Source organism: Lissotriton vulgaris, chromosome 9 (genome assembly GCF_964263255.1).
Source record: "Lissotriton vulgaris chromosome 9, aLisVul1.2, whole genome shotgun sequence".
In the NCBI taxonomy this organism is placed as follows: domain Eukaryota; kingdom Metazoa; phylum Chordata; class Amphibia; order Caudata; family Salamandridae; genus Lissotriton; species Lissotriton vulgaris.
In genome coordinates, this window is record NC_141697.1 from 1,132,557,673 (window position 1) to 1,133,711,105 (window position 1,153,433).

The 1,153,433-nt window shown below is 44.5% G+C and overlaps 2 protein-coding genes across 3 annotated transcripts in view; both read left to right on the forward strand.

The window, feature by feature from the left end:
- The first annotated feature begins 176,550 nt into the window (after positions 1-176,550).
- WNK2 (WNK lysine deficient protein kinase 2) lies at positions 176,551-798,379 on the forward strand. The gene is made up of 26 exons (XM_086939164.1): positions 176,551-176,825; positions 179,808-180,681; positions 357,644-357,816; positions 358,261-358,481; positions 384,407-384,564; positions 414,790-414,878; positions 415,731-415,950; positions 426,212-426,503; positions 504,131-504,327; positions 540,736-540,888; positions 561,060-561,233; positions 568,618-569,103; positions 599,270-599,319; positions 604,893-605,049; positions 605,162-605,278; positions 623,729-623,899; positions 643,067-643,112; positions 644,517-644,618; positions 649,554-650,650; positions 653,530-654,125; positions 683,700-683,914; positions 737,534-737,782; positions 738,513-738,611; positions 741,813-741,857; positions 757,653-757,912; positions 796,253-798,379. Exons 2-26 carry the CDS (start codon positions 179,956-179,958, stop codon positions 796,595-796,597), a joined length of 6,438 nt encoding a protein of 2,145 aa, XP_086795290.1. The 5' UTR covers positions 176,551-176,825; positions 179,808-179,955; the 3' UTR covers positions 796,598-798,379.
- Positions 798,380-995,450: 197,071 nt separating this feature from the next.
- The window catches only part of FAM120A (family with sequence similarity 120 member A), a 453,805-nt gene continuing 295,822 nt past the window's right edge, over positions 995,451-1,153,433 (forward strand). Inside the window, exons 1-3 of one of the 2 annotated variants that reach the window (XM_086939166.1) lie at positions 995,451-996,325; positions 1,109,699-1,109,945; positions 1,139,582-1,139,664. In XM_086939166.1, the coding sequence (XP_086795292.1) occupies positions 995,852-996,325; positions 1,109,699-1,109,945; positions 1,139,582-1,139,664 (804 nt within the window). In that variant the 5' untranslated portion in view covers positions 995,451-995,851. The remainder of the gene's footprint in view (positions 996,326-1,109,698; positions 1,109,946-1,139,581; positions 1,139,665-1,153,433) is intronic. The other variant, XM_086939165.1, reaches the window with a different exon arrangement.

Here is a 1,153,433-nt window from a genome sequence, read left to right on the forward strand (position 1 = left end):
GGGGAAACGCCGAACCACCACGCTTCACGGGAGCAGCCTACCAGTTTTGGACCGTGAACTGCACGAGGGAACTGCCTGCACTGTTGGAATGTTCCGAGTCTGCAACTGTGGTGTGTGGGGGGGTGAAGGTGCAGGCCAGCCACTATTTCCACAAGAACATCCAGGTGCATTGAGGGAGTATAGGCAGTGACCGCCCACTGGGGCAGTACAGACGCCTTGTGACTGCCGTTCCTGAGACCCGGAGTGCCGAGTTTTGGGATACTCCCTAGTACCTGTCAGGTGTCAGCAGCCAATCGCAGCAAGACATTTTGTTTAAAAGGTGGACATTGGCGAGCATTCAAGGATTGAAGGCATTTGAAAAAGTTTTATTACGAAATGCGTCATGCCAGAAAGCCGCGCAATAAAGTGTGCTGGACCAGGTTACCTATGTGTGGCTTTTTCTTCTTCCAGGTGAAGGGGTTTTGGACTGTATATGTTGTGCGCGGCCACAGCGCATTTGGAGCCCCCACCCCACAAAGGAAGTTCGGTGTTAGCAGTGGCAAGTGCTTTGTTGGTAACACCTCATTGTCTGGGGAAACGCCGAACCACCACGCTTCACGGGAGCAGCCTACCAGTTTTGGACCGTGAACTGCACGAGGGAACTGCCTGCACTGTTGGAATGTTCCGAGTCTGCAACTGTGGTGTGTGGGGGGGTGAAGGTGCAGGCCAGCCGCTTTTTCCACAAGAACATCCAGGTGCATTGAGGGAGTATAGGCAGTGACCGCCCACTGGGGCAGTACAGACGCCTTGTGACTGCCGTTCCTGAGACCCGGAGTGCCGAGTTTTGGGATACTCCCTAGTACCTGTCAGGTGTCAGCAGCCAATCGCAGCAAGACATTTTGTTTAAAAGGTGGACATTGGCGAGCATTCAAGGATTGAAGGCATTTGAAAAAGTTTTATTACGAAACGCGTCATGCCAGAAAGCCGCGCAATAAAGTGTGCTGGACCAGGTTACCTATGTGTGGCTTTTTCTTCTTCCAGGTGAAGGGGATTTGGACTGTATATGTTGTGCGCGGCCACAGCGCATTTGGAGCCCCCACCCCACAAAGGAAGTTCGGTGTTAGCAGTGGCAAGTGCTTTGTTGGTAACATCTCATTGTCTGGGGAAACGCCGAACCACCACGCTTCACGGAAGCAGCCTACCAGTTTTGGACCGTGAACTGCACGAGGGAACTGCCTGCACTGTTGGAATGTTCCGAGTCTGCAACTGTGGTGTGTGGGGGGGTGAAGGTGCAGGCAAGCCGCTTTTTCCACAAGAACATCCAGGTGCATTGAGGGAGTATAGGCAGTGACCGCCCACTGGGGCAGTACAGACGCCTTGTGACTGCCGTTCCTGAGACCCGGAGTGCCGAGTTTTGGGATACTCCCTAGTACCTGTCAGGTGTCAGCAGCCAATCGCAGCAAGACATTTTGTTTAAAAGGTGGACATTGGCGAGCATTCAAGGATTGAAGGCATTTGAAAAAGTTTTATTACGAAACGCGTCATGCCAGAAAGCCGCGCAATAAAGTGTGCTGGACCAGGTTACCTATGTGTGGCTTTTTCTTCTTCCAGGTGAAGGGGATTTGGACTGTATATGTTGTGCGCGGCCACAGCGCATTTGGAGCCCCCACCCCACAAAGGAAGTTCGGTGTTAGCAGTGGCAAGTGCTTTGTTGGTAACACCTCATTGTCTGGGGAAACGCCGAACCACCACGCTTCACGGGAGCAGCCTACCAGTTTTGGACCGTGAACTGCACGAGGGAACTGCCTGCACTGTTGGAATGTTCCGAGTCTGCAACTGTGGTGTGTGGGGGGGTGAAGGTGCAGGCCAGCCGCTTTTTCCACAAGAACATCCAGGTGCATTGAGGGAGTATAGGCAGTGACCGCCCACTGGGGCAGTACAGACGCCTTGTGACTGCCGTTCCTGAGACCCGGAGTGCCGAGTTTTGGGATACTCCCTAGTACCTGTCAGGTGTCAGCAGCCAATCGCAGCAAGACATTTTGTTTAAAAGGTGGACATTGGCGAGCATTCAAGGATTGAAGGCATTTGAAAAAGTTTTATTACGAAACGCGTCATGCCAGAAAGCCGCGCAATAAAGTGTGCTGGACCAGGTTACCTATGTGTGGCTTTTTCTTCTTCCAGGTGAAGGGGATTTGGACTGTATATGTTGTGCGCGGCCACAGCGCATTTGGAGCCCCCACCCCACAAAGGAAGTTCGGTGTTAGCAGTGGCAAGTGCTTTGTTGGTAACATCTCATTGTCTGGGGAAACGCCGAACCACCACGCTTCACGGAAGCAGCCTACCAGTTTTGGACCGTGAACTGCACGAGGGAACTGCCTGCACTGTTGGAATGTTCCGAGTCTGCAACTGTGGTGTGTGGGGGGGTGAAGGTGCAGGCCAGCCACTTTTTCCACAAGAACATCCAGGTGCATTGAGGGAGTATAGGCAGTGACCGCCCACTGGGGCAGTACAGACGCCTTGTGACTGCCGTTCCTGAGACCCGGAGTGCCGAGTTTTGGGATACTCCCTAGTACCTGTCAGGTGTCAGCAGCCAATCGCAGCAAGACATTTTGTTTAAAAGGTGGACATTGGCGAGCATTCAAGGATTGAAGGCATTTGAAAAAGTTTTATTACGAAACGCGTCATGCCAGAAAGCCGCGCAATAAAGTGTGCTGGACCAGGTTACCTATGTGTGGCTTTTTCTTCTTCCAGGTGAAGGGGATTTGGACTGTATATGTTGTGCGCGGCCACAGCGCATTTGGAGCCCCCACCCCACAAAGGAAGTTCGGTGTTAGCAGTGGCAAGTGCTTTGTTGGTAACACCTCATTGTCTGGGGAAACGCCGAACCACCACGCTTCACGGGAGCGGCCTACCAGTTTTGGACCGTGAACTGCACGAGGGAACTGCCTGCACTGTTGGAATGTTCCGAGTCTGCAACTGTGGTGTGTGGGGGGGTGAAGGTGCAGGCCAGCCGCTTTTTCCACAAGAACATCCAGGTGCATTGAGGGAGTATAAGCAGTGACCGCCCACTGGGGCAGTACAGACGCCTTGTGACTGCCGTTCCTGAGACCCGGAGTGCCGAGTTTTGGGATACTCCCTAGTACCTGTCAGGTGTCAGCAGCCAATCGCAGCAAGACATTTTGTTTAAAAGGTGGACATTGGCGAGCATTCAAGGATTGAAGGCATTTGAAAAAGTTATATTACGAAACGCGTCATGCCAGAAAGCCGTGCAATAAAGTGTGCTGGACCAGGTTACCTATGTGTGGCTTTTTCTTCTTCCAGGTGAAGGGGATTTGGACTGTATATGTTGTGCGCGGCCACAGCGCATTTGGAGCCCCCACCCCACAAAGGAAGTTCGGTGTTAGCAGTGGCAAGTGCTTTGTTGGTAACACCTCATTGTCTGGGGAAACGCCGAACCACCACGCTTCACGGGAGCAGCCTACCAGTTTTGGACCGTGAACTGCACGAGGGAACTGCCTGCACTGTTGGAATGTTCCGAGTCTGCAACTGTGGTGTGTGGGGGGGTGAAGGTGCAGGCAAGCCGCTTTTTCCACAAGAACATCCAGGTGCATTGAGGGAGTATAGGCAGTGACCGCCCACTGGGGCAGTACAGACGCCTTGTGACTGCCGTTCCTGAGACCCGGAGTGCCGAGTTTTGGGATACTCCCTAGTACCTGTCAGGTGTCAGCAGCCAATCGCAGCAAGACATTTTGTTTAAAAGGTGGACATTGGCGAGCATTCAAGGATTGAAGGCATTTGAAAAAGTTTTATTACGAAACGCGTCATGCCAGAAAGCCGCGCAATAAAGTGTGCTGGACCAGGTTACCTATGTGTGGCTTTTTCTTCTTCCAGGTGAAGGGGATTTGGACTGTATATGTTGTGCGCGGCCACAGCGCATTTGGAGCCCCCACCCCACAAAGGAAGTTCGGTGTTAGCAGTGGCAAGTGCTTTGTTGGTAACACCTCATTGTCTGGGGAAACGCCGAACCACCACGCTTCACGGCAGCAGCCTACCAGTTTTGGACCGTGAACGGCACGAGGGAACTGCCTGCACTGTTGGAATGTTCCGAGTCTGCAACTGTGGTGTGTGGGGGGGTGAAGGTGCAGGCCAGCCGCTTTTTCCACAAGAACATCCAGGTGCATTGAGGGAGTATAGGCAGTGACCGCCCACTGGGGCAGTACAGACGCCTTGTGACTGCCGTTCCTGAGACCCGGAGTGCCGAGTTTTGGGATACTCCCTAGTACCTGTCAGGTGTCAGCAGCCAATCGCAGCAAGACATTTTGTTTAAAAGGTGGACATTGGCGAGCATTCAAGGATTGAAGGCATTTGAAAAAGTTTTATTACGAAACGCGTCATGCCAGAAAGCCGCGCAATAAAGTGTGCTGGACCAGGTTACCTATGTGTGGCTTTTTCTTCTTCCAGGTGAAGGGGATTTGGACTGTATATGTTGTGCGCGGCCACAGCGCATTTGGAGCCCCCACCCCACAAAGGAAGTTCGGTGTTAGCAGTGGCAAGTGCTTTGTTGGTAACACCTCATTGTCTGGGGAAACGCCGAACCACCACGCTTCACGGAAGCAGCCTACCAGTTTTGGACCGTGAACTGCACGAGGGAACTGCCTGCACTGTTGGAATGTTCCGAGTCTGCAACTGTGGTGTGTGGGGGGGTGAAGGTGCAGGCCAGCCACTTTTTCCACAAGAACATCCAGGTGCATTGAGGGAGTATAGGCAGTGACCGCCCACTGGGGCAGTACAGACGCCTTGTGACTGCCGTTCCTGAGACCCGGAGTGCCGAGTTTTGGGATACTCCCTAGTACCTGTCAGGTGTCAGCAGCCAATCGCAGCAAGACATTTTGTTTAAAAGGTGGACATTGGCGAGCATTCAAGGATTGAAGGCATTTGAAAAAGTTTTATTACGAAACGCGTCATGCCAGAAAGCCGCGCAATAAAGTGTGCTGGACCAGGTTACCTATGTGTGGCTTTTTCTTCTTCCAGGTGAAGGGGATTTGGACTGTATATGTTGTGCGCGGCCACAGCGCATTTGGAGCCCCCACCCCACAAAGGAAGTTCGGTGTTAGCAGTGGCAAGTGCTTTGTTGGTAACACCTCATTGTCTGGGGAAACGCCGAACCACCACGCTTCACGGGAGCAGCCTACCAGTTTTAGACCGTGAACTGCACGAGGGAACTGCCTGCACTGTTGGAATGTTCCGAGTCTGCAACTGTGGTGTGTGGGGGGGTGAAGGTGCAGGCCAGCCGCTTTTTCCACAAGAACATCCAGGTGCATTGAGGGAGTATAAGCAGTGACCGCCCACTGGGGCAGTACAGACGCCTTGTGACTGCCGTTCCTGAGACCCGGAGTGCCGAGTTTTGGGATACTCCCTAGTACCTGTCAGGTGTCAGCAGCCAATCGCAGCAAGACATTTTGTTTAAAAGGTGGACATTGGCGAGCATTCAAGGATTGAAGGCATTTGAAAAAGTTTTATTACGAAACGCGTCATGCCAGAAAGCCGTGCAATAAAGTGTGCTGGACCAGGTTACCTATGTGTGGCTTTTTCTTCTTCCAGGTGAAGGGGATTTGGACTGTATATGTTGTGCAAGGCCACAGCGCATTTGGAGCCCCCACCCCACAAAGGAAGTTCGGTGTTAGCAGTGGCAAGTGCTTTGTTGGTAACACCTCATTGTCTGGGGAAACGCCGAACCACCACGCTTCACGGGAGCAGCCTACCAGTTTTGGACCGTGAACTGCACGAGGGAACTGCATGCACTGTTGGAATGTTCCGAGTCTGCAACTGTGGTGTGTGGGGGGGTGAAGGTGCAGGCCAGCCGCTTTTTCCACAAGAACATCCAGGTGCATTGAGGGAGTATAGGCAGTGACCGCCCACTGGGGCAGTACAGACGCCTTGTGACTGCCGTTCCTGAGACCCGGAGTGCCGAGTTTTGGGATACTCCCTAGTACCTGTCAGGTGTCAGCAGCCAATCGCAGCAAGACATTTTGTTTAAAAGGTGGACATTGGCGAGCATTCAAGGATTGAAGGCATTTGAAAAAGTTTTATTACGAAACGCGTCATGCCAGAAAGCCGCGCAATAAAGTGTGCTGGACCAGGTTACCTATGTGTGGCTTTTTCTTCTTCCAGGTGAAGGGGATTTGGACTGTATATGTTGTGCGCGGCCACAGCGCATTTGGAGCCCCCACCCCACAAAGGAAGTTCGGTGTTAGCAGTGGCAAGTGCTTTGTTGGTAACACCTCATTGTCTGGGGAAACGCCGAACCACCACGCTTCACGGGAGCAGCCTACCAGTTTTGGACCGTGAACTGCACGAGGGAACTGCCTGCACTGTTGGAATGTTCCGAGTCTGCAACTGTGGTGTGTGGGGGGGTGAAGGTGCAGGCCAGCCACTTTTTCCACAAGAACATCCAGGTGCATTGAGGGAGTATAGGCAGTGACCGCCCACTGGGGCAGTACAGACGCCTTGTGACTGCCGTTCCTGAGACCCGGAGTGCCGAGTTTTGGGATACTCCCTAGTACCTGTCAGGTGTCAGCAGCCAATCGCAGCAAGACATTTTGTTTAAAAGGTGGACATTGGCGAGCATTCAAGGATTGAAGGCATTTGAAAAAGTTTTATTACGAAACGCGTCATGCCAGAAAGCCGCGCAATAAAGTGTGCTGGACCAGGTTACCTATGTGTGGCTTTTTCTTCTTCCAGGTGAAGGGGATTTGGACTGTATATGTTGTGCGCGGCCACAGTGCATTTGGAGCCCCCACCCCACAAAGGAAGTTCGGTGTTAGCAGTGGCAAGTGCTTTGTTGGTAACACCTCATTGTCTGGGGAAACGCCGAACCACCACGCTTCACGGCAGCAGCCTACCAGTTTTGGACCGTGAACTGCACGAGGGAACTGCCTGCACTGTTGGAATGTTCCGAGTCTGCAACTGTGGTGTGTGGGGGGGTGAAGGTGCAGGCCAGCCGCTTTTTCCACAAGAACATCCAGGTGCATTGAGGGAGTATAGGCAGTGACCGCCCACTGGGGCAGTACAGACGCCTTGTGACTGCCGTTCCTGAGACCCGGAGTGCCGAGTTTTGGGATACTCCCTAGTACCTGTCAGGTGTCAGCAGCCAATCGCAGCAAGACATTTTGTTTAAAAGGTGGACATTGGCGAGCATTCAAGGATTGAAGGCATTTGAAAAAGTTTTATTACGAAACGCGTCATGCCAGAAAGCCGCGCAATAAAGTGTGCTGGACCAGGTTACCTATGTGTGGCTTTTTCTTCTTCCAGGTGAAGGGGATTTGGACTGTATATGTTGTACGCGGCCACAGCGCATTTCGAGCCCCCACCCCACAAAGGAAGTTCGGTGTTAGCAGTGGCAAGTGCTTTGTTGGTAACACCTCATTGTCTGGGGAAACGCCGAACCACCACGCTTCACGGGAGCAGCCTACCAGTTTTGGACCGTGAACTGCACGAGGGAACTGCCTGCACTGTTGGAATGTTCCGAGTCTGCAACTGTGGTGTGTGGGGGGGTGAAGGTGCAGGCCAGCCACTTTTTCCACAAGAACATCCAGGTGCATTGAGGGAGTATAGGCAGTGACCGCCCACTGGGGCAGTACAGACGCCTTGTGACTGCCGTTCCTGAGACCCGGAGTGCCGAGTTTTGGGATACTCCCTAGTACCTGTCAGGTGTCAGCAGCCAATCGCAGCAAGACATTTTGTTTAAAAGGTGGACATTGGCGAGCATTCAAGGATTGAAGGCATTTGAAAAAGTTTTATTACGAAACGCGTCATGCCAGAAAGCCGCGCAATAAAGTGTGCTGGACCAGGTTACCTATGTGTGGCTTTTTCTTCTTCCAGGTGAAGGGGATTTGGACTGTATATGTTGTGCGCGGCCACAGCGCATTTGGAGCCCCCACCCCACAAAGGAAGTTCGGTGTTAGCAGTGGCAAGTGCTTTGTTGGTAACACCTCATTGTCTGGGGAAACGCCGAACCACCACGCTTCACGGCAGCAGCCTACCAGTTTTGGACCGTGAACTGCACGAGGGAACTGCCTGCACTGTTGGAATGTTCCGAGTCTGCAACTGTGGTGTGTGGGGGGGTGAAGGTGCAGGCCAGCCGCTTTTTCCACAAGAACATCCAGGTGCATTGAGGGAGTATAGGCAGTGACCGCCCACTGGGGCAGTACAGACGCCTTGTGACTGCCGTTCCTGAGACCCGGAGTGCCGAGTTTTGGGATACTCCCTAGTACCTGTCAGGTGTCAGCAGCCAATCGCAGCAAGACATTTTGTTTAAAAAGTGGACATTGGCGAGCATTCAAGGATTGAAGGCATTTGAAAAAGTTTTATTACGAAACGCGTCATGCCAGAAAGCCGCGCAATAAAGTGTGCTGGACCAGGTTACCTATGTGTGGCTTTTTCTTCTTCCAGGTGAAGGGGATTTGGACTGTATATATATATATATAAGAATTACCAGCCTTTATACAAGATACTGCGGATTTCCTGACAAAAATGTATGATGTCGATTGGAAAGATAACTATGTATTTATGACACTTGATGTACAGTCACTTTACACGAGCATCAGGCATGGGGATGGTTTAAGAGCACTGCAACACTACTTAGGGAAAAGACCAATGAGCCTTCACCAACACACTTGTATGCTGCTAGAGATGACTGAATGGTGCCTCACGAAAAATACATTTATTTTCAACAAAGTTCACTACAAACAAACACAAGGATCAGCCATGGGTACTTGCTTCTCCCCCAGCTATGCTAGCCTGCACATGGGCTAGTGGGAGGAGCAAGTACTTGGGGTGACCTACAACCATCAGATGTCGAACAATGTCAAAGTGTACACTAGGTTTATAGATGACATCTTCATCTTATGGGAGGGCTCCACAGAGAGTACTCATTGCAACACAGCTTAATGACAACGGCTTGAACCTCAGATTTACTTGCACCACGAGCACCTCTACAATACAGTTTCTTGACCTAGAACTCCTTGTGGTAGACAATAAAATGTAAACCCATACTTTTAGGAAGCCCACAGCAGGTAACTCAATATTACATGCGCAGAGCTTTCACCCGACCAAACTGAAGGAATCAATACCATACGCAGAGTGTCTCAGAATGATGCGAAACTGCAGCAGGAAGGAGGATTTGGCGGATGCCAAAGAAAACCTCTTCATGCAACTAAGGAACAGGGGTTACACTAATGAAACACTGGGGAAAGCAGAACAATAAAAGGAGGGCACTTCAGACACCAGGGAGCAAACCACACGACATAACCCCAGACTTATCACAGGTTACAATACGTAACACACCAATCTATGTAAGATTCTGACCAGGCAATGGCCGTTGATATGAAACGATCCAACGCTAGGTCCCATCTGTGACAAGTCTCCTTCAGTAACATTCAGGAAAGCAAAATCCATGAGGAGCCAACTAGTGTTCAACGCTCCCACAAATATCAAAACAATCACGTGGCTTCAAACCCAGAAAGGATTTAGGATGTACACCAAGTGCAAAGCCTGTAAACACGGGACCACCACAGTCAGGCTACCTTTCAGACACTCACCTTTCAACATCAGAGGGAGTTACCCGTGCAAAACTGAATTTGCCGTGTACGTGCTAGAGTGCACATGTGGCAAAAGGAATGTGGGGGGCACGATACACCAGCCACACGTAAAAATACTTCAGCATCTCAGGGCAATCATTAATGATGACCAGGCATATCCAGTCGCAAGACACATCAAGTCGCAACATGCAGGAAACACAGATGACTTAAAATATTTTGTCATCAACAGTATACCCAAGAATACCAGAGGAGGGAATCAACAATTAGCATTGAGACAACTGGAATCTAGATATATCATCTTACTAGACTCTAAGATCCCTAACGGGTTAAATGCGGATGAGGCGCTTAATGTGCACCTCTATTCCTAGTCTGCCTGTCCCGTATGTTTTTACCCTTTCCGTTATACAACTGACGTTCACCCACACTACATGTACATATCACGGTTTGACACAACACCCTAGTCACTTAATTAGTATAATAGAATTGCACCACTTAGATACACACGGAGTGTTACACTCTAGCAGCCACAGTAGCGCTCCTTCACCCACCATTAGCCTCACTCATTTTCACAAGGTTGTCACTGATCATCCATGAAAATGAGTATCTAAATAGTCCCACAGGGGTAAGATACCACAGGCTGGTTTGGGGACACATGCCCCGTACAACCGCCCAGATCGAGTTAACCTGTATGGCACAGGCACACAGGTGAGCAGTGTTCTAAACAGGCATGCACGACAGGCTGGCAACACATCTGAGCCAGGCATGTTAAGTAATTAGGACACGAGTACCGCTGTGTAAACCCACTATGGGAAAACTACTCATCACTAAGCTGCGGCTTAAGCCTGATCATTCCGTAGAGGGCTAACTAACATGTAAAACTGTGGGAGACAGGACTGAGCGCACGCACACAAGAGAGTGTCAAAACACTAATTTAATTCTTCCTATGCTTAGCATACACATTATATTTTGTGTAAATTTATTCAATGTTTGTACAATTAATTTGATGTATTTGTAAATTTAATTACAGCCTCATTTAGGTATAATGTGAAGAAACATTGACCCAGACTTTACATAGCATTATGTACATATAACATTTCCATGTACCACGTTAAGTCATAGAAGAACTCTTCTCTATTGTTTGTAGTGACATGACTCGTTGCCATAACAACATGCTGAACCAGTTGAAACTTGTCAAACTCAACAGTATTTTAACAGTGGATTGTGTGAATGACAGATGTAGTGAGCAAGGCGGTTGAATACCGCCGAAACGTGTCTTATGCAGTAATCGGAATAAAGAAACATTACTTTGGAACTTATTCATGGAGTCAGCGCCTTCTTGATATACAAAGTTTGGACTGGTGAGCAATATATATATATATATATATATATATATATATATATATATATATATATATATATATACATACATAAATACATATATATATATATATATATATATATACATACATGCATACATATATATATATATATATATATATATATATATATATATATATATATATATATATATATATATGTTACAGTCAAAGTGTGAAATCCCGCATTCTATAGAATGCCTAGGTAATGTATAGAATGCCTGAAAATCAAACGTCAAAGTATGAAATGATTGATATATTATACATTGCCTAGGCATTGCATACTTTGCTGGTTTGTCTGCCTTCAAAGTATATAATACGCCTAATCCCGCCATTTCCTTCCCAACTGGCAATGTGTGAAATCCGGCATTCTACAGAATGGCTAGGTAATGTATAGAATGCCTATAAATCGAACGTCAAAGTATGAAATGATTGATATTTTATACATTGCCTAGGCATTGTATACTTTGCCGGATTGTCTGCCGGCAAAGTATATAATACACCTAATCCCAGAGACAGCACAAGTTATCAGCAAGCGAGGGGTAGAGACAGCACAGGTTATCAGCAAGCAAGGGGCAGAGACAGTACAAGTTGCCAGCAAGCGAAGGGCACAAACAGCACAAGTAACCAGGCAAAGAGCAGGTGGCAGCCGTGCGGTGGTGTGGGGGGCGACCTGCCTGCAAGCAGGGTCAGAGGTCGTGTATAGCATCCCGCTGAGGTTCCACAGACGCTCTGCCATCATCCTTTCCCGTGGTTCTTGTATCACCATGTCGGAAGGGAGTGTAGTGCCAAGACAGGAAACACGCCATGCTGACATGCAACAACGGTTCTGCGATGAATTATCTCAATTAAGAGCCAATGCTGCTAAAAAACAGTGTTTTCCTAACCGAAACCAGTTACCAAAAGTTAGTGGACGATGAGAAAAAGGCTAAGACGACCATTAAGAATGAACCACAGGACTATCGGCTGGCGAAACACTATGACGTAATGATGGTCGAGAATACAACTAAGTTGATCTATCCTGTTAAAGAAGGTACGAGTCCTATTCAGTTTTACGTCGCGGACTCCGAGTTATTTGACATACTCCACAAGGCCCACATACTCCACAAGGCCCATTTGGCTATTGGTCATGGAGGATGGGACAGGATGTTGAAAGAACTTTCACCCAAGTATAAGAACATTACCCGTCATGATATTGAGCTGTACATTCACCTTTGTGAGCCTTGCCAGAAAAAGCAAAAAAGTGTTTAAAAAGGTGTTGTGGCAAGCCAATGGTTTTTTCTGAATTCAACTCCTGTTGTCAGGTCGATCTCATCGATTTTCAGTCCCATCCTGACAGAGAGTACAAGTTTATAATGGTGTACCAAGATCATCTCACTAAGTTTGTAGTTCTCAGGGCTCTGAAATCAAAGAGAGCGGAAGAAGTGGCCTACAAGCTCGTCAACATATTTATGTTGCTTGGTGCTCCAACAATTCTACAGTCCAATAACGGCAGGAAATTTGCAAACAATGTGGTAAGCAGCCTAAAGGAGTATTGGCCCACCTTGAAGATCGTCCATGGTAAGCCGCGCCGATCACAAAGTCAGGGGAGCGTCGAAAGAGCTAATCAGAACATTGAATATATGCTGTGTGCTTGGATGCAAGATGAAAAAACTAGCTGCTGGAGTAAGGGATTGCGGTTCGTCCAACTTATGAAGAACAGAGCTTTTAATTCTGGGGTTAAGATGTCACCATACGAAGCTCTGTTCGGCTGCAAAGCTAGAGTAGGTCTCTCGACGTCTTCCCTGCCTGACAACGTTTTACAAGACGTAGAGACTGAGGAAGAGCTCGAAAAAAAATAGAGAGCGTACAAACAACACAACAGCAGGAAGAAAGACGAGATGAATCAATGCAAGAGGCACAGCTCCCTGCAGAAGACATAGCTGAGAATGCAATCCATGTTAGAGGAAACCAAAACAGTGAGGAAGCCATGGTTATCAAAGAGCCTTCCATTTCCGTGGTTACTGAAAATCCTTCTTCTTCCGCTATCTGTTGCGTCTGCTTAAAAGAAACCAGCGGTGCTCATACATGTTGAAAGTGTGGCTGAAACGTTCATGCCATCTGTGGACATTCTCCTAAAGATGATGACAGCGATGAAGTAGAGGTTATGTGGTTAGCATTTTGTTCAATGTTTGCTTCAATATTGAGAAAGCTATCCAAAGTAAAATGGAATCGAAATCGAACCTTGAGATTCAGGCCAAAAAAATGAAAAGGGATTCTGACAAAAATGTTCCTCCTGTGCCTTTGGGTGCCACTGTGCGAGTTCCGATTCCCGACGTCGACAAAGGGCGGGGTGACTCACGCAATCTTTTGGCTGTTGTTATGAACGTGATGGAAGATGGCTTTTACCGACTTGGAACTGCACAAGGAATCTTCAAGCAACTCTACGCCAGATCACAATTCACCGTATGTCCAAAGCACTAAATGAGAATTGAAGACGTTCCTGACCACAAAATACCTCTCCGATCTGCAGCTACTTCTCAGTCCACAGGAAACGGCCAAGGATTCATCAGGAGTATGTGCAAGACGAAATGCTAAAATATGAGGTGCCTTTGTGTGAAAAAGAAAATTAAGTTCAATTCAAAATTTAACTGCAGCCGTCTCTGCTGCAACAAGTAGGTCATGCCAGTTCTGCTTTGTGTTTCACCGGTAACAATATTCTGTTTGCATTCTTCTTTAAGTCGTGAAATGTATGTACAAGATCAAAATGCCAAAATAGAAGACGTTTTTGTGCTGCAACAAGTAGGTCATGCCAGTTCTGCTTTGTGTTTTACTGGTAACAATATTCTGTTTGCATTGTTCTTTAAGTCGTGAAATGTATGTACAAGATCAAAGTGCCAAAATAGAAGGTGTTTTTGTGTGAAGAATAAAAGTGAGTACAATTCCACGTGTTACTCCGGCCTTTCTTAGTGTAACAAGTACTTCAATCTCAGTTCTACTTTCATTGTTTTCCGGTTACAATATCCTGTACTTTATTTCATAGTTTTGTTCTTTCAGTTTCAAATGCCTATTAATTAATTAAGGCTTCTCATCTTGTGCCCTTTTAACACTTTGCATAAATGGTACTGGCCATTCTGTATAATGCCTAGGAATTGTATAGAATGCCTAGGAAAAGTATGTAACATTTTCACAAAAAACGTATATTTCCTAGTTTGCCTCTAAACCATCAGGCATTCTATACATTACCTAGGCATTCTATACAATACCGGGATTTCACACTTTGCCGAATGCATAGAAATCTCATCTTGTGGCCTTTTAACACTTTGAGTAAATGGTACTGGTCATTCTGTATAATGCATAGGAATTGTATAGAATGTCTAGGAAAAGTATGTAACATTTTCACAAAAAAATTATATTTCATAGTTTGCCGGAAACCATCAGGCATTCTATACATTACCTAGGCATTCTGCACAATACCGGGATTACACACTTTGTGGACCTTGGAAGGTCTCCTACAACCCAAAAGCGGTATGTGTGGGGATTTCAGTAACACTAGAAAGCAGCATTAAAAAATTGCCATCACTCACCAAAGGGAAACATTCAAATGGCCATCAATGCACTACGAAAACCAGCATACTTTTAGGCAACAACCTGCCTGTTGAGGTGACCACGAGAGGGCGAACATCCTTAAAGGAGCGAGCATGGCCAGTGCATTGTTCAGCCGGTGTGATGCTGTGGCTTCCTCCCTTGAAAAAGGTCGATGTTCGACCGAAATGCATCGGGGACATTACGGAACTTGCCAGCGCTGCAACACTTAATAAAGTGCTTCTAAACTTGCCGAAATGTGTGCGGCTCATTTCCCTTTCTACTCGAGAGGTTCTAGATAATGTTAAGAGGCTTGGTCCTGTCTCGAGCTACGCACCGCCTAACAAGAGCGCCGTTACTGCCCAACATTGGACTACTCCTGGGTTTCTGCGCAAGCATACAGGGCAGCAGGCAGCCGCCAAGGACTGGACCTTAGAAGGTCTCCTTCAACCCAAAAGCGGTATGTGTGTGGATTTCAGTAACATTAGAAAGCAGCATTAAAAAATTGCCATCACTCACCAAAGGGAAACATTCAAATGGCCATCAATGCACTACGAAAACCACCAGCATGCTTTTAGGAAACAACCAGCCTGTTGAGGCGACCATGAGAGGGAGAACATCCTTAAAGGAGCGAGCATGGCCAGTGCATTGTTCAGCCGGTGTGAGGCTGTGGCTTCCTCCCTTGAAAAAGGTTGATGTTCGGCCGAAATGCTTCGGGGACATTACGGAACTTGCCAGAGCTGCAACACTCAATAAAGTGCTTCTAAGCTTGCTGAAATGTGTGCGGCTCATTTCACTTTCTACTCGAGAGGCTCTGGATAATATATATATAAAGAACGGTGATGTATTAAACCCAGATCTTTTGACTGGGTGTGAGTGTTTGATTGATTCAGATGCTCCGTCCATTACCACCCCCCTTTGTACCGCTTTTGGCCGCCATAAGTGTGGCAGGGTATGCTCAGACGTGAGTCCCTTGCTCACTTTGCCACTGGATTCAAGCAAGCCGGGCTGAAGACGGCTGGAATGCCAGAAACCGGTCCTCGGAAGCTTGTTTGCGGTCCAGGAAAGACAAGGCTTGGCAGTTCGGGCTGGACTGTTCCCATGAGGCACAGGGCCAGACTGATTTGCATATAGCCATGTCTGAACTGGGTTGGCAGAGTGGGCTAAAGAACGGTGATGGATTAAACCCAGATCTTTTGACTGGGTGTGAGTGTTTGATTGATTCAGATGCTCCGTCCATCACCACCCCCTTTTGTACAGCCTTCCATATGTCCAAAGCGGTGCTCCTCTTCACCGCGTCGGCGGCAGTGTAATCCATGTAAGCAAAAGTGCCCAAAAGAGGTCACTCCATGGCACTCTCAACATCTGGTTTTTAAGCCTTTCTGCTGCTTCTTTGTCAGCTCCCACAATTTGTACAATATTCCTCTGCTGACGCAAAACTTGCACTGTTTAAAATGAATGAGTATTGCCGCTCATGAATAGTGAGCTTGTACGCAACTATGGGATGACATGTTAACAACACAGGATGTATATTGCTTATACAATCGTAAAATGTACATGTATGTCCTTGTTCTGGATACAGTGGAAGCAGTCTTAATAAAAACAAGTTAAAAAAAACGTATGCCTCTGCAATGCACTTCTTATGACCTCACATATGACATCACTACTGACATGGTCAGTGACATCACTCATGACATCACTGACATCTCAAATAACATCAATCATTGATGACATCACCGACATAAAAACTCACATACCCACTGACTCCCCATAAAACCTCTTGTACGCCCACTGACCCATATAGCCACTCACATACCCATTCATAGACCCATTGGATACCAGAAGGGTAACATTTACTATTCCCACTCCAGTCTATGGACTACTATCCCAACTCTACTCTGTGCAATAGTAGCAAAAGTGTTGGACACTAATGGGGTAAATTTTGCGATGCCCACTCAAGTCTGTGCAACCGTAGGGAAAGCGTAGGACTCAGGAGGGGTAAAATGTACTAATCCCATTCCAGTGTATGCAACCATAGTAAAAGCATTGGACTCAGGAGGGGTAAAATGTACTAATCCCACTCCAATCTGTGCAACAATAAAGAAAGTGTTGGACAATTGAGGTGTAAATGTACTATTCCCCCTCCAATCTGTGGTGCAGTAGGGAAAACGCTAGACTCAGGAGGGGTAACATTTACTATTCCCACTCCAGTAGGTGAAACAGTAGGGAAAGCATTGGACTCAGGAGGGGTCAAATTTATTATTCACCCTCCAGTGTGTGCAACAGTAAGAAAAATGTCAGACTCAAGAGGGATCAATGTTCTATTCCCACTCCTATGTGTGCAACAGTAGGGAAAGCTTTAGATTCAGGTGGGGTTAAATTTACTATTACTACCCCAGTAGGTGCAACTATAGGCAAACCATTGGATTCAGGAAAGGTTAAATTAACTATTCCCACACAAATTGGTGCAACAGTAGGGAAAGCATTTGACTCAGGAGGAGTTAAATTTACTATTCCCACGTCATTCTGTTCAACTGTGGGGACAGTGTTTGACTCAGGAAGGGTAACATTTACTATTCCCACTCCAATGTGTGCAACAGTAGGGAAAGCTTTGGACTAAGGAAGGTTTGCATTTACCATTCACACTTCAGTCAGTGCAACAGTAGGGAAAGCCTTGGACTCAGGAGGGGTCACATTTACTATTTCCACTCCAGTTGGTGCAACAGTAAGGAAAGCATTAGACTCAGAAGGAGTAAAATGTACTATTCCCACTACATTCAATGGTACAATACAGGGAGAGTACTTCACTTCAAACAAATAACATATTTTAACAACGCTATTAAATACCCAAAAATATAAATTTGTGAAATGTCTTAATTTTAACAAAAATTTAACACACAGCATAAATATTTACATTTTGAATACCTATCAATTAGCACAAACATTATTAAAATACTTTTTATTATCACACTATATTTCCAAAAACATAACAGCAAACAATTAAAATGTATTAGAAATAAACAAAGTATAACACAATTAACATATTCAAAAATAAAAAACTGTTTTAAAATAAATGAATAGTTTTTTATTTATGAATACTTAAATATTTTCCCCAATGTCTCTACAAACTAAACAACACACATCTAAAATATAACTTAACAAATATGATAAGTTCACAATGAACATAATTATCAATTAAATTAAGATTAAGGAAGTAATAATTAATCATCAATTCATTATTTCTAAATTAACTTCCCACACTGTATCCCTATAAACTCCACAACCCGCACCTAAAACATAGCTTAAAAAAACATTTAATAATGTATTCAATTAATCATCAATTAAATAATTAGTAGTAAAAAATGATTTATTAAATCATTTAAATTAATTTACTTCCCACCCTGTACGCCTACAAACCTTTAAACCCACACCTAAAACATAGCTTATAAAATAAATCAATTGCATGTTTCACATATTTAATTATCAATTACATAATTAATAATTACTTGTTAATTAATTAACAGTGAATTAATTCCCACACTGTAGCTCTGAAAACCCCAAACCTGCACTTGAAACATTACTTATAAAATAAATTAAATAATTAATAATAATAAATCCTTAATTATTTATTAATTATAAGGAATTGACTTCAAACCCTGCATCTCTACAAACCCTGCAACCAGAACCCAAAACTTAACTTGAAAAATAAACGAAATGCAGAATTTACATAATTATCAATTAAATAATTAAATATATTTAACAATGAATTATTTAATAATTATAGTTAATTTACTTCCAACCCTGTACCCCTACAAAACCCACAACACTAAAAACTTCAATAAAAAGTTACATTTAAAAAAATTACACACTATATGAAAATAATAATAATACAAATAATGTATAATGTATACAATTAAAACATTACAAGAAATAAAAATTATAAAAAATGAAATTATTTACAACAATATTTTTGTTAACAATATTAACAAAATAGATATTGATATTTTTAACATTGATATTATCAACTTGATATTAACAACATAGATATTTTTGTAAACAATAGTACCAGATATTTTTGACATTACTTAAAACCACTATATTCTTGTCAACGATAATCCTACATCCCGATATTTGTATATCACTATATTAAAAACTTAATATCTCTGCATCTCAATATTTTTTACTCTATATTTTGTCTAAACACCCACAATTACAGAAAATTCCAGGCATGGAAAAACAAAGCCAAATACAAGATGCAGTCCACTGTAAATCAATAAGGCATATAAACTATATTGCCTTTCCCCACAATGGAAGACTCCAACAAGGCAGTATGGTGAGTCAACAAGTTAAAAGTGGGACTATGCTTCCCATTGGCTCACCTTTGGCACACCACAGCTGAATCAACAACTTAAACACACTACCAACTATCATATATTCAATTAAACGTGGGACTATGCTTCCCATTGGCTCACCTTTGGCACACCACAGCTGAATCAACAACTTAAACACACTACCAACTATCATATATTCAATTGGGAGCAATGTTACTGAGCTGGCCCTAAGACCTAGGGGCCCATTATGATGGCTAGCGGACCGTACCGGTAAATGGAACCGTACACCAGAGGTGCGGCGGTCCGGCTGTGCCCATTCGGATCCATCCGCTGCAGCACTCCCACCATGCTAAAGTGGCTGGGGGTTAATGGCTGTCCGGCGGGGAGTTATCGCAGGCAGAGTTATTGCCGGTCGGGCGGTGGGGATCCACCCGCGATCATATTGACCCCCTTAGTGTTGCTTAATAAGCCATCCAGGGGTGGCCTAAGCAATCTCACAGCAATAAACAGAAGCCGTACAAGAAAAGAAAAGTTGTAATGTATTCTAACCAAAGGACACAATAGAGAGCAGGGGAGTTGGTGGGGATCACACAAATACAACTACATTAAAGAAAAAAGTAGGGGCCAGTAAAATAGAAGAAAATAATAACCAAGTAAATGCATCAAACTGTCCCGACAGTAAATAAAAAAACACAGTCAAAATAACTCAGCAGCAACATCTAAAACTAGGTGCCTGATCTTCCAAACAGCACATTTGACAGCCAAAAAGTAACTCAACGAGCTGAGTCAAAATTTTGGAGTTGTCCGTCAAGCCATGCAGTCATGAGATCAGAAAACTATCAGGCTACCGTTGGAGCTGTAGAAGGAAAATAAAAGTTTCTAAAAAATGGATACAAGAAAGGGGAGACGATAGAGTCACAACCTTCCCCCAAATAATGAGAATGACCCTTGTATGCTTAGTGGAGAGTGCACTGCTGCCTGGATTGCCCTTTCTTTAGTAAATTTCTGAGCAGTATTTTTCACTGCACTACACAAAACAGTTACGCATGTTTGCTGTGGGCAGTGCATGTGAAATGACTTGAGATTAAGAGCACAACTCTGTATGCAACAGAGACACCTAAAGTGCACTCCTACTTTCTCTGGTTTGCTAAAGTTTGACAATGGTGGCTTCATTTTATATTGGAAGTTTAATGATGGCCTTATTCCCGCTATCCCGATTGAGACACTACATACTGGCTTCATCTATTTACATTGGTCTGCCAGTGATTTTCAAGCTGATTAGTTTGCTACATGCATGCGTGACATGGATGGTGAGTGCCAATGTACCCGACATATGTGGGTTAGCATGAACTTGGTGTGCGTATATGTTCCTCACTGTAGAGAGACATGGATTCATTTTTATAACTCCTGTGTGGAAGTGGCCAACAAGATGGAAGTCAGAGTTGTGTTTTGCCAAACAGAGTTGTGTGTTAGAGGAAACCCCCCAGAACATCCTTGAGGTCTGGCTACAGTGGACCAGGCTGCCATGAAGAATGGTTGGGTATCAGATCATCTTTTGATGTGCAATATAGCACCTAGCCACCTTCCTACATTTTCTCTTCCCCAGAGGTGCAGTGCAGAGATGTGTAGTTGCCAGTTAGGGAAGTGCCTCACTTTTTAGTACCTTTTCTCCATTTCTTCAAGTGAAGGTTCACCCTAGTCCAGCCTTCTTGCTTTCAGATCACTAGATCAAATTAAGGTCCGAACTTCATGTGAGGGTGCGTTGACCCACTGAGATCAGAGAGACCAAAACTCTGCAATGCACATTTTAGTCTATCGCCAGGTATACATGTTAGGCAGATTCCTTGGGTCAGTGCTCTAGTGATTTCACATTGACCAGGCCCCATATAGCAGACAGCTTTGTCCCGGAGAAGAATTCAGTGTTCGAAGACCAATGCCTTTGTCTGCTTACCAGGTCAGGACCAGGAATAGACTTGAAGCCCTGCAACAATCCAACTAGAAGCGCTTGCTTTTAGGACACTTGAAGGAAGGAGGCACAACTGAGGAGCAAGGAGTATTGAGGTGTTCGCTCAGCAAGGAGTTTTCTAGAAGAGCCACCAACAGTCCAGTTCCCTGGAGAAATATCAAAGCTGTGTGGGTAAGAACTATGCAACATGAGCAAAGCACTGAGAGCGACTTCAGGGACACAGCAAATAGCCTGACCTGTGGTGAGGCAATTGGAGTCCTGTCCCAGTAGTACACTGCAATGTAAATTCTCATATAGGGGTTGCGGCCTACCTTGGTGTTGTCCTCAGTGAAGACGCCTCATTGTGGGAGGCCCATTAGGAAATAACTTTTAGCCTGCTGACAACAGTGTCCCTAAATTGTGTGGTATGGAAGAAACCCCAAGCAACTTAAATGTATTATTGCCAGTCGTGTCTTTGTCTCACAGAACTGGTAGTAAAAGAGGATAGCCATTTGGAAATGAATCCCTCTCAAAGCCTTTCATTTTAGCGGTTTCGCCTTTAAATCTTATAGCTCGCTATACCCCTCAGATAAGCAAACAAGCTCAGTGTCTAAATAACGCAATTTAGCAACACTGCAGTCTTATTGCTTACATGGCTTTCTTGATGAATAGCACTAGGACCTCATTTTATATGCCCTTTGAGTTGGTCCCAGTTCTTTTTCTTCATCTACTTTGTACTTTGAGTGGTGGCCACAGCTTATACCGGCCACCTTTTAAATTGAAACTCCTGGTTTTGTACTCTAAAATCTATACATTTTGGGAGTTTGCACTTTTCTGTTGCATCATGAATTAACAAACATCAAATAAAATGTGTTTTAATTTTCAACAAAATTGTCTTGCTAATGTCAGTATACCTTTTGAGGCTTTTTTAAACAAAAATGTAAATGATGGAAACGATTTGGAAGAGCAACAGTAGCATTGTGATTGAGAATCTATCCCACATATTTTTTTTTCATAGACAGCACCGTTCTAGAGAGGATTCTGTGCTAGACAAGAGAATTAGGACAGTTCAAATGGCTTATGGATTGAGAGATTTCCCCTCACATTTGTTGGAATGTTCTAAAGATAACTGACATTTGGGGTATAATGCAAAAGTAAAGGCAGGGTAAATTCAAATGTAATCAGAGCAAGAATCAATCCCTATTAGCTTGAGGTATATGGGAATTTGTCTAAATTTAGAGGTTCGGAGAGTACATAAATTTGCTAGGACCTTACTAGAGAGGATGCCCTTGATTTTCAGTTTACATCTTGCTGAATCATAGCTAACTGTGGGCTTTATGATGAGTTTGGAGGTGCGGGAGCCCGACCGCCCGGCTCCCACACCACCAAACCCGTGGTGGAACCGCCCGCCCTACCAGAAGTTTTCTCCTGGTCTGGTGGTCAGTTCTTTGGCATTCCAAGGGCGGTGCCTATAAAATAGACACCGCAATGGCAATGTCAAAGGCAGTACCTGCATGGCATGGGCTGCTGCAGTGCATGCCGTGCAGGTACTGGTGTGCATGCACACAGGGGGGCACACGTTCTGCTCCCCGATGTGCACCCACATGGCGTGAGGCGCGTTTCCTCACCACCACACCCCTCATTGCGGTCCAGCCTAAACTGCCAAGCCAGGTCCTCCCTGGACCAGAAACCTGCATTCTGGGACTGGTTTTGGGGTAACACCCTCATCAGTTTGCTTTGTCTACCCTAAGTTGGCAGGGTATGCCCAGACATGGCTCCCTTGCTCACTTTGCCACTGCTGATAAGGGGTGTTACCCCAAAACCTATCCCAAGATGCTTGTTTCCGATCCAGGGAGGACCTGGCTTGGCAGTTCGGGCTGGACTGTAACCATGAGGAACAGGGTCAAGACTGATTTGCATATGGCTGGGTCTGAACTGGGGTGGAAAAATGAGCTAAAGAACGATGATGGATGCAACGCAGATCTGTGACTGGGGGTGACTGTCTGAAAAGTTTCAGCGCTTCGTCTTTCATCTACTTGTGTTTGCTTTATCAAAATGAATAGTCCACAAATGTCACCCTAGTTACTGACCCTGGATGGGCTCTTAATTCCTGCTTGATGGCATTAGAAAGAGAACTGTTTCCTTTCTAGTCATGCTAGACCTTTCTGCAGAATACAATGTAGAGGGCCATGCTATTATGCTTCGGCAACTGAATACATGGTCTGGCGTCTCAGTCTCATACCCCAGTCTGCCTGTCCTGTTTGTTCCCCATTGTCACTATTTCCTATTTAGGCAGGTGCCCTGTGCAGTGCTCTTCTCACTTTTTTGGTTGGGCAGGTACCCTGTACTTTGCTATGTACTTTCCACAATGTTCTAATTAGCTAGGTGACGTATTGTGTTGTGCATTTTATTTTGGCATGCTATGTACTTTAGTTTGACTGCATTGATTCAAGATTTAGTACAAACAGGTGATGTTGATTAGTTAAAAGCTTCTGTGTCCTGCTGACCTCAAGGTCACCCGTTGCATGTCTGTTGTTCAACTGCCTTAAGCAATGGTGTGGATTAGTTCAAAGTCACTGATGTCTGTCAATCCCCAGGTCATCAGGTATGTTTGCTTGCTGTTTATTTGTTCACCTGCCCTGTCATCTAATCAAAGGCCTCCACTCCCTGCCTCATTTTCCTGCTGGAGACATAATTATAATTGACAGGAAAGACTCAATAATGTACTGATCTTTGTTGGAAAAAATGTATAGGAAGTGAATGGTCCTAAATCAGATATAAGTTTATATGGACAAACCAAAATTATAAAGTAATCCAAAAAAGGAAATCAGGTGTAGGCTCAGAAAATGGTGCCGGGCTGGGAAATGAGGATGAGTTCCTTTACTTCAGGAACTATCAAATTTCTTTATGCTTCTCTTCTAATAGGCAAATGCACAGGGAAATGAGATCTACAGAACTTCGTGAACAAGTCAATCAGATAAGTATAATCACCCATTTTGTATTATATGTACTGCCTAAACACCCATCAAGTAATTACTGTACTGTTTATCTTTACCACCTGATTGTAGATAACATGGATTCTTTAAATGTATTCTGGTTCCTTCTTTCCTTTTTGTTGTTTCCTGGAGCAGTGAGCAGAATGCCCGTAGGATCTGAGATACACAGCCTTGGCTTAAGCAAGGATCATGAGCCGGCATTCAACAAACCTGTCGAGAAGCCTCCGGAGTGAAGAGGTAGGGCGGAATAAACATGCGCCAACTAGAACATGAAGTACTCTTACGCCCGTGCCCGCAACTTTTATTTGTGCTATTGCTACGCATTGTCTGCAACTGCGATCAGGAGTGGAGCAGTCTTAACACCCTGGCCACATGGGAGGACTAACATGAGTGAGGAGAGAGAAAGAGTTAGCCCTGCGGGGACAATTTCCAGATGAGTGGCACTTTAAGGAGAGGGAATAAGCACCAAGAAATTGGACTTGAGCCTGTAAAGGAACACCAACCTAAGTAGCAGGACAAGCTGAGATCAGAATTCCTCGCAAACAACACTAAAACTATGCTGCAAGAGACAGACTTTCATTTCTTGATCTTTCCAAGACAATACTGGGAATACATTATTTGTCATGCACAACTCTCATAGAGAGTAATTAGCGTGAATGACTGGATTCTAAATCTAGTAATTCACTGCTATGATGTAGCAATGCTGGGTATCAGAACTTGCTAACCACTGTTGATACATCGGAAAGGAATTCCAGGATGCTCTGGCTGGGCTCACTGAAAGCCTGTTAGAGCAGTGTGGAAAACCATGGGGCTCAGTTTCTGGAGAGGCCGTGAGGGATGGGAAGGCACCAAGAATGGTGAGGATAGTTTGCAGAAGGCGTGTGTTTTTTGGTCTTCTGAAAGGGAAGAGGCCATGTTATACATGGCTTCCCCATTACTCCTACGCCCATGCGCAGCAGTTGAAAATATGGACAGATGATTATGGGGGTCAAACATAACATTAAATTATAGATGAACAAAAAGTGAATTTCAGAGATGTTTTTCACCTCGGAGTACTGAGTTCTGTTTGATGTCACTCAGAACCCCTCAGTGAAAACCAGCCCTTATAACTCACTGTTACTTATCTATAATTATGTGAGGTCACGAAAGTGGTTATCCAAGGTGGTTAACTACTCTTGTGGTATCACCAAAGGGAGGTGCCTGCTTCCCCTTTGCTTCGCCACCTCGCGCCGTCCTCTCCTAAATCTGAGCTTGACAGTGGAATAAAGGTTGGTGGTCTCTCACTGTCTGCATGGTGTTGAACCTCATCTCAAAATGTTAGAGTGGGGAGCTCAGCTTTGGCTCATGGTGCGTTGAATTACATATAGGGTTGTTGCAGGTGGGTGGATGGAGACCAAGTTATTTGTTTTTCATTTTGGGTTGGCTTGCAGGGCTTTGCAGAGGGTAGTGGGGGAGGATGGCAAGGGACCAGGTACTTGTTTTCTCTTTGGGAGGTACAGTTTGTTGGGAGGCATTGAGGTTATATGCATAGAGTTGTGTGTGTCGATGGCAGAAGGCTAGGTATTTTGTTTTATATTTGAATATGGAGGCTGTTTCTTGCAAGAGGGTGATGGGGATGGGTGGCAGGATTTCTGATTTTTTTATGCACATGTTTTTTCACATGTTCCATAGGGCTGCCCATTATTCCACTGCTTCTGAGTATGTATAGGAGGCATTGACAACTTATTTTGTTGATCATACATAACATAAAATTATAGATGCATGAAAAAAGAATAACTGCGATATTTTTCACCTCATGGCTATCAGGGACACCATAGACAACCCAAGTTTTTTTCTTGTTGTTTATTTGATGTAATTCGGAATAACTTGGTGAAAAACATTCCTGTTATTCACTGTTACCCACCTATAATTCTATGTAAACACTCAATTTTGACACAATGTGACAGAAAAGTGATGTGTCCTGTATGTTCTTTCAATAAACAATGAAAGAAAACATTGCAAAATTAATAAATCGTGACTTTTTAACTTAAACATTTAAGCTGTTTAAGCATTTATTTCCTGCATAGTCCAGAAACGTAGTCACTCAGTCAGCATTCAAACTAAAATGATCCTGCAGTTTCAAATGATACCCAGGGCTCTATGTAAAGCATGCACTATCAGCATCACATGGTATTGTTGAACAGGATTTTTCAGCAAAGGAGGCTTCATTTAAGTAAAATTCATCAGTTAGGAAGGGAAAAAGACTTGCTTGGGATTGTGTTATTTTTCCCTAAACTACTTTGGTAGGCAAGAAATGGCCTGTAACGGAAGTGCGTTGTGAGCATCAACCACTGAGGTGGCTCCCTGGCAGCAGTGATGTATGTTTAGTGGCTGGGAAATCGAGAGTGTCGGAATAAGTAACAGCCCGAATAAACTCTGCTGCCACCAGTGTGGAAATAATAAACTACTTACAAGTTATTTTGGTTAATGAGCCATGACTTATGATGACTGGTTTTCTGCTGCAGGATTTAAAGAGCTTTTAGCAGGGCAGACAACACAGCTCCAAGAGAAGCAGGCACACTGTGAGAGCTGGTACTCAGCTTGAATTGCTTAAAATGTGTGCTTGCACCTAAACGGGTCTCACGTGCTACTAAAACAACTCTTGGCTGCAAAGAAACACACAAATAAACAGGTCGAAACGTAGACATGTTTTGAACTGCCTGGATTGTTTCTTTTTTGCCCAAAAATGTCCTGAATGTATGAAATGTCTAACAAACAAGCGCTGTTAAAAAAAGTTTACAGATGTTATGTGTCTTTCCCTTCCTTTTCTTTTCTACTCTTTTACACACCCGCACTTTCTTTTAATCACATTGTTATGGTTTTTGAAGTGATCAATGTATGAAAATAGTGGATGTATAGCATTCATATAAATTGGTGTGTTTGTTTTGGAGAAATATTGTGTTATGTGTGACGATTCTCTGACTCATATATTCTTTCCCAGTTGTTTTTTTATATTTTTCTGAAGATTGATTCGGATTGGTTGAATTGAATTGTTAAATCCTTTCTGTGTGTCAGGACGATTGTTTTCGGTATTTATTTGCAAAATCAACAGAATGTTCATTGATGTTCAAAGTAGACCCTCCGGATGCATTCAAGTCCATTGCCCACATGTTCTGTTCATCAGGTGACTAAGGCACATTGCATACCTGGAAATCATGTTGCATCTCGTTTGCAAATCAGTCAGTGTATGTGTATTAAATCATGTATTATGGGTCAGCAGCTCGGTATCTCAGAGCTTCCAGCACCTAACATTCCTGGTCACCTTCATTTGACATCCAGCTGTGATGTTCCTGCTCTCTGACCACTGAGTCTCAGCAACACCAGTTACCTCCTCCTTTCATCGCATACCTGGATACCTTTACAGTAACTCTTTCCCCCTCTTCCTCGTTGCTGGTTGAACATGGGTAATATATGGCATGAATGTTGTAGTTGATCAATGCTAGGTCTGGGGTTACAGGGCCTTTCAGTAGGGTTCAGAGGGCTCTGGTGCCATAGTACATCAAAACAACTTCAAGAAGCAGACCATATACAGTTCTGTGCAGTGCAGCATGCAATCGATTGGTTGGGATACACAAATTGTCAGGTGGGGTTCAGGAGTCCAGGCGTTTTACTGTGTTAGCTCCAAAATCGTATTGTAGAGACCGCCTGCATGAGACACTCTTCCCCTAGTGTCAGTCACCACCACACTGAAGCGACTCTATATGGCAAGCGCCTCTTCCTCATTGGAGTTTTCAGCTTCAGTCTTTCCTCTGCTACAGCCTCCTCCAGTCTCCGAGTGCCTCGTCCGCCTCCATCTATTGGAAAGCCCTTTGGCCGTTGACCCACTCCATTACTTGCGTGCTGCTTCTGCTTCCGCTACATGGATCGTCAGAAGTCCGCACAGGTATTTGTGGTGTTGATGTGAGCCCACTGTGCATGGTAACTGGGCCTGCAATCAGAGCTCCATATGGAGCTCAATCAGGCAGAAGCCATCTTGGCCGGGTTCCGGCTCCACCTCCTATATTTTGTGTTTCCTTTCTGAATAACGGTCTAATAAATCTGGTATACATTTTCAGCATGTTGTTTGTAAACAAGACAGATTGAAGTCTTGTGAGGCAGATTATCGAAGTTTTAACTCGGGGTCAAAATTCATTGGAAAATGAAACACGCATTCTGGCTTAAAAATCAGGCTTAATGTTAATTTTCTGAAAAAACTTGCAGTTCAGCTTGAAATACAGTAACTTCTTTTTTGGAAAGTGTCTTGGGCAGTTGACAAGAAATTCTTACATGTAGGGCTTTGGTGTAGGGCTTTGGTGTCAGTAGACAAACCTCTGCCCCCTTCCAGACTCAAATAGTGTATTTAGAATGCTGGTGTAATGCCAGGCAAACCAAGAACCATTGTAGATCAATTTTGGCTTGCTCGTATGAGAGAAAGTAAAGCAATGAACTCTAAAGTTTCTTCCATAAACCAGTGTTTTCTATAAGAAAAGTTTCATATCTCAGTCATGACAAAGTCAGCAGCTTGTTATAAATCAGAGAAACAGAAAAGGTATTATGATCCTTAATTTAGATGCATTCGGTGGAACTGGATATATTAGAGTTCAAAGGCTGTGAATTAAACTCATTGGGTTGGAAGACTTGGAGTCTGGAGAGAAAAACTGAGGGGCATATTATCAAGAAAGGTGATAAAATGATCGCTGCTTTAAGGGCAGGAAATTGCCGCTAAAGCAGCGATAATGGGCTTGATAATATGTCGTGGTGAATTCACATAGCAGCCCAGGTTCTGGTGTTAACGTGGGCGGTGATAATTTTACCGCCTTTCTTGATAATATGCCCCTTAATGTCTAGAGAAGCTTCACTTTCACAAATAATGTATTTTTTAAATTTTGTATGCAAAAAGGAGCATAACATCATATGCTGCAGAGCCAATTCTGCCCATCCTTTACACATCACAACTTCATAACAGATACCTGAAAAGAATGTGCATTTAGCATTTGATACTTATATGGTCTAACATTATTAAAATGAGTGTTGCATGTGACCATATTACTAAAGTGCATTTACTGTAGGATTAGTGAATTTACTAGATTATGTGTTTAACTGTGTTACATGAGAAATGATTAAACCATCCTTGCTTAGCAGAGATGTATTCACTATAAAATGAAGTTTTACTTTCATAATCTGTGCCTAAATACATTGAATCATGGTAACTGTTTGGATAATTAAATAGAGACCATCCTTATACAGGTAGAATGTGATTACACTTCAAATGATAAAGAGCTCATGGAATGTGTGCATTAATATTTTATATGTGACATAAATGTAGTTTCTTAGCTATACGTACACATCATTATTCAAAGAATTTACTGTATGCCTTATGTATTGTGAACCTAACACCCTGATCATTCATATTCATTGGTGTTCAAACGTGCACACGCATATTAAATGTGCACTCTTGCTAATACTTTAAGTTTACAATTTAGGCCTATATTTCTTCATACTGCATAAAGGCTGGTTTTCATTTTCTGCTAACGTGACATTTCTTGCAGGTATTCACACACATTGTTAGTTGTAGAATAGATATATTAATGTACTAGAGATAGAGAAAGAGCCTGAGAAGACGACCTTGCTGAAACAACATGGAGGGTGATGAAGCAAAATATTTCAAAACACATTACATGACACTTTACCGATTTAGATGCAAAAACCTGAATGTGCATATTGCACAAAATAAACGAAGTGATACAACAATGGAGACAAGTGAAGTAACAGCACTGTAAAAGCGTGCTTGAAAGAGTTTGAACAGGATAAAATACATTGCTAAATAGTTATATTGCTTATTAATAGATTTTTATAACAAGGTTGTTTATGAAATGATGTTTTATTATTCACATACAGAGGAAAACTAATTAATCTAATTATGAGGCCTAACAGTTCTAATGCCTTTCACTGCAAATGTGTTATAAAATAGATTGTGGTGCAATTATGCAATAAAATTAGCTAGGAAGCTGAAACTTGCAGATGGGATAATAGAGACGCTAATGATTTTAAAAACTAGGAAACAATTTTAGTAAAATGGTTTTTAAGAATAATTTAGCTGTATGGATGTTGAAAATTGTGGCAGTAGACCGTGGCTAAAGCTATTCAATTTATTTCAATAATACATTGGAGAAACATTTATTATTTTTCTTTTATTATGAAATAATGATGTGTTTATATTTTATTCCAATTAAGTTTACTTAATTTAGAACTGATGTATGCATTTTAAGCTTTAAACATGTTCTTCCTAGAGTGGCAATTTTCCCATAGCAAGCATAATAATTCATCAACACTTTTGTAAATGTTGCTTTATTTGTTCTGTGCATGTTTCAGTATACATACAAAGGACATTCTTTTGAAGTTCATGGTGGAATGGTTCAGTGGGAAAATAAATTCTCACCCAATGCCTTAGTCTGTTGCATTGTATATTTTCAACCGTTGGCTAACCTTTGAGACCCGGAAAGTTAAGTCATTCACATGAAGTACTTGGGAAAGAATGCAGAGTAACTAAATGTATTGTGTGACAACATACGTAAATTAATCGTTCGATGGACTGGCTTGTGGAATGACAACACCTAATAAAGGTGTCATAGAGACTATATAAGAAGAATCCCCAAAGAATGGGCAATGCCGTTATTGTTCTTTTCCTCTCAATGCAAAGATGCTCATGTTGCAATGCAATGCAAATTTTTCCTTTCTATGGGACACAACTCATCACGCTTTGGATTTTCTCCTTTTATCGCAACGCTCTAATTTTCCCTATCTTTGACTGCCTTTTTTGCTAATGGGGCTGCATTCATGCAGTTGGCCTGGAATCCTTCTTTGCCAACCTAATTGATTTTTGCTTCATATTTTCTTTTTGCCAGTGCTCATGGATTCGCCCTTAGAGAACTTTAAAATTGATTATTTTATCCTTTTGCTTTAAATCTTTAGATGTTGTTAAAAATAACTGAACTGTTCTGCTTTTAATGGTGATCTTGTGTCTGATGTTTGTTTAAAACCATCCTCTTTGGATCTGAACTCCTGACTAAATGTGTGGTCTAGTACTACGTGTTTTATTATTCTTGACTGAGATGCTTAAGAAATTGCTTATTTGTATCAATTTTGGCACATTAATACAATAACTAACTATCTAAATTCGTGAAGTCTACTATTCTGCCCTGGTGTTTTTTATTTGAAACTGTATTGAATTTGTCTTTTTATCTAAATGTGTTGTAGGGAAAATCAGAGAATCTTTTCAGAATATCAAGTTCTACTTCTTCTATTCTGTGTCACACTAGCAGAGCTTCTAGTTTACATCATTCTGGTTAGTCTTAATTTATTTAGGAGACTCAGTCTCCCGATTGCAATACTTTAGTTTTACAGTATGTTCCTGAAAGTAGTGTGTTTGAACCTTATGTCAAACTTGTGAATTAATCAACATTCAATGGCCCTCATTGGGTAGCTAACTTTGTGTTTCTGCCATCCTAATTACCACCCTTCCTATCGGTGGAGAAAGATCCACCAAAGGACCATTTGCCTCTGTGGTGAAGGTAATGTTGTAATCTGTCTAGCTGTAGGGAGCCCAGTACACTTAGAGGGATAGATGAGTTAGCAGTGAGTTGAAATGTAAACTTTAAATATTTATACCGCTGATACTTTGGATAAAGGGCCAGAGCATTAATTGAAAGGCCTACTCAGCAATTTTCAATCTGGGATGTGCATGAGAAGACAATGTCATTCCCATGTCTGAATTGGGATATTTGGAAATTGTTGCAGTCTACAACATGGGAAGTGGAGAAAGACAATTGACCCCTGATGATGTGCGCAAAGGGGTGTTGTCCAAGAAGATTCTTGTGTGTTATACCTTAGGGCTGATTTCGATATCGACGGTCGAACTGCCGCCCGATATCCAGGCAGGCGGTGGTCCGACTGGCATATTAGGATGCAACTGTCGGGCAAGCAGTCGCAAAGTGCTCATTTACAAGGCGGCTTGTGCTGGGGCCCAGGAAAGGGGCTGCAGCACAAGCTGCAGTGTATAGGAGCACTCTGTGCACATCCACGCAATATGTGCCATGCACCAGTGTATGGTACACAGTGTATGGAGGTGAGTGGAGCACTGCATGTGCCCCAGGGCCATTTAACAGTGGCCCACGAGGGACGCGGCTCTGTTTGGGGCCCCCAGTGTCCCTTTCAACAGCCTTTCCAGGGCGGTCGGACCACCATGAGCAGGCTGTCAAAAAGGAACACTGTAATTCCGACAGCGGTGCCTCCGCTCCACCGTCTTGCAGGGATTACCTCAGGATCTCCAGTCCTGGTAGAGGTGGTGGTCTCTCCTTCGACCACTTGTGGTCCGACCGCCTGCATTATAATGCAGGAGTCGGATCAAAGGGCTGTCTGCCGGTCGGACCACAACCAACAGTCTGTCGGTGGCGGTTTAACCAGCATCATAATGAGGGCCTTAGTATTCACACCATTGTAGTTTCAGATGCTTTCTAGATTCCTTTCAGGTGCTCTTTAGATTCCTTGCAGATCCCTTCAGACATGTTCCTCCGAGTGCTTAGGGCAGTTTTCCCTCTGCTTTGAGAGGTTTAGACCTCTACGTTTTCCTTGGATTATTTTCTGCGTGTGGCTTAGGCTAACACTTGCTTGCATGACCCAAGAAGACACTTGGATGAGCTTCTGAAATGCTGATACCCTTCCTACTTTTTTTTTCCTTGCCTAGTTTTTATTTGGTTTATAGAAATGCCTGACTTAAGAAAATCTTTAGATTTCTAGAACCATACTTTTAGCTGGACTTCTACTTAGGTCATTTATATTTATCCATGCGTAGACAAGAAAACTTGTGAGTCTTCTCTGAGCATCAGATACTGGTCTTGATCTTTTGTATTGCTGTGACACAACTGCTCATTTGCCTGATATTGGTCTGCCTCAATTTCTTCTGTAGGTTGGGCCTACCTGCTGTTATTCTATACCTTTATAGCATGGTGCTATGAGTCGTGTATCTTAACTTGATTCTGAAATTTTAATAAATATTCTTAACCTTTGCTACCAATTCATGGTCCTCATTGTGTTTCCAAATGGGTTGCATTGTTAATTAAAATTGATTGATGAAACAAAAACTCTACTCACCCCTCAGTGTGGATAAGAAAGGTTCATTGTATGAAGATATATGGTAAGAGAGTGGGCCCAGAAAACTTCGGATCAATGTGGTAGCACGTTGGATGGTTTATCCATTGACATGAGGGAGTTAGGCTGTCCTTTGCCCAAGCCCAGTCCAAACCACAAATGCCCATGGTTAGGTCCAAGGATTGATGGAGTTCCGGCTGTTCAGAAACTATTTGTAGTAGGGGACAAATGTGAGTATTAATAGGATTGTGCATTGCGATTGCTATGCTTAGATTGTGATATTTTGCAATGATTGTGAGGTGTTCTCCGGAGATGATTTGTGTTGTTCTGTGAATGTGGTGCTTCATGCAGAAAAGTTAATGTGGTTATGGGATCGCCATGGCCTAAGAGCCCGTGATAACAAGATGAAGTTCAAGTTTCAGTGTAGAAGACACTATGTGTAGTTGTCTGATGTGTGGGTTTTCTGGTTGGCTAGATTATGCACTAAACCTGACAGAATTAAACACTCTAGTCAGGGTATGTCAGATACACACCAAGGTAATCTGGTAGCTTGGTGCAGAGCAGGCAGGCTTTTCCCTAGAGGCAATCTGTAAAGCGTTGAGAATTATTCCCTGTAGGACAAACCGGGAAACATCCAGATCACTCAAAATGTAGTTGCTTTAAATGCTCCCCTTCTTGAGAGACAGTCTTAAGCTCTTCTCAGGGTCCTCCATGGAGGATTCACCCCAGAATGTAAACAAAGAGCAATGCCCCCAAGTTTGTCAAGCCCAAAAACGGAGCCACCCGTGAAGGAGGCAGGATGGCTTTACCCCCTCTATAGCCCAAACTCGGGGGAGTCCGCAACCTCAGGAATTGTTGGTGGGCTTCGGAAGCAGGGCCCGCATTGCCATTTTGATACATGGGCTGATTCCAGGGGCAGGACTTGCTGGCACGAGCCTTGTGTGCGTAGCCCGTCTGTGGTTGCTGGGCAATGTGTCAATGATGGGGGTCTGACTGAGAGGTGCTGAGGCGGCTCCTTCTCACAGCGGTGATTTCACTCCACACCCGCTGTAATTTTGATTTTCCCACGCAGCTCTTCACTGGGTCAAACTCGAATAAATCTTTATTCAGTAAAAGAAGTATCCATAAAAGTGTCACAACAGACAAACTTTGCACTGTTAAGTCACAATGAACATCAAAGTCATATACAAACACATGCATATATTGGTAATTAATCATCATCAAAAAACCCACCTATCTCATTATGTTAGGATTATTATATTACAGCACTACAATAATGTGCAAAAATCTCCATATCAAAACACAGATGAATAAAAAACCAATAATAAAACCCATACTCATTAGTGAAAACAATAAATATTAAAAAGCCAATAGACTTAATTACTCAACCTGTCTCAGGACACCCCCGCGCCGCCCGGCCACCAGCTGCTGCGTGTGCTCCTCGCCCCCACTGCTGCCCGCAGAGCCTGCCTCGACTGTGTGTGCTGTATTTCTCTTTCCCCTTGTTGTGCCGTATTTCATCACTTTCTTTGTTTATTTCACCATTTGTGCCGTATAATCACAGTTTTTTCCCTTTTCTGATGTTAACCTTCTCATCCCCTTATTGTTTGTCCATTTGCATTCTGTACCCCAGTGCCGTGATTGTGTTATATTTGCCCGCCCTGCTCCCCGCTTCCCGCTGCCGTGTTAGCGGCCACGCCCCCTTTTCCTTCTGTGCCCTCCCAGCTGCTCCTCCCTCCCTCCCACTTTGCCATAAATGGCGACCGCGCGTACGCGCAGTGGTCACGCGCAGCGGGCACGCCGATTGTGCGCCGAAGGCGCGCCAAAGGTAAGCCCGTCTGCGCCCGTCCGTGCCTGGACTGCGCCCAGCGCCAGGACCCCTGGACCCCACCGACGATGCAAGACGACCCAACAGACCTACGATGCCGCCGCCCTCAACGCACTGAACGCCGGCTGGAACCCCGCCTGCTGCCGAGCCGCCCCGAAACGCTTCCACGGACCCTTCACCTGCACAACCTGCAAGTTCACCTGCCTCCGAACAGGCACCGCGCCAGCAAAGCCAAACCCCAGCACCGATCTCAAGTGCATCCTGCTCAACACCCGCTCCGTCCACAGACACGCCGTCGAGCTCTGGAACCTGCTCGACACAACATCACCAGACGTTGCGTTCCTCAACGAAACATGGATGAACGCCTCCTCAGCCCCCGACATCGCCATCACCATCCCGAATGGATACAAGATCATCAGGAGGGACCACGTCAACCAGACCGGAGGAGGCATCGCCATTGTCCACAAGAACACCGACGACACCTTCACCGCCGCCGAGTACCTCCACTTCCAGATTCACACCGACCCTAAGACGACCCTCAGTGGCACCCTCATCCACAGACCCCCGGGACCACGTACACAATTCAACGAAGACATCACAGACTTCATCAGCCCACACGCCCTCCCCTCCGCCGACTACATCCTCCTAGGGGACCTCAACTTCCACCTGGAGAACAACAAGGACCGCAACACCGCCACCCTGCTGGACAATCTCGCTAACCTCGGACTCAAGCAACTGGTCAACACCCCCACCCACTACGCCGGCCACACGCTTGACCCCGTCTTCTCATCCAGCAAGCACATCGCCTTCAGTCACTCCACCGGACTTCACTGGACCGACCACAGCTGCGTCCACTTCAGCTTCAGAAAAACCACCACCCACCACCACCCGCAACAGGTTCCTCACAGAAGCTGGAGCAAGATCACCGCCGACCAGCTCACCACCTCCCTCAGCCAGAACCCACCTGCCAGCACACTGGACCCCAACGAAGCAGCCCGCAACTTCACACAGTGGCTGACAGCCTGCGCTGACGACCTCGTACCACTGAAAAAAAAAAACAGCAATCCCAGAAGCAAGAAGGCCCCCTGGTTCACCGACGAACTCAAGGACTCCAAGAAGACCTGCCGCACCCTCGAGAAAGCCTGGCTCCTCGAACGGACCACTGACAACATGACCGCCCTCAAACACGCGACCCGCAAGCACCACCAGCTCATCCGCACCACCAAGAAGAAATCACTGAAGGATCGACTGGCCAACAACGCCCACGACAGCAAGGAACTCTTCAGCATCGTCAAGGAGTTCTCCAACCCCAGCACCGGCAACAATGACATCACCCCTTCTCAAGATCTCTGCGACTCCCTCGCCTCGTTCTTCAACCGCAAGATTGCCGACATCCACAACAGCTTCGGCACACCATCCCCGCACCCTACCGTCGAACCAACGCACCTCGCCACGACCCTCCGCACCTGGACTGCGGTGACCACCAAAGACACAGCCCGCACGATGAACACCATCCACTCCGGATCTCCGACTGACCCCGGCCCCCACCATGTCTTCAACAAGGCCGACTCCACCATCGCACCCCAACTCCGAGACGTCATCAACACCTCCTTCGACACCGCCACCTTCCCGGAGAGCTGGAAGCACGCCGAGCTCAGTGCCCTACTGAAGAAACCTACAACGGACCCCACCAACCTCAAAAACTTCCGCCCCATCTCGTTCCTCCCTTTTCCTGCCAAAGTAATCGAGAAGATCGCCAACAGACAGCTTGCCGCCTTCCTCGAGACGAACGGATCCCTCGACCCCTCGCAGTCCGGTTTCAGAGCCAACCACAGCACCGAGACCGCCCTCATCGCAGCCACCGACGACATCTGAGCCCTTCTCGACAACGGGGAAACAGCGGCACTCATTCTCCTGGACCTCTCCGCCGCGTTCAACACTGTCTGCCACCGCACCCTAGTCCAACGCCTCAGCAACACCGGCATCCAAGAGAAGGCATTGAAGTGGATCATCTCGTTCCTCGCTGGAAGAGAGTCCGCCTCCCCCCGTTTCGTTCCAAGGTCACCGAAGCCATCTGCGGCGTCCCGCAAGGATCTTCACTCAACCCCACCCTCTTCAACGTCTACATGAGACCTCTCGCAGCCATCTCATGCCAACACAACCTCAACATCATCTCCTACGCCGACGACACCCAGCTGATCCTCTCCCTCACCAGAGACCCCGACACCGCCAGAACCAGCCTCCACGAAGGGATGAAAGACGTCCCCGAGTGGATGAAGAACAGCCGCTTGAAACTGAACTCAGACAAGACGGAAGTCCTCATCCTTGGACCATCACCCTCTGCCTGGGATGACTCCTGGTGGCCCCCAGCCCTGGGCACCGCCCCCAAGCCGACAGACCACGCACGCAACCTGGGCTTCATCCTGGACTCCTCCCTCTCGATGACCAGACAAGTCAACGCTGTCTCCTCTTCCTGCTTTCACACCCTCTGCATGCTCCGCAAGATCTTCCGCTGGATCCCGATCGAAACCAGGAAGACGGTCACCCAGGCCCTCATCACCAGCCGGCTGGACTACGAAAACACCCTCTACGCCGGAACCACAGCCAAGCTACAGGAAAGACTACAACGCATCCAGAACGCCTCAGCCCGACTCATCCTGGATATCCCTCGATGCAGCCACATCTCCAGCCACCTGAGGAACCTGCACTGGCTCCCCGTCAACAAGAGGATCACGTTCAGGCTCCTCACACACGCACACAAGTCTCTCCATGACCTGGGCCCCAAGTACCTCAACGACCGCCTGACCTTCCACACACCCACCCGCCAACTACGGTCCGCCAGCCTCGCCCTCGCCACCATACCACGAATCCGAAGAACCACCGCCGGAGGCAGATCCTTCTCCTACCTGGCGGCCAAGACATGGAACTCCCTCCCCACCCACCTTCGGCTGACCCAGGACCACCTCACCTTCAGGAGACAGCTCAAGACCTGGCTGTTCGAGCAGTAGCGGCCCCCTTCCCCCAAGCGCTTTGAGACCCTTCCGGGTGAGTAGCGCGCTATACAAGTGTTTTGATTGATTGATTGATTGATTGAACTTCATATGTAAGAGCATTCTTCTACAAATAGCATGGGCAATGTAAACTGATACTCTTACACACCAAGTTAAATATATCTTTATGAAAAATAAGTCTTTCTTGCAAAACTAATGGTCACGATATTTGATCCTTAGATCACTATAGAATTTACAAAAAAGGATAAAGTGCAGAGTGGAGGGATTTGACTTGCCATCGCATGAGCATATAGGCAGCCTTTGCGGCCAAACCCCTGTCCTAGAGAAAGCACCCTAAAATGTGTAATGCACAATTTCAATTGAGTGAGATAAAATCTGTTTTTAATTTTAGAAACTAATAAAAGATAGCTCTGAATGCTTTGTCGTACTAGGCCTGCAAGATACATTGATTCAGTTGGCTTAGAGCACTCTTTAGATTCCCTATCACCCCTCCTACTGTCTTTAAGGATTTTCTTCAAATATTTCTTATCTAATTGTAGCACACTAGCAGGGTCCTCTCTCTTAGTTCCTTCCACTTTCTTTAAATGGCTTTTCATATAGACAAGCCATGGTATTCTATATCTATGCTCCAGAATAAGACAGTGTGTTATCACTTCTCTAGTAAATTTAGTGCCGGCCTTACTTCATATACTATGCCATAAAGTAATCAGGCTCAAACCTCCGGCCATCCTCTAGGTAGGGAACCGCTAGTTCATTTTGGACTATATAAGAGGAGGTTGATAGTGGTATGGGCAGGAGCTTGCGTATAAACAGATTCCCCTGTGTCTGTAAATGGGCACAATTAGCCAAGCCCCAGAGAGAGGACCCATAATTAGCACTGGGTATATATTTACTTTTGTCTAGGGTCAGAAGTTCTCTAATGGGCTTATTCCCAATTGCAGCTGCAAATCTGAAGAGTGCTTCAGAGGATTATGAATTTTAGTCTTGTTGCTTTCAGATGTGACCCCAATATCCATTGCTAGTAGAGTGGATATGCAGCTAAGTGAAACTTTCTACTTCAGCAAGTGCCTCTCCCTTGATATAATGGATTTTCCTTTTGGGCTTCCCTTTCCCACATATCATTTCAAATGTTTTCCTTAAATTGATTTTCACATCCCTGTCCTCCATAAACAGGATGAAGCTATCTATCAATAACTGGAGACCATTTGCGGTTCTTGAAATCAGAACTGCGACTCCTGCATAAAGGAGGACAGGGTTACACACTCACCAACCTTGGGGACATCCGGCTTGATCTTTTGCAGGGATGCATCAACCCCGTCAATATATAACGAGAATAAAAGTGGCACAAGGACACAACCTTGTAGGATTCCGCATGTTACTTTAAAGGGGGATGGAACCTCTCCCCTTGGCCCATATCGTACCCTAGCTGTTAGCTTTGCATATAACTAGGAAAGGATGGTAACAATCTCAGTGGGAGCACCCATCTTAACTAATGACTTCCCCTATTTGGAGTGGCTCATAAAATCAAATGCACTGCTTAGGTCGGCAAAGTATAAATGAATGTGGCCCTCTTTGGCCAGAGTATATTTGCAAATGAGGAGATGTAAGATGACACATTGTTCGATGGTTCCCACATCTCTTCGAAACCCATACTGGGCATCTGTTAGAATCTGGTTCTCTATTACCCATAAGTCAAACCTCTCTAGCAGAACTCTGCCCATTAATCTGGCTGATTAATCCAGGGGGGATATTAGGCGGTAGCACCGTGGTTACCCACTGACCCCTTTTTTAAAAGTCACGACTATAAGACTTTCTGTCCATGATTAGGGCAAACACCCACTTGCTGCCTCATTGCACACCTGGTTCAATATAGGGGCCAAACGTTGCTATATGCTTGAAAAGTGTCTATTGGGACCCGATCACGGCCTGGTGCCTTCCCAATTGCAAATTTTTCAAGGGTGGACTATTAACAGCAATTGCTGGGAATCTGAGATCAGACGGAAAGAGGACAAATATTAAAACCACAGGGTGTTTCGATCCGGACTGTTCATGGGCTTATCAGAAACTAACGAAGGCTCTCCAGAACCAGCCTAGAAATAGAGAAGAAATACTAAATTTGAAATGGTCCTATAAACAGGTTCTAAGAAAACAAAGGGTGGAATTGCAGGAGAAAGCATGGGCCAATATACAACAGGCAGCCGAAACAGGGGATGCCACACTTTTCTAGAAAACTATCAATCACTCCTTTTTAAAAGGTGCGTCAGCTCCTAGGGTGGATTCACTTGTACAACAGGCTGACGGTGGTAATTTAAACCCAGGTAACCAAGACCTGGATACACCTCCTGTTGAAACATGCTTTGTGGGACCACCAAATATTAATTCTTTTAGCCTAGAAGAAGTACTCACCTCAGGCTCCTGTCCAGCCTCAGGGTACAGACCCTGGGCTGAAGGACCAGTCTTAGGATATCACCCCTGAACTGGTGGGAGGTGGAGTGAAGACAGGATGTGATGCAGCTGGAGCTTCCACCCCCCACTCTGAGGGATCAAGGAGGGCAGAGACTCCTGGATGGCCTGGGGTCTGGCTATGGACACTAACAGCTGTCAGTGGCCTCTGTTGGTTGCTGTCCTTGAGGACAGTGCATTCCTTGGGTTGGGGACAGAAGTCAGACACAATGGGGGGAATGGGCCACATCACTTTGTTGGCCATGGTTGTACTATCTGCCTACTTGTTTGCATCTGTGAGCAAATTTAAGTTAGGTGCTTCACAAATGGGGTCCACAGATAGGGAGAAGGATTCCATCTGGGTTAGCTTAGTGGTCCCTGAGATTATAGACAGAGGGATCCAACTGGGTTCAGAGAGGTGTAGAACTGGCACATGTTCATGCAGAAGTGGGCCAGGGTCCTTGAGCAGGAAACACCCCTAAATCTATTGTTTAGTCTACTCTGGCTTTAGGCCGTAAGGGGGTTGGGTTGGACCTGGCCCTTTCTGCAGGGTTATCTCCAAACCTTGTGCCTTCCTCTGCCTATTTTTCTGACCTTCGTTTTATTGACTCTAGGCACTTTACCATTGCTAACCAGTTCTAAAGTGCATGTACTCTCTCCCTAAAATATGGTATGATTGTTTTACACCTGTTTGGCATTTTTGATTTACTTGTAAGACCCTTGTAAAGTGGTATACCATATTTCCAAGTCCTGTAAATTAAATGGTACTAGTGGGCCTGCAGCTCTGCTTGTGCCACCCACAGAAGAAGCCTTTCAAACATGTCTCTGGCCTGCCATTTCATCTGCACATTTAAAGGAAGACTGCTGGGCTGCCAGGAGGAACCCCCATTCCTGCTACTTGCTTTGCTGTGTTGGCCTGCTGCCTACTGACATCTGGGCTGCAGGAGGATTGCCACTCTGCAAACTGCCTTGATATGCTGGCCAGCTGCCTGCTTCTTGCTTTTGCGCCACAAATGCTCTCCAAGAGCTTGTTCACTTGCCCCTGTTTTTGCAATCTAAGGGTCTTCAAAGTATGCCCCCAAATTCTTCTGCTTTGGGACTCTGCCACCTGTGAGTCTGGCAGTAGTGTTTCTCAACTAGGAGCTGGGTGCACGGTGTGCACTCCACATTTCCCCCAAGCCAAGATTGATAGTATCAGCGTGTTTGGGGTACCCACGTCGCATCAGCACATGCAAAGTACTTCGGACCCTGTGGGACATCTTGCCGCATTGGAAAGGGGGAGTACAAGTCCCATTGGTCTTCGGGCTCTAGGAGGTGGCCCTCTGGTCTCTCACACACGCACCTGTGCTGCAATGTGAAAGTGCTATATAGTGAGCTTGGAACTCCAGTGCGACGAGTGTAGGCCGCGCCCAGGACAAGGGCAGGCCCATCTGTGCCCATCCACAGCCAACCAAGACTGGACAGAGCCACCCCTTTTGATTCGTGCTACCATTTGGTAAGAAGATCATTGTCATTCTCCTTTTAGCAGATATGGAGGTTATACAAGTTGTCTGTTCTGTCTAATATAAAGGAGCAAGCATGGGCAAGAGGAAACTAACTAAGGATCCCGAAGGAAAAATACAAAAATGAAGGCTGGTGAAAGCACTACCTCCATTACAAATTATTTAAACAGTGTTGTGGGTATGTTAAACAAAGATATTGACAGTGCAGAAGAAAGGCTGGCTGTAAAAATTAAAATTGGCCCTCCAAAGTACCATCGATGACATTAGCGAGGAGATTGTCGTCTTAAATGTGGAGCTTAACCACCCAAAGGAAAGGAAAGTGATTCTACTGTAAACAATAAGTCCACACATGGTCAACCCCCCTGCACTTCAAACTGCCTTCCTCAAACTATTGAACTCTCTCAAAACAATGAACCGGAGAAAAGTCACAAACCACTGGCGCCTTTAGTTGTAAGACCCAAACAAATTAACCAGCATTAAAAGACACGTGGTGTGGGGGGGGGGTGGGGGTGACGTCAATAGCCTCACTCATGACCAGGAGCATGAATCAGTGCTTTCAAAGAGCTTTGAGATCGTTATAAAAAGGTTTCACGCTAAGCTCTCCCATTTCGAAAGACAACTTCTATCCGAGCTAAAAGACAGTAAGGAGAAAGTTCACAATCTTGAGAAATTCATTAACAAACTTGTGGCTCGTTTTCCTAACAATGATTCCCTGCAACCTAGGTCCCTTGCAGCCAATGAGCCTAATCCAATACTTAAAAGCTCAGGCCCTTCAGGCCTGTCGGTAGCAGGTCCTCCAATACCGAAATCCTCTAGCATTCCTTTGAGAGGAACTACTGGACTAACTTTCGATTAAGGCTCCCAGTTTTCCGTTTTTACTGGTTTTTACAGATAAATACAGACAGAAAACAAAGTGTTTATAGTATTTATTTTAAAAAATAAGTTGACATTTCCCTAAATACAGGCATACATTAATATATATTTGTATTATATTGCTGATATTTACCTCTGGGTGTAGTGTTTCACTATATTTTGTTGTTTAATTTGCTAAAACTCGACAGGTAGAAAAGCATGAGTGCATATTTATCAGTAAATAAGTGTGGAAATATACCATTTTACAACTCCATTTATTCTCAAAACGCAAAAGAAATATGGATAAATACCAATAATGCGAGCGAAAAATAAATATGGATAAATACAGATGAGAATGTTAAAAAAAAAATACCATAAAACCAGGAGCCCTACTTTTGATCCAAGTCCTGCTACCCAGCCAATGGTTTTAGCATCCCAGAGTTCCAGTGCACCATCTATAAGTGCAGCAGTACAGCAAAAGAGGGACATAAATATGCGTTTAATGGAACCCGTGTCAGCCACACCCCATTTTCCACCGGACGCTGTCCATTATGCCATCATCATGAAAGATGTTCCAACTCTGGACCCTCATACTTATGAGTCTTGCTGGATTTAAAATTCAAGGTGATACATTGGATGTCCAACCAGATCTGTGAAACAAACTTTCCTTTTCACATAATTCTTATGGTGAGAAGGGTAAAGACTGGGCATGGAGATTGTATTGTCGTAAACCTTTGTTCTCCCATGGTGGTTAAATCCCTCCTTTTTGATCTTGGATGTAGGCCAGCCACTATAAGCAATCTTACGAGGAAAATTAAAGTTGTACCCCTTGTTATTTTCTAGCACTCTTCTCTGTATAGTTCTATTCATCCACCCAATTTGTCCCACGTACTCCTAAACTCCATGCATCCATCCAAATGTCCAACAGATTTGCCCCTTTTACTGGGTGTAGAGAGCAAGCCTGACCGCAGAGGATTCCTGACCCTGAACTGTGGGTATCTGGGGGTAGTGCAGCAGCTTCTGCCTTAATGGAAAGTCTAGGACCTCCTATTCTATACAGTACGGGTGTAAAAGTTAAAATTATATCATGCAACATCGCTGGTATTAAAAACAAACTGGGGAACAAGGATTCAGGGGAGTCTAATTAACACAAATACCTGATTTGCCTTCAGGAAACCTGGTAGAGGGGGATTTCCATTTAGAAGGGTACATGACTTTTAGTACACCGGTGATTCCCTCCCAACATGGTTGAGCGAAGGAGGGCTTAGCTCTACTAGTATGTACCACTTACCCATTTTTGGTAGAAAAAGATATCAGCTAGTTCACCCTAGTTCCAAATATTCCATCTTCAGACTGCAGAGAAAGTGAACATTAGTCTAATTCATTATTATAATAATATCTTTGACAGTATAAGTAACAGAGTCATTGTCAATCTAGGGAGGGAGCTGGAATCTTTAGAGAGTCATGTTGCAGATTATTGTATTTGCTTATGGGTTGGTGCTTTTAACATTAGCAAATGCAATAGGACCAATAGTAGGATTTGCGGCTACATGGATGAAATTTGGGGCAAGCGAACCTCATTTTCAACATAACACATATGATGAAAATTAACTGCCACACTGTAGGCCCGCCCGCAGTATTCAGAGTGTGGTGGTCGGAGCGCCACAGGACTGCTATGTCCACGAGGGATCCAGGAACCTGTGGCGGTCGCGCAGCAGTCAGGAGCAGGAATATGCTGGTTGTGCCATTGCAGCACTGTCTAGCCTATTCTGAGTTCCCTGTCCAATGCCCTTTACATGGTGATGAGCCTGCCATGAAAAGGGTTGTGAAGAGGCAACTAAGGAGGCTGCTCCTGGGGGGGCATGCAGGGAGGCACATGTTGTGCCCCCCTGGAATTGCACCTCGTTCCTGCAAGATGTGACATGCAGTGCCACACTGTGCCAGAACGTGGTGCAGATGCTCTCATGCCGGCGGTCTGCATGTTAGGCCATGCTATGAGCCTAACAGACCACCGCTGTGAGACCGCCTCAGCACCGCCCACCCAAACAGGATTACACTCGTAAACCGGCGGGCACATCGTGCCTTTGGCAGACCCCCAGCGGATGGCACCGCTGGAGGACCGACATAGTTGTGATAAGGCCCTTAGAGTTTTTGGTAAATACTCAAGACAGAGATGGAACATCAATCAATGCTTTCCAAGATGATCGCAGTAGTTCTATCACTGATCATGCTTTGATCTTGGAAAGTGCTATGGGGTTGGTAGATTCCTTTAAAGTAACCCTTGGCGGAGCAGGCGTTGTGCCTAAACACAAAGTTCCATGGAGTTGGAAAGCAACTCCGTGGAAGTTTGCTCCACTCTGTGCCCTCCCCCCTAGCAAAGTAATTAAAAAGGCACTTACCTGCCCCGTGGCTGCCTCCTCCTTGACATCGCTGTTCTCCTGCCTCCTCCTTGCCGTCCTTTTTCACTAATAACCCCTACGTTGTAAGTCTTGCGCATGTGCACTCGCAAGATGTACAACGTAGGAGTTATCAACTTATCAGTGAAGAAGGACGGCGAGGAGGAGGCAGGAGTGCGGCCATGTCAAGGAGGAGGCAGGTAAGTGCCTTTTTCATTACTTTGGGAGGGTAGAGGGGCCAGCTAACTATGCTCTGCCACAGAGTCGAGGTTTTGCCTGAACTCCGCGTTCGCAACAGAATGAGGAGGAGGCAAAAGTATGTAAACTACACCGCCAGAGAGGCGTTACCCGCCCGGGCTGACTTTAAAGCCAAGCCACTTTAGTGACCATCACACTTTATTGATGGTATTTAACATGAAGAATAAGTGGGCAATGACCGCAAGTAGCAGAACACATGAAGCCCGGGGCACAAATGGTTTTAGCCTCAGGTGAGTAAACATTAATGAAACTGTCCTGTTGGAGAAGGTTACCAAAGATAAACCATCGGCACAGAATTAAACTCCTTCTCACATCAAATCATAGTTGCTTTCACTAAAATATTAACAGCAATTGCTGGGAATCTGAGATCATCTGGGTTCCATACCCTATTTTTGGGAGTTGTACCCCTAGAATCCCAAACTGTCAGGGTACTTGTGGCAGCCGTCCTGCTCAGTTCTCCCATTCATGGGTGCTATCCTGCAACTGGTCTTCCAACCCAGGGTCTGTACTCTTAGGGTGAATATGGGTAAGGGTAAAGTCTTCCTCCCCCTTCACCTGGGCTTCTACACCCTCCTTTGTGTAGTGGTACTGCCAGACACCAGAACTGGTTGGATGCGGGTAGCAGTCACCTCCTCCAATTTGTCTAACACAATGGAGCCCCCACTCAGTGGTTGATCTCCCAGTACAGACTAGATGGTGCCCCCTCGGGGTACTATCCATTCTCTGGGACACTGGGACTGGGCATAGGGCACCTTGGGACTTTGCCCACCCCACCTCTCCACCTAGTCTGATAATGGACATGGGATCCTTTACTCACCCCACTTCACTGGGACCTGTCTGGGCTACTGTGAACCTCCCCCGCATTGGTTGAGGGAAACCTGAGCTACTCCCTTTAGGATCACTCCCAAATGCCTTTCTTGACTCTCTAGTACTCACCAGAGGCCTGCCTCCTTTGAAAGTTCCCTGGGATAAGAGAACTTATACTCCAACAGGTGTTGGCATAGCCCTGGAAAACAACAATGGAACATGTTCTCTCTGACAATCAGATAGTACAGCCCTTCAAAAGTGTTTACTGTACTACCCATCAACCATCGGTCCCGTGCTCTGCAAAAATACTACACAAGTTCCTTCCAAGACTGGTGAGGTATTTTGTGACTGCCCCTGAACCTCAACCTATACTCTTCAAGAGAGAATCAACACTTTGTTATCAGGGCTTCCTTCATGGGGAGTACCTCGGCCTGTCACTCCCTTCTAGGGCCAGTAGGGCATCCCTCCCATCACCAGGAACATAACTCCACATGACAGTTCCCCAATCCTTCCCAGGCATCCTGTGCACCTCTAGAGCTGCCTCATTCACCTGAAACCACTGATGTAAGTTATACCCCTCCTTGAAGCTAGGCACCAAGTCTCTGGGAATGCGAATGGTATCTTTAACGCTGGACTCAATATTCTTGCTGCCACCACTGGACTCTATGTGCTGTGTGTGTAAGTACAGAACTTTCACACCACGCTCATGGGCCAATTTTCTCTTCTCAAGAGCACATTCTTCCCTTGCAAAGCCTTTTCTGCCTCTGCCATCCTCTCCTCAGCTAAGGCTCTGCCAGCCTCTGCCCTTTTCGCCTCTACAGAAAAACAGTGGTTCCTTAAGGGTGAAGTGTGAACCTCTACTTCCTTGGAGAAACTTATTGTAAGCATCAAAAGATTGGTTCTATTTCTAAACAAGATATTGTTATTCAATTTTTTCAATAATATAAAAAAACATTGCAATGTTATACTCAAGCCAATTTGAAAGGTAAAAGGTGATCCCAAACTGCACAATGGTGCAGTGCAAGCCAAATAAGAGAGTGTAAAGCGTGCTGGTGCTATACAGTTTGTGTGCATAAATAGTGACTGATCCAGGATACAAAAGTCGTTGATACACACTCTGACGCAGAGTGAAATGCTCCAGATTCAAATAAAAACAGTACAATATTATTGTGTCAACATTTCGACCATATGCATGCAATTTAGACAGAATCATCATCAGGACACAGGTTTGGGAAGTTTCTGAAATGCCTACACCTTGCCTAGTTATTTTTTACGTTCCTAGTTTTTATTTCTTTTATGAAAATGCCTGATTTTTGAGATTCTTTAGATTTCTAGAACCATCCTCTACAGTAGGTGATATAGATGTATCCATGTATAGACAGCAACACTTGCGACTCTTCTCTGAGCATCAGATACTCCTCTTGAACTTTTGTATTGCAGTGACAGAGCTGTTTGTTTGCCTGATATTGGTCTGCCTCAATTTCTTCCGTAGGTTGGGCCTGCCTGTTGTTATTCTCTACAATAATAGCATGGTGTTTATAGTTGTGTATCTTAATTTGATTCTGAGTTTGTAATACATCTTAAGCTTAGCTACAGATTCCTGGTCCTCATTGTGTTGCCAAATTAGTTGCACTGTTAACTGATATCAATTGACGAAGCACTAACTCTCCTCATCCCTCAATGGGGATAAGGAAGGTTCATCAGATGAAGACATATAGTAATAATAGGGAAACTTATAAAGTGCATGGCTACTTCATCAGAAGTGTCCCAGCGCTAGTAGGTCTAACTCTTGAGAAAAGTTGCAAAGAGCCTAAATACAAAAGACAGCCTTTCCAAAGAGCCAGGTTTTTACTGTTTTTCAGATAAGAAGCTCAGTCTTTGATTGCATTAGATGAAGCAGAAGAGAGTTCCATAACTTGGGTGCAAGAAACCTAAAGGAACTGCCCCCACTAAAAACTTTTTGCACTCTGGGGAGCTGAGCAAACAAGGCCCCAGTGGACCTGAGGCACCTCGAAGGAGAATAGGATCTAATGAGCAGTTGCAGATAGCCTGCACCTGTCTTCCTAAGGACCACATAACAGTACCAAAGGCCTTTGAAAGAGAGTCATTTCTTCAGCGGGAGCCAGTGCAATTTGTAAAGTTTCCAGCCCAGTTAAGCCCACTTAGGAAGATTTAGCAAAAGCTGGGCTGCAGAATTCTGAACACATTGGAGTCTCATATGGCGAGACTCAGAGACTCCCAGATTTATTATGTTGTAGTTATCCAGCCAAGAGGTAACTAAAGCTTGGATCACTGTTTTCTGGGAAGATTCAGGCAGAAGGATGATAATGTTCTTAAAAAATGTTAAACTCCTGAAGCATTTACCTGCCAAAGCCATGATTTGGCTGTTGAAGTTAAAGTTTTCATCAAGCCAAATGCCTAGATTTTTATTTTAACCCTAGGCTTTGGTGAAGGGAGAGGGCCAAGTAGTGCTGGCCACTAATTGGGGGCCAAATTGAAGTGCGCTTACCTAGGATAAGGGCTTCGATCTTACCTGCATTTAATTTCAGGCAACTTAAGTCCATCCATTGGGCTACCTCGGACAAGCAAGCCTTGAAAGAGACAGCCACACTAGCAGAGTTCTTTGATAAGGTGACAATCAACTGAGTATCATTGGTGTACGATATGATGTAAAACTGTGACTCCCGATGATATCAGCCAGGGGGTGCATATATAGATTCAATATGGTAGGGCTCAAAGCGAGCCCTGTGGCACCCCCTGCTGCAGTGGAAGAACCTGCGATCGAAAAGGCTTCTGCAGGACCTAAAAATTGCAGCCCTGCAGAAAAGATGCAAACCATTGCAGAGCCCTGTGACCGACACTGAAACTTTACAACTGCTCTAATAGGAGATTGTGGGATAGGGTGTGGAAGGGCGCACTCAGGTCCAACAGCAGCAATGCTGCAGTGTCACCCTTATCCATGATCTCGCCCATGGACTGAGAGGCAATCAGAAGAGCCAACTGTAGTAGTCCGTGGCTGTCATTTGTTTCTGTGGTTGCCATCTGTCCTGATGCTGTGCTGTGATGTCATAGTGTCAGGTGCAGAGTTAGAATGCTATTGCTCAAGGGTTGGAAATGCAACTGTCTTACCTGTGATGTCTTAGCAAGTGTGACCTGCAGCTGTGTAGTCCTTCAATAAATCTTGTTTCAACTTAACCTGCGTTGGACTCGATCACGGCAAATTTTTGGCGACGATTGAACTACACAATCATACCCACTGTGTGTCAACCGCCTTCTATTTCAATTCTTCCCAGCATCTACAATGTGAATCTTTAACCTTGCTTTCCATGTCATGGTCACACTTGCTCAAACTACGTTCCGGTCACTTTTCAAAAATTGCTTTGATTCTGCTACTTAGACTGCATCGCCTGGATTCCCGTGGCTCTTAAACTCTCTATTCCATTCCTGCCTCTGTTTGCCCACCGCGAAAGGAAGGAGGCTGATTTCGACGTGTTTTCCCACTGGGAAAGGAAGGAGGCTGATTTCAACGTCTCGTACTCGTTTTCGTGGTCATCGGTGGTGATCGTGTAACCATCCTGTCTTCAACAAAGCTTAATACTTGACTTTTACCAATGGAGGCCCACCGTCCAGTTGTCTCAGCAGAAGTCGCATCAATTTTGTTCTCTGCCTCGGTTTTTCCCAGAACTCCTGAGCGGCAAACTGGGATACATTTTTTTTTGCTTAGTTCTTAATTGATGTAGTTGCAAGGTGCTCGCGTGGTGTGTATCTACTTCAAAACGCTCATGCATCGTGCACGTGCATCCAGGGGCTCGAGCCCACACTACAGCCTCTGAATATGCTGCGTGCACCCAACTGCTTGCTCTAGAGCATGCGCACACGCTACTGCCTCCTAATACGCCAGTGTCTCCATGATAACCTTAAGGCATTGTTTGCTTTTTTGCAAGTGTTCACGCTAGAAGTGTTCTACCTCATCCTTCCCTTCATTGTCGGCATGATAACCTCTAAAAATGCGGCTGATCTTTTATTCAAGGAAAGAGAGTTCAAGGAATAGTATTGCTTTTCCACGAACACTGTTCACAAGGGAAGCCTAAACATTGTCTAGTCCACTTGTAAGTATTGCGAACATTGGTGATTTGCACACCTTTTCAATTACTTTTTCTCTTTTTTTCTTTCATTCGTGGATCACAGTGATTCCCACAATGTTTAATCTGCAAGGACTATATTTAGGAGTTTGTATTCATGGATCACAGTGATTCACACACTGTTTAATTCTCAAGGATTACTTCTAGAAACTTTACTTGTGTTCTGTTTTAATTCATCCATGTTATAGTTCAACAATGTATTGCCATTTTGTTTATTTTATTGCCAGATTTCTCTGTTGTTTTATTTTGAGGTATCTTCTCCTTTTGCACAATGGTCTACTTGTGTGTACCATGCAAGCCGTCACACCTCCTCCTTGAATCCTAGATACACTTGGTGAGCCTCCTGTGAAATGGGAGGTTTGGTTTGATGCATTTGAGATGTACTTAGGGGCCATTGGTGCACTTAGATTTGGCGCAGAAAGGAACAAGTGTTTATTGCTACACTCTTTAGGTTTTGAAGGGAGGTCAATATATAAACACTAAGCTGACTTATTTTAGCTGATGGAGAAAATATTAATAAATATGAACAAACTGTACGGAAACTCAAATTAAGATTTGATAAGCAACTGAGCTTGATGGTCTTAAGGCTAAAAAATTTCAAGAGAAAACTATCAGATTGTGAAGATGTCGATGCTTATGTATCAGTTCTCAGGAGACTAGCGTCAGTTTGCTTATTAGAGAATTCCACTGATCAGCTCATCAGAGATCAGTTTGTTTGCCAATGCAAAGACAAGCATATTAGACGAAAGCTTCTTGCAATGGGTAATCCATCTCTTGATGAGACTATTAAATAAGCCAAGAGCATCAAGATTTCAGAAGTTTCTTTAAAAGAACTCGACGAAAAAACTCTTCAAAATGTGAATGCTATTGTGGGTGTCACTAAATTTAAACAGAATACAGTCAAAAATACCCCTGCCAACTCTACCAAATATAAATCCAATTTTATTATTCATGGCAGCGTTTATCTTCGTTGTGGTAATCCTCAACATTCGAAAGGTAGTAAGTGCATTACTGTTAATGTAACTTGTAACTACTGTAAAAAAAATAGGTTAAGAGATAAATTCAAAACAAGACCATGGCTTGTGTTGCTGAATCTGAGGATGACTCAGATTCAGAAATTATTTCTGTTGTCATGGATAAAAATATTTTTTCTAACGATACTTCAAGTGAACCAGTTACTGGTGATCCTTTTTCATGTGTTGATCCCATTGTAGAGATACTTGTTGGTAATAAAACTAATAATATTTTAGTAGATTCTGGAGCCAGAATCACAATGATTACCCAGAAACTTTTCATTGAAACATGGAGCGACAGAGAATTATTTCCTCCTGATCGTTCTCCTATCTAATATGAGGGATGGAAAATAGAATTGTTGGGTTTCTTCGAAGACGTCATGATGTTCAAAGGAAGAAGGATCAGAGGTAAAATGTATGTTGCTGTCAAGGGTCTGAATATACTGGGGTGGTTCGACCAGGGGCTTTTTGGAATGATACTCAGACCAGGTACCAAAGAGCAAGTCATGTTAGTTACTTGTGATGAATAGGGCTCTAAATGGAAAAGTGAATTTCTATCTGTTTTTGGGGACACACGTGGGAACATTTCTGGATTCAAACACAAGATAAGTTAGGGATGGAGCATTCCCAGTTAAGCACAAACTTTGAGGTGTTCCTTTTAACATAAGGGATGACCTCCATAAGGAACTCAAGAGTCTATGTGACAAGGGAATCATTGAACCAACAGAATCGTCTCTGTGGTTATCCCCTTTGGTTGTGGCACGCAAGAAGGGAGGGCAATTACGTGTGTGTGAGGACCTCAGGTCACGTAAGAAAGAGATTTGGATTGATTCTCATCCCTTGCCTAAAATCAATGATCTCTTCACGTGTGTTAAAGGTGCTCAAGTGTTTTCAAAGTTAGATCTAGCTCGTGCCTACCACCAAATAGAAATTCATCCTCATTCTTGCCCTGCTTTCGTGTCCCCTCTGTGAACATTTCAATATCGCAGGATGCCTTTTGGCCTAGTCTCTGCCTCGTCGGTGTTCCAGAGAGTCATGCAAAATCTATTGAGAGAGGGTGTAGGTATGCTTGTTTTTCAAGACAATGTGCTAATTTATGCTAAGGATAATGCTTCTCATGATGTTATTCTCAGAAAAGTTCTTTGCGTATTCAAAAGTAACGGTGTTGTTCTCAAGACTGAGAAATGTAAGTTTCTTTGAAAAGAAATGTAATATCTTGGTCATTTGTTATCGCATTAAAGGATTAAACCTAGGTAAGGTCTCCTGTATGGCATCTAGAATGCTGCTCTACCTAAAGACAAGTCTGGTGTCAAGTCTTTACTAGGTTTGTTTGAATATTATTCAAGGTTCATCGCCAATTTTGCTTCCATCGTTTGGCCCATCAGCAATTTGCTTAAAATTGTGGTCAAATTTGATTAGTCTCAGGATTATGATCATGCATTTAATGAAGTTAAATCTTCTTTGGAGAGGAGCAGTGCTTTAACGCCATTTGACCCTGATTTGCCCTGTTGTATAGCTGTATATGCCAGCCAGTTTGTTTGGGGGCTATCCTTACTCAAGTTTGTGGGGACAAAAAAACACAGTTGCCTTTGCGTCAAGGGTTTTGAGAAGTGCTGAGGTACAGTATTCTGTTATTGGAAACAAATTGCTTGCATGCTTATGGGCCATTGAAAAATATCAGCCATACTTTGGGGGAAGACGTTTCAAATTAATTACTGACCGCAAACCTTTAATATCTATGCTTGGTTCTGGTCCTAGTAAGTGCTGTACACCCAGGATTACGAGAATGGTTAGTAAGCTGTTACAGTACCAGTCTGACATTTTACAAATTCCTGGTGGAAGGAATCGCAGAGCGGACTTCTTGTCTTGTTTTCCTCAACATAACGATGGTTGTGAAGGTATGACTTTTAGGGAGTTGTGTGAGGAAGATGATGAAGACTGTTTTGTTGCTGCCATAGATATTCCTGATCTTGTTGTTTGTTCTGAGGAAGATTGGAGAGCAGCCTTATAAGTAGATAGTCTTCTTCAACAAGTTTATGTTTTGGTCAAGGAGGGGTGGCCTAGAGAGAAAGTGTTGTCATCTCTTCTACAGCCTTATTGGAAAGTTGAAACTGAAATTTCTCTAGAGGATGGTATTCTCATGAGATGTGACAAACTCATTCCACCTAAGTCTCTTAGGCTGATCTTTGTCTAAAAAGCACATGAGGGGCATTTAGGTGTTACACTCACAAAGTGTTGTGTTCGTGAGCACTTCTGGTGGCCAAGTATGGATGTTGAGATTGGTTGAAAATTTTCTGTTTGTTCTTCAGCTGAAAAAAGTTGTTACACCGCCTCTTCTTCCTGTTGAATGTCTATCTGGTCCATGGATCAAGGTGGGGATTTATATTATGGGTCCTTGAGAAGTTTTGCCCTCAGGATGCAAGTATGTTTTAGTACTATGGATTATGCATCGAAATGGGCAGAGATAAAATTGGTAAAAGAAGCTTCCTCAGCCAGTGTTGTTAAGTTTTTGAAAGAAGTTTTTCTACGGGAGGGTGTTCTCGAGTTTCTTGTCTCTGATAATGGGACTCAATTTGTAAGTGAAGAGTTTGAGGTGTTCTTGACCACCAGTGGTGTGAAGCACTTAAATAGTTCTCTTTATCATCCACAAGCCAACAGCTTGGATGAAACGTGTTTTGGGTGAGTGCATCAGATAGGCAGTGGCTGGAAAATATGATATTGTTCAATCCCTGGAAAGTATGTTGTGGTTTTATAGGACCACGCCTCATTGAGCCGCAAAATGTTCCCCTTTTGAACTATTAAGGGGCAGGAAGGCCAATGCATGTTTTAAACCTAGATGGGTGACCAAATGGCTTAAAACTGATTCTAATCTGGTCTCTCTCATGAAAATTGTCAAGGAAAATTCTGAGTTTGCTCAGAGTAAACAGAAAACTTGGTTTGATTAAAAAAAAAAAAAGGACCAAAATAGTTCCTATGGTTATTGGTGATCTTGTTCGCATCAAATCTGTGCATGTCAAGAAAGGCAATAGTAAATATGGGGAACCTGTTAAAGTTGTAAGGCCCGGAAACAATGCTGTTCAAGTGGAGGGAGGTCATTAGTGGAATCTTGCCACAATTGTCAAACCAAGACCAACCTTGTCTGCTGTTGACCATAATGTTTGTAAAGGGTCAACTCTATCCAACTCTTCTGCATGCAGAAGTAGTTCAAGAATCATTGTTACTCCTAAAAGATTTCGTGAGTGATCTTTTAGGAACTGTTCTTTCTCCTTTTATTTGTTTTTGTGTGTGTTTATTTTCACTCTGTTTGTTGTTTTGTGTTTTGCAGGAGAAGGGAAGATATGTAGTATTCTATGGCTGTCATTTGTTTCTATGGTTGCCATCTGCCCTGATGCTGTGCTGTGATGTCACAGTGTCAGGTGCAGAGTTAGAATGTTATTGCTCAAAGGTTGGAAATGTAACTGTCTTACCTGTGATGTCTTAGCAAGTGGGACTTGCAGCTGTGTAGTCATTCAATGAATCTTGTTTCAACTTAACATGCTTTGGACTCTATCACTACACCAACTCTGTGCTGTACAGCGGGCAAAAGCCTGATTGTGTTCTGTGCCGCAAGTTCTTGGGTTCAATAAACATCGGGAGTTGCTAATTGATGTACTTTCCTGACACTTTTGGAAGAAAAGGAAGTTTTGAAATCAGCCTGTAGTTCTTAGGTTTAGTGGGGTCTAGTGAAGGCTTTTTTAACAGCAGAACCACTGAGGCGTGCTTCCATCTCGTTGGACTTGGGCCGCTCTGAAGGAATTATTAATAAGTTCTCTAAACACTAGAAGAAACTCTTCACTCCTTGCTCTAAAATAGCAGGCGAGGCTGGATCAGAAGGCTGTCTAGATTTTACAAATGACAAAAGAGACTGTAGCTCATCAACTTCAAAAGGTTTGAACTTAAGCAGGCTAGATCAGTCTGTAGAGGGATCAAACCAGACCTAAAGACATGTGAAACTTCTAGAGCCCTCCTCAAAAGAGGAATACATGGAAGCTACTTTGTCCGAGAAGAATTTAGCAAGAGCATTACATCTACAGTCCGAGGAGGGAATAGCGAAAGAAACTCTGTCCATTGAGAAGAGAGATTTATTAATGGAGAATATTTCTTGTGTTGAGTTCTGTGCCAGCACAATTTTGCCAGCATAACATCTAATACAGCTATGGTAGATTTTTAAGGCTGAGCGATTTATATCCTTACTGGCATCACAATCTTTATGCCAGATGCATTTGTAAGCGCTTACAGTACCTTTCGAGGATAGCTAGTTCCTCATTTCACCAATCCGCCATTGGCTTGGTTATACGTGCAATTCTATCAATCACTGGTGCCTCAGATATCCAAATTATTGATGGGTGTTAGCTATGGTAACATATTTATCAAGTTTAGGGTGGTTCATGGCCAGGGCATTAGTAAAATTAGCCTGGGTAACCTAAGCCCATTTCCTAGACCTGACCCTTTGTCCAGAGACAAAGTTAGAAAGAAATTTGCAGATAGGAAGCTGCAAAGGAAGAGTTAAATTGTCATACCATAGAAGAGCAATGGGAGATCAACAACTAGCTCACTTAGGTTGGAAACAACAGGATCGAGCATATGACCAAACCTGTGTGTTGGAAAGGAAACTAATAGTGGTAGCGGAGGGTCTAGGACTAGCGTGGTTACAGTGGGGCACGCGGGATCCTCAAAGTGAAAACTGAAGTCTCCTGCAACTGTAAAGTTAAAGTAGTTCAAAACCATAGAGGGCATATCAGCAACTAGAAGCTGGACATGGTGGATGAGAAGTTACTAGAGTAGGAAAAGCAGTGCCGTCATAACACATGGGCACACTGGGCAGTTGACAGGGGGCCCCACGAGCATAGTGGCCCTATGCAGACCCGAATTTAACACACATTTCCCGTTAAACCTTTTTATTCCTGTGATTGGTTATGTAGGCAGGGCCCAGTGCACGGCTTTGCCCAGACACCGATAATGCTGTTAAGACGTCCTTGAGGCCAAGGTAAAACAAGCATTTACAATGCAATGGTTTCGCCTTTGGAAAAGTTAGAGCTATTGGCATTGCTCATGACATTTCTTCTTTTTTTTTTTTTCCTTATAAATAAATGGCATTGTTATTTACATTGCCAACAGCTCTCACAGTCCACACAGCTCTCACAGTCCACACAGCTCTCACAGTCCACACAGCTCTCACAGCACACACAACTCACAGCCCACACAGCTCTCACAGCACACACAGCTCTCACAGCACACACAGCTCTCACAGCACACACAGCTCTCACAGCACACACAGCTCTCACAGCACACACAGCTCTCACACTGGACCCTGAATGTATAGCGTAAATCGAGGCAAGGAACTCTCCACCGCAGAGTGTACACGAGTAACACCGATCCACGTGCACCCTCTCACTGAGGCACAGGAGAACTCGAAGCCCAGACGTCGGCTCGAATCTTAGCGCCCTTTGTGGCATGTCTCTGGTGGGCAGAAGTGGCTCATGCTACAAAAATGGGCAAGAATCGGCTGAACATGCTGCAGGTGGTGAGTCAGGAGGAGGTGAGTGGCTCTGGCAAAGCAACACGCTGCTGGTTGTAGAGGGCAGTCAGAAGCTAGAAACGTGTGCATTCTGGGATGTGTAGTCCTGATTCACTTCAATTCGACCAACACGTCTGAAACTAATGATTGTATGAAGGAAATCCCAGAACTTACAAAGCTGTGTCCCTTTGACTTGCAGTCAACGGGGAATCATTTGATACAAAGTTAGGATATACCCGTCCAATATGGTATTGTATGTACATATCTGGGTCGATCTATTCCTATTGGGAATGCCCATTGGCCACGTGCAACTAGACACATGGGGCCAGCAGAACCCCAGACAACGAGGCCTAAGGGACAAAACCTACACACTTAAAAATACAGGAGTCTGACGAAAATAAAGCGATGATGGCTAGTCAAGACTTACGTGACAAATGGAACCGGAGAGGAACATAAAACTATTAAGAAAAAATTCTGCTCAAGGGCACACATTGGAAGTTAAAGTGCACCCTCCTAAATCCCAAATCATGTGTAATAAACCAGCGAAATATAGACATGGAAAAAGTAAACAAATCGCGTAGGTTACGGTGACTACTAGAAATAAGTACTGGCAAGCTCCAGGTGAATGCGCTACTGGCATAAATAAAATGGAGCAATTGAATTATAGTGAGGGAATCAAAGAGGTGGCGGCAAAGTAAGGCCCTATACAGTCACGTGGTAAGAAAGAGTACCGATCGGTCACCCTCATTTTTCGGACGTGTTCCCTAAACCCATGCTCAATGAATATCCCCGACACCCGGGCTTCCCGCCCCTCCCGTGCCTCCAATACTCACTGCAGGGGGCGGTCCGGTGCCCTGCGTCCCCAGCCGAGCACGATACTGTAACTCAATAGATTTCTCCTGCGCAAAAGCTGCTTGCGCAGCTTTTTTGCAGCCGAAAACTAAAAAAGTAATGGTTGAAAAGTAAGCAGTGGAAGAATAGAAGCCAGAAATATCAGGCTACAGTCACCAGCATTATTGCTTATGGCCCAGGGTAAAGTTGCCATACAAACTGCTACATAGTGTGGAGCTTACTGATCCCGGTTATTGTTATGATCAGAAGCCCCGTTTATGAATTTGTGAGGCGTAGTATTCTATTTCACAGGTATTTGCCCCACCTTTTATAAAGGTGCCTTAACTCTTGCCACGTCCCCCTTAGAGACCACTCACCATTGTCATCCTACTCAAAGCAGTTAATATAACACATATATTTAAAACGTTGACCCTTATCAGCTGCGATATGGTGGGCTGCTAAATTCAGATTTTACAACACTTTGTCCTGCTTTCAAAACAGGAAAAATGCATATACGTACCACCAGGGTAGGCTGCCTGTAATCTAGAGGCCACGAAGGAACACACATTTTACACTATATTGGTCAGACGGAGATTTCGGTTTCAGGAAGCTGCCAAGCGACTTTCTTGACCAAAATTACAGAGATGTGAGAAGCAATTTAAAGTCCAGATGATATGCACTTCTCGATATATGTGAAGATAAAATGTAATCACCAAAATGCATCTGTCAACGTATACAATGGAAATACTGACCGCTGCTTGATGATTTCAACTATACTAAAAATACCGAACAACTCAATGAACAGCACTATAATCACCGGAAAACCTGCCACAAAGGCGAGACCATAATTGTTTCTCAAGAGGATAGTTTAAGCTTAGTGCTTCGAAGCTGCGAACAATTGCCTTTTTGTTGTATTATAAAAGTATAACCCTGCTACTATCGTGTTTTACAAATAATCGAATCTGCCCGGTCTCCCAGAAATAGATGCATAAACGAGATGTCTGTTTGCAAGTACCTCACCTGAATCGTACTTCTCTGGAACGTCCTGCCCCACACCCGGAAGCCGGTAACTTCCAACCTGGCACAAACAATGCAGCATCATAAACATAACCGCTGACTGTCAGCTGCCGTTACGTTGTTTCCACTACTGCACTCCTACTTTGGATTCGTTTTTTTTTTTGGGAGAAAAAAAGAAAATAACACACCAATGTTAAAAAAAAAACACCCACAGTGATTTTTGGCTGAGAAGGCTACACAACACTCCCGGCAGAGCTAAACTGACTACGAACTAAGCAAATGTACGGAACTCTTTGCAGCACCCTGGGGGGACTCATACAAGCGGAGGACCCGGGGGTACTTAGAAATGGTGAAAGGGGTACCGGTCGATAAAGAGAAGAAAAGCTTTTCTTTAATGGTCAAGAAGACTTCCCTTTCCGTCAGTGTAAAACCACGCCTACTCTCGTACACTTTGTGTTAATATGGAGGTCGAGTGTGTAGAGCATAACTGACAAAGTCGAGATCTTTGTTTGCCGTATTTTGTTCTAGTACGAGGGAAAACATCTGCGTGAAGAATCCAGCCAGATCCGAAACGGCCCAAGTACAACGTGTTGAGTGTGTCCCGGACTCGTTTAAGACTCGCGTGTTCTTAGCGTGCTTTGGCCACAGACCAGCAACCTATGGGCACCGTAACATCTGCGGCGCCCCTTTGGCTCGTGTGCATCTGAATGTATGTGATATATTGGAATTTTCAGTGTGCACCTCTGCCTATAACATGGCTCACTTCATCGTCAGTCAGTAAACTATATGTTATACTCATCTAGGAGCTAGTTGTAATATAACACCTTGATACCAGACACAACGGCACTAAGCTTGTCATAATGTAAGTTTCAACCAACTCACCGCCGAGGATCCCAGAGCTCAGGAACAAGGAAGCAGCGGCGAGCTGGCGAAAATGAAACCTCGAGCCGCCGCCAATGCTGCTGGAGGAGCCCGCCATACTGCTTGTGGGCCGCCGTCTTCCTTCTTCCCCCGGGCGGCGGGGGGGCGGGCGCTTCCGGCCGGCCGCGCTAGGATTGGCCGGCCGGCTGAAGAAACCCCCGGGCGGGGATCGAGCAGAACGGGAGGGAGGGAGGGAGGGAGGGGGAGAAAGGGAGGGAAGGTCACTCACCCGTCCCGAGCAGCAAGGGAGGTGCCGGCAATGCCGGACCAGACACGGGGGCGTTCCCGGCGTCCCGTGACGTCGGCAAAAGCCAAAGAATGTCGGGAACGCCCCCGTGTCTGGTCCGGCATTGACGGACAGGCCCCTCGTCCAATGGCAAGGCTCCGTTTACGGAGCCAGCCAATCAAGGACGAGGGCCGAACAAAAGCCACACTACAGTTATCAACAGGATTTCGCCTGCGCGGAAAAGCACTATGGAAAGTACTATGGAAGGCTTAACTTGGGAAATATATAAGTTCCGGTGCCCAAACATTTTCTTAGGAACCTGCTGCTGACTGCCGGGGTTGCCACATATAAAGGCGGCTTAGTATTGACTTACCTCATGCGTCTTTCTTTCTCTACCCCACACTTCCTATTTACTGCTAGTCCTCAACCTTATGTTTCATACAGACTCCAGATGCACACAAAATAATGAGGCAAAATGTGTCTGCAATTGAAACTGCAAAGAGGTCACAGTCAGGAGGTTAAACAATGTATTAAATCTATAAATCACTGGCAAGTGGAGATCAGAGAAATGGTGCCCGTGCAGAGTAATTTTAGTCATTAAGTTGAATGTTAACTGGTAACAGTCCTTTGGCCACAGTAGAAGAGTTGCACGCCACAATATGTGAACATGGAGATTAGCATTTCCATGTGAGCAGCCTGTCTCTATCGGCGTTTTTCAGCATCAAATGGGCTGGCTTTTGGATCGGGGCTATGTGTGAGTCTTTGAGGATGCTGGCTCTAAACACAAATTACAATAAAACCCAGAGGAACCCACATTGGAAATTCACACAAGAAAATCCACACTTCATTACACAGGACGTAATTTTAAGATGCAAACCATTAAAGTTTAATAAAATTATGAATCAATAGAGAAGGCAAACAATTATAGTTAGTCAATTCATTCAAACTAAGCCCTAATCTAATCAATATCCAAAACTGGTTATGAGGCAGGTAAGAATCAATGAACATTTGCTATATGGACTGCTCAGTAAAGCAGAAGAGGACCTGAACATTATTTTAAGTACAGAGCGATAAACAGACTAGCATAGAGTCTGCTTCCTAGCATTGCGGTTAGTGCAAGAACTTTCAAACTAATTCTTGTTCTAAACCAAAGGAATACGCTGTAATATGCTTTGCGCAGAAAACGATTCTACATTCAAAATATAAGCAACCCCTCCGTTCGGCATAAGGAAGTGGCCTTCAATTTGTATACAATTGTGAATCTACCTCTCCAGAAACATCAGGAACACAAAACATTACATTTTGTAAATGTTACGGAGCAAACAAGACCGCTGACCGAACTGAATTGCGTACAAATAATAAGCAATGAAGGACACTCGAGCTCTGCAGAGCAAGATGGGACCACAAGCTGATGTCAGACTTTAACATTACATGCATCTGGAATGTGCAACTTCTCACCGCCCGTGTAGACGGCGCAACCAAACTCCAGACTCCAGTGGATTAAAGCGTACCCTTTCGTCCTGCATGTTTAACACCCGGATACGCAGTAAGGTAAAATTTGGGCAAACACTCGCCTGCAAGGACGCAGGGCTAACTTACCACTCTGCCTTCAAGTGCTACAATTATAGAAAATTGCTGCTCTACAAGGGCTGCCATGGCGTGCACCTACCGATAAAATGGTGAGTGGCTGTCCAAAATGGTGCAATATATATCACTGAGGCAACATTCTTTAAAGGATGAAGCCCAAAAATCTTAGTCGTCTAGACTGCGCCTGATTTTCCCCATTACCCCCGGGGGACAGACCTCCCTTCAGTCAGCTGTCCTCAAAGCCTTATAAGCTGCCCATTACAGAAATAAATGTATTTAACGCAAATGACACTGTATGTAGATGTTGTTTTTAGCTGGCCTTTGTGTCTAATTATCTGCATTTTCCAGACTCCAGTGGATTAAAGCGTACCCTTTCGTCCTGCATGTTTAACACCCGGATACGCAGTAAGGTAAAATTTGGGCAAACACTCGCCTGCAAGGACGCAGGGCTAACTTACCACTCTGCCTTCAAGTGCTACAATTATAGAAAATTGCTGCTCTACAAGGGCTGCCATGGCGTGCACCTACCGATAAAATGGTGAGTGGCTGTCCAAAATGGTGCAATATATATCACTGAGGCAACATTCTTTAAAGGATGAAGCCCAAAAATCTTAGTCGTCTAGACTGCGCCTGATTTTCCCCATTACCCCCGGGGGACAGACCTCCCTTCAGTCAGCTGTCCTCAAAGCCTTATAAGCTGCCCATTACAGAAATAAATGTATTTAACGCAAATGACACTGTATGTAGATGTTGTTTTTAGCTGGCCTTTGTGTCTAATTATCTGCATTTTCCAAGTTGGTGAGCATTGTCAATTAAGTCATTCTGTGTCCCTCTGTCTATGCAAAATTGCTGTCCTACCTCTAGGTTGGTGGGCTGTCTCTGGCTTTTTTTTCTCAAAATCTAGTCACCCTACCTTGTGTCAGATTCTTAAAGCACCATCCATTTAAAGAAAGTCTGAGCATTTTCAAAGCTTACACTAGCAATGTGATGTACAACTCAACCAGCAGGTTTGTGACTTTAAAACATACTACATCATCGCAAACGCTGCTAAAAAGAACTGCCCTCCTTGAATCTGGGATGAGCTGCAGTATTTCAAACTAAAACCCTCAGGTTTCCTATTGTGTAAGTAATTCACTTCCGTATTTACTGGATTGTTGGGAGTGCTATGGCATGGAGGGACAAAACAGCAACAGAGCTTCAAGGCATTCATTCAAACAGAAACATGTTACAAACATGCTAATAATAAAGTTATGGGAGGGATTAATGTTGTCTCCCCTCAAACCGACTGTATCTGTGTTTGAGACATTTTAAGTTATTTGTTGAGAATGTCTAGGCCAGTCACAATGGGGCTTTTTTAAAATAAGGGCATGACCCTCACAAACTCACTAATGCTGCCACACTACGCTTTCACCGGAGACCGCAAGTCCGATCTTTTAATTTTATTTAGGGCTTCATCTAGTGTCCCCGTAACTACCCCCTGTTTTCTCGAAATAAGCAGCAGAGGTAAATATTTTATTTATGCTGGCAAAACGCCTAAATTTTGCATGTAGGAAAATTCACATTACGCAATTTCACGTAACTTTTTTTAAGCAAACGCACAACTCGCACACCAAAAAAAAGACTGAGATAACAGACTTTTACTGCTCAAAGCAGTCTCTTGCTGGTACCACACAAAACGTTATTTAAAAAAAAAAATTACACAAGGCGAACACTATAATAATACGATGAAATCCTATTCGGAGTGTCATTTCGCAGTATTTTCATGAAATGGCCGGCCGCGCTAGGATTGGCCGGCCGGCTGAAGAAACCCCCGGGCGGGGATCGAGCAGAACGGGAGGGAGGGAGGGAGGGAGGGAGGGGGAGAAAGGGAGGGAAGGTCACTCACCCGTCCCGAGCAGCAAGGGAGGTGCCGGCAATGCCGGACCAGACACGGGGGCGTTCCCGGCGTCCCGTGACGTCGGCAAAAGCCAAAGAATGTCGGGAACGCCCCCGTGTCTGGTCCGGCATTGACGGACAGGCCCCTCGTCCAATGGCAAGGCTCCGTTTACGGAGCCAGCCAATCAAGGACGAGGGCCGAACCAAGCCACCCTACAGATCTCAACAGGATTTCGCCTGCGCCGAAAAGATGCGCAGAGCGCATCTCTTCGCAGGCGAAACCTAAAGAGCCACCTCGCAGCCAGCTATAGGTAGTTCTGTAAAAGTACATGACAGGGACTGTTTAAAAATTATGGCAATGTCTCCACCTCGTTGGGCTTGCCTATCTAATCTCACTATTGTATACCTTAGTGGAATAGCTAAAAGAATATCTGCACTTGGTGCATAATATAAAATAAAATCCAACATTTCAAACTTAAGCTTCACCGAGGAGCGACAGTTGAGGGAATAGAAAGGAGCCATGGGTGGAATTGAAGAGCCCAATCACATATAGGATGGAGGTTGAAACGCCCAAAGGCACAAACCAACACGCATTACACGCCAAAGCTGAGCGAGTCAGGTCGAGTGCCCAATGCCAAGTATGAGGGAGCGTGGTTGCTTGCTTCCTAAATTCCAAGGATGAATTCTGCTTATGGGCTGAGACGCCACAACCAGAGTTCCTGGCCCCTGAGTCAATTAGGCATGGACAGGTGCCGACAGACATGCCTTAGCCACTCCTTCAGCATGCTAGCGGCATGCCTACTACCATGCGGAGCCACAGCTTGCATCCCCAAGTAGCCCATCTCTAAAGGGGGTGTCGCCGAGGCGTGACTTTGCAGAAAAACTGGGAGGGCAAAACAGCCAACCAGAGCCCAGCAGCTCCCCTGCCAAGGAGGAGTCCGGACAAAATCAAGATAACAACAAAAAAAAGGTGCGAAAGTAAAACACAAAACAATTAAAAACATACGGTGGGCAACCTGACCACAAGATGTCTCCCAAAGGTGTCTGGAGCCAGGCAACTCTGGCGCGAATGTGTGCTACGAAAGTAAAAATGCCTTAGTAGATGGCAGGTAACAAAGACTCCTTTGATATCTTTCAGCATAGAACACTCCACTCAGGAGCTTAGACCATGTGCAGATGCGCAGCTTGCATCTTTAAGTAGCCCACGTCTAAAGGGGGTTTGGCTAAGGCGTGAGGACACCTAAAAATGGGGGGGGTAAAACAACAGCAAACTAGAGCCCAGCAGCTTATCCCCTCCTGGAAGGCTTCTCTGCCAGGGAGGTTAACTGGTGAATCAAGATAACGAAATAAACAGGTGAGAAAGTAAAACATAAAACAATTAAAAACATATGATGGGTAGCCTGACCAGAATATGGCTCCCAAAGGTGACTGAAGCCAGGCAACTCTGTGCGAATAAGCGCTACAAGGAAAGAAAAAATGCCTTAGCAGATAGGAGGTAACAAAGTCCCCTTTGGCATCTTTAAGCGCAGAATGCTCCACTCTAAAGCTTAGACCAGCTGGTAAGAGAGTGGGCCCAGAAAACGCTGGATCAATTATTTTGTTATTCCCCAGACTTCTGCCGCTTAGGGAAATCTCCGGTATAAACCCATTCCTCATTGGAAGTTGAATTGTTTGAAGTTTGTGGCTGTTTTTATTTAAAGACAGTATACTGCAACCCATGTCACCTCTGGCAAAGGCAGTTGATAAGGGTCTGGAACCAAGACATTTAATTTTACTCGGATCTCCATGTTGTCTGTTTGGAGTTGCACACAGTTAGAAGTAATCTTAATAATGGCGGGTGGCGGTTCTTTAGATTCAGCTGAAGCTGCTGAATTGGTGACAAATAAGACGCCTGTGTGTGCTTCCTGGTACCTCTAGTGAGGTGGAGATAGGCACAAGAGACAACACTTGGCGCGCACCAAGTCAGCCTCCACTAAAAATACAGGTAATATGACATGCATGTACGATTTTGATTCTTGCCCTTTGGTTTACATTTGTATTTTTTTCAGGGCATTGCACATATAGAATGCTCCTTGCATCCTGTAATTTTCTCTACCTATCTTGAACGAAAAGTCCCACGCGAGCTAGATTGAGACAAAACACATGTGAAACTGACAGCTCTTTCTCTTACCAATCACATCGTTTTAAAATTTGAATGCATAATTAACTTCTGCATCGCTTCTCAGACAAAGCAACTGCAGCGACAATAAGATGAAAAGTCCAAAAGCTTAGTTTATTTGTATATCGGATAATAATAGTATGAGAAGAGTTTAAAATTGAGATAACAATATACAGATCAAAGGCTATAAAAACACGTGCATGATTTTATTGTTAGAAAATGCGCGCACCGCCCACCGTTACATCAAACAAGACTTTCTAAGCTGGTAAACTTCAATTGTTGACAGAAATAGAGAGTTTCTAACTTATATCATTGCCCAGAGTCAAAGCTTGTTTTATTATTGTAAATTAAATGTGCCATGTCGACTTAGTTAATGAGAAATTGATGGTACAATGTTAAACACTTTTAAAAGTAGTATTTGTTTTACCAAAGTGATATTTATTCCATCGCTGCATCATTAGTTTGATGACCGAAATAGCTAGTTTTCTCCATAGTGCAGCCCCTGTTTTCAAGATAAAATAAATATATATATATATATATATACATATATATATATATATATATATATGTATATATATATAGCAGCGTCGTTGAAGCTGCATGCTTTAATGTGCAGGGTGCCAAATGAGTGAACTCATTGCTAGGGTAACAAAGTGCAGAAACATTTGTTGAAGGTCCTGAAATATAAGCACACAGTGGCATTTTGGAAGAGATTCAGGGGCATATTAACAAGGGCATTGTGCCAGCGGAGCGTCACTTTTTCCAACGCTCCGGTGGTGCAATGCCCTACTCCATATTTGCAAGGCGGCGTAAAGCCACTTTGCATGGCTTAATGCAGCCTTCTAAATATGGACCTCCTCGCCACAGTTTTCTGCAGCAAAGGGGCGTGCAATGGGTGTTGCTGTGGGCGTACCCACGCAACACCTATTGCTTTTTGACAGTGCCCCAGATTTACAAGGATTTTTTAATCTGAGGCAGCACCAAAAATTAACACCTTTGAAAAAGAGGCGTCAGAACGGCGCAACAAGGAGAAATATTTTTATTTAATTCCGTTTTTTTGCTCTTTCTATGAGTGCTGCATTCTGTAAAAAATACCCTTAATAAATATTTTTGTTCAGGAAGATGTTCCTTCTTGCACAAACAGAATCATCCCTGCAATTCAGGCATCCTTGCACCATTGTGCAAGGGTGCCTGCTCAGGTGCTAGATAGCTTTTTTTGCGCTGGCGCAAGAGAAAACACAGGGGTGCGCTGTATTCTTGTCAATAAGGAGCTTCCCAGTGTTTTTTTTAATGACGCAGCACTGCTAAATTGCTTACAGCTCTACGCAGTGCCATTTATTTCTAAATAAGTCCCCTAGTCTCTCATTAAACCTGTACCACGTGTCGGACTGCCCCTGGCCATCCGACGTCACTGTGGGCGTGTGCGAAGGACGGCTGGGGCCCGTCCGAACCGCCCACTGAGTAAATCACCCTCACCGCCGCAGAATTCGAGCCGCGGTCAACGGGTTAAGATTGTGCATTGTTTACAGTGCACTTTTATGCTAATGTGAGCCTATGTCTTGATTTTACGCTACCTAAATTGAGAATTCACACAGTGGAATAAAGTGGTGAAGAGCGTCTGGTGTTGGATTGAAGAGGTATTAGGTGGAGTCTAGATGGTGCAGTCTTGGATTTCAGCATGTGGATATTCAATAGCATCAGTCGCGCGCTGCTGAGCAAAACTTTTGGCACCAGTAAATTTTGCTTCCTAAGGTGTAGCCTTTCAAGACTTGTGAAACCTTATCCTGAAATTAGAATCTAGGAATATTCAGATGCAAAGAATCCCCTAAAGTTAACCTGCCTATGAAACATCAGAAATGCTCTGAAATTCCTGTAATAGTCTGAGGACAGAGAGAGTTTACAGTTTACGAATATTCAAACCTAGAGAAATATCATCGGGTTTAAATAATCCTTCAAATCTGGATTGTTTTTCATTCTTTTTTCCAGCCTTTTCTGTCATCCCAGCCCTTTTTCGGCCTCATTTTATTTCATTTGTGCTCTCTAATACTCCTTTCTCGAGACAAACCAAAGACACAGTTAAAGCATCATTGTCTCGCTCATATCTATCATCGGCCGAGCTTCTGAGTTTATCCACATGTAAATGTAAATGTGTAAATGTATTGGCATTTATATAGCGCACTACTTACCCGTAGGGTCCCAAGGCGCTTCGACCGCTGCGAAACCCTTCCTGGCTTCCCTGAGAGATGGTCCCTTAATGGGTATCTCCAGGGTGAGACCAGGCATCCCCGGCGGTCTGGTGGGGCCGTTAGTGAAGATGAGGCAAGCTAATGCCCAGAGTTGCCGAGTGTGATCGCTGATCAGAGTGGGCACCGAGACGAGAGAATTATCGAGTCCGCTGACCCTGGTCCAGAAACCTGCCGCGCCGGGAATCGAACCCTGGTCCCGGGCCGTCCTCTGCTCTCGGGTCTGCCGCCTCTAACCAGTGAGCCACACTACTTCACTTCATGTTGTGCAAAGGGAGCAAAGAACACAAGGGCATATGTACAACGAAATGGAGCAGCGACAAATTTTGCAGCGCCTGCTGCATCATTTCCAAAGCGCAGGAATGTGCCGTACTTACGAGAATACAGATCACCCCTGTGTTTTCCTAGCACTGGCACTAAAAATAGCTGCCTAGCACCAACACAGACACCCTTGTGCCATAGTGCAAGGTTGCCTCCGTTACAGGGATGATTGTTTATGTGCAGGAAGGTGTAATAATGGTCCAATACTGGTGATTTGCTACTTCTATATGTGCTACATATTGCATGCGTTGGTTTTTGGTGCTGGCTCAGATTTACAGATCTTTATAAATCTGAGGCAGTCTCAAAAAGCAATGTGTGTTGCCGTGGAACCCCCACTGCAACACCCATTGCACGCCCCTTTCGTGCAGATATCTGCATGAAAAGGTACCATATTTACAAAGCGGCGTTAAGCCACAAAAAGTGGCTTAGTGCTGCTTTGTAAATATGGTGCAGTACATTGTGCCATCGGAACGTCTATAAAAGTGACATTCCAGTGGCAAAATTCACTCGTAAATATGCCCCACAGCTTAAATAAGCAAAATTAGTAAATAATGCAAAGGCCAAAAGATCAAATAAATGTAAAAATAATAAATAATAAAAATAAAAATACAACTGAAAACAGAAAATGCAGTAAAATGGACCTAAGCATTCAAATGAAAGTTAATGAGGTAACCAATGATTAAAGGAAAAGGTTTGAAAAAATATTTTCAGCATGACATGATTAGACCTGTGAGTGCATGATGTTGTGTTGGTTTAAGGGGTCAGGTAGACCTTGACTGGTGCCCGTCAGCTCAGTGGAGGCCCTGGCTTCTGTTCCAACGACAGAGTACTTTCTGCCACTGCTATCTGTCAGAAAATACCCCTCATAGGAGACTCTCATTGTCCTTGGTATGATTCATTCCTGTCACTGTCACTGTCACTAGGCTCAGCCACACAAATGGGATAGCGTTTCGTGACAAGTGGGGTAGAGCTGGGTGGTGAGGATTTTGTGGATTCCTGATGATTCCGGAAGTTTCTATCACAGAAATGTAAGGAAAATGCAAGATTTTAGGCAAGGTTTGAGGTTTGCAGGGCATTTTGAATATGGAAATCTTGTGAAAGCCATGCAAGACACACCACCCTGAAACCCCCTGGTTGTCAACTTTTCCAAACATTTCTGTGGTTTGTAGGTTACCATGAGGTGCAACCAAGCACAGCCCCAAATACTGCAGCTACCCCCATCTCTGATCTCTCCACATACCACTTTAGGGCCTTTTATGTTGTGGTCTCTTGGCCTATCCACACAAATAGGGTACAGTTGTTATCAGGAGAGGTGTGGGAACTCTGTGACAAATATATTGTGTGGATCCCACTGTAAGAAATTGGTTTACTGGTGTAGGGGAAAAAACCCTACTCAAGCAGCAACCACAATTCTTGTGAGGGTCAATCCATAAGAAATCCCAAATTAACCTATGCTCAGCCTCTGGTAGCTTGGCACAGAGCAGTCAGGCTTAATTTATAGGCAATGTGTAAAGTATGTATGCAGCACTTAAAACAGTAATAAAGTAAATACACAACACAAGAAAAATCCCACATCAATTAAAAAAAATAGAGCACATTTTAACAAATAATTTAAAAATGCAATCAGTGGAATCGGATATGCAGTTTTAAAGATTTAAGTGAAAACAGCACCAAAAAGCACAAAGTGCCAATTGTGGATATCTGATCAGGCTAGACCAGGACAAAGTCACATTAGGCTGGTTTAATAAGAATACTTTAAATGCTGGGTGGAGGAGTTGCTGAATCACGCGTCAAGGATGCATCGCAAAACCGAGGTGAAGGGAGGTCCTGGTACGAGATGAGCCATGCACTGCATGTTCCGAGAAGCTACCAGTCTACGATGTGAGGTTTTTCGTCATCATTGAGGAGGCCGTTGATGCGGGGGCTTGCAATGCAAAGTGCTGCATCAAGGATGTGCCACACACTGGCTGGTTCCGAAGAAGCTGCGGCACTTGCGATGCCGAGTCCTGCGTCATCAGGCTTGTGATGCAAGGGTCTGCATTGGGATATGTTTTGTGCAGCCGCAGGTTTGATGGCTCTGTAAGGACGATGTGAAGTATTTGCACCTGGAAAGTTCACACAGCAAAGGCGATGAGTTCTTCTGCTGGGTCCACAGATGGGCTGGCAGAGCACCTTCATGTTCACTTCAAAGGATCCGGGACTGGGCTAGCATCACTTTGCAGGGTAGGACCAACAGCTGACAGAGTCCAGCTGTTGGGTTCAAGGTTGCGGGAAGCTTGTTATGTCCATGAGGCTTTTGACCAGGAGGCCAGCCAACTAGCCCTTGGAGTCACTCTGGGGTCCTGGGTTTAGAGATACCGGTCCAGTCCTTCTCACATAGGCAAGAGATGCAGGGCAACAGGGTAGCACATTAAATGTAGATGTAAATGTAAAATGTAAATGTAGTATACTTGTAAAGCGCACAGCTGCCCCAGCAACGGGGCGTCCCGGAACTGTATAACGCTGTGGAACCCTTCCTGACTCTCCCTGTGGGATGCCCCTCCTGGGCATCCCCAAGGTGAAGCCAGGCATCCCAGCGTTGTAGGGGCCGTTGTGGAGATTAACCACTTGGCTGCTAGGCGTTTCCCACCCCTGTGCTGGAAATTGCCATTTTAGTGGCACCATGACGAGCTCAGCTCATCATCAGCACACGACACCCGTGGGTGATGACGAGCTGAGCTCGTCATCAGCATCGAAGGGGTTAAGCAAGCTATTGCCTAGAGTTGCAGCGTGGGACCCATGATTAGAGTAGGCGCCGAGGCGAGAGAATTATCGAGTCCGCGGACATTAAGCCCAAGACCCTGCTTCGTCGGGAATTGTACCCTGGTCCCGCGCCTGATCTCTGCTTCAGGGTCTGCCACTTCTAACCAGTGAGCCACACTTCTCCACAGTAGGGCAGCAGTCCTTCAGAGCAGCAGCCTAGCAGGGTGGCAGTCCTCCAGCAGCACAGCAGTCCTTCTTCCTCTCAGAGTCCATAGATCCAGAGTTGCTATCGGATGTCCAATATGTATACCTAGTGCGCACTTTGAAGTGGGAGAAGCTTCTGAAGGATCCCCCCAAGGTAGTTTGAATTTCCTGCCTCTCTGCCCTGGCCCCAGATTGTTGTTCGTCTATGGTCACAATAGAGTAGTCTCTAACCCTTTTGTGAGAGTGCTCAGGCAGGGCCTTTGTGATGTGCAAGTGTGGTAGGTGAAAGCTCATCCCCCTTGTTAACACAGATTGGTCCATCATGCAAAAACCTGGCAACGACTGTCTGGAAGTAATACACAAGGTCCGATTGCCAACTACACCTAGACATGTGAACCAGGTTACAAGCAGTAGACACCAAATGGTTGGGGCGAGAAAATGCCATCTTTCTAAAAGTAGCGATACCAAAGGGGATGATGGACGGAGCGTTTGAAAAAATCAAACACTCACCCCCAGTCAACTGATCTGGGTTTAATCCATCACCATTCTTTAGCTCACTCCACCACCCCAGTTCAGACATGGACATGTGAAAATCAGTCTGACCCTGTGCCTCATGGGAAAAGTCCAGCACCGAACTGCCAAGCCATGTCTTCCCTGGACCGGAAACAAGCATCCCCTTTGGCATCTTTTGAAATGTGACATTTGAAGTGTGGGCGGTAAACTCCGCTCCGCCGGCAGAGTCCCCAGATTTGTGCCACTCCGCACTACGCTTGAAGCAGCAGAGTTAGGCAAAAAAAACTTTATAACAGCCAGCGTTCAGTTTACCGGCATGGTAAGTTTGGCAACCATGTGCTACCGGATAGACAGTTCGCCTTCTCCAGGGTGGAATCGTAGAGAAGGTTCTTCAGGGGATTTCTCCTCTGGTGGGAGGAGCCTGCTTCAACAGTAATTAACTTTTCACCTTCGGCTCACATGATTTTGCTGGCTATCTGCGTGCTTATCTTCCCCTCCTGCTCTGGCCTCCTCCTCCCCCCAGTCTCGCTGTGCTAGTCTGTGCTGTCCTGTGACCTTCTCCCAGGTCAGAGAGGAGGCAGGCTTCGGAGCTCGAGCAGGAGCTGGGACAACTTGGCTTCAAGGGAATCTGCTGGGAAGGAAGGAGTATTTCCCACCTGGGAGCTTCAATCTTCTGGGTCCACTCTGCACCTGCAACCCAGAAGAGGTCCAATTAAATTGCAGACTGACGAAGTTTTTTGACATTGTATCCACAAGACTCACTCAACTACACGGCACAGTGATCAACAGCATCTAATAACTCGCCAATCAAGAAATAGTCTGCCAAGGTCCTGCCAAGCCAAAGCAAGCTGAGAACATTGACTCACACTTTTAATTTTCACAAGTGGGTTAGAGACACTGTAATCGAGAACGATAACTCAATATGGTTTTATATACCTTTTTCCTTTAATAATACACACGTTTTAAAGCTTATAACAATTTTAATGATGTACGTTTTATATTGTGAATTTTAATTAACTGTACAATAAAGTAAACCTTAAACCTGCACCCCTGGAAATCCTACTTGAAATCCTGCAGGTAATCATGCTCTTCCTAATTAGATATGCATGTTGCTGATAGTAGCCTCTGGTGTGTGGGGGCACCTGGGGGTGGATGGGAGTGGCTTGGGGTGCATGATGTAGACTAGGGGTTTATGCCATCGTCTCGGCGGACGTGGGCTCCTCTCAGGGTGCAGTAGCTGACTTGTATTCTGGGCGTTGTTGTTTTGTGGTGGAAGAAACAAAGGTCTCTGAGGACATCCTTTTTAGTATCAGACCACGGTCAAGACTTGTATTCGTAGAAGATGAACAGACGTACAGAAGAATCCCGATAAGAGGAACTTGGTAATGTTATGCATTATGCATGTTTAAACATAAAATTACGCGAATGCGTTTAACTGTCTGTTACCCTGCAGAGTGTAGCACAACCCAGCAAGGGCACTTCCTAAGTCTAGTAGCACTCCAGTCTCCACCTTTACCAAAGCAAGCATTTCCTAGATGTCCAAAGGAGAAAAGTTTGAACAAATGTAACATTTGTTTGCTATACATTTTTTGCTTCTATTAACATAAAACAGTTCAAAGATGCCGCTATTTTACTGGCACGACTCCTCACATTCAGCAGGGGAGATCTTGAAAGCACTGTGCTTCTGCAGACGGCAACCAGCAGTATCCAAAAATTAATTGAGTTCCAGGCAAATAGTCAGCAGAGCATCCAAAATAGATTTGGGGTTCTTTTTTTATTATATTTTAAATGCCACAGGCTGATTGTCAAAGTCAATGTTGTGTTATTAGAGTATTTTAGACGATCAAAGTTGTAAAAAGCAAACAGATAAAGGCTGTTATTACATAAAATGCATTGACCATGCCTAAAATTAACAGCATTTGCAGTTATACTGCCATGGTGTAGACTAGAGAGCAGGGCTTATGGTTGCAGTAGCCCCTCCCTGTTGAACCCCACAGGTATTTGGGCTCACTTAATGTCAGCTTTCGACATAACCCCAGGTGTGAAACCACCCTGTGGGCTGGCCACTGTGCTCTAGATTCTTGAAAAAAATGGTGTGAAATTGAATAGGCAAATAATCTCATCACAACAAGCTCTGTTTTAGCATTTACCACTAATGAATCACCAAGTACGCAACTGTTGTTTGTGGGTTTAAACTGGGTACGATACAGTTAGGGCGGAGTGGAACTCCACAGAATTTTACAGAGTTTATTTGCAACTCTGCGAACTCCACCCACCCTTACTTTTTAGAATTGAGTTTAAAAATCCAATTTCACCATTAAAATTCTTTAGACCCCAAACCCGACCTTTCCACGTGCTCCAGTTGGACGATATAACTAATTAATTGTAATAAGGAAACCACAATGTTATCCTATGGGAGAGGTAGACCTTGCATTAGTGAAAAACAAACAAAGGGGTTTTTCACTACCAGGACATGTAAAACTTTACTGTAAATGTCCTACTTTTTAAATATACTGCACTTTGCCTTCTTGGCTGTTCAGGGCCTACCCTAGTGGTGACTTTTATGTATTAAAAAAGAAGCATCACCAAGAGAGTGGGGTCCCTGCGCGAGATTCGCTCCACCTTGACCCGCATCGAAACAGATATCACTACGATAGAGAAGGAGATCCTTTCGGATCCATCAGCGGATCGAGAGGCTAAACGCCTTGAGCTACTTTTAGAATTTCAGGACGCAGCGGATAGAGAGGTGAAGTTCATGGATAAATACTATACTGCGCGGCAATACGGCGAGGGCGACAGGCCAGGCAAACTACTAGCGCAAATGCTCCGACTGCCACACCAAGCTGCTTACATTACCGAGGTGATCGACGCCCAGGGTACACGACAGCATTCCACTCCCGACATATACAACACCTTTCTATCATAATACGAAACCCTTTACACTTCCACACTCACGGGGGAGCACCGCCACCCGGGACCGTATTTGAATGAAATAGCCATGGTGTACCTAGAGAAAAACATGCAGGAGTTTTTGGCCATGCCAATCACACCGGATTTTTATAATTGAGGCAATCGACTCCTTGCGGAGCTCTTCTGCTCCCAGCCTTGACGGCTACACGGCCGACTTTTACAAGGAGTACAAGGAGGAACTTGTCCCTAAACTTCTCGAGGTGTACGCGTAGGCGCTGGAGGCGGGCATTCTTCCACCTACGCTCCGGGAAGCGGTTATTGTTTTGCTGCCCAAACAAGGCTGTGACCCCTCGTTGTGCAGCTCCTACAGACCCCTATCCCTCTTAAACTTGGACTACAAAATTCTGGCAAAAGTCCTTGCAATTCGTTTAGCGCTTCTTGTGGAAACTATAATTTTGCCGGCTCAGTCCGGATTTGTCCCACACCGATCCACTTCTCTAAACCTTCGGACACTGTTTTCTGTTCTACACAGAATAGAGCCCTCCACACCGGCTGCAGCAGTGTTCCTGGACGCGGAGAAAGCGTTTGACACCCTGGAGTGGCCCTTTTTTTGTCATTTATGAGGAGAATGGGGATGCCTGCTATGTTTGTGGCGACGGTGGAGTTGTTGTATTCGGCTCCCACCGCCTGGATACGGCTAAACGGCACCATTACTGACAGCTTCACACTTGCACGTGGCACCCGCCAGGGATGCCCACTATCCCCGCTCCTGTTCATCATTGCGATGGACCCCCTGGTGCGCTACTTCCAAGAGAAACATCTCCATCGTGGGCTCCAGTTTCGCACTGGACCACTTCTGGTCTCGTTATACGCCGATGACACTGTTTTGTATGTTCGTACTCCCCCGTCAAACCTTGAGCCTCTATTGACTGAGATTTCCCGCTTTGAAGACTACTCGGGCCTTAAAATAAATTGGCATAAGTCAGTGATTTTCCCGCTCACCCCCTCCACCGTGCAGTGGACCTGCTCGTACCCTCTTGAATGGAGCACGGACTCCGTGAAATATTTGGGAGTACACATTCACCTTGACACGGTATCCATTGTCCGATTGAATTACGGCCGCGCCCTTCATTTTTTGGAAGACAATACGGAGCGCTGGATTTGCCTCCCGCTGTCTATGACTGGTCGGATTGCCATCATTAAAATGATTGTAATCCCCCGGTTCTTGTATTTATTTAACAATATTCCTATCCCCCTCACCAAGATTTCTTTTCCCCAACTTCGCTCCTCACTTTTGCGTCTGATATGGGGAGGCAAAAACCCACGTGTGTCCTGGCGAACATTAACACTCCCTTACGAACGGGGCGGCTTCGGAGTGCCAGATTTTTTTCTGTATTGCTTGGTCGCACAGAGCTCGTACGCATACTCTTGGTTTCACCCGGATGCCAGGATTCCTCATTTGAGACCAGAGGCTGACTTGGCGCTCCCTGTGGCCCTCTCTTACGTCCTTCCTAAGGGTCTCCCCCGAGACCCGCAAGACATACAGCCTTTGTCCACTACTTGTTGGGCTTGGGACAAGATTCGACGCCTCTTACTCCTCGAGAAGCTATACTCGCCTGCACTGCCGCTGCCCAACCCCCACTGGCTCCCCATCACAGGCGAATCGGTGGTGCAGCACACGCTATCCAAATATCAAATACACACTGTCGGGGACCTTTTCCCGGACGGCCACGCTTTTTCCCTTACAGAAGATCACCGCTTCATGGACAGTACTTTCATGGACTCATTCACGTTGACTAGACTTCGCTCAATGCTCAGGGCTGAATTCCCCACATTCCTGCTCCCTCCTGATGACACCCCCGCGCTCACATTCATAATACAGAACCAAAAAGGGGCGCATGTTGTATCCAAGTTATATAAGATATGTTTGGCCTCAGTTCCCGCACTCGACTCTAAGGTGCGCGCTGATTGGGAGGATGACCTGGGTACCCAAATCACGGACAATCAATGGGCTGCATGTTGTGCCACCACAAGAGATGTGTCCATTAACACCAGACATAAACTTATACATTTTAGGTTCCTGAGGAGGGCGTACCACACTCCCGCACTTGCCCATAGAATTGACCCCAGCAGACCGCACACTTGCCCTAAATGCAAAGGCCCGCAGGCTGTTTTACCCATCTCTCTTGGGCTTGTCCGAAATTGCATACCTACTGGCTGCAAGTCTACCAGGTTTTGGGGGAAATACTTGGCATGGTACTGCACTACACCCCTGAAATTGCGCTGCTTGGTTATGTCGTCAACTTCCGGCGCCCGCTTTGAAAACTAGCGTCCATTGGCCTCCTTTAGCTAAACGTGAAGTGGCGCTGCTCTGGTGTGCTAGGCGAGCTCCAACAGTCCGCGCTTGGCTCCATAGTATGGCCTACTGTAATGTGAACAGCGCTGAATAATCCGAGATGGTTCCTATCGCCTCCAGACCACTGGATATATGGGGGCCATACCGGAAATATACTGCGAAGCTAGCTCAGGAGCCACAATCCCAATCGATTAACTCCTTTGTCCCCGCGGGGGTGGGATAGTAAGAGCCACACTACCACTTGGGAGCTACCTCCAGCGCTCTTTTTTCTCTTTTTTCCCTTGGTACATGCATGACCGACATTACTAGGTCACGGAAGTGGCCGCCCTGGCGACTTGCTGAATGATCTCTGGGACCGCATAGAGTGTTGCCCTTCTCACCGTGGGGTTCCGAAATCACCTTTGTGGAGTTTGACAAATGACTGGTCTGTACCTGGAAGTCTTGATGTTCCATTCTCAATGTGCCATGCTGTGGATAAATCAGAATTTTGTGCTGACTGACTTGTTCGATTGTGCTCGCAACATTATTGTCTTGTATCATTCTTTGTACGTGGATGACCGCTTTTTCTTCAGTTATATTATGATTTCCCTTTTTCTTTCTCGTTTTGTAAAAAAGCAAAAATGTACCATCGTAATGAGTCATGCAGACAGTTTGCAATCTCAGTGTGATATACTCAATTATCGTTTGTTTAACCGATCAAAGCCTCTCCATGTTTGCAATGTACACTTGTATGTAAGGATTGGATTGCTCTCCTGTGCAATAAACAGATTTACAAAAGAAAATGTATTAAAAAAGAAAGATTTGGGCCTGACAAAGGGTTTATTTTGCTAGGTCAAAGGGCAGTTTAAAACTGCACAGAGAGGCTGCAATGGCAGGCTTGAGACATGTTTAGGAAGGCCACTCAATTGGGTGGCACATTCTGTACTGCAGGTTCACTGGTACCCACAACAAGATGATGGACGCAGTGCTGAAACTTTTCAAACACTCACCCCCAGTCAAGAGATCTGGGTTAAATCCATCATTCTTTTGCTCACCATGCCACCCCAATTTGGACCCAGGCATACGCAAATCTGTCATGACCCTGCTCCCCATGGGAACAGTCCAGCCCGTACTGCTAGGCCAGGTCTTCCCTGGACTGGAAGCAATAATCCTGGGACCGGTTTTGTGGCATCTCCGCTCACCAGCCAGGCTAGCTTGAATAAAGTGGCACAGCGAGCAAAGGACCAACGTCTGGTCACACCCCTGGCCATTTAGGGCGAACATAGCATACACAAGTAGATGATGGACAGAGGCTAAAACTTTTCAAACACTCTCACCAGTCAGGAGATCTGGGTTAAATCCATTTTTATTTTGCTCAACATGCCACCCCAGTTTGGAACAAGCCATATGTAAATCAGTCTTGACCCTGCTCCCCATGGGAACAGTCCAGCCTAAACTGTCAAGCCAGGCCTCCCTGAACCGGAAGCAAGCATCCTGGGACTGGTTTTAGGGTATCACTCCTCATCAGCCAGGCTAGCTTGAATCCAGTGGCACAGCAAGCAAAGGACCCACATCTGGGCATACCCTTGGCCACATAGGGTCATCATAGCAAACACAACAAAATGATGGATGAAGTGCTGAAACCTTTCAAACACTCACCCCCAGTCAAGAGCTCTGGCTTAAGTCTATTGTTATTTTGTTCACCATGCCACCCCAGCTTGGACCCAGACATATGCAAATTACCCGAACGTCCAGGCAGGTCCTCCCTGGACTGGAAGCAAGCTTCCAGGGATTGGTTTCAGGGTATCACCCCTCATCAACAAAGCTAGCCTGAATCCAGTGACACAGCGAGCAAGGGACCCACGTCTGAACATACCCTTAGCCACTTATGGCGAACATAGCAATCACAACAAGATGATGGACAAACACTCACCCACAGTCCATTGATCTGGGATAAATCCATTGTTCTTTTTCTCACCATGCCGCCCAAGTTTGGACCCAGCCATATGCTAATCAGTCTTCAATATTTTTTAATTTCAACAGTTAGCTTTTTTGGTTAAAAACCTTGCGAGATCTACACAAATGGCCCTTTATTGGATTCAGAATTTCATCTACTCTTCAGAAATGCACAGCTTTCTGGGATCACTATGAGATTTACAATGGTTTCTACCACAAACTAGAACTTAAACCACAACAATTAGGAAACATGGGCTACCTTTGTGAAGAATGTCAAACTGTGGTATAAAAATAGTGTCTTTTGATTTAGCTTTGCATGTTCCTGAAAAGTTTAGAAGATTGTAACTTTAACACAGCAAACCTTTGTTGATGCAATTTTTAGGGGAATAAAATACACTTTTTTGTGGAGTACTTTTTTCCTACTTTTCCCCTAAAACTCAAAATGTAGCAATATTTTTGGCAATATCTTGGTCGTCTGACGGGGAATCCATAAACCCTAGGAACCTTAAGAATGCTCATAATGCTGGGGGGAAAAAGAGCACCCATTTTTGGGGGATACCTCCTGGGTATGAAAATTATGGAGGCTCAGCACTGGGTTGAAAAAATCTCAGCAGTTAATGGGTTCAGTATCTCTGGGGACTATCTTCCAGTAAGGGTTGTAATCTGCTCATTAAATCCTCTTTTCTTGTAACTTATTTTATTATTCATCCCTCTTCTTTTTATTCCTTCCTCTAACTTATCCCTTCTTGTCTTTCTCTCTCCCCTTGTAATACTTCTCACTGTCATTTCCTCTTCTCTCCCTATCCACTCCATCCCTACTCTGATTCATCTTCTCATTCTCCGGTAGTGATAACTAGTGAACTTTCAAGTTATTTGGTGGAAAGATCCGATGACTTGTACTAAAGAATAGGCCACACATCCACCACCCATCCCACATAGAGCAATCTGGTGGGATTCTCCCAAGCACGCAATTTGAAGTAAAATGTGGGTGCTCATGCATTTACGTGATGTTTTGAGGAACCATTTGTGAAATAGATTGTTTTTTTTTTCTCAATGAATAATTAATCACTATGATCTTGAATGTCCTGTCTGCTTTGCCCACATTTTTTAGGTCTCAGGGCTGTCTCGAAGAGACATGTTGTTTACAGAGGCATGACACATTCATGCTATTGACAAATCGGAACGTAGGATGGTAGAGGGGCAGTGGAGCAAACAAATTGTTGGCCTTTGGGGGGGCTGAAGCCCACTAAATTGTAAACAACATGTTTACAATTTAGTGGGCTTCAGCCCCCCACAAAGGCTAACATTTAGGAGCTAGGGAGAACCCGAAGATGAAGCATGCCACTTCTAGAGTGGGTGAAGGTTATATTAAAAAAAAGGATCTTTGCCTTTACCCACTCTTATTAGAGTTTTGCTTTGATTTGACACATGATCCCTTTGTTTCCCTACACCTACAAAGATAGTCTAGAGGGGATACTTTATAGGTGAAAAGTAGTCACATGAGGATGTATCCTTCCATCCTTGGTCAAAGAATTGCTCCAGTGCACATACCACTCCTCCACCTGCTGGCTGTGATGGCAGCCAAGCCCTGTCCACCCCAAAACTGGCTTCTGCAAGGAAAAATAAAATGATAATAACAGCAAGTTATTAGCATTTTATTTTTCCTTTTTTCATTGCTGAAAAGCAGTGGGGGCGACGGCCGCTGATATCGCCTCAGGTATCCTTTTAGGTTACTATGTGGTTAGAGGCGGCAGACCCGGAAGCTGAGATCGCCCCTGGACCAGGGTTCAATTCCCCGCCTCGGCGGGTCTTGGGCTAAAAATTCCACGGACTCGATAATTCTCGCTCCGGTGCCTTCTCGACTCACGGGTTCACACTCTGCGACTCTGGGCAATAGCCTGCTTAATCTCCACAACTGCCCCTCGCGGCGGGATGCCTGACTTTCACCTTGTGGATACCCGCTGGGGCTATCACACAGGGGAATATCAGGACGGGTTCCCTAAGCAAGCGCCGGGACACCCACTGCGGGTAGCTGTGCGCTATATAAGCTCAACTACATTTACATTTACATCACATATGATTGTATATGGCAAGACCCCTCTATTTCTTAAAAAGAGACTTGCCCATTACTGGCCTGAATGTGCCTGTCAGCCACTCCCTAGGTGTGGTGTCATTTTCGGATTAATGGTGGTATAGCCATATTTAAGTACCCATCAGGCTTCCAGACCTTGCCTGTCAAATTGTCGTTATTTTCATTATCTTCAGCTTTCATACTAATTCGCACTAGTATTTGTTCCTTGTGTTTGTTGTTTTTTAAACCTCTCAGTTCCCACCATTCCTCATTTAGTTGCTCCTTACTACATTATCCTATACTTTAGTTGCTATCTCTATCCCTTTTGTTATAGCTTCTCTCCGCTCAGGGACATCCTAAGGATTTGGGGGGCCCTGGACCAACGTCTTTGGGGGCCCCTGTTGAGACAGCTTTGGGTTTATGATCCAAATTCAGCTCTTGCTTGCCCTGTTTTGCCAGGTAATAGACAGTGCACATGCACATTTGCCCAAATTCTAACTGTTACTGCAATTAACTTCTGTGACATGCTCCCATTTCTCATATGTAAGGTACTGTTTTGCTCTAAAAGAAACAATGTTTATGGATGTTGAATGAAACAAACACCCATTTCTCTGCAAAATGTCTGTAATAGACTCTCACACATCACCCATAAGCAAAATAAACGAAAATAAAATGGCATTTAAAACAATCTGTTTAATAATTATTGAAGGGCTTCACGGCAAGACTCTCTACAGAACAGAGCTGGTTCTATCAGGGGGCCTCCTGAAAGACTGGGGCCCTGGGCCAGAGCCCACTTTGCCCATGCTTTAAAACGTCTCCGTCTCCGCTGTGTTACTATTAGTAACCTGTGGCTCTTGATGCAGCGCTACTCCAGAAATTTCTTCAAAACTCCTCACCTATTCCCTGAAAAACCCAATCACACATTTACTCATCAGTGGGACCCATAAAACTGCGAGTCACTTCCACACACCTTTACTCTACTTCAGGGATTCAGTGAAATTTAAATAGGAGAGCGACTGGATCATAGAGGAGTGTCTAAACTAAACACTAATATTTATAATATGTTCATCTGCAGTTTAATCTTTTACTATGGTTTATTTATGAAAAAGTTATTGAGACACACCACCATTATTTTTGTCAATGGATCTGTTAGTAAAAATTAACTAAAGGATAAACAAGACCAGCTTAATTCACCATTTATTTCATTTTTATTCTGAGCGAAAATCTTCGAGCATGACCTTTATTTAATATCTCTTATTTTTTTTCATTTAGTAAAACAACCTAGAGAAAGAAGAATTAAATTCAAACATTTATATTTATTTAAATCAATAGTTCAGGAAATAAGCAAATAATTACTACAATCTCAGGACACAGACATTAGCATAGGACAGAATAGCTCCCTAAAATCATTTTTCTGTTCTCTCTAACAGTTCATCTCTAACAAGGACTCTGTACTCATTCAAGAAAAGTTAAAGTTCAGAAAATTTCAAAGTTCTTACGCCTCAGGATAGATTCAGCAATCCGGCAGCATGTCTAGATGCAAAGATGAAGATCAGGAAGGAAGAATTTTTTTCTTAAGTCCGAACGTACTCTTTTATACCCTTTTTCACTAACTAATCTATCTAAATTTTGAAACATTTGGGGTCTTTAACTGCTCTGATTGGTCAAATCAAAGGGTGGATTAGCATAACCTCATCACCTTATTGTTCCAATTTTGTGCGATCATCAAATATGAAAGTGGTCTTTGTCTTAGCTTATGTCCATCTCTCTTGTGTCCTTAAGTCACTAGTTTCTCAGTTCTTCCCAGGCTCACGATGCGGATGTTCATTTTTGTTGGCATTCATTCAGGTCCTCAGGGCAAATTGTCCTTGACCCATTCTGCACAGGCAGCTCACGTTCATTCTGGGCTTAACACCTTAGCAGCTATGGAACGTCCAGCTCCAGTGCTGAACGTTCCATTGCGCAGGTGCAGTTGGAACGTCCAACGGCCGACGGCAGCACTCCCGAGGTAGTGGTGCCGTCGGCCGTTGGACGGGTGCAGCACTTAAGGTGTTAATCGCGCATGCGAACTGCACTTCAATCACAGAAACGTCCATTTTCTACTAGGCCGCATGGGCCAGAACGGGAACTATTATAGAAACAAACACAATTAAATGTTAAATATTACATTTTAACCCTTCTGTTTACCTCCCACCATACCAAGGTATCCCTGTTAGTTATTACCTAGCAGATAAAGCAACATATATGCGTATTTTACTCACCATTCTTCATCTTTTATGCCACATTTTGACAGACAAAAGCAAATTATGCCGCTTCTGATTAGGTTATAGCATTTGCTTTAGTTATAAACATAACAATATCATTTAGTTAGTCGATTATGGTTTGCAAAATAAGCAAATTAGTTTCCCACATGTACTTGGGTGTGTGCATTCTATTCTATGTTGATTAATTTTGAAAACCACACAATTAGTTCATGTTACTGTTATGAGGAAATAACTTCACGATGGGTATACAAAAATTTATTTTTCCACCTCGCTCCATCAACTCCCTCCTTTGGTGATTTATCACCAAACAAATCCCAAAATTTAGCAAAATTTTATCTTAACATGTTTCAAGTACTTTCAATTAGTATGAGCTATACTCTGGTATCTTCTATTTTCTTTCTGTCTTGATAAAGTTTTTCTTTGATTTCTTCCATTTCAATATCTCCTTTTCACGTTCTCTTTCTTGTTTTTCCTCAATCACTTTCTTTATAGACCTTTTGACATTTCTCCTCTTTCTGAGTTTACAACCTAATCTTAATATTAAAATCACTACTATTATTATTGTTACTGGAATTAGTACCTTACCTATAATTGATCTACTTATTTCATAAAACCAATTTTTAACTACTGAAAATCTTCTACTAAGTTTCTCAAGAACACCATCAACCTCCAGTGGTTCAACTTCTTTATGCAACTCTGTAAGATTTGTAATATATCTTTCAATGTTTTGACTTTCATCTGGAATGTACGTACAGCAATGTTGTACCTTCAAAATTCCGCAAACTCCACCTTCTTTTGCCAAAATTATATCAAGAGCAAGACGATTTTGCATCATCATAGCCCTCATAGCAACCATTTCAGTGTTTACCATTAAAAATCCACCTGCGGTGTTTGTTGACAAACGATCGACTATCGTAGACAATTTTCGAATTTTGTTTGCATTAAAGGACATACCCACTGCTGGTATCAGTGCTCCAAAAACATCACCTATTATTTCTAATAAACTTTCTCTTTTTCTATGACTTAAAGGTTTACCTATCTCATGTATTCCATTAGTGCCCCTAGCTACATGGAAAATTTTAGGAAAGACCAGGCCTACATAACGTACCAATGATCTGGTAATTTGTAATAAGCTTTGTTCCCACATAAGAAATAAATCCCAGGAAAGACTGGGTCATTACCACCCTTTATGATATATGTATCTTCACATTGACTCGCCCCGACAAAATAATTGTCATACCCAGTGTTATCTCTTCGAATACACAATTTCCCTAATAATGGTGTATCTATATTTATGGCCACATTTACATTATGCCCTTCAAAATTTTCATCATCAAATGTCCACATATTAGATTTAGTCTGCTTCACTTTTTCCCTCATTTTTGAACTCATTTCTTCTTTCCTCCACGATATCTAAAAAAGCTTTTTCTTCATCCCCTCACTTTACAAGTCAAATTATGTTTAACCACATCGCTGCTGCGGCGATTTTTGCGCTGTGCGGCTTTTTTTTAAAAAGCCGCGTTACATGACGAGCTCAGCTCGTCATCAGCACACGCCACCCGTGGCTGATGACGAGCTGAGCTCGTCATCAGCATCGAAGGGGTTAAATGCATAATCATGAGTTAACTCTTGTGTTTCCAAAAAATATTCTCCAAAACCCTTTGCATGCTTAATTTTGTTTAGTTCAGCTACAATTTTCAGTTTCGCAAAATCATCATCAGAATTTGAATAATAATACTCCAGTTTACCTGTTCTATAAAATAAACTTGTTAATACACTACATGTAACTCCATATGTGAGTGGGAGATGGTGGTAAGTCACCCCCTCAGCAACTGATGCTGGCAATTTCACACACACGTAACAGTCACTAGCGTCCATGGTCTTAACATATTCAGATAATAATGTTGAAAAAGTGTTCTTTGAAAAGTCACTAATCGAGTTATCTTTATGTATCTCTGGCTCATACACATTTAATGTTTCATCTTTTAATTCATTATTTCTTTCATTCATACTCACATTATTTTTCATTTTCTCAAAATCTGATCTAAAAGTAATAATAATAGCTAAAATCAACCATATCAACATTAATAATCCAGTGCATATTAGCCACATTCTACACCATTTTCTAAAAAAGCACAATTTGATCTGGTTTCAGCATTAGTAGCCATTTTGTTTTCAAATATTGTCTCTCATTAAGGGGGTCATTAGGATGGCGGACGGAAGTGCCTCCGCATACCCTGAGTATGCGGAACAGGCCTATTTTCCGTGCGCCCGTCGCGGACACTCCGTCCGCCAAATCAGGATACGAAATACGTGGCAAAATCCGTCCGCGGCGGTAGAACAAGGTCCGCCGCACCACCACACCCAACTACGCGGCGGACGTAACCGTACCAGAGACTCCCCCGTACGGACTGACGACTAGGACCGTCCTCCAAATCAAGATGGCGGAAAACACACATAAAAGCGCGGCGGATAAACAACCTGCCTGAACACGGCGGATGCTCCACAGCGACCATACCCACCACGAGCCGCACGCCGACATGGACCCTGCACTACAGGCTTACCCGATACTCTACACGATCCAGTACGTCCTCGTCTTGGCCCACCATCGACGACGACGCAGGTAGGCACCTAAGCATTCGCTGTCTGGAGAGGAGTACCGGCAAGGGCGGTGATGTAGGGAGGGGGGAGTGACATGTCCCAAAATGCACAAATGCCTGTGTACGGCAACGCCTCCAAGGGCCGTGACCCAGGTAGGGGAGAGTGACACGTAGCACAACCAGGGCTCAAGTCGGGGTACCACGCGGGTGGACGGCGTCCCCCCACTAATGTAACAGGGAGCATGATAACTATAAACTGCAACTGAGTGGAAACCACCTTTTGTGTCGTCACTTCCTGTCGTGATTTCAGCGTCACCCCACTTCTTGTTGCAGGACTTGTGTCCTGAGCAGAACCCACCGCCCCCAAGAAAATACCAATCCACACCAGCATCACACACGCAGGAATGACTCTGACAAAGCACGACACATGAATCGCAATTTTATTTACGCAGATTCGGAGCAAAGTCACAGTCTAGGATGGAGCATGGCCATAGTGGACACCAGAGCAGGTACATCAGATGCAGTACATCTGTATCAGAACAGCAACAGGGCAGTGTGGGCACCAGAGCAGGTACATCAGATGCAGTACATCAGTATCAGAACAGCAACAGGGCAGTGTGGGCACCAGAGCAGGTACATCGGATGCAGTACATCAGTATGAGGATATCAACAGGGCAGCAACAGGGCAGTGTGGGCACCAGAGCAGGTACATCAGATGCAGTACATGAGAGGGCACAATGCAGTATCAGAACAGCAACAGGGCAGTGTGGGCACCAGAGCAGGTACATCAGAGGCAGTACATGAGAGGGGCCAAGTGCTCCAACAGTCCATTGCACTGAAAACGTCCATCAGAGGCAGCACATGAGAGGGGCTAAGGGCACCAACAGTCCATTGCACTGAAAACGTCCATCACAGGCAGCACATGCGAGGGCACAATGCAGTATCAGAACAGCAAGAGGGCAGTGTGGGCACCAGAGCAGGTACATCAGATGCAGTACATCAGTATGAGGATAGCAACAGGGCAGCAACAGGGCAGTGTGGGCACCAGAGCAGGTACATCAGATGCAGTACATCAGTATCAGAACAGCAACAGGGCAGTGTGGGCACCAGAGCAGGTACATCAGATGCAGTACATCAGTATGAGGATAGCAACAGGGCAGCAACAGGGCAGTGTGGGCACCAGAGCAGGTACATCAGATGCAGTACATCAGTATCAGAACAGCAACAGGGCAGCAACAGGGCAGTGTGGGCACCAGAGCAGGTACATCAGATGCAGTACATGAGAGGGCACAATGCAGTATCAGAACAGCAACAGGGCAGTGTGGGCACCAGAGCAGGTACATCAGAGGCAGTACATGAGAGGGCACAATGCAGTATCAGAACAGCAACAGGGCAGTGTGGGCACCAGAGCAGGTACATCAGAGGCAGTACATGAGAGGGGCCAAGTGCTCCAACAGTCCATTGCACTGAAAACGTCCATCAGAGGCAGCACATGAGAGGGGCTAAGGGCACCAACAGTCCATTACACTGAAAACGTCCATCACAGGCAGCACATGAGAGGGCACAATGCAGTATCAGAACAGCAAGAGGGCAGTGTGGGCACCAGAGCAGGTACATCAGATGCAGTACATCAGTATGAGGATAGCAACAGGGCAGTGTGGGCACCAGAGCAGGTACATCAGATGCAGTACATCAGTATCGGAACAGCAACAGGGCAGTGTGGGCACCAGAGCAGGTACATCAGAGGCAGTACATGAGAGGGGCCAAGTGCTCCAACAGTCCATTGCACTGAAAACGTCCATCAGAGGCAGCACATGAGAGGGGCTAAGGGCACCAACAGTCCATGGCACTGAAAACGTCCATCACAGGCAGCACATGAGAGGGCGCAATGCAGTATCAGAACAGCAAGAGGGCAGTGTGGGCACCAGAGCAGGTACATCAGATGCAGTACATCAGTATGAGGATAGCAACAGGGCAGCAACAGGGCAGTGTGGGCACCAGAGCAGGTACATCAGATGCAGTACATCAGTATCAGAACAGCAACAGGGCAGTGTGGGCACCAGAGCAGGTACATCAGATGCAGTACATCAGTATGAGGATAGCAACAGGGCAGCAACAGGGCAGTGTGGGCACCAGAGCAGGTACATCAGATGCAGTACATCAGTATCAGAACAGCAACAGGGCAGCAACAGGGCAGTGTGGGCACCAGAGCAGGTACATCAGATGCAGTACATGAGAGGGCACAATGCAGTATCAGAACAGCAACAGGGCAGTGTGGGCACCAGAGCAGGTACATCAGATGCAGTACATCAGTATGAGGATAGCAACAGGGCAGCAACAGGGCAGTGTGGGCACCAGAGCAGGTACATCAGAGGGCACAGTACAGCAACTTACAGCACACTATCAGGTGGATTGCGTGAAGTACCCGCATCGGACACACTGGCAGCACCAGAAACCGGAGTGTGACACACAGCCACAGATGTAGTGACTGACACGTGAGCCACAGACCCAGATACACTGCCAGCACCTGATACAGGAGTGTGACACACCGACACAGCCCGAGTTACTGACACATGGCCCATAGACCCAGATACACTCCCAGCACCTGATACAGGAGTGTGACACACCGACACAGACCGAGTGACTGACACGTGAGCCACAGACCCAGATACACTGCCAGCACCTGATACAGGAGTGTGACACACAGACACAGCCCGAGTGACTGACACATGGCCCATGGACCCAGATACACTGGCAGCACCTGATACAGGATATGTCTCGACGGATACCCTGCCACTAACAGACACATGCGAGTCAACTGCACCAGCGCCACTGTGACCACTGAAATGATGAGCCACAGGGCTGTATGGTCCAGGAGGCAGGGTGGCTCTGGGAGCGGGGGATAGTTGCAATTGGCCGATATCGGATTGGGCATGTGTCAATGCTGTGTGTCTACGCTTCTTTTGGACATGTGCCTGCACCCTGGACAGGACAGGACTCACAAGTCGACCGGACTGAGAAGCAATTTCACCCACCATGGGAGGTGCATGTGCTGGGGGGGGAATGGTCTCTGGGGACGTGCTGGAGCCTGCTTGTCGTTTGCTGTGTGGGTGCCTTGTGGCCTCTGCAACATGTGTCATGGGGGATGCCACGACAGGGTCCACCTGCATCCGTCCCTGACGGGCCATGATGGGAGTGGATGTAAGGGGTGACTCCACTGCTGAGTCTTCTGTATTCCGTTTGCCAGAAAACAGCTGTCTCAGAGCAACTATGGGTGATGTATGCCTGTCCCTGACAGCGCCACTGTTCATGGGCGAGTCCTTGGGCCTTGGATGTTCCATTTCCGTAGGAGTACTGTACTCTGCGGACTTGCCCTGTTCCCTGGATGGTGCCCTCTTCCAGGCAGCAGACTTGTCGTCTGTGGTGTACATATCAGCTGGACACCCCTTCTGCCCGTGTGTGTCCCTGCCCCTGGGACTGTCCGTGCTCCTCTTAGGTGCGTTTGTCTTGTGACTATTCTTGTCCCTGCCCTTGGGAGTGGCTCCTTCCTTCGTAGTCTCCCTGGCCTTGGGAGTGGCACCTTCCTCCGTAGTCTCCCTGCCCTTGGGAGTGCCTAAATCCTTCCTGCTTTCCCTGCCCTTGGGAGTGGCAGCTTCCTTCGTAGTCTCCCTGCCCTTGGGAGTGCCTACATCCTTCCTGCTGTCCCTGCCCTTGGGAGTGGCACCTTCCTTCCTAGTGTCCCTGCCCTTGGGAGTGGCAGCTTCCTTCGTAGTCTCCCTGCCCTTGGGAGTGCCTACATCCTTCCTGCTGTCCCTGCCCTTGGGAGTGGCACCTTCCTTCCTAGTGTCCCTGCCCTTGGGAGTGCCTACATCCTTCCTGCTGTCCCTGCCCTTGGGAGTGGCACCTCCCTTCCTAGTGTCCCTGGCACTGGGAGTATGCGAGCCCTCAAGAGATGTATTCGTCTTCTCACTGTCCTCGTACAGGGTAGTGTCAATGGAAGCGGGAGTGAGTCTTGGCCTGGTAGTACCTTGTGTGTGGGATGGCTGTGCAGCATGTGTAGCCATTACACCAAACCCCTCTTTTGCCTCACGTGTGTGTACTCCACTATATCTGACGTTGTCCTTGTGAACAGAGTTACCTGACCTAGGGGATGGGGTCTGAGGCCTACGTGCCTTGACGTGCTGGCTGACGCTGCTTCTAGTGCAATAACCTGTATTAGAGTCCAGATCAGAAAATTCACTCCCCCCTGACACATCCAGAGTTGTAGATGGTGGAACAGAAGTACCACCCAGTCCATGCGACTGTGCAATGGCAGACGACACACTGTTAGACAATGACTGCAGTGTCCTGTGTACACCAGCCAGATCACCATGCATACCTTCCATGAATGCCACTACCTGCCCCAACTTCCTATCGTGGTCTTGGAATGCATTAATCATATTGGTCTGGCCCACACACAGCTGTCGCAGCAGATCAACAGCCTCTGCACAGAGAGAATTTTGGGTCACCGAGGCTGGGGCAGCGGTGCCGACACCGAACGCCACTCTGCTCCCCCTTCTCCTGCGTGCACGAACAGTACATGGTGCAGTTGCCGGCAGGGTGGGCCCTGTGTGCTGTGTCCCGACCGAAGGTGTTGGTTGCCCACTCCCAGTCTGTGACAACAGTGCTGACTCACCAACACTGTCGGAAGATGATGACGATGTTGTCTCCACATGCGAGTCCTCCGGGACGGTCCTGTCCCCCTCTCCGCCGCTGCCCCCTTCGGTGTCAGTCTGCGTGTGCGCGACGTCTGATCCGGATGCATTGCCTTCTGTAATCTCCGCCGTTTGTGGCTGAGTGCCCTCTGCCAAAGCTGAAAAGCACAGGAAATGGGTGTAAGTAATGGGCACACACACGTACAGTACTGCTGCGGAATCCCTTAAGCCACTGATGACACTGTCCATCGATCCCCCAACCTGCACACAGCCCACCCCAAGCAGTCATCCTCACAGGAATTCTGTGGCGTTGGCCGTAATACATGTACAGCATGCACACTGGGCATGAGGAACTACATCAGCACACAAGTGTTGCCAAGGGGTGACGGAGCACTACAGCATGTGCATGACAACTGAACAGCTTAGCAGGTGGCGTCTCAACATTCCGCATGTGCAAGTGAAAAGTTAACTGTGGCAATGTCACCAACATGCCATTGGTAATAGACTCACGATAGACGGAAGACCCTGATGTGTGTGGGCAACCATACATGCATTGCACTCACAAGCAACATACACTGACAGTACGCTTACCGCCACGTTGCTGTTCATCCACACGCAACCGCTCGGACAGGTCAGGATGCGTCACAGCTATGATACGGTGCATGAGAGGGGTCATTGAGCATCGGGCCAGACGTGCCGTCCGTGGAATCAGCCCTAGTGTCACTTCCGCTACATTCTTGCTCAGTCTGGAAATGTCGTCCCAGCGTTTGTGGCAGTGTGTATGTCGTCTATTGGACACCCCCGCTGCTCGTACTTCACGTGCAATGCTCCTTCACACGTCCTTGCGAAGGTGCAGCTTTACCTACCATGATGGAAGACAAAAGGGTGGAAGTCAGGGGACAGTTGGCCAGTCACACAGATAGGAGCAACACATTACTCTCAGCAGCCATGCACATATCGATACTTTAGTTGTTCTCACATCACACCGCCAACTTTCCCAGAGACCAGGTGCCATATCACACCTCATGCACCACAACTCATCCCCCACGACACTTACCGCCTGTCCGGGTGCGCCGTACAGGCGTCCGTAGTTGCGTAGCACAGCGTCCACCAGGACATCCAGCTCCGCGGCGGTGAAGGGACGAGACCGGACCTCTTTGACTCCCGACATGGCAAGGTCACGGAGTATGGCACTAGAGCGGCAGTCGGTGGTCAGCTCCGCAGCAGCAGGTGGAGGTGATGGTCACAGGCAGCAGTCGGTGGTCAGCTCCGCAGCAGCAGGTGGAGGTGATGGTCACAGGCAGCAGTCGGTGGTCAGCTCCGCAGCAGCAGGTGGAGGTGATGGTCACAGGCAGCAGTCGGTGGTCAGCTCCGCAGCAGCAGGTGGAGGTGATGGTCACAGGCAGCAGTCGGTGGTCAGCTCCGCAGCAGCAGGTGGAGGTGATGGTCACAGGCAGCAGTCGGTGGTCATCGTAGAAAGTTTGCTTTTGCACATCACACATATATAGGGCCCAGTGGCCATGTCAGTGGCATACGGCGCCAGCCATTGGTCCGCCGTGAGAGCGTGTTTGGAATTGGGCCAATAATTGGCCCTGGTGTTGCGGTGAACACCATACGGTACTTGCAATTGGCCATCCGTGGCCCATGTCCACACCTCCCATTGGCTGCACTTGCACAGACCGTCACGCTCACACACCGGCAACTGCACGTGCTAGAGACCGGGACGGATGCATCATTTGCAACAAAGTTGTAAGAGTGGCGCCACCATGGCGGGGCACGTATTCGGCGGGGGAGGTGGAAGCCAAAACAGCCATAAGCTGATGTCCATGCACATGCCTCTTCATGACCCCCCTTACAGTGACATAGCATCAGCCAGCCTACACCGGCCGGCCCATCTCTACCCACTACCGCCGTGCCAGACCTAGCCCATGACCGCCGTTGCGGCCGTGCCAACTACCGCCGCTTCAGGCCCCCTCCACTACCGCCGTGCCAGACCTAGCCCATGACCGCCGTTGCGGCCGTGCCAACTACCGCCGCTTCAGGCCCCCTCCACTACCGCCGTGCCCTGGCGGCCCTGGCACGGCGGTCATGGGCTAGGTCTGGCATGGCGGTAGTGGAGGGGGCCTGAAGCGGCGGTAGTTGGCACGGCCTGAACGGCGGTCATGGGCTAGGTCTGGCACGGCGGTAGTGGAGGGGGCCTGAAGCGGCGGTAGTTGGCACGGCCGCAACGGCGGTCATGGGCTAGGTCTGGCACGGCGGTAGTGGAGGGGGCCTGAAGCGGCGGTAGTTGGCACGGCCGCAACGGCGGTCATGGGCTGGGCCTGGCACGGCGGTAGTGGGTAGAGCTGGGCCGGCCGGTGTAGGCTGCCTGATGCAATGTCACTGTAAGGGGGTCATGAACTGGCATGTGCATGGACATCAGCTTATGGCTGTATTGGCCTCCACCTCCCCCGCCGAATACGTGCCCCGCCATGGTGGCGTCACTCTTACAACTTTGTTGCAAATGATGCATCCGTCCCGGTGTCTAGCACGTGCAGACAATTGGAATGTTGAACGCGGGCCGCGTATGGCCAGACGTCAACAGCGGAAGCAGTGCACCGCCATGGCGGCGTCAATGAGTGCATGTCAGCTGACGATGCACGATGCACTATGTTTAATTGTCTGCAGCTGCATGATGAGGGTTGTGTGCGTGATTGCGTGATTCCACACTTCATGCCCTATCCCATGGTTTCCATACCATGCCCATCGGTGTGCCACTAATGACCGTCACTTTTGGGTCATGTCACATGCCTTGTTGGCAGTGATGTTGAGGTGCAACAGAGTGCATTGGACATGTTGCAACACATCATGTAGCTGGTGGGTGCACATTGCTACGTCAATCCATGTTGTTGTGACAATCAGAGGTGTCACACATAGGCAAATCGTACACTGCCTATTACATGTTGGATAGAGTGCGGTGACATGTGAGTGAGTTGCACAGACATGCGTTGTATGTGAATTGACTTCCATTCCATTTACTCCCACACAGGAGGGCTCAAAATGTCCATCGCCCATATACTGTGCTGGAGGACATGGTGGACGAGGAGGTGGTCCGGAAATTCAGGCTTGATCGACGTCGATTGCTGGAGCTAGTGAACAAGTTGTCTCCTCACCTGCAGCCGCGGAGAACTTATCCAGGCTCAATTTCACCCACCCAAAAGGTGATGGCGGCACTCCATTTTTTTGCAACAGGCACATTCCAGTACACTATAGGACATGCCGGGGGAATGTCACAGGCCATGTTCAGCACGGTACTCAAGGATGTGCTGACAGCCATGATGCTGTACAAGCATGAGTACATACATTTTCCACAGGCGGCAGAGTTGGCAGCGGTCAAGGCAGACTTTTATGCACTGGGTCGCATTCCACACGTTGTGGGTTCAATTGATGGCACGCATATTGCGATCATCCCGCCACGGGCACGTGAGCAGGTGTTTCGGAATCGGAAGCACTTCCACTCCCTTAACGTGCAGGTGGTGTGCCAGGCCGACAACATTATCTCACATGTGTGTGCAAGATTTCCTGGCTCTGCACATGACGCCCACATCATGCGGAGCAGCATAGTCCCACGACTGATGGCAAATCTGCGTCCGGCACAAGCCTGGCTTGTTGGTGAGTATGCTGTGGTGACTGGAGTGATATCTGGGTGGCTTGGTGTGGCCACATGTTCAGGTACTGATGTCTCTCTCTCTCTCTAATTCCCACATACACAGGCGACTCGGCTTACCCAAACAGGCCTTGGCTTCTGAGTCCAATTCGCAATCCCACCACAGCAGGAGAAATGCGATACAACGATGCCCATGGTAGGACACGTCGAGTGGTGGAACGAACATTTGGCCTGCTTAAGTCTAGGTTTCGGTGCCTAGATAAGACTGGAGGGGCCCTGCCTTACGCACCTGGCAAAGTATGCAAGATTGTGATGGCCTGCTGCATGCTCCACAACCTGGCTGTGCGAAATAACATTGCACTGATCTTGGACCCAGATGAACAGCAAGTTCCTCGCCCTCCCAACCCACCCATGTCGACTGATGAGGATAGTGGTGAGGAGGAAGGTGTGGACCAGAGGCGCCAGCTCATAGAACGCTACTTCCCTTGACTGTGAGTGTGCCCCTCTTGTGCTGCTTGTGTATGCCCTGTGTAGGTTTGCTGCTCTGGTGTCATTGTGTTGGGGATCATCTATGTGTTTTGTTATGTGATGTATGCATGTGTGTGTGTGTCTTCATTTATGAGTACATGCACTTCTCCATGATGTGTGTAGTGTCAGCCATTCGTGTAGTGATGTGTGTGGTTTGTTGTAAGTTGCACTGCAGTGAGTTGGGATGAGTGTGATGCTGTTTACTAACGTCTGTTTGCGGGTTCTATGTTTCCCTAGGTCACTCCGTTGCGGCATGATTCTGTACCTGTTGGATCCCTGAACCTGGTTACGTCTGTTTCTGATGCAATCATGTGAATAAACATGGAGGCAACACATCATTGAGTGAGTAAGTGGTATTTATTTACAGATTGTGCATAGGGGTAGGTGCATATTTACAAAGGAGTGAAGGGGTGGGGGAGTGACTGTCCAAGGTAATAGTGGATGAAATGGCCGTGCAGACACCACATAGGGTGGTGTGTGCCTACTGCAGCAGGCCTGTGGGAGGTGGGACCGGATACTTTCCAGGTAGGATCTGAGGCTCACGTACTCCAATGAGTCACTGTCGGCTCTTCTTGGAGCGTGTGCCATGTGCTCCAACACTGCTCTCGACCACTTCGTTCCTCGGACGGCCCCTCCGTCTTTGTGCCGGGACGGGGTCAGCTAGGGGCGCAGGCTGATCCGGTACCACATCCGCCGCCAGGGGCGCAGTCGGCGGTGGCGGTGTTGTGGCCGGTGCCGATGTTTGAGGGGGGAGGGGGGGTGGTGTTGGCGGATGCCCTGGCGCTGAAAATGTCGACCAGTTGGCCAAGCCGCCTCTCGATGGCCCCCAACATGGCGGTGTTTTCCACAAAGTCCTGGTGGGCCCGGTCTGCATGTTCCTGGCTACGTGCATAGCCCGCCTCCACCCGGACTAGTGCTTCATGGCACTGTTGCACAGCAATCAGTGTTGTGTCATCTGCCCTTCTTTCCGCCCTGCTCCTGCCTGCAGGATCTGCCCTTGCAGTGGTGGGTTGCCTGACTGTCTCCCGGCGTGGCTGGGATGGCGCTGGCCCAGCGTTGGCGGCGGGGTTGGGCAGGGTGGCAGGGGCAGAAGTGGTGGTAGTAGTGGTGGTGGTCGAGGTGGTGCTGGAGGCAGCTGTGCAGGTCCGAGTCGCCGGTGTTGTTGTGATGCCAGTGCCCGTTGTTGTAGTTGCAGGTGTGACCTGCGTGGCAGAGGTCCCTGGCTGGGTGCTTGGTCCGGCACCATCCTCTGCCCCGGAGTTGGCTGCACTATCGTCCCATGAGTGCTCGGAGTTTGGGGATGCTGGAGGCCTGGTGTCAATGGCGGAAGTCAGATTAGGATCCCCTGCAAAAGAATAATGTGATGATGAGTAATGTTGCCTATACGTGTACATGTATTTATGGTTGACATTCAGTCGGCATTGGCACACACCCCACCCACCACCACCACCCTCTCTATGGACATGGGGGCCTGTTGGAAGTTGTAGTTCCGACCCCTCACACACCCCACCCACCACCACCACCCTCTCTATGGACATGGGGGCCTGTTGGAAGTTGTAGTTCCGACCCCTCACACACCCCACCCACCACCACCACCCTCTCTATGGACATGGGGGCCTGTTGGAAGTTGTAGTTCCGACCCCTCACACACCCCACCCACCACCACCACCACCCTCTCTATGGACATGGGGGCCTGTTGGAAGTTGTAGTTCCGACCCCTCATACACCCCACCCACCACCACCACCCTCTCTATGGACATGGGGGCCTGTTGGAAGTTGTAGTTCCGACCCCTCACACACCCCACCCACCACCACCACCACCCTCTCTATGGACATGGGGGCCTGTTGGAAGTTGTAGTTCCGACCCCTCACACACCCCACCCACCACCACCACCCTCTCTATGGACATGGGGGCCTGTTGGAAGTTGTAGTTCCGAGCCCTCACACACCCCACCCACCACCACCACCACCCTCTCTATGGACATGGGGGCCTGTTGGAAGTTGTAGTTCCGACCCCTCACACACCCCACCCACCACCACCACCCTCTCTATGGACATGGGGGCCTGTTGGAAGTTGTAGTTCCGACCCCTCACACACCCCACCCACCACCACCACCCTCTCTATGGACATGGGGGCCTGTTGGAAGTTGTAGTTCCGACCCCTCACACACCCCACACACCACCACCACCACCCTCTCTATGGACATGGGGGCCTGTTGGAAGTTGTAGTTCCGACCCCTCACACACCCCACCCACCACCACCACCCTCTCTATGGACATGGGGGCCTGTTGGAAGTTGTAGTTCCGACCCCTCACACACCCCACCCACCACCACCACCCTCTCTATGGACATGGGGGCCTGTTGGAAGTTGTAGTTCCGACCCCTCACACACCCCACCCACCACCACCACCCTCTCTATGGACATGGGGGCCTGTTGGAGTGCTTTAGAGGTTGGTGAGTATGTGGACTGCATGCAAGGCTGGGGTATGTGGGATGTGTCTTCAGAGTTGTGTGGCCCGCACCGTGTTGTTGTGTTTGTGGTGGTTGGTTGGTACTTACCAGCCTCTTCTCCATCAGGAAGTCCATCGAGGGTGTCAGGGTGCAGGATGGTCAGCACCCTCTCCTCCCACTCGGTGTATGGTAGGGGCTCCGGGGGGGTTCCACCGCCGGTATGGTTGGCCCGGAGGAAGTTCTTGGCTCTTATAGACTTCACCCGGGTCTTCAGGTCGTGCCACCGCCTCTGGATGTCAGCCTTGGTTCGCGGAACGCTCCCGGAGGCATTGACCCTGGTCACGATGCGGTCCCACAGGCTGTTCTTCCGAGCTATGCTCGTCTGCTGCACGAGGGACCCGAAGATGTGGGGTTCCACACAAAGGATCTCTTCCACCATTACCTTGAGCTCGGTGTCGGAGAATTTAGGATTCTTTTTTGGTGCCATGGTGCTCGGGGGTGTGTTTGTGTGGAGTGCGGAGGTGCTGGTGTGTGCTGTTTGGGTGTGGTGTGGTGGGTGTTTGTGTGCAGGGTGTCTTTGGGTGTGGTGTGGTGGGTGTTTGTGTGCAGGGTGTGTTTGGGTGTGGGTTATGTGTCTGAATCAAATAGTTTGCTGTTAGTCAAGTCAAGTATTGTCTCCTGCTGTCAGCTATGCTGGGATGCAGAGGATTTCAGGAGTGGGTGGAGTCAATTTATAGTCTGTGTGTTGGCCCTGTGTGAATGTTGATTGGCAGTCAGGTGATAGGTGGGTGTGTTGTCAGGTGTGGTCTATGCAGTTCTTGGGGGTGGGTACTTGTGTCTTGTGTTTGGTTTAGATGTGTCAGGTGGGTTGTCGTCCATTTTGCTGTGTTTGGTGATGGATTCTGTCGGTATGAATGCCATTTGAATGACTGTAGGGATGTTGGACTTCCGCTGTGGTGCCCCGTTTCTCATTGCATTGCTACCGCCGCGGACGTGGATCGCGGTGGCTACCGGGGTACTTGCGGAGTTATCCTAATTGCGGACACGGAAAGTACGCAGGTATCGCGGGGGAGGTTGTTGTTCTCCTGGTCATGTGCGTACGCGGCGGTCGGTGTTTTGTGGGTTCCGTCCGCATGCCACGGAATCAGGTGTACTTCGACCGCCGCGGACGGGGATTGTTGTGCTCCGTCCGCCGCGGTCGGCGTTTCGGTCACATTTGATCCTAATCGCTAATGCGGTTTTTCCGCGGCCAGGTCCGGAGTATCTTGACACCTTCCACGGCGGACGGACCACGTTTCCGTCCGCCATCCTAATCGGCCCCTAAGTCTTTACTTTACACTTAAAGTGTTTCTTCCACCAAGATTTCAAATCTTGTTTTCCTTGTGCTTTTCTCTTTCCCAGTTTCAGTTCAAATATCTCTTTTCCTCCTTTGAGTCACAATTTTACTCACTTTCTTACTCTTTGCCTTGATAGTTCAAGCTCTCTTGATGCTGTTTACTTCACTAATAGGAGGTAAGATCATGTAAGTCCATTCAGGTGACTTATATTTCTGATTTGGTCTTCTCACTCTTTTCGGCCTTTGAGCAAACTCTATTTTCTTTCCCAACAAATCTTTGTGACTGGTTATGTCATTTACTTGATCTTCTGGTTCTCTGGCTTTATTAACCAATTTAAATTTCAGTCCATCAGTTCCTTTAGCCAATTATCTCCTTTACGAGCTCTTTTAATTTTTGGTTCAATAGTGTTACGTTCCACTCTCCAAGCTCTTTTTCTTGAACTCCTTCTCCATTGAGTTTCATCTTCACTGTCATCAGTTTCAGTTTCAGAATTTTCGACAGTTTCATTTATGATGAACTTTATAATGTCTTGTCCTTTCTCAGAATCTGCTTTCTCTTTTGTCAGTACTTTCACTCTTTTAGGAACATCTCCATGACTGGTACTTGGAAGCTCATCCTTATCGTAAGATCTTTCCTCTTTTCCAGCTTCAGGATTTTGGTTCCCGCTTCCGGAGCTTTCTGACTGCTCTTCAGTATTTTCCTGATTACCAGTTTTATCTCTGCTCTGTTCAGTGTCCTTACTGGTATCAATCCTTACCAAATCTCGACTTTCAGGTCGATCTTCAAAATTTGGTACTTTAATAGCTTCACCGTCTCCTTCAGATGCAGAGCTAGCCTCTGATATCTCCAGGTGTCGACAACCAGGTCGAGCTTCAGGATCTGGATCTTTTTCTGGTTCACCTTCAGAATCAGAATCAGTTGTGCTTTCACCTTCCTCCTGTGGGTTCTCAGGTTCAGGTACACGGATGGTGTGGCTGACGTGCTCCCACCTCTTTATTCCAGCACATTTAACTGCAGTTGTGCTGACCAGAATAACCTGTCTTGGTCTTTGCCAGCGAGGCACTAAGCAGTTTCTTCTTCGGTGCACTTTTATTCAAACCCAATCTCTAGGTACTATATCATGAGCTGGATGTTTTTCTTTTGTGTTTGAATCAGTTCCCACCTGATGGAACACAGAAGTTACCACGTCGGACAGGTTTTTGCATTAATCCAGTATGATGTCATCATTAATAGTTAACAGTTTATCAACTGGCACAAATGCTTGTCTCATTACTTTTCCCATCAAAATCTCATGTGGACTTAGTCCAGTCTTTTTATCAGGTATGCTCCTTAAGATCATCAAAACAAGTGGCAATGCATCCGGCCACTTCAGTCCAGTTTGCAATTCTGTTTTTTATTGTTCCATTCACTTGTTCAACTACCCCAGAAGCCTCTGGTCTGTAAGCACAATGCAATTTCTGACGAATGTCCAGTGCTTCAAAATCATTTGCAATAGCTCGTTCTGAAAATGCGTTCCATGATCTGTTTCAATAGTTACTGAGAAACCGTAGCGTGGTATAATTTCACGCAACAACAATTTTGCAACAGTTACTCCATCATTCCTCCTAGTGGGGAATGCTTCTACCCACCGAGAAAATAGGCAAATGATTACAAGTACATAGCTGAGTCTGTTCAATGAAATCCAATTGCATTCGTGTAAATGGACCTCCCTCCCGTCCTATGGTTCCTAAGCTCACAACTGTCTTTCGCCTTGGATTACATTGTTGGCACACCAGACATCTGTGGCACAGGCTCTCGGCAATCATCCTAAACTTAGGGTTATACCATGTTTGCCTAAACAGTCTGATCATTGCGTTTCTTCCAATATGAGCTTGACCATGGTACATTCGGGCCATATTTGAAATCATGTTTTCAGGCATTACTGGTCTTTCATCTTTGTAAACCCAAATTTCATCTTCTTCTCTTTGTCTACATCCTGCCTTTAGCCAGATGTTTTTCTCTTCTTCACTAGCTTTTTCCTGCATCTGTATCACTTCCTGCCAAGTCTCAACTACTATGGTTAGCATTAAAGGACTTGAAAAATTTTCTTCTTTTCTGTCCCGATTCATGGATGCTAGATTTTTAGCACAGTATTTTGCAATGGAGTCAACATACCGGTTACCTCTTGTGACATAGTCATCTCCTTTTTTATGTGCTGCACACTTCACAACAGCTATCTTATCAGGCAATTGAATTGCATCAATCAACATTTTCACAAATTCAGCATTTCGAATGGGGGATCCTGAGGAAGTTAAATAACCTCTTTGGGACCACAATTGCCCATAGTCATGGACAATCCCAAATCCATACTGACTGTCAGTCACTATGGTAACTCTTATCTCTTTTTCTAGTTCACATGCTCGAATCAAAGCAATCAATTCTGCTATTTGGGCAAAACGAATTCCTTTCAGACAAGATGCTTCTAGTACATCTGCTACTGTACATACAGCATATGCAGCACTCAGAGCACCTTCATCCGTTCTTAGGCATGAACTATCAACAAACATTACATAGTCAGATTCAGGCAATGGTTCATCTTTGATATCAGGTCTTGGTTTGGTACAATACTCGAGAACATCCAAACATTTGTGATCAACCTCATTTCTTACTTCAGCTTCCATGACATCAGGTAGCAATATAGATGGATTTATATTCACACATCGTGAAATTGTCACATTATCTGCACCTAGAATTATTTTCTCATATTTTGTCATCCTGTTATTAGTAAGGAACTGTGTTTTTGTCCTAGTGAGAAGAATCTCCACAGAATGAGGTACATATACCCTCACAGGAAATCCCATCACTATCCCTTCACTTTGTTCCAAACTTACATTCGTAGCTGCTACTGCTTTCAAACAACCTGGTAAGGCTTTTGCAACTGGATCCAAAACAGCTGAGAAATATGCAATTGGTTTTCTCAGTTTTCTATGTCTTTGAATTAGGACTGCCAAAGGGGATGATGGACGGAGTGTTGAACATTGCAAGCACTCACCCCAAGTCTACTGATCTGGGTTTAATCCATCATCATTCTTTAGCTCACTCCGCCACCCCAGTTCAGACATGGCCATATGCAAATCAGTCTGACCCTGTGCCTCATGGGAACAGTCCAGCCCACACTTCTAAGCCATGTCTTTCCTGGACCGGAAACAATTATCCTGGGACCGGTTTCTGGCTAATCAGCCATCATCAGTCAGGCTAGCTTGAATCCAGTGGCAAAGTGAGCAAGGGACCCACATCTGGGCATACCCTGCCAACTGAGGGCGAACAAAGCAAAACTAAAGGGGATGATGGACGGAGTGTTGAACATTGCAAGCACTCATCCCCAGTCTACTGATCTGGGTTTAATCCATCATCATTCTTTAGCTCACTCCGCCACCCCAGTTCAGACATGGACATATGCAAATCAGTCTGACCCTGTGCCTCATGGGAACAGTCCAGCCCGAACTGCCAAGCCATGTCTTTCCTGGACCGGAAACAAGCATCCATTGAATTAGGACTGACAATGCACATCCTTCTCGTTTACTGCAATACAGCTCAAACTCTTTTTCATAGTCAGGCATTCCTAAGGCTGGTGCTTCACATAAACTTGTTTTTAGCTGTTCGAATGCTTCCATTTCAGCCTTGTTCAGTACTATAGGGTCTTTTACATCTGCTCTTATTAATTTTTGGAAAGGTTTGGCTATCAGTGAAAACTCACTAATTCATTGTCGACAATAGCCCACCATTCCTAAGAACATTCTTATCTTATCTTATCTTAAGTGACATTTATAAAGCGCACTGACACCATAAGTTTCCTGGCGCTTCTCACTTGTCTTTGTTTTTGGGGGCTGCATTCCTTGTATTATTTTGATTCTTTCTACAGTAACTTGCCTAATTCCTCTAGCAATTTTATGACTTAAATATTGTACTTCTTTCTGACAAAATTGTAACTTCGATGGAGACACTTTATGTCCCTATTCCGCCAAATGATTCAACAATGCAACAGTATCTGATACACATGCATCTTTTGTTTTTGATGCCACCAATAGGTCATCAATATATTGAACCAATACAGATTCTCCAGGCATGTTCAAACTTTCTAATGATTTCTTTAGCAATTGATTAAAGATGGATGGACTCTCAGTATACCCCTGAGGGATTCGACACCATGCTAAAACACGGTCTCCGAACCGGAACGCAAATATTGGCTGGCTTTCAGGATGTAATGGAACAGTAAAGAACGCATTACATAAATGAGTGATGGTATACCATTCTGCATCATGTGGAATTTGATATAGAATCACTGCTGTATTTGGTACAATCGGACAACATGAGACAACAATCTTATTAATTTTCCTAAGATCTTGTACTATCCTAAACGTTCCATTAGGCTTTTTCAATCCCATTATTGGCGAATTACAAGGACTACTTTTTATCTCCCTCAAAATGCCTTGTTCAATCATTTTGTTTATCACTGGGGTTATTCCATCAATTGTTTCTGCTGTCATTTTATATTGTGGAATATTCGGGAAGCTCACTCCTTTTACAGAGACTTTTACTGGATTTCCATCTTTCATTAACGCCTTAACAGCTTCGAACGTTTAGCGCCAGTGCTGAACGTTCGAAGAAACGGGTGGGGCCGCATCGGCCGTTGGACGTGCGCAGCACCAGGGAGGTAGCTCGCGCGACGTCCAATGGCCGACAGAAGCACTAAACGGGTTAATCCAATATCCTCTCCTGTAAAATCCCACACTTGCTCTTAGACTACCTCTTTCAATTCAACGGGTATCTTTTCTCGATCAAACACTGGAAACATTTAATTCTTTTCTGATTCTATCAGTGACATAGTCATTTTGTACAGGCTATCTTCATCTGGGGTTTGTAGTTCAATGCCATCTGGTGAACAGTATATGGCACAGTTCATTTTATATAGAATATATCTGCCTAGCAGATTATTAATGGGACCACTGTCACACACCACAAATCGGTGCATGTCTTTGAAATTTCCGATTTCTACTTCAACTGGTTTCGTTAGGGATGTTTTAATTTGCCTATTAGCTACACCTACAACTTGGATGTGTTCTCCTGAGAGAGGAAGATTTTGAACTTCTACTGATCTGACAGTAGACCGGGTAGCACCTGTGTCCACTAGGAAAGTCACATCTACATCATTCACCTTTCCATTCACAAAAGGACCAGATTGATCTACCTCTAGAGTGGCGCCAAGTACGCACTCCTCTCCCTCTCTCAGACACCGTCAGAAACTGTCATCTGACTCACTCCAATCTTCCTTTAACCAATACTGCGGACTCACATTCACTCTAGGTGATCTGATTACCTGCTCGCCTCCGCAGAATCCTGTCTCTGTACTGTATCTCTGTAGATTTACACTGTGTGGAAGTGGCGGTTGTGGCACCTGATTTTGTTAAGTAACTACCTGCTGCTGTGACGATGGCTGCTGAATTATCTCATTCTGCACCTGCGGATTCAATTATGTATTTTCGGTATTAACCTTTGGTAGATACTTGCACTCTTTTTTCCAATGCCCTATCCTGCAGCAATTATGACAAGGGTACTTTTTCTTAAGTTCATCCAAATTCCCTACTAATTTAGGTTTAATAAAATTTCCTTTCGGTTTTCCTTGACTTCCTTCTGTAATTCTATTCTCCAATTGAGCCACTTGATGTTCGGCTACCTTCACTTGCACCCACTTATTTTTTTCTTTACGCTTCCTCTGTTTTACCTGTCTCAGTACCTCATCTACAGAACATGATTGCCAACCCATTAAATTATGTTTAATCATGTCTCCTATTTCTGGTCTTAATCCAAACACAAAACGATACACAAAATGACTCATATCCTTTTCATTCAACTCCTCATATCCACTATACTGTTCAAACACTAACAACAGTCTCTCGTAAAATGTGTGTACCAATTATTTTGGCTCCTGTAATGTCCTGTTAATTTTTACCCAATCTGTTTCCTTCGGTGGAATCTTATTTTTCAGAACACTATTACTTGTTAATACTTTCGCATTACTTCAGGTCCAGGAGCACCTGTCACTTTGTCTCGTGGATATTCAGTTTTTGGCCAACCCACTGTTATTTTGCATTCAGACCACAAATCTGCTGGTACTACTATGTCAAACAATCCATCTAAATCTTCCCATAATACTTTCGAGACTTTTACAAATCGATCCACCCGTCGATACCATTCTACTGGTTTTTCTCTCAATCTGGGGAAATCACTAGTAAATGATAATATGTCCTGTCTGGTCCAAGGAACATGCACATATCCTCCTCCAGGTATTTCTCTCATCGGGAATTCATTTACTACTTGTTCTTTTTCTCTTACTAGGAATGCTAATGTGGATTTATCGCTACCTTCTTTTTTCTTTGCCCATTTCACTTTCCACTTTTCCACATCTCCCCATCTTCTTAGTAACACAATTAGTTCTTTTTTTGGGGTTAATCTCCCTGCGGTATTCATATTCTCAATGTCTTTCTCAGTAAAATCTACTCTATAGGGTTTCTGTAATGTCTTATTCTTCATAAAATCTACATTTAATTCACTAGCCAATCCTTCTAACCGGTCATGCATGGAGTTCGCTTTCCACGTAATGCTTTTAAACATGAACATCAGTTCATCATCTTGGTATGTTTTTAACCTATCTGTTCCGATCTTTCCAATTATCAATTCTTCCATGTCAATTTTTAACCTAGCCACATCTAATACTTTAGGTTCATGACCTTTTACTTTTAAAGTTTTGATCCAATCACTTAATTCCTGTTCTGTAGGTCCTACTGGGGTCTGTGATAAATCTATTTTTTCCATACTCCTTTCAGCAGTCACAGAATCAGATTCTGCACCCATTGGAAACTTATACGGTAAGCTTTGAGTGAAAGTCAAGTCAGGCGGTGTTATATAACTTGTACGCCTAACCTCGGGCAAATCTGGATAAACTTTTTCTCTTACTTTTTGCAAACTTTCATTCAAAGGAATCGTTAAAGACGGTTCTTTTATTTTCTGATTATCGAACACTGGAATTACAGGACCTATTGTTGCTGGGACAGTTACAGCTTCTATATTTTTAGTAAGTTCCTGTATCTGTTCGGTTAATTCATTCGTAGAACATATATATTCAGAAGTACTTGGTCGTTCTTCAATTTGTCTCTCTACTCTAGCCAAACTCCTTCTGTTTTCATAATTTTGTTTAGGGGTACCAGTAGATCTAGTTTCTATCAATGGGGTAGTTGGATCATATCTCATTTCTACTCTTTCTGGAAGATCTCTAAAATTTGAAAATCGTTTTGGAGTTTCAGCAAACCTATCCTCCATTGGTGGAGCATTTGGGGTTGTACTTATAGAACTCAGTTGATATGGTGGTGGTCTTCTATTTAATATCTCTTCCAGTACCGTATCCTCTGATTCACAATCTAAATAGCCTTTCCCACCTGTCTCCACATTGTTCCTTTTCTCCATGCATTTTCGTCCTACCATTTCATCAACCATTCTAACCGGATACATCCCTTCACACATATCAGCATTTCTCCACCTTTGCATTCTACTTTCATGAGTCTCTTTCCAAAATCCACGAAATCTACCTCTTGGCCTCTGTAATCTTCCAACCTTTCTCGCTCTAATTCATGCATCTCATCTTCCCATTCAACTAGTGCTTCAAATTGAGTCGGTCTAGGTCTTGGTTCAAGCTTCATCATTTTTTCTCTCAAATTTCGCAACCCTGCAGGACTAAAGGATCCTACTTCTGGAAATGCTAACGCACCATCATTCCTGGTATATCTAGCCCAGTTCTCTAACCATATACATGTATGATAGCCATATTTTGTCATTATGTATGAAGCAGGCGTTTTAGGTGGAGGGAGTAATTTTCCCTCTCTTGTTACTATTGCCTTATCCTTTTTGAATTCCTTTCTTTTAATTTCTTAAACCATGAAGGTTTCTTCTTCTCTTCTCTGTAATAAAACACAATTTTTTCTGATGATTTCTGGACTTTCAAGACAGACGCGCATCTTTCTGTAATCTGCTTCATAACACCAACCTATCACAGGGCGGTTCACATTATCGTACCAATTAGAACAAGATACATTTCCTTATTGCCCCACCAATAATCTCGCTGTTTCGCCTGATGCACCAATGACGCCTGATGAACCCTGTCTTGGTCACACGGACCAATCCCAGCTCGATACCTTTGACGTCAACCCTGCTCCGGTTTCTGCAGCTTTCTGCTGACCCCCTCTTTACAAAATGTCTCGGCAATTTGTATTTACACTTTCATACAGCTAAATCAGTTAGTAACTACATAAAACATCTCCATTAATCTATTTTGCTAAAACCAAAGTGATAGTTTCCTCATTCACACAAGTATTCTGTATTTCTGGTAGACAGTGCTTACCTCTTCTCTACCACAGAATTTTAGACTTGCCGATAAAGTAGCACATCCCTCTTCCTTACCCTTCTCTCAAGCTCAGGTTAAGCTCTATTACTCTCCCAGCAGTAAGTTTTAAATCAGGATGTCAATGATCCCTGTACTTGAAGGCTAAGATTTTATAGACTGCCCTTGCTATATATTTATCCCTTCACACATAAAATTCCCTAGACTTGTGATATGCGACGATACCACTTTGAAACAGACTATGTGATGTGCGACTTCATTTGCCAACTGGATTCTAGGTTGGCATAAGGTTCAACCTAGCAATATCTATGGATGTCATTTAGGAATTGCCAGGGGTTGTAACTGCAACTGCTTGCTTGCCCCTTGTGACCGCTGGCACTGCCTTTGTGACCCCTGGCCTCAGAAGTGGCAAAATCTTTGCCGGAAACACAGGGGCAGTTCATCCTAATGGGCGTTGGTAGCAGCTCATTTTTCTTTTTTACTAAGGTAAGTAAAAATTTTAAAAATGCTTTTAAATGTATATTGTACACATGCTTGCAGGTGAGTGTGTTTATCTGAGAGAGAGTGTGAATGTGTGCGTTTGTGTAAGCATGCATGTGTGAGCCAAATGTTGTGTGATGTCATTTCTGCATTTTGGTGAATTGACGCCCATGGCAACATCTGTTCCAAAAACCACTAAGCTCTGCTAAGCTATATGAACATCATATTGTTCAGCTGTTCTGGCCAAACATACCTGTCCTCTGTATTCCAGTTGTTTAAGACCTACTAGTCTCCTCAACATCAAGTTAGAGTTGTGCTGTCTGAGATGATTCCATGCTACAGAGTGAGCACCAATTTGGTCTTTCTTATTCCAATTTACTGATTTTCGACAGATTCTTGAAAGCATTTCTCTGTTCAACGAGTGGTGGCTAGCATCTAAGGAGGGTGAAAATAATATAAACAAGCACTGGCGTTGCCAATAGGTTTCGCATTTGGAAAATTGGAGCTATTGGTTTTGTAAATGACATTTTATATTTATATATTGTTATTGACAATGCCAATAACGATATATAAATATTAAATGTCATTTACAAAACCAATAGCTCCAACTTTCCAAATGTGAAACCTATTGGCAACGGCAGTGCTTGTTTTGCTTAAGGTCTTTTTGGATTCCCACAGAAATCTAAGTGGCCCAGAGACTGGCGAAGAAGTCAAGACTGCCTCTCGCCTGCACCACAGGCCGGACAGGAGCTCCCGGGAGGGGGTGTGGTGCGTGTCAGAGCCTTTCTGTAGGGGAGGGGCCGAGGGGAGTGGTGGTTCTACTGTGTAAAGCGTACTCCAAGGCCCCGCCCAAGAAATGTCATTAATGCAGTGACATTAAGGTGCCCTGCACAGATGGAGTTTGTGTATGTACAAGTAGGGGTTGTGTAGCTATTGTAGTGTATGTATAAGTAGGTTTATAACTGATGGTAGGTGGGTGTGGAGTTAAGAATAGTATATCTTAACTTAAGTGTATTTTTTACTTTCACAATGTGACAGTCCATATTCTGTTGTCATTACGGTTATAGCTCGACGTTAAAGCTTCGATATTGCAAAAGCAGACTGCCAAACAGTACAGATGGTCATGAGTTTCTTGAGGAGAAATTAATTTGAACTATGAAATGGACAAATACTGAATTTGGACAGGAACTGCAAAGGCCCTACCATGAACACAACAGCGCCTAGAGAATCATCGTCAACAGCCAGACCACAATCCTTCAATCCACCAGCAGCTAAAGAAAGATGACTTTTAGACTGTGGTAAATATATTTTACCGTATAGTTTCTCCATATAATTAAAAAGACATAAGGATAGCTCAATCAAATGAGAGGCAGAGTCCGTGGTATCTGAGTCATACGGGCTTTAATGAAATGCTTCGAAGCATGGGACATCGGGTTCCATCACCACTCAGGTTCAGGAAGGGACATTCAACATTTTATTAACATCACACATTATATATAGTATAACAGTATACTTGGAGTGAATACAGTAGGCGTAACATGTGAAAAGAGAGAGATAAGAACACATGTGCGTAACATGAGGCGTGTAAAAAGGCGTACACATGGGCGTGTACTTGACATGTCAGAGAATCGTCACATGAAACGTCACAAGTGGGTGGATGCATAGAGAAAGTTTGCAGAATCAGCAGAAACTTATGACCTGGATGCGCGCGCAACTGAGCATGACTGGGGGAGCTGGGGCTTTGACTTCTGCACGAGTAGAGGAGACTAATGTCTGGGGTGTCAGAACGACCTGTACATACAGCATATCTGATATCGTATGTTTTGAGGATGTAGTGTCTGGAGTAAAAGGTCTCTCGGGCAGAGGCTGTTCATCACTAAATGCTAGTGCGTGCATATGGATCTTCATGTAGAGTGCGGGGGCCATGGGCCTACCATGGTAACGGGAGCAGTAAATTACTTGCATGGAGACAGGAAGGCAGGGCCCTTTGCTCTGCAGCCGGGAATATGTTTACCTATATCACTAGACTGGAATGTGTTTTCGAGGAGGCTGAGCAGATAACTTGTAGGTCTTGGCAGGCAAACAGGCCGAGCCGGGCACCGCTCGTCTGTGGCAGGAAGTAAGGCAGAGGTCAGGGATGCATACCTAAACGGCAGCTTTCAGAGGCAGAAAAGTACTTGGAGCCTCGTTTAAGGATCTGGCTCGAAAACTTGAAGAAAACGTGAAAGTGTACCATGTAAAGACGTTGGCACCATAGGCCTAGAAGCCTAATTAACAGGATTTTTATGCATGACTGGATAGCTGACATGTTAACGTTGGATGCAAATGTATTTGCGTCTTTCTAGCATGAACAGGAAGGAAGTTACACGACATACAAGTAACATGGTGCAGGGATAGGGTGCGAGTGGGGGACACATTGGCTACCTGAAAATTTCTATTACCTCATTCCCTCCTTGGCCCCTACTACACCCATTAGGATATATCCATATTCATGAGACCATCTATCTGTTCATATAACATCATTTGTTCATCTTTTATTATTCAGGAACGGGAACTTGGACCTGGAATACAAGCTGTGGCGCACAAGCCGCAAATCGCTGGCCCACATTGCAGACATAGACAACAACTGAATAGGATAAGCAGTATTATTCCTAGGAATGACAATACTTTCCATCCCCAGGCAGATATCACACTCCAGAGCCAACCGGACCAAGTCCAGGAGCCTGGATTCTGGTGTATCAGGTGAGCAATTTCGTGAAGCCGTGTTATGGCCTTATACACGGACGGCGCGTTATTAGGAATAAACACGCAACAACTGGATCCGATGACTCTACAAGCCCCGCCCCTATCGGCCAGGATGACGTCAAGGACAAGGCGATTTTGAAGAACAACAATTCTCATAGCAGATTGCTCTTCGGTCAGGTTACCTAAAGCAAAAGTAGTTTCGTTCACTACCACTTCAAGGGTTCTTGTTAACCTGCGTATTATTTTACTGTTCTGGACAGGACCTATGAACCAGAAGTATCCTTTAACATAATCCCATGCAGATCCGGAATCATCAATAACTGGAGGAAGGTCTCTTCGGTGTCTTATATGCATAAGACGTGAATTCCGATGATAATCAGGTGGGGCTAGAAAAACAGGTGGTAATAGGAACGCAATGTAACACGTTCCATCCCAATCAGGGGGCAGATGTACATAAGCGGTGTGACCACAAATGAAATAAGAATGGCGAGAGGCTTTAAAAGTAGACTTTCCTTTGTCACTGAATTCGACTACAGTATTACAATCACTGTGTCCTAGATGTACTGAACCATTCTTTCTAACACATAATTCGCCTTTCACTGGCAAAACTGTTATAAACGGCAAGTTCGAATTAGTCTCGGACTGGACGTTCAAAATCATGAGATTGAGGGAAAAATTACCTAATTCATACACTTCATTTTCTAGGTCGGTCCCTATCCTTTGGGGAAGACCGCCTGCGTCTGGGAAACATGCTTTATTCATGACTGTATTCAGGTTCCCCCAAATCCAATTGCCTTGGGAAACTTTGGACTTACTGTCTAAGGAAGACATTAAAGCAAACCATGCACCACATGAACCATTATGTGTAAACGGGTAGGGAAAGAGGGGCAGAGCTCCCTTGTATTTCTGATAAGGTGGGAGTCGGCCACATACCCAGCAATTGGTGGAATTGCTGGTCTGGTGAGTGTGGTGTAACATGCGAATGAATGTATTGTTGCGCATTGCTAATCGATAGGACAGTTCGTGGGGGGGCAGGTCGCTGAAAGTGTGCTCTACAGTGTCATTAGAGGAAGCATGTACATGAGAATCAAGAGGGAAAAAAACATGTAGCATTAAACTTATGCATATGATCGTAAGACTCAGAAGAAACATGAAAATTAATGCAATGATGCATCGACTGTGCAAATTTTTACAATATTGTTCTCTTTTCTTGATACGCCTATCTCTCTGACTACTTGGGTCTATCTTATACATGTCAGAAACCTGTCTAACCGCTTCACCCGAGGGGGACTTAAACAATTAAACGCTGTCTGACTTACTAGACCTCAACTTGGCACGATACTCCTCTTGGGGAGTTTTTTCTAACAGGGGAAGTTTAGAGTCAGTGTCCAAAAGGGGGCAGTCCTTAGTCTCTGGACACAGTCCGTGAACTTTTTTAATATGGCTGGAATGCAGCCATCCCTTGTGTCCTTCCAATTTTACGGCGGTCCTCGTCGTCATCAACACCAACTTTGGCTGTTTCCACCTCGGCTCCAGCGGACTTGTTCTGTCGAAGTTACGAACGAACACGTACTCTCCCGGAAGAATTTCATGCGGTTTGACTTGGGTGTTGTCCGGGAAGGCAGCCGCAACCTGTGAACGACAATGTTGTAGTGCAGACATCAAGGAAGCTAGGTAATCTGTCAACATAGTACTATCAACATCTGTTATCTTGCGGGGCATAGGCGTACCCCACATATTGGGAGGCCGCCCGAAAACCACCTCATAAGGAGATAGTCCGGTTCTAGAATGAGCAACCATGCGCATATAGAAAAGGGCAACTGGCAAGGCTACTATCCAATCTACACCTTTCTCTGCACAAATTTTGGCTAAGCGTGTTTTCAGAGTTTGATTGTGTCTCTCAACGAGACCTGCTGCTTCGGGGTGTCGTACACAGTGGAACTTCCACTGGTAACCTAACAGGAGTGATACCTGTTTCATAAGCTCGGACGAGAATGGCTGTCCATTATCAGAGTACACGACACGAGGCAATCCGTATCGCGGGAAGAATTCACGAACCAACTGCTTGGCAGTGGTCGCGGCAGTGTAATCTGGGACTGGATATGCTTCTGTCCATCGGGAAAGGGCACATACAACTACGAGGACATATTTAAAACCTCTACATCTATCCATCTGGATATAATCCATCTGGAGGACTTCAAAAGGATGGTCAGGAGGATGAAATCCACCTTGTTCCACGGGAACACCTTTGCCTGGATTGAACTGACAACAGATCATACAGGGACGCACTTTCTGTTTTGCTGCTGCACGTAAATGTTTATTGAACCATAGATTCTGAATGCTGTCTAACATGGCTTTCTCTCCTAAGTGTGCTGGACTATGTGCTGTGTTAATAATTACTTGAACCATAGAGTCGGGGAGGAACCATGTGGCTCTTCCCTTTGTCATCCATCCCTGATCTGTCTGGATCCCTCCTTGTTCAGTCCATTTCTTAATTTCGTCTGGAGTTGCATGTGTCTGTATATCGAGTACATCTAGTGTGGGATCCTTTACTGTCATACAATGTGTCTGTGATGATACTTCAGTCTTTGTTGTGTCCGTTGGAATGTCTATTTGAGTCTGGGCTGTGAGTTTAGCTGTTCGATCTGCCAGGTCGTTACCCTGGGAAATGGTGTCTGTGACTTTCGTATGTGCTTTGCACTTCATGATGGCAATGGATGCAGGTAAGTGTATTGCTTCTAACAGAGCTTGAATGAGACCGTGCTGTATCTTGGCGCCATGAGAAGTTAAAAAACCTCTTTCTTGCCAAAGGATACTGAAGTCGTGAACAACTCCGAATGCATACTGTGAATCTGTATATATGTTTACTTTAAGGTTCTTGGCTCGGATACAGGCTTGGGTCAGAGCAATGAGTTCTGCCGCTTGAGCAGACAGTGTGTCAATACGATGTGTTTCTATGACTTCAGTTTCAGTGGTCACTGCATAGGCGGCCACTAACTCTCCTGTGCTTGTTCTCATACATGAACCATCCACGTAAAGTGTCAGGTCTGGGTCGGGTAACGCAATGTCTGTCAAGTCCTGTCTGGGTTTCGTTACAGTATTGATGACTTCTACGCAGTCATGTGGTGTCGGATCAATTGTGCTCGAGGGTAACAGTGTGGCATGGTTTAATGTGTTGCATCGTCTGATTTCTATGTGCGGCTGAAATAATGTTAGTTCATATCCTGTCAGTCTTGCTATAGTCAAGTGCTGAGTCTGGGTTCGGTTCAGGAGAACTTCCACTGAGTGTGGAACTTGTACTGTCAGGGGATGTCCTAACACTATAGAATCGCTTTGTCTAATTGCTAAAGCTGTCGCTGCAACTGATTTGAGGCACGCAGGCAGAGCCTGGGCTACTGGATCCAATGTACTAGAAAAATAAGCACAAGGCTTGTGGCGTCCTGCTTGATCTTGTGTGAGTACAGATAATGCTGTGCCATCGCGTTCTGTGACAAAAAGTGTAAAAGATTTACTATAACATGGTGTCGCTAAAACAGGTGCTTGACATAAGGCTTTCTTTAATTCGTCAAAAGCTTGTGTGTGTTCCTGAGTCCAAGGGAGGACAGTCGAAGTTGCTGCCTCCTGTGTTGTCAACTGTATGAGTGGTTTAGCCAGATATGCATACTGAGGAATCCATTGTCTGCAGTACGAGGTGAGGCCAATGAAGGCCTGTACCTCTTTCTGTGTCTTGGGTTGTGGCAGATGTGCAATTAACTGGATGCGGTCTGGTGTCAGCTGTCTCCCCCATTTGGACAACAAGTGCCCAAGATCTACCACTTGCTGGGCACAGAATTGTAGCTTCGAAGGGGACACTTTATGCCCCTTTTCGGCCAAGAAATACAAGACAGTCAGTGACGCACGTTCGCAGTCATGTTCGGTCCGTGCAGTGATTAACAAGTCATAAACATATTGAAGCAGAGCAGTGTCAGTAGGCATGTGGATACTGTCTAGTTGTCGTTTCAGGGCTTGACTGTAAATACTGGGACTTTCCGTGAACCCTTGTGGTGCACGTGCAAATTTGAAGCTTCGGCCATTTAAAGAGAATCCGAACAAATACTGGCTTTCCGGATGAATGGGGACACTAAAGAAAGCGTTCTTGAGGTCAATTACAGTAAAGAACGCTGCTTCGGAATTAATGGCAGTCAATAGCGATGAAATATCTGGTACTACTGGGTACTGCGGAATAATGCATTTATTCAGTTCTCGAAGGTCAATCACCAATCGGTAGACTGGTGGTGCATTTGGGTCAGTTCGTTTAAGAATTGGAATGATTGGAGAATTACATACATTGGAGTCAGTTTCTACAACTACTCCTTGAGCAATCAGTTCGTCAATAATTTTCAGTAAGGCTATTACAGCCTCGGGTGGCAATTTGTATTGTCTGATTCTAGGCAGTACAACTCCTTGCTTGAGTGTAACACGATAAGGTGTAATATGCATACAACCTACATCAGTCGGACCTTGTGCCCATAAATGCGCTGGTACATTTTGCAATCTTGGATCAAAATCTCGTAACACATAATGACCTTTGAAGTCACGTAAAAATAATCTCACTCCTTCTGGAGAACAACATATTACAGCTCCTAATGCTTTCAACGTTTTAATACCAAGCAGATTTTCAGGACATGCTTTCGTAAGTAACAAGTCTGTAGTACGGGACTATGGACCAACTGCAGGGGGAACTGGCTTTGACACTTCGTTAACAATAGGCTTTCCTGAAAAACCCAGGGAAACATTCTGTGAGCCTGAGAGGGGTGCCCCTGGAACCTCGTCATGACTGATGGTAGTTCTGCTCGCCCCTGTGTCAATCAAAAACTTTCTGTCTCTCCCTAATACCTGACTATGTACATAGGGACCCTCTTGATCTACAGGAACCTCAATAAGAGGCAAGCCAACCTCCCTCTCTAGGCTGTTTCATGAGTACTGCTGATAATCGGGGTAATCTGGCTGTGCATACTGGTACATTTGCTGTGTGACATGTTGCGTGGCAGCAATAGGTTGGGGTTGGGGTACAGCAACTGTTTGCTGTGTATACTGTGGAGGTTGCACGTTCTGTGGAACATGCTGTGGAACGTGTTCTTGTCTGGGAAGACGCGGTCTCTCTTTCGTTTTGCCTGTAGCAATATTGTGTTTCAAAACCAAACATTCATTTATATAGTGACCTGGCTGCTTACAGTAGTTGCAGTTCCCTTTAACAGGAGCTGCAGGATGACTAGTCTGTGTGGTACCCCTCTTCTGACCATCTGCTGGGACGGACTGGGCAACTAGGACTTTCATTTTTGTATCTTTCATACGTCTCTGTTCATGATCATGTTCTTTTCTAATTCGGTTCTGGTGGTACTGTAACATTTGTAACATTTGGGAAGGGGTATTTGCTTGCCAGGTGCTTTCGACTTTCAATACTCTATTTTTAACTTGTGGTAAGGAATTCTCGACTAATTTAGTTACAAAAAGGTGTGGATATGATTCGCTACTTGTTTTCAGACCACTATTAATAATAAAACATTTCTCGAATCTGGAATAAAAATCACTAGTGTCTTCGTCTTGTTTCTGTTTGCAGGCCGAGATAGCATCCCAGTCTTCTTTTTTAATTGCCAATAACCTCGGCAAGACCTGTACTAATAATCCTGGTAGTGCTTTAGCTTTATCCCCAAGACCCGTACCTGGGACTCGTCCATTTTCTTCTGTTTCTAATTCAGTCCAATTAATCTTTGTATCTCCCACCTCCCATTCTTTCGCTTTCAGTTTTTCGTAAATACCCGCTGGCAACAATACTTTTAACATTTTAAGAATATCAGAATATGTATAATCTCCCATGAGTAACATGTCTTTTAATTCACGATGGAAACCTGCTGGATCTTTATCATGACATGGCACTATTTTCTTCATTTCCAATAGTTCCATTTTGCTTAAGGGTGTGTATACGAATACTCGCTGTAGGCCACCCCCTGTGGTCTGGACGGGATGAACTTCTCGTAAGGGATTCTGTCTGTCTATGTAAAATGGTTGTCTTACTGGGGGTGGAACAGGAACGAAATGTGGAGTCAGGAAAGTTCTGTATTTATGCCGTTGTTCTAGAATGGTATTGATTAAATCGGTACCTAGGCCTCTCCATCTTTTTAGGAGTAATCCTTCCAGTATATTATATAGGGGACCTGGATCAGAATGCTGACTCTCATACAGCGTGATGAGATGCTGGATCATGTACATACCAGCTAATCGCTGTTCGTCTGGGGACAGAGTCAAAAACGTTTGCGCTACTGAATCATCTTTATATATGCTATCATTACCAGCCCATTGGACTGCTGACCGTGCTAATTCCTGATCTCGCATTGTACTAAGTTCATGGTAACCTATTCTTTCTTTCAGTATTTTATCAGTGTCTTGGAAAACCTGTTCAAGAGAACATTGTTCTGGTATGGGAGGAAGGAAACGTTTCTTGCCTTCTAGACGAATGGATCTGTCAAAAGGGTACTGTTTAGGAAGTCTCGCTCTCCCTACATACGCTATTGTTCCTGGCATTTCCTCTGTATCCAATAAATCGTCCTCCTCCTCTGTGGTGTCGTCTCTCTCAGCTTCCCTAGCATTTTCCCTTTCGTGTATTCTTACAATTTCTTTGCGGATTTTTCTGTACATGGCTTCTATACAACCTTGTGTATTATGTTTGCCGTCGGCTATATTGTTACTCCACTTTAACAGTACATCCATTTCTTCTATGCTTGTACCTGGCCGATCTCGTTCTCTTATTAAACAATTTATCAGAAACTGTAAAATCATTCTTTGTGTCTCAACCTTTTGATGTGCCATGGCCTCTTGAATGGATTCTGGTCCCTCCCCTGTTCTAATGAAATTATATATGTTATCTAGATATGTTTCCATATGTGGCAGAAGAACAAAATAGTTTGCAACGCGCCTTAAACGTAATGAATGTAGTACCATCCCGTCTTCGCCGGGTACTGGGTCATATCTGCAATCTGTAACATATTCTTTAAGGGCTGCGAATGACGCTGCCCTGGGCGTACGTAGTAATGCTAGATCTCTAAGCGTTGTTCGTTTTACTTGTGGCGGGGTGTTGGGACCTCCTATTGCGCCTCCTGAAGCGGAAGCTAAAGCATGAACTGGCTGTGTCATCGGTGGAAGTGTTAGAACTGGTCGGGGAGGGGAAGTAGTAATAGGAGCAGGCAATGTTTGTGGCAGCGCAAGGCGGCCATAAGGATTACTAGGGCCAACGGCAGGAGGAACAGTAGCAGGAAGAGTGGGAAGGGTCGTGTCAACCTGAACAGGCTGTTGAGGAACATTATCAGCAGGAGCATTATTAGCAGGTGCAGGTGGTACACGTACATTGGTGTACGCTGGAGCTACATCATCTAAATAAGAGGAAAGGAAAATATCTGCTGCGGTCTGTTTATGACGGAGTTTAGTCGGGACCAATGGTAAAGGCAAGTTACGGGGTGCTTCCGGGGTTGCCATAGGCAAGCCCTCGGCAAGAACTGGATACAGTCCTGTAATAAGTACATTTCTTTGTCTGTCTTGTTGTTCTATTCTGACTCGTTCTCCTTCTTCTAGTAACTTTTTTCTCTAGCTTTTTCGGATTCTTCTCTACTTCTCTCTGCTTTTCGGAGTTCTTTTTCCGTTCTTCTATGGGCTTCTTTACGCCATAATTCTATGGCATCTTTCTGGGATTGTCTGGCTTTCTTTTTCCATAATGCTTCTTCTACTCTCATGATGCAATCGGCATCCCATGTCCCTGAGACAGGCCATCTATACTTTTCTTCCAGACCCTTGGTATAGTCCACCCACAAATCTAGATACAGTATGGCATCTAAGCCATGCTTATTGTACATAAAATGTCCAGGAGTGTCCCTAGGTGGGACGGGAACTGCTTCTTCGAGTATCCCTTTCCTAGTTCCTATCTGACGTAACTTTGAGAACAGTGGCATTATCGGATTGCTTTAAACGTGGACACAGTAAACACAATAATGAATAGCAAAAACAGTCATTCATACCACAACATTAAAACCACATGTAAACATTTCAGACTGATATTACCTGGTACATAGAATACACATAAATACTGAAATCTCGAGTTGTAATACTAGAATACTGAATCACTGAATTTCTAGATGCACTGCTAAAACAGTACAGACCGGTCCCATAAAGAGACACGTCATACCGGGTCCACCGAAATGAACACGTCCAGACCAGGTCTGTGTACCCAGACCTGTCTTGACCGGGCACAAATTATTGTACCCGTCTAGATGCGTTCCCAACAACGGTACTCACCGGGAAGCAAGAACTGAAGGCCTCGGAATCTGGACTGGACTGGACTCTGGACTGCTACGACATCTGGCTGCTACTACGCTTGCGCCTCGGAACAGGTGGGCCTCCGGATACCTCGGACCTTGCTCTCTCGACTAGGGGCTCTGGTCGGGATCCTCCGCATTCCTCACCGCCTCGTCTGGATGCCGGACCGCAGTCTCCGTCTCCTCCGTGGGCCCGAGGGAGATAGCAGGAAAACCCGCAGGTGTGCACGGAGTCCGTCGCAGCTGTAGAAGGATCAAGGCCTGCGTAACATCACCGGCGAGTGGGGAAGGGGGGTCCCTATTCGGGCGCCAAATTATGTGGTAAATATATTTTACCGTATAGTTTCTCCATATAATTAAAAAGACATAAGGATAGCTCAATCAAATGAGAGGCAGAGTCCGTGGTATCTGAGTCATACGGGCTTTAATGAAATGCTTCGAAGCATGGGACATCGGGTTCCATCACCACTCAGGTTCAGGAAGGGACATTCAACATTTTATTAACATCACACATTATATATAGTATAACAGTATACTTGGAGTGAATACAGTAGGCGTAACAGGTGAAAAGAGAGAGATAAGAACACATGTGCGTAACAGGAGGCGTGTAAAAAGGCGTACACATGGGCTTGTACTTGACATGTCAGAGAATCGTCACATGAAACGTCACAAGTGGGTGGATGCATAGAGAAAGTTTGCAGAATCAGCAGAAACTTATGACCTGGATGCGCGCGCAACTGAGCATGACTGGGGGAGCTGGGGCTTTGACTTCTGCACGAGTAGAGGAGACTAATGTCTGGGGTGTCAGAACGACCTGTACATACAGCATATCTGATATCGTATGTTTTTAGGATGTAGTGTCTGGAGTAAAAGGTCTCTCGGGCAGAGGCTGTTCATCACTAAATGCTAGTGCGTGCATATGGATCTTCATGTAGAGTGCGGGGGCCATGGGCCTACCATGGTAACGGGAGCAGTAAATTACTTGCATGGAGACAGGAAGGCAGGGCCCTTTGCTCTGCAGCCGGGAATATGTTTACCTATATCACTAGACTGGAATGTGTTTTCGAGGAGGCTGAGCAGATAACTTGTAGGTCTTGGCAGGCAAACAGGCCGAGCCGGGCACCGCTCGTCTGTGGCAGGAAGTAAGGCAGAGGTCAGGGATGCATACCTAAACGGCAGCTTTCAGAGGCAGAAAAGTACTTGGAGCCTCGTTTAAGGATCTGGCTCGACTAGGCCAGAAAACGTGAAGAAAACGTGAAAGTGTACCATGTAAAGACGTTGGCACCATAGGCCTAGAAGCCTAATTAACAGGATTTTCATGCATGACTGGATAGCTGACATGTTAACGTTGGACGCAAATGTATTTGCGTCTTTCTAGCATGAACAGGAAGGAAGTTACACGACATACAAGTAACATGGTGCAGGGATAGGGTGCGAGTGGGGGACACATTGGCTACCTGAAAATTTCTATTACCTCAAGACTTAGAGGCCAATAATGGTTTTATTGATTTACGTTGTTGGTCTCTGCTCGTCTGGCATTGCTTGTATCTGAGGGCGTTTTAAGCGCCACAGGAATTAAGCCTGTGGCATGGGCAACCTAATAGAGATACAAACTGCTTGTGTAAACTGTCGGAGCCAGACAGCCACTAAGGGCTTAGCTGATAGGGTGGGAGCTCTGTAGACTTCTAAAATATCAGAGAGAGAGGGGGGAGAGTGAGAGAATGAGAGAGAGAGAGAGAATGAGAGAGAGAGAATGAGAGAGAGCAAGAGAGAGAAAGAGAGAGATAGAATGAGAGAGGGAGGGAGAGGGAGAGAGAGAGCGAGAGGAAGAAAGAGGAGAAGAGAGAGGGGAGCTCTGTAGACTTCTAAAATATGAGAGAGAGAGGGGGAGAGTGAGAGAAAGAGAGAGAGAGAATGAGAGTGAGAGAGAATGAGAGAGAGCAAGAGAGAGCAAGAGAGAGATAGAATGAGAGAGGGAGGGAGAGGGAGAGAGAGAGCGAGAGGAAGAGAGAGGGGAAGAGAGAGAGGGAAAGAAAAAGAGAGAGAATGAGAGAGAGAGGGAAGGGGGAAGAGGGAGAGAGAGAGAGAGAGGGGGAGAGAGAGGGGGGGAGATAGAATGAGGAAGAGGGAGAGAGAGAGAGATAGAGAGGGTGAGTGAGTGAGTGAGTGAGTGAGTGAGTGAGTGAGTGAGTGAGTGAGTGAGTGAGTGAGTGAGTGAGTGAGAGGTATTTATTGAAGGGAAAAAGCCAAAATTACCATTCCTCGGAATCGAAGTGCCGCATCTCTCAAAAGTCACACAGGATTTGAAAGGATCACGTTTCTTTATTACTTCATGTGGCAGCTCTACATAAAGTAACAAAGCAGCTCATGTCCCTTGTTCCGTTTGAAAAAACACGCAAGCGAGAAGGAAGGTAACTGCCAGGTGTTACATTGGATAAAATAAAATGCATGGATGATTCGGAGGTATTTTATTGACAGACATTCAGGGTCCAAAAATCAGCTTTGAGTTGAGCTCTGAAGGTCTTTCTGGAATCAAAGTAATTGAATTTTGTTTTCCGGAGAGAAGCCGGATGGGGCCGGGAGAGCCTGGTGGGGGGCGGGAATGCGAGCGAGGGGAGAAGTGTGGCAGGCGAAGCAAATCATGTCCCTGGTTCCGTTTGAAAAAACACGCAAGTGAGAAGGAAGGTAACTGCCAGGTGTTACATTGGATAAAATAAAATGCATGGATGATTCGGGGGTATTTTATTGACAGACATTCAGGGTCCAAAAATCCGCTTTGAGTTGAGCTCTGAAGGTCTTTCTGGAATCGAAGTAATAGAATTTTGTTTGCCGGAGGGAAGCCGGATGGGGGCGGGAGAGCCTGGTGGGGGGGCGGGAATGGGAGCGAGGGGAGGAGAAGTGCGGCAGGTGGATTAGGGAGATGCGCGTGCTTGTGTGGTCACGTGACCCGCTTTTGTGGTCACGTGACTCACATGCACTGTGAAGAAACCGCAGTGGTTTGACGAGTCGATCGAGCCCTTGAATTTTCGCCTATTACATTCGCAAGCGAATGATAATAGGCGAAACCTAAAAACACTTACCAAAACACAACATCCTCTGCTTCAGGCCTCTTCTTTCGCAGGAACTGGAAGTGGATGCTGCAACTCCCTTGACCAATCCTGGCTCTGCTCTACCAGCATGAGAGCAGTGTACTGATTGGAGGGAGCAGCCTCACTTGGTATACCACAGCACTCTAGAGGCCTGCACTTGCTCTAACTCAGCTGTCTCAAGTTAGCTGGGTTAGAGGTGTTCATAGTGCACCTGTGGCTGGCCATCGCAAGATGGCCAGCCAAACATATATGCACACTGTAAACACTGCAGAGACAGCCAATCCTCCTCCCTGCTGCTGTCACTCAGCAGGCCCCGACCCGTCGTGACGCTACATTCGGGACAGGTGGATGAAAAATTCAACGGTAATAAATTACAATTTTATTTTTCATCTCTGGGGGGCTTTTAAGTGGGATGATGTTCCTGCGCTCCAACTGAGGAGCCACCCCTTTGTTCAGCGGAATAGATATTCAGGGACATTATGGACTTTCTTCAGGTCTACATCTTTGGGCCTGGACATATTCGATCTTCTAGGCACATTTTAAATTGTCCCTCATTTCAACCTCTAGTCGTAAGGGTGGGATTGAGATTTTTCGGTTCTTGCCATTTCGAACTCGAATCGGTGTGCATCTCACTCTCCAGTTGGAACATCTTTCTTTCAGAAAACATTTGAAAAGATGGCCATTCTACTGCGGCAACAAATACAGCCACCACACATTAGCTTGCACTTTCACAAAATACACCAAGGGCCTTAGTATGATGTTCAACACTGTATCAGTATGAGAACAGCCCGACCTTCAGTCGGAGGTTCTGCATACCTAATTACAATGCAACCGCACACTGTGCGGTCGAAAACTCAATTTTCCCTACGGGATCATGCGCGGGGACCATAAACCGGCAGTAGCAAAAGCTCCCATAGAGAAATGGGAGTTTGTGTGAATCCCTGCACCATGTGGCAGGCACCTCACATTGCAGGGATTCACAGGGGGCACCATAGGTGCCCCCTTGGTCTCCTTCACCCAGCAACCTCTGGTTGGGGGCCGAGGGGGCACCTATGGTGACCCCTGGGGATCCCAGCCACGTATGACAGGCTCTGTGAGGTGCCTGCCACACGGTGCAGGGATTCAAACAATCTCCCATTTCTCTATGGGAGCTTTTGCACTGTACCTGCCACACGGTGCAGGGATTCACAGGGGGGTACAGGCATGTGGCACATGGTGCAGGGATTCACACAAACTTCCATTTCTCTATGGGGGGCTTTTGTACGATGTGTGCGGTCGGAGGCTTTCCGACCCTCAGCATAATTGGGCCCAAGTGTGCTCAAATACAATCTTTCAATTTGCAGTAGTTACACTTTTTTTTTGCACAGCATGTCAATTTTGGAAAACACAATACATTTGTTTGCCAATAGCTTTTAATTTAAAAAAAAGTAAAGTCATCTAATACCCTTCAGTGAAAATAACGTATTTTTATGTCCAAATTATGCTTTTTATTTTTAATAACTGTATTAATTTTCTTCCCATTGTCAGTCTGTTAACCCTGGTATTATGTGCAATATTCACCAATAGCTTTATGTAGCCATTTTCCACCATCATATTCTAAGAACTGGTTAAAATGCCTACATTCATAAATCCTGTGTGTAGGCTCATACACATTGAAAGCCTCATATTACCCATCACATTCTTATGTGCCCATGATTCAGCGTTATGTTCCATGAGTAGCTTTGCAAACCCAGGTTCAGTTCAGCAGCTCATGACAATCTCATATTCCCAAAAAGCAATACCCAATGCAAACAAACGCTTCAGATAATCCTGTTCATACTCAAATCCCCAAAATAGCATCATATTCCTTCATAATTCCCCAGTTTAGTGGATGCTAAGTTTCAGCCTCAGTGCCATTGTACCTTCTTGTGCCCATGTGCAATATCGTATAACCATGTACAAAGTAACATAGCAAGTAGAACGTATCTGTTGTCCACATAGATACAATCAAAGGGACCTGCATATATTTTAGGCAAAGGGAGGTATGCACTGTCCAGCGCTGGCAGCTTTCACTCTGTGCTACAAAGGCTTCTGCACTGGTGATTCACTATCTGCAAGGCCTAACCAATGCTTAAAGGAAGTGGAGATGCGAAGGGTTTGATAGTACTGGAGGCAAGAACTTTCAACATTCTGGTACAGGCAATATTGCTGTATCTGGGAATGAAACCAGTCATTACCCTGCACCCTTACATGCAGGTGAAGAAACCTAAAAATGACCCCAACCCATGTGTGAGCTGCGAACACCTAAATAGTAACTAAGTATGTAGTATCTAAATGGGATAGATGCCAGGCCTCTCCCTTTGTCCTTGTCCTTTTCATACTCACTCTACCATGTCTCCTTAGCCTCATTTTTCTCACCCTCTGTACCATATCTGCTTCATCTCTTTCTCTGTACCCTGTTCCTCTCATCCTCCTCTCCGCCCTTCCTTTTCTCTTACTTTTTACCACCATTCAACAAGAGTAGCAAAATCATGGGGTAAAAAAGATCTCTTCGGATCCCACAAACCTCCTCAAAGCTCCATACTGCCATAACAATGCATAGGATGGATTCAATCCCAGTAAAGGCCACTAACTATAGAGCAAATCTCTAGACAATTTATGCCAATTTGCATCTTTTAAAGTTACAGACCATTCAATACAAAAACATGATTCTTCCCAAGTACAATCCTAACCAGAAAACATCCACACATAACCTCTAGATTGCCTTGCATTATGTCCACTCACATTTAAACAACTAGAAGTCTAAAAGGCATACCAAAGGAAGGCATGTTAACAGCTAGTAGGTTCATACTATGAAGCAACAAAGAAATGTCAACTATGGTGCCATATCTAAGTGGTAGTGATCAGAACAAAGAATAAGATCCCTTTGACACCAACAATGAAGATGAGGGGAATATATTCATGAACCTGGGAAGACAACAGCTGAAAAAGAAGGCCCTGCTGGAACAAAGAAGTCTTCTAATGCCAGGCTCCTTCTGGAAGGACAGGAATCAAGGATTCCTGACTCCTGCTGGCATCAAGGGGCTGGAACTGCGATCCTTGGGCTACTTGGTCAGCCTTCTGTATCATGATGTACTCTATGGACACCAGCAGAAGGACTCCTAATGGCCAGCTGACCACATATGACTGTGGCGATACAAAAGGGGATGATGGACGCAGCGTTTGAGCAAATCAAACACTCACCCCCAGTCAACTGATCTGGGTTTAATCCATCACCATTCTTTAGCTCACTCCGCCACCCCAGTTCAGACATGACCATATGCAAATCAGTCTGACCCTGTGCCTGATGGGAACAGTCCAGCCCGAACTGCCAAGCCATGTCTTCCCTGGACCGGAAACAAGCATCCTGGGACCGGTTTCGGATTCATAATCCTCATCAGCCAGGCTATCTTGAATCCAGTGGCAAAGTGATAAAGGGACTCACGTCTGAGCATACCCTGCCACACTTAGGGCGAACAAAGCGATACAAAAGGGGATGATGGACGGAGCGTTTGAGCAAATCAAACACTCACCCCCAGTCAACTGATCTGGGTTTAATCCATCACCATTCTTTAGCTCACTCCGCCACCCCAGTTCAGACATGACCATATGCAAATCAGTCTGACCCTGTGCCTCATGGGAACAGTCCAGCCCGAACTGCCAAGCCATGTCTTCCCTGGACCGGAAACAAGCATCCTGGGACCGGTTTCGGATTCATAATCCTCATCAGCCAGGCTATCTTGAATCCAGTGGCAAAGTGAGCAAGGGACTCACGTCTGAGCATACCCTGCCACACTTAGGGCGAACAAAGCGATACAAAAGGGGATGATGGACGGAGCGTTTGAGCAAATCAAACACTCACCCCCAGTCAACGGATCTGGGTTTAATCCATCACCATTCTTTAGCTCACTCCGCCACCCCAGTTCAGACATGGCCATATGCAAATCAGTCTGACCCGGTGCCTCATGGGAACAGTCCAGCCCGAACTGCCAAGCCATGTCTTCCCAGGACCGGAAACAAGCATCCTGGGACCGGTGTCAGATTCATAATCCTCATCAGCCAGGCTATCTTGAATCCAGTGGCAAAGTGAGCAAGGGACTCACGTCTGAGCATACCCTGTCACACTTAGGGCGAACAAAGCGATACAAAAGGGGATGATGGACGCAGCGTTTGAGCAAATCAAACACTCACCCCCAGTCAACTGATCTGGGTTTAATCCATCACCATTCTTTAGCTCACTCCGCCACCCCAGTTCAGACAAGGCCATATGCAAATCAGTCTGACCCTGTGCCTCATGGGAACAGTTCAGCCCGAACTGCCTGCAGGAGCCCTCATTAGGGGGAGGCCTAATTCCTAGAAGCCTCCCCTAAAGACCTTGGAACCGAAGGACTGGCCAGAAGGAGTATTCCCAGTAGTTGGAGAAAGTGAGACTTGGGGCTAGACGTAGGTAAACAGGATTTACCGATTCTAAAATACCAAATTTTACCGATTCGGTATTTTAGAATCGGTAAATCCTATGTAGGTAATAATTTGGTAAAAATTACTGAATCGTTAAGATTCGGTAATTACCGAATCGGTATTTACCGATTCTGTAATTGTCATTCATTCTTATGGGCCTGGAGGCCCATAGGAATGAATGTCAATTACCGAATCGGTAAATACTGATTCGGTAAAATAGGGAAATAAACAAGGGTGGCAGGGTGTCACTTGGACACCCTGTTGCACCCCTGAATAGTGCTGGTGTGCACATGTGGCATACATACATGCCCGTAAGGGCATGTATGTCTGTCACATGGCACAGGTGTAAATGAACAGATTTGCATTTACACAGGAATTCCTTATTTACCACCAACCAATAGTTGGTGGTAAATAACGAATCCTTAAAGGAAAAAAGCATTCTTTACAGTGCTTCCTACATCTCATTTACCGATTTGGTATTTAAATAATGATTTGGTAAATACCGAATCGGTAAATACCGATTTGTTATTTACCAAATTGGTAAATATACCACCTACATAGGAAAAGCCTATTACCGGTCGGTAACGGCCGATTTCGGCCGTTACCGACCGGTAATAGCCTACCTACATCTGGCCCTTGGTCATTTTCTTTCACCTACGAAGGATTGGGAGAAGGGCTGAAGCATGTCCACAGAGGTTGTACCCAAGGCCAGCAAGAAAACCAGGTTGGTCTCTCTCAAAGCTTTTTGGTTCACTTAAAGCAGGCAAAGAATCCTGTGATATTTTGTACTTAAGGGTCATGTAAGGTACCTTGGGACCTGGGCAGTGGAGTGATGGAATCCAGAATGTGGGGTTGGTTGCTAGGGTGGAATGTAGATCTTGGAGGAAAAGGCAGCTGGACCTGACTGGAGACTGGATGGGGTCTCTGCTGAATTACTACTGAATAAACTTGTAATATTTATATTACTACAGGCCTGTCATTCTTGGACGATAAGTGTTCGATACACTTCTACATTTTGACGACGAATGACCGAATCTAACGTATCGGCTGCAGAGACCTTAACCACGTTTACATCTAATCTAGCAAAGTCTCTACATTTGGCAAGCCACTTACAAAACCTTTACATGTGCAGCTGTGGATGGTTTGCGGGGGTGCCTTGTCTCTGGAGCCCCATTGGATCCCTTGTGTCACTGCTTGTTTTCCCTGTGATTGAAGTAAACAAACAATATCCCAACTGGTGTTATTGTATAGACAATTACATATGCTTGCGAAAAGCATTACGTGGACAGAAACAAGGAGACTCAATACGTTTTTGGAATGTGCTCATGGCATCATATAGTTAGAAAACAAGGGAAGAAACACAAATGTAGCAGCACTGTGCAAAAATAAGGAGTTGATTTTGAACAACATAATAGGAGGGAGAGGTCACTCTTGAAGAAATTGCAGGAGGCAGGTCTCACCCTTAGGGCAGACAAATGCAAGTTTGATGTTAAGGAAATAGAATACTTGGGACATTTTGTGTCGCTTCTGGTATTACACCCAAGGCCTCCTTGGTGAATACCATTTGTAATCTTCATGCTCCTCTAAAAAAGGAAGAACTGATAAAGTTTATGGGCATGGCCCAGTTCTATAACAAGTTTGTCCCAAATTTTGCAGGGAAAACATGCTGTATGAGAGCACTACTCAGAAAGCGTTGTGAATCTGCGTAGTCCCGAGAGTGTGGGGATGAGTTTGATTGTATTAAGAAACATCTGAATGAAACTCAGTGCTTAGGAAGTTTTGATCCTGTGAAATTATCTTATTTGATTACTAATGCCAGCTCAAAAGGGGTAGGAGCAGTTTTTTTTGCAGAAAGTTGATAGCAAGGAGAAGACAATTGTATACATCATTGAGAGGTGCTCAATCTAACTATTCTGTTGTAGAAAAGGAAGCTTTGGGTGTTTTCTGGTCTGTGCGTAGATTGAAAAGGTTTTTGTGGGGCAAGAAGTTTAATATTTTAACTGATCACAAACCATGAGGAGAGGTGTTTGCTAAGAAAGGTATTGAATTTGTGTTGCATAGAATACGGAAGTGGGTTATGGCATTACATGAATTTAAATTTGTAATTTCTTCCTTGCCTGGATCCAATAATATCTTGGCGGATTGTCTTTCGAGACTTCGTGATAGTGGGAGTGAGGTGTCTGAGGAAGGTGAGTGGTTTGGTGGTGAAGAATTGGAGGAGGTGGTCAATGTATGCGTGATCAGTGAGGGTTTGATTTTTGAAAGTGAGTGCATGGAGTGTCTGGTCAATGAGCAGGTCTTGCAGAAGGCCATGCCCATGGTTACAGGTGGCTGGTGCGAGAAGAAGGAGTGTGAGGTGGAGCTTAAGGGATATTGACAGATCAGGGAGGACTTAGCTGTGGTGAATGGTCTTCTCGTGCGAGGCAGTTAGTTGGTTTCCCCACATAACCTGAGAGATGAATTGATGAGGAATGCTCATGCCAGTCACATGGGTATAGCCAAAACAAAGGAAAAGTTTAGAGAGGCTTATTGGGTATGGCTCTGGACAGACATGTAGAAAGAGTGGTTCATTAGTTTGCAGAATGTGTGTAGAGTGTCGGAATTTTGAAATGCAGAACACAATCAATGGTTGTGAGGGTGCAGGCTAGTGGTTCGTGGTCTGACAATGCAATTGGCATATTTGGTCCTGTGAGGTTGAAGTCACATTGGCCAGTCATCAACGTTGTTAATTCTATTGAATCTGAAGTGGTGATTGAAATTTTGGAGGAGCTTTTTGAGCACGAAGGATTCCCTTTGTTACTGTTGTCGGACAATGGTGTTCAGTATACTTCTAGAGTGGTGGAAGAATTTTGGAGTGCCAGGAGTATTAAGCATAAGATAACGGTGCTAAATCATTCACAAAGTTATAGTGTGGTGGAAAGGTTTGCAAGAGTTCTTAAGGAAACTTCATAACAAGCTGTTGTCTCTGGTGAGAATTGGGAGTTAGCCATGGAAAAAAAGAACGTGAGGATAGCTTCATGTTGCATTCCTTGACTGGCGACACTCCTTTTCATTAGTTTAAAGGCAGGGTCGCAAACATGGAAGTGACTCCCTTGTGGGTGTCTGTAAAGAGAGGTTTGGTGGATGATAAGGTGGGCAGCACAGGAAGTTAAAGAAAGAGAGAAAAGGAGGAAATGGGAAAAAGGAAAATCTGGTATGATAAGAGAAAGGCAGTGAAAAGTACTGCTGTGAATGTTGGAGATTGAGTTAAGATTAAGTCCCGAAAGAGAGACGGGTGTATGTCCAATTTTGGTCATCTTTTAGCGTTATTAAGATTTTTTTTAAATACTGAGAAAACCAATGACCTCAGGATTTGGAACTTAACACTTTCTGTACTGTACTGTACTGTACTGCATGACGAGCTGAGCTCGGCATGAGCATGGAAGGGGTTAAACAGCTCGTGGTGGTCCTAGCTTGGATAAACCTGCCACACAGGGGAGGTCACCAGACCACTTCGTACTAGAGAGTTCCTCTTCACTTACAAGATTATTTTTTTTTATGCAGGTGTTGCATCATTTCTGAATAAGTGCCTTTAATTTTCCACTTCTTAATTTGTCATTTACATTTATTATATATGTATAATGGGGAAGGTGATGTGATGTCTGTACTTATGTGCCATGTAAGGTACCTTGGGGCCTAGGCCGTGATGTGATGGAATCTAGAATGCGGGGTTGGTTGGTAGGGTGGAATGTAGATCTCAGAGGAAAAGGCAGTTGGACCGAACTTTACTGTGGATGGGGCCTCTGCTGATTTATTACTGAATAAACTTGTAATGTGTCATTCTTGGGAGCGTGGCGGCAGCGTGGCAGCAGCATGGCGGCCCTCTCCCATACCACTAAAGTCCTAATCAGGCCCTAAATCTGATGGTAAAATCTTAGAACGGGTGAGTCGGTAAATAGAAGTGCCTCGCAAAGGGACCGTGGGAACTACAAAGTCCTGCTTTGTCCCACTTACAGCTTTTGAAACCAAAACTAATGGCCTCAGAAGGAGCTCAATGACAATGTACCCAACTTCGACAGACCCTTGATGGACACAGTTAGGAACTTACCCCACTGAAAGTGTTTTCCTTTTATTTCAGGAACTAAGCCAAAAGGCAAAATCATGGACAATCTGCTTGGTGTATCTAATCTCCACCCCATTGCAGTCAGCCTAAAAATCAAGCCCAGATCCTGCATGGAGCCATGAATTATTGTTTTTCAATAGAACTTTGCTTTTTGAAGCTGCTTTTGCCTAAAATTGTTCTTTCTGTAGCAGAGAGCAAAGATTCCTATGGGCTTAATGTGGTAAAAGCCTGTCACATTTCATGCAGATTCATCACAGAGCACCAAACTTTTTAGCACAGGAAATCAATTTTGCCCACCTTTTCATCTTTACCCCCCTTGATAGATCTATATGAAAATGTGACATGCCAATGGAAGACTAAACTTGCTAAATAGCTGCCAAATTGAATGTGGATTCAACACATTATGTCATAGTTATTAGCAAAAGAACACATTTTAAAGCCCCCACCCATCTTAAAAGTGTCCCCTTGATGAATCTGCACTAATTTGAAAATACAAAAAGAAAACTAAACATGCTAAGCAGCTGCTAAATTTCTAGCAAATTCGCCCAAGAACACTGAAGTTATGGGTGCTTCAAAAATACAGCTTTCCAACTGTCAATATATTTCTAATATTTGACCTCTTAAAGCCCAACCTGCGCACCTTTTCAAGTGCTAATTTGTCTACAAACCATCAAATGCACAATCTCGATTACAAGCAAGGCCGGACTCGCCGTAGCAGGCATCAGGCATTTTCCTAGTGGGCTGGAAGGGTGGGGGCCTGTTTTAAAGAGATAGGGGCCGTTTTTTTGTTACTGGGGGCTGGTTTTGTAGTAGTGCTGCAATATCGGACCCCTTTAACAAATGCAGCAGAAGTGCTTCACACTAGCACCCTGTCCCATGACACTAACACCTCCCCTCGGGGACCAGACCGACTGAATTTCCAGGGCTTGTTTGTGTCCCCAGTCCAGCCCTATATACAAGCTCCAACTCTATGGCAAGTTGGTGTAATTCTGTTCAGTCTTTTGTCTATTTGTTTATATTGAACAGCAGAGAACCCCCTGCGAATTAAAATGGAAAATCACAGGTTTGGGACTCTCATTTTTGTTGTCCAAGGCCTGATGGATCTCTGAAAACTTCCAATGACCGAAGTAGGTGGAAGTTTTCTTATATAGTTTGGGCTTATCTTTCAGACCTTCCCTGCGGATCCTATTAGGTTACACACTTTATTACACTGCCCTGATGCTCCCATCGGCGACACCGGCTAATACCGATGGTCGACACTAAGTCCCTATCAGAAAACCTCAACATAGTTTCCCTGAATGTTAAGGGTCTTAACCACCCGGTAAAGAGACGGAAAGTCTTTGAGTACCTCGCTAAATCAAAAGGGGATATCCTCTTATTACAGGAAACCAAACTTTTGGAAGAGGACACACGATTCGTTAATCTACATTGGATCTCGCACACACTTTGCTCCCCAGCTGTACACAAGAAAGGTGGAGTGATCACTCTGATTGCAAAAAAAACCTAACCTATCTGTTGTTTCACACACGCATGACACGGAGGGAAGGCTGCTCGTCACACATCAACTAAGGGACGACGACCCCATCCATGTAAATGTATTTGAGCTTATATAGCGCACAGCTACCCGCAGTGGCTTTCCCGGTGCTTGCTTAGAGAACCCGTCCTGGTATTCCCCTGTGAGATAACCCCGGCAGGGTATCCACAAGGTGAAATCCAGGCATCCCGCCGCGAGGGGCCGTTGCGGAGATTAAGCAAGCTATTACCCAGAGTCGCAGAGTGTGAACCCGTGAGTCGAGAAGGCACCGGAGCGAGAATTATCGAGTCCGTGGAATTTTTTTTTTAGCCCAAGACCCGCCGAGGCGGTGAATTGAACCCTGGTCCAGGGCCGATCTCAGCTTCCGGGTCTGCCGCCTCTAACCCCTGAGCCACACTTCTCCACAATGTTGTGAATATATATGTCCCCAACTCGGACGTTCCGGAATTCTGGGATTCGGTCTCCCGGGCCATAGAAAATATCCCACAAGACGACCCGCTAGTGGTAGGGGGTGATTTTAATCTCCCTCTGGACCCAATACTTGATCGACCGTCTAAAGGCTTGTTTCATCCTTCTCGCTCACATGAGGCACTCACGCGCTTCTGCAACCGATCTCTATTAAAAGATTCTTGGCGCCTCCAAAACCCTAATGGAAGGGATTATACCTTTTACTCTGCCCCACACAACTCATACTCTAGAATTGATTTTATCCTTATCTTGAGCTCCTCATTGAAGAAACAGATATTGCCCTGAAACTAGTCTCTGATCACGCATGTATCAGTACCAAACTTGCTGGCTCCCACTCGATCCTACACCCTAGAAGATGGTGCTTCAACGAAGATATCCTAGCTGACCCTGATAACAAACAGCAAATAGTTGACACCATAGAGTAATATATCTCATTGAATGCCTCGCCCGAAACAGCTCCCTCCACTATGTGGGACGCACTTAAAGCCACAATTCTGGAAGTTATCTTTAACATCAGAGCCAGAACCAACAAGAAACTAAATAAGGATCTGGAAAACCTCGAACAAGATATTAAGAACTTAGAAGCCGCCCACAAGTCCAGCCCTGACAACACAGCAGCCCTTGATCTCTTAGTCAAGTAAAGGTATGAATACAACATTATCACTAGCAAATCAGCCGGTGTCTGGATCAGTAGATTCAAAGCTCTAAAGTTATGTGATGGGAACAAGGCTGGAAAGCTCCTCGCTTCTTATCTTAAACACAAACAGAGGCTGACTACTATAGCCTCAATCAAGGACCCCGCAAATAATATTCATACAAAGCAGGCCAAAATTTTAAACACCTTCAAATCCTTTTATGAGGACCTGTACAAAAACGATCTGACCCTCAAAAAAGATGCCTGTGTTAGCTACTTGGAATCCTTGAATCTCCCTAAACTATCGGATGAGGAGAGTGCCCACATAGGCTCCCCCATCACAAACACAGAGGTCTTATCTTCCATCAAAACCCTTAAAAGTAATAAGGCACCCGGCCCTGACTGGTTTTCCACGGCCTTCTACAGGCCTTTGACAAACAACTTACCTCCACCCTTCAGACACTCTTTAACTCAGTTGCAGCCAGTGGCAGCGTCTCTCCTTCCATGAGTGAGGCTACCATTATCGTGATCCCCAAAGACAGTAAAGACCACCTTTTAACCAAGAATTATCACCCCATTTCATTGATAAATCTAGATTGCAAAATGTATGCTAAGATCCTGGCAACTAGACTCAATGACTTGCTCCCCAAACTGATCAGCACCTCAAAGGTAGGGTTCTTAAAACATCGGATGTCAAACGATAATACCAGGCTATTGTGTCATATCCTAGAAAAAGCCAAGACTTCCCCCGCTCCACTGGTTGCCATAACTTTGGACGCCGAAAAAGCCTTTGTCAAGGTTTCTTGGGCCTTTTTACAGCACTGCAAGCAATCCTTCAACAGGTCACTCATATATCAAAATGGTAACGGCCCTATACTCTTCACTGTCCGCCAGAATCGCCATTAATGGCACCCTTTCTAACCCATTCCGCCTGTACCAAGGCACTAGACAAGGTTGCCCTCTCTCCCCTGCATTGTTCCTCCTGGCCCTTGAACCCCTTCTAACTAACATCAAGCGCAATAGGGAAATAGCGAGTGTGACTTTTGGGGAATCTCAGGTGAAACTAGCGGCATATGCCGATGACATTTTAATCGCCACAGAAGACCCTGAGAACTCCATAAAAGCCCTTATGGCATCGATTGACAGATACTCAGCCCTCTCCTGATACAAATTGAACCAGGAAAAATCGGAGGTCAACCCCCTTAATGTGCACACCACCAGAGAAGTCCTAGGTGACTCTAGCCTGACATGGCAAAGTGGCGCTATCAAATATTTAGGAATCGAATTTGCTGATTCCCTTCTTGAAACGATTCGCCACAACGAGACCACTACCCTAGACAAAATCAAACGACTCCTGGATGGTTGGTCCCCTCGTTTTATCACCTGGTGGGGACGAGTTGAAACCATCAAAATGATGATTTTCCCCCTGGTCAACTACCTCATCACCATGCTGCCGCTCACTCTTTCTGGGGAATTTCACCACAGACTGGACACACTGATATCCACCTTCTTATGGCAGGGGAAAAGAGCCAGAATCAGCCTAAAAAAACTGCGCCTTGACAAGATCCAAGGTGGGGTTATCCTAGCGAACTTCAAACTTTACCAGACTGGTTTCCTTGCCAAGCAGGGCTCACACTGGCTGGTGCCACAACCAGGATACACCCCAGTGTGGCTCACGATAGAAAGGGCCCTCTTCCAATTCCTTGACCCCACTTCCTTCCTTACCATCACGCTGCGCCCCTCCATCTGTTCAGGGCCCATTTTTAAGAATGCAAAAGCAGCCCTCCTACAAGTAAGCAAGCACCTACCACATCAGTTTAAAAGGTCAAAATGGGAATCTCTATGGTACAACCCTACATTGACATACAAAGGGAAACCTCTACATAACGAAACTTGGGTTGCAAAAGGGATATTCTTTCCACACCAACTTTCTAACGATTCCGGACCACTCTCCTTTGCTGAAGTGCGATATAGATATGACCTTAGGGAAATAGAGGTTTACAACTTCTTGAACGTCAAGGTGGCAATTTCCAAAGCGAAACTTAACAACAGCACTCCATCCCTTCCTGGCTATCTAGCTACCCTCAATAAGCTAGGCTACCAAGTCTCTAAACTATACAAGCTGATGCATCCGCAAAAGTCTAACCTCACTGAACCTTTATGACTTTTTTGTGAATCATACTCCTCTACACCAATCTCAGAGGTGGAGAGGGCCAGAACGTGGGAATCCACCACACAACACAAAGTCAGCCCTACTCACTCCCAGACTAAACTCTGGCTCCTCCACAAAGCCTTTTGGACCCCCAAACGGCTCTTCTTGCATAACGTTAGGGACGACGATACATGCTGGAACTACACAGAAGAAGGAGGCAATCTCGAACACTTAGTATTTAAATGCGCCTGTGTTACAAACTATTGGGATAGAATTTTTTAGTTCATTAACAAGGTGCTCTCGATCTCCCTACCACGAGAATTTTCCACCCTTGTATTGGGCTTTGCCAAGGCTGCAATACTTAATGATAACGATAAGGCCTTGCTTGACCTCCTACTCACTGCTGCTGTTAAGATAATCCTGAACAATTGGAAGGACACCCGCAAGGCATCCTTTCCGCATTGGCTTAATTGGGTCTTCTACTTAAGAGGCGCCGACAACACATCACTCATGAACACCCCTTGGCGTCCCCCCCACAGAAAAATGTGGACCTCGCTAGATGACTACTTTAACCTCCACAAACCTCCATAATCACCCGTGCTGCCCATTGGTTTTTTTGCGCTCCTTCACCCCTTCCTCTAGTGGTAGTGTGTGTCGATTCCATACCTGTAATGTTGCCTCCAAACACCAATGTTTATCTGCATCAATATGCCTGATTTACCGTATTATTATTATTATTATTATTTGTTTTAATTGTGATTTCTACTTCCTGTGATGTCAATATATCGTGATCTTGTATTTTCTTATGATTCACAGTCTGATTTCAGTCTTCCTTTGTTATAAGTTATGTATGTAATGCCATTCTTTTGTTGAAACTCCTAATAAAAAATGTTGTAAAATTTTAAAAAAAAGGAAAGAAAAAAATACAAAAATGCCTTTCCTATTGAAATTATGACTCAACTATAACTATTCTTGCAATATTTATTTATTTATGCGATTTTATATAGCGCGAACTTTACCTGAAGGTGTCAGAGCGCTTTACATAAGAACCAGTTGAGAAACATAAGGACTTAGGATTACATGCGTTACATAAAGGATACAAACAGAAAAAATTGCAAATGTACAAGATGTAAAGTCACACAAGGAGGAGATACAAATGGATATACTCTAAGAGTCACATAGGAATGGTAGATAGTACAAAGGTCTACTGCATATACTAGTGATTATAGTTATCTCTATATACATGGGGAAGAGATACAAGTGGATATACTCTAAGAGTCAGATAGGAATGGTAGAGAGCACAACGGTCTACTCCATATACTAGTGATTAGAGTTATCTCTATATACATAGGGAAGGGATATGACTGGATATACTCTAAGGGTCACATAGAATGGTAGAGAGCACAGCGGTCTACTGCATATACTAGTGATTAGAGTTATCTCTATATACATAGGGAAGGGATATGACTGGATATACTCTAAGAGTCACATAGGAATGGTAGAGAGTACAATGGTCTACTGCATATACTAGTGATTAGAGTTATCTCTATATACATAAGGAAGGGATACAAATGGGTATACTCTAAGAGTCACATAGGAATGGTAGAGAGTATATAGGTCTACTGCATATACTAGCGATTAGAGTTATCTCTATATACATAAGGAAGGGATACAAATGGATATACTCTAAGAGTCACATAGGAATGGTAGAGAGTATACAGGTCTACTGCATGTACTAGTGATTAGAGTTATCTCTGTATACTCAAGGAAGGGATACAAATGGATATACTCTAAGGGTCACATAGGAATGGTAGAGAGTACAAAGGTCTACTGCATATACTAGTGATTAGAGTTATCTCTATATACATATATATATACACACATAGTAGATTTTCTCAGGCAGCGTTCCATTAAGTGGGGTCAGAGGGAGGACGCAGTCACAGCCCCAAGGGAGGGTGGGAGGGATACAAGGGTATGGAGAAAAGGCAAAACAAAAAAGGGAAGAAACATTTGAGGATCGTCAAGGGGGAAACGAGGGAGAATAGTACAAGACGAGGCTATGGACAAGATGGCGGGTCAGGGTCCAGAGAAAAACGGCCGAGAGCAGCAGTAAAATGGCGGCCAGGACAAAAGAAAAAGTAAAGAAGTCCATGAGAGTCACATAGGAATGGTAGAGAGTACAAAGGTCTACTGCATGTACTATCACCACTAGTGACAAATATATTTATTTTGAAAAGTTAGTAAAATGGGATATTATCATTAAACTCACTACAATTTTATTACATATTGTTTAGTCTAGCATTTCCTCTGTAAATTTTACGTTCTGTTTAGGATTAGGTATGCATGCGGGTGGTCACATTTTGTGTCCCCGCTGTATGCTTGCACTCTCAGTTCCTGCATGGCATTGAACTTAACAGTTCATGCCGTGCAGGAATGTGCTATGGTGCTCCCACTGCGGTGCCTTTCTGAGGCTCAGATATAAGTCTTTGAAAGGCCCGGATGCTGTAGGACCGCCCGATCTGTATTCCAATCAAAATACGGCGGGCGGGCGGCCAGACTACGGGTTTGGTGTCCTGGAGCGGGGCGCTGGCGTTGTGGCCAGCTCCAAGTCTGCCAAACTCATAATCAGGCCCTCAGTGTTTCACAAAGTGGTAACCCAATTCTGTTTAGAATAAAAGCTTTTCAAGCGAATTTGCATTACGTCATAATTGTATTGTATTATATAGTGATCTATATAGCGCTTTTCGATCTCTTTCCAGGCCCAACGCGCTTCCTTTGTTGTCGAGTAAGTAGCAACTCACTATATTCCATATATATGGTGCTTGGAAGCCCTGACCTGGTCATGAACCATCGGGTTCCACTTCCTGGGCGCCCTGGTTGTAGTTTGGTCAGAATGGAAACAGTTTGGTGCCCTGCATGAGACTTGGAAGGGTTTTGACAGTTGTTTTTGTTTGGTTAATTTATTTTTGGTCTACAACAGTAGATTTTTTTTGCAGCTCTTTTTTCAGAGTGGCCCTGGTGCTGCCTACGCGCAGCTATATTGCCGTTTCAGCTCTCAGACAGTGACAAACTGCACAGGAAATGAAAGAAGAACAGGCGAACATGAAGATAATAGCTGCGGCGTTTCAGACATTAACCAATAACACACACACAAGGCAAGCACGGCAGAAACAAATTGATGTCTCACTGCTATAAAAATAAGTAAGCCCACTAGACTGCTTTTATTAATTATGATCTCACAGGGGGCGAAATTGTTTTCTTCCCTGATCACGGGTAATGTAACAGAGTTTTAAAATATTAAGTTAAGTGCTGTGATGTTGCTAGGAACAGGGTCTGATGTTTTTTAGTCAACGCATGTTTCTGGTTAGATTATGTAATTTATTTTTTAGTTTTCTAAGTATCAGGAGTGTACTCTGCCTAAGGAAGGATATATGGAATTCATTTATTTAATTTCTAAAATATATTGCTGGAAAATTTCATAAACATAAATGACAACAATAAATAATATTAACTATAGGTTTTTGGGTCAATATTCAAGTCTTACATAACTGTATGGGCAGAAGGGAGGAATTACAGGGGAGGAGATAAAATGGCAAAACACCAAAGCCATTCTCAATGCAGGAGTCTCAAGGCCTCACTTTGTATGGGCGACCGGGACCCAGCCTTAGGACACCAACATCAAGAGGCGTGCTGGGCTTTGCCTGCACATAGGGCAAATAGCAGTCGGAATAGATCCAAAGGAAAGTGTTTTTAATAAAAAAAATTCAAACATAGGCTGCAATTGTGTTCACCTCGTGAGTAAATCTCCTTATTCTTCCTACCTTCTCCCTCCCATTTATTTGCACATTTCATATGCCTAGCTGAAAATAAATGCAAGGAAGGCTTTCCATGGTTCCATGACAAAATATCATGGTAAAATATGAATATAATTGACAAAAATATATTATTATAAATATTGTTTACCACAATATTGTATGCCCATACTTATATTGGAAATGAAAAAAAAAATGTAAAAAAATAATTGTGGACAGTAATATCTGCTAAAAACAGGCAAAAATATTGTTTTTCTTACATACAGTTTAAATTTGTTAATATAATATATGTGATATATTATAGATATGTATTCATATATGGAGAAGTGTGGCTCACTGGTTAGAGGAGGCAGACCTGGAAGCAGAGGTCAGCCCGGGACCAGGGTTCAATTCCCGGCTCGGCGGGGTCTTGAGTCCTAAAATGTCCATGGACTCGACAATTCTCGCTCCGGTTCCGGTGCCTACTCGATTCACAGGTTCACACTCTGCGACTCTGGGCAGTAGCTTGCTTAATCTCCACAACGGCCCCTCGCGGCAGGATGCCTGGCTTTCACCTTGCGGATACAGGATGGGTTCCCTAAGCAAGCGCTTAGAAACCGCTTGGTGATTTGCGCTATATAAATTCCTGTACATTTACATTTACATATAAATGTAATATAAAGCATAGTAAATAAATTCACTAATTACATATATTACCTACTGGCAGTCGCCAGTATGTATTTATAGTTAGGACCATGTTTCCATCGGAAAAGTGTTTTTTGACTTGCCTATACCTTTGGCGCTGTTTGAGGAATCTTAACAGAATTTTCTCATAAAAGTGCCCAGTGATTCTAGTTGTGCATGGAAAGTTTCGGAGTGACTCGTCAAGCAAGGGCTGAGAAAATATTGGGGGGGGGGTCAAAAAAGTGCACTTCCAATGTTAATTCCTATAGCGACTTTGAACACAACTACAGCCCGAACTGCTGGACGGATTTGCACCGAATTTGGCAGAAAGGTAGATTACCCTTTCAGTTATTTGGTGTAAATCCATTCAGTAGGGTGCTAGAAATTAAAGGAAATCCAAATTTGTATATCTACTACTGCAAAGCCTTTGCAAATAATGATGAGCTGGTGCAGAGATCTGCAGAGCTGTGACTGGCAGCCAATACTTCGACCAGGAAGGGCTAGCAGCCATCTGGGACTCCTGAATAAAAATGCTGAAAAAAAGAAAAAGGGGCAGGGTACGAATACCCTATCCCCGTAGCCTTGGTCCTGGGGTTCCAGAAGGACCCCGGCAGGGCAAAATAGCTATATATTTTTTAATTCATGGCAAAATGTTGCTCTGAATTAGGGGGGGGGTGGTGGTATCCTGCGCTTGCTTTCAATATTGCACCCAGGTGGGCCAGAGCATGCTGAGTTTAATTAATAAAGAGGTGGGCTTACAGGCCCACCACCTACTAGGGATTATCTGTGCACCGGGGACCACTAACTCCCTGGGGCTTATGTTTTACTAATGTGGGGGTGCACTCAGACCCCCCAAGATCCCGAGGACCACATCACCTCCCTGGGGCTAAAACACGCAGACCCCCGGGGACCACCACCTCCATGGGGCATTCTATTTTCTTTTGTTTTTTAAAGGAGGGGGGCTATGCAGCCCATTTCCTGAGCCGTTCTCTGCACCAGGGACCACCACCTCCTTAAAAATCAAATGTGGGGGCAAGACGCCCCACTCCAAGAGCCATACATGGCCCTGGGAACTGCCACCCCCTGAATCTATGCCTGAAAGGGTATCGTTTTGACTTATGCTGGGTGCTCCCTTGTATCTGGACAAAGCTATTCCTCTCTAAGGAGCTCTAATGAGAGCGAAACCAATGTCAGGGTTTGCTTTTGTTAATTTTAGGTTGGCTTGGTTGGTATTTTACTAATTCAAAGCTGTAATACAGTGCCTGAAGTGACAAAATGGTTTATGTACTTTTACAGCTCAGCGGGGATAGCACTGTCCTAGTCCTATGCTTAAAAACTTTGATAGAAAGGCAGAAATTTGAGGTGAGCAGATTTAGTGTCGCTGGTGTTGAGGGTGCTCTATACAGGAGCTGCTTTCCACCTAAACTTGAGAACTACCCAGAGTTCTCGGCTTCTTTTTGCAAACTTTATGCGTCAGTCTATGCCTGAAAAGGTATTGTTTCGACATATATGTAAATATATATATATATATATATATACATATATAAAAGCTCCCTTGTTTGCACCTACTTCGCGCACTCAAGGACGGGTGCTTCCGCGGATGGTGCCTTCCGCAATGAATTGGAGCTCTGTCTCGCCTCGTATTTTCAAGAAAAGAGGAAGCACTCTCAGGAACGGGTTCACAGTTTTTATTTTAAAACCCACAGCGACCAGACGCGGTTCGGCGTTTTGCCTTTATCGATGGTAAAGTGCGTGCCTGAGGCAGCCATTTTTATTTTACACATGCACATGTAGTGTTTGACATAGAAAGAGGACATACCTGCGGAAAGTATGTGCGCCATCTTGGCATGGTCATGTACACACATTTACAACCAGTAATCCATCATGGCATCATTATAGACGAACAAGCAATTATAGTCCATCCTACTGATTCGTTAACATTATATGCAATCATCACAATGTTACGATACTTTGTAATAACGTCCTCTTTCTATGTCAAACACCACGTGTGCGTGTGTAAAATAAAAATGGCTGCCTCAGGCGCGCACTTTACCATCGATAAAGACAAAACGCCGAAACGCGTCTGGTCGCTGTGGGTTTTAAAATAAAAACTGTGAACCCGCTCCTGAGAGTGCTTCCTCTTTTCTTGAAAATACGAGGGGAGACAGAGCTCCAATTCATTGCAGAAGGCACCATCCGCAGAAGCACCCGTCCTTGAGTCCGCGAAGTAGGTGCAAACAAGGCAGCTTTAATTCATGACCTCGCGCACCGCTGCCCGGAAAACTGCAATCACTATGTGAGAGACAAACTAGCGAAACGGTTGGACGAAAGGGGCCGAAATCCGGAGACCCTCTGGATTTCCAGTGTACTCATTGAGAGAACTACGGAGTTACGATGTGTAGTAACTCGGAGCGTTGTGAGGCGGCGCTGGAAGTTTTCAAAAAAAGACAAACCACGAGTGTGCCCAGCGCACAAAAAGATGATCGGATCGTCACCTCGCTGGCAACCCAATTTTTGGCATTGGAGAGGCTGAATGAACGCGAAATTCGCAAGTGGTGGGAGGGCACTTCCCTGCAAAATTATGTGGAGGTCAACAGAGTGCCGCGAGGCCTCCGCATCTATACCATTCCGGCCTATGAAAATCCAGATCCCAAATTGCTTGAAGAATGGGCGGAATTTACAGCGCACTCTTGCAAGGGGATGTTGTTAATCCTGATTAAATTCGAGTGGAGCGATCATGAACAAACAAAAAAAGACATTAACGACTTGGAGACGGAAATTGCTAAAGACGAAAATAAAACAAGACAACAAGAATTAAGAGAACAAATGATCAAACGCCTGAAAAGTTATGAAGGCAAAATCAGAGCGAGGAAACAAGAGAAATTTGCATGTGATGAGCGCGACTACGCTCAAGGAAGAATAATCACCTTCGCTAAAAGGTATGATGCCCCACGGAAAGCGTTACAAGAAAAGGCGAAACAAAAAACAACAGTGCAACCCGAAACATCGGAGTCGGAGGTAACAACTCCAGAACTATCGGAGGAGGAAAATGCGGATGGCCAGGGGAGCACAATACAGAGCTTTCCTTTTCAAGACGAATTCCGCGTGGTGAGACAGTCATTCCAAAAAGCCAGGGGCAAACCACCAGACCAAAGAAAGGCAGGCCAACGAGGAGGGGTGGCCAGTGGCGAAAAAGGTCGACAATCTCCACCAGTAACCAGGAGCAAGAAGAAGCTCTACAAACGCAGGTGAACGGTGAAGAACAGAATGAAGGTGAGAATCTAACCATTATTAACTTGACCTCACGACCATTATCCCCAGTTGAAGAGAAAGTCCTAAAACTGGGGTTCTCCTTTTGCCCTCAGAAGAATTTAGAATACACACAGACTTGTATTGACTTATTCAAGTTCATAAGGAAGCTCAAACTTCATAAATTCTTTAAAATGAAGCCGAAAAGGGAAAAGACCCATAAAGAATCCTTCTTAGCAACAGACTTGTTGGTGGGCCGTGACCTGGCAGGTATGCAAACACTCGAAGATCTGAGTAATGAAAACGATCTAGTTATCGAACAACGAGTGAATGTAGGAATAGTGGGGGTAGAACAGGAAAGTGCCCTAACCACGTTCAAACCTGTATCAACGTTCCAACCACAGATGCCAATTGATATTATTGACACTTTTTCCGATGTGGTCACGAAAGAACTTATGCAGATGAGACACAGAAAACGGGGGAGACCCAAGAGACGGAACATCTCCTATGAACAGATTCAGGCTTTGGAACAACTAAAAAATGATAACACGATGTGTACAAGCCCTCTGATAAGGGCGGTAACGTAGTGATTCAAACCTACGAGGCATACAATAAGGAAGCCTTCAGACAATTATCAGACGAGTTGTCATATGAAAAAACAAATAAAAGTGTGTACCTCACTAGCATTAACAACTGTCATGTGTTACTTAAAAACTGGTATGAAAAAGGCATGATTGTTACAGAGGAATATTTGTTTCTGAGGATTTTGAACCCTATTGTTCCTTGTTTTTACCATCTACCAAAGGTGCACAAAAATGCACTAGAACCACCAGGGAGACCGATTGTTTCCTCACAGTCGAGTCTTTTAGAGCATATTTCCATTTACATTGACCATTTTCTTTCAGAATTTGTAATGTCATTGAGGTCTTATGTGAAGGACACGAGAGACTTTGTTAAAACTATTGATGCGATGCAATGGCGGGAGGGCGATGTAATGATTGTAATGGACATCACAAGCCTATACACATGCATTGCGCATGGAGATGGCATTGAAGCAGTAAAGTACTTCCTGCAAAATAGACCAGTCAAATTCACAACTCATAATGAAATGGTCTTACAACTGCTGGAATTTAGTCTGAACAATAATATTTTCTTGTACCAAGGGCAATACTATCGCCAGGTCTCTGGGACCGCGATGGGCACCTGCTTCGCCCCCAGCTATGCAAATTTATTCGTTGGCTGGTGGGAGGAGCAGGTGGCCTGGGCGGAGACCAACCACAACTGGACCAAAAATATTGTTACCTGACATCGTTACATAGACGATCTCTTTGTAATCTGGAGGGGGTTTATAGAAACAGCCATGGAATACGTAGACAGACTAAATGATAACATGGTACATTTTACTGCTGAAATGAGTGCCTCCGCAGTACATTTTCTAGACCTGGAGGTTTGCATAACAGATGGTGGTATCCATACTAAACTGTATCGCAAGCTCACAGCGGGCAACTCAATATTGCACGCACAGAGTAGTCACCCCCCCAAAACTGATTAGGAGTATTCGATTCGGAGAACTCCTACGGATTAAAAGGAACAACAGTAGTTGTAGACTACCAGAAACACACACTGGAATGCATCAATAGATTTCGAGCACGAGGCTATGAAGAACGCACCTTGCAAGAAGCATTCAACAGGGTCAATAAAATACCTAGGAAACAACTGCTTAAAGGGAAAGATAAGAGTTCTGAAAATGGGAAATTCAGAATGATTACAACCTTTTCTGATGATGCAGGAGATTTGAAACAAATCTTTAAGAAAAACTGGAACCTATTAAAGTTGGATCCAGTGATAGGCCTGGATATACCATCACAGCCATTACTGACTTTCAGGAAGGCAAGGTCATTGAGGGAGACACTTACAAGCAGCTATCAAGGCAAGAAGCCCTCTGTCCAGCTATCCACGAACCTTCAAGGGTTCTTTCCCTGCGGAAAATGCAAGGCGTGTTCCAGTAGTAAAAAAGTCTCCACATACAGAGTCCCGGGTAGGGACAGACCAAGAAAGATCAAAATATTTCTGACGTGCAGTACTCCGTATACGGTATACTGCCTGGTCTGTCCCTGTGAACTCCAGTACGTTGGAAGTACCATCCATGAGACCAAGAAACGAGTCCTCGAACACTGTAGGGCCATAAAAAACTGCAACATGACCTATCCGGTAGCCCGTCACTTTCAGCAGAAACACAATAGTGACAGGGAACTGCTGAGATTCTATATTTTGGATCATGTCCCAATACACCTGAGGGGGGGTGACAGATTAATGACGTTGCGAAGATTAGAGTCTCGCTACATCATTGACCTACAAACAAAGCACCCAGAAGGCCTTAATACCCATGAGGAACTGGCGGTACACTTGGGAAAGTAATAGGTCCAAAAGTACTACACGGATTATGGTAGTGTGATGATCAATGTACAGACAAGTAAACTGAAACAGAATTATTTAAGGAATGTGATTATGTAACGTATGTATTTATAAGATGGCACATCTCTAAACTGAGATATAAATGAATTATGTATAGACAGGGCCCATTCAGGGCTAGATTGTAGGATTTCTTTTGCGGAGAGGTGAAATTGGTCATAAGCCCATCTAGGGTGTTATTACAAAGTATCGTAACATTGTGATGATTGCATATAATGTTTACGAATCAGTAGGATGGACTGTAATTGCTTGTTCGTCTATAATGATGCCATGATGGATTACTGGTTGTAAATGTGGGTACATGACCATGCCAAGATGGCGCACATACTTTCCGCAGGTATGTCCTCTTTCTATGTCAAACACCACGTGTGCGTGTGTAAAAAAAAAATGGCTGCCTCAGGCGCGCACTTTACCATCGATAAAGGCAAAACGCCGAAACGCGTCTGGAAGCTGTGGGTTTTAAAATAAAAACTGTGAACCCGCTCCTGAGAGTGCTTCCTCTTTTCTTGAAAATACGAGGCGAGACAGAGCTCCAATATATATATATGTATATACACATATACCACCATTCCGCAAGTGAGAAGTGTATTCAATAACAACAGAAGAGTGGCTATTTTAAAAGAACACTAAAAGAAACACACAAATGTTTTTAGAAGGACCCTCAGTCACCAACCTAGTTGGTGACATGCTTCATCATCGGGTCCCCACCGGATCAGCATAGTGCCGTTCCGGTGTGCTACGACACCTGCAATTGCAGCGGAGCGGGTTGTGATTAGGTGCAAGTGATATAGCTAACGTCTCGCCTCCTTCCTCAGCAAGTACAGACATGAACCATTCGATTGAAGGGCAAAATCCTTTATTTACTGCAGTTTCGTCACCATAACGTTTTGGCTCCCCAGAGCCTTGATCACATGATATACATATATATTATATATATAACATATACATATATATTATACAGTGCATTTGGAGCCCCCACCCCACAAAGGAAGTTCGGTGTTAGCAGTGGCAAGTGCTTTGTTGGTAACACCTCATTGTCTGGGGAAACGCCGAACCACCACGCTTCACGGGAGCAGCCTACCAGTTTTGGACCGTGAACTGCACGAGGGAACTGCCTGCACTGTTGGAATGTTCCGAGTCTGCAACTGTGGTGTGTGGGGGGGTGAAGGTGCAGGCCAGCCGCTTTTTCCACAAGAACATCCAGGTGCATTGAGGGAGTTTAGGCAGTGACCGCCCACTGGGGCAGTACAGACGCCTTGTGACTGCCGTTCCTGAGACCCGGAGTGCCGAGTTTTGGGATACTCCCTAGTACCTGTCAGGTGTCAGCAGCCAATCGCAGCAAGACATTTTGTTTAAAAGGTGGACATTGGCGAGCATTCAAGGATTGAAGGCATTTGAAAAAGTTTTATTACGAAACGCGCCATGCCAGAAAGCTGCGCAATAAAGTGTGCTGGACCAGGTTACCTATGTGTGGCTTTTTCTTCTTCCAGGTGAAGGGGATTTGGACTGTATATATATATATATATATATATATATATATATATATATATATATATATATATATATATATATATATATATATATATATATATATATTACCAAACCAAAGTTCCACTCGTACAAAACGACTTGCAGTTTGCACAAGGACGACAATGCACGGACCAGAATTCGCAGTGCTTCAAATTTCTTTTAATCGCATGCCGGCATCATAACGTTTCGGCACACAGGTGCCTTGCTCACATGACAGCGACCAATAGTGAGGGTGGTTAATTTAAAGTGCAAGTGCATGACTCTGATTGGGCTCTAGGAATAGAGCTAGAAAACAGACTCAATAGGAATCATCGTCAAATACAAACTAATTACATATTCCACACGTAAAATACATAAAAATGATCTGTAAAATACATTAATAATACCGTCAGATATTATATGTATCTCCTATGATAACAACATTTTTTCTATTATCATATACAGAGATTGAAAAATAACTGTAAAATACATTATTTTTACGCAATTCAGATCGTACTTGATTCCAATAGACTGTTCAAATCAATTATGTCAGATCTTTATCAAAAGTAGAGCCCATATCACTGGGTGTTTAAATAAAAAAGAAAGTGCTCATTAGTGATTCAAAATAAGTGCATAGTGCTCCATAATTTCATATGTTAAACACGTATATCACCATTTTGCCTCATCAATACTCCACGGACTGAGCCCAGTTGATGAAGTATACAAGGGACGACCCAATAACATTATTGTTATTGCTTGATATGTATCACAAGATCGTTGAACAAGATAATAGCAGTATCAAAAAGAGATATATACATATTAAAATATATTCAATCCATTTTCATACATTTGAAATCCATAGAGTTAAGTCATGCCAGGAGAATACCATGTGCATCCAAAAAGAGCCTTGATCCAAATGCGAACGCAAAAAGCACTTATGCTACATTTATATTGTCTTATATTATGCATCCAATGTTGTAGCGGAGGTCCATCATACTTATAAAATTGATTTATAAGAATCCATTATTTCTCAGATGTCCATAAGAATATCATCTGCGTTTATAAACAGTACTGTAGGAAAGAGAAAAATAAATAACAGGCCCTTAATAATGTCAGGTATGGCCCCACAAATTTTTAATAGACATCGATTGTAAAAAGTTCATATGTCAGTATGCAGAGGGTATTTACTGCTGAGATTATCATTCTGAAAGCCTTGAAAAACTCTATTTACAATTGTTAAAATCCATTGTACATTTAGGAAATAAATAAGATAATAAAATCCACTTAATCCTTTGGCTTTTAAATACATGACGATAACCTCTATATGGGATCTTCTGACCACAGTACTGTTTTATGGACTGATAGATATTGCACATGTAATGTATCGATATTCTAATGTAAACACGTGTATAGGTCCTCCGTTATATTTAAACCATTAGGCTGTTTGCTGTTCATTTGTAAGATGCATCTTGTCTCTAATTTCCTTAGATTTGCCTCTCTGTTGCCTCCTCTTCTACTTGGCATGATAGAATCAACCACAAAATATTTTAGATCTTTGTTGTTGCTATTGTGGTGGGTTCTAAAATGTCGCTGCCACAGGGTAAGTATTATCTTCTGATGTAATGGCCCTCAAATGTTGTAAGATTCTTTTGTGGACAGGCAGCTTTGTACTGCCCACATATTGTAGTGGGCAAGGACATTCCAAGATAAATATAGCAAAATCAGTTTTACAAGTTAAAGTTTTACTGATTTTGTGCTGCCTGTCACTGAATCCATCCTGATAACTAGTTTGGTTTACCCCGTGGGTGCATGCCTTACAGGACTTGCATTTGTGGAAAACCCCTCTAGGGTGGTACCACGATGTTCTTGCAAGTACTTCAGGTCCGGTATCCACCAGTCTGCTCCTCATATTAGGGGCCCTACTGTAAGTCACAGAGGCTCGCTTTGGTAAATTATTTCCAATGATGTTATCTTTTAATACAATGGGCCCATTCTTATTGATAATCTTTCTTACTTCCTGATGTTGGGAGGAGAAACCAGTAATAATTCTGAATGCTTCAGTTTTAGGATTACTGGTAGAGTCCACTGTAATAGCGCCTGGCTCCATAGTTGCCAGGGAATTAGATTTTGACAACATGGAGAGGCGGTCCAAGGCTTTACTTTTGTGGATGGCTTCGTCAATAACTTTCTGAGAATAACCCCTGTCACGAAACCGATTGGAACTAGCAATCTGTGCTTCAGCCAAATCTTTCTCCGTGCTGCATAGTCTACGGAGTCGCAGCATTTCACCATAAGGAATACTCATGATGAGGTGGCGGGGGTGAGCACTGTCAGCATGGAGTGTTGTATTACCAGCTGTTTTTTTACGATACAACTTAGTTTGTAATTTGCTGTCATGTACATACACTAAGGTGTCCAAAAAAGGAACCTGATGTTGACTGAGTTCCCCTGTAAAGTGTATATTTAAAGACTTGTTGTTCAGATGATCAATAAACAACAGTGCTTCTTCCCTACTCACCCTCCATACCACAAACAGATCATCAATGAATCTATGCCAACTAATGACATGCTGTCTCATTTCATGCTCAAATTGTGTATGGAGGACCTGCTCCTCCCAAGCTCCCATGTGCAAACATGCAAAGCTTGGGGAGAAACTGGCCCCCATAGCAACTCCTTGTAGTTGTCTAAATAACAGATTACTAAACATGAAAACATTGTGTTTGAGACAGAATTCAAGCATTTGTAACAACATTGCATTATGTTCATGAAAAACAGGATCCCTCCTCTTGAGATAATAATGTATTGCCGCAATGCCATCCACATGGCGGATACTAGTATAAAGGGATGTTACGTCGAGGGCTATTAGCCAATCTCCCTCACGTATTTGTATGGTGGAAAGTTTAAGCAAAAAATCACCTGTATCCTTAACATAGGAATCCAGGCCCTTCACATAGTTCTGCAGGAAATAGTCGATATATATTGACGTTTTTTCCAGTAGGCTGCCTCTGGCAGAGATGATAGGTCTGCCACGGGGGTTGTTAATGTCTTTATGTACTTTAGGAATAAAGTACATAGATGGTATTACCGGGAAATCATTTTTCAGAAAATTATATTCCGGTTCAGCCAATAATTTTGCAGCTTTCCATTTTAACAACAATTTATGGTATTCAAATTGCATATTTTTTACTACATCACCTTTTAGTTTTTCATAGTGATCCTTGTTATTCAGCTGTTGGAATGCTTCTTTCTCATAGATGGTCTTGCTGAGTAGCACAATGTTCCCGCCCTTGTCACTGGGGCGTACAATGATGTTGTTGTTCGTTTTAAGTTTAAGTACCAAGGCTTCATAATCAGACGTTCGCTGGTCATATTTGTACTTCATTTTGCTCACTTTGCTGTGTAGTTCCTTCAGGTCATTGACGATGTTCTCATGAAATACGTCTATGGAGTCCCGTGGCATGATAGGGCAAAAGGTCAATGAGGGTCTGAACGGGGTAAGAGGGTTGGTATTTGTAGACAGTATCGATGACTCGCATGATCCCAGTATAGATGTTCCATTTAGTTCTGTAGTCAAACTGTCATATCCATCATTTGCCATTAAGTATTGAGTTCTTGGGTCAAAGACGGATTTGTGACAACCATAGTGTTCTTTTCCATCTCATTAGCTTTCAATAGATGAAACTTTTTCAGCTTAAGTTTCCGGGTGGCTTTGTAGAAATCAGTGCGAGTGGCAGCGTAATTTAAATTGGTTTTGGGTGCAAAGGATAACCCCAGCTTCAAGATATTTTCCTCCTTGGTTGAAAGGGTTACATTGGTGAGGTTGATAATTGTTAGTTGGGGAGGGCTGGTTATTTCTCCTGCCATTGACCCCTGCCCTTCTTTTTCGGCGGGCCATTGTTTGTTTGAACCTGCCCGCGCCCTCGCCCTGCGTCTCCTCCTACGGACGTAGTTTTTCCATTTTCTCCGTAGTACTTTCTTGTCCCAGGTCTTAAGGTTTGGAGGCGCTCCTCGCATAAAAAACTGCTCTCCTCGCCCGGTGATGGTTTTTTGGCGATATTCACACCTCCCATCTGCCTCTGTTCAGAATCTGTGTCACTTCCTGGGCCTGAACTGAAATCGGATACCCCGGACTCCTCCGCGTTGGCTTGTGTTTGTTTGTAATTGCGTCTGCCCTGAGTCTTTGGATGTATGTTTCCAGTGGTACCTCCTTTTGCCTTACGGATACCATCGTACTTTCTTGAAAAAGTGAAGATTTGTCCCAGATCATAATCTTGCCTATCTCGGGCAAATTTATATGTTTTTCTGGTTATGATTTCCTCCTCTTGCTTTTTCAATCGGGCATTCATTTCCGCAAACAACTTTGTTCTTTCATCCTCAGTGCCCAGGGACTCCAATTCCTCATATAGACTGGCAACCTCATCCAGCAGTTTGGTTCGATCTATTTCCGCGTATTTGATTAATATCAATACCAGCCGCCTTGATGCCTCTAGATTGCTGTTTGCCCACTCCCTCATAAGCTCCGGATTAGGATTTTCATATGTGGGTGATGTTAAGATTCTAAGTCCCCTTGGAATCCGGTTCACCTCGATGTATTTTTGCAAGGACTTAGCCTCCCACCATTTGCTTTGTTCCTGGCGGGACTTTTTTTCCAGGATCATCATTTTGCCATGCAATGTTTCCGTGTTGGGTCCCCCTTGTGGGTTCGGGGTGTTCAGTGCATTGATGTTAGCACTAGGGGGCTCATCTGAGAACATGGTCGTGGCTCTCACCTCCCTATCCCTCACGCTGTCTGCCGACATGTTATTAGCGATATTATTATTCAGGACAAATAAACGGTAAATATAGTTTGGTACCAAATACCGTATTGCCCCGATGCCGCGTTGCTTTCCGCCTGTCTTCCGATAGATTCTTCAACTCGGGTGCAGCGTTTACACTCGCTCCGGCGTCTTTCGATATTCTCCGATGCCGATTCTGCGAGGACGCAATCACTTCCGGTACAATCCAAACGGCTGACAGGGGTCAAACATCAATTTCCCCTTCCGGAGAACACGAACGCCGAAGAAAGACTCCGGTAAGGATCCTCTTGTGGTGACGTTGACCTCAGATTAGTTTTAAATTCGGAAAAGGTCTCGTGTTCGATCGCGTAGATCCAAACGATCATGAATATTACCAAACCAAAGTTCCACTCGTACAAAACGACTCGCAGTTTGCATAAGGAAGACAATGCACGGACCAGAATTCGCAGTGCTTCAAATTTCTTTTAATCGCATGCCGGCATCATAACATTTCGGCACACTGCTGCCTTGCTCACAGGACAGCGACCAATAGTGAGGGTGGTTAATTTAAAGTGCAAGTGCATGACTCTGATTGGGCTCTAGGAATAGAGCTAGAAAACAGACTCAATAGGAATCATCGTCAAGTACAAACTAATGACATATTCCACACGTAAAATACATAAAAATGATCTGTAAAATACATTAATAATACCGTCAGATATTATATGTATCTCCTATGATAAAAAAGTTTTTTCAATTATCATATACAGAGATTGAAAAATAATTGTAAAATACATTATTTTTACGCAATTCAGATCGTACTTGATTCCAATAGACTGTTCAAATCAATTATGTCAGATCTTTATCAAAAGTAGAGCCCATATCACTGGGTGTTTAAATAAAAAAAAAAGTGCTCATTAGTGATTAAAAAAAAGTGCATAGTGCTCCATAATTTCATATGTTAAACACTAAGCATGGGCGGAAAATCCGTTCCGCTCGCGGATTTTCGGTAAATTCGAAATCCGTGAACGCTCGCGAATTTACCGAAAATCCGCAAATTCGCACGCAGCGGATTTTTTTTCTTGGTGATACAATTTTGCGGCGTGCGGCGTTCACTTACCGTCATTCAGCGTTTGCTGAGTTGTTTTTCTCAATATTTTCCGAGTGCTGCGCCATTTTGGATATCGCTGCGGGATCCCGCGGGAGTTTGGCGACGCATCGCGAGAGTTCGCAATTGCGAACATGTAGGTGCGGCGGGCAGCAACAATCTCGCACTCGCGAAATTACAAAATTTGCAATTCTGCACAAGAAATCCACTAGCAAGCAGCATAGACCTTCTGAAAATGATGATTTTTATCAGAATAACTCCTCAGGTTGACATTTGCCTGTACGTTTTTGGATTTGAGGCCTTTTGACTTTCTTTGGATCACTTTTGGATTAGAAATCAACTTTCACAAGTAAGTTTGTTTGGGGCATTACAGTTGCTGTTCTGCAGAAAAACGAGTTTTGCAAAACTGAAAGCACTCAGCAGGTGCAAAAGTTCACTCATCATTAGTAACCATTCCCTGTAGTACTTCCTGAGGGGCCCCTCCAGAATTCAGTTGCCTATGTTTGTTTGGGGCATTACAGTTGCTGTTCTGCAGAAAAACGAGATTTGCAAAACTGAAAGCACTCAGCAGGTGCAAAAGTTCAACTTCAAACTCCTCATTAGTAACCATTCCCTGTAGTGCTTCCTGACTGGGGTCCCTCCAGAGTTCAGTTGCTAGTTGCAACAATTCTATGACCCTGCTCTGACCCTCATAGCAGGCTCATAGAATAGCTACAAGTAGGCCACAAAGGTCCTGGAAAAATAAATTGCACTGCAACAGAAAGCAAATTACAGATAAGGAAGCAGGTGCCAGACTGGAATTTTTAAAACAGTGACATATTAATAAATCAACCCCAAATTAATTCATGTCAGTTGAAGCAGGGCAGGTGTGCTTGCTTTCCCCCCCATAATCTACAGTGATGATGAACCAGAGGGTGGCATTCAGTGGCGGATCCTCTATGGGGGCGTTTTTGCACCGCCCCACTGCTTTCTCACCGTGCGAGAAGGCAGAAACAAATAGTAGATAACTACCATTGTTTCTGCCTTCTCGCACGGCGAGAAAGCAGAAGTTCCTTCCTGGTTGGGAGAGTGGGCGGCACTCGAGGGCAGGGGGAGTGGCTTTCCCACTGTTGTTAATACTGTCTGTTTGGACAGCCTGAGAGGTTGTCCAAACAGACAGTATTAAATGTATTAAGAACAGTGGGCAAGCCGCTCCCCCCTGCCCTCGAGTAACCCCTCCCACTCTCCCTGCTCTCTGTATGCTGCAGGCAGAGAGAAATGACGTGGTTGAGGGCAGCCGGCCGAACCAATCATAGCGCTGTGCTGTGTAAGGTGATGGAGGGGAGGGAGGCTGCCTGCGTGAGCGTGACGACGAGCACCATGGGAAATTCAAACAGGACGGCGGCGGGAGTCGGAACTTGAAGGCGGGAAGGAAGGTAAGGTAAGTTAAGTTTATTGACTTTACCCCTGCCTTTGAAAGGACTATGCCTACGTAACGCCCCTGATTGCGAAGTCTGCAGCCGGTAAAATGACATTCTATACTGGTAGCATTTTAAATGTGACACAATCGGGACGCGAGTTGTAGGGGTCAGGCGTGTGCTCTGGACGCCCAGAGTGTACATCCAGGAATCAGGTCGCAGGGGTGAGGCTGCTGAGGTAGGGTGTGCAGCCTGGAAGGACAGAGAGGGTGCAGGGGCCCGGAAATCCAGATACGTTCCAAGGTTTGGACCCGTATCTCCCAAGTCCGGGTCGGGGAGGATTAATGATTTCCTCGGATGTCAGCCAGAGGGAGTTCTCTCACTGAGAGGAGAAATTGCCTCCGACTGCATGAAGGAACCTCTTCCGGTGTTTGGCGTAATTAGTAGAGATTGTGTAATCGTTCTTGTAAATGCCATTGGAATCCTCTCTCAGCAGGTACCGGTTCCTTAAGCAGCTCCTTTGAATGTGTCAGTGGGGGTTGTCACTGAAATCACTAAGGTCTTGTCTGTGTTTGTTCATTGTCCAACTCTGCACGGCGAGCGGGCATTTGATACGTTGCCATCATTTTTATAGCACACTTCTGCCATTTGTTTGACCTCGCAGCGCTTTCCAGTTCTGGCTCCCTTTTATGAGATTTGGTGTTTTTTATTGGCTGCAGTCATTGTGGTCCACGGACCACGGTGATTGCATGTGGTTAGTGAAGATTGAGCTGTTCGACTATAATTTAATGTTTGTGCACGCACTGGTTCTGTAAAAGGTGTAAAATATGTACAGATCACCTAATCCTGGAGCCTAACAAACAAAAATGTGACCTTTCCTGTTTGTAAGGTAGCTGGGGGTCATGTAAAATGCTTCAATGTATTCAGTGCGAATTAGCGCTATTTAACTCTACAGAAACAGACATTTCTCATCGTTTTTCAAAGTGCGCATTGGAATTTGTCTTGTGCGTTTCTTCATAAACTTGTTGTTGTGCCCGTGATTGTGAAACCTATTGTTCTGCGGGATAAGGAAGGGTTATTTATTGGCTCTGAAGTAACCACTCGTTTAAACTCATTGCACAGCACTCTGACCTCCAGAGAGCTTGCTTAATAATATTATTGTGAAAATGTAATTTACACACGAGCGAGAGGGGCCACTGCAAGCTGTTTCATAGTTTTTCACTGTGGACTTGAGCTGCCGTGTCATTCCGTCTGACTCGTCATGAGCCCTGGCCTCAGCCCTGTCTGCTGTCTTTATGACCTGACATGCAGCCTACATAATAAACTCAATGGTTTGCTGACCCCAGGGGCAGACAAATGTAAGCAGTAAAATTCAAGCCATTTGCCAGGACATAAACTAACAACAAAAACACAGGGCCCGCCTGGTGACAAATTTGCTTGAAAATTAGCCATTGCCCTCTCTTTTTTCCCCAAAGTTTCCCGGGGGAGACCCCCCCCTTTCCTGGGCTCACTCGCTATAGGGTGCTCATCCCAAACGTTTCCGCCCTACCACTTTAAAATGTCACCAGCCGCCACTGGTGGCATTGATGTACCAGAGGGTGGCATGGGTGAAACAGAGGGTGGTAGTGGTGAAACAGAGGGTGCTGGGAACCTGTGATGATGAACCAGGCGTAAAAACAACATAGTCGCGACCGTTGCGAGCCGACAAGTAAGTTCACAATTGCGAACTGGTACAAAACCCTCGCGAACTGGCAGAAACCCTTGCGAACACAAAAAAAAATCCGCAAATTCGCGAGAATTCGCGGATTGCGAGTTCGCAAATACGCAAATTCGCAAACGCCAGATTCGCAAAATTCGCCCATGCTTATTAAACACATATATCACCATTTTGCCTCATCAAAACTCCACCGACTGAGCCCAGTTGATGAAGTATACAAGGGCCGACCGAATAACATTATTGCTTGATATGTATCACAAGATCGTTGAACAAGATAATAGCAGTATCAAAAAGAGATATATACATATTAAAATATATTCAATCCATTTTCATACATTTTAAATCCATAGAGTTAAGTCATGCCAGGAGAATACCATGTGTATCCAAAAAGAGCCTTGATCCAAATGCGAACGCAAAAAGCACTTATGCTACATTTATATTGCCTTATATTATGCATCCAATGTTGTAGCGGAGGTCCATCATACTTATAAAATTGATTTATAAGAATCCTTTATTTCTCAGATGTCCATAAGAATATCATCTGCGTTTATAAACAGTACTGTAGTAAAGAGAAAAATATATAACAGGCCCTTAATAATGTCAGGTATGGCCCCACATATTGTTAATAGACATCGATTGTAAAAAGTTCATATGTCAGTATGCAGAGGGGATTTACTGCTGAGATTATCATTCTGAAAGCCTTGAAAAACTCTATTTACAATTGTTAAAATCCATTGTACATTTAGGAAATAAATAAGATAATAAAATCTACTTAATCCTTAGGCTTTTAAATACATGACGATAACCTCTATATGGGATCTTCTGACCACAGTACTGTTTTATGGACTGATAGATATTGCACATGTAATGTATCGATATTCTAATGTAAACACGTGTATAGGTCCTCCGTTACATTTAAACCATTATTCTGTTTGCTGTTCATTTGTTAGATGTATCTTGTCTCTAATTTCCTTACATTTGCCTCTCTGTTGCCTCCTCTTCTACTTGGCATGATAGAATCAACCACAAAATATTTTAGATCTTTGCTGTTGCTATTGTGGTGGGTTCTACAATGTCGCGCCACAGGGTAAGTATTATCTTCTGATGTCATGGCCCTCAAATGTTGTAAGATTCATTTGTGGACAGGCAGCTTTGTACTGCCCACATATTGTAGTGGGCAAGGACATTCCAAGATATATATAGCAAAATCAGTTTTACAAGTTAAAGTTTTACTGATTTTGTGCTGCCTGTCACTGAATCCATCCTGATAACTAGTTTGGTTTACCCCATGGGTGCATGCCTTGAAGGACTTGCATTTGTGGAAACCCCCTCTAGTGTGGTACCACGATGTTCTTGAAAGTACTTCAGGTCCGGTATCCACCAGTCTGCTCCTCATATTAGGGGCCCTACTGTAAGTTACAGAGGTTCGCTTTGGTAAATTATTTCCAATGATGTTATCTTTTAATACAATGGGCCAATTCTTATTGATAATCTTTCTTACTTCCTGATGTTGGGAGGAGAAACCAGTAATAATTCTGAATGCTTCAGTGTTAGGATTACTGGTAGAGTCCACTGTAATAGCGCCTGGCTCCATAGTTGCCAGTGAATTAGATTTTGACAACATGGAGAGGCGGTCCAAGGCTTTACTTTTGTGGATGGTTTCGTCAATAACTTTCTGAGAATAACCCCTGTTACGAAACCGATTGGAACTAGCAATCTGTGCTTCAGCCAAATCTTTCTCCGTGCTGCATAGTCTACGGAGTCGCAGCATTTCACCATAAGGAATACTCATGATGAGGTGGCGGGGGTGTGCACTGTCAGCATGGAGTGTTGTATTACCAGCTGTTTTTTACGATACAACTTAGTTTGTAATTTGCTGTCATGTACGTACACTAAGGTGTCCAAAAAGGAACCTGATGTTGACTGAGTAAGTGTATATTTAAAGAATTGTTGTTCAGATGATCAATAAACAACAGTGCTTCTTCCCTACTCACCCTCCATACCACAAAAAGATCATCAATGAATCTATGCCAACTAATGACATGCTGTCTCATTTCATGCTCAAATTGTGTATGGAGGACCAGCTCCTCCCAAGCTCCCATGTGCAAACATGCAAAGCTTGGGGAGAAACTGGCCCCCATAGCAACTCCTTGTAGTTGTCTAAATAACAGATTACTAAACATGAAAACATTGTGTTTGAGACAGAATTCAAGCATTTGTAACAACATTGCATTATGTTCATGAAAAACAGGATCCCTCCTCTTGAAATAATAATGTATTGACGCAATGCCATTCGCATGGCAGATACTAGTATAAAGGGATGTTACGTCGAGGGCTATTAGCCAATTTCCCTCACGTATTTGTATGGTGGAAAGTTTAAGCAAAAAATCACCTGTATCCTTAACATAGGAATCCAGATCAGCATAGTGCCGTTCCGGTGTGATACGACGCCTGCAATTGCAGCGGAGCGGGTTGTGATTAGGTGCAAGTGATATAGCTAACTTCACGCCTCCTTCCTCGGCAAGTACAGACATGAACCATTCGATTGAAGTGCAAAATCCTTTATTCACTGCAGTTTCGTCACCATAACGTTTTGGCTCTCCAGAGCCTTGATCACATGATATATATATATATATATATATATATATATATATATATATATATATATATATATATATATATATATATATACGGCTCCAATTTCTTTCGGGGAGAAAGAACTGACTGCACTCCATGCGTGGGAAAATAAACAGGTTTATTTAATATATATATATACACACACACTTAACTAAACTAAAACAATGTAATATGTAAAGGGAAAAGTAAAATTACATATAATAATATCAACTCCCTTACCTACCAAAACAATAACAAAATAATTAAATCAATACTTATGTAATTATTTGTAATTAATACAGAAAAAATAAAATTTAGATAATAAATACAATTCCGCAAACAGAATTTCACAAACACTTACCACAGCTACTTAATATAACTTACTATCACTAGTAAACTAAAATAAAAAGTAAAATTCTAATTTTGTATTAAAAATATAAACACTTAAAAATGCACATTAGTAATCAATAGTAACAAAAATAACAAACAATTACTATTAATTTAAAAATATTTCTAATTTAATAATATCCCATCCTATCTCCCTACAAAGCCAACAACCTGCTAAGACACTGTAACTTGCTAATAACATTTTTTAAATACTGAATCACTTGAAATTACAAACTATTTTTTCCGAAATTAATACACATTATACAAACAATCAACAACTCTAACACCTAAAATAAATCTAGTAACTAAACTACATTACAATAATTGAAAAACACTTTTTTACAACTATATTACAAAAAAATATTAAAAACAACAATATTCTTCAACATTAGATTATTTACTAAAAAAGGATATTCTTGACAATGATATTTAATGCCATGTTATTTTTTTATTTTACTCACAATATGATTTGGCGTCCAGGAGGAGCGCAGCTATGGAGATTCAGATGACGTGGGGGGAGCATGCAGTTTGCGTGTTGTGTGAGATGTCTTGCCCTTACCACAAGAGGAGGGTTGGTGGAGTACCTCTGCCTGAAAGGGGAGCATATTTGGTTTTGCTTAGCCTTAGCACTCGAAAATTTTAAAAAAAGAGGTTTTAATAGCTAATCAAGTAAGAAGAAAGTGTCCTAACTTTTATTGGGGCAGTTCAACAAGTGGGTCAGGGGAAATTGGGTAGGAAGGATCTTCAAGGCAGGAAGTGGTGAATTGCAAAGGAAGAACTCTGTCACATATTTTTGTGATTCTTAAGGACAATCCCGCATGTGCCCTCCTGGTATCCAGATTCCAGCTTTCACTTCCTGTAGCGCAGGTACATTTTTGACTTCTAGTTTACTTTGGTTTATTATTTATAATATATAAATTACAGTTTTGCCTTCTGGTGAAACACAACACAATGCAAATGATGTCGACAGAAAAACATCCCACAAGACACATTTAAAAGGCTGATTAATAAAAACAAACCAATATTTCCAGTAAACAAAACTATCATCAGCAAAATAGTGGAGAAACGTGGCTCAATGGTTAGAGCCGCAGACCCTGATGCAGAGGTCTGGCCCGGGATCAGGGTTCAATTCCTGCCTCGGCGGCTCTTTGACTCAATCTCCCCGGACCTGATCATTCTCGCCTCGGTGCCTAGTCTAATCATGGGTCCCACTCTGGGCAATAGCTTGCTTAATCTCCACAATGGCCCCAGCAGCGCTTGGATGCCTGGCTTCACCTTGGGGGTGCCCAGGAGTGGACATCTCACAGGAAGGGTTCCAGAGCGGTATGAATACAGCGCTTCGAGACCTCAGGGTAGAAGTGTGCTATATAAATACAAAACACACACACACACCCAGCTTCAATGGCACTAACAGTGTTGCTGAAATATTACCTGTGCTATTATGAAGAAGACCTTCCTTAACTTAACACTACCAGAAGCACAACACTTCTTACAACACCCAGCTTTAGTGTAATGAGTGCTGGGGGTACAGTGATATCTGCACTGTGGAAATGAAGTCTTGGGTTGCAGAGGCATTTAAGCCTTACATTTACAGGGGAGCTTTACATATTTATGAGGGTCGCAAAAGCAAAGTGAGGACTGAAGACATCATATTAGCAATGTTCTGTCTGAACATATGTACATGTTCAGTTCAGAAAAGACTGGAGTGTGAACAAAACTTATTTTTGTATGAGACAATTGTTCCTGGATGTTGGATGTAAAGCATGTATTTTTAGCATGGATGTGGAAGGTTGAAGCTAAATCCCCAGGCTGAAAAAAGTCACCTAACTGGCACATTTAGGCACTAAACAGTGCCAGGATGTAATTAGGCCATTGGGTATGCAACAATAAATTTTTTATAGGAAACAAAATTATTCTTTGGCTTACTTGAGTACAAGCATTTAATAGAAAAATTAAACAATTGCAGAACATGTGAGTGGAAGACCAGTGCAAGTGACTTGTGTGACAAAGTAAAACCAGTGTGTCAAAGGCTCCAGAAAGATCAAAAAGGATAAGGAGAAAGCAGGTATTTGATCCCAGTATTTGTAGAAGTTCAACAACAGTGCGACCTTGGCGGGTTTCAAATCATGGATCCTTGGAAGCCAGATCGAAAGCACTGAAAGCACAAACATTGTCAAAGATGATCCACAGTTTACATGCGATGATGATTCCAGGAGTGCAGTGAAGAGTTGAACGAATACTGCTTGCAGGACGTTGGCTTTGACATGGGTTGAAGCACTTTTTCTTTTTGTTGGTTTGAACCAAACTAGGTTCAGGCCAGGACACCAGAGGTACAGCTTTGTAAGTAACCCAGTTTGCATAGGGATGTAATGGGTAGGATTGCACTAGCATAATAGTCATTGATCAAACAGGGCGAGCATATGTCATAGGGGAGCTAAGTAGTTTGCTGATAGAGTTGCTAACTTCCTGAGGTGCTAAAGGAACTATTTAGAGGGAAGGTGGGTCTGGGTAGCTGGTCAAGGTGTAAGTAATGGGTGCACGGGTACTGATGCCTTAAAAGTTTATATTTTGGATGAGGGGATGTTTTGATGTTTTATTTACCACTTTAAGGAAGTAGAAAGTCTGGCAGTTCTGGCACAGAGGGTGTATCAGTCAGAATACCATCCTGAATTAGACACAAGGCCTAGTTGGCAATTTGTTGATCTTCTATGATATTTGACTGCTTTTATGAAGTGTTGGGATTGGCATCCGTGGGTATTTTCGTACTTGAGAAGTTTGGAGTCTGTGCATATCCTTAGCTCGTGGTGGAGCTCTTGTTTGAGGATTGTTAAATCTTGTGAGAAGCAGCTTCTTCTAAATTCTTTGTCCTTGTGGCTCGTTTTGAGTGGATAGCGGCACACAGTTACTGAATGACTGCTGAATGTAGAGCTCCAGGAGCATCGTGGGGGGGGCATCAACGGATAGAAGACCATTTAATTTTGGGATTGAAACTGATGGAACTTCAAACATAAAGTACAGTTCTGTTCTGATTGTGAAATCATTGTAAGTGCAAATTTCATCCTTTACTGTGGAGTAACTATGAGAAATTACAGTTTCTGCGCAAGACAGCAATTTACTTTGAGTCCATCAGTATGCATGGTTGGGATTAAAGAGTAAATAAGTGAGTCAACGAAATGGAAAAAGTGACCAACTCAACATTATCATAAGGAAGGGACATGAGGACAAGAGTAAGGCTGTGATCTTCAACAAGGGGGTGGCGGCTGCAGAGCAATTAAAAACAGAAGCTATAGTGGTAAAGCTAAATCAGAGCTGCACCAATTTGCGACAATGTTCAAATATCATATGAATAGTAGATTTTTTATGAAGCCACGAAGCAGTTGTACAAGGATCAAGTTTTTCTTTTCCTTTATTGATTCATTCTTAAAAGACAAACAGCCAAAGCGTTTCGTCCTTAGAAACAGAACTTCTTCAGGGCAATGTTGAATCTATACCTATACAGAAAATTAGACGTGAATAGATATGGTAGTGACCTTGGGCATTGAGGTTCTTTGATTTCTGACTTCGTACCGTATCTAGCCGCCATTTTGTGTCTTGTCGCCATTTTTGTGTTACCCTCACTCAGGCCGCACGGCGAACTGAGTGTTTTTGTTTTTCCCAGCTGCTGCGTGTCCTTTCAGTTAAAGAGTAACTCCATTGCCCTTGTTTACGAAACTGATGTCAGGGTCTGGCCGAGTTCGTTAATCCATGTCTGGGTTGACTGATCCTCGTCTCGACTGACTATTTGCCTTCTCCTATTCTTTCCTTATATTATCTTATCCGACTGGCCTTCACTATTCTCTCCTTGTATTCTCTTGTTACAGAGCTATCCTTTGAGGCACACAAATACGTCCTGCCACCTGCAAATTGGATTGTTGGTACCATCACGGATTAATTTGTTGGGAGGGGTAACACACGGGGTCTGAGAAAGGGGCGTATTTGAGATAACTGATAACTTGTTTTCCAACTTTTCTCAGTGGTCCGTTTTGTATGTGTAAGGAGTAGACTTTGTAAATGTGTTTCCTATAAAAGATTGTGTGCCACAGATTGAAGTGGCAGTCTCCTCAGAACCCACCTTGTGTGTAACTTCTGGGATAACTGTGCTTGGCTGTAGCTAATAAACCTGGCTTCCACGCTCAACAGAGTGTCTTGTGTCTCTGTTCGACAAGGTAGGTGAACTCGGGGATTTAAGGCGTGCCCTGCGCCGCCAGGCCCATAAGGCCCGGTTCTCCAACTGGCGCCCAACGGGGCGGCTTCAGAGGTAGCGGTTCAGCCAGAGGGTCGTGAGAAGCCCTGCAAGAAAATTCCGGTGGATTCGCGAACCACGTCAAGCGACCCCTGTATGTCAAAGTGGACCAAAGGTCTTTTGCAGTGTGGCTACTCCTTTCCGACGGTTGCTGACGACTGCTGCCCTGACTGCCGCCCTGCCTTGGACCCTATGGTGATGACTGGTATGGCCAGACGTTAGACGGACCTCTGTTGGCGTGAGAAGACCATTTAGTTAAGTATTCGTGGGTAGCGCCCACTTCTTTGTTTTGTTTTTGAATTTTGTTATTCGACTATTGCAATAGCCGAAGCCAAGGGGTGAGTACATTTGTACTGTGTTCTTTGCTTTCACTCCTTGCAATTGGTAAATGGGCCAATGTGCTTGAAAATGCCTGGTTTGAGCGGATTTAGGAAACTCTGTTGTTTTTGCTGTACTAGGGATTCCCGACTCGAGGACTCATGTCCGATTCCTCCGGTTGGAACTCCAAGTTCAAGTTCAAGTTTAAAATTTGTATAGCGCACTACTCACCCAGAGGGTCTCAAGGCGCTTGAGGGAGGGGGGTACTTTACTTATTGAATATCCAAGTTTTTAGTTGCTTTCTGAAGGAGAGGTGGTTCTGTGTAAGGCGGAGGTGGGTGGGGAGAGAATTCCAGGTTTTGGCCGCTAAGTAGGAGAAGGATCTTCCCCCAATGGTGGATCTATGGATGCGCGGAATTGCAGCGAAGGCTTGATTGGACGATCGTAGTTGGCGGGTGGGGGTGTAAAAGGACAGGCGCGTGTTGAGGCATTCGGGTCCTAGGTCGTAGAGGGCTTTGTGTGCGTGGGTGAGGAGGCGGAACGTTATTCTCTTGTTGACGGGGAGCCAGTGGAGGTCTTTCAGGTGACCTGAAATGTGAGCTTGGCGGGGGATGTCTAGTATGAGTCTGGCTGAGGCGTTTTGGATGCGTTGGAGTTTTTTCTGTAGTTTGGCTGTGGTTCCGGTGTAAAGGGTGTTTCCGTAATCCAGTTGGCTTATGACCAGTGCGTGGGTGACCGTCTTTCTTGATTTGGTGGGGATCCAACGGAAGATTTTTTTGAGCATGTGTAGGATGTTGAAGCATGATGATGAGACGGCGTTGACTTGTCTGGTCATCGAGAGGGAGGAGTCCAGGATGAAGCCCAGGTTACGTGCGTGGTCCGTAGGTATGGGTGCGGTTCCCAGGGCCGGTGGCCACCATAAGTTATCCCAGGCAGAGGGGGATGAACCTAAGATGAGGACTTCCGTTTTGTCCGAGTTCAGTTTTAAACGGCTGTTCTTCATCCACTCGGCTACTTCTTTCATTCCTTCGTGTAAGTTGGTTTTGGTGGTGTTTGGGTCTTTGGTGAGGGAGAGGATCAGCTGGGTGTCGTCTGCGTAGGAGATGATGTTGAGGTTGTGTTGGCGCGCGATGAATGCGAGGGGACTCATGTATACGTTGAAGAGGGTGGGACTGAGTGATGATCCTTGTGGTATGCCGCAGGTGACTTCAGTGGCCTCTGATCTAAAAGGGGGGAGGCGGACTCTCTGGGTTCTTCCGGCGAGGAACGAGATGATCCAGTCCAATGCTTTTCCTTGTATTCCGATTTACAAAAAGGGGGTGGTGATGAACAGAGTGTCTGAGTTAAACAGACCACTCTTACCCAGTCCAAAGATCAGGGCTTGATCCATCACCGTTATTTATCTCACTGCCCCATCCCAGCTCAGAACCTGGCTATATGCAAATCAGTCTGTCCCTGGCCCAGTGCATCATGGGAACAGGGCAGACTAAACTACCAAGCCAATTCTTCACCAAAAAAGAGACAAGCTACCGGGGACCGGTTTCTGGCATTTCAGCCTTCTTCGGCCCGGCTTGCTTGAATCCTGATGGAGCAGTGAGAAAGGGACTCATGTCTGAGTATACCCTGCCACACCTATAGTGGCCAAAACCGATTTACAAAAAGGGGGGGGTGATGAACAGAGTGTCTGAGTTAAACAGACCACTCTTACCCAGTCCAAAGATCAGGGCTTGATCCATCACCGTTATTTATCTCACTGCCCCATCCCAGCTCAGAACCTGGCTATATGCAAATCAGTCTGTCCCTGGCCCAGTGCATCATGGGAACAGGGCAGACTAAACTACCAAGCCAATTCTTCACCAAAAAGGAGACAAGCTACCGGGGACCGGTTTCTGGCATTTCAGCCTTCTTCGGCCCGGCTTGCTTGAATCCTGATGGAGCAGTGAGAAAGGGACTCATGTCTGAGTATACCCTGCCACACCTATAGTGGCCAAAACCGATTTACAAAAAGGGGGTGGTGATGAACAGAGTGTCTGAGTTAAACAGACCACTCTTACCCAGTCCAAAGATCAGGGCTTGATCCATCACCGTTATTTATCTCACTGCCCCATCCCAGCTCAGAACCTGGCTATATGCAAATCAGTCTGTCCCTGGCCCAGTGCATCATGGGAACAGGGCAGACTAAACTACCAAGCCAATTCTTCACCAAAAAGGAGACAAGCTACCGGGGACCGGTTTCTGGCATTTCAGCCTTCTTCGGCCCGGCTTGCTTGAATCCTGATGGAGCAGTGAGAAAGGGACTCATGTCTGAGTATACCCTGCCACACCTATAGTGGCCAAAACCGATTTACAAAAAGGGGGTGGTGATGAACAGAGTGTCTGAGTTAAACAGACCACTCTTACCCAGTCCAAAGATCAGGGCTTGATCCATCACCGTTATTTATCTCACTGCCCCATCCCAGCTCAGAACCTGGCTATATGCAAATCAGTCTGTCCCTGGCCCAGTGCATCATGGGAACAGGGCAGACTAAACTACCAAGCCAATTCTTCACCAGAAAGGAGACAAGCTACCGGGGACCGGTTTCTGGCATTTCAGCCTTCTTCGGCCCGGCTTGCTTGAATCCTGATGGAGCAGTGAGAAAGGGATTCTCAGATGTGAGACCCTTGCTCATTGCACCATCAGGATTCAAGCAAACCGGGCCGAAGACGGCTGTAATGCCAGAAACCGGTCCCCGGGAGCTTGTTTCCTTCCCATAGTAAGAATTAGCTTTTGTAGTTTGGTTTGCCCTGTTCCCATCATGCACTGGGACAGGAACAGACTAATTTGCATACAGCCAGGTTCTGAAACTGGGATGGTGCAGTGAGCTAAAAAACGGTGTTGGATCTAGCCCTGATCTCTTGACTGGGTGAGAGCTTTCTGCTTAATTCAGAGACTCTGTCCCTCACCACCCCTTGTTGTAAATATTTCCTTGTATTCCGACATTGCTGAGGCATTGTATGAGGGTGCTATGACAGACTGTGTCGAAGGCTGCGGAGAGGCCAAGTAGGATGAGGGCAACTGTTTCTCCGTTGTCCAGTAGTGTTCGAATGTCGTCTGTTGCTGCGATGAGGGCGGTTTCGGTGCTGTGTTTGGCTCGGAAGCTGGATTGTGAGGGGTCGAGGGATTTGTTGGATTCGAGGAAGGGGGCGAGCTGACTGTTGACGGCTTTCTCAATGACTTTGGCAGGGAATGGGAGGAGCGAGATGGGGCGGTAGTTCTTAAGTTCAGTGGGGTCTGCTGTGGGTTTCTTCAGAAGGGCGCTGAGTTCGGCATGTTTCCAGCTTTCCGGGAAGGTAGCGGAGTAGAGGGAGTAGTTGATGATGTCTCGGAGATGGGGTGCGATAATGGAGTCTGCTTTGTTGAAAATGTGGTGGGGACATGGGTCGGTTGGCGATCCTGAGTGGATGGATTTCATCAGGCGGATGGTGTCTTCAGTGGTGATTGGGTTCCAGGCGCAAAGGTTGTTAGAGGGGGGTTTTGGTTCGGAGGTGGGTGGAGTGAACTGGTCTCCGGATTGGTTTTCAAAGCTGTTATGTATGTCGGCGATTTTGTTGTGGAAGAATGAGGCTTGGGAGTCGCAGAGGTTTTGGGAGGGAGTGATGTCGTTGGTGCCGGCGGTGGGGTTGGTAAATTCTTTGAGCCTAATGTTTTAGATAATTTGGAAGCAATTTTGTTTAAAAGAAAAGCCTGGCCGGCAATGTTTGACTCTTTCCGCCTCTGGCGTAAGGAAGCCAAACAGAGAGAAATTAAGCAGGCAAAAAGAGATAGAAAAGCGAAAGATATGACGATCCTACAGGCTTCTTAGCAATTCAAGGATAATGAGACTGAGCGAGCAATTGAAGTTTTAGACAGACACCATCATATGGCAATAGATAGATGTTACCCTGTGTTGCCTACTTCTCCACAGAGTAAGGACCCTGACAAAGATCCCTTAATGTCTCATTAGTTGAGATTGCCTCTTCCTTATATACCGGGAGCTAACGCACCCGTATTATTGCCACATCTTCAGCAACCTGTTGTTCAGCCAGGTGCTCCGGATCCTCCACAATTGCCTCTTCCTGCATTGCCAGCTGCGTCTCCTTTGCCACCAACTTCTGTACCTCAATCTCCTTCATCTTCAGGTTCTCTTGTGACGGCTAGTTCTTCTCTTCCTTTGCTTAATACTGCGTCTCCAGTTTTACTCCCTACTTCTTCCCCGATTCGTAATCGGCTGGTCGATACTGTTTCTGGTCTTTTCTCCCCTCTTTTTGGGCCATTTAATAGGACTCCTGCTTTTTCTTGAAGGCAATCCCGTAGTCAAATTCCAGATTCTGCCAAACGAGTTGTATTTGACTCACTTGCTCATAAATGGATGATGAGTGGTCCACTGTATAGTGTACCCGATATTCTGAGTACCTTTCTTCAGTGGAATGCACCAACGCAGAGATATGTTTTTAATGCCATGTGTGATGCACTTGTCAAAGGATGGGAGGATATGGAGTTTGATTTAACTCCTCAGGGTCTGTTAGATATACAGGATAGGTTTGACAAAGGACTTATTGTGGGTTCTGCAGTTGAGGACGGCGTAAAGACACTTGTTACTTTCAGATCATTATATTCTTCCCAGACTATTCAGCTCAACAGAGAACGAAAAATGATCCTATGAGGGAAGGTCCTCCAGTCTGGAGAGAGGAGGTTCCACAAGCAGGTGCTGTTCCGCGTGTTCCTGCTCATTTCCAGCGTATATGGGTACATGTCCCTTGGAAACGAGCTGAAGTTTTAGCACTTATGCAGTCTTTACCGGACCCTCGTAAAAATCCTGCTGGATATTATAAAGAGCTGTCCCCGACTGTTGATGCATGTATCATGAACTTGGCCGATATTGATATGCTGATGGGGAATGTAGTTCCACAAGCGTTGTGGGCTCGGATTCGTAGAGAGGACCACGACCAAGCTTTAGGTGGTAATTGGGCCGCTATAGCTGCTGCGGATGCAGCACAAGTGGGTGGTGCTAAGCCAGATGATTTGATTGCACAGTTGCCTGGTAGGATCATTGCTCTAATGAAGACAATGATGCCTGCCTTACGCGTTAACTGGGATAAGTTAGCTGTGTGTAAACAGAAGAAAGATGAGGGTGTTTCCGATTTCTTTACTCGTTTTGAGGAGACACTTATCGATCACAGTAGTCAGGATATGCGTACTGAAGGCGGACAGCGATTATTTGTGGATAAATTAGTATTTAATTTACCACCTGAATTGTCCCATAAGTTGAAAGACTCCGAAAGTTCCTGGGCTGTTTCTTCGTCTGCACAGATATTGGCCACTGCCCAGTATTACGAGAATAGGGATAAAGAAGAGAAAGATAAGATGGAGAAGAAGACTAAGGAATTAAAAACGAAGGTTCTTCTTCAACAGGCTTATCCCCCTAGTTCTGGCCAACGTCAGTTTCAACAGCCTTCCCAGCCTCAGAGGATGTTACAGAAAATTGAGCCTTTTGTTCCGCGACCGTTGCTTGGTCTTAATCAGTGTGCCTATTGTAAAGAGGAAGGTCATTTTAAGAATAGTTGTCCGGTTTTATTGCAGCGTAATGGTGGATTTCCAGGGCCACGAAGCCGTGGTGGTTTTCAGTCAGCACCTAGAGGTAGAGGGCGAGGTGCGTTGCTTCAGGGTCAGCGTTCCTTTGACCCTCAGAATTCTTTGAATTATTTTGATCAGCAAAATACTCAGTCTGCACAATATTTTAACGATGATTATTGTGTTGAGAGCGAGGTTCAGGATTTTCATTCTAGTTAGGACAGCCATGGACAAAGTAAGGGAGTCGTATCAGTTCCAGTGGATCAAAATGGGCCTTATGTTGAAGTTGTTGCATTGGGTGTTGCAGAGCCATTTCTTTTGGATACTGGTGCAATGAGAAGTTCTATCATACATTCCAAACTCCCTGGGGCACCTTTGTCTGGCTTAACAAACGTTTCTGTAGGATTCTCTGGCGCCCCAGTTGCTAACCCAGTTTCTTGTCCTTTGCCTCTTTCGATTGGTCCTTACGATTTGGAAGCTCCGCTTATTCTAACGACTGGTTGCGGAGAAAACTTGATGGGTTTGGATTTGTTGAAACGTCTTTATGCTACGTTGTATTGTTCCCCCTCTGGTGTGCATCTTACCTTGGGTGAGAAATTGGTCTCCCCTACATATCTATCCAAAGATCGGTTTCCGCCTGAATTGCAATCTCTCCCTGCTGCGCTTTGGGCTACAGATCCGAATGATGTTGGTCTGCTACAGATTCCACCTTACGTGGTTACTATTAAAAGTGATGTTAAATTGCCAAGTATTCCTCAGCACCAGATTTCTAATGATGGTGAACGAGCTTTGTTGGCTATTATCTATGATTTGGTTCAGAAGGGTGTGGTGGAAGAGACGAGAGGTAATGTTTGCAATAGTCCTGTTTTGCCTGTTCTTAAATGCACTGACCCTTCTCAACCTCCTGTATATCGTTTTGTGATCGATCTTCGGGAGGTCAACAAGATTGTTGTCCCCCAGTTTCCTGTTGTCCCAGATATCACTGCCTTGCTTACTATGATACCAGCTTCAGCTGCATGGTTTTCGGTTATAGACCTCAAGAATGCTTTCTTTAGCATTCCTATTGCTGAGGAAAGCAGGGATATTTTTGGTTTCTCTCTCAGAGGTCGAAGTTTCCGGTTCAAACGTGCACCTCAAGGCTATTGTGAAAGTCCCTCCATTTACAGTCAGGTTTTGAAATCCCAGCTTGATGCTTTCATTTTGCCCCCAGGTGCCACTCTGATTCAGTATGTGGACGATTTGTTGGTTGCTGCCGACTCGGAGGATATCTGTAAGGATGTGACTGTTTCTTTGTTGCGTCATTTGTCTGACTTGCATCATAAGGTGTCCCCTTCTAAGTTGCAATATTGCCGCCAAGAGCTTACCTATTTAGGTCATCTCTTGTCGAAGGAGGGACGGCAGGCGGTTGACCCCAGAACGAATTCAAACAATTGCACAAATGCCTGTGCCATCCACACAAAGGGAGGTCCGTGCCTTTCTGGGCATTACCTCTTATTGTAGACAATGGATTCCAAATTTTTCTTTGCTGACTAAACCTCTGTTGGCACTCACGTTGAAAGATACACCACAACCTCTTCCTTGGACTGATAAATGTCTGAAAAGTTTTTCTGACTTACGTACTGCCTTGTGTTCCACCCCTGTGTTAGGTACTCCAGATTACAGTAAGCCTTTTGCACTCTACGTTCATGAAAGAGAAGGTTACGCGTTGTCAGTTTTAGAGCAGCAATTTGGAGACAAACAACGGCCATGTGCCTATTTTTCGGCTACGTTGGATCCAGTAGCCAAGGCGTTGCCTAGTTGTCTCAGAGCTACAGCAGCGGCAGCAATCTCTATTCGTCAATCTGCTGGATTGGTATTAGATAAAACTCTTGTTGACATGGTACCACATGCAGTAGATACTCTTTTGAATAGAACGAAGACACAACACCTCACGAGTGCTCACTTGTCTGGATATGAGCTGACGCTCTTGGCCAGCCATATACACATCAAGCGGTGTAATACTTTGAATCCAGCAACATTGTTGCCCATTCCGGACGAGAAAGGCATTCAAGAACAGCATGACTGTTTTCTCCGAACAGAGGAGGAGACGAAAGGCAGAATAGATTTAAAAGACACACCACTTGTGGACCCGGATGGGATCCTCTGGGTGGATGGGTCTTGTTTTAGGCTTCCAAATGGCGAAACGACTGCAGCTTATGCTGTCACCACCTTGTATACGGTAGTGGAGACAACACGTATTGCATAGAATTCAGCCCAATCAGCTGAATTAATTGCCCTGATGAGAGCGTGTGTGTTGGCCAAGGGAAAGAGATAGCCAATATGCCTTTGGTGTGGCTCATAGCTTCGGTCGCTTGTGGAAGGAAAGAGGATTCTTCACTTCCCATGGGACTAAAATACAGTATGGTCAGTTGGTGACTGACCTTCTCGAATCACTTGCTCTGCCTACACAGATAGCAATAACCAAGTGTAGTTCCCATAAGAAGATTACTGATGATGTGGGTCATGGGAATGAATTTGCAAATGAAGTAGCGAAGGAAACAGCGAGAGATGTAACAAGTCGCATGTGTGTTGCGGGCCCTGCAAGATGGGACAGAGAAGGAGGAATGTGTGAGGACATGATAGAAAGTGTGAGAATGATTCAAGAAGAGGCTACTGAGAAAGAATTGAGTAAGTGGAGAGAAAATACGGGAACGTTGGGCTCGACTGGGTGTTGGACGGAATTGTCAGAACATCAGCGTTGGCTGTTACCAGACGCCTATGTACTACCTGTAGTTACTATGGCGCATGGTCCAGCCCACATCAGTACAAAAGGCCTATGTAAACTTTTGGCTCCAATATGGCAGAATGAAGGAATTCCTAAATGTGCAGAAAATGTGGTGAAGCATTGCATTGTTTGTTTAATGCATAATCCAGGAAAGGGAACCCAAACTCCAGCAGGTCATTTTGCTCCTCCTACGTATCCTTTCTAGGTATTACAAACCGATTACATTCATATGGATCGTTGTAATAACCTCAAGTATGTTCTGGTGGTGATGTGTGCCTTTTCCAGATGGATAGAGGCCTACCCCCTAAAGGATAATACTGCTTTGTCTACTGCCAAAGTCCTTTTGAAGGAGTTTTTCCCGAGGTTTGGTTAGCCGTGCATTGTCTGGTCTGACAATGGGAGTGAATTTGTAGGCCAAATCATGCAGAACGTATGTACAGGTCTTGGTATTAGGCAGAAATTCCATGCGGCATCCACCCTCAGTCAGCAGGTTTGGTAGAGTGCTATAATGGCACTCTCAAGCTCAAATTGGCAAAGATTCAGGCCAGCACGGGTTTTGCTTGACCTGATGCCTTACCATTGGCACTTCTGTCTACGAGAACTACTGTGCATTCTCGTTTTGGTCTTAGTCCATATGAGGTCGTTTTTGGGCGCCCAGCCAATGTCTGGGGAGTTCCTCGACCTAAAAGGTATTCTGATATCCCATACCCAATGCTGATAGACTACTTGCATGACCTCACCACTAAATTACGTATTCTTCATCAACAGGTTCAAAACGCTTTGCCGGAGGCCTCTGTGGACCCATGTCACTCCATCCAACCCGGAGACTGGATCTGCGTGAAGAATTTCGAGCGGAAAAAGAGTTTGGAACCCCGTTGGGGCCCACCACGGCAAGTTTTATTGACAACACGTACAGCAGTAAAGGTCGTCGGGAAAAAGAACTGGGTCCACGGCGTGCACTGTAAGAGGGTACCTTTGCCTCTACCTTTTGATCAATGGGTTCGTAAGGGCATGAGTGATAGTGAAGGCGAAAGAGTTGCTCGATTTGTACCTTTCAGTAGTGCACCTCTGGACCAAAAGAACTCTGAGAAAGAAGACGACGACGTGTTGCAAGAAGCTATACCATCACATCTGCGATTGAACACGGCCAACCCAGAAACTTTGTTTAAGGAGCAAACGATCACTAATAAGACTCGATATAATTTGCGACCAAGAATAGCAAAAAACAATTGATTTTTTCTTTTTCTGATTACGTTTTTTTTTCCTTTTTGAGAGACATTCTTTTTCCACTATCCATCAAGTTGCAGGGTCACGGTAGGAGTCTTAAGCTGTGACCTGAGTAGTGACATAGGTCTGCAGGCCTTGCAGTGTCATAGGACGGCTAACAATCACAGCTAAGTGATTTAGGAAGATTGCCGTGAGCAACGCTTTAGAGTATGGATACAAAGGTGGAAATTAATGACCAAAATTTGAAAATGAAAAGTAAAATTAAGAAACACTTGGTTAGTCCGTGTGGCATAATGTTATGTATTTTAATATGTTCATGTATTTTATTAGCGTGTGTAAGTTGGGTTGTTTATACTATGCAGCCATCACCTGTTCCAACTTCTGTCTCTTTATCTCTCTTTACTACTGTCTCCCCACATCGGTTTCATACACTCCCAGAACACGAACAGATTAGGAGAACAGAATATTTCAATAATTCATTTATTCAGTTATTGCATCAGCATCAACTGGTAATGAATACCACTGATTGTTGGGTCTGTGGGCTCATGCCTCATAATACAGAGAGAGGGATGCCATATTTGGTCCTTCCGTTTTCCTATGAAGGCTCCGCTTGGGCCTATTTGGCTATGTTCTCTAATGTCTATCAGAATCAACTATGGTATCCTCCTGGTAGTCCATATGGTGGTGGAGCAGATTTCAGTCATAGTTCTTTGATAAAGGGAATAGTGGCTCTGGCTAGAATTGCTGAGATTAGTCAGATTCCCGTGGATGAGAAAAGAGCATATAATGGCAGGAATATAACTTGTTATGTTACTAGCCTCACGGATAAGGCTAGGCAAAGGAGATCCCCACCAATTTGGACTGTGCCTCATCGAGGTAACTTCTGTCTACAAATTAATGGTCAGAATGTTAAGAATCAACAGGAAAGGAGTGTTTGTTCCCATACTTATCTCTATACACCCCAGATTCCCTCACCATTAGTGCCATCACAAGGCACATATTTTATCTGCCATGATAGAGCTTATACATGGCTTCCTACTTACTTTTCAGGAACTTGCTATGTGGCTTTTCTTCTTCCTCCAACATATACTGCTCCTTCAGGTCATCATAGGAAAAGATATGGCAGAGGAGTTATCGATTCGAAAGACATGGCAGGACAAGAAAAAGGTGACTTTATTAAAGGGTTGCTTCCTTTCTGGGGCCCAATGGCCAATAGCAGATACATTAGACAACTAGTTTGTGTTGTTGAGGCTACTATAAACGTAACTTTTGGAGCCTTGAGTAATCGGACAGCCGAACTTCAGGCGGATCGCCTTATGACCTTGCAGAACCGAATGGTTCTAGGCATTGTCCTTGCAAATCGTGGAGGAGTCTGTAAATTGATCGGGTCTAGTTGCTGTGTTTACATTCCTGATAATGCCCCTACGGTATACCAAGCTATCTCCAAGTTACATATCATCTCCGAGTCTATACATCAGGCCACGGGAGATTGGTCTGTGATGGGATGGTTTTGGGGACTACTGTCCACATGGGGATGGAAGATATTAACTTTCCTTGGAATGGTTTTGGCCATCATTTTCTCATGTTGTCTCTGTGTACAGTTTGGACCTGCCATTTGTGGTCTTTGTGCCACCATGTGTGCACCAAAGCCTGTATCACAGAAAACAGAAAATATTAGAATGATGTTACAGCAACAGCTCGATGACCTCATGGCCATTGACATTGACTCAAACTAACTTGAGTCCTTGGTGTTTTGCCTGAGTAATGGCAAAAGGATGGTCTGAGGTTCTTTGATTTCTGACTTTGCCCCGTATCTAGCCGCCATTTTGTGTCTCGTTGCCATTTTTGTGTTGCCCTCACTCAGGCCGCACGTCGAACGGAGTGTTTTTGTTTTTCCCAGCTGCTGCGTGTCCTTTCAGTTAAAGAGTAACTCCATTGCCCTTGTTTACGAAACCGATGTCAGGGTCTGGCCGAGTTCGTTAATCCATGTATGGGTTGACTGATCCCCGTCTCGACCGACTATTTGCCTTCTCCTATTCTTTCCTTATATTATCTTATCCGACTGGCCTTCACTATTCTCTCCTTGTATTCTCTTGTTACACAGCTATGCTTTGAGGCACACAAATACGTCCTGCCACCTGCAAATTGGATTGATGGTACCATCACTGATTAATTTGTTGGGAGGGGTAACACACGGGGTCTGAGAAAGGGGCGTATTTGAGATAACTGATAACTTGTTTTCCAACTTTTCTCATTGGTCCGTTTTGTATGTGTAAGGAGTAGACTTCGTAAATGTGTTTCCTATAAAAGATTGTGCGCCACGGATTGAAGTGGCAGTCTCCTCAGAACCCACCTTGTGTGTAACTTCTGGGATAACTGTGCTTGGCTGCAGCTAATAAATCTGGCTTCCACGCTAAACAAAGTGTCTTGTGTCTCTGTTCGACAAGGCAAGTGAACTCGGGGATTTAAGGCGTGCCCTGCGCCGCCAGGCCCATAAGGCCCGGTTCTCCAGCATATGTATAGTTTGGCAGAGGTGGCAGTCGCACCCTTGCATCGAGCTTGTCTATTAACGCAAACAAATATTCCAATTGGAAGAAGAAGATAAGAGGTTAAATGTCCATCCGTATTCTTGATATGTCTTACAAATTTGCAGTAGAATTTGGAGCACGTGTGGTTTGATAGCCACAATGGTGTATTGTTAATGTGTGACAGGAGAACACCATCAACCATGTGGCGTGATACTTCTTTACACTAAGTACTCTTGCCAAGCTCTGGACACGCTCTAGGGAGCGACAACTGCACATTAACAATACACGATTGTGGCTATCATACCACACGTGCTCCAAATTCTGCTGCATATCTTTAAGACACATCAAGAATACGCATGGACATTTAACCTCTTAGCTTCTTCTTCCAATTGGATTATGTGTTTGCTCTAACAGACGAGCTTGACGCAAGGGTGTGACTGCCACCTCTGCCGAACTATACATATGCCCAAGGTCACTACTGTATCTATTCACATCTAATCTTCTATATAGATTCAACATTGCCCTGAAGAAGTCCTGTTTCTAAGGACGAAACGCGTTGGCTGTTTGTCTTTAAAGAACAAATCAATTAAGGAGAAGAAAAACTTGATCCTGGTACAACGGCTTTGTGGCTTCGTAAAAAAATCTATTCATATGATATTTGAACATTGACACAAAGTGGTGCAGCTCTGATTTAGCTTTTTCATTGTGTTGCCCCTGGTAATAGGGCAGTGCTCTTGGACAGGGGGCACGTTTGGAGATTTGCACACAAGATTCTTTTTTGTTTCTCATGACTTCAATTGGTGATTGTATGTGATTGGTGCCTTACTGGCTGTTTCTGGTCCACTGTTTATCTTGTGTGTTTAGAAGTGTTGTTTGTTGATTGAAGTACAAATGTTGGTGAGCCATCAAGAGCAGTCTGGGTCACCAGTAACAATTATTCCATGTGTTCATTATAGATGGTAGTAATGAGATCTAGAAAGCCATGAAGACAATGAAAGTTTTCAAGGCCGAATAGCAAAGGGAAATAGATGCTTCAAATGAGGGGTAGAAAATGCTTATTTAATATTAAAGTATCTCCAGTGACCTCACGCTCTTGGAATTAAATGCACTGTAATTGTCGGATGTGTAATCTCGGGGTGCACTGTCATCTGTAGTGAACTACAAAGCCCCGGGCATGGAAGTGTGAGACACGCTTCACGCTTATCACGGGTAAGAGCAGCCTTGCAACGTTGCTGAGGAAAGTCCCAAGCGGGATGACGCCGGCTGTGAAAGACAAGCAGACCATAGTGCCTGTGGCCTTTGATGCTGAGCCTAGCGCGAAGCACCGGCAGGGCAGGGAGAAGGCAGTGCGGCCAATCAGCGCGGAGGACTGGGAGCATCCTTCCTCCTGCCGCCCTGCTCTCTCTGTGGGCGGGCTAGAGATGAGCACGCACCGCTCTCCACGGTCCCCGCCTGCCTGCCGCTCCCTCCTTCCCACCGCCCACTCAGCTCCTCATTGGAAGGCGCAAGGTGCCCCTGCCTCGGAGCTCGTGCGCCGCACCGAGGGGTCATTACAGAGCTATTCACATTGAAAGGGCACGAGCGGGGCGTGGCGCAGGAAGGCATCGCCAGCGGTCGCGTGAACGCCGCGTGCGCATCGGTGACTGCATCCCGGGCCGCTCACCTTGCAGCGCGCGCCAGCCTGGACCGTGCGGAGCGTGTTATCATGGCCCGAGAATAGGCTTCCTGCACTATCAGAGCCGCCGCATCACAGCTGGGAAGCAGGTCAGTCCGCGGCACGGCTGGGCGTCGAACAGGCCTCGCGCACATTTATTTTAAAATAAAGCACGCTCCATATAGAAGTGTGCCTCCCCCGCCTATAAGGACTTCCTGAAAGTTGTATTGCAGGGAGCGGGGTGTATCCTGGTCTCTCAGCTGGGCTCTGCATGTGCACTCTCGAGGCTCTTGTGGAGGTTCAAGGCTGCGCTGTAGGTGTGTCGGGGTGCTGGGACCCGGGATCTGCAGCTGCACAGTGAGGTCTGTCGGTGGTGCCTTTTGCTCCTTCATGTACCGGGTGTCTCAAGGTTTCGGTGCTTACTGTGTCGCTGAATAAGGGCCTGGTGTCACACTGCCTGGCCCTGGTGGTTGTCAGCACTCTGGCAGAGTGCGTGACGGAGAATACAGTTTTAGGAGGAAACGTAGTACATTTATCATCTGAGGCCACACTCAGCAGAACATGGGGTGTGTCTGTCATTCAATACCAATGGCTGCTGTGAAAAGTTGTTCCTTGTGCTGTTTTAATGTGTGCCGTGTTGCAGGAGAATTTGGCGGTGGTGACGCCCCTTTTGGTGAGGTGTATAGAGTACAGGGTGGCATCGCTGCTTGGTTTGGCTGATATAGTGCTTCGGCCCAAGGCTTCGCGTTACTTTGTCTGGTGGGCATAGTTAGGTGGCAGCATGCCCCATTCTAGTGTGTGCATGATGTAGGATCTGAATGTTACGTGTTTAGATGAATGGGTTGTGCCCCAGGAACACTTAATGAGGCCCTTTTTTATTTTAGTGGGTTTGGGAGACCCGGGTGACAGCGTTTCTGGGTGTGTACCAGAGTGGTGCTTCAAGACACATGGCGGCAGGCTCGTTTTGACCATCCGTCGTGGGTGGAGGGGCGTTTGATGCACAAACACCTGCTGACGCACTCATTTTTTGGCACGTTTGATGCAGAAACACCTGCTGACGTACTCTTTTTTAGCACGTGTGTGATGTAGGGTCACCTGTCAATATATCCTGTTGTGCGTAGGGGTGTTACATTGCAGATCCACCTGTTAACATACTCTTATTGTAGGCGTGTGTAGTCTACGGACACCTAGTAATACATGTTTTGTGTGTGTGGTGTTATGGATGCACAAGGTGGCACACTGTGGGCCTAAGTATGAGTGGCTCGTTAAATTCCATCTGTGCGTAAACCCCTGTTTTACATTTGGGATGTAATTACCAATTCGGTTTCATCCTATAATTATTGGACGTATTGAATAGCCTCACAGTCGTAAAATTAATTTAACAGGGGATAATACGATAATTACTGTATCATGTAGATCTTGGTGTGTTAAACACCAATATGTGCTTGTTATTCCACATAAACTCATTTTAGGTATTATTTATCTCACCCGGTAAATAACATACCCTGTGGTTTCCCTATGTATGAGGGGCAATAAATAATGCCTCAATTCATAAGCATGATTTAGAGAACAGTGGTCCCTATTTTGGAAGGAAAAATGGACAAGCACAATAATCATACGCTTAAATGGATCGTATGTCTTTCGTCCAGCCGGACGAGAATTTATTTTTATATAAGTTCAGTTGATTGTGATTCAAAACATTAAATGACAAGTGGGCACAGCCGTGACCCACAAAACACAAGACAAACCAACGAAAAACAGAATGGCCAAAGGCAGGGTATAAGATGTGTCTGTTTGTTTGTAATCACTATGACAGACTTAAATATCCATTTTCACACCATTGATCATTACAATATTATAAAATCATGTTGCATATGGTGCTTTTAGTGTCGAAATTCATAAGCATGCCCATAACAGGTGCTAGTTATGCACCTATTAAATAACGCAACATGTGGTGTTGTTTATCAAGGGCGGTAAATAATGCATCAATTCATTAACTAGCAGAGTATGTTCTGCTTTAGGGGCATAGCTACAGTACTTTGGGCCGGATTACGAGGTAAGACGTTATTTATCACCCCTGATAAATAACTATACCATGGGTACATTATTTAACAAGTGCAATAAATAACACCTATTACGAGTTCATAGGGAATAACATGCGGATTTTGGTGTTTAATGCACCAAAATACCCATGATATGGAAACTACTGTATGTCCCTGTTAAATTTTGACAGGTTTGACCTGCCGACATTTAGTAAAGCTTGAGTTATTTAAAGGCTTCTGATAATTATCGGATGTGTTCAATAACTTCAAACTCGAAATTCCCACCCATGCGTGAACAGGAGTTTATCATGGGTAGAATATTACGTGGAACTCCTAATTAGGCCCTACGGGTGCGCAACCCAGGAGAGTCTAGTGGCACACTGTTTTTGTGGGCGCTTTGATTTTGACAGAGTACCTGGTGATAATACATTATTTGTATAGTGTTGCTGCAAGGGCACCTTTACCTCACTTTGAGGGTATGTGCTACATTGCAGCAAAACCTGGTGGAAAACGGAACGTTCGTGTGTTTTTAGGAGAAAGTGCACCTGGTTGTGCACTTTCAGTGGGTGTTTTATTGTTGGAGGGGCACCCGGTGATACTTTGTGAGTGGGTATGCGTGGTGCTAAAGGTGTGGCTTGGAGCCAACTTTATTTCTGTGGGGGTGTTTGATGAGGCCGAGTTTCTGTTGGTATACTTGCACCGCTGGTACTATCTTTAGGTGGGCACATTTGATACTGCAGGAGTGCCAGGTTGAGTCTCGCTATCTTTCATCTTTTTTGGATAGGCGCATGGGCGTCGCGGCACCGGCACACTGTCGCATGGTTTGAATCTCATGAATTTCTCAGCTGCGGCTCGCAGGCTCCTGTTGGACGCCCCCACCCCTTCTCGCTGCGCTGCTGCGGATATCAGGTTTACTATCTGCTGCAGGACCCGTGCTGCAGTTCACTCCTCCTCGTGCTCGCTTCCGGGGCTCACCTTGCGCGCAGAGCGGCTGCTGCGGCGCACACGCGGCCGGTCCCCATTGTAAACTGTTGCCCTTTCCTCCCACAGAGTCAGCGCAGTATCCCGGCCCGGATCTCGGTCCCTCCGAAGAGTGTGAGGCTTCCCTTACCCGACTCCATGGAGGTCTCTGAAGCCACCGCTGCCCCTCGCGCCCGGTGCCTGTGCGCCTGGCGCTGCAGGTGATCGCCCTCCCGGGATGATGGACCCTGATTGGCGCAGGTCGAGGAGCCGAGGCGCAGCCTCCTCGGCTCCCAGGAAGGCTGGGGGCGAGGCCAGGCGCGCGCCAGCTGAAGCCAATGCTGCACATGATGACACGCACATGAATATGGATGGCCCTGCCGCTGCTGCTGCAGGCAGGCGCGTGGCGAGCAGGACCCCGGCTGCTGCAATGCTTCCCACCGCTGACCGCCCCGCGCCTTTCGCCACAGCGGCCAAGGACCCCAAAATCGTCAACCTACGCTTCCTGAGGCGGACCGTGGTGGAGTCCGACCAGGAGGAGCCCGTGCTCGAGCTGGCCGTTCCCCTCCAGCAGAAGAAAGCCATCCCCATCTCCAAAACCAGGAGGGCCATCGCCAAGAGGGCGCAAGGGGTCAGCGAGGAAGGAGGCTCCAGCGGCGGGGAGGGCTCTTGCGACACGGCGGGGGTAACCCCGGAGAGCGGCAGCCTTCAGGAGCTCCGGGAGCAGGTCAAGGTTGCAGAGCAGAACCATGTCCCCGACGCCCCTCAGGAGCCCCCCAAATCCACGCAGGGGGGAGAGGTCCAGGAGGACGAGGAGGAAGAGGCCGACATCAAGGCGGTCGCCACCTCCCCCGACGGCCGCTTTCTGAAGTTTGACATTGAAATTGGACGGGGCTCCTTCAAGACGGTCTACAAGGGCCTGGACACGGAAACTTGGGTGGAAGTTGCGTGGTGTGAGCTGCAGGTAAGCGCGCAACTTCCTGTGCTCCCTGGGGGGCTACTTCAGTCTGTCTACTGAATGTATGCAATAGTTTTGTGTGAGTAATTCACGTCATGGTAAATAATGTAAAGCTAAACAACCCGTGCCTGACTCCGAGTAAGTTAACATTTATTGCAAATCTTTCTCACTCGCGTTCATTGTGGATATGCTAAAAAAAAGAAAGTTGATTCTAATATTTGGTAGGCCTGCAAGTTAAGACAAACACTGGTTTCAGGGGTGTTCTGGTACACTTAGTTACACAGGGGTTTCATCAGCCAGGGCTATCTGGGCACGTGCACACATCAGATGGTCTCGTGCGTCCGCATTACGTGCTTCTGACGGAATTGGATCAATATCCGTGGCGGTTGCTTTCTATGTCAGGGAGCCTAGTTTGGGGCTTGGAAGATCAGGCCTCTCCATGTGTGTTCCATAGCTGCCAAGTTTTTTCAGGTCTGTGCGTGATGTGCTGGTTCAGTAAAAAAAATCCCTTTGAATTCTGGGTCTTTAATTCATGTTGTATAATGAAACCAACAAGACTACAAGTCCCATAATTCACAGAAAAAAATCTGGACTGGCGCAGCACATCACGCATGGACCTGGGAAACTCAGCAGTGCATTGGCACCAGTTACACTTCTGTACTGGTGCTTTGAGTCGTGCAGTCGAGCAGTATTTCTTCTCATTTGTCCATCTTCTGTCCTGGGTTTTACAGATCTTGCTTCTTGTGTGCAGCTTTAACCCCAAACGTGTTCCCCAGCTTCCAATCAATTTTCATCTAGTTGAGACTGAGCGCCCAGGAAAGGCCAATGGCGACCCGTGCTCTCTCCAGGAAAGTCCACTCGTTGTTCTGTGACACATCTGGCCATCCATCACAGATGCAGTTCATGAAATTGACAAAAATGATGAATGGAATTGCTTGGCTCGGTCTGACCCCTGACCACTTTTCTTGATTCATTTCATATAATATTTTCGGATCCGATTTTGAACAAAAACAGTGGAATGGAATGCCACTTAGAGTAATTACAAGTGGATGATATTCAAGTAGTGGGCTCCACGCCTTCTGCTTCTCTCGGACAATAACACAGAAGAGGCTGGGTAATTAACCAGACGCCTGCTAGCTTACAGTAAAAACAATTGGAATCGACCTCTTGTTATCATGTCTTCCTCCCTCTCCTGATTGCGTCGTTTGCCTCCTGGTCATTGCATATCTCCCATCCTGAAACCCCCCTCACAGGCAGTAAACTTGATTTACTGGGTTAATTTTGAAACCGCAGTCGCGTGTGTCGTGAAGCACCACGGGAAACCGTGTAGCTGCGTTTTTATGCCGATAACCATGATTGGACTTTTCACGAGTCGCTTGGGACTATTGTCATTTGTGCAAAGAATATACTGTTGGGGACGTTATTTTTCGTGCTGTACTTAGCAATGTTTTGATTTGCATCTTTCAGCGGAGTAAAAATTGTAATGAAGACTCAAAAGCAAGTTTTCTAAAATAGTGTTTGGAAATATCATTGTGGCGTTTGGGGAGAAACACCATGCGTTCTGCATCGACCCCACTTTTTAATTTTTAGCTACTACTCTGTATTTGTGTACTCGTTAATTGTCACTTCTGTAGCGCCTAGCTGCTGCTCGTGTGGCATTGTGGCTCAATACGGGCCTAGTTTGTGATTGCTCAGTCTTTTTTTTATTTTTATTTAACTGTTTGTTTTTATTACTCCAAGAGTTGCACAAATATCACAGCACAGGTGGTCTCGCATAATCATAAAGCATGGGTTATAACTGATAAAGAATTATCAAGCATATCAGACTAACATTGCAACCATGCCAGTGGCTCATATGCTGGTCTACGCTTCCAGTCCTGGAGTAGCATCATAAAACACGACTTCATGTTTAATAGGTGATACAGCTCCCATAAAAAAGAGTTATGTAGATGAAAGGACAGCAAGAAGCAAAACAACGAAAGAGCATGGTTGTGACGGCCAGTCAGGTGCTGTTTCCTATAAAATCCACGATCAGAGATGGATCTGGCTTTTCTCTCGCGTCTCCCTCTCCCGGTGTCCAGGGGTAGTCCGCTGTCTCACCTATGTATAGGGCAGCATGAAAGCACACGTCATCTGCTGACACTAGTGAGCGGGCTATCTAATCCTCAATAATGTCCCGCAGGTACACATGTCCCCGTCCCATGCAGGTCTGCAGGATCCTTATCTGAGGTCACCAACTCCACCACATTGGGTGGTGCCATGGGACATGACCCCCATGTGCACACTTCACACTCGCAACCCACAGGTACACATGTCCCCGTCCCATGCAGGTCTGCAGAATCCGTATCGGAGGTCACCAACTCCACCACATTGGGTGCTGCGGCAGGACATGACCCCCATGTGCACACTTCACATTCACAACCAGCAGGTACACATGTCCCCGTCCCATACAGGTCTGCAGGATCCATATCTGAAGTCACCAACTCCACACTGCGTGCTGCGGCGGGACATGACCCCATGTGCACACTTCACATTCACAACCAACAGGTACACATGTCCCCGTCCCATGCAGGTCTGCAGAATCCGTATCTGAGGTCACCAACTCCACCACATTAGGTGCTGCCGCGGATCATAAGCCCCATGTGCACACTTCACACTCGCAACCCACAGGAACACATGTCCCGACCCATACAGGTCTGCAGGATCTGTATCTGAGGTCACCAACTCCACCACATTGGGTGCTGCAGCGGGACATGACCCCATGTGCATACTTTACATTCGCAACCCTCAGGTGCACATGTACCAGTCCCATGCAGGTCTGCAGTATCCCTCTCTGGGGTCACCAACTCCACCACATTGGGTGCTGCAGCGGGACATGACCCCATGTGCATACTTTACATTCGCAACCCTCAGGTGCACATGTACCAGTCCCATGCAGGTCTGCAGTATCCCTCTCTGGGGTCACCAACTCCACCACATTGGGTGCTGCCGCGGATCATAAGCCCCATGTGCACACTTCACACTCGCAACCCACAGGAACACATGTCCCGACCCATACAGGTCTGCAGGATCTGTATCTGAGGTCACCAACTCCACCACATTGGGTGCTGCAGCGGGACATGACCCCATGTGCATACTTTACATTCGCAACCCTCAGGTGCACATGTACCAGTCCCATGCAGGTCTGCAGTATCCCTCTCTGGGGTCACCAACTCCACCACATTGGGTGCTGTGGCGGGACATGACCCCCATGTGCACACTTCACACTCGCAACCAACAGGTACACATGTCCCCGTCCCATGCAGGTCTGCAGGATCCGTATCTGAGGTCACCAACTCCACCACATTGGGTGCTGCGGCGGGACATGACCCCCATGTGCACACTTCACACTCGCAACCAACAGGTACACATGTCCCCGTCCCATGCAGGTCTGCAGGATCCGTATCTGAGGTCACCAACTCCACCACATTGGGTGCTGCGGCGGGACATGACCCCCATGTGCACACTTCACATTCGCAACCCTCAGGTGCACATGTACCCGTCCCATGCAGGTCTGAAATATCCCTCTCTGGGGTCACCAACTCCACCACATTGGGTGCTGCGGCGGGACTTGACCCCATGTTCATACATCACACTCTCAACCCACAGGAACACATGTCCCGACACATACAGGTCTGCAGGATCCATATCTGAGGTCACCAACTCCACCACATTGGATGCTGTGGTGCGACATGACCCCCATGTGCACACTACACACTCGCAAACCACACACAGTGCCAATCAGTCAACCAAGAGGCGATCCTGCGGTGTCAAAATGGCTGTCTTATGTAGAAAAATGCATTTTGTTTTCAGACCGTAGTCAATGTGCAGTACTGATGAATTGATGCAATCTTTTTTTGACTGTTCATTTCTCCGCTTGTTCAGCCTAGAGCAATTGCTTTTTTATGTCACACTTGTGTTACGGCCTGACGTTCTGCAGTCCCAGATTTATTTATTTTTGTTCTCCACACAGTAACCAGGAGTAGTCTCTGCTGCGATACATGAGACCCACTGGTGCCACATAACTCGGAGTTCTAGCCAGATGCACGTGCCCTGCCCACCCCAACAAACACTGAAACCTTCATCATAGCAACTCTCTGACTTCCACTTTTAGCTTTATTGGATCACCGCAGCAGCCCCTCGTGTCTTGTGCAACTGATGGAGTCACAGGCTGGGGAAGAGTGAATCTCTTCATTTCTGAGCCACTGCCAGAACATGTGCCCGCTTCACTCAGTCCTACTTTTTACTCCCCTACTTCCTTCTTTTGCCTCCCCCCCCCCCCCCAACCACACCTACAGGGAATGATCATTTGGGGCCCTGGTCACCTGACAGGGCCCTAGTGAGCAGCGACGACCTTTGTGCTGCTTACAATTCTGCACCCCTGGTTCATCAGCCAGGCCAAGGGTGTCTGCCAGAAACCGGTTTTGAGGGTACCCCCCCATCCAAATGAGAAAATAAATATCTGATTTCCTCCAATCACAGGTAACTAACTGAGCTATGCAAATTAGCGATATAAATCATTTAAAAATCAAGACTTCTAAGGGTCTCAGGCTAACCATTCAACATTGAATGGTATTTGTTCATTGCTTCAGAGATCAGTGGAGTTGAGAAAAATCTCGTTTGTTATGTTAGTTTCCCAATTTCACAAGATAATTTCAGTGTAAGGCATCTTTCCACACTGTTTTCATGGATTAGTTATTCTGCTACAATAAATGGATGCTGATGTCAGGATCTGCTTTTTTTTTTCTTCAGCTGAAAGTTTCATATAAGTGAGCCTGCACTGGCATTGGGGTGGTCCCTGTATCCAACTGGACCACCCCAAAGCTGCTCCAGTTTAGAGTTGAGGACGCACAGTTTTTCATGAAAACCACATCACAACACATTAACAGTCCACAAACCAGCTACCCCTCCCGTCACTTGTTGACTGCATGCTTGCCTTTGATCATGTACAGTGCTCCACTGCATTTTTTGCTAGACTCCCTTTATACAAATGGTGCATACATACATACATACATACATACAGAAATCGCATGACTGTGAGCACTATGTGTCACTTTTCCTCATTATTCTAATGTCCTAATCAGTTCTGGTCTGTACAGTTGGATTTCAAGCAAAGCTTCCTGGATCAGTAAATTGGCCTCCGTCTCAACAGTGCATGTTGCTTTTCCATAGAGCCCCATATTTCATAGAGGGAGGATTCAAACAAGGAAGAGAAAGTAGGGGAGAGGTGGCGAGGAGAACCAATGCTCCTTATCAACTTTCATTGATTAGTGTTTGTTTAGTCCATTAGATTTATATGTGATAAAATATGAGCTCCCATTGCATAACACTTTAGATTTTGTGTTGGTGAGCATGCTGGCAAAGTCGAACTAAGTGTTGGGGTGGGTGCACAGCTAATTAGGGTATCTATCGAGTTGTAACTTGTGTTGTAAATAATGTTCACCCTGGGTAGGGTGCTCCTTAAAGTGACGTGTCCGTCCAATATCACGTCAGTGTTACTTATGTGAAAAATTGTGCTTCCAGTAGTTTGGGAGCATCCTTGGTTAGCGCACACCTTTGGTTCCAATAACTGGACTCCTTTCAAGATTTTTGATTTTTCAAGACCTTTATTTCATTTCATATTTTCATTGTATAGGTCCTTTATCATTTTTGAATTTTCTCATTCTATTTACAAACAAATCATAGGCATAGGGTTCTTGCTGTTTTTAACTCATGCTCCAATGCATTTCGGGCATACGTGCCCTTCATCTGGGAGCTCACTGGGCCCTTCTTCCGGGCCGGTAGGACGGCTGTTTCCGGCGCTGCGCCGGAAACTACTGGCTGAGAAACAAATAAGGTTTTGGATCCTACATCCACCTAGCCCGGATCTCAACAGTAGAGTCAACAGAAAAAAGTGGCTAGATAGGGAAAATTTGTGACCTGAATATTAGCGACGCAGTCAATATGTACCACGTAGCTGCGGTCAATAGTACCAAAACAAATTTATTTTCTTTTTTGTTTTTTCAAAATTTCAACAACACAAGGGCAAACCAAGGACTGTCACGACAGTGATTACATGAATACCATATCTACACATATATACAAAAGATACAAATATACAATATTTACAATAGGAGTTAAGCAAGACTAATGAAAGCAAATAAGCAAAAAATTGAACAAAAGACACACAGATAGCAATGCATCAATACAATATTCACAACTTAATTGAATTAATGCACAATAGAAGAGTTCGTGCCAAAAGCAAGGGACAACCAGTCCATGGGGATGTAAAACCATGGGACAGGCGGGAATAGATGGAATGGGACGCCTGCCTGCCTGACAACACTGCGGTACAGAGTTTATATTGGGTTGCACAGCTAGGAACTCAGGTGTTTAGATGATTTCTTTTCCTAGATGCACCCTTATGCGTGACCGCAGGGACCACCCTGCGGTCACGCATAAGGGTGCATCTAGGAAAAGAAATCATCTAAACACCTGAGTTCCTAGCTGTGCAACCCAATATAAACTCTGTACCGCAGTGTTGTCAGGCAGGCAGGCGTCCCATTCCATCTATTCCCGCCTGTCCCATGGTTTTACATCCCCATGGACTGGTTGTCCCTTGCTTTTGGCACGAACTCTTCTATTGTGCATTAATTCAATTAAGTTGTGAATATTGTATTGATGCATTGCTATCTGTGTGTCTTTTGTTCAATTTTTTGCTTATTTGCTTTCATTAGTCTTGCTTAACTCCTATTGTAAATATTGTATATTTGTATCTTTTGTATATATGTGTAGATATGGTATTCATGTAATCACTGTCGTGACAGTCCTTGGTTTGCCCTTGTGTTGTTGAAATTTTGAAAAAACAAAAAAGAAAATAAATTTGTTTTGGTACTATTGACCGCAGCTACGTGGAAACTACTGGCAGCACAATTTTTCACATGCTGGCAAACTACCATGTGAGATGTCAGCAAGCTAGCTTGAGGTTTGTGAAGTCCCCAAACCATATGCCTTTGTCATTATTGTCAACCCCTTGGTCCTTTGTTAGAAACTTTCTTTAAATACTTAGTTGCAAAAAATAGTAAAAAAATTCGAATACAATAAACTGTTCAGTCTGCTTCATTTTTGCCTGGAGGCCATGCACTCTCTGCTGTAGCATTAGTGAATACACAAATAACGTCATATATTTTTTGAGTTTTATGGTGTAGCGTGACCACTCAGCCCTTTCAATCACCCTTCATTTTACATAGCTTCATAGTGTGGACAATTGCTCACCATTGGGCCCCATCGGGGAGGAGGGGGAGGCAGCACCGACCACAGACTCAATTTATGGTGTGACAAAGGCCGCTTTATTTGAAGCAGGTGCACCTTACAAACACAAAAAACCTTGGCCTGTGCCGTGCAAAACTAAACCTCACTAAATATAAATTTACCTAACATCCCCCCCACCCCAAAAATGGTTCCCCCATAGAACAACATGAACACAATGTACAAACTGCAACATGCCTCACTACCTAGCTTAATAACTTGTCATACTTCACCCCCCCTGCCAAACAACCCTGCCAAACAACAATGGCCTCCTACCATTTCCTCCATTGACTAGGAAAAACCGCCACTCGAAAGACGTACTAACTGCTTTCGACCCCCCACCCCCCCATAGGACGTCTGAACCTTCGATACCTGCGCACCACAATAGCCTGATCCAGTGCCTCCTTCAATTGGACAATATAGAGCTCCATCCCATACCGAGACAGGTGTACACAATCTTCCCTGAAGAAATACACTGCCCCATACGTTAGCCCTTGGTGCTCCATTCTACCCAATCCCTCCTTCTCACAAAAGACCTTCATCTCCCTGTTAATTTTCCTCCCTATCTTATCTATGGCCGCTGGCCTCTCCGCCCCCCTACAAAACCTCCTGGGAATGAACTCTGACCAGATCACATGGCACCCCGCCCACCTACGCCGTTTCTCCAACAAGTCCCTCTTCATCTGCTTGACCAACGCTTACCCTTTGCACTGGACCAGGTCATTCTCCCCCAAGTGTATGACCACAACATCTGGACACTCTTCCCCCTCCCCCCCCCCTCACCACTTTATTCAAAGCCGGCAACAGCTCGTGCCAGCGCATGCCGCCCTTTCCTTGCCAATGACAGTGAAACAACCGTTCATCTGATTCCAAGTTAAGGCTCCGGTGCTTTTCCCACTCCACCCTCTCCGCTCGCTTTTCAAAAGCATGTCCTATAATGTAAATGTCCAACGTCGCCGCAGCTGGCCCCGCCACTGGACCTGTAAAGACACACATATAAGAGGGCGGGAAAATTCCGTCATTTCAGTGTTCCACCCCTACCCTACTCATCCTGACATATGTCCTGTAACAGTAAGACTTCCAACGCCCACGTCGCTTGATGTCCTCCTTCCCCCATCCCTGACGCGCCGCCTATGTCGCCGCCCCAATCCGGAACAAATGCGTCCCGAAAGCCTTTGGGTCCTCACCCATAACCCGTAGGGATTGCTGAAGGACCCACAACACCTGAGCCACAGTCACCTTGCCTTTTTCCTCCAGACCAAAAACCTCCCCCCGCCAACACTCGCCATCCAGCTGCCGTCCCCACACCATCGGGCAAACCGCCGTGGACCTCCCCGGCCCCAACACCACCCAAGTGACCTCACCCCGCTGATCAGTCTTTGAATGATACAGCCGCACAGCCAACTCCTGCTTTCTCATGTCCACTCCCCCCCCCCCCCCCCCCTTAGCACACCTGGTCCCCCATTCAGTCCCACCAATTCTGAAACCGTAAAGGCTCCAAAAAACAACCACGACATAAGTGTGCAAAACAAAGTAGTCGTCCCCCCCCCCGATCGCGACAGATCGCGGTAACGTCTGCAACAAGGCCCGAGCAAGTCCTCAGTAATGGGCTTACACTGACTCACCCTGGCCCCCTTTTCCCTTGCCCAGCCTTCCAGGAGACGCGCCCCCAATTCCCCCACCGACGGCGAGTAACCTCACCACAACTTACCCATGAATGCCACCGCCGACAACTTACCCGCAATCGTCACCCTCGACAGCCCCCTGTCCATCAAACTCAACATGAACTGTACCACCTGCTCCTCCCAACGCCCCCAGTACCCCTGGCTTACCACTCCAAACCACTGAAACTACTAGCACACCTGCTCATAAGCCTTCCATGTGGACGCTGCCACAGACGCTCTCACCAGTTGAACGACGCGGCATCTCCCACCGACCACAAGTCTGTTGGCACCGGTGTCCTGTGCCCGCGCCTCCGTGGCTAGCCCATGGAACCTCTGCCACTGTGAACGAGACAAAGCATCTGCAATGTCATTGTCTACCCCTGGCACGTGTCGAGCCTGAAATATTATATCATGCTCCAAGCAGCGCAGCACGAAAACTCCTCAATTTCAACACCTGTGGGTCCCTGGCTGACTGCCTGTTGACCACCTGCACCACCGACATGTTGTCCACCTGAAACCTCACCCGTTTATGCGCCAATTCCCGCGCCCACACCGTAACGGCCACCACCAGTGGGAACGATTCAAGAAAGACAATGCTTCGCCCTCCAGCTTGCCAGCGCTGCGGCCACTGCTCCGTGCACCATCTCCCCGACCAATAGAGCCCTAAGCCGCCAACCCCCGCCGCATCCGACGATAACGTGACGTCCCACTCCCAATCCGCTGGGGGCGCCATAGGCACACCATTGAAGCGCCCAAAAAAAGCCTGCCACATGTGCAAGTCCTCCTTCGTCCCCGCCGCCAACCACAGATGATGATTTGGCAGTGTTAAACCGGACAGCGCCAGACCGAGCCGACGGTAGAAAGTACGTCCCGCCCGCACCACGTGGCAGGCAAAATTCTTATGCCCCAACAAGACCTGAACCTCCCGCACGGCCACCTTCCGCTTGTCCAGCATGCTGCCCACCAACGCCAACATCGCTGCCCTCTTGTTCTCTGGTAGGCACGCTTCGATAGCCACGAGTCGAGCTCTATACCAAGAAATGACAGCACTGTACTGGGACAGTGCGTCATCTCTGGCGCCAGGGGCACACCCAGGTAACTAATGAGGTCCGTAAAACCGTCCAGCTGCTGCTGGCAGTCCGTCGAACCCGGCTGTCCCACCAAGAAGTCGTCGTCCAGATAGTGCGTCTCCGAGCCTGTACCCCAGGAAAAATCCCACTGCAAAAAGGAACTAAACCTCTCAAACAAAGCACATGAAATCGAGCACCCCATGGGCAGCGCTTTGTCCACAAAAATGCCCCCATCAAATTGAATCCCCAACAACTGGAGCAGCCTGAACGCTGACTTAACGTCGCATTTTGTCATGAGGGCGCCCGCACCTACCGCCGCCACGATCTTCCACGCCACATCCACGGACGAATACAACCTCAACGTAAGTTCCGCCGTGATATAGTCATTCACCGACGCCCCCTCCGGCTACGTAAGTGCTGTATCAAGCGGAACTTCCCGGACTCTTTCTTGGGCACCACACCAATAGGTGAAATAATCAGACTCTGCAGCGGCGGCTCTGGAAAGGGGCTCACCATCCGGCCCTCCTTCACTTCTTTGAACAACTTCTCCCGCACGACCCCTTTGTGCGCATTGACGGACTTCAAATTCTCAGCCCACCGGGTGATCCGCGGACCTTCATACCCCAACCGTAAACCTTCTCGGAAACCCCGTCGGAACGTGGCCGCATCGTCCGTCCGCGGATAAGACGCCAGAAAGGGCTCGAGACGATCCAGCCTAACCGGTGTATTAACCATTTGCCCAGAGATCCTGACCCCCCGCCCCTCGACCTGCATTTCAGACGCCGCGGGCTGCTGCCCCTGGGTACCCCCCCCCCCCCCGACTCCCCAGCATCGCACCACCGGATGTCTTTTTCCACACTTGGAGCATTCATGCCAAAACTGGCTAACTTGCCTGCCGCACGCTCCCTTATTGAAATTCCAGCATGCCCCGACTGTTGTCTGTGCTGTGCTCTCTCCCTGCGCCACCCCCCCTCGGGTGGGGCAGGCCGAAAAGGGGGGCGGCACAAGCGGCAAACCGTTGGCCATATAAATCGTCCGGCCAAACTTCGCCCCACCAATAGTCTGGTGGTACAAGTCTGAATCCAATTCGCCCCACTTTGCCTCTGAGTCCGACGCCATCCGCGCCTGGAACTCCTCGTCATAATGAGACCAGGCATAACCCCCATAGGTAGCCTGCGCCCGCCTGACCACGTCCATGTACTTGAAGAGAGCTATGGCCCTGCCCTGGTATTTCTCACAATATACGCTGGCGTATATCAGGAAAGCCGCCGACCAGTTGTCAATTGTCAGAGGCACCTTGGGACGCCTGGCCAACCCCTGCTCCTCTTCCTTCGACCCCTCCTTCGCCATCCGCTCCCTGTGAAGGAGCTTCAGGATTTCAACATACTCCCCCTTCCATATCTTCTCATTAGTCGCTAGCGAAAAGTGGGCCCCCAGAGGCTTTGCCACACCCATGTAGGGGAGCTTGCACACCGGAACATCACAACTCTCCTTAGCCCCTTGTTTCCCCGACGGCACTCACCCACTTTCGCGACCCCACACCGGCACCGCCCTACGCCTCTGCGCTCCCAGACCCCCCCCGTCCTCCGCCGATGCCCCGTCCGGGCCCACCCCGTGTCCTTCACATATCGTCCCCCCCCAAGCATCCATACCCACGACACCTGCGCGCCACGAGGGTTGCCCAAACTATTCCCCGCTCTGCCACCATCCTTACCTGGTGTCAAGGCCAGCGTCCGCGCTGGATCCCACCACCTAACCAGTTGAGCTGGGGGGGCCGTCACTCTAGGCCCTTCCTTGTTTCCCCGACGGCACTCACCCACTTTCGCGACCCCACACCGGCACCGCCCTACGCCTCTGCGCTCCCAGACCCCCCCCGTCCTCCGCCGATGCCCCGTCCGGGCCCACCCCGTGTCCTTCACATATCGTCCCCCCCCCAAGCATCCATACCCACGACACCTGCGCGCCACGAGGGTTGCCCAAACTATTCCCCGCTCTGCCACCATCCTTACCTGGTGTCAAGGCCAGCGTCCGCGCTGGATCCCACCACCTAACCAGTTGAGCTGGGGGGGCCGTCACTCTAGGCCCTTCCTGCCATGGGCGTGCCTGCAACACACTACCAACAACATTACTCCTCCCCCCTCCCCTTCCCAAATTTCCCCCTCCTCCTCAGAATCCTCCTCATAGTCCAGTTGCCCCATCTCCCCCTGCTCCGCACCTAGCCCCCCCTCACCTCCCGGCCGCCCACTAGGGGCTCCAGCCGGCTCAGCCCGCCTTCTCCCTACAAGCCCGCATCAAGTCCCCTAAATCCAAACTCTCCCGCCGCACATCCCCCGCATATGACACCGCAGCCTGATCCACAGCATGCGGTCTCCATCCCTGTCCCCCGCCGGCCGTCTCGACCCTTCGGGGTGGGGCTGACGGGGACCTACCGCTCCCCCTTCCCAGCATGCTCCCTGGAGTGGTCCCAGGGTGGAGCACGACCGCCATTCAAGGCAGAGCCTGCCCATCCCCTCGTGGATTGGAGCCGCATGCTGCTCTCCCGAGCACCTAGCCAAGCGTTCCTGCCAAGAAAGAGGTGGAGTCCAGCATGCCGGGGAAAAAACATGCACGCCTACCCCATCCCACGGAATGACCACCTCTCTGTGCAGGCCGATTTATTTATTTCCCCCCCCCCGGTTCCGACCATTCCCCATGCCGCAACACCCACCCATGGCCCCTCTGCGCCCCACACCCCCTTGCCACAGCTCCCCCCCCCCACCTAACCCAACCCCTCCCCCACACGCCTCACACCCCATCCCGCCTCGCTCCGGCCCCCATCTGGCTCACCCCTCCTCCCCCCAAACCCCCCTCCCCTGTACCAGTCGCCCGCCTCCTCCAGGGCCTCCATGACTCACGGATCTTCAATGCGAACCATTAAAGGAACGTCGCCGCCCTCACCGCTCGCTCCGCACCGCCTCGCACTCTTCGGACTCACGCACTCAGCGCAGCCCGCAAAAGCCGGTCCTGACTCTCCCCCACCCCGTACCAGGCAAGCCCAGTATAACACGTACCACCAGAGCAATGCGCAGCGCGACCCACTAAAAAAAACGGACAACGGGCAACCAACCAACCAGGTGAGCCCAAAGAAATGCAGGCACTGCAAATGTAGGCCCAAAATGTAACTGCAGGCCCCACAAAATAAGATGCAGACCCACCGAATCCCCCGCCGGGCTGCTATCACTGCCACCGAAATGGTGGCTAGTGACACAAAATGGCCGGTTTTAATTCCTCCAACCCTAACCCAAAGACAGCCCAACCAAAGCCCAATCCTACTGCCAGCCCAACAAACCAGCCCACGTACGGTGCTGGCCATAAACTCTCCCTGGCCCCCAAACCCCCCTCCCCGGGGGTAGCAGGCCACCCGACTGTCCGCCGCCCCCCCCAAGCCCTATTCTCTTGACTGTCTTCTGCTGTCATGGTGAATATTTCTATTAAACTCCACTTGACCACTGAAACCATTTGTTTACCTTGCAACGCATTACATTTAGTTCACCGCAAAGCTTTTGTGATCCAAGAAGCTACATAATTGATTTTCTGTGAAGGAATGTTTCATGAGCTAAGCAAGGCTATTGGTGGATTCGTTTTTTTACCAAGGTGAACATTGGAGATTGTGTCTGGTCAATCTGTGACTTGTTAGCTTTGTTTCGTGAACACCACTAGCATGCAACTTATGATGTACATTTCTGACCACTGGAACGTTTCGCGTAAGGAGTTTCAGTCGTTTGCATTTTGACTTTATCAACAACCTGGCCTTTATGAGATCGGAAAGTGAAATTGTGGGCGTGCTCAATGCCGAGATAATTGGTAGTACTGTAATTCAAGCAAATACAAAAAAACTCATTTTAAAACGATATCTGTCTTCCATGCCCTCAATATGCCACTAGTCTTTACACTTTTATCAATTGTATGAGCCTGTTGAGGCTATATTATCGGATAGTCTGAAGAAAGCACCTACGGAGGACCAGGGACGCTGCTGTCCTCGAACTAATGAGTACAAATGCTTTACCATAGATGAAGATTATCAATAAATCAAGTGACATAGTCAATTAAATTCACCTACTTAAGACAAAACGTGAGTTCTAAGTCAGGAAGGTATGTTAACTCCTCCCCTGCTGATGACGGAACCGCTCCGTCATAAGCACAGCGCAACCGACGCTGGTGACGGAGCGGTTCCGTCACCAGCATGCGCCCGCCGCATTTCCGCCCTGCGCCCTTAGCACTTTGGCGGAATAGCGCCACAGTGAAGGGGTTAATAGTTTAAGATCGTACCTTCAGACATAGGGTATTACCTTAAAGCTGAATTGAATGCAGTAATCCATATTTGATTCTACTTTTTGTCTAGCACACAACATGAGTAATGTTAGTCTTATTTCTAAGAATTGAGGGAAGCAGCTCCAGAGGCTAGAGATTGAAATCTGGCTCACCTCCAAAATAAGGACTCTTTTAAAAAAAAAAAAAAAAAAAAAAAAATGTAATAGCAAAATACACAGTAAACGTCAATAAAGTCCGCATGAGATGGGTAAAATGATACATAGACTCAGCAAATCACAGCATGGAATAAAATGCAACATTGCCTAAGTGAATAACATGTAGTCCACTTTTGCCCTAATGTTATCGGATATGGCAGTAGAAATCTATAAACACATATAGCACTGAAAGGCTTATGACACAGAGGCTCACAGAGCTTCAGGCAGGAAGAACTTCGAGCATTAACATTTAAAAGAAAACTTTCCCTAGAGCTCACCAAGAAAAGCATCTCATTCAAAAGGAAATAACAGAATCACAAAACAAATTAATACATTTTCAGTGCACATTTTGCTGCATGGGAAGACAGAAGTTATGAAAACACAGTCCTGTTTGAAATACAAGATGGAGTCGGGGCCTAGTTTTACCACTTTAAGGAAAACCTAGTATTATAGTGTGCAGCAACTCAGTAATGCAAATCATTCATGATTTTATTAATTAAAAATGCTCTCTAACAAGCCCTAAGATTGATCAAAATCCTTTCTTTGTACCCTTCATTTGAGATAATAAGTAATGATGTTCACGTGTCATAGAGAAGTTTCTATTCATTTTGTAAGAGTCTGGATTTTTTCCATTGAAAAGTTGTGGTGTTCCTGTGTTTCTGAAGGGGATTAACATAATCTAAGAACGTAACAACTATCTTTATACCAAAGTCTAATTGGGTTGACCTCTTGAATATCTAAAGGCAAAATGGATGATCCCCCATAGTTTTGAACAAACCTTGATTAAAAACTTCCAACATGATTGAAAAAGACAATTAGTTTGGTATGTTCCAAATACCTTACAGTCACATTTATTAGCTTATTGTAAGGCCTGTAAACCGTTTTGTTAATTGCTCTAGTTTACCAGTATATAGTTTACTTTGTTTATTTGTAGTGTTTTCTTACCACTGTGATATATGGGCTACTTCTGCTCTTCTGAAAAAGTAATTCCAGGAATACCTGTATTTCAGGGATTGATTATTCCTAAAAAGCACCTACTTTGCCACCTCCATTTCAAGCAGATGACCTGCTAAGGGTGTGATTGCAGACCTATTTCAAATATCAAAATTCCCAAGGGGACGAAGAATAGATTGTGCCTCAAGTTTGCCCTCTTCCTCCAACCACAGATGAAAGCTGCCAGTAATGTCGCTCATCCTATTTAGTATTTCTGTGAGGTTTTTCAGTTTTCTTCCACTGAATAATTTATGTTTTAGATGGCCTATGTAAAAATCAGAGGGTCTTTGCATATTAATCTGCATAATCTGTTCACTAAGCTTCCAGTGGCCTAGGGTGGGCAATGGAGATTTGTTAAATCTTCAAATTGTTTCAGTAAATATTGGTAGCAGCCCCAATCTCCTGTTCCTTACCTCATTGCTATGCAATGCACAAACTTTGGCAGGAGCAATGGCACAACATGTGGAGCAAAATATTCCCATAGCCACTACTATGTTCTTCCTACAGGTTTAAGAATGATACATCATGTGTCACTGCTGATCTGGCATTGAAGAACCTACAACCTTCTTTTATCACTGCTGGTTTCTCCTGACATTTGTATTCTTATATTAGCCACTGCCCTGTTCAGTGGAGTACCTAGGTCCATTCCAATGTGCTCAGTGCCGCTTTGAGTAATGTTTCAAATAATTATTGGCAAGCCACAGGATTCTTGCTTCAACGTAACCAGGCAGAACTGGAATCTGAGGGGCTCCAATTAAGTCTGTCTACTTATGCTTTGCTTTTGTGATCACATGTTTTTTGGACCACCATTAAGTTGCTCCAATTTAGAGTAAAACACTCCTCTATTGGGCATAGGGCTAGAGTGGTAAGGGACTGCCTGAGTTGTGGGACGATCCCGAAAGAGGTTGTCAAGGGGTGTCACGCAAGATGGTTACTAAGATTTTTAAGGATAAAAGTCTAATCTCGCTCGTGTGCACATCACAAGTCGGCACCCTAACTGAACAATTTTTGGCCACCAAAAATTCTTTTTACTTTGAAGGTTTTATGGACATCATATTTCCTATTCTTGCAAGGAACCTTTTCATTCAATGGAGGTTTGGAACGCTGCCCCTTAAAGCCTTTACTAGTAAATGGACAATGTCGGATGATAAAATCTGTCCTGGGTGCAATGGGAACAAGGAGGACGAACTACATGTGTTGTTTTTTTGCCCTGCCTACAACAGACCGAGGAAATATTGGCTAGCCCCACTGTGCAGGAATTTGGGCATTAGAAACTATTTACAGTCCTATAGAATCCTGAAGACAAGTGCCATGCACTATATAGTTTTTGCAGTTGCCAAGTACTTAATGGCCATGTGGCAGATAAGGGGAAAATACTGAAAGGCTAATTTCCTACTAAATATGTACTGGACTGTAATGAAATGTAGCTAACTGTGTCCATAGTACCCCTGACCTTCCTGGAACCAAACTGATTCTTATGTTGCTCCTTGCCCTGATTTTACTGTATGTTTTATGTGTTTTAAATGTTTTCTAATGAATCTTTTATGGTCTCAAATGGCCGAAATAAAGAATTTTTGGATTGGATTGGTAAGAACCATTCCACCCCTAAGCGTCTTCATCTGTGAGGATCACTCTTTCGTTCCATCAGTAGTGAATTCTCTTAATCCACATCTGCATCAGTTCATTCTTAATAATAAATCCTTGCTTAAGAAGTGCATTTGATGCTGTTATTGCTAGTGAGCATCCTATTATAAGGCATATTATATTCTACTGCCTTTTTTTAGAATTCTACCCACTTTTTCAATATATGGCTGAAAACATCCATGTAAAGCCATATTTTTGTGTTCCAGGGAAGGTCAGTCAAATTTCGATGTTATGTTCATTTATTTAGTCAATGTGGATTCAGTATTAAAAGGTACTGAACCTGAACCTTCCCACCAGAACGTTCTACAAATGTAATCTGCACAGAAACACAAGATGGTGTTAGACTAATGGGTCCTCCCTCTTTCTCACTGGAGTTAATTTGTATTGGTATTTACACAGTAGCAACTGCCAACCGAGATAATTTGGAGTTTTTATGGGACCCCTCTAGAAGATGCCTGGTCCATATCCAGAATAGTCTTTCATTTGTCATTCCCATCATTGATTGACCAATCAACTACTCGGCAGCATATGGAAAGGAGTAACCGACCTCCGCAGCCTCTTTGTGAGAGCAGACATCACCGACAATCCTCCACTCATTGCTTAGAAACGGCTCACCACACAGGACACCACAGCCATCGTGAAATTCATCCACTCAGGAGCACCCACGGGCCCCTGTCCCCACCACTTCTTCAACCTCAGGAGCATGGAAATCTCCATCAAACTTGCCCCCACCCCCATCCTCAAGCATCCATCTCCACGGCCGAATTCCTAGGGCAATGGAAACATTCAGAGTTCAGACCCCTCCTGAAGAAACCCTCCACCAGCCCCCCCCCCCCAGCAAACCCAAAAATACAGACCTAACTTTCTGCTCCCTTTCCTCAACAAAGTCCTCAAAGGCCAACAACTCACTGAACATCTAGAAAATAACAACAACCTGCTGGGCACACCCCAGGCCGGCGTCTGCACCAACCACAACACCAAGACCGTCCTGACCTCCAACACTTACGACATCGGAACCCTCCTAGACCCGGGTGACACAGTTGCTCTTATCCTCCTCGACCTCTCAGCAGTATTTGATTCGACACAGTATCCCACCACACCCTCATCAAGAGGTTCCACCACCTCAGGTTCCAGGGAAATGCCCTCTGCTGGGTTTCATCCTTCCTCACAGGAGGAACCCAGTGAATCTGCCTACCTTCCTTCACGTCAGAACACCATAGCATCACCTGCGGTGTTCCGCAAAGAACATCCCACAGCAACTGCGTTGCCTACTGAATGAAGACCAACTGCCTGAAGCTCAACACAGACATGGCCAAAGTACTGAACTTCAAGGAACAACACCTCCCCGTGGAACAATATGTGGTCCCCCCCCCCGAACTCAGACCCAGACCCTCACCAACAGATCACGCCCGCAACATTGGCATTATCCTAGACCACAAACTCGCCATGAAATGCCAGATCAATGCAGTTGCCTCTGCCTACTTCCACACCTTCACATGCTCTGAAAGATTTTCAGATGACTTCTCGCAGACACCAGTAAAACAGTCACCCAGGCCCTAGTCACCAGCCGACTCGACTACGGCAACACACTCTATGCATGAACCTCCACCCAATTCCTGAATTGACTCCAGACCATTCAGAGCTCAGAGGCAAGCTTCCTCTTGGAGCTCCCCAAAAGGACCACATCATCCCCCACCTCAGGAACCTCCACTTGATCCCAGTTCAGAAAAGATGCCAGTTCAAGAATGCTGACAAACGCCAACAAAGCCCCCCACGATCAAGGACCTGCATACATCAACCACCGCCGGAACGTTCACCAACTCTCCAGACACCTGCCTTCCCCACCCTCGCCTGGCACATACTCCTTGCATCTATCAAAGCCACAGCGGAGGTTGCTCATTCTCCTACCTCGCCGCCAAGTCTTGAAATTACCTCCCCTCCACACAGCATCCTCACTCACGGAATTCAGAAAGCGACTCCAGACATGGCTCTTCGACTCACAGCAGCAGGATTCCAGCACCTTGATATCCTAATGTGATTATTCACGCTCCACAAGTCCTACATGATGATGAACTGATGATGTATTTCCTCTCAGCCCAGGAGCACTAAGGGATGGCTACCACTGTGCAATATCACATGGTGGGCCGTGTGGTTTACCACTAAGATTACAGGACTTCCGATACTGCTGTACTACAATTTATTAACCAAGGTACCACCTTTGCCCACCTAATATTTCTAGATTCGTGAATTTGAGTGAAACGCAGAAAAGAAGCCACAGTTCTCCCCATTTAAAGTGTTCTTCACAAGGTGAACATTCTTAAGGAACAGCAACAAGGCTGGCCCTAGCAACAGAGGATGCTATCTCCACTAGATTATAACTTTGACGAAGCATTCGTGTGAAAGCACTGTATGTTACTATGGCCTGTGTTGCTGATGTATGGCCATTATTTCAGCTGGGTAATAAAACAAAGAATTATTAATCTGGAAACGTATATCTGTGTCTCTCTGTGTTGCAGCCTATGCCGTGCTACAGAGTCTGTATCCCGAAGGATTATGATGTCAGTGAATTGATATGTCATGATGTTGACCGCGTGAGCCATCGGTCAAGGCTTACTCCAGGAGTTGAGCTAGTGTACTGCTTTGCACATATAACTTTCACTGTGCAGTCATAGCTTTGTTTTGAAAAATAATATTTTGATTAAACTAAGGAAGTGGGCTGAAAGTGTGCACCAACTAGTCAAGACTTATTAATCCTCGATCTTGGTAAGGAAGGGTTTGCAAGCAGAGTGTGCTCCGTGATGGCCATGTAATAGGCAGGGCTCTGGAAGTCTCCTCTGATTCGCTGTCTCCTCTTTCGCTACATCAATGATTCCAAGTTCAAAACACTGCTTGGATACACTCTGGTTTTAGTGCTGTTCAGAACATAATGGTGGCTACTCCTCATGCGTCACCTGTAAACAAGAATTTATAGTAATTTCTGGGTTAAAAATCTATCTAAACAAAGCAGTGCAACAACAACCTTGTTCCACCCCTTACAATCCTAATTGATTGATCAATTTTCATTTGCCATGCTAAACATGCGCTCAGGATAACTATACCAAATCCTATTTATATACTTTCATGGCAAAATCTACGAGTCGAAATGTTTTACCTACCAGAATAAATTAGATCTCCTTACCAGTTTCACATGCGCACTATTTTGAGAACAAACTTGGAAATACAAAATGCGAAATAAATGCATGAAGATACAATGTAACTATTGGTCCATACACTGGCGTTTGAGTGTAGCTAACTCTTTATTTGTATCTTAAATCCACTTCGCTATATTGCAATGCCTAACCGCATCAGTTTATGCACAGTATATTGTTTTAAATGTAAATTAGATCTGTATTTTTCATATGCCACAATTATTGCACAGTGTGCAACCATATTAATTATTCAGATTCTTTCTTAAACTTTTTGAAAGTAATATATTCGTTATATTGCTTGTAGTGATGACACTGGGAGTTGTAAAAAGTACGTTATTTCTTTCATTTTTGTTAATTTTGCTGCATGAAAATGTTTGTTCTGGTTAGCATATGGCTTTCTGATATCCAGAATGCTATTTAACCAAGTTGCTGGGAGGTTTTCTCTGATTCTTCAAATAATTTCCCTCATAATGGCCTACAGATTATTCAGTAGTCCAACCACCAGTGCAGCTAATCCGTTACAACTACACTTGGAGCTATGACAAAGCTGGTGGTTAATAGTAGCTCTGGTGACCTCCAGCCCTTCATCTCCTATGGTGATACCTACAGACCAACTACCATATTTGCTTACTACTCTCTCATGGCAAAGTTTCAGCGTGCTGATTTACACTGGCCCGTGTTCCCTGTCATTCAAATAAATGATGCAATGTTATCCAGTGTTTAATTACATCTTCAACCTTTCTTTTGCCGCATAGGTGTTTTCTATCTCATTTAAAAGATACAATTTTCTTTTGGTTCCTCGGTTTGTTCATATTTCATATGCTTCTCCAATTCTATACTCTCTCCATTGCTACACAAAGATATTAGTCAAGGAGTATTCCCAGGAGGTAGCTAGATGCCATGGCTTGTGTAATGACTTGCAGGGCAGTTTCTGGCCCACCAGGTTCGCCAAGACAATCCTGCAGCCAACCTGGCTCACCCATCGGCAGGTCACCTAGGCACCCCTACACTAGCTATTGTATCAGCAGATTTTCACACCATTGACCATCTTGTGCATCTGGAGCACATTGGACCTGAGGCTCAAGCTCTGACCTGGTTGACCAGTGTCCTGACCATTATCATACAGGCAATCTGGCTGCCTCTTTATTCTACAGACTTGCTGTGCACCCTGTTTTTTTTTTTTTGTTTTTTTTTTTTACCTCCTGTCTATCTTCTCGCCTGCTTTATTCACACTCTTTTTCCCTACCCTCACACCTTCAGGTAATTTACTGAACTCCAGTTAGGTGTCGCGTTCTTACGTTTTTGTACATTTCCCAGCCAATTTCACAGGATAATAACAATAAATTGGTTGAAATCCTTTCTTAACATTCAGAGTCTCTGTTGGAGATGGAGACCGCGGGCTGAAAGAGCGAGCGGCCATGATTATTGCTTAAACCCTTCCAGTGACTTCAACTGGATCCAGAAACGATTCAAAATGATCTGATGAATGCATACCAAAATAACACCCACGAAATGAAGAAACTCCTGACTTTCCTGATAATTATGTTTTTTTTTATAAACTAAAAAAATCCGAGCCCAAACAGACACCTCAGGTTGCAGTAAAAGACAGAACGTGCATTTAAATTGACATTATTCCTTTCATATAGCATCTAACCAACAAAACCAGAACCCCCATCCTAGATGGTTTTATTTCAAAGTGATCTCCATGGAAGAAATGCAGATGCCAGATTTACATAATCTCACAAACTGAAATTGCACAAGATCTCTCAACCCTTGTTGCCGTCATGAGAAATTCCTATTACTGCAAGCTTCCAAAGCGTCAAATATGGATCAGTTAAGGCATTCATATTTGTGTAGAGCTGTAGTCCATTTCCTTGGAATTGTAATGTTTCTGTAAGTGGGTGATATTTCTGCTAGACTGGAACACCTTCAATCAGCTGTCTGCCATTTATTTATTTACTTATTTATATTTCTTATATAGCGCAGGAATTCGATCTCCGAGGAGATATCTCTGCGCTGTGTTGTTCCGAAGATAAAGACAGAAAGTTTGTGTGACATATCTTTGATTGCTGGATAGGAAACAAGTACATCTTCAAGCATTTCCTGAAAGTAGCAAGATTGGAATTTTGTCTTAGGAAAGGGGGTAATGAATTCCATAAAGTAGGACCTCTAAATGCAAGGGCCCGGCCTCCTTGTCTTTCTCTTTTGATCCTAGGGATCTGTAGCAGAGCTTGATTTTCAGATCTTAGGGTTCTTCCTGGTTGATATGGTTGGAAGATTTCCTTCAGATACCTACGGCCAGTTCCGTACAAGCATTTATGAATGGTACAACATATCTTAAATTGTACTCTCTGGCGTATAGGAAGCCAGTGTAGCTTGCTCAAAAGGGGATGTGAGGGGGATCTCGCAGGGACATTAAGGATCAATCTGGCAGCAGTATTTTGAACAATCTGCAGTCTCTTCAGCTGTTCTGCATTAGCGGATATAAGCAATCCGTTGCAGTAGTCAAGCCTACTCATAACTAAAGTTTGTACTTTCTTTAGGGTTTGGTTGTTTTGAGTTCAATAAATAAATATGCTTCAAGTTTAGATTAAAGGTTGTTTGTGTAGTTGCTTGTAAGATAACTTGATGCGAAATAGTCATGGGTTTTCTTATTTTAGAACAAAAACTTCTCAACCTTTTATTTACTGTAACTACTGACCTTTTTCCACTGTAAATGCTCGAAGGCCACAACCTGCTGCAGCAACAAAGGTTAATGAAGAAGCACTATGCATTATATTCTTTCCGCTCGGGATTCTCCCCTTAAAATCTTTTACTTCTAAGTGGAACCTCAACGCACATGCCACTAGTATATGTTACCTCTTCAATGGAGGAATGCAAGACTTGAAGCATGTTTTGTTTTGTATGCCCTACTTCGAAATTGGTTCATGCCAGAAAGTGGTACCTAAAATTAATTCAAACTAGATGCAATAGTACATCAGTACAGAGCTTGACTTCGCTTCTTAAATTACCGCCTAATGAATTTGTTTTATCTGTTCATTTTTAACAACTTTTTAAAAATTGTATTGAAATGATTACTAATATTATATTTAATCCCTTCCCTGCGCATGACGGAACCATGCCGTCATGAGCCACGGGCGGCGTGTGCTCATGACGGTGTGGTTCTGTCATGCTGCGGCCGCTCCACCCACGCTGCACTGATTCCCCGCCTGTGCGGCCGAATTAGTGATTGGGCGGGGTCGTGATGGAACCACGTCGCCATGAGCACAGCTCGCCCGTGACTCTTGACTCCGGGGTTCCGTCACAAGCATGGCGGCGCTGCGCTCACTCCCCACCCGTGGCGAAATTAGCACAGCGGCAAAGGGGTTAATAACAAATGTAGTTTTTTTATTTGTTGTTCTCAGCAGAGAACTAAACCAAATGTAAACTTGAAGCTCTATGTATTGGGTGAAAGGCAGCCTAAGTTGTGCCCCAGTACAGGGTCAAATTCTATACCTCTGGGTGTATAGTAGCTCACCTCTGACATCCTAGATGATAGATTAATCTCAATATTAATGCTTTTGATGCTCTAGACGATGTATCCAGCCTGTTGGAGTAAAGGACTGATTTGCTAGTAGTGTAGATGAGGGTAGGGTATGTTTTATTAAGATGTGTGATGGCTAAGGGCGAGTCTTTACTGCAAATCTGAGGCAACACTGCTAATTTGCGAGGCCCTTGTGGCAACTTATTCCTCATTGTTTATTTGTCCTTTGGCCCCATAACAAATTACATGAGAATTACATTGATGTTACACAAATTGCCTTTAAGATGTCCAAGATAGCACCTCAGTGAGGGTGTTCTCCCAGAGCTCCACTTCCCACGCTCGACATCCGGGGCAGACACTATCCTTCCCCAGTACGTTCTTGCCCAGGGCCGCATCCAGAACGGTGCTTGATCAAAAATCTAAGATGTGAGCTGATCTGGCCTTGGCAGTGTCTCAATTGGTGGTAGCTGCTTATTGCGTCACTTCGACCCCCCTTCCCTAGACCTGTGGCAACTGGCGTTCTTTCAACAGGGACTGTAATCTCCAGCAGTTTTCGTCTGATCGACTGCAGCCCTGCACATCACATCGGATAGCCAACTGCACCATCCTGGAGCTGTCCCTTCAGCTCGGGTGCCTCCTGTGGTGAATGGCCATGCATCTCCAGACGGCAGCACGTCCTCAACCACCTCCCTGCGCACTGACATGAATGGCTGAGCAACTCTGCTGCTCCCAGCTCTCCAGCTACCTGGAGTTTGCCTTATCAGAAGCTGGGGGCCGGGTAAGAGCCCCATGAATGATGTTGCCGTCACGCACAGGTAACTGGGCGGAGAGATTTGTCACGGGCTTGGTGCCGCCTGAAGGGAATCCTTAATTGCCCTGGCTCTCAACTGCACACTGTCTTACTGGGGGAGGCCTATCTTGGCTTCTCCACGTAATTAAGCGTCCCAGCAGCCTGGTGTCCTGTGAGCATGGGGAGCATCCAGAGGAGCCGCCTGGCCTTGGGCTTGGTTGGATGGGCCTTTGCGTGCAGAGGAAAAGTCCTGGGCATGCTAAGGACTCAGATTTAAAGTTTCCACCACCCTGCGAGGGGAATCTTCTTCCTCCGCTTTGAACAGTGCCATTGTGGCCCATTGGGAGCTTTTTAGGACCCCTGAGGGTTTAATCTCATTGCCTGCACTCTGCCCTTCACCATGACTTAGGCAGGTGGACATTTCTGGTCACACCTACCCCAAGGAACTATTGGGCTACCACTAAGGGCACACTCCCACGCCCTGTAGCAGATGATCCGTACTATGCAGCACGCAGCAGTGAATTCTTTCATCCCAGAGGTGCTGCCTTCTGCTCTCAATTGTCTCTACCTAACCCTGGGCAAAGTTCGCGTAGTAGCACTACGCGTAGCTACGCGAAGTGCACTTAGCGAGCTGCGTGAACTGCGTAGTGCACTGTGCAAAATGCGGTTTGCACTGATTGCACAGTGCGGACAAGCATCTGGCACTGTGCAATCAGTGCAAACCGCATCTTGCACAGTGCAAGCCGTCGTTTTTTGCTGCTCAAGTAGATTTCTACTCGAGAGGCAGCTTTCTTAGAGCGGACTGATAGTTTCTCATTGCGAGCGGTCGCGAGCATACGCGACCACTTGCAATGAGAAACCTGACCTCCCCGCATTGTGAATTTCACCGGGAGGTCTATTTTCCACGCTCGCGATCGGCAACTTGATGTTGCTGATTGCGAACGAGGAAAAAGTCTCGCCAGGATGTCATTTTGCGTGGTCGCCAACTTGACGTTGAGGACCGCGAGCAAGCAAAAAATGATCGTATACTACGCCTGTTTGCACTGTGCTGCGTGCAATTCGCATAGTCTGAAGTAGCGCAATCTTCGCATACTACGCAAGCATAGCGTAGTACTTTGCCCAGGGTTATCTATACCTCCTTTTGTTTTACAAGACTGTAATGGGGGACACAGGGCTCTGAGTGTTCTGCAGACCCCCTTTTCCTGGCGGATGCATTCCACACTTCAGTGATCCTCTTTCCTGCTGATTTTATTTATTTTTATTTATTTCTTTTTATAGAGCGTGGACCAGCCCCAAGCTAGGGTATCGGAGCGCTTTACATAAGGCGTACCGTGATCACAATCAAAGGGGAACATTGCATACAAAGAAAACATAATCTGAAAGTAACAGAGTATCAGCAGTGATAAGATTTGTTCAGCATAGTAAAAGACCATTCAAGTTTGTGTAGGTCTTCACTTTGCGCTCAGGTACACCGAGCGTAGAGGTAGTTAAGGGGTGGAAGATCTGGTGTCGTGGTTGTGCGGATTTAACGTAGGAATTTGCTAACCAGGAATAATTTTGCTTCCTTTTTGAAGAACGGCGTTGAACAGATTTTTATGATGAATGGAGGAAAGCAGTTCCATATTCTTGGCACTGCTCCGGAGAATGCTCTGTTAGAAGTTTTAGTCTTTTTTTGAAACGTGAAGGTTTCAGTAGATTATTTGTGCTCCTTGAATGTCTGTTCCCTCCAGATAGGGTAAGTTTTGGGCTAGGTACTGGGGGGTGTTGTGGTGTAGTGCCTTGTGTGTGTTGCAAGCCATTTTTAGGTGGATTCGCGGTTCATAGGGTAGCAAGGTTGATACCTTTCAGGTGTGGCAATATGTTGTCAAATTTCCTCGACCCTGTTACGAGTCTTGCTGCGGCATTGAGACAGTCTTTTAGAGAGGCGGTTGAGATTTTGCGAAATCCAGCAAGGGTAGCACATCCGTATTCAAGCCTTGAAATAACTATGGACTGGCCTGCAGTTTTGAGGTCCAAGTTCTAGAGCAGTGGTTTCGTTTTTCTGAGATAGCTGAGGTGGAAGCGGGCATTTTTAGCAAATAAGTTGATGTGATTTTGCATAAGGTTCTTATCCAGAGTGATTCCTAGAGATATGGAGGAGTCCACTACAGATGGCATGCAATTCAATGCAGTGATAATTTTGATCCACTCCTTTGTCTCAGTGGAGTTTTTAGGGGAGGAGATTAAGAAGAGAAACTCTGTTTTTTGAGAGTTTAGCTTGAGGAAGTTGGTCGATAGCCATTGGACTGTCTTTTCGAGAGCCAGATTCCTTGTCTTCATCTCTTTGATGGAGGAGATCTTGATGTACAGTTGGGTGTCATCCGCGTACATATGGAAGGAGATGTTCTCCTGCTGTAGTAACTCTGTGAGTGGTTCGACATACAGGTTGAATAGCATGGGTGTGGAGCCTTGAGAAACTCCCAGTAGGTTAGGAGAGGAAACGGAGCAATTGTTGTTGATCATGTAGGATTGCGTTCTGTTTTCCAGGAAGGATTTGAACCACTGAAGGACTTAACCAGATAAACCCATGCTGTTTTCTAGTCTTCTTAGTAATTTGTCGTGATTGACCGTATTGAAGGCTGATGAGCGGTCGAGTAAAACTACCAGGCAGGTTTTGTTGCGGTCAAGGGCTTGAAGGGTGTCATTTCCTATGTGCAGGATGTGCTGTTTCTGTGATATGCCCAGTTCTGAAACCCGATTGGTGAATGTTCAGTAGAACAAGATGCAAGATGTTTTGGTTCAGTTGTTGCTGAACACATTTTTCCAGGACCTTGGCTACCTTGGGAATGTTGGTTATTGTATATCAACAAAAAAGAAATACAGAGTTCCCCGGTTACAGTCAGCTAAGGGACTGTCAATGGTCTCTCTCTTGTCGGGTCAAACAGTAAAAAAGTGAGTGTAGTGAACCCTCTCTTGGAATTTTTGGGGTATCTCACACAAGTCGCCGGTTGGACTACACTTGTAATCCCACCCGGTGATCGTTCAGCGTCATCATCGATACCCTGCCCCTGCGCCAGGCTGGCAGTGCAATGCCTGTCGGGCAACAATAGTTGTTGCTCTTTGGCGGGGATCTTCTATTCCTTCGCCAAAGGGTGTGTGGATGTAAGGGGACCATGCAAGGAGGTAAAAAGTGAGTGTGCAAAAGTGAGCGTGGGTGAAATAAAAGGAGTCAGTAGAGTCCAAAAATTAGGATTTTAATGAAATGGCTCACTGCTCTATTAAAACTGCAAGGGGTATAGAGGCAGAACTATCAAGGTAGTAAGCCTCATTCGACCCTTGGTGAGTGGATGGTCAACATGTTTCTTGCTTGTAGAGCAATTCTTCAGGACCAAGGGGTGCTCATATGATTTGCAAGGGCTCCCCCGTGATCAGGGGGCCCAGTATACGACCTGGTAGGTGTCGTATGGCAGTCCTTGCCTCAGGACCCTTCCCAGGACCATATGTTACACTACGGAGGCTTCCTCGAGCTGACCGGGTGGGGCCAGGACTTGGTGGAGACCACCTCGGAGTTCCTGGCGTAGGACGTCTAGTCACCTACCCTTCCCACTGCGGACGGTGCCGCAGATCAGCCGTGGTTATTGGTCTGAAATGTTGGGGTCGGAATTATCTGCTGTTGTTTTTTTTTAGGATAGGGGTTTTCAGGCAATCTGGGATGTGACCTTGTACTAGTGAGGCATTGATGATTTTGGTCCAGAGAGGTATGATGTGGTGAAGCAATTTGAGGGGGCAGGGTTGTTGGAGTGGTTGTTCAGTTTGGTCGTCGCTAGAATCTTGGTGATGTCGTTGAGATCGTAGAGTTTAAAAGTGGCCCAGTGAGAATTATTTTTGGTCAGCGGTAGCTCATGCAGTGCAGGAATTTTGGCTTGACTGCTCTTTGGGGTGGCTGAGTTGCATGCCGCCGCACTAAGTTTGAGGTGAAGGGAGTTAGTTTTAGCTGTGAAAAATGCGGAAATTCTACAATACTCAACTGTGTTCGATGTTAGGAGTCAGGATTTAGCTAATTTGTTAGATTGTTGTTTCAGAATTTCAAAGAGTTTCTTTGGTCTATTTTTGGCCTTGCCTAGTTCTGATCTGAAAGTCTTTTTTTGATTGTAGGCTACTTTTATTGTAGGAGTTTCTCGATTTCTGGAGAAGTTTAAGATGATTGGGGAAAGGATGTTGCCTCCATTTCCTTTCTGTTGTATTCATCTCTCTTCATTTAAGGCTCCGCTGAACCATGGTTTTTGTCTTTATCCGGAATTCTTTAGAGTTTTGGTGGAGCGGCTTGATCGAAAACTTTGGTAATTGAGGAGTTGTAGTGAGCTGTGAGGACGTTGACGTCTGAGACGTTATTGGGGGGAGTGAGAGCCTTCTCACAGTAGGAGGCCAGGTTGTTCCAATCAATGTTTTTTGTGTCTCTTATCCAATGTTTTTGCTTGCTTTGTTGCGAGAAAGTTTTCTTGTAAGCTGATAGAATTTGGAAGGTGATAATGCGATGGTCGGACCAGTCACAGGGAATAACCGAGAGTGATTCAATAGTATTTTGTTTAGATTTGATCCAATCAAGAGTGGCACCCTTTTGAGTGAGTCGGCATTAAGATAACTTGGGTCAGGGAATGGTCTGCTAGGAAGGTTTTGAGGGCGTTAAACTTCTGTTCAGGGGTTATCCCAGAGGAGATTGAAATCACCAAGGTATGTCTTTGGAGTGAGGGGAAGAGTTTGAGGTAATTTCCATAAGCTGTTCTGTGAATTCAGCATTCGAACCTGGAGGATGGTAGAGTATATGTAGTTTGTGAGAGTGGATACTTGAACATTTAACAGAAATCCCCAGGTATCCACAAGAGACTAGGGGTTCCGAGTGAAATTTTGAGATGGTAATGTTGGAACGATGTATGCAGGCTAAGCCTCCACCTGTCTTGTGGAGTCTGTCTAATCTAATGATGTTGAAGTCAGGGGGGACTAGAAGGTCTAAGGAAGGGGAGCCAAATTTCTGTGAGGATAATTATAAACATTTTCCTGTTGAGGGCAAGGTCTAAGATGTCAGAGGTGTATTTTGGAGCTGAGTGGCAATTCAGTAGAAGGCTGGAGAGTGCGTTTGAGGAACTCTTTACAGTTGGCTCAGGGTTCTCGGTGTATGCGGTTAATGATTGAAGGTTATTCCGGTTTATACTTCTAAGTCTGGGATGGGAAGTTCTGCTTGGGTCGCTAGGGACTGGGAGTATAGCGTATTCATCTTTATTAGTGGTAGGGCCAACCGTAGTTTCATATAGCCGTAGTAGTGTTTGGATTTCACAGTCCGTTATATTGTTGAGGAGTCTGCATGTGTACAAGAATCTATCGGTTAGCGGCAGGGAGATAGTTTTTATATCCTTCTCGACTGTTGCTAGGGATTTTTTAAGTTGTTTAAGTGAGAGAGGGAGTTTTCAGCGAGTTGAAGAATATTTCTGATTTCTAGGATAACGTTTTGTAAATTTTTGGCGGTGACAAATGGATGTGTTTTGGGAGAATCTTGATAGGGTGGGGGGAACTGAAGTTCAGGCATTAGGCTTGGGGGTTTTAATACTAATTGAAGTAGGAGTACAGAAATAGATTGTACTGAGAAGGCTGCTGTTTAGTTAGAGAACATAAAAGGCTCGTAAATGATATTAGGCTTGGATTGTTTTAATGCTGATAAATAGGGATAAAGAAATAGTCGTAAGAGATGACTGTCGTTTCGTAGGGTTCTAAAGCCGGATGTCTGCTTATTTGGTGTTGATAGTATAAGCATTAGCCGTTACAAGATGGCTGCCATTTTAGTCCCCAGTTTGAGGTTGTTTTGGTGTTGATGATTAAATGGGATTCCCACGTTCCAGAATCACTACCTCTTTTGGCTAGGCACCCTTCCAAGATGGCTGCTGTTGTGGTAGAAAATGTTGCTGGATGTCTGCCAAGTATAGGAATCTTCAGTAGGAAGACAGTAACTTGAAAGGGAGCCGTTCCCAGATGGCTGCTGATTAGGTGGTAGCCATTTTGAATGCTGGCTGGGAAAGAGGTACTTAGCAGGTAAAAGGCTTCAAACTCCATGAGAGGCGTGTGAAAACAAGGATACTCTCCACCTATTAGGCTGTATTCAGAACTTTCATATGTATTTTTACTCACATCAAATCCAGGTGGCACTCCTCATTACAGGGGTCAGGCGTCTAGTCCGGAGGCGATGGAGAGCTAGGGAAGGGAATAGGATGTGCTCAGACCAGATTAGGTGACCAGCTGAATAAGCTCTGCTAGTGCTGGGGCACTTCCATGCAAATCCGCCGCACTGGTTGTAGCAGATTCAAGCGTGCAATCACTGGGGGCGGGACAGCTGTTGAACTCACAGAATGACACAGGAGATCCCAAAGGGGGACGCTCCTGGACCGGAATACGCCTCCCTGACCGTACCGCAGTGCAACCCCATGCGCCGCCGGCGTCTTTGAGCCAGATTCCACCTCCTGGACTTTGACCGCAGGGCACGGCACAATCTTCACTTTCCACAAATAGCTGCAGGCTCCTGGGGCAAGCAAGTGCGACTCGGCAGGCAATCCGAGTCAAAGGAGTTCAAGCAGAGCTGCTGACATGCTCAGCGCAGATTCCCCCTCCTCCCGCACTCGTCCAACGGGATCTCCGACTGCGGCCGCAACTGGATTTCCCCAGGCTGCAATCAGGGAATGGAGTCAGTCTCTGTAGCACTACCATGATTTCCCAATGCAACCCAAACCTTAATGATATGTTTTCTAAAACAGCAATGAAGAAGCCAGGTCAGAATGAAGAAGCATCTCGGACCCCACCTCCCCTCAAAGAGACTGCGACGGGAAGCTCCCAGAGGGACAACGCACCTGTAACGATGGCATTTCTTGAAAAACTCTTTGGGGACCTTCTGGGAGGATTTGACAGCACTCAAGCAAGATATAGTGTCGAGATGAAGGACTGCATGCGAGATCATGGTGACCTGGATCAGCGAGTGGACGATCATTAGCAAACCTGATCGTACTGATTTGACGTTCTGTGGCCAAAGACTCCAAACAATCTCGAAAGTGACATAAATTGGACTAACCGCCAGAATCTGTCTACTACAGCATTGTATTCACTACGAGTGTATGCTACGCAAAATTGATTTATTTCTTTGCCCGATTTTTACGCCATAATTAAAGGTGCTGGTGCCGTCACGAATTCCAAACTGACGTGCTTTTGATTCGAAAAAGGGTCATCAATTGTATATACCACTATTTTGTCCTGATGATGGTCTTAAGAAAATTCGAAAAAAGACCGAAACGTCGACTTGTTTAGTCCAATTCTGCATATTTTGTCTCATGTTAGCTTTTGATTTTCTTCTGATTTTTAGTTGAAATCAATTAATTACTGTGACTCAGCAGTCTGGACTTAATTTTTGGATATGTCAAAGGAAAAGCAACCAACACCTTGAATATCCATATTATATCTATGTATGTACCCTACCCTATGTCAATGTTCATTTTTTTGTACAGAAAATCATATTTTTTGCCTTGAACTTAAATAATAATTTTCAGACAAACAAAAATCCTGGTTTCATGTTTTATTAATCATTCATTGTATATATGATGTTAGTGTGGTAACATCCTGTGTTCCTTTTTTAGGAACTTCTTTCTTTTGATTTAAATAGAACAGCCACTGATTAATCTCAGGTTTAGGTACTTTGATTGCCCTTAAACAAGTCCTAACAGTGCTGAAAATTTACATAACAAACAAAACCCCTTGCTGGCCATTCTCTATTATAACAAACTCTGCCCGAGCCCGCAAGGGTATATTGGGTTGCTCACCTTTCTACACACTATACTAGCTAGCTGGCAAAAGATAGTCTTCCCTCTTTGGAAGCTCCAATTTCATTTTGTTTGTAAATTACCTAAGCCTAGGGATTGTCTCTCTTCTCTCCTCCCCCCCCCCCCACCGCTTCTGTTTTCTTGGTGAGGGAGCTCCTTGGTTACATCGAGTTGGAGAATTAAGAGACTTGTTGCCGTAGATATGGTCCCACAAACTTTGGTTACTGGTGTTCCCAGTCGTGGGAACTTGTTGACTTGTTTTCTGTTCTCCGGGCCCTTTCTCCCAGCTGAGAACCAATATGTTCTCATGCACGCTACAGAAACCACATAACCACAATGAATGCAGGGGATCTGTCTGATTCCTGACCTGTTCGGCCATCCTTGGACTCCACATATTCACTTACCTATGATTAAAGTACTCTGCCGCAATGTCAGGGGTCTTAATGCACCAGTGAAGCATTTTGCGCTCCTTTCTTTCCCCAGGGATCCTATTTGCGATGTCTGCCCAATACAGGAAACTCATTTGCTGAAAGGCGACTGAAAGCGTGGTTTGACCGCAAATACTTCTCCTCAGGTCAACGGAAGAAGGCAGGGGTGGCATTCCTTCTAGCAACTCATTTTTCAGGAAGGGTGGCACAAACGCACTCTGAGTTGCCTGGCAGGCTCCTTTTGCTGCACATCGATATGAAGGGCTTACTTTGGTTAATCTCTATGCCCCCAAAGACCACCAGAGCGTCTTCCTTAAAGACGCAATAGGCCACGTCCTAGTCAACCGTCATTATAGGGGGTGACTTTAACATAGTAGTTAATTCACAGTTTGATCCACCCAAAGCTGGGTTAGGCTGGTGCTCTCACACGTCTGTAAACTATGGCAATGTACTGCAGTTCAGGCTTTAGTTATTTCAAGGTTGGGGTATGGATGTACTACCCTCTTGGGGCTTCCCAAAATCTCAACAGCCCCTTTAAAAGCCTACCTCCGTGCAGCAGCAAAGCTCCTACCAGAATCTAGGAAATTGGATCACATATCTTCACACTTGAAGGCGCTCAACTGGCTACCCTATGAAGCTAGAATCAACTAAAGATGGCTTGCATCACTCATAAAGCTCTACACCACAACAACCCCCTGTACCTATCCCAAAAACTTACCTTATTGGGAGAAACAGACACTCTAAGAGCACTGACAATCTACTCCTGAAACTTCTTGTTTCAGCAAGAAAAAAACTTCTAACAGGGCATTCACATGAGTGGAATCAAGAATATGGAACTCGCTACCTCCGCATCATAAAAATCTCCTCTACACCACAATTCAAAAGGGAAGCAAAATAATTCCTGTGAGCAAATTCCTCCCTTAACTACGCAAGGCACTGAATCAATCTACGACTTTCCTCACTCCCATTAATGACTGACTCGTACTCTACCTTGTTCCTACTATTACATGCTCATTGCTGCTACCTACCTAACCTTGTAAGAAATATTTTGTTACTTTGTCTGAAATTTTGTTTTGAAAAATGTTCTATACTCACTTCCCTGTAAAGTGCTCTGATACCCTACCCTGGGTCTGGTTTGCGCTACAGAAAACTCTAAAAAAAAAAAAAAAAAAAAAAAAAAAAAAAAAAATGGCTTGCAGATGCAGCGCTGACAGACGTGTGGAGAAAAACAACCCGCCTGTGAAGGACTACACCTTCTTTTCTGCAGCACACCAGACATATGTCAGAGTTGATTTCTTCTTCATTTCCTCACGAATCACTGGTGCAACTGCGGTATGGATATTAGGTTAACTACCCTTTCAGACCACTCCACTGTCCTCCCCAGGTATGCACCTCCTATCTCCACACATCTTCCCCATAGTTGGTGTCTTGATGCTAAGCTTCTTACCTATGAAAAAAGCACTCCCTAAAATCACGGCCACTATTAACTCATTCCTGGCTACTAACAACACACCAGCCACGCCTATAACACTACTGACTGATGCATTGAAATCAGTAGTACTGGGTAAATGTATTGCTAGAGCAGTCCTCCATAACAAAGATAAAAGTGATATGCGAGCCCACCTGGAGACTAAAGTCAGGCAATTGGAGGGATTGCATAAGAACTTTGGCTTGCTTGCAATATAGCAACAACTTACAGGTGCTCGCAAGCAACCAAAGGCCTTAGATGTGGCTAGGGCAGAATATTCCCTGTTGCGCATGAAGCAAAAATATTCTGTAGAAGGGAACAAAACGGGATGCTTACTGGTTCACTGCCTCCCTTCCTAAGCTGTACAACATAGGGTGGATAAACTAGTGGGTTCGGATGGCGCGCCAAAACATCAAAATTTGAGTGTGTGTATGCCATTCTCCATTCAGCTGAGGATCGTGATGCTGAAAAGATTGACGCCCATCTGGCACCAATCCCTCTAACCAGCATCCCTCAGAAATGTATCTCCACTTTAGATAGAGACATCTCCCCACCCCTCCAATAAAGTCCTTATGGCTCTACAAATGCAATGTCTACAGTGTGCTAAGGCCCCTGGGCACGATGGGTATGGCGCAGACCTCTATAAAGCATTTGGCCCATTGCTAGTCCCCATACTAGCGAGGTTATACAAAACCTTTAGCACTACTGGTACCCTGACAGACACAATGCAACTTGCCATGATCACTGTAATGCCCATCCTAGTAAAGACCTTAAGCACTGCTCTTCATACTTCCCTATTTTGTTTCTGAATGTGGACGCTAGGATCTTTTATGGGCATTCGGCCAAACCGGTTCCCTACATGTAAGGCCTGGTGGACCCAGACCAGATTTATACCTGAGAGGGGCTGGATCGATAACACAAAATGTATGTCATCTCTTAGACCAGATGCAGCACTCCCGTACACTGGCCCTTCTCCTCAATTGATGCAAAGACGGCCTTTGATTGGTCCACAGTTCTGTTGGTGGATCCAGTGTAGCTATACCTCCTCTAGGGCAGTAGTGTGGGTTAACAGGATGTTGTCCCAGCCCTTTCAAATCTCTGTGGCACTCCACAGGGCTGCACCCTGTCACCGTTACTATTTGCTTTATATATATATATATGCTATATATGGAACCATTTGCTGAATGGCAACATAATTATCCAAACATCACCGGTACAGCCATGGGTGGCAGGGATCACAAAGCAGTGCTATATCCCGATAATGTATTACTCGTTTTTTTGAACCCTTATGACTCCCTGCCAGTGGGGATGAGCGAACTGGTGGACGTTGGTGGGGTCTCTGGCTTCAACATTAATATCCAGAAATCCTCTATTCAGAACCTCACCATTCCAAAGGCTGATCAAGCTCCACTTCAAACAGGATTTCTGTTCACTTGGGTCTCACAGGGAATAGGGCACCTGGGTCTGCAGAAACACCCCACACCTAGACCTACTATAGAGCACAACTATGCAGCGCTCCTGATGGCCGCCTGCTCATATCTATCTAAGCTAAGGGGTACAGCCTCTCGTGGCTGGGACATTTAGTGGCCGTCAAGATGACACTGAAAATTCTATGTTCTGTAGACTTGCCACCCCAACCGCCCCCCCCCCCCCCCACTCGCACTTGATAGGTTGTAACGTCTAATATAGGAGTTCATATGGGACTGTAAGAAGGTGCAGATGGCAAAGATGCAGGCATACCTGTCTTAATCTGATGAAGGACTTGGTGTTCCTAATGTAGGGTGCTATTACCAGGTGGTGCAACTGCAGTATTGGGTGGAGTGGTCTTGGCCTAGAACTGAAAAGCACTGATTTTATCCAGATGTGGCAGGCATCCCTATTTGGAAGGTCTCATGACTTCCAAAACCACACCGGCCAGTCTGGGTCTATATTTCACAGGTCCTCCGAGACACCATGGGAGTTTTTGATGGGGTTTTTCTCCAACTGGCACTATCTATCACTCGTGGAGTGATGTGGCTCACTGGTTAGAAGCGGCAGACCCGGAAGCAGAGAACGGCCCGGGACCAGGGTTCAATTCCTGATGCGGCAGGGTCGTGGACCAGGGTCAGCGGACTCGATAATTCTCGCCTCGGTGCCTACTCTAACCAGGGATCACACTCGGCAACTCTCGGCATTAGCTTGCCTCACAGGCAGGCTGGCACCCTCACTCACATTCTCTGACATTGCTCCAAAATAAGTTCCTTTTGGAGTAAGATGTTGGCTGCATGGACGACATGTATGACACAGACCTACCCAGTTTTCCTAGCTACACCTTGCAAACCCTCTGACGTACCCCCTAAACCTGCAATGGGGACGCCATTACTCCAGCACTGGGAGTGGCCAAACAGCTCTTGCTCTCCCACTGGAGCTTAGATGCAATACCAACACAATTGGCTATAAAAACTATGGGAACTGATGGGACTGGAGAAATTGATGGTGGGTGCAGCAAATATGTTGTCGTAGTTTGATAACACATGGGGGCCATGCAACCGGTACCTGTCGGATAAGTTTAGAGAACTGACTTGCCCAATATATCTGCAAGTTCTCTGTTTGACTCGCCCTGCCTGCATGCCTACCTAAACTGACAAATGGTGTGTTTCCCTTCACTGCTCTCGCATCCTCCCCAGCCATTCTTAACATGTGACTTGTGTCCCATCTCCCTCTGGTTGTCAGCACACGCACCCACACCTTCTCATACCCCTATCCTGACTGTTCTCCCCACTGTCTTTGCCCTCCCATGTTATAAGTTGAATCAATGTTTCACCTCCGGCCAACGGGTGGACCTACGTGGCCTGATTTTTGTACCTTGTTCTCTATAATAATAAAAGGTTCTTAAACCTAAGATGTACGTATGAGACCCCAGTCCAGTATTCACACAAAGAAGCTGTATCTGCATTGGTTCACTCAGCCTGAATGAAGAGGTCTGAGCATCCCACTGCTTTGCAAAATCCAATTCTAAAAATCTAACTTCCATAATGAACAGTTGTGTTTTGTTATTTGCATTTGAATAGCACAAACCATGTTCTCAGGGCTCCATTGCGGGTTAAATGGTCTGGACTCAAACTAAAGCTAAGCTATTGGTAAATTGTCTGAGCCATCGTTTTTTAGGAAGCTCATGATAACCGAGTTGTTTTTTTCCTAAAACTGCCGTTTCATTCTTCACACCCGTGGCCACGTGTTTGTTGTTGCTGTCAAAATCACAAAGAAGTGATCATACAGCCATCATTGGCTCCAAGATGAATCGCTGAAATTACTTTTATATTGGTATTAATGAGAAACTGTCGAAAAACATTACAAGTTTTGCAGAATGATGCTGACTCGTTTGTACAGGAAGTGTGTGATAACCATCCTAAAGACATTTCACTGGGTGCCCATGGATGCCTTAATTCAGTTAAAGCACTGCGATTAACCCATTAGGCTACTTACCGAACTGATGCAGCCAGCCTTAAAAAGAGGATAATAACCTATAACCCAATTAATGAATCCAAATCTAGGAAATTCCCAAAAGCGGAATTGGGCTGATATTCAGATTCGGGTTGGGCAGGGGCTCTTCAACTGGGGAGATGGCCACTGTTGATAACTGACCTGAGGCATTCTGTTATGTTCTACATCATTTTTTATTTATATATTTTTTGTATTTATTGTGTCATCCCAGGCTCAACAACATGGGCCAGGGAACAAGTCAATTACATATACGGGAATTACTTGGCAAGGGGCCCAACGAACTGGGTGAGCAAATGACGGGACGAACTACAGACTGCTACCGTCAACAACAAACTCTGTTGCCCGCTACAGACCTAAACACTATCAAGAGCAAAATCCTTAACACTAATTTTAAAGTAACTGGGATTACAAAGGAGCCCTCAGGCATTAGCATTCCGAAAAATGTTGCATTTTACTCCATTTTATCCTCCTATTGGCTGTATCGCATACCAGTTTTTATTTCCCTTGACATTTTGTGGAATTACTGTAATTTTTAACAACACTTAATTAATCCTAGCATTACCAGTGATGTCGTTTTTGTTTTTCTAAACATATGTTTTATCTGTTTGCAAAGGTTTTAATTAATCATGAAATAAAGCGATGACTTACTTATATACTTATGTTGGACACAGACATTGAGAATAGTAGTGGGAAATGTTATGTCTGACAGTGAAGGGGCTGTTCTGGTTGGCCTGGAGTGCAGGTGCCTCAGAGCCCGACCCAGCGGGATGGGGCGTCTCAGCATTTCGTCTGTTACCGCTGGTTGAATGGTCAAGGTTCTAAACACCATCCTGAAGGTCTAAAGGGGCAGAAATGCTGTCCTGTCTCAGGGGCGGCTCTAGGCTCATGGCGGCCCTGGGCAGGGAGCGTAGGTAGGGAGCCCCGGAAGAGAGAGTCCGGGCAGGGCGGAGCGCGGAGGCCAGTGAAGAGGGGAGGGGGACAGGGTGTTTGGAAGTGGAACAGAGCCGGAGGCCGCCAAATGCCTGCCAGGGGCTGCCACGCAAATATGTACCCATCCTCAGAGGATTATTATATTAAGGATATATATTGGCGTGGTGGCCCCTAGGGTTTGGTGGCCCTGTGCAGGTGCACAGCTTGCACATGCCTAAGGCCGCCCCTGCCTGTCTAACACTATGGAGTGGGACGCTTCTGAACCTAAAACTGGTTGGCGGTAGAACTGCTACACCCACTGTCACTTGGGGACCTACCACTATGTCTAACTGTGAGGGAGTGTTCACATTGTATGGAACGAGAAGATGATGAACTTCCTTTTTACGACAGTGCAAGGGGTTGCACTTAATTTAGTAGTGGTTACACACTGATCTTTAGAGTGCTGGGTGGTGGCTGGCAGATGAATCTGGAGTGCACGTTAATTATCTGTCCTTACAGAGGACAACTCCTACCTATATTTAAAAGAATGTTATTGATGTTGCGAAAATAAATGGAGACTTGCACAGTTGGCGTTCTGCGGTAGGGACGGTGGAAGCTTTTGCTCTGTATTGCTCTGATCTCGTACAGGGAGTTCATGGCATTTGTAGGTTCATCGTGAAACGAACAGACCGAAAGGATCGCCTGCAAAGTTGCAGAGGAGTGTAAATGACCGGCACTAAACATAATTCAAGGGCATGCGAGATACGAGGAAATTGATTAGGTCGAAATATAAAAAAGCAAGGAAAAAGAGATGTGCAATTTATTTGTCGTGTTATTAGGCAGCATATCGATTTTAATTCAGTATAATCAAATGCCCATAGCAGTTTTAATTTGTGGAATGTTTTAATTGAAGTGGTACTTCTCTGTACCAGGTGTCACATGCTTAGACTCCTTTATTACCTTATGTGCCCCACATATACTCACTCCCATAAAGCCGCCTCCTCACCCTTTTGCCCTCTGAGATTTCTTTTTCATTTTATAGGCCCATTTAGACTTAATATTACGAGGGTATTTCATCAGCTTATTTAGTCAGCATGACTAATCTTAAAGAAACCTTGGCAAACCTAATTGGTCTGGATTACATTTTGAGTACTGACTAAAATATTTAGGAAAAAAACTAGCAGAAATAAAAAATAAACTTGCAATTTAATGTGTGATGATTAAGATAACTTTTGAGACTTAAAATAGCCCCTAATGCATGGCAATGCACAACACTCAATAGGAGGCAGAATGTTCTAGCAGCCAATAGCATGTGGTGAGAGAATGATGTTCCTCTGGTGGGAGGTAGTGCCCACCTGTGTATATCTTAAAGAAATGGAAATAGTAGGTCATCCGCCGCAGAAAATGCATCTGACTGAACGAGATTCCTCAGATCTGAACAGCTTCACAACATTTTCTTCTGTTGATAAAGTGTAGTATAAATTGCTGCTGTTTGAGAAAGTGCAAACGTATAGCTTCTCTGATAACATTAGGACAGTGGAATGCAAAGGCAATGTATAAGGTGTTGTGTTGTATTTCAAAATTATGCAACATTCTCTTCTTTATGCCCAGCACTTTATCCATGGGCATGGTAGTATTATTACTCATTCCAGCATAAAGTTGTTTCTTTGTATCAGTTTGGGCTCACGGGGGTGGGGGGGCAGCACAGACCAGCTTGTTGGTGTGAAAAAGGCCGCTTTATTGGAAACAGGTGCACCTTACAAATGAATTTCCTTGGCCTGCGCCGTACAAAACTAAACCTCTCTAAATATATTCTTCCAAGCATATCCCCCACCCCTAAACATGGTTCCCCCCTGCAACAATTATAAACACAAACTTGCAATTCCCAGCTTTCCTATCTACCTAACTAGATAACTTCTTGTATCTATGCCAACTTTAAACCAGACTTTATAAAATCCCCCAGTACTTAGGAAACAATGCCACCCCAAAAGCCTGTATAAACGCACCTGCTCCAGCGACAAAGTCCCGATACAATGCACACCCGGAAGTACCCATTCCCAAGGCCACCTCACCATGCCGCAGGTTGCGAAACTCCCATGACCAGAACCCAAGAAGAAGAATGCTAACCAAAAGGACAGGAGGGAGGGAAACGAGAAACCCCCAGGACACCCCACAACCGGCTGCTGGGTCACTACTACCAAAATGGTGGGTAGTTCCCTAAAAGGGCCGGCTATAAATGCCCCCAGCCCAATGCCAGTCCAAACAGCCCAAAAGGAGCCCACAAAGCCCATCTGAGGTGCTGGCTTCCCCCCTCCCCCACCCCCCGGCCCAAAACCCCCTGGGAGGAGCAGACCTCCAGCTGGTCAGCCGCCCCTCCCAAAGCCCTATACTGATTGAGTCCACGCACTGGGACAAAGGTGGAAGAGAGCAGTTACATTTCCATAAGTGTATTGCCTAAAAAATGGGTGGAGTGGAATATTTGAGTACATAAATGCAAATGTTAGTTTTAGTATTACCCAAGGAATTGATATGTTAACAACAAGCTGGGTAGTAAGCCATTTATCAGAAGCGTATCATGTAGTTTTGCTTAATGCAAAATTCCAGAGATCATGCTTTTATGCCGGGTCGCAAGCTGTTTGCAGCAAACAATTTGCATGCAGGTAAGCAACGTGACTGACCAAAATGCGAGTGACTGATGTTTGTGGCACTTGTGAGTCGTGCGTAAAAAATTTTTTAAGCCAGATATGCGTCCTCACATCCAGAATGGATATGAGGATCCATTGTTCTCTAAAATATACCACCAAGTGCCGGCTTTGCATTTCATATAATGTTCTCCAAATTGTGTGTGATTATGCCAATTACGTGAATTTCACATCTATTTAAAGGATGACTGGTTGAACAGGGTATACTACTTTTTTGATTATCTGACCTAGGGGCAGTGTTTCCATGAGGCATGGTGAGGCACCATCGCTAGGTGGCTTCCAAATGCAAGGAAAGGCCAGAAAAACAATATTTTTAAGGTCTTGGCCGTGGACTACTTGAACAGTCTTGAACTCATGTCTCCATACACAACACAACGTTTAATATGCACACACATGGGCTTTTCGGCAGCCTCCATGAGCCCTTAGCTACTGGCCAAAGGCGTTGGTATCAGCCTTCGTCATTTTGTGAATATGAACTATTTAAAAATAGTCCACATTTACATTGAACTAATTGGCAAAGCTTTTTACTTGTTTGTATATATTTATTCACTTTTTATTGGGAAAGCTACTGCGCCCTCTGTACTTTTGATCCCCTCTATCTACCTCCGGCTGCTTGTCCACCTCTCCAAAGTGCTTGCTTACCAGTTCATGTCTTGCTCTCAGCTGCGGCTCCTCCACTATAGTGGGGGAAGGTTGTTCTACCCCCTTCCCCCAATAATGACAGGAAAGCAAAAATAAAACACTTGTTTTATTTCTCCTTTCCTGCAGAGTCTTGGGGGCAGGTCTGGGGGCTGACAATACTGAGGGGAGTGGTAGTGCACTCTTTTCATTTGGCATAACAGTTTTGCCGGCCAAACCTCTGTTTGCGATGAAGCTCTCTCCAACCCCAACTGCTTTGTTGAGTAGAGCAGGCACAGACTCCCAGTCTGGCCTGGATCGCTAATCGAGGGCGCTCAGGCCAATCTTGAAGCTGATGTCACGTGAAAGCAGCTTCAGATTTCGTTTCAGGTCAGGCTGGGAGCCACTTTCTGAAGAAGAGGGAGAGGGGGGTTTACCCAAATAAGTCACTCGGGACCTGGGTGCTATATGGTATATGAAATGAGGGTCCCAGTGAACTGTACAGGCATTATTCACATTTATTTAAACCAACAATAACAAAGAAATTAGAGCAAACACAATGTAAATTAATCACAATGGGCAAGGTCTACAATACAATAATAACAGTGCCCCAAGGAAAAAAGGAAGGGTGAGGTAGCGTGATGCTGTGAAGGAGAGAAAGAATAGAAAAGGAATAATAATAATTGTGACAAGCAAATATATCAAAATCCTTATTTTTATCACACACTAAATCGGCTTCAGATCCCTGAGCCAAAGAGAGGAAACACGAATTTCCAAATATTTATCCAAACAACATCTACTTGACGCTGGTATGTTATATCCAAGGAAATAAGGGTGGAGTCAACTGGGAAGGAAAGGAGGTAGCCGTCGACGTTTCGACCCCACGCTACAGCAGTAGGCGTGCTTGCGGCCTTACATCAGGGTCTTCATCAGGACAAGAGGGTAACATGGGGGCACTACAATTTCATGTTACGTGGAAATAGTAAATTAGTAAATAGTAAATAGTAAATTAATTTCACACGGTGATCACTTGGGGTATTCCTTTCTGTCACAGTTCGTCAATATCTTGGTGGTAGATCGTAAAGTCCACGTACCATGAAATTGTAGTGCCCCCTTGGTTACCCTCTTGTCCTGATGAAGACCCCGATGTAAGGCCGCAAACACACCTACTGCTGTAGCGTGGGGTCGAAACGAAGACGGCTACCTCCTTTCTTTCTTAGTTGACGCCACCCTTATTTCCTTGGATATAACATACCAGCGTCAAGTAGATGTTGTTTGGATAAATATTTGGATATTAGTGTTTCCTCTCTTTGGCTCAGGGATCTGAAGCCGATTTAGTGTGTGATAAAAATAAGGATTTTTATATATTTGCTTGTCACAATTATTATTATTCCTTTTCTTTTCTTTCTCTCCTTCACAGCATCACGCTCCCTCACCCTTCCTTTTTTCCTTGGGGCACTGTTATTATTGTATTGTAGACCTTGCCCATTGTGATTAATTTACATTGTGTTTGCTCTAATTTCTTTGTTATTGTTGGTTTAACTAAATGTGAATAATGCCTGTACAGTTCACTGGGACCCTCATTTCATATACCACTTTCTGAAGAAGAGCGCAATGAAGCCGTCTGAAGGTGTTTTACATTTTTTTTATTATTACTTTTCATTTTGCCCCTACCTTTGTGACCCCATGCCCCCACCACACCGCTCCTAGCAAACACCGTCCACTACTGCTAGATCTGCATGAAAAAAAAAAAGTACGTCATTCAGTTGTCCCGGCAGGTGCCGCGGGCTACTGGGTGTACGTTGAAGCTACCAGTCTATTTTTATTATTTTTAGTTTGCAACTATATCAATGTAGTCATGCATGTTGCAATGGCAAAGTTAAAAACAAAAGAAGCTAAAATAGCCATTGGTGTATCAAAATGCATGTGCGTTCGTGATGGCCATGGTGGAATCACAATATTTCAAAACTGGTGCTGTGCGTACACAAACCTGTGTGTGTGTGTGTGTGTATATGTGTATATATACATGTATATGTGTGTGTATATATATTCTTTTTCCAATATATGCACACTTTATCCACATTTTTTAGATGTATATAAAAATATTTGTAATATATATTAAATAATTTAGTTACCCGCTAACTACTTTTTCACACTTTTTTTTATTTTTATTTTCTCAACCTTTTCTTTGTCTTCTGTGGATGTATGTGTGTGTTTATTTACAGTTAACTGCAATATAATGACTCTTGCAATTTAGTCACTACCATAGAGTGGCTTACAATGTTGTGTTCCCAATGAAGGAGGGGGTACACTGCTGGAGGTATTGCAGCCCTACCCAACTGCCACTCTGGGCTGATGGTGTCAGTGAATGTTGCTCTCTCAAGGAGCTGTTTTCCTGCAGCTTGATCACATCCCACTCCCTTTTTGGTAAAGTCACCCAACTGAAGACACTCCTTGCCATAGAAGTTAAACATTTTGCTTACCGTGACGACTGTTCAACGTTTCCCAATTTACCTGAAGAAAAGTTTAAGTTTACACACTGGTAACTGTTAAAATTATTTAGCAACAGTCCCTGGTAGGTATATCTTTCTCCAGACCAGCCCATGTAGGTATGGTTGGACTGCATCCCACTGCTCTGAAGCCATGGCTGAGTCAAGGCCGTTGAAACCGCTTCATTGAAATCTGTTAATGTAACATTTTATTACGAAATAAATGTGGGTAAAAAGAATGTTCTCCAAGCCCCTCTCTTCACCCCTTCTCCTACGATTCACCAATACCCCAATGATGCACAACTCTCCTTGAAAGTCTTCTCCGCTTTAGACAACTGATGCCTAACACTGTCTGCACATCATCCAGACCTGGATGTCTAGCACCAACCTGAAGCTTGACCTAACTAAGGTTGAATTCCTATTATTTACCAAGAACAACAAAACAAAAATGGTACAAACGTGGTGCGGTGTTATGCATCTAGATGCTTTCAAACCCCAAATTTCATCAAATGCCAATCACTTGAATTAATCTCGGGCAACAGCCTCCCCCCCCCCCCCTCAATGAGCATATTGTCTAAAAAACCTAGCCTGATACCAGCTCTCTCTTATAAAGAAAGTGTAATCTTTTTTTTGCAGAAAATGAGTTCAGACCTGCTGTTCAACCCACTGTACTCTTGCATTTGGAGGTGAAAACACCCTACTCCATGACCTCCCAGACTATACCCTTAAATGCATCCTGCATACCACAGCATGAAAAATATGATCACATCATCCCCCATCCTAATGGAAATCCATTTGCTCCCCTTGCCGACCCACACTACAAAACTAGCTGCATCATTTACACAACCAATCCTGTTTATCTTGCATACAAGCTCACCATCTTGGATGGTTCTCAGCATACCAACCACCAGACAACCATCAGACTGCAGACTAGATAGTATTAAAAACAAAAAAACACAAAGCATTTTCCATGTATGCTTCCAGGATCTGCAGCAACTTTCCTGTGTCCATCAGGAGAGCCCACCCTACTTCAATATAGAAATGAATTGAAGATGCACCTCTTTAAAGAACACTGCATGACCATGCATTAAGCGTCCACAGACCAGCTACCTCTCCTATCACTCGTTGACTTTTTGCTTATATTTCACCCTTGACACTGCTCTGCTATTTATTAGTTCGGTTTGCAGTATCGAAATACCACACATACATAATCACATACTATGATCGTATTAGTTCTAGGGCAGACTAGATGAGTGTTAGACGCGGTGGTGTCTGTCTAGTTGGGATGTATCAAATCCAAGCAGAATCCACTGTCCTAGACAGGAGGATTGCAATACTCTTGTTTGATAACCTGTGCTCACCCATGGGTAGCTTGGCACAGAGCAGTCTGGCTTATCCGTGCGGTCAAAGTGTAAAGTATTGGCACAGCCCCCACCCTCGCAACATACTGTGTACGTTACAAAAAGACTCCACACCGGATGTATAAAACACTGGTCTTTGTATTACACACACTTTGAAGTCAAAATGACCAAGACATTGGATGTATATTTTACAGTTATATGCAATTGTCAATCGCTTCCATTAGAAGCAGAACAACATGAACAATATATGTACTAATTATTGGTATTCACTTGCCCTGTTATCCCCTCAGCCTCGTAAACAACATAAACCCATTTATTACTTCCTCCAACGTGGTCACGATCCAAGCAATGCCTCTCACAACAAAAGTAACAAACATGCATGCAGGCTGTTCAGAGGTATTGCACTTTTCCGCCAACATATTAGCATAAACCACAACATTTTCAAAATCGCATACCCCATACTGTTGTAATGGTCAAGAAATCACTGGTTCTGACTACACCAGCCAACAATGAATGTTGGACCTGCTGGCAACACTTTGATTTCATTGACAGGACCACCTAAAGTGGAAGTAAACAGTTATGTCTTCTCATCCATCCAGATTAGATCCTCTGGCACCCAGCGGAGCCTTCACAAGTGCAAGATCACTATCCCCCGTAGGCAAAAGACTGTGACACCAGAAGCTGCTGTGCTAACAATTTGGAGAATTGTTTCCCCTCAGCAGAGGTGCAGGCTGCAGTTCCTCCAGGCACCCAGCCATGGGTACACACAAGGCACAACAAGACAACTTGGGTTCAGTCACAGTATACTCAAAAAGGGGTATCATGTGGTGTGCAGCCAGGGAGAGGGAGCCAGTGACCTCTGACTGAGGCCACGATGTTAGGCATGGTCTTCCTCCCAATCTGGAGGTCCGAGACTGTCTAGGCTGCCAGTTTGGGTTCCGTGCACTCTGCAACCTCCACCCAACACCCCTTGGACACAACAAGCAACGGAGGTTGTAAGCTCGGGTCCCTCGAACTCTGACAAGTTCCTCCGCACTCCTCTAACTCCTCATGCTTCAGCATCCCCATGTAGGCCACTAATCCTTACTAGCACAGTCCTCTGCACAGTGTGATTACTTCACAAGTCGGGATGGTCCTTGTCCCTACTGACTATCCCTTCCACCCATTTCCGCCTCACCTTGAGCGGTCCTTACGATCTCATGGAAACTGGGAGATCCTTTATGTTCCTTGGATCTCGTCGACAAGAGGCCAGCCAACCAGCCCTCGGAGAGTGCTCAGCAACTCTGGCCACAACAGTTGGCAATTAGCTGCAGGATTGCAAAGTCCATCAAGTGATAGTCTCCTTCATAGAGCACCTCAAGTCTGCAGATAATCTGGTTTCAGTCTCTCCTGCCCCAATAGTTCTTCTTGTCAATGTCCCAGCATTGAACAAGCATGGTATGGTTCTAATCCTCAAAGCGTCTCTAACTCCTGAGGGGGAGAGCCCCAGTAGTTATACCCACAATGGCCTTTGAAGATGAGATCAGTTCAGAAAGCCACCTTTGAAATACATGGTCCCACTCTAAATTTTGTCCTGTCTACCATCCTACCCCAGGAGGCTTGATTAATATCTTTAGTAGGTCCATGACCCTGCCCCTTGGAATCCAGGTGCCAATTCCACCCCCGGAAAACCCCTCAGAGTCGGAGGTCTGCAGTGTACCTTGAGTATCTAGTTTATGGCTGTCTTCTCAGGAATGCACAGATGTAGATTGGAGACCGGCTAGCAGGCACATAGAGCCCCATGCACAGAAATGTCCACTTTTCCACAGTGGTATTTCCACCATAGGAATGTCAATCCACTCTCCCCACCAGAGAGGATACTTCTGCACATAGGAAATACAGCTCAATAAGCATTCCACATATCCATTATTTCAATACAATATGAGAAGCAGGCCCTGCCATTCCGAACACACCATTCAATGCCATTTATTACCAATGTATGTATCGCACATGCCCTACCTCTTCCCGACACTGCACCCTGTCTCCAGGGAGTACTGCTATAGCGAGAGACCTGTAGGACCTTAGCAAGTAGCTTTTTAAATGCCAATCCAAGTAACAGTAACCATTAGCGAAAATGGGGTAACCCAGTTAAGTGTCAAAGGACCTTGGTGTCGATCAGTAAGGAAAACAATTGGCAGCAGTGAGAGCCATGTAGGAGTGTCTGGGAAGAAGCAAGGTACTCAAAATAGATATTTTTAATAAGGGTTATTAAAAAGGCGAATGGGCCATACAGTCCCTGGCACTGTATGAAATTATTTTTGAGTGGGCGATGACATTGCGCACGGAAAGAGAGCCACCAGTCACACAATAGCAAACCAGTGGCTGAAGTGGTTTGAACTTGTTTGCCTTATGTTTTATTGTGTAGTTGGTGGAAGAAAAATTTGAATATCTTTACAAGAGATACGTTGAGAAAGGCAATGATGGCCTCGGTATGCAAAGGTAACTCTACACCTAAAAATAGTACCTTTGTATGTGAGCAATGAAAGAATAAATCTCATCCACATAAAAAACGATGTAAAGAAGAAATGCTTCTCTGATGGGTGAAATGCAAGGATATAGATGAAATCCATTGAATATGGAGCAGGAAACTGAAATAGACAAGAATGCCATCCAGTCATGAGCAAGGGTCTGACTCAAAACCCACTATGTATTGTATCCTAGAAAAGTTGTTTCAAGGCCAAACTTAAAAATATGTCTGTCCAACTGGCACAAGAATTATCTTTTTTGTGTATACTAGTCATTTGAGATGTCATTTTTGTTTTTCAGTGCTAATATTTTTGCAAAAGTGCAGTGATGTAGTCATTTAATGCACAATTGCAGTGTGATGTCATTGCATAGTATAATTTGATACTAGAGCAATTTCCCAAAGCTTCTATAAAAAGTTGTTCTACAGATATACATGATGAACTGTGACCCCCCCCCCCTTAACAAATTACATTAGGTTTTTTGGAAGGTCATAAGTATGTCATCCCAAGGTCATCATACATGGTAGCTTGTCTTGTATCCCCTTTGAAAGTTCTCATCAAAATATTGACGTGAGAGGGGAAGGTCATATCCATATGATTATTCTCTTCTAAATTCCCAAGATGGAGACGCCCCTAGAGATTGACGAAGCACAGTTCTTTCTCATCGTTACCAGAAATGCCAGGAAATGTGACCTAAAAAGAGCAGGTGGAGGACTTGGAGAGTAGCTCAGTGATGAGAGAATAGCAAGTTTGGGCAACAAAAAAACGAGAGTGTAGAGGACAGTTAAAGGAGGAAAGAAAGTATCGAAAAGGCTGTTGAAGCAGAGATTAAATAGGAGGGGAAGAGATAAAGTGTGAGATGATTTAAGATTGGAGAATAGTGAAATCTGTGAGTAAAGTGAGAAGAATAACTATGGCTCAGAGCTACGTGGCTTTAGAGCAAAGACCAATTGGGTGAAAAAAGAATGGGGAAAGAAGAGTCTTGTAAAGAGAAGTTAAGAGCAGAAAGCATAATGAGAGGAGTGAAAAGTAGTGCATAATTGAGTTAAAAGAAAAACTAGATACCAGCAGAAGAGAAATAGGAGAAAGCGAACAAGTAGAGAAATGTAAAGTGAAGGTTGGAAAAGTAAAGGAGATGGTGAAGGAAGTGGAAAAGAATAAGAGCATTGAGTAAAGGATGGGAAATAAAAGCTTTCCAAAATAGAAAGGGTAGTTCCAACTTCAGAAAGCTTGGTTTATTCAGAAAGCAGTAGAACATAAAACGATAAAACAAAGGGCCTCTCGTGCCTGAGGGCAGACCTGCTGCAATAGTAAAACCCTCGCCAATGAAATCAGATTTCACTAAGTTTTTAGGTCTCGCTTAGGCAGCGAATGCACTGGTGCTTTGAGACTTGTTTCTAGAATATTGGCTTTAAGCACTGCACATCTTTCCAATTGGCTCCTCTTGCTGTCCTTTGTAAATGTTGGCTTTTGCTTGGTGAATAGGCTTAGCAGTCCCTCCTTTTGGACTTTTGTATCCTCCCATGAGGACTGCCCCTGCCCCTGTTACACGTGCTCTTGCTCTTCAAGTTATTTAAGAAACTTGGAGAGCACTTTTTTTTCTTTTTCTAGAGCCTCCTCTGCTCCTCTGCTCTTGTGAAGTGTTCTGTTTACTTTGTGCATGGGCTTCATGAAATGCTCGCAGTCATGACTTCATTTGCCATGCCGTTTGCCTGTCTTCTGTGTTCATTAAGCTTCGCCACTACTTAATCTCCATGTGCTCACCCCCCTTCAAAACACAGTTTATGGGGTTTTTTTTGCACCCATCTTCCGTGGTTCAGCATTGCTGTTACTTAATCGTCCCGTCCCATCCCACCACCCAGCCAGCCACTCCTCCTCACCCTTCCCAAACATTGCTTTTTTTTGCTGTGTTACGTAGCACAAACTCACCCCAAAGATATCGAAGTGCTTTACAGGACCACCAGTTGAATAACAGATGGACACATTACATTTCCATGCAGGGCTGATGCAGAGACTCGAACTGGGTTCCGCAGCTTCAAGGTTGGCTGATCTGGCTGTTACGCCACATCTGACCACTGTTCCCTACTCTCCTATTGCTTCCTCTTTCCACCTCCTCATGTGGTCACTCCCATGTCTGTCCACGTTTCATTTGCGCCATCCATCATTGGCTGCACACAGGGAAGGGCAGGGGCAATTGGTGACAGCGGCAGCCTGGGTTGCTCACTCGCTGGGGCTGCTTGAACTGTATTCATAGAAACAAAAACAGTTGCAAGCGAGTCTCAAGCACAGGCTAGAGGGAGAGGATGCACAAGACTCCGGGAGCATACACAACAATAGCAGACTACAGTTGTGGCCATTTTTGAATGAGAGATTTAGTTAATTGCAAGACAAGCAATAGTTCTGCAGTAACTCTGCAATAGGATTTGTCAAATCCAGTTCACTTGTAAATATTACCGTATTGGATTTACTGTGTGCTTGATTATTTTTTTTTTTTTTTTTTTTTTTAAACAATTTTATTGCCCGTTCGTGTTATATTGGCACAGTCGATCACTCCCTGCTCACGGGTAAGGGCAGAGACCACAGGTTACGGTGGCAGAATGGTTTGCTCTCTCACTTCGGCTGCTCGACGCATATCCATAGGAACAGAAACTGTTGCAAGCAAGTCAGAAGCACAGGCTAGAGCGGATGTGCAAGACTCTGGGAACATGCACACCAATAACAGGCTAGAGTTGTGGCCATTTTGGAATGGGGGATTTAGTTCATTACAAGGCTAGCATCAGTTCTGCAGTTACTTTGAGATAGGATACGTCCAACCCAGTGCACTTTTAATTATCATATTAAGGATACCCACCAGCACAGGATTTGCTCAAGAATCTGGCACGGTTGATCTTTTCATACAGTCTCATACCTGTATTCAGGGAATGGCTTTTAATTTTATTAGGGTGATCTGATTAAACATGTGTTTGGGTTTTCTGAATCACATTGCATACCATGTGAATTAAACACAAGCTATTTTTCAATAAACCTCGTTTGAGAAGTTTTATCCTAAGTTCTCGTTTAAAAACAGTCATTTCTTAACTAAAACCTGGAGTATAGTTTATAACCACTCTCCTGCCCTTTTGGGTACATCTGAAATTTTTGTGACGCAGCCCCATACCATTAGTCGTATACCTATAAATTCAGAGCTTTCAGCTGATGTATGAATACTGCATACCTCAAACAACTCCTCACTCTCTCCTCTCCCTCTATGCACCAACTCCCCCAGCTCTCTTTAGTACATTCTGCTCTAGTCTCTTCCTCTTATATTTTCCCCCCCTGCTACTCTAATCCTCTTTTTCTCCCTGCCACTCAGGTACACTTTTCTCAAAACTCCCTTTTGCTCTCTGTCTCTCACGCACTTATCCTGCTTCGGTATCACGCTCTGTCCTGTCATGTATTATCCCTGACCCTTTACAGCAACGCCATCCCTATATATTTACTTTTTTATTCCTTTTTCCATTGATGACATTTGTTTTGCACCTCCCTTCCCTCGTAACCTATTTCCCATGTTCTGGTCTCCAACACTGCAAGGTAATTCAAATTGCAATATCAATATACAAATATGATGACTCAACTGCGAACAAAAAACAAAAGTAAAAAACATTGTCATTTACTGCACCAATAGCTCTAACTTTCACAAATGCAAGACCGATTGCATTGCAAATGTGAAATATTTGGTTGCTCTCTGTGGCAAGATCTAACAAGCAGAGAGGAATTTCCACCAGCCTCTCACCAACCCATTGGGTAGAAAAGTCCTCTGTCCAGAGAGGGTATTGCCTCGTCACCGCTGTGCTGCTATTTGATTGAATATTGGTTATATTAGGACAGCCCATCAAGTTAATAATAGCAGTCAGTATGAATTAAAAGGCCATTTGATTTAAGAATAGAAACAACCTTGAAAATATCTTGCCCATTTAAAGCCACACACTCCACACGATAACAGCTACTTGAAGTAGAATCTCAAGGAAAAATATAAATGCAATAGTCAGTTTATATTATAAGATAAATATATTTTCTGGTGAAAGAATGCTAAATAATATCTACCAACAATGTTATTAAAAAGGAATCTGGCCAATATTATAGTGCCTGTCTGACCGGTTTGCTTATTTCAATATAAATACTAACATTCTTGGTAAATTAGCATCATTGTGGTGTCTGCTGACAGCACTGCTGCATGTATTTATTCAGAAACCTGCAGTCTTTAGGCTCTGAACTGCTATAAAGGCCATTACATCCCAGGTGAATATTGCTTTTCAATTGGCTAGCATAATGAGATGAAAATACACCATTCTAAGCGGTCTGCAAACTAGAAGTGCACCCCATTTACAGGAAAGTGATGTCAGAAAAATCCTGTTAGATTTACTTTATTGACACTCAAACATGTAGTCGGTCTTCTGTAAATGCCAAATAAAGAGAAGCTCAAATATTGGCCTGAGCTCTGCCTGTTCTATAGTATCCTGTACTTCAAATAAATTCTCGATGGTGCGGCAAAACAAAGGGAGGGAGCACGCTGTGTTTGAAGCCAGCGAGGATAGTCTGCAATCATGATGGAAGCAAGCTGCACTTGATTTCTTAAGATTCACCATCATTGGCTGTATAAAGAATAGCCCAAGCAACAAGCATCCCAGATACCAACTTGTGTATTCATTGATGGTTGAATTAAGTATTGTGTGCTATTTTATACCTTCTTCTTGCCGTATCGCCTGCTGTACCTGGCTCTATCGGCCTTTAACCCGTTGACCACGGCGCGAATTCTGCCGCAGTGCGGGTTGAATTAATGAGTGGGCATGTTTCAGACGGCCCCGGCCATCCTCCGCACATGCCCTCTGTGACGTCGGACAGCCAGGGTTAAAGGCCGCTCCAGCGTTAAAGGGCTGAGCCGAAGGGAGCAGGCCTTTAATGACCGGTAGAACCTGCTACAGAGGGCTCTAAAGCTATTAGAACATTTCACCCCTAGAGGGCAGCATGTTCTAATTTGTAAAACGAAAGCCTCACAGAGCCCGAAGGGATTAAAATTCCCTTGGGTTTCGTGAGCCCTTTGTTCACACCAACAGCTGTGAACAACCAACACTGGAATGTTGGTACTCCGGGCTTCTTCCAGGCATTAGAAGCCCAGAGCAATCTATTGTATAAAAACGCGCTCCCAGCATTCCAATGTACTAATATAATTTGAAAGCATAAGCACAGAAAAATATTTGGAAGTTCACAAGGCTGATATTTCTTACAGCTGCTGACTCTACCAAGACGCAAGCATCCCATGCTGTTCAAATAATGACATTCTCCAGCTGCTAAAAAAAACTAAAATTCAGATTTCTCATTGGCAGTATGCAAGCTGTTATCCAATTGATTGTGATATAAGGAAGAGACTGAGGGTTTTCTAGAGGCATACACGAAATATCTGGTAATCCGGCTGTAGAAAACACAGTTGCTCGTGCACAGAGAAGCATCCAGCATCACATATTCTAAACTGACAACACCTGCACACCAAAGCCCCCGAGCAAAATCTCATTTGATGACCTGCCACAATTGGTTTCTCTTCCTCCGAGCCCAGTATCCCAAGTCAATTAGCAGTCCTTTTGCCGAGCACCTCAAATCTCTGTGAGAAATATAATCTCAATACATCATGAATTGATTGACTCATAGCCTAGCATTCTGTGCAAACTTGAGTTTCCTAAACAATTAAATTCCATACAGTTAAACTCGCTACTGTTTTATGAATGTTAAATGTGTTAATATTATTTAATGCTATGTGCTCTCATGAAGTGCACTCCTGTTGCTGGGTTGCTAATTGAAATATAGAAGGGTGGGGCACAGGTTTGTTCTATTTAAGACCGGAAGTATGCATCTAAAATATGAATGCTCTTATGTTCAGTCGTCTTCTAACTTTCAGTTCCCTCAGAGTAGTATTTGGAAGTCTTTGCATGCGAGGACACCCCTCTGACTCCAGCAGCAGAGAAGCAAATGCAGAATGTGACACTATTGGAGGCTGAAGGAGAGCGAAGTGTGCTTGACCACGGTACAGTGGTCCCTCAATGCCTAATGATCTCATAGCTTCAATGATCTCATAGGTTCAATGATTTGTGGCCCTTTTCAAAAATGTGTATGGGAACAAGCTGTGAGGGAAAGCTGGGGGCATGGTGTTTGGTCAACCTTGAGTACCCGTGACTCTGGTACTAATAACTCCTCTACGCTTCAAAAATGGCAAAACGACTCAAATAAATACTCTAGAATGCATAAATATTGGTTATTCTCATTTGCTCCTCAAAGCATGTCCACACAACTACACCAGTAGTCACCATTGCATAAGTGCCTTCTCAATTTCATTTTACTATTTGTGGCATCGAAATTGATTATTTCATCTTAGAAGACATAGAAATGGACAGCTGTTGTCAGCAGACCAACAACCAGGCCTGTTTATGGGTTGGTCCTTGGTCTTCCAAAACATGGTCTATCGGGAATCCATGCTGCCTATGTGGTTCCATGTGCAAATATAAATTGGAAAAATAGAGACTGGAAACCTATTTCTCTAAATATGTACTGTTAAAATATCCTAAATCCAATCATGCTTCCTTCCCACCTGATGTAGGGCTTGGATTGTTTAAGGTTATTCGGCTATTCTAATCCTAGTCCTAGAAGACTTGGGGCGTACTTGACAGTACATTTAAATTAATCTAGATATTTTTTTTTAGTTCAATACATTTTTAGTTTTAAAAGAGCACATAAATAGTTAAAATACTTTCAGAGTGATACAGATGAAGAGAATTAAAAAGAACTGTACAATTGTGAGAAATTGCGCACAATTCATCCAGTATGATAAATACAATCATTATAAAGTGCGCCAAAAAAATTATCTAGATATTTAAGCTATACATGCTGGTAAGAGATGTTCGTGCAGTCTTTATTTAAGCCTGGCCTAAAACAGATTTAGCGGTCTCACCTGCCTTGTGTAATAAAAAGAAGTCCTAAATCATGTATGTTATAATACATAAGAAGGCTTTTGGTAAGCCCACTTCAGCGATTGGTTATCTTCTACTGTGATTAACAACGTATTGCCTAATCACATGTGTCTATCAGTTTAATAAGAATTGCACTTCATTGCCAGTAATGCTACACAAAATCCTTACTCTGACAAAGGTTTTTTTCTTTCCATTTTTTAATCCATTTTAAACCCACAAAGTTGACAAGGGAACACTTTTTTTCAGGTTACATTTATTTAAAGCCAAATTGTATATTTTGTTTGCACCATTAAGAATTATATTTTCCTTTTTTCATATGCATTAAAATAGTTTTATCTACCTGTTTGAAGTGCAATGCTGGTTAGTAACCTCTTGTACTGTTCCATTAAGTGTGTGTTTACAAGGCCATACTAATTGGCTTGCCAATGCTCGTTTCAGTTTGTATTTTGACATGTTGCTGCCAGTAGAGGTGGTGGACAGTGATGTACAGGATTTTCAAACTCTCTTTATACCGCACCCTGCTAAACCAGAATTTCCCGAGAGAGTCTGCATGCGTGTAGTGGCTCGTTGTACTCAAATGGGCCTGTTCCCTGGACTGCATAACGAGCCCAGTTTAATTTAAAGACACTTCGGGTGTTTCTGCTTTATGGAAACCTGACTTGAATCCAGTAAGTGTGCTGCCAGTTTCCAGTTCCTTCTGATGTCTTGATTCCCTCCCTGCAGGGAGCCTCGTTTACCATCTCGTTTCCTGCCTATGGATTGGAAGGGGACGGACGGTCGCTGTCCTGGCTGCCTGATGCACGTTAGATGAAGCACACGTAGATCACGCGTTGCATATTCAGCGGTTTCTGGACAGACTTGGTGTTTCTAGCTGTGGCCTGCTGGGACCTGTAATCGATGCCGCTGCAGCGCGCTCAATCACTCCGCGAGGCTTCTGGTGACACGGGGAATGCATTTGGCTCCGTCGGTGATGTTTTAATGTGCAGAATAATGCAAGGAAAGGCTGAAATGAGTGGTGAAAATTTACTCCTCGGGAAGAAAGGAGAGCTGTGCAATCTGCCTTTCAACTCGAAGTTAATGGTCCTTCAGCTGGATTTTGCCTTGCTCTTTCTGTGAAAGCTCTGCATTTCTACTGATTTGGCGCTATATGTCTCTCTCCCCACCTTCATGTCCTCTGCAGACTGTTTACACCACTGTTTTCCAGACCGACAGCAGGACTTAATGCAGGCTCACATTAACTGCATGCAATCGCCCCTAGGGGTAGCGAAAGTGATACCATGCATCCCTCGACCCTCGGGCCCTCCCACGCTTGGATCACAGACAGGACTGACCTCTCTGTCAAGCCCATAGTTAGCGCTGAACATCCTCCCATTAGTTGCTGAGGCGCTAGATAAAGGTGATGGGGTAGGAACTACAGGAAGTACGACGCACTCCTCTATTCCTGTTTAATTTATGTTCCTGATGCTGACTTTCTGACCTCTGTGACCTGTGGTAGCAAGGGGCAGTGCCTGAGCTGTGAAAGGACCAGCCTGCTGCTATCCTTGTCTACACCCAATTAGCACCCAGTCAGGTGCCAACAGTTGTCTATAGGACACCGGGTTAGCCCCTCAGCCCTACCGCCAAACATTTTTAATAGGGAGGAAGATCCTGATGAGATAGGTGAAAAGAGTTTGGTGTCTGTTAAACATAAACCTCCACGCAGAATGCAATTGTGTGCATTTCAGGAAGCCCCTTCATATTGTTGGACAGTATAAAAAAAGTACCACCATCACAAATCATGAACCTCCCACCCTGATTCATTTTCACTGACCTTTTGTCACATAAAGTGAGCTTTTAATCTCTTTTCTAAATGTTGAAAGCTCTCTAATTAAATAAGCACATAGGTAAATAGTCATGTTAGTATTTTTAGGCCAGTATCCTTTAATTTCTCCAAAATTCCAGGTAAACGCACTTTTTAAGGCTTATATTTTTGGTGTGTTTGAATTATGGACACTTATGACACACTTTGCTTTCGATTTTTGTTTTTTTTTTTAATTTTTTTTTTTATTCTCGTCTTTGTGATTTTAATTCTTCGTTCAACTATATGGTCTATAATTTTGCCACATTGCTTTTTTGCTTTCCTGGTACATTATTAAAATTACTGTTTGTGTTACTTGTACTAAGAATGTTAAACTGACGCTGTCAACATGATGTTCTTAGTGTGCGTGGAAAATAAAGGGTGATTACACACTTTGCCATCTAGCTGTAAAAGTGCTACTTGTGCAATTTGAAACTGGCATCCCGAGGTAGTGTGTCTTTGCTGAGGTGATGGCTATGACCGCTCTTTCAATTGACCCATCAACATTAGAAATGGAATCTTAGGAGGTCCTCACACTGGTACCTTAGATCATCTATTTCAAGTTCCCAGAGATGGCAATTTCTCCCACGCATGGTGCAAGCAATAATCCTCCTCAGAAAATACCTACTAAGATGCAAAGGATCGCCCTGGATTTAGAGGAAAGTTATTTGGATAAAACAGTCCCACATCTGTCTGCACAACGGCAGTGGTAGATTGAACAAAAATATTGTTTAGTATTTTATTTGTATTGGTTTGTCAAAAAGACCATATAATCACTGTAATGCAGTATACATTGAAACAAGGAAGACTATGGGTCGATTATTAAGCTTTTTAGATACCTTCATAGCGCCTTTTGTCTAGTGTAGCTCCTCGTCTGCACTTGTTCAACATTGAGGCAGCCTTTGCATTTGTGCTGGAGAGTTTGTCCCCTAGAATTATTTCAATGCTGATGTGAGCCCAAAGGCTCCCGCCTTACTTTCCAGTATCCCATTTCAAGAGACTTTAGGGAAAGAATGGTTGCAAGTTCAACCAGACAGATGCCGTGAACCTTTTACTGACCATGACCACTTGTGAAACAGTATTGCCTCAAAATTACTCCCTTCAGTGTCCCCAAAACAATATATTTCCGGAGAAAAGAATGCTGTGTTCTTATGAAGATGAGTAAATCCACTCTTTTCCCATATATTTGCATTTAGTTAATGTCAATAACGAGTTGTACTTGTTTGTCATAAGTGAGTCCTTGAATACTTAAAGTAATGGTGCTAAACTCTGCTACTGGCAGGCAAAATGCACATTTTAATTGTAATCCTTTTTCTAAACATGTATTACGTTTTAGAACGTGTTATTAAGTTTCTGATTATCATTAGTGGGAATTGGCTTTACTGTGTACAGTTTTAAGTGGATAAACGTTTTTCTTGTTAATTGCCCCTTTAGTCCCACAACCATAAACAGTTAATTGAATTACGGAGACTGGTATTTTATTAAACATGTTAATTCATAATGAAATTGTACAATTTAAAATGGAATTGAGTAATTAGCATATAATAAAGAACAATGCGGCATATATTGCTTTTGGTCTATGTTCTTGATCCAGTTCGGAAGTTTCAAATTATGCTGCACTAGATTTATTTGACCATCGAGTATTAGTGTAAATTAAAAAAAAAACATTACTCTAAAAATATGAAAAATTTAGCTGAGAAAAGAAACATTTAACATCCTATTCACTTTTTTTTCTGCCCTCAATGTTGTACATAATTTTACTGTCATTGAAGGGTTTGGGAACAATGTTGTCACAAGACCCTCTGGTCTCTCAGTTTTTGTTCCTTAATACATTGGCGATTGCTTTGATCTGTATTTTGTTATAAACAAGCGATGGGTGGAATGATTCATATAATTCTAGCTACTGGTATTTACTCTGGTGTCCTGTTATTCCACCCAAGACATATTTGGAGAGGGCTAGTTCATTTTTGAGGTGAGATCGTGGGCTAAAGAAAGGTGGACTGGAATGCCGGTGGAGTCATTAACAGTGGCTGAGATTAATTTAAGCTTACCACCCAACACCTTTTTTTATTTTCTGTTTATTTTATTGTATCTTTTGTGTGGGTCTAAATGTACCACATCTTTGATAACTGCTGTTGGTGGCCAGAATGTGATCACTTTGTCCTCTTCTCTACTGAAATATTTTTACCCACTGGTTTGACTCTGTAACCTCCTACAACTGGGTTGCCATGCATGTGTCCATGAACGTTTCTAATATAGCCTTGGAGCCTGCCGTAGCAGGATCTATGGACCATTAAGTGCCCGCTCCAGTGTTAAAGGCCCAAGCTGAAGACGATGGTCTTTAACAAGGGAGCAACATTCCAATGTTATAGTAAAAAAAAAATGACAACCCAGTATCCCTTGGAGAACCTAGGTAAATGTAGTTGTACAAAAGCAGGGGTTGAGATGTCCGTATTCTTTTATTCCAACAAATGTGAAACCATGTCTTAACATCAGTATAAAAACATGAACTATTTCACTTCTGCAATAGAAACCAAGTCTAACAGAATAATCCTGTTTATTGCAATGTAGGTAAAATACACAAGACCCACATATTCAATGAAGTTTCTTGGCTAGCTATCCATTAGTGTGTAGTGTTGACCGGTCACGCACTAGTGGTTTTCTTTGCGCATTGTTTAGACATCTGACTTTGGTTATTTTCCTATGAGCTGCTTTCAATAGAAAGGGGTCTAGTGCCTATAAAATCTGCAACCCCAACATTAATAGAGGCAGTTTCATGCACTTATAACTTCCTTATAGTTTAAGTGAGACTGTGAGAGTAGATCGCATGTGTGGAGAAAATACATTGGTCTGATACAGTCTCTGAGTCTAAAGTAGAGCAGAAGTTCATTCAGTGTGCGGTCTTCTGTTGCACATCTTGCATCGGGCCAGGTACACGGAACTAAGCTCCCCTTGTCATCTTCCAAATGGTAAGCCGATACTTCTCTCTGCCACTTCTAAAACTAGTTTCCTCTGCCCGTGCTCATTGCTGAAGTGTGTTTGGGTGGAGGTCCTTTGTCCTAGTTTGTCTATCATACTTCAGGAGTGCTACTTCTCCCCTGCATGAGTTTATGCTGTCTGCTCCAAGTCCATACTGCCTTTGGCCCTGTGGAATAGCTATCCTGCCATGGGCCCTTATGCAAGCAAATGGTGCGTGCGTGCGTGTGTGCTTGTGGTGGTCTTTTTGTAAAACAAAAACCTTAAATTTGAGTAAATGATTTCCCTTAAATCCCTGGGCCCTGGTGTCTATTGATTACTACGCCCTCCTCTGTCCATGCATAATCCTGCATCAGTGAGTCTGAAATACACCCGTGGGTAACTCCCTGACAGGTGTAGCTTCCTTTTGCCATCTTCAAACTTCTCGGTTTCTGAGGCAATGCCTGCTGGGTAACAATGCAGAGGCCAGGGGAAGAGAGGCCATTATGCCCCTCTATGGCCATTCTACCAGGCTTATTTGATCATAGAAAGAATGCCCGAGCATTTAATGCAAAACTAGATCAACAATTCTGGAGGAGCCAATTTCTTATGTGCCACACTGCATGTAAATGGTTATAGAGCCAGCTGCCAACAAATAATTTTAGTAATTGTCCTTTTTTTAAACCGTGCAGACCATAGAGGTATATTCTATAACAATTTAAACATTACAGCCTGCAGAGGTTAGGGCTCTAAGCTTGTTCAGATTCAGAAGCTCTTGTAGTGCTTTAGATTGCACTGTATTATCCAGGCATGTAGCTGCATTTCTCAGTATATTTGTTCTATCGTGTCTATCAAGCATTGGAACTTTGCTGGTGCATTTTTGCTAGTATTAGTTCAAATTGATATAGCCCTTGAGGAGTGGGGAAAGTTTACTTTTGGTGGGCGCAATGAAGAGGAATTTGCCAGTTATCCCTTTGACGATCTTGCGTCGAAAGGTAATGGGCCTAACATTTGAATGAACTTTTCACAGTGAAATAATTTGTATAGCGCCATTTTTCTCTTCCTATAATTTCCCTCTAGGATGAAGAAGGGGAACATTATACGTTTTAAGGTAGTAGAATAATCCCTTTGTGTAATATTGGCCCTGCGGATAGCTAGCAACTGAGTTATTTTTATTTTTTTTTATTTTTTTTTATTTATTTTTTATTTATTTTATTTAATAGGACTTGATGGTACTGCACATCTAGTGGTCCTTTTTGGCTCTTTAATCAAATGCCCTCGACTTAATAGCCTTCCACTTGCCTCTGCCAAAGTTTGGGTGAGAGCTACACACACGTCTAGATTGAGTTACTTTCTGGATCACAACTTCAGCACAGATATGATAAAGGCGAATGAAAAGCATCCAGACAGAACACTATTATGGTAGGAGAGTATTGGTTTTCAGTGTTAATGTGAGTCTTAGAACGGGCTTCTGCAATGAGTAGCTCTCGAGCTGTTTTTTGTGTGTGGGATCAAGCCTATTACATTTGAAGCTTAGGCTTGTTTTAATTAATACATGCATACTAACACTGAGAAGCATATGTGTGAGATGTGTGTGTATTTTCAGAACTCTTTCTCAGAAGCTAATGTTACAAGAAAAATTGTTTGAGCTCCAAAATCTATTTAAATCTCATATTTGAGTGATGAAATCATGCAGCATCTCGGACGATATTTATCTTGCCTGGGGCATTGAAGCTATGCTATTTTGTTATGTATTGACCATGTAGGGCATTCCAAATTGGTGAAATCTTTTTAGATCGAGCCTGTGGCAGTGCATAGCTCTTGCTTGTAAGTAGTTTTCAATAAAGGGGTTGGAGTCCGACCATTGTTTACTGTTGACTTCTGTAGTTCGAGGGTATGTGGTTCGGTGGTTCCGAACCCGTTCAATAAAGGTCGTCGGAAATAGACGATTTTGGTGTCAGCCGACAGCAAATCACGAGTGCGGTGTGTACGAGTGTTTTCGCCTTAATGGATCAATGAGAACACTAAGTATTTGGGGATTTCGTTTGAACCCTCGGGTTCCATTTTGTGTACGGCAGCCATTTTGTGTGCTTGCCCTCACATAGGCCGATGACTGTGGCCGAGCGAGTCCTTGGGACACGTACACCTTAGCTGACTCCTGAATGACCTGGCCGAACTGACTCCCTTGCCCGAGGCTGACCTGGCTGAGCCAGTTCCTTGTTAAGCAGCTGGTCAGATAGAGATCAAAGAGCAGGACGTTGCTGAGTTTACAGTACACTGCACCCAACTTTCTATCTTGCTTCTCATCTGTTTCTGCTCCTTCCTTTACGACATAATCACTGATTTGGGTTGAGGTTTTATGATGGGTTTGTCCGGCCTGATCCAACAGGATATTGGAATGTGCTTGGTCATTTTTGGTGGGCTGGACAACGGAAAATGGGATTGTCGTCATGCGCTACTTTTTGAAATGTCACACTGTGATTGGTTAGTTTGTATATTACCGATGCTACTTTGGAATGTGATTTTTGACATAAAAGACCATGCTCCGCTCATTGAAATTGTGCAGTCTCTAGCTAACCACCTGTGTTGTGCTTCGTAGACCTCTGTTCCTGGTTGCAGCCAATAAACTTTGGTCTTTGATGTCATTGAGAAGTGTCCCGTGTCTCTGTTTGCCGAGGCAGGGGAATTTGTATTTTGTAACACCTTGAGGCGGAAAGCCGAGAGGCAGTGTTGTAATTTGCTGCTATAATTAATCGGCACTTTTAACTTGTTTTAAAATCGTTTTTGTGCTTTTAAAATTTAAATGTGCATTTGAAACTTGCTCATACCCCACACCTTCGTCACCCACTCAGAGCCGATTTCGACCTGAGAGTGGGATCGAGCCGACGCTGTTCTCCTTGGCCGCCATCTTGCTGGAGGCTCAGGGTTAGCGTCCTAGCTGCCCTGAGCTCCCGGCCCTGAGCACATAAATTGGGCACGTCTAAGCAGGCACGGTAATTTGTATTTTGTAACACCTCTTGAGGCGGAAACCCAAGAGGCAGTATAGTAATTTGCTGCTATAATTAATCGGCACTTTTAATTTGTTTTAAAATCGTTTTTGTGCTTTAAAATGTAAATGTGCATTTGAAACTTGCTCATACCCCACTCAGAGCCGATTTCGACCTGAGAGTGGGATCGAACCGACGCTGTTCTCCTTGGCCGCCATCTTGCTGGAGGCTCAAGGTTAGCGTCCTAGCTGCTCTGAGATCCCGCCTCTGACAGTCTAAATGGAGCACGACAATCGTAGGCGCAGCAGACGAGCGCAGCGGGTGCGCCGAAGGCAAGCCAGTCTGCGCCCGTCCGTGCCGGGACCGGGCCCAGGGCCATACATCCTGCTAATTTCTACTCGCACTTGGAACCTGTAAGTAATATCGACCCTGATAGTAGAACTGAGATTGTGGCCTTAGATAACAACTCTGGTCCTGTTTTTAAATATAGCTCTAATGACTTGAAAGAACTGAGAACTCCCATACATCTGGATTGCACGGGCTTACACCTTGACATTGGCTTGACCTCATGCCCGACTTGTGATTTATCCACAACAATCACATATAGAGGGGAGGATAAGGCAAACACAAAGAGGGCGCTACCACAAGGGAAGGATAAAAAACTTCTGTTCTTGAGCTTAAATTGTAGATCTTTACCTAAGCATAAATATGAAATTTTTAATTTATTGCTGGAGGATAAACCAGACGCTCTCTTTTTGACTGAGACATGGCTCCAAGAGTTCAGGGCCGGATATTGCAGTGGCTGTGCCTGATAATTATGCGATTGTCAGGTTGGACCGCCTCAATCAAATAGGAGGGGGTATAGCCGTCCTCTTCAAAAAGGAATATAGCTGTGAGCTTTTGAGACTCCCTACCATCAAAGGGGAGGCGGCGATTTTTAAACTGGCAGTTACTCCGAACTTTACCCTCTCTGGGATGCTGGCCTATCGTTCACCAGGTTCAGTGACGGATTGGATGGCGGCCTTACGTGAAATTATAAGCCCCTTGGTTTTCTCTGCTGCGAATTTCTCTCTCCTCGGAGATTTTAATATTCACTTGGAGAATTTAGCTTGCACCACCATAGCAGATTTTATATCGGACTTAGCTGTACAGAACATGAGGCTGTTAAATACAGAAGCCACTCACAGTGCAGGACATTTATTGGACCCAATTATTTCTAATTTAAGGGATGTCCAGGTTTTGCCTTCAGTTCCACTTAGTCGTTCAGACTACTATCTGGTTGGATTTTCCCCCAGAGAGGCAGCAACCTATTGGACTATCCTGGACTGATAAGAAGTTGGAAAAATTTAGACTTTGAGATGCTGAATAATCATCTAGCGGCACACCGTCCGTGTTTAAATGGGTCTGTGCAATCTCTGTCTGAAGAAGTTCATACTTGGTTAAGGGTAGCTATAGATACCTGTCTGCCTCTTTCTAAAGCAAAGTGCAAGGGGAGGAGGCCACCGGCACCTTGGTTTAACGAAACATTAAAAAAGGAGAAATCGGAATGTAAGGTTCTGGAGCGAAGATGGAGAAAGTACTATCTCCTAGAAGCAAAAACAGAATATAAAAACAAGCTGAAAAATTATCGGTCTCTTTGTGACAAAGCGCGAGCAAACTATGTCTGCTCCTCGATATCAGAGGCATTGAACCGCTCCCAAATGCTATTTAAAAATGGTCAAAGAACTGGCTGGGTCAAAAACCACAGCTAGCCCCCCAGAATTAAATAAAGATCAATGTGAAGCCCTAGCATCATTTTTCATTCAGAAAGTGGATAAAATCCATCAAGGAATAGCGACCGCTAAACAATATGACTCACACCCCGGGGCAACTCCCCCTCCTGGAGGGGAGCAAGAGTGTGGATCTGAGGTAGAGCGGCTTTTGAATAAAGGAAATGTCCTAGATAAATGGCCTAAATTGAGCACGGAAAGTTTAATCAAACTGCTCAGCTCGATTAAGTCAGGATCTCCGAAAGACCCTTTACCGTGTAAAATCCTGAAAACTTTCTCCTGACGTACTGAATATTATCACAAGTTTATTAAATAGGTTCCTGCATGAAAATACAGTACCATCGGAGTGGAAGCATGCCATGATTCAACCCATTATGAAGAAAGCAGGAACAGACCCCAATCAGCCCTCCAACTTTCGCCCAATTTCACTATTGCCAATGTTCTCAAATTTTAGAAAAACACGTAAACCACATCTTAACTGAATTTGTTACCACCCATGAACTACTACCACCCGGCCAATCAGGATTCAGAGCCGGCTTCTCAACGGAGACCACGCTCTTGGGGGTGATGGAAAATATCATTAGTAGGCTGGACAAAGGAGAAACTGTGGCCCTGGTGTTGTTGGACCTCAGTGCCGCGTTTGATTCAATATCCCATGCAGTCTTGGTTTCAACATTACAATCATTAGGTATCTGTGGTCCAGCATTGGAATGGCTTACTTCTTTTTTTTAAAGGAAAGGTCATTTCAGGTCTTTTCTCAGAATGCATGCTCCGACATTCACAAGTTCGAGCATGGTGTTCCCCAGGGATCAATTTTAAGTCCTTTATTATTTAATTTATACATGAGCCCTCTGGCCAAGATTGTGGAGGAAACCGGATTAGTGATGTTTTCTTACACGGACGATTCCCAACTTGTTTCCCTGACTTCCGAGACAGTGGAAGATGAGTCCACCCTGAAAAGTGGCCTGAGGAAAATCGCAATATGGATGCAGGATAATTTCCTCCAACTGAATGGGGACAAAACAGAGGTTATCATCCTAGGGAATAATAAAAATTTGTGGGGTCCCCATCACTGGCCAACTGAAATGGGCAAGATTCCCGTCCCAGTGACTCAAGCACGCAATCTTGGAGTCATTATAGACGATGCGCTTAAGATGCATAAGCAGGTGGAAAAAACTGCAGGAACATGCTTTGCTATCTTAAAATGGTTGAAGAAAATGTGTTGTATGCTACCTGAGCCAACCAAGAAGACGGTGATGAATGCTTTGATTACCTCCCGTATTGATTATGGAAATGTCCTGTACCTGGGGGCAAATAAAGCATTAATTCGTAAACTACAGGTAGTTCAAAATTCTGCAGCTAGGTTAATATGCAAAATTCCCAGACACACCTCAACCACAAAATATCTGCGAGATTTGCACTGGTTGAAGGTGGGAAAGCGGATCAGATTTAAGGCACTCTGCATTATGCACAAAATAAACCTGGCCAGAGCCCCGAAATACCTGATGACATTGGTCTGTCCATACCTTCCGTCGCGATCATTGCGTTCCTCTACCCAAAAGAAATTCACCATTCCCAGATTTAAGCTCTCCAGCGTAGGAGGCAGGTCGTTTTGCTATCAAGGCCTAATGCTGTGGAATTCCATGCCCCTTGCAGTTCGGATGGAAGATAATTACGGTAGATTTCGCAAAAGCCTAAAAACTTGGCTATTTAACATCTAAATTCCATACTTCGTGGTGTTGCTAACCTGTACAAATCTCCGCGCCGGGAAACCCTTTGTGGGTAGCTGTTGCACGTAACAAATGCAATAAAAAAAATCCGAAGACTTCGAGCGTTTTCCCTGGCGCTGCTGGGTTCTAAACCCGGGTTCTTCACTTCTTTGTCATTCTTCTTTGCTGGCTTCAAATTAGCCAATGCTTGTTTACATTTCTGCTAGCAAGCCAAGTTGATGCACTAAGGTGATCACAGCTGACAATTTTTCATGTAGTTGCAACCAGTGTTATTGTGTCTGATATGGTCACTATTACAACACTAACATTAGTAGATTGGGAAGAATTTCATTGAACACAAGTAGCTCTTACAACAGAAAAGGTTGGAGATCCCTGCTTTTCAGTATTGAGGGAAGCTATTCGTTTTTCAGATGGCTGAGAGTGTTATCTAACGTGAAAAGAATGTGCAACCCAAACGTTATAGGAAACTGGCAAGGCCTTTAGCTACCACACATTAAAGGTGTGGCGCACCAACTCAAGCGTCTCCTACGCTTCAGAGGTTCGTTAATGTGCTGCACGGCTAATTCATTCAGTGCAGAGTGTAGCACTGATAGCTAGAACAGGTTTGCTTTTTGGAGTTGGTTGCAGTGGAGCATACCTTGTAAGGAAAGGAGGAAATATGTACACTGTTTCTTCTCAAACATAGTGAAATAGTATTGAACTTTCTGCAAAATCATGTACGAGCTATCTTTAGGCAAAAGCCCCTAATATTTTTTATTATTATCCGTTTCCCTCCAAATGTTACTAGCCGTTGTGACCATTTAGTTTTTAAATACTTTTGTTCCGAATTTTATTATGAGATTTCAATTTATTATTTTGGTGAATTCATTTAAGAGCAAGAGGTTGAATATAGTGAATATTACTACTATGATTTCCAAAATAACACTTCCTAGATAATGCCCTCTATAACCCCTCCTTTGACTCATCCCAAACCTCATCTACTTAAACACTTCCTTCCTCTATACCTATTTTGTCCTCTTTATTCTAACTAAGACTCTCATGTTCACCACTCAAATTAACAAATTATGTTTCCCTACATTAATCCATTATAATCATTTGGGTTCCGGAGTAACGTGCTACTCGCTGAAAAGCACTTTACCGCCTCGTCAGTGGCAGTAAGGGCTGAATAAATAAAGTAATTGTATGGTATTGTAGTTTTGTTTTTTAAAAGGTACAACACACCTTTTCACTACTCAAGTTTACACAAGAGAAGGAGAATGTACCCCACACACCACTTAAATTCTCTTATAAAAATGGGCGTCTTCAAGACCGATTCTAGTTATGTTAAAAATCAATGCACAGTAGTTTGGAAGACTCTCAACTTCGTTTTCCTATTCAGTAGTTTTGTTACTAGAGCCTGTGACTTGGAGAAAGATCTTTGAATTCAGACGAAGCTGCTCATCTGCATTTATTGTGCAATTGAAAGGTATCCTGAAGTGGCGAATTATCATCTTCTTTTATCATCTTCTTTTATTTATTTTACAGAGTTTTATATAGCGCAAACTTGACCCGAATCGGGTATCAGATCGCTTTACATAGCACCAGTTGCATTACATGAGGACACATTCATTTTTTAGACCGTGATTGTGGACATCTGTAACATTGGGGGTCTGTGGTGAAGCACTCAACATTTGCTTGAAGTGGACATGGTCACTGGAGACTGTCGTGAAGATTTGTAATCTGTAATCATTAGATTAGATATACAGAATGTCTGATGTTTTCTGAACTATCCAACCATGCTCAAGTTCTAATGTCTGTTGAAGGCTGTAGTCCTAGAATAGTCTTTTGGCAACTTTGTCTGCCTCTTTTATGTGTTTAAGGTCTGCCATCTTAGAGTTCGCCCTAATACCTTGCCTGTTTCAACATGTGAATGAGAGAGGTAGCAGTGGTCACTCGGGTGCAATGGCGTATTATCTTTTGGTTTGTGTCTCATATAAATAGATACAATTGAAAATACTGCTTGGTGTATCCCTTTCAGATTCGGATCAGGGAGACACCTGATTCTACAAAGCAACACTTAATCCATATGGAATAAAGGTAATTGTTTCATATGGTTACAAAACTTTAGCCAAAACGTTTAGTATTTTTTATTTAATTTTTTACTTTTCTGATGCTCAAATGTGGGGCCTTTTTTGTTAAGGGTCATAGAAAAGTAGTGTAGTTCCTTGCGGTAAATAGAAGTAATTGCTACAGAGAAGACCGTGAGGGATTTTCACTTTGATTTCTGCATTTCGATTTAATAGAGTGGCTTAATTCAGTCAAATCTGAAGTAGAGTCTCACTGCTGGTCTGGGCTCGTGGCTGCCAAGTGATGTGTTTCTCTATCATATTTTTTTATATATTTGGTGCTTATTTGTGACAAATATGCAAAAACACGGAGCTATCCCATTGTGTAATGTCTAGATACATGGCAGGTCTCCCCAGCCAATGGTATACTGTTGCAGATTGTGTAGATTTCTCGCTCTTAAATGTACATTAGTGTCTCTATGGTATTTCCCTGAATTAAAGCTTTCATTTTCTGACTAGTTCACACTGTGAACAGAAGTGATGAAATAGATCACTTTTTTTCTACTTTGTCCTTTTCCCACGATTAAAGAAGAATACTTCGATTGTAAGGTCATGCGTTTTTTTTTTTTTTTTTTTTTTTTAACAAGCCTTGCCGGATTACTCCGTTATATACACTTGTCTGACACTTACATTTCCTAAAGAACTCTTCCTTATTGCACTTACACCATATGTGTCATCCAGCATTAAATGACTATCAGCTAGATTCATCATTGTCCCGTTTTGCGAGTCCTTAATAGCGATTATTAAGGAATCGCTATTAAGGACTTGCAAAACGGGATTCATGTAGAAATCGCTAAAACACTTGCGATTCCTACAGCTTCCTTATTTGCGGAATGAATGGAGAGTTATTCCCTATTTGAGATTAGCAATTTGCTAATCGCAAATAAGGATGCGATTTCAAGGGTGCCAGGGGTGTCCAAAGGACACCCTGTAGCACCCCTGAAATGTAATTTTAGACTGATGTTGCGCACACACATGTCCAAAGGACATGTGTGTGTGTAGCATACAACTTAGAAAAATGCACAAAAGTGCATTTTTCTGAGTTTTCGCTATTTACCACGAAGTCAGACTTCGCGGTAAATCGCGGCCAAAAATAGCGATTTCGCAATTTTTAGATGCTTCTTGAATTGCATTTAAGGAATCTCTAATTGAGATTCCTTAAATGCAATTAATCGCAAATATGCGATTTATTAAAATGCGATTTTTACATTTGGGATGATGAATCCCAAATGCAAAAATAGCGCTCGCAAAGGGCCAGATTCTCAGAATCTGTCCCTTTGCGAGCCGTTTTCGGCTTGATGAATCTGTCCGTTAGTGCGTCTGTGATTTTCTGACAGACTTCGTGAGAGAGTCATGGTGATGGAGGGAGCAATGGTCGGCCTGTTCATGACCCATATTTGACTAAACGACCTGGCATGTTAAGGCATTTGAAATGAACACGTGACTTAAAAACCCTAACCAGTGCACTGAACTCGGCAGATTCCTGAAGAGCGGAGGAGACGGGAGTTAAAAGTTAAATTTTTTGTTCTGTTTGTATTTGTGTTTTGCTAACCACCAATGTTGCACAATCGCCATCCATGCGTTCTTTGGCTGTTTGAGAATGTCTTTTGTTTTGTTGATGTTTGTTTTAGTGTGGTCATCAACCATTTATTCACTTATGTTTTGACTTGGTATGTGTGTGAATTATTATGAAAGTAAAAGGATTTCGATCCAGGAAAATATGTATGGTTTTTGTGTGGAGTCCTTTTGCCAGAGGACTATTTGTCTATCAATTTAAGATGGGTTTTCCTTTGGTGTGTTGTGCACATGATGGGGTCTGTCTAGAGTATGAAGACTTGCAGGTCAAATCGGAACAATGATGTGTGCTGCTAATGTTTGGTAGAAAGTGCTGTCGAATGCAAAGTGAAATTCCAATTACGGGATATCCGTGGTGCTGTTGATGCCTGTGGTAAGGACAGTCCACAATGTACTGACTGGGCAGGATTTTCTTAATCATCACCGAAATTAACCATGTAAAAGGTGACTTGTCAACCCTGTGGGGGAGAATCAAGGCTAGTATGGCAGGCAAAAAGTCAACATTGCAGTTTTAGGATCCCTATAACCTGCTTAGAAGAGGTAGAGCAACAGTTGTGAGAAATGAATGCTCTCTATATTGAGATCTGCTAGGAACCAGCCTGTCCTGTGTGAGAATGTTCAATAAGAGGCTGCATACACACAATTCGCTGATCATTGAGGCCCTTGAGATCTGAAATGTTTCTACATAATACTTTGCTGAACTACAAGCCAGGTATATTTCCATCTGAGAGATACCTGCTAGCTATCGTACCACCATATACACATAGTTTGGATATGTTACCACTTAGACCTCTCAGCATGGGTTGAATGTGGGCATAGAGGTCCCTGATGATGAGTTTTTAAATCGTCATTACTGTAAGATGCATATTGAGAGGTTTGTAGTTGCATCCATATATGATGCTACAACTTGCATGCCAGCCTACCCATACGAGTTGAAGAACTAGGCACAGACTATTAATATGGTTTAGGCCAGAGATCATATATTGGCCCAGCAAGAGGAAACTCGAACATGCCTTCACCAAAATCTCCATGCCCACTCCCAGAATAGAGGATGTGAGATAAATCTCACCCCATTAAATCAACAGGAAATCGTTTTGAAGAGCTCCATCAAGTTTCCTGATCAGCTTGAAATCCACTGGACCAATTCACTGTAGTTAGTAGGTTCATCACTATGTCAATGTCCAAATGATTCTTTGACAGTGCTGTAAATACTTGTAATGCCTCAGATGATCTGGTCTTTGGGCTCTGACACTAATGACTAATGATCTTGTGTAGTTGGGTATAAAGGCCATGATGTTAAGAACAGTATCTCAAGATTCATTCAAAGTTCAGTCTTCTGTAGACCTGAGCAATGAACATCATGCAGTTTGTGTGTGCCTCATTAAATCTGGGCTCCTGTGCCCCAAGATGGCTGCAGGTTCTAGACTCACTGAGGCCCAACATGCAGGTTAAAAGTGGATAATGCAACGGTGGGAGTTCTCATGCTAATCTTGTTTTCCTAATGTCTAATCGAAGCAGCATTAATTCCAAAACTATATCAGTATAAATACAGTTTCCTCAGTAAAGCAGACTAAACATCCTGGGTTGTTCATTGGCCATAGCAGAATCCACAGTTCTTTCTCTGAGGTTGAACACTTTATCTTGTTAGATTACAGTGAGTGCCAAAATCTTACTGCTTAGTGAAGTTTTTGGTCACAATTTTTTTTTGAGTGAACACAACTAGCTGTAAGGAAACAGTAGCAATACTTCAAGGAGATGGGAGGCTTTCTGAAATATGGTTCAGAATGAGCAGGATCTTCAGAGCCAGAACACTTGACACAGTTCAGACCAAAAGATCTGACAAAGAAGGGTAGACCCCTTCAAGACTCCGAGGTAAGGCACAGAGGTGCGCTTATACATGCATCCAGTTGTTTTTGTCTTCTAATATTGAGTTTTCCATCTCTCGTGCTGTGTCAAAGGACAGTGATATCTGCCATGGTAGTTTCCATGCTTCAGCCTGTAAATGAGACGGCACTCTTGGGGTCATATTTTAATGTCTAATGCAGCGATGCAATGTAGAACACCCCTGAGTTTCTCTCACTATTGGCAAAAAACTTGATATATTAGTGCCCTGTGAAAATGCTCTGGTGACTCAGAACCTGTTTGTCCCTTTTTGTGAAAAAAATGAACAATTTTATACCCATATACATCACTCTTGACAAGGCACAGTTATCAATCTGTGGATGCAATGACAAAGGTCTTCATCAGGACCAACTGAGGCCAGGGCTGCTGCTGCAGCCATTTTGGAAAATGTGTATGGCAACTTACAGAACCTACATCATTGCAACACGCACATCTGCAAAGACAGCAGGTATCGTGGTTGATAGAAAGCCACGGGATAGTAAACATTTTCACAAGCGAGTGCACCCAGATCCCTATTTTCAGGACTACTCACAAGGAGAAATTCTCATTCCTCAGGCAGTTCTCCCAGACTTGGTGTTCTCAAATATTGCAGAGTCAAATTTCATTGAATAGAGAACCTTTTACCCTCCGTTTTTCCCTCAAAGATTTCAGTGACCTTTTTGGTGCTTAAAGATATCAAGGGACCTTATCCAGAGAACAATCTAAAGGAATACAAACTATTGCTAATTTACTGTCATTTCAAGATGGGAGACATATATTGGTTGTGGTTCATATTTCCCTTTGAGGATGGACTAGGAAAAAGGGATCTAGGAAATGGATATCGGGCATGCTGTCAAATACCCCGCACCATACAGTTGTTCTATGACTGTGTGCAGATCAGGTCAAAATGTTTTTGACCTGCTATCCAATTTGTTCTTCACAATGTGGGAATTGATCAAACTTCCCAAGACAGTAGCAGCGCCCTATGAATGATTTGAATATTTGTTGTCATGTTCATGAGTGAGAGCACCTTAAATCATCACATATGTATGCACAGATCTCTTCAAGGGTCTGTAATTAACAAACCATCTTCTCTAGACCCCAGTTGGACATGTTGCACTTCATATTGGAAACTTTTAATGCTACTTGAGGTTTTTTCGGCGAGTTTCCATCTAGATTGGGTTACAATACAAGAGGTGGATATAACTCTATATTGAGAAGAAGGGTACAACTCCTTTATCATTGCCCTGTAGTCCAGGAAGAGGCTCATGTTTCAGTATATGAAAAACGGTTTATTTTACGCCAAGAGAGTTAATCATTCAAATCTAGTTCTGGTGTATTTTATGTGAAGAATAAAGCAGTGTTAGAAATTGGTTCGATACTGTTCACCATGCCACCCAAAGTCATCAGCTGAGTGAAGTGGGAATGTAGGGTTCCACCCTTCAATGGTTTTTGTCTTAAGTAGAAGGCCGTTCTCATACCCTACTGTTCTCCACATTCAGGTGTATATTGTGTAACTGTGTCAGATTGGAGTGCCACTAGTCTCTTCCCTCCCAGCTATTATTTAATAATAATGCCAATCAGCCTAGGAAGGCCACACCATCTCAATCACTGATCATGTCCTCTGGCTTAACAAACAGATAAATGCTATTTGTGCTTCCTGATTCCATGTACCTTGCCTCTTCTGGGGGTACCTTTTTTATCATACCTCGTTGAGCTATCCTGACTAAGCACTCGCCAAACCTCAAGTTGTCCAAAATCTAGGAGCTCTTATTTTTGTATTTTTTTTTATTGGGTTAGTTTTTGAGGTGCTTCAAGTGGCTGAAGTCTGCATTCGCTCACTGTGCCAGAAGATTCATTTTAGCTCCTTAACCGCGGCACAAATTCCACTGTGGTGCTGGAGTTCTATTGAGTGGGCAGGGCCACGTTGACCAATGGCGTGCGCAGCACTAGCCAGTTAGTGCTTGCGACGGCCGTTGGCCGATGCCCGCACAGAAAGAGCTAAGTCCCTTTACTTCTGAAAACCATTCTAAAATCTGAGCATGTCTCAACTGTAGATCTTGGTTTCATTGCTATAACTGGATACTTTTTAAGCTCTCATGTGCTATTTTGTGGAATAAGATGACTTATTTGCCAGGTGTGCGTGTGTGTGTGTGTGTGTGTGTGTGTGTGTGTGTGTGTATATGTATATATGTGTATATGTATATATGTATATATATATATATATATATATATATATATCATGTGATCAAGCCGTTTTCCGGCGAAACGCGTTGTGGAATAAACAGCACTGTTTGGATTTGGTGACTACCTCATTTTTGTCCTGAGAGCGTGTTCTATGGATTTTGGACATAAGAGAGTGTGTGTATATATATATATATATATATATATATATATATATATATATATATATATGTATATATGTGTATATATATGTGTTATATATATATATATATATATATATATATATATATATTCACTGAAAAAACCATAGGTTTCAGGGGTGTTATAGTTAGCTGGATATTTCACTCATACAAAAATATTGAAATTCCTCTGTTATAGTTAGTTGTACTAACTGTAACTCTCGCGCCCGCAATCCACTGATGATAATGTCGCATATTAAATCATTCATGACATGGTCAGTGACATCACTGATGACCTCACTAAATGTAAAATGTACGTACTTGTCTTTTTTATACCATATGTATCCAGCCCCACCCTTCCAAGTATTTTCTATACTACTGCTGATTCCTGTAAATCACTCCGATACCCTAACGGGTCAAGTTCGTGCTCTATAAAACTAAAAAATAAATAAGAAGTGCACAACTGCATCAATATGTGTTGCTGATAGCTTGTTATTCCTGCTTGGCATAGAGGGTAACCCCACCACTGAATGTCATTTTACTCATTAAAATGCGCTGCTTGACCCTTTCAAAGATGAGAATTTGAATTTAAATATAGAATACTTCCCTGCTTGCTGCTGTACTGAACAAGCCTGCTTTCCTGCCATAGGGGTTAAACAACTTTTATATCTCCTAAGTATGTCAAAATGCAAACGTCCAGCAAAATAAGTTACTACTTTTTATGAAAAAGAGAGTATATTTTTAAACTTGTAAATCCAAAGAACAATCCCATGCATAGAGTAAATGTTAGTATTTGTATTCATTGAGACTAACTATAAAACTTAAAAATAATTTTTTTGATGAAATAAATCCATTCTCTAGCAAAGTATGTATTGGGACTAGTGTGTTTCCAGTTCATTAACTAATCTTATAATGCAAGAGATTTATTATCGCTTTCCAAAAGATAGTTATTGCCACCACTGATACTTTTGATTCACCTCTTGCTACACTGATAGGGACAAAGGGGATCATTTAAACCATGGTAGGTGGCCTTCCATTACACCAGGTGAGCTGAGTGCTGCGGTGGACCTTCTGTCATATATACAGCGCTCCACCTGCCATCGAAGTGCTCTGCACCTCCACTGCAACAGCACCTTGTGTTTTTAGGCCACTTGTAATTTGTTTTATTTTTTTTAGAAAGCTTTCAAAGTAGGCGTTTGTTGGAGGAGAAGATAAAAATCAGTGGTGCAGTCATGCAGGGAGATTTTTTCCCGTAGCTGGAGGCCACTGTTTGCTTTTCCTGCATAGGTCCAGATGAGGACAGAGAAAACCAGCCAGACCCTCTAGGATTTCGCGATTTGCCGCTAAATCTGCACAGGTCCAGATGAGGACAGAGAAAACCAGCCAGACCCTCTAGGATTTCCCGATTTGCCGCTACATCTGCACAGGTCCAGATGAGGACAGAGAAAACCAGCCAGACCCTCTAGGATTTCGCGATTTGCTGCTAAATCTGCACTTTTGTAAAAATGCAGCGTTTTTTACAAAAGTGCCTGCGAAATCAGCACTGTTAGCAGAAGGATCTTCCTCCAGCTGTGGTCTGGTGGACCAGTGGGGTGGGTCCAGGGCCAGTTGGGCAGAGCGGAAATGCCTGGTGGGTGTGTGAAAGGGGAGGCGGTGGTTAAGGAGCCTTCACCTGTGAACTGCTTCCTCTGTTCCATATCCCAGGTTGCCTATTCAAAGTGGAATACTCTGCTAAAACAGTTCCCATTGATTTAAGCCTTAAAATGAATGATTATGTGGAAAAATAAAGGGCTGCAAAAATGGCGCTGAATTTCCATATTTGTGCCGCCAAATTTCCATATTTGTGCCGCTAAATTTGCTAATCCATGCCGCTATATCCTGGGGGTTTGCTTAAAGTTCTGAGACAAAGTCAGCTATTGCCTGCCTAGAGCAATACCTACGGCAGTGGCATTCCCTGTGGACCGAAAAGCAGAATTGCAAGAGCTCTCCTCTAATGAGAGCAGATTGGGTGGAAAAGGGAACTGCAAAAAGGGAACTGATCTTGTCAATGAAATAACTTGCAGGAAGTTAAATAACTAATTAAAACATAAATGAACCTCCTTCGACGCTGCTTATTTATGATGGGACAATCCTGAAGATTTGAAGATTTTGCTTCAAGGTATCTGATGTACCAGAAATTGTGAAAAAATGTAGACTTTCAAAATTTCTCTCCTGTAGGACAAGAAATTACCAAGCCTAAAAAAAAAATCTGCATATTTGGCTCCATTGTCTCATTTTTCTCGACGTTTTGCTGTGAAGTTCGATACTACAATGGAACTGCTCAATCACCATCTGTTGGACCTTTGCAATTCCTTTTCAGCTACATCTGCTAGACTTGCATGTCTTAAGATCTTTCAACTTAAGTAAAGTTTATAAGCTAGATGGCCCAAACTTTCAGCAAATTAATGAATCAACTTCTACCTCGTTGCCACAACAGACGTCCGCTGGGTTTATTAACAATATGGAAAGCACTTTGATACCCTTTGATATTTCTTATTGTTTTGCTTTTACAACCGAATAACATTGAATATTTTGTCCACTGGTTGTGTATGGGTGTTTTTGATGTTTAGCTATTTGCACACATACCCAATGCATTTTCTCTGATTAGGACCTGGATGCCCCGGGTGAGGTGCATGAGTGAGCCAGGGATTCCTCACAAAAAACAATTTACCTTTGTCGATCAGATTGTTTGTATTTCTGAGGGCTCAGGCACAGCTCAAATTAAGGCTGCGGCCGCTCTCTCTTCACGGGCTAACATTGTAGTTCTCTAAAGACACAAATATTGAATTCTAGCCTATAAAGATTTTTTTATTTTAGCGACATTATTTCCTTTTGCATAGTTTTCTACTCATTGCTTCTACAGTTTTCGCTGGATGGTGACTCTGAGCCAGAGAAAGCTGTGCAGCAGTAGAACAGGAGGGGTAAATCTTGTTTGACACCTACTTTGGAAGGAATGTGCTAAGTTTCCCTTGTACCCTGGAAGGAACCTGCTAGCAGAAGGGTTGAGTATTCTGGAAGAATTTTCATTACCCCACCACTTATCCCCCATGCAGTCCTTCCCTTGCCCACATAATTTAGCACACGTACACCTAAATGTGAACGTTCACTCGCGGTATGACTGATTTTATTAATCTAAATATGGGTGCGTTTATCGAACTTTGGTCACCATGGTAACTGTGGATCGTTTCTATTGGGCTTTTGTTTTTCTTTAGCTTTTGTTTCACAAGATTTACAACGGTTGAATCTTCTGCTTAGTTTTCCCACCGAAGTCGAATTGGTAAACCAGAGCTATGGAGATGTGCGTCTCAAATGGCCTGCATAATGTGGAGCAAATGGCCCACTGTCTATAAAGCACTTGAAAAAACACCATTTATTATAAAAGGTCTGAATCCAATAATGAACCGAAGCTGCTGCTTTTTTTTTTTTTTTTTTTTTAATGTACGGTATCTAAATCCGACTCCACCTGCTGGCCAGCTTGAGTTTAAACCGAGTTTAAATAGAGTTGGATGAGTAAAGGTGTACATGCTGTATGTTGGAACATAACACTTTAATCAGTGTATGTGTGTGTATATCAGGCGTCTCCAACCAGTAGCTCGGGAGCTACTGGTAGCTCACCAGCACCCTCAAAGTAGCTCGCAGAGGTGAAGCAAAACCAATCCGATCTCAGGGATTCTGTGTATATTAAAGAAGGCAGCACTGCTTGTTTCATTACCCGTAAGAGATACAGACAGCCAAACCAATGGCAGGACCTCTTGATAACACTCAAACACACATCTGTTGGCCTATCAATCAATCAATCAGGGATTTATAGAGTGCACTACTCACCTGTGAGGGTCTCAAAGCACTGTGGGGGGGGGGCATTTGGGCAGCTGTGGTCATTCAAAAAGCTAGGTCTTGAGGCTCTTCCTGAATGCTTTCAGTGTGGGGTTTCATCTGATGCTGAGGGGGGAGTTCATTCTAGGTCTTGGCCGTGATGTAGTAGAAGGATCTGCATCCTGTTCTGGCTCTGTGGATGGGGTGATTACGGCCAAGACCTGGTCACCAAAGCGGAGGTTTCTCTTGGAGGCGTAGAAGGAGATTCTTTCGTTGAGGTATTGGGGTCCAGTGTTGTGGAGGGCTTTGTAGGTGTGCCGTAGTGCCGTAGCTCATGACGAGCTGACCTCGTCATGAGCACCCAAGGGGTTAATAGTGTAATGTTGAGCAAGCATGGCCAATGATTCCAATTCCTGGGTATTTGAAGCAGAATTTGTCCATCAGAGGCATTTTTACATGGCAGTACTCAATGAAAATGAAAAGCTGATGTATAGGGACTGTGTATTTTCTAACAATGAAAACGGATTTGATTTTTAAAGAAAAAAATTATGCTTTTTCTGAAAAGGTTTTTCTTTTGGAAAATTGAGTTTGATTGCTCAAAGTGGAAAGTGGTTTTGATAGCAAAATATGTGTATTTTTAAAAACTAATATGCTAATGAAGACAAAATATTACAATTCCAAAACACGTTTAAAGTGGTTGGCTGAATAATAATTGAATTTGAGTTGGGGAGACTTACTGCTGTGGTAGTACCATTTGTGGCACACAGCATGTGATGATTTGAATTTTACTTAATTACAGGCATTTAATATTGATAAACGTTTTCCTAGCATTCTGCTGATAACTTAATCTGGAATGTTTGGGTGGTTACTACTGATAAATCATTCTTAGGGTGGTCATAGTGTAATGTTAATACGTATCATCAGCATTTTACAGTGATAAAATATGCTAGTAGCTCGGCAGGACTTTACTTGAGCAGAATTAGCTCTCACTACAGAAAAGGTTGGAGACCCCTGGTGTATGTATATATATATATATATATATATATTATCTTTAAACATCCATGCACACCTGTACCATCCCACTTGGACCTTACCCAGTGTACGGTACAGGAGGGCTGTGCGCTCTAAAGGGGGCCCGTCTTATTTTGTAGCTAATTGTTTTTTTTTTTTATTTCGGTTATGTTTTTCCTCATTCAGTATAGTTCACTGACCTAACATAGTAGTTTACTCTTTCGTTCATATAAATCCATAAATAAAGAAATTAGGATTCCAAGAAATAATGGGAAGGTGTCGCCGCTATTCATCAGTTGGTAACTGATTACAGTGATAGACAAACATGTATCAACTTTCAGTTGTGTAGGACGTCAGATGTCAGTTTTACACACAGTACCTGCCAGGGTAAAGATGCAAGTGCATAGAACAGGCTCCTCTCCATTCCACCCCACCGCTCTTGTCAAAGAATGGGCCAGATATCGGTTACTTATGTGTCGATTGATCCTGTATCTGCAGAAGGAGTGACCACGGTGTTTCTGAGTCTGCCTAAAGGCACCTGATCACGACCAGAAATATCTTTCTAAGGCGAAACGTAACACCAAATCGATTGCGTTCCAGGCACTAAAATTAATCTAGAAAAAACAATTCATATACTTCCCTAGAAGACTGCAGGCCTTTTTTGGTCTGAAGAGAAAAGAATGAATGAAGGGATTGTATCGCAGGGCTCGTCTTTCGATCAATTTCCTGGATACTGCTGACCACGTGCTTGGTCAATGGGATTTTTGTTCTCATAAATCCTTCACTTGGCCTTCTTTACTGCATGGGAGAGCAAAGTAATTAATGGGGAAAGAGGAACTGCAAAAAGGGAACAGATCTTGTCAATGAAATAACTTGCAGGAGTTTAAATAACAAATTAAAACATAAATGAGCCTCATTCGAATCTGCTTATTTGTGGTGATGTGGGGTTTTTGTGGTGGTAATACTGCGCCTGGTAATAATAATAGTAAGTGTAGTTTCTAGGGCGCACGGCTACAATGGGCGAGGTGTCCCTTCGCTGGTAGCGGACTAGGAGGGGGTTGTTATTTAAATTCATGATGAGGTCATTACCAAATGCTCAGTCCCACAGCAGTGCGAATTCTACACTTCGGAATAAGGCATAATGCTGTAATATTGTTACATCGCTTTATATAGCATGTGTTGGCTAATTACATGGCCACTTAATGTGTTTTCCTCCATTGAAAGTAAGAAAACTCATAATGATGCAGTTTTTTCGAGCGTGGAAATTACAAAAAAAATTGGAAACTTACTTCAAGGCCAAATTCCAATTGTGCCCATATCTGGTTGCAAACGCCTCTCCGTATGAAGGTTTAAGAGTGTGCATGAAAAAAGATTTAAAAAATGTATTTCCTAGATTTTCCACTAGGATGTGGGAGTTGGTAATCCAAACTATTTCAGGGCTGGATATACAGTAGTAAATTAGCCCTCCCCTGACCAGTTTGAGCCATTTCCCAAAATATTCTAGGATGGGGTTTAGAAGCGGGCCGGCTCTAGGGTGTGCGACTGGTGCCACTGCACTGGGCGCTGACTTCAGGTTGGCTGTTGTAAGTATAATGTGGTTTTCAAAGCGTGTGCTGTCCCTTCTTGGCCTGCAGCAATTGTCGGGCAACAGTAAAAACATCAAGATCACTTCGGTGGTTAGTGTTCTCCTGCAGAGAGATTGGAGTTTTGTCTAATGGAAGTTTTGACTCATCCTAAGGGATAATATGCCTGCTGCAAAGAATGTGTACTATGCATACATTGTTAATAGGTCACTGGGTTACTACTTTTGTCAGAGGTCCTTTTGGTATTTGCTGTTTATAAGTGAAAATCTTCATATAGAACAGAGAGCTATAACTGTCATCAACGAGCTGCATGGAAACTGCATGGTATAGAGAGTTATGAATTTTCTCATAGTTTTTCATTATCCTATTTTTGCAAAAAAGGATTCATTTAGGTAGAAATCAATTATTATTATTATTATTAAAGAGAACACACAACCATGTTACTGTGAATACTCTCGAGTGTGTGCTTCTCCAAACAAAGCCTCTTAAACTATAATGCCTACCTGTATGATTGACATTACCTCCGACACCTGTAGCCCTCTGTCTTAAGTAACATTTCATATACACTGATCGTCTCTGATTTTCTCTGTGCAATATGTGTGATGTAAAGTGCTCAGACACCCTTCACTGGTATGAGTGGTGCTATAACACTAATTAAATGCATCTGAGAAAGTGGTTATGGAGACTTGAGGGGTTCTGTGACAGGGTGAAAGTGAGGGAATCTGTTGCGGAGGTGGTCCTAGGCGGCAGCGAGGGGTGGTGGGCACCACGGCCCTAAAGCCGGCCCTGTTTAGAAGACTAAAAAAGACTTCTCAGCAGCCACAAAACCCTGTGCCTCCATCCGGGAGTCTCTGAAAGCAAGGTCCTGTGAGAATAATCATGTTTACTGTAACTCGGAATGAAGATCTGTGCTCTGCCTCACTATTGGCGGTAGAAAAGGGGTGGGGATGGACGGAGCATCTGAATCAATCACTCGCACCCAGTCAAAAGATCTGGGTTTAATCCATCACCTTTCTTTAGCCCACTCTGCCACCCCAGTTCAGACATGGCTATATGCAAATCAGTCTGACCCTGTGCCTCATGGGAACAGTCCAGCCCGAACTGCCAAGCCATGTCTTCCCTGGACCAGAAACAAGCTTCCGAGGACCGGTTTCTGGCATTCCAGCCGTCTTCAGCCCGGCTTGCTTGAATCCAGTGGCAAAGTGGGGCCCTGGATGTAAAATGGGTGTAATCACATTGTGTGTAACGTTTTGCTACATATGTATCTTTGTAGGTTACAGAAAACAGTATCTTAAAAACATAGTTGTAATTTCGAAACATTTCTGGTCTGGTTTATAATGGAAAAAGTCGATGCAATTTTGTAACCGAAGCGCACTAGATGCAACCGCTGTGAGGTGATCAATTGATAAAATGACTGGCTAGCAATTCATTTTAACCAGACATATTTATCTAAAGTGCATAATCCAAACCTAGCTACAGAGCATCAGTGCAGTGTATAGGGTAGCAGTGGGTAGAAGTGAGATACAACGCCTCAAGATCGTTTTTACAGTGGGGAGTAGAAGGTGACTGATTTTTTTTGTGTAGACCAGCACACACCTGAAGAATACCAGTCAACTCCACTTCTGCCCAGTTGCAGGTGTGGGCACTCCACATCATAAACTGTGCATGCATCCCCATTTAAAAAAAACAGGGAAAGGCCATCTTCAATCTCACAAATCGACTGTGGGGGAGCCGGTAGAACAACAGAGTAAGAAGTAACCCTGGGCGTAGTTGGCGTAGCAGGACAACTCGGAGGTCCACAGAGTTGGGAACCAACTCCGTGGACCTCCGCTCTTCTAAGTCACATGCGAAAACTGCACATGCGCATTTCTCGAAAATGCACGGGCGCATACACAGTTTTTGTAAGGATTACCCAGAGGAAGAGGAGGAGAGCAGCCCGGGGACTCCGCAGTACAGGTAAGTGTTTTATGTTTTACTTTTCATTAATGTATAATTAATTGTTAATAGGGGTGGATGTGGGGGCTGGCCAACTCTGCTCTGCTGCGGAGTGTGCAGAGATTGCCTGCTCCGCGTTCTCTGCGGAGTAGGCAAATGCGGGCGGAGTGTAGTTCTCTGCCCGCGGTTAGTAAGGAGAGCATTTCTTTGCATACTAGTTTTGCTGGTTCAGTTTCCCACCAATGCCACAAAAGCTGGCCGGTGCAATTGTCCCCTGGGTTTGTGGGGTCTGCAAAAGCTAAAACAAACCTTTGTCGAGGACTTCAAGTACACGAGCATTCTGATAAATTGGCCTCACCTGCGAGTTTTCCGGACTTCAGTCTTCTTTTGATCTTTTTGGCGTGCAGATATATTTGTATCAGTTTAGTTAATAAACGTGGTATTTTTGAAAATGCTCTTTGGAATGTGGTAGTTTTGAAGTTTCGAAACACACTGGAGGCCTACTTTGAGTACTGTTATAGGGAGGGGCTCTGGCTCCACTGTTCTGGGCCACTGTGTTGCTGCAGGATGTCGAGCTGAAGGGCCGAAACCAAGTCTGCTTGGAGTTGTTCGGTATTCCTCTGCAGCAGGGATTGCCTGCGTCACTGTAGGGTGTGATCTTTAAGCTATAGGTGCACAGTTATGACACAAGTCTAGCCGACGTCATTGCTCCATTGATGCTCTTTCCCAAAACATAACGTAGCCCCTTTTAGAACTAATCATTGAAGCATTGCTCAATTTGGAGCAAGATTTTTTTCCACGTCATTGTTATATTTACGTTCTCTGTGTCACTCTCTGAGCTACCTCCTGCCCAGCAAATAGGAGGCAATTTGCTTTTTCAGTTGCCTCATCCACCGGGCTAGAAGGTCTGATACTGGCTTTTACATCATCTGATCAGTATGAAATGTTTTGCCTAATCCGTAATTTAAGACCTGTTAAAAATATATACACGTACCTTTGTTCATTATCTGCTTATCTCGTGAACGTCTCAACTTGCTTTACTTGTCGTGCAAGCTTTTTTTCAAAAATTATAATTTTTGTTTCTTGTACGTTGATTACCTCCTGGTACAGCCAACACCCTTCCCAAAAATAACTTGTGCCTGTTCTGCGAACTCTTTAAGACCTGGGCTTTTTTTTTCTTTTTTTCTTTCTTTTTAAAACCCGTGGATTGCTGGAAAGCTAATTGTTCCATCCTTCCCATGCTCTGTTTTCCCTCTCTCGGTCTCTCATTGCATATGCAGTGTTTCTGATGTTGAGTGTCCAGAGACCTCTGCCAGGTAGGGTACAACTCCTTCCCCTGTATGAGTTAAAATGAAAGAACTAAGGTGCTTTTTCCACACTCCCTTTTTAGGTTGGGCTTTAGTTAAGACCTTTTGATTTCACTAAAATTGTATGTATAATAAATATGCTGACTTTAAAGGCGCTTTCACCCACCTCTCTTCATCCATTGTTTTTTTGTTGCGTCATTCACATTTTGCCTCCTCCCACTATAGCATACAGCATGGGGCAGTGGGTCAGCCTACTTCAGACACTGGCAAACTGCACTTCAAGTGACTGTGTTGTACTCTTTCACATCAACCACTTCCATATACACATCCATATACACGGTAGTTCTCATTAGAGCCAGTGTCTCTATTCTCACTTTATTGTTCAGTATTGCCTTCGTGTTTATAGCCTGATGTGATAGCAGGATACTACCAGATGTGAGCACAGGACGCAATCCAGCTTTATCAGGTTTGGCTCCTGCTAGCGTAGTTGTAAATTCCTTTTCAGTGGCTCTTCTTAACTGACTTCTGCTGTTTCACAGCATACCAGATTGTGTCTGTTTGATTTCTATCTATCTATCTATCTATCTATCTATCTATCTATCTATCTATCTATCTATCTATCTATCTATCTATCTATCTATCTATCTATCTATCTATCTATCTATCTATCTATCTATCTATCTATCTATCTATTTATGTAAGATATTGGCTGCTAGGGCACCCGTTACCGCACTTCCGGAGGTGTTTTTTATGTCTTGAGCAAATGCTGCTCACCTCTAATGACCAGCTACCAATTCGTCATACATTAGATATATTTGGACACAGTCTAGAAGCAACAAAACTGTGTAGTCCCATGGGTACTCTGTTTTGTTGGCTCTCAACAGTGTCCAAATCTATCTATCTAACCCGATCTGTCTATCTACTTGTCTATTTAAACCAATCTATCTCTCTACCTGTCTTTTCCTCTATCTCTCTACCTGGTACTCTGTCAACCTACCTGTAAATGAACCAGTCTGTCTATCTTTCTGTCTATCTACCTGTCAGTCTGTATTTCCATCTTCACAGCTCGATAGGTCTGCCTGTCCGCTGTGTATCTACCTAAGCAATCCTATCTATATATCTTAGCAATTCTACCTAACTATATCAGTCTGTCTATCTTTACAACACGATCTGTCTACCGATCTGCCAGTCTGATCTGTTCATCTACCTGTCTACCTCCTTGTCTGTCTCGCTATTGGTCTGCCTTCCTATATGTTTGCCTGTCTGTCTGTACTGTCTGTCTGCAACTCTGTCAAACTGTCTGTATTTCTCTCTTTGCACCTCTGTCATTGTCTGTGTAGCTATGTATCTCTTTGCAACTCTGGCAAACTGTCTGCATATCGATCTCTCTTAGGAACTCTATCTGTCAAGCTGCCTTTGTATGTATCTTCCCAACTCTAGCTACCTATCTTCACATCTCTATCTTTACAACTGTATCTGTCTCTGTTCCTATCTATTTCAATAACCCTATTTCTCTCTAATCTATCTCAGCAACCCTCTCTGTTTGTCTGTCTAAGCAACCCAATCTCTAATAGATCTAACCAACCGCATCTGTCTCTAATCTGTCTTTTCGAGCCCCTCTGTATGAAAGATTTACAAAAACAATACAAAAAAGCATTTACAAAGGGAAGAGGCCTCCAAACAGACTAATTGTGGTTTTTTTAGGTCTGGTGTTAGCCAAGACGTTTTGATTCTACTAAACTTATGTATATAGCATAGTTATAGGGGTTTTCAGCCTGACTGTTGTCAATCACATTTTTCTTCCACCGTCTCCAGTTTGCATCATGGGGCAATGGGTCACCCCACTTCAGCCATTGGCAAATATATATATATATATATATATTGAAGGCCCTGCAGCTTCCCTAACAAAGTTTTGCAAAAACCCTGAGAGAACAAATTAAGAATTGTCTCGAATAGCGGCCATCATCACATCAATTGGCTTTGCAATTGCTTATCTATTTTTGAAGTCAGACTCCATTTCTCACTCTCGTTTGTGGACAAATTGATCTTTCTCAAAACAAATGTAATCCACAAGTGTTCCCTTCTAGGCACATGAATCCCACAGCATGTAGAAGTTATTGCACAAATAGTTGTGTTTCAAGAGGATAGCCTTTGGGATTGTGGTGCTCAACTCTCTGTGAAAGAGCTGGCTGTGGCGTACTCTTGGGCTCATTAGTGGCAAATGGACAAAACTTTATCAATTCCTCGATGAGCAACTTTCCACATCAAGGCAATAATTTGAGACCTGGTAATTGTTGGGGGAAAAACAAGATGAGAATGAAATAGTAGAGACTCGAGGGTCTTGTACCAAATGAGAACTCCTCTTCATACTATGATAATTTGCACCTTGGTTTTCCGGTGAACCCAGATTGAATTCTTCTAGTTTACGTACTGTTAGGTTCTTGGTATACTTTACCTCAAATGTGTAAGCAAGATTTCTTCAACCAATCCAAGCAGCATTATTCGAAACGAGGATTTTTTTTTTTTTTTAAAGAAAATCCGGGCTATTTAGATGCTGACCCCTGGGTTAGTACCGTTTACTGGACTTGCTATGTCACTATAATTACTTGAATAATAATAATCAGAACCAGTTAGTGTCCCAGGCACGAGGTCAATGAAATTGTTAATTGGCCATATTGCCCATCAGACAGAATCGCGCATTTACTGCTTCTAGTGGATGAGCACGTAAGGATGATTTCACCATCACACCCATTCTTTAAATTTCTTGCACGCACACACTCATTCTTGCATCAACATACACTAAATCTGGTGTCAGCACAGAAACACACTAGCCCTGCCACTTTCACTGATTTGCAGTGGTAGAAGGAAGAAAGCATCTGAGAAGATCAAAGCCTTGTGGTGGCAGTCTATACACCAAACATGAGTGGGAGGACAGTTTAGGCTGGAATGTGTACCAGATGTGGTCACTTTGATGGCATCGCCGGACTATACAAAGGGCCAAACTGAGCATCTTGTAGGACTTTCAGATACAACATCTGTTGCTGCATGTTCTGATGTTTCTTGCCTGCAGTAGCCTTTTTAGGTCTCACCTACGCAGCGTGCGTTGCATAGGAGGAGACCTTTTGAAATCAATCCAGCATTTTGGCCAAAAACGTGCACATTTTGCATTGCTTTCTAGTGCATGCGTGCACGTTTAGTGTTTCCTTTGCAGGAGCAAGCAGCAGCGACATGTGCTAGCACTTATCGTGCTCACTCCCGCAAGGTAAACGCTGCTGTCGGCCGCACTCCCCCCACCCCTCCCACCTGTTTATTATTGTAGGCAGCCACTCCCCTTCCTGTATGCAACGCTCGCCGGGGCTGATGTCTTTAAGCGCTTGTTGTTCTACTTTCTGCAGCAGCCCCTCACTTGTTTTTTTTAAGCATCAGGCTGCATGGGGGGTGGGTGCTGGGGTCTAAGCTGCCTTACTTTTGCTTACTTTCGCTAGTCATGGGCTGCCTCCCATGACGCGGGCAGCAGCTAAATTTGTAAATGGGCCCCTGTTCGTAAGCTCTGCTCTCCGCTGCTGGCACGAAGGTTTTTGTCCCACTCGGATCTCCACCTTTACAGGACCACAATAAATTCTTAATGTGATTGTTTCTTCTATATAGTGACGCAAAGTACTCCGTAATATTCTCCATACCTTTAAAGAAAGTCTCGCTGATTAATGCAAAAACGTTGTTGCTCCTTTGCGCCCTCCAAACAAAATCATTCTTTAATGGCGTTAGCAAGGCAAGCTCTACTGGTGCTCAGTTGTTTTAATGAAAAACACCTGTGCAACAGTGAGGTTTGCAGAGAGGCCCCACCTAGAGGTCAGTTCACAAATATGCTTAGCTTTACTTCGATTTTGACACTTTGGCTCTTTGATTGGCCCAGCTTCTCTATGAAGTCTGTGCTTTGCCGAACTCTCATTGCCGTTTGATAAATGAATCTATTTGTCTGTTTCACTGTTTGAATATTAACCCCTTCTGTGCTGGTGACGAGCTGAGCTCGTCATGAGGCACAGCGCAGCTGCACTCATGACGAGCTGAGCTCGTCACGGCCGTAGGAACGTTGCACGCGGGGATAATTTCCCCGCTGTGCTGAACATTCTAAAAACGGGTGGGGTCGTGACGAGCTCAGCTCGTTATGAGTGCAGCTGCACTGTGCCTCATGACGAGCTGAGCTAGTCACCAGCATGGCCGCGCGGCGCGGCACCCCTCCCTCTGCACAGGAGGTGAAAAAACCCCACAGGGAAGACGTTAAAGAAGATCCTTTGATGGAGAAGGAAAAACTGCCTGCATGTAATCATTTATATTTACTTTGAATACATAAGCAGCTCATCTGCCCCCTTGTTGAACCAGTGTCCGAATTCCTCTCTAGTGTGACTTGGAATATGCTTAAATGAGCTGTAGTCTCTGCCTCTTCCTCACTTAAGAGATTGATGAAGGCAGAGAGCTACACAGTTCTTTAACACCCTACAGACAACCTTGATGCTGTGCCTCCGGCTTTTTCTGCATTGGAATGTACGTTTCAGAACTTAGTCCTCTCTCTGCCTCCAGTCACCATTCCCGTGGCTCGGGCATGGAATCAAAAATACTGTCAGCAAATGCTTTCTGTACAAGCTAAGATGAGCAAATGAGCTCCATGTTAGTTCCATGCTAGGCTATGCACAGGATTGTGCCAGAGGTCGTTTGGAACCCTGTTTTTTACAGCCCTGATATGTAACTTTACCGTGACTTCAGAGCACGGAGGTCAATGGTCTGGGAGGTGGTTCTGAGCTGTGCTAATCCTGTTTTGGTTGCAGGTATTTAGCTGGGATGTAGAAAACTCACTACATTTGGGTTTGGCGAGAGAGACCACTAGCATGTGAAAACAAGCTTTGGCATAGCCAATAGGCCTCTCCTTTGGGACCTTGTAAGTATTTAATTATGCAGCACAATATCCTTGGTGCAACATCAACTGTTGCATGACTAAACACTTATGTCCCAAAGGCGAGACCAATTGGCTATGCCAATGCTTGTTTTATGTTGGCCGGAGGAGAGTGCTGAGGGACTTTGTCATTCAGAATAACGCTTAAGTTAAGGTTGGAGGTTCCTTAACAGGGTAACTCTTTCCAGCTCACAGATTTGGAGTTGGGGCACCAGTAGAAGTGCTCCTAGGAAACATCATTGTTCCTCTTGCATATTGTGGTCTGAAAGAGCATTTGTAGTGACCCACGGAAAAGAGAAGCAGACTAAAGTACATGGCAAATGGCCTGTTTGGATTAGACACAAATGCACAGACTTTTAAAATGTCTTGACAAATATGTTGACGCAGAAATGTTTTTTGAGTATGGATGTACATTTTAGCCCTTATTTACAAAAATGTTTGCTTCAGTGTCTTGAATTCGCGTGGATGAAACTAGTGGGTTTTGGTGAAAGGCGAGAAGCTAATTGCCAAATGTTGTATTTCTATCAAACACACACTACACTCAGTAGGTTACAGGCCCTTTGCCGAAGTGTTAAGGTGCAAGTCTAGAGTTACAAGAGGGGCTACTTATTATATGTAATTACATGAAACAAAAGAGGGAGATTGTAGAGTCCCAAAATAAGCCAAGCTACGGGTCTCATTAGATGTGCTATACAGTATAAAACGATGGACACAGGAATTGTTATCTGCTTCAACCAATCTTGAAACAAAATAAAGTTGTACTGAATCATCAAGAATTATCAGTCTATTTTCATATTTAATTAATATCACCACAGTTATGTGTCGCTCTGGTTGTGATGTGACGTAAACATAATAAAGACTGCAACTTTTTTTAAATGTACACTCGAAAGATGGTGTTCTGATTGCTGGAGTAGGGATGGCGTATCAGATCCTAGGGTCACACTCAGTGGAATATTGTTTTAGCACCTTTGCCCTTTTGAAAGATGGTGTACCAGAAAGGAGTTTGGATTAGAATTCGAAAGGAGTCAGTTTATGGTTAATACAGATTAGATGCTTCTTACCTCATTTAAAGAATGTTCAAAGTGACTAGCACTGGAATGAAACCATCAGATTTCTTACTACCAGTGTTTTGTAGATTTCTTCTGTATGTTGTGTTTCCTAGTTCAGTCGCAAGAGCACTACTTGAACTGCTTATTTGAAATCATTGTCAGGTTTCATATTTGTTTAGAACCTTTCCTGATGATGTGATCCTTTTCCTCAAAGTGCAAAATAAGCTTGTCGGTTTCAATTTCAATATCCCTGATGGAAGAAGTTTTCCAAAACACCTGCTGTTATTAGCATAAAGTAGTATACAATGCTTGTGTGACATGAGATTCGATGCCTGTGGTTCCATGTAAACACTGATAAGGATGGGGGAGAGGATGAACTTGTACAAAACACCTTGACAGAGTACTGAATCCTTTGGGTGAGAGAGTTGCTCAGTTTTGCATACTACTGATATCCATGGTGAAGATCTGACCAGAACTGAATTGAGAAAATCCACCTATCCCTTCCACATTTCAGAATTTTAATTGCAGATTTTTTTCAGTGTCTAATTCTGGTGGAAGGTCCAGAAAGATGAGGAGACCGGAGTCTCCTTTGTGCAAATTACAGAGTACTATCTACTTTCAAAATTGCTGTTTCAGTGCTGCAGCCTGATTTAAAGCTGGATTTACGCTAGCACAGGAGGTGAACATTAGCTAACCTTCAGTGTGACTTTCAGGTCTTGATAAGATTGAGAACTTTGGAGCCAGGAAGCAAATTGTTTAGATCATCGAGGGCCCTATATTTGTGACTGCAGTACTTCACTCTTAGGGAGTGTTGGTAGAAGGGATTAAAAAAAGACATGATAGGTTTTGGTTTGACAACTGTGTTAATCATTTTAGACTGGGTAACTACTCTGAACAATGCAGGCGAATTTAGGTTTCTGTTTTATGATGGGTCATTTGTTACCTGTGAGGAGGATAATAAAATGTGATCCATCTTGATCGCCTTTAGGACAAATAAGATGGAGAATTTCTAATGTTTGTGTTCAGCTGTCTTTGCTCCCTTCTAATATGTGGGGGCGAGTGGTGAAATTGTTTCCGTCACTAAGCTTTCTAGGGACCTATGTTCTTGTCCAATTTTTCTTCTGATAAAATTGGAAATGTGTTTGTATTTAATCCTCAGTCATATCTTTAGTCAACATTTTAAAATGATGTCTGTGTTTCTAAGAGGCTTCCTTTCTTTGCTCTTGACTTTTTATTACCATTGTGCAGATGTTTTTTGATTCAGGATATGCTTTTGGAGAAAGAAGGGAATAAGGAAGGGATCCAATGATTTGAGTGATTGGTTCCTCGTAAAAGTGTCTAGAACAGAACCTTTAATATAGGGAGTAGTGCACATCTGAGTTTTAATTATTCCCTTGAAATGAAGAGAACTAGATTTATCAATATGGCACTGTGTTGCCAATATATTCAAAGTGAACACTGATGCAACCTCCCTCTTGTGTTAGTGGGAGCATTGTAGTATAGATGAGAGGTATCCAAATATTTAACTTTCCCCTCAGTCCAGTATGTCCAGTTTAGAACTATGGATTTCTAATACTTGCTGGGGCATGCTAAACAGACTCCAGACTAAAGTGATGTATAAAACCTGCATTCTGTTGCATCCCTGAGTGCAGTTTCAACTGATTTGACCTTAGTCATTAGCATTTTAACAGGCATCCGTGACACCCTAACTCTTTTTATAGCTTCACAGTATTTTTCGTGCTCGTAGCTCAGCTATTAAAGATGCATCAATATCTTACAGCTGTCTCACCATAAACATGTATCTTATAATAAACCCTGCTGCCTATAGGATACTTTGAAACTCTGCTCTCGAAAATGTGATCAAAATCCTATCATGAATATTATTTCTCGATGGAAATCTGACCTGTTCCAATCAAACCTGTAATATGTGGCTGCTTGTTTTTGTATTTGAATTTTCTTGAGGAATGTTATATTGGGTGCTTTGATGTGGTAGTGAGAAGCCATCGTTTAAGCCTTTAAACATCTACTCGGCATGTCTAAGGTGTCATTGCCCTAAGGTAACTATAACTCGCTTCCCTGCCAAGCATAGTTTTCTCAGCAATAATTTCACTGCAAATGTTAGTGATCTTATCAATGAAGTCATAGCAGAAGTCATGGGTGATGTCATTTGTGGGGTAATTAGCAGTGCAGGGTGAGTTACAGTTACCTTAGGGCACGGGTTGTAGTTACGTGAGATAACTAGAACTGCTAAATTTCTATGGTTTTGTGTGTAAAATCTGAACTGTAACATCCCGGTAACCTTTGTGTTTTTGCAGTGAATTTTTCAAAAGTATTTAAATTCTATTTCCTAACTGTTATGTCCCCTTAACCTTTTGTTTTTTTCCCAGAGAATTTTAATGTTTTTTTTTTAATGCTATTTCCGAACACCAGTAAATAAGATGGCTAGATGGATATTACCTACTGGAGTTCGCCAGTAGGTAGTTATATCAGGGACCTAGTTTCTATAGAAAATGCACTTTTTGTTTAGCTAATAATTTTGGTGCCATTTGACGAATCTCCACGCAATTTTCAATACTTGTGTGCCAGTCACTTCAGCTGTTGTCTGAAAAGTTTTGAGGTAATTTATCAAGCGAGGGCCAAGAAAAAGTAGAGGTCCCAAATGCATTTTCCCCATGCAATTTCCGATAGGGATTTTTGACAAGACTGCAGCCCGAGCTGATGAATGGAATTTAACCAAATTTGGCAGTGAACTAGATCTTGGTCCAGAAAGTACTTTAAAAACATTTCATGTAAATCTGTTCAGTAGTTTTGGAGTTATTAAAGGAAGTAGATTGATGTATTTTGAGACGCAAATCCACCGTGTTAGAGATACAGATCCATGTGCCAACAGCAGTTCCATGATTGGCTGACTGCCACCTGAGCGGAAAGTTGTAGCTGCCATTTTGTGAATCTGGACTTTGTTCCTGGGGGTGGGGGAGTTTTGTGGAAATAAAGTAGAAATAGGATATATGGGGTCAGGGGGGAGGTATCTTGCTTTTCCCTACCGCACTTAGGGTCCAGAATGCATATCCAAAGTTAGTTACTATATGTGCATCTTTTATGTATTTAATTTTTTTTATTTGGATAGATTTCTCTGAGCTGTAATTAATGGAATTTAAACTTTGAGCTACCCTGCTGGGCCAAGGTAATTACGCTACTAGCAATCTGGCAGTTCAAAGCTCCCTCTGAACAATAGGCTCCTTCTGAGGAATTAGCATTTTACTGAGAAAGATGAGGGGTGATGATAAAAACTCAAAAATATAATTATCGGCCTGTCTTGAAGTACTGGCAGGATGATCTCCCAAATGACCGAGAGAGGAGGAAGACGTCTGACTCTCCTTGTCTCAGTCGTTTCTTTGAAGCATTGATGGGATGAAACCAGATCTGACTGGGTGGTGTCTGGTTTAGAGGAGAGGTATTTTCTAATTTCCTTGCAAACTGCCATTTCAAAGCTTCCCAGAATGATGTGTAGGGATTTGGATACACTGTGGGCTACTGATTAGAATTGCTAGTCTGGGGTGGAGGAGTGATATGGCATATCTGGATTGTGTAGTGACTCGCGCCTTCTAGAACTCTCTTCCTCTGTTTTAAACTCCAACAGAGGTGAAACTGGGGGAAGAAAGACTCACCCACACTGTGGATGAACCCTTTACTGGAGTGGGGAGATACTTTGTAATTGTACTACTTGAACATCTGTCACCAGAACCTCCCTCCTGTGGTCAGTAGAAGGTGGATTTGCTGGGGACCTTAAAAGAAGGGTAGGCCCTTAGATGACAGTTTGCTGGTTCTGGGTTTTGGTGTGCTATTAGTCGGCGCTGCAGGAATCTACTGGGCACACATGGACTCTGCAAGTGACAGAAGGCTATGAGTGCTTGTAGAGTGCGGGTACACGCCTAGTCAGAGGACTAGAAAGAAAGCGGGAAAGAATGGTGGGTGCTAAAGTGTTTTCAGTGCGTTGTTGGGAGTAAGAGGAATGAGCTTTACCAAGGGGTTCTAAAAATGCCTTTAAAACCATTCAGAAATTGACCAACCATGATTTGAGGACCATGCGACCCCACGAGTTTTAATAGTGGCCGGTTGGTGCAAACTGGAGTAAGAAGAGCAATACTCCATTGCAGATGGCTCACTTGGGCTGGATTTCTCAGAAAAGGAAGCCACCATAAGGTGCCATATCTTCAGATTGTAAGTAGGATTTTCATCACACCTTGGGGGCCAGTGTATTTTGGGACTCCCAGGGGAACCAGGAGTCCTGTTCTGCTCCTCTTACTTATCCTCACCTTTTAGATGTGGGAGCATCAGTGTTTGCCTGCTCGGTTGCAGGGTCAAGAGCAGTATAGTATGTGACCACACAGAGGACCCGAGCATGGGACATGATCTCTGTTGTGGGGGCTTCCTGAAACAAAAGGGACATGACCAATCTGTAGGAGAAGGCACCAAGCATATTAGGCCTGGAGTGGCAGCATGTCACCACAAGAACTCCTCATACATCTTTGGAAATTGCCACCCTAAGCATCCCTGGATATTGTATTAGTTACCACAGGAGAAATTTATAATTGTTTTCAGCTCCTGGGACTGACCTTAGTTAGTCAGAGGTTGCTAAGCAACCTATTTCAATAGTAGAAAGCTGACTTTAATTGAAATGTAAACAAGTAATTGTGCCTACCAGAGATTTGTTTAACGCCTTAACCGCAGCGTTTTTTCCGCCGCGGTGCAGGCGTTCTAAAGAGTGGGCAGGGCTCTGTTGGCCGTTGGCCGACGGCAGCACTGGCCGACGGCAGCATACAAGTTGTTTTTATCAGTCTACATCTTATATAGGATGTCCCACCATGACATTGAAAATTAATTGAAAAAATGCATGCACATTTATTTGTCTGAAGAAATGAATTCAGTTAGCGGGATGTATCTCTACTTATTAGGTTTATATCAAAATGCAAATATTTAGGGATTCCTTGCTGCAATTCTTGCATGCATTGATAACGTGTTAAAGATGTACTAGATAAAAATTAACTAGTCATCAAAGTACTACTACCCATTTCCTTAATAATAGAAATGGAATCTGTTCTACACATATTATCTAGCTCTCCCCAAGTGAATTTAACAATAAGTAAAAGGAAGATTGGTTTAGATGTTTTGGAGAAGACACATTTGTATGGACAGACCCTCACCACTGAATATCAAAAGATTAATTAATAGGTTATTTAGAGTGATCAAAGACCTCATGAATTATTAAGGAATCAGATATAGAGAACTAAATTATCTCTCCATCCATAGTGAAATGCATTCAGTGCATGATTAAAACTTACTGGTCAATAACTTGAAAACTGAAATGTCGTAAGAATGGTCTCTTCAAATCAATTGGAAACAGACCTGAAAAGATCTAATAAGGAAGGAGAAGCAGGACCTCCTTAAATTTGTGCATAACTGAGAAAGGTCTAGAATGAATATTTACTTTGTTTAAATGCATGTAGCCTCTCATGGGGAACATATTCAGTATTCATACACAATCTTATAAGGAATATATAAAGTATTAGCCGATTAAAAAGAAAATATATAATATAGTTATATCAGTATGGAAATAACCAGACGTACTATATTTCATAGATTCTCCCTGTCTAAGCTTAGGTTTTATCCTCAATCATGGTTGATTCGGGCTGGCCAAATAATAATTAAACCTTATTCGCATCATAAAGGCATTCAAGGTCTATGTAAGGATAATCACATAGCATTAATTTAAAATAATTCCTTTACGCAAAAGGCATACACATAATGTGTCGTGACGGACCAAAGGGTTACACCTGCCATAATGCATCTTGTCGATTTATTTAATTTAGATTGTTTTTCAATAGTCAACAGACACAGACTTGTGCAGCATATGGAAAGTGTTATCCTTTGCAATGTAATGCGTGGATGTCTATTTTCTTACAGCGTGTTGCTAACAGCAATAGTGCAACTTTTTAATAAAAATGAGCCTGCATATCTACAGTCAACAGTATATTATATATACACACAATTCATCAAAAACAATTCTGTGTAATGCGGCGTACTGATGCTGACTATCTTGCACCGTGCTGTTTATAGGTTGGCAGATAAACAATCTAAAATTGAACATAGTAAATGCAGCGAAGAGTTGTGGTTCTCAAAATAATTTATAGATACACCGTGTATTTGAACTAATAAATAATTTTGTCAAAACCGATTCTTACTTTTGAAAGTAGTTGCCGCAGCGTCGGTCAGCTATCTCTTTTTTGTATTTGTTATGAAAGTATGTTGCAGCCCAAAGGTAAGGCTTTGTAATTAAAACCCCTATGTAAGGGCTCTTAATACCTTAATCAAAATATGTTAGTTGTAGTATCATGATGAAATGCTTAATGATGGTGAAAGGCTCATTCTGTTGTTGAATGTGTTCTTACACTCTATACCAAAGCCGTTGGACCTTACATTTTAGATTAGCGTGCCACATGATTGCAATAAGAGTATATTGATGAATTTTAACTTTAGACATTCGGGTTTGCTGGCACTTAAACCTTTAAATGTACCTTAGATATGACTGTTATGACTTTTTATCTAAATAAAAGGGTTTGAGTACCATGAGCTTTCCTGAGTGTGCTCCATGTGTACTTTGTGATGCCTTTTAGAGTGAGCTCCATTTGGATGTGCCACCTGCCATTTTATAAATATTTGTAATTGTGTTTAGAATTTAGTTTTGCATGTATTAGAGTACTTTTTCTTCTTTTAAAAAACAATGACTTGACATCTATGTATTTATCTTGACATTTATCTATTGTCTGTGATTTATTGTTTTGTGGACTAGAAAAATATGAAGTCAAAACTACCACCCTTAGATAGACTTGAACTGCTCTTTGTCGATACCCTGAGAGTCAAGTGCTAAAAGGGTTGCTTTGTTCTCAGTTTGAGTATCTTTAGTGCAAGACCTTCAGACATCAGTGCCCTGGGACCCTCTGGTCCAGTTATTTCACATTGAGCTTCCTTGGCAAAGATGTACTAACCCTGATATAACTGGATTTGTTGGCATAAGATTGGTTATCTAGCTCGAAGATGAAAAATAAAAGTCATGCAAGGAAGAATTCAGCCATGAGTGGCAGGAGTACTTGTGAATGTAAGTACTTGAAAATTAAGAGCTGACAAAAGCTGAAGTTTGTATCACAGCAACATTACTCCATCCTTCAAGTGAAAAGCTTGTATTTAATAACCAATATGTGTTTATGTACAGAAACCATATGAATGTCTTGTCAAATACATGTTTACAACTGTTTATTAAGTGATAACCCCTATTGGTGTCTGAAACCTGACATTGTTGGAATGCCCCCCTTTTGTACCGCTATGTTCGCCATAAGTTGGCAGGGTATGCTCAGACGTGAGTCCCTTGCTCACTTTGCCACTGGATTCAAGCAAGCCGGGCTGAAGACGGCTGTAATGCCAGAATCCGGTCCTCGGAAGCTTGTTTCCGGTCCAGGGAAGGCATAGCTTGGCAGTTCGGGCTGGACTGTTCCCATGAGGCACAGGGTCAGACTGATTTGCATATGGCCAAGTCTGATCTGGAGTGGCAGAGTGGGCTAAAGAACGGTGATGGATTAAACCCAGATCTGTTGACTGGGTGTGAGTGTTTGATTGGTTCAAATGCTCCGTCCATCACCACCCCCTTTTGTACCGCATTGTTGGAATGCCAGCAAGGTCTTGTTAACCCAAGTGGTAGTACTCTTTAGTAAACTAGTAAAATCTGTGTAGCTCTGCAGTTTACACTATAACATTGTGAGATATTTATAGATTCAGTAATAGCATATGCCAGAATCTGTTTGGAAGAGGGGCCATGATGTAAAAATGAAAAGGCGCGATATAGAAGAAATAACAATGTTAGAAAATGATATATCATATGACATTAATTCCTGAGCAGGCTCTGTTATCTACCGCTTTTTTAGCTGAAAATGCGATATTTTGACCGCACCTTGCCAAAATGGTATCAATTCCCACTACCTCTATGTAAGGCCAAGCAGTCCACGAACATACTCCAGTATTACGCAAGTCCCTTCAGAACACATTGCTTTTCTGGGAAATGATGTGAAAATATCCACCATGTGCAATTTGACAGATCTCTTGAGAGAGAGCATCAGATGGTAGCAGAAGTCCTCCCATCTGCCTCACCCCCTAATGGAATGGATGTGCAACAATGCTGTACATAGTCATGAGTTGCCACCGATTGCCTTCTAGTTAAAAGTGACATGTCGTACAACCGCCCCCTGACTTTATTTGAATTTGTACCAAAAGCTTTATATTGCACGTTTTATAAATTATTATATTGAAACTGTATTTCAGCAACACATGCCATAAATGTTATGGACATTGGATACAATTAGATAAAATGTACATTGCTTAAAAATGGTATGTCCTAAAACCACACAAATAGCTTGGTTACAATGTCATGTTAGAAGAAAAAAGGCATATTGTCATTTCAGAATTTCCTTTTCAAAGTGCAGTAAGATCGTCCAAAGTACAATACATAATCTTGTTTAAATGGTGTCTTTGTTTAGTCCTTCAAACAAAGTTAAAATATAATTAGCCGAATTTGTTCCCCGGTTGTTAGAGTATTCAGAACAAGCATAGTACTAATTCCGTATCTAGTAAATAGGACAGTACATCCATTGGAAATATTGTAAAGCTGGCCCCTGGGGGAAGTGAAGGTGGGAGGGGGTCCAAAGGAGGGATTTAGGGGGCAGGTGTAGGCTGGGCTATAAAGGTGTTGGGAGAGGGGGACCTGGCCTCTTCTTGACACCTAGCACTAGCGGGTAGGGTAAGGTGAAGTAGTGTCAGGATAGTTACGTTTTAGGGCCTAGATAGAGGGTCCTTTAGGTGGGGGCCCTAGTGGTGTTGCAGGCTGCACAGAACAATTGCATTACTGCCGACCTTGGAGGTAGTCATCCGACTATTCTGCACCCGACAGCGATGTGGTGCAGTCCGCACTGTGGGTGTTGGCGCAGGCAGGCCGGGCGGATCTCCTCAGGCCCGGAGTGCTGGATAAAGCGCAGGTCGACATGGTCCGCCCCCCGCGGTCCGCATCAGTGGGAGTAGCTGCAGCAGTGGCGGCATGCAGAGAGGTGCCACCACAAGCCAGGAAATTGGCCACAGCCAGGGGGCGGGGCCAACAGAAGATTTAGGTCTCCAAGAGCAGAGGCTGGAGGCAGAGCCTGCCCACACGGCTTCCAGAGACTGAAGAGCACACTGAGATGGTGAGCGGGGGAGGCGCTGCCCATGCATGAGCCGGCGACGCCGAGCACGGGCACTGGCAAGCAAATAAATAGTGGCCTGCTTCAGAAAGAGAGCAGCCCGATAGACCTCAAGTGGAGGTCTCTCCTTGGGAGCACTGCCAAAGATGCAGCTTCAAGTCTGGGCCCCGTTTTAAAGAAGTCCATGTGGGCTGGGGCCCAGGTTTTTTTCACACTCTGCAGGGTTGATTGACAACGTAAAGCGGGCCAAAGGCCCTGAGGTGGGGGTGGTTCTGGGGGAGGATTTCCCCCCTCATTACCCAGGTGGGAGGGTATCAAGCTGGAGACCAAAATAAGGGAGTAACGCCGCATCAGTCAAGAAATGGAGGAGAAATGGGCAGCTACGTGTGAGGCCAGGGAGCGGGCAGAGGAGGCACCCACCGGGGGGGGGGAGGGGGGGACTCCCCTTCGTGGGAATCAGAGAAGATAAGGTGGCAGGAGGCTGAAAATAAGGGTGTGTGGGGGGGGGGTACGTGGGTATTGGTCACGGATAAGCAGCATTCAGTTAAGCAAAAAAGGACATCCAGCACAGTGGTGAGGCCCAGTGGTGCAAGGGAGCCCCCGGGTTGGAGGAGCCGGGGGGGGGGGGGCGCGCAAAACCGGCAGGTAAGCCCTGCAGGAGAGGGGTGCCCTCAGTGGAGTGCACAACGGCTCCAGAACGCTGGCCTGAAGCATTAGGGAGTTTGAAGTCTAAGCCAATGGGGCAGAAAAAGACCAGCAGATGGGGCAAAGACAAGGAGGCCCAAGGAGGTCTTACAGGTAATGAGGATTGGTGGACGGCATGGGGTGGGGGAGTAGGGGGCAGAAAGAAAAAATCCTGCCGGTCGGTGGGTGTGGGTGACGCAACATTGAAGGACTTGGTGGTGAAAATAGGTGCAGCTGCGGCGCTTGAAGTGGGCAAGGTTAATGGCGGCTCAAAACACTTTGTAGGCGCGAGTGTCCAGATTGACAAGATTGAAGAAGACGAGGAGAAGGATGACAAAACAGAGGAAAAATTCCATAAAAACTTCCATACAAGGGGCTGGCGATGCTGTTGGGCTCTCATCTCTGACAAAAGAAGAGAGCGAATATGAAAACACGAATATGTTTAAATTACTGCATAGAGAAATACAGGCTAAAGAAGGGTCAAAGGAGGAGGAGTGAGAGTTGACGAGGACGCCAAGGGTGCCCATTAACATGGAAAACTGAACCTCAGCGTTCCTCATCTATGCCAGCATCTATTGTGAGAAATATTTGGACAGGGTGATTGCTTTGTTGAAATACATTGATATTGATAGAAAGGCACAGAAGCACTTTGGGAGTTCCGCCTGGCTGAGCTAGGATGAAAAATTTAGGGCCAGGGTCAGCATCAACCCTGATAAACCTTTGGGGGGAGGTGGATCAGGAGTTGTGGATGCCATCTACACCATCCTCTGCATCCACACATATGGCCAGCGGCCTGCCGGTGACATACCGGTCCTTTTTTAATTGTGTCCCGCTCTGCAAGGATTGGGAGGGTCTAGTTTTGGGTCAGGTGGATCAAGTGCCTCACCTAAACAGATAGGTGCCACCACAGGGGCACGTCGGAACTTAAATAAGGGATTTTGTTCAAGTCACCTATGTAAATTCAAACATGAATGCTCCAAAGGCGGGGGAAGGCACCCACTCATGCAGTGCTTTACCCTGGCCACACCAGCAGAGCAGTGGAGGGCCACTAAGGGGCGGGACAGTCTAGGCAATGGGCCTGTGGCTCTCGACTGACCCTTACAGAGAGGCAGCCCTGTGACTAAAGTGGGGTTTCATCAAGAGTTTCAGGGTAGGATACCAGGGTCAAGGGGGCATCAATGGGCGGACAATTTAAAATAAGCCAGAGACTTGTCAAAGGTGGTAGCTGCAAAATAACAGATGTGGAAGAAGGGAGAATAGCGGGTCCATTCGCAGATTGACCCTGGAGGACTTGATTATATCACCTATAGGGGTGGTGCCTAAAAAAGAACCAGGGGAATTCAGGATGATTCACCACCTATCATGGCCAGAAAGGGGGTCAGTTACTGATTTAATTGCCGAAGAAGTGGGTACTGTATGCCTCAGTGGATGATGCCATCCGTTTGGTGAGGGTGTGTGGACGGGGAGCAGAAATGCCGAAGTGCAACTTCAAGGCAGACTTTCATTTAATGCCCGTACACCAGGTGGATTTTCTGCTACTGGGGATGCAGTTTGGGGGTGCCATCTACAAGTCTTGCCCATGGGGTGTGGGATTTCTTGCACACTTGAAATACTAAGTACTTTCATGCAGTGGGTATGCACGAAGAGCTTTGGGCATAAGGGGGTGTCCCATTAACGGGACGACTTCTTGTTTGGGGTAAAGGAGCCTTCAGGGCTTGTGCGAGGGCATTGCATCAATTTGAGGGATTGACAGACATTTGGGGTGCCCTTGGTGCTGGAAAAATGACTGGGCCCAGCGGAAAGTTTACTTTTCTAGGCATTGAACTGGACTCTGCACTGGGTGTCGCGACAGCCTAATGACAAAGTGGAGGACCTTCAGGTTTTTCTGTTACGGGTGGCAGGTGAAAGGAAGATTGAGCTGAGAGAAGTGTAAAAACTGCTGGGTTTCCTGGATTTTGCTTAGAGTGGTGAGAGGGGGAAAAAGTTTTGCAGGCGCCTCAGCCTGGCCAAGTCAGGTGCAGTTCTACCAAATCACAGGGTAAGGATTTCGATGGGGGTCAGGGCAGACGTAGGAGCGTGGCAGTAGTTTTTGGCCGATTTCAATTGTGTGTTTTTGTACTTCGTGGAAGAGCACACAGTCTGGCTGGTTCGGATCATTTCGGACACAGCAGGCGCCTTAGATTTTGGAATGTTTTTGGATGGATGTTGGTGCCCTGAGAGGGACGGAGCATCTCATTATTGGAGGTTTTTTCCACTTCTGGTGGCGTTTGCGGTGTGGGGTAGTGCGCTGGAGAATTGTACCGTGCTACTTCATGTGGACAACAGGACAGTGGTGGAACTGGTGAACAGACAGAAGGCAAAAGATTTGAGGGTCCTGAGACTGTTGTTCAGGTTTATGCTGAGAGGCTTGAGGTTGATTGTAGTTTTTCACGCTAAGCATGTCCCAGGGGCTAGCAGTGACATTGCGAATGCTTTGTCTCCCTCTCAGTGGCAGCAATTTCAAAGATTGGCGCCCGGAGCGGAGGAATGCAAGACAGAGCTGCCAGACGACATGTAGGCCTGAGGGGGAATGAGAGTGATAGGCCTGGTCGAAAGGTCTTTGGCGGAACCCGTAAGAAAGAGTTACAGGCAGGTATGGTCAGAGTTTCGGGGGTTTATGGGTCAAGCCATAGCTACACTGAGCACTACGTGCCAAGAGGCGGAGCAAGGAGTTTTGTTACGTTGCATAGACAAAGGCTTATCACAGACAAAAATAGCAGGAAAGTTTGCCAGAATATCCTTTTACAGCAAGTTATATCTCCGTTTTGATCCCGCCAAGGACATGATTTTGGGGAGAATGCGGATGTTGGGGGCATGAATGAAGGGGGGGCCTTGAGAGAGACCAACACGTTCGAGTTGCTACGGGAGTTACTGGGGGTTGTGCCGGAGTGTTACGACACAGTTGAGGTGTCAATATTTCGACTAGGCATGATTTGGATTTTTTTTGGGCACTCCATGACTCGGAACTGCTGGGTACGCCACAGCAAGTGGAAGTGTTGTATGTAGACATGCAATTGGACTAGGGACATTTGGGGAATTTGTTTGAGCCACTCTAAGACGGACTAGGCAAACAGGGGGAGATGGGTGTGGTTGGGGGAGAGTGGGTGCAGGGATGGGTGCCCTGTGCGTGAATGGCGAGAATACATGTCAAGACCGGGACAGCTGTTAGCAGGGGTTTTCTACCATGCGTCAGGGGAATGATTGCACGCTTTTCAGCTTCTTGGCGGTCCCGCACAGACTACTATGAAGGTTAGGCAGGAAATCAGCCAATTTTGGGACACATTCCTTCCGCATTGGTGTGGCTACAGCAGCGGCACGTTTGGGGTGGTCATGGGGTAAAATTCGCCAGATCGAGAGATGGCGGTCCAGATACTGTGAAAAATGTTCGGCAATAAAGGGGCATAGGACTGGAATGTGCTTACTAGGTTTGTGCCTCAGAGTATGGAGGGGGGCTGTCCAGCATGCAGTCATCGAGAAAGCACACAGAAAATTGAATAGGGCTATGAGGATTTTCTGCCAGGCAAGCGATCTAAAGGTGGTTGCCCATGTGGGACTTAAGCTGAAGAAGCCAGCCCTTTTTTTCAGGGACAATGGGGTGCACCTTTCGCAGATGGGGAATGCTTATTATGATGGAAATGCCGGATGTGATTAGTAAGTTAAGGAACAAGTCCATTTGGTGTTGCAGGGAATATTGAAAGGTGCACAGGACCAAAGTGGGTGGTGCAGGAAATCGCTCTACGGGGGTTCCCTGGTTGGCAGTACTTTGGAGGGGTGGTGAGTCACATACGGGTGGAGCCTCCCCTCAAGGGGGGAAGGGTACACAGGTGACTGATGGTGGGGCACGGGATGCTGTGAGCAACGGAAGAAGTCCAAGAGAGGATGTTTTGGGGGGAAAGTGAAGCCGAGAATGGGGGTATGGAGGAGGTGACAGTGAAAGGGGAGGAGTGAAACAGGTGAGATGGTTTGAGGATGGCTGTGGAGAATGATTTATTGTTATAATAAACGTATGTAGTTGCTTTCCTGGTTTGTTGATAAAGTTGAAACTGTTGCAACCTTGTCCTAAAAAATGGCTTTTTACGCTTCAAGTAACAGCGTGGATTGTAGTGATTTTGCAGAGTGCAATGTGCGAACTCTGGAAGGAAGTGCAAAATACAGCAGCGTAAAAGTCATGATTAAGATCTAAACTACCTGTCTATCAAAGTATGACAGGGTTACATTGCTAAGGAAATGATTCCTCCCTTAAGCACAACACAGGGAGTCTTAGTCTATTATTCGTGCGCTTAAATTGACACAGTAATTTATTATAACAAGGTAAAGCAAGCAGCTCTATGACCCACTCGGCACGAATACCACCCAGCGAGAAATAGATTACTACGTAGGACGTGCCAGCATTGAAGAGTATTATTAATGTCGCTCTGCTGCACACCCAGTTAATGATAGAGCTTGCTGCTGCACTCTGCTCGCTGTAGGCAGCATGATTCAGCATGATTCAGCCGGACTTGGCTGCCGAGGGCAGGACCACATACGCTCGTGTGCACTACCAGTCCAACCAAAAGATTAGATTTCTTTGGAACAGCAGCAGCTCGGACTGGGAGTGGGAGGACCAATTAAAAAGATTTTAAGGAGGATAACGCTAATATAGCAAGCATAATCATCCCGAAGAGGACCAATTTATTTATGTACATAGTGCTGGTTTGATTCCAAGTTCAGAATGGCTACTGGGTATCGCTACCAAGATATTTATATGCATCGCAGAGTGGTACTGCAATGTTAGGGTAACGCACAGGAGCAGAGCTATCCATAGTGCATCAGGCTCAGTGCTACCTGAACTCAGAAGTGTGAGTCCTCTTGCTACACTCTCGGTTATACAAAAGAATAGAATTAGATGATGATTTAATTCATGTGTACCATCCATTACAGTTGTTGAAGGAAATGTTTGTACATTTTAGGGAGTTTGTTGCATTCAGTACACAACAGTAGATCATTCATGTGAAATGAGTGTTTTAGTTTGCCATGCAAAACACTCCTGATATATTCCCACACTCAGAGTTTGACATTTATCCGGTGCTATAAATCACACCCATTTAAGATGATCGCCCTCATAATGGAGCATGGAGGACAGAGTTTAGTGCTTACTTCATCAAAATCAGCATGTCCTATTATTTAGTGGGCAATTTCCCCAGGGTAAATAGGCCTGGTTTTACCTGCTGAGGAAATTTACTGTTAAATAATGCAATGCAGGTGTGGGTGGTGTATCACGCTCAAATCTTAATTGATGTGTGTAGGGTTACTGCACACATCTAGCAGACCAAATTCTGGACATTGTCTGGAGAGCTATATAGCTACTCCAGACAGTAGTTTTGCAAATTGAAGGAATAATGTGAAGTTAGACTGTGGAGATGAAGAAAAATGGCATGTTGGCACACTGAGTGTGTGGATGATGAACTTTTCTGAACAGAGTAGGGTCGAAATTGATTTCAATTTGAATATGGGTGGTTTCAAAAATGATGTGGCAAGGTGGGCAAAATAATAAAGGAATGGGATGCTACCTTAGTAAATACCAGTGGTTGAGAATAATTAAAGAATTCAATCATCACTTTTTTGCATGATTTAGTGTATTGCCCTCAAGTGGGACAGGTATTTCCAGATGTGGGTCCCATGCTCTGTGTCACTAGAACCAAGCTATAACTTGCTGATGAGCCCTAATTAGGGTGAAAACAATAATAGGTTGCTTGTATTCCAGTTCAGTGAGGGCCTGGCATGGCAGTTTGGGCGTGGCTGTTCCATTGGAGGAGGGCTGAGACTGATTTACATATGGCTGGGTATCCAAGTGAGGTGGCATGGTGTGCAAAATAACAATAGACTGGAATGCAGCCAAAGTATTTTCCATTGGCTGAGAGTAGTTCAAGCGTTCCAATACTGATTATGCTACCTCATTAACATCAAGCAGGATACAAGCATTCATCGTTCATGTATGGTTTGTTGGCCACTTGTAGTGGTGTAGTCCCATGCGTAGAGGTGATGAAGTTGACGTAGCTGATTAGAGTCTTTGTAGGTTATTTATTAAGTTTTAACATCACTGGTAACAGCCCCACCAGGAACAGCCTGCCTGCTGCTCAGCCTATCTTCCAACTGTCAACACTCACACCCGGCACCCAAGCATTCCACACATGTCCATCACACCAACATTCCATACAGAACACTCACACTGGCTGAGCAGCTTGGAACCAGGTACCAGGGAACATTATAACCACAACAGGAAGATACTACACCACTGCTTTGCCCACTGGTGTGGTAGTGTGCCTAAGATTCTCATTCCTAAGAATCTAGGTTTTCCAAATGTGGATATTACATGGATTGGAAACGGGGGGGGGGGGGTGAAATGGCACCAGCCTATACCTGTGACTTAAAGCATTTAAATTTCTGACCATGTGATGTGATGGTAGTGCATTTTGAAAGAAAGTATGTGGGCACAGTCACAACAGGTAGCGTTATCAATTGCAATGAAACTGGCCAAACCAACCTCCACGAAGAATGAAAGCTGTCTGAGTGGATGAAAAGCAGCCGACTAAAGCTAAACTCAGACAAGACGGAAGTCCTCATCCTCGGTTCCACCCCCTCGGCCTGGGACGACTCCTGGTGGCCGACTGCACTGGGAACGCAACCTAGGGTTCATCCTAGACTCCCCCCCCCCCCCCCCTCCATGACAAAGCAGGTCAATGCCGTCTCCTCCTCCTGCTTCAACACCCTCTGCATGCTCCGCAAGATCTATAGGTGGATCCCCACGGAAACAAGAAGAACGGTCACCCAGGCCCTTGTCAGTAGCAGGTTGAACTACGGAAACGCCCTCCATTCAGGAACCTTGGCCAAACTCCTGAAACTACTTCAACGCATTCAGAACGGCTCTGCACGCCTGATCCTCAACATCACTTGTTGCAGCAACATCACACCCCACTGAGAGATCTGCACTGGCTCCCCATCAACAAGAGAATGACCTTCAAGCTCCTCACCCACGCACACAAGGCACTCAACAACACCGGACCAGCATACCTCAACAGACGACTCAGCTTCTACACCCCCACCCGCCAGCTTCTCTCCGCCAACCTCTCCACAGTCCCCCACATTTGAAGAGCAACCTCCTGTGGCAGATCATTCTCCCATCTTGCCGCCAAGACCTGGAACACCCTCCCTATCCCCCTACGGCAGACCCAAGACCTGCTGACCTTCAGAAGACTCCTAAAGACCTGGCTCTTCGAGCATTAGCAGCCCCCCTGCGCCTTGAGACCTTCACGGGTAAGTAGTGCGCTTTACAAATGTTCTGATTGAATTAAAGTAATTTCAGGAAGGTTTCTCACGCACATCCTTTTTGTATTCCAAAGTATGTTTTCCAAGATTTGTAAATCCTGGAAATACGTTTAATTAACTAATCTCTGCTTTTCTAGGAGACTATGGCATAGCATTAATCTACCATGGCATATTCTTCGAAATGCCTGCTGTCTAAAGCACAATGGAGTTAATTTTACAGCCGAAGAAAGCAGGCACTCTCTCCTTATCTCCAAGAAATATATCAGTTCCACCTCTTAGTGTATATAACACACTAAGAACACACATGCTTTTGTCAAAGCCACCACATATTCACTATTAGGAGTTTTGCTTCTACTTAAAACTGTGTAATAAAATTTGAAAGTATTGCAGTGCTACGGTGGACCCCGACAAATGCTAATTTTCCCCAAAGTTTGAGGTAGTTCCCATGCCAGGTCCGTGGATGTACAGTGGATCCATGTATTACCTCCCCCCCCCCAAAAAAAGTATCACTAATTTTAACCACTTCTCTCATGCAGCCAATCCTTCAGCCTTGCGCAGCAGAGGGTTGGTTGCATGCCCTTCATCCAACCCTCCAGAGCCAGGGAAAGGATTAGACTCAAGTCGGGCCTCTGACCAGGCCTTACCCGCTCCCCTATATATGCAGCAAGCCACTCTGTTGTGCACATCATTCGCTGGGGGACAACCTGCAAGCTTTCTTTTCAAGACGTTGCTTTCCCTTGTAAGCGTTAGTTGCTGGTGTTGGTACCAAGGTACGTTAACCAGTACTGCCAAACTACCACCAACCAAAATTGTACAGGACAGCAACAACATGGTGTAGAGTTTGTTGTGTGAGACCCATGTTCGTACTGCAGAACCACACTGAAGTCTCACTGAGCCCCACGGTTGTACTGCAGATCCAGGTCCAAAATACTTTAAAACATTTTTTTAAATTCTTAAACACCTCAGGGCTCATTTTGGATGCTCTCCACATGGGCAGTGGGAACAGGGCATCCTTATCCTGCCTTCTCTTTGAGCACAAACATCCTGTTTTTCAAGACTCAGGGACTGACTCCCTGAGCCTTGCAATGAGGGCCATAACACTTTCTAAAGACATTGTAACCAGCTAGTCGCATCATTTCTGTACTGCGGATCCTTCTGTGGATCTGCAGTACTGAAATGAACAACTGGAGACAAGCTCTAGTGGCTAATCAAAATAAATTGGTTGAGTTGCTGCATTACCAGATATCTCTAACTTATAATCCCATCATGCTCACTCTGAGCACATTTTTAATCTCTAATTTCTTCAATACTAGTAAATCTCCTGAAACCATCGAATGGAATGCTTTCTGAGTAAAAATATAACATTGTGCCAAATTTCATGTAATTCCATTCAACCATTTTTTTCAATATCCGATAGCATCCTTTGCTAAGTGAATTCAAATGGGAATTGGCACTTCTGGGACACCCCTTCTCTATTTCTTCAGAAAATCTCAAAGCTGCTTACATCTAACACTTTCCATGAAGTAGCCAAAATGGATGAACGTTTTTTTAGAAAGCGTTTTTTTTTTTTTACAAATTCATCAAACGGTTTTAGTTATAAAAGGGCTTTCCAATGGAAATATATATATTTGTTAAATCTGCACAAAATGTGGAGGGCATTTTTCGGTTACCATTAGCGTTTTCAAATGTGCCCTGATTGATCAGGGGGGAGGGGAGTTGGGGAGCGCGTTTATGATGGGAGAGGGAGACCAAAAACCGGTCATTTGCTAATAACTGTGATACTGTTTTATGAATCTGCAGGACAGTTTGCATATCTTTAGCATATTGATTGTTCTCTTGGTGTGTCATGTTTAACAGAGGCTCTCCCCACCTAGGGGGAGCTGTCGAGCTGGCAGGGGACCAGTGGGACAGACAGGGCGTGCCTGCCCCGTCTTTCCGGCTGGGTATGGCGCAGATTGGTCTGCGTGTCCGCTGCCCAGAAGCACATTAGGTGGGGGTTGATACTGCCCCTATTTAAGCGTCCCTAGAGGGTGTCTTGTATCCTGCTTGCAGCCAAGATGCGGTTGCCGCCCACTGCTTTGCCCGGACGCCTTCATCGTCCCAGGAGCAATGAGCTGTTTGCGGCAGGTTGTGGACCCCCTTCCTTTATTGTGCCTTATCGGGGAGTCGCGCTGGCTCAAGTTTTACCCACCCACCATCCCCAGAGAAAGGGGCCCTTAGGGGTGCTCATGGGGCTTGTTGGGGTGATAAAGGTTTTTAATTTCAATGATAACGTAGGTATTGTTTGATGGATCATGACATAAGTTTGGTGTTTAATCATGTGTTTGTTCTCTTGTATGGTTTGACTGTAACAGGGTTTTGCTTCTATTAAATTGTCGTATTTTAGGTTGGCGGGTGAGGTCAAGATTGGGGGGACACTTAGAGCCCCTTTACGGCATCCTCTTTTACCAAATTTAACATCTGCGTCTATGGACCCGCCAAGGGGTGCTGCCACTAGGTCGGAAGGAGGTGACAGGGGGCAGTGGTTCTGGACGTTCGCTGACACGTGGTCCTTTACCTAGCTACCAACGCACAGGGGCATTTTGGCACAACCTAGCACTGGCCCTTGCGGGGGAAGGAAAACCTGGGTTTCAGAGGTTGGAGACCTCCCTATAGGGACAGGAGAGGAAAAGTAGGCTCATCCCATAAGGAGGGCCCCTGAAGGGGTAAAAGAAGGGGCAGAGCCATTCTTGATCTCACTCAGAACAGTTACGGAATCATTTTTGTTGGTTGCACATGAACAGACTAGTTGTGATTGGGTGATTCCCATGTACTAGAGTCCTTGTTAAGTCTAGGTCACAACTGTAAGCTGAACTATGAATAATGTGGTTACTGTGTAAAAAAGGTATAAATTGTGTTTTTTATTGTGTGTGAAATGGCAATAAATTTAGCCAGGGGTCTTACGACCCCTATCACAAAGAAATAAGAAATTGGGTTGTTGCATTGTTGTGGCATGGGGCTTGGGTAATGGCAAGTATTAACCTTTAAGGGGCAAGTATTAACCTTTAAGGGGCAAGTATTAACCTTTTAGGGACATCGTCGACTCCTTGGCCATATTATACAGGTCCGTCAAGGGGAAGAAAATTTAAAGGAGGGGATCACAAGGTCTTTGTTACGCTAAGGTAAAAAATTGATTTTTCAAAAACATTTGGTGCAGTTTAATGAATCAGCATGATAATTAATAGTCTGTTAGCCCCATGAGACAAGTGCTGCAGTTTCAAAATTAAGGCACAGCTGCTAAGTTAGTGGGAAATGCAAAAGAACAATTGATGGACAGAATGCAGAACAATGTCATACGTTCACCCCAGTACAGAGATCTGGTCCTAAATCCATAGGTTATTTTGCTCCCCATGCCATTCCAGTTTAGACCCAGCCATATGCAAATCAGTCCTGACCCTGCGCCCAATGGAACAGTCCAGCCCGAACTGTCAGGCCAGGTCCTCCCTGGACTGGCAAAAAGCCTTCTAGGACTGGTTTCGGAGCCTCACCCCTCATCTGCCTGGATCGCTTGATTCCAGTGGCATGGAGGGCAGGGGACCCACATCTGGGCATACCCGTCCCACTCGGGGTGATAAATGCAAAAAGAACAATTGATGGACAGACTGCAGAACTGTGTCATACTTTCACCCCAGTACAGAGTTCTGGGCCTAAATCCATAGTTTTGTTGCTCCCCATGCCATTCCAGTTTGAACCCAGCCATATGCAAATCAGCTGGACTGTAAACCAGCATCCTAGGACTGGGTTCAGGGTTTCAGCCCTTATCAGCCAGGATAGTGGCAGCCAAAATGTAATTTATTTGCTAATATCATAGGTGCTGTAAAATGAATCCTTAGGAAATTTGGCAGGTCCTTGGAATGTTTGGGGAGCACAGTTCCAGGGCACACTAGTGGCAAAAAAAGAGTTAATTTGCTGGTAATATGCTAACCTACTGCAGATTGCCAATCCACACATTGCAAAGCCTTCAAACATCCAGCAATGGCTAGCCATAGGGCCATGTATAACCTGGCAGGTACTTTATATGTGAACAATGTTTTAATTGGTTCGCAGACCAAACGTTGGTACTGCAGACTCAAAATGGATAACAGGAGGTAAACGCTTCCTTGTCCAATGTGACCTTTTATTTTTATATATAGGACCGTTGACAAACCCGGGCTTGAGGAGTAGCCACTCACTAACAGTCCTGATTGCTTTAATTTTAAACACTATAAGCCCACTGATGCATTATTTTAATGCTAATTTCTTGAAAAGTACTGAAAGGATTTAATCCAAATCAAGCAATGGATATTCCCGGATTAAAGATTTTCATGCCAAGTTTGCTATAATTCCCTTCAGGGTTTCGTTTATAGCGGAGAGAAAAGTTTTCTATGAGAGATCAATTCGTAAATACTGCCTTTATGACCATTTTAGTTGTACTGCTCATTCATTGGTTTGCAGGAACCTCAACATTTCAGAAATAACCTAAACATGGTAAGTGTAGTTTTACAGATCTACATATTATTTGTCAAAGTTATCAGCAAAAACAGTTTTTCTCTTTTACCCCCACATTTAACTTCGCCTCTTAAATATACATGACTCCTTAGATTCCCACAATGTGCTTAACCTGTTAAGACCCTGTCAAATTTCATGTTGATTCATTACACAGCACGAAAGGTATGAATATATGAAAATATGTTTGCCCTCCCCCCAACTTTGAGGGATCTGCATGAAACTTTCCATACCAACACAAGTTTAAACATGTTACTTATGGTCCACATTTTATGTGGACTCAATGATACCATGATTATTAGCAGATTGACACACTTTTTTAAAATCTCTTCTTTAAAAGTTACCATCCTTGATGAATTTGCACAAATTTAAAAATACAAATTTGTGAAGCAATGCTAAAGTTATGGGCCAATAAAAAGAAAACGCAGCTTTCCAGCTCTCCGTATATCTCGAACGTTTTTGAGGGTTAACCACTTATGCCCAATGTCAGCCCCTCTTTACACCCTAATTTCTCAAATGGCTGAATTGCACTAAACCAAATCACTAAAAAGCATAGTCCTTGGATGAGATATAACTTTTTTTGCCACGTTTGGTGTAAATTCCTTTTATCTGTTTTTCCCTGTTATTAGTTAGCAAACACTCTTCATGGAATTAAATGGGAAATTGCATGTTTGGGGGCCCTCTTCTACTTTCCTGCACAAAACGTTTCATGAAGGAGCCAAAGTTGAATGAATTTTATTCTTTGACATTTTGTGTGGATTGTCAACCAGTGCTAAAGTAATTAAGAAAACAAAACTTTACTATGGAAACTTACGCCTTACTATAACTAGGCCTGTGATATACCTGCCAGTGTAATAAATATATTAAAATGTATATCTCCAAGCAAAGTCTAGGAGACTGAAGGTGGCACTCCAAGAGCTGAGGTCCTTAATCTCAGGTTTATTGGCAGTTAAAAGGCTACACTCGTCTTTTAATGATAACATTTGAAGCTCCATTCCTGCTTTACCATTTATTGATTCTGTGTCCATTCATGTGGCGTTTTGTTTGGGAATCCGCAATGACAACCATTTGGAAAGAAGAGAATGTGGGAACCAAACTTGTAATGTGGATACCTTTTTTCCTCTCCAACCTTCTCCTGCATTAGTGAGTGGAAGTAGTTCCACAGTTTCCTTCCAATAAATCATTCTTATACTTAATTGATAGATTCAATCTCATATTTGGAGGGTGTTTGCTTCCCCATGCAGTCCTGCAACCCAAATTTCCAGGAATACTCTGCCTCTAACTGTAGTGGTTCTCACTGGTCCCTGGTCCTGATGATGAATTACCATAAGAGGTTGAAATGCTGTTGACTGTAGACAAACTCATAGACTCATTGACCCTAATGTTAAAGAAATGTTCACCTGTCTAGTGCTTTTTTCATGTGTGTTGCATCTTGTCATTAAAGATCAGAGCACATAAATTCTTGAAAAAACAATGCATGCTTATAAAGCAAATATAAGAAACGTATTGAGTTTTTTTCAGTAGTTGGCTGGTTGGTTTTAAGTAAACTATCAATTGTTTTTTTTTCTATATGGATTATGCATTCTTATATTAATGGATATTGTCTCAAAATGTGTCCACAGTGACCCCCTGCTGTAATCACAAGTTAAGAAAACAAACCAATGCCTTTTCAGTAAAAAGTCTTAATCAGAACGACAGAGGTGCCATTGCTGAGCACAACTCTCCTAATAAACATTCACACTTTTTGATTACTATAGTACCAAAAGTCAAATTTGAGTTTAGTACGACAGTAGAGCAAAATTGACATACGAAAAACACTGTTTACTGATCAGATTCCATGTTCTAGTTCATTTACAAAGAGGGACCACTCTCCTAATAGTCTGGAGGTCTCTGAAATGTGATTGTAACTTACTTAAGGTTAAAGTGCTTGCATCACGGTTTTGATTAAATTCCTCTTTTAAAGCGATTATACATGAACAAATAGAATGGGTAAACCATATATGCAGATACTTAGTCTAACCTGCTTTTTTGCCTCAGTACAGCTGCATGTGATTTACCCCACGCAGTGAAAATTAATCTGCCCCAGCATCACATGTTATTTAGAGAACTGTACTAATAAATGCCCATTCACACTTTAACTAGTACAGTGCAAAGGTCCAATTCGAATGGATTAACCATAGTGAAGCAAAATTGACATGAGAAACACTTTTACTGCCCCACACATTTCATGTAACAATTAATTTACTGAGGGAAACAGTTCTCATTATAGTGAAGCAATTTCTCCGATATTATTTTTAAAATAGTGCACATATTTAAAGCCTTGCATCCTGATTATGGTTAAATATCTTCTGTTAAAACAAATACACATAAAAACATACCATGGCATACAGCGTGTATGAAGATGCACAAAGTAGAATACAGTATTTCCTACCATTGTTGTGGTAGGAGAAGGGCATCTTGACTCACCTGAGTTTTTGAGTCATTGTCCCTCCATACACAGGGGCGGTGGGTGACATTTCAAAGTGGTGGGGCGCAAAGTGATGTGCATACAGCACCATAGCGAGCGCAGCGAGCGTGCCCGAACCCCAAATGGGGAGTTCGGGGGGATTACCCCCCCCCCCCCCCCCCCCCCCAAGAAAATTTTGAAAAAAAAGAAAAATCGTGCATTTTCAAGCAAATTTGAGAAAGCAGGAAGGTTAATATAGCAATTGTGAAAGTGCAGTTATTACATTACTAGATTGCATAACATTCAGTATAACCACAGAGCTTCATACATTCCGTCCTATTACGCTCAGGTGCTGAATTCAGACTATAAGACTTTCATGAAAATCTCAGCTCTAAGAGTAGAAGAAGTTGCGCAGCAGTTGGGAAACAGCCTTCACAAAGCATTGGAAAAATGAGAGGCAACTACTTGAAAGCAAACTGAAAGCAATGCATCAAGTAGTAACTTAAAGCAATGCATCCAGCAAAACAGTGCATGCAGTCAACCATACAAAAGTAAACTAAAGAAAGTGTGAACCTGTGAACCTTCACTTTGAAAGCAGGGTGCTAGTCAACAGGCCAGTCACAGTCACATACATTTAAACTGAAGAAGAGTACACCTCAGCATGCAGGCGCCAACATAAAAGCACCAAGCAAGTCAAACAGTTTACTGAAAGAAAAATGAAAGCAATGCTTCCAGCAAACTAGACAGTGACTCAAGAAGTAAACTGAAGCAAGTGCACACTGAAAGGAATGCGCAGTCATAAGTCAGACATTCACAAAAAGCAACTTACCAAGACACCCAATCAATTACATGGAAAAAAACTTGAGACAATGCACCCAGAAAACCAGACCAACACACCAAAGCATCCCACCCCTGATAGGATGGCAGCTGTGCTCTTAGGGTCACCTCTCAGTTTTTTGGCAGGATTGAGCACCCCCCAGTTTTATTCCCTGTGCGCCTGAAGGGGAGACAGGCAAAAGGTGTCATAATGGGACATCTTGCACAGCCACTTTGTAATCTAGGTCACCCACCCAGCTCAAGACTGAGTTACAGGCTGATCTTAAATCTTTAAACAACCACAAGGGTCTCCAGCTAGTTGGTTCTTGAGCCAAAGGAGTCCTCAGCTCACTGGGAGTCTTTACATCGCACCTGAGATGACATGACCATGTCCCTCAATCCGGAGCAACTGCGGGGACTGGTCTGGGTCTGACTTGGTACATCAGAACTGCCCCATACCTTACTGCATTAAAAACATTCAACAGTTTCTGGAGTGAGCCACTTGTACAAATGGACATAAGTACACCGAAACTCTGGAACTGTCACAAGTAAGCAATCTGAAGTCTTGGCAGCTGTAAATAAACACTTTGACTGTCAGATCACCAATTAGCAATTAAAAGGCTTAAAAGTTCACAAAAAGCAACTAAATTACTTCAAATGTGAATGTCACTTCAGAGCAGGTTTCGCCTTTCCCTTTATTTTCACTCTACACACTCCAACAGGCTGCAATCACCAGGGAGGAACACATCCAGATCACAATTTGACTTCCCAACAATAAAACCAGCAATTTACAGAGTATTGGGTTGTGACAATTAAGGGTTCACCGGTTTGGACAAATGCCAAACACCTTCACAAGCTTTCATACAATGAAATCTCCTAGCTTTCCCAGACTGAAGCCTTCAATATTTATGCTGTTCGCACGCCATATGCAGAGCTCTTTAATCATGCGCAGAAGATGTTGCAGTCCTGTCACATACACACAGTCCAGGCACTGAAGAAACATTGTTCGAGCTTCGAGAGATTACTATTGAATTCCAGTGACGTCTACATTCCTTCCAAATTGTTATGAAAAATGTGAAATAAAGATGCTGCCAGCTCAAACACATTGTCAGTAAGCCTTTAAATCATCTTAATCAACAGAGAGCGAGGCTAATACTCAAACAACACATAGTGCTTTTTCTTGAGTCTCCGTTTCACATTGTGTCGTGTGCTACATGTATACATATTTATGTACAGACTATAGCTCCGTACAGTGAAAATATGTATACATGTAGCACACGTGGCTAACTGGAGGGCCGTGAAAAAAGTAAAAAAAGCACTAAGTGCTGTTCGAGTCTCCGCGCCGGTTCTAATAGATCCTGTGATTCGGGGCAAATCGCTTCGCCTTGTGGTGCTTACAAACCTCTGAGCTAGTGTAATGTAGCCAGGGTGGGTGCACAGGTAATACCCACCAAAACCTTTGGGTCGAGTTTGCAAAACAACAAACTCTCCTGAGTGAACACCACAAGGCTGTTAGACTGCACAGCTTGAATAGAAAATGACTGGGCTACCAACTTTACTCTGTTGGACCTCACCTGTGACGCAACAAACAAGGGCTCAGCTTCAGCTACAGAACGATATCCGTACCTCCTACCAGGGATTCGACGCTGAAGTTACACATTCTTAAGACGAATAGCTTCATATAAAAAATTTTGCGCATATGTACTATATTCTAAGCATGTAAGTACATTTTTCCCTACATTATTAACTATTTGCCTGTCCTGATTATACATTAGAAAGATGTATATCGCATTATAATTGCGGGTAAATTTTTCTGCGTGCCATTTCTAAGTAAAAAGATTTCTGCAGCAACTTTTAAACGCATTCCAAGTGGGCAGTTCGAACGTGGTTATTAAATCGAAGACAATTGTTGACTAATTTCTTCCACCAATGACAGGCTTGCATGATATTTAACTTTACATACAACCAATTGCAGCAAGATGGGTAGAAAGCAGCACACAGAAACGTTTCAACACACAAAACTAACCCGAACACAAACTGCAGAGTAAGGTGCAGTGCTTGAAAGATTAGTGGGTCTGCCATGTCCCACCAACAGAAATCCTGCATCCTAGCCGCAATTTTTCTAGGCCTGCTCACGTGTGCATTTTTGTGCTCTACACAATAATACAATAGTCAAAATATCATTTTTTCTAAAATAATGTTATTGTGGTATCTGATTGGATGGAAAAATAACAGCAGATTTAAACTCTTGCTGTTGAAGTCCGTTTATGTTGGAGTGTCACCGATAAGCAGATTGTGCCACTACTCTAGCATTGTATGGGCTGTGCCTGTTGTGTGTGTGAATGAAGACTTCACTGCTGCGTATATTCAACGAGTTCTGTTTCAACCCTTTCACTCCAGAAAAGCCTGAACGATTGGCTTTGTCGTTTCTTGTTGAATTTGCTTTAGGCAGGTCTAGGGGCCTCTCGGTTATTATTTTGTCTTATCCACGCCATTTTTTGCTTTTCGGTTTTGGGTGTCCTCTTTAATGTTCCACTTGCCGTTGCTCTGTGGTCTTCATCTTGTCCCTCATTGGACTTGTCAGTCTGTGACCCTCAGTCCCAGACCTCCCCACCTATCTTTATTTGCTTTGCTCCATGTTACCGAGGGCCCTCGGTTTACAGTCATGGGCTTTAATTTAGCAGGCACGTGGATTCGGTGAGCAGTGGCATTGCTCGTCATTGGTTCAATAAATAGGAATGGCTTTGAAAGGCAGGACCAGGACTGGAGACGCGGTGCCCTGTGACCGGGGAGCGGCTGACAACCTCCCTGCTCACTGTCTTCACCCTTCCCAACCCTACTACCCCCCCCCTCTTCTCTATTGCTGCCATAGTCTCCCTTCTACCTCCAAATACTCCCTCCCCATTTATGTCCCTTCTACACCGCCATCTCTCCTTTCTCCCTGCCAGCAGCACTATGCCTCAGAAAAGGGGGTGGTGATGAACAGAGTGTCTGAATTAAGCAGACCACTCTTACCCAGTCCAAAGATCAGGGCTTGATCCATCACTGTTATTTATCTCACTGCACCATCCCAGCTCAGAACCTGGCTATATGCAAATCAGTCTGTCCCTGGCCCAGTGCATCATGGGAACAGGGCAGACTAAACTACCAAGCCAATTCTTCACCAGAAAGGAAACAAGCTACCGGGGACCGGTTTCTGGCAATTCAGCCTTCTTCGGCCCGGCTTGCTTGAATCCTGATGATGCAGTGAGAAAGGGACTCATGTCTGAGTATACCCTGCCACACCTATAGTGGCCAAAAACGATTCAGAAAAGGGGGTGGTGATGAACAGAGTGTCTGAATTAAGCAGACCACTCTTACCCAGTCCAAAGATCAGGGCTTGATCCATCACCGTTATTTATCTCACTGCACCATCCCAGCTCAGAACCTGGCTATATGCAAATCAGTCTGTCCCTGGCCCAGTGCATCATGGGAACAGGGCAGACTAAACTACCAAGCCAATTCTTCACCAGAAAGGAAACAAGCTACCGGGGACCGGGGTTCTGGGTATACTCAGATGTGAGTCCCTTGCTCATTGCACCATCAGGATTCAAGCAAGCCGGGCCGAAGACGGCTGAAATGCCAGAAACGGGTCCCCGGTAGCTTGTTTCCTTCCCAGAGAATTGGCTTTTGTAGTTTGGTTTGCCCTGTTCCCATCATGCACTGGGACAGGAACAGACTAATTTGCATACAGCCAGGTTCTGAAACTGGGATAGTGCAGTGAGCTAAAAAATTGTGTTGGATCTAGCCCTGATCTCTTGACTGGGTGAGAGTATTCTGTTTAATTCAGAGACTCTGTCCCTCACCACCCCTTGTTGTAAATATTTTTGTCCACCCTAAGCGTGGAAGGGTATACTCAGATGTGAGTCCCTTGCTCATTGCACCATCAGGATTCAAGCAAGCCGGGCCGAAGACGGCTGAAATGCCAGAAACCGGTCCCCGGTAGCTTGTTTCCTTCCCAGTGTAAGAATTGGCTTTTGTAGTTTGGTTTGCCCTGTTCCCATCATGCACTGGGACAGGAACAGACTAATTTGCATACAGCCAGGTTCTGAAACTGGGATGGTGCAGTGAGCTAAAAAACGGTGTTGGATCTAGCCCTGATCTCTTGACTGGGTGAGAGTATTCTGTTTAATTCAGAGACTCTGTCCCTCACCACCCCTTGTTGTAAATATATAGCAGCCCTATGCCTAGCACTTGTGCAACCTCCTCACTCATCCCCTACTGCCCTCCACACTACCACACCCTCCTCATTCTCCACTGCACCCCTCTCTCCTCTCTTAGGCCATTCCCACCTCCTGGTTTCTCTTCCCGCTCGTCATTCCTCCTCACACCAACCCCCCTCGCTTTCAATGCAATTCCCCCTCCATACCCCACTTTATTTCGCATTAATATCTCTGCCCTGCAGCAAGTGCTGTTTCTCTCTTAATCTGCAGCTACTGAGCTGTATCCTGCATGGGGGAGGGGCAGAAAGCCTTTGATAGGGGAGGGGGGCTCATTTTGAATGCAAGTATTTTATGCTCCCTTTGTGATGAAAGAAACCAGTGATTATTGGGTGGCATGGAGCCAGCGAGGCCTGTGAGGGATAGGTCTGCTGTTTGAGCCTTTGGGATCGATGTAACCTGAGGGGTAGCTTTGGTGTCAGAGGGCGAGCTCCCTGTCACCCGATGTGACCTGTGATGTACGATTCTACTGCTCTGCGTCTGCATATTCAGAGATCTTGATAACTTGGGGCCTTGCAAAGCACGTCCTGGCATTAAGGGCATGGTGTGCACACTGCACTGTTTATGAAAATGACAGCTTTGCTACGCAGTCCATGAGTGCTGCTGCGTAAGACTATAGCTTGGCCATGCTGGGCCCGCATAGTGCTTAAAGTGTAAACAAATAAGTGCCCGGGCCCAAAGTTTGTCACAGGAATCCCACAACGGGGCTATCGGACGTCGATGGTGCAGTGGTTACCAAGGTTGCGTCGTCGTTATTCCAGCTCATTGTCTCTATAGTCCACGACCAGCCACTCCCTGCCCCTTTCTTGCTCTAGCAGGTTCATCCCTGCTTTGTTTCTCTGAACTCTTTTTTTCTATAATTCCATTCTGTCTTCTTTCCTCTGTTTGTGCGTTCTCTCTCTTACCCTGGGTATACCTCTGAGGTGGTACAAATAAGTGCCGGTCGGCCCACCTGCAATCACCGCCTTAGTAAGCTCTGTGCTTGGCCAGGGTCCCTGGATCTCCCTGCATGTAGCTAGAAGGGCATGGCACACGTAGCTGCAGGTTTCCCTGGTCCATGCATGACTAGGTGCTCCAGCTTAGGTTTTTTTCCCCTTTGCATTCTGGGACGTGTAGTCCTGGTATTATTCCATGTAAAATGCTTGATAACATGTAACGGAACTGGTGCTATGTAAAGCGCTCTGATAACCTAATCGGTTCAAGTTCGCGCTATATAAAACTCTAAAAATAAAAATAAAATAAAAATAAATAAATAATAAAAACAAAGCAATATCGTGGAGTGGAGCAGCTAGTCATGAATGGACACGGAAAATATTGCAGGGCTGGATCCACCGCCTAGACTTCGAGAAACAATTGAAAACGGAATTGTTCGGACAATCATACGATAAAGAAGTGACTCTTAGATACAGTCATGTCTGACGAGATGTCGCCATGTCACTGGGACACACGGCTCTTCTATCATTGGACTTTCTATTACATATCATTCTCCAATTGGCTCAATTAAAAATGAAACGACTATAACCCCGTAACATGAAATCAAATTCCAGCACGGGAAAAGGTGTGTCTGGTGACATGGCGTCATGTTGTCACCAATAGTCATAAGCGAAGTAGAACGGCCGTGACTCGCTGTGTGTGACCAACAATTTGCGGATACCCCAGCTTTCACCCTCACTAATTGACTGTTTAGTACCCGTTTAACTCTACCAGTCCGATTGCAGCTAGCCATGTCGATTAAGTACAATATCCATAGAATTCCACATAAACCAGTGTTTAACGTTCCCAATTGTACCCACGGCCAATCAGATCAAGGAATATGGCATGACTCTCCTTGCAGACCGCTCTGCGCCTGGGACCCTTAAGACTGGTGTAACCCGAAGGCCAGCTCTGCCGCACGAGTTTGTAAGATTTTTAGTACCTACAGATTGGCACTGCTCAGTCTGTTTACACCCCCTATCCCCCCGCCAGCCGTGAGGGGGGCAGCAGGACTTCCAGAACGTTCGCTGAGTCCGGATTCCCGCCCTCACTGCGGTCGGAGCCTTGCACACTATGTCCAACCCCCCCCCCCCCTTATAATTTCAATAAAGAAGGGAAAACTTACCTGACCGCCGATCAGCGCCGCCTGCATCTTCAAAGTTCTGGGACCTTGGCTCCTTCACTGGAGCGGAAACCCCGCCCTCCGTCCTCAGCCAATCCTGGCATATTTGCTGCTCGCCCCGTCGCCCTTTAGAAACCCGGGCTGTGGCAGCAAACAAGCACCCCTGGGTCCCGCTGTGGAACTTACAGTGCCCATGCTTGAGAAAGTTGACAACTTTCCCAAGCATGAGCACTGTAAGTTCCCCAGCGGGACGGTCTGCTGCAGCCTGAGTGTTGACTGTCACTCAAGCTGCAGCAGGCCACCCCCCCTGACTGTGCAATTCGCCGGTGGCTGGCAAAATGTATTTTATTGAGAAGATTGGCAGGCGCCCGCGATGCGGGTCCATGGTGTGTGGTGGGGCTACGCCCCAATGGACGCGCCGCTGCTGTCCATACACTGTTAACAAATAGCATAAATATTGTGCATTTGCATATACTATATTCAATTACAAAACAAAGGTTAGGTATAAGTTATTTTTGGAAAACTTCATTGAATCTTTCTATACAACCCTACTTAAACTACACAAACATTAGAAGTTCTATAGTTATAACTTAATTTATGCACAACCCTCAAATTATTATGTGGTGACCTCAGTCGCCACTTTATTAACTATAACTCGTCACTCTACCATGCACTGTGTTCTCAGAAATAATGGGTTTGAGATGTCATAAGTGTTGATATAAATGCTTTCATTTCACATAGTATAAGTGATGTGATATGGAAGGGAATACGTAGTGCATGGTTGAATGGCGAGAAACTGTGTGTATGGAGGAGTGCTAGTTAGTATAATGTGAAAGTGGTGTGTAAATGTAAGGTATAACTAACTTTGATTATTTTTTATGAACTTAAAGTTTGATTTGTATAGAAAGAAGACTTAGTTCTAATTTAAATGTGATGTGTACATTAGAAATTTAAAGGGACATGTGGGAGGGCAGGCTTGATAAACAGGCGAGGAGGCTGAAGAATAGGTTTAAAGGAAGGTTTATTGATAATTGGTAAAGAAGTTGAAGGTTGTTGAGTTATTGGCTTTTGAGATGGTATAGCGTTATCCGAGTCCGACGAGGATGTTGAAGTCCGGTCTTCGTGTTGTCCGTGATCGGGGTGTGTTCTCCGGAGGCTCATAGGAAACAAAGAAATGAAAAGGAGCCGTTAGAATAAGGTAGTGCTGTGTCAAAAAGTCATAACGTTATAACCTTGCAACCTAAGCGTTTGGAGACCAGTCCTATATGCAGTAAAGACTGAAAGAAAGGACAAGAATGGGTGTTGCTACCACACCCGAAATGGTAGCATGCTATTATCGTCTAGTGGTTGATTCTAAGGAAGGGTTTACGGTAACATAGGATTTAAACTAAGGCAGCGTTTTATTCACAGAGAACTTGGAGTTAGCACTTTGTTGGACGCTACCCCCACCCGTTCGTTTACCACCCTCTCCCGTCTATTCCCAGTTTACAATCACTAACCTGGCTCCGCCGTAACTCTCCTGAGTCACGGCCGCTCTCCAGCCACCTCCGGACACCACCAATCTTCGGACCACGTTTCGTCTTCGTCCTCGATGGTTCCTGACGTCCAGGTCTTCTTCTGGTCGAGTTCTGCGTCTTTTTCCTGCTTTACACCGGGTCCCGCGTTTTCCTGCTTGTTTTCGGGTCCCGCATCTTCCCGCTTGAATTCGGGTCCCGCGTCTTCCTGCTTGAATTCGGGTCCTGCGTCTTCCTGCTTGAATTCGGGTCCTGCGTCTTCCTGCTTGAATTCGGGTCCCGCGTCTTCCTGCTTGAATTCGGGTCCCGCGTCTTCCTGCTTGAATTCGGGTCCCGCGTCTTCCTGCTTGAATTCGGGTCCCGCGTCTTCCTGCTTGAATTCGGGTCCCGCGTTTTCCTGCTTGAATTCGGGTCCCGCGTCTTCCTTCCACGCTGTCCTGGTTCCACCTACTTCCTCCCCGTAACGGTTATTCCACTCCCCTCTTATTGGTCCTGGAGTACTGCTTCCGGTGTTCGAGGGAGGAACTTCCGGGTTGTGTCCCCGTTCGTAACCCTGCGAAGACCGACTACGATATCCAGGCTCCTCTCGTCTAAGGGGTCTGGCAGGCAACCTCTCACAGGACAACTATAGCTTTAGAATTTATAATGTGAATATACAAAGAATAAATAACGTTTTTCTAATTGTAACTAAGTTTTGACTTTTTTTTTTTTGAGAAGGTCAATGTTTTTTTTTTATTTTAGAAAAACAAATGTTTCAAATCCTAGTCCATTTTGTCAAGTGTCGTGCAGTACATTCGAAGACTGTGTCATACAATGGAGTGTTGTAGAGTTGAGTGGCATTGCCTATAGTGGAATAAAGTGTCATACAGTATAGTGGCCTCTCCTAGACTACAGTAGTGTGAAGTGGCATAGTGTACGGTGGAGTAAAGTGGCATAAATTGGAGTTGTCACTTGTAAAGTACAGTGGAGTGCTGTGTTGGAAAGTCCCAGAGTGGAGTACAGTGTTATACAGTGGAGTGTATGAGGATAGGATGGAGTAGTCTGGTAGAGTGGCATACAGTGTAGTATAGTTTTGTAGAGCAGAATTGCATAGAGTTTATTGATGTGGAGTGTCGAACAGTGACAGAGTGGCGTAGAGTGTACAGTACAGTGACCTAGAGGGAGTTGCGTAGGGTGTCCTACAATGCCATATACTAAACTAGAGTGGTGTAGACTGGCATTGACTGGAATACATTGTTACACAGTGGAGTGCTATAGAGTAGAGTATAATGTGATAGGGTGGTGAGCCGTAGACTGCTGTTTAGTGGAGTACAGTTTTGTTGAGTGGAGTAGTGTAGAGTGGAGTGGCATACAGGGGAGTGATGTTTCATAGATAGTATCCATTTTACCACCTCTGGAAACTATATTTTCCTTTACACTTCAAATATTGGCTTATCCAACATATCTTATCATACATAGTTTTTCTTTTCTAAACAACCAACTTGACTTTCAGCCATGTTGCACCTTCAAACATACAAGTGGTACAGCTTACATTGGAGCATTATTTAGGTGGGTCTTAATTTTAAAAGGTACTGGGACATCGAAATTCCTTCCTGCTAAATTTAGAACATTAAACAAAGTGCCAGGGTGATGGTCTGCTAAGTGGCTTGGGGCTGTAGCTTTCAAATTGGTCACCATTGTCTGCAAAGTGGTTTGACTGAGTGCTTTCGAAATTAATGATTGTGACCTTCAAACAATTACATGAATGATTGCAGGGACTCTGTCTTCATGGTATGCCAAGGAGAGCATCATGTTACCCATAAATCGCCTACAAAGATAGATGTGAATGCCATCCAAGTAGCTCTGTGTAGGAAGGCCTGTTTCAGCCAGGTATTTTTTAGCATCAAATGCTACTTTACAGCTAGATTAAAAAATGCAGTGATAGAGAGAGATCTATTATATCATATACATTTTTTTTAATATTATTTACTTATTTTTTAGTTTTATGTAACGCAAACTAGACCACAGAAATCGGGTATCAGAGCACTTTACATGAGCTCCAGTTTCATTACAGAAGGACACATTCATTTTTTTTGTTAGTCACGGGGAGATTAAGTGATTTGGCCAGAATCACAGGATGTTGAGTGTGGTTGCCGAGACTAGAGCCTGGTTTGTCAACTTCGAGGTTGACCGCTCTAGCCGTAAGGCTACATCCTCTCCCCAAACTTACATATTTTGTATATCAATGGTATCATATACATATATTATGTATCGTGGTTTTCTATTAATGACCTGAAACTAGACAGATCTTCAGCGTGCTAGTGTGCAACAGACATCTGGTCAGCTAATTTTTAAAAGTAGTATAGGGCAGAATACATCAATAGAACCATTGTAGAACCCTATTTTTGCATGGCTTGCACAGCTCGTGCCTATCCGCACTAGCGAACCCCTCCATCGCAGACTCTTAGTGATGGGAACCCTCCTTTCTTGCTGGTGCAAGAAAGGAGGAAGAAAGGAGAAAGTCTGACAATGATTTTACTCGCTAGGAAAGACTGCACTCAGGAGAGCTGGCGGTGCAAGACAGCACCTACCAGCCGGACTCCGAAAGCCTCCTTTGTTATAGTTGTATGTGCTGTTTTCCCAGCCATCTGAACTCTGCTGCTATCGATTAGAGAGGCTTTAAGCAGGGCACTGGAGATAGAAATGGACCTGACCACTCGTGTGCTTACGTGCAGGCCCAATATCACTGATGCAGGGCCCTCACATGCCCTGCAGGTCGGTCATCAGTCGAATGGCGAGCAGGGGCCCACTTATCCCCTTGTCCTCTCATGCGCTTATGTCCCTTTGACATCCTGCCTCTATGTTATGATGGAACCCCTTGGAGAACTTCATTATTCTGGTAATGTGCAGTTGGGGGCATATTATGCTCCATATCCGAATCCAGACTCTTATTCCTTTTTTAGCAAAGCATAATATTTAGAAGCATTCCTGAATTAAGCAGACTGTTTGGACCAGCTACAAGTCCAAATCGTAATTCAATAGCACACGTTTTATATTTTTGTTTGTTGGTCTGCTCCTCTAAGTTGGTGTTCCAAGTTAGAGGATTGTTTCACAAATGCTGCAATATTCAAATACACATTAAGGACATTCGACTATTCTGCTTATGAGCAGAGAGTATTGCACCAGTAGTTCTTCTGTCATTGCTAATACAGTGCCCATCTCTGAGCAGAAATGTGCCTAGCCTGCAAAATGGCTAAATGGATCCTCTTCCCCTGATGGACGATTCTTTTGCTGATCTGTGCAGGAAGCAGAGTGCTGGAAGACTAGACTGGGGCTAAGAAGCAGTGTATGTTTGTTGTAATAAATCTTGTGCTTTTATCGCTTCTGAAAGCTCAGTTTTACATGCGGCAAAAAATAATCACCCTTCTATGTATCGGAGTTGAATAGAAAACCTTCGTAATGGATTTCTGGGATGAGACCAGAATCACAAAACCGCTGTTGCTAGATTGGGATGTTCTGTGGAAGTTTAACCCCCAAAAATGTATTGTAAGTATGTATTTTAGGTAATGCAGTGGTGAACCTCAGGTGACTGTGCAAGCTCAAACACCTGTCACTTTGGCTTATGCTTAAACCATGTCATATTCAATGATGCGGTTACCTTTCATTTGGCGCTTTGTGCTTCACAGCGCTTTATAACCGGTTATTCTACTTGAGGATTTTCAATTAATATTTTTATTTGAAGATTAATGAGGATTTTATCTATTTTATGGAGGTAGTAGGTGAAGTAATGCAACAAGCAGAGGATGGATAGAGCTGGTCAGGGCCGGCTCTAGGGCGGTGCGACTGGTGCCACCTCACTGGGAGCTGAATTCCTGGGGGTTCTGTGTTTGCAAGTTTATTAATGCAAAATGAAAGCACCTGCTTCCGTGTTCGTTTCCTTCAGCAATTTCCAGGTAGCCCAAAAAACATGTCAACATAACTGCTGTGAATAATGCTCTTCTCGAAGAGAGATGGCCTTTTTGTTTAATTGGGGTTTTGACTCACTATAGTAGCACAGAGGGTAAATAGGCCTGTTGCAAAAAGCAAGTACGTGCAGATTACAAAGTGCATAGAATGTAAATAGGTCAGTAGGTTACTCCTTTTTAAAAGAGTTTTCAATTTGTTACATGCAATTTATAAGTTAAATACAGAGTAGTTAACTTTTGTTAAAGAACTGCATGCACGCTGCACAGAATAGATTTGACCAAAGTTTAATGTTGCAAAAAGGATTAATTTGGGTATAAATCTATTCTCCTTATGAAAGAGAACCCCAAACTATGGTGTTCCTTATCAAATTCTGAGTTTGTTCTTCTCCAGACCAAGCACTCTTAAACTATACTGCCTACCAGTATGGATGATATGTCTCAACTACACCTTGTAGTCGTCTGGTTTATGTAACATTTCCTATTTGCTGATTTACACACGTATGATTGACTCTCTGTAATGTGTGTGAGATTCAAAGTGCTCTGACACCCTACACTGGTATGAGTGGCGCTATATATGCATCTGAGAGAGAGTGCTAGTGCTATATATGCATCTGAGAGAGAGTGGTTGTGGAGGCTTGGGCACTGGTAAGGGTGGTGGTGCAGGAATCTGTGGTGGAGGAGGTGGTCATTGAGGGGCGTCAACAAACCTTGTCGCACCGGGCGCCACCAACTCTAAAGTCGGCCCTGGAGCTGGTTAAAGCTGTGGAAGTAGTAGCATAGAGTATGCGGGTGCATCAAAGCTTGTAGCACACTGGATTGTGACTCTGAGGGTCTGAGGCCACGCTGCTTTTCTGTGACGTCCGCATCTGGACCACCGACTGTTTGTTGTTGTCCATCTTGAATGCGACAGCCTGAGATGGGCCCAGAATCGCAATAGAGTTTTCAGATGAGAATAATGTAACATCGGGGCAACCATTGCAGCCGAATTCCACAACTTATTATAATCTTTTTGCAGGGCTCAAGGCGCCGTTTCTGTACATTTTATTTAATTTACTTTTAAAAGATCCTATTCGAATGCTCGACTACCTTGGGGGGCAGGCGGTGACTAAGATTGGCAGTCTGTAATGCAGAATACAGAGCAGTATGAATGATGCTGAAATTGCCCTCCGTGCACGAGGGCTGCATCGTTGTCTCCTACCTCACTGCATGTGCCACACACAAAACTGGTCTCTGGACATCGCTGTGACCGGGATGCTTGAGTCCCACAACTTGTGTTCTTGGTGCTCACCACCCTAGTAGAATCTTACAATAATTATGCAAAATTGTGTCATCCATTCATGACTGAAATTTTCAACACCGAATGGACTTTGGGCTGATTTAAAAAAAAAAAGAAAGATAATTCTTCCAAGAAGTCAAGCGCTGAAGGGTGCTAACCTGAAGCCTCTCTGTAAAGTGTGTTGTTAAATTGTATACATTACGTAAACTCTGGCAGGCAGCTCAAGTTATCTTCATGCCAGACGTATGTCGTCCTAATATCTCTATGAACACTATTCCCATATGGAGGACCTCGTTGAGACAATGCCTTGTCTCCCTACTACTAACCGTTCTCCCTTTCCTCCTGACACCCTACCTATAACCGAAGAGCTTAACCTTTTGCCACCCTTCCCAACTCTTTTGTGCACCATTGTATTTTTTCTTCTTAGATCGCGTACTAACACTGCAGCTGTGTGCCCCCATACACTACACGTCTATTTTCACACTTTTTATACCACGTGTGTTTGGTATCCCTTAAACTTTCATTTGCTGTTTTTAGACTTTTTGTCCTTACATGCCACGCTTTACACCACTTCCTAAATTGAGTGTAGGCCACATGAACCCCGTTGCATCAACTGGCAAAATAAACTAAATGGTTAACATGCTCGCCGCTGACTCCTCCAGTAATCTGTGGGTCACAGGTCTGTGTTGTCCTGACAAGGGGAACTTAGTCTTCCACTCATGTCGGTAACATCTGCTATGTACGGATTTATTAGTAGCAGACGTTCGATATGAAGCACTATCTAAAACAAGTTAGTATTACTAACCAAATATTTCAAAATGTATTTTGAGGGACAGTTTCCCATTTTCATCCTGCACTAATATCTGTGCAAACACCAGATATAAAGTTTCTTTTTACGTGAATCTTTTTTCTAAAATGTATTAGAAGATTTTTTTAAGGGTTATTACAGCAATATTACACCACGTTCTGTGAAATATTTACTTAACACAGCTTCTAGATATATTATGAGGTTTTCCTATGTTCATTTACTGGCGCAAAGAAGATGGAGAGGAGAACAGGGAATGGGAGACAGTCAAGAAGGCCAGAGACAGGCATGGAAGTCCTGGCACAAGTACCTAGGATAGGTGATTCACCATGTGCAGCCGGCAGGGGCCATAGGCTCAGCAGTGTGCGAGGGGCCGTAAGGCAACCACATGCTGTTCAAAGATGGTGCTGTTCCTTAGGGGATCAGCTACAAATGATGAAAGCATAGAACAAGTGGACGAATTGCTGGTCACGGCAACTGGGGCGCAGTGTAAGAAGAGAAGTGATGAGGATGCGTAGTTGAAGAAAGGTAAACCAATAACCACTTTTATTGGTTATTAAGCCATGCTCCAAACGCAGAATCTCTGAGCCCAGAAAACCGCATCCAGTCCCCAACTATTTCTCTGTGTAACCTCCGTATTCTTTTACAACATTTTAAAATGTCATTAGCTAATAATAGATGATGACCTACACATACAACAAAGACACCCATAACTATACCTCACACCTACCCCCTTTTTCACAAAAACAACTCCACAAAACATACATACAACAGATAAGCAAGTAAAGTACTTAGTCCACAAATCTTTTAGGTTCTCTCTTTACACATGAACTTTTCCTTAATCGACTAACAAGATCCATGGACTGTCGGCAGTTCACCTGATGATGAGTGTCTCCTCTTGAGACTGTTTTTTCACCAGAGTTGTCCCTCACATCAAGACTATCTTTATACACTTTTGTCACACAGGACAAGTTCCACCACTGCCCATTCGAAATTTGAACTAAATTGCCACACACACTGCACTTGAATGGGTTTTCTAAATTTTGACAAACCCCTACTTAGCAGCATTGGGTCTTTGATATAGACCTAATCTCCTAGTTGTAAGACTATAGATTTCTCGTGCCTTTTCTTACCAAACAATCCATCTCTGATTTTAACCATCACTTGCAGCTTTTGTCTTCTCAGACAAAACATGCATCGAGAACATCAGACATCCACACAGGAGATAGACGTGATCTAGCATTTTTAAATTGTGGACAATACAATGGAGAACAAGTGTGTCTAATTCTATTTTTCTTAATCCCTTGCATGGTTTCAGAAGTCAATTTTACTGTCTGACAGTACTTCAGCTGGGGTACTCTCTCTAGAAAATACTTCTGTGAAGAATTTGAGAATATTGATATTCACAGTGTTAGGTGCAACAACACCTTTCACTTCCACTTTTCTTGACAAATGATCATTCATAACAATCAGATACATACTGGATGGCTCACAGCCAGCTCAATTTAAACCCTACAAAGACTGAGCTTGTGCTGGTGGGTGGATCTGCCAACCCATGGAATGACAGCTTCTTGCCCCACTCACTTGGGATCCCCCCCCCCCCGCCCTGTCGACTCTGTGAAAATCCTCGGTGTAGTCATCTCTGGTGACCTCTCTATGAAGCCTCAGATTAGTGCTGTAACATCATCCTGCTTCTTCCACCTACGTAGGATACGCAAAATCTGTAGATTTCTCACCAGAGATGCACTTATCCTCGTCATCTTGGCTCTCGTAATGTCCAGAGTCGACTTCGCTAACACCCTATATGCAGGGATCCCCGCCTACCAGCTCCATAGGCTGCAGCTGATACAAAGCCAGGCTGCTCGCTCAGTATATCAGCCTAAGCACCAGCACGTCTCGCCGCTATTACGGAGCCTGCACTGGCTCCCGGTGGCCAAACGTTGCACTTTCAAACTGGGAAGCACAATATTCAAAGCCCTCTCTTATCTCGCGCCTGCTTTTATTTCTTCCAGCTTGAAGCGGTATACACCCAGGAGAAATCTACGCTCTTCTGCTGATAACCTCCTGCTCACTCCCCAAATCCGTCGCAAGAAACATGGCGGCCTCCGCTTCTCTTTTTTAGCCCCTACATTTTGGAACTCCCTTCCTTCCTCTTTCCGTCACTGCCCTTCCTATGAGTGTTTTCGTAGGACACTGAAGACGTTTCTCTTTAAGTTAGCATATGAGTAAACCTCTGCCCTTGCCCTCCGCATCTGTTATGAGCGCCAAGAAACCGCTTCGGTGAACGTGCGCGGTATAAAACTCTTTAACATAACTTTAACATAACATTCATGTTCACTGGCAAATCAGGAAAAGCATCCAAAAAACACAATTGACAATTTTTTCCATACTTTTTCAGGACTTAGACACTCTGGGTTCTGGAACTGAGGTGACCAAATATTTATCATGAAGACTACTTTGATTGCACTCACGTACAACATCATCCACTTCATGGTCCATGGCTGGCCACCAATACCCATACACACTCCTCCCATGACTTTTGGTGGTAGTCATACCCAAGTGCCATGTTTGCGCTGTTTCAATAAATCTTTGCTTGTAGCATGCAGGAGGAATTCATTTCTTTCCAGGGACTACTCATCCACAATTTACTGGAACAGTTGCAAGCTTATTTTTACATTCTTTTCTCTAGGCCAACTCTTCAAGATGAAATCCATGACCTTCTGTAGATCACCAATCACTGCATTACACCACTCATAGAGGTGCTTCCCTGTCCGTTGAGCATAGATGTTGGGCGTGGCTCCTGATGACCCAGCTGTCCTCCATTTGTGCTACAGTTCACAAACGCGTCTTGGTGCAGACTGTTTTCCAACTGTTTTGAATCTTCCCTTGAAGTCTCAATGCACTTAGCTACATCAGTAGCCTCGTCTAGTGTTAGGTTTTTACAAACTAATAGTCTCTCTTGAATTTTCTTTTAGAACTGCACCTTGCCACTAATTAATCCCCTGTGAGTAGCTATGTAAAATTCTGAAACTTACGATAATAAGCCAACAATTTTAGGGCAGTGATGTGCACATCAAAGGATTGGGCATGGGCTTACTCTAGTGAGAATTGTGTGCCTACCTACAACTAGGTGAACCTTGCCCTCAAAGTGAATTTCTAATTGTTGACAGCACTCTGGTATTAGTCCAGCACTTCATCTTCTGCGGGTCTAAATTCAGGTAAGTGGTCAAACACATTTTGCCCCTCAACACCTAAGTAGTAATGCACTAAATTTATTTTTCTTTTGGGTCTGAATTTTTGACCATCAATGGCACCAAGATATGCATTCAATGACCTAATCCAGAGCCGCCATCTTCATGGAGGTTCTCCAGGTTCTTGGAGAAAAGATGCCGAAGGTGTAACTGTTTGCATCATATTGAAACAACTTGTATGCACGCAACAATATAACACTACTATAAGCTTATCACAATGTACTAGACGTTTTACCCATACAATGTTATAAATTAGGTCTATCTAAATGTCATTGAAAATAAATGTCACCATGTACAGTGTCACTGTTAGGATGAAGGTAGCGTGTCAATTGCTGTTAACATAGTTAGAATCCACTATAATTACTGTAAACTTAAATTATATATAAATAAGCAGTTTAGCACTGCTGGACTTGGCCCTTTTTGCAGGGTTATTCCCAAACTGTTTTTGACATGTTTTTGTTGGCATTAGGACTCTGGGCACTTTACCACTGCTATCGCGTACTAAAGTGCATATGATCTGTCTAAATTGTATTGGTGGTTGGTTTGTTCATGATTGGCATATTTGATTTACTATTAAGTCCATAGTAAAGTGCACCAGAGGTGCCCAGGGCCTATAATCAAAGGCTATCAGTGGTCCTGCACCACTGATTTTGCCACCCACATAAGTAGCCCTGCAAACATGTGTCTGCCACTGCAATGTCTGTGTGTCCAGTGTTGAATTGCACCCATTTTGCCAGGCCCAAACTTTCCCTTTAATTACTTTCAAAGCACCCCTAAGGTAGGTCCAAGGCAGCCTTATGGGCAGGGTGCAGTGTATTTTAAGAGGTTGGGTATGTACTGGTGTGTTTTATATGTCCTTATAGTGAAATACTGCTAACTTTGTTTTTCCCTATTGCAAGGACTATCTCTCCCCTACAGTAACATGGGTATTGCCTTGAAATATCTTTTAAGTGTAATTTCCAGTTGAGAGCAGATCGAGATTTGGAGTTTGGGGTCTCTGAACTGACAATTTAAGAGTGCATCTTTTGGTGAAGTTGTTTCTAAATTGTGTGTTTGAAAACGGCACTTTTAGAAAGTGGATGTTTTCTTGCGTAAACATTCTGTATCTCTACCAGTCTGTAGAATCCACATCGGGGTTAGGAGGACAGTTGGGCTCTTGTGCATTCACTCTAGACAGTCACATAAAGGGAGCTGTGGTGTGTCTTGCCTATCCTGATGAGCCATCACCAGACTGATGAGCCTTACTGAGCTAGAGTGGTGGGAGGAGTTGTCCCCGACACCAGAATAGGGCTGTGCTTGTCCTCCCACAAAGCGGCCTCCACCCCTTGTAGTATGCCTAGAGCCAGATCAGGGAAAGGCAGGGTCTTGTGCCCTACAAAGACTTTCCTTTGACGTTTGCCTACTTCAAAGGCAGAAAGGGGTTAAAGTATTGGACCTCTGACACTCCAAAATCAGAACACTTCTGGACTGAGGACTCTCTGCCAGGATGAAAAGCTGGATGCTGTAGGAGGGTATGCCACTCTACTTGTTGCTTTGTTGTTCTGGCCTGCTGCGTCTGTCCTGGGAGTGAAAGGTCTGGACTTTGCTTTCTATATACGGCTTCCAGGGTTCTCCATTGGCTTGTGCATGCTTGACTACTGTTGAGTCTCATGGCTATCAAAGACTTTGCCTGGGCTCTTATGCTGAGAGTCCTGACTTGCCAAGTAGTGCCAAATCGGGTTGTGGGGCCCTTGGAAGTAGAATCTCGTGAAATTGAAGGAGAAAATCCATGCATTGACTCCCAGGATATATTTTTTATCAATGCATCACTACAAACTTCGATGTATTGCTACTGCTAGGACCAGAGCATGGTTCCCGATTGGTGCATCAACCACAGCTTTCATAGTCATCCCCAGCTTTCTATCACAATGTGTCAGAGTTTTGAGCACTGCATCACCGAAGTCCATGACGCACCGCTCCAGCTATGACACAGCGTTTGCTTCGCAACTGTGGAATTGATGCAGCATGTCTGGATTTTTGACACACAACGTTGCCCAGCAGTAAGGAACTGAGGCCACGTGTCCGGGGATCGGCACATCACCTCCCCTGCTTAGCAGTAAGGAACCAATGCATCCCCTCCCCTGGCAGTAAGGAACCAACACATCACCTTCCTCTGGAGTAAGGAACCCATGCATTGCTTTGCTTTTCCGGTGCTTCACCTGAACTGCGCCTCACATCAGCTTTGAGTTTTGACGCATCCAAGGTACTTTGTGCTAAAATAAATGCATCCATTAATTTCTATGGGCTGAACTTGCAAAATCTTTGAAAAGTGATATCTTTACTTTGGTATGTTGGATTTCTGTCATTTTAGTCTTGTTTTATTCAGGGAGATATTGGCTAAACTGATGTGGACTCCTTTTCAGTGTTTTCACTGTTACTTTGTGTGTGTTTACAAATGCTTTACACATTGCTTATGAGATAAGCTGTACCGCTCGTGCCAAGCTACCGATGTGTGTGCAGGGGTTATCTTAGCTGTGTGACTCCCTTACCCTAACTAGATGGAGGGTACCTACTTGGATAGCGTACAAACCACTGCTAATTAGAGACCCCATTTCTAACAAGTGTGCTAATCGCTGTCAGCACAGAGTGCTTTGAATAAATATTAACACTCCATTATAAGGTTTGCTAATCACTTTTAGCACAAGTATTGTACTGGGCAGTAGGTAGTGCTGTTGGCCAAGTAACCAAAAAGCCATTTCGACCTGGAAAAATAAGCATTTTGCCAGGCCCACAACATTCTTTTTATAATGCATATGTCACCCATTGGATAAGCCCTGCACAGCCCTAAGGGCAGGTTGGAGTGTATTAAAAAGCAGGAATTGTGCTTTTAAGTTTTACCTGTCCTGATACTGAAAAACGAAAAACTGAAAAACTGTTGTTTTCCACTATGGCAATCTTTCATAGGATAACATTGGGGTTACCTTATTACATTTTATAAGTGTCATTTCCAAATGGGAAGATCTAAACGATTCATGTTTGGTGTATGTGAAATCCTACTTTAAAATCCTAACTTGTGGTGTAGCCGGATTGTAAAGGCACTGCTCTGGATACGGCACTGGTAGATAGAGGTATATTCGCATAGAAGAACTGCAGAGAGCATCCAGAGGCTGGTGCTTTTAGGGAGAGTAGAACAATAGGAAGTTGATGACAAATGTTACAAAGAGGGAAGCAAGTTTTTAAAGGAAGTATGTTAAAAGGTTGGTTGTTGACTGAGTAGGAATGTTTGCTAACATTGAAATCTAGGAGTACAAGGGGAGCTTGGCCCTAGTGGACAAGTGGGGAGGCTGGGCCTAGTATATGCAATCAGAAAAAAGAGTGCCTCTCCACAACTCAGTTACAACCATATTCATGGAACATTGAAAACGCAAGCTGTCGTTTCCAACCAGATACTTTTATTTATACCACTTAATTGAACAGTTATACTTCATTTGTCAAACAAAACATATTATGAGCAGACAAGACCTATGTATAGCATAAGATCAAACCAAAGTAAGACTTTTAAATACACCACAGTGTCAAAACTGAATGTGAGCAAAACTCAATATGATCATTAATTAAACAAACAATATATGAAAGACAGACAATAACATTTAAACATACATTGCAATCAATGGTAAATACATTTTGGCATTTGATTAAAGCAAAAGAAAAGTAGAGAAAAAGGAAAATTGGAAAAGAGACGCGAAGATGAATTCGAGAATCTTGTGTCACCAGTGGTGGCTGGTGTATGAATTATCCTTTCCTAATTAGCCGACGCGTTTCGAATCCAGAGAATTACTTTCGGGATTCTCATCAGGGCATGGTTATTCTGTCTGTAAGTTTGCCAAAGAAAAGGAAAAATTGTATAAGCATCGTGAAAAAGAGACAGTCTCCCTATATTGTGACACTCAGCTAGGGGGACCTACCGCTTTTGGAGGAAGCTAATTAATTGGAAGTATGGCAGTGCAGGTTGAAGAGGGGGTCCAAGAATTGGAACTACCTACAACAAAGTGAGTTGGCATTAGACCGATTAAAAGGCTGATAACTAGAAAGTGCAAAATAATTTGTTTGAAAATGCACATACCGTCAATTGTTTCCAGGTTAGTGTTGACGGTTGTTTCTAAGATGAATGCAGGCTCATCAGCACATTTTTCAAAAGTAGAACGGCCTGTGGCACTCTATGCAAGAACAATGGTATTGGTAAAAGGAGCGGGAGTTTGAAGAATAGATGACTGTTATACTAATTTACACGGAACATACCTTAAATTCAAGGTTGATACGGAGCAGTCCTAGTTACTGGACAAGCGTTGTAATTAAAGACCGGCGTGTAAGAATTCAACCGGGGTCCGTTTCCGCTAAAGAAAAACGGAACAGAATGTTAGCATGTTTACCGCGTTTGACCGCGAGTGAAGCAGAGGCCGGCGGCAGGTCCCGCAGAGGCGCCGCTTACCTTCGTGTCTCTCGCTCTGGGCTCCCTGTGTTCTGTCGAATCGCCAAGATGGATACTATTGATGTTACCATAGCAATAAGCTTTTTCGAAAGGCGCTAAGCCTTGTGGGATTAGTAGTTCGCACTATTCTAGGCAATTGTACTGATGGGGATTGTCCATTAAAAAGACGAGTTTACAACACTGAGACGCGACCCGTCCGGTCAACAGGCGCCAGGGCACTATTGGATTAAAGTCTGGCGATTTCAGATAGACTGTTAAGGCCCTTCTGGACGCTATTAAATTTCAGGATTAAATATGCTTCCATTTTAAGGAGCATTCTGTCAAAATCCACATTACTCTGTGATGGACGTAATGTGTGCAAAACCGTCCATTTCAAGTCATTGGCATCATGGTTGACATTTACAAAATGTTCCACCATGGGGGCAGTCATGATTTTATTTTTGATCCTGGATCGATGTTGGCAAATTCGTGTGTTAACTTGTTGTCTGGTTTTTCCAACATAAATGAGGTCACAAGGACATCGGACCAGGTAAACAACATTCTTGGTTTTACAATTCGAAAATTCCAAATGTTTCCATCTGGTGGACCCATGTTGGAACTCGTCGCCCTTAATAGTGTTTGGGCACACGACACAGGTACCACACTTGTGGTGCCCCGTAATCGGTTTGAGGTTCCACTGGCTCAAAAGGTCACTTTTCTTTTTTGGTAGAGATACATCCGCCCTCATGATGTGTTGTCCTACATTTTGGTTTCTCTTATACGCGAACAAAGGTTTTGGAAGTGGGCATTCTAAGTTCGCCATTAAGTGCCAATTGCTCAGCACAGCTTTTCTCAGTTTGTGGGTATCTGGTCCAAAAGTGGTAACACAGACCAGTCTTTCAAGTGTAGATTTAGGCCGTACTTGCAAGAGTTTCACGGGGGGTGAAGCGCGCTCTTTGTAGAGAATGCTTAAACAGTTTTTTTGGGTACCCCCTTTCCTGCATTTCTTGGCAAAATGTCTCCGCATGGGACGTGAAGTCTCTCAAATCAGAGCAGTTTCTCCTGATGCGCAATAATTGCCCATATGGAAGGTTGGATTTCAGATTCCTGGGATGGGCACTCTTGTGGTGCAAGATAGTGTTCCTATCTGTGTCCTTTTTAAACAGGGATGATTTAAGGACCCCGTTGATGTTCACAATTTCAACATCAAGGAAGGTCATCCTTTCGTTACTTTGTGCCATCGAAAATTTAATGTCAGCATGCCTGTTATTAAGCCAGTCATGGAAAGCTACCAGATCCGTCTGGCTCCCCTGCCACAGGAGCCAGACATCATCTATGTAGCGGAACCATTGTAGAATGCTCGGTTTGAAAGGGTTGTTATTGTCGACAAACATCTGTTCGTACTGCTCTGATTTGAGAGACTTCACGTCCCATGCGGAGACATTTTGCCAAGAAATGCAGGAAAACCAAACTGTAGGACAACACATCATGAGGGCGGATGTATCTCTACCAAAAAAGAAAAGTGACCTTTTGAGCCAGTGGAACCTCAAACCGATTACGGGGCCCCACAAGTGTGGTACCTGTGTCGTGTGCCCAAACACTATTGAGGGCGACGAGTTCCAACATGGGTCCACCAGATGGAAACATTTGGAATTTTCGAATTGTAAAACCAAGAATGTTGTTTACCTGGTCCGATGTCCTTGTGACCTCATTTATGTTGGAAAAACCAGATAACAAGTTAACACACGAATTTGCCAACATCGATCCAGGATCAAAAATAAAATCATGACTGCCCCCATGGTGGAACATTTTGTAAATGTCAACCATGATGCCAATGACTTGAAATGGACGGTTTTGCACACATTACGTCCATCACAGAGTAATGTGGATTTTGACAGAATGCTACTTAAAATGGAAGCATATTTAATCCTGAAATTTAATAGCGTCCAGAAGGGCCTTAACAGTCTATCTGAAATCGCCAGACTTTAATCCAATAGTGCCCTGGCGCCTGATGACCGGACGGGTCGCGTCTCAGTGTTGTAAACTCGTCTTTTTAATGGACAATCCCCATCAGTACAATTGCCTAGAATAGTGCGAACTACTAATCCCACAAGGCTTAGCGCCTTCCTAAAAAGCTTATTGCTATGGTAACATCGATAGTATCCATCTTGGCGATTCGACAGAACACAGGGAGCCCAGAGCGAGAGACACGAAGGTAAGCGGCGCCTCTGCGGGACCTGCCGCCGGCCTCTGCTTCACTCGCGGTCAAACGCGGTAAACATGCTAACATTCTGTTCCGTTTTTCTTTAGCCGAAACGGACCCCGGTTGAATTCTTACACGCCGGTCTTTAATTACAACGCTTGTCCAGTAACTAGGACTGCTCCGTATCAACCTTGAATTTAAGGTATGTTCCGTGTAAATTAGTATAACAGTCATCTATTCTTCAAACTCCCGCTCCTTTTACCAATACCATTGTTCTTGCATAGAGGGCCACAGGCCGTTCTACTTTTGAAAAATGTGCCGATGAGCCTGCATTCATCTTAGAAACAACCGTCAACACTAACCTGGAAACAATTGACGGTATGTGCATTTTCAAACAAATTATTTTGCACTTTCTAGTTATCAGCCTTTTAATCGGTCTAATGCCAACTCACTTTGTTGTATGTAGTTCCAATTCTTGGACCCCCCTCTTCAACCTGCACTGCCATACTTCCAATGAATTAGCTTCCTCCAAAAGCGGTAGGTCCCCCTAGCTGAGTGTCACAATATAGGGAGACTGTCTCTTTTTCACAATGCTTATACAATTTTTCCTTTTCTTTGGCAAACTTACAGACATAATAACCATGCCCTGATGAGAATCCCGAAAGTAATTCTCTGGATTCGAAACGCGTCGGCTAATTAGGAAAGGATAATTCATACACCAGCCACCACTGGTGACACAAGATTCTCGAATTCATCTTCGCGTCTCTTTTCCAATTTTCCTTTTTCTCTACTTTTCTTTTGCTTTAATCAAATGCCAAAATGTATTTACCATTGATTGCAATGTATGTTTAAATGTTATTGTCTGTCTTTCATATATTGTTTGTTTAATTAATGATCATATTGAGTTTTGCTCACATTCAGTTTTGACACTGTGGTGTATTTAAAAGTCTTACTTTGGTTTGATCTTATGCTATACATAGGTCTTGTCTGCTCATAATATGTTTTGTTTGACAAATGAAGTATAACTGTTCAATTAAGTGGTATAAATAAAAGTACCTGGTTGGAAACGACAGCTTGCGTTTTCAATGTTCCATGAATATGGTTGTAACTGAGTTGTGGAGAGGCACTCTTTTTTCTGATGAAATCTAGCCCTATCTGTGCACCCCCTTATTACCTTGCACACCTTAATGTAGGAATCAACCAAACTGCATAAGATCAATATAATTTTAGAGTTGGTTGTGAGACTAAGGCAGTAATCTTGGCGCTGAGTTGCTTTTCTGGTTAGGCATCCATCAGGGAAGGGAGTGGGGGTGGGCAGTGGCATAACTAAAGTTGAGCAAGCACCCCTGAAAAAATAAATTGAAGACCCTCATAACTGAGTCAGGAGCTCTCAGGCATGGGGCCCATGCACAGTGAACAGTGGAGCTCAGGGGCTACGGAGGCTAATGTTACCACCACTGTGGTGGGGAGGGTTGATATAACAATTTACTTTTATTCTAGGGTTCAGAGGAAATAATCAAATCTTCTTTTGTAACCCATACGGTGTAGTGCTCAGGGAATGTGCGAAGAAATGTTGTTGCAGCTATGCATATCTATTTCCTGATACCTAAGAGATGGGTTAATGTTATTATTATACTACCCATTTGAGTTCACTTGCAACAGCTGAACCCTTCCAAACTAGGTTATTGTGCCGGTAGAAAAGACTTCATGATTACGATGTAACCTACTTGATGAACTGTACAAGGCGGTGTACCTCTGTTGCCTTAGTAGGCCAATATGAATGTTAAGTTTCCTCTTTACATTGTGAACACGTCCAGTCTCACTTAAGAGTCTGATACATGATTCTGGTTATACTCTGCCCATCTCAATGTCAACAGCATTATTCAACCTACTGCATTTGAACTGGTCATCAATACTATAGTCTGTAGCATTCTAGTTTGATTGTTCTCTCTACAACCTTAGTTGGAGATCAAAAAAACTATGAAATGAAGCACTCCTCTCATCCAAGTGTGCTGCAGTTTGTAAGTCGTTTTTGGAAATTGGTCCTGCAAAGATCATCCTTGGAGCTAAAACCCATCCAGTAGACCATTTGAAGCCCTGTAAAAGTTCTCGGGACGATGGAACATTTGAATGTACTTTTCTTCTCTCAAACTCCCTGGGGCATGCACACTAAAGTGATTTGACGCACCTATCGGAACATATCACCTCCCTGAAAACACTTCCATAGTAGAGCAAACTTCATCCTACACATTGTCAATCATGCATGCATCGTCCAGCTGCTGCAATGAAATAACACAAAGATTGCTTTAAAGCTGCACATGTGGTACACACTTCAAGTAAAATGAAAAAATAAGCAAGGCAACCCAGCTCATACACACACCGAAAACATTGATTCAATATTCTGTCACCAACATCTTGTCGCTGTGCATTTCTCTCATTTCGAAAGTATGTCTAGCTTGAAATTCATGCCCTGTAGCCTCAATTCGGTGAAAAAAAAATGTAAAGGTCCTTTTTAACTTTAATTGTTAAGTCAATTTAACTTTGGTAATGGTGTAAAACGTAACCTACTTAAATATCACTTGAGGGGGCAGAATTGATTTTACTGAACATACCAAATAGTTAGCTGTCGCTATAGAATGGTTCCAAAACCCGTCTGTCTGCAGCCAAATCATTTTTTTTTTACTGAACGGCTGCCAACGGGGAGATCCGTGTTTTGAAGCCTGAATTGGCAACATGAAATCGGACTAATCATAACATTGTTATAGAAATGTCAATACCACTACAAACGTTGCAAATTTAGGATTGACTTGTCTCCTAGTCACAGCAAACATACATAATAGGTAAATCAGTTAGATTATCCTTATTTTCTAATTTTTGCTGTTCTCAGAATGTGAAATGTGATGCTTAAGTGTGTCTGAGTCTATAAAAGTAGTATATGGATTTTTTTCTGGAGTTAAGTACCCTTATCCTGAATTCTCAGATAGGTCGATTCCTACACCATGCATAACTACAACCCAGTAATTTCCTGACCTCCTTCTGAGAGAGAAAGGAAAAACTCAAAACTTTAATACAACTTGCTGACGAGGAACGATGCTTAAAAACCAAACATTCAGCAAAAAAAGTAATTTTAACACGATCAAGTAAAGCACTGAATTCAATGAAATGACAAGCATTTGCAAAAAGAGTTCTAGACTTGGGCTGGCAGAACTGTTAATTTTTTCCAATTATTTTATTATTGGATGCACTGTTTAAAAAATGAGTTTTTTTTTTATTTTTAAAGAAACATCCTGCCCTAACTAAACATGGTGGTGGTAGGCTTGCAAAATAAAATGTAAAAAAAAAGAAAAATACATACACCCTTATAATTGTAATAGAGTAGCATGGGTTCTTCCTACGACCCAATGAGTAATTAGAATCAATATGGAGTACTGGGACAATTTTATGTTTAATGCATCAGATGAAAATGGAAGGTTTATCGGTACAGAGAAAAGGTACTGTTGACTTTGAATTACTGTGACCTGAAAGCATAGTTTAAGTACATGAGGATGATTATAGGAAATAAATAAGGTTAAAGGTTTGAAAAAAAAAGTATTGGCAAAATAAAGTGTTGGCCTATCAACTCTGTCAAGTTCAGTAAAAGTGTTGTCTGTGAAGAGCTCCTGTGTGACTGCCCTGGAAAGGGAAGAGAGGGCTTGCACTCGGGTTGTGCCATTGCCACATTGGTATATGCTGTGGTGGGCGAATGAAAAATGTGGCGACACCTGTACAGTACAGTGGATGAAGAGGGCTTACCCAGAGCTGTTTGTGTGTATCAATGAATGTTTTTGATTTTCTTTTTATGGGAGGTTGGCTAGACCGCCAACTCTGTGTCAGACATAACATGTTAATTCAGTTTATGTTGAGAGTTCCTTTTACATGTCTTACAACTTCAGTAAGGTTAAGCTTTCTGAAATTAACAAATGTGTTTCTGTAGTCCATTGAAGACCGTTTCTGTACCGAATTAGACAATACCCTAAGGATGGTACTAATGTGTAAGTATTTTGTGACTCTACAAGCGCATAAAGAAAAACCTAAAGCGAATTAGATTTTGAGCCCCACGAGTAATGCATACATTGCAAAGCTTTTAATTTCATGTTCCAGGAAGCTGAACATAGGCTTGTATTCCGATGCTGTTCATGGGAAGTGTGCAGTTAACAGACACTGAATCATATTATCAACTCTCCGGTGTCTCGCCCAGCTGGAGTTTCTATTCGATAATGGAAGAGATATAGATATATATATAATATTTTTGGTTTTTGGGGCTCTGAGTAGAGCAACATGGTTCCAAGGCTGCTTATGTATGAAGTTAGTAGGTGTTGCTTACCAGAAAAAGAAGAAAAAGGCCAGTTATAAAATTAACTTGGTGCTTGTCAAAACCTTCCTCAAGAGGATGCTTGCTTTCCTAAAGAAGGCGTAAACACTGCAGGGTAGTATTGACTAGCTAGAACTGAAAACGTTAAAGAACAATTGCACTGTGCCCTAGAACTGCACAATGTTTGTTTTCTCCCTCACCCATTACACCACTGTGATCTGCATCCCTTGACATTTGGGTTGTTAATGCGCACAGCATGAAAACGATTCCCACATAGGCTCAAAACAAAAAGAACCTTCCAAAAGCACATGTTGTAGTTTGCTTTCCACGTGGGTAAGCGCTCTAACTCCCAATGTAAGGCTAGGAAGTACTATACAAATGGTAGAATGCTGCACTACAGGCGTACCAAGGCTCTTTTCCTAAAGGGCAGATTGAGAGGCGAAGTCTCAGATTTCAGGAACTCTCTCCAAGATATTTTTTGTTCAAATGTAGGGGTGTGTAAAGTTTTATTAGTGGGCAGGACTCCGTGTATTTCAAGTTTCAATAATGGCATATTGTGGGTCAGTAGGTTGTGGCCAAGTGCCCTGGAATCAGCCAGACCAACCAGAAACCTAAAGGGGTAGGATGCGGTTTGATTTTCCTTGATGGAAGGACTTGGCATACTTTCATCTTCTAATTTCGATAAAGGCAGATCGCTGGTCATTTTTACAATGGGAAGGGTCAGCAGGACAGGACTAGTTGCTTAGAATTTAGCAAGGCTAGCCTGAGACCTTGTGCCCAGCCTTAAAGTAGTTTGGGGTAGTCCACTTTTTCCTACAATGTGTCTACAATGGCCCAATACTAGAATTCTTGGCTGAACAAGGTAGTCCAAAGCTCTTCTTTCACAGGGCAAAGCTTAGCTGCAGTATTCAGTGGACTGGATCAGCACTTCTGGCTGGAGCCATCTTTCGGAGAGGCTGAATTTGGTGTTGTCTAGGACAGGAAATAACACTTATTGGCTACTGTTTTAGATCAAATGCCTTCTGCTAGAAGTTAGCACAAAGTTTATGGATAGGGTAGGGGGAGTGCGAAAAGACCGGACATGGGATATTGGAAGGGAAGGCTATAGAAAAGGTTTTTTCATAATGGTCTCAGGTCGGAAGAGCTGAGCTAAGATTGAATAAAATGAAAACTACCAATTCGGTTCCATTTTTATCCCCTAGCTGAAACAACAGAAAAAGGGACAGTCTGCTTTCACCATTGCCTTTTTACTCTTCAATGTTATGCACATCGAAGTGGTTCTTGGAGAAAATTCTAGTCGGTCAGGAGGATTCCCTCTTAAGTAAATTAGAAAAACTAGGGGTTCTGGGATCTAATAAGTGTTTGCTCGCATGGAGGGGTGATGGGAGCTGGATAACGAGAGGCAGGTCTTTTGTTGCCTGTGCTGCCAGAACACAACCCTACCAAGCGCTTTGTCTTTGACCCTCGCATGTGCAGGATGGCAGTGTGGTAGGGGCTGCAGCCCGACTAGGGGTCTCCTGACTTGGGCTTATCCACCTTTGGGAGTCTAAGGGAGCTTGAGAGGAGCTTGGAGGGTGCACCTTCTGCTTAAAAGTGGAATCCTGGACATTTTAAAATGTGTGTGACTGGTCAGGTTGACAGCCTGAAGTGCTCTTCCATTTCCGTCCTTCCTTCTTCAGGGGGGTGTTTATTCCTCATTAAGCAGTACCCCTGCCTTGAAAAGCAAAAGATGGGGGGGAGGGGTGCATAGCTACTGTGCAGTACATAAGTATTTTTTTTTTGTACTTTTTTTTTTCTTTTTTTTCTTTTTTTTTTATTTGATTTTTTTTTTTTTTCTTTTTTTGTCCTAGTTTTTTTTTTTTTTTTTTGTCCTCATTAGCCCTTGGCTCGGTCCAATTGTGCTCCATCAATGAACTCCCAGTGTACAGAGAGACCGTCCCGATGTCATCCGCAGAGCTTGGACGTACCTTCTCCCTTCAGGTCGGTTTGACCAGTTGTCCAAAATCTATACTGTGCCTCCCCTTGGACAAGGAGATTTTGGGCCTAATCATCGGACCCGGGGAAAAGAAAGAAAAAAAAAAAAAAAAAAAAAACCCCGGGTTGACTAACTGTCCCTTTTCCAATTGACCAAATAATCCCAAAATCTCACCGATCGGGGGCTACATGTTCTGGATAAGTCCTGCTTTGATATTACATATAATGAAGACAGCCACTCTGCATGTGTTGGGGGGTTTATGCTTATCCAATTTTTGCAGATCTCCCTTCTTGCCAATAAAATGGCATAGAACAGAAATTCTCTTTCTAGTCCCTTGATGTTATCGTTGGTTCCAAAAATGATCAGCAGCCATGAGCACCGGATGGATAAACCCAGGATAGATTCAAGTGTTGCTCTGACTTCGTTCCAGAAAGTAGCGATGTTCGGGCAATCCCAAAACATGTGGAGGTCTGAGGCAGCTGGAAGAGAGCATTTGGGACAGCACTTCCCTGGTTGAAACTTTGACAGGCGTTTAGGAGAATAATATGCTCTATGAAGTGTATAAAGATGGTTACGCCGCAACCATGCGGGCTTGATAATTTTATAAAGGAGGAGAAAAGATTCCTCCCATGTGTCCTCCATATCTGCTTCCCCCTCCGCGCCCCAAAGCTTTTCCGGTAAGTTGAGATCCCTCTCTTCATCCTCTATGATATGCCAATAAAAAAGTGCTACTTCCTTTTTCCCAGGAGGTCTATCAACTAGGGTGTTTTCTAGCAAACTCTCCTCGCCCATCATTGCTTTCTTCTTAGTTTGAGCCCGAAGCCAGCTGCTTAGTTGCCAAAATACTAACCAAGAGAGTGTTGATGTTACCTTATGCTTAAAAATATCCCAGCTTATGATTGATCTTTCCACCAGTATATCGCCCCACTGTGTGATATTCGCATCTAGCAATACCCTTTTAGCTGTGTTGGCTTCTTGTGATGTTAATCCCGGTAAATCCCAAATCGGGGCATGTTTAGATAAGTAACCTATCCCAACTTTAGATTTAATTCGAGACCATTCTTTTACAGTGCCTGATAATGTTTTTAATCTAATTTTTTTGAAGAACTTCTGGTGCCCGAACTTGAAAAGGAAACCGTTCACAGGAAGGTCCGAACCTATTAGCATAGCCTTATACATATGCCCATTTGCATTTTCCCAAGGGATCTTAAGCAGCATCCTAGAGTGGGTCAGATGAAATGCCCAAGAGTAGTATTCTAGGTCTGGCAATGCGAGCCCCCCTTTTTCTCTTCTCCTTCTTAGTTTTTTCCAGGATATTCTGCTGGATTTATACCCCCAGACAAAAGAATTTATGTTTTGCTGACATTTTACAAGCTGTTTAGTATCAAAAGATAACGGGATAGAATTAAAAATAAAAGTAAATTTCGGAAGGATATTCATTTTTATCAGGCTGGTTCTCCCATAGATGGTAAGCGGGAGAAAGGACCAAGCTTTCATCAAGGTTTGAGATTCTCGAGAGATACGAGCTAGATTGTTTTGGGCCAAATGTTGTAACTCTTTAGTGATTGTAATTCCCAGATACCTCAATGAAGATTTTATCGGGAGCTGAAGATTTTGAATGTTCCAGACCATAATTTCGGTTTTCCCTGCGTTAATTTCATATCCTGAAAATCTACCGAAGTCCTCCGCTTTCTTTATAATAATTGGATATGCCAATGCAGGATCAGATGTGTATATGATTATATCATCAGCGTACAAACCAATCTTTTTTTCCCAGCCCGAAAAATTAAAATGTGGAATGTTAGTATCCTCCCTAATAGACTGAGCAAAAGGTTCTACATACAAATTAAAAAGAAGTGGGGATAAGGGACAACCCTGCCTTGTTCCTCGACTAATTTTGAAAGGAGTGGTCCGTGTACCATTAATTAATAGGGAAGCTCTGGGATTATTATATAATAAACTTATAGCTCTGCAAAACTTAGGGCCCAGATGGTATCTTTCCATAATTAAGTTTAAATATTCCCAGTTTACCCTATCAAATGCTTTAGTAGCATCTAGAGTCATGATAGCCAGGGGTAGACCAAAGGTTGAGGCAATATCCACCGCTCCCACCAAGTCATAAGTTAAGTCGGCCAGTTGCCGGCCCCTAATAAATCCCTTTTGATCAGGGTGGATAATTGTGCCTATCTCGCTTCCCAATCTCTCGGCCAAGATTGAAGTAAAGATTTTGTAATAGTTATTGAGAAGCGAGATTGGACGGTATGATCCACACTCAGCTGGGTCTTTACCTGTTTTCAATATTAAAGCTATATTGGCTTCTCCCCAGGAGCTTGGTGGTGTCTCTCCCTTAATCATTATGTTGTTAAAAAGATTCGTAAGGACAGGGGTAAGGGTAGAATTGAGTACCCTATATAATTCTCCTGGGAGGCCATCTGGGCCCGCAGCCTTGCCCTGGGCCAGTAGCTTAATGGTATTAGAAACTTCCAACTCAGTTATGGCTTTATCTATTTTTTCCCTTTGGTGATTTTCCAATTCTGGGAGAGTTGTATTACTCAACCATTCATTCCTTTCATTCAGGTTGACATTGAGCTCCTCTGTGTAGATATTTTGAAAGAACTCATTAAAAGCTTCGCCAATAGCTATGTCTGTAGATCTACTCTCGGCTTCCCCAGCAACCCTCACTTCCTTAATGTGATTCCTGGACTGATCAGCTTTGATTTTCCAGGCCAACACCTTGCCAGCCGATTCGCCATATTCAAAATGGGCAATTTTGCTTGCCTGCCATCTTTTATTTATCCTTTCCTGCAATATTGTATCCAACTTGGCCTTTAATTCTATTTTCTTCTCCTGGTTATCAAATGAAATCTGGTCTGATGATTCTAGTTGTGACAATTCATGCTCTATTTGACTAATCCCCTCTTCATATTTCTTTCTCCTGAAAGAAGCCCTACTTGTAATACACCCCCTAATAAAGGCCTTCCAAGCCTCCCATACGTTGACTAGAGAGGCAGAACCTAAGTTTTGCTCTAAAAAGAAAACCGTTTCCTGCATCAAATATTCTTTTTCCTCATCATCCAATAGAATTGTTCTATCAAAAGACCAGGTTCGATGAGCAACTTTCTGCTCTGATTTTAGCGAAAAAAAAATTGCAGAATGATCTGACATATGTAAAGGCAGATATGTTATGTTTTTAACCAGATCCTTAATTGAAAGACTGAATAGGGCATAGTCAATACGCGATTTGTGTCTATATTTGTAGTTGTGATATGAGACGCCCATAGCGCTCCCAGCTCTTTGTCTCCATAGATCTATCAACCCAAGATTTGACATAGATCTAAGCAATGTCTCCCTCATATTACTATGTACTATGGCCCTAGAAGTTGCCGATTTATCTAATTTTGGATCTAAAACGAGATTGAAGTCTCCTACCCATATTATAGGGTCAGGGCAAGAGATCAGTTGGTTTTGTAAGATATTTAAATAAGAAGGATCATCCTGGTTAGGCCCATAATAACTAATGATAGTAACAGGCCTTGAATTTAGTTGAGCATTGGCTATCAGCCATCTACCGCTAGCATCTGTTTTCCAGCTCATAATCTGGGCTTTCGCTGTTTTTTTAAAAATAATGGCGTTGCCGCGAATACTAGCGTTGTGGTCCGTAGTTATAAATTTATCGACCCATTTGAGCTTCTTAAATATATCGGTTATTTCCTGTTTATTCAGATGTGTTTCTTGGATCGCAATTATCTGCGCGGGTGAATCTCGTAAATATTGTAAAATTCTATTTCTTCTAGCCCTAACGCGCAGACCATTTACGTTCCAAGATAAAAATTTAATGTCTGGCATTAATTTTGAAGCTAATTGTCACTATATCCCTGTCCTTGGTTCTCTTAGTTATCTTAACAGATATTTTATCCTGAGCTATATCCCTACAAGTTTTGGTCAAATAATATCTTTGAGACACAATTGGATCTGTTTTATGCGTTATTGTAAACTTTATTTTATGAGGACTTTTATTCTTTGCCTTCCCTCCCTCCTCCCTCCCACCCCTGGAAACCCCCCCCCCCGACTTACTCTGGCATGCTGGTTTGCCAGCTTGTCATCTCTGACATGTTCCCACTCCATACCCAGATGTCTACCTTTTACATTTTCTTTCCTGGTCACTGTAATTACGGTATAAGTAATGGTGGTTAGTAGGTGGAATCATATATCTTTTATCTAGTAATGCTTCCATGACGTATTATTACTATTCATAACACTTTAATATGGAAAACAATAGATTAGGGTAAATTGGGGTAGTAATGTGGGAATCATGAATAAACGTCATTACAACCTATAGGTTCAGAAATTTTAACGTGTATATATGTTGTGTTGAAGGTCCATAGTGAAATTTTCCGATTGATGCTACTTTATAGTGGATCCCCCATAATGCATTAGTGGGTAGATTGTGACCCCTCACCCATGTGCTGAATACTTAAGTGTTAGTTATTCATTTATTTATTCCTTTTTATTTATTTTTTTATTTATTTATTTATTTATATATATATATATATTTTTTTTTATATCTTTTTTTTTTTTTTTTTTTTTTTTTCCCCCTTTAGGTATTATTATTTATTTTATTTTTTTTTACCCCTATTTATCCTTTCTATTCCCATCTTTTTTTTTTTTTTTTTTTTTTCTTCCCCTTTTTATTTAAACTCTGATTACAGAAAGCTCACGAGAATGTCATCCCCTGTCCGGGTGGGTTGCGTGTTCACTAATCTCAGCAAGTAGCTCGTCAGCCTCCAGGGGGGACTTAGCATTGTACATTTTATTATTGTACATTATCCTTAGAAAGGCAGGAAATCTTAATTGCACTGTGGCTCCCAGGCTTCTGAACTTCTCCATCCGTTGACCCAATTCCCACTGTCTATCCAACGTTGTTCTGGAGAGATCCGATCTCACTTCGAAAGAAAAATCAGATGCTTTCACAGACTTGACTTTCAATGCTGCGGTCAAGATCCTCTCTTTCATGGAATATGTTAAGAAGTTTACTAAGATCTTCCTAGGCTTGTCTCTGCCCTGTTTAATGCGGAAAGGGTCCCGATGTACCCTCTGAATATCTAGCTCAATCTCGGTCAAAGATTCGTCCAAACTCAGTGACTCTTTTAGTAGAGCTGCGACAAACTTTTTTAGATCTCCTCCTTCCTTTCCCTCCGGTATTTTCAGAAGTCTTACGTTGTTCCTTCTGGAAAAAATTTCTAGAGACTCTACCCTCTCTTTGACTGAGTTCCCTTCTCGTCGTAGAGACTGGATCTTCCCTTCTGCGGCCTCCAATTTAGCCTTTAGCTCATCAACGCAGTTCTCTAGACCCCCGGTTCTGAGTGTAAGACCATCTACTTTAGATTCAAGATTTTCACACAGTACATAAGTATTAAATATATCTACCAATATTCATTGGAAACAGTCTATTTTATTTACTACATACTGCTTATGTCACCAGTTCCCTTTCTTGCACTTGTTGGCATCCTTCAATCATTCACCAGCATCTCTGGTGCATGTCACAGTATGGATTACTGGGTCCTCTCTGGTTACCCCTCTTTGTGGTGTGCAAATACACAGCATCATGCGGTCTGTGTTTAAGCCGTTTAGTTCTTACAATTCTCATGTGCACATCTGTCTCCTATATACCACCCACCCATTTCACCACCATGTGCTATGTACCATAACACAATAACCCTACCTCGGTGCTAATCACGCACAACATGATAACACTTCCCACGTAGGCTCAAACCAGAACCACCACCCATCCAATCACACACAGTACATGGTGTGGCTTGCTGTCCCTGTGGATAAGTGCTTCAACTCCCCACATAGCGGTAGTAGGTGCTATACAAACGCTAGAGTATACAGAACTGATGTAAACCGGCTCACTCTGGAAATCCCTGCTGTTTAGGCAAGACAGTCATGCCTTCAGCTTGCGATTAAAATGTTATGTGCATGGGTTGAATTTTTCTTTTGAATTATGTATGCAGCTGCATTATTTATATCTTCACTTTCGCATCCTTTTCAGCTCGGTTTGTATGGAGAGTGAGATGCAGAGCTGTCATTGTGCCACGGCTTCCCACTCCAGACGCACAAATGATGGAGTGCCTTGTAAGGGCCACAGGCTCTAGAAACAATAGGTTGTTGTGTGATCTCCACTTCTCTGGCAGTGGTGTGGTGCTTTAGGTTAATGGATTTCAATTGCACTGGTGAAAAATGATTCATCTGTTTATCATCCAGTGGATTGCTGGAGTGCAATCTGTTGTTGTCTATGTGAAGTAAACACATTATGCCAGACTTGCATTCATTTTACTGGGCAGAAATGTTAGTCTAATCCATGTGTGTCCTTTTAGCTGGTTTATGGACAACGGTACCCCCACGCACCCTCTCCTTGCATTACCCTTTACCAGAACGTATTAATGCTGGATGTAGCATTGAAATCCTTTTACATCTACAATAATGGGCCACTGATGCAGACTATATGGGCCTGAACAGTCGACTCAAATTCCACGCACTCCAAAGGACCCTACGATCAGCCCAGCTCTCCTACGCCGTGCGTCCCCCGCACCAGAAAGACCAGATCGGGAGGTCGCTCCTTCTCCTTCTGCACGGCCAGAGCCTGTAAAGACCTTCCGCTCCACCTCAGACAGATAACATCGCTCCCCATCTTCGCAAGAAACCTCAAAACCTGGCTCTTCGACAGACCCACTCCTTGATGGAATGGAACCTGCAAACCCCCCCCCCACCCTCCAGTTCCTTGAGACCCTTACGGGCGAGTAGTCGCGCTTAACAAACACCTGATTTGATTTCACTTTTTCAGAAACCCCTTATTTACAATTTGTGATAATTATCACCCCCTAAAAACTGGCTCAGCCCTGAAAACCATATCATTTACACCCCAGTTATTGTTCACAATCATTCCTTCCTGTTCTCCAACATAATCCTATGACTCCCCCCCCCCCCCCTTACATCACTCCTTTGCTCTCTGTCTGTTTTTCCCCCTAAAAAATTCCAATGTATACACATTGAATCAATCTAACACTAGTGCTTAATTTGAGCCAGTGGTTTTATGGTGCTTGGCACTGGCACTTAGTTGTCAGCACAGGCACTTATGAAAGTCTGCGACATGGTGGCACTGGTTGTCTAATTTGAAGTTGAACACAACAACAGTTGTTAATTCATTCAATGTACATTGAAAATGGCTAATAACGGACTCTCAAGCCATCCTTCTAGTGTGTGGGACCTGGAATAGTCTGAATTGCCACACTTGTAGTGTGATAGTAGCGAACTTGGTACTGACATGGCAGCGCTGGCACGAGCAATCGGTGGTGCAAGCTGCAGTGGCCTCTGCCGAGGGCACCTACACTTATTTATTTACAAATTGGGCACTTTTATTGAACAGAACATTACATAGTACCAGATAATAAAGCCTAAATGAACGCAGAAACACAAACGCATACTGTCAAGAACTGGATGCAATGCTTGAAATCTTTGCCGATTTGATGCCCAGAAAAACAGTTTAATACTTCATGTATTCTGGCTGCCCAGCTAAAGAAAAAATACACCAAGCAGCAGGTGTCTCTAAAGAACTAATGATAAGGAAAGAGAAGACATAAACTTCTCATTTGAATTGCAGAAAATGGTAGGAGAAGACCAGATGAGCTGGGAAGATTGATTTGAGCATGTGCTGAATACAGAAGAAATTCCAGGCACAAAATATGGCGCAAAGGGCGATTGTGGGACAAAAATCAGCAAGGGGAGTGACAGAAAATACTTCGGAAGCTTTGCCTTTGAAGTTTTATTATACTTCATTGTAGGACCCCAAGTGAGGCGAGTATGCCCAGATGTGGGTCCCGTACCGTTCACATTGTGCTACTGGAACCATGCTATACCCAACTGATGGTCCCTAATCAGGACGAAATTGGTCTTGGGTTGATGTTGTTCGGTTCAGGGAGGCCCTTGCCTCGCTGTGTAGGATGGACTGTTCTCACTGAAGCAGGGTTCAGACTGATCTGCATATGACTGAGTCCAAAATAACATGGTGGCATGGTGAGCAAAATAACAATGGACTGGGTTGGGGCTCTATTCATTTCGAGTGGCTGAGATTAATTCAAGTGTTCCATCCATCACTTTTTGTATACTCAAGTGACATTTTTTGGGAGCAGGAGTCTTTTTTGTGACGGAGAGACAAAGTTAAACTATGCAGGTGTTTGCTCACCATCATGCTTTGGAATCATATGGTTGACAGCCTGTGGTGACGACGTGATCTTGGATTGAGTAAATAAGGAAAAACCCTTCACGGAGGCAGAAAATAACTAGGAAAAAGGCAGCATGGAGGGTGGAGTGGCATGCTTAGGGCTTTCAATGAAAGTGTTTCTACCACAACACCCTCTGCTGGTTGTGGTGCCTCACCACTAAGCATGGGCGGAAAATCCGTTTCGCTCGCGGATTTTGCGGATTTTCGGTAAATTCGCAATCCGCGAGATTCGCGAATCTCCCGCAAAATCCGCGAGCAGCGGATTTTGCTCGCACTGCTCGCACTGTTCGCGTGAGTTCGCGGCTTCCCAGTACATCTTCGCGCCCCGCGAATAAGTGCAAAATTGCAGAAATACGATCTTAGCAAAACTGAAACTACTTTCCAGGTTCAAAAGTTCAGGCTCATCATTAGTAGCCATTTCCTGTAGTGCTTCCTGAGGGGCCCCTCCAGAGTTCAGTTGCCAGTTGCAACTATTATGTGACCCTGCTCTGAACCTCAGAATAGTTACACATATGCCACAAAGGTCCTGAATTACAGCTAAGGGAGACAAGCAGGAGCCAGGCTGGAAGTTCAAATCCATTAATCAGCCCCTAATTCATTGTCAGTTGGGGCAGGGCAGGTGTTGTAACTAATTTTGCAACAATGAAAGCACTTAGCAAGTGCAAAAGATCACTAATCAGGAAGCACTAAGGAAGCAGGTGCCAGCTAAAAAAATATTCTGTGACACATTAATCAGCCCCAAATTAATTCAGGTCACTTGAGGCAGGGAAGGTGTGCTTGCGTTGCCACAATAATGTACACTGCCTGGACAACCAGAGGGTGCTGTGATGAAACAGAGGGTGGCATGGGTGGGCCAGAGGGTGGCATGAGTAGTCAGAGAGTGGCAGTGGTGACAGAGAGTGGCAGTGATGAAGAAGAGTGTCCCAAACAGGCTGGACACGTAGAAACAACAAGTTCGCGAAACTTGCGACCCGACAGGTAAGTTCGCAATTTGCGAAATTGTACAAAACCCTCGCTAACTGGCAGAAACCCGCGCAAACACAAAAAAAAAAAATCCGCAAATTCGCGAGAATTCGCGGATTTTGCGGATTGCGAGTTCGCAAATCCGCAAAATTCGCGAACGCGAGATTCGCAAAATTCGCCCATGCTTACTCACCACATCATGATTTGTCTGGTTTTTTGATCAAAGCTGATCCAGTAAAAGTGATTGCCAGCGACGAGCTCCTGTGCTTCTGCCCCGTAAAGGGAAGAAAGGGAAACAAAGGAGAATCTATTGAAACCAGTGTCTCTGCTAACTTACAAAGAAGGTAGAGCTATTAGAACATAATTTAAGTTGTAAAGGAAATTGCACTTAGGGCAGATGCACTGCATGCACTTGACCTCTGGCACTGAAAGCCCACTACTGTTCCACCCACTAGATTCTTCCACTTTCGATGTAGAGTAGATCACGTATTCATGCAGCATAAAGACCCCTTAGGACTCTATGGCCTGGCGTGTAGCCACTGCACCTTACTGCTGATAATATGCAATAAGTCTGCCCCTTTCTGCAGCTGCAGGCAGCCGAGAGTATTGCAATAACGCATGCATTCCTGTAGCGGCACCCTTTCATTAAAAGTGGGGGTGGGGGCAGGGGAAAGGGGAGCCCTAGGAGTAGGGGGAATATAATAAATAAATAAAACACTTATCAGCTGCTGCCCTGCCGGTTTAGGTTTCTTCTGCTCGGTGTCCCTGCACACTGCACTGGTGCCTTGACACCAATCAAGGTGCTGCTCTCATGAGAGCAGCACCGTGATTGGCCTGAGCGGGCCTATTTAATGCTCGCACAGGTCCTAGGAGCCTGTGCCTCTACTCCACCCAACTGTACAACACAGCTCATGTTGAAAGAGATCAAAGTGCACATGACTGCTTGGACGGCCTTAGACAGCTGGCCAAACCGTCATGCGCACTTTACAGTGTGCACTACTCCCCCTGCATTCCTCCTGGCCCCGTCCAGAGTTGGCTGCCTGCAGCAGAAGGGAAAATAAAATGATAAAATGGTTTTATTATTTTATTTTTCCCGTTTGTCTGCTGCCTGCAACTCAGGAGGGGGTGGGGTGGCGGATCTCCCCTACCAAAGCGGGGGAGCCGCAGCTGATGCATTCTTGCCACAGATTGAGTCTGTTGGATCCAGGGTCAGGCTGGGGCAAAAAACTTGCCTGGGAATCAAAATAAAAGTGGCCCCCACTAGCAAAGACGACAGCTAAAAATGTGGTAATAGCCACTAAATATACTGTAAAACCCGGTCCGCAGATCATAAAACCGGCCCACAATTGAAAACTGCCCCACAAATTGACCTATTGGGCACTGCCTGGTTGGCCTATAGGCCACTTCGACACTGGTCCTTTTTGGGGATAATAGTTGTGCTTTATAGTAACATTATGACATTTGAACGCTGTCTGATGGACCCGAGCATTGCATTTACTTATACCCAAAGTTGGCCACTAACTTTCATCTTGTGCCTGGGTCATAGAGTTCCCTTGTAGACCCATGTGCCTCAGGATTAAAATATTCAGGCAATCCCTAAAGCCGCCCTGAGTGAAAAGAAATCTAAAGTTGGAGTTTTATTTTCATGTTTGGAGTTAATGTTCTTTGAAAATGATTGCAGCCGACATATGTTTCTATTTATTAAACTTATCCTGCAACATTGATAAAGTCCTTGCCGTGGGCGATCCAACGATCTTATTAAATTCTTTTAAAAATGATGCACTTCCTGAAAATTCAATTGCGGAAAACAAAACCTTAATGCTGGTGGCTTCCTAAAAGAAAACCACAGTACATGAGCACCAAATTACATTGCACAATCGTATTTGTTCTTTTTTTTTTCTTCCAAAGGCACAGGGAGATTAAGTGATTTGTTCAAAAATTGAGTTGATGCTAGACTTGAAACTGGTTCCCCAATTCCAAAGTTGACAGCTCTGGGCAATAGGCCACATCTCATCCCTACGTTTATGTAAGCTGTTTTCCTTTTGGCTCTATCAATGTGCTTGTTTGAGCTTGTCATTTTTTTTGCAAAACCTTACTGTTAATGGACCTGTCAGCATGTCGTTAATTATTATGAAAAGCACGCATATTTCCATAGTAGTCCATGGCATTGACTGGAACTACATTGTGTGGCTGGGATCCTTGTTAAGATTGCAGACTCTCACAGTGCAGGTAGCCAATGACTAGAGTGGGACACCCACTGTCTGCTGTAAGCTGTTTTTGAAAGTAAAATATCAATGATACATGGGGCCTAGGGATTAAGAAACATATTTTTAGTAAAATCGTAAATTCTTGGCTAACCCCAGACCTAAACAATAAATGAATGCAAGCTAGGGACCAAATAGGATTGTGTACATCATTTCTAGTGTTTTGCTCAAATTGAGGGTAACGTGAATCCCCAACACTAACTGAATTAATACTGTAGAAATCGTTTAATGTTTTTTAGCTGTCTGTTGGATACTTTGTAAACCTGTATATATGGTTGTACGTATATTACATTTGCGGAGTTTTTCTTTTTAATACAGTTTCTTTTATGGCTGTATTTACTGCAGAATAAAGATTATTATTATTATTATTAATATTATTATTACTCTTATTATACTGTAGAAACCCGCCTTTATGGCGGAACCGTAGGACAAATGCATCCCTTTTAAACCCACTCTAAAATACAAGTGTTCTTGGAAGGACCTTTTATAGAAAAGTCGAAATCCTGACCAGCATCCGGAAAATGGCGATTTCACATTCCTATTTATAGAATAACAAGAGTGTCTGCCAAGGGATCCGAGCTTCAGGGCAGCATTTAAAATAACACTGGTTCCTGGAACTAGTGGGTCTGGTGCACGTGCCCATGAGATGCTTCGTGGGTCGAACCTTTGAGATCATCCTTTTATTTAAACACTGGAAAGGTTAAGCTGCTCTGGTTTTAAACAAGCGAGTCCTCGTATAGCATGTATTGTGCTTAACTACATTAGTACACTGATAGGTTAATTTGAATAGGGGTACAGTTGCTAAGCAAATTGTTGTATCGGTTGCATGGAACAGTCGTGTGCAGTTGGTAAAAAAATCTTTGCACATATATTTCAAACTTTTGGTTTAGTGGTTTCGATATTGTGTTTTTTTCTCAGTGGTAGTGATGCTAAATTTTTCTGATGTTTTTTCAAAGATGTGACTGGGTTTTGATTACCTTCCAGCAGTCCAAGAGTGCTGTACTTGCTCCTATGTCCTTTGAGTGCTAATGCTGCAGATCACTTGTTTCAAGGTATCTGGTTTCAGGCCATCCTATTCCCCAGAGTCTCACCGCCATCAGTTATGCTTTGTTTGCGAGGCCAGCTCAACCCATGCCCTCATAACTTGTTTAATTACTTTTCAGTCATCCAGCAATAAAAAGAAGCATACAATTATATACAATTAGTTTGTGAAATACAATCAATATCTCAAAATCACAAAAAGTATTGAGCAAGGAGTCTTGAAGTTTCTTTTTCCAATCATTATTTATTTGCAGTCCTATGCGGTATGCTTACATCAGCCCAGCCAACGCGTTTCGTCCAACATGGACTTCCTCTGGGTTGGGTATATCTTTCAAAAATAGCCGAAGTGATCTTCTTCTTTGTATCCCGTTGTAAACATACTCTGGGATTCCCCGTAACGTCCAGATTATCAATGTTTAAAGGATAATTGCCTTCATATTCTATCTGCTGTGTTCTACGATCATGTTCGAGTGCCGTCTGTCTATCCATACTTTTCAGTCATGTTGGTCACCCTCAGAGAATGCCCTCCTTTTCCTTACAAGAACCTAACTTGATCAGAATCAAGAGGTATTCTTTTATTTAACTAGTATCTAGTCTGGAGGAAGTAATCTTCATTTAGACTCTTCCATCTGGAGAGAGGCCCTTGCTTGCTGCTTGTGGGGTGTGTGCTATGTGGGGATGGGATCTGGATTTCCTCTCTGGATGAGATGTGCAAAGCTGGAATATTATCTATGCCTCATGTTTCCTGTGAATGAACAGGATGGGGTGGGGGGGGGTTTCAGGAGTTGGTGCTCAGTACCGGCAGTTCCTGCATTGGATCATCGTTGAGTAAGACCTTCGCTTCCCTATGAAGGCTTCTTCTTTTTCTTCTGTTTTTTCCCCTCGCATTTCTTGGCAATAGCCTCAATTGTCTGATCCATTTCTGAAACCTCCCCTGCTTCAAACAATTTGCTTGTCTTTCTTCCTCTGTCTGTAGCTGCCTCATGAGAACTTTGTAACTGACACTTTAGTTGTGTTTGCACTTGAGAAATCCTCAGAGGCCAAGTCTGCCTCCCCCACACTTTATAGATGGTGGTGTGGTTGCGTTTATGTATGCAGACCTTGCTTAAGAGGCAGCGGAACACTTCACAGATCTCATTGAGTGGTTATAATAGTATACAATGTAGAAAGAATGACATGAAGTAGCATAGAGAGAGAGTGGAAGGCTGTCTCACGAAGATGCGACTTGTACAAGTGAGCCTTAAGGATTTTTCTGAATGAAAGGAGATTAAAGTTAACTCCAGTTGTTTCCAGGATCCAGCGCCATAGTCTGGAGGGTAAACCATGAGACCGCTTCTGTAAAGTCTTACTGCTTTTTATTTTTGGGAATCTTAAGTAAAAGACGGAACTTGGTTCTTGTCCTCCTTGTTTCCTCTGGCAATATGCATTTTGTCTTTAAGGTAGTACTAAAGTCAGAAGTGCAGAGCTTTATGTATTATGCAGGCTAATTTGCAGACCTGCGTCTCTCTGAGATTTAACCCCATCCGTGCACGGGGAATTCCTACGCTGTGCGGGCGTTTCCATTAGCGGGTGGGGATTCGGACGGCCGGGGGCCATCCTGCGCACACGCCTAGCATGACGCATGACGGCTCCCGGCTGTCGTGAGCATGGAAGAGGCTAGAGTAGTTGTTTTCGGATCAGAGCAATTTTTTTTTTCAACTAGAGACCGAGGGGCTCATTACAATGTCAGGCAGAAAGCCTCCGCCCAACACCATCTTGGATTTGGGACCGACTACTTGCAGTCGGCGATTCAGACTGCCGGATTACAATGCGACCAAACACTTTTCGGTCAGGCTCCTATGGGGTAATGGAGTGTGTGTGGAAACCCTGCACCCTGTCACAAGCACCCCACGGTGCCTGCCACACAGTGCAGGGTTTCACAGGGGGTACCTTACGTATCCCTCGGCCACCAATCGTAGTCCGCAGGGGCAGGAGGCCCTGCTAGGGGCCCCAAAGTCACTTTCTGACAGTCTTTCCATGTCAGACAGGCCAACACAGAAAGGCTGTTGGAAACCAACATTGTCATCCTGACTGCATAAACGCCATCCTGGTCTTGAGGGGCTTAAGGTGCAGTTCCGACCGACCGGAATACATCATAATCTGGCGGTTGGACTGTAAACCGACCAAGCCGGTCAGAAGGGCTCCGATGCGGTCGTGAAGATTCCGACTGTCTGGGAGAGGCTTTCCGCCCGACTTCGTAATGAGCCCCCAAGTGTGCTGTAGGTGTCCTTCAGAGGTATTTTCAATCATTTGTATGATGGCACCTTCACAACATTCGGCGTACTTGGGCCTACTTTCTAGAGGTGCAAGAAATCAGCAAAGAATTAGTTCAGTACAGATTTGGCTGAAAATAGAAGGATAAACCGGACGAGCATGAGAGAAATTCACATTGGAAACAAAAATAAAATGTGAAGGCCACATAAGAGGCTAACCTAAAGCTATTAAGGATCAAGAAAAGTTGTCTACTCACTGCATGCTGACTTCCTCTAACAAGCAAAATCAAAGTTTTTAAAAAAAATGTTTTATGAGAAATCTAATTTTCTATCCGGTTAAAAAAATAAAATCACATAAGTTTTGAGAAACCTCTCGTTGTTTGAGGAAAATAGCAGGTGACCATCACACCACTACAAAAAAAACTACAATAGTAGACCCTGATCTGATAGAATCTGATTTTGGATCACTTTCTGTACATTAGTAGGGTAATGGAAAGAGAAATATTGAACATGTTTAAGATCCTCTGGAATCTAACAATCTCATTCATGACTACCACTTGAGCTGTAGGTCAGGAAGTGAAGCAGAATCTGCAAAAATAAATATATAGGAAACTATCCTTGCACCCATGGATTCAAACTAGTCAGCAATGTGGAACTTTTTCCATCTTTAAGTTGCTTATGTCGATCAGGATCCACAATGGAGTAGATCGTCCCATTCTTTTCTAAAAAGAAATTCCAAGTTAGGATTGGCTCCACAGAACCAATCTGGAAATAAATGTGCTGCGGGGTTTCAAAATGCTCACCATTGTCATCTGTGCTATTTAATGTCTACATTCATTCTCTAGCTCAACATATTGATCCAGTTCATCTCTAGTTCTAGTTGCACACAGTGACAAATTATACATTTTCTTACCTCTAGATAAAAGTGTACCCGACCATAACATCCTATTTGCTTGGGTGATAGTATCCCTTGGGTGAGGAAATGTTTTACTTGCCCTCATGGGGATGGAATAGAGATGCATTCTTCACCATCACAGCTGACAGACTTATTACAGAGTGGAAACCGATTTGTTTCTCAAAATATCTACATGGTTTGATCAAGGCAGGCTGTTTCTAAAGACTCAGTCTAATATTTCGAGGAAATAGCTCTAGTTTTAACACAACTGTTTTCCCAACTTCTTTCCATGCCATCATGCCTCTTTGGACAAAGTTGTACTTATCTGAATGTAGAAAAGGAAGGCCTATAATTCAGTCATTGTTAAATTAGATATCATCCTCTATTCAACATTGAGATTTCTTTGTACAGTTAATTTCCTCCTTCAAGCATCCAATTACAATGGAATAGCAACAAGGTTGCTTCCTTTTTCCTGGCATGTAGCCATCCGACTTTGAAGGGTGGTTATGTAGGCTATCCTAAATACATTGTGCATGCTTATAATCGTTGCTGCAGTCTGTTACAATGCGCAATTTAGGTACAAAATTGAAAGGTGGCAAGGCATTGTATAGTTGACAAGGACGTAATCTGAATTAACAGACAGGACAATTAGTTTCACTGCATCCCCTCACTGCAAATTTCTTAGTACAAAAGTATGCTTATTGTGGAATTGCTATCTTGCATTACTTCATAACAGGTTGTTTTTAGTTTGCCTTTTTTGATGCGGTCACACTGTCATTTCCATACCAGTTATATCCTTTTGTTAACAAAAGATTTATGCATTTAGGGATTTTCAATGAAAAAGTGTTTTGGACTTAGGAAGGTTGTTGAAAATGTTTGACTAGAAGTTGCATTATTAATGCGTTTTACTGATCTAATAGTTGAAGTGTATGGCTGTAGACCATTTTTGCGATTGGAAATTATGCCTGGCTAACAGAATATAAGGGGAAGTAATTACTGAGGAGTAACCTTAGGGGGAACATTAGGAGGGAGAAGATCAACAAAATGTGATGCTGCAGAAAAGACTATTTTAGTTTCTATAAGACGGCAGTGTAGGAATTGACGTTAATCTAGTGTTTGACTAGTGTTTTAGATAATTGGAGAAAATGAACAAAGATGTGTTAATCAGCCAAAAAGAAGTGAGAAGATGAACCAAGCAAAGCTATCAAGAAAAGCAAGAGGGATGAAGATAATGACTATCTACTGAAACTTGATGTAGAACAGTAGAGCTCCATCAAACCCAAACAATAAGTAAATGTAAGATAGGAAAATGCTGATGCTAAAGCACTGATTGAACAAGGAAGGAAAGGAAGTTCAAATTAATTGTGTGGTGTGTCTTTTCCAAAGGTGTTAAGATTTTATGAAATAGGATACCAATGATAAACGACTCTACTTGAAAGTCACCTCTGCTTCAAATGCTTCAAACACTGCTTGAGCATCAATCAATCAATCAATCAATTCACTTTATTTGGTTTAATATAAACCTAGATCATAAAAGTACAATACAACGTTAGACTTCAGTCTCATAAAGTGTCAGGGCATAATACAGAGATATTGACCACGTTACAGAGGCCACGAGGAGAAACATCCTGCATAAAAATAAAGAATTGAACAAAAATATTAAAAAGGTCAGTGAATGATGCAAAGTTAATAACATTAGTGCTTAAACCTCACTCAAGGGTCGCCAAACACTCCAGTTACCTTGGTGTAATATAGCAATATGGCTATCATTCTTTACTTATTAGATTGCTTCTACAAGAGCATTTCATAATAATGTGCCTGGTGGAATTATAAAGTGTAATCTATATTGTCTATTGTGTTATAAATGCACTATAGTAAAAGATTAGAAAAACATGCAGCCCATTAAAAAGCTTAAAATTGCTATCAGCATGACCGACTCAAAAATCAATTCGACCTAGTCATTATTGACACCCATAAATAAGGCGCTAAGTAGTAGGACACAATGTAATTAGACCACATTTGTAAGAAATAAAGTGCAGTGCAGCAATGCATAAATTTGTGCTTCCACATGAAGGAAAGGATCAATCTGTTGTGATACACCACATCAAATTTGCAAAAAAAGATAATATGCAGGTTTGTTGGAGGAGATACTCCATTGCACGGACATGCCGACACAGCTTGTGGAGAGAAAATTCCCATGGGTTGGCCTAGCATACTTGGTATAAGGTTTAAACTAAATATTACTAATACATAGCAATGTCGAGGATTAGAGACAAATGACCGGTATGAATTTACATCATGGGGGATGGAGGGTGCCTTAAGATATTACCACCATGGATTTGATAAGATTATTTTTGTATCTATCACTGTCCATTTTAGTGAACAACAAACTTTTAATTAGGTCTTTTGGGGTTGTGAAGCAATTAGCTGGGTTTGTAAACGGAGACTGCAAACCCAAGGAAGTCAGTGTGTTTTTAACATATTGGATCCAGGTAACCTTATGTACGTGGATAAGGTTTCGGCATTTCCTATTTTTTTTTGTGTTAAATTAGCAGTTTCCCTTCTCAATAGTGAATTCCATTATAAAATCGGTGCAAGGCGAACCACATCTGATATATAAGGGACGTCCAGCTCAGAGTGGGTGTTAAAGTTAGAACAACCTCTGGGGAGGGCTAAAAGTTTTTTCCATTAAGGTATCTTGGATGCTTTATAGGGCATCTAAATTTGCCAAACTGCACACACGTGACTCATATGTGGCTATATAGATGGCTTTTGCTGTATAGATCTTTTTGATTGCCTCCGACGACTTAGACCTTAGTTTTTTAATCAAAGAAAATGCCATAATACTTTTTTACCAGCAGGAGACATCTGTTAGCTACCATATTTGAGCACATGGTCATTCTGTCCAACGAGACCCCCAAATAGGAGAAGGTTTCTGTCACTTGTAGAGTATTTATATAGCGCACTTCTACCCGGATGCCTCGTAGCGCTGTATTCATACCGCTGTGGAACCCATCCTGGCTTTCCTGTGAAATGTCCACTCCTGGGCACCCCCAAGGTGAAGCCAGGCATCCACAGCGCTGCTGGGGCCGTTATGTAGAGTATTTCTGATAGGGGTGGGTAACCCAATAAACCCTTGCGGGCTTGGGCAGTCAAAGTATTTAAAGGAAAAATTTGCCGGCAAGGGATTTGTTTGGTGCTTTGAGTTTCACAGTATCATGAAATCTATATTAATTAGATCAATGAGCTGAATAAAACAGCAACTGTGCGATGTTTTGTCAATTTTTAGAGAGATCAATAGAAACTACCACACTAGCTCTATGAACAATATAAGGACTTAAACTAATTAGTGATCACTTTTGTAATTATATACAATACAAGGTGTGTTAAATGAAAGAACAAAAGTAAAAAAGTAAAGCAACACGGGTAGGTTTGTTCTTGAAAAAGGTTTTAGTTTATATTTGTATAGAGATAAATTGTCAACAAATAAAGGGTACACAATTAGTAGCGATTGCATATGTATCTTAAGTAAATGGAGCTGAAAAAACAATCCATTAATACAAAAGAAAACAATCCAGTCTCTAGCAACGTAGATAAAAATGACTTCTTTTAAAGGATCATAAATAGAAAGTCAAAAACAAACAAAGGACTTGGATTGATGTGTCGACGTTTCGGTCTCAGTGGTGCAATCCAGAGACCATCATCAGGACAAGAAGATAAGGCAATGAAGATGACCCTTATAATGTATTAAAGACCCAAATATTGATGAACTCAGGTGAAAAATCAAGGTTCATAACCTTAAGGGAAATGCGATTGATACCCCTTGGTTGTATCCATAAATCCAGGTTAAGTCAGAGTTAAATCCTTGACCCGGAACAGAGGATACGTTTTCTACCTTTCCTGAACTTTCGTGGTTCCTGACATTGATGTCACGTTCTCACCTTACCATAAAGGATTTAACTCTGACTTAACCTGGATTTATGGATACAACCAAGGGGTATAAATCGCATTTCCCTTAAGGTTATGAACCTTGATTTTTCACCTGAGTTCATCAATATTTGGGTCTTTAATACATTATAAGGGTCATCTTCATTGCCTTATCTTCTTGTCCTGATGATGGTCTCTGGATTGCACCACTGAGACCGAAACGTCGACACATCAATCCAAGTCCTTTGTTTGTTTTTGACTTTCTATTTATGATCCTTTAAAAGAAGTCATTTTTATCTACGTTGCTAGAGACTGGATTGTTTTCTTTTGTATTAATGGATTGTTTTTTCAGCTCCATTTACTTAAGATACATATGCAATCGCTACTAATTGTGTACCCTTTATTTGTTGACAATTTATTTCTATACAAATATAAACTAAAACCTTTTTCAAGAACAAACCTTTCCGTGTTGCTTTACTTTTTTACTTTTGTTCTCTCATTTAACACACCTTGTATTGTATATAATTACAAAAGTGATCACTAATTAGTTTAAGTCCTTATATTGTTCATAGAGCTAGTGTGGTAGTTTCTATGGATCTCTCTAAGAATTGACAAAACATCGCACAGTTGCTGTTTTATTCAGCTCATTGATCTAATTAATATAGATTTCATGATACTGTGAAACTCAAAGCACCAAACAAATCCCTTGCCGGCAAATTTTTCCTTTAAATAGTTATGGAGATTAAGCAAGCTATTGCCCAGAGACACAGAGTGGGACCCATGATTAGTCTAGGCACCGAGGCGAGAATTATCAGGTCCGCGGAAATTGAGTCCAAGAGCTGCCAAGGCGGGAATTGAACCCTAGTCCTGGGCCAGACCTCTGCATCAGGGTCTGCCGCTCTAACAATTAAGCCAAGCTTCTCCACCTTCTCTACGCTTTTCCACTTACATTTTGCGTCCCGCTATGTGAAAGAATGGCCCTTTCTCTATGCCATTTCCCTGTTACCAAGATAAAAGTTTGTGATTCATTGACTTGGAGATGTAGCATTGCCATAAATATGACTTTCTCCTCTGAGTTTCTGCAGTGCCACACCCGTCTGGGCTATTATCACTTCAGCATCTGCATAGGGTAGAATAGGGATACGAACATGATTCACCATGGGGACATCTGATGTAGTGTCTGAGGCCTGCTTCCACACAATTTGTGTAAATAGAAAATAGGCATGCACCCCTTCCAGACTCACTTATTTATGGGAAACTGCCTTGTCATTCGGCCTGGCTTCCATACTGAATGCATGCTGAAGCTTGAGTACAGCTGACGTATAAATAGGATTATTGGCTCATCTATGCCCATCTCCTTCCTAAGTCTACAAAGATGGGAATAATAAACAGTCAAAGGCTGCTGATGTGTCCATGAGTGCCATATAGATCTAACCCTTTATGGCTGCGGTATATTTGGCTATGATCAGACTCCGGTTTAGACATTGGTCCAATGTCCCTTTCCCATTCTTAAATCCATAATGTACTGGATTTTCAGTGTGGCCCACTCTTCTAATCGGTCCATTAGTTTGACTGAGCCATCCAGTAAAGAAATGGGTCTGTAATTTTTGGGCAAGTATTTATCCACTTTTTGGTGAAAGGGGATAATATTTTTCTTTTCCCAAGATTCTGGTGACCCCACCACCGCAATAGCGTTAAACAAAGGTACCCCAAGGTCAGCGTTTTAAAAAAAGAAGTCTCTAGGGGCTCTGTCCGGGCCAGGGTCCTTAGCAGTGCTGCACTAGAGCAATCCGTATCTAGCCTCTGCCAAGGTAAATGTTGAGGGGAGGCGAGGGGGTCACTATGTCATCATGGGGGGTAAGCTAATTCTTACTTCGCCCAGAATTATCACAAAAGCTAACACTGCTCTGATGGGATCTATATATGGGTCAAGGCAGGCCATTATCTCCTTCTGGCTTTTGGCTACAATCCGAGGAATCAATCCCTCCTTGTTGATCTTGTCCCATTTGAGGACTATACTGTGCTTTCTCGCTATATGGGGTGTGGGAACTCTCCTCGACGGAGGATGGTGTTTTTCTTTCCATTTTAGATGGGAGGCTATTGCTGCAAGATCACTAAAAGCTGAGATGTGGATTTTAGTATTACTAAAAAGGGCTTTTTTGCGGGGGCCGGTACAACCAGATAGTTAATGGTAGAACCCTGAGAACTGGTGCTGATTGATTGTTTTTTCCAGGAGGCCAGAGATCGAATCAGCTGGGTTAATAATTTCCAAGTTCCTTATAGTAAGGAGTTTGTTTAACTAGTTACCATAGGCATTGTGTGAGATGTGTGGAGTTACCTCCCCTTCTCATCAATTAGATCACAGATTGGCTTTACCATTCTACCCCAAGTGCGAGTGAAAATCTCCCATCCATAAAATGTTTAGTGTTATGGTGGGCTATGAGGGTTACTCCGATCGCCTTCTCAAGTGAGTCCGCCACCCATGATATCTCATCCTTGAAGTAATTACTATAATCGTCGCTTCCTCTGAAGCCTTCACCCACCAGAAAATTATAATATGGTGACTCGTTATAAAAAACAAAAACATTTAGACATAAGGTGTTTCTGATCAGGGTTGGAAAGCCCCTCTTTCACTCTACTTGCTCTCGAAGGGGGTCGCTGGAGTATAGAAAGAGCAGAATCTGTCTATATGGCATGGCCCAATTTCTCAGGTTTTCTATAGACCTATTAGGTTGAAGCAAGTTGTATACTTAACCAATTCAGGATCTTCCAATTTCGACCTTAGCCCTGCTATATTCCAGGTTATTTTTTTTTTGAGTTGTTACCGATGTCCTTCATGGAAGGGTTCTTCTGAGGATTAGCTGGAGAGCATGTAAAGGCTTGTTGGGCCACGTTAACACCCCTGTCAATCGCAGGCTTGAAGGCCTTCCTAGACAGCAAAGTGATTTCTTGTGCGTATTGGGACGGTACATTGATTCTTGTGTGGATGAAAACAAAAGGGGTTGGAGAAAATACTTCTGTGTCCCTGTTCCATTGTATTTTGGCCTCAGGGTTTGTAGAAAAAGCATAGCGGAAGTGAATAAATCTGTGTATCAGGAGAAGGTTGGTTAGGTAGTATACACAACAAGTGCCTCACCAAAAATGGCGATTGAAGGTAACTATTATACAGTCCCCTCTAAATGTTTGGAGTTGCCCATACATGCAATTCTCCTAGCCCAAATGATATGCTTGGAAAGGTCGCGTTCCACCTTGTACATGTTTTAACATCCAGTGTAAGGCTTTGAACACCAATGTTGTATTGACTCTGTATATGTGTGGTTCAACTCAAGGGTGTTTGCCAGGATGAAAACGTAAGGGCAGACTGCTGGAGGTAGATCTAATGTTGTATAGGTCTTCTGCCATTTACCACCCTCCCGTCTTTCCAGTGATTGCGGCCGCACCTCCAATCATGGCTTTCAATGTGTCTTGTGTGGGGGCCTTCTGCCTTCGTACCACTGGGGGGGTACTTGTGCAGCAAGATTGCTTCTATGTAGAGAAGAGGGAATTTGGGTGGCATGGGGCATTGGCGGAGTGTTATTGTTGGTATGGGTCTTACGGAGTTCCTTGATATTGGATGAAGATAAGGGTTATTTAATCCATCCCCCCTCAAAGTCCCAGTGGCTGGCCTGTCTCTGATGGTGTAGTTCAGGTGGCTGAGTCATGCCCACTAGCTGAGAGGAGGGGATGGCATTGATATTTGGCAGTTACTGTGTATTCTCTCCCCCTTGGATTCACGCACTTAGCATGATGAGTGCGGCTGTTATCTTCAATCTTTCTTGGTCTGTCAGGAACCGGTTGTAGCAATAAGGAGAGAGCCAGCTTTATTTTTGTGCAGCGGGCCTCATTCACGGTCAAAATATCTGGCTTTGTTCCCATCCTTGTGTGTGTATCTGCTCTTGTCTTCATAGTTGTGGCCTTGTTACCTATCCCTCCCCTCTTTACTTCATAGGTGGTCAATAAGGGAGCCAATACCCCCTCCACTAGAAACTAGAGGGTTATTAGATTGACTTGTTACTTTGGGGGACTGGGTTAAGTGATAAGTAACACCTCCAGGACCCCTGGGTGTCAGCTGATAGCATGGTCCGGTTTGCCCGTGAGGAGTTATTTGCTCTCCGTTGTCAAACGGCGTGTGCGCCACACTCATTGCACCCTGGCTCACTTGACCTGCGGTGTAATTACTGCAGTTTTTAAGCTATGGAGGCAGGCCCATTTCCACCGGCCCCCGCTGACAAAATTAACAATATTGCGAGCTTACAGATATTAAGCCTTAACTGTAGGTCCCTTGTCAAACATCATGAGGATATTTATGAGCTTCTTACGGACTACTCCCCGGACCTGCTAGTCCTAACAGAGACATGGCTGACGAATGACACACTGGCCATCACTGCTTTAGCCCTCCCTTCTAACTATCTCATTCTAACTCAGAATAGATTTAAGGGCAGGGGAGGGGGATTGGCAGTGATATTTAAAGGCATCTACTCTTGCACTCTCTCCCCTACAGAGATAGCCAACTGTGAGAGCGCACTTTTTAAGTTGAAGGTCTCAGATACCTTCTCTTTTACGGGCATGCTGATTTATCGGCCTCCCGGGCTAGCGAGTACATTCCGGGAATCATTGGTTTCTAATGTCTCTGCCTTTATTTTACAGTCAGCTAACTTCAGTGTTCTGGGGGACCTTAATTTACATCTGGAGTCTAGTCTCTCCCCAGCAATACTGAAGTTTCTAGGGGATATGGAAGCCTGCCAATTACGTCAGCTGGTGGTGGGGCCCTCCCATCTAGCAGGCCATTTATTGGACCCGGTGTTTTCGAACATTCAGGAAATTTCAGTTTCCACTCCTAGTCCTCTTAGCTGGACGGACCATTTTTTGGTACAGATCGCTGTTAGGATTCCAGCTGGCCCTGGGGGAAAGCCTCCTCCTCCTTTTTTGAGACGTGCATGGCACAAACTTGATGGGGCACTATTTGAGGCTAGATTAACTAAGTCCCGACCTGCCTGGCCTACTAATCTGGATGAGGCGGATCTAGCCTATAGAGAATGGATCAATGAGTCTCTGGATCATTTCATACCCAGGAAAATGTCAAGACCTAAACGTAAGCAGTCCCAGTTATGGTACTGTGAGGCGCTTGTACTAAAAAAAAAAGGAGTGTAAGGTACTTGAACGTATCTGGAGAAGATCGTATGACTTGGTAGCCAAATCCAATTTTAGAATTGCCACAAAAGCCTACCATAAGCTGATAAAAAAGACCAAGGCCAGTTATTATACTGATCTGATCAATGCCAGCACAAATCGCACAAAAACTATCTTTGCGTTAGTGAAGGAGCTTACTACATCTCCCGTGGGGACTAATAGCACCATAGTATCTGACTCACAATGCGAAGAGCTGGCTCACTTCTTCATTAAAAAAGTACAAGGGATTTATAATGCATTTAACTCTGGAGAACCATCTATGACTTACAGACCTACTACGGACTCATTGAGCCTTCCCTATTCCCTCCTAACTCTCCCACCCATCTCTCAGACAGACATGGAACCCCTAACTTTAAGAATCAAGTCGGGGTCCCCGGAAGATCCTGTCAAACCCGAGATGTTTAGACTGTTTCCGGAATCTATCTTGATAGAAGGGCAAAAACTGATTAATAAATCTTTGCAATCAGCTACCATCCCGAAATCGTGGAAACATGCCAAAGTGGTCCCCTTGTTAAAAAAACCCACCCTGGACCCCTCCAAGCCAGAAAGTTTCTGGCCTATCTCGTTGCTTCCTTACTTGGCCAAAGTAATGGAGGCACATGTCAATTCTATTCTGACGGGTTTTCTGGAGACTAATGGGATCTTGGAGGAGTCTCAGAATGGATTCCGTGCCAAACATAGCACGGAGGCAGCCTTACTGGCCGTCACAGAACATCTAAGGGTGGCACAAGACAGGGGTGACACCTCAGCTGTGGTGCTGCTAGATTTGAGTGCGGCGTTCGACACCGTCTCCCATGGGATCCTAGTTAGGAGGCTATGGGAGATAGGTGTCAGAGATGATGCTCTGGACTGGTTCGTGTCATTTCTATCTGACCGTTCCTTCCAGGTTCATGCTCCCCCGTACTCATCTGGCAGTTTTCCATTGGGCTGTGGTGTTCCTCAGGGCTCTGCCCTCAGCCCCACGCTGTTTAATGTGTATGTCCGCCCCCTGGCCACATTGGCCAGGGAACGTAACATCGAACTAATATCTTATGCGGACGATACACAGCTGATCTTCACCTTCTCTAATAACATCGTTGGTGATCAAGCCAAATTCCAAGAGGATATCATGGCCATTTCCAGCTGGCTTACGGAGAACTGTCTTCAGTTAAACTCATCTAAGACTGAAGTCCTCCTGGTCGGCCCGGACACCCAAAAGTGGGACGAGCGGTGGTGGCCCCCCCACATTGGGCTCACCGCCTATGCCCAAGAAGGAAGTTAAGAATCTGGGTGTGATCTTAGATGATGCTCTCACCCTGGATTCCCATGCGAAGAGGATAGCTGGTACTTGCTATGGCCGCCTGCGCTCTCTGAAACCTATTCTTGGCTTCTTTGAACCTTCCACCCGTCAGACAATTGTCCAGGCTATGGTCCTATCCCATCTGGACTATTGCAATGTATTAATGCTTGGGTCCAATCTGACAGTCATCAATAGACTACAGAAAGCTCAGAACGCGGCAGCTCGTACCCTGTTCGGCTTACCAAGACGTTGCCATACCTCTCAGGTTTTGCGCAGGCTCCATTGGTTGCCCGTAAAACAACACATTCAATTTAAAACCTTGTGTGTTATGCATAGAATGTTACATTGTCTAGGTCCTAAAATCTTGCAAGGAATTTGTTCCTTCTATGTTCCACAGCGTGCACTCCGGTCTGCGGACCTTTTCCTTGCTTGTACCATCAAGATTCGGAGGTGTAGAGTTGGTGGCCGCTCTTTTAGGTTTCGGGCCCCTAAACTCTGGAACTCTATTCCTTTAGGTGTACGCTCCATCACAAATCACCTACATTTTCGAAAACAAGTAAAAACTTGGCTGTTTTCTTCTATTTAGGGTTCCGCGGTGAATAGATATCCTGCCGCATCCCTCCGGCTGTTATGTGATTGGACCTGTCTGCAAGCGCTGGGACGCCTCGTTGCTGGGGTAGCCATGCGCTATATAAGAGTTACGTAACATAACATAACATAACATAACATAACCTCCTGGCCAGAGACCTGCCCTCCACCTCTACCTCTGCAGCTCGGCTGCTGCACCGCTGTCGCTCCTTGGATCGTGCCGGTGCAGGTAGGGGTTTGAGCCTCCGTGTCATGCCTGCTTTGTTCTGCCAGTATTATTTGCTTTTCCTTTATTCGTTATTTCTATTAGTGCCTGTATTATCTTGTCTGGTGCCCGTTTTTCGTCTCCTCTGTACCCTATTGCCCTCATTGTTGAGCTTTGTACTGTTGTCTACAACCCCCTCCCGCCCGTTCTTGCTCCCTTCCCGCGAATGCTACCCCCGTGGCCCCTCCCAGCTGCTCCTCCCTACCCTTTCCCTATTAACGGCAGCCGCTGCTCGGCCATGCCACTAGCGCCAATGGCAAACCAGTCGGTGCCTGTCTGCGATCCGAAACCGACCAGCACCAGAACCGCTGGATTTTCCATCACACACCACTATGACACCGCCACCCCAACAGGCAATGCCCTCGGAAGGCCGCCTGGTTCACCACCAACCTTCAAGAAGCTAGACATGCATGCAGACGGCTCAAAGAATGATGGAGAAACAGCAAAACAACCGAAGACAAGTCCACCTATACATGCCATGACTGAATACCCCCAACTCATAAAAACCACCAAGAGGACCTTCATCCGGGTCAAAATCCGGACCAACGCCAGCAACTCTAAGGAATTCTTCAACATCATCCAGCAGTTCACCAAAGCCCCCAGTGAAGGCACGGACATCACACTGTCCCTAAACCTCTGCAACAAACTCTGCTCCTTTTTTCCACCTAAAGATCAAGGTCTAATACAACAACTTCAGCACACAGAATTCAGAAAGCACCCTCCCCTCCAGCAACAACAGCCAGCCCACCATCACCATCTGGACATCAGTCACCACCAAAGACACTACTGTGACCATGACAAGCACCCAGTCAGGAGCCCCAACTGACCCCTGCCCACCTCACATCTTCCACATGGTCGCCGCCACCATCACACCCGAAGTACTCCACACCATCAACACCTCTCTGGAATCCGGCATATTGCCCGACAACTGGAAGCGGGCTGAGGTCAAGCCCCTCCTCAAACCCTCAGCTGACCCGACAGACCTGAAAAACTACTGGCCCATCTCTCTCCTTCCCTTCAACGGCAAAGTCACGGAATGAATTGTCAACGCACAACTGACCACCTTCTTCGAACAGAACACTGTACTAGACTCCTCCCTAGCTGGATTCTGCAACAACCACAGCACCGAGACCGCCCTCCTCGCCGCTACAGACGACATCTGCATGATACTAGACCAAGGACACAACGCAGCCCTCATCCTGCTAGACCTCTCCCCTGCCTTCGAGACTGTCTCCCACCCCACTCTCACCACAAGATTCCACAATGCCAGCATACAAGGTCTCGCCCTCAACTGGATCCGCTCCTTCCTCACTGTCAGAACCTCTGCAAGACCTTCAAGTTGATGCCACCCGAAGCCAGAAAAACAGTCACCCACACACTCATCACCAGCAAACTGGACTACAGAAACGCCCTCTATGCGGGAATCAACAAATCCCTGCTACAGAAACTCCAGGACACCGCAGCCAGACTCCTCCTCAGCACCCCATGACAGGAACACATGATCCAACTGCTGCGAGACCTACATTGGATCCCCGTTGAGAAGTGATTAACCTTCAAGCTACTCGTCCACTCCTACAAATCCCTCCATGACATCGGACTCAAATACCTCAACAAACCAATATCTTTCCACCCACCCAAAAGACACCTCCACTCCGCCGACCTTGCCCTAACAACCACCCCGCGCATCTGCAGATCCAGAGCCGGGGGAAGAGCCTTCTCCAGCATCAAAGCCAAAACCTGGAACAAACTACCAGTCAACAGAAGCTCCCCCACCCTACACACTTTCAGAAAGAGCCTCAAGACCTGGCTCTTCGGCTGACCCGGAAATGCTCCCCGTCCCCCCCTCACCCCCCTGCAGCGCCTTGAGACCCTCATGGGTGAGTAGTATGCTCTAAGCCCCCTGATTGATTGATCTAGACATTCGAGCAATGTTCACGGGCACCGTCGTTTGGGGGGAGGATCTCACCTCTCCTATGGCGAGCCGACGTTCTGTGAGTTCGATCTCTGACAGGGCGTCCACAGCTCTTGTGAGGAAAGAGTCCACGGTATTTATTGTTCTCACTCCCTTCTTCACTGGTTTTTGCCTTCCTTTTGCTCATTGACTTTCAATGGCGCGAGAGATGGGTCTAGTGTGACAAAGTAGCGGGGACTGATGGGGGGGCACCGCATCATGTGGGCTCCAAAGGGTGTTTACCTCCGTGGTTCAGAGTCACCCTTTTATGCATGTGTGTCATTGTAAGGAATGTTGGGGATTGTAATTTACCCCAACTGTGGCAGTAAAGTAATCCAGTTATGGATGGCTTCTCCCCCTCTGCTGCTGAAGGGCAATGCGGGCACAGCTGTTGCGGATCAGCATCATGATTTTATTCACATGTCTTGTCATGAGGGATGTTGGGGATTGTACTTGTTCCCAGCGGTGGCACTAGAGTAATCCAGTTATGCGCAGCTTCTCCCCCTCTGCTGCTGTCAGGCAATGGCCATTCAGTCCTTTATGTCCAAATTCTACTTGCAACAACCCAACCAAGGGAATTCCTGTTTATTTGCCAAGAACAGCAAACAAGATCTAGTATAAGCCTGGATCAATGATCTGAAATATGTCCAAATTTGTATGCCAAGTCACTTTGATTCACCCTGTTCGCTAACCTCACCCTCAAGGAACACATTGCCTAAACAACAAGGACAGCCTGGTATCCGCTCTCTCTTCTAAAGTAAGTCAAACTGTAACCTCAAGAAAGCAACTTCAGAACTGGAGTTCAGGCCCTCTTACTCTTGCATCTGGATGGTGGTAATGTCATCCTCCACTGCCTTCTAGACTCTACATTGGCACCTTTGAGGCCCTCCTCCAAGCTGCAGAACATCTCCAGCAAGGCATGAAAAAATATGATCACATCCTGATGGAATCCATTGCACCCACTTTCTAGCCTGAACCATATACAAAACCGGCTGCATCACTTTAAAGACATCATAAACTGTATACCACTTGTCTTGCAGACGCTCACCATCTATGGCGGTTCCTGGCACACCCTCAGCCAGGACACCATCGGACTACATACTAAGAAGATTAAGAAAGCAAAAACAATGCAGTCTGCCTTTTCCACCTGTGCAGGATATTAAAGAAAATGCTCGTCCCGCCCACCCCACCCACAGAGAAGACTCAATTTGTATATATACATTTTAATACTTTATTTTTTCAAATTTATTTTTTCAAATTTATTTAGTACAATTTGCATTGCATCAATTAAATCATATCGATTACATATCTTAACAGAATATTGTACAATGTTTCCCAAAATTGACAAATTATATACTATTGAATATATAATATTGATGCAGGGCTCCCTTTATTTTTTTATATATTTTTTTTTCTACCTGAGCGTCCAGGATTTGGAACAACATCCCCTTATCCATCAGGACAACCCCAACACTACTTTAAATTAGGAAAGAGTTAAGGAATCGGTTTTTAAAGAGCACTTGTCACTACCTCATAATGAACGAAATGCCAACAACACATTTCTTCCCATTTTATGCTGGTCTTTGACCATATACAGTTCTCAGCTGCCTTTTGGCAAGGTTTGCACCATAGAAATAACATAAATGAATCGCTACCTGCATATCCGTATCCAGCAAAAACCTTAATTCATGAATTCCTAGATAAGGCACATCAAGTGCCTATCTAGGAAACAAAAAAGCGCAATTTTGATGATGGTTTTGTAAATGGATCTTATGTGCCTAGCAAGAAAACCTCTCAGTGACTGGGCACTCCCCTACCATTGTTAGATAGCTTTCTTACTTCCCCACTTTAGACTGCTTCTCACAGGAACACTAACACCCCATTGATAAGTAAGCCCAAAGCTGCTCAGACCCATGGTTTAACTAGAACAGAAAGACACTCCATGTATAAATCTACAGCTTGCCCCTCCCATCCACTGTATACAGCACTCTGTTCCTTATGAGGTTCACGTTAAGTGCATACATAAAGGTGTGACACCTTACCCTTCAAGAATGTATTATTATACTATGTAGGTCGTTGCCCGTATTCGTGGTGGAAGATGGTGAAAATGCATTTATAACATTTAGACTACTTAATGAGAACTCAAATTAGCAGCTAAAAGTACATTAGCCAGACTAGTAATGAAGGACCTCTACTAAGACTAATAAAATAATTGTTACATATAAACCTTGGTATTGCATAAGTGTGTGGCTTATTGAATTGAGTTCTGTAAGAATCGTTAGCTTTATTTATACTTTCTTGCAAAAACTTGATAGACTGGAAAATCTTAACTATTTTTATGACTACTGATTCATATTGTAAAGTACACTTTAGATTGTGTGACTATTAAAGTAAATCACTTAAAATAAGTTAAACTTTGTTGTAATAGACATATCTTATTTACAGGATCGGAAACTTACAAAGATGGAAAGGCAAAGGTTTAAAGAAGAAGCAGGAATGCTGAAAGGTCTACAGCATCCAAATATTGTTCGTTTTTATGATTTCTGGGAGTCCTGTGTGAAAGGGAAGAAAGTCATAGTACTGGTGACGGAGCTAATGACGTCAGGGACGCTGAAAACGTAAGTGTTTAAGAAAAAAAAGATAAACGAATAATGGTGCCAAATCATAAAATATCCAATTGCTCCTCAGTTGTGGCTCGAAAAAAGCATCTGGGGTTCAAGATTTTTTTTTAGATCTCCATTGAAAAAGCCAACCAGCAGAGATGGAAATCACCTACAATGGTTACATGTATCTGGGAGATGTACTCTAAATGTTCTTAATTAGTGACGCACATGTAAACTGCGTTCTTTCCTGAAGACTTAAGTGATGTTCTTTGGTAGTGCAACATCTAAATCCATTTAAACTTAATTAAAGCTCTAATTCCTTCTGCTTCTTGTTTAACTTTATAAAATGGAAAATTAAAGTTTCTATAGAAGGCTGAATTAAACCCCGTTCGTCTTAAGTAATACAGAATAAAGGGCACGTTTCTTCTAGCATCCTCTAATTATAATTTTTTTTTCCAGGTACTTGAAGAGATTTAAAGTGATGAAACCCAAAGTTCTTCGCAGCTGGTGCCGACAAATCCTGAAAGGGCTGCATTTTTTACACACAAGAACTCCTCCGATTATTCACAGAGACTTGAAATGTGATAATATCTTCATTACTGGGCCAACTGGATCTGTGAAAATTGGAGATTTGGGCTTAGCAACTCTAAAAAGAGCATCGTTTGCCAAGAGCGTAATAGGTAACTGGCAAGCTTTTCCCTTCCTTATACATTTTATGTAAATTCTTAGTTCCCTGTGTTTGCGACTTACGTTTTGTACAGCATTACAGAAACTGGGGAAGTAACTTTACTAGGAGTGGTCTTAAGAATTCGACTCAATGGAATTCCGCAGAGTTAAGTAAAAACTACACAAGAGTTTGTGGCGTTTCTCCAACGGGCAGGAATGGCCATGTTGCGCTGCTCGCGCTGTGATTTAGGCCAAGGATGCGCATTCTTGTCCTGACAAATCAGCACAATGAGCTCAAGGAGGTTCACCGGAGGGTGCAGCTACTTGAGCTGATTTTGCTGCCGCTCAAGTAGATTTCTACTCGACTGGCAGCCTTCTGACCTCGAACTGTCACGACAACCCTCATTGGAGAAATCTCACCAGGTGCCCTGATAGCGACCAGAAATTTACAATACAGGATGCAAAATCTCGGTTGTAAGCTTACCGTTCTGGTACTGCGCGCAAGAAAAAAAATCTGTTCCGTGCAGATGCCCGTATTTGGCAGGAACTCCATGTTACAAGAGTAATGCTGAGACTCCAAAATTGTGTTAATTCCGGGGACGGAATGGAATATTTCACTAAGCATGGGCGAATTTTGCGAATTGGCAATTCGCGAATTTGCGAATGGCAACCCGCAAAATTCGCGAATTTGCGGATTTTTTTATTTTTGCGTGTTCGCTGGTGTTCGCGAGGCGCTTTGCAATTACGCGGGGGGGGTTTGCCTGCTTAATCACTGTCACCCTCTAGTTTTTTTATGCCCATCTGCCCTCTGTACCACTCGTTTCTGTGCCCTTCTGCCCTCGGCCCCACTTTTGTGCCCTTCTGCCCTCAGCCCCACTTAGAATGGCACCGGCAAGTTGCCAGTGCCATTCTAAAATAGCTAGAAATAGCTTCAACAGGAAGCACTAATAGATAAAGTAAAGCAGGTGCTCCAGTTGAAGCTCAAATTAAGTTACACAATCATTAATCACCCCAAATTTGGGGTGATTTATGATTGTGTAACTGAATTTGAGCAGCACCTGCTTTACTTAATCTATTAGAGCTTCCTGTTGAAGCTGACTTTTGTAACTATTTTAGAATGGCTCTGGCAGCCCGCCGGCGCCATTCTAAAAGAGTTACAAAAGTCAGCTTTAACTTTTGACCCAATCCGTTCCGTTCGCGGATTTTGCGGGAAATTAGCGAATCTCACGGATTGCGAATTTACCAAAAATCCGCGAGCGGAACGGATTTTCCGCCCATGCTTATTTCACCCACCTCTGGTTTTCACACCTTTCAAACACTCTGCAAGAATTTGGAATATGAACACCTTTGAAACACTCTACAAGAATTTGGAATATGAACTCGAGAATGAAAACCCCTTTTAAAGCATAAGCGTGGCACTGGACTTTTGCTTCAACGCTCCAGTGTCTTTCGGTTTTATTTAAGTACATTTATTGTTGATTGATTACAATCTTACAATGTAAAATCCTAAAAACAATCCTATTATACAATCGATACGATAAAAATAATTAATCAATCATTTTATACAATTGAGTAAAAAGATTCCAGGGTTGCTGTTTAAAAACGTTCTAAACAAAATTAGTAGAATTCAAGCAGCTATCAAGACATCGATGGCTGACAAAGTTATTGATGTATATTAAGTAGCACCTCCTATGATTAGGTTACTTAAACCAGTGGCAACACACAAATGTTCCCTAAAAACAGTAGATAAGTAATTCTATGCTATGTGTAAAAGAAAAATTCAGTCACTGGCCGTAAATTCAAACCAAGATAGCATTGTGAGAGTCCAATTTTCTTGCTGCAAGCTTCAATAACTTTGCAAAAATGCAGTTCAATGATGTATCTGGTGTTTTAAAGCAGGCAATCACAACTTGTCTGCACATACGAATTCCCCGCTGGTTAAAAGGTATCCTTAAGAGCCCTCTTCTTTCTTCCAGTAAAGCAGGCCGAAGACCGATTAAGTGAGTGATGTCTTCCTCTCCAATTAAGCACAGTCTGCAACATGTGTCTTTTGTTAGCTGCAGCCAAGGCATCGCATGGGCAAGCCCTGGGAGAAGGCCAAATTGCGCTCTAATGAAACCATTTTTTAGCTGTGTTGACCATCTAGTCACTAAATAGGGTTATGATTTAAGTATTTTATATTCGTTCAGTGTCATCCAGGCATGTGATCGAAGTGCAAGGAACTCTGTCTTTTAACATCGAAAGTATTGTTCATTATTTTGTGGATTACTTTTTTAAAGGACTCTCGGGTGAAGAGATTTCCCCTAAACTGCAAGCTGGTAACTCATCAAACGCTGAGTCTAGATACTTCTAAGATGGACAGTTTGCATATGTCTGAACATCTTGCCTTAGGACTTGCAATAGATGATTTTAATTTTTAATTTTCTTTTCCAAATTTAATGTAAGCTCCTTTCCTTGCGATAGTTTGATTTAATAGTCCAAATTCGAGCCTTGTCTGTGCCAGGAAGGCATTGCACGGTAGATGGAAAAGAGATCTAAATGTTTGTACAAGAATTGCGCTTAGGGTTACTGCGTCTCTACCACGCAGTGCCTTGCTTCCGTAAGAGAAGCTTGGTCAGAATTTTGTGGTTATTGCTTTTAGCAATGGGAGATGGGATGGACTCCTAGAGACCTTTGTAGCGTGTAAAATGCTAGAAGCAGAGTGTTGCATTTCCTCTGCAGGTCCTGCTTACGCTTCTGAAAAGAACCCTCATCAAATAGTACTCCAAGGTATCTATATGCTCTTTATGTATCCTATTGCTTATTTCCACAACGTTTATTTGTCTTCTCATTCATTGTCATACCATTTATAATAAATAGTTTGGTACGTTATCAACGTTGTGGCAGGCCAATCTTTGTTTGAATTAACAAAATCACATCTTTGGCATTCAAGGGGTTCGATATGTGCTTGTATACTAACTTGGGAGGATGCACATTTAATTCATCCAGAGCTAGATCAGCCAAAAATAGTTTAAATAGGGATGATGCCAGACCTCACACTTGTTTCATTCCCTGGGAGGTTTCAATTTACCTATGCAGGAATGAACTATCCCCTATTTTCACCCTTACTTGGCTATCCGAGTATGACATCTGGATTCCCATACAAAACAAGCTGGAATACCTAGATTAGACTGCTTTTGCCAGAGGACGCGGTGCTGTATGCAGTCAAACGCTGACTTCAAATCTACAAAACAAAGGTAGATTGGTTGCTTACTTAATTTGTATTTATCTAGAATTACTGAAAGTACTAAAATATTGTTCACCGTACCGGACCCTTGAACGAACGCAGATTGGTTTGGAGGGATAATCTGCCTCTCTACTGCCCAATGTGATAATTTAGCCAGGAGGATCCCTGTGAATAGTTTTACCTCGGTATCTTGCAACGTGATTAGGCGATAATTTTCAAGTTGGAGCTAGTCTTCCCCTTTAAAAATGGTTATTTTAGAGCCTTTCCACAAATCCAGCATAGTCTCTAGCAGAAGTGAAGTCGGTTTTGCCATATACCGGGCTTGTGGGATTCCGTTTGGGCCAGGTGCCCCTCTTGTCTACTTATTTTATTAAATATGCATATTTGATCTTCTGAAATACGAAGTGTGGGTTCATCTGGGTTTATCAGCTTCATTGAAGTTTACTTTCTGTTTCTCAGGTATAAAGTAAATTAGTCTCCAGAACTTGATAAAAATGTTTTGTTAAAAAACGACCCAGACTACTTCTGTTAAAGCTGAAGTTGTGATCGCCGTTAGGGCTCCATTCAAGCTGTTAATAATTCTCCAAAAATCTCTTGAGGGTTTCTATTTACTAATAACCAGTGCTTTTTCCCAAAGGATTTTGTTTTGCTGTTAATGTGTCTTCCCAAATTAAATTTCAGTAATCCATATAGTCTTCAATTCAATTTGGAGCTCTTGGTTCTCTGCTTTGCTTCCTTGCTCAAAGCTATGGACGTGATTGAGTCTATTGTTCTTAACAACCAGCGCAACCTTCTGTAGTTTGTTGCTACTAACTCTCCTAGGAGCGAATTTGCCTTTTGATGAGATGTGTATTGAACCTTGGTCTTAATGATTTGTTGAATAAGGTTGCTTTTGTTTGTTTTATTAATCTGAAATGAGGATCTAATTGAAATCAGGGTAAGGTTACTGCTTTTAAAACAATCCATTAGTGCAAGCCTACTACTTCATAGGTCCATGCAGGGAGAGTATCTTGTTGATACCTTCCATTCAATACCCTTAGGCCAAAGTATTTGAGATCTTTTACTAGTCCCGCTCCCCTTGCATCTCTAGGCCCATTGCGCTCAGGGGTGACGGACTGGTTGGGGATAGCCCATTGGTGGTCTTGTTGTATTTCATCTTCCTCTCTGCTAAATGGCCACAGCAAATTCATATTGAAATCTCCTACGATTGTAATTTCCATGGATGTTCTATCTTGCAATAGTTCTAGTAAAATATGTATCAATTTACTGGACATCGACTTCCTTACATTTGACTCTGGATGTATGTAGTTATTAAATAATTGGACAACCATATCTCATTATTTTAACAGTTTAAAGTAGTCAATGAATCCTTCCAACACAAATGTCTGAGTTGCCATGTTTCTTGTAATAGAACAATATGAACATTTCTAGTGAAGGTATTCAGATATTTGCTATGGTTTTTGGCTTCACGCCATTTATTTTCCATGAACATATCTTAAGAGTTTCCTTTGAGTTAACAGGTAAGATTTTACTGAAAGTGCAGTGTTTTTGCCTGTTACGCACAACAACCAATATTTAAGTCTGCTGTTAACCAGCCTAGATTGAGTTGGGCTAAACTGTGTTCTTTAATGGGAGTACAGGGCTGGTGATGATGGAGATGTTTGCGAATGGAATGTTTGCAAATGTAATCTACTTTATCATCATCTTTGCTTTCCCTAGCTCGTCCTTAGGCTTTGCTATATTATTGGATATTGTAGTAGTAGTGCTTATACAAGGGATATTTACTATACTGTTTTTTATTTTATTTATGGCTTTACATTGTTTTTTCTGTTTTCTATTCATTGTATATGGTGGAGAAGATGGTTGAGGGTCATCAGTTATGCACGCACACAAGGTAGTGTCTCTATTGGCAGCCTGATGGGTCTTCCCCAATGACTGTAGTTTGACTATCAATCACTGACCCACTGTTCTTGCTCCTAGTGTTACCAAATCTGCTGGTTTTCTTTCATTGATTGTGCAGGTAGAATGGAGTACTTATTACGCCCAGGAACATCCTGATTTACTTTTACATCTTCAATTGGGGTGGTCAAACCATCTTGAATTGTTGCTAGTTTATTGACCAGTGGTGCACAAGTGCAATCTATGCAAGATGTTGCTGCTTGTGTTTGCTCTCAGGTTATTAGATTATTTAGATTGGCCAGTTTCTGATCGATACCAGAGACTGATTTTGCTATGACATTGAGGAGGTCCTCTTGTACATCCATTTTATTTGATTGATCAGTCAAGGCATTTAATGTCAATTGCGATGTTCTAAAGAAGATATCAGAAGATATCCCATATGTCTCCTGGTTCGCTAATTGGTGCATCTAAGGAGCTTGATTTTGAAAAGAATCAGAGTAGCATTTACTCAGGATCTTTCTTACTGATAATGGACCTGGTTGAATCTCAGTTTCTAGTTTATCTTGTGTGGGTTGGATGCTATTGATTGAATTACTGTGTAACACAGAGTACTCCAAAGGTGAAGATTATCCTTTTTTTGATCAGATTTTGTCCGTTTTCCAATGGTTAAACCTTTCTGGAGTTGGACTGCGGCAGCACCTCCTTTAACATGCCAGTTTGTATATTGGAGACTAACCGCAGTAAGCTTGTAGTGCAACTATGATTTCATTGTTGCTGGTCCAATTTTCTGCTTGCCGCATGATATAATTGGTTTGGAAAATATGATTCACTAATTTCCCAGAATTGTTATGGTGTTTAATAATTTTTACATTCACTTCAATTGGCAGTTGGGCTCCAGTTCTTAGTAACTGTCTTTGGGACGTTTGAGAGGACATTTGAGGCGGACGTAACCTAGTAGAAGGTTGTAGCAACAGTGACAATAATCCCAGGACGGTTATAGGTCCCCATTGAGAGTCTTTATTTTCTACTGACTCCAGATTTAGTTCCATTTCAGCCAAATGCATGGTGCCATTCATTTGTTTTGCAGAAATAAGTTTAGTACCGGTTGTTGGTGTGATTGGTACTGGGAGGGTACATTGCCATAACTGGGTCCTTCAGGGTGTCAAACTTGTGTGGGATTTTAGTTGACTTTAGACATTTGCACCACGGGTGAGATTACTGGGTGATTCTTACCAATAGATTTTGCTTTAGTGTTTTTTACTTTTGACAATGCTTGGAGTTTTTATTTCTCCCCATGACCTGACCGCATAATTGACTTTTTCTGTAGGGTGAGCAAGTAGTCCCTAGGTATTTCTGATATTTCGTGATATTCCAAGTGGAGTTTTAAACTTATCAATGTTCCAGATTTTTCCAAGTGGTACTTTGCGCTTATTGATCCCAATTTTATATAATCAGTGTATTTTAAAAATATTCAAGTGAGAATATTCAATATTCTTTATATTTCCAATCCAATGATTGCTGAAGAGTTTCCGGCATGTTTCCACTATAAGGCACTCAAGAAGTGGAAGCCTGTCACATCCACAAGGATAATGGTTCACACAGAGGTACTGGTCTGATAAACAAAATGCTGGTCCTTGGCCCCTGGAGATCAGAGGCTGCCGGGAGCACCAAATGGACTTTGTACAGTGCTGTATTCTCCCATGTCCCACAAGCCGGTCTTCCTGAGCTATCGACAATCACCCAGCTTGCAGAACCACAGCAGCTTCCGCACTGGAGGGCACGAGCGCAGTGGCTGTCTCAATTTCTTAAGACTGGTTGGGGCATCAGGTGGCAAGGGCAGTTCATTGGGGGGATTGGGTAAGAGGGTAGAGCTCGGATTCCTGGTACCAGACTCCCATTAGAGCCGCTCACAGCCTCTGCTGCTGGTCTTTCATCTTCTGCCACACCCACTGGTCACTACGCTAGGACATGTGATAAATGATGATTCATGTCTTCCTGATTGTTTTTCAGTTCTGTTTCTTGTCCATAGAACCGTAAGACACTAATATATGAAGTTGGGGGGGCGGGGGGGGGGGGAGAAAAATGGTGAACCCTCTACAGGAGCAAGCAGCACCGGCCTAATGCCGGCTGCTTCCGCACCTGCTCTGAGGAACCCTCCACTCTGAGCCTCAACTGCTCTTCCAGACTACTCCCCCCAATGTCTCAAACTGCCCCCAGTTACCTTTAAGCAGTCCTGAAGCCACTCTCGCCACATCGTGAGCCCTGAATTCAGTGGCCAGAGATGAGGGTGAAAATGTTATATTGCCACGTCAGTCTGGGTGGTCCATTGTCTGGGCTTGACAAGCTACAGATGTGCTCTCGGAGTGAGGCACGGAGTAGGCAGCAAGTGACAGTTGTTGAGAATACCCCCAGCTATTTCAGCCATTCCAGCCAATAAAGCCGCCACGGAGCTGGAACCTGCAATCGAGGTCCCCCGGCCCTAGACTCTGCAAGTGGCACCGAGCACTCAGGCTCTTGGAACTCCACATTAGTACTCCTCAACCGCTCACGCTACCCTTTCCGCTTGTATGACACCGGAAACAAATTTTAACCGATGAGGAAAAGCATAATTTACAACATTCTACTCTTCTTGGATGGAATCTTTTATTAGCTTTACAGACTTTTTAAGCCTTTTTATCTTGAACTATACTAGACCTTACCATCATCAGAGGTCCTTACCTGAGGCTTAGTACTTTAATTTGGGAGAGGGACTGTAACAACTCACATAGCACTCTGACTTCAGTACTGCATTACAGCCCGCTGCAATTGTAGTGCCTGTTTGTATTGTCTGAGCCAAATGTAGCCGATGTGTGTGCTTGGTAAATTTTCAGGATAAGTACTGCTTGTTCACCCCTGTTGAAAGCACTGTGGATTTCTAACAGCTATGTTGAAAAGAGATGATTTCCATTTGTAATGGAACAGAGAGATGTTCGGCCTCCTAGATCTCAAAGGTGCTTTTAATTAAGGGTTAATTTTGGTCAGTTGCCTATCAGAAAATTATGCCCTCATCCGCGGAATGTAATGTAAAAAAAAAATGTAAATTGATACTTGTATAGCGCACTACTCACCCGCAAGGGTCTCAAGGCGCTTGTACGAATACCGCTGTGGAACCCATCCTGGCTTTCCCGGTGAGGCGTCCACTCCTGTGCACCCCCAAGGTGGAGGCCAGGCATCCTTTGCGTTGTGGGGGCCGTTGTGGAGATTAAGCAAGCTACTGCCCAGAGTTGCAGAGTGGGACTCCATGATTGGAATAGGCACAGAGGCGAGAATTATCAGGTCCGTGGAATTTTGAGCCCAAGACCCGCCGAGGTGGGGAATTGTACCCTGGTCCCGGGCTAGACCTCTGCTTCAGGGTCTGCCACTCTAATCATTGAGAGTATAACACACAGGTTCACCCAAACATAGTCACTGGGACCTGGGTAATATCGATACTGAGAAAGGGGGGTCCCAGTGTAAGGTCATCAATTAACACAGTTAAATCAAGATAAAAAGACAGTAAATGTAACTACACAGTTTTATTCACAGTGTAGATGTATATTGAATATCAAATCTTGAAATCAACATTCAAAAAGGCTGGACTGTGGAGTGCCCCAAAGAGGGAGGGAAGTGATAAGGTGAGGGTGGTGTGGATAGGGAATAGTGACATTAAAAACAACCAAATGGCGTAAATGCATCCATATGTTAATTTAAATATATAAACCAACAAGAAACCATAGGTTCAATACATCACTTGATCGGAATCATACTTCACAAAGTACATAATGTAATAATTGTGGCGTGAAGCTGATAAACAGAAAACAGTCGTCGACGTTTCGACCCTCTGACAGTTGCAGGAATTAGTGACACCCTTGCTGCGGGGTCTTCATCAGGACAAGATGGGGGCAGACAACCAAATCAATTGTGGCTCTAGATCACAATAGTCATAGGAAGGGTGATGAACATCTCCTGTTTGATTCAAATCATGGTGTGCCGATCACACCATAGCGAGACGCGAGCTCACGAGACGACGGATTCATTCCGCTCCTGTGCCTGTTGCCGGTGTCCTTGACGACGATCCTACGTGGACGTGATCTGTTGAAGCCTCCCTTCGGATTCTCCTCCCTGACCTCCCTGTGTGATTCATTTCAATCCAACCGTCAACGCTAGTCCCTTATACTTGAAGGCCTAGCATTTACGGCACACCATGATTTGAATCCAACAACAGGAGATGTTAATCACCCTTCCTATGACTATTGTGATATGTGTTGTCAAAACCGTGATGTAACCATACCGCATTGTAATGGTTTCGTGGTAAGATGTCTCCCCTTTAAAGGGTTGAAGCCCCCCTAGCAGTTTAGGGACCCCCTACAGTGCAGGGGCTACAGTGGCCTGCATTACGCCCCTGACTTATTGACAAACTGCACATCTGAAGTCATTGAGTCAGAGCGTTTTTGAGTGAACTACACACTTTATCTTGTCCTTCAAACAAGCAGGCACAGTGCCTTGTAGACATTTGAGTACCACCCCGCTACTTTTGATGCATCCCTGTATGTACAACAGCAAGCTAATGAAGGGATATGCAAATCTAAGCCATGATGCCGTCTTGAAGTGCTCCATGCCAAGCACAGAAAAGCATTCTGAGCATTCTTAAATCTATTGAAAGATCTTCAGCATGAACAGAGAGAATATCTTTCAAGTAAGTCTGTCTAGAGTTAATTGTTGCTTGTAGAAACCAGCTTCTGATTAATGGAATGGAAACTGGGACTGTTTCTGGGAGTGCAGAAAATGTAAACTGCACACCAACACAGCATTTCAAGGGGTACGTTACGGTGAAGAAAAACTGCAAGATTTGTTGGCTTTTTGAAAGTCCTAAATTTGAAGGCGGGCTTGACTCCCTTACAGAATGACCTCAACATTGAGGCACTGAGCAGTGTGATGGTTTCTAACATTAAATTCTGCAAGGCATCTAGGTGGATTGCATGCATGGCCATTGGAGAGAGACTGGGTAGTTGCTCAGAGGATGTAAGTGACGACCACATTCAAAGTGGCAGGTGACCTGCATGACATCACTGGTGATATCACAAATAAAACCCTTAGTTATGAGGTAGATATTAGGCCTGGGAGGAGTTTTCAATTCCGGTTGCAGAATCCGAGGAATTTAGGTAATCACGTGTTACTCGTGTAACGTGGAATTACTGGTAAATTAAAATTCGACTGGTCTGCCGGTCGGAATAAAAAATTCTGCAGTGGTTTCTAAAGATTAGTAATCACTGCATACCAATCGGCGCTTGTACTCTGCAGTTATAAAAGTTTTTAATCACTGCAGAGTATGTAAGAAGGGAACAAAGTGACCTATGCAGTGGTTTCTAAAGTTTAGAAACCACAACGTACCACTCGGCAGTAGTGCCTTGCAAACTCAACAGTGATTATGCAGGGTAGATTTGGCTGCACTATTTCCTTAGCGCAAAATGCATTCTCGCATCCATTTTTGGACTCAAGGGTGAAGTTAGCTAAAAAAAAAGTATTGCCAACTACCCACTCTGTCGCCTCATTGAATTCCGCTGAGTTTTAATGGATTTCCCCAGAATCAAACGCTGCGAATTCCACCCATGTCTAGATATCCTTACCAAGATTGTATGGCAAAGACTATGAATCCATTCAGACTGGCAATACCACAGCCACAAATAGATGTCCTTGCACAGCACTCTATATTATAAAGGAGCTAGAAGAAAAATAGCTGCATTTTTGTCATTGAGGAAAAAGAGAAGCATGCATATTCCCATTCACCCAAAGATCTCCTGTCTGGTCAAAGAAGGCAGGGGAGGTTTGCACCGAGTAGAATTCTAAAGCTGCACTGACTGAAGATAAACATTTTTTTAAATTTTCACTGCGGTCCTAACATTGAAACATTAATAAATTAATTGTTTTCTATAAACGAAGATTATTCCTGAAGTCACAGATTTGCACGAACATTAAATGTGTGAAGAATATCATTCTTAAGAAAGTACACCGAAAAGTTTCATATTGCTAAGATTTACATTTCAACATTTTATTTAGTTGGCCTTCCAGGAATTATGTTTGTCTGTTTAGCAAATTGATAAAGAGTGTAAAGAATGAAATGGTCATAACCTATTTCATTACATCTTCAGTGTACAAGATATTCATAAAGAGGTTTGCACCAATAAATACTCCGGAAAAAAATTGTATGAGTGCAGAGCAAGAAAGTGCTTGAACAGCTTAAAGTGTGATGAAATGTGCACAAGGGTGGTGAGACGCCTCAGTAGTGAGTAGGATCGCTTAAACATCTTTCCTTGTTGAGTGTAACTGGGCAGATCATGGAGCTCTTCCTGGGCAATGATTACATTCATAGATTAATTTTAATGGCCTGTTTGTATCATTGTGTTTAAATATTTAGTCCACATTTCTCAGGCTGGTAGTTTAATCGTGTTCTGAGAATCAATGTCAATTGCTTATGTTGGACTATTCCGATGCTATTTGTGGCTGACTTCAGAGTGCTGGGTGCTGGCACAGAAGTGCTGCTGCAGATGGTGCAGCAGCAGGGCTCTACAGGAGGAGTGTGAGTGTTTCTATCAGATGAAACCTGGGTTGTAAAGCCTAGCTTGGTAAAGTATGATATCCTTTGAATGCAGGACACAGATAATATACTATGAACCTAGCATAGCAGGTAAGGGTTTTCTTGAGATAAACCCGGCTTGTAAAGCTGAGGAGGAAATTATAAACTAGGTGAAATTAAGGCTATGATAGCTGTTCAATGTAGGACACCTTGTATGTATTATCAGCTAAGCGTAGCAAAGTGTAAAGTTGCTGTCGCCACATCATGCAGAAACCTAATGAACTGAATGTTTGTATACATATGGGTGTGTATGTGGGAGCGCGTGCGCATGCTGATGGTGCAGCACCAGAGGGCCGCCAGAAACACCTGAGGCAGGCTGGCCTCACCTACACTTTGTTGTACCTGGCGAAACTCAAGGTACTGGCCAACCAGATTAGTTATTCCTTTACGAAGCCTGCTGACGCCTGGGACTGGGTGGAGCAGCCGCATTATTAATCATCTACTCCAGCCACCCCAATACTGCAGTTCCGCACTAGAGGGACAGCGATGTGGGAGAAGATGGCGGAGCCAAACTGAGGGGCTACTGTGCACGGAGGCGGCTCCCTCCCCGACACAAGCAAAGGATCAGCAGCAACCTGCACTGGAGGCTGTGTCTCATCTGGGGCAGAGCGTTTCTTTCCCCTCTGCCACAATACCCTGAAGATTAATTGTAACCCCACAAACTTCTGATTTATTGGCTTAGCTTTTCAATTTGGTTGGGATGCATGTGTATGTGTGTGTGTGTGTGTGTGTGTGTGTGTGTGTGTATATATATATATATATATATATATATATATATATATATATATATATATATATATATATATATATATATATATATATATATACTGAAAAAAACATAGGTTTGACACCAGTTATAGTTAGCTGGAAATTTTACTCACCTGAAACCATTGAAATTCCCATGTTATAGTTAGTTGGACTCACTATAACTTGCGCGCCTGCAATGCACTGCTGATGTCACATATTACATCACTCATGACATGGTCAGTGACCTCACTCATGACATCACTGATGACACCATCCAGTGAATGTGTGTCTTTCTGAAAAATAAATGTTTTATATATGTATTTGTAAAGGTCGATGGAAGAATACATTTTTAAATAAGTATCTAAATGGATGTTTTTATAAAAAAAATTGGTTGGTTAACTGGGTTATTAAGTGTATCTTAGTGAATACATATATTAGCGAGTAATGTTTAAATATTTAAATATATGTATCAGTGTTTCACTTTGTGTATAAGTGGCTGCATGGGTTGGTGAGTAGCTACATGTGTGTGTATATGGGTTATTAGATGTTTTTTTAGTATCAGTATGAGTGTTTGTATGGTTTGGTGGGGGTATTAATTAGCACATAGATGCATCAATGACTGACTCACTGTTTGTATGTGTTTTGAAGACAGCATATGTGCAGGACTGCATGGGTGGATGAGTGTGTATATGTGTGTGTTAGTGAGTGAATGACTGTCTCACTAGTGTCTTTATCAGTAACTACATATGTTTTAATTTAGTATATGTGAGTATTGATGTATATAAGTGAGTATATGTGAGAGTGAGAGATTGTAAGAGTTCCTGTTTAAATAAGTATGTGTTTCTATAAGTGATTGTTTAAGAGAGTAAGTATGTGTAGGTTTCCTTAGAAGTAAGGTGGTAGTGTGTGTATAGCTGTACATGCAAATAAATGGATGTTTAATAGTTTATTTGCATGTGTGAGTATGTGTGTGAGTAACTTTTGGATGACTGTCGTTGTGTAACAGGATGTATAGATGTATCACTACATATGATGAGTGAGTATATGTATGAGTGACTATATAGAACTGTTGGTGAATGAGTGGATGTGTATATAGATGGTGGAATTACTGAATTGGTTGTTGTAACTGGTATGGGTATCTCCATTTTTTGGAAAATGTTAGTTTCTATTTTTGAATAGGTGTTTCAAGGGTTACATTACGCTGAAAGGAGGTCTGTCACTCTGTCACAAGGATGGTGTCATCAGTGATGTCATGAGTGATGTCACTGACCATGTCAAGAGTGATGTAATATGTGACGTCATCAGCAGTGCATTGCAGGCGCGCAAGTTATAGTGAGTCCAACTAACTATAACGTGGGAATTTCAATGGTTTTATGTCAGTAAAATTTCCAGCTAACTATAACTGGTGTCAAACCTATGGTTTTTTCAGTGAATTTCATAGGTTTTTTAAATGCTAATTCCTAACTATATATAGGCCCTCACACCTATGTTTTTTTCAGTGAATTTCAAAGTTTTTTTAATAGCAAATTTCTATTGCTATCAAATATAATATTTTTTATAATGAATCCTATATTGTATATTTATGTAATACTATTTTTATATGTGATATATATATATATATATATATATATATATATTTTTTTTATTTTTTTTTTGCCCTGGAGCGCTCCCAGTGCGCATACCGGTGAGCGCCCCGTTAGCGCTATTGCCGAGAACCAAAACATCATTGTGACTTATCGCGCAGCCGCGTCCGCGTGATGCGCACCCGGAAGCACCCAAGCGCATACGATCACGCTACGCCCCGGGGCGCACCCCGGGTTGCGTAGCGTAAGCGCGTCGGGTCATGTGACCTAAAAATAACACTTTTCGTTGGTTCAGGACAGTTTTGTTTTCCAAATAATGAAAGCCCTGGTCATGTGACCTGAAAATAACACTTTTCATTGGTTCAGGACAGTTTTGTTATCCAAATGATGAAAGCCCCCACATTTTTTCCTCATTCTCACTTTGTACTTTGAGTGAGGAAGACCTGTTTGCAGACCTATTTGTACCTATTTGTACTGAGAAATGGCTACAGTAGCAGCAGCAGCAGGAGCATCTCAACCATCACCACCACCACCACCACCACCACCACAAGGACCACCACAACACCACAGTGGTGGAGATGAAGAAGAGGAGGAGGAGCAGGAGGAGAGGCGGTTCCTGCCTGAAGATACTACCCCCTAGAAGCCAAAGGAGCACATTGTCTGGGAGTTTTTTAAAATCCCAAGGGGCCTCAAGAAAGTTAATGCGCCAAAGGTTACTTGTCTGATCTGTGGCACTGTACTTTCCAGGGGGATCCCTGCCAAAAAGTATTCTTTTGGCAACAAAACCATGATTCGCCACATGCAATGCTGGCACCCAAACAACTATGCTGCGGCAGAGGTCAGAGAACTGACCAGAAACCCTCCCCAATCTTCTCCCAGCACCTCCCAAAGTAAACAACCCACTACATCGGGTCCAGAGACAAGGGAGATGGTCCCAAACATCCAACCCCAGTTTGGAAATTTTAAAATAGTTTGCAAATTGCGGGACTACAATTTGCTATGGAGAGCAAAGTATTAAACTCATCAACCGTGCTGGAGACAACCACAACTGTAAAAAGAAACCTTAATTTTTTCCTGTTTTTTTTTGCTCCAGTTGAGCCATTTACAATTCCCTGTTTTTTGTTTGTCCCCATAAAAATTACAAAAAAATATAAAATTGTTCATAAAAGCCAAAAAATGTTCCTAAAAAATATATAAAACAAAAAGAAAAAAAAAACAGTTCTTTTTAGAACTACCTCCAATTTATAAAAAAATGCTACATTTTTAAAAAATCAATGTCATTCTTTTTTTCCCCATGGTACGCTCCGCGGTGCGCGTACCGGGTGCTCCCCCCGCACAAATTGTAAAAAAAAATGTATGACCCCCACATCAAACCTAGGGGGTCAGGGGGGGTCTACCCTGCCCCCTTTTGGTCATTTCCCCCTTTGTGTTTGCCACCTCTTGTGTCTCGATCCTACCGAGACACAAGATGGCGGCCGCTCCGGACTGTGTGGACACCCGAGAGCCAATCAGCTTTCCGCTCGCCAACTCGCGTAGCGCGCTGGAGCGCGCCCCGGTGCGCGTACCGGGGCGCTCTTATAGATATATATATTTTTTGAACCTAAGTTACTCAAAATCCACTGGAGCACATATCTTGAGACATAGCAAAGGCACATCGGGCTACCAGGCCCTACAATTTTGCCAAGTTTGGCGGAAATCCATTCAGCCGTTCGGGCTAAAAGTGAGTCCAACCGCCCTATGGAAATTAACATGGGGAAAACACGTTTTGGGACCCCCTTTTATCTCGTCCCCCGCTTGACGAATCCCCCCCAAACATTCAGGGAAGGAGCGGAGCGCAGCGAGGCACATTTAATGAAAATTACAGGCAGATCCCTAAATCGGCGCCAAAGTTATTCCCAATAGAATGTTGCGGATTTCCTATAGAAAACAATCCTAACTAGAACTACCTACTGGCGACCGCCAGTAGGTAATATATATGATGCAGCCTTCCATTCCTTCCACTGTGGTACCACCCAACACCCCCATGGGTTTATCCCTTAATCCAAGGACTAGCACACAATTCTGTTGTCCATTTCTTACAGCTCAGGGTTGGACAGACCTAGAGGGGCAAATACACCAGGTGTCCTTTGCCTCTACTCTCGCCTGCTGGGTGTTTTGGTACTGATCTGTGATGGTTGCCTTCCCCCTCATTAGACAATTTTCTTCTTTTTTGGGGAAATCTTTGAGGCCCCACTATTAGAGTTCCCATGCTATGCGTCTGTTTGTTCATTGTTTGGGTATTCGCTTTTCTGTGTCTGCCCTGGGTGTGCGGGGAGTTTGGGTTTATGTTGGTCTCGCTTTTTGCGGTTTTTCTCCTTTTTGCAGGTCATACATCACACACCTGTCAACACTGGGTCGCGCTTCCACCCCAAGCATTTAATACGCCATGACTAGGTTACAGGTACTTGCTTGGAATGTGCAGGGAATGGGGACCGCACGTAAGTGACACCTAGTTCACCAATACATACGGCAGCGCAACACTCCTTGCATTCCTTCAGGAAAACTCATTATTGTGGTAGTGGGGGTGCAGGCTGACCGGCACAGGGAAATAGCGATTCTGGAGAAGTTCTTGGGTGCGTTGGAGGTGGCATCTCGCAAAGCCCTTGCGGGTCGCCCTGCGATCAGATGCCTGCGAGCGGCATGCTCAACTGGTAGCTCAACTGAGATGCTTTAATTTCCAGGCCTATCAGGCTAAGATGCACACTGAAGAAGAAAAGTTGTGCCGGCTATTGGCATGCCCATCACTGGTTCACCAATCTCTGATACAACCCATCAACTGTCAGTCGGATATACACACCACTTTCACAGCCTTTTACGAGGCACTTTGACCCACCGGCCATGGACAAGACCGATAGTCTTTGGGCCTTCTTGGAGAATATATTGAGCCGCCCACTATTGATTGATCTGGCCCAAGAAGAACTGCAGTTTTCCCTAACCGAGCAGGAGCGAAATGCTAAACTCCAGGCCTGGATGGTTTTCCCGTTGAGTTTTATAAGGCTCACTAAAGTATTCACGTTCTTAAATTAATGGAACTATATCAAGCAGCCTTGAAAGCCTTGAGTCCCTTATAGTTTCACTGCCCAACCTGACAAGGACCCTCTAGAGGTGACATCCTACCGTCCCTTATCAATTTTTGGCAAGGATTATAGGATTCTCATGGAAGTCATCGCTGGCTGCCTCTTTGGAACATATGCCGCAGTTGGCACAAGCCGACAAAAACGGCTTGATTCCTAATCATTCTAATACCCTTAATGTCCGCAGACTCTATAGAATATTAGAACTGGCCAATTCCCAGTGGCCGTATGCTGCCTGCCTAGTGATAGATCTGGAGCAGACTTGATACTGAGGCTTGGACCAATATGTTTGTGGTGCTTTCCCGATTTGCCATCCCAGCGTGTTTGTGACACCTCATCGCTTGTTTTACACTGTCCCCGCTACCAGAGTCAGCATATGCCAACTCAAACTTGCCCGATAGAGGTCAGCAGTAGCACGCGTCAGGACTACGCACTGTCCCAGCTCTTATTTGCACCGGCAGTGGAGCCATTGGCTCAGCTACTGCAGCGTGATGGGGAGAACTGGGGGATTGAGAGCGGAATCACATTCAAACTCCCTTTATGTGGACAATGTCCTCTATTATATACATGACATTCGACAGGGATTCAGAAAGAACAATGCGGCCCTGATAGATTTTCAGGAGGCTTTTGGGCTGGGTGTGAACTGGGCAAAGACGTTCCTGTTCCCTATTAGCCTAGACTGTCCACCACAGCGTTTGATGGTGGGACCCAACCTGGTGAGATGGGAGCCTTGCACCTTCCGGTATCTTGGTGTTCCGATGTATCGCAGCCCCAAGATTTAATAGATGGTAACCTCAACTGGGCGCATGCCTCCTTAAGACAGCAATTAGCATTCCAAAATACGCATCTCCTAACAGTGCACACTTAGCTTTCTTCAACCAAGCTATATTCTACAGCCGGGTGGAGAAACGGCACAGACTCCCTGTGCCTGAGCAAGTGTCAAACCAGCCCACTCAGGCAAAGCCCGTGCATGAGAGAAGCATCTGGATTGGATGGGGAGTCTGTCCCAGGGACTGACTGCAGCAGCAGTAGAGCGGAGGTGCACCGAGGCACGAGGCGTCCGGAAGCATAATGTAAACTGGGGTGATGTATAATACCTATACAGAGGTGGTGGGGACACAGTGAGGAGGAAGAGGCACATGGCACTGGCGTGAAAGGGCAGGGAGCGCCACTCACCAATGAAATGGTACGGTGTTGCCCCAAGGCACATTTAGAGCTACATTTCAGGGGGGCTAGTAAAAAATTCGGAGGGGGGGAGGCAGCTAATTCTTCCAGCAATAGGCACAGTGGAGATGCAGGGGCGAAAAACAACAAAGCCTTATTAACAAGTAAATGGTCTTTCAAAGACCTGTGACGTACTCTGGTGCGGCTGCAATAAGATGGACGCCAGACCAGCCAGCCCAGAGCTGCTCAAAAACTGTCTGTGTGTGTGTGTGTGTGCTCGGGAAGCTGTCTCAGCCCTGGCTGACGCACACAACAGGGGGACTGAAGCCTTTTGAGCCCTATGGACATTGCACACCTGGTTTCAAGTTTCAAGTTTGAGCATTTGTATAGCGCACTACTCACCCAGAGGGTCTCAAGGCGCTAGGGGAAGGGGTATATTATTTGTCGAATAGCCAGGTTTTCAGTTCTTTTCTGAAGGAGATGTGGTTCTGAGTAAGGCGAGGGTGGGTGGGGAGTGAATTTCAGGTCTTGGCAGCCAGGAAGGAGAAGGATCTGCTACCAATGGTGAATTTCCGGATGCGCGGGACAGCGGCGAGGGCTTGATTGGACGATCTTAATTGGCGGGTGGGTTTGTAAAAGGACAGTCGAGTGTTGAGGCATTCCGGTCCTAGATTGTAGAGGTCCTTGTGAGCGTGGGTGAGAAGGCGGAAAGTAATTCTTTTATTGACGGGAAGCCAGTGGAGGTCTCTTAGATGACCGGTGATGTGATCGTGGCACGGGATGTCTAATATGAGTCTCGCTGACGCGTTTTGGATGCGTTGGAGTTTTTTCTGTAGTTTTGTTGTTATTCCGGCGTAAAGTGTGTTACCATAGTCCAGCCGACTCGTGACCAGTGCATGGGTAACAGTTTTTCTTGTCACAAGGGGGATACAGCGGAAGATCTTTTTGAGAATGCGAAGTACATTGAAGCAGGAGGACGAGACGGCGTTGACTTGTCTGGACATCGAGAGAGAGGAGTCTAGGATGAAGCCGACGTTACGTGCATGGTCTGTGGGTGTGGGTGCTGTGCCCAGAGTGGAAGGCCACCAAGAGTCGTCCCAGGCTGAGGGGGAAGATCCTAGGATGAGCACCTCCGTTTTGTCTGAGTTGAGTTTTAGTCGGCTTTGTTTCACCCATTCGGCAACTTCTTTCATGCCTTCGTGAAGATTGGTTTTGGCGGTGTTGGGGTCTTTGGTGAGGGATAGGATTAGCTGGGTGTCGTCGGCGTAAGAGATGATGCTGAGGTTGTGTTGACGCGCGATGGAGGCGAGAGGACTCATGTAGACGTTGAAGAGGGTGGGACTGAGTGAGGATCCTTGAGGTACGCCGCAGATGACTTCGGTGGCTTCTGAGTAGAATGGGGGAGGTTGGACTCTTTGAGTTCTCCCGGCGAGGAATGAGATGATCCAGTCCAAGGTTTTTCCTTGTATGCTGATGTTGTTGAGGCGTTGTTTAAGGGTGCTGTGTCAGACTGTGTCGAAAGCGGCGAAGAGGTCGAGTAGAATGAGGGCCACTGTTTCTTCGTTGTCAAGTAGTGTTCGGATGTAGTCGGTCGCTGCAATGAGGGCGGTTTCGGTGCTGTGTTTGGCTCGAAATCCGGACTGAGAGGGATCGAGGGAGTTGTTAGATTCAAGGAAAGTGGCGAGCTGGCTGTTGACGGCTTTCTCGATGACTTTGGCGGGGAAAGGGAGGAGGGAAATGGGTCGGTAGTTTTTCAGTTCTGAGAGGTCTGCTGTGGGTTTCTTCAGGAGGGCGCTGAGTTCGGCGGGTTTCCAGCTTTCTGGAAAGGTAGCAGAGTTGAACGAGCAGTTGATGACCTCGCGGAGTTGGGGTGCGATGATGGAGTCAGCTTTGTTGAAGATGTGGTGGGGGCAGGGGTCAGAAGGCGAGCCAGAGTGGATTGAGTTCATGAGGCGAATGGTGTCTTCAGTGGAGATTGGGTTCCAGGCGCTGAGGTGGTTAGTTGGAGGAGTAGGATCTGAAGGGGGTGGGGCGGGTTGATCGCTGGGAGAAATCTCGAAGCTCTTGTGGATGTCGGCAATTTTGTTGTAGAAGGAGGATAGTGCATCGCAGAGGTCTTGGGAGGGAGTGATGTCGTTGGATGCTGCGGTGGGGTTGGTGAATTCTTTGACGATATTGAAGAGTTCCTTGCTGTTGTGAGTGTTGTTGTCGAGACGATCCTTGAAAGCGGATTTCTTGGCGGATCGGATCATTTGGTGATGTTTGCGCGTGGCTGTCTTGAGGAAGGCCATGTTGTCTGAGGTTGGGTTTTTTCTCCAATTCTTCTCCATGGTGCGGCATAGCTTCTTGGATTCTTTAAGTTCATCATTGAACCAGGGAGCCTTTTTGCTGGTTGAATCCATCTGGTGCTTTTTCAGGGGTGCTAGTTCGTCTGCGCTGTGGTTAATCCATTGCCTGAAGTTGGTGGCCGCTTGGTCTGGGTTCATTGAGAGGGTGGGAGGGTTTTGTTTGAGTGATGTGAGGAGTTGGTCGGTGGTGATTTTGTTCCAGTTTCTTCGATGAATAGGTTGTGGGCGGTTGTGAGTCAGGGTGGTTTTGCAGCTGAAGTAAACACAGCTGTGATCCGTCCAATGGAGAGCTGTGGTGCGATCGAAGGAGATGTGCTTGCTGGAGGTGAAGATCGGGTCGAGTGTGTGTCCGGCTGAGTGAGTGGGGGTGTCAACAAGTTGTTTGAGTCCGAGATTGGCCAGGTTGTCCAGGAGGGTGGTGGTGTTGCTGTCGTGTTTGTTTTCAAGGTGGTAGTTGAGGTCTCCTAGAAGAATGTAGTTCTCGGAGGCGAGGGCGTGTGGGCTGACGAAGTCCGTGATGTCATCGCTGAATTGACTGCGGGTGCCTGGAGACCTGTAAATGAGGGTGCCTCTAAGTGTGGTCCTGGGGTCGGTGTGGATCTGGAAGTGGAGGTGTTCGGCGGTTGCGAGATTGTTGTCGGAGCTGGTTGTGATTTTGATGGTGTTTCTGTGGACGATGGCGAGGCCTCCTCCTGTTTGATTGGTGCGGTCTTTTCGGATGATCTTGTAAGCGTCCGGTATGGCTATGGCGATGTCGGGGGCGGATGATGTGTTCATCCATGTTTCAGTGAGGAAGGCGATGTCAGGTGATGCAGTGTCGATTAGGTCCCAGAGTTCTGTTGCGTGCCTGTGGACCGAGCGGGTGTTGAGCAGGATGCACTTTAGACGGTTGGAGTCGGAGTTGTGTTTGGAGGATGTGGATTTGGTGAGGGTTCTGAGGCAGTTGAACTTGCAGGAGAGGCAGGCGAAAGGACCGTGAGTGCGTCCTGGAGTAGCTTCGCAGCATTGTGGTGAGCGTCCGGGGTTGAGGGCGAGGAGCGTTGCGGCATCATATTTGAATTTCGTGGGCTGGGAGCAGCGGGGACCAGGGGGTCTGGCGCTGGGCGCGGTCCAGGCGCGGACGGGCGTAGACGGGCTTACCTTTGGCGCGGCCGCAGCGCGTGGACGCTGCGCGTTGGTTCATCTGCTTTAAATGGAGAGTGGAGGGGGGCGGAGCGTGGGAGGGTCAGCTGGGATGCGAGATCTAGGTGCAGGGAGGGTCTGGGATGGGCCAAGGGGTCAATACAAAATGGCTGAAAGATAAACAAATGCTCCGACAACAAGAGCTCAATCTAAGAAGAAGCGCTATGGGGCAGATCTTCTAACACGGCTGCACTTGTAGAGCGCTGCTTAAATAAATATTACATAGCGCTACACACCTCGAGGTGCACCACAATGAAAGTGCTAGCGGAAATAAATGCGAGGCAAGTAGTGTTATCGAGCGCTGCACAGATAGCTATCCGTTACCAATAGCAGTTGCCCAACAACAGGTCACGAGCGCTGCACAGAATGATATTCTATAATAGTCAATAGCACAAATAAGGTCAACAGTGATATGTTACGCATCACGGAAACCTGACTTACAGAAGTAAGTGGTTTAAACCAAATGTTTATGTGCCTACATCGGTTCAAAATTATGCACCGCATGTGGCGGAATCGGTGCAGAGGTGGTTTGGCAATCATTCTCCAAGAGTGTCTCATGATGATGGCGTTATCTACACGAGACCTCCCCTTGGCAGAAAAAATGGGCTTTAAGATCTCTTCACAGACTACCAAATTATGCAGTGGCCTAATGTTACTGTCCATCTAGATCAGGGGAGGTGTTTGTGGATCTCTTCCTGGATCTTGTGCTCCAGTCTCGTTGGAGTGTACTAACTTTCTAGTAACTAGATTTTAACACATGGGCTGAGACCTCCATTAGCTCACTAGTGGACAAATTAGTTTCCGGTATGATGCTGGAGATAGCCCTGAAAGTGATCGCCCCACCCACTATGAAGGCCACATGCTTGACCTTGGATTTGGCTCGGGTGACTTCCTAGTCTGGACGGAAGCTATCCTCCTGATTAAGTTTGACTAGCTAACAATTCTCTTTCTCGTGTAAGTGTCCTTCAACACATAGACTGTTGTAAAAAGGCCTAAAGTTAAGGTGCATCAACACGTGCTCAGGAAGATCTTACCATTTTTTCCTAAATCAGCTCACCAGGTGGTATACCAGGCCAGATTAATTTGCTTGGACCTTCCTTATTCCTGGTGCTTCATTAAAGCCTTCTTATGCTCCAAAGAATACAACATGTAATGTCCAAATTGGCTTTGGGGCTCCTTCGTTCTTCTCCAACCTCGGAGGCACTAATATCCCTGCACTGGTTACCAGTGAAAAAGAGGGTGCTCTTAAAGTCCCTTTGCAACCTATTTAAAGAAGTTCATCCCAGTGGCCCAGAATATTTTATCCATAACGTTTGCAGTTGTACACCACCACACTGTCTGCTCTCCTCTGGAGCGCCACTGCTGGTTGTGCTCAGATGTAAAGTGGCTTGCACGAACGAAACCTTTTCGGCGAGGGCGGCAAAGTTCTGGACTGAGCTATGAGGTCCCTTAAGACTTGCTCTTTCTTACTATGTTTCAGGATGGCTTTAAATACATTACTTTTCAATAACTAGGAGTGGTTGAGCTGATTTCCCAACACCTCCCTATTCGTTGACAGAGCAGTCTCTGTGCTCCGATTCGGACACTTCCTTCCCTGTGTTTACTTGGCTCCAGGACAACTTTTGGGGTATTTTCCGTGCTTTACAAATCTGGTAACATAACATACTCGATCCACTTGGAAGAACTGGAATCAACTTAACACATCAGAAAGGCCCGCCACCTCCTGCAGCCTTTTGAACGGAATGTCATGATCTGTTGTACTAAAAGCTGCGGATGAATCGAACCACATTAGGAGTGCTAAATCTCCAGAGTCTAGCAATTGGAATGGTGGACTGTATGTTAAGTGCCTTCTCTGAACTTATGTTTGGATGGAAACAAGATTGAAATACCCTATGGCGCACAGTGGATTCCATGCGATTTTGAAATTGTATTGTTAGCTGTTTTCTTTTTCTTCAGTTCCGGAAGCCAATGGATGCTGTTGTTCGAGCAATAGTCTGTATAATCCGTGGTATCCAAGCCAGGTTTCTTAAGGAGCATGATATTGAACTATTTCTCTAAAGGAGGTCTAATGTAAAGAGCTAGCTCCAGATACCCTACCATAGCAATTTTTGCTGAACACGGATCTTCCAGACATAAATCTTTTTTTCAATCATTATAATTCTGGACAAGCTCTCTCCTTAATGGTGGTAGTGTTCATTTTAATCTTGTGTGCCAAAATGTAATGTAATTTAATTTACCAAACCAAGTTAAAGACCAGCCTATACTTTACTTATTAGGAGTAGAATTACCGCATCTATATTTCAAACCTTCAGCTCTGGGGACCTATGGAAAATGGAAACCGAGTACAGAAGTATCTGTCAAGGTCGAAAACTTATACTATCTGTACACTCTACAGTGGCTAAACTTGTCACGGAGTAGGAGGATGCTATAATGGGAAATCCATTGACAATGTGATAAGGCATCTGGTTTATGTGGTTAGTCTTACCCAGGCCCTCTGATTGCGCATAAGATGCATGATAGAAGTCCTTACGTTTACACAGATCGTTGAAAACTACTGTCATACCTAGGTGATATAATTTAGATCTGTCCTATACATTAAATGGATCCTTATCATCGCTATTAACTGCTGCTGACATGTCAACCAAGAAGGAAATAACTGCGTGGGAGGCTCTTTAAAACTGCTCTTTAAAATTGTGTCGTGAATCCATTCCTGAAGGTTCTCGCTCCACCTGCTCTTCTAACCAGTCAGGGAGAGCTGAGGCTAAGTCATATAGATATCTATAACGATCCCACACATACTGACGTAGAGAATGACTTGGCCATTGTATCAGGATGACGTGGTAGGGTCAGTACACTTTTTATTTTAAACAGCTGTTCAATGTCTCTGCTAATCGGCTAAGTATATTTGCTTTCTGTTCTCTTTGATTTCTTAGATGAAATACAATAATAGCAGCTAAAAGCTATTGAACAATTAAACCACTAAATAGAAAATGGGAATCTGATGCAGTGGATGGGAAGAGAAATTAGCAGCAAGCCGTGCCTCCCATGCCTACCCTATCTTACCAGACTCTAAACAGATACATGTAGAAGTGGTGCGAGTCAATGCAGCTTTCTTAGGGACCTGTTGCGGGCCGATGACAGCATCTTAGCCAACTCTTGGAGATGTAGGTCCATAGTCCGCTTGGCACAGCAATCCACCGCCTTCTGCTTTCCCTGTGGGCCTGAGCATTCACAGAGCAGCGGTTCCTCTTACTCTTGACTCCACAGGGAGCTGCAGCACGCGTTGGTGCAACATTTATGTGCCAGCCCCCTTAAAGCCATTCTTTTCCGTGGCAAACCCTTTCCGGACATTAGCTTGTAAGATGGTCCATCACTCTGTGAGTGACCTCGAGAAGTATTTTAGTCTCAGTATCCTGCTATTGACTGTTGTATCTGTCTAACTCCAATGAAGTGATTCCATTTTAATGCAGGAGGATAATTTTATATTAGAAGACTACATGCAATCAACTTTTTATCACATTTAGTTGCAATGTATTCAACCAAAAAATCCTTATTTTAATATATTTTTTTCACTGCAAGACCCAATGGTTCATTTAACACCAAAACAGATTAATTGCTGGAGACACCAGCGGTCTGACATGCTAATAGTTTTCATTACAGGAATAACCCTTTAGTATCCCTAGCAATCACATTCGGCCAACGGGTCATCACCAAAATTCAGCACGCCTGGCAGCAACACTGCTCCTGCTGAAAGGCCATACCTGAAAACCAATTCAATATACCTGGAAGCTGTGGCAAACCAGTAGCTCTGGCTTATTACTGCATATACAAACCAGACCTACTGAATTTGCCAATTCTTCTTTTTCCTACACCCAGTTTTAAATTAAAAATGTTATTTATATTGCGCTTACCACCCTTAACGAGGGGTTGAATTGCTTATGATGTACTGATTGTCACATTTAAAATGTTGGAATAATTCACAAGACTTTGTTCATTAGACTCTAAACCTTGTTCCTTGCATCCAGGTACTCCAGAGTTCATGGCCCCAGAGATGTATGAAGAGCACTATGATGAATCTGTGGATGTATATGCCTTTGGAATGTGCATGTTGGAAATGGCTACCTCAGAATACCCATACTCAGAATGCCAGAATGCTGCTCAAATTTATCGCAAAGTTACAAGTGTGAGTATTTGGAGATGTGCTGTTGTCAATCATTTTTTTTATTTTGTACGTGATCTATACTTTGAGCTCTGTAACATTCTTATTTGTGTTTAAAAGGTGGAATTTGTTTTATTATGATTTCGAAATACATTACATTCCATTACCCATAATTATTGATGTAATTTAATTCTGCAAATCTGATTTGGTTTGTTTCGTAACACTTTTTCATACCAGCACACACGGTGTCATGCAAAGACACAAACATGTAAGATAACTATCTCAATTTGTTAATGCTTTGTGATTCATGTAGTTAACATAATTCAGCATAACAATTTATATTTGTTTTCCTATTAAAGTTCCTAATCAATATGCATTCGTTCGGTAAGTGTGTGCAATTTTACCCAAGGCACTCCTATATCATTTGTGAAATTATACAATTCTTTTGTTACCCTCTGGTGGATCGGAAGGCAAAATGTCATGACCATAAAAAATAATTGAATTGAGGGCTATATCATATCAACTAAAATGCCGCATGCAATATCATTAAAAAGATTAATGTTCATCCTCTTGTGCAGAACGATTACAAATGAAGAAACTTCACATTTATTAACCAAACAGAATAGAGCAACAGCAATGGTCATCTCTAGCTAAAGATTTTACGGCCAGATTCATCAAGCTCAATTGCGCTAGCAAAGGGCCAGATTCTGAGAATCTGGCCCTTTGCGAGTGCAATTTTTGCATTTGGGATTCATCATCCCAAATGCAAAATTCGCTAATAAAGAATTCGCACATTTGCGAGGAATTGCATTTAAGGAATCTCTATTTGAGATTTCTTAAATGCAATTCATGAACCATTTTAAAATCGCAATTTTGGGCCGCTATTTACCGCGAGGTCAAACTCGTGGTAAATAGCAAAAACTTAGAAAAATGCATTTAAATGCATTTTTCTAAGTTGCATGTTACACACACACATGTCCTTTGGACATGTGTGTGCGCAACACCAATGTAGATTAGGGTGCTACAGGGTTTCCTTTGGACACCCGTGGCACCCTTGAAATCGCATCCTTATTTGCGATTAGCAATTAGCTAATCGCAAATAAGGAATGTGTAGGAATCGCAATTTATTTAGCGATTCTTACATGAATCCCGTTTTGCAAGTCCTTAATAGCGATTCCTTAATAATCACTATTAAGGACTCGCAAAACTGGACTATGATAAATCTAGCTGTTAATCTCTGTGTACATTTGTCTTTGCGCACCAATTCTGGTTAAACCACTGTTTTTCTAAATCCATATGAGAGGCAGGCAATTAACAAGTGCTCTGGAATCAACAGAAGCTTCAACCATGTGTACTGATTTTCTGTTTCAAGCATCAAAATGGACAGTCAGAAGCCAAAGCATCTTCTGTGGTACCTAGTTACAACAGAGGTTAAATAAGGAGGTTTGGACGAGGAAGAACCCTTTGAGAGTTCTTGAATATCTCACTTAATCAGAAAAAACACCGGTAGAGGTGTGCCTCTTTCTAACCAGTGAAATTGCCAAAGAAATACGACTGGTTCATTAATGAGTTTTACATTGAAATTAAGCTGGTTGATGTACATTTTAGGAATTTCGAAAATGGGAACTTTTGGACGATAAGCAATGCGTACCTTAAATATAACACATGCTACTTTCAATCTTTGATACCCTCACTTTGAATTTTTGTTTTAATCTGATGCTAAATTGAGTCCACTTGGTGTATTTGTGCATTTCTGATGGAATGCGACATTCTGTTCTTTTTGAGCAGTGACAGAGACAAACCTTCGCATACTTGGTAAGAGCAAGCATTTTAAGATTTGGCGTGTTTGGCGCTTGTGCCATTATTGGCCAACATTTTATATTCCAGATTTACTTTAAGCGTCTGTGGGCCTGACTCAGTCCGCTGTTGGCTTCATTTCTCAGACCTTTTAGACACTGGCTTGGGACATTGTCAGTCACACTTTGGATCAGCCCAAAGGAGTATTTGTCCTACCATATATTGGGTGTGACCACTCACCTTCGTTACAATGCATGAGGGACGGTCAGTTTTTCCCAATTGCAATGGCCAGCTAGTGGTTCCAAAAGCATCTGAAAAATGGATTCGGCAACCTGTCTTTTTTCACGTTCATTTTTTAGAATTCTTTGTCTGTGTACGTTCTACAATACACACACAAGTACTGACAATGCCTATAATAATGTCAAGCTAATCTGCTGTGCCAAAACCCATAAAGCTTTACCCTTACATAAAATTATACTTGTTCTGACGTTACAACATTGTGCGTTCATTGTTTTCTTTAATTTTGGAAAACCAGCATCTGGGATGCTAAATGGACATTCATAGGTGATTTATCAGCGTATGTTCAGCGTATGTTTGTTAACAAGGTTTCACATTTGTGTAAAAACTTTTGAAATAAACTTTTATTAGGATATTTTTTAGAAAATTGACTGCTAGATTATCTCTGTATGGGAAAATTACTTCTGCCACATCCTTGATATAAAAAAATAATTTGGGTAAAAATGTTCACAATCTAAAGTTGGAATTCAAATCCATGGTAAATGCGAATGTGACTCCCTTCCTCCTCTGGATGCTTAAAGGAAGTTATTCTATTCCACCTTTTCCCCAAGGGTTAGTTAAGTGGTTTTAAAGCAGTTTGTTTGAATCCAACAAAGTTTCCTTCAGTATTCTAAGGCTGGCCCCTTCTTCTTTGGCATCTACAGAGATAACATCATGCTGCAGAATCCCTGATGAGAGATGATGGACCTCCAGCTTTACCTAGTGTCAGGAATTCTAGAATCCATATTCTCACTGGGTCACAGCTAGGATCAAGTGTATGCAATCCTGTTTCACAGACCTATCAGTACAAACTTGCAATGGGACAGTTTTTGAAACTACGGCGGATTGCCCACTTGTGGCTGGGGAGGTGAAGGTGGGGTGGACTCAGAGGGGGCACAGAACACCACTTCCGGGGAAAGGTGGGAAGCGTTGTAACACGCTGCACTTCCAGGTCGGTATATTTCACCTTCCCTGACAGAGCCGACAGTGCCCTCTCTTTATCTAATCACCCAGGTTGCACCATGTTGAGTCCTTGTAATTTTTTAGATTATTTGTTTCCCCCTTTTAGGTTCTCTGGGGTGGTTAGGGCAGCTTAGAATTACCTTCCATTTGCAGAGGCGAAGCATTGCTCATCACCTAACAAAGAAATCTTGCTCAAATACAAGCTCTGCAAATCGTCTTGCCACCCAGCATATCTACTATTGCGGTGCACATTTATATCAGCTTTCAAGACTATAACTTGGTCATCTGAGAGCTAATCACTGCCTTTCAATTTCCATACTTTGGGGAGCCGACTTTTTAGAACTTATGTTAAAATTTAAGAGCATCAGGCATAGTTCTTGGAAAAAAGAATCACCCAGGCTCAGAATTCATCTAAAGAACTTTTTAAAGTAGTGAAATCCCTAACCACTGTAACACATCATTATTCCATCTGAGTCCTCAAAGGAAAAATCAATGCACTAGCCACCTACTTTCATAAAAAAGGTCTCCGATATCTATAGCTCCCTCCATGCTAAGTTGGATAATACGACAAGCCAAGAAAGTGATCAGGCGCTGACCTCCTCCATCCTTGCGCTAACCCAATTTCCACTTTTGAATAAGGACATTGTTCAAATGCTCATGGGGAAGATTAGATCAGGCTCTCCTTTAGACCCGGCCCCTCCCACGTACTTGCTAAGGCCATGGAGGTTCTTCTGCCATCAATAGTGGATACTCTGAATCTTTCACTACAGACAGGCAAAGTTCCTAAAGCCTGGAAACATGCAATAATGAAACCTTTATTTAAAAAACGAATCTAGACTCTGCTTTCCCAGAGAATTTTCAACCCATTTTACTCCTTCCATTTGGTGGTAAAAGTTTTTGAGAAACATGTAAATAGGATCCTGTCAGCATTTTTGGAAGACTACCTTCGGCTTCATCCCACACAGATGGGGTTCAGGGCACAGCACGGAATCTGCATTGTAGCAGTATCCGAAGAATAAAAAAATTACCCTAGATCTAGGTGGATCAGCTGCGATACTACTTTTAGATTTAAATGCGGCATGTGGCACGGTCGACTACGGCGTTCTGTCTAACACACTTTGGGAAATCTGCATCCAGGGCACAGCACGGGAGTGGTTAGGGTCCTTCCTGGAGGAAAGATCTTTCCAAGTCATGGAAACCAACCTCTTCTCAGACAAAATTCCTCGGACATATGGGGCTCCACAGGGCTCATTGCTTAGCCCCTCATTGTTCAACATTTATTATGCGGCCATAGGCCAAAATAGTCCAGGAATATGACATCTCTATGCTATCATACGCTGACGATACTCAGTTGGTGGTCTCACTTAATTCTAGGATATAAGGTGAATCAGATCAGCTGGCGCCATGTCTGGAAAGTGTGATGAAATTGATGACCGGGAGCTGTCTGAAATTGAACAGCGACAAAACTGAACTGATGGTTCTCCGAAACTCTGGAGTCCCCTGGCCTCTAACTAGATGGCCAAGCTGCTTAGGGATCACACCAGTCCAGAGTAATGCAATAAGAAATCTCAGATTTTGGATGGATAAGGAGATGACTATGGAGACTCAAGCAAACAAAGGGGCAAGTACTTGCTTTGCTCAGAATGCTTTGCAAGATCATTGAGCTCATCTTACAGCTAAGAAAGCTGGTTATACATGTTCTAGTCGCATCTCGCTTGGATTATGGTAACACCCTCTTTCTGGGCCCACCTAAATATGTCATCAAGATATTACAGGTCATGCAGAATGCTGCGGTACGAGTTCTGTTTAAGATTCCCACTTCAGGAACCAGTGGAAAAGCATCGAAGAACTCTACATTTGCTCTAGATGTAGGTTAGAGTTGAGATTAAAGCACTCTTCCAAACGCATAGAGCCATAAATAACAAGGGACCCTGCAAAGTCAGAAAGCTGGTGGGCCTGTACCTCCCCAACAGACATATTCGAACCGGCACTGAGCGCCTATTAAATACAACCAGAATAAAAAAGAGCCGGATGAGTTGAAGAACTTTTTCCCATCTAGAATTCAAGCTATGGAATTCACTACCTCGGTAACTCGGATCCCTGGAATAGACCTTCAGAAAAAATCGAATAACCTGATTGTTCCACACGTTCTGCTTATCTCCTCTCCTTCAGTCTGTACCTATTTTATGCCTAGTGCTGGGAAGCCTTTGGGTAGCCATGCACTCTACAAATCCATATAACATAACGTAATTCTTGGGGCATTCTAACTTGTTGTATATAACAGGGTATGCAAGCTTTACAATACAGTTCTTACCACAAATTACATTACAATGCAAGACATTGCAACTAATGAAAGTACAACAGAGGCCCTTTTTTCGTACTTTAAGAATACACAACTTCAAAACACATGTAACTGTTTTAAGTTATTTAAGGAAAATAAGGAGGATTGTGGGGTCTAAGTAATTTTTAGGGCTCTGGGATGGGTAAGAGTATAGGCTGGGGTACATCTTTTAGGCCTTAGTGCTGGAATAGGGCAAGGGGATTGTAAGGGTTTTTAGGGTTCCAGTATGGGAAAGTGAAGGCATTAGTAACAGTTATAGGGTTCAGGGTTGGTTAAGGGTATGGATAGGTAAGTGATTTTATGGTTCAGCTAAGAGTGTGCGGTTTTAAAGTTTTTTTTCTAGGGTTTTTGTGGTTCAGGGACGGGTAAGGATTAGTGGGTTTTTAGGCTTGAGTAAGGGTATAGGCTGGTGAGGGTTTATTAGGGTTCTTAGGTTTCAGAGGCTGGGAAGGGATTAGTAATTGGTTTTTAGGGTTCAGTTGGGGACAGGGTAGTAAGGGGGGGGTCTTAGATTTAAGGATATGGGGTAGTAAGCGGTTTGTAAGTTGAGGAATGGGTAAAAGAATTTAGTAACAGGATTTTAGGGGTTATGGGGTGATTAAGGATAAAGGTATGCTAAGGGTTTAAGATTTTTAGGTTTCTGAGTTAGGCAAGAGAAGAGGTTAGTAACAAGTTTCAGGCTCGGTTAATGGTGCATGGCCGTGGGGGTTTTAGGGTTCAGGGATAAGTGGTGGGATGGTATTTATTCTTTTAGGGTTCAGGGATGGAGAGGGGGTTAGTAGCAGGTTTTTAGGGTTCAGGATTGTGTAACTGTTTGGGTAGTAAGGGATGTGTATGGTTCAGGTAAAGGTAGGGGTGGGATAGTATTTTGTAATGATTTAAGGGTTTTGTGATGGATTAGAAAGAGGTATTTCGGGGTATGGGAATTGGTAAATGTATATCGTCATAATGAGTATTTAGGTTTTAGAGTTGGGTAAGGTTAGGTATAGGGTTTAAATGATCGGGGATTGGAAGATGTCAAATACTTTTTTTAAAATAACTTCGTATTCATTTTCCAAGTTTCAAGACCGCCGACTCCCAGTTATATAGGTCGGGGTTTGACCCACTCACACTGTCATGCACCCACTCACAGACCCACTCAAGACAGTTTCACACCCACTTACAGAAACTTCATACAGTATGTGTTACATTTGTAAATAGCATTGAACCTCCTTTAAAGTTAAGAAACTAAATTCCCAACCAATGCTATACAAATGGTACAAAATAGTCAGAAAAATGCCACCACAAAGGTAAACATTGGATTGAGGGAAACAGAAGCATCTTCAAAGCATCTATGCTATGCTTGGGTTGACTGTCACCTAGGTGCAATTTCAGTCCACCTGTGATATTTATTTATTTATTTATTTATTTATTTGCTTATATAGCGCAGGAATTCGACCCCCGAAGGGGTATCTCTGCGCTTATGTTCTTACCAAAGGCCATAACCAAATAAAAAACAATCAGAAACAAGAAAATAGAGCAGTTGATAGAGCAGTTGTTGGGTGAGCCTAGTGAACTGTTTTGGTCAAGAGTTTTACTGTACAACTTAGTCTTTTTGTTGAAGTCCTACTCCTTTTTGCATGGCAAGAATTTAAGCTGGTGAGGTCTTCATGAAGTTGGATACTCAATTTTCTGGGACCCATTGAAGCCTTGAATTTGAATACCTAAACCTCAGCGAGGGACATTTTAAAACAAAATTGTAATCAAAGGCCTTTCATTGCCAGGATTGTTTTGCCACCTTGTCCCATTGTCAAGGTTTATCCCTTACCCCCCACCCCCACCCCCCCAATTAGTCACTTTTGTGGGAGATCAACCTCATGAACTGGCTCATCAACCTCATGAACTGGCTCAGAGCTCAACATTGTATAGAGAAGCTGAAAAAGGATAAAGTTGCAAGTTTTTCAAGATTTTAGATATCTTCATCCTGATTGGTCTTTAAACTCCTGGGCACTTTCCCAGGAGACGAGGCTACAGGTGGCAATGGAAGGCATGTTCAACTATAACATAAAGGGCTCCAGCAAAGTTCAGACCACTTCTAAATGCTAAGGTAATTCTTTGACAGTGAACCACCCCACCCTCTCTAGCTGATTAATGAGCAAAATATGGTTAACCATATCAAACTCGTCTAAGAGGTACAGCAGGATCAGTGCAGCCTTCCCTCGTCCACCTACATTCGAATCTCCTCAGAAGCGTTAACGAAGGCGGATTCTGTACAGTGCTCCAACTTGAAACCATGTTGCGATGGATCCAGAATTTTTTTAGCCTTCAGAAAGGCCATCAGATCTTAATTTGTAGCCTTTTCCAAAATCTTTGCTGGGAATGGTGGACGAGAAATAGGCCAGAGGTTTTTAACCTCTGCCGGATTCTGTGAAGGTTTTTATGATTTCTGTAATCTTTCTAAATTTTACATTTGGTCCAGAACTCACTTATGGACTCATTCTTTAACTGTATGTTGATATGCTGATTGGTTCCTTGTCTTGGGACACATTGCCTCATGAAATTGAGGTTTAACACTGCCCTCAATTTATCCATTCCAGGACGTGTTATTGAGGTGACTTTTTTGGGGGTCTAAGAGTTTAGGTGTTCTCAATGTCCACACAATGCTCCCAACTTAAGCCACAACTTGATGATCTCCCACCTGACAGTCACACCATGGAACACACTGACTAAGTGGGGAACCAAGGATGCGAACAAAAGACCCTTAAAACATGTAGAAATAAAGAAGCATAAGTTTGCCTCTCACTATGCCCACTGTTGCAACTGCTGTACAGACTGAATGGCTGTATTCGAGTGAAGAGAATTTTTTTTACATGTCGTACCTAACAATTAAAAGTAAACCAATGGCTGATATATATAGACTGACCAATATGTGGATGACACCTATCGGAACCAGTAGGTGACAGTGCCTGTAATGTTGTCCCTTCTTCTTTATAGATCATGTAAGCTTATGGAAGACAAACTGACCTGAATAGCAAGGCTGTTCATCTACAGCTTGGCTTTAGAATCATAAAATCAGAAACCTCTTCCAAATGAGTCGTTCCTTGTACAATGCAGAAAGTCTGGTGATGGCACAATTCTTTACATTAATCTGTGATCTGCCTTCCTTCTGAGGTGCGAGGGATTCTCATACCCCTTGCCGCTCAAACATTGTGCTCTCAATGAGGCACAGTGCATCTACCTCATTTATGTTAATGGCATGGGAATCTGCTTGAAAATCAGTGAGAGCAGTTGCGAATGCGGTGGTTGAGGCCTACTTGAGAAAGCAGATCAACAGCTTGGATTGAGGACTGCTTGCTATAGCAGATCAACTGCTGGGATTGAGGACGGTTTGCTATAGCAGATCAACTGCTGGGATTAAGGACTGCTTGCTATAGCAGATCAACTACTGGGATTGAGGACTGCTTGCTATAGCAGATCAACTGCTGGGATTGAGGACGGTTTGCTATAGCAGATCAACTGCTGGGGTTGAGGACGGTTTGCTATAGCAGATCAACTGCTGGGGTTGAGGACTGCTTGCGATAGCACATCAACTACTGGGATTGAGGACTGCTTGCTATAGCAGATCAACTGCTGGGATTGAGGACTGCTTGCTATAGCAGATCAACTGCTGGGATTGAGGACGGTTTGCTATAGCAGATCAACTGCTGGGGTTGAGGACTGCTTGCTATAGCAGATCAACTGCTGGGATTGAGGACGGTTTGCTATAGCAGATCAACTGCTGGGGTTGAGGACTGCTTGCGATAGCACATCAAATGCTGGGATTAACTACTGCTTGCGATAGCAGATCAACTTTTAGGACGGAGGCCTGCTTGATATAGATGACCTTCTCAGATGACCTTCTCCCCATCATTTGCAGTGTGCAGACATTGCAGCCCCTGTCCTTTAACCCAACAGGATTCACAAGTACTGGTACACTGGGAATGTGACGTTCTGCTTCTGCTGATGTAAAGGCTTACCTTAAACCTTTGTCTCATTACACTGCACGGCAAAGAAGTCCATACATAGTTGATATGTCATAGTGAAAAGAGAGAACTTCTCTGCCCCTGAAATGTGCATAATTTAATGTCTGTTACAAAATGCCGAGCCATTTGCGTGGAATTCCAGAGCTGGTTCACTGGTTTGTGTGTCCAGCTGAATATGGTAAACCGGACCGAACTGAAAAGGATGCAGCACAGATAGCCAGGGGTGTTACAGGGTCTACAGATGTGTAGGATTACAGTGGGGGTTGAACTATGGGGCATTAAATAGACCAGTTTTTTCATTATTCAAATCTGTTTATTCACGTTTTCATATCGGATATAGCAAAAAAAGAGCATTGCAGCACTCTGCGTATGGCATTTATAGTGTCATTAACACAGTCCCTCCAACAAAACCTCTATCCCTCACCCCACCCCCTTAGTACTAAAAGAAGGAAAAAACTATAGTTACGACACAGGAGACCATTGTACAATTTGCCTAAATACCATTCATCAATGGGCCTGTTATCTTTAAAGATTGTATGAAGCTTTGGTTCTTTTTGTGTTTTGGTAGAGGCTTATGTTTTATGTTTGTACTTGTGATTGTGGGGTTAGGTTTCCAGTATTGTGGCTCCAATAAGATGATCATTCAGAAGCATCAGGCTCTTCGAATCAGAGTGTATGTAGTAAAGCCCTCAAGAAAGACTTAACACCAGTTTTGGAAGGTTGCGCCAGCATCCATGATAGGCCATGTTAAAATCCAAAGCATTAACACTAGTCCCCCTGACTTCCTGAAGAACAAATGGTTTGCAATCTTGCAGGAGCTCTTTGCTCCGAAGGCACCTTTCTTTCAGTAGATCCAAGAATGAGAAGGCTTCACGCAGGAGATGCTTCATGTCTTTCATGAGGTTGCTCATTCTGGAGGGCACCGCCACAACAATGTGAGCAAACATTGTGAGCATTCATAAGGCTCTTAAATCTGGTGTGAACATCTATATTCATTTTCTTTGATGCACTGTTCTCTGATGTCACATATGGGATAGTTGGCACTGTTCACATATGCAGAGACCACATCTTTGGCCTATAGGACAAATAACATTCGTATTCTGATCCGCTATGTCTATGCTTAGGATATTTCTTTGTAGAGCGTGTGCTCCGGAATGACATTGCTTCTCTGCGCTAGGTCTGATATGCCATGTGGTTGTCATGGTAGTCTGCTGACCAGGTTAATTATCATGCCTCACCCTGACATGCATGCACTGGATAACCATATATTGGCTCCCAGAATAGGCCATGTCTATTACTAGTAGGCTGATTTCCCGCATCTTGGATGCCATGTTACGGACTATGAAGATGGACTGGGAGGTACTATACCACCCGGATTGTAGACTTTTTCTCTATGAAGTCTTTGGAAATGGGAGAACATCGTGCATCCCATTGGAATAATAGACAAATGGATTGCCGAACCCTGATTCAGTCCTAAGGGACGAAACGCGTTGGTTGGACTGATTGACTTTTGTCTGGAAAAAATTACCAATGAAGTTGGATTTGAACACAATTGCAAGACTCCTGAAGAACTGAGTTCAATTGAACTGACTCTATTGGATATTGTAATACATGGAACTTTTCCAGTGCTATAATTGAGTGATACTCATGTTACGTATCCCACTCCTTTTTCAGTTGTTGCACTAATGTTTAAATTGAGTGTGGCTCCTAAGGAGTGGGTTACTAAAAGTTAAGCATAAAAGTATCTATCACAAGAATAATACACTAGACGGCCCACACTGCTGGTGCCAAGCTTCCATATCTACTACTGTTGCATTGAAAGGGTGAGGGGGTAAGACTTCAGTGACCTTAGGGGGTAAGACTTCAGTGACCTTGAACCCCAGTTGAAGATGTAAGAATTGGGCAGAAGGTGAGACAACAGAGGGCAGTAGTTGGAGGCCAGGGCAGAGCAGTGAGTCGGGCTGAAGAGAGAGCGATGTTTTGAGTTTGCTTCTGCATTGAATTACACTTCAGAGTTTTGTTCAGATGCTTGATTCTCTCTGCTGTGAAAGGCTTTTGTGATGCTTTAGCAACCTTCATTCGAGAGTGTTTGTTTCCTGTGTTATTTTTAGCCGGGGTTGTGGGTCACTGCAGAGGAATGAATACATTTCTGTGACGTCCTTCATTCGATTACCGTCGCCCCGCACCCGCCTCTCGGCTGCAAGCCGCAGTGTTGGCGTTTATGAAATATTTATAATGCTGCCAAACGGATAATAATAATGTACACGTTGAAATCCTATCTTTCAGAGGTTTCAATGACTTATTGCTAATAATAGGCTTTTCTGTCCTTGCATGCGTCTGCTGCGTCACAGCCCTGTCTGAGCTAATGGACTCGGCACAAGTACTTTTAAGACCTCATCAGAAATATTTTTCTTTTGAGGGCTTTCATGTGCCTGAAAATGTGGGCGGGTGATGGTAAGATACCACAAGCGCGTGGGATATTAGGCATGAAGGCATCCTCAAATTGTTAGTTTAGTTGGTGATCTCCGGTTTTGGTCTCGGCGGAGCCATAATGATTATTGTCCTTTACAAGAAAAAATCAATAGATGACGCAGCAACATTTTTCCACTGGCTCCGAGAACCAAGGTCAGTTTGCCCCTATTTAGTATCGGAACGCATGGGCAAACAGAAAATAAAAGTCTGCAAGAGGCTCCTGTTGTGTGAGGTTTTTTATAGAGGGTTTATTTTTTGTACACACGGTTTAAAACAAAAAAATACAACGGTAATACAATTCCTATCTGTATTATCCAATTCAGTCGCTTTTCTGTCCAGCTTTTTTTCCGTGCACGGACTGCTTTGTTGCATTAAGGTAAAGCTATATTTGCTGATCAAGGTATTCTGGCTTGCAAGGCAAAGGGCAATTTTTTTTTTATTCAATTTGCCTGGCAGGGCTGCCTTCTTTCGAAGTGCTTGAACAGTGTGATTAGAGCTTCTTTCTCGCTAGTTTTCCATCAGTATTCGTGTTGCATGCCATATTAAGGATTTGGGGGTCGCGGTTAAGGCATATTTTGGGGGATGCTCTAAAAATGTCATGTTATTACCGCTAATTAAAGCCTGTTTGATGCCAAACAATACTTTGATATTTTACACTTAATCAGGGTCTCAAAACACTATTGAAATATATATTGCCAGAATCCCAAAAATACTTAAGATGGCCCTGGGTAGAGAAACAGTCAGAAACTAATGTAGGCAGAGAGGGTGAGAGGTTTAGAGAATCAGACTAGAAAGAGGTCTAATAGAGAGATGGTTCAGTTTCCCAGGGGGCCCGTTGGAAGGTAGGGGCCCTGGACAATTACCCACTGGTCCCATGCCTTAAAACGTCTCTGGGTACATGTATAGGAGTGAGTTACAATGCAGTTGATGATTCTTTAGTACAGGTGACGTGGACTCTACAATGGTTCTCTGTTCACAAGCTTACTGTATCCACATTGTTGAATACTTCAGGGAAGGGTTAGTGGAATATAAGCACATGGTTGCACATTGCCGCCTTTGTTTAAGATTTGACCACTTAGTGAAAAATAAAACACATTTCCGTTTCAGGATTTTGGAAGATGTCGTCCACTCCCTGCTGATGTATGGTGGTGACCGCTCCAGACTGGATCACTGACGCACTCTACTCCGGACCCCTTTCTTTAGGGCGCAAAAAGCTTTGACATTACTCCAGTCATTACAGCGGTTCTCTATTGAAACCAAATGCATCTAGAAAACTGCCTCTCGTGCCTATATAATCCTTCGTTCCCACCCTCCACAGTACATGGCTGGGAAGTTCATCTCAGGTGGGCAACTCGCTCTCCCCAATACTGGTGTACTTTGATTGTAGACTCCAAACTGCTACGAACAGCATCTTCTGTGGTGGATGTCCAAGAATGTAGAACCACTTCCTCCTCGCAACGTGCTCACGAAACAATCCAAGGAAGTGCATGTTCCATTACCACTTGCACCTTTATTACCCTGAGCTCGGTTACGGTCTAGGGACTCCTTTCAAACCCACCTTTTAAAGGTAATTCTTAAGGGGATCTATACGAAAAGGGGTGGGGGGGGGGGGGGGGGCAGGAGCCAATTAAGGCCCAGTGCCCGTGCTCCTAACGTTAACTGTATTAACCAAAACAGGTTGCTGGCACTTGTGCACCTACCCTAATCCGTACTCCTGCCTGCATCTACGTATACCTTTTATCTTCCTCTAGATTGTAGGGGTGACTACCTACACCCCTCATCTGCAACAGTGCCCCCTGTTTTGGTTAATAGATTCTTATGGGGAACAAACGAAATCCGAGTGGCTTTGTCTTATATGTTCGACCATGGAAATATTGGGGCTATGCCAATATTGGTATAGCCAAATAATCATTTCCCACAGTACTGCTGTTTTCATGAAGGATGGCTACTGCAAGAATATTGATTATAGAAGGGCAGATAATGCCCCTCAAGGTGGCCCGATTTAGGCCTTCTTGAGATTTAAGTGTCCCCCAATTAATGAATTATAATTGTAATTGCATGTATATAGCGTTCACGAGCCCTGACTAGGTATCGAAGTGCTTTTCGAGGAGTATCATTTTACTCCAGAACCCAAAAAGGAATAGTGGTGAATTAGTATAGGGAAATGTGAAATTAATTTGAGCGGTGGACTATATTGAGCAACAATTTGCAAAATGATTGTACTTCGTTTAGTCTTCTTAGCTTACCTTTAGCCACCCTCACTCAAAAATTGTTCTTGCAGCAAAATATTTCTAAGTCTTGCTATTATTATTGCCATACGACTTATGAGAAACAGTCACTTTTCCTACGACTTTGCGGGTCCTATCCGCTACAAATGAAAAAACATGGATTGTACCACCTTTCAGAATCTTGAGACTTTATACTTCTCCGGTAGATTTTTAGTATCTGCACGTCTGATACCTCGGGCAGACTGGTATAATAATAACTAATCCTGTGAAAGGTCTAGGTTTTTATGCTGTACTTTGTGTATTATCTGCACGTCTGATACCTCGGGCAGACCCTGGTTCAGTGACACGTTTTCTGTCTCATTGTCCGGCTTGGCGTGTGATTGTTGGGCTTTTACGACTTGAACCCTGAGATACCTCTCACTGGGTTTTCAGTAGAGGGGTGGAAGCAGCCTTTGTATTGTATACCGAATCCTATTACTTTGTGGGTATAATCTGAATTATCTTTTGTTTTAATTTCAAAGTGTTGATTAATTATGTCAATTATTGTATACTAATTAAAAGGTCTAGCTTTGAATCCTGTACTTTGTGTATTGAATATTTTATGGGCGAGTTGTTGATTTTCATATATTGGATGGCTTCATACAGTGCAATGTCCACCTGAAGGTACCTTGGTGCTCCTGCACATACTTGTTAAAACTAAGTTTTCAGGGATTTTACAAATTAAAGTAATGAGGGATTAGGTCAGAGCACAGAGTGCCAGTATTTCCTTGCCACCACTGAAAAAGCACAGTTAGGGTTGGCGTTAGCGCTGGTGGCACCCAGTGTGACCCCCTACTCCGCCCCAATCCGATGGAGAAAACTCCCAGGCATGGGGATCATAAGGTTTTTTTTTTATGTTTTTCCGAAACAAGCTCCGTTTTTTGGGAGTTTTTCTGAAAAACAAAAAAATATTAAGCTTTGTGGACGGCTGTCAAAACAAGTTACAATCTTCTACTAAACTTTCGAACATTGAAAGGAATGCTGTGGCTGTATTCCTTTGAATGTACAGAGGTGACTCTTGGGCCAGCGGGAATCACTACATTTGACAGACTGCAGTCCATGGAAACTGCAGTCCGTCATGATAGCAGTGGTAACAGACTGAGTGCCATCCGTCAAACTCATAATCAACCGCATAGTGATTTAAAATGACTCATTGCTTTACAGGTAGCCAGTGAAAGTCAGAGAGAGCAGGTGTGACTGAGTTAAAGTGCCAAAGATTGCAAATTAGTACGGCAGCACAGTTTAAGCCCAACTGGAGCTTCTAATGACTTTCTCTGGCACATCTAAAAATAAAAAAGGCCTTGACAATCTGTTCTTGTAAAGAACAGAATGTTTCTCAACTTGGTCAGCTCAGCTGATAAAGCACATTTTAATCAGTTTTAATATGCTCCCTCCTATCTAACTGCACATTAAATGTTACACCCAGGATTTGCTCACCTTCTGATTTCTCACAGAGACAGGTAGTACAAAATTGGGGGAAGGGTGTTCAAATCAATGGGTAATAGCATTACCAGATTGAGGTAACACAAATCATTAGCACTGTGCATTTTATCTAATTCAGATATGATTTAACATCAACTTACATGAAACATTCCAGTTTAAGTGACTTTATTATGTATGCCAGTGGGGGTATGTACATGTTGAAAAACAGAAGTGACCAGACTGAACTGTTTGGTACCACACTCATGATTACTTCGGCGTCCGACACACACAACTTGATTTGGGCCTAAAGGTTTCTACTCCTCAAGAAACTATGCAGCCATCTTAGCGCCATGTGTTGTATTCCCACCTTCCCAAGCTGTTTCAGTAATACAGGTCAATACCAGTATAAACCAACATTTGCATGGCCAATAGGTCTCGCCTTTGGGACCTTATAAGTGTTTAGCCATGCAACGGTTGATGTTGTGGCACCAAGGATATTGTGTTGCATAACTAAATACTTATAAGGTCCCAAAAGCGAGAGAGAAGGGCTGAGGCAGGGGAGAGAGAGAGAAGGGCTGAGGCAGGGAAGAGAGAGAGAAGGGCTGAGGCAGGGAAGAGAGAGAGAAGGGCTGAGGCAGGGAAGAGAGAGAGAAGGGCTGAGGCAGGGAAGAGAGAGAGAAGGGCTGAGGCAGGGAAGACAGAGAGGACTGAGGCAGGGAAGAGACAAATAGGAAAGTGGGCTGCGACAGAGGAAAGTGGATAGAAGTAGAAAGAGAAGGGGCTGAAGTAGTGGAAGGAGAAGAGGACTAAGGCAGTGAAAGGAGAGCGGAGAGAGAAGGGCTGAGGCAGGTAAGAAAGAGAAGGGCTGGAGCAGGGAAGAGAGAGAGAGAGAAGGGCTGAGGCAGGGAATACAGAGAGGGAAGGGTTGAAACAGGCAAGCAAACCTTCACAATGGTAGCAGTGAGCAAAAAATACCCGGAATATCTCCAAATGAAGATGGTCATTATTGGAATAAGGTGAGATCCGGACTGATGGTGCAACAGAAGACACTCCTCCAACCATATAGTGTCTATAGGGGGGGATAGAGAAAGCAATCCCAATATAAAACATCACATGTGTTTGGAGCATGCAGCAATATTGTACAGACAGTATATCATATCATATGTGGTAAAAAAAAGTTATAAAATGTATTCACAAAACTAAAATGTACAGTATACCACTGGAATGTATGTATGAATCCCATATATGAAAATACAGCTACGTGAGAGGAGGTCGGTGGAAGGTGACGTGTAGAGGGGAGCACTGAGCTGAGGTGAAGAGTGGGGGCTGGGGCGAAGGAGCAGAGATGCAGATGCAGGAGTGGGAGAGAGCAGAGGGAGGGAAAGGAGGATGGGTGGAAGATACTAAGGATGGTCGAGAGAGCAGTTGGACAGTGTGAGCTGCTCCACCTTTCCTAAGCAGCTTCTTGAGGAGGTCTTGTAAACACCGAAGCCATGAGCTCCGAGGGCTGCCCGCCTGGCTCTTGGTGCTGGACAGCTTCAGTTCAGCCTCAGAGGAACGGCAGGGTAGAAAGAGGTCTCGGGAAGGGCGAGGAAAATATGAGGGGGAGGGATGGATGTGTGTGTGTGTGTATGTATGTATATGTGTATATATATATATTACCTACTGGCGATAGCCAGTAGGTATATATAGTTAGGATTTTTTCTCTATGGAACTTTTTTAAAATTCTATGCCTAATAACTTTGGCGTTTGTGGACGGAATTGGCTGAAATTTTCAGGAAAATGGCACATTTTGTTTCTGAGCAGCTCCTGGAAATTTGGGGGGGGTTCGTCAAGGGGGGGCCGAGAAAAAAGGGGGGTCCCAAAACGCGTTTTTCCCATGTTAATTTCCATAGGGCGGTTGGACTCACTTTTAGCCCGAACGGCTGAATGGATTTCCACGAAACTTGGCAAAATTGTAGGGACTGTTAGCCCGATGTGCCTTTGCTAGGTCTCAATATATGTGCTTCAGTGAATTTTGAGAAATTAACGTTTAAAACAAGATATATATCTGTAACAGCGCTCCGGGCAGCGCTCCGGTTCGCGTACTTTTCGCGTATCGGAACTTTGCGAAGCGAAGCTGATTGGCTCTCCGGTGTCTGTCAACATTCTAAACAGTCCGGTGCGGCCGCCATCTTGTCTCTCGGTAGGATCGAGAGACAAGAGGAGGCCAAAACAAAAGGGGAAATGAAGGAAAGGGGGCAAGGTAGACCCCTTCTGACCCCCTAGGATTGATGAGGGGATATTATAGAGCCACGCTGGGCCCAACAAAAAAAAAAAAAAATCCGATTTTTTTCGCCGTAGAGACGCGTCTTGGTACGCGAACCGGGCAGCTAACCGGGAAGCTAACCGGCAGTGTAACGGGAGTCTGACGAGTAGCTGATTGGCTGTCAACATTGTAAACAGTCCGGAGCGGCCGCCATCTTGTCTCTCGGTAGGATCGAGAGACAAGAGGAGGCCAAAACAAAGGGGGAAATGAAGGAAAGAGGGCAAGGTAGACCCCTTCTGACCCCCTAGGATTGATGAGGGGATATTATAGAGCCACGCTGGGCCCAAAAAAAAAAAAAAAAAATTCCGATTTTTTTTCGCCGTAGAGACGCGTCTTGGTACGCGAACCGGGCAGCTAACCGGGAAGCTAACCGGCAGTGTAACAGGAGTCTGAGGAGAAGCTGATTGGCTGTTATCATTGTAAACAGTCTGGAGCGGCCGCCATCTTGTCTCTCTGTGGGATCGAGAGACAAGAGGTGGAAAAAAAAAAAGGTGTAAATGAATGAAAGGGGTAAGGCAAACCCCTCCTGAACCCCTAGGATTGATGAGGGGGCTATTAAAGTTCCCTGGGGGGTGAAAAAAAAAATTGCGATTTTTCGCGGTAAAGGTGCTTCCTGGTACGTTAACCGGGCAGCTAACCGGCAGCGTAACGGGAGTCCGACATATTGTGTTTTTTGAACGTTTGTGATATGTGCACGTGTGGATTTTGTCTAATTAAGGTTAAAAAATATATATATATCTTTAAGCGTGTTCTGGCGCGCTTACGTTTTGGGTTTGGTTTGCGCTGCAGAGACGATACGTCACGGTTATGCGATGCATCATTAGGCGTCTCACGGGCTACGTGATACGTCACTTAATAAAGAATATATTTTACAGCTATAGATATTAGCTTTTAAAAAACCAATGAAATTCACAGAAAAAACCATAGGTTATAGACCATATATAGTTAGGAATTTGCATTTACAAAACCTTGAAAATTCACTGAAAAAACCATAGGTTATAGACCATATATAGTTAGGGATTAGCATTTAAAAAACCTTATTTTATTTGCACAAAACCATTGAAATTCCATATATAGTTAGTTACACTAACTATATATCGCGGACCCGCAATCCACTGCTAATGATGTCACATATTACATCATTCATGACATGGTCAGTGACATCACTGATGACATCACTGATGACATCTCAAATGACATCACTGATGATATCACTGATGACATCTCAAATGACATCACTGATGACATCACTGACATCTCATTTGACATTACTGATTACATCACTGATGATATCATTTATGTGATAATACATCTTCAGACTCTAATATAACCTTAGATACACTCAGTGTGAACAGGCACTCACAGACTGTCACACATCCATGGAGTTACCCACACACCTAGTCAGTCATGCAAAGAATCAATCACACCTCCATTTCCTCAACTATACAGTTATACACACCTTACTTATTCAAACATATACTAACACATATTTACTCTCTTATACAATCCTTGATACAAGTTCACAATGATTCATACAGCCACTCTCACATTCACTGGCTCTTATGTTCAGTTATTTATATATGTCAACTCTCACATGGAGTGTGTTTTACATATGTACTTACTTTGACATGTAGAACTTAGATATCCATTCACTCACCAATATACTCATGCACACAGTCAACTGTCCATACAGCTGTTTCTACATGCACTTTTGAACCCATACACCTAGGGAATCAACTGCTCACACATCTATGCACAGAGTTATACACCTCCCAGCCACCCACACACATACTCAGTCTCCCATACAAATACTTGGGCAACCATTCAATAACCCATATAGTTACTGATATAGCTACTGATTTAAACATGCAGCAGTTTACAGAAGAACATAAATAATGATTGCCAAATTAAGACACTTTAATCACTAACCCATGCACTCAGTGAGACACATTTAATCATTCTCTCATACAGTCAGTCATGCACCTACTAAATCCTTCATCCAGACACTTATACATCCACTCATTCTTCAATATGTAAGACATATTTTAACTTTACAGACACATACAGTCACTGGGTGTTGTCATCAGTGATGTCATCAGTGATGTCATCAGTGATGTCACTGACCATGTCATGAATGATGTAATATGTGACATCATTAGCAGTGGATTGCGGGCCCGCGATATATAGTTAGTGCAACTAACTATATATGGAATTTCAATGGTTTTGTGCAAATAAAATAAGGTTTTTTAAATGCTAATCCCTAACTATATATGGTCTATAACCTATGGTTTTTTCAGTGAATATATATATATATATATATATATATATATATATATATATATATATATATATATATATATATATATATATACACATACGAGAATCTCTGCAGAAAAGACGAGCCACACCAGGTTTGCAGTTCTAAATTTGAATTAAACAATTATAACACAAACAATTGATTGCCTGTACATTTGGTGAATCTGTAGTACATTTGACTATAGTGGGAGTCCAGTGAAATTACAGACCAGGGCAAAAGAAGACAGTGGTCTAGTACCACTGATATCCCCTTTCAGAAGGGGGTCTGATTGAATAGGGGTTTGTTAGGTGGTGAAGTGACCTCTCTAAAGGTTAAATGCAACCAGTGTGAGGCCCTAGTTTCCTTGGACTTAAGTGGTCAATTGTGTGGGGACTTGTGGACGACTGGGTTCAACTATCGGTGACGAAGAGACGACAGTTCAGTGGAACATGTTGGTCCTCAAGTGCTCATAACTTTAAAGTAAGTGGCTACTCTTCATAGGTGGTACGTTCTTCAATCTGTTAAAATATAAACAGACAGGTCAGTCATGAGGAAGAAAATTGTCCTTCATACATCACAAAATAGTTGAAAATAGAGCAAGTTAACACATTCATTATACAGTCCTAGTCCCTGGCTCTTGGCGCTGGACAGCTTCAGTTCAGCCTCAGAGGAACGGCAGGGTAGAAAGAGGTCTCGGGACGGGTGCTTTGGCGTGGAAAATATGAGGGGGAGGTGTGTGTGTGTGGGTGTGTGTGTGTGTGTGTGTGTGTGTGTGTGTATATATATATATATATATATATATATATATATATATATATATATATATATATATATATATATATATATATATATACGATCAGGTGAGAGTAGAGAAAAATCACTAGTAACATAGAGGAGTGAATGGTAAAATGGGAAGAAGAGCGGCGAGTAAAGTGGAGAGTGGAAAGAGGTTGAAAAATAGAAAGCGAGATACAAATGTAGAGCGAGGAGGAGAAAGTGAATTTATATAAGAATGGAAGTAAAATAGTCAGTGGCTCAGTGAGCTAATGCAGATTACTCCAGGGATCTGTTTCACCTCCTGCTCATAGATTCAAATCCCGCCGGGTCCACTTAGCCTTTCATCTTTCCTATGTCCATAAAATGAGTACCATTTAGTAACAATAAGCATGTTATTCTAGAGCCAATAGATCCAAGGCTTGGATGAACCTCCTCTTTAAAAAACAGTGTTATATTATATTAAAGCTACTTGGGGAATTGTAAGAAAGGTAAGAGGACTACAGGGGGATGTGGGAGAGAGTCAAAGTTGTAAAGCAGCTAGATACAAGTGGCTACTGAGATACAGGTGATAGAGGAGAAAAGCAAAACGTTTAAAGCATCTTGATGCAGATGGATAGTGCCATAAATGCTGACTGGCGGAGAACGGAAGGCAGAAAGTAGCGGGAAACATATGGAGAAGAGAATAGGTGAGTGGTCGAGAGCAAACTATTAAAACGGCTAGATACAGACGATACCTGCTATGTGGGAGAGCGTAAAGTAGCAAAATACAGATGAAATAGGGTACATAGGGGGAGAGCTAACGACAGAAGATAGCCATATACAGATGGATAGCAAGATGAAGGAGAGTGAAGAGAGCAGGTGTAAAGCTGCTCGATAGAGATGGATAACGAAATGCAGCGCAGAGTAAAAGGTGTAAAGAAACTAGATACAGATGGATAGCAAGATGCAGGGGTGAGTGGAGAGAGCAGGTGTAAAGCAGCTCGATGGAGATGAATGCAGAAATGTGGCGCAGAGTAAAAGGTGTAAAGAAGCTAGATACAGGTGGATGGAAACCTACAGGAGTGAGCAAAAGGAGTAAAGCAGCTACATAAATATGAAGACCAAGATCCTGGGGAAAGTGGGGCACATAGGAACGCTAAAAGAAGGAAAGGGAGGTAAAGGTACTAGAGTGATGAATTAGAAAAAATTAGAAGGGTGCTGCAGACCAGAATGGAGAGGTACAGGTGGGAATGGGGAGGTGAAACGTAAAAAGTGACGAAATACAGTGGAAGCTACAGGACGGTAGAGTGGAGATATGCATGGAAGGAGGTAAGGGAAAAAAGGAATAGGGAAGAGTTGTGGAAGGTAAAGCAATACAGGGGACAGAAAGGTGCTGATGGATGCAGGATAAAAGGGAGAAGGTACTGGGGAATTATAACCGTCAATAGCTAATGAGAGGTGGAGAGGTAGAAAGGGAGTGGGGAGAATGAAAGGTAGCGTGACACAGAGGACAAGAAAGAGGAGGTGGAGCTGGAGTTATTCGAGGAGTGATGCAGTGGTGGGGGAATGAAGAGATTGGAACAGGACTATAGCAAGGGACGTGCAGGACCACTGCAGCTCAAGGTCTGCCTTTTTTTACTACCTAACCATTGGGATGGGTCCTGTTTCCTTCACTTTCGTTAGGGCCCAACCCACCATGACAGCCTTGCTCCACTATTGAACAAAGGCCAAGAGATCTATGGCTTTTGGGATACACTAATGCACAGTGAGGCTTCTCGTTTATTTCAGCGTCCTGTCTTGGAGGGAGGTTGCTGCTTAGTAACAATGGCTCCTTTCTGCAACCAACTACTTTTAATTTGTCCGAATCTATTCAGAGAAAACTAATTCGTGCATCTGCAACCTCAAACATAACCGCGTGAAGCACAACTTCCTGGAAACGATAAAACACTGAAAACTCAGAACACACGTGTGCTTGTTCTCAGAGTCGTGAGCTATCTGTTCCTCACAGGATGTTTACCAGCACAGAGCATCGGAGGGTCCCCGGCCAGGAATGAAGTCCACTTGACATTGGAAAAAAACATATTGTATACTTTCCATCCTGGCAAGGCCAGTTTCATTTTTGTGGGTAGTCCGCATCGCGGAGGCAAGTGTTGTCAGCAGAGCACTCGCGAAAACTGTATGAGTACATGGGGACAGACGTGTTTTTTTTATGTAATTTGCGCCTTCTGATCGCCCTAAACAGCAGCTCAATAAAAGCCAGGTGAACCAAAGCTAGCCCCCTGTGGACACCTAGCAAAGAGAGATGACTTGGCAGTTGGCACGGAAGCAGCCTCCTGCCCCTTGTACACAGGCGTGTACACTAAAGCGCTTTATGAACCGCGTCCTTCCTGCATCGAGAAGGAAGACTCTCTGGTGCCTCTTGAAATCGCCCAGTGGAGAAAAAAAGAGCAGGCAAATTGCACTCGTGCTGGCATCCGCCTTGAAGGAGCGTGCAGCGCTGGGGCGCGAGAGCCATGTGTTTTCGATTACCGCGCGCAGCAGCTCGCTCCCGCAAGGTGGATGCCAGCACAAGCACGAGTGTGCTTGAAAAGGAGCAGACCGATTTAAAAAAGTCTTCTCCTAGGGCAGAGCGTGCGCGCTGCCTAGGCGAAACCTAAAAACAGTTAAGTCCAGTAGCACCAGCACTGCTGGAACACCTTTATTGCAATGCCATAGGATGTTACCATGTTAAGGGCCATGTCCTGGACATGATCTTTGCAGCGGAGCCGCTGGTCTCGATTAAGGAGGTCGCGGGCCAATGCTGGACAGATCATGCTTTGATGCACTTCTCCATTCTGCTACCTCCTGGATCGCTGAGTAATAGCGTCCCGGTCAAGCCTAAACTTAATAGACAATGGGCTCGGCTACTTACGGGCTCCACTATACCCACATTACTGCTCAGGGCCTTTTCATTGGGCCAGAATGTGGAGGAGAGTTATTCAACTCTGTCATCAGATCCTTGAATCACTTGATAGGATGATTCCAATGCGTAAGGTGAAAGATAAACCGCAGAAAGTCACTCCCTGGTTTTCTAGTGACCTTCTCCAGCAGAGACTTCATTGCAAACAGGCGGAACGGGTCTGGAGAAGACTTTATTCAGAAACAGATAGAATGGTTTATAAAAAACCCTCCAGGAGTATAAATCTCAGATTAGGTTGGCTAAAGCTAAGCTTCTCGAGGCCACATTGGCCAAAGCTGGTAACCAGTCACAAACCTTGTTTAAGCTGGTTAAAAACCTCTCCAACCCAGCCTGTGCTACATCTGCCATTCCGGCCTCGCAGGAACTATGCTACTCATTAGCCCTGGCCTTTGAGGAAAAAATGAATACCATCTTGGCGGGACTCTCTGCCCCCGACCTATCTAGCCACCCTGATTTGTGCTCCTTGGAATTAGTCAGCGGAGTAGCTCGGGAGGTGACTATGGAGGAAGCAGTACAGCCTCGGCTGACCTGCTTTCCTACTCCTTCCCTGGAGGATTTCTGTCTGTTGGCGAATGGTGTGTCATCCGGCTCCCCGTTAGACCCCTTGCCACACAAGTTTTGGAAGGCGTTCCAGGCAGAGCTCTTCCCTCCGCTCCATTCCATCTGTTGCCAGTCGTTGACCACGGCCACGGTCCCGGATAGCTGGAATCTGGCAGTAATTACCCCACTGCTAAAAAAAAGTCACCTTGGACCCTTTATGTCCGACCAACTATAGGCCTGTTTCACTCTTGCCTTTCTCAATAAAAATCTTAGAGAAATTGGTCACTAGGGTCCTGTCCAGCTTCCTTGAATCCAACGACCTTATGGACGTGGCCCAATTTGGCTTTAGGCCGGCCCACGGTACGGATTCTGCCTTGGTGGCCGTTTTGGACGACCTACGCTCGCGTGTCGACATGGGGGGAGGAGCAGCGTTTCTGGTGTTGCTTGACATGTCGGCCGCGTTTGACACGGTTGACCATGCGGTTCTATTAAGCAGGCTCCGGGAGTCCAGGGTAACTGGCTTAGCCTTGGACTGGCTGGCATCATACCTCTGTAACAGGCGACAATCTGTGGCTATGCCGCCGTTTCGTTCGGTGGTGAGAGAGGTAAAACAGGGAGTGCTGCAGGGCTCTGCAATTAGCCCGATTCTTTTCAACTTATACCTTCGCCCTCTAATAAGTCTGATTAAGTCATTCGGCATGTCTGTCATCAATTATGACGATGACACTCAGCTTATTTTTTCCATCGAGGGCAGGGATGCGGTCTCCCTGGAATCCTTTCACCAATGCATGTCGGCAGTTGCGGATTGGTTGCGTCAGAACTCGTTACAGTTTAATGGGGCAAAAACTGAAGTTCTCTACTGTTCGTCAGATCGTACTCCTCGCCCTCTGCCAGAGGGAATTTGGCCTTCTTCTACCTTAGGCACAGTCGCAGCGGAAGACTCAGTCCGTAACTTAGGTGTCCTGCTCGGGCCTAGTCTCCAGCTGGACGCCTTCGTTAACAAAACCACGGTGACCTGCATGCTGCTGTTACGCATGTTGCGGAAGATTCTGTCACTATTTCCCCATTCAGCGAGGACAGAAGCAGTGCGGAGTATCATCCTCAGTAGGTTAGACTACTGCAACGCACTGCTTCTGGGAGCCCCCAGTACTCTAATTATGAAGCTACAGCGGGTACAGAATATGGCAGCTAAACTGGCGCTCTCGCGGCCATGGTCTGCTTCGTCCTCTCTTGCACTTTTGGACCTACACTGGTTACCGGTGCAAAAACGGATCTGCTTTAATTCAGCTTGCCTGGTCTTTAGAGCCTTGCATGTGCTGGGTCCAGTGGTACTGCGAGGTCTTTTTTCCTGATACTCTGCTGCCAGACTTTTGAGATCCTCCTCTGCCTTCTTGGTGACTGTTCCTAAGATAAAGTGTGAGGATGGGCAGCCGCTCATTCAGCTTCACGGCCGCCAAGCTTTGGAACTCCCTACCTCTGGCCCTAAGGTGCAAGCAGGATCTCCTATCTTTTAGAAAGGACCTTAAAACCTACCTTTTTCCGAAGGCAGTGTAATTGACATCGGTAGGAATGCTCTGTGGTCAAAGCGCCAGGATGTCCTTTGGGTGACAGTCGCGCTATGTAAGTATGCCTACATACATATATACATACATACATACACCATCTTGGCACTGCAGCCATCTACGAAAATAGCTTGCAATAGATGTAACAGGGTATCTGTATTGACAATGGCAGAACGTGGATTACAAAAGAGCACACATTACATTTCTCCAAGAACAGCAATTGAGACACTGGTCTACAATTCTCTAATCTGGATACATCCACAGTCCGCTAGTATACTAATTGAACTGGTCTCTGACCAGATGTTTATATGGTTATCATCTGCAAACCGCAAGAAAAGATGCCTCATGGTAATTCTTACTTGAGATAAAGCCAGCATATGGATTCTAAAGGGAAGGGGGTAGAGTGAGCACTGCTGTACAGAGTAAGAGCTGTTGGACCTGGCCCTCTCTGCAGGGCCACACTCAAACATTTTGCCTGCACACCACCTTTTTCCTGACCCTCTTTTTATTAGCATCAGTCCTCTGTGCATTGTACCTCTTCGAACCAGTACTAACATGCTTGTGCTCGCCCCTTTAAACATGGTTAAATTGACCTACATGCAATTGGCACATTTTAATTTACCTAAAAGTTCCTAATAAAGAGGGTACAACATTTATCTAGGGCCTGTATATTAAATGCTACCATTGGGCCTGCATATAGCCATGTCTGAACTGGGGTGGCAGAGTGGGCTAAAGAACGGTGATGGATTAAACCCAGATCTTTTGACTGGGTGTGAGTGTTTGATTGGTTCAGATGCTCCGTCCATTACCACCCCTTTTTGTACCACCATTGGGCCTGCAGCCCTTATTGTGCCACCCACTTAAGTAGCCTTTTAAAGCATGTCTCAGGCCTTCCATTGCAGCCTCTGTCCAGTTTTAAACTGCCATTTAGACCTGGCAAAATAAGCCTTTTACCTGGTCTAAACCTTCCTATTTAGTACATATGAAACAATCATAGGGCTTTAAAGTGCTTATAGGGCAGGGTTCATTGTATTCAAATGGTTGAACAAGCACTTTTAAGTTTTACAAGTCCTGGTAGTAGTGAAAAACAAATTTGTTTTTTTTTAACAGTGAGGCTTGCCTTTTCGATAGGCTAACATTGTGTACTAACTTTTGTTTGAGAACAGGTAGGAATGTCACATTTGGAATCTAAGGAATTGTGATTTAAAACCCTCTTTAATGGTAAATTATGATTTTAAGTCACAATTCTGAAAAAGTCCCTTTTAGAAATTCAACATTTTCTGGTTCTAACCTTTTGGTGCCATCAGCCTGTATCCTGTGTCACATGACTAGGTGTAGTTGGCCTTTTGTGTATTCCTCCCAGACAATATCACAAAGGGAGACTGATGTTGACAGGATGGGCCATCCTAACCTGGTGGGAGGGGCGGAGCTGTCACCTAACACACTTGCACTTCAAATGAGCTGCATCATCGCACACACACACACAGAACTTCACACTATCCTTTGGTGACTACAAACATCCGAGGACTAGGGCAGGGAGGAAGTTAATTCCAGAACCAGATGTGGGGGGAGGGGGTGGAAGTCTAGAAGTTTCTCCCACTTTAAAGCTGGCACCAGGTATCAATATTGAAATCTCAGACAAGCTCTTTAGGACTGCCTTACTGCCAGAGGACTGCCCTACTGTCTGAGAAGAAAGACTGGACCTGCACCCTTCATGGCAGGCTTAAGTGAGTGCAATGTTCAGCTGCCTGGCCTCCTGTTCAGAGCTACAGAGACATTAGAAGCTCCAGAGGGCTCTCTGCAACTGCTCCGCTGACTTGCTGCACTGGACCTGCCTAGACCTGTAACTGGACGTGCCTGAGCCCTGTTCGCCTCAGTTCCTAATTCCCAAGAGGAGCCTGCTAGGATCTTTGGTGTGGCATCAGTTGAGCTTCTCCTTGAAGAAAAGTAGACATCATAAAGTGTTTGCCCCTTCACAACCACGAACAGGCCTGTTCATGCCAAGATCGTTCTGCTCACCAGCACAAAGTTTTTGTGGACCTGACTCTTCGCACTACAGCAGCGTCATTTACGGGAGATCTACACTTGGCATTACAGAATTAACAGTCCATAGTCTCAACCAATGTGAAGCTCCAGCTTCCACTGTCTGCAAAGCCCGGCAGGATCTTCACACTATGGCAGTGACTGTCTGCAATGCCTGGTATGCTCTTTGCGCTGCAGCGGTGACCATTCACGGCACTCTTGTCTTTCTCCACTTCTGACTTTGAGAAGGTAACTTTTTCAGCAGGGCAAGCCTGGTCTCTGTATCTGACCCACGCTCCATTGTGGTCAGCCTGAACTTGTCACTTTCATCTGGTCTAGCATGATGAGGTGACGACAGGTGGCTCTTTGTGCTTTTAAGAGATATACTTACTAAAGCTTTAACATTACTTATCTCCGGTTCTAGTGATTGGATTTTTGTGGCTTTGATGTCAAATAGTTATTTCAATTTTACTCTATTTGTCTAAAGTAGAGTTAGAATTTTCTTGTGCTCTGTTTTCACTTTTACTGTTTGTGTGCTACATGCATATTTTACACATTGCTTCTAAGTTATGTCTGCCTGCTTTTGTGATAAGCTACTAGAAGGTTCAGCACAAGTTAATGTGATGTCTTATTGTGGTTACCCTGAGCAGAAAGGTACCTGTACTTTTTGACTCAAGTTGAAAACAATGGAAGAAATCCATTTGAGGACAACCCCTGATAACCCTGACGTACATTTTGAGCTTGTTAAAAAAGTGGTGCTGTGGACCCTGTCATAGGCAGCAGAAAGGTTAATGATGATCAGAGCCGCTTGCTGATATTTATCTAAGGTAACCAGGAATACTGTCCAGTACTTATTCTGTCCTGAGGTGATCTGAAATCAGACTGTCAATCATTTCTCATATGATGGTGTTCTATGTACTCTTGTCGCTGGCTGGTGGCCTAACTTTCTACTATTTGCCTTGTAATGGAGAGTTTTGACATTGGCTCATAATTAAACAGCACCCGCAGCGCTGCCACTGGTTACTTGTACTGGGATGGGAGGAGTGTTATTTTTGTGTGTTTCAAGGAGTCAGAAAAAGAATCACATAAGGGACGTGTTTATTATGTGTGTAACAGCCTCAGAAATGGACGGGAGAGCGATCTTCATAAATTCAGCTTGGCAGTGCTCCTCTTGTATGTTGGTGGTTCGTTTACTATGTGTAACGTCTTCTGAAATGGAATTGAAAGAGGCGAAAGATTAGAGTGATGCATGGTACCTAATTGTAAAGATGATTGTGCTGCTGGTGACAGATTTGCACTCATTCAAGATCTAATTCTAGTAGTCCATTAGGTCTGATCATTGTTAGACCAAAGACTGTTAAGTTCAGGACCTTTGTCCCTGCTGGAGATGTGTGCTGACTGGGACCAGGGTCCCGGATTAGAACAATTTGGAATGGTCTTTTCTTCTGTTGTAGAATAGTTGGGGTGAATAGTTGATTCTCGAAGGCGGCATGTGGAGATCCCACCCAAGGTAGGTTAATGGATAAGAAAATCTTTGTGTTTCTAATCCAGATTAACACTAAACCGGAGAAGTAAGAAGGTGAGTCGGAAGCATTTGTTGTAGCGCACAGTAGTCTGTAGGATCCAGCAGGCTATATTTGGTCTTAAGCAGAATGTGGAATATTTCTTCAAAAGTGCTCAGAAACCATGTGGTTGGCATGGGCCATGGTGGTGCACATGTAGTAGATGAGTGTATGCCTTCTATGTAAGGTGAGAGTATGCCTTCTATGTAAGGTGAGATTCCTACTATGTCTAGCTTACAACATCTTTGGATCTCCCTATTCTTGAGGTAGTGGGAGAAAAATACGTCTGTTGCTGTGACATTGCTTTTTAAATGAGTCTGTGATGAGGATTTTCGAAGTTCTTCCTCCAATCTGTTGAATAATTATGATGTCAATAGTGGGAGTAATTTAAAATTATTTTCTCCTTACAATCACCTGACCTTGAATGCAAGGATGCGATCTGAAATTGATCTGAACTGATAGGACAATGCTGTAGGCACTTCATGGAAGCATTTAATACGTTAGTGATTGGTTTGTGTGCACCATATGAAAAAGATATTCCACTAAAAGTGTAAGTATGTGTAAACAAATGTACCTTAAACATGAACTAAGAGTAAAGACTACACGCGGGTTAGCAAATTACATTTTTCATTTTTCGAATTCTGTGAATGTTTCTAATGGTAAAAACAAAATGTGGTAATTAAACATTTGAATGTTTACTTTCAGGGTGTCAAGCCAGCTAGCTTTGAGAAAGTGTCTGACCCTGAAATTAAAGAGATTATTGGAGAATGTATCTGCAAAACTAAAGAAGAAAGGTATTTTTACTATGCTTTCAGTTTGGTTGAATCAGAGGCCAAAGCAGGCTGTAGCACATTGTGTTGCGTAAGCAGAGTAAGCTTCCTTGTATGGTAACATTAACTCAGATTGTTTACCACTTTACTTTGATAATGAGGGCTGCATTTTGAAGTCTAGACACGTATGGCCAATTTTTTGCAAAATGATTAACTTTATAAATCAGGAATACTATTTTATAGATATGCAACACTATTTCTATATCTAATCATATTCGAAAATTGCAAAATTAGCCATCAGGCACACATTTATTATCCTTGTAGCAGGAGTGCATACTGCAATTCCATTCAATAGAACAAGCCATTTTGAAAAGTATTAGCTTAATTTTTGTCATTGCACAGATAGAACCTCATAAATATCTTCTATACAGAAGTCATTCACATTGTAACCCTGGTTTTGCTTATACAATCAGTGGTAGGTTCCGCTCACTTCTCTGTTCTGCTAATCGGTCCGGCATGTGGTTGTTTGATGGTGCAGAAAACAGAAGTGAGTCTGTGGTGGTGATATCATCCTGATACCACAAGTCCTCACAAGATGTTGCACAACATCCAAGTTTTAGTCTGAGTTGTTGGTTCCCTCTAATTAAATCTAAATAAACTATGATATAGAAATAGTTTGTGAATTTTACCCATTTCTAATTGTATTAAATAACCATTGGAACTGTTAAGATACTCATCGATTGAATGAAATACAGTATTGATTTTCATTTCTGCAGCGATTGAATGGTGCATGCATGCCTCGTAGATCTGTTAATCAAGCTTAGTGACTAAACGTGAAATGTTCTATGACTAACGTTTCCTAAAAATTATTTGTAGATATGAAATTAAAGACTTATTAAGCCATGCCTTCTTCGCTGAAGATACAGGGGTACGAGTGGAACTTGCAGAAGAAGACCATGGAAGCAAAAGCTCTATTGCCTTAAGACTCTGGGTGGAAGATCCGAAGAAACTGAAAGGAAAACCAAAGGATAATGGAGCAATTGAGTTTACTTTTGATCTGGAAAAGGAAACTCCTGATGATGTTGCGCAAGAAATGGTAAACAGTTTTTGAAATTTCTTGTACCGTCTCTTTTGAGTCCTCCACTGTCGGCCTGAAAAGCAAATGTAAAGACTGTTTCTTCACATAAGGCTGATTATGGCTGAAGGATTTTAGAACATTAGGTTGTGTAAACCATACGTTATTAAAATGTTTACTTTTATGTGGAAAGCTGTATATATTTATTGGTCGATATGCCGGTCTCTATAAAAATAGATGCAGGTTTGAGTTGGTACTATGACTTATAGAATGGGTTAGCTAGTCTATAGCAATCAACTATTATTGTGCTAACCAGGAAAAACATTAGAATTTTATGGGCCCCGTGCCAAACATGATTTTAAGCCCTCTGCTCGGAGCAACTCTGAATGTATCGATTTTCAGCTCATTCACAACCTCGGCAAATTTGGTCAGATCATTGACAACCCTCTTCTTTGGCCAACCTACATCATGGCCCATCTCTGGAACAAACAGTTTTTCTCTGGCAGACAGCACCAGAGGAGCAGAAATACGAGCAGCCTGAACAATCCAGTTGCATGTGGTGCAGTCGACTGGTGCCTTACTTTTGACGTTGTACAAACGGAGGTTTTTTTTTGTGTTTACTGCACTCTCGTCCCTGCTCTGAGGTACAGGGTTTCTGAGTCAGGCGGCACTAGGCTGTGATCGTCCCATCTCCGCCTGGACAGTGCAGTCTTAGAGGAAGCATATAATGCCATGCTACACTGCTCATTGACATATGGCCAACCATTGGACCCTGCCTCGGAGCCAGTGGTCTCCAGCTGGATGGCACCAGAAAAACAGAAAGACTAGTGGTCAAGCCAAGCCTTCCATCCACAACATAGGTTTGCAACATTCGGGCATACTGTGTAATGGGATATTTTGTGTGTTGCACTGCCTGTCCTGCATGGGGCTGGTTTTTGGAGCCAGGTGGTAGCAGGCTATTATAGTGTACTGGCCATGCATCACTTTATTAGATACATTCTAATGAATACAAATGCAAATGAATGTAAACTATGCATGTTTGAATTGCAGCAAAGAATATGCATATTGGCATAGAGGTTATTCAGCTACTCAGAATTCTAGATTACCCACAGTGCCAAGTAATTTTGGAGGTGTTTAGCATTTGTGCACAATGGCCTACAATTAGAAACCAAAACTAAAGAGAAATGCAATATGTAATTGCAAGAGTCTTGCCATTCTTCATTCACATACACCAACCGATCAAACCAATACCCCACATGTAAGTGAGCCTGTTGCACAGGACCGTAATAGCCCAAAAATGCAACCATGTTAACTAATGAATGTTTGGATAAATAGACTTTTGTGGTGGTGGTTTCCTGTCTTATTTAGGCCAGGTTCAGCCATCATTCAAAGAAACCTACCAATCCAAGATATTTCTGAAAATAGGTTATCTGGGGAAAAAAGGGGTGGTGTGGCTGTAGTATCTTGGTTATTATGTTTTACATGTCTTCCACTGCTCCACCAGTGGAACACTCTTGAGGTGATGTCACTTAGAATATTGGTGTATGAATCACACAGTTGGAGAAGGGCTGGGCACCTTGCTGGCTGCTCCTGGTGGGGCTGAATACTATTGTACTACTGATCTTCGAACTCATTTGAATAAATCCTCCTGAATATCATCTACCTGCATGGTGTGATTACTACAGTGGCTTGTATGTGTTCTACCACTTTCTTATCTAGTATGCCTTTAAACCTTCAAACTATGATTCAGAAAATCAAATTTTTCACATTTGTCTGGCAATTTTGTGGAAGTTGCAGGGGAAGGCAAAATTCCTACCACCCTGCGTTTCTACACTTGTCCAATAATAATGGTATGCTGGGGATTACTGGAAGAGTATGGCTCGCATAGATTTAGAACATTCTTACCCAGAATGTCTTGCAAACTTCTTAGTTTTACCTAAAAAATAAATGGAAATTCCTCACTTTCCATAGGAAATAGATTTAATATTTTGGGGGCAATGTCGGTCAGCTTGTTAAGCATAGTTTTGACATCTCAAGTCATTCGGAGTAGGAAAAGGGCATGCATGTCAGACCACCCTCCATTCACACGAATCCCTAGTTTTCACAAGGGCGAAGTGTTCAGCCCAAATACTGCAGCCATTCCCTATGGAAAGTGTGAGTAGTTTGCAGCGGAAATGAGCCCATCATCTGGAATATCTATTGAAAAGGACCTGGTAAAACCGGACCCTGTTACCCATTCCATGCTCATTGTAGTTTAACGGATGCATTGTTGATGTGAAAATACTGGCATGAGTTAAATTCTAGCCTTCCACCTATTGTTTTTCCACAGCAATAACCACTACTTGGAATGAACGTGCCCTGAGGATAGGGAGCTATCACCCAATGCCAGGGAAAGCTGATCCTTCTCACTGAAAACCTACTTTTCTGGGGTCCAGTAAATTTGTGGGCCTGGTGGATAATGTTACACCTCACCCCCCAATCTGCCACCCCAGTAGAACAATAAACCATCAGGGTACAGTGTGATGGAGAGCAATACCCCAGCCTTGTTTTAAACTCTGGCATTACTTCAGTAATTTCTTGGTGTCTAGTGGGCTTCCTGCCTCCCCTGGATGAGCAGATTATGGGTAGTCTCCTCGCATACCTTGGCGGCAAAAAGTCAGTGTCAGGTCGTTAATGGGTTTTCTACACCATCCTGGGGTGACTAATTGCGGAAACCTCCTCAGATGGCTGTGCTAATTATCAACAAGATCATGGTAGTCCCTACTAGGGGCGTAAATAACCGCGCCATTTCTATCCCAGTATCTTAAAAAGTGCATGTCCGGGTATCCAAATCCGGCTTAGTTTAGCGAAGTAAGAGTGCAGGGGAAAGGGTCGGGTTAGGGAAAGCCAATGCCTATCTGCACATAGCATAAGCAACAGGGATGAGGTAAGTTATCAAAATTGTGAGTACCAATTCTAAAGTTACAAAGTTTTGGGGAAGCACAGGGCCGAAGCAAGTTGGTATCAGTCATTTTATGTCGGAAATGTCACAAACCGAATTGAGGCTTTAGAGGCGCATGGTGTATTCCAGTGCTGCGGTGCCCACATTAGGTTAGGGGATAGTAGACATGTGGTCCAACATAACAGTTTAATTGTGAGCTAAGTGAGTAAGAAGTTTCGTAAGTGCCTATATATCATGTCTGTAAGTCAGGGGAAACCAATTGTTGGCCTCATGAGCATATGTGGGCGCGTAAATAAATGCTGGCAGTGAAGGACCGGGTTTTAGAACCCAGCGGCGTCAGGGAAAACGCCCGATGCCTTTGAGTTCCCCTGCCTTGGCAAACAGAGACACGGGACACTTCTTGATGACGTCAAAGACCAAAGTTTATTGGCTGCAGCCAGGAACAGAGGTCTACGAAGCACACCACGGGTGGTTCGCTAGAGACTGCACAAGTTCAATGAGCGGAGCATGGTCTTTTATGCCAAAAATCAAGCCTCAGGCAACATTCCAAAATTAGCATCGGATACATAAAAACTGACCAATCGCATAGTGACATTTCAAACATATCGCATGACGACAATCCCACTTTCCGTTGTCCAGCCCACCAGAAATGACCAAGCACATTCCAGTATTCCTGTTGGATCAGGCCGGACAAACCCATCATAAAGCCCTCAACCCAAATCAGTGATTATGTCGTAAAGGAAGGAGCAGAAGCAGATTGGAAGCAAGATAGAAAGGTGGGTGCAGTGTACTGTAAACGCTGGCATGTCCTACTCTTTGATCTTTATTTGACCAGCTGCTTAACAAAGAACTGGCTCAGCGAGGTCAGCCTCGGGCAAGGGAGTCAGTTCGGCCAGGTCATTCAGAAGTCAGCTAAGGTGTACGTGTCTCAAGGACTCGTTCGGCCGCAGTCATCGGCCTATGTGAGGGCAACCACACAAAATGGCTGCCGCACACAAAATGGAACCCGAGGGTTCGAACGAAATCCCAGAATACGTAATGTTCTCATTGATCGATTAATGCGAAAACACTCGTACACACTACACTCGTGATTTGTGGTCTGCTGACACCAACATCGTCTATTTCCGACGATCTTTATTGAACGGGTTCGGAACCACCGAACCTCACCCACAAACTACGGAACTACAGCAGGTCCACCTTAAAAAAAACTTGTAAGAGGCAGCTCCAGTATTTGACAATTGTTCTACTAATCTACGTCAATATTGAAATTGTGGGTGACCTGTAAAAAAAAAAAAATCTGGTTTAAAGCTTACATGTAAGTAACGGTGCTTTTGTCGGTCTCTGCAGTTTCGTTCAATATTAGTGGATTTTAGTTTGGCCAGCAATTTCATTACTCTGTAATTTGAACTACAGTTTTAAGTAAGTGCGAGTGGGTTGGTTATCAGACCATCTAACCTTAATTGAGCTTTTCTTTAATCTCTAACTTTTGTGTCCACAACGTTTGTCAAAAAAAATTCTGGTGAATTTTCTATTATTGTGATTATACTTTTGGTCAATTAAATTTACTTCGCAGAAACGTTTATTGTAGCAAAGTGCAATTACAGACACCTTGTGCATTTATCTTTGAATTTATTTCTGAAGAATGCAGGTATAAAAATGAACTCTGAGAGGTTGAACTATTGCCAGTGTTTATTAACATTAATTGCACATCCACAATAATAAGCCACAAATGAATCTTTACATTTTTCTTTGCTACAAACCTTCAAAACCACTTGTTTAGCATGGGAAATGTCCTTATCTTCCTTTATGTTGATATTCTTCTTAAATACAACTCCTTTACGCTGGAAAACCTTTTTGGGATTTACAATGTCACAAGGTGAACTTTTCTCAGGATACCACACCCCTTTAGTTTTTGAAATATGTGCCAGCAAAATCCCCTGTAACACAACATGGTTCCATAAGTATGTTTCTTATCTCTTTAGCCTTGAAAAAGCCACAGGTGTGCATGCCTCTGTAGGGCAAAAGACAAGTTGGCTACAACAGTTACAACAATGTTACTTTGCCTACAATTTGTTACAACAATTAGATCTTGGAATAATAAGAAAAATACATATCGAGGACCATATGCTGTATGATTGGCTTTACACCCAACTAATATACTCCATACCAAATTTCACCCTGAGAATTTTGGGAAGTTCTGAATAATAACAAAATGATTTTGGAGGATACACTAATTGTCCCTGAATTTAAATTAAAAATAGAGGTGTAGATACCCCTACCCTGCCATGAGTATCTCTACATCTTCCAACCAAAAAAGCAAGCATACGAATTGTGTTGGGCCTTTGGAATTGTTCATACTGCAGAGTAGAGTATTGTAGAGTGCAGTGGTGTAGAGAAGAGTGGCATATTGGTATTGTTTTCAATGGTGTGGAGTGTTGTAGAATATAGTGGTGTCCAGTGCAGTGATGCGTACTAGATTGGCATAGAGTGCAGCAGCGTATAGTGTATTGATTTTGATTAAAGTGGTGTAGGGAGCATTGGTGTAGAGTGCAGTGGCCTAGAGTACAGCAGTGTAGAATAGAGTGGCATAGACTGGAGTAGCGCAGAGTAGAATAGTGGTGTGGGCTGCAGTGGCATAGAGTAGATGGTTTCGAAGTAGAGTGAAGTGGCATAGAGTGCAGTGGTATAGGGTCGTAGAGTGCCATGGTGCAGAGTAGAGAAGACTGGACTAGAGTGGATTGGCATAGAGTACAGTGGCATAGAGTGAAACCATGTACAGTAGCCTAGAGTGCAGTGGCTTAGAATAGTGGTGCAGTGGCATAGAGTGCAGTGGCACAGAGTGGTGCAGAGCAGTGATGTAGAGTACAGTGGTGCAGAGTAGAATAGAGTGGCATAGAGTGCAGAGACATAGAAAGCAATGATGAAGAGTATAGTGGCTTAAAGTGCAGTCATGAAAAGTAGTATAGGTGTTGAGTAAAGCAGTGTAGAGTAAATCGGTGTAGACTGCAGTGGTTTAGAGAAAGATAGCTTAGAGTGGTGCAGCATGTAGTGCAGTGGCATAGAGTGAAGTGGTGCAGAGTGGCGTAAAGTGACATAGAGAACAGTGGTCCAGCGTTGACTTCAGTGGCTTAGATTGGAGTGGCGCAGAGTGGCATAAAGTGCAGTTGCATAGAGTGCCGTGATGTAGAGTAGATTGTTTCAGAGTAGAGTAAAGTGGCGTGGAGTGGTGCAAGGTAGAGTGAAGTTGCAGAGTTCAGAGGATTGGTGTCGAGTGCAGTGGTTAATAGTAGAGTGGAGCAGAGTGTACTGGCATAGAGTAGAGTGATATAAAGTAGAAGAGAGGCATAGAGTGAAGCAGTGTAGAGTGCAGTGGTGCACAGTAGATTATAGTGGCAAAAAGTGCAGTATAGTAGCGTCTGATATTGTAGAGTGCAGTGCACAGAGTAGAGTGGTGCAGAGTAGACTTGAATAGAGTTCAGTGGGAAAGAGTGCAATGCTGCAGAGTTGTCATAGAGTGCAATGGTGTAAAGTAGAGTATTGTGTAGTGGCATAGAATATAGTAGCATAGAGTGCAGTGGAATAAAGTGGTATAGACTACAATGGCATAGAGTAGATTGTTTGAGTGAAGTGGCATAGAGTGTAGTGGTGCAGAGAAAATTGGAGAGGCATAGAGTTCAGTGACGTGCAGAGACTGCAGAGTATACAGTCATAGAATACAATGGCTACAGTGCTTTTGTGCCAAAAAAAGTGCAGTGGAGTGCAGTGGCGTAGAGTAATTTTTTTTAGAATAGAGTACAGTGATGTAGAGTAGCATAGAGGGGATTGGCATAAAGTGCACTAGCATACAGTGGAGTGGTACAGAGTATAGTGCATTGGCATAGAGTGCAGTGTTGCAGAGTAGGGTGGCATGGAGAGGTGTAGAGTGCAGTGGTGCATAGGAGAGTAGTATGGGGTAGAGTGCATTGGTGTGGAGTTGTGTAGAGTGGAGTGGTGCAGAGAAGCGTGAAGTGATAGTGTGGAGTGGCGTGGCATAGTGTGGAGTGGTAGTAGAGTAAGTGACGCAGTGTGGGGTGGCGTGGCATAGTGTGGAGTGGTAAAGAGTTGAGTGCAGTGAAAAGGAGAGGTGCAGAGTAGAGTGGGGCAATGTAAAGTATGCATGGTATGGTAGCATACTGCCATTACAGACAACACATCTTCATTTGGTATGACCATTACATTTGCACTCAGAGTTTTACGAAAAAAAAGTTTACAGCGATCAAATAATGTGTGGAAATGTCATCACCTATTGAATTGATTTGATCATCAGCACAGTTCATTCACAGACATTTAGATGTTGTTGTGTGCTAGAAAAACAATACCGTCAAACAGCCTTCCTCAATCACTTCTCCAGAGCCAACATGATTGCCACATTAACCTCTCACTTTGAAGTCAGAGAAAGAAAACTAAACACCAAGCTCCCTGGAAAAGAGAGCCTGACATTTGACCTCTGAAAATGTGACAAGAAAAGAACAAGATTTAAAAGCCTGTTTACTCAAAGCAAGTCAGTGGAAGTATACCGTAAGAAAATGAGTTACAAAACACAAAGCCAATGGTAAGTAACATGAGGAATGCCTTCCTAGGTCAGCTTTCTGAATGTAACCAGACAGCTGTGCTGCAACCTAAAAAAAAGGACTACTCTTAAAGTTAGCAGGGAACGGACACAAGTAAAGAGCGTATGTTCTAGGGGAAGGGGCAAATGCAAGATGGACAACGGAAAGCTATTGAATAGGAAAAAAGTAAATGAGTGCCAAAGCCAGGAAATGGGAAACAATTGGTGGGCTAAAAGTCCACTGTAAATTCTTGGTTAACAGAAAATAGCTCTTTTAGAACCACCCAAAAAATGTAGACCGCCTTTAAAAATGCAAATGCAATTTGTCCATAATGACTTTTAGTTTAGAAGGTTATTACAGTTTCAAAGAAGTAAGTACATTTATGACCATGCTATTTGTAGCATTTAAGAGCAGTTACAAGTATTCGTTTTTGTTTAAATGTTGTTTAACCCTTTCGATGCTGATGACGAGCTCGTCATCACCAAAAGGTGTCGTGTGCTGATGACGAGCTGAGCTCGTCATGGTGCCACTAAAATGGCATTTTCCAGCACAGGGGGGGAAAACGCACAGCAGCCATGTGGTTAAACATGTGGCTTGGTACAGTTGATTTAATCTGTTGGCTGCTTCGAACCTTCAGTGCCAGTGCGGAACGTTCGAAGAAACTGGTAGGGCCGCGTGACGACCGTTGGCAGTGTTTTTTTCACTACTGATTAAAACGTTTAAAAAAGGTATTTTTACTAAGCCATGAAATAAACATTTAAGAAAGTTCTAGCATTCAATTTGTACTTTTCCTATGACAAACAGACTTCGAGATGTGGAAAGTACCATTGCTAAGAGGATTGTAGTGTGCTTACCCGACTTAACATCCTCAACCTGAGCTTAAATCACTCTATCATGGTTGTATGATGGAGAGATGCAGGGAAATAATTGCATGCCTTTAACGCACATTTTTTCCTCACATTTTTTAGCACGCATATGCTTTTACCTCGCATGCCATTAACGAACACAATTAGTCTAACTAAGATAAGTATTACTGAGGTGTGTGTGCGTGTGTATGAATGTGTATATGTATGTGTGTGTGTATATATATATATATATATATATATATATATGTATGTATATATTCTAACAAACAGGAACCCATATGAAGAAAAGCCACACAGAGGAAATTATTAGCTCGCTTTATTCCGTGGATAGTCCGCAAGCATTAAGCCTTCACGAACAGCATATATCCATATACGCCAGGCGGGCAACTAGTGCCAAATTTCGGGAGGGCTAATTCTTCCAAACTTACACAAGAGTGGCTGTAAGAAGGGGGGAACACACAACAAAAGCCTAATTTACAACTAAAAGCCTCATTTACAACTAAATGGTCTTTTAAAGACCTGTTAAGTACTCGGGTGTGGCTGCAATGAGATGCTCGCCAGCCCTCGAAGAGGTCTTCGCCAGGGCTGACACACACGACGGGGGGTGGGGGTGCAGGGGGGGGGGCTGAAGCCCCGTGAGCCCAATGGGTGTTGCGCGCCTGGTTTACGTGTATCAGGTCTTCACCTTTCTTCAGTGGCTTAATTGGCATCATGACTACAAGCGCTGCTACGAGTGCGCATTTTATATTTCACCAACTGCCCATGTGGGCGTGGCCATCCTCATGGCCTTGTGGTTGTTGTAGTGCACTCTTAATAAGCCCAAGTGGGTGTGCTGCTCAAAGTCTTAATAATAAATAAATACATTCTTGCAAAATTCCAAGAAGGCTCCTGCCTCGCTCTGGGACTGCCACTTGGAGCTTACGAACTTACTCCCTCACTGTCAGGGCGCCAGTTCCCCTTCGTTCGCATGTAGCAACACCAGCTTGGGGCCGCTGCTGACCCGCCTTCACAGCAGTAGGCTTTTCCTTGCGACCGGGTTGGGGCCGCTTTATAATCCAACAAACAAGAACCCATATGAAGAAAAGCCACACAGAGGAAATTATTGGCTCGCTTTATTCCGTGGATAGCCTGCCAGCAGTAAACTTTCCCGAACAGCATATTTCAGTATACACCAACACCAGACGCGTTTGAGGTCTTCACCTTTCTTCAGTGGCTTAATTGACATCAAGACTACAAGCGCTGCTACGAGTGCACATTTTATATTATCAGAGTGCACTACACCAACCACAAGGCCATGAGGATGGCCACGCCTACATGGGCAGTTGCTGAAATAGAATGCGCGCTCGTAGCAGCGCTTGTAGTCTTGATGCCAATTAATATAAATACATATATATATGTATATATATATATATATATATATATATATATATATATATAATATACATTTTTATCTTTTTCGAGAAGATTCCTCAAACCTCCATACTTACCTTAAGTGCATTGTAAAGTCATGCATGGTAAAGGCCTGTATGTGGTAAAACCTTGCATGGTAATGTGTGGTAAAGGCACTTCGCTGCAAAAATCACGTTGTTAAGACTGTTCCCCTAATCATCTAGTTTGACTTCACGATAAAGAATAAATTGTTGTATTTAAAATGAATGATGCTGTTAGTTTGAAAATAACAATGAATGGTTTTAAAATCTGCATAGTGCATATTTAAACATGCAATTTCCTTAAGTTAACAAAAGTTCCCACCCAGTCTAGAGTAAGGGTTATATTATTGAATCGAATATATTGTGCCATCAAAATACAGGTTACAAGGCAACTGTATGTACTTATTTGTGTTTTTTGTAGCACAAGTAATGCATTGCCATTTGGTCTTTCTGCAGGTTGAATCTGGATTCTTTCATGATAGTGATGTCAAGATTGTAGCAAAATCAATTCGAGACAGAGTTGCATTAATTAACTGGAGAAGAGAGAGAATGTGGCCTGCAAAAGTGGCGGAAGACCAGCGAGAAGTAGAAACAAGTGAAAAACCTACACAACTCCAAGCACAGCCCCAGGTTCAAGTTGCACACCCTACCAATGTTGGACAATATATACCCAGTGAAACAGAAGAGTCCGAACTTGACCAACACCCATTTCAGCAGAAACTTCCAGCGAGCATTACATCTGTTGCATGTAAGTCTGGTGTTTGTATTTATTTTTGTCTAAGCTAATAGTAGTTCTTCTCCACGTTGATAGGTCAGATTTTCTTGGTTTAGTTTCCTACATGATTCTCCAGCAGGGTTTGCAGCTCTTTTGTTCTCACATCTGGTGAGGCACTGTAATCTGTTAATGACTCAAGAACTATAACCTCATTGGTTTCTGGTGACACTATTCACCATAGGAAATGCAATAATAGGAGTAGAAATTCCAATAAAAGGGTCTCCAACCCTTTCTGTAGCAAGAACTACTTCTGATCAGAGAAAATTATTGAAAGCCACTGAAGGCTAAGCAACTTGTGTGTTGTTACTAGACACCCCAATACACAGCTTTATTGACTTTAACCCTAATGTCCATAGAGCCAGATAGTATTGTTTGAACAGAAAACTTTGACTAGGGGCAGTATGACAGGGCTACCATATGTGTCTGTGTTGCCGTTGGGGATTTATGAACATGTGTGCGTGTGAATAGTATATATGTGTATGGGTGAATGCGAGCCAGTGTCATATGTACTTGAGGCACAGGAGATACCTTTCACCGTACGTTTCACCGTTGCATGTATAACACAAACTTACAAACATTTGTTTTAAATGGGAGAAATCTAAAGTGCAGAAAAATGTTCTGCAAAAATATTCATATTATGGAACATTTGTCTGCACTTTCATTTCTCCCAGCTAAATTAATGGCTGTATTTCTCAGTTATAAATCTGGCACAGTGTCTACTACCCACTGGGAGTAAGATGTCTGCTCTGTGCAAAGGCAACACTAGAAACTGAAGAGAACTTTGTTTATATCGATTCCATAAAACTCATTTAAAGTTTCTCCCATTTACAAGCACCAGGGGCACCTTGCTTCCATTGGCCTGTAAACACTGTGCTATCTTTGCCATTTGTTTAAATGAGAGGAATTTAAAGTGAAGAAACATGCTTCATAAAATGAAGTAAATGCAAGCGGAGAAAGTCATTAAGACTTAAACTCATCCATGCTGGTGACGGGCTCGGCTCGTCATGGGGTACAGTTGAGCTGTACTCATGACGAGCTGAGCTTGTCACGGCCGTTGGAACGTTTGCACGCGGGGCTAATTTCCCCGTTGTGCTGAACGTTCTAAAAACGGGTGCGGCCGTGACGAGCTCAGCTCGTCATGAGGGCAGCTCCGCTGTGCCTCATGACGAGCTCAGCTCGTCACCAGCATGGGGGCGCTGCACGCCCCGCAGGGAAAACACCCCGCAGCGAATGGGTTGATGCTTCATAGAAACATTTTTCCTCACTTTAAATTTCTCCCATTAAACAAATTACTATTTTTCAGTTATAACTATGGCAGTATCTACTGGCCACTGGGAGCAAGAGGCCTACTGTTTATAAATGTAACACTTTAAAATAGGAGAATATTAAAATGAAGAGTTAATTTGATCATAAAGGTAACTTCATTTTAATTTTCTGCTTCAATACTGAGGTGACAAGGTCTTTTATTTATGTGGAGAAGTGTGGCTCACTGGTTAGAGGAGGCAGACCTGGAAGCAGAGGTCAGCCTGGGACCAGGGTTCAATTCCCGGCTCGGCGGGGTCTTGAGTCCAAAAAAAAAAAAAATGTCCATGGACTCGACAATTCTCGCTCCGTGCCTACTCAATTCACGGGTTCACACTCTGCGACTCTGGGCAATAGCTTGCTTAATCTCCACAACGGCCCCTCGCGGCGGGATGCCTGGCTTTCACCTTGCGGATACCCTGCCGGGGTTATCTCACAGGGGAATACCAGGACGGGTTCCCTAAGCAAGCGCTTAGAAACCGCTTGGTGATTTGCGCTATATAAATTCCTGTACATTTACATTTACATTTAAGAGTTAAACACCTCAATGCTTCAGTTCTTCGCCTCTGTGCCCCAGCACCAGCCTGGGTCATAATTCTGACTGAGCAATGCTCATTATCAAACCCTGCTACCGTCAGCCTGATGATAATGTAAAGTAAACAGACCCTTCCCTTACTTTAAATGAAACCTGTGATCCTATGCTTATTTAAATATTAACTCTAGGCTGTGAGCTACTTTGACTGTGTCTGTGAGCTGGTGGTAGCTTGAGATCTACTGGCTGGAGGCACCTGTTCCAATAGTTGTAGCAAATGAGTGTCTCCCCAATTTCCCCCTCGGCCATACTGCATTACTGACTTCTTTTGCATTGTCTGGTCAGAAGTGACCTTCATTTTTACTTTTTAGCATGTTTCCATTGTTTGAATGCACATCGCATGGGTGAATGGGTGGTTCTTTTATTTTCATTTTTGTTTCAGAAGATAGGAGTGGAGGGCTGTCTCGCCTTACAACGGCGGTGATTTCTGGGGACATTAGAAGGAAGCCCATGTTTATGTCAAAAATTATTGGTGTAACAAGTTGTAACTGATATGAATAGTAAGCTCTACTGCATCTTCCATATGCAAACAAATCCAATCACAATCCTTTTAGAATTTTAGAAGTCAATGAGGATGTCTTCAAAAGTTGCTGTATTTATTTGTGGTAGGTAGTGAATTGTTAAATAGGGTATTCTTGTTAATGCTCTACCGTCCAAATTATCATCTGTTAAAACTGTAAGCTTCCGTGTCTTTGTGGGTTGTTATCATCAATACATCAAACCACACTCCTACATTCTAATGAGACTGCACTGTATTTCGGCTCGCTGTTTAATGCATATATTGAAAGGAAAATACATCTTGTGTGGTTACTTTTGAGGCTACATTAGGATCCAGTACGGTTTGAGTTTCTATGCTGAACTGCAGTTGATGGCTAGCTAGACGTCACACCAAACTCTGAAAAAGAAACATTAATGTTTGTGTGCAAGTTTAGTTTCTAGTTAATGTTCAGACGAGTTCATATTGATAGTCTAACTTTAGCACTTGAGTACTTTGGGAAAGGTTGAATTTACGTCCAGTGAATAATGTACAAAAGAGCATCTTATTCTCACTTCTGATATTAAGAGTTGGTTGTCCCTGCCCACTCTTCTTGATTTCTCTTTGAGGAGACTCCATGCTCCCCTCCCCCTTCTCTTTATCACTGCCAGCTTCTTTCCCTGTACCCTTTCCCTTTCGCCCATGAACCTTTGTCATCCATTCCCCAGCCCAAATCTTGCTTTTCTCCCCTCCAAGCTTCTCATTGTAAAGTAGACATGGTGGTCCTATTTATTATGAATTCACAAATATATATATATTTAAAACCTTCTTGTGAAATCCTTCCTGTATGGTTATGACTTGGGATAGCCTTTCCATGATACCACATAGAATATTACATTAATTCTATGTGGACTCCTCTTATGCCCTTCGGGACATGGCCTAGCAAGCATGGAATCTGGATTCCTGTCTCTCACCATCCTTTTTACCCAAATCTGTTCATAATTGATAAATTAGGGCAATTTGAATCTGTATGGTTTTATTGCCTTTCGTTTTGAATTGTAATCGTCCAATATCTTCTTCCAATGACTATAAAGTTTAATTGCAATATGAGGATTAAAATGTTTTTGTTTTCACTATTGCAGTATTATTTTTTGCAAATTAATGTTTCTGTCAAATACCACACCTCTATACTTGTGAAAACAGAATAACAGTCCTCAGCTATGGAATTCCGTCTAGTCCTCCTGAGTAGCACCGTTAAGTAATTCATCAAACTTCTCTTGTGTGAGGATAGGATGCAATTTGTTGAGTGTGTTAATTTTCGTTGAATAATAAGGAGACTCTCACCCAGTTCTGTTGTCTATTATATAGCATCTTATCAGACCAAGACAACAACCTTCACAAAAGGCCCTCTACTACAGTTTATAATCTTGGGTTTGAGAGGAATCAAGCCTCTGCCCAACTATGACTTGGTCCGGAAATGCTTGCCTACTCTCTATTTGTGCAAAAGCAGGTCTTGCATCATGATGATCCCCGATTTTTATGGGATGCTGTACCCATACTAACACTTTAAAGACAGGGTTTTATTAAACCAGCCCCAGAAAAGTGTTTACCTGTTTTGCCTGTGGTGCAACCCTTGAAATGTGTACGCTCTGATGTACCTTTATTTGATTTCTCATTTGCTTTTGAAAATAAAATTTAAAGCAACTTTTCTAGAAAAACGATATAATTCAAAACATGCATAGAGATTTTTTCAATAGTGACAGGGGTGATGGATTAATCTTGTAATTCTTTATTGGACCTCAAATTCTTTGTTATAAATGGGTAAGTACGATAAGGTTGAGACAAGATATGAAGAGTTAATCGGTGCATTTACGTTTCCGCAGAATGCTATGCCATAGCCCAAGCAAGCTTACAAGACTGCACGTCATTGATCCAGCTGTCTACTGCTGGAGTTAACAATTATTTTCCCAGTTTCTGCTCCGTCATTTCTGATTGAGGATTTACTAGATCTTTGTTTGTGTTTCTTTCCGGTGGTGTGGTGTTTTTTTCTGTGACACCATGTGGATCAGGTCTTTGCACAGAGGTATACTGACACTCGGTCACAAAAACTATGCAGTTAATTTGGTCAACTGAACTGTTGTGTGCGTTCTGTGCAGGGGCCTGGAGAGAGGTGGATTGCCACAAGAGTCTCATAATCCATTGTGAAATGCAGCTGTTAATCACATGTAAACTTTCAAGTCTCCCCAGACCTTTTTAGATGGTTGTTTGATAAAACACGTGAACAATCTTCCTTTACTCAATTCCCAACGTAGTATTTGGCACCATCTTGCCTTCTATTCCCCCAAAAATATCCCTTGTATGGGTTCTCCTACTCTTCACGCTCCCAAGTGCTATGTACAAGATAAACAACAAACACTTCTATCACAATGATGATTCAGGAGCATGGATGTGCAAATTACAGCTCCTTTTCTGCTCAGATGGACTCCATCTCCGGTCCTCATCTTGATGTGGGTTCAGAAGATGGAGGATACGATGGTAATCTAAACAAAAGCTTTCAATGGTTTGAGGAGTGCCCTAATCCCTACTCACACAGGCTGATTCCTCATCTCCTGAAAAAAGGGATTTTTGATCCCTTTCTTCCTTATTTGATAGCCAGAGGTCCTCCATCTCTCTTTAGAAGGTTGTCTTTGTTGTGAGCAGTAGAATTTCACTCTTTGCCCCAGCAGCAAGAATAGGATGGCAACTTCCCCTTAGATTTATACAATTAAGGCTTATGTTCTACCTCTCATGCCTCTGCTACAAAGTTTTTTCCGGTCATAATGGGGATTAACAAGGAATTTGAAAATATTGCTTTTCTAGGAGTAAAAATTGTAAGTGGCTAAGGGTCTTTGTGTTGTAAAGAGTGCAAAGCAATCGCTCAATTGCTTGATGTGCAAAGTCTTTTCCTTTGTCTGGCCTGGAGCAAATCTGGGATCCATATGGACTTGTACAAGGTATATAGTTCCTGTCAATGACTATGTTCAGGTTCATATAATTCAATCAATCAATCATTTGTAAAGCGCACTATATACCCGCAAGGATCTCAAGGCGCTGAGTGGGGGTTGGGGGGGGGCGTTACTGATCGAACAGCCAGGTCTTGAGCATCCTCCTGAAGGTCAGCTGGTCTTGGGTCTGTCATAGGCTCAGTGGGAGGGTGTCCTATGTCTTGGCGGCGAGGTGAGAGAAGGATCTCCTGCCGGTGGATGTTCTTCGGATGCGCGGGCCGGTGGCGAGAGAGAGGTCGGCGGAGCATAGCTAGCGGTTGGGGATGTAGGAGAGCCGTCTGTTTAGGTAGGCTGGGCTGGTCTTGTACAGTGCCTTGTGTGAGTGGATGATGAGCTTGAAGAATATCCTTTTGCTGACTGGGAGCCAGAGCAGGTCCCTCAGATGGGGGGGTGATGTGGCCGTGGCATGGTATGTCGAAGATCAGTTGTGCCGAGGCATTTTGGATGCATTGTAGTCTTTTGATGAGCTTGGTCGGGGCTCCCGCGTAGAGGGCGTTTCCGTAGTAGTCTGCTGCTGACAAGGGCCTGGGTGACTGTCTTTCTTGTATCTGTCGGGATCCATCTGTAGATTTAGCAGAGCATGCGGAGGGTGTTGAAGCAGGAGGAGGAGACGGCGTTGACCTGCTTGGCCCATGAGAGCGTGGAGTCGAGGAGGATTCCCAGGTTGCATGCGTGGTCGGTGGGTGTCAGTCTGCCACCAGGAGTCGTCACAGGCTGAAGGGTTGGAGCTGAGGATGAGGACCTCCGTCCTGCCAGAGTTCAGCTTCAGACGGCTGGTCTTCGTTCAGTAGGCGACGGCCTTCAATCCTTTGTGAAGGTTGGCTTTGGCGGTGATGGGGTCTTTGGTGAGGGAGAGTATCAGTGGAGTGTCATCAGCGTAGGATATTATGTTGAGGTCGTGCTGTTGGGCGACGTGTGCGAGCGGGTCCATGTAAATGTTAAACAGTGTCGGGCTGAGGGAGGATCCCTGGGTTACTCCGCAGATGATCTCAGAGGCTTTGGACCGGAATGGGGGGAGGCGGACTGAAGAACCGGGTTTTAGAACCCAGCGGCGCCAGGGATAACGCCCGATGTCTTCGGATTCCCCTGCCTCGGCAAACAGAGGCACGGGACACTTCTTGATGATGTCAAAGACCACATTTATTGGCTGCAACCAGGACCAGAGGTCTACGGAAGCACAACACGGGTGGTTCGCTAGAGACTGCACAAATTCAAGGAGCGGAGCATCGTCTTTTATGCCAAAAATCACATTCCTGGCTAGCATCAATTACATACAAACTGACCAATGAAACAGTGACATTTCAAACATATCGCATGACGACAATCCCACTTTCCGTTGTCCAGCCCACCAGAAATGACCAAGCAAATTCCAATATTCCTGTTCGATCAGGCCGGACAAACCCATCATAAAGACCTCAACCCAAATCAATGATTAAGCCATAAAGGAAGGAACAGAAGCAGATGAGAACCAAGATAGAAGGGTGTGTGCATGTACCATAAACTCAGCAATGTCCTGCTCTTTGATCTCTATCTGACCAGCTGCTTAATAAGGAACTGGCTCAGCGAGGTCAGCCTCGGGCAAGGGAGTCAGTTCTGCCAGGTCACACAAAAGTCAGTTAAGGTGTACGAGTCCCAAAGACTCGTTCGGCCATAATCATCGGCCTATGTGAGGGCAACCACACAAAATGGCTGCCGCACACAAAATGGAACCCGAGGGTTCAAACGAAATCCCTGAATACGTAGTGTTCTCATTGATCGGTTACGACGAAAACACTTGTACATACCGCACTCGTGATTTGCGGTCCGCTGACACCAAAATCGTCTATATCCGACGACTTTCATTGAACGGGTTCAGAATCTCCGAACCACAGACCCTCGAACCACGGAACCACAGACCCTCCTTTTGCCCTTACATAGGCAATAAACCCAAACCCACGTCAGTCTGAATCTCGGTCTATATTCATCAGATCATCAAGATGTTGCTGTAGCATCATCCTAGTACTTAGCAACTCTCTCAGGACAGGTCTCCTCGCACACAAAGTAGCACAGAGGCCACATATAGTAGGAGCACACTGTACACAGAGACAGAACAGGAAAAGGATAGCTAAGATCATCCCAATGACCATCAGAATCTTCCATCCCCACGTGCATATTAATCCCCAAAACCATCCCATCAACGACCAATCTCCCTCATCTATATGTACAGACTCTGAGATCTTATGTAGTCTGGAAATGGCCTGGAAGACCGTCGGAGCGTTGTCTGGAATGAAAACGCAGCAGCTCGATTGAATCAGTTTACACACTCCACCTCTATCTGCAAGTATGACATCAAGAGCAACTCTATTCTGAAGTGTCATAAGTCGATCCGACTGGAGCTCACCAGTCCAGTTACTAAGGGCACCCGCAGTTTCGACTATGGTGGACTCAACCACTCTCGTCAACTGGCGAATGTTCCTGCTGTTAGCTATAGGTCCCCAGAACGGCAGAAAACCCTTAAAGAAATCTCCCAACTCTTGCCCTCCAGTATCTTCCTTACTGAAGGCACCTCTAGCAACTCTAGTCTTATGGTAATCTGCTGCAGCTGTAAAAGTGGGAGGCAACAGGAACGAAACAAAACATGTGCCTGAGAAGTCAGGGGGCAACCATGTGTACGCTTTGTCGTAACAGATGAAATAGGTACCCTTAGCTGCTAGGAACGCTGGGGAAGTCTGAGACGCAAATACATAAGTCTCAGTGCAGACACTCTTCCCTAACTGAGCTCTCGGATTCTTGCCATTACCTTGCAGACAATAATGACCCTGATGGGGCACTATCCAAATTGGTGGAGAACTTTTCGCTCGCTGGTTAATACTCAGACTAACTCCATATCCAGTAACGTTCCAACCAATGTATGCTTGTGTCTCATCTCTCGGGATAATCTCATAGGAACTAATTCCTCTAATCATGTCGACTATACCCTTGACCAGAGCACTAGTCTTCGGACTATCTTTCACGGAACGTTGGGGATAGACACTATGAGCATAAATGAACATCGTTCTGTATGCCCAAATAGAACCATTGTAGCTGAAAGACAAAACCAGGTAAGGAATACCTTTATCGGTCGTATGGGGCATTAGGCCACAAACCCAACAATTTGTCGTGTTCATAACTAGCTGGTGTTGGTGCAGGAGTTGAACAAAGGAATTGTTAGCAAATTCCAGTCTTCTAACTATTTCATGTTCAGGCAGAGGGTGAAAAGAATGAGAAGAAATAGTAGGAGGAGGTATAGGTTGCGTAGTGGGCATGAAAGTCACTTGAAAAGAGAATGTCACATATCCAATTAAAAACATCATTAAACTAAGCAACATAAATAAACACAATATTAAAAATCGTTTTCGGGTCATTAATTTACAGATTTTGCTCTTAAAGCTTATTCTCTCAACAGGTCTCTCCATCTCGAAAAACTCCATCCTCTCTAATTGCTGCTCGCGGTGGTAGGGTGTTCTATGCTAAGGAATGCTTATGTCAGCCCAGGGCAACTCCCTTAGGCCAACCAGAACCGTCGACCTAGTGTCTTCGGCTTGCACTCCAAAGACTTCGGCAACCGCGACCCTACAGCTGAACCCGGATGGCGGTTCGAAAAACAAAAATCAAAGTAGTTCCTCGGAGGAGAGTTAACCTTTAAAAATCATATAAAGAAAACTTTATACTTTTATCCTGCGACTCTCGGTCGCAAATTAGAACGCTCTTTGCCAGGCAATGTTTGTTTACGGAAAAGTAGCTCAGGTTCAACAATGTTCAATTGGTTCAATGGAGGCACAGCTTCTTGAAGAAGATCGTCACTTTCTTGCTCAGTGTTCGTCCCAATCAAACGGGCATCGCTGAATGGCAGAAAACGAGGCACGGTCTCAGTCTCAGAGTCAGGAAGTCCTTTCTGGACCCACCGGTCGTACGGCAGAGGCAAAGGAGCCCTTTGCAATGTACGCCGTGGATCCAGTTCTTTTTACCGTGCACTCGTACTGCAGAATGGGTAGATAACAAAACCAAGTAGGGTCCTGTCCAGTGGGGCTGCTCGTTCTTGGTTCGCTGAAAATTCTTCACGAGCACCCACGCGCCAGGTTCAATGGCATGCCCTGGATCTTCAGAAGCTTGTGGCAATGAATCGTGAATCTGTTGATGCAAAACACGCAATTTAGCCGTCAATTCATACAGGTAGTCAAGCAACACAGGATGTTCTATTTCACTAAATTTTGTCGGCCTCGGCACTCCCCCAAATGTTTGCCGGGTGACCAAAAACGACCTTGTATGGACTCAAACCCATTCGTGAATGCACAGTCATTCTAGTGGACAGAAGGGCTAGAGGCAAAGCATCTGGCCATTGTAAACCAGAGCTCGCTTGAATTTTGGCTAACTTCAATTTTAGAGTGCCATTATAGCACTCAACTAAACCAGCTGATTGGGGGTGATTTGCAGCGTGGAACTTCTGCCGGATACCTAACCCATCACATACTCTCTTCATCACTTGACCCACAAATTCACTCCCATTGTCACTCCAGATCATTCTCGGCAAACCGTACCTAGGGAAGAACTCTTTAATAAGGGCTTTCGCTGTGGACAAGGCAGTATTGTCCTTCAAGGGGTAGGCTTCTACCCATCTAGAAAAAGAGCAAACAACCACTAACACATACTTTAGGTTGTTGCACCTCTCCATGTGGATGAAATCTAGCTGCAAAGAGAGCGAGCGAGGGGCAGATTCTAACGGCCGGAGAACGCTGGAGAACGCCAGAAGTGTTGTGCGGTTCCGAAAAGCCGAAAGCAGTGCTCTGTGCGCCCCCCCCCCCCTTGCCAGGGGGACCGGCAGGATTAAGATTGGAGACGCGTATCGAGGAGGTAGGAGGCTGTTGTAAGAACTGTGAGCAGGGGAACAGCGGAGAACTACCTGCCGTCCCACTTTGATTGTCCGCCTGCCTGCCACACGTTACCTAGCCACTACCTCCCTGTATCCTTGCCTGCTGAAGCGATTGAGACTGTGACAGTGGGCGTCCCAGGGTTGGCCGGGGGTGCGGGCATGGGAGTGGGTGCGGGCACAATCCTTGATCTGCCCCGCAGCCTTGCAGCCCGGCAGCCCCGCAGTGGCGCCCTGTTGACGCAGTGGTTTTGGCTTAACTGGCAGCGTCCTGGTCCACCGGGGTCCACCGGGGGAGGCGCTGGGAGGCAGTGATCAGTTTGGAATATTGTCAGTAACAGCAACAGAGCAGACCAAATTGAACAAATTGAACAATTTCACAAGACTTTAACACTAATCAGTCATTGGAGCAGCAGCAGCAACAGCAGCTCCCACAGCAACCATCTGCAGCCATCTAATTAGTAGTCGTGACAGAGTGACAGTGGGTCAGTGGTAGCAGGTAGTGTGAGCGCTGGAAGTAAAAGGCATAGGAGATCGCTGCTGCTGATCCTGAGTTGGCTGCCATTCTGCTAAGGAGGTGAACTATCGTCGTACAGCCGTAACTGTGGGAAGAACGCTCCTGTCATTTCAAAGCGCTGTTCATTTCAAAACGCTATTTGGCAGCGCTCTTTTTCATTTTACTATATTTATTTATGGTTAAATACTGTGGCACTTTGCATTGTTAACACACGTAATTGCGTGACCTAAGATAGTATTCATTTTCTGTTGCCACTATACGTGGTTTAGAATGTTGCGGTGATTACTCTGCCCTAGCCTTGTGTTTTTAAATTTTATCTGGTTTTGTATTTATACTTACTGTTTACTTTTTTATATCTTCTTTTGTGTAGTGAGAATATAAATATGACCGCCAAAAAGCTGCGATCAGGGAGAATTCTCATGGGTAGAGTGTGTAGCAAGACTAAATCTAACCCTCTACGAAATAAGAATGCACAGCATCCCCTCGTTAAGGGACAATGTCAATTATTTGACTTATGGGATAAACCCTCAAATATACCGGTGTCAAATGGGGTCGCTTCTCCTATTAAAATTGTACGTGCAGACGTCTGTGTGGTAAATACCCCAGGTGTAATTTTTTTCTTGTCGGTGGTTGATGATCATTTTGATTCTAACTCTACTGATACACACCCTCCTTTAGAGAACATTCCTAATGCACCTTCTCCCTCAGGTGCTTCTTCTTTAATAGTAGTGAGCCCGCCTCAACCTATCCCTATGGCTTTGTCGGGGCACACTTTGACTTCAAATTCTGTAGGGGGTGTTTTGGTGACTCCTGATGGAAACCCTTTATTTCTAGATATTGATATGGAGCTCTGTAAAAGGTACCTTCCCGACATCCCTTCTGAATCTGTGGGCTCCACTAAAACACCACCAGTTTCAGGTCCAACTGGGTTGCTGTTATATAGCAGTACGCCCTCTATGAAGTCTTCTGATATGTATTCTTTGTCCAATCTTTCTAAGAGTCCCGAGTTGGAGCTATCCGGCATTGAGCTAATTAAATCTGATCGGCAGGATAGACCAATTTCTGAGTCAATGATTGCCCTTGAACATTTGTTGTACTCCATTCTGTCATTATTGGGTAGATTTGTTGGTAGTTCGGATTGTATATTGGAGGCAGTTACACAGATGTTGACGGCCCTGGTGAATAAAAACGTTGAGAAGGTTTGTAGTTTGGCTCCGCAAGTAGACCCTATTACGCTTTCTTCTCCTAAGGCCCCTTTAGTTGTAGCAAACTCGCCTAAACCTCAACCCTACGTTGGAAATATTTTATCAGTGGTTGCTGATGTAAATGTTTTATCTGGGGCAAAGGTAGATCTGTCCCCCACTCCATTATCATCAGCTAACAACAATGCCATTGATGATGATTTAAAAATTGAAGAGCTTGAGGCAATTGAGGGATTGAATGGTACTAATACTAATAAAGAACTTTTTCCAATCTTTTGTCCCGAGGAAAATATTAAAATGGAGGAAAACAAAAAAGGAAAGTCGAAAACTATCAGAGGGAAAAAGAGGAAACCTGTCCGTAGACACAACCAAAAAAGACAGAGAAAAGTTGTCTTTGGCTGTTTGGAGAGCTCTCCCTTAAAAGATTTTGTAATTGATTCTCCTGTAAAGTTGTCTGCTGACTTGGTTGGTCCTGCAGCTCTGGGACAAAATCATTCAGTAATGGAAGTTATTCCCTTGGAGGATGTGAACCCCGTCCCCGAGGGAGGGGTATCTGCACCTGAAAGTGTTGTTGGATTTCCTGGTAGGGTTTTGATTCTTGCAAATGTGGAAGATAGGAAGATTACTATACCCTCTCTACTAACCCCTCTTAATCCAGAGGCCCTACCTTTCTTGGTCGGTGACGGAGAGTTAAGAAACCCGAATGCAATCCCTATTAAAGAAGGGGTCGATACTCTCTTATTGGACTTTTTCCCCTTATTTGATTCTGGTCTAATATTAAATAGATCTATGTTACTCAAATGTTTCGGAGAGCTCAAGGGATTAAAATTATTACAATCTAATGATATTGATCTGGTTACGATCTTGAAAGGTGAGGATAGGATGTATATTAGGGCAAAATTCTATTCTAAATTAATCGTAAACCTTATCCTCCATCAGGCTGAGAAGTTTCAATGTAGAGGGATTGATGTTATACCATTTGTATCACATGGGAAAGAGGATAATGCAGTCAAAAATTCCTTCCCGCTCTCATCTGGATCAAGTGGGCTTGCCCAGGGCTTTGAGGACTTAAAGATAAGTTTAACTAAAAGTACCCGCCAAGTGACATATAGAATTCCTATCTCTGTGGTCCCAAATAGGACTATGGGTGAGGAAAACTGCCAATGGAATTGGTTGCCCGGTGTCCTGTCCAGTCAATCCACTTGTCATCCCAAATTATTTTCACACCTTTAGCAGCGGACTGAAGATAATCTCATGGAACGCTGCTGGCTTAAAAAATAACCCGGAGAAACTGCAGTATCTTTCTTCATTTAAGGCCCCTGCAATTTGTTTACAAGAAACTTGGTGTGTAGATAAAATGCCAGTAGTAAAAGATTACTTTTGCTTAGAGGGGGGAGCCTCCCCATCAAAGAGAGGCCATGCTAAGGGTGGTATTGCTTGCTTACTTTCAAATCAGATAAGGTGGAATTTTTCTCACCACCTGGATTCAAGTAAGCTGTTTCAATCAGTAACATTGTTTAGTGCGGACAATGTGGAGAACTTGAAACCCTTAGTAATTATTAACTCCTATATTCCCCCGAAAGCTTGTTTCGATATTATTCTAAAACGGGTCTTTGACTATACAAAGAAAATTATGGAGAAAATTCCTGTTCCCCATGTAATACTAGTGGGAGATTTTAATTGTCATGTCTCAAACCTAAGTTTGGAACTTTTTCGAAACAAATTGAAAGAGGAATCTCTCCATATCCCCCGGGCCGTTTTCCCGGATAAGATCAAAACAAATAAGAGAGGGAAACAGTTTTTAAATGAACTTGTTGAGATGGAGGGGATTATAGTAAACGGAAGATTTTCCTCTGATTTTTCCAGCTAATTGTACCCACAGATCCATTCATGGTGGGTCTATTTTAGATTATGTGGCTATAGATATGAATAGTTTTTATATTCTAAATGACCTATCAATTTTGCAGACTACACTGAGTGATCATAATGTGTTATCGGTATCAGTGTTGATAAATCCGCCTATCACTGACTCCTGGACTCTTAGCAGTGACTTTGTTAATTTTGCTAACAATACTGGACGTTGTTTCTGGAATTCCACGGCAATTACGGGCCTAGAACCTATTATAGAGAATAAATTAAATGTTTTACAAGGCGAGGATAGCTCGTCTATACCCCTCTTTGAAGATTTTTTGAAGATGGTAACGTCTGTTGCTAGAAAACCCTCTCGACAAAAAAGGAAGAAAATAACTCCTAGTTCAATTTTGTGTCTCAATAGGGAAATAAATAAACTAGTTAGGGAACAATATCTTTGCAGATCCCTCGATAGAAACAATAAAATAACCCTTCTGAGAAGGAGGCATAGGGTCAAAATGAAAATAAAAAAGGATAAAGAGGACACAATATGGGTTAGCTTGCGTGAGGCCGCAGTGCGCGGGCAAGCAAGGTTGTTCTGGTCCTTAATTAGTGAGGGCTGTGGAACAAGGTCTTTTCCTTCTCCAATTCCCATTGCTGAAGCCATTTGGATTAGTTTTATTTCTAACCTTTACGCGAGCAACGGCTGTTTAAATGCCTATGAGGATTGTAAAGAAGATAGCTCCCTTATAGATCCTCCCTCTGAGAGGGTTATCGAACGGGCCATAATAGAATTGTGCTCTTCTGGTGCAATGGGCCCAGATGAGCTACCTGTTTTGGTTCTGAAGCAGGATCCTAGCTCTTGGAGCAAGATTTTGTTTCCGATATTTAGGTACTGCTTTATGAGCAAAACAGTTCTGCCATCATGGAAGGGTAGCATTTTGGTGCCGCTGTTCAAGAAGGGCGATAGGAATGTTCCTCAAAACTATCGCCTAATCGCCCTTCTTGATGCAATTGGTAAGGTCTTTTCCAAATGCCTGCTATACTCAATAAATGAGTGGGTAGCTAATAGTAACATATTGCCCCTTGAACAGACAGGCTTTCGTAAGAGTCATGGTACTCTTGATAATCTTACGGCGTTACAGATAATTACAGACAAATATGTGAGGGTCCGCGGCGGTAAAGTGTACGCAGCGTTCATTGATTTCTCAACAGCGTTTGATAAGGTAGATCGTCCGCTGTTATGGAGGAAGCTGTCTGCGCTGGGTATGCCTCTTATTTTGTTAGAGCTGGTGCGCGCACTTCACACAGATACTTGGTGTAAGGTCCTTTTGGGGGGAGAAAGAGGGCTATCTAGGGTCATTTACTCTGTTAATGGCCTCAAGCAGGGTTGTTTGTTAGCCCCTATTCTTTTCTCTTTATATATCTCGAATCTCCCTATGACTCTGGCTGCCTGCGAAGGAATAGCGCCCATGCTGGGAGGTGTCGGGATTTCTAGTTTACTCTACGCCGATGATATTTTATTGTTGGATTTAACGCCTAAAGGCTTAAACAACCGCCTGCATGCCCTTCATTTATTTGCTGAAACTCACTTTCTCAAAATAAATATTTCTAAAAGCAAAATAATGTGTATCGCCGGCAATAAAAAACCTAAATGTGTGAAATTTGGATGGACAGTTGGGGGACTTAAGTTGGAAGTTGTGAATAGCTATGTTTTCTTAGGGAAAGTAATAACTAATAACTCCAGTGAGAAACCCCATATTGATAACAACATGCGGAAAGCAGTGGCCCAAGGGAAAAGTTTACAAGCCCTTTATTCAGCCACAGGGAGGCGCCATTTCTCCTTCCTGTTAGAAGTATTTCGTGCCAAGATCCCGTCCACTTTGCTATATGGACTTGAAATAGTGGATTTGGGGCAATGGGTTTTTTTGCAGTTGGCAGAGGGGAAGATTTTTCGGAATCTAACCTCTACCAATAATTCATGTACAGCTGCAGCTTTCAGACTGGAGTTTGGAGTTCGTAGTAGTTGGGCCCAGGGCCTAGCGGGGTTGGTGCGCTGGGTTGCCTGTTTGGCGAAGGGGGAAGTGGGGACACTAAGATGCTTAATGAAAGACAAACTATTGGGGTCTTTCAATGAATTCTCCCTTCTTGTAAAAAATTTCAGAAGGGCAGTGACACTACTGAAATTAGATGAGACCTCCCTTTTCTCCCTCTCCCAGGGCCAATGAAAACTAGTTTTGAAACGGGCCTCATGGGCACTTCGTTTCAGATTAGATAGGGAGTATATTGTTACTAGGAAGGGAGTCACTCCATTTATCTCATCTTGTGTAATCAAATATAGGCAACCCTACATATCCTGGAATTTATCCCATGGTGTCCGACGATTTTGGTTTTTGTTAAGACAAGATCTCCTGACTTTAAATATACTTCTGTCCAAGTGGTATGGTACTTCCGCAGCTTGCAACTTTTGCAACTGCCCCAAACAAGATCTGAGTCACGTCATATTTATATGTCCTCCCCTGCTCCCTTTCCGTCGCAACTGGCTACGCCACATTTGTTTGAAATTGAGTATTCTTACTGCTAATGCTTTTGTACATGCTTTAAATAACCCTCCTAATGTGATGTTTTGTTTTAATGTCTTTAACTTTTTTTTAATGCTTTTTAGATATTTGAGGGGCTTTTTCTTTCAGCTTAGTATGCATAATTATTGATTCTTGTAACCCGTATTGACCTTTTGTACAGAAATTGTAACTTTGTAATGTGCTTTGTTCTTTTTTCTGGAAAAATGGTTTTGTATTGTTGCATTCATTGTTTTATTTTTGTGGATCTCTTCGGAGTTCCGAATCAAATAAAATAAACTTGAAACTAGCTGCAAAGCCTCAAACGGATACGTTGGAGGAGCAAAATGACCAGCTGGAGTTGGAATTCCCTTACCAGGATTGTACATCAAACACACCATACAGTTCTTAACCAGATTCTCTGCACACTAAGGAATTCCAGCATTCTGCCAAAAAGGAGCCAACAACTTGCAAATCCCTTTCACACTGATATGAGCTAATCCATGAGCCATCGTAACCACTGGAAGCACATACGCATCGGGTAACAACCATCTCTGATGCTCTGACAAATCAATCCAACAACCATTCAAATCCAATTTACCCTTGCTCTCTCTCCATTCATTCAACTCTTTCTCTGTAGCTTCAGCTTGGATGGATTTCACACTCTCAATCGTATCTTCACACATACTTCCATCTGGAACCCATCTCGCCGGACCTGTAACATACATTCGACTCATCACATTTCTTGCAGTTTCTTTTGCGACTTAATCTGCAAACGCATTACCACGACCAACATCATCCGTAACTTTCTTATGCGCACTGCATTTCACAATCGCTACTTGCAACGGCAAAGTAAGTGATTCAAGAAGTTCATTCACCAACTGACCATGCTGGATCTTAGTCCCATGCGAAGTCAGGAACCCACGTTCTCTCCACAAACGTCCAAAACTATGAGCCACACCAAATGCATACTGGCTGTCAGTATACACAGTCACTCGTTTTCCTTTCGCCAACACACACGCTCTCATTAATGCTATCAACTCTGCTGCTTGCGCTGAATTATGTGGGATACGTGCAGCTTCAACAATCGTATGCAAAGTCGTAACGGCATATGCCGCAGTCGTATCACCATTCGGAAGCTTGAAGCACGAACCATCAACCCACAAGGTACCATCACTCTCTGGAAGAGGAGTATCCCTAAGGTCTATCCTCCCTTTCGTTTCTTCCTCAGTTCTAAGGAAACAATCATGTTGTTCGATATCGTCTGACTCAATTGAAATCGGCAACAACGTGGCTGGATTCAACGTGTTGCATCTCTTTATATGCACATGACTCGCTAACAGTGTCAATTCGTAACCCGACAACCGAGCACTAGTTAAGTGCTGTGTCTTGGTACGATTCAACAAGGTATCCACTGCATGTAGAACCATCACAATCAGTGTATTGTCCATCACCAAACCAGCAGACTGTCGAATCGAAACAGCCGCTGCTGCTGTAGCTCTCAAACAACTCGGCAACGCTCTAGCTACCGGATCCAAAGTCGACGAAAAATAAGCACATGGACGCTGCTTATCGGCAAATTGTTGAGTCAAAACTGGCAATGCACATCCCTCTCTCTCGTGGCCATACTATGTGAAAGGCTTACTTTAGTCGGGGGTACCCAACACAGGAGCCGAACGCAACGCATCGCGTAATTCTGAAAAACTCTCCTGACATTCGTCAGTCCAAGGAATAGGATTAGGAGTATCCTTAACCGTAAGAGCTATCAAAGGCTTCGCAAGCAATGGAAAAATAGGGATCCACTGTCTATAGTACGATGTAATACCTAAGAAAGCACGTACTTCTCTCTGTGTCGTAGGCACACTCATTTTTGCAATCGCTTGAATTCTTTCTGGGGTCAGTTTCCTTCCCTCCTTCGATAAGAGCTAAGAGGTGACCTAAATAGGTAACTTCTTGTCGACAATATTTCAACTTCGAAAGAGACACCTTATGATGGAAATCAGACAAATGACCTAACAATGACAAAGTAGCCTCTCTACAAATCTCTTCATTGTCAGCAGCAACTAACAGATCGTCAACGTACTGAATAAGAGCAGCACCATCAGGTAAAGCCAACAAATCAAGTTGCGTCTTCAAAGCTGGACTATAGATCGATGGACTCTCACAATAGCCTTGAGGAGCGTGCTTAAACCGGAAACTTCGTCCTCCTAAAGAGAAGCCAAAAATATCTCTACTTTCCACGGCAATCGGGATGCTGAAGAAAGCATTCTTCAAGTCAATCACCGAAAACCACGTGGCTGTAGCCGGGATCGAAGTCAGTAAAGCGGTGATATCAGGCACGACAGGAAATTGCGGAACTACAATCTTATTCACCTCGCGGAGATCGATCACAAACCTATATACAGGATGTTGTGAAGAATCAGTTCTCTTCAGAACAGGCAAAACCGGACTATTACACACATTACCTCTCGTTTCCTCAATCACACCTTTCTCAATCAGATCATAGACGATCGCCAAAAGTGCTCTTTCACCATCACTAGAGATGCGGTACTGTGGAATGCGTGGCAATCTAGCATTCGCTTTCAACGTCACAACATATGGCGGAATCTCTAAGAGACCCACATCGTTCGGACCAGTAGCCCAAAGGGAATCAGGAAGAGAAGACAATTCAGGTGGAAGTCGATCTTTAGATAAATACATCGGAGAGATTACTCTCTTACCCAACGTAAGATGTACTCCCGAAGGAGATCAATATAGCGTCGCATTCAATCTCTTTAACAAGTCCAATCCCAACAAGTTCTCACCACAACCAGTCGTCAGAATGAGGGGTGCTTCGAATTCACAAGGTCCAACAGAAATAGACAACGGACTAGAAATCGGATTTGTAACCGGGGCGCCAGAAAAACCTACTGAAACATTCTTAAAGCCAGACAAAGGTTTGCCAGGGAGTTTAGAGTGCATAATAGAACTCTTCGCAGCAACAGTATCCAACAGAAAAGGCTCTGACACACCTGATGCAATCACTTCAACATAGGGTCCACTCTGATCTACTGGAACTGAAACAACTCCCTCTCTTTGTCTATGCCTGTCCTAGCAATCATTACCATCCACATCCTCACCTTGAACATAGTAATCGTCCTCCTAGTACTGTGGCGTCCTACCAGACGCACCATTCTGCTGATCAAAGCTATTCATAGAATACTGTGGAGGCAAAGAACGCGCGTTCTGACATCGACCTCTACCTCTAGGAGCTTGTTGAACACCTCGACCTCTCACACCAGAAGCACCATTCGTGCGCTGTAACAGAACCGGACAACTACTCTTAAAATGACCCTCTTCTTTGCAATACGCACATTGATTAGGACCTACGGGAAAACGCTGTTGAGAAGACTCGAACCTTTGCGAGTTTTTCTGATATTGCTGAGGTTGCTGATAATCGCGCTGATTATTACGGGGCAGATAAGCTTGCTGTAGAAGAACTTTAGTCTTCAATTCCTTAGTCTTCCTATCTGCTTTCTCTATCTCATCCTTGTTCCTATTCTCATAGTACTGGGCAGTGGCCAAAATCTGTGCTGACGTAGAAACAGCCCAAGCACTCTCGGAATCCTTCAACTTATTGCACAATTCTGGAAGCAAATTATGAACAAACTTGTCAACGAACAACCGTTGACTACCTTCGGTGCTGATGTCCTGACCACTGTGGTCTACAAAGGTCTATTCGAATCGCGTGAAAAAGTCGGACACAGTTTCGTCTTTCTTCTGCTTGCATGCAGACAATTTGTCCCAATTAACACGCAAAGCAGGCATCAGAGTCTTCATGTAATCAATTATCCTACCAGGGAGTACAGCAATTATATCTTCAGGCTTAGCACCACCTACTTGTCTAGTATCTGCAGCTCTAAGATTATGCCATGTATCACCTAATTCTTGTGCATGATCCGTATGACGAATCTTTCCCCAAATAGGCTGTGGAACAACATTCCCAAACAACATATCTAGATCTGCTAGATTCATGATACATGAATCCGCAGTTTAAGATAGCTCCTTATAAAACCCTGCTGGATTTTTGCGCGGATCAGGCAAAGTCTGCTTTAGGGCTAAGACTTCAGCACGCTTCCAAGGAACATGTACCCAAACTCGCTGAAAGTGTGGCAGAATAGGCGGATTAACAGTTGCATCACCAGGTCTCCAAACTGGAGGAACCTCACGCATCGGATATTGACGTGCCTTTCTCCTAACTGACGGATCAGGCTCAAACAGTCGCTGAGAAGGAGATTCACTCCTAAACGACAACAACGTCCCAACTGCTTTCTCAACCTCGAGACCCACAACAGTCCCTTTCGCAAACTCAGAACGTATACGGTACAACTCAGGCGTAGTTTGTCCTACCTCACTATCTTCCCATTGTTCACGAAGGAAAGAACACATCATATCAAATACATATCTTTGTTTCTGTGCTTCCCATTAATGGAAAACATCCATAACACCCTCAAGATCATAGTGCGAAGGATACGTAATCCATTTACGCGCTAAGTGATCTAACACTGTCCGTTCATTAGCATCAGGCAATTGACTACGCGATTGCCTACGCTCGACAACCGGAGACATACCCAATGAACCCAACAGAGGAGAAAAGATACTAGCAACAGCATCAGTCATTCTCTGTCAAGCAGAAGGAGAAACTGACAAAAGAACAGGAGACTGAGAGGAAACTAAAGTCGGAACAGTAACAGGAGGAGTGAACAAGACAGGTGTAGGAGTAACAGACGAAGGAGGTAGCAAAGGCGGCAGCCCTTGAGAAGGCTGCACCAAAGGAATAGGAACCAACGGAAGAGGAGCTGGCTGTTGAGGCATCACAGGTGGCATAGCAACCGGAGGTTGCTCAACTACAACTTGTGGCGGTGCCGTAGCATTCTGTGCATAAGGGGGTGGCAAACTCAATAGATGCGACATTAAAGGATCTTTCACAAGATCTTTCTTCTCTTCTTGTTGTTGAGGTGGCAAAGCTGGATAGCACTTGTCTACCGCTAGTTTACGCTGCCTAAGCATCTATTCGCTCTCTTGTTCTTCTTCATTATCCCTAAACTGTATAGCAGCTTGCACCATTGACATACCTCGTTCTCGTTTATTTTTCTTCGCTAACTTAATTTATTTCTGTTTGGCTTCCTTTCGCCATAAGCGGAAAGAGTCAAACATCGCCGGCCGGGCTTTCTTCTTGAACAGTTTAACTTCGAGATTGTCTAAAATCTCTGTTTCAAAGCTACCATATTGGGGCCACTGTAGGACACCGTCTTTCCTAGTATATTTAACCCATATTTCATTATACGCGATGGGGCCCACTCCATGTTTTACGTAGAGCTCATAGGTCGGAGTTACAATCGGAGGAACCGGACACGAATTCTCCAATCGGGAATCCCTAGTACAACCAAAACCAAATATCTTTTCAAGTCAGCTAAGACCAGGCATCTTCGCTCACTAGTCTAGCTTCAAACTTCAAGGGAAATCTCAAAATGATAGTCTCGTGAATACACGAGTCCCTTGGCTTTGGGGCCTGCAGGTACCAAATCAAAGCGATCCCGAAGGATACCCAAACAAAACTAAGGACTGGGAGACGCTCCATTCATACTTAACTGAAATGTCGATGGCGTCACATGAAGACCCGTCTATTGTCTCACTCTACAAATCATCTAATGGCTCCAAGACAGGGCGACAGTCAGGGCAGCAGTCCTTCGTAGCCGTCGGAAAGCGGGGAACCTCGCAGCAAAGACTTTCGGACCACGACGACATACAGGGGTCGATGAAGTGGCAGGCCTTCCTCCAGAATTTCCACACAAATCTCCTCACGATCTTCAGGCTTGGACCGGTACCGCTGAAGACGCCCCACATTGGGCGCCAACTGAAGAACCGGGTTTTAGAACCCAGCGGCGCCAGGGATAAGCCCGATGTCTTTGGATTCCCCTGCCTCGGCAAACAGACACGGGACCCTTCTTGATGACGTCAAAGGCCAAATTTATTGGCTGCAACCGGGAACAGAGGTCTACGAAGCACAACACGGGTGGTCCGCTAGAGACTGCACAAATTCAAGGAGCGGAGCATCGTCTTTTATGCCAAAAATCACATTCCTGGCTAGCATTAATTACATACAAACTGACCAATGTAACAGTGACATTTCAAACATATCGCATGACGACAATCCCACTTTCCGTTGTCCAGCCCACTAGAAATAACCAAGCAAATTCCAACATTCCTGTTCGATCAGGCCGGACAAACCCATCATAAAGACCTCAACCCAAATCAATGATTAAGCCATAAAGGAAGGAACAGAAGCAGATGAGAAGCAAGATAGAAGGGGGTGTGCATGTACCATAAACTCAGCAATGTCCTGCTCTTTGATCTCTATCTGACCAGCTGCTTAACAAGGAACTGGCTCAGCGAGGTCAGCCTCGGGCAAGGGAGTCAGTTCGGCCAGGTCACACAAAAGTCAGTTAAGGTGTACGAGTCCCAAAGACTCGTTCGGCCATAATCATCGGCCTATGTTAGGGCAACCACACAAAATGGCTGCCGCACACAAAATGGAACCCGAGGGTTCAAACAAAATCCCTGAATACGTAGTGTTCTCATTGATCGGTTACGACGAAAACACTCGTACATACCACACTCGTGATTTGCGGTCCGATGACACCAAAATCGTCTATATCCGACGACTTTCATTGAACGGGTTCAGAATCTCCGAACCACAGACCCTCGAACCACGGAACCACAGGATGCTCTGGGTTCTGCCGTTAGGAAGGAGGGAGTCCATTCTAGAGCCTTGTCTCAGATCCCTGCAGCATGGAGGCGTGTGCGTAGTGTGTGGTGGCAAACAGTGTCGAAGGCGGCGGAGAGGTCTAGGAGGATGAGTGCTGCAGTCTTGCCGTTGTCCTGCAGGGTCCTGATGTCGTCAGTGGCGGCGATGAGGGCAGTCTTGGTGAAGTGATTGCTGCGGAACCCTGATTGGGAAGGGTCCAGAATTCTGTTTTCTTCGAGGGATCGGGTTAGCTGTTTGTTGACTATTTTCTCAATGACCTTGATCGGGAAGGGGAGCAGAGAGATTGGCCGGAAGTTCTTGATGTCTCTTGGGTCAGCCTTGGGTTTTTTTCAGTAGGGAGTTTATCTCTGCGTGTTTCCAGCTCTCTGGGAAGGTCGCGGTCTCGAGGGAGAGATTGATGATGTTGCGCAGGTGGGGTGCTATGGATCTGCTTGCTTTGTTGAAGACGTGGTGCTGGAAGGGATCTGACGGATAGCCGGAGAGGATTGTGCTCATAGTCTTGATGGTGTCATCGATGCTCACGCTGGCCCAGGCTAGCAGGGGGTCGTGGTCGATGGTGTGCGGAGGGTCTGTTGTGTTGCTGTCTGTTGGATCTATGTGGGTGTTGAAGATGTCATGGATGTTTGCTATCTTGCGGTGGAAGAAGGTGGCGAGGGATTCGCAACAGGCTTGTGACGCCGGGATGTCGTTGGTGTTGGAGCTGGGGTTGGAGAGTTCCTTCACAATGTTGAAGAGCTCCTTGCTATTGTGTGCGTTGTTGTTGAGGCGGTCTTTGAACGAGGTTCCCCTGGCGGCCCTGATGAGGTGGTGGTTGTTGCGGATGGCGTCCTTGTGTGCTGCACAGTTTTCCGGAGTTTGTTCGCTGTGCCATTTCTTCTCTAGTTTCTGGCTGGCCCGCTTGGAGGCTAGAAGTTCTGGGGTGAACCAGCTGGCCCTCTTGCTGGTGTCTCTGTGGGGGGGTTTCTTCAGTGGGGCGAGGGTGTTGGTGCAGTCCTCGATTCAGCGTCTAAGTCTGTGGGCAGTGTCGTCGGTGTTAGAGGGTTCGGTGGGTGGGCTGAGAGTGAGGTTTGTATGTAGTTGGTCTTCGGTGATTTTGCTCCAGCAGCCGTGGGGGGGATCTGTTGGGTGCGGTGGGTTTTTGGAAGGGGAAATGGATGCAGCGGTGTTTGGTCAAGAGGAATTCGGTGGTGAGGCTGACGGAGACGTGCGGGCTTGAGGAGAAGACTGGGTCGAGCGTGTGGCCAGCGGAGTGGGTGGGCATTGTGACGAGTTGCTTTAGTCCGAGGTTGGCGAGGTTATCGATCAGGGTTGTGGAGTTGTTGTTGTTCTCAAGGTGAAAGTTCAGGTCTCCGAGGAGGATGTAGTCGGTGGAGGTCAGGGCGTGCGTGCTGATGAAGTCAGCGATGGAGTCGCTGAGCTGGGGGGGTTCCGGGGGTCAGTGCATGTGTTGGGCGGTGCTGAGTGCGTCATCAGTGCTAGTCGAGATCCTGATGCTGTTTTTGTGGACTATGGCGATTCATCCTCCGACTCCGTTGGTGCTGTCTCTGAGGGTGATCTTGTAGCTGTCTGGGATGGCTATGGCGATGCAGGGTGCGGAGGAGTCGTTTAACCAGGTCTCTGTCAGTAAGGCGACGTCCGGGGATGTTGTGTCAAGCAAGTCCCATGGCTCGACTGCATGTTTGTGGGTGGAACGGGTGTCCAGTAGTATGCATCGCAGGTGGGTGTGGTCTTTCTTGGCGGGTGGTTAGTTGGTTATGATGCTGGTGTAGTTGCCGTTCCGTCAGGTGAAGGGAATGCATGTGCGTTTCGGGGCGGTCTTGAAGCAGGTGCGGGTCCGTCCGGGGTTGAGAGCGTGGAGTGTGCTGGCATCGTAGCAGTGGCGGTCATCGTGGCTGGAGCGGGGGCCAGGGGTTCTGGTGCTGGGCACAGTCCAAGTGCTGACGGGCGCAGAGGGGGTTGCCTTCGGCGTGCCAGCGGCCGGCATATATGGGGAGGTGGAAGGGAGGAGCAGCTGGGAGGTGGGAGGCAACAACTTACAGCCTACCACTGGCCACAAGGGTTGAAGCGCAAGTGGTAGTCTGTGGGTGGAGGAGGGCCTCGTACTTCCTCAGCAGCGGCAGATGGGGCAGGGACACACAGGAGATGCTGTGCGGAGGGGGAGCGACCTACCTGGTAGGGTCAAGGGTCTCTCCTAGATTTGATACGTTTTGGTATCTAACCCAAAAAGAATCTGTACAAAAAACAGTAGTAGCCTGAAAGGGGTGAACTTGACGGAGGGTTCCTTTTTTTAGCTACGTCAAAAGGAGAAACTCCATTCAGGGCTTCCTAAGGAGTACCATTACTATAGTTTGGTTATCCCTATTAATTACATTCACCAAACTCAGGCAATCCATTTTAAAAGAAACACACTGCTGTGCACAAAAGATCATATGCGTCTGCATTCTTATTTAGGGGTGTGCCCCCTGAATATTGAAACTACAGTATCAATGGGACACAATGTCAAGGACAGAATATCGAAAACAGAAATTGACAGGTATGTAAGTCTACCTTTTTTTTATGCCTAACTTTACAATTCTGTAACTACGCTCTACATATATCTTCAATGTACTGAGATGTGGAGTTGGGAATAGTACATCTATACACCCGACATGCACGTACCTCTTGATATTTTGTCACTCGATATTCTGCCCTCAATATTGTTGTACCACATTGTTAGTCTGTATTTAGTAGTTCAGTGTTACCTAGGTGTAATTTTAGAAAACCAAATTCTCATGTACATCCTAGTACTTCTGGCCTGTGCTAAGCTTCTCTTCTCACTCCAGTGTGATGGGAACATGAGGGAAGGGTTAGTATATTGAATAGAAGCATGCGATGCCCAACGCAGATACACAGATCTGACATTTGCAGAGTCAAATCTAGGGTGCAGAAAAAGTCTGCAGTGTGTGCTTCCCAAAAATATAATCATTACATTCGATCATCTGTTTTCCACCTTCTGGGAAGCTATTTAAATACTACTGCTTGTTAATTGAATAATTTTTTGATGAGGAGGGCACTTTTAGAGCTTCACTGTTTAACCCCTTGGCTGCAAGGTGTTTTGCCCCCCGCTGTGCGCGGGGGAGGGGGGTCAGGCGCTGTGCTGTTGACGAGCTCGGCTCGTCATGAGGCATAGCAGAGCTGAGCTCGTAACACCACACCTGTTTTTAGAACGTTCAGCACAGTGGGGAAATTATCCCCGCGTGCGAACTTTCCAACGGCTGTGACGAGCTCAGCTCGTCATAAGGGCAGCTCAGCAGTCCCTCATGACGAGCTGAGCTAGTCAACAGCACACAAGGGGTTAATTTCTGAAAAAAACCTGGAAGGGAACTGTAGTCATATTTTACTCTGTAGTGACATAGGGCCTTTAAGTACAGTAATCTTTTCACACAACAAGGTCCATCCCCAACCACAGAACCCTCTGGCTCGCAGCTGGCCATGAATGGAAAGGTGTGCTGCAAGTTTACAATGAGGCTTGTGAGCCGCCACGTGGCGACAAATTTTAAGAAGGATTTATGATGCTGTCCAGTAAGCGCAAGATGGAGGATTGTCGACTTGTGCCTCATCCCTAAAGAGACCGAGATTGAATCCTACACCATCGTAAAGCAAGCATACTAGTGCCAGCTCCGCGAGCCTGCACAATCTCTCAGGTTTATCAAACATAATGTGCCACTTGGAATTCGCTTAGCTGTGAGATGTACGAGCTATCGATAAAGCAAAGCAGCCTGTGTAATACTGAGCCCTGGGATCGTACAGATGCTGCAGGAGATTTGTAAATTGAAAAATCAATGCGCGGCCAAGTACATAGTGCGCTTGCGTACTGTAAGCCTATCTGAAAGAGGATCAGTTTTAATAAATCCGGGATTTTATTAGGCCCTGTACTTTAATACTCTGATCCTGCATTGAGTTCTATGTGTTGTAGACTGTGACAGTAAAAGAACTACTAAATCAGTTTAGTGCATTACCTTTTAGGACCATACAATTCTTTGATAAAGACTTTGAATGTATTATGGCCCTATTTCTATAGTGATAAACTAGCCAAAAAGCATGTTGATCACTGTGCAGGTACAAAAGCTATGATACTATCAAGTAGATTTTAGAGGAGAGGCTAGGTTTTAATGGTTGAATGTGGACTTTTAATTCGTTGTGACGTAATGCTCCTAAAGGTTTGTGTCTTCAGTTTTTTGGTAAATTGCAGAAGGGTTGGGGCATTCCTGTTGAATACAGGGACGTTTCCAGATTTTCAGTGCATACATGAAGAATACACTTTGAAAGCACCAGTCCCGGAAAAAAAAACACCCACAGAGTGGGGTTGTCAATGGGCATCAATTAATCAAAAGCCAGGGGCATCAGAAGTGACATCACACACCATTTGGCCTTTACTTTAACTCGCACACACATACTAACACATTGATACACTCTTGCACACATGAACACACACTCAACCACAAGCATGCACACAACATACATTTAACAGGATTTTTGACTTACCTTAACTTCCAGATAGGGTCATATTCCAGCTAATGTACCCAATTGTTTATTACACTAATAGTGAATAATAATAATCACTATTTGTATGATAAAAAATGACAGGAACCAGGCAAGTGGAGCTCCAACTAGTGTCCATTGGGAAGAGTTGTCCCTTGTACAAGGCACTGGTTTTGCCACCTCTGAGGTCAGAGGTCGCAAAAGCAGTGCCAGGGGTAGTAAGGGGCAAGCCAGGGGTTGCAGCTGCGACCCCAGGAGACCCCTAAATCACATCAATGGGGTTGTCGATTTATCTCCAGTCGTATGGCGACCTGGCTGTGGATATGCGGAGTCGCCTTTGCCATTCCTTAGTTGGGCGATCATTGCATCCATTGGGAAAGACCAGTTCCTGAATAGAACAGGAGAACATTTGGGAGACCTTTTTCTGTAGTATACTCTTGTAGCCATGTCCCAAATACACATTTTCTTCACAGAAGGCCACCATAATATGAATCTTATACACATTAATGTTGGTATTAAAGTTATTTACAGACCACACAAACTAATAAATGTATCATTAGATGAGCATTGGCATCTTGCAAAAATCGTCCAGGAAGTGACATTACACCTCTGTCGGACCTCTCACTTAAATTAGAGTGAGTCTATTTTACAGCCGAAACCAGAGGAACACGCTGCTATACATATTAAATTACGGGCATTTGAAACCAAAATATCATGTCTAACGCAGCAGTGATTAAGGCTCCTTGCTGAATGCGTCATTGACTGTTGTTCAAAATGGATGAATTTGTCATTAACTGTAAAACCGCATTCAAGTTTATTGGCAAAAGCATAAAGCAGGTGTTGAGTGTGCGAAAGGTTTCCGCAACTGGAGCGGGGAGGGTGTTTGGCTTCAAAGGAAGTCACTGTGCGACATATGGAACTGTTCAAGCTTGGGCTATGGAAATATAGGATTTGGGGTCACTGAGCCAAGCAGAAGGGTAGTCTTGACACAGCTAAAAAATTGAATTGTGCGCTTCATGTCACCTTTTTATGTCTAGATGAAAACAGATAAATTAAACTGGCTGTGTAGTGTATACATCCAGACACCGAATGAGTGTGCAGGCTTCAGACTCTAGAGGAATGCCCATTTTTATTTTCTGGTGCAAAAAAAGTATAAGAATAATAAGGCGAGGGCTGAGGAGCACAAGCTGAGTCTAATGCAAGAGGGCAAATTTGTAATCCAACTCCATAAAAGACAAAATCTGAAAGAGACACGTTGGTGATAGATTCCTTACCTTAGAATATCCCCAGGCATCCGACTGGATCCGGAAATGTTTGCGTAGCAATACCCCTGCGCGTCGGTAGGCGTAGTCTGCGGCTCCGCGTCCGTTGTCGGCGTCATTAGCGCCGGAATGACGTTGTCGGATTACTAGACGCCGCCCATACGCGCTGACGTCAGTTCTTCTTTTTTCTGCACCAGCTAGCGCAGATCCGGAGAAGCTCTACCCCTAGTCATTTTTTGACTAAACGTTTGATCTTTTTGATCATTCTTTTTCTTTGAGTCTTCGATTCTATCGGTGCCGGTAGGGATGCCTGGGTTCAAGCCCTGCTCGAAGTGCGACCGACTGATGTCGGTCACGGACCCCCATCGCAGGTGTCTGAAGTGCTTAGGCCTCGATCACGACGACCGCACCTGCTCCGACTGCCGGGCCCTGACGTCGAAGGCTAGGCGGGAGCGGTCCCGCAAGCGGCTCGAGCTCCGGCAGTCGGCCCGCGCCACTCCAGGTCCCGGTCCCGGTCCCACGGGAGGTCTAGGGACAGGTCGCAAGGTCAGAGTCATCGCAGCTCCGGGAGTCGACACCGGTCGTCGGGCTCCAAGTCCTCAGGTAAGAGGCATGAGAGGTCGGAGAGACGTCATCGTTCCTCCGACCCACCCAGACGCTCGCACGATGTGGCCGGGGGTTCGGGCGACACCGCCCACTTGGCTCCGCTGGAGTCGCAAGCGTCGCCACCTGCCCCACACCTTCGGGTCCTTGGGCACGGCGCGACGCCAGAGGAGATCGAGCGGTACCTCATGGCCATGAGGTCCCTCCCTCCTCAGTCTGGTTCCATGGCGCCTTTGGGCCCATCCGTCCCGACCGGAGGCCCTAGCGGGTCGGGTGCTTCGCCCCCGGCGCCGCCGGGCGCTTTGGCCACGGCGCCGCAGTACCTCACTGGATCCGCTTCCGGATCCGGGTCGTCGCCGGTCGACCTTATGACCTCGCCGGCGCCGGCCCCACGGGTGTCGCCACCGGCGCCCGCTGTGGACGCCGTCCCCAATGTCCCCTACGGTCTGACTCTGGCGCTGGAACGGCGCCACTGGGTGCCGCTTCCGACGGCCTATGGAGATTTTTATTTCCATGAGGAGGCCCCGTCTGCTAATCCTGGTTTGCAGGTTACGGGTGACGAGGAGGATTGGGAGGGGTCTGAGGACCTTTTGGCACTGGAGTGCCAGTCTCAACAGGACTAGACATATGAGCTTGGGGAGGCCAGTGGTCTTGACACATCGCCAGACACTGGATTTACCTCCCCTCCGACTGTGGCTTCGGAGCAGGGGTCTACATATAGTGTAGTGTTGACGAAGGCAGCCAATGCCTTACACCTTGAGCTCCCAGTCGCGGCCGTGAGGACTAACCTCCTCACTGAGGTCCTCAAACCGCAGTCAAGCTCCAGCGAGCCTCTGCTATCGTTCAATGAGGCCTTATGTGACGTTCTTGTGGGCACTTGGTCCAAGCCCGCCACAGGTCCGCCTGTGGATAGGAACGTGGCCAGACGCTACCGCCCAGCCCCGGGCGACCCATGCTTCTTGTCCACCCATCCCACCCCCGAGAGCCTGGTCATCCAGGCCTCCAATTCCCAGACCACTTTCCCGTCGGCCCCGCCCGACCGGGAATCCAAGAGATACGAACAGTTCGGGAAAAAGGTGTTCTCGTCTGTTAGCTTAGGGCTACGGTCTGTGAATACTTCCTGTCTCTTGGGCCGCTACACCCACACTCTGTGGGACACGGTTGCGGAGGTGCTGCCACAATGTCCGGAGGAGGTCCGGGCTAAACTCTCCCAAACCCTTGCGGAGGGCCGAGATGCAGCACGTTATTCCATCCGGTGTGGGCTGGATACAACGGACTCACTGGGCAGGGCAATGGCAACGACGGTGGCGGTTCGACGCCACGCCTGGTTGAGGTCCGCCAACTTCTCGGCCGATGTCCAGGCTACACTTCTGGACATGCCGTTTGATGGCCGTCGCCTCTTCGGCGACAAGGCAGACCATGCGCTGGAACGTTTTAAGGACTCCAGGGCTACGGTCAAGTCCTTGGGCCTCACGGCCCCACTCCAGCAAACTGGTGCTTTCGCTCCTTTCGTGGCCACGGAAGGGGCGCCCCCACACGTGCTGCCAGCCACGCGCCGCAAAATGTTCAACAGCGCGGTGGCGGCCGTGGAAACCCCCGTGGCGGCGGTCGGGGACAACGGCAAGTCCAGTCCACACCTCCCTCCACAGTACCTGCCTCAAAACCTTCCTAGTCGGAGTTTTCAGGCCCATGTGTGCCTGTGGGAGGCAGGGTTCGCCATCACCTCTCCCACTGGCGCACAGTCACTTCGGACAGGTGGGTGCTGCAGATCGGCCGAAGTGGCTACTCCCTCCCCTTCGAGGCGACCCCTCCATCCATGCCACCGCGTGTCGGGGGATCACTTGCAACTTCTGCAAGAGGAAGTCACGGCCCTCTTGGCCAAGGGGGCCATCAAGCGCGTTCCTGGGCCAGAAGTAGGGTGTGGATGTTACTCCCACTACTTTCTGGTTCCCAAGAAGGGCAAAGGGGGCTACGCCCTATCTTGAACCTGCAGAACGTCAACTGCTTCCTCCGGAAGGAGAGGTTTAAGATGCTGACTTTAACTCAGGTCCTGGCTGCCCTGGACCCAGAAGACTGGATGGTAGCGTTGGACTTGCAGGACGCTTATTTCCACATCCCCGTCCTGCCGGCCCACCGGCGTTACCTGCGGTTCACGGAAGGCCAAGAGCACTTTCGGTTTACCGTGCTCCCCTTCGGCCTTACCAGCGCCCCACAGTTGTTCACAAAGGTGATGGCGGTGGTCGCAGCTCATCTGCACAGGTTAGGGGTGTCAGTCTTCCCCTACCTAGACGACTGGTTGTTGAAGGCGGCTCGCCCCAGACAGTCAGCCACCTTCAGACTATGGCCGACCTCCTGCATTTGCTGGGGTTCTCCATCAATGTGCCGAAGTCACACCTGTGTCCCTCTCAGAAGCTCCTCTTCATCGGAGCGGTTCTCGACTGGGCGCAGTTTCGGGTTTACCCTCCCGAACAGTGGGTTCGGGATATACAGGCTCTGATTCCCATCTTCCAGCCGTTATCCCGAGTCTCGGTCAGGTTGACGCTGCAGTTTCTGGGGCTGATGGCCTCCTGCGTCCTTCTGGTGCATCACGCCAGGTGGCGGATGCGGTCTCTGCAGTGGGACCTTAAGTTTCAGTGGGCCCAGCATCAGGGCAACCTGTCCGATCATGTCTTGATCTCGGAGGGCACTGCGAGACAAAAGCAGTGGTGGCTCACGGACCGCGACTGGGTCAGTGGCAGATCCCTCTCCCTACCCCACCCGGTGCACGTGGTTGTGACGGACGCGTCCCTCCAGGGCTGGGGAGGCCACATGGGAGAGCCGGAGATCAGAGGCCTCTAGTCTCCGGCGGAGTCCCGGCTCCATATCAACCTTTTGGAACTGCAGGCGATTTGTCTACCACCGCCATGTGGTACTGCAACAAACAAGGCGCGGTGGGGTCGTGGACACTATGCCAGGAGGCTCTGCGCCTCTGGCAGTGGCTGGAACATCAGGGCGTGGCCCTGGTGGTTCAACACCTGGCAAGCTCTCTGAATGCCAGGGCGGACGAACTCAGCCGTCGGTGCATGATGGATCACAAATGGTGTCTGAACTCGGACGTGGCGCAAGGCCTCTTTCGGCAATGGGGAGAGCCTTGGTTAGATCTATTCGTCACAGAAGAGAACGCGCAATGTCATCAGTTCTGCGCGTTGGAATTTCCAAGGCGGCACTCGCTCGGAGACGCTTTTCGTCGCTAGTGGAGTTGCGGTCTATTGTACGCATTTCCGCCTATATCACTTCTGCCCAGAGTACTGAAGAAGATCAGGCGCGACAGGGCCCAGGTTATCCTTGTGGCTCCGGACTGGGCACGAAGATACTGGTATCCCGAGCTACTCAGCATGTCTGTCGATCCTCTGATTCGTTTGCCTCTTCGGGAGGACCTTCTGTCGCAGCAGCAGGGGACGGTCCTGCACCCGAACCTGTCCAGTTTCCACCTACAAGCTTGGAGATTGAACGGCGCCAGTTGAGGCCATTTGACTTGCCTCCCGAAGTCTGTGATATCATTCTGGCAGCCAGGCGTCCCTCCACAAAGTCGGTATACGTGCAGGAGGAACAGATTTGTGGCATGGTGCACAGGAAAGGCTGTGGATCCTCTCTCTGCACCCCTTTCAGAAGTTCTACTCTTCCTTCTTTCCCTTGCCCAGCAGGGCTCTGCTCTGGGCACTCTTAAGGGGTACCTTTCTGCTCTTTGCGCCTTCTTGCGGCTACCTGATCAGCCTTCCTTATTTAAGTCCCCCATTGTTAATAGATTTCTGAAGGGCATCACACACATGTTCCCTCCTGTTGCCTTAGTGATGCCCCAGTGGGACTTGAATCTTGTACTCACTTATCTAATGTGTGCTCCCTTTGAGCCGCTCCATAACTGTCCTCTCCGTCTTCTTACTCTGAAGACTGCTTTCCTGGTTGCCATCACCTCTGCTAGGAGAGTGAGTGAGCTCCAGGCTCTTTCTTCTACTCCACCTTTCCTCTGTTCATCCAGACAAGGTGGTGATGCGTACACGACCTTCCTTTCTGCCCAAGGTAGTCACGGCCTTCCACATCGGGCAGTCCATCACCTTGCCCACCTTCTTTCCGCCTCCGCATTCCTCGAAAGAGGAAGAGAGGCTCCACCGTCTGGACTCAAAACGTGCGCTCTCTTATTACTTTGATCGCACACGCCAGTTCCGGGTGGATGACCAACTCTTTATTGGTTACGTGGGCGCGAAGAAGGGAAAGGCGGTACACAAAAGGACCATTTCACGGTGGATCATCTTGTGTATTCAGGCATGTTACTCCATGGCCAAAAAGGAGCCCCCTGCTGGATTGCGGGCTCAACCCACTCGTGCCACGGCAACAACAACTGCCCTGTGCCGAGGAGTCCCCTTACAGGACATTTGCCAGGCAGCCACGTGGACCTCGTTGCACACGTTCGCAAGACACTACTGCCTGGACAGTCAAGTCCAGAGGGATGGCTTCTTTGGCCGTTCCGTCCTCCAGGACTTTCTGGTGTGATTATTGGTTCGCAGACCCACCACCAGGTTTGGTATTGCTGGCGTATCTATTCTAAGGTAAGGAATCTATCACGAACTTGTCTCTTTCAGATGCACAAGTTTGTGTAACGATATATCTGTAAGAGACATTAGTTAGTGATAGATTCCTTACCGACCCACCCATCCTCCCCGTTCTGCGAACCGATATCTAGGGTTAAGGTCATCCCCTTTCAGGGCCCTAGTTTCATGGCACCAGTATTGGTTCTATCATGGCTCTGCGTATCTGGCGCGGAAAAGCTGTCTATCAGAACTGACGCCAGCACGCATTGGCGGGGTCTAAGTACTCCGTCATTCCGGCGCTAACGACGCCGACGACGACTGACGCGGAGCCGCAGACGACGCCTACCGACGTGCAGGGGTATTGCTACGCAAAAATTTCCGGATCCAGTCTGACGCCTGGGGATATTCTAAGGTAAGGAATCTATCACTAACTAATGTCTCTTACAGATATATCGTTACACAAGTAGTAACTTGTGCAATAAGTTGAATAACATATATACATACATCTCAATCATCAGGAAGCTACCGTGAAAAACTATTCTGTCATCGTGGGCAGCGTCATAAACGTAAAGCTATATTGTTAGAAATTGGGTTGTAGGTTGACTAGGGGATGAGCCCTAGTCAAGCTTCAACCACAATCCTAGTCAGGGTAAGAAGCAGGAAAACCCTAAATTATCCTGTGCTCACCCTCTTGTAGCTTGACACAGAGCAATCAGGCTTAACTTAGAGACAATGTGTAAAGTATTTGTACAACACTTCAGACAGTAAAACAGTGAAAACCCCACACTAAAAGATTCCACACCAGTTTATAATGATAGAACTTAATGTAATAAATTAAACCACACAAAAATGACAAAATTCCAATGAATACAACTTGATACGATTTAAATATATATATATATATATATATATATATATATATATATATATATATATATATATATATATATATATATATATATATATATATAATAGCACTTGGAAGCAATATGCGCTTATTTGGGATATCTGGTTGCGCTGGACTGGGACAAAGTCAAAAGTTCATTCTGACCGGGATGGCAGTCGGGTCAGACACAGAGGCCCAGTGAGGCCCGTTGAACAAAAGGACCGTAATACTGGTTGCATCAACACAAAGAATGCAGGGTGCAGCCGAGGCAATGCGTCCATGCCGATCCACACACAGCAGCAGCAATGCACCGGTCCTGATTCGCACAGCAATGGTGATGCGTTGCCTCTGATGACCGGTGAGCTGCGATGTGGAGGTTCAGCGTCGTTGAGGCGATCATCGGGGATGGACGGACCTTGCATGAGAGAGACCGTCGCACGGTGAAGGTTCCGAAGGCTATTTATCAGGTCCTGTCCACGCAGTAGATGCAATGCACCTGTTCTGATCCATTCTGCGCTGGTGTTGCCGATTCATGCAACAGCTAGGATACACTGGTTCCCATCCACACAACAGAGGCGATGCGCCGGTTTTGATTTGTGCAGCAGAGGCAATGCGTCCATTCTTCAGGAGATGCTTGGGTTCTACTAGAGCAAACACCTTAGGCCCACATTCAAGGGTCCAGGACTTGTAGATCTATGCATGTGTATATAATTTCGAACTCTGAGAGGGTTTTCACTGCGAACATCAGCAGTAGTTGCCTATCATTGCCACATCAGAATCCTTGATTAACTAAGTGTCTAGATTTACTTGGGCTGAAGCTGCTATAAAATTTTCTTTTAATCTTTAACACCTCACTCAGTTCTTAGACTATTAGTAAAATCCAGAACACAACATTCAAACATAATTTGTTTTAAAGCATTGCTCAGAAAGTCTTCATCAAATTCTGCTGCCCCTAAACCGCTTCAAGACTATTTGATTGTTCCCTTACCTGGATTAATTACTGGAGAATCTAGCCTTCAGCCAGCAGCAGTGTTATGAGACGCAAACTGTCTACTAGATCCCTACCATGCAGGTTTCCACCCAGGCAGAATTACCAAACTAGTGTTGACATTGGTCATAGATGGTCTAAGATGACTGACGGATGGTGGGGGTGTCAGGGTTCCGATAATACTTTGCCTGTCTGCTGCCTTTGAAAGCATCATCCATACCACCTTTGACACCAGATTGTCTAATGTGCACACAAACGACAACACCCCTAAATCGATCGTATCGGGAGATCTCCAAAATCCAGTGGCCAAATTCCTTATTACTCAGTCGAGAGGGCTCCGTTTTGGTTTCTACCTTGTCCTCTTTTGTTCAATATCTAGAGGCACCCTCCTACTGATGTTACTGCTTCTTGCTAAAGCACAATTTTACATGTATGCGGATGACCCCCAACTGATCTCTGGTCTGGCTTGTCTTTCTCAGTCATCCCCCTCAAGCAGACTGCCTATCAGGCTCACAGTGGTGGAGATCACTGATCATCATGAAGTCCAATCTTACAAAAATGGAGCTCCCACATGCCACTCGGGACACTGCCTCTTGGGAAGTTTATAGATGTCCCAAAATAATGGCCATCACCAGTATCTGTAGCTTCTACCTGAAATCTAAACTGTCCTGCAACATCCAGGTAGCCAACATTGCTAGGATCTGCTTTTTCCACCTATAGACCTTGAAATAAATGATCCTTTTTGTTGACTACCATTATTTTGTACTTTGTTTACTATACACTGGCCTATGGGAGTTTAATCTTCCTGGTGCAGCCAGAGAAGCGTCTAACTCTTCTGCAGTTGGTGCCGAATGCTGCTGACCACCTGAATACAGGCATGGGCATGTGCAAATTAGACCATTTAACAAAATGCTGTGCGTGCCCATTGTTCGGGCTGCTACATATCCAATTCCATCACATTGCATGAAGGGGAAGTGATATTGCATATTTGTGAGGTCACTGATCACTTGCAGTAATTTTTTAGCAACTAAATGTGCTAATTTCTCTTAAATGATCTGTTAACGTGTGTCAAAGGGTCTGTAATATAGTAACTAACAGGAGTTAATAGGCAGACTATGCTAACTATTATACAGAAATTATACAAGATGTGGCGGTGTTAACTGTGTGTTAAAATAGAGGCTGCACTTCTGTATATCAAGTTAAAAAAGTGAGATTCTGCTCTGCCCATCGAACATATAAGTTTCCATTTGCCCACAAATATGAGGATGTGGCCTAATGGCCAGAGCTGCTGATTTAGGAGCTCGGGGTATAGGTTCAAGTCTCTGCATCGGCTCAACATCCGGTGATTCTGGGCACATCACTTAATCTCCCCGTGCCAATGTACAGCACCTGGATACCCTCACGGGTGATAAGCTGCGCTATACAAATCTTATTTATCTATATTCAAAATGTATACATATCTTGCACTGAAGCATATGATATGGCAGCTATGATTTTCAGAGCAGCCACATGGGGTACTCCTAACACTTTCTCTATGCTATGTGTACTGGAGACTAGCTATCTAGCTGTTGCTCGCTCCACACAGGCTATTGTATTAAATATCTGTGCCTAAATACAGCGGCGGCTCCTCCGCTAATGCGGAGGAGCGTCTCCCCATTGCTCTGCTAGCAGTGTAAAAAGGAAAACAAAAATGATAATGTTATTATTTTCTTTTTTCTTCCTGGTGAGGTGGGTGGGGCTGGGCTGGCCAGTGCAGAGGCCAGGGTAAGGAGTGTTCAGCACACTCCTTAAGTGTGCACGACTGCTTAGCCGGCCCTTTTGGGCTGACCAAACAATCCTGCGCATTTTGCATCTTCCCCAACAGGCTGCATTACGCAGCCTGATGGGAAACATGTCCAGTCTCCAAGCCCCTGTCTTAGTGCCGAACCACGGCGCTCAGACCAATCACAACGCTGCTGTAAGACAGCATTTTGATTGGACAGGGTATTCTGAGAAGCTGTGTGCTTCCTGTTGGTGCCAGAAGGCGAGGGAGGAGAGACAGCGGCACCTGGCAACTTTTTTTGTATTCCCCCTCCTCCGCTAACCTTCCCCCCCCCCCCGTACCTCCCCCCCCATACCACCCACCCTCAGTAGCAGCCACTACTGGCTAAAAAATGATGTCCTTAGTACCTACCTTCCATTTTGACCTCTTACCACACACCCCATCTATTTCATTCTAGGGAATCCTATAATGAAGATAGGGGAGGTTGGCTAGAAACTGGAGTTAAAACAAGTTGCTTTGCCCAGTAAAACTGCTCATTTTTTTCCGTAAGCTCAATTCTCCTTGCAATGGCCTTCTCGCCCTTCCTTGTCTGTGCTCCACCCTATTGCTTCTCGGTGGTGATAAGACATTGTTCAAGTCCAAGGCAATTTTGTGCTATGGACACAGAATGTAAAAGGGAAAAATCTGCTTAGGAGGGCAAGACTTATTAGGAGTTTATACTGTGGCGAGTTGCAAGATATTCCCACAATCTTTTCTGCTTATATGTTTCACAATCTCAGTGTAACTTCGTTCAGGGGCTTTTCCAATGGTTCACAAACCCTAATACCGCTAATGAATTCTTCCCGATATTTTAAAAGCTTTCTACTGTGATTACAGTGGCAGTGTAGACTGCCAGGTCTAATCCCTTGGGATAATGTAGATGAAGGTCTTCAAACAAAATAAACTGTGATCACTGTTTCAGTGGTCTCCTGAAGGAGAATGTGATTTGATTTTAATAGGACATGGCAATCTCCTACTGGACTTCAACCCACTGTCAAGGAAAGCCTCGAGATACTGAGATATGGAAGTGAGCATCCCTTCTGAATCCATTTGTGACAGCTCAATCCCGGTCAATTACATAATGAGCTTGACAGTAATGTTTTCTTTTTGACACATTGGTAAGAAATGCCTGTGCAGTGCCATGGGCACCATTGCCCTTTTTGAAAAAAGACCAACTTGCAGCCAGATTAGTAAAGGTGAAGTTGGATACAAACTCGGATGTTTTTATTCTATCTACGTTTTATAAAGTATTTTTTGTGTTTTGATTCATGCACTGTTCTGAACTAATTCTGTGCTTGTCTAATATATTTGAATTGCATAGACTGATAGTTTCCCACTTTCAAAAGCTCTAAATGACTGCTGGTGCAGTAAGAGGAGCTAACAAAGGTTAACGTTTTAACAGCACCTTTATTTGGGGTTTCCTGCTTTCTTGTTCCATAGGCTGCAGATTAAGCATGGGCGCAAAATCCGTTCCGCTCGCGGATTTTCGGCAAATTCGCAATCCGCGAATTCCCTCGAATTTGCCGAAAATCCGCGAGCGAAACGGATCCGGGGGGCAAAAGTTCAAGCTTGTAACTATTTTAGAATGGCGCCGGCAAGCTGCCAGCGCCATTCTAAAATAGTTACTAAGTTAGCTTCAACAGGAAGCACTAGTAGAAGCAGGTGCTCGAGTTTAACTGAATTCGAGCACCTGCTTTATTTTATCTATTAGTGCTTCCGGATGAAGCTAACTTAGTAACGAATTTAGAATGGCGCTGGCAGCTTGCCGGCGCCATTCTAAAATAAAACAGGAGAGGGGCAGAGGGCAGAAGGGCACAACAACAAGTGGGGCAGAGGGCAGAATGGCACAAAAACGAGTGGGGCAGAGGGCAGATTTGCACAAAAACGAGTGGGGCAGAGGGCAGAATGGCACAAAAACGAGTGGGGCAGAGGGCAGAATGGCACAAAAACGAGTGGGGCAGAGGGCAGAATGGCACAAAAACGAGTGGGGCAGAGGGAAGAAGGGCACAAAAACGAGTGGGGCAGAGGGCGAGTGGGGCAGAAGGGCACAACTAGGAGTGGGGCAGAGGGCAGAAGGGCACAACAAGTGAGGCAGAGGGCAGAAGGGCACAACCACGAGTGGGGCAGAGGGCAGAAGGGCACAACCACAAGTGGGGCAGAGGGCAGAATGGCACAACGAGTGGAGCAGAGGGCAGAATGGCACGAGTGGGGCAGAGGGCAAAATGGCACAAAAACGAGTGGGGCAGAGGCCAGAATGGCTCAAAAACGAGTGGGGCAGAGGGCAGAAGGGCACAACAACGAGGAGTGGGGCAGAGGTCAGAAGGGCACAACAACGAGTGGGGCAGAGGGCAGAAGGGCACAACAACAAGTGGGGCAGAGGGCAGAATGGCACAATGAGTGGAGCAGAGGGCAGAATGGCACGAGTAGGGCAGAATGGCACAAAAGCGAGTGGGGCAGAGGCCAGAATGGCTCAAAAACGAGTGGGGCAGAGGCCAGAATGGCACAACAACGAGGAGTGGGGCAGAGGGCAGAATGGCACAACAACGAGTGGGGCAGAGGGCAGAATGGCACAACAACGAGTGGGGCAGAGGGCAGAAGGGCACAACAACGAGCGGTCTCGCACAAACAAAACCCCGCGAACACACAAAGCGCCCCGCGAACACACAAATCGCCCCGCAAACACGCCAAAAAAATCCGCAAAATTTGTGAATTTGTGGATCGCGAATTCACAAATCCGCGAATTCGCAAAATTCGCCCATACTTACTGCAGATCCTACAGAATGTGCCTGCCAGGCTTATCTGGCAGTTCTTTCCGCCAACACACCTCGCCCCATCGCAAGTATCTTCATTGGCTGCCTGTTGCAACAAGCACTGTCAAAGCTAATACCTATGACAACTTGGGTGCTAAGGTATTGTTAGGGCCATTTGCACTATGCGGCTGGAGAGGGCCAAATTATGAAGCAGGGTTGAGCAAAATATGCTGCGAGAAAAGGCAAATTACGCTGCATAATTTGTACTAGTATTATTTCATTACTGTCTTTTTTTTTAATTTAAACGAGTTAACCCTGTCTAGGCATTGGTTGTACTCCATTAGTTCTTCGCGGCGACTCGGAGCGGGCAAAATTGGTGTTGGGAGTTACCATCGGAACATTTGTGTTCTTTGGAGCTCCCCCCGCTCGTCGCCAGTACGAGCCTTATTAGACAATAAACTCGTAATGACATTCCATGTGGGTGGAAGTACCCTCCACGTGGGTTCCACTAATTTGCCGAACTCAGGTAAGAGGAAAATCAATTACTGGGACAGATAGACTGTCCTGATTTAGACCAACGTGACCCATTAAAGAGAGGGCACTTTAATACGGTCGAAACATGTTGACCACCGCAGTCTAGGAGGAGTGTTTTAGGCTCCTGATCTCCTGCCAAACACTTTTCATCCTTCACATATTTTAATCCTGACCTTGGAACCTATAAATAAAGGGTTAACAGGTATCCATGAGCCAGTTTTAGTGAGCACAACCTAACTGCACCTTTTATCTATCACTCACCCAGTCTTAAGGGTAACACTTATTATTGTGATCACTGTCGGTCACATTTGTGTTTGTCCTTTTTATGTGTTTTCTGTTTCCCCCTCCCTATGATCCGCCCCCTATGTGGCTACGCGGGGGCGTTTTGTAAGCAGACGCGATGATGAAGCATGTCCCACACATTTGTGTGTGAGTGAGGGCAGTTTTTCAAAACACACACTTGTGCCACAGCTTTTTCTTCATCTGTGTTGGGCGTAGTCCTCCCCACTCCTTCATGTGTTTACATATGATCAATTTGGGGTTCGGGTGGTAGAGTTTGTTTTTGACCCTCCCCTCTTTTGTGACAAATGTACTTCATTAGTACCAGTTTAATACCTAAATATAGCAATAAGCAACAGAAAGATGGGCAGTCCAGCTTTGCAAAGGGCCTTCCACTGTGCTGCAACACGCGTCTCTGCATTTTTTGTGCAGAACACTGTATGCTATTAAATTATTAAACACTCTTTGGGTATTACAACACTGCACATGCTTAAAAGCACGGCATGTGTATTATAGGACACCGCACTGCATGGTTCTAGCAATAACCTATAACAGCACACTAACCTATAACAGCACCCTGCAGTTTGAGAGTGGAAAGCACTACACACGGTGTAAAAACACCAAGAGCTACACACAGCACATATCTGGTGTGAAAGCAAAAAGCGCTATATTGAAATGTTGGAATTTTTTTATATTATTCGTTTTTTGTGCAGTTCATGGTGTCTGCTAAGATTTCGTGTCGCTCAGGAGTGTGAAAGGTCACCTGATTGGGAGGAGTGAGGGGGTAGGGTGGATTTAAAAAAAAATTCCTTTTTTTAGGTCTCGCCCACGTTGCAGTGCATGCGCTGAATGCTAGTCCTTGGTTTTCTGTCTTGTTTCTTTGGAAGTGGGGTTGGTGACCACCCTGTCTCCCTTAGGCTCCGCCCCTTAGGTCTCGCCTGAGTTGCAGCGCATGCGCTCCACGCTTGCGAGATGCGAGGAAGTGGTTTTGGTGACTGCCCTGTCTCCCTTAGGCCCTGGCCCTTAGGTCTTGCCTGCATTGCAACGCATGCGCTGCTCGCTTGCGAGATCTATAGTCGTTGGTTTTCTGTCTGGTTTCTTTGGAAGTGGGGTTGGTGACTCCCCTGTCTCCCTTAGGCCCCGTCCCCTTAGGTCTCGCCTGCGTTGCAACGCATGCGCTGCTCTCTTGCGAGATCTATAGTCGTTGGTTTTCTGTTTGTTTTTTTGGAAGTGGGGTTGGTGACCACCCTGTCTCCCTTAGGCCCGCCCAATCACCTAGCATTGCACCACATGTGCGCTGCATCTCTTCACGTTTTGTCCTTGTCTCCAGTACCCCATAGTATAATAATATTATGCCCGTTGTCCGTGGTTTTTTGCACCACCATCCCCCCGCCCGCAATCTGCTGTCCATGAATTTTCGCACCCCCCACCCGCACTCCGCTGCCCATGCATTGGGGTTTCTTCACATTTCCCCTTTTTTCCTAAACTGAGAGCTCTTGGAAACTCGCACTTTACAGGCATTAAGTCTTATATGCACAAGCACTGGCAAGGTCAATAGTTCTGGCTTTGTTATATTGCATGAACACAGGGACTAAATGGCACACTGCAGGTATGCTTAGATTATACATACAGGCATACGCCCACCCCTCTGCCCCCCTTGCGGCCCCTGGCACCAGCTTCCATTGCTGCAGACATAGCACCTTTTCCGAAGCAGACTTCACACTGACTCTCCCAGCAGGGGCGCTGTAACCTGGTGGACCTCAGAGCTGCAGTACCCCCAGATAGCCTTCTAGGAGCTAAGCTGGATAATATAAGTCAGGAAGAGGTGATGGTGGTGAATTTCTTGTAACACTTTCTGTTTTTCCAAGACAAGGCTTCAAATGTCGGTCTGACTCCTGTGATTAACAGCTTCTAATGTGGAGGACTGCGTTGTCCCTTCACCATAATCATCACAATAAAGTTAATTTGGTTTCATGCAATCTTTTAAATCCATAAAATTGTAAACCAATGTGTTTCTCTTTCATTTCTCTGCAAGAGAAGTGCATTTTAAACCTTATCTAGGATTCTTGTGCTTGGCACACATGAGTCAGACATGGGATTGTTTACGGTATGGAAACGTTTTCACGCACTTATTAAAAAAACATTTGCTTAATTTGTGAAATTCAAAATCTATTAGCACATCTGGGAAACCTACTCGACAGAAGGTAAAAACCACACAACAACACTGAGCACAACGCAGGAGCTGAGATCACAGCAGCGTGTGCAGAGCCTGCCTAAGTGCCAGCGCACTTCCCGCCTCATCCTCATCCAAGAAGTGCTGACTTGGGAGGTGGGTGGAGAGGGTTCATCTCCTGTTTAGGGCAGTATGAACTGGGGTTCACCTCCTGTTTAGGGCAGTATGACCTGGGGTTCACCTCCTGTTTAGGGCAGTAAGACCCAGTGCCTATGTGCACCTTCTCCATTTGCGACCCTGACAGTCTCCTGGTTACTTTCAGAGTATTTTATGTTTAAGGCTTCCCTTTATCTTTCCTTCTGCTCACAGCTCTGTTTGTTTTGCACAGCGGGCAATTTTATTGGTGATACTACTGTGTGATTCATTGTCCCTCAGCTGCTGCGTGAGAGCCTGACCCTGGTCACTCAGTCCTGTCTCTGGGGTGCTTGAGTTCCTTGTTATAAGCAGGCTTTCAGGAACAAAGCACTCAAAATTATGTTTTTTAAAAAACAACTTATTCCAAAGTGTAAATTAATGAAACAACAACTACACTGCCCTCTTTATTACCCACTGAAAGAAAACAACAACTATTGGGGAGCCCCGAGCACCCAATCTTATAATAAATAAAGAGAGTGAAGCCTCAAGTGTACACTCACTAGAAGTGTACTTCATCCAGCCGCTGTTCATTGGTCACAGCACCTTTGGATGGGGTGGTTTCATCGGTTAGTAATTCCACTTTGGCTTAAGCTCTCTTATAGACCACAGGAGCATCAGCCTTTATACTCACTCTGATGTGCAGGGATGAGCCCTGACTAAGGCTAGGGCCGGGGTCTCCTCTTCTGTTGTTTAGGTACCTAAGCCAGGGTTCTGTTGTTGAGGCACTTAGGCCAGTGTTCTGCTCTTGAGGAGCTTAGGGCCAGATTCTGCCGTTGAGGTACTTAGGCCAGAGCTCTGCCGTTGACACTTAGGCCAGAGCTCTGCCGTTGAGACACTTAGGCCAGGGTTCTGCTGTCGAGGCACTTAGGGCCGGGTTCTGCTGTCGAGGCACTTAGGCCAGGGTTCTGTTTTAAGGCACTTAGGACCAGGTTCTGCTGTTGATACACTTAGAGGGGCCATCACGTCAGATGCAACCAAGCCACCTCTTACAACCATGTAGCAGACCACCCACAAAGCACACACTATGTTTTTGATGGCATACGCACGTAGCTGACAAGTTTTTCCCCATTGTGCGACTTTGCAATTTTTTCAGTGTACTTAGGTGTGACATTTCAGTGCCTTTTACGTGACACACTCGGGGAAACATCTTATTGCCTTAAAATGCAGTAGAATCAAAGTTATTACTACATCCATTTAAATTACCACCGTTTGTGACACTTGTGAAGTAGAAAGACCCCTAAAACAACCCTTCCCTTGACATGCATCCCATTTCAAACAGGATAGTTCTGGATAATTTTGTGGAATAACAACAAGGAAAACATCTAAAAGCAGTGTTTAAATGTATCCTGAATCACTCCTGCTATAAACCTTACCTGCAAATGTTGTTTTTCGCGCCGCTCAGAAAGGCTTTGGAGAGCTGTCCGGGCCCCACGGAGGCAGCCCGCCCGCTCTTCACAGCCTGGGTTAATACAACTCTGGGCACGAATGTGGTCTTGTGACCGCGGTTGTATGACTCACCACTCTGGGGCAGAGGCCAGGCTGAGAGGCGCTGCCTTTGGACATGGGAAAGGTGAGAATTAAACTTTTGGTACCTGGTGTGTGTGTTTGTGTGGTGGCCCGAGGGAAAGAGAAAGCCAGTGTGTGTGCAGGTTTTTTTGATTTGCGTTCTCTCTTTCTATAGGACTGTTCTCAACTTTAAATCGTATAACCAATTGAAACATATACACAAGCATTTGAAATGCAATAGGTCTTGCATTGACACAAGTTTGAGCTAGTGGCATTGTAAATGACTTTACTTTTTATTTGTTTTTGTTGAGACAGCTTCCGGGTCACACACACAGACTGTTTTTGACCTGCTGTGGGCTGGCTGGTCTGGCGTCTGTCTTATTGCAGCATCACCGAGTACTTCACAGGTCTTTAAAAGACCATTTACTTGTTAACGAGGCTTTGTTATTTTTTCACCCCCTTCTTAGAGCCCCTGCATCTCCACTCTACCTACTGCTGGAAGAAATACCCACCCCCCTGAAATTTGTATCCCCCCCCCGTGCAAGATGATCGTGCAAGAGGATCGTGCAACAGAACGGTTGCTTGCAAGTGGTGGTTTCCCAATGAGGTTCAGCGTCCACTCAGCGCTCAAACGCGAAACCAACTGGCTTGATATTTTTTAGTAAAAACTCTGGTATTCTGGCTCCTTTGAAATGTTTATTTCCAGGAAGATCTATGCCCCCGCTAAGAGACCCTTATATGTATTGTTTGATGTAAAAAGTATAAACCAGTGAAATCGTAACCGAAATTCCTCTACAGCCATGCATCATTCCGAAAAGATGTCATTCTCACTTTTTTTTTTTTTTTTGCATCACCCCCAATTTGCACTTTTTGACTCTTGCTGCTTGTCTAGCATTTTCGGAATTTAATTTTTTTGATGCGTGAATTGCAGAGGCTGCCGCACCCTCCCGTAAGGGTGGGGGAGGCTCGAAGGCCGGCGCCATAACCCTCGTGGTGCCACCAGCGGGGGTAAACTGGTTCTGGGCGCTTTGATGCGCCCAGGAACCAGCGGAAGCGGGGTGCGCACCAGCCACCCGACCGGAAGTGACCTTTTGACCTGAGCGCCCCCAAAGGGCGCCCAATGGTCAACCTGGCTTTGTTTGAACCCCCCAATCAGGGGGACTCACCTGAGGCCTGCATGGAGGGCTCAGGAGGATTTAAGCGACGCCGCCTCCCAGCAGAAGCACAACGCCTTCGAGGAGCTGGGAGAATGGCGCGACAACAACAGCGACTGAAGGAAAAGAGGCGACGCGGCGAAGGACGAAGCTGAAGAAGTCGAGGCCCCGGTCGGAGATCCAGGTCATCGTCGCCGAGGACGCCTGGTGGAGGACGGAGCGCCGTGCCAGCTCCCCCGAAGCGAATATCAGGTAAAGCGGCAACAAGCTCAGAGCCCGGGGTAAGCACACGCAGTTAGCTGTGCCCCAGCCGACGGCCTGACGCAGACACGTGAAACCAAGAAGCCACAAAAAGTGCGCAGAGACCCACGACATGTCGGAAGGCCAGCCAGACGAGATGGCAGAGGTACTGACAAAGATCCGCGAATTATCGGCCGTACACGGTGACGACTGGCTCCACCCGCATCTGGGTAAAGGGAAGGAGAACAGACCGGTGGAACGGGCAGACGAAGAGCCAGGGCCTTCCACACCCAAGAAGCTGAAAAACACGCCGATGAAGAGAACATCCAAGAGGAACCCTCCGAGGAAAGTACGGCAGAAACCTCTTCCGTCGAGACCGGAGGGCAGCGTCCAGAGTGAGACGTCCAGCAAAATAAAGAGGGTGAGCATATTAGCAACATCGTAAAAGAATGTTTGAAATCGCTGGCGCCGGGGTTACTTAATGGCATAGGGCAAGGAGTGGCAGGGCCTAGGGAGCAGCGCGCAGAGGAATCGGCAGGTCTCACGTGGCATATGGTCGATCCGGGGTGGGCCCGGCAGACAAGAGTGCAAGAGCAGGTAGGCCTGTCCGCCCAAGGCGAACAAATTTCCCCGCTACCCGGGTGGGGTTACGGCCCCGTTTTGGGAAGCCCACCTCCGAGTGGGCTAGTCAACGATCATTACATCAGGCCATCCCCTGGTCCGGCCTCCCTGACTACGAAAGCCACCGGCTTAGCGTGTCTCATCCCCCTTGCGGTAAAGGAGAGGATACGGCGCAAAGAATTCATAGACATATTTTCACTGCTGGAAATACAGCTAGAGGGGCTCGATCTAACCACGTGCGACAGGAAGGAGGAGGACAGGAGAGAAAGGCGTGGGGCCAGAAAGGAGCGCACCTTCGACAATTGGTTAGATGCGTTCAGAATCATGGCATGCATTATAGTGGAAAGGTTCCCCCACTGCGCTGCTGATTTGTGGCTATACGAGGCCAACATCCACCTAGCACAGAGGCAGTTCCTGGGGGATGCCTGGTTAGAGTACGATAGAGGGTTTAGATTAAAAATGCAGAGGACCCCGAAATGGAGTGGAATGAGGAGGATGTCTCGGGGTTCATACACAAGATGCTTACAGCCAAGGAGGTTAGGGCCTGGGCGGGCAAAAGCGACCAGCCCTTTCGGAGCTCATACCAAAAAGGGAAGAGTGGTATATATCAGAGGCGGTCGAACGGGAGATCTTACTCCCCAACCGCAGCTAAGGCGATCTGTTGGAGATACGAGGCGGGGGACTGCTCATGGGGCTCAGCCTGTAAGTTCCAACACGCATGCGCTAGCTGCGGGGCAGGCACGCTACCGTCGCATGCAAAGGTTCCAAACAAGAGTCGAAAGGGGAAAAGAGAGAAAAGAGCAAGAAGCGGTAGCCCCAACGAAGGGAGAAGGGGGGGGACTGGTGGACATTAGTAAGTGCCAGCTGGCCAGATCCCCCATTATTACACAACAGCTGCGCAGAATGACAAACAAATATCCGAACAGAACAGATGCCAGGATACTGGTGGAGGGCTTCGAGAAAGGCTTTGTTATTCCATTCCAGGGCCCGCTCCCCTCGACGGGGGCGAACAATTTGAAGTCGGCAAGACAACACCCCGAGGTTGTTAGCGCTAAGATAGAGAAGGAAGTGAACTTGGGTAGAGTTGAGGGCCCTCTCCCAAAGGAATTACACGAGAGCATAGTCGTCTCCCCGCTGGGCGTGGTCCCCAAGAAAGAAGAGGGTCAATTCAGGCTGATACACCACCTATCGTTTCCGGAAGGTTCCTCCGTGAACGACGGTATCGACCCCGAAGCTTGCTCAGTTGGCTACGCGTCAGTCGACGACGCAATTGAGCTGGTGAAGGCGGCAGGCATAGGAGCCCTCATGGCGAAAGCAGATATTGAATCAGCGTTCCGCCTATTGCCGGTCCACCCCTCCAGTTTTCACCTACTGCGTTTCCAATGGGGCGAGGAGGTTTTTATTGACAAAGCCATGCCCATGGGCTGCGCGATATCATGCGCATATTTCGAGCAGTTCGCCACTTTCTTAGAATGGGCGCTTCATGACCGGCACCAGGAGGGTGGAAAACTGCACTACCTAGACAATTTCCTATTCACGGGCCCGGCAGGTTCTTCAGTGTGCGCGAGCACCTTGGCGGCCTTCGAGGACCTAGCCAGGTCCCTAGGGGTCCCCCTCGCAAGGGAAAAAACGACAAGCCCGACCACGAGACTCATGTTCCTGGGCATAGAATTGGATTCTATAGCAGGAACGGCCAAGCTGCCTCCAGACAAAGTAAAGGAATTTCGAGAAGAGGTATCGAAGCTACGGGGTCGGAAGAAAGCCACCCTGAGGGATATCCAAGGAGTGATAGGTAGACTTAACTTCGCGGCGCGGGTAATCCCGCCTGCCAGGGTATTTTCGAGGCGCCTAACAGGGCTAACGGCCGGCGCCACACACAAACACCACCGCATCAGGTTGAGCGCAGGCGTGAAACAGGACCTGCAGGTGTGGGACGAGTTCCTACAAGATTTCAATGGGGTGCGGATATGGAGAGAGGGGTGGGTGACGGCCGAACAGATAGCTCTTTACACGGACGCGGCCGGAAGCCTGGGTTTCGGCGCGGTCCTGGGGAACAGTTGGTGCGCCAGCCAGTGGCCGGAGGAGTGGCATGCGCAGGGGCTCACTAGGAACATCACGTTTCTTGAGCTGTTCCCGATAATTGTGGCACTGACCATCTGGAAAGAAAATATAAAAAACCTGAAACTCACGCTGTGGTCAGATAACATGGGAGTAGTGCAGGCCATTAACAGAAGCGCAGCGAGATGCCCTGACATGCTGAGGCTAATGCAGCGGTTAATTAAATTACAGCTGGAAGGGAATCTGGAGCTGAAGGCACGCCACGTGCCAGGGTCAGAGAACACGGCAGCAGATGCACTTTCCCGGTTCCAAATGAAGCGGTTCAGAGAATTGGTGCCCGGGGCGGACATGGAGATGACCCCCTTTCCACCGTCCCTCTGGGACCTGGGGGAGTAGACTTATCCTGGCTAGTAGGGCAATCACTTACCGCGGAGGCAAACAGAAGATACAGGACATACGCGAGCACAGCAGTTGAGAAATTCGTACAATGGGCATTCAACTCGAAGAAAACGAGATCGTGGGCCCAGGCGCACTTGTCCGCCATCGCCCACTTTGCCAGGCTTTATACAGGCGAAGAACCCACTACCTCGGCCTATCTAAAGACGGCCCTAAAAGGCTGGAGAAGGGTTGAAGGCAAAAAGAAGGACAACAGGCGTCCCATCGATTTCGCTAAGCTGGGGCAGCTCCTTGGAGCCCTCACAGGCCTAATATCAGACAGATATGAGCTGCTACTATTTAGGGCGGCATTCACCACGGCTTTCTTCGGGGCATTCCGAATCAGCGAATTAGTAGCCCCTAGCAAGTCGGTCCCAGCGCAGCAATGCCTGCAGGCAAGAGACATTAAACCAATGGCGAAGGCAGTGGAATTAACGCTGAGACAGTCCAAAACGGACAAGGCAGGGAGGGGGACGACAATACGTCTCCATTGCATCCCAGAGGCTGGGCTCTGTGCGGTATGCTGGCTGTTTAGGTACATGGGTGCCTGACCAGCTGGTGAGGGTCCTCTCTTTATTCATAAGGATGGAAGGAACCTGAGTAAATTCCAGTTTACAGCTGTAATGCCCCAAGGCCTTGGTAAAGCCGGGTATCCCGCGGCATCGTTTTGCCTCCCATTCATTCAGGATCGGCGCAGCGACCTCGGCAGCGCAGCATGGCATGCCAGAGGACAGGATCCAGGCGGTGGGCAGATGGCGCTCCAGGGCGTACAACTCGTACATACGCCCTCACCTTGTATAAAAAAAAAAGAGAGAAAGCCCCAAGGGGGGAGAAGGGGAGGTAGTCACTTTGGGATGCCGCATGGCAGGGTGATAGTCCCCCTTGTAACTACGCAGGGTGCGCAGAAGGCCACCTAACAGAATGCTTTCTCTCGACAGGGGGACGCCCGCGGCTGGTCTGGGTGGTGGGACACTCATTCGTGTCCCGAATGAAGTCGTGGTGGCGGCAAGGGGGCCACAGCACAAGCAGGCCCAAATCGACGTACATCCGCTGGATAGGGCAGCCAGGTATGAGATGGGAGCAGCTACTGCCGACGCTGGACGGCCTCATGGCAGATTCGGCCTGGCTGCCCGACGTCCTGATCATCCACCTCGGGGGTAACGACCTGACCCGGCTAGGGCGGAAAGCAGTCGGGCAGGCCATCCAAAAGGATCTCACCAAGACAGCAGAGTGGCTGGGACCCACAACGGTTGTCTGGTCCGAAATGATCAGCAGGAAACATTGGAGAGGTGCTGACTCCAACAAGGCCGTCGATAACGCAAGGAGGAAATTAAATGTCGCGATGCACAAGTTTTGCCTCGCCAATGGCCTGGAATCAATCCGGCATGGCCTCATCCACCCGGGCCGCCCAGAACTCTACGGGCAGGACGGGGTGCACCTCTCCGAAAAGGGGATGAAGGTGTCTGGGATAACTTGTGGGGTGCAATGACACTCGCAGGTTGCAATTAAAAAAAAAAAATATATATATATATATACACAAATATGGAAAAGGTGGGAGCCACGAACCAGGTGCAGGGGGGGGAGCCGCAGTAAGACGTGAGCCTCCCTGCGGCGTGGCGGAAATCCTACACTGGTTGGCTAAGAAAACACACCGGCGGGCGGTGTGTAAGAGGATGGCCACTCACTTTTGAATGCCGCACGGCAGGGTGACGTGGCGGCATAAAGGAGGGGAGTAACAGGAGGAGACGGCACTCGCGGCCCAGACCCTGCCGGACGGCAGGGCGCAAATGGTAGCGAGCTGGGGACCTAACTCCCGACAGGAAAGCTCCCCTCCGCAACACGCAGAAGGCGTGGGCAACCAACCACTGGAGCACCAATAGACTGGCAACAAACTGGTTTGTGTACAAGCCCCATTTTCGAACTAAGGAGGGCACAAAAAGACTGACACCTGTTATCACAAGATGGTGTCATAATTTGTATATGGCAATTATGATTGATGTTTACTGTTCGTAAAATGGAAGATTGCTTGAAACCAGTTTGTGTTATTAATATGTCTTTGGTTATTAATAAACTGCGGCCAACAACGACCACTACTAATACCAGTTATTGTTGGCTGACATTATTTCCCACCATTGGCAACAGCAGAATGCGGGGGCCGGTAAGTATGTATGCTTGGGTCTCCGCGGAATAGGCACATGCGAGGGTTATTGCAGAGGCCGCCGCACCCTCCCGTAAGGGTGGGGGAGGCTCGAAGGCCGGCGCCATAACCCTCGTGGTGCCACCAGCGGGGGTAAACTGGTTCTGGGCGCTTTGATGCGCCCAGGAACCAGCGGAAGCGGGGTGTGCACCAGCCACCCGACCGGAAGTGACCTGTTGACCTGAGCGCCCCCAAAGGGCGCCCAATGGTCAACCTGGCTTTGTTTGAACCCCCAATCAGGGGGACTCACCTGAGGCCTGCATGGAGGGCTCAGGAGGATTTAAGCGACGCTGCCTCCCAGCAGAAGCACAACGCCTTCGAGGAGCTGGGAGAACGGCGCGACAAAAACAACGACCGAAGCCCACCCACCCACACCTAAGGAACAGCAAAGTCGCAGTGCTGGATAAGGGAAGGGGCGTTAGCGGAAATCCTACACTGGTTGGCTAAGAAAACACACCGGCGGGCGGTGTGTAAGAGGATGGCCACTCACTTTTGAATGCCGCACGGCAGGGTGACGTGGCGGCATAAAGGAGGGGAGTAACAGGAGGAGTCGGCACTCGCGGCCCAGACCCGGCCGGACGGCAGGGCGCAAATGGTAGCGAGCTGGGGACCTAACTCCCGACAGGAAAGCTCCCCTCCGCAACACGCAGAAGGCGTGGGCAACCAACCACTGGAGCACCAATAGACTGGCAACAAACTGGTTTGTGTACAAGCCCCATTTTCGAACTAAGGAGGGCACAAAAAGACTGACACCTGTTATCACAAGATGGTGTCATAATTTGTATATGGCAATTATGATTGATTGTTTACTGTTCGTAAAATGGAAGATTGCTTGAAACCAGTTTGTGTTATTAATATGTCTTTGGTTATTAATAAACTGCGGCCAACAACGACCACTACTAATACCAGTTATTGCTGGCTGAAATTATTTCCCACCATTGGCAACAGCAGAATGCGGGGGCCGGTAAGTATGTATGCTTGGGTCTCCGCGGAATAGGCACATGCGAGGGTTATACTATTTGCATTGCCCCATGGAGTTTTTGGCGTCATCACAACAAATCGTAGCACCGCGAGCACGGAACCCACACCCGGGCATACATGGCTTCAATGTTGCCATTGCTTGAAATTTAAATATTGAAGTGGAGGTACTCTGACTCCCAGGATACCTGGTTGCTACAAAGTAGTGCGGATACACTGTCATTAAAAGCACTCAATTCCTTTGATGGTTAAAAATAAGGCACTGTGGCTTTCAAATTATTAAGTGCTGCTACTTAATAATTGTCCATTTAAAGCATGGATTTCCCTGTTAAGGGGTGGACCTCCCTAGTTTAATGAGTTAAAGCCCATATCACTTTTGTTTTATTGAAGAAATGCAAATGCCTATCTGCTAAATTGCTAAAATATTTATCCGGTCCTAAACCGAAAAGTCTTCATTGGCTCATTCCAGTATAAGACGGATCTCATTATAACGTTGCTGGCTTGGGAGCAGTGTGATTTCTGGGCTCTAAGTGCTCATTTGCTACTGCATGAAGAAATGTGAAACACCTTTGTCTTCTAGGTCGTTTCCCTAAATTAGAGGCCAATTCAAAGGGAGCTCGATCTCAGTGGTTTGTGGCACATGGCTGGTGTGAGGTGTGTGAGCTTGGAGGCCACCCTATAAGAAAAGGCTAGCAACAAGATGAGCGACAGGACCAGAGGTTATCAGAGCTGACCCTCGCTGAGTGGAGAAGTGTGGCTCAATGGTTACAGCGGCAGACCCTGATGCAGTGGTCTGGACCAGGGTTCAATTCCCGCCTCGGCGGGTCTTGGGCTCAATTTCCCCGGACCTGATAATTCTTGCCTCGGTGCCTAGTCTAATCATGGGTCCCTCTCTGCAACTCTGGGCAATAGCTTGCTTAGTCTCCACAACGACCCCAACTGTGCTGGGATGCCTGGCTTCACCTTGGGGTTGCCCAGGAGTGGACATTTCACCGGGAAAAGCCAAGAAGGGTTCCACAGCGGTATGCGTACAGCGCCAGGAAACTCCGATTGGGGGTACAAGTGCGCTTTACAAGTACAAATTCATTTCATTATTGACGGTACAGTATTATCAGAAGCTTGGCTATGAGAGTCACGCCCCTGCACACCCACTGACTGCACTCCCACGCAAATGAATGCTCCTTTCCATAATGCAACTGGTGCTCATGCAAAGCACTCCTATACCTTCGGTTCGCATTGGCACTTTGTTTTTGTTTGTGAATTCACAAACAGCAGGAGGGGTAGGGGAAGGTGATGGGAAGCACAAGCAGTGGGAAGGGTAAAGCAGCATGTAGGAGCTAGAGAGCATGGAGAGTGCAAGTCAAAAAAGCAGTGGCATGAAGACGATGGAACACATGTACTGGTGAGGAGTGCAGGGAAGAAATTATAAAATGAGCACGTTTTAAATTCATGCTGCCAGGGAAATATAGTATTGGTGAACAGTAAATGCTGTGCAGCCTTAATGTAAGAACAAAGTTCCACCCACTAAAGCAGATGAGAAGGAGTACTTGGGCATTGTGATACTGGTAAGAGAAACAAACAACCAACAACCAATGGGATGGAGGAAAGGTTAAGTGGCAAGCACACTGACAAATTAGAAGTGAAGGCGGGAAGTAAGCCCCTTTTAAGATATAGTAAAACAGTAGATTTCATCAGCACTGGGCTAGCGCCGTGAAGGCAAAACCTAAAGGGATTTAGTTTTAAACCCTTACATTGGCGTTCAGAGCCCTCGAAGGCAACGACCTACGTTACCGAGATATAGACTTGGTTGGTAGCAACAGGAGAGATCTATGAGCTCTAACCACCTCCTACTCATGCACATTCTCTGGTTTGGTAAAGTTTGCCAGGTGGCGGGTCATTCACGGTGCTGACAGCAAAGGTTAGGAATATCTTGCCTATTAAACAACGCATGGTTGAGTCGGAGCATTGTTTTAGGAAAAAACTAAAAAAGTAGCTCTTCAACCAACTTGAATTAGGATTGTCGGGGCTTCGTTCTTCAGTCTCTGTTTCGAGCACTGTGACGTTTTAGCCAAAGCAACCGAGCGCTTTACAAATGTCCTTGATTGGTTGACCTTTTACTGTTCTGTCCATTCTATGTCAGATGTGTTTGTGATGCATCTAGTTCAGACCATAACCTAATAAAGGGTGTCAAATGGGTCAAGAGATTGCCCTTGCCAGACTATGAAAGTGTCTTTCAAGCATGCTTGGGAATCTGCTTTAGTTCATTAAACTAACAGTTTAATTTGGAATGTCAACATTCACTATTCTGTAAGCACATACACCTCAGGATTCAAGAAATGTCTAACACTTAAGCGCTCTTAAACGGTGTTGTATATTATTATTTAGAATATTTTTGTAATGTCAGTGTTCTTGTGGGAGAACACTTACAGTTTAAGATTGTTGCTAATTGCTCCCTTCATCACTAGTGCTTTCTGCAAGTGCATAATGTGACACCGTGTTCACAATGAAAGCCTTCTGTTGGGGATTCATAGTCCAGAATAGCCTAAATGGAAGCTTCAAAACATGGTGGCTTCTGCTACTCAAGAAATGACTTGGAGGTCTGAAAAAAAATCAGCTTTTCTAACATTGTATACTAAAGGTTTGTTCTAAACATGGTTCAAATGCATTCTACCATGCCTATGAACACTGCCATAAGCAGGGCTGGACTGGGAACCACAACTGGCCCTGGCAAAGAGCTCGGCTGGCCCCCTGGGAGCAGCCAAGCTGTTTTCCAGGGCCGGTTTCGGACGATTTTGTAACAGGTGCCGATTTTGCAGCTATGCTGCAAACAATGCCCTGTAACAAAAATGGCCCGCCCTAGCAGCCCACCAGGAAAACACCTGGTGCCCACTACGGCCAGTCCGTTCCTGGTCATAAGGGCCAGATGTCGACCTTCCCATTTTGCGAGTCGCAAATTGGGCCGATTTGTGACTCGCAAAATTGAATGTACAACAGTGTCTCAGAGACTGAGATTCATAATGGGGTTGCAAATTGCCTGCCTCATTATTATTAATGAAGCAGGTTGCAACTTGCAACCCATGGGGAATGACTAGCTATCCCACGGATGGTGGTCTGCTTGGGTCAGCAGACCACCATGTCTGTGACTGCTTTTTAAATAATGTAGGGTAACGATGCCCACGATGGATTTTTTTAATGTACAGAGTTATTAGAAAATATACGGCAAATTGTGAATGCCCTTACTATTGGCATCTAGTAATTCAATTACAAAAATGAATTGACAATTCCAAATGAACTTATCTAAAAACAAATGGACGAGAGACCAGAAAAAGGGGCAAAAGAGTGTCTACTTTTTATATAAATAAAGCAAAAGAGGGTATAAAAGCATTTCACATTTACAAAAGTAGCTGAGATGAATGCTTAGTTTTACACAAATCTTTTCTAAAGAACACTTTTGTAAAACCCCATTTCTTGCATTTAGTAGAAAGGATAACATCATTAAAATAATTTGAGCAACTCCTATATACAAATATGAATGAAAAGGGGTTGAGAGTGTTGATGTTTCGGTTTTCTCTTGTGTAGTCCTCTACAAGACCATCTTCAGGACAAGGTGTTGAAATGTGAACTGAAGACCTCTATAGAAATGAATAATCCAATAACATTTGTATGTATCAATGAAAGATGTCAAAAAGAAGAATATACACTCAAGGGTGAAAAAACAGGAAATTAAAGAAAGTGCCCACAGATAAAAGGGTAAAATACCCAGAAAAGTCCAGAAAAAGGTTGTTAATTTGAAGAATTATGTCATATCATTAACCGAATCATCTGTGCTGAGAGTGGAAAGAACTTTAATCCACCATGTGCATAAAAAAAAGAATTATATGCTTACTTGGGAAGAATGAACATAAGGGTGGGCCTTATACTACTTTACAGACAGGCACAACTTGTGCTAAATGAAAAGAAGCCCAGTGTAGACAACATAGCATTACGGACTTGGAAGGAGAATCATTAGTGCAGCAACACTTACTAAATCAAATGCAGAGGTCATGTCACTCATCCGATCGATTGAAGGAGGAACCCGGGAGTATATAAATACTTCCGTGTGCGGTGACGGGTTAATCGCAGGCGTGTATGTGTATATGAAATTGAAAAAGAGTGGTGGCCATCTTACAGTGGTGAAGAGACCAAAGTGTAGCAATGAATCACTCTGATTGTAAGTATTGTCAGGTTCCACTAAAGGATACCAAGACAAAACTAATAGTGTTAATGTGAGGGTAGATTGAGTTAAACAATCTTAAATTATATAACAGAAGTAATTATATATGGTACAGAAGTCCTTGAATATGGCAGCCATCTTAAAGCGTCACGTAGGAGACGGAAATCTATATTTGATAGTATCAGGTGATTGAAAATCCTAGTACGAGATACTGAACACTGGAGAAGTGGAGAAGTGTGGCTCACTGGTTAGAGGAGGCAGACCCGGACACTGAGATCAGACCCGGGACAAGGGTTCAATTCCCGCCGCGGCAGGCTCTTGAGCCCAAAATGTCTAGGGACTCAGTAATTCTCGCTTCGGTGCCTACTCGAATCACAGGTTCACACTCTGCAACTCTGGGCAATAGCTTGCTTAATCTCCACTACGGCCCCCCGCGGCGGGAAGCCTGGCTTTCACCTTGGGGCTATCTCACAGGGAAAAACCAGGACGGGTTCCCAATGCAAAGCGCTTTGAGACCTGGCGGTGATATTGCGCTATATAAAAACCTATCCATCCATCCATCCAACACTGAATGTCTGCATGAGATCGTGGACAATGTACTATCTATATGGGTCACACATTCTGTAGTGTAGTGGCAGACGGGCTTTATAAGGAAAAAGGATAAACCGCATAATGTCCTTATAAAGAGATTTAGAAACTGAGACGGAAATCGTCCGTGATTCATAACCAAATTGTTAGTGGAAAAAGAAAAGGGAGGAAAGATTACAAAAAATGCCTCCCCTTTTTAATTGAGTCGTTAATTATCTTTAACCACATGGCTGCTGCGGGGATTTTTGCGCTGTGCTGGATATGCTCATTTTCCATTATTCATGACGAGCTCAGCTCGTCATCAGCACACGACACCCGTGGGTGATGACGAGCTGAGCTCGTCATCAGCATCGAAAGGGTTAAACATGTTGAGAATGATTATTATTTTTGCTCTATAAAAACGGCTCATTGTTAGGTGTACAACTGGTACATATAAGATATTTGCAGAATTCAAATATTTTCAAAATGTTTCAGCTAATTCAGAAAGGGAAACAATGTTATACAACTAGATATACAGCAGTTTTCTAATAAAACCATGGTCATCAATGATGGACATAAGAGAGAAACAATACAAGATCTGAAAAAGTGAAGATTATCTTAAGGAGGGCACATTTTAAAAAGCCAACCCCCATTGACAATATGGGCACCATAATTTTGGGACTTATGTTAGATCAATAGTGACATTACAAGTTATTACATGATGTGTACCAATGTATGCCATTCAACAGCGGAATCAAGACCCTTAGTTACATTTTGTGTATGACAGACCCAACGGTTTTCTTTGTCAAAATCTGTCCAACATTGGGCTTCCTTGTCGAAGGCTTAACCACATCAATAACCCACCAAACCATATCTTTCTCGGAATGTTTACATGAGATATAATGTTCAACCATAGGGACATTTTCAACTTTACATCAAATTCTCGATCGGTGTTGCAGATTTCTCTTTTTGACTTGGGTCATTTTACCTATATAAGGAAGCCCACAGTGGTATTTGATGCAATACACAACATTGCTTGTATTACAGTTGGAACAGTGTTGCAATGTAACTTTGTGGCAATTAATGTTGAAATTCTTCATGGTAGTAGTGGCATTATAGTCTGCACACATGTTGCATTTATAATGCCCTACCACAGGTGATTGTTGAACCATAATATTTACGGTTGTTTTGTTCGGGGCGTCATATGCATGGACCAAGCGGTCTCGTAGATTAGATCCTCTTTTGAAATCAAAAAGGGGTTGTTGTTGGAATTCAGGTAAACTCTTTAGCAAAGTCCAGTGGTATTTTTTTTAGAATCTTTTAGATTTTATTAGATCGTGTACCAAACGTAGAAACGCAAACCAATTTTGGTTCTTTTATCGCTTTCCTACCTCCAGTTAGAGCTTCTCAGTTGTTATACCAGGCTCTTTTAAGTGATTGTTTTAAAAGTCAGACTGGATACCCTTGGGCTTTGAGTTTTTCTTTTAGTTTCTAAAAAGTAAATTTTTAACAGGTCCTGAGGAACCTCAGCAACTGTCCAAATGGTAACCCACCTTTAAGTGCCTGAGGATGTTGACTATTGTACTGAAGTAGCGTATTTCTTGCTGTTGGCTTTGTGTGCAGAGTGGTATGCAATCAATTATCTATGACAACCTTAATAGTTATATCAAGAAATTCATTTGATGGTGGTTATAGTAAATTGTAAATCTGATGTTAGGTTTAAAGAATTGACCCATATGTGGAAAGCATTATGACTTTCACAGCTACCTCTCCAGATCAAAAAGAAATCGTCCATGTATCTGAGCCATTTAATGATATTGGAAGAGAATTAATTACTTGTACTTCTGATATGTTGTTGCTCAAAACAGGAAGCATAGGTATTAGCAATATCTGGAGCAAAAGCTGCTCCTATTGCTACTCCCTATAGTTGTTGATAATAGCCATTTTCCTAAAGGAAGACATTTTTACACAAAGATATCTCCATACATTCCATTACTAATGCTGTTGGCACATTATGTGGTCGAAGACTCGAAGTCTTGACTCTAGGAGTATATCTAGAATGTTTAAGACTTCTTGTTGAGGTATATTTGTGTATACACTTTCTGTGTCCATGCTCAATAAATTATTATTATTTTTATTATTAGGGAGATTTATAGAACGCCTGGTTACGCGCACCGCCGTGTCCCCGCGCTATGGTAAGTGGATTAAACAGTCCGAGCCGCCCTCAAGGTCGCCTACCTCCCGTATAAGTGAGTTTTAAGTTTCTTCCTGAAAATGGACTCTGAAGGCTCCAAACGTAACTCCATAGGCAGGGCATTCCAATTCTTGGCGGCCAGATATCTGAAAGACCTGCCCCCCATTCGGGCCTTCTTTATTTTTGGAACTTTCAGTAGCCCTGTACGGGAGGAGCGTAGATCACGCAAAGGCTCATAGCGAGTCACCAAATTCTGTAGCGGAGCAGGAGCTTTGCCGCTCAGGATGTGGTGACACGTGGAGAGCGCCTTAAACTCCACCCTTCTCCTGACAGGGAGCCAATGTAATGCCTGGAGCGCTGCTTTAGAGGGAGATCTCTTGGGGAGCCTCAGGACTAAGCGAGCAGCTGCATTTTGCAGCACCTGGAGGCGGCCTATGGCCTTTCCCGTGGCTCCCAGATACAGCAAGTTGCTATAATCTAGGCGCGAGGTGAGTAGGGCTTACACTAGCGTCCGGCGCGCTGTGATAGGTAGGAGGTCTAAGACCTTCCTTAAGGTTTTCAGGACACCGAAGCATACCCCTGCCACCCGGCCAATCTGGGGGCCAAATGCCAAGTCAACATCAAGCCACACTCCGAGATTCCTTGCTTCCTGGCAGGGGACTGGGGGTTCTCCCAGGCAGGGAGGCCACCATGCCGACGTTCAAACAGATGGCCCTCCCCCACCACGAGTACCTCGGTCTTGCTACAGTTTAACTTCAAACAGTTGGCGGACATCCAGGTTGCCAGTTCTTGTGTAGGATCAAAAGATAGTTTCTCTACTATATTGATCACCGCTGTGGTGTCCCTGATGTATGTGGGGTGATTATTAGCAATCTGCATACTGCGCAAGGGGTTTGAGAATGGAGTTACACCCTGAGACAATGGGAAGTCCGGGTGAGGCAGTGGTGTTTTTATGGATTTTAGGTAAAATGTAAATCACTGGAACTGTGGGTGCTTTATTGATTTGAAAAAAACAGCTTCTTTGTCACTTACCCAGCCACCGTCAAGACCACTTTTACTAAACTTTTAGATGGTTTTAGCTAATTCCTTTGTTGGATTCGTAGGAAGTTTTATGTAATGATCTGTTATAGAAAGTTGTCTAAGTACTTCAGTTCTATAGGAGTCTTTGTTCCGAGGACAATGCCACCGCCTTTGTCTGCAGCTTAATGATGGTATTAGGAAGTGTTTGCAGATTCTATAGGGCCTTGTGTTGGTCCCTTGAGAGGTTATATTTGACAAAATGCGAGACTTTGAAAAGAATCTCTATTTCTGTCAAAGTGGCATTTTCAAATGTCAGAACGTCTTTTTAGACCATCAAATTGGTCGGATAAATGGTTGAAGGACTATGTAGGCAAGTGGTGTTCATAGCTTGTATAGTCTCGCGACTCGCCCAAAAATGTTAGTTTCATTGCTGGAAAGAATTTAAAAAGTTAGTTTAGTCTGGAAGAGCTCATTTCTGTATGTTGAAACAAATGAAAGGCCAGAACACAGGACCGAAATCTCAGACTCCGATAATATATGATTAGAGAAATTGAATATTGGAATAGTGTTTGAAGAGTCTACTATTCGTAATACTGGTTCCTTGTTTATCTGTAACCCGGGATGTATTGATTCTGGTACCATCCCTGTCTTGTGGCTCGTCTTCTCGGGGGTTCTGTGCCCCTGCAATTTCGCCCTAAAAAAGCCTGATGGGAGGTAGAGGGCTGATTGTCAAAATTTCGCTGACCTGGATTATCTGCTGTTTGATCACTATCAGTATCGGAATTGGAATCCAAAAAAGTAGTCCTTTTGAATGGAGCGTTGTTAGGGCCTTGAGGTAGATAGAAATCTTTTTTAAGATCTGGATATGTCTGTTCTTTGCTGCATCTTTTTATATCTTTCTAAAGTTTGTTTTTTGGGAGCATTGAATTGTTCAAAATCTTTGATCGTTGATGCTATCTTGTCCAAAAGGATTCTAGAATTAGTTATGCTAGAGTCTGCACTAATCTTGTTTTCCAAGGCTTCTATTTCTTTTCTAAGTATTTTAATATGTTTAAGTGCTGACTCAATGCTTAAAACCATCCAGGTTTGAGAACCTTTATTGGCAGAGTAACTAAAGCCAATTTTTAAATCCTCGTCTGTAAATATGATTGGAATATTTCATATTTGTAACCAAGTGGGTATGATGTTGGCACTTAGACAATCAGTGAGAAATTTTGCATGTAATTACGTCCTAATTCATTCTTTTCTAAGAGAAAGCCCAATGCTGAACAGATTTTGACATTTAAAGAAAACCGTTAGAACTATTGTACACAAAAAGTAACTAAGGGTCTTAATTCAGCAGTTGAATGGCTTACATTGGTATCCATCATGTAACACCTTGTGATGCCACTGTTCATCTAACAAGAAGTTGTTTATATAGATCAAAATAATCATCATTCTAAAGATGTTTAAAGATAATTAACGAATCAATTAAAAAGGACAGGCATTTTTTATATTCTTTCCCCCCTTTTCTTTTTCCTCTAACAATTTGGTTACGAATCACTGATGACTTTTGTCTCTGTTTCCAAATCTCTTTAGTAGGACATTATGCCCATGTCCGTTTTCCTTATGAAGCAGCGTCTGCCACCACACTGCGGAATGTGTGCCCCATATAGAAAGGACATTCAGTGATCTTATGCAGACATTCAGTTTTCAGTATCTCATACTATGATTTTCAACTATATATTACCGGGTCCTACACAACACTTTAAGATGACTGCATATTCCGTTTAACGACTTCAGCACCATATATAATTACTTCTGCTATATAATATAAGTTTCTTTAACTCAATCTACCCTCAGATAAATACTATTTGTTTTGTCTTGGTATCCTTGAGTGGAACCTGACAATATTTACAATCAGAGCAATTCATTACTACACTTTGGTCTCTTCACCACTGTAAAATGACCTCCACTCTTTTTCAATTTCATGTACACGTACACGTCCACAATTAACACGTCACTGCACATGGAAGTATTTATATACTCCCGGGTTCCTCCTTCCATTCTACACTTGATCGGATGAGTGACGTGACCTCCACATTTGATTTAGTTAGTGTTGCTGCTCTAATGATTCTCTTTCCAAGTCCATAACGATATGTCGTCTAAATGTGGCTGCTTCTTTTCATTTAGCGCAAGTTGTGCCTGTCTGTAAAGTAGTATAAGGACCACCCTATATCAAAGGACTTTAGTAATCACGATTCTATTCAGACAAATCTTTTTCACACCGATCAAGTAAGTTTGGGTGTTGTTGCTCAACAGTTTGTTCTAGCTGCGAGCACACCATTACTTAGAAGTAAAATTATAACTTTCTACCAGTGCTTAGATTGATCATTCGTCATTCTCCAACTATATGTTTAGATCTCTTGATAACTTGGATGGGTCCCTATTCATGAATCATGATTAAGGATAATATAGTTAAGGCTAGGACTTTTTAATCCAACAGCTTACTTAAGAAGAGACTACAATTTCTTGTCATGAGCGATTTTCTGAATGATCCATGACAATTTCCCTTTCATAACAACTGTTTATGTAAACACAAGGCAAACCACAATTCTTTGGTTTGGTAAGCCACTGGAGCTGTATTCACAGCTTAATTTCGACTCTGAATTTGGTTTAGCATTAACACTACAATATTTCTTTTTAGATATTTGGAGTACGATTATGATATTGCAAATTGAGTTGCACACCACACAGATAGCCTGGAACATATATCTTATGTTAATTCCTCCCAAGTAAGCTTATAATTCTTTTTTTTATGCACATGGTGGGTTAAGATTCTTTCCACTCTCAGCAGAGAGTGTTCTGTTAATGATATGACATAATTCTTTAAATTAACAACATTTTACTGGATTTTTCTGGGTATTTTTACCCTTTTATCTGTGGGCAGTTTATTTTAATTTCCTTTATTTTTACCCTTGGTTGTATAATGTTCTTTTTAATATATTGCATTTATATATACACATTTTATTGGATTATTCATTTCTATAGGGGTCTTCAGTTCACATTTAAACACCTTGTCCTGATGATGGTCTTGTAGATGACTTCACAAGATAAGACGAAAACGTTGACACTCTCAACCCATTTTCATTCATATTTGTATATAGGAGTTGATCATTGTGTTTCAATGAAGATGTCCTTTCTACGAAGTACAAGAAAAGGGTTTTACAAAAGTGTTCTTGAGGCTCCAGGCTGGCAGTGAGCGCAAAGTGATGTTGCATAGAGTTGTCAGGTGTCCATGGCACTTCTCCGCTAATGGCATAAGGCTCTCTCTTTGTGCCCGGTTGCAGGTCTTGGGTGCTTCTAGATTCAGGGAGTTGAATCCTTGCTCTTTTGTTCATGGGTGATGATCCACTTTTCCTTCATGATTGCACACTTGCTCAGGATGACACCCCTTCCACTTTACCACATCCTCCCTCCTGATATATGAAGGTTTTACCATTGTACATAGGATAATGACCCCTTCAAGGACATGAAGCTACAGAGAGTGATGGACATCCCCACTGGACCTCACTCACTCCAGCTGATCTTTCTCCTCACAGGGTCCTCTAGTCTTGGGTCAGGCAGGCAGAACCTGTTGCTCCAGGCATGTGTTCCTAATTCTCCTGCGTGATGTCCCTTGCCTTCACCCAGAATGGAAGTCTGGAAGACCCTCAGTTCCCAGTCCTGATCAAAATGGGCAGAGCTTGTGCTGAGCCTCTCCACACTGATGCAAGGCTTTAATTTAACAATCTTGGCGTTTCAAGCGCCTATTTTTATAATTTGTTTTCAGACACAAATGTGATTTAGTGTCTGACTTTGAAGTCTGTGTTCCGGGGGTAGGCCACTATGAAGTGCCTATTCCTTTTTCTTGGTCTTCCTCCAGAGAACAGTTGATCACAACAGGAGTGTCTCTAAATCAAATTGCCCCAAACACAGGCCATGGTCTTGACTAAAGGATCACACCTGGATGTACTCCTCGGTGATATGTCCATCAAAAGGTTACAAAGGGCCTAGCCCTACTCTCGGATTCCCTTTTCAGCCCTGTTGCCATTGGTCTTCCCTTTGTCCAATAACCTCTTTCATAATCAAAGAGCCTTTTTAAAGAGTACCAAAGAGCCTAGCTCTTCCTTCCTCCTGTGTGTCCCACCCAGCTCTCAGGAATGCACCAATCCACAAATCTGTCTGGAGGCACCTCTACATTCCCCTAGCAAGCACTGTCATTCCCAGTGTGGGATCCACAGAGCCCTCCTACTCTGTGCCACTCATAGGCACTCGTGTATTATTATCCCTGTACACACACAGGTGTAGCCCTTTATGTACTGGACCACTCCTGCGCACGGGTACATAGCAGAGATTCCTAGAAACATTCATGCCTTGCCTCCATGTATTGTACCACTCACCTGCTCATGTACACTCAAGTGGGAAGCACTTAAACATGCATGCACTGTCTCCATGTACTGTAGCACTCACTGGCTGGTGTACACACCAGTATGGTGCCTTCAACCAGCATGCTCTGTCTCCATTTACTGTAACACACACTGGCTCGCACACACACCATCGGAGTACACATAACAATGCTCGTGTTAGCCCCCACATCTATCCTGATGTAGACCAAAGTTTAATTGAGCACACAGCAGCAGGACTTTCTATGAGTGGGCTAGTAGGCCCTACTCACATAACACAGGTCTGAAGACCTGGCCATATTACTTGATTACTGCCTATAAAAATGGTATGCTGCCAACACTACTTCTGGTAAAGGTGGTAGCCCTCAACAATTATGAGGATAGCACGTAGTGAGCCTCTTCCTGTCTAACCAGACTACAATCCCTGAGACAGTTTTACATCATAGTACACATGCATGATCCGTGTTTGCTCATGACCAAAAAATATTTACCAAGTATCCAGAAATCCACACAGCTGGGGCACTCAGGGGTAGGTTTGCATCTACTACCATACTAAGGATTATTCCATTGGAACACACTTTCACCTATTTAGTCAAACCGATCAAATATCAGCTTTGAAAATCTCCAGCTGGCTATTTTTGTAAATGGGTTTGGTCTCCTTTTGCAGTGTTTTCACTGTTACTGTGAGTGTATGTACAAATGCTTTACACATTGCCTCTAAGATAAGCCTGACTTCTCGTGCCAAGCTACCAATGGGGTGAGCAGGGGTTATCTTACTTGTGTGACTCCCTTACCCTGAATAGAGTATGGGTCCCTACTGGGACAGGGTGCAAACCACTGACAACTAGAGACCCCAATTCTAACCATTGGTTACATGATCTAGCATTGCATTTGCTTGTAGGGTATCCTGTCCTCCCATTTTAAAAGCCAATTAATCCCCCTGACCAACTCATCTCTTTGAATTTACTGGCCAATTGCTCGAAGGTGAAGCAAACTGCAATGGGGAGAGGGAAGCAAGTCTGTGTTCTGCCTCTCCCTAGGCCTAAATCATCAGACCGCACACTGGAAGTCTAGCAAGGGGTTTGGAGTATAGAAGTTCAATCCACAATAAATGCTGTAAGATGAATACCGTTTTCTTCAGTATCATAAACATTAAGGGACTTTCCACTCATTTGAATGCCTTCTTGGCATCCAACTAATATATTTTAACATTAAACATTTACATTACATGCCCTACTTTTAAAACCATGCACCCTGCCTTATGGGCATTTAAGGCCTACTCAAGGATGAATCATTAATATTTAAAAGGAGAGATCAGGCCTGTCAAAGAGGTTATTATGACCTGTCGGAATTGCAGGTTTAAAACTGTGCAGGCACGCTACAGTGGTATGTCTGTAGGCCTGCTTTGCACTTTCACTCCAGTGATACCACAATGTGTGCTGCAGTCCACTCGGGACATTTAACTTACAGGCCCTGGTACACTTTCTACCATATCCTAGGGGCTGATGGGTAAGTTAAATATGCCAATTAGGAGTATAGGCAATTACGGTATGCTTTAGTGGTCAACGCATATGCAGTGGAGCCTGGTTAGCAGAGTCCAGGGCACAGAGCTGCAAAACAGCATCATCAGTCTAAACCAAATGGAGGTCATCCGGCAAAAAGAGGCAGTCTCCTCCAAGTCTTAAACGGTTTTGGAAATCTGTTTTTATTTGCTACCTTTCCATATTGCCATTGTGATTGGACATTTGAGTTCATCTTTCTCAAATATTCCTTCCACAAGTCACTCCTATGCCTCAACCATTCCTCCTCACTACTCAGTAGAGTGACTTACTGTGTCTGATAGAGTTCTGCTAAAACTTGATCCATCATCTAATTTCCAGTGGTTTGTCATCTAGTTGAACCCTTATCTTCCTGAATCAATTTTCACCCTAGTCTCTATTGCTAAACAATGCAATTAATTCCCCCTAATGAACGCAGCTTATGCTGTAACCCCTAATCGTGCACATGACCTGCCCCTTTAAAAATGTGTTGTACACCTCCTGTAGCACTAGCTCCTAGTCTACCTTGCCTGAGTTATATCTTTAAAATAATTTTCTGTGAACTGAGGTAGTCCGCTATTACCGCCATCCGGCAGTGTGCATGCCCCAGGCTCACCCATCCTTTTTTTTACCTGATATGATGTCTAGTATCAAAACAAGTAATGTTTGGAGGTTCCCATGTACCCAAAAAGGATTTTTTCAAAAACCATTGTGCTGGTCTGGTCAATCAGTCTAAGAGTCTGCCTAATTCTCTAGAATATAACCGGAATGCGCACACCTGAAGACGATGTGTCAGTAAGATAAAAAAAAATTACCAGTTACAGTCCCACTATGTACCCAGAATTGTCAACCTGTGTGGTCCCTCCGACCCACTAGGGTGTTTTAAATCACTGAGCAAACAGTCACCATTGGCCTAAGCAAACTTTGGGTCCTTCAGATTCTGATCCTCACTTCAAAGGCGCAGCTCACATACATCAATATAAAAAAGTCTTCACGTTGGTACACATAATCCAACACTAACGGTGGTAAGGTGACAAGCAGCACTCTTGTTACCGTGAGACATTCAAAGGTGGGACAGCAATAGAACAAGCATTGATAAATGCATTAGACTTTGCCTACGTGATTAATAATAGGCTGCTTTTTGTTGTAAGTTGTAGATAGCGGAGTAGTTGTACAATATAAGTTACAAAAAGTCTGTTAAATAGTTATGACTTTTTTATGTACAAAAAGGCAATCTATAGTGCTGTTAATAGTGGTATAGTGAGGGCAGGTAATTGCAAGTTTTGAAAAATGAAAAGAAAGAGGGAAATAGAATTAAATGATCTAACAGTTTTATGATGTGTTTAGAGGAGTTCTGACAACTGTTGAGCCCAGTACCACCGCACCATTCAAATCATGTCCCTAGTGCCTGAAAGATAACAGCATTTGTGATTGCCTGTTTAGTAGTAAAATGTGGCAACATTTGATGTTTAGAGGAGTTAGGACAACTTTTGGCCCCAGTGCCACTGTACCTGCTACACCATTCAAAACATGACTCTGTTGCTTGTGAATGCTTATTCAGTAGCTAAATCTAGCAATATCCGTTGTTTAGAGGAGTTCTGACAGCTTTTTGGCCCGGTGTCACTACACCTGCTGTACCATTGAAATCGTGACCCTGTTGCTTGCTAGATAAATGTACTTGTGACTGTCTTGTTTAGAAGTAAAATGTTGCAATAATCTGGATTAGTCGGGCCCAGAGAGCTTTTGGCCCCAGTGCCACTCCACCTGCTGCACTATTGAACTTATAACCCTAGTGTTTGCTAGATAACTGCACTTATGACTGCATGTTTAGTTGTATGAAATATTAGGTATTTAGAAGAGCTCTGATAACGCTTGGGCCCGGTGCTACTGCACCTGCTGCACCATTCAAATAATGACCCTGTTGCCTGCAACTGCACTTGTGACTGCCTGTTTAGTAGTAAAATATATCAATATTTGGTGTTTAGTTGAGGTATGACAACGTTTGGCCCTGGTACCACTGCACCTTCTGCACCATGTAAATCAAGCCCCTTTCAAATGCAAGGTAACTGTAACTGTGACTGTTTAGTGGTCAAATATAGCAAGATTAGGAGTTTAGTGGGGTGCCTACAGCGTTTGGTCCTGGTGTCACTGCACCTGCTCCAGCATTGAAATAATACCCTGTTGTCTGCAAGGTAACTGCCTGTTTAGTTTAAAAATTTAGCAAAATTCTGGATTTAGTGGGTTCCCAAGATTTTTTGGCCCCAGTGACACTGCACCTGCTGCACCATTCAAATCATGACCCTGTTTTCTGCAAGGTAACTGCACTTGCGGCTGCCTGTTTAGTAGTAAAATGTAGCATAGGTCTTGTATAGTAACTTTATTTTTAACGTGCAGGGTTTATTACAACATTTAGAATGTTATCAAAATTACCTCATAGATTTAAGTTGAAAAAAAATCAAACCAATAATGCCTACAAAGTGCAAAGAAAGGGACTGAGGCATGAATATGAAATGCCACAAATGTTTCAAGGCTAAAGCAGCTGCTTTACACAACTAATAATAAAAAGCAAGCACTCCAGCATACTGTTAGAAGCTGTCTACCTTTTCCTTGGGAAGAGATCTTATCTTGACAGTGAACAGGACTGAAACAGTGTGAACAGCTTTAGTAGAAGTATAAAATGTGTGCAGCCAGGGAAGTTAACAAAAATAAAGTTCCACACAATATCGAATTTAGCAATAAATTCGAATTCAAAATAAGCTTTAGCAATAATTCAGTGATGGAAGAAAGAAAGTCTTTATTGTTGAATAATTAAAATCTTTACAAACCGCAGGTATTTAAAAAACACAAGACATAACTTAAAAAGCAATATCGAAGATACACCACGTTTCAGTACAGTAATCACACCATATTTTAGCAGCATTTTGAATACTTTTCCTCCAAATCCTAGTATAAAGTGCTAATGCTAAAGTGCCCATTTAAAAACATTACGAAAGTGTCAACTCTTTCGGGTTGACCTTCTAATTTTAAAATTAGAAATCAAATTAATTTAGTGATGGAAACTGACAAGAGCCCCCTTTTAAGATATATTAAATGCAAGCGATTTCACAAGCATAGTGCAAGCACTGTGCAGACGAAACCTAAAAAGCGTGGACTATTTGCACCCAGTGATAATTGTATCAGGTGGTGGTGTATATTGATGTCTGAGAAGAGATGAGATAGCTCTCTAGAATGCATTGGCATGTGTCCTCCTAGGAGCAGAGCACACAGCGTTGTTGAGCAGTAGATATACATCGTTTTATGAGTCTTTACCAAGTGTGGTCGCCATCTTTGTCTTTTTTTTCAGTCTTTAGGATAGGCTGAATGAGAGAGGATTGCAGACATCTGGCTTAAGATTCACCTGTTGCCATTCCAAATTGCCAAAAACCTATTTGGATAAGAAACTAGAGACGTAGGTGAAACGTCACACGTTCACCCCAGGTGCTTTTGCGCAGGGTGTATAAAATGTGTCTAGTTTCCTTTAGCGCAATTTTATGAAATATCTGAAGAATTATGAAAAATTACACAAAATGCCAATTTGGCATTTAGTGAATTACTTTAGGGCAAAATGGGTTTTCGTTTTGGCATTTCATGCTAAAGAAAAAACAGAAGTGCTGTGGACAACGGCCATTCACGTTCTGTCAGTCTGACAAAAAAAAACTCTTTACTTTCTGTTCATTCACGTTCTGCGCATGTGGGTTCTCCCGTAGAGCAACAATAGGATTTTTATCTGAATGGAAATTAAATTACGCGGTGTTGTGGAGTAATTTTGGGAATTTTGCGTATCAAACATCGTGTGCAATGCCAGAAGTACAGAAATGTCAACCAGGCCTACTTTTGAGTATTAGTTGTAGTGCCCTGATTGACATAAACGTTTCCTTTTTCTAAGTTCAGTAGCTCTAAATTGCTCGCTTAGTTATATTTTTTTCAAGGCACCTTTAAGAACTCTGCTTCAATAAAAACACAAATGTTTGTGGAAAACACGCCGAAATCAAACTAAAGCAATCCTATTGTGTGTGCACGCAACTAAATGCAACGACAAAAAAAATTAAATTAAATTGCAAATACCAAAAGTTTGATTGGTGTATAAAAATACATTTGGCACTGTTACTGCATGCGCGAAACTAAGAGCGCCAGATCTCTGCATAAACATTAAATGCCATGTTTATAGTTTGGAGTTATCGTTCAGTAGATGAGTGCACTTTGGGAGTCCTGTTTCTTGTTAGCATGTTTTTAACCAAATTCGACTTACCTCCTAGGTGTAGCTATACCGGTGAGGGTAGGAAAATTGGCTTCTTCTAGGCTGTAGCTAACATAAACCCTTTCAGGGGGCAGTAGCTGCTGCTACCGAACAGGCGTGGGGTGGGGGAAAGAGTGAAAGGTGAGCCGAGGGGGCAGGAAATTAAAAAGGAATACATAAAAAAAGTATCTGGACGTTGCCGGCCGCCACCTTTTCGCCCTCTTCTCCGTCCTCTTCCTGGCTTATGTGGAAGCAGAAAGCACCCAGGCTTCCCTGAGCCAATCACAGCGCTGCAATGCAGCATTGTGATCGGTCTGAATGACGTGGTTCGGCGCTCAGAGAGGGAATGGGACCCTGTGTATGTTCTCCATCCAGGCTGTGATGCAGCATGGGTGGAGAACATGCAAAGTGTGCATGACATTTTGGCTGGCCGAGATGGCCAGCCAAAATGTCATGCGCACTAAGACATCCCTACCACTCCTTCCCAGCCTCGAAAAAGCCCATCCCGGCCTAGCCCTGCCCTAAACAACTAAGCTAGTATGTATAAATACACTTACAATAACATGCTATTATCATTTTATTTCTATGTGTTAAATTGCTCACTCGGGGAGCAGTGGGGCGGCACTCCTCCCCGCCTGTGCGGCGAAGCCGCCACGGTCTGAAGGAAGTATTGCATTCTGAAAGGGACTCCTTGAAATAAGATTAATAAAAGGGGTGCTATACTAGAAAAGGTTCTCCATGGCTTTGCCTAGATCTAAGTACCAATGTTGGGAGAGTTTCTACACGTAGTGTCATTGCAAGTTTCATTGGTCAGTATATGTGTGCAGGGCTGAATGAGTTGACATCTTACAATTAACCATGCTTATGTGCTTAGCAGCAACCATACCGTTGCCTGTTTTTCTCCTTGGGGCTGAGCGGGGTGTCATCCGTCCTTAATCCTTCCACACCCTGCAGTTAAGGAGAAGTCCGTACCAATATGAGAGTTGTTTTGCTCTTCTTCAAATAACCTGGATTGCAGGCAAGTCTGAATGTTCTTTGCAAAGTTCAGTTGTCACGTGCTTAACTCAGCCTTGGCCTGCATAAAGTAGATGTGGCCGGCTGCTCAACGAGGCAGTAGTGACTTTGCAATGGATGTGTGTGCCTGGGAAGGGTACTGTGCAGTGCATGTACACTTAGTGTATGTATGTCTGCAAGGAATACATTACATGAAAGATGCTGAGCAGTGGTTGCACAAGAGCAGACTTGCTTGCCTGGAGTACAATACATCCAGGGTGAAGTATTGTGCAACGCGCACCTGGGGAGGGGGAGTGATCTATCGATTTTTGCTCTGAAACACTTGTAAATCAGAACAATTCAATGCACTTATTCTTCCATCGATTGACTCGTTCTAATTTCTTCCACCACCCAATACAAACAACCATAAACACACTCTCCAGTACATGAAGATGTACATTCACTTCTAAGGTACCCAGACCTATTGGTTTTTCCTAATGCTTGTACTCCATGATGTTGCATTCTAGGCTCCTGGGGTGTATTTTAAATCTGTGGGATGTGGGCAGTTTTGTACAGTCATTGAGTTATCTAAATGTTTTATTAGGTCCAAAAAAGTGTGTGTGTGTGTGTGCTGTGCCTTGTCCCAAATCAATTGCTGAAGGGACTATCTGTTATTTGAGCATTGATTAAAAATATAAAATCAAATGTTGCCTATGTCTTGAAAAGCATACATTTGATTAACAGCTGGAAACCATAGATATGTGTTCTGCTGTACTTGCTGTTTGCATAGAACGTTATTCAATGCAATGCTTTTTTTATTTTTATTTTTTTAAGTTTTCTGTAGCGCGAACCAGACCCAAGTGTAGGGTAACAGAGTGCTTTCAAAGTGAGCAAGGAATGAAAAGTACATTTGATAGCAATTAAACAAACGGTAACAACGCAAAATAAGACATAAAAAAATCATAACCTTAGCGTGATAAAGGTAGGTAGATAACGGTTCCGCGATAAGGAGTCAATTAGAGCTTTTGCAAGTCTTATCTTCAAGAAGTCATAAGAGGAAGAGTATAGACTGGTTAGAAGTTGAAGATGGCATGGTGTTTATGAGGATTTTACAGGAGGAATTTGCTCATCAGGAAAGCGTTTGCTTCCTTTTTGAAGAGGGGCGTCGAGGCGATTTTTCTGATGGATGGCGGAAGAGAGTTTCAAATTCTTGTCGCCGCTCCCGAAAATGCTCTGTTGGAGGTTTTAGTTTTGTTAAAACTTGCGGGTTTCACGAGTAGATTCTGTGCTCCCAGAATGTCTGTTTCCTCCAGATAGTGTGAATTTTTGGGCTAGGAACTGTGGAGTGTTGTGGTGTAGAGCCTTGTGAGTAATGCAAGCAATCTTTAAGTGAATACAAGCTTCTTAGGGTAGGCAGTTGAGTGCCTTCAGGTGTGGCGATATGTGGTCAAATTTCCTTGTCCTGTAATGAGTCTTGCTGCGGCAATGAGACAGGCTTTTAGGGGTGCAGTACAGATTTTGGGAAGCCCTGAGAGGGTGGAACACCCGTACTCCAGCCTTGAAAAGACTTTAAGGCCTGAACTGTAGATTTGAGGTCAGGGATCTCAATAAATGTCTTCATTTTTCTCAGACAGTTGAGGTGAAAGCGGGCATTTTTAGCCATCAAGTTAATGTGTGTTTGCATGTTAAGGTTCTTATCCCGAGTGATTCCAAGAGATATTGTGGAGTCTACCAACGTTGGCGTGCAATTCAGAGCAGAGATCATTTTTGCCCATTCCTTTATTTCTTGAGTTATTGGGATATGAGATTAAAATTAATTGTGTTTTGTGAGTTTAGCTTGAGGAAGTTGGATGTTAGCCACTGTACTTTTTTTCGAGAGCTAGATTCATTACCTTTCTCTTCAAGGGAGGTGATTTTAATGTAAAGTTGGGTGTCATCCGAGTACATGTGGTAGATGTTCGCCTACTGTAGTAGATCAGTGAGTGGTTCGACATATAAGTTGAATAGTGTGGGTGACAAGGTAGAGCCTTGAGGTACTCCTAGTAGGTTAGATGAAGAAAGAGAAAGGATCTTGTCGGTCATGAACGATTGTGGTCTATTCTCCAGAAAGGATTTGAACCATAGAAAGTCTGTGCCAGAGAAGCCCATCCTGTCCTCTAGTCTTCTTAGAAGTTTGTTGTGGTTGACCGTATCAAAGGCTGATGAGAGGTCGAGCAAGACAAGCAAGCATGTTTCATTGCGGGCAAGGGCTAATAGAGCGTTGTCTACTATATGTAGGATGGCGGTTTCAGTGCTATGGCCAGGTGTAAAGCCAGATTGGTCGATGTTCAATAAATTGAAGTTTGTGATGTTTAAATTCAGTTGGTGCTGAACACATTTTCCGAGACCTTTGCTGGCATGGGAATGTTGGTTATTTTTCAGAAATTTTTGGGGTCAGAGTTGCAAGCTGTCGTTTTTTTTAGGATAGGCGTAACTTGACCAGATTTTAGGCTGTGCGGGATGTGACCTTGTGATAGCAAGGCATTAATGATCTTCGTCCAGAGAGGGGATATGATATGATAGATGTGGGGTAGGCACTTTGCTGGGACAGGGTTATTAAAGTGGTTGTTGAGTTTAGTGGTTGTTAGAATTTTGGTGATATCATTGATATCATAACATTCGAAGTTGGACCAGAGAGAGTTGTTTTTGGGTAGAGAACGCTTAAGTAGTACCAGGTTAGTGGTTTGACTGATCTTTGGGGTGTCTACGTTTCTTGCTGCCATATTGAGTTCAAGTAGGAGGGAATTCGTTTTTGCTGTGAAGAATGTGGAAAATTCGTCACTGCTTAGCTGTGAGGTTGATGTTAGGAGTGAAGATTTGGCCAATTTGTTCGATTGTTGATTCAGAATTTTGAAGAGTTTTTTTGGTCTATTTTTAACATTCTCTAGTTCTGATTTGAAGAAGTCTTTTTTTTATTTTTATTTTAGAATACTTTTGTTGCATGATTTCCTTGCTTTTCGGAGTAGTTTCAGCTGGGGGGAGAGATGGGGTGTTGCCTCCATTTCCGTTGAGTTGATCTGAGTTTGCGTCTCTCCTCATTCAGGGCTTCACTGAACCATGGGTTTTTATCCTTGTCGGGAATTCTTTTGAGTTTTGGCGGTGCGGCTTGGTCGAATATTTTAGTCATCGTGGAGTTATAGTGATCAGTGAGGGCAGTGACGTCTCCTCTGTTGTTGGGGGGGATGAGAGCCTTTTCACATTGGGAAGCAATCTTGTTCCAGTGGATGTTCTTTGTGTCTCTTATCCATTGTTTAGGTTTAACTTCTTCTGCGAGGATTTTCTTGTTACAGGAAGGGATTTGGAAGGTGATAATATGATGGTCTGACCAGTCACAAAGGGGAATTGAGATTGATTCAATAGTATTTAGTTTAGAAATGAGCCAGTCTAGTGTGGCACCTTTTGAGTGAGTTGGCTCAGAGACCGCTTGGATCAGGGAGTGGTCAGCAAGGAAGGTTTTTAGGGTGTTGACCTGCTTGTCTAGTGTGTTCTCCCAGTGAAGATTGAAATCATTAAGGAATATGTAATTTGAGTGAGGGGACGAATTTGCTGTGATGATTTCCATAAGTTCTGTGAAAATTATGTTTTGTCCTGGAGGATGGTAGAATATATGTAATTTGAGAGAGTGATTACTTGGTGGATTCACAGAGATTTCAAGGTATTCACACGAGTCCAGGGGTTCAGAGTGAAATTTTGAGATGGTGAGGTCCGATCAATTTATGCAGGCTAATCCTCTGCCTATCTTGTGGGGTCTGTCTAATCTAATAATGAAGTCTGGGGGGACCAGAAGGTCAAGGCATGATGATTCCTTGAGCCACGTTTCAGTGAGGATAACTGTCCATTTTCATGCTTTGGATGAGGTCAGCAATGTCAGAGGCTTGTTTAGGGGCTGAGCGGCAGTTTAGTAGAAGGCAAGAAATCTTGTTTGAGGGCTTCATAGGACTAGGCTCCTGGTAATCTTGGTTTGGGGTTATAGAGTGAGGATTATTCTGGTTTATTCCTCTCTGGATTGGATGTGATGTTCTGCAAGGGTTGATGGAAACTAGGCGAATAGCGTGTTACTCATTGTCTAAGACATGGTCGGGTGGAGATTCGTACAGCCGTAATAGAGTTTGCAATTCCTGGTCCGCAATTGAGTTGGAGCGATTGCGCATGCGCAAGTATCGATTGTCTAGAGGCAGGGGGATAGTTTTTGTCATGTTGAATTATTTAGCGAGTTTTGAAGATACTTGCGTTTAGTAAGAGCTTTTGCAGCAAGTTGTAAGATGGTATTGGTTTCTAGGATAACGTTTTGAAGGTTTCTAGAGGTGCGGTAAGAGACAGTCTTGTTCAGTCTGTTGATGTTCTAGGAAAGAGAGGATAAAGGGAGTAGAGTGAGTAGTATTAATGTTGATTCTCATAGTAGTTCTAGTTGAGGAAGGTAGTGCCATGCGTACTAATGAGGGTGAATTGTTAAATGTTCTTTCCCTGGACCTGGGTGCAAGACGGGGTCTGTTTTCTTCAGGAGAGGGAAGGGTGGTGGGGTTGATAGTAGTAGGGTCCCGAGAGGCGTTGCGAGAGAATGATGAGGATATTGGAGTAGTGTTTGCTAAGGAGAGAGAGTTGTTACCTCGTTCATTGGGTTTAGGTGAGGGATGTGTTCTAATTTCTTCCAGAGAAGAGTGGGCAGTGGGGGAGGTAGTGGGAACCCTAGACGTGTTGCGAGATGTTAAAGATGCTGAGGGTGTCAGTGCAGTACATGATAAGGAGATGGAATTGTTGCTTCTATCATCAGTTCTGAGTGGTAAGGGTCGATGTTCTTCAGGAGTGGCAGGTGCGGAGGGGGAAGTGTTAAGGTCCCGAGAGGTGCTGCTTGCGGTAGATGGTGTCCGTGCAGTGCGAGTAAAGGCGGGAGCGCTGGCGTTGCTTCTTTCCACTGACCTATGTGAGAGAGGGGGTGGAAGAGAGGTGCAGCGTGTGATAGCAGAACCGAATTACACTTCACTGTGAGAAGTAACAAAAGTCATGTTGTCAAGAAAATAAAAACCATTGTCCAATGGCTAAATTATTAATATGTAAATCTATTACCAGGGTTTGTTTAACAGGAAAGTGTATTGTAAATCAACATGAAAGGTAAAATGTATTATTCTCATTTTGAATGCTGTTGCACAGAAATTAGTTTTAAAGAGGCTTTACCAGTCTTCTTCGTTTTAAGATTTTGTAACACTGAAAAGTGACCTTGTCTAGGTTTGAGACAGTTTGACCTGTATATTTCATTAGACTATAAAGAAAGACAATGTACAGCGGGAGCTCCTTATGCAGTTACGTCACTGCTGAGGTGTGCGTTGATCCCTTTGAGTAAACGCAGTTTCTTTTTCAGCCGACAGCACTTTTGACAGTGGCCAGGGGTCTACTGTTTATTCCGACTCCCAGAGCAGCCAGCAGAGCGCCATCTACTCGTCTGTGCCCGAGTCGGCGTCTCCTGCCGTCCAGCGTGTTTACAGCCCCCCTCTCGCTGACCACCAGGCCGGGCCCCACAACCTGCCGCAGATGGGACTCTTCCAGCAGCCGCCCTGCGTGAGTTTACTCTCTGTCTAAGACGCAGCTCAACTCTTTATCTAAATCGCTTGTTACTTGTATAATGATGCTTAATGCACTGTGCGTTTATGGTGTGAGTTTATGCAGTGTTGTTCCTAAGTGTTGCTGTTGTAATATCATGCTACATAGTTTGATCACATGTTTACCATCTCATCGTAAAGTAGCAGGGTATACAATTGCAGACAGTTTTAAAAATAACTATTTGTCTGTGTGTATGTGTATATGTATAAAATAGTATGTGTGTATATAATGTGTGTATGATTTATATTTTTAGTTTTCTCATTTGTTCAGAATTTGTCTATTCATTTATACTTTGAACACTTTCATTTTCTCCATTTTGCTTTCTTCACTCTGTTCTAGCCACGCATTGATATTTCTCTGTCTGGGTCAGATGCTCCTATGATTGGTGATAAAGGGCAAGCATCTGTTAATGTACTTTCACAATCTGTATCTGAATATAACCTTGCTCTGAGGAGGAGTAGTACTTCAGTCATTGAAGCTAAAAACTCCAGTAGTCGCTTTGACACTCCCTCTTGTCGCATGTGCTGCAATGCGTTTGGTCCTCAAGAATACACATCGCCTTTGCTGCAAAAAACAGGATATTCCTTTGAAACTAGACAGTCTGGTCCAACAAGGACCATGCACAAAGGTGTTGTCTACCCAACGGAAGCACCTGACATACAGACCTCCAATAGTGTTCAGTGTTTATTACAAACACTACCTCATGCTTACTGCACCTACCGTCGTCACAGTGATTCTGTAGTTGACTCCGCTTCGACTGTTCACTCACTTCCAGGATATTTTCCAACAGACCACACAGAGGAAGACCTTGAAAACATTCAGAACCAGGAGCTAGAAGATGGGGCTAGTTTGAAGGCAACAAACCAGTTGTTAAGTTCATCCGAAGGAATGATCAGTCGACTCCAATACAACCAGCATTCCCCAAAAACAGCATTGTTGCTGGCTAAAAATCAGTTTAGGCCAGGTTGTCATTGCTTAGACAATGAGTCAACAAAGCCTGTAGCTACTTCAACACTACTTAGAGAAAGCAGGCCTTGCAGAAAAAGTTTGGACCTTCCTTGGCTGCACGAGTCCCTACATTTCATAATTGGCCAGAAGACTAGTTCTTCAAGGCTAGCAAATTATCCCTGGAAAAGTCTGTGTTGCTCTTGCTTTGCAAGGGAAGCCATTGCTGAAGACGCCAAAGGTATTTCACGGTTCCAGGACAGAAGTAGAGTGGAAAACCTGTTGAACGAAGAGCCCTCGCTGGCGCCTCCAGCTGCACTTTGCAACCGGATTCCTTCAGCTGTTGAAAACAACACCTATGATGTGGTAGGTTTGCGAACTTCTTTACTCCGCTTAGTGCTACCATAGTGGAAAACTCCTGTTCTTGTTCCTTCATTTCATATCCAAAAATGATGGGATACCTTCTTCCCATTTTTACCTATTGTTTTGTCCTCAACCTACCTCAATGGATGTACCTTAGATCCAGTGCCCTGCATGTAAATTGAACTGTTGTACATAAATAGCAATACATATCAATATAATTGCCAGTGTTTCTTCCTTGGAAGATGCAGGGACTTATGAAGGAAAGAGTGATTTGACGATAGAGATTAAAAACTTATCTTATGGAGGTCGGGCAAGTGTCCAGGCTCCCAAACGAAGCATCCTTTTACATGAATTAGTATTGTGTGCTGTATCTCCAGTATTTGGCAGTAACATTACCCTTGATTTGAATCCACCAGTTGAGGTCTTCAGCAAACGAAAAACAGCACATCAAGCACCACATTTTTTTCAGAGCTGTTGAATCCCTCCTCTCCAACATACAACCAGTCCATGCAAAATAATATTTGATTCTTGTCTTAAACTCATACAAGTCAAAAGCAACAAATATTGTAATGTTTGTGTAGTCGAGATGTATACATCATATCAACCGACTCCAATGGAATAATAGTTTTAGATGACTAATGAGTTTATTTCTTTAAAATAAGTATTTTAGCAAGACTTGCAGAAATATTCATCCTAAACCAAAATCAATTACTTAATAAGATAGTAACGAGGGTATATAACGAACAAAAACTACTACCATGAATAACATGAAAGATACTTCTGTACACAACGTTTGACAGTGATATTGTAATAATTGTAATAATTGTAAGCATGTGTAGTCATACCTACAGTATATATTCATTCAGTACATGCAACTTTATTACTAATAGGTTTACTGGATATTATGAGTTTTTGAGAAATTATACCATATAACCTGTTGTTGCATCATTTCTGTAAAGTACTAGCTTGAAGTTTAAACAATTATTCACCTCTTTATACGGGAAACAACCTTTACAACGCAACTTTAACAATGCACTAATATTACAACGAAACTTTTACAACGCAAGATCCATTACATCGCATGCCATTACAACGCAACCATTACAACGCATGACACTACAACGCATACCACTACAACGCATACCACTACAACGCATACCACTACAACGCATGTCATTACAACGGAGTCATTACAACGCATACCATTACAACGCATACCATCACATTGCATAGTACCCTTACACTATCCAACACTTACCCTACAGTTGCACCCCCTGGAGTTAGAATAGTAATTTTTACCCCTACACTATCCAACACTTACCCTACTGTTGCACCCCCTGGAGTTAAAATAGTAATTGTTACCCCTACACTATCCAATACTTACCATACATGCAATGTAATGGTATGCGTTGTAAAGGTAGTATGCATTGTAATGGAATGCGTTGTAAAGGTAGTTTTTAAAAATTCATTGTAATGGCATGCGTTGTAATGGAATGCGTTGTAATGGATGCTGCGTTGTAAAAAATGTGTTGTAAAGGTATGCGTTGTAAAAGTATGCGTTGTAACGTCATACATCCCTTTATACATGAAAATCATAACAAGTTCCACGCTCTATTGTAGTTCAACATTTCTCCAGTTTGCTACTATACTTGAAAAAGTATAGTCAGTCTTATTGAGCAGCTTCTGATTTTTTTTCGCTCCCAGAATAACATGTTGGCTTAGGAACATGTTGGCGTAATCACATATTTAACAATAGCAACTGGGTGCTGTGTTTCTCATTGGACTTTGCTGATTAGTCTAATCCGTCTTTGTGTGCCTCCCTAGCTAATGAGAATGCCTGAGCATGCTCTGATGATGTGGTTAGGTTGCCCTTAGAAGTATACAATCACAATTGAGTGGTTTAAAATAGTGTCCTTACACTCCTGGTCTTTCGCTGTCTACATCTCCCATATTCCTGGTGAAATAGTACAAAAGATGCACCTACAGTCCAATCCCACACATGCTAATTAGCGTCATGGATGCAGAACCAGGATCTTATCTGTAAATAAATACTAAAGAATCATGGCATTTTGGTACCCGAGTAAGACATAGTACAGCTGGAAGCTGCTAGTAGGGCTCATTTATCATTAGCTAGGCAGGCACACATAAAGAATAATTTTTGCTGTGGTGCTAATAATCAATGCAATGATCCTGTTTTCAACAAACCGGGCATTCCTATCCTTATTTGGACCAGCTCTTATTTTCCCTGTTAAGCTATTGCGGTTTATGGGATATTCACAATATAACTCGGCATTACAAAAATAATTGGTATCACCAGCAGTATGGGTTAAGACATCACTTTTACACTAGAGTCTTTGGACCAGATGAACGACGGATTTTAGCATGCGCAAATGGGTTTAGACCAGTTTGTGCATGCAAAAAAACCTGTGGATCATGTACTAACCTTATTTTGCGAGTCGCTAATTAAATAGCGACTCACAAAATAGGGTTAGCAGCTCGCCATTCGAAAGGGGCGTTCCAAGGTCGTCACTTCCTAATACCGAGTCTGAACCCTATGTAAGAATGTTTTGCCACCGCAATTGCAGTCGCAAAACAATTGCAGGTTACCACCCACTTAAAGAGAGTTGTAAACCATTTGCAAACGGGAAGGGGTCCCCAGGAGACCCCTTTCCCTTTGTGAATGTGTACGCAAACATTTTTTCAGAACAGGTAGTGGACCACTACCTGCCCTTAAAAATGAAACAAAAATATTTCATTTTTTTTAAGGCATCCCGTTTTCCTTTAAGGAAAACAGGCTGCTTTAAAAAAATGCTTTATTTAAAAGCAGTCCCAAACATATAGGTCTGCTGACCCCAGCAGGCCACTATCCCTGGGAGTGGCAGCCATTCCCAATGGGGCTGCAAATTGCAACTGCCTAATTTATATGCATTGGGCATGCAAATTGCGACTGCATTGGGAATCACAAACCGTGTCTCAGACACTGTTGTACATTGGCAATAGCGACTCGCAAATTGCAGCTTGCAATTTGCGACTCGCAATTGCCAATGATCGTACATCTGGCCCTTAATGTCATGATCTGAATCTGAAAGCTATTTGCAGTTTAGTACAGAAAATGTTGCCCTTGTATTTTTGCATTAGCTAAACAAAGCCCACAGGAAGAGATTCAGAGATTTCTGATTTAAAAACGAAAGCTACATCAATAGAAAGTAGTGTCAAAGTTGAAACCTCAATGCATAGCTGCTACGTGCCGCTCTTTATGCTCTTTTTAATTGGATAAAGTAACTACAAGTACAGATCATTATTAAACCATTTGTGACTGAAAAACAATCGTTGCACTCAATCTACCCTAGAGGATTCTGGTCTTGACCAGGTGAGTGCCTTATGGACCCTTAAAATCCTCTGACACTCTGAATCATCAATGGAAAATTCTACTTATACCCAAGCAATGAAACAACTGACAGCCTACATTAAGCAAAGCCTCCAATTCGAAGACCCTTGTATCTGATGTGCTTTTGGTCACACCCTTCCCGTAAAAGTCCTTCTTTAACTCTGCAGACCCTTACAACATCTGCCATATTGCAGGCTTCACTTCTATATCTAAAATATTTGAAAACATTATTACTTCCCACCTTGAATCCAGCTTCATCCTGGACACCTCACACTCTGGTTTCCATCTCAAATATGGCACGAAAACCAATCTTCCTGAATGCATGGGATAACAATCTCTATTTGTCTGAGCGATCTATGTGTAGGCTAATCCTCGTTGACACTTCTGTTTACTTTCAACACAGTGGATCAAAATATCCTTCTGAATTGTCTTGAGGCTTTAGTCCAGGTACTTGACCACTTTCTCCTCTGGTTTAAGCAATGGGGAGCGGTCCGCCCCGGGCGCCATGAGTTTTAAGGGGCAGCGGACCCCCGCTCTTACCTGCGGACATCGCGCGGCGGAAAATGAAGGGACTGCCACAGCTGGCCAAAGGTCTAGCTACGCCACTAGGTTTAAGGCATTCCTCAAGGTCAGTTTTCAAGGAGTCAAGACTAGGAGAGTTCACCTTCCAGTCTAGCCCTTTGACTTGTGGGAGGAGATCCCTCAGTCCTCCCGTTTTTTAGCCTTCCTCATCAAAATTTGTGATAAACCATTATCTTCTTCATTCACTCATTCTGTCTCTAATTCCAGTCCTATACGGATGACACTCAACTTTACCCTGAAGTCACAGGAACTGAAAACCAGTTCACTAATGTCTCCCATGGTCTCAAAGCAATAGAAACATGGATGTAGCAAAACAGCCTTAATCTCCAGGGCTCCAAGACGGAAATGATGGTCCTTTGGGCCTTGCTACTGCTGCAGAAAAATCAACCTACTCTGCCCCTCCGGCATTTAGGGAGCCAGAACCTCTGTCAGAAACGGTTCCAGAAATTTGAGCACCCATCTGAGTGCTGATAGTCAGACTTAGGGGCCGATTATGAAAGCGGACGGACCGGAGTCCGTCCGCCACATAGAGAAGGAGGGACCGTCCGCAGGGGCAGCGGCGGTCCCTCCGTGCAGATTAGGATGTGGCCGCCAGGGTGGCGGTCACATCCTCTATTTTTAACATTGCGGCGGGTGCAGCTTCAAGCTGCACCCGCCGCAATGTTAAAAATGCATGCACGGCATTTGCGTGCACAAAGCGGCAGGCCCCGCGCGGGGCCTGCCGCTTTGTTCACGCAAATGCAGGAGGGGTACCATAGGTACCCCCTATGTGCCCCCACGCCCCCCTTCACCCAGGGGGCCCGCAACGGGCCCCCGAAGTGAAGGTCCGTATGCTTTTCCACAGAGGAAAAGCCGCCTTGGAAAAGCATACTTTCCACTCCATCATAATATGGCTGGCGGTGTCTGATAGACACTGCCAGCCATGTTAATGCTTTTCCGCCGCGGTCGGAAGGCGACCGCGGCGGAAAAGCGTCGGACAGATTCCAAGACCCACCAGCCATCCTAATTTGGCGGTGGGTCTTTCATGCATCCGCTGCGTTTTTTCCGCATCCTCCGGGCCGGCGATGGCTTCCGCCAGCCCGGAGGATGCGGGAAATCCGCAATCGTAATAGGCCCCTTAATTCACAAATTGGAACTATGGGTAAGTGAGCTTTTTACCAACTCAAGCTGTTCAAGAAAACACTACTTTTCATCACCAAACTTGCCACACCCTCATAGTGAACTATCTTGTGTACATCAGCTTACATCCTACCAGTTGAATAGATTTAAATATGCCTAGAATGCTGCTGTTCTCCCCATCCATGGCCTGAGTAAAAAAGAAACAAAAGTCACTCGCCACCCAAAACTCCATTAGTTCCTGGTCAAAGAAAGCATACCGTTCAAACCCACTATCTGACATTCAAATGGGTTAGTGGTTCTGCACCCCCTACCTTAAAAACATATTAAACAATACACCCTCTCCTAACCCCTAAACTCCAACATGCAGAACCCCCTATGCATTCCCAAGTCCAATGGCAAATCATAGTCTCTTCTGAGTAACTGCCCGCCCCCACCAATCCCCGCACCAGTGCAACGCAAACAGCCGGCTCACTTTCAGGAAACTGCTAGAATCACATCTCTTCTAGAACATGTTCCTCGCTTTCTTGCACCCTTCTCTTTTCTTTCTGCCCTTAGAGGCAATGCAAGTATGCGGTGCACACTATTTAATTATATGTAAATAAAATAAATATTCAGTGACCATGCAGCTTGCATTGCTCTTGTGTGGGCACCCCACCTGCAATATCGCGTGCAGTGGTGTGGCCAGGAGTATAGTAGTATAGGGTGGTACTTGGGCAGGCACAGCTGTCTTCCCTAAAGGGCTGCACTGACTTCTCTGAACACCCTACTCTACACTGTGCGAAGTTGGACCTGAAGAAGAAAAGCTCCAACGTACATTAGATAAAAACAAACACTCCTGAGTGCATTGTGGTGTCATATTTACCAAAGCCTCCATCAATCTGGGTGTGTACCTGGCTAGGTAATAAAGGACCTCCCCTGGCAATTGAATTCCATTTTTTTTCTACCACAGATAAGCAAGTAGAAATAACGAACTCCAGTATTCAAATCAATGAAACTTTATTCGGTTGTGAAAAAGTGTGCATAAACTAGATACAATACAATGTTTACGAAAGCTCATTTCCCATATCATGGAGCAAATCACAACATAATGCATAAAATGTAAGTAAAAGTTGAGGACAGAGCTATAGTACGGAATCCGTTATCCAGCAAACTACTAAAAATAAAAAAAGATGCTTCAGTACTCTTTCCATCCCTCTAAGGGTGACAGTGAACACAAGAGTTGAGCGTGCATCAGATACTTCTAGGTGTAAAAAGGGCCAAACTGGCTTCTGCCAGCCTAACCAATAATCTGGTTCAATCTGTGCCTATAGGACCCGAGGAACTGGAGTTGCACATCTGTGATTGAGCAGAATCCCATTCATGGATGGGAAAATTCACTGCCAATATTAGGCATCGATGCTACTCCTGCAGCAACATTATTTTCTACATCCTGCGCAGTAGCAGATCAAGGATGTCCTGTTGCAAGCAAGGAAAATAGCTCCATTAACTCATGTTCACATAGTAAAATACAGCAATTGTCAGGGTTCAATGGGTCCCTCAGAGTTCTGGGCCCTAGTTCTACTGCAACTGCAGTTTCAACAAGCATTTACAATGCAACGGTCTCGCCTTTGAAAAAGTTAGAGCTATTGGCATTGTAAATGACATAATTTTTTATTTATGTGTTGGTTTTGAAAACAGATAAATAAATGGTAGTCATTTACAATGCCAATAGTTTAATCTCTCGCAAATGTCACACACAAACACACAGACCCACACACATACATACCTACAGAGCCACACGCAGAGCCACACACACACACATACACAGAGCCACATACACAGACGCACACACAGCTACAGACACACACACACCCACACACATACACTTCATCCACCCGCATTAATATTATTATTTAACGTGACAGGGCTCTGCTGACATTAAAACATATTTATCTGTTGCTGGTAAGTCCATCATTCTCGTGTGCGTGAGTACCTGTGTCATTATATTCAGAGCATCGCATCCACAGAACACACCTTTCACTTTATACTCTGAGTAGATACACTGCATTCAGGTGAATATATATATGTGTATGTATGTACACTGTCAGAATAGTTAATCACCCTCCAGTGGGCTCCGCTGCGTGCATGCTATTTGAATCTATTGTTGCCCTCCAGTGGGCCATGAGGCTGATGTAGGTTTCATTTTTATCTCTGTCCTTCTCCAAAATGCTAGATATATATATATATATATAAGCTACTACCTTCTTGTCTTTTGAAATAATAGACAGCACTCTTGGGAGGAGGATCAAGGTTTTATTTCAGACCCTCTGAGCACCAGACGCGTTTCGGCTACTGCCTTTGTCAGTGGTACACTGGCGCTCCATTTTTTCTTATTTAAATACCCATCACATGTCATACTTAGTCATAGAGGTAGAGGGAGGACTAATACATTTATATTGCGTGACATGTTGGAAAGGTTTCATCGCTTTTTACAACGTTATTTGTAATTGTAATACATTTGTTTCATTTTGCCCTGGATGGACACCTTTGAATTACATGTTAATTCATTACATGTTCTCGTTCGGAATCACAAACATTATCCCGTTTACGTTGTTTACCCTGTATGGGTGATTGAGTTTTAAGAACAATCTTTTATACAATATTAAACATTATTCAGCCCTGGTTGGACTCGAGCAACGGTGGTCACCCTCTCATTGATTAATGGCTACCTCTAGTTCTTTCATTCTCTGCCTATCTAGACTTACTTTTACAAAACACAAATCATAATACTCTTTACCCAAAAAAAACAAGTAATTTTTTTTATTTTTTTTAACCATACAGTTTTCATATTATTTGAGGATTCCTAAGGGTCTTCTCACACTACACAACTTTCCTTGGAGCAGGGAGCCCCCTACCCCAAATTTACTGTCATTTCCTCATGGCTATTCAGGCCCCCCGGCGTCTTGGTGCCTAGATCTATTATGTGTCTGGATTCTAGTCTTCTCAGTTTCATTAATCTGTCACCCCCTCTTGGGCTCGCTGGTACATGATATATAAATATACTAGTAGCTCACTATTGCTCTTATGTTGTTGTTTAAAGTGTCTTGCTACTGGGTAGGATGGATCGCAATTTGTAATAACCCTGAGATGCTCCAGGATACGCATCTTGGTGGGATTCACTATACTGCCTATATAACGCAGTCCACATGGACAAACGAGACAGTAAACCGTGTAGGGAGTTGAGTACGTTAAAAATGTTTTGATTTTGCGCAATTCTCCTCTCACCTGATAAGACATTACTTTTTTGCTGTGTTTGCAAGCCTTGCATCGCCCACATGGGTAGAATGCTGGTTTTGGATCACCAAAAGGTTGTTCCACCGGGCGTGTTAGGTAACTGCTTGTTAGGGTGTTTCTTAGTGCTCTCTCCCTCCTATATGTTACCATCGGTTGGCTTGGGATGTCTGTTCCTATTTCTGGATCTGTTAAAAGTTTCCAGTTTTTCCTTTACACTGTTCTCAACACACCTGCTCCTTCTGAGAAGGTAGTGATGAATCTGAACCTGCCATCTTTATCAGTATCCTTTGCTTTGTTTTTTAGCATCTCCTGCCGTGAGATATTTTTCACTTTCTTCTGGGCTTCTTCCAGACATTTTTTACCATATCCTCGTTCTCTGAATCTTTCTACACTCTTATTGGCATTCCTGATGTAATCTTCTTCTGACGTACAATTACGTTTAATGCGTAGTAGTTCCCCATATGGAATACTGTAAATTAGCTTAGGTGGATGACTGCTACTTGAGTGTAATATTGAGTTACCAGCTGTTGGCTTTCTGAATAGCTGTGTATGTATTTTCCCTTGCTCTGTTCGAATCTCAAGGTCGAGGAAATTGACTACTGCTGCTTATTTCCACCGTGAAGTGTAAGTTGTATGTGTTGGTATTTGTGATACACAAACAAGGATGCGTAGTCCAGGTGTAGTAGAAGATCCCTCTTTATTGACAGGTAATTAGGTGGCAGGTTACAGGATAGGAAGTTACAAGGAGAAAACCCCACCAGGAGAGAGCTACCAGCTCCTCAGCCTCAGATGACCAACTGACAATCTCAACACAGGGAGGCACACTAACATTCCATGATGTCACAGGACATTCTGATAAAGTGGTAGAGAGGGAAAATACATAGAACCATTTACCACAGAATTGAGTTTGTCAATTTACTCTTCAGCTTTCCTTTCTGGTCCTCGCCAGACAATTAGCAGATCGTCTATATATATGTACCAGGCCAGTATATGTTAGGTCCATTCTCCATACTGGGGATCCCATGCCACGTTTTCTTCCCACCACCCCACAAAAATATTAACAAAACTGGGGGAATAACTTGTGCCCATGGCCACCCCAACCAACTGTTTATAATACTGGTCCTGGTATAGAAAGATGTATATAAATTTATGAATACAATGCAGCGAAACTGACCTTAGAAAGAGCTGTCTTCTTCACCACAGATTGAATGTTATAATGATTTTGCACACGTGATATCTTCAAATTGATTTTACCACACTGCAAGAATTTAACTCCTTGCATTCTGGTTTTGGTTAAATATATTTTAATAAAACACCAAACATATACAAAACATATTCCATTAAAGTGTATTTGCAAATTGGCTGATAATAATAGGCTATTATCGTTGTATAATATGGGAGCGAGTCTTTTTGACTCACTTGAGCCTTTGCCTCTCTAAGAGGCCTGGTCCCATGCCGCACTCAACAATAGTAATAACAAGTATGTGTGTGTGTGTGTGTATATATATATATATATATATATATATATATATATCTATATATATATATATATATATCCAAAATGTTGCCTCCGTGAAGAAACAACGAGGGACTCAGCGGCAGTGCATATATATATATATATATATATATATATATATATATATATATATATATATAATGTATGTATATATGTGCCTTGAGCAATCAAAATGCCTTGACAGTTTTTTACTCATGTCAATAAGTATTTAAAACTCACTAAGGAGTGCCCTCGTATCCCTGTTATGGGAGCGAATGCATATATATATATATATATATATATATATCACATTTTACAAGCTAAAGTGATGTGCTAACTTTACATATCACTTTCATAATTTATATAGTTTTATAAAGTTCGCCCTTTTAAATAGGAACTCATTTGACTATATATATATATATATATATATATATATATATATATATATATATATATATAAACGCTAATAACGTGTCACCAAGAATACCGCACAAAAATAATCTGGGATCTAAAAAACAGATATGTGGCATCTGTGGCCCAGCAGCAAATAAGAAAGATCCTCAAATTAAATTTCAACAGTCTGACAGAGGACGCACGCATTCCCTCCCTGGCTCATAAGCATATTGACACCTCGCAACCCCCCCCCACGCTCCCCACTACGTAGACGTAAACCACACATATGCACAGAGACACACTCCGAAACATACACAAGCACACACAAAATTACATTCACATTCACTGACATATACAGCCACGCACGAACATAAAGTCAAACACACAGAGACAAAAACGTACACGGAGAGATCCTGACACACACAAACAGAAACAAAACGCATGCGCACGGACCAGACAGAAAAGCAAACAAAGAAAGGGCACAACACACAGACTCACTAGCAGGCAGGCATGGGGCAACATAAAAGTACAGGGAAAGCTACAGACAAAAAACAAATAGCTATGCACTCACAATACACAAACACCGAAACACACAGGCAGGCACGCACGAAGTAACAGAAACGTACCAAGAGAGATACAGACAGACAGATATGCACTCACAAAACACAGACACACACAGGCAGGTGGGATAACAAACATACAGAGAGAGATACAGACCGATACACGCAAGAAACAAACAGCTATGCAATAAAAACAAACACAGAGGCGGGCAGGCACGTGGTAACAGAAACGTATAGAAAAAGATACAGACAGACAGATACACACACAGAAACAAACAGCTATGCACTCACAAAACACAGACACACACAGGCAGGCGGGATAACAGAAACGTACAGTGAGAGATACAGATACACGCAAGAAACAAACAGCCATGCAATAAAAACAAACACAGAGGCGGGCAGGCACGTGGTAACAGAAACGTATAGAAAAAGATACAGACAGATACACGCACAGAAACAAACAGCTATGCACTCACAAGGGACACTGGCAGGCAGGATAACAGCTATGCACTCCAAAAATACAGACACACACTGGCAGGCGGGGTAACAGAAACGGACAGAGAAAGATACAGACGGATACATGCACAGAAACAAACAGCTATGCATTCACAAAACACAAACACGCAGGCAGACACGGGGTAACAGAAAAGTACAGAGAAAGATACAGACGGATACAAGCAAAGACAACAAGCCGCTCTGACTGACCGAACGCTCTGCAACGTACGAGTAGATGCGAGAAGTCGACGGGCCCCGGCGCCATCTTCGGAGGAATGAAACAAAGCAAACCTTGGCAAAAAAAAAAAACAGCCCACCGCCGCATGACGTTTTAAAAGGGGCGGAGAGGGAAAAAGTGTAAGGAACGCCCACGAATCGCCTCGGACAATGACGGACATATCTCTCTTCCAATGGCTAGCCTCCATTTATGGAGCTAGCCAATGGAAGAGAGAGGCGGGACAAAGCCACATACTGCTTCTCAAAAGATTTCGCCTGCGCGAACGCTGCTGCGCAGCGGACGTCGGGCGAAACCTAAAAACCTAGCCTAGCATCGGACTGGCGCCGAAAATGGGCCAGGGCACAATGGTGGGCGATGCAAATATACAGTGGTGGGGTCACTGGAGGGAACATGGGAGGGCCATGGGAGTGGAGCGCAAGGGCTTAAAAATATATTCATAGAAGACTTACCTGGCCAGCCGTCTCACCCCTCGGTGTTCCTTTGCTCTCATGCTCCCAGCAGTCTCTGGGACACATCACAGACTTCCAAACCAGAAGCAGGCTGGTTGGTTTGACCCTGGCTCAGGTGCTCTTTCTCCACCCGGCTGTGGACTACAACTGAGTTGGAGAAAACGAAGTAAGCATTTCTGTTTGGGCGGCCGAAGACAGCACATTTGTAGCAATGAGTACCACTCCTCCTCCTAGTGTCAACCAGAATGGCCCGCCCCACCCTTGAATCAGCATAGCGGGCATAGCAAGGAAAAATCTAATTATACTCTTTTATTATCACTTTATTTTTACTTTGTTCACTGCTCAGAAAGCTGTAGAGTGCAGTGGTGTAACAATAATTGAGGGGGGCCCCCTGCAAGGTACGTGGAGGAGCCCCCTCTGGACTCTATCAGGAGCTCTCCAGCTGAGGTGCTGTGCTGAGGGGGCCCCCTGGAGCTTGGGGGCACCCAGCACTAAGGGGGCTGTAGGAGCCTGTGTTACGCCGCTGGTAGGGCGGCTCTCCTTCGCCTTAATGGAGGAGCCGCAGCTGCCAGAGCACCAAAATAAATGGCCCACATTTATGAACTGAGTTGAAAAAAAGTGCCACAAGTTTTAAATTGGGCAAGTGTTGCATTCTTTAGACGTGCTGTCTGGGTGGGCTCTGAGGGATGGGGAACCACATGTATTTGTTATTGCGGAAGCCAATGTGTGCAGTCAGTCTCCAGAAATCCATGTGAAATGTACTATGTTCCTTCCCCATCAAAATTATAAAAAACCTGGACACATCCCTGCTCTTCTGCCCACAAAGTGTGACAGGTCCATCTAGAAACCCTGCAGAGTGCTGCTTGCTACTGCCGCCTCTTCTTTATTTAAAGATGTTTACAAAACTGGCTTCACACAGCACGAAATGGCGCAAATGCTGACCTGTCCGACTGTTCCATCTGCGCCTCCAAATATCCCTTTAGGCCAGTCCAACCCTGGCTCCGCCTTCACCAGTCCAACCCTGGCTCCGCCTTCACCGGTCCAACCCTGGCTCCGCCTTCACCGGTCCAACCCTGGCTCCGCCTTCACCGGTCCAACCCTGGCTCCGCCTTCACCGGTCCAACCCTGGCTCCGCCTTCACCGGTCCAACCCTGGCTCCGCCTTCACCGGTCCAACCCTGGCTCCGCCTTCACCAGTCCAACCCTGGCTCCGCCTTCACCCGCCTTCACCGGTCCAACCCTGGCTCCGCCTTCACCAGTCCAACCCTGGCTCTGCCTTCACCAGTCCAACCCTGGCTCCGCCTTCACCGGTCCAACCCTGGCTCCGCCTTCACCAGTCCAACCCTGGCTCCGCCTTCACCAGTCCAACCCTGGCTCCGCCTTCACCAGTCCAACCCTGGCTCCGCCTTCACCAGTCCAACCCTGGCTCCGCCTTCACCGGTCCAACCCTGGCTCCGCCTTCACCGGTCCAACCCTGGCTCCGCCTTCACCAGTCCAACCCTGGCTCCGCCTTCGCCAGCCCAACCCTGGCTCCGCCTTCGCCAGCCCAACCCTGGCTCCGCCTTCACCAGTCCAACCCTGGCTCCGCCTTCACCAGTCCAACCCTGGCTCCGCCTTCACCAGTCCAACCCTGGCTCCGCCTTCACCAGTCCAACCCTGGCTCCGCCTTCACCAGTCCAACCCTGGCTCCGCCTTCACCCGCCTTCACCGGTCCAACCCTGGCTCCGCCTTCACCGGTCCAACCCTGGCTCTGCCTTCACCGGTCCAACCCTGTCTCCGCCTTCACCAGTCCAACCCTGGCTCCGCCTTCACCAGTCCAACCCTGGCTCCGCCTTCACCAGTCCAACCCTGGCTCCGCCTTCACCAGTCCAACCCTGGCTCCGCCTTCACCGGTCCAACCCTGGCTCCGCCTTCACCGGTCCAACCCTGGCTCCGCCTTCGCCAGCCCAACCCTGGCTCCGCCTTCGCCAGCCCAACCCTGGCTCCGCCTTCGCCAGCCCAACCCTGGCTCCGCCTTCGCCAGCCCAACCCTGGCTCCGCCTTCACCAGTCCAACCCTGGCTCTGCCTTCACCAGTCCAACCCTGGCTCCGCCTTCGCCAGCCCAACCCTGGCTCCGCCTTCGCCAGCCCAACCCTGGCTCCGCCTTCACCAGTCCAACCATGGCTCCGCCTTCACCAGTCCAACCCTGGCTCCGCGAAATCGTGAAACTAAAAATGTATTATTTACATTCGTATTGCCATTTTCTCAGCAGAGTGTACACAGGTGCATCGTCCTGCAGTGGCTTGCCGTGCAAATCTCTTAACCTATTCGACTCCTTATACAGGAAACTCTGGCAAATAGATTAATTCTGTGATTTAATATTTTCCTTGGCATTTGTACAGTTGTTAACATAAAGCTTTGGTTTTATAAATGAAAAGGCATTCTCCGTTTCCATTTACGAGTCACAGGGGCCAGAAAGAAAACCAATATCTCCCTTCCATCCTCGTTAGTGTAAATACATCGACCCGCTCTGACCTGTGGGGCAGAGTACATTTCCATAATGCAGTTAAGGTTTTTGCGTCTGCGGAATATAATGATGCAGTCCCTGATGCGTTCGTGGAATATTAATGCAAACTGCTGACCAGGAAGAATGTAAAACTGAATGAAACCATTTAATTCCATTACCTGTTCTAAGCCTGTCCTTTGCATTCTTCGAAGGGAGGTCCAATTCTAGGAAAGCATCTACTTTCAAAGTGAGCATCCGTGCTCGGTCCTGCATTCTCCTCCAGACAGATGTTAGTAGAAGCATCTCCTTGGCCTGGCTCATTTCTTGGCACGCATCTGTGCTGATCATTGTGGGTGCTGCAGATAGTTTATTGGCAATAGTTGCCTGTGCAAGTCCCTCTTTAATAGGTTAGAGGGTGCCTCTTTTCCAGTGCAGCATTAGAACCTCCTCTCGTGCCTTTCTTTCGTCTAGTGAGATCAGGTTTCAGCTCCCACAGTTGCAATAGGATTGTGCGCACACGTTCAGTTACGCAGGCACAACACCGTGCCCCAAGGCCTTCCCCTGCTATTCCTTCCATCAGCAGTGCCAAATTTGTAAAATAATAAGTACCAGGGCCCTGAGCAGGCGGCTCCTGCAGCTTGCATCACCCATTGCCCCAATCATCGCTGCCACATGGTACCACAACAACTACTAACCCTCCATCTCACCTGCAAGTGTGACAGTTCAGATTATTCCAGGGACCCAAAGCTAAAGGGATGGCTGGGGAGGCAGGTGTAGTAATTTTGAATGTATATTGTATTAATAAATAACAATCAATCTACTCATCTCTCATCTCTGCTCTTCTCTAAATTTGTTGAGCAGCGCCACCATGTGGCAGACTGTCATAAGTGCAGGTAAGTGCAGTGTTTACTTGCTGGTGCCGAGCACTGGACAACATCGGCTCAAATTAAGCACTGCTTCCATGGCACAGGGTAATCTCCCCTCTCCCTCTTTTTCTTAAGTCCTGGTTTGTGAGACTAGTCAAGTTAATTTCCCTACATGAGATAGTAAAATGGCTCCCTTCCCAGGGCATTCTATCCGAACCACAGTGAAATCACCGTGCCCATGACATTTCACATACTCCATTGTAAAACCATACCCAGACCACTCCAAAGTGGGCATCACAGAATTGTCTCCTCCAATTAACCATTATACAGCACCACAGTTAAAACCAAACTGGTGCCCTCCCTTGACGATTCGATATATAACATAGTCCAGCTCTACCTAGTTCTTTCCACTCCGATCTCAATAGAATGATTCTCCATAAGCCAAAGTCCACAAATACCACTGTAAGCTACTCTTCATGTATAGAAATAAAAGGGGAAAAACTGGTTGGATATTTTATTCATAGGTTTCCCTGGCACGATTACAAATGGTACAAAATGTACTGTGTAGGGTTTTTACCCTGCTGCCCATTAATTTGTGAGCCTTATCCAAAATTTTGCATGGATTGCACTTGGGGAAAATACCTGCTGAGTTTGTGTGCACATTTGATAATACTTTCTGCTAGACAGAACTGTTGTTGCTTCAGTGCCACCACATCACAAGAGGTTTATGCCAAATCTCATACTTTTGGTAGTGACCTAAATATTTGACTTTACAGGATACCACACCTCACCTTTTTGCAGTCCATTACTGTCCGAACGCCTTTTAGAGGAGCCCGCAGAAATTACTGGGCCCAACCGTGGTGGTTGAGGCCTTTTACTCACCAGTGGTTGCATCCTGGGAATGCTCACCAGTAGCAAACACATTTTGATGGACAGAGTGCCGAAACTTTTCAACTATAGATCCCCATTCAAGAGATCTGGGTTTAATCCATCATTCTTTTGCTCACTATGCCACCCTAGTTTGGACCCAGCCATATGCAAATCAGTCTTGACCCTACTCCTCATGGAAGCAGTCCTGCCCAAACTGCCAGGCCAGCTCCTCCCTAAACCGAAATAAAGATCCTGGGACCGGTTTCGGGATATCACCCCTCCTCAGAATCTAGTGGCACAGCAAGAAGGGGACCCACATCGGAGTATTCCCTTGGCCACTTAAGGTGAACATAAACACAACAAGGTGATGGGCAGAGTGCTGAAACTTTTCAACCACTCACCCCTGTAAAGAGATCTGGGTTTAATCCATATTTATCCAGTATTTGGGTGTCTTTCATAGATTCACATGCCTGAATCATTCCCCGTCGTCGAGACGGGAGCCTCCGGTATATAAAAAAGTAATGTCCTAAGACATACATAAAGAGAATAGGTCTAAGGGTCTCACCTTAGTAACCTATCTAGGTCCTTATGCAGGAAGGACCGAATAGAGTAGGCTCCAGGGTCCCACCTTGGTAGCCTATCTATGTCCTTTTGTAAAAAAGGACCAAAGTAAAAGGAACAACCAATCCGCTACTACCTCCCTCTAGAACCTTCCTGTGAGGAGCCTCAGTCTCTCAGATTTTCTACCGCACGTTGTGCTAGGGAGTCTCCACCTGAGTTCTCCTCAGGAATATCGAATTTTCATCTAACTTTACAGTTTTTTCGACTTTCTTGCTATGGCTGATAGCAAGAAGAGAGCACTTTTTCGACCCTGTGCCTCCTGTGGCAAACTGAGGCTTCACGTGGACGACGAACATGAGACATGCCTTTACTGTCTCTATCCTCACCACCAGTCCGTAGACTGCAGGATTTGCCGTAAATTCTCCCACAAGACCCAGAAAGACCGGGAAGGGAGACTTCTAATTTGGCTAAACAGGCTTAAGGACAAACCGGAAGGCGACCTGATTTCTGAAGGTGAGAGCATGTCTGGCGCCTCACAGTTTTCCCTGAAGAGGCCTAGGGCTTCCTCGCCTGGCCCCTCAGTCACCCCTCCGAAGAAGTCCAAGAGGTCTTCAGAGGGCAAGCCTACCGTGTCTAGCAAGGACCTTCCTGTCCCCAGGAAGCAACCACTGCTTACTATGACGACGGCGCAATCAGCGACCACCTCATCGCTAAAAACCGTCTCTACATCGACGACAGTATCGACGACTATGGCATCGTCGGCGTCCTCGTCGACGACACTAACTCACTCATCGTCGACAGGAAGACTGCTTTCATCCTCCGCTCCGTCGTTGACTAGGAGCACTCCGTCGACGACACGTCCGTCGACGAGGACGTCGACGACGACACCGTCGACGGTCACACCGTCGACGAAGCCGTCGACGAAGGGCACTCCGTCGACGAAGGGCACTCCGTCGACGACAGCGCCGACGACGAAGCAGTCGACAGCGGAAAAGCTAACAAAGACACCGTCAACGAGGGCGTCGTCGACGGACCCACGTCGACGAAGACCAAAATTCAACCACTGACTGAGAGCTCCTTAATGAAGCCATCGTCACAGGTATCGACGGCGACTAGTGCCTGGAAGGAGTCTGAGCTACTATCACATGCGATGGACGCCCAAACATCCCATGTTACCATCAAAATCACCAAAATACCGATTACACCGGAGATGACATCGCCTAGTAAGGTCCAGCAGCTGACGCCATCCTGCTTCTTACAGGACCAAGAACCGGAGGAGGAAATGTTTACCCAGGCCACTAGCCCCTCAGACCTGATTGTCAAGTGCCAAAGTACGGACGAAGAGCAGGAGGTTGAAGAACCTGTTCCTCCAGTTGTATCTACCCAAGTTCACACTCAGGTGACCCCAATGGTGTGCTTGCCAGCCTCCTTAGTTTCAGACTTGCGCTTCCTCATTCAGGACTACAAAGAGCGGTTTCCACAAAAAGCCACTCCTGTTGTTCCGCCAACTCCACAGCCAGCTGTGCCCGTTCCTGCGCAGGTGCCAAGACATAAGCCCCCTCCACTGGTTCTTCCTAGGACACAGGACCCAGCACAAGACCCCATCTCGTCCGAGGATGAGGGAAGGGAACATGAAGAAGGGGAGGTCCGAGACGACGATACGGACGTGGATGCAGACCAAGACTACGTCACTCACTCTCCAGCCTCTCCGGAGTAACCATGGGCAGAAAATCCGTTTCGCTCGCGGATTTTGCGGATTTTCGGTAAATTCGCAATCCGCGAGATTCGCGAATCTCCCACAAAATCCGCGAGCAGCGGATTTTGCTCGCACTGTTCGCACTGTTCGCGTGAGTTCGCGCCCCGCGAATAAGTGCAAAATTGCAGAAATACGATCTTAGCAAAACTGAAAGTAACTACTTACCAGGTTCAAAAGTTCAGGCTCATCATTAGTAGCCATTTCCTGTAGTGCTTCCTGAGGGGCCCCTCCAGAGTTCAGTTGCCAGTTGAAACTATTATGTGACCCTGCTCTGAACCTCAGAATAGTTACACATATGCCACAAAGGTCCTGAATTACAGCTAAGGGAGACAAGCAGGAGCCAGGCTGGAAGTTCAAATCCATTAATCAGCCCCTAATGCATTATTGTCAGTTGGGGCAGGGCAGGTGTTGTAACTAATTTTGCAACAATGAAAGCACTTAGCAAGTGCAAAAGATCACTAATCAGGAAGCACTAAGGAAGCAGGTGCCAGCTAAAAAAATATTCTGTGACACATTAATCAGCCCCAAATTAATTCAGGTCACTTGAGGCAGGGAAGGTGTGCTTGCGTTGCCACAATAATGTACACTGACTGGACAACCAGAGGGTGCTGTGATGAAACAGAGGGTGGCATGGGTGGGCCAGAGGGTGGCATGAGTAGTCAGAGAGTGGCAGTGGTGACAGAGAGTGGCAGTGATGAAGAAGAGTGTCCCAAACAGGCTGGACACGTAGAAACAACAAGTTCGCAAAACTTGCGACCCGACAGGTAAGTTCGCAATTTGCGACATTGTAAAAAACCCTCGCGAACTGGCAGAAACCCGCGCAAACACAAAAACAAAAATCCGCAAATTCCCGAGAATTCGCGGATTTTGCGGATTGCGAGTTCGCAAATCCGCAAAATTCGCGAACGCGAGATTCGCAAAATTCGCCCATGCTTACTCCGGAGCCACAATCCTCTGAGTCCCCGCCAGCAGATATTGGAGGTTTCCATAACCTCATGGAAAGGGCAGCCAAAAGGTTCCATATGTCCATGGAAACTCAGGAAACTGACTGTTTCCTTTATGATTTTAAGGAACCAATGAAGAAAACTACAAGATCGATCCCGATCATTGATTATCTACTAAAACAGGGCAAACAGCTCATGCAGTCTCCAGCTTCCCTGCAGGTATTTGTACCCAGACTGGACAAAAAATATAGAGCTACGTCGTCGGCTCCACCATGCCTTACGGGTCACCCCAAGGCGGACTCTGTGGTCACCCAGGTGGCGCAGAAGAACTCGCGCAACCCTGCATCACCTTTATCAACTCCACCAGATAAAGAAGGCAGGAAGTTGGATGCAGTTGGGAAACGTTTTTCCACTACCTCTGCGACGACGGTGAAGATCGCCAATTCCATTGCCCTTCTCGGACGTTACAACCGTCAACTCTGGGCGGACATCGCGCCCTACCTTGCTGACCTTCCAGAAGATCTAAAAGCGGAAGCACACTCGCTCCTCCTTGAGGGCCAAACTTCGGCATCAGAACTGATCGACTGTGCCATTGACGTGGCCATGACTGGCTTCAGACAGCTGGCAGGCGCCGCTGTCCTAAGACGCCAAGGCTGGCTTAAGGCCACCTCTTTCAGGCAGGAGGTCCAAACCAAAATTCTTGATATGCCTTATGATGGTGATCATCTTTTCGGCGAGAAGATTGACGAAGCACTCACCGCAATCAAGAAGGACACCGACACAGCCAGAGCCTTAGGCACTCTGCAATCTCGCAATCAGTCCTTTCGTACCAACAGGGGAAGAGGACAATCCTCCTATAGAGGCTCTTATCAAAATAAGTCCTCTTACTCATACTCACAGGGCAAGACGCAGTTTCAACAGCGCCAAAACCAGTCTGGACGTCAGTCCTCCTTCAACAAATCGTCCTACAGAGGAAAGGGACAGAAGAGACCCGCAGGCAATCGCCAATGACTCTACCAATTGGCCAGCCCCTCCACCATCAAATTTTTTACGACTTGGAGGAAAACTTTCTTTTTACATTCAAAATTGGCGGCAAATAACAATGGACCGGTGGGTTCTACAACTTCTCCAATTCGGCCACTCTCTGGAATTCCTTTCAAATCCCCCACAGACACCACCCGTCAAGCGCCCTCACAGACACCTACGGCTGCTTCTCCAAGAACTAGCTTCCATGCTTCAGAAGGGCGCAATAGAAAAAGTCCCACACGCCCAGAAGGGGGAGGGATTCTATTCCCACTTCTTCCTAATCCACAAAAAGGGGAAGAAATGGCGACCGATCCTCGACTTGAGAGCTCTCAATGTGTTTTTAAAGAAACAGTCGTTCCGGATGGTCACGCTACAAGAGATCCTGGGACTTCTGGAAAAAGGCGACTATATGACATCACTAGACCTACAGGACGCCTATTACCACATCCCTATCCTCAAGGGACACAGGAAGTTCCTAAGGTTTGCAGTCGCAGGGGTACACTACCAATTCCGCGTCCTCCCCTTCGGCCTCAAATCTGCTCCACGGATCTTTACGAAATGCCTTTCTCCTGTCGCAGCCTTTCTTCGCCAGCAGGGACACCAGGTTTTCCCTTACCTGGACGACTGGCTGGTAAAGGCTCCGTCGAGAGAAGCCGCAGCCGCATCTTCCAGCGCCTGTCTGCATCTTTTCCGCCGCCTAGGCTTGACCCTCAACAAGGAAAAGTCATCTCTAACACCAACCCAAGTCATCACTTTTCTTGGAGCGACCCTGGACACGGAATGCACAAAAGCCTTTCCATCACAGGAGAGAAAATCGAAACTCATCTCCTTGGCCAGGTCAGTGGCATCCAAAAAGACTCTGACCGTCCGTATCTTCAAGTCGCTCCTCGGCATGATGTCGTCTTGCATCCTGCTCATCCCGCACTGCCGCCTAAAAATGCGCCCCCTGCAGGAAGAACTGTCAAAACAGTGGACACAAGCTGCGGGATCTTTCGAGGACCGCATACGAGTCACCCAACCTATGATCAACAATCTACAATGGTGGAGATCAGCCAAACACCTGTCGCATGGGCTGCCGTTCCTGCTTCCGGCGCAACCACATATCATCACCACGGACGCATCCTTGGAGGGCTGGGGTGCAGTCCTGCAAGAACTACAGACCAACGGAAAATGGACGCCACAGGAATCCAAACTCCACATCAACATTCTGGAGCTACGGGCAGTCTTCCTGGCGCTCCAATCGTTCCTCCCGCGCATCCGAAACTCCCCAGTGCTAGTCAGGACGGACAACACCACGACGATGCACTACCTGCACAAACAGGGAGGGACGCGCTCTCTCTCTCTCTCTCTCTCTCGAATCTCAGAGAGTTTGGAACTGGCTTCTACAACATGGCATCACACTCAAAGCCGAATACGTTCCGGGCAAAGACAACGTCCTGGCGGACGCCCTGAGCAGAGAACAATCCCTATCCCACGAATGGGAGTTAGACGCGGGTGCAATGGACTACATCTTCGCGAAGTGGGGAACGCCACAGATAGACCTCTTCACCACCAGGGAGAACGCCAAATGCCCAAGCTTCGCAAGCAGGCTTCCCCAACCAGGAACACTAGGGAATGCATTTTCCATAGCTTGGCAGAACGTGTTTGCTTACGCCTTTCCGCCATTCCCACTGATACCCAGGGTAATCAGGAAAATGAAATCGGAGCCCTGCACCCTGATCCTCATCGCCCCATCCTGGCCGAGGCAGCACTGGTACACGGAGCTCCATCGTCTATCGGTCCATCCACCTCTTCGCCTACACAGTCACCCGACCCTGCTCACGATGTCTCACGGGCAGGTTCTCCACCCGAACCTGGGCCCTCTGAAATTGTCAGCCTGGCTCCTGAATACCACGAGTTCAGTCATCTGAACATACCACAAGAGTGCAAAGATGTCCTGGCCAACGCTAGAGCTGACAGCACAAAAAAGACTTATACTCTCAAATGGAAACGCTTCTGCGTCTGGTGTGAGAAGGAAGGTCTACATCCTTTCCATGTCACCCCCCAACAACTCCTGCCATACCTCCTACACCTGGCGCACTCAGGACTTGCCCATGCGTCCATCAAGGTCCACCTGGCAGCAATTTCTAGGTTCACTCGAACGCCTAGGGGCCCTTCCCTGTGGGCGGACAGGCTCATCAAACAATTCCTAAAGGGCCTTTATAGGTCCTTCCCTAGGCCAAAACCTGTCCCTCCAACATGGCAACTCAACGTAGTTCTTCACCAGTTGATGAAGCATCCCTTTGAGCCTATCCACAAATCGGATATCAAATTCCTGTCATGGAAGACAGCCCTCCTACTGGCGCTAACCTCGGCCAGAAGGGTAGGCGAATTGCAAGCCCTCTCCATCCAGGACCCTTTCTTACAATTCAAAGAGGACAGAGTCATCCTGCGTACCAACCCACGATTCATACCCAAAGTCCCATCGGACTTCCATTTAAATGAGCCTGTGGTTCTTAAATCGTTCTTTCCGAACCCATCTACTTCGGCTGAGAAATCATTGCACTCTTTAGACCTTCAGAGATGCCTCAAATTCTATCTGGACAGAACCAGACAATTCAGGAAGTCATCCCAACTCTTTGTTGCATTCAGCAGACCTAGGAAGGGCATGCCTCTAACAAAACAAAGTATATCCAGATGGATCTCTTCAGCTATAACTCTCTGCCACGAGAAGGCAGGGCGACCTCTGGACTCACGGGCCAAAGCCCACTCCACCAGAGCCATGTCTACATCTGCGGCACTGTTTGCTGGAGTGCCACTCCTGGACATCTGTAGAGCGGCGACCTGGAAGTCCCCGCATACCTTCACCAGGCACTACTGCTTGGATGCTGAGCTGACGAAAGACGCAGCAGTGGGCAGAGCGGTGCTTCGCCACCTATTCCAGTGAGGTGAGCCCTCTTACTTCCCACCATCCTGGACTGGTATGCACATTTCTTTATTACTGGATTCTGCATAACATTGTATGCTGTTGCTTTTACAGTCACAAATGTTCCTTATTTGCAGGCGTATATTTTCTGTATCATCACAGAATGTGCATATTGTATTGCTTGCTACTCTGATTCAGGCATGTGAATCTATGAAAGACACCCAAATACTGGATAAGAAATGCGTTACTTACCTGTAACTGCAGTTATCCAGTATTAGTGTCTTTCATAGATTCACATGCACCCTCCCGCCTCCCCTGGAAGACTCACCTCTCTCTAACAGTTTTACACCTAACCAACTTGGTGCGTACGAAAATCTGAGAGACTGAGGCTCCTCACAGGAAGGTTCTAGAGGGAGGTAGTAGCTGATTGGTTGTTCCTTTTACTTTGGTCCTTTTTTACAAAAGGACATAGATAGGCTACCAAGGTGGGACCCTGGAGCCTACTCTATTCGGTCCTTCCTGCATAAGGACCTAGATAGGTTACTAAGATGAGACCCTTAGACCTATTCTCTTTATGTATGTCTTAGGACATTACTTTTTTATATACCGGAGGCTCCCGTCTCGACGACGGGGAATGATTCAGGCATGTGAATCTATGAAAGACACTAATACTGGATAACTGCAGTTACAGGTAAGTAACGCATTTCTTCTTTGGCTTACTGTGCCACCCCAGATTGGACCCAGCCATATGCAAATCAATCTTGACCCTGCTCCTCATGGAAACAGTCCAAAGGCCAGGTCCTCCCTGGACTGGAAGCAAACATCATGGGACCAGTTTCAGAGTATCACCCCTCGTCAGCCAGGCTAGCTTGAATCCAGTGGCACAGCGTTCAAGGGGGGTGAATGTTTGAAAATATTCAGCATTCAGTCCATTCTTTTGTGTTGCTATAGATGCCCTAAGTGGGAAGGGTATTCCAAGACGTGGGTCCCGTGCTCACTGTGCCACTGGGTTCAAGCTAGCATGACTAATGAGGGGTGTTCCCCCGAAACCGTTCCCATGGTGCTTGTTTTCCGATCCAGGGGGGCCTGGCCTGGCTGTTTGGGCTGGACTGTTCTAGAGGAAGCAGGGTCAAGACTGATTTGCATATGGCTGGATCCAAACTGGGGAGGCATGGTGAGCAAAAAACAATGGCTTTAACCCCGATCTCTGACTGGAGGTGAATGTTTTATAAGGTTCAGCATTCCGTCCATCATCTTTTTGTGTTGCTATACATGTTCACTATTAGCCTTACTTAAGAGTCCACTCCAACTCTTAGGAAATAGCCAATTGTGTCTTTGGTTTTTCCATTACCTATAGCAGCAAGTCCCTCATGCCCTCTGAATGCATGTATCAAGTCGTACACGCTCCAGCAGACAGAAAGCGTTCAGTGTCTCAGTGTATGCCCCAACAGTGGGCACCCAGAATTATCCAGTCCTGCTTGGTCAAGTCAGACTGCACGTGGGAGGAGCAACAGCACCCAATAGACGTGAGGTACCTGTGTGCTTGTGCAGCCAGATCCAGCTGTTATCGGAGGTGCTTTAGTGCTTCCTCCTCAAAGATAAGTTCAGCACTCCCCACTGGGGGATGGCAGGATTGATCCTGAATCCTGTTCTGATCCCAGTGAGGTTGTTTAACTTAAAGCATCCTCAGTCCACAGGGCAGGTTTGAGGTGCAATTTGTCAAAGCTTGATTCTGAACATCGCACTTCAGTTCATGGGTGGCTACCCGAACTCCACAAGTTAACTAGTACTGCCAGCCCCGTCTGGCATACAGGGCTGCAGTGGTACTTGCACACAAGTCACCAGTCCATCCTTCACGGCAGTCCACACCACAAAGCCCCCTACTGACATACAGGGTCACCACTAGGCCTGGCAACAGTCTCTACACTGCTTGGCAGTGTTCACTTATGCAACAGCCCCTTCTGGCATACAGGGCTGCATAAACGGTGGGCAGCTTCACGCTCCCCACGTGGTACTTCACTCACTTCCAACTTGATGGTGGCCATCTCCTGACCTACATGGGTCAGCTACCTGATTCTACACATGGACAATGGCCCACTTAGTGCAGCAGCCATCTCCTCACACCTCGCACTGGCAATCCTCCCAACAGGGCTTCCCACAAGACCTCGCTGCCTCCAACTCCTCTTCCTCACTGGGAACACTGGTCCTTGCAAGGAGGCAGGTGCTGGTGCTCCAGAGCAGGTGGTCTTGGTTTCCCTGGATGATGTCTCTTCACATAGCAGGTAGACTAACTGGCCTTGGCACCCCAGTCCTGGTCACAAGCAGAAGTCTTGCAGAGCTTCCCCTCCTCACATAGCCTGTCTTGCTGTTTGGCCGATGACAGATTTTGTGGGACTCAACTTCCCCTTCTTATAGTCCATTTCCATACACCAAATGTAATTTAGGGTCTGGGTCTTTGAAGTTTTCTGTTGGCGTTGTGATGCTTTTGAAATATACACTTTTCTTCTCTCTCTTCCTCTTGAAAGGCTGTCTGTCAAGTCAGAAGCCATTCGAAAGTTGATAGTCCCATAACACAGTCCTTGGGGTGTGACTAGAACGCACACCTTCATGTGAGCAACAGTGATATCTGCATTAAAAGTTTAATGTTGGACTCCAGGCCCACTCTTCATGATTCTCTTAGCCACAACTCCTTCCTGAGAATTGTCAAGGCCACTTCTTGTGATTTCTCACTGAATGAAAGAGCACAGTTTAAAGTGTAATAGGTGTAGTCTCTCTATCCCTTCTCCAGTATGCTCCACCCAGCTCACAGGAATACAGCAATACACATATTGGTCTAGGGGGATTCCTCTACTCCACATGACTTCACTAGGCGGGCCTAGGCATCCCAAAATGAAAACTGCTGTCCTCCATGTAAAGTACCATCACAGGCACACTTTTACTTGGTGTATGTACACAGGGCACACACTGTTCAGTACTGTTACCACCATGTATTGTGCTACCCCAGGCACACACAAATTTAGCACACACAATCACTATGTGCTCTATTCTGTACTGTATCCTTTCTGTAATGTGTCATGGTGTGCTACATGCAAACACACCCACTGCTAGTTCACACATTCCCCATGCGTGCACTGCACAACACTTTACTCTGCATGTATCATACTTTTTGCAAGCCCACATACACACCACACATGCTTTAATTGAGCACACACTGCAGAACACTACATCTCTCATGTCACATAATCCTCTCTGGTCTACATACTCCCATTGTGTGCACTCACCATGCATGCACTGAACAGCACTTCTGTATCCCTGTACTGGACCATTCCCAGGCAAACATTCATCCAGCTAAGAGTGACCACTCCTGTGCTGCTCAGCGCACTAAATACAGCTGATGTAGGTCAAGGGTGAGTTGAGCACACAGCAGCGCATCTATGAAAAGGTAAGTAAGCCTGAAGGCCTTACTCCATTGCCACAGGTTAAAAAGAACCTGTTTACTTCTACTGATTACTACACAGTATGCTGCCACCACCGCGCTCATACTGCTTAATTCTTGGTGAAAGCAGTCGCCTTCCACCACTATGAGGGTCGCTCTTTGGTCACCTCTGATCCAACAAGACTGCAATCTTTGAAACAGGCCAATATCATGCTGCACACACATAATCCATGTTTGCCAATGACAAAAAAAAAATCAACATTAAAAATCAAGACATCATAACAGTTGGGCACGTAGGGCAGGTGTACATGTCCATACCTATGCAGAGGCCATCTCCTTCCTAACAATTACACTTTAACCAAGGCATCTCAGTGCAGTCCTACTACAAATGGGCCTGATGCCTTAGCATATATACACACTGGAAATATTTTCAAGAAGGAACCAACTTGAGATAACTCATTGCCAGGATTAGCAGGGTTGTACATTTAGCATATGTGATTATGCAGTATAAAGCAGGCAACAATACCCTAAACAAGAGTGGAATGATCCTAAAAGGGACCAGGGTTCATGACACTAAATATAATAAAATAGAAAAAAATTGTTGTCCTCAATGGAGAATTACCATTTGAGACCAATAATAATAATGTTAACACAGCCTTTATGCAGGCCTCCAGTCCCTAATCTGGAAACACTATGGGAAGCAGCACCTCCAGTGGATAGAACATGTTTCTAGACTTTTCTTTCCATGGCTCACATACAAGTGTGGGATATAAACAAAGTTCTTACTTTCTCCTGAATGTGTTTAGAATTTTGAGAGGCAGTTGTATCTGTGCCTTGACTGAGTGATGAGAAAAATCGCATTCATCCAATCTGTCTCACCTAATTTTAGGCAGCTGTAAGATATCAACATGCAAAGCATGAATAATGTGCCTGAGGGAAGGTAGGCCCTTGAGGATTAAGAACTCCTTGGCAGTAGACAAATGTAAACAAAACCCCTTGAGGCAAAGGAAGTCAATACAATTCTGTTAACCAATTACTAACCAAGTTTTACCTTCTAAGACCCAAGAGTTAGCTGGGCATAACATTTTGACTAACCTGCAGCTTTTTTAGTAGGACATTATGTGAGATCAGTGTGCAAGCAACTGCTGTAGTCCTGATGTGAAGTAGTAGTCTTTTGGCAACTGACCCGCATCCTCGAAGAGAACAACACCCTCGACTCGTCCCAATCCGGATTCCGCAGCAACCATAGCACCAAACCGCCTTCATTGCAGCCACGGATGACATCAGGACCCTGCTAGACAACGGCAAAACCGCAGCCCTCATCCTCCTAGACCTCTCTGCCGCCTTTGACACAGTCTGCCACCACACCCTACGCACACGCCTCCTCGACACAGGGATCCTCACTGGCAGAACCCAGAGAGTCCGCCTCCCTCCATTCTGATCCAAAGCCACCAAGATCACCTGCGACGTACCCCAAATATCATCCCTCAGTCCGACCCTTTTCAAAGTCTACTTATCACCGCTCGCCAACATCGTCCGATTGCACGACCTCACCATCATCTCATATGCTCACGACAGCCAGCTGATCCTCTCCCTCACCAAGGACCCCTCCACCGCCAAGACCAACTTCCATGAAGTAATGAAGGCCGTCGCCGAATGGATGAAGAACAGCCACCTGAAGCTGAACTCTGACAAGACGGAGGTCCTCATCCTCGGCTCCCCCTTGGAGGACTCCTGGTGGGCAGCCTCACTAGAAGCTGCACCGACACTGCCGACCACGCACGTAACCTGGGGTTCATCCTGGAGTCCTCTCTGTCAATGACCCAGCAGGTCAACGCTGTCTCCTCCTCCTGCTTGAACACCCTCTGCATGCTTCGCAAGATCTACAGATGGATCTCCACCGAAATCAGATGGACGGTCACCCAGGCCCTTGTCACCAGCAGGCTAGACTACGGCAACGGCCTCTAAGCGGGAATCACGGGCAAACTCCAGAAAATACTTCAACGCATCTAGAACGCCTTCGCACGCCTCGTCTCAACATCCACAGCCTCATCCCTGCCCATTTGAGAGACCTGCCCTGGCGCCCGTCAACAAGAGGATCACCTTCCAACTCCTCACCCACACTCACAAAGCACTCCATGACGTCGTACCAACATACCTCAACAAATAACTTACCTTCTACACTCACAACCGCCAGCTCGCTCAGCTCACCTTTCCCTCGCCACCGTCCCACACATCCACCAAACTACCCCCGGCACAGATCTTTCTCCCACCTCGCCGTCAAGACATGGAACACCCTCCCCATCCATCTGTGACAGACCCAGGACCTGCTGACATGCCGGAGACTTCTCAAGACCTGGCTGTACGCGCAGTAGCAGTTTCCCTCCACCCCTTAGCGCCTTCAGACCCTCGCAGGTGAGTAGTGCGCTCTACGAATGTTTGATTGATTGATAAGCCACCAAAGCAAGTTAGGAGAATTATCCTTTTGGTCCTAAGAGCGAAAAGGCAAGTATTGATCTGTGGCTCGAGAGTTAGGCTGCAATCAAAGATGTAACCTAAATTTATCAGTCAGGTTGAGTAGTATTGAAGCTCATCAATTCAGCTACTGCATCCATTCATTATTGAAAGGATTCCAATCAACCACTAACCAAGTAATCAGCTGGGTAGCATTTGCACAGCCATAAAAAGCATTGGCAAAGAAATAAGTCTCGCCATTTAGACCTATTGCTTGTCGATGTTGTACAGTATTGGGCAAAATAAAAATGGACAAAAGCATCATACAGCCACTGGTTACATAATTTAGGAGACTTCCATATGTCCTCATGCATGCATGCCTAGGAAAAGTCAGTCACGTTTTATTTATCAATCTGGGATGGATCCGTAAATTAAAAAAATATATAATTAAGTAGTACGAATCACTTTTTTATAGTGATGGTGAAGGGGCCATTTGCTCTCTGGCTTTCCCAAAAAGTGTGTGTACATATATTCAAGATCTGTTGCATAGTGCACACATCATTGAACGGCAGAGACCCAGATACATGACAGAAAAATGTATTCCATATCAGCCAAGCAGACCTTTGCGGTCCAGGGTGAAATCTTTTCTCACTATGCCCCGCATTCGAAAAACACGCTCCAGAGGGAACCTTTTCTCTTAACTGGCCCTTTTATATTGGAATCAGCTACCTTCCCATCTACAGAAGTGCACGGACCACTTTCATTTTAGAAAACATCTGAAAACTGTGTTTTTCCGATACTAATGCTGCTTGGCTATGGTGCACTGAAGCACTGAGATGCACCTTCCAGGGTGATTCATGCACATTATAAATTCTATGAACATATCATACTAACATATGTATGTGTATATATATATATATATATATATATATATATATATATATATATATCTCCATGTGACTGGGACAGCAGTCCAGGAACAGGTGTAGGAAGTGACGGGTGTTGGAAGTGACGGGAGAGGGTGATCAAATTAAAAAGAAAAAAATTGGTGGGGAAGTGAAAAGCAGCAGACATGAAAGTCCAGGTCAGGGGTGGGTGAGAAGCTCTTGAAAGGTAGAGTAACATGAAGGATCAGGGAAGAAGCCCACAAGGGAGAGCGAGCAATACAGAGCACAAGAAAGATGTACAGAATGAGAGAGAGCAGGAAAACATATGCATCCTTATGAAGTGCTTAACCAAAGAAAAAAGTAGTTCCTTAAAAGTGAGCAGTAGAAAGGTACAAGGTAGCCAATCAAAAGGATAGTAAAAAGGTTGTGCTCTAGGTAAAGGCCAACTGCAAGAAATGAAGCCAAGTCTTGAAGAAGCAAGTACATGAATGAATGAATGAATGAATACAATTTTACATTGCACAACTTAACCCAAAGGGCATCAAGGCGCCTAAAAGATGGTACAGTATGTAATATGAGCCGACACCAGATTACAGATAAGCCTCTGCAAAGAGCCATGTTTTCAATGCTTTCCGGAAGAGCGGGGCGGATGGTTTCCCTTTTAATTCCGGGGAGAGAGAGTTCCACAGCCTAGGGGCGAGAGAGGAAAAAGCTCTCCCTCCCCACCTGGTTCTAAGAACCCGGGGGACAGACAGAAGATTTTTGTTAGAGGAGCGAAGTGTTCTACTTGGAGAATAGGAGAAAAGAAGAGATCTTATGCCTTCTGAGCTTGCTCCATACAAGGCCCCATAGACCAGGCAAAGGATCTTGAAAGAGATCCTAGCCTGGATCGGTAGCCAGTGCAAGTTTTCCTGGCTAGCGTGGCAGAGGAGAAGCTAGGGGCATCGAGAACAAATCTGGCCGCCGCATTTTGTACAGTCTGCAAGCGCTGAATGAGCTTCTTATTGATGCCTAAGTAGAGTGCATTACAATAATCTAGTCTCGAAGAGACCAGAGCCACCACGATATGTTTTCAAGCTTCTGGAGAAAGATATTGTGCTATCTTTCTCAGAATCCTAATGACACCGCAGCACGTAGCAACAGTCCTGTTGACCTGGCTGTCCAAAGAGAGATTGGTGTCTATCAACACACCCAAATTCCGGGCGGATTGAGAGGGCAGGGGGCACATTCCGAGTGACGGAGGCCACCAAACGCTTGACCCAATGTCCTGATCTCCACCGAAGATGAGAACCTCGGTTTTCTCACCATTTAACTTCAATGAAATAAGAATCATCCACTGTGAAACTGACTCCATACAGTTCCTGAAGTTAAGAGCGGAGGTATTCACCGAGTAGGAAAGGGAAACCATGATTTGGGTGTCTTCAGCATATGACAACCCCTCCAACCCGAAAGATCTTACTAACCTGGCAAGTGGGGAGACCTAGATGTTGAAAAGAGTGGGGCTCAAGGCCAATCCCTGAGGGACCCCACACTGCACAGGTTTAGCGGGGGATAGAAACTCTCCTAGCTTGACTTTCAGTTCTCTCTGATTAAGAAAGGAGGTCAGGAGACTCAGTGCTAAGCCCTCCACCCCCATCTCCCTGAACCGTGCCACCAGGACTGAGGAGGACAGGGTGTCGAAGGCCGCTGTCAGATCGAGCAGGACCCGGAGGGTGGTCTGGTCCCTGTCGACCTTCGAGTGGATGTTATTGGTGACCACCGTGAAGGCAGACTCAGTGCTATGGGCCCTTCGAAAACCCTGTTGAGATGGATCCATCAGGCATCAAGAAAGGCAGACAGATGTTGATTAAGATGGAACTCAAGCATTTTTGCTGGGGCAGGCAGCAGGGATATCGGACGGAAGTTCTTTAGTATCTCAGGGTCCAGTGTAGGCTTTTCCAACCGAGGTTTAACCACCGCCAGTTTCCAGGAGGATGGAAAAATTCCTTAAGTGATTGCCAAATTCAAAACCTTTAGCAAAGGAGGCAGCAAGACCTCCCGGAAGTCCTTGAGGATCTTAAGGGGACAGGGATCTAGAGGGGATCCAGATTTTGTTTTGTCCAGCAGTAAATCCAGCTGCTGAAGGGTGAGAAGAGGAAAATTGAGGAGGCTACTATGGGGTTCCTTTGCCCGACATTCTATGAGGGGCGGAACAGGGAGGGATAGAGGACCCAGTTCACATTTAAGAGACTCAAGAGAGGTATAAATATTCACAATTTTCGTGTGGAAGAAGATCGAAATCTTGTCACACATCTCTTGAGAACCCACAATGGGGTTCGGCGTTTGTAAGGTGCAAAGGGAGTCTACAATCTTAAAAAGTTTCCTATGGGAATTAAGGGAGGCAGTCAGGTTAAAAAAAATAGACCTTCTTTTCCTCTATTACCTTTGCTTTATACTACCTAAGGAGGCGTTTATGACTTTGCTTCTCCTTAGGATCTAAGATAGTGCGCCAAAGCCTCTCCTGTTTCCTGCATCCTTGCCTTAGCACCCTGAGTGACTCAGAAAACCAGGGAGCTGAGGGTCTCTTTCTGGCAACGTAACGCTGTTTAACGGGGGCCAAAGAGTCAACTGCTCTTGCAATAGAATTGCGTGACATAGAATAGAAATGAGTGTCTATAAAGCCAACTCCTGGTAAGCAATGAGCGGACGGCAAATGCACTTTAAGTTCTTGGTAAACCCACAGTAGATCTTTCGCACAACCTAACACAATAAAAACAAAAGTTTGAATCGGCGATACTAGGGGTTTCACATAGGTCGACAAAGGTGTGAGTGTAGAGATATGTGGTATATAATGCCCTTATTCTTGTTGGAATGTATTGAGGCCCAGTGAAATTGAGTGTGTTCATTCAGCAAGATACTTCTCTCATATTCCCATTTCACCTACCCACTGGATTAAGATGGAATGAGCAACGGTGTCGAGAGGTCCAAAAGGACCATGATTGACACCACAACTGTGCCCAATGTGGTTTGTAAATCATGCACTGCTGCTTTTAGGGTATGTTCATTTCCATGGTTGAATTTGAGGCTGGGCTTAGGAGCTTGTAGTAATTTCTGTAATGTAGGTAGCTGGAAATTCACTGCACTGTTGCAATTTAGTAGCACGTAGGAGTGAGATGGACTAATAGAAATTACCATTAGATAGTCATTGAATTAGCAAGGGGTAACTCTTGCTCCCCCCTCCAAGTCTTTGGTACGATCACTCTTCTGAGGGGCTAATCACATAAACCAGTCAATTTAGGTGCACTAATTTCAAGCACTTTGGTGGATCCAGGTGAGTGGCAGTCTTTATTCCAGGTAATTAGAACTCCATAAACTGTTCAGATATAGGTCCAACATTTGTGAGTCTGGATGTTGAACAAGACAGCAGATCAGAATTCCATTTAATCCAGGAGAACCTTGTAAAAAACCTTGTAAAAAAGTGGATAGATCTAACGGTAATATTTGATGGACAGTATAGGTGAACGTGCTCTAGTATTAGTGAGGTCAGGTACTTTGCAGACATTACAAAGGAGAACCAACTCAATTAAAATACCAAGCTTCATTAGTGGTCTTGTGGTGCATAACCTTTGTTTTTTCTAGTGGGAGGAATGCCATCAATTGCTCCTGTGATCCACTAGTGACAGCAAGTGGAACTAAGGACCTTATAAAGGGTTTTGCAGTGCAGGAGGAACGTAGTGGAGGCTCCGAGGGTTTGGTAGGCTGGTAGGACAGCTGGTTTACTGTCTTTGTCAGCGGAAACCCATGACCTGGAAGTCTGTCTGCAACAGGACTGCTGGGTTGCGATGATGGTCATGCTGCATTATTGAGGGCTGGATGACCATGTCTTAATTCCTGTGCCTGTAATGCGAGGCATGGAAGAAAGGGGCAGGAAAAAAGTTAGATGTCCGTCAAGTGCCGGGATACATCTCCCTGCTCATATAGGCCACGTAGATTGTGTTCAGAAAAAAGCTAACTCCCACTTGTTTTTTTATAAGGAAAAAAAGTGTGTTGACTGGCCATTTTTAACCTGGTGCCTTTTTGGCAGTCTTCCCTGTTGTGAAGGGAGTTGCCATGGAAGGAACCACCCTTTGTAGATGTGGGATTCCTGCCAGACAATTTGGGGGGTCTCTAAACTTGGTGGGTTGCCTCCACCAAGTTGGCAGAAGTCAATGACCACCACCAAGGGCTAAAGGAAGCCCTTCATCTTATAACGTATGAATTGTTGATGAATGAGTTGCTTTGCTTGATTTTTTTTAAAACATTTTTTAACCACATTAATTCAATGCAAATGTTTAGGCATTGTGCAGAAGAGATCTTACCAAATTTTCAATTTTTCGCAAATAATTGTCTATCAACACATAAAGGAGTGTAAAAGCAAGATCATAGCAAGCTTCCATGGCCCTAGAGAGGCAACAGGAGGCTGCTAGGCAGATACTGCTACCAAAAAGATGCACACTGGTTAGCCAAAAAGATGCACACTGGTTAGCCAAAGTTACTAAAGGCAAAGGAAACTAGTGCATGTCCTCTTCTGAAACATAATAAACAATCCAAACCAATCTGGGAAGCTTAGAGAGCTCTTCCATAAAAGTTATCAGAGTTTAATTTTAAAATATTGAGTTCAACCAGGAATTCGATGGAATACACCACCGGTTTTCTCAACTTAAACAATTTAACTTTTTCCACTGGGCCTTTTAGCCGCTTTATGTCTTTAGTTTATTAAAGTAGACCGACTATGGCACCTACTCTCCCTGCGCACCAGATCCCTATGCTAACCCTTCTATCTGTGTCTGATCTATGTACGGGCATGTGTAACCAGTATTGAAAATAAAATAATGAAGTGTGTGTTTGTCGTCCTTAGCAGGGTCTCGGATTGGTCACGACTTCGGTTCCCATTATCCCCCAGCCAACACAGCAGCATTACCAAGAGCCTACAGTGACTTTACCAGCAGTGCCCCCACCTGCAGTTACTTCCATGCAGTATGGTCAGCCTCAATCTCTCTTGAACAGCCAGGTGAGGACATGACTTTCAAGTAACATTTTCTAACTTACTTTCTAACCTATTGAAACTCAACAATAGTAGAATTTGATATTTCTGACGATTTTGCATTTGGTTAGGCTTACCTGAATTGTCGAAACATCTCTGATTTTCAAACCATCTATTATTGTGTACTATACCATTGAGCAACTCGCAAGACAAAGCGAAGCCATTTTGCCCTATTACCAACAGGGACGGTAGAGGCAAATCTCATTACAGAAAGTCTTTTTACAACCTACTAGATGTTTGCTATTGGTTATGTTGTACTCCTACCTATTTGCTAGAAATACTTCAATATTGTCACAGCAAAGTCCTGACAGGCCGTATAATTCACCAGGCAATTTATCAGTGCGGTTGAGGCCCTTGGAGGTCAGCTTTGAAAGCCTAGGGTTGAAGGACTGGGTTTTTCTAAGACCCAGCGGTGCCAGGGGACAACACCTGAAACCTTCGTGGGTTACCTGTTCCGGCGTACAAATGACAGAGACACGGGACACTTCCTTCAGCGTCAAAGATCAAGGTTTATTTACTGCAGGGAACACAGAAGTCACAAGAAGTACAACGTATGTAGGTTCTAGGAGACTGCTTCAAATTGCATCTGTGGATCGCTTCTTTTATACAGTTTTTCGTCATAGAACAACATGGCAAACAAAAGGTTACAACCCAGTTCCCACAGTAAATTTCATAGGGGGTCGCTTTCATGTATTCAGGGTCCCGGAACATAATTACAGTAGCATCGCCGGTTCCCAACTGTAAAAGTACATCTTCCCTACATCATCTACATCTTAGTGCATTCCATTCCGGCTGGAAACGAGTTAAGGAAGAGTCAGAAACAGGTGCAAAGGAAGACAAAGATAGCCAACAGATTGAAAAGAGTGTAAGAGGTTGATATCGGAAACACGATTGCAGGGATCAAAGGAGACATGCCTAATGAATGCACGGCTGAAACAATAGACCGGCACGGCAAGATGAGCCTCGAGCGGGGCCATCTGCCTTTGCAGTGTCACCCCCCTCGTCATAAAGACACCCTCAAAGGAACACGTGTCTTCCGCAAGAGTTTGGGAATCCCAGGGTCACGAAGCGGACAGTGTCTGTTCGCTGGCTACTTGAGGGCAAGAAACAAAATGGATGCCGTATCTAAAATGGAACCCGTGGGTTCAGATGAAGAAACCCATGAAACAGACGAACGGCTTAGGTCAACATAGCGAAAACGCGCACACCCACTAAACTCGTCATTTGCGGTTCATAGATACCAAACTCGTCCATATTCGAACGAGTCAAAAACACCACTTACGATTGTCACGGAACCTCAGACGCTCCTTTTGCCCTCATGTAGGCAAGCACTAGTCGCTATCAAAATCGATCTCGATATTCATCAGACCATCCAGATGTTGCTGCAACATTATTCTATCCATCAATGCTTCCTTGGTAACAGGTGGCCGTCTTATACACGTTGTGGCACAGAGGCCACATAAGGCAGCACCACACTGTACACAAAGACAACACGTGAATAGAAATGCTACAACAACCCCAATGATCATCAAAATCTTCCAACCCCACGTCGACATCAGGCCCCAAAACCATCCTAGTAGCGTCCAATCACCTACGTCCACGTGTATGGACTCAGAGATCTTATGCAACTTTGAGATGGCTTGATAAACAGTTGGAGCGCTATCAGGAATGAAAATGCAGCAACTCGAATGGATCACCTTACATACACCACCTCTATCTGCAAGAACAACGTCTAAAACCATACGGTTTTGTAACGTCATAAGCCTGTCCGCCTAAAGTTCTGCTGTAAGATTACCAAGGGCACTTGCAGTGATATTAGCAGTCGATTCCACCACTCGAGTCAACTGTCTCATGTTCCTACTATTGATCATAGGTCCCCAAAACGGCAAGAAACCCTTAAAGAAGTCTCCTGCTTCTTGACCGGCAGTGTCTTCTTCGCTAATCATGCCTCTCACAACTCTGGTCTTGTGATAATCCGACCCAACAGTAAAAGTCGGCGGCAACAGATTCGCAATATAACAGGTGCCTGAGAAGTCACGAGGCAACCATGTATATGCGCAGTTGTAACAGACAAAATACGTACCCTTGGCAGTCAAAAGAACAGGGGAAGAGGCTGTTGGTAAAACATACGTTTCGGTACAGGCACTCCTCCCGAGCTGAGCTCGCGGACTTCGGCCGAGACTTTTCAGACAGAAATTGCCGAGATGGGGTATGATCCAGATCGGAGACGAGCTTTTAAGCTGCCGATCACCCACTGACATACTATACTCAGCCTCACTCAGAGCTCTGTATGCTCGCACCTCTTCCTCTGGGATAAGCGATGCGTCAAAGATATCCCTATCTAAATCGGCAATCGCTCTTGCCAAAGGCTTGTGGTACGGGCCAGGACCATGATCTGCAGTGCGTGGCTCTCGATGGGGGTAGGAGTCTAGTGCGCTACGAAACATAGTTTGGAATGCTCGAGCTGAACCCTGGGAACTGTAAGGAAGGACCAAGTATGGAATTCCCCTATCCATGGTATGTGGCATTAAACCGCACACCCAACAGTTAGTAGTATTCATCACCAACTGATGGTGATGAAGTAGCTGGACGAAGGAGTTGTTCATGAATTCCGCACGTCTAACATGCTCGTGTTGAGGTAGAGGATGAAAAGAATGAGGAGAAACAGTGGGAGTAGGTTTTGGTTCAGAGGAAGGAGGGAAGGAGTAGGTGAAGCAGAAGGCAATAATGTTTGTATTCTAAAATATACTCCACCCACCAATAACATGGAAACAGTTAGGAACAGCAGGAACACCTGAAACAGAAAGCATTTGGTACGTACAATCCTGTGCAGTACTGATCTTTGCGCAAGAGTTTTCTCCACTTCCGACAACTTTGAGAATTCCATCCTCTAAAAACCGTCCGCAACGTTCTTGACGCACTTCGTTCTGAGTAGCGATTATCAATTCCCAGGAGTTCCTAGGAATCGACAAAAGTACCGACCTAGTGTCAGGAACCTGCTAAACAGAAGGAAGTACCCGCACGGCCCTACGGTCAACCCGGATGTAAGGTTCTTTTAATCAAACAATATAATACAAAATCTCCTAGCTGTGGAAAAACACACACGTGGAAAAGAACTCAGTAATTTAAATAGAGACCACAATTGTTCAGAAACGTCCAAGATGATAATGGGGTGTAACGTGAATTTTCAAAAAGGGAAAAAAAAGGCAACATTTTTTTTATTAGTCTTTGGTATGGGAACGAAGAAAATATCTGCTTCTTCCAGGACGAGTCTGTTCTTCAAATAATTGTTCAGGTTGCGGAACAGAGTCCTGACGGTCAGACGATAGTTCAGGTCTTGAGTTCTCCAATGACAAAGGTTCAATAAAGTTATCTGATTGGACTGAGGTATCTCCCACAGGCTGAGCGTCACTGAACGGCACGAATTTCACCGGAGCTTCTGTTTCAGATGTGGCGATACCGGTCCTCACCCACAAGTCCGCTGGTAAAGGTATTGGTACCTTCTTTGTGTGGGTGGCATGCACCCAGTTTTTGCGGCCCTCCAGACGAACTGCAGTTCTCGTGGCGAGTAGCACCTGGAAGGGTCCCACAAACCTCGGCTCTAGTTTTCGCTTCCGGCCAAAGTTTCTGGTTACCACCCAATCTCCTGGTTGGAGCCGATGGCCAGGACCCTCTGTTTGTGCCGGCAGTGCTTCAAAGACCTGTTGATGAATTAACCTCAGTTTAGCAGTCAGATCATGAAGATAATCAATTAACATTGGGTATTCAAGACTGTCGAAAAACCTGGGTCTAGGAAGCCCCCAAATATTTGCAGGACGGCCGAACACAATCTCATATGGGCTGAGCCCTACTCGAGAGTGTACAGTCGCCCTGGTCGACAAAAGAGCCAGAGGCAAGGCATCAGGCCACGACAAACCAGTTGTAGCCTGAATCTTTGCGAGTTTCAATTTTAGAGTACCATTGTACCCTTCAACCAAACCTGCTGACTGGGGATGATTGGCGCTGTGGAATTTTTGTGGAATTCCAAGGCCCTTACACACACTCTTCATCACACTCCCCACAAACTCACTTCCATTATCAGACCATACAATCCGTGGCATTCCATACCGAGGAAAGTATTCCTTCAGTAGGACTTTCGCTGTGGACAGGGCAGTATTGTCTTTGAGAGGGTAGGCTTCGATCCATCGGGAGAATGCGCAAACCACAACTAAAACGTACTTCAGGTTATTACATCGCTCCATATGGATGAAATCCAGTTGGATAACTTCAAAGGGACATGTAGGAGGAGCAAAATGGCCAGGGGGTGTAGGAGTGCCCTTGCCAGGATTGTACATCATACATACCATACAATTCTTAACCACTCTCTCAGCACACTTAGCAATACCATCATTCTTCCATACTGGGGACAACAACTTACAGATACCTTTCGCACTAATATGTGACAAGCTGTGTGCCATAGTCACAACAGCTAGCACATATGCATCCGGCAACATCCACCTCTGACTTTCCGACAAATCAATCCAACATCCATTCGCATCCAACTTTCCTGTGCTCTCCTTCCACTTAGTCTTTTCAGTTTCGCTGGCCTCATTCTGAATTGCTTTCACGCTCTCAACAGTGTCCTCACACATACCAGTTTCTGCAGGCCACCTTACCGAACTCGTCACATACATTCTAGTTGCAAGGTTTCTAGCTGTCTCTTTGGAAATCTCATCCGCAAACGCATTACCACGACGAACATCATCCGTCACCTTACGGTGTCCACTACACTTAATAATTGCCACCTGCTTGGGCAACGTGAGTGCGTCCAAAAGATCGTTCACGAGCTGTCCGTGCTGGATCTTCGTGCCATGCGATGTCATAAAGCCTCTTTCTCGCCACAATCGACCAAAACTATGTGCAACGCCAAAAGCATATTGGCTATCGGTAAACACATTCACTCGCTTTCCCTTCGACAAAACACACGCTCTCGTCAACGCAATCAACTCTGCCGCCTGCGCAGAATTCTGATTCAATCTCGCAGTTTCCACAACCGTACTCAACGTTACCACAGCATACGCAGTCGTCACATCACCATTCGGCAACTTTAAACACGAACCGTCCACATACAAAGTACCATCAGGATCTGCCAATGGAGTGTTTTTTAAGTCAACACGACCCTTCGTTTCCTCCTCAGTTCGCAAATAACAATCATTTGGTGGTACATCACCTGATTCCATATTGGTTGGCAACAACGTCGCCGGATTTAGGACATTACAGCGCTTTATTTGTATATGACTTGCCAAAAGCGTCAACTCGTAACCAGACAACCTTGCGCTCGTCAAGTGTTGAGTTTTCGTACGATTTAAGAGAGTGTCAACTGCATGTGGAACCATCACCGTAAGCATATTATCCATGACCAATCCTGCAGATTGTCGGATGGACACCGCAGCCGCCGCTGTCGCTCTTAGGCAACTCGGCAAAGCTCTGGCTACTGGGTCCAAAGTCGAGGAAAAATATGCACATGGACGCTGCTTACCGCCAAATTGCTGCGTCGAAACACTCAAGGCACAACCTTCCCTCTCGTGAACGTATAGTGTAAACGGTTTGCTGTAGTCAGGAGTACCTAACACAGGAGCCTAACACAACGCATCACGCAGTTCAGAAAAACTTTTCTGACACTCTTCCGTCCATGGCAAAGGAGTTGGAACATCCTTGCATGTGAGGGCTACCAATGGTTTCGCTAGCAATGAAAAATTTGGAATCCATTGCCTGCAGTATGACGTGATACCTAGAAAGGCACGCACATCTCTGAGTTGTTGGCACAGTCATTCGAGCGATCGCTGCAATTCTCTCTGGGGTCAACCTTCTTCCCTTCTTTTGACAATAAGTGACCTAGATAGGTTACTTCTTGGCAACACTATTGCAGTTTGGAAGGTGACACCTTGTGATGTAAGTCACAGAGATACTGTAACAGCGATACCGTAGCAGTTTTGCAGATATCTTCTGTGTCAGCAGCCACCAATAAGTCATCAACATATTGGATCAAAGCCGCACCAGTCGGTAACACAAGCGCATCAAGTTGCCTCTTCAGGGCTTGGCTGTATATCGATGGACTCTCACAGTAGCCCTGAGGAGCGCGTTTAAATCTAAAGCTGCGACCACCTAATGAGAAACCGAATAGATCTCTGCTTTCCTCAGCAATCGGAATGCTAAAGAAAGCATTCTTCAGATCGATCACTGAGAACCAAGAAGCAGATGCTGGAATCGGAGTCAGTAAAGCCGTAATGTCAGGCACCACAGGAAACTGAGGAATCACAATTTTGTTCACCACCCGTAAATCAATAACAAAACGGTAAACAGGGGGCTTGGATGGATCAGTGCGTTTCAGAATAGGTAACACAGGACTATTACACACGTTTCCCCGAGTCTCCTCGATAACATCTTTCTCGATCAGATCATAGATGATCGCTAACACGCTCGTTCACCATCAAGGGAGATACGATACTGGGGAATACGTGGTAATCGCACATTCGATTTCAGTTGAACAACATAAGGGGAGATGTCAAGCAGGCCCACGTCATTGGGACCTGTTGCCCACAAAGATGCAGGAAGAGAACTCGATTCCGGTGGGAGCTTATCAGATGACAAATACATGGGAGAGATCACTCTCTGACCCAACGTAAGCTCCACTCCCGCAGGAGAACAATACAAAGTCGCATACAATCGTTTCAACTAATCTAGGCCTAAAAGATTTTCACCACAACCAGTAGTCAAAATCAAGGGAGCTTTCAGCTCACAAGGCCCAATTGTAAGGGGCAAAGGTCTAGAAACCGGATTGCTAACAGGGGCGCCAGGGAATCCAACGGAAACATTCGTTAAGCCAGACAAAGGTGCGCCAGGGAGTTTCGAATGCATGATGGAACTTTTCGCTGCACCAGTGTCCAACAGAAAAGGCTCAACTACGCCCGATGTGGCAACTGCGACGTAAGGCCCTCTCTGATCAACCGGAACTGATACTACTCTCTCTCTTGGTCTATGGCTGTCCTAGTAATTACCGTCATCAATACCCTGCTCGATATAAAAATCGTCGACATGGTACTGTGCGGATCTACCCGACGATGAACCACGCTGATCAAAACAATTATTGGAATCAGACGAATCATTAGAACGCTCATTTTGATTCTGAGTAACACCACGACCTCTACCTCGAGAAGCCTGTTGAGGACCACTACGACCTCCTCTAGATGAACCACCACTATTTCGGTCGCGCAAAACCGGACAATCAAACTTTAAATGGCCCTCACCTCTACAATAGGCGCATTGATTATATCCCAGCATAGATCTCTGCGTAGAAGAGTCATTCCGTGACTGTGACCTAGTAGATTGTGATTGCGATCTATTTCGCTGCTGAGAATTATTCTGATTTGAGCGCGGAGGATACGCTTGTTGTAACAGAACTTTTGTTTTGAGATCTTTCGTCTTCTTATCTGCACGATCATTTTCTTCCTTCTCCCTATTTTCATAATATTGAGCCGTAGCCAATATCTGAGCGGAGGTAGAAACAGCCCACAAACTCTCTGAATTCTTCAATTTGTTGCTAAGATCAGGCAACAAATTCGATACAAATTTGTCTACAAACAACCGCTGACCTCCCTCGGTACTCATATCTTGACCACTGTGGTCGATAAATGCCTCCTCAAATCTCGTAAAGAAGTCGGAGTCACTCTCGTCCTTCTTTTGCTTACAGGCATACAGTTTATCCCAGTTAACTTTCATTGCTGGCATAAGTGTCTTCATAAGTGTAATGATTCTTTGAGGCAAAGCCGTAATTAACTGCTCAGGCTTAGCCCTACCAACCTGCAAACCGTCAGCCGCTGTAAGTGCCGCCCAATCACCACCTAATTCAGCTGCATGATCTTCGTGACGTATTTTCGCCCAAACCGGTTGAGGTACTACATTGCCGAACAACATGTCGATGTCAGCAAGATTCATGATCGTAGCATCCACCAATTGGGACAACTCTTTATAGTACCCTGCAGGATTTTTACGGGGATCAGGCAAAGATTGCTTAACCTGCAAGACTTCCGATCGCTTCCATGGGAGGTGTATCCACACTCTCTGGAAGTGTGGCAAAATGGGTGGAACCTGAGCAGCATCACCTGGCATCCACACTGGGGGGACTTCACGCATGGGATACTGACCAGGCGTTGCCATCCACTCCTCAGATTCGTCTTTAAACCATGCTCGAGTTATTACAGTGGGACGAAAAGATAGAAGATGTTCTATAGCACGTCGAACATTGCTACCCACAATCATACCACTCGAAAACTGAAGCTGAAGTTCAGTTACGTCGATCGGTACTTCGTTTACCTCATCATTCGATATCGCTTCACGTTAAAATTTGCACATTTCATCAAACACAAATCTCTGTGTTGGCTCATTGAATTGGGAGAAGGTTTCAAAAATTATGCGCGGGGGATTTTTAAGGGGATACCTAATCCAATTACGCGCCATCCTAATTAACGTATCACGTTCCCTACCACCAGGAAGCTGACTTCGTCGTTGGGGAACATCAGAAACGTCGGACCCAAGAAGCGGTCCAAAAGGAGAGTAAAGATTAGCAACAGCATTAGGGATACGTCTGCGAACAGACGGAGAAGAAGAGAAAAGTACAGGAGCAACAACATGAGAACTAAATACAGGAGCTGTAGGAGCAGTAGGAGTAGCCACAAGAGCAGAAGTAGCGGGGATAGTTGACTGAGAAGATATAGGCAGTGGAGCAGTAAGAACAGGAGCAGGTAGAGGAATAGGGACAAGAGGATTCGCCAGAACAGGGCCAACGACAGGCTGACCAGCAGCCGCCGGAACAACAGGTTGAGGAACAGGGGGAACCACAGGGGCTGTGGTATCCTGCGCATATGGAGGTGGCGACTTCAGTAGATAGGACAACAAAGGGTCCTCTACTGCTTCCTCTCCCTTCTTATCAGTACCTGTCGGTAAAGCGGGATAACACTTTTCCACTGTCATGCGTTGTAATCTATCAAAAACTTCCTTTTCCTTCTCGTCTTTGTCTCGCTGAAACTGCTCTGCATTTCTCATTGTCGTAACAATACCTTCTCTCTTATTACGTTTAAGCTGTTTGATTTCTTTCTGCTTGGCTTCTTTACGCCATAACCCTAAGGAATCGAACATGGCCGGCCTTGCTTTCTTTTGAAACAATTTAGCTTCGAGATTATCCAAAATTGGGGTTTCGAAACTACCATGAGGTGGCCAACTAAGGACACCGTCATCTTTAGTGTAGCGGACCCAGCAATCATTAAATGTGATAGGACCCACACCATGGCGACTATATAATTCATAGACTAGAGTTCCAACTGGAGGTATCGGACATGAGTCCTCCAATTGGGAATCTGCACCACAACCTCTAAAGCAGCTAAACAAAGTACTACGGCCAGGCATCGTGCACACTAACTGAGTTTCACAAACGTCAAGGGTTATCGGAATACGATATCCTCACAAAAATGCAAGACCCTTGGTCTTTGGCGACTGCAATCGTCAAATAGAACAACTAAGAACAAAGTACGAATAACCACAAATGCAATGGAACCATGCAACAACTAAGCACCCACAACAACTAAGGATTCTGGGAGCGACCCACAAATACTTAACTCAAAGAACAATGGCGTCACCAGGAAGGCCCGTCAATCGTCTCGCTGTACCAAGGTCTACGCCAGGCGCCAAAACAGGTCGACAGTCAGGGCATCAGTCCGTCGCAGCCGTCAGGAGGCGGGGATCTTCGCGGGAAAAGTCTTCGGGCCACTTGTTTCGGCAACAGGATCGATGAAGCGGGGTGCACCTTCCCTCGGAGATTTCACACGAAGTTCCTCACGATCGTCGGGCTTTGGACCGGTACCGCTGATGTCGCCCAACGTTGGGCGCCAACTGAAGGACTGGGTTTTTCTAAGACCCAGCGGTGCCAGGGGAAAACACCTGAAACCTTCGTGGGTTACCTGTTCCGGCGTACAAATGACAGAGACACGGGACACTTCCTTCGGCGTCAAAGATCGAGGTTTATTTACTGCAGGGAACACAGAAGTCACAAGAAGTACAACGTATGTAGGTTCTAGGAGACTGCTTCAAATTGCATCTGTGGATCGCTCCTTTTATACAGTTTTTCGTCATAGAACAACATGGCAAACAAAAGGTTACAACCCAGTTCCCACAGTAAATTTCATAGGGGGTCGCTTTCTTGTATTCAGGGTCCCGGAACATAATTACAGTAGCATCGCCGGTTCCCAACTGTAAAAGTACATCTTCCCACCATTAGTGCATTCCATTCCGGCTGTAAACGAGTTAAGAAAGAGTCAGAAACAGGTGCAAAGGAAGACAAAGATAGCCAACAGATTGAAAAGAGGGTAAGGGGGTGATATCGGTAACACGATTGCAGGGATCAAAGGAGACATGCCTAATGAATGCACGGCTGAAACAATAGACCGCAACGGCAAGATGAGCCTCGAGCGGGTTCATTTGCCTTTGAAGTGTCATCCCCCTCGTCATAAAGACACCCTCAAAGGAACACGTGTCTTCCGCAAGAGTTTGGGAATCCCAGGGTCACGTAGCTGACAGTGTCTGTTCGCTGGCTACTTGAGGGCAAGAAACATAATGGATGCCGTATCTAAAATGGAACCCGTGGGTTCAGATGAAGAAACCCATGAAACAGACGAACGGCTTAGGTCAACATAGCGAAAACGCGTGCACCCACTAAACTCGTCATTTGCGGTTCATAGATACCAAACTCGTCCATATTCGAACGAGTCGAAAACACCACTTACGATTGTCACGGAACCTCAGGGTAGCTCCTGGTTCCAGCTTCCTGGTGTTACTTTACAGCAGGATGAGGGGCTTCAAGAAAGAGAGGGAGGGAGAAAGAATTGAACGAGTGATCAGAGGGGGAGAAAGAGGAAAGAGAATAGATGGATGGAAAAACAGATGGTACGCAGCTGGCAAAGGGAGTTGGGCTGGTATGTGCACTTTTGACAGGGCTGCTTTTGGTTCCCCTGTCCGGCCCTGGTTATGGCTCTGTAGTTAACCCTTTCAATGCTGATGACGAGCTCAGCTCGTCATCACCCACGGGTGTTGTGTGCTGATGACGAGCTGAGCTCGTCATGACAACAGCAAAATGGTAATTTGCAGCACAGCGCAAAAATCACCGCAGCAGCGATGCGGTTAAGGTTGATACCTCACTCCATAGGAATTCAGATGTTGGGCTTCCCGTTGAACAGAATGTCCAGGAGGATATCTTATAGCATGCAAAATTGGACGCCGATCGGTAAACCGGCCAAAAGTTATAAGTGGATACCAAAATTGTTTTCCACTACCCTTTACAATTGGATTTCCCATGGGAGATGTATTTATGCATGCAACTCGGAGACTGCTGAATGGATGATCACCACATTTTTAATAGCATAACAGCCTTTCGGTCATCGTGTGCCTTTTCTTGGTTAGGTGAAAATCTGTTTTTGTCATTTTGGAAATGGAAGGGAAAATGTTTGTCCAGTACACATGCCAAAGTATGTTTTCTAACACGTTTGCAAATGCCTGATGGGAACAGTAGGACTCCAGTATGCATGCCCAACATGCTGTTAGATTTGGCGTTCTCTAGTTGGCACAGGTAGGTACTTGTGGCAAATAGGGACCCTCGCCTCTAGTCAGGATAAGGGGATTACACTCCTAAATTAACCCCTGCTCACCCCCTTGGTAGCTTGGCACGAGCAGTCAGGCTTTATCTCAGAGGCGTTGTGTGTTAAGCATTTGTGACCACATACAGTAAGCCAGTGACAACACTACAAATGGACACCACACAGGTTTTATATCAAAAATAAGTAGACTTTATATAGAGTTACACAAGACCATAAACGACAAAAATAAACAATACTATTACTTTAAGATGGTAGATTTAAGCTTAGTTCTGTTCAGTTCTTAGATGCAATACTTTGCGTCAATGTACCTTAGGTTGCGTTGCGCTTCCACGACAAGCAATGTCGCAGCGATGGGAATGCGTCAAAGTACAGGTGCAAAGAAATAAAGACGTGAAGATCTTCCAGATGCGGCACGCTTCTCGGGGATGCGAGAAGTTCTCGGTTCGATGTGTGGACTACAGCGGCGACATCTACGATGCAACGGCAGCAGCTCCAGCGGCGACGCTCTTCTCCCACGATGCGTGAAGCTTCCGCACGATGTGACAACTACAGCAGTGACATCCAAGATGCAACGGCAGCAGCTCCCATGGCAGCGCGCTTCTCGGGGATGCGAGGTGCTCTTCTTCGATGCGGTGCAGTGCGACAGTTCCAGCGGTGACACCCTCCTTCGGAGTTGCGATGGCGACACGCTCCGACCTCGTTGCGAGATTCTTCTACTGATGCGGGGCAGTGAAATAGCTCCAGTGGTGACACCCTCCTTCGGAGTTGCGACGGCAGCAGCAGCAACGGCGACATGCTTCCTCTTCGTTGCGGAATGCTTCTCTCCGATGCGGTGCAGTGCAACAGTTCCAGCGGCGACACCCTCCTTCCCAGTTGCGATGGCAGGCCCAGCGACTGCGACACGCTTCTTATTATTGTTGCGCTTCCATCTCCTTGCGACACGCAGTTCCTCAGAAGGCCCAAAACAGCAGCAGGCACTTCCAAAAAGAACTCTGGGGAGCTGGGGGTTGAAGTCTGTTGTCCCTGAGACTTCAGCAGGAGGCAAGCTCTTTTCCAAGCCCTTGGAGATCCTTCATAAGTTGAAATCAAAGTACGCAAAGTTAAATTCTCCTTCCTTTGGCAGTAAGGCAATCACTGCAGGCCAATCCCCCAAGCAGCACTTCAGCTTGGGAATAGTCTCTCCTCTGTTTCTTCAGGTTCCTCTCCTCAGTAAAGGTTTCTTCTTGTAGTCCAAAAGTGATCTAATTTCTTGGGATCAGGATCTGTAGTGTAGTTCCTATTTTCCCAATAGGCCCTGCGCATTGGAATAACATTAACAGTAGTATGGACGTAGAAGTGCGGATCTTCCAGGTCTCCACTGACTATGCTAAACTTAATTGGGTTTGTTACCAACTAGCTCAGAGGTCACTGGAAACTTTCTTGACTGAATAGGAAGTGATCAGCTTCCCTGGTACAGACAAGAAGGGATTCAGTTTTCCAACAACCGCATAAACATGACAACTTTGCTCCTTAGAATAAGAGTCAATCTCTAGAGTCGTGTGAAACAATAGACCGTTATTTTACTCAGTCAGTTGTGCAGATTACTTTCACCAAGATGCAGAGAAATAAATAAAAACTGATTATTTATTGAACAGTCTTTCTTCTCGTGCAAGAGAAATGAATTGCCACAATTGCAAGACTAGTTATTATAAAAAGTGCGTACAGTAAAATGAGGATTGCAAAATAATACTGTAAAAGCATTGATATGGTTTCTTAGCCATACAATGGTTTAAAATGAATAAAATATATACATTCATATATACATTCAGCTAACATACTCAACTGGTGCTTCTAACTACGCCTACCCCAGTGTACCTGACCTAAGCCTAATACTTGGGGGGGGGGGGGGGGGGGGGGGGTGAGTAAGTAAGTAGCAGTTTTAGTTAAGTTGGTTTTGCCAAGGTTTGCTTCAAGAATTCTCTCTAAGGGTTTAGTCAACACCATACCTCTGAAATAGAATGTTGGAGGTCTTGTATCTCCTTCCAGGACTCAATATCCCAGTCACTCGCAAGAGTAGGCTGGAAACGCCGGAGCTGGATTTTCTCGGCAGGAGAAAAGACAGCGTCTCTCTCAGCGCGTTGAGGAGGAGGTGGGGCAGCGTCCGTGGGCAGCTTGTATCTGCAGGGCTCAGCAGGGGACATCTGTTCTGCTCCTATGTTCACCATCGCCATCATCGATGTCGTTGAGGCAGCGTTTGCTTAACCCCTTAAGTGCTGCGTCGGGGCGTTGGCCGACGGCAGCACTACCTCCCCAGTGCTGCGCACGACCATTGGACGTCTATTCAGCACTAGTTCCAATGGACAGCGCAGCACTGGGGAGGGATGTTTACGAGCATCTATGAGGCTAAGGCAACGTTGGTAATATTTATACCTGAAAGGTGCCTTGTTTGACGTAAGTTTTTGGACATAAGACGTCAATAAAGATGTCACTAGGAAGTGATCGTCTCTCAGTGCTCATTAGAGTTCTATTACTAATCAAAACATAGCAAGCGGGGCTTTCCCAGGTTGCTGAGTTTTTATCTTGTTGAAGAACTCTGAGTGTAATCTAGGAATCTTAGATAGTGGCTTCTGCTGTGTCATTTGCTCTAATGAGCTGCAGAGGAAGCTGCAGAGGAAGAGATTCTGAAATGTGGCTCTGATCGTGTTAGGCCAGAGACGAGTTTCTGAAATATCACTCTTGATCGTTTATGCCATTATAGGGGTACAAATGGATTATAGCCGTATAGGGGCATAAGGTCACAGTATTGATCGGGGTCCTAGATTAGAACGCGACAGATCCCAATATTTATACCCCAAAATCCTTTGTTCTCTGAGGGGAGAGGGCCCTTTGCCCGGTCCAAACCAGTTCTGAAGCACTCTGTTTACCAGACTTCTCCTTTCCTTTCACAGTGCAGGGCAGGAACATCGGACGCCCCACAGGAGGTGGAGCCAGCATTGTGGAAGGAAAATACAGTACTGGAGCACTTTGTTGACAGGACTCCTTCTCTTCTTTCAGTGTGCAGTGCAGAGACATCAGCCGCTCTCTAGGGGGTGAAGCCAGCATTGTGGAAGGCAGGCAGAGCCCTAATCGAGGTTCAGGTGCAACTCCTCCCTCCCATCTAGATGCAGATCTCCCTATTCACCACTGGGTGACTCATCCTGTCTCTTGGAATCCCCCAGCCCTGTCACTCACAAAACCAGACAAAGGAATACACATCCTAGCCGAGGCAGGCTTGAAAGGTTAGGCAAGCAAGTACCTACTTTCTAAAAGTGGTATTTACAAACACAGAATATTAAAATAAACTTGACTAAAAGATGTATTTCATTATTCTGAGTTCAGGCATACTAAACTCGAATTTCTACCATGTTCTCTGAGTCTGTTAGGATTATAAACATGTAATAATCTAACAGCCCATTCTGGCCTATGGAGAACAGGTAGCCTTGCAATAGTGAAAAACGAAAATGGCTGTAATTCACTATTAGGACATGCCACACACATCAGGGCTTGTCCTACCTTATACTTACAATGCACCCTGCCCTTGGGCCTACCATAGGGGTGATTGATATTAAGAAAAGGGAAGGTTTAGGGACTGGGAAGTGATGCACTTGCCCAGTCAGCATGACAGTACCAGACCGCACTCAGGCTCTGCAATGGCAGACCTTAGACACATTTTCCAAGGCTGCTTCTGTGGGTGGCACAAACCGTGCTGCACGCCCACCAGCAGCTTTTGGATTTACACGCCCTGAGCACACTCAGTTCACTGTACTAGGGTCTGACAAGTAAACCAAACATCCAATCACGGAATCACTAATCCATACATCAATTTACAATAGGGAGCACTTGCACTGTGGCACTGGACAGCAGTGGCACAGTGCCCAAAGCATCTAACACCAGCAAAAATACATGAGGCAACAGCAAAAATGAAAGGGAGACCCACGCCAATGGTGCCAGGTCTAACAGACACCCAGAAGGCTTCTCCTCCTATTGGTAACAAAAATCTGTACCCAAGAAACTAATCCCAATGTTTGCACGAAAAGCGTAAGTAAAAATGTGGCAGAGCTATCTCTGCATGTATCATGAGAGAATGACAGGCCTGAGACAGAATAAAACGATAAGGCCTTTAGACCAGACTCTACCCACCTCATGGCGTGTCAGGCCAGGAACCTAATCTCGCTCGCACCCCACCTTGCTCAAAGGTGGCGGGGGAGGGAGTTAATTCCTCTTATTAGGTGCCACTGATGGCTGCTGCACCACAAAACTACAAGGGCCTGGCCAGGTTGAGGGAACTGCCATCAAGACTACAGTATGTAGTAACCTTGCTAGGGATATTTCTTGTTTTAAAGTAGAACAGAGGTGCCCCCACTAGATTTGCAGTGTGGGGGGTTAGTGTTAGGAATATGCAAAATCAACTGAAAATGGAAAAATGCTGGAGAACATCGGGCACAAAACAAGTAAACACTGGTATTGCAGACTGGGTACGTTATCTGTGTGCAACTTGGAGCACCTGAAGCTCAGCAGAAATTTCAGGACAAAGGTGTGGGATGTACAGAAAGAGATGTTGCAGAGAGATACACTACAGATAGTCTTTTTGCATGCCTGAGTGTACATGGTTTAGCACATTAATGCAAGACCTACTGGCTTTTGGGATACTTGTTTTAAAGGATGCCATTCTTTTAAGGTGTATGACCTGCTAGATCATCTGTTCAAGACCACTGAAGTACCATGCGTATATGTAGGACCAGCTGAATTATCTGGTATTTTGCCAAATTTTCAAGTACTTGGAACCTCTGTTAATTCGCAATACTCTTTCATTCTAGCAGTTGGATGGTTATTTTTATTCTGTATCACAGGAGCAGTAGGTGTAGTTCCATCTTTATCCACTTCTTTCTGAATTATAGCTGACGGCTCTTCTTTCTGCATTGAACCATCTTCTGCTTCCTATTTAGAATTCCTGGCTGCATTCTGCGTTCAGAGAAGCAGAATATTCGATAATTATATTGCTCCCTTCCTTGCCTCCCACTAGCTAGAACAGGACCCAGTTGTAAGGGGTAAAGTAGGCCTTTAACATCTCACTCTTGAATCTGTGCAGTAATGCACACAATATGTAAGATGAATGGAAACTGTAAGGGATGAGATGGGTCAATCTTTCATAGGATCAGAGAAAGCAGAGGCGTTGTGGTACGTTATGGCATAATTTGTCTAACTTGTCTCTGCCCAAGGACGAGAAAAGAGAAACTGTACTTTCGCAATGATAGGGTGAGAAGTGAGGTGCACTGATTACTTCCACTCTTCATTATCAATGTTTTTTCTTTGGTCTCTCGTAGCAACATATAGTTTAGACAAATATTCCGGTTGATGCACAGACCTCACGAAAATTTCATAGATTTACAGAACAAAACTTAACAGTACAAATTGCAATTTATTGCTACTTTTGTGTGTATTTCGTTTAATATATTAGTAGTTCTATGTTTCTATTGTTGCACCAGGACTTAAGTTAAATATATATCTTGTTCACAATTATTTTAGTACCTATCCATTGCCAGCAGTCTAGGCTATCTCCAGAATCGACTTATGAAATTCTATCCTGGTTAGAGTGCCACAGCTCTTACTAGCCCTGATAGACAATGCTGCAATCTGCAGCTAGACTAGTCACTGATGCATACTAGTTGATTCGCATCACCCCAATATTTCCCAGTCTTCATAGCCAGCTAAACAACTTCAGATTAGGTTTTATTTGAATTTTACCCATACCACTTCTTACTTTCCTGACCTTCGCATGTGCCCACAGAAATGCAATATTTTTGTATTCGCTGTCATCTAAAGAATTTTCTTTATAATGGTCCTATTCTCGGTGTGGTGCAGGAGCATTATATAAAATGTAAATACTTGCATCAGCCGGATTGATTATTTTTTGTCTGGCAAGACACCAAGGTTCTTTAACTTGTGTGACTTTACTTTTGAGCTTAAAATATGATGGGGTTGGTCTCTGGAACTGGTTGCAGGCTGGGTTTAGGGCGGAGCGATGGCTGCTGCCGCATTGTCCGGGGAAGGGTGCGCATGACCTCAGGGGGGCACAGTCTTTAGCAATAATTTGCAATGTAAAAACTGCTGGGGAAGAGTTCCTTGTGGGTCCAGCTTTCAGGTGTCAATAAAAATGTCATAATTCTTGTGATTAATGTTTCTACTAGAGAGAGAGAGAGAGAGAGATATCAGAGTTTTGTCTAGTGGCAGTTTTGACTCACCATAAACTAGCACAAAGGGTTAATATGCCTGCTGCAAAGAACGTGTTTTGCCAAGATCAAAGATCTTTGTTAGGTGGATAGCTGAGTGGATTCCTGCTTTTGTCACAGATCCTTTTGTCACCGCAGTTCATTAGATACATCCCTAATACAAGACAGTGAATGTAGCGAAATGTCATCAAAGAGCTGCATGCAAACAGCATAAAATAGATTAGAATGTTAAGTTTTTTTTCCCCAGTCTTTTATTATATATTTTTAATGATGCTAAAAAGGGTTTGTTTGGGTAGATATTCATTTGCATCAGTAGAGTCAGTCTTAACCAGTGCTTTAAAACAAATGAGATGTATGTGAGAGAGGGGCTATGGAGAGATGAGCTGCACTTTTGCCCCGAGGTAGTGAGGGAATCCGAGGAGGAGGTCATCGGTGGGTCCGCCAAAAAAGATTTTCGCACTGGGCGCCAACAAGCGCTAAAGTCATCCCCTGATTGGTAAATGTCCCTTGGCTTCCAAAGAACGTGACATCAGTGATAGAGATCTTAATTGTAGCTGGTTTCAGAACTGTCACAAGGAAGAGGGAGGGTTCAAACAGAGAGGTTTGAACCAGGGCCCGTCCTGCCACTTGTACAAAAAAACACACTAGACCTTCTTTATTTATATTTAAAAATAAAGAATATCTAGTGTGTTTTTTTGGACAATTTATTATGTAGCAGATAATGGTAGTTGCCACTCAATGGCCCCATGCTGGAGCCTCCTCTAAATGTGACCCAGGACATTGCTTTTCTTTTTAAAGATTTCTTCAATATACCAGAGTTGGGCATCACATGATATAGTGACCCAGCCGTATAAACGCTTCTTAAAGGCCTGGACAGCTCTGCTGTATAAAAGTGTTCTTCTGCAAGGAAATCGTCATTGGTTTGTAATAGTTATTAGATCTCTCACGTTTTATTAGCAGGTTTGTCACCCACAGGGGGACTGGGATTTGATCCTCCGCCTCTGGATACGAGAGAACAAAAATCAAAACTAAATGTTTAGCATAGTGGATAGAAAAGACAGGCCCTTGGGGTGCCCACATTCCAGCTTAGAAAGGGAAGAAGTGATATACCCCCTGCTGTGCTGTGGTAAAAAATGACCCTCCCAGAAGAGGCAACTCAAGACCCCTCCGAATTAGCACCGCTGACCACCACCCAAAGTCTGCTGCAATAAGCGATGGTCTACAGTGTCAGAAGCAGTGGTGAGGACAAAAATGGCACCAGTGTTCGCTTCTCTGTGTCCCTTATTCTTTCAATGTTCTTCACTATAACTGAGAAAACTGTTCCTGTTCAAAGACTGGAATATAACCCTAATTGATATATATCTGGAGCACTTGCTGTGTTTGTTCCTTTGAAGTTACACAACTATTTCATCCAGTTAGCTGATTATTGAGGAGCTGTTGGTCGGTAATGCTGCATTTCTTCTGGGTTTAAACTCTTTTTTTCAGAAGCTTAGCCACTTTCTTTAAATGGTACAAACATAGTATCACCCCACATTAGCTTGGGCTTTGATGTTGAAAGGCCCCACTCGAGCATTACCATTGGCGAGTCCAAGATGTTTCATGTATTCTAGCGATGCTATCTGCTCCTCCATTTGACAAACCGTGGTAGTTCACATCTAACCTACTACAAATATCTACACAGTACGTTCCAGTGGCCTGTAGGATGCAACGAGTTTCCTAGTAAAGGTGCTTTGCAGCTTCGAATATCACACACTCTTGGTGGCAGAAAATTGACAATAACCTATTTGGTATTTCTCTCAAGACTCATGCTCTCAGCTTATAACATGAAAGAACACTTATGCTTGACATAATTTAGTACATTTTTGTACAATGTCTCTTTAAGATCCTTGGTCTTCATTAGATTTTGTTTACTTGGAACAAATATTTTGTGAAGAAGGATTGAGTCAGTCATTGGGATTTAAAGTGAGCTTAGCCTAAACAGGATCTTGTAATTTTCAGGACATGAAGATCAGAGTTCTTAGATCAGATTTCTTGACAAGCTTTTAATTATTAACTTTCATACTTCCCAGTTAAGAGCTACTTGCTATCGCAGGCACAAAGAGTAGAAGCAGACTTTCACTTTGCAATTTTTGCGTAGCATATTAGCGTAGCTTTCCAAATATAATGTATTAATTGCTGTTGTTTTTTCTGTAACTTATTGGCTCCACAGCAGTCCATGCAGTGTCCCATGCAACCGGGTTCTGCAGTACAGCCTGTCTGCCCCCTGCCACCAACCTCCCACCCGTTTACTCAGTACCAGACTCAGAGTGCTGTTCCCCAACTTGCACCTCTGCTGGCTTCTGGCATTCCGCTGCCACAGCTTCCTGAAGGGAATGTTGTTCAGGTAGGAGTTCGAAAGACTGCACAGTGCATTCATCCATGTCTAAATACCTTGATTAAGGTTTTCCTATTGTTTGATTACATGGGTTGTTTATATTACAATTGCACTGAAAATGGTTGTTTATTGCATCGGTGGGTCCTATGGTGGGAGTCCAGAGTTGGAGTAGAACTCCTAATGAGTTTGGTGAGTAGAAAATAGTGCTATTTATGCATGCATTGTGCTTATGTTACAAATTGATTGATTGTCACAAGAACTTTTCCACTCCAGGGAGGTTGTTTCACCAGTCAATTTAGGTTATTACAAACAAATAACAAAACATACACATCTAATCATTTATTTCTCAGCATATTTCTACTCTTGTAAATGCCACATCTAAATTGATTTATTTTAAATTGATTTAAATATTTCCACTTTAGGTTTTCTGATGTGAATCTAACCTAGGAAATGGATGAGCGTACTTGTCTATTTTACTTGAGAAAACAGTCTCATTTTGATAATTGGAATTCGCTTTATAGAAAGTTATGTACTACTTTCTAAGACTTAAAACAGCAGTTTTATATGGAATTAAATAGCCTCTCTGCTCAACCCATTCCATTAAGACTTCTTTGTGGTTTAATAAGTCATTTGTCATATTTTTGCAGTGCTCTATACAAAAACATGGTTCTGTGTTTTGAGTGCAACTTGACGGACAAGAATTAGAAAAATGAGTGGCACCTAAATCAGATCTGGAATAAATCATGGGTATTTAAAATTCTGAATGAGGTGAGGTTTTGTATGCAAAGGGCAAACCTTTGCAAACAAAATGCACAAATCTCCTGACTGATCAATTGTTTTCAGTGCTAGGAGGGATTTATGCAATAGTGTCCCAAGGCGCATATTTCTACTACTTGCCGTCCCTCTATCGCTTTGACTCCTGCTGCCCTCTTAAAGAATTTATCATGAGCATACAGAATACATTTGCTTTTTATGCTTCCAGTGACTCAAAGAAAAATCTGTGTGCTCTCTTTTCTCTCTTAGAATACTTGAGGACAAATTTGCATCAGATGCCCTTTGGGTTTTGTACTGTTCATAGATTAAATCTTATTCTAGTGTTTAGGTTCACTTTTTTCTTTATAGGCTCATTTATCCTTCATCAGACTTTCTGCGGTCAGACGTTTGTTTTCATGAAGGTACACATAGTGTTTCATACCCAAAAGGAAGTCTTCACTTTACATCCAAACTTTTTTAAGCTTGTTCCTACTACTCCTATATATTACTACTACAACAACAACCACCACCACCACCACCACCACCACCCCCCTTTCGAGGAGGTAGTTGACAGGCATGCAAGAGAGATTGAACCTGATGAAGAACCTTATATTTACGTTTATAAGGTCTTTGGACCTCAATTAATTCAAGTGGGGATAGGTTTTAGCCAGTGAAATCTTGGCATGCGCAAATTAGCTGTACAGGGAATTGCAGTGAATTAGTCTTGTGTTGAAGAACGAGCACCAAATAATTTCCAAGCAGTGTGCAAAGTGTACTTGAATCAGTTGTGAACAACAGTCAATGCTTAGATTATGGTATTCAGAGCAATATGTCTTTAAGCTGGAGCAGGCCATAGAAAGAGTCCCAAGATGTCTTGCACCCTCACATTAGCTTCATGTATGTTTATGTTGAAGATCACATACAATTATTACAACTCTCCAGGCAGGAGCATTTTCTACTGAAGTATTAAGCACGAGCAAAGACTGTTATACAAGTGTGCACTAGCTTCCAGTCTCTTATTGTTGATTTGCTGAGAAGCATCAGGTGATGCCTGGTTCGGGTTTTCTGCTAATGTCAACAGATTTCCTGTTCTGCTTCCTGAGTTGATTTTATTTAGCACGTTGGAAGAAAAAAGAATATTTTAATTCGTTTTTAGTAGACATGAATGACAATTTTGCCCTGTATTTTTTAGAGCACCTGCCATCTTTGTTGCAATCTTAGAGTGCAACTTGAAGTGCTGCAAAGGTCTTCCATGGAAGTTATGAAAACTTGCACAATCCAGGTATGCCCTGTAGTCCAGTCTGCTCAGGTATAACCTTGGCTCACCTTTGGTGCCATGCCTTCGGTAACCAGGCATTATTCAGAGAAAATGTATAACTGTGGTCCAAAATAAAGCGACCACAAAAACAATACAGTAAGAAGGAAAGAACTGTAGCGTCAAAAGGAAGTTTAAGTGAATAAAGTAAGAAAGCATAATTGAAGTACATTGGACAAAGAGTTCAATTGTTAAAGGATAATCCACAATCAATTTAAAATCAGAGGAAATGCAAAATACATAGAAAAAACATGCATCGCCTCTTGTTGACCTTTGAACATTTTCCATCAGGTAAAATTGGCATGTTGTCTCATGATGAATTTTACTTTCACACTTAGAAAACAATCCAGAGTTCTCAAATGTGAAGCAGACCCAATCTGTATGGCATAATCTACTTTTATTTCTACACTGCATTGTCTTAGCATACTTTATCCAAAATTGTCTTTGACAATGCTTGACAATCAAATGTTTAAAAGCGCTACAATACCCTCAGGGCTTGCCAGCACTATATAAAACTCTTTAAATATATAAATATGCTCCCTGTGGATCAAAGTGGAAAATCTATGCAACTTGCAAGTTTATATCATTGGCTTGACCCACTTCCGAACTATTTTTTTTACTTTGGGGCATAGATACTTTTACAGAGCTTTAAAACTTTATACAAGACCAGCCTGGAACAGTGGCGTAGCTAGGCCTTAGCCCACCCCGGGGCGGCCCCTGTGTTTGCCGCCCGCAGCGCCTGAATCTAAATGCAGAGGGTACTGCCGATTCCTTCTGCTGCCGCCGTGACAGCTGCAGGGAAGAGGGGGGCCACCCCCTCAAAGCTTCCTCTCCCACCCTCCCTTTGCTACGCCACTGACCTGGAAGCAATTTAATGACTGGGCTCCAGGATGCCTGATATGTTTTGCAGGAGACTCCAATCAACCAAAGTCCTCTGAAATCCGAGTGGTAAGTCACCTTGAGTGACTACCATCTGAGAAGCAGTGACCGACTTGAAACTTGTTGCTTTTCTCATTTCAAATCTTTACTCTTTGAACTTTAATGGAGTAAAGATATTTTTTGTTTTCCTAGTTTTCTTTAAATAATTAACACACATCTCCAGTGATCCTGCCCACTTTGAAAATGTTTTATGGATGTCCTGCCACAGGACCAGTTTGTTGCTTATAACTGGTTTAAGTCCACTTCAGGTTTCAAGAACTCAAGTTGATCGTCAGTCCTACACATGTCAACAAATTCGCAGGGTCTGCTCCAAGACAAAACGTCCCCAAGCAAACATCCACCAAACACCACCAAAGTTTTCACCGGAGCCAGGTGCCTCATTAGATCTGGAAGCCCCATTCAGGAGGCAGTGTAGGGTACACAGAAATCTCTTCACTGAATGTAAACTCTTCAACACCCAGAAAAGTAGTTATGTGTGTTTAAGAAAAACACAAGATATTTTATAGAGGATATCTAACCAACCCTAAAATATTTTACACTCTTATCTTTCCCTTCCATGCAATGTGATATAGTACTTTTTTCAATCTAATAAGGTCTCCAATTATTTATGAGTAAAATTACATTGCTGACTGATTCTTCCCTGTAAACAGCCTACATGTTTACCTCCAAAAAGAACAGTATCTCTCGGGTTCTGTAGGAAATAGGCCAGCACCTGCGGATCTCCATGCCAGAGAGCCTGAAAACACTTTCTTGGGGAACAGTAACACCCATACACTGTTCCTAGGTATAGGAAGATGTCTTAACAACGCCACTCCTTGTCTATACTATTTGACTACCTAGACATTTTATTGGATGACACGTTCTATGGTAGAAGCTAATTGAACTTCGATCTGCAAGCCAGAAGTGTTCCTACAAAGCCATCAGTTTCTTATTGGGAAATATTAAACTATCATTCCTTTTAACCTGTTTACAAAGAAGAAATCTGAGTCGGATTTATTGTAACAATGTTCTACAAGCTAAACCACATCCTGCTGAAAAAAGTATAATATTCACTAAGAACACGCCTGAAATAATAATAATAATAATAATAATTTATAACAACTTGACGTTATTTGAAGAAATGTAGCTGCAGCTGTAAGTGGCTTTGAGCCTGCTTGTGACATTTAAGTCACAGTGGTATGTTTTGGTATTCTGAGAGCAGGTAATCTATTCCCCATAAACCTTTAACTGCCCTGGTGCCAAGCATTCGTCATGTACATTTACTGTTGACACACAAAATGCAATCTTTTCATTGAAATGCCTGGCTTTGTGCCGAACTGAGTAGGCTCAGGATCAGCGCTGCACGACAAAGTCCTTCTGTGCATAGGCTGGACTGTCAGGCCGCGTCTGGGGTCGGCAGCGTGCAAATCCTAGGGGGGGTCAAACAAATAACAATCTAGGATTTTGGCACATGAACAAAGCAAATGGAATTTATTAAAGAGACTCTTTCCTTGGGTTGGCAAGCCATCGCCCACCTATTAACCAGAGATGCTTGGGTAGCAGCCAGGTGCTGGGCACTGGTACTTGGAGGCTGGCACATGGCCACCTAGTTGAAGGAGAAGTCCCACTATAGCAGAAGGGATCACAAATGCATGGTGAATAGGACGAGGAATGGGCCTTTCCTGTTGCAAAAGTTTTTCATATTCCCCCAAAGGCAATTTGCTGTCGTTTTAATGTTTATATTTGTTGCCCAAAATTGTCAACCTGATAGGCTGATTTATTCAGCTCATTGGAACTAAATTTGCATTACTGTTGCATGAACCAAAGAAATTGTTGACACTGGGGATATATAAATTCAAAGAGTGGTTCACCTAATAGATTTCCCTCCACTACCCAGTCTCTTTGATAGTAACCATTACTGCCCTGGAATTCATTCCATACTCGGAAATGGTGGCAGATTCAGTCACTCACCTGCCTCAAATCATTTGACTGTTGCGTGTGTAATTTCTTTCATACCTTTATTTATCCTCTCTATTTTCAAACCTTTTCTTTTGTTTACTTTTGTATCAAAAGAATAGTTTAACTTGATATTGCAAAAATGAATGTTCTACAAATCTTTTTCAATTGTAGACAAGAAAAAAAGGAAAACGCCCTTGCAAATGCAAAATGAACTTGAAACCCTAGAAACATATACACACATTGTTATTTAGATTTAAAAACGGGCATAACGTCACGAAAATATCAGCAAATGAAAAAAGAAAATACCTTATTATGAAAAGGCATATTAAAAATATACAGCAATTGTCATATTCAATTAAAAACATAGTTGTAGGATACTTTTAGCATATAGTTGGGCATTAATCCAATGATATTACTTTGTTAGAGTTCAACGTATAACACTTTCTATATCAAAACAATCAATATAGTATTAATTGTGAACAATTGCAAGAGATATCAACAAGTGGCCTAGGCTACGAAGAATAAGGAACCACAATCATTGAAAAAAGTGTTGTGGATGATATAGTGTAACGTAAGGAAATGCGATCTTTTCATCTTTGTTTTTTGCGTGCAGTATTTTAAGTTGCGTATGTTTCTTCTCAGCAGTTGGGTGTAGAAGGATCATTTTTAGCCACTTTCACTTTGAGTGGAGGAATCGTCAGAGTTTCCCTAGATTGAGTGGTTCTACTGGTAATACCAGTGTCCTTTATTACATTTTCCATGGTGAGTGATCAAAAATTCCGCCACATAGTCCATCAGTAAAGTTATACATATGTTGTTTTTGTTTTCTTGGAGTCCTTGTCTGAGCTTATATTATGCATTATGTTTGTGTTACTCCTAACTGAAGGCCCCCTGTGATGGAGTTCCTGGTTTGCAGGCTGACACATAATGGTGTGGGCTCACCTTTGAGCTTTTGGCATTCTCAAGAACTCACCAGACTTTGGGTGCAGTGTAAAATCAGATCCGTGGTAGCTCTTTGTGGGTTAATGGTCTTCAGGGCGCTGGTCTTGCTAGTCAGTCATGCAGATTGTGGGAAAGGAAACCGCTTCTGCAATGATATTTTGTATGGACACCTCCCAGGATCCTTTCAGGGAAGACTTAACGAGAGACCTCATTGTTCTGTCTTGGCATTCACTCACAAGAAGATAACACTACCTCCCTCCATTGAAATCCATAAAAGGTTTGATGAGTGGGGTCCTCCCTGGCCCAAAAACGTTGTAGATTGGTCCCAAATTCCTCTTGAACATAGAAGCATAGGGGGGCCTGGGTGGTAACTTGCAAGCTGGTTGGGGCAATAGCTTGCTAAACTGAAAGATGCCTTGTGTACCCCTCTTACTCCACAGTGTTTCACTGTGCCATATGTCAGTGCACCAGCCCCCTGGGGCCTTTCATAAGACCCCTTTTTCTCATGGTGCTGGCACTGTTCTATATCCCTGTAGCTGCAACAAGGGCATCATTGGTCGTCTTTTATTCTGGGACTGTGCAATTCTCAGATAAGATATTGGGCACCCTACAGTTTCATTATACAATAGAACTAGGGAATTTAATTTGCTGAATGAAATAATGCATTTTATATTCCTATAAGTTCTTTCTACTTGGGCTTTGACCAAGTATTAAATATTGGAGTAGTTGTGACAAAGGGAGATTGTAATTTTGCCAATTTTACAATTTATCAAATGTAAAACGGCTATACCAATTATGAATTTCATGAAAGGTACTATATAAAATTGCCATTTTGAAAGAGCAAAACAAAAAAAGCACTCTATCAGATAAGTAAAAGCTTTTCATTTTTACTGTATTTTGGCTGGCACCTTCCCCACCGTCCTCAAAGTGCCTTGAGACCCTTATGGGTGAGTAGTCACGCTTTACAAAATGGTTGACTGATTGATTAGCAAAATGAACACAGAACCCATTTTCGCAAATATATAGCCTCTTGTATGTTGCTTTATCTAACTACTGTGTTCCTTGTGTGTGTGTGTGGTTGGTAGTACAACCATCTAATTTATTTGTGAGAATTCTGAGGTTTCTGAAAGCAAAGAGTGTGAGCTACAAACAGTACTGGGACATCGAGATGCAAACGAACAGAGGCACTGGTAAGGAACATCCAAGATATCGCCTTGAGAGGGGTTGGTGTTTGACAACAATTGTATCATTATAAATTATGAAAAGATAGACTGCAAAAGAACCTTATTTGAACCTCACCAGTATTTTGCAGTTGTGTAGTGTTGAATGTCTAGCTTCACATTTGTGTTTAAAATATGCTTTGTAAACATTGAGTGATTGGAATTAATGTGTCCTTGGTTTTTGCCGAAATAATGTTCTTCTTTTGTAAGGGCTGGTACTGTGGTTACATAGCCATTCTAACCATTATGAGCATTTATTTCTCTGCTCTTGTATGTTGTTTTGCAGTTTTCGCAATATGCCACCCTGCCTCCAGTTATTTCGATGGCAGGACTTGACATCCTTCCTTCAAATGTGTCTGAATTTCCTTCTGCCACCGCTGTGTCTATTCCCACTGCAGCGGGTATGCCAAGTCTTTCAGTGAACGCTCTGACATCTCTAGCTCCATCTTCTCCGGCTCCTCTTGGGCAGCCAGTTAGCCCTTATTTGTTCTTGCCTTTCCAGGCAAGTGTGCCAAACATTTCAGCTGCTCCTATACCTACAGTAACTGCAGTACCTTCTGAAGTGGTACAGTCAACGTCAATCCACCTACCACAGCCACACAAGTACCAGCCTGTTTTTCCACCAATAATCCACTGTGAGACTCACTACCCTGTTCACTGTCAGAATATGCAAGCAGTGCCACAACTTTTTCCTCCACTCCCTCATTTACTTCATCCAAGCATAATTCATCCTTCAGAGCATGCTCTTTCTACAGTTGGGCCTAGCAACCAGGTAATACTTTTGATATTATCACAGTTAATGAAGAAAAGTACAGTGTAGCATGTGTCATAATAAGTACATTACTCTGTTCATAGGTAACTCATGAACGTCAACAGGAGCTGCATGGGCTTTCTGTTTGCAGACCCTCAGTTGCTTCGATTGGTGGAGCTATAGTGAGCTATAAGTGATCTGACATGTGAATTGGTAGTTTCTACATTGGCATTTTAGGTCAAACGTTCATCTCTCCTTCCCAACTAAAAGACAATGATTATTGTACTGTATCACTGTTTGGATGAGCTGCCACAGTTTACCTAAATGAGGTGCCATAACTACATTAAAAGAAATCTAGTATAACACATGTTAAGCGTGTATCAAAGCAACAGGAAAAGATAATTGGGCATTTCTAGTTTAACACAAATAAAGAATTCCTTTTAATTAATTGGTCTTGAAAATGACTGCTTGAAGTGGAAGAGTAGCACATCAAAAAGAAATCGGAAGCATCACTTAGGGAAACAAAATCTGAATGCCAGGCTGCCTTTCATAAGTCAGGGGTTTGTATCGGTTTGCAGTTTTAATATTTTAATTATCTTTTAACTTTATCCAAAGAGATCATCATTACTGGTGAATAATTTATTAGCAGATTAAAGATTAAGTAAATTAAAGTATGATTACATTGTACCACTTAAAAGATTACCTTTAAACTTGCAAACATTGCCAATTTAGAAGACCTTTTCTCTGTGTGGCGGTATGTCTTAGCAATTCATACCTTTCCCAAAAAGCAGCATTAGCAGGTTTTTGAAGGATGTCACTGGCCTAAATTAATTCCTTGAATTGGCTCCTTATTTAAAATAATTAAGAAGTAGCACTCACATAGGATAGTTTTCTAGGGTATTAATCTAGCTATTGATGCATTCATGCATATTGTAATGTGCTTTCAAAACTATGGGTTGATTGTTAACCCTCTCTTCTCCCATCTTCGAAGGTAGTGTGCCTGGGAACCAAGTGATAAATACCTCACCATCCAGAATTTACCCTTAAAAAGCATGATACATGAGCTATATATTCTTCAGGGGGCTGACAATGGTAGCTTCTTTCACACAGTTGCACGCCTCTTGTAAAAATAGCAGCAATGCTCAGTTAATTAATGAGCGTTATATTTAGAAGTAATCTGTAGCCTAAATGTGCAGAGTTGCGACATATGAAGCTCAAATCTGTATCAGGCATTTGATTTATCTTTCATTAAATATACACTGTCAAGTTAGATCCTCCACAGCCACCCCTCACATGTTCTGTTTGGAACGAAGCAATTCTTTCAATCTAAGCTATATATTTAGGATTCAACCAAGTATTCCATCTTCACCTTCTTTAGCACTGGAACTGTTATGGATATGACCTACATGATTTGCTACTTCATCCTTTTCCACAGATGGATGTGTTCAACTTCTGCCTACATGCTTGCCAACTGTAATCTCCCACTGGATCCTTTAACAAGATTTTGGAAATTGTTGTCATGGTTCATCTGTAATAGTGCAATGGTTGTTTCCTTGCTACTGTTCCTCGAACAGTAAAGGCTGGATCCTCGCAAGCATTTCAGAATAACCATGCATTAACTATTGTCCATTAAGAATCCCTGTACATAAATTTACTTTCTCAGGATATCCTGAAATCTACCAATATCTTACCTCCTTGAATCTAAAATGAATATCCCAGGTTTAGCCAACCCAATTAGTTATAAGGTGGGAAATGGAGAGATGGAAGTCAAAAGTGCTCCACTTGGTAGTCCCATTGCTATCTTCTTGAGCCTTTCAGTGGAATTATTAAATTACATTCCCATATTCTTGAAGCAAGAAAAAAAAATCCTAAGTGTGTGCACTCATTGAATGTCAATTCCTATCCGATGGCTGGCTGACAACACCTGGAGTGTGTTAAGCAGTCTTTACCAATTTGACCCTGGAGAGATAAATGGGAGGGCATAATATAATCTATTTCATCCGTGCAATTGGCTGATCAAGTGCTACGGATCTGACTGCCATGCAAGAGTGACAGGCATTCTTCTCATGATAAGATAATTATATTTTAGAATTTCTATAAGATAATTATATTTTTGTATTTCTACACTGAGGTCATGACACGCATACAGTGTATCCATAACGACTGCACTCCTATTGACAACACAAATGAGTCGGTCTATGCACAGTAAGTGAATGTATGCATTCTCAGATGATCTTCTTTTCAGGATTACCACTTGCATTATTCAATTGCTTCTGAAGATCCTATGCCCTACATTTAGGCAAATTTGATTGTAGTCAATTGAGTGTCATTTGCAAATGCTTGATTTATGAGCCGCACCCCAATTACTCTTGCAAAAGGACATTAAATTAGCTTTTTCGTGAATGGTTGTAAGAATGCCTATTATTAGAATTAGCTATTCTTTTGATAGTTGTTTGAATGCCCGTTATTACTTTCGCTCAGTTTTGGCAAGCATCCAGCCCTACTTGCCATTTAGGAGGCTATGAAGGTTGCTGTACTTTTGGATGTTGTATCTGTTCCTCAGGTCAACGGTGCATTTGATAAACAAAAAAACACTTTTACCTTTGCATTTTCATGTCTTTTTTTTTTCTTTGGCATCATTGGTTCATTTCTCATGTTGGCACATATCATGTGGTAGCAGCAAATACGCAAGTCCCACTACTTGGATTGTGTACACTTATTATAGAAAGCCTGTGTGCAGCTGTCCTGGTCTGACTTAAAAGGAATGGGTTTCAGGTTAAACCTGCTCCCTTCCATTCTGGTTGCAGTTTGTGATCCTGAATGCTTATAGTTAGGTTAATGGCTTGCTGTAGGTCATAATTGCAGATCATTTCCAGTTCTGTGTCCCTGTGTTTTCTCCTCGTTATGTTGTACAGTGTCCTGTAGCATTCTCTGTAACTAGTCACTTTTCTCTCTCAACATTTAAATGTCCCACTTCTCAGTTGGTAAGATGCTCTGGCGAAATTAAATATATTTAGTGGATTTTTGTTTTTGTAGATTCATATAATGAATTTTCTATGGGGATTTATTAATGAATTTTCTGTGGGGATTTAATGTTCTTTGCAAATACCCTATGCAACATCCCATCAGGAATGAGTAAGCTTTTCACACACCTATTTTTTCCTGACTAATGCAAAGCCAGTCGCCCATCCATGCAAGACCAGAGCGAAGCAGAATCTGCGTGTTTACGCTGCTTAGTTAAATCTGCTCCATAACGGTGTCTAGTGTTAAAATCTGTTGATATTTGTAGACCTTGAAAAGACCCTCAGTTAAGTTGTTGAAGAGCTATGGGTTGCAGTTGAACTAATAGGTAAGAAGGAGCTATGCTTGTGATGCTGAGAGAACTTCAACTTGTCACCAAAGTAAGGTAACAGACTGTGGGGCAACAAATTGAAGTAAGCACAGTACCTTGATAGTATGCCCTCCTACTACACGACCGGTTGTCAAAATACCATTCGGGAGGCTCCTGCTGAAGACTGAGATTTGTGTAGAATAGCTTAATCATTATCAACACGGGAAGAGAAACCCCATCGCTGTGCAGAGAAACCCCATCGCTGTGCAGACCCCGAGTTTAGTTGCATTTTCACTGTTATGCTTGACTTGGCTTTTGTAGGGAAATCAGCACAAATTGATAGTGTTCTGGTCGCAGGATCGGTGGTGGTAGCAAAAACATTGAGGGCAGTGCCTGAGGTACTCACATTTCACGCGTACACCCAACTCTTGTAGGCTTTCATCTTCCATTCCATCTAGCGTAGACTGAATACTAGCACTTAACACTGGCAAACTATAATTATTTACATAGCATCCACATGCGTGATGTTTGAAGCTTTGTTTTTGCCTGTGGAATTATTGCGAGAGCATTTGTAGTGCTTTCCATCAATACCATGCAGGTCTTGGGGCATTTTGAGGAAATAAAACGCTGGTATTACAGGCCCAAATAGTTGACCAATGTATGACCAAACATAGAGAGTGTTTTCCGACTTGCTGATTTGGAGTTAGAGACTCTGCTAAAAAGTTGTTTCTAGGATCCTTTTGGAAAAATTGATGGCCAGAGGGGTAAGCCTGCTCGAAGTACATCTGAGAATGATTATGTACTGTACATTTCATGTGAAGAGTATTACACTACAGTTATAAGGTTGTTTTGTAAATGATGTACATACTTGCCTTTTGCATATATGCCGCAATATAGTCTGAAATTGAAAATAATTGATCTTCCATCAGCTCTCACAAGGTTGGTCTGTGTAAGTATTTGTGAGAAATTAATAAAATGCATATTTTCTAGCCGTTAACATGCATTTTAACTTGTTCATAATGAATGCCCAATTCATTCATTCATGACTATTAAGATTTCAGAGCTATTTAAATGAGTAGTGCATTCCTTTACACTAACACTTGCGTTCTCTTAACATTGTATTTCTTCATAATGTGTGAATTTTCAAATAATCATTCATGAGCAGCAGTGCTGCCTAAAATCAAAACTAAAAACTAAATTCAACTTTTACTAGCTCTTAACATTTGTGTTTCTTAAATTTTATATCTGTATTGTTTGTGTTCCAGCTCCATCAGTTCTACGAACGTGTTAATTCTTACTGGATTGTACTAATGCAAGTGCCTCAGTATTTTCTCAAAAGGGGTGGACTAGAATACAAGAGTAACACTGCCCATGTCAGTTCTGTGCTGGCACTTGCCCATTTGGCTGCCACAGCCCCAATCTATTTTTTTATCTCAACCTAGCGGGCATATGGTGCTTAGTAGCTTTTTAGTTTTTTTAATTCATTTTGTTTGTTTTTCTTTCTGTGCCAGGTCTTTGTTTAAGGGTTATAAGAATGTCCTGCAGTGTGCCTGCCTTTCAGAACTTTCTCCATTTCACAAGTAGTACATAAAGGATGAGTGGCCCTCTCTCTTTCCTGATCCACACAGGTGTGATCTCCTATGACCGAGTCATCAAAATCACCAGAGTAGCTTAGATTATTAAATGTGCTTTCTTGAAAGAGCAGACTCAGTCTAACGAGCTACAGGATTTTGGTTAAAAAAATAGGATGAGAAAATGTTTACTCACACAGCTGTTTACCATGTAGGGGATCCATAGGCTAGAGAATACCAGTCACCCTGCTGCTCAACCAGCTTTGTGTCCTCCATGAAATCTACGCCTTAAACTAGGGGTGCACCAAAGTGCGCTCTGTTGTTGCATCCACACTCAAAGCGACCTTTAGGCCTGATTTTAAAAAACATTCCTTGCACTAGAACTACCTAACACTGCCAGCTTGCTTGAAAAACCAGACATAATTCACAGAGTATATAAACTGAAGTGGCGCAGCCTAGCTTTGCCTGCCGCCCACTTACCGCTACAAAATTAGTAGCAGGTTGTATTGGAGGGACAGCCACGGCCTAGAGGGTCAAGCACTGTGCTAGAAGTACACTGTGCAATTGTTCCAGCAAAATCGAGTGACAGTGTCAGACACCACCGACATGTGAAGAATCATTGCGGTGGCAGATTGACCTGGGTTTAAACTAATTTTAATAATTTCAGAGACTTCCAAAAGCGTTGATTCAGTACTGTAAGTCGGTGTCAAACCAGATTGTATGCTACGTAGCAAAATATATGCATGTAGTTAATACGGAAGCTGACGTTGACCCTTTTCTCCTGCATTTTAGAGACAACTGGGAGTAATAAAGGCCTGTCATTGGGCATATTAGTTGGAACCACAGCCCGCCTTTTAAGTAACCAGTCTGGGCTTTTAACAGCTTTTTCGAACAGTTGCTAAAATAGGAGCTTGATTAAATAAATCATCCTCCAAAGACTGAAATTCTAAGTGAATTTTCTCAATTTTGTTTTGGAAGACTTGCAACCAGTTTTCGGACAGTTTTGTTGAAGGGATAATCAAGACTAACAAGCAAGCGGTTCTCTCTTGCTATCAATATATTTATGTAGAAACAAAGGACTTGGGTCATATCCACCTTTTGTTCCCAAAAGCCTTCTGAATTTAAATCTGGACCAGCAGTCCTCCTTACAACCTTCCAGAATATATTGGGAGGCTTTCAGAAGGCCTTCAACTATTGGATGTTCACGAAGCCCCAAGACGTTTTCTGTAAGAAATTCTGAATTTTTCCTCACTTGATGACCAAGCCTCAAGCGAGCAGCTAAGGCTGCTACGAGTAGAAGAGATGTCAGCTGTTTACTTCAGTTGTACACCGTGGGATTCCTTTGGTTAGAATTCATGCACATGTGCTCGTGGCTAAATAGTAATATAAAAAGAAGCCATGCAAGTACACCTCCCCCTTTTTTTTTTTTTTTTTTATAAACCCAATCCATTTTGTTTTCTCGGCCGGGCAAAGACCACTTTTCCATGCTTTGATTTAGAATATCTTTAGTTGCTCCTTCAAGCACCATTGATACAGCAGTCTCCATATGTGTGTGTTTTAGATGCATGGGAACCTTTCCGTCTATGCAACAGAGATTGGGGTACTATATTCCAGGAACTCACCATAGTTTCTCTTGTTCTTGCTGTCCCACAGAACCTTCCTCTGGAAAACCTTTTTCCTGTGCTCACTTTGTGGTGCACTTTGTCGTTAATATCTGTAGTGGAAACAAAAGGAACCAAAGTTGGTGCCCATTTTGGTGGTCACCATCTCCCTCTAGGTTGCTGCTTGTGGTGTGCTCATGGTGGCCCTTTTGTGTTCACAGGCCAGGTCCTGGCGGACTGCCTGTGAATACACGTTTCTGCCTCCCACGCCCCCATGCTACAGCATACCGAGCTCCTTCAGAATCCGATTGGAAAAAGGGAAGCAAAGTGAGGGTGTTGGGGCTACATGGGAGGGAGAAGGAATGTAGTTGAATAGAAAGGGAAACGGAAACCAGAATATTTATCGACCGCCAAGAACGAATCAACAGGTTTTGGTGGCCTTGAAGGAAAAAAATAATTAAAGCCATTCAACAGGTGAGCTCCATGTGTGCAGAACTGAATCTAGGTGACCAGGGCCTGGGACCATCTCACCCTTACATACACAAGACCTGCTCTGAGGTAGAGGGAGGGAGGGAGAAAGGACTGCTGGTCATGTTATGAAAGAAATTTGCCATTTTCTTTTTGAGAAAATGCTGAGGGAAGTGCTCTGTTACTGTCCTGTACCGACACCGAGAAACAAAGAAGCAGTATTACTTACAATGGTAAAACTGGTTAAAACATTTTTGCCAATGTATTAAGTCTTGCACAATCTGTGATGCTAGTACTTGCACATAAAATGCTCGAGCCAAACATTTTCAAATGGAATGTTAAGAGTTCAAAGATTGTGAATATTTTTTTGGAGGAATACAATGAAAATACCTTCATGAATGTTTTGCCTGTCTCTTAACTATTTTCTTTCTCAGAAATTTAATTTGGCAATTCTACTATGTGTGTGTCTAGTTATACATAAATCTTTGCCTGCTAGTGCCTTTGATTACCAAACAATGTATTACTGGTGTTAAACATTATCTCTGGCTGTTTTGTTTGAAGTAATTTGCATGTACGTGACATAAAATATGGTGTGTTTATTGAAAACATGTTCAGTAAACCAGCTGACTGTATTGGGAAAACGTAATTTTGCTACAATGCAACAAACTAATTTATGGTTTGTAAAGCTGAGAAATGTGAATATTCTTTTAATAACCCAATACAAACCCATATTTTTATTTGCACCCCTGGTTTCTTCCGACTTAATAGAACATTTGAATGTAATAATTTAAGATGCGCATACATGCCCTGCTTTTAGAAATCCATTGAGCTGCTGAAAGTAAATGAGAGTTCACAGAAAGCAGTTGGCCCTCAACTGCATAGTTAATCCTGTCAAAACAATGCTCACTCAAAGTATTGCCAGTGGCTAGAGCTGTTGGAGGAAGAGATGAGAAGGGCAGCAACCCAGAACTTGCAAGTTCATTTGCAAATTACATTAGTGACCTTGGATCTGGTCGTGTTATCACAGGGCGACTTAGGCGCCATTGCTTTGAGTCACCTCATTATGTACCCTTTCCAGCAGCTTGGACTCTTAAATAGAGTAGAAAACTAGTACTGGTGCAATTTACCAGTAATTATTCAACCTTTATCAACTGCTTTCAAGTTAAAAACAAAATGGAAGCAAAATTAGGAAAAGAAAATGAACTTAGACTCTGTATAAAAATGATAAAATTTGATAGTATGTGATTGAAAAAATATATCTGAAAGAGACATTTAGCCGCCGATTCCTTAGATTAGAATACCTGGGCGTCAGGTTAAATCTGGAAGACTTCTGCTCGAGCCACACTCTCGAGACATCAGTAGGTGATGTCAGTCAGCTCAACATGACGTCATGTGCACCAGAAGGGACATCTGCGTCACCTATTTAGATGCCACCTCCGCTTGCAGGACGTCAGTTCTTTTGTTTCTGCGCCAGCTTGCGCTGATCCGTGAAGAGAGCTACCCTCTGTCACTTTTGACAGGCTTTTTTCGATGTATTGTCAACTGTTTTTGGTGTGTGGGGTTTTTCTTCAATATTGAAGAAGACTTCTGGATTTAAACAATGCAACGCCTACCATTGAGCCATGTCATGACGTATCCACAATTTGGAGCCTGGAGTGCGACCATGACTCAGTCGTGCTCCAACAACTGGGCCGTGGCTCTGAAGGCTTTGACGGAGTGGTCCCTAAACCTGCTTGTGGACCGGGATTCGGCTCCACGTCTTTCGCTCCGGATGTCTCATTCCTAGTCGACAGGAAGGTACGGGCACTGCCCCAGGAGTCCTAAGTCCTTGCCCCCCTGCTCAAAGTCGTTGGGTCAGTGAAGTAAGAGGCATAAGAAACATAAGAAGTCGAAGCATTCTTACACTGCTCCCCATCCGGCGGCCAACGCAATGGAGGAGTTTTGACTCTCTAGGCCTTGTGCCTCATGTTTGGGGGACCTGACTCTCCCAGCGCAGCTTCAGCTCAGAGGGGGCTACATGAGGTGCCCTCCGGCGGTACCAGTCCTATTCTTATCCCAGATGACCGAGACCCGGATCAGTGCCTGCCAATGGCGATTCACCTTAGGGCCCTATGTCAGTTCCTCAGCCTTATTTTGAGGGACTAGGATTGGAGGATTGGGAAGGGTCAATAGACCCTTTACAAGACCAGCCTGCACAAAAAAATGGACTGGTAAGAAGAATTGCGTGAGGTCAGTGGACTTGTACCTCAGCAGATTCTGGCCTGCTTTCTCCCCCTACCATGGCATATCGAGGAGGGAGCTTCATGTACTGTGTGGTGAGAAGGGCAGCCGATGTTCTGGACCTTCAGCTGTCTTCAGTGGAAGTCAAGAAAAACCTCTTGACAGAGGTCCTGCAACCTGGTGTCTCCTCCTCAGAACCCCTCCTGCCGCACAACAAGGCCCTGGCTGATGTCCTTCTGGGAACCTGGTCCAAGCCCAGCACATGGGCTCCTGTGAATGACAATTGCCCACCACTATCACTCTGTATCGGGTGACCTCAAATTTCTCACCAACCACCCTACCACCGAGAGTTTGGTGGTCTAAGCCTCCAACCCACAGGGCATGTTCCCTTCCACACCCCCAGACAGGGAATCCAAGAGGCTGGATAGTTGGGGCAAGAAAAATGTTTCTTCTGCCAGCCTTGCATTGTTGTCAGTGAACACTGCATGCCTATTGTGCTGTTACGCCCACTCCTTGTGGGACACAGATGCACAAGTGCTGCTACACTTTTGCATCTGTGAGAGATGCGCCAGAGTTAACCATTCACAACTGACTCAATGTCCGACTCCACGCCTGGCTGAGAACTTCTGGCTTTTCTGGGGATGTACAGGCTTCCCTTATAGGCATGTCCTTTAGTGGCACTTATCTCTTCAGAGACCAGGCAGATATGGCCCTGGAGTGCTTTAAGGATTTATGGGCTACGGCCAAGTCCTTGAGCCTGTTGGTGACCCCCCCATCTGCTTTTCCTTGACCTTGCAAGTTCAGCAACCTCTGCGCAGCCGTGGGCACTGCTCCTTTCAACACCCTAGGGTCAGGCAACCAGAGGTCGAGTCAGTCCACTACAGCCCCTGCAGCATCTAATCTTTCCTAGTCCGGCTCGGGTCTTGTCTGCCCTAGAGACTACATGGCAGCATTGGCCTTGTAGCATGCCTATTTTCACATTCCCGTCCTATTTGTCCATCGGCGGTTCACAATAGACCACATGCACTTTCAGTTTGCAGTGCTCCCCTTAGGCCTTAACCGGACCCCTCGGGTTTTCACAGAGCGGATGGCAGTGGTTTCTGCTCATCTGCACTCCAGACTATGGCAAATATCCTGCTTTCACTGGGGTTCACTATCAATGTGCTGAAGCCACCACTGACTTCCTCTCAAATGCTCATTTTCATTAGAGCTATCCTGGACACAGTGCAGTTTCAGGCGTATCCTCCTGAGCTGCGGGTTCTGGGTATTTAGGCTATGATATCGGTGTTTCAGCCTCTATCCTGGATTTTGGTGAGACTGACGCTGAGGCTGCAGGGCCTCATGGCCTACTGCATCCTGCTAGTGACACATACCTGATGGCATATGTGGGCTCTACAGTTGGATCTGAAGTTTCAGTGAGTGCAGTCTCCAGGGAATCTCTCCAACACTGTCCAAATCTTGGTGGAAACTGCACAGGATCTGCAGTGGTGGCTGGCCAACTGTGTCAGAGGCAGACCCCTTACCCTCCCCCTACCAGATAAAACAGTAGTGGATCACAAATGGTGTCTCCATCCAGAGGTGGTGCAAGTTCTCTTTCAGAAGTGGGGAGAGCTTGGTTGGATCTGTTCTCCTCTACAATGTCAACAGTTTTGCGTGCTGGAGTTTCTTAAGGTGCTTGTACATATGCTCCCACCTGACCATTTATCATGCATCCGTGGAACCTTAATTTGGTTCTCACCTTGCCACTCCTGCTGCTTTCCTTCAAAACAGCCTTTTAAGTAGCAATAACTTCTACCAGGAGGGTGAGCCATTTGCAGGCTCTATCATCCAAGCCTTCTTACCTGGCTATCTTCCCTGAAAAGTTGATGCTTCGCACTATGGCCTCTTTCTTACCGAAAGTGGTAACATATCACGTGGGGCAACCAGGCCCCTTGCCCATGGTCTATGCTCCTCCACACCTTGTAAAAGAGGAGAAGCAACTCCACCACCCGGACCCAAAAAGAGCAATGTTGTTCTACCTTGACCGCACTAAAGAGTTCCTGGAGGATGGCCAACTCTTCGTGGGGTACGTTGGATCAAATAAAGGTTGTGCGGTGCAGAAGAGGACTATCTTGCGATTGGTTGTTTTCTGTATCAAAAGCTGCTACGCTCTGGCCAAGAAACAGCCCCTGAAGCTTAAAAGCTAATTTTGACAGATCTAAGGCTGTGACCACAGCGTTGTAACGTAGTATTCCTGTCCTTGACATTTGTCAGATGGGTAACGTGGGCATCACTGCACACGTTCACTAAGCACTACTGCCTGGACAGTCGATTCCACAGGGCAGCCTTTTTGGCCGCTCTGTGCTGCAGGACTTCCTGGTCTAAACTTATCAGCAGTACCTCCCCCGGGGATGGTACTGCTGGGGTATCTTTTCCAAGGTAAGGAATCTGCGTCTAGATGTCTCTATCAGCTGGTCAAGTTACCTACGTTCGGCAATGCCTTATCTGGTAGAGACATAATCTACCCACAGTTTCCTCACCCATCCTCTTCTCACTGCGAATAGGTTTTTAGGGTCAGTGCTGATACCTTTCAGGGCCCTTGTTGTTTTAAACACACCACTATCGCTGCTCTTCATGGCTCTGCACCTCTGGTGTGGAAAGTCGTGAAAAGTAACTGACGTCAGCACGTTGAGTTGGTGCCTATGTAGGTGACGAGGACATGACTTCCAGCGCAGACACTGCTGTCACATGGAGCCAACTGAAGCCACCTACCAAGGCACAACGGTTACTCGAGCAAAAAAACTTCTGGATCAAGCCTGACGATTGGGATATTCTAAGGTAAGGAAACTCTGGCTAGATTATGACTCTACCAGATAAGGTGTTACTGAAGGTAAGTAACTTGTGCTTATTGAACCTTTTCCATGAACATAGTCCAGTGAAAATTGAAAATCAATATAAAAATGAGTTCAGAGAATCAATAGAAAAGTACATTGTTACAATAACATGTCCATACCAGTGACTTGTTTGTGCTCAAAGTTCCTAGTACTTCACCTTGAGAATAAGAGATGTAACTCATAGATGCAACTCGTAGATCAAACCCAACAATGTTGGAGGGGGGGGTGCTTGTGTTCTATGCTCAGGGGACTGGCCCTAGTAGTTATTTCTGGATTGCTCTTCCATGTATGGTTCTGCAGATGTTTAAAACCTTTCTCTATGGTCACAGATAAGCTGGCAAAAGTCAAATTGATTCCTGTCCGGTTCCAGTGCTTTTCATTTTAAGCATCTTCATTCTCCCTTAGAGCTCTTCCCAAATGTTTTTGAAGCAGGTACCAGGTTTAAAGGAGAATGATGTTAGAGCTTGCCTGTATTTACAGTGTTCAGGCCTTTGTCTTGCCTCCAATTCAGACGAAAAAAAGAGTTCATCATAGTGTCATCTGCCGGAGAAAAAAGGAATAGTAGAAGTCAGATGTACACAGATCTTGCAGCGCAGCTATATATGCCTTGACACTTGAGTGAGATGTTAGTTGCTTGAGAGAGATTCATACACTTGCCATGAGGCATGATTTTCAAACTTTTGCTGCACAATTTAGATGTTCGGGGGAAGACCAGCTCTTTTGTAGAAGAGCTAAGCAGCACAAGCTATGGTGGTCATAGTGGCTTCTTCCTTGAACAGGGCAAAAGGGAAGTTGCTCACTTTATAGTAGAAGGGTCAGTAGAGACCACTTCGAATAAATGTTCAGTTTAATGCAGTGTATTTGGCCTCAGGATGAGTTTATGCACACTCGTTTGAGATAGGTTATTGTCTACTACAGCAGTTCCGAATAGTGCTTACATTGTACTTCACAGGCGTGTGGCAATATTCAACTACTCCATTACTTAAGTACAGAGAATCCTAATGTGACATCCCTACTTCAACTGTCTTGACAGACTATTTGACCTTTTTCTGGAATTAAAGTCCCAAATGCCAAGCTTTTCATTAATTATGCAATAATTCATTCATTATCCGGTCTTGCAAAACATGCCACTACAGTGCACAAGCATTCTGCTCCCGGATACCAAACACTTCACCAATATATTGCAACTAATGGCCATGCTTATTTGCTTTGTTATTTTTCCTAAGTTTAACATATTGGATGTTCAATTTGCCACGGTTTTAACTCCAAAACTAGAGATATTTAAATTGTTCTCTTACTGCAAAGCCCCTGTGTTCATGACCTCCAACACTATGTTTCAGAAAGTAGACAGACACTGTATCATCTGTTTAACTGTGAACATCTTGGCTAACTGGTTAGTTGCTTGCAGTTTTATAATTGATGACTGTAAGAAAATGGCATAAGTACTGGTGACTGGATTTCTTCGGGGCGATGAAGGGTGTTTAAATGGAGAATGTGATGTATTCATCATTAGAGATCAAACTGACACCTTTTCCGATAAACATGCAATGGTTCACCTAGGGCTAGCTTCCCCCATTCTTGACTTGAGCAGTGTGGGAGCTGCACAGTTGTTGGTCATCCATACAGGAAGTGAGAATTAAGCGCTACCTACCATTGCCAACTTATCCACTTTTATTTTTTACTGCGTCATCCACAGCCACTGGTAGCATACGTTCAGTAACCTATGTAAAACCACTATTAAATAGCAAATGTCTTGGGAAGATTGAGTGCAAATAAAAGTAAACTAGTTGCGGGTGGTTTGGAGGCGAGTGAAGGCAGAGTGGCATCAGATTTCTAAATAACACCATCAATTAATCTTAATAAAACACTATGCATTAAATCCAACATAGTTGAATACATCTAGAGAACTGCAAAACTCTTTTGCAGTCCCTGATCTCCTCTACAATTGTTACCCATTAGTCTAATGAAGAACAAAACTCTTGGTCTATTCTGCAGACTAATGATGTTCTACCACTATTCCAGAAGAAACTAACATGACACTAGCACTCACAGACCATAAATCACCTCTTTGATAACCATGTACAGATTGAACGTAAGAGCAGAGAAAAGAAACCTAATAACGTCAAAAGACCTTTTAATAGGACAAAGATGTTGAAAGTGTATTATTATTATTATTATTATTTATTTTTGTAAAGCGCGATAGTCACCCAGAGGTATCCCAGCGCTGAAGAACCCTGAATTCACCAGGTAAATGGAGCAAGAAATTGAGAAGGACAAGGGAAGAAAGGGGGAAACTGAGGCAGAAAGGAGGGGAGGGGGTGTGCAGGATTTAGGGAAAAAGATGAGTTTTTAACAGTTTCCTGAAGCGCAGGTATTGAGGTTCAAGACGTAAGTTACGGGGAAGTGCGTTCCAAAGGCGGGAGGCTTGAACCGAGAAACGTCTTCCTCCTGCTCGTGTTTTTCTGAATCTAGGAATGGTAGTAAAGTTTCCTGCATTGGAGCGGAGGAGCCTAGAGTTCCTATAGGGAGTGACCAGTTTGCTGAGAATAGGAGGGCCTTGGTTCTGCAGCGTTTTGTGAACGAGACATAGGGCTTTAAATTTGACTCTCTCCCTTATGGGGAGCCAATGGAGAAGTTTGAGAGCGGGCTTGGCAGATGATCTGGCCGGGGTGTTAGTGATGATCCGGGCGGCCGCGTTCTGAATTGTCTGTAGTTTAGTAAGGGTCGCTTCGGGGGCACCCAGATAAATCACGTTACTATAGTCCAGTCTCGATATTATGAGACCTTGGACTAAAAGTTTTTGGGATTTAGGGGGGAGAAGGGGCAGGACTTTCCTCAGAGATTTTAAGAGGCCGAAACAAGTCCCTGCCACCTTCTTGGCTTGTGAGGTGAAGGAGAGATCGGAATCGATCCACACCCCCAAACTTTTCACCTCTTCCTTAGGGTCAGGGGGCGGACCCAAACAGGCTGGCCAGCTGTCCAGGGGAAGTGAGGCTCCTTTTGGGCCAAGTATAAGGACCTCGGTTTTTGTCCCGTTGAGTTTTAGGGCTGATCTGTTCATCCAGTGGTGAACCTGCGTAAGACAGTTGAACAGATCAGCTTTCTGCTGCTTGGGATGGGACAGAGACACCACTAGTTGAGTGTCGTCGGCGTAGCTGACGACGCTCACTCCGAAAGGGATGATAACCTCCTCCAATGTGGACATATAGATATTAAATAAAGTGGGGCTCAGGGAGGAGCCCTGAGGGACACCACATTGGAGGGGCATTTCGGAGGAGCGGGCGTTCTTTTCCCAGATTTGGTAGGAGCGTTGGGCCAAGAAAGATGAAAGCCAAGATAAGGCTGTTCCTTTCACTCCCATCCTAGCCAGTCTTTCGATAAGTAGTTGGTGGTCGACTGTATCGAACGCTGCACTAAGGTCGAGGAGGATCACTGCCACTGATCCTCCCCCATCCAATAGTGCTCTTGCCTCCTCTACAGCAGCCAGAAGGGCGATATCCGTGCCCTGTCCAGGTCGAAAACCTGTCTGGGAGCTTTTTAATTTATTATTGGTTTCTAGGAACTGAGAGAGTCTCCTATTGACCAATTTTTCTGCGACCTTGCTTACTCCAGGCAGAAGGGAGATGGGTCGGTAGTTAGCCATATTCTCGGGGTCCAATGTAGGTTTCTTCAGCAGGGCTTTTACCACCGCCTTCTTCCAGCTTGGGGGTACAGCTCCTTGTTGGAGAGAGGTATTAATCAGGCGGGTAAGGGAAGGGATGATAGTAGGGGTTACCTCTTTAAGGATATGGAGAGGAGCAGGATCACTGGGGGAGCCGCTCTTCATAGAGTTGAGCACATTTCTCACCTCGTCCACCGTGACCTGGCCCCACGTGGACAGGCAGGTGGTAGTGTGTGGGCAGGCGATATTTTCCTCAGGACTGGAGGGGGGGATAGATTCCAGAATTAGTCTGATTTTATCGTGGAAGAAATTGGCCAGTTTCTGGCATTTCTCCAGATCGGCTTCAGGATCGGCAATGGGTCTTGTTCCTTGTCTTTGGGGTTTAGACAGCTCTTTAAGGATGACGTATGCTTCCTTACTGGAGCAGCCTGCGTTCTCTATTCTCTCCTGAAAAAACGTGCTTTTGGTTTTATGAATAGCAGTTTTATACGTCAGGAGAGAAGTAGAGTAGATGTTCTTATTAGTTGCTGTTTTATCGCGCCTCCATGAGCGTTCGGTTCTTTTGCACTCTTGCCGCAGAGTTTTAAGCTCAGGAGTGTACCATAAAGCAGGTGGTATTCTTTTAGGTTGTTTCAAGGTGGTAGTTATCGGGAGTAACGTATCCAGTGAGGAAGTGATCCAGTCGCTGAATTGTTTGTCAGCTATATTGGGATCAGACGAGAGCGCAGGAGTGGACTCTGCAAGAGAGGCGGCCCAGATCTCCGGTGATAGTTTGCGCCATTGTCGGTCGGTGACTTGGGTTTTTGGAATCGAATAGGCGAGAGTGGGGATTTCCCAAGAAAAGGGTACCAAAAAGTGGTCCGTCCATGGTAAGGTCACCGGTGGATCAGTGGTCATTGTTGCTATGTTGGTGATGATAGGGTCTAATAAATGGCCTTTATCGTGAGTAGGCTCTTTATTCACTAGACGGATGTCTAGAGATGTTAGATCGTTCCTAATGTCCGATGCTGCTCGATCCGTGGGGTCCAGGAAATGGACGTTCAGGTCACCTAGTAGAAGGAAATTGGGGGCGGAAGAAGCTAGTTGTGAACTAAATTCGACAACAGCGTTGGTGAAATTACCCGGGGCCCCTGGTGGGCGATAGATTAGAAGTCCTGCCAGGGTAAGGGCTGGGGCAACTTGGATGGAGAATTGGCCGCTCTCACAGTCCTCAATACCAGCGTTGGTCATGCGGCAGGTAAATTGTTCCCTGTGTATTATAGCTATCCCGCCTCCTCTCCCTCTTGGTCTATTAAGAGCTTGACAAATGTACCCGGTGGGAAGGGCCATGACAACATCTGAGTCGGTATTGTCAGAGAGCCATGTTTCCGTTATGAACAGAAGGTCGAGCTCCTGGTGCTGAATCAGGAGGTTCATTTCGGTGGCATGTTTGGGGAGGGCGTTACATAAGGGGGGGTTTAACCCATGCAGTCACGGGGACCTGGGCGCAATATGTTACATATAAGAGGGGGGTCCCCGTAAGAAAGGGATGTGTCTTGTGAATAACAGACACAATATATTACACAAACCACAAATTAAAACTGCTGTATGCAAAAAATCAGATTGGCATATATTATTTAATGACCAATGCTATATAGTTAATAACTGTAATCTGGAAATCATGAAAATTAGGGCCCCGGAGAGGGGAAGGAGAAGGGAAGGGGTGGTGCTCAAGGAAGTGTAAGAAGGTAATGACAAAGTGTGAGACAGTAACAATACAAATTGACAAAAAGTTGTCACAATATAATCTAGGTACAAAGGTCCCAAGTCAGGACTACAACTTCAATAACACATGAAAACAATACAATTCAACGGTCACAGCTTGTTATTAGCGGATTCAGGAGTGTGCCGGAAGGAAATTAAAGAGAGAAAAGTCGACGTTTCGACCCCTATGTCTAGGCCAGTTGGAGTCCTTTTACGGGGTCTTCATCAGGACAAGATGTGTGAAAAGGGTGGGGCCATTCATGGTTGGAGACCCCAAAAGGGTTCAATATATATACAGGAGGACCACGTTGAGCGTCGTGGTGGGTCTAGACATAGGGGTCGAAACGTCGACTTTTCTCTCTTTAATTTCCTTCCGGCACACTCCTGAATCCGCTAATAACAAGCTGTGACCGTTGAATTGTATTGTTTTCATGTGTTATTGAAGTTGTAGTCCTGACTTGGGACCTTTGTACCTAGATTATATTGTGACAACTTTTTGTCAATTTGTATTGTTACTGTCTCACACTTTGTCATTACCTTCTTACACTTCCTTGAGCACCACCCCTTCCCTTCTCCTTCCCCTCTCCGGGGCCCTAATTTTCATGATTTCCAGATTACAGTTATTAACTATATAGCATTGGTCATTAAATAATATATGCCAATCTGATTTTTTGCATACAGCAGTTTTAATTTGTGGTTTGTGTAATATATTGTGTCTGTTATTCACAAGACACATCCCTTTCTTACGGGGACCCCCCTCTTATATGTAACATGTTTGGGGAGGGAGCGGCAATTAAGAAGTCCTAGTTTCAGAGCAGAGATGGGTGGGTTCGAGGAGGGAGTCAGATTACATTGTGAACAGGTCGAGAATGCCTTACCTGCAGTAAGCGAGTGGTGGCAGGCTAGGGCATTCTTGGGTCGTAAGTTGTATAAGATGTCCGCTGTATACGTTATACGATCCTGAGGGGTACCAGGCATAGTGACGGGGCCTAGGGCCTTCTGGGCCCGGACGGGCCCAGACGGGCTTGCCTTTGGCGCGCCTTCGGCGCGCTGACGGCGCGCCCGCTGCGCCCGTCCGCTGCGCGTCCGGTAGTTGCACATCCTAAATGTACAAGGAAAAGGGGCGGGTGGGCGTGGCCTAAAGTGGGCGTGGCCTCTCTCCCTCGCTGAGAATGGCGGCAGGGAAGTTTGTTGGGTATTTGAGCGTTGCAGCGAAGGAGTCGCTGTTTGGGTGACTCAGAGCCCGCTTCAGGAGGAGAACGGGTGAGTGAAGGTTATTTTAAAAATACAGTATTTCGGCGAGTAAGTGACACAACAACAAATTTTAAAAATGGCAAGTTCTTCTCCCGGCTTCCGCCTCAGGAGCTGAGTAACCAACAGCTATTGGCACTGGGGAAGAGAGGGAACAATATAATGGACCCAAACTGCAGATGCCTAACTGCTTTGGTTGAATTGCAACAGAACACATGTTGGAGCCTCCCTCCAAGCATATCTGGATACACAAGTGTTGCAGGGATTCTGCTCCTACTTAGAACTGTGCAGAGACTTGAAACCTCAGTGAATTAGGGTGTACCAAAACTCACCTTGGTATCCAAAATCCCCTACCAGACTAGCAATCAGTGTCTCATTGGTTCTTCCATACCCCCAATGATTAGACAACCCAGAACATGAACTTAGAATACCTCAGGTAGCGTGGAACACATGAACACTCTTTCGTTATACTATCATACCAGTCCAAAACGAGGAGTAAATGAAGACACGTGCAGGTATGAAATATTTATTTCTAGTGCTGTGTTCTCAAGTGCAGTATCTTAGCTAATACAAGCAAACCTATTATAAGCAACAAGGTTACCAGCATAGTTACTATTCCATAGAATACAAAGGGAGAAAGCATGTTAAAATGCTAAAGGGAAGAAGGCTAAATTACACCTCAGTCTTACCCTCCATTGCTAGTATATTATATTATATCTACAGAAGGTCTCTTTGGGTTTACAAGGATGGCCCCATACCTCTGGTCCTAGTAGAAAGGTATCACATCATTTTCTACACCAGCTCTCTGCATGCGAATGTTCTTCAAGTGTGTGTGCATGCTTTGCGCAGTGCATTATTAAACGCGCCAAAATCAGAGGTAGCCACAGCTGCATATGTGTTATGTCTAGGACGTGCGCTGATCAGACCTAACAGCCACTGTGTTGAAAAAACCTTGAAGGCCTCGGCACTCACTGTTCAGACATAGCTTACCAAGCAAAGCTGATACAATAGGAAAACATCTTATTCTCGTGTGAAGCAAAACATTCTGCTAGACTCTAAACATTTATAATATTATGTGCTGTGTGCAAAAGCAGCAGAAAGGAAAAATGGCGTTTAAACTTCTAATAAGCTCATGCAAACTTAACCCAGTGTAGAGACAAAGCCCATCTCCATGACAAAAGTAATTTCACACAGTTTTGCTGAGAGGGAGCACCAAAAGTCTCATCAACCACGACTGCAGTGCCTGTGCTTGGAGTTGTGGCGGTGAGACATTGAATAAAGTCTGGGGACGCTGCCCATCACCTGGAAACCTCCGAGATTGAGGCCCCAGGAAGTGTACATGAGTCAACCGTGCTACAGGACAAATACTTCTGGTTAAGCAATGCAGAAAGGAAGGATGCAGCAGATTACGTATTGATGGCTGCCATTCTAGATGCATTTAGATATCAGGGCTTCACTTTATCATGCTAGGAGGACCTCCGAATGAGAAACTGATTTGTGAACCAGAAATTGGAAGTGTAGCCCGCCTACGGCTTAGATCTGAAGGGGTCCAACAGGCGTTTGCTACAATTAAAGTTTAGTTTCTTCAGAAGTACCAGCGGTGCATACAAAAGAAAAACGCCAGTCAAGACAAACTTAAGAGCACATATTTTGCAAAGCACAAGTGATGTGTGCAAGGCTAGGAAGAACGTGAGCATTCTTTCTTGGCAGAGCGCAGAGTTTTCCTCAGTGAGGTAATGCAAGATAAATGCTGGATGTATAAAACATTAAGAATTTATACCATGAGGTTTAGCAAATACTTCCCAAGGGTTTTTGGTGAATATTTTTTGCATTCTACCTACTTTACCCAAAAGAAATTAGGGCTTCAGGTGAGGAAGATGTACTTGCATGAAGATGCAGCTAGGCAGGTGATAATCAGTGGCACTATGAAATTTTAAAAGACGTTGGGACTGAACTTGCTTAGGCATAGTGAACAATGATGAGATATAACATGGAGTCTACCTGACCGATTCTAGAACCCTGTTCTACCCTAACCTTAGGGAGTACAGAATTTCTACGTGTCTGAGTGATATTTTTTAGTGTGAATGAGACTGTTGCTACTCAAGGTTGAAGGAAAGTTGCTTAGCTCTTTTAGGTTGAAGAAGTGTTGCAGCATTGAGTGTTGTTAGTTAGTTTTGAACTAAAAGAGTATTATGAATCCCTTGTATTGACCGTAATATTTTCATGCATTTATTGCCTTAGTTTCTATCTGGGGATGATGGTGGAGTATTGAAGATGTTGTAACTGAGTATATTAGCTGTATACTGACATTACAAGCCCTGGCAATCAATATACAAAATATGCTATTAAGCAGTGGTGCCCGCCACCTATCGAAAATAGTAGGGCAGATAGGGGGAGGGGTGTGGGGGGTGAGAGAAGGGGGCTTGGGAAATAAAATTTAAAAATCGTACCCGCTGCTCCACTCCTGTTGACGCTGCTGGCCGCCTCTGGCCCTGAAGTAGATGGGCCTCAAAGCACAGACTCCCCACTCAATACATGCGCTGCTCTCTAGCATGAGAGTAGTACCAAGATTGATCTGAGTTGCCTCATCTGCCACTCGGACGGTGCTTGGGGCCTATGGCTTTTCTCCAACCCAACTGTGCAACAAATCTGGCTTTCAGAAACATAGTGTGCATATCTGTTTGGTCGGCACTTATAAGGGCAACCTACTTCTCCTCCCTGCCATGCCTGGCCCGCCCAGTACTCAATCATTGCCTGGCTCAGACAGCGTTAAATAAAATGATAATAACATTGTGATATTATCGTTTTATGTATCATCTGCTGACTCTGGGCAGTGGGGCGAAGCTCCTTCGCCATTACGGAGTAGCCGCCCCGGCTATCAAGTTAAGAGGAACTACAGTGCATACATTTGCAAATCCTTCTGTTTTTATTCCACCTTCCATTCTTTATGTATTACTCAGCTGGCAAAACGTTCTTAGGAGTGGACATAGTGGCCCGACTACTTCATGAGAAAAATGTCACATGAAGTGCTAAAAACGTCAATTTGCGTCTTTAATGGTTAAATGTATATATGCCATAGTTTGGGATGTTTGATGTCTGTGGCGTAGTTAACGCAATATTTGTACTGTGTGGCATGGCTAATGCTATATTTGGACTGACTGATCTTTTGTGGAATCTGTCCAAGATCCATAAGCTGTCTGATGCAAAAATAGCTCCTTCAAATTGATGCCAAATGTAGCCGCAGCAGAGCAATATTGGGAATATTCAGGAAATGGAGGAGGAGATATGGAATTAGCTTGCAAACATCTGAACCTCGAGAGTTTATTTAAAATTAGTCTTTCTCTCAGATCAGGTGAAAAGATTAATGACCTGATTTAAAGTTTGGCCGAAGACGACTACTTCACAAACATGATTTTTATTTTAGTTATTTCATAAAGCGCATGGTTAAACCCACTGGTGTGTCCTTGCACTATAGATCTAATCTCACAGCAATAGTGAGAAAGGAAAAGGAGATTGTTATAACCTGTTGTATTGGTTGCACTTTTACATCAGTACTTTTTCTCTTTATTTAGAAGTGTAATTACATTATAGCTCTAGATACCGTCATAGAATGTCACTGTCATGATTTATAACTTGGTACATTCCACCCCTCCCTCTGCATCCAGTTGGTACATTCCATTCCCTGAGAGGCTGCCTTAGAATGTTGTGTTGAAGTGATTCACTGGTGGAGAGAGGACCAGTATGGAATAAAGATCTTCTAACCTTTATGGGCCTGCCGTCCTTTTATCAGAGATCCAGGCTGAATACCTTGGATGCCTTATCACAAGTGCATTAGGATATAATGCACTAGCCATAAGGGGATGGGATATCCGTCACATTTGTGACTTGAGTGCCCGACTTCCAAAATCTAAATTGAGTCCTAAGTCCATCCAGGTGCTTTAAGTGGCATAAATGACCCCTTTTACATTTTATTCATAGAAAACCCAATTTCACCTATGTCTGTGCTCATAAGTGCAAAAGAAAAACCCTAACCCTACTAGACCACTTAGTGCAAACTGACAGGAACTGTAGGTTTCTGGGGACATGAAGGTGCATGTTCATGGCCACCGCCCTTTGAGTTGATGCCAGAAAAGACATAGTGAGCTCATGTAAAGCCAATATGGAAATGTGTGAGTCACAAGAAACACACACCTAATACTTGTGAATGTCATACCCAATAAGAGAAAATATATTCTAGCTGGACCAAGTGTAGGTAATTGCAGAAGGTTTCACATTTGTAATAAGGCCTCTCATATCATCAACAGGCCAATGTGAGCAGGAGCTTTGGAGTCTCATTGATAAAACAAAAACTGGAGCAAATACGTACTTGCATTGCCCTTACAAGCTAAAGGCGGAAGGTTATTTTTACACGTGCAACTGTTGGAGGAACTGTTGAAAAAATCCCATTGAACGAGTAAGCAGTTGACAAAACGTTATTGGAAATCTACATGCCTAAACGCATCCGATGACTTCATACACTGCCTGGAGGTGAATATGCATATGAGACTGGAGAACTGTGCTGGGTGCTACAATCTCTCCTGGAGCTATTTCATTCAAAGAAAAAAAGAAGATGGCAAAAATCGACAAACACAAGAGAGGTACCAATGATGGCATCAAAAACAATAATACAGAATCCAATCTGAAGCTAGTTTCCATTCTAATGTAGTGTGCCATCAAATGTACACCATGGGATATAGTAAGCACTTGATACAACGTCCACGGTAAATTCAGTGTGTAAACTTGTAAGAACTATACTCCTACAACTGTTTAATGATCCATCTTTGTAAAGTTGCCATGCCACTAGATCTCCCTATTGACAGGCAAACATATATTTCCTTATGCGAAGTGTCCAGCTGAGAAGGTTTTTTTTTTTAAATCTAAAGAGCTTACATTTAGAAGCCATAAAAAGTTACAATCTCAAAAATGCACAATTTTAATCAATTTCGAATTAAAAAAAATCATACAATATCCTATTTACAATTAAAAACATTGGTGGTTAAAATTAGTGAATAATAAGAACCGGCATACTAGACCTGACACCATAAAATTATCTTATGAAATGAGCATACTTCATAGAAGTAAGAATTTATGTACATTTAAGATAAATTATGTGGAAAAGCCATAAAAATTGCAAATCCCCAATGTCGATATTAATAGAATTACGCATATGGGGTGATAGGACGCGACATGAGCATACCGAGCCTTGCGTTACAAGCTGGCTATCCTAGGAGGCGCATTGTCTTTGACCTTCTTTCTCCGGATCCACGGACAGGGCAGATAACGCGATACTGCCAGTGCAAAGAATTCCCTAGTGTCACTCTTAAGGAGCCTTAATGGTTCCCCACAGTGCCTCACACCCTTGGAGTTTAATGCTGCTTTTACCCAAATCTTGCGTGGTTTGCTATATTGTGGGTAGAAGAACATTAAATGTTAAGCAGTTTCAGCAATGCGGTTATCTTAACCAGGTGATTGATAAGATTGATATCAGAATGTATGGTGGGAGATCAACATGATTTTTATATTGCACTGTACAGTACATGATAAATTGAAGGTGTTCACTGTGGCTATCAACCTTGTAGGCACTCTGGAAAGTCATAGAAGTCACCTCCTATGTGCATTCTTGAACCACACAGATGTATCTAATGGTTCTTAAAAAACATTCAATCTGTTTATCAAAACATGCTTGTCATCACGGTTCATTCAAATACTTTATCATGATTAATGCAGAAGGAGTTATTGTGCAGGATATGCTCCTGAGCCTTTATTTATAGTCTTAACTAGACCTATGGCATCACTACTTTGGCTTTATGCGTGAATAGCAAGACCGTGATTAAATTAAAGGAAACCAAAGAGCTCACTTTATGCCCATGACTTTGTTATATTGTATTGAACCAATGGAGCATTTGATACTGGTAGCAGTATTGTTTGAAGGAAAAATTGTTTCATCCTACATAGTAAATAAACATTTCAAAAGTTTCATAAGGACAAGTAGCTTGAAGCTGTTATTTCTCAGATTCTAACGAAATGTAGTGTCTGGTTGTGCCAATGCCAATGCCAAACGTCAAGTTCTGATGTCAGTCCACCTCAACCCTCAATGTGTGTCTTCGTCTGTGCCAATGAGGACATACCAATCACTCCCAAATGCCAGAAGAAAGGGAGAATTAAAGTGACAAACTGCATGATTAGGTGTTCTTTAGCATATTGATCTCTGGTGGTACGTCATTGGTTGCCATATAAATTGGTATTCATAGAGATTCTTGGGTGGTACGACCCTTCACTAATCAGAGAAGGGATATGCAGCATGTTATTATTTACAAAAAGCGCTCAACATTCAAAATAAACATAGAAGTATGTATACTTCTGGGCTTCGGAAAGGTGGATCATAGTGAACCAAAGCAAATCTGAGGCGTATCTGGTAAGTCCAATACTCAAGAAATGGATCAAGGTTTGTCTGAGCTGGAAAGGGAGAAACAAAGCAATACAGCAAGCCAGCAGAGCGCAAGGTGAGCATAACAGGCAGAGAAGTCAATGAACCGTGAAGGGAAAACACAGTATACGGCAAAACCAAACCAGAATTCACAGCAAGGTCAACAGGCAAAGAAATCAAAATACAGAGGAACTGTAAAGAGATAAAAACATCAAAATAAGGGATGGGAAACTTAGCAAACTAGTGGAAAGCAGAGAGCCAGTAGAACATGAAAGTTGCCTGGCAGCTTGATCAGGTCTTTTTGATGTTTACATACTGCACCTTTCTGTCATGACCCAGAAGTCCTCTCTTGACTAAGGATGTCTTGCTAGTCACGTTGTCCCAGCCACCATAGGCCAGTTTGCCTCAGCCTTCAAGGAATACCCCTAACAGGTGTTCTCATCTCTATCCTCAAACTCTGAATACCTTACTGGTTCCTGAAATGTATAAACTAATGTTAGGTGACAAATTTAACAATTTAAAGTCCGAAATTGAGTTGCCTGCCTACATTTTGAATTGTTTAGCCACGCATGTTACCTGAAAAACTCTTCCTGGTACAGTCCTTTGTAGTTCCAAGCCCATGAGGGTTCAGGCTTCAAAATAAGGCTCAACAGGAATATTTTCCCGAATAAGTTCTGCCAAGATCTCTTATTCCAAACAGATGAGTTCTAATGACAGCAAGGAGGGATTCTCCCAACCGCCAATAGAAATATCGTGCTCTGACCACTGGAAAGTGAAGTGAAGTTTAGTTTGTACCGAAGAAAGGGGCTATAGTTACACCTACATTCCTATTTCCATTAGATGCAATATGGATTTCTTCATCAAATCAGCCACCTCACTGCTGTTGGGCAGTGTCTGGTGCATTTGAATCAAAACAAAGGATTTGAGAAGGATCACTCCATATATCTTCTTGTGACATAGCACCAGGCTCCTGTAGGTTTTATGGAAGGAGGAAAATTGGTATGTTGTAATTAGCCAAATGCTAACAAATTCGAGATCTGGTAACAATTTTACCTCATTATACTTATTTATGAAATTAAAGATAGCACCAACGTAATACATGCAAGTGAAAGTTTTACAGAATGTTACTGAAAATATTTTAATAGTCTAACTCTTTGGTTTATCTCTCCCTTGGCATTAAATTGTTTGGAACAATTAGTTGTCGCAAGTGATAAGGGACTACAAAATAAGCGGGCAGAGGAACTACACGGACAAATATCAGAAGCTCAGTGAAATTTGTTTTTTAAACACAAGAAAAACCATTACCCCAGCCTACACGCAGAAAAACAGTTCTTTACTATGCACAGGTGTCTTTATTCAAATGTGGCATGTACATATGTAAGTGTAATGGCAGGACATCGGAATGTGTTTTGTCCACACTGTCAACAACTGATTGTAATATTTAAGATAATTGATATAACAATGGGAATATGCCAAACTTCAAATCTGTGACATGTGACTTGCATAAGGAAATTGGTGGACCATCCTACTAGTAAGCAGTGAGTGAGGTTTGCTTATGTGAATTCAGCAATTTAGAGAATTGAGTTTTGAGTACTCGGATAGAGGTGGAGGATGAGCAACTCTATTCCACATAATTTTGTTGTGTTAATATACAAACTATTGTTTTCGGCTCAAAGCCACAGTAGGTGTTTTTTTTTGTTTTTTTTTAAATGAAAGTAGCAGTATGCCTATTCTGTTAATACTATTACCTTTAAACTAAGTATTTTAATTTTGTAATCCTATTTATTCAAGTTTTGTTAAAACTTTCTACAATATACAGTCATTGAGGATGAAAACATCCATCGATGGAAGTTAACAAATTCGTACAATAATATTGCATCAATGGGATAGATGAATTGAAAAGTACCAATACTTAAGAAAACATTACTGTGGATAATAATAATAACCTTGAATTTGTAAAGCGCACAGCTGACTGCGAATTGGTTTGTAAGCGCTGGGGGCCCTCTGGAAGATTAAGCGAGCTATTGCCCAGAGTCGCATGGTACTGGGCTGACCTGGCGCCGGGGATCGAACCGTGAACCCCGTGGTCCGGAGTCAGGCACCCTGGCCGCTGCGCCACACTTCTTATACTAACGGGAACTGAAAAAGCATTGCAACCAATAATCAGTAAATATTTCGAGTAGCGTTGCGTCTGATTGTTATAAAAATAACACGAACCCCTAAGGGAGCAAAAAAAGTAAACATGACACCAGCCAGGTCCCCGCAGCAGCTAAATAGGTGAGCAGGAAACTCTGGTCATAAGTCGGCATTTATGCTGGCACCTGGAGAGTGCACCAATTATCCAATGTATCAAAAAGGAGGCAAGAGCAATTCCAGCCCCAACGTAGATTATAAGGGTGTATAAGAGGGAATGGGAAACTAGGTAAGAAGCCAGATTATGTAAGGCCACGACAGTGAGAATGTGTAAGACAAATGAATCTGGGAGTCTCTCTTACAGCTCTAAAAGGATAGTGCAGTGATCCTGTTGGCAACAGCATGGATTTAAATAGGGTTCATTGGCATCATCCTTAACCTGCTTCATTAAGGCATCAAGCAAAGCGTCACAATACATTGCTTTTGGTCTCCTTCGGATACTGTTTTTTCTCCCCTGAGGAGAGTTGTACCCTTCACTCTGCTATGGGCCTCATTTCTTTAGTGGGCACAAAGGGGCATAAAGGGGAGATCTCCAACACATAGATATCGCTGGCTTTGTAATGAACAGCGAGAGGTACATTAATCTGGTAGTAACTGAGGTATCTGAGAAGGAGGCCAAGCAGTCAATCCCCCGGGTCCACAGCTATCTAATGTTCTATTATGGTAGCGATGTCTGCAATTACTTTGGAACAAAGCAATTGTAAGGGTGGGCAGTCCCAAAAACATATGGAGAATATCAGCCAGAGCTGCATAACTGCGGAGCACGAGAGGCAAGCATCTGGTGCCACTGGGTATATCCTGTGAAGTTTGTGTAAAGTCAAATAAGCTCTATGCTAGACGTGAATACACTGAACCCAGTCATTGCATGGAACTTTTGGGGGTATTTCAGGATTTTAGCCACCCTACATCAGTGAAGTGCTGCACAAGTGCTTCCTCGAAATTATCTCGCAAAGGAAGCGAGCTAGTACCCATGTATTGTTGGATAGCTTTCAACACCAGGTAACTAAACGTCGGCCATTCACAATTGTATGTAGTATTTGCAAGAAGATATTTTTTTATCCTGGTTCAGCCAACTGTATGCTCCACTGCTTTTTTAAGACATCATTAACTCTTCCACGTAAATCATGCATCTCCATCAGGTCTTAGGAGCTAGTAAGAAAGCCCTCCTTGAAGAGACCCACACTGTACTTAAACCTATCTCTTTCCATTTGTTGAACTCTGTAAATCGGAGGGGACCCCCAGTGGTTGGAAGACTCTGTAGGGATGTTGTTGAGGCATAGGAATCTAGAAGTTTTGCAAAGGTGATAGCATGTTTTAAACTAGCTTGGTTTCTCTTGAGTAAAAGGGGAAGTTTAACAAACTTGGCGGTGCGATGGAATAAGACTGAGTGGAGACTCCTGTTTCAGATCAAAATTAGGAAGAAGCCAGTCTCTCGTATGTGATGTTCAGAGAGCCATTGCACCGGCCATTGCAGGTGTTGTACTGCAAGATACTAGCCACGAAAGTCTAGAACCTCCAAGCCTTTGCCTGAGGTTGGGAGTTTCAACTTGGATAAAGCAATGTGTTTCCTTCCCATCTGCCAGATTAGCGTGACTGACAGTGCATCAAGTTCCTGGAAGGTGGTAGGGGGAAGCTGTAGTGGAAGACTAGTGAAATGATACAGGAGCTATAGAAGCATTATCATTTTAGCAAAGGATATCCAACCAGTCACTGTGAGGGGAAATAAAAAAAAAAAGGTAATTTGTGAACTAAGTGAGCGAGCTAATTGTCTTAATCAGTTTGCCCTCCAACAGATCTAAGTGTGTATGGTATATTTTTACACCTAGATGTTGAAGAGTGGACAAAATTAAGGCCAATAACCTTTAAACGTATTCTATGTCGGATGCTCACTTTAGTTGTTACTTAAAGTGTATTATGATAAAAAAGTGCCCATAGGATATGGAGGGAACTGTTGTCAATTTCTAATATGAGATGTAGCTGTGACCAAAAATTCAAATATTGTATACACCATGTGGGGACAACTGACACAAATGTACTCACAGGGTTGTTAATATTCTTAACTTAAATCACATAAGGATGCTCTCCATTTGTAGAGTATAGGCAGGGCGATAGTATTACTGTCTTGCAGTGCTGCCTCAATCATCTTCTCACAAGCTGTTTGTGTAATTGAAATGTTCATGTCTTCATTTTTACCTGGGAAACTGCAGCATTTAATCGAATGCTAATTAATTCCCTGGCCTGTTTTTTAACTGGTGTTGTCTGGTAGGGCATATTCGTGACTCTTTTTTCAAATGCTTCCTTGGTTTAAACCCTTTGAGTTAAGTCTGGGGTACTTAGAGGATCTTATGTATATTGAGGTTTATTATTTCAACACAATGGGTCTTTTGGCAAGAAAAGAACATGTTATCATTGTTTCAACAGTGAATTTGGTCCAGGCTCTCAACACAGTTTGACTGATGGGATGTGCAAATCTGAATTTATGTGTTAACCTAACTTTCTAAAATTCGAATTGAACTTCAACATTCTTTGATAATCACTTGACAACTGAGACCATAAACTAGAATACTGATCAAAGGTGCTGTCAAGAATGTGTAGTTTTCAGTAATCATCCTTGCCATAGACTAATCCAGATGTCCCATACTGACATTATTTGAAAAATCCTTAAAATCATGTGAATGGAATAAAAGCAAGAAGATGATTCTACTACTGCACTCCTCACAATTCGTTTAAATAATGATCAAATGGCTACAGTTCTCTTCAGATTTATATTCATTGTGTTGTGTGTTAAATTACATTTATTATGTTTCAGGAGCATGCATCTCAGGAAAACCAACAAACTCAAGTACAGACCAGTGATAGGTAATTCTCACTGATATCTTTCATTCAATTATTGTCAGACGTGTCCATCTGCACTTGAAGTGTCTTAGGTACTGCAGTGTGTAAGTATAATGAAATAGAATATTTCGGATACCTGGGCAATAACTGAAATGACAGAGTTCTTTGTGAAAGACATGTTTGTAGATTGTTTTGGCTTATAAAATGAACTCTTTAAAGTAACTGGTATATGGTAGGAGCATAGTGTAGTTACTCAACTAATATTATCAAGAATCGTTAAAGGAAAATAAGGACTACAAAAAATCATTGAACTCCTCCCCCGCCCCCTTGCTGTAGCTACTTATCACATGAGATTCAACAAAAAGGGGTAACCCTGTGTCCCTCAGAACCTGGGTATTGGTAATTAAACAAACAAACGGTTCTGTTGGGTAAGACGAATTACTTTGTAAAATGCTAGTATATGCACATGAAACAAATATAAGAACTCTCTGATACAAAGCTGCAAATTGAGGAATCAATGCTCAAGCTGAAAACACGAATGAGTGATATAGCCAAATGTTGAATTCTTAAGCATTTATATTTAGAATTAAAAATAGTTTGTGCTGAATTACTCCATTCAGTTACAAAACAATCAATACAAAGTAAGACCATCAAACATAAATACAGTTCAGTGACAGTAGGAGCAAAACGTGCTCAAGTGCTAAGATATATATACAGTGATAATGAATAACTACAATTATATACAAAGATGATAAATAGGCCAACAATTAATTAATCTCCAGGGAATCCTAATACAGTGTGGAGGAATCGCAGAGTTTTCTTGACCTAATTGGGCGTCGACGTTTCGACCCTAATGCGCCCCAGTCGGTGGTCGCGGCGGGTCTTTTTCAAGACTGGAGGTGGACAAATGACAGTATAATTCAGGAATAATGATTTGCCCGATGTACTGCCACTCATTTGCTGGTCATATCCATCGTGTAGACGATCAGATAAAGTAGGCTTGCGGTCGGGACCTGGACGTGATTCCCGACCGCGAGCCTACTTTATCTGATCATCTACACGATCAGATAAGCCACCCACTTTCACTTTTTTCACCAACACCACAATTTTAATTCACTGTAAGGTCCTGAAGAAAGCCCTACGCAGTTTTATATGGGCTGAAACATGTCAACATAACAGATAACTGAGACAACTAAAAAGTCCTTGTAGTTATCCACTTGTTTTTAATCTATCCTGGGCCACTGGGAATAAAGAATCTTTAATCAGAGTCCCAGAGATATTTTTAATACACCACTTCATCACACTTTCACCAAAACCCAGCTCCACTGTAATCGGGTGTCGCAGCACAGCTGAGTAGCATCCGGCTACTCAGCTAGGAACCCGATGATGAAGCAGGACACCAACTAGGTTGGTGTGTGAGGGTTCTTCTAATAAACCCCTGCGGTGCCAGACACTGCAGTGTCGGACATTCTTCTAGACAGGTCTTTGCTGGATTACACCCTTCTCCAAAAAACATGGAGTGGTAGAAGTCATGGATGACCATGCATACTCCCATATAAAAGACAGGTAATCGCTTTGAAGTGATATTTGCTCTGATATGCCATCTGCAATCATAGCAATCCCTGTCCTGGCCCATACTCCGCTTGTACAATGCCCTGTTCTTGATCAGTTTGTTAGTTGCACATCAAGTGCCACAAACATTTCTACTTCTGTGACCAGAAACTTGAATACCAATCATGATACCTCAATGCCCAGAAGAGTGTTGCAGAAGTTATCATGGAGAGAGTCCCCTTCTGACATATAAACTATGATGCCCTTTGCTGACATCCAGAAACTAGTAAAGCATCGTGAAAAGGCAAACCTCACTTGTGAATGTAAAGTGAGATGCATTTACTGTCCTGCATACATATGTTACCATGGGAGAGAAATTGTCTCCTTTTGGTCCCAAGTTATGGAAGCAGAAACTCTTATTCAGTTATATACTACACTGTTGTCCTTTTACCTGTTTCCCCCAGTTTAGGTCCCTCCCAATACCAGAATGATGACTTAATGACCTCCTCCGATAGAATAACTGGCTCAAAATCAGTGAGTTAGCCAACCAATCAGATGCCTATGCCGAAAAACAGCACTTAGGTGGCTAATATTTCACTCTAAATCAACACTTACCAAACCTAAGGGTATCAAGCTAAATAACATTAGAGCGTCTAGCTACCACCATGAAAACTAACTATGCTAGCCATCAATTTCAATTGCTATCAGGAATATCTTCTCCTCTGAAGAGGTTCTGCTGTATCTTAACACGCCATCTTTATTAAAGAGGGCCAGGGCACATGCGAAGAGACTGGCAGTTTGGAGGGCAATAACCATCCTCCCTTGCATGGAAAGATCTTTACTTCATACATCCCATTTCATCAAGAACACAACTGCCTCCTCTGGTGTTTCTAATCTCGGTTCTGCCCATGTCTTGGGCTAAAAACGGCACACCAACACTAGAAAGAGCTTTTTTCATCCAAAGGCCAATCTAGTGCCACAATCCTTAGTGAACTTTCAACAATGCTGGACAAGTTGAATGACAACATGCACATCTGCCATCTACCTAGGTCTACCAGAATCGGTTGCAAGATATACTTGTTTTCTGGTCGCAAATACTGGTCACAGTTTGTGAACCAGAAAGTTTTTATGCAAACTGGCCTATACACAAATAGGTCGGTTCACAAAAAAATAATTCAGATTGGGTCACAATCTGACCTACCACATTAATTTGTCACTCACTTATTTGAGTAACGGTTGCCTGCTGGAGCCAGCCTACTACCATGTCTGTTTGACTTTAAGATACCTTTTTATTTTTTACTAGATTTTGTAGAAATTGACAGATTACCGGAGAAGTTTTCTTCTTTTTTTATTTTTTAAAGTTTCTTTGAATATTGGCAGTGGTCCCCAGGAACTCTATCGAATCCGTAACTTTTCAATGGTTTGCGACCAGAACTGCAGTTGCAAACCATCATTACAAATGAGGAATCGCTGTTTGGATGCAACGGCTACAACACACCCCTTCCAAATAGCGATTCATAAACCATTTCTAAAATCATTTACCAAACAGCAAATACTTTTGAAACTGTGTGAGTGGGTTTAATATGAAGGTAAAAACATCTTAACAGTTGCAAACTCACTAATTTAGCAAATCGCAGGTTTGTGACCACTAAATCGTTTTATACATATGGCTCTTTCTTGACTTCATGAATAGAAGTATCCTGCTGGTTGGTGACCGAAGAGTCAGTATTGTTTCAAGTCCTCTTCATTATGTACATGCCACCACTCACGGTCCTTCAATGGCCACAGTTTAGCACATCAGGAGTACATTTATGGCACCCAAATTCGATTCAATTACGTGAGGCACTGCCTGCCTCAACACTGCACATGTAAATAAACCAGAATGGGTTGTGTCTGAGCACATAAGACCAATGTCTTGATGCCTAGTCCTGGAGATTTCTGTTCACCCACATGCTTCTTTCATGGTCTTCCTGTAAACTCTATTCTTGAAGTTTGCCATTTTTGCTGTAATTTCCCTCTTATCCTTACCTCCTCTGAGCATCTCATTCTTGCTTCCACAATGGATCACTTCTGTCATTTCCCTAACAGATTATTGTAATGTTGTGTGTGGTGGTAGTCTACCCAAGCTCAAGGCTAGGCTCTAATGAGCAAACATTAATGCTGCTCAACTGATCCTTTCTAATAAAAAAAAGACAGATCACACAATGAATGAATTTGAATTTGTAGAGCGCAACTAAACCCGAAGACAGCAACTTTAGGCTACAATCACTGCCAACATCCTATCAAATCAAATACTTTAATTTATTGGACATTAATAAGGCCTATCTTTGATCCCTTAAACCCTCAGGTTTCATTAATTACCCTCTACCAGAGCCACTGTATCAACAACAACTCACCACTCTAGATCCAGCATAGTTGACGCTTGGCTGAAATGATACTGCTCTAATTCAAGAAACAGTTCTCATTGGACTAAACAGAGCAGAGTTTCAACCCCCATGTATCTAGTGAGATCTTACTAATGTTAGGAACTATCTCCTTGTTTCTAGTATCCATTTCAATTGAAGTTTACAATGAGGACAGTGATAACCAACTTTATGTATTTTTCTTTGAATATTACTGATATCCTTGTGAGGTCCGGTTTAGACCACTAAAGGACATAATATGCCTTCTAGTTATTGTTTTGGATAGGTTCAGATTTTTTGTGTTCTGTGCCTTGAACCTTATGGTCCTATGACACCCTTAAAAGAGTCCGCCTTTTGGTCTTAATGACCAGATGTGCAATGCTTCTTCAACTAATTTCTGTATTTCATATCTGTTCACCCTGGTCACACTGCTTAGAACCTGTGGAGTTTTTTAATGAATAACCCAAAGAATATGAAAGTCCAATTTTAGATAAAATCGCTTTACCCATCCCACTCAGTCGCGTCCATCAGACACGGACATTTGGCACTAACTGAATAGATTTCTTATATTTACCTAAACGCTGTCTTAAATGAAAACTTCTGTGACTGGTAATTTACCATTGAATGGTTAACATATCTGACCTAGATCAATGAACTCTCCATCTGGACCTTCTCCAGAAGCAAAAATGATGGGCCTGTATGTGTATTTAAAACTCAAAACTAGGGCTATTACAAGACCCACTTGGAAACCAGTCAGGTTTAAGATTCTGTCAATCAAGATTTCAATGGACCTGGATGAAGGGCCACTCAGTCTCACTCTGTACATCGCACATTCAACCCCAGATCAGCCTCAAATGTTTTACAACAATGGGGAGCATTAAAAATTTAAATTATTTCAGTGTAGTGTTTAGTTTCAACTTGTAAGCAGGTTTTCACACCTGAAGACCAATAAGCATTGCACTGCACAAACAGACCACTGAAATCATTAAACTATTTTGGCTCCAAGTCAAGAAGAGTCAAAATAGAAATATTTCTCCTCTGCGCTTAAATCCTTACAAAATCAACCATCTCACCACATAATGTATCTCTTGTAGCACTAAAAACCTTCCAGTTGGTAGTATAAAAATATTTTCATACATACATTCCAGAGGTAAATACATTTCTATTGAAGCCCCAGCACTTTGGAAATGCATTCTCTGGCCATCCACTACAAGCCAGACTCTGCAAATTGTTGCAAAGGATTTAACGAGTCGTCTTAAAATAAGCAATGTTCACTTGACAGCTGTCTTGTTTAGTGTAAATCTGGAGATGAGGGTTTGTTATGGTGAATTAGTTACAGAATAGGTTAAGGTAATTGGAAGTAGAAGAAAGAGATAAGAAAGGGGGAAGGGCAAATACAGACAATACAGAAATGTGGTAGCATCAAAAGAAGAAACCTCTAAATCACAGATAAGAGTATCAACTGGGGGGAAGACCAATTCAAAACATATTAGAGTGGAATACAAATCAGAAAAAGCCAACACAAGCCTCATTGCGATGATTGGAGGAAAAGAGATTTAGGCAGTACAGTGACCGTGCCCATTCTCAGGTCTTTGGCTCTTCCCCTTGCTAACACCCCATATGGAAATGTATTTTCTTTTCAAGCTATGCAGGCTCTGATGCGGCTTCAGGAAGAGAGTTCAGCGATGGGTGTGAAGGTATGCAAGCCGGAGGGAAACCTGCAAAGAAACATCATAGGAGATCTTCTCGTACTCGTTCACGCCAAGAAAAGACGTGCAGACCCAAACTGACCATCTTAAATGTAAGCCATTTGCTTATATCTGTTGATTAGAGTTGATAATATAGGGTACTGTGTTGCATATTCCTCAATTTAGGTTGCCCCATTGTGTTTCTAACAACATATTGTGTTCTAGGTTTCAAATACTGGTGATAAAATGGTGGAATGCCAATTGGAAACCCACAATCACAAAATGGTGACATTCAAGTTCGATTTAGATGGTGACGCGCCAGATGAAATTGCAACTTATATGGTAAGAATAATGGCCTTTTACTTTTATGTCTATAAAACACAAGACTGGCTATATTGGAGTGATCTGAATGTGCTATGTAAACGTGATGGTGCAGATCCATTAAAAGCATGCACATAAACTGACCTTGGCTCAAAAATATAGTTTGTGTGAGCGCACATTTAATGGATTTGTCAGGCTTTTGTGCTTCTACTGTAATCCATTGCTACATTAGGCATGTTATCACGTTGTAAAGAGCCATTTGGGTCTTCAATAATTAAAGTCCTAAAGTACAATGCAGAATGGCTTTGCTATCTCAAATGTCAATTCTGTTCATAACAAAATAAAAAAGTCACAGCAGAAATTATACTTTGCAACTAAAGAGAATACTAATGCAATCGCTCCCAGCTCCCTTGTAATTAGCCTTGGCTACACTTTTTGTCTAACCTCGAAACACGTCGGGCACAACGAATTATTTGGTGGAGGCGGAACAGCATGCCGAATTGAAGCCCGGAGGGCAGAGGACTGTCGAGTGCTTTCCAAAATGCATCAGGACATCTTGTGGTTTCATGTGTTGCACGGCAGCCCGGCCGTGTGGGAGGCACCATAGTCAGCTGAGGCAAGGAGGATTTTGCCATTTGGACGAGGCCCAAGCTCCTAACTCATGGGGGATTTTTGGCACAGGACTCTTCGCTTAATAGCATGCCTGACCACACCGCAGCCTACTCAAGGTATTTAAATAAAGAAGCTTGATAAATAAAATGAACAACTCAACCTTACTACAAGGAATTAAAATTACAGCATCACGGACTACAAATCCCAGGGAACAATGGTGAGACGGTCAATACAGCACACGCCCACTGGGGGTTTGTCAAGAATAAAGAACCGGAAATGCAAAGGAATTGTGTGATCGAGTGTCATTTTAGCGAGCCCATGAGGAAGGGGTGTCTAACCCCGAAACACGTCTGGCGCAACTAATTGTTTGGTGGAGACGGAATAGCATGCTGAATTGAAGCTCGGAGGGCAGAGGACGGTCTAGTGCTTTCCAAAATGCTTCAGGGCAACTTGCGGTAGGCGTCGTCCGCGGCTACGCGTCAGTCGTGGGCGCCGTGATGACGTCGTCTGAGTACTTAGACGCCGCCTCCGCGCGCTGACGTCAGTTCTTCTTTTTTCCGCGCCAGCAAGCGCAGATCCGGAAAAAGTTGTACCCTAGACAATTTTTGACTAACTTTTTACGAACCTTTTGATCTACTTTCGAAGTCTCTCGACTCCGACGGTGCCGGTAGGGATGCCCGGTTTCAAGCCCTGCGCCGACTGCAACCGACTGATGTCGGTTACCGACCCCCATCGCCGGTGACTGCACTGTCTAGGCCCGGACCACGACAAGTCCTGCTCCGACTGCCGGGCCCGGACGTCTAAAGCTAGACGGGAGCGGTCCCGTAAGCGACTCGAGCTTCGGCAGTCCGCCCGTGCTGCTCGAGGTCCCGGCCCGAAAGGAGGTCGAGGGACCGGTCGCGGGGACAGAATCACCACAGTTCCAGGAGTCGTCATCGCTCTTCTGACTCCCCCCGACGCTCACGCAATGCGGCTGGGGGTTTGGGCAACACCATCCGCGCGGCTCCGTCGGAGCCGCGGGCGTCGTGGCCTGCTCCATACCTGCCGGTCCCTGGGCAGCATGCGACGCCGGAGAAGATCGAGGCCTTCCTCTCGGCCAGAAGGTCGCTCACTCCTCCGTCGGGTTCCGCTGTGCCTTCAGGCCAAGCGGCCCGACTGGGTCCCCCAGCGGGCCGGGTGCTTCGGCTCCGGTGCCGTCGGGTGCTTTGGCCCCGGCGCCGTCGGCGACTTCGGTCCCGACACCGCAGGGCCCCACTGGATCCAGATCCGGGTCGCCGCCGGTCGACCTCACGACCTCGCCGGCCCCAAGGGTGTCGCCCCCGGCGCCGTCCCAGGACGGCACCGTCCCTGGTCCTACCCTCGATTCAGGTCCGGTGTCGGAGCGGCGCCGCTCGACGCCGTATCAGACTCCGTTTGGAGATTTCTTTTTCTATGACCCGGCCCCATCCTTTGAGCCTCAGTACCAGGCGAAGGGGATTGGGAGTGGTCTGAGAACCCTCTGGCACGTGAGTGTCAGTCTTCTGCGGACTGGACAGGAGAGCTTGGGGAAGCCAGTGGTCTGGACACTTTGCCCGACACTGGTTTTGTCTCTCCTCCTAGCGTGGCTACAGAGGAGGGGGCTGCTTATAGCGTAGTGTTGAGGGTGGCCAAGGCCTTGGGCCTTGAGTTCCCTGTCGTGAACGTGAGGACTAACCTCCTTACTGAGGTCCTTAAACCGCAGTCAAGCTCGGCCGAGCCTCTGCTGCCTTTTAATGAGGCCTTATCAGACGTTCTTCTGGGTATTTGGTCTAAGCCCGCTACAGGTCAGCCTGTAGATAGGAACGTGGCCAGGCGCCACCGCCTGTCTCTGGGCGACCCTTGCTTTCTGTCTACCCACCCCACCCACAAGAGCCTGGTTATCCAGGCCTCTAATTCCCAGACCGCATTCCCAGAGGCTCCACCTTTTGCGGAGGGGCGAGATGCGGCGCGTTATTCCATCCGGTGTGGGCTGGACACTACTGACTCACTGGGCAGAGCGATGGCAACAACAGTGGCGATTCTTTGCCACGCCTGGTTGAGGTCCGCCAACTTCCCGGCTGATGTCCAAAACACACGGACATGCCGTTCGATGGCCGTCACCTCTTTGGCGACAAGGCAAACCATGCGCTTGAACGCTTTAAGGACTCCAGGGCTACAGCCAAGTCCTTGGGCCTCTCGGCCAGCGCCAACAAACGGCTGCCTTTTGCTCCTTTCATGGCCAAGGAAGGGGCGCCCCCACATGTCCAGCCAGCCACGGGCCGCAGACTACCACCCAGCGCGGTGGCAGACATGGGAACCGCCGTGGCGGCGGTCGGGGACAATGGCAAGGCCAGTCCACACCTACCCCTGCAGCATCCGCCTCAAAACCCTCCTAGTCCGAGTTTTCAGGCCCATGTGACGCCAGTGGGGGGCAGGGTTCGCCATCACCACCACCACTGGCGCACTGTCACATCGGACAGGTAGGTGCTGCAAATCGCCCGAAGGGGCTACTCCCTCCCCTTCGAGACGTCCCCTCCAGCCATGCCACCGCAGTACCACTGCATGTCGGGGGATCACTTGAAACTTCTGCAGGGGGAAGTTACGGCCCTCTTGGCCAAGGGGGCCATCGAGCGCGTTCCTGGGCCAGAAGTAGGGTGTGGTTGTTACTCCCACTACTTTCTGATACCCAAGAAGGGCAAAGGGGGCCTACGCCCTATCTTGGACCAACGGAACGTCAATGGCTTCCTCCGAATGGAGAAGTTCAAGATGCTGACATTGGCTCAGGTCTTAGCTGCCCTAGACCCTGGAGACTGGATGGTAGCGTTGGACTTGCAGGATGCTTATTTTCACATCCCCGTCCTGCCGGCCCACCGGCGTTACCTGCGGTTCGCGGTAGGCCACGAGCACTTTCAGTTTACCGTGCTCCCCTTCGGCCTTACCAGCACCCCACAGGTGTTCACGAAAGTGATGGCGGTGGTCGCAGCTCATCTGCGCAGGTTAGGGGTTTCAGTCTTCCCCTACCTCGACGACTGATTGTTGAAGGCGGGCTCACCCCAGACAGTCGTCAGCCACCTCCAGACTACGGCTGACCTCCTGTACCTGCTGGGGTTCTCCATCAATGTGCCGAAGTCACACCTGTGTCCCTCTCAGAAGCTCCTCTTCATTGGAGCGGTTCTAGACTCTGTGCAGTTTAGGGTTTATCCTTCCGAACAGCGGGTTCGGGATATTCAGGCTCTGATTCAGATCTTTCAGCCTTTATCCCGGGTCTCGGTCAGGTTGACGCTGCGGCTTCTGGGGCTGATTGCCTTCTGCACTTCTGCATCCTTCTGGTGCATCACGCCTGGATGGGGGATGCTGGCTCTGCATTGGGACCTAAAGTTTCAGTGGGCCCTGCATCGGGGCAACTTGTCAGGCCATGTCTTGGATCTCGGAGGGCACTGCAAGACAGTTGCAGTGGTGGCTCATGGACGCGATTGGGTCAGCGGCAGATCTCTCTCCCTACCCTAACCGGAGCACATAGTTGTGACGTACTCGTCCCTCCAGGGCTCGGGGTGCCAAATGGGCGAGGCGGAGATCAGAGGCCTCTGGTCTCCAGCGGAGTCCCAGCTCCACATCAACCTTCTGGAGCTGCGGGCGATCCAGCTTTAACTGAAGGCATTCCTCCCCTCTGTCCTGTGGAGTGTTGTGCAGGTGTTCACGGACAACACCACCGCCATGTGGTACTGAAACAAACAGGGCGGGGTGGGGCTGTGGACCCTATGCCAGGAGGCTCTGCACCTCTGGCAGTGGCTGGAACATCAGGGCGTGACCCTGGTGGTTCAACACCTGGCAGGTTCCATGAACGCAAGGGTGGACGAACTCAGCCGTCAGTGCATGATGGATCACGAATGGAGTCTGAACTCTGACGTGGCACAACGCCTCTTTCAGAAGTTGGGAGAGCCGTGGTTAGATCTATTCGCCACAGAAGAGAACGCGCAATGTCATCAGTTCTGCACGTTGGAATTTCCAAGGCAGCACTCGCTCTGAGACGCTTTTCGTTGCGAGTGGAGATGCGGTCTGTTGTACGCCTTTCCGCCTATAACACTTCTGCCCAGAGTGCTGAAGAAGATCAGGCGTGACCGGGCCCAGGTTATCCTTGTGGCTCCGGACTGGGCACGAAGATATTGGTATCCAGAGCTACTCAGCATGTATGTCAATCCCCCTATTAGTCTGCCTCTTCAGGAGGACCTTCTGTCGCAGCAGCAGGGGACGGTCCTCCACCCGAACCTGGCCAGTCTCCACCTCCATGCTTGGAGATTGAGCGGCAACAGTTGAGGCCATTTGACTTCCCTCCTGAAGTTTGTAATGTGATTCTGTCAGCCAGAATTCCCTCCACAAAGTCGGTATACGCCTGCAGGTGGAACAGATTTGTGGCATGGTGCACAGCAAAGGCTGTGGATCCACTCTCTGCCCCCCTTTCTGAGGTTCTCCTCTTCCTTCTTTCTCTTGCCCAGCAGGGCTCTGCTCTGGGCACTGTTAAGGGCTACCTTTCTGCCCTTTCCGCCTTCTTAAGGCTACCTGATCAGCCTTCTCTGTTCAAGTCACCGATTGTTAACAGATTCTTGAAGGGCATCACTCATATGTTTCCTCCTGTTCCCTTCGTGATGCCCCAGTGGGACTTGAACCTGGTTCTAACTTACCGTATATGCGCTCCCTTTGAGCCGCTTCATAACTGTCCTCTCCGTCTTCTTACACTTAAGACTGCTTTCCTGGTTGAAATCACCTCTGCCCGGAGGGTGAGTGAATTCCAGGCTCTTTCCTCTAAGCCTCCTTTCCTTTCTTTCCATCCGGACAAGGTTGTGTTGCGGACAAAACCCTCTTTCCTGCCCATGGTAGTCACAGCCTTCCACATCGGGCAGTCCATCACTTTGCCCACCTTCTTTCCGCCTCCGCATCCCTCGAAAGAGGAAGAGAGGCTCCACAGTCTGGACCCAAAACGTGCGCTCTCATACTATCTGGATCGCACATGCCAGTTCCGGGTGGATGACCAACTCTTTGTTGATTACGTGGGCGCTAAGAAAGGACGGGCGGTGCACAAACGGACCATCTCTCAGTGGATCGTGTTGTGCATCCAGGCGTGCTTCTCTTTGGCTAAACAGGAACCTCCTGTTGGGCTGAGGGCCCATTCCACTCTGGCCACGGTGACTACTACTGCCCTGGGCCGAGGAGTCCCCTTGCAGGACATTTGTCAGGCAGCTACGTGGGCCTCGCTGCACACATTCGCAAGACACTACTGCCTGGACAGCCAAGTCCGGAGGGATGGCTTCTTTGGCCGTTCCGTCCTCCAGGACTTTCTGATGTGATTATTGGTTCGCAGACTCACCACCGGGGTTGGTTTTGCTGGGTTATCTATTCTAAGGTAAGGAATCTATCACTAACATGTCTCTTTCAGATGCACAAGTTACTACTTGTGTAACGATATGTCTGTAAGAGACATTAGTTAGTGATAGATTCCTTACCGACCCACCCATCCTCCCCGTTCTGCAAACCGTTATCTAGGGTTAAGGTCCTCCCCTTTCAGGGCCCTAGTTTCATGGCACCAGTGTTGGTTTTTATCATGGCTCTGCGTTTCTGGCGCGGAAAAGCTGTGTATAAGAACTGACGTCAGCGCGCGGAGGCGGCGTCTAAGTACTCTGACGACGTCATCACGGCACCCACGACGGCGACGACTGACACGGAGCCGCGGACGACGCCTACCGACGTGCATGGGTACTGCTACGCATACATTTCTGGATCCAGTCTGATGCCTGGGGATATTCTAAGGTAGGAATCTATCACTAATTAATGTCTCTTGTCTCTTGATGTGTGTGTGTGTGTGTATATATATATATATATATATATATTCAAAGGATAATCCGGCAGCAAGGCAGGCTTCGCTCTTCTTGAATATACGGACACGGACCCAAATTCAGTGCAAAGTGATTTATTCAATGTTAGTGCTCCCAGCCATCATGCCGCGTTTCGCGCTACACAGAGCGCTTGATCACATGACAACGGTAAGATTACGGCATTGGTTTATATATGCTGATGACGTTACAAGACTTGTCCTACAAAGTGCATGGACATAGAAAAAATCTTCGTTTATGAACTACAATAACGCATTCTTTCAGTTCATTATGCTTATGCATGAATAATACAATAAATATGTTGTCGGCCAAATAAAATTAAGTTAAATCCTGTACATCAGCAAAAAACATACAATGCCTAAATATTGTGAAGGTGAGAAATAATATTAAACGTGATTTAAAATAAATAAATTCATTATTATTAAGTCTTTGTGCAGCAAAAAACCTGATGTTTGTATTGAATAAATAATATCCAATGTTAGTTATAGCAGCATAATATTTTCTTTTCATCCCTGGGTGTATTTTTAGGTGGAACGGTATGGAGCCCCATACTTTTATAATGTCCCCTAGATTAAAATCCCCAAGGGGCGGAGATAAAGTGCAAAGGGCCAAATCATGAAACTCCATAGAAAGCCACCTGTATAGGGGGGTCAGGGTGATATCGGTAAAGTACCATAATTGTATAGTCCGGCCACAGTTCAATGTGCAAAGCAACGCATGTCATATATGGATTTGAAAATTCATAAAGAGAATTAAATCTCTATCTGCAAGATGCCAACCATCATCAGCAATAAATAAATAAATAAATATACATTATCAAATCAATTCATTATTACACCTATAATTAAAACCTTAAAAATGGTATATAAAGGCTAAAATTGATTTATAAATTGGGTACATCTAAAAAACCATTACAGTAAATGTTATTGCTAAAAGATGGCACAGCATAACAGACTAAGAAAATCAATCAGAATAAATATACATTTAAAATCCATAAAACATGCTGATTCATTGTGCAAATAAAATAGACCATATGCCAGAATGTCATGTGTACCTCAAGTAGACCCACTACAGACATGTGTAGAGATCTTCTGTAATGTTAAGACCTGACGGATGCTTAGTATTCAGCGCAAGTATATAATGGGTCTCAAGGCGGCGCAGTTTGTCCTCTCTATTGCCGCCTCGTCTACTTGCCGGTACGCAGTCTATTACATAATACCTGAGTTTACTGTTCTTGGAGTCGTGTTTGGCTTTAAAATGTCTCGTGACAGGGTAGGTATTGTCCTGATTGCCAATTGCTCTTAAATCCTGGAGAATTCTTTTATGTACGGGGTGTTTAGTACTCCGACATAGAGCAGATCACATGGACAAATCAGGACATAGACGGCGTATTCAGTTTTACATGTTAACACCTTGTCTATTTTGTGTTCCCTCCTGTCAAATGGCGAGCGGTAGCAAGATTTATTGACTGCGTGTTGACAAGCCTTGCATACCTTACAATTGAAAAAGCCTGTGTGTGTTTGATACCAGACCGTCGACTCCAAGACCTCAGGGCTGGTTTTCACCAGCTCGTCCCTCATAGACTGCCCCCTGCTGTATGTGATAGATGGTCTTTTAGGAAGATCACTACCTATCACTGGGTCACTGAGGACTAATGGCCAATTCTTGCTGATGATAGATTGTATTTGTTTGTATTGTGCGCTGTACTGCACAATTATTCTGAATTCTGGTGGCCTGGTGACTATAGCCTCCCCTTCCAGTGGCGACATGGGGTGTCTTAACAGCAGTTCGGATCTATCTTTTTGTTCAGTTTTTTGAATAGCTGCATCTATGATTTTACTAGAGTAGCCCCTCTGTAAGAATCTGTTCTTGCTCTCTCTTTGGGCGTCTCTCAGGTCACTCTCCCTGCTGTGAATCCTTTTAAGCCTTAGCATCTCCCCATATTGGATGCTATTCACTAGATGTTTAATATGTGAACTTCTGGTATGCAGGGTAGAGTTCCCAGCAGTGGATTTGTGGTGTAGTCTTGTCTCTAGTTTGCCTTGTTCAACAAAGACTTCTGTGTCTAGAAATGTAATGGATGTTTGACTTATGGTGGCAGTAAATTGGAGGTTCAGATTATTCCTATTGATGTTTGTTATAAATAATTCTGCTGATATTACATCCCCCCTCCAAATAACAAACAGGTCATCAATAAAGCGTAACCAAATTACCACCCTGTTTTGCATTGTCTCTGCGTGTTCCACCATGAGGACCAGCTCCTCACAATAACCCATGTGCAAGCACGCGTAGCTAGGAGAGAAGCTGGCCCCCATGGCAACACCCTGTAGCTGCCTATACATCATATTGTTGAACATGAAAACATTACTGCTTAGACAAAACTTTGCCATATCCACCAACATTTTGTTATGCTCTGTCATGTTAGGTTGTGCTCTCTGCAGGTAGAAGTTCATGGCATTGAGGCCGTCTGAGTGTATGATACTCGTGTATAATGAACACACGTCCAGGGCAATTAATAAATAATCCTGTTTCCATACAATGTTTTTTATTTTATTCAAAAAGTCACTGGTATCACTTATGTACGACGGCAGCCTCTTTACTTCCTCCTGCAGAAAGAAATCCGCCTATTGTGACATGTGTTCAGAGAAGCTGTTCCTGGCTGAAAGGATTGGACGCCCAGGAGGGCTCTTGTGCAGTTTAGGCAAAAAGTACATTGTCGGCACAATGGGATGGTCATTTTTGAGGAACTTGTGTTAGATTTAGTAAACAGGCCCTTAGTTTTCAATTTGGACAGTTTTTTGTAGCAGTCCATATATACAGCCTTTAGTTCTGCTCCTGTAAATCTGGTGTAACAGGTCCTGTCATTAAGCTGCAGAAGGGCTTCTTCATCTCTCTGTGCATCACCTCTGTCAGAAGCACGAATTATTAGATTACGGTCCTTTTGCAGCTTGGTCATTAGAGCTCTGTACTCTGCCATCTGTTTATCGTACTTGTGTTTGCCTCTGTGAATTTTAATGTTTAGATCCTTCAGCTGATTGGTTACTTGATCATGAAACAGATCTATAGAGTCTTTGAGCATAACTGGGTTGAAAGTTGACTTGCTTTGAACTTAGTAGGAGGTTTCCTGAGCCCTGCCGATTGGACGGTAAGCCCCGAGGTTCCCGCTGTGGATTGTGTTTGCACCAGACCACATTCATTGGGTGAGCTCGATTGCCACATTTCATCTAGCTCCTCCATTAGATCAGCTGTTGTTTGGGACCAAGCTATGTCTCCAACAGTGGTGTCACTGGATGATATAGTTTGTGTGTCCTCATGTTTGTTCAATACAAAATACTTTTTCAATTTCAATTTCCTTGTACTTTTAAAGACATCCAGTCTGGTGTTTACATAATTGAAGTCCCTCTTTAAGCAAAACGAAAGGCCTAGGCTCAGTATTTCTTTTTCCTTGTGACTCAACTCTATATTAGCCAGGTTTACCACAGTCTTATCCAAATCAATGGGAATTATTTGTTCTTGCCCCATCCTCCTCTCTTTTTGCGAGTTCCCCCTGGAGGATGCGGAGCCCGCGAGGGACCCTGTCCGCATCTAAATACATTTTCAGAGACCTGGCCTCTCACCATTTACTCTGCTCAGTGCGGCTCTTTTTCTCTAATAATTTGAACTTGTCCTTCAATGTGATGTTAGGTTCAATCGTTTTACCAGTTGCACTAGTCTCCTTAATTGGTGCTGTTTTCTTTTCATCAAACATCAGGAGTGCCGCACTTTCCCTTTCCTGAACTGTGTCCGATGACATTTTTAAGGGAGATATAACGATTTCTCAAATTGTTTAACTTCGGGATTATGGGCGTTAAGGCTTTTTCCTTTGCTCCATTTACTCCCTCGGTTAAGCGCACACCTCTCACCCCTTAAACGACCTTCCGTTTACACACACGTACCTCAGGCGGACTACAGGACCCGCTGTCTCCTCCGATTCAGTCGCGTCCCGGTCCGTCTTCCGGCACCTCGTGTGTTATTCTTGGTCAATATATATATATACTCAAAGAAAACGCTGAAGCCCAGTCGGGGCTCCTTTAACCTCGAGGTTAATATATTCTATATTTTTTCTAGAGTGCAATCCTAGCCATAAAGTATTGGAGCGCAGTACATGGTCAAAGAAAAGCATAAAGTCAACGAGTAATAGGAGAGGAAGTTGGGTTGTGGATGGTTAATGCATTATGATGTACTGCTCTTTGGAAGTCTTTAGTTATTTTCTAAATTAAAGCAGGATTGAGGTGGTCCTGATAGATAGTTTGTTCCAGTTCCGGGGTGCGTCGAAAGGAAAAGGCCTGCTGTGTTTTTTTTTTTACTTTACAATTAGCTGTCTGCAGTTTGATGGTATCCTGGCTTTTGGTAGGGCGAGCTTGTCTACAAGAGTAGTGGGGTGCTTCTAAAATCAGTTTTACATCAATTGATGATTGCTTACTTTTTAATTTCAAATGGTTTTTTTGGTTAAAAACTACCTGTACATCCGATTTTTAATTTGGCCAAGTAATGATCATCTATTTAGCTGCCAATCATATCCGCAGCTCAGTTCACTCTAAGCAATGAAAATGAACATTCCGTATGTCCAGCAATTCAAGACGGTGGTTTAGACCTGGCTGTTCTCAAACAAATGGTTCCTCTGCTGTAAGCAAACAGAGATGGAACATATATGTCAAATCCCAACTGGATTTCTTAATTCTCATCATGCCATGTATAAGCTCAGCTACAGGTGTGCTGTAGCACAGTCTTGGCATCCGTTCAACCCATATGCAGGACACCAAACTCTACACCATAGTTTACATTATAATTGATATGAACCAACTCTTTAACAACTAAGAACACTGAGCAAATGAAGCAGCCTCCTACTCTTCCAATGAGAACTGCTTTGGCAATGGCCTTAGGTGCTATACAAAAAAAATAGTAATACTTTACAATATAGTAAGGGCTCTTATTCAACTCCCTACTAATCACTGTTAACCTCGGAGATTATACCTGCAAACACTCAGCATGCCATATTGTTACATGTAGAGACAGTACATCACTGATCTTACTCTGTACACCAAGAACAATAGGACACCACATAACAGAAGGTACTTTGAAGGCTGAAAAAAATATATAATTTGGTTATTACGTAGCAACTGAGTAACTATTTGTATGCCAGCTGTCTTCTGGATGAGTTAACATTTTGTTTCATGCTCATCTTCACCTACCTAGCAACATTGCAGGAATATCAGAATTAATGAATGAATTGTCTTTATTCAGGTGTCCAAGAAACTCAAAGTGCACACACATATATAGTTATGTCTGCTTTACCACAGAAAGAGTGTTCTTGGTTTGCTAAAAACTTTGGCCCCTTTGTCGAATCTTCACAAAACCTTCCAAAAAGAACTTCGTCATTCCTGGATAGTTCCGGGGTGATCCATCAAGAAAGGGCTGAGACAAAAAAGGGTCCCAAAAGCAAAATCTCAATACATTTTTTATAGATTTCTGTAGACAAGGTTACTGCAAATACTGCTGAATTAAATGACACCAAATTTGGCAGGAAGCTAGATCATGGTATTCAGATTCTGCTTAATTATTATTTGGTGTAAATCCGTTCAGTCGTTTTTGAGAAGTTAAGGGTAAAAAGTAACTGTATATCTGGTTCGTTGGGTCTGCAAGAAGCTCAAGAGACTCTTGTGGGAACACCAGTTTAAAAATGGAGCATTCTGATTGGCCCAGGGAGCGTTATTTCTCTTGGGCCAATCTCGCTCCTGATAAATTCTGACTCCCATATGAGCAAGCGCTCTCATTTGGCTGCCAGCAACATATGAAAAATGTTGCTCGCAGCTATTACAGGATTTGGAGACAATGTACTGAAATAAGTATATGAGGGAAAGATGGGTGATCCGCTAGATCCAATAAAGGGAACTGAAAGGGCCCCCGTGGGCCAAAAAGAATAAAAATATGCAAAAAATGCAGTGCTCCCGCGGGTTCGGAAAAGAAAAATGGTGGCCTGGCCTTGGTTAATGCATTTATGCCCTGGGAAGTCGGAACCGACATTACTTTATATGGGCCTCCCCATGTGACCCCACTCCCTGAGCCAATAATGGCCCGGATACCCTATGTCCTGGGGTTGGCTCAGTAGTTTTGTCCTGGGGAGCCCATTCCTGCCCATACCAGGACAAGCAGGAGCAAACACCAAGTCCCTTCCCAGTTTGTGGGAGCTTTAAAAATGCACTGAAGCAGGCAGGGAAACAAATAAAAATATTGCATTTAGAGCTTCTCCCAGTGGCTGGGAGCAATGCTTGCTGAATGCAGGGATCCGGCTTGGGCCAATTGGGCTTGAGGCTTCCCCTGCAGGCCCAAACGAGAGTATGGTGAGTGCCCTGGGTGGGCACCCACCTTTTAGAAATGCTGGCCCTGGGGGATGGGGTAACTGCTTGGGGAGGGTGGCCGGCTGCCCCTCCACTTAAAAAATAAACAGTCCTGAGGGATGGTGTCCCCAGGGCCTGTGCACCCCTCTCCTCTTTATTAGTTAAGTATCCCTGAAGGATGGGGTCGATAAAGTCTCGGGGAAGGAGGGCATGCAGCCCCCATCCCCTTAATTTTAGAATTGGCTCTGGGAGATTGGGTTCACAACAAGTCTCAGAGTGGGGCCATGCGTCCACCCTCCCCTTTATTAAAATAAGAGGCCCTTGGGGGATTTGGTCCCAGGGGCAGATAACTGCTCGAGAGGTGGGCATCACAGCTCCCTTTCCTTTATTTTTAGAAATGGCTCTGGGGGGTGTGGTTCTTAGGGCCTTACAAGGCTCTGGAGAAAGCCAGGCCACACGGCTCCCTACCCTTTAATTAAAATACAAATGGCTCTGTGGATGGGGTCCCCAGAGCCTAACAAGACGCAAGGAGGAATGGACAGTGCTATCTGCCTCCCAACATATATGTACTGCCCTGGGGGACGGGGTCTCCAGGGCCTAAAGAGGCACAGAGAGAGGGACCTTGCTACCTCCCTCCTTTAAATTATATGCATGGCCCAGGGGCATGGGTTACCCAGTATCTAAAGAGGCTCTGGAGGGGGAGGAGGGGGGGGGGGAACCTGGCCCTCCTCTCTTTTGTTAAAAAAAAAAAAGGCCCTGGGGTTCCCAAGGCCAGCCCTGGCCAATCCTTGCAGTGCGAGAGGTTGCATTTACATGTGATAATTAAGTAATACTTAAAACTTTTTTAAAGTCCATAAATGAACTGGAAAAAACAAAGGTTAAAGTAACATTAGTTAGGTGTGATAAAAATCTGTTTTAATTTTTTTTTTATTTAGAAATTTGCTGGAATAAAAGAAAAGGTTAAAGTAATGTTAGTTAGGTAAACCCACAACAAGCACATGTACTATAACTTGCACTTCTTATGAATTCACATTTTATTCATGACCTATTTAATGACATCATTTATTACTTCATTAATGACATCATCTAAGCTTCCTCTTTTGTACACATTGCTCTATAAACAGGTATAGCATTACAGCTATGAAAGCAAGTGCAAAATAGCTCAGAATAATATAAAGCATTATTACTGCTATGCTGCATACAACCCAATAGGTTAAAAAAAGTTTGCTATGTGAAAGATTGCCCATATATCATGCACTTCATGGAGAATGTTGCCAAATGGCTAGGGCGGTCGACCTTGGAGCTGGGGAACCAGGTTTGAGTCTCAGCACGGACGCTCAACATTCTGTGATTCTGGGCAAATCACTTAATCTCCCCGCGCCTAACAAAAATGAAAGTGTCTGTCTGTAACGTAACTGATGCTCATGTAAAGCGCTCTGATACCTTCGGGCTATATGAAACTGCAAAATAAAATGGGTAGCTGTGTTCAAATTGACTAAACCACTGATGAAAGGGTAACCTATTCTGCATACAGTGTTCAATCTGAATACAGGGAAAACAATGTTCCTCCACATGCTGAAACTCTGTTGCATAATTAATGCCCTTCTGTGGACAGTCTACCTGCATCAAATCTCCGACAGTCACTAAACCTACTTTGAGAAATCGAGTCTTTGTATGTAGAAACGTGGGTACTGTTCTCTCTATGGAGAGAGTTTACTTTGTACCACACTGCAGACAGTGGAACTATCATGAGAAATACACTACAGAGTATGTTAAGTTATGTTTTGGGTTTTATAAAGCGCATAGCTGCTCCAGCAAATGGGCGTTCCAGTGCTAACCGGAAGAAAAAAAGGAAGGCTGAAGAAGAGGGCAGAGGGCTAACCGTAGAGACCGATACTAAGTCAGAGGGAGAAGATGGGTTTTAATGGCCTTGCGAGATAATTGTCCATACTACGGATGTACGCCGGGAGAGAGTTAAAAAGTTTAGCCGCCAAAAAGCGGAAGGACCGCCCTCACCTTCCTGATCCGATGGACAACCGCCAAGTGTTGGCCCATAGATCAGAGGTGGCGAGTAGGTGTATAAGGTGAGAGCAGATTTGCCAGAATGGTAGGTGAAGAAAGCTTCATGACTTTAAAGGCGATACAGAGGGACTTGAACCTGATGCGCCTAGCCACCAGCAGCCAGTGGAGTCTCCGGATGGCATTTGTTGTGGAGCAGGTTCTAGGAAGACCCAAGAGGGTTCTAACAGCTGCATTTTGAACTCTCTGTAGACGTAGACTTTCGGCCTTGTTGAGCCCCAGGTCCAGAGAGCTGGCATGGTGTAGCCTAGCCATGACGGTAGCATGAAAGTAACATGAAAGTATCTACTAACAACAGTCTATACTCTATGCAATACTTGTCCAAAGAGCGACTACTCAATTTAATTATCCAAGTTTTAAAGGTGCAAAGAGATCATATTACATGCAGCCTTCATACTGTGGTGAATTTAGCCCATCCTCTGAAGCAAAACAAGCACATGTAAATAGGTTAGTACCTGGTGCACCCAGCCTTCTATGAAAGTGGAACCGGTCATGCTGAGGCGATTCTGCCTAATAACTCAAGGCTGCTTACAATATTTAGTATGTAGGACATAAAATCTCTTTCCTTCTGCAAACCTTTCTGCAGTACCAAAAAACGTGTGTGGAATATAATGAACACAAGTAGTAAGCTGTCACCTGCACACGGAGTTAGTCTTCAATACAAAGGTTTACAGTGTGTTCAATACCTCTACACACCTATGGTGCATTAGGAGCACGTGTTTTGTAAACCCGTACACTGATTAGCTGGACACAGGCTGTACAAATCTAGGTAGAAAAGTAATATGGTAGTTACCCACCTCTATGTAAAGTATAAAACAATTTAACACACACATTGGATGATGTCCTCAGTGATGCCATAAGTGATGTCATGAATTATGTAATATGTGAGGTTTCAAGCAGTGCATGCCAGGGGTGCAAGTTATAGTTATCTTTGCTAACTAGAACTGATTAATGTCTGTGTTTTTTTTAGTTCAAAACATTAATGATGTCACTGAAACAAATTCACCTGACTAACGTTTGCGTTGTTTGATGACTCTTCGTGAAATTTTCAAAACTAGTTTGCCCCTCACTTTATCTGTCTTTAAAGTGTTGGGGTGATCAATCAAGCGGGGCCGGAATAAAAGGGGGGGTCCCAAAACAAGTTTTACACATGTTAATTTCTATAGGAAATTTTAAACCAGTATACAGCTCGAACTGCTGAACGGAATTACACTAAATGTGGCAGAAAGGTAGCTGTTGTGGCAGAAACTGCCCTTTTAAATGGTGTAAATCCATTCAGTATTTACAGAAATTTCTAGTTGTATACATAGGGATGTGGTGGCTGCCATCTTGCGACTCCATTGATCTGAGTCACAGGAAAAAACATTAAAAGAAAAGGGGGCAGGCAGTGTAGAAACACCCTGACCCCCTGGGCCTTTTGGGGGGCTTCCACAGGGAACACCATAAGGCCCCCAAAACTTTTTTTATAATAATTTGTCAGAAGTTGCGCTGGATTCACGGCTCCTGCCGATAGTTTAAAAAAAAATCAAAATGCGGTCTCCCATGCTTTGTTTCTAATCGGCCCTCAAGTGGGCCGGGTCCCGGGAGCATGTCCACACATTCAGCAGGTGGGCACCCTCCTAGGATCCCTAAAGCCCTGGGGACGACCACCTTCCTGGGGCATGTTTTAAAATGAATGCAGGGTTGCCCTTGCTACAACCCTCGTGCCCTGGGGACCACATCCTATCCAGGCCAAATGTTTTATAATGTGGGGGGCCTGTGCAGCACCCTCCCCACAGCCCGGAGGACTTCCACATCCCTGTGGCAAAACATTACATCATGGGTTGTTCATTATTCCACAAACATTTGACATGTTTACAATGGGTTCCTAGACAGTTTTTGTGGTTTAAAACATTTCTTAATAATTGTGAATATGCAACATTCAGAAATAATTTAAAGTAATTTTGACCACTTTTGAGGTTCTGTAAGGAATACCACATTTTGTTCACCCTCTACAAGAAACCTTTCTGTCATCTACTGGGCTCCCTCAACATTAATCTTCTTTTTATGCAAATATGCGGTATTTCTGAACCTACTAACAGAGCAACAATCTGAATACAGGCAGCTTTCACAGCCTTTACACCAAAACAGTCATAATTGACACAGAAGCTATGATCAAAACATAAAAAAATATCTCCAGGCTATTTCAATGATTACTTCTTAATACTTAAGTCCTGTAAGTCCTTATCAATGCGTTGTCTACCAAATAAGCAATGTTTATGGGACACTATTGGTCCAGAGTGAGGTATCCAAAAACCTTTCCAAATGCTGATTAGTTTGTAGGATTGTGTCGGCCAGCGAGCCTTTGCATGCTAAACTACTTTAAAAAACCTCTGCCCATACCACCAAAAAGTAGTCTATTTCACTATAACATGGTTAGAATGGATCTACTAGAGTTGTTAACGATCTGCATCATGGCAGTCCTTTCATGCTTGTCCTGAGACAAATACATTGATCACCATATGATCTTGTACTTACATTATGGTACTTAAAGTATCTTGTAGTGCAATATGATCATATTCCCCAGGCTTAATTTTTAATTAATGTATTTAGCTCATTCTCCAACTTTCTTGCCAAAACAATTGTTTGTTGGAGGTGGGGGGGTGGAATATTAGGCATTACTCACATGTTAAACTGCATGACAGTCAACACTGGGATAACTGATAATGCTTGGCCCTCATGAATCTATATAGACGTGCCATTGTTGATATGTGAAGTTATGGATCGTATTGTTACTCTAACATTGAAAATGTTCAAGCCAAGCCATAAGGCGAACATATGAAAAAGAAAACATGCAATGCGCTCTATTACATTAGGTTATGTTTTCTCATATCAAGACTGCAAGGAGAGATGCAGAGAAGCTCATAATCCCAATTTACACTTGTCAAGTAACAAATGGCATGTTATGCTAATGTAGGCAGCTACATATTCACATTTATATTATTGCTAATGCCCGAGACTCCTAAATGTGTTCAGATTTGGTGCACAACATCAAAATGTAACCGGTGCAGTCCATCATAAAAAGGATTTGGTAGTGGCTGGTTATCCTGTTTTCTAGTATCTTCTGCAAACTATGTTCACTTTTAGGACATTCCAGATGAGGCATATATTTTGCAGGTTAAGACATTTTCCCACACTCTTTCTTGTGTACATATGTGGAAAATAGAAAGTCCCAACTCTGGTGCTGTAACGTATTGATGCTGTAGAGCATATTCTTTCAGTGGCAAAAGATTATATTCTGTCTCCTCAGCTTTGTTAGTAAATGGTACTCCAGTCATGTAGGTGTTTGCCAGGCTGTTAAGATGATTGCTTTGGCTGCTTGTGTTTTTTTTGTCTTAGTATGTGAAACAAATTAATTGGAACTTTGATAAACTGTGTACAAGACAAATCAGCACTGCTTTGTCTGATCTCTGTACATTAAAGGTTGTGTTATCAAAACTGCCACCACATTTCTTTCACATAAGAGTGTTCTACATTTCCAGGTAGAAAATGAATTCATTCTTCAGATAGAACGAGAGATTTTTATTGAGCAAATGAAAGATGTTATTGATAAAGCAGATGATATGCTAAATGAAGACACTGAAGGAGAAAGAAGTTCTGACCAAGGAACAAGTCCTCAAAAAGCTGACAACAGCAGAGTGGACATGAAAGACGTAAGTAGGACCACTTTTGCTGTCGTTTATTTATTGTCCTTTCCCAATGTTGAAAGAAACATATATTGATTTAGTGAAATCTAAAGAGACTCTTGCATCTTAAACATGAGCACTCTTTGCATGATCATTCTAGCATGTCCATTGCTGACCCCATGAATCTTCTTGCAATGGCTGCAAGACAAATATTGTATTGTTGGCTTGACTTTGAATTTAACGTTTGTTTATCTTCTGCCTTGTTTACTTTTCCGTTGCCTACAGTTTCGAAATGATGTTGGTGATTAGACCAAGTAATCTGATGTCTGAGCAGCTTAGTTTGTGCATGCACATTTTTGTTTTTTAAATGGATGTTGTCTATAATGTTATGAATAGTACAGCTACAATACACATGTTCCTCATCACAACTTTCCCAGCAGGTTGCCTCCATATTTGGATGCAAGTTTAATTGCTCTTCTCAGGATGCACAACAGTTCAAGCAATTGGTTATCTGGCTCCAGAAACTGCAAATTTGTTTGGAGTGTTGTAGTATGTAAATATCAGTTCTTCATTCAACATCCCTTTGACATATGAAAACAGCCTCTGGACCACGCCATTGTTTTAAAACCTGTTTTGCACTTTTCTTTTAGGTCAGGATACAATTCAGTTTTGCGTCCATTTATAAAACAAATATTTATGGTCTGTTTCTCTTGCTGAAATGTTACCCAAAATGTATGCATACAGGTCTATTGAACAAGGATAAAATTGAAAATCTAAACTCACTCATTCACACAGAATACAGAACTGAGTTGAGGACGGAAAACTGCATGAATTAAAAGGGCTGTTGTGCAGCTGCAGTGTGATTTGATATTTTGTTTTTATCCACATTTCTTCTATGTATCTGAATTGAGCAATAAATGGATCATGCAGAGAAAAGTGGTGAGATAGGGTGGGGAACTGGATGGAAGCCATTTGTCCTTAGTGGTGTTCATAGAGGCACATGCACCTTCATTAAGTTGATATTAAAGTGCCAGTTAAAAACAAAGAATAATCTGGAAATGGTGCATTGTTGTCATTTTGTTTTCTCTCTTTTGTGAGACTTAATTAAAGAACCTATCAACCTGATCTGCTGTTCTTAACGGAGACCTGGCTAGACAAGTTCTCAGCTCCGGAGATCTTGGAGGCCCTCCTATCAGCCTATGGTCTATTAAGAATTGACAGGGGGACCAAGAGAGGGGGTGGAATTGCTATAGTGCATAAACTGGAGCTAGTGTGTTCCCTTGAGCAGGTGAAAATTAGTAACAGTGAAGCAGGTTTATTCTCAATCAAAGTTTCCCATGAGTGCACTATTAAGGGCTATCTTATATATCGCCCCCCAGGGGGGTCGACACAATTTGTTGACTGCCTTTTGGAAATGGTGACTCAGCCGGCCTTACGCTATAGTAAATTTCTCATATTAGGCGATCTTAACTTGCATTTTGAGGATGTTAACTGCCTGGAGGCTAAGCATGGGCGGAAAATCCGTTTCGCTCGCGGATTTTGCGGATTTTCGGTAAATTCGCAATCCGCGAGATTCGCGAATCTCCCGCAAAATCCGCAAATCCGCGAGCAGCGGATTTTGCTCGCACTGTTCGCACTGTTCGCGTGAGTTCGCGCCCCGCGAATAAGTGCAAAATTGCAGAAATACGATCTTAGCAAAACTGAAAGTAACTACTTACCAGGTTCAAAAGTTCAGGCTCATCATTAGTAGCCATTTCCTGTAGTGCTTCCTGAGGGGCCCCTCCAGAGTTCAGTTGCCAGTTGAAACTATTATGTGACCCTGCTCTGAACCTCAGAATAGTTACACATATGCCACAAAGGTCCTGAATTACAGCTAAGGGAGACAAGCAGGAGCCAGGCTGGAAGTTCAAATCCATTAATCAGCCCCTAATGCATTATTGTCAGTTGGGGCAGGGCAGGTGTTGTAACTAATTTTGCAACAATGAAAGCACTTAGCAAGTGCAAAAGATCACTAATCAGGAAGCACTAAGGAAGCAGGTGCCAGCTAAAAAAATATTCTGTGACACATTAATCAGCCCCAAATTAATTCAGGTCACTTGAGGCAGGGAAGGTGTGCTTGCGTTGCCACAATAATGTACACTGACTGGACAACCAGAGGGTGCTGTGATGAAACAGAGGGTGGCATGGGTGGGCCAGAGGGTGGCATGAGTAGTCAGAGAGTGGCAGTGGTGACAGAGAGTGGCAGTGATGAAGAAGAGTGTCCCAAACAGGCTGGACACGTAGAAACAACAAGTTCGCGAAACTTGCGACCCGACAGGTAAGTTCGCAATTTGCGACATTGTAAAAAACCCTCGCGAACTGGCAGAAACCCGCGCAAACACAAAAAAAAAAAAAAATTCGCGAGAATTCGCGGATTTTGCGGATTGCGAGTTCGCAAATCCGCAAAATTCGCGAACGCGAGATTCGCAAAATTCGCCCATGCTTACTGGAGGCACAATTTGGAATTGCCTCTTTGGAATCTCTAATGTTTAAACTTTCTGTTAGGATGCCCACACACCAAGCGGGACATCTCCTCGATCCCATTTTCTCCAACTGGGAAGAAATTAAGGTGCTACACCCTATCAGGATCCCTTGGTCAGATCATCACCTAATACCGTTCTCAGTAACGGGTAAACCCAGAGAGGATAGTCTGAAGAGACCTATCCTACTAAAACGTAGGAACTGGAAACAATTCAGCCATGATGCGTTCGAGCTCGCTCTAAATCAGGAAAGTCCACCGCCTAGTAGGACTCTCAAGGAAGCATGGAAGAATCATGAGGAATGGGTGTCTAATGCATTGGATAAGGTGGCACCATGGACCCAAAAAGCCCCAGTACGTGGGAGTAGGTCAACCCCATGGTATAATGAGGAATTGCGTGCAGCCAAAGCTGAATGTAAAGGTCTGGAACGCTCTTGGCGTAAAAACTATGATACTACCCGTAAAGAGATTTACAGGAACAGTGTAAGGGAGTACCATAGTCTGATTAAGAAGGCAAAAAGAAAATATATTAAAGAGAGGATTGAGTCATCTGAAAACTCCTCCAAAGAGCTCTTCTTGATTTATGAGGAGCTAACGTCACTCTTGAGAACAGTGACCAAAGACCTCTTCTCCACCGAGATATGTGAATCCATTGCTGATCACTTTGTGAATAAAGTGGAGAAGATATATTTGTCCTTTCAGAAGAACCCGGCCGAGGACATTCCTGTCTCGGATAGTTGTCTGAAGCACACAAGGAAAATATGTCTTAACGAGTTCAAGGTTCCTCCAAGGGAGGAACTGTTACAACTAATTCTTGGTATTCAATCAGGATCCCCTATGGATGTTGCTCCCCCTAACATTCTCAGGAGTCACTTAGAACTTTTGAGTGAACACATAGGTAATCTGGCTACCTTATCCTTTCAAGAAAGGCATGTGCTAGGAGAATGGAAACTAGCTCAGATGGTTCATATAAAAAAGAAAGCTAACCAGAACATATCTCAGCTGGACAATCTTCGTCCCATCTCCCTCCTGCCTTTTTATACCAAAGTTGTGGAGAAACTGGGCAACCACCAGTTGGTGAAATTTGTGGAGGATAGTCATCTTCTTCATCTCTCCCAATCCGGCTTTAGAGCTAATCATTCTACAGAAACTGCCCTTCTTTTCTCCACAGAACTGATTAGACAAAAAGTGGATGAGGGACAGACAGCTGCCTTGATATTGCTGGACTTAAGTGCAGCTTTTGATACTGTGTCGCACTCTAGGCTTCTTGCCCGCTTGAGTGAGGCTGGGTTAGCTGGATCAGCCTATGAATGGATGGGCTAATTTCTTGCGGACAGGAAATTTCAAGTACACTGTACCCCTTTTAAATCTACACCCCGTTCTCTAAGACAAGGGGTCCCTCAGGGTTCTATATTGAGCCCTACGTTGTTTAATCTATACATGGAGCCCCTTGCAAGGATGGTGGAATCTTACTGGGTAGAAATGGTGTCATATGCCGATGACACCCAACTGGTGGTTACTTTATCTCATAACCCAGTTGAGACAGCAGCTAATTTCGTCGCTTGTCTTGTGGATCTCGCTGGCTGGATGAAGACTAATTGCCTCCGCCTCAACGGGAATAAGACCAAACTCCTAGTAATTGGTCCTGGACCTTTTATTTGGACGTCAGCCTGGTGGCCACCTGACCTGGGTCCCACTCCTACCCTCTCTGCCACTGTGAAAAATGTGGATGTACTTCTTGACACTAACCTCTCGTATGCCCAACACATTGGGAATGTGGTGGGTAAATGCTATGGCATACTAAAGGTTCTTCGTAAAATCCTGGATCTATTGCCCATTAAAGCTAGGAAAACTTTAGTTCAGGCCCTGGTTACTTCTCATCTTGATTATGGGAACTCTCTGCTTTGCGGCCTGAACAAAAAAGGTCTGCACCAACTTCAATGCGTCCACAATGCGGCCGCCAGACTTGTCCTGAATTTGCCTAGGAAGTCATCAGGGAAACGTGCTCTACTGACCCTGCACTGGCTCTCTATCCGGGAACATATTCAGTTTAAAACCATGTGCATGGTCCATCGTATTGCACAGGGCAAAGTTCCCATCTACCTTCAAAAGATGCTGACTATGTACCGCTCCAAACGCCTTTTGAGATTCATGGGTAGCATGCAATTTATGGCACCCCGTATCCGCAAAGCGCGGATGGGTGGTCGTTCTTTTAGGTACCTAGCCAGCAAACATTGGAATGAACTTCCTATTGAACTTCGGATGGAACCTTCAGAATCTCGGTTCTGGCTTAAACTTAAGACCTATCTATTCCCCAAAGACTAATATCTGTGGCTGGCCTCTGTCCTCTCACTTCCCCCCCTTTTTCATTGTGTGTCTGTTTTTCGTGGTTCTAGTGGACTGCATCTAGAGCGCAGGTACACACTGTTCTTTGGTGTAACCAGGCGCTTTATAAATGTTGTTATTATTATTATTATTATTATTATTATTATTATTATTATTATTATCATTACTATTAGGATTGATGTAAAGAAATGTATTCTGGCCGTAAATTGGCATTAAAAAAAAAATATCACTGCACTCTACATACTGATTGCCTTATCCTCTGCAATAGAGCAGTTGTTTTTGAATGGTGTTAACGTCCTTAAATTGTATTCATCTGAAAATGGGCAAGTTATAAGTGTTAAGACATACTATGATATTTAGAATATCCAGATATTGGGGAAAATTGTGCTTGCGGAACTTTAGGTTCATACAGGTAATAGAATCTAGGTACATTGGATTGTGTATTGACAACAAACTGTCCTGGACATCTCTTCAGAAGGACAGGTTCCTGCAAGTGCTGAGTAATTGGTGTACTAAGCCTATTGGAAAGTCTGTAGATGATAGTTAGAATTTGGGTTTCTGGTTTGCAGAGATATGCAGCCTGTCCAAGCAGGAACCAAAATCCTAGTCAGGGTAAGTAGGATACTCACTAAACGTTTACCTGTGCTCACCCTCTGGTAGCTTGGCACAAAGCAGTCGGGCTAAACTACAGAGGCAATGTGTAAAGTATTTTTGCAACACAATGAAAACACCACAAAAAGATTCCACACCAGATTGAAAACATTTTTGGGGATTTTATAAATGAAGTCCAAAACGACAAAAATCCAATGAGTAGAAGACAAGATATGATTTTTTTTAAAATAAAGAGTTATAGCAATAAGCGCCAATGGGGGTTATCTGGTTGTGCAGGACCGAGCCAAAGTCAAAAGTTCAGGCAGCTCAGGATGGAGCACAGGCTGGCAATAGAACCCATGCAGTGCCCGCTGAGCAGAAGTACCTTAATCCTTTTCACAGCAGGAGATGTTTCAATGAGCCCCATGCAGTGGGGGTGTTGCGTCAGATTTCTCAACACAGCTTCAGCGATGCATCTGGTCCATTAAGCGAAGCGCTGCTTCGGAGTGCAGTGGTAATGAAGACAATGCGCTTGGTTAATCCACTCCGGAGAGGTGATGCTTCAATATTCTCCACGCAGTAACGGCAAAGCAGGGGTTTTTGATGTAATGCTGCGGTTTTAAATGCGATGCACTGCTTCTATTCCCGCAACAGGGTTGATGCACTGGTTCTGATCCAGGCAGACTGGAGATGCATCAATTTCTCTGGTGCAAGTGTCTGGGTCCATTTCCGGTGAACCAGGCACAGGTGCTGGGGAAGAGACTTTGATATCGGAGTTTCGAGCAACAGGAGTCAAGCCAACAAGCCCTTGGAAATCACTCTAGAATTGAAGCAGAGTCCTGCTCTCCCTCAGCAGGGTCAGAGTGCAACAGGCAGCAGGGCAGAAAAGAAGTTCTTCCAGAGCAGCAGAGTGACAATGCTTGGAGCAGCACAGCAGTTCTGCGGACAGGAGGCTCTGATTTGGTGGGGTCAGATACCCAGTACTTATAACTAGTTGTGTCTTTGAAGTTGGAGTGACTTCAAAGAAGGGTATTTGAAGGGCACAGAACCCCATTCTTCCCAGCCCTGGTTCCAAACAAGCTGTATGGAATAATGAGCCCTTTGTGTGGGCACAGGACACTGTCTATTCAGGTGTCACCCCCTCTCTCCCTCCCTTCCTGCCCAGGAAGAGCCATCAGAAAGCAAAGGAGTACTCAGATACACCTAACCGTCATGTGTTTGTGGCGTTCTTGAGGGAATGCACAATGTGTAGCTGTCCCCCATCCCAAATGTTCATTGGAGACAGGCTGCCAGGCACACAGAGATGAAAGAGCAATGAAATGTCCACTTTCTAAAAGTGACAATTAAAAAATAGAAATTGCAAATCCTCCTTTACCAGTAAAGAGGATTTATCATTCTCATTCCAAAGATTTACAACATGGTACTGGCACTACTTTCTAATCAGGAATTACAGTTTAAAAGTGTATTAAGGAATACCCAATGTTAACATATGAGAGGAGTAGACTTCACTTTAGTGAAAAACGAATGTAGGTGTTTTTCACGGTCATGATGTGCAAGAAGTAAACGCTTGTCTTACCTTTTACTTACATAGCACTCTGCCCTATGGGCTTTCTAGGACCTACTTTAGGAGTGCCTTATGTATAACAAGAGGCAAATTGGATCTTTCTGGAATCTCGTCCAAGTCTTTTGTAGGAAATTGCCCTTTTCGCATGGATCAAACCCCCACCCCACACACACACACACACACACACACACACACACACACACACACACACACACACACACACACACACACACTTTTTGCCCCAATGTTAATTGTTATGACTCAAAGTGCAAAGGAGCCTGCTGCCCAGGCCCCAGTGCTCTATCCCTAAAATGATATATGTGAATTTCTAACCCCTATTGACAAAGACTTTAACCCCCTTAAAAGCCCCTAGTAAAAGGTCCAGTGGTACCCAGGGCATGGTTGTTAAAGGGGTCACAAGGGCCTGCTCACTGTTTGTGCCACCTTGAGATACCCAAATAAACAGCTAAAAGCAGTCCTCCCATTACAGACTGCCCTAGCTGTGCAGAATGCTCAAACTAGACTTTACCCTCACAATGTGTGGCAAGGTCAAAGTATTACTTTTAATATATGCCAGTTGTCCCTAAGAGAGCCCTTCTGAGTCCATGAGACAGGGTGCATTTTATTAAAGGTAAGGACTTAGAAGTGTGAACTTGTATGTCCCTAAAGTAACCTTTTCCATTAAGGGCTACTAAAAGTGATCAGCGGTCCATAGGATAACATGAGCTGGCACCTCAGCAAAACAGTGTTTGTCCGTTCAACTATGTTACCAACAAGATCTGTCATGTTTGGTATCAAACAATTTGCCTCCTCATATCTGACACAGTTCTTGTGCCAGAGTTGATATGGTATGCACTCGGGTAACTACTTTATAGGTTGCCCACCTGGTTTCCCCAACCTTTCCTGTGCTCTGGCTGGCAGCATGCAGCTGCTCCTGCCAAGACCATCTCACCCCTTGCCAGAAGGTGTGAACTCTCTCAGGATACAGAAACAGTGGCCTTGAAGGGGAGGAGGTGACACCTCTCTCCCTTCCTGAAAGGGTGGCTAGTGAAGTGGTACATCAAGGTGTTAACTTCAAATCTTGCACCACATGTGATGTGCAACCAGGCTGCATCCCATAGGAGGAAACAGCCCTACACCTGCCCACAGGAACATTTGCACCCAGTCAGTTGGGAAAAGGATATAGTTAAGAGGTGTACTCTCTCAGAAGGCTAGCCACACCTTTCAGACGGGCTACCTGGTCTGTACAGCTAAGGAATCTTTCTGCCGCTTTTAAAATTGGCAGAATAGAGGGTTGTGGGTATAAAATGTGACACCCCGGGATATGGTCACCTCCAGGCCGAATTAGTTGCAGGGGCTAGTATCCTTTTAGCACCCACACCCATAATCTAGAATATAAGGGACACCCCTTGCACCAGATCCTCAGTTCTGATCTGAATTGCAACAAAGGACACAGAAGAGACCAGAGTCTGGGACAGCAAGTGCTGCACAAAACAAAGACATGATACTCTGCACCTGTGGCAACCTTCCTGGAACTGCACAACTGTGACTTGTCTGGGCCAAAGACTGGTTCCCCTAGACAAGGAACCCCTTTGAGATCCAAAGACCACTCCAGACTCCCTTGGACTAGTGGTACTAGTCCCCTGCAGTCCGCAGATAAAAACAGTAAAAACAACGTACCGAAACATAAGAATCGCTGGCCATTGGGCCTTCCGAGGGATCGCCCAAAAGTAGATGGTCCATTGCATTTTGGGAAAAGTAGTCCTTACCTGCAGCTACCATTTTTCTCCAGATGTCGAAATAACTTCTTGCTGACCTTACTGCTGCCAAGGCTTCATGGTGGCCAGACCTGCAATAACCACCTTTACTTGACACTGCATGACGAGGGAACACCGCAACATCTTCATCCGACACCAGCAGTGGCCCCATTGTCAGCATTCTGCACCCATTATCTTAAGGAGATGTGTCAAATATTTATACAGTCTCAAAACCGTAATAAGGTCAAAATGCAAAAAAAAAAATCCCTGACTGAATTAGAAAAATAGATTAACCTTTTGTTGTATTTGACCCTCTCTGCAGGGTCATCCCTAAATGTTAATTCTTCACCCTCATGTTTTCTGAATTCCTTTATGTTGGCGTTTAGGAATCTGTGTACTTTACCACTGCTAACCAGTGATAAAGTACCTGTGATGCTCTCTTCTTTAAATTTGGTGAAATTGGCTTACACCCAATTGGCACATTTAATTAACTTAGTCCCTAGTAAGGTTAGTGGACTGGCCTCCTGATCAGAGCCTTGGGAACCAAAAAGCTTCAACCACCTTGAACCCAGCACCTGCACTCTGTCTTACGAGTTCTACCCCCCAAGTCCTGGCCCTTTGGAAGTGGACCTGAAGGAGCTCTTCCAGCCCATCTGTGGTCATGTGTGCAGATCTTATGCAGCGTTTGATCACCAACACAGGACCTCTCTTTGCAGCCTGCAGCTTCCTCTGAACGTGCAACTTTGTCCTGGTACGGTGCAACCAGATAACCTCCGTTGGTGCTTAGTCCTTTTAGGCACTATTTTCACTTAAATCTTTAACACTGCATATCTCAAGTTATACCTATTGATTTTTTTGTCGTTTTTGTCTTAAATAATTTACAAAATGTTAAACTTTTCTAAATTGGTGTTGAATTTCTCTTGTTGTGTTTTCACTTTATTACTGTTTGAAGTTTCACCCCCTCAGCCAGTAATCCAATTTCCTATACCTTTATTACTATTATTATAATATGTATATTTTCAGCGCATTGCTACCTAAAAAGTTTCCAAGCGCTTAGCGTAATATGGAAAATGGGAGGAGACTAAAAAATCTCAGGAACATGAAGACCTTTAGGAAGGGTCCGACGATGAGAACAACCACGTTTTTAGCAATTTACATCACTGGGGGAGTGAAAAATAAAACAACAGTCTCTTATGCAGGTAATGCCAAAGTTTTGGTCCCAAAAAGGAAACCGCTCAACCGGCTGGTCGTGATTTCCTAATTTTAGGAATTACAGCATGATTAGGATGACTAGAGCACTGCGAACTGCCAGTTTTGAATCAGGACACCAAAGGACTAAGGTAATCAGGACTACTGTTTGCCAGGCATTTGTGTATGTAGTACAATGCCTTAAATTGTACCTGTTGTTCAATGGGCATCCAGTATAGGTTAGTTTACATGCTGGCAGGGGAGGTGAACCTAGGAGGGTGGAGAAAAAGGCGGGCAGCTGCGTTTTGTACAATTTTGAGGCGTTTAAGCAATGTTTTTGCCATCCCAGGTACAGAATAGTCCCATAGTCCAGCCTAAAGATAACCAGGCTTGGACTATGGTTCTCTGAGCAGAGGAACAAAGGCAATGAAGGATCTTCCTAAGACATTTCAAGATCCCAAAGCAAGTAGCTGCCACCTTATTAATCAATTGGCTCGTGGTAAGTTTATCTTCCAACCAGGCTCCTACCTTCTTCACAACTGGCACATGGCTAGAGAGAAGACACATTGTTGTGGTCCACATGTGCAGTCCCCAAAGATTGGTTATGTTTCCCACTAACAGGGCCTCCGTCTTGTCACCATTCAGTTTAAACTAATTAGCACCCATCCATAGTAAGACTTGCAAGGGACAGCAGTTGAGGGTCTCTGCATTCTGATTGTCCCGAGATATTTGACCTGTGTTGGTTGGTGTGCACCTGAAGGGATACGGCCCTACAGAATACTGTGCACGTGGGGATGTGGCGGACCGGAATACCAAGCGCGGAGGCCGTATATAGTGGGCAATGTTTGTTTTATTGCTACACTTCTGGTCACAAGGGGTTTTGTATCAGACTTTACAGTTCCACAAAAGAAAGACACGGCTCTTCGGATGAATGATGGGTCGACGTCCGGTATCCAGTGGGCTCTGTATCCAGCGAGTGCTCCTGGTGCGTCCGGTCTTTGGGGATATCCTCGGAGGTACCGGGAGAAAAGAAACAAACAAAGGAGCCGTTAGTCCTGTCGGACTCTTCACGTCTGATCCCTGTTACCAACACCAGGGACTGTGAGGGGGAGGTAGGCGAAAGTGAGGAGGGAACGGTAGGGTCGGGGTTGGCAATAAAGACAAGCGGGGTAGCGAGAAGAAGTAGGGGTGGAGGGTGGCGGGCGTGAAGGGTCGGGGTTCGTTATCACGTGTGCCAGTGCTGTGCAAGTGCTATACAATATTTACACAATGCTACGGGTGACGTTGTGAGCCTAAAAGGGGGGGGAACAGCTATACAACGGGAGTTATTTACACTGCACCTAATGTGCCACAAGGGTTCCGAGTCACTCACCCGGTCCGCCGCAACTCTCCAAGTTGAGTTGCGGCCGCTCCCCAGCAACCTCCGGTGGACTCCACCAATCCTCGGACCAGTCTTCCTCCTCTTCGGTCGCCTTCTCCTTCACCGCTCCGGTCGGGGTCTCCTGCCACAAGCTCAATCCGACGTCCGACTGGTTCCTGGTTCCGGCTTTTCCAGTATCCGGGTCACGTGAGGGGGAGGTGCTTCCGGGGTCGGGAGGAAGTACTTCCGGATGTCCGCCGTTCTGGATTGGGTCCTGGAACAGAGGACAGAGGGTTGGACCTTTGGAGGGGCGGGTCGTTGCTATGGACGCTCTGGCCGGGACCGCTGTCTTCCGTGAAGGACTACAGCGACGGGCCCCAAGGCCGGTATGTGTGTACGCCGCATCACATCCCCTTCCCCTAGCTGTCCTTCTAGTACGGGTCTGAGTCATGGGGTATCGGGAGAGGAAATCGGCGTTGCCCTGCTCGATTCCTTTACGGTGAACAGTCCTGAATCTGTAGGGCTGCAGTGCTAAGAACCAACGTAGGACCCGGTCATTGTGTCCTTTATTACGGGCCATCCACTCCAGAGGGGCATGGTCAGTATAGATGATGAACTCCCTCCCCTCCAGGTAATACCTTAGACTTTCTACCGCCCACTTAATGGCCAATGCTTCCTTTTCTACGACTGCATAACTGGTTTCCCGTGGATACAGTTTACGGCTCAAGAACAATATAGGGTTTTCGTTCCCCTGGTCATCTTTCTGGGACAGTACCGCCCCTAGGCCCTGTTCTGAGGTGTCCGTCTGTAAGAGGAAGGTCCGTGAATAATCCGGACTTACCAACACAGGTTTGGAGGTTAAAGCAGTCTTGAGCCGAGAGAAGGCAAGTAGTAAAACGGGAGTGGGATTCTTCAGGATGGCTTCGGTTTTGGCTGACTTCTTTAAGAGGTCGGTGAGGGGAGCTGCAGTCTGGGAAAAATTGGGTATAAACCTACGATAATAACCAAGTAGGCCTAAAAATGCCCGGAGGTCCTTTCGTGTCTGTGGGAATGGAACGGACTGAATGGCCTCAACTTTCTTGACTTGGGGACGGATCATACCCTCGCCTAGGAGGTAACCCAGATACTTCACCGATTGAGCTCCGAGAGTGGTCTTTGTGGGGTTGATGGTAAATCCAAAAGCACCCAACGACGCTACAACTTTACTGAGATGATCGAGGTGCTCCTCCCAGCTATTGCTATAAATAACAATGTCGTCGAGGTAGGCCCCGGCATACCTCGCATGTGGTCTTAAGACATGGTTCATTGCCCTTTGGAAGGTGGCTGGTGCACCATGTAACCCGAAGGGTAAGACTGTGAATTGGAATAAGCCATCTGGGGTGGAAAAGGCAGTTTTCTTTCGGTCCTGGGCTCTCAGTGGTATCTGCCAGTAACCTTTGCAGAGGTCTAAGGTGGAAATGTATCTGGCTTTCCCTATGCTTTCGACCATCTCGTCGACACGTGGGAGGGGATATGTGTCGAAGGTTGATATCTTGTTTACCTCGCGGAAATCTATGCAAAACCTGACTGACCCGTCAGGTTTAGGCACTAAAACAATGGGGGAATTCCATTCACTGATGGATGGTTCAATGATCCCCATACTCAGCATTTGTTCGGTTTCTTGCCTGATCACGTTCCTACGGGCTTCAGGGACCCTGTAGGGTCGTAGCCGTACGATCTTTCCAGGCTCTGTTTGTATGCTGTGTTCAGTGATGGTCGTATGGCCTGGGGATGAGGAAAACACGCTCTGTATGGGTTGTAACGCCTCACGTAGACTCTGTCTCTGCCCTTTTGTCATCTCGGAGTCAAAACAGGGTTCAAAAGAGAGAGAGGGTTGCGGACTACTGGCGGATAGAACGGGTCGGGGTCCCTCCCACTTTTTAAGAAGGTTAACATGATATACTTGCGTGGTCCCCCGAGTGGGATCAAGCTCTAATTCATAGGTGACAGGAGTTACTTGGCGAAGGACCACATAGGGTCCCTGCCACTGTCCCAATAATTTATGGTCAGATGACGGTCTCATTAGTAGAACTAGATCTCCATCGCTAAAAGAACGGGGTTTGGTACCCTTGTCATATTGCCGTTTCTGGCTGGCTTGGGCGTTTTCCATGTTCTGGCGTACTATGTCGCGCAGTTGTGAGAGATGGGTCTTTAGGTTTTCGACATATTCTGGCAGGGGACGAGTTCTGTCGGGTTCTGCCTCCCATGCTTCTTGGGCCATATCAAGGAGGGTGCGGGGTGGCCGACCATAAAGCAATTCGTATGGTGAGTATCCTGTGCTACTCTGGGTTTTGCAGCGTATGGCAAACAGGGCCAACGGCAACATCTCCTCCCATCTCTTTGCCTCTAAGGCCAACATTTTCTTTAGAGTCAACTTAAGGGTAGCGTTGTAGCGCTCTACCAGCCCATCTGTCTGGGGGTGGTAGGCGGAGGTGCGAATCTGCTTTATCCCAAGGTTCGAGCACACTTGTTTCATTAGGGCCGAGACAAATGGGGTGCCTTGATCCGTAAGGATCTCCCTGGGAAACCCTACCCTTGAGAATATGGAGATGAGGGCCTTGGCGATGGTTTGGGTAGTGGGTTGACGTAAGGGTACTGCCTCCGGGAAACGAGTGGCGTAGTCCACCAGAACCAGGGCGTATCGGCAGCCACTACGAGAGGGAAGTAAGGGGCCTATTATGTCCATTCCCACCCGGGTGAAGGGGATGTCAATGAGGGGTAAAGGGAGTAAGGGAGCCCTGGGAGGTCGGTATCTGCTGTTCCTCTGACATACAGGGCACTCCCTACAATATTGTTTGACCTGTTGATGTACCCCCGGCCAATAAAATTTCTCCAGGATGGACAGACTGGTTTTTTCATCACTGAAGTGGCCCCCTAGGAGATGGCTGTGGGCAAGGAAGAGTACCTTCTCTCTAAAAGGTTCGGGGATCAATAATTGGGGTGGTTGGTTAGGATTCCCTTTTCTATATAACAGTCCGTTCTTTCTGAAAAAATAGGGACATACGTGAAGGGGGTCTTCCTGATCTACGGCCTTTCCCCAGGCCTCTTGCAGGACAGGGTCTTCCTGTTGTGATGCCCGGAATTCTCTGTCTGTTTGCCAGGGATGTACCTCAGGAACCACAGGATAGGCGGTGGTGTGATTTCGCTTCTCTCTTCTTTTCTGGTTACGGGATTTCCGAGTTCTGATCAGTTCCTCAACCGCCGGTTGTTCCCTAGAGAAGGGTGCTTCTTCCCACCACTGGTTCAGTGAATCTGTAGTGTCTTGTACTAGTCTAGGAAGTCCAACATAGTCACTCCCTAGGATCACCTGCTCAGGAAGATTTGGTATCAGGCCCACTGTAAGGTCGGTTCCGGGATCAGCCAGGTGTCGTACACGTATCTGGGTGGTTGGGTACTTTTTGGTGTCCCCGTGTACACACTGTATGGCGACCATGCCTGTGGGTGGTCTGGGTGGAGTAGGCAAGTCCTGAGGACGTAGGACACTCTGGCGACAGCCCGTGTCCGCCAAAGCCAGGAGGGGATGTCCGTCCACATATACGGGACAACGGAACGGAGGGGGCGTCTTCCCAGGTGTTGCACATACATAGTTCTGTACCAGGCCTACTTCCATGGGCTCGTCTTTCTGTGGGCACACACGAGCTATGTGTCCATAGCCACCGCAATTGTAACACTGTGGGCCTGGATTGGGAGGTCTGTATAATAGCGGAGCTGGCAGCAGGGGAGGCGGATCCGCTTTCCGTGGAGGGGGGGGTCGGTGGGGTCGGACTGCATTTATATGGGATCGGTGGGGATGTTCTTCCCTGCCCCGGGGTGTCTCTTGGGCTCGACTGTAGGCGCTCGCGATCTCCACTGCGCTGTCCAAGGTGAGATGGGCATGTTGCCGCACCCATCTTTGTGTGGCCGGATGTAGGGAGGCCAGGAATTGTTCCAAATACACTTTAGCCAGGATATCGTCTTTGGTGGAGGTATCTGGACGTAACCAACGGTTAGCGAGGTCCTTAATGCGGAAGGACAGGGCCCTTGGGGTTTCCTGTGGCCCTTCCTTGGCTTGGCGCAGTTTTACCCGGTAAGTCTCATCATCAATGCCCAGTCTCTCTAATATACACTTCTTGATATCAGCATAGGGCGTGTCGCCCTGTATATTGGCTTGCTGATACGCGGCTTGGAGGTCTCCAGTTAGCAGGGGTCCCAAGTATTGTCCCCATCGGTCTACAGGCCATGAGGCGGCTTGTGCTAGCCTCTCGAAGTTAGTAAAAAAAATAGTCCGGATCCTCCCCGGGGACGTATTTCTGTAGAACTACTGATGGTAGGGAGGTTATGGGTCGTTGTTGCTGCTGTCCGATGACGTCCGTTAATTTACCCATAGCCTGGTCGTGGGCATCCCCCTGACCCTTGAGGACGTCGTGCAGTTGTCCCCTGTCCTCCTCGGCCGTTTTCAAGAACCGTTCCATCAGCTTTCCTAACATCTCCTGGGACTCGGCCATTTTCTGTACGACGGCCTCCATGCCTCCGGATCCCACTTCTGACACCAACTGTGCACGTGGGGATGTGGCGGACCGGAATACCAAGCGCGGAGGCCGTATATAGTGGGCAATGTTTGTTTTATTGCTACACTTCTGGTCACAAGGGGTTTTGTATCAGACTTTACAGTTCCACAAAAGAAAGACACGGCTCTTCGGATGAATGATGGGTCGACGTCCGGTATCCAGTGGGCTCTGTATCCAGCGAGTGCTCCTGGTGCGTCCGGTCTTTGGGGATATCCTCGGAGGTACCGGGAGAAAAGAAACAAACAAAGGAGCCGTTAGTCCTGTCGGACTCTTCACGTCTGATCCCTGTTACCAACACCAGGGACTGTGAGGGGGAGGTAGGCGAAAGTGAGGAGGGAACGGTAGGGTCGGGGTTGGCAATAAAGACAAGCGGGGTAGCGAGAAGAAGTAGGGGTGGAGGGTGGCGGGCGTGAAGGGTCGGGGTTCGTTATCACGTGTGCCAGTGCTGTGCAAGTGCTATACAATATTTACACAATGCTACGGGTGACGTTGTGAGCCTAAAAGGGGGGGGAACAGCTATACAACGGGAGTTATTTACACTGCACCTAATGTGCCACAAGGGTTCCGAGTCACTCACCCGGTCCGCCGCAACTCTCCAAGTTGAGTTGCGGCCGCTCCCCAGCAACCTCCGGTGGACTCCACCAATCCTCGGACCAGTCTTCCTCCTCTTCGGTCGCCTTCTCCTTCGCCGCTCCGGTCGGGGTCTCCTGCCACAAGCTCAATCCGACGTCCGACTGGTTCCTGGTTCCGGCTTTTCCAGTATCCGGGTCACGTGAGGGGGAGGTGCTTCCGGGGTCGGGAGGAAGTACTTCCGGATGTCCGCCGTTCTGGATTGGGTCCTGGAACAGAGGACAGAGGGTTGGACCTTTGGAGGGGCGGATCGTTGCTATGGATGCTCTGGCCGGGACCGCTGTCTTCCGTGAAGGACTACAGCGACGGGCCCCAAGGCCGGTATGTGTGTACGCCGCATCACAAATAGATCTTAGCCAAACAGGGCTGTATCTTCATTAGTTGTCCCTCTAGTCTCTTGAGGAGGGTTATGTGGTATACACTGTCAAATGTTGCATTGAGATCTAACAAAACCAGTGTAGCAGCTCCACCATTATTCAGCTCATGCCTCAGGAACTTAGCAACAGCCAGAAGTGCTGATTTGGTCCTATGACTGACTCGAAACCCCAGTTGTGAACAGTGGAGCAGGCCATTAAGTTCAGTGTTCTCTGAGTTGTAGGTTCACATGCTCCCCTTTAGTTAACAGAATGACACCAAAATGACAAAAAAATAAACAAAGAGAACTATAGATAGCATTTTTAAATAGAATTTGCTGCAAAAGCACAAAGCAACAATGATAGTCTAAGGTCGCTTTTAACCAGGGTCCAGGTGCAATTTGAGGCTGACCACAATGGAGTTGCAGTTTGGATACACTAACCAGGTTTGTCCTCATCAAAGATTTTAGCTTCTGACTTAGTCCCTTAAGTTCCAATCCACAGCAGGAGTACACTTATAAAGCCCCCCAGGACCTCGGGGAGTGTACTTCGAGACTCACAGGGTGTCTGGAAGAGTCCAACAGCAGGGTTGCCACAGGCCACCTGTGCACTTTCAAAACAGGCCTTTTGTAGCTTGTTGTATCTCTGTAGCTTGCAGTGGCAGCCATGTGACCCTTGGAATCAACATTTTCATCCTGGGTACAAGAAAGAGAAGGTCCAGTCCTACAAGTCTCTTCCTAGGATATAGATTGCATTTCTAAAATAAATTATCAGCATTTTAATCTGTACCCTGGATTCTACATGGAACAGATAGGCCTCTCACAGTGAAAATAGTTGTTGCATACAAGTCACTGTAGGGACATGTTGACATTAAAATTCTACGTGTCCTATTTTTAAAAACCACACACTTGAGCTGAAGAAAACGTTTTTCCCCGCTTATAGTTTCTCTGCAACAACAAATCTGTTTCAGCTGGACCTCGGCAAGACTGTACCAGCCTCATGGAGTCTTTGTCAGATACAGCTTGCAGCCTTGCCCCACTATAGAATTTGGAGCTTTCTATAGATTTTGGAGCTTTGACAAAAATCCTGTCTGAAGGTAAAAATCTTGACTGTGCAAAAGCGCCAAAATTATCAGGCTTGCAAGAGGACTTCCTGGGTGCAAAATGCATATTTTCCCTGCTCAAAGCTTGTCAAGCCTAAACCATTGGCTTCACTGGGACCTTGTCCAATGCCTAGCCAACATCATGAGCCCTCCTCAGTTACAGCCTGCCGCCTTGCCTAGATCAAGTATTTTGACATCCAGGACAAAGACCAGGTCCCAAGGTAAAACCTCTGACAGGGTCAAACACGGCTGGTGTATCAAACCTGCGCTCTTTTTTGGTCCGCATTAAATCATGTCTAGGTCCCAGTCTACCACAAACATTGACTACCATTGGTGATTTGGACTTTTTAGTGTTACTTTTTTAAATCCTTCAAAAGGCATATTTCCAGTTCCCCTTATTGGATTTTTGGTCATTTTGGTGTCATTTTCTCCATTAAAGTATTCACTACTTGTGGTGGGCCTTAATCGACTTCTACAAATCACCACTTTCTTACACCAGGTCTTTAGCGAAATTCTTTGATCAGGGTTTTGTAAAATGTATCACCTTTACACAATTTTTCCAAATTGTCTTCTATGAGGTATTTTGCTTTCCCACTCGGTGCAAATTCTGGATGGTGAATCACTAATTTTAAATCTTGCCAACATCAAGGAGTTTGTACTCCTTATTTGCTTGCTGTTGCGGTACCTTTGTACTTTCATCTATTCACAGTCTTTGGTGAGAGAAGAAGCCAGAGTAACAGTGAGAACAGTTAGTGGTTACTGCTGCCTGGCTAATCCTTAGGATGTTTCTTGTTGCCATAAAAGAGCCCCAGTCCTGCTGGAAAAGTATAAAGATCTGAAACCGACAAAGAGTAGGAAAGTGATGTTTCAGGTTTGTCATGTTCATGCACACAATTGGAGAATTTTAACAGGGCAGTATTATTGTAGTTCCACCTCTAAGGACGGATGTAGAAGTGATTTTAATATATTCCAGTTTATTCTTCTACATGGTCCCACCTCTAATGACTGGTGTAGAAGTAATTCTAAAATATTCCTGTAATTTCTTCTAAATAGTTGGACTGTATAAGGGGACATATGTTCAAGTGGCTTGCTTGGGTCACTGGTGTCCTGTAAACAGTTGCAGAAATTAGTACTGCTAAAAAGAGTAGTGGTGGTGGTCAGGTGAATGTCAAAATCATTGATGTGTTTTATCTTCACAGGAGAGTCAGCAGAATCAATCAAAATCCCCAATTTATCAACAAAATGGTAAACATGTAATCTCTTAATGTCTTTGTACTTTATGGCGACGTTACCCTCTTGTTTTTCATTTAACCACTGTATCCTGTAATCGATAACTTACCTGGTTGATGGCATAGAAGAATTAAGGTGTCCTGAAGCATGCAAGGGATTTTTTTCCCCCACATTGTCCTCAATACCAGAATAGCAGAAATGACATGTTCTAGTGCTGTCTGAGCAATATTTCCTGACTGATTATGTAAAGCACAGTCTTGTGTCCCACCACATCTCCAATGCTAGAAACCATGTCCTGCGATGTAGGACGGCAGTCATGTTCACGGAAGGCGGTGGCTTCCATGTGCACTGATCTTTTCTATGGCTGCCTCCTTCATTCAAGTTAGAGGGTGCACAATATTCCTTGATTGTGGTGATCATCTTGAGCAATAGCAGTCTTGCAAATGGGATTTGATATGTGGAATTCCTTTGCTTCGAGTACGAGTGTAGAGAATCACTGGTGGGATTACAATTGCTGAAATCCTTCGGTGGCATTTTACAGGTTTCACTGTGTATGTATTTGGGTTCTTTAGTCAGTCTTTAGTGGACTATTCTGCCCAATCCATGCTTCCATGCAATCTCCTGCTTCCTCCCATAATACTCCCAAACATGTGGACCTGGCACAAAATGAAAACCTGTTAGAGATGGAACCCTTTAATAATTATAAAATCCTCCCTAATGTTCCCTTTAAGGAAACTCCTTGTCACCTCTGAATACTCATAAAAGGATATAGGCCTGTGACTTTGTGCCTCCATATGGTCCTAGTGACTTGCAATATTATTCTAATATACACTAAAGGTATTATATCCTCAAAAAGCCTTCTATGTCATTCCTCTGAAGAACATGAGTAGCAAAAGACTAATGAATGTAATATGTTTATCTAATGTCGCTTGGTGGACTTAACAAAATATTACTTATACATGGTTAACTTTCTTAAGGTTAGCAGCCCTTTAGAAGTGGTTTGTATTTCTGTACCAGTGTTACATTAATACAACTAAAAAAAAGTATTGAAGCAGGCCAATGTACAATGAATTTGCTGCATGTCAAAGTATTGATAAAAATATTTTCCTAAAAAAATATTTCTTTATATTATCATGCACGAGGCACACCGGATGTCTCATAAGGAACCGAAACATTGCATTTTGAGACAAAAGAAATGCAAGATTTCATAATCGCCATTGAGCAACCTCTACTAAAAGAAATACCTTTGATTTTACGTTCTCTGTCTTAGTGTGTCATGTTCATAAAGAGTCCTCAGTATTCTGATAATTAAAATGCAGTTCACATTGTTGCCTTGTGGTAGTTACTTATAAATTAATCTGTTTAGGGCTGAACGTCTTCTAATGCTGCACAAGTAACTTTTACTTTAAACATTTGCAGTCTTACATACTGGAAAAAGATGGTTCATTGTATGTCCTGTTGTGGAGACTGCATCTTCTGAGCGTTCGTCCTCTGCCACCATGCCTACAGAAGACATTAAAGGTATAGAACTGTATACTTACCCGCATTCCGCATGCATTCTAGTAAAACATTCAATGTGTTTTTTGTTGAATTAGCATCTGTTTGATTGTTTTGTAATAATTTGCTGAAAAAGGAGTATGATAGCTTAGTATGTGGGGATAAAGCGAGTAAATACTCATAATCAATCCATCAATCAAAACATTTATACAGCCCGCTACTCACCCGTGAGGGTCTCAAGGGGCTGAAGGGAGGGGGGGGGGGTGCTGCTACTGCTCGAATAGCCATGTCTTGAGGTGCCTCCTGAAGGTGAGATGGTCCTGGATCAGTCGTAGGTGCGCGGGGAGGGAGTTCCATGTCTTGGCGGCCAGGTAGGAGAACGATCTTCCTCCGGTTGTGGTTCTGCGGATCCGTGGGTAACATAATATTAAAAGTAAAAGCTATTTTTTGGTAGGAACGTGTAATACAAATAACCTTCGTCCTCTAGCATCCACTAATTACAGTGCCATGGATCAATGCCGCCTCTTATTACTAGAAACACTTTCCATCCATTCATCTTGTCATTCAAGAAACTTTCAGGGGAAACTTCCTCCTTCCATTACCGCTTTCCTCAAGGGAATTGCATGGCATCCGAAAAACACAATGTAACATTAATCCAGGTGATTTGATTGCTGTTTTCGGTAGCACATGCAATGTATTGTTTCCTCTGCACCCATCTCTTCAATGCTCCGAGACATGGAATTGAATTTTAGCCCAGCCAGGCCTGCTTTAGTTTCCAGGATGGTGCATGGAACCTGGATGGTGCCTCCGTGTTCTCCTCTTTTGGTACTTTGTTTATGCCCACTGGCTCTTGGGGAGAACACTGTGATGTCAGTGGGAAATGGAAGGTCGTCTGGGTAAGAAAGGTCTGGTGTTGTTAGACTGTGTTCCACTCTTCAGTATTGACAGATGAACTCAAGATTGCACTGGCTATGCTGCCCAGCCATCATCTGTTAGCACACATTTGCCAGTTTTGCTCTTGGAGCACAATGACTTATAAAAAACATGTTCTCTTGATAATTTTTTCATTTTACTTGTTTATGCACTCTCCACACAAGTAGATACATATTTTGTGTAACTGGGTCAAATCTTCTCTGGATTCTCTGGGGGAAGCAGTTATTGCCGGGATAGCAGATTTGCCCTTGTTTCTCAGGGTCTGAAAATGAACAGCTGGGTCCCAGCTAAACGTCCACAATGGGACTGATGCTGTCTGGATTGCTCTTCAGGCTAGTGTCTATGCAGGTGTGTGACAGTTGTGATTGTGGTGTGGTAGGATATCCATGCATTTTCAGAAAAGGATATTCGAAGAAAGTAGCAGTAGGCTAAATTAAGTTGGTGCTATCCAGTCACTCGCTAGACTCCAGTATCCAGAGGCAGGGATGGGGGACCATCCCAAAAATGAAATAGAAGCAAGGACCAGACGTGGTCCAGATTGAATAAAAAGTGGGGATGTCGAGGTGGGCGTGCCTTGCTCACTAAATGGAGACAGTGCCTGGTTGATTTGTTGAGGCTAGGTCAGGCGCCCCTAGCCTCAAGTAAATTAGGTGGATGCTTCGCTCATGAGACAGTTGTGCTTCCTTAACTGGCACTGACTGCTACGTTTTAGTGACCTTTTAACTTAACTAAGGGATCCCCTGCTAAACCCACTTTAGGATGCTCTTCAGGCAATTTTAACTCCCATTACTTGGCTCTACACACCCGCATACATATGCAGGTAGTAGTGTTCCCTTAAAGGGGAAATGTCTGCACATTCACTAGGCAAAAAAAAGATAGTAATCCAGCAATCATTAAGCGTGAAACATACAATTGTTACATTATATTTCTGTACAAAGGTGCTAGGTTAGCCCCTAACACCTACTACCCAACGGTGTTGTCGGCACAACTCAATGTGCAACCAATATGAACAAAAACTGAGGCTCTAGCAGCACACCACTTGTCCTTCTTTACTCTTGATTTAATTTATCACACCTTTGGGTATATATAACCCTATACTACACACAGAGAGAACTCAACAATATTCATCAAAAACAGAAATCCAGAAAGGTTATTCTTCTTGCTCTTCAGCATTCTTTATTCATATTATAAAAGTATTAAAACTCCCAGCACACGATTTGCAGACACGTGTTTCGTCTTTTGCTTAGACTTTTTCAAGGCATAAACATTGAAATCGATGAGCCAAAATTGAAAATGAACCGCATCCAATCTTGCGTAATAGTATGAATATCGGAATCCCCAGTCCGGAAATTTGTGCTCACGATTCAATTCAAAGTGTCCTATTAAGACCCACGAGCATAGTCCTGATATCTGACCATTAAATCAGGATGATCCAATATGATTCAGAGCAGGGTGTTGGCAATCATTTGGCTACAAAGTCAGGTTCCGTGATATTTGAGCCACTCCACATGAAAGAACACCAATTGCCCGTTATTCGCAACTAGTCAAACGGACCCTTATTAGCGTCCCTGCTCCAGTGCGCGCTGTGAACAGCAAAAACGTCCTCCTTTTCTGTTATGCGGAAACTATAATGACGTTCCCATCCACGGCTTGAAGTGGTACTATTGAGGAAATGACAACAAAAATGCCACCTGTTACCACCTTATGTGGTCCAACCATAGTACGTTGAGACCTTGTACTTTTCGAAATCTTTAGTCGATCCAGATATCCGTACAGTCAAAACGCACCCGCACGCGCCATCACAGCTTATTCATTAAGAAGATCTCCACTAACTAGCCCTCTCACGGGGCCCGGGGCATTACAGAGCTGGCCCCACGAGCAGCAAAAAGCTTGATGATGAATCATGGCACTCTTACAGGTGTGTGAGGGCATTACTTCCAAATTTTGAAGACCCCCCTCCACACTATTACTCATCCAGTCTGTCTTCAATTAGCGTCCTTAGTCTCTTCTTATTTTTTTCCGCTAGGTACAATTACCCAACCCTTGTAATTAGACTCACTGATCCCTTATAGGAGCAGGGGTACTGGACCTTCATTGTGTTCCTAGTTCCTCTCCCTTGTTGTGATACACTTTTAGAAAGTTGGCATTTTAATGTCCCACAGTCTTTGCCTTTCTGCCAGTGTTCTGGTTCATATGACTTTGAATGGCTCTGCTCTTGGGGTTTGTGTACTACTTCCAGACAGTGACACAAAGGAACTTGCATGTGGACAGGATGGGCCATCCTAACAGGGTGACTGGAGGAGCAGTGGCCTGCTACACTTACAGCCACCTGCCCTGCATTTGGCCACCCCAGAACGTTTGGAGTTTTGGCCAGAGAAATGGGAAGAACTTACCAGAACCAGTGTTGGGAGTAGTTCAAGGAATCATTCACACGAATGATGGCACAAGGTATAAATACGACATCCAGAGCCACTCATCAGAACATTTCTGGGCCGGTGGAAGTTTCAGGAGGAGGGCTGCCATGCTACTTGAAGGACTACCTTGCTGTAGGAAGATTGGACCTCCTTGGCTACCCATAGTGACTCAGTCGGCTAACCTACTGTGTGACCTACATGGACACAACAAGCTACAGAGGTCTTTCTTCAGCTGCCAAGCTGAAACTGGACCTGCCTGAGCCCAAGTGCTGGCCTCTACTGGAGTGAGTCCTGATCCCCTAGAGGAGCCCCTCCTTCATTCCCCCATTCCCCCCCCCAAGTTCTGGACCCTTTGGCAGACCCCAGTTCCTCCTCAGAGAAAATGTGAAAATCCTGAAGTCTGAGCTCTTTGCGGACAGAGAGACTGTCCTGTTCATGTTGAAACTCTGCCGTCCACAATGACTGCCAAAGCTAAGCTCCAGTGAAACTGACTGTCCGCGGTGACTTGCATGTTACACTACAGCAATAACAACCCAAGACAAACGCCAATGCGAAGCTACAGCAACAACTGTCCATGACACCTAACAGGCTCTTCATGCTAGTGCGTAGAATAACCACAGTGCTTGACCTGCACTTTGTGCTTTTAGTTGCTATTATCACAAAAAACTTTAAAATGGCATATCTCTAGTTCTACTGGTTGGATTTTGGTTGTACTGGTAGCATTTCATTAGAATTTATACTCTATTTTTCTAAATTAGTTTGGAACTTGTTTGTGTTTTGTTTTCACTTATTGCTCTTTGTGTGGTGCATAAATGCTTTACACATTGCCTGTAAATTAAGCCTGGCTGCTTTTGTGACATGCTACAAGACGGTTAAACACCAATTAATTTATTGACTTTGGTGGTTCACCCCGACCAGGTTTGTGGTTATTGCCAGAGTGGGCCTTCCACACCTAGCTCAACAATTAACCATTTTCTTACACCAGGTCAGCGTCTCTGCAATGGCAAAATGTTTAGATTGCACCTAGTCACAAACCTGTCTGGTATATTAAGTGCATTGTTAATTAATGAAATTAACTGAAGAATAAAGATTAATTTCTTTTAAAGTGCATGGTGAATATTTAGAGATTGTCTTTTCGAGCCTGCCGTCAATCAGGATTAATCTTGCGACCGTCAGCTGTATTAAGTAAAGGAAAAAAAGATGCAATTATCCTTTATTTAGTCTAAGAGACCCTAAAAAAGTAAATGTATGTGAAAAGATGTTGTATTTCCATGTACTTGATATTGCATGGTTGAGCTGTATATCTCTGTAATGGACCCTGCAATGTGCCTTGCATGTTATTGTACAATTAGACTAGGATCCCCAGTTCTGGTAACACCCCAGCAAACAATTTACTCATCCTTTCTTTAAATCTTTGTTTTCATTATACTTTCATAATCCAAATGTAGACTCCTCGACCAGCTTCAGTTTTTTTCATCCCAGTTCCAGGAATATTTGGTGTTGAAGCCCCAGTCTCGGCTTGTCAGAAGGAAATATACCCCACGCCCGCTCAGTTAAAGAAAGCAATTTGTGGGTTTTGCAAGAATGACAATAAGTGTTTTTGTTCTTACAGATTCGGAGAAACAGTTAGAGGACAAAAAAGCATATTCTGCAGCAACAGATGAACTCACAGCATCCGGCTTACAGAAGGCACCGTTGCAGCCAGTCATCATGGATGGTTCGGATGCTCCTCCCTTTGTGCAGACATCTTCTGGTGATGCTTTGGGCCCTCTCCAAAACCAGCTAGAGCTACAAGCACCACAAGGTCCTACTCCGGGTACTAAAGAGGCTATTGATGTTGGCCAAATTGCACCAACAACTACACCAACAGTTTCAAGTAGGCAGACTGATGCAGCCAACAATGTGGCTTCTCTTCAAGGCTCTTACTCAACCCAGTTTTCTACAACATCCTCAAGTCTGTCAAACCCACCAACAAATGAGGCTGCTAGTGCCATGGCCATTCCTTGTAGTACAGTCAAACCTTCTGAATCACTCTCGACTGTTTCAACGCTAAAAGCAAACGTAGGTTTGCTTCCTATTTCTCCTGGCAGTGTCGGCTGTCATTCTGAAATGCAGATTTCTTCTCCATCGGAACCCAATCAGCACCTTCCTAATGGCAAGCAATTTGCTGGCCTTGAATCTCCTAATCTGACTGGATCTCACCCTTCCAGTCCAACCATGGTCCCTTGTTCTACATCTGAGCTTGGTTTACAAACACAGTCTCAAGCTTCATCCTCAGTCGGTGTCAATGCCGGTGTACAGCAATCCAGTATTACCGAGTCAGATGGTGAAGGCCCACCTAGAGTTGATTTTACTGATAATACCATTAAAAGTCTAGATGAAAAACTACGCACTTTACTGTATCAAGAATATGCTCCAACTTGCCCCTTGGGAGAAACTCCTGAAAATGGTGTACAGTTAGATTTCCCAGTTGACTTAAATAATTTGCAGAAGTTGAATGATGAAACAACTCTTGCTTCTGAACAGGGAATGGAATCTGATCTTGAAGACTCGAATGCATGCAAACATTTTAAGGCAGGTTCTGACGAGGATCAGCAGCCTATCCCATTAAAGCATTTGGAACAAACACATAAACACCAATTACTTCATAACCAAGCAGGCAATATCCCTGATGTTCCAGTTAAGTTATCAAAAAGGAATTCATCTGAGGTAAGCCTTAATGCTGTATTTCGTTCATTTCCATCCTCATTCACTCTGTTGATTGCATCTTTTATGTAAAACCATAATGTAAACACATTTTATATTCCAATATTTTGGAGCCTTAGCCTTTTAAACCAAATGCAAAATGTATGGCCCTCTAATCTGCTAGCCAGTAATTTGTGAGCTCTCGCTGACACTGCTGTGACCTGTCTCTAGAGCCCTGTGTACTTCAACTCCAGTTTTATTTTTGTGTGGCTGTAGTAGAATGTATTCTGTTATGGTTGAACTGTTGTGGTTCTAAATTGAATGAGAATAGCCTCTTGTTTTCATCTCCTCATGCAAGTCAGGTCCAGCATACAGAAAATGCAAACAAAGTTATACCCTGGCCTTTGGTTTGGAATGTGGCCATTGGGTCAAGAACGGCACGTAAACCTAATTTCTTCAACCGTTCTTTCCACAATAAAACAAATGCACTCCTTGATAATCAGATGCCTTGGTAACTTAAATGGTCACTGCTGACACATATGGCAGTTCAAAGGTCACCATTTCGAATCCTAGGAATACTGACTTCAGAATCCATCGTTCTGAATTGCATAAATTGTTTCCTTTAGTTCGATAATAGTAACCTCGCTATTTCGAGCGCTTAGAAGTGATACAAAAGCAGTATATCAATTGGTATATAAACAAGGTTTTGCGAAGCCACCTAATCTTGCCTATAATGAGCTGAAGCAGAGGTATTGCCTTTATAATTACACAAGGAAAAAGCATTCCGAGATGGCTGCAAATGAGTGCACCTGTGTGCTCCCTATATGCCATTTTGGGTATTTAGATTTTTGTTCTACTTTATTAATTAATTTACCATTTCCAGAAGGCTGGAGCAATAGCCTCTGCATGTGTGCAAACAAGACTTGGTTTACTCATCCATTATATACCTAATAAAGAACTCCATGCCCAGCCAAAGGAAAGATACATGCGTGCAATGATTATTTTAGAAACTTTGGTATGGATTATCAAAACAATTAGATATGGGACATATTTTGTTTACGAACCATCAAACAAAGGGTAATATTGACCTAATGAAGTTCCCAAATTGATTGAAAGAAACATGTTGAACGAATTGTGGATTGTATGTGAAAACAATTGAAAATGAATCTGTTGTAAAATATACAACAGACTGGATTCTAATTTTGAATTACATTATATTGTACAAAAATTGATAAGTAAAGTGTAATGATGTAAAAGCAAAATCGCTCTTGATATGAATGTTGATTAGTGAGTGTATCCCAATTATAAATAGCCATTGTCACTGTTAAATTAGAGCTCATGTGCAGCTGAGGTATGAGGGTTAATGCATCACTTAATATTATCCTGGTTGGCTTGTTGAGAATGACATTCACATCTACAGCTTCTTTTGTGAAGAAGATGGCAGAAGAGTAAATCAATATTAAAGTATGGTATGCAGTCTGGTAGCAGTGTGCAGCTCCCGGATACTCGCATAAACAATAAAGAAAAATATTTAAAAAAATTAAAATCCGGCATTGGAGCGTTGTAAAAGGAATGGTCGGAGATAATGTGCCAAGGGTACTCTGGGAGGCAGAAAGAGTAAAGAGGGAGCAAATGAAGTGTAAAAAAACGAAGTCATGACTGAAGGTAATCGGACAAGCCTTAGGGTGGAGTGGCGAGCCCCCAACACAGAAGAGGTGGCAGAGAAGAGAGCAAGGAGAGCAATGAGCTTCTATTGAGATCAAGTGATAGAGAATAAATAGCCGGGGGGAGAGGAGTTCAGAGCAAACTGAAGACATGATATGAAAGCTTTTGAATGAGGAACCATTCAGTCATGACCAATAGGCTGACCCGAAGCCCACCCCAAAGCCGCAATCACAAGTTCTGCAGTGTAGAACTCTGATGTGGCAATTATCAGCTGGCGTGCCTATTGTGGCTAATTTTATCCAGAAAGATGCTATGTTTAGGGTTCTACAGCACATATAAAGGAGTAGTCTCTTGATGGCTCAAGTGCATATATTCTGAGAGGCTCCCTCTCACCTGCATCACGTCTTCCTCTCATCAGATGACCTCAGCTTCATTTATTATTCCTCAAGGTCCTCTAGTTTTTTTCTATGTTGGTATTATAATTCTTTATGTGCATTGGTGTGTTTTTGTAAACTATAATCTAAAACCTCCAAAAAAAAAAAAAAAATATATATATATATATATATATATATATATATATATATATATATATATATATATATATATATATATATATATATATATATATATATATATATATATATATATATATATATATATATATATATATATATATATATATATATATATATATATATATATATATATATATATATATATTTATTTCAAATAACACGATGGGTCCTTCCGGGATCCTGCTCCCTCGTCAGGTGGCGCATAAGTTCGGCGGACCTCCCAGCCGAGAATTTTTAATCTATCCACAATTTGCTTCAAAGCAAGATGCGCACTCAAGGAGTTACATCCAAAAAGAGTTTATATTTGGAACACAAACTTGGATGTATTGGCGTTGTGACTAACAACTAGGCCAGCATAGTGCAGAACTAACATTGTTGCCGGTTTGGTTCAAGGTTCTTTTTGGTACAGGCAATATCAGTTCTTCTGCAAACACGTGGTAGAGAATGATCTATTTAGAAAATTAAAGATGGGCTTGTGATTTGACAAGTACACATCACTAGTCTCATTCTTGAAGGTCCACCAAATGTTATGCTAATGCATTCTTGATTAATATCTGAAATATATCTTTTTAAAATCTGATAATGAAGTTTACATACCAGATTAGTACATTTAAAAGTTTACATATCAGATTAGTACAATTAAAAACTAATATGCTTTTGCAGGCTGCTTCGTCCACAGCAAAGAAGACTGATGCCATCAAAAGGACAAAGATAAGGATTTCATCAGGGCAAATGGCTGCCTCTTCATGTGGATACTCTGGAACCTCTCATGGAAAGCACGCAAGTGGTGCACCATCTAAAAGCGTGGGAAGATTTTCGGTGTCTGCCACAGAGGAGGAATCGTCCATGGCTTCTCCACAAAGTTTGAGATATTCGGCGCCCCCTGATGTCTACCTGGGTGATCCTCCTTCCAGTGCTCAAATATCCGTCCCTCGTGCGCAGACTGCATCACCTATTTGTGGACATGTTTCGAGTGATTCGGAAGGGGGTGGGTCCCTCAAAAATAAAATGAGATACACTAGGACTACTTTGCCAAGCAAGGGTTCAGCGAATGATTTCATGAAGAAGGCAGCAGCTTTTTTGCATCGATCCAAGCAAAGCACCATGAAGACGCCTGCTTCTCCTAGTGGCAACACCATAAAGATTCCTGCTATAAACATTGGCACTTTTCACTCCCAATCTTCTTACATGAGCAGCGACAATGACTCAGAGTTTGAGGATGCAGACATGAAGAAGGAGCTGCAGAGTCTCAGAGAAAAGTAAGTTTTGGTAAACCTATACTTGTTAAATTTTTCTGTGAAATCAAGTGCAACAAATAATTATTAATTTGTACCAGTAGATAGAGAAAAGAAACATGTATGTATCCAACATCTAAAAAGTTAAGGCATGTTGTTCAACTTGTATGTATATCTTATAAAACTCCTATTGTTTCCTTCAAACCAACTGTATACCCTTCTTTTATTTTTGTTTTTGGTTTTACCCAGTTAGCCAGGTCTCCATATTTGCTGATTGACATGGGGTGTAAAGGCTTCTTGGACTTTGCACTACTTAGATGGGGAAATTTGTAAGATATCACCACCTGAAAAAAAGGTCGCAATAGAATTCCCAGTCTGTGAATACCCTGCAACTTAATGGCTCTACAGAAACTTTTCAGTGCTGTTTAACCAAAGACCAGTTCTCTTTTTTTTTGGCGCATCAGTGTGGACTGGAACATGCTCCTGTGGCAATACATTCCCATTCCACAGGGCAAAATTAATGTGACTTTATGTAATGTACCTGGTCCCCGTGAAAAGCGCTCCAATGCCCATGGACTGAGTTTGCGCTATATAAAACCGCATGTTCAAGCCAGGTGTGTTGTGCTGTATGCATTTTTATATTAACGAACCCACATGCAAACAGCTTTCCTGTCTGTGGAACACCAATTTTGTCAACCGTGAATGATCTAAAAAATTTTTATTGGTATTTTGTAGGATCTTTTACAAATTCAGTTTGAAATGGCGATGTGATGGTAGTTATGGTTATCTATAATTTGTAATATACTTTTCCTTTGCTTCTGGTACACTTTCAAATGAACAGGAGGATTCTTGGCACTGTGGCAGGTGGGACTTGGGTGGAGAGATGGTGTGAGATGGCTTCCTGGAGGCTGGCAGTCTGGAATGCAGGAGTCATGGAGGAACTTGCAATGAGTCTGAGTTCTTGCATAAAGTCAGAAGCAGGAGGTGTCAATATCCTGTCTTTAGCAAACCCAGAAAATTCTCCTGTTTCTTCTTGTACACAAGTGACGAAGGGTGAGGCCACCTTTTCAGATTTAAAGAACAGGTGACATGGGGGGGGGGGGTAGTATGTTATTGAGTCATGTTGCTTAAATGGCTGATCACTTTTATTTCACCACTGTGGACACGGCAAACTTATTTTTGGAGGTAAAGCTTATGTGCAGCATTTTAAGTGTCACTTCGATGACATTGGCTTAAGACTTGTTCACATTGTTGCATAAGGCTGACTATGCTGAAGACCTTGCCCATATTGTTGCTCAAGAAGCTTTACAATTAAGTTCTAGAATTTGTGATAGAAGGCCTTCACCGGGTAGACTTGGGGCGATCTCATCACAACTCCTGCAATACCGATTATTTATTGCTCTCCTGGAACTATTTACCCACAAGATCTGAGAGTGTTCACTTTGCTGGTACAGCATTTACAAATGAGTTTATGAAGATATGGAGAATATCTAAGTGGTACAATTACTTATCATTTGTTACTATGTAGTGGCCACAAACAACCACTTTTGTTAATAAAATGTGTATCATAGTAGTAGAAGGAAGTTGAAATTGACATTTCTACCATTGAATACATGCAAGAGATTTTTTTAATAGAAAATTGAATATTGCAGTGGTGATTTAATCACATAGTAATGTACATGTCATACATGGTGGAAAGACTATCAGAATTGTGTACTTATTTGGGATCTAAGTAGTGGATATACATGATACAGCACCTGGACTGATACATAAACAGTACTTAATTTTTGGGTGTGAGAAATACACAGATACACTTTGTATGTTCCCCTTGGTGCCTCACCCGTTCTGCCTCTATAGGATCATTTTGGGATATCATTGAACTACTTTCAGAAGCACATGAACACTGGCTGATGTGAGGATGGAATGAGAAGCAGTTAAGTTCATAATTAGTGTGTGTGGCACTTGATCAGACATTTAACCAGCTTGCTTCTGTCATTGAGAGGAGTAGTTAAAACCCTGCACACAAGATGAATGCTTGGTTCTCTAAGGGAATGAGAGAGGTTAACAGGAGTTTTAGGCATTTCAAAGGGCTGTGGAGAAGCTTAGGAAGAACAGTAGACTGACCTACGAAATTGATCAAAAGGGGCTCCGTAAAATGATTTGCAGCGATTAAAGTGTTAGTATTCCAAGACCATTGATAAAGCGCAGAATACTACTTCTGGCTTACAACTGTACAATAACCTGACCAGTCCAGTGTCTTTGCACCTGACCATTGTATAGTTGCTTATAATGTCTATAGCAATCAGTTTTAAAGCTAAAATTATCACTCTGCTATTCCATCAGGACACAGGCTGGATAGTCCTTCCTTGTGTTAAGTTAGAAATTAAAGTTTGTGTTAAAAAAAGGGTTCAGTTGGAGACATTGCACAAGCTCGCCAAGTTAGAAACAGTTTCTGAGGAGGAGGCAGCATGTGAATTGCTTGCCAAAGTGGGATATCCCAGAGTAGTCCACGGTCCATGTTTAGTTTTTTACATTTTCATTCCTTCTTCCTGCAGCCCATTGTAGAATACAGACGCTCATTATTAGGCATAACCTAGTAGAAGGGTTTGTGCATGCAGAACTTAATATCTCACGCAGGCATGAGGTACCAAATGGGCATGCTGTTACAAGCGAAAATAACGTAACCTAGGGGCTTGTATGTAGGAGACTAGACTAATGTGAGTTGCAAGCATAATGCAAGATATGCAGCAATTCCTTAAGATACAACCTACAAAATAACAATAAGTAAAACATATGCAGGTAAAGGTGCCTGTGTGGGCCAAGAGGAGCTACGTTGCCTAATAATGTTAATACCATGTGCACATCAGAAGTCAGCACTGTGACCATGGTATGTGTCTTTTTAGTAAGATGCTAGTTTTACCTGGTAGAAGGACCTCATTGATTGACTGGCACCACCTAGTAGATTCTCTGAGCTGGTCCTAACTGAGAAGGTACATTTTTATTTTTCTCAAAATATTTTACTTAAAAGTTAATTTACTATACACAAGAGCAAACCCTAGGATAAAACCGCAACCTGGGGTAAATCATACATAAGGTAACAAATATATAGATCTCCAAAAGCAGTGATGTTGCGCTCAACAAGTCAGAGACAGCACAATCATACAGGCTGTAAACGCAATGTTTTTTAAATTTTTGACTAATGATTGATTAGTACAGCAACATGAACATCTTCAGAAGGTTTCCCTTACTGATTTCTATGAATAGATCAAGCACTATCAACAATACATTCAAATCTGCTTGTAGAAATATCTTCAACTACCCAAGGATCAGAAGGTACTAAAGCTGTTCTATACCTAGCTTTAGCTGGTTTAATCACTATACCTGGAAGGCATTGTGTACTTCATTTACCATATCACGGGGTGACTAAAACTCACTATTTTAAAATGAATAATATGCTTTGCCCAAAGTTTGTTTGTTAACCCACTTGAAAGCTGATTTTGGAAGCTTAGGGTTGGAAATTCCAAGCTTACATTCTGGGACTTATTTGCCATTAGTATCTACATGCTTTATGTAGGGCTTTTGCCTCACTTGTTAAGTCAGGGAAACTACAAGGGTGACTGTTTTGATTGGAAGGGTGATTGTCTTGATTGCACAGTTGCAAGACGTCTTGAAATAATGTTTGAAAGGTCTGGTTAGTTCACTCTTTCTCTATCAGAATTTCAGCATCTGACTGAGAATGTAATATAAAGGAAGCAGTTTCTACTTTAATGTGAGAAGTATATTGTAGTTTGTGGTCATTCACCATTAAAATTCTGTGAAAGCAACATATAATATTTTGCTTAAGTACTCAGCGGTTGTGATTACACTGATGCGAGTGATGAATGTGTTATGTTTAATAATCAAAAATATATGCCATCTGCTTGGTTTCTCAGGGTATGATTTCACCACCATGGAATGCCAGAGCGTGTCACACAGTTTCCAATGTCCTTTCCACATATGACCAAAAAACCAATGATGTTAATCCAAAAATCTTTTGATGCCCAAGATGATCTTCTAGGAAGATGTATTGCCTGTATAAATATTAGTTTTCCAAGTAAAATGCCTCTCTGTCCGAAATAGCAATGGATTGTGTATTGGTCCTAGTTTTCCTGTTGCTACTAGCCTATACTTGGCGTTTACACATAAATCTACTACTCTGATTTATTTCCACAAATCAACCAAAATAGATACCTGGCAAACATCAGTTCCTGGAGATAATGCATCTGCCTTTCCATTCGCCTGTCCTAGTTAGAATTCTATCATAAGATTTCTTATGATTAGATCATTCTTTGTGGCATTGCTCAATACATTTCACTGCCTTTCAGTCTATCAATTAATGATTTAGAGTGTTACTTCCATAGATATGAAGTGGATTTCAGTGATTTCCTTTGCTGACAGTTAAGTGTTCTTAGAAAAGATTTGTGGTGGATTTCACCCATTTTCCACTCCTGAAAAAATGTGCAGCTGAATTATGAATCTGGTCCTGTTGAACCAGTCACCAAATAAACTTTCTCAGAACATTCTGGCTTGTAAGGTATTTGAGCAAAATAAATCCTAGTCTTTAAATTATCAAAAGCAACCATTTCAGCATGGTACTGAATGGGGCAAAAATGATGTCTTATGTTTTTTTTAATCCATACTGGGTTTTCACCAAATCAAATCTACTCTTCTTAAAGCATCTTAAAACTTCCTCTAATGTAGTTCTTTCCCATGTTTCTATTTGGTATCTCTTTTCCAGGCATTAGCACAAATACATAGTCCACAATACACCAGGACACAGCTCCACGTCGGATTGTTTCCTTCTGCCATCAGGTTCCGTCCCTGGGACCAACTTATTCTTCTGGATTCTGTGAGACCAGCCCTCAAGTGTTCCATCCTAACAACTTCAAAAACAACTGCTGCTCATTTTATGCCCAGTCAGAGGATTTTCAAAAATGCTTGAGATAATTTCTTCAAGACGCTTTGTCAATGACTTTCCAACCACAATGGACTCCCCACCTACCAACATAGACCGGACTTCCGATACTTCTGGTTCTCATACAGAGAATGACTGTGTTTTGGGTGGCCAGGGGTACTATGGAAAAGACACCATTTCAGTTTTGACCAAAAAATACAAAATCAAGTACCCCTGGTCGGTCCATCACAGTCTGTGCAACCTCTGTCAAATGCCAGAGCATTGTGAGGCAGTCTGAAAGTTATTCGGCCTTTCTTTGCTAAAAGACCCTCCTTAATCGACAAAGGCATAAGGCACACCATAGGCTGCAGTAATAAGCCTCCTTGAAACTCCTGACCTCTTCAAATAAGAAGGCTTGTTCGAAGCAGAATAGGAAGTGGGTCCATAAGGCCTTCAGTCACTCAGGGCAGTGATAGCCTGAGATGATGTCCTTAAAAGGCTCCGATGTCAAGCAAGAGGAGCCTTTGTCAAAAGCCCTGAAGCAATAGTGACTGAAGACCCGGTGAACAGCTAGGGTCCCAGTGGCACAGCAGGGTTCATCTTCTCAACCCTATATGCATACACAGATGTACGCAGAGCCCCCCAGAGGGAGTTGGGCACTAAGCTTCAAGTCCAGCCTCAAGAGGCACCAATCCTTAGGTCCAGATCTGCCAGCAGACACCGCACAACCGATAGATCTTCCCTTGCTCCAGAGCGAGCCTCCACCAAAAGGCACTGAACCATGCTGCATGTTGATGCCCCCTCAACACCAAACACCCAGGTTCTCAGATAAAGTAAAGACTGAAAGACCCACCCAGATCCTCATCGACACTGACACTGATATCAGTCACCACTGAAGAATCTAGCTGGAACAGGCAGAGGTTCATGAAAGGAGGCGAAAGAAGATCGCAATTGGCGATTCCTTAACCCCTTTGATGCTTGTGACGGAACCTTTCCGTTATCAGTCACGGTTGGCTGTGCTGATGACGTAATGGTTCCGTCACGACCACGCCCGCGATTGGAATGTCCAGCACAGGGCTGGAATTCCTGCCGCACGCATGAAATTAAATGCATTTGCAAAATAGGGAATCGCAAATTTTGCGATTCCTTATTTTGCGATGGCCTTTTGTCTATCCCAAAAGGCTTTTTCCCATTCGCAAACTGGCCCATTCGCAGAATCGGACCGATTGCCAACGGGAAAACCCTTGATACACCTGGCCCCTAGTCCTTCCTAGGGTCCAACGTAAATGTTATTGGAAAAGCATACCCCAACATCGAGAGTATGATGGCATTACAAATACTGCTGCCTCTTTTCAGATATGAGGTCCACTTACTGTAAGGCTAGTAACGATGTTTATGGAGATGATGGACTTTTGCTTTGCCATAGTGCTGCACGCAAGGGTGCACATGTGCCTCGCTGGCTAATGGTCACAAACAAAGGGTTTGTGTGAGAATCTAATTGTACAGCACCATTAAATGAGGTGGTCTGCAAATTCCCAATATTTTACATTTGAAATTAAATGGGCAATCGAAGAGGTATCCCATCGGAAAGAGGAAAAGATTTTGCCTGTTTAATGTTAGTACAAGAACATCGTTAGATGTATACTTTGGACACTGTTCAGAACTTTGTTCAGGGTGGGTTTGGGGAAAAATTTGAATGGATACGTCTTTCCACCACATTGCTTTAAACTTTCTTTTTATGCTTACTGGATATGTTGAGAATCTATTCTTGGCCCGTGTTTGACTTTTCTACCATTCTCTGTATACTTTCCATGTGTATTTCAGATACATAGCGTGTCACTGTTGTTTCTTGAACAATGGTATCCCACATGTCAACAGATTAGAAACATTCCCTTCTGACTTTAATTGCCAATAGGTACTGAAGATTCACCTTTCTGTATTCACAACTAATAGATGGTTGACAAGTTTGGGTTTGTCAAAATTACCTTTATAGTTTGATATATTTGTTGTGATTGTCATTCTCATTTCCTTCTGTTCATAATTGGTGTTGTCACAGCTATCCATTTAGGAATGGTCAGTTGATTGCATTTTAATTTAACAGATGTGTATGTAGAAAAAAATACTTTGTAGTTTGATAATTAGTGTGGTTGACTATTGTCAGGTCTGGCCATCATTCTCATTTACTGCACTGTCCCCTTAATAAATTGCTTGATCGCACCTGAGGTTAGTTCTCATTTCTTTCCTGCATACATTATTATGGTACACTTTAATAACACTGACTAGTCCCTTTCTTTTCAGCTTTCACTTGGTTGGATGTTCCATCATACATAAGTAGGATGTAGTGTGTTCCTTTTCTAAAGTCTTTCTTTGCTGTTTTTCAATTTGACTTGATATGTTGCCTTTAAAGAGATGTGTTCTCCATGAGGTCTCCTCTTAGGTGCTGAGCTAATATGGCCACAAATAATTATGGTGTTCATGCCACGGTTTTCAGGTTGACAGTTTTGACCTTTTTGCACAACCTTTTTTTAAGGTACTACTTGTTACCCTTTCCTTTGAAAGCAACCATTTAGAACTTGTGAATTGATTAATGCTTTTTCTGGTACTTACCTCATCGATGGCATTTAGTTTGCAGATTATATGTATGTATTGATACATTTCAGCAGCATAAAGCCTTGTACAGCACTGCCAACCACGTTACAGGCTCTGTAATTTTGTAATTGGTTTGACACCATTATGGTAATACTTTGTTTACTATGTAAACTTACTGATTTGTGAATTTATTGAATCTTTCTTAGTATGACTTCAGAGCACTATTCAATAATGACAGAAGCCTTTCTGGACTTTTTTTGGTTTAGATTTACTTCGTGTCAGAGGATGTAATCTTCACATGGCCCTTCCCTTTGTATAGGACTACCAGTGCAACTCTTCAGCCAGACCTCACCTTCTGCATGGCTTTGTGCAGTTTGAGAATTTTATAGACTTTCTCTAGGCCTGTTACTTTTTGTTCGCAGAATGGTTGCTACTGCAGTTTGTTCTGTCCTGAAGGTGACCTCATCCAGTTTTGACAATTGATGGCGAAACGTCGACATTAATGGAACAGACTGACCGTTTTTCTGGATTTAAGAATATATTGAAACATTGCATTTATAGTAGGCAGTCTGGAAACTGTGTGTGCCATTCTCTACACTGTACATAATTGACCACCAAAGTCACATTCTCACTGTGCCTTTTTCACCCTTTTGCCAGTATTCTATCTTTAGGTGAATATACTGCATTCTACTAAAGAGTGTAATAAGACATTTTAGGCCTCCTCATTTATTTGTAATGTACAGAAGTTTCAAACAATCGAATTCATATCATTCTGAACAGTAGTTGTGTTAGAGTTTCAGTACCCAGGCTCCCAGTAGGCTATTGGGTTGCCTTGTTTTTTTCTATGGATTAACTGGCCAGGAATATTTTCACACGCTTTTCTTTATATCTCACTCATTCCATACGCAACCAAAAAATAAAGCAGGTATTCATGACTCGCATCAAAGTGATGCCTACCTGGGCCATTCAGCCTTGGTAGTTCATGCTCCTTGAGCCATCTGAGAGACCAAATCAGAAACTGCCCCTGAGGCTGGACCTTCTCACTAAACATCAGAGCCATCTCGGACACCCACACCCCATCCAGCTCAATTTGGCACCTAGAATAAAGGTCCTTCAAGCTCCCAGAGAAGTGCATGCTCAACCTGCATTAGGAGAACAGACCTACTTTGCGTACCTCGTTTGCGGCAAAGTGGAAAAGGTTCGCCAAAAGTTTGGGTTAGCATATACTTCCATCTGCCTTCATTTGGCTGCAGTTGAAGCATACATGCAGAACAAGGAATATACTGCCCTTTTCAAAATCCTTGCTAAAGCTTCCATTGCAAACTTTAGAAGGGTATACCTCCCAAAACACCTCCAACCCCTGTCTGGAACTTTAATGTAATTCTCACGTGCCTCATAGGCCCATCCTTTGCACCATTCCGCTCCTTTGGTCTACAGTTTTGTCTTGGAAGTTTTCCTTCTTAGTAACAATTCACTTCCTCACACACACCAGTGAGTTACAGGCTTTAACCATTGAGCAAACTTTCATGTGCAAATGGTCAGGGTAGTCCTTGAAATCCATCCCAAATTCTTGCCATATTAGTCAAACTATGGACCTATCCATCTTCTTCCCACACCCTGACTCTGCAGTGGGAAGAGCTTTGCATATGTTAAAAGGATGCTTCTCTATTATATTGGTTGGGCCAAGTCTTTGGTAGAACAACTGTTTGTAATCTTTGCACAAGCCTCACAAAGGGCACCACATTTCCAAGACCGTTTCAGATGGATTGTTACATACATACAGATCGGTAAAGCCAAACACTCATTAGCTGGGCCTCCTGGAGCACACTCCACACACAAAAAGGGAGCCACCATGACATTTCTAGATTCATCCCATTAGCAGACCTCTGTGAAGCTGCCACTTGATCAACTCCACACATTAACAAAAGACTGTTAGGACATGCATGTTCATCAAATTGCTTCAGTTTGCCAAATTGTGTTAACCTTGTTAAAGTCTAGGTCATCTGCTTGCTACTAAGCTGGTCATGTGTCTCTACAGCCAGATCTGCTATGAAAAAAGGATGCCTACCCTTCAACCATCTTTTTATAGCATGTAATGCTGTGGATTCATATGTTCCTATTCTCACACTACTCAGAAGCCACTCATCAGATGTGTATTACTCTTTAGTTTTCATCTCACCTTTCACAATGTACAGAACGCTTTTCTAAGGCACTAAACTCTCCTTAGAATATTCACCCTATGGGCGGAAAACAATCTTAGATTTGAATTTGTATTTATACTTATATAGCGCCTATCACCCAAGGTCTCTAAGTGCTAAGATGTTAACATAGTTCAAAATACATATGCACTACAGTGTCTAGCAGAGAAAAAGAAACTCCAGAACCAAGAGAGGCGAACAGAGACCACAGAAAGAGGTTAGCCATAGGCCTCTCTAAATAGTACCGTTTTCAGGCACTTCCTAAAAGGTAAGAGCCTAGTTTCTTTGCGAAGAGTCTCTGGTAGTTTATTCCAGAGTTTAGGAGCCACTACAGAAAAGGTTCGGCCACCCAGTCTAGCTCCCGTAAACCGTGGACAGACTAAAAGTCTAGAGTCTGATGAACGGAGCAGGAGGCTGGGTGCATAAGCCTTCAGGCGGTCTCTGATATATTCTGGGGCCATGCCATACTGTGATTTATGTGCAATACATAAAACCTTAAATTCAATACGTTGTTTCATTGGGAGCCAATGCAGCTGCTTCAATACTGGGGTAGCATGGGAGCTTCTAGGCAGCATATAGATTAACCTTGCAGCATCATTCATAACAACCTGCAGTTTTTTTAGGAGTACATCAGGAAGCCCAAGATAGACTGCATTCCCATAATCTAAACAGGAAAGGATAAGTGCAGTCACCATATTCTGTGTAGTTGATACAGACAACAGATGTACCACCTTCCAAAGTTGCTGCATTAAACCAACACAGCTCCCAACTACTGCTGAGACTTTCTGCTTTAATGAGAGGTCAGTGTCCAGCGTGATGTCCGAACTCTTAACGGCAGATACTGGCGAGGGCACTGTGCCTAGCTCTAAAGGCCAGCAACAGCTAGACCAAGGTGAAACCACTGCGGACAGACCAGGACCTCCGTCTTATCTGGGTTTAACTTCAAAGTATTAAAAGTCATCCAGTTAGTAATGAACCGTAGGATGTCCTGGACATTAACCTGGGAGGGAGCAGTGTTATCAATGTGGACGATCAATTGTGTGTCGTATGCGTAATTAAAAACGTGACAATCCAGTTTGGATAGTGCATAAATCAGTGACTGCAGATAAATGTTAAATAGGAGGAGGGATAAAGCTGAACCTTGAGGTACACCCCACCCTAACCTACCGGCTTTAGAAGTATACTCTCCCATCTGAACTCTCTGAAAATGATCAGCCAAGAAAGAGGAGATCCATTGGAGGGCATTCCCGAAACTCCCAGCCGGCCGACATGGGAAACCAATTTACCACGGACCACTGTGTCGAAAGCGGCTGAGAGATCTAAGAGGATACAGGCAGATAGAACCTTCTTATCTGCTGCACATCGCAGATCATCAAGCAATGAAAGCATCACCAATTCCATGCTATTGTGTGCTCGGAAGCCAGCTTGTGTAGGGTGGAGGAGATTATTGTCTCCTATATAAGAAGAAAGAGCGCAGAGCACATGTTGCTCCAAGATCTTAGCCATGAAGGGGAGCTGAGAGATCGGTCGATAATTTTTGGGATTTTTTGCATCTGCTCCCACCTTCTTAAGGAGGGGGAAAACTGAAACTTCCTTAAGTTTAAGTGGGACCTTCCCACTGGCTAAGGATGTGTTCAGTATAGATAGTATATCCCCTTCCAGAACAGGCATGATAGATTGAAACACTTTCAGGGGACAAGGATCATCAGGCGAACCAGAATTAATTTTCGATGCAATACGAAGTAGATCGTGAGGCTCAAGAGGGGAGGGGGGGGGGAAGTCCAACAAAGAATTGTTTGGTGGCATTAGCAGTTCCTCTTCTAGCGGTGGAACAGAGGTGAGCCAGGAGCTGTTAATGTTTGAAATAATGTCCTTAACTTTAGTCAGAAAAAACTCTTGCATCTTCTCACACTCAGCTTGATCAAAGTCTGGACTGGATACTTTAGGACAGCTTAACTCTCTAAGGACTTTAAAGGATTCGCTTTGGATATCAACTGCCTCCTTTATCTTGGTTTCATAATAACTAGACTTGGCTACAGCCACAGATGTTTTATAGAGTACCAATGTTGCATTGGATGTAGATTTGGAAGCAGAGTCCAAAAGACGCTCAGATTTACGGAGAGCTTGTTTTTCCATTCTCAAGGCAGGAGTATACCAAGGGGCTCCCTTACTATTTCCTGACAGCCTAATCCTTCCTAGCGGCACAGCATGGTCAATCGCGACTAGCACATCAGATGTCATTTCTTTATACATTAAGTCCACATTGGTGGGCTGGGCCGTTAGATGTGTAGCATCTACCCGGACTCTGCTAAGTCTGGCTTCAACAAATGCTTCCTTAAATTTAGTTTCATCAAGTTTTAAACATTTACGACTCATTTTCCATTGGGCCGATCTGTGTATCAACCGTTTGTCCAAAGACAGTGTACCGTTGATTAAAAAATTATCAGACCAGCCACAAGGGCTATTAACAAGATGGATGGAATTTAACGAGTTTGAGGTCCAGATCAAATCCAAAATATGGCCTTTAACATGAGTAGGATGGCTTACAATCTGGTGAAGCCCCATCGTTGTCATAAGGTCGTCAAAATTCTTGGCTGGCAGGTCTCTCGGGTTTTGGTCCAAGTGATAATTAAAATCATCGAGGACCAGAATTTGCTGATATCTGTAGCAAATATTAAACATAATTTCATAAAACTGATGATGAAAGTGGCGAGTCGACTGTGGAGGACGATAGACAATGATCACGACTAAACAGGCAGAAGCAAATCCTAGCCGAATCCCCAGAACTTCTGCTCCATCGAGGCTTTCCTCAATGATTGTCTCTGTGCTGTAAGTGTCACGGAGAAGGAGAGCTACACATCCCCCTCTTTTGTTCTCCAGGCGATTGCAAGTCGAAGCTCTAAATTGGGGGGAGGGAAGCTACAATGTCAGGTCCTGACCTCTCATTGATCCAGGTTTCTGTAAGAGCCAGAGAATCAAGTTTCTCGTTCTGTAGGAGTGAGAACACCTCGAGAGAATGTTTTGCAAGTGATCGGGTGTTTAGTAGAGCAAAATGAAGATTAGGCCTGGTCTCGACACAGGCCTTCCCGACCTTGCTATCTGGACTTGACATCGACACACAGCACAATGGGAGGCTGAGGCCATTCCTCAGCAGATTCTCCCGGTACAGTAGTTCAGTCACTGAGTCCTTTAGTGAGGAGGGGGGTGAGGTAGGGTGTAATTGACATAATTTCTCCCGATTGTTGGTGAAAATTTTGCCAGGGATTCTGGATTAGATGAAGCCATTGCCCTTGTTCATTGTGGACCAAGGAAGGAGTGACAAGTCTTGTGACTTGAAACATCTTCAAATGAAAACCAGTTGCAATTATTCAGGCCCAAAACTAGTGGAAGGAGTATGTGGAGCATGTGACTCCACAGCACTACACATTATGAATAGATCCTTACAGGGTAAGTTGCATTTTCCATCATCAGTTCTCTTTGTTACATTGGTGAAATACAGGACCTCTCTATTCCACTTTTTCCCTGGGAAAACTTGTGCAGTGGACTTTAGCATCTGTTCTGCCACAGGTGGTATCACCTTTCCATTTTGGTCAGTCGATCACCTTGCCCACATTTTTCTCTCCAACTCATCCCACCAAAGGGGTAGAGGGGCTACACTGGTCTGGCCCTGGCACAGCTTTGAGATTCTATGCTGCCTGTACTAAAGACTATTGTGAAATGATCAGTTGCAATGGGACCATGAAAGGAAAGGTTGAGCAAAGCTATATAGCCGTTTATTATAAAATCTGCTATGCGCTGGTGAAGAAGGAAAACCCAGAACGCCTGAAGGCTCATTTCACCAGTCTCACCACAATGGCACTGGGAAGGGGGCATTTACCAGTTCTGGATACCTGCCGGCTATGACGTGGGAATAGGTGCATACTTTCACGGAACACTACAGACTTCACAGACCGGCTTGATAGGTAGGGCGCTCGACCTCGGACCTGGGGATCTGGGTTCGAGTCTCGGTAATGACGCCAAACATCCTGTGATTCTGGGCAAATCACGTAATCTCCCCGTGCCTAACAAAAATGAATGTCTCCCCTCATGTAATGTAACTGGTGCTATGTACAGTGCTCTGATACCCGATGCGGTTCGGGTCAAGTTTGCGCTATATAAAACTCTGCAAAAAAAAAAAAAAAGACTTCCTAATCGGAATCCAGTCCTACGTCCCTCCACTTTTGGGCGGTACCTCTGTGGTATCTATTTTAAAGGCGAGTATCCAACAGACGACATTTTACTTATCCTTGATAACCCTCTTTCTGGAGGATAATCTAACTGCAGATTCCTCAATTTTCTCCCAAATCCTAGTTTTGTGGAGTTGTGAAAATCATAATAAGACCCCAGGTTAGATTTTGGCACACTGTCATTGGCAATTAGTTTGCTCTGTGACTGCGGGCCTGGGATAAGAAAGTTTAAGAAACTGACAGTGTGCAGAGCTAGCACGTGTATGCTGGTCCGCACCATCACTTCTGGGCAGTGTGAAGTTACCGGAGGGTCATATTGTGCCATGGCCCGAAGGGAGCACCGCTGAAAAAATCTCCTCATCCAGTCTGATGCCTGAGACTATTCTAAAGGTGAGGAATCTGCAGTTTAACCCCTTCGCTGCGGCGGCTATTCCGCCGCAGCACTAAGGGGGCGGGGGGTGGGGGGGCGCGCAGCTCGCCCATGCTGGTGACTGAACCGCTCCGTCACCAGCCGCGGTCGCGCTGTGCTCATGACTGAGCAGTTCCGTCATGGCCCTGCCCGCTTAATGGAACGCGCAGCGCAGGCGCAGAATACGCGCTGCGCAGGCCTGCCGAGCGGGCCGTGACGCAACCACTCCGTCATCAGCACAGCACGACCGTTGCTGGTGACGGAGCGGTTCCGTCACCAGCAGGGGAGGGGTTAAGTATTTACCATAAGGAGCATTACCAAAGTTAAGTAACTTATTCTTCAGAATCAAATTGCATTTCTTTCTTCTAATTGAATCGTTTTTGTCAACTCAATACTAAAAGAATGTGCAAGTAGTAAATACCAGCAAGCATTGTTGTTAGCTGAATCTTCAGTGAAGTTGGAACAAATTAAATATTTGCTTTTCATCGGACATTATAAAGTCAAGTAATTGTTGATTCTTACAATTGGTGAGATTTTCTCTTAAGTAACAACTAGAAGTTGCACCCTGAGCATCACAGCAATTTCTCCACATGTCTCTAAATTGAAAGTCTCCAAATATTTAAATATATGTACAATTTTTTTAGGTGATTGGATCCAAGGGATTTATCTCTGGTTAGTACCAAAGTCATTAATTACCCGCTTTGGCCTACTAATGCTCATGGCATGTAGTATGTGTATGTGTGTAAGTCAGGGTGATGCGACTTGATTCAAATAGTTCAGATGCTGAGCTAATTATATTAGACTGTCTGAATGTCTTCCATGTGTGAACCTGCTCCCTGCAGGCAGTGATTCAGAGCCTTCTGCTCTCTCTAAATGACAGACAGTTCATACATGAGAATCCTTAGTCAGATTGTGTAAAAAGGTCCCAAAATAAAATGAATAGCAATCTGTTCGCTCTAATTCTGCACTGCAAGCAATTGGTATATTTGGAAATAGCTACTATAAAATGTTTAGCTCCTTAACAATCTGTGTTTTTTCCAGAGGCTCTTAAATGAATGAAAAGAAGCAATCTATTCTCTCTCTCTGTCTCTTAACCTCAATTTTAGAACAATCCGAACCAACTCTGGCTTGCAGGAAACACATATACGCTGTGCTTCTGCCTGTTTACTTCAGGTCCAGCTCACTCAGACTATCAGCTACTCTTGCAGATTTAAACTGACTCCCATGTTAAACTGTTCTCAACTAACTTCCTCACTCTCATAACCTGTTGATACATAATGGATGCTGACCCCTTATCGCATCTCTTGTAAAAAAAAAATTAAAAACCTACAACCTGAGCCTTGGGGCCTAGTCTTGTGTATGGTAATATTGCACCTTTCTTCAGAGCCAATATTGGGTCCAGCTCACAAACATAATAGCAGGATTTGTTTCATCAGATGGTCTTTCCTGAGGGTGATACAATGTACCTAAAGAAATATACTTTGGTAGTCTGTTCTGCAGCTCGTGCTGGTTAACACTTTTCAGGGCTCACAATGTACTTGCATCTAGGCTCTTTGGATTTCAGGAATGGCTACTATTTTAGAAGAAATTAATCTCTACCTATTCCCTCTACGCCAAGCAACTGAAAGCAGAACCCATGGGTTTATGTGGATGTAATGAGACTGGGTACTTACAGAAATCATCATTATTCAGAGTCCTGGTCTTTCTCGTCGCAGTGCTCGCCTCCCGGGAAATTTGCCTCCATTTTCAGCAAAACGTATCCAAGTTTACAAATAGCCCACCATTGCAATGCGGCTCTGTCTGATAGTCCACCTGCTGTAGAAAAGGAGGAAGCTTTTCCTAAACCCTTTCTGTATTTTCTTGATTAACCAACAATTGAAAACCAATCTGAAAGTTTAGGCAGGGAGGGTGGGATCTTCGGTTGTGATGAGGAAGACAAGAACTCTGAATAGTGAAGGTCACCAACCTACCCTTGCTTAGGAAAACCATTGCGAAATGCCCCCCTGTGATCCAAATGAACAAATATAACTCTATTTTGGTTTTAGAGAAGGGGGCAGCACTGAAATAGCAATGTTAAAAGTACTGGATGATAGCCATGATTTTCTAGAGGAAAGGGAGGCATTCAACACAGTGGACCACAATGTTCTGCTCAATACATTGGAAACTAGTATGGGATTCAGGGGCATGGTGCTGAGCTAGTTCAGATTCTTCCTGTCTACTCTTAATTGGTCATACTGGGGAACGGTAGGTCAGGACCAAAACAGATGTCATGCTTTCAGCGGCATCCTACAAGGCTAGACTTTTTCCCTGTTCTTGTTCAGTTTTTGTTGAGCAGCTATGTTAACTTTTCAAAAGCATGGACTAAAAGTTCCACAGATAAGCAGATGGCAACCAACTGTACATAAATATATAATCCATCCATGATCTTCTCACACTACAGAGGGGTATAAAGAAAATACCCAAATGGGTTTCAGTTGCTTGAACTGTAATCCTCAGAAGACCATATTTCTACTGCTCTCCTGCAGGTTAAAGAATAAAATGGATCCTACTCTTTTCACAGAACTTGTAGATATTGGCTGTGTACTATCTTTCTTAGCTTCTATCAAAATTGTACGGTTTTGGATTTAGCCTCCACTCCTATGCTACCACAGATGAACAAACCTGCTCAGACAGCTGATTACTTTTACCATTTAAAGAGAATTCGGCACCTTCTTCCGAATAACTAACAGGAGTGAGCCGCACATGACCTAATCATTTCAATAATCGATGGGGTAAATACCATCCCAGAGGATCTAATAGCTAACACTGTGTCAAACTAAAAGCTAGCCTCCATTCCACAACCTGCTTAATTGCTGGTAGAAACAAATGTGATTACATTATCCAAGCATCTAACTGATCCAGTGAACAACCTTTAGAAGAGGGGTAAAGTTTAAAAATCTGCTGTCTCACACGCAAAGCACTCCTTACTGACAGACCAAGCTCACATAGCAATCTGCAGAATATGCTTGGAGGCCTTGTACTTTCCAGGAGCAAGAACCTGCTCCTTTTGGACATTCCTAAATGTTGATCTTCTCAAGCTCCTTTCTGGCACTGGCACTGCCACTTGGAACTCACATTACCTCTAAAAGTGGTCCTTTTTTTTTTTTTTTTTTTATTGAAAGTTCACAGCAGCAAAATATACATTAAAATCATCAGTATATATAAATATATCATCATAAAATATAGACCCAGATAAATACACTTGATAATATAGTAAATACAATACAATATAGGCAGCATTGTCCGGTAGCAATGTTTGACAGGAGAGACAGAAATAAATAACAGGGTGAGAACCAGACATACAAAACATTGACCATGACATCCCGCGATATAATCTATGGGGTCGCACATCTTGACTTCCTCCAACTGGCCACTGGTGCCCATACACGTAAACCCATTTCTCTGGATTTAATTCCTTTAAGGGCATATAGTTCTGATTCGATATTGTGAATCCCTAACAACCTACACATCCACATTTGGAAGGTTGGAGGCTCCACATCCTTCCATACAGCAGCAACTAATATCCTGAGAACAGCTGTCGAAATAAAAACCAACGCCTCTATCTCTATACTCAGACCTAGCTTTGCATCGCAACCAAATATTAAAAGTGTAGGGGATAGGTCAATTTTAACATCTAGCAGCCCCTCTAAAAACTTTTCAATTTCATTTTTAATCGGACCCAAGTTTACACAGTTACAAAACATATGTAATATGTCTGCTGGCCCATTACCGCACCTAGGACAATTATGGTCTGGTCTCTTGCCCCATTTAAACAGTTTAGCTGGTGTATAATATAAATTAAACAGAGTCTTGAAATGCTGTGCTCTTAAATTTGATTATCTCAGAAATCTTTTGTCCAATGCCAGTGCCCTGTCAAGATCAATGTCAGAATCCTGCAGTTTGGAGGCCCAGCTCTCCTCCACCTCAATCAAATCATCGGGGAGGCTCTCCATAAGTATCCTGTACAAATCCTTGATTCTATGCCCTCCGCCTTTCAAATAATCTAATAGAGCACATCCATTAGATATATTCAGACCCGGTCTTTTCGACTTAATAATATTAACCAGCTGCATATACTTAAATTCTTGAACACCTTGCAATGAAAACCGTGTCCTCAGCAGTTCAAGAGGCCTGCAGACGTCTTTAATCATTACTTGGCCTAAAGAAGTGATCCCTTGTCTTTCCCAATATTTCCATGGGCCATCATCACTTAGATGCGGGAATAGATCTGAATTCCATAATAGGGTGTGCTGATTGTACTTTGGGATGTCCTGATCTTTACAAATAGAGGACCATATCCCCCAAATATCACCCAGAATCTTATAACCCGATGCTTTAAAGAAACGTTTGTCGTGTTTCCTTGACAATATCCCGTGTACTTCCCCCCCCAGTGCCAGGTGATAAATAGTGGGGATGACTCCCTGGCTATATCTGGTATCATCTGGGAAGAGAAGCACGGACATCCCTGTAAGGAGGCAGGCCCAGTTGTAGTACCTGAGATTGGGTATTCCCAACCCCCCCTTTTCTTGGGGTAGGGACATGAGCCTGTTAGATCTCCTAACCTTGCCATACTGCCATACAAAGTTCATGAATATAGACTCCATTTCCTTTATCAATGCATCTTCAATTTTGAAAGGGATAGACCTAAATTTATATAAAATTTTTGGGAAGATAGACATTTTGATCACATTGACCCTTCCTATAACTGATAAATGAAGTTTGTCTATTCTCCTTAAATCCTGTTTAATTTTGATCAATAGTGGCTCAAAATTGTCTTTGATGATATCCTTTGGCTGGGCATTAATTATGATTCCTAAATAGACAACTGAGTCCAGATATCTATTATCCATTTTATTTATATTGCCGGTGCATAATACCTGCGTTTTAGCTACATTAAGACGATATCCCGATAGTCTCCCAAATTCAGAAGTAATTCTAACAATTTCATTCAGGGCACTATCAGGATCCGTGGTCAAGATAGCGACATCGTCCGCATAGGCGAGTACTTTAGTCTGGAATCCATTGGTGACAACTGGCTTAATTTTACTATTCATTAATAGATTTATTAGAGGATCTATATACAGAGCAAAAAGGATGGGTGAGCACGGACACCCTTGTCGCGTGCCCCTTGATATGTGGATCTTCCCCGACTGCTCACCCATAAGATGGATCCTTGCCGTTGGATTCGCATACATAGCACCAATTGCCTGTAGGAATTTCGGGCCAAAACCTCTGTCTCTCATTACCCTCCACAGGAAGCTCCACCTGACACGGTCAAAGGCTTTTTCCACGTCAAGAAGGATCATAGCGGCCCTCCCTCCATCAGCAGCATGTATATCAAATAATGTGATGGCTCTCCTTATGTGATCGGTCGTGCCTCTGCCTGGAATGAAACCATGCTGCCAGGGAGAAACCAGGGTCCCTATGATCCCGGCCAGCCGTGTCGCCATAATTTTAGCGTACAGTTTATTATCACTGTTTATTAGTGATATGGGCCTATATGAACCGGGGCTCTCTTTCGGTTTCCCCTTCTTATGGAAGACCACAATATTTGTTTCGGTCCAGGATTCCGGGATAGCCCCAGTATTGATAACCCCATTAAATAAATCCAATAGTAAGGGTGTTATTACTTCCCTTAAACATTTATATACTTCCAGAGGAATGGCGTCAGGTCCTGCCGCCTTGCCAGATGCTAAATCCTGTAATGCCTCAGATAATTCATCTATAGTTATACTACATTCCAGTTTTTCTCTCTGACTAGAGGTAAGTTTGATACCCATTTCCGGCCAATTTATACCCGGATCATCATTTTCTGGCTCTTCTTTGTAAAGCTCTTGATAAAATCTTCTAAAGACATCAAGGATTTCATCTGACTTTTTATACATTTGATCTCCTTCCTTTATTTCAGTTATGATATTCCTCGAAGCAACCTGCCTTATCCGCAGAGCCAGAGCCTTACCAGCACTTTCCCCTGTTTCATACATTCCAGATCTATATGATTGATATCCGGCTGCAGCTTTTTTTGCCAATTGTAACTGAAGTTCAGCCTTAATACTACTCAGTCGCTCCCAGCTTGAATTACCCTGACGCCCCTGACATACATCTTTCCTATGCTGTTCCTCTGCATCTGCCAGTTTACCCAATAAACGTTCCCTCTCTATCTTACCTCTCTTCCACATTCGTCCAGCGTAGCTAATCGTCTCACCTCTCAGACCAGCTTTAAAACTATCCCAGACAACATTACGGGGAGCACTATATCTATTTGCATCAAAATATGACTGACACCAGGTTTTCAGATGCGAGATATAATTCTTATCCATTAGGAGCTTCCTATCGAAAGTCCAAGGTCTAGCTTTTTTCCCTTGTTTACTGACAGCAATTGTTAACACGAGGGGATTATGATCCGACATTATCTTGGGTAACCTTACTATTTCCACGTTTGGAAGATAATTAGCTGTTATCATAAAATAGTCCAGTTTGGTATATTTGTTAAAAGGGTGTGAAAAATACGTAAACCCTGGATTACCTCTCTTTAAACTTCCCCAAACATCTATCAAACCATGGGATTTAATAAGAGAAGATAACGCCCTATATACCCGTGGCTTCCGACCTGTATATGCACTCCCATTTGTAAAATCTGCTGAGATGTTTAGATCTCCGCAGATTATTACAGGTGCTGACCAATTTGTTAACTCCTGCTCTAAATAATCCATTACTGCTGGATCATCAAGGTTAGACCCGTATATTGTACAGATTGTAAGACCTATGTACATTTCACACATAGCCCAGCGTCCAGAATTATCTGCCTTACTTCTTTTAACCCCCCCCAACCCTGTCTTTCCGATGATTGCTACCCCTTTTATCGTGGATGTTTGTGAAGAACATGATAAGATTTCATAACCCCTTAAATTCAACCAATGTTTATTTTTCCACGGCAAATGAGTTTCCTGTAGGCAGAGGATATCGGCCCCTATTATTTTAATATACTCCTCCAACCTACCTCTTTTTTTCCAATTATTCAAGCCACCTACGTTAAGACTAACTACGTTTAACTTAGACATAGCCCTGCAGAAGTCGTAGCCATTGGTCTATCCAATCAATTATACTCCTGAAAACTTCGAATGAATAAAGTAACATTAGCATTAATGATCTTACATCTTCTACAATATACATCTTAACTGCAAGAACTTTCTTTTTTTTTGCTTTCTCCCCCCCGTGTCCCACCCTCCCACCCCGTGTCACAACCCATCCTGAACCCACCCCTGACCCTGACCCCCACCCTGAAGGAGCGCGCAGACTAAGTCTGTGCGTGTGATGGATGCAGCGCGCAGTGGGCTCTGAATTCAAACATAAAGATACATATTATTTGGACACACCCTCACCCTGAAATTCCCCCAAAACCAACAAAACCGATGGTAGAAACCAATTGAACCAATTGATTACCCCTTTTTTTTTTTTTTTTTTTTTTTTTTTAAAAACCTTATTTTTTAAACCTGTTTTAACTCCTGAAAACATACAATAACACAGCCTCATACCTTTGAAATTCATACATTTCTGTTAGTGACCCATGTTAACACCATTATACCGCCCTAGGGCTAGTCTAATTTAAGAATACTACTTAAACATAAGCCCAATCTATACTGAATTTAAAAAGTCACGAGCTTTAATCTCTGAGGGAAAATAGAAAGTCTTTCCCTGATGGATAACTTTAAGTTGGGCAGGATTAATGAGATACACCTGTATCCTTTTATCCTGAAAAGGCTTGATTAGCTATCTTAGTCTCCATCGCCGTTCCACAGTGGTGTGGCAAAAATCCGGCCTTACGAAAAAAGAGCCTCCCTCAAAAGCCCTCTTAGAATCTGGTCTCGCTTTTTCTGCGATAGATTGGCGCAGCAGGAAGTTCCCTATGTATATCAAAATTGCTCTGGGTTTATCATCAGCCCTAGCATTCTGCCTTAGCCTGAATGGTATTCGATGTGCTCTCTGGATTTCGGTAGTCCAGTTCCACCCTGCGACGTCTGGGAATGCTTTCTCGAAAATTTTCACAATAAAGGCCTTAGCATCCTGTCCTTCACATCCTTCCGGAATCCCTAGGACTCTAAGGTTGTTTCTTCTTAGTCTATTTTCTAAATTCTCCAGTTTCCACTGGACATCCTGTGCTTGTGAGTCTAGGGATTCCACTTTCCTTGTAACAGTTGCCACCTCAGCTTCAGTAGAGACAATTCTCTCTTCCAGATTTAAAACCCTATCTCCCATATTCTCACAGGCTTTTGAAAGCTTCCTGACCACCCCTTTCATTTTCCTCATAGTAGCCTGGGCCTTGAGACTATCAGATCTGGTTTCCTCACGATGTGCTGTAATGCCCTGATGGATTGATTCCATCATTGACATCATTGAGTTCATTGAAGGTTGTGTAGTATCCTGTGATATTGGTATGGACCCTTGATCCTGCAGGGGGTGTGCCGCCTGGCTTAAATTGCCCTGTAACAGAGTAGTAGGAGAATGGTCCCATGTTAAGTCATCTTGATCTTTTTGACATTTTTGTCCTTTCTGAGGGTGCGATATTTTAACTGTCAGCGGTGGCTCCCCTTCCGGGTCACTTTCTGTTTCTGCATTGCTGCCGTCGATGTCCGAACTTTGGAGCTCATCTTCCTCGTCGTCGGCTGACCAGTCTGCCTCCTCAGTCACTGAAAAGAAACACTCACTGGGGGTTTTCTCTTTCTCCTTATCCTTCTCTTTGCCCCCATCCGTTAAGCCATTCCGCATGTCAAATTCACCTCTCTGGGCTTGATCTTGTCCTGAGGTTTGACCTAAAGTGTGACCCCCCGTGAAATTAGCCGCTACATTCTCTGCTAGTGAATCACCTGTAGCCAGAGAGGGATGCTCATCTGAGTCTGGATCCGCCTGACAAACACTTGCACTGATATTTGCAACTTGAGAAGGGACTTCATATTCAAGCATAGGCTCGAATGGACGCTCCATTTCCCCGGCTGAGGCTGTTGTAACCAACTCGGTAGCTGCACTAGATATGTTAACGAGCTCTTTGCCTGCTAACTCACATGTCCCGGATCCTGCTTCCCCTGGAGCCCTGCTATCAACATCAACATCCACTGTGATCAAGACAGCTGTATCCTGGCCAGATTCTTGCTCAACTGCCATATGCTCATCAGCAGGTAGTGGTGTTAGCCCTGCCACAGAAACCATCTCCATATTTTTATTTTTCAGTTTTTTTTCTCCTTGCGATTCATGAGCTCAACTACGCTCACTGTTGCTGTAGCGGCCGCTGTGGCAGCAGCTTGTCTTGTCCTAACTGCTGGGGGCCTCATTCCCTTAGGAGTGCACAGCTCCGATGCCAGTTGTCTCTCTGGGGCCCTTGAAAGTGTCACTGCTTCGCTTTTTTCAAAATCTGTAGTTCCTGCTACAGCAACAGCTACTGGGATACTTGTAATACTTGTAATCTCTGTAGCCCTAGGAGTTGTCCTGATATTGGCGTTTCTCCTCCTAGACGCCGGCTTACCTTCCAAATGCGGTTCTGTAGCCATACACAATACGAGCTGCTGCTCTGCCTGTTCCTCTCGTACCTGCTGATGACTCTGATGCCTGCCCCTGCGCCTCGCGGGATCCGCGTTCCTCTCCCCGCCTTTCCCGTTGTTGCTACGGCTGGAGCCGCTCACCTGGTCAGTGTGGACCCGCCCCCTAGGTCCGTGAACTCTGCGGGCTCTACCGGCGTCCCTGCCGGCAAGCCCGATCCTCAGGAGAAGTGCCGCGGCAGCTCTCAGCGTTCCGAAAGACAGCGCTTTGCGGTAAGAGGAAAAAAACGGCATCTGATTTCCAACGCCGTTTTAAAAGCTCGCTCTTTCCTTTTCTCTTCACCTGCTGACTCGCGTGCCTTTTTTCCTTGACTCCCGCTGATGTTCATATCCAAGACAGACAGTCACCGCTTGAAGGAGAGTATCCCTCGATCAACCTAAGCGGAGTAGGGCGCCTTAGTTTCTCGAGGTGTTTCCTAGGATAATCCCGGCAGAGCCATCACTGCTTCACGCCGCAGCTCAGCCGTGAGTCACGGCTGCCATCTTGCTCCCGAAAGTGGTCCTGTACCGCCTTTCATTCCTAAACTGTCTAAAAACTCAGGATTTCCAGGCAAACAAAAACTCTTTTCTGAAAGACTTGGTTCTGGAGGTAAGGCATATAAAGTTGTGGACAACAAATGTGTGGACTGAAGCATCAGATACAGAAGAGGGAAAACGGAAATGTAAAACTAGTTCTGAGATCACCAGTCTCACCAGTTCTCCTGCCTGAGTAAATGGCAATCACAAATAGAACACCCAATTATGAGAATTTAAGGTCAGGACTCTGACGGTTCAAAAAGTGATTCTTGTAATACCTGTTGGACTAGGGTCAATCCCAAGGTGCAGCAGGAGAATTTATCACCAACCTTCGCAGATAGAAACTATTTAGTTATATATTAGCCTAAAAGCAAATGAACTATGCCTGTGAGCCTCTGAATAACTTCCCATTGGCTATGCAAAGTGGATACTGCCAACCCTAACAGAAAACCATCCATCAAAAAGACAGCATTGTTGATTGTTCACAATAGGAGTGTTGCAAACTTTTGGGAGAACACAAGTTCTCAAAATTCTTCTAATAACTAGAATATACTTTTAGAGTGAGGGGTAATTGGACTGCTGACTATTAATACTATTTTTGCTGAAAAACCCAAACCTGAAGCCCTTTTCTAGATTATGGGGGTTCAGCGACCACTGGAGGTCCAGAGCTACTTTTATGTTACTGTATGCCTGGCCTTGTAATCTTGAGAGGTCGGATTCCAAAAGTGAAGATGTTTCACTAAAGTATGAAGATAGTCTTGACCATGGATGAAGTACCAAGGATGCAGCCATTTATCCCCCTTTACTGTTTTTAAGCTGTCTGGAATGGCTTGCTGAGAGGTCTGGAAAGACATGCATTTCTTTTTTCTCATCCAGAGAAGAAAAACGTCAATCAGATAAGTCCTGAAGACCGCCACAATGAACTGAAGGTCCTATAATATCAGGGTTTTTTTATGTTGGCGAGAGAGCTGCAATTTCAAAGGGCATCACATACTTTTATCACTTGATTGCATGCCTTTTGAAAAGAAGAGGAAATGAGCAAGTTAAGACGCCTACGGGTATAAGCAGCGCTTTAGAAATGTTAAAAAAAAATTTAAAAAAATAAATTGAAGTAATGAAAGACTTTATTACTTCTCGAATTAATCGGACTCACCACAGCTGCCATGACTTTGATAAAAATGTTTGGGGCTGAAGGTAGACAAAAGGGAAGTACTTTTTATTGATAATGCTAGCTCTGATCACAAAATGGAAGTTACTTCTGATAAGGGTTGTGAATTGGTAGGTGGATATTATCTCCCTTTCAGCAAGTTCTTTTCTGTATCAGACAGTCTCACGAGTTGCCTTTCCACTAACCATTCTCTTAACTCTCATGCTTCGGCTGATGTCTCATCTGAATATAAACTGTGAAATATACTATATAATAATTATTTTGTCTTTTCTTGATTGTATGACCAGTTTCCCTTATCAATATAAAGCTCTTCAATATCATTCCTCGCTCTATTTGCCCTGGCTTTCCATACGAGTAGTCTTCCGTACTCAAGCTCAAAACTTCTTAATTTACTTGCTTACCACTGTTCCTCTTAATAAAGATTTTTCAGTCTCCTCCACAATAGGTTCATCCAAATAGGTTTCCTGGCTGCAATGGATGATCCTGGCACAGCAACCAAAGCAGCCAAGAAATTAAAGAACACATCTTAAAGCAAACCTCTAGAATATCTATCATTTAGATTTTTTTTTAAACATGGGAATTGTTTTGCCACTTCTTCCTTTCATTCTACAGCCTTACGAACTTTAGCATGTTGTGGCAGGGACACTAGTTCTTTCTTATAATATTGAATAAATAAATACATCTATGTCCTCTGATTGCAGTGTACACATAGGAAAGGATAGATTGTTTCTAAGTTTTGGACTATCTCAACCAGGCCAGGATCCTGAATGAATTGGATTCCTGTTTACTTATCTGTATTTTCCAGCAAATCATAAGGGCTAGAGGTCTCTATAAGAGGTGTATTAGATGTAGAATTATCTCTGACCATGAAAGCTGCAGCAGAAGCTGTTTTAAATAGCTAGAATGTCCCCTAAAGTATGGTTATGTGACAAAAGTGAAATTCTCAGCTTTTTTCCACTGGAGAACTGGAAGAATGTTCTTTCAAAGCTTTCTCTTTTTGGCACATTGTTTAAGTGATACCATGTTCGACAATACTCTTGTTCCAGACAATGAACAACAGCTTTGTGTTCCCTCTGGTAAAGAGAAATAGCTGTAAATGAAGATGCCGTTACTTGCCTCATTGGTCTGAACAAGTAACTTACGCTTGCTCAGTTACCTAGGAGAGAAGACATCACATCTCCCCCCAAGTTTCCTGGTACCACCACAGTTGCTGGGAACGACATGGAGGTGGTCACACAGTGTCATAATACTGCCAGCAAACTAGAGTATGCTGAGAATTACTCCGCTAGAATTCTAGATTTGGTCAGCAGATTGAAAGACTCAACAGCCAACCTAAAGAAAATGTTTAATTTTTACCAATCCTCGAAACTGCTACCGTGGAGTTCCATGATGACTGACCTAAATACGTATTTATGGAAATGAAATGCTACAGCAAATTCAACAACTGAAAGAAGCAAAACATACAATATAGTAACATAATGTTACTTGCCAAATTACTTCACGACAGGCAACTGTCACGCTTTCACCGTAAACCACAAATAGGAGGTTTTTTAGGGAAGGGTTCCACCTTTTCTAGAAGAGGGGGAGTTTATGAAGTCCGCTTGTAACACATCCCAATAGATTGCAATAAGTTGTATCCTGAAAATTGCTTCTGGAGCAGTTACAGTTCATTAATGCAAAACTAACATGTTTGATTATTGGTTGAGACTTCTAGCACTTAATATAGCAACAGCACAAAAAGAAATTCTCCTGTGGCTCCAAAGAAGGTTTGGTTAACCGCATGCACATAATGGGAGTCAAAAGGATGTCTTAAATGAAGAACAAAATTCTGGTAAGTTATGTGGTTCTCTATAAAATGTCTGATTCTTAGAAGGTAACTCACAAAGGCGAAAAGCAGATCAATTTATTAGAGACTCATTGTTTTTTCTGGGGTTGCCAGACTTATAACCAAAAGAAAGAGGATGTGTTCTGCTTGTGGAAAGCTACACGCAGTGCAGCGAGTTGGCTTCCCAGAAAGGAAATAACCAAATAAGAATGTGTGGGACATGGATCTTAGTTAGAGGTTTACCCTGTGAAGGTTTACCCTGTGATTCTGACCAGACTCTCAACCATTACCCAAATATATTGATACTGTTAAAGGCATCAATAAGTTTGATTCCATAGCTGTCCTTTGGGCACTGGGATTAGCTAGTCCTTGCTGGAAGAAACAATGGTTGGGCTTCACCAGCACCTTGGGGTTGGGGCATGATTACCCTTTCCCAATTTTTACACTTGGATGGAAGCAGTTTGTTATTCATCATAGAAGTTCTATAGGCTCTAGCCTTTCCTTACAATGCAAGCTAGGAAAAGGTGCTAGAGGCCACAGCGGCCCAGGACATTGGTATGTAATAATGTTCTGACCCTGAGACTGGGAGAAAAGGGCTTCTACCATTGCGTGTTGAAGAGGAGATCTAAACTTTATAAAGCCAGAACAGCAGAATAAAACAAGAAACGGAAGCTGTTCAGCCTGAAGACCTGCATTTCTGACTTGTTTATCAGGGGCTCTTGGTTGGAACGTTTAACTATTATTCAAGAGTCCTCTCTGAAATCTCTGACCGAACCCGTCTAGTTTTGTCAGCTACATCTTTCAGTCGACTGTCCGTGAAGAGTATGATGCTTCAATAAGGCATTAAAGTGTAAAGGTAATCTATTTCTTTGTACCAAGACCAAAGTTGAGCCTCCATCACAGTTGAATTAGACCAACCTCTCTCCTAAGTACTTCTATAAAATACCCTCCTCCACACTTAGTTTTTTTCATTGTCCCACAATTTCTGACTTTGCCACTGCATCTTTTCCCCAAGTTGTTTATTTTGACTTTTAATGAAAATTGACAGTTTTACATGTTCTGCTTAAGTTTTATGTTTAGCTAATTCATTTTCACTATTTTATAACTACTTTGCGTCTTCTATTTTTCATTCATATGCCTGTTTTGCTATTGACATGCCACTCCTGCATCACCAAGCTTCTCTAAGAGTAAACCTGGCTACTAAAGGGCGGGTCTGAGATAGCGTAAGGACAGGGGTGTCTCCCCACTTAAATTGCTCCCAAAGCCCCAGGCATGAAAATTATTACCATTTGATTTTTCATCCCCCGTCCTGAACAGAGCGTATGGATGGGGCGGGGCGTGCTGAGTGACAGCAGCAGTGAGAAGGGTGGGCTTTATGTGCACTGTTTAAAGTGCGCATGTCTTTTTGGCTGGCCGTCTTGCAATGGCCAGCCACACAGGCCCATTTTAAACCTCTCTCACTCAGCTGTCTTAAGACAACTAGGTTAGAGCAAGTGCAGGCCTCCCGAGCGATGTGGAGCGCCGAGTGAGGCTGCTCCCTCCAATCAGGGTGCTGCTCTCATGCTGCATGAGAGCAGCGCCAGGTTGGTCAGGGGAGGTTCCTGATGGCCGGGCTGCAATTCAAGAAAGAGGTTTGGGTCGGAGGAGGACCCGGTAAGTATTTAATTTGTTTTATTTTATTTGCACAAGAACCCCCCGCCCCCTCCCTGTAGATGCCAGCAGGCACTGCTTAAGGAGACCTTCCTAGCCAGGGTGTCATGAAATGTCAGATACAACAGATATAAAGGTATCTAGCCACTTTCCCTCCATTTATCGAACAGAGAAACTTTCTAGTTATGGTATTAAATGTCTCCAAGTTGCACGTTGGCTCTTGCACGGTTCCAAAATCAGTACTTACCTGGATTTCCACCATTTTAATATTTTTTTACGGAGATGTCTGTTAGTGTAAATATCAGCATGACTGCATAGGCATATTGCTGTCAGGCAGGGCTTGGATGCAAATATTTTTTTTTTATTTTGCTCAAGAATGAAGGATGTATGGAATGAATTTGTCATCTTCCAAAAGGCACAGTGTTAATGTAACCATGTATTTATTTCCCACCTAGACACATGAAGGAGATTTCAGAACTTCAATCCCAGCAAAAGAATGAAATCGAGGCGCTCTTTATTCGACTTGGAAAGCCATTACCCCATAACGTAGGGTTATTTCAGGTGGCGCCACCAAGTGGCAGGCGGCGAAGAGTGAGCAAAAGTAAACTGAAAGCAGGAAAATTGATCAATCCTTTGGTTCAGCAGCTGAAAGGCGTCCCATCAAATTCAAGTAAGTTCATTTGTTGATATTGTATGTTTTTTAGCCCTACAAATATCACCAAATAACCAAGATTTGATTAAGATATTTACATTTGAAAAAATGCAATACCCAGGGCTGATGCTAATGTGCTAAAAGGAATTATGTTACTATGAGGAGACCTTCCTGAAAAAACAGTATGAATCAATAATACATTTTATCATTAGGTTACTATAGGGACTATTTTTGGCTATCGGGCAAAAGGCATTTATCGCCTAAAAATAAATTAAGTTATAAAGGGCAAGGTTTACATCTAGATTTAGGATTAGGTTCCGGGCATGGTATTAGAAGAGTGATGATGAGGGTTTTTCTAAAGGTAATATTGGGAATAGAGCTATTGTTAGTTTGGGATAGTGTAGATAAAATGCACTTTATTCTTAAAGGAACATCTGGGCCTGCATTATGTAATGGGTGCACTGATTGAGCCACAGGGCACTTTGAAGCAGTTATGCTGGTGCAAACCAGGACAATTTGCCCTCCTATTAATTTGTAAAAACAAAATAAGTGCTGGGGCTCTTGTCAGGAGGCAGCTTGCACCAGCCCGTTTCTCCTGTTAGCACTGCCTAAAACTGAACCAACTACTAACCATGAAAGTCGGTAGAGGATGTGGCGTGGCCGACTTTGGGGCTGGGGAACCAGGTTCTAGTCTCGGCGTAGGCTCAACATCATGTAATTTTGGGCAAATCACTTAATCCCCTGGTGCCTACCATAAATTAATGTGTCCTTAAATGGTGCTCATGAAAAGTGCAGGTGTTGATGATTAAGTGCCGGTTCTGAGCACCGGAAACCACCGGCTCAAATTAAGCACTACCTACTACAATCAATGACCTGCCGCCACTGCATCAGCGGATGTGTGCAGGCCCTGGGGGCAGCGCATTCCGTGAAATGGGCAAAGTGGCTGATCACATCTGCGTTTCACAGTGCAGGTGGTAGATGCCTGCACTTTAACGCGGGGACAGAGATCCCCCTTCAGACGGATTTAGTGAATGACTGCGCCTGCTTAAGGGGAGATCCATGGCACCGCTGTCCTCAGCAGGGGGTGCACTAACCATGCTCCTCCTAAAGTCCGGTTTGCTGCTGCACCCATGCACATAATACAGTTTGTGTGCCGGCCAAGTGATTCCATTATTTGCATGGGGCCATGTCTCTATTCAAATGAGGGAATGCCCTCTGAAAATAGAGATGGCATTGCATATGCACCATCACTTTATATAGAAAGGACTGTCCAAGAGCCTGCAGATCCTTCTTCAATACCATAGTGCTCTGGAGTCACACTAATCGGGCGCGCACTCCAGCTGCACCCTCGAAACACTGTATGTAAATGTAATAGGACCCCTACCAAAAGTTCTGTTATAATGGTTTATTTAATGTTTTTGAATATGCTTCATACAGGCTTCTTTGTAATGGCATTTGTTCAAAACTTTGTCTTGTGGGTAGGTTGGAGAGGAGAGCAATTGGAGATTCAATTCAGTTCTATTTATATAGCGCATAACTACCCGACCGGGCCTCCCAGCGCTCAATTCTACAACCTCTCCTTAATACCTGCATGAACCTTTTAGCTAAAGCCCCGACTTCAGAAAAGGTGGGTTTTAAGAAGTTTTCTGAATCAGTCTTCCGACTGCTGACTTCTGGGGGAGGTGGGTAGGGTGTTCCAGAGCTTGGGAACAACATACCCAATGGAGCGGCAACCACTTCTCACTCTTTTGACCTTGGGCACCGGCAAGAGCTCTTGACTAGTTGATCGGAAAGGCCTCCATGAAACAAATAAGTTGGCTTTTCCCATTGATGGCCTGATGTGCGATGCCAAGAGCCTTGTTAAGAATTCTCTTTTGAACCAGGAGTCAGTAAAAGGCTACTAGGACAGGTCCGGCTGATTGGTGTTTAGGTATTTTGAGAAGGATTCTGGACAACTTGGAGTCTTTTTATCACGTATATTGGACTCCCCATGTAGAGAGAATTCCCGTATTCTAGCATATGTAGGAACTTTCTGAGATGTCCTTGAATTTCAACCAATTCAAGTTTATTGGATATTTCCCAACTAGAAGTAGCAACATCCCAAAAGTAGGGAAAATACTCATTCTACTACTTGGGTATACTTTGTGAGTACATCTAGCCACAATTGACCACCTTCCTTGATTCCAACGGAGGGAAAGGCTTAACCCCCACATGTTTACTCCTCATCAAGCATACAGTGTTTGCACTCCCAGCAGACCCAGGAGCCCTTAAACAACGTATGACTAAACTAGGACTGTGAGCTAATCTGCACACTAAAGTCATCTTAAGGGTCAAAGAGATCTTATTCCCACCAATTCCTTGAGCAAACATGACAGACAGGGTAGTCTTATCGCTCATGTTTGTCATGGAAATCATTAAGCAAAGTGAGTCAGCATTTTCATGGCAAGACAGCCCCACAGTCCATGTGCCCAACACTCCACAGGGTTGGATTAGTCTTTTCCACATGCATCCAGCAACAAGCGCGATCTTGCTACTTCATCCCTTCTATCCTAGGGTGTCTCATTACCTGAATCTGAAATTCTGGGTCTTCCCTGAGTAGGTACCCCCCAAACCTCCTCCATCTAGTAGAGAACTACAAACATGTGGTTCACTCCTTCATATCACAACTCCCAATATTTCACTTTGCATTTGGGTATATTGGTTTATTTGCTGGGTGACCTGTACCAGATAGTCATTAATGTAGATTGTATTTCCCTATGCAGTACCCATCTCTCATATACCTTGGCAGGCCCTCCTATAGCAGTTTAAAAAAATCATATTTGGGAGGAAATGCTAACTCCACAGTAGACTACACAGGCTGAATTCCTCCAAATGGAGGAGACTATAATGAGTTAAATTCAACTTGGGAATTTAGCATTTTCATCCAGAATTGCCCCCAAACAAACAGAATTAATTTTATGTAGGCAGGTAGGTGTATATCACACTTTTTACAGTGCTGTGCAAGTAGAATGTATGAAGAGATACTTTGGGAACATTTAAATTGCACATATTCAGTGCCACTGGAATTATGCAGCAGGGAACGGCCAAATTATGAGTCAGGGCTGACTAAATTATATGGCAATAAAAGGCAAATTATGTGGCGTAATGCAGCACATTTTGTGATAGCATTACTTCATTGTTTTGTCATGTCAACACTTGTTAACACTGTCTGGGCATAGGTTGCACCTCATTAGTATCTGTTAAGCACTCAACGACCGCAAAAAACAACAGAAAGGTGATCAGTCAACCTTTGCAAAGGGCCTTCCACTGCTGAAAAGCTGGAGGTTTCTTCAAAAGTGATGTCACCCTTCCATCTGGGATAGGCCATCATGCTAATCTTTTCTGCCTCTTTCTATGGAGGCGTGGCTACACTGGTTGAATCCACAGTAGGCATTTAGCGTCTACATTGATAGAACTAAGGAATACTAGGTGGCTGAGCTGCTCTTTGTTGGAATTGCCGGAGCAAATAAATGAAAGGCACCAAAGCTGTAATTTGATGGATTGTGCTTTTCCTCCAGCTGTGATATGATTTGATTAAAGCAGACCCTTCTGATGGCCTTTGGCCTCATTTCTCCAGCGCAAAGGCCTCAGCAACAACTCTGACTTGAGGTATTCCTGATTTATACATCTACAAGGAAGGCAGTTAGGCATCCATTCCAACTTTCAGCAGGAATTTCTGCATCGATTGTGAGATCCACAGGAAGGCATTGGTGGCTCTTTCATGCAGAACTTCCTGCTTTAAATTCCACTCATAGACCCACACCTCCTTGGAGGAAGTATTCCTTTGGTATCTGCTGTGATCTCCAAAATTGCAAAGACTCTGGGCAGCCGGTTTCTGGGTAAATCTTCACACCTTAAGCATATTAGCCTGATGCAATGTGCACTCATCCTTTAGTATGGCTTTAGCACGTTTAATGCCTTTTAAGAAAGGCAACAAAAAAGATTAATATCTTCACTTATTCTAGAGTCCAGTTTTCTGCTAGCTGGTGTTTCCTAAGAATAATTGCTGTACAATATTCTATCGAAGATATTAGAAAGAAGGTGGTAAACCTATCTCAAAACAATTGAGTTTTGTTTGCAGATCAAATAAATATCCTGGTGAGTTGATTAGTTTTTTTTACAAAGATTATCCTCTGTCCCATCCTATCCATTGAATTTCATAAAGATGCAGAACAACAAAAAAGGCTATCAGTATGCTGGAGCTGAACAGGTTTGCGTGAGCCTAAATGACTTTGGATTCTGTAGCTTTGGATCATATATATATTTACAGGCTAATCTTCAATAATTCCTAACTGAATCGAATGTTGGTGGCGGAAGAAAAATTTCTCTTTTCTGTACATCAATTAGTGACTTTTTTTGCTTTTAGTAGATCTAAAACTATTGGTTTTCAGAAGCTGTATTTTAGCAAAAAAGTTGTGGTCAGATTATGTCCCTTGTTACACTGTAACAGTGCTCATGCGAGCTTATGCCCATTCAACAAAAAATGACTTCTCTGAGGAAATAAATACAGTCAGAAATGCTTCTGTTTTATTCCCAACTACATTAGATGTTAGTATGGAATATATTTGTGAATAGCACTTTGAGCAAGTTTGCTGCTTGTATAGTATTGTCAGCATAAAAGCAAAATTGTGTGCAAGAGGGATATGTGTTTATACAGGCCTAGAGAGAGCTAGGAATTCTTACCAAAAAATGATCAAGTCTCCTTTTTCAAAAAGGAATAATTTAGATATACTAATGATCCGAAAAAGTATACACAAGTACACTTTTTATGGCATAAACCTTATAAATCTTCTGAATAAATGAACTAAAGCATCCCTTCATCTGGAGCCTTGGTTGTTGAACAACTACTAATTGTACTTTACTACTTGTCCAAGGCCTAAAGGAATACCAAGAAACCAAACTTCCTGCTCCCTAAAGAAAAGTAGCAACCTGTCCATTAAAGCTCTTTCATTAGTGCTAGCAATCTGACCCGGTCTGTACAGAACAAACAATACACAGATAACAGACATTTTTTACTTCAAGGGTTAATCCCAATTAGACTACACTGTGACATACATTTAGATGCCATGGTCTTACAAATTGCTATGCCACCTGATTTGAGTTGAACTGTTGAAAAACTAGAAGTAATCTTAGTAGTTCTTATCCAAAAACGAAGACCTATGTGGAGGCCAAGATGGTTCTGGTAGAAGTCCAGCTAAAGAAGGCACAAAAGGTTTGTTGAAGGTTGTGGACATAGGTTCCCATGCATGAAGCCAATCATAAGTTAAGTGCATCTGCTATTAGGATAGATGATCGGGCTAATAATTTAGAACTGTACTTCGTCTTGTTGCAAAAAAATGTATCTAAACTTCATGGTTATGTAATGGGATGGGATTCTTGACCAAGCAAAGGCAGTAACAGTTTAATGGGCCAACAGAAAAATCATTATTGTATCAGTCTTCTGACCCAACAATTTGGTCAAATCAACCTGATTCAAAGCTAAACCATCACATGTGTAGATATCCATAATTGCATCAATATGACAAAGATATAGCTTTTCACTCAAAGGACTGAGATAGCGGGGTTTTCTATACCTTAACATTCAGGAGTAATCAATAAATAACCCCCGCCACTGGTCGTATGGGCCTTTGATTGACACCAGGAGAAGTAAGGAGTAATCATCTACATCAGTCCAATAACATGTTAAATCGTAAATGACTTTTAGTTTAGTCAACAAAGAGAATTAATGTAAGTTGAAGAGATTTCTGTACTTTTAGTTTTTCGTGTTTTATTCATTAACTTTTAATCTTTAGATCTGAACATTAAAAGTTAATATGATCCATCCATCAATAGATATTTGATTATAAAATTGAATGTAATATTTGTTAAAATAACAGTTAATATTGTAAGTGTTTTTTATAAAGGAGAATTCCCTAATCTAAATGTAATTGAATTAACGAGAAAAATAGTGTCAATACAAATACTCATAAAGAGTACTCATGAGAGTCCATGCACAAGCATAAAGCGTTTGCAAAATCAGCTGGAAAATATTCTCCACTTAGAATTCAGCAGACAATCAGTAAAACCTAAGTATGGCAGCCTCTCATTAAGAAAGGTATCAGAAACTCAAAAGTGAGTCTCCAGTCAGAAAGTTGGGGAAAGGAAACCCGGAATCTAGCTGCTACTCAAGGAGCATGCACTAATATATACACACAATATTCTATGTTGCAACATTTTCTTTGGCTCCAGACTCCTCCAATAGAATTTGAGTAAACTCCTGGTAAGAGGCGAACTCCCCATTTTCCCAGACTGGAGTGTCTGTAAACACTAGACCATGAAAAGTTAAATTGTTGAGATTCTGTGGTATCGACTGTTCTTCTCAAGACTCATTCTTCCTGTTTCCTCCTCTCCTCCCGATGTGAGCCTCACTATCAATTGTCTAATACAAAACAAGTACATATTCACTAGCTAACAGACTTTTGGAAAATTACAACATTTGCAAACAGAGAGGAAAACTGTCCGCAAACAACTATTCGATGTGAAAACAGGCCCTTCAATATTTTTCATTTAACGTGGGATCGACAGTTAGGTTAACTTAAATCAGCTATTTTATTTCACGTTTAGGCCTATAATGTTTAAGTATGATTACCTTTTTACAAATGTTGTGTTTAGTATATGTACTGATTAGGACTCCGGCTTTACACCTTATTAACAAAGTGTTTTTGGTCCAAATAGAATTTTGGGTTATCAGTTTCTTCAACAAAATCAAGCTAGCAGCCTTCTTTCCTTTCCACATGCATCATCCCTTATGCATGTTTGTCTTACATATGTAAATATGTTTGACGCATTTACAATTTGATGTGCAAATAGACTATGTAAAAATGTATTTTTGTTTATTCACCTGACACAAAAACCACCTAGCATTGCCCTGGTCTCTATATACTTTATACCACTGTCTCAAGTGATGGTGTTTGTGGATGGTCAACTCTTCACTAGATTCCACAAGGTCAAAGACAGCTTTTTTTAGGAAACGATTCCCATGTAGTAGAATTTGCACAGTCTAATTAGTGGGGGCTTCCATGAGGTAAACTGTTTCTCAAAAAAAAAAAAATAGTAATGGCATAATGTAACATGCTCGGCTTGGAAGCTATTGGTTTTAGATTTCACTCGTGGCATTTGTTATATTTTTATGCACCAAACGAATTGAAAACCAAAACCAGTCCCTACCTCACCTAAAACTCTAAAAGGAAGTATCAAGCAAGCTCATTAATCTCTCCCCTCATGCATCTATGTCCCCACAGAAGGCAAACTGGCTTTAACTGACCAGTATGTATCTTTCATTCTGCTTTCTGGGTCCCTGACAATAGTACTCATGCAAAAATGGAGAACACCAAAGTTACACTACTGTGGGTAAGGATGGAACAATCGCTCCACGTGCAGGACCTAAGCAAGGTCGAGTGACCATCAGCAAGGGGGATTATAGTGTTGTCGTCCAGACACCTCAGAGGGCCTGGTAGTGTTTGTCTTGTAGCTCTGGAAGCTCTGACCTACACTTTTAGGTGTAGTTTAAAACTTTCATGCACATAGTAGTGTCTTTCTCTGTATTCCTAATATTCTATGCCTGTTGTTCTCATAGCATTCCCTGTATATAATCAATTCCTGCCCTTCAATCTCCACCAAGTTTTTCACCACCTTAATATCACTATCAATGCCACCAGATAGATTAATTTATCTTGTATATCTTAGGCAGGTTCTCGGTTTAGTTAAAGAGAATTAAGTACATGTATCCCTCTTCCGTTTCAACCACTGAGCATCTCAACATCTCCTTACTGACAACATGTATTTAGCACATTATTGAAGTGGTCTCCTGTGGGTGGTGGTAGAAATCACTGTCTAACACAATTATGACTTTAAAAAGATTAAGAAGAAGGTTACAGTGAAGTCCACAGACAATGAGAAGCAGAGCATTCCACAGGATAGTGATCTGCAGTGCAAAATGTTTTCTCCTTTGAAAGATAAGATGTGACGGCTATTAGTACATTTTATGGTACTACTAAGGTCCTATCTCAGAATATAAGATATGATGCTGGCTTTTAGATCAGAGAGGGTTTACTGTGTTGGTAATTGAATTTTAAGTTGGATAATTAAATGCAAATGCTTACAGTGGAGAGACTGATTGCTTTCATTGACATGGTCCAAGCTAACTGAAAACTGCATGCTCTGTAGCTAGCCTTTAATGTAGAGAACTCTTAGGGATGCATAAAACGTATTGCCACTGTCATCGTGTTAATTAATGATGGCACCTTCTGCAACCATTTTTTATGTAGAACACCAGCATGGTATTAAGTTGTTGAGCTGAAGAAATTGGCTTCAAACTACATGCTTCATTTGCAGGGCTTGGGTAGTATCACAGAATTGGCTCCCAGGCAACACTTGATTAGAATGTGTGGTTTGAATGTTTGTCAAACAAACGGTGCTGGTTTGTGAAACACACAAAAGGTGTTGGGAGAAATGCTTGCAATACGTCCAACAAGTAGCAATCAATCTAGGTAGCATCCCCCACACCCTCAAGCAGCCTCTTCACTCGACTTGATCATCACTGACAACCACCTTATTGACATATGACGCGATGCACATCCAGAAGCACGTGAAGACACCTGTTTTTCTCTGCACCAAAGGGCATGGTCAAGAATAGACTACTGGCGATTGTCCAAGACCATGGTTTCCTGACGACCCACAGCTTCTCACTTGCCCCACACTTTATCCGATCATGCACCGATCCAACTGACTATCAGCCCCACGAACGCACCATCAAGCACCTTTTCCTGGCGACTGCCCCCAAATGCGCTCCTGGACCAAGTCTTCAAAGAAGTAGTATGCATTGCTATTGAGGAATACTTTGCACAAAACACTGGGTCCGTCCGCTCCCCCGCCACACTTTGGGATGCCTTTAAGGTGGTTATGCGAGGTGTCTCCGTAGCCCAACCACATGGGGTACTTGGGGCCAACCGTGGTACCCTCTCAGCACTTGAAAAATATATCTCCGCACTCGAAGCCCAAGTCCACCATTCTAGTAATCCCACTGTTTTAACTGACATCCACGACAAATTGATGGAATATCAGGGGGAAGCAAACAGAGGTGAAATTTCTGGGTGAAGAAACACAGGCTCGTAGATATGGCGAAGGTGATCGCCCAGGCAGGGCACTAGCCAGGCAACTACAAAAAACATGCGCCTCTTCTTACATCACAGGTCTACGTCCTCCCAGGTGATTCCGGACCTGCGACTACCTTGACACTATCGAGCTAATTTGGCTTTCCAACTCACACCAGGAATTTCTAGACTCTCCTATCGCTCTCCCATCACGGCTGAGGAAGTACAGCCGGCAATAGCTAGACTCTCCCCAGACAAGGCCCCTGGCATGGACGGTCTAACAGTGTCCTTCTACAAAGAATACTTTGACATATTAGTTACTCACCTGCTGGAGGTCTACCATGACACCTTAGAGGTAGGCTCGCTCCCCTCCTCCATGCAAGAAGCCGTCATCTTCTCGCTCCTCAAACTTGTCAAGCCGGCTGATCAATGTGATTCTTACAGTCCCCTGTTGCTCATCAACATTGACAATGAAATATTTGCAAAGATACTAGTGACCAGATTACAGTTCCTGTTGCCAGTGATTATCAGGCCCGATCAGTCCGGGTTTATACCGGGCCGTTCTACAGTCCACAACCTCCGCACCATGTTTGCGGTACTGCATTATCCACACCCTCAGTTCAAAGCGTTGGCTTCCTGTCTTGATGCAACTAAGGCATTTGATACACTGGGGTGGGGTTTTTTGTTCCCGCTCCTGGCTAGAATGGGTCTCTTCTCCTTGCACAGATGCGACTTCTTTACACACTGCCCACTGGCCGGATACGCCTTAACAAGATAATATCAGAGCCATTTCCAGTCAGTAGGGGCACTCAGCAGGGATGCCCCCTTTCATCCCTGCTCTTCGCCATTGCGATAGAGCCCCTAGCCACACAAATCCGTCCACACCATGCCAACCGAGGGGTGTGGTTTACAACTCGGAGCCTCACTATATCCTTGTATGTGGATGGCATTACTCTCTATGTAAGTCAGCTGGATAATCTTTCCTCCCTAATCAGTGAAGTCATACGCTTCGGTGGCTTGTCCGGGGTTCAGATTAACTGGCCTAAATCAATCCTTTTTCCACTAACGGACGCCACAACCCCATTCCCTGTAGAATATCCCCTCCAGTGAGTAACGGGGCCCGTTAAATATTTAGCCATCTACCTTAGCAGAGACCTAACTGAACTGTGGCAGGCTAATTTTGGCAGACCAATGGCATGGCTTGAGGAGCGCAACCCAACATGGACGACAATGCTGCTATCCCTAGTGGGCCAAATCGCCACAGCAAAAATGGTTATATTACCAACATTTCTTTACCTATTCATGAACATTCCCACCCAGATTACTCGAGCCTTCTTCAGAAGACTCCGGTCCAATCTCATCGCACTGATCTGGGCTGGTCAACAACCCCGGGTTAAATATGAATTGCTGACAGAGCCCCAAACTCAAGGATGCTTGGGCACGCCTGACCTACAGTTGTACATGCTATGCACCCAGGCACACTTCTTGCATTATTGGATACATCCCACCCAATTCCAACCACACATTGCAATCGAATTAGATGTGGCCGCTCTTGACAATGCTGTTTCCCTATATAAACGGATGTATGACGTTACAACGCATACTTTTACTCCGCATACCATTACAACGCGGTATTCACAACGCATACCACTACAACGCATAGCGCTTTTGGGTGCTGGATAGTGGTAAGTATAATTTACTATTCTAACTCCAGTCCCCGTGGACCCTAGGGAAGGTGTTGGATAGTAAATTAAACTTACCTCTTATCCTAGAGCGCCCCCCAGCGCTATGCGTTGTAATGGTATGCGTTGTAATGCCTGCGTTGTAGTGGTAGTGCGTTGTAAAAAATGCCTTGTAACAGGTGAATACCATATAAACGGCCCGCAGCTAAAATAGATACTCCACAGTGCATGATGTTGGCATGGGCTGGGCTGGGCAGTGCCGGGAGTTCCCCTCCTTTATGCTCCGTCAATCCCATTAACTAAACATCCATTAATAACCCCTCTACAGGATGCCTACGCCTGCAGCCGCGCAGATAGGCTCAATATACGCACTTCCGCAGACCTTTTCCCTGGGGCTCCATTCCACTGTCCTCCGACTCCACAACCGGCATCTAGCGTGCCATCAGACACATTTTTATACTACCAACTGAGAGCAACATGTAGAGAATTATTCAAGACATTCCCAGCACCTCCAGAGACCCTCGCCGCCTTAGAATACATATATAACGTCACCTCACCCCGGAAACGTATTACATCACTGTACCAAAGTATGCAACGCACCTCACCCGCAACACAAACACCAGCCCGAGAAGCTTGGGGGAGGACCTCGCCCTTCCACTTCCAGACGCATAATGGGCTTCTTGTTGCGGTCCGCTTCAGTTGTCAGCAAAGTAAAAAAAATGCTTTGTCAATGTGGAATGCCTCTACATGGGTAATACCCATTAGCCATAGCTATAATGCACCAAGTTAGTAATATTAATAGTAGTCTCCCCAACACGATATAATTTGTATCCTCTTTAAATATATTTTGGAAATGTACCCCTTTTTACTTCAAACATTAGTTTATGAATCCTGAAAAGCCTGAAAATACACAAGTTTTTGTTTCAAATATGCGTTTTTCAGTTTTGATAAACATATATTAAACCAACCAAGCAAAAGCTTTTAATTTAGTTCGCTGGGCTGCACACAGGAAAGATGTTTCCAGGTAGCTAGAGAGCTACCAGTAGCCCACAAGCTACTCATCCGAGGAGCCCGATTTAAACTAATCAGCTGACAGACTAAATGAATACAAGTAAGACATTTTCTGAGGATCCAGGCGTAGCCTGAGTAATGGCGAGCATTTGGGTTTCACATTTGTTAGAAGATTTGAAGGGGTCAGAGCTGGAAAGCCACGCCACTGGGTGACATTCTCTCCTGTTATGTTCTTGAGGGAGATTGAGCAAGTCTGTTTGACTGATGCACCCATTTCATGTTTTAGTTTTCTAACTGAAGTATACATTTAGGTGTTTGTGATTTGTCAGAGGTTGTGGATTATTAGCTGATGAAATCAACTTTACCAAGTTACATCTGCTTTATAGAGGGTATTTTACTTCATCGGGTGAATGCTTTGCCAATTTATGGCCATTCTTTGATAGTTTAATAATTGTGAATTAAGATTTTAAAATCTAGACTTGATTAGAAGATACCTCCAAACATTGGATGTTCCATGGTCTGTCCATAAAGAGGAAAGGCCTAAAAGCAGTTAAAGGGAGTGTGGTTGTTTGTCTGAAAGTTTTTTTTTTTACAAGTGGTTGTAAGTTATTTAGCAGATAGCGTAGGATGTTTTGAATTAAGAATGGAATTCTTGGGAATATCCGTAGTGGACAGTTGTAATTAAGTTATGCTGGAGAAGTGAATTATGAAATTATCAGACCAATGTATCTGAAGTATGGTTTAGAAGTTATAACTTGAGCTAGGCCACTAGTAAATGTTTCTCTGTAAATGAGGCTACTGTGTCAGAGTGGTATTTTAGTCAATTATTGAAGTCTCCAAGTCCAGACCTGTAGGAATACTATAGAATGAAGAAATAAATAATGTTTAGACACACCGGCGGTGAGATTCCATCCAGGGAACTATAGCATAAAACTCTAGAAGATCTTTCATGTGAAGAAAGACCGCAAGGAAATGCCACACACCTCCTGGTCCTAGACTGAGGATGAGCAACAAGGATACTGATAGATGTTAATTGTGCATGATTGCTCACCTGCCATACTTGGCTCTGTCATGATGTCAAAATAACCACATGAGACTCCACTTCCTGAGTTGAGCCAGGCTTATTATAGTCTGCGTAGGAAATCCAGCTTTTTGAGTGTGCCCTTGGATTTTTTTTTAAAGTTTTTCTATTCGCCTGGTTGTGTTGCAGGTTTGACATCTGGGCCGTGAAGAACTGCAAGCTGCCCCATCTCAAAAGCCTTTTTCGAAAAACTGTGGTTATTTTTTGGCTAGATTAGTGCATTTTGAAGTTTGTCCTAGGTGCACATGAACACTGCTGGTAGAATAACAATTAAATACCATTTTTGGGCAGCTACACGGTTTTTGCGACCCAAATGTGGGGCAAAAACCTAGCAGATGGACTAAAAACAAGCTAGGTGGAACTAAAGACGAGGTATAATTGTAAATTTGCGATGTGAAGTCGATTTTGGTTTTAAAATGTTAGAATTGACATTAGGTGAGCCACACGTCCTGAACTCTGCCTTTTATAGGCATAGTTCATCAGCCCTGTTTAGATTTAAAAGATCTAAGTTCTACACACTTGCATTTTTCATAAGGTTAATGTAGTCTGACGGAACAATGTTTGCATTAAGGCTTCAGCAGCCATTCGTCTCATGGGTTTGTCTGCACAATTTCAAAATATTTTATAGGCCTGGCATAGAGACAGCTTTACAGAGTTTCGCCAACCTCATTTAATAAAATCATTATAAGAAAATATATATACATAAAGGCATTGTTTGAACTGGGGGTCGCTATTTGGCTGAGGTAGGTACCTTGAGCCAAATAGAGACCCTTGCTTCCACGTCAGGGAAAGGAAGGACACCTTCTCAGATAGCCCCTGCTCACCCCCTCGGTAGCTTGGCATGAGCAGCCAGGCTTATCTTCAAGGCAAGTGTGTAAAGTATTTGCGACCACGCTCTCAGTAACCCAATGATGACCCCATAAATGGACTCCACATGAGTTTCATAAAAAACAAGTATACATTTATATAAAAAGATATACGATGAGACCACACGATGTAAATCCAACATATGAGTATTTGTAATATTCCTCCTGGCCGATTATTAGGCCATCCAGCCCTTGTAGGTTCTAGCGATAATAATGAGCAATTCTAGATGTTCCACTGCAGTCCTAATGCAATGCTATGCAGTTCATAATGCAAGAATCAGGCACTTTGCAAAGTAAAAATAATGCAGTTCGTTATGCAAAAATCAAGCAGTTCGTAATGCCAAAATAATGCAATGCAACAATCAGGCAGTTCCTGAGTTTCCACAACAGGGAGCCAGCTCTCCTCGGGCCCTTGGGGACAAGTTACTTCAGGACACAAACTTATGCAATGCTTAATGCAACAATCAGGTAGTTTGTTATGCAAAAATAATGCAATGCGTAATGAAACAATCAGGCAGCTCGTAATGCAGAAATAATACAATGCGAAATGCAACAATCCAGTAGTTTGTAATGCAGAACTACTGCAATGCATGATGAAACAATCAGGTAGTTCGTAATACAGAAATAATGCAAGGCGTAATACAACAATCAGGTAGTTCGTAATGCAGAAATAACGCAATGCGTAATAGAACAATCAGGTAGTTCGTAATGCCGAAATAATGCAATGCGTAATACATTCTAGCACTGATCACAGTGCTTTAGACAGTCTCTCGCCACTCGTACTGACTCGCGGTCAGCTTCCGCCAACAGATGCCCCTAACATGGGTATGATGTAAACCAAAGTGCAGCTCCGCACTCCGGCCCCGGTACTGCCACTCCTTGGCAAGTACGGGCCACGATACAAGCTGAAGCAAAGGCTCATGCTGCAAGAATGGGAGAGGCAGAGAGCGTCTCCCTGCAAGCCCGCATCCCACCCCAGGCGGCGGCACGTTACCTGGGGGTGCGACCTCGCTCTCCTCTCCACGACTTGGGCCTCCGATGCGACTTTGTGTATTCCGGGCAGTGGGACTCGGGCCCTCCCCGACAGGGTTGGTTCACGGTCCCACTCTGGCAACGGTGGGCTTGAGCTGGCGGCACAGCTCCTCTGGGGATGCCGGTCCGGGCCGCTGGTGATAGCTAAGATCTCAGGCTACAATAGGGCACACGTACACAGTGTCGCTGAGACTCACTTGGATTCCAGGTGCATACGATCACAAAACAATCCTCACGAAGGGCTCAGGCTGCACGAAGCATATGCACACAGCGTCGTTGAGACTCGCTTGGACTCCAGGTGCCCACGATCACAGGACAATTCTTACGAGGGTCTCAGGCTGTAAAAAGCACACGCACACAGTGTCGCAGAGACACACCTGGAAACTTTTGTGTTCCTGAGTTTCCACAACAGGGAGCCAACTCTCCTTGGGCCCTTGGGGACAATTTACTTAAGGACACAGCACACAGCAAAGTCATTTCAAGCAGGGGGACAAAGCACATAGCAAAGTCCCTTTAGCCTCTCTTTGGTTAAAGCAGCAAACTGCAGGTCAGCCCCAGAACACACCGCAAGGGTCAGTCCTTTCCTTCAGTCTCTTCAGCTGTTTCTTCCTTGGCAGAGGTTCCTCTTGACCACAAAGTAGTTTCAATCCTTTACAGTCTTGAACAGTTCATTCCAATGTTCAGGGGCTTCAGCTCTCATAGTTATACCCCTAAATGTCTTTGAAGTCTTTGTGTTCAAGGGAGCACTGACCCCTGTCCAAACCAGTTCTGTGTGTCTCTGTGCCACTGACACCTCCTTCCTTTGATTAGTGGGGTCTGGATTCTTAATCATTCAGCAGGAGATGGAGCCATTGTTTTATGGCAGCAACCCAGGCCTCTTCACCTCCAGGGGCTACCCTTCCCCCTACAATCCAGATGCAGGTCAGCCTGTTGCTGTATCACCACCTCTCCTGGGTCAAGATATTCCCTAGATCCTATCACTTTCAGATCCAGACAGTCAATCCACAACCAGGCAGAGAAGCACAGAAATGTTAGAGCACAAAAACCCAGCCACTTCTAAAAGAGTGGTTTCTAAACATACAATGCAAAAACCACCTTCACAAGAAGACGTGTTATTGAATTGAGTTCAGGCACACTTACCTTCACCTCTCCAACTTCAGTCTTTGGGAAGATAGGTTGGAAAATGTATTACACAGCCTCCCTATTCTGCCCTATGGGCAAGATGCCCTTGCAACAGTGAAAAACGAAATGGAGAGTATTTCACTGTCAGGACATGGTACACACCTCAGTACATGTCCTACCTTTCACATACACTGCACCCTGCCTAGGGGGTACCTTGGACCTACCATAGGGGTGTCTGTTGTGCATAGAAAGGGAAGGGTAAGACCTGGCAAGTGGGTGCACTTGTCAGGACAGCATGGCAGTTTAACAAGTTGCTCGCAGGCACTGCAGTGGCAGGCCTGAGTTCTCTCTTTAAGGCTACTTGTGTGGGTGGCACAATTAGTGCTGCAGGCCCACTAGTAGTATTTGCATTACCAGTCCTGGCACACGTAGTGCACTTTACTAGGGACTTTACTAGTAAGGCAAACATACCAATCATGGACAACCAATTACCATTACACTTTACACAGGGAGCACTTGCACTTTGACACTGATCAGCAGTGGCAAAGTGCTCAATGCGTCTAAGTTGGCAACACTGTTTCAGAAAAAGCTTTAGAGGGAAAGAAAAAGGTTTAGGGAACTTTAGCCAAAAAGGGCCAAGTCCAATAGGCATTCTAAAGTTAGTTCTTTTCATCCTCTGGTCTGTTCATTCTCTCTGCAGTGTGATTGACTGCATTTTGCATGATCCTCTGTCACAACTGCCTAGAATGACGCGCAATTTTGTGCCAGGGCAGTTGGGTTAATCATTTATCTTGCTAATGCTGTTTTTTTCTTCCTGTTAGCAGTCTTTGCATGTTTAAACTATATCTTCAAGTTAACACAATTGAATGGCAATAGTTCTTTAGTCTTTTTTTGTGCCAATAAGAATCACATTTACCTGTGAAGTGAATTAAAACGTTAAGGGATTTCTAGTCCAAGTACAACCTCCCCCTAAGAAGCATTAGTAGTGTTCTATTAATATTATATGCAGTGGTTATTTCTTTTTCAATTCAAATTTTTTATTGCATTCATATTGTGGTCATGTTTACACAAATGCATGTTTGCTTACCATTTTTTTTAATTTCTATTTTTGTGAGATATTATTGAAACATGAATAAACGTTTTAACCATCGCACCGGGTTGTCAAGGCAAGACCTATTAACTTTGGCAATGGTTGTTTTAATATGGATTAGGGATACGCTAGTAATGTAGCATATGTCCAATTAAGGAAAATGAAAACCCATTTCTGATGTACATTTTTGTTGTGTCAAAAGACAATTGACTTCCTGAGCTTCAGCACCCTATTGTTTGATAGACATCTGTAAAAGCAGAATCTCTCTAGTCAAAGGCATCTTTGAACGAAGGACTGATGGCTATGACTGCTTTCTCTTCTAATAGTCTCCTAACAAGAAAGCAACCATAGCAAATCCTTTTGAAGGTGTGTGGTCTTTAGATTGGAGAGAATACAAGAGTGCCTAGAAGGGGTGTGCTTCACTTTATCATGAAGGGACTGAACAAGGTGGGCTTTGGGTGGACGTAGAAAGATAGAACTGTAGTATAGAACATTTGAGAATATATGAAGGGAATATATATTAAGCTACTACAATTATGGCTAAATCCAAATGTTCTAATATGAAATCTCATAAAAACCTAACTAAGAAAGCAAAACATAAAAACTACTCACTATTTTATTCACTCTAAACAAATGTAGACATCAAAATATATTGTAGGTTGTATCACTCTTATTGAACTCTCGCTCCTCTCCCTATATACCATTGGTATATTCAGCATTTCTTCACTCCTGGGACTATATACCACTGATACTGAAACATTTGCCAATGCTTTACTAACAGACTTTTAGGCATTAGGCTTTAGTGCACTCTGACAATCAACAGAACCATCCTAAATTTATCTATGATTATCCTAACAACGTTCTTCCTTACTTTAACAGCTTTCTTCAGCTCTATGGTGATGACTTCCCTCTAGGTCATTATAGACTCTAGTTATGGATTCCTCATCTCCAAATTACTGTTGTGGTAATGTTATAACGTCAGTATAAACAATGCGAGACTGCAACACCAGATAGTGCATTATGTGACCACTCAACACTTCAGGGCTGGAAACTGCATCTGGAATGACCAGAGAGGAGGCCACTTCACTCTGATCTACTCCTATCCCATTCCTCTGCATCCACATCTTCTGTAACCTTGCAAGGATATAGCTTTTTATCTAGTCTCAGCAACACCCATTCTGAACAGGATCACCAGTTTCTTGCTTCCCAGAATGGTTCCCTTTTAATAGTCTATTTTTTGGGCCACCTTTGAATCCAATACTGTCTTATGCTTTACAAGTATTAATTCTTCTCATATTCTCCTATCTGCTTATCCTTGGGAATGGCATGTAACCAACTGTTCACACCCATGCAACACAAATAATCAGACAACTCTTTACCATATTCCATGAGGTGTGGTCGGTCTTATGAGGTAAGTGTTAAATCAGGTCTTCGAAGAGAAACGCAGAGAAGACTTGTAGAGAAGGAAGGTTCTTTAATGTAGTTCCTTCACAGCAAATGCAAAGCACGTCAGCCAGGAACAAGGGTCAGGCAATAACTGACACTAGTTAGAACATAGACCATAGAACCATAAAAGCATTCCAATAACAATAGAGTAATAAAGAAATACAGACAACCCAAAACTCTGAACCATAGATACCACACATCTCCCTTCCCCAAAACAAAAACAAAAAAAAAACACTTAAAGATAAAAATCCTTGAGATAAGCAGGAGCACAGGTGTTGCGACTACTCCGCCTAAGGACAACAGGAGCATCATTTGAAGCTGAAACAGAACAATCAGGTAAAGAATTGGAAGGCACATCATTTGGAGCTGAAACAGAATAATCAGGTAAGGAGCTGGAAGCACTGAAATCATCAATGACATCAGGAAGTGAACAATGCTCTGTCAAAGCAGAAGAGGGACCAGGAGGTTGTGAAACACCAGCTCCAGACAGAGAGAAAGAATCCCTTTGAAGAGAAGATGAAGAAAGCTGCAAATCCGGAGTAAGACTGTCCGAAAAATTGCTGTCCTTCAGGCTTTTGCAGTCTCTGAAAACAGGAGGATTAACAACAACAACATTCCTCTTGCTCCACCATTTGCCATTAGTAAGTAACACAGCATTCTTAGAAACCCTGATAATTTTTGAAGCAGGATAAAATTTAGATTTCTGACTATTGTTTTTAGAAGGTCTTTTGACCTTAACAAAATCACCCACACTGAAAAGAACATTTTTAGTTTTAAATTTGCCATCATAAGCAACTTTCATTTTGTTTTGTACAGAAATCACTCTGTCACGAACCTGATCAACAGTGGGTAACTTCTCATCAACTTTTGTCTTGTCAAGGACCCATAAAGGACTAAGTTTTGAAGAACCAAAACGTTTCTTTAACAAGACGAAAGGGGTAACACCAGTTGTGGAATGAGGAGTGTTATGATAGCTCCACAACCTTTCTTGGACAGCTTTAGAAACATCCAAATTCTGCATGCAGGCTAACTGGATAGTGTCTTTTAACATCTTGTTGACCCTTTCGACCATGCCATTGCCTTGTGGGCTGTATAGGGCAACAGTCAAATGTTTGATGTCAAGATTAGATAAAAACTTTTGGGTGACATGGGACTTGAATTGGACACCATTATCAGATATTAGAAATTTAGGAATACCTTCTCAATGAAAAAGATCATCCAAAAAATCAATAACACCAACAGTGGAAGGATCAGACATGAACCTACATTCAACCCACTTAGAAAAGTAATCCACAAGGACTAAGGCAAACCTTAAATGGGGTTTTAAGTTGTACATAGGGCCAATGAAGTCAATGCCCAGTTTCTCCCAAGGGCCCTGAGGATAAGGAACAGGAAGAAGAGGAGAATTCCGCAGCTTAAGAGATTTGTCTGCTTCAAAACAACTAGAACATCTACCGACAAAATTTTCTACGTCAACATCCATATTTGGCCACCAGTAATAGAGCCTTAGCCTTTTCTTAGTGCCAGTGATCCCCAAATGACCAAGATGAGCCAAATTCAACAATTTTATCTTAAGCTTGTTAGGAGGAATTAATAAGGAGCCTCTCATCAAAAAGTCATCCTCAACAGTGAGCTCATCTTTGACTTTAGAAAACAAACGTAAACCAGAATCAAGATTCCTATCATCGGGCCAACCCTTGATAATATGACCCTTGACTAAGTCTTGAACCTTATCTAGTTTGACACAATCCAACCATTCATCCTTGCTGATGATACTCTCCGAGAACATCAACCCATCCACAATACCAACAACACACTCCGAATCCTCACAAAGGGAAGAGGAATTTTCTGAATAACTCAAAGGACATCTAGAAAGGAAATCAGCACGGGTATTTTTACCTCCAGGGATATGTGTAATGGAGAAATTGAACTCATACATCCTGGAAAGTAACCTGACTAACCTAGGGCTGAGATTATTGTGAGCTTTCTTTGACAGAAGGAACACTAAAGTGATAAGCGTGGCTCAAATCCACCCGAGTGACTTACCGCACTCACCTATAGTCGCTATACAGGAAGTCAGCCGGACAGTGGAGAAGAATAAACAAAAGTCTTTATTAGGCCAAACAGCACTCATATGAGAGGGCCCTGTCCGACCTCACTCCTAGGAGTGCGAACGAGAGGACTGACTCTCTGCATCACAGCAATACATTATAATGCAATACAGTAACGAGGGGTACGCCCCTTGTGGAAAATTACTGAGCCCCAGACCATGAAACAATGCTCTCATAGAGCAGGCATCTGCACCTGCGAGGGATACATTATTATCTCTACTCAAGGCCGTGGAGCTGGGTTTCGGCGTCTCCGGGCATGAGAATATTACTGATAAGGGGCTCGTTAGTTTCGGCCACAGTAAGCTAAGAAATGAAAACTGCTGTCTTAGTACATTTCTGTATTCCTGCGGGAGGGGCATGAGCGAGCAGAGCCCGCAGGCACAGAGAGTTACACAAGATGGTGGCACACAGGCTAAGCTAAGAAACTAATATGGTCACACATACATTTGAATATAAGCAATGAGGGAGAATGTAAATTCAGCATAAGTGTATATACGAACTGCATTAGTTAGTCATATGATGCGAACTCGCACATCATCATAGGGTAATTAGGGCATCGAAAAGTGAATTCTATCAGACCCTCCTTTTAGCATCATTGGCTAACTATAGCCTCATTTATTTGCAAAAGGTAGTGCCGACATCCATTCTAGGGGCACGACTTTATATCTTCAATCTAGAACATCTTCAGCAATAAACATTAACCAACTTGCATCAGCAGGAATTTCAGTAATCATAGAAGTGGCATATTGACCATGTAACTTCTTTTTCGGACGTATATTTGCAGCACACATTGAACAACATGGAGGGAGGCAATATATGCAAAGGCAGCAAGACAGAATTACACTCACCACTCCAACCAAACCCATCAATATTTTCCAACCCCAGGAAGAAAAGGCACCCCAGAGCCACCCTTGTAGAGACCATGTCCCATTATCTTGGTGCAGTTCAGTCGCTAATCTATGCAATTTTTGTACTGCCAAGTTAACAGTCGGGGCGGAGTCAGGGATATAAACACAGCAAGAGGTCCCGATGACGCGACAGGCCCCGCCCCTATCAGCTAGTATGACGTCAAGGACCATCCTTTTCTGGATCGTGAATAATCTCATAGCCTGAATCTCAACAGATATGTTAGTCGTAATGTCAGCCTCAGTCAGAACCACTTTCTCCATCACCCTAGACAGTCGTCTAATAGCTCTACTGTTAAATATCGGGCCCCAGAAAGGTAGCAAACCCTTAGAGAAATCAGTCCATTGCTGATACGAGGTGTCCGTCTGGTCGACGTCATCTACCTGAAGTTCCCTCCTTTTACGCTGCTCTAGCGGCTGCTCTTGAGGACTGGGAAATCGACGATGAGTTTTGTGGTAATCAGAGGGAGCCACATACACCGGGGGAATCATGTAGGCCAGATAGCACACCCCACCCCAACCCTCAGGTAACCATAGGTATCCATTATCGCCGCAAATGAAATAGATACTTGGTGGGGCAATCAAAGAGGGGCTCAGGGGCAGGCGAATGGAAGCAGTGACATTACAAGAGCTAGTACCAACCTTTATGGGACCCCTTCCCTCTATACAGAAAAATGGGGGAGGACCCACCACAGCCAGGGGTATCAAGGACTTGGAACTGTCGTTACTCTTTGGAGGGTGTCTGTAAGATAGAGTGGCGTTCAATTTTAGGAAACTGTCCCTCAGTCTGTCAGTATCATTTGGTATCAGGAATTGGCCCAACCTTTTCTCACATGTCTCTATGAAAGTCTGGTCAAAACGTCCATCAGTATATATTCGTCCAAGGGAAGCTGGGGGCAGAGGGCGTACTCGCATTGTCATTGTCCACCCTCTATTCTGTAGTCGAGGAGTCAGAGAATCTGGCTGCTGGAAGTATTTAACAAGACCTATAAGAGTATACCACCCCACACAACTATTCACTGGCGTCAAAGGAAGAGCAAGGAATCTGTCTTTCTTGTAGGCAGCAGAGGGTAAAAGCCCGCAAACCCAACAATCAGTCAAGTTAGTAGTGGCATGTGCATGGTGCAAAGTCTTAATAAAAACATTTTCTTTGTATCCTTTACGCAACATTCTCTCGCCATAATCAACAGTAATCATATTGTGTTCAGGAACAGCAGTGGGTGTGGGTGCGAATACGTGGACGGGGTAAGCTTTGTCTAGAAAAAACAATATTCCAAGAGTCACTAAAAAGGCAATCAAGACAATTATTATGACCACAATCTTTCCTTTCCGGGGAAGGGCCAACCAAGGGGAATCAGGCACAGGTCTTGGAGGAGCCGCAAAAGGCTGCTCCTCATCGGGAATTGGACGCCCAAAGGGATACATTCTGTAAAATATCAAAATAGAAAAATAGAAAAATCGCACTTCTACTAAAAAAAAAATAGTCCCAGACAATCCTCAACCGGCCAGAGGGGTTCTTCAACCCTTAAAAAGGGATCTTCTCCCTGTGTCCTTCAAAGCCTCACAGGCAGGCTTTTACCGTCCATACCTATTTCCCACGATGTTATTCAACAATACAGAAACAAGGGAAGCACTTAATTCGGGCCCCGCACCACTCTATAGTCCCAAAGAACACAATCTTCGGCTAAACACCAGGGCTCTTATAAGTCCATCCCTACCACTAAATCTTCTTATTCAGAAAGTCCACTAAGCCCTTCTTCCGGTGTCTAGTCCATCATTTTTAGCACTTTCATTTGTTATTTCCTTTTCGGGGCCTCAAATTATAGCGAGTGCTCCCTGGCGCTTCAGGATCAGTGAACAAGGCAGGTGTATCTGTGGCAAACGCTGGACTTTCTGATATCTCTTCACTAGTAACAAGGGGAGTAGTAGAGCTCACTGAAGTCTCAATTCCGCTACGCTCTTCTCCAATCAGTGAAGCATCCGAGAAAGGAGCATACCTCGGGATAGACTCACACTCTTGATCAGCGATGCCATCCTGGACCCATTTGTCATAGGGCAACGGGAGCGGGACTCTCTTTACATGAGAGGCGTGAGTCCACGCTTTCCTGCCGTCGATCCGAAGTGCAGTACGGGTGGTGAGGAGCACCTGGCGTGGCTCTGACCACCTTGGCTCCAGACACGACTTCCGCTGATATCTTCGGACGACGACCCAGTCCCCTGGGTGGATGGCGTGTCCAGGCCCCTCCGGCAACGGCTTCAGAGTGTCTGCTACCTGCTGATGAATAGAACGAAGATCTTTAGTCAAAGCATACAGATAATCTGTCAATAAAGGGTAAGGTACTTCAGTAAAACATTTAGGCCTGGGCACTCCCCAGATATTGGCCGGGCCGCCGAATACCACTTCGTGGGGGGAGACGCCCATTTTTGCATTCACAGTCACTCTCGTTGAAAGCAAAGCTAAGGGAAGGGCGTCTGGCCAACGGAGACCTGTACTCTCACATATTTTGGCCATCTTGAGCTTGAGCGTGCCATTAAACCGCTCCACGAGTCCTGCTGCCTGAGGGTGTAAGGCTGAATGGAACTTCTGCGATATGTGCAAACCTTTACATATTTGTTTCACTAATTCTGCATTAAAGGACGTACCATTATCACTCCAGATCACCCTAGGTAATCCGAAGCGGGAGAAATACTCCTTTATCAACATTTTTGCAGTAGACATGGCCGTGCAGTCTTTCGTTGGGTACGCCTCCACCCACCTACTAAAGGCGCATACGACTACAAGGACGTACTTCAAGTTATTGACTCTTTCCATTTCGATGTAATCCATCTGAATCACCTCAAAAGGGAAAGAGGGGGGTGCAAAATTTCCAGTTGGGACAGGGGTACCCTTTCCAGGATTGTGTCTCACACACCATGCATTGACGGACCAGGTGAGTGGCCAATTTAGAGATATTCTTATTGCTCCACACTGGGTCTAACAGTTTGCATATGCCCTTTGCACTAACATGGGCAGGCCCATGTGCCATCGTCACTACTGGAAGGACATACGCATTCGGGAGCATCCATTGTCTTTTGTCTGTCACATCCGTCCAACATTCATCCGCATCTAGTCGTCCCTGCCCATCCTTCCATGCTCTCAATTCCTCATCTGTCGCTTTACTCTGTATGTTCTTGACACTCTGTACAGTGTCTGCGAACATGTGAACATCTGGGACCCATCTAGCTGGTCCTGCCACAAACATTCGTGGTAATTTCTCTCTAGCAGTCTCTTTTGCTGTTTCATCGGCGAAAGCGTTGCCTCGCCCTACATCATCCACTATTGTCTTGTGTGCGCTACATTTTATCACAGCCAATCTTTTGGGTAGTGTCAGGGCCGTTAACAGTCGTAATATCAGTGGGCCATGCTGGATGCGTTGTCCGTGAGAAGTCAGGAATCCCCGTTCTGCCCAAAGTCGCCCATAATTATGAGCCACGCCAAAGGCGTATTGGCTATCAGTATAAATGTTCACATCCAGCCCCTCACTCAGCTCACATGCTCTCATTAAGGCAATAATCTCGGCAGCCTGAGCAGAATTGTAAGGTATTCTAGAAGTCTCCACCACCGTCTGTAATGTTGTTATTGCATATGCTGCTGTCGATGTACCATCTGGTAATTTAAAACATGACCCATCCACATACAACTCCCCATCTTGTTCGTCCAAGGGCCTGTCTGTCAGATCCACCCTCCCCTTTGTCTCCTCTTCAGTCCTGAACAAACAATCATGTATGTCATCGTCTTTGGTATCTGTATCTGTGGGGATAGGTAACAAGGTGGCAGGATTCAGTGTAGCACACCTTTTTATCGTAACATGGGGTGCAAAAAGAGTCATCTCATAACCCGTAAGACGAGCACTAGTTAAGTGCTGCGTCTGTGTCCTGTTCAGCAAAATGTCCACAGCATGCGGTACCATTACTGTGAGGTCTGATCCCAGTACGAGCCCTGCCGACTGTCTTATAGAAACCGCTGCAGCCGCCGTGGCTCTCAGACAACTCGGCAGCGCTCTTGCCACATTATCGAGCATGGCAGAGAAGTAAGCACAAGGTCTCTGCTTCCCCCCGAAACACTGAGTTAAGACAGACAACGCGCAACCTTCCGCCTCGTGCACGTAGAGAACAAAAGGCTTCTGGTAATCAGGTGTTCCAAGAACTGGCGCAGAACACAAAGAGGTTTTTAGTGACTCAAACGCTTCTTGACATGCGGGGGTCCAGGGTAGGGGCTCGCGCACTTCCTTGGTAGTCAGATACAATAGGGGTTTTGTTAGTAACGCATAGTTAGGTATCCACTGGCGACAATACGATGTTATGCCCAAAAACGCGCGCACCTCTCGCTGCGTGTTAGGTACCTGCATGTTAGTGATCGCTTTTATGCGCTCTGGCGTCAATCTCCTCCCCACTTTCGAAAGGAGGTGACCGAGGTAGGTGACCTCCGTTCGACAGTATTGAAATTTCGGAAGGGACACTTTATGCCCTCTTGTAGCCAAATGGTGCAACAATTTCACAGTAGCATCCCGACAACCTTGCTCGTCGTCCGATGCTATTAGGATATCATCCACATATTGCAACATGACGTTGCCAGGTGGAAGTTCCAGTTCATCCAATTGTGCCTTCAGAGCCTGACTGTATATGCTCGGACTTTCAGTGTACCCCTGAGGAATTCTTTTAAAGCGGAAGCTGCGGCCAGCCAATGAGAATCCGAAGAGATATCTGCTCTCTTCATGTACTGGTATACTGAAGAAAGCGTTTTTCAAATCCAGGACAGAGAAATATTTAGCCGAAGGGGGTATCATTGTCAATATTGTTGTATTGTCCGAGACCACCGGGTACTGTGGCTCTACTACTCTATTTACCTGTCGCAAATCAATCACAAATCTATAAACATCAGGAGTATTATCAGTAGCATCAGGTGAACGCCTTTTGAGGATAGGTAAAATAGGACTGTTGCATATGTTCGAATCAGTCTCTTCCACTACACCAGACCGTATTAAATCTTGTATTATTTGTAACAAGGCCTTTTCTCCCTCCCTAGGAATTCTGTATTGTGGAATTCTGGGCAATTTGGCTCCCACCTTCACTCTAATTGACACCGGGGCAATATCCATTTCACCAACATCAGTATCGCTGACAGCCCACAAGCTGTCGGGTATGCCTCGGAATTCAGGTGGTAATTTGTCATCCTTTGAAAAACACTGCAATGGGCGGGCAACATTCTGTCCTAGAGTAAGGTACACGCCATCCGGAGAACAATAAATGGTGGCATGCAATCTCTTCAATAAGTCTAAACCCAGCAAATTTTCTCCACAATTTGATGTCAATAAAAACGGTGAATCAACAGTAAAAGGGCCAATTGTCAACGTGAGAGGTTTAGAAATGGGGCTAATCACCGGAGTTCCCGCGAAACCCACGGATATATTATTTTTGCCAGACCGAGCCGCCCCTGGGACCCGAGAACGAGCCACTGAACTTTTCATTGCACCCGTATCCACTAGAAATTTTTGTTGAGACCCCATTAAGTCAGCTTCGACGTAAGGTCCCCTCTGATCAACTTCCATAAGTACTGGTCCCAGGCTCTGTCCTACGCTGTCCTAGTTGTGGGAGAACCCTGTCAGGTCATCAACTGAGTAATCATCGTTATAGTACTGGCCACCCCCACTCTGCAACTGTTGCCTGTTTGTATTATTGTCAAAATAATTTCCACCCGGTCTCCCGCCTCCTTCCGATCGTGCCACCTGTCTTCCAGTATCACTACCACCTCTTCCTCGACCGCGCCATACACCAGTACTCGACTGAAATAGGGGGCAATCCCTCCACCAATGCCCCTCCTGCTTGCACTTTGCGCACTGATTCGGTCCCAGCCTTTCCCTGCTCTCACCTCTCCCAAATCCGCCTCCGCGACTCGGCGCCGCACCCCTGCCTCTGCCTCTCGCCACCTGTTGCAACAAAACCCTTGTCTTTAAATCCTTAGCCTTCTTTTCCTGCTTGTCCTTGTTCTCATTTTCCGTATGCTCGTAATATTGCGCCATACTGAGTATTCCCGAAGGAGAGGACGTTGTCCACGTGCTCTCCGACGCTTGCAGTCTAGCTGATATTTCAGGCAATAAATTCGTGACAAACCTGTTAACGAAGAGCCGTAACCCTCCATCCTGCGACACATCCTGCCCACTGAAATCCATAAATGTTTCCTCAAACCTCGTAAAGAAATCAGATACCGCCTCATCCTTTTTCTGCTTACAGGCCGTTAACTTATCCCAATCTACCTTTTTCGGGGGAATGAGAGAATGCATATACTTAATAATACGCCCTGGTAATGCTAGTATCTCAGCCTTCGGCTTCTCCCCTGGCTTGCGCTCCTTGTCCCAATCCTGCAGCTCCTGCCACGTACCTCCTAACTCCTCAACGTGATCAGTACCTTTCACTTGTCGCCACACATCAACCGGGACCAAAAGCCCGAAAAACAATTCAACATCGGCCAATGTCATCACAGTGGAAGACGCCGCTTCCGTAAGCTCTTTGTAATAGGCGGTCGGATTCTTTCTGGAATCCGGCAGCTGAGCCTTCAATGACAACACCTCACTTCTCTTCCATGGCGTATACACCCATTGCTCCTGGAAATGTGCATCAATTCTGTTCCTTGTAACAGCCCTCGTGACCGGGTCTAACAACTCGGGGACCTCGGGATGAAAAATAGGGTGCACCTCGCGCATTGGGTGGAGACCTGGGAAGTGGGGTGTACCAACAGAGGGTAATTCATTCCTGTATTGCAATAGCGCGCGCAGACTACTCATCACTTCTTTCACTCCTGTGTTTGTTCTATATGCTCCAGCCTGTATATCTCGTAAAACCGCCGGAGCCACACCTCCATATCCCTGCTCCCATAGCGGTATCAATACATTAGACATGTGCCACAAAGCGTGCTGCTGCATCAAGGGCTCAAAATCTTTCATGGTGGACCAAATATCTTCGAACGAATAAATATTATTCCTGGCCCATTGACATGCCTGATTAGCCACCATACTTTTTTCATCTAAACCAACTGTAGAGCGTGTAAGCAGCTTCCGTACCTGTGAAAACAATCCGCTACCTGCGCCGCAACTCGGTGTTAGCATCTCCTGACTGGGGGTGGTACTAGCTGAAACAGTAGGGAGTGCTAAAGAAAATGGTGAGGGTGCAGGTGAAGTGGTCTGGAGTAGGGAAACGAGGGGTGTCGAGGGCAGAGATAGTTGGGGGGCACTCGCTGAAGGACCTGGAACGGCACTACTAGGGGCCGAAAGTGGCAAGGAGGGGTACAAGGGCTGTGGGGCATAAGGAGGAGGGGGTCGGGCATTTAAAATGTCCTCCATCTCATCTGGGTCGTCCTCTCGCACTACATAACTTTTGTTTTCTTCCAACCTACAAAGTCTATCTGAGCGCTCCATACGTAGCGCATTCTCATTTCCCATCTGCTCACTCGCCTTCTGCGCCATAGTCTTGTTGGACCTTCTATACTCCTCTTTCTCCTCTCGCATCTTACGTTTCCTGGCCTCTTTCTGCCACACTCGCAAAGAGTCGAACATACTCTGACGGCTACGCTTAGCAAACAATTTGTCCTGCAAGTAGTCCAATTTAGCCTCATCAAAAGAACCCGTCAAAGGCCATTGTAAATCTACATTATCAGCAGTGTACCGGTGCCACAAAGTTCCAAACAATAGCGGGACCAATCCATGTTTGACATACATGTCAAAGCTCGGAGTCCCTTCAGGGGGTGCAGGTTGGCTCTCGGCCAGTCTAGTATCTGAGGGTCGACAACAGCATCCAAAGCATCGTAACTTACTAAAACACGGCATCTTTACTTTGGTGCGAAAGAAAACACTTCACCACAAACCAGTCACTAGCTCGAGCACGTTCATACACACATATAGACATACATTAGAAAACCACGCACACATATACAATACCTCCAAACACGTGTTACCATATGGGACAAGGCCCGTCGACCAAGTCCTGGGGAACCTGGACCCTACCGCAGACCGAACAGTACACTAACTGTTCTGAGGACGGGGAACAGATCCGCCACCCGTGCGGCACTATGGATCGCTGCGCACTTTACCGCGGGAAACCCAGATCTCACCTCCACTGAACCACCACACTAGGAGTTCAGGGTAAGCACCGGAGTCTGCCCACGATGAGCCACGCCTTCACCACAGTACCACCCGGTCGGATCACTACCACCAATGACATCTAATACGTCCCCACCCTCGTCAAGTCTGTCAGAGCACCAACTCGTACTCTGAGTTCCCCGGAGCACACTAGCCCCAGGAGCACACCGGCTCCTCAAACCACTGGAGACACCCTAGTCTCCCGGAACACTCCCGTTCCTGAAACAATCAAAGGTGGACCACTCACCTTCCGTAGGCGGCACCGACCTCTACTGTTCTCCAGCTCCGGCTGCCAGGACCAACACGGTCAGCTTCAAGTTCCGCCTTCTGGACCCCTGCATAAGATCCGAACCGGGACCTCTCCCGATCAGCAGGGTGGGGCAGCGCTGCGAGAACCAAGCTCGGCATCAGATGGGTACCCGGACCCACCGTGCCGACCAGCGGGTCCCCGGTCTTCTGCTACCCCCTTACGGGTGAGAAAGATCCTTATCGCGGGGTCCCTATTCGGGCGCCATCTGATAAGCGTGGCTCAAATCCACCCGAGTGACTTACCGCACTCACCTATAGTCGCTATACAGGAAGTCAGCCGGACAGTGGAGAAGAATAAACAAAAGTCTTTATTAGGCCAAACAACACTCATATGAGAGGGCCCTGTCCGACCTCACTCCTAGGAGTGCGAACGAGAGGACTGACTCTCTGCATCACAGCAATACATTATAATGCAATACAGTAACGAGGGGTACGCCCCTTGTGGAAAATTACTGAGCCCCAGACCATGAAACAATGCTCTCATAGAGCAGGCATCTGCACCTGCGAGGGATACATTATTATCTCTACTCAAGGCCGTGGAGCTGGGTTTCGGCGTCTCCGGGCATGAGAATATTACTGATAAGGGGCTCGTTAGTTTCGGCCACAGTAAGCTAAGAAATGAAAACTGCTGTCTTAGTACATTTCTGTATTCCTGCGGGAGGGGCATGAGCGAGCAGAGCCCGCAGGCACAGAGAGTTACACAAGATGGTGGCACACAGGCTAAGCTAAGAAACTAATATGGTCACACAAACATTTGAATATAAGCAATGAGGGAGAATGTAAATTCAGCATAAGTGTATATACGAACTGCATTAGTTAGTCATATGATGCTAACTCGCACATCATCATAGGGTAATTAGGGCATCGAAAAGTGAATTCTATCAAAAGGCTTGTGATCAGTCACTAAAACAAATCTCCTTCCCCAAAGATAAGTTTCAAAGTGCTTAGTGGCCCAAAGACAAGCCAGAGCCTCCCTCTCAATGGTGCTGTATCTCCGTTCCGCAGGTGAAAGGGATCTGGAAGCAAAACCAACGGTCTGTTCAACGCCATCAACTAATTGGGAAAGAACAGCCCCTAAACTGATGCCACTTGCATCCACAGTGACCACTGATTGGATGTCATCTCTAAAGGAATGAAGAGAAGGAGCCTGTACAATGAGTTTCTTTAAATGCACAAAAGCCTCATTTACTGAATCATCCCAAGAAAACTTTTCACCTTTCCTAAGCAATTTCCTTAAAGGTTCAGTTTGCAAAGCAAAACAATCCACAAATCTAGAATAATATTCACAAACACAGAGGAAAGACCTGAGTTGATCCTTGTTCTCAGGACTAGGACTGTCCACAATAGCCTTAATGAGATCCTGTTTGGGAGAAATGCCATTACAGGAAATGTGATGACCAAGATAGTCAATGCTGTCAACCATGAACTTGCACTTCTCTTTTTTTACAGTAAAGCCATTGGTTTCAAGAATGTTCAACACTTCAGACAGTTTCTTTAGATGATCATCATCACATTTGGAATAAATCAAAATGTCATCCTGGTAAGCTAAAACGTTGCTACAATTACCAAACAACTTGTACATGAGTTTCTGGAAGACTGAGGCAGCAGACGCAAGCCCGAAAGGCATGCGTAGGAATCTATAGGGACCAAAAGGGGTATTGAAGGATGTCAAATCACGAGAGTCCTCAGAGAGTTCCACCTGGTGATATGCAGATCTTAGGTCCAAACACGAAAAAACTTTGGCATCACCAAGTTGAGCTAACATGTCTTGGATCTTGGGAAGGGGAAAGCAGTCAACCAAAATGTTTTTATTCAAGGATCTCAAATCAATGCATAATCTTATGTCCTTGCTACCCTTATTCTTTGCGATAACAATGGGGGCAACCCATTCTGAAGAATTTATAGGTTCAATAACCTTGTCAAGACATAGCTGTTCTAAATGTAGCTTGAGTTGGGACCTAACAGAAAGAGGGACATTTCTTACTTTATGAATAACCGGTATGGCATCCTTTTTGAGAACAATACGATGCACCAAGTCATGAACAAGACCCAGCTTGTCCTTGAAAAGGGAACTATGTTTGACAAGAAGTTGGTGTAAAGCCAAATTAGAGGAAGAACAAACATCAACCAAGGAAATGGGGCATGAAGTCCCTGGTCTTAAGACCATACCAAACTTGCCTTGATCTTTCCATTCCAAAATGTTGTACCCATTCTTAGCTACATATATTTTAGTAGCAATGCACCTGTCCTCAAACTTAATGGTGTCATTGAAAAACCCTAGCATATCAATGGAATGACCCCCAAATGAAATAGTGTGAATATCAGGAGGAAACAGTTGTGAGGATTTCCAATACATGTTAAATAAACTGTCAGTGACAAAGGTGATTGGAGATCCAGAATCCACGGTCACTTGAATTACTGTATCACCAATGGTAACATCACAGATAGGACCCCCATCATCCAACTCAGCATCTATGTATAAAACAATCTTTTTAGAAGAGACTACTGTACATACATTCTCAGGATCAGAAAGTTCAATATTTTCAACCGTGTTAACTTTTACAGGGTTTCTGTTACACACCCTAGTGAAATGTCCGGTTCTTTTACAATTAAGGCAGGTTTTAGTAAGAGCTGGACAACTTTTCGAATTGGCTAAGTGTGAAGAAGAACCACACCTGAAACATGCAAAAATTTTCCTAGGCTCTTTAGAGTCTTTGTTTTTAAATTGGAAAGATTTTGGTTTAATGCTTAATACATTGACAGCTTCAGCAACTGCTTCACTTTTATTTTTATTCAAAACCCTTTGAGAAGAGACAGATCTCTCAATACCTGTCGCAAGCTCAAGAGTTTCTTTGAGAGATGGGTCCCTGCAACATAGCAATCTCTCTTGAACCTTTTTGTTATAACAATTTACAATTATTTGATCTCTGAGATAAGAATCAATGTTACCATCAAATTCACATGTAGCAATCAAAACTCTAAGTTCTGTTAAAAATGTGTCAATTGACTCAAATTCAAATTGATGTCTGGTATAAAATTTGTGACGTTCAACAACTACACTGGTTTCATCAATAAAATACTTGGCTAGTCTGGAAACAGCCTCTTGGAAACAATCCCAATCAGTTTCATGAGATTGAGGGGAAATGGGTAAATGGTCAAAAATGCGTTGACCCTCAGCTCCAAGACTGTTATAAAGTAAGGCTAATTTCCTATCTGGATCAAATTTCTGACCATCTAAGGCAATAATATAACTACCAAAACCTTTGAACCATTGTTTCCATTTAGTTTTAGGTACACCTGGATCAGGAAGAAAGTAAGGAGGAGTAACAATATTTTGTGACATATTACTATTAAATGTGAGAAAAAAAATGAAAATGAAACAATTAAAGGTAACAAGAGAACACAAAAGTGAAATTGTCTCCTAAACAATTCTCTTGACTGTTTTTAAAATACTTTGCAGGATGTGCACATCATCGATTAAATTCACCGTGAAAGGATGTGCAGTAGTGAATGTAGAATCGAAAAGTACTTGAGAAAATATTGAAGGCAAACCTGACAAAGGTGTAAGCTGTTTGAAGAAGAAATCCAGGACAGCGCAGAGGAAAAACACGATGTAGAATGAAAACGCTGTGAAAAAAAAAAATGAAAAACGTTGACAATCGTAATGAGTTGTAAAAAAAAACAGACTTTAGAAGTCGAGCGTGTGAAACTGACTACGTATTCTAGTCAGCTTGAAGGACTTCCGTGAACTGTACCAAGATGGAGGCACGTAGCGCGAACCAGCGCAGAATGCGTCACTCCGTCATTGTTCAACGGAAGAAAGTGACGACAGAGGCTGATCGGGAGGCGGACGAGGATGGCAGGAGAAGAAGACTCAGGGGTAAGAGTTCGATGGAACGTAGAGTCTTTGTGGTGCTCGAGCAGTAACTCGCTCGAGCTGCCAACCGAAATGCGGAGTGAAGCAAAATTGGGAATAGCGCTAGGTGGATGAGGAATTTTAGAAAATAAAAATTTCATACGACCTTAAAGTCAATAAAGCGCTTCTTCACAGAAAAGTTCAGGCGCATATAGATGAGAACACCTCCCGGTGCTTCGAAAATGCTGGAGAAGTGAAGGACGAATCCCAAGCGTCGCCAAATGTTAAATCAGGTCTTCGAAGAGAAACGCAGAGAAGACTTGTGGAGAAGGAAGGTTCTTTAATGTAGTTCCTTCACAGCAAATGCAAAGCACGTCAGCCAGGAACAAGGGTCAGGCAATAACTGACACTAGTTAGAACATAGACCATAGAACCATGAAAGCATTCCAATAACAATAGAGTAATAAAGAAATACAGACAACCCAAAACTCTGAACCATAGATACCACAGTAAACCACATAGTTTTTCATCCCAGGCAAATACTCCAGTTTATAAACAAAATATTGCAACTGAATCGGCAATCTTATCGAGACATCTAGCTGCACATTTCTTAACTTAGAATATCCCCCCAGGAGTCAGACTGGAGCTGTAGAATTTTTTCTCTCTGCAGTACCGCTGCGCGCCGGGGGATGGCGCCACATGGCTCTATCCTGACGTCGTCCATGGACATGACATCAGTGGAGCCATATAAGTCCCTCTTGGCAGGCAGATGTCCATTTTCTTCCTTTCCACATCCCAACGCAGATCCGGAGTAGCAGTTACCTCTGGCCTGTTCAGGCCTTCTCGATGCCTTCCGGCATACGGGTACAGCGTGCGATGCCTTCGGGCTTCAAAGCATGTGCGACATGTACACTGCAGATGTCTGCGATGGATCCACATGTGATCTGTATGTGGTGCTTGGGAGAGCACCACTACTCCGTGGAGTGCGACGCCTGCCAGCAGCTGAAGCCGAAGTCCATGTGGGAAGTCATATGAAGTTGTTGTCCACCCCGATGTTCTGTTATGGGGTCCTTCCGCCGCAGGTCTCAATCTGGTGCTTGGAAGTCTGGTTGGTATAGGTCATGGAGTCGTTCCCATGGACGTCGCTCACCTGACGCAAGTAAGCACCGGAAAAATCATGGAAGTCGTCGACCTCGCCTAAACGGGACATCGTGGCCCGCTGCTCCCAGTCTATGCTGGACACGGGCCCTCAAGAGTCTGCCCCCCACCCTCCATTTCCTGGGGTTGGGGCGACTAGGTCCCAGATGGAGGCCTATTCTCGGGCCTTACTGGCCATCTTTGGGTCACTCCCTTTCCCTGGCATCCCTTCAGGCCTCACAGACTGGGTAGGAATTCAGATCAGGACTTCGCCGGCGGGTTCACCCTCCGTGCCGGTCATGTGCCCTGACTCTTGAGGGGCATCCTATTTGCACGTCCAACCTGCTATGCCATCTCCACACAGCCCTATGAGGCCCTATGAGGCCCCCTACGCCAGCTGAGGCGCAGCTCTCGACTCTGTTCCTCTCCGTAGGATCCCATCTTGGTGGAGGTAGAGTCAATGCCGGGCACATGGGACCCCTTCGGGGGGTCATCGACGTCAAGACGTTGCTATCTCGATGTCGATCTATGCCTGTGTTATCCTCGGCGGATCCTTTGTTGGTGGTAGATGAGGAGGCTGAACTTGAGGAGGCCCCTGTGGGTTTGCCACCCCCAGGGTTGTTTCGCTGCCCCTCGGGGCAGGAACCCATGCCCGGGCTGGGCCTTGGTTGTCCTCGGGCTATGGAACCCCCGCCGTTTGGTGGATGGGTTAGCTGCCTGCCATCACCTATGGATGACTTGTTGTCACCACCTAGGATGGCCACGGGTCTAGTATGCCGTTTGTGAGGGTAGTTCGCATGGCTACAGATATTTTACAGATGCAGCCACCCTCCGTCTCTCTGCCCTCTGATCACTTGTTGGATTTACTCCACCAGGGCCCCATGGCCGTGGAGCCCTTGTTGCCTTTTGGTGAGTCGTTATATGACACTCTTCTTGGGACTTGGGCGAGACCCTCTTTGGGGGACTCGGTGGAACGTGCTATTGCACATCGGCATCGCCTGGCTCCAGATGACCCTGCCTGTATGTCCCTCCATCCTCGGGCTCAAAGGCTGGTGGTCCAGGCAGCCTCAGTCTTGCCGCCTTCTGCCCCTCCTCCATTACTCCCTCTCACTTGGGAGTGTCGCTGGTTGGAGTTGTGTGTCTGCCATATCTTTGCATCCACTAGTGCAGGCCTTAGATACCTGAAAACGTCTTGTGTGTTTGCACAAGCTACTTCAGCCCTTTGGGACTCGGTCGAGCGTCTCCTTCCCTCTCTTCTAGGGGGCCCTCGGACTGACCTGGATTGTTGATACGTTATGGCCGGTACATGACTCAGTTTTCCATTCAATCGGCCATAGAAACCACTGATTCTGTGGGTTGGGCTATGGCCAGGTCAGTTGCTCTGCATTGCCATGCCTGGCTGCGTGGTGACTGTTTCCCTGCACATGTTCAGGAGCGTCTTTTGGATTTGCCCTTTGATGGGGTCGCCCTGTTTGACAGACATGCTGTTCAGCGTCTCATGTCTGGTTTTCCATGAATTCCGTAGTTTCTATTCCTTAATGCGGACTTTGTCTTTTAGTTGCAGTGTTGTCACTACTTTTTCCTGATATCAGTTTTTGGGTTCAAGACATTATTTCCAGGACCGAGTGTATGGCTATGTCTTTGTCCTTCTTTTGCTACAGCTGGCCAGCTGTTTCTTCGTTTCTTTTAGAGTACCTCTGCCTACAAGCTTGTCTCAAGAGGTGTCCCTTGCTTTTATAGGGATGTGCCATACCCTTTGTGGAGTGCTTGTTGCCTATTGTATAGCTGCTCTTCCTTGCATGGGAAGTTTCGAAGGCTCCCGCAGATTCTTCTTAGGTTTCTTCTCTTCTGTCCCTCTGGGGACTCGTTCTATGGGCCATACTATGGGCCTTCCATTTCATCCTGTTCTTCCTACTTTTGTAGGACAGACCCTCTGATGAGACCCATTGGGTTGGGTTTTTCCTGCGGTTGTGCATTGTCGTCTACGGTTGATCGGTATCGCTCTCCTGCCTCTATGGAGGCACGCTACTCCACAGTGTTAAGTTTCTGCCACGCTTGGCTCTCCCCGGCGTGTTCTTTCAGCTTTCGGTGTGCTGTTTCTGCCTACGTGGCCTTTTTAGATGTCGACACATGTCCTTTGGAGGGCATGTTGCTCTTTTCCATCCGGAACTGTTTCTTCAGTGTTCTGTGTGGGCTCGACATGTGAGTGCACACAGGATATGTTCACTTTCACGGGTTCCAGCAGTGTTCCTTGCACCCCTGTCTTGGCGGCGTTCTATTCTGGTGGTTTGTCTCTCACCTCCTGGTGTGGGGAATAGCTTCCAGCTTCTATGTACGTATGCACTTCCTTGTCAGGGGCTATGATCCCCTTTCGCTTCTCGTCGCGCAGGGGTTTAGGTTCTTCCATTCCTAGCCTCTGCTGATGTTTTATGACTAACTTAGGCCTTGTGGTTGAGGTCAATGACTCTTATTCCAAACATTCTGTGTTCTCCTCCAGGTGTTTCACTGGTTGTGTGTATCCCTCATGACTAATCCAAAAGAACAATTGATGGACAGAATGCAGAACAATGTCATACATTCACCCCAGTACATAAATCTGGGCGTAAACCCATCGTCTGTTTGCTCACCATGCCATTCCAGTTTGGACCCAGCCATATGCAAATCAGTCTTGACCCTGCACCCAATGGGAACAGTCCAGCCCAAACTGCCACGCCAGGTACTCCCTGGAGTGGAAACCAGCATCCTAGGACCAGTTTTGGGCTTTCAGCCCTCTTCAGCCAGGATAGCTTGACTCCAGTGGCATGGAGAGCACGGAACGCACATCTGGGCATACCCGTACCACATTGGGTGACAAATGCAAAAAGAAAAATTGATAGACAGAATGCAGAACAATGTCATACATTCACCCCAGTACAGAGATATGGGCCTAAATCCATCGTTTTTTTGCTCGCCATTCCAGTTAGGACCCAGCCGTATGCAAATCAGTCTTGACCCTTCGCCCATTGGGAACAGTCCAGCCCGTACTGCCAGGCCAGGTCCTCCCTGGACTGGAAACAAGTATCCTAGGACTGGTTTTGGGCTTTCACAGGCACATCCTTGTAACTGGGGGTGAATGCTTGCATTGTCCAGCATTCCGTCCATCAAGTGTTTCTTTTGCATATGTCGCCCTAAGTGGGAAGGGTATGACCAGACGTTGGTCCCGTGCTCACTACACCACTGGATCCAAGCTACCCTGGCTGATGAAGGGTGATGCCCTGAAACCAGCCCCATGATGCTTGTTTACGGTCCAGGGAGGACCTGGCTTGGCTGTTTGGGCTGGACTATTCTCACAAGGAAGACAGTCAAGACTGATTTGCATATGGCTGGGTCCAAACTGGGGTGGTGTGGTGAGCAAAAGAATGATCGATTTAACCCAGATCCTCATGACTGTGGGTGAATGTTTGGTCACAAATGGAAAACCTGTCTCCAAATTAAGACCGAAAAGGATGGTACTAGAGGCTTGCAGCTAGCTATAGCAGCAAAAAGAACTGGAGTTTGAATAGAAGAATATTTATTAGTATGGGGCAAGTGAATTGCCTGTATTCTTGGTGAGGTCATTGTATGGACTGTGACAAAGTGTGATGTTTAAGCCCTGGCTAGTAAAAACAAATAATATTTCCAACCTGGCTGGCCGGGGCCTTCTGAGGAGTGTTTGGGGTCTGAGTTTTGTGGTGGGCACGCCAACTATCACACGGCCATCCCTCCCGGAGCTGGTGACCGTCTCCATAGAGATGATGCATATTGGATGGTGGTGGGAGCTAGCCTGTCCAGTAACAATGTTGGCTTGCAATGTGGGGACCGTGTGTATCAATTGGGGGCCGTTACCCACTAGAAACCGTGCACTCTGGGCCCCGTGCAGCAGCTGATCTACTGAGAAACAGATGCAGGAAGAACGCATGAACCACTGCTCCCATGTGCAGCGAGGTAACGATAAAGAAAAGGGTACGAAAGGCACAATTTCTGGCATGTTGAGTGGCCCTTTTAAACCAGTGTGAGGTTCTGCTTCACAATCAGCGTCGACCGTTTTATTTGGTGGAAGCGAGTGATTTAGTGTGCTTTGCATCACACTTACCCCTCCCTCCGCTCCCGATCTTGCGACCCCCGTCTTGCCCCCCCTCCCCCCCCCCCCCTCCACACACACACACACACACACACACACACCAATTCTGATGAATATTTATGGACGTTTATTTGCTAAAATGTCTGGGTGAATGGCGGTGCCTCACGCCCGCATTTGAAACCACCGGTGACGTCACAGGGCGGACTCATTTGCATCATAATAGCATCCCTTTTACTGCTTAGTCCGACGGTATACGCAAGAAAGCGTTAAACGCGAAGGGTAAACATGACATATAAAGCGCTGCTTTTCTAGACCCCGGATGGTGGCCAGGGGCGGATTGGCAAGGCGGGCATTCGGGAATGGGCCGAAGGGCCGGTGCCTCAGTGCCCTCTGTGGGCCGTTTTTTTTCTCCCCTGTCCCAGTCCACAGAGTGGACTAGGAAAGGGGAGGAAAAAAAACGGCCCACAGAGTGCACGGGGACAGAGACTGAGAAAATGAAAGCAGCCTCGCTGTGCGGCCGGACAGCGATTGTCAGCTGTGGGCTCTCCTTCACCCCTACCCTGCCAAGCAATCAAGCTGAGGCTTGGCTGGGGAGGGGTGATTGTTTGCAATAATCGGCCTCCCTGGGCAGACCCCCCAGGATATCGCGATTTCGCGATTTGCAAAAAAATCGCGAAATTTGCAGCTTTGTGCAAATCCCGCGATTTTTGGCAAACCGGCCGCGAAATCCGCCGTTTTCATTGGGCACGCGCGGAGAGCCAATAGAAACTGCTCTCTGATCTCGGCCGCGCTCGCGGGGACCACCAGATCAGCAGGAAGAAGAGGTGACTTAGACACCTTTTCAATGTATAGTGTGATGACGCAGATCATCTTTGAGCGGTTTACAGGTAATTTGACAAAATGAAATATGGAGCTGGCATGAGGTGCCCTTTCAGGCTTCGGATACGAGAAGAAACAGCTGACGTTTCTGAGCGGGAGGCAGCAGTTTACTGACGCACGGAGAAATGTATACACTAATAGCTGTTCTTTATATGTTGTATGTAGCCACAGGTGTGTGGTGCGGAGTGTGCAAAAGCATGACGTGGGGAGTGCTCAAGCCGGAAACAGGCTAACGCGGCCAGCACATCGCGTGCCGGTGCGCGTTCTTTGCACTTACACATTGTGGTCAGTTCTAGCTGTAAGACGCAGGTTGCCTAATTCCGGTATTTACTGGTGGCGGGTTCAGTCTCTTCCTCCCCATCGTCTGACCCCTCCCTATCTCATCCATTTATTTGAGCCCGCTGATGAGATTCACAGATTTTTACCTGGGAGGAGGTGAGGCTGCAGTTTTACTCCAGATTCTTCGCAATGCACAGGGGAGACTAGGGAAAGCTGACCGGACGTCTGAGAATGAACTGGTGTGTGCTGAAGAAGTAGGGAGTAAAGCAGTGGGTGAGAGACAGCAGCAGGACAGCAGACTTGGGTCTGTTCTGCTCATGGCTGCCCTTGCCCTACAGTTCTTTGGAGATTCATCTGCTCCTCCCCTCGACACTACTCAACATGCCAACCCCCCTCCAATCCGGAAAATCGACAACAAACACTAGTTATTATCTTTTCTCCTATACCGTCAGGGATGGACTGGATTCATGTGATCTTTTCTGGATAACCACACCCTATGCAAATGAGTCTCATTCAGATTTATTGTATTGAATGTATCTCGTGGCTATCCTGAGAATGTGCCTTGAATCCGGCCTGAGTGGACTCACGTTAGGCAGGCAGCTTCAAGGCATATACTATCTCATCCATTTATTTGAGCCCGCTGATGAGATTCACAGATTTTTTACCCGGGAGGAGGTGAGGCTGCAGTTTTACTCCAGATTCTTCGCAATGCACATAAATAAGAGCATTTTAGGACCACCCAGAAGCTGCAGCTGTCCTTCACGTCTGTGAAATGGGACCGTGTAGATGGAGGATCTGGAACATACTTTGTCGGTCTGACTGTAGAGGGAGTGGTTGTGTGGGCTCCATGTTGTAAAATAACTCAAACAATAAGATATCTGTGTTTGTTATCGAAAAAACCCCAAAATAAAATGCCGCTAAATGCCACTAAATTTCCATTTTTGTGCCGCTAAATTTTCAGTTTTGTGCCGCTAAATTTGCCAATCCATGCCGCTATATCCTGGGGGGTCTGCCTGGGGGCCGGGTGTTTCTCAGGCCTTTGAGCCATTTACACCTCGGCCGCCTGGCGCCCATGCAGCCCAGAAACGGTGTTAGTCTTAACACCTCGCCCACAGCCCTTCACATTCAGGGCATAGGGAGCGAGGAAGATGTTTGGAATTTTTTTGTTTTATTTATTTATTTATGCGATTTTATACAGCGCGGACTTTACCCGAAGGTGTCAGAGCGCTTCACGCTAGGAACAGCAATAATACCTGAGGAGAAAATTATAAGTGGACAAATTAAAAAAGCAAATGTTAAGTTACATGAATCAAAAGTGACAAGTGAGCAACCAAAATACAAGAGGAGCAAACAATACATTACAGGAGGAAAAAGAGATATTTGTGCAGGTTACAAAAGCGTACAAAATACAAGTAGGGGTATGATACTGCAATTAATGGCAGACACTCCAGCACAAGAACAAACGTTTCGTAGGCAATGGTGACACTTGTGCAAGTATCTAAAGCAAACAAAAGTGAGAGGTACCAAACAGTGTGTTACAAGAGAAAAGTGACTTGTGCAAGTTACAAAAGGGTACCATACACAGGTACAAGGGTAATACTACAGTAAATGGTAAATACTCAAACTGCCAGAACACACTGGGAAGGCACTTCCCATGCACCAGCTTCACATCAGCCTCCCCCTGTCTACCTGGCTACCTTGGATGACCCAGAAAGCTGTGTTTTGTGCTCCCCTGCCAGGACATTTTCCCAAGGCCTGGAGGGTTGATTAATTTACTAATTGCAGGGGCCTTCCTTACCTCTGTTCATGTGCTCCTGAGCTGAAGGTCTGGGGAGGGCTGAGTAGGTTAGTAATCAGGGCACAAGTCCTAAATAAAGAAGTGGGGGGACGCTCACAGACAGGAAGTGACGTCACGACCGGAAGTGAGGTCACGAAAGGCAAAAACCTACAAGTAGGGGGACGCTCAAATACGTAAAGTGGCGTCATGACCGGAAGTGACGTCACGAAAAGGAAAAAACCTGTTAAAATAGGTTTGTGTTTAATAGTTGGTGTAGCGCTTTTGCGCAGGGGGGACCGCGTCCATCCATTGGTTGAAGATCTCGGCATCTATTGGGTACCCTGGCAACGGGAGCTGTTTTGTTTTTCACGAGTACGGTTCAGTTTCAGCAAAAGCATCGTGAACAGTGTGTACTGTACAGGCCCTTAGTAAAGAGTTTTGTTTGGTCAGTCGGCACATAATTTGCCTATTGGGCTGATTGTATACACCCCAGAACACGTTTAATTATCTAGGAACCAGCTGCTTTTCTCGTTACACGGAAGCAAATCAAGATTTCTACCGACAATACAGGACACATTCTTAGTTTGAAGCGTCCTTCACCCTTCATGGCGGCGGTGCTAGGTCTCGCGCTCACTCCTCAGACGTCTGCTGCCTCCTGTGCCAATGGAGCTGCCTGGGCCCCTGCATGGCCACTGATGCCCGCTGCCGCCTGCCTATCTGGGCGTCACTGGGGCAGGGGGTGAGATGGGCAACAGCACCTTGGAGCCGGGATTCCTGAACTACACCCTCTGGGACCAGCCGGACAATGCCACTCACACCTCCGACTTCTGGAAGAACATCGACAAGGTAAGCTGCTCGCCTCGCGCCGGCTCCAGGAGGGAGGCACGTGCACCCCGGGAGCCGTCCGGGAAGCGCTAGCTGCTTGCACGCTTGGATTTTCATGTTTTCCAGAAAGGGCGTTTCTTCTTTTTAATTACACGCCACCGTTTGCTCACTACAGGGCATCGAACTCAATGCATCTTCTTACCAAGCAGGGTGGACGGCGTCCACCCTGGAAAACCCTCGAAAATAAGTGGGGGGATGCCGTCCACCCGCGTGGTACCCCGACTCGTGCCCTGTTAGTAATAGCAGGGGCTTTGCTGCTTTTCAGATGCTCCTGTGCTGGAGGGCTGGAATAATTTTGTGACAAAAAGGGGCCTTGCTATTTTTTTTAGTTGCTCAGCATGTAGGCCATTGTCACCTTGGCCCTGTGTTGTGTGCAAGAACAGTATCCTCCCACCTTCATTCCTTGTCTGTGCAAATGGTGTTTCATGAAAGGGCACGCCCCTTGAATGTGGGCCACGCCCCTTAAATATGGGCCACGCCCCTTAAATGTGGGCCACTTTTTTCGTCAGTGCCTGGGCCGAATTGTGATCCCAATCCGACCCTGATGGTGGCCCAGAAAAGGTCAAGACCGGGGTCGTAGCACCTGACGACATTCAAGTGCCCTTTATGTGTTGCTATTGGCTGTGTGTGCGGAGACTCGCGCAAGGCTATTGATTGATTGTAAAAGAATGCTCTTGAGGCAGCATTAATCGCACACAACTCCTACTCTGAATGACATCCAGCCGTGGGCATGAATTTTAGTTAACACAATCAAATTCCGGAGAAACAGGTACTCTTAATTAAGGTCTATATAAGATATCAAATCTGCACATCGAGATACCGAAAAATGGAGAAAATTGAATGACTTGAAATATTAAAGTAGTCCGCGTACATGAAACTCTGAAAGTACAAATAGTTCTCTATCATTATCTAAATGAAGTATTCTCGATTATAGGACCCACGGCAATTTCCTTCATCAGAGAAGCCCAGGTACATTACAATCAATAAATTGCATCCTCGTTCGTTCGTACACTTTTATGTGACCTTTTTGTCTCCAGCAGAGATTGCTCCCGGATTGCTCTCTAAGGCGAGCTATTCAAGAGAGGAGATGGCCCTCTAGTGGCCTTTTTTGTAATCATTGGATCCTCGGACTTGTTTTCTTACGGTTCCCACGGGTTTGTTCCATCTCATTTGAGCAACTACTTAGCCGTGCTGCCTTCGTAAACATGTTAATGCCTCATCTGATGTGTTGAGCAGAAATGTTTAAAACGTTAACCCGAGTCCGTGGTACTGGAAGTGTTTTCAGAGTGCGGGTGCTGCCATCCAGGTTATATCACTGAAGTCATAAAGCGCTTCAATGCCTTATCAGGGCTAGTAACTAAAGCACCATATAAATGTAATTGCATTTGTGAAAATTCCAAGCGTTTCACAAAGAACAAGTACCTCAAATGAGCCGCGTCCATTCAGCAGGAGAGTGGTAAAGGTATTTATTTAGCCAGTGGTCTATTTGGAGTACACTGTCGCATATATATTGCTGAAGCCTGATATGGAAGCACACTGTCTTCTACAGACAGCACATGTACCATTATAAGAAGCCAGCGAATTACTGATCAAAATAACTTGGTACCACACTAAGTGAGCATGAACTGAGACTTCTCTGGGCCTCCCCCTCACGGAACAAAATCTCCCCATTATTAGCTCAGACAAAATTCTGGCTGCTACACAAGACCTACTGGACCCCGGCTCGTCTAGCAGCGCTAGGCCTCAGGGAAAACGACCTGTGCTGGAACTGAGACAACAAAAAGGGGGACCTAGCACACCTCATCTTTTACTGCCCAAAAATTAAAGCGTTCAGGGGGAAAATATTCCTTTTCTTAAAAAAATCGCTGGGGTGCACACTAAAAACAGTGTTTTCTAGCTTTGCCACCGCGTTTGACCGCAGAGCTAGAATCGCAGCACGACAGGGATCTGCTGGACCTCCTTCTGACCTCGGCAGTGAAAATGGTTCTGTCCAACTGGAAGGATACAGCTAAGACGACATTCAAAGGCTGGCTCAATTGGGTGATGTACCTCAGAGGCGCAGAAAGCACTGCACTGCAAAACTCACCCTGGAAACCAGCAACTAGGGGAATGTGGACATCACTGGACGAGTACCTGGACCCCTATGAACCCCCGTGAACTCACTTGAAGAGGGGCGTCTGCCCACAAAACCCCACAGACCAGAATAAGCCCACGGTTAAAGTACTCTTCTTGTATACTATCTCTTCCCTCCTCTTTTCTATTCTCTTTCTTTTCCCTTTCAGCTACCCTTAATCTCCTAGCAAGACATTGGAAACGGGGGCAGCCAAACAAGTATACCACCTACCTGTAACCATGGCAAAAACAGCCAATTTGTGCTGATATCCTGTAATGGAAAAGCACGCTTACCTGACTGTAAAATATAATGAAATCAAAAAAGAACAGACACAAACCTCGCACTGACGTGCAGTTGTACTGATAAAACCATATAGTGTGAAAATGATAATGTGTGAAAATCTGTTTTTAGCAAATATTTATCAGTTGCACATCACCAAGTAAAGTTTCCTGATTTGTGTTGATCGGATTAAAATTGTTCTTCCCATCACTCTTCAGAATCATTTTTTTTTTTAAAAGGTGCTTCATGTGTGCTTTCCTAACTGCTGGTATATCTTGAAATATTTGTACTGTTCATTTACAGGTAATTACATTTTGTTGTGTGTTAGAAAAAAAACGGACATCCTACAGCCTTTCCTTAAACACTCATTGTATTCCAGCAAGATTGTCGAATAATTCACTGTACAAAATCCTCTAACTCTGGAGTTGGAGAAAGAAAAGTAAACACCATCCTCCAAGTTAAAAGAATATTTTGTCAGAAGACAGCCTGAAGTTTGACCTGTCTTTGAACGCACAACAAATGTGACAAGATAAAAATATTTTTTAAATGCATCTCTATTGCTCATTCACAATCTGAACACCAGCATGGTTATTTTGGGAGTAATGCAGCACCCCGCACCCTTATTTCCAGCGCCGACCCTTGGCGCGACTGGTCAACAGTGGCAGTTGCAACTTAACAGGGGAGGCAGAGGTAATTGAAAGAAAATACATTTTAAAACACTTACCTGCCGGCAGGCTGGTCCGGCGCCTCTCGGTCCTCTTCAGTAGACTCCAGGAGCAGGAACCAGGAAGCACATAGGCCCCCAAACTCCTAGCCAATCACTTGTTGTGATTGGTCTGAGCGCCGTGGTTAGAACTTTCAGAGAGGGACTTGAGAGGCTGTGCATGTTCTCCACCCAGGCTATGTAATACAGCCGGTGGAGAACATGCAAAGTGTGCATGACTGTTTGGCCTGCCCAAGATGGCCGGCCTAACAGTCATGCACACTTAAGAGAGTGCCCACCACTCCTCTCCCTGTTCCTTTGACAGCCAGCCCCACCCCTAATCAGCTGAACCACAACGTAAAAATAAAATAATTACGTTGCAATATATTTTTATTTTTCCTTGTTCAACTGCTCACAGAGCCGTGAGGCAACACTTCTCTGCCGTAGTGGCATAGACACTACGGCCCTGGGCTTAGATGTTTTTCAAAGAGCAAACTTAATTTCGCTGTAGTCACTATACCCATCTAGGGTTAACGCCTTAAAATGTAAGTTTTATAATAATGAATCTGCCTCCCCAGGTAATTTATATTCTCCTTGATTTTTTTTCTTCAAGAAGCAGTTAATTTATGGATTTATTATGTCAATAGCGCAGTGCTATTGCCAGATTTTCCATCTTTCCACTTCCAGGATACCAAAGAGAAGCTCTGTTGCTGTTGTTTTTAAAGCGCAGTTCTTTCAAATTCAGGCGAGTCTAATGATTTGCATAGTGCATGTACATCAGCTAAACGTCTTTGCACTACACACCTGCTGATTGGATGATGGGGCCTAGTTAGTATAGAGGAACATAAAGGTTGTCTGCTAACGTGTCGTTTTTTTTTTTTTTTTTTTAGACCAAGACATTCTCAAGTGCTGTTGACTTGAAAGTGTCAACTGTCTAAATGTGTCACACGTGACATGGAAACACTTCTCAGCTATGGAGGAACTGTTGGTTCAAAGTGGATCGCTCTTAGGCAATACTGCTTCTAAGGGGGGACGTACAATATGGTCCCCAACCAATGGCTCACATCGACTGCCAATAAGATAGCTTCCCTCAAAAAATCCGAGAGCAATAGAACAACTCCCATCATCCCCCTGGTTTTCGGACACCTTCAGACTGAAAAAACAGGAGTTTCGAAGACAGGAGAGATGTTGGAGAAGAAATTATGAGGAACATGAACTTGTAAAGGACAAAATCCTATTAGCCTATTATAAAAAAATAAATAAAAAAAAAACTAAAAATCGTATCTTGTCTGAAAAGGTATCCTTCTCTAATCAAATGTCGGAGGCAGAGAGCTCTTCTGGGTGATGACTAAATTGTCCACACCACCCAAAAGAAAGGGGAATGATCATTCTTAGGAGTTATGCAATTCACTGGCACAGCACTTCCAAAGCAAGGTGGAGCTAATCTTTACCACGTTTTGACAATAGGGTAAAATTGGATACTTATAATACCATAAGTCCACAACACCCGAGTGCCTCCACCTTCTTAGAATTCAGAGCAGTAACCGTGGATGGGATAAACACCCATATTTTAAAAACAAATTTGGGCTCTCCCTATGATCCTATCCCTCCTATGATATTTAAACAAGCCCCGAGACCGTAGGCTCAAGTTTAACCTCCATTTTTAATCCAATGTTCGCAGAAGGAGTTTTTCCCTCTATCTGGAAGAGGGCCTCGATTTTGCCCCTTCTGAAAAAATCATGCCTTGATGCACTTGACCCAGGCAACAATAGGCCTACCTTGCGTCTTCTATTTCGAGCTAAGTTGGTAGAAAAAGTTATGAATAACCAGCTAACATCATATTTTCATGAACATAACTTGCTAGATTAGTCCCAATTTGGACTCAGGGCAGAACATAGCACTGAAACGGCCAAATAAAAGCCACAGATGAAATCAGAGCAGTACTGGACACAGGGGGTGCTGCAGGTCTGGTCCCGATTGATGTGTCGGCGGCATTTGACACAGTAGACCATAAGATGCTGCTTAACCGTCCCAACTCACTAGGTATTTCTGAAAAGGCATTGGCACTAGTCTCCTCTTTTTTAGCTGATAGGATACACTCCGTTGCCCTGGGCGACTACACCTCTCCGTCCTTTACGCTCCCATGCGGAGTTCTACAGGGTTCCTCTTTGAGTACCATGCTTTTTAATATAAATGTATCTGAACGGGCGGTACTAATAAGATCCTTTGGGATTGAAATGACATCCTAAACGGATCACACCCAAATCATCGTATCTATCAATAAAAACATCCAACCGCTAGAAAAAAGATTTAGGGACTGCACGATAGCTGTCAATTCATGGATGAGCTCACGCTGCCTGGAGTTGAACTCCGGGAAGACCGAGGCTACACTGTTCGGTAATTACTCACCCCTCCTGGTCCCAGATCTGGTGGCCAGAGGAAATGGGAACAGCTCCGATCTCGGTTCCCAAAGCCAAAAATCTGGGTATAATAACAGATGAGAAACTGGACTTCAAAGCACGTCAAGGCAGTTTCATCATACAGTTTCTTTATACTCTCAGCGATCAAGAAAATCCTATCTACGATTCCAACAGAAAGCACAAGAACTGTAGTTACATCCTTAGTCCTTTTCAAACTGGATTTTTGCAATGGGATATATCTCCGTATACCCATGAAGCAACTTCATAGGCTTCAGGTGATTCAAAATGCGGCAGCGAGGCTCCTCCCAGGAATTCCCAAATTTCAGTCAGTGGGAAAATACCTACAGACTCTGCATTTGCTGCCAGTCAAAAGTTGTATCAAGTTCAAGACCCCGTGCATTAGTTATAAGGCCCCACGCGGTACTTGTCCTCAGTTCTTGAAGAAGTCACTGCACTGGTACTCTTCAAATAGATGCCTTCGATCACAAGGGGCAAAATTGATACTCTCTCGGAGATTTCTCAAATCAAAATGGGCCACTAGAAGTTTTGTGGTGGGGGCTACAAAGCTCTGGAATACCCTCCCCATTACCATCAGAAACCTTCCCTCCTTTATATCCTTCAGGAAAGCCATTAAGACTTGGTTGTTTGTTGAATAGTGCTCCTGCTTGCTTCTTGAGTGCTTAGCGCCAAGACACTGTTGGTAGACACTGGTGCAGGCACTACAACCCTCTTGACAAACTTTCGTATAAAAGCACCCTGTCCAAGTACAAAGACCTCATTGTCTTAGAAAAGACGACTTATTACACTTCCCAAATTAATCAGGCACACAACTCCGCAAGGAAATTGTTTCAGGTGGTTAACCACCTTTCGAATCCCCCCATTCCCCCTTCCGACAAGTCTCAACCCCTCTGCAACTCGCTTGCAGATTTCTTCCTGTACAAAGTCACTTCTATTTTTTCTGCTTTCCTGCACGAACCTTCTTCAACTCACAATACAGTTAACCAGCCTTCAATCATCCGCTCTCCCTCTTTCTCTAAGTTGAATTCAGTCTCTGAGGAACAAGTCTCTAGTCTAATTTCTAGTACCAAGTCGGGATCACCCCTGGACCCATGTCCTCCTTCCATCCTCAACCTCATCCCTGATGCCATCTCGCCAGCTTTGACCAATATTTGCAATACCATGTTCGCTACTGGTTCATATCCTACAGTTTGGAAAAAGGTCATCATCAAGCCACTTTTGAAAAAAGCCACCCTTGACCCCACTTCCCCTTCCAGCTACAGACCCACTGCCTGTCTTCCTTTCCCTGCAAAAATATTTGAAAAACTAATGAACATGCAGCTTTCCAAATTCATTGATGCAAATAACCTGCTAGATGACACTCAGTTTGGATTTAGGCAAGGGCACGGAACCGAGACAGCCCTAATAAAGGCGGCTGACGAAATAAGAATGACGCTAGATAAAGGCGGTGCGGCAGTTTTAATACTGCTTGACCTATCCACGGCCTTTGACACGGTCGATAACCCCACTCTGATCGACCTTGTCTCAGCAATCTGCATCCAAAATAAGGCCAAAGACCTACTTGCTTTTTTTCTGGCCAATCGCTCTCAAGCTGTAAAATTAGGCCCTTTCTTTTCCCACTCGTTCTCCCTTCCATGTGGAGTGCCGCAGGGCTCCTCGCTAAGTCCGACCCTGTTTAATATCTATGTTTCGGACTTAGCGAGGGTGATCAAGTCCTACGGCATTAGTCTCACAACCTATGCCGACGACACCCAGCTGGTTCTATCTGTACATCATGATGGACTTTCAGTTGCAGCGAACTTTCAAGAGGGAATGCTTGCCATCAGCTCCTGGATGTCCTCCAACTGTCTAAAATTAAATTCTGAAAAGACAGAGGTAATGACATTTGGGAAACCTGAACCTGCCTGGTCCCCCCCATTGGTGGCCCAATGAGATGGGACCTCCACCCGAACCTGTCACTAAGGTTCGTAACCTTGGAGTCGTGTTTGACGACAGACTGCTCTTCCACCACCACGTCAACTCGGTAGTCTCCACCTCCTTCTTTACTTTAAAAAAGATCAAGAAGCTTCTCCCCTACCTTCCCACTTCAGCTGGTAAAACTCTGATCAGTACCCTCGTTTTCTCCAGAACGGACTACTATAATGCCCTCCTTCTTAATGCGCAGGAAAAGGTTCTCAATAGGCTTCAGGTAGTGCAGAACGCCTCAGCCAGAATCTTACTGGGCATACCCAAGTTCACCTCCATCACTCCGTTCATTCGACAGCTTCACTGGCTTCCTGTCAAAAGTCGTACAAAATTTAAGGCACTGTGCATTGCTTACAAAGCTATCAACAGCTCTGGCCCTCAGTTTCTCAAAGATGTTTTTCGTCCTCTTGAAAACCCTAGTACCCTTCGCTCATCTTCAGCTCATCATCTTAACGTCCAACGCACAAGGAAAGCTAACTGGGGTGACAGATGCTTTGTGATTTCCACGGCCAGATTATGGAATTCACTTCCTCTTACTATTAAAACTTCCCCAACTCTCCTTCACTTCAGGAAGAAATTAAAAACCTGCCTGTTTCCACATTAAGATCTGTTATTTGTCATCATCTGATCAGTTAAGCGCCGAGACACCCTTGGGTATTTGCGCACTATAAAAATTGCCTAAACATAAACATTCCTGCACTGTATAAATTTATAACATAACATGTAATTGAGCGCAACCCCTAGGCTTGCTAAATGCAAAGGAACTTGCAACAAGACCCAGATTAAGGCTTGGATAAAACTATTCAAATCAAATGGGGATGACCTAGACCATAGGTACTCCCAAACATTTGCCTAGGGGCCACAAAGTACGGTCCATGGTGTGACCGAGGGCCGTACTGATGCCAGGCAGTAGGGGGTATGGATGGGTCAAGGATTGCGTAAGGAGCTTCAAAAATGTTAAATAAACGGTCAAGCATTTATGTGCAGTTTAATAAATGCGTGTCCTTTTATTTAATGTTTTTTCTGAATATTAGTGCTCACCAGTAGGGCCGCATGTAAAGGTCAAGAGGGCCGCAAGCACCCCTTGGGCCGTACTTTGAGTATGACTGCGCTAGGCATTAAGTTTCTTTTTGAAGAAAAATCGTTTTTTATTTATATTGTGGGTCCAGTAGCAAATTCAAGCCTCTGCCTTGAGAGTGGGGGGAGGTTGACCTCAATGCACTCATTTCAGTAAAACACTTTGAGGAACTGGGTATCAAAGACAAATAGGGCACCCGCAAAAAAATATGCCATTACAAAGGCTGTAACGTTATGCATTAAATAATACACAAAAGCTCGTAGAATCCAAGTGTGAGGTAACAATTCTTCCAAATGCATGTGTATTATCTGAGTGGGGGGGGGGGAACATCACTTACTACGCATTTTTTACAACGCACTACCATTACATCGCAACCATTACAACGCATACCATTACAACGCATTGCGCTGGGGGGCGCTCTAGGATAGGGAATATATTTAATTTAATATCCAACACCTTCCCTGCTATCCACGGGGACTGGAGTTGGAATAGTAAATTAAATAATTCACTATCCAGCGCCTAAAAGCATTATGCGCTGTAATGGACTGCGTGGTAAAAACCGCGTTGTAAAGGCATGCGATGTAAAAGCATGCGTTGTAGTGACACCAATCCGAGTGGGGACTTTGTTTTGGAAAAAGAGGCCTAGACTGGCCAAGCAGGCGGTATTGTGCAGGGGTAGGCCACAGTACAGGATGAAACCGTCCATGTCCTTCAATTACCTAGCCTTCACGTTTGGCACAGGTGTATCATGCCATCTATAATGCAGACCAAAGCCTCATGAATGCTGTCTGCTGCATTACACCTGGCTAGAAGTTGTGAGATAACCAGCTGAGAGCAGCGTTCGTGCATCCCCTGTTTCGTCAGAAAAAGATGTTCTTACATCACTGACTTCAGGGCTTCTCTACGCCATCCGGAACGATGTATGAAGTACTCTCCATTCGAAGAGGCTGAACAATATGTGATTTGATCTTTACTTTTGGGAAGAAGGCAGAAAAGAATTAAGGAAGAATATAAAGATGTGATGTCCAATGTTGATCTGAGAAGCCCTGATGAAGTCAGTGATGTAAGAACATCGTTTTCTGACGAAACACGTGTTGGCTATATCTGAAGAAAACCTGTGAAACAGAAGAATTTTGATGAAATAAATCAAATTGGAAATAAGAGAAATTAGACATACTCCATTTTACACTTGTTGGTGCTCAGGAAATTGTGTTGAATTGTTTCAGGACTGGGTACTTTCAGTCCATATTTGTGGGCAATAGTGGCAGCCCCTTTCCCTTGGAGCACCAAATTAAAGAACTGTTTCTTCTAGTACAAAGAGGGAATAATTAATGAGTTACCGTGAGTGACTCTGCCACTTTTTTTAATTTGCTTTTTGCTTGATTGACCAGCACTCTCACTGACCTATTCACTGTTCTTCTCTGACAAAACCACTCCGCTGCATATTCACTCCTACATCATTTCATGCAGGTATTCACTAATTGAGCTGCCAAAGTACATACTTGATAATTTGTTAGCTCGTGCACTCCAATGACTTAACTACAGCTTTGCACCAACCCCACTCATTAGGTGTCTCATGAACATATACGCACTTGTGCACAACCGGGCAGAGAATTGTGCACATTTTGACAGCCTTATTGACACGCCCATTTCGCACAGCAACCTCTTTGTAGATATGCTACCCCACCCCAATCTGGGAGGGGTTGTAGGAGCACCACCCCCCCCCTCTTCATTTGTCTTGAGTACGAATGGAAAATTTGAGGGGAAAAGTGATCTAAGGGGGGGCGGGGGGGGACAGCAGTCCATCTGTTTAATAGTATTGTATCCCAACTCACGATGAACATGTCCCTGTTTTCGAAAGAGCACAAGTGTTCCCAGGAATTCACAAGTACTATATCTGCTTCAATGGATAGACTCCATTAACATTCGGAGGATACGTTTGTTTTTAAAATAATTATTGTACTAGTAGATACTTAATATACATTACTGTTGCTTTAAATACTTTGTCCTTGAGGAAGCCTTTCTCTAAGGCTGGATGACACCCAAGAGCAAAATTTGGGTTCGTCATGGCGATAAATACCTCGTCCTCTAGATTGATAACACTCATCATTATTGTATTGCTTTTGATGTAGATATTTTTTCCCTTTTCACAGGTAACCTATCATTGGACTCCAAAGGTTCTCCTCTCAAAGGCTCTCCTATCAAAAGCTCTGATAAAGCTCATACAGGCTCACTTGCAGAACCTCCAGTAACCTCCCCAGAGCCCCTACCAGTGTTAGCTCCCCCAGATGAGTCCGTGCAGACCCAGCAACCCTGTTCAGTCAAAGTCTCCATGTCATCTGACAACATCTGTTCTGGGTTTGCCAACGATGGAGTTGATGTGCATGGACATTCTGGCCAAGGTGATCTTTCTTTAGGTTTCATACTTTATGCTAAACCCTTATGGTGCACTTTATGCAATGATAACGAGGCGGACCTCGGTCCAACTTACTATAGTCTCACATAGCATGGCTACAATAAGTTAAAAGTAAAGATCTTGGAAAGTGCATTCAGCATGAATTGAACATGTGAAGGTCATTCAAAATCTGTAACATAAGAACTGAATAAGTGTTTGGGAAGAAAATGTATCAAAATACAAACCAACATTGTTCTTTTTGTTTGAGACACTCTAGGCTGTGCAACCAAGCCTGGGAGTGCTGATGAAACTCACTGGTCTGTCTCCTGTTTATTATGTTCAAATAAGACATACTTTTGGAAATGCTGACATGTGGTAACTCAAACCGGTTAATTATCCTTTCTTTAGAGAGAGTGTTTTCTTTCACTTGAACTTTCCCAGAGAATACACTTTTCAGTTCTAACTAGAGATACCAAAATTCTTGCTTATGTAGGCTTTGTTTGACCTTGCTTGTCACTAATGTACGAAAAAGTATTGCACGTTTTGCTAACCAGTGTTCACAGTATCCATTCATCTTATATTATTGCAAGCTTTTACATCAAATGTACTTCTTGGCTAGGCTGAAAGTGTGCGGATGGTTATCAAAATTGGTTTGCCTGATAGTTTGGGATATCCAATGATAGCAGTTTGTTCTTTACAAGTGTCTTTTGTTTTCTTTCCTTTATATTCATTCACAGGCTGGACGGTTTACCATCAAACATCTGAGAGAGTGACCTATAAGTCTAGTAGCAAACCTCGTACCCGATTCCTCAGTGGACCCGTGTCTTTGTCCATCTGTTTGTATTTGTTCTTCTATATTTAAATACAGCTCATCCTTGGCAAACTTTTTTTTTTTTAAGTTAATCTTTTTCTCTCTCTAATATTTTTGGAAGCTTTATCGTTCTTCAACCTCATCCTTTTATCCTACATGTATATGTCACCGCAATTCATTTTTGTTTTTTATTTTTTCCTTCCAAATGCTTTTGTGCACTGCTTTTAGCTATGTCTGGACACCAAAAGCATGTGTGGAAGAGTTCATCTTTTATATTGTGAAGTAAAATTTTACCCTGAATGCGTCTAGACTTTTTAACTCCAATTAATGTCAATTTTGGAAGGTGAGAAGGGTCCATCAGTTGTTCGATCCAGCAGCAACAAAGATAAACACGACGTTCTTTACAGAAATGGCCTCTTTCACACATGTTCGAACTAAGAAGACATGCATGTAGAAGGCATGTACAGTCCAGAAGGTCACTAAACCATGTAACCTCTGCGAAAGGAATGTATGAAAGTACTTTATTAATATTCACTTACATCCTGCGCCCTGCATGTGGAAGCTGCCCCACCAGTGTTCCAGCTAGTTATGTAATTGTTGGGCAAATTTTTACATAATGAAGTAAACATAATTCTATACCGAATTTTGTTACAGCTGTTAAATTCTAAATGAATAAGTCATTTTCTGAATCATGCTTTTTAGCTTTAGCATAACGATTGTAAACTGGCTGGAGCACTTTCTTTAATTTATCTTTTTGTGGCCCTATGTAATAGTGGAAATGTCAACTATAGCAGTTCATTAAAGTAATATTTTGATCCAACATTTTTCTGAAGTTGTAATAGAAATTGACCGAACAATGAATTTTATTCTCACAAATAATTCATCATAAATTGGCTACTTACAAAAGATTCTATAAAATATATTTCTGTTAAAATCCTCACACTTTATCAAAATGCTGTCATTTGAATTTCGATTATGTAGTTATCTATGATCAACCAGGCTAAACCTAATTAAATAGTTTACGAAATTTGTTTGCATCACTATAAAATGTGCACTGAGAATTTGAAGTATATTCAATATCCAGAGCCTATTGTAGCAATTTCTCTTTTTATAAGTAGTAGATAAGATGAACAAACCTCAGTAACCATGACAAGGCTGTATAGATGACAGTGTGCGAAGATAAAGATACTGGCACAATTTTATAAATTATTCAGATAGACTCAAAATAGCAAGGATCCAGAATGTTATATAAGCTCAGCCTGAACCTGAAAAATCCACAGGCTAGCCAAAGCAAGATATCAAAATATATGTATACATACAGTGGTTAATTTGTTAAACAATAAGTGCCAGGGCCCTCGTCAGGAGGACACGGTAGCTTGCACCGTCCATTGACCCTGCCAGTGATGCCAATTTCAGTACCAACACAACTACTAATCATCACACTCTTACAAGTGTGACAATTTATACTATTCAAGACACCCAAAGCTAAAAGAATGGCGTGGGTGCCACCTATTAGTGATTGGTAATGCAAATTACAATTAATGAACAGCTGTTGTTGTGCTCATACCAAATCTTAGCAGCAGCCATCATCTGGCACACTGTCACAAGAGCCTGTGCTGAGCATCGGAAGCCACCGGCTCAAATTAAGCACTGTGTATATATATATATATTCTGGTTACTGGAATGGGTTTAAGCAGGCATCCTGTGGGAGATGCAAATTTAATTTGAAAGACGTACACTTGAAGTGGTTTCATATTATAAGTGTTGTGGAGCTCAAGGGGCACTCTGCCAGTTGGCATGTCAACTTACTCTGCCGACATCTTTCAAATTAAAGATGTATTGCTCAGTTGCTCTTTTTCATTGACATCTAGACATGAACATTTTCAAATCCATGCTTTGAGTCAAACCATGTTCTGCAAAGGCTAGTGTGCTGTATTCAGATTTAAGTCTATGAACAAAATGTACGTGCCTCCTCCGTAGGAATCACACATTTTTCCTATTATGATTATTTCTTTGCTAATACCTAGAGGACTCTTTTCCTAATTTCCATTAACATTTTAGTTTTTATGGTTCATTCATTATTGTAAGTCTACATTTATTGACATTTTGAGTTTGTATGTGGTTTGTGATTTATATGCATTCCTTTATACATGTCCTCATCAGACTCCCTCTACCATTGATCTTCTCATTCTCTATTCGTTTTGAGATCTCCATTGGTTAGGATCCCATTCCCTTTATATGTGCTAATTCTTTACTCCTAACTTTTGTTGCAATATTGAGTCGGTTTCCAAAGATAAATATTCCCTTTCCCTATATTTTCCTAAGCCCACACATTTAGTTTTAGTTCTTGATAGAATATTCTGATAGGGTACCCAATTCTTTTTAATTGACTAAAATGAGGTACATTTGGCATACCATGATGAGCAGTATCACTTTAAAACACACAGGTCATATTATCTCCATTCCGTCCTAATAAATAAAATCTCAGCCTCCGTGCAAAATACTAATTGATTGGCAAAAATCCTACAATACAAATGGTTGGCAATGTAAAGGTTTATGTACATTGAAGTTTTATTAATATGTCTGCATTTAGCACTAAAAATGCACCCCAACAGGCAGATATAAAAATAAAAACTATTCAGTGTAAGGGGCAACTACAGGCATGTGTGGTATTATCATGCTTGGCATTAGCATAGAGACTTATTCCTGTGGACTGGCTATAACCTTTCATGTGGTCAATCTTAAACTTTTCCTGTATACATCCATTCTCTTTATACTCCATTTCAAAGACACTAACCGGTTTGGAGATTTAAATGTGCACATGCACTATTTGTCTGTGTGCAACACTTATGCACACCAAGCAAAATCTAAAGAACTTATAACGCACAAACCCTATAAGTGTACGTTAACTTCAATCGCTGTACTTTTAAAGTGCAGAGTCCACCCCAGTGGTGCAGGATAAAAACATGCTTTGCTAAGCATGAAAGAGCTAAAAGTAATTGTGCAGGAATCCACCGACTGTTACTCTTGGCTCAAAACTAAGATTGACCGCAGTTTGGAAGTTTTTGTGGTCAGTCAGTAGTTTAGGGTTTTGTTGACGGAACTGCTAATCGTGTCTTATTTCTGTTGCATGCCAGCAGAAATCGATTGCCTGCAGTTGTCTTAACCATTGCATCTGTTGTGATCAAGTCTGTTTAACTGTATTTTCATTTTGTACTCTTTTTAGGGTCCACCCTGAAACGACTGTGTCTAGGCAAAGAGCACAGCAGCAGTAAATATCCAACTTTGTCTTTTTTTCCTCATTGCATGAGAGGTCTTGTATGTGGTTATCCATTTCATTGGTCATCTTGTGCTCCAGTGGGACCGAGAAGCATGGGTATAAATGAAGCTAGGCTGTGAGCATGGAGATCTACTTTCATGTGCATGACCTTTGACACTGCTGATGGAATGTATGCGGTTATGTGAGTTTATGTAGATAACCTTAAATTCGGCCTAGTTCCTCAGCATAAACAAAAATACCAATACATTGACAATTAAGAATTTTTTAGACTAATTTACTGCTATATGAAGGGAATTAGTTGAGTAAGCTGTTGTTTATGCCTAATGCTATATAGTGAGTGTATACAGATAAATGCTCCACAAAGCGTTTTTAGAAACTTGAAAATTGCAAAGTACATGCAAGTTAAAATGGTTTAAACAAGTGAGAGAGAGTGTTCGTGAAAGGAAAGAACAAAGGAGCAGTGGCGCTGGAACGCTTTCTAAGCATGCTTCAAAACCGTGGACCTTTTTTTTTTAACCAGGCTGAGCTTTCAGAGTAGTACTGAGAAAGGTTCTTGCTAGCTAACCCAAGAGGCAAGGCTGGTATTCATGAAAACTTGGTAGGCTAACCATTACCACCTGTTCTAAGATAAAAGGCTTAATTCAGCGTGTAACTTACCAACACACTGGCCCTTCCGTCTCCCCCAGTCATGTGATGTAATATTGTTCTGTAATATAATTGGTAACATGTAGTCAGCTAACACTTTGAGGGCCCATGCGTCTGCTATTTTTGTTAAAAAGTATGTTTTTAGATGGGTTTCCTAAAGTTCCCCTAACTAAACAGTGGCTAAAGACACTAAACGTGTATTGAATAAAGAGACACCACCATGGTCCTCGCAATGTAATTATCCCAACTAAAGTTTGAACTGAAAGTTAAAATCAAGTATTGAAGTTTCAGGAAAAGCTCATCATTACAGGTTCTTTTAGGAGTTAAATAACATACAGTAAAGTGTCAGTGATCGATGTAATATGTCCAGAAAGTACAGGTTTTCTCTTCACTAACGGTTGACTGGTGTTTCTTGTACCTGTCCTTTCCCCTCTGGAATCTGTCATAATCTGTTACAGTGGAGATCACAGGCTAGGGTGAAGAAGGGGGAGAAATCAAAAGGTGATCCGGTACAAGTTCTTGGCCAATTGGGAAACCCAAGTGAGTTTGCTGCTACCATAGACGCTGAAGGTTGCATCCTTAATTATGTGAGACCGTTACTACACAGGAGGCGATAGGGAAAATAGACCTGTCTCATGAATTGTATAGACCACTCAATCTTCCATAGAGGGGTCAAAATTTTTGTGTGGTGCCTCTGGAAAGTCTTCTAATGCAGGGTTTTTATGGGAGTCTAAATTGTCATACTCCAATTTGTGATACTTTTTGCTCCACTTACGAGATACAAAGAGGACCTTGGACGGTCCCAGTGGCTGTTCAGGACATATTAATGAGGCCTTGAGTGACTATATAGATCAATGTATTATAATTTAGTTGGACAACACCTTGGTGTATTCTGAAAACTTCACCAAACGCGTACAGCTTGTGAGACCATTAAAAAAGGATGATATGTCAATGTGGAAAAGTGTAGTTCCCAAAAAGAATCAAAAAATATTTTTATGTTCTTAGGCAGTGGGAACCAGATGGATACACAGAAAATTAAAGCTATAGTGATAATGCGAGCAACCACATCAATTTGGAAAATGTAAAGTGTGGAATTTAAAGATTTGTTTCAGTGCGTCATCTTGATAGATTGTTGAAGCGAATGCTTCAGGCACTGCAGTATTGTGCCTTTCTCACAAATACAACCTTAAACAAAGCATCTTCATCCCGTGGAATTCATTTCTAACAAAGTGTGTCCAGCGGAAAGAGTTATATTATCACTGACAGAGTTGTTGTCTGAATAGAAGGCCATTGAAGAATGGGGAAATTATACAAAGAGCATCATGGTGGTTCTTTGGGTGATTTTGGGATGCCGTAAAGACAAGGGAGAACAAATGGAAATACATGCATAGTATCATGCTTGATTTGCAAAGAAAAGACTGAATCCTTTTATGCTCATCATTGCATGAGGAAAAGTCATTGCTGAAACTTGAAGCGAGACCTAGAATACTGACTAGTATCGTGCCCCAGTGTGACATTTCTTCAAAGAATTGCAAATGAGAGAAAAAAGATAAGATTGCATCTTCAGTTGCCTATACAATAGTCTTAAAAATACTTCTATAAGTGGAGGAATTGAGGTTCTTCTATAAACCCAGGTTTTTTTGTGTGGCTGTCTGCCAGATATTTAAATTGTAATAAAAACAAAAAAATGTTCTGTGGTTTAAGGAACAGAAACATATGAATTTAGTGTTTAAGTTGATTCATCATTTTCTTTTTTAGTTTTACTCTTTTGATCACTCCATGCATCTTGGTTTGTGTGTTCTGCCTGCCCTTCCTGTCTTGCTGGACTCCCTAACTAGAATATAAAGTACAAATCAAGTTATATTGCCATAATGACTATGGGATATTAAAACATTTGGTTCAACTGGAAGGGGTATGGACCAGAGAAACAGATTTGGAAGCCTGCATCTCCATTTCATGCTTGTCACTTGCTGTGGGTTCCACCATCATTACCCTTTAAGCCAAGTTCGGGAACAGTGCCTTGGGAAGGGAATACTTTCAGGATTAAGGTAGTGGTGGTCACTTAGGCACTTAAAGAATGGCCATGAATTTATAGTGTTACATTAAGTCTTGACTCTGCATGACTTGCCCTCTACCAAACTGGAGGTGAAAACGAAAGGAACACATTCTGATGAAGAAATCTCTAAGCTGTCAAAGTGGTGTTTTGATAGATTCTGTCATATTGATAGTTGTGCTGTAATGATTAGAACCGGTCTAGTGTTTTGGCCTGAAGACTTTCTTTAGGAAATGTGGATGCTCGCCCATGCTTCACAGTGTTGGAGCAAGTGGAAACATGAAGCTGTGCACAAAGCTCCTTCAGTTGGCACAGTTGTTAGTGAACCGTCTCCTTACTGATGGAGATATCTTTATTTTTAAGAGTGAAATTGCACAATAAGTACCATGACTAATTTCTATACAACTTTTTTATTTCCATTGGCAACATTGTTGGTGTTTGGTTTTCAGAATGAGAAATTTTACAACCTCTGTTTTGTGTGAATACACTCTGCTGTATCTCCTTTTGCGGTCCCATAGGGGATGATGGACGGAGCGTTTGTGCAAATCAAACACTCACCCCCAGTCAACACTCTGAGTTTAATCCATCATCATTCTTTAGCTCACTTCACCACCCCAGTTCAGACATGGCCATATGCAAATCAGTCTGACCCTGTACCTCATGGGAACAGTTCAGCCCGAACTGCCAAGCCATGTCTTCCCTGGACCGGAAACAAGCATCCTGGGACCGGGTTTCGGGCTCACAGCCCTTATCAGCCAGGCAATCTTGAATCCAATGGCAAAGTGAGCAAGGGACCCACGTCTGGGCCTACCGTGCCAACTTAGGGCGAACAAAGCAAAAACAAAGGGGATGCCACTGGAATCAAGCTATCCTGGCTGAAGAGGGGTGAAACTCCAAAACCTGTCCTAGAATGCTTGTTTCCAGTCCAGGGAGGACCTGGCTTGGCAATTTGGGCTGGACTGTTCCCATAAGGCACAGGGTGAAGACTGATTTTCATATGTCTGGGTTCAAACTGGAATGGCATGGTAAGCCAAAAAACGATGGTTTTGGGCCCAGATCTCTGTACCGGGGTGAATGTATGACATTGTTCTGTATTCTATCCATCGATTGTTGTTTTTGCATTTGTCACCCCGAGTGGGACAGGTATGCCCAGACGTGGGACCCGTGCTCTCCATGCCACTGGAATCAAGCTATCCTGGCTGAAGAGTGGTGAAACCCCGAAACCGGTCCTAGGATGCTGGTTTCCAGTCCAGGGAGGACCTGGCTTGGCAGTGGGGGCTAGACTGTTCCCATGAGGAACAGGGTCAAGACTGATTTGCATATGGCTGGGTTCAAACTGGAATGGCATACTGAGCAAAAAACAATGGATTTCGGCACATGCATTTACAATGAACATTTCTACCACGCAATGGCTTTACCATGCATGCCTTTACCACGTAAATTTCACTGTAAATGCATGGTCGGGAACAAAATATGAGTAGTAAAAATTTGGCATGTGTGGTAAAGGCATATGCTTGATAATGGCATGCATGCAGTTGGGGCGCAAGGGCGTGCTTTTGCCTGTTCCATGCCCCTGCTTGCCCATCTTGTTGTTTCATTGTAAAACATTAGTCGAAGCAGTCGTATCAGCATGGATTGCCCAGTTCCAGTAACTGGAATGTTTGCCATGTAAATGCAGTCGTACTTTCGCAAGTATCTTTTGGCACATGGCTGTCACATAAATAGGAAGTAGCTGTGGTCCAGGTGTAGTTCCTTAGGGAGTGAACGGATATTACAAGAGAGCTTATGTGATCCGGTCACAGAGATAAATAGACTTTGTGAATGGGCTTGCACTACTGCGGTTCGATCGCCGGCGGCAGATCAGCCCAGCACCATGTGACTCTGGGCAATAGCTTGCTTAATCTTCCTGACTGCCCCCAGCACATGCAGACCCTTACGGGTGATTGTTTGCCCTTTACAATTGTGGATTATTATTATTACCCTACTCTCACACTGTGGCATCGCTCACCATGCACTCACATTAGCGCTCCTGTCACCCACACAGCTCAGAGGGTTAATGTGCCTGCTTCAAAGTACGTGTACCATGCAGGTCACAGAACTCACTGCGAGTAAACTACAAGTAGCCCTGTACAAAAATGAACTGTTTGTCAGAAAGGGGCTAGTGAGAGATGAGGTGCATTGTTGGCGAATGGTAGTGCGGGAATTCGTGGAGAAGGAGGAAATGGGGGAGGGTCGCCAAAAAAAGACTTTTGCACCATGTGCGACCAGTGCTAGGGCCAACCCTGGCTGGGAGTCTTGCCCCCCCCCCCCCACCCCCCCGAAGTTTGGATCTAGTTGTGCCCCAGGTTGAACCCGACTGACCAAAAGCCCTCTCTCTTTATTACATATGAATTTCTTCAAAAATCGTAATGTGGCAATACCGCTAAAGCTGTCTCAAATGCAAGACCTAAAATAGTGCTAATAGGCGCTGCTGGTTCCATTGAGAGTGAACCAGGCTACAATTAGTGAAATTAAACATTATACCAACAGCAGGAAGTGAGTACTGCAGGAACAGTGTACAGAACCAGAACTGAAAGTAAAAACACAACATATAAGGTAAACTCGGATATTACCATGCACGGAATATGCATGCTACAGTGGAAAAATATTTGGCACGGTGTGAGCTCTATGAATTCTTTATTAGCTTAGTTAATGAAAATGTTCTATAACACGATATAAAAAAAAATCCTAAATAAGGAACATTTTATTCATGCCTTACATTTTAAAATGAGTGAACAATAAAACAAAGCAAGAGCAGACCGTATTCTCAAATGCCTGGTGGGTATGAGAAACTCACTCTTTAACTACAGAAATTAAACCAATCAATGGTAACCTAACGCCCCGGCCACCTGTGTTTTTTTTTTTAGCCAAATTCATAAACCTGGCAAAAATGCTGGTTCATTGCATGCTGGGTCTGTCAAGACAATTCAGAATAGCCTCTTGGCGAGTGCAAATAGTCCATAATTACAAGATGGTTTTACGAAGATCTTTCCGCCAGAAAAACAGGACGGCAGCATGTGTGCAAGATGTTCTTATTCATATTCGCAAAACAGACCTCCAGCTTATTTTACAAGAGGGATGCGTTGTCTCCAAGCAGAACTTACGCCCAGGGATCACTTTATAGCATCTATGCTGCTTTGCACAATAATATTGGAATTCTAAATGAGTTTAGCTTCCCCCTGAATCTGATATGGCATCAGAGCTGTTTTGACGTCTATGAAACGGGATATATGTTGTCGGCTCAGGTGATAAACCTGAAAGTCCACCAGCATGGAAAGGGCAAAGATCTTATTCATGGTCCCACATTCCGTTTTAAAGCCCATTTGATACAATGGATCCCATTTTTGTCCGTGGCCTACAATCCTTCGATAATCTTTGTTCTGTTCTTAGAGTGACTCTTTTTGTAGGGGATAGAGGATTGATCCTTCAAGGAGCGTGGAAGTATTGAGAGGAAATGACCAGCAAGATGGAGGAGGAACCACCCTGCCCAATAGGTTGCATCACTTTGTATAGATTGAGCTTGCTTGTCGCCTCTGGTTTTTCTTGGCATAATTTGGGCTGTTATTCTCCAGTGAGTAGTTTGCGAGTCTGTTCTTCATTACTGAACGTTGATGTACATGTAATGAAGGGATATACTACTCCCAGACAGAAAGTGACACGGTTGCCTCTCCCCCTATAACTTTGTGCTAAGTGCATCTATATACAAATAGAATGCAAGTCTTCCCAGTCCTTTTCTTTATCGGTCCACCTAGCTGCCCAATCATCATGATGATATTGATTTCATTTCCCTCTGTTTGTTTGGAGATTGCTCTCAATCGTCAAATTCACTTTAAATATTCGCACAGCCCCATCAACAATCTTTTTGGTATCACTCTGCTTTTGGTTGAAGTATTTTCTAGGACAGGGCTTGAAGAAAGCAAGTTTAGAGTTGGGCTTCTCTCCCATCAGACGTGTTGATGAATAATTGGTGACTATTGTCTAGTGCTTGGCCCGACTGGAGTGTCCTGCTTCCATAAGGTCCTGGCATAACTTCTTCATTGAAGTATCTTCCATTTATCCAACATACCGGTGCCTGTGGGGTTCCACCTCATCTCTTGGAAGCCGCTTGCACTACCCATATCACATATCACATACCACATGTCATATGTGTCTGTGTGGAAGCCTTTGTCATGGCAAACTCCTGAGGACAAAAGTTGCTTTCATGGCTGAATCTCACCGTACATATGATATAAAAATGTAGCTAGAAGGAGTCTATAACCTAACAGCCCATTCTGTATTTTGAAATGTGGGAAAATTAGAGTGGGGTGTCTGAAAGTGGCTAGTTAGTGCAAAAATGTGTTTAGTAGTTCACTCCCAATCTTGTCTGCTGCAGGGTTTGGAACAGAAAAGAGACACATCTTCTAAATAAGCCCTGCTCCACATTCCATTAGTTATCAAGATCACTATGTGTGAGGGGGTGAGGTTTTAATCAAAACTGCTTGGTAAAATAATTGTTGAATTGCTGCTTTAAATCGTTAAACATGGTGGCATTTCTTTTTATTCTTACTTATTTTTGTTCGAAAGGAGAATGAATTCAGACCTTCTTAAGTAAGGTTTTTTTTGTCCGAGCTCCAGAACTATTAAAATTGCCTGCACAAAGGGAGGTCAAGCTTAAGGTCCAATATTTTGATTGTATTTTGTTGAAACAGTTAATAGTTAGGCAGCCCTTCCTTTTCACAGTGGTGTAGCACAGGCAACCGCAGCCCCTACAGTGGGAGATGGGGGGGGGGGGCGGTACCAAGCTCCAGGGGGTGGGGCCTCAGCTTAGTACCCTGGCCTGAGAGCTCCTGAGTGAGCCAGGTGATGTGGTTCTACCATGTACTTTGCAGGGGGGCCCCCTCAAGTTTCATTACGCCTCTGCCTTTTCGCAGCGGATTTAGCAGCCAATACAGAAACTGCAGCTACCCTCAAATGGCAGTGTTTGAGTAAACTCCAGATCTCCCAAAGACAAATTCGCTAATAGGAGGGAGTGCAATCAACAACATTCTCTTCTATTAGTCTTTCCCAGACCCCTATATGCCACAAGCAAAAAATATAATGTTTAATAAAGATTTGGACTTGGTGCTCACTTTCTCTTTCTAAGTTAGCACTAAAAAGGTAAATTAGGCCATTTGCTCCCATTGGGGACTTGACTAAATGGTAATATGTGTGCTGCCCAACCCCACATCTCTATCTACAATACTTGTGTACTGATTTGTAGACCTAAAATACTAGTAGTGCTGTCACTACTGGATACTAACATACTTTATTGATCTGGGGTCGACCTTTTGCCATGCTTAAGACTGACCTAATTGGATCAGCTGGAACTGGAGAGACTGCTTTAGACATCAGGTGGATGGGTAGGTGTTGGGCAGGGGTTGGGCACTGGTTTCAAAACCCTAATAATCCATTATGCAAAGGAATCTCTATTAGGAAATACTAGGTCTGCAGCCGCCTGGTTTGTGCAAGTTAAGATGCACTTCATATCCTCATTTACCCTTCACAAACGGTCGCCAGGACCACCATTCAAAAGAGAGGGAGGTGGGTTTGTAGACGCAGGAGGTGTGTAGACACTTGGGGCACCCAACCCCACATTAATATGCACCATAATGTTAGGGGCAGCATGAGGTCTGAGCAAGGTTCTGTTCTTTGTCCTCCCAAAAAATGCTCAGTTTTCATTCTTGGACAGCCACTGATCAAAAAAAACATTTGATCACTGATAGCATGGGCTTCCGATTCCATATACCCTTCAAATCTCTGTGATTTACATAGTGTTTCAATAGGTGAAATTGTCTCCCTGGGATTTGGCGTCAAATGGTGTAGCTAGGGTTCATAATTTTTCCTTACTTTGAATGTTTTGATTGGGTGGTTTGTGATTCAAACACCTCACTACTTCGACATAACTGTAGTTAGTCTCTTTAGGAGATATATTTAATTCCACCGAGGTACTTAAGTTGTTTCTCTTTACTTTTGCCATTAAGCATGGTAGAAGTCAGCTCCAGTGATTTAGCTGTCTTTTTCTGTTTCTGGTCATTTGTATTAAGATCACTGCAGACTCTAGCCACAAATAGGCGGATCTCGCCTCCCTGCCAAAAATGTATCAATGTAGTTTATTACCCTAATTTGTTTGTTGAGTTTATTTGGCTTTAGGTAGATAACCTTCCAAGAAGAGCACTTCTGCAGGTGATGAACCTTCTTTGGCAGGTGGATTTATATAGTGTGCACTTAAAATATTTGTTGTTCATTGATCATTGCCTTTAAAACCTTTAAATTGAACAAATTTACTTTGATACTGCTGTTGGAGCGAATGCTGACACTCGCTTTCATACATTCATTCTTAATTTCATTTAATTAAAACTGCCTTATTTCAGGCAGAGAACTTAGTTTGTCTGAGGTGGTCAATCAGTGTGCCATTGCTGCACAAATGCCTTAAGAGCTGTATTTAAACAAATATTCCCATTTTGAGCATATGAGATATATTTCCTTTTGTTAGAGCCTCTGTACTTCTGGCATGATGTTCAGTACTGAATGAATAAATTGAGCCCTTGAGATAGTTTTAACCTATCACGCACATCTTTCACTGCACTCTGCCCCTCATTCACCCATACTACTTTGTGGCATCCCCTTGTCTGAAAACACCTAAGCTCCTCTCTACCCACTACATTAGGTGGAGAGTCGTAGCCCACATCTGGGAACTTGCGCCCCGATGTGCTGAGGGAGCTCATTGATGAAGCATGTCCCCCTTGGGTGAGTGAGGATTCTTGTCCTTAAAAAGGATTCTTTACCCTATGCACCTAGTACACAACCCCTGTTTTAGCAGCCCATATCTTTTGTGAGTTTGCACATTCAGATAGGGAGCAATACGTGCTCTGGTGGAAGTTACTCCCTTGGGTCCCAAGTGTGGTATTATTAAACTTCATCGTACTCATCCAAGAGGTATTCCCCCAAGATTGTATCACAACTCACTCATAGGGCAGCCCTGTCATAGTGCCCTTAGTCAAAGTATTTTGTTCAAACCATAGCCTTTAGCATTATGAACGTTAGGCATAATAAATAAAACTGGGTGTGGGGGTGTCCGGTAACATTGTAGGAGTTGCTTAGCCTTCAGTAGCTCACAGTGATTTTCAGTGAACAGAAGTAGCTCTCACTACAGAAATGGTTGGAGACCCCTAACGTAAAATATATGTAGATATTAATAGATCTTATTTTGCAGAAAAATGTCTGATTACCTTATTTTGAGATCCAATATTACCATTAATATCACTTACGCTGCTCTGGGGCCAGTGTGCTGATAACCGGGCCAAGACAGTGGTTAAGCCCTGTATCCAGAGTGTGCTTGGCCTAGCAAAGGGCAGGCTCAGCAGGGGCGGGTTCTCCTCAGGGGGTGTAAGGGTGTTGCCCCACAGCCTACTCTTAATGGAGACCACAGTACATCATTTTCAAAAAATTAAATATGTAAAGTCTACAGGACCCATGGAGATGCCATGGGTTGGGCAGTATAACGTGTGGGGGCGGAGCAGTGTAATGCGGCAGAGATGGCCAATCTGGGTGATTGGCAATGCAGGCAGCGTGATGGCCAGTGTGCATGTCTGGTTGGACAGGTCTCTGGCTGTTGCCAACTTGATATGCGCACTTCAGGACTCGAACCAGCACAGCCCTCCTGGGTTCTTTTTGTGGAGCTTTGGGTTCACCTGTCCAAATGATTCCTTGTTTTGCTCTCTTTCAGGTTTGTGTGAGAGGAGAGCCTGGATTGGTTTGGGCAGGTAAGTCTTTCCCCTGTGGGCTGCGCTTTCGAAGCAGCACAGGGGCCGGGTCATTAAAGACATAACCAAACACTCAGTGGCTTTATTTTAAAGCCCCACAGTGATTGGCCACTTTTCTTTAATGGTGACGGGCTGGTGCTGCTTACCCCTTCTGCACATTGCCAGTGACGATATTGTGCAAGAGGGGGTGAAAGTAGCAGTCACCATCTCACACCTACTGACCCCCACTTTGAGCATGTACAACCGGGCCTGGTGGTGTTTGGGGTCCTGTTCGGAGTAGGCTCGGCCTGCTTACTGTAGGTACTGTTGTGGTCATTCCTCGGTCAGCATCTCATCAGATCCAAAGACTAAAGAGGTCATTTATATTATGCTCTTAATCATCTCAAAGTCTCATAAGACTTAAATGTGGTTTGTTTTTCTATAGCTTCTCAAAGGGAAAACCCAGTATTGTGTGGATTCGTTTCCGACAGGCGGCTAAACGGGTAGGTTCGGTAAATAAAAATAAAAGAATAACGGAGATGAAAGTGGGACAGGTCACAGGCTTTAACCTAACTGTGTCTCTTGGGCATGTTTGACCTCGTTTTCGACATCAGAGGCGTACCCTGCAGCACCCAAGTGTGAACCTCTGTTATAACAGAGGTGGCCGGCGGACCTAGGTCTCTCCCCCCCCCCCCCCAACCCCCAACCCAACCCCCCAACCCAACCCAACCCCCCATTCCCAAGTCCACTGTCAAGAACCTTGGCATCTGCCTAGACCAGGGGCTTACTATGAAAGAGCACGCTGTCTCCTGCTTCCACATGCTGGGTCTACTATGCCGAGTCTTTCCCCTGCTCCCCGAGTCCACTCGCATGACTTTGACGCAGGCCCTTATACTGAGCCATCTGGACTACTGCAATGGCCTCTTGGCCTTGGCCACTGAGTCCTCGCTCTGCAGGTTGCAGGTAGTCCAGAACACTGCAACAGGATTGGTCTTGAATGCACCTCCCCGGACTGCCTCTCGTCCTCTCCTACTTCAGCTACACTGGCTCACAGTACATGAGCGGATTAAGTTTAAAGTTTTCTGCACCGTACACAAAGCTTTAAACAATCTCGGCTCGCCTATCTGGCCGAGAAATGTACGCCATACATTCCATCTAGACCACTCTGTTCCCGCACCAATTCCCTACTTGTGGTCCCCCGGGTTGGGAAGGCCAGATGGGGTGGAAAGGTCTTTTCCCATCTAGGCCCTCTTCACTGGAACCAGCTCCCCTTGTACTTGAGACAATGCCTTGACCACCTCCAATTCAGGAAGCAGCTTAAGACCTTCCTTTTCTGTCTCTGATCATGTGCTAGCCCCTCAGCTTCTGTGACATGTCAGCAGCGCAGAGATACCCCTCCAAGCGTCAATTCTGGCCCTATATAAACAAATAAATAAATTAAATAACATAGAATGTGTGGCAATACCACCAGAACGTCACCTTTCCTTCACTGTGTCTGCGCAAAGTAAAGGTCGAGGCACCATTTTTTTAGAAACACAATTATCCTCCGTGTACAAGTATATACGGGTCACAACTCCACCGGTTCAAGCATTTCAGAGACAATTCATCAATAATATACTGCTTGTAGTAGCAAGAGCCAAGCCCTCCTAGATCCGACTCGCAATTAAAAAAGAAACACTGGGATAGTATAACCCATTTGTTTAGATCAATTCCTCAATAATTTGTGCTCACGCTCGACTTTGCCTAAGACAGCTCATGATTTTATGATCAGTCTTTCTCTTTTTCATATTCATTCATATTTGTATGTTGGGGGAGAAGTGGGAAAGTGTTGGTTATTACTGCCAGAGCAACTGGGAAACCAGGTTCAAGTCTCGGCGTTTGCCAACTATCCTGTGATTCTTGGCAAATTACCTAATCTCGCCCAAAAATATGAATGTGACCTTGTGTAATGTAACTAGTGCTCTTGTAAAGCGCTCCAATACCTTCGCTATAAAAAACTGCAAAGGAAAAAATGGCGAGGCCTGGAATAAGCCAATGTTGTGTGTTTTTCAGACCTGCACAACTCCCAATGTTTTCAAATACACGTTTGAGTTGTGTGCAGCAGAGAGTAAGATACCTCTTTTGCACTAAAATACCATTATTAGAATTTAATGCTTCAAAATATGAACTCCTTATTTCTGTCCTAAGTCTTACAGAGCACGCACCCCAGAATGGAGATAAGCATGTTTAGTCTGGGATCACTGGCGCTGATAGCGCCGTGACTCGGGCTGGCACGTGGACCAAGCTGCCCGACCATGGAGACTTCGCGGGAGCGGAGACTGGTCTAAAGTGGCCCGTGAGGCTGCTGGCTGAATCTGGTTTGCCATCCTGCACTCAAGTCCAAGACCGGCTCAGATAAACTTGGAGTAGACCATTTGCCACAGCAGCCTCATGTCAAGAACATGTTCAGGTGCACTGGGGTGGATCATGCGTGTAGCTCCCACCCCATGTCCATAACATGCTCAGATGCCTGGAAGTGCATACATTGCCCACGAGTCTGACAAACAGGAGGTGACAGCACCAGTTAACCTGGGGGGGAAGGGGGTACGAATCAGTTCTATTACAAATTCAAATTAATAAAATACCAATCTCACTGTGTTGTAGAGAGCTATTTCCCGCATAATTCCTCAGTTCACATGACACTTAGCTGTGCTTAATGACATACATTGCGTTTTCTGTGATGCTTCTCATGGAATGGAATGTGTGCTAGCCCAAATTATAAAAGGTACAATTGTCCGCGCAAGTAGGTCAATTTAAGGAAGCAGTTGGTAGAGCTTTTTTAAATTCTCGACTCCAGGTCAAATTGCCGGTAAAATAATTTTGTATTAAAATGGCACTTTTTTATTTATTTATTTTTTACGTTTTTACTGAGGGGACCAACCTGAATTCCCCTCTTGTCCGTCGGGCTTGCTCGCTTTGCTTGCTCGTGATGTTACACTCATTCCCAACTTTTACGCCCACTACTTTCAAAAGTCACCAGCCGCCACTGCAACTCAGTGTGCTCTAGAGGACAAAGCAGGGTAAACAGCCATAAAAACGCAGGCATTACACCGCGCTGCTATTACAACGCTGCTTTTACAATGCAAGTCGTTACAACTTGCGCTGGAGGGCGCTGTTGGATAGGGAATAGTTTAATTTTCTATTCCAACACCTTCCCTACTGTAACGTGGGCTGGAGTTGGAATAGAAAATTAAACTATTCCACTATCCAGCGCTTACAGCGCAAGTCGTTGTAAAAATAGCGTTGTAATGGCACGCGGGGTAAAAGTCCGCGTTGTAATGCCATACAACCAAAAGCAGAGGTCCAGAGCACTCTGGATATGGTTGAAGCAGGTGCCCAGTAGACTGGGACAGATTCTTCTGGACATTAACAGAGAAGAGGCCTGGCAGACTCGGTGGGGGAGTTGGAACATGCACCCACAGCCCTCTGGTATGGCTGAAGGCCTGAGCGGAGGCCACTTCCTCACCCTACACCCATTAATCTGTTCTGAAGGCCATGCTTGTGTCCATACTGTCTGAAAGTAAGGGTTCAGAACCTAAGGGCTGGTCCTGGTTCGATGACCATCCATGCGCTCTGTGGTCAAGGTAGCCTACAGGCTCTGCACTGCTTCATCATCTTTGAGGGACCAGCACAAAGGTGAGATCCTGCGCCCAGAGAAAAATGCATCTGTCAGCATCTTGTCATGCCTTCCAAGTGCAATGTTGAAGGCCACACCCCCTGTCTGTTAGGGAGAGCCCTAAATCCTTCTTTCTGTGTTTTAGTGCTTCCGTGAGTTGCATCATTTGTCATCAATGATATAAATGTGGCTCTGACGTGGATGTTACCAGTGATGTGAACTATGTCGTGTGAAGTGCATGGCAGGGTGGGAGTTAAGACAACTTAGCTATCTTAACTGGTGAAATTCAGAATTTTATGTTTTGTTGGCAGACAATGCCTCACGACTATTTAGTTTGTATCTGTTCGTTGTCCTTCTGCTTCCAAGAAAGCACCCACTGAACTGTACCGGAGGCAGTCTCAGTGAACATATAGGTCATTGCATTCTGACAAATGCTATTGCAAATAAATTGATTGCCATTTCCAGAAAACCAGAAATAACAGCAAAGCTTTCTTTAAATACTTGGAATGATGATGCAGGCATAACAATATTCTGCTGCAAATGAACAGGAACCACTATCCGCCTGTGGAATTTAATTCGGAGTTCGTATTGCTGAACTGAGAATTGTTTTTTTTTTTTCTCATCTCTTCATTTATAGGGTTTGATGAGACCAATGTCCTCTTTTTTTTGGTTGTTGCTATTGTTGGACAAGTTAATGTCATTGCAGGTGCGCAACCTATAGATAGTGTAAAATGTAGCAATCGCCTTATTTCGGAATGGCAAATGTTGAGCTCTACTAATGGACAAATATGAGCTATTTCAGTGTGAAAAGATACATGTTTAATCACTGTTTACTATCTGTCCCGTGAATTATTCTTTATTCTAATTTACGATTTTGAAGCTCTTTTGAGAAAATACAAGGTGACCAGAGTGGCTATTGCGGACCCCACGTGCCTCCGGAAAGGTAGTAGTATGTTCCAAGAGAAGGTTAACCTTCAACCTTACACAGTTGAGGCAGCACAAAGTTTCCTGGAGTACTTTAAAGTAGACACCATACTTGGAGCGGTCGGAGGTTAGCGATGGTTTTTTGGCGGTCAGTCCTGGAGCGAAAGCGGATGCCTCACCTGCTTACTTTGTGAGCCAGCCAGCAGCCATTAGGTGAAATCCCTTGTTTGGACTCAATATAACACTTCAAGCAGAACTATTATAAAACCACCGCTTCAAAATAATTCTGAGGGAGTGGAAGTAGGGAACAGAAATCCACCATAAAAAGACAGTTTCAAAAAGTATGCGACATTAAATGAAGTGTTTGTTTTTAGAACTGAGTACAGAGATTAGCAGAGACAGTCAGATTGACACAAAAGTCAGAACAAAATGAACCATGTCAGAAGTACAAAAACTAAATTAACTATAGTTGAAAACTTAATAATTGGGCAAGACTGATGCTAGCTGTGAGCTTAAACTTGAGTCAATTTGCAAGAATAAATGTTTTCTGAGATATGCCTGCAATGGAGTGTGAGCGTTCAAAAAAAAGACTGCAATTACGTTTAAAGTACTAAATATTATAGTTTGTATCCTATGGAGATGCATGAATTGCTTACTTGCACAAAGTCAAAGTTTTGATGTAATTGCATTTCTATTCTGCAATACCATAGGATCATCAACAAACAGCCTTCCAACTGGCACAGACCCTGCTCCACCACCACTGCTGCCAGGTCTTCAACCCCAGGCCCAAACCAATAACAGCAACAACAAGAAGGGGATGTTTACAGACGACCTTCACAAACTGGTAGATGAGTGGGCAAGCAAGACTATTGGAGCAGCACAGATGAAGCCATCTCTGAACCAGCTGAAGCATAACCAGCAGAGGCAGGACATGGAGCCCAAACCAGCACAGACGAATGAGCCATGTGGAGTAAGTAGCCGCTTTTGAACGACAATGTTCCTTTTTTTTACCTATAAGATTCTGTGCAAAGCACCGACGTTTCTAAATAACACAATAATCATTTACAATGCATATGTATATATGTATGCAGTGCGAAACAGATTTCCAGATAAGTTAATTAAAAAGTAATTCATTTCACAAGCATTTTAAAGGGGGCTTCATAATGTAGTCAAATACTATGCATATGCTCCTCATGGCGATTTCTGGGTGGATTTGGCATCACCCTGTCCCTCATGAGACCCACGCAGTACGCAATGCAGTTCACAGCACGTTTTCCTAAATAAACCAGCTAAGCATTCTTGGGCATAGGGGAAGTTTTTTAAGTGACCTCATTAACTATTCCACTATTGTAGATTCAGTCACAGTAACCACAACCCCTATTTCTCTGCATTAGCAAATCCTGTGTTAGGCTATGAGAATGTTGGGCACTCGACTGAAACACACTGGATGCAGAGCAGTCGAATATTAGTTTTCTAGGAGAACAGTGCCTGTCAGAAACATTATGCCACTATCAGACCTGAAAATAAGACCAGTCAGATTGTAGGACAGAGTTGTCACTGGTTTTAGATGCTGTCCTGTCACACGGATGGGTGCCTCCATTGTTTGCTCTGAATCTTCTAATATTCAACTCAATGTGCAGGTAATATTCTGGGTAGGCCTGCCGGAGTCCAAAATGGGTATTGCCATCTTTCCATGTGTTTATATGCTAGGCATCACCTTTCTATGTACTTTTCTGAGATGGAATTACAAGTGTCTTTAAAAGATCACTGGGATCAAGTTATGCTGGTGTAGAGCACATTGGAAGTAGTAACCTTGGAAACTGCTTTCCCCCAAGGTGAGGGAGTGTGAAAACTGAGAAGATTTAACCATTGCATAGCTCTGAAAAAAGAACCATATTTGATGATCCTTGAAGTAATGCATGCTCCACACCTAATGAAGGAAACTAAATGGTTGTGTTCAGAATGCTATTGAAGTTTCTGGTTGTGTACCAAGCTACTTCATCTTCTAAACTGAAGGCCTTCCATGCAATCATTTGTTTATTATGAAAATCTTAAAAGTTGCCAGTTGGATCAAGTAATTTTATTAATTTGAAACTTTCCCAACTTGGGACATGGCCGCTCCGAAAAAAGGTTCACATTTCCAAAATCACTGATCCTACCAATGTCTGAAGTATAGCTAAGAACACCATTCAGTCCCACTGTAGCGAGGTGTGCAATGCATTATGGGCAAATGTATTCTTGAACGAAATGGCCATTAAGTGTGCAACTTTGCAAGCAAAGATGCAAGCAGTTCAGGTGTCCATTTGCCCCCTGCTCTTTGTGAATGGCCGTCTGGGGCAGGAACCCCGACAGCTCATCACAAGTAAGTACAGATCATGTTAGGCAATAGAAGAATGACAATTCAAAACCCGCATAATAATTAGCATCTCTTCTTGATGTCCCTCCATTATTGTGCTCAGCATTTAAAGTATTACGAAAGCTCCCCCATCCTTTTTTTCCCGCCTCTGGGGGGGGGCAAATGAACGTAATATTTATATTCTAGAAAATTAATCTGTCCTATTTCTTTGATATAAATGAAGCGTTACAATTAACAAAAACGCAATATCACCCACAGTCAATCGTTCTATCCATTCCCGACTCCACCCCACCAAATAAATTGAGTTGTCCTTCCCGTTGCTAGATGGCCAGCTTTTGGTCTGCAATGCTTAGACTTTACTGCCTTGTATTCAAATAGTGAGGGATCTTCAACCTCAGCCCTGCACATGCCGTATTGCTCAGACATACAAGATTAATAGTCTGGGCAGGGAGCATAACTGCAAGGCTGTGGAAGACCATCTTATTGAAACGATCCCTGAAGTCATGACTTAATGGAAAAGTTTGTCATTAGTAAAATGCAATAAAGAGTAAAAAAGATCAGAGGTCAGAAGAAAAACTCTTGTGCCCACTTGAAAGCGATATACAGCGAGGTTACAAGAGGCGGAGAACTTTCAATTGTGAGGTTCTAATCAAAGTTGGCTCCACTTCTTCCCTGATAACCACCACCCAGGCTCATATTGATAATTTACAGGTTTGGGTACTAGGTTCTTCCCTGTACATTATATAAAGGGGAGACGGAAATACTATACTCCAGGCCTGGATAGGAAGAGTCACAAGGCTGTTTCCATTTTCTTCTTAGATAGAATCTGAGGCCTTCTCTCTGTCTAGTTTTGATAACTGAGGAAATCATGAAAGTAGTTGACTGCTTGAGCCCCATCAGTAAGGTTTGTATTATTTTGTTGGTCTAGGATAGAAACCCCATTTTTAGTTGTTTGGGTTTACTTATGTTTCACAAAGCACAGAAGATGGGATGTGTGGAAGCCCTTTCTCAACCAATGGTCCTTCGGTAGTACATGGCATCGGACTCGGTGTCCTCCATGATTCTGAGTTTCTGTCCTTTGATATTTGGTATTTTTTCTTTCTGGCCTATCCTTTGATATTATTCTTATTCCTGGTCCTAAGACACACTTATGTGAAATGATTCCCAATTAGCACAAGTGATTCTTGTTTGTTCAACACAATGATGTGGATAGACTCTACTTTAAAATTCAATTGACATTTTCACTAAACCCAGGAAGAGCGAGTCTACTTTAATTCTCTTTAGACGGTTATTTCACAGTGCGTTTTAAACTCTTGTTTTGCATTGGATTCAGATGGACCTCAATATACACCAGGTCTTTGGCCTGTTGTTGACTTTCAGGCATGCTTGGAAGCTTTATTTTTTCACCATTATTGTATAGTTAATCGGTTGATCTCACCAAATATTTTCTCTCAGCAAATATAATTTTGAAGAGCATTAAGAAAGGACCTTTCTAAATAAATGTTAATATTTTCTCTGCTCACATCTACTCAGGATTAAGCATGGGCGGAAAATCCGTTCCGCTCGCGAATTTTGCGGATTTTCGGTAAATTCGCAATCCGCGAACGCTCGCGAATTTACCGAAAATCCGCAAATTCGCATGCAGCAGATTTTTTTTTCTTGGTGATACAATTTTGCGACGTAAGTTCGCAATTGCGAACATGTAGGTGCGGCGGGCAGCAACAATCTCGCACTTGCGAAATTACAAAATTTGCAATTCTGCACAAGAAATCCACTAGCAAGCAGCATAGACCTTCTGAAAATGATGATTTGCAGAAAAACGAGTTTTGCTAAACTGAAAGCACTCAGCAGGTGCAAAAGTTCAAATTCATCATTAGTAACCATTCCCTGTAGTGCTTCCTGACTGGGGCCCCTCCAGAGTTCAGTTGCTAGTTGCAACAATTGTATGACCCTGCTCTGACCCTCACAGCCGGGATCATAGAATAGCTACAAGTAGGCCACAAAGGTCCTGGAAAAAAAAATTGCACTGCAACAGAAAGCAAATTACAGATAAGGAAGCAGGTGCCAGACGGGAATTTTAAAACAGTGACACATTTATAAATCACCCCCAAATTAATTCATGTCAGTTGAGGCAGGGCAGGTGTGCTTGCTTTTCCCCCCCATAATCTACAGTGATGATGATGAACCAGAGGGTGGCATTGATGTAACAGAGGGTGGCATGGGTGAAACAGAGGGTGGCAGTGTTGAAACAGAGGGTGCTGTGAACCTGTGATGATGAACCAGACGTAGAAACAACATAGTCGCGACTGTTGCGTGCCGACAAGTAAGTTCGCAATTGCGAACTGGTACAAAATCCTCGGGAACTGGCAGAAACCCTTGCGAACACTATAAAAACAAAAAAATCCGCAAATTCGCGGATTTTTGCGGATTGCGAGTTCGCAAATACGCAAATTCGCGAACGCCAGATTCGCAAAATTCACCCATGCTTACTCAGGATGATCATGTGCACTCACATACATCTTCATGAGAAATGTTTCTTTTTTTATTGCAAATAAAGGTTGGTTCGGTATACACTATTGTCAACTGAAAGTCAAAACGAGCTTTATTCGATTTTAGGCATATAAAATCATAAAAGCAGTCAATACAAACATCTCATCTCAGTTCTAAAAATAAAGTGATCTTACATAAAATATATACAAGTTCATAGAAACATTCATTTTGCTAAAGTTTTTCATATTATTTAAGCTATTATAGCATATGACCTCTGTGCCGAAATAATGCATCACAATATTAAAACTACTCATGTGTCCCCTCAACTTCTAGGCATTTATAGTTTTCCTTGCTTTCAATGACCTTTTCAGGAAACCCAACATAGTTGCGATGCAATAGTAGCTATCCAACATCTGTAGATACAGTAGAGCTGGGCGACCTTGTCTCCAGACCCCCTGTTTTAATAAGGGTTTAATCTGTCTAAGTCTTTCGTTTCCATAGAATTTACAGAATAGGATTACATGAAATGTTTTGTGAAGAGATGTTGTCTCACGGACACAGGCCTAGATCCCTTGACCAATTGTTCATGTCAGGGTAACTGATCAAACGATGAAAAGGCCCAAATCTGAAATGTGTTAATGCATAACTATCATATCCCCCATACAGCACAGTAGATCCAGTTGAATGTTATATGTTCTATTAATTATTTGGTGCTGGAACACTGTGGGTTTGTTAGTTTCCAGAGCTAACCTGGTATCTTCCAAGACAGCCATGCAAATTTTTTTGAACTCCTTCCGGTGTATTGAATTCATTGTTTCCGGTCAGAGAAAATACTCTAGGTGCCCTATGTCTTGCATAAAGTTTTTCACGTATCTTATTGCATGGTCTAATCTCATTGCATCGGTTAGGATTTCCTTATTTAGCCCTGTGATCGTGGTGGTCCGAATTCTATGCCAAAGCAGCCCAGGTTGAGCTTTAATTAAATCTGAAATGTATGGGACACCTAACTCGCTATGGCAATTAAAAACTGAGGCTCTTACAGGAACTGCCAATATGAATCTTAAAAAAGCATTTTCAACTTGCTGAATTGGTGTACAATCGTGGGGTCCCCATATTCCTGCCCCAAAGGTAGCTATGCTCACGTATTTGGCCTTGTAAATCTTCAAGAGAATTTCAGGTGGCCTTTTACCCAGTTTTTTTGAGAAATGTATCAATGCCACTGGGGACTTCATAAACAGGAGGCTCCTGGTCTTGATAGCTTGTGTCCAGGACCCAGTGTGGTTAAATAAAACACCCAGGTATGTAAATGTTTTAATAGATTCTACCCTACTACCCCCAGCTTGAAAACGTCTACACTTTTGTTTCCCTCTCCTGCAGGTCATTATAAAACCTTTCTTTGCGTTCATTTTTAGACCCAGGGTGTCCATAAAACTAGTATAAAAAGTAATAGCCCTCTATAAAACAATCTGTGTGGGTGTAAAGTCGACGAAAGCCAAGTAAAATGTCTCTAATTTGGCCTGCGTGTACTTTCCAGTTAAAATGCTAAGATTAAGAGCCTGCTCGTTGACACCTAAACCAGATCTAAAACCATACTGTACATCACTTAAAATGTTGTTTTCGTCTGCCCATATTTGCAACCTGTCTAAAACAATCCATTCAGCCACCTTCATGAGGGAATCTAATAAAGATATTTGGCGGTAACGGGCAGGATTTTCCCGATCTCCCTTCTTGAAAATTGGAACAATAATGGATTCAGACCATGTATCTATAAATCCTTTTGCACAACACGCTTGTAGAACCCGGGTTAATATTGGGGACCATAGCTGCGGAATTGACTTAAAGAGGTCGATTGGGACCCCATCAGGGCGTAGGGCCTTACCACTCTTACTAGTATGCATTATGGTCATTATCCAAGGATTCCTGGCACAGGTATCATAATTGCAGAAGGGTGACGCGCCCACCGCCCTCAAGCCCCGTTTCAACATCTGCACACCTGTCATTGGGACCACGAGGACACAGGGGGCAGGCATTCCTTTTACCTTCTCAGATATTTTATTGGGTCAGGGAAGAAATGTGACTGGTAAGTTAACTTGACCAGAAGCATCTAATATAAGTAAATAAGCTAAGGGAATGGATTAAATACCCCCTTCTGATATGTCTGAAAAGGACATTTCACTGGCTTGACTCACAGTGGGTTTAAGCAACACACCATTACTCTGAGATATATAAAATGTACACCATGAAAGTGGGTGTCATTGATCTGGGTATTTGCACAGTTTGGAAGTGCAGTGCCTAGGGCTCTAGGCGCTATTTAAGTGCTGTTGATATTATTACTACCCTACATCTTTGCAACAAGCAGATTTCCTCAATGTTCATTACTGAATTTGGACTTCGAAATGTTACGAAAATGGCTTTTGTTGCGTTTTGTTTTTATATTTGGAGTTTGTGGTTGAATTTATTAGCTCTCAGTTCATGTAAGATATGTCTCACTTAACATATGTGCTACAACACCAGACTGAGAAACGCAAGGAGATAATATGGTAAGGAGAGAGCTTCTAATTTTAGAATTACAGGATCCAAACCATCTGCCCTGGCACCCTCCCTCCCTCCCTTTCTTTCATTGACTTTACTTGCATATCCCTGTTTCATGGGATTAGTGCAAAGGCTCTCTAAAGGCAGTTAATCTTTAGATTGCATGGTTGCACTCAGACTGCTAATCCCATACCACTGCACACTGATTGATTTAGCATTTTCTATTAAACTGTCTTCAGTCAATCTTTTACATATGTATGCATTCATGTTCAAAACTGATTGATGCTAATTGCATAATTCCCTTAGTTCTATATTGGAAAAGAAGAATTTGTACAGAGGTCTCCTGCTGAATTTTTCTTCCTAAAATATTTCAGGCAATCAGATTTTGAAGGTTCACGGCTAACAATTTGTTTCTAACAATACATGATTCCTGTTCCATACCACTTTAGCTCGACAGCTTTAATAACTGAGAAGTAAGCCTTTTGAGCTTACTTCAAATTGAAAACATTGTAGTGACATTGAGTACTTGAAATGGTGTAACACTCTGTTGCAGTAAAGGCAGAGTAAACCTTCAAAATTAGAAGCAAGAACTGTATTTTCCAATCAGTAAAGCCATTTATTGATTGGATCTTGCAATCCATACATGTACAAAATTGTGTGCAAGTGTGTGTAAACACCCCACAGCTAAATCACACATGCTAGCTATGGCATAAATCTAAAACTTTCCTGTGTCCCTATGGAAAATCCCCGCTGTTGGTGTGATGACATTTCTAACTTTATAATGCAAAAAAAAACAGAAGCCTTTGCACACTCGATAGTCATTTCTCGACTGTTTGTTCCTTTAAAAGTTTATTGCAACCACACATAAGCGGTAGAGAAATATGCACTCATTCCCCTTGTGGTGATGTCTGCAAGTTGTATATTTCTACAGAACTTTGAGATCTGTCCCATTTTCTGCTACTTTAAACTGCATAGACGGATGAGTTGGTTTCAAATGGAACCCTTTGTCACGTGATACTCATTTGCATTGAACGTAGTGTTTTGTCTTTAGTACCCCTCTCCCCTACACTCTCCTTTTTTAAGGGAGTTTTGGTGCAGGCCTAGTTAGGAAGCCTGGGAGGCCTCCTATCAACTGGTCTCAACTTGTGTGTATTCTAAATACACCTGATGTATTCATAGAAATAACTTCTATGTTACTTGTCCACAATTATTTTAACTACTACCTAAAATAATTTTGAAACAAAATATATTCTACCTTTATCAATCTTGTGGGACCATTGGTATTTGTATTTTGTACTACATGAACTCCAAACGCGCTTGATTACTAGGCGCTGAGGCGCTGCTGGAGAAGTATGCTCATCGGCATTTCTCATGCTTTTAAAACTTGTATTTGCAAATAATTGTGTACTGTGTATTTTAAACCTCTGAATCCTTACCTGATAATCTTCCGGCCGGCGCCCTGTTCCACCGCGGCAAGTGCCGTTTGTAGTGGAGTTTTGCAAAACAAAACACTTGCCAGTGCTGAGAAATTAGTTTACATACACTCTTGGACTGGTGTACAGGACAATAACATGGACACTTGCTTTACTAATTGCAACTTTTTTTAATTATTCTTTTTTGTATTGCATCTATTCAGTTATGCATCTTTTTGCATGGGAATACGAAACATTTTATGTACATATACTTACACATAAACATAACAAACAAATCTACAAGTGATGTGGTATTTACAATTGGTGCACAACTTACATACAACTCATTCGTGGCCGTCCATTCAAACAAAACATTCAAACATACACACTGGTCCCAGTGTCAAAAATAAACTTTTTTTACAATTAATGAATTGCTTGTTTTTAGCTTTCTCTAACATTGGATGGTACACATTGTGAAAAAAGCAAAACAGTCTTTGCGCTAATTCATCATGATTATAAGAACTCAATCAGGGGAATGACCCGGGACCTGGTCGGTCGACGCGTTTCGAACCCTGTAGTTTGTAGGGTTCTCTTCAGGACCAAATTACAGCTATAACAAGAAAGGGAACAAACGTCACTACTAAAATCCTGAGAGCTCAACACCTCCTATGTCACCTAACCACTATCAGCCTACCTTAAATGTTGGGTTCATGACTCCAAATTGTAGTGGTATTCCCAACAGTGTAAAACGTGATGTAGGGAGAGTGGAACTGAAATAAGTAGAAAGAAACGGAACAATAAATGTGCTGCAAAAGAGACGTGCTCATCATGCACAGCTTCACTCGTTCTGTGAGGATCTGCGCTTACCTGCGCTGGTTAATGTGGGGAAGTTCTGAAGGTTCAAAAAATCTGTACTGTTTCTGCGGGAAATAATTAACAGAGCGTGCATTAACGCTTACTGTCTGGCTTATCCTGACCTATATGTGTTTGCTCATGTGTGCGGATGGTCCTTACCAATGGTGGAGCTCCGCTTCCAATTCAATCTCAAGCGTTGCTGGCGGGGAGGCGACCTCCGTATACGCCGCTCTTAATCCAATTGTAGTTGTCTGCTGCTGCGCGGAAGAGAAAGCGTGTGTCAGCGCTAACCATTCGACATTGCGTAACAAACCCGCGGCTCGTGTCTCACCCGTTCATACCTTTAGATATGCTCCATAGTTGTGATCAGAGAGTCCTGCTTCTAGCGCTGCTCGCTCCAGCCCTCTCGGTTTGTTGTGGCTAGGAGTGCAGGCTCTCTCTTCCTGTTTGTGGGAGTGGTTGCAGTTGGGGGGGGAATTGTGGGAAATGTAGTCCATACTGCTGTGTGTTGGCAGACTTACGTGGTGGGTTTGTAAATTTCTGATATTTCATTTAGTCCAGTTGTTGCAGTGTTAAACTTCATTATAAGCATGGCTTCCCTTTGGTTTAGTCTTGACTCGATATTACCTCCTCGTGGATCGTTCTCAATTTTGGACAATACCGTCCACTTGAGCTTCGTTTTGTCATTGTTCTTGCCTAGCCAATGATTAACTAGTGGTGCATTTTCCACTTCTCTCCGGAGTCGAGATTTGTGTTGAGTGATTCGCTGTCTGACTTCTTGGGTGGTTCTTCCTATGTACAACATAGGGCATGGACATATTATGCCATACACGACGTTAGACGTAAGAGAAAAAACGAAGCTATGTCAAATATAATATACCAAAAACGGAAAAGGAAGCATTGTTTGCGTTGAAAAATGACAAATCAGTTGTCATAAAACAAGCCGACAAGGGAGGAGCGGTGGTAGTCTGGGATGTGAATAAATATAAAACAGAAGTTCACCATCAGCTAAATGATGTCACCTGCTACAGACGTATTCCCAAGAACCCAACAAATGAATTTCAAAATCAACTTTTTCAAATCATTCAAAAAGGATTTGATCAAGGCTTTGTAGGCCCTAAAGAATTTGAATTTATGCAGAATAAACATCCAAGGACCCCAGTATTTTATATACTGCCAAAAATTCATAAAGACGAAAAAATCCTCCCGGACGCCCAATAGTGTCAGGCTGCGAATCCCTCTACGAACCGGTAGCCAAATACATAGACTTCTTTTTAAAACCATTCATTGAAATGGTTCCAGCTCATCTCAAGGATACAACTGCGTTCCTTCAAAGGATTGAGACAATACAATTTGATCATAATCAACAACTAATGGTCACACTAGACGTTGTCTCACTTTACACACAGATTCCGCAAGACCAAGCACTGGAGACATTGACATACTTTCTAGACAAACGTGATCGACCAATCCAAGTGCCTACCGAATTTATAGTAGAATTGGCAACTTTGGCATTACAAAAGAATTTCTTTGCATTCAACTCAGAATTCTTTTTGCAGATAAAAGGAGTAGCTATGGGGTGCCCATTTGCCCCAGAATTGGCGGTGATGTTCATGGGACTGTATGAACAAAAATTTGTCTACAATAATAACCCCTTTAAAGAACAGATCTCCCATTACATGAGATACATCGATGATGTATTTCTGATTTGGACTGGCAGCCCCGAAACCCTAAATCAGTTCGTCGATTGGCTGAATTCTCGTAGCAATGACATAAAGTTCAGCTGTACATCATCCAGCACTTCCATCACCTTTTTGGATGTCAAAATTGAACCTTTTGAGGGAGGTCTAGCTACCACTCTCTTTAGGAAAAAGACAGACAGGAACAAAGCATTACTCTACTCGAGCAACCACCCACGCAGCCTCAGACAGAACTTACCTTTTGGACAATTCCTTAGGGTCCGTAGGAACTGTACGCGGAAAGAGGACTATTTTGAACAGGCTAACCAACTCAAAGAAAGACTCCTCCAAAGAGGATACCCTAATAAAATACTAAAGACCTCATTGAAAAGGGCGTGGTGGACACCGCGGGAAACCCTTTTACAACAAAAGCATAAAGTAGAACAGAAACGACTAGTTTGTGTATCCACGTTTTGTCCAGCCACTAACCAAATGAAGAAACTGATGTTATCCAACTGGCATTTAATAAAGGACTTACATGAGGACTTCAAGACACCCCCTCTATTTGCACACAAAAAGGACAAGAGCGTGGCTAACCATGTGGTTAGAGCCGCTTTACCCATTGAAAAAAGTCCAAACATAAGAAGCCTATTTGGTTTTCCTCCAACGACTGGCCACCATAAATGCGGAACATGTGTCTGCTGCGAAGAAACGATAGAAGAGTCAGTCTTTTCCTTCAACAACATTAACTGGAAACATGACAGTTTTACCAATTGTAAAACCAGAAACGTCGTGTATTGTATAATATGTCCATTCCCTATGTTGTACATAGGAAGAACCACCCAAGAAGTCAGACAGCGAATCACTCAACACAGATCTCGACTCCGGAGAGAAGTGGAAAATGCACCACTAGTTAATCATTGGCTAGGCAAGAAACATGACAAAACGAAGCTCAAGTGGACGGTTTTGTCCAAAATTGAGAACGATCCACGAGGAGGTAATATCGAGTCAAGGCTAAACCAAAGGGAAGCCATGCTTATAATGAAGTTTAACACTGCAACAACTGGACTAAATGAAATATCAGAAATTTACAAACCCACCACGTAAGTCTGCCAACACACAGCAGTATGGACTACATTTCCCACAATTCCCCCCCCCAACTGCAACCACTCCCACAAACAGGAAGAGAGAGCCTGCACTCCTAGCCACAACAAACCGAGAGGGCTGGAGCGAGCAGCGCTAGAAGCAGGACTCTCTGATCACAACTATGGAGCATATCTAAAGGTATGAACGGGTGAGACACGAGCCGCGGGTTTGTTACGCAATGTCGAATGGTTAGCGCTGACACACGCTTTCTCTTCCGCGCAGCAGCAGACAACTACAATTGGATTTAGAGCGGCGTATACGGAGGTCGCCTCCCCGCCAGCAACGCTTGAGATTGAATTGGAAGCGGAGCTCCACCATTGGTAAGGACCATCCGCACACATGAGCAAACACATATAGGTCAGGATAAGCCAGACAGTAAGCGTTAATGCACGCTCTGTTAATTATTTCCCGCAGAAACAGTACAGATTTTTCGAATCTTCAGAACTTCCCCACATTAACCAGCGCAGGTAAGCGCAGATCCTCACAGAACGAGTGAAGCTGTGCATGATGAGCACGTCTCTTTTGCAGCACATTTATTGTTCAGTTTCTTTCTACTTATTTCAGTTCCACTCTCCCTACATCACGTTTTACACTGTTGGGAATACCACTACAATTTGGAGTCATAAACCCAACATTTAAGGTAGGCTGATAGTGGTTAGGTGACATAGGAGGTGTTGAGCTCTCAGGATTTTAGTAGTGACGTTTGTTCCCTTTCTCGTTATAGCTGTAATTTGGTCCTGAAGAGAACCCTACAAACTACAGGGTTCGAAACGCGTCGACCGACCAGGTCCCGGGTCATTTACCTGATTGAGTTCTTACAATCATGATGAATTAGCGCAAAGACTGTTTTGCTTTTTTCACAATGTGTACCATCCAATGTTAGAGAAAGCTAAAAACAAGCAATTCATTAATTGTAAAAAAAGTTTATTTTTGACACTGGGACCAGTGTGTATTTTTGAATGTTTTGTTTGAATGGACGGCCACGAATGAGTTGTATGTAAGTTGTGCACCAATTGTAAATACCACATCACTTGTAGATTTGTTTGTTATGTTTATGTGTAAGTATATGTACATAAAATGTTTCGTATTCCCATGCAAAAAGATGCATAACTGAATAGATGCAATACAAAAAAGAATAATTAAAAAAAGTTGCAATTAGTAAAGCAAGTGTCCATGTTATTGTCATGTACACCAGTCCAAGAGTGTATGTAAACTAATTTCTCAGCACTGGCAAGTGTTTTGTTTTGCAAAAGTTTATATTGGCTCAGCCTTGCTGAGTATAGGAGCCAAGACCCTTTTTGTTTCCTAGTTTGTAGTGGAGGGCGTTCACGACCTGGGCCTGCCCCCTGAGGGTGTTTACATCGCCAGAGGCACAGACGGTGCCTTCCCGCGCAGGGGAGTGCGCGGCGGGTAGCCGGTGGGTAGCCGGCGGGTCGCCAAAGGCGAGCCCGTCTGCGCCCGTCCGCGCCGGTCCGCCCCCAGGAGTACTGCCCTATAGTACAACAATGGCCCCATACACGCAAGGGGAGCTATTGGCCCTTCGCAGGAAGAGTGCCTGCATGCCCCACCTATATCATCCGGGCACTCTCAGCCTATGGGGCAAGCATTGTGGCCATAGGGCCTCGGAGGCCCTTACGACCCCTCTGTCTCCTGGCTGCACAATACAAAAAACTGAAAAACTTAAGATCCTTAGCTTAAACTGCAGGTCCATGGCTAAACACCACGAAGATAATCTCTGAACTCCTTTTGGATTATAATCCTGATTTATGACATCTTACTGAGACGTGGTTGACTTAGGAGTCTGGCGCTACCTTAGCCCTAGCGCTACCCCCAGGTTACTCTATTCTGGCCCAGAACAGGATAAAGGGGAGGGGTGGAGGACTGGCTATTATCTTTAAATCGAGTCTTGCCTGCACCCTTTCCCCGGCTAACATAGCTGACTGTGAAAGTATCCTATTTAGGATCAGGGTTTCTGACATTTTCACCCTTACAGGTCTCCTAACATATGTTATGTTATGCGTTTTTTTTTTGTTTTTTTTTGGCGCACACATCGCCCCCCTGGTCCAGCTGGAACTTTTCAAGACTCCCTGGCTGCGGCTATTTCCACTCTTGTACTGCAATCAGCCAACTTTAGTGTCCTGGGCGATTTAAATCTTCATCTTGAGTCTCTTGACTCGCCTGCCATACTGAATTTTGTGGGCGACCTGGAGGCCTGCCAACTAATTCAGCTGGTTAGGGGACTCTCGCACCCTGCAGGTCATTTGCTGGATCCCGTATTTTCCAATAATCAAGACATCATTGTATACCCTCCCCTTCCGCTTATCTGGACGGATCACCACCTTATTCACATCTCCATAGGGATACCAGCGGGCCCTAGGCCCAAACCTCTTCCCCCCCCCCCCCTCTTGAGACGTCCCTGGCACAAACTCGATGGTGCCCTGTTGGAACCGGCCTCATGGCGTGGTCCCGCTCCCCCCGCCTGGCGGACCCTGGCCAACATCGCCCCTGTCCTCCGGGCTGAAGAGACCCCCCTCCAACCCTGCATGAGGGCCGCCACCATGGGCGACCCCCGCTCTCCCCCCATCAGGACACGGCAACTCCGACTCGACCACACTACGGGCCCGATACCTATCCTGGGCCACCCTCACAGGCCTCGACTCCATCTTGGGCCTCCCTCATCCAGGCCTCGTGGCCTCGGCCCGACCCCGGCCGCGGCCCCAACGCAGCCCCGACATCGAGGCACCAAGATCCGCCCAGGTGATAAATCGGCCACTTGGCACCTCACGGAGGACGAGAGTTTCGATGGGCCTTCAGCCGCCCCCCTGACGCCGGGTTTCGATCACCCTCCTGCCTCCCTGGGCACTGGCTCCACCCCCCTGCTGAGTGTCTGGTCGCTCTCATCCCGGCCCCTCTGGCCCCCAGGTGCGAGAGTCCGGACATCAAAGGACTTCAGACCTATATCTGGGGCAGCTCTGGAATGGATCGCCAGTTGTATCCTGGAGTCGAGAAGACACAGAGAAGAACTCATTTGAGACCTGCTGGCGCTGCCGCGGTCCAACCTTGCTGAAACCATCTTTGGAGCCCTGCTGGCGCTGCCGCGGCCCATCTTCGCTGAAACCATCTTTGGAGCCCTGCTGGCGCTGCCGCGGCCCAACCTCGCTGAGAACATCTCTGGAGCCCTGCTGGCGCTGCCGCGGCCCAACTCTAAGTAACCCCCCGGCTCGAGGATTGTGAGCTGAGCGCAGGGTATTCCCGTACCCGACTGGTACCAAGACTGTCCCGCTACCCTATTCCACCAGCTACCAAAGACTTTGAGGATTCCTCGATCCCCTTGTATTGTATTGCTAAGATAACCTCCCTAGTTTACTGATAAAGACTTTGAGAACCTATCCTTGTGTGGTGTCCGTCTGTAGTGGCGTAGTGTTCGACCTGTACGATCCTAAGAGAGGAACCTCACTCGGAGGCCTCTCGACCGCGCTCGGACAGTTCTCAAAGGAGGGGTGAGACTTGGGGTGGTCTGGCAGGGAGCCCTGCCCTCCCCCCTAAGGTCGCCTTTCTAACATGCCCTATTTGAATCAGACTCAAACTCTCACGGCCTAAATGGCCTAGCAATCTGGAGGAGGCTGATAAATCCTATAGGAAATGGATCACTGATGCACTGGATTATTTTATTCCCAAGAAACTGTCAAGGCCATTTCGCAACCAGGCTCACCCGTGGTACTCGGAAGTACTAGCTAGTGGGAAAAAACAATGTAAAATTCTCGAGCGCAAATGGAGACGCTCATATGACCCCATAGCAAAAGCCAGCTAAAGATCTGCTACCAAACTGTATCACAAGCAGATAAAAAAGGCTAAAGCCATCTACTAAACCAATTTGATTAACTCGAGTACCAATCGCTCAAAAACCATCTTTTCCCTGGTAAAGGACTTGTCTAAAGCCCCTGAGGCCATTGAAAGTGCAATAGGATCCAATACACAATGTGAAGAGCTAGCTTGCTTTTTCGTGAGAAAGGTAAAGGTATTTACAACACCTTGAATTTGAATGCCCCGACTACGCCCTTCTCTGAAGCCACAGTCTCAACCGCCCTATCTTACTCCCTCTTAACTTTCCCCCCTTTATCCCTGGCTGAGCTGGAGCTTACTGCCGCTAAAGTGAAGTCTGGCTCTCCGGACGACCCGGTCAAACCCGAGATGTTCAGACTCCATCACGACTCCATTTTGTTGGAGGGTCGCGAGCTAATAAATCAATCTCTCCGCTAGTCACAGTTCCCCGCTCCTGGAAGCATGCCAAGGTGGTCCCTCTGCTAAAAAAATCTACTTTGGACCCCTTAAGGCCGGATAGCTACAGGCCTATCTCCTTGCTGCAGTATTTGGCCAAGTTTATGGAATCCTACGTGAATGCTGCCCTGACTAGGTATTTGGAAACAAATGATATTCTGGCCGAGTCTCAAAATGGCTTTAGAGCCAACCATAGTACAGAATCAGCCCTCCTCGCAGTTACCGAACAACTGAGGGTAGACAACACACAGTGCCCAAACCACAATTACTCAATACGTTTTTGGGTTAAGGGTAAGAAACCAATTTATTGTCGCTTCCCTGGACAGCATTTATTTTGAGTCAGTCATTTTCTATTTTTTGTACTTTCAAAGAAATTCATAGCAGAAGAAAGAAATTAAATTTAAATATTTACAAGACTAAATAAACTTTCTACAAACATTAAAGGCAAACATTATTTACACATTAGAAACCATTATCACACATTAGAAAATGTTCTTGCATCAAACATTAGACAAAACAATTATTACAAAAGTGATAAAGCAAATTTTATCACAAACAACAAATATTGCAAACAATCAATGAGAGAAACGAAAGGTTGGGAAGCGCACATTTAACCACACCTGATGCCTGCCCCTATGGCACCGATTAGACATCCCTGGTTTTCCCGTTGGTCTTGGTCATCCACCTAATGAGATTGATAATGAAATTGGTCCCTGGCCCTGAGATGCCCTCCAAACTTCATTTCATTCCAGCAGAGTCACTTGTTGCGTTTATTATAAACATCAAATTCATAATACCTGGTAATGAAATACCACTCATTCTTTAACTAATCAATTAACTTGTTGCTGATAACGTACATAGAGCAGAACACTAATTCATGTTTCTTCTGGTAATAATTAAAAATTTCCTACTAACTGCATTCCATGGGACTACATGTCCCACAATGCACCGACTCAGCTTTCTACATATAACAAACAGGAAATAGTGGCGGCCATCTTTATTGAGAGAAAGACTAATCCACTAGTACCGAGCAGCGGCCCAAGCAGCAGGTAACTGTCCATCCGGTAACACCATGCGCTCGCTTAGCGCTCAACTACTCTTATAAAACTTTGCTAAGGTCGCCTTGTGCTTTTCCTTAGAACGGTGACATTTGCCCATGAAACGGGTTGTTACTAAGAAAACGCCATAAGGTAGGCTATCTGCATTGTCCAATCTTTTCAGCAAGTGTGACACATTGTTTGCACGCCGCTAAGCTCTTTGATGCCTATTTCTCTTGCATCATAGAACCGATATCGACGGTTACGCCGCTTCAAACTGATTCTGCCTTAATATGGCATTACTTAAAGAATAAGGTACACTTTCACCTTTCCAACTTGCTTTGGTCATTAGCGTCATGAATGGATCAATAAATGCAACTTAAAAAATATTCATAAAATTTTTTCAGGCATCCCAGGCTGGCGACGGTATTTTTCCCAAAGGACCTCCACAAGACCCTTTCTGAAACTCATTTTTTAACAAACTTGGTATGTAGCATAGAACGTTTCTATAGCTACTTGATGTTAATAAGGAGCCCACACGCTAGATTAAGTAAAATAATGTTTTTGTATCTTACAGATACAAGATATATACAGCCCTGATGGCAGACCAGTAACTTCATGCCTGGTCTTGAAACGCGTCGGCAGTGTTGTTTGGGATATACAAATTATCATTGTTTAACAAATACTAGGACCGGCTGGTCCAGTATTCAAATATATACAAGTCATTGACCGACTTATATTTCTTCTTCCCAACCTTTTAGTTTCTCTCATTGATTATTTGCAATATTTGTTGTTTGTGATAAAATTTGCTTTATCATTTTTGTAATAATTGTTTTGTCTAATGTTTGATGCAAGAACATTTTCTAATCTGTGATAATGGTTTCTAATGTGTAAATAATGTTTGCCTTTAATGTTTGTAGAAAGTTTATTTAGTCTTGTAAATATTTAAATTTAATGTCTTTCTTCTGCTATGAATTTCTTTGAAAATACAAAAAATAGAAAATGACTGACACAAAATAAATGCTGTCTAGGGAAGCGACAATAAATTGGTTTCTTACCCTTCACCAAAAAACGTATTGAGTAATTGTGGTTTGGGCACTGTGTGTGGTCTACTATTGATATAGGGTCTAGCCTTCACCACGTAAAGGACCTAACCCCTTTTGTTCCCGAACAACTAAGGGTGGCACAAGATCTGGGCAACACTTCTGCCCTTATTCTGCTGGATTTGAGTGCGGCCTTCAACACGGTCTCCCACAGGATCCTGCTTAAACGTCTTGGGGAGATCGGAGTCGGGGGCGGCGCCCTGGATTGGTTCGCGTCATTTCTATCTGACCGATCCTTCCAGGTGCATGCTGCTCCGTACTCGTCCAGCCGACACCCTCTCAGCTGTGGGGTCCCTCAGGGCTCTGCTCGCAGCCCCACGTTGTTCAATGTGTTCGTCAGACCCCTGGCTATACTAGCTAGAGAATGGGATATCAAATTAACCTCTTATGCTGACGACACTCAGCTTCTTCACCTTCTCTAATAACGTTGAGGCTGACCAAGCTAAATTTAGTGAAGATCTTGTGGCCATTGCCAACTGGCTATCTGATAACTGCCTACAACTTAATGCTTCCAAATCAGAGGTACTCATAGTTGGTCGGAACCCACAGAAGTGGGACGAGAACTGGTGGCCCCCCACAATGGGCCAGTCCCCGACCCCTAAGCAAGAAGTAAAAAATCTAGGAGTCTTGTTGGACAATGACCTGGCTTTGGATGCCCACGCAAAAAAAGTGGCAGGTACTTGCTATGGGCGCCTTCGCGCCCTCAGACCCATCCTAGGTTTTTTCGAATCTCCTATCCGGCAGATAATAGTCCAGTCCATGGCCTCTCACATCTGGACTATTGCAACGTTCTCTTCCTGGGCTCCAATCAGACTGTCATTAAAAAACTTCAGCGGGCTCAGAACGCTGCAGCCCGCACTCTGCTCACCCTGCCAAAACATTGCTCCACTTCACAGGCTCTTCTTCGGTTGTACTGACTCCCTGTGAAACAGAGAATCCTATTTAAGACCCTATGCGTAGCTCACAAAATTTTACATGGACAGGGTTCTCATATCATGAAGGGACTCTGCACCTTCTATACCCCGACGCGCGATCTTCGCTCTGCAGATCGCCACCTGGCCTGTACTACGAGGATACGTAGGAGCAGAGCGGGAGGTCGCTCATTTAAACACCAGGCTCCACTAATTTGGAACTCTATCCCTCTACAGGCACGATCCACTATGCATCACCAGTGTTTTCGCAAGCTAATTAAAACTTGGCTATTTTCGTCAGTCTAACCTGCAGTGTTGTGGAGGCCGGTATTAAACTCCCTCCCCACACGTAGCCTCGATGCCGCTCTGTCATGCACGTCTGGAAAGCGATGGGACGCCCCGTTGCTGAGTAGCCATCCGCTATACAAGACAATTTAACATAACATAACAATCTGAGAGAAGTCTTAGCCCTTGCCATTAAATCCGTCCTTTTCTAGGATTGCATTTTATTTGGCCAGATGTTCAATACATTCCTAGTAACAAAAAACTGTATACAACCTTAAAAGTTGAAACTTGGGTATAGTGGCTAAATATTTCCTAGGTTTGGTAATAAAGGCAACATTTTAAAATTCAAACTGTATTGTCTGAGCTCTCATGTAAATTATTTTAGAAAATATGAATTTTGGTAATTTAGGCTTAGTAATGGGAACCTACAACACATTAGAAAAACTCAAAAGAAACAACTAGGAACATTTAAAATGTAAGAAAAACAGAAGGGACTAGAAAATATTATTACTAGCATATTATAACTTGCACAGCTACCCCGAAGGTTTTCCTGGTGCAAGGCAGACGCCGATCAAATGACCCAAAGCAATGACTTAGAATAGGCACGTCTTCCAATTTTTGTGAAAGGTGAGAAATGACTTTACATTTCGGAGAGCATCCGGCAAAGAATTTCACAATTTTCTACCTAAGACAGTCAAAGGAACCGCCTTTCAACCGGGTTAAACGAAACCTTGGTACGATGAACAAAGCTTGATTAGAGGATCTCAATGACCGAGTGGACTGATAAGGAACTAGCAGTTCCTGGATGTACCGTGGTGACAGGCCAAATTTGGTCTTGAACATATAACACAGTGCTTTAAATTCAATAAGTTAGCAAACCTTAAGCCAGTGCAGTACCTGGAGCAAGTGGGAGACTTAAGCATTTGGGTAAGCGAAAGTGCAAACTAGCAGCCACATTTTTAACAATTTACAAGTGATGGACAGAGGTCTTGTCCACACCCAGGTATAACACATTGCCCTGATCCAATCTGGATAGGACTAGAGCCTGAAATATAGTCCATTGAACCGCTAGGATAATTAACCAAAGAATCTTTTTCATACATTTAAAGCGTTCAAAACAGGTGGCAGTTACCTTAGCCACCTGCAGCTTCTTGGAGAGCTTTTCATCAATAAGAAAACTCAGTTTTTTTCACTTTAGTAGATGAAGTAGGTGGAGTCCCTCAGGATTCTGGCCAATGACTTGGGACACAGGGAAGAGTTATTACCCAGAACCATGACCTCATTACGTTTCAGTGAATTTTTGTTCTTCCATGATGACATTGTCATCATGCCCAGGTGCAACAAGGGTGGATCATGGCTCGGTGCCAAAGAAAGAGAAAAGATGATCTGAGTATCATCAGCATATGAAAAAAGGGTAAGTCCGCCGCTCTCTATTGAGTCCGTCAAAGGGCCGACATAGATGTTAAATAGTAAGCGGCTCAGACTATAACGTTGTGGAACTCCAGAAGTCAAAGCCTGTGATTTACATCTTAAGTTGGCTGAAGGGACCTGAAAGCTACTGTCATTTAGAAAGGAGGCAAGCCACCCCAAAGCTGAACTTTCAATGCCTAATGACTCCAGTCTGTTAACCAGGATAGAGTGGGACACTGTATCGAATGCCGCATTCAAATCCAACAGAATGAGCGCAGCCGTATCTCCCTCATCCAGATATTGTCTTAGACGTTCCATCAAACCAGGAAGGGCGGACTCACAGCCCTGAAGCCTGACCTTGAAGGGGATAGTGTGCATCCACAAATGCAGTGAGCTGGGTGCTGACCTGTTTTTCCAGAACTTTAAAAAAACTGGTAGCACAGAGATAGGTCGAAAATTTGAGAAACAAGAAGGATCCAAATTGGCTTTTTTCAAATGAGGGAGGACCAAAGGGTATTTCCGTCTGCGGCATGAACCCCACCATCAGCGATACATTATGGTGCTCCAAGATCAAAGTTACGATTGTCATATCCTACAATCTAAGCTTATCTGGTGGAAGAGGGTCCAAAGCAAAGCCTAATTTAATAGAGCGGCAAGAAAGGATGCCAAATTATTAGACTCCAGTAAAGATACAACTGTGGCATCCTAATTAAGGTTGACAACTATCTGCAGAAGCCAACTGTGAGTGAATATTTTTCACTTAGAGCGTGAAAACCAAAGCGTATTCATCACATTGGCAATGTGAGAGAGGGCGTAGCGAGATGTTACTAGCATCCAATAAATCTTTCACCACTATAAAAAGTATCATCTGGCAATACAGGGCTTGAGTTATTTTCCCTATGTAGTACATAGCACAGGCAGACTTGCAGGAGATATTATCTTTTAATGATTCTCTGTATTCATCTGCAGCATATGACTTCCACCAGCATCCCAAGGGGCAGGAGGATGCATTCTGCCCATGCATTTTGTGGTCATTAGAAGAGTGATATCAATAGCCTCAACCAACCAATGATGAGTCAAAGATTAATCTGAGTCGATCTGTTGTGAAAGTGTAGGCTTAGTACTGAGTAGCTGCTCATTTAATGCTGTGTAGTTAAGGTAGGACCAGTTTCTGACCTTAGCTTTCTGAAAAGGCACTGCTGTCGGAGGATGAGAAAGAATTCTAATCTTAAACAGCACTGCAAAGTGGTCTGACCAACAGAGCTGAAGCAGAGTTCCTATCAACAAATCCTTGATGTTAGAAAAAATAGGGTCCAAAAGATGCCCTGCAAAATTAGTAGGTGATGAATTTAGTAGTGTTAAATTAAGAATGTCAATACCAAAAAACCCTGTTCTTTCTTTTGTTTTTTTTTTGTATTGATGGTCTGTGAGTGGAGGGAAAACCTGGTTCTCTTTCCTTCTTGGCTCCTTTTTGGAAAAGTAAAATTAAGAATGCCCAAATCCTCGATCCTTGAAAAAGGACATATTACGGTTACTGTTCAAGTCCTCAAGATTGAGATTAAAATCTCCAAGTAAAATTAGCAGCACACAAAATGTAAGGGGCCAATAAGTCCGGTAGAGAAGTTCCACATCCCAGAATATCCAGGGGGACGACAGATCGGTGCCCCAGAAAGTGTAGATTTAGTAGTGAGGGAAAGTGTGAATGTCAGAGCTGCGCAGTTGGAAATCTGAAGTTGGTCAATTTTGCATTTATAATCATTTAAAAAAATAATGGCAATTCCCCCACCCATTTTATCTTGTCTATTCTAACTAAATCAAAATGAGCTGTCAGGGCCGCAGTAATATCCTGCAGAGAACCTGCATGTAACCAGGTCTCAGTGAGAAACAATGCTTCAGGGTTATGATCGCAAAGGAAATTAAATAGTTGTTGCTGATGTTTGGGAAGCGAACGAAAATTCAGGATAAAAAAGAAAAAGGTTTGAGAGGAGAAGCACCCAGCAGAAAGCCTCCCATTGTGGAGGCCATCAAGTCCCTCATTAGATGATTGTTTAGAAAGTGGCTGCTGAGCCACATAAGTATCCCTCAGGTTAGTGAGAGTAGAGCGCACCATGGAACACTGGTCTTGAGCTAAACGCTACTCCGGGTAATCACACATTTAGCAAGTAAGCAAGTTCTCCTCCTTTGTAAATCTGTTAAATCTGTAGTAAAATGAAAAGGTTACTGGAAGGATAACCAAAGAGAGACATATTCCCAAGAATGCTCTCATGAATACAGTAACTGCAAAAGCATAGAATGGGCATTAAATCCCGAACAGAGGCAGGAGGCCACCAACCACGAAGAGCCCAAAATAATACTCTTCATTCCGGACTACAGATCCAAAGGTCGCGAAGATATTTTAAATCGAAGGAATATCTTACGAGTGTTGAACTCTATTACATCTTTAGCTACGCTAACTACTCAAGACTTGGAGGCTGTCAAATTCATCACTCTCAAACATCTATCTGAGCAGGAAATAACAAAAACAATCTGGAACTCTGGAGAATCGGTGAAAAAAATCTTAAGAGAGGAAAAGCAATTAAAAGCATGGGGGATTCGAATCAAACCATTCTTCAACCCAGGCTACCCAGCTCCACTACGACGCAATCTACAAGAAAATGCTAATTTGAATTTGAGCAAACACCGTCCAGATATTCCCACAAAATCAATGGTGAGAGGAGCACGAGGATGCTCAATTGAACGAAAGGTTGGTGCACCCCCTCTGCAAATAACTAACGGTCTTCCAACCCAAAAACAAGAATGGGACTGGATTGCAAAAACAATTAACTTCAGACAGTGCAGCCAATGACAATCTGCAGAACGAATTGGTACCCCCTTAAATACAAATCGGTCGCTTAAATTGTGTTCTTGGAACATAAACGGTCTAAGAGCAAAAATCACCAACAAGGATCTATTGCTATATTTTCAGCAGTATGACTTAATACTGTTACAAGAAACCTGGTCAGCAGAACCGCTCCATCTTCAGGGATTTAAAACATACCACCTCCCAGCAAGGAGAACCTCAAAATTTGGTCATGAGAAAGGTGGTTTAACGATATACACCTCGATACAAACAATTAACCACGTAAAAGAACTGCTAAATAAAAATATTTCAGGAACTGAAAACGGGATCACCGCAGTCCAGCTGGAAATCTCAATACCGGGTTCCAATAGGCAAGAAGTTATCCTGGTTAATACCTATCTGCACCCAAAGGGAAAACATAAGTGGGCCACTGCCCTGGTGACAGAATTGAACAAACTAATAACGGTAGTGGACAACCCGAACCTTATTGTCTCAGGAGACTTTAATATGTTCCTTTCAAAATCATCAGGGAAGAACTATCCAATAGAAGATTATTTGCATGTCAGGGGGATTCCGCCTCTGGAAGTGTGCCCCTGGGGCAAACAAACTAATCTATCAAAAAGCTTAACAGAAGATCTAACCAATTTGGGTCTGATCTCGGCAAATGGGCGAACACCGGGGGATCGTCCCCAAGCAGCAACCTTCCACAACTCGGTTACATCATCGGCGATCGACTACACTTCTTGTCTTTTTCACTGTTCGCATTAGTACAAGATTTTAAAATCGGAATATCTGACTGCAGTGACCACCTCCCGCAAGAACTGTCACTGAGGGCACAAGGGACAGCGCTAACACTTTTAGCAAATGGCCCAAAGCTGACGATCTCAGCAAAATGCAACAGAATTAAGTGCAACACTAGCGACCCAGTACGATTAATGCAAGAAGCAAAGATGTGCTGGGAAAGTGCTGCTGAGCTGAACGATAGCAAAATACTCGCCTGGGAGTCCTTCTTGAAATCCTTTGGCCTAAAGAACACTAAGCAAAATGTCGCTAAAGAAAACCGGGTATGGACAAGCCAAAAAAAAACATCGTCTAGCCCGACAAGCAACCCAAAAAATTACTCTCAATCCTCTCTAATGCCTAATCTAAGGGCAGCAAAAACAGCTATCAACAGAACACTTCGCGAGCTGCGGAAAGCTGGGAGCGACAATGACTTACCATCTAAATTGAGATCACTAAAGTGTAAAAAGAATAAAATCCTGTGGCGAATCAAACGAGAAGCCACGGAAAAACCTTGCTCAAAACTTCTCTACGATTCAAAAAAATAACAACAGTGCAAGATTTTGGAAATCTGTTAACAAAATAGATAATCCGAATGCCCCTGGAGTGAACTCCCACATCACAGAGGTATCCTGGGTGAACTATCTGTTCCAACACTTTAATGATGAAGTACCAAGCATGGGCCACCGAAACCCGGAACTCTGTAAGCCGACCGCGATGGCCCTTAAGCCCCTAGCTGCTGACACCGACTTCCCAAGTTCGATTGAACAACTGAAGGGACGAATTGTGAAAGGACGGAAAGAGGGAGCCCCAGGTCCAAATGGAATCCCTCCCATTGTCTATAAACAAGACCCAACCTATTGGGCGGAACAACTCCTCCCGCTCTTTGTAGAAATCTGGAAGGTTGAACAATTTCCGTCCTCTTGGAGGGGTTCAATAATAGCTCCAATCTATAAAAAAGGCAACAAGAATGAGGCTAAGAACTACAGACTCATAGCTCTTATAAATATAGATGCAAAATACTTTTCAGGGCTGCTCTTGGAAGAACTAACCTCCTGGGCGTCAAACAAAAAAATTAATCCCCATAAACCAGACTGGATTCCAAAAAAATCTAGGGACCTCGACAAACATCCTAGCCCTCTCCTTGCTGATAGATGCTGCCATTAAACACAAAAAAAATTATATGCATGCTACATCGACTTCTCAGCAGCTTTTGATAGCATTGATAGAGGGAAATTGTGGTCAAAACTTTCAAAGTGGGAGGTGGACAACAAATTGCTCAACTTATTGATCTTACTACATCCAGATACTTGGATCCAAATAAAACTGGGGGCCGGCAATTGTTTATCCTAAGAGATTCTGACCACAAAAGGGCTGAAACAGGGATGCGTCCTTGCACCGACCCTGTTCAACCTTTTTGTGTCTGACCTTTCTAAAGATCTGGACAACTGCAACCATCACTCCCCAAAGCTAGGGGGGCTTACACTGTTGAACTTATTATATGCAGACGATCTGATACTAATCAGCCACACCCCAGTAGGCCTGCAACATCTTATTAATACAACAAGCACATTCTCGGATAAAAATGGCCTGACCATAAACATGGAAAAATCGAAGGTGATGGTTTTTAATCAAAAATCAAAAAAGCAAACATTTCAATGGTCTCTGCACAACCTCAAAATGGAAACAGTTAAGGAATACAAATATCTGGGGACAATGTTTTATTCCAACGGCTCATTCCAGCGACACGCAACAACAATAAAAAACAGAGGGATTTCATTGGCCATAGCTTTAAAAAATATCAAGAACAAAATATCGGGCCCAAACTTAATCCCCTTGCTGGACATATTTCGCGCAAAATTACTACCATCAATAGCATATGGCAGTGAATGTATGAGAGGGAGAGATGAGGACACTCTAGACAATGTGGTCAGTAAAACACTCTGAATACTCTTCTCACTCCCCCCCTACACCTCCCCAGCACAGTTAAGGCTGGAGTTTGGTTTACAGAAGCAGCAAATAGCACATAAAGGCGCATAGGCTAAATGCTGGCACAAAATAAAGAATGCTGAACCAGACTCCTTTGAACGCCCACCTTTGGAAAGAGCAGGAGACAAATAAGGGATCCCCGCAATGGTGTACCTTCAAGCAGCTATAAAATCCCTTGCATTGGAAGACCTTTGGCACTCGAGCTGTTCACACAAGTGCTTCAAGCGCCATGTCAACAAGTCAGTAAAAATTCTTTCCATGGAAGAAGACAAAGCCGCACTAACCAGGAGATCACATGGGTGGTTCGTGATCCAATGCTACACTAGCGCCCTACCTTAGCCATACCTCAACACCAGCTTCTCAATGAAGGTGAAGGAAGATTTCCTGCGGCTGAGGATGGGGGTAATTCCGTCAAAAGTGCGTCTTCCCCCATGGAAACGCCAATTGCAGGCTTTGCGAATATCCAAAGGAGGACCTTCTGCACGTGTTATGTAGCTGCAAAGCTCTAGACAGTGCTCGAAGGGGCAAATTAACACAGCTCTGGAATCAAAAAGGTGTGCGAACTCGCAGACAAGCCTTGCTGATTAGCTTCAAGGGAGAAGATATTCAATTAGCCTGCAGCCTAGTGCGCTTCATGAAAACAGTTAACACAATCCAAAACCCAGAGGCCAGCGATTGAACTTGACTCAATAAGACTCGCTTTTGCATCTTAAGAAACTCTCTTTGGATTAACAAAGACTCAGTAAACCTCGAAATGCTTTTTTTCTTTTTACAAACACAATGTATTGCATCAGTTTGCACGGATCTTTCGTCCACATCTTTTACCCTCTTTTTTTACTGTTTTTAACTGTTTTTGTAAAACTCTTGATTATGTATCCACTCCAATGTTTTTTTAAAAGAGTCATTGCAAAGATTTTCATTAATCATACAATAAAGTTATTATTATTACTGGAAGGATAAGATCTTCGTAGTTTAACCATTTTTGTGGATATTCAATTCTAGAGTTATACATATGTAAATTAAGCAGAAGTTCTTGGACTTATACCCTAGTTGTAAACAAGTTCCTAGTTTGGCTTGTTAGTTAAATTTTGGGATGGTTTAACTAGTAGCAAAAAGAATCTGTTCTGAGAAAAGGGAAGAAATAAGTTGAGGGCCACAGCGAATTCTTACAGGAATAGTCCTCTTTGATGAAGTACAGTGTCATCCTTGGCATGGTTTCCCCTAACTTTTTGCCCTCAGACCTCCTATATTGCGGATTCGGCACACTTTACAACTGCTAACGAGTGATAAAGTGGTTGTGCTCTTTCCCTAAAATGTCGTAACTTTGGCGTATCCATAATTTACTTATAAGTCCCTAGTAATGTGCACTACCTGTGCCTGAAAATTAAATCCTAGTAGTGGGCCGGCAGCACTGATTGTGCCACCACTAAAGTAGCCCTTTAAACGTGTTTTATGACTGCCATGTCAGAGACTGTATCTGTTGTTTTTAAACTGCCACGTCGACTTGGCAAGGTAAACCTCTTGCCTGGCCCAAAACTTTCTTTTTAATTAATACAAGTCACCCGAAGGGGAGGCCTTGAACAGCCCAGAGGGCATGGCACAATGAATTTAAAAAGCAGGGCATGTATTTTTAATTGTTACATGTCCTGGAAGTGATAACTGTCTCTCCCATAGGATACCATTGAAGTTGCCTTTTTACATTTTGTAAGAGTAATTTCCAAATGGGAAGAGATGACCCCTTCAGGTTTGGTGTCTCTGGAATCCCAAATTAAAATCTTAACTTATGGTGGTCGGATTTTAAATTGCAATTCTGGAAATGCCACATTTGTAATTTTGTTGCTTTAGCAATTTGGTGCCTGCTGCCTGTCTCTGGTCACATATCAGGGGTGGGTAACAGCTGGCTGTTGTATTCTCCTAGACAGCGTCTCACAATGGGAGCTTAGGTGTGACTTGATGGGCCATCCTGGCAAAATGGGAGTGAGGAGCTGGACCTAGTCGGACCCAGCCTGAATGGGCTGTCTCCTGTCCCCACACAAGTGTCTGCATACCCCCCTGTAGTTAGTCTGGAGCCAGGGCAGAACATCTGTGCACTTCAAAGACTTGTCTTGGAAGTCTTCCCACTTCTAGGGCACCCCTTTGTATAAGTACTGGACCTCAGACACCACCACTTCAGTACAGTGCTTGTGGATACTGCCAGGAAGGATTGCTGTGCTTCTGAAAAGGACTGCCACTCTGCTGGACTCCTGCTTTGCTGTGCTGACATGCTGCGTGGTGCCCTCTTGCCTGGGTGTGAAGGAGAGGACCTGCATCACATGAACCCAAAACCGAAAGGGACTCCAAAGGCTAGTTGACTGGCCTTCTGCTCTGAAGTCTCCGGGGCAAAAGACTTCCAACCACCCTGCTTCTGCACCTGGACTCTACCATCTGTGAGTCTGCATTGCCAAGTAGTGCCACTCCAGTCCATGAAGACGCATGGTGATGTTTGGTATGAACACACAACTTAATGGGTCGCAACGTTGACGATACCTATAGGTGTTCCGTATCAGTGTCTTGCATACTTCACATCCAAGAAATTAGGATACATATGTGTTTCTAACAGACACCCAACTGAGTCATTTGTGTATTTTATGTTAAAATGTTTTTCATGTTTGGTACACATTGTCAAATATTTACTTTTGTTATTGTATATCTAACATGACAGTCTTGTGTGTTTTCTTGATATGTCATTATCTGTGTTGCTCCACGATATATGATTGATAATATACCGTGCTCAATCTCGTTTGTGTGTCAGTTAGAGTTTCTGCCTAGTAACCATCTGTGTTGTACTATTTAATTGGCAATTCCTAGTCCATCAGAAGATAAATAAGGCTTGGTAAAAAGAAATATTGCACTTCTCTACAGAACCAATTGTTGCACACCACTAAGGTGTTTTCTGCAGCAGAACTAACGCATCCTCTGTCGAAGTGACACATTGTCACTGCTGCACTAACCAGAACTGATGCATCGCCTCTGCTACGCAGATCAGAGCCAGCACATTGCCTCTGCTGTGTGGATCGGCACCAAAGCATCGCTAATGCTGCGTGGCTCGGACCAGATGTGTTGCCTTCGGAACTACCACATCATGTTCCTCTTCCCAGTGTCATGGTCCTGGCATTCCTGTTGACCGCAGCCTCGATAACGAATCTCCATATCGCAGCTACCCTCTCATCGGAACCGCTGCAACCCCGCTGCTGAGTGGATCAACATTGCCTCGACTGCACCACGCATCTTCAACACATCCAAGATTAAGGTCATTTTGCTCAGCAGGCCTAACTGGGTCCCTGGAGTCGGCCTGCACTCTATAGCGGTTGGCCTGAACTTTTGACTTTGTCGTGGTCTCGTGTGATCAGATATCTTTTTGCCTTTAGGTGCTTTTTTGACTTTGAAATTCAATATCTCAAGTTCTACTTATTAAATTGTTGTAATGTTGGTCCTCTTTTGTTTATTACAATGTATCCTATTGTTTTAAACTAGTGTTGGATCATTTTGTGTGGTGTTTTCACTGTTTCACTGTTTGAAGTGTTGCACAAAAACTTTACACATTATCTTCAAGTTATGCCTGACAACTGTGCCAAGCTACCAGAGGGTAAACATAGGTTAATTTGGGGATTGCTGATGCCTTACCATGACTAGGATTGTGGTTACTGCTTGACCAGGCGCTCACCATGGTCAACCAGGAACCCTATTTCTAACATACGGCCTATCAGTTTTACAGGTTATAATGCAACTGCCATTGGTGTCATCGTCCTGCATCCTATGGGTACAGGAACTCAAGTCCTCACTGAGGTTCCAGGTACACGAGCTCACAGTATTACAAGCTTCATTGTGATTTTCTGACTTTCTGGTTCATGTTGTCCTCAGTTGCAACCTGCGTTGTCTGCCCTAATGGGTAGTTTATGTATTACAGCTGTTCATGGTACATCCTAAACTGCAAAGCAAGGTCAGATATTTTCCAACATGGTGAAATTGCTACCTAGTGCGTATAGTGTACATTCTTATTCCATTGTGGTGCCAACATTTCCAAAGCAGATTGGGTCAACAACCTTTCCATACTAATTGTCAGTCCAAGCAGTTTCTTTCTGCCTCACAACTTTATTAAGTGACCGGGTTAAAGCAAGCTCATCTGTGTTTGGTTCTGGACAATTTTGTTTATTGCGTACCTTTTATTCTCTTATTACTTTTTATCTTCCTGCTACACTTGGAAGACTCTTCAGTAATTCTTCAAATTAAGTGTCATCAGCATAAGAGATGACCTTCACCCCTAGTTGTCCAATGATTGGAGCTAAAGGGGCTAAATAAACATTAAAGAGAGTTGGGCTCAAAGCTGAGCCCTGCGGGAATCCACATACTAAGGGGCTGGAAGAGGACACGTGTGGTCGTAAGAACACTTTTTGGGACCTTCCCTCCAAGAAGGAGCGGAACCAGCTCAAGGTAGTCCCGCCACTCCCAAAAGCGCAAGTCTTTCTAGGAGGATCTGGTGTGACACAGTATTGAATCCTGCGGACACGTCCAGCAGCACCAACATCGCACAGCTACCCTGGTCCACTGTTTCCATTATAGTTTCTGCCACTTCCAGCAAGGCCGTTTCAGTGCTATAACCTGACCTAAAGCCAGACTCGGAGTCATGCAAAAGATTGTGGGACTCTAAGAATTCGGCCAGTTGTTTTTTAACTTCCTTCTCAAGTATCTAAGCCGGTGCAGAGAGAAGTGAAATAGGTCTAAAATTCTTTAGGTCTGCCGGGTCTGCATCTTCTTTCTTCAGAATTGGTTGCACAAAAGCTGTTTTCCACCTTGTAGGAAAGACGCCTTCTTTCAGAGAAGAATTCCAGATAAAATTAAGGATGGGGTTCAACCAGAAAGCAAGAAGTTTATAAAACCTAGGAGGACAGGGATCAGCCAGTGAGCCGGACTTAAGTTTATGAAGTTCCATCATAGAGGCTTCTAGGCTAAAAGGCCGAAATTCTGTTTTTTTCAGGGAAAAAATCTGACTAACTCTTCACATAGACTAACTTAAGGGGTAATCGTGCTCTTTAAGACTTGTGGCTTCATAAATCCCTGCACAATCTTAAACTTCTCTTTAAGAGTTGTCTGAGGCTTTTATTTGATCTGCAAAAAATTCCTTCAGGGTATTGCGTTTTATCCTGTGGAATCTTTTTAATGCTATTCTATATGTGTTCTTAGCCTCTAGGTCATACTTTTTCCGCCAAAGACGCTCAAGTCGCTTGCATAAGCTTTTCTCCTGGCGGATTTCTAGCGAAAACCATAAAGCTGATGTTTTTTTTCTAGCCGGTTTCAAGGTTTTGACGGGGGCTACTTCATCAAGGGCTGAGATAATCCAGTCATCAAAGGCAGACACGTCTTGATTGGGATCTCCTATAAGTAATGGGAGCGTTTCCTGTAATTCTGTGCCCATACGCTCAGATGTATCCCTCCACCAATTTCTTCTCTCTTCAGCCTCCATACTGGACTGATTAGTGCCGACCGAACTATAGAGGGTGAAGGGAACTAAGTGATGATCCGTCCAGGTCATCGGTAACGGATCAAGCACTTTCATGATGTGGACGTTGGAGAAAATCAAATTCAACGTGAGGCAGGCTACGTGGGTAGGTGCAGTCACCGTTTGTGCCAGGTTTAGCCCGTTGAGAATGTCAGCCAGTTGGAGGGCCAATGGGCAGTTATCCTTAACCATATGGACATTGAAGTCCCAGAGAACTAGGAAATTAGAGTATTTTAAGGATAAGTCTGCAATCATATCAAACCGCACCGGCCAACAGGCCCGCATAAGAGGAGGTGGGAGAGATTCCAATACAAACGGACATTGCCTCTATAGGACCTGCCAACTCAATTTATTTTGACAAGATGTCCCAATCCTTTCTAAGAATTACTGCCAGTCCATCCCCGCCTGTTACATAAACAATTTTTAAAACCACAACCTTTTCCTATATGGGCGTATCTGCACAATGAGGAAGTTGTTTTAATACGGGATAATAACTGATGAAGTACACACTTTAAACTGACTTTCTCAGACTAAACACTTTAAATATATAAATAATCTTTGGGAAGATAAATATTTTGTGATCAACTCTAGCTTTAGAACCTTGGTTCTTAGAACTCGTGGTTATTTGAACTCTGTCATCTTCAGACAATTCATGAAAATATGCTGTACTGACGGCTGTCTGGTTTACTATAGTAGTTAAGACACACTACTACCTTGCATGCAGGAGCAGTATTGCGTTTTCCCAATTGTCATTAAGCTACCATGTTCTACAAATGAGTTTGCTTTAATAAAATACTGTACACTAATATTGTTATAGGGTCTATGTAATAATTAGACTATAGAAATTGTAACCCTTCTTAAACTAATTTCAGGAAACCATTCCTTTAGGTCCAAATTAATCTTTCCCAATATTACTAAAAAGAAACTGTCCCCTTATGAATAGCAAATTTTACAATTTATTAAAGAGCAGAAGTTAATCTTATGTACTTATGCCAGTATTTGTATGCCCAAGCGGGAGACCACAGGAGATAGATTTCAGTATGAAATCTGCTTCCTTTAATGCCAATACAGATATTTTACACAAACAGGAAAGAAGGTGTTCCAAAATAAATTACCCCTGACCTCACTCAGTTGGCCCTAGCAGATCAAGGGCATGTGCTAATATGTTCTTAAAATAATGAGGGAACCAGCAGGAGGGCACTGTGGAGGTTTATGCCCTTTAAAACAATATTTCTAAGCAGATGCGTTGCATGACCATGAATCCATAAAAGGCAGACTAGCTCTACATGCCAAATTAAAGGGAAAATGAATTATGTAACAGCCTGAATGACTCGGTGCTAGCTCAAATGTCCTCTTTAAGACTTCCATAAAGTCTCCTCGTTCCCATCATCATTGCTGCCTCCGTGCGCCTTTTTGTTTTTTGAAGACAATTCAGTTGAAGGTACAACTGAATTGTTTGCTCAAGGTCATGAAAAACAGGGAGAGAAGATTAATCTTTATGTATTGATGAAGAATCCTAAAGTCTGAGAATCAAAATTAAAGGTAAATACTGTTTCCTCACCTGTCATGGGATTTTATCTGGTATCCATAAGCCATAGAGACACAAGCTAAAGAATACCCCATTTGACAGATGGGATCCAAATTCATTAGCAGAAAAATAAGATCTAATCTAGTCTGGTGTGTGCAATTTGTAAACATATTTTGAACTTCTTGATAAATTGAAAATCCAGATGCTAGAAGGCTAACCATGCTAGTCTGTCCATGAATTATTCCTCCTTCCCCACCAGAAGGACACCTATAAAAAAACATCTGGCATGGTGACCCAAAAGGACAAGTGAGGTGGTAAACACCTCAGCAAAAAAACAGAGAAGTAAGTGGCACTTACCACAAAATTTCACGCCAACCATAGTAGTCCTCAAAAGAAATTGAGAAGAGCCAAAAAATACACTGAAATTGCAGGGCTTCAAACAAAATTATCCTCAAACACAGTAGTGTTTGATGATCTTCTTAGAAAGTTGCTTAAAATTGCCAGCCTCTCTGACCATGATGAGAAGGCTGTCAGCCTCTGGGATTCTTAACCCCTTCGATGCTGGTGACGGAACCATTCCGTCATCAGTCACGGTTGAGCTGTGCTGATGACGGAATGGTTCCGTCATGACCACACCCTGTTCTGGAATGTCCAGCACCGGGGAAGAATCTGCGCCGCACGGAAGCAGTTACAAGTGCAGTGTCGGCACTGAATGAGTTCAGCTTGTTAGAAGCCACATTGTCTTTAGTTTTTCCTTCTTAAAAAAGATGCAAAATAATGTTATGTCATCCCAATGTGCAGTGGGATTAATTTGGCTACTCTATAAAAAATAGAGCAGATAAATGTTGCCTTCCATAGACCTATTCCATTTTACATCACGTTTCTTTTAAGGAAAATGTTTTGTGATCCCTCCCATACACAGTTTGTCTACTGTTAGTGGATATCAGGGAGAATATCATGATGCTGAAGCGGGTGTCAACACCCCCCCCCCCAAACCCACCCCCCCAGAGAGCTCGAATTTTGTCCTAGCTACGGCATCAGTAAATCATTTATTCCTAGATTTTTCTCTTCATTCTTGGATTGACCGTTTTGCTTCTCAGATGGTGACAGAGAATTGCTAGTTGTTGTGTGCAATAAACACAGGACTGAATTTGCTAGTCAGGCCTGGCCTTGGGTAATCGCAGAGTTTTTGGCTGGGTCTTGCCTCTACGTAGTGGGGCAAAGCTCACCCTCTTCTTTCTTTACAGCTAAGACCCAGCTATGGCTTTATTCATTAGCTTGGAGCTGTCAGTTGGGCCATGGAAGGATAATTACTTGCCATATGACTGTTGCACACCACTAGACTAAAGGGATTTTGATTAGAATTAACACACCATGGCTAGTGGCTTCCCCAGGTCTGTCTATTTGTATACAGCTTGACATCTTAGAAGAGGAAGCATGAAGGAGGTCGACCACCCAGGTGCCTGTCAGAAGAGTGTCTGCATGCTCAGACAGTAGCGCTGCTGCCAGTGTTGCTGGTATCTGAAGCCTATAGAGGGAGGAGGGAACACTCAAACCAGCAGCATGGACACACGTGGCTAGCAGTGTGATGTCACTACCCACTTGCATCAATTTATTACAAGGGAGTAATAATGCAGCTTACTTATTACTAGTGTATTCGGACTTCAGACTAAACCTGTAATTGTAAAATAAATATGTGATAGGACAAGTACGATCGTCCACCTACATATATTGACAACATATGTACAGTTTAGAAACATGGGCAGCCCTTATGGGGGTAACTGTAAGTAACTGTGGGCTTTTTTTTTAATTACTAGGACTTATTGCTTGTCCAATGTCTGTTGGAGTCCCCTCACATCTTTTCATGGTTCCTTATTGTGATCCCACTAGAGAGGAAGTTTCCATTGAATTTGGTATCTTTTCTGTAGCCCCAAGGAATTATCTCCTTATCCCTAGAGTCGGACTGGCCCGTAGGGCAATCGAGCAGTGCCCTATGAGCTGGCTGGAAAGTCAGTGTGTTGGGTGGATTTTTGGCTGTTGGTGGGCCTGTTTAGGATGTGGTGGGCCTGTTTTTACTGTTGATTTCCCAGATATCAAAACAAACCTATCCGGCATCAAATTGAAATTACTGCAGTCTCCCATACTTTGCAAAACACTTGTACAGCATGTCTTTACAAGTTTTAAAGTGCCCCAATTTGCAAACGTAAGACTTTTTTAGCCATGCCCTGGGCCTATTTTCTGTCCCAGTCAGACTCTGCTTATCCCCTCTACCTAACTAAATCCCACTCTTTGGAATTACACCCTCCACCTTTGGACAGCAAGATATGGTGGCCATGTTCTTTCTAGCGGGGTCATTCATGAAAAAAGGCATGGTAGCTGCCAAAGGTTGCCTCATCTGTACGCCAAGTGCTGCTTTACACACTAAACACTGTAACATTCTGCACTGTGCCACAACTGCAAACATCTTCTAGCAGCGTCACTCATCACTTTGTGCAAGCTACTACACTTAAGCTGTTGCACGGACTAGTAAAACATTGCAACCACCTTATCTGTGCTCATCCCTTTAGCATATGTGCAGCCTTTGAGCATACTACCAGTGTTGTGCGGCAAAGTAGGCAAAAAATAATTGCACTTTGTTCTCCAGAGGTTCCTGGCGTGGCTGTGTGGCAGCATCAGGAGGGGTATCCATCTCAGCCACAAAAGTCACCTAAACCTGCATTACAGAGTCTTGGGATGGACTTGAGCTGCACTGCATAGACATGTACATCTGCTTCTCAGCCTCACCTTAGTATTCCCTACTGACCCGGTTAAAAGTTGTACTACTACCCAACTTTGTTTTATAAACTTGTATCACAAACTGTTCAGACCAATACAACTCTACATCAAGTACAATACAGAAAGGTGTTTTTAAATGAATAAACTATAGAGCGTTATTTTTTATTAAGTCGTTTTTACTGAGCAAAAATAAAGTGAGGAACCATTATAATAACAGGTATAACATTTCAATACAACAATGCATGCAATCAAAGGTATTATAAGACACAATTAAAAAAATGCAATAAGAAAAGATTATTTTTATATAAAGGAGCGAGAAGAGAATGAAGCAGCAGAAGAAAGGAATAAGGGGTAGGGTAGGAAGACAACATGAGAAAGAATAGTAATGAAAATAGAGAAAAGATAGAGTAATTAATTAAGATAACGGTAAGCGCAAAGAAAAATATGTAGTGATAAGGCAACCAATATAAATCTGATTTCGCTTTGTCATATGGATAAGGAAGAAACAGTAGATATTTTATGTTCATCACAAATGAAGTTTCACCATGTTAATTCAGATAACCTGGAAGCATCTTTTCAGCAGGAGAGTATAACTTTAAAGGCAAGTGGAATAAAAAGATCCTGTAATAAAGGTTTAAGGGAAAGGGGTTCCAAATCTGGTGACATAGATCCTTGAAAACCATTCTGTATTGCTAACGGTATGGTACATTGGAATATGTTTTGGCATTTAGACCACATAGCTTTCCAACAGTTAGATACCTGAGAGCAAATAGCAAATGAGTTAAAGTAACATGGGAGGTGGAACACAACCAACCTAGGGGGAAAGCAGGCAAATCAAATTTTGAAATGCATTTTTCTGTGATAACTATTATACAACAAAATAAAGATTGTGTAATATGAGCAGCTTTGGGTGAGTTATCATTAACTTATGTATATTGCTTAATCAGCTGGATCTTCCAACAGAATATTGTGTTTTAAAAATCTCACCATAAAAACACTGCATCCAGAAAATCATTTACGACAATACCACGGAGGTAAGGATAGATATGTAAAAGCATAAATATATTTAAGAAAACATAGAAACTCAATTAAAAAAGCACTACTGTTTAGAAACCATAAAACCAGGGAATTTCACCATTTATTTGTAATTGACATAACTATAACCTGCACTTCCATAGATTTCAGATGTCATCAGTGATCTGAAATGTGAGGTCATAAGCAGTGCATCACAGCAGTGCAAGTTATACTTTTATCAGTTGCGCTTAGCTGACGAATTTTCCTGGTTTTATTGTTTTTAAATGGTCGTGGTTTTTTTGCGAAGTTCTACTGTTTTTACCGTAAGGTAATATCTTCTTCAATACATTTGTGGCCAACACCTCACCTTGTATGGCCTTCAGGGTGTAGGTTGTTTACTCCCACTGCACCACAACTGTGCCAAAAAATGTGTTGTTCTTTTAGCCTATTAGGGGAGCCGTTGAGTCCTGTAATGGTGGGCGCAACATTTTTCTTCATTTTACGGCCACCTATCACATTGCTCGGAGCCACTGGCCAAATCATTCAACCTGCTCCATTTTGCCAAAAGTTCCTGCACCCACAAATATGTCTACATTTTGAATCGTAATTTTTCCAAAAGAAAATTGCACCAAATGACGAAAAACACACTCTGAATAAAAATCTAGCTTTCTGATGAAGTTAGTGTAATTCCTGTATCATCGTCAAACTTTTCCTTTGGAAAATGCAAGCGTAAAAAGTGTTTTGGGACCCTCCTTTTTTTGGGGGGGGAGTGGAGGGGTGGTCTCTCTGCACCCGCTTGTCAGATCAACTCAAAACATTCCTGGAAGGAGCTGAGGTGGCTGAACTATTTTTCGGAAAGCTTCTTGAAAATGTTTTAAATGGTGCTAAATTTATTAGCGAAACAAAGAACGCTCTTGCTATTGAAACTTTGACTCGCCTATACCGAGACAGTGGAAACCGTCACTATGTGATATGTACATAAGTACCGATTTACTATTCTTAAAGCGCTGCGAGGCCTCCGGGTAGTTACGCGCTATAGAAGTGCAATTTTTCATTTCATTTCATTTCATTTAACTCCACATATATTTACCTTAACAGTGTATATACTTTCAAGATATGGAATTAAGGATAGTCAATCTGTACCTACTAGTATACACTTACTCTACCATTATTGCAGTAGTTGATTTTCTGCCTATGGTATTTTTGTATGCGGATATTCCGATATCCACTAGGGCTCTGGCAGCTGGATCTTCATTGTAAGCATTTTCGATAGATGAAATAAACATTCTCAAATTAGGATTGAAAATCTACTATCGAATTCAACTTTTTTTAAACTTATTTATTCTTTTTTGTAGGTCACTTCAGGAGCAGCATTGGGACAGAAGTATATTGCCTCAACGCCTTGTCCCTTGTCCGCAGCATTAGCGGCCACTGTTGCAGCACCCAATCCAGGCACAGCCTTGCCTGCTTCAGTGCCCCCTTACAGGATGCCTCACTGTCAATATGGAGGCTTTCCAACTGCAAAGTTTGGTGTACAGTGGTCTGGCACAATAGCACAACCTGGGAGTGCAGGCGGTCAGACTAGTGCACCCTTGCCAGCTTTCAGCAAATCGGACTTGAAGAAGTGTCCGGTGCCATTGCAGCACTCAGTCATCAGCCCTGCTTTTGGCCAACCTGGCACGAACATAAACATCACATAGCTTTTTCGCCTTTGAAGAGGGACAACTTGACATTTTCTTAGTGTTCGAGCCAATAATTGCCATACACTATGCCATGGAGGGTATGGTTCCAATGCAGTCCCCTAGTTTAGGCCTGACACTGCTCACAGCCATACACTACATCAAGCAATCACTGTGAAATTATTTCACACCAGGAATAGGTTGTTTGCAATGGCAATATTTGCTTCTTTTCCATCGCTGAAGACACTTTATTATACGTCGATCCACTGTTTTACACTTGCAATGTTCTAATTAATGTACTTGAATTGACGATTTCGAAAATATTAGCCGTGCAGAAGTACAGTGCCTTGACTTTGATTTCCAGCCTCAGCTGGAAAAATGTAAAAATGTTTGAAAGGTGAATTTTATTTTATGATCTGCTGACTATCTATTTTTATTTGCGACAAAAAGATACAAAGGTTTACTGTTTAAAGTATTTGTCTTGCACTGCTCGATTTTCTAATGTAAATGCTTTTATTTTAACTAATGACATGTGTACAGATATTGGCAGATGAACAAATTAATTTTGTTGAGTTTTTGAACAACAGTTTGGGCATACTCAAGACTACAAACACATAGCTTTAAAATGAGAGCATTTACAAATGAAGCAAATTTTATTCTTTTATGTAATATTTTGTTTTGTAAAATGTTGTGGATATCTATTTTCTTTACCGCACTGGGTTGTCACTTGCCCCCTCCTAGTATCATTTCCATAGCTAACTCACAGCCAAATGTTCACAATTTTGTTTTAGTAAAAGGTGTTGAAGGTCATTCAACTTTTAAGTTGTGATTTTCTCGAATATCGGAGAGTAAGTGGTCTTACAATCTGAAAATGTTTTTAGGATAACTTCTGTTGCAGCTGCACCCATTCATCTGTTTTTGTCATTGTTTACCTGAGAGCTTTAGTTTTTAAGAGCATTTTTCACTTTATCAGTATTAGCACACCACGCAAATGCATGCGTATTGTTTTGAGCTCCATTCCTATGTACAATTGTACAGTTGTTTATGATAGCGTTACAGATAATTTTACATTTACTTTTCCTTTTAAGTTCAATAATTATCACCAGGCACGATTTGTAAAGGGACATAGACTGGCACTGTATGTTGGCACTCCTGTTTGCATACCCTTTTCACAGTTTCACTCTTCTATGGTTTATTTCACTAGAATGTGTTTCTTTTTTTTTTTTTGCAACAGTTAATTGTCAAAAAGGCTCCAGCTCTGATTTGCATACTAACGGTTTGATCGAAAAAGGGGACATTGTGAGCACAAGTACAAATGAAGGCACATTACTCAGACTTCACCTGCCATATGTTTGCAGAATTTGCAAAAAGGCGGGCAGGTCTTGTGCTGCCAAGCTGTGAATTGTATAGTTACAGTGTAGTCTTTTAAGCAGTCTGATGGTCATTTTTTGTTTTGTTTTGTTGTACCCTTGAATATTGTTGTTCCATCAATTCATGTAGAATTGAATTTTGTAGACATTTACGCAGTCTCTTCTGCCAATTCATGGTACTTGTGGTAAGAGATTTCTGTTCTCTCTCTCGTGCATCTTTGTTTTTTAGATTCGGGTCTGTATGCTTCACAAGCAAAGATGGAAAACATGCTCCCACCTCAATGACTCCTGCTTGCATTACATCTTGCCTTCAGAGACGCTTTTGCCTGTTAATGTACCCGTCCCTTGGATACTGACCACGTCAGTGGCACTAAATCCCCAGGAGATTGTATATTAAAGAAGAAAAATAAAACATTTTGTGCTCGAACAGTTGAAAACAACTTATTTTTCTCTCGCGTGTCAACCACTACGTAGAACTTCACGCTAATAATTGGTAAACCTCTCTGTCTAAATGATGTGTTTCAATTGACAACTTTACAAATAGAACATTTTTGAGCAAACTCTTTTGACTGCAGATTGTGTTTTAGGCCACAATGTATTGATGGCAATCGAGTCTTTGAGCATCATGCAGTGGTAATGAATTATACAGAAACGGATTAGTCGAAACCAGAGCAAATCAAGTAGGGGACCCATAGTCCTTTGGTACTATTATGTTGGATTGAAAACTTATTTGTTTATCCTGTCTGCACCTAAAAAGCGTAACAGCTTGAGAATTGGGTAACATTTTAGGAAGTGTTACATTTGTTTACTCCAAACCTGTTACTGTAATTCAGAAATCATATTTAAAGATGTTCCGCAGTACAGTTTCCTTATGAATACAGGCACACTGTAATGATGAACAAGTTAGTTACATTTGGTAACAGCTTTTGCATTAGAGACTGTATCTAACTGCAGAATCCCCACCTTAACCCCAGGTGTCAGACTGGATCTGTAAAATCTTGAGCAGTACATCTTTGCACCGTCATGTGGTGTCAATAAGCTCAGCGTTTGCAGTGGCATCGGTGTGCCCTTATAAGCATCACTCCAGTGTGCTGACATCAGTTTCTTTTGTGACTATTCCTGTAACAAAAAGCAGAGCCATGTAAAAACAATATTTATACCAGTGTGCAGTATCTAATGGGATCTTCAGGGTGAAGACCTCAGTTCAGAGTAGGAGGATGGACGGGTCGATGAGGAATCTGCAGTTAGAATCTATACAAGAAAAGGCATTATCAAAGGTAATTGTAAAGATTTGCATACTTTTGGTCTTGATGTTCAGGAGAAGCTTATTAGTTAACAGGTTAAAATCGCAGCATCCCCAGCTGAGCACAGCTCACTTGCTGCTATTCTTCAAACTTCAGGTTCTATCCTATGTCATCAATGACCACATACATTCTAAATTCAGTGTCAAGTCCTTAAATATCTTTCCCCTTTTAATATATTAACAAAATCAGAAATAATGAGAACCAAATAAGAATTACTATAATCACATTACATTAAGAATAATGAATAACGCGCATAATAACAATAATACGATATATTAACCCTGGATCTTACAAACATCGCCCACACTTCTCGTGGTTCCATTTTCTAAAATCAGCACATTGCGCTTGACCTCTCTCACTTTGTAAGTAGCAGAGTATTTACTCTGACCCTTACAAACAAACCCTCTTAGCTTGACAATCACCCAATCTCCAGGTTTAAGACAACATCGCTTCACACACTTCTCATTATAAAAAAAACATGTTTTTGATTAGCGACCTTAAAACATTCCACTGAATCTCTGCTTGATCAACTTTGATATTAGTTACCACTCCTTTCAGCCACACCGGACACTCTTTTACTCCAGGACTTCTGCCTTTTAAAGAGACGAAAGGAGAAAGTCCTGTCACTGAATGAGGACTAGTCCTATGCGTCCACATCATCCTTCTCAACTCTCTTCCATGGAAGATGATTAGCAAGGGATAATTGTATATTATCCATCACCAATCGATTTACTCTTTCTACCAAGCCTTTGGCTTGAGGTCAGAAAGGAGCCACTTTATCATGCTCTATCCCCATTCCAAATAAATAATCCTTCATCTCTCGATATACAAATTGTACTCCATTATCTGACACAATTTTCTTGGGTATTCCTTCCTCCACAAAAACTTCCTCCAAGAACTCAATAATGTTTGAAGTCTTTACTTCACCAACATCTTTAAACACAAACCATTTCGTATGATCTACTAAAATAATAATAAATCTGTTTGATCCTAACGTAGATATAGGTCCTAAGAAATCGATAGCTAATTTTTCCCAAGGTTCCTCTGGAAAAGTCACAATAGCCAATGGAGGCTCCCTAACTACTTTGGTTTTATCACTCTTAGCACATGTTGAGCAATTCTTTATCTTTTGCTCAACATCCCGATCTATTCCAGGCCACCAATATGATTGCCTGACTTTCCTTTTCACAATGCCACGTCCTAAATGGCCCTCATGGACAATATTGAGAATCTTAGATCGAATACCTTTAGGAGGTACCAGCTGATTTCTTCTCATCAACTTTCCATCACTCTTCCTTGACTTTAAAATATTCACGTAATTCAGTATTCATTTCACAATTTTCATTCCATCCATGTACAACCTTTTCCTCAACTTCATCTATTCCAACATCTTCATCTCTCGCAGCCATCCATTCCTCAGCGATTATAGCCATCTCTCCATTGATAAATACTTAATCTCTAGAGACTTCTCCAATTTCATCATCATCGTTTTCAGGTGGTATTGATAAAAAAAATCTGCAATCACATTTTTAATGCCTCTCACAAACTCAATCTCAAAGTTATAGTCCATTACTGATAGCAACCACCTAGAGATGCGTAGTGTAATATTACCCCCCAGTCCTCTACTACCTTTAAAGACGAATGTCGACGGTTTGTGATCCGTTCTTCATTTTAAGGAAATCCCCCATACATAGAACCTGAATCTGTTGATTCCCCAACAACAGGCTAAAGCTTCCCTTTCAATTACAAAATATGTAGATTCTGCTCCTTGCAGTCTCCTAGATGCGAAACCAATTATATTTTCGACACCATCTTTAAATTGTGTGAGCACCGCACCAATTCTCACTTTACTAGCATTCATTGTAATATATGTCCTTGCTGTAACATCAAAATGTCCTAGTGTTGGAGCATGACTAATACCCTTTTTTACATGCAAAAATGCATTTTCACAGTCAGGACACCAGACAAATTCAGCTCCCTTTTTAACAATTTCCTTAATGGTTCCACAATTTCAGTGAAACCCTTTACAAATTTAACACACTATATTGCTAAACCCAAGAACGATTTTAATTCATCCTTGGTATGTGGTCTATTCGCCTTTTCAATTGCAGTCACAATGCTTTTCTTTGGAGTTATACCTTTAGCATTTATTGCATATCCTAGATAGGTTACCTCATTCTTTCTAATATGACACTTTTCTTTTTTTACTGTCATGCCATGCTTGCATAACCTCCATCACCTCATCAAACAATGATCCTGTTCAGAAAGATTTTTTCCAATAATTAATAATTCATCCTGAAAACATAGCACATGTTTGAGATCTCCAAAAATATTTTTCATTATCCTCTGGAACACTGCCAATGCCGAGGCTAGGCCAAATGGCATCCTTTTGTAACGAAAGGCACCTAAGGGTGTCACAAAAGATGTCAAATGCCTTGATTGATCATGCAAGTCCACCTGATGATAAGCGGACAACATATCCAGAACACTGAATACGACCCCACCACCATTCATTATCAACATTTCAGATATATTAGGAAGCAGCGGTCTATCCACCCAGATGGATTTGTTTAAATCGCGGAGGTCAATACACAAACACATTTTTCCTTTAGCCTTAGGCGCTACCACAATTGGCGCCAACCATTCAGAGGCTTCAATGGGTTTGATAATTTGTTGTTCCAATAACTTGTCTAATTCTACTTTTAAGAGATCCCTCATGGCATTAGGGACATTCCCCACCTTATGTACTACAGGTTTTACTACGTCTTTCAATATTATTTTATGTGAGAAGCCTTTTATCAGTCCTAACTTATCAGAGAATATATCTGGATATTTTTCAATGAGGCTCCCACAATTGGTAACATCAACTTCTTTCACTTTTTCATGCTCATCTAACATTGCAGGTTCAGGGAAATTAGGATTGATGATTATGCTTAAATCTCGTTGATGGTGCCAACTTAATAAATTGGAGCCATAATCAGTAATGCACACACTAACATACACCTTCATACCTTTGAAATTGATAGTTAACATTTCATTCCCAAAACTTCAATTTTCCTTCCAGCGTACCCTATAGCTTTTATGTCTGATTTGAATAAGGAATTGATATCCCAACTACTTTCAAATGCTTCCTTTGATCTCAAAGTAAACAAGCTTCCAGAATCCACTAGGACTCATATAGGCACTCCTTCAAGAAGTACTTGACAATGGGGTTTCTCCAATTTGTCAGTACTCGCAACTTTCACGCCACGTTGACTATGACTTTTCACATCCTTTTCACCTTGCATTTCGCCATCTAAGATGGAAACAATTTCTACTGTAGAAATCAATTCTTGGACATTATCACACATCATCCATTTGTGATTCAACTTGTTGAATTCGCTTGGTATTCGTAAACTCCATCTTTGTTGTATACATCTTTGCAAGATGACCTCTTTTCCCACACTTCCTGCAAGTTGAACTTCTCACAGTACATCTAGTACTGAATGCAATATGCCCCGGTGCACCACAGCGAAAACATTTTATCTCTCTCCAATCACCGCTAGTTTGTTTAACCTGAATATAATTCTTTGATTTAGATCCTGTTGTCCCTTTCACGTTCCCTTTTTCTTTAATATGTAACGTTCCCACTTCAGCAACAAGAGTTTATTTTTAATCACCGTTTGAACTATCAATTTCTTTTAACCATATTGCTGTGTACTCCATTCCTTTTGCAATTTCGATAGTTTCATCTAAATTAGGATCTTTCATTAACAACCTCTTTAATTCTTTTGTTATTTGTGCACCTAACTATTTGATCCCTGATCAAGGAATCCGTTAACTGCTCAAAATGACATGACAATGACAGACCTCTTAAGGTAGCGGCATAAGATTCTATATCTTCATCTTGCTTTTCACTCTAGAGAAGAACTTATGATGCTCTAATACTAAATTTGTTTGAGGAGTGAACTGAATATCAAGCATTTGCATAGACCTATCATACACATTGTTTGGTGGTCCATCCCCCATACCCAAAGATACTTCAGGCAGATCCTCATATATCCTCCTCCCTTCAATACCAAGATGATGAAGTAATATTGCTTGTCGCCTAAGAAGTCCATAGCGATCACCACCAATAGCCAATAAATAAGTTATAAAAAGTTGTTTCCACTGTTTCCACGGTACAGGTGGTTCTCCAGGCGATGACAAGAAAGGTGGAGGTGAAGACTGATCTCCCATGATGAGGCAACAAAATAAACTAAAATAAATACATAAAATAATAATCAATATAACAAACTAACATAAAAAATGAAAACAATAAATTTGCTCTCCAATATTTCTTGTATAATGTTTTATGCTTTTTCTTCTTTCTTTCACAGCTTGTCTTGTCCTATATTCTCTTCCATGTGCTTTTGTAGACCTTTACTTCATTCTATTATAGAAAGGATAAGGTTCTTTCCACTAATGTTTTCACTTCTTATGAGGTCCTTGCCTGTAATGCTTCCACTTCCTTTATTGACTTCACAGGATGAGGAAATGAAGCGAGCAGCTGTTACCAGTCACTAATGGTAAGATGTGTTAAATTGAAAGAAATTGATTTGATATACATGCAGATCAAGTGTTTATGAAGAGGAGAGCCCCTGGTACACTTTTAAGAGAGGCGCGCCGATGTACGCGCCAGCCAGAATCTTAATTACTTCCACGCGATAAAGTTTGCCCTAAGGATTTATAGCGTTGTTTCTTTTTCCTTTTTTTTTACTCTTGCTGTGAGATTTTATTGTTTTCTCGCACCACCGTTTTACTTCTTTGTTCAGACTCGTGCTATGACAGCGTCGAGTCACACGCGCCAGAGCTTGCACCACCGCTCACTCTCTATTCAGGCTCGTGCTGAGTCACACGCTCTCCGCTCGCGATTAAGTCACACACGCTTGGCTTCATTCTTTAATCAGGCTCTTGCGCTCTGATCACACGTGCTCCGCTGCATTTTTTGATCAGACTCTCGCTCCGGCTTGCGCTCTGACTCGTGCTAGTTTAAGTGAACGCAAAATGAATAAGATTGGAAATTAACCAACTATCCATATAAGGAAGAATTTCCCATTAAACGCTCATCCGTTTTCCTTCAGCTTCACTTGCCTGAGTTAGTCGTATTTTCCAAGGGTGGAGATGCTGATGTCTGTCCCTTGCACATACTTAACTTCAATTTCTTCTTTTCTATGACTTTTTCACTTCAACTTCTTGTTTCACCTCTTCACACTCCGTACACCAGACAAATTCAGCTCCCTTTTTTAACAATTTCCTTAATGGTTCCACAATTTCAGTGAATCCCTTAAAAAAATTAGCACTATATTCTGCTAAACCCAAGAATGATTTTAATTCATCCTTGGTATGTAGTCTATTCGCCTTTTCACCTCGTCGCCAATGTAAAGATTTGCATACTCTTGGTCTTGATGTTCAGGAGAAGCTTATTACTTAACAGGTTAAAATCGCAGCATCCCCAGCTAAGCATAGCTCACTTGCTGCTGTTCTTCAAACTCCAGGTTCTATCCTATGTCATCAATGACCACATACATTCTAAATTCAGCATCAAGTCCTTATATAATTCTTCTAACCTCAGATTCCTCACCTTAGAATAGATACCAAGATATACTTCGCAGGGGTTGGGTGTGTGAACTGACTCAAGCCAAAAAGTCCTGGAGGTTCGAACAGGGAAATGCTCATCTTGATGGACCTGACTGTCCAAGCAATAATGCATTGTGAATGTGTGGATTGGCTTGGTGGAGGCCCTGGACAGGTACCCCACATGCCAATGCTCTAGTATCTGCTTTGTCTCTAGTGGAATGTGTCTACAAGCCCTCATGAAGCTTCTTTTTAGCTAGTGTGTTTCAGATTTTAGTGCAGAGGACAATCCATTAAGAGATGGTCGGCTTCTGCACATCTTTGCCCTTTTTTGCTCCAGTGAACCCGATGAAGAGCTGATCATCCACCCAATAGTCTTTGGTGCAATCAATGTAGAACAAAAGAGCTCTCTTTGGATCCAAGCAATAAAGTCTATACTCTTCTGAAAAGATGTAATAGCCACTAAAAATACAATTTTAAGAGTCCAGAGATGCAGAGGACAGCTGTGTAGTGACTCCAAGGGAGAACACATCAGAAACATGAGGACCAGATCGAGGTCTCAGTGGGGCATTACAAAGGTGGTAGGAGGAAACGTGCTGCAAGCCTTTCAGAAAATGAGTCACAACGGATGACTTGAAATGGAAAGCTTGTCGGGCAACCACAAAAAAGCTGAAATGGCTGATAGGTAACCCTTTACAGTGCCCAAGGCAAGAATTGCGGGGCTAGAGATAAAACAACAGGAACACCTCCAACAGTGCTGCAGAAAGGGTTCCACGTGATGTAAGGAGCACTAGGCCACAAACTTATCCCAACAGCAGAAGTATACAGTTTTAGTGGATGGATGCCTGGCTGCCAAGATGCAATCACAGACCTCACGAGGAATACTGAAAACTCAATTGCCGCTGCTCAATCTCCATGCATGAAGGTGGAGAGTGCACAGGTTTGGTTGCAGGATCCTGACTTCCTGATCCTCCCGGAGGGGCAGCCTGATTGGAGGACCAATGCTCAGGAGTTCAGGTAACCATCCTTACTGTGCTCAATCTGAGCCACTAGTATAACTTGGGCCTAGGAACATCACCCCTTTCTCCTAAAGAGCCCCCCCCTTGCTTTTAACTATACTGACTAGGGGTCAGAATGAAGAACCAAACCCACTAGCAAGATATTTTTTTTAAAGATTTTATCATCCAACCCCCCCACTCAGAAATCCATCTCCCCTTCTGTCGTATATTCATTCAAAGTGCTCCCAAGTAATCCATAGGTCGCAGCATGCCCCACTCTGCAGTGGAACAGGATGGACCCAATGATGAAGCATGCCACAAAGGGGTAACCCTGGAGGGGGAGTGTTTTAAAAAACATTTCTTTCCTAAAAGTAGAATTAGACCTTTAAGTGGTACTGGGTGCTCTTTTTTGTTATAAACCTATTTTAGGAGGACACACTCAGCCTATTCCTCTTGCTCCCCATCTGTTTGTTGCACTCCTGACACTACGCACATCTATTACATATATGTTCATCAACCGTTCTGTGTGGGATAAGTACCTCAAGCTACTATGAGCTCTGGGTGGAAATTCGTTCTACTGTGTACTTGACTCATATCACTACAAGGCAATTAGCAATCATTAATATTTTGTGACTGCTTTCGTATCAATACTAGAGCTCAAGATCTTACACATAATCATATATACATAGCATGTGCAACCTACTTCTGACTAAGCATCCTTGCTGTTCCATCAAAGGATAAACCTCAAGTATGATGTGATAATCCCAAAGTCAAATCAAATGTTAATAATATTTCAAAGTTTATTTTCACAAAACCACTTCAGAATACTTTTTTATATTCCCAGAATCTGTCAAATAACTCCAAAGTAAGGAACTATTATTTGCAAAGGAAATTTAAAATCGACGGTGCAAGGTCCTCACAACAGCAACATTGTATCACAATTGCCTAGCAAGGAGCCTGCGGAAGTTCTATCCAGAGATCCAAAATAGCCAATGTGTCCTTAAACTGCAGGAGAATTCATGACCTTCCAGGTACAAGTTTGTTGTCCTAGTGCTGTTGCATAGAGCATTCCACCCACATGCAGTCTCCCTCCCAACCAAATTGATAGATACACTGTGAGGAATGCCAGCCTTTCATTCCTGGAAATTGACTTACTGCGAACGTGCCAGGAGTATCGCTCCAATGCACTTGCTGAGACTAGACAGCAAGCCATACCTCCTGCCATGCTTCCTGACAAGAGGCACATAGAGCAGTTTCTAACCAGCACTGGCTGCTGCTATATTTTGGGCTTCGAATACTGCTTTGCAAAGAATCAGTGGCCTGCTCCTGGAGAGGCTGGATCTATCTGCCCCCGTTATGGTGGCCTTGCTCGTGAGTGGACATGAATATGTGCTCCTACACACTGGATGAGCTGCTTGCATTGGCTGACTCCCATAATCTGTGTGTGAATTCAAGCAAGCTACTAATCTCCTCCCTAAATCAGCTGTGTATGTGTATTTCATTTGCAACTCCTGGACAAGGAAATTAGAAGCAGACTGGGATATGTGCTGCAGTCACTTCAGAGTATTATAGCATTTGCAGGGATGCTGAGGCCGGACGCTGACCATGTGTGGTAGAAGCCTGCCTGATGCTCGTGCAGGGTAGACCAGCATGTAGCAGAAAATAGCATTTAGACCTCTACTGGAAAGACCAGTATTGTGAGACTTGTTGTCTGTTCTAGCTAGAGTGACTGCAGAAGAGGAACACACTTAGAGCTGCAGGCAGTAGCATCAGACCAAAACCCCGAGAAAGGAAGGGGATTTTTAATTGAGTCAAAGTCAAATGCTAAGATGACGTAGGTCTTTAAGCGATCAATGAAGGGTTGATTTAATTCATGATTGTTCTGAACTGTGTCCAATCCCTTCTCCTGCTGTGCCTATTGTTGTGGTCAGACCCCTCTGGTTCACTCCATTCATCCTCTGGTCCATGTTTGACCCTCTGTAATAAATATCCTGTCCTCCGTGTCAGACATTCTCTGTTTTGTTCGAATTCTAAGCAAGAAATCTCAAAGTTGGAACTCTGTGACTGACCATTCTTCCTAAAAACAAAAAGGTGTGTGGGCCTCCCTTTTTTGTTGTTAGCAGTAACCTGCGTTGAATATATTATGAGATATAATGTATTATAAAATCATTCCCATAAAAAATAGTAAGTTCAATATCTGCTTGTAAAAGTAAACATGCGGACGGTGGTTCCTCTCTCTTTGGTGTACTAATGTCGATGCCTCCCTATCCGGTACGATATCAGTAGCCGTTAAGGCCTGTTTCTCGTTTCCACGATTCTCCTGCTCCCCATGCAATGAGGTAGCTATAGTGTCACTTAAGGTAGCTATAGTGTCACTTGAGAGCAGAACTGTGGTCGCACTGCTTGAACCCCATGATACTCATGCCTCACAATTTACTTAAATGTCTTCAGGGGTCAAGCATTGTTTTTACCCTCTTGCATCCAAGCCACTCATGTCAGCCTCCACTGAGCAATCTGTATTAGGATCCACGTGGTGCTTCTTGGGGAACAGTTTAGTGATGACCATTTGCTTTTTGTCTCTAACTGCCAGTGGGTCATTACTTACGGGGGATCTTACACCTTTACTATCAGGATTCTTACAGTTCTTACCGGAGTTTGCGGCGATTTTCTGTTTCCCTGCATCTGCTTTGGCGTTGACCTTCATCTCTGACTGAGAGGCTGCTGCTGGAGTGGCCGCTGTGGAGTGAGTTTTGCTCCGTGCTCCTCCTCGAGCTGCTGCCATTGAGCACGCTTCCTTCTCTCCGGTGTCTCGGTCACATAGCAACCCGGGTCTGACTCTGCGCTCGTCGATTCCGTCTCTGCCAGCCAGCGCAGTGAGCAGCAGCCGAACGAGCGCTTCCCAGCGTGGAGGATGAGACGGCTTCCAGCGATGATCAGTCGGGTGGCTCCTCTCCTCGACCAAGCTCCGATCTTAAGTATACCAGCAATGCCAGTAATTCCAGTGATGCCAGCGATACCAACACCCGATGCCAGGGCACATTTCTCAGATGCAAAGGCTCCTTAGAGGTCCGGAGCAGCACGGAGGTGAGTAGCTAAGGTCTCACTCAGCCGCCATCTTGGCTCCCTGAATATCTGTACCTGTAACAACTAAAAGGCACGCAGAGAGCCCTCATGGATCACACTGAGCAGGGATATCTGTCTCCGGATCCCACCGAGAATTTTTTTTAATTGAATGAAGAATCCTATGGGTCAGAATCCTGGGAACTACATAGTTGCAGCAGCGACAAGGGGTGTGTGGATACCTCCACAAGCAATGGCAGCCAACGTGAAGGCAAAAAAACACAAAGGAATTTTAAAAAAGCCTCTGAACGGAGGAAATCTGCCCAGAAGGTGGACACTGAGGAGGAGCCCGAGAAAGATCTCCGATGAGACTATTCTGACACACAACCGCTCTCTCTAGCAGGGGGACATGGAGCAATGGGCACAGTTAAGAGATCTCAAAAGGGGACGGTCATACAGAAGGAATCATCACAAACATCTGAGCCTACACTAACCATGATTCTACAATCACTAAGTGCATTCCAGAATGAGATCAAATCAGAAAACCGGCTTGCCCCATGTGGCGGCAAAGAAACGACAGTACGCAAAATCGGTAAGACCTGCACCGAAATTGCCGAAAGAATGAGCATGGTGGAGAGCTGAATAGAGATACTGGAAAATACAGTGGATACCCTGAAAACCCAGGTTACATCACGAAGAAACGCGATTACTGATATCATGTGGAAGCTTGAAGAGGCAGAAAACCGCCAACGCCAGAATAATCTTCGAATTCTCGGGATTGCTGAAAACAGTGAAGGGAGTGACATCCGGGCATTTATCATTAACTTGTTCAAGAACGCATTTCCCGAACGAACACATTGGGATTGGGACAAAGAAATCCAACGTGTACATAGATTCTCACTTTCACCTCCCAAACGGCCATGCACGGATAAGACCTTACCCAGAGTTATCCTGATATTTTTGGGCAATTTCCTATTGCGACAGGCAGTATATGATCTCGCCCCGGCCAAATAAAAAAAGGAATTGGGAGAGCTTTTCATTTTTCGCGAAACTGGACTTCGCACAAGCCATGGTGGAGAGGCGATGGAGATTACAACAGCTGATTACACCCTTCCAGAAAGCAGGGGCTCTCGCTTTTCTCCAGAATCCTGCCAAGCTGAAAGTGGTATCACAGGGTCATACATTGTTTTTTACCTCGGAGATCTAGGCAGACAAGCCCTGAAAGACATCATCGCGGGGAAAGTAACCAGATTATTGCTGCAGCTTTTTGATACCTAGATATATTAGCACGCTAGCATTACAAACCTTGCACTTTCTAATATATGAATGTATTCATCCCCATTTTCTCCCTACATCTTACTTTTTTCTTTCTTTTTTTCCCCACAATTCTCTGTTTTAAGATGCGCGGTGGGTTGAGGAAATGTGGGTGATATGCCAGGGCACAGTCTGTTCCCATTTGCGGGAGGAAAGGAGGGGCCCGGAGAGTGGGTGAGGTTGGTTAGATGCTATCACACAGGCTCAGGATTGAGCCTGGCGGCTTTGAAAGTGGTGGAGGTTGGGGGGTGAGAGGTTGAGGGGGGAGGGTGGGGAAGACCAAGGACTTCTTTATAAATACAAGATGGGTGGAACAGATGCGGGGTGGAGGGGTCAACACCTCCAGAGAATGGTGCTATGTGGCAGAAATACTATGATAGCAAACAGCTGTTGGCTGCTCAAACAATAATATGGCTAAGTTAAAAATGATCTCAAACATATGTGGTCTTAATGATCTAAAGAGAAAGACAAAGTTGCTATGGGGCTGCAAGCAATGGATGCTAACATCGTATGCTTGCAGGAGACTCATATCGAGGGATCGCAACAATATCTGTTAAAAACTCTAGGGTATCAACTTATTACTGCCTCAACACAGGGGGCTCGAACCAGAGGGTTGGCTATTCTAGCAAAAGGAAGGGGGTCTTTCAATTCATAAGATCACTGTCCAACAAGTTCGGGCGATGGGCCATCACCGAATGTCATAACAACGGGGTAATTAAGATGACACTATGTACTATGTATGGTAGAGTTAGTGATGACCCAGATGTCCTGCTCAGAATCTCTAATGAATTAGTACACTGGCCTCTGCCCCTGATCATGTGTGGGGATCTTAACATACATTTGCCAGGAGATTTATCAATGGGTCCTGAGTTTAAATATCAAGGCAGGAAACCAAAGGTTTTTAGTGCTCTTAGAGATCTTTGTGTATTACATGGGCTGATCGATAGTTGGCAAGTAAAATACTCTGGGGACCCTGGTTTTACATATTATTCCCATCCGCATTTCCGCCATGCACAACTTGATTATATATCCATTTCCGACTCCCTGAAATCCACTTTCACAGTAGGAAAACTCCAGAGGGTACTATCGGACCACAATCCGCTAGACTTAAGCCTTGTGTGTAGTAAAAGCAGTCCTATATTAAGGATCTGGACTTTTGAAAGGGCTTTATTAAAGAACAAGAAATATTGCCAACATTTGAGAGGATGGATTCTGACTTTTTTTAATAGATAATCTGGGTAGTGCACCTATTGAGGTGGTTTGGGACACCCTGAAGGCAGGTATAAGAGGAGAAACGCTCCAGTTTTCAGTTAGGGCCAATAAAGAGGGGAACATCACATAGCAACACTGCAACCGAATTTGGGCAGAGGAAGTTCTGGCAGAGCTGCTCAAGAGGGGTAGGTAACGGATAACGAATTGGGTCGGGTAGCCATCGCCAGAAATCTTATATCAGAGATCCTAACGGAAAAAGCCATAGTTAAAGCAATAATCTATAGAGAGAAAACATACAAGCTAAGCGAACAAGTCTGCCATCAGTTAGTGGTTCGCACCCGAGAGGAGACTTCAGTTAATGTAGTGAAGGAAATTAAGGATCCAGAAGGTGGTTTGAGATCAGAATCATCTGAAATAAGAGCGGCATTTCAGAGATTTTGTCAAGAGCTGTATAAAGAACCAGAAAGGGGGCAGGAGGATCCTGAACTATATTTAGATCTAATTGTTGGTAATAGATTTGAGAAAGAATACCAAGATAGTCTAGATAATCCTCTCCTCTGGGATGAAATACTGCTCTCTATGAATATGTTGGCTACGGGGAAAACAGCAGGTATGGATGGGATCCCAACTGAGTTTTATGTGAAGTTTGCAGATCAACTAAAAGCAATTCTGTCAATTGTTTGGCTCTATATTTCAGGGGAGAAATCCACCTGCCTCAGGGTTGGTTGCTAAGATTGTGGTCTTTCTGAAAAAAAATAAAGATTCCCTGGTAATGGGATCCTACCGCCCTATAACACTAATCAACGGGGACTCCAAAATGTATTCTAAACTTTTGGCTACTCGACTGGCACCAATTATATATAAAATTGTCAGCTCGACTGCACGGGTTCATCCCAGGGAGGTCAACAATAAACCATGTTCAAAGAGTGATTTCCCTATTTGATTAGTCGGAGATGACAGGAGACCCTATGGCGCTTATTCTGCTGGATGCGGAGAAAGCGTTCGATGGGGTCTCCTGGAAATTTCTGTGGGCAGCCATGTCCTACTGTGGAATCACCATGGGATTCATAAAGGCCACCCAAAGGTTATATATCAATCCAGGTGCCAGCGTTATGATTAATGGGATCCTATCTGAAAGATTTACTATCACCAGGGGGACAAGACAGGGGTGCCCCTGCTCACCTTTTCTATTCGCAATTTATATCGACTCATTCATCCGTAGACTTGAAAAACACGTGTTATTCCATCTATTCATGTACATAACCACGACACAAAAACCCTAGCATAGGCTGACAACATCGCACTGGTCACTAGTGATCCTAATAGAGCTATAAATGTGATAGAGGATGAGGCGCAACAGTTCGGAATTGTCTCTGGGTACAAACTCAATTTCGGTAAAACCCAGATTGTCCTCAATGGTAAAATCAGGATGAGGGACAGAAGAGTCACAGATCATGCAGTGTACCTTGGTGTTAACATAAGTGCAAAAATTCTTAGTATTAATATGGACCCATTGATCTGTCGTACAAAAAAAGAGTTGGTTTGATTGAATAATCTGCATCTGACCATTGGTGCAGATGCAACATAGTTAAAATGCTTTTTCTGCCCAGATTTCTATATTATTGTCGGGCAAAATGTCTGGAGTTCTCTCCTCAGCTATTCAAAACTATCGAGTCCATGTTTTCAAGATTTATTTGGGGATTTAAGAGACCCCGTAGGGCTCTTAGATGGATTACGTTACCAAAGGAAAGAGGGGGACTAGCAATGCCAAACTTCACTACTGGGCAACTATGTTGAAGTATTGTGTGACACTTCTATCTAAAGAATCTAATGACCATTTTATCCTGACACCACAAGAAATTATCCTGGGGGAGGGATGTGTGGATGTTTATAGCGACATATCAATGACAGCTACTTTAAGAAAGTCAGATTTAAGACCATATCTAGTATATAGAAATGGTGGAGTAATGTACGGAAACTACTGGGGCTGGGTCGTTACTCGTGTTATACCCCCTTAAGTCGCAATAACGACCTCCCTGAGATTTTCCAGGATGGATGTATGGCCAGGTGGGTTGAGGTAATAATGTGACAGCTGGGATGTTTTTATACAGCGAACGGGCTCAGGAGATTTGAGGGCCTGCATACTGAGTATGATATCAGTCACAGGGACTTTTTTAAGTTCCTGCAGATCAGAGATTTTTTATCAAAGAAAGGGGGGGGGGGTCGTTTAAAATTTCAAACTAGCCATACTATAGAAAATCTTTGTAGAACCCCTACTCCTGAAATTGGGGAAATATATGAAGCACTGAATATAGTATTTCCAGATGATATGGATAAACAATCAGCAGTTTGGCAGGCTAAACTCGGAGTACAGCCATCAACCCCCCATACGTGTATGAATTATCTCAGACATGTTTAATGTCTATTAAACTGCAAGCCCAATTTTGCAAAATGTTCTTTTCCCTCTATTATACCCCTTAAAAAATTGCAAAATGGGGGACCGGAAAGGGAACCACCTGCCCGCGTTGTACATTCTTTGAGGCTGACATCATCCACATGCTCGCATCCTGCAATATACTTTTCAATGTGATAACTGAAATATCTGGATTTTTATCAGAAGTATTCCAAGCAAGTATTAGCATCTCAACAGAAGAGGTCATATTAGGGGTAGCAAACTGTAATCGACCTAAATATATGCAGGGACTGATCTTCGTAGCTATGGCAGTTTTTCGACTTTGCGTAGCTTCATCATGGCTAGATCAAAATCCTCCAGCGTTTTCACAGTGGAGGGCTAGGTTACTCGCGACATGTGATCTTGAGGTGGCAATTTACAAAAATAAAGGGCATAGCAAAAGAAAAAGGGTTATGATGATATGGGAATCACTGCTCCAGTGGATTCAAAGCCACACTTAGGGCTGATGTGCAATCAAAGTAAATATTTGTATATATCATAGCGAGCTCTAGCCTAGCTGTGTAGAATTCTGCACGCTGCAATGAATTGTATCGATATTGTTTATGTGCCCATTTTTATTTTTTAGCCATCTGTATGTAATGGACTTTCATCCTATTAGTATGTAATATTTGGCTCCTGTATATTTCCGTGTTCTGACCTTGGTCTTCTGCGAGGGAGGAGGGGGGGGGGGGGCTTGTGTGTAAAATGGAAAAACTGTGAATAAAGACGTTTATAGAATTCTATCGAACTTTTAGAAATCTACTTAAAAGTGAATTATTGGAAGTCAGTCAACCAGCCTTTATAGGTAATCCGCCCGATTCATTGATGGAAGCAACTATCGTGGTATTTCTCAAGAAAGGAAAAAAAGATATGGAAATGGGGTCTTATAGACCTATTTCCCTATTAAATACCGATAGCAAGATCTATTCGAAGCTACTTGCCAACAGGCTTAATAATTTGATGCCGAATCTGGTCTCAAAAAATCAACACGGGTTCATTAAACATAGAGACACGACTGATCATGTCAAAAGGATCATTTCCATGCTAGACCTTTCACAGGTAACAAATGCCCCGGTGTCAGTGGCCCTGTTAGATGCAGAAAAAGCATTTGACAGGGTCACATGGCGCTTTTTGTGGACAGTGCTGGCATGGAAACGATTCCCGCAAGAATTTATTACTTCTGTGCAGTCGCTATATGCACAGCCAAGGGCTGTTATTCGTATCTCTGGTATGCTATCTGGTAATATCATAATAGCAAGGGGAACAAGACAAGGATGTCCTTGTTCCCCCCTGCTATTCGCCCTATATATAGAACCCTTTTTAAAGTATTTGGAAAATAACCCCGGAATAGACACTGTTGTGATACATAATAAGCCATATAAGGTGTTGGCAGACGCGGATGATATTGCGGTTGTCACATCTAATATAAGAACTGCCCTCCCTAGAATATTCTAGCTGCGGAGCAGTTTGGGAAGTATTCAGGGTATAAATTAAATGTCAATAAAACCCAAATGATTTATTCAGAAGCAGGCCGACCCAGCGATATGACTTTTGAAGCTGCGGCAGTTTGTCACGATCCATATTATTTGCCGATCCGGGAAGGCGCTGCCTGCTCAGCGCACCACGGAGTCCAATCGGCAGACAACAAACTACTGTTCCCGGCATGCTCGCGCGGCGTGTGATGTCATCACGCGCCGCGTTCACGCTCTACCCGGAAACAAGAGCCGGATGGGGAAAACAAACGCTGCTGATTATTCCATTGTTGGCGGATGTTGGCGGATCATTGTATGGAGTGCAGAAGATACCGGTAAGACCGTTCTTGCTTGTCAGGCCCGTTTTGGAATAGCGTCCTGATCTGGACTGGATGTAGACTGTTTACTTTGTTTCTTGCACCATTCCGGAGTTTATATTAGCTTGGAACTCTGTGCCTAAAGAGCCCTGGTATACTGAATCTTGAGGAGTTGTAGCCTATTCTGGTGTGCTTTCCTCTCCCCGTTGACCGGGTCGGGCATTCCGCCGTCCCAATGCGGGGGGATCACAGAGCACTGACTTGTGGTCCACACACGACTCTTTTCAGAGAGTAAAGGGTCGTGATTGTTCACATTCCTGTCAAGAAGGCATTTGGCACATGTGAAAGCACACAGCGTCTTCTGGGGTGTGTTGGATAGAAACATTACCGTACCCACTTATCTGAGTGGGATGAATACATGGTGATTCTGCTGTTATTTGATGTCAGACGCAGTTAAGGAGCATTAACAGTCTGCTGTGACTACTTGGTTACCTACACACTTTTGTTTATTCTGTTTAATTACGAGAGGGACGCAAGGGGTTACTGTCAGTGGGTTTGGTGATGCTTGACGAAGATTCGGTTGAGGTATGTGTGTGTGATCAGAGAAAACAGTATAGCATTTCCAGAATTGTATATTCTGCTCAAACACGCTCTTCTTGTTTCTCTGTCCTAGTCAGCTAAAGCCCTGGTTCCACCCTTGCTCTCTCCACATTGGAACAACCGTATTTTCCTTTACAGGTAGGGGTAAGGGATTCTAGGAGATCCAAGAAAGGAGGGAGAGGGAAACAGAATGTATGGAACACTGTATGTTATATCATTGTCTTGAATATCACTTATTGTTCTTACAGGTCTCCCTCGCTGCTGTCCCCATCCTTTCCTTCCCTCTCTGGACTATCCGGGCAGTCTGTGTATATCACTTCAGGCTCCTGGGCCGTCGAGAGGTGGAACCCCTTATAGCATCGGTACAATCCTAAGGAAAACGGAAGACGGAGCCTGACAGAATAATCGGCCCACAAATACTTTCTAATCCAGATTGTGCCGAGCATCATGGCGACCATAGAGGACGTAATATCGGCTTTGGCATTAGTGCAGACAGAGTTAGCCTCGTCTCGGCAGGAGGCAGCAGCTTCGAGGGCCATAACAGCCCAGTTACAGACAAGGGTGGACAACATGCAGAGGGCTCCTGTAAATCACAGTGGTAGTCCTGTTCCCACCACCTCAGTGGTAGTAGAAATGCCTGCACAGATACCCTTGGCTCCCGCAGAGAGGTTCTTAGGGGATAATAAAAAGGTCCAAGTCTGCCTGACCCAAGTGCTTATGCACTTCATGTGTAAACCCAAGATGTTCGCTACTAACCAGGCAAGGGTGGCATTCTTGATTTCATATCTCGCAGGCAAAGCAGCATAATGGGCGGTTCCTGTGGTTCGACGTGATGACCCCCTCTTATATGATTTGGCCTGAGTTCCACCTGGAATTCGAGAAAACCTTTGACAGGAGGGCAGAGACCTTTTCTGCGGACCGAGATTTGTTGGAGCTGAAGCAAGGCAACACGGATCTGGTTACATACCTACACGGATCTGGTTACATACCTCAATAGCTTTCTTTGTTTAGTGGCTGAAACTGACTGGCCTGAGTCCAAACAGGCTGCTGTCTTTTACGAGGGGCTTATGGACGAATTAAATGACGTGCTGGCAACTATAGATCCCCAACCTAGCACCTGTAGTGCTCTCATAGAGCTTACGCTGCGTTTGGACCATCGTATGAAAGACAGAAAGGGTGACCACAAAAAGAAAGATCGCCCAGCGACGCCGTACAAACGACAAGGGGAGAAAGCCACCGCTCCAGTCGAAGCCATGGAGAAAGGGGCAGTGAGGGCCTCACTAACCCTTAGTGAGAAGGATCATCGCCGGAAGCAAGGTCTATGTCTCTATTGCGGCAAGAAAGGTCATTACTTACGGGACTGCCCCGTAAAACCCAAATCGGGGAGATATAGGATTGGACAAATTGCGGCAGGCCTCGCCGATAGGAGACTGGAAAACTCCAACGCTTGAAGGTGATTGAAGGGGAACCCTCAAGCGCAAACATCATTCCTTCAATAACACCCGGATGTATCCCAGTAAAAGGCCACCTGTTCCTGCACTTTGTTATCGTCATAGAGACCGATGAGAAACCCGTTACCGCCATGATAGACTCCGGAGCCATTGGGTGCTTTATGGATCAAGAAATAGCCAAGCAGCTGGGAGTGATCCTCAAAGCCAAGAAGATGCCGGAAACGGTATATGCGGTGGATGGCAAAGAACTGGAAGCAGACCCCATCCGGTACCACACCTCTGAGTACGTGTTGAGTTACGATGGCGCCCATCATGAGCGTCTGTCATTTGGTATAATCAAGACACCGCAATACGGAGTCATTCTGGGTCTTCCATGGCTGCAAAAGCACGAACCTTGTATACACTGGACATCGGGGACTGTACTGTTCTCTTCCGTTTATTGAATGGACCACTGCAATCAAGAAATCTGTGGCCGGAGGAGCTTCGCGGGCAACCAAGATGGCCGCGTAAGCTCGGAGCTCCGCGGACCTTCCGATCCTCCGCAATTATCCTGCCCGTAATCCTGATCCACGTGGGTGGATACTTGTTGCCGATGGCCTACTGAGGCGAGACCCGTTTTCAGATCCCGAATCGGTGTCTCCTACGCTGAGCTACGTCAAGTGGGACTCCGTGCCAGTGCGGTGCCATTGTCTTTCCGGACTTCGCCACTACGCACTGCCGATCTGCGGAGTGCCCGCCTGCCTTCACCAACGGCGAGGCGAAGTGGACAGCGGAGCGACCCTGTGACGGCATTCTACAGTCTGTCCCGGACGAATCTCTGGTTCCCTGGGCTCGGACTTGCCTGGCATAGCCCTTTGTTCTTTGGATCCAATATGGCGGGCAAGGGGGACCCCGATAAGACATCGAACAAGGGCGTCCGCGGCAAATCACAGCAACAACAGAACAGGATTGAGCGCTATACCCAACTAAAGACGCCGCCTGTGACTGGGCCCTCTTCCAAGGACATTCCGCACTCGGGCTCGCCGGACGGCTCTGAGCCCACTTTGAGTGATATTATGGGTGCCATTACAAGTTTCCGGGTGGATATGCAGCAACAGCATGAAGTCCTTACACATAAGGTGGATGGCATGACCGTTGATCTGACTCTCATTAGGGCAGACTTGGGTAAAACTAATGATCGAGTCAAGAATTTGGACATTAAGACGTCCAGTCTGACGGGAGACGTCTCGGACTTACAAACTGAAGTCCGGAACCTGCAGAGAACAGCGGAGCAGTTCGCAAGGAGGCTGGACGATTTTGAGAGCCGTGCCAGGCGGCAGAACGTCCGCATTGTCGGTGTGCCGGAGGGTTCGGAGGCGGCGGCGACGGACCTCCTCGTGGAAGACCTGATTAAGACCCATCTTGCCCCGCCTGGCCTCAGCAACTTCTTCTCGGTGGAGCGTGCCCACCGAGTGCCGGGTGGCCCGCCGAAGTCGGGTGCGGCACCCAGACCAATCGTGGCCCGGTTGCTCAACTTCCGGGACAGAGACGCTGTCCTGCAGGCTTCCAGGCGGCATGGACCGCTTAAATTCCAGAATGCCGACGTCCATTTCTATCCGGACTTCACCAGGGCGGTTCAGCGACAACGCCAGAGCTATGCAGGGGTGAAGAGAAGATTGCGGGATCTGGGGCTCAAGTACTCCATGATGTTCCCTGCCAAGCTCCGGATCGAGCACGAGGGTCGTGCCCTTTTCTTTGACTTTGCTGAGAATGTAAGTGACTGGCTGGACACTGTGTTGACGCATCGAGACGCACAGGAGGATCATGAAGGTGGCGCTGCCGGCGGTCCGGACCTATGAGACTTGGCTCTATAGTGGGTGATACCTCGTCTGTTATATTTGCCTCTATTGACTATCGAATGTAGTGATTGACTGCCGTATTACCTCTCCTGTCAGTACATGGAGGGTGGCGGGGGGTGTTCGCGGAGATTCCTTACTCCTCTGGGTGTCTTCTTGTAGAGTAGTTATGGGGCGACAGGCACACTGCTGGTTGGGGGGGCTTTTTAGTCATATGCAGGGGTGCAGGGTGGGGGGTGCAACTATGCAAGTTTTATTGTTTGTTTGTTCTTTCTCTATCTCTTTCTTGAGGCAATGGATTGGGTGTTTTACTGTACAATTGGTATTTGAGTCGGTTGTAGTCGGGTGGGGCGGGTTGTTGGGTGATGGGGGGTAGGAAGTTGAAAGTGCTTAGCTGGAATGTCAATGGACTAGGTGACCGAGTTAAGAGAGGGGTGGTAATTCAGCTGATAAAGAGGCACATGCCGGATGTGGTGCTATTGCAAACGCACTTGGTGGGAAACTCCTGTAGGGCCCTTAATCGTAAGGGTTACAAAATGGTTGCCCACTCTGGGTTCTCCTCGGGCTCCCGGGGGGCGGGCATCCTTATGCGTGCGTCCCTTCCTCTCGAAATAGACGTCATACTGCTTGATGACAGAGGACGCTACGCAGCGGTGGCAGGAAGATGGGAGGGGCGCTCCTTGGCGCTGCTTTCGGTTTATGTCCCCCCGGGCCTCCAATCTAGCACCTTCCGGGACCTTAGTGGCGCCATCTTGTCTCTGCCTTCGGGCCTACTGATCCTGGGGGGTGATTTCAACTCAGTCTGCTCTGGCACCCTTGATCGTCAGCCGCCAAAGGACCTACTGGGCTCCCAAATGTGGTTGCCGGCCTTCATTGACTCTACGGGTTTGGTGGATTGTTGGCGGCTACTGCATCCGGCGCTCCGCCAGTTTTCGTTTCTTTCTGGTGCCCATGGGAGCCTGTCCCGGCTTGACTATGTTCTCACTCTGGCGGCGCAATCGCCTGCTGTTTCCGAGGCCCGCTTTCTGGCAAGGGGCGTCTCTGACCACTCGCCGTTGTGGGTCTCCTTCGATTTTGGTATCGTCCTGTCCAGCCGTCCGGCAGCGGTGAATCCTTGGTATTTTCGCAACCATAACTTACGAGCACTCCTGGCGAAGGCCATTGACCTGTATTTCACTGAAAATGTGGGCTCCGTTGGCTCTGCGGTCACCCTGTGGGAGGCGTTCAAGACTGTTTTGCGGGGTGAAGCTCTGACTATCATTGCACGGGCTAACTTCTCGTCGAGAGCGGCCATTTTACCCCTTTGTTTCATCTAGGGCGGTGCCTTTCTCGGAGCCATTTCTGGGGGGGGACGCCTGAAATCTGGCCAGGGTTAGGACTGACCATCGTCGTATGAACTGTGCTTGAGGGACGGGTGGGGGACCGAGATGGGACGCTTCCTCGACGCGTGCTGCAGTGATAACTGATGTCTCTCCCTCCTTCCTTATGAGTGGACGCTCTGATTATAATGTTGCAGCTGGTGTGGGGAGTATTTTGGTCGGGGAGTGCGGGTGATTCAGTAGTTTGGCCCTCCTCCAGTTTTAGGGAAATCTTTTTTCTATTCCTCCTTTTCTTTTTCTATATTTCGGGTTCTTTAGTGGGCGACAGAACTTGCTGGGGGGGGTAGGCCGTAGCCTCCGCATTGATGTAGGGTGGGGGGATGTTTTAATTTTATATAGTTTATTTCTATGGGCCTTATTTTTTCTATTTTCTGCGCTTTCTCTTCCTATTTCTGTCCTGGGTCCAAGGCAAGGGTTGGTGGGGAGTGGGTGGGGCTGTACATGGCGTGTACTTGCCAGTTTACGTTTTTATTGATTCGCCATGTTGCTAGAGATGCTAGCCTACACGATTGGTATCATATTATGCTGTTGCCTGCTCCTGATGTGAAGTGACGATGCGGACTCAGTACTCCTTGATTTCTATTCTTCACTGTTTATATTTTACACGTTTAAAAAACTTTTAAAATTAACCTTCACTGCTCCTGATCTCCTGGTGGCACGTAAACGTTTACAGAGTTATTACTTGATTGCTGCTATCTATCCTGGTGCCACTGGAAGTCAGTATTGTTTGCTTATGTGCTCATAAGTATCGCGGCCGGCCTGACGGTTGTGGGCCCGTATTTGTCTATTTTTATGCACAATAAAGGTTTACAAAAATTAAAAAAAAAAAAAAAAGAAATCTGTGGCCCTTCCCGAGTATTAGCCACAGTACAGTATGTCGCTACTGCAGCTGAAAAAGAAGTAGAACTGCCTGACGTTTGCAAAGCCTACACGGCTGTATTCAGCGATGCCCAAGCCGAGATCCTCCCGCCTCACAGGGAGTATGACTGCTGAATTGACCTATTGCCAGGAGCATTCCTAGAGGGAGGATTTATTCCCTCGCCATACCTGAGAACGAAGCTCTGCGTGCCTACCTGGACAAGTACCTCGCCTCGGGGTTCATCCGCCCTTCAAGATCCCCTGCAGGGTCTCTGCTCTTCTTCATTCCGAAGGCCAATGGCGAGAAACGCTGCTGCATAGACGATTGCGCTCTTATTATTTATTTATTTATTTATTTATTTATTTATTTAAGAAGCTTATAAAGCGCGCAGCTACCCCCGACGGGGGTGTCCCGGCGCTGAGAGTACAAGTTAATCACGAGAAGGGGGCCACCAGGTTCATGTCCATCCTAACCTGAAGCTACAAAGGGCCACAAGGCTCGCTTAATCAGAGATTGGTGAACAGCCAGGTTTTAAGTTTACGTCGGAAGACTTGCTCTGACTCAATGAACCTAAGGTCCAGAGGGAGGCTGTTCCAATACTTGGCCGCAGTCACTCCGAACGTTCTGCCGCCACTCCTGGCAAGCCTAAAGCTGGGTGTCACCAATAGACGAAGGCTGTTTGATCTCAAATGTCTGGCTGATGCAGATAATTTGAGTCTTTTACTCAGGTAAGCCGGGCCAATTCCATGTATAGCCCGAAAGGCAAGGATCAGGATTTTGAATTGAATGCGACGGGAGATGGGGAGCCAGTGTAGTTCGTTCCGGTATGCTGTGACCGAGTTGCGGGTAGGGATATTTCCAATAAGTCTAGCTGCCGCATTCTGAACAATTTGCAATCGATCAATGAGATAGAGGGGGGCACCAGCGTACAGGCTGTTGGCATAGTCCAAATGTGCCGTAATGCGAGCATGGACAATCGTTTTGCGGGACGTCTGGGGGAGATAGGGAAAGATCTTCCTGATCATGCGCAACTTTCCAAAGCCGGCCGCTGTAACTCTGTTGACCTGAGCTTTGCAGGACATAGCGTTGTCGAAAAGGAAGCCGAGATTGCGGGCCGACTGTACAGGACTGGGGGGGGGGGGTTCAAAACAGTAGGCCACCACAAGGTGGCGGAGGGGGCTGATTTCTGGCTAAAAAAAAGCACCTCTGTTTTGTCCGTATTCAGGGCCAAATGATTAGAAGCCATCCACGCGCAGATGTTGCCAAGGCAGTTGCGAAAGTTGGAAAAATGGGAGTCAGAGTGGTCTCTAAAGGAAAAGACAAGCTGAGTATCATCAGCGTAAGAGACCACCCTGACCCCCCAGGACTCAACTACCCTGGCAAGCGGGCCTAGGTACACGTTAAACAAAAGAGGGCTCAAGGCCGAGCTCTGAGGCACACCGCACAGAAGGGGTTTATCCTCTGATTCAAAGGGACGAAGAAGTACCCTTTGGGATCTCCCGGAGAGGAAAGATTTAATCCATGCCAGGGCTGTGCCACCAATCCCCAACTGCTGTAGGCGAGTCACAAGTATGTCATGCGACACTGTATCGAATGCAGCGGACAGGTCGAGGAGGACCAGCATGGCCTCCTCGCCCCTGTCCACTGACTCCCGGATTGTCTCAGATACCTCCAGCAGCGCAGTCTCAGTGCTGTATGCGGTTCTAAATCCGGACTGGGAATCGTGCAGCAGCTGGTTAGATTCAAGGTACAGGGCCAATTGTTTCTGGACCACTTTCTCTAGGATCTTGGCAGGTTTAGGCAGAAGGGATATCGGGCGATAATTACTGAGTTGGGAAGGATCCGCATCTGTTTTCTTTAAAATGGGGAGCAGCCTAGCTTGTTTCCAAACTGAAGGGAACTGACCAAGGGCCAAGGAAGAGTTCCATATGGAAAGGAGAGGGTTAATTAAAACCGGGGCAAGATTTCCCATCACTTTGGCAGGGACAGGGTCTAATGGTGATCCTGACTTAACCTGGTTTAGTTGTTTCATGGCTGTATCTGGCGTGAGCTCATCAAAAAAATTAAATGAGCATTGCTGGGGGTGTGACTCTTCTAACCAGGGACTAGAAGGTGCGGAATCAAAGGAGGAAGATAGCTTAATAATTTTTTCCTGAAAGAAATCAGAAAGTCCATTACAAAGGGCTTGAGTGGGGGAGCTCTGGGTCTTCAAGGCAGGTGGATTCACAAAATCCTTCACAATTGTGAAGAGAGTTTTGGAAGAGTTTTCTGCCAGTTTAATGAGTTGAGAAGTAAGCTCTCATCGTGGAACGTTTAAGTTTTTGAAATTTATTCAAGGCCATCTTATAGGCTGCTTTGGTAGTAGGGTCATAGGACTGGCGCCATTTACGTTCCAGCTGTTTGCATCTACTCTTTACCTCTCGCAACATGGGGGAAAACCAAGGAGCAGAAGGACGAGATCTAGAAGAAGTGATAGGAGCTAGTGGAGAAATGGTATCTAGTGCAGAGGTAAGGGCAGAGTTATATCTCACAACTTCCTCATTAAGATCTTCCGATGAATTAAACTGATAGAGGAAACAAGGGTCAATGGTATCACAGGTAACTTTGGACCATTTGCGTCTATTTTCTCTGTTGATAGAGGAGGGAAGGGGCAGGGAAGGGATAGTGATTTCAAAAGGGAGGAGAAAGTGGTCTGACCATGTGAGGGGTAAGGAAGGAAGGGAGGTTATGCCGGGGTGATTCGTGAAAATAGGATCAAGGGTATGTCCCGCTTTGTGGGTAGGGCCCTTAATTAATTGGGACCGAGTTAATCCTTGTAAGGTTTCGAGAAGAAAGGATGCTTGTGCACAGGAGGGGTTATCGACATGTAGGTTGAAATCACCCAGCACCGTAAAATAAGAGTGTTTGAGAGAGAGATCAGCAATAGAGTGCAGTACAGTGTTAAGAGATGGAGTAGTGGCTGTAGGGGGGTTGTAGACCAGGATGCCGGCAAAGATAATGATGGCAGAATCCGTAATCGTGAAATGCATGGCTTCAATAAGCCCAAGGTTAGGTATTTTTTTAATACTCAGGTTGAGATGAGATTTCAAGATAACAGCAAGGCCCCCTCCAGATTTAGAATTGACTCGATTGATACCCAGCAATCGATAGCCAGGGGTAGTGGCCAAGTGTATGTCCGGTTTGGAGGAGTCTCTTAACTCCATCACCGTAAAAAATCAGTACCCCCTGCCGCTGATTCCGATGTTGTTGGAACAAGTCGGAGCGGCCAAAGTTTATACCAAGCTCGATCTGCGGGGGGCCTACCACTTGGTGCGGATAAGGCAGGGCGACGAGTGGAAGACTGCCTTCAAGACGCGGTATGGGCTCTTCGACTATCTCGTCATGCCCTTCGGGCTCTGCAACGCCCCGGCAGCGTTTCAGTTTTTTCTGAATCAAGTACTATGGGTCCATCTAGATATCTACGTGGTGGTCTATATCGATGACATCTTGATATATTCCACCACCACCGAAGAACATGTCGTCCACGTGAGTCTGGTGCTACAAGCTCTGCAGGACAATAACCTCTATTGCAAGATCACCAAATGTGAATTCCACGTCACTACAGTGGAGTTTTTAGGCGTGATGCTCACACCATCTGGCCAAGTGATGGCCGAAAGAAAAGTAAAAGCAGTGAGGGACTGGCCACAACCACGTACCGTTAAGGATGTCCAAAGCCTGCTGGCTTTTGCCAATTTCTACAGGCGTTTCATCCAGGGATTCTCGGCTATGGTAACACCTTTGACCCGACTCACTCGGAAGAGCGTTCAGTTTTGCTGGGATTCGGTGGCTCAAACCGCATTCGATCGCCTGAAAACCGCCTTTTCTACGGCTCCTGTGCTCACGCATGCCAACCCAGAAATCCCTTTCCTGGTGGAGGCCGACACGAATGAGGTTGCTCTAGGTGCTGTTTTATCTCAGAGAAACGAACAAACCTGCCACTTGCACCCGATTGCATTTATGTCCAGAAAGCGGAGTACTGCCGAAGCCAATTATACGATGGCTGAAAAGGAGCTTTTGGCCATCAGGGACGCCTTCTTGGAGTGGAGGCATTGGCTTTTGGGAGCAAAACACACAGTGACGGTGTTCACTGATCACCGCAACTTACAGTTTATGAGAGCAGCCCGGCATCTCACCCCAAGACAGTTGCGCTGGATGTTATTTTTCGAAGAATATCGGTTCCTTGTTACCTATCGTCCAGGAGTCGACAACAAGAAAGCAGACTCACTGACATGACAGGAGAACCCCGCTCTGCACACCGTAACACCGGATCGAGCAATCATTGAACCCGCCAGGGTCATTTGTGCCTCTCAAACCGGAGACTTCATGATGGGGGTGAGAGCAGGTGCACAGACATGTGTGTGGAGGACCTCACTTTGACACCATAGAGAATGGAAAGTGAAGCAAGGAATACCAATGAGAGGTCCACAGGTGTTGGTGCCTACCAGGACCTTACAGAAAACCGTATTTTCCTGGTGTCACGACGTGCCTAGTGCTGGTCACACCGGATATGCAAAAACATTAGAGAAGCGTTAAGACAGTTTTGGTGGCCTTCGATCCGACCGGACCTGATCAGATGGGTAAAAGAATGTGCCACCTGCGCAAGGATGAAGTCTGACCACCAGCAGCCCCAAGGGCTGTTGCAACCTCTGCCAACGCCTGAGAACCCGTGGGAGAGGTTTTCCGTTGACTTTATTGTAGGCCTTCCGAAAAACCAAGGAAAAACAACCATAGTAGTAGTAGTAGACTAACTTACAAAGATGGGTCACTTCATCGCCTGTAACCAGGTCCCCACGGCAGGGCAATTAGCACACATGTTGTTGGTAAACGTAGTGCGTTTACACGGCCTATCTAGAGTGATAGTATCAGACCGAGGGGCACAGTTCACAGCCCGTTTTTGGAAGACTTGGTGCTCTGAGTTAAAAATAGCATCATCCCTGTCCACTAGCTTCCACCCCCAGACTGATGGACAAACCGAAAGGTTGAACCAAACACTAAAGCAGTACTTACGTTGCTATGTTCAAGATAGCACCGGGTCATGGGTGGATTGGCTATGGGTGGCAGAAATCGCTTACAACAGCACGCAACATGCATCCACGCTGCATTCACCTTTCTTCTGTTCTTACGGACATCACCCCCGATTTACTCCACTGTTGCTCCCTGGTTCCAATGTTAAGTTGCCTGAGGTTAAGGAGAGGTTGTTGCGTGTTCGCAAAATTCTTCTTGCTACACGGAACAATCTGATACATTCCAAAGCCAAGTACAAGACACAGGCTGACAAACACCGTAGGCCCGGTCCTCTGTACAAAAAAGGGGATCGCGTATGGGTGTCCACAAAGCACATTAAGTTTCGAAAGTACAGCGTGTTCCACCCGCGGTTTATAGGGCCTTATCGTGTGGTGAAACACGTCAATCCTGTGGTCGTGAAAGTGCGTCTACCCGCGCATTTCAGGATACTCCCAGTGTTCCATGTGTCCCTTCTGAAACCCTCTCATTGCCCAGTGAGAAGTGCCCTCATGCCTATCTGGGTCCAGCAGGACCGTGAATACGAGGTGAGGGAGGTGCTGGACTCCCGGTTGGTGAGAGGGAGGTTGCAGTATCTGTTAGCATGGAAGGGCTATGGTCCTGAGGAGGACTCGTGGGAGCCAGCTAGTGCTGTGCACGCTCCTCGTTTAGTGGCTACGTTCCATCGGTTGTACCCCGACCGGCCTGCTGCTGGTCAGTGCCCCTTGTGAAGGGGGATGTACTGTCACGATCCAGATTATGTGCTGATCCGGGAAGGCGCTGCCTGCTCAGCGCACCACAGAGTCCAATCGGCAGACAACAAACTACAGTTCCCGGCATGCTCGCGCGACGTGTGATGTCATCACGCGCCGCGTTCACGCTCTACCCGGAAACAAAAGCCGGATGGGGAAAACAAACGCTGCTGATTATTCCATTGTTGACGGATCATTGTATGGAGTGCAGAAGATACCGGTAAGACTGTTCTTGGTTGTCAGGCCCGTTTTGGAATAGCGTCCCGATCTGGACTGGACGTAGGCTGTGTACTTTGTTTCTTGCACCATTCCGGAGTTTATAATGGCTTGGAACACTGTGCCTAAAGAGCCCTGGTATACTGAATCTTGAGGCGTTGTAGCCTATTCTGGTGTGCTTTCCTCTCCCCGTTGGCCGGGTCGGGCATTCCGCATCCTGATGCGGTGAGATCACAGAGCACTGACTCGTGGTCCACACACGACTCTTTTCAGAGAGTAAAGGGTCGTGATTGTTCACATTCCTGTCAAGAAGACATTTGGCACATGTGAAAGCACCCCGCGTGTTCTGGGGTGTGTTGGTTAGAAACATTACCGTACCCACGGATCTGAGTGGGATGAATACATGGTGATTCTTCTGCTATTTGATGTCAGACGCAGTTAAGGAGCATTAACCGTCTGCTGTGACTACTTGGTTACCTACACACTTTTGTTTATTCTGTTTACTTAGGAGAGGGACGCAAGGGGTTACTGTCAGTGGGTTTGGTGACGCTTGACGAAGATTTGGTTGAGGTATGTGTGTGTGATCAGAGAAAACACGATAGCATTTCCAGAATTGTATATTATGCTCAAACACGCTCTTCTTGTTTCTCTGTCCTAGTCAGCAAAAGCCCTGGTTCCACCCTTGCTCTCTCCACATTGGAACAACTGTATTTTCCTTTACAGGTAGGGGTGAGGGATTCTAGGAGATCCAAGAAAGGAGGGAGAGGGAAACGATGTATAGAACACTTTATGTTACATCATTGTCTTGAATATCACTTATTGTTCTTACACGTCTCCCTCCCGGCTGTCCTCATCCTTTCCTTCCCTCTCTGGACTATCCGGGCAGTCTGTGTATATCACTTCAGGCTCCTGGTCCGTCGAGAGGTGGAACCCCTTATAGCATCGGTACAATCCTGAGGAAAACGGAAGACCGAGCCTGACAGTTTATTTAGGCATCAAAATCTCCTCTAAGGTGGAAGATATTGTACATCTAATTTGGATCCAACTATTGCTTCGGCAAATCGGACTTTAGAAAGGATCAATAATCTACATTTACCATTATATGGGCGCTCTAATGTTGTAAAAATGCTTATCTTCCCAAAATGTTTATATCTTTTCCGTACTATCCCTTTACTTATTCCAACCTTATTTTTTTTCTCGAATTGAGAGTGTGTGCTCTAGGTTTTTATGGAGCTACCATCACTCGAGGAGAGCGCTTAAATGGTGCATGCTATCAAGGTTGAAAGGTGGTTGGAGTGTGCCTAACTTTCGTTTGTATAATTGGGTAACTCTTTTGAAACATATGGGTCCTTTATTTCTTCAGGAAGATCCAACGGAAGATTTTGCCACACGGTCTATATATGAGATGGTGATGGGTACACAGGCGAAGCAATGTTTAGTCCGTATAATCGAACCAAGTTATTATAAGAAAACAAAGTTTGAAATAGTGATAGCTGCGTCCAAAATTTGGAGGAAGATAAAGAGGCGAATAGGATTATGCCATAATCTAAACTTTTATACACCTTTTCACAACTGCCCCCTATTCCCAGCAGTATTTAGAGATCAGGTAATGAGCAAATGGGAGCGGGCTGGGATATGTAGGTTGGGAGATCTTTTTCAGGGGAAGCAGCTAGTCACCTTTGATTAGCTACAGTCTAAATTCAAATTTCCTCGTTCAGATTTTTTTAAATATCTACAAGTCCGTAGTTCTTTGGAGCAGAAGAAAGCACAGGATATGATTGCATCTAATAGAATGGAATTTTTGGAAGCCATTAAAAGCAGATCGAAGCTGGGGCCGTTATACCAGCTGCTCTTAGAGAAGATGGAGGATGACTTATCGGTTTGAGAGACTAGGTGGCAAAATAAATTAGTCGCCTTCAATTAAGTTGGATAGAATAATTGAGTTATCTAGGAGTGTGTTATTTAACGGTCCCTTGAAGAGCCAACACTTTATGTCCATGTTTAATTTATATTATACTCCCAAAAAAATGGCAAAATGGCATTCTCCTAGAGGCAACAAGTGCATTTGCTTTGGGTTAGTAGCAGCGGATGCACCTCATATGTTTTTTTTTCTGTCCTAAATTGTATCATTTTATTCGGGATGTGGAACATTTCTTACAACACAGTTTAGGGATTGAAGTACAATTGTCGGCTGAATTGGTGATCTTAGGCTCCCAAGAAACTGTTTAGATCTGGGAAAGAGGCTAAGGCAGGATTCATATTTATTTGTATGTCCGTTTTTCGACTTTGTATAACAACACAATGGATAGACGCGGAGCCTCCTACGTTTACAAATTGGCAACTCAGATTATTGTCTATATACCATCTTGAGACCGCGGTCTATAAATCTAAGGGCAAGACAAAGAAAATGTTGGGTATGAAAATTTGGGCACCAAATGCTAATTGGATATGAGTACGTTACGTTTTTGTATTGTATTTAATTTATAAGTCACGTCTATTCAGATTTTATTTGGATAATGTATTATGACGGTTTGCCTCTGTGCCTATTTTGCTCATTTGTCTTTCTCTCTCTCTTTTTCATAATGTGTATTTCTGCCAGCTGAAAAAAAATCTTAATAAAAAGAAGTTAAAAAAAAAAGGCAAGTGCTGTAGTCTCCATCTTAAATTGGTATTTTAGTTTGTTAATAAAACCTCAAGTAACATAAAAAAAAAGTAAACGTGAATATGCTTGAAAGTATACTTCGTCCATTTCCTCATACATCCTCCATATATCACAATGAAGTCCCATCTGGCAGAGCACCCCAAGAATGTTCTGCTGAAACCATGTTCTTCCATTATGGTTAATACTGTGCTTTCCTAAGGCACTGATACAGGCCAATTCAGAGACCATCACTGAGCATCTCCCTTCATTCACAGCTGTGAGCTTTGCCGTTTGCTATCCTTGGCAGTCATTTATTGGGTCTTGCAAGAACACTTTGAGTACGTAGGTGCTCAACATAGCCAAGACTGTTGGTATGTGGTCACCTAAGTAAAATCAGCCTTAATGAGGGGCAGAGTACAGGAGATAATGGATATGGGCTTTAGACAAGTAAGGTGAATAAATGCATGGCAAGGTGAAAATATAGCATAGAATATGGACAAGGTTAGTGAAAGGAGTGATTGAATGGGGGTGGGGAAAGCAAGATGGTGGCCGATTGAGGCTTCAGGAGCGGACTTGCCAGGAGCACTGTGAAAATGAGGACGAACAGAGTGGGGAAATTAATCCAAAATAAAACTACTCACCCGCCTAATGTTCATAGATACAGGAAGCTCCGACACGGCTATGGACACCGACTTTGGATCCTGAGGCATCCTTGGGGAAGAGCAGCCGGTGGACTATACGGCGGTAGTGAAAATCTTGGCGTGCGTTTTTGCATTCGCTGGCTGCCGGCGGTGTCGGCGAAGAGCGCACATCCAAATGGCACCTAAAGCGCCCAGCTCTGTCAAGGGGAAGGCGGGTGCAACGGCGGACTCTGCGGGCCCTGAGGGGAAACTAGGCAGCTGGCGGACGCCACTGACACTGGCTCCGGAGAAGGAGAGACAGTCGGTTTTGGTTAGGGGAAGAGGCGGGACCTCATCTAGACGACGTCTACCGGGTGGCACAGTATTGGAAATGCTTTGTGCATCTAGCGACAAACGGACGGAGAGCATCTCAAGACATAAGCAATGCTGAGGCTGAAGAGGAGGTTGAAGAGAAGGGTCTCCCTTATGAGTCAAAACAAACAACCCAGTAATGACTATGGAGGACGACCTGGCTAAGGACCTGGATAAGGATCTGCCCACTGGAAATCAGAAAGTAAGTTCTGAGATAAGGCAGAATGTCAATGTATTAGAGAGCATACCTGAAGATCAAATGAGGTACAGTGGGGGACTGCTGGCACAATATGGGGGCAGTGAGGGTGACCAGAAGACAAGCCAGGGGGAGACAATCGAGGATATAATGAACACCAGGCTAGCAATGACAGAGGTAGATACAGTAATTTTGACAACACCAGGGACCCTCACAGCCAAGTTAAATTACCCAAGCCAGTGGCAAGGGGTGCTACAGGTTAACCCCGAAGTGGATATAGACCCTAATGATTGCTTTTGTTCCTTGTCTGATGGCCTTGAGTGGTCAAGTAACGACTCTGGATCCTTAATAATATCAAGCGAAGACGGAGATGCATGTGAGTTGGAGAAAGCAGGAGATCCTTTATATATGACAACCCGTCGGGTTGGCGGAAAGAAAATTGGGTCTCATGCACAAAGGACAGCAACCTTGAAATGGGATTACTCCTTAACTGACTCAACTAACCTTACGCAAAGCATAGTACCTCAGGATACCTCCAGCCTGCAAGCTCCAACATTGAAAACGGTCTTGCAGACAATAATGCAACACAGAGATGAGACACGGGCCGATGTCTGTAAAGCCCAGAGTGCGGCACGGAAAGTCAAGGGGGCAGTCAGGATAGCTGACAAAATCTGTTAACATCATTGGTGAGGGGCTTACGGAGCACGAAACACGAGTTAGTAATGTTAAGAACAAAGTAACTGATAAACTTAGCCAATTCAAGGAACAAGAAGAATGAATCACGGATAATAAATGGAAACTGGAAGAAAGCGAGAACCATCAGCAATGTGATAATCTGAGGGCCCTGGGGGTTCCTGAAGGGAAGGAGGGATCAGATAACAAGACTTACGTGCTAGATCTCTTTTGACGAGCCTTCCCAAAACTCAAAGACTGGAATTGGCAACAAGCGGTCCAGCGAGTGCACAGGACACCCTTTACTTTGAGAAATTCAGCCAGGCAGGGATCCAAGCCAAGAGCCATTTTTTTTTGGGTGGGGGACAATTTTATTTTGAGACAGGCTGTGTTTGATTAGGCCTTGCCAGATGCCAGAATGTATGTTTAATGATGATTCTTTTTTATGAAACCTGGCTTTTGTCAGGTTAACGTTGAGAGGAGGTGGCGCTTGCGCCAATTGATAAAATCCCTTTCAGGACAAAGGGTCAAAAGTGTTTTTAAATGTAGTCTGGCAGGGGTCAACAAATTTTTTTACATCCGAGGTGAAGGCTCAAACGTTTCTGGCTGGATTGAAGCCCTAATACTTTATAGGACTAGGGAGTCGAATGAAGTGTTGTAAGGGGGTGGTCTTTCCATTTTTCCTATTGACTGTTTTTTTTTAAATCTATTGTATAGATACCCCTTCCCTCACTTTTCCTCGTTTTTCTTTCTAGCTTCTTTCTCCTTTTACTTATTAGGATGAATCCTCATTGTTAGGGCAATCCCTTAAAAAATAGTATGGTGTATAAGGGAATCACAGTGCTGGCAAATCTCTCTCCATCTCTGCCAACAGACCGATCTTCGGTCTGAGCTTTTCACAAAAATGGGAGAGGGAGAGGGGGAGGGGGAGGGGAGGTCGGGATGGGGGTAGGGTAGGTACTAGGGGGATGTGGTGGGGGAGGGTTGGACAGGGGGTTCTAGGGGTTCTGGGTGGGGGGCACAAAACAGTGAAAAAAATTCAGAGGGACAATGGGTTTAAAAGAAAAATATAATTTAAAAATGTTAAGAATAATGACAAAAGAGTAAACTACTGTCACTTAGGTTTGTTCTTTGGTTTAAGAAAGGAAAGGGATGAAACAAAAGAAAAGGGACAAATATCAATCTAAATGGGTAAGGTGACTGTTCGATTAATATAGGTGGCTTAGGGGACAGGAATAAGCGAAACAGGACTATGAAAATGTTGAGATTTAATAACCCTGATATAATTGCACTTCAAGAAACGCATTTACCATGGGAAAAGAGGGGACTAATCACAATAAAGGGTTATTCTTTAATGGTCTTCTCTACGCAAAACTCTTATATTAGAATGGTGGCTATTATAGTTAAAAACCAAATAGGACCCGCTAGGCGGACATTGGGTGATGCAGGAGGGAGGTGGGCTGTAGTGTACTTCGAGTATGGAATAACAATAGTAACGGTGTATGGCTCAAACCAGGATGAATCCAACATACTCGAAGACCTGGAAATGGAGTTAGCAGCTTCGCCTACACCTTTAATTTTGTGTGGGGATTTTAATATACACCTAGGAGTAGGTGATGCAAATTTTAACAGATATCAAGGACGGAAGCCCAGAGTCTATCGAGCATTAACATCATTGATTAAAAGTCATGGGCTAATAGATGTATGGGAATCCAAGTTCCCCTCCGATCCAGGATATACATACTTCTCTTATCCCCACCAGAAATATGTCAGGCTGGACTATTTTTTTTATTTCCAAGCAGATCCTAGGAGGGGCAGAAATAGAACTTTTGCCGAAATCAAATTCTGATCATAACCCTTTGATTCTCTGGCTAAGATTACCACAAATCCATACGTATCAAACATAATGAACGTTTGACCGGAAATTGTTGGTTGATCAAGAATATGTCTACTATTTTAGAACTTGGATCAAAGAATTTTTTAATATGAATAGATTTAGTGCCTCACGCAATGTGGTTTGGGAAGCGTTTAAAGCCGGAGTAAGGGGGAGGAGACAATAAGCTTTGCATCCAAACGGAGACAACAACAAGCGAAGAAGATTAGGCAATTACATGCAAGCTCCGGAACTTGGAGAGAGAACATCGGGGGGAAGATAGTGCAGGGGATGGAGGCAGCTATAACGCAGCTAAATATTATGGTGGTTAAGGCTGAGATAGGGTCTTATTATTCTCAGAAGGTTTTAGCAAGCTATCAGACCCATAGGGCGGAGAGCTATGAATATGGTGAAACTGTTGGAAAACTACTTGCCTTAAAGACTAGACAAAAATCAGGGAAGAGACAGATATCTCTAATAACCAGTGGGGGGATCTCATATACAGATCCGGGGGGACATAGTTGTGGTGGTCCATAAATTCTATCCAGAGCTCTACATGGAGGAGAAGCAAGGTTCCCACAGGGATGTTTTTGTGAGGGCTAGTAGAGAAAATAGAACGTTGTGGAATGATGCTAGTGAGGGGTTGGAGATTGAATTTACATTGGAGGAGACACAAATAGTGATACAGGAACTGGCTTCGGGCAAGGCAGCTGGCCCTGACAAAATTCCATCTGAATTTTATAAAATCTTTTAAGAAGAGCTAGCTCCCTTGCTCTGGGATTTGTTCTAGGGAGTACAACATTCTGGGGAGCCAACAGATTCCTGGAAGGGTACTAATATTATCATCTTCCCCAAGAAAGATAAACCATTGGATAGGCCAACCTCATATAGGCCTATCTCTTTAATTAACACGGATGCTAACATCTATTCTAAAATCTTGGCTAACCGCCTCCAGAGGGTCATAGCCTGCCTCGTGTCACCATGGCTTTGTACCAGGTCAGGACACAACTGACCATGTAAGGCGAACCGTGGCCCTATTTGACATCATTGGGGAGACTAATGGTCAGCTGGCTATGATCCTCTTGGATGCGGGAAAAGCATTCAACCATGTGTCATGGGAGTATTTGTGGGATATCCTTGCAGCCAAAGGGCTTGGCTTTCATGCCATCACTGCAATTAAGGCGATGTATAGGGTCCCCTACGCGAAATTGCAGCTGATGAGTAGAGACTCTGACATAAGGGTTTCACACGGAACAAGGCAAGGATGCCCTTGCTCTCCAATTCTATTTGCCTTATATATCGACCCACTTAGTCAACCGTTGATTGAGAATCAGGCAATTGCACCTGTGACGACCCAGGGTTTTAGTACTAAAGTACTAGCATACGCAGATGACATTGCGGTATGAACACCTGACCCAGAGGAAGCAATGAGGGAGATTGAAGCTACTGCCACTATCATTGGGAAGGAATCAGGGTATTTACTGAGTAATACTAAGACTCCAATCTTTTGACCTAAAAATGTTATTCTTCTGGGTAGCCGACTAGTAAATATAGCTACTTATGTCGGAGTTCGGATTACTCCGAATATTGGTCAGATTGCCCAAATCAATTTAAACCCTGTGATTAGTAAGATTGCTAAAGACCTTAGGCGAATGAATTCACTTCATTTAACCATTATAGGTAGCATTAATGTTCTTAAAATTATTATGTTCCCTAAGCTATTGTACTTTTTCAGGACACTTCTGGTCAAAATCAAAGAATCTTTAATTAAAGCCTTAGATTCTTTGTTTGGTAGGTTTATCTGGCAATATGGTAAGATCAGGAGATCTTTAAAACTCCTTACATTGCCACAAGCATGGGGAGGGTTGGCCGCTACTAATTTAACTTTTTATTACTGGGCAGCCTTATTACATCAAATGAATATACTTTTCTTTGAAATTTCTGGCAGTACTAGTGAGACGGAGGCTAAGGGTCTCCCCAAAATCTACGAGCTGGGACTTGGAGGAAGGGCAAAAGCCCTGTTTTTGCGTGAACTGGAACCTAGTTACTATAAGAAAATCTGGTTTAAGATCATATAGAACGCATGGAAAACCTGGGTTAGAATACAAAAACATATGAATATCGCGAAGATAACAAAATATACACCCATTTGGAAATCATCCCTATTCCCCCCTGTGTTTTACGATGTAATAGCTAGGCAATGGGAGCAACTGGGTTTACGGACAGTGGGAGATAGTCAACCAAATGGCCAGTTGTATTTGTTTAGAGAGCTACAAAGTGAGTTTGGAATACCGGATCGGCATTATCTAAAGTATTTACAAATAAAGGGGGGTTTTGGCAAAAGGAGACCGGCAATCGGTAATGCTAAAATTACTTTGTTTGAAATCATGGGGAGAACTGCCTGTAAAATCAAACATATATAGTATAATAATGGAATTTGCTCCGGATGATATTGAAAAAATTTAGACTAAATGGGCCAATAGATTAGAGGACGAAGATGTTGGTATTGACATGTTACTACGCTTAGTAAAAAAAAGCTTCTATCCGCTAATCTAAAGTCACAACACAATAAAACAATTTATAACTTGTATTTTACTCCGGCCAAATTATTCAAATGGGGGAAGAGGGAGGATGATGAATGCCCCAGATGTGGGGTAGGATCAGCAGAATAGATTCATATATTTTATGGGTGTTTACAACTTTATCTGATAAAAACCGAAAAAGGCAAGTTCTGGGAGAAGGTTTTTGGAAAAACTGTGGCATTAACCCCTTCGCTTATGATGATTGGATATGACAGCAGTATTGAGTTAGATAAACCCCAGACCTGTATCATATTTATCTCTGTAGTGATATTAAGATTACTCATTGCAACTAGATGGAAAGATCCAATTCCCCCAAATTTTTATGAATTTTTGGCTCGTTTTATAGCTGTATATAAACTTGAACAGGCTCTTTATACCTGTAAGGGGTACCAGGCTAAAAGATGGGGTATAAAATTATGGACTTCTGTTTCGAAGTGGGTAAAAAGGGTAGGATAATATAAATAGATTACATTTTTGGTACTCTGAATGTTTGTAATGTATTGCATTTCTTTGTCCCTTTCCCTTTCATGTATCAGTATTCATTTGGATCTGGATTAATTGATAATTATTGACAATGTATAACAAATGAATTAATTTTCTTTTTATGAATATATGTATAATGTCTCTCTGAATACAAATCATCAAATAAAAAATAAATAAAAAGGAGTGATTATATGGGAAAGCGAATGGAGAGTAAGCTAAAGTAGTGGGAGAATCAGGGAGTGGTTGAAGGGAAATGATTAACTGGGGTTCAGAAAACAGGCAAGGGATTGAGAGTGGGACAACACATGAATGACATTTCAAACATTTTGACGTAGTTCCTAGATTCCCACAAACATGCTTTGAGATGTATGTGCACAGGAAACAATGATTTTGAGCTTACCTTGAGTGTAACCTCTATGCAGTAATTATTTGCTCTAAAATCTTGGTGTCAATAAAGAACCAAACCTGGGCAGGATGCAGGCACATGAACTAAATCAGTGCACAGCATTTAAAGATCATTAACACGTTATGTGATGTCCAATAAAGCTAGTGGACGGTGCAGAAGAGTTGTTTGATCTGATTTGCCTGTTGCATTATTGCAAGAAGGGGTCCAATATTGCTACCTCAGTGTCAATTGAGCACTATTAGTATTCGGTGTTGCTGGCGTTTTATAGAGGCCTTTCCAGTATGGCCATCCAACACAAGTTCATGGCAAAAACATTAATGAATTACCTCACCATTTCATTTATTAACTGTGGGAATGGAAAGTGTGAATAGCACTGGTAAAAAGCACGACAAGTTACTTAAACATGAACCAACTTTTGCATGGAGTACAGTTTTTCTTTCCATTTCTCCCATTGGTGTATTATAACTAGGTGGTGTAGTGGAGATTTCAGAAGAATATTATAATGCAATGAGTGCATAATACAGTGATGAGTGTGTGTGAGAGAACATGCAGCAGGATGTTCCGAACTATAGAGCCTATCTACTAATGCAAGTAATTGGTAGTAGCAACCTATCATGCAAATAAAAAGTTCTGCCAAAGCATTTTGTATTGATCAATCGGGGTTCATAGACATGTTTTTGGTCAGGGGACATTCTAATCTGACAAGGATGAACACTAAATAGGAATGTTGAAGGATTTATTTCTGTAATTTCGAGATCTACATCTGGTGTAAAAAGCAAAAAGGAAGGATATTGAATATGAATTAAGGTGAGGCAAACATTGTATGTAAACATGACATTCATGGTACTCTGAGATGCCTATTGTGACGGTGGACAAGGTGTTGTGCATTCAGCCCACATCCACCTTGCACTCTATGAACAAGCCTTTTGAAATGGATGTTGAAGTGCTGACAAGGGACATAAGCATCTACCTCTGCGATCATGTAACCACTGCAACATCGAAATGTAGGCTTTGCTGAATAAAACAAATGTTATTTACTTTTTGCAAAAACACATTGTATTGGTTTGTTTTTTTATATGACACCTTGCTGAGTGCCCATTTAGAAATGTCTATCAAATCTAGTTTAGGCTTCCGCAGGTAGCTGGTCTAAAACAGTGGCATGCTTTTCACAAATATAGTTTATTGTAGATGATCAGTGGTCAAATTTGATCCAACCAATATGGAATAATGGTAGAGAACATAGATTGTTCACTATTACCTACTGATAGGATTTGTCATCCGTGCATGTTCTTAATTCCTATTTTTTCTTTAGAAAAAAGCACTTTAAGTCACTTAAAGTTAAATTAATTTATCTGACTATATCTTGAGGTATGTATGTTTTTCTATTCTGTAACTACTTATACTCTCCTTCAGTGAATAAAGAATCAAGGTAAGATGTCAATTTGTCAGTCAAATCTTGGACATTGTGTTAGGTTTCAGCCATACTTTTCTCTGAATATATCTGCAAATTCTGCATAAGGAGCCATAAGAGATGAGACTGCCATTCCCTTGCAAAGTGAGGCCTAGTGTTCTTAGGAAGTCCTGCATTACACGAAGAAAAAAAAGAAATGAAGTCAGTCATACATTTCTGGTCTACAGATTCAGTTTCCAGACAAAGTTGGTTTCCAGACAAAGTTGCCTAGAGTATCAGATTGGGAAATAGATTGCAATCCCCAATCTGCAGTAATATTGTGAAATAACAAAGGCACCAGCTATATTAACTTTAAAGTTGTGAGGCAGGAGCATTTAAAAAGCCAAAGTTATGTTTTTCAAAAATTACTTTCTTTAAAACTTGAAGCCATTTTGTATTATAGGTCATGGAGCCATAAGTATCTGGGACTGTCAGCTGCTTGATAAGGCTCTAATTTCCCTTTCTGCCCTGCAGGTACACCTGCGAGCTGAACAAATGTGGTGAATACAACTTTACCAACTGTACCAAAGTCTACTAGGGCATATCAAGTTTTTGATCCGATCGTATTACTCTCCCGCCCGTTCCCACCCAGGCTTTGTGTGATGAGCTCAATGCCTTTTTTCAGGACAAGATTTCCACAATCAAAAACAATATTTCTCCACCTTCTCCCTCCAAATCATTTCCCCTTCCTTCTGAAAACGTCCATAAATTCCACACTTTCCCTCCCATTTCCATCACTGAATTTCACAGCCTTCTCCATAAAGTCAGTTCTGGCTCCCCTAGGGACTGTTGCCCCCCACATATCTTCAAAGAAATCTTTGGGCTCTGCCCTGACCCTGCCCTGGCTCTCCTCAACTCCTCCTTGACATCAGGAGTCGTTCCAGAGGCTTTTAAGCAGGCCATAGTGCTACCCATCTTGAAAAAGCCCAGCGCAGACCCTCTTGTGATGAGTATTTACAGACCCATCTCTCTCCTCCCTTTCTTAGGAAAGATCTTGGAGACATATGTAACCAAGTGTCTGAGTACCTTTATGGAAACCTCCTCTTTCCTTGACCCTCATCAGGCTGGCTTTCGTCCACTACATTCCACAGAGATGGTGATTGCGGCAGTAATGGACACACTCAGAACTGGTGCCGACAATAATATCCCCCAAGCCCTTGTACTGTTAGATCTGTCGGCGGCTTTTGACACGGTCGATCATACCATCTTGATCGACCGTGTCAGCAACGCCGGCATCCGCGGCGTCGCTCTTGATTGGGTTCGATCCTTTTTGCAAGGCCGCTCCCAGGCAGTCCACCTCTCCACCTTTTCTGCCCCTTTTACCCCCCTCACTTGTGGTGTTCCCCAGGGTTCAGCTCTTTCCCCTCTCCTCTTTAACTTATACATGCAACCACTCATGGCATCCCTTCGTCATTCCCCAGCTACTATATATAATTATGCAGACGATTTGCAATTGATTTTCCCCCTGGACACCTCACCCTCTTCCCGTCTTAACATCCAAACCACAATGCTACTTATCTCCGATTGGATGGCTCATAGCCAACTCAAGTTGAATCCGTCTAAAACGGAACTCGTTCTGGTGGGTGGCCCTATCAACCCTTGGGATGACAACTTCTGGCCCCCTTCCCTTGGCTCCCCCCCTCGCCCAGTCAGCACTGTGAAAAGCCTAGGAGTGATCATCTCTGGGGACCTTTCTATGAAACCTCAGATCTCTGCAGTAACATCATCCTGCTTCTTCCAGCTGCGCAGGATCCGCAAGATCTGTAGATTCCTAACCAGAGAGGCACTCATACTAGCCATATTGGCTTTGGTCATCTCCAGGGTTGACTTCTCCAACATCCTATATGCGGGGATCCCTGCCTACCAGCTTCAAAAACTTCAGCTAATTCAGAACCAGGCTGCCCGCCTGGTGTTTCACCAACCCAAACACCAGCATGTCTCCCCCCTCCTGAGGAGCCTTCATTGGCTCCCTGTGGCTAAACTGTGCTCCTTCAAACTTGGCTGCACCTTATGCAAATCCCTTCACAATCACGCCCCCGAGTTCATTTCCTCTAAACTCAAGCGATATCTTCCATCCCGCAACCTTCGATCCTCTGCTGATAATCTTCTATGCATCCCATTGAACCGCCGCAAAAAACACGGCGGCCTTCGCTTTTCCTTTTTAGGCCCCACCTTCTGGAACTCCCTCCCTTCTTCCTTTCGCCATTGTCCCACCTACGAACTGTTCCGAAAAACCTTGAAAACTCACCTCTTTAAGTCAGCTTTTGAGTAATACTTTTGCCCCGGCTCGTTATGTCTGTTATGAGCGCCAAGAAACCGTCTCGGTGTACGTGCGCGGTACAAATTTTTTTAACATAACATTTAACATAACATTGACATTTTGGTCAATAACCAATTGGCTTGTCAGTAAAACTGCAAATGAAATGGCTGGCCCTGTTGCCATTAAGACAAAACCTACACTTTCTCCATCTTTTTTCTTCAGATAAGAGTAACAGTTACTTTGCCGATTTTCATTGGTCTCCATTGAAATCAGAACAGTTTGTAATCCTCCTTTTACCAAAATTAAAAGTGGGAACTTCAACCTAATCTAGGTTCTCGCCTCCTTTAGCATTGCTATATTTGCTCAAACAGCGGCTGAAGCAGAAAGTAAGAGGAAAGTCATGGGAAAACATGGTCCCTGGGAGGTGGCATGTCTGAACGCTAGACTGTAAACTTTACAGGGCAAGGGCTGTGACCCAAAGGAAGAGGAGGAAAATTATTGAGGAGTACAAAAAAGAGTGAATATATTTGGGACAAGCAATAAAACCCTCGAGCCCTGTTCTGGGATCACTGTCACAAAAGACCCATTAGGATTCTGATCTACTTGCTACGTGTTGTTCTGGTACACTTAAACAAACAACCAGCAGACATTGTGGGAGAAAAGCAGAGCTAACTGATAAAAGGTCATTCTGAAGACATGGTCTATAAAGAGTAAATGGCTGCTCAAATCGTATTAACCTACCAGGAGAAGCCATAAGCTGAAGGAGAGGAATCATGAATAACTAAGGTGTATGAACGACACAAATAAGCAGTATTTGGTAGCACCTAGGAAGGAGTGGTTGGGTTTCTGACGGCCCTATCCTAATTTCCATGTCCCTAACTTCCAAGTTTAGTGGCGGAGATGGAAGAGCTACAGTATTATAACACGTATGTGCTTCTAATGCACCATAGGAGTGTGGAGGTATTGACCACATTGTAAATCTTTGTATTGAAGACTAACTCTGTGTGCAGGTGGCAGTTGACTTTTTCCTTATGTTCCACACACATTTTTTGGCACTGCAGAAAATGTTTCCAGTATGTCAAAGATGCTATGTACTCGGCCTTAAGTATTGAACAGAATCATCTCCGCATGACTATTTCTACTTAACATAGAAGACTGTCTGCACCAGTTACTAACCTATGTACATGTGCTTGTGTTGCTTCAGAAGATGGTCCATCTGTAAAGTGTTCACAACAGTACGAAGGCGGTAGGTAGTATGATCATTAGCACCACCAGGCATTGGTTATTTTCAGTGTATAGTCACTCTTTAGATAAAGTAGCTATAGAGTGTACACAGTTCTTAGTAGATAATTTTTAATAGTCTTGGGTGTATTTCTCATGAGTGTCACTCTCTGCAAACTGTATGTGTTTTACAGAGTAAACTTTCTCCATAGAGTAAACCGAGCTTACAGGACCCACTTTTCTACTCCTACTCATTTCATTTATCAATGTAGGTTTGGTGATGGTCAGGGTTTTGATACAGGTAAAGACTGTTCGAAGAAGGGCGTTAGTTATGTTATAGGGCTTTAGTGTCTGGAGGAACTTGGTTGTCCCCGAGCAGTTGTATAAAGATTGAACACTGAGTGCAGGATACGTAACCCTTATATCTGTGTTTAATAATCAAAATGAACTTGACTACCCATGAAGTGTATTGTATAGGGTTAATGTGGCAAAATACACAAGCTTGCTTTACCTATGGTGGTTGTATGTATGATACCAGTAAAGATTCTTCATTTTCTTCTAAGCTAATTTGCTCTTACCTTCATAGCCCTAATGCTATACCCATTTATCCTACTGTCATATGGTTACTACGTTTCTATATATTGTGTTAAGTTAGCATGAGCTTATTAAATGTTTAAACGCAATACTTTCTTTCAGCTTGAGTTTGCACACGACACCTAATTGTTATTGTAGCTTTCAACCTAGACAAAAGATGTGATTTATTTGAGAATAATATGTTATTGCTCTAGTATCAGTCGTGCTTGGTACACTTGGTACAACTGTCTGTACACCGAGAACTGCACACTCTAAGAATAACCTAACACAAGGTTGCTGAAGGCCTGATCCTCGCAACACGTTAGACATAACACAAATAATGTTGCTGCCAACATTGGGCTCTACGCGGGTTTAAGATACAGTTACAGGGAATGAATCAACACACTTGATGCTTCGCATGCAGAGAGCTGGTAGCTGTTGATGTGATCTCCTCCTACTGAGAATTAGAGGTATGGGTCTGCCCTGCTAAAACCCAGATGAGACCTTCTTAGATATAATATAATATGCTAATTAGGGTGCGCGAAATATAGGTGATACAGAATTCTATAGATTTTTGCATCATAACATGCTATCACCTTTTGCTTACTATGGATTAGTGACTATGCTGCTGACTCTGATTTTTATAATATGTATGTTGATATTATACAAGATACTGCGTTTGAGAATGCTGCATTGAAAAATAAACATTTCAAACTTGCACGTGTATTCTTTGCCTCCCAGTTTCGGTTTGGAATGATTATATAACGAAAGAGTGTTCATGTGTTCCACGATACCTGAGGTATTCTAAGTTCATGTTCTGGATTGTCTAAGTCATTGGTAAGTTATTACTACCGATGAGACACTGTAGCTAGCTTGGTAAGGGGATTTCTGAAACAAAGGTGAGTTTTGAGTCACCCTAACTCACCCAGGTTCTAGATCTCTGTGCACAGTTCTGTGGGAGAACGGAAACCCTGCTACATGGCGCCCATACGTTGATTGGCCTTATATCATGACACTCGTGTAGTATATCATTCAAACCTTGACGCCTTCATTCCCGTTTCCGGAAAACGGCGGTGTCGAAAAAACCTACCTGTTTTTGAAATAGGTCTTATTCAAGCTTGAATCTATCTGTAAACGGTTTCTTTGAATTACTACCCAGTTGTGCTACAAAGTAATCTCTGTTTTTTCATATTCCTGTGCTGACATGGCACAAGCCTTGGACATCCCGCAGCATAGTCGCATTGCGGTGCGTGACCATTTGCGGACTTATGATGTTCCTGTGGAAGGCTTGGCTGTTGTTCTGGTAGTGAGTGCGGAACATGCTTACCCGTACGAACTGTTTTATTCGTGGGTGACATTTCCGCCAGTGGACGCTAATTCTGGAGTGTTCCATTCATACACTGCCTCAGCTGTACCGGCTGCGTATGCTCCGTACAGAGCACTGGAGGTTCCTATTGATGCTTGGCAGCATGGAGTTTGGTTTGGTGGCGCCCTACCACACTCATTGTCCTCTTCGAGGTTAGGTCCTTTGTCCATTCCAGGCACACCTTGGCCCGCTTTGGCTGGATTCACTCCTCGCCCTAATCGCGCCACTTGTAACGTGGGAGATCTGCGGCGGCTTCATGAAGTCGCGGTGGAAGTCGCGGCGCTTGTTCATTACACTAGCCGTAATGTTCAGGACGCGGCCCCTAGAGGTGCAAAGCTTCGTGCAGAACATGCTGGTCTGAAAATCAATCCGGTCATGGTGAATTCCGTGATGGGTAAAAAGCCCCAGGACAAGGGTGATTTTCTGTTCTGGCTTGCTGAGAAATTCGGCCAGCTGGAAGCTGTGTTTCCCAACACGAGTCCGGGTGATAAGCACCGGATTCTTACACTAAGTTTACCGAAGGATTTGGCACCTGAACTTGTTGACTGTGAGACCTGGGGTAAGACTTTTGCAGCGGTCTATTCGAGGTGCTATGGCACCCCGTCTGTGACCAATCTAGGTGGGGTCCTTAAACGTATTCAAGACGATCACGGACCGGAGTCGGCTGTTGAATTGGGTATGCGCCTGTGTGGCTCCTTTGATGTAGTTTGCGATCTGATCCTTGCGAATGTCAAGGGGGATGCAGTGAACTTTCAGGTTGCTAACGCATTGGCGTTGGTTCCCGAGGCCGAACGACCCCGACGGTTAGCAAGGATAATTGTGGCAGCTTATAAAACGGTTGGCCGCAATGCCATGGGGGTTAAAGCTTTTCCTGATAAAGAGAAAAAGCAGCCCCAGGGTCAGACATCGGAAACTAGTGGTCAACAAAAGTCCAAGAAACAAAATTGGCCTAAAAAGCAGAATCAGGGTAAGCAACAACAACAACAAACACAGGTTTCTGTTCCTGCGTCTCCGTTGCCTGCGCAGTCGGATCGTGTTTATGATTTGCGCGACCGCGCGATGATTAAATCGCCTGAGAGGTTTCAGGCATCTGACCAACGCTCTCCTCGTTCCTTTCAGGACTCATCGGCTCCGTCAACCGGTGGTGGAGGGGGCGGCAGGGGCCGGGGTGGCCAGCAAGGACGTGGTCAGCCCCGCCCGCGAAACAGTGGAGAGCAGCAGGAAGGCTCTACGCCCAAGAGACCACAGTTTGCCACAAAGAAAGTCGCCACCCTGACAGCGCATCGTTATGCCCCAGATAGTGAGAACACGGCTTCGGAATCTGACGTGGGCTCTGACCTTGCTGGACAGCGCAGCAGAGATTACCATAGTGAGAGAGGCCCTCCGTCCACTGTTGAAGGTGACAGCGACTGATTCTTATGTTGTGATTGAAACTGCTGATACGCATGTTGCTCCCCCTGAACGTCTTTTTGAAATTGTCCTGTTAATTGAAGGTGACTTGCAGCGAACTGTAAAAGGGGTATTTTGGGAAAATCTCTCGTCTACGTATGACATTTTGCTTTCGGAGGCTGACTGGCCCCCACCTTTTGTTCTCGCAGCTCCGCGAGGGGAGGAGGTAATCCTGCCCAGTTTCGCGCACACTGTGCCGAGAGTGGAAGCGCTGCATTTTGCAGAAGAGTGGGCTCTGGCGCTTGCGCCGGCTGTGTACCGTAATCAGTGTGGCTGGGATAAATTGTCACCAAGCCACGAGATTCCTTTACGGTCTCAGCCACAGCCTCAACCTCAATATCCCATACGGCGTGAAGCCAAAGCTTCAGTCGCGGCTATCCTTGAACAATTGGAATATCAAGGTGTAATTGGAACGTGTGTGTCACCGATGAATAACCCCCTTTTTACTGTGAACAAGCCGGACGGCTCATTTCGTTTGGTTTTGGATTATAGGCATTTGAACTTGCATTGCCGTAACTGTGCAGTACAGAATACTCATGGCTCTGCTTTAGTGAATAGTCTTGACCACGCTTGACATTTCCAATGGTTTTTATGCCCATAGATTAGATGGTCTAAGTTCCCAGTGGACCAGTTTTACATGCGGCGGTGTGCAAAAAATGTTTCGGCGTCTCCCAATGGGCTATAAGAACAGTCCTGGAGTATTCTCCGCCCGCATTGTCTCTCTTCTGGAGAGCTTCGACCCAGTTGCTTGTTCGTATGTGGATGACATCTATCTCACAGACGACGATCTTTGGGAGCATCTGTGTCGAGTAAATAGCATAATTTGTAACTTTGCTGACATAGGTTACAAGTTTAACTTTGCAAAGTCGCACATTGCAGAGTACACAGTGTTGTTTCTAGGTTACGAGCTTAACAACGAAGGGAAGGGTTTAGCACCCCATTTCCTGGAGAAATGCGCACAGTTGCGCTCTCCGACAACACTGAAAAAGTTACAATCTCTGCTGGGCTTTTTGAATTTCGGGAGGACTTACATTCCGGAATATGCCCAGCGTATCAAGCCTTTATATGCTTTGATACAACCATCTTTTTCCAAATCATGCTGGCTGCCTGGGCATTTAGCCATTCTACAGTCTTTGCAAGCTGATTTGCTCGCTTCTGAATACTTACAGACTCGTGATAACCAGACCAACCTGGTGATAAGAATTATCCCTGGGGCGGTGGGTTTCACGTACCTGACTTTTAATGAAGGAGATACAGTACCTATTGCTTACAAGTCACACTTGTACACTTCGGCTGAACTGCGCTTTTCCACTGTGGAAAAAGTTTTAACGGCTGTGCAGATGGCGATTCTTAAGGAACATGCCATGTCACAGGGAAAACACATGTTGGTTGTTACCCCGTGTCCTGCCTTAGAGGCGGTTACGAAAGCCAGTGTAACTTATTCCAAAGCTTTGCACCCTCGGTGGATTCAATGGGCTGCGTCCTTGACGTCCCAGGATGTCACATTTATTTTTGACGCCACTTTACGGTCGCAGGAGTATTTACAGTATGAATTTGTTCATCCTGCTCCATTAGCAATGCGGCCGTTGGAGGATTTCCATTGCATCATTTACACTGATGGTTCGGCGCAGGTTGCGCATGGCTCTAAACATGCCTACGTTTCCGCTTGCGCCATTGTGGTCGGTGCAATGGGGAACGATGAGTTCAAGTCCAGTGTCGTGCACACGCAGACGCTTGGAGACTGCACCGCACAATTAGCAGAGCTTCGTGCACTGATGCTTGCATTGGAGTACGCAGATCCTGTTGTGACGGCTTTAATCGTAAGTGATTCTTACTACTGTGTCCAGTCTTACAATGAGAACTTGTTCTTTTGGATTCAGAATGAATTTCGTGACTCCAAAGGTAGCACAATAAAACATAAAATGATCTGGGTCCGAGTGGCGGAACTTAAAGAGAAGCTGCCACTTGTGTTTGTGATTCATACTCTCGGTCATCAGCGCGTGGGGGTCCACGCTGTTGGCAATTCGCTTGCTGATGAAGCAGCGAAGTCAGCGGTATCAAAATACTTAGTTGCAGCAGTCACAAGGTCAAAAAGCAGAATAGATGATGACATCTTGGCAGCAGTTGCTGCAACCGAGAAGGGAGGTAAATATCCTGCGGGATTCCCTTCTAAATACACATACCACTTAAGTCCCGATAAGGTTCCTTATGTGAAAATCCCTGAAGTTGGCGAACGTCTAGTCCCCAACTCGGATCGCAGGGCTGCTTTGATTGCAGCGGCTCATGAAGGTGTGGCGTCTGCGCATGCGGGCGTCTCAGCCACTGTAACTCAGCTACAACAAAGATTCTGGTGGCGGGGACTGTACAAACAGACGCACGAATATGTTCTTCAATGTGACATTTGCCAGCAGATTAAGCCTTCAACTGCTGCGCGTCCGCCTCAGACAAGGTTGTACATCTCGAATAAACCGCTTGGATGCGTTTATTTGGATCACTGCGGTCCATTTTCTTCTGATACTGCATACAAGTACATCTTAGTAGCAGTTGATTCATGCACACGCTTTGTGTGGGTATGGCCACATCGGAGCGCTGATTCACATACTGTCATTAAGGATTTGCGAGTCTTTGTGGGAATTTTTGCCTGTGGTACCTTCCATTCGGATCAGGGTCCGGCTTTTGCCTCTAAGGCATATAAGGATGCTATGGTTTCGATGGGGGTCCAAGTCAAGTTTTCGAGTCCCTACAGACCTGAGGGTAACAGTGTAGTTGAACGAATGAACCGCGACTTAAAGCAATCTTTGACAGCTCGAGTTATAGGCACTGGCAGTAACTGGTTAGCCCACCTCATAGGCGTGCAGCGTGCGCTTAATAATCTCCCTAGAAGGTCTCTGGGTGGGCGGACCCCATACGAAATGCTCTTTAGTATCAAGATGTATGTCCCTGACCTCGATGGGCTGGACTGCAAGGCCCAGGCCACGGCCTTTGACGTAGATGAACATTGCAATGTTTTGCAGAATCTACAAAAGACCAGAGACAGTCTTGCAAAGGAACATTTGCCCTCCACATCGGATGATGCGCTGCAGATCCCGGTAGTTGGCTGGCTACCCCAAGTTGGAGAACTGGTTCGAGAGAAGATCGATAACAAGAAAGAGTTTGGTCCCTCATATCGAGCACCGGTTCGAGCTCTTGGAGTGAAGGGCACAAGAACATTCATTTTACCACCACTTCCAGGTCGTAAGGAAAACAGATTTATTTCTATTGACAATGTCAAGACACACAGGTTTGCCGATTCTTCATAGCATGACACCGGCTGTATCCTGTCCTTCCATGGTGAGGCACTCTGTGCTGGCTATTACATCTGGTGCAGAACAAGAGGTGTCCCTCGAGATGCCTGCCATATCCAGTCCTTTATTAAATACTATTCCTGTAACTAACATTGATGAGTTGAACTACACCTATCCTGCTGATTTATCGATGCCTGATTTGCAGACTCGTTTGGCCAACCAGTCCAGATTCTCTTTTGACTCTGTTTCGGAACCTTCAAAGAAACCCTCAACTATTGCAAAATATGCCACGTTGTTTAAAAAACATTTTTTAATTCCCCCTTCGACATACATTTGGTTGATCCTATTTTCATTTTACCTTTTTATGTCTATTGGTTTTGTTTTATTTTTTCCGCCTGATCGATGGTCACTACGTTAAAGAAAGAACAGGAATTCGGTACCTTAATGGAACATTGGCCCCTCTTTCCTCTTCACATTCAGCGCACAGACTGAAACGAAACTTAAATACAGTTAACATTACTGCTTGGCCAGTCCTTGATGGGATTGTGTGGGATGCGGTTAAGTTTCAGATACATGGACCCACTGAAGTGATTAATGTTCCAAATGTGCTTAGAGTAAACATGGGAGATGTGATTAAACAAAATGTACGTTCTGATGATTGTTATTTTCAGGCCGTAGAAGCATTATTCTCTGATTTGAAATATTACGCTGCCTTCGATGCTGAGGATCTGTATTTAGATTCTATTAATTATGGTGATTTGTTTTGTTTTCAACACTATGGTAATCATTTTTTGCATAAGACAAATTCAAGGAGGGTTTCTGTAAATTATACACAATGGGAACATTGCCCTGCTCCATTAGGTGGCAGCTCCAATACGTTTCTGAAAAAATACACTTATTTCACAGACTTTAATCAATCTAATCCGGAGTCATTTTATTTCAAAATGACACAAAAGTCCATGTCCAAAGTTAGACTTACAGATACAAAATTGCTGTATTCGAAGTCCTTTCTAGACAGGTTGGCTGTAGATGGCTACGAGTTTTGGAAAGGAACAATTGACCTTAAATCGGTTTGGGGTACCAAAGATTGGCAGGTACAAGGCACTGAGGCTTTGCACCGTGCATGTCTCATCCCGAATCACATGTTGTTTCTAAATTCATCCATTTTCCAAACAACATGCTTTGGATTGGCTACTTCTAAAAAATTAAATACACCGACCATCCCAGATTTAGAGGAATATTCAGGTTGGGGTAATTTTACTGATTTGTCCATTCATGACTTACAAGCTCTTTTGCACAATTCATCCTTTAACATTTCCAGTTTGGATTCAAAGGGTTGGCTGATTTGGCATAGGAGTGCTGATTCTTGCCAGCGCCGTTTTGTGGGTTTGGCTGAAGGGTTCACAGAAGTCAGACCCGATCCCCGTTTTGAAGAAGACTATACTGTCACAACTTATTCTGTGGGAAAGCTGTGTCAGAATTGGTTGCAACATTCCACATTAGCTACAGTCAAGCTACATCTGTCACAATTAAATGATAATGTGGATTTGAATGATTTTATAAAAGGCCCAGCTAAAGGTAGATCTAAACGATGGCTGTATGCGATTTACAATGAAATTTTGAAAGTTTCCCAAATTGAGGCTGCTAAACGCCTGAGAGCTATTGATCAAGCAAATTTAGAAAAGGTGCTTGCAGTTGTCGATAACAGTATTAACACGCTTTCTTCCCGAATTTACACGTTGAACAATATTGTGTCTTCTGTTGTTGACATTGTACATGATGAGGTGTCCGTGTTATATCATGGTCAAAATCAATTGCGTTCTGTGATGCAGTTTGCTTGGACACTACAGACTCTGAAGTCTGGTCGAGTGCCTTGGAATTTTATGAACGTCTCATCACTATTTGCCCCATTTAATTTGACTGAAAAACAGCGCATGCTTTCAATGAGAGATGCATCATTTTCTATGTTACACATTGAAAAATTAGAATCCTTGCCCTTTTCTGTGGCTGAGGTAACTGCTGCTACATGGCTTATCCATGGTGTTATTACCTTACCTTTTGCTCTATATAAATTTACCAATTGTATGAAATATATAGCTATAGGGCGATATGAACCATTAGGCAGTGCTTTCCTCCATGAGACATGGTCTTTACCATACACTTACAGATGCCTAAAAGAGGGAAATGAAGTGAATCTGAATGGTGAAGAATGTACACAGTTGCCTGACCGTTCACTAATATGCAGACACATCCAGTTGCATGGTTCTTGTAATCAGGACAAACCTAATTTGGCCTGTGTTTTGAAAGGGACACCAGTTCCTGCAATAGTTCCCACGTTCACTTTATTGTCCAACGGTAGTTATTTACTTTTGAATAAAGAACTGTGTTGTGGGTTACAGGCCGGTATCGCTTATGTGGTAACCGTGTCAGAGAGGGTGGTTTGTTGCAAGAATGTGTTATATCCACCCAGGCATGGGAATTCAGAAGTTTCAATTTGGCCACGAATACCAACCTTGAAAGCTGAGTTCAATGGTTTAAGCCGTATAAGAGCCCTATTGTCTCAAAAGCAGGTGGCCCTGAGCTCTGCCCGCGAAACTTATGTCCTTCACATAGCTAACACACGCACAGAGGTGCAGGCACTTTTAAATACTGATTTGCCGTTTCATTTTGCCGAGCTGGTTCATCAAATCTTCAATGCCTCCTCCACAGTAGGCCTGGCTCATTTTTTTAAATTGGTTAGCAGTGGTCTTGTGACTACATTTGAAAAAGTATTTGGTATTATCCCTGCGTTCTTTCATTCTATATTCGCAAGCCTGTTTGGCGGATTTCCTGTTTTGCTGGCTTTGGCTGCAGGCGTTCTGGTGATATTTTACTTTATAAAACATGGATGCACATCCTGCGCAAGGAAACGCTCAGCCCCTACTGATGCAGTTTCGCAACCGGATGCTTGATTACTATGGCTCCTTGCCGCTTGCGATTTTAAGCACGGCTTTTGGATTATCGTTCCGATTTTCCTATTTCACATGTGTCCAGCCAGTGTTTCATTGCCTGAGCTGTGATTTCGACTGGGCCATTGATTTGTGTCTCTGATAACCGACTTCTCCTGACGTCGATTTTGATCAGCTGATGAACCCCGTAGCGGCTCACGAGTTGTTCTGTTCTGGCGAAAGGGTTATGGCTGTGGCAGCGATGCATGGACTAATGGGTCAGTGGGACATATTCGCAGCGGCGCATGACTTTCTGGCACATAGTGTTCTCGAGAACTCACTGAGTTGTCCTCTGATGTTGCTAGAGGAATCGGTGCTGCAGGAGCACGTATGTTCTTTCCCATTGCTAAATTGGATGGCTGAACTGATTTCGGATGATGACAGTGATTTCATGTTGGAAGCTGTAGCTACCTATTTTGCATATTCATTCAACCCATGAGTGACTTTGAAGACTTTCATTATTATGGCACGTGACTTTTTAGTAATTCTGAATGGTGCCTTTTTTCAATAAGAACATTCGACTTTCATATGTTCTGGGCCTATGAACTGAGAGTAGGCCTTAAGTTTGACTTTTATATTTTGTGTGGCCACTATAGGCATTCATACATATTTTTGTTTTTAAATTTTACATACATTTGCATACATTTAGCTTGGCTCAATATCGTTGAACTCTGCTTTCATGTTTTACCTTTCATATGGTATTAGCTTGTGTTTTCTCCTTTTTAAACCGTCCTCGGATCATTGGGGGGTGTCATATGGTTACTACGTTTCTATATATTGTGTTAAGTTAGCATGAGCTTATTAAATGTTTAAACGCAATACTTTCTTTCAGCTTGAGTTTGCACACGACACCTAATTGCTACACTACATTGTGTACAAAAGAAGCTTGGATGTCATCAATAATGTCATTTGAGATATCATGAGTGATGTCATAAATGATGTTTTAGAACATGTTTTGCGTGATGTCATATGTGAGATCATAAGCAATGCATTGCGGGAGCACAACTATAACTGGTGAATTTATGATTTTTTTTTGTTCAAAATGTCACTGACAAATAAACCTAACTATAACATCACTTTAACCTTTGTTTTATAGTGACTTTCTAAGTTTATTTTTTAACCCTTTAAGTGCTGCCGTTGGCCAACGGTCGTCGCGAGCACTACCTTGCCAGTGCTGTGCACGACCGTTGGCCGACGGGCCAGCACCCGTTATTCGAGCGCTCAGCACTGGGCGCTGAACGTTCGACGCTGCTAAGGTGTTAACTAAAACAAATCTTTTTATCACACCTAATTATGTTACTTTAACCTTTGGATGTTTTAATTGAATTTTCAGTTTAAAAAACCCGAAAGTAATACTTAATTACCAGATGTAAATGCACCCCCCTGCCGCACACAGCCTTTGGCCATGAGCAGCTGGGGTTTGGCTGAAGGCCTGCAACCAACCCCCCTCTACATACAGCCAACACCACGCTGTGCACAGTTTTGGGCTGTGCACAGTGTGAGGTTGGCCATAGGGCCTAGCCCTGGGGCCCTAAAGCAGTTTGTTTTTTATTAACGGGGAGGGGGGTCTAATGGCCCCCCTCCCCAACTCCCCCTCCCCAAACCTCTTTAGGCTGTGTACCCTGGGTAGTGTATCTTTTTACCCGTTATTAGCCACAGGGACCCCATCCCCGGGGCCACTTATTTAAATAAAGGGAAGGGCCATGTGCCCCCCCTCCGAGCCTTGCTGGACCCTGGGGACCCCATCCCCAGGCCCACTCTTTTAACTAAAAGGGGGGGCGCACATGGCCCCCTTCCCTGGACCAGTTATGGCCCTGGGGACTGGCAAAATTTTCAGTGGGAGGGGGCATGCAGCCCCCTCCACTGGCCACAGGGACCCAATACACCTGGGCCTGGTGTTCTTTTAAGGGGGCATGCAGCCACCCTCCCTATGATAATTCTTGCCCTATTGACCCCATCCTCCAGGGCCCAACAGAATTTTCATGGGAAGGGGGCATGCACCTGCTCTTCCCAGGCCAACTTCGGACTGGGGTCCCCGCCCCAGGGCTCGGTGTAAAAGGGAGGGGGACACATAGACCTGTTCCCGGGCCGATTTCAGCCCCAGGGACCCCATCCCCTGTGGCTTGGCATAATTTGCATGTGGAGGGGGCATACTGTGCCCTCCCTGGCCAACTTTGGCCCATGGACTCTATCCCCTGGGGCCTGGCTTATTATTAGGCTAGGGGGCATGCAGGCCTCTCCCTGGGCAGATTTCGACCTAGGTCTCGGTGTAAATTGTAGGGTAGACACGTGGACCACCCCCTGGGCCAATTTGTGGCCCTGGAGACCCCATCCCCAAAAATTGGCATAAATTTGAGGGGTGGCGGGGGACACATGGCTCCCCACCCTCAGGGATTGGCAATATATGTAGGGGATGAGTGCCTGCAGCCCCCTTCCCAGGGATGATTTTGGCTCCGTGGACCTGGGCCACTTATTTAAATAAAGGGTAGGGATCTGCCCTGGCTCCTCTCCTCAACCTTTGTTAGGCCCCGGTGATACCTTTCCCTTGGGCCAATTATTTTAATGAAGGGAAGGTGGGTGCAAGGCCCCCTCCTCGAGATGATTTTAGCCAAGGTGGCAACATCCCCCGGTACCATTAAGGATGGGTGCCTTGGTACACTCCGAAGGCACCCACTATGCTGTTATTGAGGTCAGGCTTGAATCTAAGGACTAGCCTGGCATACGACTCCCCAGGGCTGTTTTTTGCCCTGGGCCCCCAATTCTTATTTCTCAGGGGAAATACGGCACCCCATGTGGGATGATTTGGGCCCCAGAGGCTCCATCCCCTGGGGCCCACCCAGGGCACCCACCATACTGTGCTAATAATGCTGCTCTCCCAGGGCAGGAGCAATATTTAGATATGTTTTCTTGCCCTCTGAGATTGGTGTTTGCTCCTGTTAGGCGAGAAAGTAAAAAAATTCACCCGCCAAGCATGGGCATACACATGCTTTCTTACCCGTGCCGCTCCTGGCAAGTGAAAATGCTATGCCAGGGGGTGGGCTCCCCGGGACATATCCTGTGTGCCGGAACTACGGGATGGGGTCTCCAGGGCCATTAATGGCTCAGGGAGGGGGGCATGCAGCCCCTTCCCCATTCTTACATTGGGCTCCCCAGGGCCTTTTGAGGCTCAGGCGGGGGGGGGGGGGGGGGGTTTGAGGGGTCATGCCCCATTTATAAACATAGCCCCGGGGATGGGCTCCCCAGGACATAATGTAATTAAATGTGCCAATTTTTTTTGTTTTTTAATCTTGTGAGGTCTTGCAGGATTGTGAGATTTTTTTGCAGTTTTTTCCCTTTTTTGAGGGGGTTAGGGATACCCTGACCCCTCATCTTATTTTATTTTGTAACTGCAGGACAATGGTAATGGTCACCAGCAACATTTTTCTCATGTTACTGGCAGCCAATCAGAGCACTCGCTATTGTGGGAGTGAGATGGCCCACAGGAAATAAAGCTCCCTGGCCCAATCGTAACTCTGTTTTTAAATTGGCACTCCCGCAAGAGCCTCAGAAACTCGAGCGAACCGGACTATATTGACAGAACGCCCAGTATGTTGTTCTGTGTATCTCTGAGACAAACTAAGTGAGCATGAGTGACAAAGCGACAGGTAGTATATTGTTTCCACAATTCTGAGGGATCAGGGTTGTCATGTTCTGAGGTTGCCAAGAACTATTCTCTTCCAAATAAGAGGAGATTCTATTGGCACTGTGAGCTAGCTGATAGAGACAGGCTAGCATACCTGGTGGGGGTGCACGGAATCAGTCTGCCACCAATCCCACAGTTTAGCCAAAAGAGCCGATCTGTATGGGTTTTATAGGAACTACACAACATGGTGCTGCCAATGTTGTTGGGTACTAATTTAACAGTAGAATCTGAGTAGTTCAGTCGTGCTATTCTCAGAGACCCCCTACTCACAATACACCGGAGAAGTCTGGAGTGGGTGGGCACAAACTCCGCCACAGCCAAGTAGGTGAAAATCCTATTTATTGGCTGTTGGTTAATCAAGCTTGAAGGACACATTGTTCCTAAATTGTGCATATACACCTTATCTTAGTTTCCTTGGAAAAAATCTTTACAAAAATGACTGAAGACAGAGATAATGTAATAATAGATCTACACCTCTCAGCCGGAGAAGAAGATGCAGATGCAATACAAATTCAAGTCAAGTCAAGTCAAGTCAGAAATTTGTATAGCGCGCTACATACCCAGAGGGTCTCAAGGCGCTTGAAGAAGGGTGGGGAGTTATTTGTCGAAAATCCATGTTTTGAGTTGCTTTCTGAATGCTAGGTGGTTCTGAGTGAGACGAAGGTGAGGGGGAAGTGAGTTCCAAGTTTTAGCTGCTAGGTAGGAAAAGGATCTACCTCCCATGGTGGTTTTGTTGATGCGAGGTACAGTGGCAAGGGCTTGGTTGGAGGATCTAAGTTGGCGTGAAGGGGTGTAGAAGGATAGTCGTGAGTTGAGGCATTCGGGTCCGATTTCGTAGAGTGCTTTGTGTGCGTGAGTTAGGAGTCGGAAAGTGATCCTCTTATTGACGGGGAGCCAGTGGAGGTTTTTCAGGTGATCAGAGATGTGCTCTTGACGCGGAATGTCTAATATGAGCCTGGCTGAGGCGTTCTGGATACGTTGTAGTTTCTTCTGGAGTTTTGCGGTGGTGCTGGCGTATAAGGTGTTTCCGTAGTCCAGTCGGCTCGTGACCAGAGCGTGGGTGACTGTTTTTCTGGTTTCGGTGGGGATCCAGCGGAAAGTTTTTTTGAGCATGCGAAGAATGTTGAAGCAAGATGAAGAAACGGCGTTGACTTGTCTGTTCATCGAGAGTGAGGAATCCAGGATGACGCGCAGGTTCCGTGCGTGGTCCGTCGGGGTGGGTGCTTTTCCAAGGGCCTCTGGCCACCAAGAGTCGTCCCAGGTGGAGGGGGAGGTACCTAGGATGAGGACTTCTGTTTTGTCAGAGTTCAGTTTCAGTCGGCTGTGCTTCATCCATTCGGCTACTTCTTTCATCCCTTCGTGAAGGTTGGTTTTGGCCGTGTTAGGGTCTCTGGTGAGTGATAGGATCAGTTGAGTGTCGTCGGCGTAGGAGATGATGTTGAGGTTATGTTGGCGTGCGATGGCCGCAAGGGGGCTCATGTAAACGTTGAAGAGGGTGGGACTGAGTGAGGATCCTTGAGGAACTCCGCAGATGACTTCAGTAGCCTCTGACTTGAATGGTGGAAGGTGGACTCTCTGGGTTCTTCCGGTGAGGAACGAGGTGATCCATTCCAGAGCTTTTCCTTGGATTCCGATGTCTTTGAGGCGCTGTAGAAGGGTGCTATGGCAGACTGTGTCGAATGCTGCGGAGAGGTCGAGGAGGATGAGGGCGACTGTGTCTCCATTGTCCAGTAGAGTTCGAATGTCGTCTGTTGCTGCGATGAGGGCGGTTTCGGTGCTGTGCTTAGCTCGGAAGCCGGACTGTGAAGAGTCGAGGGATTTGTTGGTTTCGAGGAATGCGGCGAGCTGGTTGTTGACAGCTTTCTCGATGACTTTGGCCGGAAATGGGAGGAGCGAGATGGGCCGATAGTTTTTGAGTTCGGTGGGGTCAGCTGTGGGTTTCTTCAGGAGGGCGCTGAGTTCGGCATGTTTCCAGCTTTCCGGGAAGGATGCGGAGTTGAAGGAGCAGTTGATGACGTCTCGGAGGTGCGGTGCAATAATGGAGTCTGCTTTGTTGAAGATGTGGTTAGGGCAGGGGTCTGTGGGGGATCCTGAATGGATAGAATTCATCAGACGGATGGTGTCCTCAGTTGAGATTGGCTTCCAGTCCTTGAGGGTGTTCAGGGGGGGTGGGTGTCCTGCGGGGGATTGGGTGGGTTGGTCTCCGGGTTGGTTGTCGAAGCTGTTGTGGATGTCAGCAATTTTATCGTGGAAGAATGAGGCTAGGGAGTCGCAGAGGGCTTGAGAGGGGGTGATGTCGTTGGAGTTGGCTGAGGGGTTGGTGAATTCCTTGATGATGTTGAATAATTCCTTGCTGTTATGGGCGTTGTTATCTAGACGGTCCTTGAAGGCTGCTTTCTTGGCATTTCGGATTAGTTGGTGGTGTATGCGGGTGGCGTTTTTGAAGGCGTCCTTGGTGTTGGTGGTTGGGTCTTTTTTCCAGGCCTTCTCGAGGGAGCGACAGAGTTTCTTGGATTTCGTAAGGTCGTCGTTGAACCAGGAGGCCTTCTTGCTGCCTGGTTTGATTTGTCGTTGTTTCAGCGGGGCTAGGATGTCGGCGCTGTTGGATAACCATTGGGTGAGGTTGGTGGCTGCTTGCTCAGGGTTTGAGGAGTGGGCGGGGGGCTTTTGAAGAAGCGATGAGGAGATCTGGTCGATGGTGATTTGGTTCCAATTTCTTTGCCAGGTGGGTTGGGGGTGGTTGTTGTTGGTTGTGGGCTTGTTGTAGGTGAAGTGAACGCAGCTGTGGTCAGTCCAAAGGAGAGCTGTGGTGTGGCTGAAGGAAACATGCTTGCTGGAGGTGAAGATAGGGTCGAGTGTGTGACCTGCGATGTGGGTGGGGGTAGTGACAAGTTGTTTAAGTCCGAGGTTTGCGAGGTTGTCCAAGAGGGTGGTGGTGTTGCGGTCGTTGTTCTTTTCAAGGTGAAAGTTGAGGTCTCCCAAAAGGATGTATTCCTCGGAGGGGAGCGCGTGTGGAGTGATGAAGTCCGTGATGTCTTCACTAAATTGTGCGCGGGGTCCTGGTGGTCTGTAAAGGAGGGTGCCTCTGAGTGTGGTCTTGGGGTCGATGTGGATCTGGAAGTGAAGGTGTTCAGTGTTGGCGAGATTGACGTCTGAGCTGGTTGAGATGCGGATGGATTTCTTATGGACGATAGCGATGCCTCCTCCTGTGTGGCCGGCCCGGTCCTTGCGGATGATCTTATAGCCTTCCGGGATGGCAATGGTGATGTCCGGGGCAGAAGAGGCATTCATCCATGTTTCTGTTAGGAAAGCGACGTCCGGAGAGATGGTGTCTAGTAGATTCCATAGGTCGATGGCGTGCCTGTGGACCGAGCGGGTGTTGAGCAAGATGCATTGTAGGTGGTTGGGGTCGGATATCTGTGGTCTGATTGTGGATGAGGAGTTGGTCTTGTTACCGTCGAACTTGCAGGAGTAACAAGAAAAGGGTCCATGGGTGTATCCAGGAGCAGCTTGGGCACAGTTGAGGGAGCAGCCGGGGTTGAGGGCTAGGAGGGTGGTGGCATCGTAAGTAATGCGGGAGGGCTGGGCAGTGCGAGGGCCAGGGGGTATGGCGCTGGGCGCGGTCCAGGCGCGGACGGGCGTAGACGGCTTACCTTTGGCGCACCTTCGGCGCGCAAGGGGTGCGATCGCTGCGCGTAAACGCTGCGCGGGGATGCGGCCATATAAGGATGGTGAAGGGGGAGGGGCGAGGGCGGCTCAGCTGGGAGGCGGGGCGGGCTCAAGGGAACAACAACAACAAAATCAAAATGGAGGGGAGGGCAGAGCAGGGCGCCGGGGGATATCACAGAAACAATGCGCAGGTAAATATCAGAGCAAGCAGCCAGTAAAGCAGTGACCAAGCAATGTAAACGCAATTGAATCCTGGCGCTATTAAAAAAACAACACTTCGTCAAAATGCAGCTTCACAATACGATACCGCCTTTCAGCACACAGACAGCCTGAAATTGCTGGCGCATAGACAAACAGCCAGGGGTGGCATAGTGGCTTTCGTGATTGAGGCACAAGAATCATACAGAACAGAGGTAATTTACTCGTGGGTTACATTCTCAGCAGCAAATGCAAGAACAAAAACGTTTCACTGCTACACAGAAAGATTTACCAGCTGAATACTGTCCGTTTGAGGACATTGAGGTTCTGCTCACGTACTAGGAACAATTATACTGGTTTAAAGGCGCCCTACCCCACACAAGAAGAAGAGTGAGACTCTGCCCGCTCAGACGAGAAGGGGCAACATGGCCGATATTAGTGGCCTGCACACCACATCCTGACAATGAAATAATTCCACCAGGAGACTTACTTACACAACACAAAGAATTGATAAAATTTTACAGAAACTTGACGCAATTCGTCATGAGGACATTTACAGTCCAACCAGCAATAGTTGCAACAAATGGAACTCAAGCTCAGGGTACAGTAACTAAAATTGCACCACAAACATTACACGTGATGATGGGCAAAATGCCCAAATACGTGAACAAATGCCATTCTGGGTAACTCAGAAAATAACACAGCTGGAGGCAGTATCAAAAATACTACCCCATATGAAAACACAATGCTAACATCTACTTGCCCATGGGGATAACACCACAAGTAGAAGATTGTACCACTACAGGTACAGTCTTCGCTGCCATTTATACCAGGTCTCATGGTATTCCATCATTAGCAGTGATACCAGATGTATTGAGACAAATACAAAACGAGTACAGAGCAGAGCCTGCTCTGAACGTAGGGATGAAGTTACTATGTAACTAAGCCCAGGTATCAGTCATAATATTAGCTAATTGTAAAGGGGAAGCAGGGTTCAGTGGCTATCTGCCAACACCTAAGGGACTAACCAAATAATTGAAACTGCATATGCAGAATTAGGCAGAGATAGTTAAGGTGGGAAAGCTTTAAAACCACAACTGATGAGGACTCCTGAAAAGGACACTTCCAAGCAGATACCTGCTTCAACTAAGTAGAAGTGGGACGACAAAAAACAACAAAACTTTAAAGAGAACCGATCTCAATCCAGAGGTAGATCTCTTCCACTGGAGACCTCTGAGAAGATGTATAACCTTAGAAATAGGGATAACATTAGGAAACCTGACTGGTATCAGGGTTCATCGAAAAACTCCGAGAGGGAAGGAAGGTCAGACAGACAAGAAGAGCGTACAAAGTCCAGAGACAAGCAGCACACTCAAGATTACACTTCTACAAAAGAAGAGAAACAAAAGCAAAAGCCACAGTTCAAAAAGAAGGTTGCAGGTCAAAAGATCAGACATGCACAGAATTCTGAGGACTCAACTACTGAACGGGGAATGGGCACTGATGATGCTAGACAGTGTGGCAGAGGTAACAATAGCTCGCCAGACCTGATTGAATTTCTGGTGATAGCGGACTTGAATAATTTTATCATGGTTGAAACACCCGATACTAAGGTAAGTGTCCCACATAAAGTATATGAAATTACGCGCCACATGGAGGGGGCAAATGTAGAACATTGGGAGAAACTGACGTTTGGCTATAACATTCTGTTAGCTGAACCACCATTCGTCATGGATTGCCCTAAAGGGGAACCAGTAATTCTACCGGCATTCTCAGACCATATTCCTAGGCACTTAAAACACACATATGCGCAGGAGTAGGCAGTAGCCCAAGTGCCAGCATTATACAAAAACCATATTGGATGGGAAGAGGATTTAACCCACCACATAATTCCTTTAACAAATACTCCAACTGCACAGAGGCATTATCCAATAAAGCAAGAAGCTAAAAAAACAGGTCAGGGAGATCTTAGATCAACTTGAATACTAAGGGGTGATCGAAAATTGCACCTCACCGAATAATTATTTGTTTCTGGTCATACACAAATGCTGAGATGCGCTTCGCATCTACAGAGAAGATCCTGACAGCAGTACAGACTGCTGCAGTCAGAGAAAGAGTACTGGCACAGGGGAAACGAATAAGAGTAGTGACTCCAGTTCCAGCCTTAGAGGCTACAACAAAGGCGAGCGTTCCTAATCTTAAAGCCTTACATCTTCTACCAAACGAAATAATGCCTCTATATCAGTATGAATATATAATTTACACTGACCGATTTGCTCAACCAGCCATAGGAAGTATGCACATGCCGCGCTATATTGTTGCTATCCTTAAAGGTTGCATGCAGGATGGAAAGTTCCATCCTAGTTGCATGAAAACACAATCTCTTAGAGACTGCAAGGCACAGCTGGCAGAGTTAAAAGCCTTGATACTGGCCCTGGTAAATATGGATCAAGAATTTCTCACACTAATTGTGTGCGATTCCTTTTACTGTGTGCAGTCATATAATGATTATTTGCAACTCTGGATTAAAAAGGGTTCAAAGATGCAAAAGGTGGCACAATTAAGCACAAAATGCTATGGGAACAGGTAGTGGAGTTGAAGACCGATCTACAGAGAGCTCACGTGATACGTACACAGAGTCATCCGCATGATGGCGTTCACGTTGAAGGGAATTCATTGGCTGATGAAGCCGCGAAGGGGGCTGTATGCACATCATCCGTAGCTGCAATCACTCGTTCTAAAACGAGAATAGACAGTGAGATTATGATGGCTGTCATTGCTTGACGCAAAAACCGCAAAGCAGTACCAAAAAGATTTCCACTCAAGTACTCTGTCACGGGGTCAAGACATGCCCCGTAACGGACTCTCAATCTCGCTTTCAGGACTGGTCCGGGCCCTTTAAGGAGAGCCTAGGCTTCCCGGACTGGAACTCCACCCCTATGACGGTGGAGTCCGCAAGCCAATCGGAATCGGGAGGACAAAGGCGGACCCGGAGGACGCGGAGTTGTGGATGGTGCGGCGTGAGTTGGAGCCGGGAAGCCGAAGCCGAAGAGAAACCACCCACCTTGGAGGACTGGAAGTGGAGGACGCCGGAGGAGTGAGATCCGCCCCTGGAGCGACGGTCCAAGCTGAAGTCGGGGAAACCGGTATCCACCTGCTGGACCGAGAGAACGAACCGGAGGTGTTATCACAGAAGAAGCCAAGAGGCCAATGTCCCCTCGCATCGCCCAGCCACGCGCAGGAAGACGCGTGGCTACACCAGGTACGGGAACGCTTTCGTACCTTGTTAAGCTTTAAACGAGCAGGGACCGGGTAACCGAGGGAGGAGGGAGGAACTTGTCCGGGCACTGCGGTCTATTGAGCACAGCACCCTACACATTCCGGGTTATACTCGCTCTCCGGCATCTGGTGACAGTCGTTTGCCTTCCTCACGAGTGTTACCCTCACTCCCTTTCCCCAAGCCCTGAGAGGTATTGTGCTGTGAACTAACGGCAACGTTTCTTTTCCTTTTGTGTTGGGTTCGAGCAAGACGGGCCGAAGAGGAGGACTACGCCAGCCCAAGAACGGAAGCCACCCCCCATTTCCGCAAGAACCTTTTGCCCTATGGACACAATTTGAAATTAGGTCATACATTGACTTTGTGGAACCACTCAATAAATCAGTTATATCGCACTTCAGTGTTGGCTCCTTCCCTCCTTGTGAACCCTTAAGGTTACATACTCCTACAAGTTAGATGTCAATAACATTCCATTTGCTCAGATTCCTGGAGTGGGGGATAGAGGAATTCCAAACATGGATCATAGGTTAGGTTTACTTCTAGCAGCACACAAAGGGATAGGTTGTGCACATGCAGGAGTTACAGCAACTGTTTCTTTATTGAAACAACGCTATTGGTGGCCTGGATTAACAAAGCAGACTAAAGACTATGTCTTGAAAAGCGACATCTGCCAGCAGATGAAAGGTTCCACGTAACACGTCCACCGCAGACACCATTATTAATATCTGACAAACCACTAGCGTGTGCTTACTTGGACCTCTGCAGCCCTTTACAAAGAGATAGTGCTTACAGGTATATCATGGTTTCAGTGGATTCCTGGTCAAGATTCCTATGGGTGTGGCCCCAACGCTCGGCTGACGCTTGAATTGTTATAAAAGATTTGCGAGTCTTCATAGGGACATACGCAATTGGCACATTACATTCTGGCTAGGGCCCTGCGTTTCTCAGGCTTAAAAGGAGGCCATGCGAGGATTGGGTGTAGCACTGCAGTACTCCTCTCTGTACCATTCTGAGGGAAATTCAGACGTAGAGAGGAAAAACTGGGACTTAAAGCAGTCTTTAACAGCTAGAGAATTTGGTACGGGTGAGAGCTGGATAAAACATCTGTATGGGATGCAGTGAGCATTGAATAGCATCCCAAGAAGTTTTCTAGGGGTTCACTCCATATGAGGTCCTATTTGTGACAAGAATGTGGGTGTGAAGGCGCAGTGAAAGATGAAAAGCCTTTTGACTTCCATGATAGTTTGGCTGTTTTACAGGATCTAAATGAATCCAGGACACAACAAAGTAATGTCCATCTGAAGCAGACCGCCACTGGGGAAAGTCAAATCAGACACTGCAAGACCTGTTTGGATCCCAAAGTCATGAATCTGGTCAGAGAGAAAATAGCGGACAAGAAAGAATTTGGTCCATCCGACAGGAAGCCTGTACAGGTCGTAGCAGTTGAAGGAATAAGAACTGTATTCTACCGCCTCTTGCCGAGAAAAAGGAGAAAATATTTGTCTCAATCGACTAAATCCAACCACACTATGTGGCCGATACTGAGAGGTAGGCAACGTGGACTCCAAAGTAGCAGATGCCCTCCTCTCGCTACAATTCATGAAGTTAAAACTGAAAGACTCATCACGCTCGAAGAGTGCCCTGTACAGAATGAAGGACTGTGCAATAATGCTAAGGAACTCGTTGCTCTTGAACCTGACGTTCAAATTCAAAATCAAAGTGAAAGATAAATCTCAATTTGACCAAATACATATGTCTACATCAACATGCCTCAACAAGAGCAAACTATGATTTCCACAAATCGGGATGCAATACTAACAATTGATCGAACTTCTTCTGGCTACTTCATAAACTTTGATATGTTTTCTTTCGATCCAAGTGAACCTGAAACGATGCCAGCCCAAAAAGCACACAAGCAGCAATTTAAAGACTTTCTGAACTTTTTTAAAAAGACGTACCTGCTGTCACCTCGGGTTGAACTATGGGTAATCACCGGGATACTACTGTTTCTTTTCTGGGTAGGCTTGGTAATAATTTTAGCATGCTTGTTAATGGAAAATACCTTCGACAAAGCTCTGCAGCCCAAAGAGACTACAGGAGATAGACCGTAAAAATCTAGACAATTCTCTAGCAGTGGTAGAGAATGGGTTAACTACATTGACCTCCAGGATATATTCTTTAGGCAACATTGTATCTTCTGCGATAGACATACTAGAACAAGATTTGGCCATATTACAACATGGACAATCCTAATTCCATTCTATTATGTTGTTTAGCTGGACGCTGCAATCTTTGTGTGCAGGCAATGTGCCTTGGCGTTTTATTTACATGGACGTCTCTGTTCTCTGAATACAATCGAACAGATAAACAGATAGAAATGGCACAAAGGGGAGCAAAATATACAATGCTGTGAAACATAAAACCGGGTAGATTACCATTTACAGTGGCAGAATCACCGTCCACAGAATAGCTAATCCATGGCCACATAACTCTACCGGTCACTACTTTTTAGTTTCAGTATTGCCTTGAAAAAAAAGCAGGCAGAGATATGAAAAAATGGGTAAGGAATACATTAAGGAATCATGGGAATTACCATACAGATTTCGATGCCGGAGTGGGGATCGAGAAGTGTTTCTAAGCGGTACAAACTGTGAGAATGCTTTAAGTGGATCACTCATATGCCAGGATATAATGCTGTACTGGGCTTGAAATGGTTCTGTAGCAAATCTGTCCTGCCATTTGAGGGGTTCCCCAGCTGCAGTGATTACTCCACCATTCAGGCTACTTTCAAATTGGAGTTACTTAATACTGAACAGTCAAGACTGCTACGGAATTCTCCCAGGCATCGCATATCTGGTACTAGTGAGCTCCAGGGTTACTTGTTGTATGCAAGTATTGTTTCGAATGACACATAGTCAGGGTGGTGCCATTAACACCTTGGCTGCTAGGCGTTTTCCCCCTCCTGTGCTGAAAATTGCCATTTTGCTGGTGTCATGACGAGCTCAGCTCGTCATCAGCACAGCTCAACTGTGCATCATGACGAGCTGAGCTCGTCATGAGCATCGAAAGGGTTAAGGCCTTCACCGAATGCTTTTTCAATATGGTTTGATACGCTTCGCAGAATGAAAGCCGTGCTTGTACAGAAGTCTGTGCCCTTAACTTCCGCTCAAGAGACTTTTGATCTCCAGATCGTAAGGTCTTCGGCAGAGATACAGGCACTTATCCATATAAACTGCCCTTTCCATTTTGCAGAAATGGTAAATCTTATCTTTAAAATGTCTGATACGACAGGCATAGACCACCTATTTAAGAACATAGGTTCTGGACTTCTGGGCACCTTTCAGACAGTTTTTGGACGTCCCAGTCACCAAGGAGATAGAAAAAGCACTCCTGGAGCGTAAAAACCCTGACCGCATGGTACAACATCTAGGCACGCCTCGCCTTGGCGAACTAAGTGCATCTTGGGTCTTGTAATTTTGACCAGTTTCGATGTACTGCCTCTTAACTGTACTCTGAGGCCAATTTTGCGGAGAAGGGTGCATGTTAGACCTTTGTTTGACACTCACATCATGTGCGCAACCGGACGTGAATGCTCAACTGGACCCAATAATGGCCTATGTTCTTCAGTGTCCTCCGCGTATTCCAATGTTGATAGCGGCATTCCTTGAGCCACAATTATACATCTCCTGTATAATATCTCTGTATAATGTTCAGGTCCGACATCATCCTTTAGACTGACACAGTAACAAAGCAAGGTAGGGCCCCTGTGGAGACCTATGGTATATATACATCACAACTTGCTTAGAAGGACAGAGGAGATTGTGACTTCCCGGCTGACATACTGACCAGAGACGCTTATATTCCTGCATGAAGAAGCTCCAGCTCGCAGTGGTCTAACATTCATCGCAGGGTGTCCAACTCGAGATCAGGATGGGCCCATATTCTCTCATTTTCAGGTTATGGGGTTTACTAGATCATAGAGGGATTCTTGGCATAACACCTTCACAGATGCTAGGTACGTTTAGGTACATCTAGTTAGGGAGGCATCATAGGAGTACTGTCAGGACTTTCAGTTTGACTTATCTTGATTCCATGGTATAAGCATGCACTAATATGCCTCACTGTTATAAATGCCCAGCCATTGAGTTAACATCATGTGCTATATGTATACTGTATTTTACCATTGTTGGTTCGTCTCAGATGCTTTGTATTGTGCATCATATGCCCAGCCATTGAATTAATATCCTGTGCTCTATGTATACCATCTCAGATACGTTGTATTGTGAGTCCCCTTCCTCTTAGACAGCCAAGGATGCGTTATGAAAGAAGTGTTAAACGTGTTCTATGAGTAAGCAGAACAGTAGGCATTGTTCAACCTAGTTCAGTTTAATAGCCTCGTTGGTGCAAACGCGGTACAAACACACGTTGGCATCGTATGTTACAGCGGCTTCCATAGGACGTTCCTTGCGCTAATAAAAGGACCGCGCCCATCCGCTCGGTGCAGATTATGCTGGGCTCGCGTCTGGGGATGTTCGTTTCCTGTTCTCTCCGAGATTCGACAGAGAAATTCCTGGTTCCCCACATCTCCGATCTTGCTGGAGCACGTCGAAGGAGTGCAAGAGCGTGACCACTGGTTTTAAATGGCAGTTTACAAAGGTGCATTTAGACACTAGTTTGATATTGAAGACTGTGTTTGGTAGTCGTTTTAAAGTCACATTTGAACGTATACCTGTTGATAGAAGCCTTTTTTGAGACTGCCGTCTTTGAAGCATAAATCTCCAGTTGTGTCACTTACAATATTGTTTAAAACTAGTGCAAGTTAAAACTATTAGCATGACTCTATTGCCAAGAATCTCAAGCTTAAAAATACTCCACCTTATACCCTGGAAAAGACTCAAATTGCTTAAGCCTCTGGTGAAGTGAAACCAAGACTTGGTGACAATTGTATTCAAGACTGTCAGGAGTGGAAGTATGATAAAAAGGAAAGTTCCAGATTCAATGTACATGGTGATCTCTACGAAGTTATCGAAGGCAAATATTTTACTGCAACAAGTTTATTTCCACAGGTAATTATTGGTATAAATTTAAATCATGTGTTAACAGTATTCTTTTTGTCAGACAAGGGTTGTGAATTCACCTTATCCTGGTGTGTCATTTCAGATCTTCCTCCCCAGAGTACGCCCCTACCCCTCCCCTCATCTGGCCATCCTGAACCTCTAGAAATATAAAACTCAGAGTCAGGGCTGCCAGAAGGTGGGCTATTTGAGGGTACTGCTCCCGAGGAACTCAGAACTTGACAGGATAATACGCCCACGGATTATAGTTCCTCCTGAGCAGTACCGCCAAAATGGCGTCATTGGATAATATTTGTAAGATGTTAGGAGAGATGGAGAAGGAGATTGCAGCCTCGCGGTCAGAAACTGCAGCCTTAGCCAATCAAGTAGCTCAATTGCAATCCCAACGGTTTATGGATCATGCTGTAGCCCCATCACATCAGCCAATGTTTAGCGCATCTTCTACGCCCACAGTTTCTGTAACGGTCCCTCAAGTAGTCCCCTTAGCTGCTCCTGAGAGGTACGCAGAAGAACCTAACAGATTTCAAACCTTTCTGACTCGAGTACAGGTACACTTCATGGTTAGACCAGCAGCCTTTCCTAATGCCCAATCCTGCATTGCCTTTATGATTTCCTATTTGAGTGGGGATGCAGCTATGTGGGCAGTCCCGTTAGTGAATTCTGATGATCCTCTTCTTTATGATTGGCGAGCCTTTAAAAGAGAATTTGAGAAAGTCTTTGATAGACGTACCATTACTGGATCAGCTGTTCGCAAACTTTTAGAGTTATGTCAGGGCAATAAGGACTTAGTGCATTATTTAACTCAGTTCAATCTCCCTATTGCTGAAACAAACTGGCCAGAAGATAAGAAGGCCACCCTCTTTTATCAAGGTTTGCGTGACGAATTAAAAGATCTAATCGCACCTATTGATCCTCAACCCACTTCCTGTGAGGATTTAATCGCTCTCACTTTGCGGTTAGATCACCAAATGGCAAATCATAAAGGGGAAAAAAAGACGACCAGAATTTCGAGCCTTTTCCAAAACGAAGGAAAGGAGTGCCTAAGGAAACCCAGACACAAGTGAACCAATGGACATTGGAGGGATTAGAAAACCTCTAACTCAAGAAGAGAAAGATCAAAGACTGAAAGCAGGACAGTGTTTATATTGTGGAAAAAAGGACATTTCGTGCGAGAATGCCCAATTAAACCCAAAGGTCTTGGAAGCACATTCTCTGGCAAGGATTCGGAAAAACCTCAGGGAAACTGAATACCTCGAGAAAATGGCAGGAGTATTTCTCGAGACATACATATCAATTTCCTGAACAGTCCTTAGCAAACACATTACAGATTGTAGTTCCCCATTTATCTCTTAGTGTTCTGTTTGAGGTTGAAGCCATTCATGAAACACTCACTATGATGGTGGACTCCGGAGCCACCAGTAATTTTATTGATTCTACCTTATGTCACAAACTGACCATCCCTACTGTAACCAAAACATGGCCTGAAAATGTGAGGGCAGTTGATGGAACACTGTTAACATCGGGTTCCATTACACCGTCCACATTGCTTATTACAATGACTTGTTTTGCTTCTGATCTTTAACATAGGGAGTGCATCAGTTTTGATCTCAGATGCACCACAATTTGGGGTAATTTTAGAAATGCCTTGGTTGACCCTTCACAACCCGGCAATCGATTGGGCTAAAAGAACCATTGACTTCACTTCATATTAGTGTAAGCACGAATGTTTAGCCAAGCAACGATCTTCGTCAATATCTGGGTCACAATATTTGGCTGACAGAAATGGACTAACCCCCATAGACCAAAACATAGCTACGGCTGCTGAACAAGATACTCAATTACCATCAGAATATGAATCCTTTAAAGACGTTTTTAGTGAAAGCCAAGCAGAACTATTGCCTCCCATCGCAATTATGATTGCGAAATTGACTTAGTACCTGGAGCAAAAGTTCCATGCAGCCGAATATACGCCTTGACTGAACAAGAGAACAATCATTTGAGGGAATATCTGGACAAGTATTTATTGTATGTTTTTTTCCGACCATCCAAGTCCCCAGCTGCTTCTCCTCTTTTTTTTATACCAAAGAGCAACGGCGAGTTACGTACTTGTATAGACTACAGCGCACTTAACACCATCACGGTAAAGAACCGTTACCCTTTACCCTTGATATCGGTTCTTCTTGACCAAGTACGCTGAGCAACCATTTACACTAAGTTAGATTTAAGGGGAGCGTACCACCTAGTGCGAATTAGAGCTGGGAACGAATGGAAAACAGCCTTTCACACTCGCTACGGGCTTTTTGAGTATTGTGTAATGCCATTCAGACTTTACAACGCCCCTGCGGTGTTCCAGTTTTTTTAAATGATGTTCTGAAGGATTTTTTTGGATCGCTTTGTCATCGTATACATATGATATTCTGATTTATCCTTCTTCACAGTCTGAACATCAGGGACATGTTAAAACTATTCCACAAACTCTAAAAGACAACAGATAATATTGTAAACTACCAAAATGTGAATTCCATACTACTAAGGTAGAATTTTGGGTTTTTATCTTGACTCCAGAAGGTATCACCATGGCTGATCGGAAGATTAAAGCCATTCAAGAATGGCATCTACCTACTTGTGTAAAGGATATTCAACGATTTTTAGGATTTGCTAATTTTTATTGTCGCTTTGTTCATCTTTTTTCCACCATAGCAAGTCCCTTAAGCAAACTTTTGCAAAAAAAAGGTAAACTTTCACTGGACTTGAGAAGCCCAACAAGCATTTGAAAACCTGAAAAAGGCTTTTACATCTGCTCCTGGGACCGGTTTCAGGGCATCACCCTTCATCAGCCAGCTAGCTTGAATCCAGTGGTGTAGTGATCATGAGACCCATGTCTAGGCATACCCTTCCCACTATCCTGGCTGATGAGGGCTGAAAGCCCGAAACCGTTCAAGGATGCTTGTTTCCAGTCCAGGGAGGACCTGGCCGGGCATTTCGGGCTGGACTGTTCCCATTGGGCGCAGGGTCAAGACCAATGTTCCCTCTAATTATTTTCCTGTGTGTGTGGCAGTGGAGGGTCTCTGTGCGCTGCAACCATGGCTATGTGCGCCAGGAACCAAACCGTGCGTTTCTGCAGCGCCAAATGGCACTAAGAACATTTACTTTAAAAAGTGAGAAGATGGTGCATTTTCACACATACAGCGCCACAATAAGTGTCTTAAGGGCAGTTTGTAAATTTATTGTATTGCCTGTATTTTCATTGTTGTGTCTGTGACTGCTGTTGTCTGTCTTCCCCGCTGCCTGTACGTGGTCCGTGCCTCTTTTTCTTCCCTCTGTTCCCCTCGCTGTCCCCGTGCTCTCTCTGCCCGGTCTTTCCTTCTGTACCCCTCGTTTCCCGTATCTCTGCCCAGTTTTCCCTTCTGTTCCCCTTGCTGCCCCCGTGCCTCTCTGCCCGTTCTGCCTTCTGTTCTTAGATGCCCCTACATTTCTGTATTCTGTATTTTGCTTCTGTGCCATTAGTTTTTTGTGCCCGTCTGCCCTCTGTGCCACTCGTTTTTGTGCCCCTTTTGCCTTCTGTTCCACTCGTTTTCCCCTTGTTTTTTGTGCCTTTCTGCCCTCTGTTCCACTCGTTTTTGTGCCCTTCTGCCCTCTGTCCCACTCGTTTTTTGTGCCTTCCTGCCCTCTGTTCCACTCGTTTTTGTGCCTTTCTGCCCTCTGTTCCACTTGTTTTTTGTGCCTTTCTGCCCTCTGTTCCTCTCATTTTTGTGCCCTTCTGCCCTCTGTTCCCCTAATTTTTGTGCCTCTCTGCCCCACTCATTTTGGGTGCCTTTATGCCCTACTCATTTTGGGTGCCTTTATGCCCTCTGTTCCACTCATTTTTGTGCCTTTCTGTTCTGTGTTCCACTTGTTTTTCACTCGTTTTTTGTGCTTTTCTACCCTCTGTTCCACTTCGTTTTTCCCTCGTTTTTGTGCCTTTCCACCCTCGGTTCCACTCGTTTTTTCCCTTGTTTATGTGCCCCTTTTGCCTTCAGTTCCGCTTGTTTACCCAGCCGCTGTGCCCCCTGCGGCCCCACCCTTCAAACTGCCCACTGTGGCCTTTTGTTTAAGTATTGCTGTTAATCGGAGCCCCTTCACGGGCTCCGATTAACAGCAATACTTAAACTAAAGGCCACAGTCTGCCCCGCGCTTTACTAACAAAAGCGTAGAGACAGTTTCCAAACACAGCGTGTGCTAAAGTATGCACTGTGTTTGGAAACTGACTATGCTTTTGTTAGTAAAGTGCGGGGCAGACTGTGGCCTTTTGTTTAAGTATTGATGTTAATCAGTGCCCGTGAAGGGGCTCCGATTAACAGCAATACTTAAACAAAAGGCCACAGTCTGCCCCACACTCCCACATAGCCACAAGGCCCACCAGCCCCCCGCCTCCTTACCTGCACTCCTCACGTGCCTCATGTTCGCTCCGCTTGCTTCTTTAAAGCGGCCGGCGGTGCGACTCTCTCGCCCGACGTCCTGTGTACCCTAGAGAGAACGGTGGTCAAGACTGTTTTGCACATGGCTGGATCCAAACTGGAATGGCATGGTGAGCAAAAAAAACGATCGATTTAGGCCCAGATCTCTGTACTGGGGTGAATGTATGACATTATTCTGCATTCTGTCCATCAATTGTTCTTTTTGCACAGGCTGGATAAATGCACGCTGTATCTGCCAGAGGTTTCACGCCGAGGTGATAAATCAGGCGCTTATTGGCCTGGATTCTGCAGAAGGAGCAGGTAGCACTCTTAACGACTTGTTTGACAGATGTCGACGGAAACTCAGTGCCCACTGGGTGGGGGGAGGAGAGAAATATTAGAGGTATTCAAATGCCATCTGAAGACAGTATATATAGCAGACCCAGGGGTGCACGAGCACCGTTATGTCCCATTTCTTAGAGGGTTGACGTTAATGCTACTCCCGCCTATGGGGGTTGAGAACCTCAACAGGTGAGGAGATCCAAGAGGCATTGTGGTCCATGCCGGAGGCTAAGCCTCTGGGGGCAGATGGCTTTCCGATGGAATTACTGCAGGCGTACTCCGAGCAGCTCGCACAGCCCCTATTGCAGGTGTATGAGGAGGCGTATGAGCGGGTATTGCTGCCCCCGACCATGCAGAAAGGGGAAATAGTCATGCTCCTGAAGCCTGGGGCGGAATGGCTTAGACCTGGCAGCATACCAGCCCCTCACAAAGATTAACTCAGATGTTAAAAATCTGTGTAAGATGTTGGCAGCCAGGCTGGCCCCCTATATGTCCCAAAAGATCCACGAAGGCCAGTGTGGGTTCATACACACTCACAGCACAGGTATGAACACATGACTGCTGACACATAACATACATGAGGTGTGTCATAGAGATGAGGAGCTAGCCCTGGTGTTCATAGATCTAGAGAAGTCAGTCAACAGGGGGTATCCGCTGGAGGTCCTGAGGGTGGCGGGATTCGGCCCCCGGTTTTGCAGCTGGGTCAAGTTGTTATACACAGCACCGAACATCAGGATCTGGGTGGGCCAAAGTCGGTCTGAGGAGTGGCTGCTGGAGAGGGGCATGCATCAGGGCTGCCCATTATCGCTGTAATTATTTTCATTGACAATTGAGTCGCTGGTCCCTGGTGCACTGGGGTATTCGCACTCACAAGACCTCACACGTGTAATATCGCTATAAGCAGACGTTCCCTTATTTTATGTCTCCTCGCCCCGAGAGGCAGTGCCAGAATTACTGCGTACACGAGAGGACTTCAGTGTCTACTTAAGGTTGTGGCTCAATAAGCACAAATATTTGATCTTCACTCTGGCCCGGTTGGCCGGACTTTCCCTGGAGCTGCTTCAATGGCTGGAGCTGCAATGGGAGATGGAGCATTTCACATACCTGGGCATACATGTGGCGACTGAGGCTGCACAGATACTGCAACTTAACGTATTTAAAACGGTGGATGTTCTGAGGCGCTCAGTAGGCTTCTGGAATACCCTTCCACTCTCTTTAATGGTAAGGCTGGCGGTGACCAAGATGCTAGTGCTGCCCCGCTGCCTACAAGTGCTACAGAATTCGCTAAGCCCTATCCCCAGGCATGTGTTTAGACATCTAAACTCCATATTGGTGGAGCTCTACTGGGCTGGCCGTCGTAGCAGAGTGGCGCTGGTCATTCTGAACAGGTTATATGAGGGAGGCTTGGAGGCCCCACAGCTGGACCTCTACTATTATGCGACGCATTTGCAGCATGCCTCTCAATGGCTAGACGAAGGGGGCAACTGGGAGAAGAGGCAGCTGAGGGGGAGGGTCCCACCGGACAGACTCCCAACTGCATTAATGGAGGGGTCTGGCATCTCCGACGATTAACCATATGTAGTAAAACAGACTGAGAGCATCTGGCAAAGCTTTGTGGAACTGATTTTGAGGCACGCCCAATTTCGCCGGTAATTGTCAGCTTTATGTGCTCATTTTGGTTCAGACAATGATGACTAACGTGTCCTAACTGGCCTGGCAGGAGGGGGATGCAACATATTAGCAGGCTTATACCTGGGTGAGACCTTCTTTTCTTATTAGCAAGCATGCAGGGACTTTGGGATGGGGAGGGGCAATACTTGCACTATGCTGGCTTATCCAATCTATTTAAGGTAACATGGCCTTCCCATCCCACCATCCCAAAGACCACACATACATTGGATTTACTGCTTACATGCGGAACTGGGTGACGACTTTTCTCTCTCCTATATGATGCCATGAGGGCTGACACAGAGAGCCCCCTTCCCAGGTCGCTTAGAGCATGGAATGCTGACTTGGAGGAACCCCTAGACGATAGGGTGTGGAAGGCAGTTGCACACTTACAGTATCATGCAACGCCCACTTCAAACTCATGCACTACAACTACAGTCACCGCACCTATATGACTCCCAAGAATTTGCACCGGACCGCCCAGACTCCTGTGCCAGGTGTGAAGAAGGGGCAAACTTCCCACACCTAGCTTGGGAAAAACCTGGGCTCAGACTCTTTTGGGCCGGGTGGTAGAGAGGGTGCTGAGTGGCACTTGGCTTCTCATGAGGCTGAAACCTCCTCATTATCTGTTGAAACTAATATGGAAGCCCAAAAACAAAGAAAGATAGCCCACAAACTCTTGCAAATGCTCATAGGGTTAGCAGGGCGCAGGATATAGATATTGTGGATGGGGACGCGAGCCCCAAGGTTGAAGCGTGGATGAAAGATGTGAGTGAATGGATATTAGCGGGGAAGGTTCATATGAATGTGAGTAATAAAGATGACAAGCTAGAAGAGGATCTAAGACAATGGAGGGAACTTTGCCATGAATTCCTGAATGTGGGGATACCAGCGAGTGTCCAGAATGAATCAGGGATGGGCAGACATACCAGCTCGAAGGAAGAGTCAGATTAGGTGCTTGGACTGGCTTTGGACGAAGGCTGCTAGGCTGCTTTTATTATATGTATCGAGAGGGTTCTGTATTGCGATTGCTATGCCAATGATTATACCAGTACTATGTACTGACCATGGCTATACACCTGATGTGTGTTCTGTTAAAACCCATAAATCAAGTTAATTAAAAAAGGGTGCAAAAATGGTGCACCGCCTTGAGTTATTAGACAGCATGGTCACAGCATGACATTTTCTACATAACAAAGAAGACTGTGCGACCAGGTACTAACCTATGCCCATGTGCTTCTTTTGCTTCAGAAGATATTCTATCGGTAAAGTTATCACCATAGTATGAAGGCTGCAGGTAGTATAATCTTTAGCACCTTCAGACATTGGTTATTTTAAGCTAATAGAGTTTTTTACAAGTATCCATAGAGTGTACACTGTTCTTAATAGATACTTTTTTAAACACTCTGTGGTGCATTTCCCATGAGAGTTTCACTGGCTTTAAACAATGTGGTATGGAGAAAACTCTCTCCATAGAGTAAGCACTGTTTACAGTACCCACATTTATACTCATATCAACTTAATTTCTCAATGTAATATAAATTCTTTATTCGGTTTTTGGCAGTGCAAAACCATAAAAGCAATCACAAAGTTCACACATTTTCATATTTAAAAAGAAAACAAATGATCAAATATAAGACATAAAAATTACCAGATTACGGAGTTTAAAAAAAAAAAAAAAAGGGATAAGTCGATACATATAATTCAGATTTTTTTTTAAAAGGTTGTTCCTATGCCTAATAATGCATTTTAAAAAGTTAAGTACATGATAACGGGTGCGTTCAGAGTCTAACATCTGTAAGGATAAGATAGCGGGCCGGCACTGTCTGAGACCCCAGAATTTTAACAGCGGAAATAACCAGATCTTTCTGTGAGTGTGAAAATATTTACAAAACAATATTGTGTGAATACATGACTGTGGAGACATGTCTTCACATGGGCAGAGCGCCAAATTTGCGTCCCAAGTGTTTTTTTCTGGAAAGGCCACAAGCCTATGAAAAAGATTCAGTCTAAACCTTGCCAGGAGCATCTTGTCGTATGTGCTGATTTCTAATGTGAGGTAGAGCTGCATTTGCGGGGTATGCTGTATCATGTTCGCATGGAGCACAGATTGTTTAGTCGATAGCAGGGTGAGTCTAAGAGACTCTAAATGGCTCAGCGCTATTTGTTTTAGGTCTCTCTTTGTTATTTCAGTTAATTTCTCTGGAGTAGTATAGTACTGTTCTAGACCCAAGTCGGTGAAAAAGTGTCTGACATAGGTAAGCCATGTTATTTTATGCGCGCAATCCAGTGACATGGAGTCCTCTAATATGTGTTTGGTCAGCAAATTTTTGTCCGACAGCCAGATACGTCTCCGGAGTAGCAATGGCTGGACCTTTATCAAGTCTTCTATATATGGGATTCCCAGTTCCACATGGCAAGCGTAGATGGAAGAGCATTTTGAGGTAGATAAAAGGAATCTCATGAATGAGTTCTCTGCTATTTGAAGTGAGCCAATATCTGCATGTCCCCATACGCCGGCCCCATAGAGAGCGATGGCTTGGCATTTTGCTGCATAGATTTTTAGGAGTTCAGCTGGTGGTTTCCTTCCAAGTCGCTGTGAAAAGTTCATCAATGCTACAATTGCTCTTTTAAACAGGTGCCTCCTAGACTCAACGGCTGCCCTCCAGTTTAGTCTTTCATCAATCATAATACCCAGATAAGGGTACTGGGGTGTCCTCTCAAGTTTTTGGTCGTTTAAGTAAATATTCTTTGTAGGTTTTCGCCCTCCGCCCGCCACCATAACAAATGTTTTTTTTACATTTATGTGTAGATCTAAGGCACTCATGAAGTCAGCATACTTGGTTAGGGATTTCTGGAGCTCGATTGGTGTGCGTGCTAAGATAACCGCGTCATCCGCGTAGAGCAGTGCGGGGATCAGGCGGTGTTTCAGTCTAGGGAGGTCCTGCCCCCCCCCTCAGCATCATCTCCTCCAGTCCGTTGGTATACAGGGAGAAGAGGAAGGGGGCTAAGACACATCCCTGCCTTACTCCTCGTTCTACTCTGAATGGCGCGGTGAGCTCTCCTTTTGTCCCATAACGCACTCTTGCAGAGGCTTCAGCGTATAGCTCTCTTAAGAAATCCAAAAGGGGGGGATCCACCTCCATGGTTCCTAGGAGGGTCCAGAGCTTTGCGTGAGAAACGCAGTCAAACGCGGAGGTCAAGTCCACGTATACCATATACATTGTCCCTGGCTTTGCGTGGATATACTTGGACACGATCATACTTAGATTAAGGGCCTGTTCAACAGTTCCAAAGCCTTCCCTGAATCCAAATTGCAGGTCCGATAGTATGTTTTTATCGTCTGCCCATTGCTGAAGTTGTTCTAAGACTACTCTGCCAACTACTCTACCCAGAGAGTCTAAAAGTGAGATGGGACGGTAACATTTTACGTCCTGGCGATCCCCTTTTTTGAAGATTGGCACCATGATGGAGTTTGACCATGACTCCATCAGTCTCAGTTTTGCAGCTGCAGTGCATACTCGTGTGAGTATGGGGGCCCAAAGATCCGGAAGATGTTTGAACAGATCTACTGGGACCTCATCGGGTCCAGGTGCTTTACCACCCTTACTCATTCGCAGTGCCTGTTCTATATCGAGTAGATCAAATTCTAGTGATATTGGAAACGCAACTGGGGGAAGAAGATGATGTGATTCTTCTATTGGAGATGTTAGTTTGAAGATTTTAGAAAAATGATTTACCCAGGTTTCCTCATCAATGGCAACATCGATCTGGGGTCTGTTGGAATCAGATAACAGGGGGGACTTCACTATCCGCCAGAAAGACTCGCTATTTTTCATAAGTGCGCTTTTATGAAGATCGTCCCATAGGGACTCTTGTTTCCTCGTCTTTCTGGCCTTGTTGTACTGTAGCCTAAGGTGCTGTATCTGTTGCTGATCTCTAATTGGTTGCCCAAGGGAATTTTTTAGATTGGTTTGCGCCTTGGTACAATCATGGTTAAACCATCCTGTTAAAGTTGAGTTGTTTTGTTTCGGGTTTCTAGTCAGCAATACTTTTACTTGCTCTAGTATTATCTTAAAATTTTCAAGGACTGTACCGTCATCTACTGATAGATCTAAACATTTTGTTATGTTGGTGTATGCTGTCTTTATTAATGTATTAGTCAGTTTAGTGGGGTCGACTTTTTCCCATTTTATAGTGTATCCATTTCTTTTGCCCAGTTCAAGCCTGTTTTGAGATAGAGTATTTGCTATTGTTGTTGTGTGGGATATTGAGTAGTTCAGATGGAGGTCTAGCCTAAGGGCGGAGTGATCGCTTAGGGTGTTTTCCATAAGTTTAAAATCTCTACTTAGGTGTCTCAGTCCATCTGTCAAAAGGATGTAGTCAACAGTGGTCTCGTGCCCCCTCCCTCGATATGTGGGTTCTAGTAAATTCTTAATTGGATCTATTTGATTTACTATTGATAGTTCGAGGTCTGAGAGGAGATTATTCATGGCTAACCCCGTTCTTAGATGGGGGAAATGAATGAGAGGGTTCTCATCTTCGTCCACTATTCCGCAACTCTGGTTGCCCGAGGACGGGCAGGGGTGTAAGTTAAAATCCCCTCCCCATAGTATGTGAACATTACCCTTTTTCCATGCAGTTGTCTGAGATGAACTATTTTTTCCTGAATTATTAGAAGAGTATTGAGAAAGTGATTGTCCTCTAAGTTATTGTAAAAGTTTATTAAGATGATGGTATCTTTTTTCCCTACCAGAATACAAAGCAGTTGAAAGTTTGGGAGAGATTCTGAATATAATACCTTTAGATTTGTTATTGTATTAGCTATGTAAGTTACCAGGCCCCCTCTGGGTCTACCTGTGTTACTTGGGAGGGCTGGGGAGAAGTGTGTTTTATAGCCCACAAGATGTAAGGCCTTCGTGGCCCATGTCTCTTGTAGACGTATTATCTTGCCTTCCTCAAGGAAGTGAGCGGCGGAGCCGTCCTCTATTTTTAGTCGGAGGCCTGCAATATTCCAGAAGATGACAGAGAGCAATAATGTATTCTTTTGTAGCCCTACCGTCTTATTCCCAGGAGGATCTGGGACTGGGGCTGAAACAATCTGTGCGGGAGTAGGAATTTGGACTAATGGTCAGTCGACCATTTCTAGGCCACTGAACCGATTCATAGTCGGTATACCTGGCCAGTTTTCCCAGTGTGACGTATCTCTGTAGGTGGGTCTGTGTGGTCGATATCGGGACCCGCACCAGTGTTCCCATTCTCGACCTCTATTCCGTGGTCCCACGGTCTGCCACGGGCCCTCATAGTGCTGATGATTGGGGTCTGCTGACCACCAAGGGTTGTCATAGTCACTATATCGTTGGGGCTTTTTTGGCCCAGGGAAGTCTAGTTCCCAAGGTTGTGAGACTGCTTTGCGCCAGGTGTTGTCAAATTCTTGGAAGTCGTTATTATGGTGTCAATGTAGTTTCCGTAACTGTGAGGGGTTTGATACAGATATAAGCTGTATGTAGTAGGCCTGGGCATTTGCTTTGGAACAGACGTTGAGTATCTTGAGTAACTTGGCTTTCTCTGAAAAGTTGTACATGTAATGAACACTGTGTGCAATGAGGGTTCCCCCATATATTTGTGGTTGATAAAATGAACTAGGCTACCTGTGAAGTGTATGATATAGGGTCAATGTTGCACATAACACATGCTTGCTACACCCTAGGAATTTGTATCTGTGATGGCAATAAATGATGCTTCATAATATTCTGAGCTATTTCGTACTAACTTTCAGGCCTCTAATTTCATTACAGTTTATAGAGTAATCTGTCCGAATGAAGCTTGGATGATGTCTGTGATGTCATAAACAATGTCATACAACATGTCATGAGTGATGTGATATGTGAGGTCATAAGCAGTGCATGGTGGGGCTCACATAGTTAGCTCTGCTAACTATGGCTGGTGAATTTCTGTGTTTTTTTGTTGTTCATAACGTTAATTGTTACTGACATTCTTCTAACTATAATGTTACTTTAATCTTTGGCTTTTCAGTGACTATTTAAGGTTTCCTTTAAACAAGAACAGATCTTTTTATCACACTTAACTATAACGTTACTTTAATCTTCGATTTATTTCCAATGAATTTGTAAGTAAAGTAATATTTTATTACCAGGCATAAAGCCAACCCACTCCGTGCATGGCTTATGCCCATGCTCGGTTGGGTGTTGTCAGCCGGGCCTGGCCTGGCCTGGCCTGTAGCCAAGCCCTGCCATAAAACCCCACAAATGCAGCCAAGCCAACGCTGTGCACGACCTTTGGCCATGCACAATAGGGGGGGTGGCAACAGGGCCTGGCCTGCCACAGTATGGCATTGGCAACAGGGCCTGGAATGTTTCCAGGCCCAGTGGCCAACCCACCCCGACACAGCAATGATGCATACTACTAACAAGGAAGGGGAAGGGCCAAATGGGCAGCGTTTGTAGATGATTTAGCACCTTTGTGTGCAGCAATTAAAAAGGAAAACCGTGGACTCTGCTCTCAGACCAGGATACAACAAAAAAGAACACACTTGTCTTGAACAATCACTACAGAAGAGATTGCGCCCCAAAAATGAAATGATGCATTCACCTCCAGCTAGGATTTCAGTTCGTTTTTCAATATGCAATTGTGAAGAAAAACAGTGGAAAATGGCGGGAACGGGATTGCATACTGCTAATGTGGAAGTGGCGGGCCAAACAGGCGGAGCTTGTAGGTGATTTGGCACATTTGCATGCTGTGGAGCAATTTACAGGGAGATGTGTAGACCGTTTATATAATTTTTTTAAAGGGGAGGAGGGCCACGGGCCCTCCTTCCCCAAGCTTATTTTGGCGCCGGGGCTTCCATCGGCCTGGGCCTCCTTTTTAAAAAGGTGGGTTCTCCGGTGCCCACCTAGGGGAGACGGGCCATGGGCAGAGCCCCAAGGCCCTAGCTGGCTCCCTGCATATGCAGAAGTCGGCTTTCCTCCCACCCGTAGCAAGCAGCTATTTATGCTGCTCCTTCTGGGTGGGAACAATATCTCAATCTGTTTCCCTGCCTGCATCAGTGTAGGCAGGAAAAAGACTGATGCAGGCAGGGAAAAGATGAAAAGTCTGCTCCCAGCTGGCAGGAGCTTTTTAAAAGCTCCCACCATCTGGGGCAGACGTTGTGTTTTCTCGTGTTTGTGGGAGTTTCAAAAATGCTCCCCCAGGTCAGGGAGCAAACCCGAGTTTCCCTGCCCACCCTGGTGTGAGCATGGAAACTGCTGTGTCCTGGCAGTGGGCTCCCCAGCACACCTCAAGTGAGCCTGCACCAGGGGATGGAGTCCCTGAGGCCAATAATGGCCCGAGGGGGGGGGGGGGGCTAGGTGCCCCTCTCATCTTAATTAAACAATGTGGCCTCAGGGTGCCATGTTTTTCCTTCGATCCAATGGGAGTCCTGCAGGATCATGGAAAAAAATGCCCATTTAGTTTTTGTATTCTGCCCCTTATATCAATTTTTTTTTACTTCATGACGGGGGACTGAGTCCTGTAATGGCTGCCAGCAACATTTGTCTCATAATTCTGGCAGTCATTCAGAGCACTAGCTGCCACTGAAATCTGACTCCTGAGGAGCGATAGTAAATCTATACTTATCTTCATGATATTATTGTAGTTGATATGTTGGCTACTATGTTTTGCAGCAGAGTATTCAGGGGCTGGTTTTTAGTGCTATAACCCTGCAAACAGACTGACCTTGTACAGTCACCATTTTGGGGGAGCTAACCGATTCAATTCTGAGGCTTCTTAAAGCATGTTTTTGTTCTGTATAACAAATGTAGGCTGTCGGAGTACTTCCTTATGAAGATAAGAAGAATGTGATTTTTAAAACACCTCATAACAGAAGCAAGCACAAGAATAGTACAAAATGCTTTGGGTGTGTATTAATCCTGGGATTCAGTATGGTTTGAAGGTTTCTGGCAGGTACGCAGAATGAGAGGAGGAGGTCCAGAACTTTTTGTCCTGCATCATGGAGGGCTTTGTAGGCATGTGTGACAAGCTTGAAGGTGATCCTTTTGTTGACTGGGAGCCAGTGAAGTTCTTGAAGGTGTTTGGTGATTTGGCTGATGCGGTGGATGTTGAGAACCAGTCTGGCTGCGGTGGAGACACACTTGCCTGTTTTACTTTCCTCTGCAAAGGGACTGATCTTCTTTTGGGATTTGGGGAATCTACTGCATGTCACCCCAGAATATCTCAATGAACACTACACTGACAAACCCTTGAGTAAAAACCCAGACCCACTGAAACTTAGACGGCAGCCTAATGTTTTGAAACTTTGGGATTCCAGCTTGAGGTCTGGTCATCTTCATATAGAAGGCAATAGGGGGCCATCTCTGATGCAGGATAGTATTTGAGCTCTAATACAATTTAACAAATGTGTGCTGCAGGGAAATAAAAAATTATATAAAACATGATTAGTGTATAGCATCACATGAAAAATGTGTTGTGACTGAGTGTACTTAGCAGATGTAAAATAGCCCATTTACATTACAGTTGAAGGCGGAAGGATACACCAAACAGTCAAAGGCAAAAGATCAGGTTGGGGGGGGGGGCGTTTTGGTTCCACTCTATATGTTAAAGGATTGCAACAATATATGTGGTAGACAGTTAAGACTTATATGGGGAGAAAAGTGAGTTGTAACTGGTTATGAGAAAAGACTGCAGCTTTCTAACGCATTCTGTGTGCAGAGCTGGACAGGCCTTTTTTTCCACTGGGCATTTCCCGGTGGGATGGAGCAGTTAGAGGCAAATATTCAAAAGCCCGGTGTCACTCCTGAGCCTCTCCCCAAGGTTAATTGCAGCAAGCACAAGTAGGCTTCAAGGGAGAGAGGGGAAGAACAGAGAGAGCGGATGGATGGAAGGAAGGAAAGATACTGTGGGAGGAGACATGCATGGTCTTCTTTCATAGGGAGTTAGGATAAATTAGAGGCATTCAAAAATCTGGTTGGAGCAGCATCATGAAATTAATTATAATTAGGATTTTCTTTCAACTGTGTTGATTGGCCTGTTGACCGAAATGTAAGATTGCTGTTGGGATCGAGATCGCCAGAACCGGAGTGTTGCCTGGGACGTGGATGCCCTTGAGCTTACCCCCCTTGTTTTTAAAGTGACTTGGATGCATTGTATTTTTTACCTTTTTTTTTAGAGTAATGTTTCATGGGGTTATAGTGACTGTTTTTTGGAGCACTATGAGGGTTATCTGTGGTGTGTATTTATCGGAGAGGCTTTGTATATGAGATAAAAAAAATATTGTATTTAGCTTCTTTATGGTTTTGATTAAGACACATGTTCCACTCCATTTTTTTCATCCTGAATAATTTGTAAGAGTTTAACTCTTGTGTATGCAATGTCCAAGGGGCATTCTTCGATATGTTACTTAGGCAGGAGGAATAGTCCTGGTGATACTAAAATGAATGAAGCAGCTGGTAAGCAGATACTGAAAGTGAGCAAGTGCAGAAAGATGAACCTATCCAGTGAAGACTGGATAGGCAAAAATTCAGGCAATGTCAAACTATGTTATATTATGTTATGTTATATTTAATTTGTAGAGCGCACAGCTACTTGGGAGTGTCCCGGCGCTAGCTTCCAAAATAAAGAAGTGCCCGCTCAACTGATTAAAAAAGCAGAGTTTTAAGTTTCTTCCTGAACAGCAATGGGTCTTGAATGCTCCGTAGGGCTAAAGGCAACAAGTCCAGACCAGCCCTGCGCACAAAGTAATTGCCTCCCAGGCGCTGGCGCTTAAACTTCGGTGTCTGCATCAGCAATAGAGCAGAGGACCGAAGCGGTCTCCCTGGCACATAGGAGAATCTCTTCTGCAGGTAAACAGGTCCTGTGCCATACAGGGCCTAATGCGCTATGGACAACATTTTACGTTTCAGGCGCGATTCCACTGGAAGCCAGTGCAGGGCGAGCAGATGTAACCTGACACTGTCCCTGGGAGACAGGCCCACGAGAAGTCTAACCGCAAAGTTTTGGACCACTTGTAGTTTTTTTTTACCAGGGACCCCAGACAACCGACCAAGAGGGCATTGGCGTAGTCCAGACGGAATAGAATTAACGCATGGACCACTGTTTCTCTGGAAGTGCTAGGCAAGAAAGGGAGAAGCTTCCTCAAACTCTTGAGCATGCCAAAGCAGATTCCGGACAGTTTCTTCACTTGCGTTGTGAAGTTACAATTTTCATCAAACCAGACGCCAAGATTTTTAACGGCTCCAGTTCTTTCAGAGGGACAAGGGAAGCCTGGAACTAAGCAAGATTGTTCCCTCTGGATGATGACTGTGTGCTGACTTCTGCGGTAGTGTGCAAGTTGGAATCTGCAATAATTCAGGATCAAGCCAAAGTGGAGAATTTGGAGAGTCATTCATGAAGGAACAAAGTGTGCATTTTGGGAATAATCACAATTCTGCCTTTCAACTACATGTCCAAACTTTATGAAGTTTGTCCTGCAGAAAAAGCTGGATGGATGATTTTCACCCAAAAATTTACATAAGAATGAGAGCACATACCAAATGGTTAAATGGGTTACGAGTAAAAAGCAAGACTGATCATAGCGTTCCTTCTTCACTACAAAGATCAAGATGCTGTACTGAGATTGACCAGGAAGAACAGTGCAAAATTACTGAAATTCTTTTTTACAAGACCCCATATTAAAGTTGGCCATGTCTGGCAAAGCTGAGAGTGGAGCTAAAGGGCAAGGCCTATTTCTTCTGTGCCATGGTAGATGCTATGGAATTATTAATTCCAAATAATCTAGAGTGGTGTATTGCCATTTGATTAATACTAATCTGTCTATGACCCATATTGAGTTATGCAATTCAAACCACAGTGGTATATACAAATAGTATTATGCCACTTGCTGCTATGAATGGCCTGGGGTCTCCAGTCTAGGATTCCAAAGTCTCCAAATTCCAGACCCTATAATTCCTGCCCTGTTTCAATAGGCAAACTGCTTGAGGGACTGAGGGGGCCACAGAGTGCAGATCCCACCTCCACCCCCATAACCCCTCTACTACCATGAGGGAGTGGGGTGTAAAACACTGAATCCAGTCAGGCCTGGGTCTTCAATGGACCTCTCCTCCCATTTATGCCCACAACCCTCACAAGTAACAAGGCCGATTTGCACAAAGGCACATCCAGATATCCGGTCCAAAGGCTGTGCCCTGGGGTAGAAAGGAACTCTGGCACCCCAACACCTGTGCAGAGGAGCGGACTACACTTCCCACCCCACTATACCTCTGACAACCCAGTTCAACTTCCTACCCTGTTAAGTAAAGCAGGGCCCATAACTGAATAAACACTGGTCCCATACTGCCCTGAGAGGACCAGACTGTGTTGAATATGTGACGTTACAACGCATGCCATTACTTCGCATGCCGTTGTAACGCAAAACTTTACCCAGACTTTCTGTCGGGGAGCGCTGGGAGTTGGAATAGATTAATTTTCTATTCCAACTCCAGTGTGTGCAACAGTAGGGAAGGTGTTGGAGTTAAATCCAACACCTTCTACCCATGGCTGCACACCTTTTGCGTTGCAACGGCATGCAATGTAATTGCATGCATTGTAACGGTTGCGTTTAAAAGGCTGTTTCCCACTGTGTTCCGCCCCAATTGCCCTACTCTATCAAAGAAGGTATTGGAATAAGCAACAGTCTTAATCTTGAATTAACATCCATGTTTGGAAATGTTTAATGAGTTCTTAAATGATTTCAAGGTCCTCTACAGTAAAAGGCAAGACAAAATCTAAATCAAGGGTCCTGTGATTCGGTTTAGTATATGAGGCTGTTCAAACAATTATTGGGAGCGGCTGTCAGGACAAGTCAGTCCTCAGCTGGTTCACACCATAGGCTTTGTGATGAGATCAAGGACACCCTTGCGGTAGACCATCCTGATTGCTTAACATGACTGATCGCATGATACAAAAAGAATATCAATAGTCAGGATGTCACTCTGAAAGGAGATGGATTCAGCAGTATGTTCTGCGGAAGGCTAGAAATTAAACACCTTCTATGTGTGAAGCTACCGCAGACGAGCCAATGCAAATTGGAAATTTAAGAAACCTTTGACTCTGGATGAATGAGAGGGTAAATTGAGAAAGCCTATGTATTTATCATGGAAAAATTAGGCACTTTCTACTAACATGTTCCAGAAAACTGGGAAACTACTTGGTTCAACCTAAATGGGCAAACTAGGGCTGAGCCATAATCAGGATAAGTGTTTTCACTCTTCAAAGACACATTAGTATATTGTTTTGGAAATTGCAAGGGGCCCATCACTGATATGGACATTGACAGACTGTGGAGCACCTTTGTACTTTATTGCCATACTGTTCCCATAAGAGAAACAGATTTCTTGTTCTGGGAAGGAGGTACAAGAAGTCATAGAGTTTAATGCCCCCCTCGTCATCTTAAAATAACACATTGGAAAAAGGCTCCATTGGGCACAGCCACTAAAACAGGATATATCTAAAAGGTTTTTCTTTTATTTGATTGATACAACTGTCTTTACCTAAAACTGGGGTAAAATATTGCACCTGCATCGATTACAGAGAGTTGAATCACATTACTATTTGACACTGGTCCCATTGAAGTGGATTCAACTATATCAACTCGGAGACACCTTGATCGTTACAGTACTCCATTTTAGGGACATATCTTGTACTCCTCAGAAAGGAACATGAATGGAAGATAGCCTTCAAACCACGATGTGGGCATTTTGGGAATTTAGTCATGCAATGGCCTACCTGCTTTCAAGCATTTTATAAATGACATCTACTGAGATTTACTAGGCTTGTCATCATCTACCTAGATGGTAGGTTAGTCTATTCTGCCTCCTTAGGAGAGCATTGTCATCATGTAAAAATTGTCTTGGAATACTTAATATTTCATAGATAAAAAAGGGATTTACAAGGATGATGAAAAAAGTTAAAGCAGTAAGGGATTGGCCCAATCCAACCATCATAAAGAAAAGCCAGTTTTTTTAGGATTCACTAACTTCTATGAGCAATTTTCTTTTTGTGCCATCATTCATCATCCAGATAAGTCAGAAACTCTTTCGCTTTATTAGCCACACTTCCCCAGAAATATGGATGTCATACCTGAAGCTGGCCTTAAGTATTTGCTCCATTTAAATCACTCTGTTCAAAACCTTCAGCAAAATCTCCACAAGGCATAAAGTTCAGCTATTCAGCATCTGTGGAATGCAAAAGCTACCTATAATAAGTTTGCTGACCATCACCGACAACTCCATCTTCTGTATAAAGTAGAACATTTAGTGTGGCTTTCTTTCCAGAATCTTCCATCCTAGGGTTTTGTCCTATGTTTACTCTTGGTTTTGAAGATCCTTTTAAGATAACAGGGCAAGAAGTTAGGCATTCCCTTACACTTTGTTGTTTTAACCTTGTGGTCCATATTTCTACGGTTTAAAGGACTCGTGCACCTTTCACCACCCCCAGGGAGGATTTATTTGTCCTGTGACTATGGAGCAGAAGAATTGCTAATCTCCCGTCAAGTTTGGGGTCATTGATTGGATTCAGTGGCATGGAAGGTATGTAACTCCTCTGAGTGATTATGGGAACCTGATTTTTATGTAAAAGCTCTAAATTTGGTCAGATCTTTCCACAAACTATTCTTTTCAAAAGATGGGAGATGGGGACTTTTGAAGCGAGGCACTGTCCGGAATCAACATGATACTCAGGGTGGAGGAATAGCCACTCACACCCAAAAATGTAAGCTCATGACGTAAAGTCCCTAAGGTTCGACTTCATTTTGGTCAGGCTCCCAATTCCATCTTGGACAACAATCCTCCGGAATTCAGTCAACTCACTGTCATATTTGTTATAAACAATATTAACATGGATGTCATCCACACTTATCATTCGTAGAACTGAGAGTGGCAAGTCATTTAAAAAATTACCCAGATATAACACCTGTTAAGACACCCAGTCTGAAACAAGTGTTCCCTTGTCAATATGTCAGGGCCATCAAGAAACATCCCTAGATAATTCATCAAAGATGTGTAGTTCGAATTGATGTACCCTTGTCTCCCATCTTCTTAAAGATATGTCTAGAATTCTTTCTCTGGTGCCTGTAATCTATGTACGACATTCCTGAAACTATGGCAGAAGTTTCATCCCTGATAATTTTTAGTATTAAGGACTACCACTCGACACCTTATATAGGGAAGTCAGTAACCCAGATCATCCTAGAAGATACTGTCCAAAGACGACATTGGTTATTGCCGGCACTTAGAGAAGATGATGAATCTCTCTAGACACTGATAAGAGCTGAGTACCCAAGGGAGGCAGCTACCGCAGCACGTGTTTCGCAGTGAATGTTTCTTCAAGGCTCTTCTGATAACGTCAGCCTGAGTTGTCAACAAGGTATGCAGTACGCCACTTCTCTCTGGGAAACTCTAGTCTGTAAGTTACTCTATTCTATGCTCTCCTTGGTTAGTGCATAGAAGTAAGTTTTAGGGTGTTAGACTTTTAGATGATGTTTTAACCATAGTAGAAATATTCATTTTATTCTCACTCTTTACAATGTGCCTTCTTGCTGTTTTTATGAAATCCTTTTGTGATTATTTTAGATGTACCAAAAACAGATTTTCTCTGTTGTAATACATTCTTTTAGTTAAGTGTCTGTTCCTCATAGTACTGTGTGTGTGATACTGAGAAGAGCAAAACCGGTTTTCTGTCACCTTGGTGCCCCTGATCCCTTTTCAGGGATTGTTAGTAAACCAAAGCAATACTTTCCCTTCAACTATGTATTTAGTGGGGTTCTGTGTGACTACAATATGTTGTCTTTCACTTTCAGCGCTGGTATATTGAACTAAGTTCACTTGGCTCACCCGTGGATGTGAAAGCAAACCTTGCATGAACTACACCAGCGTTGTAGTTCATGCAAAAATTCAGGGCTTTTCAAACATTCAAGACAATTGCCAATCATCCATGGTAAGACACATTGTCGGGGCAGACCTACACAGCCATGGAAATCATGGAAACTGTGGAGACTACAAAGGCCCTTTGCGGCTGGGTGAGAAATCTGTGTACGTCTGGGTGATAAGGGCGGACTACACAAGCATGATTGGCACTCCTGGGGTAGAAGAGGCAGCATCAGTTAATGGGCAGTAAAGATAGTATTTGATCCCTTGCAACAGCAGTTGTAGGGATTGTTGCACTTCGCTCAACATTGTACCTGTTTGGCGTATCTGCACTTTAGTTATTGTTATCTTCCTCAGCCATTCAAGAGTTAGGCCCTGATAAATAGAATGTTGTTTTTCCTCTTCCCTTTATTATGCTTTATTGTGTTGCTGCAGTTTAGTTTACCATCATTGGCAACTGAAATTTTCACATGACTCTACACACACTTTCCAACCTGGTTTTCCGGATGTATCCGGAGTACTCTCCTGGCTTCGGTTCTCCAGCTCTATCCTGATAGCATGTCATTGTGTTGCATCATACCTCTGATTGTAACCCATAGACCAGTGGAGGGTTATAGATTAACTCTCACGTGAATGTTCATACCAAAGTAATCTGTAGTTTGTGTCATTATACAGAAGCCCATATGTTTCTCCAGAGAATGGTGCGTGTCATTGGAGACTCCAAGTCTGTAACCAAGTATATCCCTACTTACCAGGGCTTGGCAGAGAGGTGGATCCTGTGGCAACCCCCTACTGTGCATAGCCTTCGGAGCCCGCTGAGGTTTGGGTGCAGAGCCTGACCAAACGCCAGACACTGCGGCGATCCCCAGCTGCACACTGTCAAAGTGTACTATATGTGCGGTAGAGGTGGGTGCCCATGGTGTGCCGTAGTCCAGGCTCTGCCGCCAACCCCTGCTGTGGATAGCTGAAGTTCACGCACATCCTTAACTCCTTGGCCGCGGGGGTAATTCCCCGCTGTGCTGGGAAGTGTGGCACGCAAAGAGCCCCGGTGCTCATGATGAGCTGAGCTCGTCATGACCATGCCCGTTTCTTTAGAACACGCAGTACAGCAGGGGAATTATCCCCGCATGTGAGCACTGGGCGGGTCATGACCAGCTCAGCTCGTCATGAGCACAGTGCAACCGTGGCTCATGACGAGCTGAGCTCGTCACAAGCATGGAGGGGTTAAATCAGTACAATGAAGTACCTCATTGAAAACATTAAAACTTAATACAAAAAATATAAAGTCATGGTTCAGTTCAGTCTCTTGATTTGCTAATAACTTAACATTTGGCAAATGGTTGGCGTTTCTAGCTCTAGTGTCTATTGTTCTGCAGATCTGAGATTGGAAAGTGGGGACTAATGTATTCAGACTGATCTAAAAGTAGTCTCTTCTGCAGCAAAACTGCTGAACAGCATTCCAGAAAACTTGACGTGTAGGAATAACTTTTTCTAGGTCCTTCTATGATGTAGTGCAAGCAAGTGTAGCAATTCCTCAGATATTTTTTTAAAAAGAAGTGCTGGGTGTATATTTTTACAGTCCGAGAACTGCTTATGAATTGGAAACCCTATGATTTGCTGAGCTAGCTGTTTGTCCTGCAAGCGTCTTGGGAGGTGCTACAATGGTTTACTGTCAGTGGTTAAATGTTACTCAATGTGAGCAGTTCCTGAACTGTTTTTGTTCATTATCGAAAAACAATGAGGGACATCCTAGAACGGTGGAAATGCCCTTGTGCAGCAGGCTCTGGGATTATAGGACTTTGCCAACACCCTGTTTCTAGACACTGCTGTGCATGGGCAAAGGTCATGACTGGCAGCCTCTGTGCCACAGGGAGTGCCAGTGGGTGGTGGACAAAGAACAAATGTGTATACTTTTGAAAAAGGCATGAGGATTTTGGTAATGTAGCAATTTTAAGCTACTTCAAAACACGTTTACTGTCACATAAAATGTGAAGGTCAATGTTGAAAGTTGTGTTAGGCTTTAATAATGTACATGCAGGTTTGTGCTGTGTAGACTGATACAGGAAGTGAACATTTATTTACTTCCTAACTGGAATTGACAGTTCTGGAGGTTTTGTTTGGTTAATTTGTTTTCTTTTACTTAGAGCTCGGAGTATCAAAAATAGGTTCTGTTGAAAGAAGAAATAAAAGAAATGCTTGTTCATTAAAAAATTTTAATTTCAGACATTCGCCAGCCTATAAAGTCTGTTAGCACAAATTCCAAACAAGTACACATTGCTGGTAAAGCAGGACAGCTGATTTTGTATGCGCTCTGTTTCACTGAAGCTAGAACTCTGGTACTACAACAAGTTGGTGAGTACCAAACTCGGATGTGCTTGACAAAGAACGTTTGGTATCCATATTTGCCATGAGAAAGCTCTCGGTTTCAGTGTGTGGACATTTGTTGATTGAATTTGAGGACTCCGGGTGCCTGATGGAAAAATTCCAGGCTCAATATGGCCCTGGATGCTACTTTTTTTTTCAATGAATCAGCACTCTGGCTGACCCTGTTTTGTTGAATTTTAAACTAGAATTGCTGGAGCAAGTAAAGTCATCATGTTCTGCAGACTCTCTTCAAGGTGAATATAATTTATGGATACTTGAAGCAAATGACCCTTGTAAAAAAACACAAAAAAACAAAACCTGCACGCCTCTCACCGCAAGTGTGGAAGCAGCTATGAGCAGGAAAAAGAAAATATTTCCCCTGTCCGTGAGCATGCGTGCAGGTTCACAACCCACAAAATGATTGTCCTCAAATGCACATTCAAGAACCACGCATTGAAAATTTGAGTGCAGACTCATGAATTGAATCCTGAATACACTTGCGCAAGTGCAGTCCTGCGGTTCTTTAAAATGCACGTCCATTCACAAACTATAACATTGCAATCACCTGGGTGATTGCAAACACTTGTTTCTTGAATATATGTGTGCCATCCTTGAATTATTATCACACATTTTCCATCACACATTCAGTTCACCAAAGAACCCTTAAGAGTGGAGTCTGTTGATTTCCTTTACTTGAAACATCACCACAACTGGGTGTTAAAGTGGGGTCTATTGATTTTTGGAACATTACTTCTCTTCACTAGGCTCCAAGCCTGTTTCAGTCGCTCCCCACGCCCTCTCCTGGGGGACACTAAAGGCTATCCATAATTATGTAAGGATGCCTGGGTTCCCTAATGGAGCCTAATTGTCGGCAAATGCATTTCTTACCAGCGCACAAGCATGCCCTTGAAGGCACCATGAGTTTCTTGAACAATCCTCCATGTAACATAGAGGAAAAAGCCTCGCAAGATTGTTTTTGTGCAGGAAAGTTTCCCTTCATCTACAAATCAATCCTCCATGTAACACAGGCACCCTTCCACCATGGTGCAAGAGTGGCTGAGTTGGAGCTAGGCAGCCAAAACTGCAACAACTCAGGGGAAAAGGCAGGAATGCACTGTATTCTTTTAATTATGGTGTATTCCTGCCCTTTTCCTATCACACAGTGCAGCGCAGCATGGTGTCTTGCTGCACTGTATGATAATGCCATACATATACCCCCTTTTTTTTTGTCCTCATACATGCCACCAGAAAATATATACTCTACATGGGATCTCGCTGTGCCTTCCACATAGGCATGGGCGGAAAATCCGTTCCGCTCGCGGATTTTGCGGATTTTCGGGAAATCCGCAATCCGCGAGATTCGCGAATCTCCCGCAAAATCCGCAAATCCGCGAGCAGCGGATTTTGCTCGCACTGCTCGCACTGTTTGCGTGAGTTCGCGTGAGTTCGCGCCCCGCGAATAAGTGCAAAATTGCAGAAATACGATCTTAGCAAAACTGAAAGTAACTACTTACCAGGTTCAAAAGTTCAGGCTCATCATTAGTAGCCATTTCCTGTAGTGCTTCCTGAGGGGCCCCTCCAGAGTTCAGTTGCCAGTTGAAACTATTATGTGACCCTGCTCTGAACCTCAGAATAGTTACACATATGCCACAAAGGTCCTGAATTACAGCTAAGGGAGACAAGCAGGAGCCAGGCTGGAAGTTAAAATCCATTAATCAGCCCCTAATTCATTATTGTCAGTTGGGGCAGGGCAGGTGTTGTAACTAATTTTGCAACAATGAAAGCACTTAGCAAGTGCAAAAGATCACTAATCAGGGCGCACTAAGGAAGCAGGTGCCAGCTAAAAAAATATTCTGTGACACATTAATCAGCCCCAAATTAATTCAGGTCACTTGAGGCAGGGAAGGTGTGCTTTGCTTTGCCGAAAATAATGTACACTGGACAACCAGAGGGTGTGGTGATGAAACAGAGGGTGGCATGGGTGGGCCAGAGGGTGGCATGAGTAGTCAGAGAGTGGCAGTGGTGACAGAGAGTGGCAGTGATGAAGAAGAGTGTCCCAAACAGGCTGGACACGTAGAAACAACAAGTTCGCGAAACTTGCGACCCGACAGGTAAGTTCGCAATTTGCGAAAGTGTACAAAACCCTCGCGAACTGGCAGAAACACGGGCGAACACAAAAAAAAAAAAATCCGCAAATTCGCGGGAATTCGCGGATTTTGCGGATTGCGAATCCGCAAATCCGCAAAATTCGCGAACGCGAGATCCGCAAAATTCGCTCATGCTTACTTCCACACAGACATTATCTATTCCGCCCCTGGTAACTGTGTCCGGCAAACAGGGATCACCCAGAGGTAGGGCTGTCTCCTAGTCCAACTCCCTTTCCCTTTGATAAGCATTCTTAGACACCAGCGAGGACAGAACAACAAACCTCTGGCATAATCATTGGACCAAAATTAGTTCTTCGTCCAGGCTACTAAAGCGGACCAGATTTTATTGGCACTCGCTTCATCGCAAGCCATATCTGACTGACTTGTCATCATGATGTTTTTTAAACAATCAGCAAATATGGGAGGGGCCTCCGACTTCCAGCCTCTACAAATTTCTCTCCTAGCAATGACTACCACATAAAACAGGAATTGTCATTCCAAGCTGTTCAAATTATAACCCGATGGCAACCCAAAAATGACCAATCTAGGACAGCAAACGAACGGCCTTGATAGGACCTCCTCGAGAAACTTGCAAATCGCCTCCCAATACCCAGAAATCAGTGGACAATCCATAAACATATGTCTATCGTCTGCTGCAGGATATTTACATCTGGGACAATAAAATATATTCGTTGATACCCTAGATAATTTTGCCGGGGTCCAATACACCCTATAAGCTGTAAAAAGGTGATTTCTCCTCGGGTTTGCTGGTTTAATAACTCTCTGGGACATAGAAAAAGAGTCTCTCCAGATTCTCTATGTCTCCTCACAACTTTCGGTTAGAACATTCCGCCAGAGATTCGTCAGTTCGGAATCCAGGCTATCTTTTACTCCAGTAAATGTCTTATACCAGAAGGAGACCTCCTGTTTCCAAACTCCCCTTCTGCAGATAGAATCAAGGGACAAACTGTCCTCACCAGCCTCCCATGACTGGCTTGCCCACCATGCCGAGAGCTGGTAAAACTTGAATCTGGTTAGGGTTCCATTGGTTAAATTCTTAAGGGACTCCCAATTCATGAGCTGGGAGTTGAGGCTAAGATTCCCCCACGTCTTAATACCAGCAACTTTAAGTGGCAGGGACAGTTGATCTAAGAGACATTCTAGGGTACCAGGTGAATCCCAAATTGGGGCCTGAAAGTTGTAGTATGGTATCCCTAAAACTCTACGAATATACTCCCAGTTCTTGAGAGCTGCTAGCAAAGTCTTAAGACAGATATTTTTATAAAATTTGGGGTCCCCGAATTTAAAAAGAAAAAATTCTAGACCCTATGGCTGATCCTGCAACATTGCCTGAAAGAGGTGACCCTGTGAGGCAGAATCTAATTTATTGGCCAATATCCTAAAATTCTTAAAATGGAAGGCATGGAAGTTTAAGAATAAATCGGGTAGAGCCAAACCACCTATCGTCAAACCTCTCCTCAATTTCTTCCAAGCTATCCGGGGTGTTTTAGCATCTCATATAAAGGATCCTATCTTCCCTTGAAGGCTGGCAATATCCCTGTGATTAAATGGCAGCGGGATTGTATTAAAGAGGAAAGTTATTTTAGGGAGAATCGTCATTTTCACCAGATTGACTCTCCCATAGATGTTCAATGGCAAATTACCCCACCTTAACAATAACCTACACACTTCCTTTGCTACCCTCTGCCAGCTAATCCCGGGGATATCTGTCGATTTTTGAGTTAAATAAATTCCCAGATACCTGATCTTTTCTATGGCCCCTTCAATGACCGTTGTATTATTCCACCCCATTATATCCGTTTTCTCTTTATTGATTTTATAGCCAGATACATTTCCAAACTCCTAAACATTCAAATAACAGCGGGTCGTCCGCATATAAGGCAGTTTTAAGTTCTAGATCTGCCATTCTAAAGGGTAAAATAATATTATCAGCTCTAAGTGCACAAACAAAGGGCTGGATATAAATGTCAAACAATAAAGGGGAGAGGAAGCACCCCTGCCTGGTGCCCCTAAAAATGCCAAACTATTCTGATAGCCCCCCATTAACTAAAACCTTTGCGTGGGGGTTCTGATATAGAGATTTAACTCCTTCTATAAAGATATATGGAAACCTGAACCTCGTCAAGGCTTCCCAGAGATATTCCCAGCTGACCTGGTCAAACGCCTTAGCGGCGTCAATAGCTATGATGGCGAGTGGCAACCCCTTTACCTCCGCGAAATAGATTGCCCCTATTACCTGGAAAGTAAGCTCATTGAGCTGCCTCCCAGGTATAAACCCTCTCTGATCCGGATTTATTATAGTCTTTTTTATTCTAGCTAATCTAGTAGACAGTATTCCAGAAAAAATCTTTAGATCAGAGTTCAACAATGAAATGGGTCTATAAGACCCGATTTTTTGTGGGTCTTTATTTTGCTTAGCAATCAAGGTTATAGTAGCCTCTGCCCAGGATGGGGGGATACAGTCGCCTTGTATTAATATCTTATTAAAAAGTGTCACAAGCACCGGGACAACTGTCTCCAAGATGTCAGAATATACTTCGACCGGTAGTCCATCAGGACCGGCAGCTTTACTTCTGCTCATTTTCTTTAATTGTTTTATTATTTCACCCTCTGTGATTTCACTGGCTAGATGTGTCTTGTCGGATTCAGACAGCTGAGGCAACTCTCGCTGATCTAACCAGTTATTAACTACTTCTGGGTCATGTGTAATTTCTTCCTGGTAAAGGCCCTGTATGAACGCCCGAGCTTCCTCCCTGATCAACGCATCCTCTGAAATTAATATGCCAGATTCCCTTTGAATCAGGTTCTTGATATTATTTCTAACCCTCTCTGTCTTTGATTTCCATGCCAAGAGGGAACCACATTTTTCACCATACTCAAAGTTCTTTAACCTGCTAACCTCCCACCTTTCCTTGACTATCTTATCACTTCTAGCTTTAAACGCTGCTTGTAATAGTCAACTCTCTTTCCAACTTAGGAATACCTTCCCTAGCTACCAGAGCAGCCACCTGTAATTCTAACTCCTTCTCCTTGATAGCTTTAAGATCAGATGTTTCTTTTTTCTTACTAGTAATCCTCTTATGGATCATTAGAGAGCTTAGAGACCCCCGTAGGTATGCCTTAAATGTCTCCCAGACTAGTTGTTCCATAGACGACCCTATATTAAAGTTAAAAAAGTCTATTATTTTCTCCCTTAACTCACCCTTTACACTTTCATCCAGGAGATGAGTCCTGTCGAGTGTCCATCTGTACGCCGTGCACTTAGAACTAAGGTTGATCACTAATTCGACAGCCGAGTGGTCTGAGATACCCACTGGGGCATAGCTAAGCGATACTGTATCTGCAAGCAATTTCTGATCGATCAAAAAAAATCGAATCTCGAATATTGCTTGTACTTTTCACTATAAAAGGAATATTCCCTTCTAGTACCATATTTAGCTCTCCACATATCAAGCAGGTTAAAGTCCTTCATAATATTCCTTAGTGTCAAAAATGTTTTATTTGGGGCACAGTATTTTGCTTTGGAGGTCCGGTCCAATTGCTTATCAAAAATCAGATTAAAATCTCCACCTAATATGACCGATGCTGAAGTATGCAGTAAACTAGCACCAAGTTTCAGAAGGGGGCCAGAATTGTCCTCATTTGGGCCATAGTACACAGCACAAGTAAAGTTTGAGCCACCTACGGAAAGGGTTGCCACAAGCCATCTACCAGACTGGTCTGCATCCCATTTCTGGACCTTAATCCCTTTATTTGCCCTAACAATGATTGCTATCCCTCTTGTACACCCCTTTTGCCTTGAGCATAATACCTCCTGTGCCCAGCCTGCCAAAAGCTTATTCACATACTTTGGCCTCCAGGTGGGTTTCCTATAGTAAGTAAACATGGGCCTTGGTATTTTTTTAAAAATTCACAAACCCCGGATAGCTTCCTACTTCCCCCTAAACCATTCACGTTCCAGGAGAAGAATTTTATATTAGTGGCCCTGATCATGATCGTGACCTGCCATAACTGCCATACATCTAGAGTTATTAAAAAGTAAAAAAAAAGTTTTGCATGAGGACAATTTTTCCATTATACACCCCTCCCACCACCCTCTTCTGTGACCCCACCCTTGCCCACCCCCGAGGAACCCACCGTGAAACTTGGTGTTGGAACCGCCCTTTAGGAACCCTGATAGAAGCGGCACAGCAGACAATTTTTACAAAACCAGAAAAGCGACATGATAGATTGACCTTCCAATATATATATCATGTTTTAATTTTATTTAATTTTGTTTTTTATTTATTAAATAGAAAACCCTACACCTCACCTTTTAACCCCCTTTCACTTTTCTTGTTCCCCCCCTTTTCCCTCCCCCCCTTTTCCTATTTCCTTTTACATCTTGCTTCTCCCCCTTTTTTCCCCCAAATAGTAGACTGGGACTCAGTAGCTTCTATCTATTGCCCCTTCATTTGAGATAAGAGGTCGTCAACATCCTCTGGTTGGCTGCAGCTATACATTTTATTACTCCACATGATTTTCAATAGAGCAGGGAACTTCATTTGAACTTGCGCACAGAGTGATCTTAGCTCAGGCATTCGGGAGCCCAGTTTCCACTGCCTCTGCGCAGTTCTTCCTCCAATATCCGCACGTATTTGATACGGGTTAGCCCGATGATGGAGGATAGAGCGTGATAGACACCTACCTAGGATTAGTTCTTTTACACTATAGGTTTGGAAATTAACGAGAATCTTTCTAGGCCCTTTCCTGTCTGGGTGCAATCTAAAGGGGTCCCTGTGCACTCTTTGTATTTCGGCATCTAAATCGATATCTAACCGATCTTTTAGGACGCCATCTCACAGTAACTTGCACACAAACCCCTTAATATCTTCCATCTCCTCCCCCTCTTAAATCTTCAAGATTCTAAGAATATTCCTACGGGCCTGCATTTCCAACCTCTCCATATCCATCATAAGAGACCGATTCTGAGATTTTAGGGCATCTATGTCTTTAGAATTCCCTTGAACAGTTTCTGATAGTGTGTCGACTTTTAGCTCCAGTGACCCTGTCCGTGTGCAGTTATCATCCAATCTAGACTCCAGAGCATCAAACTTATCATGGATACTTTTTTGATTATTTTCGGATATCTTGAACTTAGCCATAAGGTCTCCTCTTAATGACTGCAGCATGGAATCCAAGCCATCCCTGTCGCTATTGAGATAGCCGGAATGCAGCAGTTCCTCCCGAGCTTGAGCTTGTATTTGAGGGTACACATTATGGCCAGTCTGAGGTAGTCCCTGTGTGGTCTGGGGGTCCAGAGGTATAGCTGAAATTTGATGAACTTTTAGAGAGGGGGAGAGATCAGTTGACTAGATGCTGACAGACACACCGGCAAATTTACACCAAGATCATCATTTAGGCTCCCGGGTTCCCTGCATCTAACATGCTCTCTAATGGTGTATAGCGATTTTCGAGCGCCAAAGGGGGTGGAGGGGGCACCAAGCTTCTGGACTAATACATCTGTATCTACTACCAAAGGGGGGGCTGCCGTTGGAGGGGCACTAGGCTTCTGGACTAATGTAACCGTGTCCACCCCCCCATCAGAGTCCACAACACGCTCCATAATTTTAAAGAATGTCTTGAGAGAAGGAGTGTTCTTGTATGATGGTTGGACAGCCTTAGGACCCTTCAGTTTTTTGACGCCTACAGGCTTTTTCTTCATTTTTTGAGGAGTCAATGGCATCACACTTTCCTTTTCCAGGTGATCAAAAACCCCCTATGACCTCAACTCTTGTTGGGATCTCAATTGGTATCTATTCCTGTTTTGCTTTGGGGGTGATAATGATAGTGATAATGATAGTGATAACTCCGCCGGGCGGGTCTGCAAACTAAGTACTGTAGGGGTTTTACTGTTGTTACACTTGGAGAAAAGGGCCAACTGTCAGCCTGGCTTCTCTACTCCCCTAAAATCCTGTAGAGCCTCCCCTCCCTCGTTCGGGGGATTAACTAAGCGAGCCTCCAAAGATTCAAGATCCATACACCCCAACTCCGGCCCTCCCCTCTTTGAATACTCCTTACCGGACTAGGACGTGCACGAAGCAGATACTGTGGCTGAATTGTAGGATATCGCAATGTGAATCCTCCTCTTATTACCTCTGGATAATGCCTACACACCAGCTCGCGGAACCGAGTGTAGAGTAAAGCGGTTCGCACCCGGGACCAGAGGCTACTCCGGCAATCAAACCGACGCGCTGCTGCGAAACCAGCTTCCGTCAGTGCTCGATCAGCCTCCACCTTCACCTCGCGTCCCTTGCGCTGCAGCGAGGTCCTAGCGCCGCCGAGCGCCACTAATTTTTCGAGGAAAGCCGGGATTCAGAGGACCGAAGAAGAGAAAAGAAGGAAACCAGGTTAATCCCGCTTCATCTCTCAAAAAAAAAAACGCAAGCATTCCCTTCTTACCAGTAGGTTATTTTTAGGTCACTCCATATCTCTACCCTGGCTGCTAACGTAGTACATGTTCTGCCACTTCACCAGGTTCCTGAGACCGGCGTCAGCCTGCCGCCATGTTCCTCCCCTCCCATACATATGCCCCATGATATTTTATCTGAGGGGCGTGCCCTCAGCACTAAAAAAATAAAAACGAAAAAAAATTATGGGGTTACCCAATGCACTCTTTCACAGTAAAACTTTTGTTATGTAACAAATAACAGTTCAGTACAAAAAACAAAACGACAGAAAGTTCTAGGAATCTCCAGAAGGAGAGTCATCCTTTGGAGTCCTTTATTGTGTCAAACAGCCAGCCGACACGTGTTTCATCACTTTTTGCGAATCCTCAGGGCTATAAAGGCTGTATTAGAACCAGAGGATTGCACAGCTGGTGATAATTCCGACCCAGCCGGGACAATGTTGAAAAAGTTGAGTGGTCTCCTAGTTTAGTCCAAACAGGAACACGGCCCGGGGAGAGTACACGCTTGGTACCGCACTCGGTGAAACTAGAGTTTGGCGTCCTCTCTACAGCGACTGAAGTCGTACCCGACTGCAGGCTATTTTGTGTTTGACAAGACGCTCCTTTAGAACGCAACTAGGAGACCACTCAACTTTTTCAACATTGTCAAGGACACATGATGTTTTTCTTCACGTTTACCTCACATTGGGTGTGGAGACCAGTTCCTTGCATTTTCTTTGACGGTCACGGGTCGGAATTATCACCAGCTGTGCGATCTTCTGGTTCTAATACTGCCTTTATAGCCCTGAGGATTCGCAAAAGCGATGAAACACGTGTCGGCTGGCTGTTTGATACAATAAAGTACTCCAACGGACGACTCTTCTTCTGGAGATTCCTAGAACTTTCTATAGCTTTGTTTTTTGTACTGAACTGTTATTTGTTACATAACAAAAGTTTTACTGTTAAAGAGTGCATTGGGTAACCCCGTAATTTCTGCAGTTGGTAGTTCAGTCTACTTACTTTTTAAGTGGTTCTAAGGGCTCTCCACTCACCCTGGGCACCACCTGATAATAGGTAACCAGTATCCAGTGTGTTGAAATTAGACTGTGCACCTTTTGTTTCTCTGACTACAAGCCCTTCGGGATTCTTATAAAAACGAAAAAAAGGCATGTTTTGCCATAGTTAGCCCTTACTTTAATTAAAGGGAACTACTTTTTTGTGTGGGTATGCCCAATCTGAAAGAGCAGAATACTGTCACAAACTTTGAAATTAGCCAATGGCTGAAGTGGGCTCTCCTGCTGCCCTGGTTTTCATGCTGTCATGGGAAGGAGAAACATGTGAATGACACAACAACAGACCACTGGATGAAAGATTGGTAGTTTGAAAGCCCCTATCAGCAAGTAACGTACACACATAATTATAGTAGTATGAAAAGATTTGGCTAAAAATAAGTATTTTATTAAATATCTTACAGAAACTTAAATTGGAAAACAATTATGTGTACATTGGTTTACACATTTAAATATGTAGAATTTATTATCGAATACTTTTGGTTCCATGAGCCTTTTAGACATAAAAAAGAGGCATAAATGACTTTCTTTGCAGAAAATATAAAACTTCAACAAGACACCAAAGACAACCCAAAAATGTAAGAGTAACTGTTTTAAAAGTTGACAGAAGAGTTAACATCGAGTCTGGCTACAAATCATAACTGCAATGGGAGCAGAGGGATGGCATGGTGAATGAAATACACTAGAGAGAACAATAATTTGGAGTCAGAAAGGTTAAAAGTGCATAAAGGAAGTGGGTATGGTTATGTTACCTGTACATAGTGGGTAAACTGGGGATGATAGGAAATAGTGGCGGACAATTCTGTGACCCGAACACCTCCTCCACAGTGTCACAGAATTCTAAACTCGAGACTTTGGTCATATTAACAGATCTTTTATGTGTCAGTAGTCTGCTTAAGGTATAGTTTGCTAAAGCTGGCATGCGCTCCATGTATTTTACTACAGTTCTGAGGACAGTGCAAGGGGCTAATAAAGGCCATACTGGTCTGGTATTTGTGGAAGCAAATTCTCCAAAAATGTTTTTTTACCTTTTTTTGATGGTTGAACTCTGAGGTTTCTGCATTGCTGGTTAATACTTGAAAAACAAAGAACCCGATTTCTATTTTGGCAGGAAGGGAACTCCGTCGCGGGGCCAACGGTTCTCACTCCACACCAACATAATAGTCCGCCCGCCTCATTTAATTCCAGGTGGACCTTAAGTTTGGCCATGGTGGGAAATATACCTTCTCCACCATGGTCAAATTTTTCTAGTGGCCCTGGGGAATAAGGCCCATCGGAGAAATGTCTACCTGTCCGCCCACCCAATTTAGATGAGCCGACATGTAGCCATTTTTAGGTCGAGCCTAGCGCAGCGCGCATGCGTTGCTCTATGGGAGGCTTCTAGTGAGCACTCCAAACTTCCCCTAAACTTCTCCGTGTGATTTTGGTAACTCCCACACATTTTATTGGCCATTGCATGTGGCTTTAAAAAATGAAAGCACGCAAATGGCCAAAGGCGGGTGCATGTCCCACCTCTCTTCCAAAAGTTAACTTCCACGGCGTTTGGCTCTTGGGAACGAGCAGCACGGCGTAGGCTGCCAACTGCGTTCCTCCCTCGTTGTGGATTATGTTACTAATTGAACACAGCACGGTCACTTTCACTTTAGCGGCCGCGCTTGTTTTGTTTGTGATATCATGTTAATTGATGGCCTCTGGCACCAAGCACACGCCATTGTTTATGCGCTCCCTGTGTGAGTTTCCCCACACCTCACTATGTGACATGCGCCCATTGGGACTGCGGTTTTCATTTAGGCACCTTGTGTGTACGTATTCTCTTCTGAAGCTAATTCTCCGCTTGGGGACAGCGCTTTATAGACTTTTAATTTGCTTCCTTTGTGAACATACACAGGCAACGCTTCCTATCTTCTTTTCAGTCACCCCGTAGGTCTCCGGATGAAGCCACTGCGACTGCATTGGCTGATGGCTTACACAGCTGCCTTTAACTTCCTGCTACACTATCATCAGCATGCAAAGATTTACGCCGGCACTTCCGATAGTGGATCCCTTCCGCCACTACGTCCCTGTTTCACTCTGTGCCTTGGCCCGCTGGCATTCATCCCCAGGTGAGCAAGCGACTCTCCTTTTTGGTGCTTGTTCAGATCATTCCCTTTTGTTGCTGCTTGTATGTAAATCTGCAGCAGTTGTCCAAACAATGCACTGCAACTCTTGTTCTCATTTGTTAAGCATAAGTAATTTGTGTCATGAATCACAAACTGAATAAGAACCCAGGCCCGATGTCAGATGGGCATGGTTCAAACATTGGGCACGTGAGTGGCAAACTTTATCTCATCCCCCAGATCATCCACCTACCTCTGTACCCGGATTGCCTGTCTCGTGTTGATCGCCCCCCTTGACATCCAGCCACATTGCCAAGCACTTCCATGCCTTCTCAGGGTAGTAAGCACTATATAAATGCAATTGCAATACAACACAATACAATTGCCCTGTGCCTGCCCCCCATACCATCCCCTGGTCAACCCTGTCATTTGACTGCCTCTGTGTCATGTGTCCCTGTTCCTCTTATCTGATTCTCCCCCAGGCAATTCGGCAGATTGTATCTTAATGCCAGGCAGTGCGCGTGAGCTGGCTCTTCTCACAGCCTGGCAGCTGAAAGGGCCCAATGAATGCCAAATATTCAGAGCACCCAAAGTCTGACCCTTGGTGGTATTAGTGCTGCCATCATGTTAGTGGAGGTAACTCAGCCAGTTTACATTCTGGTGGGAGATTTAACACTGGTATCAGGTGATTTTATATTGATAACGATCTATAAACCAGTCGCTAGCCATTTGCAATCGTTGAATTTGAAAGCAGGGCCTGGCTTCTTGTAGCACTATTACCAACTATGACCTGTATCACCAACAGTAAGGTAGATCTAGATGCTTTGGACACACATCAATTTTAAATTGTAAAAAAGAGTACTCGGAATTTAGTTTACTCAAACTATCTTGTAAATAGATGGCGACTGAACTCACGTTTATTCTAAAGATCACACATACCTCAGTGAACGAATTTCTGCATCAATTCACATAAGGCCAGCTGCATGGTTCATGTCGCCACCTCTCGCTCGATGGACTAGCTTCCCTCCTTGACTGGCACCCCTTGCCTTGCTGCATTCCATGTCCCCTCTGCACCAACCACAGATCGGTTGTTAATGCTCTTGCTTAATCCTGCGCAGAGGGTATGCAGGGCGGAACTATTCAGTTCGTGCCATTGTTACATGAAATGAGATCGGCTGCTCTATCTACTTTCTGATGTTTAGCCATGCAGCACACAAGATGCGAGTTTACAAAAACTTATAAGGTCCCAAAGGCGAGACCTATTGGCTATGCCAATGCTTGTTTACTGTTACATGCCCTACTGACTGGCAGATATTATGTTAAATCTGCTTGTTTTCTCACTTTTTAATATTAGAGTATTGAGGGAACTTAATAAAGAATTTTTGCTTATCCACTCAATAATTACCTAATTTTAATATTGCACTTTTTTCACGAATTTAATTTTGGCACTGTAATTCAGCTACCCACAACACATTACCTTCCGGTTCTCTAATTTAAGCATGAGCGAATTTTGCGGATCTCGCGTTCGCGAATTTTGCGGATTTGCGGATTCGCAATCCGCAAAATCCGCGAATTCCCGCGAATTTGCGGATTTTTTTTTTTTTTGTGTTCGCCCGTGTTTCTGCCAGTTCGCGAGGGTTTTGTACACTTTCGCAAATTGCGAACTTACCTGTCGGGTCGCAAGTTTCGCGAACTTGTTGTTTCTACGTGTCCAGCCTGTTTGGGACACTCTTCTTCATCACTGCCACTCTCTGTCACCACTGCCACTCTCTGACTACTCATGCCACCCTCTGGCCCACCCATGCCACCCTCTGTTTCATCACCACACCCTCTGGTTGTCCAGTGTACATTATTTTCGGCAAAGCAAAGCACACCTTCCCTGCCTCAAGTGACCTGAATTAATTTGGGGCTGATTAATGTGTCACAGAATATTTTTTTAGCTGGCACCTGCTTCCTTAGTGCGCCCTGATTAGTGATCTTTTGCACTTGCTAAGTGCTTTCATTGTTGCAAAATTAGTTACAACACCTGCCCTGCCCCAACTGACAATAATGAATTAGGGGCTGATTAATGGATTTTAACTTCCAGCCTGGCTCCTGCTTGTCTCCCTTAGCTGTAATTCAGGACCTTTGTGGCATATGTGTAACTATTCTGAGGTTCAGAGCAGGGTCACATAATAGTTTCAACTGGCAACTGAACTCTGGAGGGGCCCCTCAGGAAGCACTACAGGAAATGGCTACTAATGATGAGCCTGAACTTTTGAACCTGGTAAGTAGTTACTTTCAGTTTTGCTAAAATCGTATTTCTGCAATTTTGCACTTATTCGCGGGGCGCGAACTCACGCGAACAGTGCGAGCAGTGCGAGCAAAATCCGCTGCTCGCGGATTTGCGGATTTTGCGGGAGATTCGCAAATCTTGCGGATTGCGGATTTCCCGAAAATCCGCAAAATCCGCGAGCGGAACGGATTTTCCGCCCATGCCTACTCTAATTACAACTTTTGGAGAACTCCAAAGTTGTTGTTCTATCAACACCACACTGATAGACATACTGCACCTTCTCCTGGGTAAGGAGAGCCCAAATGATGTAGGGCGGTACCGGGCGGGAGCTGATGGGCACTTTTTTCAAAATATGAGAATTGAGTGCAGCATGACACATAGTCACATTAATTTCTTTATTGCACAACACTTTGTCCTAATGTTTTCACAGTAGGCTTGTAGTTTACTCTTGACCCCCAGATACTTCTTTTTGTCTTTATACTGTTACATGCCACCAGTAAAGGACAGTAACATTGTACTAATGCTCCCCTCGCCATGGGAGAAAACTCCATTTACCAAAAAAAATCCCATTTCAGGATTTACTTTTTTTACAGAAATAAAAAAATACTCTGTGCTACAGGGCTGCGTCCTGCTAACTCAGCCTTATAGCACGGTGTAAAATACATTGACAGGAACTGACATGATGGCGGTTCCTGTCAATGCTTTTATAAATGGCTGCTTACTTGGCGGTTATTTATAAATGAGGCAGGTGGTGCCTTTGTCAAGAGGACCAAGTAATTTATTCCATCCCCATGGCAGTACAGCGGGCTCCCCGCCGTAATTTAAATCAGGCCCAAAGTCTTGATTTTTTTTTAAAACCTGCTTAAAAAAATTCTTTCTTAGCCAGTAATGTTTCTGCATTTTCTTTTCTTGTTTATGACTTTATAAAAAAAATGTCTCTGCACCCATCCCATATCCACAAGACTTCATGTGTGTGGCCTTTAGCTGCAGTCTCTGTGTTCTTATGGCATGGGGGCTAGGTGCAGGCACCCTGCATCCCACTAAAGGCACCGAGCTACCGGTTTATGCGCCACTGTGAAGAGTGCAAGGTATGACCAAGATGTTCAAACCCCAGTATTTTTCGAGTGACAGGAATGACCTTTCACAAGGATTATGCAGAGCACATCCCTATTCTTGTGGACGTTGTTTTTTTTTTTTTTAAATATACAACTATATTCAAAGGCTGCACTTAGAAACTACGGGGCTGCTCTTGCAGTTTGTTTTTGTAGTTTTGTGTAGACACTTGAATACATGTGAAAGCAGATAGTGGGCAATGCGTGTCTGTATAACAAAATTGTTGCATACCTTAGATGAATGAAAAAGTATGAGCACTGGATAGATGGCCACCCAGACTCCATTCAAAAAGTTTTTTCTGGTAGACATTTTCCCACACGGTGCGTTAATTCTTCTTCTTATTTTCTAAGCAGTGCAATGACGTTTAAAGCTATCTCACTCTACTTGCTATTGGTACTTCATCCATGCGTAGTCATCCTCGCTATGACTTAGAACTTTCGCTTTGTATATATTAAGTAATCATAAATTGCACTGTTTGATTTGTTATTCATCTTGCTTACCATCATTCTCTGGACAGTGCACGAATATTTGCATCTATTCTACTTTGCTTCATATTGGCAGTGCTTAATTTGTAAAATATTAATTGCAGGTGCTCAAATGTTTGTCGGAGGCCACACCTACTTTTCTCTGGCTCCACCCACTCCCTTCACTGGCTCCACCCACTTACTCTATTAGCTCCACTCACATCTTCAACTGGAACTGCCAAAAGTCAGATGTAATACCTTATCTGAATTTCAGAAAGGGAGCCTTCCTCATAGTGAGGTTTTGATAGGAGGTTCCTGTAGGAGAGCAGGATCTGCTTACTATGGTTAGCCCCACTTTTTGCTGGTGTTTCACTGTTTCTCGACTTTTGTCTGGCTGGGGCCCTACTATCCAGGACCCCAGCCTAGATGCTTCCTCTCTAAATTGATTGCATGTGCATTAGGTACACTCCAGATTGGTTACTGGGTTACCCTTGTGAGTCCCTAGTATATGGTACCTTAAGTACTAAGGACATAGGTACCCCAGAGGCCTACAGGGGCTGAAGCATGTATTGTGCCACCCCTGGGAAGCCTTCCAAAATGGCACCACAGGACTGCTACTGCAGCCTGGGTGAGGAGGTGCATGCAACCCTTACTATTAATATTATTATTATTATTACATTTCTTATATAGCACCAGAATCGACCCCCGAAGGGGTATCTCCGCGCTTGCCTTGGGAACCCGTCCTGGTTTTTCCCTGTGAGATAGCCCCTACAGGGCATCCCCAAGGTGAAAGCCAGGCATCCCGCCGCGGGGGGCCGTTGTGGAGATTAAGCAAGCTTAATGCCCAGAGTTGCAGAGTGTGAACCCATGATTAGGTCAGGCACCGAAGCGAGAATTATCAAGTCCGTGGACATTTTTGAGCTCAACACCCTGCCGCGTCGGGAATCGAACCCTGGTCCCGGGTCTGATCTCTGCTTCAGGGTCTGCCTGCTCTAACCAGTGAGCCACACTTCTCCACTAAGATATAAGCTACCTATATATACTTTTAATCACTGAAACATATAAACCTATTAGTCACTCCTATGGCAGGCCTTATCAATCCTGAAGGCAGAGTGCTTGCTTTTGTGTGAGAGGGTGCCCCTGCATGAGCAGGACCCCTCTGCAGCTTTCGGAATCTATTCTCTGAAGCTGTTCTGTGATGCAGCCAAACCATATACTGTTAAGTGCATTATAACCTTGCGGTAAATGCTAACTTTGGAATGGCTGCATGGAAACATGTTGTGTTTGGTGTCAAACACTTTGGAATCCTACCCCCCCCTGCCAGTCCTGGTGGCAGGGGTAGAATTACACCCTTCTAGAGGGAGAAGGCATGTACACACTGGTCTGCCCTCTAATAGTTTAAAAGAACCCGGCATAACAAAATGGATGCCACAGACCTCCTGCTGCTGGACAAAACTCTGGCAGGGGAGGCCTGGTTTCCTGTCACAGGGAGGTGTAACCACCTCCCACAAGCCTATTGGGGTTGGGTGGGGGCACTCGGAGAGTGTTTTTCAGACAGTGCTGGGAACCCACTTGGTGTCCCTGTGCATACCCCAGTTCAAACTGGTTGCAGGGGCGCTTAGCCCCTGGTCTGGCGTGAAATTGGACAAAGGGAAAGGGGTGTAACCACCCATAGGTCGGTCCCCAGAGTATGTCCAACCCCTTTCTTGACTATAAGTTGTAGTGTAGTTCCTATATTCCCAATAGGCTCTGCGCATTGGAATAATATATCCTATAGATTTGACGTAGGACTAAGGTCAACTAGGTCACTATCGAATATACTAAACTTAATTGTGCGTGCGCGCCAGCTAACTCAGAGGTCACTAGAAACTTTCTCGAATACACAAGAAGGGATTCGTTACTGACAACTGCATAAACATGACAACTTTGTTTCCCAAGAATAAGAATATATCTTGTAGCAGGGTTTCCGTTCTCCCACAGAACTGTGCACAGAGATCTAGAACCTGGGTGAGTTAGGGTGACCCAAAACTCACCTTTGTTTCAGAAATCCCCTTACCAAGCTAGCTACAGTGTCTCATCAGGAGTAATAACTTACCAATGACTTAGACAATCCAGAACATGAACTTAGGGTACCTCAGGTATCGTGGAACACATGAACACTCTTTCGTTATATAATCATTACAAACCGAAACTGGGAGGCAAAGAACACACGTGCAAGTTTGAAATGTTTATTTTTCAATGCAAAGTTCTCAAACGCAGTATCTTGTATAATATCAACATACATATTATAAAGATCAGAGTTAGCAGCATAGTCACTAATCCATAATAAGCAAAAGGTGATAGCATGTTATGATGCAAAAATCTATAGAATTCTGTATCACCTATATTTCGCGCACCCTATTTAGCATATTATATTATATTTAAGAAGGTCTCATTTGGGTTCTAGCAGGGCGGGCCCATACCTCTAATTCTCAGTAGGAGTAGATCACATCAACAGCTACCAGCTCTCTGCATGCGAAGCATCAAGTGTGTTGATTCATTCCCTGTAACTCTATCTTAAACCCGCGTAGAGCCCAATGTTGGCAGCAACATTATTTGTGTTATGTCTAATGTGGTGCGAGGATCAGGCCTTCAGCAACCTTGTGTTAGGTTATTCTTAGAGGGTGCAGTTCTCAGTGTACAGACAGTTGTACCAAGTGTACCAAGCACAATTGATATCAGAGCAATAACATATTATTCTCAAATAAATCACATCTTTCGTCTAGGTTGAAAGCTACCATAACAATTAGGTGTCGTGTGCAAACTGAAGCCGAAAGAAAATATGGCGTTTAAACATTTAATAAGCTCATGCTAACTTAACACAATATATAGAAACGTAGTAACCATATGACACCCCCCCAATGATCCGAGGACGGTTAAAAAAGGGAGAAAATTAAAGCCAATACTTTATGAGAGGCAAAACATGAAAGCAGAGTTCAACAATATTGAGCCAAGCTAAATGTATGTAAATGTATATAAGTTTTTAATAACAAAAATATGTATGAATGCCTATAGTGGCCACACCAAAAATATAAAAAATTCGAACTTAAGGCCTACTCCCAGTTCATAGGCCTAGAACATATGAAAGTCGAATGTTCGTAATAAAAAAGGCACCATTCAGAATTACTAAAAAGTCACGTGCCATAATAATGAAAGTCTTCAAAGTCACTCATGGGTTGAATGAATATGCAAAATAGGTAGCTACAGCTTCCAACATGAAATCACTGTCATCATCCGAAAACAGTTCAGCCATCCAATTAAGCAATGGGAAAGAACATACGTGCTCCTCCAGCACCGAATCCTCTAGCAACATCAGAGGACAACTCAGTGGGTTCTCGAGAACGCTATGTGCCAGAAAGTCATGCGCCGCTGCGAATATGTCCCACTGACCCATTAGTCCATGCATCGCTGCCAAAGCCATAACCCTTTCGCCAGAACAAACCAACTCGTGAGCAACTACGGGGCTCATCAGCTGATCAAAATCGACGTCAGGAGAAGTCGGTAAGCAGAGACACAAATCTGTCATGCCTGCCGAACCCGTACTGACGCGGTTGGCAAAGACATGGTTGGCAAGTGCCGCTAATATCCGATGAGCGCATGCGCAAGGACTAGCGCATGCGTGAGCAGACTATTTAGTCCTTCCTTGTTGTTGTTACGACGCTTTGCGTTCGTTTCGGGATTTGCGCATTGCTTCCGTGTTTGGTGGCGTCCGGACCGCGTCGGGGATCGTATGCTGTTTCGAGTCGTCTTCCCGATTGCACCCTTCGGATTTCAAGAGAAGTACTAGCGGTTCTTTGAGCTGCAGAATCTGGTGATTAGAATTACGTCCAGGGCAGGTTAGCGCTGGAAAGTTTGTTTTTGGATCATTGTTTTACAGTGTTGGTATCCGTGTTAGTCATACCGACGGGGGTGATTTATGTTGTTGTCAGGAGTGACTCAGATGTTGTTTTAGCGCTCCAGGACATCTTTTTGAACGTTGGCCATAGACACTAAACAGGTACTACTGTTTCCTTAAGGGGCTTCTAGTTGCAAGTGAAGGTCTAGAGAGAAACTAAAGCGTCTCCATTGTGTTTTAGGGAATCATTAGTAAAGGACCAGCTGACTTCTTGTGGAGTAACAGGGAGACATTCTTCTTAAGGCACACCACGTATCTGGTACATTTGTATGCATTATTCATACTATACAGTTACATTTAGGGGATGCACTTAGACCTAATATTTATTCCTTATTTACAGGAGTGTTCTTTCCACTGCATATTACTACCGACTTTTTCTGTGAAGATAACAGAATACAGTCACGTCTAGGTAGATGCATTGCTCACAGCGTCCAGGTATCCCATATTGCTATTTAATGAGATACATATAAAGAGAGCCACTTAAACGTCTCTATTAATCAGTCCTCTTAATTACAGGAGAAGATCCTGAAGACCATAGAGTGGGTTGTCCAGTTCTCTACGCATCCTGGATTCCTGATTCCTGTGTCTCCCCCCGCCTTTCCTTGTTTTGTTTCCCTGCATTGGCATCATCTCTGTTCACCAGTATATATATATTCCTTGGTGTAGAGTGAACCGGTGTAGGGGAGTTGTGGATAGAGCTTCAACTCTGTGGTGTTTCTGAGGCATCCTACTACAGGACGCGGCAAAATCAATGGCCCAGTCGAAATCACAGCTCAGGCAATGAAACACAGGCTGGACACATGTGAAATAGGAAAATCGAAACGATAATCCAAACGCTGTGCTTAAAGTCGCAAGCGGTAAGGAGCCATAGTATTCAAGCATCCGGTTGCGAAACTGCATCAGTAGGGGCTGAGCGTTTCCTTGCGCAGGATGGGCATCCATGTTTTATAAAGCAAAATATCACCAGAACTCCTGCAGCCAAAGCCAGCAAAACAGGGAATCCGCCAAACAGGCTTGCGAATATAGAATGAAAAACCGCAGGGATAATACCAAATACTTTTTCAAACGTAGTCACGAGACCACTGCTAACCAATTTAAAAAAATGTGCTAGGCCAGTCGTGGAGGAGGCATTGAAGATCTGATGAACCAGCTCGCAGAAATGAAACGGCAAATCAGTATTTAAAAGTGCCTGCACCTCTGTGCGTGTGTTAGCTATGTGAAGGACATAAGTTTCTCGGGCCGAACTCAGGGCCACTTCTTTCTGAGACAATAGTGCTCTTATTCGGCTCAAACCATTGAACTTCGCTCCCAAGGTTGGTATTCGGGGCCAAATAGAAACATCTGCACTCCCATGCGTGGGAGGATATAATACGTTCTTGCAACACACCACGCGTTCTGATACAGTAACCACATAGGCGATACCGACCATCAACCCACAACACATTTCGTTATTCAAAAGTAAATAACTACCGTTAGACAATAAAGGGAATTTGGGAACTATTGCAGGAACCGGTGTGCCTTTCAAAACACAGGCTAAGTTAGGCTTGTCCTGATTACAAGAACCATGCAACTGGATGTGTCTGCATATTGGTGAGCGGTCAGGCGACTGTGTACATTCCTCACCATTCAGATTCACTTCATTTCCCTCCTTAAGACATCTATATGTGTACGGTAAGGACCATGTCTCATGGAGGAAAGCACTTCCTAATGGTTCATATCGCCCTATAGCAATATATCGCATACAATTTGTAAATTTATACATAGCAAAAGGCAAGGTAATAATACCATGGATAAGCCATGCAGCAGCAGTAACCTCAGCCACAGAGAAATGCAAAGATTCTAACTTCTCAATGTGTAACATAGAAAATGATGCATCTCGCATGGAAAGCATGCGCTGCTTGTCAGTCAAATTAAACGGGGCAAATAATGATGAGACGTTCATATAACTCCAAGGCACTCGACCAGACTTCAGAGTCTGTAGTGTCCAGGCAAACTGCATAACAGAACGCAATTGATTTTGACCATGATATAATACTGACACTTCATCATGCACAATGTCAACAACAGAAGAAACAATATTGTTTAATGTGTAAATTCGGGAAGAAAGCGTGTTAATACTGTTATCGACCACTGCAAGTACCTTTTCCAAATTTGCTTGGTCAATTGCCCTTAGGCGCTTAGCAGCCTCAATTTGAGACACTTTCCAAATTTCATTGTAAACAGCATAAGTCCACCGTTTAGATCTACCCTTAGCCGGGCCTTTTATGAAATCATTTAAATCCACATTTTCAGTTAATTGAGATAGATGTAGCTTAACTGCAGCTAATGTGGAATGTTGCAACCAATTCTGACACAGTTTCCCCACAGAGTAAGTGGTGACAGTATAATCAGTTTCAAAACGGGGACTGGTCGTACTTGTGTGAACCCTTCAGCCAACCCCAGGAATTGACGTTGGCAAGAATCAGAACTCTTTTGCCACAACAGCCAACCTTTTGGATCCAAACTGGATATGTTAAAGGACGAATTGTGTAACAGAGACTGTATCTCATTAATAGACAAATCTGAAAAATTACCCCATCCTGAATATTCTTCTAATTCGGGGATAATTGGTGTATTTAATTTTTTAGAAGTAGCCAATCCAAAGCATGTTGTTTGGGAAACAGTAGAATTTAGAAACAACATGTGATTCGGGATGAGACATGCACGGTGCAAAGCCTCAGTGCCTTGTACCTGCCAATCTTTGGTACCCCAAACCGATTTAAGGTCAATTATTCCTTTCCAGATCTCGTAGCCATCTAAAGCCAATCTGTCTAGAAAGGACTTCGAATACAGCAACTTTGTATCGGTAAGTCTAACTTTGGACATGGACTTTTCTGTCATTCTGAAATAAAAGGACTCAGGATTTGATTGATTGAAATCTGTAAAATATTTGTATCTTTTCAGAAATGTACTGGAGCTTCGAATTAAAGGAGCTGGGCAGTGTTCCCATTGCGTGTAATTCACAGTAACTCTCCTGGAATTTGTCTTATGGAGAAAATGATTACCATAATGTTGGAAGCAAAACAAATCACCATAATTTATAGAATCTAAATATAAGTCTTCAGCATCAAAAGCCGCATAGTATTTCAAATCAGAAAATAATGCCTCTACGGCCTGAACATCCCAATCATCAGAACGTATATCTTGTTTAATAACATCTCCCATGTTTACTCTAAGCACATTCGGAACATTAATCACTTCAGTGGGCCCATGTATTTGAAATCTAACCGCATCCCACACAATCCCATCAAGGACAGGCCAAGCAGTAATGTTAACTGTATTTAAGTTTCGTTTCAGTCTGTGCGCTGAATGTGAAGAGGAAAGAGGGGCCAATGTTCCATTAAGGTACCGAATTCCTGTTCTTTCTTTAACGTAGTGACCATCGATCAGGCGGAAAAAATAAAACACAAAACCAATTGACATAAAAAGGTAAAATGAAAATAGTATCAACCAAATATATGTCCAAGGGGGAATCAAAAAATGTTTTTTAAACAACGTGGCATATTTTGCAATAGTTGAGGGTTTCTTTGAAGGTTCCGAAACAGAGTCAAAAGAGAATCTGGACTGGTCGGCCAAACGAGTCTGTAAATCAGGCATTGATAAATCAGCAGGATAGGTGTAGGTCAGCTCATCAATGTTAGTAACAGGAATAGTATTTAAGAAAGGACTGGATATGGCAGGCATCTCGAGGGACACCTCCTGTTCTGCACCAGATGTAATAGCCAGCACAGAGTGCCTCACCATGGAAGGACAGGATACAGCCGGTGTCATGCTATGAAGAATCGGCCACCCTGTGTGTCTTGACATTGTCAATAGAAATAAATCTGTTTTCCTTACGACCTGGAAGTGGTGTTAAAATGACTGTTCTTGTGCCCTTCACTCCAAGAACTCGAACCGGTGCACGATATGAGGGACCAAACTCTTTCTTGTTATCGATCTTCTCTCGAACCAGTTCTCCAACTTGGGGTAGGCAGCCAACTACCGGGATCTGCAGCGCATCATCCGATGTGGAGGGCAAATGTTCCTTTGCAAGACTGTCTCTGGTCTTTTGAAGATTCTGTAAAACATTGCAATGTTCATCTACGTCAAAGGCCGTGGCCTGGGCCTTGCAGTCTAGCCCATCGAGGTCAGGGACATACATCTTGATATCAAAGAGCATTTCGTACGGGGTCCGCCCACCCAGAGACCTTCTAGGGAGATTATTAAGCGCACGCTGTGTGCCCATGTGGTGGGCTAACCAGTTTCTGCCAGTGCCTATAACTCGAGCTGTCAAAGATTGCTTTAAGTCGCGGTTCATTCGTTCAACTACACTATTGCCCTTGGGCATGTAGGGACTCGAAAACTTGACTTGGACCCCCAACGAAACCATAGCATCCTTATACGCCTTAGAGGCGAAAGCCGGACCCTGATCCGAATGGAAGGTACCACAGGCAAAAATTCCCACAAAGACTCGCAAATCCTTAATGACAGTCCGTGAATCAGCGCTCCGATGTGGCCATACCCACACAAAGCGTGTGCATGAATCAACTGCTACTAAGATGTACTTGTATGCAGTATCAGAAGAAAAAGGACCGCAGTGATCCAAATAAACGCATCCAAGCGGTTTATTCGAGATGTACAACTGTGTCTGAGGCGGACGCGCAGCAGTTGAAGGCTTAATCTGCTGGCAAATGTCACATTGAAGGACATAATCGCGCGTCTGTTTGTACAGTCCCCGCCACCAGAACCTTTGTTGTAGCTGAGTTACAGTGGCTGAGACGCCCGCATGCGCAGACGCCACTCCTTCATGAGCCGCTGCAATCAAAGTAGCCCTGCGATCTGAGTTGGGAACTAGACGTTCACCAACATCAGGAATTTTCACATAAGGAACCTTATCGGGACTGAAGTGGTATGTGTATTTAGAAGGGAACCCCGCAGGATATTTACTTCCCTTCTCTGTTGCAGCAACTGCTGCCAAGATGTCATCATCTATTTTGCTTTTGGACCTCGTGACTGCTGCAACTAAGTATTTTGATACCGCTGACTTCGCTGCTTCATCAGCAAGCGAATTGCCAACAGCATGAAACCCCACGCGCTGATGACCGAGAGTATGAATCACAAACACGAGTGGCAACTTCTCTTTAAGTTCCGCCACTCGGACCCAGATCATTTTATGTTTTATTGTGCTACCTTTGGAATCACGAAACTCATTCTGAATCCAAAAGAACAAGTTTTCATTGTAAGACTGGACACAGTAGTAAGAGTCACTTACGATCAAAGTCGTCACACTTGGATCTGCGTACTCCAATGCAAGCATCAGCGCACGAAGCTCTGCAAATTGTGCGGTGCAGTCCCCAAGCGTCTGCGTGTGCACGACACTGGACCTGAACTCATCGTTCACCATGGCACCGACCACAATGGCGCAAGCGGAAACGTAGGCATGTTTAGAGCCATGCGCAACCTGCGCCGAACCATCAGTGTAAATAATGCAATGGAAATCCTCCAACGGCCGCATTGCTAAAGGAGCAGGATGAACAAATTCATACTGTAAATACTCCTGCGACCGTAAAGTGGCGTCAAAAATAAACGTGACATCCTGTGACGTCAAGGATGCAGCCCATTGAATCCACCGAGGGTGCAAAGCCTTGGAATTAGGTACACCGGCTTTCGTAACCGCCTCTAAGGCAGGACACGGGGTAACAACCAACATGCGCTTTCCTTGTGACATGGCACGTTCCTTAAGAATTGCCATCTGTACAGCCGTTAAAACTTTCTCCACAGTGGAAAAACGCAATTCAGCCGAAGTGTACAAGTGTGACTTGTAAGCAATAGGTACTGTGTCTCCTTCATTAAAAGTCAGGTACGTGAAACCCACCGCCCCAGGGATAATTCTTATCACCAGGTTGGTCTGGTTATCACGAGTCTGTAAGTATTCAGAAGCGAGCAAATCAGCCTGCAAAGACTGCAGAATGGCTGAATGCTCTGGCAGCCAGCATGATTTGGAGAAAGATGGTTGTATCAAAGCATACAAAGGCTTGATACGCTGGGCATATTCCGGAATGTAAGTTCTCCCGAAATTCAAAAAACCCAGCAAAGATTGTAATTTTTTCAGTGTTGTCGGAGAGCGCAATTGTGCGCATTTCTCCAGGAAGTGAGGTGCTAACCCTTTTCCCTCGTTGTTAAGCTCGTAACCGAGAAACAACACTGTGTACTCTGCAATGTGCGACTTTGCAAAGTTAAACTTGTAACCAATGTCAGCAAAGTTACAAATTATGCTATTTACTCGACACAGATGCTCCCAAAGATCATCGTCTGTGAGATAAATGTCATCCACATACTAACAAGCAACCGGGTCGATGCCCTCCAGTAGAGAGACAATGCGGGCGGAGAATACTCCAGGACTGTTCTTATAGCCCATTGGGAGACGCCAAAACATTTTTTGCACACCGCCACATGTAAAACTGGTCCATTGGGAACTTAGACCGTCTAATCTATGTGCATAAAAACCATTGGAAATGTCGAGCGTGGTTTTGAACCGTTTACGCTCAAGACTATTCACTAAAGCAGAGCCATGAGTATTCTGTACTGCGCAGTTACGGCAATGCGAGTTTAAATGCCTATAATCCAAAACCAAACGATATGAGCCGTCCGGCTTGTTTACAGTAAAAAGGGGGTTATTCATCGGTGACACACGTTTCAATTACACCTTGATATTCCAATTGTTCAAGGATAGCCGCGACTGAAGCTTTGGCTTCACGCCGTATGGGAAATTGAGGTTGAGGCTGCGGCTGAGACCGTAAAGGAATCTCGTGGCTTGGAGACAATTTATCCCAGCCACACTGATTGCGATACACAGCCGGCGCAAGCGCCAGAGCCCACTCTTCTGCAAAATGCAGTGCTTCCACTCTCGGTACAGTGTGCGCGAAACTGGGTAGGATTACCTCCTCCCCTCGCGGAGCTGCGAGAACAAAAGGTGGGGGCCAGTCAGCCTCCGAAAGCAAAATGTCATACGTAGACGAAAGATTTTCCCAAAATACCCCTTTTACAGTTCGCTGCATGTCACCTTCAATTAACAGGACAATTTCAAAAAGACGTTCAGGGGGAGCAACATGCGTATCAGCAGTTTCAATCACAACATAAGTATCAGTCGCTGTCACCTTCAACAGTGGACGGAGGGCCTCTCTCACTATGGTAATCTCCGCCGCGCTGTCCAGCAAGGTCAGAGCCCACGTCAGATTCCGAAGCCGCGTTCTCACTATCTGGGGCATAACGATGCGCTGTCAGGGTGGCGACTTTCTTCGTGGCAAACTGTGGTCTCTTGGGCGTAGAGCCTTCCTGCTGCTCTCCACCGTTACGCGGGCGGGGCTGACCACGTCCTTTCTGGCCACCCTGGCCCCTGCCGCCCCCTCCACCACCGGTTGACGGAGCCGATGAGTCCTGAAAGGAACGAGGAGAGCGTTGGTCAGAAGCCTGAAACCTCTCAGGCGATTTAATCATCGCGCGGTCGCGCAAATCATAAACACGATCCGACTGCGCAGGCAACGGAGACGCAGGAGCAGAAACCTGTGTTTGTTGTTGTTGTTGCTTACCCTGATTCTGCTTTTTAGGCCAATTTTGTTTCTTGGACTTTTGTTGACCACTAGTTTCCGATGTCTGACCCTGGGGCTGCTTTTTCTCTTTATCAGGAAAAGCCTTAAGCCCCTTCGCATTGCGGCCAACCGTTTTATAAGCAGCCACAATGATCCTTGCCAACTGACGGGGTCTCTCGGCCTCGGGAATCAACGCCAAAGCGTTAGCAACTTGAAAGTTCACTGCATCTCCCTTGACATTTGCAAGGATCCGATCGCAAACTACATCAAAGGAGCCACACAGGTGCATACCCAATTTGTCTGCCAACTCCGGTCCGTGTTCATCTTGAACACGTTTAAGGACCGCACCCAGATTGGTCACAGACGGGGTGCCGTAGCACCTCGAATGGACCGCTGCAAAAGTCTTACTCCAGGTCTCACACTCAACAAGCTCAGGTGCCAAATCTTTCGGTAAACTTAGTGTAAGAATCCGGTGCTTATCACCGGGATTCGTATTAGGAAACACAGCTTCTAGCTGGCCGAATTTCTCTGCAAGCCAGAACGGAAAATCATCCTTGTCCTGCGGCTTTTTGCCCATCACGGAATTCACCATGACAGGATTGATTTTCAAACCAGCCTGTTCTGCACGAAGCTGTGCGCCCCTAGGGGCTACATCCTGAACATTACGGCTAGTGTAATGAACAAGCGCTCTAATCCCTTCCACTGCGACTTCATGAAGTTGCCGCAGATCAGCTATGCCACAAGTGGCTCGATTAGGGTGAGGAGTGAATCCAGCCAAAGCGGGCCAAGGTGTGCCCGGAATGGACAAAGGACCCAACCTCGGAGCGGTTAAAGCGTGTGGTAGGGCGCCACCAAACCAAACTCCATGCTGCCAAGCGTCAATAGGAACCTCCAGTGCTCTGTACGGAGCATACGCAGCCGGTACAGCCGTAGCAGTGTAGGAGTGGAAAACACCAGCATTAGCGTTCACCGCCGGAAATGTCACCCACGAATAAAATAATTTGTACGGGTAAGCATGTTCCGCACTCACCACTAGAACAACAGCCAAGCCTTCCATAGGTACATTATAAGCCCGCATATGGTCACGCACCGCAATGCGACTATGCGGCGGGATGTCCACGGCTTGTGCCATGCCAGCACAGGAAAGTGAAAATACAAAGATTACTTTGTAGCACAACTGGGTAGTAATTCAATGAAACCGTTTTTAGATAGATTCAAGCTTGAAAAAAGACCTATTTCAAAAATAGGTAGGTTTTTCCGACACTGCCGTTTTCCGGAAACGGGAATGAAGGGGTTAAGGTTTGAATGATATACTACTCGAGTGTCATGATATAAGGCCAACAACGTTGGGCGCCATGTATCAGGGTTTCCGTTCTCCCACAGAACTGTGCACAGAGATCTAGAACCTGGGTGAGTTAGGGTGACCCAAAACTCACCTTTGTTTCAGAAATCCCCTTACCAAGCTAGCTACAGTGTCTCATCAGGAGTAATAACTTACCAATGACTTAGACAATCCAGAACATGAACTTAGGGTACCTCAGGTATCGTGGAACACATGAACACTCTTTCGTTATATAATCATTACAAACCGAAACTGGGAGGCAAAGAACACACGTGCAAGTTTGAAATGTTTATTTTTCAATGCAAAGTTCTCAAACGCAGTATCTTGTATAATATCAACATACATATTATAAAGATCAGAGTTAGCAGCATAGTCACTAATCCATAATAAGCAAAAGGTGATAGCATGTTATGATGCAAAAATCTATAGAATTCTGTATCACCTATATTTCGCGCACCCTATTTAGCATATTATATTATATTTAAGAAGGTCTCATTTGGGTTCTAGCAGGGCGGGCCCATACCTCTAATTCTCAGTAGGAGTAGATCACATCAACAGCTACCAGCTCTCTGCATGCGAAGCATCAAGTGTGTTGATTCATTCCCTGTAACTCTATCTTAAACCCGCGTAGAGCCCAATGTTGGCAGCAACATTATTTGTGCTATGTCTAATGTGGTGCGAGGATCAGGCCTTCAGCAACCTTGTGTTAGGTTATTCTTAGAGGGTGCAGTTCTCAGTGTACAGACAGTTGTACCAAGTGTACCAAGCACAATTGATATCAGAGCAATAACATATTATTCTCAAATAAATCACATCTTTCGTCTAGGTTGAAAGCTACCATAACAATTAGGTGTCGTGTGCAAACTGAAGCCGAAAGAAAATATGGCGTTTAAACATTTAATAAGCTCATGCTAACTTAACACAATATATAGAAACGTAGTAACCATATGACAATCTCTCAGAGTCACGGAAACAATAGATAAGTATTTCACTCAGTCAATCGTGCATGCTTCGTTTCTACAGAGTTGCAGAGAAATAGTGAGACGGGCGTTTTCAATAAAAGATTTATTGAACAATCTTCTTTCTCATGCAAGAGAGATGAACTGCTACAATTGTTATGCAGACTGCAAAGTATAACGCGTCCAGCGTAAACAGTAATATGAAATAATACTGTAAGAGCATTGTATGGTTTCTCAGCCATATAAAAAGACATACATAAATAACATTGACTAAAATACTCAACTGGTGCTTCTAAAATATGCTTTCTCCAATGTACCTAACCTAAGTCTAGTACGAGGGAAGAAGTAAGTATTGTGTAGCATAGGTTTTAAGTTCTTTTGCCAAGAATCTACCAAAGGTTTCTCTAGGTTCTAATCAGCTCCATACCTTGGTTTAGAATGAAGGAGGTCTGGTATCTTTCTCAGGACTCGATTTCCCAACACCCCGCAAGGGGAGCCGGAAACACTGGAGCTGGATTCTCGGCAGGAGAAAGGCAGCTTCCATGATCAGTGCGTCAGCTGGAGAGTCTGCTTCCTTCTGCACTTGCTGTAGCGAGCTGGGTTGGGCAAGTAGGTATTCGAACTGCTCCAAACCACCACAGTTTGCCATAGCAAGAGAAGGTATATTTATACCTTGAAGGTGTTTAGGAATGCCATAGTTTTGACATGAAGTCGGGCATATGAACGTCAGGAAAGAACCCCTAGGGAATAGTTGTTCTTTATAAAGTAACTGAGTTCTTGGAAAAATCAATATTCAAGCAAGGGGAAGTCCCTGACTGCTTAAGCTGGTTTTCCAAGAAATCGTTGTGACGTTTGGTACGGGTGGAAGTAGCCATGCCTGTATTTGGGTAGCATGGGCTATGCCTAAATAAGGGCTTGATTCCTATGCCTACAGAAGGGCAATGTGAATTGTACCTCTATAAGGGCATGAATCGGGAAAATTCACTCAGCGCTTAAAACGCCACACAACATCCACTCCACTTTCTTATGTACGACATTACTAAGTTCTAAACACATAAAAACATATCTAAACATGATGTGATAAAACTCACCCAAAATACATAAAATGCATTGGTACTGGTTGTACACGAAAAGCATATTTGCTGTACGCATTTAAAGCAATGTTTCATTCGAAGCATATAGATGACATTTGAAAATGCTATCCGAATGAATCACAAAAAATATACTTATGATCTGGCTCTTAAATACAGAAGAAAAAAGGCGAGACCATTTCAATGCATAATATAACTGTTTAGCAGATTACTTTGTGCCAAAAAATTAAAAAATACAAATTTGGAAAAACAAAAGCTTGATCATAGAACAAATAGAGTTCCAAAGTTAGAAAGTTTGTTTCAAAAAATGAAGGTCGAATTCAAAGTCTCTCAGAACACTGTGCCAAATCATAAGTCAGTGTTATTGTTTGGAGAAAACATCAAATCTTCTAAATCTGAAAAGAATTCGTCTACCATTGTAGGTGAAAGTTGGATTACCTCGTTAAGAAGATTAATTGCACATAGATGTGAAGCATCGCCGTCAGCGTTGGTCGCATTAGCAATGTTCGAATTAGATGGTGCCTGTGTGCTGCTTTCCTCTCGTACCTCACCGTCAGCATTTTGAGTCTGTGAGATCTCAATAAATGCCGTCATCAGAATTGGGAGACACTGGTGACAACACAGTGCATGAGCCGTCACTGATCCAAGCAAAGTATCAACATCCGTTGGCATGACTGATGGGAGTGTGAGACAGATGTCTAACACGCATTCTTCTCCGCGCAGCAAGCATCGTAGAACAGGTAAGATGCAATCTTGCCAGATTGGTCTGAGTGACATAAACCATGTGGTATTCAATTCTCTTAAACAAGTGAATCCCAAAATTTGGACTATGCGCTCACGACACTATATCTCCGCAGAAGTCCTTGCGACTTGCAGTTCATAGGTCTCTTTGGCCGAGGTCAATGGCACAGTTTTCTGTAAAAGAATGGCTTTCATTCTGCTCAAAGTATCAATTCTTATAGAAGAGATGTTCAGTGTAGGCCTTATCGGCGACTCTGGGTCTGTCTAGGTTTTTGGAAACAATACTTGCATACAGCAAGTGACCCTGGCTGACACAGTTACGAGATAGGCTAAACCTGGCAACATGCCACACCAGCTGTGATCATTCAACATAATGTAACTTCCATTAGAACGTTGCCTAAAAAATGGATCAATCACTGCAGCTGGTGAACCTTGCAGGTGGCAGGATAAATTGTTAGTGGAACCATTGCAGGCCCCGTGTAAATTAATACCCTGACGAAGGAGAGAGCGCTTAGTGCGTTTTCACAATTTTTACCACTAAGATACACTTCTTTACCCCCACTCCAACATCTGTGTGTGTATGTCTTGATGTATTCTTTACCCAACCTTTCATATGTGCCTGCTGGTATATGTTTTAAGCAATACAGAAAATGGAAAATTGTAACAGGCAGAGTGATTGTAGCGTGTATTATCCATTCAATTGCTGGTCTTTTAGCGACTGTAAATGGCAATCTTTCCAGTTTTTCAATGCTCCGCACCGTATAGGCTGCTCCCCTCTGTACCAGTTTGATCTGTTTATCAGTGAGATTGAATTCTGATAACAGTGACGTAGTATTGATTAAACGCCAAGGCACATAGCCTGAACGTAGGTTTTGTAACATCCAGCCTAATAGCATTATAGAACGTAGTTGCGACTGACCATGTTGCAACATGACCAAGTCCTGTTCCATTACGTCTATGGCAGAGGATACTATGCTGTCCAAAGAATATATCCTGGACGACAGTCAATAACCCATTGTCAACTACAGAGAGAGATTTCTCTAAATTAATACAATCAATTTCTCGTATTCGTTCTGCAGTCTCTGCTTGCGTAATCTTCCATGCTTTGTTATAAGCAGCATAGATACCGGCGTATATAAAACATTTATGACGCGGTTTAGTAGGTCCTTGTAAGAAGTCCCTCGGATCAACGCCATCTATAAGTAAAGATAAGTGTTGTTTTACATCTCTTAGTGTAGATCTATGTAGGTTCTCAAGGCATAGTTTTCCTACACTCTATGTTGTTACTATTCCTGGATGCTGTCTCTGAACCTATCTTTGATCTGGATTAGTGAACGTGAACCCCCGTGTTTTATTCAGGAATCTATTTTGACAGTTGTTTGTGTCTGTGGGCCAGATTAACCATTTTTTCCAATCTGGATCTGTTCTGTTGTGATGCAAAATAGTATGTACGTCGACCACTCCCACTGAAGTGTTACTGCTATCAGGTGTAGGTGTATGTAGGTATGGACGGTTTGTTTAACACTTTGATCTTGGCTAACCCAAGACAAGATGTCTGTTGGACAGTGTCATTCAAAAACATTATTTTGTTCTGGGATGATGCAGGTTCTAAATAAAGCTTCCAATCCCTGCACTTGCAAATCTTTTATGCCCCACAGAGTTTTTGTCTCAATGCTATCTTTCCAAAAATCAAAACCTAACGAAGACAGCTGAGCATAAAAGGCCGAAGAATACATTTGTTTGGTATTTGTCAACTTACTTTTCATTCCTGTCCTATTAACATTTTTAAAGTAAAATGATTCTGGGTTTGAAACATTAAAACCTAAAAAGTATGGAAATTTGCCATAAAAATGTTTTGAGCTACCCTTTGGTGGTGTAGGACAATGTTCCCATTGGTTATAAGTTAATACATTTCTAGGATTTACAGATTTGTGCAAGAAATTATGACCATAGTGATTATAAAGATACATTTGTTCACAATCTGATGAACGTTCTAAGTAAGCATGGGCGAATTTTGCGAATCTGGCGTTCGCGAATTTTGCGAATTTGCGAACTCGCAATCCGCAAAATCCGCGAATTCTCGCGAATTTGCGGATTATTTTTTTTGTGTGTTCGCAAGGATTTTTGCGAGTTTGCGAGGATTTTGAACCAGTTCGCAATTGCGAACTTAAATGTCGGCTCGCAACTGTCGCAATTATGTTGTTTCTACGTCTGGTTCATCATCACAGGTTCCCAACACCCTCTGTTTCACTGTCAGGATCGGACCGTTCGGGACGCTGTCCGCGCAATGCGTGGGGTTCCGAAGACTGCTACGCTAAAGACTACAATCCCCATGGTGCAATGGGTGACGTAGCGCGAGACGTCAAGACGCAAACCCGGAAACAAAAGGCAAAAGTACTGGACACTCGGAGCCGATAATTCTGGGTTTTGCTGGCGTTTGTCTTGAGCTACGGTATCGTTTGGAGAAACTGTGAGTAGTTTTCGCTAGGGTGTTTCCGGCTGGAGGCATTCTAGGCGGAAGATTCAAAACGGCTGTTTTGATCCTCTTGGTGCTATTTCGGGAACGACGGGCACGGCTGTGTACGTTGCGTTTCCCTTCAGTAAGTCTGTTTCCCGGAGGAGAAGAGTTATTCCGCCAAAACTGTGGATAGACGCGGCGGCGTTTATTCTTTCAGAAGTGTTTGTGTTGGAGAGATAACAGGAACACCTTCAGTATCAGGAAAGTGACGAATTGAGCTGAGTTTCGTAAAGTGTCCCTGTGTGGCACAAGACTGTTTGGTATCAACCGAATGTTTAGCATGTTACTGGCATTGACATAGTGACATTATTTGCGTATACTAAACAACAAAAACAATCAGTCCTGGATAAGACAAGGTGCAATTAACCTTGAACTTAAATACTTGTTTCTTTTTGCGACAACTTGTTTGTGTTTTCTTTTGAACTGCAGGAGAGGAAAACAAGGGGGTCCCTAGTACGAAAGAGTGGAACAAGATACTTTATGATCAAGCATTGGTATGTTTGGTGAAAGGAACTATTTAGAGTATATGATATGATTGTGTTATGTACATGTACATTTATGTTTCTTTCTTTACCAGATTATAACCACTGCTAGGACCCTTCATCTCCCTCCTGTATATAAAGCCTTAGAATTTTCCTTTACAGGTAGGCAAACAGTTAGGAGGGGGGGAATAGAAGACTTTTCTCTCATAGAGTGCCCTGTTTGTAGTGGAAAAGTTAGGGAGGGGAGTGAAACTAAAATCCCTTGTTCTTTGTCATTTCAGATCTCCCTCCCCGCTGTCCCCTTCCTTTCCCGCGGTTTCGGAACCCTCCTGTTGGTCTGTGATCAGTACTGGGTCACGGGTGGGTTGCGTGATCGCGTGTTTGGGACTTTCAGCACAGCCCCGAGGAGAGGTGTGCCGGACCTTGACAGAATTATCGGCCCAAGGAAACGGTCCTCCTCTTGGCTGTGTTGAAAGAAAATGGCCACTATGGATGATGTTTTGGCTGCCCTTGCATTAGTCCAAACGGAACTGGCTGCCTCCAATCGAGAGGTCGCTGCTTCCCGTGCTGAGAACGTCCAGATCAAAGCCCGACTAGATAGCTTACAGGCAAACCCATTCAGTGCAGGGGCTAGTTCTTCTAGTCCTTCGTCCGTGGTAGTAGAAATTCCCACACAGATTCCATTAGCTCCCCCCGAGAGGTTTTTTGGGGATAACAAAAAGGTCCAGGTGTTTATGACCCAAGTACGCCTACACTTTATGTGCAAACCAAAAATGTTTACCACCAATCAAGCTCGAGTAGCCTTTTTAATTTCCTACTTGGGTGGAGAAGCAGCTCAGTGGGCAGTCCCCATAGTCAGAAGGGATGATCCCCTCTTACACGATTGGGAGGAATTCAGACAGGAGTTCGAGAAAACCTTTGACCGCAGGGCAGAAACATTTTCCACAGATCGTGAACTGTTGGCATTGAAGCAAGGCACATCTGATCTTGTCACATATCTGAACAACTTCCGTCGCCTGGTGGCAGAAACCGATTGGCCCGAGGCTAAACAATCCGCTCTATTTTATCAAGGGTTGAACGACGAAATGAAGGATGTACTGGCACACATTGACCCCCAACCCCGTACTTGTACGGCTCTCATTGAACTCGCACTTCGCTTGGATCACCGTATCCGAGAACGCAAAGGGGAACTACGGAAGAAAGAGCCGGTGGTGATGGCACCTGAGCGAGGAGGGGGGAGCAGTGAAAAATCCCCATCCTCTCAAGAGGCAATGGAAATAGGAGCGGTTAGAGCGGCTTTATCTTTCGGCGAAAAGGAATATCGTAGGAAGAATGGTTTGTGCTTATATTGCGGGAAAAAGGGGCACTACCTAAGGGAATGTCCGGTGAAGCCGAAAACCGGAAGGTTTAAGTCAAACCAGACCGCAGCGAGTACAGTGGAAGAGAAATCGGGAAACTCCAAAGCTTGAGGATACATGAAGGGGAATCCTCAAGCCGAATCCTCATCCCTTCAATCACGGCCTGTTGTGAACAAGACGAAAACCATGTATATCTATCTATGCACCTGGTAATGGACAAAGGAGAACAAGAAGTAAAAGCGATGGTGGATTCCGGCGCTACGGGGTGTTTTATGGATTATGCGGAAGCAGATAGGCTGGGCATCCCGCTCATCGAGAAGAAACATCCTGAACCAGTATATGCTGTGGATGGCAGTGAGTTAATTGCCGGACCCATAAAATTTCACACTCCGGAATATCGGTGTATAAGCAATGATTCACATCAGGAAGACATCTTCTTTAATATCATCCAGGCACCCCAGTATGGGATAATACTAGGCCTTCCCTGGCTTCAAACACATGAACCCTCCATTCATTGGACCTCAAAAACCATCGACTTCAACTCTGAGTATTGCAAGGAGCACTGCTTAATCTCCACGGCTAGTCCTTCTCAGACCTTGGCTAGAGGTTTTAACATCGCCACCGCCGCTGAGAAAGAGGTGCAGCTTCTGTCGTGTTATGCTGAATACGCTGAGGTGTTCAGTGAAGAACAAGCAGAGACCCTTCCCCCTCACAGAACCTTTGATTGCCGCATTGACCTTGTCCCTGGAGCGGTGATTCCTAACGGCAGGCTCTACGCTCTTACCATTCCAGAAAATGAATACTTGAGGAAGTACCTTGACAAATACCTGGCTTTGGGGTATATACGCCCCTCTCGATCACCGGCATCCTCGCCTTTATTCTTCGTCCCTAAAGCCAACGGGGACAAGAGGTGTTGCATCGACTATCGCGCATTAAACACCGTTACGGTAAAGAACCAGTACCCTCTACCATTAATCCCTGTCCTACTTGAACAGGTCCGAACAGCCAACATCTATACCAAGCTAGATCTGCGAGGAGCCTACCATCTGGTCCGTATAAAGAAAGGCGACGAATGGAAGACAGCCTTTAAGACGCGGTATGGGCTGTTTGAGTATCTCGTGATGCCTTTCGGCTTGTGTAACGCCCCTGCCGCGTTTCAATACTTTCTAAACGAAGTCTTGAGAGAATACCTGGATCTCTTCGTGGTCGTCTATATTGACGATATTCTCGTCTATTCCACCAGGACGAGTGAACACCAATCCCATGTGAAACAGGTACTGGGTGCCCTGATGAAACACCATCTCTATTGCAAGATTACAAAATGTGAATTCCACGTTACTACCGTCGAGTTTCTGGGAGTGATGCTTACTCCTTCCGGACAGGTCATGGCGGAAAGGAAGGTTCAAGCGATCAAAGAATGGCCATGCCCGCGGAATGTAAAGGACATTCAATGTTTATTGGGGTTTGCGAACTTCTATAGGAGGTTTATCTGTGGATTTTCTGCATTGGTATCCCCATTGACTCGTTTGACTAGGAAGACGGTACCATTTCTGTGGGATTCAGATGCACAACAAGCGTTTGATTGGTTGAAAGAGGCCTTCATCAGAGCTCCTGTTCTACGACATGCCAATCCCTCCTTGCCTTTTATTGTTGAAGCGGATGCATCCGAGGTCGCTTTGGGAGCGATTCTGTCACAAAGGCAGGAAGATTCAGGCATGTTACACCCCATTGCCTATATGTCAAGGAAACTCAACCCTGCAGAAATCAACTATACTATAGCCGAAAAGGAGCTACTGGCAATAAAGGACGCATTTGTGGAATGGAGACATTGGTTACTAGGGGCAGTACATCAGGTGACTGTCTACACAGATCATCGCAACCTGCAATTCATGAGGTCAGCTCATCACTTGACGCCTCGACAGTTGCGCTGGATGCTCTTTTTTGAAGAATATCGTTTCATTGTCACCTTCAGACCCGGAAGCATGAATAAAAAGGCAGATGCTCTAACCAGGCAAGAACATCCGGCATTACACTTGCAGACTCAGAAAAGATCCATTCTTGATCCCTCCAAAGTGTTGTGTGTGACTCAGTCCAGTGATTTTGTGCAGTCCGTCCGTTCAGGGATCCAATCATGTCCATGGAGGACCTGGCTTAGACATCACCCCGAATGGAGGTTGAGACAAGGTGTGGCGATGAAAGGGAAACAGGTGCTGGTGCCTACAAAGACATTGCAACTCCAGGTGTTTAAATGGTGCCATGACATTCCAAGTGCAGGACACATGGGTTATATAAAGACCTTGGAGAAGGCGTTGAGACAATTCTGGTGGCCCTCCATTCGGATGGACTTGAAACGATGGAGTGAACAATGTGTGACTTGTGCCCGAATGAAATCGGATCGACAACAACCTCAAGGTCTCTTAATGCCTTTGCCAACCCCTGAAACACCCTGGGAAAGCATTTCTGTGGATTTCATCGTAGGTTTGCCGAAAGATCAAGGAAAGACAGCCATCATTGTTGTGGTAGACTTCCTTACCAAGATGGGCCATTTCATCGCCTCCGATAAAGTACCCACTGCAGGTCAACTAGCTCATCTCCTGTTAACCCACATAGTTAGGTTGCATGGACTTCCTACAGTAATAGTGTCTGACAGGGGGGCCCAATTCACAGCGGGGTTTTGGAAAGTGTGGTGTGCGGAGTTAAGGATTTCCTCCTCTTTATCTACCAGTTTCCATCCACAGTCAGATGGCCAAACGGAGAGACTGAACCAGTCCCTTAAGCAGTATCTTCGTTGTTATGTTCTTGCAGACACAGACTCTTGGGTGGATTGGTTGTGGGTGGCGGAAGTGGCCTATAATAGCTCCTTGCACTCCTCAACAGGTCATTCCCCTTTCTTCAGCAATTATGGGCACCATCCTAGGGTTACTCCTTTAATCCTCCCTAAACCCACCATTCGCCTTCCAGAGGTTAAGGCTCGATTGTTGCGCATTCGCCGTGTTCTTTTGGCAACGCGTAAACATCTGATCCAGGCCAAGGGGAGGTACAAAGCTCAGGCTGATAAGCACCGTAGGCCGAGCCCTGTTTACAAGTGTGGGGATCGGGTGTGGTTGTCCACTAGGCACATCAAGTTTCGCAGGTTTAGCGTATTTAACCCTAAGTTCATTGGGCCATATAAGGTGGTGAGAATGGTGAATCCGGTGGCGGTGAGATTGCGATTGCCTGCCCATTTGCACATTCACCCTGTGTTTCATGTGTCCCTGCTGAAGCCTTCTCGTAGTCCTGTGCATCGCCCCCCTGTGCCTGTGTGGGTACAGAATGACTCTGAGTATGAGGTGTCACGTGTGTTGGACTCCAGGTGGGTGCGGGGGAGGCTTCAATACTTGTTGTCCTGGAAGGGCTACGGGCCTGAAGAAAATTCTTGGGAGCCTGCCAGGGCGGTACATGCTCCGAGGTTGGTGTCTTCGTTTCATCGCAGTCACCCGGATAAACCTGCCCCGGGCCAGCGTCCCTTGTAAAAGGGGGGTGTACTGTCAGGATTGGACCGTTCGGGACGCTGTCCGCGCAATGCGTGGGGTTCCGAAGACTGCTACGCTAAAGACTACAATCCCCATGGTGCAATGGGTGACGTAGCGCGAGACGTCAAGACGCAAACCCGGAAACAAAAGGCAAAAGTACTGGACACTCGGAGCCGATAATTCTGGGTTTTGCTGGCGTTTGTCTTGAGCTACGGTATCGTTTGGAGAAACTGTGAGTAGTTTTCGCTAGGGTGTTTCCGGCTGGAGGCATTCTAGGCGGAAGATTCAAAACGGCTGTTTTGATCCTCTTGGTGCTATTTCGGGAACGACGGGCACGGCTGTGTACGTTGCGTTTCCCTTCAGTAAGTCTGTTTCCCGGAGGAGAAGAGTTATTCCGCCAAAACTGTGGATAGACGCGGCGGCGTTTATTCTTTCAGAAGTGTTTGTGTTGGAGAGATAACAGGAACACCTTCAGTATCAGGAAAGTGACGAATTGAGCTGAGTTTCGTAAAGTGTCCCTGTGTGGCACAAGACTGTTTGGTATCAACCGAATGTTTAGCATGTTACTGGCATTGACATAGTGACATTATTTGCGTATACTAAACAACAAAAACAATCAGTCCTGGATAAGACAAGGTGCAATTAACCTTGAACTTAAATACTTGTTTCTTTTTGCGACAACTTGTTTGTGTTTTCTTTTGAACTGCAGGAGAGGAAAACAAGGGGGTCCCTAGTACGAAAGAGTGGAACAAGATACTTTATGATCAAGCATTGGTATGTTTGGTGAAAGGAACTATTTAGAGTATATGATATGATTGTGTTATGTACATGTACATTTATGTTTCTTTCTTTACCAGATTATAACCACTGCTAGGACCCTTCATCTCCCTCCTGTATATAAAGCCTTAGAATTTTCCTTTACAGGTAGGCAAACAGTTAGGAGGGGGGGAATAGAAGACTTTTCTCTCATAGAGTGCCCTGTTTGTAGTGGAAAAGTTAGGGAGGGGAGTGAAACTAAAATCCCTTGTTCTTTGTCATTTCAGATCTCCCTCCCCGCTGTCCCCTTCCTTTCCCGCGGTTTCGGAACCCTCCTGTTGGTCTGTGATCAGTACTGGGTCACGGGTGGGTTGCGTGATCGCGTGTTTGGGACTTTCAGCACAGCCCCGAGGAGAGGTGTGCCGGACCTTGACATTCACCCCTGCCACCCTCTGTTTCACCCATGCCACCCTCTGGTACATCAATGCCCCCCTCTGGTTCATCATCACTGTAGATTATGGGGGGGAAAAAGCAAGCACACCTGCCCTGCTTCAACTGACATGAATTAATTTGGGGTTGATTTATTAATGTGTCACTGTTTTAAAATTCCAGTCTGGCACCTGCTTCCTTATCTGTAATTTGCTTTCTGTTGCAGTGCAATTTTTTTTCCAGGACCTTTGTGGCCTACTTGTAGCTATTCTATGAGCCTGCTGTGAGGGTCAGAGCAGGGTCATACAATTGTTGCAACTAGCAACTGAACTCTGGAGGGGCCCCAGTCAGGAAGCACTACAGGGAATGGTTACTAATGATGAGTTTGAACTTTTGCACCTGCTGAATGCTTTCACTTTAGCAAAACTCGTTTTTCTGCAGAACAGCATTACAGCAACTGTAATGGCCCAAACAAGCTTACTTGTGAAAGTTGATTTCTAATCCAAAAGTGATCCAAAGAAAGTCAAAAGACCTCAAATCCAAAAAAGTGCAGGCAAATGTCAACCTGAGGAGTTATTCTGATAAAAATCATCATTTTCAGAAGGTCTATGCTGCTTGCTAGTGGATTTCTTGTGCAGAATTGCAATTTTTGTAATTTTGCGAGTGCAAGATTGTTGCTGCCCGCCGCACCTACATGTTCGCAATTGCGAACTTACACCGCACGCCGCAAAATTGTATCACCAAGAAAAAAAAATCCGCTGCGTGCGAATTTGCGGATTTTCGGTAAATTCGCGGATTGCGAATTTACCGAAAATCCTCAAAATCCGCGAGCGTAACGGATTTTCCGCCCATGCTTAGTTCTAAGTATTCATGTTTTGTAAATTTTGCAGACATTTCTAAGTCTGACATCATATTATTAACAGTCTCGAAGTCCCAATCATCACAAAAGGTACTAGATGAAACAAAGTCATTCAAAGAAATCTTGAATTGGTGTGGAATCACCAAAAATGTCATATTCAGTTAAGTCCCAAGCTATACCACCAGGTATAGGAACGGCTGTGATGTTCACTGATGACAAGTCTCTTTGTTCATGATGAGATGATTTGTGTGGCTTGAGGAGTAAGTTGATGATCTTACTTACTGTATCCTTTTTAACATATCTTCCATTTATCAGCATTCCCAAAGTAAATACAAGAGTCAACCAAAGTAGAAGAAAAAGTACACCCAACCCAATCCAAAGTTCAATCCATGGTGAAACCAGATAAGTCTTTTTCAGTTGATGAAAAAGTCCTGTTGCTTGTTCTTTTAGAGTTCTTTCTTTTAGCTGCTGTTATTGCAGGTTTGCTGGGATTCTCGGAAAACGTATCAAAGTTAATGAAATAGCCAGAGGCAGTTCTGTCAATTGTAGGGATTGCATAAGGATTTGTTGAACTCGCTGGAACCACTTGATCACTTGTTACATTTGTATAGTCAGATGCTATTTCATTGTAGACAGGCGTTTCTTGACAAACTGTTATTTGGGTCTCAAGAGGTATAAGTTCCATGGCTTTGTTGCATAGTCCTTCTTTTCGCACTGCAGATTCTTCAAAGGTGATGAGTCTCTCAGTTTGAACCTCTTGGAAAGTAGCCAGATTAGGGCGTCTTTGGCGCCCACTTGGCCTACTGCTTATGATCGGCCACATGATCTGGTTTTACCAGGTCGATGGACACAAGCCTGTTCTCCATTTTACCAGCAAGGGGCGGCAGTAATACTGTTCTTGATCCGTGGATGGCTAGGACATGTACTGGTTGTCTGTAAGAAGTCCCAAATTCCTTCTTGGCCGCGTTCTTTTCTCTGACTAGATCCCCAATCTTTGGAATCCAGACAGGCCTTGCTGGGACGGATGTTTCTTCTTCAGTGGTTGTTGGCTTCAGGAACACGTTATTTTGATTTTTTCTTATTTCATTTAAGTCCTACAAAACAGCCAAATGGTCCTTGATATCAAAGGGTTTCTGTTCTACCACTGAAGTGTGACAATCGAGATCCGAAATAATCATTCTTGTTCCAAAAAGGATTTCATAGGTAGTGATTACCCCCAGAGAACTTCTTGGCAGATTATTAAGACTACGTTGGACACTTATTAGATGTTTGACCCACCCGTCACCCGAGCCTAATACCCTAGCTGTTATAGATTGCTTTATGTCCCGGTTTTTTCTCTCCACTACCGAATTTCCCTCAGTATGGAATGGACTAGAGTACCGCAATGCAACACCCCATTTGGCCATGGCCTCCTTGTAAGCTCGAGAGCTAAACGCAGGACTCGGGTCCGAATGTAGCGTGCCGACTGGGTATGTGCCGATAAAGACTTGCAAATCTTTTATAACAGTTCGAGCGTCAGCCGAGCGCTGAGGCCACATCCAAATGAATCTTGTGCACGAATCCACTGCGACCATGATATATTTATAGTTAACATCCATCTGTAAGGGACCGCAGTGATCCAGGTAAACGCAAGCTAATGGTTTATCCGAAATAACAGGGAGTCTGCGCAGGACGTTTCACTGTAGAGACTTTCATCTTTTGGCAGATTTCACATTCTAAAACATAGTTTCTGGTCTGTTTCTTCATGCGCGGCCACCAGTATCTCTGTTTTAATAATGATACTGTGGCGGAAACACCTGCATGTGCAGAGCAAGCCCTTCATGTGCTGCTAAGATTAGTCCTAATCTATGATCCATGTTTGGAATTACTCTATCCGCCACTCCAGGGATTCGAGCAAATGGAACATTATTTGCATCTGTTATGTATGAGTATTTGAGTGGAAAGCCTTTTGGTAATGTTTTACCACTGTCTTTGCTTGAAGCATTGACAGCTAGCATTATTTTGCCATCTATTTTATTTTTTGAATGAGTGATTGCGGCTACGGAAGCCTTTTGCACAGCTTCCTTTGCGGCTTCATCAGCCAATGAATTCCCTGCAACGTGAACGCCATCACGTTGATGACTCAGTGTATGTATCACGTGAGCCTTTTTGTAGTTCCTGTAGTAACTGAACTACTTGTTCCCAAAGCAACTTATGCTTGATTGTGCAACCTTTTGCATCTTTGTAACCGTTTTGAATCCAGTTCTGCAAGTATTAATTGCAAGATTGAACACAATAATATGAATCGCACACTGTGAGTGTGGGAAATTCGCAATCAGTATTTTCAAGCGCCATCTTGAATGCTTGTAGTTCAGCTCGCTGAGCTGTACAATCTCCTAGAGATTGAGTTTTAGTGACCATAGGTCGGAATTTGCCATCTCGCCAGCGACCTTTAACGATCGCGCATACAGCACTATAAGCTTGTTTACCCCCCGTAGTGGGTTGGGCTGATCCGTCAGTATAAATTATACATTCATACTGCTCTAGAGGCAAAATTTGCAGAGGACATTCTTGTTCTTATTGTAAAAATGCTTGTGTTTTCAAATAAGGGTCAAAAACGTATTCAACGTCTTTTGCAGCAAGAGAAATAACCCTTGTATCCATCTTGGATGTAAAGCTTTAGCATTCGGAATGCTCGCTTTTGTCACTGCCTCTAAGGCAGGTACAGGAGTAACGACCAAAATGCACTTACCCTGTGCGAGGGCTTTCTCTTTTGCTACTGCAGTTTGAACCGCTGTTAGAATTTTTTCTGTTGAAGTGAATTTCATTTCAGCTTGTGTGTACAAGTGTGATTTGTAAGCTGTTGGTACTTTTTCTCCTTCGTTAAAGGTTAAGTACGTGAATCCGCATTGTCCTGGAATGATTCGGATCACTAAGTTGCATACGTTTACACGTGTTTGTAAATGTTTAGTTGCTAACATGTCTGTTTGCAATGAAGACAAAATTTCTGTGTGTTTTTGAGTCCAATTAACGGTTTTAAAATCAGGTTTGATGAGTTTGTAGAGAGGTTTCACCCTTTCTGCGTAGTTTAGAATGTATGTTCTTCCGTAATTAAGGAAACCTAGAATCAACTAAGTTTTTCAGCGTTTTTGGAGGTTGGAGCAGCGCACATTTCTCTAGAAAGTTTGCTGCCAGACTTTTGCCTTCACTTGATAATTCATATCCTAGAAAAAGGACGTTTAAATAGGCAATTCAGGATTTCTTAAAATTGAATTTGTACCCTTCAGAGGCGAAGCCCAATATTATGGTGTTCACCCTGTTAATATGCCTATCCAAGTCATCGACATATGATAATGCTTCATCATAGGTTTGTAGTAACTCTGTTACTCTTGCTGAAAATAACCCTGGACTATTTTTGAATCCTTGGGGGAGACGACAGAATTTACGCTGTGTCCCCATTATTGAGAAAGCAGTCAAATACCTACTTTCCGGTGCAATGTTTTGACAGATGAAACCATTAGCAATATCTAATGGGGTTTTATATTTTTTATGCTCAATGGTATTCATTAGTGCTGCACTGTGTGCATTTTGCACTGCAAAAGTTTTGCAACAAGAGTTTAGATGTCTGTAATCCAAAACTAGACGATATGTGTTGTCTGGTTTGGAGACGGGAAACAAAGGATTGTTCATGGACGAAGTGCATGTTTCAATTACCTCTTGGTATTCAAGTTGATCTAATATCTCCCTGACTTGTTTTTTAGCTTCTTGCTTAATTGGGTACTGCCTTTGTGCAGTTGGTTGATTCTTTAATTGGATTTTACGGTGCGGAGAATCCTCATCCCATCCTATGTGACATATATAATGCAGGAGCCTGGGCTACTGCCCATTTTCTGGCATAAGTATATTTTAAATGGAATTGGAATGTGGTTGGAGAATGCTGGCATAATGATGTCTTCGCCATGTGGGCACTGCCTGACAAATTCAGGTGGCCAGTCTTGTTCAACTAGAAGAATGTCATAACCCTGTGAGAGCCACTCCCAAAAGAGTTCTCTTATTTTTCTAGTTATGTCCCCCTCCATCAGGAGTGTTACTTCATATAACTAATGTGGGACACTAACCATGGTATCTGCAGTTTCAACTTGGATGTACTCATTCAAGTCCACTGTCTCCAGATGATCCTTCAAGTTCTTGCATGCTATGGTGACTTCTGCTGCGCTGTCCAACATTGTCGGAGCCCATTCCCCGTTCTTGAGTTGTGTCCTCAAGATCCTCGGCATGTCCGATTTTTAGACCTGCTACGTTCTTTTTGGTGAATTGAGGTTTCTTATTTTCTGGAACGTGCTGGTCGTCTTTGGACTTCAAGCGTTCTTCTTTATGTTCTGACCATCCTCTTCTTTCGGATTTCTGTGAGGAAGTCTGAAAGGTACCAGAGGAACGTGTATCAGTATCTTGATATCTATCAGGTTTTCTCAAATTATCCTTATTCTTGAGGTTAGACCTCCTTTCAGAGGGCTCCTTTTGAAGAGACCTACCTCTGGATTGAGAACGCTTCTCTTTAGAAGTTTGTTTACTGTTTTCCCACTTCTTTTTAGGAGGAGTAGGAGTGTTTTTAATAAAGACCTTTTCAGGACTTTCAGACAGTTGGGGGTTTAACTGGTTTCCCACCCAAGCTGTCTCTGCCTAATTCTTCCTAGGATTTTTCAATTATTCTGGCCAGTTCGTATGGTTTCTCAGTTACATCAAATTCTCTTAATTTTGGGCGGATCACCAAGGATGCTGCTTCACCTTTGGTATTAGATAATATTATTTTTGAGACCTGTTTGAAATCTTTCAGTTATTTCATACCCAGATTTGAAGCAGGCTCTGCCCCTTATTCATTTTGAATCTGTTTCAGGACGTCTGGTTTAACCGCCATAGATGGAACACCATGTGTAGATTGCAGCAAAGACTGTACCCCAAGTGTTGCAGTTCTCCAGATGTGGTGTGACTGTGATCCCCTTAGGTAAACATATTGTTAGAATTCTGTGTTTCTCATGAGGGGTAGTATCAAGAAATACTGCCTCGATTTGAGTAATTTTTTTAGCTATCCAGAATGGAATTTGTTCCCGTTTTGCGGGTAATTTACCAACATCTGAGTGTAAAGTCTGTAGTGTAATTTTATTTGTGTTCCCCTGGTAATCCTTATTGCTGTTTGGACAGTAAAAGTCCGCATGACATATTGAACCAATTGTCTATAAATTTTGATTAGTTCTTTTAGTTGAACTAATAGTTCCTCATCCAACATTTCTTCAATGGCAGGATGTGGTGTATAGCTGGCTAATACCAGCCATGTTGCTCCTGGTCTACCTAGTGGACCGAGCCTGGTAATGTGATGTATATGTTTTAGGGCGCCTTTAAACCAGAGCGCATGCTCTTGGTATGTTAGTGGAATTCCTCTGGTGGTTCATCTTCTTTGTAGAAGTGAAACACTTTTGTTCCTGGATTTGCTTCAGGGAAGACTATCCTTGAATTGAATACCTCTGTCTGATGATATTCATGTGCCTCTATCACAAAAACTACCCTACCACCTCTTGATGATAGGCCATTTCTTATAAGTTTTATAGTGATGGCTTTCCTTAAAGTTTCTGGAATGCTTATAGCATCATCGTCAGTTTCTTGGAAACCTGTAAAGTTTTAAACTTGTAAGGCTGCATCTGCTGCAGCTCCACCGGTTGTGGTGTTGTCGCCGTTAAAGTTGCAGAGCAAGTTTCAAGGAAACAAAGATAAGGTGCACAATATTTTGAAACACTGTATCCTTCAACGTTGAAAAACCAAAACTAATTCATAGGATTTTTCTTCCTACTCCGCTATGGAGGATATTATCCCTTTACCCACTCCAGACGTCTATTGGAGTATTACGGAAAAAGGGGTCTCCGAGAAAAGCACGACTGAGTTACTTTAGTATCTAGCGTTAAATTAGTGCCTTACCAAACGTTGGGCGCCATGTAGTGTAGGTCCTATATTCCCAATAGGCTCTGCGCATTGGAATAATATATCCTATAGATTTGACGTAGGACTGAGGTCAACTAGGTCTCTATTGAATATACTAAACTTAATTGTGTGTGTGCCAGCTAACTCAGAGGTCACTAGAAACTTTCTCGAATACACAACAAGGGATTCGTTTCTGACAACGGCATAAACATGACAACTTTGTTTCCCCAAGATAAAACGTATCTTCAGAGTCGTGGAAACAATAGATAGATATTTCACTCAGTCAATCGTGCATGCTTCGTTTCATCAGAGGTGCAGAGAAAATAGAGAGATGGGCGTTATCAATAAAAGTATTTATTGAACAGTCTTCTTTCTCTTGCAAGTAAAGTGAACTGCTACAATCGTAATACTGGTTGCAAAGTATAATGCAACAGTAAGAAGAGTATTATAAAATAATACTGTAAAAGCATGGTATGGTTTCTAAGCCATAAAATACATACATAAATAACAAAGACTAAAAGTACTCAACTAGTGCTCCTAAAATACGCCTACCCCGATGTACCTAACCTAAGTCTAGTACGAGGGAAGAAGTGTGGTGTAGCATAAGTTTAGTATTCTTTTGCCAAGAATCTATCCAAGATTTCTCTTAGGGTCTTATCAGCTCCGTACCTTGGTTTAGAATGTAGGAGGTCTGGTATCTCTCTGTCTCGGGACTCGATTTCCCAACACCCCGCAAGGGGAGCTTGGAAACACTGGAGCTGGATTTCTCGGCAAGAGAAAAGACAGCGTCTCTCTCAGTGAGTCTGCTGGAGGGTCGGCTTCCTTCAGCACTTGCTGTAGCGAGGTGTGTCGGACAAGTAGATAGTCGAGCTGCTCCAAACCACTGTGTGTTTGCTAGGGCAAGTGTGGCCATATTTATACCTTGAAGGTGCAGAGTTTGACGTACAGTTGGACATAATAACGTCATCAAAGAGTCGAAGTTCTTTGAAAACTCCATGAGTTCTTGGACAAATCAATATTCAAGCAAGGGGAAGTCCCTGACTGCTGAAGCCGAGTTTTCCAAGAAATCGTTGTGGCTTTTCGGAACTAGTGGAAGTATCCATGCCTGTATTTGGACTGCATGGGCTATGTCTAAAAATGGTTATGATTTCTATGCCTATATAAGGACAAGGTGATTTATACCTATATAAGGGCATGAATCAGTAAAATTATACTAGGGTCCTAAAATGCTATACAACACCCACTCTACTGTATTATGTTAGACATTACTAAATTTCAGCATTAAAACATATCTAAAGTATGTGTTTACAATCCCACCCAAAAATACATAAAATGCATTTGAAATGGTTGTACACGAAAATGAGCATTTATATGGTACACATTTGAAAGTAATGATTTCATTTTAAGCATATAGTATTATATTGGCAATGCTAACCGAATGAATCATGAAAATTATATTTATGAATTGGCTCTTAATTACAGAATAAAAGGTCGAGACCATCCCATAGCAGAATAGATAACCTGTTTTGTTTTTCTGGATACGGTCAATATTGTCTCTAGGAAGGATTCAAAGACTTCTTGTTCTCTAAGAATAGTTCTACTTCAAGCAGATTACTTTGTGCCAAAAAAAATAAAAAAATTCCATTTTGGAAAAAGTCAAACCAAATCGTAGAAAAATAGAGTTCCAAAAGTTCGAAGTTTTGTTTGGAAAAAGCGAAGGTCGAATACAGAGTTCATCGAACGGTGTGAGCTAATTAAAAAAATTATTCTCGGTGTCAGGAGAAAACATTAAATCTTCTAAGCTGGCAAAGAAATCGTCTACCACAGAAGGTTGAACCACTTCATTAAGTAATCGTACACAGATGAGAAGCATCGCCGTCAGCGTCAGTCGCATTAGCAATGTTCGCAGTAGATTGTACCTGTATGTCTGTTGGTCCACGTATCTCACCTTCAGCTGGATGTGCTGGTGAGACCTCAAAGAATGCCGTCATCAGGATTGGTAGCCGCTGGGGACAACACAATGCATGAGCCGTTACTAAACCAAGCAAAGCGTCAACATCCGTTGGCAGTGCTGATGGAAGTGTCAGACAAATATCCAACACGCATTCCTCTCCACAAAGCAGGCATCGTTGAACAGGTAAGATGCAATCTTGCCAGATTGGTCTGAATGATAGGAACCACATGGTATTCAGATCTCTCAAAAGAGCCAAGCCAAGAATCTGTGTTATGCGCTCACAACACTGTATTGCCAGAAGAGTGTTCTCCATGGTAATCTGGGTATCGCTGGTGACTGGACTTGCCATATCAGAGCAGAAGGAACAAAAATAGTATCCCTGCTACGAGTCCCAAAATGAGAGGCAGGCCGCCGAACACAGAGTGCACAAAGTTTGGAGAAATGTCTAGGACTGCTTCAAAGGGTGCTAAGAGTCTCAAAAAAATCGTCTTAAATACATGTACTATACCACTGGTATCAGACATGTTTAAGATACGACCTAACATTTCTGTGAAATGCATGGGGCAGTTCGTTGATAATAGGACATGTATCTCTGCAGAGGACCTTGCAACTTGCAGATCATACATCTCTTTGGACGATGTCAGTGGCACAGTTTTTTGTAAAAGAATGGCTTTCATTCTGCTCAAAGTATCAATTCGTATAGAAGAGCTGTTCAGTGAAGGCCAAAGCGGCGACTCCCCGCCTGTCTTACTTTTAGGAAACAATACTTGCATAAAACAAGTGACTCTGGCTGACACACTAACGAGATAGGCTATTCCTGGCATTATTCCACAACAGCTGTGATCATTCAACATTATGTCGCTCCCATTGGAAAGCTGCCTAAAAAATGGATCTATCACTGCTGGTGGCAGGATAAGTTGGTCGAAGAACCATCGCAGGCTCCGTGTAAATTAATACCCTGACATAAAAGTGTACCGCTTAGTGCGTTTTTGCAATGTTTACCACTTTCATACAGGCCTGCTGGTATGTGTTTCAAGTAATATTGAAACTGGAAAATCGTCACTGTTATCGTGTTGTTGCCATGTATTATCCATTCCACGGCTGGTTCCTCAGAAACGGTTAATGGTAATCTTTCCAGTTTTTCTATGCTCAGCACCGTATAGTCTGCTCCCCTCTGTGCCAAAGAGATTTGTACGGTTAAATACAGTAAACAATGACGTGGTGTTGATTAAACGCCAAGGCACATAGCCTGAACAAAGGTTTTGTAACGTCCAGCCTAGCAGCATTATAGAACACAATTGAGACTGTCCATGTTGTAACATGAGCAAGTCCTGTTCCATTATGTCTATGGCAGAGGATACAATGCTGTCCAAAGAATAAATTCTGGATGACAGAGTTGTTAACCCATTGTCAACTACAGAGAGAGCTTTCTCTAAATTAATACGATCAATTTCTCGTATTCATTCTGCAGTTTCCATTTGCATGACTTTCCATGCTTCATTATAAGCAGCGTAAATACCGGCGTATATGAAACATTTATGACGTTGTTTACGAGGTCCTAGTAAGAAGTCTCTCAAATGAACGCTATCTTTAAATAAAGTTAAGTGTTGTTTTATATATGGGAGTGTGGATTTTTGTAGCCACTCAAGGCATAGTTTTCCTACACTATAAGTTATTATCCCTGGATGTTGTCTCTGGACATATCTTGGATCTGGCCTAGTTACTGTAAACCGTTGTGTCTTGTTCAGGAATCTATCTTGACAGTTATTAGTGTCTATGGGCCAGATTAACCATTTTTTCCAATCAGGATTAGTTCTGTTGTGTTGTAAAACATATTTTACGTCTACCTCCTCATCTGTAGTTCCATTACTATCAGGTGTGGGTTTAGGTATAGGCGGGTTGTTTAAATTGTTTATCTTAGCCAGGCCAAGACAAGATGTCTGTTAAACAGTGTCATTAAAAAAACATTATTTGTTCTGGGATGATGCAGGCTCTGAATAAGGCTTCTAAACCTTGCACCTGCCAGTCTTTTGTGCCCCAGATGTTTTTGTCTCAATGTTGTCTCTCCAGAAGTCAAAGCCTAACGAGGACAGCTGAGCATAAAAGGCTGCAGAATAAATTTGCTTAGTATTAGTCAATATACTTTTCATTCCTGTCTTATTAACATTCTTAAAGTAAAATGTTTCTGGATTTGTGACATTAAAACCTGAGAAGTAGGGACTTTTTTCATAAAATGTTTTTGAGCTACCCTTTGGTGGCGTTGGACAATGTTCCCATTGATTATAAGTAAAAACATTTCTAGGGTTTGCAGATCTGTGCAAAAAATGATGATTATAATGATTAAAGCAATACATTTGTTCATAATCTGATGAACCTTCTAAGTATTCATGTTTTGTAAATTTTGCTGACATTTCTAAGTCTGCCATCATGTTATTAACAGTCTCAAAGTCCCAATCATCAGAAAATGTGCTGGGTGAAACAAATTCACTCAAGAAAACCTTAAATTGATGTAGAATCTTCAACAGCCTACAGGACCATAAATGTCATAATCAGTTCTGTCCCATGCTATGCCACCAGGTAGGGGAACGGCTGTGATGCTCACTGATGACAGGTCTCTTTGTTCACGGTGAGATGATTTGCGTGGCTTCAGGAGCAAGTTGATGTTCTTACTTGCTGTGTCCATTTTACTATATTTTCCATCTATCAGCTTTCCCAAACTTAAAACGAGAATGATCCATAGTAGGAGAAAAAGTACACCTAACACAATCCAAAATTCAACCCATGGTGAAACCAGATATGTATTCGCAAGCTGGTGAAAAAGTTATATTACTTGTTCCTTTAACGTTTTATTTGCTGGTGTTGTTTCGGGTTCACTGGGATCCTCAGAAAATTTATCAAAATTGATGAAATAGCCAGAGGCAGTTCTGTCAATTGTTGGTATTGCATCCGGATTACTTCAAATTGCTGGAGGTGCTTGATCCCTTGACATATTAGTATAGTCAGAGGCTATATCATTGAAGACAGGAGTGTCTTGACAAACTGTTACTTGGGTCTCAAGAGACACAAGTTTCATGGCTTTGTTGCATAGTCCTTCTTTTCTTACTGCAGATTCTTCAAATGTGATGAGTCTCTCAGTTTGACCCTCTTGGATAGTAGCAAGTTTAGGTTGTCTGCTACATCTTTGGAGTGCACTGGGCCTACTACTTATTATCAGCCACATGATGTGGTTTTACCAGGTCGATGGACATGAACCGGTTCTCCTTTCTTCCAGCAAGGGGCGGCAATAACACTGTTCTTGATCCGTGGATTGCTAAAACAGGTACTGGTTTTCTGTAAGAAGGCCCAAATTCCTTCTTTTTTTTTTTGATTTAACATTTTATTGAAAAACAACTGCAGAGTCATCATACAGTTGATCAATCAATACAAAGTAGAATCAGATATATCAGGCATGTACAAGAAACAATCACTTAAGGATCAGTACGTTGTCTTGATCCTGCCTCATCTGTTGCCATTTCCACAGTGGGGAAGGTACAGATCTCCCCTCTAAACACGTTCCAATGTCCCCACTTTTTATCCCACTTCTTGTGGCACCCTCTGACCTTAAATACAGATTTCTCGGCTAGCATGCATCTATCTATTTCGGCCACCCAGCCCACCAGGAGAGGCCTCTGGGGGGCACCCCAGTGCATTGCTATTGCGCGTTTCACTAACAGGAAGCCTAGGGATACCCACTGTAGCTCCACCTCCGTAAGGTCGGTAGGACCCCATATATTAAGAATCCCATCCTTAGGGGAGAGAGGGATGGGCTTTCCCCTCGCCTCAGTCATTTTGCGAACCGCCCTGTCCCAAAACTGTTGCATAACTGAAAATTCCCATAGGACATGGTAAAAGGAGCCAGGGAGACCGTAGCCGCGGAGACATATCTCATCTGGGCATCTACCCAACTTGGCCAGGAGGGGGGCAGACATATATGTTCTGTGCAGGATTTTTAATTGGATCAGTCTGAAACGGTGGTTTATGGCTGTCTCTCTGGGGGACATCAGTGCTGACCTCCAGTAGTCATCGTCTAAGTCACCCACATCTCCCTCCCACTTGTCCCGTAGGGCCTGGAATGAGTTGGGCAGATTGTTGCATAGTTTGCGATATGTGCAGGATATCGCATTCGTCTGGAGTGGTTCTGAGAGCAGCCTGTCCTCTGGGGGAAAGGCCTCCGGAAGGGAGGAGAGGTCCGGCACTGAGGTAGTGATAGCATGCGTAATTTGGAGGTACCTGAATGCCTCGGAATGAGCAAGATCATGTTTCTGTTGAAGTTCGGGAAAAGTCAACAATTTCCCCTTGTGGATCAAGTCTCCGAGGGCGGAGATGCCTATCGTGTCCCATCTGTCAAACCCCTTAAGGTGACATAGGGAACCCAGTTTGTGGGAGGCCCAGAGCGGGGTAGCATGGGTGAACACGCTAGACCAACCGAGGCTCTTAGTAGCCCGGTGCCAGATAGCAATGGTTTGTGTCATGGGTCCCACGTAGCGGTTTCGGGGAAATTTGCCATAGAGGGCGCCTAGATATCTTTCACGTCCTGTCTGATAGTGCTCCAAATGATAGGCCGGGTTGGTAGGCGAGTTATGTAGCCAGGAGTTAGTGGCTACTAGTTGGGAGGCCCAATAATAGAGTTGCATGTTTGGCAAGGAGATACCCCCATCGTACCATCCTTGAGTCAGTTTATGCAGAGCAATTCGAGGTGCCTTACCATCCCATAGGAGGAGTCGCAAATCGCCCTCCAGTGTATGGAAGAAGGAGTCAGCAATCGGGAAAGGGCAATTTTGAAGGACATACAAAAAACGCGGGAGTGCCAACATTTTGAAGAGTGCCACCCTGCCCAGGAGGGACAGGGGCAGCAAACGCCAGTGGGAAATGTCGCTGTCGAGCCACTGAAGCGGGCCCCGTAAGTTGCGGTCGTAAAAGAGTTTAGGATCCGGCGTTACAAAAATACCCAGATATTTGAAGCCGTCCTTGGCTATAGCAATGGTTAATTCTCTCGGGAGAGCGGGTGGAGGGCTATGGAGACAGAACAGGGCTGACTTGGACCAATTGATTGAGAAACCAGAGTATTTTCCAAAGTTCCTAATGACATGGAACAGACTATTGATGGAGGATTTAGGGGAGGAAACATAAACCAGAATGTCATCCGCATATAGGGATATTTTATCAATTGTGTCTTCATTCCATCTCAGTCCTTTAATGGAGGCATGCGTACGGATCCATTGGGCCAGGGGTTCCAACGTAAGCGCAAATAAAAGAGGGGAGAGGGAACATCCCTGCCTTGTTCCTCTATGTAACTGAAATTGTCTGGAGGTATGGGCATTAACTCTTACCTGGCCTAACAAGTCAGTGTATAGCAGTTGGACCCACTTGATGAAATTCGGGCCAAATCCAAACCTCTGCAGGACCTGAAAGAGGTAGGACCATTCTATGGAATCGAACGCTAGGGTGGCATCGAGGGATAAAATTGCGGCATCTTCCTGTAAGTAGGGTTGTCTGCCCAAGACGTTATGTACTCTGCCAAGGTTCAGCGCCGTGTTCCGACCCGAAAGGAATCCAGGTTGATCCTCTTGCACTAGGGAGGGGAGGACTGTGAGGAGCCTGGTCGCCAGAAGTTTGGCCAAAATCTTGACCACAGCGTTAATGAGGGAAATCGGCCTATAAGAGCCACAGTCAGTGGCCGGCTTGTTGGGTTCGTGGATGACTGCTATCGAGGCCAGGCGCTGGTCCAGTGGCAGACTGCCCCGTTCAAGGCTTTCTTCAAACATGGCCTTTAGGTGTGGGATCACTTCTTGGGCCATCCCCTTGAGAAATTCAATGGGGACATCATTAGGTCCCATAGCCTTGCCCGAGTTAATAGCAAAGAGGGCACTCGTAAGCTCCTCAGTTGTGTGAGCAGCGTCCAGTTCTTCCCTATCTGTGTCGGAGAGAGTGGGCAGATGCCTTTCCTCCAGAAGGAGGCGAGATTTGTCCGCAGAGTAGTATGCTCTAGAGGAGTAAACGTCCTCCAGGTGGTCCGCAAACGCCTCAGCGATGTCTAATGGGTCCGTGATGCGCGAGGCATCGGGCGAAGTAGTAGCGGAATCCATCTAGAGCCCTGTTCGCAGCGTTCTAGGCAGGCTAGCATTTTACCTGCCCTATCTTCCAGCTCATAGACCCGGTGGCGGTTTTGCAACAATTTTGCCTGAGCCTTTTCCAAGGCCAGCATCTTATATTCCGCTTGTTTCAGACGAAGTCGAGCGGCAGTCTCCTCGGACGGGGTAGTGTTAAGGTCAGATTCTAGGGTAAGCAAGTCTGATTCAGTCTGAAGCAGCAGTTCGGCCTGCTTGCGTTGATAGCCCAATTTGAGAGCTAGTGCCCTCCCTTTGATAACAGCCTTATATGCCTCCCAGATTGTAACGACCGATTGGACCGAACCAAGGTTTTCGTCAAAATAAAATTCAGTGTGTTCTAGCAAACTGTCTCAAATGTCAGGAATTTTCATGAGCCATGGGTTGATGACTATGGGACCCCTGGTTATCTGCCGATGGTAAGTGAGTTGAACTGTGAGAGGAGAGTGATCCAAGATACCTCGGGGGAGTCCCTTTGGGTCGCGAAAGAGGCCTACATCTGACGCGTGGGAATAGTGCGTGTAATATGGAGTGTCCGGGTATGACGTCCGCCAAAGGTCCTCCAACCCCATCGCTTGCGCAAAGACTATAAGGTCCGAATTCTGTTTATGGGAGCCCTTGAAGGACTGGGTTCTTTAAGACCCAGCGGTGCCAGGGAACAACACCTGAAACCTTCGTGGGTAACCTGCTCCGGCGTACGAATGACAGAGACACGGGACACTTCCTTCGGCGTCAAAGATTCAAGGTTTATTTACTGCAGGGAACACAGAAGTCACGACAAGTACAACACGTGCAACTTGGGGAGACTGCTTCAAATTGGTTCTGTGGATCGCTCCTTTTATACAGTTTTTACCCATAGAGTTACATTGAACACAAAAGTTTACAACCCGGTTCCCACCATTATCCCCCAGAGGGGTCGCTTTGGTCACTTTGAAACACATCAGGTCCGGAACATAAGTGCGGAAACATTTGGCGGTTCCCAACTGTAAAAACCCATCTTCCCAACATTAGCGAATTCCAATCGGCAGTAAAACAGATCGAAATAGGAACAAAGACAGGTGCAGAGGAAGATGGAGACAGTGGGGAGATCGGAAAGGGTGTAAAAGGGGAGGTATCGGGAAACACGAGATACAGGCATCAAAGGGGCGTGCCTAATGAGATGCGCGGCTGAGACAATAAGTCCGTGCGGCAAGATGAGCCTCGAGCGGCGCCATCTGCCTTACAGTAGCATCCCCCTCGTCATAAAGACACTCACAAAGAACATGTGTCTTCCGCAAATATCTTGGGAGTCCCAGGGTCGCGAAGCGGACACCGTCCGTTCGCTGGCTACTTGAGGGCAAGAGACAAAATGGATGCCGTATCTAAGATGGAACCCGTGGGTACAGATGAAAAACCCACATAACAAACGAACGGTTTAAGTTAGCGCAGCGAAACCGCGCACACTTACTAAACTCGTCATTTGCGGTTCATAGATACTAAACTCGACCATATTCGTGCGAGTTAAAAACACCACTTACAATTGTCACGGAACCTCAGACGCTCCTTTTGCCCTCATGTAGGCAAGCACTAGTCGGAATCATATTCGATATTCATCAAACCATCGAGATGTTGCTGTAGCATAGCTCTGTCCAACCGAGTCCCCTTGGTAACAGGTGGTTGTCTCATACACGTTGTAGCACAGAGGCCACATAAGGCAGGACCACACTGCACACAAAGGCAACACGAGAACAGGAACACTACAACGACTCCGATGATCATCAGAATCTTCCAACCCCAAGTCGACATCAGGCCCCAAAACCATCCAAGTAGCGTCCAATCCCCTACATCCACGTGTATGGATTCGGAGATCTTATGCAACCTCGAGATGGCTTGATAGACAGTAGGAGCATTATCTGGAATGAAAATGCAGCAGCTCGAATGGATCACCTTACATACCCCACCTCGATCTGCTAAGATGACATCTAAAACCATACGGTTTTGTAACGTCATAAGTCTCTCCGCCTGAAGTTCTGTGGTGATATTACCAAGGGCACTGGCAGTAATATTAGCTGTCGATTCTACCACTCGAGTCAACTGTCTCAGGTTCCTACTATTAACCATAGGTCCCCAAAACGGGAGGAAACCCTTGAAAAAGTCTCCTGCCTCTTGACCGGCAGTATCCTCTTCGCTAATTACGCCTCGCACAACTCTAGTCTTATGATAATCGGCATCTACGGTAAACGTCGGAGGCAACAGATTTGCAATAAAACATGAGCCCATGAAGTCAGCAGGCAACCATGCATATGCACGATCATAGCAGATAAAGTATGTACCCTTGGCAGCCAGAAACACAGGGGACGAGGACATCGGCAGAATGTAATTTTCAGTGCAAGCACTTGCTCCAAGTCGGGCTTGTGATCTTCGGCCACGACCCATGAGACAGAAATTACCAGTGTGAGGTACGACCCATATCGGAGGCGAGCTTTTAAGCTGCTTTTCGCTAGTGAACGCACTATATTCACCTCTACTTAGGACCCTATAGGCTTGTATCTCTTCTTCAGGGATAAGCGAAGGATCATAGATATCACTATCTAAATCCTCTATTGCTATCGACAGAGGTTTTTGATACGAAGTAGGACCAGAGTAGGGGGAACGTGGTTCTCGAATGGGGTGGAAACCCAGTGCGCTTCGAAACATTGTTTGAAATGCTCGAGCTGACCCTTGGGAACTATACGGTAACACCAGATATGGGATTCCCTTATCCGTAGTGTGTGGCATCAACCCACACACCCAACAATTAGTAGTGTTAACCACTAACTGATGCTGATGAAGGAGCTGAATAAAGGAATTGTTGCGGAATTCTACACGTCTAGCCTGTTCGTGTTCCGGTAACATGTGAAAGGAATGAGGAGAAACAGTGGAGGTAAGTTTAGGGTCAGGAGTAGGAGTAGGTGTAGCAGAAGGTAAGAAGTAAGACATCGTATAATACACCCCACCCGCCAATAATGCAGAAGTAGTCAAAAACAATACAAACAGTTGAAATATAAAACATTTGGTACGACTGAGTTGCTGCAGCTTGAATCTGTGAAACTGAGCTCCCTTCAAATCATTCAGCTTCGAGAATGCCATTCCCTACGACCGTCCGCAACGTTTCTTGACGCACTTCGTTCTGTGTAGCAATAGTCAATCCCTAGGAGTTCCCAGGAACCGACGGCCTTTAACCTAGCGTCAAGACCTACTATCCAGAAGGAAGTACGCGCGCGGCCCTACGGCCTTCAATGCACAGTATGTATATATGCAAAAACAAAGTCTCTCAGCTGTAAAAGCAAAAGTATAAGGAATGAAGCTCGATATATGTACAGGAATAATTACAGTAATACGACAGTTCAAAACTGATCACGGAAAACGGGATAATGCAGTTGTCAATACAGCAAGGCAAGATCTTTTTATTTGTCCTTAGTGCGAGATCGCAAAAAGTATCGGATTTTCCCAGGACGTGTCTGCTCGTCAAACAAAGGATCCGTTGAAGAGACAGCGTCCTGCTGATCAGTTGAGTGTTCTGGTCTTGAGTCTTTTGATGCTAATTGTTCAACAGTGTCTTTCTGCTGCGCTGAGGATTCTCCAACAGGCTGTGCGTCGCTGAAAGGCACAAACGCCGGCAATGTTTCTGTTTCCGATGATGCAATGCCTCTCCTTACCCACGGGTCTGCCGGCAAAGGGATGGGGACTCTTTTGGTGTGCGTGGCATGCACCCAATTCTTACGTCCCTCAAGACGAACAGCAGTCCTCGTGGCAAGGAGCACCTGGTAGGGTCCAGTGAACCTCGGGTCCAGGTTATTCTTGCGTGAAAAGTTTCTCGTCACCACCCAGTCTCCGGGCTGGAGCTGGTGGCCTGGACCCTCCGTCTGCGTCGGCAATGCGTCGTAAACCTGTTGGTGAATTAACCTCAGTTTAGCAGTCAAGTCATGTAGATAATCGATCAACATTGGGTACTCAAGATCAGAAAACATTCCTGGCCTAGGAACCCCCCACACATTCGCGGGACGGCCGAACACTATTTCATAGGGACTAAGCCCTACTCGGGAGTGTACAGTCGCCCTAGTTGACAGTAATGCCAAAGGTAAAGCGTCAGGCCACGAAAGACCAGTCGTAGCCTGAATCTTTGCTAACTTTAGTTTAAGGGTGCCGTTGTACCCTTCAACCAATCCAGCTGACTGGGGATGATTGGCGCTGTGGAATTTCTGGTTAATTCCAAGGCCCTTACACACACTCTTCATCACACTACCCACAAACTCACTTCCGTTATCTGACCACACGACTCTAGGCATTCCATACCGAGGAAAATATTCCTTCAGTAGGATTTTCGCAGTAGACAAAGCAGTATTGTCTTTGAGAGGATAGGCCTCAATCCATCGGGAGAATGCGCAAACCACAACTAAAACGTATTTCAGGTTATTGCATCGCTCCATATGGATGAAGTCCAATTGAATCACCTCAAAGGGATACGAAGGAGGAGCAAAACTGCCAGGAGGAGTTGGGGTTCCTTTGCCAGGGTTGTACATCATACACACCATACAATTCTTCACCAGACGTTCAGCACATTTCGTAATGCCATCATTCTTCCATACAGGGGACAATAATTTGCAAATACCTTTCGCGCTAATATGTGCTAACCCATGCGCCATAGTCACAACGGCCAGCACATACGCATCCGGTAACATCCATCTCTTCTGATCAGACAAATCAATCCAACAACCATTCGCATCCAACTTTCCCGTACTTTCTTTCCACTTCGCCTTTTCAGTCTCGGTGGCCTCATTCTGAATTTCTTTCACACTTTCGATAGTGTCTTCACACATGCTCGATTCTGTAGGCCACCTAACCGAACTCGTCACATACATTCGAGTGCTAAGGTTCCGGGCAGTCTCCTTAGCAGTCTCATCCGCAAACGCGTTACCACGACCAACATCATCCGTCACCTTACGATGCGCACTACATTTAACAATCGCAACTTGCGTAGGCAAAGTCAATGCATCCAAAAGATCATTCACAAGCTGGCCATGCTGAATCTTCGTACCATGCGAAGTCAAGAAACCTCTCTCTCTCCACAATCGTCCAAAACTATGTGCAACGCCGAACGCGTATTGGCTATCGGTAAACACATTCACGCGTTTCCCTTTCGCCAACACACATGCTCTAGTAAGAGCAATCAATTCTGCAGCTTGGGCAGAATTTTGATTCAACCTTGCAGTCTCAACAACAGTATTCAATGTTACAATAGCATAAGCAGTAGTCACATCGCCATTCGGCAATTTAAAACATGACCCATCCACATACAAGGTGCCATCCGGATCTTCCAATGGGGTGTTTTTAAGGTCCACTCGACCTTTTGTTTCCTCTTCAGTCCTCAAGTAGCAATCATGTTCTGCTACTTCATCTGACTCTGTGCTAAGTGGTAACAAAGTTGCCGGGTTCAGAACGTTACAACGTTTTATCTGAATGTGGCTTGCCAATAATGTCAACTCGTACCCAGACAACCTCGCACTCGTCAAGTGCTGAGTTTTCGTTCGATTCAAAAGAGTATCGACTGCATGCGGAACCATCACCGTAAGCATATTATCCATGACCAATCCTGCTGATTGTCGGATGGAGACCGCAGCTGCCGCAGCTGCTCTCAAACAACTCGGCAATGCTCTAGCTACTGGGTCCAAGGTCGAGGAAAAATATGCACATGGACGTTGCTTACCACCAAAAGGTTGCGTTAAGACACTCAACGCACAACCTTCCCTCTCGTGAACATATAATGTAAACGGCTTACTGTAGTCAGGAGTACCTAACACAGGAGCCGAACACAATGAATCACGCAATTCAGAAAAACTTTTCTGACATTCATCCGTCCATGGTAAAGGAGTTGAAACATCCTTGCACGTAAGAGCCACTAACGGTTTCGCTAGCAATGAAAAATGTGGAATCCATTGCCTGCAGTACGACGTGATACCTAGAAAGGCACGCACATCTCTTTGGGTTTTTGGCACAGCCATTCGCGCAATTGCTGCAATTCTCTCTGGGGTCAACCTCCTTCCCTCCTTTGACAATAAGTGACCTAGATAGGTTACTTCTTGACAACAATATTGGAGTTTAGAAGGTGACACCTTATGATTCAACTCACAGAGATGTTGCAGCAACGACACCGTAGCAATTTTGCAAATGTCCTGAGTATCAGCAGCTACCAATAAGTCGTCGACGTATTGGATCAAGGCCGCACCAACCGGCAACCTAAACGCATCCAGTTGACCCTTCAAGGCTTGGCTGTAAATAGATGGACTTTCACAGTAGCCCTGAGGAGCGCGTTTGAACCGGAAGCTGCGTCCACCAAGAGAGAAACCGAAAAGGTCCCTGCTCTCCTCGGCAATCGGGATGCTGAAAAACGCATTTTTCAAGTCAATCACCGAAAACCACGATGCAGAAGCTGGAATCAGAGTCAGTAGCGCCGTGATGTCAGGCACAACAGGAAATTGAGGAACCACAATTTTATTCACCTCCCGTAAATCGATAACAAAACGATAAACAGGCGGTTTTGAAGGATCTGTACGTTTAAGAATGGGCAGCACAGGGCTATTGCACACGTTTCCCCGAGTCTCTTCGATAACATCTTTCTCGATCAGATCATAAATGATCGCTAACAGTGCTCGTTCACCATCAAGGGAGATACGATATTGGGGAATACGTGGCAATCGTACATTAGATTTCAACTGAACAACATATGGTGAGATATCAAGTAGGCCCACATCATTTGGACCCGTTGCCCACAAAGACGCAGGAAGAGAACTCAATTCCGGTGGGAGCTTATCAAGGGACAAGTACATGGGAGAGACAACCCTCTCTCCTAACGTAAGCTTCACACCCGCAGGAGAACAATACAAAGTCGCATACAAACGTTTAAGCAAATCCAGGCCCAAAAGATTTTCGCCACAACCCGTGGTTAGAATCAACGGAGCTTCTAGCTCACGTGGCCCAATTTGAAGGGGCAAAGGGCACGAAACTGGATTGCTAACAGGGGCGCCAGAGAATCCAACGGAAACATTTGTTAAGCCAGACAAAGGTGCACCAGGGAGTTTCGAATGCATGATAGAACTTTTCGCTGCACCAGTGTCCAACAGAAAAGGCTCAACGACGCCCGATGTAGCAACTGCGACGTAAGGCCCTCTCTGATCAACCGGAACTGATACCACTCCCTCTCCTTGTCTTTGGCTGTCCTAGTAGTTACTGTCGTCAGTTCCCTGATCGACGTAATAATCATCTACATTGTACTGCGCAGATCGTCCTTGCGACGATCCGCGTTGATCGAAACAATTATTAGAATTGGATGAGTTATCTAAGCGATCGTTCTGAGCACCACGACCTCTACCACGGGATGCCTGCTGCGAACCACCACGACCTCCTCTAGATGAGTTACCACTACTACGCTCATTCAAGACAGGGCAATTAAATTTAATGTGACCCTCTTGTCTACAATAAGCACATTGATTGTACCCTAACGAGGATCTTTGAGATGAGGAGTCGTTACGAGTTTGAGATCGGTTCGATTGCGACTGCGATCTATTCTGTTGCGAATTATTCTGATTGGAACGTGGAGGATACGCTTGCTGAAGCAACACTTTAGTTTTTAGTTCCTTCGTCTTTTTGTCAGCACGGTCGTTCTCTTCTTTCTCCCTGTTCTCATAATATTGTGCCGTAGCCAATATCTGAGCTGAAGTAGAAACGGCCCATGCACTTTCCGAATTCCTCAATTTATTGCTCAAATCGGGCGATAAGTTCGAAACAAATTTATCCACGAATAACCTTTGACCACCCTCAGTGCTCATATCCTGGCCACTATGGTCGATGAATGCCTCCTCGAACCTCGTAAAGAAGTCGGAAACACTCTCGTCCTTTTTCTGTTTACAAGCTGACAATTTGTCCCAGTTCACCTTCATAGCTGGCATAAGAGTTTTCATTAGCGTAATAATTCTTTGAGGAAGGTCAATAATCAACTGGTCGGGTTTAGTAGCAGCCGCTTGTCCGGCATCTGCCGCTACAATGGCAGCCCAAGCACCACCTAATTCATTCGGATGGTTTTCATGGCGAATCTTAGCCCATACCGGTTGCGGTACGACATTGCCGAACAACATATCGATATCGGCAAGATTCATTACTGTAGCATCTACGAGCTGCGATAATTCTTTGTAATACCCTGTAGGATTCTTGCGAGGGTCAGGCAAAGATTGCTTTACCTGTAACACTTCTGAGCGTTTCCATGGGAGATGTATCCATACTCTCTGGAAGTGCGCCAATACCGGAGGAGCAGCATTAGGATTAGCTGGTATCCAAACCGGTGGAACTTCACGCATGGGATATTGGCCAGACTCATCTGGTTGTTTTTCAATATCCTCAACAAACAATGCGTGAGGGATTGGAGCGGGACGAAGAGATAGCAATCGTTCAACAGCACGTCGAACATTGGTATCCACTATCAGTCCATTTGCGAACTGAAGCTGAAGATCAGACAGGGCGGTCAGCACCTCGTCAGGCGCATCGGCCGCTATTTGATCATAAAGGAACTTACACATTTCATTAAACACATATCTCTGGGTTGGTATATTGAATTGACAAAACGTATCGAGGACGACACGGGGTGGACACCTAAGAGGATTTACCATCCAACCCATCGCCATATTATATAACGCAACGCGTTCTCTATTTCCAGGAAGCTGACTACGTCTCTGAGGACCATCGGAACCAGCGGACCCATGAACAGGTCCGAGCGAATGAAAGAAACTAGCCGCAAGAGGAGAATTGCGACTACGAATAGAGGGCGAAGAATAAGACACAGGACTAACAAGAGAAGGAGTAGAAACAGTAGCAACAGCAGGAGTTAACAAAACAGGAGCAGTAGCAGGAGCAGTAGCGGGAGCAGGAGTATGTGGAAGCGGAGGAGCAGTAGGGATAGCAACAGGCAAAGGAGCAGGAACAGTCGGAAGAACGGGTGCAGGTTGAGGAACAGGCGGAGGAGGAATAGGCGGAAGAATAGGTACGGCAGGGACCACAGGAGCTGCGGTACCCTGTACATACGGAGGTGGCGACTTCATAAGATAAGACATTAAGGGATCCTCAACTGGCTCTTCCTTCTTTTCCGACTCCGTAGGTAAAGCGGGATAACATTTATCTACAGTCATACGCTGTAATCTGTCAAACACTTCCTTATCCTTAACCTCCTTATCACGCTGAAATTGCTCTGCTTTCTTCACTATGGTAGCAACATTATCTCGCTGATTACGTTTAGTCTGTCTGATTTCTTTCTGTCGGGCTTCTTTACGCCACAACCGAAAGGCATCAAACATGGCCGGCCTTGACTTTCTTTCGAACAATTTAATCTCTAGATTATCTAAGATCGGGGCCTCGAAGCTACCATGAGGTGGCCAACGAAGGTCGCCGTCCTTCTTTGTGTATTTAATCCAATAATCGTTAAAGGTAATTGGGCCTAGCCCATGTTTACTATAGAGCTCATAAGTGGGAGTTCCAACCGGAGGTATCGGACACGAGTCCTCCAGTCGGGAATCCATACCACAAGGCTTGAAACAACTAAACAAAGTACTGCGACCAGGCATCTTGCACACTAGCCGAGTTTCACAAACTTCAAGGGTTACGGGATTTACCAAGTCCCAGCAAAGAACAAAACCCTCGGTTTTTGGCGGCTGCAGTCGTCAAATAACACAACAAAGCACGCTGGCAAAGTGTCACCGACAAAAACACTCACACAGCGTTAACAACAAAAACACTCGCTAAAGTGTCAACAACCAAGAACTCTGGGAGCGACCCACAAATACTTAACTCAAAGATCAATGGCGTCACCAGGAAGGCCCGTCAGTCGTCTCGCTATACCAAGGTCTACGCCAGGCGCCAAAACAGGTCTACAGTCAGGGCAGCAGTCCGTCGCAGCCGTCAGGAGGCGGGAATCTTCGCGGGAAAAGTCTTCGGGCCACTTGTTTCGACAACAGGATCGATGAAGCGGAGTGCACCTTCCCTCGGAGATTTCACACGAAGTTCCTCACGATCGTCGGGCTTGGACCGGTACCACTGATGCAGCCCCACGTGGGCGCCAACTGAAGGACTGGGTTCTTTAAGACCCAGCGGTGCCAGGGAACAACACCTGAAACCTTCGTGGGTAACCTGCTCCGGCGTACGAATGACAGAGACACGGGACACTTCCTTCGGCGTCAAAGATTCAAGGTTTATTTACTGCAGGGAACACAGAAGTCACGACAAGTACAACACGTGCAACTTGGGGAGACTGCTTCAAATTGGTTCTGTGGATCGCTCCTTTTATACAGTTTTTACTCATAGAGTTACATTGAACACAAAAGTTTACAACCCGGTTCCCACCATTATCCCCCAGAGGGGTCGCTTTGGTCACTTTGAAACACATCAGGTCCGGAACATAAGTGCGGAAACATTTGGCGGTTCCCAACTGTAAAAACCCATCTTCCCAACATTAGCGAATTCCAATCGGCAGTAAAACAGATCGAAATAGGAACAAAGACAGGTGCAGAGGAAGACGGAGACAGTGGGGAGATCGGAAAGGGTGTAAAAGGGGAGGTATCGGGAAACACGAGATACAGGCATCAAAGGGACGTGCCTAATGAGATGCACGGCTGAGACAATAAGTCCGTGCGGCAAGATGAGCCTCGAGCGGCGCCATCTGCCTTACAGTAGCATCCCCCTCGTCATAAAGACACTCACAAAGAACATGTGTCTTCCGCAAATATCTTGGGAGTCCCAGGGTCGCGAAGCGGACACCGTCCGTTCGCTGGCTACTTGAGGGCAAGAGACAAAATGGATGCCGTATCTAAGATGGAACCCGTGGGTACAGATGAAAAACCCACATAACAAACGAACGGTTTAAGTTAGCGCAGCGAAACCGCGCACACTTACTAAACTCGTCATTTGCGGTTCATAGATACTAAACTCGACCATATTCGTGCGAGTTAAAAACACCACTTACAATTGTCACGGAACCTCACCCTGTTGGGGTTTTCTATCTACAGTGTCGTCCATAGTCATGTTAAAGTCTCTGCCGATAACTAGTGTGCCCTGGGGGAGGTCTAACAACAGTCGCGTTAGGGTCGTCAGGGCGTCCTTACTCCGTGTTGGCGGAATATAGGCCGAGATTATGTTCAGGTGCCGCCCTTCCCATGTGGCCTCAGCCACTGCAATGCGGCCTAGGGGGTCAGCCCACGTTTTTGTACAGGTAAGTGGAAAGTTCTTTTTCACCAGGATACCCGTGCTGAGGGAGCCAGAGGTGAAACCAGTGTGTACCAGTAGCTTGTACCCCCCCTCGATGGAGTGCCTGACATGTGTTGCCCATTAAGTGTGTCTCCTGGAGGAGCACTAGATCGGGTGCATGGCGTTTGAGGTATTGCAGCACCACTCCTCTTTTGATTGTGCTACCAAGGCCATTGACATTCCATGTCATGGGGGTGAGCGCCCTCATATGTGATTGCGTCATGGTGGATTGTGTAGTAAATGTCGGGGGAGCAGGATAGCCGCGAGAAGCCAGGCCAGTCGGGAACTAGGACCAACATCCTCAAAGGATAGAATGGCAACTGAGGCCGGGCGGCGGCGTCGACCATGCCCACAGGAAAGGAGGACTCTGCAAAGTGTATGAACAACAAAAGAAAACAAAAGAAACTATCGGACCTGAAATGCAAGCCTGCGATAGGGTTCATGCAACGAAAATAGAAGGAACAAACAACCCCAAACCCGATGTCTCCCCCCACCCTGCGTCCCTGCCCGCAGACCTGAAACTATCCACTGCCAAACTAGGCAGAGTGCCTGTCGCCCACCCAACCATAAACGGGGAGGCTGGTAAGCCTGGAAAACCTCTTGCCTAAGAGTGGAGGAGTCAATTTGAGTGATGAACTGCAAGGGTCAGATGAAACCTGGTGTATACTAAAGCATATTGTATAGGGCGTAGGAGCCCAATGGCGAGCCAGAGCCTGTGAAAATGAAATGAGTTGGGAAGGAACGAAAAAGGGGGGGCGGGAGGGGGGGACACAATAGCGAGATACATTCATGGCTCATAGTAGTCCCCAGCTGACAATTCAATAGTCTACAAAGCCCTAGAAAAGTAGGACGTGCTCCGCATGATAGTTCCAGCGGTCCAACCCCGTGTCTTGGCATCATCTGTGATATTCCTAGTCAATCGTGATATATCAAGTCTATATTCGGTACATACCAGCGTCAATACAAAGAAAGGCCATCAGGGGACGGAAGGAGGGGGGGAGGAAGGGAGATGGGGGAGAGGGAGAGGGGGGTAGGGGGGAGGAGGATAGAGGGAGGGGAAGGGCACCAGGGTCAGGGAGTCGAGACCATGGCCAAGGCTGTCCATTGACACTCAGATGATGAAACATACATACTGGACCTCACGATGTCCGCAAGGAAGCGTCAAGAGACCACCTGCAAGCGTCCCGGACCTCGCATCATTCCTCCTGGGTGGCCGCAGTGAACAGATCAGGGCTCTCCGGTTGGGGATCACGCTCAGAGCGGGGGCCAGATGCTCTTTGTTTACCTGAAGTCGGACCTGCTCGGCGCCAGCCCTCCAGCCAGTCCCACACCTCACTCAGAGAGAAAAAGAACCAGGACCGTCCTTCCGATCCCACCCACAGTTTGGCCGGGAACAGCATGGAATATTTTATATCTTGGTCTCATAGCGCTTTTTTTAACGTCCAAAAAACTGCATCTTCTGGCCTGCACTTTTACCGTAAAATCCGGGAAGAATGTGATATGGGCGTTGTCTATTCTTAACGGTGAACCAGCCCTGGCCGTCTGCAGGATGACATCCCGGTACCTGAAATTATAGACGTGGCAATGATGGGTCGGGGGGGCCCTGGCTTCGGTTTCCCCCTGGGACCCTGTGGGCACGTTCAATTGAAAAGTAGTTCGACAGTTTCTTGGGCTGGAAGTGCTTCAAGACTAAATCTTCAACAAAGAGGTCGGTTGCGGATTCCACCATCCTCTCGGGTACCCCCTGGATGCGGATGTTGTTCCGTCTCGCCCGCCCTTCCTATTCGTCCAGGAGGTCTCCCATCTGCCGCTGCTGCTGTTGGAGTTGCGCCACTTGTTGCTGCAAGGTGGAGGTATCGTCAATAAGCGCCGCGGTTTTCACCTCAACATCACGCACTTTGGAGTCCATTTTGCGGAGGTCGGCTCGCAGCAGTGTCACCTCCACATTAACTGAGTCTATACGAGTCTCCAGTGAGGACCGGACCTCTGCTATTGCCTCCAGGACATCCTCGAGGGTGAGGGCCTTCGCTGATGCGTCTGTGGAGACCGCCTGTGGAGGGACGTCAGATGTCGGAGTTTTCCCATCTCCCTTAGCTCCCCAGGAGAGTTTATTGATTTGCCTCTGCGTGGAATTCTTGCTACCTTTTGCAGAAGCCATCAGTGCAGCAGACGAGGGACCCCTCCTCGGGCCAGCTCCAAGGAGATACACAGTGGACAGAGATCCGAATCCACAAGTGGCGACACCAGAGGAGACAACAGTAATACCCCAGGCAGCACCGCAGCAGCAGCGTGGTAGGGATGGCCCCAGTCAATGGGACAGTATAAGTTCACTTAGCGCGTGGTTGTCTCTCGCAGTCCACGGCTCTGTCCAGCCGGGAAGACCAGGCCTGCCCCCAGATGTGCATGCACTCCGGTGTGGACTTCGGGGTCCCGGCGGTCCAAGAGCAAGAGAGTCGGGGGAGGGCCCCCAACAAAGCGCCGACACGGGAGTTCCCAGGGGTCACCAACACAGGCCTCAGGTACTTTAAAGTCTGCGCGTATCATGGCCCGTGGCTCTCCATCTTACACCCCAGCAAAGGGAGGCCCAGGATGTGTAGCGGTGTTGGGGCCCCCAATCTGAAGATCCCGGGGGTCTACGGTGCGGCGGTGTTGTAGGGCCCAGGAGCGCTGCGGCAGCTTGGTCACAGGTCGTTATGGCAGGGTCCGCTGCGGCGGATTCAGGGGAGGACGATCATCACTGTGCTGACGCCCGCGCCCCAGGCACCGTCACTGGGCAATACAAGAAGTCCGGGCCCAAAAGGAGGAGCCGCCCGGGTGTCGCAGTGATGGAGCAGTGCTCCGGTGGGCGACTTCAGGCGGCCGGTGAGTAGGCCGCAAAGCCGGGGTGTGCCGTGATTTGTAGGCCGGGTACAAGCGGCCACTCGTACCGGCCAGTTTGGCGCCCCAGCGCGGTCTTCCGGAGCGTGTCGTTTGCCACAGCACTCGGGGAGGGCAATCCGCCGCCTCCGGTGGCCCCCCGACAGCAGCCTGCAGGTCCTGTGGGCAAGGAAGGCTCCCGGAGTGTTGCTGGGTGAAGTCCGGCAGTATAGTCAGGCCGCCATTTTACCCGGAGCCATCAGGGGAGGAGGCACCCCTCGCCGTTGAAGGTGTCACAGCTGCGGCACAGAACACCAGCCAGAGGTGCAGAGTTGCTCACCAGGCGCCGCTATCAGTACTCTCCCACTGCAGGGAGTCTTGCACTCAAATTCGGATCAATGTGCCGGATATTCAGGCAAGGGTCCGGGAGCCGTGCTAGCAGGTGACCATTCCCTCCGGCTCTTAGCCACGCCCTCCCCCAAATTCCTTCTTATCCGCTATTTTCTCTCTGACTATATCCCCAATCTTTGGAAACCAGACAGGTCTTGATGGGACAGGTGGTTTTTCTTCAGTGGTCGTTGGCTTTTGTAATGTGTTGCTTAGACGACTTCTTGTTTCATTTAAGTCCTGCAAAACAGCCAAACGGTCTTTGATATCAAAGGGTTTTTGTTCTACCACTGAAGTATGTCGATCGAGGTCTTCGACAATCATTCATGTACCAAAAAGGATTTCATATGGAGTGATTCCACCCAGAGAATTTCTTGGCAGATTGTTAAGACTAAGTTGGACACTTATTAGATGTTTAACTCACCCATCAACCGAGCCTCATACCCTAGCTGTTATAGATTGCTTTATGTCCCGGTTTTTTCTTTCCACTACAGAATTTCCCTCAGATGGAATGGACTTGAAAACCGCAACGCCCAAGCTGGCCATGGCTTCCTTGTAAGCTCGAGAGCTAAATGCAGGACCCTGGTCAGAATGTAGCGTGCCGATTGCGTATGTGCCGATAAAGACTCGCAGATCTTTTATAACAGTTCGGGCGTCAGCCGAGCGCTGAGTCCACATCCAAATGAATCTTGTGCAGGAATCCACTGTGAGCATGATATATTTATAGTTGCCATCCCTCTGTAAGGGACCACAGCGGTCCAGGTAAACATATGTTAATGGCTTGAAATTAGAAGGATTCAGAAAAGGGGGTGGTGATGAACAGAGTGTCTGAATTAAGCAGACCACTCTTACCCAGTCCAAAGATCAGGGCTTTATCCATCACCGTTTTTTAGCTCACTGCACCATCCCAGCTCAGAACTTGGCTATATGCAAATTAGTCTGACCCTGGCCCAGTGCATCATGGGAACAGGGCAGACCAAACTACCAAGCCAATTCTTATACTGGGAAGGAAACAAGCTACCGGGGACCGGTTTCTGGCATTTCAGCCGTCTTCGGCCCGGCTTGCTTGAATCCTGATGGTGCAATGAGCTAGGGACTCACATCTGAGTATACCCTTCCACGCTTATGGTGGACAAAAATTATTCAGAAAAGGGGGTGGTGATGAACAGAGTGTCTGAATTAAGCAGACCACGGTAGCTTGTCTCCTTTCTGGTGAAGAATTGGCTTGGTAGTTTAGTCTGCCCTGTTCCCATGATGCACTGGGCCAGGGACAGACTGATTTGCATATAGCCAGGTTCTGAGCTGGGATGGTGCAGTGAGATAAATAACGGTGATGGATCAAGCCATGATCTTTGGACTGGGTAAGAGTGGTCTGCTTAATTCAGACACTCTGTTCATCACCACCCCCCTTTTTTGAATTGTTTTTGGCCACTATAGGTGTGGCAGGGTATACTCAGACATGAGTCCCTTTCTCACTGCACCATCAGGATTCAAGCAAGCCGGGCCGAAGACGGCTGAAATGCCAGAAACCGGTCCCCGGTAGCTTGTCTCCTTTCTGGTGAAGAATTGGCTTGGTAGTTTAGTCTGCCCTGTTCCCATGATGCACTGGGCCAGGGACAGACTGATTTGCATATAGCCAGGTTCTGAGCTGGGATGGTGCAGTGAGATAAATAACGGTGATGGATCAAGCCCTGATCTTTGGACTGGGTAAGAGTGGTCTGCTTAATTCAGACACTCTGTTCATCACCACCCCCCTTTTTTTAATTGAAATTAGAAGGGGCATCTGCGCCGGGCGTTTCACTGTCGAAACTTTCATTTTCTGGCAGATTTCACATTCCAAAACATAGTTTCAGGTCTGTTTCCTCATGCGCGGCCACCAGTATCTTTGCTTTAATAGTGACACTGTGGCGGAAACACCTGCATGAGCAGAGGCAAGCCCTCCATGTGCTGCTAAGAATAGTCCTAATCTGTGTTCCATCTTTGGAATTACTCTATCCCCCACCCAAGGGATTCGAACAAAAGGAACATTATTTGCATCAGTTATATAGGAGTACTTGAGTGGAAAGCCTTTCGGTAATGTTTTACCACTGTTTTTATTGGAAACAGTGACAGCCTGCATTATTTCGCTGTCTATTTTTGTTTTTGAACGAGTGATTGCAGCTACGGAAGCCGTTTGCAAAGCTGCCTTCGCGGCTTCATCAGCCAATTAATTCCCTTCAACGTGAACGCCATCACGCTGATGACTCAGTGTATAGACCACGTGAGTCTTTTGTAGTTCTTTCTGTAATAGAACTACTTGTTCCCAAAGCAATTTATGTTTGATTGTGCCACCTTTTGCGTCTTTGAAACCGTTTTGAACCCAGTTCTGCAAGTATTCGTTGTAAGATTGAACGCAGTAATATGAATTGCACACTAGGAGTGTGGGGAATTCGTGATCAGTATTTTCAAGCGCCATCTTGAAAGCCTGTAGTTCAGCTCACTGAGCTGTACAATCTCCTAGAGATTGTATTTTAGTGACCATAGGTCTGAATTTACCATCGCGCCAGCGACCTTTAACAATCGTGCACGCAGCACTATAGGCTTGTTTACCCCCAATTGCGGGCTGTGCTGATCCGTCTGTATAAATTCTACATCCGTAATGTTCTAGAGACAGAATCTCAGTAGGCAGAGGACATTCTTGTTCGTATTGTAGAACCTCTTGAGTTTTCAAGTAAGGGTCAAAAACCTATTAAACGTCTTTTGCAGCAAGAGAATTAACCCATTGTATCCATCTCGGATGTAAAGCTTTAGCATTTGGAATGCTCGCTTCTGTTACTGCCTCTAAGGTAGGTACGGGCGTAATGACCATTTTGCGTTTTCCCTGTGCTAGAGCTCTCTCTTTTGCTACTGCAGTTTGAACCGCTGTCAGAATTTTTTCTGTTGAAGTGAATTTCATTTCAGTTTGTGTGCACAAGTGTGATTTATAAGTTATTGGTACCTTTTCACCTTCATTAAAGGTTAGGTATGTGAATCCGCATCTCCCTGGGATGATTCGGATTACAAGGTTGCGTATATTTACCCGTGTCTGTAAATGTGTTGTTGCTAACATGTCTGTTTGTACTGAACGCAAAATTTCTGTGTGTTGTTGAGTCCAATTAGCAGGTTTGAAATCAGGTTTGATTAATCCGTAGAGCGGTTTAACCCTTTCTGCGTAGTTTAGAATGTAAGTTCTTTTGAAATTCAGGAATCCTAGAATTGACTACGTTTTTCAGCGTTTTTGGAGGTTGGAGCATCGCACATTTTTCTAAAAAGTTTACTGCCAGGCTTTTGCCTTCACTTGAATGTTCGTATCCTAAGAATAGGACACTGTGATGGGCACTTCTTGATTTTTTAAAGTTGAATTTGTACCATTCAGATGCGAAACCAAGTATTATGGTGTTCACTCTGTTCAAGTGCCTGTCCAAGTCATCATCTGTAAGATAGATGTCATCAACATAAGATAATGCCTCATCATCATATGTTTGCAGTAACTCTGTTACTAATAATAATAAATAATAATAAGGCATTTATAAAGCGCATGGCTGCACAACTGTGTATCCCCGCGCTAACTGCCAACAAAAACTCCTAACGGCCCACCGGAAAAAGTGCAGAAAAGTATTAGTGGGGAAAAAGATGAGTTTTTAGTTTTGCTCTAAAAAGAGTTTCTGAAGGTTCCATTCTCAAATGAACAGGGAGGGCGTTCCAGTATTTTGCTCCAAGGAATCGAAAGGAGCGGCCACCCAATTTCGCTCTATGGATACGGGGAAGTTTAAATTGTGACATGCCCGAGGATCTAAGGTTTCCGGTTGGGCGATGGATAGTGAGAAGATTTCTTAGATAGGTAGGTCCTTTGTTGTGTGCAATTTTATGGGCATAGCAAAGGCTCTTGAATCTAATTCTTTCCCTAACCGGGAGCCAGTGCAGTTTGGACAAGGCCGCTTTGGAAGATGTTCTTCTTGGTAGACCCAGTACCATGCGGGCGGCAGCATTTTGAATGCATTGAAGCTGGTGCAATTGCTTTTGGTTCAGGCCTAATAGGAGAACATTTCCGTAGTCCAAGTGAGGTGTTATAAGTGCATGCACAATAGTTTTTCTTGCTTCAGTGGAGATAAGATCGATGGTTTTTCGCAGGATTTTTAGCGTGCCCATGCATTTACCTATTATTTTGTTGACTTGGGATTTTCCCGAAAGATTCGAGTCAATCATAATCCCTAGATTTTTGACTTTTTCGACTGGGTGGGGGCAATCGCCCAAAGTAGTAGGCCACCAAGCCTGGGACCATATTGAGGTTTTGTTCCCTACCACTAGCACCTCCGTTTTATCACCATTTAAACGGAGGCAGTTATTATCCATCCAAGTGGCGACAGCAGCCATGCAGCTGGAGAAATTGGTGGCAAATTTCTCGCTATCTAGGGTGAGCTTAAACATGAGCTGGGTGTCGTCAGCGTAGCTGACAATGCCCACCCCATAGTTCTCTACGACTCGAGCCAGGGGTTCCATATAGATGTTGAACAAGGTAGGGCTCAAACTAGAGCCCTGTGGAACCCCGTAGCTGACGTCGCGAGAAGATGACATGAAGGGTGGGCAATGTATCTGGAATGATCTTTTGGTGAGGAAAGATTTGAACCAGGCTAGAGCATGATCCTTCACTCCAATGTCCGAAAGTCGGGACAGCAGCGTGTCATGTAGCACAGTATCAAAAGCTGCGCTTAAGTCTAGCATGACCAACGCTGCTGTCTCACCCTCGTCTACCATCTTGCGAATACATTCCGTGGAATAAAGAACAGCTGATTCCGTGGAATAGCCCGGTCTAAAACCTGATTGTGTGGAATGAAGTACATTTTCTTCTTCTAAAAAAGCCATTAGTTGTTTGTTGACTATTTTTTCTATAATTTTAGCGCATTGTGGCAAGAGGGAGATAGGTCTGAGATTTTGATATTGGTTAACCGGAATATTAGTTTTTTTTTTAGAGGAATAACGTGTGCTGTCTTCCAAGCCTCTGGAACGTAGCATTCTTGGAAGGACAGGGTGATCATGTGTCTAATTTGATCAATAAGAACGTTGTTCATGATGTCTTTACTTTTAGCTAAAGGACACACATCATTAGGGGATCCTGAATGGATACTATTTATGATGCTGATCAGATTTTCTTTGTCGGGTGTGATAAAACAGGTGAGGGTGGTCTTTTGTTTGAGGGGTGATTCTTTTCCTGATATAAAGGGTTTTGGAAAAGTAGCGTGTATTTTCTCAACTTTTTCGACAAAGAAATCAGCTATTTGTTCGCATATGTCATTTGAATATGTGTCCTGCATATCTAGACTGGTAGTATCTGTAAGTTCCTTGTAGATGCTGAATAGTTCTTTCATGGGGTTGGTTGCCTCTTCAATTCTTGTCTGGTAGAAGGAACTTTTTTCCTCTCTTATCATTTTCTGGTATGATTTTAATTCCAGTTTATAAATTTCCTTAAGTTCAGGAGAGTAGTTTTTCCTCCACTTGCGTTCTGTCGCTTTACAGTGTGTTTTCGCAATTTTTAGTTTTTCCGAGTACCAAGGTTCAGATTTGGTTCTCCTGACTGGGGGCTTGGAAGTCCACGGGGCGATTATATCTAGTGCCTTACTCAGCCATGATTCATAATTATTCCAAGTATCTTGTAAGGAATGTCCTATAGGCGGAGGGTGTTTCTGTAATTCGCTGGTCAAGCGTTCAGGGGTGTAATTTTTCCAATTTCGACGTTTTGTATACAATGGTTTGTTGGGGGTCATCTTAATCTTATTAGTAGGGATATTAACAGTAATTACATGGTGGTCGGACCATATTATTGGGACCGGGGTAGACATTTCAATACCTTCCCAGGTGGCAAAAACAGGGTCAAGAAGGTGACCTTGTTGATGCGTGGGGGAGGTTGATAGCAATGTTATTCCCATCGCGTGTAAAGCGGTCTTAAGTATTTGAGCTTCTTTGGCATTGTTATCTTCAAAGTGAAGATTCAAATCACCTAAAATCATAACGTTATTGTGTTTTATGGCTAGTTGAGTAGCTGATTCTATGAGCTGATTGCAGACAGGAGTTGCATTGCCAGGGGGGCGATATATAAGGAGACCAGTAACGGTCATCAACGGAGTCATTTTTATAGAAAAAATCCCGCATTCACTATTAATGATGACTGTATTCGTGAATGTGCATTCTAGTTCCTTTTTGCAAATCAGAGCAATTCCACCACCGCGTTGTTTGGGTCTGTCGATTCTTAGTAGGCTGTAACTCAAAGGTATTGTTTCTAAGATATCGGGGGATGAGGATTCCTCTAACCATGTTTCTGTGAGAAACAGCACATCATAGTCTTGTTTCTGTAGTATATCTCGTATTTCCGTTTTATGTTTTACCATGGATCTACAGTTTAGCAACAGCATTTTTAATTTGGGCATGGGGGCATTATGGGTCAAAGCAGTGCTAAATGCGTAGTTACATATATTACAGTGTGACGGGATCCTATTAGGGTCAATGGAATGTAAACAAGGTTTGTTAGCGATTTTACCCAATTCAAATAAAGCCGCGCTAGGATAGTGGATTCTCAGCTGGTCCACCATCTTGTCAGTTCCCTGATCTGTAACAGTGGAGCCAGGATGTCCTGCCCCGCGCCCCGGTCGTTAGCGGACACCGGCGCGCCCGCAATGCGCGTCCGCTGCGCGGAGCCATTGACTTATGAATTTATGCGCTCGGTAGCGCGACGTGCAGCGCGAGCCCTCAGTAAGATGGCCGCTGCCTGACTCGCGTTCTGCCTAGTCCCGAGTGATGACGGTCATAGGATCGACCGCACCCCCAGGGCAGGCAAGTGTTAAGTCTCCCGGTAATTTCCGCCCGCAAATAATATTTGTGATGCCTTAATCGGTGCTAAGGTGTCTAAATACACTATTAAGCTCAGTGCAGGGGGTGGGAAAGGACACACAGGGATGTGGTGAAATTCGAAGAACAGAGAACAAAGGTTTTAAAAATCCTCCCGACTCAAGCCTCAGGAGTTTAAAAGTGAGCAGTCTAAGTTACTCACGAGCCTTCCCTGAATTTATGCGCTCGGTAGCGCAACGTGCAGCGCGAGCCCTCAGTAAGATGGCCGCTGCCTGACTCGCGTTCTGCCTAGTCCCGAGTGATGGCGGTCATAGGATCGACCGCACCCCCAAGGCAGGGCAAGTGTTAAGTCTCCCGGTAATTTCCGCCCGCAAATAATATTTGTGATGCCTTAATCGGTGCTAAGGTGTCTAAATACACTATTAAGCTCAGTGCAGGGGGGTGGGAAAGGACACACAGGGAAGTGGTGAAATTCAAAGAACAGAGAACAAAGGTTTTAAAAATCCTCCCGGCTCAAGCCTCAGGAGTTTAAAAGTGAGCAGTCTGGCTGAAAATAACCCTGGACTATTCTTGAATCCCTGGGGGAGACGATAGAAGTGACGTTGTATCCCCATAATTGAGAAAGCGGTCAAATACCTGCATTCAGGTGCGATATTTTGACAGAAGAAACCGTTTGAAATATCTAATGTAGTGTTATATTTTTTGCGAACAATGTTATTCATCAGTGCTGCACATTTTGTACTGCAAAGGTTTTGCAACAGGAGTTTAAATGTCTGTAATCCAAGACTAGATGATATGTATTGTCTGGTTTGGAGACAGGAAACAAAGGATTTTTCATGGACTAGGTGCATTTTTCAATCACCCCTTGGTATTCAAGTTGATCTAAGAACTCCCTGACTTGTTTTTTAGCTTCTTGCTTAACTGGATACTGGCTCCGGGCAGTTGGTTGATTTTTTAACTGGATGTTATGGTGAGGAGAATCCTCAACCCATCCCACATGATTTTTATATAATGCTGGAGCTTGGGCTACTGCCCATTTTCTGGCATAGGTGCATTTTTTATGAATTGGAATATGATTTGAGAAGGCTGGCATAATGATCTCTTCGCCATGTGGGCACTCCCTGACAAATATAGCTGGCCAGTCTTTTTCAGCTAGAAGAATGTCATAACCCTTAGAGAGCTTCTCCCAAAAGAGTGCTCGTATTTGCCTAGTTATGTCCCCCTCTATGCGGAGTGTTACTTCATATAACTTATAGTGAACACTAACCCTTGTATCGGCAGTTTCAATTTGAATGTACTCATTCTAGTCCACTGTCCCCAGATGATCCTTCAGGTTCATGCGAGCTATGGTAACTTCTGCTGCGCTGTCCAGCCTTGTCTGTGCCCACTCCCCGTTCTTGAGTTGTGTACTCAAGATCCTCGGCATGTCTGATTTTTAGACTTGCTACCTTCTTTTTGGTGAATTGAGTTTTCTTATTTTTTGGAATGTGTTGATCATCTTTAGCCTTCACGCGTTCTTCCTTGTGTTCTGATCGTCCTCTTCTTTCGGCTTTCTGCAAGGAAGTCTGAAAGGTACAAGAGGAATGTGTATCAGTACCATGATATCTATCAGGTTTTTTCAAATTATCCCTGTTCCTGAGGTTATACCTCTTTTCAGAGGGTGCCTTTTATGAAGACCTTCCTCTGGACTGAGAACGCTTCTCTTTAGGAAGTGTTTGTCAAGTATTTTCCCACTTCTTTTTAGGAGTAGTGAGAATGTTTTTAATAAAAACTTTTTCAGGATTTTCTGTTAGTTCGGGCTTTACTGGTTTCCCACCCAAACTATCTCTACCTAGTTCCTCTTAGGATTTTTCTATTATTCTTGCCAGTTCATATGGTTGCTCAGTTACATCAAGTTCTTTTAGTTTTTGGCGGATTGCCACGGATGCTGCTTCACCTTTAATATTAGCTAATATTATAGCTGAGACCTGTTTGAAATCTTTCAGCAACTTCATACCGAGATTTAAAGCAGGCTCCGCCCGTATTTATTTTGAATCTGTTTCAGGACGTCTGGTATTACTGCCATTGACCGAACACCATGTGTTTTTGTGTAGATTGCAGCAAAGACTGTACCCCAAGTGTCACAGTCCTCCAGGTGTGGTGCGATCCCCATTGGTAAACAGATTGTAAAATTCTGTGTTTCTCATGAGGAGTACTATCGGGAAATACTGCCTCGATTTGAGTAATTTTTTTAGCTAACCAGAATGGAATTTGTTCCCTTTTTGAGGGTAATTTACCAATGACCGATTGTATAGTCTGTGGTGTAAATTTGTTTGTGTTTCCCTGATGAGGGGTGTGCTGTGGAATTCTTATAGTAGGGAGGACTGTTACAGTCCGCATGAATTATTGTACCAATTGTCTAAGTAGTTTAATTAATTGTTTTAGCTGAGCTAATAGTTCTGGGCCTGTCATTCTTTCAATGTCAGGATGTGGTGTATAGCTGGCTAGTACCGGCCATGTCGCTCCTGGTCTACCTAGTGGACCGAGCCTGGTAATGTGATTTTGATGTTGTAGGGCGTCTTTAAACCAGAGCTGATGCTCTTGGTAAGTTAGTGGAATTTCAATGTCCTCGAAAGGAACGTATTCCGCTGGAGGTTCCTCTATCTTGTAGAAGTGGAACACATGTGTTGTTGGATTTGCTTCTGGGAAGATAATCCATGAATAGAATACCTCTGTCTGCCGATATTCATGTGCCTCTATGACAAATATCACCCTACCATCTCTTGATGATAGGCCATTTGTTATAAGCTTTATAGTAATGGTTTTCCTTAAATTTTCCGGGATGATTATAGCATCCGCGTCGTCTTGTTGGAAACCTGTAATGTCTACGCCTCGTCGGGCATTATTGCATGCTGATCCACCGTTCTCGGTGACTCTATCCGACATTTTGTTGACTGAAAGTTTGCAGAGCAAGTCTCAAGGAAACAAAGATAAGGTGCACAATATTTTGGAACACTGTATCCTTCAACGTTGAACAAAACCAAAAACGAATACATATGATTTTCGTCCTACTCGGTTATGGCGGATTTTTTATCCTTTCACCCACTCCAGACGTCTATTGGAGTATTTTACGGGAAAAAGGGGTCCCTGTGAAAAGCACGACTGAGTTACTCTAGTATCTAGCGTTAAATTAGTGCCTTACCAAACTTTGGGCGCCTTGTAGTGTAGTTCCTATATTCCCAATAGGCTCTGCGCATTGGAATAATATATCCTATAGATGTGACGTAGGACTTCTGTCTACTAAGTCTCTATCGAATATATTAAACTTAATTGTGAGTGTCAGCTAGCTCAGAGGTCACTAGAAACCTTCTCGAATGAACAAGAAGGGATTTGTTTCTGACAACCGCATAAACATGACAACTTTGTTTCCCCAAGATAAAAAGTATCTTCAGAGTCGTGGAAACAGATAGATATTTTACTCAGTCAATCGTGCATGCTTCGTTTCTTCAGAGGTGCAGAGAAAATAGAGAGACGGGCGTTTTCAATAAAAGTATTTATTGAACAGTCTTCTTTCTCTTGAAAGTAAAGTGAACTGCTACAATCGTAATACTGGTTGCAATGTATAATGCGCACAGTAAGGAGAGTATTCAAAAATAATACTGTAAAAGCATGGTATGGTTTCTAAGCCATAAAATACATACATAAATAACAAAGACTAAACGTACTCAACTGGTGCTTCTAAAATACGCCTACCCCGATGTACCTAACCTAAGTCTAGTACGAGTGAAGAAGTAAGTGTGGTGTAGCATAATTTTAGTATTCTTTTGCCAAGAATCTATCCAAGATTTCTCTTAGGCTCTAATCAGCTCCGTACCTTGGTTTAGAACGAAGGAGGTCTGGTATCTCTCTGTCTCGGGACTCAACTCAATTTCCCAACACCCCGCAAGGGGAGCTTGGAAACACTGGAATTGGATTTCTTGGCAAGAGAAAAGACAGCGTCTCTCTGTGTGTCTGCTGGCGGGTCGGCTTCCTTCGGCACTTGCTGTAGCGAGGTGCGTCGGACAAGTAGATAGTCGAGCTGCTCCAAACCACTGTGTGTTTGCTAGGGCAAGTGTGGGCATATTTATACCTTGAAGGTGCCGAGTTTGACGTACATTTGGACATAATAACATCATCAAAGAGTCGAAGTTCTTTTAAAACTCCATGAGTTCTTGGACAGATCAATATTCAAGCAAGGGGAAGTGCCTGACTGCTGAAGCAGAGTTTTCCAAGAAATCGTTGTGGCTTTTCGGAACTAGTGGAAGTATCCATGCCTGTATTTGGACTGCATGGGCTATGTCTAAATATGGTTATAATTTCTATGCCTGTATAAGGACAAGGTTATTTATACCTATATAAAGGCATGAATCAGGAAAATTACACTAGGGTCCTAAAATGCTATACAACAAGAAGACTCAATACCGGAAGGAGGAGGAGAAACCATCCCTGTAGTAAAACCTAAGAGTGTACTTCCTGACAAAAAAACTCTATCACTTGGAAAGTATATTCAGCCTCCGCGTCTGTATATCCGACCTGCCCTCCCACAGTGGGATTCCAGCTTGCCATTGTTTTACCAGATAATCTCAAGTGATCGATCATTTGAAAACCACTAAAGGTACCAGAGGTACATTTAATACAAGCTTAAATACAGTAAGTTCTACTGAACTTAGAGTTGTGTGTCAAGGGCTTAGCACACCCTTTCTACAACTCAAGAGAGTTTAGTAGGTAAACAACTACAGTAGGTAGTGCATACACCACACCTCACTAGTAATGTCTTCAGGGCCAGGAACCAGTGGGTCCCTGCCAGATACCAGTCAAGTACAGGTATCCAAGTATGACACATTCCCTTTTCAAGAGTTAAGGGCTCTGTGTAGTATGAGGAAACTGAAGACAGGCCAAGGGGCCAACACCAAACGCCTCATAGAGGTGTTGCTGCTAGATGACCTTGGAAAGGCTTCAGAGCCTGAAAGGGTAGGCAGTAGGGTGGGAACAGCAGAGGAAGAAGAGCCCAGTGGTCCAAACCACCAGGACTCATACTCTGATGCTGACCAGACAGGTGACAATGACCTAGACCTGGACAATCCAGCTCCTACTGGAGATGAAGAAGGCCAAAGTGGTCTTCTCTTTGCCCCACCAGGAAGAGTTGGGGTGTGCCTAGAAGGCCAAGATCTCCTTCACAGGAATCTAGCCATTCTGACACATCTGTAGGGACTTCTGTCTCTCGTCATAGGAGGAACAACTCCCAGGAGAAGAGAGAGAGACAGATGAGACTTGAAGAAGCTCAGCTGAGAATAAGGAGACAAAGAGTAGCATTAGAAAAGGAGTCCCTAGAGCTTGAAAAAGCTAGAAAAAGATGGGGCTAGAGTCCCATGGTGGCAGCAACTTCCCTAGTGGTAGGGAAAGGTCTTATGACCATAGAAACTTAAACAAGATTGCCCCTCCCTACCAGAGTGGGGACAACATCCACAAATGCATAACTGCACTGGAAAAGGACTGCAAAGTTCAGAAAGTCCCCCAGGAGCAGTGGGCAGCTATGTTGTGGCTCTCCTTTACAGACAAAGGCGGACACAAGCTCCTCACTGTAAGATAAGAGGATGCTGATGATTATATAGTCCTGAAGAGTGCTCTGATTGCTGGGTTTGGCCTAACCACTGAGCAGTATAGAATACAGTTCAGAGATACCCAAAAGGCTCAGACTCAGGACTCGGTTGACTTTGTAGATTGTGCTTATATAGCTCTGACGGGCTGGTTACTCGGCAGTAAAGTGTGTGATTATACAGAATTATGCAACTTGATTATGAGGGAGCAGATCCTTAATAACTGTCAGAATCAGCTGTTGCATCAGCACCTGGTAGACTCTGATCTGACCTCTCCCCAAGAATTGGGAAAGAAGTCAGACAAATGGTTCAGAACAAGGGTGAAGCAGAAGGCACAGAACCAAGGTGGCGACCAGAAAAAGCAAGATCCTAATAAGGGTGGGGAGAAGGGTAAAGACCAGAAGTCATCACAAGGCCCCCAAAATCTTCTAATGGTGGGGATTCTCCATCTTCCAAGAAGAAAGGCCAAAAGAAACCAGGGTGTAAAGTCTGTCAACAGAACAACCATTGGACTAGTGATTGCACTAGAAGTAAAGACTACACTCCAACCACCATTGCCCCTAAGGCAACTGTCCCCCCTAGTTTAGCTCCAGGTGGTGGTACTCAGCAGAAGGGTGTAGTAAGGTTAACCCTGGGTTCTGAGATGGACTCTGGCCTAGTTAGAGTTCCAACTCAGACTGTACTGATCTTTGATGGAGGCATGGACATGTCCTCCTGTGCGAGTCCCAGTAACTTGGGCAAATACAGACAGCAGCCTTTGATAAATGGAAAAGAGGCTATGGCCTACAGGGATACAGGGGCAAGTGTCACAATGGTGACACAAGACCTTGTGGACCCTGGACAGATCATACTTGGTGAACTTTACCAAGTGACCAATGCTAGCAATGTATGGACCAACCATGTTGTTAATTTCTTCTGGGGAGGGGTAACTGGCCTCACTCAAAAAGTTGTGGGGAGTGCAGACCTCCCTGTTGAATACTTGCTTGGCAATGATTTACAGACCTCAGCCTGGTCTGAAGTGGAGGTATTGACAGTTAGAGGCAATCATTTTTTACTGATTGTCTCCTCTGTTTGATATGTTTTTTCTGGTTATATGCTTTGGGCACTGGGCCACTGCTGTTCAGTGCCACAGTGCAAGTGCTCCCTATGTTAAATTGAGATACTAATTGGTTATTTCATGATTGGGTTATTTGACTTACTTGTCAGACCCTAGTACAGTGCACCATGTTTGCCCAGGGCTTGTAAATCAAATGCTGCTGGTGGGCTTGCAGCATCGGTTGTGCCACCCACAGAAGCAGCTTGTAAAGTGTGCCTCAGGCCTGCCATTGCAAGGCCTGTGTGCAGTCTGTGACTGCCATGTCAACTGGGCAAGTGCACCCACTTGCCAGTCCCTAAACCTTCCCTTTGCTTCATATTAGACACCCCTATGGTAGGCGCCCAAGGGCAGGGTGCATTGTAAGTATAAGGTAGGACATGCTCTGGTGTGTGTAGCATCTCCTATCAGTAGATTACAGCCATTTTTGTTTTCCACTATTGCAAGGCTACCTGTTCTCCAGAGGCTAGAAGGGGAAGTTGGATTATTACATTCTTATAATCCTAAGTGACTCAGCGAACATGGTAGAAATTCCAATTTGATATGCCTGAACTCAGAATAATAAAATCCATCTTTTAGTAAAGTTGGTTTTAATATTCTGTGTTTAGAAAGTACGTATTTTCTTGCCTAACTGTCCAGGCCTGCCTCTGCTAGGTTGTGTATTCCTTGTCTGGCATTTGTGAGTGACAGGGCTGGGGGATTCCAGGAGACAGGCTGGGGCAGCCCAGTGGTGAATAGAGAGATCTGCATCTAGATCGGAGGGAAGAGTTGCATCTGGGACCTGAATAGGGCTGGGCCTTCGCTATACAATGCAGGCTCCACCTCCTGTGGCTTGTCTGGTGTCTCTGCCCTGCACTGTGAAAGGAGAGAAGGAATCTTGTCAACAAAGTCCTCCAGAGCTGTGCCTTCCCTCACCTGTGCTGGCTCCACCTCCTGTGGGGCGGCTGATGTCTCTGCCCTGCACTGTGAAAGGAAGGAAGGAGTCATGTAAACAAAGTGCTCAGGAACTGGTTTGGATTGGGCAGAGGCCTCTCTGCCTTCAGAGAACAAATAATTATGGGGTATAAATATTGCCCCCCCCCCCAAGAACTTTAGATCACTTCTGGAAAAAGAAACCTGTTGCCAAAGAGAAGAACCAAGGAAGCTGCAGGAGTTTGACTGCCCCTCTGCCAGTGTGCTGTTTGCTGGGTTGGCCTGCAGAGGTTGCTTCATTGCGAAGGAAAGGAGAATAAACTATTTAAGGACTTTCATCATCTACAAAATATTCTCCAAGGGCTTGAACTGTACTTGCCTCCTGCTGAAGTCTCAGGGACAAAAGACTTCATCTCCAGCTCCCCTCTGAATTTCCTTGCTGGGAATTCTATCTACAGACATTTGCATGTCGCTGGGAGCTGGAAACGAGATGCATCGAGAGGAAGCGTGTCGTCGCCGCCGCAGCTGAAATCGTCGCATCGCCGGAGAAGCGAGCCTTCGCTGCATCTCCCTGGAAGCATGTCTTCATCAAAGCTCCCTGCTGTCGCATCACCGGAGAAGCGTGACGCAATCGAGAGAGTCGCCATTGCATCACCGGAGAAGCGTGTCGCAGGGCCTGTCGCGGCTCCATAGTACAGAGTCGTCGCAAGGCTGCCAGGGCGTTTACGCATCGTCATGGCATTGCCATGTCAAGGGAGCCATCTTCTCGCATCGCAACCGGATAATCGCATCGCATCAAGGCGCCATCTTGCGCATCGCAACGGGCCCACAGGCCGAGAATCTACCATCGACCCTGCACTGGTAAGGATCATAACGCAGCCCCTATTCCGCGCAAGCATAGAGGCACGACTCATCCTTTCCCCCGGATCATAGAACCAACGCATCTCCCCTTTTGCAAGCCTTTCGTTCAGTTTGCGGTACGCATCCAGGTACTTTATTGAGAACTGTGTCGTATTGTCATCAACTTGAACTAAGCAACTTTTATCTTTTAAGTCAGCTTTGAGTATAGTATTGTGGACTTTTTGTCGTTTGGGGTCTAAAGAATACTTATTTTTATAAAACCTGTGTTGTGTCCATCTATAGTGTTTTCTCTGTATTACTGTGTATATTCACAAATGCTGAACACACTGCCACTGAGAAAAGCCTGTCTGCTCGTGGAAAGCTACCAAGCGGGTGAGCAGGGGTTATTTAGGAGTGTAATCCCCTTATCGTCACACTGACTTAGAAGCAAGGGTCCCTATTTGGACAAGGGTGAATACCATTGCCAACAAGAGACCCCCAGATCTAACAAGGACCCATGCAGAAACGTTAGGGATCTCTGCACATGTGTTTGCTGTGACTAGGTCACAGGCCAAAATGTCTAAAACTGAACAGGCCCTGGATTCTGGAATAATGGACCAGGTGCCTTCCAAGAAAAGGAGCAGTAGGGTTAAGGCAGTGCCTTCCCCCCTGACTCAGAGTGAAGATCAGTCTCTTGAGGGAGATGAACATGTGCCTGAAGAAGGAACTGTCCCAGATGAGCTTGAGCCTGATCAGGTTGAGTTCTTGGGGACAGGGGGCCCTTCCAGGGCAGGTCTGAGTCAGGAGCAGCTCAGCTGCCCTTCTCTTGAACCCCTCAGACAGCAGGCTGCTGCTGACACTAGCCCATGATATTCCTTTAACAGGACACCTGGGCCAAAACAAGACTTGGGACAGAATTGTTCCTCACTTTCATTGGCCCCACATGGCTGAAGACACAAAGGAGTTTTGTCGCTCCTGTGTCACCTGTCAAGCCAGTGGTAAGGCAGGTGGTACAACAAAGCCCCCCCTGATACCACTACCTGTGGTGGAGGTTCCCTTTGAGAGGGTAGGGATTGACATTGTTGGTCCCATGGATCCCCAAACAGCATCTGGGCACAAGTTTATCCTAGTGGTGGTGGACCATGTCACTAGATACCCAGAGGCAATTCCCCTTAGGACAACTACAACACCTGTTGTGGCAAGAGCCCTCTTGGGAGTGTTCTCAAAAGTGGGTTTCCCCAAAGAGGTAGTATCTGACAGAGATGCAAACGTCAATGAAGTTATTCACCTCCTGATGTATTCCTGGCCACCAGTAGTGTTTTTTGATAATGTTCTTTGTCGCGCTACTTCCTGGGTGTCCTTTGTGAGCCAATTTTATTATTTTCCCCCTCAATGCTGCCGGAGGAATGAACTGTTTGCATCTTCTTAGTCGGCCGTTTTCTATAGTTAGTTCCTCACTTATCTGCTGATAGCTTTTGAACTCGTTTTTCAAATTCCTTATTGGAGGCCATTTCGACTGCACGAAATTTATTACCTTGCTTATTATCCAGTCTTTCTCCATTCCTTCTTTCCATTCTTCTTCAGTTATGGACCCATATTAGTCTTCCAATGCATCAATCCAGGCCACTACACATTCTACGTCATCCAGTGACTCATTTTCCTGGTTTTCCATAGGCATCCGTGATAGGCAGTCAGCTCTACTGTTCAGGCCTCCTTTGATGTGCCTTATGCCAAATGTGTACTCCTGGAGCTTAGATAAAAGCCTTATGAGTCTGGAGCTTGTTTTTCCACTTCCACGACCTTCTCCGTCCATCATATGTACCAACGGCTTGTGGTCAGCATCGATTTCGAATTTCTTTCCCCACAGGTAGTTCTTTAGCTTTTGCACTGCCCAAACACACGCTAGTGCCTCACGCTCAATCGTGCTATAGTGTCTCTCCGTGTCGTATAGTCTCCTTGAGTAATATGCAATGGTGTTTTTTTTGCCTTCTTTTGACTGGCAAAATACTGCCCCTATGCCTTTTGCGCTGGCATCGACTGTGATTATGTTCTCCAGCTTGGGGTCGTAAGCTTTCAGAGCTGGTGCCTCAGCTATGTCTTCCTTTATTTTTTGAAATGCCTGCTCCTGTTCAGTCGTCCAAACATAGCTCGTGTTTTTTCTTAACACTTTCCTCAGGGGTTCCACCTTGTCTGCGTATCCTTTCACAAATTTTGCGTAATACTCGCTGAGTCCCAGGAAGGACTTCAGGGTTTCCTTGTCCTTCGGTTCCGGTGCCTCCCGGATTGCTTTGACTAGGTCATCTTTTGGAGTTATTCCCTCTGACTATAGTACATGTCCTAGGTATTCTATCTTCTTTCTCATGAATTTACACTTTTCTTTCGACACCGTCATTCCTCTTTTTCTTAGGATGTTTAGTACCCTGCCAAGCATTTGCAGATGTTCTTGCTCTGTTTTAGTGTGTATCAGGATGTCGTCCTGGAACGCTTTTACTCCTTCGATTTCGCCAAACAGCATATCCATCAATTTCTGGAACACCCCTGAGGAGGAAGCCAGGCCGAAGGGTAGTCTTATGTATCTGTAAGCGCCGAAGGGCGTTATGAACGTGGTGAGATTTTTGGATTCCTCAGTCAACGTGACCTGATGATATGCGGCCTTTAGGTCGATCAGGGTGAAGAACTTTGATCCTGCCACAGATTGTAGGATGTCCTGTATCAATGGGAGCGGGTGGCAGTTTATTAGAATGTTTTTATTTAATGACCTTAGGTCCACACAGTCTTATTTCACCCGTTTTCCTTTTCTTCGAAACCACTATTGCAGACACCCATTCGGATGCATCCGTGTCCTCTATTACGCCTCCTTGCATAGCTTGGCTAACACTTCTTTCAGTTCTTCTCTTACGGACAATGGTATTGCTCTCACCTTGTGTTTGATGGGCTCTGCACCATCCTTCAATTTGATCTCATGTGTAAATCCACGTACACAGCCGATAGTATCTTTAAAAACCTCTCCGTACTTTTCCACTACTTCTTCAACAATCCCTTGGCTTTCCACCATGCATATGTTGTTCACTAGCTCTTCCCTTAAGATGATTGGTTCCTTTGCTCCTGGTTGGAGGATCACGCCTAGCTTTGCCAAGTCTTTCCACCCTATTAAGATCCTGCCTTTCACCGCCACGTATATCTTCGTGTTTATTTTCCTTCCTCTGAATGTGACTGAGTCATTGAAATATCCTTTCATTTCGATATCCTTTTCCCCGAAAGCCTTGGGGTTCACGTCTATTTCATTTAATGATACGTCTGGCCATTTTTCCTCGAACATCAGGTCTGATATGATTGTTATGGGCGACCCAGAATCTGCAGTAAATTGCAATTCTATGACTCCAATTTTTGCTTCGCCAATGGGTCCTTTTATCCTTCCCCCTTCCATGTCTACATACAATACTATTTTTTCGCACATTTCCTCGTCAAAATCTCACACAGTATTCACCATCACATTTTCCGTTGTTCTTAGTCTAGTTTTACACAAGGTTGAATAGTAGCCAAACCTTTTACAGTTTGCGCATCTTTTGCCGATCGCTGGGCATGACTTATGATCTGCGAGATGTTCGTGCGAACCACATCTGAAGCAACTCAAATTTTTACCTCCTGTTCTCCTGTCTCCCCAATTTTTTTCGGGTCCTTTGTGCTCGCTTTTCTTTTTGTCTTGTATGTAACATACACTGGTATGACTACTACTGGTTGGCAATACTTTCGTAGTGACCAACGACCTTCCAATGGCTTTTGCTATGTCCGTTACATCCTGTAGAGTGGGGTTCCTGCACGTCAACAATCTTTCTTGTACCTTCTTTGAGTGACAATAGAACACTACTTGATCTCTTATGTAGACATCAGTCATCTCATTGAACCCACAATCTTTTGCTAGCACTCTCAGGCATGCTATATACTCTTCTATAGTTTCGCCTTCTTCTTGCTTCCTGAGCGCAAACTTATGCCTCCCCACCATTATATTGCTCTCTTCATCGTACAGTTTCTCAAGCCTCTTCATAGCTTCTTCATATTCGTTGAGTGGTATGAATACCCCAGGTGGATTTTCGTATTCTGGCAAACTATCAAACACCTCCTGGGCTGCTTTCCCTAACAATCCGAACAAGAGAGCCAACTTCCTTTCTGCGTCATATTTCTTGCCATCTATCGACACAATATAGTTTTCAAATGCCCTTAACCATTTTTTCCACTTCATTATGGGTTTTCCAGGTTCCTCTAGAAATAGTGGCGGAACACAGATGTTGTTACTCTGGGCCATATTTCCTTTTCTCTTCTCTTCACTTCGCTGGCTTTGTGTCTTATTCTTTATTGTTGCTGTGTTTTATCTTCAGTTACTTTATTTATGTATTCCTTTTCGTTTTTATCCACATGTATTAATGTAGCTTTAGCTTTCCTTTAAAACGCTCCAGCAGGTTAGTTATTTCTGTATGTTTTCCACCCCTCCTCTTTTCCTGTATCCCTTTGCCAATTTATTTACTTTACACGGCTGTTATTTCTACTTGCACAGACTCCTGGAGAGGCTCGCTCTTACACCCAATCCATAAGAAAGGGCCTAAATCAGACCCGTCCAACTATCGATTGATTGCCCTCCTGGACATCGAGGACAAAGCCTATGCCAGTGCCATCTTGACAGATCTCGCAGACTGGGCAAGTGAAGAAGGTCTCCTGCCCCTCTGTCAAACTGGATTCAGAGCCGGGTCCTCAACCGTAGACAACATCACTGCCCTTTCTTATCTGGCCCACCAAGCTCGGTTGCGTAAGAGTCTCCCTTTATTCGCCTGCTTTATCGACTACTCTGCAGCGTTCGATGGGGTAGACTGTGCTATCCTATGGAGAAAGCTGGCCCAATGGAACATCGATCCGACCCTATTTAGAGCAATCCAATTGTTGTATCAAAAAACGTGGGTCCGAATTAAACTCTCAAGCGATTTCGCATCTGAGAAGATTGACACGGATCGAGGGTTAAAACAGGGGTGCGTTCTAGCACCTCTGTTGTTCAATCTATATACAGCAGACATGGAGATAGCCTAGTCCGGGGCAGCCCTAGCCACTCCAAGGATTGGTGGAACTAAAATCCAGTTTAGGCAATATGCTGATGACCTGGTACTTCTGGATCATACCCTGGCAACTTACAACGATAAGAACCGGTTGGTAGCTAACAACTCCAAGTCAAAGATAGTAATTTTTGGCCATTATCCAAACAAAAAACTAGCCAAATGGAGGCTTGGCCATCTGACGTTGGAAAGCACACAGCAATACACTTACTTGGGTGTCTGCTATCACGAGTCGGGGCGTTCTGGTGCCCATCTAAAGAAAATCCAAAGTAAAGGGAAAACTATCACCTATGCGCTCTGCAAACTACAAGCCACTCTACATAGCCCAACGACAATGGCTATCCAAAGAGTACTCAAGGCAAAACTAATGCCGGCCCTCAATAATGCCCAACAAGCGTTCCCGGGTAAACTTAATACGGAATTGGAAAAATTCAACTGTAGAGCTTATAAGGAATTATTCTTACTACCGAAGTGCACCAGAAACACCCTTGTCCGCCTAGAATTTTCACTCAACCAACAAAAACTGGAAGAGATGGCTACCCTGTGTAAATATTACTATCTCATAATAGCAGCACAAGACAAGTCACTGAAGGCAGTTCTGAAATACATTTTTACGGAACCCGGGAAGCCTTGGTCAACCACCTTTACCATGGCGAAGGAACTCCTCAATCTCGCCACCAATCATTGGAACCCTGAGCTAGTTAATTATGCAGCAATTAAAAATGCCATCAAAAAACAAGTCCGTATCCGTTCCCGGGAAATGGATATGGAGTCACTGGCAAAACGAGGTTTCCATGAGTCCCTATGCCTGCCGCACATAGTGCATAATCCCAAACACCATCTCAAGCAGGCGGTGGGCCGCTCTGCCCTTCACATGATCTTAGCCTACAGATTACACCCTCTGCCTATTAAAGAACTATACGCTCTCGAACTGACAGGTCGGGGAGTTCCGGAATGCAGACTCTGCAATTACAAACGAGAGTCGCTGGCCCATCTATTACTTTGCTGTCCGGCCCTGCACGCAACCTTTACCTTAGGCCAATTCTACGACAAATGGGGACACGCATCGCAAAAGGAGGCGGTTCATCAACTATACACATTGACTATAGTAAAGCAAATGGCCTCCTTTGGAAAGTTTATCCAACAGACACGGGTTAAGCTGATGGCTACCCAGGGCATAAGTGATTAAAGACCCTGCAGTTGTAGGCAGGGGTGCCCTTGCACAGACACTATTCTTTTGAGCTTACCAGTGCCTAAGGATTCACTATACAGACTTATCAGCTGACTAACTTGTTGTTTTAAATCTTTTATAATTTTGTACTCTGTTTTAATGTGTGTTTTTTTTTGTTGTTGTTTTTTTTTGGTGTAAGACGTTTATTGTATAGTATACAAGTTACACAGCGTCGCGCCAACAACCCGGAGGCAGGCCGCTATATAGGTAATTGTCACAAAAAACAGTTTGGCGCACCATGTTATGTGCCATGGAACTTTTGCATATATTACAGTGTGAAGCATTAAGTAAGTGTGTGTAACAGTAGCCAAGTAATTTGTCTCACATTTTGCAGGGGTCAGTAGACAGGTAGAGCATCCTCAAATGATCGGTGTTGATTTGTCATCAATGCACGAATAAAAGCGTGTAGTACAATTAAACAATAGTGCGGATAAGACATGTCTACAGGCTCCTTTCCCCCCTCCCCAACAACAACCTTAAAAAGAAAGACTAACTCCGGTGCAAAAATGAAGTATCAAACACACATAGTATTATTTGTATGCAGGGTCGTACGCATTCGGGCAAGGCGTCATTTCAATTGTAGTCATCGTCATCAGGAATTACAGCGGGAAGGCAACCGACTGCTACATGGGGGGGGGGGGCAGACTCACACATGGGATCGCCCGGCCAGGGAAGGAGACCGCAGTTCGAAGAAGGATAGCCGCATATACTCTCAAACAGGGCATCTGTAATTCCGCCTTACAGCCATGGAGTGCCAACCCACCCAGGTACCACCTCGACATAAGGTCCCACGTGCAATCTCTAGAACGTCACCCCATGTCATCAGAAACTTCCACAGCGGGCGAATGCCCAGAGGCGGTGGAATCCTCTCGCTCCCTTGACCACTGCAAAAATGGCTCCCATATGTCTTTAGGCCTAGAAGCGGTGGGCATCGATTCCCAATAGTGTGTAAGCTGCGTGTTTCCATATGTTACATCTCGCACCCACGCGGTGAATGTAGGCAAAGTTCTGCGACCCCAATTTATCGCTACTTGTCTCTTGGCGTAGAGGAGCAACAACGCATGTAGTTTCCTGTCTCCGGGCTCCGTGTCCTGAACATATCATAGTAGGCCTAGAAGTGGGGATGGTGCGTCAGTTCTGTGCAGGATTTGGTTAATTGCAGTGAAAATGTCTGACCAGTACTCCTCGAGCTTAGGACAGCTCCATGCCACATGTAGGATGGATGCATCAGCTCCACCACATTTCCAGCACGTGGCGTCGTCTCGAATGCCCATGCAGTGCAGTAATACCGGTGTGCAGTAGTACCGGTGCAAGAACTTGAAATGCACTAATCGTAACCTGTAATTTGGTGATAGTGCTGTGAGTTGTTTACAGCAGTATTCCCATTTGTCCTCTGTTAGGGGTGTCTCCAGGTCAGCACTCCAAGCCTGCATAGCAGAGGGCACAGTTATCGGGGATTGCTCTTGCATGCAGTTGTACAGCCGAGACACTAGCTTTTTAGGAGAGGGCCTCGAAAGCAAGTTCTGAAGGGCAGTGAGTTGCGGCGGTTCCTCGGGGAATTGGGTCCAGAGCGCCCGACAAGATTCCCTGAGGGAGTGATACAGAAGCAAGTCAGAAAATAATTCCGATTGACCTTCTGCGCAAGCGCCCAAATCCCTATAGGTCCGCAAAAGTGTTCATGTTTTGTCCTCGGAGTGTGAGAACTTCGCCTCTAGCACACAAGCAGGGCAGCATTGGGTTACCGCGCAGTGGGATTGCCGGCGCGTAGAGCAGGGGGAGCCTCGCCCTATTGCGCAATTCGCGCCAAGACCAGCGGATCATTTCAACTGTGTCCACATCTTTCGAAGGGCGTGAAACCTTACCATATAGTGCTACGTGTAGTGGCGACGGGCCACAGCTGCCAGCTCCACCGCCACATGCGGTTGGTAGGGGGTGGGAAAGACCCAGAAATGCAAAAATTGCGCCTGCGCACACAACGAGTACAATTTTAGGTCGGGTGCTCCCAGGCCTCCTTGGCGCAGTGGAAGCGTGAGTAATGCCCAAGATGTTCTCGCCTGGCCACCAGCCCACACAAGACTCAGCAACAGTGATCTGACACGCGCATGGAAGTGCGCTGTCAAGGGCAATGGAACATTTACAAACAAATATAAAAATTTGGGGAGAACCACCATCTTTGCCAGTGCTATTCTTGCAACCAGGGACAGAGGAAGCTTGTTCCAGAGTTCCACCTTCCCCTCCAGCTTGTCAACCGCTCTGCCAAAATTTAGGGTCCACAGTTCTTGTATGTCACGGCTGATCCATATTCCCAGGTACTTGACAGCGTCAGTTTCCCAACGCAGTGGATAGTCCGAAGGTGACTCTATGGTGGCGTCAGTTAAGGAAATGCAACAGATTTGGACCAGTTAATAGACACACCAGCCAAGCCCTCAAAACGCACAAATTCGCGAAATAATGGGTTTAGGTTCTCAGCGGGATTAATGACGTACAGCGTGACGTCATCTGCATACAGGGAGATCAGCAGGCTACGAGAGCTGAAGCCTATCCCTCTTGCCGTGTGATGTTGGCGAACCCTGGCCGCCAGGGGCTCCATAGCGATGGCAAAGGGTAGTGGGGACAAGGGGCAGCCCTGTCTGGTCCCCCTAGACACGGCAAAGGGTTTAGATTTGAGCCCGTTCACACTCACTCGAGCCCTGGGTGCATCGTACAGTAGTCTAATAAGAGTTATGAAGTTGCAGCTAAATCCCATCCTGCCTAGAATTCTGAACAGGTACGGCCATTCTAGGGAATCGAACGCTTTAGTGGCGTCTAGGAACACTACTGCTGCTTGAATGGAGGGATGTAGATAATGCAGAATAGAAAAGATTGTTCTGAGGTTGTGCGAGGTGGCTCGGCCAGGAATAAATCCTGATTGGTCAGGGAGTGCGACAATCGGTAATAAAGGCTGTAGTTTGTCTGCAATGATCTTAGCATAAATTTTGACGTCCACATTGATGAGGGAAAGGGGACGATATGAGTCAAGGATCTGGCAGTCTTTGTCTGGTTTTAACAAGGTTATAATTAAGGCTTCGCGCATCGAATCTGGGAGGGAGTTCAGTTCCAGGGCCTCAGCAAACACAGAGTGTAGTTTCGGGGCCAACTCCTCGGCATACGCCTTATAGAAGGCTGTCGTCAGACCGTCTGGACCGGGGGCTTTGTTCGCGGGCATGCTTTTGATCACCTGAGTTATGTCCTGGACGGTCACGGGGACATCCATATACTGGCGGTGGAGGTCGTTGAACCAGACGATGGCAATGGAATCTAAAAAGCTGTCTAGGGAAGCTGGGGTCGTGGGTTGTCTAGATGTGTATAGGGATGCGTAAAACTCGGTGAATGCATCAAGCACAGCTTCCTGGCCTACAACTAGGGATCCCTCACTATTATAAATAGCGTGTATCTAATGTGTTTGCGCACGGGGGGCTATCAACCGAGCTAGAGTCCTACTCGGTCTGTCCCCTTCCCCATATCTGCGGGCCTCTGCTTGTTTTCCCAGGAATTTCACCTCCCTCTGTGCTTCCTCATTAAATGCAATCAGTTTGGACTTCATTTGACCAGCAAGTTCCAATGTTGGGTTACGACAGAAGGCCAGGCCTAGTTCTTTCAGTTCTCGCTCCAGCTGGGCTAGTGTGTGACGAATAGCTCGCAGTACCCCTGCTTGTCTCGCGATACATTGGCCCCGAATCACCGCTTTAAAAGCGTCCCACACAATAGCTTCTGACGAAGCTGATCCCTCGTTTTCTTCAAAATATTTTACAATATCTGCCCTAATTTCTTCAGTAAAAGCTGAGTCTGTGAGGGCATGAGGGGGCAGGCGCCATGAAAACGCCTTATTAGTGACATTGGGTACACGCAGTTCCAGCATGCAGGGGGCGTGGTCCGAGAGTGATCTAGCTTGAATGTCCACCTCCACTACCCAAGTCGCTACAGCAGGAGACACCAGCCAGAAGTCCAGGCGGGACCAGGCAGCATGATGGCATGTTATACATGTCCCTATCCTTTCTCCGGGGTGTCTAGATCTCCACACATCAGACAGCAAACCCTCATCCATCACATCTAGAATCGCCTGCCACGCTTTAGCATGCGTGGGCCTCCCTACGCCTCTACGGTCTAGGTCATCATCCAGTACCACATTGAAGTCTCCTCCTAAAACAATTTGTGGACAATCCAGCAGCATTATTTGTGCCCAAACATTCCGAAAGAAGTCCGGATCATCCACATTCGGGCCATAGATGGCCGCCAGTACCAATGGCCTCCCCTGCAATGAGCCGTGCACTATAACATATCTCCCTTCCTTATCTAGCACACAGGTGTGCTCCCTCCAATCCAACCCTCTGCGGACGAGTATTGCCACACCTCTGGCGTAGTTAGAATAAATGGCAGAGTATATATGTGACCACCTAGAGTGTTTCAATCTGGGCGAGGGGGTTGTGTTGATGTGTGTCTCTTGTAAAAAACATATGTCTACATTGTGTCTAGCAAGCATACCATGCATCAATCTAGCTTTTTTGTAGTCCCCTAAGCCCCGAATGTTCCAGGTCCACAATTTAACCCCCCCATTTTGGAAATCTTGCTGAATCATCGAGGTCCCTCCCGCGCCCTCCCTTGCAGTCCACGCCAGCCCCACCCGAAGTACGCACATCGAAACCCCATGCGTTGGATAAGACACATGACATCCTGTGGTGCACCATTCCATAACAAAAAACAAATCACCCAACAACCCTCTCCACCCCCCTCCCTCACCAACCCCCCAATCAGGTTGTGATAGACCCCGGCCAGAGCTCTGAGTAGTGCTCAGGCTAACTAGAAACAGTAACAGTGGGAGATACCCCATGGGGGCGTGGTGCTCCCAGCTTACACCCCCGATTGCTCAGGGTGGCTGCACATTGAAGGAGAGTTCCGCAGCCCGAAGGGTGCCCCGCCCCGCGGAGCGACCATATATAATCCAGCATGTAGAGAGAGTATCACGAACCAGGAGCATAGCTTACAATAGGGTACCCATCTAAATGTGCACAATTAGCCCTAGTCATAATAAACAGATCACCTTTAAGGGCAGCGGCAGGTAGACCGCGTAGTCCAAACGAGACGGGCCCAACCAGGGGGAATCTCGCCCCAGGCTGTCGCAGGCCACTCAATCATTGTCACTCAGTTGCCCAGTGTCTTCTTCCAGCCTCGGCGATTTGCGTCTTGCTCCAGGGCCACAAATGTGTTTAGCAAATTTCATTGCCGATTGTGCGTCTGTGAAAAAGTGTGCGGTGTGCTCATGCAGCACCTTCAGTTTCGCCGGATACAGTAAGGAGTACTGGACCCCGGCTTGCATCAGTAGTTTCTTGGCCGGCATAAATTCCTTCCTGGCCGCTTGAACAAGGGGAGTAAAGTCAGGGTAGAAGGAGATGTGATTACCTTTGTGGGTGATCTTACCCTTCTCCCTGGCAAGTCGCAGGATGTGGTCCCTGTCCTGGAAATTCAACAGTTTGGCAAGTATAGGGCGAGGAGTAGCGCCAGGTGGTGGTTTCCTACCAAGTGCTCTGTGTGCCCTTTCGACCGTGAAGACTTGGGAAAGGTCTGGATCAAAAAGTTTGTGCAAGAGATCCGTCACAAACACCTCCATTTTTCCAGTATTGTCCGTCTCCGGAATACCTGTAATGCGAATGTTCGACCTCCGGGAACGCGCCTCCAAGTCATCCGCCAGTTCCCTCTCAATATTAGTGATGTGCTGTTTGGTGTGTTGCTGGAACTTGCAGCACTCAGTGTTTCTATTCTCCAGGCAGTCCAGTCTTGTTTCATGCGCATCCACTTTGGTCTTGACAGCGTCTAGTTGCGAGGACATGGCATCCAGTTTAGAGTCTATACTTTTTAGGCTTGATCTGACCTCCATGATCAATGCCCCAAAATCAATGTCTGCAGCAGGACCCTGCGAGGGGGGTGCCTCAGTCTCCGGATCAGGCGTAGTTTGTTTGGCCATTTGCTTCTGCTCAAAGTTTAGCCTGGGCTGCCTCGCATCATTCTTTCCCCCCATTTTGGATGTGGGGGAGCGCAACACTGTGGGGTTCACAATGCAGGTCGCGTTGCGGTGCCCTCCGCAACTCTCGGTAGAGCAGTCTCCACTCACCAGGCAGGCGCAGGTCAGCCACGTGCTCAAGGTGTTCAGGAGGATCAGGCGGCAGCAAGATGTCGGCTCAGCACACTTAACAGGGCAGGCAGAAGAGGGCGATTGTCATCAGTTGCCAAGTGCAGTAGTCCTGGCCGATCTCGGCGAGCGCAGGGGTGCACCGGTGAAATGACCTGCCCTCAGCCTGTGGCAGGGGTCTGCTAGTGCCAGGGTGTTATGGCCAGTGGTGTCCGCCTCCGCTATCCGCCGCAGCAGCGTCCAGCGCAATTTACCGTCTAAGTTCTCCAGCACACGAGGCAGCAGCAGGAGGCAGCCCGTTTGTAAAGGGTTGTTGAGGCACAGAAACCCGTCGTGTAGAAATCGCGGCAGTGGAGACCGGTAGCAAGCTCCGGGATGGTTAGTTTCCCCTACAGCACCCCGCTGTCGAGACAAAATGGCGTCCTCGCACCGGGCTCCCCTCCGATCAACTCATTTGGGATCTCCGCGCTTCGCCACTTACTCAGTCGTCTTCCGTTGGTGCCAGAACCCACTCGCCGGTGTTGCAGCTGCCCTCGGCACAGTCTCCGTGTGCAGCGTGGTTTTTCAGGAGGTCGACGCACCGCCCGGACCACTCAGGCCAGACAATCCCCGGGCTGGAGTGGGAGACCGCCTCCGCCCAGGTCTCCACAGCAGCGGGCGTCCGCAGGCGTCCAATTCGGTCCAGACGTCGGGGGCCGTATCTCGCTCCCCAGGCTTCCGTTTCGTGCGAGGACTTGGTCGAGTGTGTAGCTGGGTTTCCACAGTCCAGTCACCCGCAAAGCAGGTCCCTCAGAGGTTGCGTTTCAGGATTTTATAGGATTCTTAGTGCGCAGCCGGCAGAGCTCGCTCACAGAGCGGCCATCTCGCTGCCTTGTTGGCCACGCCCCCGTTTTAATGTGTTTTTAATGTAATGGTTTTGAGTAACCAAACAACAATAAATTCATTCATTCATTCATACTTGCATAGGTGTGCGCTGGTGTTTGCTTTATTTCGCTAGTATTTAGACACGCACTGTCCGTTTATTTTCCTTTCAGTCAGTGAAACTGACAGGATTTCTTTGGGGTTTTGCTAAGATGGCCGCCCTGATGACGTCATTCCCAATGCACCAATGGGCTTGCAATACCGGCGTGATGCTGGAGCATTGCCGTGATGCTTCACGTGCGCGTCAATTTCGCACTGCCCTAGTCAAATGTCTCTCAGCTGTCAACTATCCGCCGATTCACTTACTTTAGTCTTCTTTCTTTTCGGATTCCCGCTACCTTTGTTTTTCCGCCTGCACGCTTTCCTCACAGTGACTTACTCGCGCAGCATAGATGATCCTGTGAGCCTCTCCTCCGTTAGACCCTCGTCGCCATTGTTACAAAGTAGGTACGGACCACAGAGGAAGGTTATTATCATTTATTGAGAAGGTATGTGTTGTACAGTGCTTTCTCTTCCCTGGGGCTAGCACTCTAGACTCCTGTGAGTGTTCCCTGTTCTGGAGCTCTCCCTCGCCCTGTTGGCAGTTGGAGCTCTGGCCAGCGGAGGGACGGTCCTACCTGTTCTTGTGCTGCAATAAACCTACTTATTGGAACATCTACTCGTGGCATCTCATTTCTACTTACTTCATTTGGCGACTTGGAACTGGTGATACATCTGGCCATAGCTTCCTTGATCGATTTGCAGCTTATTTGAAGATACACAGAAAGGTAGTCTCCAGCTCCCTCACGAACCCCGTGTGGTTTGCAGCGTTGGTCCGCTCGTCACAGCACATCCGATCATCGTCTCAGGAGAGTTTTTGGCTGAATTTCCACTTCCGAGATCTCACCGTCCAAGTGAGTGACGTCACCCTTCCCAACGTCCCCTTCACGGTGAGCATGATCTCTGTGCGCATGCGTCTTTGTGTGTTGCTTGGCAACCGCAATACACATCAGTGAAACGCATACGCGACTGAAACGCATACCGCTACGCTGCATAGCTGATGTCATAAGCGTGTCTGAGCTCACGCACTGAAGCGCATTCCTCTTCGTGCGCTCCTTCGCAATTACGCTAGAAACGAGCCTACGTTTGACGCAGTCGGCCATTTTAAGAGTCTATGGTTGCCTAGGAAACGTAATTCACCGGAATTACCAGAAACAGCGTCGAGTATCAACGAATCTTGGATATCTTCTTCACTGTAAGTGCCCATTACTTTACAAAAACTGTAGAATTTTACTGGACAATTCTTACAAAAAGGAATATGCTCTAGTGCACAACATTTTTTTTTGTTTTTTTTCTATTCTGTGTCACAAGTACCCTGCTTTCAAAAGTTTCATTTTATTATTATAACTTATCAAAACTGTTCTCATGGCTCAAACAGTCAATGTTGCTCTTCCACCTCAATTTTTGAGTGAGCCTGGAAATCCGTCATTAACATGGGAAGACTGGATTGTCATGTTTAATAATTATATAGAAGCTCTTGACGGAGAAGATTTCTCACCAAAACGGAAAAAAGCTCTCTTGATGACCACGTTGGGCAAAGAAGGCCAGCGCCTTTTTAAATATTTACTGCAAGCGTTACCTTCAGGGTCTCTAGATGAATGTGATGAATTTAAAGAGGCAGTGGCACGATTAGAAATCAGATTTGGAAGAGAAGAAACTTAGTTCTACAGAGATATAAGTTCTATAAAAACAAACAGTTGACTGATGAAAGCATTGAGTTTGTTGCACGGCTTCGTGAACTATCTGTAAAGTGCAACTTCGGCCAAATGGCGGACGAACTAATAAGAGATCAATTAATCGTTCAAGCCAACAACAGGAAGGTTCAAGAACGGCTATGGGCAGCGAAGAATCCTACGTTGAAAGATGCTATAGCGTTAGCAAAAGTAGTGGAAGAGAGTGAGAAATGTATGAGAGAGTGACAGAAGAGTAGTGTGGAAACAAAAGTTGCAGAAGTTTCCAACAAAAGTATGTGTAGTGATAATAGTGATGATGAAGCAATGACTATAGCTATTGTCAGGAAGAAGGGCTATATTCTTCAGAAAAAGAATATGCTGCAATCGTCAAACAGTAAGAATAATCAAAAAACCTGCTCAAGGTGTGGCAGTTCTTCACATACCTCTGATGCGAAGTTCTGCTTTGCGAACAATAAAGAGTGTCTTTGTTGCGGAAAGATGGGGCATTTCGCTAAGATGTGCAAGAATAGGAATAGCTCAAGAGTGACTGTAGTAAATGACTGTGGCGATTTGAAGCGTGATATGAATAAAATTTTAGTCTTGGATGACAATGTATGCTCTTGCAAGGATCGAAGGGAAAGTGCTTTTAAAGCTAATTTTAAGATTGATGAGAAAGTTGTCACCCTCATGGTGGATACAGGTTCGAAGTGGACCATCATCCCACTATCCTTGATGAAGAGTGTGTGGAGTGAAAGGGTTTTACAAGAGTGTGACATTTCTCCGTCTGGATATCAAGGCGAAAAAATTGACTTGTTGGGGTATTTTGAAGCAAAAATTTAGTTTAAAAATAGATCAGCATGTGGTAAGATTTATATTTCAACAGATGGACCAGCCATTTTAGGCCGTCACCACCAATTTGACCTACACATTGTAGTTGATCCCAGGTCTGATGATCCAGTATCTACTGTTGATAATTCATCCGTGGATGAAATACTGGATAAGTTCAAAAATGTTTTTAGGGATCAATTAGGGGAACTCATAGGTTACTCCCATCACATAATTCTTAAGGAAGGAAGTTGTCCTGTTCAACATAAGGTGAGGAGGGTCCCTTTTGCTCTACGTAAAGAGGTCAAAGCTACCTTGGAGGAGATGCTTCAAGGTGGCATTATTGAACCTATTGAGGCGTCCTCATGGATTTCGCCAGTAGTGATTTCTCAGAAACCCGACAATAAAATCAGGTTCTGTGTAGATCTACGTTCACTGAATAAGTGCGTTGTTGCTGATGTGTTCCCATTACCAAACATTAATGAGCTAGTCTCGACATTGAAAGGGGCCAAGTTTTTTAGTAAGTTAGACCTAAAGCATGCGTACCATCAAATTTGTTTAGATGACAAGTCCAAATCCTTGACTGCATTCATCACCAGCGAAGGGACCTTCCAGTTCACACGGTTACCCTTCGGACTTGTCTCTGCTGCTAGTGTGTTCCAGAGACTTGTTTCTGAAGTCTTTAAGGGTTTAGATAAAGTACTATACTTTCAAGACGATATCTTGATCTATGGGCATTCCTTGGAGGAACACAATGACATTTTACATAAGGTATTAAGAAGGGTAGATGATGCTGGCCTAACGCTAAGAAAAGAGAAGTGTGCATTTCTTTTGCGAGAAATAGAATACTTGGGCTTTTGCCTCTCTGAGGAAGGTATTAAACCCAAGAGGAACTTATTGGAGGCCATTGAACTAGCTCCCTTCCCAGCTGATAAAGACCAACTTCGGTCATTCATGGGTTTGATAGAGTTTTACTCGAAGTTCGTGAGGGACTTCTCTTCAAAGACCGCTCCCCTGAGATATTTGGTGAAAAAGGGCGTCAGGTTTTATTGGTCAGCTGAGCATGAGTCTTGTTTTAATATGATTAAAAAAGAACTTAAATCTGCTAATGTCCTTACCCCTTTTGATACTGCTCGGTCTTCTATTCTGATGGTTGACGCCAGTACTATAGGTCTTGGGGCAGTTCTTCTGCAAAAACATGGGGGACTGGAAAAGACCGTTGCGTTTGCATCTAGACCCCTGTCAGTCTCAGAATCTAATTACTCTGTCATAGAGCGCGAAGCTCTTGCTGCTGCTTGGGGCACGAACTACTTTAGAACCTACTTGTGGGGTTACAAATTTGTCCTCCGTACGGATCATAAACCCCTTGTGAATGTCTTAGCTCCAGGTGCTGCTGGTAAGGGGTCACCAAGATTAGCGAGGTTAGCCTCTCGACTTCAGGAGTATCAGTGTGAAGTTGAATTTGTACATGGGTGGATGTTCTGGAGCTCTCCCTCGCCCTGTTGGCAGTTGGAGCTCTGGTCAGCGGAGGGACGGTCCTACCTGTTCTTGTGCTGCAATAAACCTACTTATTGGAACATCTACTCGTGGCATCTCATTTCTACTTACTTCAATATGCTGGAAAGGCCCACAGGGCACAGCTGGGACAGGGGCAGGTGCGAGAACGGAGAAAGAGGGGAAATGGCCGCGACAGCTGGTGACGTCACATAAGTAACAATCCTAGCATTCCAAAATGGAATGTGTGACGTAGGGTTAACACTGACAATAACGGAGTGATAACTTAAGGTCGCCGATAAGGACCAACATTGATAAGATACAACAGTGCTGAACTGGGTCTCAATAGGGCTCTCCATTTTTGCCCTCAAGGTGAAAAAAAAAATTCTTACCTCTGCAGCAGTGCCACCCTTCACTGCCTTTCATGTAACTTCAAAAAGACTAGTTATAGTTCTTTCACTGACTCATCGTTTCAGAACTGAAGCATTTTCAATTTGTTATACTGCCAAGCCGATTTATGTTACATAAACAAGAACAATTGGCAAAGCCAAAAGCCCTGGCTTGTTGTAGGTTTAATGTTGCCCCTAACTACATCGGCCTCGCCCCTTCGAGAACCCCCCCCCCCCCCCCCCTGTGTTTTCATTCCACTTAAAGCCCTGCATAGGGGTATACATTTTAAAACTGAAAAGTCATTTTTGACAAAAAATTGGGGAATTGAAATAAGATGCAGGAAAGCGGAGCTGAGGCGATTTTAGGCGGATACAGTTAAAAAAAACATGTTCTTGAAAACACAGGGCGCCTCCCGTCAGAATCGGGCATGTATGAGGAGCTCTTTCCTCGCTCGACTGCCGAGCAGCCCGACAGGAGAAGGCCGCTAACGCACCGCGCCTCCCAGTCAGAGAATAAGCCGATCCCCTCCCGTCAGTCAGGACCTCACCGCCCTCCGCTCTTCCCTCCTCCCGTCGCTTCTCTGCTGCGCCTCCCCTCTCTGCTCGCCGCCACTTCAGCCTCCTTCCCTCCCCCGTTTGCCGTCACTCAGGGCAGGGGGACGGCCGAGGCCTGCTCGCCCCGCCAGTCAGGGAGAGGCGGGCCCGGCCCTCCTTTTCCTGTGGGCCGCTGGTTCCTGTGGTACGTCAGCGCTCTTCCCCGATCCCCAGCACAGATCCTCCTCCGGCCATGGCTCTGTGAGACAGCACATGGCGGCCGCAGCAGCCATGAGCACCCCCCCTACACTGCCCCCCATGACATAACGCCGGAGCCGCCACCACCCCCCACGGGATCAGTCCCCCCAACAACACCCACCTCGCCTGCATCCGTACCCACAGGAAGGAGCCTCCAGACCCAGGGGGCTTAATCTTCGGTCATTCTATTTTTGAACGGACTTTTTCCCCCGGCAGGATATTAGTTCACTCCCCGTAAATCTCAGCCACCATGGGAGTCCAGGGCTTCCAGGATTACATCGAGAAGCACTGCCCCAGCGCCGTGGTGCCGGTGGAGCTGCAGAAGCTGGCCCGCGGCAGCCTGGTCGGGGGAGGCCGGCAGAGGCCTCCCCAGACCCCGCTGCGGCTGCTGGTGGACGCCGACAACTGCCTGCACCGGCTCTACGGCGGCTTCTACACCGACTGGGTGAGCGGCGGCCAGTGGAACCACATGCTGGGCTACCTGGCGGCGCTGGCCCGCGCCTGCTTCCAGGGCAACATCGAGCTCTGCGTGCTCTTCAACGGCGCCCTGGAGAAGGGCCGCCTGCACGAGTGGGCCAAGCGGCAGGGCAACGAGCGCCAGACTGCGCAGCAGATCGTCAGCCACCTGCAAAACAAGGGCACGCCGCCGCCCAAGGTCTGGTTCCTGCCGCCGGTCTGCATGGCGCACTGCATCCGCCTGGCGCTGCTGCGCTTCCACATCAAGGTAAGAGGATCCGCGGCCTGCCTGCTCTCCCCGCCCGGTTTAAGCCTCCTTCCGGCACCCATACCAGTGTTATTTAACCGGCACCCCGACTTTCCCTCTTCATGCCCCACTCTCTGCATCCCTGCCAACTGTCACTCCCCTCAACGACCCCCAGCCATACTTTATGTAATCCAGGCCTCCCAAGTATGTTCCCCATTCCGCCTCCGATCTGTTTTCTGGCCCTTCCGCTATACCTCACAGAGCCCTCCCTTCGGTGTCCGACACAACCCCCCCCCCCCCGGTCTCGGCCTGTCAGGGCCTCCCTGGCCGGGGCCGCCATGATGTGTGCCGAAGTGCTGGCAGTAGCCACCTCCCTCCTGCTGACAGGGCTGCCTGCAGTCACGGCCTGCGCTGCAGCCAGCCCGGTGATTGTAAACATAGGAAGTTAATGAGCGAGAGTTCCTGCTAGGAGGGCAGAGGCCACAGCTCAGCCTTTCACACCCACCCTCCCTCCCTCCCATCTCTGCCTATCGAGCCAGGCCCTCACGCCCCTCCCGGCCCTCTCATGGCCATCTTGCCTGCCACCTGTTGATGGTTGGTCAAACCCCCTGCGCACGACCAGTGTCGTTTCCATGGGATTATCACAAGTGTCATCAAACCCCACCCCACGGCTTGTCACACACCGCCTAAATATGCCACTCCTTTAGCCCGCGGACTTTATCAATTTCATGTTCCACCAGTACAAAAAAATCTCGTATCGAGTTTAACTCCTCATTGTCATTTTGTACTGTACAAGCCATGCCTCCCTTCAGCCCCTCTGTTGTCCTTCTAAAATGCACCCTCATTATGATCTCCCTGTCTTCTGCAAAGCAGTGTTGTTACTTACGTGAAACGCACTGTAAACATTCAGATATCTAAAAGATGTTTGTAAATATGTTGTATATTTGTAATGTACAAAGTGCTCTGATCCTGTCAGATAGTTACCTGGCCACAGTTCATTGTTATTTTTTGCTCTGTTAATGTAATTGGTGTAATGGAGGTAAAACAATACCCCAAACACCTAGAATGCTTTTACTTAAAACTCACGGAAGTCCATCCTTTATGACCTGAATGGAGGCGATCACCCTATGGATACTGGCCTGCTCTATACATTGCTTGTTTTAAGGTATATCTTGCTGTAGTCTACCTTTCAACACAAACTAAAAGGTTGATAATTGACAACGAAACGATTGATACCAAATGCCTGAACCAGATTTACTGTGATTCTTGCCCAACGGTTTTGAAAATCAATTAGAAAAAAATATAAAAAGTACTTCACAAAACCCATCCCCTCGGTACTCCTTCAGTCCATTTGCATACTGTCCTCACAACTTTGTAGACACCTTTTGCAATGCTGATCAACCGCTATCTTTTAATTAGTCAACATAGCAGCATTACCCCAAACCTTGTTTCTTTCAACTTGACAGGTTAACCCTATCACCTTGTAGAAAGCAGCTGTTGTAATTATTTCTCTTTAGTTCAGTTAAAGGCGCATTTCTTGCCTCTGTTGTTTGTCTCCTCGAACTTTTATTCATTATCCTTATTATCGTTACTTTTGTATAACCTCCTCGTCTTACTTCTCGAATCATCCCATACTTTTCTGCAATGTCTTCAGTTCACGTTCATATTTGGCTGTCTCATACCAGATTCCTCATTCTGACATTTCTGTCACCATGCATTCTCTTTTCTCTGCACTGTCTAATTTTCTCACCACTCCAAGTGTATCCAACCTCCCTACTGGCCATCCCTATATTTTGAATGCACAGACTAGCACTTTAATGTAATAGTTCTGAAAAGTACTTATTTTTTCAGTCAGTCAAAAATAGTGATTATTTAGACCATGGTCTTTAAACAAAAGTAAAAGCAATGTGCACAATATTAAATGATGCATATTTTTGTTAATTACACACTTGGGTTATTAGCTTTTAGAGAACGTTTTTCAGAATCATTTTTGTGTCTTAATTTTTGATGTGGATGGGAAATGAGAGTAAAGTCAGCCCCGTGTTACTCGCAGGTAAGCAAGAACTCCTGGGTTGAAAATGTGGATATCGTGCACAAGTCTGGGTCATATAAAATATATGAATATACATACCTCGCTTTAAATCTGGCAGACGCTTTGTATTGTTCATATACATTTATTTCGCGCAGGCATGCTCATGCAGCACAGGTTGAGCAGTTTTGTAATGGCCCGCATTATGTGCACGAAATGTTTAACTATTGTGCATTGTAAATAATACAGATGTATTTTTTATGGACAGCATTGCGAGTTGTCTATTCTTTATTTGAAGCCACCTAAAGTAATTTCTTGTCAACATAAATATAGTCGGACAAGCAGGCACGTGATGACTATTCCATTACTTTAATACTGAATTTAGAGCGACCTTCGGTTCCCACATTAGTGGTAGTTTTAATGCGTTAGGGAGCGTTTGTCTTAATCTGGGCCAAATGCTAACTGAGGGGAGTAAAATGTACCCATGAATGATCGTAAATCAGTGGTTTGCAAGATCACCTTGAAATTACTGCTCTGTAATGAATGTAGCCGTAAAATAGAACACATTTTTGCAGTTGGTAAACACTTTTTTTTCATTGTTTGTACCAATAGATGCTGTCGCGCACCTTTAGAGGTAAAAGTGAATTTTCTACTGCTACTCATGTATGCAATATGTGCAAAAGATAATGGCTGTTGCCTATGTATGGAGCTTTTAGAAACGCTACGCCGATAAATATTTGACATTGTTGCGTACAGTTCAAACAGTTGTTTTGCATGCTCTCCCACCGGCTTTCCTTGCCTTCGAGTGTCTTTAAAGCGAACGCGACCCCTGCATGTCTGATTTGTGAGGGGAAATTTGAAGGAGGGCTGTCAAAGGATAAGGAATCATAGGGATGGGTATGGAGATGTGTAGATTATGCATGCCACTAGACAGGTAGGCAGACGCTTTTTCGTGGTTGGTCCTGCTTTGCATTTTTTGTGTCATCCTGCCAATTAGATTGGTTTCACGGCAACCCTGCACCAAGGGCTGAGAATAGGCGAGAACTTTAGGGGGGGGGGGGGGGGGGTTGTTTTTACCACGATTGGAAGTTGGCTCGTACAATATTTTTTTCCTCGCTGTAATGTTCAAATGGGTAAAGATATTTAACTTTGCTCACTTTTTTTAAAAATTTTTTTTTATTGCTTGTGTTATCTGCGTAGGTTTGTTTTTCTTGTCTAGTGGTGGTGTAGTAGATAATGATGTAGAGGTAGTACTTACGCATTTTTTTTTATTTTTCCATTTCTACACTACCAGCACGTTACGTTGTTGGACATAGCCTTCTTAGGGCAAATTGTCCCAAAACGTTTTGCTTTTTCCTGCTAACCGTAGGAATCTGGGCACCTTCCCACTGTAGTGGGCCCCAATGACATCGGATCAACCAGATTTGTCTACTTCTTAGTTGCTAGAGAATTCTCCCCTCCCACCCCCGTTGACCTTGCCATTTAGTAAAATCAGGCTCCCACCTCAATTATTCCGGCCAAAGTTGTCACCTCCCTGGCCCTCCAACTACCTCCTTTGATTTAATATCTCCTGAACCTCTCACTAAGAGAGGGCCGTGTCCCGTCAGAATGGAAAGCAGCACAGGTTAAGCCCATTCGTAAGAACACCAAGGCCCCTCTGACTGATCGTTCCAAGCTCCGTCCTATCTCGCTTCTTCCTTTCCTGAGCAAACTACTGGAGAGACATATCAACAAACTCCAACCATGTCGAACTCACTGGTTGCTTAAATTCCTCCCAGTCAGGCTTTACGCCCAAACACAGCACCGAATCAGCTCTGCTAGTGATCACGGATCATATCAGGATGACCCTAGACAAGGACCGCTCAACAATTCTGGTGCTGCTGGACCATCTGCCGCGTTCGACACTGTTTCACATCAGCTATTCCTCAGGAGACCGAAGGAAATCGGATGAAGAAACACTGCTTTTCAGTGGATGTTGAGCTTCCTATCTGCTCCCTCCCAGACCGTCAATCTGGGCCTGTATCGTTCGGCACGTATGGAATTGTTTAAGGGAGCCTCACATTGTTTAATATCTATGTTGCCCCCTTGGGCAATCTCCTAAGGAAGTATGAGTCCACCACTATAAGAGCCATTTCACACTGGATGACTAGTAATCTCCTCCAGTGTAACATTGGGAAAACTGAGATTTTGCTCTTCGGAGAGGCCCCCTTATTATGGTCGCCTGAATGGTGGCTGGCTGATCTTGGTGCTCCTCCTGCCCCTTAACCCACTGTTAAGAACTTAGGCATTCGTTTGGATCAAGCCCTTACTTTGAAGGAGTATGCTGCTTAGACAGCTTGCCCCTGTTTCCATACATTGGGCCTACTTCGCCGAGTCTTTACTCTGCTTCCTCACTCTACTCGGAAGACACTGTCTGTCTCAGGCACTTTTATTTAGCCGTCTGGAATACTGCAACCGTCTGCTGATCTCTGCTAATGAGACTTCCCTCAGCAGACTGCAGGTAGTCCAGAATGCCGCGGTGCGACTAGTCCTTACCGCACTCCCTAGGACTGCCTCCGGCCCTCTTCTCTTGCAACTCCATTGGCTTCCAATATACCAAAGGGAAACATTTTAAAGTTTGTTGTACCATCCATAAGGTGCTATTCAATCTTGATCCCACTTACCAGAGAAATCCATACCCTACCTTCCCTCTAGGTCTCTCCGCTCGGGCTCCAAACATCTCCTTGAGGTTCCCAGAGTTAGGAGGGCAAGACTAGGGGGAAAGGCCCTCGCTACTGTAACAAGCTCTCTCTGCTCCTGAGGCAATGTCCTGACCACCTACAATTTATGAAGTTGTTCGAGACCTCTCTTATCTGTTTCTGATTCAGCTGTAGTAGCACTAAACTTATGCTGCCCGTCCGAAGTGCAGAGATACCCCTTCAGGGGTCGATTCAGGCTCTATATAAATAGGTGTAGCGGGAAGGTGCATGCGCCTGCCTTGCCTGCATTGGGCTGGGTGTGCGTAGTCTATGGGTTGAGGTATTGTACCTCCTTGCGCCCTGTAAACAGGTTCACCGCATACCTGGGGTGGGTACAGCACTGGCCAGTAGTGGGACATAGCACTGAGTGTGCCACCCACTGGATAGCATTTCAACTGTGTATTGGGTCTACCATTGCGCCCCTGCCTAGGTTGCCATTACGCCTCAGCCAACCGTGCGTGGGCCATCCCACACCATGAGGGTATCCACCCCCAGAGAAGCCCTGACAGGCGCCTAGGGGGTAGTAGGCTGAAGTTTGGGTGGGTCCATATGAATGTTACCTGCCCAGGTGGAGAAGAAACACCCCTCCCCCAAAATGGGTCTTCCCCTGCCTTGGAGTTCGGCTCTTCCCCAGGGATACACATGGGGTTTTGGTGATTCCCTGGTGTGGCCTCTGGGCCCTGAGAACGTCCTCACTGTCAAGGCAGTGTGGAAGTGCCTGCGCCTTCCTATACAGATTAGGCAGAGGTGCTGACACGATGTTCGGAAACTTAGGCTGGTCTGCCAACGCAGACTGGGGTGTGCGTACCGGCCCTGATGTTTCAAATACGTGTCCTGCCTGCTGTTGCTGGCTGGAGGATGTACCCTTGTGCCTTTGGCATTTTGGATAGGTGCCTGGCCTGCCATTGCAGGCTGGTGTGTGTAAACCTTTCTGACCTCCGGGTGAGGCCTGCCGGTGCAGGCCTGCATCTGCATGCTTAGATTCAAGGTGCTAGGGCATGGGTGAGCCATGTGCCTGGTCTGTTCTTGCTGCGTAAAATTGCGCGTGCCCTTTCTATCCGTATTGGAAAGTGATGCTGATTCAATATTCTGAAACATGTAATTGCAGACTGGTGGGTCCCACTGGCGTCTATCAGGAGTAAACTCATGAGCAGCATGCCATTGTACTCTGCGGTGGGTTCGCACCTGCACCTATGGTGCCCGCAAAGGCATGTGCCGAAGGTCTGTGTGCGCAGTAGTGCACATGCGTCCAGGTAGTGCCGAATACATATGCATGTTTTTACTACCTATGAGGCCTGCTCTTCACATACATTAACATGGGAAAGTGGTTGACATTGCTTCAGACTGCAATAGTGGATTGCAGTGGAGCAGCCTCATGATGTTTCCTATCAGTGGATTTGCAGTGCCAAACCCTTTCCATTGGTAAAGGGAGTGTGGCATAACTTGCTTAGAACCGAATAGTGGCTGGCCTGGGCCGAGGACCTGCTAAAGTGTGGCTCCCTGAAGTGTGATCTCTAAGGGCCCGACCACATGCCTTCTGTTCTCTCGGAGATCTCAGTGACTTCAAAGATCTCCTGCAAGGGATATACACCATCTACCTGTGCAATCTGGAGAGCAGTGCCCTCTCAAATGCCCACCTCGGCTACTGAATCCCAATTGGTAGTGTGAACATCGAATTAAGACTTGTCTGGAGACCGGATGGCCTAGTGCAGAGCCACAGAATACCTGCCTGCATCTAAGGCATATGGTTCCTGTACTGTGATTACCCTGACCCTAAACATCTAGTTGGTGGTGAGCTGATTCACATATTGTGGGACCCCATGTGGCCCATTTCGTCTATCATGCTACATCTCTCCGGTGCGACATTCAGACTACCTGCTCATTGTGTGCTGTGTCCGATTCACTGGGTGCGAGCCTTAGAGGTGTGGATGTACCCATAGTAGGGCCTCATTCTACCTCATGTGGCTCTGCTGAACTTGCACATGTGTGTGTGCGTGGCCTGACTGGTGTGGTGCTGCCTGTATCATCATGCACCAGACTTTGTGCCTCATTTCCAGGGAGATATGGAATTGCATCTCTTTGCTGTTTGTAACAGGTATTGCCTGGTGCAACCCATAACAACGTACACCGGTCGTTATGCGTCATGTCAGGGAGGTAGGTAATTTGCAACTCATCGTGTTTGAAAACTGAAGTGTCTGGTGCGACTCATACCAACGCGCATCAGGTGCTGTGCCCGGATTGCCTGAGTACGACTTGGATCAGCGTTTACCGATCGGGGCTCCTCATCCTATCAAGAGGTTCTCCTGTGTTACTCCCTGTTCATTGGTTGTTCCCTTGTTGATCCTCATTGCTGCGGACCAACTGCCCTCTTCTCACCTGGCCCATCTTGACGACATCTTGGTGCTAGGTAGTAGCAAGGGGATTAAATGGATTGAAGGAACTCTTCTGAGACAGTTTAGCAGTGAGTCAAGAGACATTTGTGTTTTGAGACCTGTGGATGAACTTCTGAGTGCCTGCTAACCTTCCCTTGTTTACGTCTACCTCCTAATTAAAACTGCTACAAATTTCCCACCTGCTTTCGACGACCCAGACTATGCAGCCTGGTGTCCAGGAAGCGGGGTTGGTTACATTGCGTCAAGTGGTATAGGACAATTGGGGTGAACTAGAGGGTGGAGGAAGGCTTGGGCCAAGGACTCTGCAGAGGGTGAACCATTGACCTGCTGGGTACTCTTGGCACCCCATTAGGGTGTTGAGTGCGTATGTGTGTAAGAGCATTCAGTACGACTGGCTACCAGTTGCACTGCATAGCGGTGTGGAGTGAGTGAGTGATCGTGTGCGCACCATTTGTTATTCACAACACTGGCCAACGATGCCGCTTCATATGTTGATTGCGTGCCAAAAGCACAATACTTTTGCCATTGGGCATGTGGTGCTGGCCTGCCGTTCTGCTAAAAAGCGTTCTACTTTCGTGTATGTACATATATATTGTTGATATAGTGCATAGCATAAGGGTGCTCTCTCCCAATTGGTGTGGGGGGGGGGGGGGGGGGGGTGCGCGCTTAGAGTAGGAATTAGCCACAGTGTGCATACTAGTGATTTCGTAACAATAAAAGAGGGCCTAGTCCTGCTAGTAATATTTTCCAATGTGTTTTATGCCCAAAAGTATATGATGCTAATGTTATAAGGACTGAATATGTGTGTTGGATATAAACCTTTTTACATACATCCTGTGTGAAGTCTTTTTTGTGATGCTCAGTTTTTATCGTGTGTGGCTGCTGCACATTTGCTTTCCACATTACCTCTGATAGAAGCCTGAGTGCTCAGTGCCATGCTAACCAAGAATGAGCACGGCTTGTACAGTGAGTGTAATCCCCTGCCCTTGAGGGGAGCAGCATTCGACTGGCTCGCGGCATCCCTTCAGCCAACCAGACACTGCTGGTTCCAACACACATCATATACAATAAAGCAATAACTGTATTTTCCTGACTGGTAACATAATTTACAAAAATGCTTCAAAGTGAATCTACATTATTGTGTCCGTTGTAGGCTTTTATCATATCCCTTCTACACGAAGAACTTTGACCCTAGCTATACATTAATTATGGCACGTGAAATCAGCATAGTTACTATTCGCAAGCGACCAGTAACTTTTGAGTTAGTGGCTTCCTGTAGTAATGCATGCGTTTTAAAAAAAAAAGAAAGTTGACAGCTGCTTCACGAAAAAAAAATGTGAGTTTTTTTTTCTACCCCCAGTGTTCTGTGAACTGGGTGATGTAACTTCAACCCCCTGTTTGTGATTGGAGAGTTGGCATCTAAGTCGATGGGTCGATGTGGCTGTGCTTGTGATTGGTCGTTTAGAATGACAATACACATTCAGTGTTCCTGCTGATTGTTAATTGTGTGAATGCTTGATCTGTATGCGTTTGGCCTGGATTGTATTTTTCTGCATTTGAGATTAAGCAGATGCGACAATTCGTGTAGCGTGCAACTATAAATAATACAAAACAAGACAGACTTGAAGGCCCCATCGAGTAAGTTAGCTATTTACTTGACAATCTGACAGCACAGGATACTTTTTATATTAAAGTATTTGCAAAAAAATAGAGCTACCTACTGGATTTATATACAGATGCAAAAAAGCCTGCTGTGTGACCGTTTTCATTTCCTTGCGTTCTGGCTCCCCGAGAATTGTATGGGGTTGAAGGCGGGTAGGGATTTGTATAAATTAGCACATATCATTTTTAAAGGTAGCTTTTTAATTTGGCGGTTTTTTTGCAGTTCCTTTGTTTTTATTACATGAAGAAGCTTATTTTGGAGAAGAGGACAAGTTTGTCCCTTTGTGTTTCCTCCATCACGGTTCAAGAAAGTAGTCTTTGCTCTGCTGTTCGAAAACATTGAGTAATCTAATTTTCTTGTCCAGTGATTTATCTTTTTTTCCTTTGTGAGATAGTTGAACTACAACTCGTTTTCCATAACATATCAATTTTATGTTTAAAATTTACATTTTAGTCAAGGTTCTAAAGTGAAATGCACCAAATCAAACATTTCTACTCCTAAATTTGCTGTGAACTTTCAGCTAAAGTTTGATGGTGCACAGCCACATTTACTTAACAAATATGTAGAGTAGTAATTAACTTAATCTGTACACATAATGATAAAGAATGAAAAAAGCGATATCAACTTGAAATCTGGTAATGGGTAGGCAGCATCAAGACGCGGTCTGGACAAAATTACATTTTGCAAACAAAACAATGCTAAATAATTTTGGTCTTTAATTGGCTGGGGCACTGGGTCGCACAAAGCCGCTCAAGATCATGTCCTATCTTATGATGCATGGAAGTCACATATAGGTGATCTTTATACCACTAGTTTTACAACATGCCTGATATTTCCAATCAATCTAATGCGGATTTGCTAATTGCCTGAAAGGAAATGGAAGCATTGATTAAGAAATCCCGATCTTCAAAAGCAGCTTGCTCGAATGGGATACAGATTGACGTGTTAAAAACCCACCCTAATTTTTTTAAGTGCACCGTTTCACTACCTATTTATACGGGTCCTAGAATCGGGCAGCATTCTATCTTTGGGTAAAGAGACTGCAATACATGCTGTATATTTAAAAAAAAACAAAAAACGGATCGAAGAAAAAGTCAAGTTAAAACCTCATTTCTCTTCTTGATACTAAAAGGAAAACTCTTTGCAAATACGCATCAGATAACCTTGATCTTTGGGCTACCAACTAGAATTTAATATCATTCAGTCAAAATGGGTTTAAAACGGGCTGCGCCAATATTATAGCCCCTAAAATGTTACTGAAAGTTTTAGGAAGGAAACTTGCTCTATATGCATGTTATATCGACTGTTCTCCTGCATTTGATAAAGTAAGCCGAAAACAAACTAAAGGAGAAATGTATCAAATTGGAGAGTTAGTCAGACAGTATTTAAATTTTTCATATCTCTGCATAATAAAACTTGGCTTCAAATTAAACTAGCAAGGAGGGCTTTGCCAGCTACGCTTGCAACCACAAATGGCATAAAGCAGGTCTGTAATTAAGGTCCTCCTGCTTTTTTCTCTGTTCATAGCAGATTTGTCATCATTTATAAATTGCGCTGAAGGCCTGTCTACAAAGTTAGGAGGTAAACAAACACATTTAGCTGTCTGACCTATGCAGATGATATCATTATCTTCTCGTTGTCTTGCATCCAGTTTTCATCTACAGTTATCAAATCTACAGGAATTCAACCATGATGATGAGTTCAACTTTACTCAATGGAAGAAGAAAATCATGTCATTTATTTTATTTATTTATTTATTTATTTATTTATTTATTTATTTAAACTTTTACCGCCCACAGCTACCCACAGTGGGTTTCCCGGCGCTAGGGATAGACTGGAGAAGAAGATATCAGATAGCCAGCATGCAGGTAACCAACTGCTTATGTGAACAACAGCGTTTTCAGTGCTCTGCGAAAACTAAGAAGACTGGTCTCTAATTTAAGGGCTGTGGGCAGGGCGTTCCAATATTTTGGACCAAGATAGGAGAAGGAACGTCCCCACATCCTTGCCAGCTTAAATCTTGGTATAGAGAAATTGCCAATTTCCGAGGATCGTAAGGTCCGTTTGGGCCTGTAGGGTTGCACCAGCTTCTGTAAATAAGTAGGTGCAATGCCTTGCTTGATTCTAAACATGTAGCATAATGTCTTAAACTTTATGCGGCTGGAGACTAAACGTTGATGACCACGTTTTAGAATTCAAAAGCTATAGCTGCTTCGGTGTACCAGAGGCTGATAATTTATCATGATAAAATCACATCTCAAATATGAAAGATAAAGCCCACGTTACTGCTCAATTAGTGAGATTTTCCAATGTCTATGGTGGCCGAGCTAATTGTCATTCCAGTAAGGCAGTAAGTACTCTGTTATTTGCTTCAATTGCCTTTCAGGAAAAGCTAAATTAACTTAACACAAATTATGTAAAAATCAGATTTTTACTAAATCTTCGTTCATCAGCTCAGCAAATTATGGCTCAAACTATTATTTACCTATAACTTCAAGACATACTGGTGCAGTGTTAAATTGTGTGTGAATGTATTGCAGCTGATTAAAGCTCCTTAAGATTCCTGATATAATAAATTAACAAATATACATGGATATACCACTTAATTGAGCTCTACTGCTGCAACTAACTTCGTTGCTGATAATATATGGCTGAGATACCCGCCACCCCCTCTCAACACAATCCCCAAGGATGGGAAACCGGAAACAGTTCTGAACTTTTGGAAGGCGGGAGGGAGTGACCCTCCCGGCCGTATTTATTAAAATATGAAACAAAATCAAAACATTAAAATAACAGTTTCATATTATGTACAATTTTATTTCCATATTACGTTGTTTTGGCTAACCTTAACATATTTCTAATACAAAGGTTCTCCTAGCCGAAACTAACATTCTACAAATACATTTTAACTTAAAATTGTACATCCTAACGTTAAGGGCCAACGGCAAGGTCGTAACCGGTGTCAGATCCCTAAACCAGAATTACCCCCTCACTTGCGAGGGGCGACCGCACAGAGGGCTGTACCTCATGTGCACATACCAATTTCCCTTGACTTGACGGGGGCCCCAATGAACTCGACGCCATTTTATGGTCGTCCGAGGACTCGTGTGAGGTGTCTAGAAGGTAGCGTAAACCCCCCTCCCCACCCCACACAACTTACCACATCTGCCGTCGCAGATGTCCTGGCCCCGGGAAATTCCCAGGAGGGGACCGTAGCCCCTCCTATCCAGGGAGGGGCCTTGACCGCCTTCCCTTTCCTTTCGGCGTCCCATCCTTAGAAGGGACCGCCTCCCCGTTGAGGGGCCAATGGCCACCTCCCCCCGGGCGCTCCCATCCGTAATGGGTGACGCCCCCACCATAGGGATCTTCCAATTACTGCTCACCGATCATGACCTTACCGCCACAGGCCGGATAGTTGACCGGCTATCCGGACCCCCCCACAAAACTCCTGCCTAAAGGTCATGCTGTAAACTCTTTAACCAAGCTATGAGGTCTCCTATGAGTAACACATTCCCCACCCGGGACAAATGGACCCCATCCTCCAAATACATATTGTCCCCCTTGATACAACCATGAGGAATAGAATGCAATGCATTTGAACGAAACAATCTACTCAATTTGTTATTGACTTTCTTTACCGAATGATTTATAGCAGACACCGAATTCGCCCCCCGCCACACCTTACGTGGAATCATATGGGACCATGCAATTGTGCACCCTGGAACCCTTCTCGCCAACCAACTTACTGTGGAAAGTATCGCCTCGAGAAGAAGTCGTCTACCAGTGGTCACCAAATCGTTGCCCCCAAGATGGACTATGATTATAGATGGCGGTGACCTTGTCCGCCCTAACAAACCCTCGACAAAAGGTTGAAACTGGTCAATACAGAGCCCGCCCCTTCCGTAGAAGGTCACCCTGTACCCGTATTCCCCAGCCACGTGAATCATGTCACCTGCTTTGAATACGTCCGCGGCACGCCTCACGTATGAGTGGCCCACGACCCACACCACTTTTTCCGCAGCCGGCGATGTTTGACCGCTGGTTCCCAGGTGTCTGGTCGACCGCACAGTTCGCCCCGCCTCATAAGCTTGCGAAACTGAAAACCAAACAAAAACAAGAAGCGTGAGTACATGATAGCAGCTTCACAACATGTGCAACCGCACATTCCTTTTGTAACAATTCGAGGACCAACGCCCCAATCGTTTCACTTTTTCCACACTCAGACCCCTGGCTGTAGCCTCAGTAGCAGCCCCTATCCGAAAGGAATGGGTCCCAAACTCGCCGGGGTTCAAGCCCGCGGCCGAAATTGCCATTGTAAGCACCCGCTGAAACTGAAACCTCGTCAGTGGGGTGGCATCAGCGTGTCTCAACAAGGTCCCCCCCCATGATGCCGCCCTCTGCGCTAAATATTCCTCTACGCAAACCACAGGGCACATGGGAGATCCGGGAATCCGATGTATGACTACGCAATCCCCAATCGCACCCTGATCGGCCTTGGACCTGACAAACGAGACAATCATCGTCTCCCCCTTAACCTGAATGTACTCTCGGCACAGTCCTCCCACCGTATCCCGCTTGTTCTTCGCCACCAGTTCGCTTACCCGCATCGCCCCATGAAATGCTAAGGCAAAAGCGGCCCGGAATAACACTGTTTCATATTGAGATGAACATGTCACAGGGAGTACGGATAATAACAGGGCCAACCTATCCAGACCTATCGGGTGCCTCTCATCTACTCTGCGACCCTCAAGGCGTTGCCACCCACGTAGCGCCTTCTGCACAACGAAAGACGCTGTCGGGTCCTGGATCCCATGAGCCCTTGCCATAAAGGAAATGGCGGCCCGATGCCTCTGGGCCGTAGCTACTGACTTGCCTGCCTGATGTAAAGACAGCAAAAATTTTACCACAAACTCTTCCTGGCCCCAAAACTCCCCTCTAGCAGCACCCAAAAAGGACCAATAGGAACAGAACGCCCCTTCATATGCCTTTCTTGTCCTGGGTGCTAAACTCTCTCCCACCAGGTTTTGTAGTTCAGGGCACCGAGAGACCAGAGAGCTTCGGGAAAGGGTGCCGCCACCGGGTCCGCTGTGGGCAGAAAACCCCAGAAGGCCTGCATACGGAAACGAGAAAGCGCATCAGCCGCTTGGTTCAGTACCCCCGGCACATGTCTTGCCCTAAAGAGCACATTCAATTGCATACACAATAACACAATTTCTTTGAGCAATCTCAGAATCCACTTGCATCGTGCTGCCTGACTATTGATACACTCAACCACGGTCATGTTATCAGACCAGAACACCACAGAGTGATCCCGGAACCCCTCCGGCCATGTTTTCAGGGCCACAAAAATAGGGAAAAGTTCAAGAAAAGCAATGTTACTAGTCAGCCCGGACTCGTGCCACCATGACGGCCATTTTTGAGCCGACCATTGATTACCGAATATGGCGCCAAAACCTATACTCCCCGCCGAATCTGTCCACAGCCCCAGCTCCTCGGAGGACACCGCCGGCTTGTTCCAGACAATTCGACCATTGAAATCCGCCAGGAATGCTAACCAAATGCGCATGTCCTGGCGAATCTCTGCCGATAGCCTCGTGCGGTGGTGTCCCTCTTTAAGACCGACCATGGCTTGTGCAATCGAGCGGGAAAAGGGGCGGGCCATTGGTATCACTCTAAGGGCAAAATTCAACTGACCCACAGTTTGCTGCAATTGATGCAAGTTCACCTTAGTCTCCCGAATACATGTTTCAAGGGAGGCCCTGAATTTCCCCACCTTTTCCTTGGGTAGCCGAAAACAACCTTCTTCTGAATCGAGCTCTATTCCAAGGAACTCGAGCGAAGTTGCTGGCCCCACAGTCTTACCTGGTGCCAATGGCACACCAAACTGACTCATTAGGACACAAAATTCCTTTAAAGCCTGTGCACATTCTGGACCGCCAGCTGGCCCCAGGAACAGAAAATCGTCAAGATAATGCATAACATGCTGGAAACCCGTCTTTCTCATGAATACCCATTGCAGAAAACAACTGAATTTTTCAAAATAAGCACAAGATATGGAGCATCCCATTGGCATACATTTGTCCATGTAATAGCGACCCTGAAACATAAAACCAAGGAGACGCTGATCGTCTGGGTGTACCGGGAGCAACCGGAACGCTGACTCGATGTCTGATTTTGCCATCAGCGCTCCGGGCCCCAGGCGATTCAACATGGCGACGGCCTCATCGAAAGATGCGTACCGCACCGAACACACTTCTGGGTCTATCGCATCATTCACGGAAAGACCTCGTGGGGCTGATAAATTATGTATTAGTCTAAACTCACCCGGGTCCTTCTTTGGGACCACACCTAAGGGGGAACAAACAAAGTTAGCAACCGGTGGTATATCGAATGGTCCGGCAACCCGCCCTCGAGTCACCTCTTTCCCAATCTTTACCTGTACCACCGCCGTATTTTGCAGGACCGATAGTTGGTTCTTACAACGTGCCTTACCCTGAAAATTCCCCACTGGAATGCGGAAACCATACGAAAACCCGTCTCGCAACACCCCAGCGGAGACATGATCCGGGTATTCATTGAGCCAAGGAATCATTGCCATGGTATCAACCGGGGTAGGTAAAGGCGCCCCTCTGACTATTTCAGACCTGTTTGGCGCTTCCCCTACCACCGTTATCACCCGTTTTGGCTCTGCACATGGTCTCAGGATGCGAGGACTGTCCACACCCCCCACACTCGTGCCTAAACTTGCATGACCCCTGGGGCCTTGTACATTTTCCCCTATTAAAATTCCAACAGATCCCCTTTTTACCTGCGTTGCCACTCGGCTTCGAGTGATGCTCATTACCTGCCCCCGTCCGAAAGGGCGTCCCAGACGAATGGCAGGAAAACTCACCCCCGCCACCCCCCGACAATGGTGTCTTTAACATGCCTGAATTCTCCATTTTTTGCCAAGAAATGGAGTCGTAACAATCCCAGGTCAAAGCTGGGTCGTGCTCCTTGGCCTTACAAAAAACATTATCATAGTAAAACCACTGATTGCCCTCATATGATTGAGAATACTCCATGATACGTGTCTGATATATGGGCAACTCAGTCAACAACTCGGGCCTTCGTTCCCCCATAATTGAAGTGAATATGCCAAACGCTCTGCCCCAGGTACCTATGTTCTCATCGACCTTAAAGGCGGCCATCTTTGCGCGCCAAACACTCGGGTGCAGAAACTCTTTTTGACCCTTCACATGCTCGATCTCGTAGTGATCGGTAAGCAAAGAAAACATGTTTACATACTTATCAGCCCAAATCTTTTCCTTGACTTCAATTGGAATATGCTGGGCTACTTTCTCCCTCCGTGAGGGTACAGACCCCTCCCCCGCAATCGGCAGTAGCCGCTTACCTAAATTAGAAGTTGTGGTCGCTGCCGAACTCGTGCCCGCTGCGGTTTCACCCACCGGAGCCTGTGGGGGAACAGAAGATGATGCCTTCGCAGCCTCTCTAGATTCGCGCAGTTGCCTCATTACTGCCCTGGCGTCATCTGCCGTGGTGCCCTCACAATCTTTCCCCAACCACGCTGCCAGTTGTGCAGCCAACTCGGGAGGCATATCCCCCTTGTTCACAGGGGTGACTACGACGGGGATCGGTTGCCCCTCCTTCGGAACCGAGACTGGCTCCTCAATCGGTGTATCAGGAACCGGGGCCTCTCCCCCAGGTGCCCCCCTCTTGGACCTCTTGCCTCTACCGCTGGGGACTACACCCGGCAATGCTGGCCCGACGATGCGTTTCGGGCCTCCTGCCCCGTTCATTGCCGCCATCTGCTTCTTCATCTCGGCCATATCCTTTACGAGCATGCAGAGCATCTGATCGGTACCGACCCGCTTTCCGACCTTCTTGCCCGGCATTCTCCAATGAAGATATCTGAAAGAACAAGGACAAAATTACAACGCTCAAAATTGCTCTTCGTTCCGTCTCGAGCTCACGTGCAGCGGGGAGGTGCAGCTTCAGAGCACAGGAACAAGAGGATGCTTCATTGGCTTGTTGCTCCTTTTATCCTTCTTCCGGCGGGCGTAAACCCGCCTCCGCCCGCCTCCGGGGGCGTGGCTGGCGGCTTCAGTGTCTAGGACAACCCACTCTAGGGCGGGAAAAAGCGCGCCCCGGCTACGCCGCTTCGGGCATACCAGCCGAGACTCGCCTCCCGCCCAAGATGGCTTCCCGGGGGGATCGGGGTACTCCACCATACGTTCGGGGGGACCGAGTGGTCGCCCCTTTCCAATCTGCTGCTACAATTTGTCCTTACAAAGTTTTCTTGACCGGAGCTCGAGGTCCTAATAAGACACATTATGAAAAATAATTGTTTACTAGTGGGCCTGATAACTTTACAGAAGTATAAGCTCTGGCATTCTACATTATAATGGTATACATGTTTTAAAATGGAATGCATAGCTTGTAATTTAGAGCCTGGGTGTTAAATTAAATACTTGAGATTTCGTCTTCTGTTTGTTCCAATATCCCAATTTGAAGTCTTATGGAATCCATTCTGTTCACTTTTGGAGACATGTACTCTCTTTGATTATAAAAATGAATCAATTGAGCATATCATTTGTCTGTCCTGCACTATTGGACCCGAGGATAAACTATTTGAAGTCGGCTTCTATTATTGCTAATTGCAGGACTATTAAGGAAGCTATTATGTGTTGTTTTTCTTCAAATTATTTATGTATCTTAGCTTGTTTTTAATTATTGTAATGCATATTTTATTTATATAAAATGTATTTACTTACAGGTAACTTAATGTCAGTCCACCTTTTTTGGACTGTAGACTTGAAAACAGAGTGGGCAGTTTTCAGTATATTGCACGACAATGCTTAGGCACAGGACATGTAATAATGGTGGTCCTCAAGCAGGTGCAAATTTCTCTGGGCCCTCATTTCTCATGTTCTATCAAGGTTGAATCTGGCACAAACTGGAGATTGTGCTTAATTTAAAATAACAAGTTTTGCAAAGTTTTCTAAACCTCCGAATATTTCACCACTCGCATACTGCTGTGAAAAACCATTCAGAATATAAATGGGGGAAACTTATCAGGACGATGGTCTGTGGTTTTGTTTTTTCCTTTATTTTTTTTCCCACCCCCACATTTTTTTATATGTATATTTCTATGACCTCATTATGGGCTAGAAAAATGTTTTCTATCGGACAGCTGTGTATGAAAATAGTGTCCCACCATAGAAGTGTGTGTGATTCATTAATAGTTTTACATTGATTTCCTGGAAAATCTCCCTATAATGTGGGGTGCCATGTCACCTTGCTCTGCTATAGGGAATTATATGCACACAAGCACAATTACTGGTTACTAGTGGTCTCACCCACTCCCGGTCATCAGTTGGTGACTGTAATGCCTCTGGTACGTCCGTTGTCCAACAAACGCCTTTTCGGAAGTGTATAGCTGGCACCGAAGGGTGTAATTCACATGACCAGGAAAACCTTTGGTAATTGGGTATACAAATCCTGATACCGTAGTTGGTTCTTAATTTCAAGCAGTAAACTGTTAAATAGGGATGGAATAGTGCATCAGTGAACTACTTAACCCTGTAGTACTGATGTTCACGAGTGCAGTATTATCGTTCTAAAAAAGCCACTTGGAATGAGACACCTGGAGGAGGTGCCACATTTTTCTCCTGCTGTGCCCTCATGGATCTAAAGGCACCGATCGCTCAGAGCCTAAAGCAGCCTGAAAAGCAGGGTAGTAAGTTGCTTAGTATAGACGGAGGATTTAAGATGCAAAATGCACAACGTTTGACTCTCCCTGCAAGCAAGTGCTTATCTAGCTCCTGTTTCCTAGCTTCCAGTAATTCACTTTGGGTTGTAGACTTGCCTAAATGTACTGCTCAGGCTAAAATTACAATGGCTCGTACTAGTCGAGGGTAGTCGTTTGAGGGATATGCATTGGATCAATATGTGCTTGACCGTGCTTTATGGTGTTATCTACACTGCACTATGACATGAACGAAACTAGTGAAAATCTGGCCACCTCCACAAGAACCGGAAGTCCAAGTGGTCTGGTTTCATGCACCACAACACACCAAAAAGCAAAGATCATGCCTCAATCAAGCTCGCATCCATTTTTTGATGGTGGGGGACATATTGTTAATGTCATGCTGATTAAGTGGTAGGTGAAACTCTGCAGCATAACTATTGAAAAGAAAATTTAAAAGTCCATTATGTGCAGAGATTACCAGCTAGCGCGAGTTCAGCAAGAGAGCAGGGAGCTTACCTCCATCAAAGGGTGCGACCCCCTTGTCCCCTGTTTTATTAGCAATTTCCAAGAGAATATTGACTGTTACCTTGACAACATAACGAAAAGACAGCTGCTTAACCTATGAACTACAAGTCCCGTTTAAATGGTTGATTCTGGAAGTAAGCTAACCATATCACACAACTGCTAGATAAAAGAAGGGACATTTTGTCAACAACAGATGGTCAGGGTAGCCTTCTTCATCCACATTGTCAACCTCAACGATGAGGAGCAAGGGTCTGCTCCGAAGAGGAAAACGAGATTTGTCAACATGTAAATCCTTTAAGAGATCTGTTCATCTAGTAGTCCGAGATGAAATTATATTTGCTGGACACATATATAGGGCATAAATAAGGGAGGGACACTGACAGTGGGAGAAATAAACGGAACATAGATTTTGCAGTTAATCTCCTCCTCCTCCTTTACCCACTTTCCTTGCCAGTGGTACACAGTGCAGCAATAGCACAGGCAGTTGGCCAGAAAGTGAGACCAGTGTTATTTTATCCAGGATGGACAAGGAAAAGAGGCAGCCTACTTTTGAGCTCTCCAATGGCCTCAAAGAATATAAGGCACATAAAAGATTCTTCTCTGAAAGAAATCCTTTTTGTGCATTGAGGCATGTTCCAAATTTGCGGTGCAAGCTGGGCTTTAAGTGGGCTTGGGTCCCTTTGGGTCTCAGACTTGGCAGTAATAAAAAAACAAGCATTTGCAATGCAATAGGTCTAGCAATTGCGAGATTCAGATCTATTGGCATTGTAATGATTGACAATGCCTTTTATTATGGTTTATAAAAGCTGTTGTAATAACCCCTTCGCTGCGGGGGTTAATCCCCCGCTGTGCTGGGGGGCAGGGGGGCGCGCACAGCGCCCCCCTGCTCATGACGAGCTGAGCTCGTCATGAGGCACGGCGCTCCTGTGCTCATGACGAGCTCAGCTCGTCACGTCCACACCCGTTCCCGTGGAACGCTGAGCACAGCGGGGGAATTATCCCCGGATGCGAGCGTTCCACGGCTCATGACGAGTTGAGCTCGTAATGAGCACCGGAGCGCCGTGGCTCATGATGAGCTTAGCTCGTCATGAGCCTCGAAGAGGATAAAAGGCATTGTTATTATACCAATAGGTCAACATTTCTAAAATCTAAGACCTATTGGATTGCAAATGCTTGTTTATAAGTGCCCCGTGTTGCGCTCTCACGTTAATAGAGGCCTCACTGCTATTAAAGTGAAATGCGGTATGGGGTGCTTTTACCCCAAAAAATGCTGGTCAAGTTGATATTTTTTATTTTTTTTGTTTGTTGTAAAAGTGCTCAATGAAAGCGCACAAGGCGCGCTGAATGCTGCCGGAAATTTATGTAGTGCCTGCAGTCGGAGAAACCATGAAAGAAAATACAGACTAAAGAAGACGTACCTTGTAACAACCAAATTAAAAGGACAGTCCTCATGGGAGGTTACAAACGAAGACACGAAGGACAAAGGCACAAGCTAATGATAAATATGGGTTTAGAGTGGGCAGTGTTTCAAGTCCATTTACCAATACAGCATGCGCTGCCCAGGCTCAATGTAATGAACATCGAAGCATGTCCCAATCGTGCCCTATTTTCATGACTTTAGTGGCAAAAACACTGATCAATATCTGAATAATGAATGTAAAACACGAAAACCAATGTCAGCTAGTTCGTTCCCGTTTATATTTCATGTTTTACTTAATCATGCATTCCCTAAGAATGGTAGCTACTTCCAGAATTTGTTTTTCTTTGTACCATATTAACCTTGTACACTGCGTATATCCAAACGAGTCATAGATAGGGGTTGATAAAGGGTCATGATTGAGCGCCCTTGAATTGAGACTGAAGGCTGTGCGAGTTTCTCCCTGCGCCTGTAAGTGGGCCAAAAGAGTTCAGAATTCAGGGTCATCCACTCCGTAGCCTCTCTGTAGAGCTCACAAAGCAATGGCCACGTATTGAGTTGCAGTTGTGATTCTGTGCAAATGAGTGAGAAGGAGGTACATAGTTGCCAAAATATTAAGAAGGCAAAAGGATATGCAGTGCTTACAGGTAAGTGGGCGCGTTGTTTGTCTAGGGTATTGAAGTGAAGTGAAGGAGCTGCGAGGGAGTGCATTCAGGAGAGAGAGAAGAAGGTGCTGAAGAGGAAAGCGTAAGATACGCAGATGGTGGCAATATAGAGTTAATATAATGGGTTTGAGCTACTCCGAAGGCCACTACTCCCCACAGCTGTCACCAATATTTAGTTCACTGTTTACATTTTGGGAATTGAAACGTTTTCAGTATTTGTTTATAACAATATCATAGTTACTCATCTTAAACAGCTAACCACTGTTGACAAAGCCAATAGAGCTATCTGGTTTAGGTTTATTGCAGTTGGTGTGTTGTATATCTGGGTGCAATAACAAAGCTCGGGGTGGAATTAAAATACCAGTTAAGTAGCACACTTATGGGCATCACTGAAACTAAGTTTAATGTTTAAGCCACCCCCTTAATTACACAGTCCACTCCACCTTTAGTGACTCCAACCTCCTTTTTCATCCAACTTTGAAGCCCTCCGTGCAAACAATGAAAAGCTCCATGCCCAAACCAAAACTAAATGAATTACAAATCAGTAAATGGATTTGAAATCCACAGACACCAAATTGAGGTTGGTCTTGAGGTGGACTTGAGGTTTTATTACAATGCTGTGAACTGGCTTATTTTACAATGGCGCTGAGTCAAAGTGTCTCATTCTTATGACTTGAATTTTCTGGAAAGACCTATGATTGAAGGTAGCCTGTTATTAAGTGGATGTACAATAGTTCGAAGAAGAAAGGGGGTCTGATAAAAACGTTGCTGTCGATTGAGACCACGAGTATGGAGATTTGGTATTGCAAGTAGTAATGGGGAATAAGAAATACTGAGCCCTCACTAAATAATATTTTAGACTAGGTGGTACATCCTAGACACATATGCCAAAAAACATTGTCCCACAGACAGAAGTTATTCAAAAGATGTTATCATTTTTTATTTACACATTTTTCTGATACTTTAGAACATCATAATAATATACATTAATATTCGTGACCACAATACATAACAAATAATCTCTATATACATATTTATATTATATACACACAAAAATACCCCCATAAACCAGAAACGCAAACAGACATACCCAGTCAGTCAAAACCACTCATACACTTCATCTAAACAAACAGTTCGACACGAACACAAACTCACTACACATACTATTCAAAAGGTAAACAGTAAATAACAGTCCATTTCAATCAATAATATCAAAACATAAGAAGAAGCAAGAAGAAGCGCCGACGTGCGTTTCGGAAAAGGAACTTATTGGTCCTAAACTCCTTCGTCAGGGCGCAAATATATCATAGGTTCCATATAAATGTTTTTTATTCTGGATATTGGGATACCATGTCAAAAATCCAAGTAAATGGTTATGCGGGGGTACACTCCTAATTCAGAGGAGTAACCTGAATTCAGATCCAAATAAATGGGAAAGGCACGAGTCACGAACACCAGGTCTTGTAAATTCAGACGTTCAGTATAAAGAGCAAAAAAGCTCCCAGATGTAGAAAACGTACTGCCCAAGAGTCACGAACACCAGGTCTTGTAAATTCAGACGTTCAGTATAAAGAGCAAAAAAGTTCCCAGATGTAGAAAACGTACTGCCCAATTGAGGAAAGCTTCGATTCGCAAATAGTAGAGACCACCGGGCCGGCTCTAGCGTCCCACAAAGTCAACTCCACGGGGTCAGAGTCATGTAATCTACGTCCGCTACCGGGTCAAATAATTTCAAAGCTGGATACGGCGAAAACGGTCCATCATTGGCGAGGTAAGAGTCTCCCCCCCCCCCCCCCCCCCCCTCACTTTATCAGTTTTCAGGGACCCTCTGTTGTTACTGTTGAATAAGAAATACTGGCCTTGTTTTGAGCAAGAGCTTATGGTCAATCTTGAAGGAAAAGCAGATGAGGCCCTTGGCTTTTATTTGGTGTACCTTGCCACAGTCTCCGTGCAGCCAGGAAACAGAAATCTTTTTAAGCACACATTATTAATGTTCTTATTTTTCATTGTCGTGCTATTTCAAAGAAAGGCAATGATTCTATTATATCTCCAATACCCTTGTTTTTTCGATATTTCATTGTCCTATTATCCAGTGTTTTTATAGCCTAGTTGCCACTGCTTACCTTTTTGTATTACTGTTTTCTTGTCTAATGCAATCGCAGCTTATGAGTCCGTTGGTTAAAGGTCCATGGATGGGGAGTATCTTATTTGGGTGGATACGGTGTTGTGTGTGGTATTTGAGAATCGGAGTGTTTGACCGATCAGTGCACTGACAACTCAAAGCTACAGCTGGGTGTGCTTGTGTCCCTGTGGGGCTTGTACAATTGCATAGATTGTGTACATTTTATAACTTATTGCATTCACTCCTAGGCTGCAGTCTGGGTTCAGTACACTCTTTTTGATGGATTTCCGTTTGATAATCCTTATTTAATCCTGGATGAAGGAAGTGGTCACGTTGATAATTGGTGTTAAGGAGTGGACGAGTGTTTTTCGGACTCTGAAGAAGAGGATCTTGTATCTTACAGAACTAAACTGGTAGAGAATTCCTCAACATTGCAATGAACCCTGCAAATGCAGTTTAAACTAAAAGGGAGCTTGGTGTGCAATTCTTGCTGCCTTCAGTGAGTTTCACCTGTTGGCTGACAGCTAATGGACCCCCCAAATCCAGAGAATTGAGTTCTCGCTGCCAGAATTGTACAAGCAGCTGTGCTCTTAACCTTGCAGAGTTTATACAGAAGATATTCAGTGTGCTAAAATACAGAACTATAGAAGTGTGGTGGCCTGTACCTGGTGCTGGATTTACAAGAAATGAAATATCTTCCTCCTCAGCCTATAGTAATTAGGACAATGGAATTATTCAGTCCTCATATTCTTTCTCCAAAACTTTTTCCGTTTTAGTCGTTAAAATTCTAGACCGTTAACACTGGGAGGAACAGAAATATGAATCTTGATTTTCAGATTTCTTTTGAATAAATGTCACTATTTGTATGCCTGCATTCAGGAGGGATTGAAAATCCAATTTGGGGAGCCAATGGAGTGCTACAGGTTTTTGGGGATGTTCGGAGAACATGATAGATCTAGTACATCACCTGGGTTCACAGTTTGATTTTACATATTTATGATCTTGCAAATTTTCAATTGCTGAAAATGTGCATGATATTCTTAAGTGCAGTGCGACAGAATGGGATTTGAACCTACGTTATAAAGTCCGCAACTTAGCCACTAGGCCAGATCATGGATGAGGGACATGAAGGTAATGTTTGTCCCACATCTTGGTGATCTTCATTGTTCTGAGATCTATTTTGTCACAGTCATTTAAAATGTGTAAGGACCAGATGGGGAAGAGTGACCAGTAGTTATTGTGATGTCAAGACTCATCTTGAAGAAACCTTGGTCGACATTTATATGGGGTTTTAAGTCCCGTTCTGGGAAGAAGGCCAATTTTGGTCCAGTCCTGGTTCCATACTCCCCAATTGTCTAAGCGGGGTGATCCGTTAATTTTTTTATTAGCAGTAGTGCTCTCACTACATATGACCACTTAAATATTTAGTCATAGGTTAATGAATTGCAGGTAAATATCATAAATATTACTGACCAAAGTTAATGATTGGGTTATCATTGACAACCTGCATTATTTAATTGTCACATTTTGCTCTCGAATAATTGCTTTAACACACAGTTCACATCGTTTGCCATGTAGCTTTTGATTTTGGGTAGAATTTCGTCGTTGTTGAGTGGAAAACATCCTCTAAAATGTTCATTACCAAGAAATCCAGTTGTGGTTAATTTAAGAAGTCTAGCAACCAAAGTCTGGGCGAAAGGTTTGTAACCTCATGACATTTGCAACTATTTTTTTCCCTTTTCCGGGAAATAGTCACCTAATTAAACATGGTTAATATCTTTCTAACATGCGACTTCGACAAATGCTTTTCATTGTGATATTCATGAGACATTTGTTTCCTGTATCTGAGAATAAAAAGATGTAAGTTGGTTTCTTCAATTTGATTGTGTTTATTTTGATCTCTCGCCTGGCTGCTTACCGTGAGAGTGCGTTTAAGCCCCTTTCTCGTTCTCAACCCTGTGTTGGTAAAACAACGTGACATGATAAAATCCCTTCACCTACGTGCACACAAGGTCCTGTTATATTAAACTGCGTTGTTGCAAGTAGACAGCACTTATTGTGCCAGCAATGTACAGACATTCGCTGCATTTAATTATTTTTTATCTATTGAGGCTGCGCGTTCTGGAGGTGTAACATTTAAACAAAAATGCGTCACCTAATTACATTTTATTTTTTCATCTGCCTTCTTAGGAAAGGCCTTTCAATCGGGGCATATCTTGCATATGAAAGCAATGCACATTCTACATTACTGATAAAGGATTTGTCTTGGGTGTGTGCATGCCCCATGAATGGTGACCTCGCTAAACATACAATAATTTGATTCCTCACTCTGCATTTTAGCAGTTCGCAAATGAATACAGACACAAAAAATATGTGGCAAACTCCGGTAGTGTTCGATACATTTCTTCTGAGAGCAGTAAATAAATAGGCAGGTGTTGCAGTGCTACAGAGAATGGTAAGTGATCCGTTTCAAGGAGAAGAGCCCCACCAACGCCTTCTGAGCCTGGTCTAGGGTCACCCAACAAAGTCACATAGTGGATCTGCATCTGCACAGACCCTAGTGACCTCTACACATTAACATACCATAAAATAACAGGTGTATTTGTAAAGCGCCCGATTACCCGATGTTTATTGTTACCCAACTCAATGGTACTCATTTTATCGACTTCAGATGGATGAAAGGCTGAGTGGACCCGCCGGGATTTGAACCTGTGACCATGAGCTTGAACACAGGCCCCTGCAATGGACGCATTAGTCCACTAAACCACCAGACCCATTGGATACATGCATAATGGAATGAACACAGTTCCCTAACTTACTGTTCTGCTGGGTCACCCAGGCAACCACAGTCCTAGCAATTTTCCTATTGGGCCCTCTACAAGAAATAACATTATGAGCATGACTTTGCCGGGCCTATGGCAATCTGGGAGAGAACCTTCCTTGATCTTCTCTGTGTAAATGATTTCATTTGATTACTGTATCAGGATTTCTCTGTGTCTCCAAACTGCATTCCGCAAGGTCTAGTGACAAGCGCCTGCCCACGACTAGATGGGGAGACTTGTCCTTGCTTTCTGTCCTGGGTAGTCGGGGGGTACCACGGTAATCCGAGCGGTGGCTCCAGGGTGTGCATGGTGTCCACTGATTTTGCTTTTGGCCAATACCTTGGGGACCAGCTTCACTGAGACCCATTCCAGAAATGATCCTCCAGGGGGCACAGAAAGGCTCCTCCAGGGAGCACAGCTGGAGGTTGTAAGCATAAACTTCGTTGACAGGCTTCCTCCTCACCATGCGCTCTTGGCTTCTGCTCAATCTCAAAGCAAAAGTTTGGCTCAGGCAGACCTCTGTCACACCCAGCAGCCCACATGACCAATAATTCACCCTGCCCATAAAGTCAAGGAAGTCGCCATCCTATTGGATAGCTTCAGCCTATGGTTGTCCTCCACCTACCACTAGTCCATGGGAATCATTACTACCTACAAGGCAAGTAGTAGTATCAAGTCATTTATTCTCCTAGACCCAACATTTTTTTTATTTTACAGAGTTTTATATAGCGCGAACTGGACCCAAATCGGGTATCAGAGCGCTCTACATAGCACCAGCTGCATTACACGAGGACACATCGTCTCCTGTTACCTACTTCATTTGCCAAAGTACTCACTTTGTGGTGAGTGACCTCTTAATCATTTTCTTCGAATGTGTTCTTTGAATATGCTTACGTTGTATACGTTTATTACACTCCAACAAATTATTTTAAATGGAGAAAAATTTGTAAATTGTCAGTTATTTTATGTATTCAACTTAGACATTTAAATGCAAGGCACATGTCTACCATTAATCATGTGCACTAATCAACAATTAATCTGACTAGCCAATGTCTTGGAGCTGGAATTTCTGGTAAAGCAAGTGAATGATACAGATTAGGACCACCTGTTGCCTTCCCTCCTCCCCTCTTTTTTTTTTTTTAAAAACATAAAGTACTCTGGGGGAGAGTCCTCCTGATAAATAATCATGATCCCACATTCCTCACAGTGATATTGTAATGCACTTTTTTGTTCTGACGTATTTATGAAGAGCATGTTTGGCATGGAGTAGTGCATCAGAGCATTACAGAGGGAGCGGACAAAAATACAGTTCATGGTTCTTCTAGACTTGAAGATGTAGATTCCAATATGGAAATAAAAATGAGGAAATAAGTTTGAAAAGCCAGCATGGTGATATTGTATTGAAGCAATGACAGACCTTTTCGCATCCCACCAGCAAGCTGGCAGTAGGTAAGTCAAGCAACAGGGAGATCTATGTTAAAAAAGCCAGGACTCCTGAAAGAGAGGGCAAGTCACAGAAAGAAGTAGAAACGATGGCCACTTGACTAGGCAAGTGTCTGGACAGGTGGCTTTCACCACTATTGTTCTGGGACTTGCCTTACTATTATGCTGAAAGCTGAGCACCTAGTATACCACTTTAGGTCTTGACTGTTGCTTTAGCAAGACAAACAGTCCACAGGTTACTCAGGAATGTGGTGTGGGTTTAAACTAGAGACTCAGAACTCCATATACCATCTAACATACATTTATGTCTTGCCAGTGTTTTTGCTGATTAATGAGGAAAACAAATTGTGAGTAAAATACAGTGCTCACATGTTACACCAGCATACTATCTATGGGTAAAGGTGTAATTAGTGGATCAATACCCTGCTGGTCCATTAGGACTGATTTCTGTTCGTAAATGTGCAAAACAGATTTTGCCCTCTTGAGGGAATCGCAGGGGAAATATTTCTGCTATGCCTCTGCTCCCATTGATCTGGTTGACCCCTGTGTCCTGGATAATTTTCTGTTCAAGTTAGAAGAGATCAGGGTAAGTCTGCCTTTCGCCAGGTTCCCAATTTATTCATTAGCTTATGACTTTTAGATTTCATGTTACGCACGTGGACCTGCTCCTTCAGGGGTTAGTAAGTAGTGGTGTGCGTATTCTTGGTTTATTTAGAGTGAATGCTTGCTCTTTGCCTTGGCCCAACTGATGTGATCTTGAGCCATTGTTGTGTACTCCAGATCAGGTGAACTCCAGCAGCGCTAGTCCTGTTGGTGAAGTGGCTGTGCTCAGGTCCCACTGATCATGCTCTAGTTGGTGTTACTTCACCAACCAACTGCTTTGAGCCCAAACACAAGCTCTCCCCACCCCCAACCCAAATAAAGCTAAAAGCCGACCCTTGGTTTCAGTTGTGATATTCTGGTATCAATCAATCAATGATGATAATAACATGAGATGAAAATGCAGGCTATGTTTGTGGTTTCATCAGCGCCTTGCAAGTTTAGCTAGTTTCTCCTAGTGGAATAGCCAGATCTTCTGAAAGGCCTCTTATTTATTTCCATGGTTTAGCAGGCACAGAAGTGACCCCATGTCATCCACACCTCACCCTACAGCATAATCGATGCAGGTCTTGCCTGAGTTGCACAGACACTATCAGTTCTCTGCTGCTTCAGTTCCTAAACTGTTCCTATTGCACATACCCTTTCTAAGCAATCTGTCCGCTCCTTCCTTAAGGCTGTTTCATGACTTCTCCTTGTAGACTGTATAACTGGCCACATTCCTGGCCCCATACCTTCCAAGGGGGCATGGCAGCTAAAACCCCAACCATGGACCGCAAAAGAGTTTCTCTTTCAGCACCTGTGTGGGATCACAGATTCTGGTAGAGAGATTTTGGTGCCCTGGCTAGAAGGTTCTGTCCCATCTTCCTGTTGCAACAACATTTATATATTCCAGTAGTCATAATCTCTCAGACCTGTTTCGGTCTAATTCCTTATTTTCTCTGAAACTGGTCCAACCATTGTCTGGTTTCAGGTGTGAGCAGGAAGCTGGTGTGGAGTTGTCTAGTTGTCTAGTCAGGGGAAACTCAAAACAAAGGCACAAAAAAGGGAGAAGCTAGCCCGCTTAAACCAAACCTACCTGTTCATCTGTAAAGATGGGAAAGAGGTTGCCCTTTTAGTGACCAATGGAGCAGGAAAGGACAGGGGAATTTTGCTGTGCTGCAAGGGGACCATCTGTCTCCTCTCCCTCCCATCCTAAAGTCGGACCCTCTTCAAATGCCCGGAGTGTCTTGGAGAAGCTCTGCAATTCATATTGCTGTCTGGGCCTCTCTCTGCCCTTCATCTCAAGTACCACTTAAAGTCAAAACAACAAAATAGATTTCGCTGTAGCTAGAACCACATGTAACAAACACACTTCTCAAACAGCCTCTATACACAGAGGTAGCACATGCCCCTACGCCATTCACGTGCCACATGGATGGAGCAAAGACCAGTCAGGCTAACTGAACTAGCAGACCAATTTCAAATTAAAGAGAAGCTGGTAGAAGGGTAAAAATTCACTAACTTGTCACCACGGTCAGCCCCCCAGTGAGTTGCTGCTTGTCATGCTTTGTTGAAGGAGTTCGCACATGGTGTGCTGCTCCACACCACAGAGCCCTTCATGATACAGCCTCAACTGTCATGCATGCTGAGACAACAGTCAGAAAAATACAGAACTTGCTATGATGAACTCGAGGCATGGGTTCATGCTATCGAGAATCATGCAGGTGATCTTTTTTCGTTATAGTGAATTCTGAATTCTGTAATACCTAGCTGTATGGTTAGCTTACATTGATTACAAAAATGAATGCATGGACAGTCTAATCACTGAAGATATTTGCGTCTGTATTTCTAGTTTTACCATTGCCTTTGGATGCCTGGTCTTCTTCAAGCAGCTACTTAACCACATATGTTTTAGGTTTTTCTTTTTTATAATATAGAAGCATGGCATATATTCATGCCAGGTGGAAGATCTCCCAACTGGTTGGGTTTGGGTTTGTTTTACTATGGCACACCAGAAACTCATACTTGTTAAAAAGGGTTTATGGATTTGGATATTGGTGAGTTTAAGATTGCGCTTTTCAGGGCCGATCCAGTCTGTGTGGTGAAACAGCTGTTTTTCTGTTGACATTAGTGGAGGTGTTCATTGCATTTATAGTAGCACCTCACTTAATGATGTAGAAGGAAGCTCCTGTTTGTTGTCCTGCAACAGAAGAGGACGGGAAATGAAAATTGATGACTGGGCCGTTCTTCTCTTCAACAAACGCCCACTTAACCTCTCAAGATGACCGTAAATTTGACTGAGTAATATTTCTTTCTGCTACACCAATTTAAGAATAGACTGGAACCCAGAGGCAGCCGCTTCTTTACTGTCTGGCGGCTGGTACTCGTGCATGTAAGCGTTGACTTCCTGGGCTTCTCAGTCACAAATTCTGTATCTCAGAGTATGAAACATATGCCTGCAGTTTTTGGAATTACACTGAAGCTTTAGCTTTTACTTTAGTCATCCCTGTGTAATCCATTATAATCTGGCAGATATAGAGCATAATAGTAAGACCTCTTCGTGTTGGACCTAAAAGCTTAGACTTCCTGTCAAAAGGGAGATGTGTGGCTGAAGATGCTTTCTGATAAGACTCGGAAGTGGTTATGTACCGACTCCATAAGAAAACTCTTAATGCTTAAATAATTTAAATGTTTTTCTTAACATCTGTCTATTCCAAAGGCTTTGGGCCAGTCATGTTAGAAGAAATGATTTTCATCTCCTGTCTGTAGTCCCCCTTCGTTTTGTCAGGGTCTAGGGGCCTGGTTCTCTGGATTGACTCGTTTTGTCATCTGAAGCTCTATGCAAGATGTTTGGCCCAATTTAATCCATACTAGAAGACGATGCGATTAAATTATTGCGATTTTCTCTTGTTCCCATCACTTTACTTGTACTCTTGCTAAAACGTACTACTTATTCTCCTGATACTTTGGAAGTGGGTAGCAGCCTAAGATTCAGCCAAAGAAAAGAACAATCTGAAAACCATGGGGATTTATGCAGATGGAGGTTAAAGAAGTAGAGCAAATCCTGCAACTTGCACAGTCCACAAACTTTTATGAAGAGAATAACCTGGATGATCTAATTCTGGGATGTCCACAAATGCTGCTCTTTCACTGCTCCACAAGTAGTCTGAACTTTCAGCCAGTCAAGAGCCCCTCTAGATACCATGTACAAGAAAATAACCTACTGTGTTTGAGGCTTACCTCCTTTTTTTTCTCTTTTTTTTCTCTCCCCCCCGCCCCCCACAAACAAACTCTTTATTGGCTATAATTTCGTACATTTTTGCTATTCCTTGTTACACAGCTGAAAGATTTTCCGGCAATTTCCATGTCATCAACACATTATTCTTCAGCACCCTCATTCCTTCAGATTCTGAACTGGGCAGCACAATTGTAAATCTATTTTAATGAGCTCAAAGTGGGCACAGATTCAGGAGAGGGGGTACCCACAATGTTTTATTTTATTTTTTTAAAGACCTTTATTACATTGTTCCACATTACACAGCTTCCAGCCTACAACCCTTTGGGCCGGCCGCACATTGCTTCAATTTATGCATGGTTTCCTAGAGTACACAGCCCCAGTGCCGTCAACCCGGGGGTACGGCGGCGTCATAAAGTGCATGCGGTTCAGAGTCTGAAGGCAGGATAGTGAAGGTCTATTTTTTTTTTTTTAAAGCCGTTCACAAAGTGTACGTTTCATATTCTCGAGGCTTACCTCCTTGAGCATTGATGCATTTCAGGGTCTGAACATTGACATTAACACTCCCCTACACTGGAGCACTCTCTCCTACATCAACTTTGGATAGTGTTCATTTGAAGAAATGTGGCCTATTTGGTGGAGAAATGTTAAATAATGGTGCCTACAAGGGATTTTATTCACTAATCTTAATCACATTTTATATAGACTTGTTACTTAGATGTTAAGCCCCAATTGGTGACTAAACTTTGAAAAAATGAAACCTCTATTTAGTTGTTCATAAAATGAATATTCAGCAGAACACAATTTTTCATGTGAATCAGAAATGTAAGGGGTACATTCAGAGACCATAAAACACCATGATGGAGGGTACACAAGAGTCTACAACTCCTATGTGTAAACATCTATTCCAAAAGAATATAAGGAGGGAAATCAATCTAAAGCAATAGAAAACAATTCCTCAAACGCCTCAAATACTAGGGAAATGAATGTGTCAGTCGACGTTTCGGTCTTTTGTGGCAATATCATCCTTCGGACCATCTTCAGGATATACAGTTGTTTGTAAAACAAGTCTCTCTAATCGTGTTCAGTAGTTAACTCGAACCATAGCAATCGAGTATTAAAAACACAAAGTACCTTACGAATAGGCTCATATCTTGATAGAGTAAAAATCTGTCCCAGTTCAATTTAAAGGAAGAAGCCAGGCCTAACTACCTCAACCAGAAAGGCAGAAGTCTCTTTCCAAAGTTGAGGAGAGTTGTGATGAATCAAACCTCCAAGGAAGCGAATAGTAAATGACTCGTCTCAAACGCGTAGGGCACACAGCAACTTGACAGTTTTTGGGGGAGAGGCATCAAATACAGGCCATATTATGAAATGGGAGAACCAGTGGACTTTTCGGAAATGATGTTTAAGGAACCCTCGCTAGCAGTTATTAGCATTGGTTTTTGCTAAGCGAAGTTGCCCGATATATTTTCAGATTCATGTGTTTTTTGCTCAAGAGAAATGTATAATTCATTGTATTCCATTATTCTGCCCAGCTGTAAAGTGCTACTGTTCTTCCTGTCTGTTCCTCATCAAAAAGACTTCAACCGGCCTCACCTTCTTTTGATTCAACAAGAAACCCTCCTCAGCAACGTCAAGATTATACTAACTAATAACATTAGACCGCATAACCATCACACGGCCAATATTTATCCAGTACATCCCGCACCTCAACCCTTTAGGGATCTGTTCATCAGTAAAACCCAGTAGTGTTGAGTGTGCCCATGCACAGAAAGCTAAAAGTATACCCCAAAACAAGCCGTGATTTAACAAACCAATCATTCACCAAAGTTCATGACCAGGCTGAAGTTATTGCTGACAAATCTGTTTAAATAAGGTAAGGTCCATAACTAAATAAATTAATAATAATCTGAACTGTTTATTTCACATAACTCGCAGATTTACAGACTAAGTACAATTTACAATGCAGCTCAAGAGACCCCGGCATGATAACCAATGCACTTTCTCCGCTATGGATTTCCATTAAGTACTCTCCTTCTTGCAAGGACTATGTAGTCTTGCTACAATTGCTGCGGTGCACGCAGACATCCTGGCCGAACCTGTGGCAACCTTTACTAACTGGTCCTTAAGTACAGGAATCCTCCTACCATGCAAATGAAATATAGTTCTGCTGCTTTATTTCCAGGCTTTGTGAAACTTTACATTCGCATTAAATAGTTGTCAGCCAAATTTAGACACTTATGGAGTGTCATTGCTTATTGGGCAGATGGCAATCAAACATCCACCAACACAATGGCATGGAAATTGCACTTCAACCTGAGGCATCCTTCTAGACCTAATCGATAAGATCCACATCTTTATAGACTTGTTTGCAATTGTTTGCTGGCACCAACCTCTGAGCAACTGTATAACCACATCTGTCCCCTTAACATATCCTTCCTCAACCATATAAAAATCGACACATGAGGTCCTAAAACGTCAATAATTTGCCCTCACACTGTTTCAGTGAGTCTCCAAACCCTTACGGGGGGTTTCTTCCCAACTTGTACAAATATATTATCAGTTTGGGGTCTAAATTAGGAGTTAACGTCTCATTCTCCCCAACAACAGGGCATGCACATTCAGACCTCCTAAGACTACGCTCTTCCTTTTCCAAATGTTTTCTAATCCCCTTTTTAATGTAATCAGCCACATGTACGAGTTGCCACCATTCTGACCCACAAGGATGCCTCGATTCCGTTGGATCAAATCATTTCTGTCCCAGCGGATCCACAATTGACCTCTTACTAGACTCTCTACCGCAAGAGCTCCAATCAAATTCTTCACCCAAGGAGTTCTTGTCATCTAAATCCAGGATGTGCTCCACATCCTCTCCCAATGCAGGGTTGACCTGCCCTTCAAATAAGCCGCTTGGGACTCCACACTCATCTTGTGGGTTTACAACACGCTAGAGCATTTAGCCCAGGACCTCGTATCACACGTTCTTCCCCTTCTGAAACAGAAAAATATTCCTCCTCCTCAATGACTTCTTTTCCTCACCTATAACATTTGTCTCACTGAATCCTGTATCATTTCCTTTAATTCCTTAGCCATCGTAGACTAAACATTAACTCCCTTACCAGAGACACCGTCCAATTGCTCAGCCATTGTATTTAATACTCCCTTAACTGCTTAATCAGAACACCACCACTAGTTTAAAAAAAATCAATAAAAACTCTCACAAAACTAATACCAAACTGTACTCGCAGAAACCAATCTGTTTCCCTGTGTGCGACCAACAAGGCCTATTTCCCTTTGAAATCAGCCTTAGACATGGGGCGGGCCCACAAAAAGATGTCCGCCTCCTCCAAGGTTGAAACTGAAGCCACACAGGGCCAAATGCCCGTACTTCGATAATGCATCATGAGCCAAAGAGCACTACACACGCCCCAACCGGCGCATAATTAAACAGGATGTGAAAAAACAATTTACAACCTACAATACTTACCCTGCAACCTGAAAAAATAGAATTACTTGGCGCATAGTAACCCATTTTAAATGTATCCGTTTTTTACCTAAAAAAATGACATAAACCTTAGATCCCTTAATTAACAGGAATATGAGCAAAATCCACATCAAATAACAATCCATAAATTGGATCAACAACCTAAAACAATATACAGCACACAGCGTATAGATAACCATATTTCTTCCTTAACCCCTTCCATGCTGATGACAGAACGGTTCCGTCATCAGCTACGGGTGAGCTGTGCTGATGACGGAACCGTTCCGTCATGAGCCCGTTAGAACCTTAGAACCCTCAGCACAGCGCGAAAATTCGCGCCGCGCTGAAGGGGTTAAATAAACTCAATCAGAAACATATACTTATTGGCTTGGAAGCAGCAAACAAAGGAGGAGGAATATGGCACACAGGAGGCTGTTATTGGACTACAGTGTTCTATTCCATTGTTTTGTTGGTGTTTTATTTTGAGTTAATTTGAATGTGCTGCTTGGAAGTGGTGCATGAAAGGTTAATACACAATGCTAGCTTCCTGTCTTGCCATAAAATTCTGAGTTTCATTATCATGGTTGTTTTTTAAATTCTTTCTTAAGCTTATGCATTGTAAAAACATTGTTCACCCAAATTCTTTTTCGCCATTTTAAAATAGCCAAACTACTTGCTGTGTGAGACCATCTTAGAAGGAATCGGCACTCCTAATGAAAAGAAGGATCAAAAGAAGTGAAGGCTCCTAAGAGATAGAAACTAGAAGAAATGAAAAAAAGTCCCATGTTCCTAACAGCAGGATGTATTCAAGGAGGATTACAATTACAACCGAGAGTAAATGGAGACTAGTAAAAAAAAATATTTAAAAAAAATTCGAAAAGGTGATTTTTAGCATTATAAGAAACCCCAGTAAAATACACCTATATACTCCCAAGTACAGTGATCAAACGTATTTTGTTACATAGTCTTTTTCTGCACTCCAATATTTTCTTCAAAAATAATACCTACAAAGTAATTGTGTGTTTACATGCTTATCTATATCACCTTTCAAAAAAGCATTTGGTTAACTCTGAAAAATGCATTGATTTTTAGTGGGGTAAGCATTCTATGTATAATGGCCTCTGCCATCAGCTAGTCGTCCCTACTAGCTGCAGTGACTGTTGCTGCTTTTGAAAACGACGCTCCTCATTCATTGCAATGGAAGATCTTCTCAAGACCCAGAAGAAAGACAAGTAATTAGTAATAGCATCACAATGAGGCCAAAATATTTCTCTAAGCAGAGCCAAAATGTGATTGACTTTGCCTCAAAGCAATGGTGGAAAGAGACTCACCCAAAGCAACCAATGGCTTGTGGAAGGGAAAATTCCAGTCTCTCCTTTTTTTTTTTTTTTTGAATGTCATAGATGGCTAGCAATAACTTGATTGCCTAAATGTAATGCTACTTTGCGCATTGGTTACCAGCTTCTCTTCTAAATAATGTTGGATGAACCGAAAACGCATAAGGAAGAAGGTATGACACAATCTGTATGCCGCCATTTTTATTTTGCAGTCAAAAATACCCCACTACTTTGATTAATTTTATTTATACATAAAGTAGGTGTCCATTTAGGCATAGTGTTATCAGTAATTGACAAGTCGGCATATTTGTTGTCATTCATTTCAGCTCAGCAAAGACACTTAAAAACTAGATTTTATTTTTCCTCAAAAAAAAAATCATTGAATTTCAAATGCCATAATGAGAGAACAGTTCCCCTTTAAATTGATTTACATTACTTTTAAGATAAAAAAAAAGTACTGCTATGCCTTCAAGGTAACCAATTAGATGTTTGATAAAGTTTTAAAGCCTTGGTTAATGAAGTGTTCTATAATCAGAGAATTTTATACAAACACATTTATCTGCGGGTAGTTCTGAGCATTCTGGTATACTTAGTGCCATGCGCAGTAAGTTATTGTCTCCAGTCAATGGAAAACCTAATTTTCCTTCAGAGTCATTGTAAATCAAGTTCCTAATGCACATTCCAATATATCTAGTCTCAGAGCCTAATTATTAGGTCAATCCAATATATTCTTCAGACTGCTCTTGAGACGGTGGAAGTTTATCCACACAGACTTTTTTTCTTTGTTGAAGGGTATTCTTTTATAAATGCACTTAAGAGGTTTTACAAAAAAACGCAAGTTAGATTTTCTGTTATTCTTTGATCATAGCGCCCTCTGTTAATTTAGATAGCCAGCCAAGGCTTCAGTTCTAGCGAAACCAGGAACTGCATTGGAAGGAAAACCAGTTGATAATTGCACACACAGTAAAGTCCATGAAATCTTTCAATGTCACTTGAAACATCACTTCCTTTCCTCATGCATTGACCAAAATGTAATTGATTTATTAAAACTCATTCAACTTCTTGTGTATTTTGGTAAAGATTTGATTAAAGATCTCCACACCCTAATCCTTCTTGGGGAGGTCAATGTGGCATGAACTAATTTTGAACTATATTTCTACCATCCATGTTGGAATGATGCTTGCCATTCTTACTCTTGCTACCAGATTTAGCACTATCAGTTTCTTAAGCAAATGAGATTTTTGTAATCTTTGGCCAAATAGTCCATAATGGGTGCCATACTTTTACAAACACTGGTTGATTGCATGCATTGTACAAGTAATCTTTTCTATTACCACAGTGTCAAAAACTTTTTCATCAAATGACAGTCTATAACTGGACAGTAGGTTTGTAAATATTCTCATGTTTAACAAACCTCGCCTTGATCGCTGCCCCTTAATGCTGATTTTAGGAATATGGGTTCTTTTGTAAAAGAGTGATCTCTTCTTTATAATGTGTAATAGATTCACATAAGAGCTTAGGTATGTAAGTTAAAGTTACAGTTTGAACAGTGTCTTGCTTGCCAAACTAAATTATGCTGTTCCCTTTGATTACGGTGTTAATCACTTGATTCCTTTTTTTCTTCTTGGAGTTTTCCAAGGGACCTACAACCTCTTCCCAATCCTCCCAGGGTTTCTGTAGTGTGGAGGAGCAATGAATAACTAGGGTTTGGTATACCCTGGAGATTTTGCAATCCAGGAGTTCTCCCATAAAGACTTTGCCCTCCAGGGGGCCGAACTCCGCCACGGACCCCAAGCCCTCCAGGCTGGGGGACAAGACGTGCTGGAATTGAAGGTACTTAAAGAATTGGGACCACAGCATATGAAATTCCGTCTGAACGTCTTGTAAGGATTTCAAAACCGGACCCCTCGTAACATCTCCCAGGATCGATATCCCTATATGATCCCAGCCCCATAATCCCTGCAAGGCAGCTATTTGCGGCAAACGCCCATTATCCCAGAGGGGAAGTCTCCCAGGTCCGTGTGTTCCACCACCCCATCCTACGCAACGCTTGCCTCCAGACCTGAAACACTACCTTTGTTGCCGATGGCAGCGATTCCCGCAGCAGTGTGGAGTAAAATACCCTATGCAGCGAGTGATCTCCCATAAGCCAACGCTCGACCGCATATGCCGGATCCTCCCTACTGCCATACCACCATTCGTTCAATACGAGCAGGTGTGAATCCTGATAGTATGAAAGAATGTCCAACGATGCTAGCCCCCCACAATAGGTAGATAAGAAACACATCCGCAGGGCCACACGCACTATTCCCCCATCCCCCAAGAAGTGCCCAAGAGCCGCATTAACTTGCGGGAACCATCGGGGGAAATCGGATAGGGGTGGTTCTGCAACTGATCGAGAAGACTGGCGAGTGCGATCATCTTAAATCTAGCCGATCTGCCATATATGGTCAGGGGCATACGGGACCAGGTCTTAATATCACAACGCACTCGCTCCCACACCGGAACCTGATTGCGCTACCAGTAAACAGCAGGCATGTCTGATACAAATACACCGAGATATTTTAGTTTTAGGCCTCTACGTTCAAGAGAGATCTGGGACGAGATGATGTGTGTTGATCCGGTGGCCTACCCGGTTTGTGAAAGACAACCACCTCTGCATGCATCCAATCTGGGGGAAGAGAGCGTGCGCCCTTCACCACAGAGCGATAGTGAGGTCCCAACTGCAAAAAGTACAGTTTGAAAAATTCACTAGGAAACCCATTGTCCCGGAGCCTTCCCGGAATTAAGATTCCCCCAGCGTGCCACCCAACTCCTTATCTGTCAGTGGGAGCTCCAGCTCCTTTCTCACCTCATCTGGCAGAGCTTTGGGCGGGAGGTCAGCTAGGAAACTATCTATTGTGACGGCCGGCAAACATTCTTGGTGGGGGGCGTATAAATCTGCATAATATGTAGCAAAGCTCTCTGCTAGGACCAGTGGATCTGTGAGCGGGCTCGCCTGCCGAGCCTAATATGCCGGTAAGGGTCTGGGAATGGAACACCCCCTGGCAGTCGGTGGAGCATCTTGCTGGATTTAACCCCCCCCCACGGATATACCCTGCTGCGCGTCACCAATCCGGCTTACCAGGCTTCGTCCCCCAGTAGCGTGGTATCATTTTGTTGGGCCAACCGTAATTGCCGTCTGACCTGGCCACCTCTGGCCTCTTGACCCCCGACGCTCAAGATCTTCAATGCCCGCCTCCGCCTGTAGTAGCGCCTCCCTATATGCTCTATGAGCTGACTCACACCAGGAAATGTCCGTTCCCTTCAGAGTTGGCTTCATCGACTCCCACAACGAATCGGCCCTGGAGACTTACCCCACATTGACTCTCAAATACCTGTCTGTCGTCGCTCATGTGTTCTCTATAGTCATCATTTTGTAGGTGCTACACCGAGAGGCGCCACCGAAACGGCTGCCTCTTCCGCCCTATCTGTATGGTGAGGGCCACTGGGAAATGATCTGACAGGCCCCTCGGAAGAATCTCTGCCGCCGCCACTCTGCTCACCGCTACTCGGGGGACAAAGAGGTAATCGATTCTGGAATGAGTCGTGGACCACCGAGAGATACGTGAACTCCCAGCTATCCCTGTGCAGATGACGCCATGTATCCACCAAGTCGAGCCCCATCACTAAAGAATACAGCTTCGTATTGTAAATACCCTCTGGATCCCCCCTTTCCCTCCAACGATCTTTGTCCATTGTCCATCACATCATTTCAGCCCCCGCAAGCCACAGACACTCCGTCCGGCATATCTACTGTGAAATTGTGATTTTGATGTATAGGGGAGCTGAATGGTTGCCGGAATATTACAAGATGGATTTTTATCACTTTGAGGCACTACACCATATGAGTCTTATTTTCTAAATTATTAGCTGTCACTTGCCTCTGCTGTTTCTTGGGGTCTCAATACCCATAGCACTCTAGCTACCACTTCTTGAGTCATAGTCCCCTAGTGCTCTTCACTCTCCCTCTAACACTGTTAAGTTATTTTATGTCTCTTGAGCTGATCTGCTGTTGAGTCTATAATCTGCAGCTTTTGCCACTCTCATGGCAAAATAAATTGAATCCTACGGGGTTGTATATTCTTTCAGTTCCATCATGGCGTATGGTATTTTGTCTGGAATAGGTGCACTGGATGTTTACGTTCAGCTCAAATGTAGGGCCTTTTGGATATTTCTGGGTGCATGCTTTTTTTCTGTTAGCCAGCAAAATCAGTACATTTTACCCAGTTCAGGCTCCATGTCTGTGTAGTATTCCTATAGTCCATACCTTGTCGAACGACTTTGTGTGTTTGCTTGTGCATCTGGAATAATTCTCAGATGCTTTGATTTATTTTGGACTATTATTTGTCCTGTGTAGGTGCTTTACATTGTAGTAGCCAAAATCTGAATGCATTTGAAATTGCATGACGCAGCATCTTTGCTTTTGCATTTTGGTCCACTTCCCTGAGTTCCAGGCTGCTCGTCACGATGAACAAAAAGCTACCATCTTTCTCATCGCTCCAACATAGGCTAGACATTCTGGTTGATCAACCTTCTGAAAATGTTGACCCGAAAACTGAAGAGATAGCATTGTGGAATCTGCACACTAAAGGACTGCAGATTCAGGGTGCAATATGCATCGAGGATATTCTCTTTAAAAATTTAAAATGTTCTGTACGTGTTCCTGGTGCAGGCCCTTTCAATTGGAACTGCACCAGATTATAGCGTGCCTAGTGTATCTTGCAATATCCATGCCGATATGTTAGCCGAGTAGACATATACCCAACGTACTTAACCTCCAGAAAACTACTATTAAAAGTAGCATAACCGGAGGAGCTACGACGGCAAAAGATGGCTGCTTAGGTTCCCGGCTCCGCCGATCTCCGTATTCCGCCGGAAGATCCTGTACAATATCCTGACCTTACGCCCAGCCTCTGCTTGTATGAAGTGTTCCTCAATCCGATGGCGAAATCCCGAAGTTTTTATCTGCTGATTTAACAAACTTGCACTGTGTTGAAGATCGTGGCCTGTTCCGACAATGAAGCCGGGGCCTCGAGTATCCGCAAGGCCGGGCTGCAGTGCAACATCGGCTGTGGACCTTGGTAGGGTTCGGTCGATCGCAGTGGAAACTTCATCTATGCCCGAATATGGTGGCGATGACTAAAGGTGGGGATCCCCATCTCGCGGACCCGGCATAGATTTCTGCGGGGTCTCGGCGGATCGGGACGCCGGCCCGCGGTGTTCCGCCGGGTCACTGCGGCTGTGGATAACGGCGGGTCACCGTTTACGCCTGCCCTCTTGTGATCCTGTTCGCCCCTCCTGGAAATGCCAGTTTCACCCGGGGAGCTGATCGAGACTGGTACCGAACTTGATAAAATGGATCAAACGACATCAGGGCTAACGTTAAGATCGATACTGTCGGAACTTTGGGCGTTTCACTCGCAAATGGATATGTCCTTGACTAAAATGGATGCATGCCTAACTGGGATTCTGCTCGAGGTCCCGGACCCTGCCCTACGGTTGAATCAGCAATCTACAGCCGTTCAAGCAGTGGCCATTTTGCCTTTGTGTGAGGACCCCGTGAGGACCCCGTAGAGAAGCGAATATCAGAACCAACGGATGGCGCTCTGGAAGATTGTGTCCCCGAGGCCGTGAGTGTGTCACTGTACCTTACATCATCATTCACTTTGGAAGTATCGTGTGGCGTTACCCCCACCCCCCCCCCCCCCACACCCGGAGACCTGTGCCATAGACTCTCCCCTCATCGTGTGGTGGTCTCTTCCTCCTTTGGAGATTCTACGATCCCGGGGCGAGAAACATCGAGACGGTCCAGCGCGGGAAAGGACACTTTCAGTGCTTGAACTTTTAGTAGAGTTATCAGCTATAAGTGGCAATGGCTTGACTTTCGATGGCTTCCGTCTCATTTATGACTTCTATGTGTGCTCATGGGTCTCGCTGGGGAGGGTCTGTGTGCTGGTTCGGAAGGGTCAGGGTTAAGTTCATTGCATTGGGATGATTTGGAACTACTGTTATTGGCGCCTGAATTGCAACCGTTTGATTAATGAGGCTGGGCGGTGTATCACGGTACCCCCTGCGGTCCTATGTAGGAGTAGCTCTACATCCGTCCTTTGCGACAGGGGGGGATCTGTGTTGGGCGGGGGGACTAAGGGGTCGGAAACATCGTATGATTATGCCCTCCTCCACTCTTCTTCTTTCTCCTTCTTTTAGGGTTTAGGTTAGTGGGCGACAGGCACGCTGCTAGTGGGGTTAGGCTATAGCCATCGGCAGGGGTGCAGGGTGGGGGGTTGGAGGCTTTTTTTTTTTTTGCCTTTCTTATTTTCTATGGCCTTTCTTTTCTCCCTTCCCTTTATTCCTTTGGATCAGTATGGTTTGTGCTTTACTTTGACTCATCGAGATCTGGTATTTAGTGCCCTTGATTTACGTTCAGTCGAACCTTGGGTGGGCAGGCCCTGAGTACTGGCGCCTACGGAAATGTATATTGCACTGTTGTGTTCTCTGAATCGTAAGTCTTAACGCCAGAGTCCCATGAATGGTTCTTTTATCTGCATATCCTGATTTCTTGGCCTGTCCCCCGTGTCCTATTGTTCATATTGTATGGCACCTGATCCGCTCATTTAAATAATATAAAATGAAAGTGTTTTTTATTATCTCCTGTAATGTATCAATGCGTTCTAGTACAAGATCCATTCTGAAGCGCTGCCGTACCTCAGGGTTGCCGGCTGAGGAGCTGTGTTAAATTCTGATAAATAAGGTTTCACTTCTGTTTAGCGGCCGGCCCCGTGGTTGTAGGCCCGTACTTGTAACTTATGAATGCTGCAATAAAGGTTTTAAAAAAAAAAAAGTAGCATAACCAGCAGGTAGTGATGTATTGGTATACATTGCTCATCCATTTTTAAATTCCTTCACGTTTACAGAGCGTTTTATATTTTTTAAAATTTTCCTTTTTTAAGTGCATATACTTTTTCAATATGCTAATATTTATTTTTGTGAACAGCTGCAGACCCTAGACTGGTACTGTACTCCGCCTACTTTGTTACAAGACCGGATAATGTGGCATACTTTACTGTAGTACCCACACCCTTGATGCACTGAGTTAAGGTCAGATAGGCTTGCTTATTGTCGTGCAGTGCTCCATCATCTAGAACTAGAGCTTTTTACTGAATATTTACTGCAGTAGATATTGTACTACACCATCAGTTTTGTTGCAAATCTTTGCTATTGTGTTAATTTGTGATTTGCTTCATGCTGTAAAGCTTTGGTTTTGTACGTAATTAGCTGTTTGTTGTATAACAGCATTTGCAAGCTCTGGTGTGTTCTGAACTGCTTTATGAAACGCAATATCTCTGAGGATAATATGTGAAGACATGAAACACAGTAGCAGGGTGTGGATGTTGGATTTCAATAGTAGGTCAATTAACCTGCCTGGGGCAGACCATTCGTGCTCGCTGTGAAGTATCGAATGTAGTCTAATTGTTTTGTTTCCTAGTCCGGTGAACAGTACCATAAATAGTACCTACATTGTTAGGCCAGGTATTTTGATGAATAAATGCACACAATTCTAGTATGGTATTCTTCTCTCAGCACTTTGCTTCCATTTGTGCGGCTTTGCAGCATTGTTTAGACCATTTTAGATTTGTTTCCACTTAGACCTGCGTCATAGTTGCTGGGTGTCTTTCTGGAAGGCTTTGAGTGTTGTAAGTGACCACCTAAGAGGTCATCCAGTCTTCTGGCTTTCCTTGACGTTACACACTCCGAATTGGTATGATGGGAGGGCTGGCTGGTTGACTATTCCCCCCTCCCAACCTGTTATTTATCGGTTCTTGAAATAAATGTGTAGAATGGGCCAACAGTGTTCTTTTTATGACTAAAGAGATGCATTCTGGTGTGGTAGATTTTAATTTAGATCCTTTTAGTTTGTGTGTTCGGTTAGGATAGTTCACTACATCAGACTCTCTTAAGAGGTCTGGCAAGAAAAAGGCTGCCATCCCTTTCACTTTGAGTATCGATTTAAGATTTTCCCATTTAGAGATTGAGGCACACCACTAGGATACAACTCAGTTTGGATGTAAAACCATAAGTTCTTGTCTTCATGGTATTTGATTGAAGGCTGATCTTTTGATCATTTTACCAATGAATCTTTGTCAGTCAAGTCAAATATTTGATGGGTGTTTTTTGGTGTTAGCCTTGGTGCATCAACACTGGCTTGCTTTAGGTAGAATTCATATCTCTTGAAGGCGTTGGATACAATTGATGGTTCTGGCTATCGTGTCTGTTGACGTTGAAACAAGGGTGCTGAGGTTGCAGATGGTTAAGCCTTGTTTTGGCGTTCTGGTTAAGTTATTGAGAGCATTAAGTGTAACTTTCTGCCTAGTTGGGAATTTAGGGCTAAAAGCTAATTACAACAAAGAAGATTGTGAGTGGCGACAGCCACAGGGAATGGGAGGCGGAAACAATTGTGACTGCACATTAGTGGAAGCAACATGGAGTTGGTGGTTGGAGAGGAAGCATATTTACTTATTTAATTTGGAAAGTTCCGAAACATGATGCATATCACAGTGTTTTATTATATGCATTATATGTTTAGTGAGTTTAAACAACCAGGTTTGGGGGAAAATTAATATTTCCGATTCATCAGCCCTCCTCAGCATCTCTTCGAAACAATACTGATAAAATGGAAAAGTAGATTTTGACAAATTGTGGGCCAAGTCGTGCATTTAAAACTCTTAAGGTATTGTGTGAGATATACGTCCAGGAATTAAGAGCCAGGATGTCTGACATTATAGCAGTCAAACAAATGGGCCTGAACAGTAGCTACTGGTTGACACCACCCTGTATTGTTATGTAATTGTTTTTCTGGATTTTAATGAATGCAGAGAGTGAACAAAATGTACCAGAGTCTAATATATTGTTGACTGCTAATATTTAAATGGTACTGCGCTAGATGGATATTACCTAAATTGCCAAATTGGTGGTGATCTGGTCTTTTTGAACAACATGTATTTTGTGTTTAGATATAAAAAACAAACCCGAATAGGTAGCCTAGTTGTGAAATAGAATCGAGAACGCTGTTGTGGAGGTTGGGAGAAGGAACTCTTCATGGAAAAGGTCCCTGCAACCAGTGGCTTTTCTAATATCTTGTGGAATTTTATCCTCCTTATGTCATGTAGGACATAAGATTTTTACAGTGCTTAGAAATAATGTGTTTTGAGAGTGGAGACTTCTGATACTTTTGGGTATATTTAAATGCTTCTAGAAGAATGAGGGATAAAAAAATCACATCAGCAAATAAGAGCTGCTCAAAATATTCAATTTCCGCTGGGTACTTCCTACTGCCGATTTCTTAACTTTTAGAATATCTCTAGGTGCTAGACTTGATCCAAATGATGTTTCGGCATACTAATGTGCCCGTAGATGGCGCAGCGAATATCAGCGTGGAATCTGTTCTGCCCTGAAAGTGAAGGCTAGAGCTGCATTTAAGTGTCACCCAAACATGCTGAGGTTTGCCCCTTTCTTTCTATGCCTTTTGTAAGCGCATACTAACTTTTTTACTCAATTGATTAGTTTGTTTGCACACTGGAAAATAATTTTGAAAGAAGAGCATGTCCCCTGCCACAAGCAGTAAGGCTGTGACAGATCCCCATGAGGGGTGTATCTGGTGTCTGGGTTCGAGCTGTGACTATGTTTGAGGAGTGTACCATTATGCATCCAAAGGCAATTCGGAATCGTTAAGCTAAACTGTTGTCGTCAAACACTGCAGGGATTTGTATTAACCCTATTCCTGCTTGAAGTTGAGTCTGGTTCTATTCCTGGGACAGATTTTCTGGTAAGTCTAAGAAGCTGAATGCGAGGTGGAACTTTTCCTGGTTTCACCACTCTCCTGAGAAGTCACAATGACTTCAACATGTCCCTCAGTCCTGGTCGCCCATGAAGAGCCTATCACTTAGATGGTCCTGATACACCCTGAATTTCCGATGCAGTTGGTGACCTCGCCAAAGATTGCTGCTTTCAATTATTTGGCAGTCTGCTGGACCTCGTTGGAGCACCTTCTGGTCCCTAGAGTACACATGACCCCCAGCTGGGTTAAAGCTGGTGGGTCTGTCCTCTGCGCTCTCTATGCCTCCTGAACTCATTTCGAGTCCAGGCTTCACATCTGGCACCATTAACCACACTGGACCAGGAACCACACTGCTGATGCCGGAAGAGGCCACCCGAGTCTGTTTTAGAGCAGAATCCTTCTCCTCCTCAACTAAGGTCACGTCGTGGAGTAATTCCGATGCAACTGTCCCCAGTTCATTCTGATTCAGCATTTTTGGTGATAAAGTTGATGAATTTCCCTCACAATATGATGACAATTTCTGTTTGGACTTTCGAGAGGCCAGTGGATTTGACACCTCTCTTTACAGAGGGATGGGTTCACCACAACCCCCAATACCCCCTTCCCCGGCCCTTAAACGGAAGAGACCGCCTCACCCGCTGTAGTCATCAAATAATCAGTTGAAGTCCTGGATATCCAGTTGCCTTTTGTTGAGGTAAGATTTTGCAGCCTGGGCAGACCTCCTCTGAGCTCTCTGCCAGTTAACATAACCATGAGAGACACCCTCATAGGTACCTGTGCAAAAAAAGTTTCCTGTCCCCACATAGATAGACCACAAACGCAATGAAACTGCCTGCTTTGGGTGACCCTTCTTTCTTCGCTCAGAACCCTTGTCATGAAAGCCTGGTAGATCAGATGTCGACTAGCAGTATTTACCTACAACATCTTCATTAGCCTTGCCCTTTGGTTAGTTAGTACCAGCTCCTTCCTACTTCTCAAACTTTATTGGACACAGAAATGGATATCTTGTCAGCCGTCACAGAGAATTTCTGTGCCAGCCTGGTGCAGCCTATTCAGTATGGCCAAGAAGCGGCCAATTATGTCATATGGTCAGGACTGACCACTACTGATTGTTTAGAATAGCGATACCACTACTGATTGTTTAGGCTAGTGCTGGTGATTTGCATGGATGAGATCCACATGCTTTTTGGGTGGCATTCGGACGTTGCTCATCGACTTGCCTTGGGTCTCGCCCATTTGGCGACAAGGCATAATCCGCATTCAAGTGCTCATAGAAAATTGATCTCACTCAATCTCTCACTCTCACCCCCCCCCTCCCCCCAGCACTATCCTCCAACAGAGTCATCCCTTTCAAGGCATTGCCAAGGGTTTTTCTTATGGGCAACAGCAAGGCTCCCCCACCCCAGCAATAGACATCCTAGAACTTTTGGGGATCTAGCAGATATATGTCCTGGCTTACAGCGACACCTCGCTGTCCTGCAGCAGCAGCCTCAAAGCTACTTTTGTTTGCTCTTAGCAGCACACGACCACTCTGTGGGTGGCAGATTCTGTCATTTCCTCGCTGGGTTGAAGTCCATTAAAACCTGACAGGTAGACCCTGTAAATAGGGTATGTCATTCCAATCCTTTCCAGCCTGCTATTGTGGCAACAGACGATCTAGAGACTTTCCCGGCCTCCGAAACTGTAACTGGATTTTAACCCTGATATTTCCTAGTGCCGAAAAGGGACAGGAGCTCTGCCCTATTTTAGATCTCTCACCTTTCTTCCACCTGACAGCCAAAACAAAGATGCTCAATCTGGCCCAGGTTTCTTCTGCCCTGGATCCAGGAGACTAGATGCAATGGTTGAACCAGCATGAAGCGTATTTCCATGTTCCTATCCAGCAGTCCCACAGGCGCTACTTGCCGTTAAATGTGGGCCAAGAGCATTTTCAGCTTGCTGTGCACCCTTTCAGCCATAGTGCCTCAACATCTGGGTGTTGGAGGCGTGCTTGCCACAATTGGTGGTGGACCACCTAGAGACAACTGCAATCCTCCTTACATTGTTGGGAATCGCCATCAGTGTTCCTGATGTTTCAGCTTCTGTCTTTGGTGGCTCTGAGGCTTCATGAGCTGGGCAGTTGACTTTCTGCCTACTGTTTGTTGACCATGCCGGATAGCATAGGCGGGTTCTGCAATGAGATCTGAAGTGTCTTTGCGCTCAGTACTCAATCCAGGTTTTAGAGGAGTTTGCAAAAGATCTGCAGTGGTGGCTGCTCTGCTGCCATTTGACCAGCGATGATTGATGCATCGCTACTGAGTTGGAGAAGTAATCTGGGAAAGACAGATTAGAGGATTTTGGTCTCTGGTGAGACCCATCAATGCACCAACCTGTTGGAGTTGAAAATCATTTTGCTTGATGTTGAAAGCCTTCCTGCTGTCTTTCAAGGGGATGCTACTTGTCAGGCACAATCTTGCAGATCTTGAATTACCAGGTCAGACAGTCAGCTGGCAATGTCTAGTGAATCACTAATGTAGGTTGCAGCCGGTGGTGGCACAGGTTGCCTTCTTGCAGTTGGTGGAGCCCAGGCCTGATCTTTTCACCATGCTGAGAGTGTGCAATGTCAGCACTCTTGTGTGATGGAGATCTCAAGAAGTCTGGCTTTCAGAGACTCATTCCATCTGATGCTACCTCTCCTGCCGGAAGTTCTGAAGGTCTGCTACTGCAAGGCCCAAGTCATCCTAGTGGCTCCGGTTTGGCCAGGAGTGTGTTAATCTGACCTCTGGGCCTCCAATCAGGCTGACTCATTGGAAGGATCATCATGTCGCAGCAGCAGGGAAGGGTCTTGCAGCTGGGCCTGCGCAAACTACATCTCCACGAGTTGAGATTGAGTGGCAACAGCTGACTGCGTTCAAACTTCATCCCGAAGCAGTGGATGTCATCCTTGCTGCCAGACGCCCTTCGAAAGTCTGTTTGTGTCCGACAGTGGGACACGGTTGTGGCTTCATGTGGCACCCATTATACTGAGACATTGCAAGCCAAACTGGTGGATGTATTGTTGTGGGTTTTGTCTTTGGTCTAGCAAGAACTTGCAATGGGCACTGCCAGCCCTTTACAGCCTTTTTGCATTTTCTGGACCAGGTGTCCTTGTTCAAATCCACTTTTGTGGCATAATTTAGTGAAGGCCTACTTCATATGTTTCCTTCTAACCCTTTTGGATATCCCAGTCAGATTTTACTTTGGTCCTTACTTTTCTTATGTTCATCCCTTTGGAGCTGATGCATAACCTACCCGCTATGCATACTGACTTTGAAGACACACTTTCTCATTGCATTAATTTCAGCTTGTCGTTAAAGTGAGCTTCAGGTTTTTTCCATCCAGCTGAACTACATCACTTCCAAAACACATTGGTGCTGCGACTAGAGCCCCCTTATTACCAAAAGTTAGGACTCCCGTTCCTGTCGGACCATCCATGCTAAACTTCATCCTTCGAGGGAGGAGAGACTCAATATTTTGAATTAAGTAATGAATAGTGCATTTGTTAAGCGCACTGTTACTTGCAATTGAGCATCTTTATGCTGTGCTGGTGTTCGACAGGGATCTTTCGTGAAGGCACTGGGAAGCGAGAGGAAGGAGACAGACAATTGGTTAGATGAACGAGTAGCAGTGTGTATCGGGGCAAGAAGGAACAAGGTTTTTAGGCATTTTTTGAATTGTACCTCCGTATCCATGAAGCAGAGAGAGTTGGGGAGTAAGTTCCAGGCTTTGGAGTCCAACACCTCAAAGGACTCCAACCCACCCCCCACCCCGGATTTCAGTCTTTAAGAGGCCTCAACAGATTGGCATTGGAAGATCTTCATATTCTCAGGGTCCAGTAGGGACAAAACTGGGTAGTAAGGTATTTAGGTTCAGTGGAGTTGAAGGCTCTGACGACTAGTAGTAGGATCTTAAATAGGATCTTGTGTAGATACAAAGCCAGTGGAGTGTTTTTTTTTTTTTTTTTTTAGGGCGGCTGATGCGGAACTTCGCTTCAGGAGTTGCAACACCAATCTTGCTGCAGCGTGTTGTACCATCTGGAGCTTGTGGATTAGTCGCTTGGAGCAGTCTGCATACAGACTATTTCAATAATCCAGTCTTGAAGTAATTTGGGTAATTTGGGCAAAGTTGATAGTCTTTCTGGCGGCGAGAGGAAGGAAGTGAAAGCATTTGTTTTAGGCACTTAACCAGGTTGAAACACATGCCTGCCACTGCTGAGGCTTCTGGGTGAAAGGAGAGCGGTGCCAGATTTGGCCCCATTATATTTTTCTACTTACATAGTGGCAGACGGTCCGGGCACAGAGTTGGGTCACCATTGCGTCACGGAGAATAGATTCGATTTGCCGAACAGTAATATTTCTTTTTTTTCTGTTACAATTGAAGTGATAGTTTTGCATTCAGAGGATGATATTGGGGAAACAGTGTTGAAAATTAAGTTCAGAGATGAGAAAACTTTTGCCTAAGGAGAGGTTCAACTGTGTATAGTTCGCATAGGACGTGGTAGCATTGCGTATGAGGCAATCGCGGAAATTTGGTGTGGTCATATAAATACTAAAAAGGCAGGGACTAAGGGGTGGGCCTTGTGGCACTCCCGGTGTGACTGATCTTTCTTTTGATGGAAAATGACCCACGGCAATTGTTGTCTTCTATTGGTCAGGATGTATTTTATCCAGGATAGAACCTTGTGGGCGATCCCTATTTCTTGGATCCACTGAAGGATGGAGTGGGAGATGGTATTGAATGCTGCGAAGAGATCCATCAGTATCAACACAACATTGTCTCCAGCATCTAGAGTCATTTAAATAGTTTCAGAAACCTAAACTAGAGCTGATTCAGTGTTTTGGTCTGAAACCGGATTGTTGGCTGTGTAGTGAGTTTGGATTTTCTAGAGAGGAGATTAGTTGACTGTTTACAAATTATTTGAGTATGTTTCTTTATGCTGGGAGTTGGAATATGGGCCTGGAGGTCGAAAGAGTGGTAGGATCTGCTAGGGTTTTTTTAAAGGTTTTTACAACTGCCAGTTTCCAGGCTGAGGGGACCTCTGCTGTGGCTAAGGATGGGCTGAGAATCTGGTTGATTAATAGGTTGACAGTGTCTGTCTGCGTGTAGTATGGCCGACTGGCATAAGTCATAGGAAGAGACAGACTTGCAAGAGAGAATGGCTTGGCGCCATTGGAGTAGAGAAATTTCATGGGAAGTGGTCACCCTGGGCATCTATAGTATTGTGGGACTGCCTGGTTGTGGATTGTTTGAGGTCAGTTGTGGTAGTGGGTTTGAACCCCTCTTGTGTGGACTGAATCTGGTCCTCGAAAAAGGCTTAAATCTGATGGAAAGGAACTGGGACGGAAGATTTTCTCTTGAAAGGACTTTAGGCTGTAGGAAGACTTTAAAGATTTATAAGATGGTTTTTATGGTTGTGGCGGGTCGCCTCGATTTGAGCTGTAAAGTAAGATTTTTTGGTTTCCTTCATTAACTTGTGGTAGGATTTCTGTGCCTTTGTAAAGTGGGACTGGCCTTCTGATTGATGGTCCTGACGCCATGTGCATTCTAGCCGCTTGCAGGGAAGCTTTTCTTCTGCTGGTGAGCACCTGGGTGTGTAATGTTTTGGCTGGCATTTGTTGAGGCGAACTGGGGTGCTAGTACATTAGCTGTATTGGTGAGCCATGTGTCGAGAGTGAAGGTCCTCTGGTAACCTTCCTGTAAGGGTTGGGTGCTGTGGTTGGGGTTAATCTTCATTATTACCCATTTGTGCAGAGTAGTAGGGGTATTATTGTCTTTGGGGCGCGAGAGGGAGTCATGGGTTACTATAAATTTGAAGGGAATTAGGTAGTGGTCCAACCACGTTTGGTTGATAGGATCTTCAAGAGTACCCGAGGATGTGATCTGCAGATCCCATCGAAGGTGTGTCCTGTTGAATGGGTTGAAGCAGACACTAGTTGAAGGAGGCCTGTTATCTTTAAGGTGTCTATGAGGTTAGTGGCTTCTGAGTTGTCTGTCGTCAAAATGATAATTGAAATTTCCTAAAGCTGTGAAATTAGCTTATCAAAGAAAAAAAAAGCACCTCCCCGAACGTGGCTAGGAAGGTGAATCCTGGTCCTTAAGGGTGATAAAGTATGAAGTCGGCAAAAGATTAGAAGAGGTTGATCTTAAGACCGAGGCCTAGACTTTCTGCTCCTGTAAGGGAATCTGTCAAAAGAGCTGCATTGGAAGCCATTGTGGAAAATGATGGCAACGCCACCGCCTCAGATATTAGTCCTCTCCTATCTCAGGATAACGGATCCAGGGGCAAGGGCCGTGGCTATGTTGGGTTTGCACCAAGGTTTGAGTCCTGTTTATCTTGTAATAAAATAGAAAATCACGCTGGTAGTCTAATATTAGATCATTGAATTCATGAGTTTTTTTATGGGCTAATGTTTTAATTGCTTACCCCGAAGACCAGTGGGTAGACTATCATTTTTTTTTGGAGTTCTCTGGGACAAAGAAAGGCACTACAAGGCAGTGTCGGAAAAGAACTTGTTTAGTGAGAGTCCTATCCATTTAAATCTGCAACGCACCGCCCAAGAAGCAGCCCCCAGAAGGACTGTGGGCTCATTTCACCAGGGCTAAGGGTGTTAATATTGCGTTGGCATGCGGAGCCTGTCCTGGATATTTGTTAGGATTTCAGTTCACATGTTCACGGAGGACTAATGCCTTAACGGACAAGAATACTTGATCTAACCTCAGATTTGTCACTACACTCACAACTCCCTTTTTTGTGGAATGGACTCTTTTTTTCCATCTATACATGTCTCAAATTAGAGATCTCCACACTGGTGCAGTTGATTTGTTTTTGGGCTCTGATTAGGGTGCAGACATTGTCGAGAAATAAAAAGGAGCCAGCTCGCTTGAGTAGCACTGAATTGCGACTCTCGTTATCACTTCCAGGGAAGAATGGATTTAACTTGGCTGCAAAACTCCACCTACGCACGCGTAGGGGCTATGCTGAAAATCTTCCGGATCCAGTCTTGGTTCCTGGGGATTGTCTAGTAGAGAGGGATCTGTGGGTAGAGTATCCACCAGAAAGAGTATTATTGAAGGTAAGTAACTTACCTTGGATGTGGATACAAGTCGGCACCGTTTTCTCATTGATTAATGTGTTTTATTTAATTGAAAGTGTGCCCATTTTCTTTTCATATCAGAGAACTGATCTCTGATCCACCTTTTATGAGCACATTCGTTGAAACCTAACTGATCATGAACCGGTTTTCAGTCATGATTGTCAGTAGATTAAGTCTCCTCATAACAGGAAGAGGAGGGTTGTGATTAGTTTCAGTGGTCTTTCTGTTTCTCTTGACGCTGAAAGAGAATTAGATAATTGTCACTCATGTTATGTGTAATCACTGTTTCAAATTAAGGTCTATTCGAGTAAACACTAGGGCTCAGTATTCTTGGGAACCTACATTTACATCAAGAAGACCTTAAGCATTGGTTCGCTTTCCAACCAATCATAAATAAACCTGTATTCCCTCTTCAAATCATCAGCCATTGCTCGCCACTCTCCACACTCTGCTCACTATCATTAGACACTTTCTGTAGTTTATACTGGTTACTGAAACCCATGCCACACATTATAAACCCTCCGGCATGCCTGCAAGCCTTTCTACATGCTTCATTCTCAAAATGTTTATTAAAGCCTTTACTTCCCTGTAACATAGACAATTGTACATCATCATACAAGAACATGCATCATTACCATTTCCAGTTTTTCTGTTGATTGGGACAATCCAAGCTTAGTTCTCCCATGCCCCATAACTACATACATAGGAAACCTGTTTTAGGGCGTGAATGTACCCTGCATATAGTACAGTTTTGTTCCTCTACCCTGTTTGCCCGACTGAGATGATCTGGTATCCTCGTTTGTGATTTTGACCCCAACCTCATGCTAATCTAATGTGTGTGTAAAACCCTAGGCCTGTCCATTGCCATAAGTGAGGTTCCCTGTCCGGCCACCTGGCAGGACAGGGAAGACTGCCGTCCATGTTGAGAGTTTAGCATAGAGAGTTGTGGTTGCAGAATACCATGTTTTATCTATCAGTTGTTACTAGACCTTTTTGTGTGTGCGCCACTGGAGTGGAGACCTACTAGCCCACTGGTATACAGTTCCACTTCAATGTACTGACCCCGATCCTAGTGCTAAAATCCCATATATATGTTCTGCATGTGTATGTGTGGTCTGTGTAGTACGGACATTGCGTGTATGAATAAACCAGTGTAATGGAGTCCTGCAAGTTATGTTTTGGGAGCCCCTCACCTTTTCGTATGACGAAGATGGAGGTTAGGTTGTCTTCCCAGACATTGGCAATATTGTTGAAGCTAAAGGGAATTGACCGAGACACTGATGTTGGGGAAGAATAGACTGGTCTCGATTTAGAAATTCAATTAGGTCATTTGCTGAGAGGGGCTGCTGATCGGTCTTTCTGAGCACTGCGATTTGGTAGATGGTGGGGTTGATGAATGAGACTGCAGTCTCTGTTCAGAGTGTGAATGGTATTATAAGTGAGGTCAGCCTTTTTCAGATCACTGTGTAGCTTGACTGAGCCAGGTTCAGAAAGCTCACAGCTCTGATGGGAGATTAATTTCTTTGCACAACTGCTGTGTCTGCAGAGCAGCCTGGAGAGATCTGGTGAAAGAAAGAACCTAAACCAGAAATCACACCCCATTTCTGCCTTGAATGTATAAAAGTGGGCACCACTGACCCTCTTGTGTCTCCAGTTGCAAGTTCTCATTCACCATGGAAGGAATGCTCCCTAGAGTACTGAGAGGATTGCAGTGTCATTTAGAGCTGGTGAATACCCAACTGCCAGGTTCCCAGAGGTGAGGGTACATAATTGGACTCTGATCTCGAAGCAAGAAGTTGCCCTAGTATTCTGAAGCTGCAGGATGGCACCCTGCCTGCGGATAGAGGGACTGACCATGCAAATCGTGCAATAGGTATGACTGGCCAGGGTGAACAGAATCAGCTGATCCTGGAGCCTGAGAGTGGGTTCCCCAAGGAAGACAAAGGAGTGATGTGCGTGCTCCGTTGACCAGTAGAGTCTTTCCTGAGGGGTTGGTACTGCAGCAACATTGTAAAGTTTTGCCCATGTTGACTTAACTGATGTAGCATCATGAATTTGTGCCCATAGACACTGCTGCTGCGGCACTGTGAAGTTGTGCTTGACCAGACTGTTTTGCTGTCATCGCAAATCTGTCCGTGAATGCACTGACCAATTGTGATTTTGAACTGTACCTGAGCGGCCTGTGCCACTAACCCAGTAATTAGATAGGTGGTAGTGTTGTGCTCCTGCAAGAAGAGTGCCTTGAGGCAACCCTTGACCCCACAGCCCACGACTCCAATCACTCGAAGCACAGAAGGTCCAGTTTAAAGACCTATGACTATGCTGGCACCTGCTCATTGGTACAGACTCCCCATATCTCCCTTTGCTGCTGCCTTCTGTTGGCTTGACCTGAGCGCTGGATCACTCTTAGCCAGTACATCTCCTCCCAGAAGAGGGAGAGAGCCAGACACAACTGGCACTAATAAGAGTAACTAAGTGCGATAGTTTAACACTCCAGCTGTACCTGAAATCTGCCCAATATAAAACTCAAACCTGTGAGAGGAGAGATAGTAAGGGGAGGAGGGAAGTATGGTTGCCTCACACTACTGAAGCATCTGTCTCTTTCGTATGTACTTTGTAATATTGTATTTTCTTGTGTTTTTAAGGACTTTAAAAAAAAAAAAGTGACGGGCACTGGGTAGAAAATCTGTTATTGCGCAGCTGGGTGATTAAGTTGTAAGCTTAAAGGAACCCAAGCCCCCCCTTTCCCCGGCACTACATACCGAAGAAGCCTGTGATTCCTCGCAATTGTTACCAATGAGAAAAGTGCTAAAGGGGTTGCACTTGACCCAGTTTGCAAATCTATATTTGGATGAACTCCAGGAAATCAAATGGAAATAACTCCATGGCTGAGTAACCCCTGCTTACCTGACTTCCATGTACTTCTCTCATCCTGCTGACTAGTCAAAACCTTCATCCATGCTGGTTACATCTTCGTATTGCTACCACCCCCCTCCCCATAACGCAGAAAGCAATTTCTTTTCATAACACTGTATTCTGTAGTTCGATATGCCCATACCAAATCACTTACCATGACCCTGACATCACCTCTCCTCTCAATTGCCATTTCAATTGCTCCCTTCACAATACAATTTACACACTCAACAACACGATTGGCCAGGAGTGTGAAATGCTGCAAAAAGGTAAGTATTTCGTCATTTCATCCGATGTTAGTAGAGTCCCATTATCTATGATCAACTTTACCGAGTTTCCTTTCTCTCTAAAAACTTTTTCCAACACTTTGAAAAAATTCTTTTTGCTGTGATCTCTTGCATACATTTCACCACAAGCTATTTGGAATGGACATCTACCATTACAAGGGCATACTCAACTCAGAAGCAATCCCTCCCATGGGTCTTATAAAATCTAGGCATACAGTGTCCCATGGTAGTCTTGGATCCACTATAGCTCCCATTAACGAGTGTTCTCCCACTTTCAATCTTTTCTCTCTATCCTTGCATCTCATCCCCATTTAGTCACATCCTTATCCATACCTGACCAACAGAAATTCTCTCGTAATCTCTTCCTTGTCAACATTTGCCAAAATGGCCCTCATGTACCATTTTGAAATGTTAAAATTTTAAACACTCTGGGGGTACAAATGTGTCACCTCTTAGTATGACATTGCCATCACATACAGACAATTCATTCACTATTTTAACATAAGGTCTCACTGCTGCTGGTACATCACTTTCTCACCTACACCCTTTCAAAAGCATCTCCACCGCTTGTTGCACCGCTTCATCTTTTTTTCATGCTCTCCAACAAGTGTTCTTTCCCAATAGCTCCTTGACTCCACTCCACCAAGTCATATACATTTGCAACAGTGCCTTGCTTATCAAATGCCTTAACATTTGCCTTGTCCACATCCTGCCATGGCAGCGGCAATTTGGACAAGCCATCCCCATGATAATTTCTCCACCCCCATATATACTTCAATTTATATTGATATTCTTGTAGGCGAGCTGCTTACCGAGCTAATCTCGCAGACCCCCGTTTAGCATCTCCTGTAGACTGAATTTTTAACAAGGGCTTATGGTCAGTACGCAGAATCCTGGAAAATCCCCACAAGTAAACTCCGAAATATTCTGCTGCCCTTACAGCAGCCAATACCGCCCTCTCTATAACTGAATAATTCCTTTTGGAATCAGTCAAAGAGCAGGAGGCAAAAGCTACTGTTTTTTTCCCCCTTTGTGCATTTGTGACAATACTGCACCCACTCCTACAGCACTAGCATCTACTGGAAAGATTGATGTGAGATTGGTATTAAAAGGGGTCCGTACCTTAGCAGAACAAATATCATGCTTCATGTTCTCAAAAGATTTTTGTTTATCTTTTCCCCACACATACTTGCAAACTCTGCTCAAAAATTCTTTTATATGTTCTATCTTCTCTGTAAACTTTTTAAAGAATTTTGCATAGTGTTCAATAAATCATATAAAGGAAGTCAACTGATTCTTATCCAAAGGATCAGGAGCTTTCCTTATGACTTTGAGAAGATCTTTTTTCAGTTTAACACCATAGGCGCCAGTGTATACCCCAGGTACTCAACCTCCTCAGCACAAAATGTAAATCTTTCTTTTTTAAGTGCTAACCCAGCTTTAGCAATCTTTTCTAGTACTCTTGAGAACCATATTATCAATCTCAACTGACTCCCCAAAAACAAAATGTTGTCCTGAAAATAGACTACACTATCAATCCCCCTGCAAGATTTGACCAATCATCCTCTGGAAAACACTAGTTGTTGACGAGAGGCTAAATGGCATTCTAGCGAACTGAAACATTGTAGTGAGACTGAAACACTCCTTTAGTTGTGAAAAATGCTGTAAGATGCTTTGAATCTCTGTGCAGCCTTATCTGATGGTAGGCACTTCTTGAAGTTCAGTTTTGAGAAAAAAAGACATTCACGCCTTAAGTGATAATACCAACTCATTAATGTTGAGTAGAGGGCAATTATCCACAGTAATGTTATGATTTAAAGAGCATAAGCCCACACAGAACCTGAAAGTACAATTAGATTTACCTGTGATTACCACCGAAGAAGTCCCAATTGGATTTTTCTATAGTTTCAATTATTCCCTGATACACCATTATCCTCCAACATCCGTTTGACCTCTTGTCTTGCAGTGATTAGAACTTTGCCTACTTTATGTTGAACGGGTGTAGCACCAGGTTCAACTATTATCATGTGAAAATATTTCTTCAGTTCACCTACCGCCTCAGAAAATACCTTACTCGCTCCTTGTGGTATCTTCCGTTCTTTTAGAAGGCTACCACATTTGTCACCTCTGCCCCCGCCGTCACCTTAGAATGCGCTGAGGTGACACCATTCGAATGTCACCACGGACAGCGTTCCAAGGCGAGCGCCGGCGGTTGAGTGAGCGGAATTGATGTATGCCGTTCAGCTGTGGCTGGGGTCTATTACTGTTTACTTCGTGACAATAAATCTCATTTATATAACCAACACATTCGAGCTTCTTCATTGTTGGCAGATTCTACACTGGCCACGAGGACAAAAGTGAAAAGCGGGCAACGTATGACCCCAACATGCATAGAGTTCAAGGACAGCCGGAAACACCGCAGGGTAAGGAAGAGTAAAGGGAAGCAAGAACAATAAACTCGCCGAAAGCGGATGTTGCGAGGTGGGGAGGGAGCCGACCCCTGAAGACTGGTGGGTCGCTGACGCTGAATCTCCTCCTTCCCTCCAGAGAGACTGGGAGCCCTGGCAGAGCGACGTCGACGCTGAAAAGAAGGAAGGAGCCTTTAATTGGGTGGTCTCAGACGAGACCACGCCCCCTGATGACGTCCCTGACTCCGGATTGGACAAATGCCAGGAAATCCTATACTCGTCGTGTAACGTCACCCCGGAGAAAGAAAGCGGCGGTCGGAGTGGGGAGAGTGGAGTTCGGAGCCCGGAGAGCGTGAGAAGAGGCGAGGAGTCCCGTGAGCGGTGGAGAGAAGGTGAAGACGGCGAAATACAGCCAGGAGGCCAACGCCCCCGCGAAGCGACGTGCCACACTCCCGAGGGAGGAGTGTGGCTTCAGCAGGTACGGCGGCGTTTGTCGGCTTGGGTGGGGAGGAGAGGTGGCCCTCGTGTGTAAATTGTGTAGACTTCTGTAGATATTCTTCCCCGTACCCGCGTTCCATTCCTGTGTCCCTTCCTCCCCACGTACCTACCCTCCCTTACCTGCCTTCCCTTCCCTTACCTTTCCCTTCACACTTCCCTCACACTACCCCAGTACTGTAGATAGTCTGTAGAGCACTTTGGCACTCCGGTCTCCCCCAAAAGGGCAAACAGTGTCAATACCTTGAACTAACGGCGGTCCCTCTTGTTGGTTCTCTTTTGGCTGGACGATGAGGGGAGGTGAGGAGAAGACTCCCGAAGACCGCCTACGGCCAGCAAGGGTTCCCCGTGGCAGAACAGGCTTAACCCATCGCAGCCACGGACCAATCCGGATTCGCTAGGGAAGACCGACTTCACGCAGCAGAAGAGCATTGTTAAAAATAAAACCCAGTTCACCCAAGAAAAGTCTCCGGTCTGTTCCTGACCACCAACCCACGCTACAGCGGAGTACAGCGGAGATATCCTGACGGGAGAAGGAAAGGGTTTAGCGCTTCAAATGGAATGCTGACTGGTGAAAAACGCAGCGAGGAAACTGTTTATAACGTGCAAAGAACTGCACATGAGGTATGCCAAGGTCGTAGTTCATGGTGAGTGAGGCGGAACAATTAACTTGGTGTGACTGGCATGTGGTGAGCTTAAAGGTGACCTGGCAGCCGCAGCGTGGTGTCCTTGTTGGGACGAAGATTGTGGCGGAAGTGAACCGCTTTGTGGCACGGATGAGAGGTGAAAGGAAGCGAAGGTGCGCTGATGAAAGCAAAGAGCACCCGAAAGTGTCAAAGCAAGATTTGAAGAGACTGCTGTGGTCTCGAAAATTGTTGGGAGGTCCTAGTGTGACTGTGTGCTTGTCAGGAAAATACAAGAAGATGCAGCGGTCGCTGAGGACATCTGCCAAAGATTACAACGTGTGAGAGGGATTAAAGAACTCATCGGAGGTAATAACCTGTGGGGGTTGAAAGACTGTGTGCATCGAAAGCAAGTATTTCTGTCATCCGACAGGAAAAGGAACTGTAGGCAGCTCAATGAGACTATTTTCTTGATCATAAAGATTGTACCAGGTGAACCTTAAGGAGAAACAGTAGACTTCTAGTGGACTCTTTATTCTTTAAAGCGCTATTAACGATGTCACACATGGAACGCTTGCTAGTTTAGGAAAGTGGAGAGTATCCCCGCACTGAGGCGCTATCTGTATTGATACCTCACAGGAGGGTATTATTACGTTGGGGGTTTGAGCGGCGAGCTGTGGTGTTGAAAGCGCACAAAGGGTAAGATTGGCAACATACAAAATGTAACGCCCCCACCGTTTTTTTTAGCCAGCTCTGGGGAACCAACTATTAAGTGGAACAAATGGAAGAATGTCTTTCTGAACTATGCTACTGTATGCGGGCCCAACTTGGGTCTAGAAAGGAAAGTTGCATTGTTGTCATACTACATGGGGGCAGAGGGAGAAGAAGTGTTGGAACATCTACCTGAGCTGGGAGCACAGGAAGCGAGGGGTTTGAACGAATTTGAGGTCAGCCTGAAAAAACTAGATCTACATTACCTTCCTAAAACTAGCACCCTTATGGAAGGTTACCGTTTTAGGAAAAGGGGCCAGAAGGAAGGGGAATCTATTGAAGACTTTGTCTCAGATCTTCGTAAATTAGCTGCCACATGCAAGTTTGGTGGTGCATGTGAGGAAAGGATTAGAGACCTGTTTGTGTTGACATGTAGAACGGAGCGTGTGCATGAGGAATTATGATTAAAGGATGATCCACCATTAAGGGAGGTGCTGATTGTAGCCAAACAGGTAAAACACATGATGATGTGTGTTAGCGAGATAAAGCAGGACACTGTGAGTCTGTGAGAACAAGATTAAAGTGAATGAAGTTGAGACTGAAGGCGAAGGTGTTCTAGCAGTCAAAGAGAAAAAGCATGTGCAGAAAGGACAGATGGAGAGTAAGGGGGTATGGAGTTTCAAGGGCAATTGCTATAGATGTGGTAAGCAAGGACACATGGCGAGTGACAGAAATTGCCCCGCATTGAAATACACATGTAGCAAGTATGGCAGGAAGGGCCATTTTAAACAATACTGTAGGAGTGGCCAGGGATACCAGAAACAAGGGAAGGAGAAAACTACACGTGTGTGTGATGAGATCGTCTTGCATGTGCAGAGCGGACAGGTTAACAATCCCAAGGACCGCATCAAAATTGATGAGACCAAGTTAGAGGCTATGTTTGACTCGTGTTCAAAGATCACTATCATAAATGCTAAAGCGTTTGAAAGGGTGGCCAAAGGAAAACATAAATTGGACAAAATGGATGTCCGGCCAGGAGGTTATGGTGGTCGACCTATCCATATGAAAGGCTACTTCTGGGGCACTGTGAGCTACAGCGACAGGTTGACAGTCGCTAAGGTCTACGTATCACTAGAGGGGGACAACATACTCGGATGGCAAGCACAAAAGGAACTGGGTGTACCTTAACCCCAACAAAACCCCGCAGATTTTAGTGCAAGAGGTAGGAGAGGCGAGTAGTAGCATGGAAGAAAAGTTCAAGGAGGTGTTTAGTGGGGAACTAGGGTGCCTCAAAAATTACTCCCACAAGATAAGGTTGAAGGAGCACGCAGTCCCAGTGGTAGCCAAAGTGAGGAATCTACCTATATCCATACAGGAAGCGGTCAGAATGGAACTGGAGAAATTGTGCAATCTAGGAGTGATTGAACCGGTGGAAGATACGGAGTGGTTTGCGCCGATTGTCGCAGCAAGGAAAAAGGATCATTCTGTCAGTCTATACATAGACCTCAGGGCACTCAATAAAGAGATCGTAGTCGAAAAATTCCAGCTACCCAACATCACTCAAATGATGAGTAGGTTAGAAGGAGCGAAAGTGTTTCGACATTGGATTTAACCTCCGCCTATTTCCAAATTAAGCTCCATGAAGATTCCCAAAAACTCACGGCATTTGTAACACCCATGGGAGCATTCAAATTTAAGAGAAATCCGTTAGGCCTAGTCTCGGCAGCATCGGTATTCCAAAGACTGATGGGTAACATTCTTAGCGGCGTCCCTGGAGTGTTGTGCTATCAAGACAATGTGCTTATCTTTGGTGAGGACAACAGACAACACGATGATAGGTTGAGACAAGTGCTGGCGAGGTTCAGGGAACAAGGCTTGACAGTGAAGAGAGAAAAATGCAGGATTGGCTGTAAAGAGCTTGATTTTTTGGGACACAAGATAACACCAGCCGGAATTCGGCCCAAAGTGGAACTACAGAACACCATTATCGGATTAGTCCCACCTAAAAACAAGGAAGAAATTAAGTCTTTTATGGGTATGCTGGAATTCTACAGCAAGTTTGCACAGAATTTCGCAAGCAGGACCTTCGCCATACGCCAGTTGATCAAATTGGAAGTGGTGTTCAATTGGAATGAAGAGTGTAAGAGAGAGTTCGAAGAGGTGAAAAAGGCACTAGCAGAGGCCCCTAGCCTCAAAGCGTTCATACCCAATAGGAAGACTATTGTAACAACAGATGCAAGTTCAAAGGGACTCGGGCGGTCCTCACTCAGATGGGAGTGCGTGGAGAGGAGACCATAGCCTTCGCGTCAAGATCTCTTAAGAAATCCGATGTGAACTACTCTGTAATTGAGAAGGAGGCCTTAGCAGTACACTGGGCCAGGAACAAATTCCGGGACTTCCTCTGGGGAGCGAAATTCAACCAGAGGACGGATCACAAACCCCTGGTTGAGGTCTTCAACAAAAAAGGGCTGGACGCGATCTCAAGTAGAATTAGACGTTGGGTGGTAAACCTTCAGGAGTACACATTTGATGTAGAATACGTACCTGGGACAAGGAGGCCAGGGGTGAAGAACCGTCACAGAGGGGTGACAGCCTGCCCGTGATGGTGCGCTGTGGAGAATCCTGTATTCCACACAGAAGTAGCCAAAGGGTGGTTCGTCGCCCTAAATACCTAGAGAAGTATGTCACCATGTAATTTCTGATCTCCTCTGTTCTCTATTCTGTGTTCTTGAAGTTTGTAGAGAAGGGGGATGTGTGGTATCTTCCGTTCCTTTAGAAGGCTACCACATTTGTCACCCCTGCCCCTGCCGTCACCTTGGAATGCGCTGTGGTGACATCATTCGAATGTCACCACGGGCAGCGTTCCAAGGCGAGCGCCGGAGGTTGAGTGAGCGGAATTGATGTATGCCGTTCAGCTGTGGCGGGGGTCTATTACTGTTCACTTCGTGACAATAAATCTCATTTATATAACCAACACCTTTGCGCTTCTTCATTGTTGGCAGATTCTACACTCATCTCACTATCTCCTCCAAGGTGATCTCTTCCACCACCAAGAGTTGATTGGGTGCTCTAGGATTGATGATGATGTGTAGATCATGTTGATGTTCCCATCCTAGTATTGGGGGTCAACTTTATGGAATGTACACCTTTCCTCTCTCACATCTCTATGGAAATCCAATATCCATTGACATATATCCTATTATGTTAATCTTCTCCCCTTGATAACCTCTTGGGTTAATATCTTTGGGAAGCAAGCACACGTTTGGCCACTGTAGCATAAATATTTCATTTGGTATGATAAGAGGGATCCTGAATCCACCATGAGCTGAACTATTTTCCCTTTTATTCTAAATGGTGCCTTTGGACTACAACGCCTTTCCATACTTTCTTGACCATCGGATATACATTAAATTCTAGCTGCTTCTTTTTCATCCTCCCTATTTTCTTGTGCTGCAGCTACTTTGAATTTATAGTTTGTTTTACACATACAGAAAGAATAGCTGTTCTGGCCACATTGTCTACAGTCCATACCAATAGCATTGCAATGCTTAAAATCAGCATTATGAAAACTACTACCACACCTTGTACACATTTGTTCAGTTTGTTTGGAAGCACTGACCACATTGTCCGTATTCCTTCTACTAACTACACCTTCCTTGATATTCTTAGGATAACCCTTACCAGTACTGAGTACCTAATTATCCTCCTGCTCAACATAAGACACCTTTGTGTTGCCATCTTTCTTTTCTATTTCCTTCATACATTGATCAGATTGTCTCAATGGCATCTTTCAATTGTGAGAGAAATAGAAAACACAAAAAGTAACTGTGGGTCTTTGACAACGGGAAGGCTATATGTGTGTAGAGATGACTATGTGTATGCTTCCAAATTAGAGCAAACTACCGGACATTTACCCTGTCGTTAAACATTCCCTCGGACCCTCCACCTATCTTTTAGTTTGTTGTATCTTTAAATTGTGGACATTTTGCCGCCCAAAGCCTCTCCTGCATCTTCTTAACGCCACACTGTACTATTAATTTATTATGGATCAATTAACCTCTCATCGTCCAAACTGATATTTGACTTATTGACTGATAATTCGTGAAATATTGCCACAAACTAGTCTACTGTCATCAGTTTTCTGTGGTTGAGTATAAAAGTGGAGTCTACACATGACTATTGGTAGCCTTGGCAAACTGATTCTTCAATCTTGCCTTGGCCTCTTAAGTATACGTTTGCAATTTCTAGCCCATTTTCCCCCACAGCTATCTGAAAGTATTTGAAGACATGCTGGCCTTCTTTGTCCAATGTACTCAACAAAAAGTGCTTTCTTTCTCAAACCTCAAAACTGTCTCCCATCTAACGCCTCAATATAATGGAAAAAAATCTCCACCCATTCCTCTCATTTGATTGGTGCAGCACCAGGTTGAGAAAAAAACAATGAAGGTGGTGTTATTGCTGCATTCTTTCTAAAACTATAGAATACCCCTTGTAAACTTGTGCAAGTTCTAATGTAAAATATATTTAAATTAATATACTTTGTTTTTAAAATAGTCGTCCACTAAGATTGCAGATGAACAACTGTTCCTCAATAACCTGCGAAATTATATGCTAATAACCACTAAACAATTGCCATTAGGCATACACTTCCATGGCATGCCTATTACCGCATGAAAAATGCCTTAATATAGTCACTTACTGAGTTATACTAGGCACACATTCTCATGTTGTGCCTGTCACCGCACAGTACTGTCCTGTTTAATTGCTCGCAGGACAGTTGTCTCTCATCTCAGTCTCTAATGAAGAGCGGAGAAAACACAAATATAACGCTCCTTCACAGAGATACTTACAAACCGTCTCCTCTTTTGAAGCCAATAAATATTTTCCAAGTCCGTCAAAATGGCCGCTGTTTCGCAACGTTGTTTTCTCAAGTTCATTGTGCTTGTTATGCTGTTGTGCTGCACGTCGCTTCATGCCGATTTCGTGAGGCAGTTCACTGTGTTAGCTTTACTTCTCGTGCCCTCTGTTACGTGCGTTGTAGTCCAAAAGACTTTCCTACACCACGGACTGGCTCCCTCGCGCACTGGCCTTTTCACCCAGCTCGAGCAGGTTAGGCGTTTGGCATGTTTTATTTTCCTGAATTACGCACTTGCACATATAGCTCTAAAAACCGCCCAGCTACCAATCTCACTGCCTGCCAGCATAAAATCATCTAGAGCTAAACACGCTGGAACAGTGTTATCCTAAAGCAGCCACCAACTATCATGTTTATGCTTTCATCAAAGATGTCCCTTGGTCATGAACTCTTCGCCAATATTACGATCCATCTCCAGGAGCCAGTAGAGGGTTGAAACGCACACTTTATTGAGATACAAGTGAATGCAGTTGGTGGTCCCTATCTAGCCAACAAGCAACTAACTTCAGAGCGTACCCCGTAGAGACATAGTACTTGAGAGTGCTAGAACATAGGCACAATAACATTCTACTCCCTCAGTTTAAACGTACACTTGCCATGAATAAACTTTGTACAGAGATACACCCTCACCTTCTTTAGACACCCTCTTCTGTTTGGAAGTCCACCTCCTTACCCTGCAGGTGGTGTGAGTAAATCTGGAGAGGATTAAATTACCTGGCCATATCTTTATTTTCTTCTTGTATCTCTCTGTTTTAGTGATTTTGGCTGTTGACACAGAACTGGCACCATCCTCTTAGCAGAAGAAAACATTTTAAAGATTAGATCCTCACTCTTGCTACATTAATTGTGCTGTACCATTGAGAAGAGTCCTGCCCCATTCCCCAGAGAACCTAGTTCGTGAACTGCTGTTTCACTGAGGTACTCAACCAGTTCCTCCTCTGGAAGCAGAACTGCGTACTCATTGGGTCAAGCTGGAGAGCATACCCTCCTTATGAGTTTGAGTGGGATATATGTCCTCTGCGTTCCGGCGACTTCTCTGGAGAGTGTAACTGTGTGCTTTCTATAGTTTTCCTCTTTTGCAAAACCAGCTTCACGTGGTCCTTCCAGATCCTCATGGGGCCAAGGTGAAGTTCGCGGAGTCCAGCTAAGCGGAACTCTGCGAAGTGACCAAAAAACTCTTCCGCGCGGCACGGATTTGTGCAAGCAGCATAGTGCGTTAGGTCGTGCCGTTTGCACAGATTTTTGTGCCAGGTATTTGTCCTGCACTGGGAAATCCGCTCAAATGGCACCATGACCAGCTTAAGAGGGCGTTGCTTCTTTTTGCTGCTCAAGTAGATGGTATACTTGAGCAGCAGCTTCCTCAATGTGAACTGAATGTTTCTCAACGCCAGCAGTAGCAGCCACCCGCGATCGCCCGTGCTGTGAAATCTTGCCACAAGTTGATCTGGACAAGGATTTTCCTCGCTCGTGCCAACTTAACGGTGAGCGAGGAAAAATCTCTGCTTGCTATGTGGAGCACGGAGTGGGAAAAATTCTCAAGCGGAGCGTAATTTCTCACACAATCCTAATCCTCACTCTTTTCTTGTGATAGAGCATAGTTTCTACTCCGTGTGTAGTGATTGCTTAGAAGGGGAAAATGCTGAGTTAGCGAGTGACAACTCTGGTCGCGAGAGGAAATGTGAGAGAAGAAGAGAAGAAACTTCTGCATTGTTGTGCTATTCTGCCCTAAAACCTACTGCCCCTGCACCCAGACAGTGCTTTCACCCCCCCCAATCAAAAATCCGAATAATTTCGAGCACAGATAACAGCGTCTTAGACTAGTTTCCCTTTCAGGTTTGACATCGGGTAAAGTCGGATTTGTTAGATACTTCTGTACTACTCAGAACCTCTAATCTCACAACCATATCAGATCTTGGAATGAGAGGAGTTTAGATCTAAATCTTCAGTATAATAGGCTTCGAGTCCTTACGTGCAAGAAAACAAATGGATCTCTTCTGGCAGTGTCTAATAACAGAATCCCAGTCGCTTTTACTGTGGTGGAAGAGTTCCAGGAATACTGGCAGCCTACAAGACTTCGGCTTCCTGATTCAGTGTGCAGAGGCCTTTATTAGCAAAGACTAGCCTTTGAGAAACCAGGCGCTCAAGCTGAGCGACGGTAATGAAGGATAAAAGTAGCGCTGCTAAAGACCTGTGGGGCTTAGCTCTGATGCAAGCATGTATTGGAGGCACTTAAGAAACTGCCATTGAAGAGGCTGGATTGCGCCTTTCGCTCATTAAACAATTTATTGTTCAATAAACCTTAACCCTGTACACGCCCTCTGTAATATTGTCCTCGATTAGGATATTACCACAGATTGCTGTCAGTCTTCCAATTATTTGTTCAGACGTTGTTGGGAGTGTGCTGTCCCCTGCCAAATGTTTTTTTAGAAGTGAGGCCAGTTAAACTTAAATAAATGTTTATTACAGGATATATATGAAAATAATTTAAATATCACAATCCATACTAGCTGTTAACCTCCTGTCTGGTACATTTATTTAAACTTACTTGCGTGTTAGTCACATCTCTTCCCTTGTTCTATGGAGATATGGTGTTGTTTGCATATATTAACCTGATTGCTTAATACACATCTGCCTGAAAAGTTTCTGTTTAAGAGGTGTAATAAAGTTGCCTTATCAAGGACCGTAGACCAGTGGTACATTTTCTATGCAGCAACTTCATTTCAGCGAGCAGAGACTGGCAGTTTACTTTGTATGTGCTTAAGCGTAGAGTGACACCTAAATAATGGCATTACAGGAATATTGCATTTTTAAGGTGCAATTTTAAGTGGGATTTACTGGGTCTTTCCGGCATTGAAGCAGTACTGCAAATATTCACATTCTTTTCCAGACACCAAGATACTGACCATACTCTGTTGCTCAAGATAATTACTGAGCCATTGATTTAAAAAAATCCTCGATAATTTAAGCCAACCAGTCTCGGTGACCATATTGTCGGGGTCTCCAAAAGGATACTGTGGTGGTGTTATGTTCTGATGTTGGTTGCCAATGTAGATTTCATAGGTATGACATCCTTTGGGTTCTAGGATGGAATGTAGAGGGAACCATTGAAGTACGCTTGGTGTGGATCTTGTGTGAGGAGGACACCCTTTCCTTGTTCAGTTTTATTTACAAGGCAAAAAAATTACCATTGACTACAGGCACGGACACTGTTTTCTTATAAAGGGCCTGACGTCGTTTGACAAATTCATTTGGTATATTTTATTTCTTGAGTGCTGCCTTAAAAAAGCTTCATTGATCACCACAAAAAAAATCTATATTTGTGTCTACTAAAAATGCTACTGCATAATTTGCTTGAATGTGTCTTGATTGCATCAGAATGGCCCTTGTTCCTAGTAGCTGTCTGGGATGCTGAAAGTATGGTGCAGGCACCCTTCATCCGAGGTTTGCAAGTATCTCATTCAACATTAGTTCCTGTGAATTCCTGAATACTTTTGAGCATGTTTGCGATATATATCTTATTGTTTAAAAGGCAGTTTAACTTCCTTCCCCTAAGCGATCATATTTTTGTTTTCTGATTTTTCCTGAAACATGGTCTGATATTGTGTAGCTAGCACACTAGTTCGGCAATCCTACTAGATAAATTTTGAAGTAAGAAAATTATCAGTGTAAGTGAGTGTAGGCTACTTGAGTATTGGAAAAGAAAGACAAATGCTTGCCATCTCTATTCTGTTCCCTCCACAAGTCCTCTAATTTTGCATAAAATTGTGAAAAATATTTTTAGCTTTCTGCCGGGTTGTGTTCGTGGTGAGAGGAAGATTGACCTAGTTTTGGATTCAGTATTTTAGAAGGATACTTTCAATCTCAGATTCCTCACCTCCTTGAGTATCTATTTTCCAAACCTCAGACTGGATCTAGAAGATCTTCAGCAGTACCCCTGCTCTCTGGTAGGTGATGTTGCTCTGTTCCATGCCGACGTCGTTCTGCTCGAAAAGTGACATGCGGGCCGCATATAAGCACCACCCAATTGCTCAGACATCCATTCTTTCTTTATGCATCACCAGATATGGATCCGGCGCTATACCTGGTATGTTCATGAGACGACTTTCTCCAAAAATGTTACTTTAAACACCTGTGTACAACGGAAAATGTCACCCCCTAACACAACAGGGTTCAAACTGTGCAGGGACTGTTACAAGCAAATATGTGTAAGTGATCCCCACTAGGCTTGTCTTTGGTGCTTGGGGTCTGACCACAAATCTAATTCCAGTAGGACGCACAGTGGGACGAAGAAACATGCCTCCATATACATGAATACTGCCCGCTGTGACCTGTCTAGATCAAAGAGAATGTCCCATTTCCGCTCTTGCAGTCAGTACCGCTACCGATTGTCCTCATGGTGGAAGTCCTCTGTTTAATTTAAAAAAATGTCCAGTAGGGTCTCGAACTCATGAGAAGGTGCAAGGGCATAAACGTGCCTCTGACTCACTCCTAAAATTGCTCTCCTTCGGTGCCAATTAGGACCCTTGTCATTGGGCAACCAGAGTTCCTGGGTCCCACAGTGACCGCACCACAAATCCACAATTACGCAGAGCTATGCTGCATCTCTTCGGCCAACTCCTTATGTCATGCCTCCTGGCCACATGGAGATTGAGCGGTAACAGCAGACTGCATTCGACCTTCCTCCGGAGGCTGTGGATGTCATCTTGGTAGCATGGTTCCCCTCCAATAAATCGCTTTACACCTGCTGTAGAGCCAAATTTGTTTATTTGTGCAATACTTGGCAGACAGTTCCACTTTAGTCCAAACTTTCCATAGTGTTGCTTTTTGTGTTGTACCTAGCCCTGCAAGAACTTGCGCTGGACACAGGTAAAGGTTACTTGTAGACTTTCAGCCTTTACGGTGGTTGCAGGATCAGCCCTTTTTGTTTAAATCTTCTATTGTGATGTGGTGTGGAGGTTTGCAGCATACGTTTCTGCCTAATCATTTCATTAAGCCTCAGTGGGACCTGAATTTAGTGCTCACACTCCTCATGTACGCCCTTACAATGCAACATAACTGCCTTTGCTGCATTTCATGTTGAACATAGTTTTTCTCATCAACGTAAAATCGGCACACTGTGTTTAAACCTGTTCTGTCAATCCACAGCACACAGTTTTATTTCTAGGCAAGTTGGTCTTGAGGAAATGAACCTCCTTTCTCCAGAAAGTGGTGACTCCTTTTCTTGTTGGGCAAAGCATCACCCTTCCAGCGTTCTTCACCCCGAGTCATACCTCCGACAGAAAAAAGACTGTATTGGTTAGATATTAAAAGAGGTCTCCGTTTTTACTTTGGGTGGGCAGTCAGTTCTTTGTTGGATTTACAGGATCGAAAAACTAGAACGGCAGTGCAGAAGAGAACCATCTATTGTTGGATCATGCTTTGTATCAAAATCTGCTATGATTTGTCCAAGAAGCAGCTTCTTGAAGGCTTGTTTGCTCATTTCCCCAGAGCCAGGGCTGTTGCACTGCAATGGCACATGGAGTGCCTATTCTGGATAGCTGCCCAGCTCCAACGTTGGTGCCCCTTCACATTCACAGAGCACTACTGCCTGGACAGCCTGGTTCGTCGAGAAGGGCACTTTTTTTGCTATGTATTTCAGGACTTTTTGGTGTGAGCCAGTTAACAGACCCACCATCAGGAGTATACTGCTTTGGTATCTATTCAAAGGGATCTGCAGTTAGTAGTATCTATCTATCTACCTATCTATCTATCCATCTATCCATCTATCTATCTATCTATCTATCTATCTATCTGAAGAACATGTTAAATGTACTAGTAATAATATTTCTGGTGCATACTCTGACTGCACATCGCTCACAGACCATCTCATACTTCCTTTTCTGTGAACTGGGCTTCTTCCCTTCATCAGAAAAGATCTTAAGTTTAGAGATCTGTATAGTAGTCACACCCAATGTGTTAATGGGCTCTGCATCTGAAGCACAAACATCCTAGAAAACAACTGGGTGATGCTTATATGCCACCCACTGGCTCGCAGGCGTATTGTTGAAGATTTTCCAGATCTAATCCGATACCTGGGGAGTATTGAAAAGGTGAGGAATGAAAAATTGCCTAGCTAACATGACAGAAAGTTTCAGTTCTATTAAGGGTGCAGAGGCGAGGAATAGGCTTCAACTTTCAGTGCTTTATTTACTCAAGCAGCCATTTTGAGAACATGCAAGAACACTACACTTCCCATCAACACATGGGAAAAGAAGTAATTCAAGTCCATCAATCAGCATCATCTCAGTCCTTCAACAGTGTCTGTAGACACTCTGTCTTCCTTTTACTTGCTGCGAACACCGCATATGTAGTCCAGAATTAGCCCTGTTTATCTGTGTCAGTCCCTACAAGAAAATGTCAGATAACTAATATAAAACCATTTAGAAGCATAGACTCTTTCCAGAACAAGAAATCGCCATAATGCATGCTCATGATCAACAACAGTACAAGTTCAAAACAGTAAGCACAGTGATACTAGAGCTTTCAAGAAGATAACAAATATTGTCCATTATACTCATCCCAAAGTCGAAAAGAAGAGAGGTTCCCAATCGGAGGGAAATTAGTACTTTAGGGTGGGAAGACTGAGAAAACAATAAGGTGGGCTAATCCTCACCTCCGCATCCTTAATAGAATTGAAACTTTCCTTCGGGTTAGCTAGGAAAATTTTCAGTTTGTCGGGTCCGGAGGCAAAGATTAGGCTACTTTAAAGCTTCTCCACCACTAGAGATGCCACATTTGTGATTTGGCTTGAAATAGAACCTCATAAATGTAAAGTCTGAGGACCAATCAGACGCAGCGAGCTCCCAAAACGAAAGTCTTCGCCATAGCCCCGCACACAGAATGCGCTCCAAATTTTGATGATTTCTCCCCTCCGGCAAAATCCATCTGGCAATGGTAGAGAAAGATTCGCTTTGTGAAGCTTTGTAAGAGCAATAAACCATTGTCGTTCACCCAGAGGGCGAATATATTCAGTGAAAGCCTCATAAGCCTTCAACGCCCTTACCACACATAATTTAGGTAGGGCTGTGTTCGAGACAATTTTAGATTTACATTTCATGTGTCTTAAAATAAGGAAAACAACCCCTTCCGGGGTAAATACTCTACCTTTTTAGTCCAGCATCCTTACGTCTTACACTCTACAACAGGATATCAGACTATGCATAATAGCCAACTTCGCTGACATTTGCTTCCTCAAGAGGTACTTATTTGACGGCCACGACTTGAACATCTGCAGAACCTTGTTGAAGTGCCACAAATGGGAATACCGCGGTTCTGGTGGGACAGATAGATGAATTCCACTCAGAGGTTTACACACTACGGTATGGTCACCCACCGGATGACCATCCATAAGCCATGCCCTGCTGAGATGACTGATCTAAAGGATATGGATGACCGGTAGGCCAAACCTTCTGTTGCTAAGTCTGCCTAAAAATGCAGGACATGTACAACTTCTGCCCCCATGGGATCAATTTGCCATTGACGACACCAACCATACCACCTGGTCCTGGCAGGTCGGTATCGTTTATACGTACTATGCGCCCATGCCATGGCGAGCCGCAGCTTGAGAAGAGATTCTGGGACCTTTCATTGTTCTCTGTAATCCGCCACGCCATCAGGCGGAGAGTCTGAGACACCACAAACTGATGAGGGTTCCCTTGGGGATCCAGCAGGAGATGTGGAAAGAGGGATTAAAAAAATCCCAAGCAAATTCCAACAGAACTGGGAACCAGACTTGAGACCTCTAGATCTGGAAAATTATTACCACATCCAACTTCTGGCGACTAGCTTCGGCGGCCAGTCGCATCAGCATTGCAAACGGTGGGATAGCGTACGCTTGCTCCCTCCTCCAGTCCAGGTGAAACGCATCGACCGCTGCTGCGCCGGGATCTGGTCTCCAGCTGCAATACCTCTCCAGTTGATGATCCAACTGCGAGGCAAACAGGTCGATGGAGAACAGCCCACACCTCCTCTGGATTGCCAGAAACGCCTCCGAGTGAAGTCTCTAAAGACTGGTGTCCCGCCAGTGACGAGAACACCAGTCTGCTCCCAGGTTGGATTGACCAGGTAGATACTCCACAGAAAGGGAAATGTGGTTCGTCCGGAAATAGTCCCATAAGGCATGTGCCAGATCCGAAAGTATCCTCGATCTGGTGCACCCTGAGATGATTGACATAACGACAGCTGCCACATTGTCCATCTTCAGAAGGACACTGGCAAGAAACAGCCCACATCGGCAGAGATCGTTGCACTGTCCCCGACGGCCGTTGCCGCCTCTGAAAGAGGGCTGTTTAGAGGCGTGGCTGGCCAAGAGCCCTCTGCCACGACCGGCGTTGACTTGTTCCAGGGATTGAAATGTATTTACAAACTTCAACAGTTCCTTAATGAAAGGGTCACCAAAGAGATTCCCATCTGCAATTGGGTCCACCTTTGAGGTTGACAATTCCCCCAGTTTGGGGTCGATCTTTATCAATAATCTATGGCGCTCCGTAGACCGGGTGCAGTTTAAGTTCCCCAAGAGAATGATGGCTCTCTGAGCCCAGTTAGATAGTGCTTCCAGTGCTATAAGTGACCCCAAGGCCATCGCAACCTCTGCCATGTCCAGGGCCCACTAATAACTTGTCTTGGCAAGACTGCCAAGAATGGTCAGTGTCCTTCTTATGCTCCCTCACAAATTGTGTTAAAGTCACCATCTTACGGTCAATTTCCATGGTAGAGGTTACTCTCCTCTCCAAGATGGGTCTGGGACATTCCGCCCTCAGGCGGTTACAAACCTCCTTATCTAACGGCTTGCGTATCTTCCCGCTATATAAGCAGCCACATTTGGGGCAGGGGACCAGACCGTGGATGTAAAAGATCATCCGGGCTCAGCATATCTGCGGTGGCCACCCCACTATCCTCATCCCCAGCAGAGGGGTTACTGCAACATGGAAGCCATGGTCTCCCGGGCTCCCTGTCCCTGTCTGAGGTATTAGGTCAGTCCATTGTGTCCCCCGTGTGGACAGAGAAGGGAAGAGAGGCTCCTAGTAAAACTGGTTTGGAAGCAGAGGGTTGGGACTCCATAAATGCCTTCTTGAGACGATTAAACGCACAGAGATCCACTCTGCTGTCAGCACCGCACTTGGAATCAGAATTTGTTGTGGCCTGCCCTGGAGGTAGTGGGACCTGGGGTCCAATAGCGTCTTTCCTTTGGTCAAGGGGTCTGGAGCACTGGGCCTGGAGCTCCTAAACTCTCTTCACCAGGGGGCCACCACCTGGGACACAGCCCTAAGGATGAACATGTCCATGATAAGACAGACGTCTTCATCAATTAGCAGGTATTGGACTTCTGGACTTATTCCTCTCTACAGTAATACCCGTGCTCTTCGATTACTTGGTAGAGAGAAGTGGGCTAAAAGGGGTGGAGAGGTCTGGTGGGATCCAGAGATTGATCAAAATGGCCAAAGGCCTGGGGACTCCCTTGTGAGTACAAAGGGATTCACTTAACTTAAAAAAAAATTAAATCTACCGCCTGGTGAGTCCCCTGTGCAGTTCTATATATCCTACCCGTCGCCGCAGGTGTAATGCTCCAGGCGGGACTCTCCTAGAACAATCCCAGGCAATAATCTGGCTCAATCTCCCCCCGTATTCCTGTTTGCGGCCGCGCGTCACTGCCTGAGCCAAAACAGTCACACGAAACTGAATCGCAGGCCACCCGGGGGTAGACGCGCTGAGCTCGACGCAGAGACTATGCAGCCCCCTAGTGGTTGGATGACCGTGCTGCGAGGAGAGTCGCAGAGAGAAGGAATTGCGGTCATGAAGGTATGAGGTGACCGTTCCCACAACTGCCTGAACTTTGCACTGGACCTGCAGAAAACTGCCTTGAATCGGTCCCATTAACTGGACCCACCAAATCTATTAATACCAGGCCATAAACCACCACTAGCACAATGCAAGGCACAAAAACAACAAATATACCAGAACAAGAGAAATTGACTTATCTGTGGCTGATAAAGTAGCAAAGAAACTTAAGATAAGATTGCCTTCAGACACTCTAGAAGGACTGAGAGAATGCTGATTGGTGGACTTGATTTGTTTCTTTTCCCATGCGTCGATGGGAAGTGTAGTGTTATTGCATGTTCTCAAAATGGCTGCTGGAGTGAATAAAGCACTGAAAGTTGAAGCTAAATCCTCACCTCTGGTCCTGACATAAAATCTGCAGTTTCATATTGTATCCCCCAGAAATAGTGTTAGCGAAATTAAGTAACTTGTTATACAAACCCACCCCTCTTAAAATAGGACCCATAAAAGTTGACATTTCTAGCAACAAGTTCGACAGAACATTTGAATTTGCATTATTTGGCCCAAAATAGGTGCAAAGGATTAAACACAGATTTCTCAGCTTGTGTTTTAAGATCAACCCCATTAAAGGTCTCTGATTTAAGGATCGTCTTACTGCTGATCTAGAACAGTGCCATCAAGATCCTGAAATTAGAAACCTTTCCTTGCCCAGACTTTACAGCGAAATTTATAATTTTTTGCCAGACAATGTAATCAAGTTGAAACATGAGATACCTGAAGCAAGCACTTCTAAAAGGTTCTGTGTCTACTTAGAAGAAGGAAATCGCTTGATTTATCACCGTAAACCACTCATGGTTCTATCCCATTCCAGATAGACATTTTAATGTTTTACCAGAAAGAAGTATTGATATTCATCTTTGTAATGTGGCATGATTTTTCAAACCAATGAAAGACAAAGTAAATAGTTAGTTTACAAAATTGTGTCCAGCCTACAAAACAGAGTATCACATGGACTCTGGGTAGTATAGTATGGCCTGAAGGTTTATTAATTGACATATACTGGAAAAATAACAATGACAGAATAAATAGGCAGGCAGAAGTTCTAGATCAGGCCTTTCCTGAAACTGTATTCCTTAACTAGGCGGTGTCCGAGTTGAAAAGGATTAACTGTTCAGATTAATTAAAAAGCATGTGGTGCATGATTATTTTTTTAAACATACTTAACCAGACAGGGCGGCCTCTGTTAATGTCATTGGAACAGACTGCATTTTGTAATAACTTTGCCACTTAAAGGAGCTATTGGTGCTCCTCCATTGTTCCAAAAAGTATTGATTTGTGCAAAATGTATTTCTTTGTAGCATATTTGGAGACTGCGATAATACAATGTGGTTAATAGAGCGAATCTTTTGAGCCAAATTTCACACTTGAGGCATTCCAGGAAATATATTTAAATTTATTGCCGCCCTTTACACCGATGCATTGTTCAGGATGTGGTTGAATGTAACACAAAAGATCACCACAAAAATACTAAAAGCAAATGGGCTTCCTTCATGGTTTACTTGGCCCTGGTGCACTTTTCTTATTATTGTAGACCTGCTTAGGCATTTTACGATAGCCTGCCTTTGGCCTCCGAAAATTGAATACTCGAAATAAAATGTCATATGTGAATTACCATGTATTGCAAACCTCCCCCTGCTTTTCACATGAAGTCAGCCGTCTTATAGTTGTTATCCTACATATCAGTTGCTTAAGTAGATTCTTTAGAAAAACACTTACCACCAGAGATGTTCCACTTCTAATCAAGCCAGATGGCTACACTAGGGCAATATGGGTACAGTTAAAGTATACCCTTCTACGGATCTGTGGTTTTACATATTAACATATCTCATATTGATTAACTTCACCAAGTCCTAAAGTAGGTGAGTATACCATCTTGTAACAAATAAGGCACGTAAATTGAAATTTGTCATCATTATTATACATAAAATATTAGCCAAAATCCAGAAGACTTCATTAAGAATTTAATTAAACCCTTTCTGATAATTGGTACTAGGACCTGCTAAACAAGTGACCATGGTTACTTGATTGTCAGGAAGTGCCACTACCTGTATATAAAACCAGAAACTTAGTCAGGTTGGTCTGGAGTATTCAGGTTTGTGTAATACATTACACGGATATTTCCAAACAAAATGAAGTCTATAATTCCATAGTTAAGAAAATACTTTACAAATAAAGAAAGTTCAAAACTGGTGCTCTTCTACCCTGTAATCGGTGTATTAGCAAAATCACCCAGGGGTTAACATAATTGTCATTGGGGAAAATGGTGCAAGTGTGGCTTTTGTGCAAGATGACCCAGCATAAAAGAATTTGGCTCCAAAATTAGCTTTGCTGTATGGCGTACGTTTGTAAAACTGTAGCTAAATGAACCACAAGACTTCTGGAACAATGCCCTCTGGCTATAACAGTGCAGAGTGGAATTGTTTGGCTGTAATGCAGAATGACCTGTTTGGCGAATATTGAACACATCGTATAACCACAAGAACCTCGTAGTAATCATCAAGCATGGTAATGGATGTTTGATGATTTGCACCTGCTTTGCAGCCACAGGTCCTGAATTCCTCACAGCCCTCGAGTCCACTATTTACTACATTTTACATTGGCACAGTCTAGAGAAAAATGTCAGACCATCTGTCCAACAGTTAACGATTAGCCGGAAGTGGGTCATGCAAAAGCACAATTATCTAAAACGCACCAGTACATCTAGAACTGGTTACATTAGAAAGTAATCTGGATATGGAACACGTTCAACCAAAATCAAGACGTCCACCCTGTTGAGTTGCTGTGGCGGGACCTAAAGCGAGCTGTGCGTAAATGAATTACACCCAAAATCATCAAGGAGAAGTGGGCCTCAATTCCTACCAGGTAAAAACTGATCAAAGTTTATATATTTACTGCAAGTTATTGCTGCTATGCAGGGTTCCTCATGTTATAAAATCACTCGGTGCACTTTACTTTTTCACACAATGCTACTGACAGTTGGTTGATAATCTTATTTCAATAAAGGCAACATTGTTTTAATGTTATTTGTCACTTAAGCACACATTTATTTACTGTTCGACCTTGATGAGGACCAAATGAGGGCAGATATGTCTTCATATGAAGGGCAGCTATGTCTTCATATGGAACTAGTTTTCTGGTAGAGCCAGGTTCATCTAATTTTTCAGCTTGAATGACACCAGTCTGACTAATCAAACCAGTAGCAAGCACTTCTTGGTGAAAAATATATGTTGTATGTGCCTTTTTCAGCATCCTCTTCTCTTATTTTTAGGTCTTGCCTACCAGAAAGAGCAAGTTGTTGTTTTCAAAAAGACCTATTTTTAACTTACTTTGGGGTTTGGAGCCACCCCTTTGCTTTAACATTGGCTTTAGTGTAACTTGTTTGCCAGCTTCCTATTCACTGTTTTTTGTGGGCTTACTTCCACTTCTTGTCTCTCTCCTGGAGCATGGCCCAGGCGTGTGAAATTTATTAAAATAACTACTTGTCCATGGGCTGGTTCCTTCATAGATCTACCTGCCCTGTAACAAAATCCACTTGTTCCTTTGTGCCATGTTGTGCAGTGAAAAAAAATGGCAGCCATCTCTTTATATAAGAGTTCTGATATAGCGCCTCCGATTATGCCAGGGCTCATACCCTAGTAGGATTTGAATATTAGCAATTCTCTTATTTTGCTACTTTTCTGCATATCTACATACTGGAGCTGAAGTTAGTGGTAAGCAATAGTTCCAGTATTGGAATGCCCTTTTGAGTCTGTGCAAACCTACTAACTTTCATGAGTTCCTTTCTAATCTTTTCCGATACTCTGAAAGGTTGAAAATGTACTCCTGACAATGGTAGACGTAAAACTTCTTCCAAGGTTGGGATAAAGTGGTTGGAGGGAAAGTGAACTTGCAAACACTCAACAGATTTTCGCATGAGCAAATCTACAAATGCATGTTTGCTCGTGCTAAAATGCAGTTCAGAAATACTTTCTAGGAAAATCTATTTCTTGACCTACTTTTGTGAATTCATGAATGCCGTACATCTGAACTAATGTAAGGAAATATCCCATTGGTGTACTTTTGAGATTTCTTTAATAATGGGCCCCCTAATTTGGTCTGCCTTTAACCAATACCTTTTGTGTGTGTTAAAATTATATGCCTATCTCTAGGCTGGCTTCACTATGAGTGACTGCATTCTGCTCTTTCACAAGGAGCATATTGGTACACAAAGTAGTTTTGTGAAGTTCCAGGAACTAATGTGGCAATGTGTGCTTTTGAAACCCAAAATATTTTTTGCTTTTTGCCAATGCTTGTTATAATGGTGAGGGCTCCCACACCAATAAGCTTTTACCAAAACCATGTCAAAACAAGACACACATTGACTAAACCAAAAGGCTGACCACCAGTTTCAGACCTACTGACTTTGCCAATGCTCGTTTATTTTTATGTTTTCACTTATCTTGTTGAAACTTGTTACTCCGATTTTCTATTGAGCACACGGAGTAGCAGTGAGAGAGCGTGCCGCCCTGCTCTCACTGCAACACCGTACAACATTGTAGCATCTCTCGGCTGCAGCCTCACACCGCCGACACCCAGAGAGCCAGAGGGTGGACTCTGGGAGGAGGACGGAAGCACAGCAGCAGACAAGGACGGCAACGGTGAGCGTACCACGAACCGAGCAGCCATCACTCCGCAGCAGGATCCTCTGTGCTCCCAAGTCCCCTGACCCCCGCGCTTGACACGCGAGAGGGCACAGGTGCACAGGCGCACACCCTTGGCACAGGGGGGCACAGAGGTGCTGGGGGGGCACAGGGGGCGGGCAGAATTCAACCAGGGGGAACTCATGACTTCACCCCATCCTGAGAGCCGGTAACTCCCCAGCTGCCGCCTGCTAAGTACCTGCACCTGCTAAGCACACTCCCAGGCAACTCACTCCGCTCCACACCAATAGAGCGACTGGAATAGGCTGCAGTGGAGGCTGGAGGCAGGAGGCAGAAGGCAGGGACTGGAGCAGGAGCAGAGGAGTGATACATCGTGACCCCTGAGGGTGAGCTCTGTCAGGCGGAACCAGGTCCAAAGCGGGGCAACCCCAGGCCCCCCCTAAAACACTACCGCCATACCATCAAACAACATCAAGCCATCAAGCCGGTAACAAAGAAGGAGTGGCGAAAGGCCCAGCAAGCCCAACAAGCTGTCCAAGAGGGTGAACCCTATAGCAAGCAGATCAGGACAGTGAACACAGAACCACAGAGAGAGAACACACACAGGACCACCAGGAAATAAGGAAAAAGGAAACTAGAATAAACACACCAGATCTGCGAACCGGCGAACCAGCTGAGCAGGAGAGCAGTCAAGCAGACAAACAAGAATCAATCACCTGAGGGGCATTAACCTCAACTGCAACCAGCGAACCTCTGAGAGTGGGATGAGGTCTGGAAAAGTCAGGCAAGCGATCAACAACGCTCAGACAAGAAGACGCAACAACAGCAAGCCCAAGCCACCAGACGAAACAAAACACTTGCTGGGGCAGGAGCTAGCACCACCAGGAAGTCAGACGCGCGAGGAGGACGAGTCAGAAACTCTGAGCAAACTAGCACACAAGGGTCACCAACCCAAAATTTACACAATCTTCTAATTTCTGAAAGATCCTGGGTCGTTCTTAAGCACTTCAATTAGCGATCTTAAGCGCCTCCCTTCCCCTATGAAACTTGAGGGGATTACTCAAATAACTGCCACCGCCCCAGGAGATGAAAAAAGTGAAAATACAAGGAAAAAAAAAATGAGGACCGAGAGTCACCAGGGCTGGTTGGGAGGAAGATCAAGAAAGAAGGATAGGTGAACCGGGAACCCACACACCCAAGGAAAGCCCAACCCAAGCAGATTGGACCGGCACAGCCAAAGGCGTTGACAGCGAAATCTACAACGCCCATAACAGCATCGAGGAGAAAAGGGGCAACCCCCTTGAGCCAATGATAGCAATCCTGCCAACTTCACAACCATTAATAACCGTTATAGAGACGGAGCGAAATAATCAAGCGTTCACCAATAACATAAAAAAACTCACTCCCAGAAAATCAGAGTTACAATCTCCAAAACAGCCAACATACAAGGACCACAATATACAGGAGCAGCTAAAATCAATCGCAGGATCCAACACCAGCAAACCAGCGACAGACATTTCCACTACACAGGCCCATGTTCAGACATCACAACCAGAACACCCACAAGTGGATGTCGTAAGAGAGCTAGGAAAACCACCAAAAAACGAGGGTAAAGAAGAACTTGAAGAGACCGATAAAACAGAGTGCGACCAAACGGAAATCTTCAAACTAGAGAACACTGGCCAGCACACAGCAGAGGAGTGGGAGAGGCTAGTAGCATCTTACTCCCCAGTTATTCCACAGGAGGTAGACAGTCCATGTAGGAAGGTGGATACCGGACTATGGTTACCCCAGATTTTTTGCCTTGTGTTTAGCTGGTTTTCGACTTAGCCTGGGACCCTGATTAGCAGGATCCCAGGCCAACTATCTGCTCTCTCTGTAAAATGGACTCCATGTACCTTAGGTACATCTCCAATTGGATATTGGGTCACCTTATCAGCTCCTGTACAGTGTACTATAGGTACCCAGGGCATAGGTGAATCCAAGGCCTACCAGGGGCTGCAGCATATCTTTTGCCACCCCTGGCTGGCCATTCAAAATGACACAACTGACACTCAGCTGGGGCAAGGTGGTGTAATCACCCCTTGCTTAGATATAGTATACCTATATCTGGACACATATACACCTATAAGTCACTCCTATGGCAGGCCTTAACAATCCTGGCGGCAGAGTGCTTGTTTTTATGTGAGATGGTGCTCTAACATGAGCTGAGCCTGTCTGCAGCTTTTGGGACCAACACCCTTAGCTGTTCTGGGATATTGCCATACTATATACTCTTAAGTGCATTATAATCCTTGCGGTTACTTGCTAACTTTGGTTTGGCTTTATCAAAACATGTTGTGTAAGGTGTCATACGCTTTGGAATACTACCCCCTCGCCAGTTCTGGCGACGGGGTAGCATTTCACCCTTCTAGAGGGAGAAGACATGTTACTTTGCTTAAACGCGGTTAAATCTAACCAGAGCCTCAGCATCACAAAATTGATGCTGCTGCCACAGACACAAGTCTGGCCTCCGGCTGCTGACCGAAACTCCGGCAGAGGAGGCCTGGACAAATGGTATCCTGTCACAGGGAGGTGTTACACCACCCCAGACAGGAGATAGTGGATTGGGGCAGGGAGGGCTGAATGAAACTAGACACTGCCTGGGGCACACAAGGCGTCCCATGCATAGTCCAGTTCAAACTGGTGCTAGGGCACTCCAGCCCCAGCGCAAAACTGGACAAAGGGAAAGGGGTGTAACCACCCCCTTCCTGGGTCCCACCCATAGGAGGGACCTAGCAGGTGATCCAGCCCCTAGATTTGGAATAAAGGTAGGAGCTGTGCCAATGCAATTTAGATCATCCTGACTGAAACTTTGAAACGAAACTCTGGACCCTTCGACATCCTACTCAACGTAGAAGACGGAAGAATCTCCCTTGTGGTCAAGGAGTGGCCACCCTGTGCAAGCAGGCACCATCAGCGCATTGAGACTTTCTTTGCCGTTGCTCCCGCCGTACTCGAACGACAGAGACTGACAAGACCTGGACTCCCAGACTTCCAACAGCCCGATCCACAGTCCTAGCAAAGCTTAGACCCGTGGAGGCGACGAGAGACGTGGGACCGGCCATCTTGAAAAGTCGACGAAGTGCTTCCAGCGCAACTCCCGAGGCACCCTAGACGTTGTGCTTTGGGGTTTGAGAAGCCCAAGCTCCGAGCACTGTGCTCCAAAGATCACCTCTCCACACTCTCCGAGTGCTGCTTGGGGCTCTTTTGCACTTTTCCTGCTAGATGTGTTGTCCGGTCGCTTGCCCGTTGGCTAGTGGCCTCTGTGACGACGACAACCTTGAAACTACACTGCTGGTCTGGTTGCTCCAGACTGGCCCCAGCTCCCCTGAAAAAGAGCCATCGATCTGACCCTTCCGGGTCCGATCAAGAAGACATCTTCGAGTCCTGCGTGGGTTGCCTTAGCCAAGGCTTTGCGACTCTGAATTGAGTACCGACACCGCTGACAGCAAGAGCCTTCGTGGGACAGCTCGTGTTCACCAGCTGGTCATCCTCGATCCTTCCTGGTCCACGTGGGAGCGGAGACAAACCCCTCGACATCACCTGATTGCAACCCGACATCGCCTGGTTCCTTGCTGGTCACTGGCTAGTGACCTGAACTCTGTTCCCTCTGCTTTCAGGTACTCTACATCTTCGATCCACCCTTGGATTCAACCGGACTCTTCTCTCCTGGCCGCCTGCAGCATCTTTTCCTCCAGGCTCCATAGAACTTCACGACGAAACCCAACACACTTTGGAACCTATGCACCGCTTCCTGTGGGTGAGGTAACGATATAACTCCGTTGCTCCTATAGTGGTTTACACCTCTAGTGTCCTAGTTTTAAGTGGCTAAGTTCTAGTCCAGTCGGAAGTCTCCGAAACCTAAGACTTTCTGATTGTTACGCACCATTGACTTGTATGGCAAACGCGATTGCCTATAGACTCTGCACCCGCATCCTTTGGGCCTCCTATGTCCTAACCTTCGTTAGTCCAGTGTAGGCCCAGCGATTCCCAAGGCCCTAGGCCTGTTCATTGTTCGTGACGTGGTACTTATACCACTCTCAATATATGGTTTGAGTGGCCACCTGGCCTATCCATAATTGTGCAGCTTATTGTATGTTATACTGTGTTCTTTGTTTAACACCTGTGCTCCTGTGCTCATAAAGAGTCAAGGGGATTATTCTAGAAATAAATACATATATTTTGTAATATGTAACTTGTGTGGTGTCCTTTCATTTGGTATTTTAAAGGATTGCATATGGTAAAACAGCTGGCTTCACATGCCCTCTTGAGTTTAGCCTAAGACTGCTTTTGTCCATGCTACCACTAGGATAGCTGGCCTATAAGGTTGACTTACAACCAATCACCATAAGGGTCATTTGGACTAGTGCAAGGTGCTCATTAGAATAGTGAACACCATATACCAGGCCAACTTCTCACAGTCAACAAGCTCCCGTTACAACCCCAATCACAGAAGAGCCTACCAAGGGAGCGGAAATACTATGGTCGTCCTTGTTAAACACACTACAGCTATCAATAAAGGCCATGCAGTATCACTCGGACAAAATTGACATGCAACTTTCCCTCTTAAATTTTCTAGCAATACATGTAGCAAACATTGACAATAAGCTAGCAGACATGAACGACATGATCAAAAGATTACAAGCTGAAACAAAAATAGTGCAGCCAAGCTGCGCCTGCTACACAATAATGGACAAACTCTCATTGATTCCACAATTACTGGGGGGCACCCGGAACGACTCAAAAAAGTCAACTGACAACCCAATAAATGGAGGAATTCAGGATATGGCAAACACACCAATAAATCCAAATTACAACCACCAAAGAGAACAGCTTCTGACCTCCAAAGACAAATACGGCACAGGACGGGATAAAAAGATATGGAGCCCACTCAATACATCTAATCCGTAATCCAAGCACGGACAGAATGCACAAAACTCAAGCAGGGATGGGCCAACATGTCAAAACACCTTGGAGAAAAACAAAGATGAAACATATGCCGATGTGGCAGGGAAAGCAACACAAACGCCCGCAGAATCCCAACGAAAGGTTCGCCTGGAGCAAAAGAACACACAGCTCAATTACGCGCAGGGACAACAGGGGAAGGCCCCAGAAGTCACTAACCAGGACAGCCCTGGAAACAAGTGCACGGGGAAAGAAAGCCCAGAAAAACTCAGGGAACCAATTAAACGAGGTTGAAAACAGAAAAGGAAAGGGAGAAAAAAGACAAGCAATATAAAAAAAAAATTTAAGCGCCAAACTTAAATCCGGAAAGTGATGATGAAGCAGAAAAAGACAGGCAAACAGTGACCATAACAACCTCACCGGCCAAGGAGACCGAACAAACCACACTAAGTCAGAAGTCCAATCACACAGACAGAAACACGACCAATAAGCGCCAAAAAGAAATCAGTCAAGAACATATCCACAGGTGGAATAGAGAGGGTAGATATCACAGCAAGGCCGGAAGTAATAGACATTAGGGGAGCCTCGGCGGCACAGGGCCTATTGCAGGCAGAAAACAAGGAGGCAACAGAAGGGCAAGTGGAAGAGCAACCACTCATAAAAAGCGCCGACCGGACACTGGTAAAACCTGACACGGAAGAACACATACTAAGGGACCATAAGCGGAAGGAAGCCGAAAGAGACACAATCCTACTTATCCCGGAGTACAGGTCAAGAGGCAGGGGGATATCCTCAACCGAGGTAACCTATTACGCTTACTGTCCACCATCAGCAACTTGGAGGATATAAAAACAAACGACTTCGACTCGGTGGAGTTTGCACATCATAGCGACCTGTCTGACCAAGAGGTAACAAAAACCACATGGGCCACGCAGGAAATCACTTATAGAATCATGGAGTTTGAACCACGCTTCAAAGCATGGGGGATTCGCCTTAAAAGATAGGAAAAAACTGGATATCCAGAACCATTATGCCAAGCACAAAAAGAGAGTTCCGATTGTTTCGAAAACAAACAAAATACAGAGAAAAGGATAAGTGTCCTGAAAGGGGCCAGAAGCATTTCAGTATCACAGACAGACATATATCCTCTGAGCTCAAGGCAAGCCCAAGGCTCATTCGGACTGAATGACTGGAATTGGGTAGCAAGGACCATCAACACAAAGCCCGAGAAGAATTGACAAATCACACTACAAAACACTCCAAAAATTCATCAACTAAGAATTTGCTCGTGGAACATAAACAGATTAGGAAATAAAGCTGATGACATTCAGGTTCTACTTTACCTCCAGAAATTTGACATAATTGCTCTTCAAGAGACCTGGTCGGATTAGCCGCACCAAATACAGGGCTTCAAAGCAGATCATATACCAGCGACAAGAAATGCTAAATATGGCCATTCAAAAGGCGGCCGAACTATATACACCTCAAAGAGTATTAACGAAATAAAGAATAAAGACGCAAGACAGTCGGGTAACAACAGCATAAAAACAATAGAGCTGGAGCTAGGGGGAAAAGATCAAAATCAAAAGCTAACACTGCTAAACGTATATGTTCACCCCCAAGAGAAAAAAGCCGGGATGAAACTGCTGACTGCAGAAGTAACAAAAATACTGTCATAGGAGTCCACATCCAACCTCTTAGTAACAGGAGACTTTAATATGTACTTAGGCGGGCCCCAGACAAGGGACTCCCTTATGGAAGAAAATTTTGCACATGGGGAATCCCACAACAGATGGCAAGCAAATGGGGAAAACAAAACAGACTGTCAAGAGACAGCTCAAAAGATTTGGAACACCTCAACCTTGTAGCTCTAAACGGACGTTTCATAAACGACAACCCATCGGAAGCCTCTTTTCAGACCCTCCAGCATTTCGCGATTTCGCGATTCACGAAATTACCGTGAAATCGGCAAAAAAACGCGATGACCGCGATTTTTTCCATTATGGCCGTGAAAAATGGTCTCTCGGCAGTTAGCAGAAAAAAACGTTAAGTTCCTATTTGCTGTACTCACACGCACGTTACGTGCGCTCGTACAGCCATACCAGCTACTCCCTGCTACATTGCAGTAAATAACTTCCAAGTATACGTGATGTCTAGCGATATGTTGCCACCATACAAAAAGAAGTGCCCAAAGGGAAGCTGAGGTGAAAGAAGGGAAAGTGCGGGCACTTACTAGGAAGAATGAATACAAGACACGTCTCCCCTTTGAATGTATTTCTCGGGCGTGTCGTCTGTGACGAAGAGTTTGGGACCTGTACATAACAGGACAAGTGTCTTTCTTAGATATCCCTGGCTGTGAGAATGGGAATGGGAAGGGGCAGGGAGGAGGCCTCGATCGAATCTTCACAGATGAGCGCTGACTTTTTCTCATCACGTCCTACCGACACAGGTCAAGCACTGCTTCTAATTTGAGTATTTTCTGAGTCGGGAAGGGGGAAGGGGCGCAAGGGTCCTGTTTTGCATTGTCCTGGCCATCCACCCTGTGGGTCGGTTGTTGCAATACATCAATAAAAATAATGCAGCATAAAAACACAACACTGCATAATACGAGCAAAACACATGACCACCATCTGAAAACGCAATATAAAATGTGAAAATATTCTTTCCACGCATTGACACCTCCACAAATCTTATTTGCTGCTGCGGTGGTAAAAGGTGCTACTAGCACCAGGCACTGCATAACCACTAAGGACTTGGAATAGAGCCAGTCTCGTTGTTTTTTTGTGATCTGCCCCTTTTATCTTTGAACACACACCGGCAGGCTGTGTATCTCCACTGCACTAATAAACCCAGCACAGACATGACATGACGGAAGGTGGAGTGGATCACCACAAGATGGGATACTGAAAACTGAGTTAAAGAAAAATGCTTGTGAAATGGCATTTTGTACGGCTAAAATAAGAGACAATGACATGGCCACTTGAACAACCACAGGATGGCTTTTAAACGGTACATGTTCTTTTGTTTAAACAACAAAAGACAACTTTAGTTTATCAAAAACAAAGGTAACCGGTGAGATACTAATGATTTATTAAACCGTAACACAATATAGTTTATGCCAGTGAATGGCACTGTAAATGCCTCTAAAACGCAGAAAAAACTGTAAATTAATTGGTCACATCTCTAATAAATTAGCTACGATCAAAATAAAGACAAGATGCACTGATTGGCTGTACATTCTTCAATAGAACAGCCAGGAATGTGAAGTTATTGTTGGTGTTAACATAATAAAACCAATAAAAACAATTTCTTCATATGGAGCACAGCAAAACGGATTCTGTGGCTTGATTCCTAGGCATCCCATGAACATGGGAGACAGACTACTGCTATTTCTAGCTAGAAAATCTTAGATCTTTTCTGGTACAGGTGAAAAAAGACTCCCATCTTCGCAACCATAAATTTCTCTATGAGATATTCTGCAAGGATATCTCAAAGAGAAGTTCCTGATTGTGAAGATGAAGGGGCATATTCTCAAGCCCCTATCGCCATGGGAACGTCACTTTTTCCGGCGTTCCCGTGGCGATAGGGTCTGTGCCTTCTTCTCAAGGCAGCGTTAACCCACTTAACGTGGCTTTAAGCCACGTTAAGTGGCTTAATGCTGCCTTGAGAATAATTATTAAGGAAGTGAGCAACCCGGAATACACTTGAGGGCTTGGGTAAGTAAATATAGAAAGGTAAAGATGCCTTCAAGGGACTTTGTTCAATCTAAGTTTTGTTATTTAAAATTAATATGAGAAGAACCAATTTATCGTCCTTACAATGAGTGAATCAAAACTGATCAAATTGTGTTGTCAACATGAAACATATAAACAAAGACACAGGGTGTATACGAAAAAAGTGTTTTTATCAAATAATTCATTAAGAAAAATCAGCTTCATATACAGACAAATAAGCGAATAAGATTTTAGGACTGTGGGTACACATAAAAATAAATTGCTAAGTGACTCAACAGAACCTAAAAGACACCTATCCCAAAACACATTGAGTAAAACAAAGCAAGGGATGAAGTGCAAAGTCGACGTTTCGGTTTCTTAGCAGTTATTTGATGAAACCATCCTCAGGACTGTAATCAGTTCAGATCTGTATAGAAATATTGTAGTCTGTTTGCGGATTATCGTCATCCGCAAGAAAATCTTGGAAGGATCACAGTATCCTAGGGACCTGACTATCGAATGCGGAGATCGCTCATCCAAGTTGGATTTAGCGTCTGAACTTCACTCACATAGGGTTCACGTATTCATACACAGTAGAATTCATCCAGTGTATGTTAGGTGAATTATTATCAAATTTCTGAGACAAATCAGGGGTCGATGCACATAATTTGCGCTTAAACGAGCTGTGAGCAGTCAGAGATCCTGCAGTGTCTTAAGATGCAGCGAGGTGAAGTCAATAACGCGTGTCATCAAAGTGAAGCCTCGAATCTGGGGAACTGGGTTCGAGTCTCTGAAATGACCTGACACCTTGTGATTCTGGGCAAATCACTTTATCTTCCTGTGCCTAACAAAAATGAATATGTCCTCATGTAATGTAATTGGTGCTATGTAAAGCGCTCTGATACCTGATACCTTCGGGTCAAGTTTGCGCTATATAAAACTCTGTAAAAAAAAAAAAAAATATATATATATATATATATACATATGCTGCACTGATCAGACCTCATGTTTCCTCACAGCAGAGCGCAACAGATTCTGCTGAGGCCCATTGAGGAAGCATGCTCTTCCACAGGGGCAATGTTGGGCCTTCCAGTGCATTTAGATTACCCTTAGGCAGACCCTCCAGAATTTCGCGGTTTGCCGCGAAATCGGCACTTTTGTAAAAATGCAGCGATTTTTACAAAAGTGCCCGCGAAATCGGCAGTTTTGTAAAAATTGCGGGATTTTTACAAAAGTGCCCGCTAAATCTAGACATCCAGACCCCTTTCAAGGGGGTGGGGCGGGTCTGCATCGCGAATCCTGGAGGGTCGATCATATGTTTGATGTAGACAGGCAGTGGGAAGAACTCTCAATGTGTAAACTGGCCTAGAATTGGAGTATCCTCAGCCAATCCTAGCGCGCTGAACAAAAATCGGCGTGCTCATTAGCTAGTAAATCCGCACGTGCCTCTGCTGTAAATAAACATATTATCATGCAGTTTAGTAAACTCTTTGTAGTTCGGAAAGAGTATGCTTTGAGGCCTAGAATGGGAGAGTAATTTTCGTACCCCGCCGTAAAATTGTCCCGAACGATAATAGTCCATCTCCAGCTAGGCAGGCGCTGCTGCTTCCTCCCACGTTTAGTAGAAGGGAGGGCCAAGTGAGGAGACATTTTAGAGCAGGGAAACCCCAGTGAGATGACAGTTTAGAGCAGGGCAAACCCCAGACAGTGAGAATAGCGAGGATCGGACCCCTGTTATGCGGATGTGCTGTAATGTCATTGAATAATTTGAATTCAAAGGGACTTTAGGGTACCGAGGATCACACGCTTGTACTACGTGTCTCAAGTCAATAGACTTTGAATGTATAGGCGTCTGGTGCACAGTATTAGCCATTTGTTTTGAAAAAAAACTTTGTCTAGGGCTGCTCACTTACAAAGAGAACTTTCAGGGTGCATCCTATTTATTTATGCGTTTTTATACAGCCCAGACATAATTACCCAGAGGTGCCCGAGCGCTTTACAACAGAGCGAAGAACATTACCTGAGAAATTAAGACGAGTAACAGGGTAATAGGTGACAATACTTATAGCTACTTCGGTTACACAAACACACACAGACCACGAACACACCAGGGACCAACACACGCAGGCCACATACACACCAGGGACCAACACACACAGACCGCAAACACACCAGGAACCAACACACACAGACCACAAACACAAAAAACTAAGATATCTGTGTTTGTTGTAGGAAAAACCGCCAAATAAAATGCCGCTAAATTGCCGCTAAATTTCCATATTTGTGCCGCTAAATTTTTCCATTTTTGTGCCGCTAAATTTGCTAATCCATGCCGCTATATCCTGGGGGGTCTGACTTTTCACAACGCAACTGCAAGTTCCACAATAGATTTTACATTCTCATCACTTCAACTGTTAGGTAAAATTCTGGACTTCCGAATATGAACAACCGCAGCCAACGACCACTTACTGCAAGAGATCACCCTTGACATCCATGGGGCGGCAGTAACCTTACCAGTAGCTAATGTGGGATCTTCATATTAGGTCATTCAAAAAAGAATAAAATGCAAAACGCATAACTTGGAAGGCTTTGAAAAAGAAGCTAAACTGTGGGGAAAAAAGCATTGAAACCCGGACAGATAATCTAAGCAGATGGGAATTATTTACCAGCAGCCTCGGAACCACCCAAACAAGATTAAAAACGGACCACACAATATCGGAATATCAAAACCAACCAAGCTCCACAAAGAGCTCTCATAACAATGAAGAGAAAGACAAGAAAATAAAAGAGAACATAAACTTAAAGTACCATAAGAGAAACCTCAATAAACTACTGCGGCAACTACACCGAGATGGCCCCGACAAAGAAGTCCAAAAGGAACTCCAAAAACAAAAATCCATCAAAAAGAAACTAATCTGAAACCTAAAAAGGGATGCAGAGGAAGAGATATGGGCTAAACTGCTCCACGACACAAAAGGAAACAACACCAGTGGAAGATTCTGGAAGACAATGAACAACCTCCAGAACTCAAGAACACCCAGCATAAATTCTCATATTACTGAAGAAGCCTGGTCCGACTATCTACTGCTCCACTTTAACACAACACTAAAGACCACTGCTAAGAAGCTATCAGAACCCGAAAGAAAAACCTTAGACAGCACACAACTAACAGTGACAACTACAATGAGTTTTACAGAAAAACAAATTATAAGCAGGATAGCAAAATGAAAGACATAGAGGGCGCCAGGCCCCAATGGAATCCCTCCCATTTTGTATAAACGAAACCCCAAATACTGGGCAGCAGCCCTATCGCCACTGTTCAAACCGATTTCTGAAACTGAATCAATTCCCATTTCATGGAAAGGGTCAATAATAGCACCAATACACAAGAAAGGCAGCAAAAATTATCCAAAAAACTACAGACTTGTTGCCTTAATCGACAACTAAGCCAAATACTATGCTGGTCTATTACTAGAGGAGCTCATGGTATGGGTGAATGAAAATGCTGTAATCCCATCACCCAGACAAGCTTTGGGAAAAAATCAGGAACAACGACAAATATTCTGGCACTAACTCTCCTAATAGATGACTTCAAACTCGCCAGCTTACCCCTCTATGTATGTTTCATTGACTTCGCTTCAGCATTTGATAACATCAACAGAAACTTACTATGGGAGAAGCTGGAGAATAGGAAAATACAGACAACATTACTAGCACAACTGATGCTATTACACACGGACACATGGGTACAAATCAAGCTGGGCTCAGGAGACTGCCAGTCAAGGAAAATACAGACAACCAAAGGCCTCAAACAAAGGTGCGTACTAGCCCTGACCCTTCAACATTTTTATGTCGGATCTTTCTCCAATGCTAGACGAATGTAACCCTCACGCCCCAAAATTAGGAGGACTAACTGTTTCAAACTTGATGTACGCTGATGACATCGTGCTTTTCAGCCGCACGCCGATAGGGATACAACACCTAATCAACACAACATCCACCTACGCAGCTACGAATGGCCTCAGCATAAACCTCTCCAAAACAAGTCATGAGAATAAATGTGAAGACACCACACCGAAATTTTTCTGGCAAATGGGAGGACTTACATTGGAAACCGTGCATGAATACAAATATCTTGGTGTAATTGTGGACAGAAAAGGGACATTCCTACCTCCAGAAGGAAGCGATATCAAGGAGAGGAACGACAATATCGGTACAATTGAGAAATCTCAAAAAGAATGTATCCGGACGCAGCTTCACTGCACTTCTACAAATAATTCAAGCAAAACTAACACCGGGCATCACCTACGGAAACGAATGCCTCAGAGGAAGGGATGCACAGAAACTGAATAATACAACAGCCAGGGCAATGCAAATGTTATTCAATCTACCTTAATACACCTTTCAAGCACAAATAAGACTTGAATTTGGCCAGAAGAACCAAAGAATAGATAGAATGGGTGCCTATGCCTAAAGTTGGCATAAAATACGGGGAGCTGATTCCTTAACTTTGGATCACCCTCTCTGGAACGAGCTAGAAAGGAGAAATACGAGTGCCGCCGCAACTTATTTAAAGCACTCAATAGAAACTTTGGAGCTACAAGACGCTTGGATGAGCATTGTCTCACGTATCTCGTTTAAACAACTAGCAAATAAATCTGTAAGGATCATGTCACTGATACAGGACAAAGCTGCACTAGCTAAAAAGGCACACAGTTGGACCGTCATTCAAAACTACACCAGTAGCTCCTGCCAAAGCTATTTAGGAGTAAGTTACACCCGGTCCACAAAGGAGAAATTTATACGACTAAGGCTGGGCATCCTTCCATCACAAAACCATCTTCCACTGTACAAAACGGCCTCAAACGACAACAAGCTGCTGACTATGTGGGGATACCAAAGAGGACATCCTTCACTTAATATGCATCTGTAAAGGTCTGGATTAGGAGCGCCGACAAAATCTAAAGCCAACCTTAAAGAAACTGGGAATAAGGACATGGCAGGCAGTCAAAGCATGCTTCGACGGAAAAAACATCTATCTAGCAAGTCATATGGTCAAATTTCTGGAAAAAGCGGAAAAGAAGCAGAATGCCAGGAGGGAGAGCCCGGAATAAACTAACTTGCACAACATTTAATTCAGACTGCAGTCCCTGCATGTCTCTACCACAAAACTCCATTCCACAGTCACCACGGATGGGTCACGAAAACTTAAGAATCTGTAGAAGCTGCAGGTAACCAATGGGCTTGCTTTTCATTTGATCACGGCCATTTGATGGTACTGCTCAAAACTGCTCCAAGAGTCAATTGCGGTACGGATGAGAACAAAGACTCTTTTTGTTCAAACAAGGACTATGCATTAATACAAGGGAAAGTCTAACGACTTGCAATCTGTATTTTTTTGGCTTCATGAAACGCTCCGAACATTTTAAAGCTGATTTTATCGAAATGCTTGACAGCAATGTTGTATTGGACAACATTTTTGTTTTAAGTTCTCTTACATGTAAATATGCTGATTGCAATGGTTTTAATTAACTGAGCAATAAATAATAACTTACTTACTATTAGGAATATATTTGGGAAATAATAGTATGCATCAATACGATTTATAAATGATGCTGCAAATAAATGGTACCTACAATGTTACAGTAGTTTAGCATTTTTTTTTATTGTAGCTGCATTTATTTGTGAATATTTTATTTTCAGTGCAAAGAGTCATTAATCTTGCTTTTACACCTTTGCAAATATTTCCATCTAATCAGAGCATTCTGGGAGCATTATACATAGCCTCATGCTGCTAAACTTTGCAAATGTGTGTATATACTCGAACAGTTGTCAGTAGTGCAGTCCAATCTTACATTTCCTTAGAACGGTCACGCTAATAGTAAAGGCTTTGCATTAATAAACCATGAATACAAATGTGACCAGCATTAACATATGAACACAATAATTACCATAGCTGCAAACAGTACACTTCCCTGCAGACAATACCCTTCCCTGATACATAATGTGGTACTGTAAGCTGGCAGCCAAATGGTTTGTGTTGCAGGGTGTTGGGCCTACTTGTCCAAAGGACAAATACACATTGAAACTTGGTGTCCTTGACCACAAACAATATGTCCTGAGCGTCTGCTATAGGAATTCACACCCTTGATAGCCGCATTATTTGTGGTGGTGTTCTGTGCACTTATCAGGCACTCATCTTTAGGTCTCTCTTGAAAGAGCGCATGTGTTGTCACTTTTTTTAATATAAAGCCCTTGGAGTCCTCCCATTGCCACCACCACACTACCCACCAAGCTTCCCTAGGCACACCCTGCCCTTACTGCCACCCTAGCCATCATGCTACCACCACCACCACTGTACCGCCACACTCACACCCACTACCACCCTACTCTGATAGCCACCCTACGCTAACCAACACCACCACTTGCCTACTTTATTAGCCACCCAACCCTGAACATTACTGCCCTACCGAGCACCACGACCGAAACCTCCACCTTAACCACACCACTCTAACCAGCCAATTTCCACCACTCTACCCCTAACATCCCCAGCATACCACCACTCTAACCAAAAACACTTCCATAGATACCAGCCTACCACCACACATGCCACCCTACCACCGCCCTGTCCCTAACACATCACCCTAACCATCTCCCTCCTGACCACCACCCTACCCTATCCTACCCTAAACCTCAGCCTACCCTAAACACCACGACCCTATCCTAAGCACCACTGTTCTAGCCTCTCTCCTTCTTCACCACCAACCTAACCACCACTACTACTACCACCCTAACCAGCTTACCACCACGGTCCCTGTCAACATATTACCAACCCCAACTTGCCACCACCATCCTTCTTTTTTCTTTATGGTAAAAAATTCCACATGAGTACATTTGTCTTCCAGCTGTCTTCTTCGTATACTTCTCTTTGCCACCCACCTCCCTCAATGTTGCTCCCATCCATATGTTTCTCCCCCACCATGATGTGCTTGCCCGTGTGTCCTTCTCCCCTGCATTTTTGTTGCTAATTTGCTCCTTCCCTTCCCATGTTGTTCTCACGCTCCCCTGTGATTTTTTTGTTTCTTCACACTCACCATTGTTCTCTTGTCCATTTTGTGAGCTGTTGGATTTCCACTCCACGCTCGTAACCCTCTCCCCCACCAGCTCCCTCTGTTTTGCTTCCTCACCAGCTCCCTGTGATGCTTCCCTCCACCCTCCTTTTTTAGTAAAAATAACTTTTTTTGCCACAAACCTTTTTATTTACCAATCCAACTTTGATCAGTACATGCATTTTTTAGGCATGTGCATGCATCGTGCCACGTCTAGAAAAAAACACTGCTACTGCATCATAGAACTTTATTGAGTTTCCCCATTAGTCATGCTGCACATTACCACTAACAACCATTGGCAAAGCCAACAGTACCCAAAGGTGCGACGTGTTGGCTTTGCCAGTACTTGTTTCGTTCTGTAACCACTCCATGAGAGAACATGGGTTTTCCAGTTGTCTCTCTTGTGTACTTCTCTTGACCCATACAAAGCTTTGCCATGCGCTCTCACCCATATGATTCTCTCCTCCACCCCCCCCTCCATCATGCCTCTCCCGAGTGTTTATCCACTCCACATTGGTTTTTGTCCTGTGTACTTCTCCCCCCAGCTCCATGTTGCCCTCTCATCCCTGAACTTCTCATCTACGCTATCCCTTTTCTCTTTCTCATGCCGCTTCTGCTACCACGCCGGCACTCCATATTGCTTCCCCCATCTGTGCCCTCGGTGTTGCTACCCCCCCACATAGGCCTCCTATTGCTTCCGATTCGCTGCCCTCTGTGTTCCTTCCATGCACCCCCAACCCGTGTGAAAAATTAAATAATGAAACGTTGCATTTTGTCGTTTTAGTAACTGATCCAACACTGATTGGTAAACTAAAAAAAAAGGCCCTAGCTTAAGTTAATAGGTGTGCACATGCACCTGCCTACAAAATTGTGTCCAGCAGTATTGTTTTTTTTTTTTCTTCTTTGGTCATGCTGCTCCTGTTCAGAATGACTAAAAAAAACCACTGGGAAAGCCAATAGATCCAAAGGTGAAAGCTGCTGTTTTTGCCAGTGTATTTTCTTCTGCTGGCCTAGATCTATCTTCCTTGACACCCCTGTCCCCTTATTACAGTTTGTTTTAAATTGATAATTTCTTCTTCAAACTCCTCCTTTGCCCTTTTTTTTTTTAGGCGGTTCATGTGGCTAAATTTTCCCATTCTGTAATTTTAATTCGTTGATGAAGTATTTTTATTGTATTTCATAGATATTGGACATATCAGCAAAGAAAACAAAACATAAGCGCAAGCATTGAAGATTCCTGATCTCAAAATGATACAAGGATCCACCTCAGAATCCCACAAATCTGAAAGAGTCCCACCAAAATCATTCTCTGAATACTATCCCCGTACATCCCTCCCCATTAGCCATTTACCCATGCCCCATTATCCGTGTTACTCTATAACTCAGTCCCTTCTTTTTAATGCAACATCTCTGTCTGGCCTCCGATAGCCCACAAGCCCTTTATTTTATTGGGTCTTTCACCTCATAATTCTGAGTATACCAGAGGTGGCACCTTTCTCCTATAGGCTTATGCTGCCACCTTACATTTGCTGCTTCTAGCCCATTGACCACATCTTGCCCCCTTTGTTAACCGTTGGGTTAATTCGTTTTTTAAATGAATATGGTCTTTTGTAAAAAGGGAGATTTAGTTACTCCTTTAATAAAATGTCAAGAGTTACCTAGCTTTTTTAGTCTTTATGAAGTAGATTTGTATTGTGTACTGTGGTTGACTGCTGGATTATATATGTTTATGTTTGTTCACCCTGGTTCATAAGCAGGGAGCAGAAAAAAGGTAGATCCTTGTAGGTTTTGGCACTACGCGCCCTATGATCTATTGGTCTGCCTCTGTGCCAGCTGTGTATAAAGTGGAACTGTATGGTAGGTCATGGTCTCTAACCAATCGCATAATTATTACTTCCGGGGGGGTGTGTCTGAAGAGGAAAATGTTATGGGTTGATTTGCGACTCCAGTTGGTACAGTCAGTTTCTTGATGTAAAATGGTATAGTTTGTCAGAGGTTATTTTTTCTCTAGGACTTGAGGGGTTCAGTGCAGGTATGTTTCATTGTTGAAGCTTAGGTATAACTATATATAAGCGGCCAGAACCTTTGCTGTTCTGGTTAGTTGCAAAGCATACAAAAAATGCTTACTTGCATAATTTAATTGGAGGAGGAAACTCACATGTGGCAAAAGTACAGCTGGATCTTGTGGTGGTTCCTTAAGCGATTTACTAATTGTGCCATCTGGTTTCACCATCTCCCTCTGAGTGGTGTATTGATTGTAATACATCAGCTATACCGTCTAGCTGCATAGCATGGCTATACCGTGGGCAAAATGGTAATAGCACTGAGTGGAAATATGTAGGCCCTTGCTGACTTTCTATATGGCCTGACCTTTGAACTATGAGAGAGGATTCTAGGGTTTTCATATTGTGATGCTCCCCTGCCTTGGACCCCTTAACTGTACTCCTACATGCAAAGAGGGTCTACCCTTTTATGAGGAGCAGCGTTGAGCTTCTCTCCCCCCCTCCTGTTTTCACCATATGATCAATGTTGCTTGCTTCATTTGCCTGGATGTCAGAAATTGTGTTCCAGGCACAACCTCTGTCCCTCCCTCCGCTTAACGCTGCAGGGTACAGTTACAATAGGACCATGGCCTTTGTGGTTTGGGCATGGCAGCTGCTCCAATTCTGAAAGCAGCCCCCTATCCTGCAGTCTACTGGGAAATGCCAGGTCCCCCTAAACAAGGGAAAGTGCTGCAACATCATCCTACCCACACGCAGTCTCGCCACCGGGGCACTACATAACAACTGCCTCCACTTTTTGTATTTATCATTGATGCCCACCTTCCGTAGGACCTGCCACATGAATTCCTAGGACAAGGAATCGCTTATTGTTTGTCGAGCAGTGCCAAAGAATATTGGTCCCCCTCTAATATTGGGGCGTGCTTAACCAGCAGCAGCCTACTCCTGCGGGATACAGCCACACTGGTCCTCTTATACCATCTATGGGAGGTGTTCCAGCAACCTAGATGCCAATATCTTGCTAAGTATCTTTACATCCACATTAAGGATTGGTTCGGGGGCGATAGGAAGGCACCTCCTTAAAATCCCAGCCCGGTAAGGCAACACGACTATCAGCACCTCCATCATGGAGTTGGGTAGCCACACCCAGTTTGCTTCATTATAGGCTTCTAACAAGCAGTCAACAAAAATGTCATCCCTGCGTTGGTATAACTCGACCGGTAAGCCATCCGCCCCAGGGCTTTGGCTGTCTTTAATGCCCGGATCGCTAGCACTATCACCTCACAAATAATAGGAGCATCCAAACTGTCCCTGCCTTCTCAAAAAGTAGGTCATCTGTAAGTTGGCTAGGTAAGCGTCACGGTCCCTAGGCAGTGATGCAGCAGGCACTGCTTATACCTTCTGGAGATGTGCTGCGAAAACCTCAGTGATACTCTGCTTCGTGTGTACCTCCTGTCCCTGTGTGTTATGAATCCCCACCACCAGGGAACTCTAGGTTTTGCTGAGGAGAGGCGCGGCAATCACCCTACTGGCCTTATCCGACTCTACGTGGAGTTGCTGCTGATAGCTGGTGCAGGCAAACCTATCTAGTCGATCCCATATCTACGAGTCCAGCCTGCACTCCTGCCCTTCAGCCAGCCACCACAACTGCTCAACTATACACTCCGCTAGGGCACTTAATTTCTTCTCCTGGACTTTGAGTATCTGGTACAACGGATGCCTCATGCCAAACATCAGTTTCTTGCACCACCCACCCTCCCATCTCCCTTTGCAGGCTGATTTTAATTGCATCCTATTACGTGGCCCTTGCATTCGTACTGTGCCAATTTTCCTCAAAATAGTGATGTAGCACTTGAGCCACAGCATGCATAAAGACTGGATCCGCTAGTGCTTCCACTCTGTCAACACAGTAGTACCTTTGGGCACTCTTGCCCACCGGTTAGGTCAGCAGGGAGGAATGATTGGAGAGAGCGTACCAAATAGAAGATGTTTACCCCATTCTACACCATGGTAACTATCACCAGGCAATAGTCCAAGCGTGAAACAGGAGTATGTGTGAATGTGAAGGTGGCGCATCCTCCAGACATCTTGTTACCCAAGTCCTCCCATAACTTCCTGGAGGGCACTCGTCATGGGTGGCTCATATCGGTCTTCGATGGGAAAGTGGTCCATATTACCATCCAGCACACAGTTCATGTTTCACCGTCATCAAATCCGGAGCAACGTGCTTCACCACTGCACTCAACACCCCCCAAAATATCCAGCATCATCCACATTCAATGCATACATTTTCACCAAACATATGACACTAGCATCCAACGTGCCTGACACTATCATTAACCTCCCATCAGAGTCTATCTTCACACCTTTAACAACAAAAATTCCCAGGCGCCACCCAAATTAACGCCTCTCTAGCATAGAGTAAAAGGCTGCGTAAACTTGTCCCCTCCACCTTCTTCTTAGCTAACCAATACAGCCCCCACGTATGCGTTTTCTGTAAAAATAAATTGTAAATTAATAAAAAGCCACTGAAATTCCATTGCCCCTCCGATTTGAAAACACTCCATGTCTTAGTAGGTTGACCCAATCCACGAACGTTCCAAGTTGGGGACCTCCCAACAATGTCCATTCCCCCTAACAAGGTCGTACTCTCATGTCACACAGCACTCCGCACTCTTGCAACCATGCTCAGACCGTTTGTCCAGACCGCGCATTGGAGAGCATTTGCTAATCTCCCAGCTCGCACCTCAAACATCAATGATATCTCCCCTACAGTCCTTTGAGTCCAAACAAAACTGGCCCTGAGTTAGCAGGCCAACACAACACCCATCGTCCCATCCACCTCCCGAGGTCAAAGCTTCAACCTCCCTCGATGCATCAAGCTAAGGCCTAGCATCCCATTGGGCGGCAAGCTCGGAGACACTCAGTGGGACCACAGCACTCCGTGGTCACCCAACGGCTAGTAACGTAAGGACCACAAACATTGAATGAAAGGATTGAAATAACTTCTCATCCATCCCTCAACACAGTGATTGCCATGAGACGCACAGGGACTTGCCCCAGTCCCACACATTAGGAAAATTTGTCAGAGCTGCAAAAAAAGAGTGACATCTGATGTATATACCATTAGTTGTGCTTTACTGGTCGAAGTCCGTGTAATACACCTCGCAGCATTGTGGTACCTATGCCCCTTGTTTAAGTATCACCAGTTCATCACCCGCCACTACCCCTGCAACATTTGTCTGGTGACCACATTCTGGAAAGATGTCCATTCAATTTTAAGGCTGCATCCCTGGCCTGCCTTTCTTTAAAAAGTTGCCTTTCTTTGCTTTGTAAATGAAGTGTTGTGAAAAGTTACATGACGTACACCTCTTCCATACTGTGTTCCTCCACACCACCGTAGTTTGCATATGTGACCGCTTGATTGCTTTGTTGCTACTGTAACAAGCACTGGCGTTGCCAATAGGTCTCGCAGTAGGTAAGTTGGAGCTATTGGTTTTGTAAATGACAAAGCCCTTCATGTTTTTAAAATGAAAACAAAAATAAAAGGCGTTGTTATTTGCAATTGTAATATCTCCAACTTTCCTACTGCGAGACAGCCATGTTTCACAGTAACACGCTCTGCTGTGCAACATCTTTAAAACATGGATAACGCCAATATGCCTCAAATAGGGAATCCTATTGGCTTTGCCAGCGCTAGTTTAATTTGCATTGTATTGTATTTTGATTCATGTACCACTTCACACCTCCGATGTGGCATTGAAAAGCATGAGCGGACGGGATAGCATGCTTGCCTTGGGGAGGGCTGCTTGGTAGCGAGATGAAACTTTCGTGTGGCCACTACTGTACTGTTGTTAGTCCCCAGAGCGGTTCTCTTGTTTGGTCTCGAGGCTTCGGGCTGGAAGAGGCGCGAGGGACAGAGCGCGAGCACTTTCACATTCATTTATTGTAGCCCCTTATTGAACAGGCCTCTTTAGAATCCGCTGGGGGATGACGGCCAGGCGGCCCACGGCACAAACTGAGTACTTGCAATCACGGCGGATGTTCAAAGTTCTCCACCCACCTGGAACGGGTAGAGAAGTTGTTTATTTCCATAGCCGGCCACTCCTTGGGCCCCCTGGGCAGATGAACCCAGGCTTAGAAGTCATATTCATGGAGCAGCTGGCGGCCGCTGCGGGGTCCAGGTGGGTATCTGTAGGCGCGGAGGCGCTGGGCTTGGAGATTTTGAGTGTGACGAGTATCTCCCGCCAAGCGCAGGCGTCTGCAGTTTGCTTGGCCTTAAGTTTATGGAGGGAGGGTGGCACTTGTGAGCGAATTACTTCCAAATGTGTCAGCTTAATTCACACGGCACAATAAAATGTCTGTCAGTTATGGCATCAGAACGTGAACGTTTTGTCACACATGGCGGTAGACTCGGGCTGATTTCTGTGGGGCACACGTGCGAGTTCAGATGCTAGGGCACATACCGGCGAAACAAATGCATAATTCATTGAAAGGACAAGCACGCCAATAAAAGAGACAGCGCGGCACGCAATCTTGTGGCCCGAAGCAGAAACGAGAAATGTTTCCAATTAGACTGAAGTCGATGAAGGGGAAGACATTAGGAACAAGAGCGGCCGGGAAACTGAAAGTACGGCCGGCCAGCGGCCGGCCATGAATAATTAGGGGAGGAGAAGCCGTACAGCAAACGCCCTTTGATGTGCTGTGCGGCCGTGAAAAAATGCAATTAGGAGGGAGGGAGGCTGATGCGCGTGCTTGTTTGGTCACGTGATTCACGTGAACTTAAAGAAAACCACAGGAACGAAACCCTTGGTTTGACGAGCATTTTGAGCTCTTGAATTCTCGCTCCGCTCAATGCGCTTGCGCGCATTGATAGCTCGCGAGACCTAAAAAGTAGGTACTCTGGTGTTGCTTTGGTTTTTCATCCGCGACTCTACCATCTCTTTAGCCAGCGTCTGTCTCTCTTTATTTGTGTAACCCTGCACAATCATGCACGGTCTCATTTGCAAGTAGGGACTGATAAATATCCCATTAAACATTGTAGCACAAGTTCACCACAGTCTTTATAGAAAATAAAGTATCTGTCCATACCTCCTAGTCTAATCGAGGGGTTCTTTATTTAGTCGTCTTCGAAGATACTAGCGTTCCATTAATATGCAGGTGGCTTTTCTTATGTAAATAGTTGCACATATGGCACTTGGAAACATGGTTTAAACAAGCATTTACAATGCAATGGTTTCACCTTTTGAAAAGTTTGAGCTATTGGCATTGTAAATGACAATTTTTATTTATGTGTTGGTTTTGAAAATAAATAAATAAATGGCATTGTCATTTACAATGCCAATAGGTTAATCTCTCGCAAATGCGAGACCTATAGCATTTGTAATGCAATAGGTCGCGTATTTACGCGAGTTTGAGCTAATGATATTGCAGATAACAATGCGTTTTATTTATGTTTCAAAAACCAAAACATAAATAAAAGGTCTCTCACACTGCTGTCTCTCTCACTCTGCTGTCTCTCACACTGCTGCCTCTCTCACACTGCTGCCTCTCTCACACTGCTGCCTCTCTCACACTGCTGCCTCTCACACACTGCTGCCTCTCACACACTGCTGCCTCTCACACACTGCTGCCTCTCACACACTGCTGCCTCTCACACACTGCTGCCTCTCACACACTGCTGCCTCTCACACACTGCTGCCTCTCACACACTGCTGCCTCTCACACACTGCTGCCTCTCACACACTGCTGCCTCTCACACACTGCTGCCTCTCACACACTGCTGCCTCTCACACACTGCTGCCTCTCACACACTGCTGCCTCTCACACACTGCTGCCTCTCACACTGCTGCCTCACACAGCATGCTCTCCCACACACCATGCTTTCCCTAGAAGACTCACACTGCTGTCTATAAATTGCCCCCCACCCCAAAACCCCCCCCACAACTAAAGCCTTTCAAATTACAACCATACCTTCATGAGACACATGAAGTGGGTGATTACTAACCCTCTATGTAACTCAATCAGTTCACGCACTTGGGACACGGGACATTACTATTAGCAAGACTATGGTCATTTCTTTTCTGTAGAAGGATTCGACATATACAACTAAGGTGCCCTGCAGGAACTTGAGTCAAGGCAAACCATACAAAAAGCAGGGAAGCAGACGTTGTCTGGGAGAGATCCAAGTGTAGAGACGACGTAGGAAACCCGCTCTAGTTTGTGTGCCTTCGAGGTTGTCTGACCAGCTCCAGCAGTCCTTGATCCCGATTTAGGACCATCTGCAAGAGTGCATAATAGTTACTCCAATGCTGCCCACAAAAGCGAACCCAGACTCACAAGATGGATTTCAATATTTCCCTTAGGGTGCACAATCTGGCCCTGCTTCACCACTGTCCTACGAGCCACCTAGCAGTGTTTGTGTAACAAGCTGTGGCCATGGCTCAAAACTAGAAGTTTACGGGATATGTACAACAAAGTGGGTAGCAGGTTATGCATTACACCAACTGAGTTACAGCTCCTTTTCTAGTTCCTCTTAAAAAGCTATACAATTCCAATCCCTTTACTTCAGTATATGCCTTTCCCTAGGTGGTACAAAATAAAATAAATGATGTCCCAAACATTCCTGCGTCAGGAAAAAGCCCTGCTGACACTGGATCAAATGATGCGGTGTGCAAACAATCTAAACCTACTATAAACACACTGCATCGGTAAGCAGAACAAGTCCTAGAGAAAACACAAGCAGCATCACCTGCTTAAGTTTCTAAACCACCATGGAGGTCAGGGAACATTCGCAGATACAAACAGAGGATCGCCTGACCACACAAAGCACTCACGGACAGCGGGCGGGCACACGGACAGCGGGAGGGGGGACGGGCACACTACAAAAGATATAATGGGCATTACAGACTGCAAAGCCACCAGGACACACACAGGCTGTGGGGAGCCCAAAGGTGTCATTGGAAACTCCTGAATCAAGCAGAACATGACATTCAGCAGGATACTGCAACGTCATGGCAGACCAACTACATGACAAGTCTTCTTCCAAGAAAAAAAAACAAAAATATTATAGAAACAAAAGATATAGAAATGACCATTGTAAGTGTAAAACCCCACATGTTCTCTAAGGCTAAACTTCATTAGCGGAAACAAACCTGTTTACCCAGGTGGGGTCCGGAATCTAGGCGCTGTGCGAGGGGCATGAATGCCCTGTTTAAGAAGCCTCCTTTCTTGCAGGGTGGTACTCTTACCTCAAAGAGGGAGGAGTGAACATAGGTGAACCACTTTTGGAAAATGTGCTCGCTAGCAACTGGAAAACTCTGGGCATTCCTGGGGCCTCTTCATGTCTTCATGGCGGGCTCACCCGGGCGATGCCCCAAATCAGGCCAAGAATGGGTCGGACAAGTCAGCCCTTAGAAAATCAGCCGGTGAGAAAACAACTCCTGGGCCGGTCTTGCTTATTCTTCAACCCGATGTTCCCGTATTGATTGAAAACGCAGGGCCCCTCCTAACATCAGGATTCATCTACAGAACAAGTGACGTGGACGTTTCTTTCGTGAAAAGGGAGTTTTCAACAAGCACAGCCACCGACAGGGCTCGGCAAGGAAGCACTGAGCATGATTAAGAAGCAGAAAGCAAGCCATTCCGCACAAGTGCAAAGAAATGCACAAATAACACTTTCCAGAGGAGCATAAATGGTGCTGTGCAAAACGGTGGATGTGCAAGTATATAGGATTAACGTCCAGAGTGAGAGATTGCAATTGCGGATTTATCAGATCAGTGCATAGTTTAAACAAGCGCCCCACACCGCAGCACTCAAGGAGGCAGTGACAGAGGAGAGCTGCGGGCGGATGGAGGTGGGGGGGAGCGGGACGGAGGAGAGCTGCGGGCGAGGAACGGACAGCGGGAGGGGGTCGGGAAGACTAACAGCGGGACGGGATGCAGGAATGGGCACACGCGTGTAGGCCAGTGCAGGAAACCGGGATACCTCCCCGTGAAAGTAAAAATGGACGAGTGAAAAAACGAAAGCGAGAGAGAAAGTGATAAAGAAGGCAAAAAAGAACAAGCACTCACCTGGGGAACAACGGAGGCCCAGCACGGAGCGGCCATTTCGGCAACCCCGCCCTCGGCCGCGGTAATGTGCGCTCTGAAAAACATGAAGCACACGGACAGGGGGGGGGGGGGGGGGGGGCGGGAACGGACAGCGGGAGGGGGGGTCGGGAAGGCTTCCTCCGTTGATAATGTGCGCTCTGAAATACATAAGGCACACGGACAGGGGGGGGGGGCGGGAGGGGGGTCGGGAAGGCTTCCTCCGTTGGCGGTCGGCCGCGGACTGAGAACACAAACATGGACGCACCAAAAAAATAAACCCCGCCCACGGCCGCGATGACCACATCGCAGAGGCGGAGAGGGAAAAAATCTCGGGAACGCCCACGAATCTGGTCCGGCCATGACGAACAGATCTCTGTTCCAATGGCTAGCCTCCATTTATGGAGCTAGCCAATGGAAGCAGAGGCGGGACTAAGCCCCACACTGTAGGGCCATAAGATTTCTCCTGGGCAGAGCTAGGAGCTCCAGCCCCAGGCGAAACCTAAAAACGTTGTGCCCTGGAATGAAATGTAATTGTCTGGTATGTTTTTGTGCTTTTTTTTTCTTATGTATCTCTAAATGACATCTAGTTGCAACAACAATGACATCTTGAGGCAACAACTTCTATGTAAGGTTGAACCAATCAGAAGACTTACAAAAACTTCTTCTGTAAGTTAATTAGTTGGACACAGATGTGATGTTGATGTAGACCAGTGTGGTTCTTAACCTGTGGTCCGGGGGTCCGCGAAGCCGCGTCAGTAGGTAGGTCCTTGACTGCTTAGAAAATTAAACAATATCAACTGATTAATAAAGGGTATATAAATAAATAAATACAAAAATAATCAGGAGATGTAAGGTCAGAAGAGATGTGTTTTGTTCCGAAACTAAGAACAGAAAGGGATCATGAAACACCAAGAAATTACACGAGGCTGAAAACTCCCATCAGCCCACCATTGTGGCGGAATATCATCACGTGGGATACGGATGGTAGATCCAAATCTCGCCCAACCCATCAAATGATGGTGCAGAGATGGATTTCCGAGGTAGACCTCTAACCACAGTGTATTTCAAGTAGGTGCTGATGGTGTGCAGTGCTGTGAGAGAAGTGAGTGATAAAGATAAAAATAACTACTAGAACAGAAAATTTGTTTAATAGGCACTGTTCTAGTGTCAAGATTAAAATGAAGCCTGATAGTCTGAAAATATGACTATATAATGGCGCAGTGCAGAGTGGTCGACATGTTTCAGCTGTGTGGATCAATTTTATCCAGCTTTCTTCAGGACTGTGGTCTAATAGCAACTGCAAGATAAGTGAAAGTGTGAAAGTGAAGCCATGCCATATCGGATCAAAATATTCCCTTCCGCAACTTGGGTCCCCAATGTAGACTGGTGGAAAAATGAATTAATCGTCCTTTCCTATAAGAAAGAGAAATAGTGCACAGAATATATGGTATCAAAAAAATGTGTCTACAATGATCCCTGAGTTACGAAGACAACAGTACAAATACAAAATTAGACAAGAGCAGAAAGTCTCTTTGCTTAACAGGAGGCAACTGTCCTCCTGGTTTGTGTGACAATAGTCGCAATAATATCGTAGAAGTGCTATACTCAGCCAGCGTTATGTGGGAAGTCACCTCACCTCACACGGCACCCGCTCGGGAAAAATGAGGCCCCGCTCTGTTAAAATGGAAGAGATGGTAAAATGTGATTCGCCGCAGAAACAAATTTATTGCGGTCTGTAGCTAAACTATTTCATCACTTCCAAAGAAATTTTTAACTAAGCCCAGTTGTTTTCAGAATCGACACCTCCCTACCAGACTGCATGTCCAGACCAGTGCTAGTCCAGAAAAGGTGATTTAGGCAAGAACCCCGTTAGCAAGAGAGTTCATAATATAGAGTGCGGGGGCCCACCGTAAGTTGGTACCAAAGTATGAAAAGCACAGAAGGAACATGGTTCGCAAGTGTTCCCACTAGGCGGCAGGTATGTGAAGAGTCTGCAGGAGCCTACCTGTCCGTCGGTACCTCTCGCCGGCTTCCGAGTGGGAGTGGAGGTACCGACCGGACAGCCAGCGCAGCGCGCCTTTTTATATGAAGGGTAATTGGATAATTAATCTCACCGGTTCATTGTTATGGTGTTCCAGTGTCTCAGCCGATCACGGAAGTGATCAGCCATTGGTTTAGCCACTCCTCGCCTTGGTGCATGCGCCAGTAATGCTAGCACTCGCGCATGCGTGGTGAAACTGATCGCTCACGCATGCGCGCTGGAGCGATTAAAACGGAACGGCGACTTGCGGAACACGAAGATCACTGGTATAGCCACTCCTCGCCTGGGTGCATGCGCCAGTGATGCTAGCACTCGCGCATGCGCGGTGAAACTGATTGCTCACGCATGCGCGCTGGAGCGATCAAAACGGAACCGCAAATTGCGGAACACGAAGATCTAAGGTAGTGTCTCCAGACAAAGGATGGTCATTAGAAGTAGCCATAAATCGGTCTATAATATCAAAGCTCATTATTGGAAGGCGGTAGGTGCCTCCGTGTAGGACAAAGTCTGAGAAAAACACACAAGTCTCAGTCTGTAGTATGGGGTTGATGTGTATGGAGCCATCAACGTGTGTAAGTTCATGGAGTCAGTATTAAATGGCAAGGGCACCAACTGAAAAAACAATCTGATCTCAGTCTGTATTTATCAAGGTTTAAGTGTGTGTGACAATCAATGTATCTTGGCTCTCGAGGTCCAACAAGTAGCAGCCATTAAATAGATATTCAAATGATCGTGATCATGTTCACGAATTGTACTGTGGAAAAAACGTGACCTGTCAGATGCTATCACGTAATCCATTATTGTTATTCATATGTGGCCAGAATTGTGATGAACAAAAAGGATACTAAACATAATTATAGTGATGTCCATGCTATATCATCATTAAGTCCCTTACTGTCACTCTTAAGTGAAAAAATCTATTTCTGTTCCTTGATGAATAGGAAGCTGGAGATGTCACTGATGTGGGGTGGGATAAACGGCTGTTCAGAAATCAACCACCTGATGTCTTCTGCAGTGTGTTTATGGGTCAAGAAGTGATCGGTCAATCTTGTGGATTGTTTATGACAACGAATCGTGCTCTTATGCTCCCCGATCCTCAATTTGATTTTTCGGGTGGTGTATCCAATATACCTTAAAGAACAAGGGCAGGTTATCATGCAAATGACTCTTTCAGTGTTACAATTTGTATGTTTTCTGAGGAGCCATATCTTGCCTGTTCCTAGTCAACTTTGTCTGTTTTGATAGTCTGAGGGCAGGCACTACATGAACCACATACCTGCCCTCACACACACTTAACCCCTTGTATGCTGGTGACGAACCATAGCCGTCACGCTCCGCGGTGCTCGTGTGCTGATGACGGCTGGGGTTCGTCACGGCCCCACCCTGTTCGTTTGTTTACCGCACAGCGGCGGAAACGGGCCAGCAGCGAAGGGGTTAAACCTTGATAAATACAGACTGAGATCTGATTGTTTTTTCAATTGGTGCCCTTGCCATTTAATACTGACTCTACGAACTTGCACACATTGATGGCTCCATACACATCAACCCCATACTACAGACTGAGACTTGTGTTTTTCTCAGACTTTGTCCTACATGGAGGCACCTACCGCCTTCCAATAATGAGCTTTGATATTATAGACCGATTTATGGCTACTTCTAATGACCATCCTTTGTCTGGAGACACTACCTTAGATCTTCGTGTTCCGCCATTTGCGGTTCCGTTTTGATCGCTCCAGCGCGCATGCGTGAGCGATCAGTTTCACCACGCATGCGCGAGTGCTAGCATCACTGGCGCATGCACCCAGGCGAGGAGTGGCTATACCAATGATCTTCGTGTTCCGCACGTCGCGGTTCCGTTTTAATCGCTCCAGCGCGCACGCGTGAGCGATCAGTTTCACCACGCATGCGCGAGTGCTAGCATTACTGGCGCATGCACCAAGGCGAGGAGTGGTTAAACCAATGGCTGATCACTTCCGTGATCGGCTGAGACACTGGAACACCATAACAATGAACCGGTGGGATTAATTATCCAATTAACCTTAGTATAAAAAGGCGCGCTGGCTGTCCGGTCGGTACCTCCACTCCCACTTGGAAGCCGGCGAGAGGTACCGACGGACAGGTAGGCTCCTGCAGACTCTTCACATACCTGCCGCCTAGTTGGAACACTTGCGAACCATGTTCCTTCTGTGCTTTTCATACTTTGGTACCAACTTACGGTGGGCCCCCGCACTCTATATTATGAACTCTCTTGCTAACGGGGTTCTTGCCTAAATCACCTTTTCTGGACTAGCACTGGTCTGGACATGCAGTCTGGTAAGGGAGGTGTCGATTCTGAAAACAACTGGGCTTAGTTAAAAATTTCTTTGGAAGTGATGAAATAGCTTAGCTACACACCAAAATAAATTTGTTTCTGCGGTGATTCACATTTTACCATCTCTTCCATTTTAACAGAGCGGGCCTCATTTTTCCCGAGGGGGTGAGGTGAGGTGACTGCCCACATAACGCTGGGTGAGTATAGCATTTCTACGATATGATTGCGACTATTGTCACACAAACCAGGAGGACAGTTGCCTCCTGTTAAGCAAAGAGACTTTCTGCTCTTGTCTAATTTTGTGTTTGTACTGTTGTCTTCGTCACTCAGGGATCATTGTAGACACATTTTTTTGATACCACATATATTGTGCACTATTTCTCTTTCTTATAGGAAAGGACGATTAATTCATTTTTCCACCAGTCTACATAGGGGACCAAAGTTCCTGGTAGGAATATTTTGATTCGATATTGCATGGCTTCACTTTCACACTTTCACTTATCTTGCAGTTGCTATTAGACCACGGTCCTGAAGAAAGCTGGATAAAATTGATCCACACAGCTGAAACATGTCGACCACTCTGCACTGCGCCATTATATAGTCATATTTTCAGACTATCAGGCGTCATTTTAATCTTGACACTAGAACAGTGCCTATTAAACAAATTTTCTGTTCTAGTAGTTATTTTTATCTTTATCACTCACTTCTCTCACAGCACTGCACACCATCAGCACCTACTTGAAATACACTGTGGCTAGAGGTCTACCTCGGAAATCAATCTCGGCACCATCATTTGATGGATTGGGCGAGATTTGGATCTAATATCCGTATCCCACGTAATGATATTCCGCCACAATGGTGGGCTGATGGGAGTTTTCAGCCTCGTGTAATTTCTACGTGTTTCATGATCCCTCTTTGTTCTTAGTTTCAGAACAGCACAAATCTCTTATGACCTTACATCTCCTGATTATTGTTTTTCGTTACGGTTTGGGTTGTGAGATGTTGAGGTCGTTAAACTAACCCATATAGACCCCCCTATCGTTCCCTTTTTTCTAGTATACTAGCAGCCCGTCCCGACCTTGTCCGGGAGCAATCGGGCTTCCCCGACCCCCGGCCGCCCCGACACTGTCCAGCAGCCCAGGACCCCGCCCCAACATTGTCCAGCAGCCCGGGCCCCCGTCCGGCCCGTCCCCCGCCTGCCCCGTCCCATGCCTGCCCCAGCCCCCGCCTGCCCCGACCCCCGCCTGCCCCGACATTGTTCGTGGGTCCCCCGGAGCCTTACCTCAGCCGCCGCTCCTCCCCCGCGCTCCTCAGTTCACCGTTCCGCCACTGCTTGCCGCTCGTCACAGCTCCTCCCGCTTGTCTGCCGGTCCTCACCGCCTGTCCGCCGCTGGTCACCGCTCCTCCCCCGCGCCATGTCCGCCGCTCCTCCTCGCGCTCCTGGACGCCGCTCCTCCCCGCGCTCCTGGTGTCAGCATGCAGGTCGCGGCCGGTGCTACTTCGAAGGGACAACTTTTTTTAAGGTACATTTTTCAAATAACGCATATTTTTATAGTTTATATAGCCTATGTCCATCTGCACACCCTGACGATTACAATGATGTATCGGGTGTGTGGATTGGCGCTGTGGTTCCCGAGTTTACCTGCCTCAAAGGTTCAAAGTTCTTCCTTTATAATAGTAGTATAGATAAATAAATAACCAAAATGTAAAATTTTAAAACCTTCGGTCAGTGTGAAGGAATTTGAAATTGGAGGCTAAAAATTGTTAGTATCCTCCGATTCATTTGGGATCAGTGAAAGCGCATCAAATAGAGTATTATGGACAATGAGTGGGCCCCAGTTCAATGTAGAAAAGCTCCAACTGCCCCATTATTTTTTTTAAAACATTTTTTATGATTCAGTCTGGATCACAGAAGTCAAAAGGTTAAGAACGGCTGAAGTAGACATTCTGCATGAGCTCGCGCGCATGCGTTGCTGGATGTACGTAGTAAAACTGTGGAGTACACTTGCCACTGGCCTTGTTGCACACAGGTTACCCCGCTCTTAGGAGCTGATTATTTCCCTTTCATTCATCATCGCCTTTGACTGCCCATGGATGTGGGGCATCCAAAGCCCTTACTGCCATTGTGGTGGCGCCATTTTACTTTCTTTTGGTTTATGCATAAAGCACCTTATTTAATATCCCATATTTCCATTGATTTCAATATAGGCGAGGCGATCCGGTGCTGGTTTTGAGTTGAATTGCCAAAAACAAAGCGCGTCTTGTGAGCCTAATATATAAGACCCTCCAAGTGTAGAAAGGAGCCCATGCCATGCCACTGCTGGACTGAAATGCATTGACAGTGCTGAACTGACTTTTTGCGGCTGTTTCTTTATTTTTAATTTTTTAATTTTTTTTAGTAATCCTCAAATTCGATGCAGCTCATTACGTACATAGACTTCCATGCACATTTTAGTGCAATAAATGTAGAGTGCTGTACAAATGCTGTTTTTGCTTAGGGGATATTGCCTTGCCACAGCCCATACAATGTACGTAATTTATTTTGAATGATCATCACAGGAACTTGAAACGATTATCCTTTTTGTGGTTGTGAGCTGGGTTTGAAAGAAGTTTAAGACAATTTCTCATTTTTTTCCACTGGTTGTCACAGAGGTCAGGTTAGGTAATTTGGTATTTTCCTCTGACTAGCTTTTTCACTGAAGTTCTTTGAGCATTTTTCAGCCATCTTGTAGGCGCAATCCAGGTCTTTTCAGGCAGCAATTCAGGCTTGACGTCAGTTCCTAGATTCTACTTCCCACATGGCAGTATCCTCTGTATGACATCTAAATAGTCCAGACCTTACAGTCCTTGATGAAACAGACCTTTGCATCCTGTTAATAGCGCGCTACCTGCTGCAGAAGCAGCGACTTGGCCTGCAGTCATGTTTATCTCGTTTGTACAGGGCTAACCACCAGATTGTACTTTGAGAAACACGATGTTCTTGACGTTGTGCAGCGATTGTTTTGGTACAGACTGAAATGTTTCTGAGATTTGCATGAAATTCTATTCAAGGTGACGTTTGCTCTTTTGGCTCCGCTGCACCGTTGTAACCCAGTCCTCTTGTTCTCCTTTCCTCCTAGGTCGCACAAAGCATCGAAGATCATCATCAAGAAGTGATTGCTTTCTGCAGAGAGAACGGGTTCCATGGCCTCATCGCTTATGACTCAGATTATGCGTTGTGTAACATCCCCTACTATTTCAGCGCCCATGCCCTCAAGCTGAGCCGCAATGGAAAAAGTCTCACAACAAGCCAGTACCTGATGCATGAGGTTGCCAAGCAGCTGGACCTGAACCCAAATCGCTTTCCAGTTTTTGCTGCTCTTTTAGGTAGGTGCAATTGTCTGGATTGTTGGTGGAAGCAGATCTTGGTAGTAGTATCCTTGTCAGTAGAATATCACACTGAACATATTCTAGGATTCAGATTGTTCTGCTTCTCTTTGAGATATAGTGCTAAATGTTGTACTTCTGTTTGAGAACATCACTCCTGGTTTAATAGAAGCCATCAGCGCCCACGCCCCTAGTCATAAAACAAAGCTGCCTCCACCTCCTAAGTTAAGTTCTTATTCTTCAATTTGTCATAGGCCTTCTTATCTATGATCAGAGTCCACTCTTAGTTGAATTCCACTTTTACTGAAATTCTAGCCCAAGCACTTTGGGGTTTACATGATTATACGCTTCAGGTTTGTCTGGTTAATATCTGTCTGGTTAGTTGCAACAGCCCAATCATCCTTCAAGTACCTCAAAGTCATCTCTCTTACGTTAATGCAGTGCCGCTTGGGGACAGCTGTTCCTCTGTCGAGCGCCCCTAGATGTCCTCTGTAACAGTGTACCCCCATTGCCAGCTGGGCTCCTACCTGCACCTCTTAACCTGTCAACGTTAGTGATCTATTTGGGGGGAGGGGGTGAGAGGGGTGCTGTGCTGTCTAATGGCGTACTTCATAGAAGAAAATTACAATTCAGATGAAAAATTGAAGTTATCCAACCTGGGTGCCCTCATTTACTATTTATTCTTTTTAGTGCCTGCGCATTCAGCATCCTTCCCTGTCAGTAGTGATCCTTTGGTGACGAAGTTACCAGACCCCTGCATGCCAGAGTCCCCTCAGTGCCTCCTCTTGTTATGTCTGGTGTTGAACCTTTTGATTTGCTAAAATGTACAAGTCCCTTGCAGTGTGATGGACATGCTCCCACCTTGAGTACCACAGCAACAATATTTGGATTCCTGGTGCAGATTTTTAGTCCTGGGCGAACACAGATCCTGCATGTGCTTCACAACCTAGGCCAGTCTCGCGGATTGCGGTCTTGTTGGACCTGGAGGGGTGCACAAAGAGTGATGGTGGCTGCATACCGTGTTTTAATAATTATCAATAGTCTGAACACACCCGTTTACCGATCATTGAAGGGTGCCTACATGCCCACTGTAGAAAAGTAGGATCTGCTTTTATGGTTACCCCCACTTTTTGCTGGTTTCAGTATGTTTTTTGACTAGTCTGACTGGGATCTTGCTAATCAGGACCCCAGTCATTGTGCTTCCTCTCTAAATTGACGTTAAGTACTTTTGTACCCCCACAATTGGCTACTGGTGTAGTCCTATAAACCCCTCGTACGTGGTACTAAGGTAGCCAGGGCCTAGGTACACCAGGGGTCTCCCATGGGCTGCAGCATGTATTGTGCCACCCATGAGAGATCACTCAAATTATGACTACAGGCCTGCCATTGCAGCCTCTATAAGTTGGTGCTAGCACCACTTACGACAGATGTACGTTTCCTCATATCTGAGGCCACTACACTTAAAACCTAAAAGTCACCCCTAAGGCAGGCCTTCCAATCCTGAAGGATTATAAGGTTGTGGGTGCCCCTGCATGAGTAGGGGACCCCTACCAACCCTAGAGTTGATTATCCAGGCTTTGTAAGTGCGGTCAGCCATTTTTATACATATAGTGGCCAGCGGTCATTACGCGATGGCTAACTATATAGTGGCTATGCCGAACCTGGGCATACTTGGTATCAAACATGTTGGAATCATACTCCCAAAACTGTTACCATTGTTGGAGGTATGATTACATTCACTGGGGGGAACCCAGTACTCCCGGTAACAGCCTTTCAGGGTCTGCTAGAAAACTAGTGCTGCTGTCGACCCCAGACACGATTCTGCCCTCCTCCTCCTCCTGCTGCTGAGCTGAGCTCCAGCAAGGGAAGGTAGAACACTTGAGTTCCTGTCGCAGAGAGGTGTAACCACCTCCCAGACAGGACTCAGTGTATTGGGCTGGGGTGGGGCTGCTTGCCAGCGCCACCAGACCGCTTTGAAGGGCACATTTGGGGCCCTCCTTGCATACTCCGGTTTGAGCCAGGTCAAGGAGCCCTTGGCTCCCGCTCTGGCGCGAAACTGGACAAAGGACATGGGAGTATCCTCCCCTCTGTCAAACTCATCCTCTGGGAGGTACCCTTGAGTCATCCCACACTTTTTCTGGGATACTTAAGGGCTTACCTTTGGGTGGCTCTTCAGATTTGTTGTAGGACAAAACTCAAGCCTGAAACCACGTCACTCTTCGACCTTCTAGACACCTGGACTTCGCCTGGAGACAGCATCAAGGAAGACTCCTGCTGCTCCTGGTCTCGTTCTTCTGCAAGTCTTCTTCATTGTCTGTCTGTGCTTCTTCCAGGATCTTTTGCAGACCTCTGGGCATAAAGGAGACCTGAAGTAAACTCGTTTTGGAGCAAAGGAGTCACTCCCCTACATCTACAGGCACTGGTCCTCACAGATGCAGCGACAAGGTCACTGTCATCACTCCTGCACCTTCCAACATCAGTGGGCATTGCTCTTCCATGCCTCCTGGTTGCCTCCAATTGTCATAGACTCTGTCCCCTCTGCATGCAGACTCTTCACTTCAGGAATTAAACCTTGAATTCCATCAGATTCTTGCACAGTCTTCGCTAGCAGCATCTTTTTTGAAGTCCTCCATTGTGGTCTCCAGCAGTTTCCGACGTCACTTCGCACCTATGCACACGGCTTCCCTGAAATAGGTATCCTGGTTCCTGGGGTATCCACGGGTGGGGTGACTCTCCAACCTTCTGACTCTTTCACAGGAATTCTTCAGGGTCCACTGGGTAGGTCGTTCCTCTTCAAAACTGCAACTGCGACTTTCCCATTTACTTCCATTGACTACGCGGCTGTGTTTCCACTCTGCACACAGCCTCCGTGAGGTTCCTGGGTACTTACCTCTGGTGGATCCTTCGGTCCCCAGCTCCTCTGGGTATCCTGGTCCAAGTCACGACTTCGGTTGCAGTTTGCATTCCACTTTTTAAGTATATGTTTTGGTCTCCCCCTGGAGGCCACGGTGTATTGTGCTTACTTACCTATTAGCAATTGCAGTATTATTGTGTTGATATCTCCGGGTAGGAGACATACCTATGAGTTAGTGAGTGTTGTGTAATAAATAAAACTTTTTTATGCACACTGTGTGTTTCTTTTTCGTTTAACCTACACAGCATGATTAGATCTGGTGAAACAAGCTGCTTAACACTCCAAGATAAGGCTGAAGGCTGGTCTCCAAAACTACCACTTAATGAGCTTTCTAAGGTTGTCTAAGACCACTAAAATCACCATAAGGGTTGTCTGGATTAGTGTAAGGTGGTTTACTTAAGTAAGTGTGCACCATATACTGAGCCAGCCTCCTATACCCACTCATGTAAAGTTCAGCTGCTGTGTGCTTAACTCACCTTTGGCCTACATTTTGTTGGTATCTAGTGTAGCACAAGCGTGTTTGGATATTTGTGCTGTGATATGTCTGCCTGCGAGTGCTACAATCAATCAGTCATTTTTGCAAGACAAATCACCCGTGAGAGTCTGGGGGCACTGGGGCTGCTTGCTGCTGTCTGAGGGTGGTTACTCAAACAGCCAGGTCTTTAGGTCTTGTCTGAATTGTTAGCGATGGTGCGGTCCTGAGGTGCAGGGGAAGGTAGTTCCAGGCTTTGGCTGTGAGGTGCAAGTTGGAGTATCCTCCGCTGTAGGCTTGGTGCATACGTGGGGTGTCTGCGATGGAGAAGGAGGTTGATTGGATGAGTGTAGATGGTTGGTGAAAGGTTAGGAGTGTGTTGATGTGTGCTGGTCCTCCGTTGTGCAGAATCTTGTAAGCGTGGGGCAGCAGCTTGAACTGGCATCTCTTCTGAATGGGGAACCAGTGCAGCTTCCTGAGATTGGGTTTGATGTGGGTCCTTCTTGGGAGGTCGAGTAGGAGTCTTGCCGCTGAGTTCTGTATTGTTTGGAGTTTCTTCATTAGGTGTGCAGTGATCACCACGCAAAACGTGTTTCCTTAGTCCAGCCTGCTGGTAATGAGGGCCTGTGCAACGGTCCTTCTGGTGCTTATCGGGACCCACCTGAAGATCTTGCGCAGCCTGAGGAGGCAGGGTGAAGAATCTGCGCTGACTTGTTTATTCATCGATAGTTTGATGTCTGGGATGATGCTGAGGTTGCGGGTGTGGTCTGTTAGAGTGTGGGGTGTTTCGAACACCTCTGGCCACCATAGGTGGTTCCATGTTGGGTGGTGGTCCCAAAGATGAGGACTTCCGTCTTGCCCATGTTGAGTTTGAGGCATTTATCCTTCATCCAGTCTGCAACATTCATCCTGCATCTTAGGAAATTGGCTTTGGCATTGGAAGGGTCTTTGGACCGAGACAGGATGAGCTGTGCGTCGTCGGCGTAGCAGATAATGTTGAGTCAGTGTGATCTGACGGTGTTGGCCAGTGGCCAGATGTTGAAGAGGGTCGGGCTGAGGGATGAACCCTGGGGGACCCCAGAGATGATCCTCTTGGGCTGGCAGGTGAACAGAGGGAGACAGATCTTTTTGGTTCTGCCGGTGAGCTATGAGGGGATCAAATTGAGGGTGTTTCCTTGAATCCTGATGTGATAGTCTGTTGATCAGGTTTTGGTGGTAGACGGTGTCAAACGCGGCTGACAGGTCAGGAGGATGAGGGCTTCTGTTTCTTTGCAGTCTAGGAGGGCTCTCATGTCGTCCATGGCTGTCAAGACTGCTCGGCGCTGTAGTTAGTCTGCAGACCAGATTGCGAGGGTGTCAGGAGGTTGTGATCTTCCAGGTGCTGGGTGATTGCTTTCATGAGGTTTTTTGTGGGGTAGGAGAACAGTGAGATGGGCCGGTAGTTCTTTAAATCAGCGGGGTCAGGGGATGGTTTCTTAAGGGGGAGTCTCCAGTTATCCGGGAAGCCAACCGCTATGAAGGAGATGTTCAGGACCTTCCTGAGCTTGTCACCTATTCTCTTGCTTCCGAGGTTGAAGACCTGGTGGGGGCATGGGTCTGTGGGTGTCCCAGAGTGCACAGAGTTTATGATGGAGATGGTGTCTTGCGTGGTGAGGAGGTGTTCGGAGTTTTGTTCTTGGATGGGAGCTGGTCGATGCTGTCTGCAGCGGAGGGTTGATGTATGAAGTTTTCATAGATGGCTGAGATCGTGTTGTGGAAGTAGTTAGCGAGGTTGCCGCACAGTTCTTGAGAGCGGAAAATGTTGTTCTCAGTGGCTGCCGGATACATGGAGGAATGTGGGTTCTATATTGGAAACCCAGGGCCTTGAAAGGCATTTGTAGGTGGAGGAGCCCCAAAGACGAGTGGATTGCTACTTTCCTGAGAGCTGGGTGTAACACACACTGGAGGAAGGGAGAACCAGCCTCTCTGGTGCACTTCAGGACTCTTCGATTATGTAAAGGTCCCTTCTAAGTGCCGGCTGGGCATATCTCAGGAAGGAGAAATGACTGATAAGAGAACATCTTAAATAGTAGGGCTGGGTGCCTTTGTATGCTTTCGTAGATCAGTGGGGAGCAGTTGCCCTTGTTCACCATATGCTATTAAGAGAAGTGCTTAGCATATGATGCTAAGCATATGAAGCAGCTTTTTATTCCAGAACACTACACCTTAATTCTCCCAGTGTGTAGCAAAACATAAAAAAAAGTATCTAATCTCAAACGTTGTGACTGTCTTTTGATGATTTTTTCCATCAAATATTGTTCTTAATGTGTATGGGTACGCTTTATAGTGCATGCCTTTAGAACTCCAAGTACTATTTGTGAATCCCCTGGTATACTAAATTATTAATTCAGCTAAAGCCTTCATCTGGACACCTTTGCCTTTAGCTTTTATTGCTTTTTTGGCAATAAAAAGACTTGAAATAAAAGACTAAAGGCCACACCTGATGGAAATATAAGATTAAAAGAAATACACTTATCTACATCATTCACCCTTTATTGCTATGAATAGAAAATATGAAATTACAAATACTGACGTCCTTTGGGATCACTGCTTTTTTTTTTTGTAAACAACTTTGTTGAAGTTCATTCACAGTGAATAGCATTTATCCAACCCACAATATGGTTATTTTTCAGGGGTTTGTTGTTTTATACATAAAACTCACAGACCTAGCATCTAGAAGTTATCTTATTTCCTCATTGCCTGTCAACAAGGGATGTGTTTTCTATTTACCAAATAGCCTAGATCAACTTAACTTTAGTAATGCTTATGTCAATGACTCCATCTATTTGCACTTGCTGTCTGATAAAGACATCTAGCCGCAGATTCCTTAACCTTAGAAATTCCAGTCGTCGTCTAGATCCAGAAGATTTTTATAGCAGTAAGCCTGCTCGCCAATAGGTGGTGTCTGTCAAACTCCACGTGACGTTTTAGGCGTAGGGTTCGTCGTCCTGAAATTCGCGTTGTCTCTATAGGTGCCACCTCTGCTTGCTGACGTCGGTACTTTTCTTTCCATTCCAGCCAGTGCAGATCTGTTGGAGAGAACTACCCCCCCCCCCTTTACTTTTTGGCAAACTTTTGTCAACTTTTTGTTGATGTTTTTTGGTGTATAAGATGTCTAGTGAGAAGACCTCGGGGATCAAACCGTGCGGTGCCTGTCACTTCGCCATGTAGGCTACAGACCCCAGTCTAGTATGTGTTTGGTGCCTGGAGCCCGGCCAAGACCCGAAGTCGTGCTCTGAATGCCGGCGCATGGCGCCTATAACTTTGAGGGAGTGTTCATAAAGCTGCTTGCGGCTGAGTCCGGCACCTCTGAGATCTCCCTTAAGAACTCGTTCTCGGTCAAGAGGACGTTCTGAGCACTGCTCTGGAGGGATCAAAATCTCCTTCCCCCTGCTTGAAGTTGTCGATCAGGTAAGAAGTATCACAAGAAACATAAGAAGTAGAAGCATGCTTTGACTTCACCCTGTCGATCAACTGACAAGACTGAGGAGTCGCAGTGCTGGAGCCCCGCTCCGCGGAGCATTTGCCTAGTTCGGCTTCACGTTTCTCTCCCTTTCTGGGGCAGTGAGCAAACCCTGCCCAGTTAAAATCTTTTTATGACTCCATGCGTTCCCTATTTGGGCAGCCTGGCCCTGCCGGGGTGCCTTCAGACCCCGCAGGCTCATCGGAAGGAGATCCTGTGGGTTCTGCGCCACCGAGTCCAGTGCACCAGACTCCTCTTTGATCTGTTCCTGGATCCTGGCCGGAGCCAGTTGTACCTCCTCGACGTTCCCTGACACCAAGAGCCTTGATGTCACATAGCCACGGTGCTTACCCCATCATTACAAACGAGACCGAGCCGGCTGGGCATCCACTGACAGAGTCCAGCGTCGACTGAGCCATTGGGCTATGTGTCATATCCTGTGCCTTATTCTGAAGGGCTAGGATGTGCCTGATTCTGAAGGGCTAGGATTAGATGAGGATTGGGAGGGGCAGCAGGATCCCTTGGAAATCTCGCTTCTCAACGCCTCCCCAGAGCCTGGCATGCGGTCTCCTCCTAACCTGACTTCGGAGGAGGGGGGTTCATTTGGAATGGTGGTGCGTAGGGCTGCGGAGGTCTTGGACCTGCAGCTTTCTATAGTGGTGGTCAAGACCAATGTCTTGACAGATCTTACAGTCTGTCTCCACCTCGGACCCCTTGCTGCCATTCAGCCAGGCCTTAACAAATGTTCTACTGGGCACCTGGTCCAAGCCCAGCACAGGGGCTCCTGTGAATAGAACTACCGCCTGTCACCATCGCCCTGCTCCGGGCGACCAAGCTTTCCTCTCCAGCCCCTCAACCCCAGAGAGCTTGGTGGTCCAAGCTTCTATGTCCCATGGCACGTTCCCTTCCACATCCAAAAGGCTGGACAACTGTGGTAAGAACATCTTTTCTTCCACCAGCCTAGCATTGCAATCAGTAAACACTGCATGCCTCTTGAGCCATTACTCCCATTCGCTAGCACAAGTCCTGGAGGAGGCGTGGGCTGTCCTTTCCCAGGCTGTTGCAAATGGGAGAGAAGCAGCAAATGATGTGGCCTGGACATTACAGACTCTCTGGGCAGAGCGATATTCTCAGTGGTGGCCAATGGGCGCCACGCTTTGCATTTCTGACTTATGGACATGCCCTTTGATGGCTCTCATCACCAGGCGGACGCAGCGTATCAAAGCTTTAAAGAGTCGTGGGCTACGGACAAGTCCTTGGGCCTCTCACTATCATCCCGGCTAGCCTCCGTCTATCGCTCTTTTCGTGGCTATGGAAGGGGCTTCCAACCACGCCAGCCCAACCCCAGCCAGAGGACTGCCCAAGTTCTGCAACCTCTGTGTGGCCATGGGCGTGGTTCACCTGACAGAAGTTAAGTCAGGTCACAAACACCCCGCCTTCATCCTTCCTAGTCAAATTCTCCCAGATCATGGGCGTCCAGTTGGTGGCAGGATACGCCATCACCTCCACCACTGGCGGGATATCACCTCGGACGGGTGGGTTTTGCAAATAGTCCGAAGGGACTACTCCCCTCCTTCCATGTCTCCAACTTATGATCAGCTGATGGAGGATCATTTATTCGTACTTCACGAGGAAGTCCAAACTCTCTTGGCCAAGAGAGCTATGGAGAGTTCCTGGCCCAGAAATAGGCTGTGGTTGCTATACCTGCTATTTTCTCGTTCCAAAGATGGATGGAGGCCTTCGTCCTATCCTAGACCTCAGAGCCCTCAACTTCTTCCTCAGAAAAGAAATGTTCAAGTGCTAACTCTTGCTCAGGTCCTTTCTGCCCTGGACCCAGGAGACCGGATGTTGGCGTTGGACTAGAAGGACTCCTATTTCCTGATCCCCTTCCTGCCCATCGTCGCTATCTTTGGTTTACAGTGGTCCACGAGCACTTTGAATTTACAGTGCGCCCCTTCGGCCTCACTAGTACCCCTTGCATTTTCACAAAGTTGATGACGGTGGTCGCGGGATATTTGCGGAGATAAGCATCTTCCCCTATCTCAGACTGGTTGTTGAAGCAGGGCTCACCACAAGCAGTTGTTTCCCACCTTCAGACTGCGCCAAACCTCCTGTATTAGCTGGGGGTTCACTATCAACATGCCAAAGTCACACCTGACACCCTCTCGACTCTCGCCTTCATCTGAGCCTTTCTGGACACAGTGCATTTCCGTCCTATCCTCCAAAGCGGCGAGTCCAGAATATTCAGGCTATGATACCGATATTTCAGTATCTATCCTGGATCTCGTGAGACTGACTCTGAGGTTGCTAGGCCTCATGGCCTCCTGCATCCTGCTGGTCGATCATGCAGATGGCATAAGTGGGCTCTGCATTGTGACCTGAAGTTCCTATGGGCGCTGCATAAGGGGAATCTCACCGACCTGGTTCAGATATCAGAGGGCACTAAGAAAGATCTGTAGTGGTGGCTGAAAAACCGCGATTGGGTCAGAGGCATTCTTTTCTTTATCCCCCAACCAGATCTCACAGTGGTGTTTAATGCGTCATTTCTGAGAATGGGTGGCCATCTGGTAGAGGTGGAGCTCAGTGGACTCTAGTCTCTGGCGGAAGACTGACTACAGATCAACTTGTGGAGCTTTGGTGACCTGATTGGCACTGAAAGACTTTTTACCATCCCTCAAGGGGCGACTAGTTGAGTGTTCATGGGCAACACCACCACCAGGTGATACTGCAACAAGCAAAGTAGGGTGTGGTCGTGGACCCTCTGTCAAGAGACACTGTGTCTTTGGACATGGCTGGAACAACAGGGCATATCCCTGTTTAAATACTTGGCCGGTTTCGTGGACGCCAGGGTGGACAAATTTAGCCTTGGTGCCTAGCGGATCAGAAGTAGTGTTTCCAACCGGAGGTGGCGCAAGGTCTTTTTGAACAGTGGGGAGAGCCTTCGTTCGAACCGTTTGGAGCACATGTCTTCTGCATGCCTTTCCACCCTTACCACTCCTGTCCAGAGTGCTCAAGAAGATCAGGAACGACCGGGCCTAAGTTGTTCTTGTGGCTCCTGACTGGGCACAGATAGTTTGGTATCCCAAGCTTCTGCAGATGAGCAACGATTCTCCGATCAGGCTGCCCCTTCGGGAGAATCTTCTGTTGCAGAACCAGGGAAGGGTCCTCCACCCGAACCTGTCCAACCTCCACTGACTTGGGTGGTGAGTGAGTGGTGGCAGTTAACAGCTTTTGACCTTCCTCCTGATGTCTGTGAGGTTTTTCTGGCAGCCAGGCATACCTCCACCAAGTCGGTATACACCTGCCAATGGCAAAGGTTTTGTAAATATTGTTCAGAAAGGTCTGTTGAGTCCCTGTCTGCCTCCCTTTCTGACATTCCTCTTTTAATTCTCTTTGGCCCAGCAGGTCTCCGCTCTGGGCACTCTGAAGGATTACATTTCGACCGTGTTAGACCTGACATCCTTGGCGTGGTTTTTCCCCCATCTCTTTGCCTCTGACTCATGTATTTTTGATGCTGTGCTGGATTTCGTTTTTGCTGGTTTAGATGCTTTGGACCCTCTGCCACTGCTGATCAGTGTCAGAGGGTAAGTGCTCCCTCTGTAAATTGTCATATTGATTGGATATACCTGATAAGCACATTTGTATCACCATGAAGTCCCTAGTAAAGTGCACTGTGTGTGCCAGGGCTGGTGATGACAGATGCTACTAGTGGGCCTGCAGCGCAGATTGCGCCACCCACATGAGTAGCTCTAAAATGGTGTCTCAGGCCTGCCAGCGCAGGGCCTGTGTGCAGTCAGCGGACTGCCATGTCCGCCTGGCCAGTGTCCCCACTGGCTGGGCTTAGCCCTTCCCTGTCTGTGCACATCAGCCACCCCTATGGAAGGCTCAAGGTACCCCCCTGGGCAGGGTGCAGTGCATGGATAAGGTAGAGCATGTACTAGTGCAGGTAACATGCTCTGGTAGTGAGCAGCAGCCCTTTTGTGTGCTCACTGCTGTAAGGCTATCTTGCTCCATAGAATAACATGGGGGAGGCTGGTCCCAATGGATACCAGCCTATCTGCTCATAGGAACAAGATCGGACGTAAGTGAAAGATATCCCTGAACTCAGAATTTAATGACACATCTTTTAGTGAAGGTTGTTTTTAGATCCTGGGGTTGAGAATAGTACTTTTAGAAAGTGGCTGTTCTTTTGTCTAAACCTTTCTGTGTGCCTGGGCCTGTGTGTGGAATGCCTGCGGGACAAGAGCTGCAGGGCCCCGGAGGGGGTTGGAGTCAGCCCAGGGGTGAAAGGCGACATCTGTTGCCAGGGGAAGGGGAGGAAGAAGCGCCTGATAGTGCCGGGCTGTGTCTGCCTGACCACCAGGCTGGCTAACTCCCCTGCCGGCCCACTGTCACCTCTGGCCCTGAAGCTGACAGGAAGAAGAACACCAGAAACATTCCAGCGCTCAGGGCCCCCTTGCACCAAGGCTTCAAAGGACTTCAAAGGCGTTCAGGGGTATAAGGGAAGGACCCCTGACTACAGAAGATTAGATTCTAAAATTCTACAATCAAGAAGGAACCTCTGCTGGAAGAAGGACGGCTGGAGAACTAAAGGAAGATTGCCTTGCTGTGTGCTCTAAGGGCTGACCTGTTCTGCTGTTGCAACTGAAAGCTGAGGAGGAGAAAGGGACTTTGCTGTGAGCTGTGACCCTGCCTGCTTGAAACTGCCAAGACTTTGCTGTGTGCTGTGTCTGCAACTTGAATCTCCAAGGGCCTGAGAAGAGCTGGCCTCCTGTTGGGAACCCAGGGTTAAAGGTTCCTAAAGCTTTGTCAACCGCCGCTGCCAGATCGTGCTGTGGTGACCTGGGTCGTGTGGTACTCGACTGGGGAGCGTGAGGAAGGGATCGGTGTGCTCATCGGCACATTCCCAGCGAGGGTCGGAGGCTTGTGGTGCCTCCCCTCGTGAAATCCGCTCCCAAGGGGTTGTGAGGCCGAGAGGGGGGTCTAGTCGTGACCTGCGCCCTCAAAAACCCTTTGCCGCCAAATCACCATCGCGGCTCGGGCCAGGAATACCCCCAGAAGATTGCAGAGCGTTGGGGGAGCTGAAACGGCGAAGAACGAAGCCGCAGCGCTCCCATTGGTTGAGGGAGCCGAACCCCCTCACTAACGCCGCGACGGGATAGGCCCGTGCGGCGCAGCGTCATCAGCGGTGCTGGGCCGTGATTGGCCTAGGGAGTGGAGCATCATCGTTTGCCTGTCCCGGGAGCCGCACTGCCATTGGTTGACTCCCGGGTGTGTCAGAAGGCTTGCCCCAGACGCCGCGAACCGATTGGTCCCCGCCGAGAACTGTGACCGACGAGAACCCCAGCGAGGAGCCGACAGCCGTGTGACCCGTCCTCGCCGAGGGAGTCCAAGAGTGAGTCCTGCATCTCTGGCCGGTCGTCCCCTCAGGTGTGCTCACCCCACTCCCCCGCCGCTCGTTGGATTGTCGAGAGCGGGCAGGAGAGCAGAGGGGACCGGCCGGGGCTGAGAGCGAGGGCGTTCTGCTCGGTGCGGTGCGCCTGAGGCGCAAGGACACGCGGACTGAGCACAAGGAGTCCCCCGTGGAACTGATGAGGCGCGGATCCCGCGCTTGGGGGCCATTACCGGGTGGGATGAAAATGGCAAGCAACGGTAGTGGCATATTTTAGTTTACTCGTGATAAGAGCTGAATTGAGATAAGGGCAAAGTGATATACGTTAATACTGGTTCACAAAAGACTGGAGACCATTCATATGATAACTTCCTGAAACTACATACCACCCTTAAGATTAAGTGCATCATTTTTGTAACAAAGTGATTATCGTGCAACTGCCTTATTTACATTGCTGCAACCAGATAAAGTTATATATTTTTATAAAATATACTTACCTGTGTGGTCTCAGATTGTGGTGGATTGGGGATTATTGTTGTGTTAAGTGCAAATGTTATCCACATTGCCTCTGTTTAGCCTAGACTGCTCGCGCCATGCTACCTAGAGGGTGAGCAGGGGTTATCTCAGAGGGTTATTCCTTCACCCTGACTAGAAGCAAGGGTCCCTACTTGGTCTAAGGTACTTACCTCTGCCAACTAGAGACCCCCAGTTCTAACAGACCCTTTTTGCTTTTCTGCAATTGCCAGATCAACCATTAATTTTTAAACCCCTAATGTACAGATATTCTTGAGGGGCTTACTTATTTGTCCCCCTGTCCTTTTTTCATGCCCCAGTGGGACCTTAACTTGATCCTCACCAATTTGATTTGGGCACCTTTCGAGCCACGCACAACTGCACCCTCTGGCTCCTTACTATCAAAACCTCCTTCTTAGTGGCAATAACTTCTGCCTGGAGGGTGGGCGAATTGCAGGCTCTTTCTTCTCAGTCTCCTTACCTGACTGTCTTTCTGGACGAAGTAGTGCTCAGCACTAGGGCTTCATTTTTGCCTAAGGTGGTGACACTTTTCCATCTAGTCTGGTGACTGGGTGTGAGTGTTTGATTGGTTCAGATGCTCCGTCCATCGCCACCCCCTTTTGTACCACTTTGTTCGCCATAAGTTGGCAGGGTATACTCAGACGCGAGTCCCTTGCTCACTTTGCCACTGGATTCAAGCAAGCCTGGCTGAAGACGGCTGCAATGCCAGAAACCGGTCCTAGGAAGCTTGTTTCCGGTCCAGGGAAGGCAGGGCTTGGCAGTTCGGGCTGGACTATTCCCACGAGGCACAGGTTCAGACTGATTTGCATATGGCCTTGTCTGAACTGGGGTGGCAGAGTAGGCTAAAGAACGGTGATGGATTAAACCCAGATCTGTTGACTGGGTGTGAGTGTTTGGTTCAGATGCTCCGTCCATCGCCACCCCCTTTTGTACCACCTTTCCATCTAGGGCAGTCTGTCACCTTGCCCACCTTCTATGCCCCTCTGCATCCTTCTGAAGAAGATGATCGTTTCCACCGTCTGCCCCCAAAAAGAGCATTATCATTCTGCCTTGATCGCTCTATAGAGTTCCGGTTGGATTACCAACTCTTTGTAGGGTACGTTGGAGCAAAGAAAGGATGTGCTGTGCAGAAGAGGACCATCTCATGTTAGGTTATCCTCTGCATAAAAATGTGTTATGCTTTGGCAAAGACACAGCCTCCTGAACGCCTTAGAGCACATTCAACCAGGTCTAAGGCAGCCACCACAGCTCTTCAGCATGGTGTTCCAGTCCTTGACATCTGCCAGGCGGCTGCATGGGCATCCTTGCACACGTTTGCCAAACATTACTGCCTGGATATTCTGGTCCATAGGTAAGGCCTTTTTGGCCATTTGGTCCTACAGGACTTTCTGGTCTAACACGTTTTTCCGCGGCCCCTACTCCGTGGATGGTATTGCTTGGGTGTCTGTTCCAAGGTAAGGAATCTGCGGATAGATGTCTCTATCAGATGGACAAGTTACTTACCTTCGGTAATGCTTTTTCTCGTAGAGACCTGATCTAGCCGCAGTTTCCTTACCGATCCACTTATCCTCCCTGCACTGCGGATCAGTGTAAAGTCAGGGCTGTTGTCCTTCAGGGCCATGGTTGTTTTATAACAACTCATGGCTCCTGGCTTCTGGAGTGGAAAGTCGTGAAAAGTATGGACATCAGTGCTTTGAGGTGGCGCCTTTATAGACGACATGGACGTCACAACGATGATGCGCCAGACGCCTATGACATCACGCGTAGTAGTCCGACGCCACCTTATAGGTGTGTAGGGGTACTGCTATCACAAATCTTCTGGATCCAACTTGACACCTGGAAGTTCTAAGTTAAGGAATCTGCAGTTAGATCTCTTCTACCAGATAAGGCATTACTGAAGGTAAGTAACTTGTCAGTTGAGTGTTTTGGGCCTAGTAAATTCAGTGATGTTGCAAGTTTTCGAGCAGACACCAGGGGGCACCCCTGCCGATTGGATTTGAGTTTGGTTGAAAGGAGCTGAGATATTGAGGTTTTGCAGGCAAGTTATTTGAAATAAATCTGACGCACCCCCTCAGCTCAGGGGTGGCCTGAGGCTCCGGCCACAGATCACAGCCGTCCCCGGTCATAATGCCCCTCATGACCTGATGCACTACTTATGCTGCCCGCTCTACTGGGCTCACTGGTGCGGCCTCTTCTAGTCTTGTGGTCCGATTAGGCTGCCGCCAGTAGGCCTCTTAACCTCTCAGCTGCAAAACGCCTCCAGGCACCACTCTACCTTTCACACCTCCGGAAAGCCATTGTTTACCCGGCTATTATTATGAGGTCCTCCATGCCGAAAATGACCTCACCAGTGGCCGGGCGAGTACCCACCGCAAATTAATGGGAGTAGGTGGGCAACAAGAATCAATTAGTCCCCAGGATGGTTCAGGATTTTGCAAGTACCAAAGCGGAAGCCATGTTGCTTGGAAACAGTCTCTCCCCTCCCCCACGTAATTGTTTAGTTAATTTAGCTATTCCCATTCCATAGATACAATATTAGGAATTCTCATTTGTCCTCTTGTTTTCTACACAGGACAGGTAGGCCTGCCACGGTGGAAAAAAGGATTTGGATGCTAGTCACTACCACAACATGTACACATTACATTTCTACCTGTTATAAATCCCATGCACTCTTTATTGTGACCAACAAGGCCATACATAGGAGTGACATTGATATCTGAGGTTTTGGCCTGGCAAGAGGGTTTATTATGACTGTTAGAATTGCAGTATTTAAACTGCCACTGTCAGGCTACAATAGTAGGTCTGAAGCCATGTTTGCACTACCGCTGTAGTGGATGGCACAATTAGGGCTGCAGTTTACTAGTGGCATTTAAATTCCAGGCCCTTGTACTATATAGGCCAGTGGTCTCCAACCTTTTTTAGTAATATGAGCTACTTCTGCACAGTGAAAATTATCCTTGGCTACTAACAATATTAGTGTTATAGTAGTGACCACGTCAGACAAGATAACATTACTGGCAACCATATTCAAGCTGTGATCATCTCTGTGCATCAGACATGATTGCCAGGAGTAATGTAAAGAAAGGCATTGTCAATTTTGATTGTGTCTACTTGAGGAACACATAATGACTATGGCTGCTGTGCCCCTGACACCAAGGTAATGAAGTTAGTTATATTTCTCCAGTATTGAATCTTGAATAGATTCACATGCTTGTATCTTCCCCGTCGTAATGGTGGGAATCTTGTGATAATTATAAAAGTGCCACCATAGAATTACATAAACATCCAGAAGGAGAGGCAAACTTTGGCAGTCGTCAGCCTCCTTATTGAGGTTCAAACTTCGCCCAATCACAGACCAGCCCTAGACCTCCGCTCCCCAGTCAGCCATCAGAACTCCGATTTCGAACCGCACGTCGTGTGTTAGGGAGCCTCCCTGAGCTCTGCTCAGTTTTCCAGTGGTCAACTTTTGACCTTGTTTGAATTCGCCTCAAGGTATTGTGTTTTCAACCTGCTTTACTTAAAGATGTCTGAGGTTTCTAAGAAGAGGCTTTTCAGGTCCTGTAGATCCTGTGGAAAAGCAATGTTTTTTTCTGGAGATCCACACAAGGATTGCCTTTATTGCATTTATCCTAAACATTTGGCTTAAGACTGTAAATACTGTAGAACCTTCTCTGCCAAAACTTTGAAAGTTAGAGAAGCCAGGTTATTGTTATGGTTTCAGAAGAAGAAATCAAAAACAGATTCTGGGTCGGATATTGAAGAGAGCCTGGGCCATCTTCTGTTAAGAGGAAGCGTAAAAGTGAGGGCTGTATCTCATTAAAGGCTGATGTGAAGAAGTTAAAGGCAGAAACATTCTCCTCTACCGAGAAAACAGCTTCTAAGCCTAAAGAACCAGGCCTAAAGAAGTTGTATGCTTTTTCTCCGCCTGTCACACCTCTCAAAAAGGCTTCGTTGACACAGAAAATACCGTTGATGGATCAGTCGTCGAGATATTCTTCTAAATCTCCTACTTCTGTAGTGAGCACCACTTCGTCGATTGCATGGTCGACTGCTTCCATGACCGTCACGACGTCGATGATTGAGTCTACGACTTCGTCGACTCGAACATCGCCGCCGTCAACAGGAGCGGGACAGCCCAGTCGACGCGTGCTCCGTCGACAGTAGTGTTCAAATCACCTCCTCCGCCAATATCGACGGTGATCGCCATCAGGCATCTCCCACCGTCAACGGATCATGCACAGGTTTCTAGAAGCTTGCATCTGGTACCAAAGTCAGCAGAAATTTGCCTTTACTCCCTTCTCACCTCCTGGATACGGAGGAATCCGGGGATGACAGTCTCTTTGGGTCCCGCCTATAGTCCTTCACAACTCTGAGTCAATTGTCAGGACACTGATGAGGAAGAGGAAGCACAAGCACAATCTGAGTATATGGAAGGGGACTATTCTTTTACAGGACGCTCCCAAGTTCAGCATTACGACTCTTTTCAAGAGCACTATCCCTACGAGGCTTATGAAGAGTTTCAGGAGACTCGGAGAGATATCATGCTGGTCCCAGTCTCCCTAGTCACGGATCTCAGACATATGGTTAACAATTACTATAAGAGATTTCCGGACTCTTATGCTCCAGTTCCTTTGACACCTGGTGGTCCAAGTATTCAAGTTGCTCCGCCTCCATCTTTGGTTACTCCGCCGACTGTTGTTCAGGCAGAGAAGCAGGCTCCTCAATGTATTACCAACCAGGATGAGTACATAGAAAGTGTTCCAGATGAGCAGCCCGAGGAGGACGAGCTCACACAAGATACAGACCTTCTTGGCCAAGAGTGGAATGGTTATGTGGCTCCATCTTCTCCGTCGCCTTCTCCAGCTATTTCACCCACGGGAGACATAGGGGTGTTCCATGGAGTGCTTGACAGCATCCAAGATGTTTGATTTGCCTCTACCTGTGGTGCAAACCGAGGGCTTTCTTTATGATTTTAAGGACGCTGCAAAGAAATCGGTCTGATCCATCCCCATTGCCGATCATATTTGGAGTGAGAGACTGAAGATAATGAAGAATCCAGCCTCCGTCCCGCTGTGTTACCGAGGATGGAGAAGAAATACAAGGCACCAGATTCGGCTCTAGCTTGTTTAATTGGCCATCCTCGTCCGGATTCAGTTATAATGCAGGTTGCCCAGAGGGTTTCAGGAACCCGCAATCTCCTTGTACATTACCGCCTGATGGGGAAGGAGAATGACTGGACAGTATCGGCAAACGTTTTGCAACCATGGCAGCTACCACCAGTACGGCCTCTAACCCGTTAGCAATTTTGGGAAGGTGACCGCCAATTATGGTCAGACTGTCTCCTCTTCTCAAATTCGTCCCGGAGGATAAGATGAAAGAAGCAAAGGACCTCTTGCAGGAAGGTGCTAGAGCATCTTCAGAGGTGATGGACTCCACAATGGATTTATCTTCCATTGCCTTAAGGCAAATGGCTACTACGGCAGTCCTGTGCAATCGAGGCTGGTTGAGGTCGACGTCTTTCCACCCTGAGCTCCAATCCAAGGTGCTAGACAGGCTCTTCGATGGGGGAAAATCTTTTCGGAAAGCATGTAGATGAAGAGTTGCAGGGCATTAAAAATGATACCTAAACTGCACGCTCAGTGGGCACGCTACAACTAAGGCGATTCCAGTCCTTTCGAGGAAGCAGAGGTAGAATTCAGCAGAGATCTTATCAGTCCTACAGATATCAGCCATATGGTCAACAAGGCTACAGATCACAATATAGAGGAAAAACAACAGCAATTTTGTTCTTCCAACACATCTTGCAACCAACAGTCCATTAGACGTAAGCCTGCAGATCGAGGAAAGCTGCACGGTTCATCAAGACGGCAGTGATCTCTATCCTCCAGTCATCTCATTTCATTCTCCTCGTCTAAGGTCTCAATCACCTTTTTCCATTTCTGCATCCATGGCAAACCATCACGAGGGACAAATGGGTGCTGGACATCATTCCACACGGCCACACCTTAGTTTGTCCACAAACCCCCTCAAACTCCGCCTCTAAGGAAATCATCATCATCATTTGTCCTTGTTGAGGCAAGAGATTTCAACGCTACTAAAGAAAGGGGCGATAGAAAGAGTGCCTTTCGGGCAGCGAGGGAAAGGTTTTTATTCCAAGTTCTTCTTAATAAAGAAAAAATGCGGAAAATGGAGGCAAGTCATGAACCTAAGGCAGTTAAACAAATACATCAAAAAGCAGTCCTTCAGAATGTTCTCTCAAAGAGATTCTCTTATTAAAAAACGAGGGAGATTTTCTACCGCCCCTCACTCTCTTGGACGCATACTTTCAATCAATCAGGAGTTTGTTAAAGCGCGACTACTCACCCCTAAGGGTCTCAAGGCGCTAATTGTGGGGGGGAGGGGGACGGGGGGTGCAGGTACTTTCACATCCCCATTCATTCAAAGCATCACCAATTCCTGAGATTCGAGGTGGCTGGGGTTCATTACCAGTTCAGAGTTTTGCCATTCGGCCTTGGCTCAGCTCCCAGAGTCTTTACAAAATGCATGCTTCCGGTAGCGGCCTTTCTGAGACGACAGGGACACCAAGTTTACCCTTACTTGGACGACTGGCTGGTAAAGGGGGCGACATTTCACTCGGCCAGAAAATCTACGCTGGCCTGTCAATGGCTCTTCAAGTCTGTGGAGTTTCAGCTTAATGTGGAGAAGTCACATTTGGGTCCGAACCAGAAGCGTGTGTTCCTAGGATCACTTCTAGACCAGAGGCTAATGAAGGCGTATCACATTTCAGAACGGAAGCTCAAGATAATGCACTTAGCATCCCTTCTACATGCAAAAGAGTTCACTTCTGTGAGAGTATTCAAATCCTTACTGGGGATGCTGTCATCATTCATCCCGTTGATTCCAAATTGTCGGCTGCACAGGAGGCCTCTGCAGGAGTAGTTGGACATGCAATGGGTGCAGATACACGGTTCATTCGAGGATGTAATCTTCCTTTCTCAGACAATAAAACAGTCTGTGTCATGGTGGGAGAAGAAAATCAATATTTCTCCAGAACTTTCGTTCCAACCAGTTCAACCTCCATTCTATTATGATGACAGACGTCTCAATGGATGGTTGGGAGGCTCTTCTTCAGGAGGAGCAAATTCACAGAAAATGGTCCATTCAAGAAACACGTTCACACCTCAATCTCTAACAGGGTTTATGTTGCAAAATGGAAGAGATTCTGTCATTGGCACAAATAAAGGGAATTGCATCCTTTCTGATCAACTCCAGAGCAAATCTTGCCCTACTTACTTCACTTAGCCGAGTCTAAATTGGCTCACTCATCAATCAAGGTGCATCTGGCCGCAATCTCCAGGTTTCGTAGAAGGCCAGGTGAACTCTCTTTGTGGTCAACAAGACTTGTTAAGGAGTTTATGAAAGGACTCTTCAGAGTTTTCCCACCCTTAAAACGTCCTGCAGTTCCGTGGGAACTAAATACAGTTCTGCCTCAATTGAGGAAATAACATTTCGAACCCATTCATAAAGCTGATTTGAAATATGATTCTTGGAAGACAGCTCTACTCTTAGCCCGCACGTCGTCGAGTTGGTGAGATCCAAGCTTTCATGATTGCTGAGCCTTTTCTTCAAATCAGACCGGATAAGCTTATTTTGAGGACAAATCCCCAATTCATTTGTAAAGTTCCAAATTTATTTCACATGAATGAACCGGTTGTGCTTTCCACGTACTTTGAGAATCCTTCATCCAACACGGAAAGAGCATTGCACTCTTTGGATGTGAAGGGATGCATCAAGTTCTACATGTAGAGGACAGAAATTTTCAGAAAATCTGATTTTTTAAAATTTATTTTCAAAGTTTTATATAGCGCGAACAAGATCTTAGCAGATATCAGAGCGCTTTACAGAAACGAGGGGTATGGGAAACAAGGGAGTGGTTAGACAAACTTTTGGGTACAAAATAGTAGTAGGTAGTAAGTGATTAGCAAATAGGATAACAATCAGATAAAACAAAAAGTACAGTTAGACAATCAGATAAGCAAATAATACAAAGTTGGTGCAGTGTGTTCGATATATCCAAATAAGAGTTCAAGTGAATTTAGCCATAAGGATGGCTTTTACTTCTTTCTTAAAAAAAGCAGTGGAGGAGATAACCCTTGTTTCGGGAGGGAGAGCGTTCCAGATCCTGGGTGCCATTCCAGAGAAGGATCGTTTATAAGTTTTTTCCTTCCGGAATCTTCGCGGTTTCAGGAGGAGATTTTTTGTGCTTCTGGTGGATCTCAAGCCCCCTGATATAGTCAGCTTTTGAGTGAGGTAGTTGGGTGAATTGTGGTGTACAGCCATGTGAGTCATACAAGTGATTTTCAGCTGTATCCTGGCTTCGAGAGGCAGCCAGTTCAGGGATTTTAAGTCAGGGGAAATATGCAAATGTTTTTTTGATCCAGTGATAAGTCTCGCTGCAGCGTTCAAGGAGGCTCTTAGGGGTGCGGTTGTTGATCGGGGGAGTCCGCTGAGAGCGACGATTCCGTAGTCTATGCGTGGTATGACTAGGGCTTGTACTGCAGTTTGGAAGTCCTTAGCTGTGAGGAAGGGTTTAAGTTTCCTCAAAGTGTTGATTTGGAAATTAGCTCCCCTAGTCGCTTTGCTGATATGCTGCTGCATGTTGAGATTGGTGTCAAGTGTGATGCCTAAGGATTTAGCGGAGTCCACGATAGTGGGTTGGAAATTAAGTGCAGTTAGGTGCTTAAGCCAGGTTTGGGTGGTGGAGATTTTCGCTGGAGGTGAGATCAGAAGGAACTCAGTTTTCAGAGCATTTAGTTTGAGGTGATTATCGGCCAACCATGATTGGGTGTTTGAGTGTAGAGTTCAAAAGTTTGATGTCTTCTGGGGATTGTATTTTGAGATAGAGTTGAGTGTCATCGGCGTACATGTGAAAGTGTACATTAGATGCTTGTAACAAAGTGGTGAGTGGTTCCATGACTAGATTGAACAAAGTTGGGGATAGGCAAGATCCTGGTGGGACGCCTAATGTTACAGGCACAGATGGGGATAACACGTTGTTGATCTTGAACTTTTGAGACCGATTATGCAGAAAGGAAGTGAACCACTTGAGAACAGTCCCAGATAGACCCATTCTGGTGCTTAACAGCTCAAGTAGATTCTCATGTTAGACTGTGTCAAATGCAGAGGATAGATCAAGTAGGATGAGGAGGCAGGTGTCGTTATGATCTAGGATTTGAAGGGCGTCCTCAATTATGTGTGTCATAGCCGTTTCCGTACTGGGTCTTGCTCGGAAGCCTGACTGATGAGGGTTGAGGAGGTCAAATTGATCGATGTGTTTTGTCAGTTGGAGTTGTACGCATTTTTCCAGCAGTTTGGCCAGGGTGGGGATATTGGTGATAGGGCGGTAATTGTTCAGGTCAGAAGGGTCAGCTGTAGGTTTCTTGATTAGAGGCGTGACTTGTCCCACCTTGAGGGAGTCAGGGATGAGTCCTTGTTGAAGGGAGCTGTTAATGATTTTAGTCCAAAGTGGGAGGAGTAGGGGGATGAAGACTTTTACAGCATTAGCAGGTAAGGGGTCTGTGAGGTGATTAGAGGGTTTCAAGGTGCCGAGCAGTTTGTTAATTGTTTCTTCTGAGTAGGTGTCGAAGGAAGACCAGGCCGCGTTGTTTTTAGGTTGAGTGGAAGTTATGTTGTTGGGGCTGGAGTAGCGTCTTACATCATTGAAGAGATCGCTTCTTATGTTATCAGTCTTTAGCTCAAAGAAAGCAGAGAAGTCTTCACAGGATGGTATGTCGCTTGTTGTGCTGTTTGATTGTAGAGGTTGTTCCTTGGTTTGAGTTTTGACTAGGTCAAACAGTTTTTTTAGGCGTTTTTTTGCCAGATCGAGCTGGAGGCTGAAGAAATCCATTTTTGAGCGTTTGATTTTCCTAAAGTAGGCGTTTCTCTTTTTCTTAAGAGTTTTAAGGTGCAGTGCTGAGGGGACTGATCTCCAGGTGCGCTCTGCCATTCGCATGGCACGCCTATCGTCGTTGAGTCTAGCATCATACCATGGGTTAGAGTTCTTGGTGGAGACTCTCTTCAGTTGCAGGGGGCGGCTTCGTTGATTATTGAGGTCATAGAGTTGAGGTAGAGGTTGGTCAGAGATTGTACGTCTGAGGCGCTAGTAGGGGGAAGGAGGAGATTGCAGCTGTGGGCAGGTAGGGAGTTTGGGTTGAGTTTCTTCAGGTCCCTTTTCCAAATCTTGGATTTGGTGGGTTGAGCCGGGTTAAGTTTAACTTTTTCGTTGATGAAGAATGTGATAATGTGGTGGTCTGACCAGTCACAGGGTTGGATTGCCCCCAGTTGGGTGGAGTCTTCTTTGGCGATGATAAGGTCGAGTATAGAGCCTTTGTCATGGGTCGGGCTGTTGCAGATTTGGGTGAGGTCAAGCGCGTTGAGGAAAGTTTTAAGACTATTCACCACTGCACCATTGTGATCGTTCAAATGGAGATTGAGGTCACCCAGGTTGATATGAGTGTTCTGCCGTCCGGAATTGGTGGAGATCGTGTCCATGAGTTGTTGGGTGAAGGTGAGGTTGTCCCCGGGTGGGTGGTAGATGACATGTAGAGAGCATATAGGTTTGCCCTCGCTGGTGACATTGAGGCAGATGAGTTCACAGGAGGTGAGGGAGGGAGAAGTGGCTTTAGTAACAAAGAGGTTGCTCCTAAAAATGCATGTGAGTTGTTTGTGTCCTTTACATCACCTAGAAAGGGTCAAGCCCTTTCAAGAAACAGTATCGCACGTTGGATTTCCTCGGCGATTGTGTTCTGCCACAGCAAGGCTGGAAAACCTTTATCTGCGAAGGTATCTGCACGCTTAACAAGGAAGATGGCAGCTTCTACAGCATTGTTTGCAGGTGTATCGCTTCCAGACATTTGTAGAGCAGCAACATGGGCCAGCGTGCATACATTTATTAAGCATTACTGCATAGACTCTGCATGGAAAGAGGACACTGCTGTGGGTCAAGCTGTCTTGAGAAATCTTTTTGCCTAAGGTACAGTGTTGTCATATCTATTATTTCAATTTGGTCTTGTGTACTTGATGGTCAGTTATGAATTGTTTGATTCGTTTTAATGCATAATTTATAAAGATTATCATGTGTTCCATATGTCTCTTCTGGCAAAAGAAGGGCTTCACCTAGCTGCAATCTATGGTTTTACAATGCTAACTACTCTGATACAAACATGTGAATCTATGAAAGATTCAACACTGGAGAAAAAATAAGTTACTTACCTGTACACTGTGGTTCTCCAGTATTATCTTTAATAGATTCACATGCAGCCCTCCCTCCTCCCCGTCGAGACTTGCCACTTCTGATCTACTTCTTTAACTTAGCACACTTGTTCTCGAAATCTGAAGTCTGGTGAGCTGAGGTCTTGGGCTGGTCTGTGATTGGTCGAAGGTTGGACCTACATAAGGACGCTGACGACTGCCAACGTTTGTCTCTACTTCTGGATGTTTCTTATGTAATTCTATGGTACTTCTTTTCTAATTACCGCTAGACTCTCACCATGGCGACGGGGAAGATACAAGCATGTGAATCTATGAAAGATAACAATACTTGAGAACCACAGTGTACAGGTAAGTAACTTTTATCCCCAATGCCACATAATTTATCACTCAAATACCAACTTTTATTGCATTTTGGAAATTTTCTAGTTTTTCTCCAAACCTCACTTGTGAGTTCTAAAAATAAAAACATTTTCTTTTTTGACTACACTCATTTTTTATTTACTTTTATTAATTTGACCATGCAAAAGCTTCTTATTTAGTTGGGATGACTGCCCATAGGAGAGCTAATGCAGTTAGTTAGAAAGCTTCCAGTTGCTCATGAGCTACTTGTTGGAGAAGCCTGATAAGTTAAATATAAAAAATTGGATCATACCAATTAGATAGTGTTTAAAGGAAGAACACAAGCGCTCTACCACTGGCTGGTAGGGGTAAAGTGCACTGAGTTCTAGGGTCAGCAAAAAAACATACGATCCATTTGAAAGTTGAAAAATACGGGGTGACACACGGAAAATGTGGATTTCCTGTACAGGCCGCCCTCGGCCAAGAGTTAGGGTAGACTAACTAATTTCCTTGATGGCCTCTGCTCAGGCAATGGAATTGGAACAGTTCGCTGCTTCTGCAGTGGCACTAGTCTTTTCTATGTCACTTTGAACCTACCTGTACCCCTCTGTACCACTTTACCTAGCCTTTGCCCTGCCCACTGGAAACCTTTCTCCCTGGCTGCAGACCCTACCTGTGAGGCGACTAACCATAACTTGCTCACAGGTGCATCTCAGTAGGTGGATAGTACCACCATGGCCAGCAATGTGATGTAGTACATTCTGCCCTCTATCCCAGGCTCTAGCCCCCACCCATGGCAAGCTGTGCCCAAAAGGCTATCAACCAACAGATTCCTCTGGCAGCTGTTGGTGTGGCCACTCGCTTCCTGGTGTTGCCTCCAATCTGGTGGCTTGGTTGGACAGTATTTGCAAATGTGGGGCTGGTAAGAAGTCCTCTACTTACTCGTTTGGCCTCTTACGTTTCTCAGAGTGAGAGCTGCCCCTCCAGTGACCAGGTGCCTGGCAGTCCAGGATTTCTGGGGAGGTGTCAGTCCTCTCAAGGGTGACACACTCTGGCTGGGTCATTTAGGGAGGTTTTTTTTTTCTCACTTCTCCTGTCCGCCGTCTCTATGGCAGCGCAGGCAGCGCCTCTAGTCAGAAGTGGCCTCCCCAGGGTCAGTCTTGGGGTGCTCTCCTCTCGAAGCAGGTAAACCCTGACCCACTGGACCTACAAGTGCGGATTGCATACCCTCCTGTTTATTACACTTTCACTGGGTCACTGTATCTGCACTGTAAATGCTGTTTAAGGAGCATACCCCTAGAAACCTGTTTTTGGGTCGTCCTGGGAGAAAATAAATTGAGGTGCCCTGGGCAACCTCCAATCCCAGTTCTTTTCTTACCAGGTGGTGTTCATTGCCAAAGATGCAGTCAGTGAGCATCTATGGACTGCCAGTGGCTCTCCTCTGGGCAAGTACCCCTCCCATTCTACAACAACCATGGCTATAGGTGGGAAAACATCTCATGGGTGAGAGCTTATTGTTTGACAATGCTTGTTTTTGTTTGGGGATGTTAATGTTTTGGGGATGTCTTGAGTAGTACTCATTGCCATAATAGTCCCAGACACCTAAGGGATCTGCTTTGTGTATGTGTTTCTTGTGAAAGGGAGGAATGCAGGCACTACCAGTGAAGTTAGTCAGTGGCTGAAGTCGTCTACCCATTGCTGTGCCGTATGCGGTTGTGAGCGGAAGTTAAAATGTGAATAACAGATGAATGATGAAGAGCAGTGGCTGAAAGCCCATATAAGTATATTATATTATACATATAATTTTGGAAAAATCCAATGGATTTTGCTAATGCCTGATCTTAACCAGAATTTTCAATGCAATAGGTCTTGCATTACTGAAAGCGTGAGCTTTTGGCGTTGCATTATTATTAGCAGCGCCAGTAGCTCAAACTTTCAGTAATGCGAGACCTATTGAATTGCAAACGCTTGTCTAGTTCTTGTTTAGTGCACTACTTGCAAACTGGCAATGCCAGCGGCGTATGAAAACAATGGGCTGTACCTGCACCTTCGAGCTTTTCCCACGGAAATTACACCACACACTGTGAGCCGCCACAGCCAAAAACAGCGGACAAACTTAGTTGCCTGTTTTCCGAAGAAAGGGGCGCAGCTGAAATGAAAAGTGAAAGTACGGCTTGGAGAGCTTTAAAAAAAAAAAAATAAGACTTTGTTTGTTACAGTAAATATGGCTAGCCAGCATAAAGAAAGGTCGTGTAGTGCTAAGCATGCATCGCACGGGTAGCGCGCAATGCTTTATTGTATTCGAATTGTCCACGCGCGTGTTTTGCACGTGATGCCTCTTGTATTACTATGTATATTGTTATGCCTTGAATATGTAGCTCACGCATTGTGCATCCGTTTTGTGGAAGTTCGAACGATGCTAGTCAGTGACCGTTCTTGCTTTCCATGGAAGGGATGCTTCGTACGCTGGGTGGAGTTATAAGTTAATAAACACCTACTTCAACTTTACCGGATTCCTTGGATTATATGCTACAGGTCCGCATCCCCAAAGGGTGCCGGTAAAAAAAAAAAAAAAGGCTGCAAGTGAGCATTTCCTGCCAGCAATGGCAGGTCGAAGAAAGGTTATTTAAGAAAATAGTGCTCAGAGCCGTGATTAAAATGTACCGAGTAACAACACCTGCAATAGGGGGATGTTCTCATGGTAGATTACAAGAAGAGAAAATGCGGTACTAAGGATAGACTACTAAGCCTATTGACCAATGAAAAGCCACAGTTTGTAGAGGACAGTGACAGGAGTCAAATAAAAAGATGGGCAGAAAGTGAGCAGAGCTTCATGCCCATATCCTCAATACAGTATGTCTGAAAGATACGGCGCAGGTGCTGCCTAGGCAAGACCTAAAAAGAGTGTCAAAATAGCTCCAATAAATTATTTAACCACAAATATTGCAGGTAAATAATGAAGTGTTTAGCGGGAACAAAGTGTATTACAAGGAGTAACCGATTTAAAAAAACAAAAAACCTTGCCATTTCCACCATCTCAGACTGTCTAATTTGTTTGAAGAACACCTCCAAAACGGTTTTTGGGTGTAAATATGTGCATATTTCACATATTCCCAGTAGTTTTAAAATGTTGAATAATGGAAATCTAAATTAACTATCTATACTACTATTATAAAGGAAGAACTTTTAGGCTTTGAGGCAGGTAAACTCGGGAACCACAGCGCCGATCCACACACCCGATACATCGTTGGAATCCTCAGGGTGTCCAGATGGACATAGGCTATATAAATTTAAAAAATACGTTATATTTAAAAAATGTACATTTAAAAAAAGTAGTCCCCTCGAAGTAGCGCCGGCCGCGACCTGCGTGCTGACGTCAGGAGCGGGGGAGGAGCGGCGTCCAGGAGCGCGAGGCGAGCGGCACACAGGCGGTGAGCAGCAGCGGAGCGGCGACTGTGGTAAGGCTCCGGGGGACAATGTTGGGGAAGGCGGGGTCTGGGTACGCGCGCAACTTCTTCGAAATGTGCATGGTCCTGTGTGGTGATGTATGAATTTCGGACCCTTTCACTCAGCGCCCAGATCCGATTCCATTTCCATTCACAGCGCAGAAGTTACCTCAGGAAGTGAGCCAACAGTCCCATCCTTATTTATTCTCACATGGAAATCCCTCGCTCTGAATTTTGGGACAGTGAGATGCGCACACCTGTCCTCTCTCTCGGCTGTAGGCAGGCTGTACGGGAAACAACATTTTTTCCCAAAGACTTTGGAACGCAATGTCATTTTAACGAAACTGGCATAACGACAGTCTCATTAGTATGTCAGTCTTTTTACCGATATGTTTAATATGACGCTGTTGTCACTGATTTATGCGCTCCTCTAGGAGTGACTCAGAGCCGGAGCTAGATATGCAAATTTAAAGTGCAGGCACTTACTACCCTAAAGCAGTTCTTTCCTGTTTCGCTTGCATTTAAGTAAAAGAAGTGCATGCGCTCTGTCACAGTCACATAATCTAGATCTGAATGCTGACAAAAACTAAAGGATTAAAACGTGCAATTTGTGGCTTACCTCCATAAACGGGCCTGGGCTGCTGGGCAATGTTGGGGCAGGCGGGGGTCGGGGAAGCCTGATTGCTCCCGGACAAGGTCGGGACGGGCTGCTAGTTGTTGTTTTCTTAAAAGACGAAAAACATTTTTTTTTTTTAAATATTAGTTTTAGTAGTTTATTTTTGGGATTTTGCTTTTGATTATGTAAAGGGGTAGGTTTGGTGTGGGCAGTAGCGTAATGATGCTCAGCTCCTGGACATTAGTATGGCACAACATGCTCTGGCAAAGACAATAGGTCTGGCTCTAGTAAGGTGCTGATATGCTTCTTTTTTTATGAACTTTTTTATTGCAAGCATATTTCCCATTAAAAAAAAAGTCTGTCTAAACCTGGTGTTCCGATACTTGCAATAAAAAATGTAAATTCCAAAGCATATTAACCATCGCTTGTAAGCATAATTGAAATCACGGGTACTTCCTTGCAGGTATCCTGGAACAGGTAAAGAAGTCCTTTTCAGTTATAATATAGATCATTGTTAAATGATTATTTGTAGTGCTAGAAAAGGTACTATTGGCTTTAAATTAGTGTAAAGTTTATCGATAGTTTAAACGCACAAGGGCAGCCTAAAACATTCAGAAAGAAAATAGAATTGGAAAAAACTCTCGCAAATTTATTGACCCACTATCTGTACTGTCTCATGATGTATGCTGTGGGGTATGGAAGAAAAATTTAAATGGCAGATGAGCAGGCTAAAGGTACAAGAGGCTAATCAAAGTAGCTCTGTTTACATGTTTTTTTTTTTTATATTTATAAATTATTGTGATTTCAGGCATGATGACCTAAGACCGATTTAACGGCCTCTCTAGCCTCATGTAAGGTATGTCTGAGTAGAGCTCTCTAGCACTACGACACCTAATGACTGAGCTTTTTATTCATGTGCTTAAGGTTTTTATGCCATCCTACAACAATTATTTATTAGCTATAATTGCATATGAAGTATTGCTCGGAAATACTTTTTCTGATGTTATTTCTGCATTAACTTGAATGTAATTGTTGATGGAGACCTTAAACTAATTTGGCGATACTGTTGACATACTTCAAGGCATACTCCCAGTACAAAAAAGGCAAATCATTATCTGTATTTCTTTTTTCATTTGCTTATTTGTGTTAGGGAATCACATTTTACCTGATGAAGATTTGGCTGCCTTTCACTGGAGTTTACTTGGACCAGAGCACCCACTTGCCTCACTGAAGGTATGTCCCAGAACAATACACGTGCTATTGGATTGGATTCACAATATTGACGGGCCTAGCTATGTAAAGTCCTCATAATGAATGACACAAGAAATGCGATTACAAATTGAAAGCAAAGTTTACTTTTAATACTTGTAACTTAACTGATTATTCTCAAAAATGTGTTACGGAAAACCTACTCCCCTTTCCTCTGTTCGAGAGTTTGAGTAGAGTTGCACAAGCCAGCAATAAAGCTCGAACCAGGGTTCTGGTTTGGCCGCAAGAGACCAAGCACGAACTGAGCTGGTCCATTGAAACATTGTGCATGTAGATCACAAAAAGAAATGCTGTGTAAAAATATGATGCTCTAATCATAAAAAATTAATATATTATTTCATCTAAATGTGATAGTATTTACTTTTAATGCATTATATTCTATACATCAAATTGTTTTGGCAGAGCTTTGAGTGACGAAAATATTTACTAAACAAACTTGGACACAATCTGGCATATCTCTGCGTCCTGATGAGCCTGGAAAAATATGAGCTGTCACATGCGTTTCAAATACGGTTAATGTTGTAGTTATATGTGACAAAAGCAGAAAGAACAATTGATGGACAGAATGTTGACCAATGTCAAACATTCCCCCACAGTACAGAGTTCTGGGCCTAAATCCGTCGATTTTTTTGCTCCCCATGCCATTCCAGTTTAAACAAGCCCATATGCAAATCAGTCTTGGCCCTGCTCCCATGAGAACAATCCAGCCCAAACTGCCAGACCAGGTCCCCCCTGGACTGTAAACAAGCGTCCTGGGACCGATTTTGGGGTTTCATCCCTCATCAGCCAGTATTTAGTACAGTATAATTATGTAATGTTAATGTGAATATTTATTTCATAAATATAAATTGTATATCTTGTATATGTAAGTCTTTTCCGAAAAATTGCAATATTAAGTGAGAGACAGCACACATGACTTTTATTTTAACGTTACTGGCTTCCACTGATGTAACAACAACAGTCATTTTAGATGTGGCTCAGCAGCTTAACGATGGCAGTTAAATAGAATAGCAGAACAGCTTCCTCAGAGATCCCATGAAAGATGGTCTGGTTTCCAGGTTTTCAAGAAACAAATGTGAAGTGAAGCTTCCTACCAAGAAAAAATGTATGGGCCAGCATTAAGTCAAAGAAAAAAAGCATATTTTATATATCTTCTCGGGCGTCTTGCCTTTTAAAAGTTTTTCCTTAAAAAAAAAAAACGGGGAGTGGGGCATTGACTTGTGTGTTTGTCTCCATCTGTTTTTGAGCCAGTATCCTTTGGACAAGGGCTGAGACTTAGGCATACTTTTAACTTGAGCCAAACTTCTGGTTCTAGCCAGCTTCGAACCTTGCTTGACTTGCCCACCACTAAGCTTGAATATAGTTTGTTTTTGGTCAGTCAGTCAAACAAAAAATCCTCATCCATTTATTATAAAATCATAAAAGTACAGATTACAGAATCATTATTATAAAAGCATTCACATCCCAAATGGCATTAAGGTTGAAACATCATAAAATTACAATTATGAAAAGCAAATTTTACAGAACCGCCCATAGCAGAACAAATTAGATTTCCTTATTGCGTTTAAAAAAAAAAAAGAAAACATAGTGCAGGACCACAACTATAAAATCCATTATGATTCAACAAAGGGATTAAGAATCTGCTTGTAAGCAGCTAAACAAAAGTACAAAAAAACCAAAATGTAGCATAGTTTTATGAGACATTTAATCGCAAGTACAAACCCAAATCAGTTCCTTCAGTTAAGACTTTGACAATTCCTCGGTCTCTCAGATTAATTATAACAATCTGGTAAACCGGTTAAACACAAGAATAGGCGCTCTGCAATACGTATGGAGAAAGTAGAAAACCCAAGTATCTTGAATGGTGCTCTAAGGGAACAGAGTCTGTTACCAAGCAACACTAATAAGTCCCTCAAAAGGAGAAGGGGGGACAAACTATCAACAGAATGATCCGAGCACTCGAATAGTAAGAATAAATCCATGTTCATCCAACAGTAAATGAATATAAATCCACTTTAATTCATGTTCGACCAAAGGAGGTGTAATCCAATAGTCTTCAAATACGAAAATTGTTGACTTTCACATAGCCAATGAAAATCCCAAACATTATTGGAATTGTACATCTACCAAAGAAGAATTCAGCCAACACGTGTTTCGTCAACAGGTGAGTCATACCTCGGCTTCCTCAGTACTGAAGAAATTTAATTAAATAAGCAAAATCAAACCCAAATAGAACAGGAATTCAAAGTAGCACTAACCTTAACCCACCATAGGTGTCTGGCTTGGAGAAAATATACCCACAGAGAGAAAATTAATGTGCATCGGATCATTCTTTTGACATAGTTCTCTCAGATTCTGCCTGCGTTCCAGGAAAATCTTCTTTACCTAGCCCCTATCTTTTTTATAATTGAAATGAGATATAAAAATAGGGACCAGATAACCATCTCTTCCACCACAATTGGACCGGATAACCAACTCTTCCACCACGGTTCTGATGTATAGGAGCCACAGAATATTGAGGCCCGTAGAACAATTTAGACAATCTTCAATAATATATATTTTATTTTAGTCTAGGTTTGTGGTTGGTCTATACCGATGTTCACAAACGCATAGGGGCCAGCTTTCTAAGATCCTCAATATAAGTTAAATCTAATTGACATGGCTAAAATAATGAGAACTGTTGAGAGGTTAACACTAGAAAGCGCAGGCAAAATTTATTTTCTTCTTTTTGAAGTTTTATCTACGGACAGTAATTCCATACGCTAGCACCATATGTTAAAGTCAGCAAGCATTTAATTTTATAGATATCAAGTAATGTGGGGAGTGCCTTGCTACCTGTGTTTGACAAAAAGTTATACAAAATCCACACAGCCTAGCAAAATGCTACTCATATTAGGATAAGACGGTGCCCACAAGCTGGTAGAATGAAATGCAACTCCAGATAAGAAAATTGGTGCACTTTTGTCACTTGCTTTTTCTTTTACAGAAAAGCTTCTAGATTTCATATTCTTTGGTCCGCAAGCCATAATGTGGTTTTTACAGAAATTTGTCTCCAGGTCCTCCATAAATAAAACCAAGGCATCAATTAAATGTTTACAATAATTTGGGGTACTGGAAAATAAAACTATCATCTGCCTAAAATAATACCAGCATGGGTCAAAAATTTACTTGGGACATAGCCTGCCTTTCCTAAAGCCAGCACAAGTTAAGATTGTTATTATATAAGTTAGAATGGTGCTTGAACAGCCCTGGCTAACTCCTATATCCAATTTAAATTATTTTGTGCACTCACCCTGATCACCACATCTAACTTATGCTGAGAGATCGGTGTCCGAAGCCCGCAAAAGGTCAACTGAAGTTATATCGAGACCCACTTGTGCTAAAATGTTAGATTTTGGACCGGGTCATGAGATTCAATGCACTACTTAGGTCCATAAAAACCAGATGAACATAGATCTGTTTAGCTACATTAAACTAACTAATAATAATAATAATATACAGATTTAAGCATTGTTCATAGTCCCCAAAACCTCCCTAAACCCATAGTGCACATCAGTCAGAATGTCTAAATCAGATTCCCAGGCCAGAATTCTGTGCAGTACATTTCTTCCTACCACTTTTACCTCCGTCGATATGAGATCGACTTATAGCACCGGGCATCTTGAGGCAGCCCTTCTTAAAAACAGGGCCAACAGTAGTGGAATGCCATGAACTAGGAAGTTCACTTATGCTAGCTTACTCAAAATGTTCATAATTAATTTGCATGGATCAAAGCTCATTGTCAGATTTATACGAGGCAATGTGGACACCATCTGGATGAGGGGCTTTACCAAAAGATCTGTCTAGTATGGCAAAAACTACTGCAGTAAATTACAAGCATATTAAGAGTAAAAGGGTCGCGGTCGGGGTCTGTGATGTGAATATAATTTTTTTAATTTTATTATCTGGATCAGCATAGTGGTAGATGTTTTCAGAATGACTCACCCACTGATCGGTAACGATATGCGCACCGAAAGGTGGTGTAAGGGCAATATCATATTTGTTAGAATTGACTACATCCAGAACAATTTTGTGTTTTAATTTACACACAGCCTTCAGGTACTGCCAGTACTCTGTTCTGATTTAGATTTCCCTCCTCTTGAGAGGAACTTATAACAGGCTCTAGAAACTGGTTGTTTCATCTCTCTTCTTGGTGCATCCTGCCAGAGCTGATGTAACCTCGTGTTAGCCTGGGAGCACACAGAATACGTCCAGCTAAGATTAATAGCACTAACTGGGTTATGACGCATACTCTTGATGGAATCCCTAAGGTCAATAATAGCACCCCTAATATATTGGGGGATATGTTCCAGAGATGAGCACAGATAGTAGCAGGCTAAGCTCTTTTTTAAAAAAATTGAGCTAAAATTTGGGAGGATAAGGAAGTTTCTAATTGATTCTCAACCTGTTGTTTTTAATTGAGCTATGAAATAATCCTCTGCAAGAATATCGTAATTGGGCACAGGGAACTGAACTGATAGTACTATGATCACATTAATCGGTGACCTGGATACACCTCTCAAACATAAAATTGTACATATTCTTAGAGACAAAAATATAGTTAATAATTGAACACCACAACCAGAAAATGTAGGAATTAGCTTATCGCCCCCTGCTGCTTCTTGAACATTCACCAGATCTCTCAAAACAACATAATTAAAAAGCAGAGATTATTCCGAATCTGATGGTGAAATGGATTAGATAAAAAGTATCCCAAAACGAGATCCTTAAACCTATTTTAAAATTTAGGTCCTCTACAACAGAACACTAAATACACTTAAAAAAATTAACATTTCCGAACTAGTTTACTGAATACACTTGAATTCCCTCATAGTTAGAATTAATATATATAATGTAACTTTTCAGTGATACCTTAAACCAAAATGAGACCCGTTATAGCTTTGCCTGAGGAATATTGTACAGAGGGCAATGAATAACAAGTAAAACCTTCACAAGTATGGTCAGCTGTGCCGCAAGTCTCCTGAAACATCACAATGTTATATGATTTAACAAATGACTGGCAGCGTTAATTAGTAATTTAAGAGGAGATACGGGAAATGTTTCAACTAATCATACTTCGAGTTGCCTGATTACTGCTAGAGGAGCATACAAAGGTAGACCCATCCGTATTATGAGTGAGAAGAGCCAAGGAATTTGGCTTTGATCCTGTTGATTCTAGACACTCCAGTGGTTGAAATATGTTGAAGAAAGACACCGTACTAACCAGCGTCAGAGAAAGCAAATATTAACAGTAGGACATTCGGGCTTAGAGCTTTAATAAAAAGGTTTATATAAAAACGACAAATGTAAAATGTTGATTGTCTCATGGCTAACAGGCCAATATGGGGATTGTAACAAGATTTCTTGCATACTTGGGGTTTCTGAAGTTAATAACCACATGGTCATTCTTTGGCACAATTTTGGAAGTGGACTAGTCCATGCCATCCTTCTCACAAACAAGACCTCCTAAGGAGACATGTTAAAGCCCAGATATTTGACAACCAAAGTATTACTTTGTTCAATTGTAAAGCATTCCTGGATATCCTGTGTGATAAAATCAGAACATTTGTCAGTATCACAACATATAGACAGGCTTCAGGAGGCAAATTCATAACAGGTGACGCTGTTAGTTCAGGTAAAGACAGTAGGGCATCCTGTGCACCGGCTGCCTGGAAAGCGTCAGAGGGAATGTTAATACAATATGTTAAAGCCGATGGAACACTGCCTGCATATTAGAGGGGCCATCAACAACAAAAGACGAGTTAGTGGAAGAGGGTAAGGCAGGCAGTGGTGTAAGCAATGACTGGTCAGTCATGGAGAGGGACCGAACAGTTGGGTGACTAGGAACTTCTGAAATGGCAGGAATTTTATTAGTTTTATCTGTTTGGGTTTCAATATGTTGCAACCATGAATAAAGCAGGCAAAGGCTTCTCTAATCAGGGCGCATATTTGTGCGTAAAATGAATAAATCCGATTGCCACTCATAGATGTACTTTGGAGGACTGTTAACACTTGCTGGTGGAATGTTGTAGCTGTACACACACACATGCTGTATTTACGTCTGCTATCTAGTGTTAGGCTCAGGTTTGTGCAACCTATTTTTCTTCGAAGAAGTCTTCTGAGTCACAAGATATAGTAACTTCTCCCATCACTGCTAATGCACATGGCCTCTGCGCCATTGTTAGATTGTTTTTCTGCGCCTTCTGGTTTAGACTTGTATCCACTGATCCCCAAGTTGACGCCTGCAGTGATAGTCTTCAAGTGTTTTCGGGTTCTTCAATCAGTCAATGACAAATGTTGTCGCTTGTGCTACGTTTTTGTGTAATCGCGCCCTTCATCGCACTCTGCGACCAGGTTCTACTCTACGCACCCTTTGGGGCCTACACCATCATTGCTTCCCTGAAAATGGTGACTGCGTGATGGAGAGGACTCTATTCTAAAAGAGCCCACCGTGTCGTGCAAAGTGTCCCTGGGCAGACCTCCACCAGGTTTGCAAACTATTTGTCCCCAGAGCACGATCACTCCTCCTGCTCACTGGAGTTGAAGGATGTAGAATCCCAGGCCCAACCATGGAAAACATCGACTCTAAGGACACCATCCATCCCTCCGTCAGACCAAATAACTTCCTCGAGGGGTTCGAGGCCTGAATCCCAGATTCAGGCTTGCAGTCCACCACTGCCTCAAGGCCAAGGTCGGCAACAAAAACATGCCTCGGATAGGACTCTGAGCCAGACTAGGGCACTAAAACAGTTGCATAAGACATTGCTTCTGGCGCGGATGTCAGTCACCCTTGAGCCCTTCGACTCCGAAGACTTCTTTGCATCCGAACCCCCTCTGCACCAGCGCGTTGGATGCCGGTGTCTGTGTCGGTGCAGAAATGTTGATGCCCAAAGCCCCTTCCTCCACTGTATCGAAGGAACAGGAGTAGCCTATCCCTTAAGATTACAGGAAGAGCTCAATGTTAGGCAGGAAAGGATTCTCATCCATCCACAAATCTGAAGAATCCTCACCCAGCCTCCGTCACAGACTCTGGCATCTATCCCTCACAAAAGGAGGTCTGCTTTTGAGGAGGCTTTTGCACTGGAGCCTGATTCACCAGCTGAGACCAGAAAGCTCCAGGATAGGGGCACTATCCATCTACTTCTTGGGCATTCTCCTCATCTTTCTACTCCACTTCTCTCACCACCCCCTTTTTCTCCTCCTATTCAAGGGGTGGCTACAGGGCTAACCGCTTTCAGGGCAGAGGAAAAGATTGCACAGCTTGGGGAGCAGCCCCTGCTCCTCCCGAATGCACTATATCTATCTGGAGACTCAATGGATTTCTGGAAAGGTGGCTAGAGATTTCCACAGATCAGTGGTTCGTTTCCATCATAGGGCAGGGTTGCTGTTTGGAATTCACAGCAACCCCACCACGCAGACACACCCTCTCCCTAGAACGAACACCTCCTTCAGGTGGATGTAGAGGCACTCACTCACAAGGGGCCACAGATCCTGTGCAACCACTCCTACGTGGCAAAGGAGTGTACTCCCTCTACCCCGTATCCTGAAGGAGGACAGTTCAATCCGCCTATACTTAACCTCTGGCCCCTCAACACTTTCACCCTCTAAGAGCATTTCCACATGATCACGCTCCAGGATGCTATCCCTCTATTACACCCAGGCAAATTCATGAAAGACGCTTGCTTTCTCATCCCGATCCACCCTGTACATCGCTGGTACCTCCAGTTTGTGGTAATGCATTTTAAGTTCAAAATACTGTCCTTTGTGGTTTCCACAGTCCCAAAAGGTGTTTGCCAAGTGTCTTGTGGTGGTCGCCGTTCATCTCCGGAGGAACGGCATCTGTGTCTTGTCACTTGGACGACTGGCTGATCAAGAGGGCAAATGAACAACAGTGCTTAGCTCCTACCCAGACCACCATAGATCTCTTGTATCACCTAGGGTTCACCGTCAGCATGGTAATGTCCCACCTTTAGCCCCTTCAGGTTCAGCACTTTTTAGGAGCGGTCCGCAACTCATTCACCGGGAAAGCTTATCCCAGCCAAGGTCCACCAGCGGTAAATGCTGTCACTGCTGCAGTAAATTCTCTCTGTGCCACCAAAGTAGTACCAACAAAAGCACCTTCCTTCTAGCATCCAGCAAACGCCTCCCAGTCTTTCAAGATGGGTTCTCCGCCTGCTTCAAAGCCATGGCTGTAGCCTCCTCTTTGTCAGGAAGTTACTAGCATTCGAAGAGGGGACTTGAGAGAAGATCAAGCTATTTCTTTGGTATCCAGGGAGACCAAGAAATTGTAATGAATGCCTCAGGGACTAGCTATCTTCCCATGTCTCTTCGGAGGGCCACTCCACTTAAGAGGTTGTAGAGTTAGCGTTCTTTTCCCTTCTCTCCCGTCACTGGATCCATACATTTGCTGATGCATGGGTTGTCTTAGTGATCAGGAATGACCTTGCTGTACATCTCAACACCTGCCCTCTTCAAGGCTACCTCTGCATCCCAAGACTTTCTCCTGAATGGCCGGAGGCTTCTGCTAGGAAGAGTACATGTAATGCACCCTAGGAGGGCTTTGAAAACTAGACCAGTTTCACTCCTCATGCCAAGAACCTCTGTATCCCAGACTTGCCTAAATACCTGAAGGGAATGGAAAGTATTGGGGGCAAGAAGAAGGTGGAAGATAAAATACAGTCTTGTCACGCACAGAAGGCAGTTTTAGGACCTCTTCAAGATCGGCTATCCCTGAAGGGAAATTAATTACTTTATGGTGTATATACAAACAGCGTCTTCAGTAGTTTCTTGCTGGTTTATGAGCATTTTTCTAGCCAGCAGCTTCTCTACAACAACTGAAATCATAATTCTGCAAAGACCTGCTGACCTTCAGAACACTCCTCAAGACCTGGCTTTTCGAGCAGTAGCAGTATTCCCCACCCCAGCGCCTTGAGACCCTCACGTGTGAGTAGTGCGCTTTATGAATTATATGATTGATTGATTGATTGAAGGTGCGATTGGATCTACAGGGAAGAAAACTGAACAAGGCTTGCAAAAATACTCACTTTTCACCTTCCTTGAATATTCATACAGTAATGCAGCAAGTATTCAGAATAACACTGTAAAATCAGTTCAGAATTCATGCTCCAAAAAGTAATAGAGAACATCTCCAGGTGCTACATTTGCACAGAAAGTGATATAACTGGATTTCTCCTCATCCATATGTGTAGGAAGTGACATCACCCCTCCCCCTCCAAGGACCTACTGAACAGCGGCCGCAGTGCGTGTGCACCAGAGGCAAGACCATCTGAGTCTGGACCACGCCCGACGGCAGGAACCCTGGTCCTCCCCATCCCTCCATTTCACCACTGTGACCCCACAACCCGGGCCGCCGCTCCATGCAATGCTGCCTCATAGCACCACACACCGAGGGAGCATTCTCCTGTGCTTCCTGTAAGGTTTCTGCACTTACCCACACCAACACTTACCACACCTGCACAGAGAGCACCCAAGACCCCACTTCCGTACTCGCCCACTCCTGCAGCACTAGCAATTGCATCCTACCGGTAGAACTGAACTTCCATCTGGAAGACTGCACCAACCCCCCAACTCAAAAGCACTCATCGAAGACCATGGAAGCCTGGGACTCACCCAACGGGTAAAAGGACCTACCCACTTCACCAGACAACTTCTAAACCCTATTTTCCCCAACTTCAAAAACATCAGCGTAGACGAGCCCACACCAGTGTCCTGGATCGACCACACCCTCATCAAGTTCAGAATCACTGTCCCTGTCCAACGCACATGCACCTGTGTCAGACCAGCTTGCAGAAACTGGAACCGCATCACTGACCAGGACTGGAACATCGCTCTCCACACCGACCGACCCGAAGACAACAACACAAAAGCCTCCTCAAAACCATCACAGATTTCAAGAATTGTATCACCGCCTGTGCAGACTACCTTGCCATCCCCAAACACAATACGACAAAATCCAAACCCCAGGACAATTGAAGCATGAGGAACTTAGACTAATGAAATACCACCTCGTACAGCTCGAGCGCAAATGGAGATTGAGCCAGGACAGTACAGCAAGAGCACATTCGAGCTGGACCTGGGACGGTTCCACCAAATGATCAGTACCACCAAATGTGCTGCTCTGACAGACCACGTCGATGTCCGCACCAAAACAGGCAAATACATCTTTGCCATTGTGAAGGGTTTCACTTCACCAGCGACTGCCTCCAACTCGATCACCTCCTCTCAGGACCTCTGTAACAATCTCTCTCAATTCTTCACCCTCAAAATCAGTCATTGACAGCAACGTAACCCTCTACCACACCCAAGAGACCTTGCCAAACTCCTCCCAATCTTATCCAAAGAATTAATGCTAACCATATGGCCCGTTGTGAGAAATTGGTTTGTTGGTTGAATAGGGAAGCCATCCTGTTCAAGCAAACGCCACAATGCCCATCAGGGTGAATCACAAAAGTTACTAAATTAACACCACAACCAAGGGCCCAGGAGAGCAGAGATGCCAATTGGGGGTTCGGGACTCACCCAGGCTGGGTCCGGGTGTTGGTTCAAAATGGTTGGAGCCTTTTCTGTCCCTGAGGCTCTGATAAGGAGACCAGCCAACTAGTGCGTGGATTCACTCTGGTAGTCTTGGGTTCAAGTGATTAAACTGGGCTCAAACAGCAGGGCAGTCGTCTGAGAGTTCGTCAATCTCTAGGCAGCAAATCTGCCCTTCCAGGTGCAGCAAAGCAGTCCTGTGGGGTACACAGCAGGCAGCCCTTAGAGTCCTTCTGCAGGTCCAGTGAATGAACTTGAGAGGGTATGAGGATCCTAAGTTTTTGTGCTGTCTTTGAAGTATTTGTTTCTAGAAGATTCTCTTTGAAGTATTTGTTTCTAGAAGATTCTCTTTGAAGTGCTTGAAGTCTCCTGCTTCCCTGGCTTCATGCTTGCTGAATGAACAATGCAGGGGTGACAAATCCTTTGTATAAAGGTTGATTGGGGCCATTTCATTTGCAGGTAGGGCTGTGCTTGTCAAAGACCTGAAAGCTCCTATCCTCAGGACAAGACAAGAGCCTTTGTGATGCTAGGTCAGTTAAACACACACTTTCAAGTCTCTTTAACAAGCCTGAATGGGATACAGTAGCAAAATCCACATCGCGTTCAGCAGGATGACTGCTGATGTACCTCCTTTGAGCAAGGATCTATTTGATCTCTTCCGTGACTGCAAGAATTGCAGTCTGCGTTCTGTGTTTCATCCTAAATGTTGTTTGTGTAGGGTGTAAGATGTAATTCGTCTCTAAGAATGATGATGATAATAATTGACATGTTTTTTAAGCACTTTCCCCATACCTGATCATCAGGATATTGGTCTATAGTTTTCTGCTACATGCGGATCCATGGTGGGGTTCTTTAACACTATTTCCAGGGGAACGGAACTACGTCAGATTGCAGGGAGAGTTTTAACAACTTAAATAACATGGGGTAGATTATGTTGGCTCCCTGCTTCATGATAGATAATGGAGCATGGTTGAGCGGTGAGCCTGATTTGACCGTGTTAGGTTTTGCAGCATGAATCCTTTTCTGGATTCACCTGCTGTGCATTATTCCAGCATCTAGTGGTTGGATCCGGAATTTTCTTTTTTTTTCTTCTCTTTCTCTTATCTTGGTCGCTGTGTACCACCATTTGGTGCCAGGTACATCCCCTGTGTGACGTCAGGGGGTATCCTGGAGGTCGACGTGCATGGTAGCCATCTTCAGATTCTTTTTTCCGCCATTGGGTCTGGAAGCAAGACTGGAACTGCCCCAAAAAATTCTTATTTTCCCCAAAAACTTTGAGAAAGAAGAAGATTGTCAAGAAAATATAATCAAACATAGACGTCGGACAAGAAGAGGACCACCTTGGTCCACAAATGGCGAGGTAGAGTTCATGGAGAATACCCTCGTTAAATTCTGCCCAATGTGCCACCACAAGTACGCACAACACGACCCACACGACATCAGCAACCTTAGCCTGCCTGAAAATCACCAGGACCAGGACTGTGAGGCCTGCGCAGCATTCCCTCCCAAAACTCTGAGAACATTCCAGAAACAAAGACAGGCCTACTGCGTCACAATGTCGCAGCAGACATCGAAGAAAACGTCCTTGAGAGACCTAGGGTTCTCGAGCGACGAGGAAGAACATGGAGCACCAGCGGAGTCGACACATGGGGGATCGGATGTCGAGGTCCTAGAAGGAGACACTGAAAAAATCCACGCCGAGAAGATGGCGAAAGATCCAAAGAAGACTGAAAAGGAAGACACCTTAAAAATCTGTCGGAACCGAAGGGCCACAGACATAAGGTGCACAAGGCAGCTCCGACACCAACCAAAAAGGCGATCGTGGGTCAGCCGCGATTGAAAACTCCAAGGAACTCTACCAAAGGCTACTGGGGAGGGAAAATCGCTAAAGACACCAAAGCCACGGGTGAACACCGTACCTGCAAAAAAGGGCACAACACCTTCAAAGACAACAGTCGACCTCGTGAAGAAAAGAAAATAAATCTCCAGCCTCAGAAGCCGAGAGGGCCCTCGAGGTCGAAAGGAATAGACCCACCCAACCCTAGGACTTCGAGGCGAAGAACCCGAGGAATATGGAGATATACCTGAAGACGAGGAATACTCCGAAAATGTTGCAGATACGTGGAACGACCTCACCCCGAGAGTCCAGAAGTAGAGATTTCCAGCCACCCTTCAAAAGCTTCACCTCCAGATGACATAGCTTTCTATAATGACATTATTAAAAGGGCAGCAAATCAATTTGGAGTACCCTTCGAGGAGGAGAAAGGGGACGCATGTTTCTTGCTAGAAACACTGGCACCAGATACATGTATCCTGGACCAAGGCAAAGAAGCCTTCAAGGAACCAGCTTCAAACTAAGGGGGTGACCCCCAGGATGGAGGAAAAATATAAACCCTCCTGAAATGACCCAAAATATATTCACCGAAGTACAATATAACTGACTGTTATTGTCACCACATCTAGGAGGCGAGCCAATGCAGACTCCAACACAGGGCCACCACCAGAAAAAGAAAGTAAGAGGATGGACATGGGGGGAGGAGAATGGAGAAAGAGGCAGCAAACAAATGGCCTATTGCTAACTCAAATGCATTACTAAATAGATATGGCCACCAACATGGGGATGAGATACAGGAAATGTTGAACAAACTTCTTGAAGAAGACAAAGAGAGCAACGGCTATTGTTCAGGAGGGGAAAAATGTGGCTAACACCTGTCTAAAGTCGGTTTTGGATGCAGCAGACACTGCTAGTAGGCAGATTTGCACAGGAACCACCCTGAGAAGACCTGCCTGGCTCAGGATCTCAGGGTTTAAGCAGAAGGTTCAAACCCATCATTAATAGGCCATTCAATTGAGAAAGCACTGTTTGGCAAGGAGGTGGATGAGTCCCTTCAACAAATTAGAAAGGACAACGAAACAGCCAGTGCAGTGGGTGCCCTGCAACAGAGAGGTTTCTTTGAGAGATGGGGATTCAATAACAGAAAGCCCACAGGTAGAGGCACCTTTGCACAAAGGCAACAAATGTCTCGGCAAACTCACATGCAGAACTCAAATCAGCAAATGGGTCAGCAGTCAGGATACCAAGGTTGTCGCCAACAACAGAACCTGCCCTTTCAAGGAAGAGGCAGAGGCCAATCCTCTAGAGG

Excerpts from the sequence above, each read along its gene's own strand:
- WNK2 (XM_086939164.1), top strand. The coding sequence starts at position 179,956 with ATGATGGACCCTGATTGGCGCAGGTCGAGGAGCCGAGGCGCAGCCTCC. Across the intron at positions 561,234-568,617 it reads CTGAAGGGAATGTTGTTCAG|TTTTCGCAATATGCCACCCT; the intron begins GTAGGAGTTCGA and ends GTTGTTTTGCAG. Across the intron at positions 599,320-604,892 it reads CAAGTACAGACCAGTGATAG|CTATGCAGGCTCTGATGCGG; the intron begins GTAATTCTCACT and ends TTTCTTTTCAAG.